General features: G+C 32.3%; 12 protein-coding genes and 1 long non-coding RNA gene across 36 annotated transcripts in view; 5 read left to right on the top strand and 8 right to left on the bottom strand.

Annotated features, from left to right (window-relative positions):
• LOC115886830 (pancreatic lipase-related protein 2-like) overlaps positions 1-44,277 on the top strand; it is a 142,858-nt gene extending 98,581 nt beyond the window's left edge. The window contains exons 5-7 of the mRNA XM_030906136.1: positions 33,163-33,387; positions 38,908-39,073; positions 44,034-44,277. Coding sequence (XP_030761996.1) covers positions 33,163-33,387; positions 38,908-39,073; positions 44,034-44,091 — 449 coding nt within the window. The 3' untranslated portion in view covers positions 44,092-44,277. The remainder of the gene's footprint in view (positions 1-33,162; positions 33,388-38,907; positions 39,074-44,033) is intronic.
• A 9,939-nt stretch (positions 44,278-54,216) lies between these two features.
• On the bottom strand, positions 54,217-89,184 carry LOC115886854. The gene is made up of 17 exons (XM_030906158.1): positions 89,110-89,184; positions 83,972-84,116; positions 81,588-81,719; positions 81,430-81,489; positions 81,271-81,366; positions 81,019-81,201; positions 76,542-76,648; positions 73,826-74,047; positions 69,310-69,519; positions 68,925-69,233; positions 66,088-66,256; positions 65,919-66,038; positions 63,503-63,661; positions 63,252-63,424; positions 61,166-61,324; positions 54,998-55,677; positions 54,217-54,820 (listed from the first exon to the last, which is right to left on the bottom strand). Exons 1-17 carry the CDS (start codon positions 89,182-89,184, stop codon positions 54,217-54,219), a joined length of 3,603 nt encoding a protein of 1,200 aa, XP_030762018.1.
• An 82,784-nt stretch (positions 89,185-171,968) lies between these two features.
• Positions 171,969-172,759, top strand: LOC115886835. 3 transcript variants are annotated; one of them, XR_004050952.1, is made up of 4 exons: positions 171,969-172,129; positions 172,202-172,288; positions 172,463-172,583; positions 172,653-172,759. It is a non-coding gene; the product is annotated as an uncharacterized LOC115886835 (long non-coding RNA). The 3 variants fall into 3 exon arrangements; XR_004050953.1 differs by having other exon boundaries at positions 172,635-172,751; XR_004050951.1 differs by having other exon boundaries at positions 171,972-172,129; positions 172,463-172,753.
• Positions 172,760-208,324: 35,565 nt separating this feature from the next.
• On the bottom strand, positions 208,325-229,392 carry LOC115886858 (fatty acid-binding protein-like). Of its 2 annotated transcripts, XM_030906161.1 has the most exons (5): positions 229,159-229,392; positions 220,845-221,017; positions 213,719-213,826; positions 212,548-212,665; positions 208,325-208,945 (listed from the first exon to the last, which is right to left on the bottom strand). In XM_030906161.1, exons 1-4 carry the CDS (start codon positions 229,223-229,225, stop codon positions 212,567-212,569), a joined length of 447 nt encoding a protein of 148 aa, XP_030762021.1. In that variant the 5' UTR covers positions 229,226-229,392; the 3' UTR covers positions 208,325-208,945; positions 212,548-212,566. The 2 variants fall into 2 exon arrangements, with proteins under 2 accessions (XP_030762021.1, XP_030762022.1); XM_030906162.1 differs by lacking the exon at positions 212,548-212,665 and having other exon boundaries at positions 229,159-229,391.
• Positions 229,393-249,494: 20,102 nt separating this feature from the next.
• On the top strand, positions 249,495-963,258 carry LOC115886861 (poly(rC)-binding protein 3). Of its 9 annotated transcripts, none has more exons than XM_030906168.1 (14): positions 249,495-249,785; positions 314,884-314,921; positions 415,685-415,719; positions 502,627-502,668; positions 581,143-581,184; positions 652,218-652,245; positions 855,303-855,439; positions 917,930-917,986; positions 918,037-918,153; positions 922,489-922,758; positions 924,330-924,635; positions 941,770-941,863; positions 941,909-942,200; positions 944,963-952,532. In XM_030906168.1, exons 7-14 carry the CDS (start codon positions 855,356-855,358, stop codon positions 945,291-945,293), a joined length of 1,551 nt encoding a protein of 516 aa, XP_030762028.1. In that variant the 5' UTR covers positions 249,495-249,785; positions 314,884-314,921; positions 415,685-415,719; positions 502,627-502,668; positions 581,143-581,184; positions 652,218-652,245; positions 855,303-855,355; the 3' UTR covers positions 945,294-952,532. The 9 variants fall into 9 exon arrangements, with proteins under 9 accessions (XP_030762028.1, XP_030762027.1, XP_030762033.1 ...); XM_030906167.1 differs by having other exon boundaries at positions 314,881-314,921; XM_030906173.1 differs by lacking the exons at positions 249,495-249,785; positions 314,884-314,921; positions 415,685-415,719; ... (2 more) ...; positions 652,218-652,245; positions 944,963-952,532 and adding exons at positions 854,674-854,768; positions 960,517-963,258.
• Positions 410,102-411,659, bottom strand: LOC115886852 (craniofacial development protein 2-like). The gene is made up of 4 exons (XM_030906156.1): positions 411,470-411,659; positions 411,202-411,425; positions 410,777-411,102; positions 410,102-410,720 (listed from the first exon to the last, which is right to left on the bottom strand). The coding sequence occupies exons 1-4, from the start codon at positions 411,657-411,659 to the stop codon at positions 410,102-410,104; spliced, it is 1,359 nt and encodes a 452-aa protein (XP_030762016.1).
• Positions 484,637-485,290, bottom strand: LOC115886851. Its single transcript, XM_030906155.1, has one exon. It carries the CDS (start codon positions 485,288-485,290, stop codon positions 484,637-484,639), a length of 654 nt encoding a protein of 217 aa, XP_030762015.1.
• LOC115886850 lies at positions 485,459-485,860 on the bottom strand. Its single transcript, XM_030906154.1, has one exon. The coding sequence runs from the start codon at positions 485,858-485,860 to the stop codon at positions 485,459-485,461; it is 402 nt and encodes a 133-aa protein (XP_030762014.1).
• On the top strand, positions 661,671-664,709 carry LOC115886863 (protein ALP1-like). 2 transcript variants are annotated; one of them, XM_030906175.1, is made up of 3 exons: positions 661,671-661,851; positions 661,911-662,196; positions 663,601-664,709. In XM_030906175.1, exons 2-3 carry the CDS (start codon positions 661,985-661,987, stop codon positions 664,547-664,549), a joined length of 1,161 nt encoding a protein of 386 aa, XP_030762035.1. In that variant the 5' UTR covers positions 661,671-661,851; positions 661,911-661,984; the 3' UTR covers positions 664,550-664,709. The 2 variants fall into 2 exon arrangements, with proteins under 2 accessions (XP_030762035.1, XP_030762036.1); XM_030906176.1 differs by lacking the exons at positions 661,671-661,851; positions 661,911-662,196 and adding an exon at positions 663,485-663,533.
• LOC115886864 lies at positions 662,205-665,669 on the bottom strand. 2 transcript variants are annotated; one of them, XM_030906179.1, is made up of 4 exons: positions 665,368-665,669; positions 664,805-664,994; positions 663,342-663,489; positions 662,205-663,276 (listed from the first exon to the last, which is right to left on the bottom strand). In XM_030906179.1, the coding sequence occupies exons 2-4, from the start codon at positions 664,992-664,994 to the stop codon at positions 662,475-662,477; spliced, it is 1,140 nt and encodes a 379-aa protein (XP_030762039.1). In that variant the 5' UTR covers positions 665,368-665,669; the 3' UTR covers positions 662,205-662,474. The 2 variants fall into 2 exon arrangements, with proteins under 2 accessions (XP_030762039.1, XP_030762037.1); XM_030906177.1 differs by having other exon boundaries at positions 664,805-665,669.
• Positions 963,259-976,883: 13,625 nt separating the features above from the next.
• Positions 976,884-981,441, top strand: LOC115886868. Its single transcript, XM_030906192.1, has 6 exons — positions 976,884-977,953; positions 978,107-978,246; positions 978,321-978,488; positions 978,563-978,691; positions 978,787-978,939; positions 978,995-981,441. The coding sequence occupies exons 2-6, from the start codon at positions 978,141-978,143 to the stop codon at positions 980,860-980,862; spliced, it is 2,424 nt and encodes an 807-aa protein (XP_030762052.1). The 5' UTR covers positions 976,884-977,953; positions 978,107-978,140; the 3' UTR covers positions 980,863-981,441.
• Positions 981,442-981,996: 555 nt separating this feature from the next.
• LOC115886859 (ras-related protein Rab-27A) lies at positions 981,997-993,673 on the bottom strand. Its single transcript, XM_030906163.1, has 6 exons — positions 993,528-993,673; positions 993,286-993,430; positions 993,160-993,227; positions 992,966-993,080; positions 992,571-992,683; positions 981,997-982,623 (listed from the first exon to the last, which is right to left on the bottom strand). The coding sequence occupies exons 2-6, from the start codon at positions 993,427-993,429 to the stop codon at positions 982,428-982,430; spliced, it is 636 nt and encodes a 211-aa protein (XP_030762023.1). The 5' UTR covers position 993,430; positions 993,528-993,673; the 3' UTR covers positions 981,997-982,427.
• Positions 993,674-1,023,340: 29,667 nt separating this feature from the next.
• Positions 1,023,341-1,153,433, bottom strand: part of LOC115886812 (glycine receptor subunit alpha-4) — a 440,445-nt gene continuing 310,352 nt past the window's right edge. The window contains exons 4-14 of one of the 11 annotated variants that reach the window (XM_030906104.1): positions 1,134,198-1,134,286; positions 1,100,042-1,100,106; positions 1,091,471-1,091,691; positions 1,083,609-1,083,691; positions 1,077,344-1,077,499; positions 1,069,677-1,069,829; positions 1,052,044-1,052,258; positions 1,039,817-1,039,867; positions 1,033,434-1,033,493; positions 1,030,934-1,031,038; positions 1,023,341-1,023,885 (exon numbers count right to left, since the gene is read on the bottom strand). In XM_030906104.1, the coding sequence (XP_030761964.1) occupies positions 1,023,727-1,023,885; positions 1,030,934-1,031,038; positions 1,033,434-1,033,493; positions 1,039,817-1,039,867; positions 1,052,044-1,052,258; positions 1,069,677-1,069,829; positions 1,077,344-1,077,499; positions 1,083,609-1,083,691; positions 1,091,471-1,091,691; positions 1,100,042-1,100,106; positions 1,134,198-1,134,286 (1,357 nt within the window). In that variant the 3' untranslated portion in view covers positions 1,023,341-1,023,726. The remainder of the gene's footprint in view (positions 1,023,886-1,030,933; positions 1,031,039-1,033,433; positions 1,033,494-1,039,816; positions 1,039,868-1,052,043; positions 1,052,259-1,069,676; positions 1,069,830-1,077,343; positions 1,077,500-1,083,608; positions 1,083,692-1,091,470; positions 1,091,692-1,100,041; positions 1,100,107-1,134,197; positions 1,134,287-1,153,433) is intronic. The other 10 variants (XM_030906106.1, XM_030906105.1, XM_030906114.1 and 7 more) reach the window with 10 other exon arrangements.

Genomic DNA, 1,153,433 nt, shown 5'->3' with positions numbered 1-1,153,433 from the left:
ATTTTTTAAACTTTTCAGCGATATAAGCTATACTATGTTTTTTTTACAAAATTACTGGGTTAAGCTGTGGTTTTAGAGCCAATTTTTATTTTTCTTGGCTAATTTCACTTAGTTAGCCATGGAAACAAGTTCAATCGTCGCGTCGTTGCTCGCAAAAATGTGAAACTCTCACGTCCAAACTTTGTAAATTAAAATAAACAAAAATTTTAAATATGAATTTTTTAAATGAAGAAAAGCCGGTAGGATTATCTGTTCAGCTTTTCTTGGCCATACAGTTTCGAGAATACGTTGACCGGTGAACGTTACTTACGTTTTTTAGAGAACGGTTTTCAAGACGTATTAGAAAAGTTAAATTTAGATACTCGCGCATTAATAGAGTGGTTTCAACATGACTTTCATTATGACACACCACCCCTTCCTCCACAATGAAAGAAATGTTAAAAATTATTTATATCATAATTATGTAGACTCAGGGAGAGAAAGAGGTGGACCAATTGCATCGGCCTCCTCGATCACCTGACCTATCCATTTTAGATTTTTTTATACGGTATGGTTAATAACAAGGTTTACAAAAGAACTTATGAATTATTAGAGGCACTCGAAGAAGCGGTACAGGAGAAATTTAATTAAGTCGACCGGTCGTTCTGTGAGAATAACTAGAAACTCAGTTATAAAAAGATGCATTTATGTACTCAAAACGATGGCGGATTTTCTCGCAAGATCTTTATTGAAGAACTTTGTTCTTTCACACTTTTTGATATTTTGTTACTTCACCCCCCTCCCCTTTTGCTGCATTTGCTTTGAGGCTATTTTTCTGTCATAAATGTTGTCTCATAACATACACATTGTGACTTATTGTTACTAGGCATGTTGAATTAATTTCACATACATTTTTTTCAATTAATCAATAATAATTAATGAATTAATTTTGATGTAATTTTTTTAGCACACTCTGTAGATCTATTAAAATAAAGACTTGTTTTAGCAGAGAGTTTCAGGTAAAAATACATTAAAAAATATAATAAATATGTAAGCACCTTCTTTAATTTAATGTACTCTTGATTAGCCATCTTCAAATGTTCATATTTTGATCAAACCATTTCATAATTAGAGAATAATTAATTTAATTTGAAAATGTTAAATCGCAAATGATATTATATTAATTTACAACATTTATAGGATGTTGTTAGGCTATTAGTTTATATTATATTTGTTGGAAACTACTGTAATTCTATTTTACATACCACATTCACTAGTGCCCTTTTTAAGTTTATTAAAATAATGAACTTGTAAGAACAGTATAGCCGCGAATAATATTCATTAGCATTGTACAATTCACATGAGAATGTTACAAAATTGTTAAAACGTTCCTTTCTAGTTTTGGATTAATTTGGTAATTATATTAATTGTAGTTTTATAGAAGTTGCTTCCTTGGGTGTGTGTATATTTTTACCTATATCAATTATTAATATTTTAAAGCCATTTTTTAGATGTAGAAATAAAAAGGGTTATTGAAATTTAATATACGGTGTTTAAAATGTTTCATCTTTAGTGTATGTAAAGGAGAGTCAAATCATTTTTTTATAAAATTTATAATAAAGTAGCGTATGATCGAGAAAAAACGGCGTCAGCGATGGCTATGAAATGAAGATCGTTGTCATTTTATAATATGTAAAATTATATGGAAAAATCATCTAAAACTCCGTTTTTTTTTCGATCATACAGTATTAGTTGTACTAGATCAGTAGTATGAAATAGTTCAATTGCGAATAAAAAAGCTACTAGGCAACAAATATTGCACTGCTTTATAATGTGAAAAAATCATTATGACTGTAATTAAGAAGTCTTCAACTAATACGCAATTTTTGTTGTAATTAAATCTCATTTTTAATGACAAACTATTAATCTGAACAATTGAGCCTAGACAATGGGAAGAGTTTAACAACTTGGCTAAAATTTGAGTTGATAACATTAACATTAATAATTTCAAATTTATATTGTCCATTGACTACGAAAAATTTCATCAATGTAATGCTTCAGAATGAAGTGTCGAAATCAGTGTCGCTGCATGATATTATTATCCTTAAGTTATTGTGATAAGTAAAATTATTATTGTAAATAAATGTTTTACAAGTATATTCGCAAATCGGAATGAAGATATTGATAGAATCGTTGACATGTATAAAAGATAACTAACCAGATACATTGATTTGCTTTCACCCAACATATGGAAGTAAAATATAAACAAATAGTTTGCTTATTTACAGTTTGATTCGACTGCATACTTAACAGAATCTTTTTTTCAAGATTGGATAACTTAATTTACTTCAATTCAAACTTTTAAAATTACCTTTCAAAACTAATGTGAAGAGTTTTGGAGAGGTTGTATTTCCGTGGCCTATTCCTCTTTTTAGTGGTACTTTGTCTATTCTTGGTCTTCATCTATCTTTATCTGGATGCAGACGTATTGCTAGCATTTTGGGATACTTGCTTAGATACCTTAGTTTGTATAGCAAGATTTGTCATTATTTACACATATGGCCAAAATTATTGCATATATCGTTTAAAAATATACGGAAAGGAATTTAAAGAATCTTTTTTTATACATAGCTTTGATAATCTGTAATAAACATTTTTTTGTTATAATGGATATGGTAAACAATGTTTATCGTTCAGACCCAATATTATTACAAATTCTTGCACATTTCGATTTGTGGTCTCTTGGGTTTCAGAAGAAATTTGACCATTGTTTTGGCCTTAAAATTCCTAGAAACATTATTTCACAGTTTAATAGAGTCAGACTAGTGACCCTGTTTCAACAGGGCTACCGGCAAGTTGCAATAGCTAAAATTGTAGGAGTTAACCAAAGCGATGTTTCGCGAATATTAAAAAAAGTCAGGGAGAAAAACGAGGTTACAGACCGGCCTGGGAGAGGTAGAAAGAGAGTTACTACTGCTGTGCAAGACCGTCAAATCAAATCAAATCAAATCTACTTATTAGGCCCAATATTAAAAATATACAAAATATAAACCATACTTTGGCTGACTAATAGCCTAATAAGGAGTGCACCGCGATTATAAAACCGATTCACTGAATGCCAAATGCATCAGTGTGGCACACTCCCTGTAAAAAATATCTAAACAGAATTTCATTTTCAATACAATAATATACCAACAACAAACAAACCCGTAAGAAAAACAGAGGACCACCGGCAAAGCAAAAAGAAACCCCGAGCGCACAGAACAAAGCGTCCGCAAGACAATTTAGCAATGTTAAAAAGTATATAAATACAATTTCAACACATACACAAATATTTTCCAAAATTGTAAAGCTGAGCAGTGAGCCAGTCAAAACCACATCAAATTAAAAGCCCGTTCACCACAGTTTGCCAAAATAACAAAAAGAGAAAAGATATATTCAGAAATAAGTTCTATATTATTTTCGATTGTAAAACCATCAAATTATTCTTAACATATTTATTAAAATAATGTGATTTAAAGCATTTAACACTGATTGGAAGATAATTCTATAATTGCGGCGCAAGAAAAGAAAACGATTTCTGAACGCCAGCCGTCCTATGTTGAGGTATTCTGAAACAATGTAAGTTTCTTGTTACATGAGTTGGTCAAAAGGTATAAACAATGATTTTAAATAAGGCGGTTGGCCAGTTTGTAAGATACGGCAGATAAATGTTAACATATGAAGTTTTCGCCTATTTACCATAGACAGAATATTAAATTGATTTAAATATGGCGTAATATGTGTACGAAATGAGATATTATACGAAAATCTCATGCAGAAATTTTGAAGTTTTTGAATGAACCTGGCAACCATTTGAGTCAATGAAGAGCCGTATACCACATCTCCGTAATCAAACAAGGACAAAATTAGCGAATTGCACAGATAATATTTTGTATTCTGAGGGAGATGTTTCTTAAAATAAACCAAACCTTTTAGTCGCATATATGCAATTTTCAATTTATTTTTTACATGTATATGAAATTTTAAATTAGAGTCAAAATATATGCCGAGATTTCTAGCGTCCCTAACTATTGGTATTTTAGTATTATTAACACATATATCAAGATTGTCTGATAGATAATTGAGAATAGTCTGATTATTTCCAAGCAGCATAATACACGATTTGGATGCATTTAATTTTAGATTATGTTCCATTGAATATTTGTATATGTTATTAATATGTATTTTAAAATTTTCTTCAGCTTGTTTTAAATTATCAGATGCGAAAGCACAGTACATTTGTGAATCGTCTGCATACTGTTGAAAATTCTATTTCTTTATTCATATCGACAACATATAATGAAAATAACAATGGCCCTAATATGGATCCTTGAGGAATTCCACATGTCATAGAAACGTAATTTGACTTTAATTGATGATTCCCCTGTCTTAATTGAACGCAATGCAGACGATTAGAAAGATAACTTTCAACAAACGTTATAGATTTTTCTGATAATCCGAAGAAATGGAGTTTAGCTAGTAACATATCATAATTTATAGTATCAAATGCCTTGCTAAAATCAAGCAAAGCAAGACAGGTGATTTTTTTGTCTTCCATATTTACTCGAATGTCATTCACCAGTTTTACAAGACATGTGGTTGTACTAAATTTTTTTCTGAAACCGGATTGGCACTCTAGCATTATTTTATTTTCGATAAAAAATGAAAATAACTGCTTATAAATAATACAAATATCACTAATTGCACGACGCAATCTCCTGCTTTCTAGTACTGCTATTAAAAATGAGAAAAATGAGTTAGCTCGCTTTAAAGGAGTAAATGTTTCAAGAAAGACCATAGCATGAAGACTCCATGACAGAGGATTACATTTAAATAGGCCTCTAAGTGTTCCGAAACTTAATTTACAGCACCAAATTACGCGACTACAATGGCCTATTATGGCCATGTTTAGTGATGAAACAAGAATAGGCCTAGTGTGGCCTATTAGAAACAAGAATAGGCCTCGCGACGATTTTTGGTCTGGAGAGCATCTAGAAGACGAGCACGCCTGAATGCAGCTCAACCCCGTATCCCGTTTCAAGGGGGAAGCATTATGGTATGGGCAGGTATAATGCACGGAGCTCGAACTCCTCTTGTTTTTATTGATGGCACAATGACAGGTGGCTCATATCTTAGAGACGTTTTAGAGACTATTGTGCATCTATTTCGAGGGGCAGTTGGGGATAAAATTTGTTTACATGGACGATAATGCTCCTCCCCATCGCACTTTAGCGGTTCGCGAATTTTGTGAGGAAGAGGGTATAAGAAAACTATGGTGGCCACCGATGTCTCCAGATATGAATGTGATCGAGCATGCTTGGGACATGCTGAAACGCCATATTGCCAAAAGGAATGATCCCACCCCGTACCTTAAATGAATTGAAAATTACTACACGCGAAACCATTCCTCGACGTCTTCTGGACAACTTAATTGAGAGCATGCCACGTCAACTCACAGCTTGCATTGATGCTCGAGGAGACAATACAGGCTATTAGTTGTGAGAAATAATTAAAATTGTTTTCAATATTTTCTGTTTAAAATGAAATATGTTTTTTGTTGATTTTCACTCATTATGAAATAAAATTATGATAACAGCCTAGTTGCACTTAGATTTTTAATTATATATTAGTTAGTCGTGTAGTAAGCCAATATATCCAAAAATATAAAAAGAATCATATTAGGTCCAAAATAAAATAAAAATATCATTATATGTAATAATTTTGGCAGTGTGTGCATATTATTTGTGCGAAGCTAGAATCATTGAGTTTTTATTTTTCTGTAAAAAATTGTTTAAACTTTGTTTATATTAACCCGGGATAGGTCGCACTGGTAGAAAAAATCTAACATTTTTAGTTTTTTAACTATAAAAACGGATATATTTGTTTTAAATCCTTTCCTCTCTGGGAATTCCTGAAAAAGTAAAGATTTCAGTGAACGTCTCCTTTTTGCTGCCAGGGCTAATCTGGACCGGGCCTACTTTGTTTACGCGGAATCCGAATCGCGGTCCTCGGTCATATCATAGTCAATGGCCTACCGACTTGGCAAGTGTCTAAATCGACTCTTGCTCACGAGATATCCGATCTCATTCGGCCTCGAACCGGCGTGAATGAGCAGTGTGTGATAGATTTTAAACTTTTGCCTTTTTTTTGGACAACAGCACCATACAGGGTTTCGAACCGGTCACCCGTCCATTCACTAGTATCGCCTTACGTCGCTTAACTTCGGTGTTCTAATGGGAACCGGTGTTTCGACGTAGCTGGGCCGTTGCCCGGCGGGAATGCCTGAAGGAAACTCTGTTATCGTATGTTTAGAGTTCGGGTTTTATGGTTGGGGATTCTCTACGTTAGATTTTTTCTAACACGCGACCGTTGACGTACACTTACGTACACATTATTTGTTAGAACAAATATCTAACGACGCGACCAATCAAGTTTGACATTTTGTGTATTTTGTTTTAATTTAATGGTATTAATTTATGTTTTTGGTAAGTTAAAGGAAAATTTGATAAATTAATCTGAGTTTTTTTTTGTAGTTTATTTAAGTTTTTCGTAACTTATAAATGCCCAAATAATTCAAAAATGCAATACCGCTCAGATAACTGCGAAAACATTTATTGCAGATCTTGTCAACTTACACTACCTCATTTACAGAAGCGTTCTTCCATTCCAAACTTATCTATCCCACAGGGTCAAAAAAATAAAAATTGTGGTTGCCAAAAAATCAAATCAGTCACCCACATCTCAAGTAAACCAGGAAATTCCACAAGAAGTACGGTGTAAATACTGCCCAATAAGGAAAAACCGATTTACACAGCATCAGTGTTCAGCTTGTGTTTCCTCCATTTATAAAGAACACACTCGCCAAACTACATAATATCTTTGTATTGTATTAAATGCAATACTACCAATAACTTATTGTTATTTTTTCTTAAATAAAATTGAATATTAGTTTTTTTCTTTGCATTAAATTACTTAAAAAAACTCTAAAATCTTTGGAATAAAAAGTTTAAAGGCTGATTTTTGACTTAATTTTTAATGTTAGATAAAATCTAACAACCTCTCGCTATTGAAAAAGTAGCAACCAATCCCTTGTTAAATTTAAAGTTCATTGAATTATAAATTATGAATATCCAAACATTGCATTTTTTATTTAAGGCTATTATATTACATGGCATTAAAATATAACAGAATAAAAGACCGTTCCATAAAAAACCTAAGCGTCACAGATAAATCTAAAGCCCGATTTATTCAATATCGTCCACTTTTTAGCACTTCAAACGTTTTTCGAACGGTCGGATAGGTTGAAGGGGAAGAATACCGCCGGTGCCGGAAATGCGGCGTTTGTAAAATTCAGTCAAGACCGTTGTCTATTTTTCGTAAAGTAATCCGGTCCATTACCGAAGATCCCTTAAAATTTTAAGCAGATCCATTTTTCTGCGAGGTCAACTTATCGTCCGTAACCTTTTCAATCTTGAAACATTTTCAGATATTAATTTTTTGAGTGCGGGCAGAACAAAAGTAGGAAGTTTTTGAAGAAAATGATCGACAGAAAACGAGAGAATACTCAGAAATAAGTAACATCAAATTTAATAAAGATGCTTTACCCAAATTAAATTTGAATTAGCTCAATTAAAACGGTGGAAATTAGTTTTTGGTTCAAATAGTTTTGGATATGGTTTTAAAAGGTTCCTCTAGACTTGGGTTGATATGTGTCAAAAGTCCCCGATCTTGAAAAAGGGGAAGGGGTTGGTTAAATGACAATTTTCTCTATTTTTTGCTTATATCTCGGAAAATATGAGACCTGAGGAAAAATGTTCTTTACAGGGTGGTCCGAACTGTATTCCGGAAACTTCAGTAGAATATTCTGCAGATAAAAACAAGTAAAAAAACTTCGTATTAATGTATGCCCTAAAATGCTTAGTTTAGAAGATACAGGGTGTAGAAGTTTAATTTTTATTTCTATTTTTTCCAAATAACTTCTGAAGTAACGTCAATATTTCGATAAAAATTGCTGTCTGGGAGTTTTATGACATGAGAAATTTGATTTTGATGTCAATATGACTCCTATTTGTAGGGGGCGCCACCTACATGTGCATTAACTGTTTTGAAGAGTAATAACTTTTCGTCCGTACCTGTATAAAACTACTGAGTGAGAAAATATACATTTTCGTGAATTTTTACGTAAAAATGTCTCTTGGTAAAAATCGCTACGAAAAACCGTTCTCAAGATATATAGAATGGAAATAGTTAATACATGTAATTTTTAACAAAAAATAAACAAGTTGGGTAGATAGTTATTTGACTGAAATAATAAATCTAGGAAAATTTTATTTTTTTAAATTAATCATACATTTTTTGCGAAAAAATGATGATAAAACAGTTTTCCTTGAACTTTTGACACAAAAACATTTCAAATTTATGATTTCAGTATAATAACTACTTAGTCAACATGTTTAATTTATGTCAATGATAACAGGTATTAATAATTCGGTTCCAAATATCTCGAGAACCATTATTCCGTAGCGATTTTTACCAACAGGCCTTTTTTTTACGTAAAAAAAAGGCCTGTTGGTAAAAATCGCTACCCAAAATTGGTAAAAAATCGCTACGGTAAAAATCGCTTTACAGACGAAAAGTTACTATCGTTCAAAACAGTTAAAACATATTTAGGTGGCGCCCTCTACAAGTAGGAGTGATATTGACATTAAAATCAAATTTCTCAAGTCAAAAAACTCCCAGACAGCAATTTTCATCCGAATATTGACGTTAGTTCAGAAATTATTTGGAAAAAATCGAAATAAAAATGAAACTTCTACACCTTGTATCTCCGAAAGTAAGCATTTTAGGTTTTAGGTGATACATTTATACGAACTTTTTTACTTTTTTTCATCTGCAGAATACGCTGCCAAAGTGTCCGGAATACAATTCGGACCACCCTGTATACAAAAATAAAGCTGATAAAATTCTCTGTAAATAAGATTCTATACATTTTTGTTTGCGGACTTATGGTTTCCGAACCACGCCTTTTGTTAATCTGGATGCTAAATCAAATGCTAAAAAAATCATACTCCGACAAGAAGTTAATACTGTTCAAAACAATTAAAGAACATGTGGGTGACGCCCTCTACAATTAGGAGTTATATTGACATCGAAATCAAATTTTTCATGTCAGAAACTATTCGGACAGCAATTCTTATCCAAACATCTAATGTTATTTGGAAAAAAATGAAATAAAATGAAACTTCTACACCCGGTATTCCTAAAACGAATCATTTTAGAACATAAATTTAGGAGTGTAACTTTTATATTTATTTTTATCTGCAGAATATGGTGCCGATGTTTTTCGAATACAATTCGGACCACCCTGTATACATTTTTATAAAGGAATAATGTATTAAATGGCGGCAAAATATATTGGCTAATCTTTTTGAAGCACAAGCTCCACCTATAAATCTAAAGTAGGTTTATTCAATATATTGTCCGCTTTTTAGCACTTCAAAGCTTTTTTGAACGGTCTGGTAAAAAATAATACCAGGGATTTAAAAAAGGCGACGCTCATAATATCCAGCTAAGCATTTTGTCTTTTTTCCATAAAGTAATCCATTCCATTACCGAGAATCTTTTAAAATTTTTAGTATATCCATATCTCAGCGAGGCTAATTTATTGTTCGCAACCTTTTCTATCTTAGAACATCATGGGATATTAATTTTTTAAAAAATGGAGATAAGATTGTGAAGTTTTCAGGAATCAACTAAAGAATAAAGAACATTGAGAAAGTATATAAAACGTAACACAAATTAAATTTAAATCAATTATTTACCTGTTATTAAAAAAAGAAAATAATTATATTTTCAAAATAATAATTTTATAATAAAACAGTTTTTAACAGCAGTAAATTGAAAAAAAAAGTAATCATTAATTACCAATTTAATCAATAATAACAGTGTTTTATATCGGGTTATCAAAATACCTAATGTACTGGTACCTCATAACACACACATGACACTCATGACACTGTGTCAGATCTCAGTCTTTGGACTGCTGCAATAAACTCTAGCGCCTGTTCCTTTTACATTTTTGTATGCGTCCATGTACCAACACATTCCATGTCCACACAATACATTCGTCCCTATTCCAAAACAAGACGTTGTTGGTGCGTAACAAGAGTTGCAACGGTGGTATGAGGTCTGAGACTATTCCCAGAATCTCATCCGGCTGAAATTTGTCTACTAGTCGGTTATGTACGAATTTGTTCCCTGTATTCTTTTGATATTTGATTGAATTCCTGTACTCTTTTGATATAATTTGTATTGGATAAACAAAGTCTAGCAACACTGCAGACACAGACTTTATCGGTTTATGAAACATTTAGTAGGGTCCAACCTTTTTGCTAATCCAGTATAGTTTTTGGCTAGCTCTTATCTTAGGATTCCGAATCTCAAGTATTCATTTAAGGCAGATCCTATTTTTTATTTTTACCTGCCACAGTAAAACTTTCGTATTAAAATAAAAAATTAAAATATACCGTATGGTCGAAAAAAAAACGGCGTTCAGTTGGCTTGGAAATGACGATCGATGGCATTTCCTGTACAGGGTGAGTCTCAAATAAGTGCAAATATTTTTTTAGGGTTGTAGATCTCCATAAAATAAACATACTTTCTCTTTACCGTTTTTGAAGTAAGTCCAAAATATCCGAATTATTTTACTTTGAAAATTAAAAAAGAAATTGTTTAAATTTTGAGAACCACTGGATCTTTCTTGTAAATTTCATCTATTGCCATTGTTAACCATATTATCAAGAAATTATGTTTTTTGCTAAAAACTAAAAAAAAATTCAAAACATTTTTTCAAAAAAATCCAAATTTTCAAAAACAAATTTTCGCCAAAAAAAATATCGTAATCGTGTTTCTAGGGTCGAAATATACTGTCTCTAAAAATATTTGCACATATTTATACTGACCCTAATAATTTCACAAATAGAATGACAGCGATCTTCATTCCAAAGCCATCGCTCCAGCCGTCTTGGCGCCATTTTTTTTTTCATCGTATAATACAATATGATCGAAAAAAACTGCGTCTTATTGGCTTGGAAATGACGATCGATAACGATTCTTCATTTCATAGTTTGCGACAGATTCATTTCTTCAAGACTTTTTGTCGCTAGAAGAAAATCTACAAATAAGTTATTTATCGTAAAGATCAATGGCGTTTATCCATCGGAGATCAATAATTTGTCAGTTTCAGTGATTTTATTAATAAAAAAAATTGCCTATGTAATCGACAAAAAAGGCTTAACGCCTCAGGAGGTATATATCTTCACGTCGTCATATTTATGCGTAAAATGCCATAGAAAATTAATTTAAATCATTACTCGAGTGAGAAAAATTATTAAATTAAGTAATAACAGATCTAACAGAAATTTTATTTTTTTCTTACTCACCGTAGTTTAAAGTTACTCACTCACATACGTTAAAGTATTGTAATAAAGAATTTCATAAAAAATAAGAGTTAAAAAATCTCCCCTCTTTATTTTAGGTTATTTAATTTTTACTCTCGCCTAACAACGGAGGTGTGAAATAAATCCAGACGATATTCAGAAAATCACCGGAGGAACTGCGGACAGCAAATTGAAATTTGATTGAAAAATACAGTTATTTTTTTCAAAATAAAATAAACATTTCAAATATTTTACGTTAAATTAAAATACATGCTTACTCTTTCGAGGTATATTGAAAATATTTTCAATATGTTTTATAGATACCCATTATCAAAATTTCAATATTTGAAAATTTTTAAGTAACCACACCTAATTTTATTCTTCCTATAAGGCAAGCATGGCCGTTGATTGTTGGACAAAGATATTCTTGCCCTGTTATATTTCATGTAATTATGTTGACTTCAAACTTCCAAATTTCTATGAATAAACCTCTATAGTGGACAGCAGGGGAGGGTCCTGACTTTTTTTTTAGATGTTTGGTCAAATTCGCACGAAACAGGATTTTTTGAACCAGAAAATAATATTTTATCAACTTTCAAATATGGCTCGCATTAGAAACATCATAGGCGGGTCTGTGGATGGAGATGGGTCCCCTAGCCTCCCCACTCCCCCTAAAACCCTCGCAACCTCACTAGGAGAGTTCTTACTTGAATACGAATTGATAGTCGTAGTTGTAACAATTTATTAATGGCTATTAACCATTCTGTCAACCTTTTTTGTCATAACTGTAAGATATTATTTTTATTAAAAAATCGGGAAACAATAAAATTGTTTCAGTAAAAAAAGCTATCTTTTGAAAAACTTAGTAATTTTACATTCCAAGTTTTTCAAACTATTGGAATATCAAGTATATGTATATACACATTTATCTAAACATATAGTTCGCAAAGTATTTTAAATTCGAATATTTTAAAATTAGATTTATAGAGATGGTACATACGAATTTATAAAACACAGACGACAGAAATTGATCCTATCTAGTAAGTGCAAATAGAAAGCTGGATTTAGATTTCAAAATATTGAAATAACATAAAATGGATGTTTACAGAGACAATCGTAGTAATGTAGATTATTCGTTTTCACCTAGTCAACAAACAAGAATACCTGCCCATCTTAGTGTAATTTTCTGAACAATTGATTGGTCATTTACTACTTAAATAAATCATATTTATTAGGTAAACGATTGATAAATGAAATATTTTTAAGTTTCCTTCGGATTAAAAATATAACATAAAGCAGCCCACAATAGAACTCAATGGAGAAGAGTTGTAAACTCAGTTAACAGCGACAACCAAAAAGTAAAGAGGCAACAAAGCAATGAGATTTTTGAATGTCCGGAGTGCGGTAGGCAGATAACATCACGTATCGGGCTTTTCAGTCACAGAAAAGCTCATGAAAGAAAACGCCTTGCGTGACATTCTTGTTTATATGTGTCGAATACTCGTCAGCGAGTAACGGCTATTATGTTATGTTATGTTATGTCATGCTATATTATAAAATGCACGAACAAGAAACATTAAAGAATAGAATTTTTATATAAATGAAAATCGAGTGTTAACTTCGTAGAATATTCTCTCATTAAGTTTAATAAGAATCGAATTTATAATTTGGTTTTATGGCAATATTTTGTTCGGTACTTTTCTCTCAACCATATTGAATCAGAAACTTGAAAATGACTGTGCATATTGATTGCAACTATTATATTCATTGTGCTTGGCATATAGTCATTAGTATTTACTATAGAATTTAAAATATGTTAGTATAAAGCAGTGATTGTTTGCCTTTTGAAGGCCTGTCATATTCAAATTGTAGTAAAAATCTAATTACGTGACTTATTCCAATAGTAGTTGGCAGCTACTAAACATTACAACTACAATTAAAAGAATATAATTTAAAGAATATAAACTTCCATTTAAAAATAAATAATCCCGATCCACTCATACTTTTCTGAGCAATCTTGTAGAAGTTAAAATATTTTCCTGTAATATATGCTAACACATACTTTAGGTTGGCACTTATTCAAAATTCCTAGGTTTTTTATTATATGAGCTACAGATTCCCAACGCATTGTTGCCAAGCCCGTATAAAGTATTAGGAACGACTTTAAACCGTGGCATCCCCTATTTGTGGCAATTTTTTGATAGACATCCTTATAACATCCTATACAGAATAAAAATAGCTTTAATTTGACATGATCAAAAAATTTGATGAACGTAACGATCTTTAAAATCAATAATTATTATTATTATTATTAATTAAACATAGTTAAACATAGCGGCCACTTTTTGATTGGCACCCTGTTAAAAGTGTATTCCCCTATGCATAAATATACGTAAAAATTAGGTTTTGATTAAAAGATATACGTAATAATCCTGCAGGGTTAGCAGGTAATAATCCTGATCCTGTTAGGTTCGGTTAGGTTACTGGGGTTTGGGATCATGTTTTATCCCTCACTCGGAGGCCATGGGCCCATTGCGATACTTCTGCTCATTGTTGTACCAAACCTTCCTCTCATTCTTTCTTTGCGTTAAAGCACTTTCAGCTCTTTGCAAAGTTCCCGATATCGCTGATGTTGGCTTCTGCTGCTTCCTCTAATCCCTCCAAACTACCTTGCCCTAAAGTTTTAAAGCGTCGCACTATGGTTTCTAGAAGCTAATTTTTGGGCCAAAATACATATTTTAGACTCACTGTATGTATATGGACTTTTTTTGTAAGCGGAATGCAAGCAGATATACCAATGAAGAAGACCACATGCATATATTTTTGTTTAGTTTTCATTTTTATTCCTTATCAGCATTTATATTTAGACGTTCTAGTAAAGTATTTGTACCTATTCAGTTGTTGTTTATTTTTGGAAGAGTTTTGGTGAATATTAAGTGATATATTTCAGTGGGATATAAAAACGGATTATTGTTATTTTTACACTTTATGGTATGTATTTTTAAGAAATCACTAACAATTGCACATAAGAATCAGCGTCCATTATTTTTTAATTAATTAAAAATAATGAGTTTAAGACAGAACATAAATAAAAAATTAAAAGTTTAATTTGACTTTTTGAAAAGTTCTCCATGTTTCTCCATGCTAGATGTTATTGTAAAATTTGAAACAATCCTTTCTGAACATATCAAAGAAAAAATTGGCTGCTACTAGCTGCAACATTTTTTTAAAAGAATTTTTTTTTCAGCTATGTATCGATTGAAAAAAATAGATTTTTTGGAAAAATGGCCACAAGGGGCCGATAAAGTTGAGAAAACGGGTATGTTTCAAATTTTATAAGACAGAAATTTCAGAATAATATCATAATTTTATAAGACAGAATTTCAGAATAATGAACAAGAACTATCAGGCACAATGAAAAAAAAGATAAAGCGCCTTTGTATAAATTTTGAAAGAAGTTGGCAGGCGGCGTCGCGTCGCGGCTTAAGGATTTATTTTTAAAACAAAATGATGACTGGTTAAAGAAGGATTTTTTCCTTGAGTTAAATTAACCCCTGCCATCCATATCATCTACCGGCCGCCCACGATTACCTTTTTCGGGGAAATCTTCCAGAACTCGGAGAAAAACGGCCACAAAAGTTTCCGAGGAACATAAGAAGGATTGGGTTTTACTTGTGCAGGCTTCTTTGTAAATTTAGTTATCCTGCGGATGTACTTAACCTACTACGTGTACCTGACTTTATCGAAAAGAAGTTAAATTAAGAACAATTTGAAGAGAAGCATGGAAAAGAAGAGGAATACGAGGAGGAACATCAAGAAGAAGAAGAAATGCAAAAAGAAGAAGAGCAAGAAGATATTTCTAAAGAAGATTGTTTTTTTGGACAGCAGTAATTCGATTATTGATCAACTTTCTTTTTTGGAACTAGATATAGAAGATGCTTCATAGGTAAAAGTTATTCACACGTTGAATGACAAGATTAAAAATAACTTCATTTTATTAGTCTTTTATTATTTTATTAAATACACAAATTTACAGTCAATATTTTCCACTAAATGTAAGTTGTTTATTTTTGGCCAAAAAAGTAGCTTCTAGAAACCATAGTGCGTCGGTATTCCAGTGATGGACACAGCAGGTGCTCTATGGTTTCTTCTTCCTCTCCACATTCTCTGCAGTAGTCTCGTTGGAAATCTTCCATCTCGCAAGGTTTACCTCCGTGGGGCAGTTTCCAATGACGACACATACAATTATTTGCTACATTTTGTCTTTTTGCTATCTACCACCGGCCATAGTCTTCGAGCTGTAGCCCAGTCCTCACGGTCTTGTTACGTTTCTTGCTGCTTGGCCTTGATGGTAGTTCTTATAGCTTCCTTCAGTGTGTTGATCGGCACAAGTGGTGGGTCATCTGCCACGGCCTCTCCCCTGACCCCTTCTTTGGCGAGTCTGTCTGCTTCTTGATTCCCACCATATTACTGTGGCCTGGCACCCAGCACAAAGTAGCTCCGCCTTGACGCAGCCAGGACAGTTCTTCTCGGCATTTCATCGCAGTTTTTGATCTCACTGATTACATGGTGATGTTTCTTAAACCGCCCGAGCTGTCAGAGTATATCACGATATCCCCTATTGGTCTATCAGCAATTTTCTCTCGTATACAACTAGCCCCTTCTTTTATGGCGTAAACCTCTGCTTGTAGAACATTACAATCATCCGATAGCCTTAAAGATCGTCAGATGTCTAGTTCTTCTGAGAAGATGCCTATACCTATGCCTCCTGAAGTTGCGGAAGCATCTGTGTAGACTGCTATCTCTTGAGTGCTCATTACTCGGTTGCTTTCCCATTCTTCTCTTGTCGGGATGCGAATCCTTATCTTTTCTCCAAAATCATGTTTGGTGGGCATATAGTCCATTTTCTGGTCTAGCAGATGTGTACTCGTGTTTACCATAATTTCCCTATCATTGGCAATATCCTCGACTGACCTTAGTTAGTCTGGTTCCACCGATTGGATTCCCTTAATCTTAAGGCACCCTTAGCGGCCAGATCCTTCACGAGCCAGTCGATTGATTGGAAGTCCAGAATTGCTTCTAGCTCAGCATGTGCTATGTTGTTCCTTGCTCCAGTTGTACCTAGAGCTGCGTTCCAGTTGCTAGCCTGATCCTGTAGGTACTATAAATATTAATCAAGTTATGTTCACTGCAGTTTTTAGCCACTTTTCGGATATAGTGTTTTTAACTAAAGTTTTAGTAAATAAGAAATAAATACGATTGCAACACCGCTTAGTGCTTAAAATAAATATAGTATACTATATGCAGAATTTTACACACAGTTTGGTTTAATCGGTTTTAAACGAAGATCATGTGATTTAACCTCGCTAGACTTTTAACCTTTTAGTGGCAGGTCTATGCGAATAAGTCACAAACGATCGATGCCTTCAAACTCAACATATCAATCGATATATGCAGGATCATTGAAAATTAGATATCTCGGATCCGTATCACCATTAGGATCACCATCGTAGAAAATCTAAAAAAGGAACTTTTAACCTGTAGATTAATCTGGTTAATTATTTAAAAAAAATTGATTTTCGATTTTTGTTATACTTGCAATTTCTCAAAAAATTCACGTAACATTAAAAAAGTAAGTGTACTGGTAGAATCAGGGTACCTAATATACACACAACCAAACTTATATGGAATCATCTATTATTTTTCATAATTTTTGAAACCTATGAACATTTTGTGTTTATGAATAAAACTCAGTCCTTTCCAATGACTTTTAATGAAAAATAATCCATATAGGAATAAAAAAAATAATCAGTTCCCAAAATAAACAAAATGGTATTTTTTTGGTTTCTGAAACGAAATTAAGATTTAAGTTTTTAATGGCTAAAAAATCATAAACAAAAAGAAAATTGATAATTTTAATATTCCTTGTTGCCACCTTTAGTCCTTATGCAAGCTTCTATCCGCGCTGGCATGCTTCTTATTAAATTATCCACGTTGTCTTGGGGTATGTTTTCCCATTATGCTAATGCTGCATCAATAAGCTATGCGAGATTTCCTGGATTGTTTCGACGAGCTCTAACCCTTCTTTTCAGCTAGTTCCACAAGTGTTCGATAGGGTTTAGATCTGATAAATAGGCAGGCCAGTCCAAAATTATGACACCTTCCTTTCAAGACATTCTCTTGTCACTCTGCTGGTATGGGGAGGTGCACTATCGTGCAAGAAGTTAAATTTTGCCAAATTGCCGCTATCCAAAGACTAACGATTGGTTCTAGCACCAAATCAACATATCTCCGACCCGTTAAAATTTGTTGAAGTGGTAACAATGGAGCTTTTGCTCCTAGTATAATACCTCCCCAGAATATTACAGTTCCTCCTTTATATCTTGGTACAGATTTGGCAGCCTGAAGTCTCGCTCGTCTTCCTGGAGCTCTGAGAACCCGAATTCGATGGTTATCTGATCTTAGGCCAATTCTGGTCTCATCCGAAAAAAGAAAATTTTTCCAATTCTCAGTTGTCCAACTTTGATGTTGAAGGAATCAATTTAGCCGATCAATTTTATTTTGCCGAGATAACTGTGGGATCCGTAACTTTCTCCTACTGTAAAACCCTCGTGCACGAAGCCTTTTTCTTATGGTTTCAACTGAAATGTTCACACTTGTAGCTACTAGAAGTTGTCTTTGTAGCTCTGGATGAGAAACATTGGGATTTATTCTAGCAATTTAGCACACAAGGCGGTCTTGTTGTTCAGATGTGACTCTTTGACGACTTTGTATGGGCCTATCCTTGTGTGTTCCTAATTTTAAGTATCTTGCATATGTTTTCGATACAACATCCTGGGTAACGCCTACTATCTCTGCTACGTCTCTCTGTAGTATTTCTTATTCTGTGAGAGGAATAATTCTTCCCCTCTGTACATCTGTTAATCCAACATCAGGCATTTTTTAATTTTTTTTTTGGATTGAATGAAAATTACCGGACAAGTGATTGATTTTACTACTGAACACAAAATTCAAAAGAAAAGAAATCGTAGCAGTCGTTTTTTCTTTATTATCATGTCTAATTACAACAAAATGCCTTATCATAAAGTTGTATATCAGTTTTTATCCTTGCAAGAAATTTAGTCAGAAATAAAGAGGGATTCCATATAAGTTTGGTTGTGTGTATGTAAAAACAATTTTAGTTTTGGTGGCACCAAACTCATTGTGGACTTGTGTAATATATTTATTTTTGTTTTTGGTAAAACCGTTAGATTTGAATTAAAATGAATAGAGGTAATCAAAATATTTACGGAAATAGTTGTTTATATATGAAATTGGGATACATCAAATAATGCATGCACAAGTACCATTGCGATAAAATAAAAATAGTACAACAAAATATGATTTAATCTGCTGGTCTATATTATTGTGTCAGTGTCACGTAATTTTTAAAAAATGCCTTTAACTTCAGAGCAAATATCGATAATATTTACTCGATTAAGGGATGGGGTTCCCATAAGGGACATTGCAGATGCATTAGGGATAAACAAAAAAACAGCTAAATCCAAAATTCAATGTAATTCAAATATCCTTATAGACCAGGAGTTCTATCTAGGACTACGTACTAATTCTTGTACTACTTTTTTTTATCGCAATGGTACGTAAAATATGTACAGGAACTGATCAAAATATTTGAAATGAAGAGAAAAAGATATGAAATATTGTAAAGGTGCGTATTCATTATCCGCACGAACGAACAAACGAACGAACGAATGTTCGCTAGTGGTATGGACGGGGACCGCACGATAGAACCGCACGAGAAGACCGCACGCATTTCTTCATTCGCGCGCCAGTTCAAATCGTCAAGATATTGTTATAAACCTGTTTTTTTTTGTTTATATACCGTCATTGAATTATCGCTAAGCAAGTTACTATGGAGCAGTGCATAAGGAGTCGGGCTAGGAAGCGAGAGACCGGAGTTCGAATCTCGGCCAGAACATCACTTTTTATTTTTTTTTAAATACTGTTGTATTCTATAGTTTATTTTTGTAGTATAAGAAAAAGAACTATTTATTCTGTTATTTTTTAATCTCCGTTATTAATATAAATTGATTGTTAGTACAATACCTCATTTAATATAAAATAATATTCTACTTTTTGAAATGTATCGGGCCCTAATTGTACCTAAAAGTAATATATTTTTAGTGATATACCATATTGTAAACTATTTAATATTTTAGTCACTTAAAAAGTTAATTTGCATTGAATAATTGCCTACCATTAAAGGAAATTTGAGCTATATAATCCTTGATGGGCATATTCTGGGTATGCAAATACTTCCTTTAAATTTTGGGTGTCGTTCAACCGATTTATTCTCAAAACCAGAAACTTCTACATATAAAAAGAAGCAGAGGTCACTAATTATAATAAACTTCACCCTTGGTATTACTTCCACTAATTATAATAAACTTCACCCTTAGAATTACTTCTATCACAATTACAATACGTTCATCTGCATTGGCATTTTCTACTTTTCGATGGGAAACAATAAACTTCCCAATATTTTTTAAATGATGTAACAATTCCTCTTGTGGTTACTTTTCCATAGATATCCTCAACTCTGTCCTCATGTGAATTCAGAGGCAATGAAAATGAAAATTATTTACCATAAACATCGCAAACTAAAAACCTAATAAACAATTTTATACCGAATATAGAAATAAATTCAGTATTCTTACCTATCGTCCAAATCCATGTTAATAGATAATTATTATTTTTAAATATATTTTTGGAACTGCTGGTTTTAGTAATTATTAAATTAAACGAACTAAAAAGTCTTAAAATAAACAATTCTTAACCATAACCCCAAAAATTGCAGATCTCCTGTCAACTTTCTTTATTTTTTATTTATTCATTATTTTCCTAGTGACGTCACAGGTGGTATGCGCGAACTGAACGAAATTGGAGCCGCTATCGATCATACCTTGTATTCTTTGTACCATGACGTCTAAACGCCTTTGATGTACCGACTCGAAGCGGATGGTCGAGCGCACGAACGAACGAACGGCCGCATGCGTTCGGTCCCCGTCTAAATATACCGCACTTTCATTCGTTCGTTCGTTCGTTCGTTCGTTCGGATAATAAATACGCACCTTAAATCTGAAAGCGCACGCAGGCGAACGCCTTTGATGTAACGACTCGAAGCGGATGGTCGAGCGCACGACCGAACGAACGGCCGCATGCGTTCGGTCCCCGTCTAAATATACCGCACTTTCATTCGTTCGTTCGTTCGTTCGTTCGGATAATGAATACGCACCTTAAAGTGACAAGTTTTGACAAAAAAAGTTGTCTGATAAATAAAAATGTCCGGTCACTTTTCTACCTTCTAAAAAGAAATGTTAAATTCTACGCATTCCTAGACTAGCAAAAACTTGCTGTGTTATTTTACCTGCTTCTAATAATAAAAAAAGCATTTTATGCTGCTACTTCTTTGCGGGCATTGTATTAGAGAGGGTGACAAAAAGAAATCCACATGTCGGAAGCCTTACGATTTCCTATTTATCCAATCCCTTATTCAACCTTTTAGAGTTTGGAAGCTTTTTACTCTTATGGGTTAGGACCGAGAGAATCTCTGGCGTTTTCAAACACCTCATAAGCAAAAAGCCAATCGAGGACGTTATCTATTTTCCCTTAAAGTAATCTGGCCCATAATATTAAAATATATATGGAACCGATGACCTGTTTTAAGCAGACGAGGTTTTTGTGTGGTGTTTGCTTATCGGCTTTATCTTCTTTTATTATGGATTCCCTCGAATATTAAATTTTCACTCAGAGTTGAGTTTTGAAGGGAATTCGCCATAATTATAAAAAGAGCAATAACTCATTTAAAAATGTCGTTATCTCACACTAATATAAAATAAAATGTTCTGGAACAAAACTGGAAAATAAATTCATATTTTCTGGCAAATATATTTAAAAATCCGATTTATATTGCGTTCTATAAAATGCACAAAATATGGAATATAAACTAATACAACAAAATATTGTTAACACAAAAACAATGTGAAAAATTGCTGTGATATTTGATGAATGGTATCGTTTATTACTAACTACTACTTTAACTCACCAAGAATACATTTAAAACTAAAAGAGTTTCGGACTTCCATTGTCTTTATTTATTTTGCTTACACAACGTTTCAAGAAGTATCACTGACCGTTATCAAGTGTGAACTAAAGTAAACCCTAAAACTACTGAGCTCTAGTATACTAGAGCCGAGTGAATTTGTTGGGTGCAGTCAAGCATGAGGCTTTCCACTAAGAGCACCTGCATTGGAGCGTTTTATGAGTGGTTGTCATATTGTTGAAATTTCCATACTTGGATTGCTAAAGATTTTATTATTGTTAGAATGCTCTTTAAATTTGCGCTTTTTCCAATGGGGTTCTTTGTGGACAACCCGGGCTTCCGACCATTTTATGTTGTGGTGCTTGGACCACATATGATCTGCAATGCCCGACTTCCTTGTTTCACCTTTTTGGCGTATGTTTTTTATGTTCGTCAAGTCGTACATGTAGAGGACGTTTTTTGTCTCTCCAATATACGACTCACCGCACTCGCAAGGTACCTGGTAGATGCACTCTTTCCCTTGGTTTGATGATTCAGATTTTGTTTTTGTTAGGACACTTCTTAGAGTAGTCCCAGACTGAAAAACAGTTTTAATTGTATATTGCTTAGCTATTCGCATGATCTTCTCCGATGTTCCTTTCACATATGGAATCGTCAAGAGAGAAAGAGTATCCTCTTCAGGCCAATGAGTCGGACCTGAAATTGGATATAATATTGTCTAGGGATTTTCCAGAGTAACCAGTCTGAAGCAAATCGGTTTTAATGTTATTTAGTTCAGAATTCAGAGATTCTTGGTCACTGCATATAGTGATTGCTCTATAACATAGTGTCTTAATTATACCTCTTTTGGTTGCTTCAGAATGGTTCGACTGAGAATTTAAATATTGTACCGTATGTGTTGGTTTTCTATTTGTATACAGCAGTGCTAATGGATCCATCGCTTCTACTGACAAGAACATCCAGAAACAGGCGGACAGAAGTTTTTCTCTTTCTCAATCGTGAATCTGATTGCGTTATTTCGTGAATTAAGATGATTATGAAAGGAATCCAACTGTCTATCGGTTCCGTTCCAGATTATAAAGGTATCATCAACATATCGAATCCAGATTTTGGGTTTGACGACCGCGGTACTAATGGCATTGGTCTCGAACCATTCCATATATATATTCGCTATCACAGGAATATATTCGAGGAACCCATAGGTAAACCATCATTTTGGGCATAAAACTTATCTTTAACTTGAAAATAAGAATTATGCAAACAGCGCCTCAAGAGCTCCACCACTCCCCTAAGAGGCAGCAAAACGTTCCCTCAATCTAGCCTCGACGATGTCTAATGATTCTTCTAAAGGGACGTTGGTGTATAAATTATCTAGCTCAAAACTGACAAATTTACCTTGCGTACCTTGCGAGTGCGGTGAGTCGTATATTGGAGAGACAAAACGTCCTCTAGATGTACGACTTGGCGAACATAAAAAACATACGCAAAGAGGTGAAACAATGAAGTCGGGCATTGCAGATCATGTGTGGTACAAGCACCACAACATAAAATGGTCGGAAGCCCGGTGTGTCCACAAAGAACCGCATTCTGTATGTGAAATGAGACCTAACCATTTTTAAACAAACAAAAACCTAACCTAACCTTAACATTATTAAAGATATGCTCTAATAAACTGTTACTGAAATGTTTGATGTTCACATACTTGACCTGTATGAAGAAAAGTAAAAGTACCGTGTGCACCGTCGTCGCTCCCATAAGGTGCGATTTCCTAGCGACGTCCGGCGCCCGCGCCTCGCCGCACACTGGTTCGTTTTTCGAACGTACATGGCTAAACCTGTATATCAAGAAAAACTAATGCATCGCTTTATAAGGAAACAAATCGGTGCGCGGCGGGCCGGGGACGCCAGACGTCCGTCGCTAGAAAATCAGACCTATTATAGCTTACCCTCCAAATTTGGTCGCGACCGGACGACATCAAATTTTGACGTTTCTTATGTCAAAATTAACTGTCACAGTTACACGTGTCGTACATGGTCAAGTTTTCCTTGGTCCAACCTATCGACATAGCAAATTTCATATAAATCGGACGATTTTTTCTAAACCGTAAGCTGTCCTTACCACTTTTCCTCTCGCGTGTCGTGTCACGGCCTTGATTTTTTACTATCAATGCGCGTAAAAACGTTTTTCTTCTAAAATGACAATATTGTCTTGTATTAATTAAATGTTTACGCACCCACTAAAGACTATGAAGAAATAAATAATTAAATATGTATACCGTCAACTAGTGTGTTAAAAATATTTTGTTATCAAGATTTGCGACTCAAAATGATCAATTATGCTACTAGCACAGAGATCTATTACTGAATTAGAAGTAGTAGCTGTGTTTACACAACTGCATCAAACTCGATTTGTATATCACGTATTTGTGTTTGTCAATATGTAGCATATATACATATATAATGAATATCGGACGGAATCGGATGGAATCGGACGGCAAGGCTACATCAAAAAACCGGTTCTCGATAGATCACCGAAGTTAAGCGACGTTAGACGATGCGAGTGTATGGACGGGTGTTCGTCTGGAAACTCTGTCATGCTGTTGTTCGATGGCAAGAATGTAAAATCTATTGACGCACACTGACAATTCACCCGGTTCAAAGCCAACTGAGGTCGGATATCTCGTGAGTAGAGCCGGTTTAGACACCTGCTAATTCCGTGTAGACAAAATAGGTCCCTTCCAAATTAGCCTTAGTAGCAGAAAGGAGACTTAATTTAAAATACTTTATATATATAAATTCGGGTCAGAACGTCCTACGACGTTGTCCGATGCCTAACTTCCACCCTGTGCGATTTTCCCATTGATCTTCGGTCAGATTTTTCTCGCTCATCGACCTTCTTATTCCTTCCATCCATGTTTTCTTGGGACATCCTCTCTTTCGTTTACCAGGTGGTATCCAATGAATGACTTGTTTTGGAATTCTTTCATTGTGCATTCTCTGAACGTGGCCGTACCATATTAATTGTTTTTGTTCTATATCATTTACTATTGTTTCCTCTATTACCATCTGTTGTCTAATGTCTTCATTTCTGATCTTATCCCTCCGTGAAATTCTCATTGCTCTTCTAATCGCGTCCATTTCTGTTGTCTCTAATTTCCTTTTATTCCTTTCATTGAGTCGCCATGTTTTACATCCATAGAGTAATATGCTTTTAACTAGTGTCTCGTATATATTTATTTCCTGTTTTTTGTAATTTCAGTGCTCCATAGAATGCCATTTATGCATCTGATAACTCTTCGTGCCTGTATTACTCTGTTGTTTATTTCTCTATCGTCCGTTCCATCTCCTGTAAATATCGATCCCAGATACCACTTCACATGCACTAATTTCCATATTATTGTCTAAAATAAGATTTTCTGTATTAGCTCCAATTGGAAGGTATTTTGTTTTTTCTGTATTTACTGTGAGACCCCATTTAGCATATTCTTCAATTATTTTCCGCACCAACTTAAAATACTTTACTTACTGAAAACTTTCAGCATACCTACGTACTCGATCTGATATATCCCAAACGCTCAGAGAATTATAACAGCATGTGTTTAGTTATACTAAAAATAAGTTATAGAGTTTGTTCATTTTCTTGAAGTGGTTCATGATCAAAATAACATCTGAGTAGAATCAAAGTCAAATCGCTATAAATCGTTTATTAAGATTAGTTGACCGGTTTCGTTGACTAACGTGTGTTATTTACATATTAATTTTAATTTATAATATGTTGATTGCCATATGTATCAACGCACAGCACGAAACAACTTAACCTAGAAGCACAAAATTTGACACATAGGTTCTTTGAGTGGTATAAGTGAAACATTAATAGAGGAGGTATTCTTGGAAATTTGACCCCTAAGGGGCGTAAAGTTAGGAATAAAAGGCTGCGTATAAAAAATTCTTAAAATCTAATCTAGGACTATGACATTTTGTACAAAGATTCCATAGGTGACGTAATTGACTACTAAAAAGTGATTTTTGGAAATCCATCCCCTAAGGGGGTGAAATGAGGGGTAAATTTTGTATAAAAAAATAAAATCTGTTCTAGGAGTATGAAATTATGCACAAAAGTTCCTTAAGTGGAGTAATTGAACACTAAGTAACGATTTTATGAAATTAATCCCCTCTAAGGGTGGAAGTTTGTATATATACAGGGTGGTCTATTAGTGCGAGGAAATCCAATACCGTCGATGTTGTCAAAGATATAAAAATGTTTAATACAGATGTTGCATTGTTTACAATGGTGCATATCCTAGAAATATTTTGTTATATACGGGGTGTGCTAAAGTGTTATTTTTTTTTCAATCACACCCCGTCCCATTTCCCTGTACAGATTTGGATTCAGCATAAAATTCTGCATATAGTAAGCCATTCTATTTCATATTTATTGTAACTTTGGTTAAAACACTAAGTATATCCGAAAAGAGGTTAAAAACTACAGTGAATTTAACAGTATTAATAATTAGCTGTATTTTAATAAATATCAAGGATAACAAAATAAATCCGCGAAAGAAAATTTATATTATCTTATACAGGTTAATTTTTATGGTATGGTCACCATCGCAATATATAAAACGCTATCTTTATTTTTTTTAATGTATAACACTAAGTATATTATTTTATGTTTATATGCATAGCGCTGGAAATAAAACTAGCTTACTATATGCAGAATTTTATGATAAACTCACATATTAACAGCAGAATGGGGGAGGAGGGGGGGTTGATTTAAAAAACTCAGAATCTCCAACTTTAATATAACTTTTTTGGCCCACCCTATAAAGAACAACATATTTTTAGGATATGCCTCTTTATAAAACCATGCAACATTATTTGTATAATTTTTTTTTCACATCTTCAACAACTTTGACGATATTTGACTTCCTAGTACTAATGGGCCACCCTGTATATATTTTTTTAAACCAGTGACGACCATTTTTAAACCATCGCGTCTAGATTTTTCGATATGATTTTTTTGTCTGGATCTTCCAGTCCATCTAAAGAACTTCAGTTACTTACTTAAATGATCTTGTTAGAGACTTGGGACTTTCAAAATTTAAGGCGCAATTACTTGGATCAAGATTAAAACAGTGGAATCTATTGGATAAAAATACTAGTTTCATATTTTCGTACGAAACCAGAAGATTTTACGAGTTACTTTTCCAAAGAAGATGATTTGTTATATTGTAATGATATTGCAGGGCTTCTTCAAGAACTGAGTTTTCCAGAAGATTCTAGTGAATGGAGACTTTTATTGATGCTTTAAAAATACTTCTTAATGGTATTAAATGCTCATCTCATCAACATGGAGGAAAATTATGCAAATCTGGAGGTATTACTCGACAAAATTGAATATTCTCAATACCTATGGAATATTTGTGCTGATTTAAAAGTCGTCGTTATACTTACTGGATTAGAACACAAAGGAAGATACACAAAGTTTTGCTGTTTTCTTTGTCAGTGGGACAGTCGCACAAAAGAAAAATATTACAAAATAAAAACTTGACCACTAAGGAAAAGTTTTTTGGTTCGAATTTGAGCAAACCAGAAAAAAGTGCTTGGGTGGCGTTTGAGGAAGTGTATCATAATTTTCTTGGGAATACAAAAGGTGACAACTCTGCTTATAAAGCTTTAGAATGCAATATGTCACTTAAAATTCATTTTTTGGACTCGCAATTAGATTTTTTTTTTGAAAATCTTGGAGCCGTAGCAGATGAGCATGCTGAAAGATTTCATCAGGATGCAATGCAGATTGAAGAACACTACAGTGGGAAATAGTCAGCAGCAATGCTTGCTGATTTCTGTTGGTCAGTTCTCCGAGAAACTCTAATAGAAACGATGAAAAGGAAAAAAATATAAAATAATTTAAATCTTATCACCATATAATGAGATAACTGACTGATATTTATTCATTTTGTAATCATAATTTAGGATTTTTTACTGTAAAATTTAGACCGTAATATGTTTTCCTTTCCTTATTATACAGAGAAGACCAGGCTACTTGTAATGCCTTTGCCACCCTATGCTCCTCGCGCTGCTCATCGCCCTACTCCTCGTGCTGTCCTCGCAATGTTGTCCTCTCCGCCCACATTCTGCCCCGCTCGTGTAATTACTCGCCAGCCACTCGTGCTAATATTGCCGCTCCTTTGACTCGCGCCCAAAAAACCGACAAAACAGGGAATGGTTTGCAGGACGAGGAGTATGATATGCAGCATGACGAGTAATGTTGCCACACTACGTTTCTGCCTCCTTCCCTCGCTACTTCCTATGCCACTCGACGTATGTGTGGCAGGGCCATAACATAGCAGGTTGCCGGACGAATTTGCTTTTAGCCGATTACGTATTACGTTCGTACTTGAGATTCACTGCCGGCTGCCGATGCCGGCTGGTCAGGCACTAAGCAGTTGCAGTTGTGCTTGGACGGGTCGGTCGTGGCAGACTAGGAATACGACGCGAGGAGTGCCGAGTATTTATTATTTTCATTTCAAGTGTTTACCTTCACTTAAGGTAACATTTAACATAAAAATACTTAAATATTTATTATTTGAGTGTATTTACAAGCCAAAACTTAAAATAAATAAATTCTTTAAACACAAAACTCATTTCCAAAATTAAGAAATACATCAATAAAATAAAAAAAAATATTACTCTAAATAAAAAAAAAGTTAAAACAAGTGTTCAAAAAGACCACTTTCTTGTGCTAGACAGAAGCCTAGGCGGTCGTAAAATTGGCGTCTGACATTGGCTAACATATTAGGCTAATAGTTTGGAAAGCCTCTCGTATTTTTACTTAAAGCTCATCCAGATTATTAGCCCTATTATGACCATACACTTTGGATTTTACATAACCCCACAAAAAGAAATCATTAGAAGAAAGATATGGTGATCTAGCGGGCCACAAAATTCTTCCATGTCCACTAATTAAACGGTTGGGAAAAGTATTGTTCAAATATTCTTGAACAATACGGGCATTGTGAGCAGGGCAACCATCTTGTTGAAACCAGACATTATGGAATCTTTCTCCCAATAACTCATGAATTCTAGGGACAATCTGCTGCTGTAACAAGTCCAAATACTTTGCAATAGTTAAATTCACCCTACAAAATCACCCCAAACGTTTAGCTTTTGAGGATATTGCGTGCAGCTACCTCAAAATATCTGTGCAAATTTTCCCGAGACCAATATCATACTTGTGCAGAGTTATGACGCCTTAATAAAGGAAAACTTGATTTGTCGGTGAAAACTATACACCGAATAAAGTTTTCATCTAAATTTGCCTTTTCCATTACAGATTCACAAAACGCCATACGCCGAAATTGGTCTTCATGAAAAATTTCTTGAGTTTTGCGCGCTTTATATGATCGGTATTCATTTTTTAAGGACTCTTTTAACCGTGCTAGGTGAAGAATCTGTTACCTCAGCAATTTAATGACTTGAAAACGTGGGATTTTGATCTGCAGTAGCACAAATGAACACTTGCTTTAACTCCTGTTCTTCATTAATCAACACATCAGGCATTTTTATTTCAAAATTATTAATAACTCTTGATATAGTAGGTAAAGATGGAATTGGCCTGTTTACAAAAATTTGTGGAAAAATTGTCTGTATATCCCGATAAGACCTATTTTGGAAATACCATTTTAGAATTCGAAGTTTCTCACGAACTTGGTAAGCAACCATTATTTTACTTAAAAAATAAATTTTACACGAGAGCTGTCGCGAGAATCTATGTATTCGTTTTGGCTATTAAAACACGAATAAATACAAATTCTGAAACATTATTATCACATATCTACCTATTTTTATTTTATCGCATTTTTTCGCCCGCTTTTTATCCGGCGGACGCTAATTCGTCCGAGTTCTGCCTATGTTACTACTACGGTCGGTGGTCCGGTCTGTATATACTTTAATAATATTGCTTTTATTTAAATAAATATTATATTGAAAATCTACATGTGGTTAGATTCGATTTGTATGTCAGATTCCGCGTTTAGAACACACAATATGATGAATTCATGCATGAAAACAAGAAGGAGAAAAAAATGCAGACCAGTGAATTATCCCAATTTCTAGTGAAAAATAAATACTGGTATTAATAGCTTCTCTAAAAAATAAGTAAAGGCGTTATAGAAATATTATCTTTGCACTTATTCAGATAAAAAACTAATTATTATTATCGTAATATTATTCTGTCCTAACCGATAAAATTACAAGATATATTATCTTTTATGAGTTGTGTAGGAGCAGTTTAGTATTTTTTATTACCAATCAATCCAATTTCATATTTATATTATACGCTTCATAAACAGAAAGTATGCGACATAAAGGTCAATACAGGACGACAAAAAGGTCAACATGCGACCCCGAAATAATATTTATAAGGGAACATTCCAATTTAATGATTGGTTCTTTCACTTATATTACTAATATACAGGGTATCAAAAAACAGTGTATTTAACTTTGGTGGCTGATTCTACTCATAAAAATAAGACAAAAAGTTCCTATGAACATATGCCCTGAAATGTTTCCCGATAAAGTTACAGCCCTTCAAATGGTAAATAAAACTAATAAGTACGTCCGGCAATAATAGTGCGTCGGGCATCTGTAGCTCCTAGACTAAAAAACTTGGGAATTTTGTTTAAGTGCAAACCGTATGTATTTCAGGAAAATATTTTAACTTCTATAAGATGGCTTAAAAAAGTGTGAGTGGATGGGGATGATTTTTTTTTAAATGGAACACCCTGTATATTATTGCATTTTTGGCTTCCTTTCAGATCACTTTACATAAACATAAGACATGAGTAAATATATTTCGATAATTGCAGAGCAATAAAATAAAAATATTATATATTTTTAAGCCTTTCTTAAAAAATTATTAATAATACAAGAACTGTCCTGAAATCAAAACTGTATTAGATATTTACTTTAGATAGTCTGTACTTACTTTGCTATAAATATGGAAATCGTAAATCATACAGGATGTTCAAAATTCTGCGCCAAACTTTCTAAAATATACAATAATTTTTCTTTGTTTTTTTTTTTAAATGGGCACCCTCCATATTATTTTTTCAATTAATGGAGAATTAAAAATTACCATTTTATGCATTTAGAGTATTTCAAAATTTTTAACGGTTTCGCAGATATTCTCGGTTTGATATTTCATATGGCATTTTTCACAGTAAATTTGTATCAAAGCCACCCAATGATTTTTCTCTCGTATTTTACCATTGAAAGCGCCATATGAAATAATACTGCGTGTATCCGGAAAACTATTAAAAATTTTGAAATATGTACTTTAAATACAGAAAATGTTCATTTCTTAATCCTTCATCAAATAAAAAAATATATATACAGGGTGTTCCATTTAAAAAAAAACGAAGTAAAATTATTTTATATTTTTGAAAATTTGGCGTAAAATATTAAACATCCTGTATGATTTACGATTACCATATTTATAGCAAACTAAGAACAGACCATCTAAAGTAAATATCTAATATAGTTTTAATTTCAGAACAGTTCTTGTATTTTTAATATTTTTTTTTCAGAAGGGTTGAAAAATATATATTTTTGATTTATTCTTTAATATTTCTGAAACTATTGAAATAGATTCACTCATATCTTAGGATTATGTAAAGTGATCTGAAAGGAAGCAAAAAATGCAATAATATACAGGGTGTTTCATTTAAAAAAAGGTCATCCAGATCCACTCACACTTTTTTGAGCCACCATATAGAAGTTAAAATATTTTCCGGAAATACATCCTGGTACATACTTTAGGTTTGCATTTAAACAAAATTCTCAAGCTTTTTATTCTAGGAGCTACAGATGCCCGACGCACTATTGCCGGACCCTGTATATTTTGTTTATTTTTAAGAATATTGATAAACCGTCTTTTTTGAAATTTGTTACACTTACACACATTTTAATGCCGAAGCGAATGGCGATAGTGTAAAATTCCGTAACAGCCCTGAAAGGGTACTTTCCATTACGGTAGAAGGTACTACTGGTGGTACTTCTTTTATCCTTATAGATACATTATTTCCGAAGTCAATTGGAAGTACTGAGACTCTTAATTCCTTTGTCCTGATGATGCCGCCAAAAACACTACCGAAATTAAGTCCGAAATTACCGAAATAAAAGTTTCATAACATACCTAAAAATTATTTATGACAGTGGGTAGCTGGACGGTGAACGATTAATTATACGTGGAACACTATATCTGCCAAATAGCCAACCCTACTTCTCTGGCAGCACACAATTCTTTTGTTAAAAGTTTCCATTACTGCTGAACACATTTTTTAAATTATGTTACGAATTATTCGCCTAATTTCTTCTTTCAATTGTTGAATGGTCTGCGGATTGTTTTCGTAAGCTTTGTTTTTCACATAGCCCTACAAAAATCATTGGGTATCATTGGGCCGTATTTTCTTTGAAGATGAAGACGAACAAGGTGTTACAGTAAAGGGGGGAGAACGATAACGAACGATGATTCATGTTTTATATGGGATCAAATAATTAACATGAGTATAGATAATATTTTATTTTTTTAGGTTCCAACAAGATAGTGCGACATTTTTCAGACAGTAGTTTGCGTATACAGTTTGGAAAGAGGCTTATGGGGACGTAAATTGGCTACCAAGGCCATGACTTTACGCCTCTAGGTTATTTCTTGTGAAGATTATTTCGAGGTTATTTCTTTTTGAAAACAATTCGCAAACCATTCAACAGTTGAAAGAAGAGATTAGGCAAATAACTCGTGGCAGAAATGCGTTCCAGAAATGTGTTCAGCAGTAATGGAATTGTGTTGCCAGAGAAGTCGTGATGGCCATTTGGCAGATATTCTGTTCCACGTATAATGATTGTACACTGCCCAGCTGCGCACGGGCATAAATAATAACCTTTAGACCTTTAGGTATGTTATGAAACTTTTATTTTATTTGTTATCAACATCCGAAACTTCTTATTGGAATACCCTTCTATTAAATAGTACCTAAAATGTTATTTTTGTTAAAATCTAATGCTTTATGCTTTATATGTTTTTACTGTACTCTGAACATGTTTCATTATATGTTCATACAACGCGTTTTGTTACATGTTCAATTAAAAGTACTATTAGATGTACTTTATAACATAGGATTGCTAATTATTTTATTGAACATTTAAAATTTAAAAAAGTATTTTGTGATTCTTTTTTGTAATAATACATTTTATTTGATAAAGATTGCTTTTATAGTTTTTTTTTTGTTGGTGCTTGCAAAGAAAAAAACCGGTAATAGCATGCTTTAAATTACCGTAAAAGTCGGTAAATTTGCAATCCCTGTTTCACGTGCTGTAACTTATTGACTTTTGTCTAATTTAACGTTTATTTTTACGCTTCGTAGGACATGAAACTGCGAAACGTTTAATATGAGAAACGGGTCCGCTCACGTATATCAGGGCAACCACAATAGAATATCGCTGCCTTTTATCGCGGCCCTTAATAGATTTTCGTACTTTTAAACACAATGTAGTGTCATAACGGTTTCTGAATAGTATATTGTAACGTTCTGGTTTGCAGGTCTGGATCCTGCGGGCCCTTTATTTAATAAATGGCCCAAGAGCCTGAAGCTGGACGCGAGCGATGCCGAATTTGTAGACATTATTCATTCTGACGCCGGCATTTTCGGATATCCTCGTCAAATTGGCCATGCAGACTTTTGGCCCAACAGGGGCATCTCTCCGCAGCCCGGATGCAACTTTAAAGAGATTAAGAAAAGGAACCCGGATGCCATAGTCGAGCTACGTGAGTATGAATTAGTTTAATATTCTTCATATTTAGTGGTTAATTTTGATGGTGTAGTGAGGCGGTAGTTGCGGTTGAGTAGGTGAAGCTAAATTTTACCTTAAATATTATAGCACTTAGGAAAAATCTTAATTCATACTTTTAATAATAATATAATCAATTCACTTTATATGACAAACTTAGAACGTTACTCATAGTCATTCCGCTACCTCAGTTTTTTTCAGTCGAGAATTTTTGAGTTAAGCTGGAATCCAGTTCAACAAAAATCTGGGGCTAATTTTTGATAACGGTGGGCCAGCATAATGCCAGCATTGTTGAATTTTCGCGTACTACGAGCATGACATAAGTAGAAAATAGAAAATATTTTTTAAAACAATCTTCTCTAATACCACATGCTTATGGTTCACATTTACAAATGACCACGAGTTGCCACTGATCTACATGAATTTTGAATAGTAGAACAGCAATAATAGAAGTAGGTAATAAATGAGAATATTTAAAGTTGCCTAAATTTATCAAAGAAAATGTTAGATTATTAGACAGCCTCTGCTATATTTTTGTTGTCTAGTTGTATCTTCTTGCAGTATATTCTTCTATACTATATATATTTAGGGATTTGTATAATATCAGCGTACCTGAGCCCAAACATAACTTTTGACAGCTTCTGCGAATTAATGCTTGAACTGCCAGAGGCCACATTAGAGCTGAAACAGAAACATCCTCGTACAAAATTACTGATCACTGGAGACTTTAACGCCAAAACATGAAGTTTGGGGAGGAAATCGCACTGAAAGAAGAGGCAGGGAAGTACTGGAATGGTGCGAGCTCAATAACCTAACCGTACTAAATGACGGAATTTACCCAACCTTGGTCAGAACATCTGGCACATCGTATATTGATCTGTCAATAGTATGCGATGGATTACTGCAGATGAAACCCATATGGCAAGTCCTTGAAGATCCGGATGTAACAGAGCACAAGTTTATTTTTACCGAAATACCATCAGATAACTCGCAAGGAAAAAAATTCAGATATAAATACGGAGAAATTAATAAGGTTAAGCTTAGTGAAGCATTCAAATATAGCATACCGGGCAAGTCACCAACTATGTCAGCTTAGAAAATGGCAAAAATAATTCGCGCAGCATACCATAAAAGTACTCCGACTGTCCGTTGTGATGAAGACTTCCTGATGCCGTACTGGTGGAACGAAGATATCCAAACAAACATTTTAGAAGTAAAAAAAAAGAGAAGAAAGTTTCAACGAGAAACAAGAAACGATGATCTTCGCGAGCTCTATAAACGTACCTACAAAGAAGCAAAGCAGGATCTGTCTCAAAAGATCAGAATTGTAAAAATAAGTTCATGGGGAAAACTGTGCGATGACTTACAAGAAAATATTTACGGTCAAGCATATAAGATAATAAGATCCCAGCTGAAAAAAATGCCACCCAGAGTTTAAATGGACCCAGAAGAAAAAATCAAACAGTTTAAGGCTCTATTTGTATATGAGAGACAAACCTGGACTCAACCAAATAATATACAATTAACAAATCTCCGGGCTGTGATAATTTGCCACCAAATGTGATAAAAACGCTAATATTGGACAATGTAGAATATTTTAGAACATTTTTCAATAACTTTCTTCAGAGAAATGAATTCCCTAAAGAATGGAAGAGATCCAAATTAACCCTAATAGAGAAACCCCGGAAGCACCTAAATGATCCACCAAAATATCGTCCGATTTGCCTCATTGATGTAATCGGGAAAGTCTATGAGAAACTCATCAATACGCGACTCTTGGAAGAAATTAGGAAGAAACGAAATGGTATGCATCCAAACCAGTATGGATTTGTAAAGGGGAAATCTACCACACATGCAATGAAGAAAATATCGGATATCGTGAAAAGAAAAGCCACTTGGCATAATGCTTTGATTTTAGTCGACGTTAAAAATGCATTTAATTGCGCGTCATGGGAAATAATTATTAAAGATCTTAGAAGATGGGGCATAAGTGGCTATTTGGTGAACATAATAAGAAGCTATCTTGATAATAGATTTATAGTTCTCAATAGAGAAGATGAAAGAGAGGTATTCGGTGGCATCCCACAGGGCTCGGTGCTGAGGCCAACTCTGTGGAACATATTATACGACAGTGTCATGGAGCTTACTGTACCAGGTGGGACAGAGTTGATCTGTTACGCCGATGATCTTGCTGTGATAATAACAAAATAAACGACCTCGACCTAATGCAGACTGTGGATGACACACTAAAGATCATAGCCAGATGGATGCGTGAGCACAGACTGGAAATAGCTGTGGAAAAAGCAGAGGCGATTTTACTGAGCCGCAAGAGAAAAGTTGACCATATAAGGTTTAATTTTAAGGATATAATAATAAATCCAGTAAAGCAAGTCAACTATCTTGGATTCCACATAGACCGTGCACTCACGATGGGCCTGCACATCAAGGAGGTGTGTCTGAAATCACAACGAACTGCTAAATCGTTGTCCGCAATATTGCCAAACGTTCGGGGCCCAACACCAGCAAAGAGAAGAGTGTTAGCATATGCGTGCCAGAATATTATTATGTATGGAGCACCTGTGTGGAACGAAGCAACCAATATGCACGTAAATAAAAAAAGACTTGAAGGTGCACAGAGAGTCATGGCTTTGAGGGTCTGCTCGGCGTATCGGACTACTTCAACTGAGGCAGCCTTGGTGATATCGGGTCTGGTGCCCTTTCTTCTTCTCTCAAGAGAAAGAGAACGACTCTTTCTCAATGGTGAAGTACAAACCAGGGCAAGCAGAGAGATGGAGAGAAACCGCACAGTGCAGTAGTGGCAGGCAGAATGGGAAGTATCACAAAAAGGAAGATGGACATATAAGCTCATTCCAAATATAAATATGTGGATTAAAAGAAAGCATGGAGAGGCAAACTTCTATATTACTCAAATATTGAGTGGCCACGGAAATTTTGGGAGTTACCTGTGTAAAATTGGAAAGAGGGAAGTCGCGGAATGCCTATACTGTGCTGAACCCAATGATACTCCAGAACACACAATGTTTGCTTGTCCAAGATGGGAACAGGAAAGATGTGAGGTACGCATGACGATTGGTGGCAACATCTCCGCAGATACCTTCTTAAAATCGGTAACAGAATGAAGAGAAAACTTTGAAGCCATCTCAAAACTGGCCCAAAATATACTAAGAGGCAAAATACAGCGAAGAGCAGGGGTAATGACAAAAAAGGAACAGTCCGGCGCTACTTGAGGAGATGCGTCCAGCGGGTCCAGGTAGACGTGGCAGGAGCAAGGGGGTGACGTTTAGTGGGTAGTGTCCTCCAGACAGCTTAAGGAGAGTCCCACACTCCGTACGTAAAGGTATTTTACACCTCCAAAAAAAAAAAAAAAAGTATATTCTTCTACAGGGTGAGTCAACGATAGAGTAAAGTAGTTTACTATCTGGTTACACGAACAAGCTAATAAAAGTTATAAATTTTGCAGTCAAACTTTAGAGGGCCAAGTAACATAAAAACTAGATGTAGATTATCTAGAAAATATTTACAGTGCGTATTTGGACGGATTTATTTTAGTACCCATATTGAATAATCGAAATGGTAAACCAGAATGCTGCCAGTGAAATAAAAAATAATTATTATACTTTGTGTAAAAGAAAATTATCATATCAGTGGCCGTTAAAAAGCTAGTCGATTATACATGACCTTATAGCTATTATATACCGTATGATCGAACTATTATATCGTATCTTTGACCGTATGATCGAAAAAAAACGGCGTCAGCGATAGCTATGAAATTAATATCGTTGTCATTTTAAATGTTAATTTATATGGGAATTGTCTTCCATCGTCATTTCCCAGCCAACTGGTGGCATTCACAATATAGAAATACACTAAGAACGTCAAGACTATGATTTTGAGTTATTTAAATAAAATTAATAATAAGTAATACCTAATATTAATTAATAACTAATTATTTAACTAGGAGTTTATGATTAATAATAAAATACTTTACGACTTTTCATGGCAACTATGATGTTTTAGCGTAAGTAAACTAAAAAAAAACAATAAAATTGAAATAGTCAGAACAGAATAAATGGCAAACTATTAAAAACAGGTATATATTTTATCTTCACATATACCGGGTGCGTCTCGAAAGGAATGACTTTTTACACACCTTTATGACTTTTGTATTTTTTTCAAATAAAAAAACTCGATTTGGTATGTTAGTATACGTTAGTATACGACATAAATTAGGATTGATTGGCGTGTTCAAATGTTTTTGGTCACTTCGCGTTTCACCGAAAATGACAACAACTTTTGATTTTTATATGGCGCCCTCGGTATATTTCTGCTTTATTCGATAGAAAAGGTCACGCTGAATAGAATGATATATGATACGTCAACTTTTGACATTTTTTTTGTTACATCTCTCCTACCTGCCAATATACCGGGTGCGTCTCAAAAGTGACTCACCCCCTATAATTTTTTTATTTTTTCAGATAAAAAAACGAGATTCGATATGTTAGTATATGACATAAATTAGGATTGATTGATGTGTTCAAATGTTTTTGGTCACTTCCCGTTTCACCGAAAATGACTAGAACTTTTGATTTTTATATGGCGCCCTCGGTATATTTCTACTTTATTCGATAAAAAATGTCACGCTGAATAGAATGATATATGATATGTCAACTTTTGACATTTTTTTTTGTTACATCTCTCCTACCTGCCAATATATCGGGTGCGTCGCAAAAGTGACTCACCCCCTATAACTTTTTTATTTTTTCAGATAAATAAACGAGATTGGGTATGTTAGTATATGGCATAAATTACGATTGATTGACGTATTCAATTGTATATATTGTAGTCACTTTCTGTTTCACCGGAAATGACTACAACTTTTGATTTTTAAATGGCATCCTCGGTATTTTTTATTTAGTTCGATAGAAAATGACATTTTGAATAGAATGACATGTCATACGTCAACTTTTGACATTCTCGCTTATTAAAGAATAGTATTTTAAAATTCAATCTAGGGTGCCATGGCTATGTTAAAAAAAACTGGAACGAGGGATGGCTCATTAGCATATTTGGAAAAAGCATTTTTTTATGAATAATTTTATACCACACACTTGTTATTTCGAGTCAAATTTTCGTTACGAACCGCAAGTTATAATTTCAATTAACCATATGTGAATATGTCAAAAGTTGACATATTATACGTCATTCTACTCAGAGTATCATTTTCTATCGAATAAAGTAAAAATATACTGAGGGTGTTATTTTAAAATCAAAAGTTGTAGTTCATTTCCGGTGAAACAGGAAGTGATCGAAAACAATTATTGAATACGTCAATCAATCCCAATTTATGTCATACATGCTAACATACCAAATCTCGTTTTTTAACTGAAAAAATAAAAAAAAGTTACAGGGGTGAGCCATTTTTGAGACACACTGGGTATTAACATTTTATCAATATATTTAAAACGATTTTTTTTAGTTTTTTGTAGTCATTGGAGATCCTACCAGTTCTTCGCCGAATCTGTCGTAAATTCGGATGCATTTTACGGTGCTGTCAACTGTAATAAATGGGAAGAGTATGAAGAAGGAATATGTAACGATCAAAATAGTTTTACAACGCGTATGGGACTATACGTAGATGAAAGGTAACTTTATATTTTACATACTTTTACACTCTTTAGTCGTTGAAATATAGCCACTGGGGCCTTATATAATTCTAGACCAAATCGGCGGGCATGATTTATATTGTGTATTTATGTAGATAATAAACACATTAGTTTCTATTTAGGTAAATAGTTAAATAACAGTCTATTGGTATGTATTTGTTATATTGAATTATGTTAACATAACTTTTCTTTTTAATATCTTTTGAAAGGACGTAAATGTTTGAATGCTATGTGGAAATTCTAAGGATACTGTAAGGGTTGTTACTTTAAACATTACTTAAAGAATTAAGTAATAGGTACACTTCTTTAAAACTGATTTTAGATTACCTATATGAGAGTGGGGAAGTTAAGCGCCGTAAACTTACAGATCTATTGTGCTTTCGTTTCGTGAGTTATAACTTATCAAACAGTCTTAAGTTTATTTCAGAACCTCGCACTTAGTGGAGTAAATTAGTTGTTTCAATTTGCGTAGAAGTTTATTCCTTTAATTTCAATGTAAGCGTTCAGAACGTTAAAATTACTGGTAGACATTTTCAATTAGTAGAAAAATTTATCAAACTTTTAACTTTTTCACTAATTATACTTCAAAATTTGCGAAAAGTGTTATTTTGGCCTTTGATTATCTTTCGTTAAGAAAAATTGTGGTTAGAAACCAAAAGTTGCTTGTTTTATTGGCTAAATATTAGGCTTATCTCTATGGATACAACTGACTAACGCAAGCTGTTGCTAGGATATTCTATTAATTTTAATTGTGTTTTTTAAATATTGTGAATGATCGTAAACTAAAAAGTATAAAGTGTAATTGAAACCACTAGTTGCTTTAAGCTTTATTCAGAACTTTAAGCCTTATTCAGAACATTACAAGACGTATTCGTATTGAATAATAGTGGGTCCCAATGAGACAATCCACTAGGGCCGCGAGGGCCTATTGTGACTCAGTTTCTAAAAGCTCTTTAATAGAAAAAGAGCATTAAACTTCAACCTCAAGACCAAACCTTCTAACATAGGCTGTTATGTCCGAGATCCGAGGGTGATGTGTTTCCTAGGTCTAATAGGTCTAGCGTGGTTTTGCCAAACAAAAAACCAGGTCCTCACCCCAGCGGGGCAGGTACACATAACGTGCTTCATTGTTTCGTCATCTTCCATACAGAGTTGGCATTCGGCGTTCTATCCTATGTAGGTGTGATCTCAGTCGGCAATGGCCCGTGTATACTGTAGTGAGGGTAAGCGCTCCATTCCTACTAGCCTGTAAGAGTTCTCCTGTTCTACGTTTGGATGGCCCTGTTAGAATTTTCTTTCTATGTTCCATTCAGGGACTGTCATTCCAGTCCTGAACGTCGCACATGTAACCCATTCACAGAGCCTGTCACTTGTGATATTTTTTGGAACGCTAACTTTGCTATTATATATTTTTTGGAAAGCTAACTAGCGCTGTCGGTTCTGGGTCCACGAATGGTAAACCTGCACCAGTTTTGGCGAGGGAATCGGCACGTTCGTTTCTCTCTATGCCAACCTATGTCTCGGTATCCATATTAGCGACACATTGTCCCTATCTCCTAATATATTGAGTAATTTCTTACAATAAAGATTCGTCATAGACGTGCTTTTCGTGGCCTCAAGTGCTTTCAACGCAACTTGACTATCAGAAAATATGCTTTTTGTTTTCCCGGTGTATCGCCGACCAGCAGTTGCAGACAGGTTTCAATAGAATAAAGCTCAGCTTGGAAAATTGTGGTGTGTTTTCCAAGACTGTGGTAGATATCAGTCTTTTGGATTACCGCAGTAAATTCCTGTCCGTGTTAGGTTACACATTTCCGCATGTAATAAACCGTTTCTCGGCTTACCGCATTCGTTCCTATTCGGAAATAAGACGTTGCAGGTGCGTGTTAAGAGTTGGACCGCTGGTGTGAGATCTGAGACCATTCCCAGAATCTCATTCGACTGTAGTTCGTCTACTAATCGGTTTTGTATGAACTTGATTGTTCCATGGCATTCCCGTGCCATATTTATTATATGTAGCCCATCCCGCCTTTCTTTAAAAAAAAGAGGAGGTAAGTCGAGTAGGGCTTCCATAGCTTCTGAGGGCGTAGAATGAAAGGCACAAGTCACCGCTAAGCATGCTTTTCGTTGTAATTTTGACAGTTTATTCTTTGCCGTTGTTTGGTTGGCTTTCTACCACAAATCAATGCACCATACGCGATAATAGGTCTGATGGCTGGCACGTATAGCCAGTATATATTTTTGGGGTTATTAAAGTTGGGAATTAAACAGTTTCTGCTGCAAATTCGGCAACATGACAAGAGAAGCTTTTTTGAGTTTTTTTTTCAGATGGAATGTCCCGTTCAGTTTTTTGGCCAGGTTTAATCCAAGATAACTAACTTCTTCCGCAAACGGAATTGTTTCACCAAGAAGAGTGGGCGGTTTCAATTTGTCTATTTTTCTTTTTCTGGCGAATGGTACGATCACGGCTTTCTGTGGGTTTACACTTAGTTGTTCCAGTGTGCACCAGACGTGAATTGCATCTAAGACTTCCTGTATCTTTGAGGGGATATCTTCCTCTTTGTGTTCTTTTACTAGGATTACCAGGTCGTCCGCATATCTTGTGCTTCAGCCTTGTATGCATTGATGATTGCCATCAGGCCGTCCGCTAACAGGGTCCACAGAAGAGGAAAAAGAACTCCTCCTTGCGGGCATCCCCTGCCCGGAACAAACCTAACGGTTAAGCGAGGTCGTTACTATTCGTTTTTTGAGCATTTGCTCAATCCATTCAGTTATGGTTGTTTGAGTTCTCGGGCTTTTACTGCGCATATGAGTGATTGAAGGGTAACATTGTTAAATGCTTCCTCAATGTCTAAGAATATCCCTATCGCAATCGTTACAGGGTGTCCCAGAAATAAGTGCAAGTATTTGAAGGGGTGGTAGATCTGGTCAAAAGAAACATTTTTCTCTTTACAGTTTTTCAAATAAGTCCAAAATAACCGAGTTATTTTACTTTGAATATTTCCAAAAAAAAAATTTTTTGCTAAAATCTTGAGCTAAAATCTTGAACCACTGGATCTTTTCTGGATTGTCTTTCTTGTAAATTTAATTTAATACCTATGTTGCCATAATATCAAGAAATTATGTTTTTTAACTAAAAACTAAAAAAAAATTCCAAAAATTTTTCAAAAAATTTCAAATTTTCAAATTTTTTTTTTCGCGAAAAAAACCTCATAGGCGTGTTTCTGGGGTCGAACTATACTACTAGTTAAAATACTTGCGCTTATTTCTGGGACACCGTGTCTATAGGTGCAATTTACTTGCGATCAAAGGTACTCTTAATTTTCCCTACCAAATTGTCGAGGGCCAGTTCTGTTGATTTTCCCTGTTGGTAAGCATTAAGCACATGACTAGACATTCAGGGGATTAGATGTAAGGATCCTCCCCCTAATATATCCTTCCAATGTCTTCTCTAGGGTTTTCAGAAGAATGGATGTAAGGCTTATTGATGGATATGAGCCAGGTTGTACGTTTTGTTTTCCCACCTTCGGTATGTATACCACCTTCGCTTTCGTCCAATCAGCTGGCTGGTGCGACCATGCCAGACTTGCTCTGAAAATCGGCTCTGAATTTACTGAAATATTATATTTGATAGCAAAATTTAAATGTTCTACTTAATTAATAGTTTGTTCGGTAAGTGTTAAAAGCCATATAATTCAACTTTATTTGCTGTCTGCATATAACTAACCACATACTATTTTAAAATAGTACACATAAAATATAATATTATTTAAAGAATGTACTACTATAAGTGTTAAAAATATCGATGTAAGACTCTCACTTAGTATTTTTATCCAATTAACTGGTTATAGCCTTATGGGTGTAGATAACGTGAATTGAATATTTGAAATACATTTACACATTTGTACTAACTATAACTTGAAAACGGGTCCTATTTCAGGAGATATAGTAAAATTTATATTAGCCCCATATACACTATATTATAGTTATATAATAATCATTATTTAAAATTTATGGACTATTTAGGTGTGTCTGTGTGTGTGTTTATATTTTTATTTTATATTAAGTAACAAAATGGTTAAGGAAGTTGACACATCGAATAAAGTTAATATTTTATTACAATAGATTTAGTAAATTAATTGAATATTATATTTTGTGTAGTATAATGTGTGTACTAGGTATATAAATTTTATTTAAAAGAATTGAAAACTGTCTATTTTGTAATATTGATTTCCATAAATATTATAGATATACGGGGTTTAAATAAATAGTTCGAAATAATTACAGCAGATACTATAAATTTAAGCTGCCTTTTTCATATAACGTTTTTTAATTTAATATTTCCTATTCAAGTTATTTGCTAAGGCAGAATGAGACAAAACCTCAATTTTATAGACTATTTTCTAAAATGGATAATATTAGATTGATAAAATATCGAAATTTGAATACATGTGACAAGTTTCGTTTGATCTAAAGAATATCTACAAACTACAAAAAATATTTTAATTTGGGATTAAGTTTAAGTAAAGGTCGAAGTAATTTTATCATATAATAAAGAATTATAATTACCTATATAATATTATTCTAAATGTTTATACTATAAATTTAATAATATATTACGCTTTGAATACATAAGTATACTAGAAGTCAAAAAATTACTATTAACATCATTAATTTTTATTGTTAATTATTTAGTTTAATTTAGTTGTTGTCTGAACCCGTATTGATAATCTGTTTTATTTTTTATAATTAAAACTATTAGTTTTTATATTTAATGAGCAAGTTTGATAGCAATAATTATATTATTTAACTACCTCTCTTATTAGAGCTAGCGTTTTCTAATACTGATTTAAGATTATTTATAAGTTATTAAAAATACAGTCATTAAGTATATATGTTTATTAGTTTTAATACATATTTACATTTTACATATTTTCAGGGCAAGAGGTAATTTCTACATAACTACTAATCCCGAATCACCCTACTCAAAAACATAACCGAAGATAAACATAACAGAAAATTGGTCCAGTGTTTCCTACAGATCTATTTAGTCGAAAATATTTAGATATATTTATTTAGCTAGATCATATTGTAAATATTCTCTTATTATAAATTGTAAAATATTTTATTTAATTAATGTTAAGTAAAGATAATATTGTAAGTATAGTGTACCAATATTTATACCAAAGGGGCTCAAGAACTTATATAGATATTCTTTCAAGAAATGTTATATTCAATATACCAATTTAGAAGTCTTAAAGACTTTTTGTTGCAGAATAAATCCATCTCTTTCCTAATAATACTTGATAATAAAATAGAAATGACAACAATATTATAATATTAGATAAGTAATTAACACTCTCGACAATCTGAAGAGATATACTTAGCTATTTCCTTGTCAAATGCACCACCAGTCTTAATTGCTCCATATGTCTTTTATGTTTTACAAAGATTGATTTGCAGTTATCCATGGTTCTATTTTGAAAAGTTGCACTAACTAATAATATTTTGGGCATAAAATATTATTAAATTAGGTACTTTATTTCTAAAATGTAGTTATATGTATTGTCAAGTGAGAAAAAATCATGTAAAATATAATTCCAGTAAACCAGTTTGATGTAGGCCCAAGAGATCGGTTACCTGCATGACGTCTACCCAGATATCTTTTTAAATAACATTAATAATTAAATAATTAAAATATAACAATCACGGGTCGAAAATCAAACGCAGGTACCCGAAGTTCGATTCCCTCGCGGTCGTTGCCGGGTTAGTGTAATTATATTGTAAATTGTTTTGACAACGTAACCGGCGATGACTACGAGGAATAGAAGAATATAAAAAGAGTATTCTGAAGAGAGCGGGGTTAGTTGCATTATTAGTTAGATAGTCAGCAGTTTGTCAGCAGTAATCCTGTAAGAGACTAAATACCTATCTCAGCATACTCCGTAAGTCTTTGCATTTCCAAGGCTTGTTCTCCTTAGATTTATATATTATCGTATATTTCTGCAAAATAAATTTATATGAATTCTAATAATAATTAAATCTAATGGTTGTTTTAATCGAAAGATAGATGCTTATCTAAGCCATCCTACCGAACAACCCCCAAGCTAGGTGGCGACAGTTTAGTGATGAAAATAATTACTTTAAAAAGAAAACGTTTAGATGACACACTATTAAGAAATATGCATTCTGCATCATATACAGGGTAATTCCAATTCGAACCTCACTATTATAATCTCCAAAATTATAGGAGATACGAGGAAGGTTAAATTGGGACAAAGCTGTGCATAATGTACCAAGTAATATGCCGTTTAGAAAGATCTAAAATTCCGAGTAGTTTCCGAGATATTCGAGAAAACCCAGTCTTAATTGGTCCATGTCTTTAATATTTTACAAATATTAATCTGCAGTTATCCATGGTTCTATTTTGAAAAGTTGCACTAATGCATAATATTTTGGGCATAAAATAATACTAAATTACGTTATTTCTAAAATGTAGTTACTCGTATATGTATTGTCAAGACTTAAATATATGTCAACTTGGGTTTTTTCAATTGGGAAAAGGAAAGAAGGTCACCGAAGTTCGATAATCTCGCGGTCGTTGCCGGGTAAGTGTAATTATATTGTAAATTATTTTGACAACGTAACCGGCGATGACTACGAGGAATAGAAGAATATAAAAAGAGTATTCTGGCAGAGAGCTGGGTTAGTTGCATTATTAATTAGATAGTCAGATGACAATCGAAGAGCTGAATTGTTAGCAGAAGTGAACAGTTTGTCAGCAGTAATCCTGTAAGAGAGTAAATACCTATCTTAGCATACTCCGTAAATCTTGGCATTTTCAAGGCTTGTTCCCCTTATATTTCTAAATTATCTTATATTTCAGCAAAATAAATTTATATTTTATAATTGTTGTTTTAATCGAAAGATAGATCCTGGTCTAAGCCATTCTAGCGAACAACCCCCAAGCTAGGTCGCGACATTATAGTGATGAAAATAATTAATTTAAAAGAAAAACATTTAGATGACACACTATTAAGAAATATGCATTCTGAATCATATACAGGGTAATTCCAATTCGAACCCCACTATTATAATCTCCAAAATGATAGGAGATACGAGGAAGGTTAAATTGGGACAAAGCTGTGCATAATGTGCCAAGTAATATGCCGTTTAGAAAGATCTAAAATTCCGAGTAGTTTCCGAGATATTCGAGAAAACCCAGTCTTAATTGGTCCATGTCTTTAATATTTTACAAATATTAATCTGCAGTTATCCATGGTTCTATTTTGAAAAGTTGCACTAATGCATAATATTTTGGGCATAAAATAATACTAAATTACGTTATTTCTAAAATGTAGTTACTCGTATATGTATTGTCAAGACTTAAATATATGTCAACTTGGGTTTATATCAAATTGGGAAAAGGAAAGAAGGTCACCGAAGTTCGATATCCTCGCGGTCGTTGCCGGGTAAGTGTAATTATATTGCAAATTATTTTGACAACGTAACCGGCGATGACTACGAGGAATAGAAGAATATAAAAAGAGTATTCTGCAGAGAGCGGGGTTAGTTGCATTATTAATTAGATAGTCAGATGACAATCGAAGAGCTGAATTGTTAGCAGAAGTGAACAGTTTGTCAGCAGTAATCTTGTAAGAGACTAAATACCTATCTCAGCATACTCCGTAAGTCTTTGCATTTCCAAGGCTTGTTCTCCTTAGATTTATATATTATCGTATATTTCTGCAAAATAAATTTATATGAATTCTAATAATAATTAAATCTAATGGTTGTTTTAATCGAAAGATAGATGCTTATCTAAGCCATCCTACCGAACAACCCCCAAGCTAGGTGGCGACAGTTTAGTGATGAAAATAATTACTTTAAAAGAAAAACGTTTAGATGACACACTACTAAGAAATATGCATTCTGCATCATATACAGGGTAATTCCAATTCGAACCTCACTATTATAATCTCCAAAATTATAGGAGATACGAGGAAGGTTAAATTGGGACAAAGCTGTGCATAATGTACCAAGTAATATGCCGTTTAGAAAGATCTAAAATTCCGAGTAGTTTCCGAGATATTCGAGAAAACCCAGTCTTAATTGGTCCATGTCTTTAATATTTTACAAATATTAATCTGCAGTTATCCATGGTTCTATTTTGAAAAGTTGAACTAATGCATAATATTTTGGGCATAAAATAATACTAAATTACGTTATTTCTAAAATGTAGTTACTCGTATATGTATTGTCAAGACTTAAATATATGTCAACTTGGGTTTATATCAAATTGGGAAAAGGAAAGAAGGTCACCGAAGTTCGATATCCTCGCGGTCGTTGCCGGGTAAGTGTAATTATATTGTAAATTATTTTGACAACGTAACCGGCGATGACTACGAGGAATAGAAGAATATAAAAAGAGTATTCTGGCAGAGAGCGGGGTTAGTTGCATTATTAATTAGATAGTCAGATGACAATCGAAGAGCTGAATTGTTAGCAGAAGTGAACAGTTTGTTAGCAGTAATCCTGTAAGAGACTAAATACCTATCTCAGCATACTCCAAATGCAAGTCTTTGCATTTCCAAGGCTTGTTCTCCTTAGATTTATATATTATCGTATATTTCTGCAAAATAAATTTATATGAATTCTAATAATAATTAAATCTAATGGTTGTTTTAATCGAAAGATAGATGCTTATCTAAGCCATCCTACCGAACAACCCCCAAGCTAGGTGGAGACAGTTTAGTGATGAAAATAATTACTTTAAAAGAAAAACGTTTAGATGACACACTATTAAGAAATATGCATTCTGCATCCTATACTGGGTAATTCCAATTCGAACCCCACTATTATAGTCTCCAAAATTATAGAGATACGAGGATAACCAGAGTTCTCGAGATAATCGAGAAAACCCAAAAACTAAAAAACGATTTGACAAGGTATCCCAAAACTAAAATAATATTTTCATTGCCACTTTTTCTCAGCTAGACAACAGTGTTTTCAGATTTGTTATCCGACGTTTCGTCTTTTGGCCACCATCATCAATTTTATTTTATTATTATTTAATTATTTTACTTATTTATTTATTTAACTTTGACCTAATTTAACCATCCTTGTATCTTCTACCGGCTGGTGCATCGTCGTTGGAAACAGAAACAAAAAAAAGCCATACAAATTTTGATTTGTCCAAGTATTGGCTCCCCTATTAATTTTACAGCGAAGCTCGAAGTCGTAAATAGGTTTTTAAAGGTCTGCGGGTCTGCGTATGTTGAATACATATGCTAACTGTGAACAATGTTGGGCAAGTCGATTTTAAGTAATTTAAGAAAAATCGCATTTATGTTTAAATTAAAACTGAGCCGGTAACAACGCAAAACCAGGCAAATGCTAATACACCCATAGATAAAAAAAATAAATTTAGATTGGAAAGCCCGTCAAAATATATATTTTTTGGGGGTCGCGACCGTTGTACGCTTTGAATAAGGTTGTACGCGATCTGCTATAGCGGTTGCTAAGAACAACCGCAAAAAATAACAGAAATAATTTTCTCTTGTCAAAGTCAGAATCCATTCCAAAGTAATTATTGCTATCTTGCGAGTTTAATTGAAATTTTATTTACTCGAACCCGTGATAATTGTAAAAAGTGGCATTAAAAACTAAAACTGTGTTGTGAACTGCAAAAAGCATCGTGTATTGTGGCACAATGTCGGTTTCCAATGTTTCATAGTAGTCTAAGAGCTAGCAACGTTTTCGAGGAACTATTTAAGACGTCTGGCTCTTTGATATATCTTTTACTATGCTCACTGGAACAGCATGCGTCCCGTCTGGCTGCCGATACCCGTTGCGTATACTATTATTGCGCATCGGAAGAAGATCCTATATTTTTTATTAATTTAGATCTATAAATTCTAGTATTGAATATAAATCGAACATGTCTCCATAGCGCAATGCGTAGAGTTTTCGACCACAAACCGATTATTCAGAATTCGAATCCGGGTCAGGACAATTTTTTTATTTTATTTTCGTTTATATTCTGATAGTAAAGTATTAAATAATTCTGGTGATTAAAAAAAAAACAAATATATAATACTCTACTATCAGAATCTAAAAGAAAATAAAATAAAAAACGTCCTTGCCCTAACCCGGATTCGAACTCTGAATCATCGGTTCGTGGTCGGAAACTCTACGCACTGCTCTATGGAGACATGTTCGATTTATATTCAATACTAGAATTTAAAGGACTTATAAAAATATAGCATCTTCTTTCAATGCGCAGTAGAGAACGCAACGTTTACCGGCAGCCAGACGGGCCGCATGCTGTTCTAGAGAGCATAGTAAAAGATATATCAAAGAGCGAAAGGTCTTAAAATACTTGTTTTTCCGACGTTGCTAGCTCTCGTACTATAGGTATTTCATACATGTCCTTATATAAAATAAAGATTCTTATATGCAACACACTGTATTTTATTTATAAAATTAAAAGAACATAATAATAAATTTGTGAGTTTTTATATATGTGTATGTTATAATGAAGAGTGTTTATATTGTCCTTATAGGCACTTTTCAATCTAAACTTGTATCATTTATCTATGCATATACCTTAATTTGGTAACATAATGTTGTCAATGTCGCTAAAAACAGACAGAAACTAAACGTTAGGCTTTTGTCTGTTTGGAACAAGTATTAAATTACAAAGATGCATTTCGGGTATACTAACTATACGGTTATTCGGTACTATAGCGTAGTAGCCTTAACAGCACTTTGACAAATTGAGAAAATTTTACAAAAATGGGAACTTAAGGTATATTAACATTTGTTTGGTTTTGCATTTTTACCTGTTCAGTTTGAATTTAAAAACAAAAAAGTTTTTCTTAAATTCGATACAAACAGCACCTTTAAAAAAAACTATTAACGACTTCGCTGTAAAATCAACAGGGGAGCCAATATTTGGACAGTTAAAATATACATGAGATTTTCTGTTTCCAACGCCGATGCACCACCCGGTATAGTTTTCCATATCCCAATAGTGGGGTTTGAATTTGAATTACCCTGTATATTTAGGTAAATAAATAATAAATAGGTGTAATTAATTAATAGTTTGCACTACTTAAATTTATATCCTTAAGTGGACAATGTCGTGCTTAATATGTCTAGAAGCTTGGTGGACAATAAATTAAGTTTGTTAAAAAATAACACAAGAAAGAAATAAAACTTTTCGGGAGCTAACATGTTGCGGGATACGGGAATTAAAAGAAAGTTTGTCACTAAGAGCCATTAAAGATAAAAATTTTAGAAGTTGTTTCTTTAATTGTGGCTTTTGAATAAACGTTGTTTTGATACCAGCAACAAGCACAATTAAAATTAATGATACCTTTTATACGGAATACAATTTGAATATTTCTTTAGTACACTTAAAGAATGACAGGTAGATTCATTTGGCTTGGAAATATTTGTAACGCTGAGAAGAAAAATAATAAATTTTGTAATATGATTGGCATTACATTGATTCTACGAAAACTTAATATTGACTGATATAATACTCTACTGGAAACAGTAGAGGAGAGATATATTGATATTTGGGACAACTAATACACAGCTAGGGATCTGTACTACCAGAAATCGACAGAAGAATTAAGTTAGTATGGAGTAATTCTGGAGAAACTCAACCATATTTAAATCTAGAATGCCACTCTATCTAAAGAAAATAATATTCGACCAATGTGTACTATCAGTCATGACCTATACATGCGAATCCTGGACACTTAAAACTAGAATCCTGGACAGTAAAAGGAAACTGCAACCTAACCAAACATGTGGCTATCTATTTCAAAAATTAAATAATTGTTCCAATCCTATATAATATTGGCCGTAGCTGTCATGGAATTAAGCGATTAAGAAATTATCATAAATAATTTTTTTCAAATGGAAACCCACTTTTTTTATTTCAACAGTGAAAAAATTTTTAATTCGTTACTTTTGATTATACATGTTCCTATACCTAAAATAAATCGTTTTTAAGTTATTTAAAATTTAGTTTTAAAGGGTAGTGTAAAACGATGTAAAACTATATCTGGTCATATCATATTGCCATTAGCTATCACTAAAATACGAGATATATTTTTATAAATACACTTATAAAGTTTTATCAGCAGTATTTATAATATACGATATTCAAATAAATAGTTTTTTGACAGAAGGAAATAAATTTTCTGATGACTTGACACTTAATGCCAACGGAAGCTAAATAAAATCAAGAAAAAATTACGCTTTAATTAAGTAACCGAAACTCTGAGCTGCGTTTTTAAAAAATGTTATTTTTCAAAAGTTACAGTGACAACATTAAGAGAATAAACAGGAATGACAATAGTGTGAGAACATTTTGCTTTTATATGTAAATAATGCTGATTCGGGAGAAAACGATCTTCTGCAGCTATTCTTGGCATGGCCTTGATTCGCCGGATACATAACTCCTCCCTCCTTAAGAATCAAAAAACGACGGAGTTGATTTTTGATGAACTTGGCTTCAGCTCGACATCTTTTCTTTCTTCTTTTTTCGTTTTCTTGAAATTTTGGGCAACAAATCGATACCAGTTGATCAGTTTCCTTCTAAATAATATTAGTAATATGGCAACTAATATTAAGAATCCCATTCCAATATATAGAGTCCCACTGTATAGACTGGTATATACAGGGTCGTCTGGTAAAGTCAATTGGTTTGCCATGTCCTTCAATCGGTATAGCTCTTCCTAATTTATTTTAGCAATATTGGGTGTGATTAGAATTTTGGATATATTGATGTTGGATATTTTAACTTCTGGAAGGATCAGGGCTTTCCCTCTTCTGACTTTCTCGTCATTGAAACATTTCTTATCGTGTATTTGGATTTCGCAGGCCTCCCGAATTTTGACAAGTACTGCTTGATTGATTTGGGTGTATTGATCGGTGTCACAGTTTGCCAATATTCTTTCTGTCTTCACGGGGAGAATTAAAACCATATTTCTTGTTATTTGTTCCACGATTGGTTCTTCAATGTTGACCTTAAAGGCTGTACAGTTGTTCATGCTTCGGTTGTCTAGCAAGTCTTCAACACATTGGTCATGGGGGTGGAATTCTTCGACGCAGAAGTATGTCTCTTCTATGGATGGACAAATTTCGGCGGCGAATTGTCTTCTTGCTTGGGTATATAGCCAAATAGGGGTATCGTGGTATAAAAATAGTTTGATCTTGGATAATTGGAAAAATATGAAAAAAGGTTTTCTGGTCTCAGTATTGGAACATGTATCGCAAAAATTGCTTTACTTAGCTTCCTAACTTACTTGGGTTCCCAAAATTTGATAATATGATAACATATTTTTGAATTTTGGTACTTCTGATGGACTGTAGAGTTTAACTAGATAATTCAAAATTTCCTTTAAGTCGTTACTCGATAAAACACTATTATGCAAAGCATTGACTTTTGAAAACATGATAGCATCTTCCAAGTTGTCCAAAAATAAGATTAAATTTTGGCAATCTAAATTTAGCTGTGTTGTAACTCCTTGGAAACTAAGATAGTCATTTAGGCTACTTATAGTTTGTTGTACCGATGATTGGAATGTTTTTAAACTGAACTCTAATATATTTTGATTATTACTTAAGGTTGTTATAGTTTTATTATAATTATCTATTAAACCTTTGGAAAGAGAAATTTGCATTTTCATTTCTTTGATGGTTTTTTTCTGATTATTTTCTAGTGTAGAGATAGCTTTTTTTTCTTCGTTTGTTGGGGTGTCAAAGTTGTGTGAATCTTTTGCTAATAAATCAACTGTTCTGGTCTCTGTTTCGGAGTTCTTGTTTATTACAAATGGTCTATTTATTGTTCTGTGTGTTAAGTTATTCTTCTGACTACTTTCTTGAGATCGAAGTTTCTCAGGTGGTTTATTACGAAATACTTGAGAAGAATCTGCAGTTGTTGTTATAATTTCGGATCATATTTGAATGTTCTCTAGTGGTTGTTTTATATCGATATCTGATAATATTTCTCTACGATTTCGTTTTGTTCTTTTATTTCGTTTCTTTCTTTTGTTAGGCTTTTTATCTACTAGGAGAAAAAAGTCTCTTATAGAACTATCAGTATCGCCTAGGTTATGAACAATGTCGGTGTTTGTCTTCACTTGATTCCTTGAAATTTCGGCTTGTTTCGAAATTTCGGAATTTTCGGCTTGCTTGTTCTTGTCCTTTTTATCTTTAGTTGCGCACCCCTAAATTTCACGTTTTTCGTTTGCGTACCTATATTTTCTGACTGATTTAAATTTGAAGGATTTATTGATTTATTTTCCCTATCAAAATAATAAAAGTTTACTAAATTATTTATTTCATGAGAATTTCTTTTTAAAGATTTTACTTCTAATGTTTTATTCAAAATAACTGAGACAGTTTTATTAGTTGGATTTTGAATTTTAACTGTCGCAGAACCATTTTCAGAGTTAGAAAGTGTAGAAGGAATTATAAGTTTTTCTAAATTAGTTCTATTAATAATTATATCGCCCTTGTATATACTTACTGGTATTTGTTTCAAAGCTTTTTCGTTCGATTTTAACGTTATGCAGAAATTTGCTTCGTAAGGTGTTCTATATTTAAAAGGAATCTCGAAGTTAAAACCTATGAGTTTTTTATTTACTAAGTCGATGTTTAATTGTAGATTTATTAAATCTTTTATGCCCACTTGCACCGTTTGTATAAACCTTGTTTAAAGGCTAAACAGTGATTAACTTTAATAACATATTATATAGTTAATCACTGTTTAGCCTTTAAACAAAGTTTATACAAACGGTGCCACGTGGGCATTAGACCTATAACACCGTCGAAAAAGTTATGAAAATCAAATAGAATAAAATCGATTGTGTAGACTTCTGAACATTTTAAAAATGCTGGTATTTTTGCCTGAAATTGTGTTGTTTCGCTACCTATCGCTGTTTTAATTGTATTAGGTTCACGATTTATACAGCGTGGGTAAAATTTTTCTGCAATTGTTGGTTTTAAAATTGAACGTGAGCTGCCGGTATCTATTAAAAGTTTAATATTAGGTAATTCGATGTACGGCAAAACACCGCTGGCTGATATATTTATTTCTACTATGTTGGGTTTTCTGGATAGGCTGGATTGTGAAAATTTCCGCATCCATGATTTTCTTCATTAGGTTTTTCGAAATTTTGGATTTGTCGATAGTTCGTGTTTTCCATGTTTGTTGTAAAATATGTCTCATTTTCGATATTTCCACAGTTTTGATCATAGTACTGTTGGACATTTTCTTCGTTTCCTTCATATTCATTAGCGTGTAGTTCTTCAAAAATAAATTGTGGAGGATTCCAACCTCTCTGTTGTTGGTTATTGAACTGATATTGCATGGATTGTTGTTTACTAAATCCGTTCGTATTCTTTACGCTAATAGACATGGGTGTTGGTTTTGTTCGTTGGCTTGGTGGAATTGGTTTTGGTGCAAACACGTTTTGTGGTGGACCAAAAACTTCTTTGTTCGTAAAATATCTTTGCGGGGGTAGTTGTCGAGGTTGAGGCATATTTATAGGCTGAGAAGGCCAGGTTTGAAAATCAGTATAGCTTCCCGAATTATTAAAATTTGGATTGTTAGGTGTATTAAAATTTGGAGTATTATTATTTTGAAAATTATTAAAATTTGGGCTGCCGAAAATAGAATTATTTCTATTGGCATTTGATTGACTAAAAATATTTTGTTGATTAGGATTAGTATTGAAATTATTTCCGAAATTAAAATTCGATTGATTCATTGATTTTTGATTTGGAAATCCTGAGAAATTTTGTGCATTGGAAAAAATATTTTGTTTATTTTGGGAACCAAAATTATTTTGATTTTGAGAGTTATTTAAGTTTCCATACAATTTCTCAAAATTCTCAAATTCTACAACATATGCCATAGCATCTTCGAGCGAGTTTAGTTGTTTAAGATGCATGTTATTTTTTAGTGTTCCCGTGCATCCAGCAATGAAAGTATTCAATGCAGTTTTCTCGTAATATTTAATATGACATAATTTTTGTTCTTGTGTTAAATTTAAATCATTACTAATGCGTTGTGCCACGTTACTTCTCAACAACTGTAATCTAGTGCCGAAATTAATTAGATCTTCGCCTTTGTATGGCCTGGTACGTGTTAGTTCCTGAACCAAACAATCTGTGTCTCTGCGGTCTGAAAAACACTGTTGCAAAGCTGCTTTTAAAGATTCCCAGTTTGTTAGTTCGGATCTATTACCTACCATAACTTCCGCCCTACTAATCAATTTCTCCTGCACACAATCAAAGATATGAGAATTCAATTCACTGTTATTGTGAATAGAATAAATTTGAATTAATTTGTCACATTTCAAATTAAATTTATTCAAAGTATTACAATCACCATCGAAAGGTTTAATATTATTTAAACGTGATTTAAATAAATCCCAATCTACGGCTAATGTATCGTCATTATTTGTGTTAGGCATTTTTATTTCTGTTTTATTAAAACTAAGAGTACTTAATCTATTAACTAGGTCTTCTAATTCGCTCATTAAACGATTAGAAATCTATAAAAATAATTTTTATTTAGTATTTAATTGAATTTATTTCATTTATTACTTTCTTTTCGGTTTATTTTGTCTTATTTATTTTACTTATTGATTGATTGCTTTTTCCTAAACTAATTGTCTGCGATAGACTGACCTAAACTAAATTTTGTATTTAATACACTGATAATTAAATATTCCGACTGAGTCCTTAATCAGAGGGTCAGAAGGAGCGAAAGGAATTGGCACCTACCTTTTACTGTAGTCTCCAACTCTTCCCGATTCCCGGATGTCGAAATGCTGCTACTGCCGCTGCTGCTGGTTGCTGGTTCGTAAAATTGCACTGAAGAGCTTGAAAACTCACGTAGCTTTCTCCCAATTTGACGAAAATGTTCGATAATCGGTCGAGACACTCCCGAAATTTAGAAAAATACTACTACACAATCCTACCGACTGCGCCAATTAAGTAACCGAAACTCGGAGCTGCGTTTTTAAAATTTTTTATTTTTTAAAAGTTACAGTGACAACATTAAGAGAATAAACAGGAATGACAATAGTGTGAGAACATTTTGCTTTGATATGTAAATAATGCTGATTTGGGAGAAGACGATCTTCTGCAGCTATTCTTGGCATGGCCTTGATTTGCCGGATACATAACTCTTTAAAATAAATCTTAAAAAATAAAAACAATATATTTTAGGTATAGGAACATGTATAATTAAAAAGTAATGAATTGAAAAACCTTTTCACTAGTGAAATAAAAAAAGTAGGTTTCCATTTGAAAATAATGATTTATGATAATTTCTTAATCACTTAATTCCATTACAGCTACGGCCAATATCATGTGACATTTGAACAATTTAATTTTTGAAATAGATAGCCACATGTCTTCTCTTTATGCCACAGTAGCTGTGGTAATCACTAAATTTGTCGTTTAGGCTATACCGATTTTTTTGAGAGGCAGTTTTTTTCTCCAAAAATTTTAATTTTTTGTTCTCAAAAACGGTAAATGTTAGGTATAGTGTGTTAGATATCAACATTTATAAAATTTTACAGAGAATTTAAATATGTAATAAAAAATGGGGGTACCCATTTAAAATAAGAAAATTGCTGTCAACTTTCGGTATTTCCGGAAGTGCCGCCATATTGAAAATATTTTTAATCGATTGATCTCGTTGTGAAACAGTGATGTACAAAAAATCTTCGATCTAGAAGTTGTAGTTCTCTATTAACTTCTACTGCACGCTCAGCCTGGTACACCCTGTATATGGAATAGGAATCACACGCACACAGGATCAGTGTTCAATATGAAAGGTATGTTTTTGATGGCTTAAAATTAATCCCTAAGTAGGCAGTTTATATAAGTTTCTCAAATTTTTAATAATGAGAATAGCTTGCGAATGATATAACAAGAACACAGATCACGCAGTACACGCAAACGCTAATTATTATCTGTAAGTTGAATTTACTTTCGTTTAGAAATTCAAATAAATGTTCGATATTTTAGATATCGTGCTCTGTGCTCTGTAGTATACCTATGCATTGTATTATCCGTCGTAAATTTCCAATTTATTTGGGACCGTTTTCGACAGGAGCGGGGGGTACGGAGTTGCGTGCGGGTGCTTAAGCCCGATCGTATGGCATGATCAAGTTCAGTATCCAGAATCCACTGGTCGAGTGTACAGATGTAAAAAAAATATTAATAATACTCTCTACAGGGTGAGTCTTAAATAAGTGCAAATATTTTTAGGGGTAGTATATTTCAGCCCCAGAAACACAGTTTTTTGGATTTTTTTTTAGATTTTAGTTAAAACACATAATTTATTAATAATATGGCAACATAGGTACTAGATTAAATTTACAAGAAAGAAAAAGAAAATCCATAAAAGATCCTGTTGGTTTTTTGGACTTATTTGAAAAACAGCAAAGAGAAAATATGTTTCTTTTATCGAGATCTACTAGCCCTTAAAATATTTACACCAATTTAAGACTCACCCTGTATAATACACAACACAACAATAATTGGTTGATTTCCATACCTTCTAATTATTCCTGTTGACAGCACTAAGCATGCTATTTCCATTGCATTTTCTCGACCGATGTCTAGATTGTTTATACATGCCATATGTTTTACATGCATTATTTATGGAAAAAGACTAGCGGACTATTGTAAATGCATGTCGCCCATAACCAGTTGCGGTAAATTTATTGAATTCTTTAATAATAGAAGATATTTTGGCCATATTAAGTTGGTCATATATTTGTATTATTATTAAGCACTGTAGCGGTTATGCACCAACCACCGCTGAAATCATTATGAATACTGTTTAAGGCGCGATTAACTCAGCTATGTTTTAGTAGGTACTAAGGTAGGCGCTAAGCTAATAAAAATGAACAGAATAATGGTGGGCTCATGCTTCCGATCTTGGCTCTAACACTAATATTAATCCTAATCCCAAGAATATGAATCAACGTAAACGATTGCTAGCGTTCATGCTTCCAACGCGCAACGTGTCGACCTTAACATTAGCCTTTGTCCTCACGAGTTCTAAGAAATATGGGAGATTTGATATTCTTAGCGCTAATGCTAATTCAGAATTGACTTGCGCATGCTCAAAACTAGGGGTTTTAAGAATTTCGGAAATTATATTTGACATATTGAATTTGACGGTTTATAAATGTAAAGGAGAAAGAATATTTTGTTTCCTAGAAATTATTAATGTAAAAATGAGTCTCTTTAGTAATCGAAATTCCAAAAATATTTGTTTAAAGTTTAATTAAAATAAAGTTTATTAGTTGCGAAAATGGTATAGAGTATACCAATTTTTAGAAAGCTTATTTTAACAAGGCAAATCAAATAAAAATATAATATATTTTTATTTGATTTGCAAATAAAAATATATGATATTTTGGAATATAAGTAAACTCAGTTTTCACCTTTTCGATAAGATCGAAATATGCAGTATTTTAACATTCGTCCTGTATTTCAGGAACTAAGAAGGCTAGTACCCAAGGCTAGTACAAACCGGTGTTTAGTTTCACAAAAAAGTAGCGCAGTGATGTGAAAACTACATATTTCTATCTCTACTCATAAAGGGAAAAACCATAAAACACACAAAAATGGAACACCCTGTAAAACACATTTACATTTTACTACTTAGAAGTTTATAATGAGTATTATTATTATAGACAATTCTTGTAATATTATTCGATTATATATCATGTAATAGACAAATGTAGATTCATAGTTAAACATCTTAAGTAGGTCTCTTTGTTCCCTTGTCGCATGTTAGCAAAAAGAGAAGAAAAAGACCTTCAAAGTTACGCGAAACGCAGAAATATTATTGTTTCAAAATTGATGTTAAATTATTTATAATATGAATGTCGTGCGTGCTCAGTCTGGACGTATTCGTTTGACAAAATTCCCAGCGCAGGGACATCTGCATCCAGATTCTTTCTGAAGTTAGTCCCATGGGATTTTGCAGGAGCACATGCCACATCGGTTTTAGCTCTTTTGTCAGTAACTGGAGATGACAAAAAGAAAACAATCAGTAAATGGAAGTTTCTTATAATGAAGTTTTCTATGAAACGACTATTCATAATTTAAGAGGATATATTTTTTTATTAAATCTAGCAAAAGCTAAAATATGCTGTTAAGACGTAGAGACCTAATAAGAATTTTAGAATAGGTGTATTATTTTAAGTTAATTTTATTATTATTCAGAAAATATGTCAGCAATAATAACGCACAACTTAAAAATATTTTCATGGATATATAACATATACAGGGCAATTCAAATAAATTTTTAGACCAATGTTTTAGTTAGTTTGTTTTGAGCTGATTTATTATAAAATTCCCTTTCGAAAAATATCATCCTGTCAAGCCATCTATAGAACGTTCAGCCATCCATACGTCATATATTATTGTCAAACTATTTCAATCACTTGCCAATGAGATGAAAGAAATTACTGCATATTTTTTTAGTAATTGTCATTGTCATTTTATTTGGGGTTATAATTTTATTGACGGACATTGATCACGATTAATTTTTTTTGACGGACATGTCAAAATTAAAATTTGGTTGTTGCTGTAAAACAAAATTTACATTTTTTATTGCAAAAATGCCTCAAAGATTTAACCAAAATGAACAAGATCTCATTTCTGTCTTAAGAGACGCTGGTAGAATACTCTTGCCCGTGGACGCCGTATATGAGGTAAATACAATGCAAAGGTTTCACAAGCATTCCTGTGTAAGATAACATTTTTAAATAATATAGCGAATTGCTGATGCTTTAAAAATATCACACGGTGCAGATTATAATATTATTATAGTCCGAGAATAGGCATTTGTTGGAAAGCAAATTTGCGAGAAAAATATACATTATAATATTTTAAAAACTAAAACGTTAAGGTGCGTTCACACCGGCTACGCCGCTCCGCGCCGCGCCGCGCAATTCATTTTTTTAACATGTACTTATGAAGTGTATTTCTTTAGCGCGCACAAAAGTATATGTTAAAAAAATGATTTGCGCGGCGCAGCCGGTGTGAACCACCTTTAGAGCTCAAACGCATTGATGACCAGAGCGCAGCGACAAGCCAACGGCCAGGACATGAAATGAAATGATAAATTAAAAAAAAATCAATCAAGCAGTCTGCAATCAACTGATCGCAGCTGCGACCAATCTGTGACAAAGCTACACGCACACTGGTGCGATCACGGCCGCGATCAGGATCTCCATGCGGCCGCGGTCAAAAGTTGCCGAAGATGCCTTTTCACATTGGTGCGCTCGAGTTTTTGAGAAGGAGCGGCCTGGCGGCGCGGCTGCGGCGTTCTATTCTGCGTAGCAATCAGATTCAACTTGTCGAGTTGGATCGCGACGCAACAGCTAGGGATTTTCCGTTATTTAGTATGCTTCTTATTGTTACAATTCAGAAACAGAGCAGCTAATTGAGACCGTAAAAGACACATTCTACGAGTACCTATATGATTTTTCCAATTCGAGCTACAATAATAATAGAATTAGAAATAAAGTTTAGGACGAAATCGAAGTTGCAATTGGATTGGATGGTACATATCATGTACAAATTTTGATTGTTTAAGTTTAAAGATTTTAAGTAAATATATAAGAATGTTTTTTTTTGGGTTTTATACACACACGTTTAATTTACACCTATGTATACCTACAGTGTGGTGCACTCCATAGGTACGGCGGTGAACGTGAACGCGCTGGTGTGTGCTAGAATGATCGCTGATGTTATCGCTGCCCTGGTCGTATTTGAATCACCCAGTATATATATTAAATATTTTTAATATGTGCGCTACTATTACAAAGTTTACTTTTTTACCATTACCCGCATACCTATATCCTATGAAAATTGGTTTGGAAATCATAGATAGGAAAAATAATATTGATTTTTTGGGATCACTTATAGGTCATCCTGTAGGTATAATAAAACCTTTTTATAGATATATGAATAATTACTGTTAAAATAATTTAGTAGAATTACCTGATCGAATGGAATATATCCAATAAAAAACATCTTATGTAAGAGAGGTAAAGGACGTTGTAAAATTTTGTTTGGGGGTACCGAATTTGTACCAATTTTACTGACCTCTAATGTCGAATATAACCATTCGCTATTATTCTTTAAGAAATGATGTAGTGTCTGCAATAGAAATTAATAGTAATATTAGTACTAATATGAATTAATCTTAAACGTATGAGGAGCAGAATTACTAAATGAATATTGTCCATTTTTAAAGATTTTCATCCAATGGTGGCATTGGAAACTTCATACACAGAGTTACAATATTATGTCAGAAACTAAATTCATTTTATCCCATTTAATGGCGAAAATACCTCAGACTTTCTGTGTGTTGTATATCCATTGGCCGTAGGCAAACAAACAGAAAGTTGTTATGTATATCCTTTTTTGTGGAAAGCAACCGAGTAATGAACACTCAAGAGATAGCAGTCTAAACAGATGCTTCCGCATCTTCAGGAGGCACAGGCATCTTCCCAGAGGAACTAGACATCCGACGATCTTTAAGCCAATCGGATGGCTGTAATGTTCTACAAGCAGATGTTTACGCCATAAAGGAAGGGGCTAGTTGTATACGAGAGAGAATTGCTGATAGACCAATAGGGGATATCGTGATATACTCTGACAGCTTGGGCGCTGTAAGAAGCATCACCATGCAATCAGTGAGATCGAAAACGGTGATGGAATGCCGAGAAGCACCGTCCTGGCTGCGTTGGGGCGGAGATACTCTGTGCTGGGTGCCAGGCCACAGCGTGGTGATTGCCCACCACATTGCTGTGGCCTGGCACCAAGGAAGCAGACAGGCTCGCCAAAAAGGAGGCTAGGGAAGAGGCCTGGCAGATGACCCACCACTTGTGACGATCAACACGCTAAAGGAAGCTATAGGAACTGCCATCGAGGCCAAGCAGCAAGACACGTGGTAACACCGTGAGGACTGCGCTACAGCTCGAAGATTGTGGCCAGTGGTAGATAGCAAAAAGACAAAACAACTACTAGAGCACAAAAAAAAACTAGTACTCATAATTGTAGGTGTCGTTACTGGAAATTTCCCCACGGGGGTAATCCTCGTGAGATGGAAAATTTCCAACAACGACTATTGCAGAGAATGCGGAGAGGAAGAAGAAACCATAGAGCACCTGCTGTGTCACTGTCCGGCACTGGAATACCGACGCGACGCTTTAAAACTTTAGTGTGAGGTTTTTTTGGAGGGACTAGAGGAAGCAGCAGAAGCCAACATCAGCGACATCAGGAATTTTGCAAAGAGCTGGAAGTGCTTTAGCGCAAAGAAAAAATGAGAGGAAGGTTTGGTACAACAATACAGGGGTATCGCAATAGGCCCAAGGCCTCCGAGTGAGGGATCAAACAGATCCCAAACCCCAGCAACCTAACCTAACCTAACCTAACCATGTCCTGTTGTGCTGTGGACATACTGCTTTTTGTTTGTCATTGCCAGATGAACGGTTTGTTGTACTACAACTTCTCCATTTTTTGAATAATACTACTTAAAATAATGAATTGAACTACGACTGAGGACCATGTAGTTGGGGATACGGACCGAGAAATTTCACGTCTAAGGGACTCAACAGTTTTTTCAATTTTTTCAGATAGCATCAAAACTATATTTTTCACAAGTAGGTGTACTATTTTTTTCATTTTTTATACATTTTTATACGAATACACGAGTATAAAGTATACGAGTTTTTCATTATTACAGTTGGGGGTTGGAACTTTTGCCGATACTACATAGTTTTTCGGTAAGTTTCTTGCAAAAACCGTAGCAGTTTTTCTTTGTTTATTAAAATTCGAAAAAATTAACAAAACGCATATAGAAAGTCTACTTCTCGAATATGCAATTTGTTATAATAATTGTTATATTGATTCATCAGTTTTTCTGCAATATTTTGTTGTATGTTTAGTGGAGTGGTATGTAAATTCTTGATTTTTTTACACTTTGCTTACTAAGCCGTATTATTTTATTTACTAAGCCGTATATTAGTAGAATATTTTAAAACATTTATTTTACTTTGTTACACTATTATTTGTAACTTACTTTTAGGGCTTTCTTTCCCTGATTGTTTAATAAAAGATCGCTAACTAAAATCTCTAATATTTGTTGATTATTTTCAATTCTAATTGATCCACTATTTTCGGAACATCCAATATCTTCTAAACTAACTTGACTTAAAAATTCCTCTATTTGATCAGTATGCTTGTTATCTTCATCTAAAAAGCAATTATATCTAACAAGAGTACACAGTAACAATTTATTAAAGCTATTCTCTTATTAAATGCAAATCTTACCTATACTGCATAGAGATTCAGCAACAGCTAATGCAAGACTTTCAGTAGACTGTTCACTACACCTTTTAACGGAATTTGTATCATCCGATTTATTTTCAACATCTTTGGGACTATGTTTAAAAGACACCTCTTTTTTTGGGCTAACATTCTCAGATATATCTATAAACATATTTTGTAATTAGAAGTACTTAATAATTACAAAATATGTTTATAGATCTGAATATTTTTGTTTTGTTTTTTATTTTGTAGATTATGGTGAATGATTTTTTAAGTACTGAATCAGTTATTGTATATCAGTAATGCAATATAAAGTCTTAAATTATATAGGCTTGGTGTATTCTTCGTTGGTACAAACATTGTAGAATACCGACTAAACAAATACACGAGTTTAAATAGCGAGTAATAAAAGTATTAATAAGCGCAATAATTTGTGAAAATTAAAAATTAAAATCTTTTGATATCTCCAGAAGGTTGCAGTAAAGGTTATTATAATTTATTACTCGAGCTAATATTAGTAATATCACGCCGCGTGTCGGGTGCTTCAACTACGGTAGCGATCATAGTTTTATGCACCGGTTCTGCTAGTTAGGATATGACTAGCCCTAAACGGCTAGACTGAATAATTTTCCTTTAATCGCTACAGAGTGATTTGGTACCTATTCTTAAGTTATTTGGACCTATTCTGAAGTGATATAATTTAATTGAAATCAAAAATGTTTTTGTATTGCTCTATTATTACTATATTATTATGAGTTGACATGATTTAATTAAAAATATGCAGGGTGGTTCGACCTGTAATCCGGAAACTTCAGCAGCATATCGATATTATCAGTACCTGTCATCATTGACATAAATTAAACATGTTGACTAAATAGTTATTAGAATGAAATTGTAAATTTAAAATGTTTTTGTGCCAAATGTTCAACATAAACTGTTTTATCATAATTTTTTTAAGAAGAAATTATGAAGAATAAAAATTTCCCAAATTTATCATTTTTGTCAAATAACTTAATGACATGTATTAACTATTTCAATTCTAAATATCTTGAGAATGGTTAATCGTAGCGATTTATACCAAGAGACATTTTTTACGTAAGAAATCACGGAAATGTATATTCTTTATCTCCGTAGTTTTATACAGGTACGGACTTAATAATAACTTGACGTTAACGTTTACAAACTTAATAATTATGACTATTCTTAGTTCCCAGTAGTTAGTACACAGAAAAAAAAATCGGGGGTGTTTGGGAAGGAAAAGTATATTAATACTTTTATTACTCGTCTGTATGTCTTAGTGATGGCGGTTGGAATTGCCATGAATGTTTGTAGGCATATGGATTAATATATGTTTTGGTGTCTGAAGAAGCGACAATAAAGTCGCAAAACGTCGCAAAAATATTGTTTCCCTTTCTAGCCTTCCCAAACACCCACGATTTTCTTTTCTGCGGACTTAATAATAATTTATTATTCCTCAAAACAGTTAAAATACATGTAGGTGGTGCCCCCTACAAATATGAGTCATATTGATATCAAAATCCAAATTTATCATATCAAAAAACTCCCAGATACCAATTTTCATCCATATATTGACCTTACTTATTATTTGGAAAAAATCGAAATAAAAATGAAACTTCTACACCCTGTATCTCCGAAACTAAGCATTTTAGGACATACATTTATAAGAACTTTTTTACATATTTTTATCTGCAAAATATGCTGCCGACGTTTCCGGAATACAGTTCGGACCACTCTGTATATTACTTATTTTAACAAATTATTATATACAGGGTGAGTTTTCTACAATGTTCTCTATGGGTATCTCGGAAACTACTGGAGATAGAGAGTCGGTTAAATAGGGAAAGAATTACAGTTTTGTGGGGATATAAATACGAGCCTTTCAGATTTTTGAAAAAGTTCTTGGCTTACTAGATATTTCGAAAAAACAAATTTCGGCCATTTTAAAAATGATCCCTAATTCTATTATAATCGATTTTAGATAAAAGTTGTAGAGCCTGTCGTTTTTGACATATGACACAAACATATGTTTTTTTTTTAAATGGAAACGATAGTTGGCCATGACTTTATAAAAAGTGCCATTTTTTAAGCTTTTCAGCGATATAAGCTATAATATGTTTTTTTTTCGAAAAATTACTGAGTTATAGCCAATTCTTATTTTTCATGACTAATTTCACTTAATTGGCATGTTATTCTTATTGTGTTATTTATTTAATTATAATAATTTTTTATAGTTATAATAGTTTCTTTTGCGATTTACATTACACAAACTAAAACTTAAAAAAAATAATATCCCTTCATACTTATATATTTTAATGCCGTACAAAAATGTGAAATATTCGATTGAAATGCACCAAGCCTAGAAGTAGAAAATGCAATATAAGTGCAATGCCGTTTTTACCTAAAAAATGCGAATACAATCCACTAACAAGAATTTGCATCAACACAGAATTACTAACTGGCAATATGTCTGAAGGTATAACTTCCTGAAATAAACTGGTTACCCGAATTAGACTGGAATCTAAAAAATAATAAATTAGGTTAAAAAAACTCAAAACATATAATTTAACCTATAACATCCCAAAATTGACTCAAACAAGCTATTAGGAGCGACATAGCTTGATACATGGTTGCACCTGTTTGCAAAGCATTTATTACAGTTTCCGCTACTAAAGGTAAAACAGGAGATGCTAAGTTTAAAATGGCCTCATACCAGGAATATCTAATTTGATTCCAAACCTAAAAATGTTGAAACAATTTACTTAGAAATAGTTTAGAATATAATGTCGTTATTATATTTATTATTGTCATCGCTTTTTTGAGCCATCCTATCAAATTTAAAATATTTTTCTGAAATACATCCTAATATATACTTTCTCCTGTAGCACAGCAATATAGGTAAAATATTATATGAACAAGAAAGAAATAGTGAGGGAAATGTATAAAAAAGAAGAAAAATATTAAACGGCTCAGCCCTCAACAACTCGCAACCGTATACACCAGTGTACACCAGTGCAGACACGCACACTCACATACTCACACAACCACACACCTACACTAGTGTGCACTGATGTTACTGCCTTCAGGCTTCATCAGTACGGTAAGGAACCAGGAAGCGATGAAACCGATCCCAAAACACAAAAAACCAGGAAGCAAACGATGCAACGAGGCACCGTGTGCAACCCAGGAGATGGAAAAAAATTGATGAAGAAACGAAAATAAATGATGGAAAATAAAAAGGAGCAAACGGGAGCCTAAAACCCCAATTTGTAGCCAAGAAAAGAAGCTTTAGGCTCCCGTTTGCTCCTTTTTATTTTCCATCATTTATTTTCGTTTCATCGTCAATTTTTTTTCCATCTCCTGGGCCCGAATTCTGTAACTTTGACATAAAAACGTTACGCTTTCAAAGCGGTGAGCGAAAGTATGCGATAAGCGGAACGTCAAGCAGTCGATTTTGGTATTCTCGTTGCTGTGCGAATCGTTTTCTGGATACCCGTTGAGCACATATTGACAGCATCGTAATTTCGCAGGTATCTAATAGTCAAATGTGACTAAAACAATGAAAAATGTCAATGTTACGTGAATTTTATAACCTATTGTTGAGTTATGTCAACCTATTTTTCTATGGATATGTCATTATTCTTATTATACGAGGGATATGTTGAAGACGCTTCTCAGCATTTTCGATGTTTTGAACAATATTTATAGCTACCAACTTGTAATTTGTCGATTACTTATTTAGGAATTTATAGAACAAGTAGTAGTTTTCACTAAAGAGCAAGATAACGCACGAAATCACAATTTTTTCGATTTTCACTGACAGTTCGACAAGCAAAACGATCCTTTAAGGCAACCGTTTTCAAAGCGCTTAGCGCAATCAGTAAAGACGCTAAGCGCGTCAGACGAGTTTGGGTATTAATCGTTAGTTAAGTGCGCGCTCAGCAAAAATTAACGTCATATACGCTGAGCGTCTAAAAGCGCTTAGCGTTTTCTACGTTACAGAATTCGGGCCCTGGGTTGCACACGGTGCCTCGTTGCATCGTTTGCTTCCTGGTTTTTTGTGTTTTGGGATCGGTTTCATCGCTTCCTGGTTCCTTACCGTACTGATGAAGCCTGAAGGCAGTAACATCAGTGTACACTAGTGTAGGTGTGTGGTTGTGTGAGTGTGTGAGTGTGCGTGTCTGCACTGGTGTACACTGGTGTATACGGTTGCGAGTTGTTGAGGGCTGAGCCGTTTAATATTTTTCTTCTTTAAAATATTATATTTACATATTGACCCAACCATGGACAGGTTTTTTTTAATAGCCAATACATATATTTTTTATATAAATCTGATATTAAAAATACGGTTAAAAGGTGCATATTCTATATAGATATAGAAAAATAGTATATCTTTTATATACAGGGTGAGCGTGCATTACAAGTTTCTACAGGACTATCGAGATCTAGATCGGAGATATCGGAAGAGTTGACAGCAACTTTCTTATTTTAAGTAGTACTATTTTTTATTACATACTTAAATTCTCTGGAAAATTTTATGAATTTTGATATCAATCAGTCTATATCTAACATTAACCGTAAAAAATATTTAAAGTTTTTGCCTGTCCGATAATTCCGAGATTTAGTTTAGCTCTGCGCCGCTGCGCGTTAATAGTCATTTACAGCACAGCGGATAAAGAATACTGTACCGTAGTTCTGCTTCCAGTCGACAGATTGAGTGCTTGCCGGAAATAATGTTGCCAGAACTACAGATTAGTCTGTAGATTTAAAGATTTTGAGTACAGTATGTTATTTATCCGGATTTTCTATCATTAAACAATTTAATATAATATTTTATGATTAAAGAAATAACGGCGTCAGTTGTTGACTTGGAAATGAAGATCGCTGTTATTTCATATGTAAAATATTATGGCAAATGTCAATAATCGTCATTGCCAAGCCAACTAAACGACTTTTTTTTTTGGATCATACAACATATTCAGTGGCTCTAAAAGAATTTTTATTTTTGTTGTTTATTCTATGTTTAACACGAATACATTTTCAATATATAAACGCGGATTTTACATTCAAAGATATTTTCGTTAAACGTATATTACAGATATTACACATTTTAATATGGCAACACTGTCGCTTTCAGATCCCCGCCGTATTCGCTATGCCTTCGCTGGCCAAATTAGAGAAAATAAGTGTTTTATACGTTGACCGCAGAACGTTTGGTGTCTGCACGGTACAGCACTTGAGACGTAAGTGGAAATCAAATCAGCCTGATCACGAATTCGCCCATTAGGTTGCGTATCTTCCCAATTATTTCAATCAACGGTACTACCATTAAATAACATTTCTGAATAGTTTGTCTCTCGCGATGCCAATTAGTTAGACTAAATATTTAATCTGAGGTTGTACTTACATGTCGCCTCTCAAAACACTTTGCCCAGTTAGGCTGCTGCGAAATAGTTTCTATTAAAACATTGTTAAGTTCCTTATCGTTTCCTATGTGCAGTACAACCGATGTACACGCCATAATTAAGTCATGGTAATGTTTCGTATTCATTACTAATTGCGTAGACTCGATATTTTTACAACTTCCGTCAGCCGGACATAAAAAGTTTCCACAATCGGTCGCCTTTTGGGATGTTTTCTTAAGTTCTATATTTGTCATGTCTGATAATGTTCGTAAAATAACTTGCAATATTTTAAAGTTTCTTCGGCAGAGAACCTGAAAATGGTAAAAAGTTAGAATAACAGTTAGCCGATCATACCTACATATGTATATTATAGCATCGTTTATATACTTTCAAAAGCAAAGCCCAGTTAGGTTGAGGTTGTGCTAGTAAAACCATTAATTCTAAAGCTAAACAGGTCTGGTCGTCTAAATCGCTCATACTTTTAATAGGATTGGTGATATTTTTGAAGATGTTTGGCAGTCCATAAATAATCCAGGGGTCTATATTATTTGTATTTATTTTATACAAATCTATATCTTCTTGGTTCTTTCTAAATACCTGGGAAATTTAAATAAAAAAATATACACTCAGATGCAAAAAAACGCAACGAAGAAATTTTGGGTCAAATATTTAAAGTGTTATATTTTTTTATTTTTAGCCCTATTTTCATGTATTTATTAGCAAACTGTATGCCCTCTAAATTTTTTATTTTTTTAGTTAAAAAATCGAGATTTGGTACGTTAGTATATGACATAAATTAGGATTGATTGATGTATTCAATTGTTTTCGGCCACTTCCGGTTTCACCGGAAATGACTACAACTTTTGATTTTTAAATGGCACCCCCGGTATTTTTTACTTTATTCGATAGAAAATGTCACTCTGAATAGAATGACATATCATATGTCAACTTTTGACATTTTCGCATATGGTTTATTTGAAATTATAACTTGCGGTTCGTAAAGAAAATTTGACTTCAAATACCAAGTGTGTGGTATCAAATTATTCGTAAAAAAAATGCTTTTTCCAAATATGCTAATCAGCTACCCTCGTTCCATTTGAAAATATTGAGATACGATTAAAAATACGATTTGAGCATTTTCTAATTGGCCAGGACAAGACACTAAAAACATTAGACGATCAAATCTGTTTTTCCAAGGCTCCTTGATGAAGAATTAGTGTTTTTAACATACACATGGCACTCTAGATTGAATTTAAAAAAAAAAAAAATTTAAGCGAGAATATCAAAAGTTGACATATGATATGTCATTCTATTAAGAATGTCATTTTCTATCGAATAAAGTAAAAAAAATACCGAGGGTACCATTTAAAAATCAAAAGTTGTAGTCATTTCCGGTAAAACAGGAAGTGACCAAAAACAATTGAACATACCAATCAATCCTAATTTATGTCATATACAAAATCTCGTTTTTTATCTGAAAAAATAAAAAAGTTATAGGGGGTGAGCCAATTTTGAGACGCATCCGGTATAATTATTTCAACTTCAATTCGTAAACTCAGTTTTTTTATAAACTTTAGTATTTGGCATATTATACAGGGTTAATGAAGGGGTTGTTTTTACCCTAATTTTAAAACACCCTGTGCAATAATTTCGTCTGTAAATTTTTCTAAAATATAATTTTACGGTGAGAACCATGTCTCCTGAGCATTTTGTTTTTTGGATAATGTCAATGTCAATACACGCCTTGGTTAATTTTTAAGGGCAAAATGAATTTGGTAAAACTATTTGTTACACGCCAAAAACTATTTTTTACTTGTAACAAATAGTTTTTTACGTGTAACAAATAGTTTTTTAACGCGTAAAAAATAGTTTTTACCAGTAACAAATAGTTTTATAAGCGTAAAAATATTTTTTTACGTGTAACAAATAGTTTTATATGCGTAAAAATTTAATAAACAATTCACTCGCAAATACACGTCGCGTCACTGCGTATTTCTAAGACAGTACAGAGATGCAGTTTAACCAGTATGGGTCCCACTGGTATAAGATTACTACACGAACTTTGTCAAACTATTTGGCACACAGGACATTGGTCAAGTGACTGGTACACTTCCGTAATCATCCCGCTACACAAAAAAGGCACCACAAAAGATTGCAATAATTACAGACTGATTGCACTACTCTCCCATGGCAACAAAATTATGCTATACATACTCAAGCAAAGGCTATCGAACTACATAACTTGGCAACTTGCACCCGAACAAGCCGGCTTTGTGAAGGAGAGAGGAACTCGAGAGCAAATACTAAACCTTCGCCCCCCAGCTAATAGAAAAATCTCGAGAATACTACACGCCTATGTATTTATGCTTTGTGGATTACGAAAAGGCCTTCGATAACGTATGTTGGGGACAATTATGGAGTATAATGTCTGAAATGGGAGTACCACAACATCTTGTAGAGATAATAAAAGGTCTATACGATAGCAACCAAGCAGTCGTGAAGTTGGATGAAGTATTTCCGATATTTGTCAAATAAGGAAAGGAGTACGTCATTGTTGCGTGTTGTCCCCGATGCTGTTTAACATTTACAGCGAATACATTATGAGAATTGTGCTAGAAAAATGGACAGGGGGTGTATCATTGAATGGCTACAAGATATCAAACCTACGTTTTGCTGATGACACGGTATTGGTAACCGCCAGCCAGCTGGAACTGAGAACAATTCTAACAAGATTGGAAACTACCAGTAGAGAGTTCGGCCTTCGCATCAATTACAGAAAGACTAAGGTGATGATCGTAGATCGCGAAAACAACAACTGCCCAGACATCACAAACATAGATCGCTGCGAAGTTGTGCAACAATTTATTTATTTAGGTGCACTTATATCTAATACCGATAGTTGCGAAATGAAAATAAGCCACAGAATTCAACTGGGCCGTAACGCTATGACGCAGCTCACGAAAGTTTGGTCGAATAGTCACATAACACAATCGACAAAAATCAATCTTGTAAATAGTCTTGTCTTTCCGGTTATGCTTTATGCTTCTGAGACATGGACACTGTTGGCAGCCGACAGACGACGCATTGACGCCTTCGAGATGTGGTGCTGGAGGAGGATGTTGCGAATACCATGGACAGCACATCGCACCAATGTGTCGGTCCTTAATGCAATCTAATTACCACAAAGACTTTCCAGCACTGTTTATAAACGCATCCTTTCCTTCTTCGGTCACGTCAACAGGATCGGGCATATGGAGAGACTCGTAGTGCAGGGAAGACCTGCAGGATCCCGCCGCCGAGGAAGATCGCCAACCAGGTGGGTGGACATGGTCGAAAAATTTATGAATACCAACCTGGAGGGTGCCGTTTGAAGAACTGAAAACAGAGAAAATTGGAGACGGGCGGTGCGTGCGGCCGTCAGGTCCTTAGAGCCAGAACCAGAGCCACTACACGTCGTACGCGACGTACAGACTTAGACGACGACGACAGAGATGCAGTTTGGGCAATTATGACAAAGTTCGGAGTACCCAACAAATTTCTTACAGTGTGTAAAAGCCTCCATAACAACAATAACTCAAGAGTGTCACATCATGGATCAGGGAGCGATCCTTCCTAACAAATATAGGAGTTAAGCAGGGATGTGTCTTAGCTCCTTTCCTATTCAACATATTCATGGCAGCGCTCTCCATTAGTGGACAGGAAACTGCAGGAGAGATGATTGGGCATCAGATACCGATACGACGGCGCCGGCGCGGCGGTCTGTTCAACATAAAAAAAGACTCAGGCTGAAAACACGTACAAAATTCATCGTTACCTGGGCATACGAGGCTTTGGGCCTTAAGCTAAACATCGACGAAACTAAAATCATGTGCACTCCCCCGGAAGATCACAACAATGCTACAGAAATCGGAGAAAAGCTACTGGAATATGTATATTCAATTACCTCGGCAGTTTGATTTCGGAAAAGACCAATATCGACTCTGAAATTCAGCACTGGATTAGCAGCGCCTCAAGAGTATTCTGGAAAGTAAAAGACAAGGTTTTCTACTATCATGACTTGAGCACAAAAACGAAACTTACAGTGTACCGAGCAGTAATAATCTCCACCATGTAATATGGGAGCGAAACCTGGGTGGCCGTACTGTCGACACATGGAACGATGAACGCATTAAACAAGCTTCAACAGAGACACCTTTCACAACTTTTAAAAATCAAATGGTTCCATCATGTCTCAAACGTATCGGTCCTTGAAAAAGCTTACTGCGAGAGTATTGAAGTCATGGTTACAAAATCCCGACTAAGATGGGCTGGTTACGTATGCAGAATAAGTAAGAGGAGGCCAGGCGAACAACTCAAAAGGTACAAGGACATCTTCCATGAAAACTTTTAAAGGGGATTATCATACTAAATGAGTAGGAAGAAGCAGCTCACAATAGAACTCAATGGAGAAGAATTGTAAACTCAGTTAACAGTGACAACCAAAAAGTTAAGAGGCAACAAAGCAATGAGATTTTTGAATGTCCGGAGTGCGGTAGACAGATAACATCACGTATCGGGCTTTTCAGTCATAGAATAGCTCATGAAATAAAACGCCTTGTGTAACCATCTTTTGATGCGTGTCAAATACTCGTCAGCGAGTAATGGCAGTAAGTAATTTCTAAAACATAGGTTGGTCTTACCACTTTTCGTTAGCTTGTGTGTCACGGCCTTGAATTTTACTCCCAGCTCGCGTAAAGAAGTTTCACTTCAAAAATAACACACAAAAAACATGAGAGCTTATTAAGCATTTAAAACTTATAAAGTAACTTTTAATTTCAAATAATATTAAGCATATTCAACTATATATCACATCTTTTATTATATTCAAATGCATAAAAAAATCGATCTAGTTTACCGATCTCACCTTGTGAAGTGTATCTAATGGCGCCCCTCTTAGAAGAAAACAACAAAACAAATCGTGACATTTTACATGAATGTCGCGCAAAATTTTGCTCTTATTGCTCCCCGGCAAGCCAATAAATTCTTCAGCGGAGTCGCAAATAGATGGAAGTAGTTGAGCAACGCATAAAAGCAAATTGCTGATGTCAACTAAAAGTAATTCACTTCTTGCCTCCGAAGGTGAACTCTGGAAATGAAAAATAATATGTAATTTATATGAAATATTGAATGTGAATACATCCGACAAAAAATGTCATGCAAAGACGACTATAATAAGATTACTAGGGATAAGTTTTTCTTTAAAAATCAAATAAAAATGTATATATCTTGTTTTATACATTTAGTCTCAGGGATGTGATAAAAGCCAGTATCTGAGACGGTTTTACAGAAGTCAGTTCTCCATCTCCGATATCAGTCGTTTTCAAACTTTATGTCACGAATGGTTTTCGTCTCGGCGCACTGATGAGGGCTTCTGCTGTTTCCCCATTTTCCCCAATGCATTTTTATTCGCCGTTGTTTCTTAGATTCAATCTACTGAGGTATTCGTTGAGGAGACAGTACCCTGTTAAAAATCCCGTGACAATCCGAAGATTGTTGTTACTTAAATCAAGGAAAATTTTAGATTTCGGAGAAATTTCTTCGAGTGTCTTAGGTCGTTGGAGGATTCCCATTCCAGGTTACGGATTTAGTCTTCCAGTATATTGAGATCCGCTTTAAGTTGGTTTCCACTCGAGAAGCAGAATGGTTCTGGTCTAGTTAGTAAAGTGTTCGCTCCTTTTTTAGCTAGATCGTTTGCTTTTTCACTATCTTACTATCCCTTGGTCGGTCGGCACCCAGAGTAGGAGGACTTTGTTATAAGTATAATATTTAGTTCAATTATTATTCAAATTTGTTATGTTTAATAAATATTCTAGGCCTACTTTAAACAAAGACTAAATAAAGTGCTAACACTGTACAGGGTGGGTCAAATTCGACGCTTTTAAATGGAAACACTCTTTTCTATAGGAGATAGACAAAAACTAATATCGGTGTCTGGAGCTTAATTTTTGTCAAAAACATGATGGTGAAAACCGCATATCGATATCTGTTACGGTTTCGGAGTTACGGGGTGTTTTTCAAAAATATGCATTTTTAACAAATCGCTGTAACTTTTTTGCTATGGAAAATTTTGTTTTTTTATGAAAACATTTCCAAAGCACCTTTTTACGTAGAATTTTAAGTTTAAGTTTTATAATGGTTAGGTTTTTTAATGTTTTAAGTATAATTTTTTTAAAATTAATAATTTAAGAATTATCAACAGAAAATTTGATTTTTTATATGGGACACCCTGTATATTTTTAATTTATTGAAAAGAATTTAAGAATTTAAAATTAGCTTTCCACAAATATAACACACTTGATATTTTGCTGAATTCCTCTTCGAGATATAGAGTATATAAGAAGTCGCCCTCTTTAAATAAGTAGGCTTTGAACGGCACCGGCTGTAATGCAAAAAAATTCTAGCTGTGAGCATCAATTAAAACGAAAATAATATTTGCTATGAGGGATGCAGAATTTTATAACAATTTAAAATATATTTAATCAACATCAACACATTTAAACTATATCTAATAACAATAAAAATAAATAGCAAACCAATACATGAGATTTTGCTACAGGTGTTCGACATATCGACCGTTTTCTATTATGGACAGACGTTATGGGTCAGTTTTTGAACATTTCTCGCGGAATTCATTAACTCGGTGGGGGTGAAAGATAACTATATCATAACTGCTAAGTATTTTTATTTCTTGTCTAGATTATGTGGAAGAATAAGGAACCTTTATTATTCCGCAAATATATCCATAGGATTATATCCATGGGCACTAAGTTAGGCGGCCTCGACGGCCAATGGCTGGGATCTTGGTTAGCTATTCAATTATTCTTGAAATTGGCTGCAAAAATTTGCCGATAACTTCAGCGTTCAGAGGCGGTGCGTCGTCTTGCTGTAAATATAATGTTTTCGAGTTCCATTAAGGGCATATCATCAATAAGGGGTCCAAAGCCTACTAGTTAAAAGTGGCGAACTGTTAAAAATTCTGTATTTCGAAGGGGATTATAACAAAATATCAAGTGTGCTATATTTTTGGAAAGGTAATTTTAAATTCTTTTCAGCTAATTAAAAATATAGAGGGTGTCCCAAATAAAAAATCAATTTTTCTGTTGATAAGTCTTAAATTATTAATTTTAAAAAAATTATACTTAAACCATTAAATTCTACGTAAAAAGGTGCTTTGGAAATGTTTTAATAGAAATACAAAATTTTTCATAGCAAAAAAGTTGCATCGATTTGTTAAAAATGCATATTTTTGAAAAACTCCGAAAACCGTAACTCCGAAACGGCAACAGATATCGATGTGCGGTTTTCACCATCATGTTTTTGATGAAAATTGAGCTCAGACACCGATATTAGTTTTCGTCTATCTCCTATAGAAAAGGGTGTTTTCATTTAAAAGCGTCGAATTTGACCCACCCTGTACAGTTTGTAACACTCGAGGTAACACTATTATTGTTGCGCATGTTATTTTAATTAGAATATTGCTGATTAATATTTATGTCACTAACAACAACCATAATAAATGTTGTTATCCAATACTATTAATTTTTTATAATATCTATTTATAAAATACATATTTTGGCAACCTGTGTATATCTGACAGTTAATATTGTCAATGATTCATTCAGCATTCCTGAGAAAACTCTTTGTGCCATTTTTGGAGGTACTGTGGTCCAAAGATCTTCTCGAGTACCTAAAATTGAAATAATTTAGAAAAGAGTGACTTTATTTCTAATTAAAAAAAAAATGACAAAGCGAATGAAAATGTGAAATGAATTGGTTGAAATAGTGCATTCTAGCCTCGGCTACCCTACTCAAATTGAATCAATTATTAATGCCCCAAACTACATTTTTTTCTTAAGAAACTGTCTTGTTGTACGGTAGTAGAATTATATTTTGCTATACGTAATACCACAGATGTGGTAATACATATAAAGAAAATTAATAGACTTTTTTACGGTTTAGTTTTTTATATTATGACTTATTATTGTTCACTATTTTAAGTTTTATAGTTCGTATTTTAATCAAACACGCCTTCTAGAGATGTATCAAAATTTAATAATAGTAACTTCAACCGACTTTTTTGTGATGCCGGGTACATAGGCCCCACAGGTAGAAATTTAGATATTCGGATTGAAGACCATAAAAAATCTATTGATAATCTCCAGCAAAGTTCCGGTCTAGCAACTCATTGTAAATTAAATAGTCACACAATTAATGAAAACTCAATTAAATTATTACATAGGGAAACGAAAGGCAGACGCTCAAATTACCTAGAATAGTTAGAAATATTAAAATCAGCTAAAAACGACAATAATGTAAAAGACCAACAAGGATTTCTAAACCAATTTTTTTTACCCCATTGTAAACTCTTTAAACCCATTACCATAGCAAATATATTAAACCTTATACCCTTAAAATTTAGGCAGACGATTAGTATTAAAAAACTCTAGAAAAAGGCCTAAGAAGCTGAAACATATGTAGAGTTAAAGTTAGGTACTCACTGAAAAAACTAATGATTCCGCGCATTTGCCAAGGGAGACTTCTTAAATTCAATAGCACTGCTTTTGTACCAAACAAAACCACTGCAATTGAGGTAAATTCACCATGCATTTGTCTTGTTGTGCCTTTCAGGCAAATGAATGACTTTCAGGTCAAATTTAAGAGTTTCAAATTAAAATCCCTGCTTTTTTGGCAAATCGGATTTTAGCAGAAAATTATTGCATTTGGGCCAAATTTTGCGTGGATTCAACTTACTCCTTTCATTGGAATTATATGCTTTTATCTCCAATATCAAACCTTTCAGCTGAAAGCCATGCTTTTGGTAGCAAGTCAGCGCTCTTGGCACAAGTAGGCATTGTTGCCTATATTTGCATCGTGACGCGATCAACCTTTTACGTGCGTGTTAGTATTAGTATTAGTATCATCGGTCCCTTTGAACAACCAGCAAGTGGAGAGAAGAATTTTTGGCCAAGTGGCGCCTAGAACATTTGCTATCATCATTTCAAGGTACGTAGAAACAATAAGGCGTTGTTTGATTTTGTTTATGCATGATTTCCTAAGAGGATCTATATAAAAATAAATAAACAATGGGTGGAATAAACAAAGATAACGTGGTAAAAGATTTTGCTTAAATTTCTGGAAATAGACTTATAAACAGTTTATAAACAACAAACAAAGAGAGTACAAAGAAGCATTTACTATTTACTTTGTTTTTTTTTTCATATTTTACCCATTGTTGGTTGTACTTTTGACTATTCAATCACGGCATGAATGTTAAAAAAATATGACGCATTATAAAGCCACGACCTACAATTGGGTTATAGATGATTTTTACATAAATTCACATTGGCAGCACAGTATAATAATACTATTATAGCACTGTGTTGGTTACAGTTTATTTATTTAGAGAAATAAATAAAAGTATCTTGGAAAATTCCTGATTTCATCAGAAAGAACTACAGACAATAAGTTGGTGATGGACGTCCATCTTTTTTCACCTGAAATCCTTCGTGTTCTTAGACTAAATGCGCGAGCATTTATAGCAAATGCTAAATATTTCATTAAAATTGAACCAAATTTTTTTATCAGCTCTTGTTCATATTTTGTATTTTGAATGTCTTGTGGGTAAAATATGCTTTGTTTTCTTGCAGAGCAAAATATCGGCGGAATCGATGTAATAAAGTGCCTTTCACAAGAAGAAGTGAGCATTCTAGTAAATACTGTTCTAGGGGACAAAATCAAATTAATCAAAGCTACACTGATAAAAAAGATAGATTTGAACTAAAGTCGTCATCGTTCTTGAAAAAAAAATTTAGTGGCAAGAGAATTTATTTTACCGCAAAAGAAAATATTTTGCCTGAAGAAAAACTCTCTTAACTCAAGAAAACTGGTTTTCTTGAAAAATTCGAAAATATCTCTTGAATCTATTTTCATTAAACCAAGTGCAAGTTACTTTGTTTTAAGATAATAACAAAAATACGCTAGGAAGTACTTCACTCAAGAAACATGGCCATTTTTCCAATAGCTAAATACTCTTTTGATGAAAAATAATAACGACACGCAAAGACGATGACGAAGGACGGTATATACAATCAGTCGGCAGTCCGATCAGTCGTACGTCGCATTTCATAGGTCGCACATCATAGTACGCACGGGTTTTGTTGCTTGGAATTTTGCATAATTTGCTTTTTAAACGCATATCGTATAACAAATTAGTGATCGTTATTAACATGCATTTGTCATTTTTTATGGACAAATTTTAGGATATATGGATTCTTTAAAGGAGTTTCTGAAAAAATGGAAATTAGAGCATTTATTTGCTATATTTGAAGGTAAGAGACATTTACCTAAATTTTAGATAATGCATGCCTGACTATAGATAGAATAAGAATATAGGTATATCGATTTTTTTATGCAAATAATTACAAAAATTTTAGAATTTCAAGTCGTATTAAAAAATTCAAAATGTGACCAAAGCTTATAATTTTAATAATTTGTTTGCTTTACTTTTATTAATCGTGATGTAACATTTTTTTGTAATTTGTAGAGTGATGAACCACCCCAAAAAATACCAAGGAGTGAAGAAGCAGAAATAACTACTATCGAGGAAAATAATATCACTTTACTTACTACAGACCAGGAAAACCTAAATTTATCAGAAAATAATATACCTCGTAATATGCCTGTATATGATGTATAGACTTCTTTTAGATCAAAATAAATTTTAGTTGAGTCAATGGTATTCGCTATTGGTTTAAGAAAAGTGTCTTTTTAATCAAGAAATGTCCCTTTTCAATCAAGGATTTTTGCATGAATCAAAGAGACTATTTTTCTTGTAGCAAGAATTTCTTTGCATAGTAATTTTGGGTCAAGAAATATTATATATAGGGTGAAATACTTTGGATAGATAAATGGAAATATATATGGGGGTGAAATACTTTGGATAGATAGATTCTTCTATTCTCTAAAGTAATTTTTTAAAGCTTATGAAAAGATAGTTAATGCTTTGGGTAAAGAAACGTCGTTCTTGGCCCTATTGAAAAGTACCAATCTTTTGGGTCAAAGTCATATTCATATCGACTGAGAGTCCTTTTTTTCAGTGTATTGAAAGTTTGAAAGTAATAAATGAAGTATCCATCAGCCATCATCAACTTGATGAAAACAGTGATGTAAATGATATATATTAGTTTTGTTTATTTCAAATATCAACTTAAAATGTTCTTTTATTTTTAGTATAAGTTATCTTTAAAAAAAGTTTTATTTTTGTTAAACAAAGATACATCCAAATAAGCAATAAAAATATTTCCAAAATTTTGTATTATTTTTAAATTTACCCTAACCCAAACCATAGTCAATTTTTAATTCAAATATATTTGCTGCAAATAATTGATATTGTTGTGTACTTAATTAGGTATAAATAACGTCACATACACTCAAATAACACTTATTTGCAAATATATTTGAAAGAAAAATTGACTGTGTATGATTCGGGTTAAAGTGAATATTTGCAACAAATTCCCAGTGCTTTAGTTACAAAAACCACAGTGCCTTTGTTATAAATTCGCAATGATTTTGTCGCAAATTTCCACGATGTTATTACAAATTCGAAGTGCTTTTGTCACAAATTCGCAGTGTTTTATCAGAAATTCGAAGTGCTTTTATCGCAAATTCGCAGTACTTCATAACAAAGTTGAAGTGCTTCTGCCGTAAATTCGCAGAGTTTTGATAATGGTCTTTGAAGACTTTGGTATGAAGTCATGCAAATTGCAATACTTTCAAGATAAGATTGTAGTCATTGCAACCAGCGATTCTAAAGCGTTTATCCCAAATGCATCTTGAAATTATCCCAATTGAACCATATATCAAGAGCATGGCGAAATTGGTTCAAGTGCGTTCGCCCTTGGGCCGATAGATTTGTTTTTTCAGTGCTCTTATTACATTCTGATGCATCTAAAAGCGTGTTTTATTAAAATACTAATATTTCAAAGAACCATCCACATACTCAGTACTATGCCCCCCCATTTTATTGATTCTAAAAACCTACTATGCCTTTTGACTAACCTTGCATATACAGCCACCACATCTGTATTATATACGACCCTCTTTCAGATTCAAAAAACGCCTTTGTGTTTTCCCAATCTAAACAATCAGAATCTTGTAGAATGTATAAAGACAACAATCTACAGTGCAAATCTAAGAGACGCTCAGCTAAAGCTTCACACATTTCATTATATTTTTTGTATCCTGAAATTTAAACATAATTTTCAAATCCCACACTTAACAAAAAACCTGATTATTAAGTAATATACTAACCCGTTTGAAGGAGTTCTGTAGAAGTCTTTGTATCTTTTAAAAGTTGTATATAAAACCAAAGACAATTTTTTAATAATGCTGCGGCACCAATTGTACCTGTTGATATAGTTCAAAAATAATATTTGAATAAACCTTATTTATTGAGTATTAAATATTTACCGGTTAATACAGTTAGATCAGCATGATCCAGTGCTTCTTGAGTGAGTACATGAAGATGTTCTGTAAATTTATATCAACAATAATATTAAAAATTCAGCAATATTTTAAAAAGCCTGAATGAATATTGACATTCATTTACTTATTGTTCGTAGTAATACCTAATAATTGATCAGCTGATTTACTGACAGCCGAAATAAATTTAGTCGGATCAGAAGCCTTAACAATACCACCACAGCCTCCAAATGCTTCAATGCTACTTCTAGATGAACGTGAATCTTTTTGGAAAAAACCTATAAGATTTAAATAGTAAAAAAAAGAATTGCAACATAATATTACAACAAATAGTAATTTTGAAAATATAATAAATTCGTTGGAGATACTTAAATTTAATTAAAATTAAAATACTGACGTTTTCTTATAAAATAACGTATAAAAAATTTAATAAAAATCATTTAATGGAGAAATATTACATTTTGAACTATTAATAAAATAAAAATTGGCCAAATATTTTAAATCAAAATCTTCTTCATTAATTTCTTCAACTTTAAGTGTATTTTCTAACGTAATATTTTTGCTAAACCTTATACTGCCATCATTTTGATCGTATTAGACCCTACACTTACTATTAGAGTAGCAAGTAAGTAAGTAAGTAGACCCACACTTCAACTGTTGTGTTAATAGAGAGCATATACGATTTGGTAGTTGCTGAAAAGTATCGTAAATAATATTTTTACTTCCAGTATATAATTGCTATCGTAGGAGACCTCGATGACATATTTTTTCTACACTACCACATTCCATTTGGCAACTTGTCAACTGCCTAACAAAGTGTCAACTGCCTAACAAACATTGTTTTCAAAAAAATGATTTTGAGAAAACAAGGAAAAACAAACACAAAGAATATAGAATTTGGAGATGCCTACGTTAGGTATAATAATCATAAAGAAATGTTTGGACATATTGGATTTATAAATTAAATGGTATGTTATGCTCTTAATAGCATTTTTAAGGTAAACTGTCGATTTGAACCATATGTGGATTTGCCGCGTTTTGCAATTAAGTGAATTATTAGTTTTGTGTTGACAATGGGGTATAGCAGAGAATCTTTCTTGGTATGGTTATGCTTATGCGCAGTAGAGAATTCATTTCATCGATGAAAGAATCGTTTAGCGAACGATACAGGGTAGTTATTAAATAAGAGCAAATATTTTCAGGGCTGGTAGATCTCGATAAAATAAACATATTTTCTTTTGCCTCTCGCAACCGTTTTTTAAATAAGTCCAAAATAATCGAGTTATTCAAGTTTGAGAAGTTAAAAAAATAATTTATTTTTTAGAAATTTTGAGAGCCACCGGATTTTTCTGTATTTGCATCCCTTTTAGTGCCGTAAACATGTAGTAGGAGAGCTAGCAATATCGGAAAAACAAGTATTTTAAGACGTCTGGCTCTTTGATATATTTTTTACTATGCTCTCTAGAACAGCATGCGGCCCGTCTGGCTGCCGGTAAACGTTGCGTTTCCTACTGCGCATTGAAAGAAGAGTCTATAATTTTAGTAGTCCTTTAAATTCTAGTATTGAATATAAATCGAACATGTCTCCATAGCGCAGTGCGTAGAGTTTCCGACCACGAACCGATGATTCAGAGTTCGAATCCGGGTCAGGGCAAAGACTTTTTTATTTTATTTTCGTTTATATTCTGATAGTAAAGTATTAAATATTTGTTTTTTTAATTACCAGAATTATTTAATACTTTACTATCAGAATATAAACGAAAATAAAATAAAAAAGTCTTTGACCTGACCCGGATTCGAACTCTGAATCATCGGTTCGTGGTCAAAAGTCGCACTGCGCTACGGAGACATGTTCGATTTATATTCAATACTAGTATCCTTGTTTAAGGCTAGTATCCTTCTAGTATTTATAGGACTAAATTAATAAAAAATATAGGATCTTCTTTCGATGCACAGCAGTAGTAAACGCAACGGGTATCGGCAGCCAGACGGGCCGCATACTGTTTCAGAGAGCATAGTAAAAGTTATATCAAAGAGCCACGTCTTAAAATACTTTCTCGAAAATGTTGCTGCTCTTAGACTAATGGTAACATCGCATCGGTAACATCCTTTGAATAGAAAAGGTAACATCAGATATTAAGAAATTATACCCTGGGAAAATTTCCGCTGAACAGGCAGTTCTAAAAAGTTTTCTAAAATAAACAGGAAATCTTTTTTGCGCGAAAAAATCCTTATAGACTTAAAAATATCAGCACTTATTTAAGACTCACCCTGTATAAGTTAATCCTGATTTTTTTGGTTTGTTTAGGTAAGATAAGATTTTTCAATTGGAAAGCATTTTTTATCACGGTTACTATAATTTTTTAGAACTTTTAGGAATTAAATATGTTTTTTAGAGTTCTTTTATGTGACTACAATTATAGAGAATGTACTTCTAAGGTTTTCTAATCGATAATTATTTTCTAGTATTTTTCCCTTAAATATCTCTATTTTTATGGTTATTTTTATTTAATCTCCTTTTATTACCTACCTGACGGATTCTTATAAGCAGCAATATATTCGTCTTCCCACCAAATTACTAGTTTAACAGCTGCGAACGATGCAGATCTAGGAAAATCAAGTCTTCCTCCGATAATTCCTGGACAAATTGTTTCTTGCAGAACGGACTGTTTACTCTGTAAATAAAAGTTCCGCTAACTAAACTAATATTTGAACATTTATCTAAATTACTATTTTCTTTTAGAAAATGTTAGTTAGGAGGGGCAGAGATGTGTTGACCTATATAATAGGGTGCTACAAATTCGAGGTACAAGTATGGGTATCTCGGAAACCGTAATAGGTTAAATTGTGGCAAAATTACGCCTTGATGTTCACCAAGATGCCATCAAAAAAGTTTTAGAAATTTCAATGTTTGCTGAATTTTTTTGGAAAAAACGGATTTTTTTGAAAGCCAATTTTATTTTTTCCGTTACTTTTTAGAAAACCAAAAAACCAATTGCACATTCTCATAGCCACTTTATTAGGGCTTCATAGCCACTTTATAAGAGCTATCTTAGGGCTATTTTTTGACATGAGAAATTTGATTTTGATGTCATTATGACTCCTATTTGTAGAGGGCGCCACCTACATGTGTTTAAACTGTTTTAAAGAGTAATAAATTTTTTTCCGTACCTGTATAGAACTGCTGAGTGCAAAAATATACATTTTCGTATTTTTTTACGTAAAAAATGTCTCTTGGTAAAAATCGTTACGAGCAACCCTTCTCGAGATATTTAGAATGGGAATAGTCAATACATGTCATTATTGACAAAAAATAAACAGGTTGAGTAAACAGTTAATTGACTAAAAAGATAAATTTGGAAAAAATTTATTTTTTTAAATTAATCATAAAATTTTCTTCGAAAATATGATGATTGATGATGGTTTGGCACAAGAACATTTCAAATTTATAATTTCCATCTATTAACTATTTAGTCAACATATTTAATTTATGTCAATGATGACAGGTATTGATAATTTCGATTTCAAATATCTCGAGAACTATTACTCGTAGCGATTTTTATTAAGAGATCTTTTTCACGTTAAAAACGTCGAAAATGTATATTTTTTGAATTAGTAGTTTTAGACAGGTACGGACGAAAAGTTATTACTCTTCAAACCATTTAAAAATATGTAGGTGGCGCCCTCTACAAGTAGGAGCCATATTGATATCAAAATCAAATTTCTCATATCAGAAAACTCCCAGACACCAAATTTCATCCAAATATTGATGTTACTTAAGAAATTATTTGGAAAAAATCGAAATAAAAATGAAACTTCTACACCCTGTATCTCCGAAACTAAGCATTTTAGGTCATACATTTATACGGACTTTTTTACTTATTTTTATCTGCAGAATATGCTGCTGAAGTTTCCGGAATACAGTTCGGACCACTCTGTATAGGCCAACTTAATTTTTTTTTAAATAGGGACCTGCATTTTTTATACTTACTTATTTTAAATACGGACCTGCATTTTGTATTTCAGATTTTGAAATATCTCGGTCTCCCGAGTACAATGATATGCTACACTTTATACTTTTTTTTGTTTTGGGTACCTTAACAACAACAAAATTATTTAATTGTTATTTAAAATAATTTCAAGTCCAAGTCGATTTCGAGTTCGAGTCCGAGTCCTTTTTAAATTTAATCTAATTTTATTCACCCCCACAATATTGATCAGCGCTAATTAACATTGAATAAGAAAATTCGAGCCAATTGAAAGATTCAAATAAATAATATCCAGGTCAGCAATTTAAAGTTATTATTTTTACATTTTTTATTGTTAATTTGAAATCTCAGTGTACGATCTAATAATATGCATCATATTAATCGTAGTTATCGTAAATAAATCAACTTCTTCCATTGGCACTTAGAAAAACAGTCACCTAAAATCTCATTTAATTTGGAGTAACGGTTCTTAAAATATCTTAAAAAATGTGTTTATTTTTTTAAAGTTTGATGCCCTCTAGTGAACAAACGAAGCACTTTTGTATTGAGGTAAATTGTGTCCAATGAATATATTTCGATTCCAAAAATACGTACATACATACATATATACAGCCGTTACTCGCGGACGAGTATCCGACACCATAAAGAAGATGGTCACGCAAGGCGTTTTCTTTCATGAGCTTTTCTGTGACTGAAAAGCCTGATACGTGATGTTATCTGCCTACCGCACTCCGGAGCACTCCGGACATTCAAAAATCTCATTTCTTTGTTACCTCTTTACTTTTTGGTTGTCGCTGTTAACTGAGTTTATAACTCTTCTCCATTGAGTTCTATTGTGAGCTGCTTTTTCCCACTCATTCTGCATGTTAAGCCCCTTTAAGTTTTCGTGGAAAATGTCCTTGTACCTTTTCAGTTGTCCACCCGGCCTCCTCTTACCATCTACAAGCTCGCCGTAAAGCAGAGATTTTGGTATGCGGGTTTCTTGATTTCTGCATACGTGACCAGCCCATCTTAAGCGGGATTTTGTAACCATGACTTCAATACTCTCGCAGTTAGCTTTGTCAAGGACCGATACGTTTGAGACATGATGGAACCACCGGATTCTTAAGAGTTGTCTAAGGTGTCTCTGTTGCAACTTGTTTAATGCGTTCATGTGTCGGCGGTACGGCACCCAGGTTACACTCCCATATAACAATGTGGGGATTATAATTGCTCGGTACACTGCAAGTTTTGTTTTTGTACTCAAGTCATGATTGTAGAAAACCCTGTCTTTTAATTTCCAGAATGCTCTTGAGGCGCTACTAATCCTGTGCTGAATTTCAGAGTAAATATTGATTTTTTCCGAAATCAAACTGCCAAGGTAATTGAATTCCGTCACATATTCTAATAGTTCTTCTCCGATTTTTATAGCATTGTTATGATTTTCCGGGGGAGTGCACATGATTTTAGTTTTGTCGATGTTTAGCTTAAGGCCCAAAGCCTCGTATGCCTAGGTATATGTGTTCAACATTTCTTGTAATTTTTGTACCGTGTTTGCAACTAGAGCGCAATCGTCAGCGTATTGAAGTTCTGTGATGAATTTTGTACGTGTTTTTGCCCTGAGTCCTTTTATGTTGAACAGACCGCCGTTGTATCTGTATCTAATGCCCAATCCTCTCTCCTGCAGTATGCTGTCCACTATAATGGAGAGCGCTGCCATGAATATGTTGAATAGGAGAGGCGCTAAGACATATCCCTGCCTAACTCCTGTATTTGTTAGGAATGGGTCGCTCAGTGATCCATGATGTGACACTCTTGACTTGTTGTTATGGAGGCTTTTACACACTGTAAGAAATTTGTTGGGTATTCCGAACTTTTTCATAATTGCCCAAAGCGCATCTCTGTTCACAGACTCGAAGGCTTTTGTTAGATCGATGAATGCTACATAGAGTTTAGACTGCTGCTCTTTTACTTTTTCCTGTAGTTGACGGATGGAAAATATGGAATCGACGGTGCCGCGGTTGGTACGAAAACCCGTTTGCGATTCTGGAAGGATTTTTTCTATATATGGGTGCAGGCGGTTTGACATAATATTTGCAAGAATTTTTCCGCCGATAGCCAATAGTGAAATTCCCCGGTAATTTCCGCAGTCTGATGCACTTCCTTTGTTCTTAAATATATTCACTATATTCGCGTTGCGAAAGTCCTGAGGTACCTCTTCGCTTTCCCATACGACATCGAAGAGAGCCTTAAGATGACCAATAAGTTCTTTACTTGTACACTTATAGATTTCCGCCGAAATCGCGTCACAGCCAGCTGATTTGTTGTTTTTAAGCTGTTTTATGGAGGTCTTTATTTCCTGTTCTGTTATTGGGATGTCTAATACATTGAGGCTGTTATACTGAGGTATTTTGTTTAGTGCTTTTATATTGGGGTTGTTTTCTTGGTTAGGGATATGGCTGTAATGTTCTTTCCAGCGATTTCTGATTTGTTCTTCCTCTTTTAGAAGTTCGCCATTTTGTGCCATGATTGGGCAGTTTACTTTCTTAGTTGGACCGTATACTTCTTTTGCAGCCTCGAAAAATTTACGATAATCGTGATGCGTGGCGTACTCTTGAATCTGATTTGCTTTTTGTGACCACCAGTTATCCTTTACTTAGCGCAGTTCTCTTCGAAGCATGTTGTTGGCTGCTTTAAAGTTGTCTACCAGATTATGCGGATTTGCAGTGACTGCTTGATGTGCTCTATGCTTTTGTTCCAACAAAGCCTGTATATGCGGTTGATTTTCGTTAAACCAGTCTGGTTGTTTCTTTTTGTTCGACTTTCCCAGTACAGCTTCGCTGGTTTTATGAATCGCATCCCTTAATTCTGTCCAGCCTTGTTCAGCTTCCAAGATTGAGATTGAAGCTATCGGTGGAAGTGATTCTTTGATGGCTTCCCGGAGGGCGTCGATGGTATTGTTGTTCTCTAGACCCCGTACGTGCAATCTGGTCATGTTGTTTTGCTTTTTACAGTGTGGATGTTTGTGTTTTAACTGGATGTTCATTTTTGAAATTAAAAGTCGGTGGTCAGTGCCGCATTCGGAATCTATTATGGCTTTTGTGAGCCTAACATCTTTTAGATGCGTCCTTTGAACGATTATGTGGTCAAATTGATGCCAGTGGCCTGATCTAGGATGTTTCCAGGTACCTTTAAACTTGTCCTTCAACATAAACCACGTATTGGTGATGCAAAGATTATACTCTGCACATGTTGTTAATAAGCGTTTACCATTGCTATTTACGTTTCCCATTCCATGTTTTCTCAATACGTCAGGCCATATTTCCTGTTGTTTGCCAACACGGGCATTAACCAAAAATACGTAGTAGTTCTATGTCTACGGAATATTGGAAGACCCTGTATATTAGTAACTACCATTTCTACAAACATTAAATTCCTCTTTGAAAAGGCATTGTTAGTATGTCTGAGCTGCAGTATTTTTAGCAATATCAAAGATAATTTTCTACATAAAGGACAATATAAAACGGAAACTTCATCCAGCATTACTCCGTAAGCTGCAATCTTCAAAAGAACATTATTATGTTCGAATCGGTATTACAATAAAATCTGCCTGAATGTTATGGTATATTATTCAAAAAGTAATGGAGGTAATCCCTTTCAAATAAATGCATGAATAAATAAACAAAAATATCTGCCGTACCTTGTAATATTCTAAATCCCTTTGTATTAATATGTTTACTTTGTCCATTAAATTTCCATCTTCCATAACCTCCATTTTGTAAATTCAAATTGTTTTCGAATAATATAAAATATCCACTTGAATATTTAATTTGAAGGAAGTATCGATTAAACAAATATATTCGCTTCGGTTAGAATACACCTGGAAATTAGGTTACGCACGAGCAAACGAACGTATTTTACATTTTAAAAATACATTAAATATTTTGTTAAATTATAATAACTGTAATATTATATTAGTTTATGTTATTTATATTTTTTCTTACATTGTTAGTTTGTTAGCATACCAAATTGAAACAAGGAAATGAATTTAATAGTACAAATATTTTTTTTCCATAGCAACTGTTATGCCCTATATCTATCAAAAATCTATATTTATACTAATATATAAAATCCTTAAGTGACTGACATACTGATTAATCACGATCCTGCTCAAACTACTCAACGTAAGAAGCTCAATTTTGGCATACAGGTTGATTCTAGGGTGTAGAGGTTCGATAAGAAAGGATTTTTCGAAATTCCAGTTCCAAGGGGGTGAAACCACCCCTCAAATATTACAATATTTTTTATTTAAAAAACGGTCAAGTTTCCGAAAAAACGCTTAAACACGTATATCTTATTTTGTTTTTTTACATATTTTAAGATTTTTTAAAAATGTATACAGGGTGTTTCGAAAAATCTGATCATTGATTAATCACGATCCTGCTTAAAGCGCTTGACGTAAAAAGCTGATTTTTGGAAAACAGATTGACTTTAGGGTGTAGAGGTTCGATAAGAAGGGATTTTTCGAAACTCGAATTCTAAGGGGGTGAAACTATCCCTTAAATATTAAAATATTTTTTATTTAAAAACCGGTGAGTTTTTCGGAAAAACTCTTAAACAGGTATATTTTATTTTGTTGTTTTACACATTCTAAGATTTTTTATAAATTTATACAGGGTGTTTCATAAAATATGACCATTGAGTAATCACGATTCTGCTTAAACTGCTTGACGTTTAAAGCTGATTTTTGGAAAACAGATTGACTTTAGGGTGTAGAGGTTCTATAAGGAGGGGTTTCTCGAATCTGAAATTCCAAGAGGGTGAAAACGCCCTTCAGATATTACAATATTTGTTATTTAAAAAACGGTTAGTCTTTCGAGAAAACGCTTGGACAAGCAAAATTTATTTGGTTTTTTAACATATTTTAAAATTTTTAAAAAATCGTACAGGGTGTTCCAAAAAGTTGGGTAATTTCTTAACCACGATTCTGCTTAAACTGCTTGACGTAAAAAGCTTATTTTTGGCAAACGGATATTTCGAAACTCAAATTCCAACGAGATGAAACTACCCCTCAAATATTACCAAGTTATATAATAATATAACTTGGTAATATATACTCGGAAACGGTGCATGGAGAGACAGACAGGCACGGAGAGATGGCATCGGAAGACGTAGAACGTATATATATATATATATATATATATATATATATATATATATATATATATATATATATATATATATATATATATATATATATATATATATATATATATATATATATAATAATATCGCCATATTGTTTTTTCTCATGCTGACATAAATGTGAGAAAATTTTATCCAGTTTGTATGTTAATGGAAATTCTAGCTTTGCTTTATCATCACCATTACAAATGATTAATTCGACGCGAACGAAGTCGCTGGTACACGCTAGTAGTAGATAAAATAGTATTTTAACCGCAAGGGTAGATTAAATGAAACTTTAACAGCGAGGATAGGTTAAAAACTTTATTTCTTCTCGCACGTTTTTTAATTGCTTCCATTTTTGAAAATTTTTGAATTCCTTTTCATAAGTTATTCAGGAGTTAAATGGAAGTAGTTTGGATATGGCGTTTGTCGCCTCAGCCTGAATATCTGTTGGTAATATACTTATTTCGTTTTGAGCCATTTCTGGCTCCAATTCAACCAGCAATCGACATGAAAGTGAATTAAAAAATATTGACTCAAAACTGACAACTAAAAGAGACAGCTTTATTTATTTGTCAAATTACATAGAAACCAACGCCAACCCAACACAATATTGCTTCTATTCGTAATAAATTCCTTGAAATAATAATTTCTGAATATTTTTTAAAACGTAACTCGCTATGGAAAATAATATTGTTTTATACACGACGATAAAATTGCATTATCGTCTTCCGAAATTAATTCACTCGCGATTTCATCGCTCGTGATCTTCGGTCGAATAATATATAATTTCGGTCTGGAATCTTTTCGGTCGTGTATAAAAAATAACTAATAATTCTGTGCAATGGTATTTTAAAAAATATATTTTAAATTTAATTTTTTTAGTGTCAAAATACCCAATTTTTTGAGTAAAGGTAATTGCAAAATTTTAAGTTGCCAACTTGTTAAGTATATATACAGGGTGTTAAAAATAGTGTATCTAAAATAAGTTTGGTTTAGTTTGGTTTGCTTAAATGATTCCTAAAGAAATTACAGCACTCAAAAGGTTAAATAAAAATAATATAATTTGCTTATTTTTAAGAATACTGGTAAACCGTTTGTCTTGAAATTTGGTACTCTTGCACACATTTTATTGTCGAAGCGAATGACGATAGTGTAAAATCACGGCATATAAATCACACGGCAGGCTAACTCGCTTTGGCGGGAACGCTACGCGCATATCCTCGCGCACGCCGCCATTTGCGTTTCCATCAACAGAAAGTAACCAGTGTCGTAGTTTTTTCAGCGACAACACACAATTACGGCAGATTCGAGTCAGTAGCGTGCGGCTTAATTTATTTTGATTTTTTCTTGAGTGATATGTTTTTGGTGTTTTATTTTTGTTTATTATGTGATATATTTGGTTTTTCTAGTTCTATTTTCGTTTCTTATGTAATATAGTTGCCAATAGGTGCCCGGTGGCGTAGAGGTACAGGCTCTCGTCTACCAATCTCAAGGTAGTGGGTTCGAATCCCACAACCGGCATTTCATCAGCCGACAATTTTTATTAAAATAAAAATAGTTTGGGTACCTATGTCGACTCAGCCTTAAATGAGTACTTGGGATTCACAATCCTGAGGTAATAATAGGCGGTTGAAGCGTAGTGCTAGCCACATTACCTTCCTTTGTATACCGAACGGCTCTAGTATGGCAAGCTGTACCTTGCTACTCCCAAGGCGTCAAACGCTATATACGGGAGCTATTATTATTATTATGTAATATAATTTGTTTTTAATAATTTAAAAATCATTATATTATTCATTTAAATATAATTATAAAAATAAATAAAATGATTATATCGAAAATAAGTTAACAATACATTTTTAGGGCAAGAACATAGGCAATTGCAGCTAATAGAGAAGACTTGATTGAAGATATAAATAAGGCCCACAAGTACAGGTTGTGTTATGTTCACTTTGAATTTAAAATGTTTTCCGATTCACTTTGTAACCGTATAAAATACAATGCGGTACCTACTGTTTCCTGCCATGAAAAAAATAGAAGTTTCTCAAAAAAAATTGTGGATTTATTAATTTGTGAAATTTGAATATTAATACAATTTGCTACGCCCATTGATGGGCATAATTTGTACGTAGCCTCTTTATATTGTTCAATAAATATTTTATTGGTATTTCTTTAATTCTTGTTTGTAACTCCTGGCATGTTTTTGTTAGTTGCATGTTTTTTAATTTTAATTGTCTATTCTCTACAGTGAAATATTTAATTGATTTTTTCATTTTTACTAGTCGAGAAGTATGCGCGGTTAACGATTCATTTGTTTGGACAAAAGTATTTTAAATAAAATTCAGTTTCAGTGAATTACAGTATTTTTTAATACGACCCTGTCGTATTTTCTGAGAAATTTTTTGATACGTTTGAATCCGGCCCTGACTAGGAAACGATAATGGCGCCGACAAGGTCAAATTTTATAGAAATTTTAAACAATGGAATCTGAGTAGAGTTGGCGTGCCGATTGTTTTATGTGCCGTGGTAAAATTTTGTAACAGCCTGAAAGGGTACTTTCCATTATAGAGTAGAGACAGAGCTGCAACGTTTAAAAAAAAACAAAAGACATTTCTAAAATCAAAATTATTTAAGTCTTAAGTCTTTTACTTAAATAATTTTGTTTCAAGTCAAGTAATTTTTGTAAAGTCTTAAATCAATATAACGTTATTTAAGTCGTTTTTATGACTTAAGTCCATATTTTTGACTTAAATCATGATGATATGCATTAAGTCAGTAAAATGACTTAAATTAATATAATTACCCTCAAGTCAAGAAAACCAGAATTCAATTTAAGTACCTTTTTTAATTCTTGTTTACCAATTAGCGATTTTCTTACTAGTATCTGACTATTAATTTATTGTTTTTACAGATGAGACTAAAACCACATAAAATAAAACGGTTAATTTTCAGAACATTTACAAACGGAAAAATATGCTTTTTTATAAAATTTAACCGATTTTGTAGTACTTTTATTATACACCAATTATCCATTAAGGTTTAGATATTATCGAATACATGTCCATTGTCCATTAAAAAATAGTGATATGTTTTGATCACTACCTATGTGATATATGTCGATGGCATAAGCTAAAGGTTGGAGGATTTTAAGGTACTCTTCAATATATTCAAGATAAATTAATTTCATTCGTCTTTCGGGCTATATAACGGAGTCGGAGATTCACTTGAAAGACAACAAACTCACTACGCATGCGTAACACGACAAATAATCAAGACCGGTTCCGAAAAATTAACGTTTTATTTGCTAGTGGTATTGAGCATTGTTTTTTTTTTATTCTGCTGCTTGGCTGCCGCGTAACAGTTTGAAAACGAATTCCGCTGTTAAATAATAAAAATTTATCATAAAAATATTTATTTTATTATCACAAAAATATAACTTTTCTAAAAAGATTTAAATCACAAGTCATTTTGAAAAAGACTTAAATTTTAAGTCTCAAGTCAACTTTCAAAAAATGATTTCATTAAAATGGTTTAAGCAAAAAAAAAGACTCAAATTGTCTGTGAGCTTGCAGCTCTGGGTAGAGAGCACTACTGGTGGTACTTCTTTTAAAATTAAAGCTAGGACTCTCTACCCTAATGGAAAATACCCTTTCACTGCTGTTACGGAATTTTTCTCAATCGCCATTCGATTTGGTATTAAAATGTGTGTTAGAGTACCAAATTTCAGGAAAAACGGTTTAACAATGTTCTTAAAAATAAACAAAATATTTCGAATTTCAATTTAACATTTCAAGGACTGTATTTTTGTCGGAAAGCATTTAAGGCACCTGCTCATAGAAACTTTTTGTTTTATTTTTATCTGTAGAATCACCCACCAAAATTTACCATTTGATAGAATATGTCATTCTGATTGAAATTATCATATTATGTCAACTTTTGACATTTTCAATTAAAAAATAGCATTTTAAATTTTAATTCAGTATACCATGACCATAAATGTAACGAAAATTTGACTCGTGAAATACCAAGTGTGTGGTACCAAATTATTCGTAAAAAATGCCTCTTCCAAATTTGCTAATAAACCACCCTTCGTTCTTCCAAATAATTTAATACATAATATTTTGAGCAATTACGTTAGAATTGTTGCTGTAAATTCATTATTACTCTAAATATTTATATATACTAAACATATGCAAAACATAATTTGTTAAGTTGTGAAATATAATAGTTCTAAAGTAAGTGAACTCGAAATTATCTAATAAAAAAATGAATTTTCATTAACTAATAATATTTTTTTATAATATTTGGTAAATATAAAATAGTTCTTAAAATCAAAATCATTTTATACGGTCTACAAACGGTTACCTATTTATTTATTCTTTATTTTCTTTGTATTAGTTATTCTGCTTTTCATAAGTACGTATATTTAACTATCTAAATGAGGTATTGAATGTATTAACCAATTACTTTATAATTATTATTGCCCTCAATTCATTTTTACTATAAATATAGGTATAATAAATAAAGCAATCATAATATGTTAAGTTGTGAAATACACTGGGCTTAGTAAAATTAATTATACAGGGTGAGTCTTAAATAAGTGCAAATATTTTCAAGGCTAGTAAGATCTCGATAAAAGAAGCACATTTTCTCTTTATCATTTTTCAGATAAGTCCAAAATTACCGAGTTATTTAAGTTTGAAAATTTAAAAAAAAATGTTTTTTTAAAAAAAAAAATTTGTAAGCCACCGTATTTTTTCTGTATTTGTATTTCTTTTAGTACCGTAACCATAGATTAAAGCCGTAGCTATGGTAATATCACAGATTAAGAAATTATCCCGTGGGAAAATTTGCGGTGAACAGGCAGTTCTAAAAAGTTTTTGAAAATTATACAGGGAAATTTAAAAGAAAATGTACGATTTTCAACATCATCTTTTTGCAAAAAAAAACCTCATAGACGTGTTCCCGGGGTCGAAATATACCACCCCTGAAAATATTTGGACTTATTTAGAATGTAGAATGTTTAGGAGGGGAGTTAATCACCGCGACCTTATAGATCTATTGTGTGTTCCCCTTTCTTGAGTTATAACGTGTTACAACTCATCATACAGTCTCAGGGCTTTAACAAAAGCCAGTATCTGAGACGGCTCCACAGAGCACCAAACCAAACCACCAAATGGTCCACCAAACCAAACCAAGGTTCATGGCACGAATGGCCGTTGTCTCGGCGCACTCATAATAAACTGTGGTGTTCTGGTGTTTCTCCATTTTCCCCACAAAATCTGCATTCGCCGTTGTTTCTCAGTTTCAGCCTACTGAGGTGTTCGTTGAGGAAACAGTGTCCTGTTAGAAACCCCGTGACAATCCGAAGATTGTTTTTACTTAAATCAAGGAAAACCTTTGATTTTTCACGGTCATAAGTTCTGAGGAACTTTTTCGAGTGTCTTAGACCTTTGGAGGACACCCATTCCAAGTTACGGATGGAGTCTTCCAGATTCTTCAGTTCCGCTTTCAGTTGGTTCCCGTTTGGAAAATAGAACGGTTCTGGTCCAGTTAGTGGAGTGTTCGCTCCTATTCTAGCTAGATCATTTGCTTTTTCATTGCCTTCTATCCCTTGGTGAGCAGGCACCCAGAGTAGGAGGACTTTATTTTCTTTGCCTAATTTGTTGAGCTTCTCTAGGCATTCTTTGACCAACTTCGAATTGATGGTTACTGAGTTGATCGCGTTAAGTGCTGCTTGACTATCGGATAGGATGGCAATTTCCTGGTTTCGATAGTTCCTATCTAAGATAAATTGTACGCATCTTTCGATAGCGCAGATTTCTGCCTGAAGGATACTGGGGTAGGTGCCCATTGGTTCGGAGTATTCAGTTTTCGGCCCAAATACTCCTATCCCTGTCCCTGCTTTGGTTTTGGAAGCATCAGTATACCACGTGATGGTATGGTCTTTTATATGCTGAGTAAGCGTTTCTTTCTTCCAATCCTTTTTATTACTCAATACTACAGTGAGGTGTTTCTCAAAGTTGTAAATTTTTGGTATGTCATCTACTGGGAGTTGAAGAAGTGGAATTTTCTTTTTGAGGGTGTTCCAAGCCCCTGACCTGAAAATTCTCCCAGTACTGTTTCCGTCAGTGACCATTGGCATAACTACCGACGAGAATATGCAGTGGTGTTAGGTCTAGAATGACCTCCATTGCTGCTGTTGGACATGTTCTCATGGCACCTGTGATGCAGATACATGCCAGTCTCTGTACTTTGCACATGTTTTGCCTTGCTGTACGTTGCTCTAGTTTTGTATACCAAGCAACTGCTTCATAAGTAATCATGGGTCTTACTATCATGGTATACATCCAGCACAAAATGTTTGTCACAACCTATTTCCCGCCAGTCTTCTGCATATCATGAGAGCCTTTGTGGCTTTGCTGGTAATGTTCTTAATATGCCTGTTCCAGAGAAGTTTACTATCCAGGGTTATTCCCAGATATTTTACTTCCTGTGATGGCAGTATTTCCTTTTCATCTAGATGGATTCTTTTCAAGTTTTTCAAGCTTCGCTTTCTGGTGAATGGCACTACTGCGGTTTTATCTGAGTTAATACTCAGCCCGACAGTCCTGCACCATCTCTCAGCGATGCGGAGTTTTCTTTGAATAATATCACACAGGGTGCCTTCATGTTTCCCCAGTGCAATGATGACTATGTCATCTGCGTACCCTATGCAGTGTGATAGAGTTAATTCTTCCAGTAGTTCATCCACTACCAAGCTCCACAGTAGGTGGGAGGTCACTCCACCTTGTGGAGTTCCTTGCGTTGTTTTAACAACTACAGTTTTGGTACCTATCTCAGCCTCTGCTGTTCGTGTTGAGAGCAGTTCCCAAAACCAGCGAATTATCGTACTGTTCACCCCTCTTGTTTCAAGAGATCGCTTGACCACCTTGTGAGGTATATTGTCAAACGCCCCTGCAATGTCCAAGAAGGCACAAAGTGCCTGTTTCTTTGCTATCCAGGCTTGCCTGTATTAGCTCAGTTAACTGGTACAGAGCAGTTTCTGTGGATCTGCCCGCTCTATATGCATGCTGACTATCGTGCAGTGGTTTAACCTGTAGATGATTTACTCTAATATGGTTGTCTACTACTTTCTTCGTCGTTTTTAATATGAACGATGTGAAACTAATAGGCCTAAATGATTTGGGGTTAGCCCAGTCAGTTTTGCCTATTTTGGGTATGAAGATGACTTTCGCTCTTCTCCAGATGGTTTGTATATATCCCATCGCTAAGCTGCTTCTTGTAATGTTTAATAGATGGAGTGTAGCTATTTCCTGACCCTCCTTTAGAAGGGCAGGAAAAATCCCTTCTATTCCTGCTGTTTTATAAAGCTGAAAGGTGTCAATAGCCCATTTCAGTTTTTGTTCTATTATTACTAGCTTGGCCGTCTCCCAGTCTTCCCTGCGAGGATTGTGGGGTTCGGTCGGAGCTACTTGCGTATCAATAGATATGCTACCTGGAAAATGTGTATGAAGTAGGAGGTCTCTCTTCATCTCCTTCCGTGTAGCTTCCGTCAGGTTTCTTAAGTGCCATGTTGGGGATGGACCCACTCTTGGTCATAGCTTTGTGTAGCCTAGCTGCATAAGTAGTTGAAGTGATGTTTTCGCACAAGCATCTGAAGTCAGACCGCTTTGCCCTTCTAATCTCCTTATTATACTCAGTTAATTTCTTGGCGTAGAGCTGCCATTCGCCGCTGGGTTTGGCTCTGTTGAAGAGTCGTCGGACCTCCGATCTAAGATTGGCCAGCTTTTTGTTCCACCAGGGCTTGTTGGTACTTTTTTGTATGCCCTTACTTGTGGGGCAACTAGATTCATATGCATCCAATGTGCAATATTATCAGTGCCAATATATGTGCAATATTGGCACTGACTTCCTTTGCGTACCATTCTAGATACAGGTGGTTCCTAGCCCTACCTGCATCTATTTGGTCCAGGTTGTCTACGAGATTGGTGTGGTATAGTTCCCAATCTGTTTTTCTTGGATTCCTTCGAATTTCAGTTATATGAATTATTATTGTATGATTCCTTCTAATGTGAACTCGATGATTCTGTGATCTGATAGGGAAGGTTCCGTTGAGACCCTCCAATCTTTCACGTAACTAGCACTCCCGATTGTTAAATCTAATACTTCCGCCCGCGTTTTTGTCACAAACGTGGGGGTGTTCCCTATATTGAGAACTTCAAGATTGTATGCTAAGAGGAATTCTAGTAAACATTCACCTTCGGTGTTTAGTCTAAGTTACTGGAAAATCCCGCTATCAAAAGTACCAGGAATTGAACTGTTGTTGAACTGACCCCTGACCTTATTAGGGATCAGTTCACACTTGATAACGATCAGTGATACTTCTAACCGAAACGTTGTGGGAGCAAATTAAATAGATAATGGAAGACCGAAATTCTTTTAATTTCAATACTGAATTATTGTCTATACCATATTCAAAGTGTAACGTTATTCTTCTGTCAAATAAGAAAATGTTTTTTTTTTGTAATATAAAACATGTTATTATGAATATAAGTGGTAAAAAATATTTTTTTGTAAATTTTTATTATTCATTTTTTATTTCAGTTTTGAAATACTCTGTATTTATTTAATACATAATTTATTTAAGCAGTTGATTCACCGTTTAACGGATAGATAGATTCGATTCAGTTATTTGTATTGTGTAAAACAAGTATGAACAAATAGTAAAACAATACTGATGCCAAAATATTTAAACATATTTAATATATACTCTCTCATTGGCAATGTTTATCATAATAAATGTTATGAAAAATATAACTATTATGATGAACCATTTATTAATAAATCGTCTAATAAACTAAAATATTTATATTTTTAGATAATGTCAGATCAAAATAAACTCAATATTCCAACAAAAATAAATTTGATTTTTGATATTACCTGATACCTGATACGAGTACAATCGTTTACAAGAGTTTTATTAAAAAAAAAATATTTTACGCACTCTAAATATTGATATTAAATTTTAGAGCTTTAAATTTACTACATGTTCAACAGCTATTGAATTTCCAGTTTTGCTTTTTGTATGTTTTATTAAAATGTAAAAAATAGCTGAACATTTTCGATTTGTAAAAACAGACATAATACATACAAATTTTACACTTCTAAAAATCGTAAAATGCTCGATGGCTCCCTTTCAGAGTTATACAGGGTTGTCCGAATTGTATTAGAGAAACTTGGGCAGCATATTCTGCAGATAAAAAAAGGTCTAAAAGTTCGTACTAATGTATGTCTTGAAATGCTGTTTCGGAGATACAGAGTGTAGAAATTTTATTTCTATTTCGATCTTTTCCAAATAGTTTCGGAAGTAAGGCTAGTATTTGGATGAAAATCGGTGCCTGTGTGTTTTTTGACATTATAAATTTGATTTCGATGTCGATATGACTCCTACTTATATGAACTATAATATATGGGGGTGCAAGGGGTATTGAAGCGATACATATAGCCTAGCTTACCCAAAAGTGAACCTCACCTTCACGTGGTGCACCCTGTTTACACAAACGAGGCTCTGACGTCCGAGTATATGCGGTATAACCTTATACAACCCGCAGACCTACCATCTTCTGGGGAAAAGGAGTAGTAAACTACACCTATCCGGCTGAGAACGTAGCACAAGGGAACTATCGTCGCGGTCCACACTGTGCCATAGCCATCCCGTGCTACAGTTGCAGCCAAAACTGTGCGGCAGCGTAACCGCCACAGTTAAACCTTTTCACGCAGCTTACACACAGCAATGATGGAACATTCGAGTGGAACAAAATTATCATCCGGAGGATAAAATTGAGGATAAGGATAAATTTTACCAAGCTTTACAAAATGCCCTCCAACGAATCCCAAAGCACGAACGAATCATCCTGCTAGGTGACTTTAATGCCCGTGTCGGCAAACAACAAGAAATATGGCCTGACGTATTGGGAAAACATGGAATAGGAAACGTAAATAGCAATGGTGAACGCTTATTAACAACATTCGCACAGTATAATCTTTGCATCACCAATACGTGGTTTATGTTGAAGGACAAGTTTAAAGGTACCTGGAAACATCCTAGATCAGGCCACTGGCATCACACATTGGACCACATAATCGTTCGAAGGACGCATCTAAAAAATGTTAGGCTCACAAAAGCCAGAATAGATGCCGATTGTGGCACTGATCACCGACTTTTAATTTTAAAAATGAAATGAAATTACAGTTAAAACCCAAACATCCACACTGTAAAAAGCAAAACAACATGACCAGATTGAACGTACGAGGTCTAGAGAACAACAAAATCGCCGACGCCCTCCGGGAAGCCATCAAAAAATCACTTCCACCGATAGCTTCAATCTCAATCTTGGAAGCTGAACAAGGCTGGACACAATTAAGGGATGCGATTCATAAAACCAGTGAAGCAGTTCTGGGAAAGTCGAACAAAAAGAAACAACCAGACTGGATTAACGAAAATCAACCGCATATACAGGCTTTGTTGGAACAAAAGCATAGAGCACATCAAGCAGTCACTGCAAATCCGCATAATCCAAGACTGGTAGACAACTTTAAAGCAGCCAACAACACGCTTCAAAGAGAACTGCGCCAAGTAAAGGATAACTGGTAGTCACAAAAAGCGAATCAGATTCAAGAGTATGCCACGCATCACGATTATCGTAAATTCTTCGAGGCTGTAAAAGAAGTATACGGTCCAACTAAGAAGGTAAGCTGCCCAATCATGGCACAAAATGGCGAACTTCTAAAGAGGAAGAACAAATCAGAAATCGCTGGAAAGAACATTACAGCCATATCCTTAACCAAGAAAACAACCCCAATATGGAAGCACTAAACACAATACCTCAGTATAACAACCTCGATATATTAGACATCCCAATAACAGAACAGGAAATAGAGACCTCCATAAGACAGCTTAAGAACAACAAATCGGGTGACAAAATGGCAATAAGACCTTTTTTACGTAAAAATGACGAAAAAGTACAATTTTTTCACTGAGTAGTGTAATACAGATACGGACGAAAAATTATTACTCTTCAAAGCAGTAAAGTCCAAAAGTATATGTAGGTGAAGAAGAAGAAGTAGGTGTCATAGGTCCCTTAGAAGTAGGTGTCATACTTACATCGAAATAGAATTTATCATGTCAAAAAACACCCAGACGCCAATTTTCATCCAGATATCGGCGTTAGCTCAGAAATTATTTGGAAAAATTGAATTAAAAAAAATTCTACACCCTGTATCTCCGAAACGAAGAATTTTAGGACATACATTTATGCTGCCGGAGTTTCCCGAATGCAATTCGGACCATCCGACGGACCAGCCAATATAGCTTGTTTTGAGACATTAAAAAAATATAAACCTAAACATAAACATTCTTCTCTTTTCTACATTTCATATAAATTAAACTTTTAGTTGCCTAATCGAGAGCGCGATTTTTAATTCATTGTTGCCAACCATGGACATATTCGGCGCCGCGCCGTGCTAACTAACTGAAATTTAAATTTCGCCCTGGGGATTCAGGTGGTAGCCTGCTGTAAAAAATGTCGCCGTATTTACTTATTTATTTCCGGACAATGTCATTCGTTTTAACACTTTAGTTTTGTATTACGAGTTTTTGGTTTAAATACATAGTGCTGGGATACTTTAAACTTGAAAATGTTTACTAGCGGACCTTACAGCCGAACATTATTCTTTTTAGAACCTCTTTTAGTGTGAAGTGTACAAGATAGCTTAATAGCTGTAAAAACTCATGATTGACATACTGATTAATCACGATCCTGCTCAAACCACTCAACGTAAGAAGCTCAATTTTGGCATACAGGTTAATTCTAGGGTATAGAGGTTCGATAAGAAGGGATTTTTCGAAATTCCAGTTCCAACAGGGTGAAACCACCCCTCAAATATTACAATATTTTTTATTTAAAAAACGGTCAAGTTTCCGAAAAAACGCTTAAACACGTATATTTTATTTTGTTTTTTACATATTTTAAGATTTTTTAAAAATGTATACAGGGTGTTTCGAAAAATCTGGTCATTGATTAATCACGATCCTGCTTAAAGCGCTTGACGTAAAAAGCTGATTTGTGGAAAACAGATTGACTTTAGGGTGTAGAGGTTCGATAAGAAGAGATTTTTCAAAACTCGAATTCTAAGGGGGTGAAACTATCCCTCAAATATTATAATATTTTTTATTTAAAAACCTTAAACACGTATATTTTATTTTGTTGTTTTACATATTTTAAGATTTTTTTATAAATTTATACAGGGTGTTTCATAAAATATGACCATTGAGTACCTAATCACGATTCTGCTTAAACTGCTTGACGTTCAAAGCTGATTTTTGGCAAACGTATTGACTGTGGAGTGTAGAGATTCGATAAGGAGGGGTTTCTCGTATCTCAAATTCCAAGAGGGTGAAAACGCCCCTCAAATATTACAATATATGTTATTTAAAAAACGGTTAGTCTTTCGGGAAAACGCTTGGACAAGCATCATTTATTTGGTTTTTTTACATATTTTGAAATTTTTTAAAAAATTATACAGGGTGTTCCAAAAAGTTGGGTAATTTCTTAACCACGATTCTGCTTAAACTGCTTGACGTAAAAAGCTGATTTTTGGCAAACGGATTTTTCGAAAGTTAAATTCCAACGATATGAAACTACCCCTCAATATTACCAAGTTATATAATAATATCTCCATATTGTTTTTTCTCATGCTGACATAAATGTGAGAAAACTTTATCCAGTTTGTATGTTAATGGAAATTCTTGCTTTGCTTTATCATCACCATTCCAAATGATTAATTCGACGCGAACGAAGTCGCTGGTACACGTTAGTTTATAATAAATGTAATTATTATTCTTATTCGCAGTAAAATGTGTGCAGCTATAGCTTGATGTGACAAAAACATTTTTGGAAAATCAGTTTGGAATAATATTTTTTTCCTCAAAAACTATGCGCGGTGGCGTTTTTTTTTACAAGAGACAAAAAAATGTAGTAAATATTACAGTTAGATGCAAAGAAAACGCAACGGAGAAATTTTTGGTCAAATTTAAGGTCTTAGGTATATTTTTGTTATTTTTAGCCCTATTTTCATGAATTTTTAGTAAGGTATATAATTATATCAACTTTAATTCCTAAACTCAGTTATTTATAAACTTTAGTATTTGGTATATTATACAGGGTTAATCGAGGGGTTGTCTTTTTACCTTAACTTTAAAACACCCTGTGCAATAATTTAGTTTGTAAATTTTCCTAAAATATAATTTTACGGTGAGAACCATGAGCATTTTATTTTTTGATTCATGTCAATACATGCTTTGATTAATTTTTAAGAGCGGAATGAACTGCTCACAATCAATTTGCCATTTTCTCAATCATCATTACTTTTTGATGTAATTTTTTAATATGACGAGATGGTTTTGGTGACTATTGTCGTAACGTCATATTACGCTGTATTCGATATTCTATATTAAATAAAAAAAAACGTTAAAGACTAACGATACAGCCCTAGTTGTAATAAACATTAATAACAATAACAGAACCAACGGTACTAAAGAAAACATCTGTAATACTCAAGTATACAAACAGAGAAAAAACTCCTCGATTAACCCTGTATAATGTACCAAATACTAAAGTTTATAAAAAACTGGGTTTACTACTTTAAATTTGACCAACAATTTCTCCGTTGCATTTTTTTGCATCTGAGTGTAGAAAGGTTATTTTACGAAAAAAAAAATCTGTTAGAGTTGAAAAATATCTATACTAAAATTTATGTAGGGCTGGGGACAGTTATTATCCTTTTTTTGATTTTTGTGAAAGTCAGCTGTTCAAGCACTTAGCAAAACATAGACAGAGGAAAAAGACAGCCAAAATTTCATTCAAATCTGAATAACGGTTCTTAAAATATCTGAAAAAAATGTGTTTATTTTTTTAAAGTTTGATGCCCTCGAACGGATAAACGAAGCACTTTTGTATAGAGGTAAATTGTATCAAATTGACTTATTTTGATTCCAAAAATACGTAGTAGTTTTATGTCCATGAAATATTGGGACACACTGTATACTAAAATACACAATACTACATGATAATGAATGTCTTAAATAAGAGAGTTGACTTGGAACTTTCTTGTAACACTGGACCACCCAGTACCCAAGTAGCATAGGAAGGAGAAAAAAACATTGACCACGGAAAATTAACCACTATTTGATGGAATTTTACTTATATTTAACTTAATAAATTTCTTGTAGGGAATAAAGTGCCAGAAACCTAAAAATGAGGTCGTAAACTAGTTAATAATAATCTAAAATTATGCCTTTGAAAAGTAGCAATATTGGAGTTAACTGGTATTGTTAAAATCTAGTTACTGATAACCTATTGAGGGCATTAAGACTACAGGGACTTAAAGTAGGTCAAATTTTACTTTATTATAACCTCAAATTTGTCTCGGGGGTCGAAGGCATTGTTTGGTTTTCAAGTTAGGTTAAAATTTAGTTGTTAATAACTTTAAATGGGACCTTATTTGGAGGAGTTCAAATTAGGTTGAAAATTTAATTTATTTCGACCTCATAAGTTGCTATTATGCTTCAAAGGTAAAAGTAACTTAGTTTTTTGACTTGGAAGAAAGTCAGACATACGGCAGGTTAAAAATTACCGTAGTTTTTAATTTCCTCGGTGTGATTTCCGTTTAAAATAATTTTCGAGGGATTATTACGTCATAGCACATTACCTTGTTCCCACTGGTGGGGAACGAAAGAATATTCAATGCGTTTCTTTTTTATTACCGACACAATCTTAAACGTGTCCATTATGTGCAATAAAAACAAAAAGTCCTCTATAATAATACTCACAATCCCAAAACACAAAACTTTTACAAATAATAAGCAAAGAAAACTAATTTGGGGGTTTTCTAGTTAGTTAGTGTTCTAGTTTAGGCCAGTTCGGTAATTGCATCGGCTAGCAAAAGGATAAAAATTTGACATGTCACGTGACTCTCATAAATATTCTCATTTTAGGACACATGATTACTATGAAAAGTTAATCGGATTGCTCGAAGATGTAATTACCGAACTTAGCATAAAATATCATTGTCAACTGTCACTCAAAGAAAATAAAAGTTTTCTGTTTTACCGCGATACTCCTAAAGTCAGGCCTTCGAGAAATGAGCTTCGACCTAATATAGCCCATTTTTTAACTTGCACCTTGAAGGAAAATACCTTAAGCAAGAAATCTTGACCTATGAGGTTATTAATTTAAAGAAATCTTAACCTCACAAAAAGAAAGCGGACATTTAAAATTATGAAAAACCTAACTTCATAGACGAATAGTTAAAAACACCATTAGCGCCCATTTTCTTATCCAATTTGTTTTCAAAAAATATTTTTTGTGATATTGTTCTAAACTATTGAGAAAAATAAACAGACGTCTATGAATAATACTACCTACCACAAGTTAAATTAACTAATTAAGAACTTTAAAAGTGTACCAAGGAAGTTAGCTTAAAAAAAAGTTAGGTTAGAACCTTGAAAGTAACGATTTATTCTAAAATTAATTGTTGAAAATACATAAAATTTTAATGGCGCATAATTTTTTAGGGCCTATCATATTTACATCTCACAGAAAAAAATTCTACGCAGACATAATTATCTTGCGAATCCAGTAATCCTCTTCTTACCAATAACTTATTTACATCTACTAGGAAGTGCATATATGTAGGTATTTCATCCATACTGGATTAATGTTCAAACGGCCATGCCAGGTATTACTACACTTGTTTGTCTTCCTGGTTCATTATTGGGAAATTCATTTACATACACATATTAAAAAGAAAAATACTTTACCTTATTCTTTCTTTTTCTTTCCCAAGTTAAAATGTAGGTAGTATAAATTAGGACTATTTTTAATAAAATTTACCTCTATTTTACCATGTTATGACCTCAGGTCGGTTATTTTTGACTTCATAGCCCATATTTCATACAAGACATTATAACCTGTTAACTTGTTTTTGACTTCCAAATTACTTTAGTTTTATTCCCCACTTTTGGGAATTTTAACGTCAATTCTTGGAAATTACGACCAATTTCCAGTTGGTCAATAATAGTCCAGGTGGTTAATTTAACGTAATTTTAACTTCAAATGTTTGTTGGGATAGTCACTTCGTGAAGAGTAAAAAAATGAATTAGGAAATTATTTTTTTAGCATAAAATAAGTATTTATTGAAATTGTTGATATCTAATGGTAAAGCGTAAATGTTCACTTCATTTTTAAGTTCAATAATCCTAAAGTTGCATGTATGTGTATTTTAGCGTAAGCCCAACTTTTAATCCTCCTAATAATAAACACATTAAAATTACGCCGTCGCATCGCATTGTTGCATCAAACTTAGTTGTTGTTTACCGAACAAGCTGTTTTTGCTGTCGTATTAGGCGCACCATTTTCGCAGTTACAAACACCGATTAAGATGTTTAACCCTTCGATGAACATATCGACATGCTTTCGAAACTTGTCTGACATGTCCGACCGCTTCTTATCTGAGAGCTGAACACATCAGTGAGTACGTAGGGTGCGCCTTGTTTCCAAATGGAAAGTAAATCGGTTAGAAATATCCCTTTTAAGCCGTATTATTGTTGCTCTATGTATCGTAGTTATTATAAATATGCGATTTGGGAGGTTGGAATAGTTGGCCGAAAAACGTTATATAGATTGTAAGTAAATATCTAATAGAAATATACAATATACAGGGTGTCTCAAAAAACATGTGCCATCTCTCGTCAGGAGATTCCTCACGTAAAAATAAGATTTATTTTTCATATCAACATAGGTCCGATTCTGCTTTGTTCCGTAGCTACAGAGTGTTAAAATCTAAAAAATAATCTTTCGATTTATTATGATTTTCTGCCAAGTACTTATAATGATTCGAATGCAATTTTGAGGGGAAAAGTTACTATAAGTACCTACTTCATATTTTATTGCTAAGGTGGGTTATCACTGGAATATTTTTCATAAAAAAACATCAAAATTGTGTAGGCCGTTTAATGCCTATTAAAAGTTGATATTTTGTCGAATTCGGCCTCCTTCATGAGATAAACGCAATTTTATTAATCACAATAATTGATAAAATTGAAATAAAATTATTAAATTGTATATTTTATGTGTTATATTAATTTTATTATGTTTTTCTTATGTGTTATTAAATATTATTACTATTAGTCCAACCTACATCAATTTGAAATAAAAAAATATGGTAGGTAATTAAGATATTTACAAAAAACCTAATTTTAAAAAGGTTTAACATCCTGTAACTCTAAAACTATGCATTTTCATACCCTTGTATATAGGAACTTTTTTCATATTTTTTGATGAGGAATCAATGAGTATTAATTTAAAACTTTTGCAAGTTAATGATATTATTTTTTTTTAAGATCGCTATTAGACTAGGATCGAGGCAAATTAATAAAATTGCGTTTATCTCATTAAGGAGGCCGAAATCGACAAAATGTCAAGAAACAACTTTTAATCGGCATTAAACTGCTTACAGTATTTAGCTAACAAGAGAAAAAAAGTCAGTGGCGTACATGCTTTTTTTTAGAAAAATATTCTAGTGATAACCTATATGCACGTCCCTGTTGAATATATCGACACTTTGTTAGCTTTAAAATATGTCGCATTTATAGTAACTTTTCCCTCAAAATTTCATTTGAAACGCTAAAAGTACTTGGAAAAAAATTATAATAAATTGAAAAAATATTAAGACTTTAACCCTTCGTAGCTACGAACCAAAGCACAATTGAAGAAACACTCTGTATATGCGTACTATAAATATAAAATAAACATATGTGAATCATGATCTGTTAAGTTGTGATATTTATTGAGTCTAAAGTTTGTGTACTTACAATGTTCATATCAATGCGATTGCAATTATCTAATGAAATAAATCTAATTCGAATTTTGAGTAACTAACAATATTTCCCAAATTTTTGTAAATATATAAGGTAGTGTAACAGCTCAAGTTCGTCAGCAAAGTTGAAGAGGTAATATTTTGGCCAACTGTATAACAAACAATTTAAATGAAAGAAAGGAACCTACGTGGCGTTAAATATTTTTCTTATTGTGATTACCTCGGATGCGCTTCGACAGAATCAATATTTTGGGAAATTTGAGGAGAATAGGTTATGTAAATAAAACGCTAAATTTGTAAATAACCCTACTTATTTTATTAAATGAAATGAATGGAGTGCCGTACTCCGCCTGGAATTCACGAGTAAAACAGCATGGCAGAGAAAACCCCGATCACTATTCCAGAGGATCTAACTATGCTGTCCTGAACTTTAATATAGAAAGTGTCCTCATACCAAGGTTTGTAGTTTCATACATTCAAAACATGCCACATTTTTATCATGCAAAACTGAAGATTTTTTGGTTAGTTAGCAGGTCGCCGCCCGCAGGTACTAAGGCTCTGGTTTCGGATCGCGAAGCTAAAGTTGGATGTTTGGTGTAAATATCTTAATATTATATTTATTGTTTTTAGTTGCCCTCTACGAGCTAAGATATTCGCCCAGTCACGGTCGAAAATTATTATTAGTACATTCAACAAGGGTTTTATTGTCACATTGAACTAAAAACATCGGCACGAATTTTCAGTTAATTATTTTAGATTACTTTTAAACTGATATTATTTACAGCATAAATAGATTCCATTAAATGCATACACATGTTATATTTGTATTTTCTCAAATGAAATAAATAAGGAAAAATTTTAATACAGAATATTACTACAGAAAAATGAAATATGTGCTCTAGTTAACATTAGTTAAATAATAAGAAAACATTTACTTTAATTTTAATAACATTCTTCGTCACAAAACCTAAGAACCAAAAATAACATCAATGCGTCTCGAATTAGTCTAAAAGCTATTCTTTAACCACTATCATCTCTGGTCGTCGCCTGATTTCCCTGTCCCTAGTTTGTGCATAATATTTTAAAAATCAATAGTTTTATTTATGTATACAGAGTGTCTTAAAACTAAATGTTTTGAATTTAAAGAAATATGTCTATTTTTAAATAGGTGGTTCATCTCAAGGTATTTCAAAAACATGTACCGTCTCTTGGAGGGAGATCCCTCAGGTAAAAATATGATTTATTTGTTTTAATGCCGGATAAAAGTTATTCCTTGATATTATGTCGATTTCGATCACCTTGATGAGATAAACGCAATATTATTGATTTGCCTTAATCTAAGTCTAACATCAACTTTTAATAAATGTTGATGTCATTGATTCCACATCAAAATATAAAAAAACATTACATGGGTGCGGACATGAACTATACAGAAAGTTCTAACTTTAAAATAATAGCCAACTGGACGCCGTTTTTTTTTTCGTATCGTTTATATTCGTATTTAATCATTCGGTACTTTTGATTTCACATGTGATAATATCAATAATATATTTCCGTCATATTATGATGGGAAACAGATACCGATGACTACTTTTTTCAATATTATTTTAAGGCAATAGAAATGTTCACAAAAAAAATAAAACGTGCCTACTTCTCATAAAATCATTCATTATGACATTAAAACTCAGTATGCAAAGTTTCATAGCATTCCGTAAAAGGCTTATGCCTCAAAAATCCGTGCGAAATTATCGTAATGGTTTGAATCCGCTAAACGCGGTCTGACGTCACTGCTTCGATCGGTATTTCCGCGCGAGTAAACGGTGCTGTTTGCACGCTGTAGAATTTCTAACAGAACAAGCTAGAATACGACATATCGCGTTGTGCTCGGATGTAGTTTGTATATAGGGAAATTAAAAAACAATCTTTGGTTGCACATCATCAATGACTCCATGTGCCGTCTTATGGAGTTTGCTGGTGGTCGTATTATGATTTGCAACCAAAGTTATTTTAATTTCCCTATATTAAATTTGGTTTATTGTGATTAATATTTGGAGTTTATTACTAGTTTAAAAACAAAGCTACTTAATGAGATGGAGGACGGGTTTACTTGAAAGCGATAACAAACAACACTTTGTTTTTGACAATACAAAATTATTGAGTTTTTGAGCTGTCAGAGGCCCGTATATAGGAGGAGGGGGACAAATTTTAAATTTTAATTATCATATTAAACTGAAAATTTGCATGCGTATATAGAAGCTAAGACAATGTAAAATTATCGTATTGTTGATCTGATATAGGGCCGTATTAAGGAGAAGGAGCCAAATCTTAAATTTTGAAAATTCGCACACGTATACAGGGTGTCCAGTTTATAATGATTCCCCATACCTACATGGGGAATAATTGTAGACCGTTAAAGGTACAAGATCGGTTAAATAGAAGAAAAGTTGCATTTGTGTCCAAAAATAATCTAGGTCTATTTTATTTAATATTTATATACCGTTACGTAAATACAGGGAGAAAAAGAAAAATGTGCATTTTCTAAACACCACCATATTTTCTTTATTAGTGGAGCTAAGGTCAACAAAATTTTAACATAGTAAGGCAATATGGAAATTTTAAAAATCATGTTCAAAAGAGTCTAGGCGTACTACGTTGCGCATGGCCAAAGTGCACTTTTGCTTTTTCTATGGACGCCATATTGAAATACATGGTTGAAAACATTTTTAATAAGGATTTTTAAAATGCCAAATTTAAATATGGCGCTCATAAGAAAAATAAAAGCTGACCTCGGCCGTGCGCAACATAGAAGGCCTAGGATTTTCTTGATATCATTTTTAAAATTGCCATGTTGCCTTGCCCATATATTGAAATTTTGATTACCTTAGCTCTAATAATAAAAAATTACAGTTGAGGGTTGGAACCTTTGGTGTTACACAGCAAAATAAAACAATAAATCACCACAATACACCAAAACACTTTTACATTTACACTGGACGCGCGTTTCGCTAACCATGTTAGCATCATCAGCAGATGACTATAAACTCACAGTTTTAATACACACTGTCCAATAGTAAAGAAAATATGGTGGTTTTTCGAAAATGTTCATTTTTTCTTTTTCACCTTGTATCTACGTAACGGTATGGATTTCAAATAAAATAGACATAGATTATTTTTGGGCACACAAATGCGCAACTTTGCTTCCATTTAACCGACTTTGTATCTTCAACTGTTTCCAAGATCCCCATGTACCTCATTTTAATTGGACACCCTATAGGACCCATATTAAGCGAAAAATTTACAAGTGAAAAAATTGATAAAAAAAAACTTTTTAAAACGAGCTTAAAATTAATTGCACTTAAAAGTAGAAAATAAGAATTAAAAGCAAAGTAACGATTTAAACTTCTGAGGATTATTTTTTGAAGTATTAATACACCCAGGGACAAAACACCACTTATTTTAACTCATTTTACTTCTTCAAAACCCCAAAACAATGAAAATAAGCAATACACCTTCGCGAACGTCTGTAAAAACAATGCGGCAAGTGCACGATCGTACGGACGCCATCGATCGATCAAAGCAGTGACGTCAAAAACAGGTAGCCCCGAGCCGGGTACGTTTTTTAGCCTTGCTGCATTTCTCAATTTTGTTTTGCGTTTATGTGAGAAAATTATAGTTTTTAGGAAAAAATTTGAGTGCCATGTTTTTTTACTCATATGTAGCTATCGAACTTCATAGAAATTAGAAATTAATGTGAACATGTCTATTAATTTGACAAGACAAGTAAGAAAGCAATACATAACGTTTTGTTATGATTTAATCTAAGGGGGAAATAATATTATTATATAATTGAAATATGAGGAAAAAAACTGTATAATAAAACTAAAGATCTAATAAACGTACCTGTTTTACACAAATATAAAATTGACCACTTAGATATCAATTATTATTAATATGCAAGAGTTTACAAGATACAAATAAATACGAATAGTACAATAAAATATGAACCCTAATAGCTTATAGTTTTGGTAATAACATTTTCTTAGTAACAACTTAAAAAAAAAATTAAAGACACATAATGCTATTTTAGTTATTCTTTTTATGCCAAACGTTTCACGATATCGGCTTAACTGAAAAATATTTCAGCCACATTATAACTATAAATAATGTGTTAAAATTATAAACCACTTCAGCAAATAACGCATTTGTGATATTAATTAGTTAACTTGATAACTGCATAAGTTGGGTAACAAAAAGTTATATCAGTCGACACACCATTTTGCGATATTCTTCCCCATATGCTACTTCAGAAATTAACTAATAACTAATGGTCAGTTCAGTGAAGAGTTTGATGGGTCTCGTAATTTAATTACAGTTTACTAACAAAATTTTGCGATTCGAGCTTTAGAACATGCACAGCGCCAACGCAGACTTAATATTTAATTTTATGCCGGGTGACAAGAAATTGTACAATTTTATTGCCTTTTCAACAAATTTGACATACGAGTTCAAAATATAATTCATCATGCATACATTTGCCAATCAGAGTCAACTGAATATTATTTAACAAGAAGTGATTAAGCAAAGAACTGAGAAAAAACGAGAAATGCCGGTCTCGAAAGTACTGGGAATTCCCGCTTTCCTTGAAACATCAAGGAACCAGGACGCGAAATTATTAATTCTTAGTTCTTTTAATTTTTAGTTAATTAATTCCTTGGTATTTTTGGGATTCAGTAACAATTATTAGAAGATAATTTTTTTGTTTAAATATTATTTTTTTGGTTGAAATCAAACTCTTATAAATAAATAGTGATGTTATCTCTGATTGTTCCTACTTCTGAAGTTCCATTAAAATCTTCCATAATGTTTATTAGCAATTATTGAAATTTAAATATGACAGTTTATTATTTAGTATAATGTTGTTCAATGCATTAGATATATTTTATGTTATCCTTATACCTACGCAGTTGCATTTTTAATTGCAAATGTAAAGCTTTTTTCAAATTTCGTTGAATTCATTTATGTTGTTTGTTTTAAACTTTAAGTTATATATGTTTTGTTTTCTTCGCTTGTGGTTATTTGTGTTCATGTTAATTTTCTCATTGCTGATTATTCAATCCCTCTCTCTCTCTGTCTATTCCTACAAAAGGAATGTAGCGGTCAAGTGATGTGTGTAGTTTGTCTTGTAGCTTTTTTATTTCTTGTCTAGTAATTTAGCTTTTTACGATTTTTCTAACGCCATCTATTCGCTATATGTCGAACTTGCCAAACTTCATACATATATTACAGTTTTCTCGGTTAAAGTTTTCTCGGTCGTTTGTTATGGTGATGTCACCTGTCATTCTATCTTCCATTTCCGTTTTACAAATACGAGAAGGGAGGTGAAAAGCAAGAATTAGGCCTTTTTTCTTTTTCCTGAGGGTGCATCCACACTATCCTAAAAACGGCGTATCGGCGTAACGGCGTAACGACCTTGAATCAATTTCCAGTAATTCTACTGGCTGAAAAATTCATCTGTCAGAAATTTTATCTGTCAAATTCATCTGTCAAAAATTTCAGCCAATAAAATTACTGGAAATCCATTCAAGGTCATTGCGCCGTTACGCCGATACGCCGTTTTTAGGATAGTATGGATGCACCCTGAGAGATTGGATCTGTAGAGATGCGTTGTTCGGCGCCCATACAAATCTTTCGGTAAAAAGCACTCTGAATTCGCTTTTAAACTGTAATTGCATGGGTATCCGATCTGAAGATTTGAAGACCTTTTTAAAGTATGCAGTTCAGAGTATAGTTCGTATTTGTTGGGTTTTTCTTGGAATATATGACCGTAAGTGTGGCCGCCATTTTGCATCGCCATAATCTAACTAAATTTTATTTCAGTTATTTCCGTTTTTTGATTTGTTTTGATAAGGTTTCGATTAATATTTAGTTACTGGTTTGGATCAGCATATGGTTTGAATATATTTTGGTTCATGTAAAGCTGAATTTCAGATCGTAAGTTATTTTTTTGTGCTAAGCGTCTGTTTTATTTATAGAGTAATTGTATGGAGATAAGTAATTACATGGCCACAGTAATCCTATAGACACAGTAATTGTATGCCGCTTAAATTTCACCCACTTTCATTTTGCATGGACCTACGTAGACCTTAAGAGAGCATTCATGACCTTACGTTTGTTCTTCTACTGATATCGAAGATTTCTGTTGCCATAGTCATCTGCTTCCACTTTTGTTAGTCTGGAGACTACCTATCTACCTGTTTACATCATAAGAAACTATACAGATAAGTCCTAAGCTCGATATACAAGGTACTCCTTTATTTTACAATTTATGAGACAACAGTTTAATATCTCTGTAAATTATTACTATTTATCCTATATATTATAGTCAAAATTACCTTTCAGTTAACGTTAGAAGTTGTAATTTAATTCAAACAGTATACTTTTACTTTGTTATGATATTTTATATGAAAATTAAAAATTATTAACACGTATTCATTCTTGAAGGTTTTTGTACACGACATGTTTCGAAACATCATCGTATTGATACATACATAAATTTCACCAGTTTTTATATTAAGTAGCATAGTTCCAAGAATACTGTTACTAAATTTGAATTTATTTAAAATAACTTACAGTTTTATTGGGATCATTGGAACTAACTGGTACTTGTGTTCGTTTTTAAATAAATATTTAATGTAGGATAGTTATCTCTAACTTTTATTCTTGATAAACATAATAGACACTTATTGCTCTTGATTACTTTATTCTAGCTATTTTGTGATAAAATATTCTTTTTGGTTTCTTACTTTACCATTTTCATAAACAAAATAAGTGGCGCCCATTTTACTGTCTTTGGCCATATCTATACAAATACTTAACATTAATATTCAAATCTTTGCAGCCTAAATATTATCAAACATGTAAAACCAACTTTAACTATTAAATAAGTAAATTTAAATCAAACTACTCAGAATCGATTGAAATGTCGAATGATATCCAAATGTACCCGTTGCTAACAAATTAATTGCTTTAACCCAAATCCCTAATTTGTAACTTAAATTTACTACTAAATTTTATATTTCGGATACTTTATCTTAATAAACTTTCTCAGGTTGATTAGTAAAATGAGAACATTAAATAAAATAGGTACTATGGTATTTGTTACATAACACTGGGCTACAATTAAATAATTCTAGTTATTTATCAAATTTAAGATATAGATATTTTTCATTCTGTTTAACCAAATTTAAATGTAGGAGTATAGTTATTTTATTTATTGTTGTATTACAAATTGTTTATTTATTTATTTGTGCGTTTCATATTTGTATATATTAAATGTCGGGTAGTTATTCTAACACATATTTCAAAAATTGTGCTGTACTCTACTCTTACCTGTTTGTTTTGTTATTTATATTAAGATATTTATTTATACACTTACCTATATATGTATTGTTGTTATTTTATACTCAACCTCAATGTAATGTTTTTAGGCGAAATGACTCCGTGTGTCGAAGCCCTAAAAAAATAAAACATAAAGTTGATAGTCAGAAAACGTGGAAGTGGTAGTCAAAAGACGAAACGTCGGATGGCAAATCCGAAAACACTGTAGTTAGCTAGAAAAAAGTAGCAATAAAAATGTTCTTTTAATTTTGGGATATCTTGTCAAATATCCTCAGAAAACAATAAAATCGAAATATTCAATTTTCGGTTATTCTCAAATACCATCGGAACTACTCGGAATTTTTAACTGTTTCTAAACGGAATATTATTAGACACATTAATAACCTAATTTAACCAACCTCGTATCTCCTATAGTTTTCGAGATTCCAGTGGTGGGGTTCCAATTTTAATTACCCTGTATATCACAAACCCTTTATTTTAGCGTTCAAGGTGTATTGTGGCAGATTTGTGCAATTTTGTGTTGTAAATTCTTAATATAAATGTTTTTAACATTTTTAAATCCATACTAATATACATATAAAATCCTTAACTGACTCACTGATTAATCACGATCCTGCTCAAACCCAAAAGTAGCCTTAAAATTGTTCCATTTTTGTTTTGTATTAAATGTACCATTTTTCTTCCATAAAATGGATTAAGTGGTTAAAAAATAAAATTCTTATATTTCTTTATATCATGGAACGCAATAGCGCAAATAACACAATAATAATAATTATTTACACTGTAGAAACCAGAAGTAAGAAAACACTGTAAAAGAACAGAATTTGTATCAAAATGTATTAAAAATATAAGTACCTAGTATAACAACATACTAAAATGGTAAACACTGGTAGTTTTCATTCATTGGAGACAAAATTTGGTAAATTAGGTATCGAGTAAGGGAAGAGATTCGCTGCTATAATATTAATAATACTCTTAGGAAGGTGTAACAAGGTAATTAAAAACTTGTACTTACCTTAAAATCTCTTTTTAAACTACACACAAACAGAACATTTATGTGTCCTTCCGAATGCTTCCGAGTGAAAAAACAATAATGGCTGCTAAACACATACCACTCCTAGAAAGGAGAAAGGAGAGAGGACACCATGAGGACACATAAGATACACTTGGTCGGTGTATCTACGCTGAGGCTATCCGCGCATGCGCACACCTTCATTTCATGCTAGAATGTAGACACAGCAGTACACTATTACAAAGTGTCTATACCTATAGATATTTATATTATGTGTATACGTCACATTTTTACAAGGTGTGTACTAAAGGCACAACTATGATACGAAGTATCACACATACATATGACTTATACATTGTATGTCCCATATACCGACGTCATTTTAATAATTATTTGTTACGTTACAAAAAACTCTTTAGAATCTTGAGTACATACGGTATACAACTAGTAAACACTGTATCACACAATTCTATAAATATAAACCTGCGTGTATCTCATATGTATATGTTAGAACTACATGAACACTTAGGTTCACTTTAACATATGTTGTTTCTCATGTGTCTCCCTTGTAGAAAGGTAATTTCATTTGGACGCGCTATATGGGAAGTAGGCCTTTTTCTGACGTGTAAAGCTGATTTTGGCAAACGGATTGTTTCATATTTGTATATATTAAATGTCGTGTACTTATTCTAACATATATTTCAAAAATTGTGCTGTACTCTACTCTTACCTGTTTGTTTTGTTATTTATATTAAGATATTTATTTATACACTTACCTATATCTATTTTGTTGTTATTTTATACTTAACCACAATGTAATGTTTTTAGGCAAAATGACCCTGTGTGTCGAAGCCTTAAAAAAAATAAAACAGAAAGTTGATAGAAAACGTGGAAGTGGTAGTCAAAGACGAAACGTCGGATGGCAAATCCGAAAACACTGTTGTGTAGCTAGAAAAAGTAGCAATAAAAATGTTCTTTTAAATTTTGGGATATCTTGTCAAATATCCTCAGAAAAGAATAAAATCGAAATGTTCAATTTTCGGTTATTCTCAAATATTATCGGAACTACTCGGAATTTTTAACTGTTTCTAAACGGGATATTATTAGACACATTAATAACCTAATTTAACCAACCTCGTATCTCCTATAGTTTTCGAGATTCCAGTGGTGGGGTTCGAATTTTAATTACTCTGTATATCACAAACCCTTTATTTTAGAATTCAAGGTGTATTGTGGCAGATTTGTGCAATTTTGTGTTGTAAATTCTTAAGATAAATGTTTTTAACATTTTTAAATCTATACTAATATTTAAAATTCTTAAGTGACTGACTCACTGATTAATCACGATCCTGTTCAAACCACTCAACATAAGAAGCTCAATTTTGGCATACAGGTTGATTCTAGGGTGTAGAGGTTTGATAAGAAGGGATTTTTCGAAATTCCAGTTCGAAGGGGGTGAACTACAACCCCTCAAATATTACAATATTTTTATTTAAAAAACGGTCAAGTTTCCGAAAAACGCTTAAACACGTATAGGTATTTTATTTTATTTTTTTACATATTTTAAGATTTTTAAAAATGTATACAGGGTGTTTCGAAAAATCTGGCCATTGAGTAATCACGGTCCTGCTTAAAGTGCTTGACGTAAAAAGCTGATTTTTGGAAAACGGATTGACTTTCGATAAGAAGGGATTTTTCGAAACTCGAATTCTAAGGGGATGAAACCACCCCTCATATATTAGAATAATTTTTTAACTGGTGAGTTTTTCGGAAAAACTCACCAGAAAAACTCAACGGAGAAACTCGAATTCTAAGGGGTGAAACCACCCCTCAAATATTAGAATAATTATTTATTTAAAACCGGTGAGTTTTTCGGAAAAACTCACAAACACGTATATTTTATTTTGTTGTTTTACATATTTTAAGATTTTTAAATATTTCTACAGGGTGTTTCATAAAATATGACCACAGAGTAATCACGATTCTGCTTAAACTGCTTGACCAACACTGACACATGTGTAAGTAATGTGTCTTAGTCTTGGCGGTTGGAGTCGCCATGAATGTTTGTAGGCATAATGTGGATTAATATATGTTTTGGGTAAGTGGTCAGTTAATCTTATTTTGATATTTTTTAAAAAACTGCTTCTCCTATAGTGCCTGAAGAAGCGACAATAAAGTCGCGAAACGTCGCAAAAACATTGTTTCCTTTCAAGCCTTCCCAAACACCCACGATTTTTTTATCTGCATATTAACTACTGGGAACTAACAATAATTATAATATTTTGAAATGTTTTAAAAAATCATACAGGATGTTCCAAAAAGTTGGGTAATTGATTAACCACGATTCTGCTTAAACTGCTTGACTTAAAAAGCTTATTTTTGGGAAATAGATTTTTCGAAAGTCAAATTCCAACGAGATGAAAGTACCCCTCAAATATTACCAAGTTATATAATAATATCGCCATATTGTTTTTTTCTCATGTTGACATAAATGTGAGAAAATTTTATCCAGTTTGTATGTTAATGGAAATTCTTGCTTTGCTTTATCATTATCATTACAAATGGTTAATTCGCCGCAAACGAAGTCGCGGGTACACGCTAGTATAATATATTTCGCTAAAAGTAAAAAAAAACACAAGGATTACTGTGTGTTCGCCCTTCTGTATTAATATAACGATAAGGTTATATGTGCATGTTCCTTCTTATTAAAGATCTATACTTAGCGGAATGGGATAAAATTTCTCGCTCCAGTTAGGAAACGGGACCAACTGATGTAGAACGATTCTGACCCACGGACCGGCTTTATTATTTTTAGTACCTCATTGATCTGCATCGCCACTGAAGGGTGAAAAACTTCAACCCTCTTTTGATTATTCGATCGTGCACTAATTTGTTTGGCTTCGGTTATTCTTGGATACATGGACGCTCTAAAGATATTTAGTTATGGTTGAATTAACTGTTTTGAGGCAATAATTTATCAGTGGGCTAGTATGTAAAATTGTGACACGTTACGTCGGAAATTTTAATGAAATATGTATATGTATATAGCATTGAAAATAAAAAATATTCCAAAAATGAAACAAAATAAATTCATTTTCAGTTTGATTAATGATATTGCGTTTCTATTTATATTTTAAAACAAATGGACGAACCAAGATATACGATAGGAATTAGGTTCCTAACATTTTTTAATTCTTTGTGGACATATACGTAACAAACAATTAATAATCAAAATATTATGCACATACACATTTAATGATTATAAAACAGTGGTTTTAAATTTAGTTTATTAAAAAAATAGTTATTTTTTATACGAGACGATAAAATGGTATTTTATCGTCGACCGAAAATATTCACGAGCGATCAAATCGCGAGTGAATTAATTTCGGGAGATAGTCTAAAGGTAAGTGTCCATTTGAGAGTAATTCGTGCGAGTGAATTTGATAGTCACTCCAAAGAGAGTATCCATTTGAGAGCGATTTAAAGAATTTTTGCTATCGGCTAGATAACGAAAAACTCTCAAAATGCTTACTGTAACACATATCTGTCAGAAGGGTATCCATTTGAGATTTCTCTTTCATCAACTGCCTTTCTTTGTGTATTAACGTGTTTTGTGTTTTTTTTAATCAATTTAATTATATATATGGACAGCATATACATATCATAGAAGATCTGGTTGTCGTCCTTCTTCATCTGTCGCAGCATCAGTGACCTGTTGGTACCAGATCCTGGCCAGATGGTATCGAAAGCATTCTTTTCTTAATTATTTCTGTCGTCGATTTCTGAATTTAGTGTAAGGTTCTATTTAATATTAACCATTTGATCCTCTTTTTTAATTGTATAAATTTCAATTTTTTTACCTCCTCTGCTAAAGTATTGAATGTTTGAATTGTTTTCGTTGTTAGTCTCCGTGTTAATGTCTTATTTTTTACTTTATGGCATCTAATATGTGACTTTCTCCTTGTTTGGTAATTGTGAAAGTCCTTGTTTGTATTTAATTTAATATTTAGCAAGCTATTAAAAAGTATTAATTGTTTTATATCTAGTTCTTGCACTGTATCAAATAATATGTGTGTTGGTGTTCTTTTGTGTAATTTATATATTAATTTTAAAATTTTATTTTGTTGACGTTGCAATGCGTTTAAATTCTTTTCGGTCGTATTACTCCATATATTCATTAAATAGTTCATCCTTGAGGTAAACAGTGCGTGATATGAAGGTTTTCTCATGTTATTTGGTATCAATTTTTGAATTTTTATTAAAGCTGCAATTGTGCGTATATTTTCATTTTTCAGCTTTACTACACGAGCATCCCATTTTAAATTATTTTGTATTTTAACCCTAAATAGTTGATTGTTGATATTTCTCGTAGAATATGGTTTTGTAGTTTTATTTGTAAGTTTAATATTCTGTTTTTAGCTCTTTATGGTTAGGAAATTATTGTAGCACCATGTTTGCACTTTTCGCAGGTCTTTGTTGATGTTTGTTTCAAGGATGTTCTGATCTGTTTCTGTATATACTAAACATGTATCATCGGCATATCCATATATGACGCCATTTAATGCTAGTTCGCAGAGATCGTTTGTATAAAGGATATACAGGAGAGGTGGTAGATTTCTCCTCGCGGTATCTCATATGGCGCCATGGTAGTTTTACTTTCAATATTTTCCATTCAAATTTTTGTGGTCGATTTTTAAATAGCTTTCCATTAGTTCTAGTATGTGTTGAGTCAGTTTGTATTTTTGTAATTTTTCATTTAATTTGTTTATGTGTAGTGTGAAAGAAACATAGAAGTGCAGGTAGTTAATCCCATGATATCCCACAAAACTGTATTTTCCTTATATATTCTTATCAAAGTATCGTCTTTTGACCACTCTTTGCGAGTAGCTGCCATTTTAAATTAATAATTCTCTGCTAGAACTATCACAATACGAAACGTAATCGTATTTCAGAAGTAACTATGCATTATTAAAAATAATATACTTGAGAGCAAATCGTTGCGAGTAAACTATTGATAGTAAAATGAATATTCTCCGATAGGTAGTCGCAGACGTGTATCGACATGCGAGAACTACTATCGAGAGTTTCTCGCGCGAGTAATACTCTCAAATGGACACTTACCTTAAGAGCTAGCTACATAAAAACCTGATCATCGTTAAGCTAGGTGTCCACTTGAGATTTTCTCGCGAGAGTTACTCTCGAGAGTTGACTCAGTCGCTTGTCCATTTGAGAGAAAATTAGCGAATTATTACTCTCCAGACAGTTATTTCGGAGATAGTCGCGACAGTACTCTCCAGACCGTGTCCACAGCAACTGTATGTTTGCGAGTTCTGTTATATGATTTCAATAATATGGATATGCAAAAACTGACTGCCGCCATTGCATGCTACTTAATTGTATTACAAAACAAACAAAAAGTGAAAAGGATGTGTACGGTCAAACCGTGGATTCACCGTAGATTACAACTGGGTGATGCATACTCTACACTAAATAGAGAGCTATAGATTGAAGATGTATAAAAATTTCGTAATTTTTTTCGTATGACTGTTGTGCAGGTACAGTATATAGGTAGTAGATTTGGTTGGACCATCAAATGCGAAACAAAGTACTAAAATGCGAGACGCAATTTCCTTTCATGAACAGGTAATATGGTTACCTTGCGATTTTTAGCATCTGGTATTTATTATATATCTTAAGGTGCGTATTCATTATCCGCACGAACGAACGAACGAACGAACGAACGTACGCTAGTGGTATGGACGGGGACCGCACGATAGGACCGCACGAGAAGACCGGAGGCATTTGTTGGCGAACGCCTTTGATGTACCGACTCAAAACGGATGGTCGAGCGAACGAACGAACGAACGGCCGCATGCGTTCGGTCCCCGTCTAAATATACCGCACTTTCATTCGTTCGTTCGTTCGTTCGTTCGGATAATGAATACGCACCTTTAGTATTTATTACTTTAATTTGATATGGTGTTTATAATTTAGTGTGACTCTTTTTAGGTGAATATTTATTCCGAATACCCGTTTGTATACCTTTGTATACCTAGTAGAATAGTTAAGGACTCCTGCAATTTGTAGCTTTTTTTCTCTTTATGTGTACTAAGTACACGTTGTATCCCATAGAATGGAATTTTCTTCATAAATACTAATTAATTTATAAAGTTCGTTAGATGACCATTGTCTGTACGGTGCTATAATTCCTAAATACTCTCTGCGAGTACTCGCGAAATTCAAAGTGTTGTTGAAATGTGAGAGCGAATCTCCAACTATCAAAAAAAGCCTGTCCACATGCAAGTCCAAGGCTCGGCTCGCAGGCTCTCGTGATAGTTTCTTGTACTCTCCAATAGTTACTCTCAGAACTATGTCCATTTGAGAGAAGTACTCTCGAGAGCCGCTGTCGAGAGTTTTTCTCTCAAGTGGACACCTACCTTTACATGGCTATTTTTTTTTGTGAAGTATGCTTTTGTGTAGCCATTATGAAATAGTCATTCCTGCCAACGCGATCGGGGCTTGAAGCGGGGGCGGCCAATCGAAAGGGTGAGATTTGGACACTAAAAATATTATAAGGTACACGAGTTATAATTGCGAAAATAGCTTTTATTTATTATTAAGAAACGTGGAAAATTGTTGGCAGACATTTTTCTGGTCGCTAAAATGCCGACAGACAACGCGAAAGAGGCACGAAATTTTAAAATTATCTCGAAAATTATTAAAAAATAAAATTTGAAGAATGAAAAAAAAATATGGCATACATGCATGCCGACTGGTGGAATGTCATATTTATTTATTTTAAAAGCCGCATGCAAAAGGGCAGACAAAAATATCGTGGCTAAATCAGATGCAGACAGTTATCGAGCGACAGCGCGATATATTACTCTAGCGCTTTCAGAGAACGCTGGCCGCCTCATCCATTTAAGAATAGATAAATCATGTATACGATTATATTATAGGTAAATATATTTTTTTAGTATTTCAAAACAGATATCATACATTTACTATTCTGTTTCACTATTTGTATCTGACTCATCGTCCTGCAGATCCCCGCTCTCACAAATGAGTCTTCCTCTGAGTCGATATCTGCACCGTAATTTTTTTATAGACTTACAGGTATTATGTTTCAATTGATAATGCGGCCAGCGTTTTCTGAAAACGCTTATACAGGATGAGTCTTAAATAAGTGAAAATACTTTTAAGGGTGATATAATTTCGACTCCAGGAACACCTCTATGAGTTTTTTTGACAAAAAAATGTAAAAAATCGTGCATTATTTTTAAATTTTCCTGTATATTTTAGAAATCTTTTTAGAACTGCCTGTTTACCGCAAATTTACCAACGGTATAATTATTTCTTAACCTATCATGCTTACGGCTTTACTCTATGGCTACGACATTAATGTTATGAAAAAAAAGTGTCTCACAAAATTATTTAAAAATAAATAAATTTCTTTTTAAATTTTCAAACTTGAATAACTCGCTTATTTTAGACTTATTTGGAAAACGGTAAAAAGAAAATACGTTTCTTTTATCGAGATCTACCAGCTCTGAAAACATTTGCACTTATTCAAGTTTCATCCTGTAGAGTAATTCGCGTTTTTTAACCTAACCTAACCTAACCTAACTGTCTACCGCTGATTAAGCCACGTTTTTTTTGTTTGTCCTTTTGCATACGGCTTTTTAAATAAATAAACATGACATTCCACCAATGGATATGCATGTATGGGATGATTATTTTGTGTCAAATTCCATGCCTCGTTCGGGTTGTCTGCCGGCATTTTAGCCACGAGAAAAATGTCTGTCAACAGTTTTACACGTTTCTTAATAATAAATAAAATCTATTTTCGCAATTATAACACGTGTACCTTATAATAATTTTAGTGTCAAAATTTCACCCTTTCGATTGGTCGCCCCCGCTTTAAGTCCCGGGATCGCGCTGGCAGACATGACTATTTCATAATGACTACACAACAGGATACTTCAGACAAACAATTAGCCATGTAATGATGATAAGGTTCTTTTATGTATCCAGCTCTCCGTCTAAGACGATAATACAATTTTATCGTCCTGGATAAAACAATATTTTTTTCCATAGCGAGTTGCGTTTTAAAAAATATTCGGAAATTATTATTTCAAGGAATTTATTACGAGTAGAAAAAATATTGTGCTGGGTTGGCGTTGTAATTTGACAAATAAATATAGCTATTGTCCTATGTCCTAATATAGCATTTGTCCTATGTAATTTGACAAATAAATATAGCTCTCTCTTTAATTATCAGTTTTGAGTCAATATTTTTTAATTTTCTTTCGTGTCGATTGCTGATTGAATTGGAGCAAAAGTTTGGAAATGGCTCAAAACGAAATAAGTAAATTTTCAACAGATATTCAGGTTGAGGCGACAAACGCCATATCCAAACTACTTCCATTTAAATCCCGAATAACTTATGAAAGGAATACAAACATGTTCAAAAATGGAAGCAATTAAAAAACGTGCGAGAAGAAAAATAATGTTTTAACCTATCCTCGCTGTTAAAGTATCATTTAATCTACCCTTGCGGTTAGAGTACTATTTTATCTACTATTTTTGATAGATATAAGGCAATTTTAACAGTTGCTATAGAAAAAAAGAAATAATTTAATTTACTTTTAGATGGGAGTTGTGAATCTTACTCGTAAATTATATTATGTCACCTGTCAAAATAAGTACGTTCTGTTGCGTAAATTCATCCGCAAAGTCAAGTAGTACCAAAATCTTAATTTCATATATTCAAAAATAGGTGATAATCCGCAAATTTTGTTATTGAAAGTTACTTACTGATACTGGTCGTTTTTGTCCGTATATTTCTTTTTAATATTTTCGATGCGCAGATTTCGCCAGGGGACCCGGATTTTCTTCTATTGTTTTTTCCTACAATAAATAGCAAACAAATATTTACAAATTCCAATCAAAAAATTAGAATCGTCAACTTGCCGAGTATATTCAACACAATCATCTTCTTCCGATGCCACTGAACTCTCAACAATATCGTCACTATCCAGTTAATCATACTAGCGTACTGATTTACTTCAGTTCAATATACTAACATTTTACTCTGTTTCCAAGTCCATATTAAATTTACTATGTTTGGTAGCAAAAATATTTTATCAAAAAGTTGGCATAAACATATTTTGCAAGACGACGCAAATTATCAAACCTCAGAAAGAAAAAAAAATCATCGGCTTTATGACGAAAAGGCGTATCTCGATTTTTGGCGATTTTGAGATATCAACGTCATAACATGCCTATTGGGTAATTTTTTAACATAGCAAATTTGCCAATCTCAATATAATACCTTTTTCATTTTATATTCATTTAAAAATTTGGCCTATCTCAAATACTAGAATTCTTCGTTATGACGAGGTACAACTGGTTCCAATAAAATTGACTACAATTTAAAATATATTTTTATTATTTCGGGCAGTATATTCTATGATACCTGCCCCCATTTCTCTACTCATGTCATGCTGACGTTCTGAAAAAGGTATTTGCCACTTTGTCAAAAGCAAAGTTGTTTTATACAATGTCACAATAACCTTAACATGTCAAAATACTTGGCACATAAATATACACTGCTCAAATATTCGAAAAGAATGTGTAAAGAGTCGTATTCATTTTTTTGGAACCAGCTGTACATTGAGATAGGGCTCTTTGTTATATCAATTGTTATACCAGTTGTTATACTACAAGAAAGATGGAATTTGAGATAGGTTCTTTGTTGTAAGTTATGAAAATGCGTGCGGTAGAAAATTACACATTCCGCCTAATTATTTTCTGATGGTTGCTTGGGACAAAATAAAAGTTCTATCATGGCAGCAGCTCTATTTTACAGTGTGGTTAATTCAACACCCTTGAAAGAAACAAGACTCTGATTTTTTGCCACAAACCATGGTTAGAATGAATTAGACACTGCACATAGCTGTATATAGAAAAATTGTTCGCGAACAAATAGCCGAAGGAAAATTGACCCAAAGCAAATTACCAAATCGAAGATTGCCCTAATGGAAAATTGCCTAAAATCATAATTTCCCTAAGAACATTTTAGCGAACCAGAAGGTTGACTGAAAAATACAATAATTCTCAACTCGTTATCATTGTCAGGCCATTGTCATTGTCATCCCTGCCAATTTCTGGAAAATTGTATTTATTGTGCCTATCGTCATCCGGCATAAACACGTGGAATGGAAACAAATCGAATTTGTAATCAGCGAACATGTATGTGGTAAACAGAAACTGTTGCTCCACAGTTATTTGTATCAAAAAGGCTGGGGTGAGGAAACATGTTTTGTTTTTGTTTAGTTTGGTTTTTATTAAATCGAACGTATTTAAATCCCCTGTATTGGAGCAATACTTTACCTAAAATCGACATTTTCAATTTTTATTTCCCTCAATTGTAATTGGATGACATTTCTTTTTGGAGGACTATCTTTTTGGTTAATTTTATTTTCGATCAATTGTTTTCGGGTATTTCTCCTTCGGTGAATTGTTTTGATGAATTTGTCCGACTATGACATTCTTGAACGAAAAGGAATATGTAATTAAAAAAGTAATTGTTTTACTATATGTCAGTACCCAAAAGGTGAATATTTCAAAAATATCCACCTTACTTCTAATAGAAATTTCTGTTATAAGATTAATTTAGTTTTAAAAGTTCTATGCACGAAGTTATTACTTTATACTATGGCCCCTTCCTTATGAATGAGTAGCAGTAATAGTAGTAAAAAAACAGTGACAATAACTAAAATACGTTTTAAAATTTAAAACCATATAGCGTTTTTATATAAAACATTACCACTGCGACCGGCAGCTTTTCATCAGGGAGCAGTCGTGGATAAGGTATTTCACTGGAAAGAAACTAACTTACAATATCTCACTCACAAATATTGAGCGCCGGGCATGAACAGAGAAAGAAAACACAATTGTTTATTACTTAACACTAGTGACTATATTCATTCATGATGTATCCTGATGGTAAATAGCATTGTACAATTTTAATAATTATTATAGTGGCTATATGTCGAGTAAAGCTATATATGTAAATAATATTAAATATGTTCTATGGAAAGGCTATGGAAAACTAAACTATAACTAAATCATATTGTATCTACTAAATCGACATAAATGTTCTTAATAATCTAACCTCTAAACATAGTCTGTACGATATTATTTAAAATGTACGTTATTATGTTAAGACTGAAAATCGACTGAAAACCAGAACCTAAATCTATACTTAGCTGTTCTTGAGGCTATCCTGTTTCAAAGAGTAGCAGCGTGAGGTGGGTTCATATCTCTGTACTGTCTGTCGGCGATCCTGTTGGCCAATACAACAAAAGCGGCCAGAATGAGGACACCATGAATCAATACAGTGGTAACTACTGACTAGGCTTAGAAATGGGAACGAAGCAGCATGGGGCTCAAGCTACATCCACGCTGGGGCACTTTATATGTAAGATAAATCATTCCTACTGAGGACACTCGTCCACAGGACATCCGTACATAGGGCATCCAACCATAGGACAATGTCGTAACTTGGACATCCGTCCATAAGATAATGGTACAAGGGAACGCTACCCGTACCTTGGAAATAGTCCGTATTTTGGAAATAGTCCATACCTTGGACCATAACCTTGGACACAGTCCGTCTATAAGACCCTAAAAATACGAAACTCTTGTTTAAAATCAAACAAGGTCTAATAAACAAAATAAGCTTACCTCGAAATACTCCCGAGGGGTTTATAATAAACAAAGGCAATTGTCCTTTTTTCCAATACACATTCTGGAGGACACAAGGAAAGGAACGCCAACGTGCCAGCAAAATACAAATACAAGTTAAGTTGGGACATCCGTAACTCTACCCTAAAAATATTCAATAATAATAACGAATCTAATAAAGATAATATCTCATCTTTACCTGTAGCTTCGAAATAGCAGCTGATTCAAATTATACAGCAAGATTTAAATAATTGCAATTTCTCCAAGCAGGGCTCTGAAGGTAACCGTAGAGCGGCAAAAGCAAAAGTGAGTCCACAGCGTAGAGAGACCTTGGAGCGATGTTGACAGCGCCTCCACAGAGCAGTGAAACGATAGCAGGGTTGCTGACTAGAGAACGTAAAAATTACGCCAAGCGCGTCAAATAAATTATCCGGCCTGAACGAGAGGGAAGGACGTTATCACTCTCCGGTGATGATACGCCAGACATCATATATCATATACAAAGACATGTAACGAACTAAAAACGTTACAGCCAGGTCCAAATTTCTTTATTTAGCTTTGAAGGTTAATATGAAATTTAAATATCTCTGTTATAAAGTTTGGTATGACAAAAAGGCGCACTTCTAACTGAAATTAGTAATTTTATATTATCACAGTATTAACAAAGTTTTGACCTAAAAGTTTACTAATTTCTCTCCATTTTCAGCCACCATTAAAGTACGGAATAAATACTATTAATGCATAAAACTAAAATATGCATAATTTTGTATAAATGTGCAAAATGCATAAATAACTAAAATGCCTCAATATCATTATAAAAATGAATTATTAGTTTTGACAAAATGATATAAACTGTTTTAAATATACGAGGTTGAAAAGTTTCTAACATCCAAAGTTTCATTTTCAAACGAAATATTCTAGGTAAATAAAGTTTATACTATTGTGGCTGTTGGTTTCAGAAAAGAGCTGGATTTCTATCCTATAAAAGAGAAAACTAAAAAGTAAAAATAGCATTTTTTTATTTACTATGTCCCCAGATCTCCTACAAATCGAAACATTGTTATATTATCAATATTTTGAGAAAAATACATTCTCTATAAACGTTTTTGCTTGTGTGAAAATGGTTAGATCCGTTTTAGAGAAAAATAAAAAAAATAAAATAAGAAAACGGGTCCAAAAAATCAATCCACTAGTCCCTTTCCTTAATATTGGACATTGGACACTGGTATCGGGTCTAAATAGAGACCAAATTAAGGAGTGCGCCAAATTGACGACCATTCGTGCCATAATATTTAGTACGGCTGATGTCGAGAATGGAAAGCTGGCTTCTGAGGAACCGTCTCAGATATTGGCTTTTGTTAAAGCCCTGCGACTGTATGGTGAGTTATAACTCGTTCTAATTGAAAAAATGAGAACACACAATAGATCTGTAAGGTCGCGGTGTGTGTGTGATTAACTCCCCTCCTAAACATTCTACATAATACATTCTACATGATCACAGAAAGTAGAGTGTGCCTAGTATGACGGTCAGAATAGTCCCATCCGGCATCGTTATACGTCTTGGTATAATTCCTTAGCCACGATACTACAGCCAGGGACAAGACAATGAGACGCTGCTTAGACCCAGCCAAAGTACCAAAGAGATTCTCCAGAGCTAAGGAGATTCCCCACCAACGACAAGGTCTCGCATAATAATAATATAGGTATAATAATAAGGTCTCGCAGTAATTAATAATAGGTATGTAAATTCAATAAATAATTCTTCTAGTGCATACAAACAAGATACTTCAGACAAGTTATTGAGATATTTCACCAAAGCTGCTAGTTATTACAAAAAGACAATGAAATAAATTATACAACAATTCCATAAAAGTATCAGCCCGTAAAAAAATCTCGGCATGTTTACTGAATACGAAACAAAATTGATATTCCTTGTTCATTTTACCTTTATACATGACATATTTCCTATACAAACAAAACTAATTCCCGGAAATTGAATTTTCGAACTGAAGTAGTTTATAAGCTTAAATATTTGTATTGCCGTTGGGCCATCAAACAACAAGTTATGGATACCGTTATAGAATATCGACTTTTTTTGTTTTAAAATCATATTTTATGTTCTGAAATATTTTGAGATTCCTTTTAAATTATTGTCATTGAACAGGTGTTTTTCTTTAAATTTTAACAATGTATGATATAACATTTACAGAGCCACAAATAAAATCTGCATCATATTATGTTATTTTTATTAATCGACCTAAGTGAAATTTCGAAATTTGACTCTGGCTTAGCTTTTTCTTCAAAATGGGTTAAAAGTTACATAGTAAAATACAGGCTAATTAATATTCCACCCCTACCATTGAATTCTCGAAAACTACAGGAGATACGAGGATGGTTAAATTAAGCCAAAATTGTACATTAATGTGTCTAATAAATATGCTGTTTAGAAATTTTTAAAATCCCGAGAAGATCCGAAGATATTCGAGAAAAATAAATATACGAAAAATAAAGATATCGATTTTCTTTTTTTCTGACGTTATTTGACATGATATCGGAAAACTAAAGGCACTTTTTCATTGCCACTTTTTTTAGCTACACAACGGTATTTTCAGATTTCTTATTACTTTTCGTCTTTTGATCACCATCATCACCCTGTATTTTTTCTTATAAGCGCTATATTAGATTTTTACATATCTAAATAGGCCAACTCATTGAAATTCGAAAGATGTACAATAAGCTATACATAGTGGCTTTGAAACGTCAATAATTTGTAAAAATCACTTTTTCAATAGACGGCAGTAAAATATTATTACAAATTTGGCAGAAATAGCAACAAATACATTATGAAAAAAGTATTCAGAAAGATTATAACAAGACAGAATATTATTTTAAAAGCTGGATGAACATTTAGTATAGTGTTGCGTTTTTAAAATCTAAAGAAGATACAAAAGACAAAAAGGAAATTGGATGAGATAGTAGGTTCGCAGTACATATTGATAAAACTGTTGTTAAAGGGCAGAAGATAATTTCGGCATTGACTAGTCTCATGCCGAATATCAGGGGTCCCAAACCCTCCAAAAGACGTATTCTGGCAAGTGTGGTACATTCGCAATTACTGTATGCAGCACCGGCATGGCATACTATAACGCAGAATATAAAAACAACTGCAAAAGCTTATAAGATAATACCGAGGATAATACAGAACAATATCATGCAAACAACTTTGCATACAGAACAATATCTGGTGAAGGTTCTTGCGTTGTAGCTGGAATTCCTCCAATAGAGCTTCTAATAAAAGCAAGACATGCTACTTACTGTGGGTTGCCAAGGCAAGAATCCCGAAATAAAATGATTGCTGAGTTGCAAAATAAATGGGAAAATGGTAAACATGGCAGATGGACACATAAACTTATCCCGAACATTGAAAAGTGGATTATTAGAGGCTACGGAGAAGTAGACTACTACATAACGCAAGTATTGTCGGGTCATGGGTGCTTTGGTAAATATCTCTTTGTTCGAAAAAAAAAAAGATCACACCTCAGTGTATATATTGTCATGCCGAGGATGACGCAGAACATACTTTATTTGAATGCCTTGTAGAATGTAGAATGTTTAGGAGGGGAGTTAATAACCTTATAGATCTATTGTGTGTTCCCCTTTCTTGAGTTATAACGAGTTATAACTCATCATACAGTCTCAGGGCTTTAACAAAAGTCAGTTTGAATGCCTTAGATGGGATCAAATTAGAAGTCAATATTTGCAAGATACAAAAAAAGTGTGTTCAACATAGGAAATGTAGCAAATAGCTTAGTTGACGGGGAAAATGCCCGGGACAAAGTTACAATGATTATAAGACATATTATTGAAAATAAAGAGGAGGAGTCCCTCCGAGTAAGTAAGTGTAAAGCACTCCGACTAAGTAAGTGTAAGCTTTAACAAACCGATTTCTTGTCGTCCAGTTTTTTTTTGTTTGTGAGACACCGTTGATACAATGTCTTGTAGAAGAAGATTAAGGACAACGGCCGGATTGAAGAAATGCGAAAGCGGATTCCAATGCGGTTCTGTGGTAGGGCAGAGAAGGTTTTTTTAGGCGGTAGGAATCCGGCACTACCCTTTCGGGGTGTCTCATGCAAGATTTTTCCCTCCTCAACAACAACTAAAAAAATATGGGATAGTAGATAATATAATAGAAATCCTGTTACAGAAACTGTGTGAAGAAGTCAGGTGTTGTAGACTATAATATGTGCGGACCACACAAATGCGTGACGTTCACTACTTATGCGTTTGAGCGTTTGAACAAATAAAAAATGTAACATACGCTTAAGGACCGTTTAGACCCTTAGTTAATTTGCGCAAACTGGTTTGCACAAACCAAATTGCACCAGTAAATCGTAAAGTCAGCAAGTAAACAGAAATCATTATAGTCGGGTTGAGATATCAAATCCCGCGAGTTTTGGGGAGGGGGGCTTTTTAATATGGATGATATTTATTTTTTGCATACTAATAATTAAATTAAGTATGGAAGTCACTTTCGAAATTTTGGAGTTTGGTCGCCATTTAGTAATTTAACGACATGTTTGAAAATGCCAGAATCTCCACTACTGTGTATAAATTATTAGTAATTAAAGCTTAAATAGATAGTAAGTAAAAATAAAAAAATATTAATTTATACAACAGGGCTATTTTAATTTAAAGTATTTTGTGATAAATATTAAAAAAAACTGTTGTTATAAAATCTGTGTTGGCCATAAAATCTACATTTAAATATATATAATTTATGATACATTTTACTATTAAATAAAGAAACGTTAAAAAGAAAACAGCAAGGTAAAAGAAAAAGCAAGTAAAGCATTAATATAGACTAATTGGAAATTTCATATGAATTCCAAACATGGCATACACACAAATTATAATTTTTTATTATCTATCTAATTATTCATCTTAGTTATTGTCTTCCATAGTTGAATCATAAATGGTTATTTCTTCGACTTGATTTTCTTTGTCCGTTTCCACGTCAGGTATACTTTGACGTAATTTTAGTCTTAACTCTGGGACTCTAATTTGGGAAAGCTAGGCTCGAACCGGAGGAACTATGCCATCCTATCAAGGACCTGTATATGTTAGTGCAGGGCATAGGGATAGGAGAATGGGCGCAGATATAGAAAGGGGACAAACACAATAGGCCTCACAGGTCTCTGTGTTTTCGGCAGTGCACGGCCCCTTGTTATTGGAAAAAACTGTGGGACTCTCGCTTGCTAATGCGGGTTGGGTATGCACTATAGGTCGCAATTCGTTTTCATCTAACGCCTTTCGAAGTCAGTAGGATATGTAACTATTTTGTTAATAAATGAATTTATCCACGACTCGTCTATAATTTGATTATTACACATGAGTTTATGAAATAATAATAATATTCATTATTCACTAATGAATAATGGTTTTATTATTCACCGCTTCCACGGATATCTCGATCCAAACTCCAAATAAGAGCTGTGCTCGATCCAAACCGGCTTGGAATGCGATTGTACGCACAAAATAAAAAACAAAGGTGGATATGAAAGCATTGAAATGCCACGTCATGTTGCGTTGTCGCGCTGTTGTGGATATTTTTTTGACATTAAAAATAAAAACTTATATTAATATTATCTAATTTTTTATTCTAACTCGCATAACTCGCCTGCGGCTCGTGTCATAAACTTCATCCGCGTGAATGACAGCCACCATTATGTGCTCGTTGAATAATATACTATTAATCATTATCATGCAAATATAAATATCAGTCACAAAAAGCCTCCCACCTTCAAAAAAAAACAAACGGAATTTCACATCTCAACCGGACAATTAGTTTGTGCAGTTCCAAAAATTTGGCTTGAATAAAATCTGTCTCGCCTTCATTGTTAACTGAGCATTACTAAAATATGATTTTAGATAGTTTTGAATTTGCTGGTTAACATTTAATGTCAGAATTTGTTTATCCAATGTGTATCTAATCGTTAGGTGAGTTTTATAAGATAGTTTAATATTAGTACAGTTTGGTTTGTACTTAAAACAATATTTAATTACTTGCAGTTAATCTACTCTCAACTTTTTCCAATTTAAAATGTCAAAAGACTTTTATTTGCATTTTCTGTTTGATAAACTTTATAACTCAATCAGAAATAAAATCGTGTGAGAAACCGATAGGCTATTACAGTGTCAACAAGAGACAAAATGACGGTTTATATTTGACGATCGAACAATTCTACAAATACCTACGTGTATATCTCTGTTTGAGTTTGAAAATTCAATTTCCACGAATTAGTTCTGTTTGAATAGCAAATCTGTCGTGCATAATCGTAGAATGAACAGCGAATATCAATTTTGTTTCGTATCGAGGAGGCATCTTTAACGAGTTTTCATTGCTGTCATACTTCCAGGTTGTATAGCGCAGTTTATTTTAGAACTGCCGATTTTTATTTTTTGCAATTAGATTTTCTCTTCAGTATTTTAAGTTCATATTCAGGTTGGCCCATTACAGTTGTTGACGAAGATACGAAACAAAGTTTTATATACATGTTGCATGGTTTATAAAGGTGCATTTTCTAAAATATTTTATCGCATACTGGGTTTTCAATAACAATGATATTTATGTATTTATTAATAACGTTGTAAATGTTTTAAATGGAATACTCACATAACGAAGGCAACACAGAAAGCTGCCATCTCTTTAGGTAGGCGCAGAAGGATGTGTGAAACAAACTAGGGACTTAACCCTAAAATGACTATGGCTGTACACAAGGTTAGTAAGACCCATGGTTTCGACCCATTACGGGTCGATGGCGTGGTGGACAAAGACATCGCAATTGGGTGCGGTAAGGCTGTTAAGTTCCACACAAGTTATGGTGCGTGCCTGTGTGTAACTGTGTAACGTTTTTAGTTCGTTACATGTCTTTTTTATATATAATATATGATGTCTGGCCTATCATCACCGGATTCCCTCTCGTTCAGGCCGGATAGTTTATTTGACGCGTAATTTTTACGTTCCCTAGTTGCAAACCCTGTTATCGTTCGACACAACCCTGTTACTATTCTGTGGAGGCGCGCGCTGTCAACATCGCTTCTGTCAACTCTCTGTGATTTAACGCAGGGGGGTGACAGTAAACCGGAAAATTGGAAACAGTTGTGGCGCGGTTCTACCCAGGCAGAAAGCATGGCCTTCTAGACTGTCCTAGACAAAAATCTGAATATTTCTATATGATTTCTGTCAATTTCTGCTACGGAACATTTTTATGCATGTCGGCGTCCTGTTCTTTTGTCTTTTGTCTGTGTGTCAGCGTCAGCTCCCGAGGCCTCTGGCAAGGTCGGGCGCCATTTTAATTTTTGCCGTTTAGATTTGATTGGAAGTTTGTTTCTGATATTTCGGCTGAAATTTATAAGTACAAAGATGTTTTTGATATAAAGTTCCTTGTTAACACTTTAATAAAGTATATATGATATTAATTACATGAAGAAAATGATGAAATCGACGTTTCTGCGTGTAGTAGGTATGGGCCATATTATATGTAAAAATAGGTAATATATTAACTGTTTTTATATTTTTTTAGCTTTAAACCCAAGGATCTTGGGATATTCTTTGCCAAGGATTTTTCCGTGTCTCTACTTTAAAGACAGATCGGTGATTTTGAGCAATTGAAAGCAAGTTATACAAGGTAAATTATGATTATTGAACTATTATTAGCCTACATTAATTTTCTACAAGATGAACAGAAATGCGTAATTACATATCACATAGGTACCTATTATGTATTTTCATAGCAATAATGCTATAAATCTATGTATGTAGATTATTTTTAAAATACAAATGAGGTATTAGATGTATATGTATAATATTTTTTATTCATTTTATTTTCATTCAAGTCCTGTTTGATTCACAAAAGTTTTATGTACCTATATTTATGTTTTTTACATATTTTTTTTTGATTTCAGGTTTTGTGTGGGTTCCGGTTGCCTTTTTCCTGCTTCCAGTTATTAAGTTTTATGCCCGTGAAGCTGTGAAAACATTTATTTATCTTCAAGTTTCTGTAAGTCAATACACTCTGTTACTTTACTAATTCACTTTAACACAGCATCTCTGATATTATTTAAATATTTGATATTGATACAGTAGTTTATTGGTTTATAGCTCTTTAATTGTGTTGATTTGCATATTTACATTGTTCTAAATTCCAAATAAATATTTTTGAGTAATTTTGTTGTATTATTTACTACTAGAAAGAGTAAAAAGTATATTAACCCTCATTTAAACCTCCTGAACAGCCCGCCATTAAAAACCGGAAACGGAAATAAATTTCATAAAATTAAAATTGTCATGTCTATGTCATGTCAAATGTCCCAGCCGCCATATCTGAAAATTAGTTACCCAGGCAGCCACGCTGTTTCCATAATTTAACATTGACTTGACACTTCTTCTTGTATTTATTATTTTATGATTTAACGGCACTTTTGGTTTGACCGTTTGGCCTGTCAGACGCCATTAGTCCCAGTTTTTTAGAAATGGTGATTATTTAAATCTTGCTGTATAATTTGAATCAGCTGCTATTTCGAGGTTACAGGTAAAGATGAGTTATTACCTCTTATAGATTCGATATTATTATTGAATATTTTTAGGGTAGAGTTACGGATGCCCCAACTTGTATTTGTGTTTTGCTGCCACGTTGGCGTCCCTTTTCTTTTGTCCTCCAGAATGTCACATGGAAGAAAGGACATGTTGTTTATTATTTATTGAGCCCTCGGAAGTATTTCGAGGTAGGTTTATTTTGTTTATTAGACCTTGTTTGGTTTTAAACAAGAGCTTCATATTTTTAGGGTCCAAGGTACGGACTGTGTCCAAGGTACTGACTGTGTCCAAGGTACGGACTGTGTCCAAGGTACGGACTGTGTCCAAGGTACGGGTAGTGTCTTATGTACGGACATTATCTTATGTACGGATGTCCTGTGGAGGAGTGTCCCCAGTAATAATGATTTTTTCTTACATATAAGTGCCACAGCGTGGATGTAGCTTGAGTCCCATGCTGCTTCGTTCCCAGCTATAAGCTAGTTAGTTATGGCTGTATAAATTCATGGTGTCCTCATTCTGGCCCCTTTGGTTGTGTTGGATGGCTGAGTACAGAGATGCGAGACCACCTCACGCTGTTACTGTTTAAAGCAGGATTGCATAAAGAACAGCTAAGTGTAGATTTAAGTTATAATTTTGCATTTAACATCTAAAACATTTACAGTCTTAAACAATAACGTACATCTTAAATAATATCGTATAGACTATGTTGAGTGGTTAGATTGTTAAGAACATTCATGTTGATTTAGTAGTTAAAATATAATTTAGATCTTAGGTTTCATTGCATTATGTCTTGTAATAGTATTACTTTTTTATAGATATTATTATTGCACTCTAACATCATATAAAATATATCAAATTAATTAAAGTAATGCTACATTTCATACATTCTCTTAAACTTTACATGTCTTGTATTTTATCATAGTCGTTTTCATAGATATTTAGTACAACTCTTACCACCACTTTCTTTGACATATAACCACTATATATATTTACTAGAATTCTACAATGTCATGTACCAGCAAAGAACATTATGAGTAAATATAGTCATTAGTTTTAGGTAACATACAACTGTGTTTTCTTTCTCTGTACATGCCTGGTGCCCAACAACCTTATCCACGACTGCTCTCCGATGAAAAGCTGCCGTTCGCAGTGGTAGTTGTTTAAAAAACGCTACAACTGGAGCCATAAAAACCACTTCCACAAAAGCGATGGAACTCTTGTTGAACTTACCACCACTACATATTTTTATACAAGGCGAAGCCAGATCTGTCATGTACAGGTTAATTCACGGTCAGCAGCACATAAGCCAGACGCGTAGTGCTGCTAACCAGAAGCTAATCGAAGAGCTAAAAGCAGACAAAGTAATGGGATTACCAATTGATGCAACAGCTACAAAGTATAGCTTGAACAACAAAGTAAGTAAAACTGGAGTAAAGATGTACCCATTCAAGCTGAGGCAACCTGGCATACAGACGGCTCAAGAACGTCAGAAGGCGTAGGAGCTGGGATAGTAGGGCCGACAGAAGGGAGATCCTTCCACGTAAGCCTATCTAAGGATGTCACCATTTTCCAGGCAGAAATAACAGCAATCCACTATTGTGTAGAAGAAGTAATAAGGCAACAAAGAACAAATCGTTCTGTGGCCATCTTGCCAAGCGGCGCTGAAGGCACTCGGCTCCGCGGAGGTTAATTCTAGACTAGTGTGGGACTGTGAGCGTGTTCTAAATACTTTAGGCGAACGTAGCATTGTTACGTTGGCCTGGGTGCCAGGGCACGGAGGTCACAAGGGTAGCGAAAAGGCAGATGAAAGGGCCAAACAAGGCTCATCAATGCCTTCATAAGCCCAGAACCCTTCTACGGCGTTGCAAAGGCGATCACGAGAATGACGGAACAATGGGTGGCCAACAAATCTCTAGAATGGTGGAGAAACTCACCAGAGCAGAGACAGGGGAAAGGTCATTGTAGAACATTCGCCAAAATTCACGGTAGGCTTGATATAAGCAAGGACAGAAAAACAGTCAAATCTGTAGGAGGTCTACTAACAGGGCATTGTAATAGGCATCTAATGCTGATGAGACTGACAGACGAAGCTATATATATGTTCTGCCAATCTGAAGAAGAAACGACACACACCCTGACAAATGTGCGGTTCTCGGTAATAGGCAATGATAGGTCATTGCCAGGGAGCTACATCGAGGGTTCAGTCTCCAAGTTGCTAAACTTTGTGTGAAGGATAGGACTGGAGAATGTATTCTAAGGATCAAAAGAGTATGAGAGAGTTACAAGGTCGCAGTGGATCAGGCCGAAAGCCACCTCTAAAAATATAATAATCTAATCTAAAAGTGTTGTAAATTGTCTCTACAGAATTTTTATACATATAATATAAATTATGCAACATTTATATATTTTTTTCATATCGTCTTCAACAACGACGATATTTGACTTCCTCCCAGTAATAGGCCCTAAATCACATCAGAGTGGTGATATAATACCGCGAATATCTTCGATACCGTTCAACAATTAGGAACACCAAAAAGTGCGTCCAGAACTGACAAGACGAGAGCAAGACAGGAGCGAGACAAGAGCAAGACGAGAGCGAGACGAGAGCGACATTTTCTATCCATTTTTTGAGGCAAGCCTGCCACGAGGCAAGCGAGAGGTCTGTGAAGGAACCCAAACACATATTAAATTGTGATTGAATATAACAAACGATGGCCAAATATAATAACGCATACAATAATAATGTTTGTATCTTTAACATGGTATTTGGTTCATTGTATTATATTTATTCTTTTTTTTATCCATTTATTCATTCTCATTTAATCATTCATATTTCATTTAACTCTTAATTTGTTTCGAGACACGACGTCTTTTACAAAATACGTTTTTAACGACCAAAATGTTAAATTGAAAAGTTCTAGAGAAGGTTAAGAAGCACACTTTAAAATTGCTGTAGAGTATATAGAGGATATTTCAAAAAGGTATTGCGGATATAACATATATTCGTATATCATTATATCCGCAACATTTTTTGAAGTATCCTGTATACTCTACAGTATCTAATTTTAGAATGTGCTTCTTAATCTTCCCTATAACTTTTCTATTTAACATTTTGTTATGAAAAACGTTAAAAATGCATTTTGTAAAAGACGTCGTGTCTCGAAACAAATGGGTTAACGGTAGGCTTAAAAGGGTTAAAGGGAAAAACAACCAACAGGGAAAACCCGATATAAAAAAATACGATGTTAAAGATTAAAAAAATTATTACTGTATTATTGTCCATCGTTTGTTATCTTCAATTACAATTTAATGTGTTTGGGTTCCTTTCAGTATGATCCAACTCGCTTGTCTCGTCGCAAGCTCGCCTCAAAAAATGGATAGAAGATGTATCGTACTCGTCTTGCTCTTATCTCCCTCTTGCTTCACTCTCGTCTCACTCTAGTTTCGTCTGGTCTGGACACACCTTTATAGAAAAAATGTAAATATTATTATCGATTAGGGAAATATAGCCATATGTAGTCTGGCCCACAAATCAGTTAAGGTTTCGACACACAATGTTCAAAAAATAATGACACAACTAGCACTGTCCAGAGATAGACAAACAAAAAAATGGAGCATATGAAGTTAATTGTATTTTCTAAGGAGAAACACGAAAATCAATGTTGACTGTGAAAAATGCTCAAATTCGAACTTATTGTCAAGTTTGGAAATGCCATAAAAAACATTTGGTATAATCTTTGTTTATACAGGGTCCGGCAATAGTGCGTCAGGCATCTGTAGCTCCTAGAATAAAAAAACTTGAGAATTTTGTTTAAGTGCAAACTTAAAGTATGTACCAGGATGTATTTCAGGAAAATATTTTAACTTCTATAGGGTGGCTCAAAAAAGTGTGAGTGGACCTGGATAATCTTTTTTAAATGGAACACCCTATACATAATTGCATTTTTGGCTTCCTTTCAGATCACTTTATATAACCCTAAGATATGAATAAATATATTTCTATAGTTTCAGAGATATTAAAAAGAAATAAAAAATATGTATTTTTCAGCCCTTCTTAAAAAAATTATTAAAAATACAAGAACTGTTCTGAAATCAAGACTATATTAGGTATTTACTTTAGATAGCCTGTTCTTACTTTGTTATAAATATGGTAATCGTATATCATACAGGATGTTCAATATTCTACGCCAAACTTTCTAAAATATAAAATAATTTTTCTTTGTTATTTTAAATGGAACACCCTGTATATTATTTTTTTATTAGATGGAGAGTTAAAAAATGAACATTTTTTGTATTTAGAGTATTTCAGAAATTTTGAACGGTTTCACTTGAATACGCGCAGTATTATTTCATATGGCGCTTTCAGTAATTTAAAATACGAAAAAATCATTGGGTGGCTTTGATGAAAAATTACTGTGGAAAATGCCATGGCAATCTCAAGCAAATATCTACGAAACCGTTTAAAAATTTTGAAATACTCTAAATACAAAAATGTTGCATTTCGCTCTCCATCTAATAAAAAACTATATTCAATTAAAAAAATATTTTAGAAAGTTTGGCGCAGAATTTTGAACATTCTGTATAATTTACGATTTTCATATTTATAGCAAAGTAAGTACAGACCATCTAAAGTAAATACCTAATATAGTTTTTATTTCAGGACAGTTCTTGTATTTTTAATAATTTTTTTAAGAAGGGCTGAAAAATACATATTTTTTATTTATTTTTTAATATCTCTAAAACTATCAAAATATATTTATTCATATCTTAGGGTTATGTAAAGTGATCTGAAAGGAGCCAAAAATGCAATAATATACAGGGTATTCCATTTAAAAAAAATCATCAAGGTCCACTCACACTTTTTTGAGCCACCCTATAGAAGTTAAAATATTTTCTTGAAATACATCCTGGCACATACTTTAGGTTCGCACTTAAACAAAATTCTCAAGTTCTTTATTCTAGGAGCTACAGATGCCCGACGCACTATTGCCGGACCCTGTATAAAGCGTATAATCAAATAATTTAGATTCAAATACGTTTGAGTTCTTCTTGTTTAAGAAAAATAAAAGTACCTGCTCAGGTGAATCATATACAATGAGGCGCAACGTTATAATACTTTGAAATAATTAATACTACAGACTGCGAGATCTATATCGACTTAGGAAGATACCCTTGTATTAGCCATTATTCAAGTATTAACAATAGTATATTTAGCTACTATTAACTGTGCTTAAATATGGATATCGAGATAGATCCAATATATCGAAGATACTATTTGGTGATCTTAGCGAAATAATTGATTGATTTCTTGTAATAAAAGTGTGTGTGTTTTTTTGTTTATGTAAGGAAAATTGGCTAGTAATATCTGTTATATAAATTTATACAAACAATATACTTGAAAAATGTCCTTGTCGACTGGACATTTTGCCTACACCAGGCTACCTAATCCAGCAAGAAGTGCTTGGAGGCAAAAGTACAAGTAAGCCTACCCTTGAAAACTGTACTATAACTCCAGATATTTTCAATCAATATTTTGCTAATGTTGCTCTTGATCTGGTACGTGAAATCCCAGTATCAGATTCAAACCAATTAGATAACCTTGCTAATATAGTGCGGTCACAGACTAGTTTTGAGTTTACAGAGGTTACTAACAATGAGATCAGAGACACTATAAATTGCTTAAAAAACAAAATAAGTCGGGACTCTGCTGGCATGAACGTTAGAGTATTAAAATCAATAAAAAAACATTATAATATCTTCGCTAACTAAATTAATAAACATGTGTTTTAGAGAAAATATTTTTCCATCCGTTTTAAAAAAAGGTACAATTATTCCAATCTACAAGAAAGGAGATAAGAGTCTGCCATCCCACTACAGACCTATCTCTATCTTACCTATCTTACCTATCATTTCTAAAATTCTTGAGCGTTGTATGGTAAATAGAATCATAAACTTTTTTGAGAACCAGAATCTTTTTAATGAGTTCCAATTCGGGTTTAGAAAGAACAGAAACACAGTCCAGGCAGTCTCGGCTCTAGTCTCGGATATCTTGGAGACCTTCAATTGCAAGAAATTGGATGAAGTGTAGTTCTGTGACCTGAGCAAGGCCTTCGACTGTGTGGACCATGGTATCCTCCTTAAAAAGATCATAGCATATAACTTTTCGCCAAAGAGTGTGGAACTGCTGAGGTCTTACTTAGAAAATAGATGTCAAAAGGTAAGGGTGGGGGGTACGGTGTCTGGGGAGACTGTTGTAAACATTGGGGTTCCTCAGGGCTCTATACTCGGTCCGGTTCTCTTCCTAATTTATATAAATGATTTACCAGCAAGTGAGGCAGGTTTTACTTTGTTCGCAGACACACTACAATTGCCTGTAAGGGCGAAACACTCGCAGAATCTTTGGAGGGTTCCGGGAGAGTGCGGTCGAGAGCTAGTGATTGGTTTCATGCGAACAAATTAGTGTTAAATTCAGAAAAAAACTAAGCAAGTAATATTCTCTATGAGAAACACTCACGTTTCCAGGGAACAGGTAAAATTCCTCGGGGTTTATCTGGATCCGAGGCTTCAATGGGGCGGGCACGTTGACGCGATTTGTGGGAGACAACGTTGAAACTCGCTTACTTCGCCTTTATCCATAGTCATATTTCATATGTCATCCAAGTATGGGGTCACTCTACTGAAACCCATAGGGTTTTTAGATTATAGAGTCGGAGCGCTTTCCGGGTTCTGGGAATACTGACATTGCCATCTCTTTATATTTATCGCAACCTACTAGATTTAAGGAATAAAATAGTCTCATGCACAACTCACAGCGAAGTTCATGACTATAATACACGAAACAAAAATAACATTGTAACAGAATACTGGCGTCTAAAAAGGTGTCAGGATGGTCCGGGGTATTGGTCTATCAAATTCTATAACAAACTGCCTGAATGTTTCAAAAATTTTTCAAACAAGGATTTTAAAATTAAATTGAGGACATTTTTAACTGAAAATGCGTTCTACTCGCAAGACGAGTACCTTTCTTTCAGTTTCTCTAGCTATGTTATCTTTTAATGTGTTTGTGCTTTGAGAATGTTAATGTGTAAATCTTAACTGTAATGTTCTATATTTATTATATATGTATAACATATTTACCTCATTTTACTTTTTTACTTTTTACTTTGTATCTTGCAAGACTTGATAACATTGACAATTGTAACCTTAATGGTAATTCACATGAATAAAGAATTTTGAATTTTGAATTTTGAAATACCTATTACTATAATATTTACTATTTCACTACTACTACTGTATATTTAAAACCCTTAAGTACTAACACCCCGTCTCACAGACGCAACGGACTAGCTGGACATATGATATCTCCTCTCCTCTCCACTTCTAATTATCATCCAACTATGTAATTTCAATACGCATCAAAACAAGTTAAAGGCCGGCAGGGCAATTTGCGAAAGTGTGTAGTTTTTGAAATATTTTAGTTCAAACTGTCGATGTCGTCTGACAGACGGAGTGTTAGCGTTAACGGAAGTTTTTTTTTAATTTGTGGTATGAATCAAGCACCTAGTAGCTTGAAACATGTGAATTATGGAGAGAAAAATTACAAGGATACTCTTCTAGAGCGGTTTGAAGAGACTGGCAGCGATAATAGCAAAATAGTGACATAGAATCCGAATGTAGCGAAAATTTTGCCATAGAGGGCGATCATAATTCTGAATTTGAATTAGAAGGTAAAAAAACGGGTTTTAACTAATATCTAATGGTATGTAGCTGTGTATGTTTTGTTATAGATGATGAAAATATGGATGTCAACGATCAGTAAACTAATATCGGAGAAAGTGAATAGAACAATTTGTTTGGAATGCGCAAAAAAGTGTGTAGGGAACAAGCCTATCTTTAGGCATTGTCATTTTTTTATTCTTTATATTTTCTTTTGCTTTTTTGTGCTTAATAGATAGATTTTTATAAGCTAAATATAATAATAAATATATTTTTTCATTTTCCTTTCGTTTTTTTGTCTATCTCGATGAGAAACAAAGATATGACAAAAATCCCAAACGAGTACTTTTATTTCAAAAATATAAAACATGTTCGCATAATATAAGCATTAGATATTTTTTTCCTGTAGTTTTAATGCTAATGATTCACTCCACTTACAAAAAATCTGTTAGACACGAACAAAATATGTATTTTTTTAATGCGTCTCTCAGACGGTCTGTTAGTATGGACGCGACTATTTAAATATGTACTTAAGGGTTAATAATTTTAATATTTTTAGGTGAGTATAAGGGTCAAAGATAAATTTATTTACTGTTTTAGATGAAATTTGAGTTCCACGATAGTTATAAAACTCTGGTTTATCAGAAATACGAAACGTGTGGTGTGTAGGTTTTTTTTTTCAATAAAAAATAAGAAAACCCCTTTTTTCAACTATTTAATAACTCTGATACAAATGAAATGAAAAACAATGAAATCGCTTCAACTTAATATTTATAGAAAAAATAATTAGAAAAAAGTACAAGAAAGATTATATTTATTTACTGTTTTAGATGAAATTTGAGTTCCACGATAGTTATAAAACTCTGGTTTATCAGAAATACCAAACGTGTGGTGTGTAGGTTTTTTTTTCAATAAAAAATAAGAAAACCCCTTTTTTCAACTATTTAATAACTCTGATACAAATGAAATGAAAAACAATGAAATCGCTTCAACTTAATATTTATAGAAAAAATAATTAGAAAAAAGTACAAGAAAGATTATAGCAAATGTCGATAATTTTCACAATAGTGCGGGTCATGATGCACTTTTAGTTTGTAAAGTAAAAATAAGAAAAACAAATTACGGTAACATAAAAATATTATACAAAACATTTATAAATACGGAGATGGGTTAATTTTTTTGACAATTTTGTATCATTATTTTTTACAATTTTATAATTTATGGTACACTGTTCTTTGTTAAATGGAAGTAACAGAGGATATCCTGGCTAGTAGTATCTAACATTTTTTATCTGCTATATTAGTTAAAGATTGCTCTAATATAATGACATAAAATATTTAATTATTATTTATTTGAAACAAGATAAACAACTATCATAATATATTCTTTTGCTGGGCAGAGTATAGCAAATATCAATAATTTTAGTACACCAGGCAAACTAACACCAGAGTAATGAAAAATAAATAATATCTAATATCAAAGATATATAGGGTGTTCCAACATTCCGTGGATATAGAACAAAATAAGTTTATTGGCCACAATTTACCTCTATACAAAAGTGCTTCGTTTGTCCGCTAGAGAGCATCAAGCTTAAAAAAAATAAACACATTTTTTCAGATATTTTAAGAACCGTTAGAATGATATTTTGGCTGTCTATGTTTTGCTAAATTCTCTAATATTTGACTTTCACAAAATTCAAGAAAAAATACGGGAAGGGTAAAAACTACCCCACCCCAACATAAATTTTAATATAAATATTTTCCATTTTCTTTTCGTAAAATAGTCCCTCTAGTCTTTACTACATTTTGAGCTGACTTTCAAAAAATGTTTATTGTCACATTAAGTTATGGAGGTGCATAAAATCTATTATGCTCCAATAATCTAGTTGGCAAAAATATGGGATTTTATGTTAGTATCACAATAAATATTTGACGATAAGCTTCGTAAAAAGCTTAAAAAATTAATAATTTTTAAATTAATTAACGTTCGTAACAATTTATCTTTGATTGATGCCCTCTAAAGGTAAATTATGTGCAGTTAACTTATTTTGATCCAAAAAATAATAAGTTGTTCTACGTCCACGAAATATTGGAACTCCCTGTATATTTTGTATCTCTGCCTTGGAAAAATAAATTCTTCGAAATTTTTTTTCACAAAAATTGTGCCATGTGACGTTTTTTGTACAAGAGACAAAAATGTAGTAAATACTAGAGGGACCATTTTACGAAAAGAAAATCTAGTGTCGATGGAGTTGGAAAATATTTATACTAAAATTTGTGTAGGGGTGGGGGTAGATTTCACCTTTCCCGTATATTTTTTTGATTTTTATGAACAGCAAATGTTAAAGCACTTAGCAAAACATAGACACCCAAAATCTCATTCAAACCGGAATAACGGTTCTTAAGATATTTGAAAAATTATATTTATTCTTTTAAAGTTTGATGCCCTCTAGCGGACAAACGAAGCACTTTTTTACAGAGGTAAATTATGTCCAATGAACTTATTTTGATTCCAAAAATACGTAGTAGTTCTATGTCCACGAAATATAGGGACACCCTGTATATGTCAATAAATTTTAATTTTTAAATAATTATTGATTCCTTGCAAATTAAAATGTGCTAAACTATATGTTCAATCGTTGTAATGTAAGCAACACTTGGATGGAAAAAGAGCATATCTACTTGCCACAATGATATTAAAATGTCCCTGCAAAATAAGTAATATTAGCGTGAACTATTAATTACATTACATTTAATTAGAAGGATCAGTTTACCATAAATGAATGTTCTTATTCGTTGTTCGCAAAATATAAATAATGGACGGAAATTAGATTTTCAAATACAAAAAGCATTATACGCGTAGGTATCTGTAGAACTATGCCATCATGAAATATCCCCACCATTTTTGGTCTTTTGTTGACACAGTAATGGCCTGTCAGATTTTCGTACGATATCTCTGATTGGGATATAAAATCCATTAAATAGGGAATCTCTATAAAGAGCTCTATTGACATTTTAGATTGGAAAAAGAACGGACACTCGGTTAGACCGTTTTCAATTCAGTCTTGTGCTCTTTGAAACGTGACTTAGATATTGTTGGTTGAATTATTGATATGATGGCTATTGTATTAATAAATTGCTATTTATTTAGCTGTAACTATTTTTTTCGTGGGAATATAACGGTAGCAATAATATTTGGATTGATTTCTTGAATATATATTTATTGAAATATAAAATATACCTTTTATTTTTCCGGAACTATACCCGATATATTTTAAAGAAAAACATGTAGCAAATTTTAGCAAAAAAATAGAAAGTTATCCATTATGAGTAGTCTCGACGAAGAATATTTTTAGTTATAGAAATAGAATATTACCAAATTAAACCAAAAAGATACTCGGCATTAGTTATACAAATACTCATGTCACATAAGAGGGTGTTTCAAAAAACTTATGCCATTTTTGGGGGAGACTCCGAGATTCCTCATGTAAAATTAAGATTTATTTTTTATAATAATAGCTTTAAATTTGTGGTACTAAGGCAGAACCCGATATGATCTACCTTAGTACCACAGAAATAATATCCTATTAAACGGAATAATAGCAAACTTTTTTTTCATCATTTTTTATAGTATCATTAAAACCATATTTTTTTCTCCTTCGGTCCTATCATCTTGACAGATGAGTGGTGTAACTATGGATTTTGCAATTCCGGTTGGATGGACCTGTCTACGTCTTCTTGCTAACGTTGTCTGTTTTCACTTAGTTTGACAACTTATGGCACGTTGATGTAATAGAAGATAGAATGAGTAGAAGGGGGGGGGTAGGTATCGCGGCGGCTTTAAAGATCCATTTGTGTCCCCATTCTTTGAGTTATAACTCATTATACAGTCTATAACGCATCATACATAAAGATTTTCCTGTTGTAGGGGTGACAGGGTATTTCCCATCCTCCACTTTTCCACGAATAGCCCTCCGTGTCCTTCACATTCGAGGAGTTTTTTTTTCCGGCTGAGGTACCCGTGAGGTGGAGGCTAAAAGATGTCTCCATTTTCTCCACCTCTTTAACTTGGTCTTTCCTTAGACCTGATATTGGTGTTGTCCCGATTCTACAGGCTGTTTCAAAAAAACGTGAGGAAATTCCTGACGTAAAAATAAGATTTATTTTTCATGTCAACATAGGCCCGATCCTGCTTTGTTTCGTAGCTACAGAGTATTAAAGTTTTAATAATCTTTCGATTTATTATCATTTTCTTCTAAGTAATTTTAGTGATTCGAATGAAATTTTGAGACTAAAAGTTACTACAAGTGCTACACATTTTAAATGCTAAAAAAGTGTTCGAATGTACAATCAGGGACGTGCACATGGGTTATCACTGGAATATTTTTCAAAAAGAATGTGCGTCACTGACTTTTTTGTTTTGATATCAAAATTGTGTAGGTTGTTTAATGCCAATTAAAAGTTACCTCTTGATATTTTGTCGAATTCGAGAGGCCGAATGGTGAGATAAAAGCAATTTTATTAATCCCAATTAAATATTATTACTATTAGTTATTATTACTATTAGTTCAACCTACAGCAATTTCAAATAAAAAAATAATGGTGTTTAAGATAATTACAAAAAAAACTAATTTTAATAAGTTTTAACATAAAACTAAAACTATGTATCTCCATACCCATGCTTATAAAAACTTTTTTTCATATTTTTTGATAAGGAATCAATGAGTATTTATTTAAAACTTTCACAAGCTAATGATATTAAATTTTTTTAACAAGGAGGCAGAAATCGACAAAATATTAAGAGACAACTTTTAATCGGCATTAAACTGCTTACACTATTTCGCTAAGAAGATAAAAAAGGCAGTGGCGTTCATGCTACTTTTAAAAAAATATTCCAGTGAAAACCCATATGCACGTCCCTGGTGAATTTATCGACATCTTTTTAGCATTAAAATATGTAGCACTTCTAGTAACTTTTACCCCCAAAATTTTATTCGGATTCCTAAAAGTACTTGGAAGAAAATTATTAATACTTTAACACCCTGTACTAAGAAACAAAGTAGAATCGGATCTAGGTTGATATAAAAAATAAATCTTATTTTTACGTATTTTGATCCTAACTCCATCGCCTGCAACGTCTTTAGCTCGGGTCTCTCTGATCATGAAGCAGTTTTAACTGAATTTTCGATGAAGTCCAAAATCAAAAATGCCCCTCGTAAATTATGCCGTATTTTTTTCAGAAAAGAATGCTCAAAAGTTCAGCAACTTATGTAAAACAACCAACTGGGATACTAGCTCTTATGATGTCGACACCGAATTTTCTATTTTCGTAAAAACATTAACCAGTCTAGCATTCAAATCCTTTCCTCTTAGGTCTATAAAAAATAAGCATAATAAACCTTGGACCACTAAAGGTCTACGCATATCTTCTAAAAATATGCGTTCATTATCTCACTTAAAAAAATTCTCAGACAGTCTTTTCTTCCACAATTACGTAAAACTATACAGAAAAATTTATCATAAGACTATAAGAGCCGCTAAGGACCTTTATTATAATAGGAGAATAGTCAATTCTGGTAATGTTGCTAAAGACACATGGTCTATTGTGAGGAATATCCCCACAAGAAATGGCACATGCTTTTTGAAACACCCTGTATAATCTGTATAATAGAGAATATATCCCTCGTCAATTCCTATTGTGAGGACTTGGCCATGACACTCCTCCCTCGAATTGATGACTTGCCAAGTCCATGTCCTTACATTGGAGTTTTAAACCTGGATAAGGCTCAGCAGCTAGATGGTGTGTTTCCCCTTGCTCCTCGGCAGAAAGGCCGTGGTGGTCGCCCCTTTTGGAAAAGTTCCTCCCTTCACTACAACCAGTCCCGGCTTCTGCCAATTCTTAAGCTTAAGTGCTGTTTCCACTAACCAATCTGCCCATTCTTGAGATACACAATCTATGAGGAGCATGCCTACCTGAAACCCGAAAGTGTAACTCCGCAAAACGCAGCCGACCCACAATTTGTGGGCCGTTGTCATCTGCTCGCTACTACTTCGTCCAGTATCGCCTCTTCCAGAGCCATTTGCTGTTCGGTGGTCAGTGTAAGCTTTGGTTAGGTTAGGTTAGGTTAGGAATATGTAGCGGAATTCAATTACCTCGGCAGTTTGATTTCGGAAAAGGCCAATATCGACTCCGAAATTCAGCACAGGATTAGCAGCGCCTCAAGAGCATTCTGGAAATTAAAAGACAGGGTTTTCTACAATCATGACTTGAGCACAAAAACAAAACTTGCAGTGTACCGAGCAATAATAATTTCCACCATGTTATATGGAAGCGAAACCTGGGTGCCGTACCGCCGACACATGAAGGCATTAAACAAGTTGCAACAGAGACATCTTAGACAACTCTTAAGAATAAAACGGTTCTATCATGTCTCAAACGTATCGGTCCTTGAAAAAGCTAACTGCGAGAGTATTGAAGTCATGATTACAAAGTCCTGCTTAAGATGGGCTGGTCACGTATGCAGAAATGCAAGAAAACCACATACCGAAATCTCTGCTTTACGGTGAGCTTGTACACGGTAAGAGGAGGCCGGGTGGACAACTCAAATGGTTCAAGGATATTTTTCACGAAAACTTAAAGGGAATTAACAAGCAGAATGAATGGGAAGAGGCAGCTCACAGAAAAGCTCATGAAAGAAAACGCCTTGCTTCACCATCTTCTGATGCGTGTCAAATACTCTTCAGCCAGTAATGGCAGTATGTATGTATGTATGTAAGCTTTGGATAATCCTGTGGCAGCACTGGTCCAGCAATAGCGTCATTTTTTTTTCAAAAACATTCTTCATAAAAAAGTTTGCCCGTTCCAAAATGGTTAATCCCGTTTATGCTTTTCCAAATTTCCATGCCGTTTTAGAGAAAATTAAAAAAACATGAAAATATGGTTGAATTTTTTCCTAAATTTGAAGTCCTAAAAAAGTTCAAAAGAAGTTAAACAAAATAAAAAATATTCTAATGTTTTTTTCTTAATTTTCTCTAAAACGGTATGGAAATGGAAAAGTATAAACGGGATTAACCATTTTAGAACAAGCAAAAATTTTTATGAAGAATGCATTTGTCTCAAAATGTCAATAATAAAAAAGTTTTTTTCCTCTTGTAAAGACAATCCGAGAACATACTGTATTATAAATATTACAAATTTTATTCATAAATTATATAAAGCTATAATTAATAAATTGTTAATTCATATTTTATCACATTTATAAGCGCACTTTATTCAAATTTATGTTTTAGAAATTACATTACAAATTTATATTATTAGATACATATACAAACATTGCACGGAATGTTGGTTAAAACGAGTAGGATATATTTAAAATTAAAATGGAATTATAATTGAAAGTTTTGGCCAATGTTCAATTAGCGGATAGCTAAAATTGTTTAATAAAAGCTATCTCCATTGGCCATAAACGTAAAAAAGAGCAAAGACCAACAAAAAAGCACAACGTATTACAACACACAGCAGCGAGCAGTTTTATAGGAGATTTTTAATTAAAAACTTTACTTACTGCAAAATATGAAGTAATTTTCATGGCAGCATGTTAGCAATTTAATAAGAAAAGTTATAAACGATTTAAGTCACCCCAATGAATAGCCCAAAACAGGAATACATTTATTCTAGGAATATTGAAGAAGAAAATTATCAGACTTTTTAGTACCCCAGTAGAAAATTAACATTTAGATATACAGGGTGGACCGAATTGTATTCTGGAAACTTCGGCAGCGTATTCTGCAGATAAAATTAAATAAAAAAAAACCGTATAAATTTATGTAATAAAATGCTTCGCTTATGAGATACAGGGTGTAAAAGTTTCATTTTTATTTAATATTTTTCAAAATAACTTCTGAACTAATGCCGATATTTGGATGAAAATTGATTCCTTTTTTTGACATGGGAAAGACCGGTACCATTAGAAATATTGCTTTTTCTGCTCTACTTCTTTCATTTGCCCAGCTCTAAAATAAATATGTTGGCTGGAGACATTTTAATTTTACCATCGTCAATAGCCGAACCGAAAGAAATTTTAGTACTTATGGATTTATTTGTGGGGAATGGCCAATAAATCTTTATAATGATGGAGAAAATGGAGAGAGACCAAAAAAACATTAACCGTTTTTGAGAAAAAAATATTTAAAATTTTTTGGGGAAAAAACTGCCTGTCAAAAAAATTGTATAGCCTAAACGTCAAATTGTGGCTATCTATTTCAAAAATTAAATTGTTTTAATGTCATATAATATTAGCCGTACCTGTCATGGAATCTAGAGATTAAAAAAATATCATAAATATTTTTTTTTCAAATGGAAACCTCCTTTTTTATTTCACTAGTATAAAGTTTTTTTTAATTCGTTACTTTTTGATTATACATGTTCCTATAACTAAATTAAATCGTTTTTAAGTTATTTTAGACTTTAATCATCAAGGGATATAAAACTATATCTGGCCATGTCATATTGCCATTAGACCAAAATCCCAATCACTAAAAGATGAGATATATTTTAATAAATACACTTTATAAAGTTTTAGCAGCAGTTTTTTGTTATACCAGCGTATAAAAATATGGCGTTTATTCGACATGAAATTCAAATAATTTGTTTTTTGACAGAAGGAATTAATCTCTCTGATGGTTTGATAGTTAATGTCAAAGGTAGCTACATAAAATCACGAAAAAATTACGCTTTAAAACTAAATCTTAAATAAATCTTTAATACCTTAAAAACGATTTATTTATAGTGTATAATCAAAAAGTAACGAATTAGAAAACTTTTTCACGAGCAAAATAAAAAAAAGTGGGTTTTCATTTAAGAAAAATTATTTATGATAATTTTTTAATCGCTCAATTCCATGGCAACTACTGCTAATATTATATGACATTAAAACAATTTAATTTTTGATGTAGATGTGTTATGTTATAGTGGCTGTGGTAATCAGTAAATTTGATGTTTAGGCTATACAAAATTCTTTGAAAAGCGGTTTTTTTCCTGGAAAAATTTTAAATATATTTTTTCTCAAAAACGGTTAATGTTAAGTATAGAGTGTTTGATATCAAAATTCATAAAATTTTACAGATAATGTAAGTATGTAATAAAAAATAAGGGTACCCACTTAAAATAAGAGTTGGGTGTATTTAACTTATATACCGGATGTGTCTCAAAAGTGGCTTACCCTTTTCCCCTATAACTTTTTTATTTTTTCAGATAAAATAACGAGATTTGGTATGTTAGTATATGACATAAATTAGGATTGATTGACGTATTCAATTGTTTTCTGTCACTTCCTGTTTCACCGGAAATGACTACAACTTTTGATTTTTAAATGGCACCCTCGGTGTTTTGTAGCTTTGTTCGAAGGAAATGACACTCTGAATAGAATGACATATCATATGTCAACTTTTGACATTTTCGAATATGGTTTATTTGAAATTGCAACATGCGATTCATTACAACAATTTGACTCGAAATACCAAGTGTGTGGTATCAAATTATTCGTAAAAAAATGCTTTTTCGAAATATGCTAATGAGCCATCCTCGTTCCATTTGAAAAAATTGAGATATGATTAAAAATACGATTTGGGCATCTTTTAACCGGCGAGGACAAGACACGAAAAACATTAGACGATCAAATCAATTTTTCCAAGGCTCCTTGATTAAAAAATAGTGTTTTTAATAGCCATGGCACTCTAGATTGATATTTAAAATTCAATTTTGTTTTAAGCAAAAATGTCAAAGATTGGCATGTGATATATCATTCGATTCAAAATGTCATTTTCTATCGAATAAAGTAAAAAATACCGAGGTTTGTAATAAAAGTTTTTTAATATAAGTTGTAGTCATTTCCAGTGAAACAGGAAGTGACAGAAAACAATTGAATACGTCAATCAATCCTAATTTATGTCATATACTAACATACCAAATCTCGTTTTTTATCTGATAAAATAAAAAAGTTATAGGGGTAAGCCACTTTTGAGACGCACCCGGTATTATATAATACTGTCAACTTCCGGTTCTTACGGATGTGCCGCCATAATACAAATATTTTTAATTCATTGATCCCGTTGTGAAAAAATGTGCAAAAAATCTCCGATCTAAATCTTGTAGTTTCTAGAAACTTCCAATGCGCGCTCAGCCTGGAACACCCTGTATATCTAAATTCTATAGTCTGAAATAACTTTCAAAGTAATTAATATTTATTCTATATTATTTAAACAATTTCGGATTAATTCGACACTATGACACGTAAATATAAATAAATGCGTAATACTGATATTTTATTTAATTAAATTTTAATAGGCACTTTATAGTGAACACATAACCAATATATTTATTGCAGAATCCAAAATAAATTAATCGAATTTGATGAAACGTTAGCCTGTTTATAATATGTTTTATTTGCCATTTACAGTGCTAATGAAGATATTTTTGAAAACTGAATTTGTCCTCGCATTGTATTGAATTTAATACTCTACATTAATATTAAAATTACCTCCGGCGATATTGAAACATTGCAAATTATATAAATGACGAAAGAATCTTTAACATTCAAATTACTTTATATAAATAATACAGGGTGGCGCACTTCATTCGCCTCGGTTGATTAGGTATACGAAAACGGAAAGATGTACAAACAAAATATTTGATGGGTTTTTGTGAGAGAAAATGTGCACAATTTAAAACTATTTTGAAATATACAGGTTGTTTCAGAACTAAAATCCATACCTAAGTTATATTTTTTCTTATGGAACACCCGGTATTTTATTTACTTTTTGGATTCTTGGACCCAAAAAAAAGGCATTTATTATAAGAGAAATATGTTTAAAATCTTTGGTTTTTGCTACAATATTCATGCTACAATAGAATAGATTATTAACACCCTATACATAACTTTTCAGAATTAATTGTTGTGCTGAGTTTAAAGGTAGAGAAATAAACTGAAAAATGTTATTGCCTCCTTAAATTTATACAGGGGTACGAACAATAAAATTGCTGATCTATTTTTAGGATTTATTTTATATAAAACCTTATTTCGTATGCAACACCCTGTATTTTTTAAAACAAATGGATGCAGATTCAAATGCTCTTTCAAACTATATTAGGGTTTCATACACCTATCTAGTTCAGATTTTGATTAAAAAGCGATTTTTCAATAAAATGAAAATCAAGATGGCTGGTCGGTGTCGCCATGGCAATTTTCTAGTGACAGTTAGTAACTATTTTCAAAATCGACATTAGTTTATGGATATTATTATTTAGATATTTAGATTTATAACAGTTTACTTAAATTTGCCTACAATAGTTTAATAAGGAAGTATTCATTATTTTATCAAGAAAAATAAAGCAGCATCTGCTGGCGGAACGAATGGATATGTTACCAGTGATTTTATTTTGTGAGGAAAATTACTTCTTAGCCTCAAGAGCTTATGCTAAAGGATATCCAAATATCAATCTTCCTGATAAGCGTTCCTTTAAAAAACTACTTATCCTATTTCGCTGAGCTGGTAGTGTGGTTTATAAAAATAACTATAAGGCAGAAACCTGTCGTTGGATGTGAAGCAAATGAATTTGCCGTAATTGGCTCTTTTATAGAAAATCCATATATCTACGAATCATCGTAAAATAAATTAAAAAACTACTTCTACGTTTTTCTTCATAGAATTTTAAAATACTTTTAAATTATGCACATTGCCTTCCCACATATACCCATAAAATATTTTGTTTCTACATCTTTCCTTTTTCGTATAATAAAACGTGGCGAATGAGGTGCGCCACCCTGTATTATAACATAAATTTATGATGTGGATAAAATAACACGAATTTTGATTGAATCTTCTTCTAACTCTTCGATTTTTTTATTGAGAGAAAATAGATATTAAAAATATATCTTCGCGTTAAATAAAATCTGGTATGAGTTATATCTCCATAATAAAACTATAAAGTTTAAAGGATCTCTTCTGGGAATACTGCCCGCGCTTATGAAACCATTCCAATTTAAACTTTTATAGCTTACTATTATGCACCCTCTACTGCTTATCGCCGTTCAACATTTACAGTGAGAACGTTAAATCTTTTATATTATTTTTCTTGGTATCTTTTAATTAAACTAACGATATACTTAACATATAAACCGCGGAAATAAAAAGTTTATGCAAAAACTACAAATTTCATAATGTACAGATTTATTTTGTGGGAAACAAGTAATTATAATTAAATTTTTAGTTACAATCATTGATGTAGACACATTATCATTGATATTCAGAAGCCATGAAAATTTGTTATGAGGATTACGATTGTTTTTAGTGAATAGAATCATGCGAATCAATTTCTCATAATGAATCAACTCTTACGATTCGTTCATTTGAACAAACTGCAAATATATTTTGCGGATAACAGTATAAATAAATATTTTTTTTAAATAACTTTTACATCTCTTCGATTTTATTTCCATGATGTTTGTTTAGGGCTTTTGTTCGTGTTTGTTAATCCCCTATTACATAAATTTTTTAGCATTTAAAATAAAGTATTTTTTATAATTATGAAGATGACGTTAAATTACAGTTTATTTTATTATTAATATATAAAATTGGTTCAGAAGTTCTCGTGGGAGAAGTAAAAAAGGCGCTTCAATATATGAAAAATGGAAAAGCAGCAGAAAACGACGGAATAACAGCTAAAATACATAAGTACGCTGGTAGAACTTGGAAAACTCTAGTAAATATATACACAAGCTGTCTAAGGACAAAACATATACCGCATGACTGGAATAGTACCAACATAATTCCAATTCATGAGAAAGGCAGCAGAGAAGATAATATATCAGAACTTATAGACAAATAAGCCTACCATCAGTAACATAGAAGATATTTTTTATAAGTTTATAAACATAATAAACAACAAAATACAAAACACACGAAAGAGAGAGATTGCACAACCGCGAGAACAAGCAGGCTTTAGAAGCGGCTTCAGCACAACTGATCATATACATACACTAAGAGACACTATCAGCCGAACAAAATAATACGAACTTCGACTAGCCATAGCCCATATAGACTTTGAGAAGGCTTTAGACTCGATATATCCACTGGATGTTGGATTTACATCTGTAACAAAACTTTCCTGATTTTCTCTTACAGTAACGTGTCTTTGTAATTCGTTAATATAAATACTTTATATTATATTAGAATGAATTAATGCGGTCTAAGCACTTGGACATGAGATCACCGAAACTTCGGCGCGTTTCTAATTTAATACATAAATTATAAAAAGATATATAAATTATTACAATAAATTAAATAACGAAAGAGAGTTTAGATAATTAAAATTGTAGTCAAGATCGTCTAGAATTTCCTTCAAATAAAGTTATTTTTCAACTTTCTCTACTAGGACTTACCTTTAAATCGTTGTCTGACTAACAGGAAACTCTGCTGCGGACTTGGCTCTGCGACTTTGTGCTGTCGGTACTTCTGTGATTACCCCTCTGGGTTTGATACACTCGACCGAACTTTACTAGTGTTCTTTTAGTTTTAAAATGTATCTATATATTATATTCTAGTAAAAGGTGTTATTATAAATAAAATGCAGGTTTTTCTCACAACACCTACTTTATTACAAAATTAAAGAATTAAAATAAAATGCATTTCAATATTTCCACAAAATAATTAAAATAACAAAAAAATGGTGAAATTTGGGTATGAAGATTATATCAATTTTACAAGAAGTAAACTAATTACAGATAATACAACAATAGTTAGATACACCCAAATATTTGAAATATATTACTAGTAATAATAAAAATAAAAATAACGGAGATCTTACGATAGATAACCTAGAAAAATTACTATTTAGAAAAATTATAATAATTCCAAAGAAAATTAAAAGAAACTTAAAAAGACAAAAATAAAATAAAATAGAATTAAATTATTTGATTAATGATTAAAATTATAATAAAAAATAGAATAAAAAAAAAATATGACTCAAAGACAAAACAAGAAAAGATCTCAACTAAGAAATATATCTTACTATATAGAAAAATAAGAACACCAGCAAATTACCAGAATCGCACGGAAGTCAACACGTCTGAAAAGTTAAAAAGTCAAAACTGAACTGATTTTGAAGATGGAAAGCTGTGATGCTGGTACCCTTGGATAGGCGTTACTGCGTCTTAGGAACGCCCCAGCTTGAGGAACCCTCGAATACCCATCTAAAGGCATATTTCGCACCTTTTTGATTGGCTGAAGGGCACCTCTCCCTGCAGATCCCTAAACTACTTTTACCCTTGTATCTAACTACTATCGCTAGAGGGCACCAAATGTCTTATTTATTAATTATTTTATAATTATCGAACCCTTCCGTGCGATTCTCTTTCTTTTATCCATTTGCTGAATAACATTCAAACCCTAAGCCTTAACTAATACAAATGATAACGTGCCATAGGATTACCTTAGAAAAAAAACCGCCTAGAAAAGTAATCTCTATTTCTTCATTCGTTTAACTCATTTCTATTTAAATCTAGGAACGGAAAAAAAGATAATCCTATTTCTATCATTTTCAGACATTCATCTCGTGAACATTCGGATTCTGATTTTAAAACATATATTTAATACTTTTAATTTTAAATGCAAAACCTATAGCGAGGGGATGTTTTAAGTTTACTTGTTTACTTAAGCATGTTTACGTGCTTTTTCTGTGTTGTTTATTTTCTGATATCCAGATGGTACACAACTGGTTCTACTTCGTCAAATAGAGTTTTGATAATAAGGGATGAATGTTTATTCTACTTTACCCTCGTTTGTGTGATTTTTAAACATTTAGAAGATTGTATTATTTACTTAGTTAGTTTCTCAGGATATGCATACTTTTAGAGAGTTTATGTGTCTTGAATATCATTAGATTATTTGCTTAGGCCTTTTAAAATTCGTTTGCCTATGTCGACTGATAACTTCGTAAACTGAAATGGTCCCGTCTTAGAATAACAAACCAAAAAGATAAAATTTTACTAAGCTTGATATTATTCTATTACACATCGTAGCGGATAAAGAATACTGTACCGTAGGCATTTATATATTCCGTACATGTATACGGCACCTAGCAATCCCATTGGTCAGATTTGAATTTTAAACCAACAGCGCCATATGCACTTACGGAATGTACCTTAGACATTACTATTAATGCTTTGTTATAGAGCATTCCAACAAACCCTACCAAATAGCTAACATAACCAACGCAATCAACCCCACCAAATAACCATCTTAACCAACGCAACTAACCTCACCAAAAAGAGTGAAACCAACGTAATCCGTATTTTGATTGCTATTAAATATTTACAGCTTTTAAACAAATAACAAAAAATAAAAAGAGCAACAATAAATAAAAACAGTTATAAAAAAATAAAAAAGGTATGGTTCGGCGTGAGATTTTAACCACGGACCTTTCGTTCATTAAGCGATGGCCTCAGTCACGGAGCCACAGCTACTCTTACAAGATTAGCCAAGCGTTACTTTCTGCTGCAAGCATAATTACCAGGTACATTCCGTAAGTGCGCATGGCACTGTCTTACATTCCATACTCGCGTATGACACTCGGAGTTTAGTTGGTTTAAAATTCAAATCTGACCAATAGGATTGTGCTAGGTACCATATACATGTACGGAATGTGTAAATGCGTACCGTAGTCGATAGATTGAGTGATTGCCGGAGACAGTGTTGCCAGAACTACGGAGTAATCCGTAGATTTACGGATTTTGGGTACAGTACGTTATTAATACGGATTTTTTTTATCATTAAACAATTTAATATAATATTATATGATTAAACAAAGAACGGCGTCAGAGTTGGCTTGGAAATAAAGATCGCTGTTATTTCATAATGTATTGTATTATGGTAAATGTCAATAATCGTCATTTCCAAGCCAACCAAACGCCTTTTTTTGAACATACGACATATTCAATACCTAAAGAAGAATTTTTATTTTGGTTGTTTATTCTATGTTTGACACGAGTAAATTTTCAATACATAAACCCGGATTTCTCATCCAAAGATATTTTTGTCAAATTTATTACAAATATTACACATTTTAATATGGCAACACTGTCGCTTTCAGTTCCACACCGTCTTCGATATGCCGAAAATAAGTGTTTAATGCGTTGGCCGCAGAACGATTGGTGTTTCCACCGTACAGTACTTGAGACGTAAGGGAAAATCAGATCAGCGTTGTCCCGAATTCGCTCATTAGGTTGCGTATCTTCCCAATATATATATTATATATTATTATATGCAGAAGGCAAGGGGAAATCACTGCATTAAAGATCATATCGATTCTCCCTAGTACAAATCATCATGGCTGAAAACAACAAACAAACGGCCCTCAGTACCCGGCAGATCTTAAATGATCAGGGAGTGCGAAGAATCCCCGGGTCAGTTATGAGAATTGGTACATGGAACGTACGCAGTTTATACGAACCTGGAAAAATACATAATGTTATCCAGGAGATGCAAAGGTTAGATCTAAGCATCCTAGGAATCAGTGACACTAGATGGCCGAATTCTGGACAACAATCAATAGCCAACGGCACCATTTATTATTCAGGAAATGATGACAGCCACCATAGATATGGAGTTGCGATCGTGGTATCCAGTGAAATCAATAAATCAGTAATAAACTTTACTCCTATATCAGACCGAGCCATGTTACTCCAACTTCAAACGAATCGTTGTAAATTAAACATAATTCAAACATACGCCCCTACAGCAGATAAATCTGACGAAGACATTGAGGAATTCTACAACGAAATCAATAACATCATGCAATCTCTAAAATCAAGGGACATAACACTAGTATTAGGAGACTTCAATGCCAAGATTGGCAGGGGGAGATTTGATAACTGTGTGGGAGAATATGGACTTGGTAGGAGAAACGAAAGAGGCGACAGATTGCTGCAATTTTGCCAAGAGAACGATTTTATTATATCGAACACGTTCTTCAAACTTCCAAACCGTCGTTTGTACACCTGGAAATCTCCGCAAGACAACAAACAAAATGTAGTCAGGAACCAAATTGATTATATCCTGATAAACCACAGATATAAAAATGTAATCAAATCAGTAAAAACCTACCCAGGGGCAGATGTCTCATCGGACCATAATCCCTTAGTAGCCCGGTTTTTAATAACACTTAAAAAACAACGAGTAATACCAACAGCAAATCGTATAGATGTATCGGGTCTAAAAATCCAAGAAACAAGGCAAATGCTACAAAATAAGATCAACGATAACCTCAGAACCCTCAAAAACAATCAAATAACAACGGAAGAAGACACGGACAAACAATGGGAAGATTTAAAAAATGCATTAATTGAGCCGAGCAAGACCATCCTGACAAAACAGAAAATAGGGAAACAACAGGAATGGATGACTCCAGAAATTTTGAAATTGATGAACGAACGACGTGGTGTAAAAGACAACAACGACGCATATAAGAATATTCAGAAAGAAATCCGATCAAAAATAAGAGAAGCAAAAGAGGTGTTCTACAAAAGAAAATGCGACGAAATAGAAGCCCTTCAAGAAAAGCATGACAGCTTCAATGTGCACAAGAAAGTAAAAGAACTGGCAGGGTTACAGAAAAAAAGACAACCGTCAATACTCACTGACCAGAATGGCAAAATCGTTATGGAAATGGAAGAAAAACTAAGAACGTGGAAGAATTACATAATAGAATTGTTCGATGATGAGAGAGATATAAACAGAATAGCAACAGAACAAGAAAACAGCGGACCGGAAATAACTAAAGAAGAGGTCATCCATGCTATAAAAATCACAAAAGATGGAAAAGCCGCAGGGCCTGATGAGTTACCCTCTGAAATTCCCAAGTTGATAGAAGAGGTAAACATACACAGTCTAACAGATCTGTTCAACACCATATACAGAACAAGTATTATACCCAAGGAATGGTTGCTATCAGCGTTCGTCACTATACCGAAAAAACATAATGCAAAGCAATGCACAGACTTTCGAACAATCAGTCTAATGAGTCATACGCTAAAAATACTTCTGAAGGTGATACATCACAGGATTTACAAAACATTAGAACAGGATATCAGCGAGACTCAATTCGGTTTCCGAGATGGCTTAGGCACAAGAGAAGCACTATTTGCTTTGAACGTTCTCGCCCAACGATGTATGGATATGAATCAGGATCTCTATATATGTTTCATTGATTACAACAATGCCTTCGATAGGGTCCGACACGAACAACTTATACAGCTTTTGAAAGAAAAGAACTTAGACACCAGAGATATAAAAATTATTACGAATCTTTATTTTAATCAAAAAGCAGTGGTAAAAATAGAAGGGAATAACAACGAAGAAATAGAAATCCGTCGAGGCGTTAAGCAGGGGTGCGTGCTATCACCGATGTTATTTAACCTCTATTCAGAGGAAATAATGAAACGAGCATTGGACGATGAAACGAAAGGACTAAAAATTAACGGAGTGCCTATGAACAATATAAGATATGCGGATGATACGATCCTGATGGCTGCCAACCTAAACGATTTACAGATATTAGTAGATAAAGTTAATACATCGAGTGAAGAGCTCGGACTGTCACTAAATGTAAAAAAGACAAAATTTATGATAATATCCAAAACGATAACAAAACAATTCACAAATTCATATAAATAACCACACCATAGAAAAAGTTGACAGTTATAAATACTTAGGTACAATTGTAAATAAAAATAACGACTGTTCTGAAGAAATTAAAACTAGAATAGGACAGGCGAGAACAACATTTGTGAAAATGAAAAGAGTGCTCTGTGGCAGCGATCTCAGCTTGGATTTAAAAATCAGAATGGTGCGATGCTATGTTTTCTCGGTGCTGTATTATGGTGTAGAGGCTTGGACTCTGAAGAAACTTGACATAAGGAAACTAGAGGCATTCGAAATATGGTTGTACCGTAGAATACTTAGGGTAAAATAGACCGATAAAGCGACCAACATGGAAATCCTGAAAAGAATAAAAAAGGAAAAAGAAATTATCATAACGGTAAAAAAGCGTAAACTTCAGTACCTTGGACACGTCATGAGAGGAGAAAAGTACCACCTACTCCAACTGATATTACAAGGAAAAATTCAAGGAAAGAGAAGTGTAGGAAGAAGGCGCCACTCGTGGATGAGAAACTTACGTGACTGGTTCGGGTGCACTACAAACTAACTATTTCGGTCGGCTGTGTCACGAATACGTATAGCACTGAGATCTTCCCAATTATTCTTTCAATCAACGCTATTATACATACAAAACCCTATAAAATCGAAATTATAAATATAAAAATATTATATGAATTTAAGTATAATGTAAAAATATGAAATATATAGCATTAATAATAATAATAGGAGATAAAGGCATATATAATAGTGATTTAAATTTTATTATTAAATTCCCAACATTAAAAGGTAAGGTTTCCTAAAACACGGGGATTTAATTTGGCAAAATACCAATCAGCCATTTTACTGGTTTAGTCTAACTGCCCTTCTGTCTGCCATAAACGTACATTTAAATACCCGTATTAACGTATTGCGCGAACATTTCCACGATTTGATAAAATTTAAAGCTTAAATAATAATTCGCCGCTCGCATAACTGTCGGAAGTAATGCATAAAGTAATTAGTATTTGTGAATATATGATTGTATCCGTTTCTTTTTTTTATAAAAAGTCACTTTAAAAATTATTCAAAATATATTTGTTTTTTTTATTAAAAAAAAACAATAATGATTTTAACTCTATTAATATATCAAAGTAAATACAATCGATAATATTATAGCCTAAGATCCGTATGCAGTAATCCGTATGCCTAATGATCCTATGCTCATCATGTAGTGAATCAAAATCAAATTTTTAAATATCGGGTGCGTCTCCATATAGTGGCTTACCCCTATAAATTTTTTATTTTTTCAGATAAAAAAAAACAGATTTGGTATATTAGTATATGACGTAAATTGGGATTGAGTGACGTATTCATGATTGACGTATGCCTAATGATCCTATGCTCATCATGTAGTGAATCAAAATCAAATTTTTAAATATCGGGTGCGTCTCCATATAGTGGCTTACCCCTATAAATTTTTTATTTTTTCAGATAAAAAAAAACAGATTTGGTATATTAGTATATGACGTAAATTGGGATTGAGTGACGTATTCGTAGTATATAATTGTTTTTGGTCACTTCCTGTTTCACCGGAAATGACTACAACTTTTGATTTTTCAATGACACCCTCGGTATGTTTCTACTTTATTCGATAGAAAATCACACTCTGAATAGAATTACATATCGTATGTCAACTTTTGACATTTTCGCTTAAAGAATAATCGTATTTTAGATTTTAATCTAGAGTGCCATGGCTGTGTTAAAAATAGTAACTTTTAATCAAGGAGGCCTTGGAAAAATAGATTTGATCGTCTAATGTTATTCGTATCTTTGTTTGGCCAAAATTAATTAACAATTTAAAATTACACCAAACAAAGCAAAATAATTAAATAATATGATAACTATTTAATTTACATAACCGAGCGCGTAGCGGCACGGAGTACCGCAACTTCTGTAGTTGCCAGGTTTACGACAGAATTGCTACTGAACCAAAATCTCTGGATAAGCAACTACTACGACCCAGGGTGTCAAATAATTCTAAATAAGAACATTTAATGGCACCACAGATCTAGGTCCAATAGATATTTTGTTTTAACGAAATTAGTAAAATTGCGGTACAAAATTCCGGACGCGCCCGCTCGAGGTTTAAGCATAAGATTGTACTTTTTATTGTGTGAATTATATAACCTTTCATTTTATAATTTGATTGACGCTTTCCGGCATATTATAACGGTTTTCCGGGATCCGGGCAGCCTACCAAAATCCGAGATTTTTCCGGAAATCCCGGACATCTGGCAATACTATTATGTATTAACCAACCGGTAATACCAAAAGTAGGGTACCGAGTCACAGCGGCATTCAAAGCAACGAAAAAGTCGATGAGCTAGCTAGGCAAGGATTATGGGCATCCTATCTTGATCCAGAGCTAGTACTGGGAATACCCAAATGTATGGCCCGTAGTCGACTAAAACTCTGGATGAGGGAAGAGCAGAATGTCCACTGGAGAAACAGACAGGGGCCCAGGCACAGCAAGGACTTTATCCACGGACCTACCTCTGAAACCACAAAAGAACTGCTAAGCTTAAGTGCGGATTATAACAGGGCTCTTGACACAACAGGACACATATCTGTCATGTGTTACCTGAACAAGCTCCACCTCTATCAAGGAAATATTTGGTGCAAACTCTGAGATAAACGGGGCACATAATATGTCACTGCGAGGCTCTGGATCGCAAGCGACACTTTTTATTAGGAAAGCTAGGCTAGAACCGGAGGTACTATGCTCCTATCCTATCAAGGACATGCATAAGTTGGTGCAGGGTACAGGGATAGGAGAATGAGTGCAGATATAGAAAGGGGATAAAAACAATAGGTCTCACAGGTCGCAGTGTTTTCATCAGAAGACTGCCACTTGTTATTGAAAGAAATCAAAAGTAAATCTTAATTATGATTATTGTTAGTTCCCAGTAGTTAATATGCAGATAAAAAAATCGTGGGTGTTTGGGAAGGCTTGAACGGCAGAGTACGACACAAACCGAGCATCGGTGTATATCGGGCCAAAGAATACCTGTCAAGTTTCTGTTCGATTCGTCTGTATGTGTCTTCGTGTTGGCGGTTGGAGTCGCCATGAATGTTTGTAGGCATAATGTGGATTAATATATGTTTTGGTGCCTGAAGAAGCGACAATAAAGTCGAGAAACGTCGCAAAAACATTGTTTCCTTTCAAGCCTTCCCAAACACCCACGATTTTTTTATCTGCGTAAATCTTAATTCAATAATTATAAATATCATTTTAAATCGCAGGCAAATTTTGTTTTCTCATTAATGACCAAGCTATTTATATTATTATTATTATATATACATATAGCATTTTTATCAGTTGTTTAACTTTTGTTTTACGATACGTGTACGACGTATCATAAAAAAATAGACAAAGTAAAAAATCCAATCAAATTCATGAACTGTCTAAATCGACTGACAATTTAAAGTCTCGCTGAGCTTTATCTGGGATGCAGCCTCCATTGATTCAAAAATAAATTAAAAGCTTAGTTGCGTCCGATCTCAGATAACCAGCCAACCAACGGCAGCAACAGCAGCAGCACGGCCAACGAGCAGACAGGTAAATTTAATACACGTAACCTTTGAAATGTCCGTCAATGCTATCTGTGGATGACAGGCCTCTCGGACAAACTCGTTATCAGTCCATTATTGTGCGGTATGACCATTATATAAAGTTAATTACGAAGTATAGGAAACACAAAATTATTAAACTACACGGTATTTTTATATATTTTTAACTGCATAAACGTTAATTGTTAAAGAATTTAGATCATGCAATACTATGCATAGTGACAGATGTACATATGTAGGGTTACCAACCGTCCTCTATTCCAGTCTGGAATGAAATTTCCAGAGGATAGTCCTCTTTTTCATTGTACTGTCCTCTTGTCTCTCACGTATTGAAAAAATCTTGCTTAATCAAATTGTTAATTTGGAAACAATGTGTTTTCGCTACTTCCACCCGTTTGTACAATAAAGCAATACTTATGTACAGGGTGGGCCAAATTGGACGCTTTTAAAGGGAAACACCCTTTTCTATAGGAGATAGGCGAAAACTAATATCGGTGTCTGGAACTCAATTTTTATCAAAAACATGATAGTAAACACCGCGCATCGATATCTGTTCCCGTTGCGGAGTTACGGGATGTTTTTAAAATATGTGCATTTTTAACAAATCGCTGTAACTTTTTTGCTATGGAAAATGTTGTATTTTGTTGTGAAAACATTTCCAAAGCTTTTTATGTAGAACTAAAATGGTTTAAGTATGTATTTTTTTAAATTTGTATCAATATAATCATTTTTATCAATATAATCATTTTTTATATGGGCCAATATATATTTTTAATTCACTGAAAGGAGTTTAAAATTAACTTTCCAAAAATATAGCACACTTGACATTTTGCTCGATTCCTCTTCCAGATATAGAGTTTATAAAAATTCGCCCACTTTGAATAAGTAGGCTTTGAACGGCGCCAGTTGTAATGCATAAAAATTCTAACTGTGAGCAGCAACTAAAACGAAAATAATATTTGCAATGAGAATTGCAGAATTTTATAACAATTTAAACTATATTTAGCAACATCAACACATTTTAGTGATGGATTGTTATTTAACTATCTGTTATTTTATAACAATTATTTAGAAATAACATAACGCAACCGTTACTACTTTTAAAAAATAACAGATATAAAATAACGATACGCAGAGATCGACCGTTCGTGAAAAAAAGTCGGCGCTCTGCATCGCCACGAAATTCGATGCTGCTCGAAGCAAATCCAAAAACAACTAGTATGGATTATGGATGGAAAACATGTTATTTCGACCACCATCGATACAGGCGGTGAGATACAACGAACAACAGAGTGGGGAATGCGCTACGGCGCGGCGCGGCGAACGTAGCTGCATCGGTCGATGGTCGTGTGGGCTTGCAACAGCTTAAAAATAATAGGATATTAAAGAAGCAGCTTTTTTGAAACAGTTGCGGACATAACGCCTGGCGGTCGAGATAACAGGAGTGGGAAAGGAATGCTGCTGCATCGGTCGATTGTCGATGGAGGCTCGCAACGGGTTGAAGAAGCAGTCATTTTAGATACGTTGTTTTTTAACCTGTTACGAGCATAACAGAGCGGCGCGGCGGTCGAGATAATCGGAGTGGGAAACTAACGCTGCTGCATCGGTCGATTGTCGATGGAGGTTCGAAACAGGTTGGAGAATAACGCATCAGTTGTTTTAGATACATTGTTTTTCAACCTGTTACGAGCATAACGGGCGGAGGTCGAGATATTATGGCGCTGTATGTTTCAGTACTTACTTATTAAGTTTCAATATTTAGGTATTTATTTATTCTGAAAAATTTTCAGAATAATATTTTAGGATTTTTTAAAAATGTATACAGGGTGTTTTGAAAATTCTGGTAATTGATTAATCACAATCCTGCTTAAAGTCCTTGAGTAAAAAGCTGATTTTTGGAAAATGGATTGACTTTAGGATGTAGAGGTTCGATAAGAAGGGATTTTTCGAAACTCGAATTCTAAGGGGGTGAAACCACCCTCAAATATTAGAATATTTTTTATTTAAAAACCGGTGAGTTTTTCGGAAAAACTCTTAAACACGTAGATTTTATTTTGTTGTTTTACATATTTTAAGATTTTTAAAAAATATATACAGGGTGTTTCATAAAATATGACCGTTGAGTAATCACGATTCTGCTTAAACTGCTTGACATTTAAAGCTGATTTTTGACAAACGGATTGACTGTGGGGTTGAGGTTTGATGAGGAGGGGTTTCTCGAATCTCAAATTCCAAGAGGGTGAAAACTCCCCTCAAATATTACAATATTTGTTATGTTAGTCTTTCGGGAAAACGCTTGGACACGCATAATTTATTTTGTTTATTTACATATTTTGAAATTTTTTCAAAAATCATACAGGGTGTTCCAAAAAGTTGAGTAATTGATTAACCACGATTCTGCTTAAACTGCTCGACGTTTAAAGCTTATTTTTGGCAAATGTGAGAACATTTTATCCAGTTTGTATGTTAATGGAAATTCTTACTTTTTTTCCTTTGCTTTATCATCACCATTAAAAATTATTAATTCGACGCGAACGAAGTCGCGGGTACACGCTAGTTTAAGTGTAAAATTAATTCGAACTCTAGTGTGTAGTTGGTTTACATATCAAGAATATACTACACATTTTCTTATATTGCTATTTTTTGACCGCAAATGGTAAAATCATAACTATATAAGAGCTTCTCGCCGGTCAAGTGAGATGCACCCTGTACACTGCTACGCAATTCAGGATCTACGCGGATCGAGGGGCAGGGCGTAGGTAGATTGGAATGTATAGGTATAGACGAGTAGCGGAGTTTTGGCTTTTTTATATCGCAATTTGTAAACAGCGTTTATTTGTAAACAACCACCATTTTTAAAGAGGTACAATCGATATTTAGAAATCTTTTGACACCCTGGAAATACTACCACCGAGCACGTCATTGTTGCAACTTGCAACTGCGTTAATACGCCTGGCGGTGACCGCCTCATACTCTTTCAGATATTTAGCAATAAAATAAAGAAACCTGTTATTTTTAAGCTGTTATTTTAAGCTGTTTTTTATAAATAACTATAACAGTTTCAACTGTTATCTAAATATAACAGTTTTGCCCATCACTAACACATTTAAACTATATCTAATAACAATAAAAAATTAATACCCAACCAAGACATGAGATTTTGCTAGAGGTGTTCGACATATCGACCGTTTTCTGTTAAGGACAGACGGGACCGTCTTTGAACACTTCTGGCGGAATTCATTAACTCAGTAGGGGTGAAAGATCCTCGCATAACCGCTAGGTACTCCTAATTCTTGTCTAGGTTATACGAATAAGAACCTTTATTCTTCCGCAAAGGTAAAAATCCATAGGCACTAAGTCCGGCGGCTTCGACGGCCAACGGCTGAGATCTTGGTTAGCTATTCAAATATTCTCGAAATTAGTTGCATAAATTTGCTGATAACTTGAGGTTTCTGGGGGATCCAAAGTTTATAGTTAAAAAAAGTGGCGAAATTTTAAAAATTCCGTATTTTGAGAGGGATTATAACAAAATATCAAGTGTGATATATTTTTCGAAAGGTAATTTTTAGTTCTTTTCAGTTAATTAAAAATATACATCCAGGTATATTTTTAATTCACTGAAACAAACTGTGTATACAGGTGTCCCAAATAAAAAATCAATTTTTCTGTTGATAACAATTAAATCGTTAATTCTTAAAAAATATACTTAAACCATTAAATTCTACGTAAAAAGGCGCTTTGGGAATGTTTTGATAAAAATACAAAATTTTCCATAGTAAAAATGTTACAACGATTTGTTAAAAATGCACATTTTTGAAAAACACCCCGTAAATCCGAAGCGGTAACAGATATCGATATGCGGTTTTCACCATCATGTTTTTGATAAAAATTGATACTGATATTAGTTTTCGTCTATTTTCAATAGAAAAGCGTGTTTCCCTTTAAAATCGTCCAATTTGACCCACCCTGTACCAGGAATATTTCTGGAATCGATGCATGTTTAGTTTTTTTATGTTTACTGAGCTTATGTATTGATATAAAAAGTTTTGTAGAAAATCGTTTGTTTTATTTAAAAAAAATATTTTTACCATTCCGTCCTCTTTTTAATATCTTGAAATTTGTCAAACCAACCCTTGATATATCTGATCTGGTGCGTCCTCAGATACAAATCGAGAATTGATATGTTAGTATATGACATAAATTAGGATTGATTGACACATTCAATTGTTTTTAGTCATTTCCGGTGAAACCTACTACAAGAGTTTAGACTACAAGCACAGATAACACATAATCCAGATGGCTCCTTACGTGTTAAAAATTGTCACCCCAATTTCACTCCAATTTGGGAAAATATTGGAGTGACATTTGAATAATCTGAAATTTTTAGATTCCTTTTCTAACTTTTTTGGGAGGTTTTGCTTCTCTTGCACAGATGTCGCTTGCACTTCAGTTGCGTGGTTGCCAAACGTTATATCGAAATATATTTCATTTCATTATGAATATAATATAAAATTAAAAATTATGTAATTTATAAACATGAAATAGATATGGATGTTAGGTAATACCGGATGTTAAATTAATATATAAATATTTAACTTAATACGTACATTATTATTTTATTAATTTATCGTCACATGTTATTTACCAGTTGCCTAATTACGAAAAGTTTCATATGACATTAACCTCAAAAATGATCTTTGAAAACAAACAACAACAAATAACTCAAAGAAATAACTACATACTACATAATAATAACTGATAATAATGACTTTTAATGGTATAAAGGCTGATGAAGGTAATTATAAACATTATTTTGAGTTTGTTTAATAAAATATAGGATACAATATAACTAAGCAAAATCAAACAGTTTTAGACAACCAATACAAGATTCAGAACTCGGCATCGCGATAAACAAGTAAAATTGTACATTCAGGAACTCGTTTAAATATTATAGGTAAGTAATATTTTCACAAAAGTAATCATAAAGTAATATAGAATATTACCTGTGATAAAATGTTAATTAGTGACGTATATTTATTCTAATCACATTTAAATTTAAACTCAAAATTTTCATAAAGAAAATGATAATTTTTCATAGATATAAAGTAAATAATATTACATATTTCAGGTTGATTGAAGAATAATCTACAATTGATTAGAGCCTATGATGATGCGAAGATAATTAATATCACCTAACTTTAAGAAACCAGCCTAAAGAAGTTTACATGCATCTCATCTAACCATTATAGGTAATAATTTACAAAATTAGTCATTTTTGATTATAATATTATGGTACTTAGGTACATTTTATCTTCTAGATCAGTAGTGATTTTTCATAATTTGAATGAACTCACAGATAGCAATGGGGCACTGCACCGAAGCAGTATTACAAAATGTGAAATAAAACTGTAGTACAAATTGCTCTATAAAATTTAATAGAAATAAATTTATTTATGAAAATTAATGAAGTTTTATCTTTCCTAGGAAAAAAATAACAATTATATTTTGAACAATTAATTTAGAACTTTAGAGTTAAAAAAATATATGTGTTAGAAATTGTAACACATATTTTTTTAACTCCATGTTATTCTAACTTAGAATAACATATTTTTAATAAAATTGCGCTTATACTTTATACTTTTTTGCTATTATATCAATAAGAACTAACGTAAGGAGCAATTCATTTGATTCAACTCACACCTCACATTTTGATTCAACTCACAACTCACATTTGATTCAATTCACACCACCACCCACCCCACGCCCACAACGCACCCCACACACCACCACCCACCCCACGCCCACAACGCACCCCACACACCACCACCCACCCCACGCCCACAACGCACCCCACACACCACCACCCACCCCACGCCCACAACGCACCCCACACACACCACCCATCCCACGCCCACAACCCACCCCACACACCACCACCCACCCCACGCCCACAACCCACCCCACACACCACCACCCACCCCACGCCCACAACCCACCCCACACACCACCACCCACCCCACGCCCACAACGCACCCCACACACCACCACCCACCCCACGCCCGATTTATATCTATAATTTTCCTGCAACTAGTTTCTATTCTTTAAAAGAAGGAATGACTTGCTCGGATTGAGTAGGGTGAGTCTGAACTTTTTTTTGAAGAATCACAACTAATGTCTTTGTCTATTTGTTTGAAACTTCTTAAATTAAGTAAGAATAAGAGTAAATAGTTAAGTAAGAGTAAAAATATAACTATCCGAAAATCAACATCCAATACAGCAATAATAGTATGTCCAAGTTTCTTTTTTCTGCTGTGGTAGCGGGTAGATACTCATCTATGATCCTAATAGATGACAGATCTACTTCAGGAATGCGCTCCTGCCTACGCGAGCCTTGGTTTATCCCCCAATTCCATCATATGGGGGAAATCATTGTCCTACACATGAGCTTCCTATTCATATCTTTTTTCCTTTCCATCATCCCTGGATACCTTCACAAGTTGTAATAGCCAACCTGTCAATGTGGCGGCTAATAATACCCGAAAAAATCCTATATAGGTATTTTGCTACTGCAAGAAAATCTACAAAATAAAAAAGTTATTTTTTTTTTGTAAACACTGCTGAGTTAATCCAACGGAATCTACTTGTCAGCAGTTAGGTTTACTGGTAAACAAATTAGCCTAACGAACAAAAAAATGCTTAACTTTTCGGAAAGTTTATCTCTTTCCGTCGTCGGAAGCAAAAAAAAATACAAAGAGTAAAGAAAAAAAAACTATTTAAAATATTTGAAAGCTTCAGAATTCGAGAACACTCTACAGCTGTTTCAGATGGAGCGGACCGTCCGCGACTTCAAGCAAGTACCATGAGTTTATATGAACAATTTCACATGGGTCGCGTATGCTCCGTCCGATGTTGTTCATATAAACTCATGGTACTTGCTCGAAGTCGCGGACGGTCCGCTTCATCAGCGAGCGCTGTTAGTTTTTTTTAAAACAGATATATCTACAAAAACCGTTGACGTTCTACGTTTTTTTTTGTAGACGTATCTGTTTAAAAAAAAATAAAGTGTTCTCGAATACCTACTTTTAAATATTTTATTTTATTTTTTTATTCTTTGTATTTTTTTTGCTTCCGACTACGGAAAGAGATAAACTTTCCAAAACGTTAAGCATTTTTTTGTTCGTTAGGCACTTTTGTTTATCAGTAAACCTAACTGCCGAAAGTTTCCGACGACGACTACTGCAGAAAATGCGGAGAGGAAGAAGAAACCATAGAGCACCCGCTGTGCCAGTGTCCGGCACTGGAATACCGACGCTTTAAAATTTAGGGCAAGGTTTTTTGGAGGGACTAGAGGAAGCAGCAGAAGCCAACATCAGCGACATCGGGAACTTTGCAAAGGGCTGGAAGTGCTTTAACGCAAAGAAAGAATGAGAGGAAGGTTTGGTAAAACAATACAGGGGTATTGCAATGGGCCCAACGCCTCCGAGTGGGGGATCAAATATGATCCCAAACCCCAGCAACCTAACCTAACCTAACCTAACCTAAACCTAACTGCCGACAAGTAGGTAGTTTCCGTTGGATTAACGCAGCAGTGTTTACAAAAAATTACTTTTTTATTTTGTAGATTTTTTTGCAGCGGCGAAATACCCATATAGGATTTTTTTGGAGAGATGAATCCGCCACAGGTAATAGATATTTTCCTTTTTGATTTCCTTTGATGATTTCAACATTGTCATTGATTTCTTGAAAATCTTGTTTATGATCTTGACTTATTTGTATAACATACATGAAACTAATTAGTTATTAATAAAATATAATGTATATATATATATCGGTGGTGATGCTATTTTTGAGTGTAGTCAAGCAAGCCATGCTGACGAAGGATGCTGTCCAGAAACAGTACTCTCCGTGGCTAGAGCACAGTCGAGAGTTGCAGTCGAAAGCTGTCTTGAAACAGTACTGTCCATGGTTGACTACATATTTTTAATAAAATTTCTCTTTATACTCACTTGTTTTATTTACACAATGATTTACCTATTTTAGTTTATTTCCATCTGGTACCATTGTTTATTTTTACATTTTAATGCGTGAAACTGTGAGCATAATAATTAGCTCACTCATTATAATTATTGAGAAAAGAGCAGGAATTATATTGGGTTTGAAAATATAAAAGTGCCGTTCTTGCATATTAAAGTAGGCTAAATTCCAAATATGATACATCAGAAATTCCATAAAGGCACTTTTTGAGTTGTGCCAAGTGTTTTGAGTTGTACCATCTACCCTGATACAAATCACATGTTTATATTATACAGGGTGGCACCTCTCATACGACGCGGAGGCTCCAGGGCGAATGGTAGTTTATATCGAAATAAAATTTTGGGAGCATATATAGATTAATTGAAAGCATTTTATAAAAATATATAGTTATACAGGGTGTCCCCCAAAAAAGTTATACATTAAAGTTGTTTTTTGTAATGGAATACCCTATATATTAATTGATTTTTGGATTCCAGGAAAAAATAAAGGTGTGTTTTATTAAAGAAGCATGTGCCTAGAATGTAAGGATTTTGACATATTTCACATTTTGTGAAAATGAAGAATAAAATTTAAATTTCAATAACAGCTATCTATATTGTAATTTATCCTGTATAGCCTGATATTTAGTTACAATAACCATAATATGTTAAACCAAATTAAAATGTGACAGGAAAAGTTATACAGGGTGGGACAAAACTAATATTGAACATTTATCACTTTGAAAAGCAAGTTACTCCTTTATTTTAAATGGAACACCCAGTATATTATTTCCGTGTTCAATGGGGAATTCATATATCTTCAAAATATTATTAAGGTTGCCTACCCCTCTAACAAAGATTTTCCTAGTTATACATTTATACTTGCTTGACTACACTCAATACTTTTTGATTTTTATGATTTTGCGTCAGTAGATCTTTATTATTTGAAAAAAATCTAGGTGGCTGTGTTAATTTATCAAAAATTAAAGGATGTAGTATAAAATACTGTAATAAAAACATACGTTTAAAACATATATTAATTATCACAGAATTAAAATTAGATATAAATGTATAATTATATAACAAAAATTTGAATCTAAAAGTAGAATCATATCAATTCTTTCTGATGTAGGATAAGTTTCTATTTTCGGAAAATTTCTTAGATTTTTTTTTGTTTCAACTGACACAAAATGATAACTAGTTGCTAAAGTTGAACTAATTTGACAGCTATGTTGAAGTAACGTCAGACATATCACAGCCACCCTAGATTTTATCAAATAATAAAGATCTATTCACACTAAATCATAGAAATGAAAATATCTAGGAAAATCTTTGTTTGAGGGGTAGGCCGGCAACCTTAATAGTATTTGGAAGTGACATGAATTTCCCATTGAATATCGGAATAATATTCTGGGTGATTCAATTAAACTAAAGGAGTTATACAGGGTGGGTAATAAAGGAGTTATACAGGTTATACCAATGTTCAGCATTAATTTTGCCCCACCCTGTATAACTTTATGGGTCAGGGTTTAATTTGATTTAAAGTGCAATAGAGTAAATTCCAATTTAGGTAGTTTTTCTTGAAATTTAAAAATTGTTCTTCAAAATCTTAAGTAAGTCTAAAACCTTACATTTCAGTCATATACTTCCCTAATAAAATACACCTTTATTTTTCTCTTAGAATCTAAAAATTAATTAATAAAGGGGGTATTCCGTTACAAAAAAACACAAATTTGATGTGTAACTTTTTTTGGGGACACCCTGTAGAACGCTCTATATTTTTAAAACGTGCGCAGAATTAACTTACATATGCTCACAAAATTTCATTTTAATACGAACTGGTCGTTCTCCTTGGAGCCTCCGAGTCGTATGAGAGGCGCCACCCTGTATAATTTTTATATAGTTGCACTTTAATAAATTGTTAGTTAAAACTAACAGTCCTACGAGTGTGGAATTTTGTACAGGTGGATTTTGGACATTTATCTCCTAAGAGAGTGAAATAAGGGATGAAAATTTGTACAAACATTTGTTAAAATCGGGTTTAGAAGTATGAAATTCTGTTTGTTCCTTATGTAACGTAATTTAGCAATAACAAGCAATTTTTTTTCGTCCACACCTATTTCACCCCGTTAGAGGGCGAATTTCCAAAAATTGTTCCTGAGTGCTAAATTACGTTACATAAGGAACGTCTGCGCAAAATTTCATACTTCCAAAACCGATTTTAATGAATTTTTGTACAAATTTTCATCCCTTAATTCTTATGGGGCGAATGCCTAAAATTCGCTTCTGAGTACTCACTTTCATCACTTGAGGAACCTCTGTGCAAATTTTCATACTTCTAGGACAGATTTTTTTCAGAAAGTTCACCCCTCATTTCACCCCCTTAGAGGGAAAATTTCGAAAAATTGCTTCTTAGTGCTAAATTACCTTATATAAGGAACGTCTGCGAACAATTTTATACTTCTAAAACCGATTTTAACAAATTTTTTAGTACATATTTTCATCCCTTATTTCTTAAGGGATGAATGCCCAAAATTCGCTTCTGAGTATAACTTTCATCACTTGATGAACCTCTGTACAAATTTTCATACTTCTAGGACAGATTTTTTTTTCAGAACGTTCACCCTTCATTTCACCCCCTTAGAGGGAAAATTTCCTAAAATTGCCTCTTAGTGCTAAATTAAGTTACATAAGGAACGTCTACGCAGAATTCATACTTCTAAAACCGATTTTAACAAATTTTTATACCAATTTTCATCCCTTATTTCTTAGGGGATGAATGTCCAAAATTTGCTTCTGAGTACTCACTTTCGTCACTTAATTAACAATTTCCAAATTTCAAACTCCTCGGACTAATTTTAAAAAAGTATGCAAAATTTCACCCCCAGTTTCACCCCTTAGTAGAAGAATTTCCTAAAATCGCTTTGTATAATCGAACTGTTAAGTTACGCTACTTAAGGCACCTCTGTGCAAAATTTCGTAGTCCTAGGACATGCTTTTTTTTGTATACAAAAGTACCCCCCATATCACCCCCTTAACGAGCGAATTTCCAAAAATTGCCCCTTAGTGTTCAATTACGTCAGTCAAGGAGCACTCGTGAAAAATTTCATACTCTTAAACCAGATTTTAACAAATTTTTATGCAGCTTTTCATCCCTAATTTCACCCCCTTAGCGGTCGAATTTTCAAAAAATCCCTTCTTAGTGCTCATTTACATCACTTAAGGAACCTATGTGCCAAATTTTATTTATTACTATATAGATAACCTTTACCCTTATTTTCAGCTAATGAATATTAAGAGACAAATAATAAAAATAAAATCTAAATTATAAATTTCATGGCTATAAATAGAATATATATGCATCTAGAAATTCTGACTTTCAAACATCCACTGCGACTAGTATTTTCATATCCAATTGTATAGTATTAAAGTCCGAATATACATTTTCCCTGGGTTTGACCGGGAATTTGCTTATAAATATGAACAACCGGCTACGTCGCTTCACATCGCGTGGCCGTGGTGTGGCTCCAAATTCGTTCGTTTTAAAAATATTATTAGATTTGGCTATAGGCGCCCTCTGTGTCATTAATAGGGAACTGTCTCATCGAAAACATGCTGTTCCGTAAGCAATGGCCATCTGGATTATGTGTTATCTGTGCTACAAGTTTTAATTTTTAAACGGCACCCCCGGTATATTTTTACTTAATTCGATAGAAAATGACACTCTGAATAGAATGACATATCATATGTCAACTTTTTTGCTTAAAAAAGTGGTATTTTAAATTTCCATTTAGAGTACCATGGCTGTGTTAAAAACACTAATTTTTAATCAATGAGGCTTGGAAAAATAGATTTTATCTTCTATCTGTTTTTAGTGTCTTGTCCTGGTCGGTTAAAAGATGCCCAAATCGTATTCTTAATCATATCTCAATTTTTTTCAAATGGAACGAGGGTGGTTCATTAGCATATTTGGAAATATATTTTTTTTACGAATAATTTGGTATTACACACTTGGTATATCGAGTCAAATTGTCGTTCTGAATCGCATGTTGCAATTTCAAATAAACTATGTTCGAAAATGTTAAAAGTTGACATATGATATATGTCATTCTATTCAGAGTGTCATTCTTATCGAATAAAGTAACAAAATAACCCGAGGGTGTTATTTAAAAATCAAAAGTTGTAGTAAATTCCGGTGAAACAGGAAGTGACCGAAAACCAGTCGCGGATACAGAGGGGGGGGGGGCATGTGGCCGCCCCTAAAATCTATAAATTGGGTTAAATATTAGGCTTTTGGGTTAAAAATGGCGCTCTAAAAAGCATATTCTATATTACTTTTTATTTGGGCCCTCCTAAAATAAATTTCTGTATCCGCCCCTGCCGAAAACAATAATTGAATACGTTAATCAATCGTAATTTGTCATATACTAACATACCAAATCTCGATTTTTTAAAAAATCGAAATCTCGAAAAATTAAAAAGTTATAAGTTAAAAGTAGATAATTTTTGTTAATTCTTAATAAATATCTCTTTACATTAAGCAACAATTAGATTTAAAAATTTTCTCCGACCATTTATATCAGTTAAAGCCACACAAACAACCCTAGAATAAATCACCCAAAGAAACAATTATTTATGATCTGTACCGGAAAATACATCATGGATGAATGCATGTTTACACTGTATCGTACATTAAATTTCGGCGAATATTGGAAATGCTATTAAAATTAAACTTCCACCCATTCAAAGAGCTTTTCGCATTGACATGTTTAAATGGATTTGCATATGTAGTATCTAGAATATATAAGAGAATATGGTAATATTATGGGAAATTAAAAGTAAATAAAGGCAGATGTGCACGCCTTTAATTATAAAATAACATTGTTCTTTTATTTATTCTCAATTATATCAGAAAAATTGCTCGAGGAATATTTTTATATATAAACTCGTTTATTCATTAACCAATTAAATCTTGGGACGGAAAATATTTAAAGGAGTATGTCTAGAAAAATAAACATACTAAAAATTGTTAAAGTAAACTAATTCTCTCAAAGGGATATTTTCTTCTAAAATCACATAAAAAATAATTCAATACAAAGCATTTTAGTGTATATATGTTTCTGAAATGATGTAGAAAATATATAACGTGTTTGATAAATTATTGAATGAACAAATAGGTGCATTAAAAGTATGATATCAATAATTTTTGCAGTTAAATGTTAAATAATAATATACTACTATTATTGCCATTACTCGCTGACGAGTATTTGACACGATGGTTACAGAGAAATGGGTTTTCTTTCACGAGCTTTTAGGTGACTGAAAAGCCCGATACGTTATTTTGAAATATGCAGGGTGTTTCAGAACTAAAATCCATACAATAGTTATATTTTTTCTTATAAATCACCCGGTATTTTATTTCATTTTTGGATTCTTGAGTCCAAAGAAAAGCATATATTATAAGGGTTAGATAATATATTTAAAATCTTTGTTTTTTTTAGATATTTAAAGATATTTAAATATGCATGTTACAATAGAATAGATTATTAACACCCTGCAAATTACTTTTCAGAATTAATTCTTGTGCTGAGTTTAAAGGTGGGGAAATAAACTATACTGAAAAATGTCATTCCTTCCTTAAATTTATACAGGGGTACCAAAAATTGCTGTTCTATTTTAAGAATAATTTATTTTCTATAAAAACTTACCCTGTATTTTGTAAACGAAATCAAAGGGGATTCAAATGCTCTTTCAAACTATATTAGGGTTTCCTATACCTATCTAGCTCAGATTTTGAAGAAAAAGCAATTTTTCGAAAAATGGCAATTAAGATGGCTGGTGTCGGCATGGCAATTTTCTAGTGACAGTTAGTAACTATTAGGTTAGGACATTATTATTTAGATTTATAACAGTTTACTTAAATTTACCTACAATAGTTTAATAAGTAAGTATTCATTATTTTATTAAGAAAAATGGAGCAGTATCTGCTGGCGGAACGAATGGACATGTTACTAGTGATTTTATTTTGTGAGGAAAATTGTTTCTTGGCCTGAAGGGGTTATGCTTAAAGATATCCAAATATGAATCTTACTGATCAGCATTCCTTATAAAAACTATATGTCCTATTTCGCAACGCTGGTAGTGTGGTTTATAAAAAAAAAACTATTTGGCAAGAACCGGTCTTTGCAAGTGAAGAAAATGAATTTGCCGTAGTTGGTTCTTTTATAGAAAATCCATATATGTACAAGTCATTGTAAAATAAATCACAGAACCACTTCTTCGTTTTTCTTGATAGAATAATAAATACATATTTAATAAAAATGTTATTTATTAAACCATTATATGAGCCATTATAGGTAAATTAAATAAAAGTAAACTGGTATAAATTTAAATAAAGTCCATAAACTAATTTCGGATTAGTTTTAAAAAAAGCTACCAAAAGGCACTTGAAACTTTCCGTGACGACACTAGCCCTCTTGTTTGCCATCTTATTGAAAAAATGCTCTGTATTTAAAATCTGATCTAGATAGGTAGAGGAAACCCTAATAAAGTTTGAAAGAAGTATTGAGAAGAATTTGAAATAACAAAGTTTTTATGTAAAATAAATATTTAACGATCAATTTTTGATACCCCTGTTAAACAAAGCAATCTTAAATATCTTTAAATATCTCAAAAAGCAAAGCTTGTAGGTAAATATATTTATCCCATATAATAAATGCCTTATTTTGTGTCCAAGGATCAAAATTATGAAGTAAAATATTGAATAATTCATAAGAAAAAATAACTGTTGTGTTTATCTTAGTTATGACATACCCAGTACATTTCAAAATAATTTTAATTTATGCACATTGCCTTCCCACATATACCAATTAAATATTTTGTTTCTACATCTTTCCTTTTTCGTATAATCAACCGAGGCGATACCTAACCAACCTGCGCCACCCTAATTATACTCCTTAGCAACAACAAGTAATAATTGTAAATTGTTTATATATGTATTTACCGTCTAATACGTCATATTCCCTTTAGTCCCAATCCAGAAACCCAAATCAAAACCAATTTTAACCATTATAACTACACTAATTTAATACTAAGGTGCAATCTGGTTAATCCTGCGCCAATATGCCATTTGTAGAGTCTTATGTTATCTTTGTTAACTAATTAATTCTAATTAATTCAGATAATTCCATAAATCGGGCCAAAGGGATCGCGCCAAAACACCACTTTACTTTGAGTGGAAGCAAATTAGATTAGACGGTGGCACTGGCATTGCAAACGGTTTGCTTAAATGTTTTCCATTGGCGCACAAAAATGGTAATGAATATGTATCATACTTTGTAATTTAAGAAAAAAAATATCATTTTTTTTAATAACGAAGGTTTAGAAGATTTGAGCATATAGATGATTTTTCAGATAACTAAATTCCATAGCCAAAGATAATCAAATTTTCCCAGCTGAACTTCAGTACACAACAGTAAAATATTCACATTACAAGTTTATAGTTAACTTGCAGAGAGTGTTATGTACCAGATGGTCAACTAAGAATGGGCAATCATCAATTATAAGAGAATTAAAAAAGTGGGGACTTCAACCGAGTATGACTAAGTGGATATACACTGCCATAGTGCGACCAATCCTTAACTATGAATCTCTGGTAGGGTGGGCAGGTTTGGAGAAGACAACCAATATTTCCAAGGTTGGAAAGGTACAGAGGAGTGCGTGTGTGTGCATTACAGGAGCGTTAAGATCGACGCACACAGATGCTCTAAATGTGATCTTCCACCTTCTATTAGATCATCATATTAAAAATCTAGCCTCTAGTAGTGCAATCAGGCTCAGAGAAACTGGTTGCTGAAGGAAAAAACTCTACGGTCACATCAGTATTCTAGGAAGAATACCGAAGGATATTATTTCTGGACCATCAAACTATCTGACACCTAGGTTGGAACATGGCAAGAACTTTCTAGTCTGAATTGAAAGAGTGGGAGACTCACTAACTAGTCTAGGTATTTGATATTTACTGACGGATCCAAGATAGATTCAGATGTAGGTTCGGGGGTGTTCTCGAAGAGCCTTAAAATCGCAAGGTCTTACCGGCTTCCGGATAGATCAAGTGTTTTTCAGGCAGAGTTACTTGCCATTTGGAAGGCCTGCGAATGGTTGAAAGAGGAGACACCCTATGGGCGGAAAACTGCAATAATCACTGACAGCCAAGCAGATATGTCGGCGCTGAACTCCTCTACCATATCTGCAGTAGGTAGGACAAGCAGTAGGTACGATATAACCTTGCTTTGGGTTCCAGGCCACAGGAACATCGAAGGGAACGATCGCGCTGATGAACTAGCAAGGCGAGAATCGGGCCTTAAGCTAGATGCATCAGAGGCATCAAGTTTTTTACTCCCTCCCATACCATTAAAAAAGACATTTACCACCATTTTCTGTCTATGGTGAACAGTAGATGGAAAACTTTAAGCACCTGCAATACAGCGAGCAAAACTTGGCCCAATACGACCTTAAGAAATCGGGGGAGCTCATAACTAAGTCGCGTAAGGATATATCGCCAGGCTTACGACAGTATATACAACTGGCCAATTGGTGAACATGCGGCGAGAATGGGCATACCTTTTAACGAAGTTTGCCGAAGCTGCAAGGACCCGAAGGAAGGCGAAACGGTTTTGCATTTCCTGTGTCATTCCCTGTTAACTGTACCTGTGGTTATAAAACAGTTAACAGTCCAACTTTTCCATCCCTAGGGATAGAGTCTCAGAGTGAGTGGTATCAAAACGGTAATTCTGCTAATTGGAGTTCGACAAGCGGCCGCACTCGTCACTTCAACCAACCAACCAGGAGAATTAAGTATTATATATTTTTAGAAATACAGACATGATACTACGAATTATATTTTGGTATTTCCCAGTCTAATTTTCCAAGGAAATAGTTTGCTTTTATATGACATTAATAATTCAGGTAAAATTTAGAAGTGCATAAAATTTGTATGCGCTATACACACACTCTGAAAGGTGTGAAATCGATACTCATCTGAATACTGGAAGAGTAAAATCTGAATTAAATTTTTCACTTAAATTAAGGTAGGCATGTATTGATTCCGCTACAAATGACGTTAAATCTCAGCGGCGATAATTTTGCGAATATTATTCAGTAGTTTGACTCTATTCAAGGCATGAAAAATCACATTTTTATTCTTAAATTGAATTATTAATTATATTCGAAATATCTGCCGAAAAAGCCGTATATTAGGTTTTTGGTTTGTGAGTTTTTTTTTCAATTTTTTACATAATATGAGGGCAATGGTAACGCACATATTGAAATTATTTTACTTCTTTTTATTTGAAATTATTTTACTTTTTACATACAGGGTGATTCAAACATATTTTCAAATCAATGTTGTATATTTTTGAGTGGAATATATTTAATGTATATATTTTTTTAACTCAGTGGATTTATCGTTAAATTTCCGTTCCAAAAATATCATAATGTCATATACTATACTGAGTAATTTTTGTTTAATAAACGGTTAATATAACCATTTATAAACTGAAATTACTGCTTATTTAAACCCTCATATGATTCTAAATTCAAAAAAAAAATTTAACAGGAAGTACTGTATATTCAAAATATCAATCAATTCAAAATTCGGTCTACCATAGTTTGCTATCTTGTTTGATGTATACAGGGCGAGTCAAAACTAAATGTTGTATTTTTCTCCACCATTTTAAATGGAACACTCTGTATTTTGTATTTAATAAAATTTTTGTTTTATTAATTCCTATACCTAAAATAAATATTATTTAATGAGAAAATTGTGCTTTTTTGAAAATATAAGACATTATCTGATTTTCGATCTTTCAATAAATGGCGTTTATCGTGAAAGTTGTCTACTATCCGTACTAGTAGTACTATGTTATACTAGGCCGTATTCATATCTATCAATTATAAAATCTTTAGCAATCCAAATATGAAAATTTCAACAATATGGCAATCACGCATAAAACGCTCCAATGCAGTTATTCTCAGTGGACTCATGCTTGACTGCACCCAACTTCTTCACGAGTGAAAAAATACAATCCGAAATACGAAAGTCCGAAATTCTTTTAGTTATAGTCTTTTAGTTGTAGAATGTAGAATGTTTAGGAGGGGAATTAATCACCGCGACCTTACAGATCTATTGTGTTCCCTTTTCTAGAGTTATAACGAGTTATAACTCATCATACAGTCTCAGGGCTTTAACAAAAGCCAGTATCTGAGATGGCTCCACAGAGGCCAGCTCTCCATCCTCGAAATCAACCGTACCAAAGTTCATGGCACGAATGGTCGTCGTCTCGGCGCGCTCAGTGATAAGGCGTTCTGGTGTTTCCCCATTTTCCCCACAGAATCTGCATTCGCCATTGCTTCCCAGCTTCAGCCTACTGAGGTGTTTGTTGAGGAGACAGTATCCTGTTATAAACCCCGTGACAATCCGAAGATTGTTTTTACTTAAATTAAGGAAAACCTTTAATTTTTCTCGGCCGTAAATTCTGAGGAACTTTTTCGAGTGTCCTAGACCGTTGGAGGACACCCATTCTAAGTTACGGATGGAGTCTTTCAGATTCTTCAGTTCCGCTTTCAGTTGGTTCCCGTTTGGAAAACAGAACGGTACTGGTCCAGTTAGTGGAATGTTCGCTTCTTTTCTAGCTAGATCATTTGCTTTTCATTTCTTTCTATCCCTTAGTGAGCAGGCACCGAGAGTAGGAGGACTTTATTTTCTTTGCCTAATTTGTTGAGCTTCTCAAGGCATTTTTTGACCAACTTCCAATTGATGGTTACTGAGTTGATCGCGTTTAGTGCTGCTTGACTATAGGATAGGATGGCAATTTCCCTTTTTCGATAATTCCTATCTAAAAGATTAAGTCTTTTAGTTAAAGTTATGTTATTCAGAAATAGATTGAAATCCACTTTCTCTAGAAAAAATAATCATATTTAATACTTACCATTACTTTTGATCTAACTAATTTAGAAGTTAGCTTATGTATCTATAAATAGACTAATGGAAAGGCCAAAATTGAGGGCCTAAATAATTTGCATGCTCTCGGGAATATCCGAAGTAGCGAAATCAATACCGATTTGAAAACCCAAAAGTGAAAAGTGTGAACCCCATATTTTACTTAAATAATGCATTTGATTCAATTACAATTGACGTAAATCTTACCGCTGGGAGTTTTATCGTTACAAGCGTAGCGGAGACGTGACTGGGGAAAAAACAGCCGCGAAATTCGGAGCACACGGTTTGATATTTATGTGGCCGTGTCAAAAGTCTATGTTTTATTGAAAACGGGAAATCCCGATTTACTTTTACCGTCTGTTCTAAGCGGATTTTGTGTACTTTCGCGCTGTTGAAACTCGATACAATATAGAGGAAATAATTTTTATCTAAACGGGAAATAAAACAAACTATCAACAAACATATTATTCGTATTGTTTTATTAGTAAAAATAAGGTAAAGTGATCACACACACACATCTTTGTTGATTTTCAGGTCTTTTCCTTTATTTTGTTGATAATTTTATTCAAGTTTAATGTCTTCTCTTTCATTTCGTTCTCTTAGGTCATTTCGTTTGTCCATAAAAAACGGGACAGTATGCAACCTTGTCGGGCTCCTTTAGCTATGCCTCTGTTGTTTGTATATAGTGATCACTATCGAGTCATGAACTGGAAGCTTGGCTGTTTGATTCCAATATAGCTTATGTATTATTTGGACGTCTTTTGTGTCCATGCCCGTGTTACGTAAAATAGGGATTATCCGATCATGCCTTACATTGTCAAAGGCTTTCTTCTGGTAGTCAATGAAACATATAAACTTTACCAGCAGTTGCATGCAGTACAGAGCTTCTCATGTGCCTAAGCCGTTCTTGAAACCAAACTGCGTTTTACCAGCCTTTTTTTCGCATTAGATTCTTTTATGTATTATCTTTAAAAAAAAAATAATACGTGACTCATAAGGCTGATAAGTCGGTGTTCTTCACATGTGTTGGCGGTTGGTTTTTTAGGTATGGCGATAAAGGTGGAGGTTAACCAATCATTGGGGATATCACCCGTTTCTTATATTATAATGGTGTTAAATAGTTTGCACAGCATCTTAGTGTTAGTAAGCTTCAGTACTTCAGTGTGTATATCGTTCTGGCCAGGTCATTTTTTGGTTTTTAGTGTATTCAGGGCATGTATCACTTCCGCTCCTTCTGTCATACTGTTAGGGGTCACATCTTTAAATCACTCTTGTATATATGTTTCCCATACTTTACAGACGTCCTGCGGGTCTGTTAATATCCGATTATTTTTTGTGATTCTGGAGGTACTTGTTTTCTTAAAGGTGTTTGGTTTGGTTAGGTTTAGTTATTTAAGTTATTTCTTTCAATTTCTTATGGAAATTGAAGGTATCATGTTTTGCGTGTAATTCTTCAGCCTCTGCACACTGTTTCGATATCCAAGCATTTTTCGCTTACCACAAATTCTCTTGTGGATTTCCTTGTACCTTTGTGCGTTTACCTTTGTCATTCGTCTTTCCTCCAACATATCAAAGATTTTGTGGTCATCCAACTTTTCTTAGTTTGTTTCTTTTTGTATCCCAGTACTTTCTCTGTAGCCTGTTGTATGTTCGTTTTGATATTGATCCAATGTTGATCTATATTTTCCTTCGGAGGTGTGTTGTTTTTTATACATTTTTCTATTTCTTCTCTAAGTTTCTCCCGTCGTTGTCGCACAGTATCACTGAATGTGTCAATATCATACATGTTAATCCTGGGTCTACAGGTGACAAATTTCCTCCTAAACTTGAAGATGCCCATTAGGAGGCTTTAGTCCGATGCAATGTCGGCTTATAATATTTAAATAAAATTATACATATTTTTTAAGTATTATTTGGTAAACATGTTACACATAATTATTAACTCTTTTCAAAACCAGTTAATTTTTTTCATACCCCATCGGTAGAAAAGTATTTAGGAATAGTAAATATAATATTATTTTAATTATCAGACTAGTATAATGTGGTGGCCATCCATTATTGTCGTTTTGAATCCTTTCCAGAATGGATATCACATTTTCGAAACTCCTTTGTAAGATCTAGTGATGACCTCTCAAGTTTATGACGAAGTTAAATGTACCAAAGATTTAAAACAGATGGTACAAAATGTTGATACATTGATAGTTTTTAAAACATTGATTTGTTCGTAAGCGGTATTCCATTTTGTACTTAAAATTATATGGAGAATGACATCGATCGTTATTACTAAGCCAGCTTGACACCCTTTTTTCTAGTCATAACTTTATGTTATCTATACTAGTACTAATATATAAAATCCTTAAGTGACTGACATACTGATTAATCACGATCCTGCTCAAAGCACTCAACGTAAGAAGCTCAATTTTGGCATACAGGTTGATTCTAGGGTGTAGAGGTTCGATAAGAAGGGATTTTTCGAAATTCCAATTCCAAGAGGGTGAAACCACCCCTCCAATATTACAATATTTTTTATTTAAAAGACGATCAAGTTTCCGAAAAAACGCTTAAACACGTATATTTTATTTTGTTTTTTTACATATTTTAAGATTTTTTAAAAATGTATACTGGGTGTTTCAAAAAATCTGGTAATTGATTAATCACGATCCTGCTTAAAACGCTTGACGTAAAAAGCTGATTTATGGAAAACAAATTGACTTTAGGGTGTAGAGGTTCGATAAGAAGGGATTTCTCTAAACTCGAATTCTAAGGAGGTGAAACTATCCCTCAAATATTAAAATATATTTTATTTATAAACCGGTGAGTTTTTCGGAAAAACTCTTAAACACGTATATTTTATTTTGTTGTTAATTACATATTTTAATATTTTTTATAAATTTATACAGGGTGCTTCATAAAATATGACCATTGAGTAATCACGATTCTGCTTAAACTGCTTGACGTTTAAAGCTGATTTTTGGTAAACGGATTGACTCTGGGGTGTAGAGGTTCGATAAGGAGGGGTTTCTCCAATCTCAAATTCCAAGAGGGTTAAAACGCCCCTCAAATAATACAATATTTGTTATTTAAAAAACGGTTAGTCTTTTGGGAAAACGCTTGGAGAAGCATAATTTATTTGGTTTTTTACATATTTTGAAATTTTTTAAAAAATCATACAGGGTGTTCCAAAAAGTTGGGTAATTTCTTAACCACGATTCTGCTGAAATTGCTTAACGTAAAAAGCTTATTTTTGCAAACGGATTTTTCGAAAGTCAAATTCCAACGAGATGAAACTATCCCTCAAATATTACCATTGTTTTTTCTCATGCTAACATAAATGTGAGAAAATTTTATCCAGTTTGTATGTTAATGGAAATTCTTGCTTTGCTTTATCATCACCATTTCAAATGATTAATTCGACGCGAACGAAGTCGCTGGTACACGCTAGTGTTACCATAAAAGAATTTACATTTAGTAATAACAGGTGAGACGCTAAAAATAAAGAAAAAACAATTGCATTTTATATATTATGTCACGTAAATTCAAACGACGAAGAGGAGTGATTTATTGATCAATTCTTTCATCAAAAAATTATGTAATAAAGGCCGTACTCTATATCCGACCCGCCAATTTTATTTAATAATGCACGATTCCATTTTGACTCTTAATTAACGCTGGCAGGGCCAGTATTTGCTTTGATTCAGCACAGTTTGTTTACTATTTGCCGTTTTTTCCACCAACAAGCGAACAGAGTTTTGGAGGATATACAATTGAATTTGTGAATAAATTGACTTTCCTATTCCATGTTTCAAATTTTTAGTATAATAATTTGATAGTAAACAATATTTAGATAAAAAGAATAGAACAAAAAAAAATCGTCGAACATGTCCTCGTAAACCATAGAAGACATAGAGGATTCAACTTTAGGAGCAGAAAAATAGAAGGGCATGGTCAACCAGTATGCAAATCACACCTGAGGCGATATTCAACTACCAGTCTAGCGATCAGGGTAGCTCAAATTGTAAACCAAACCAGAAGCAAAATCCGATTTGAGTACTTTTTTTATGTGAGGATGGAGAAACCTCTTTCAGCGATATCAGAGACATCAATACCAGATAGCTAGAATAGCAAACATCAAGCACATTTACCTCCCACTCTCAGCGATTTCTTCTTCATTTATGATTATCAATGGTGAGATAGAAAGAATTCTTCGTCCAAGAACAACAAGCGTTTTAGTTTTTTTCCTCAAGACAAGCAAATGGTGCAAATGATATAGGTTTGGAAATTGTCCTAAATTCCTTTTGACGGATCAGTAGAATTCAGAGCAACACTGAGATTTTCTGATGTCGGTTGTACTCCTATTCCATAGCATGAGTGATACAACAGAATCATGTGGTACCTCCGCACCACTTCTATTAATAATAAGTTACAGATGGAGTCTTCCAGGTTTCTCAGTTCCGCCTTTAGTTGGTTTCCGTTTGGAAAACAGAACGGTTCTGGTCCAGTTAGTGGAGTGTTCGTTCATTTTATAGCTATATAGGTCTTCTATCCCTTGGTGAGCGGGCACCCTGAGTAGGAGGATTTTATTTTCTTTGCCTAATTTGTTCACTAAAGTTATACGAACGTAGAATGTTATAGGTAATTAATTTATGTATTATTTTAATAAATAAATAAAAATAATATAAATATTTTAATAATTTTCACAATTTGTCTTAATAAACTAATCAAAATGAATTAGGGATCACATATGTATTATACAGGGTGGGCCACTGAAAACTTACAATGGCTATAATTTTTAAACCAAAAAAGATATCAAAAAAATAAAAAATACCGTTTCTATGATATCGAAGGGGAATACATATGACGTATTTTTCGAACCACCCCGACCTACCCCTTAGGCGGCACCCCTACTCACTTGAAAATCTTAAATGGCAATACCCCATTTGTGGCGCCTTTTTGGAAAGCCCATGAAAAATGTTAATCGATGATCATAACGATTTCAGTGAGAGAAATCCGGACAAAAGTCACGGTTATGCTAGAGATTTGATTTTAAAGTTTCAAGAAACTGGGTCGGTCAAAAATAAAACAAGGACAGGGCCCAGGGTACTGAATGAAGAAATGTAGATGGAAGTTATTGGTCAGGTATCGGTCAATCCAGAAGCATCAACACGCCAGTTGGCACCAATCACAGGTCAGGACAATACCTCGAACATCTGTCAGGAGAGTATTGAAAATGCACAAATTTCATCCCTACAAAATGAAGATTCTGCAGAAACTTGGCGACGACGATTCAGATAGATGGATTCAGTTCTGTGAACTAATGACGGAGGAAATTCGAAGCGAACCTTCACTTACTAAAAATATTTGTTTTAGTGATGAGTGCTCATTTTTTTTAAACGGAATTGTGAATAAGCAGAACTGCAAATACTGGAGCGATGAGAATCCGCATATTTTTGTTGAAGGACACACCCAACATCCCCAACAGCTCAATGTTTGGTGCGGAATACTCGGCGATAAAATTATAGGTCCATTTCTTATCGACGGAAATTTGACTGGTGATGCTTATGTGGAAATGCTGAACAATTTGATAGAGCCAGCCATTGTAAATGATGTTGATAATCAAAGAGATTTGGAAGGAAATTTAACTCTTAATGAAGACCTCATACACTTTCAGCAAGATAGAGCCCCTCCGCATTATTTTATTGTCACAAGGCGGTGGTTGGATAGATATTATCCAAGGCAATGGATTGGCAGAAGGGGTCCAATCGAGTGGCCGCCAAGGTCACCTGATCTCACCCCTTTAGACTTTTTCTTGTGGGTTACACTAAATACATAGTCTACAAGACAAAACCAGGTTCGTTGCAAGAATTGCGGTGGAGAATAACTGAAGCATGTCGAAATATTCCGAGAGAGACTTTCCAAAAAGTGAGAGAAAAATTTGAAAATCGTTTGTATTTTTGTATGGAACAGAACAGCTGTCATTTTGAGCAATTGTTAAAATAAATTATCATTTTAAATATCTTTCAAATTGTCAAACCTACATTTCTTATCACTACTTACCAGTAATTGTTGGAAGAAGACAGAAGTTGCAATCTGTATGACCATCGTTTAGCAATTTCAATTAGCTTTCCAAAGAAGTGTCACAAGTGGGGTATCGCTATCTTGAGATTAGAAGTGAGTGGCTGGTACCTAGGTTGGGTCGGGGTGGTTTGAAAAATACCTCATTTGCCTCATTAAGCTGGGTCCCAATTTGTAACTTATGCTGAAAAAATCACTTTTTTCATTAATGTCCACCTAATTTTTCGTGTACGTGGTAGTTTTTCAATTTCCCCCTAAAAACTTTATGGTCATCGTTTAGCATTTTTCATGGGCTTTCCAAAAAGGCGCCACAAAGTGGGGTGTTGCCATTTAAGATTTTCAAGTGAGTAAGGGTGCCGCCTAAGGGGTAGGTCGGGGTGATTCAAAAACTACATCATATGTATTCCCCCTCGATATTATAGGAACGGTATTTTTTTATTTTTTTTTGATATCTTTTTTGGTTTAAGAATTATAGCCATTGTAAGTTTTCAGTGGCCCACCCTGTATATGTATCTGTATTTACTATCTCCAAAAAATCCTTTATGGGTATTTCGCCACTGCACAGCAAGAAATTCTACATAATCAAATAATTATTTTTTGTAAACACATCTGCGTTAAACCTAAACGGACACTGCTTGTCAGAAGTTATGTTTACAGTAATAATAATTCGCATAAAAAAGAAAAAAATGCTTAACGTTTCGGAAAGTTTATCTCTTTCCTTTTTTTTCCTTTTTTTTTTAACTGCTGTAAACATAACTTCTGACAAACAGTGTCCGTTTAGGTTTAACGCAGAAGTGTTTACAAAAAATAACTATTTTATTTTGTAGATTTTTCTTGCAGTGTAGTGGCGAAATACCCATAAAGGATTTTTTTGGAGAGTTGAATCCGCCACATAGGTATAGACATTTTTCATATGTTTTTCCATTTGCTGCTTAGCATGGTCCAGAATTCATCTTACAAATCCTATTGAGCACCTTTGAGATCTACGAGTACTAAAGAGAAGACTACAAAGTTGTCCACAAGCACCAGATCTTCAAACTTTACGAGAAAATCTTCGAGAGCAGTGGAACGCCTTCCATCAAGAGATTATTCGGAGCAGCATTCAGTCTATGCCTAATTGGTGTGCAGAAATGCGTAGAAACCGCGGAGGACACACACATTATTAGGGAAAAATATTTCCGTTGCCAATTAAGATATAAATTGTTTAGCATTGTTTTCGATACATATTTTAGTCATACATAACGTAAAAGAAATACAATTTTCAGCAGTTTGACAACTTTTTTCGTCATGAACACCAAGGTGCATACGCTACATTCAAACTTAAATCCTATAGAATATATTAGTAGTTTATATATTTAAAGAAATATATCTTCTTTGTTTAAACAAAATTTAGCAAAGTGATCCCTAATTCGTTTTGACTAGTTTATATACGTACATTTTTTAAATAGTATCTAATTTTGTTACAAATATGATAATAGAAGATTAAAAAAGTGCTGCTAAATATGTTTATTATTTTTCTATATCTTCCGCAACTACATTTTTTTACCTCGAAAATACAAACAATGGTTCTATTCATAACATAAAATTCGAAAAATTAAAGTAATCCTTTAGGTACTTCATACGGTTTGATAAGTCTAACAGGTTTAAAGGCAACTTTTCCCCAGGAACAAAAACAATATTTCAAAAATGAACGAGTCCATTATGAAAATTGCAAAGCCCTGTTTCGAAATGTGTTTTAACTTTTCTTTTATTTGGAAACGAGAGCGCTCTTTTTTTGAACATATATACTCGTATAACAGCAAATAGAATACGCTGTTAACGGTTTTAAATCTATTATCGTTTTCTGGTGTCGTAAATTAGATGGTTGGCGTTAAAAAATTTTGTTATAGATTTTTTTATAAAGACGGATTAAAAAAAAGTGTAAAGTGTATTAACAGTCAACAAAATGTTCACAAGTGAGGAAACACGAAATATGTATGATGTTTACTTAAAAAATAATAGAAATTCTAATATGGCATCCGCAAGTTATAGAACATTGTATCGTGAAAGAACAAAGAACATAGCCTCATAGTACTATTTTCGCAAGCATTTCAAAAAATTTTGAAGCAGTTGCTGGTAGCTTTAGAAAACAAGAGTGTAATATTTTAAAAGGCTTAACGATATTAATGTGCCACCTCAGATTGAAATTAAATCCGGAAACTTCTAACCGTAAAATAAGTCCCGAGTGTTGTATAAGCGACTATTATGTAGGGAAAATTATAAAAAAAACATAAATATGACAACTTTAAATTTAAGTGTGTACCAAATTTACATGCTAGTGATCACGAGAGAAGAGTAGAATTTTGCAATAATCTGTTTCGGGAAAGTGTTGAAGAAAGCCCCCTTTTTCTAGAAAAATATTATAGACGGATGAATCTTTATTTATAAATTCTGGTACATTTAACAGAAAAATATTCACATTATTATACAAAAGAAAATGCTCATTTAATTAGAGAAACAAAAAACAGACCACAAATAAGATATTCTTTGAGATATTCTTTGAACGTTTGGGCTGGCATGCTTGACAATAAAATTTTAGATCCTGTATTGACCTAGATTTAACTCTACTATACAATTTTTGTGCGTCCGGATTTGACACTTAATAGAGTAAACAAAAAATAACTGTCTATCATGTAAAGTGATAATTGGATTTCCAAGGCAGACTTGATCTTAGGCGAATTTTTAATAAATATACATTTTAGTGAATTTACATAATAATGAATAAAAATTAGATACCACCGTATAGACTTTCTTTCGCTGTATCTAATAGTATAAAATTCAAAATGACGGCCATAAGAAAACAAAAACTTGATGTTGTTGTGTGAAATCTAGAAGGCTTATAAATTTTCTGGAAACGGCATTTAATTGGCCGAGGTCAAAAATATAAAACCACCAACTTACGTTGCAATAGATACAATAGTTATACTATATACTTAATTATACTAAAATATTTTGATGATATAAATTCGAAATTAATCAAGATACCGGAATTCTCCTCATTTGTCAGGTATTTGTCAAACTTCTAATTACGCAACTTTTGTCGAATTCCTATCTCTCGTAGTTTTCGAAATACCAATGTTGAGCATCGAAATTGTCACCACCCTGTATAGCGTTTAACGCCTTGGGAGTAACAAAGGTACAGCTTGCCATGCTAGAGCCGTTAGGTACTTCAACCGCCTATTATTACCTCAGGATTGTGAATCCCAAGTACTCATTTAAGATTGAGTCGACCTAGGCACCCAAACTATTTTTATTTTATTAAAAATAGTCGGCTGATGAAATTCCGGCTGTAGGAATCGAACCCACATCCTTTAGATTGGTAGACCAGAGCTGTACCTCTACTTTACACTTTAAATTTAACCAAAAATATCTCCGTTGCGGTTTTTTTGCGTCTGAGTGTACTAATCTATTAACATATCTCGAATACATTTTATTTAAATCATTTTATTAAAATCATTATTATTATTTAAGATAAAAAATAAAACTGTAAAATTGTCAATTAGAATATCAAATTTGTCGTCGGAATTTAATACCAAGTATTCTGTTTTTTTTTTGTAAACTGACTTCTAGACCCCATTCCTGATACTCAGTATATAGTCTCCTGAGCGTAAACTCCATGTCAAAGGAGTCTTGAACAACAGACCTTTCGTTGTAGACCTTCTAACAGACCTTTCGTTGTACAGGGTTTCTCACTAAGAATAGCTCTCAGCTGTATCTCGAAAAGTATTAGCAGTAGGGCCTACGGAAATAAAAAAATATTGATAACTAAAGGAGCTATGAGAAATTGCTGGAAATTATTTTGAAGTTTGTAAAACGGCCGCTAGAGGGCGCAACTGCTATGGAAAATAAGAAAATAGAATTTTTACAGAATCTTGCCTAGATAATGGGTACTATAAATAATAGCTTCATAATCTTCAGTAAATTTTGGATTTTTGTTATTAGAATCGTCTTCCCCTATCTGCTAAAATAAAGTGGTGGGGGAAGGTTAGATCTGTCTTTATTTAAATATTAATAACTCCGGACTCTCTGGATGATCAGAATCCAACAAACAGGGCTCGTTTAAAAGAGCGTTTCTTACTCTATATTATACCATAAAAATAATAATAATAAGGTTTTGAACGTAGACGCTAGGAGGCAGTTTCTTACAATTTAACAAAGCGAGTTTTTTCAAAAAAATTAAATACGATAATATATGTAATTTTAGCTTATGAGCTAAAATTAGTAAAGAGTAGTAAAAGTAACATAGTAAAGAGTAGTAAAATCTTAATAAGTCAGCGAAAACCGCATCTTGATATCTTCTTCAAACCGAAGATATTAGCAAAATTATAATAAATACCAAAAAATAAGCCCCTATATTTACCATCCCTCTTGATTATGCCCATTTTAAAAAAATAGGATAGAAACAGTTAGTTTATTTTAAAATCGACGATATATCAGGATACCATAATACCAGATGCATTATATAATTAAGATATTAATTATCTAAGTGATAACGCTCGTAGCATGTTCTTAGTTGGTTTGTACTCTAATTAAGGGTTTATTTTTTGGTATTTATTATAATTTTGCTAATATCTTCGGTTTGAAAGAAGATATCGTGGGCATAGAGCGAAAATCCATCACTTTTCCTTTGTCCAATCCATCGTCACATTTTTGGTTGAATTGGATTAAACACACCACTATGTCCAGTTTTTCACGGTCTTTAACATGAAAAACCCATTAAGTCCAATTTCGGCATCCTTATAATATAAGGATTTTGAAATTGGACTTAATGGGTTTTTCATGTTAAAGACCGTGAAAAACTGGACATAGTGGTGTGTTTAATCCAATTCAACCAAAAATGTGACGATGGATTGGACAAAGGAAAAGTGATGGATTTTCGCTGTACGCCCACGATATCAAGATGCGGTTTTCGCTGACTTTTTAAGCTTTTACTATCAGCTAAAATTACATATACTATCGTATTTAATTTTTTTGAAAAAAAACGCTTATTTTTTGTTAAATTGTAAGAAAGCGCCCCCTAGCGTCTACGTTCAAAACCTTATTATTATTATTTTTATGGCATAATATAAAGTAAGAAACGCCCTTTTAAACGAGCTCTCGTTTAAAAGATTCTGATCATCCAGAGTCCGGAGTTATTAGCATTTAAATAAAGACAGATCTAACCTTCCCCCACCACTTTATTTTAGCAGATAGGGGAAAATGGTTCTAATAAAAAAAATCCAAAATTTACTGAAGATTATGAAACTATTATTTATAGTACCCTTTATCTAGGCAAAATTCTGTAAAAATTCGATTTTCTTATTTTAGGAGTTGCGCCCTCTAGCGACCGTTTAACAAACTTGAAAATAATTTCCAGCAATTTCTCATAGACCCTTTAATATTTTTTTCCCTAAACCCTACGATTAATACTTTCCGAGATACAGCCGAGAGCTATTCTTAGTGGGACACCCGGTACATATGAGTTCTGAGAGTATCTTTCCTTGTTTTATATAACTAATGTTACAGAACGTTTGTTTATGTCATTAGAACGTGATGTTTATGAACTGATATACAGTTCTTTGATAACTTCTATTAAATGCTGGCTAACCCCAATAGTTTCTAATGCCATCCATAGCCTATTTCTCTGGACATTATCATAGGCTTTCTTTATATCCACAAATGTTATATGCATTTCTTCATTTTTTCTAATCCTTTTTACATGACCGATCTGGGGTAAAGCCATTCTGATCTTCGGATATAGAGTTTTCAACTTCAGCTCTTATTCTGTTTTGTATAATTCTTCCCCAGAGTCTCGAGAAAGTAGCCGTGACACACAACCTCCTGTAATTATTTGGATCATTTCTGTTTCCTTTCTTATGCAGAGATGAAATATATCCAATTTTCCACTCACTCGGTGTCTTTCTCTGTTGTAAACAATTAGTAAATAAGCCTTTAATTGTCTCATAGTGTTATCCCCCCCCCCCCACACTTGATCATTTCAATTACAATATCTTCGGGTTCGGGTGCTCTTCCATTTTTATTGCTTTAACCGCTTCTTCTATTTCTTGCATTGTAATAGGTGTTGAGTTCTTATGTTCTGTGATATCTCTATATATACATTATTTGCGTTGTTCATGAATTCTTCTCGATTTTCTGTTAACAATTGCGTGTAGTATTCTTTCCATTTCTCTATACTTATAAGGAAAATTAATTTTTCGTTGGTGTTTCTCTTCATATTTTTTATTGTTCTTCATACTTCAGTCGTACGAGCTCCTTCTATATACGTATTTATTTGATTACATTTCCGCTCCCAGAATTCATTTTTGTCCTTTTTAATTTGTGTTCGCGCCTCCTTATTTGCATTTTTATATTCTTCTCTATTCCCTTCTGCTTTATTAGATAAATGATTTTTGTATTTCATATTTTTTTCCTTAATGAGTTGTTTTACTTCTTGTGTTATGTAATGTTTCTTACATTGTAATACTGAAAATAATTTAGACAGATGGAACAGATGCACAATCCAAATTCCTGCCATGTACCATAGAAATAATCACCCTGTATAGTCTTATGAAGCCAAGCTCACATGCAACCAAATAGTCGGCAGATCGCAAGAATCGCGAAGAATGTATTTTAATTTTTGCAGCTAAAAAGTATAGGCCGACTAAAAATTGCATGGAAGTAAATAATAGTTTTTAACCATTTGACGGATGGTTCCTTTTGCTATATTTAGGTACAATCGGGCATCTGTGTTGTTTTAATTAGTTTATATTAACTATTTTACTCACTAATAATAATAAGGTATAGGTAACTAAAATACTCAGTAATTTCCTTTAATAAACCTACTCATCCATTTATTTTCCTTAAAATTTTCTCCCTCTGAAACATTGTAATTTTGCTAAAATGGCGTCGCGTTAATTTTTAATAAAACAACGTTCCACGTCTAATGCTTATGAAACTCGGTACCTAACCAAAATGACAAATTGTAAAATTTTGCTGAAAAGAAAAGATCATTAATTTAGCAAAATTTAATTCCCGACTATAACGCAACAGAGAAATTCGTATCGGGGTCAGCAGAATATGAAACAACTGTATTGTGCAATATCTTTTAATTAACCCTACCTGGGGGTTACGGCTGGCAACTTTGTGTAACGCCAGGGGTGCAAAACATTATTATAATTCTCTCTTAAAATGATGTTCCTGCAATGAACTGCAGTTTTTGTTTCGTGAAATATGTTGTCGAAAATAATTCTATGTAGATTTAATATGTGAGAATGTTTTTATGCTTTCAAAATTAATTAGTATTTTTAGCACATATTTGTTAAGGTAATTAAATTAATATTTTATGAAATAAAAATTGAAATAAATAATCGGTGGGAAAAAACACAGTATCATGAAATTGTTAAATATAAAGTTAGATTATACCTGAGGACCACACGAAATAGTTGCACAAATTGTCACTTTAGTGTTTTTTATTATTTGAAATTTTGGTACATACTGACATCAACCGACTATTGTTATATAGTTTTAAGACACTCGTTAAACAAAAATAAAATTATTGACTTTTAAAATATTATTCGCAAACTAGGGAGAGGGAAACCAAACAACGGGTAGAGACGATAGGTGTTAGGTAATGGCTTTTAGACTACCGTCGTTCGAGACGCACTGATGTTATTTTTGTTTGTAAATTTTGGTTATTATGGCAAAGAATGTTATTAAAGGTAAAGTAAATGTTTGTTCATTATTTAGCTAATATTAACTAAAGTATAAGTATATTTTATTTTCCTGTTCAAATATTGTGTGCTTTCTTTTTGTGCTTTTATAATAGCATGTGTATTAGGGTGAGCCAAAAAACTAACCTGTGGAATTTATGTGTTAAAATGAACATAATAACCGAGAAAAAAAATATTCCCGGAAGGTTTAAATTTTAAAAGGTGTCGGTGCGTGAATATTCAAAGTTTTCCATTTAAATAACACCTAATTTTTTTTCCATTAAATTACCATAACTTGGAAACGGTTTACGATAACAATTTTACATCGCGGATTCTTGTAGAGTATAACATTTCATAAAAAATCTATCTGGGAGTAATTATCGGAGAGTAATCTAGTTTTTTTGCTTAATATGAATATTTTTAATCAATAAACACTAAAACTGCATATTTTGATATTTTTCACTTTCAAAAAGCTTTCAAATATAGGAATTATTGAATTGAAAAAAAAATACTCTCAGATATATTTTAGGAAATTTTAAGCTCTACAAGAATCCGCGATGTGATCAATGACATATAACATGTGATGACATATCAAGAATTTACAACTTTAAGAAACTGTAGTGTAGTATTGAGTAATAAAAAGGATTGGGAAGGAAAAAACGTTTGCTCAGTATGTAAAAGACCATACTATAAAAAGGTATACTGACGCTTAAACCAAAGCAGGGACAGGGATAGGAGTACTTAGGCCGAAAACTAAATACTCCGAACCAATGGGCACCTACCCCAGCATCCCTCAGGCAGAAATTTACGCTATCGAAAGATGCGTATAATTTATCTTAGATAGAAACTATCGAAAAAGGAAATAACCATCTTATCCGATAGTCAAGCAGCACTAAACGCGATCAACTCAGTAACCATCAATTCGAAGTTGGTCAAAGAATGTCTAGAAAAGCTCTACAAATTAGACAAAGAAAATAAAGTCCTCCTACTCTGGGTGCCTGCTCACCAAAGGATAGAAGGCAATAAAAAAGCAAATGATCTAGCTAGAAAAGGAGCGAATACTCCACTAACAGGACCAGGACAGTAGCGTGTACTAACAATTATTTTTAACCGTGCCTGGGCGAATATCTAAGCAAATAAGTAAGCAGTCAAAACTAAAAAATGGTATAACTCATAGTCTAAAGATATTTTACAAAATTTTTTGGAACTGTGCAATTTCATGATTTTCAATATAGCAAAATCGAGAAACATTACTTTTAATTTCAAAAATCGCTCTAGATTCAAATAGATTCATATGATGAGAAGTTTAGGACAAGTCGCCTTGACCAGATTTTTTATTGCTATAACTCAAAAACTAAGGGAGATACAAAATCAAAAGATCGATTTTGTATTTTTTTTTGGCAATGCAGTAGCGAAATACCCATAAAGGATTTTTTTGGAGAGATGAATCCGCCACATAGGTATAGACATTTTTTTATCGATTTTGTAGAGAATTAAATTTTCTACCACAAATATATGACATTTATTAATACAACTTCCTTATATATCTGATCATTATAAAGTTATTGGCAAATGAAGTTTTTTAATGACGGACTTAATGAGGACCCTAAGGTACCCCATATCAGACAAAACTTACGTCAACATCATTAGTGCCTACGCTCCCACCCTTGATGCTAAAATTGAGGATAAGGATAAATTTTACCAAGCTTTACAAAATGCCCTCCAACGAATTCCAAAGCACGAACGAATCATCTTGCTAGGTGACTTTAATGCCCGTGTCGGCAAACAACAGGAAATATGGCCTGACGTATTGGGAAAACATGGAATGGGAAATGTAAATAGCAATGGTGAACGCTTATTAAAAACATGCGCAGAGTATAATCTTTGCATCACCAATACGTGGTTTATGTTGAAGGACAAGTTTAAAGGTACCTGGAAACATCCTAGATCAGGCCACTGGCATCAATTGGACCACATAATCGTTCGAAGGACGCATCTAAAAGATGTTAGGCTCACAAAAGCCAGAATAGATGCCGAATGCGGCACTGACCACCGACTTTTAATTTCAAAAATGAAAATCCAGTTAAAACCCAAACATCCACACTGTAAAAAGCAAAACAACATAACCAGATTGAACGTACGGGGTCTAGAGAACAATAATACCGTCGACGCCCTCCGGGAAGCCATCAAAGAATCCCTTCCACCGATAGCTTCAATCTCAATCTTGGAAGCTGAACAAGGCTGGACACAATTAAGGGATGCGATTCATAAAACCAGCGAAGCAGTTCTGGGAAAGTCGAACAAAAAGAAACAACTAGACTGGTTTAACGAAAATCAACCGCATATACAGGGTTTGTTGGAACAAAAGCATAGAGCACATCAAGCAGTCACTGCAAATCTGCATAATCCAAGACTGGTAGACAACTTTAAAGCAGCCAACAACACGCTTCGAAGAGCACTGCGCCAAGTAAAGGATAACTGGTGATCACAAAAAGCGAATCAGATTCAAGAGTACGCCACGCATCACGATTATCGTAAATTCTTCGAGGCTGTAAAAGAAGTATAGGGTCCAACTAAGAAGGTAAGCTGCCCAATCATGGCACAAAATGGCGAACTTCTAAAAGAGGAAGAACAAATCAGAAATCGCTGGAAAGAACATTACAGCCATTAACCAAGAAAACAACCCCAATATAGAAGCACTAAACACAATACCTCAGTATAACAGCCTCGATATACTAGACATCCCAATAACAGAACAGGAAATAGAGACCTCCATAAGACAGCTTAAGAACAACAAATCGGTTGGCTGTGACGCGATTCCGGCGGAAATCTATAAGTGTGCAAGTAAAGAACTTATTGGTCATCTTAAGGCTCTCTTCGATGTCGTATGGGAGAACGGAGAGGTACCTCAGGACTTTCGCAACGCGAATATAGTGAATATATTTAAGAACAAAGGAAGTGCATCAGACTGCGGAAATTACCGGGGAATTTCACTATTGGCTATCGGCGGCAAAATTCTTGCAAAAATAATGTCAAATCGCCTGCACCCATATATAGAAAAAATCCTTCCAGAATCGCAAACGGGTTTTCGTACCAACCGCGGCACCGTCGATTCCATATTTTCCATCCGTCAACTACAGGAAAAAGTAAGAGAGCAGCAGTCTAAACTTTACGTTGCATTCATCGATCTAATAAAAGCATTCGACTCTGTGAACAGAGATGCGCTTTGGGCAATTATGAAAAAGTTCGGAGTACCCAACAAATTTCTTACAGTGTGTAAAACCCTCCATAACAACAAAAAGTCAAGAGTGTCACATCATGGATCACTGAGCGACCCATTCCTAACAAATACAGGAGTTAGGCAGGGATGTGTCTTAGCGCCTCTCCTATTCAACATATTCATGGCAGCACTCTCCATTATAGTGGACAGCAAACTGCAGGAGAGAGGATTGGGCATTAGATACAGATACGACGGCGGTCTGTTCAACATAAAAAGACTCAGGGCAAAAACACGTACAAAATTCATCACAGAACTTCAATACGCTGACGACTGCGCTCTAATTGCAAACACGGTACAACAATTACAAGAAATGTTGAACACATATACCTGGGCATACGAGGCTTTAGGCCTTAAGCTTAACATCGACAAAACTAAAATTATGTGCACTCATCATAACTATGCTATAAAAATCGGAGAAGAACTATTGGAATATGTGGCGGAATTCAATTACCTTGGCAGTTTGATTTCGGAAAAGGCCAATATTGACTCTGAAATTCAGCACAGGATTAGTAGCGCCTCAAGAGCATTCTGGAAATTAAAAGACAGGGTTTTCTACAACCATGACTTGAGTACAAAAACAAAACTTGCAGTGTACCGAGCAATTATAATCCCCACATTGTTATATGGGAGTGAAACCTGGGTGCCGTACCGCCGACACATGAACGCATTAAACAAGTTACAACAGAGACACCTTAGACAACTCTTAAGAATCCGGTGGTTCCACTATGTCTCAAACGTATCGGTCCTTGAAAAAGCTAACTGCGAGAGTATTGAAGTCATGGTAAATTGTTAAATCCCGCTTAAGATGGGCTGGTCACGTATACAGAATGCAAGAAAACCGCATACCAAAATCTCTGCTTTACGGTGAGCTTGTAGACGGTAAGAGGAGGCCAGGTGGACAACTGAAAAGGTACAAGGACATTTTCCACGAAAATTTAAAGGGGCTTAACATGCAGAATGAGTGGGAAAAAGCAGCTCACAATAGAACTCAATGGAGAAGAGTTGTAAACTCAGTTAACAGCGACAACCAAAAAGTAAAGAGGCAACAAAGCAATGAGATTTTTGAATGTCCGGAGTGCGGTAGGCAGATAACATCATGTATCGGGCTTTTCAGTCACAGAAAAGCTCATGAAAGAAAACGCCTTGCGTGACCATCTTCTTTATGTATGTCGAATACTCGTCAGCGAGTAGCGGCTGTATGTATGTATGTATTGGCAAATGAAGTTTTTTAATGACGGACGGACGGACTAAAACCGTGTTTTTTGGATTCCTGGAGTCAAAAGTTGAGAAAAGTGTTTTTGGTCATAGCCAAATTTCGTCCTAAACCAATACTTTTCTTACCATAAATTATGAAAAGTAAAAACATGTAGAGATGACAACAATATAATTGAACATCCCAAATTTAGCGCGCCTGACGAGCGTTGAACTAGTCTGACAAGGCTTTCGAAATGTTCCACATGAGCCAGACTATATTTGCAGTTGTAATTATAGTATAAAATATCACCTGACAAATATTTAAGATTGCAAAAATAAGGGCGATTGTTTCAATAATTTTTATCCAATTTTTCACATACCAGAGCATTTACCATCCCAACCCATCGGAAAACCTCACTCTACATATATATGAAATTTGCTTAGAATAAAATACCGAATAATTCTATCGGTATTTGCTGACTGGGAAAATAAGTACGGAAAATCTTCATTGTCTTTTGGACTAGCACTTTGTTTACTCACCTGTTTCGTCGAACTGCTTGGATCTATTCTTGCTTTTGATCAAATCGGTTTGACAAATTAAATATTATGACAAAGCCACTATTTCAATATTATTTTAATGAGATCAACATGAACTGTAACCGGGACGCCCGCGGCGCGGCGCCGTGAAATATATAGCGTAAAATTCTGATTTCTTCCGTATAGAGCGCAGTCGTTTTTTTTTAAATTAACTGAAATGCACCAAGTCTATACTACAATAAAAAGGGTTAAAGGAACGTATATTCAAAAATTCTTCATTAAAATGGTAATTTCTATCCAACATTTCTAAGTTTAAAATAAATTTCTTCAAATCGCAATAAGGGGAAGAAAAACACAAAAACTCTTATAAGTCAATTCGCCCTTATTATATTCTTACAAATTAAATAGCAAAATTTTATGTTTTATTAACAATTTGGAAATGAAAAGAACAAAATGATAAAGAGCGGATTTTGCTTACTAATAGAGTACATTTTGTTGGTTCACAAAGTCTTATTAAATTAATTCGGTTATAATTTTAAGATAAATACAAAATTAGTGGGCATTGAAATCATATTAAATTCTAACTAATAAATAGAAAATTATTAAAAAAGTTTAATTTTGTTTGGAGAAAAGGTAATAGAAAAACTCAAAACTAAGAAGATGGGGGAAAAATGCCTTAAAAATTAAAAGTAGTAGTCATTTCCGGTGACACAGTAATCAATTCTAATTTACGTTATATACTAACATATATCTAATCTTGTTTTTTTATGTGAAAAAAATAAAAAGTTATAGAGCTAGGTCGCTTTTGAGAAACACTACTTATTATATACAAAAACACTATATTATATACAAAAACAAAGCTTTTAGGGCACTAATATATGCTATGAAATTTACGTATTATTTAAAAATTAATACTCTTCGTTATAATTTATGAAAAAGAATTTATGGAAAATACATAAAATTTGTAGAATCACGCAAAACAAAATACCGGCAGCATCGAAACTCTGTTTGACAAGAATTAGATTATTGAGTTTTAACCAAATATTAACAAAACGGTCCGACTAAGCTGTTCGGTTGCCATTTGATGCCCCATTATTTACTAGGGAAATTTCTGTTTGCATATTGCTGCGAGATTGGCTACGCTAAAATCGCTTAGTAATGTGTACGTTAGCATATATACGTGGGCAAGTAGTCATAGTATGCACGTATTCGACATTAAGAATAGCGTAATTAGTAGGCCAGAAGTTACAATGGACTCCTTTGACTCAAGAAAATTTAATAAAAACAAATGAGAAAAAAAGTAAATAGACGAGATTCTGAAGTACCTTAAATATAGACATATTGTTAAAACTGGCAACATTTTATTATTCGATTTAGAACAAAATATGTTCAGCGAATAAAAACGTTCATTTTTGTGATAAAATGATCCCTTTAATTAAATGTACTATTACTAATAGTTAACGCTAATATTACATATTTTACAGGGACATTTTGGACAAATGGAGATGCTCTTTTTCAATCAAAGCATTACAATCAATTCTTTAGCTGTTATGTAAAATATAACGCAGGTTTGCACCAACCAACGCAGCATATTTGTTCAATGATGTGCTATCGTCACATAATCTGTGCTATCGTGGCCCAACGCATGTATTGTTTATACTTCTATATATTATACTTGTGATACTTTTTGGATGGAGTTAGAAAATCACATTTTTGTCTTTGTTAGTATTATGTAGTGGCAGGACGCCTTCAATATGGCGAACGAAAAATCAATGGACGCTTTATTAGAATAGTGAGGTACCTCCAGAAATAGTGAGGTACCTCCTATACGAGAAGAAATACTTACTATATTGGAAAGCTCGGAAAATTTACCTGAAGGGAAACTAATTTAAATATATGCAGGAAGACCTTTATAATATATTTGGTTAATTACTCGTAGTATTTATTAAATCAGTATCTTTTTTATCTCACTACTTTAGACAGTAAATTAGTATTGCAAATTGTTATTCTTCCAAGACTTGCTCGAACAAGCATGTGAAAAACTGAAAAAAAGAAAAAAATTGAACTAGCAATTGTAGCAGTCGAATCAATTATTATTATATCAAAAATGTAACACTTTATTTAAACAATAATAAAATTTTGCTGGGGCAAAAAAAGAGGCTGTCCTCTACCGGAAACACTGTGACATGTGAGGTCTATTGTGTTTGTCCCCTTTTTATGTATTCACTCATTCCCCTATCCCTGTTCCCTGCACCAACTTATATGCCCTTGATAAGATTACGAGTAAATAGGATGAGCCTTCCCGAATAAAACGTGTCACTTGCGATCCAGAGCCTCGCAGTGACATATTATGTGCTCCGCTGTTTCAGGATCTTTACCGCAGAGTCTGCAATAAAGACTTGCTTGTTACAGGTTGAACTTGTTCAGGTAACTCTTGACAACACTTTATTCCTGCTACGGGCCATACATTTAGGTATTCCTAGTATTGGCTCAGGACCAAGACAGGATGACGATGATCCATGCCTAGCTAGCTCATCGGCTCTTTCGATGCCTTGGATACCGCTGTTGCCCGCCACCTAGATTAATTTAATTCTGTTCCTTCGTGCCAGAGCTTTCAGTACACCCGGGCATTCCCAGACGAGCCCAAATTCCCCCCGAAGATACCTTTGGGCTCATAAGCGCCCCAAGTGCAGCCTGACTGTCTGAGCATATATTGATGACTTAGCTGTATAAGCTCTTCTGTTGTTTTCTCTCGGACACTCGAGTAATATTCTTAAAGCCACCACGAGTACCATGAGTTAATGCGTCGATTTGATTTGTTTAGTGAGTATGATAAGGATCGTCCATACGATTCAGTTCATTGTGTCGAGATATTTTACATACATCACATTGGCGCATTGGCATTGGCGCAATCAAAGCATTCAGGAACCGCATTAGTGCATAGTGAGTATAGGGCTTTATACCCCACCTTTAATTCCAACCTTTATTCAATAGTTTTTATAATAATTTATAATAAATAAAAATAGTATATATCACTAATAACAAATAACAATCTTTTTACCTAATGAGGTTTTACCATCAAATATAAATTACTACTTTTATAGTAGGTATGTAAGATATAACACTCATGTAAATTACAGTAGGTACATTAATTAATAGAAATCATTAGTAGAAAAAATTAGTTTAATAATGAATTTTTAAAACAAAACACAGTTCCTACATAATATTACCTATCACAATACAATGTCGCGCTATTGGAACCAAATATTCTTATATAATCATATATTAATTAAATAGTGATATAAATAAGTTCTAAATTTATAAAAATGCACAACATTAATCTGCTTCTAGTACAGTGATGTACTACCTACAGCGATGGCGAACCTATGACATGTAGGTCACACCCACGCAAGGTTTTTAACTGATTCGCGATTGCTAGGCAACCATTTGTTTGGTTACGCGGGTTTATTTAGGTTTTCTAATTTTAGAAATTTTGGCCATTGACACAAAAGCAAATTAAATTCTGTCTATCACATTCAGTTTGATCATTACAGTTCTAAAGTTACGCAAATTGTCTCATGTCTCAGAAAGGTTCGCCATCGCTGTCCTAGTACCTCAATATTGATTTCCTTACATAATATATCATAATTACATTACATACAGTAATTACATTTTGGCTTTAAAAAAATAAAATATAATAAATATATCAACTCCCACACTTCATGGTCAATCATATTCGCTTGTAGTACCTCTTTGCTATCGGAATACTTTCAGAATCATTTGATAACGACTGAAAAAAATATATAAAATTAACGTGATATTATACAAACATTTATAACAATTTTTTATTAATTAAATCTAAAAAAATTTAAAAATTTCAAGAATTGCTGAGTTTTTTGAAAAAAAAATCGGATTTTTTTGAAAATCAATTTTATTTTTTCTTGTCAATACTTTTTAGAAAATCAAAAAACTAATTGCACATTCTCATAGCCACTTTATTAGGGCTATCTGACAGTATTTTTATATTTTCAAATTAGTTGATAATTTGTGAGATACAGCGGTCAACTTATTTTTTTTTAAACTGCAACGTAGTACAATGATATGCCACACTTTATACTTTTTTTTGTTTCGGGTACATTAACAACAAAACTATTTAATATTTTTTTTTATTATTTAATCTGATCATATTCATTGCAACAATATAGATCAGCGCTAATTAACACTGAATAAGGAAAATTAACAGCACTACATAAAGTATTTAACACTATATATGAGACAGGTCACTACCCCAAACAGTGGTTGCGTTCTACTTTTACCCCCCTGCCTAAGAAGACCAATACCAGAAAATGTGAAGATCATAGACTTATCAGCCTGATGAGCCATACCCTAAAAATATTTCTGAAAATCAAACACCAGAGAATTTACAAAAAATGTGAAAGGGACATAAGCGATTCATAAATGGGGTTCAGGCAAGGGTTAAAGGTACAAGGGAAGCGATAGTTGCAACACAGGTGCCTGTCCAGAACTACTACGATCAGAGAAAGGATGTGTGCCTGTGTTTCATAGACTACGAAAAGACATTCGATCGCGTGCAACACCACAAATTGAGCTGCTCAAAAGGCTTGATATAGACCAAAAAGACATACAATGCATCAAAAACTTGTACTGGAACCAAACGGCACAAATAAAATTGGCCAATACCATGTTCAATCCCATACAAGTTAAAAGGGGGGTGCGACAGGGTTGCGTGCTGTCTCCACTCCTATTCAATTTGTACTTAGAGGTTATTTTCCAACTCTATTTGCCAACTTAGAGGTTATTTTCCTATCTAGAGGACGTGGAAATGGGAGTCAAAGTTAACGGAGTATGGATTAATAACATCCGCTACTCCGACGATACGGTCTTAATTGCAGATAATATACACGATCTACAACAACTGGTCAACAAGGTAGGAGAACAGAGTAAAGCAGTGGGTTTAAACATAAACATCAAGAAAACTAAATTTATGATAATATCCAGAAATCCAGATGTGTTTAAAAACTCCATTATACCATTTAATACAAGACCCATAGAGTAGGTAGATAAATTTAAGTACTTGGGCATCTGGCTCTCCGAAGATTGGACATCAGACAAGGAAATTAAATGTCGCATCGAACAAGCTCGGCATTCTTGAGGTTCCGAAAAGTGCTTGTCTGTTCTGATTTTGACCTTAACCTCAGATTAAGATTCCTAAAGTGTTACGTGTGGTCGGTGCTCCTTTATGGTATGAAAGGTTGGACATTGAAAGCAGCTGCCATTAATAAACTAGAGGCTTTCGAGATGTAGCTATATCGCAGAATTTTGAAGATACCTCGGCTAGGTTAATAAATGAGGAAGTTCTGAGACGTGTCAACAAACAGCGCGAATTGTTTGAATTGATTAAGAAGAAAAAAACCGCATACCTGTGGCACATAATCCGCAACCCCAAATATCAATTCTTGCATCTGTTAATCGAAGGCAAGATAGAAGGCCGGATGGGTATCGGAAGGAAGAAAATGTCTTGGCTGAAGAATGTTAGACAGTGGACAGGCCTACCCGAAGTACAGTCGTTAAGAAACACCGCCAGGAATAGAGAAGCGATGGAAAATGTTATCGCAAACATCCATTAATGGATTCGCACTTGAAGAAGAAGAAGGAAAATTGAGCCAATTGAAAGATTCAAATAAATCCAGGTCAGCAATTTAAAGATATTATTTTTAACATTTTTCATTTTGAATTTGAAATCTCAATGTACGATCTAATAATATGCATAATATTAATCGTAGTTATTATAAATAAATCAACTTCTACAAACTAGTTTCTAATGCTCTACATGTTCGAAAGGGTTACCACTCTCTCTATTGCACAAATTTATTATTCGTTCAATTTTATTTATAGCTCTTTGAACATATCTTCTTCTTATACTTCCGAATGCCTTTTGTACTCCTGATTGTAAATGTTGAAAAACATTTTGATTTCACTTTTACAAATGACGTCAAGTAATGCCACCCGAATTGTTTATTTTATATTATATTTATACAATTTTTTATATTATTTTTAGTAGCATTTGATTTTCTGTATTCAATGTTTTACCCCACGTAATTGTTAAGTTTGAAAGCTTATCAATATTGTAAAGACGAATAGATTAAATATTAAAAAAAAAACAGAGTCGGACTTGAAATTAGTGTTGAAATGTCTGAAACAAAAAAAGTATAAAGTGTGGCATACCATTGTACTCAGGAGACCGAATTCTTTCAAAAACTGAAATAAAAAATGCAGATCCGTATTTAAAAAAAGTTGGCCTCTGTATCTCACAAATTATCAGCTAATTTGAAAATCTCAAAATACTATTAGATAGCCCTAATGAAGTGGCTATGAGAATGTGCAATTAGTTTTTTGATTTTCTAAAAAGTAACGATATTAAAAATAAAATGAATTTTCAAAAAAAAATCATTTTTTTTTCAAAAAACTCAGCAATCCTAGAAATTTTTAAAACTTTTTTGATAGCATCTTGGTGAACATTGCCCCAATTTAACCATATTCGTATCTATTACGGTTACCGAGATACCAATGCTCATACCTCGAATTTGTAGCACCCTGTACAGGACCTCGATAAATGACATCCAAAGGAATACAGGGAAAAATAGATACATATTATCATAGACTAATGTCATGTACTAGAGATAGATAAGCACCAATAAAACAAATAAATCTGTCATTTAGAGCCACATTAGCGCGCAAATTTATTCCTTATGAAATATAAAATAATAAATATAGACTTTTTACTTCATTTTATGTTTTATTAGATCAGAAGTGACCTAACATAGTCGAGACAAAAATTAAATCATGTATAGGTACATACGTTCTAAACACAACAATGGAGCACACCTTTTATAACAATGGAATATTTTTTTTAATTTAAATGTAGTACCCTTTAATTGTCTATCAAATTGTATTATGCCATTTTTTACCTATCCTTTCAAGTTTTCGTAGAAAATGCATTTTATTATAATTTAGACCTTATTTATCAATATACCCATGGTATATTGATAAATGAAGTATGTAGTTGAATAATTTTTGGGCGAAAATAATGGTGATATATTTAATTGGTATACTCTTTTTCATAGTTTTCTTTTTGTAACCAAATAGGCTTGCAATATTATTATTTTTACCACCTGTACATTTTGTACATTAATTTGTTGCTTTAAAAGAAAATCTAAAATGTCAATATTCCATAGTATATTGATAAATGAGATATACATAAATAATTATAGGATAGGTTAGGTTTAGGTTGCTGAGGCTTGCGATCATGTTTGATCCCTCACTCGGAGGCCTTGGGCCCATTGCGATACCCCTGTATTGTTATACACCTGCCTCTTATTATTTCTTTGCATTAAAGCTCCATTAAGCTTGCGTCCAGCTCTTTGCAAAGTTCCCGATGTCGCTGATGTTGGCTTCTGTTGCTTCCTCTAGTCCCTCCAAAAACCTTGCCCTAAAATTTTTGATTATAAGGAAACGCATTTTCTACGAAAACTTGAAGATATAGGTAAAAATAATTTATGTGTATGCAGTTAGGCATATAGAGGGGGGGGCCACAGGGCTCGCCCCCTCCCCCCTAAAGTCTATAAATTGGCTCAAATATTAGACTTTTGGGTTAAAAATGTCGCCCTAAAAAGCATATTCTACATTACTTTTTATTTTGCCCCCCCCCTAAAATAAATTCCTGTATCCACCCCTGTGTGTATGATACAATTTGATAAACAATTAAATTGTGCATCTGATTCTCGTAAAATATACAGGGTGTTCCATTTAAATTAAACAAGTTATTGCCGTTTAAAGCTAGTAATTATTCAATATAAAATTTTCACAGATTCAGACACTCTGTATAAGGTAGGTAGTATTATTTTTATTATTGCAACACGGTATCTGATCAATAAATAAACTTCATTAAATATTTAGCATTGAAAACTGTCATGTCCTTGGAGAAATAAAGCCTTAAAATTTTTACTACAAGTTTGTTACTACGGGTGTGTTGATATAAATAGTGCCATTTTAAAAAATACAACTAGGTATAATATTTTTTCTTTATTTCGGACACTCTTTCGGACTGTATTTTGTAAAAAAAAATTTAAATTGTAGCTTTAATAGTCCTTCAACGAACCTAAAATTTACAATTTGTAAAAATCTAATAGTTTAGCTACAATACTCCGTCTCATAAGTGGTGAATGACCCTGTATAAATTAGAAACTTATACATTAGTCTTTTGTGCGATGCGGAAGAAACTTAATTTGTAGTTTTGTCTATCTCTAGGGTCTGGTACATTCTGAAATTTTATATATAATATGTCTTGGAATAATTTTCTTTAACGTTTAACTGATAGGTAACCGAGCATAACTAATTGCACTATCATAGTAAATTAGTTAAATCTCTATTTTTGAAAAATTAGAACTTTTGGTGATGTTTTTACCTAATGAAAAGATTGAAATGCTATTTTTCACCAGTTGAGGAGTTAACAATAGAAGTTCTCCTCGTATAAATATCTTACCATTATCATGTTTTCCTCAAAAAACTCAAATGTTCTCTGACCTTTCTCGCCATTGTTCCCTCTTGAAAAGATATCTATTTTATTGTCATCTCTTCGCTGTGCGATACTCTAAAAATAGACATAGATGAAAATAAGAGTTCTGGAGACATGTCCCAAAAGTTAATCTATACAGGGTGGCGCACCTCATTCGCCTCGGTTGATTATACAAAGACGGAAGATGTAGGAACAAAATATTCTATGGGTATATGTGGGAAGGCAATGTGCATAATTTAAAATTATTTTGAAATATACGGGGTGTGTCAGAACTAAGATCCATACCAAAGTATTATTTTTTTCTTATGGAACACCCGGTATTTTATTTCATTTTTGGATTCTGGACATAAAATAAGGCATTTATTATAAGGGTTTAATATGTTTAAAAGCTTTTGTTCTTGAGATATTTAGAGATATTTAAAAATATGCATGCTATATATAAAAAAAGATTATTGAAACCCTGTTGCTTTTCAGAATTAATTCTTGTGCTGACTTTTAAGCCAAAGAAATAAACTTTACTAAAAAATTTGATTGCTTTGTTTAATGTATACAGGGGTATCAAAAATTGCTGGTCTATTTTAAATAATTATTTTATGTAAACACTTTGTTATTTCAAATACAACACCCTGTGCTTTTTAAAATAAAGCAAAGCAGATTCAAAAGCTCTTTCAAGCTATATTAGGGTTTCCTATACCTATCTAGCTCAGATTTTGAATAAAGAGCAATTTTTCAATAAAATGGCAACCAAGAGGGCTAGTGTCGTCATGGCAAGTTTCTAGTGACAGTAACTATTTTCAAAATCGAAATTAGTTGATGGACTTTATTTAAATTTATACCAGTTTACTTTTATTTAATTTACCTATAATATTTTAAAATAAAAATTGAAATAGTGAGGGGAATATATAAAAACAGAAGGAAAAAATTAATCGGCAAGCCCTCAACAACTCGTAACCGTATACACCAGGGTACACCAGTGCAGACACGCACACTCACACACTCACACAACCACCCATACACTAGTGTACACTGGTGTTACTGCCTTCAGGCTTCATCAGTACGGTAAGGAATCAGGAAGCGATGAAACCGATCCCAAAACACAAAAAAACCAGGAAGCAAACGATGCAACGAGGCACCGTGTGCCACCCAGGACATGGAGAAAAAAATTGATGAAGAAACGAAAAATAAATGATGGAAAATAAAAGGAGCAAACGGGAGCCTAAAGCCCCAATTTGCAGCCAAGAACCAGAGTCGCCCAGGATTGCGGGCTTCGTCCAGAACAGCCGCGGAGGTAGCCAACAGCTACCCGCCGCAATACCCTTAACCGAGGTCAAAACAAAATAAAAATTGAAATAGTGAGGGGAATATATAAAAACAGAAGGAAAAAATTAATCGGCAAGCCCTCAACAACTCGTAACCGTATACACCAACTGGGGCTTTAGCAGGGGCGAATACAGGAATTTATTTTAGAGGGGGCCAGAATATATTTTAGGGAGGACCCAAATAAAAAGTAACGTAGAATATGATTTTTAGAGCGCCATCTTTAACCCAAAAGCTTAATATTTAACCTAATTTATAGATCTTAGGGGGGGCCTTGGCCCCGTGGGCCCCCCTCTGTATCCGCCACTGGGCTTTAGGCTCCCGTTTGCTCCTTTTATTTTCCATCATTTATTTTTCGTTTCTTCATAAATTTTTCCTCCATCTCCTGGGTGGCACACGGTGCCTCGTTTCATCGTTTGCTTCCTGGTTTTTTTGTGTTTTGGGATCGGTTTCATCGCTTCCTGATTCCTTAACGTACTGATGAAGCCTGAAGGCAGTAACATCAGTATATACTAGTGTATGTATGGTTCTGTGAGTGTGTGAGGTGCGTATCTGCACTGGTGTACACTGGTGTATACGGTTACGAGTTGTTGAGGGCTTGCCGATTAATTTTTTCCTTCTGTTTTTATAATAGTTTAATAAATAATATTTATTAAATATGTATTTATTATTCTATCAAGAAAAACAAGGGAGTAGTTCTTTGATTTATTTTACGATGACTTGTAGATATATGGATTTTCTATGAAAGAGCCAATTACGGCAAATTCATTTTCTTCACTTACAACGACAGGTTTCTGCCTAATAGATTTTTTATAAACCACACTACCAGCTCTGCGAAATAGGGCAAATAGTTTTTCAAAAAAGAACGCTTATTCCAAGAAGATATCCAAATAGGAAGATTCCAATAGATAATATCCAAATAGAAGATTTGAGCATAAGCCCTTGAGGCCAAGAAGCAATTTTTCTCACAAAATAAATTCACTAGTAACATTCGTTCTGCTAGCAGATACTGCTTAATTTTTTCTTGATAAAATAATGAATATTTAATTATTAAACTATTGTAAATTTAAGTAAACTGTTATAAATCTAAATAATAATCTCCATAAACTAATGTCGATTTTGTAAATAGTTCCTAACTGTCACTAGAAAATTGCCATAGCGACACCAGCCATCTTGATTGTGATTTTATTGAAAAATCGCTTTTTATTCAAGATCTGAGCTAGATAGGTTTAGGAAACTCTAATATAGTTTGAAAGAGCATTTGAATCTGCTTCGATTTATTTAAAAAAAATACATGGCGTTGCATTTGAAATAACGAAGTTTTTATATAAAATAAATCCTTAAAATAGATCAGCAATTTCTGGTACCCCTGTATAAATCTAAGGAAGCAATAACATTTTTCAGTAAAGTTTATCTCCCGATCTTTAAACTCAGCACAAGAATTAATTCTGAAAAGTAATGTACAGGGTGTTAATAATTTATTCTATTGTAGCAAGCATATTTAAATATCTTTAAATATCTCAAAAACCAAAGATTTTAAATATATTTAACCCTTATAATAAATGCCTTTTTTTGGGCCCAGGAATCCAAAAATGAAATAAAATACCGGGTGTTCCATAAGAAAAAATATAACTTTGGTATAGATCTTAGTTCTGAAACACCCTGTATATTTCAAAATAATTTTAAATTGTGCACATTGCCTCCCCACATATACCCATAAAATCATTTGTTTCTACATCTTTCCGTTTTCGTATAATCAACCGAGGCGAATTAGTACGTTAGACGTTTATGATGAATCAGTGATTTTTTTGAAAATTTCGATTTTTAAATGGAGGCACCTGCTCTGTCCATTTAGAATATCATCGGCATTACAGTGTTGCCCGAATCGCAATTGAACACCCAGTATATTATTACATTTTTGGATACTGAAAGTAGTTTCTGTGATTTATGATTTAACCAACGCTTATTCAAGATCATGTTTTTATCAATTTTACACCATGTTTTATTTTTTAATACTGGAACAAAATATATTAAACTTTAAATTACATCAAAAATTTAAGTTGCTCGTTTTTCATGCCGGTGAGTGTTTAAAAAAAATAATTATGTAAAGAAATGCAAGGTGTTATAGGAGTGATAAAATGTTGTATGAATTTTATGTACACTCTCGTTTAAAAACCATCAAAATTTCATATAATTCTTTGAAAGTATACCGCTTTAATCTATCTAATCTCGCATAAAAAAATGATCGATACATCATTACATTAAGTTATTTAATACACTTATATACATACGTACTTAATATTTATCGACATAATTTATTTCAAATTATCACGATAGTGTGATAGCTCATATATCAAAAGGATATTTTATGTGGTAAAGTAATTACACTATACAAAGGCGGTGAGAGGTACAACAGAGTTGAATCTCTTAGGATTCACTAAACTTACCTAAATCTTAATAATTCCAACATTGTGCCAGAAATTAAATTTATACGTAAATAATGATTTTTTCATAAAAAAAATTGATGATTCAATATTAGACTGAAAAACTTCAAGAACTGATACCTAAACTAGGTTTTTAGATTTTTGACTGGCCGTCGAAAGACGCGTGGTAATCGAGAAACAACAAGGAGAAGAATAAACTAAATTTTTTTAAATTAAAAATATTAATGCAAACATTATAAATTATCGGTGTAGTACTAATACTTAATATTGAAAAACAGAAATTTTGATGTTGATGATGATGTTTTTTTGATTGAAACTATGTTTCTTTCTTTAAAGTTTTATTAAATTAATCCAACGGAGACTAATTATTGTCAGCAGTGGCTTACTAATGAACGGAAGCAAAAAAAATACAAAGATCAAAGAAAAAAACTATTTAAAATATCTAAATTCAACTATTCGAGAACACATTAGTTTTTTAAAACAGTAATAATATCTGCGTCTACAAAAACCATTAACTTTCTGTTAAAATGACATTATATAAGTTAAAATTCAAAATGAATAATTACTGCCTAATTGATAACAATTACTTAATAAGGTAAAACCAAAAATCTTTAAAACTTTCTGTATGATTAGTTTTAATTTTTAATTTGTTTTTTATTTTTACGTATGTTATGTTTATTTATGTTACGTTCTTTAAAATCAAAGACGCGATTGCCATGCATAACTAGCATATACAAATGCATGAGCAATACATTTATTTTTATTAGATTGTATTAAAAAACCCTCTTTTATTTGTCTTCTAGAGGCTATCGCTTCTTTCATTATATTTTTTGCATTGTTAAAATCTATTCTGTGCCCTGTGTTCCATGAAAGCTGACAAATCGTAGATTTGTGAAAGTCGCCCTTTTTAAATAATCTTTACGTTCTTTAATTGGAACATTTAAGGGTCTAGATGTATTGCTCATGCATCTGTAGATGTTAGCAATGTATGGCAATCGCTTCATAATAATATACGTAAAAATTAAAAACATATTAAAAATAATCATACAGAAAGTGTTAAAGCATTTTGGTTCTCGATAAAAGAAACACAATTTATCTTTACCATTTTTCAAATAACTCCAAAATAACCGAGTTATTTTAGTTTGAAAATTTCCAAAAAAATATACTTTTTGCTTGAATTTTGAGAACCACTGGATCTTTTGTGGGTTTACTTTCTTGTAAATTTAATCTACTATCTATGTTGCTATATTATCAAGAAATTATAATTTTTAACTAAAAAATAAAAAAAATCCAAAATTTTTTTCAAAAAATTACAAATTTTCAAAAAAAGTATTTTCGCGAAAAAAACCTCATAATTATTTTTTGGGGATCGAAATATACTACCCCTAAAAATATTTGACTTATTTAAGACTCATCAGAAAGCAATCGGCTCGGTCTGGCAGTAAATACACAAATAACCAAAATCATGATCGTTGATAGGCAACATAACAACCATCCAAATATAAGTTGTATCGACCGCTTTGAAGTCGTTAAGTCATACGTATACCTGGGATCACTATTGACAAATACAAGCACATCGGAAGAAGAGGTGAAGCGTAGGTGCAACATGGCAAAGGTAGATGTTGGGAGACTGGCCAAGATCTGGAAAGACCGCCAGATTTCAAGAGCCATCAAAAACCGGCTAGTCAACTGTTTGGTACTCCCACTATTGACGTATGGCTGCGAATCGTGGACTCTCAGGCAGGCGGAACGCAAGAAGATCGATGCTACCGAGATGTATTGTTATAGACGTATGCTCCGTATCCCATGGACTGAACGCCGTACAAACGTTTCCATTATAAATGAACTTAATATTACTAACAGGCTTTCCTGTAAAATCCGACTAAAGCAACTAAAATATTATGTCCAAAATAATGTGGAAAAGTCCAGACAAGGGCGAGGGACGTCGACCACGTGGCCGCTCTCCAACTCGATGGATAGACCAGATCACGACTAGCTGTAGCAAGCCAATGCACGATGTCATCGAGATCACCAAACACAGAGGCACATGGAGAAAAATCATCCATGATGTTACGCTGACCACTGCACTCTCTAATGGGGGGGTCAGGACTGAAGAGAGAGAAGACTCATCCTGTAGAGAATCACCCACCAAAGTTATATATACTGCATACTAAATGAACTAAGAATTGCTTCTTCTTTTTGCTGATCATATTAATGAAGGGTATTGTAGTTTTATAAAGCGTATTAATAAAATATATTATGATGTTCGGTACTTATGCCGCATCCAAGAATAAAATAATTTTAAAAGTAATAAATTTATGACTAAGATAAATCATTCTATGGTATCTTAATTTAAGTTCACATAACATAATCAATTATCCTGTTTGGATTATCGAGGACACTATATTATATATAATTAATTTTGTTACACTGGCGTGTTTATTGCAGATTCGATTTTGGAAGATTATCTATTTCAAAATATAATAATAAAATTTAAACATTAATACAGGAAATTCCATGGGTATCTCACTGTTGGAATTACATGGATATATTCTTGGCAGTGGCTGGCATCATTTTCAGCTTATCAGCAATTTTTAATTATGATGTAGCTTCCCTCACATATTTAGATACTCTCGTTGTAGTTGGACCCATTGTTGTCTATTGTTAGCTTATGCGGGCCCAAGCTATCCCTGCTAATTTCCTAATATCATGGTCCCATCTCAGATTCGATCTTCTTCTAAGTCTCTTAGTTCCTCGTGGGTACAATGCTGTAATTTTTACGGTCCATATGTAATCCGTTCTTCTTGCCAAGTGTCCTGCCCATTGCCATTTGAGGGATTTGACTATGTCATTGACATTTAGTCGTTGGCATCAGTCGAATTATATGGCAAATCTAGGCAGTTTTCTTCGCAGTCATTAGCAGTAAAATGTTATTTTGGCAGTACATGTATATTTTTTACCCAAGTGAGACAACCCTTGAGGAAATTAGAATATATCCAAAAGCAAAAACTTGATTCTAATAGATTTAGATTTTAGGAATTGTCTTTAGATGAGCATTTTGTTTTATATCACAATAAATAATAACAAATTTCACTTGTTTCCAATAAGCATCTAATTTTTTTCCAGTAATCAATAAGCATTCAGCTAAACGTAATTTAAATAAAAATAAAAAATCATAAATTTGAATAGAATAATTTAGATGGGAATCATTCGATTGAATTTGTACTTAGTTGAATTAGTAATTAGTAATTTTTGAATCAAAGTATACTTATGAGTGAATACGTTTTGAATAACATATCTAATTTCAATTACATAACAATTTTTGTAATTACTTTTACTGTTAATGTCGATGCAACCGTTTCATCCACTTCTTCATTAAAAACGAGATTTGAGGTTTGTTTGTATTGTCCACTATAGCTAACTATTGTCAATTTATCTCCATCTATATTCATTTCTAATATTGGCCTTAACTGATCAACTACTTTTGCTTTTTCCTCCGCTATACCTGAAATATAAAAAAAAATATATTATATGTGAGATTAAATGCATTAATGCACACTATGTATGTATAGTACAATGTGCAAAGCTAAAACAATATATAATTCTTATCATGTGTACCTACATCATAAACTTATTGATCGTATATTTATCTGCTGATAAGCCTATCTATAATAATATTGTTACATTAACTTTAAATTAAAACAACATTTGCTCGTAAAGTCACAGGTAGAGTGTTATAAATTAGAGTTGTTTATATTAATTTTAGCCGACTGGATAGTTTTAAATTACCAAAACAACTGTCAATAGCACGTATATAGAGTGCAGTATAGTTGTTACAAAAATCTCTGTTGATATCATTTATCTTAAGATTTCATATGTAATTAAACATTGGATATTTATGAATTATCTGTTTATTTAAGAAAATTATTCTTAAGCCCCATATTTACCTACTATTCGCTGATTCGGTTCGTTGGTTCGTTTGGGAATTTGTCCATTGTGTTCGTGATATTTATTTTTATGGTTGGCCCAAAAACCACCATTCCGCCGAATCGCCGCATTGACGAACCGAATCAGTCAATAGTGAGTATGAGGTTTTAGTAGATATGAACTGAGCATATCTTTTCTTTTTGTTATTATTTTTTAATATGCTCGTTAAGAACAATGTTTTTCAAAAAATTTTACTGGATCTAAATCTTGACGCTGCCAACCTCAATTATTACATGACTGGATTTTTCAGCATTGTGCAAAAATTATATAAATATTTTTTATCCTCTACCAAAAGATGAGATCTTTTAAAGAAATCTAACCTTAAAACCATGATCCGAACAAAAAAGATGGTCAAGCAAAATGAAAATAAACAAAAATTGGCATACAAATTTATCCGAAATTTCTGCTTTAAAGCTCATACCTTTAAATATCATATCAAATGGTACCTACATCATTCGATCAGAATATGGCGCTAAATCAATAGGTGTTATTATAGGTGTTATACAATAGTAATATAAACTAATTCACCACAATACACCAAAACACTTTACTTTTGCACTGGACGCCTCAGTTTCAATCATCTGCTAATGATGCTAACATGGTTAGCAAAACGCGCGTCCAGTACAAATGTAAAATGTTGTATGTATTGTGGTGAATTAGTATTTTATTTTGCTGCTAAATGTTTTGCTAAATATGCACTTATTCATTTATTTTTTCACTAAATATAGGCATGACATATATTATTGACAAAAGTAAATTTTGTAAAAACAAGTCAACAGTCCATCGATATGAGTATACAAGAAGCTTAGATGCTTAAAAGGAATTAAAGAAGTTTTTGACAGAAATTAGAACCGATAGGAATTTTGAAAAATTTTGTAAATGATACCATATGAAAATTGCCGAAAGATTAGATGTCGAAGCTGAATTTTAAACCTGATCCACGCTCCTAAGAAGTCGTAAAACTCCAAAGAGTTAATTATGAACACTGGCCATACTATAAATGGTAGTAATTGACAAGCGGAAGCGAACTGTTTACTTATATCTGTTTAGGAAAATACTATATTTAAAAATTATATAAAACTGGAGAACATATTTTAGTCCAAATTTGAAAAATAAAAAAAATGGTTACGTCGAATAACGACGACAAAAAAAGGCGCTTCGTAGGTTTCGCACGCAGGCGCTGCCAGGGGGCGGCGCGGCCCATATTATATGACATGTGAATAATTTAATATTTAAAATAGATATTCACATGTCTTATGTTACAGTGGTTATGTTAATAACTAAAGACGTTTAAGTACAACACTTAGTTACAATACCGATTTTTTGACAGGCATTTTTTTTCGTCTAAAAATTATTAATGTAAATCTTATTAATGTTAGGTATAACGTGTTTGATATCAAAATTCATAAAATTCTACGGTATGAAGAGATAAGAATTTAAGTATGTAATAAAAAATGGGGGAACCCATTTAAAAAAAAGATGCTCTCAGCTTCCGGTCTTTCAGGAAGTGTCGCCATATTGAAAATATTTTGAGTCGATAGATCTCGTTGTGAAACAAAGATGTGCAAAAATATCCGATCAAGATATCGTAGTTCACTAGAAATTTCTAATGCACGTTCAGCCTGGGACACCTTCTATATGAAACTGTATGATCGAATAAAAACGGCGTCAGCGATGGCTATGAAATGAAGATCGCTGTCATTTTATATGTAAGATTATATGGGAAATGTTGTCGATCGTCATTTCCAAGCCAGCTGGACGCCGTTTTTTTTCGACTATACGGTATTTATTTATGTTACTAAAGATCGATTGATAGTAGATATCAGTTATTGTATGATCTAGCTCAACAAAGTCTAATCATAAACATTATTTTATTATTAGACTATTGTTACAGCAAGTTTTTGCAATGCATTTTGTTGTTATTACATTCAATGAAAATTGGATTATAGAAGATTCAAAAAACACTAATAAAACTATGCGATCTGGCGTTTTTACAAGAGACAAAAAATGTAGTAAATACTAGAGGGACCATTTTACGAAAAAAAAAATATGTTGTCGGTGGAGTTAAAAAATATTTATACTGAAATTTATGTAGGGGTGGGGTAGTTTTCCCTCTTCCCGTACTTTTTTTATTTTTGCGTAAGTCAAATATTAAAGCACTCAGCAAATATAGTCACCTAGAATTCCATTCAAATCGGAATAACGGTTCTGAAAATATCTTAAATAAAGTGTTTATTTCTTTAAAGTTTGATGCCCCCTAGCGGACAAACGAAGTACTTTTGTATACAGGTAAATTTTGCCCAATGAACTTATTTTGATTCCAAAAATACGAAGTAGTTCTATACCCACGAAGTAGTTCTATATCCACAAACATTGGGACTCCCTGTATAAATAGTTACTTTTTATTAAATTGCTGAACAATAAAAAACATGGAAATATGTTAAATTTTACTTATTCATTTAACTTAATTTATTCTTAAAATTTCCACAAATCTGGCTAAAATTAATTAAATAATTGCTGGGCCGAACACCGCATGTTCCAAACTTCAGAGTCACTTCTAACTCAAATGATTTATATAATAGAACTACGATATCTAGGGTTATCCTATTTTGCCCTGACAAACTCTAACAAATATACCTAAAGTAATTTTGAGTTCAAAGGCTTATACATGCTTGTGTGTGTTTAATTAAAGTAGGTATGCTTATTTAAACAATTAAATTACGAATGATATAAAGATTTCTGTTAGCTAATTAATTCTTTGTAGAAAACTGTCTTGGCATTTATTTTTTATTAATTGACGTTGTTTTTTGAAATAAATATTATTTAAATTATTGTAGTATACATGGCTCTGAACGCGCGACAGAGGAAATCTCATGTAAATTTGGAAAAGGTAAAATATTATCTCCCCAGATTATTTTATGCAAAAATTGTAAAACTTTTTGAAGAGGCGTCAAAATTGTACTATCGTCTAGCACTTCGTTTTATATAGAATAGGCATCTAAAAGTTATTTGAAAAAATATACCTTCAAATTACTAAATATTTATAATACGGCCCAGAGAAAGCTACAATTAAAATACCAGCAAAATATGATTTTGTCATTTTCAAATTCGATTGACCTTTTTTTTTGTTTTCAAGAATTTCTGTGGTTTGAAAAAGATGATTATTTTTTTTCTGAATTGGAATGATTATCTACAAAAGAATTAGTTGAACTAAGAATAGTATTCGCGGTGTATGTTGTTTGATGTTCATTACTCGATCACTCGCAGGCCTCGCTCTCATATCACATACATCCACAATAATTCAAGGGATAATCGAAATATTTGTAACAAAACGAACTTTATTAAACTATACTAATTAATAAAATGTTTACATAATTGTCCATTCACAGCCAAACAATGCCCCAAATGGTTGTAAAATTCACGCTTCCCAATAGAAAACTGTTAAGGGGAGAATATTTAGCTATAATTAAATTTCTGTATTTATTATGCCCATAAAGACGGTTTTCGAGTTTGCTCTACAGGAAGAAGTCGTTCGGCGAAATATTCTGTAGTCTTTTCCTACTGTATCCCCAATAAACGGGTGTCAACGTTTTTCTTTTCTTCAACATGAAGAATATTTAAATCATTGCTATTTTCTTCTTGTTCAATTATTTTTGTCTTTACACTTCTATGTACCTTAGTGCCTTTAGTTTCAAATATCCAGTTTATTCTTTAAACTGTTGACTTATTGTAGGCTTTCCGCAGACTGAGCTATATCTAACACAGCGGGAATACTATTTCCAGCAAAATGCCGTTTAACCATCGTAACTCTGCGAAATTCATAATTATTTTATACCAAATTACACTGTTTGGTACCTTCAAATTCTTGTTAACAAAATGTGACATCGAATTTGACAATGACACAATCATATTTTTGCTGGTATTTTAAGTGTAGCTTTCTCTGGGTCGTATTATAAATTTTACTAATTTGAAGGTAGATTTTTGCAAATAACTTTAAAATGACTATTCCAAATGAAATAAAATTACCTATATAAACAAAAATACAACTCTCCAAAAAAATATTTTATGGGCATTTCGCCACTGCACTGCACGAAAATCTACAAAATAAAATAGTTATTTTTTGTAAACACATCTGCGTTAAATCTAAACGGACACAGCTTGTCAGAAGTTATTATGTTTACAGTTATACAGGGTGGTCCGAACTGTATTCCGGAAACTTCGGCAGCATATACTGCAGATAAAAATAAGTAAAAAAGTTCTTATAAATGTATGTCCTAAAATGCTTAGTTTCGGAGATACAGGGTGTAGTAGTTTCATTTTTGTTTCGATTTTATCCAAATAATTTCTGAAGTAACATTAATATTTGAATAAAAATTGGTGTCTGGAAGTTTTTTGACATGAGAAATTTGGGGGATTCTGATATCAATATGACTCTTATTTATAGGGGGCGCCACCTACATGTGTTTTAACTGTTTTGAAGAGTCATAACTTTTCGTCCGTACCTGTATAAAACTACGGAATAAAAAAATATACATTTCCGTGATTTTTTACGTAAAAAATGTCTCTTGGTAAAAATCGCTACGAGCAACCGTTTTCAAGATATTTAGAATGGAAATAGTCAATACATGTCATTATTCACAAAAAATATACACGTTGAGTAGATAGTTATTTGACTGAAATAATAAATTTGGAAATTTTTATTTTTTTTAAATTAATCATAAATTTTTCTCTGAAAAAACGATGACAAAACAGTTTGTATTGAACTTCTGGCACAAAAATATTTCAAATTTATTATTTCAGTCGAAGGTACGAACGGAAAGGTATTATTCTTAAAACCAGTTAAAACATATGTACGTGGCGCCCTCTACAAGTAGGAGTCATATTGACATCAAGATCAAATTTTTCATGTCAAAAAAACTCCCAGACACCAATTTTCATCCAAATATTTACTTCATAAATTATTTGGAAAAATTTGAAATAAAAATGAAACTTCTAGACCCTGTATCTCCGAAACTAAGCATTTTAGGACATACATTTATACGAACTTTTTTACTTATTTTTATCTTCAGAATATGCTGCCAAAGTTTCCGGAATACAGTTCGGACCACCCTGTATAAATTTGCCTAACAAAGAAAAAATGCTTAACAATAATGTCATTTTAACAGAACGACAACGGTTTCTTGTAGACGTATCTGTTTTAAAAAAGTAAAGTGTTCTCGAATAGTTGAATTTAAATATTTTAAATAGTTTTTTTCTTTATTCTTTGTATTTTTTTGCTTCCGACGATGGAAAGAGATAAACAGCGTTTTCAGTTGGAGCGGAGCGTCCGCGACTTCGAGCAAGTACCATGAGTTTATATGAACGATTTTATTGAAAAAACATCCGCGCGGACGCTCCGCGCGTACGGTCCGCTCCATCTGAAAGCGCTGAAACTTTCCGAAACGTTAAGCATTTTTTTAGTCAAATTTGTATAATTGTAAATATAACTTCTGACAAGCAGTGTACGTTTAGGTTTAACGCAGAAGTATTTACAAAAAATAACTATTTTATTTTGTAGATTTTCTTGCAGTGCAGTGGCGAAATACCCATAAAGGATTTTTTGGAGAGATGAATGCGCAGACCATCTAAATTTCTGTATTTAATATGCCCATAAAGACGGTTTTTGAGTGTGCTCTACAGGAAGAAGTCGTTTGGCGAAATATTCTGTAGTCTTATCCTACTGTATCCCCAATAAACGAGTGTCAATGTTTTTCTTTTCATCAACATGAAGAATATTCAAATCATTGCTATTTTCTTCCTGTTCAAATATTTTTGTCTTTATACTTCTATGTACCTTAGTCCCTTTAGTTTCAAACATCCAGTTTATTCTTTAAACTGTTGACTTATTGTAGGCTTTCCGCAGACTGAGCTGCGAATATATCTAACACAGTGGGAATACTATTTCCAGCAAAATGCCGTTTAACCATCGTAACTTTGCGAAATTATTTTATACCAAATTACACTGTTTGGTACCTTCAAATTCTTCTAAACAAAATGTGACATCGAATTTGACAATGACACAGTCACATTTTTGCTGGTATTTTAAATGTAGCTTTCTCTGGACCGTATTATAAATTTTACTAATTTGAAGGTAGATTTTTGCAAATAACTTTTAAATGACTAGTCCAAATGAAATAAAATTATATACACAAAAATACAACTTTTGCACAAAATCATCTGGGGAGATAATACAGGGTGGCGCCTCTCATACACCGTGGAGGCTCCAAGGAGAACGTTTGTATTGAAATGACATTTTGTGAGCTTATGTAGGTTAATTCAGAGCGCTTTTTAACTCCACATAAGTCTTTTAAAATGAAAAGATCCCTTTGAAAAGACAATAATTTTATGCAGTTAACAGGAAAGGAAGAATTTTGAGCATTTGATTTAATCTAGCTAATTTTTGTCGCATAATTATAGGTTTATATCCAGTTTTAACTCTGTAATAATTAAAATATGTTTTAAACGTGTATCTTTTTATTACCCTTGAGATTTTACTCTACAATCTTTAATTTTTGTTAAATTAACAAAAAGTATATCACACAGCCATCTAGATTTTTTTCAAATAATATAGATTTACTGACGCAAAATCATAAGAATTAAAATATCTGGGAAAATCTTTGTCTGAGGGGTAGGCAACCTTAATAATATTTTAAAGATATATAAATTCCCCATTGAACACCGGAAAAATATAATGGGCGTTCCATTTAAAATAAACGAAAAACTTGCTTTTAAAAGTGACTAATGTTAATTTTGTCTCACCCTGTATAACTTTTCAGGTCCAATTTCGATTTGGTTTAACATACAATGGTTACTGTAATTAAATATCAGGCTATACAAGATCAACTAAAATTTAGGTAGCTGTTATCGAAATTTAAAATTTTCTCTTCATTTTCACAAAATGTGAAATATGTCAAAATCAATCAAAATCATGTCAACATTTTAATTGTATGCTTCTTTAATAAAACTCATCTTTATTTTATTCCTAGAATCAGAAAATCAATTAATATATAGGGTATCCCATTAGAAAAAACACAACTTTGATGTGTAACTTTATTTGGGGACATCCTGTATAATTCTATATATTTTTATAAAATGCCTTCAGTTAACCTACATATGCTGCCAAAATTTCATCTCCATATAAACTACCGTTCTCCTTGGAGCTTCCGCGGCGTATAAGAGGCGCCACCCTGTATTTGACTTTTTCAAAATTATCATGGGATTTGGGATTTTCTATGTCCCGTGTTCCGATGCACCACACGGTATAGCGGATGTGTAGTTTCTCTTTTTAAATGGAATTCTCTTATTTTCACTTTTTGAATGAAGCATTATTTCTCATAATATTTAAACTAGTTTGAAACTTGTTAAGAAAACTTTTTTATAATATAACTTTCATATATTGTATTTTTTAATATTTCATGTAAAATATTCAAAATGCTTGTTTATTATAACTTTTTATATAATAGATAATTTATATCAAATGTATACAGTACGTTAATTTCAAGTAATTATTAGCTTTTATTAAACGACTTAAAGGATTAGAATGATGAAAAGTACTGAAAGATCATTTTATATTTAATTATTTAAAAAAAAATCTTTGGATTGATTTTCTTTCGGACTTACCAAGAGCTACGAGATGTTCCAAAAAGTGTTCGTTTTTCTCCAACTGAAATTTTCCAGATATAAGCATGTTTTCCAAAAATATTAACGGTGCAGTTTCAGGCCTATAAACTTCACTACTAACAACGATGCGGATATGACTAAAACTGTTGGGTTAGGTAAAATGTATTTCTTATCTAAAGTACACTTTGTGATCGAATGTTATTAATCACCCGTATGGCTTTTTAAATACGATATATTATTGTAATACTAACTAGCATCGAATTTTAGTGTGAATTTGGTTGCATATTTTCTCTTACTTTATGTACAAACATTTTATACAGGGTGTGGCCCAGTGTTTCGAAATAGCCCCATATCAGATTTCCTATTTGAGATTTTCACTACAATATTTTTTTAAACACGTGAGGAATAATATTACCTTAAAAAAATAATAGACACACACGGTGATACAAATATTATTTACTCTAAAGTTATTCAGTTATTCAAATGTAAGATTTTCTATGGGAAAATAACAAACTGTCATATTCTGAATAATTGAATCGAACAGAATAATATTAAAATACCAGTTTTTTTTTTGAAACGTGAGCATATTTAAATAAAATTTTCTCTCTGGCTGTTTCTGAAAAGTTGCTCACTCCTATAACTTCTTTGTAACATGTAACAACCCACGATATTTTTTTATTTCGGAAATTTGTTTGCCAAGTTTAATGTGTTCTACTGCGTTTTTCACTTTTAGCCCTATTTTTATGATTTTTTTTTGCAAACTGTATATAAATCTATCAACTTTAATTTATGAGCTCAGCTATTTTTTATAAACTTTAGTATTTGGCTTGTTATACATATTTAATTGAAGGGTTGTTTCTTACCCTAACTTTAAAACACCCTGTGCAATAATTTCGTGAGTAACTTTTCCCTCCTGAACATTTTGTTTTTTTATTTATGTCAATACGTGCCTTGCTTAATATTTAAAAGCGAAATGAGATATCACTAATAACTAAGTGTACAAACAAAAAAATTGAAAAAAATACTCTAATACTTTGTATTATCTCCCCCGGCTGCTATAACTGTCTGTAGTCATTGGTTTATACTGTTAATGAAGCTACAAATATAATATTGTTATGTTTTCTTCTTCAAGGTCCAAGCGACTTATTAAGATCAATGACTTCTGCACAATCTTCGGCACTAAGAACCATATTCATTCGTATACAACAATAATCACCAAAGCCACCTCGTCATTATGAAAAATAACATCAAAAAGTAACGACAATTGAAAAAATTGCAAAATGTTTTGTGTCAAGTTCATTTTCTTTGTCGCAAGTTCAAATAACAAAAAAAAATAATCAGGAGACATGGTTCTGACCAAAAAATAATATGTTTATTCCAACCAGACGAGAGAACCGTCCTAGAACGGTAATTTCCTATCAGTCAATTCATTTGTTAATCTTGACAAACGATCAAACTTGTCAAACAATAAGTGGGCGACTAGAAATTACCGTCCCAGGATCGGTTCTCGGTCCGGTTGGAACGAACCTATTGTTTTAGGAAACTCGCTCACGAAATGATTACAAACAGTGTTTTAAAGATAAGGTTAAAAAACTCTTCGATTAACTCTGTATAATAAGTCAAATACTAAAGTTTATAATAAACTGAGTTTACGAATTAAAGTTGATATATTTATATACAGTTTGCTAAAAAATGCAAGGAAATATAAAAAAATATCACATTTTAAACTTGATCACAAATTTTTCCGTTTCCACTTTTTTTGCATCTGAGCATAGATATCACATAGAAAACCTGATATGAAGCTTTTTGGAACACTGTACATCCTGTATATGATTGTGTATTTGCTATTGTTATTGTTTATTTAATAAATATACTAAGGATTAATTAAATAAATTTATTATTTGAGTTGAGAGTTTTATTTTGATTGGTAAATGTAATAAAAAATAACCAAAAAGAGAGATAGATATAAGTACTTAATTTACTAAAAAGGGTTTTGTATATTTTGGTTAATATAATCAACTTGTTTATCTATAGGGTAATTGTTACTATATAGGGCGTCTCTCTTACCGCCAAATTAATTAAAATTGATTTTTTATCAGTGGATGTTTCAATGACACATACCATAAGGCAATGGTAGTAAAATATCTGTAGATAAGTATTCACAATGGGATATTTTTCATCCTTACAAAGCAGCAGGAGTGGATGGAAATTCTCCTAGCCCTTATTTCTAGGAATATTTCTTCTATTCACAATACATTAAACATTAACAGAAATAGCTTAGGAGATATACCAACCATCTGGAGAACAGCAAAAGCAATATTCATACCCAAAAGAAGGCCAAACAGACTGGACGAGCCTTAATGTCATTTAGTCCTATTAATCTCACATCGTTCATACTAAAAACGATGGAGAAAGCAGTGGACAACCATATTAGCCAAAATCATCTAATGGTTAAACCACTCTGATATTACCACGGTTACGGCTTTACTCTACGATTACGGTACCAAAAAGGATGCATATACAGAAAAAAAATCGGTAGCTCTCAAAATTTTATAAAAATAAATGATTTTTTTTATTGCCAATGAATTATTTTAGAATTTAGAAGGCCTTCTTAATTTAGAATTATTAGAAAAAAAAGAAAATATGTTTCTTTTATGGAGATTTACCAGCCCTGAAATTATTTGCATTTATTTAAGACCCATCCTGTATAATATGATACCAACTGAAGCGTTTTGCTTGCTACCAACAATCTGCCGGGTTTTGTGTAGGTGTGTTAGCCTTTTCGGTTCTACTTTTTTTTTTTTCGGTGAGGAGGGAAAAATCTTGCATAAGACACCCACAACTGGGTAGTGTCGGATTCTTACCGGCTAAAAAAAATCTCCTCCAACTACCACTTTACACTGGAATCCGCTCTCGCATTGCTTCAGTGCAAAGGGTGTCTATAGATTTATGATGCCAGTTGTCTTTCTTCCCTCTCTTTACAACTTATTATATTTCGGACTATCTGATATACAAGCTTCCATTGTTCTTTCCCTTTAACTAGGTACGTCGTAAATGCGGGCAAGTCAAAGTCTTTCCCGGTTTCTATACGGAATTGTTCCTTAAAGACCTGTCATCGTTCACACGCAAATAGTGTATGTTGAACATCATCATCTTGACCACAATAGATGCATGATGCACTATCAACCCTACGACGATCGTATAAATATTTTCTAAAACACCCATGGCCAGACAATGCTTGACTCAAGTAATCGACTTCTCCATATTGTCTGTTTAACCATAGTTGTATGTCAGGTATTAACCTGTTAGTCCATCTGCCATATACTCCGTTATTCCATTTTTCTTGCCACTGTTGGAGAAGTTTTGTCCTTGCTAGATTTTTATCCATCCCATGGGGTATCTATCATATCGTTACTGTATGAGCAGATCAATAGGTGCTATTTCAGCTATAACTCCTATAGCCTCTCCAGATACAGTTCTGTATGTGCTGCATACCCTAATAGACATAATGCGTTGCATTCTGCGTAGTCTTTGCATTAGCTTGCGATTGTTCATGACTTTATGTCATGCCGGTGCAGCATACAACAGCTGCGAGTGTACAAGTTCAACACTAGCAAGTACTCTTCTTTTGGATGCTCTAGCACCTCCTACATTTGGCATGAGTAAGTCTAAAGCGGTGAAAGTGTTCTCGGCCTTGGTGATGGTTTTATTTATATGGTCCGCAAAATTCAATTTGGTATCCAGCCACATGCCAAAGTATTTTAAAGAATTACTTGGGTAAATTACATTTCCTTGTATATAAAACTGCACCGGAGATATTTTTATTTTTCTGGTCAGTAATACTGCTTCAGTTTTATGTGAAGCTACGGTTAACAGATTATTCTCCATCCAGGTTTACAACCCGCTGCATTGCCAAGTTGACGGTGTTCATCAGTACATCTTCATCCTTTGCACATGATACAATGGCAAGGTCATCTGCAAAGGCAACTAAAGTTGTTTTATCTGGCATTTCTATCCTCAGTAGTTCATACTTCGGTTCTACCTAGATAGATAGACAGTTAGGTACATTTTCATAATAACACGAGAGAAATTATGCATTATTTTTATTTTGTAAAAAAGAAGTATGATATAGCAGAAACCAATCCATCACAAAGCTATAACTTATAAATTATCATGTTTTTCTTTTATTTTCTATACATCTAATATACCGGCCACCAACAAAATTGTTTCGCAAAACTCTATCCCATAATAAATCCAAAGTAAGTATATATTATGTACCGGGTGTCCCACTAAGAAGAGCTCTAGGCCGTATCTCGAAAGTATTAGCCGTAGGGCTTACGGAAAAAAATATTTATAACTAAAGGGGCTATGAGAAACTGCTGGAAATTATTTTCAAGTTTGTAAAACGGCCACTCGGTGGCGCAACTGCTATGGAAAATAAGAAAATATATTTTTTATAGAATTTTGCTTAGATAATGGGTACTATAAATAATAGCTTCATAATTTTCAGTAAATTTTGGATTTTTTTTGTTAGAACTATTTTCCCCTATCTGCTAAAATAAAGTGGTGGGGGAAGGTTAGATCTATCTTTATTTAAATGTTCATAACACCGGGTTGGATGACCAGAATCCAACAAACAAGGACTTGTTTAAAAGAGCGTTTCTTACTCTATATTATACCGTAAAAATAATAATAATAAGGTTTTGAACGTAGACACTAGGGGGCGCTTTCTTACAATTTAACAAACATAGCGCGTTTTTAAAAAAAAATAAATACGATAGTATGTGTTATTTTAGGTGATAGTAAAGAGTAGTAAAAGCTTAAAAAGTCAGCGAAAACTGCATCTTGGTATCTTCTTTCAAATCGAAGATATTAGCAAAATTATAATAGATACCAAAAAATAAGCCCTTAATTACCTTATTTTTACAATACAGTATCAGTAGCCCTCTTGATTAGGCCCATTCTAACAAAAAAATAAAATAGAAACAGTTAGTTTATTTTAAAATCGACGAAATACCAGAATACCATAATACCAGATGTATTAATATCTAATAATTAAGATACTAATAATAGTGAACAAGAAACGATGATTCAGTGAAGTCATGGTAGGCTTTGGAAAAAAGTTGCGTTTCGCGTAATAGTATAAATGTCAAATTGTTATTAGATCAATATTTTGATAGTCTTGGCAGCGTTTTTTTATCTATTAAATGCTTTTTCAAAATGCCTTTATTATTTGAAGTAGTTGAAGTTGTTGGGGCATTTTGAAAAAGCCATCAAAAGACAAAAAACGCTGCTAAGACTATCAAAATGTTGATCTAATAACAATTTGACGTTTATACTATTACGTCAAAAGCAACTTTTTTCCAAAGCCTATCATGACTTCACTGAATCATCGTTTCTTGTTCACTTTTTATCTTAATTATTAGATATTAATACTTCTGATATTATGATATTCTGGTATATCGTCGATTTTAAAATAAACTAACTGTTTTTATCTTATTTTTAGGTTAGAATGCGCATAATCAAGGGAGCTATTGATACCGTGTTGTAAAAATAAGGTAATTAAGGGCTTATTTTTTGGTATTTATTATAATTTTGCTAATATCTTCGGTTTGAAAGAAGATATCAAGATGCGGTCTTCGCTGACTTTTTAAGGTTTTATTACTCTTTACTATCAGCTACAATTACATATACTATTGCATTTAATTTTTTTGAAAAAACGCGCAATGTTTGTTCAATTGTAAGACAACGCCCCCTAGCGTCTACGTTCAAAAGCTTATTATTATTGTTTATATGGAACAATGTAGAGTAAGAAATGCTCTTTTAAACGAGCCCTGCTTGTTGGATTCCGATCATCCAGTCCAGAGTTATTAATATTCAAATAAAAACAGATCTAACCTTCCCCCACCACTTTATTTTGGTCGATAGGGGAAAATGGCTCTAACAAAAAATATTCAAAATTTACTGGAGATTATGAAGCTGTTACTTATAGTACACCTTATCTAGGCAAAATTGTGTAAAAACTCCATTTTCTTATTTTTTGGTGCAGTTGCGCCCCCTAGCGGTCGTTCTACAAACTTGAAAATAATTTCCAGCAATTTCCCATAGCCTCTTTAGTTATAAATATTTTTTTCCGCAGCCGCTACGGCTAATACTTTCCGAGATGCAGCCGAGAGCTATTCTTAGTGGGACACCCTGTACTTATAAATTGTTTCTACAAAGTTGATTTGTAATTACTGAATGCATATACTGAAAAATTGATACACCAAATCCATCATTATTGTCCATTAGCTTTGAGTGAAAAAAAAAGCTTTTGGTGAGTGGTGCCACTAAGAACTATACATATCGTAAGCATACTTTTCCATTACTTCTACTTTATAAACTTTTACAAAATTTGTGTAATATTTTGTTAAATAAAAAAAATTATTTCATTTCAATAGTGGTATCTGTAATTGAAAATTTCAAAACTGTAAACACTGCTTTAGACAACTAATGAAACTTTCACATAGTTCCCGGGTCAACAAAGTTGTCTCGGCTAACTCTAATTTAATTAATTTTCATACATTGAACTATACTATCCGTCAGAATGAACATTGATATAAATTAATTACTTGTTTTTGATTTCTGTGATAATCATATCTTATATTTTTCTTAGGAATATTATTGTACCATTCTTATTTATTATTCTTTAATTTTTTTAAGATAATTTACTTAAGAGTCCATTTCACTAGAGCGAAAAAGTAGCAAAATAAGCGTTCGGCATTTAACGTTTTATGTAAAACTGGCTAGGTATTTTTACACAAATGAAGAAGGAAATTAAAAATAAAGGATTATACTATATCCGTATTTTTAGACAACTTTTTTTTTAAGATTTTGCTAGCCAAACATCAACAAAATATTCCTTGTGTTTGGAGTAAATTTTCTCGAAAATCAAGACATAATTTAAAATTCAGTTACAATGCGGAAATAGATTGAAGTTTTGTGATTACAGTGATATATAATTTATATGGTTTTGTTACAAATTATTCTCTTTTTTATGGCAAATGCTGAAGCTCTGCAAACCTTAATCAAGCCTTAATCCAAGGACGTGTGTTTGGAATTTTAGGTGTGGCTTAACACGACAGGATCGGGCTAAGCTTTAGGCAGATTTCTGAAATATAATATATATTTCCTTCGACCACACACCCGCTTTACTCTACCCCTGAGAGCGACCCGAACAGTACAGCGTAATAGAACTCTTAAATATAACCAAGGTACAGTAACCGGTATAAGACGAATCTTTTATTTTTTGAGAAATAGGAACCACATGTATCTATAGGAAGTAGCATGCAACTGATTACTGATAGATTTATCGTTAAATCGCGTAATGTATATGCAATATCTAATTGTGTTTACCCAACCATCGGGCTAACCAAGCTGGACGTGTGTAGCCTGTAGTAGATTGAGTTTTAATCATCTTCTGATGATGCTAACATAGTTAGCGAAATACGCGTCCAGACTAAAAGTAAAAGTGTTTTGGTGTATTGTGTTGATTTAGTGTTTTATTTTGCTGTGTAATACCAAAGCTTCCAACCCCCAACTATTTTACCCCCATCTGCTTTAGTTTGTTTAAAAGTAAAAGTAAAGTAAAGATTTCAGTTAACATCTCCTTTTTGCTGCCAGGGGCGCTATTCTGTAAAATCGTCGGTATCGGTAAGTTACAACAGCTCTCGGCACGTATTTGTATATAGAAAAATGTGTTCATTGTTAGTTATCATAGTTACCGATCGGTCAATGGCAAATTTGTACCGACGAAAATCGGTATCTCTACCGTGCCCTTGTTAATCTCACGGTAGAGATACCGAGAGTTGTCGGTACAAATTTGCGATATCTGACGATTGTACAGAATAGCGCCCCAGGGCTAATCTGGACGGGGCCTACTTTGTTTACGCGGAATCCGAACCGCGGTCCTCGGCCATATCATGGTCAATGGCCTACAGACTTGGCAAGTGTCTAAATCGACTCTTACTCACGAGATATCCGATCTCATCCGGCCTCGAACCGGCGTGAATGAGCAGTGGGTGTCAATAGATTTTACACTTTTGCCTTTTTTTGGACAACAGCACGATACAGAGTTTCGAACCGATCACCCGTCCATCCACTAGTATCGCTTTACGTCGCTTAACTTCGGTGTTCTAATGGGAACCGGTGTTTCGACATAGCTAGGCCGTTGCCTTTAGTTTGCTTAGATTAGAAAAAAAATGTAAATGGCAATTTCTTGGTCGTTTTCCCTTCAGTTCTTCTTTGCACTTTAATATCTTTACTGTAGTACAAAGTAAATTTAAAAAAATCAATTGATTTAATTATACGTTCTTATTAAATTTCCATGAAATAAGTATTGCTTTTGTTGTGAATAATTTTAAATTACCGCTGTAACAAAAAAATTGGTGTACACTACGTTTGCATATTTGAAGTAACTTAATTAACAAAACATAATTAAATTGAAGGATTCAAAGGACATGTTTGAAAAAGTGTAGTTTGAGCTGTTGAAAATGTAATAAATTAAAAATTAATAAATAATTTTATTCACTTTCACAACATTTGTATTAAAATGAGCATTTGCCCGGCTGGGCACTTCAATACCTAATTATTATGTATAGTCTATACACAAATAATAATTATTAATTAAGTAATTATTATGTGTAGTCTATACAGTGTGCTAAAAATTCGAGGTACGAGCATTGATATCTCGGAAACCGTAATAGATACGAAGATTGTTAAATTGGGGCAAAGTTGCTCCTTGGGATGTTCAGCAAGATGCCATCAAAAAAGTTTTAAACGTTTCAAGGATTGCTGAGTTTTTTAGAAAAAATGATTTTGAAAATAAATTTTATTTTTTCCTGTAGTTACTTTTTAGAAAATCTTTCAACAAAAAATATTTGTTGCACATTCTCATAACCACATTATTAGGGCTATATAGTATTTTTAGATTTTCAAATTAGCTAATAATCTGTGAGATACAGCGGCAAACTTACTATTTTTAAATACGGACCTGCATTTTATATTTCAGGTTTTCAAAGAACTCGGTCTCCCGAATACAATGATATAAGACACTTTATACTTTTTTCCGTTTTGGGTGCTTTAACAACAACAAAACTATTTAGTTATTATTTAAAATAATTTCAAGTCCGACTCTAGTTTTTTTTTTAATTAATTAATCTGATTATATTCATCGCAACAATATTGATCAGCGCTAATTAACATTGAATATGGAAAATCGAGCCCATTGAAAGATTCAAATAAATAATATCCAGGTCAGCAATTTGAAGATATTAGTTTTTATTTTTTTATTGTGAATTTGGAAATCTCAGGGTAGGATCTAATAATATGCATCATATTAATTGTAGTTATTATAAATAAATCAACCTCTGCAAACTAGTTTCTAATGCTCTACATGTTCGCAATGTCTACCCTCCCTATCGCACAAATTTAATTTATGTTCAATTTTATTTATAGCTTTTTGAACTTTCTTCTTATACTTCCAAATGTATTTTATTCTCTTTATTGTAAATATTGAGATGTATTGATTTCACTTTTACAAATAACGTCAAGTAATATCCCACCCTCCTTGGCGACAGGTCAAGGAACCTCGCCATTATACTGCTCTACCATTTCCAATCCATCTTCCGGGGAAATGATTTGATTGTTTATATTATATTATATTTATATTGTTATTTATTATTTTATTGCATTTGATTTTCCGTATTCAATGTTTACCCCACGTTATTGTTAAGTTTCAAAGCTTATCAATATTGTAACGATGAATCGATTAAATATTTAAAAAAACAGAGTCGGACTTGAAATATTAGTTTAAATAAATTCCAAATGTTCAAAACAAAAAAAAATGTTAAGTATGGCATATCATTGTACTCAGATTTCTTTCAAAACCTGAAACAAAAAAGCGCAGGTCCGTATTAAAAAAAATAAGTTGACCACTATATCTCACAAATTATCAGCTATAATATTAGTTTAAATAAATTTTGTCCAAATGTTCAAAACAAAAAAAAATATTAAGTATGGCATATCATTGTACTCAGATTTCTTTCAAAACCTGAAACAAAAAAGCGCAGGTCCGTATTAAAAAAATAAGTTGACCACTATATCTCACAAATTATCAGCTAATTTGAAAATTTAAAAATACAGATAGCCCTAATAAAGTGGCTATGAAAATGTGCAATTAGTTTTTTGATTTTCTAAAAAGTAACGACAGGAAAAAAGAAAATTGATTTAAAAAAAAATCCGTTTTTTCCAAAAAATTCAGCAACCCTTAAAATTAAAAAAAAAATGTTGATGGCATCTTGGAGGACATCCCAAAGCGCAACTTCGCCCCTATTTAACCATATTCGTATCTATTACGGTTACCGAGATACCAATGCTCGTACTTCGAATTTGTAGCACCCTGTTTTGTAATATCTAATGAGTATAATATATTAGTTAGCATCTAATTAATAAATAATTTGTTTTACATTCACAAAATTTGTATTAATTAAAATATCAATATTTTTGATAAATACGTGGACAGCTCACAAATACACGTCGTATCATTACGTATTTCTAAGCCGTAGACTGTCCTTACCACTTGTCGTCTCGCTAGCTTGTGTGTCACGGCCTTGAATTTTTACTCCCAGCGCGTAAAAAAAAGCACTTCAAAAGTTTTTTTTTCTATAACCTAAGGAGAAGATTCTTTATTTAATTTTTTTCGCTCTTATATTTTTTATATGTATATGTATATTTTTTATGATGAAACATTTTAAATATGCCATAACCTTTTTTCTGTTAGAGATAACATACAGAGATTGGATGAGTAATAACAAAATTTCTAAAACATAATATAGCACATTGTGCCGTAAAAGGTAGAATTTCTCTACGAAGTTCTTACTGTTTATGGAGCCTTTTGTGTTTTAAAGAAAAATTTAATGCAACAATAAAAACAGAAATGTATATCTCGCGCAAAAGTATTCTTATTAAAGAACCTCTTCTATGAAGAATAAGGATGATGTTTAAGGTAATGTTACTTTTTTAAAAATAATAAGGGAAAGCAAATAACATTTTTTTGATACCATTTTAGAAATAGATTTTATGATTTTAACTTTCTTTATAATTGCCTTCTTATTTTTCACATAAAAACATGAGATTTGGCTTGAGTATGTTTGTATATGACATAAATCAGGATTGAAGTATTCAATTGTTTTCAACTTTTGAATTTTAAATGGTTCCTTCCGTAGTTTTTGTTTTACGCGAGAGAAAATGACATTATGAATAGAATGGCATATCATATGTCAACTTTTGACGTTTTCGCTGAAAAATAGTGTTTTAAATTTCAATATAGAGTTCATAATGACATTTGAATAATATAATAATAATAATGAAACACTATGTCGATATGATGTGATACCAATTTATTCTTAAAAAAATCGTTTTCTAAATATTTATACTATAATATTTAGAAAATGACTAAAAATACGATTTGCGCATCTGTTAACCAGACAGGAGAAGTCACGAAAAATTAGACGATTAAATCAATTTGCCAAGACTCCTTGACTAAAGATTAATTATTTTAACACAGTCATGAACCTCTAGTTAAAATTCTATTTTTAAGTGAGAATGTCAAAAGTTGAGATATAAAAAGTAATAGAATAGAAACATTGTCGTGGATATATGAAAAAATAATGACATAGGTGTCGAGCTCTATAGGGATGTTCGGTCCTAAGATTTCAGTACCGGAATGCGGTATCACGAAGTACCGGTCCTACAACGGGTATACCGGTTCCAACCATTATATCAGTGGGACCGATACTGAACCGGTATACCGGATGGACCGAAAGACCGGTTAGTTGAACTGGAATATCGGAAAGACCTAAATAACAGTTTTGGTTGTGATGCCAGTGAGCATATACAGGGTGTCCCAGAAATGAGTGCAGATATTTTAAGGGGTGGTAGATCTGGTCAAAACAAACATATTTTCTCTTTACCATTTTTAAAATAAATTGAAAATAACCGAGTTATTTAACTTTGAAAATTTAAAAAAATAATTGCAACATTTTGAGAACCGCCGGCAGATATCGCCAACTACATCCAATTACCTGGATCAAGCCCGGATTTCAGTTAATTCGACGCACTGTATTGCCATATGGACAAGAAAGTATATGTTAAAAGTAAGTCATAAAATTACAACATCTGAGGAGTTTGCAGAGAGGCATTACATTTTTAAGATTGTGATATTATTACATAAAACAAATTAAAAGTTAAATGTTTAAAAGTTAAAAAAGTTAAATTAAAAAACTTTCCCAAGATTAAAAAAGATACTTATGACAGATCGATGTAACTGTGACTGTTCTCTTTTTCGATATACACTTAACTAAAATACACTTCACTGTGCTGCTTTACTTGTACATGCTATTATAATAACTCCTAAAATAACAGTACCCATTTTTAACACATTATTTTCATATAGGCTTCATCACAATTTGAACCACTAATTTACAAAACACCTTGAAAAGCACACATTACTTTAAAGACCTTTCTGAATGAATAAATGTTGATAATTATTGTCTCTTACCGCCACTTTCCGAACTACCTTCAATCTAAGAAAATACATGTTTTACTCAACAAATTTAAATACGCATTTTGGTTTTTCGCAATTTTTTCTATGTATTTCGACAATTCCATCGACATCCCAACCGTCGCGTCGGCCAAGAGAGCCGCGCATTACTGGCAAAGTTTACTAAATAATATATTTATATTTTTTATATTTTATTTAGTAAACTTTGTCAACTACTCCTTTGTCGCGCCGCCGTGTCGAGCTTGCGTCATGCGAGGTTGCCGTAGTTTCAACAATTTCAAATTCAAGACACTCGAAGCAATCAAATTCTTATTAAATTTTAAAAATAAAGCAGAAAAACATGAAAGGAAACAAACAAAACACAAATGAATTGGTTATTGATAAGGTCACAAAAAAGAAATTTCTAAAATGTTTATCGTAATTCAGAATTCAATATATCGAAAACAGCCCGACGAATAATCAATTCATTTTTGTTTTGTTTGTTTCCTTTCATGTTTCTCTGTTTTATTTTTAAAATTTAATACGAATTTGATTGCTTCGAATGTCTTGAATTTGAAATTGTTGTAACTACGGCAACGTTGCTTAACATCGTCGTCTGACGCAAGCCCGCCACGACGGCGCGGTAACCGGAACCGGCGACTCAAAGGACCAGTTCACACGCGGCACTCTTGACTGACGGTTAGGCTGTCGATGGAATTGTCGAAATACATCGAAAAAATAGCGAAAAAACAAAATACGTATTTAAAATTGTTGAGTAAAACATGTATTTTCTTAGATTAAAAGTAGTTCGTAAAGTGGCGATAAGAGACAATAATTCTCAACATTTATTCATTCAGAAAGGTATTCAAAGTAATGTGCGCTTTTCATGGTGTTTTGTAAAACAGTGGTTCAAATAAAACAGAGAAACATGAAAGAAAACAAACAAAACAAAAATGAATCGATTATTCGTTGGGCTGTTTTCTAAATTTCTTCAATTGAATTCTAAATTACGATAAACATTTTAGGAATTTCTTTTTTGTGACCTGATTGTGAATAATATGAATCATTTTATTAAATTTGTTTCAAAATAAAGTTATTTTGCAGCATAACAAAGATTTTCGTAAACGTCATGTTTTAGTTCGGTGGTTGTTGTTAAGTTTTCATTGGTAAGTACTAAAAATAATTAATGTGTTTTTTTTCTATAATTATTAATAATGAGCACTGATAAAAGATTAAATTTAACATTCCTAATTTTTTGAGTAGAAATTTATCTATGAATTTATAAATGTAGAACTATGTTCCGCCGAACTATGTAGAATGTGGATAACATAGGAGGTTGCAACACTGCAAGGTTTAGATACACCGTAGAGAAATCTCAGGTGAATAAACAAGTAGCACTAAAATGTTTTTTCAAATTTCCCGGAAAATGTCAAGGAAAATTTTAAATTTTCAACATTTTTTTTTGGCAAAAAAAACCTCATAGGCGTGTTTCTGGGGTTGAACAATACTACCAGTTAAAATATTTGCACTTATTTCTGGAACACTCTGTATAATAGAATAGAATGTTCTCGTGCCTGTAAAGTTCAGTAAATACGGTAAATATCGGCCTGAGTTTTACGGATATTTTAATTTATATAATATACATGAGTGATCCATGAGTAAGATACTTAAGTTGTACTAAAAAAAGAAGACTAGATTACTAGACCAAACTAAACTAGCAATGCCTTAAACATGCATCAAAATAAATTACATTGCATGTTCCTGACCGTATTACACTGAATGATCGAAAAATAAAACGGCATCCATTTGGCTTGTAAATGAACATCGATTACATTCCCCGTACAATTTTACATATAAAATGACAGCGATCTTCATTTTATAGCCATCGCTGACGCAGTCTTTTTTTTCGATCATATGGTACTTAGAGTAGGAAAACACAATCAGCTTTGCACAAAAACCGGTACCGAAATCGTTTTATACAGGTTTTTTGATTTTCATATTATCATGAATCTGTTTTTCTGTGCCGATTGAAACCGATCTTTCAGGACCGATTTAAACCGGACTTGGTACCAAATACCGGTAATGGTACCAAAATCGATCTTCCGGTACCAATACCGAAACCGGTATACCGGTCTTGAAAAAGATGATACCGATACTGAAATATTTCAAAAGTACTGATCCTGGTACCGGTATACCGGAAGACCGAACATGCCTAGAGCTCTATTCAAGTACCTATCTGGTATCGCTTATACAGGGTGGCCCATCAAAAACGTTCCCCAAGGCATAACGGCCAGGGTAATTTTTTTTTTCAGAAAATCCAAAAACACGTCAATTTTGTTTGTGAGGGGGACAACTTTTGCCCCAAAAATAATTGCAAAATCTTCAACCCTCTAAGCCGGGGTGTCATCCCCCAACTGTTTTCAAAGGGGAAGGGGGGTCAAGTGGCACCGCAATGAAAAGAGCTTTCTATTCTCTATATTTCCCCGCTTCGTTTTTGAAAATCGGTCGAGTCATTGAGAAAATATGAAGGATTGAAATTTGAAAAGTTTATTTAAACATTTATCAGACTAAATGATAAGGATAAATTCTTTCGACCAATTTGCTGTTTTTTCTTATTATTTCTAGATGTTTACGCATTTTTTTCACTCAACGAAGACGATTTTTATCGTCGCGGGCTGGTATTTTTGGAAATTCTATTGTGGGTCAGTTTAACAATATTGAGACCGCACCTGATCGTTCAACCTTGTGGCAAGTGAAAAAATGCGTAAACATCTAGAAATAATAAGAAAAAACAGCAAATTGGTCGAAGGAATTTATCCTTATCATTTACTCTGATAAATGTTTAAATAAACTTTTCAAATTTCAATCCTTCATATTTTCTCAATAACTCGACCGATTTTCAAAAACGAAGCGGAGAAATATAGAGAATAGAAAGCTCTTTTCATTGCGGTGCCACTTGACCCCCCTTCCCATTTGAAAAAAGTTGGGGGATGACGCCCCCGCTTAAAGGGTTGAATATTTTGCAATCATTTTTGGGGCAAAAGTTGCCCTCCTCACAAACAAAATTGACGTGTTTTTGGATTTTTTGAAAAAAAAGATATCCTGGCCGTTATGTCTTGCGGAACGTTTTCGATGGGCCACCCTGTATATGTTACTGTAAATGTCCGAAATGCGGTAAAATCTAGAATTTACCAAAAGCAAGTGGTAGTAAAAACCAACAAACCCCACCAAATAACCACCTAAGCAATGCATTAACACCCCCCAAATAACCAGGCTAACCAATGCATTAACGCCCTCCAAATAACCAGTCTAACGGTAAATCCTAGGTTTAGCCCGCTTATCTTAGGTTTTACCGTATTTCGGACATTTACAGTAGCATATATAAAAATTACGATTTAATATCATTCGTCATAACGTTCTTTCTTCTCTTATATTTTTTTTCAAAATTATAATCAATATTCATCTTTATAGAGAAGTGATTGGTTAAGCGATTTTTTCCCAGAAGTAATCCCGCTTTCTAAATATTTTTAATCTATCAAAACTCCATTTTACTCGCGGCAGAGCCACATCCATCTATTCTGGTAAAAAGCTCTTAAAGGATCAACATATACTTCGGGGAACTTGTTTGTTCTAGAAATTGAGGTATAAAAATTCAATTAGTATTTCGCACACCTTAAACTTGAAAACATATTTACCGAGATAAATCCGCCTTTTTCAATAGTAATTAGTAATGTGGAATACCGTATACATTATGTTAAAATAACTTTATTTATTTTTAATAATATTTTTGCTGTATGTTTGTGTACAGGATTTTCACATATTTAGTGCTAAACTTGCAGGATTACATAAAGAAAGTAGTAAGAAAATTTAAATGTATGTACGAAGAAAACGCCAGAAAGATTGAAACGCCAGAGAATTAAATACAAATAAAGAAACGATGATCCAAAAGTTAAGACAAAATAATAGCAGTAGTAACTTGAAAAAGCCTTCTATCTCGAAAAATTAATTTGATATCGCTGCTGAGATGAACCGCCTATTTAAAAATAAACATATTTCTTTAAATTCAAATCACTAATTATTAAGACACTCTGTCTTAATGATGTTAATACATTTTATAACAATTTTGCTTACAGCTTAAACCACTTTATAAATGTAATTTTCCCATATAAAAAATAAATATTAATAATAAATCTAAAAACTGGATAAGTACAGGCATAAAGATATCTAGCAAAACAAAAAGAAATTTATATTATAAAATGAAAAATGGTATTATTGACAGCTCCGTTTATAAAAATTATAGTAGCGTCCTAAAAAAAGTAATTCTAGAAGCTAAAAAGAAATATAATAATGATTGAATAATACAATCAGACGATAAAAGTAAAGCTGTCTGGACACTTGTAAATAAAATTTCAGGGAATAAGAAAGAACATTCTGTAATTGACAATTTTGCGCAAAAATATGATAGTCCTATTTTAATACTTAATCAACTTAATGAATATTTCGCTAATTTAGACATTGATGTTTAACAGGTCTCCAGACTCTAACTTAAATAATACTCAAGTATGCCAGAACTCAATATTTTTCCAACCGACTACCGAATTGGAAGTTGAAAATGTTATCGCTCATTTAAAAAATAAGAAATCTGTCGGAATAGATCAAATACCTACAAGTATATTAAAAGAAAACGCAAATATCATTTCTAAGCCAATAGCGCACATAATAAATTTAATGTTTCTAACAGGGACTTATCCTGAACAACTAAAGATTGCTCAAATTAGGGCAGTTCATAAAAAAGAGAGAGTATCAGATGAAAACAATTACTTATGTGACTTATTTCTATCCTTTCTAACATCAATAAGGTCATTGAGAAAATCATATATGAGAGATTTATAACTTTTATTGAAAATAACAGTCTATTATCCGATCTGCAAAATGGCTTTAGAAGAAACAAATCTACCATTCGTACTATTTATCAATCCCTTTCGAAAGTATTAACCTCACTGAATAACAATAAGATCACCATGGCTTTACTCTTAGACTTATCCAAAGCATTTGATTCCGTTAATCATAAAAAACTATGTAATAAGTTAGAAAATTTTGGTATACGAGGGATTGCTCGTCAACTGGTAGAATCATACTTGGAAAACCGAATACAATGCGTATTTGATGTGGATAAGGATGGAAAAGTGCTGTACTCAAATGAAATTTCAATAAAAAAGGGTGTTCCACAAGGATCGGTTTTAGGACCATTATTGTATATACTATACACGAATGAACTTCCCACTATTTCATCTGAGTATATGGTCATGTACGCGGATGATACTGCTCTGATTTTTAGCGAATCGGACAAAAAAATATTATTGCAAAGAGTGATCGATAATATTAATACGCTAACAGAATATTTCAATGCATATGATCTAACTTTAGGTATTCAAAAAACACAGACTCTTCTGTTTGCAAACCGGTCAAACGATAAAATATCTATACCATATAAAGGGCACAATCTAACTTCTAAAGACGAGGTAGTGCTTCTGGGCTTACACATCGACAAAAAACTAGACTGGAAATGTCACATAGATTTTTTAGCAAAAAAATATTGCCAGTTATTGTTATGCAATGAAAGTTATACGTAACCAAATAAACGAGACAGCAGCATTGAGTGCATATTATGCATATATACATTCACGCTTGAAATATGGAATTGTCTTTTGGGGAAATTCTTCAGATATTAGTAGGATATTGATACTACAAAAAGGCTGATACGAACTATGTATGGAATGCATTCGAAAGATAACTGTAAAGGTGTATTTATCTCAAAAAATATCCTAACTATTATTAGTATTTATATCATGGAATCAGTGTTATTTGTAAGTGATAACAAAGATTTATTTTTAGAATGCAATAGAGATCATAGTCATGATACAAGATTGTACAAAAATCTAAAATCAGAAAAATGTAATTATACATTTATTCAACAAAATGTAAAATTTAATGCTGTAAAAATTTACAATTCTTTTCCCATGGCTATTAGAAACTTGCCAAGAAACAAACTAAAGTCCGCTTTAAGGGGATATTTAGTAAATAAAGCATTTTATTCAGTGCAGGATTTTTTTTTAGATAGCTCAAAGGCTGCTCTAGCCGTCGGAAGTGGATTTTAATTTGAATATTAAAAAAAATGTATTTGTATATTCTAAGTTATATCTAGATTTAAGGAAATTATGTTAGATTTTTCTACCCATACCAATAGCATATTATATTTTTGTTTTTCTTTGTTTAGACGGGATGTTTTTTGGTTTCTAAGTTTTGTGACAAAGAATGTTATTAAAGTTAATGTAAGTGTTTTCTCATTCTTTTTTAATGTTTTCGCATATATTTTGTTTTCCTGTTGTTATTTATGTTCTTTTTTCTTAATTATTTGATCTGACAAAGATAATAATATATGCATGTATATAACATGTGCATGTATTTAATGAATTCGATTTATGCTGTGAATAATTTCTAGTTTAAAATTAAATCTAAATTCAATCGTTTATTCGTGCCGATGTTTTGTTCAGTATGACTTAAGTGTGACAATGAGGGCCTTGTCGCGTGTACTAATAATTTCCAACCGTGCGTGGGCGAATAAATATTATCTCAAAAGGGAAGAAATTGGCACCAAACCTATCAACTCTAGGCGGGTGGCCTCTCGAATCCAGGGACCTCAGTACCTTCAGGTGGGGACCTACTAACTAACAACACCTCTTCAGTTATGAGTGTTTTATGTGTGTTAAATCTCAAACCTTGGTATGAAGACAGTATTTGTATTATTATTATTTCTCTTTAATTAAAGTTCAAAACAGCATAGTTGGATTCTCAGGAATAGTGATTTGGGTTTTCTGTGCTGTGCTATATGTGAGTACGGCATTCCTTTCGGCATTCCTTTCATTTCATTTAACAAAATAAATAGGGCTATTTACAAATTTAGCGTTTCATTTACATAACCTATTCTTCTCAAATTTCTCAAAATATTGCTTCTGTCGAGCGCATCCGAGGTAATCACAATAAAAATATTTTTAACACAACGTAGGTTCTTTTATTTCATTTAATATTTTATATTTTTAATTTCATTTTGTTTTTTATATACAGTTTGCCAAAATATTACCTCTTCAGCTTTGTTGAACGAATAACATGGATTGTTCTACTACACTACTTTATCGTTGACAAACACTGGTTGAATAGCGGCTTCAGTGCTTTTAGTAGCTTTTTCATCCGATTTTAATAGTGTCGATAACTACCTCGTCCTTTCCAGGTGATTTGTTATTTTTCACTTCGAAAAGTGCTTTTTTTTATTATTTCGTATGCAGTTATTTCTGGAACAACTTCAGGGCCTTGGTTTACATTCTTGAATATTTTGGCTTTAATGTTTTTATTGTGTTCTCTGTATAATTCTGCATAAAAATGATTTGTTCAATAGAACAATAGTTCCTAATAATAAACTAACGATCAATAGAATTTTTAATCTACCCCCTACACAACGAAATATTATTGATGAAATACTGCTCGCAAGTCTCGCAATAATAGAGCGAACATAAATCATAGCTCGCTCAGGTGAGTTTTAAACGTCGACGTCCAACCCCCGCGACGCGTCTTCTTCTACATAATTAGATTCTAAATAAAACAAACAAGGACGACGCACGCTGACGACCGGCGTCGCGGCGGCGACGGATCCCAGCATCCCCGTGCGCGCCAATCTCCAGCATCAGTCCAAAGTGGGCATTGGAATTGTACGGTTTACATTTTCCGATCCCGACCTCCCCGTTCCGACAGCCCCGTTTTTCTCTCTCACCTGAGTAACGTGCACCCTAAATACACGCAGCGATTTGTAGGCAGATTTCGTTAGAATCTTTTCAATTTTTCTGATCCTCCGATAGAATTATTCATTCTATAGTAGAATTAATATTAGTGTTGGGGAAAAAGGACATTTTGCCGAAAGTTTTCCAAGTTTAGAAAGTTTATTTCGGTCGAGAGCAGCAGCGAAAATAAGTTCGCGCGACACGACTTGCACGCGGTGAGTATGAAATTCTGTTTACTATTAGCCTTACTACTATGCAAAAGCCGAGCCGGTTCGCTTGGGTTTATATTTATGCTAGTCGAAAGTTCTTGTATGAAATTAATTAGTCTGCGCTTTATATATTTGACCCTTTGATGTTTTAGGGAATATAAAAGTTCTAATTTGGTTTTGGTCGGTTTTTAGCCCAGTAAACAGGCGAAATTATGGTATCTGAAATCTGCAATATTTGTAGTAAACTGTATTTAATACAAAAGAAATGGAAAGTACTAGTACAAAACTTAGAAAAATATTTAAAAATTAAATCCCCATATTTTTATGAGATTTAAGTTTATTTTTTAGTTCTTATTTAAAGCAAAAATAGTGTCAAGAAATGCCAATGCGCCGCGCTGTTAGGCTTGGATTTTGATTTATATTATTGGAAAATTCTTGCATAATTTAATAAGCTTGCGTTTTATATATTTGCCCCTTTGATGTTAGAAGGAATATAAAAGTTTCAATTTGATTTTGGTCGGTTTTTTTAGTGTAGTAAACAGGCCAAATTATATGTAATCTGAAATCTGCGATATTTGTAGTAAACTGTATTTAATTCAACAAAAGTGAAAAGTACTAGTATAATACTTAGAAGAATATTTAAAAATTAAATCCAGATATTTTTATTAGATTTGGATTCATTTAGTTCTTATTTAAAGCAAAAATAGTGTCAAGAAGTGCCGGTGCGCCGTGCGTGTAGGTTTGGGTTTTGATTTATATCATTGGAAAATTCTTGCATAATTTAATTATTATGGCGCTTTATATATTTGCCTTTTTGATGTTTGATTCAAGATGAAAGTTTTACATTTGTATTGGTCATTTTTAAAGTAGATAGATAAAATAATTGCATCTGTACGTTATGATGCGATACTTGTTTGTCACTATTATGATAAAATATCGCAAAAAGTTTTTAATAGAATAAACAAATAAAATCGCTATAACTTATTAAAGAGTACAAAAGTAAAGTTATCAATTATCTGTACTAGTCTGGCTTAGTTTTATTCAATTTTTACTTAACAAACGCATAAACTGAATTTTCATTAGTAAAAAAGGAGATTAAGCCGTACCAAAATTTATGGAACGAACGGGTTGTCATCTCAGCGAACTCATTAATAAGGTGTTCTGGTGTTTCTTCATTTTCCCTACAGAATCTGCATTCGTCGTTGTTTCTCAGCTTCAATCTACTGAGGTGTTCTTTGAGGAGACGGTTTCCTGTTAGAAACCCCGCGACAAAATCCGAAGAATGTTTTTACTTAAATCAAGGAGAATCCTAGATTTTTCTCGGTCGTAAGTAGTTCTGAGGAACTTTTGAGTGTCTTAGACCGGGTGGAGGATTCCCATTCCAGGTTACAGTTGGTCTTCTAGGTTCTTCAGTTCCACTTTAAGGTGGTTCCTGCTTGGAAAGCAGAACGGTTCTGGTCCAGTTAGTGGTGCATCAGTCCAAAGTGGGCATTGGAATTGTACGGTTTACATTTTTCGATTCCGACCTCCCCGCTCCGACAGCCCCGTTTTTCTCTCCCACCTGAGTAACGTGCACCCTAAATACACGCAGCGATCTATAGGCAGATTTCGTTCGAATCTCTTCAATTTTTCTGATCCTCCGAGAGCATTATTCTTTCTATAGTAGACTTAATATTAGTGTTGGGGAAAAAGGACATTTGGCCGAAAGTTTTCCAGGTTTAGAAAGCTTATTTCGGTCGAGAGCAAGCAGCGAAAATAAGTTCGCGCGACACGACTTGCACGCGGTGAGTATGAAATTCTGTTTACTATTAGCCTTACTACTATGCTAAAGCCGGTCCATTTGGGTTTATATTTATGCTAGTCGAAATTTCTTGTATGGAATTAATTAGTCTGCTCTTTATATATTTGCCCCTTTGATCTTTGAGGGAATATAAAAGTTCTAATTTCGTTTTGGTCAGTTTTTAGCGCAGTAAACAGGCAAAATTATGGCATCCGAAATCTGCAATATTTGTAGTAAACTGTATTTATTACAAAACAAGTGGAAAGTACTAGTATAATACTTAGAAGAATATTTAAAAATTATATCAACATATCTTTAAAGCAAAAATAGTGTCAAGAAATGCAAATGCGCCGCACCTGTATATTTGGGTTTTGATTTATGTCTTTGTAAAATTCTTGTGTAAAATCTTTGATGTTTGATTAAAGATGAAAGTTTTAATTCTATATTGGTCATTTGTAAATAGACAAATGAAATAATTATTGCATCTGAACGTTATGATGCGATACTTGTTTGTCACTATTATGATAAATTATCGCAAAAAGTTTTTAATAGAATAAATACAATAACTTATGTACAGGGTGTTTCAAACTTCCCGCCCTTGGCTTATAACAGGAAAAGAAAACTGCAAATAAAAATTTCGAAGACAGGATTTAAATGGCAGTGTGTAAGATATATTTTTTCGTATATAAAATTTTTTCAACTTTTTTCAAAATGGTGGAAATGACGTCAAAAAAAATATTTTTTTTTCAGTCATAATTTTTTTTTCATATTCTGAAAAAACATTTTTTTTAAACAACTTTCATTAAAGAAGTTTTTGAAAAAAAATGACTTTGTGAAAAAAATATATTTTTGATGTCATTTCCACCATTTTGAAAAAAGTTGAAAAATGTTTAAATACGAAAAAATATACCTTACACACTGCCATTCAAATATTGTCTTCGAAATTTGTACTTGCAGTTTTCCTTTTCCTGTTATAAGCCAAGGGCGGGAAGTTTGAATCACCCTGTACACTGGATTTCAAAAAAAAACGCACGCACGCATTTTTCCTATCCCACAAAATTGAACTTTCTGTTAGTGTACATATACATGCCACAATGCACTAGTGCCCCCAAATTTAAAAGAAACATGCCTGACAGTGACGGATTTGTCATTGTCTCTTCTTGCTCAAATGCATATTGAATGAGCAGCTTTAAAACAATAAACAATTCGAAAACGGAAAATATATATTTTATCTCAAATTAACACAAACCTTAAACATTAAAACAGTATATTATTTTAAACTCAGAAAAAAAGTATAATACAAAAATTAGTATTTGATGGGATCACCATTTTTCTCTATAACAAGCTGCAGGCGTCTGGGCATTGAAAAGTTTAATTTTTGAAAATACTCATAGTCTTCCGAGAGCCCATCTAATGCGCGATAAATTGCATCGCTTAACTCTTCTGCATTTCTTGGTCTCCAATTCCGTTCGTATATAATTTTTGCAATTCTACCCCAAATATTTTCGATTGGATTCAGGTCAGGGCTGTTGGCTGGCCAAAGAAGAGTTTCTATATTATGGTTCTGCAACCAGTGGTGAACAGCGTTAGTAGTGTGTACTGGACAATTGTTCTGCTGATAAATGAAGTCGTTATTTTCGTGCAAAACCTGTACCGATGGAAGCATAACATTTTCAAGGATTTCGATATACCGTTGACTATTGGATCTTCCTTCGATTTGCAAGAAAATTCCCAAATCTTTAACGCTAAACCATCCCCACATATTAATAGAAAAATTCCAGCCTTTTTAACTTGATGGGTGTATCCGGGGTGACATCTACAATTTGGTTGTCGATAAACTAAAACTTTTCTGCTGCTCGAACATGATTGGAACTTTTCTTCTTCAGTAAAGACAACACGCTCCCAATAGTTCTTATCCTGAAGAATGTTGTAGAGTGCAAAAATTACCCTGGGCTGCTTTTGCTCCTCTGTTAAAAAGGCTTTTTTGCAGCAACTCGACAGGAGATTTGAAATTTCTTAACTCTTCTGTTGACTGTTGACAAAGAGATGTTGCAACAGGGTTTTGCCTTAGATGATCAATAAGTCTCTCATCTTGGACTTAAGAACTTACTTTTGGTCGTCCTGACCCTTATTTCTGATCCCTCGAATTATGTTCAATCCAGCGCTTTTTCCATCTTCAACCCCAAAATGAGTGGCCGCTCTCCTAATCGACCATCCGTCTTCTGGAACTATTGTGATCATTTGAACTTTTTTAAAGGATGATATTTGCGACATTTTTAACTGAATTGACGGAATGCCACCGCGAATTTGTCATGTTTATTTCAAATTGGTGATGCTTTATTGTATAACGAGAAAGTTAAATTTTGTGGGATAGGAAAAATGCCTGATGTATGAGTTTTTTTTTAATCAACTGTACATACACCCTGTACATATTAAAAGTAAACTTTTCAATTTTCTGTACTACTCTGATTTAGTTTTATTCAATTTTTACTTAACAATCGCACAAACTGAATTTTCATTAAAAAAAGAGATTTAGCCGTACCAAAGTTTATGACACGAACAGTTTTTTTCCCCTACAGAATCTGCATTCGCCGTTGTTTCTCAGCTTCAATCTACTGAGGTGTTCTTTGAGGAGTCTCCTGTTAGAAACCCCGTGACAATCCGAAGATTGTTTTTACTTAAATCAAGGAAAATCTTAGATTTTTCTCGTCCGTAAGTTCTTAAGAACTTTTTCAAGTGTCTTAGCCCGCTGGAGGATCCCCATTCCAGGTTACGGATAGAGGCTTCCAGGTTCTTCAGTTCCGCTTTAAGATACATACATACATACCGCCATTACTCGCTGACGAGTATTTGACACGCATCAGAAGATAGTTACGCAAGGCGTTTCCTTTCATGAGCTTTTCTGTGACTGAAAAGCCCGATACGTGATGTTATCTGTCTACCGCACTCCAGACATTCAAAAATCTCATTGCTTTGTTGCCTCCGGTTGCCTCTTTACTTTTTGGTTGTCGCTCTTAACTGACTTTACAATTCTTCTCCATTCCGTTCTATTGTGAGCTGCTTCTTCCCATTCTGCTTGTTAATCCCCTTTAAGTTTTCGTGCAAAATATCCTTGAACCTTTTGAGTTGTCCACCCGGCCTCCTCTTACCGTCTACAAGCTCACCGTAAAGCAGCGATTTTGGTATGCGGTTTTCTTGCATTCTGCATACGTGAGCAGCCCATCTTAAGCGGGACTTTGTAATCATGACTTCAATACTCTCGCAGTTAGCTTTTTCAAGGACCGATACGTTTGAGACATGATGGTACCATTTTATTCTTAAGAGTTGTCTAAGATGTCTCTGTTGCAACTTGTTTAATGCGTTCATGTGTCGGCGTTACGGCACCCAGGTTTTGCTTCCATATAACATGGTGGGAATTATTATCGCTCGGTACACCGCAAGTTTCGTTTTGCTTTAAGATGGTTTCCGCTTGGAAGGCAGAATGGTTCTGGTCCAGTTAATGGAGTGTTCGCTCCTTTTCTAGCTGGATCGTTTGCTTTTTCATTGCCTTCTGTCCCTGGAGCGGGCACTCAGAGTAAGAGGACTTTATTTTCTTTGCCTAATTTTTTCAGCTTCTCTAGGCATTCTTTGACCAAATGAAATGATAATAAGATATGTACATATTTAAAGTAAAATTTTTATTTACTTATATTAATCGGATTTAATTTCATTCATTTATTAATTTTTAAAATTGATATTTCAACAATAAATGAGATCAAAATACTATTTGGAGAATAAGGTGAGATCTATGTTTATGTCAGTTGATATTTCTTGTATAGTTTAATTAGATTGCGCTTTATAAATTTACCACTTTGATGTTCGGGGAAATATAAAATTTCTAATTTTGTTTTGATCGGGTTTAAATTAGACAGGTGAAATAATTGCATCCGAAAATTATAGCACGATATCTGTTTGGATTTATTAGGATAAATTATTGAAAACAGCTTTTATAGCTAATTCTTCTAATGACAGAAAAATTAATGTAAAGTTTCAAGGGCAGGTTGGAAGGTTTAGTTCTTATTTATTTATTTACCAATACATATAGGAGCATACATAGATTACAATCCACTACAATATTCACAATATTACCTAGTGTGGGTATTTTATTGTATTTTAGTGGGTTTTATGTAAAATAATAAAAATAAACAAAAAAATATCAAAATGGAAACACAATTACAAAAAATACAAATTTCATATCCTACTAACTAATAACCTCTTAATATTGAATCTAAATCTTTCCACATTTGACTGGAAAGGCGACAAATCATTATAATATTCGTTGAACAGTCTAGTCATTCTACATATAGGTGCATTTTGAACGTAATTGGTATTTCTGAAGGGAACAGAAAATAGTTCATTAGACCTGAAAGACCGACTAGATAATTTTAAATTTATTTTATTATAGATAAAATAAATATTATATATAAACTATATTTATTTTATTAAATTATGCTATTGCAAATGATACAATAAAAATAATCTGAATTAACCATCCCACCATCCCCTTAAGAAAATTCAAGTATATCTTTAGGAAACCTAAGATTGCTTCTGATAAGGTTTTTGGTTAGGGGATTTTGTTCAGTATCAAAATTGTCTGAAATTTTAAAATTATTCTTACATGCATTCTTACTATAATTCTAACTAAAATTCTTACTAAATTAAAATTATTCTTACATTTTATCTTCTTTACATTATACCTAATAGTCAACATTGTTCTAAATATGCAACAAAGGCATTTTTTCCTTCATGCTCTATATATCTTGTTCATAATAGTAATGTCAAAGTTAAGCAAATCTCATGCAAGCGTACATATCATATTGTGACCAAAATTATGGCATACTAGGGGTACTACGGCACAGAAACACTGTACAGGGTGGGTAAAATTGGACGCTTTTAACGGGAAACGCCATTTTCTATACGATATAGACGAATACTAATATCGGTGTCTGAAGCTCAATTTTTATCAAAAACATGATGGTAAAAACCGCACATCGATATCTGTTACCGTTTCGGAGTTACAAGGTGTTGTTCAAAAATGTGCATTTTTAAGTATTAATAATAATTAATATTTAATCGCTGTAACTTTTTTGCTATGGAAAATTTTATATTTTTATAACAACATTTCCAAAGCACCTTTTTACGTAGAATTTAATGGTTTAAGTATATATTTTTTTAAATTAATAATTTAAGAATTATCAACAAAAATTTTGATTTTTTATATGGAACACCCGTATATTTTTAATTCATTGAAAAGAATTTAAAATTACCTTTCCAAAATTATAGCGTACTTGATATTTTGCTTAGAGATTTGCAATCAGAGATGCAGAATTTTATAACAATTATTTAAATTATATTTACCAACATCAACACAACACATTTAAACTAATCTAATAACAATACAAATTACTAGCAAACCAAGACATGAGGTTTTGCTACAATTGTTCGACATGTCGACCGTCTTTTGTTATGGACAGACGGGACGTTTTGGAACATTTCTCGTGGAATTCATTAACTCAGTGGGAATGAAAACTACCCTCGAATAACCGCTAAGTACTTCTAATTCTTGTCTAGATTATATTAGCAATTTTAAAATAAAAACCTTTATTCTTCCGCAAAGGTAAAATCTATAGGCACTAAGCTCGGCGGCCTCGATGGTCAACGGCTAGGATCTTGGTTAGCTATTCAATTATTCTCGAAACTGGCTGCAAAGATTTGTTGATAACTTCAGCGTTCTGAGGCGTTGCCTCGTCTTGCTGAAAAAATATGTTTTCGAGTTCCATTAGGGGCAGATCATAAATAAGGGGTCCAAAGCCTACTAGTTAAAAGTGGCGAGCTTTAAAAAATTCTGATTTCTAAGAGGAGTATAAGAAAATACCAAGTGTACTATATTTTTGGAAAGGTAATTTTAATAATCTTTTTGATAATGGAAAATAAATGTTGAAATCATGTTTTTGATAAAAATTGAGCTCCAGACACCGATATTAGTTTTCGTCTATCTCCTATAGAAAAGGGTGTGAAAGGAGGTTTAAAACCGTCGAATTTGACCCACCCTGTACTGACATATGTACTTGAAAAGGATGAGTTATATATGGCAAAATTATATGAAACTTCAAAACAGACTCAGTGGTATGTCAGAATGAGGAAGATGCAATCTATCTCTTGACGATTTCAAATGTGAAAGGAATATCAGAAAAAATCAGGCGGACAGCCAAACAGTACAACATTAAAACTATTGTTGTCTGGAAGTGTCTATTTTAAGAAGCGTCTTAACAAAACATGAATATTTCCACACTATAATAACCACATATTATATTCTACCAATGCTGACATCGTTCGTAGGAAATCTCACGCTTGAATATACACAACCTTTGTTGAATGCTTTAATCTAATATATCATATTGGCAAGCGAAACCTTATCGGAATAATTAAACTCTTCCGATGTCATCATTATCATTTGCAGCTTATTCACCATCTCCAATCATGGTGTAGTCTCCCTCACCTCTTCCTACGTATACCGGGTGCATCTGAAAAGTGGCTCACCCCTATAACTTTTTTATTTTTTCAGATAATTTGACTCGAAAACCAAGTATTCAATTCTTTTTGGACACTTCCTGTTTCACCGGAAATGACTACAACTTTTGATTTTTAATTAGCACCCGCTGTATTTTTACTCTATTCGATAGAAAATGACACTCTGAATAGATTGACATAGCACTAGTGTCGAGATATCTTCTTTTCAATCAACTTTTGACATTTTCGCTTAAAACAAAATGGTATTTTAAATTTCAATTTAGAATGCCATGGCTATGTTAAAAACATGACTACCCGTAGACGCTCAGTGTTTCTGCCTTCCGGCTTCGTCAATACGGGAGGAACCAGCAACGATGAACTAGTGATCCTGAAAAAAAGAAAATGGGAAGCAAAAAACAGTTTTTCGGGGGTAACGCCTGCGAATTGTGAGCTACGGTAGTCATGTTTTAGTCATTTCTCATGGCTAATCTTACTGTAGGCTTGCCCAATAAATTCTTTCTTCTTTTTTATTACAGTCCCTACGAGAACATGTTTTGTTTATGTTAACAACACTAATTTTTAATCAAGGATTTTTAGTGTCTTGTCCTGACCGGTTAAAAGATGCCCAAATCTTATTTTTAATCAAATTTAAAGAAGGCATCCGTTCTTTAAATATCATAACGAAAGTTTTTCAAATGGAACAAGGGTGGCTGATTAGCATATTTGAAAAAATCATTTTTTACGAATAATTTGATACCACACACTTGGTTTTCGAGTCAAATTATCGTTATGAATCGCACATTGTAATTTCAAATAAACCATATTCGGAAATGTCAAAAGTTGACATATATGTATGTTATTTTATTCAGAATGTCATTTTCTATCGAATAAAGTAACAAAATACCGAGGATGTCATTTAACAATCAAAAGTTGTAGTAATTTCCGGTGAAACAGAAAGTGACCGAAAACAATTGAATTCGTCAATCAATCCTAATTTATATCATATACTAACATACCAAATCTCGATTTTTTATCTGAAGAAATAAAAAAGTTATAGGGGTGAGCCACTTTTGAGGCACACCCGGTAGAATATTAATTAAATTATAGTAAATATTCGAATTTCTTTTCTTGAACAGTAAGTAAATCAGCGCGTGTATTTCACTGAGACTCCATTTTTACCATTTTTTAGAAATAACAAATAAATTTAATTATAACCTTAACATTATTATGAGATTTATTAAATAATATTAACGTTTAATTATTTTCATTATAATTACATTATAAGCTAACTTGGTGCAAATTCTCTACATTTCTTATATCACAGATCTGTATATAAATGTTTGTGCTACACAAGATAGAGATTGTTGAAAAAAATAGGTAACTAATATTATATGTAGAAGAATATGTAAAATCAATATGATTTTGTAAATCAATTCTAGGTCATTTTGTGTTGTTCATAAATTAATTCATATTTATGAGCGGAGATGAGTTTTCTGTATTAAATATATTATTAATATTCAATAGCAAAATAAAACACTAAATCACCACACTACACCAATACACCAACACTTTTACACTGGACGCGCGTTTCGCTAACAATGTTAGCATCATTAGCAGATGATTAAAACTGCAAAAGTAATGCATCAATGTAAAAGTATAAGTGTTTTGGTGTATTGTGGTGATTTAGTGTTTTATTTTGCTGTTGTTCCAAGCGCCAACTGTAATATTCAATACTTAACCAACTTTACTGTCATTACTAAACTATAGTAATTGGGGAGAGAACATTTTTATACTCATCTTATTTTTTTGTATAACAACTATGTTATATACATCAAAATTATCTCTTTTATAATTGCAAAGAAATCAAATAAATTCTCAGCAGGTATATGCTCTCCTTTAAAGTGCACTCAGCTTAAAAGTTTGTTTTCTATTAGTCTTAATAAAAGCGGTTAGTTTGAATTTATATTAATGTTAGTTGGACAGTGCTTTGTTAGTTAACTAGAGTATGAACTTTATAAATTTTATAATATACATATCTCCATTTTCTAAAACGCTCCTATAGAATGAGGACATGCATTTTTATTTTTCTATTATACTATTTATAGTTAACTAGATTTTGTCCGCGAGGTCGTCTGGCATAAAATTGGAATGTTTTATACATTCCTTTTTAGTTGGAGCTAACAAAAAAAAACATTTTGTTTTATAAAATTACTGTTCCTAGAACATTTTTAAAAATATGTACAAATTTTCATCCCTAATTTAACCCTCCTTAGGGATGAATTTCCAAAAATCGCTCTTTAGTGTTCAATTAAGTCACCTAACGAACCTCTACGCAAAATTTCATTCCTAGTTTCACCCCCTTAAGCGCTGCATTTTCGAAATTCAGCACTTAAGGAATAAAATCATGTATTATATGCAACTTTAATATTGATAATATAAACATAAACTAACACGATAGTATCTTTTGTCGCTTGATGTTACTAAAATGTTACTATTTCAAATAGTTTTTGAAATAAATTTTTAAACATATTTATATTTGAATAATGTTGTTTGACTGTTTTAAATAATTGTGCTTTGAGTTATATCCAGCGAGTACGAACATGTAATTAATTTTGTTTTTTATTATCCTTAGTATGCAATAGCCAACATGCCTGTTAGCTGAGATTTATATTTATGTCATACGAAAGGTCTTGTATAATTTAATTTTGCGCTTAACAAACACGTCCTTTTGACGTACGAAGTGGTTTTAGTTTTCATTGTCATTCATAATACATATTTGTCATATTTTTTACTTTTATTTTATTCATACTTTTATGCATTTTTTCCATTGTAATAAACCAATTACAGCATTTATTACTATCCTAGATAGTACATTTTTTTGGAATGATGGATAGTTCATTTTTTCATGAATTATCAATATATTATTTTTATTTGAGCGAATTCGGACAGCTAAAATATAATAATAAAATTAATTGGTTGAAAGTTGACAGTGACGACGTAAGGTTCCCAACCAGAGGGGAAGGAAAAATTTCTAAATTATTTTTTTGTAAGTATAGTTTTTCTTTCTACCGTTATCATGTCAAAAATTACGTCAATGACTTACTTCTCAAAATCTTGGACAGACTTCTTCATTAACTTCTTATCTATCAACTTTTATGAAATATTTTTTTAAATCACTTTTGCAATTTGGTACACTATTGGGCACTGTAAAACTTGAAAAATAAGTTTGTTATAATAATGCTTTTATTTATTCACTATTTTAATAAAGAATATGCATGCCTTCGGAAACTCTCTATTTATTTATCTAGTAATGCTAAAACACTCTATTTGAAAGTCGATTAGAAAAAATAGTATGATTCATTGGCAAGCGATGTAAATATTTGTGATCAGGTAATATTGTGATGTAAGAGGAGGCTTAGCTTGCCGCTTGGCAGATCAGTAGTAGATGGGCCGGCCGGCTGTTGTGTTGTGTTTTGTTTTGTCATGGAGCTGACATTTGGGGGTTGAGAGTCTTTTGACTATAAACGTTGCATGTACTGTAAGGCAACGGGTCGTTTGACCATGAGAAGAAAACCTCTTGTGACGTCTTGCCTTCGAGGTTGGTCTTGAGAGTTTGAGGTCTCCCTTGTCTTCTCGATTGACACGATGCGGCGTTGGGGTAGTGAGCTACCCCAATAAGCCTATTCGATTGGGATGCGAATCTGTTTAGCGGCAGAATTGCGTCCGGTGGAAGACCCTATACTATTTCAGGTGACACTAGCTAGTTGTTGAAGATTATTAACCAATAGATCAATAAATCCGAATAATATTTGAATTAGATGGAAGATATAGAATGGGATATATTGAATAGAATGTCAGTGATGACAGTGGCTAGGGGGCGGAATACTCCCGGGTGAATTTTACTATTTAACTATCAATTTTATCCAGATCAGTAAATGTTTGTTTTGTTATTTTCATGTACAATGAGAGAGTGCTTGCCAATGACCAACTAAATGGATATTTGAGGTGAATTTGCATTGTGATAAGTGATTTTACAGGCATCCTATTGGCCTTGGTCAATTTAGTATAGCAATCTAGTAAAATTTCACTAATAAGCTATTTGATTTTGACTTAATTTGCTACGGCAAATTAAGTCAAAACATACGGCAAATTAAGTTAAATACAAAACACTAATCATATGATAGTAGTTTTGGTTCTGTCAGTTCTGTTGGAGAACTATGTTAGAATGCACTGGGCTCTAATAACACTTTTCACTACACTAGTTGAAATGGTTTTGTTCTTTTCAGTCTTCTAACTAAGCTGGAGCTGGTGGGCCTCGATTTTGATGTGTTGATGGAGCCTCTCTTCATGTCTTATATGATATGATATATGATCTCATATTATATGATATATTTCCTGATAACGTTGTCGACATCATCCACTTCTAAGAATTTATGTAGATTTCCATTGCGAATATACCACGGTACGTCAACAATACCTCGTAGTACCTTGTTTTGGAATCTTTGGATAATATTTCAGTTGCTTTGTTAGGTACATCCCTATAGTTTAATATCATAAGTCCATATTGGCTTCAGGATTGTTGGTAAAGCAAAAGCTTATTATATATTGCCAGGGTTGACTGTCGCCCTAGTAACCAGTGCTATTTATCAGTATCAGTCAGTAGAGTTTATCTAGTTAGTATTTTCCTATACTTTAATTTGAGTTATTCCCATGCGATTTCCACCTGAGTTTAGCATCAAGTGTCATGCCAAGATATTTAGCTGTATTTTCGTAAGGAACTGCTTGTTGATTTATATATATTGGTTTGTACTCGACTCGTTTATTAATGAAATCGATATGCCGAAATAGAACGCTGCACAGCAAAATGGCTCCTTAAATTGAATGAAATAAAACTATTTTTTAACAATAAACTTAAAGCGTTCAAGCGTCATCAACGAATAGTTGTACACAAAAAAAATAGTTGTTCTTCACAAAGATGTACATTAAAATGTACAAATTTTACAAAGACGTAAAATGCATAAATTGCGGCAAAGGAAAAAAAAGTAACACTTAACGGCTTATTAGACAGAATAAAAATTAAAATTTTGTAACGTTTTTAGTTCGTTACATGTCTTTGATTATGATATATGATGTCTGGGCACAACCCTGTTATTGTTTGGCACAACCCTGTTATTGTTTGACACAACTCTGGTATCGCTCTGTGGGAGTGCGCGCTGTCAACATCGCTTCTGTCAATTCTCTGTGATCTAACTTCACTTTTGGTTGGACCGTTTGGCCTCTTAGACGCCATTAGTCCCAGTGTTGAGAAATGGTGGTCATTTAAATCTGGCTGTATTATCTGAATCAGCTGCTATTTCGAAGCTACAGGTAAAGCTGAGTTATTTTCCTTTTAGATTCGATATTATTAGTGAATATTTTTAGGGTAGAGTTACGGATGTCCCAACTTGTATTTGTATTTGGCTGGCACGTTGGCGTCCCTTTGCTTTTGTCCTCCAGAATGTCATTTGGAAGAAAGGACCGATTTTTTATTATTTATTGAGCCCTCGGAAGTATTTCGAGGTAGGTTCTATTTGTTTATTAGACGGTGTTTGATTTTAAACAAGAGTTTCGTGTTCTTAGGGTCTTACGGACGGACATTGTCTTACGGACAAGTGTCCAAGGTATGGACTATTTTTCAAGGTCCTAGTAGTGTTCTCTTGTGCCACTATCTTATGGACGGATGTCCCATGGACAAGTGTCCCCAGTAGGATTGATTTGTCTTACACATAGAGTGCCCCAGCGTGGATGTGGCTTGAGCCCCGTGCTGCTTCACCCCCATTTCTAAGCCTGGATCGCCGACAGTACAGAGATGCTAGACCTCCTCGCGCTGCTACTGTTTGAAGCAGGGTTACATAAAAGAACAGCTAAGTGTATATTTAAGTTCTAGTTTTACATTTAACATCTAAAATGTTTTCAGTCTTAAGCAGTAACGTACGTTTTAAACAATAGCGTACAGACTATATTTAGTGGTTAGATTATTAAGAACATTTATGTCGATGCAGTAGTTACAATGTGATTTAGATTTTAGGTTTCATTTTATTACGCCTTGTAATAGTATTACTTTCTATAGATATTATTATTGCGCTATATTAACAGATGAATAACGAGACATAGATTCTAGAATCTACAGGTTGCAACACATCAGATTTAACACCGCGTAAAATTTAACAATTTAAATAAAGTAATGCTACTTTTCTTATATTTTCTATAACGTTACACGCATTGTATTTTTTCATAGTCTTTTCATAGAACATATTTAATATTATTTACATACATAGTTTTACTTAACAAATAACCACTATAATAATTATTAAAATTGTACAATGCTATTTACCATCAGAATTCATCATGAATAAATATAGTCATTAGTTTTAAGTAATATACAACTGTGTTTTCTTTCTCTGTACATGCCTGGCGCCCAATATCTATATATCTTTTGTTAATTATTACTGATTAATTTTCTCTCTAGTGAAATACCTTATCCACGACTGCTCTCCGATGAAAAGCTGCCGTTCGCAGTGGTAGTGGTTTAAAAAAAACGCTACAATTTAATTTATCCAAACAGGACGAACTGTATAGTTCATCTGAAGTCAGTTGGAATATTGGGACTCTTAATGTCCTTCCCTTTCCTCTCACACGGAAATTAACAGTCTCAATACTTCCAGTTGGCTTCGGAAATACAATACCATATTCTAAACTGATTGGCTCAACCTAACAAAACAAATATTTTATTTCCAACGCTGCTGTTAATAAAGCCTCTGTAGCTCTTCCTCCTTTTAAGTGCTACCTAGTGTTATGTAGATGAAGCAAGCGTATCTTAAAGGTAGGATGTTTTACTTTCCGACACTGCGACATGCGACAACAACGTGCGACACTGCGGTGTACCGTAAATATAATCTAGCACTAATCAAATTAATATGTTGTTTAACCTATCGACTTGCGGCAGCGGCATCGCAGATGTCGCTGCGGCACGTCGTCGAGAAAAATAAAATCTTTTCTGAACGACATCGCAGCTAGTACTTTTGTAGCATCCACCGCATCGGCGTCAGTCTATTCGGAATTTTTGGCGGTTAAATTATTTGTTTTTAGTATTGAAAATACTTCTAGCCGCGTTTATATGGGACCCATCTTTGAAAAAACGACATGCTAGAAGCAACATGGGTTCTATAACCTGCCTGTCAACACGTACTTAAGTTGATAGAGCCGGCGTCTAGGGCAAGGTCGAGTCTGGACCGGCGGATAAAGAAAGCGATATTATTTTAAAAGAAAATAAGTCAAGGCATGGGTTGTTAGGTACAGTTTGGCTATTTTAATCTAACTATTTCCGTATGAGAAACAAGGGGCAAGAAGAAAGAAAGAGCAGAATCACATAAATAATAAATTTAGACTAATTACCATATTTTTTTTATATGATTATAATTTTTTAAATTATCAACTTAGGACAAAGAAAAAGCTTGCACGGTTTCCACCGCCAACAGGCGTTAAAACAAATGAATCCAAGGCGTTGTCAAATATTTATTGGGATAAGTTGATAAGTTTTTACCGTTTGAATATTGTTGTAAATAATAATTATTATCATTTAATTAGAGCTAACTTATCAAAATTCACAACACGGCGAAATTTCAACAAAATCAGCCAACGGATCTTTGAAATATTAATAAAAAAAAATTCTATTAGGACTTGACACCCTGTATCTTTAAAATTATGCATTTCCGGACACATGTTTATATTAACTTTTTACCTTAAAAACACAAAGAATCACCTTCTGAAGTTGGCCAGATACTTAATTAACAGCTTGTATTTAAAAATGGCTAGCTAGCGATTTTGTAAGTACAGCTATGTTTATTTTAATAGAAAAAAAATACATTTCATAAAAAATAAACAAACCCATAATTCAATTACTATACACTAATTAATTAATTTTAAATGTATGGAAATAGGCACTTTAATAATTGAAAAATGGACATGAGCACTTCATAGAGTATACCAAATATGTAAAAAAATCCAATAAAAAAACACAAATGGCACATTAAAATCTGCATTATCTGAAATCAAACTATAGGTACCTAAACGGCCAATCAGCCAGACAACAGTCACAAGACGCCGACATCGATAACGCGATGAACAGTTTTTAATAATTATTCCGAATTAATACTTCAAGTAGCATTCCTTCAAATAAATTTTAATTTAAGTATTGTTAATACATATAGTCATATTAATGATTATAGCCTGTATGATTTCTAAAATAAAAAATCCAGGGTGTTTTTATCAGAATAATTATTAAATGATGTATATAATAGTTAATATTTATTAACTTCGTAAGTGTTATTTTTTAATATAATTATGGATTTTTTAATTATTAAATAATTATCTTAAGTTTAAATTGTGGTAAACGTGTTATGAGTTTCAATCATTTATATTTGAAATCTTAGGGAAGGCAATATAGATTTTAGGCACAAGAACTCAAGGGAAGGACTGTGTAATTAGTAATTAAAATAATTTTACATTTTTTTTTACTTGCCATTTTTCTTGTCTTTCACGTTGTGTCACACACAATCTGAATTTCGGATATGATGCAGAACTGATAAATTAGACTAAATATATTAATTGCAAGGTATGCAAAGAAATATTTTTGTTAACTTTGCATATACTTAAAGCATGCAATAATTTTTAAAAAAAATTGACGTGAGATTACTTTTTTGGACATTGACTCATTACTCAATTGGACATACTGAATGTAAACTAGGAATACATAGTTGCTGCAGTCGATAATATATTTTGCTGCTTATTTTCCTCATAACAATAAACCGTCAATAACGCTATTCACATTATAGGCACCTTTTTATACTTAAATCTCTTAATGATGTTTAAAAATACATATGTAGGTACATACTATAAGTAGTGGTTGTCACGGTTTTTTTATTAGGTATGATGAAAAGTAGCTGCAAACTAAATTATCGTTGGAGCCAACTATATTTTAATTTATTTTTATTTACAGTAACTATACACGGTAAGGGTTCAAAATATGCCTATACTGTGAGGCAACTCAATTCGAATATAAATTAACACTTACATTCCAAGTATCTTCTTGGTCTACCGGCACCCCGTTCATCCTTATTCCATCATTTCTATAAAAAATAGTATGATTTATAACTTTTAATTTTTATTGAGAAAATTGGTGAAATTTTGTTGTACGGCGAATTTAAATTTATGTGCCCTCCATAAATTTACACCGTAAGTTCGAATATTAGTTAAACCTAGGAATACCCAGGTAATAGCCGGAAATATGCAAAAGAAGGGGTGAGTTTAGGTTAGATTAGAATTAGGTTTTAGTTGGTTTTGCATTAATAAAAATATAGACCTAATCTAAACTTAACCGAAACTGACCCACTTTTTGGTATATTTCGGGCTCCTACGTGGGCAACTCTACGTTTAACCAATATTCGGGCTTTTACGGTAACATAATACGCATTCTGATTGGTTTAATCTGGCTCCATAACAAAACTGTGGTTTCGAAGTGCTATTGCAAATTAATGCAATTAATTCTATGTATACACTTTCATAAAAAGCCATCACGATAAAAATTAAATAACAAAATTATTTAACGTTGCGAACGGTTCACTTGTTCACTATACATATCTGGAATATATTTGCGAATGGCGATCAGCGATACGATGGTGCGTCCAAACCTGGGGAGACGAGCGCGAGACATTCCAAATTCGCTGTGTGGACGAGACTCGCGAGAGCGTCGCGAGTCAACCCACGGAGCCTCCTTGCTATCCGTCCCCTGTCGGTTTTCCAACGGCCGATCAAAGAAAGCTCGAAAGTCTAGACGTGTTTTTGGTAGGCCCGCCCGACTGCGAGATATTAGCTCTGATTTATAAATTTCGACCATTTAAAATTAAGTAATCTCAAATTTTTAAATCGTACACCGTATGTATTATCATTTTTTCTGATAGAATTTACAAATTTTATGACACTGATAATTTTTACCCTACCGAAATTCAACATTTCTTTAAACAAATTGAATTATTACAATTACATCTATTAATTTTAGATATATAATATCAAAAAATGGCAAGAAAAGTTACCGAATTGTACGTATGTATAACCCAATAATAAAATAAAAAATAGGGTATTCCCATTAGAAAATATGTTATATCCGGAACACTTTTTTGAATTACCCTGTATACTCTATAGTAATGTTAAAATGTGCTTCTTAACCTTACCAATAACTTTTTTATTTAACATTTTGTTCTAAAAACGTTGCTCTCGTCTCGCTCTTGCCTTGCTCTCGTCTCGCGCTCCGCTCGTCAGGTCTGGACGCACCATAGACTGCCGGAGTGGTAACGTCACGAATGTCAAATTGCTTTCCAAACAAGGTTTAGTTCTTTATATTTCTATTGAGCTCTTCCAAATAACGTCACAAATTAATATAAAATGTAAAAAAACAGGTGATTGCCGACAACCGCCGACTTGTATCTGGTATTTTCAATACGCCTATGATGGTTGCGCATGTTGCAAAATCTCTGATTTTTTTTTCTGCCATATCACAAACATGGTATGATGACTTCGACGAACGTTTAGTAGATTGTGTACGTACATTTCCAGTTCTCTGGGAGATGAAAAGAAACTCATATAAGGATAAGGTGGCCAAAGACAACGCATGGAAAAATATCTGGGAGTATATGTCAGAATGTTTCTGAAAAGGTTCAGGAGCGTGAAGTACTAGAGCTAAATTTTCTTCTTCTTCGTCATAAAGCAAAAGAACCGCAGCAATATTAGACGAATAGCGTTCATCTTAATAAATTGCACTGCTTCGAACGACTTGCTGAACTGAAGTGTCGCATGGTAAGAAAACACGTTTGTCGCAAACCCGCAATCCGCGTCGCCACACTTTATCGCACGTCGTTATCGCATGTCACAGTTTCGGAAACTAAAACATCTTACCTTAACTAAATAAACAGTAATAACAATTTGAATAAGCGTCTCTGAAAACGATATATAGCTCTCATGGGCTAATTCCAGTTCCCCGTCTCTGTTGACCACAAAGGTTAAAACGTATGATGTCCGAAATCGACCATATTCTATCGCGTGTTGCTAATATAACCGATGACAACCGAATCATATTCAGAATAGGTGTACTTTATAGAGAACCGTATTTACTAGCACTGCTGTGAGCTATGACAACAGGAGTAACTACTCTTGTGGCGAATGCAGCGTGATATTTACTTTGGATTTATTAGAAGCTTCCATTGACATATTTAGCCAATCTTTCGACAAAAGCTGAATTTGTTATTATTTGAATGGGTATGATTAAATGTTTTAAAACATAATAGGTAGGTTCTTATTATTATATACTGTGTCAATTTTAAAACTTCCCACCCTAATATCTTTCTTGCAGCTAAAAATATGAAAAATTGGAAAGACACGTCAATTTTATTTGTAAGGGGGCCACTTTAAATGAATATTTTAGCCTTTTTCTTTAAACCCCTTAGAAGGGGTAGATGTCACCTTTACAATCTTAAATAGGAATGGTGGTCAAGTGGCACATCATTTTAAAGGGCATTTAATTCTCTTTTCAGTGTTATCCTACTTTGTTGATTTTTGTCAGAGGTTTCCGAATAATCGCGTTTCAAAGTTGCAGAAACAATTAAACATGCATTGAGATTTTGGTTATCGAGCTAGTGTTTACACAAAAATTATAGCAATCGATCTCCTTATAGTACAAATGATTAGAAGATTAGATTACACCACTTACGCCCTATCCTATAAGTTGTTCAAAATGTTGTCCATTTTCCTGTAAACAAGAATAAAGTCTGTTTTCAAACTCCTCTCTAACATTTGGGAAAACATCACCGGGGATTGACCGGCATTCTGCTGTAATTCGCCTTTGAGATCATCAATATCAGTAGGTTTTGTTTTATAAACAACGGATTTAAGATCCATTGTTGATAAAACCAAGTCCCCTAAGAAATTTGTCTAAATAATTTTATTTGTCCAATTCCCCAAAGAAAGTCTAAAGGGTGTTAAATCCGGCGATCTTGAAGGCCATTCAATTGGTCCCCTTCTGCCAATCTATGTACCCAATAATGTCTTGTTTAACCACTGTCGGACCGGAAGAAAATAATGAGGTGGAGCACCGTCCTGCTGGAATGTTAAGAAATCCTCTTGTAAAACTGCATTACCTTCTGCATCAATTTGAGTTCCTAGTTCTTGGGTGATAAGATAATAGTCTCTTAAAGCATATTAAGATACAGATCACCTGTCAAGATCACCTTCAATAAATAAAGAACCAAAAATGGCATTTCCAAGAATACCAGCCCAAACATTAACTTTTTGGGGATATTGTGTATGTCTTTCTCGAAAAATATGCGGGTTTTCGTCACTCCAATATCGACAGTTTTGTTTGTTAACATTTACATTTAGAAAAAATGAACATTCTTCGGAAAAATATTTATTCGGCAGAATGTTAGCGTTGGCGTTGACTTGACGACTCATGATTTCACAAAACTCTATTTTTCTATCAAAATCATCGTCATAGAGTTCTTGAAGTATCTGCATTTTGTATGGATGGATTTTGTGCATTTTCAGTGTTTTTCTTACAGTCTCGTGTGATATTCCTGTCTGTTGTGCTACTCTCTGCAAGGAGCTGGTAGACTCTGCAGCAAATAATACCAAAATCTCAATTTGAGCTATTTCATTCATCACTCGTAGGTTATTTCTTTTTCTATTACACACCGAACCAGAATACCCCCCAGAACCACTTTGCCACCAAATCTAGCACATATCTATGACTTACTTCACGATTTTGATTTCTTTCATTGAAAACCAATGCCGTCCTTCGTGTGCACTTTCCAACCTCTCCATAAATGAAAATAATGTCAATTTTTTCTTGAAGAGAATAAACCATTCTCACACTTTATGCTTAATAAAAGTTATCACTGAACATCCCGACAACCAAAAGCGAATTAACAATAGTAATATTTCTGTTTTGGCTACATCTTTTAAATTTGCTGAAAATGTTTTTTTTTTGTTAAAACAATAACGTATTTTTAGAATTTGTTGATAGAATAGCAAAGCTTTTTGTGGAATCTCAGTGATAAGACATCAAATAAACGCAAATTAACTAGGTAGGTACTCGTAGTTATTTTTAGATTACTTTTTGATGTAAATGTTTTGAGGTTACTTTGCCAATCCCGAAACAAAGTTTCAAACGGTAGCACCCATGGCCGTAGCGAAGAAGACGCAGGGGAGGGTCATGCCCCCTGGAAGTTGCCACTCATGTGAATTTGAGAAAAGAAACGTTAATGTTTATGATGTTTTCTGTTTATTTCGACCCCCTAGAAAAATGTAATGGCTTGGTCCATGTTGCCACATAATCTTCTAATCTCTTGTACTACAAGGAGACCCATTGCAACAATTTGTGTGTAAACACTAGCCTGTAAACCAAAATCTCAATGCAGGCACGTTTAATTGTTCCTGCAACTTTGGAACGCGATTATTCGAAAACCTTTGATAAAAAGCAACAAAGTAGGATACCACTGAAAAGAGAATTAAACGCTCTAAAACGATGTGTCACTTGACCCCCATTCTCATTTAAGATTATAAGATCATAAAAATTCAATTGTTAATTATAAGCTTTTATAATAATTTAAGGTAGTACATCGGGTAAGCAAAAACAAACAAATTAACAAATTTAAAATTGATACCGTGAAATGTGAAATATGCTCAAACTAAAAAGAATTAACAATAACATTCACTTTTAATTATACCAACTTACAAACAACAAATTACAAAAATCTTGAGTTAGAAATTGTTTTTGATCCAGTTATACCATATGATCGAATAAAAACGGCGTCAGCGATGGCTATGATATGAAGATCGCTGTCATTTTATATGTAAAATTGTATAGGAAATGTCATCGATCATCATTTCCAAGCCAACTGGACGCTGTTTCTTTTTCGATCATACGGTACAATATCATTTACGCAATTTGTCAATATATTTGATATTCTGATAATGCGTGTTGACCACTGGTTTTAGAAAATGGAAACAAAAGCGTTAGTCTTAACCTAATTTGTACAAATTTAGGACATCTGAGTTGTACGACAGGAATGCAAAAATGTACTGTATTCTGTTCACATTTAATTCGTCAGTCTTTTTCATTTTAGGGCAAATATATATAAAAATAATATATAAATATATACATATATATTATATATATATACATATATATATATATATATATATATATATATATATATATATATATATATATATATATATATATATATATATATATATATATATATATATATATATATATATATATATATATATTATTAGAGAAACTCAAATATTTCCTTTTCAAACTAACATGTTGACTCCAAGCTGCAATTTTAATATTTAAAACGCAAAAAAAACTGGCATAGTAAACGCTAAGGCCATTTTCAAGTTTAAGACGGGCCAAATCAAAGCTAAACGAGTTCCTTTGGCATAATATATGAGTGCATTTCGAAGTTTGATGTGTATTTCATACACAACGGGCTTTATATTTTATAAAGAGGCAACAAACTTAAATATTGAAAGAGAAGTATGGGATAATACCCGAAGTATACTTTCTACGAACGTCTCTATACATTTTTAAAAATATCAAACGGGAAAGTAACGTCTTGAGGGCCAAAGTAAAACGGTAGAAGTGCGATGTATATATCGAAAATATATTTCTTTTCTGTTTGTTATTTTTACTTGCATCGAACACGAGAGAAAATAAATCGATAGACTTGATCGAGTGTAGGATTCCTTCTTTATTTATTTTTAATTTTCAGCTAAAGCCAATTTTGGTGTTTTCGTAAAGTATAATAATTTTCAGTCCTTTGAGGGAGTGAGTTATCCCCTCTACTATCTAACTGAAATTTATTTATTAACACTTTTAATTATCTTAACTCTACAAATGCATTGTTAGCCATGAATTGTATATAATGTACAGGGTGTTCCCATTTTCGTGTGTTTTACGGGGTTTCTCGTCTATGAGTAGAGGTACAAAAATGCGATTTTTATATTTCTGTACAACTTTTTTATGAAACTAAAGATGCTACACACTAGCTACACACTAACTCGTTCCTAAAATACAGGTCGAATTTGACATTTGTTTATTTTTTGGACTTCCCTCACTTATCAAAAAGGTGAAAACAGAGTCCCGTAGACTTTTGACGTGGAATTCAGTGGCGCAACTATATTTCTACTGGGAATTGTCACTTTTTAAATATGACCCAAACTTACGTTTTTGAAACTTCTTTACGCGCTCTAGGAGTAAAAAATCAAGGCCTCGACATACGAGATAGCGTCACACCAAGGTCGTCAAGTGTCACAAAAATTGTAACGTTCTTTGAGCGTCGTAACTGAGACCCTATGTGAGCTAGGGGGCTCAAACATGAAATGTAGATGTGGCTCGAAGAGCCGGCCCTTCTTTTCATGATATTTTGACGATGTTTCATGCACTATGAAACTCCATCATCAATGGCGAAAAAATCGTACGATTTAATGGATCTTTGGAGCCTCGTAACTCGGGCCCTATGTGAGTTAGGTGGCTGAAAATCGGAAAGTAGATGTGGCTCGAGAGCCTCATCTATTCAAAATATTTTGGCGACTTTTCGTGCACTACGAAAGTTCATCATCAGTGAATCAAATCAGAAAATCGCTCGATTTAAATGAAATTTGGTATCTCGATTGATTTGACCAAGGCTAACTTAATCGTGTATGACACGTGTCACTGTGACAGTTAGTTTTGATGTCAGAAACGTCAAAAGTTGATATCGTCCGATCACGACCAAATTTGGTGGGTAGGCTATGTGAGCGACGGTGCACATGGTCCCACCCTGCAAATCTGAATACGACGTTTCGTTTACATCTTCATCAGACTGGGAGTAAGAATTTGATATTAAAGAAAAATGTGGGTCGATTTCGCCATAATTGAGGACGGGCTATATCGAACCGATGCCTCCAAATGGTTGGAACCAAACTCGGCACCTGGATAGAGGTACCCAAATGGAGTCCTCAAACGGACAGACAGACTGGCAGACGCACAGACCGACAGACGGAAGTAAGAAGAAGCTTCACTTCAATTATGCATACATAGTGCACACAATTTTTTTAAATATAATACCCTGTATTTTTTATTTTATTTGCCTTATTTTGAGTTTTCTAAAGATCTTTAGAATATATAAATAATATGCTTATTTTCACATCCAAGATAAAAATGCATTATCTAACTTCCTAACATAGGCGGCCAGTTTAAATTAGGTAATCAAAACAATCAAATACAATATTCGATATCAAATTTTAGTTATTAAACTTTGATACCCTTGGAGAAATGAATCCTTAAAATTTTGACTGCAATTTCACAAAATTGAAAATATTTCAAAAACGGTAAGATTAAAATGCGGTAAACCTTAATCAAATTTACCTTTATTTTAATCGTAAAAACTAAAAATGTAATAATATGCAGGGTGTTCCATTTAAAAAATACAACTTTGATATTTTTTATTTCTTTGGGACACCCTGTATCTTGTAAAAATATTTTTAAATTGTAGCTCTAATAGTCCTTCAACGAACCCAAAACTTATAATTTGTATAATGTAAATCTAATCGTTTAGCTACAATACTCCGTGTCGTATGTGGTGTACAACCCTGTATAGCATGTGTATGTATTTAATGGAATCTATTTATGCTGTAAATAATTTCATTTTAAAAGTAATCAATTCGTTTACTGTTCCTTCGTGCCGATGTTTGTGGTTTGTTAGAATAAGGGCCTTGTTGAGTGGAGTGTACTAACATATTTCGGCCGTGCATGAACGAATATCTTAGCTCGCAAAGGAGCAACCAGAAACAATAAATAGAATAACTTATGATCTAAAGATATTTGTACCAAACCTTCAACTTTAGCGCCAATCTCCGCAACCAGGGACTTCGTACCTATGGGTGGAGACTCGTTAAACTAACTCTCTTCAGTTTTGAACGATATAAATGTGGCAGTTTTGAATGTATTAAACTACAAACCTTGGTATAAAGACAGTTTTAGTATTGAAAATACTTCTGGCCGTGTTTATATGGGACCCATCTTTGAAAAAAACGACATGCTAGAAGCAACATGGGTTCAATAACCTGCCTGTCAACACGTACTTAAGTCGATAGAGCCTGCATTGATGAGCGAACAGGGCAAGGCCGTTCAAATCTGGACCGGCGGATAAAGAAAGCGATATTATTTTAAAAGAAAATATGTCCATTCATGGGTTGTTTGGTACAGTTGGGCTATTTTAATCTAACTATATCCGTAAGGGGCAAATTATACGAAAAAGAGCAGAATCACATAAATAATAAATTTAGACTAATTACCATATTAACATTGAAAATGTTTCTGTTATCCTATATAAGGGAGCCCAAATCGAATTAAAATGCTACATTTGCCACACCATGACGTCATATATACAAGGGTATAGGAAATCTCGGCGCAGCTGCGGCAGTCGGCCAGCGCGCGCAAAAACCATTACATCGCTAATTGTTTATTGATATATCTTTATTAGTTTAAAAGCAAAAAATATGGGGTTTGCTTTGATATCTTGTCAAGACATAAGCGAAACTTTTAAATTGTTTCTTTTTTTCATTTAGGCCTTCGTTTTTCGTTAAATGAAAGTTATATTAAAAAAAATCTATTTCTAAACCAAATTTTCGCATGATTGAAATGATTATTCATGTTTAAAGTTTTTTTTGGTCATAAGCGCTAATGGAAATGTTTTTTCGTAAATAATTATAAAAAATTACTCCCTACGAAGACTTTATTCTGTACTGGATCAAAAAATAAGTATTTGTTTTCTCTATACGGTGGTATTAATATATCGATTTTTGATGATAGTGCCTTTTTACCCTGTTTAATTTTGTACTACTTTCGGAATAAGGGTCCCCATATCATGTACTGTGATGTACTGTACTTCCATCCCTGAAAAATTCAGCTTGTGACACCGAAGTGAGAGGTAACGTCAAAATAAGCTTTAATCTACCTACATCATCATAGGTAGGTGTAGGTACTCTAGGTAAATTCTACCTAGACAGTAGCTGAACTAGCTGACAGTAGTAATTAATTTGTTATCCGATAAGTAGTTGTCATTATATAAGTTTAATCGTCTTATACCTCCTATAACGGTAGGTTTTGGATTTTTCCTGATTGGTTTGTTAAACAAAAATATACTGGGCATATAAATGTCTGTTACAGGTTAATTCGTTAAAGAAATATGTTACACACATATTATTTTAATAATAATAGTATAATAGTAATGGCTATATTATGTTATAACACATTATTGAATTAACAATTGAAAACAGTATTGAATGTACTTATTTTAACCAATGCATTGTTTTGTTTTTTTAATCTCACAAATAAGAAATATTTTATAGTTTTTATTATAAAAAACAGTGATTATACAATTTATTTACACCCCTTACACTGTTTTCTGTAAGGGGTGTAACCAGGAGTATATTTCGTAACCTTTTACGATATAAGAGGGCACAAAGTGTTTTATTACTTAATGCTTAAAATTTAATAATATATTTGTACATAAAATAAAATAGACTAGAAAGTCAATTAATTAATATTGACGTAATTACTAAATAAGTACAAGATTTTTTTTCTAATTATTTTAGTGTATTTTTAGTCACCGAATTATAAAGGAGAGATATCCAACCATTGCATTATTTTACTCACAAATAAATGTTTTATGGTTTTTATTATAAAACAACGATTAATTTATTATACACCCCTTAACCCAAACACTCCAAGGAGGATATTTCGTGACCCCGTATTTAAAGTGGACAAGGTTTATTAGTCAATGTTTTAATTACCCAGCGTCTTTAATAAAAATCTAATGTAATTTTTCATAGAAATGATCTGACATAAAAAGCAAATTTTATCAAAAAACTTTTTGATTATCTACAAGGAGTAAACCGCTGACAAATGTCTGTATACTAATGCCAAAGTAATGCCAAAAATACAAATTAAATACCAAATTTCTCATATAATGCCCCACTAATGCCAAGCTGATTCCAATATAATACCACTAATACTACGAATAATATGTAACACATTTGTTTCACGCATTAACCTGTAACAATACTGGTAGATACGTGCACAGATTTTTTCCTAGGTAACTTAAAGTGTTCATTATTAAAAGTAGATATTCTTCAAGTTATGCGAAGTAATAAGTAATGTTTCCGGTGAGATCGCGTATATGTCACCGGATTCTGGTTAGTATAAAGACTTTTTCTATAGAAAGAGTTTTTTTTATATTTTCCTTTCAAAATAAGACTAATTTCTTCTTATTCTTTTAAATATTACAGTGTTTCTTTTTCCTAAAATGTTATACTTAATTTTCGCTTAAAATTAAAAAATCATAAATGGAGGAAAATATACGTTATTGAATAAAGTTTATATAAATCACTTTACCATAACAAAAAAGTAAAAACATGTCATGACGGAAGATATTCAGGTGGCATTTCACACGTTTATCTATTAAAATCGAGATTAAAATAATAAACTTGCGTAACATGTTATACACGAGATAGAAAGTTTCAGAATCGATTAATACGCAATACGCTACGCAGTCAACTTATTCCTATGCGCGGATGAGCGTCTTCAAGACTCTTTCCTTCGGCCAGGGTCACGACGCCGCCGAAGAGGAATCGGCCTATGTTTGGCTAAACAGGCTGGACACGGTGGAGTACGATATGGGCGAGTCTGAATATTTATAAAAATTTGCAAAGTAAAATATGTTGGAAAAATAATTAATCCATACATATATAAAAGCTCAAAGGGTTTTTTTGTTGCATCCATCCCGCCGAAACCGCTTTACCAATCTTGATGATGCTTTTTTTAAATGAAAGGTATATATGTGTAGATTTGTTATGAAGTATTTTTATAGTGCTTAATGGCTATTTCTTTGTGTAAAACGACTAAATACTAAAACGTACCTGAAAAACACCTACACACAATACCTCCAGAAATAAATTATTTGTCATTGTCAGTGGTGTGTCAGTTAGATTATATATTACGTTTGTATTACGTTTTTAGATATTTTAGAGTGAGTTCATGCCGCCAGCTTTACATACATAATTATTAGCACAAAGGTTCGTTTAAACGACATTAATGAATTAGCTACACAAAGCGATTTTAGGAAATTCATCCTCTCAGAGAGTAAAATTATCTCGGAACAGTTTGTTGTATGAAAATTCCTACTATTTGGTCTAGAAGAATGAAATCCTACAAAAAGAATTAGAAGAAATTTTTGAAATTCATCAACCAAATGGGTAAAGTTAGTAAAAATTTATGTAAAACTTGGTGACCTCTGGATTATACACATAAAAATGGGCACAAAGGTAAAGCGAATTTATGAAATTTATACCCTTAGGGAGTAGAATAGGGAATGAAAGTTTGGTTTGGTTTGGTTTGGTTTGAAATTTTTGCTGTACGAAAATGCAATATTATAACATTATAAACCAGACAGTATAAAATGTTATACAAGGGTTTATTTAGTGACATCATAACGAAATATATCTTCCTCAATTATCCTTCAAACAATAAAAAATAACCTATAAAGAGAGTATTAGTGCTCTTAATAAATAAAAAAAAGATGAAAAATAAAAAACATCTATGCTCACTAGCTCTCTATAAAGAAGTAAAAAATCATTTAAATCAATGCATGAACGATTCGAGGTGTAACGCGAACGTAGTCGCGAGAAAAAGCTAGTAATTTATTAAATTATTTTATTTAACTCATTAATTTTCATTGAAAAGGAATTTTTGTAATTCGCCACTATATTAGTTAAAAACTAAGAAACTCATATCAAATTTAAGTTTTGCGATTGTGACTTATACTTTTTACAAAATCTGAACACATTTTGAAAGAAAAAAAGTTTTTGATAATATTTGTGTAGATTGACTACAAGTTGTATAACATAAATTTCTACGACCGGTCTACCTAGTGGTCTGCAGCATCGCCTTGTGGTGCAAACGTGGGCCTGTTAATCTGTGACGTGACGCACAACAGCCAAGAAAAACAGAAGCGTGGCTAAGAAATTTAGTAATTTAAAAAAAAATCTTTTAGATACAGTAGTAGGTATTAAAAAGTTTTGTGTTTAAATGGGGTTTGCCTTTAACAGTTAAAAAATTATATCGTAAAGTGTATCTTTCCGTAAGAATTCTTTTTTTTTGCTTGCTTGTTTTACAGATAGGCGCGATCGCATAATTATTATTGATAATGTTTTATTTAATTTTAACATTACTACTTTTTCAGTGAATCTTTAAATCTGTTGTTTTTTGTTAAGTTCGTTATTTAAACATATGTATGTAATACACTTATATTAACACTAATCATATTTTTACGTTTTTATTCATCATTTTCAATGCCCCTCCCGGTTGCATCTTTGTAAAGGACTGTGAATTTTTTTTTATATAATTATTATTTTTTTAATTAACAACTTAGGACTTTAAAGCTTGCAGGGTTTCCACCGCCAACAGGCGTTAAAACAAATGAATCCAAGGCGTTATCAAATATTTATTGGGATAAGTTGATAAGTTTTTACCGTTTGAATATTGTTGTAAATAATAATTATTATCATTTAATTAGTGCTAACTTATCAAAGTTCACAACACGGCGAAATTTCAATAAAATCAGCCAATGGATCTTTGAGATATTAATAAAAAAATGTCTATTAAAAACACTCAAAGAATCACCTCCTGAAGTTGGCCAGATACTACTTAATTAACACCCTGTATTTAAAAATGGCTAGCTAGTGATTTTGTAAGTAAAGCTATGTTTATTTTAATAGAAAAAAATAAATTTCATAAAAAATAAACAAACCCATAATTCAATTACTATACACTAATTAATTAACTTTAAATGTATCTAAATAAAATAATAATTGAAAAATGACATGAGCACTTCATAGAGTATATCAAACATGTAAAAAAAAATCCAATAAAAAATCCACAAATGGCACATTAAAATTTGCATTATCTGAAATCAAATTATAGGTACCTAAACGGCCAATCAGCCAGACAACAGTGACAAGACGCCGACATCGATAACGCGATGAGCAGTTTTTAATAATTATTCCGAGTTAATACTTCAAGTAGCATTCCTTCAAATAAATTTTAATTTAAGTATTGTTATTATAGTCATATTAATGATTATAGCCTGTATGATTTCTAAAATAAAAAATCAAGCGTGTTTCTATCAGAATAATTATTATTAAATGATTAAATAGAAATAGTTAATATTTATTAACTTTGTAAGTATTACATTTTAATACCGTATGATCGAATAAAAACGGCGTCAGCGATGGCTATGAAATGAAGATCGCTGTCATTTTATATGTGAAATTGTATGGGAAATGTCATCGATCGTCATTTCCAAGCCAACTGGACGCCGTTTTTTTCGATCATATGGTATAATTATGGATTTAATAATTAAATAATTATCTTAAGGTTAAATTGTGGTAAATTTGTTATGAGTTTCAATCATTTATATTTAAAATCTTAGGGAGGCAATATAGATTTTAGGCAGAAGAACTCAAGGGAAGGACTGTGTAATTAGTAATTAAAACTTTACATTTTTTTTACTTGCTATTTTTCTTGTCTTTCACGTTGCACGTTGACTCTTCGTTGTGTCACACATAATCTGAATTTCGGATATGATGCAGAACTGATAAATTAGACCAAATATATTAATTGCAAGATATGCAAAGAAATATTTTTGTTAACTTTGCAAATACTTAAGGCATGCAATAATTTAAAAAAAAATTGACGTGAGATGACTTCATAATTCTTGAAAGTCTTGGATGATAAATATTTTAATTATTATGGGTCTGTTTTGTTTAAGAAGCTAATAAATAATATCAAAAACTCAACTATCAAAATATTATGGCAGAAAATGTTAATTGGACATACTGAATATAAACTAGGTATACATAGTTGCTGCAATTAATAATATATTTTACTGCTTATTTTACTCATAACAAAAAACCGTCAATACCGCTACTCACATTATGGGCACCTTTTTATACTTAAATCTCATAATGATTTTTAAAAATACATATGTAGGTACATACTATAAGTAGTGGTTGTCACGGTTTTTTTATTAGGTATGATGAAAAGAAGCTGCAAACTAAATTATCGTTGGAGCCAACTATATTTTATTTTGTTTTTATCTACAGTAACTATGCACGGTAAGGGTTCAAAATATGCCTATACTGTGAGGCAACTCAATTCCAGTATAAATTAACATTTACATTCCAAGTATCTTCTTGGTCTACCGGCACCCCTTTCACCCTTATTCCATCATTTCTATAAAAAATAGTATGATTTATAAGTTTTAATATTTATTGAGAAAATTGGTGAAATTTTGTTGTACGGCGAATTTAAATTTATGGGCCCTCCATAAATTTACACCGTAAGATCGAATATTAGTTAAACCTAGGAATATCCAGGTAATAGCCGGAAATATGCAAAAGAAGGGATGAGTTTAGATTAGAGTAGAATTAGGTTTTAGTTGGTTTTGAATTATTAAAAATATAGACCTAATCTAAACCTAACCGAAACTGACCCACTTTTTGGTATATTTCGGGCTCCTACGTGGGCAACTCTACGTTTAACCAATATTCGGGCTTTTACGGTAACATAATACTCATTCTGATTGGTTTAATCTGGCTCCATAACAAAACTGTGAGTTCGAGGTGCTATTGCAAATTAATGCAATTAATTCTATGTATACACTTTCATAAAAAGCCATCACGATAAAAATTAAATATCAAAATTCTTTAACGTTGCGAACTTGTTCACTATGCGTATCTGGAATATATTTGCGAATGGCGATCAGCGATACGATGGTGCGTCCAGACCTATGGAGACGAGCGCAAGACATTCCAAATTCGCTGTGTGGACGAGTCTTGCTATCCGTCCCCTGTCGATTTTTCAACGGTCAATCAAACAAAGCTCGAAAGTCTGGACGTGTTTTTGGTAGGCTCGCCCGACTGCGAGATATTAGGTCTGATTTATAAATTTCGACTGTTTAAAATTAAGTAATCTCAAATTTTTAAATCGTACACTGTATATATTATCATTTTTTCTGATAGAATTTACAAATTTTGCGTCACTGATAATTTTTACCCTACCGAAATCCAACATTTCTTTAAACAAATAGAATTATTACATCATCTATTAATTTTAGATATATAATATCAAAAAATACAAGAAAAGTTACCGAATTGTACGTATGTATAACCCAATAATAAAATAAAAAATAGGGTATTCCCATTAGAAAATATGTTATATCCGCAACACTTTTGTGAAGTACCCTATAGTAATGTTAAAATGTGCTTCCCAACCTTACCAATAACTTTTCTATTTAACATTTTGTTCTAAAAACATTAAAAAACGTATTATGTAAAAAACGTCGTGTAAGGGATAAAGGGGAAAACAGCCAAAAGGGGGAAAACCGACGATGAATACCATGCTAAAGACCGAATACCATATTAAAGATACAAAAATGTATTACTGTATGCGTTATTATTTGGCCATCGTTTGTTATATTCAATTGCAATTTAATATGTGTTTGGCTTCCTTTCACTATGATCCCACTCGGCTTGTCTCGTGGCAGGTTTGCGTAAAAAATGGATAGAAAATGTCTCGCTCTCGTCTCGCTCTTGTCTCGTGAATTCGAGGCAGAGTACGTCACTGCTTTGATTTAATAAAATAAGTAGGACTATTTACAATTTTAGCGTTTTATTTACATAACCTATTCTCCTCAAATTTCCCAAAATATTGCTTCTGTGGAGGCTCACCCGACATTTCATTTAAATTGTTTGTTATACAGTGGGTCAAAATATTATCTCTTCAACTTTGTTAACGAATTTCGGTTGTTACACTATGTATGAAGAGGGCGAAGTAATGCTGAAGACACAGTAATGCTGAAAATAATGTAGACAGATGGAGCAGGTTATGCAAAAATCGATTCACTGGTTCACCATAAACGTCTTACTATAACCGTGAATCACCCTGTATACAAAATTATCCGTAACGTATACACACAATTTCTATCGATTCTAAAACTCGTTATATACGTAGACAATAAAACAATAGCAGTTTATTTAAACGTCACAATGCAATAAAATCGTCTGGATCCACAGCCAATACATTGTGCATCCATCTCGTAATGCAGAAACAAAACAAGCGGAATATTTCAGTGACTAAAAATATCCAGCTGAATAGAACTTACCTGTAACGAAATCATTTGTGGTTTTTGCAATTAATTATATGCTGCCATTGTTTGTAACCGCACGGGATAATTAGCCTAGAGTAAATAGAGCAAAAATAATCTAAAATATCTAGAATGAGGTTATTCCAGTATCCAGTTAATAATAGTCAGCAGCAGTTCCTATAAAAACGATTACTAAATTATTTCAATTTAATTCAGTAATAATATAAAATAATATTAATATACCTCTGACAATAATATATCTTCAAAAATATATAAATCTATTAGGAATTAATTAGATAATGAATCACTTTTATAGAGAATCCTTTTTAAGTATCAAAGATACTTTATAACTTGTGCTAATATATTTCGATGACTTAAGGTAAGTAATTTTGTATGGCTCGAGAGAATGTAATTAAAGATGGTGTATTTTGTTCCCAAACTAGAGATTATGTCCTTACAGTCGACATTGTAGTATAGTATCATTTATTTTAATATTTTAAAAGAAGCTCAATAGGTTGCTCAATAAATTACTATTAATTTTATGGTAGAGTTGCAAGTATAGAAAATCCCACAAACGGATTTTGAAGATGTAGCAGTTGGCTTGTAGACAGAAGTGTTTACATATACCGGGTGTGTCTCAAAAGCGGCTCACCCCTATAACTTTTTATTTTTTAAGATAAAAAAAAACGAGATTTGGTATGTTAGTATATGACACAAATTAGGATTGATTGACGTATTCAATTTTTTTTCGGTCACTTCCGGTTTTACCGATGTCACCCTCGGTATTTTTTTACTTTATTAGATAGAAAATGACACTCTGAATAGAATGACATATCATATGTTAACTTTTGACATTTTCGCATATGGTTTATTTAAAATCGTAACATGCGGTTCATAACAACAATTTGACTGGAAATACTAAGTGGGTGGTATCAAATTATTCGTAATTTTTTTTTCAAATACATGCTGAGCCACCCTCGTATCATTTGAAAAAATTGAGATATGATTAAAAATACGATTTGGGAATCTTTTAACCGGCCAGGACAAGACACTAAAAACATTAGACGACCAAATCTATTTTTTCAAGGCTCCTTGCTTAAAAATTAGTGTTTTTAACACAGGCATGATACTCTAGATTAAAATTTAAAATACAATTTGTTTTTAAGCGAATATGTCAAAAGTTGACATATGATATGTCATTCGATTCAGAGTGCCATTTTCTATCGAATAAAGTATAAAAATAACGAGGGTCCCATTTAAAAATCAAATGTTGTTGTCTTCCGGAAACAGGAAGTGACCGAAAAGAATTGAATATGTCAATCAGTTCTAATTTATGTCATATAGTAGTATACCAAATCAGGTTATTGAACTAAGGCAGGTTATTTAACTCGTGTGGCTTCGAGCATGTCGTTTTTTCAAAGATGGGTCCCATATAAGCGCGGCCAGCAGTATTTTCAATACTAAAAATTGAAATAAAAATTAGTTATATCCAAATAAGTTTTCAATCAAAAAAACTGTTAATATTTACTGTGAACAATAACGACTCAAAATAAATTGCGTATTTTTGGCAAAATAATTAAGATAAACTAAAAAATTGTAGCTAAATTGTTTGCTTAAATTTCGCCCGTAGTATGTTTAGAATCGTCGACTCATTAATCACTTAAAATTTTTCTATTTTGACGTTTCGCCAGAAACAAGTACTTTGTTTTATGAAACGTGTAAATGTAATGGAAAACCTACGTTGTATCTATTAAATATCGCGTCGTTCATTTTCGTTCGTATTGTATCATTAATTCTGAATAAACGAGAAAGAGATGACGTTTCTGTCGCAGTGCTCATTAACTTTTGAAGAGTATTTTAGTATAATTTCTAATGAGATTAAAATTTCTTCCAAATTATATTATGGCTGAATAGGTTCTTTTTTATTTCACGTATTGTTATAAACTAAAAATTATGAAGAATAATCTTGTAGCGTTTTTTTTTAAACATTATCACTGCGAACGGCAGCTTTTCGTTGGTAGAGCAGTCGTGGATAAGGTATTTCACTGGAAAGAAACTAATTAACAATAATAACTCGAAATTATAAATATTGGGCGCCAGGCATGTACAGAGAAAGAAAACACAGTTGTATATTACTTAAAACTAATGACTATATTTATTCATGATGTTCTTAAATGGTACATGACATTGTAGAGTTCTAATAAATATATAGTGGTTATATGTCAAAGAAAGTGGTGGTAAGAGTCGTACTAAATATCAATGAAAACAACTACGATAAAATACAAGACATGTAAAGTTTAAGAGAATATATGAAATGTAGCATTACTTTAATTAATTTGATATATTCCATATGATGCTAAATCGAAGATGTTGCAACCTGTAGATTCTAGAATCTATGTTTGGTTATTCATCTGTTAAAATAGTGCGATAATAATATCTATAAAAGTAATACCATTACAAGATGTAATGCAATGAAACCTAAGATCTAAATTATATTTAGTATTAATTATTATATTAAATATTAAATCGACATGAATGTTCTTAACAATCTAACCACTAAACATAGTCTGTACGATATTATTTAAGATGTACGTTATTGTTTAAGACTGTAAATGTTTTAAATGTTAAATGTAAAACTAGAACTTAAATCTACACTTAGCTGTTCTTTATGTAATCTTGCTTTAAACAGTAACAGCGTGAGGTGGTCTCGCATCTCTGTACTCAGCCATCCAACACAACCAAAGGGGCCAGAATGAGGACACCATGAATTGATACAGCCGTAACTAACTAACTTATAGCTGGGAACGAAGCAGCATGGGACTCAAGCTACATCCACGCTGTGGCACTTATATGTAAGAAAAAATCATTCTTACTTGGGGCACTCGTCCACAGGACATCCGTGCATAAGATAATGTCCGTACATAAGACACTACCCGTACCTTGGACCCTGAAAATATGAAACTCTTGTTTAAAACCAAACAAGGTCTAATAAACAAAATAAACCTAACTTAGACCCTAAAAATATGAAACTCTTGTTTAAAACCAAACAAGGTCTAATAAACAAAATAAACCTACCTCGAAATACTTCCGAGGGCTCAATAAATAATAAACAACCTGTCCTTTCTTCCATGTGACATTCTGGAGGACAAAAGAAAAGGGACGCCAACGTGCCAGCAAAATACAAATACAAGTTGGGACATCCGTAACTCTACCCTAAAAATATTCAATAATAATATCGAATCTATAAAAGGTAATAACTCATCTTTACCTGTAGCCTCGAAATAGCAGCCGATTCAGATTATACAGCAAGATTTAAATAATTACCATTTCTAAAAACTGGGACTAATGGCGTCTGACAGGCCAAACGGTCAAACCAAAAGTGCCGTTAAATCACAGAGAGTTGACAGAAGCGATGTTGACAGCGCGCCTCCACAGAATAGTGAAACGATAGCAAGGTTGGCGACTAGGGAACGTAAAAATTACGCCAAGCGTACCAACAAAATGATCAGGCCTGAACGAGAGGGAATCCGGTGACGATAGGCCAGACATTATATATTATATGTTAAAAAGACATGTAACGAACTAAAAACGTTACACTGCCCTCCTCCGAAAAGAAAAGAAATGTACCTGTAAGGTACACTTTCCTTTTCACAAATCTGGGGATGGTAAAAAAAATCAAAAGAAGAAAATTATTTCGTGAATTTCAGAATAGACCAAACCCATTTGAAAATTGATCAGGTTCTCAAAAAGGAAGCGGCAAACCAAAATAAAAACGAAAAGTACCAGTAAAGAATATATGATGCAGGAGATCATAAAAACTAAAGGTGTAAAATTACTAAAGTTGCTGGTCACTGGATACACCGTAAAGTACAGAGATACTCGAGCCATTGTTCTGCTAAAATAAAATAATACGGAGGTACATCAGCTATTATGGTATGCAAGATTAAAAAATACTGCTATAGTTAGGTGTTATAAAACGATATAGGTCTAAATTATCGATAGCTCAGGCTAAACAAGTGCAGACTCAAAATTACGCAATGTTCTAAACAACACGACTCAAAAATAATTAAAGAGAACGTCGATCCATTCACGGTATCGATATGTCTCGGTTTATAATCTTGGTGATAGTTTCTGAAACCAACATTCTAGTTCATGTCAGATCAACTACGCCAGAGAAGGAACAATACACTACTAGAGCAGCTAGAGGTTTTACAACAACAGGTACTCTAAGACCTAAATAAAGACAAATTTACTGTGCTCTAATTCAACCCTTCTCTCAGACGGAGCAGATTGCACCAACATAAACCAGAAATGATCACCAAGAGACAGAACTGTAAAGAAAAGTTAAAATGAAATGAATATGGAAAAATAATACCCTACCTTTTTCCGTCAGCATGAGGGGATGCACTGTAGTGTACATCAACTAAAATGGGATAAATAGAGCATATCTACACGATATCCCAAAATCTACATGTGAATGGCCGAGTTCAGTTTATGCCATTGGCCACGTTTTGCGCCATACCAATCGCACAAACCGACTCGTGTACAGGGTGGGTCAAATTCGAGGCTTTTAAATGGAAACATCCTTTTCTATAGGAGATAGACAAAAACTAATATCGGTGTCTGGAGCTCAATTTTTGTCAAAAACATGTTGGTGAAAACCACATATCGATATCTGTTACCGTTTCGGAGTTACGGGGTGTTTTTCAAAAATATGCATTTTTAACAAATCGCTGTAACTTTTTTGCTATGGAAAATTTTGTATTTGTATGAAAACATTTCCAAAGCACCTTTTTACGTAGAATTTAATGGTTTAAGTATAATTTTTTTAAAATTAATAATTTAAGAATTATCAACAGAACATTTGATTTTTTTATATGGGACACCCTGTATATTTTTAATTTATTGAAAATAATTTAAAATTACCTTTCCAAAAATATGACACACTTGATATTTTGCTCTATTCCTCTTCGAGATATAGAGTATATAAAAATTCGCCCGCTTTAAATAAGTAGGCTTTGAACGGCAACGACGGCTGTAATGCTAAAAAATTCTAGCTGTGAGCATCAATTAAAACGAAAATAATATTTGAGAGATGCAGAATTTTATAACAATTTAAAATATATTAGTATTTTAATAAAGCACGCTTTTAGATGTTTCAAAAAACTTTTAATAAGAGTAATTTTAACTCTACATATATGTTTCGGCTTGTTAGGCCTTTTTCAAGAGTTTTTTAAGAACTAATCGTCTAACTACACTGTAACTATATATATATTTGCTATGGGGGTCGGTTCAGAGAGTTTACAATAGGGGTAATAAAAAATGTGTTTAGAAATCCTTGTTGGTCGTTAACATTATTTTCGTTTTTAACAGATTTTAGTATGTCTAACTGTTCAAAGTAATTTAAGCGTCTACCTTTTGTTTCTCTGTGTAGTAAGTTAATTGAGTTTTCATTAATTTTGTGATTATTTACTATACAATGAGTTGCAAGACCAGAACTATGCTGGAGATTATTAAAATTCTTTACATGTTCTTTAATCCTTATATCTAAATTTCTACCTGTTTGGCCTATGTACACGGCATCACAATCATTGCAATCCACCCTATATACACCCGACTTATTTTTGACATTAGTTTTGTCTTTATTATTTAATAAAATTTGACCTAAATTTCTTTTATTTACGTTAATAGTTTTACATCCTATTTTATTGAGATTATTTGATATTTTGTTAGTTACTACTTTGTTAGTTACTAACAGTTTTTAACTTGAACAGTTAGAAATACTAAAATCTGTTAAAAACGAAAATAATGTTAACGACCAACAAGGATTTCTAAACACATTTTTTATTACCCCTATTGTAAACTCTCTGAACCCATCCCCATAGCAAATATATATATATATATATATATATATATATATATATATATATATATATATATATATATATATATATATATATATATATATATATATATATATATATATATATATATATATATATATATAGTTACAGTGTAGTTAGACGATTAGTTCTTAAAAAACTCTTGAAAAAGGCCTAACAAGCCGAAACATATATGTAGAGTTAAAATTACTCTTATTAAAAGTTTTTTGAAACATCTAAAAGCGTGCTTTATTAAAATACTAATATTTCAACGATGTTTCACAAGGAACCAACCACAGCTTCAGTACAATTTAAAATATATTTAACCAACATCAACATATTTGAACTATATCTAATAACAATAAAAATAAATAGCAAACCAAGACATCAGATTTTGCTACAGGTGTTCGACATATCGACCCTCTTCTGTTATGGACAGACGGAACAGATTTTGAAAATTTCTCGCGGAATTCATTAACTCGGTGGGGGTGAAAGATGCCCTCTTATAACTGCTAAGTATTTTTAATTCTTGTCTAGATATACGGAAGCGTTATTCTTCCGCAAATATATCCATAGGATTAGATCCATGGGCACTAAGTCAGTCGGCCTCGACGGCCAACGGCTGGGATCTTGTTTAGCTATCCAATTATTCTTGAAATTGGCTGCAAAAATTTGCTGATAAGTTCAGCGTTCAGAGGCGGTGCGTCGTGTTACTGGAAAAATATATTTTCGGGTTCCATTAAGGGCATATATCATCAATAAGGGGTCCAAAGCCTCCTAGTTAAAAGTGGCGAACTTTTAAAACTTCTGTATTTCGAAGGGGATTATAACAAAATATCAAGTGTGCTATATTTTTGGAAAGGGAATTTTAAATTCTTTTCAATAAATTAAAAATATACAGGGTGTCCTATATAAAAAATCAATTTTTTTGTTGATAATTCTTAAATCATTAATTTTAAAAAAATTATACTTAAACCATTAAATTCTACGTAAAAAGGTGCTTTGAAAATGTTTTCATAAAAATACAACATTTTCCCAAGCAAAAAAGTTACAGTGATTTGTTAAGAATGCATATTTTTGAAAAACACCCCGTAACTCCAAAACGGTAACAGATATCGATATGTGGTTTTCACCATCATGTTTTTGACAAAAATTGAGCTCCAGACACCCATATTAGTTTTTGTCTATCTCCTATAGAAAAGGGTGCTTCCATTTAAAAGCGTCGAATTTGACCCACCCTGTACATTCAACAAAAAAAATTATGCAACTAAAAACCTTCTGAGCCTTAGCTCAGAAAGAAAGAAAAAACAAAATACGCATCGCCTAGGTTAGTCGACGGAAGGTCAACGCCCTGTCAAGCAAATGGCGACGGAACCCTAACCAGGTATGTCAATCAAATCAATTTAATAAAATGAATAACTATAAGTTTTACTTACCAAAGTAAAACCTATTAAATAGGTATTACGATAAAGTAATACTATACACGTAATACCACATACGTAATACTATTCACGTAGTACCACATACGTAACATCACCCATATAATACTATATACGTAACATTACATACATAATACTATATACGTAGTATGTGGATAAAGTGTACGGAAAGAATTTCCGACACTCTCGATGTTTTGAGACTTATCACATACTACGGTGGCATTTGACGGACTCTTACCGTCACGAGGAACCCGTACATGGCTATTCTTTACTGTTGAGCATGCAACTAACCAGTAGCATACTCAACTCGCCCACCATGTAGAGCGGATACGAGCCAAACGGCCCAAACCATGACCATAGGCTAGGTCATAGCCATAGATCAAACTCAATGCCAAATGTCAAAATGATAACCAAACTCAAAGAGTTACTATAAACCAGTACTAGGTTCAACCCAAAACTGACTAAAGTCACAAAAATGTCAGAAGCGACATTGCTCAAATCCAGACTCCAATATGTACAACCTAACGTAGCATAACCTAAAGTACCAAACTAAGCTAAACTAAGCTAGACTTAAACTAAATAAACGTATGACCATTTCCCAACAGTCATACAGGATGTAGTTGTCTTCATGACAACTCATCGGGCACTAAACTAACAACTATCTTGCTGATAGCTATACTAAACCAAAACAATGGTATGATTGCTCGCGAAACAACCACCCGAAAACCAAAAAAAAAAATATAGATTAAATAATAATCTAAATAATTAAAATAGAGATTCTGCAGTACAATAGAGTAATCGTCACCCCTCTATGTATGCTAATAAGAATCTCCAAGTATCTGTAAATCCGGCTGTATAGGATTTTACTGCCAAAATTTACCAAAAAACTAAATTTGATATAGATGTCATCCTGACAAATATATCTCACGGTAAAGACCAAAAAACTAAATCTGATATAGATGTCGTCAAGACAAATATATCTCATGGGAATGACGCAAAAAACTAAATATGATATAGATGTCACCAAGACAAATATATCCCATGGGAATGACCAAAAAAACTAAATATGATACAGATGTCGTCAAGACAAATGTATCTCTCGATAACGAGAAAAACTAAATTCGATATAGATGTCATCTAGACAAATATATCGCACGGCCGGAAAACTAAAACATAAGTCTCATGCATCAGAATGCATAGACGAACTAGAAGAATCATCTTCTACGGGACTGTAAGGCTTAAGATCCTTAACATGCCAATTTCCGGCAGTAGATCCATCAGGATTCGACAAAGTATAAACAAGGCGTGAAAGTTTCTTAGTTACTGTACATAAAACAAACTTGGGTGCTAGCTTAGCCGCGAATTTGTTAGCTGCATTCGACAAAACCTTGTTGCGACGCCATACCTTATCTCCTATACTAAACGAGATCTCTCTCTTTCGGAGATTGTATGCATTTGCGTACTGAAGATAAGCCTTATGCATATTTTTCCTAACATCAAAAAATAAATCGCGTAAACCTCCAAGTTCGGCGGCATAACCCTTTCTATCGCCAGGTAAAATCTCAAAATCAACATTATTCATGGCATCTGAACCATAATAATCCCCAGACACGGGTACATGACGACCAAAATTCAAAAAAGAAGGTGTCACCTTTGTGATTTCGTGACGACTGATGTTAATCGCAAACTGAACTTTAGGTAACTCTGCATCCCAATTTTGATGTTCATCAATGTAAGAACGAATTGCCGTAGAAATCGTTCGATTACTGCGCTCTACAAAATTGCACTGAGGCGAATACACAGCGTTGAACAGAATCTTCTGGACTCGATATAGAGAACACAAATCACGCAAGACTCTACCACTCAAATTCGGTGCATTATCGCAAATCACATACTGAGGTACACCATAGACTAAAAACACATTATTCTCTATAAAATTACTAATATTCTTGGCTGTAGCTGTACGTAGAGGATATACTAGCGTATATTTGGACAACCAATCTCCAACTACTAATAACCATGTAAACCCTTTCTTAGGACACGGTAGAGGTCCTACAAGATCTACAGCAATAATCTGCCATGGGAATTTTGCTTCTTTCTCTTTCCCCATAAAACCTATTCTTAGACTTTTAGGCCAGTAATATAACTCCCGAATGCGAGATAAAGTTTTATAGAAACCAAGATGAGCTGAAGTAGAAGGGTCATGACAAGAGCGAATGATATCATACGTTTGAGGCTTAGGAACTAAAATTTTCCATTCCAGAATGTTAGTTTTAACAGGTAAGTAACAAGGAACAAACTTGTACAGCATCTCACTCTCGAGCTTCCACTGAGGGTACCGATCCGGTGATGCACGCACCTGTTCGCGCAAGTTCGCATATCAAGGGTCGATCCTATCAATATCAACTCCAAGGGTGGATATTTTTGGTGGAACTGATTCCTCAAACATGCGACTCAATGCGTCTGGAACAACATGATCCGCCCCTTTACGATGAACTAAATCGAAAGAATTTTGTCGCAATCTAAGCGACCAACGAGCCAATCTCCCTGTAGGGGTTTTCAAATTACTAAGCCAAAGTAGAGAATAATGGTCGGTAATAACGGTAAACTTAGTACCTTCGATATAAGGACGAAATTTCTCGATCGAAAAAATGACCGCAAGACATTCGCGTTCCATAACAGAATAGTTACGTTCCGCTCGAGACAATGAACGACTAGCATAAGGTATAACTTTTTCCTCTCCGTCTAAAACTTGTGTAAGGACACCTCCAAGTCCTGTATTCGAAGCATCACATTGGATTGTAAAAGGCTGCGAAAAGTCTGGTTGTGACAAGACAGGTGAAGAAACTAAAGCTTCCTTAACCTTAATAAAAGAAGATTCGACTTCAGAAGACCAAGAGATAGACTCTTCTTCTTTTTGCCCTTTAATAAATCATTAATCGGCGAAACTAACGTAGAAAAACCTTTAATGAAACGTATGTACCAAGAGCAAAGACCAATGAAGCGTTTGACTTCAGTTGTGGTGGTTGGACGAGGATAATTAATCATAGCCGAAATTTTATCTGGATCGGTGCGTAAAGAGTTACCACCAACTACATATCCAAGAAATTTAAGAGATGTTTTAAAGAACTCACACTTTTTGGTATTTATAGTAAGGTTAGCTTCTTTAAGCTTATCTCTGACAACAGACAACAGTTTGATATGTTCTTCAAAAGTAGCAGAACAAACTATAATATCGTCTAAATAACAAAAAATATTTGGTTCATATTGTGGACCAAAAATTGAATCTATCAAACGTTGTTGTGTCTGAGCAGCATTACAAAGACCAAAAGGCATGGGTACAAACTGAAATAATCCACCTCCTATCACACTGAACGCTGTCTTTTCTCTAGACGAAGGATGGGGTGGAATTTGCCAGAAAGATTTCCTGAGATCTATTGAAGAAATAAATTTTGCATCACGCAACATATTTAGAATCCTATCGATACGGGGTAGAGGATAACTGTCATGCTTACATTGAGTGGACGTCCATCGAAACAAAACCGATACTCGCCAGGGTTCAAAAACACCCAATTTGAGCATGTCGTCCAACTCATCGTTCAAAATTTTATGCATATACGGTGATATAAAGGTCTTTTCTTAAAAGTGATAATAAGGTATTTTCTTGAAAGGCGTTGCGTCTCCCGTTTCTATAGTTAATTCTATTTTATTCGTCCTTCCAAGACGATGTTCGCTATCAATTACTTCAAAAGATCGAATAATTGTTTCAGCCGTGTTCTGCTGTCTAGTCGTTAAATCATCAATCGAAAATAAATCATTATTTTTAAACTTAAAATCGCCCTCAAAGTCTTGAGCACCAAGAACACAATCTTGACAATTCTGAATGCGAAAACTATTTACCTTTACCTTTAACTGAATGGTAAATCTATTACACCCACTACATCTCTTTTAGAACCATCGGCTAAACTAACTGTCGAAAAAGTTGAAGAATTTTTAGTTATGCCAAGTTTACTAAGAAAATTTATACCTTCTGAACCAATCACTGTGGTTGTACAACCAGAATCAATAAGTACTGTAAACTCATGGGAAAAAACATCTATCTTAATAAAAAATCTATTGTCCAAAGGCTTTTTAAATAAAATGGTAGAAATTTTTGAAACAGTTTTTAGTCTCTTCGGAGTTCTTCGTTTAAGAAAGTTCCGAACTGTCCGAAGCCAAGATTCCCAATCTGTGATATTAAATCTAGAAGAGGTTCGTCGACTGGGCCTACGCGCCTCTATAACTAGTTTTTTGAACACTTAGACAATTTCTCATAGTTACGTTTAGTAAACCACAACGATAACAAAACGTTTTACTCTGTAATTTACAATTATAAAACAAATGTCCTTGTTGGCCACAGTTCCAACATGTAGAAGGAGTTTTAGGTACTGAACTTGTACTTGGTTCTTGAGATGTATTGGTTTGAGTATTTATAGGATGTGCTGCCTTATTTTGCTTAAAATTTTTACTCAATTTTTTTCTAAAATTATTAACAGAATTTGAGACATGAGACTTCACGCTACGTGACTGACTTGAAGTGGATCCAGCATTACCGCTAGTACTACAACTACAAACACGAGCAACCGATTGCTCGTTAACTGGACGTAAATTTGCTTCTAATTTCCGACACATGTCCACTAAATTTGACACTGAAACTATATCAACCGACGCGAGCTGATTTGAAAAAATAGCCAATAAATTCTTCCTCAAGATTTTAACTTTAGTCGTTTCATGAGGAGGGTGACTCAAACGAGAAAATAAAGCTTCCATGTGCGAAACAAAAATTACAACAGTCTCATTTTTCTTCTGTTTACGCCCCTTAATCTGATCCCACAAGTCATCATCAATTTCAGCCGAAAGAAAATCTAACTTAATCCGTTTAACTAAGGATTCCCAATCATGAACCGAATCTTTAATACTACGAAACCAGATAAAAGCTTCGCCGGTAAAAAGCTCAACCGCAGATCTAAACAACTCATCCCGGTTTACATTGCGCGATAATGCCAGTTCTTCAACGCGTTCAAGAAAGTTAAAAACTTGTCTACCGTCCCCACTAAACTTGATACCCCATTCGGATAAATTTATAGACCTACCAACATTAATAACCGGTGCAGGTACATTAATGATGGGCTGAAAACTACTAGGGTCACCGAAACCTAAAAGATTTGGAGAGGCAGCTCTACTAGGCTGTACGCGTTGGAGCAAGTCTGCTTCTAACTGTATACAAGTAGCGTAAGTTTCGTTTAAAAAAGTTCTAGCGCGTCTCAACACGTCTTCGTCTTCGACTGACGGCAAGGTAACTCGCTTAATACGGCCTAACACATGAAACAATCTAGACTTTATGCGCTTAAATAGAGAGTCGGAAACTGAACCTTCAAAATCAGAAATCAAAGTTTTAATAGAATCTACTGTAAAGTTAATTTCAGTACACTCTTGCTCAAATGGTTTGTCATACGATGACATGTCTATCAGACAACCAGGTTTCATACGTTCCTTCTCTAATAAACGACACAAAATCTTCCGTTTCTCATTCATCGGACGCTCCGTGATAGTCTGTCTAATCTCAAGTTCATAATTAAGCTCATCGATCAATAAATGACCCGACTGGAAAGCGGTAAACTCCATCTTAAAAAATTCAAAATTGTCAAGATAAAAAATCAAAAATTATATGGCCTGCCTTAGTCGTTATCGACAATTTCAAACCTTGTTAAATTAATTGCAATCAATTAATCAACAAAAACAAAATCATACACAAATGGTCAAATTGTGACCACCCAGTATAGTAAAATTATCAAAGTAATCTCAACTAAGTATAACGTTCAAAATTTATATCAACACCTAGAGATAAAAAAAATCAAAGTCGAAAATTTAATGCTTGTCCACCCTGTATAGGGAAAAATACTAACCAAAATGTCTGTAAGTATAAAGTTTCAAACTTTATCAAATGTCAAACACCTTGAAATTTAGATAAACTTTCAAGTGTATCTACCAAGAATTTTTTTTTAAACTATTAAAATTTTTTTTTTTTTCAAAAATATATCAAAATATCAAAAATACCAAAATACCCGGCTGATATATCTCCGTAACATGAAATTGTCCAAATTCTATAGACCCAAATAATAATAAATAGAAATATCAAAAATAAGAAAGAGAATAAAAATTACAGTCTTTAATCGTACCGAGAGAAACTACAACTGTTTCCTCCCCTGTATCATGCCAAAAAAGATTAAACTACAAAAATTAATATGAGAAAATTAATAAGAAAAATTGTCAGACTCCAGTGAAATGTTCCGAGTAAAATTCTCTCAACGCCCCACGTTTATGGGTGCCAATTTTTATGTGTAGCGTCTTTTTAAAACATTATCACTGCGAACGGCAGCTTTTCGTTGGTAGAGCAGTCGTGGATAAGGTATTTCACTGGAAAGAAACTAATTAACAATAATAACTCGAAATTATAAATATTGGGCGCCAGGCATGTACAGAGAAAGAAAACACAGTTGTATATTACTTAAAACTAATGACTATATTTATTCATGATGTTCTTAGATGGTACATGACATTGTAGAGTTCTAATAAATATGTAGTGGTTATATGTCAAAGAAAGTGGTGGTAAGAGTCGTACTCAATGTCAATGAAAACAACTACGATAAAATACAAGACATGTAAAGTTTAAGAGAATATATGAAATGTAGCATTACTTTAATTAATTTGATATAATCCATATGATGCTAAATCGAAGATGTTGCAACCTGTAGATTCTAGAATCTATGTTTGGTTATTCATCTGTTAAAATAGTGCGATAATAATATCTATAAAAGTAATACCATTACAAGATGTAATGCAATGAAACCTAAGATCTAAATTATATTTAGTATTAATTATTATATTAAATATTAAATCGACATGAATGTTCTTAACAATCTAACCACTAAACATAGTCTTTACGATATTATTTAAGATGTACGTTATTGTTTAAGACTGTAAATGTTTTAAATGTTAAATGTAAAACTAGAAATTAAATCTACACTTAGCTGTTCTTTATGTAATCTTGCTTTAAACAGTAACAGCGTGAGGTGGTCTCGCATAATCTCTGTACTCAGCCATCCAACACAACCAAAGGGGCCAGAATGAGGACACCATGAATTGATACAGCCGTAACTAACTAGCTTATAGCTGGGAACGAAGCAGCATGGGACTCAAGCTACATCCACGCTGTGGCACAATATGTAAGAAAAAATCATTCTTACTGGGGACACTCGTCCACAGGACATCCGCACATAAGATAATGTCCGTACATAAGACACTACCCGTACCTTGGACCCTAAAAATATGAAACTCTTGTTTAAAACCAAACAAGGTCTAATAAACAAAATAAACCTACCTCGAAATATTTCCGAGGGCTCAATAAATAATAAACAACCTCTCCTTTCTTCCATGTGACATTCTGGAGGACAAAAGAAAAGGGACGCCAACGTGCCAGCAAAATACAAATACAAGTTGGGACATCCGTAACTCTACCCTAAAAATATTCAATAATAATATCGAATCTATAAAAGGTAATAACTCATCTTTACCTGTAGCCTCGAAATAGCAGCTGATTCAGATTATACAGCAAGAGTTAAATAATCACCATTTCTAAAAAAACTGGGACTAATGGCGTCTGACAGGCCAAACGGTCAAACCAAAAGTGCCGTTAAATCACAGAGAGTTGACAGAAGCGATGCTGACAGCGCGCGCCTCCACAGAATAGTGAAACGATAGCAGGGTTGGTGACTAGGGAACGTAAAAATTACGCCAAGCGTACCAACAAAATGATCAGGCCTGAACGAGAGGGAATCCGGTGACGATAGGCCAGACATCATATATTATATGTAAAAAAGACATGTAACGAACTAAAAACGTTACAATCTCTCAATCTTTTCTATAACTAATTTCATTTTTTATACAAAGAAATGTACAAGATAATCGAAAAAAAACGGCAATCAGCGATGGCTATGAAATGAAAATTGCTGTCATTTTATATGTAAAATTATATGGAAAATGTCACTGATCATCATTTCCAAGCCAACTGGACGCCGTTTTTTTTATAAATAAATAAATATTGTGATGATTGACACTTCATATATGATAATACCATTTAAATAATGTATTTTTCATTACAATTGTTGTATTGTTAGTCGTTTTTATCAATCAATCGGATATTAGAATAAAGATGATGTTATAGTAGATACTTAACAAACATTATAAAACGTAGGGAGACTAGTATTGGGAAAAAGCTGTGAAACATGTTATGTTAAATTGTCACTGCGCTAGCATTCAATACAGAATGGCTTCTCAGTGGCTTTTTACTATACGAGTAAAAAGCCTTTTATTACCTAACCAACAAAAACATTTAACGATTCTTAGGGTATATGGACATGGACATATACCAACATATATATCGACAGCAGAAGGAAAAAATAAAAAGATTAAAGAAAATACTATTTCCATGGCTACATTAAGTTATTTTAGAAATTACTTATTCTACTTTATTGTGAGCACCAATTTTGGCAGTGATAAGGATGAAATTTAACAATAGAAATGTTGACTAGGTTTACTACTATTAAAAAATAGTAGTAACTATATAAAATAATAACCCTTAATATTTTTTAATACTTTTTTATGTACGAAAACAAAAATATACTTTCTTGTATAGGACTACAAAAAAATATTTAGAGAATTTTAAAGTTTGTATATTAGACAGTGCCACAACTAAAACTTTAAAAGAAAATTTTATATCAAAAATATAATATTACCTTGCGTTGTTGATTCGTACTTACAAATTTTGGTAGAATTTTTTTTGTATGTACATTTTTGACAAACTATGTATACTAAAAAATTTGACTAATCAATCTGCATTGATCCATGCCCAGTAATCTGAATCTGAACGGAATAAGTGAAAAAGACTGGGTTTTGGCCGGCAAAATTTTTGAAAATTGACGAAACACAGTTTAAATGGGGCAATTATAGGACTCAAACTAGCTCTATTCATAGAGGCTTCACTGGCCGTGTAGCTACTTACCGTTTTCGAAATATTTGCGTTTTCCGCTTTTTGTAAAATTTCAACTTTAAATGGTTTTCTACGAGTCCTTATGAAAATCTAAGAAACGAAAAATAGGCCATGGGAGAGCGCCGTCAGTCGTCTATCCGACAGTGCATAAATAGTTTCTTAGAATTAAAGGGTTTGGTAGGTATCCTTAAAAAAAGGCAAAATTTCCAAAAAAAATTCCCTACCAAAATCGAGCTTTTTCGATCGATTTTTTCGATTCGAATAGAATTTTTTTTAACTTATTCTGATTTGAAAGATTTTCTGGGCGTGGATCGATGCAGATTGATTAGTTAAATTTTTTAGTATAAAAAGTTTGTCAAAAAAGTACATATAGGGTGAGAAAAAAATAAAAATCATTTCTTTCATTCTCGGCAATTTTTTTAAAATACAACATAACCTAAAAAGAGGGTCAAATTGCATTTAGAATTCTTACATTAACGTCTTCTAACCGTACCAAGTAAGAAAAGTGGAAAAAGTTAATAAATAAAAAAATCGATTTTTTTCCAGAAAATCGACAATCAAAATCTTTCAAATTAAATATCTTGGAAAATAGCTATGCATTGTCGAAATACAGTTTAAATGGCGCGAAAGAGAGCTCCACTAGCTCTATCCGCAGAGGCCTCAATGATCGTTTAGCTCCTTACCGTTTCTGACAGAAAACTTATTTCTATTTAAACTTTTATTTTTTTTCTGCTGGTATAATTTAATGCAGCGACCAAATGCCAAAATTTTCGAAGTAAGAACTTCCAAGCTTAATTTTAACGTTAACGCCTTAAAAATTGTTTAAAATCATAAAAAGGACCCCTAAAGAACTCACGTGATTTAATATTAGTCTCTGACTATTAGTCATAAAATATTAATAAGTCTACAACAGACAGTGTTATAAAAATCATTATGAATGGCTTAACTATATTTATTTATGATTATGGGATATTGTTCTAACCCATACCTAATTAGGACCAATCCTACTGTAATTAGAATCGTAATTAGCATCGCTAAGATTCTGCTTATGTTGCTGTAAGAGATTTGTCATTGTTTCCATCCGAATGTGAAATAGTTACAAAGCTACTAAGTTGTTACTAAATTTTACTTACACTAACAGTAATATCAAAGTTATACTTCAATATCAAGTCTACTTCATATTCTTTGGTAATCTATAAGTTTATTTTAAACCCTTTTGTTCTATATTAGTGTTATAAAAAAGAAAAATATGATTTTAATGCACTACATTGAGAAGAAGAAAGTCATTCTTAAGCAATATTATAAACAGGAATTAATCTGTTGATTTCAAATACCAATTTTTCGGAAAACTGATTCTGTCCAGGCTAGTAAAGTTTTTGACATTAGGCCTCCTCCCCCTAGGTGCCTTCTCTGAGGTTGGCGATAAATATGACATATGACTCTCTGTCTAGTCCTTGATGGATAAGGGTGTTTTTTTTTCATGACAAGGGGCCGTCCTCTGCCGGAAACACTGCGACCTGTGGTCTATTGTGTTTGTCCCCCTTCTATATCTGAACCCATTCTCCTATCCCTGTGCCCTGCACTAGCTTATGCAGGTTCTTGATAGAATGGGAGCATAGTTCTTCCGGTTCTAGCCTAGCTTTCCCAAATAAAAAGTGTCGCTTGCGATCCAGAGCCTCGCAATGACATATTATGTGCTCCGCTGTTTCAGGATCTTTATCGCAGAGTCTGCAGCAAATACTTCCTTGATATAGGCTGAGCTTGTTCAGGTAACACTTGACAGCCATGTGTCCTGTCAAGAGGCCTGTTGTAATCCGCACTTTATTCCTACTAAGCATTAGCAGTTCTTTTGCGGTTTTAGAGCTAGGTCCTTGGATAAAAGCCTTGCTGTGTCTGTGCCCCTGTCTGTTTCTCCAATGGACATTGTGCTTTTTCCTGATCCACAGTTTTAGTGCACTACGGGCTATACATTTGGGTATTCCCAGTACTGGCTCTGGACCAAGATAGGATGCCGAGATCCCTTTCTAGCTAGCTCATCGGCTTTTCGTTGTCTTGGATGCCGCTGTGGCCCGGCACCCAGAGTAATTTAATAAGGATTTAGGTGATTCGGATTTATTCTTTCGGATAAGGGTGTTTCCGTCGGTGTGGGTCCAATCTTTTATGTTACGTAGCCATGACTTATTTTTCCGCGCTATGCTGCATTTTCCATCGATATTTCTTTCTATTATCTATTATATTTCTTCATATTCTGAGTGCCGCATTATGGTCCAAGGTAGGAAGTCTTTTTGATTTTAATTATGCCTGTTTGGGGTGCACGCATTTTCATTTTATTTAAAACACAGTTTGTTGTTCACAGTTTGTTGTTCTGGATATCCAACTTATCCTCAGCATTCGACAATACATCCACATTTCAAAAGCATTAAGTCGTTTGATGTCTTCCTTTTTAGCGACCATGTTTCGCATCCATATTGAAGCAGAGGCCCTATATAACATTTTAATATTCTTAGCCTCGTTGGTTAGGTTACCTAACCTAACCTAACCTAACCTCTCTTCCGATGGCTCAAAAACTTCCGCATGTTGAGGAAACCAGTCCTAGCTATTTTAATTCATCTTCTAATTTCCTTAGAGTGGTCTAGCTGCCTGTTATTCCCTGCCCAAGTAAATATATCTCTGCGTGGTTTCCAGTTGAACGCCGTTTATCATTATGTCGGTTTTTCCATTGTCTTGCGGATGTCTGTTGAAAATCTTAATTTTTGTCTTGTCGATGTTAATCTCTAGACTCATCCTGATGCTTTCTTCTGTCACTTTGTCTCTTTGTCGGGTGTGCAGCTGGTCTTCGGTTTCTGGTAATACCACGGTGTCGCCTGCATATCTTATATTTACAATTTTTCCATTTATTTTAGCTTCTTCTGGACAATTTTGAAGATATTTTCGGATTATATATTCGGCGTATACGTTAAACAATAATGGTGACAATACTCATCCCTTTCTAACACCTCTTTGTATGTATATGTATCTTATATTGCTTTTTTCGGTTCTGACACAACCTTTGTGATTCCAGTACGTGTTCCTTATAATGATGATATCTCTCTCATACAAGCCTACGTTAGTAAGAACTAGTAATTTTTATTCGATCGAAGGCTTGTAGGCAACGTAAGATACGTACAGCTTTCTTTGGACTTCCATATACCTCTCTGCGATTAGTGTTAAACTCAGGATAGCTTCCCTTGTTCCTGTCCCCCTTCTAAAACCGTATTGTGATCTAGTAAGGAAATCATCACATTTGTATTGCTCTATTGAATATTATTCGCATAAAGATTTTCGCTGCGTGGCTCATCAGACATATTGTTTTGTGGTCTTCGCATTTCTTCGCTTTATTCTTTATGGGTAAGGCTATGAAGGTAGATGTTACCCAGTCTTCGGGGATTGTTCCGGTTTCATATACTTTATTGAAAAATTGGGTCAATATTTTGATGGAATTATTGCTTAGGTGTTTGAAGTGCTCTGCTGTATTTGATCTTCGCGCGGTGCTTTATTGCTTTCCTTGACATTAGGCAACGTATATTCTTACATAAACTTAACATTGCTATTAATGTCGAATTTGTATGAATTAGGTATTTTCGTGATTTATTTTTGTCTGTATAAATTGCATAAATTTTATTTTGCATTGGCTGCATTCTATTAATTTTAATAAGAATTTTCTGTTCATAAAATATTTTTCCATAAATTTCAATTAATAGAAGGAGTAAATATCTGTCATCAACTCAAGGATTAATTTTTGATTATTTACCTGAATAATAATACAAAATAGTATTTTAAGCGCCAGAATAATTTTAATTGATATTTATATAACTTAGTAGGCCTAATTGCCTGATTAAGCATGATTTATAATTTTTCGTAAATACACAGTCAAATTAATAATATTACATTGTAATTAAAATCAAATCCGAATAATGCATAACTCGATAGATATTCCATTAAAAACATTAAGTTAATGCAGCTATAATTGTGTACCATCCAGGCATACTAATTAATAAATTTAACTGATGCAAAATCGCCTGACTGGAAAATATTATTAGAAAATTAAAGTTAACTACTAACTACCATAATTATTAATAAAATATTTTAAAATTTATAAATCTTTCTACAAACAAAGAACTAAATAGCTTATCTCTTAGTCAAACTACATTATTTGCTTGTTTGACTCTATTACTTTGGTTGTTCTTATGTATTACCATTTATGAGTCGTAAAGAATATGCTTTACTTGTACCCTTATAATATATTTAATTAGGACTAGTATCAAAGGTTGAATAGGTAATGTTACTTTTTGTAGGTTATTTAGAACAAGTTTATTTTTGAAGTAAACCTTCTTTACACGCGCTGGGAGTAAAAATTCAAGGCCGTGACACGACAAGCGAGAGGAAAAGTGATAAGGACAGCCTACGGCTTAGAAAAAATCGTTCGATTTAAACGAATTTTGGTATGTCGATGGATTATACCAAGGCCAACTTGAATGAGTACGACATGTGTCACTGTGACAGATAGTTTTCACGTAAGATACGTCAAAAATTGATGTCGTCCGATCGCGACCAAATTTGGTGGGTAGGCTATGTGAGCGACGGTGCACGCGGTCCTACCCTGCAAAGTTAGATACGACGTTTCGTTTAAATGTTCATCAGGGTGGGACTAAGGATTTGATATTGAAGAAAAATGTTGGTCGATTTCAGAATAAGTCGAGACGGGCTACAAGATGACGCACTCGACGTTTCGAACCGATGCCTCTAAATAGAGGAAATCATCAGTATTCTTCTTAATTATGGGTCGATTTGAACCAAACTCGGCACGTGGATAGAGGTAACCGAATGAAGTCCTCAGACGGATAGATGGACATTTTAATGCAAATTTTGTGAAAGTGAATAAAATATTTTTAATTTATTACTTTTTCAACATTTCAAACTACATTTTTTCAAACATGTCCTTCAAATCCTTCAATTTAATAGCTGTTAGTAAGAAGTTTAACTTCAAATATGCGCATACACTCTTTTTTTCTATAATAAGGGACTGTCTTGTGCCGAAAACACTGCGACCTGTAACGACTGTTTGTAACGTGTGTTTGTCCACTTTCTATGCCTGCACCCACTCCCCTATACCTGCATGTATCCAAACCAACTTGAGCAGATCTTTGATAGGATAAGAGCATAGTCCCTCCGATTCTAGCCCTAGTTTTCCCAAATAAAAAGTGTCGCTTGCGATTCGGGGCCTAGCACTGACATATTATATGCTTCGCTATTTCAGCATCTTTATCCCAGAGTCTGCAGTAAAGACTCCTTAAGAGGCAGGTTAAGCTTGTTCAGGCAGCACTTAACATCTACATGTCCTGTCAAGAGACCTGTATACTCCGCCCTTTATTCATTAAGTTTGGTTTTATACACTCTAAGCAATGAAAATACTAAGACTTGTGATATGTAATAGAACTTTAGCTTCAGTTATTTGTTTGCTAAGTATATACATGATTTATTGATTTAATATTTTTGTAAATATATGATATAGTCTCTCTTCAGTCGTTCACCCCACCTGGGAGTATAGTGACATCATGTCCCTCAATTCCTCGGACCAAGTTGTTCGACCCTGCGCCATATGTGAGGCTTCGGGGAGGTTCTGACCCTCTAGCGTTTTGACTTGGTCTACTTACTTCTTGGATGGCCTTCCACGTAATCGTCTTCCCTCTACCTTCCTCTCCACCATCAGTCTCTTCATTTAGGTGCCACTCCTGGCCATATGGCCAAAATATCGGAGGATTGGCTGATTTAATTTGGTAAGCAGACGTGTCTCAATTTTTAGTTCTTCAATATTGGAAATGTTTGTTCGATGAGCCGTCCATGGTATTCGCAGCAGCCGTCGATATACCCACATCTCCAAGGCGTTTATTCTTTTCTTATGACTTTCATTTAGTGTCCATGTTTCAGAAAATGAGGGTCATCAATCAATCTAATTCAATTTATGCTAAGATCAATTTAATTTATGCTAAGTTATTCAAATACATTCAATATGTTTAGATATAATATATAGGGTGATTCACGGCGATATAAAATCGGTGGTAGAATTTTTTAGAAAATTTGCATTTTTATGTCAGGGCGCCTATTCCTTCTGCCTAAAATATTTCCAGCGTTACAATGTTGCCGCATGATTTGAAAAGTGGTCGCATCTTTCTTATTTTAAATAGAACACTCGGTATATTATTACATTTTTGGAAAATTCTTTCATAACTGCCGAATTTATGATTTACCCCATACTTGTTCAAGATCATGTTTTTGTTCAAAAACATGTTTTATTTTTATCTCGAAAACTATTAGGTTATTATAATAGAAAAGTTATGAGATACGAAAGTAGTTTCGAAAAATGTAATAATATACCGGGTGTTTCATTTTAACTAACAAAGATGCAATTTTTAGAATGAAGTGGGACCACTGTTATGCTGAAAATGATTTATAGAGATAAAGCAGATGTCTTTATGCAAACATCCAATATACCTCCATCTCCAATATCAGTCGTACCAAAATTCATGGCACGAATGGTTGTCGTCTCGGCGCACTCAGTGATGAGGTGTACTGGTGTTTCACCATCTTCCCCACAGAATCTGCATTCGCCGTTTCTTCTTAGTTTCAATCTACTGAGGTGTTCATTGAGGAGACAGTGTCCTGTTAAAAACCCCCGTGACAATCCGAAGATTGTTCTTACTCAGACCCAGGAAGATCTGTGATTTTTCTTGATCATAAGCCCTCAGAAACTTCTTCGAGTGTCTTAGACCATTGCAAGATTTCCATTCCAGGTTGCGGATGGAATCTTCCAAGTTCTTGAGTTCCGCCTTGAGTTGGTTACCACTTGGAAAGCAGAACGGTTCTGGTCCAGTTAGTGGCGTGTTCGCTCCTTTCCTAGCTAGATTATTTGCTTTTTCATTGCCTTCTATCCCTTGGTGAGCAGGCACCCAGTGTAGGAGGACTTTGTTTTCTTTGCCTAATTTATTCAGCTTCTCTAAGCATTCTTTGACCAATTTCGAATCGATTGATACTGAGTTGATCGCCTTTAACGCTGCTTGACTATCAGATAAGATGGCTATTTCTTGTGTCCGATAGTTCCTATCTAAGATAAGTTGTACGCATCTCTCGATAGCGTAGATTTCTGCCTGTAGGATACTAGGGCCCATTGGTTCGGAGTAATTAGCTCTCGGCCCAAACACTCCGATCCCTGTTCCCGTATTGGATTTGGAAGCATCAGTATACCAAGTTATGGTATGGTCTTTTAACTGATGGGCAAGCGTTTCGCTCTTCCAATCCTTCTTATTGCTCAATACTACATTGACATGTTTGTCAAAGTTGTACGTTCTTGGCATATCGTCCACTGGGAGTTGCAGGAGTGGTATTTCCTTTTTGAGGGTGTTCCAAGCCCCTGATCTGACAATTCTCCCAGTACTAATTCCGTTAGTGACCATTCTAATCATTGTCGCATTGGCATATCTACCAATGACAATGTGCAGTGGTGTTAGATCTAGAATGACCTCAATTGTTGCTGTTGGACAGGTTCTCATGGCTCCTGTGATGCAAACACATGCTAGTCTCTGGACTTTGCATAGGTTTAGCCTTGCCGTCCGTTGCTCTAGTTTTGTGTACCAGGCAACTGCTCCATAAGTAATCATGGGTCTTACTATCATGGTATACATCCAGCGCAAAATGTTAGGGGAGCAGCCCCATCTATTTCCGGCCAGTCTTCTGCATATCATGAGAGCCTTTATGGCTTTGCTGGTAGTGTTCTTAATATGCCTGTTCCACAGGAGTTTACCGTTCTCCATAAAAATCTGAGGTACCATGGCCGTAAATCACCCTGTATATGCAATATTAAGCACGAGATATTAAGAAATTATTGTCTTCTTACAACTATAAATGATAAGAGACGAAGACAAATTCATTCGAGGTAATTTTACTTTTAATGTTTCGTCGCAAAATTCTTCTGCCATAATTCCCTACGCGCTCGCCGTGTCGGAGCAATGTCAGTGATATAATCCCCAAAGCATTTTTACGACTAAAATGAATCTCTGGGCTTTTCTATGCATTACTCAAGAAACGATTTTAATATAAAAGCCAGGTAATATCGTATACGGATCGCATAGCCATAATTTTCATTCTGTCATGCCGATCAAACGTAAATTAAATTAAGATGCTGTAGTAGAATAGTTTGGTAAATCGGCCTTAATATATTATGATGTGTAGTCGGATAATACATGTCCGTCAAACGTCTACCTGTCTCATTAGGAAATATATATGATAAATAGCTTCTACGCAATACTACAAAAGTAATTTTATTTATATTACATATATTTATTTTTGTATATACCCCAGTCAAAATAGACATTTCAATTAACAATAATTCGCATAGAGCTGAAAATTGGTACAGGTCTTAAATACACTATTATAAATTATATCTGAAAAATCCCCACACCTCCCACGTCTGCTAAAAAAATTATTCAAGGTCAAAAGTCAAAAATATGTTTTTTTTGCTTTTTTTCCCTAAACGGTAAGCGCTATCGCAAAAGTACCTTAAAGAAATGTTGTAGACCATTAAATTGTCTACAATAATGGTTCTTATACTTTTTTTTTACGAACCACCATTCCTGAGATATAGCGATTTCAAAAGTTGAAAAACTAGTATTTTTCATAATATGCACACATTTCCGCACCACGTGTGAGGTAGTGTATTTGTCGCGTTTTTTTAACGTGATTTCCCCTGTAGACCTAGTCCACGATCTATTATGGTTAAGTTTTATTACACATTATACTATTAATTTTAAAAAACGGTGCTCTTGGTTATGATTATAGTCGAACGGATTATTGTTGATTTTGGGAGAATTTTAATCTGAGTGGTAATTTTCAAATGATACTTCAACAGTAATGTCTTCTTCGCTTTCTTCTTTCTCATCTTCTTGCGGAATATCTGGAAATCCATCTATGACAGATGCATCAGTTGTCTCCTCATCAAAATCCTCATCTGTATTTAAGTCAATATTGGAGCAAGACTGACCTTGGCAATTAGTACATATTGGCGTACAAAACAATCCGACTCTTTTACAACCACAGTTTGAGCTACAACCCTTTTTGTAATTGCAAAAAATTGTGTTAAGTAGTTTTTCTGGAGCAGGTGGAAGCAAAGTTTTAATCGGCTCCAAAGTATTATCTATAAATTCCAACCCCAGTCTTCTGGGTTCAGTTGATTACCTTAGCCACAATTGAACTTGATAGTATACACGATATAAGTGTTGACAGGCAGAAGCAGATGTTGGAGGAAAACAAGAAAGTTGTACCATTTTATTGTTCCGGGTATTTTTAACAAAACTTAAATATCTATACTTATTGTCTATACAGGGTTGTTCACCACATACGACACGGAGTATTTATTGTAGCTAAACGATTAGATTTTCACAAATTGTAAGTTTTGGGTTCGTTGAAGGTCAATTAGAGCTACAATCTAAAAATATTTTTACAAGATACAGAGTGTCCCAAATAAGTAAAAAATATTATAGTTTTATTTTTTTAAATGGAACACCCTGTATATTATTCTATTTTTGGATTCTACGATTGAAATAAAGGTAAATTTGATTAAGGTTTATCACACTTAAACCTTACCGTTTTTGAAATATTTTCAATTTTATGAAATTGCAGTAAAAATTTTAAGGCTTTATTTCTCCCAGGGTATCAACCTTTTTAATACCAAATATTTACTGAAGATTATTTATTGATCAGATATTGTGTTGCAATAATAAAAATTTTACTACCTTATACAGAGTGTCCAAAAATTTATATTAAATAATTACTAGCTATAAACGGCAATAACTTGTTTAATTTAAATGGAACACCCTATATATTTTACGTAAATCAGATGCACAATGTAATTGTCTATCAAATTTTATTATACCATTTTTTAACCATCTCTTCAAGTTTTCGTAGAAAATGCTTTTTTTTTATAATTAGGCCTCATTTATCACTATACCCATGGAATATTGACATTTCAGATTTTTTTATAGCACCATGATATGTACAAAATGTACAAGTGGTAAATATTGCAAGCCCATTGGCATACAAAATAAACTATTTAAATATTTATAAAAGAGTATACCAATTAAATATACCATCATAATTTCCTACCAAAAACACCAAAAATTAGTTAATTACATACTTATAAATTGTTTTAATTAAAAAATAATTCTAAATAAATGTGGATTTGGCTCAGAAATCAATATAATAATAAGTTATAAAAATGAATGTCTGTGTTTTTATAAATAAGCATTCGTCAATAAATGAAGTAAAATCTATAAGGTGTTGCTTTTTACCACACTGTCTAATACACACACAAAATTCAGTTTTTTAGTAATTGGAGCAATTATTACTACAACGTAAACAGTCAAATAATGTGGTTTGAATACTGGGATCATATTAATTGGTCCTCTTTAACAAAAAATATTTAAACAGTTTTATTATTTTTTAATTAAAATCTAGTTCGCTTACTAGATATATCGACAATATTAGTATCTGTACCCTTTGAAAATTTATATTATATCTTTAAAAATGAGCTAAAATGTCAATATTCCATGGGTATAGCGATAAATGAGGTCTAAATTATAAGAAAATGCATTTTCTATGAAAACTTGAAGAGGTGGGTAAAAAATGGAACATATATATAATGGTACATACAATTTGATAGACAATTACATTGTGCATCTGATTCTCGTAAAATATATAGGGTGTTCTATTTAAATTAAACAAGTTATTGCCGTTTAAAGCTAGTAATTATATAATATAAATTTTTGGACACTCTGTATAAGGTAGTAAAATTTTTATTTATGCGACACAATATCTGATCAATAAATAATCTTCAGTAAATATTTAGTATTAAAAACATTGATACCCTTGGAGAAATAAAGCCTTAAATTTTTTACTGCAATTTAATAAAATTGAAAATATTTCAAAAACGGTAAGGTTTAGGTGTGATAAACCTTAATCAAATTTACCTTTATTTCAATCGTAGAATCTAAAAATAGAATAATATACAGGGTGTTCTATTTAAAAAAATACAACTATAATATTTTTTACCTATTTGGGACACTCTGTATCTTGTAAAAATATTTTTAAATTGTAGATCTAATAGTCCTTCAACGAACCCAAAACTTACAATTTGTAATAATCTAATCGTTTAGTTACAATACTCCGTGTCGTATGTGGTGAACAACCCTGTATAGAATCAATTTTTTTTGGAGAACCATATATAGCAAGAAGCAAGCGAATTCCACTTGTGATGATGACTTGTGGAGAAGAGTCAATCTTTTTGAATGCGTCTGCGCAATCAATTAAATAATTACGTGTTTCAATTTATATGGGCGAAACCCGTTACAATATTTTTATTAAATTGAGTCTCCTATGATGTATACCTGCCGAGTATGTGTGCATATTAGTATTTTCGATGTTTGAAATCGCCATATCTCAGGAATGGTGGTTCGTAAGAAAAAAGTATGAGAGCCATTATTGTAGAAAATTTAATGGTCTACAACATTTGTTTAAGGTACTTTTGCGATAGCGCTTACCGTTGAGGAGAAAAAAAGAAAAAATATATTTTGACTTTTGACCTTGAATATTTTTTTTAGCAGTCGTGGGAGGGGTGGGGATTTTTCAGATATAATTTATAATAGTGTATTTAAGACCTATACCAATTTTCAGCTCTATGCAAATTATTGTTATTTAACCCCCTTTATTTGTTTATTTTGACTGGGGTAATATAAATCAAAATAAGCTGAAATGACACCGTCACGTCTAGCCGCCGCCGCGCTGCGCAATCTCGACAGAAAGCACGCAGTAAATGAGATATAGATGTTACCACGAGAGAACGGCGCCGTTACGGGTAGTGTGAATATGTAATATTGTTCAATATTGGCCTTTTAAGAATACGTATTTACTGTGGTGGCTGGCGGCAAGCCGGAGGGCAGCTCGACGTGACGGTGGCGGTGAGACGTTGTAGGTGAGAATCGTGCATAAACTATTAACCTTATGACATGGCTGCTTTTACTGCGCAGTTTTTGTGATATAACTTCTAAAGTTTTATGTCACACACAGGCCAAAAGTAGCATGCTGCAAGGTGTTTTTCTACTGCAGTTTCCTATTAAAACTGTAATTTTGTCAAACGTTGCGTTTGTGTTCACACATAACACCCGGTTTTAGCAGCGTACTAAACTGCGCGCAATCTATTTTTCTGTTTCTTGATGCACCCCGTGCTGTTTCTATCTTTTTTAGGAAAATAGTATACACAGTGATCCGAATTGTATTCGGGACACATCGACAGTATATACTGTAGATAAAAATAAGCAAAAATATTCGTATAAATATATGTCCTAAAATGCTTAGTTTCGGAAATACAGGATGCAGAAGTTAAATTTTTATTTCATAAGGCACCACCTACATTTTTTTTGACTGATTTGAAGAAAAATAACTTTTCACAAATACCTGTATAAAACTAATAAGTAAAAAATATATATTTATAACATTTTTTTATGTAAAAAATGGTATACGTAAATACTCACTATGTATGCGGAAGTTATACCATTACCAAAAGTTAGCAGCCCTAAAACCATCACGGAACTTCGTCCCATTAGCTTGTTACCAGTGCTTTCTAAGGTATTTGAAAAGCTTATTTACAGACAAATTATTGACTATTTCACTGGAAATAACCTGTTACCCAAACTGCAGTCAGGTTTTCGTAAAGGATACAGTACAGCCACGGCTTTGTTAAAAGTGCTGGATGACATCTTACTGGCAGCAGACAAGGGAGAAACATCTGCCCTAGTATTACTAGATTACAGCAAAGCATTTGACACCCTCAACCATGCTCTGCTTTGTGCCAAGTTAAGCCATTTCGGATTTAAATTTAAAACTGTCCAGCTTATCCGTAGTTATTTGGACGGCAGGTCTCAGCTGGTGATATTGAGTAACATAAAGTCAATGCCTTTGGAAGTTGATAGGGGGGTCCCTCAGGGGTCACTTTTGGGTTCTCTTTTCTTCATCATTTTCACAGCGGATATGTCGAATTGTTTTAAAGAGTGTAATGGTCACAGATACGCAGATGACACGCAAATCCAGGTTTCATTTTTACAATCTGATGCAGCGGAAGCCTCAAGGAGACTTAATGATTGTCTAGAATCCGTATCTAAATATTCACAAAATCACGGCCTAAAACTGAACCCAAATAAGTCAGCTATTATATACTTTGGACCAGCCAAGAATTGGGCAGCTCAGAGTTGGAACGTGTCAATAAATGGTGTAAGAATCCATATTGTTGACGAGTACAAAAATTTGGGTGTAGTGTTCGACAGCACACTTCGATTTCGCATTCAAGTATCAAAAGTTCTCCAAAAAGCCTATATTAATCTCCGCAACATCTATAAAAGCAAAGATGTTCTGAGCTTTGCGTTAAAAAAAAATTTATGCGAAGCCTTGTCTTAAGTCATTTGAATTACTGTAATTTTGTATATGGACCTTGTTTGGATGTTTCAACCAAATTCAAATTGCAAAAAGTTCAGAACTCTTGCATTCGTTTTATTTACAATCTCAAACGTAGTGATCACGTGAGCCACAAACTTCATGATCTAAAGTGGCTAAATATATCTGATCGACAAAAACTTAATTTTGCTTGCTTCCTGCATAAATTAATTAAATCTGAGAGCCCTTCATATTTGTTTGAAAAACTAACATGTAGGGACAATATTCATCCACGCGAAACTCGTTTTAATACGCACTATCAAATACCCAAAATTAATAAAGCCATGACCCGGAGCTGCGTCTCATATGCATCAGTTAAACTGCTTAACCAGTATCCCATTATCAGTCAATCAAACAATATATCGTTTTGCACATTTAAATCAAAATTTAAAAAGCATCTTTTACAGATAAATAACTAGGTGGTTATCCTTTTTTTGTTTCTTTTTTTGTCCTTTTTGTTTTTTTTTTGTATTTTTTAGTAGTATATTATGATAGGTAGATAATATTGTGACACTTTTTATTTTTATTGTAAACTTATAATTGTATTTTTTTTAATGCTCGGTTAAACTAACAGCTCAGCTGAATTTCGATAGGTTCGAATTTCGTTAGAGGTTCGATAAGGACGCGTTTCTCGAATCTCAAATTCGAAGAGTGTGAAAACGCCCCTCAAATATTACAATATTTTTTATTTAAAAAACGGTTAGTCTTTCGGGAAAACGCTTGGACAAGCATAATTTATTTGGTTTTTCTACATAATTTGAAATTTTTTAAAAAATCATACCAGGGTGTTCCAAAAAGTTGGGTAATTTCTTAACCATGGTTCTGCTTAAACTGCTTGACGTATAAAGTATATTTTTGGCAAACAGATTTTTCGAAAGTCAAATTCCAACGAGATGAAACTACCCCTCAAATATTACCAAGTTATATAATAATATCGCCATATTGTTTTTTCTCATGCTGACATAAATGTGAGAAAATTTTATCCAGTTTGTATGTTAATGGAAATTCTTGCTTTGCTTTATCATCACCATTACAAATGATTAATTCGACGCGAACGAAGTCGCTGGTACACGCTAGTAATTTTAATATTTGTTCATGAGTCCAATTCAATTTGGGAACCGTCGCGCGTCTTCTACCGTAACTAGTGAATATTTAAAATAAGTTAAAACCCCATATCTACATCACTAACCATTGTTTATTTATGCATGCAAGAATGATATTTAAAATTTAGTGTTTTATTAAGACTTTTTACTGAAAATTCAACAATAAAAATCAAATCTTTTTTTACCGGTTAGAAAAATATTTTCAATGATAATAGAGATAAAAATTATGCAAGAATAGCTGGACACTTTAATTCGCTTAATAAAGAATTAATAATTATTGCTGTCAAATGCGTATTAGTAAGAACCAAAAATCAAAATTTATCTCTGTATTTCTGTTTCTAGTAGTACACCATCAAGCGAGCCGTGAAATTCCTTAATAATTGGTAAGTATATTTTAAATATATTTTATTAGGTAGATAACTATCACATAAGGGCAATTTTTATTTATTATTTTTTTTTAATTTTTGAGACGCTCTACGTTTTTAACATGACACGATACTGATATGAATCCCAACGTAAACCTCCAAGATCTTCCTACATATTCCTTATTTGGTACCCACTGTCATTACTAATTTCATTTTTACTATCCCCTTTAACACTAAACAACACACATTCCACCTTCTGCAGAACGTTCAGTATGATACCTACAATATTAATTTCATTGGTCCAATTTAAATATATTGATTGATTAGATAATTTCGTAATTTTAAATTTATTGCATTCTCATGCATCTCTTTGTCGGACATGAATCGCTTGTGATTGGTCAAAAGGGTCAAAACAAAACAAAAAAGGTTTAAAAAGGTTTTACTCCACAAGGAAAAAACACAAAACATTAGATGATCAAATTTATCTTTACAAAGCTCCTTGATTAAAAATTAATGGTTTAACGCAGCCATAGCACTGTAGATTGCAATTTAAAATGCTATCTTTTAACAGAAAATGTCAAAAGTTGACGTATGATATGTCATTCTATTCAAAATGTAATTTTCTATCAAATAAAGTAAAGAAATACCGAAGGTGCCATTGAAATATCAAAAGTTGTTGTCCTTTCCGGTGACACTGGAAATGACCGAAATTAGTTGAATACGTCAATCAATCTCGATCGACTAACATTAGTGGAGTGCTTTAAGCCCTTATGGGATACAAACCTCGGAATTAATTTACTGTGAACGAATTTTATAAAACTTTTTGCATTGTATTGTTAATAAGATATATTACAAAGTTTACCCATTTAAATTCGTTGCTTTCACTTTAGTATTTAAATAAGCACACATACAGGGTGGCCCATCGAAAACGTTCCTCAAGGCATAACGGCCAGGGTATTTTTTTTCAGAAAATTCAAAAACACGTCAATTTTGTTTGTGAGGGGGACAACTTTTGCCCCAAAAATTATTGCAAAATCTTCAACTAGAGCGGGGGTGTCATCCCCCGATTTTTTCAAATGGGAATGGGGGGTCAAGTGGTACCGCAATGAAAAGGGCTTTCTATTCTCTATACTTTCCGGCTTCGTTTTTGAAAAACCGTCGAGTCATTGAGAAAATATGAAGGATTGATATTTCAAAAGTTTGTTTAAACATTTATCAGAGTAAATGATAAGGATAAATTTCTTCGACCAATTTGCTGTTTATTCTTATTATTTCTAGATGTTTACGTTTTTTTTTCACTTGCCACAAGGTTGAACGGTCAGGTGCGGTAGTTGCTAGATAGCTGTTCTGTGACTTGTGCGTTGAAGTTCTTCTCAATATTGTTAAACTTTTTAACAATTATAGTGTACTCACTTGCAGAAAATGTGGAAATAATCGAACTTTATTTTAAAAATATTGAATGTGGCAATCGGGTTGTGCAGATATTCAATGAACGCCATCCTAACAAACACCATTATGGCAAAATCATTAATTATTTTATATTAATTATTCGCGAGATAGCAGCAAAATTTCGCGAAATTGGTTCCGTTATGAATAAAAAGAGGCAGAGGGAAAATCCTGTAGTAAATGAAGCTATGGAGGTATTCGTATTGGGCCAAGTTGCCATGGATAGTACGCTGAGTACAAGAAACTTAGCCAATGAGACCGGCGTGAATCTTACAAGTGTATATTGTGTCTCTCAAGTGGGATATTAAAAAAACACAAGTTCCACCCTTACAAAATTCAGTTGGTACAAGAATTCAACGAAGACGATTTTGATCGTCGCCTGCAATTTTGTGAAATTATGAGTGAACGGCGAATGATAATAATTTCCTATTTAATGTGTGTTTTTCGGATGAGTGTACAGTACGTCTGCTGGATCTGTGTCTACGAAAGGAATGCGGACAAAAAACATTTAAATAAACAGCAATGTATTTTATACGTCTACTTGACGAGTACGTCACCACAAATCGCTCCGCCCACTCATTTTATTGGCTACTTGCAAATTTGTCGAATTTTTATTGATGGGACGCAACGTCTAATTTTTTACGAAAAACATCGAGAGAATATCGTTCCCCCTCTCACGGATACCCCGTAGGTACAGAACGGACAGACGTACTGTACTTTCTTTTTGAACGGTGTAGTTAATCGGCACAACTGTCGGTACTGGGCTGAGGACAACCCCAGGGTTTTTCACGAGGTGCACACACAAAACCCTCAGAAATTGGACGTGTGAGCTGGTATTTTTGGAAATTCTATTGTGGGTCAGTTTAACGATATTGAAAAGAACTTCAACGCACAAGTCACAGAACACCTATCTAGCAACTACCGCACCTAATCGTTCAACCTTGTGGCAAGTGAAAAAATGCGTAAACATCTAGAAATAATAAGAAAAAACCTCAAATTGGTCGAAGGAATTTATCCTTATCATTTACTCTGAAAAATGTTTAAATAAACTTTTCAAATTTCAATCCTTCATATTTTCTCAATGACTTGACCGATTTTCAAAAATGAGGCGGGGAAAAAAAACCCTTTCCATTTGAAAAAAGTTGGGGGATGACACCCCCGCTTAGAGGGTTGAAGATTTTTCAATCATTTTTGGACCAAAAGTTGTCCCTCTCACAAACAAAATTGACGTGTTTTTGGATTTTTTGAAAAAAAGAATACCCTGGCCGTTATGCCTTGCGGAACGTTTTCGATGGGCCACCCCGTATACAAATGCATACATACAAGATGGCTCCACATTCTGGAAAAACTCTGTATCAGGATTCCTATTATTTGAGATTTTCACTTCAAGCTTTTTACAAAATATGTGTTTAATGGTAGTTCGCATTTCAAAAATATTTTTATAGATATACAGGGTGAGTCAAATACATATCTATATTTATTTCGTTCAGTGAATTTGCTATAAAATTCCGGTTTCAAAATTGTCTTAATACCATAGAGTATATTAACTGGTTTTTGAATTATGACCAAGTCCATGAGGACGTCAATCTAGTCGTCCAGAAACCTTCGTATGATAACTTCTAATCGAGACGATCGACTTATTGTAAGTTTATCGCTAAGAAATCGCCGTTTGCCAGCTTTTCAAATTGATAATAAATTGCACTTAAGGAACGTACATATTAACTAACGGACTATAAGAAGAAGATTAAATGAAGCAAATCTTATGTCAAGAAGGCCTGCTTCGGGACCAGAACTTACTAGATGTGATGACTAGGCCCAAAAGCAAAGGCATGGTCTTAATGTAAAAATTACGAAAAAATGTTAGTGTCTTGTTCAAAAGCGAATAATTCCAACAAAAAGAAAGCTAATGAGATGAACCAAAAAACAAACCATCGAGAAAGGATGTATCTAGATGATAAAATGATTTTTAAATTTCTTGCTGTTTTAACATATTCCACAGGGTGTTTCAAACTTTCACCAAAATATCAACATTTTGTTTTCCCTCGTATAATTAACAGATGAGAAGTTTCGTTTTTAATTTAGAAAAAGATACTTAAAAGTAAAATAATTTAGCTACACAATGCTTAAACAATCATCAAAATCGGTCCATTAAAACAAAATATATTAACCTTTGGGGGCACCTTAAAATTTTAAGGTGCCTATTTTTCGTACCTGTGAACGTATTTCGAAAACTATACATTTTAGTCATATACTTTTCTAATAAAACAAACCTTTATTTTTTTACTAGAATCCAATAATCAATTAATATATGGTGTTCCATTACAAAAAACATAACTTTGATGTGTAACTTTTTTTGAGGATACCCTGTAGAACTCTACATAATTTTAGAAAATGCATTAAATTGACTTACATAAGCTCACAAAATTTCACTTCAATACAAACTTTTGTTCTCTTTGCAAAAACCGTGTCGTATATGACGCGCCACCCTGTATAATTCGATTTCAATCAAAATTTCAATGATTAGAATATAAGCAGATGGTATAGCTTATGCATTAGATTTATTCATTTCAATAAATTTACTTAGAAAAAGAATTAAACAAATCAAAATATTAAGAAGGAAATAATTAAGAATTTACTAAAATTACTAAAATAAAAAATTAAAAGCAGCGAAAAAAAAAGGGTAAACATTTTAGTATTCTATCTGTAAAACACAATACAGAAGGTTTCACATTAATAGATTCACAGTAATTGAATGCCGAGGTAAAAGTCTCTGGGCACTCCACTACATAACAAATTTCGTTTTTTTATTTGAAAAAATATTTAATCTTTTATTATTATATGGGTGAACCGCTTTTAAAAACACCGGTATTAAGAACCCGGTATTATTAACACCGGTTAAGTTAGATTCATATTTTCTTTACACTATACTAAACTGTGCAAAAGAAATAGAGGGCCCACAGCTGCGTAATATATTTAATAAACTGACTGATGGGACGAAAGAAAGAAGAGAAATCAAAATAGAGAGCAACATAATGCACAGAATTATGTAAGACAATAAGAAAGAAGATTGCAGAAGATATCAAAAACCACAATGAAAAACTTGTGCCTACAAACACAAATTGCAGTCGAAAACAGAAATAGCTATAAGAACGCTAAGAAATCCCTCATTATCGGAAAGAAGCAGTTAATCGCGTTAACATACAACAACGTCAGAATAACAGACAAACACGAAATAATAATAAGCATACATATATGAAGAATCAATATGAAGAAAATAAACATGAGGAAGAAAAACTAATACTACCATACTACTATCAATAAACCTACTACCAGTAACCTAACGACACTGGAAATAATAGAAGAATATATTTTTGGAACAAATAATACACAGCTCGGGATCACTACTATAAGAAATCAATAGAAGAATTAAGTTAGCATGGAGTACTTATAGAAGAAACACAATCATATTCAAATCTAGAATATCACTTTATCTAAAGAAGAAAACATTCGACCAATGTGTCCCACCAGTCATGACCAATGCATACGAATCTGGACACTTGAAAGTGACATTATAAAGAAACTGCAGGTCGCACAACGCTCAATGGAACGAAATATGCTGGAAATAATCCAGAGAGACCGTAAAAGAATAGAGTGGATACGACAAAGGTCACAGGTAATAGATGTCATCCACAGAGTCAAATCTCTCAAATGGAAATGGGCTGGACACCTGGCAAGAATAACGGACAACAGATGGACCTCAAAAATTACAGCATGGTACCCACGAGGAATTAAGAGATCTAGAAGAAGACCGAAACTGAGATGGGACCATGATATTAGGAAATTAGCAGGGATAACTTAAGCCCATATAGCCGGCAATAAACAACAATGGGTAAACAAATAAAGTATGTGAGGGATGTTACACCATAATTAGAAATGGTTGAATAAGCTGAGAATGAGAGGTTGAATACTAGAGAAGCCATATTCAGTCTTCAAATATTACTTCAGATTTGCCAAGGCTGTTAACAGGCATAACAGCCTCGATGTATTAGACATTCCAATAACAGAACAGGAAATAAAGGACTCCATAAAACAGCTTAAAAACAACAAATCAGCTGGCTGTGACGCGATCCCGGCGGAAATCTATAAGTGTGCAAGTAAAGAACTTATTGGTCATCTTAAGGCTCTCTTTGATGTCTTATGGGAAAGCGGAGAGGTACCTCAGGACTTTTGCAACGCGAATATAGTGAATATATTTAAGAACAAAGGAAGTGCATCAGACTGCGGAAACTACCGAGGAATTTCACTACTGGCTATCGGAGGAAAAATTCTTGCAAAAATTATGTCAAACCGCCTGCACCCACATATAGAAAAAATTCGCCCAGAATCGCAAACGGGTTTTCGCACCAACCGCGGTACCAACCGTAATTCCATATTCTCCATCCGGCAACTACAGGAAAAAGTAAAAGAGCAGCAGTCTAAACTTTACCTTACATTCATCGATCTATCTAACAAAAGCCTTCGACTCTGTGAACAGAGATGCACTTTGGGCAATTATGAAAAAGTCCGGAGTACCCATCAAATTTCTTACAGTGTGTAAAAGCCTCCATAACAACAACAAATCAAGAGTGTCATATCATGGATCACTGAGCGATCCCTTCCTAACAAACACAGGCGTTAGGCAGGGATGTGTCTTAGCGCCTCTCCTATTCAATATATTCATGGCAGCGCAAGCTGCAGGAGAGAGGTTTGAGCATTAGATACAGATACGACGGCGGTCTGTTCAATATAAAAAGACTCAGGGCAAAAACACGTACAAAATTCATCACAGAACTTCAATACGCTGATGACTGTGCTCTAGTTGCAAATACGTTACAGCAATTGCAAGAAATGTTGAACACATATACATGGGCATACGATGCCTTGGGACTTAAGCTGAACATCAATAAGACTAAAATCATGTGCACTCCCCCGGAAGATCACAACAATGCTATAAAAATCGGAGATGAACTCTTGGAATATGTAGCGGAATTCAATTACCTCGGCAGTTTGATTTCGGAAAAGGCCAATATCGACTCTGAAATTCAGCACAGGATTAGCAGCGCCTCAAGAGCATTCTGGAAATTAAAAGACAGGGTTTTCTACAATCATGACTTGAGCACAAAAACGAAACTTGCGGTGTACCGAGCGATAATAATTCCCACCATGTTATATGGAAGCGAAACCTGGGTGCCGTACCGCCGACACATGAACGCATTAAACAAGTTGCAACAGAGACATCTTAGACGACTCTTAAGAATAAAATGGTTCCATCACGTCTCAAACGTATCGGTCCTTGAAAGGGCTAACTGCGAGAGTATTGAAGTCATGATTACAAAGTCCCGCTTAAGATGGGCTGGTCACGTATGCAGAATGCAAGAAAACCGCATACCAAAATCTCTGCTTTACGGTGAGCTTGTAGACGGTAAGAGGAGGCCGGGTGGACAACTCAAAAGGTTCAAGGATATTTTCCACGAAAACTTAAAGGGAATTAACAAGCAAAATGAGTGGGAAGAGGCAGCTCACAATAGAACGGAATGGAGAAAAATTGTAAAGTCAGTTAAGAGCGACAACCAAAAAGTAAAGAGACAACAAGGCAATGAGATTTTTGAATGTCTGGAGTGCGGTAGACAGATAACATCACGTATTGGGCTTTTCAATCACAGAAAAGCTCATGAAAGAAAACGCCTTGCGTGACCATGTTCTGATGCGTGTCAAATACTCGTCAGCGAGTAATGGCGGTATGTACGTATGTATGGTAGATTTGCCAAGATCAGAGAAAATATGTCTTCATGTTCTTTATAGACTATCAAAAGGCGTTCGATAATGTTAAACATAACCTCCTTATATCGTACCTCAGAGACTTGGGACTTGATGGAAATCAAGCAAATGATCTCCAAATTTTTCTAAATAAGGTTAACAATGAAAGCCAAAGACTGGGTTTAAACATAAATACAACAAAAAACTAAATTTATGGCTGTTTCGTTTATATTTGGGATGCATGGTTAACGAAACATGGGATCCAGATCAGGAAATTAAATGCAGGATCGAACAAGCAAGATCTACTTTTCTGAAACTTAGAAGATTTCTCACAGATAGGAACTTGAACTTCGGTTTTAGATACAGAATGGTGAAGTGCTATGTCTGGTCCGTTTTGTTATATGGTGTGGAAGCATGGACACTGAAGGCAGCAACAATAAACCGAATTGAGGCCTTCGAAATGTGGACACTACGACGAATGCTAAGAGTGCTAAGGTCAACCGTGTGAGGAATGAAGACATTCTCAGAAGAGCTGGTCTAGAAGAACGTGAACTCTTCGAAATCACCAAGGAGAGGAAAATAGCCTATTTGGGACACATACTACGTGGAGAATGCTATCACTTTTAACGTCTGAAAAGGGGGATAGGCCGAAGGAAGCTATCCTGGCTGATAAATATTCGTCATTGGAAAGACATACAGGATTTCCAAGCACTCCAAGTCGCTGCAATTAATAGAACCATCTGATGAGGAAGAAAAAGATGAACGTCTACGCAGGAATATGCACGGCACCTTAAGAAGAAGAAGAATACGCTGAAAATGATGATAAATGATTATGAATAAAGAATTCGTTATGCTACTATTCGATTAAACTAAATGATAAAAACAACAAAGTAGTACAGACTCAATTCTAAGCACTGGTTAATATCATGAAAAATAATGTAAATTTAACTACTCAATATAACTAGATTTCAGTTTACTTATATTTTTATTTACGGATGTAGGAAAAATATATCTAATTTATATATATTTATATTGTGTTTTTCTTTAATGTTCAACTCATTTTGAATATTTAATTAAAATATTGGAAAAAAAACATTAAATTATATTTAATTCATTCTTTAAATATAACAGAGTAAGCAGACAGCGTAAATATATTTGTAGAATAAACCTAGTTTTCCTCGACGAAGTTTCAATTCACTGCGGTTTTCTGTCGATGAAAAGTTTTATGCATTTTATTGCAGGCCATTTCTCGGCACTAACTCAAAGCTTGTTTTTCGCTCGGATGAAGATATTTGATGAGAAGATCTAAGAGCTAATTATTAGTTTGTTTTTATGAGATTATTACAGATATGGATAGTTTTATTTCAACTGTTAATTTCATCATTTTTTTTTAATTCACCTTATTGGACTATAAATAAATATCTATAATAGAGACTCACAAATAAACTTATTCAACTATAAATATCGAGAATGGAGAATAAAATTTTGTTTTTTTGTATGCGTGGAAAAATAAAAAAAAGACGTGGAGGAGTATCTATGAATCAGCTAGCTTACGGATGAAGTTTTCTAGATTCTTGAGTTCTGCTTTAAGTTGAGATTTCCTAGGTTCGTTTCCGTATAAAAGACATTACTTTTTCTCGTTATAACAAAATACAGCGTTAGGCCATGTACGTCGTCTATAAAAGCGAACAAGTCTGCGGTGGGACGCGGACGCCCAGCCGTGGCTAGGAAATCACACCTTTAGCCAACGACCACACAGAAAGCGATTTTTGCGTTTTTTGCATTCTTGCGTGTGAAGCGCTTTTATGATTTTACGGTTTGAAGCTTTTATTTCGATTTGTGTCCATTAAAAACACGCAAAAGAAGCGGCAGGTCTTCAGTTTCTATCAAGATGTCGATTAGTAACATCGCAAGCTCGTAAGAAGCTCATGGATTTCCCGGCCCGTTCAACAAAAAGCAAAAAACAGGACAAAACACTATTTTTGCGTGTAAACAACTACCTATTTGTTACGCAAAAAAAACTATTTGTTACGCGTAAAAAACACTTTTTACGCATTAAAAACTTTATTACGCGTAAAAACACTTTTTTACGCGTAAAAAACATTTTTTTTACTTTATTACTTTTTCAGCATTTTAAACTACTCTTTTTCAAGTATATCCTTCAAATTATTCAGTTTGATAGAATCTTCCTATAGAGTAGATGTTTTCTGTTAAAATATTTTTAGATAATACCCTAAAATGAAAAAAAGGGCATAGAATTTAATTTATTTTTATTGTATTATTAAATATTACGTCCGCCTATGACGCGACGGGGTCTCATCTTAGAAATCGCTAAAGACGCTACAAAAAACAAACTGATTTGTTTTCATTTGCGTCTTTTGCGAGACAAGCCGAATACCACACGTTTTTGGTCGGGCCATTCCTATATAATCCTGTTATTTTGTATTAGTCGCAAAGGCGCCTTACGCAAAAAACGCCAAAATCGTTTTTTTTTGTGGCCGTGGTCTTATGTTGGTTCATCTAATTTCCGCATCTATTTCCCACCAGTCTTCTGCATTCATGGGAACTTTTGGCTTTGCTGGTAATGTTCTTAATAGGCCAGTTCCCTAGAAGTTTGCTGTCCAGGTATTTGACATGTTGTGAGTATTACAGATTCTTTTCCAATTTTTTACACTCCGTTTTCTGGTGAATGGCACTACCGAAGTTTTGTCTGAGTTGTGAGCCTATTAATGAGGTGCAGTTTACTGTCTATTCTCCGAGAGGGCCACGTCCTAACACAATGACCCATCAAACACAGATTTATCCAGACCCTTTCTTTATATATTTGAATATCCATCTGGCTAACGTAACGCATCATTAAATTACCCTTTATGACAAAAATTACTGTTTTTATATAACCTAAATATCGACGAAGAAATTACGTAAAAATTAGTATTTTTTACAGTTTTTATTTTCTTCTAAATTCTAACTTCTGTCAGTTTTATTCCACTACTAATAAAGAGTCATCAACAGGCATGGTCCAAAAAATATAAATTCGCAAATAAATAGTTGTATTGCATAGATTAAGCCTTCAATACTTAAAATACAAAAGAAATTAGGAAAAAATCCATGATATATTTTTAAAAATTGAATTATAATTTCAAATTTTAATTTTTGCCCATTTTTTGGTCTAATCTTAAGTTTTATGTAAAAAAGGCTAAGTAGCAAGCACTAATTGGGTCTTTTAGGAACCTGGATAGTTAAAAATAAATTGAAAAACATTAAACATGCTTATTAGTAATCAATTGATATAACTTTAACTTAACATACTTTATAAAACCAGAACAAACTTTTATTCACTTAATAAGGTTAGTTAGATTAAAAATTATATATTATATTAATACTGTACTAGTTTGCTTAGCTATAAAGGAAAAATCGATTTCATAACGAGGTTAAAAGTCGTTCAGGAATGTCCGTATTTCTAAAAATATTTTCGGTCAAATCTCGTCTCTTTTCGAACTAACCTTCTAGAGAAAAAAGATATAGGAAATTTTCTTCGTAGCTCGATCTAAAAAATCCACTTAGCATTATGTCAAGCATTATAGTTGTAGCAGATTTAGTTATTAAGGACTTATTATAAATAAAAAAAACTAAATTGTTACTCTGCTCTACTTGTATTCTTCAGGTAGGGGTTCATTTATATTTCACTAAGGAAAGACTAATTAAATATACTAAACTGAATGTATTGGGCGCCAGACAAGATACAGTAAAAAAACAAAGTCGTGGCTGTTTAAAATTACTATAGACTATATTCAATCAGAATGAATCCTAATGATAGTAATTAATATGGTGAAATATTGGTTAAGTTATGGTTGCAATACTTATCAGGTAAAATTATGTCAAAATGATGGTTACGTTAGGTGAAAAAGATTATAGAAAAATATTATAGAAAAATATAATTATCGTTAAATCTATTGAAAATAAAAATGATGTAGTATTACTTTACCTAGTTATTAATTCATATACGATATTAAATTAAAACCGTAACAAAGAGTTATGAATTCTAGGTCGCTATATGAAATTAGACTATACAAAATCAGTTATGTTAAATGTATTGACTCTGGCCGAGGGGTAAACCACTAGTGGAAATCATTGTACGTTTTCCTGGGAATACCATGGCAATCAACTGGGAATACATGGAAATCCCTGAGAATCTCCTGGGAATACCTGGGAATCATATGGGAATCCCTGGTAATCACCTAGGAATCAACTGGCAATCGCTGGGAATTATGTGGTAATCGTTGGGAATCACCTCATCATTCATAACTTTGGAACCAAAACAGATACAAACATGCGGTTTTCAGATTTATGATTTTATCGAGGATTTTATGTTTTATGAAATCCAATCTTCAATTCTTCAAATTCAGAATTTTGTAATGAAAACGGATAAAAATATGCGTTGTTCAGATTTATGTTTTGATTTGATAACAAGAAAAAAAAAGGGAGTAGGGGGTAGCTAAAGGGTGTAAAGGGAGTAAAAACTCATAACTTTGGAATAAAAAATGATACGACCTTGCGATTTCAGATTCATAATTTTATGTGGAAAAATACAATTTAATGAAAAAAAGTGGGGGTGTGAGGGGTGTGAAGGGGGGAAATTCACAATTTTGGAACCAAATCAAATATGAATAGGCGGTATTCAAATTGATGATTTGATCTGGCTACAATATAACTGGATACAATATAACTCGCAATTTAATCAACGAAAACGGGTGTAGGTGGGTGAGGGGTGTAAAGGGGGTAAGTTCAAAGAGCAGTTAAAGAAGTAAGGGGTGGAGAAGGTGTTTTTGATTAAGACCTCGATTAAGACTAAAAAGTATAAAATAAAATACACGCCATATAAAATCGCGCCACGATTTTATATGGGACTTAAAAATATACAGGGTATCCCAGGCTGAGCGTGCATTAAACGTTTCTAGAGAACCACATATCTAGATCGGAGATTTTTTGTACATCATTGTTTTACAACGAGATCTATCGATTAAAAATATTTTCAATATGGCGGCACTTCCAGAAATACCGGAAGTTGACCGCAACTTTCTTATTTTAAACGAGTTCCCCCATTTTTTATTACATACTTAAATTCTCTGTAAAATTCTATCAATATTGATGTCAAACATTCCATACCTAACATTAACCATTTTTGAGAAAAAAAAATATTTAAAATTTCTGGACAAAAGAAACAACCTACCAAAAAATTTTGTATAGCCTAAAAGTCAAATTTAGGGATTAATACAGCCACTGTGATATAAAGAGAAGACATGTGGCTATCTATTTCAAAAATTAAATTATTCAAATGTCATATAATAATATGGCGGTAGCTCTCATGAAGTTGACCGATTAAAAAATTATCATAAATCATTTTTTCCAAATGAAAACCCACTTTTTTTTATATAACTAATGAAAAGATTTTTCAATTCGTTACTTTTTAACTATATATGTTCCTATACCTAAAATAAATCGTTTTTAAGTTATTTAAGATTTAATTTGAAAACGTTGATATCCTATTAGTTAATATTATTAATGATATTCCGTATAATGATCAAAAAAAGCAGCGCAAAGTTGGCTCGAAAATGATGGTGTTTTTTGAACAAAGCGTCACAATATGACATGACCAGATCTATTGTTTTACATGACTTGACGTTTAAAGTCATAGGCTACTGGTTAATATCAAGAAAAATATACGCTTTAAAACTAAATTTTAAATAACTTAAAAACGATTTATTTTAGGTATACGAACATGTATAGTCAAAAAGTAACGAATTGAAAAACCTTTTTACTAGTGAAATAAAAAAAATGGGTTTCCATTTGAAAAAAATGATTTATGATAATTTTTTAAACGCTCAATTCTATGACAGCTGCGGCCATTACTATATGAAATTCGAACAATTTAATTTTTGAAATAGATTGCCACATGTTTTCTCTTGATGGCACAGTGGCTGTGGTAAACACTAAGTTTGACGTTTAGGCTATACACATATTTTTGACAGGCAATTTTTTTCGTTCAAAATTTTAATATTTTTATTCTCAAAGACGGTCAATGTTAGATATAGAGTGTTTAATATAAAGATTCATAAAATTTTACAGAGAATTTAAGTATGCAATAAAAAATGGGGACACCACTTTAAAATAAGAAAGTTGCTGTTAACTTCCGGTATATCCGGAAGTGCCGCCATATTGAAAATATTTTAATCGATTGATCTCATTGTGAAACTATGATGTGCAAAAAATCTCCGAGCTAGATGTTGTAGTTCTCTAGAAACTTCTAATGCACGCTCAGCCTGGGACACCCTGTATACCTAATGTGCCATTAACGTTAAATCTAGACTGTAATAAACAGAAATGTGCCAAATTGCTTTTTACTTTTTAGGGCAATTTGTAATAAAATCGTTTAACTTAAAAATGTTATTTTTCATTTATCTTTTATTTTTGGAATGGATTATATCAATAATCTACTAAAGGGCTTGGGCTAATACCACAATATCTGACAACTCTACTTTTACATAATGGATTTGATAACATATTCCCTTTCCCAACTGAATATTGAAGATGTTGAAAAAATTGAAATCTATGCAAGATATGTATTGTTCAAAGTTGGGCGATGATTCTCCTTCTTATCAAATTAATCATCTTGCATCAGTAGAACTTATTAAGCACACGATCGAAAAAGCCAAAGAAGATGCAATATCAAGTGCTAGACAGTTTGGTATGGAAATGAATACGGAATGTTGGTTAAATGTTGACTTACCAACTGAACAAATTCCATGTAGTACAGAACTTGAACAGGAAGAAGAATTAGATGACAGTGTTATAGATCATAAGAATCGAAAGATCGAGGAAAAGATCACTCTCGAAACCTCACTCGAGACCGGCTTGCCAAAAGAAGACTCAGATTTTCTTAGTACACATCAAAGTTTAACAATTACGATTCGCTACAATTAAATGATTTTTCAGGGCAAAAAAAATACACAAGTCATGTCTAGCGGTGACGCTTAATGATGGAAAAACCAGAATACTAAAAAAATCAACTTTAATTTGGTTCTTCTCCGAGAAGCAGGGGCGTTTATCGATACTAATCGATTATTAAGGGTTAAGGGGATGCCCTTAAAAACATTAAAAAAAACTGTAAATCAGAAAAGTTTAAAATTAAGTTTTTACAACATGACAAGGATATTTTTAAATGGCCCAAAAAAGATAATAATATACAAGATAGTTTACCCCAATATAGTTTACCCCAATATACAAGAAGTTTATCGACGTTTCATTTTTCATGGACCTATCAAATTATGTGGCTGTGATCCGTTTACTATAACGAGAAACCATTTGGTTGCCATTAACAAAAAATACAAAGATTTTAAATGTTAATAATTTATCTATTGAGATACCTACTATTTATCAATTTCGTTCTTTTTTAAAATAGCTAATAATGTTTTAGTTTTTCTTAGCCAATGTCTTTTTAATGCCATGTTCCTATTGCAGTACCAGCCTCAATATTTTTAGTACAATGTGTTTTTTTTATTCTGTTTAACTTACGAGCCAAATATACCTACATATATTATGTATGTTTTAGTTTTACTTAGTTAATGTATCTCGCAATCTCGCATGTCATTCATAATAATTTTCTTAGTTTCAGTATATTTTAATTATTATAACTTGAAATTTTTATAATGAAATATGATGAAATCTTTAAGAAACCATGCTTATGACGTAATGAAGAAATATTTTTTAAAATTTCTGATGTTGTTTTAAAATATTCATTTTCTTTGCTAGATGCGGCTAGTACATATTTTTCGATCACAATAAAACGAAAATAAACACTTAAACATTGTTTTTGTAATTAAATTGACTGGGAATCAGGTGATTGCTTAGGAAATCAGTGAGGAAATCAGGTAATCAATCGGGAATCACATGGGAATCGTTAAAAAACTGGGAATCACTTGGGAATCATATAAAAATACTTGGCAATTAGTGGAAATCAGTGGTAATATTTGGGAATACATGGGAATAACTGATGAGTGATTGCCAAATATGGAAATCATTGTACATTTTTTAACATGGTGTTTGACCCCTCGACTCTGACCATACTACTTCTGTATACGGGTTTGAATACAACTAAGTAACCTGTGGTAACTAAGAACGGTTTACTTGTGTGCGCAACAGGACACAATAAAAAAAATAATTTTTGTCAGGAGTGAGTTGTGAGATACATCATTGTCACTAATAGGTCAATCAATAGAGCTGGTAAAACTCTTACTATCCTCAGAGTTATTCAGATATAGTCTTTCTCCTTTTATCGTTCCTTTTTCTTATAGTTTCCGAGATTTACAATAGAATTTTTATCACAATGTTTTTTATATATTTATGGTCTCTTTGAGGGTCCTTTTATAACCTTAGGTAGAATTTGTAACAGAGTTGTTAAGAATAAATTAATTACTCCTATCTCCTTCAATATATATATATTATATATCGTAACCATCAAATCTGCGTACCTAACTCTGGTCAAAATATAATATCGTCCAACCACCATGAGCTCTTCCAGATATGTATGAGACAGTTTTAGATATTTTGGTTATCTTGGTAATTTAACAAGATTTTCTCAGGTAACTGCTACCTTGGGGCTGTTCATCGAAACGTTTCTTCCAGAAGAATATCGCTTTTGACTATTCCATATGTAAAAGGAACGTCAGAAAAGATCAGACGAATAGCTAAAAAGTATAATATTAAAAATGCCTTCAAATCTGCATCAACTCTAAGAAGCATCCTAAGAAAAACAAGGCCGGAATCATTGAAATAAAAGAAAGAATGCCTCTGCCCGGTACCTTGTGAATGCGGTGAGTCGTATATTAGAGACACTAAACATCCTCTAAATGTACGACTTAGCGAGCACAAAAGATACATGTACAAAAAGCTGAAACAATGAAGTCAGGCATTGCGGACCATGTCTGGTCAAAACAGCATATAAAATTGTCGGAAGCTCGGGTTTTCCACAGAGAACCTCAATGAAAAAAGTGTAAATTTAAAGAACTGCTACTACTACTATTACTGCCATTACTCGCTGACGAGTATTTGACACGCATCAGAAGCTGGTTACGCAAGGTTTCTTTCATGAGCTTTTCTGTGACTGAAGAGCCGGATCTCTCTTCCGCCCTCCGGACATTCAAAAATCTCATTACTTTGTTGCCTCTTTACTACTATATGGTCGTCGTTGTTAACTGAGTTTACGATTCTTCTGTATTGCGTTTTATTGTGCGCTGCTTCCTCCCACTGATGGATCTTATCTGCATGATTATCCCCTTTAAGTTTTCATGGAAAATATCCTTATACCTTTTCAGTTGTCCACCTGGTTTCATCTTAACGTCTACAAGCTCAACGTAAAGAAGAGATTTCCGTAGGCGGTTTTCTTGCATCCTGCATACTTATATACATACATATAAATTTAAAGAAGCCGTTTTTATTGCAAATAATAATACCATCTTTAGAAATCCTGGTACGGAAATATCTACGATATACCAACCACTGATGAAACGCACCAGTGCAATGCAGTCATTCTAAGTAGTCAACCTCACGGTCGACGGCACCCAACTTCTTCACGGGTGAATCTGGCTACAGTATAAAAACTCAGTAGTTTTAGGAATTAGGTTAGTTTACACTTGATCCTTCTGACCGAAACGTTGTGTTAATCAAAAAAAAAACAAAAATTGGCGCCGGGAGGCACGTATAGCCGCCTATACTAAAATATGTTAATATCTCGAAAACTGCGACTTTGACTGATTTTGATGTTATTACAAATTTTGTTGCAAATATTATTCCTAATCTTAGTTTGAAAACCGCGTTTCGCTAGCTACTGTAATTTTGGAGTTACGATTTTTTTAAATTTTTAACCCCCTCCTATACCCCCTTACCAACCCCTCACCCCCACCAAAAACTAATGGCCAGATTCTCGGGTGCCACAGTATTTTTGTGCCAAATTTGGTTAAAATAGGTTCAGCGGTTTTTGAGTTATCGTGTGAGGCAGAGGGCAGACAGACTGACATCACGAAAATATTTTGTATTTAGGTCATTTATGATCCAAATAACTCATTTTGAGTGAAATTAAAAAAACAAACTTTTTTCCGATCCTAATAGCCTACTACAACGCTAATAAATAAAGACCTTGGAAATTATTTTATGTATATATTTTCAATACGACAAAAAAATACTGGACATAATCTGTAGTCAAAGATTAAATAAATATATCTTTAAATAACTCTAACTGTTGCTATACCTCAATGTCGTTTTTATAAAAAAATACTCTGTTAAGCTGGCACCATTGATTACAACATACAAAGAACAATGTACGTCGTCTAAGAGGAAGACAGCGATGTTGGCGCAAGGCCGTTTAGAGGCAGGAGACAACAAAAGCCTATTATATCCCATTTTACTGAATTTCATTCGCAACCGACTTATCAGTAGACAGTGCTTTCCCGCCATAGATATGTCAGCTAGATATTTATACGAGCGCGCGGTGGCGAACTGAATGCTAGCTACATTCATTCAGCTCAGCTATGTGGTCTACTGTGTGTTCTGTATTAACTTGTCACTCCAGTTTCCTCTTCCTCGAGTCTCTATCAATATCTTCGGTTTCCAGTATACACCGTAGTCTATTGTATCTATAGAAATATGACTTTACAATAATAACCTTTTTATATTAATGAAATTGTGAAATTATTCTATCAGAAAAAGTTTCCATTAACAGTAAATCAGTAGCTAAATTAATATTATTTGTTTAGCGTCTGATATATAAATTTCCTATTATAACTATTAGAAAAGTTATTTGAATATACAGGGTGCTACAAATTCGGGATACGGGCATTGGTATCGCGGTAACCGTAATAGACACGAACATGGTTAAACTGGGGCAAAGTTGCCCTTTGAGATGTTCACCCAGATGCCACCAAAGAAGTTTTAATAATTTCAAGGATTGCTAAGTTTTTTGGAAAAAACGGATTTTTTTGAAAATCAATTTTATTTTTTTTTTCTTTCGGACTAGTAATTATTTTAAATACTAATTAAATAATTTTGTTGTTGTTAAGGTACCCAAACCAAAAAAAAAAGTATAAAGTGGGACATATAATTTTGATAGCATCTTGGTAAACATACCGTAGCGCAACTTTGCCCCAATTTAACCATGTTTGTATCTATTACGGTTACCGAGATACCAATGCTCGTACCCCGAATTTGTAGCACCCTATATATAACCAGTATGGGTCCCACTGGTATAAGATTACTTCACGAACTTTGTCAAACTATTTGGCACACAGGACATTGGCCAAGTGACTGGTACACTTCCGTAATCATCCCGCTACACAAAAAAGGCACCACAAAAGATTGCAATAATTACAGACTGATTGCACTACTCTCCCATGGCAGCAAAATTATGCTATACATACTCAAGCAAAGGCTATCGAACTACATAACTTGGTAACTTGCACCCGAACAAGCCGGCTTTGTGAAGGAGAGAGGAACTCGAGAGCAAATACTAAACCTTCGCTAGCTAATAGAAAAATCTCGAGAATACTACACGCCTATGTATTTATGCTTTGTGGATTACGAAAAGGCCTTCGATAACGTATGTTGGGGACAATTATGGAGTATAATGTCTGAAATGGGAGTACCACAACATCTTGTAGAGATAATAAAAGGTCTATACGATAGCAACCAAGCAGTCGTGAAGTTGGATGGAAGTATTTCCGATATTTGTCAAATAAGGAAAGGAGTACGTCATTGTTGCGTGTTGTCCCCGATGCTGTTTAACATTTACAGCGAATACATTATGAGAATTGTGCTAGAAAAATGGACAGGGGGTGTATCATTGAATGGCTACAAGATATCAAACCTACGTTTTGCTGATGACACGGTATTGGTAACCGCCAGCCAGCTGGAACTGAGAACAATTCTAACAAGATTGGAAACTACCAGTAGAGAGTTCGGCCTTCGCATCAATTACAGAAAGACTAAGGTGATGATCGTAGATCGCGAAAACAACAACTGCCCAGACATCACAAACATAGATCGCTGCGAAGTTGTGCAACAATTTATTTATTTAGGGCACTTATATCTAATACCGGTAGTTGCGAAATGGAAATACGCCGCAGAATTCAACTGGGCCGTAACGCTATGACGCAGCTCACGAAAGTTTGGTCGAATAGTCACATAACACAATCGACAAAAATCAATCTTGTAAATAGTCTTGTCTTTCCGGTTATGCTTTATGCTTCTGAGACATGGACACTGTTGGCAGCCGACAGACGACGCATTGACCCCTTCGAGATGTGGTGCTGGAGGAGGATGTTGCGAATACCATGGACAGCACATCGCACCAATGTGTCGGTCCTTAATGCAATCCAATTACCACAAAGACTTTCCAGCACTGTCTATAAACGCATCCTTTCCTTCTTCGGTCATGTCAACAGGAGCGGGCATATGGAGAGACTCGTAGTGCAGGGAAGACCTGCAGGATCCCGCCGCCGAGGAAGATCGCCAACCAGGTGGGTGGACATGGATGAAAAACTTATGAATACCAACCTGGAGGGTGCCGTTCAAAGAACTGAAAACAGAGAAAATTGGAGACGGGCGGTGCGTGCGGCCGTCAGGTCCTTAGAGCCAGAACCAGAGCCACTACACGTCGTACGCGACGTACGACTTAGACGACGACGATATATATTTAGACGACGACGACATATACAGTATGCCGCGGATTGTCTTTACAAGAAGAAAAACTATTTTATTATTCATATAAATTTTTGCTTATTCTAAAATGCCAAATTTCCATACTGTTTCAGAGAAAATTAAGAAACCATGAAAGTATTGTTGAATTTAAGTCCTAATAATCAAAAGCCTATGGTAATATCATTTCGATTTCATTCTATGATAAATTGTTAATGGTAGAATTTTAATTTAAGTATGTCATATTTTTTTATATGATTTTGCTGTTTAAAATGTTGAAGAAGCACAAAATTTATTTAGTTCAATGCTATGGATATAATATGAGTAGTTATCGGAAAATGTGATACTTTAATAACAGGAAAAATATATCGTTAATCAAAATTAATAACAACTATGATACAAAGAAAACAAGGTATGATATTGCGCAAGTTGGTCACTACATCACAGGTGATAACGGCGCCATTGGTCGGCAAGCTCCGCGCGCCATTTTCAAACCGTCAAACAGATGACACATAATAAATGTGAAAATAACTGTTCAAATGTCAAGGTCAATGATTTAACATAACTTTTGAGGTTACGATCCAATTCTTCCCTATTTTATATTATCATAGAAACGCCTTTTGAAAAATTCAACAATATTTTAGTGTTTTTTTTTAATTTTCTCAGAAACGGTATGGAAATTTGGAAAAGTCTAAAAATGGGATTAACTATTTTAGAACAAGCAAACATTTTTATGAAGAATGCATTTTATTCCAAATTTCAATAATAAAAAAAAGTGTTTTCTTTTGGAAAGACAATCCGGGGACATACTGTACAGTCATAGATTATAACAATATTCATAAGTAAAAGGTATGTATTCAATTAATTTAAATTTATAATTATTATCGGAAGTAAAAAATCTTTTAAAGAAACAGAAAATTTATATTTATCGTTATCCTAGAAGATTATAACAATATTCATAAGTAAAAGGTATCTATTCAATTAATTTAAATTTATAATTATTATCGGAAGTAAAAAATATTTTAAAGAAATAGAAAATTTATATTTATCGTTATCCTAGAATGTTACTAGTAGTAATGAGAAAAACCGATGAATTTCGATAATCGAGTACTCGAGTTTCGGGCGATTTTTAATAGCTAGTTTAAATAAATTGTGTTTATATACCCGAAATAAAAAATAATATTAAGTGTGGCATATTATTGTACTCAAGAGACCGAATTCTTTCAAAACCTTAAATAAAACGTGCAGGTCCGTATTTAAAAAAATTAAGTTGTCAAATCTAAAAATACTATCAGATAGCCCTGAAGTATGGGTATGAGAATGGGCAATTCGTTTTTTCATTTTCTAAAAAGAAACGATAGATAAAAATAAAATTGATTTTCAAAAAAAATCCGTTTTTTTTTCAAATAACTCAGCAATCCTTGAAAATTTTGAAACTTTTTTAATGGCATCTTGGTGGGAAAATCCTAAGGCGCAAGTTTGCCCCAATTTAACCATGTTCGTATCCATTACGGTTACCGAGATACCAATGCTCGTACCTCGAATTTGTAGCACACTGTATAACTAAATACTAAATTTCCACAGATCCATTATCAAAGCGATATATTTTGTGAAATATTCATTGATATATGTGACATAGTTAAAGAAAGGGTTGATAATGGAGCAATCCTAAGGCTAAAAAATAATATATTCCTTGATAGTCTGAATGTAACGAAGTTAAATAATTATGATGTTCACTGAATGTTTTTTGTTGTGGCATTTTTTCTTTTCATCTGCCTACTGATGTAATTAATGATTCAACAAATATTGGAAAAATCTTACAACCCTCTAGAATGAATAACAATTTTGGTGATGTATTTTTCACCGTCTGGCTGCCACACAAATATTTTAAGAGACTTCGAAACAAAATTTAGAACTATTTTCCATCGACCGTAAGATTTTCCCGAGGGCTGACATCTTTCGCATAAGAAATTAAACATCTCCTTTTATACTGGAATAACTGGAGGGTTTTTTCATTTTGAATCTAGTGCGGCTACGGCGAACAAAGGAAAAGCGGTGAAATTCTTCGACGTCTCGCTGTTTTCTATGTTCGAATAAAGAACTGCCTTTTGACTACAACTTCTTCGTTTATCATTTTATTTACGCTCTTTATTTTTGTGATAAAGGGACGACGGCCGTCAAATGATATTTTTTATGCGTTTATTCGTTTATTTTTTAGTATTTTTATACAAATTTATCAGCTATATAATATTATATATTATAAATTGTGTCTCGAGCTGGGGTGGCATCGTGTCCAGGAAACTACAATACATACATTGAATAATTTTTGAGGATAGCACCGGTCGCGTGTTATTTTATATTTCTCACGTCTCTAGCTATACTTGTTAAGTTGTACATCTATTTGTTCCCCAAAATTTACATAATATCTTAACCCAGTTCGTAAAAAACAATATGTTAGCTTATGGGTTAAAACATAGATTAAGAATATTTAGGATAAATAATCATTTTAATAATTATTTGTTACGTTACAAAAAACTCTTTAGAATCTTGAGTGCATACGGTATACAACTAGTAAACACTGTATCACACAACTCTATCAATATAAACCTGCGTGTATCTCATATGTATATGTTAGAACTACAACTGTTGTTTCTCATGTGTCTCCCTTGTAGAAACGTAATTTCATTTGGACGTGCTATATGGGAAATTTACAAAGAAAAATAGATTATCTTATTCATATACATACTTCGAGACTCATAAACAAATGAAAAGTATAATTATTACTTTTTATATATTAAATTGATTCGCCGATCTCTTAATAATGCAAATTTATTTATTATTATATCAGTAATGTTATCAGATTATTGAAGGGCTATGAAAATATCTTTTTCGGTTGAAACTAAGGCAAATGACGATAAACGTTTATTTTTCATTGAATTTCTAGTGTAATTTTTAAAGCGTTTCAAACACGAAAAATGTCTCACAACCGAAGTACTTGTAAATTGTATGAATGTATTGTATACGTCGCATAAATTGTATAAATTGTATTATCCATATTGAAAATCAGCATTAATTACTCCTAATTTTAATCTAAATTAATACTTATCCGTATCTCCTCCTTGTTAACTTTGGAATTAACATCCAAATGCACTGTACACTAACAGGAGCACCAAATGCACTGTACACAATAATTCAAGTCAATAATAGGCAGTCGAAAAACAGATTTTAATTAAAGTATTAAATACTGGTAACCAGGATTCGGAAAACGAAATGTTACTTTTAAAAACTACATAAACTAAATTACATGTAGTTAATGTAGTTTATGTAGAGGGTGTAGTTGATGTAACATATGTATGTAACTTTCAAATATCAAAGATTTGCGGTGAGGTTCTAATAAGTTGAAGCTTTAGAAAACACATAATGCATTTAAGAAAACAGAAGAAATATGGCTCTAAATATAACTATTCACATTATATTATTTACACTCCTCACGCAAAGCAAAATTATTCATAATATCAATAGGTAGTTTATAAACGTAGTTTTCATGTAGTTATTGAACGGGAAAAGACGTAGTTTTTGAAGAAAAACTACACGTAGTTAATCAGGTAAATTACGTCTTAATTAACTACTTCCGAACCCTGATAACGTATGATGAATAATATAATATGGGAACCACCGAATTTCTAAAACTTATCGAGCTCCACGCGCATGCCGAGGCGACCGAAGATGTCGCCTAAACCCCGCCTTGATATGCAACAACCCCAAGAAACAAAAGACAGGCACATCGACGGCTGAGTAGGAGATCAAAATTTAATTTGAAAGGCGATGTTAGAAATCGCCGAACAAAGATGAATGCATTATACACCAACGGTCAAAATTATTTTGATTTCTAACGCTGCATACGCCAGCGGTAGTTAATATATTAATATAAAAGACTGCAAATATTAAATTAATATTAATCGTTACAACTCATTCCCGTGTATTAATAGTATTTATATATGTATTGGCAACATTAATAAAGATAAATATTATAATGTAAAAACAAATCTGACAAAATTGTAGGGTAGGCGCTGCCTACCTTGCCTACCCTGACGAGCCGCCACTGCATACAATATATTTTTCAATAAAGAAACACAACAAACTAGAATATAATAAGCGAAATAAAGAAGAAGAACTAAAAACGTATTAAGAAATAAAAAGAGGAAGTTTTATCAGGAAAACTTAATGAAAATAGAAGAGCATTATAAAACAAGGCAAATTAAAAATTTATATTTGGGACTGAGGAATGAAAGAAAGGGATACCAAGGGGTAGGACACTATATATAAAGACAAAGAAGGACAAATAATGTCAACCGAGGAGGATGATTTGAATAAACGGAAAGAAAATCTTGAAGAACTATTAAATGAAAGCGAAGATACGCGAGAGGATGATTAATTAAATATAGAACATCAGATCAAAGAGGTACTCCCATCGAATAATGAAAGTGTACAGACAATTATCCAGAATTTAAAGAATGACAAAAGTCCCGGAAATGATCACATGCCGGCTGAGGTATATGGAGTATGGAGGGTCCAAGTTGATAGAACATATCCAGGAACTACTGAAAGACGTATGCGAGAAAGAACAAATACCAAAAGAGTGTAAAGAAGCAATAATCTGCCCTATACATAAGAACGGAGATAAGAGTCAGTGTCAAAACTACAGAGGTTTCTCCTAATACAAAAAGACACCAATGCTTAGCCTTTGCAGATGATTTAGTCATCTTAACAAGAGATCGGAAAGAGCTGATATCGGTGACCAAAAGACTAGAAAATCAAGCGCAAAAAGTATGCTTAGTGTTTAATGAGAAGAAAACAAAATTTACGGAGTGGTAATATAGGGATTTTGAGAAGGGAAGATGAATTCTGAAAGAAGGAAACGAAAAGTTTGAGGGAGTAGATACGTTCACATATCTAGGAGCCGTATTTCTAAGGAAACCAATGTAACTCAAGAAATTATGGCAACAATAATGGCAAGAAATAGATGTGTTAGCGCACTAAAGAAAATTATTAAAAGTAAGAACATCTCTAGAAGTTTAAAAATCATAAAGTACCATGTACAGATGGGAGCATAGTTCCTCCGGTTCTAGCCTTGCTTCTCAAAATAAAAAGTGGCGCTTGCGATACCCATCCTATTATACGCAGTGACTCGCGTGCTCCGCTTTTTCAGAATCTTTATCCCAGAGCCTGCAGCAAAGACTTCCTTGATATAGATTGAGTTTGTTCAGGTAACAGTTGACAGGCCATATGTCCTGTCAAGAAACCTGTTGTAATCCGCACTTTATTCCTGCTAACTATTAGCAGTTCCTTTTTGATTTTAGAGCTATGTCCTTAGATAAAGGCCTTGATATGCCTGCGTATCTGTATGTTTGTCTAGTGGACATTCTGCTTTTCCCTGATCCAGAGTTTTATTGCACTACGGGCCATACATTTGGGTATTTCCAGTACTGGCTCTAGACCAAGATAGGATGCCGATGATCCTTTCCTAACTAGTCCATCGGCTTTTTCGTTGCCTTGGATGCCGCTGTGACCCGACACCCAGAATAATTTAATTATGTTCTATCGTGCCAGAGTTCTTAGTTCACCCAGGCATTCTCAGACGAGTCTCGACGATAACTTTGGACGCAAGTGCCGCTCGACTGTCTGAGCATGAGATGCTGTAGTTTTTTTTGCGTTTTTGTTCAAACTGAAACAATTTTTTGCTTTTTAATAACTATACAGGGTGAGTCTTAAATAAGTGCAAATATTTTCAGGGCTGGTAGATCTCGATAAGAGAAACATATTTTCCTCTTTACCATTTTTCAGATAAGTCCTAAATAACCCTATTACCTATAACGTTATTTAAGTTTAATTTTTTTTAAATTTTGAGAGCCACCGGATTTTTTCTGTATTTGCATCCCTTTTATTGCAGTAACCATAGAGTAAAGCCGTAACTATGGTAATATCAGAGATTAAGAAATGATACCGTGGGAAAATTTGCGGTGAACAGGCAGTTTTAAAAAGTTTTCGAAAATATACAGGGAAATTTATAAGAAAATGCACGATTTTCAACATCATTTTTTAGCAAAAAAAAACGTCATAGACGTGTTCCTGGGATCGAAATATACCAACCCTGAAAATATTTGCACTTATTTAAGACTCTAAGACCCTGTATAATACCTACTATTAGACTATTTAAGGCCCTGTATAATACCGACCTTATTACCTTAATCTCGATTAAATTAAAACTTAAAATTTATCGAAGATATAAATTAGACTGATTGTATTAAAACATTTCAATATGTATAGATTATAATATTTTCTAGTATCTACTCCTTCACAGACTACCACTGCCAGCAAAATGGCATTTATTTTCCAGGAATGTAATATACATTCATAGGCAGCGAGAGAGAGATTATGAATGATTCTGCATCAAACAAATGAAATAATTAATTATAATTAGCAGGTAAATTAGTACTAGAATGGAGGAATTTATTCCGACAATAATATTTACGTTTATAAATTCAAGTATTTTAGTATGTCATAAATTTATATTATATTTAGCATAAATTTTAGTCCATATGCAGTTATTGTAACATAAATATGCTAAACAGTTAAACTATGCTAAAGTTTATTGTATTTACATGTTAAACCACTTGTTAACTTGGAATAAAATAAACGGGCCAACGTTGGCCAGGAAATGAAGATCGCTGTCATTTTATATCCAAAATTATTTGGCGATCGCTATCAAATCGTCAGTTCCAAGCCATCTTGAAGAGTTTTTCAATCATTTCAGTATTACTTATACCAGGGGTACCGGTTTTATAAATCTTCGTGGGTGCTCATTAGATATGTGTAAATGTAACAAATTTCCAGATTGTTATATTTGTTGTGTTTATTACATTTTTTTACCTGTGTAACATATATAACAAAAATTAGGAAAATACCATATCAATTTATAACATTTTTGCAATTTTATTGAGTATAATTTAAGATATGCAGAAATAAAACCTTTTAGTGCAGAGTTTGGAAGTAATTTCAACAGACATAACGCTTATTTCATTTAAGGAGAAGGATTTCACTCTTAAATGGAGGGTAAATATTTGGTGTTCAAGTTCATAGAGTTCTTTTCCCGTACTCTTGGAATTTAGAGCCCATTTCGGTCCGTGTAGTTATATAAAAGTATATAATATAAAATAGTCAGTCCATAAAACTGCAAATCAAATAGACCAAGTTTTTGAAATTTCTAAAGATGAAATACATAGGATTGTTGAAAATATACGAAGAGAATATTCTCATGGACTTATATTTTATTATATGAATATAAGGAAATATTCCTCGTGAAATCAAGTATATTAAAGCTGGTTTAAAGGGATTTGGAGTCTTAAATCTTAGATAAATTGTAATATTATGTTGAATAAAAAATGAATAAAAGATGAAAAAAATGATAAGTCAGAAAGAGACTTAAAATATACAAATCTTTTTATTTCAACGTTAATAATTGATTGCAATTAGAAACATATTAGATTAATACCGTATGATAGAAAAAAATGGCGTCCAGTTGGCTTGGAAATGACGATCGATGACATTTCCAATATAATTTTACATATATAAAATGACAGCGATCTTCATTACATGGCCATCGCTGACGCCGTTTTTATTCAATCATACGGTACAATGCAATGACAATATTATTTTAAAATAATTAACGTCAAATATATTTAAGATTAAAATGCATTATTAAGCCTCACATGGAATGATATTGAAGGACAAATTATTGATAAAATAAATAGAGTGTACAGAGAAAAAAAAGTACCATAGAAAAAAATCTTCTTTTATAACTAGATTTTTATATAATATAAAGTTGAAAATTAGATAAATACTTTTTTAAACTTCCACCGTTCTTCCACTCTAAAATTGTTTAGGATTTTATGAGCTAACTAATAAAAGTAGTTAAATTTTACATGTCTATATTAGACAGTATCGTAGAAATAACCACATTAATTAATTTTTATTTAGTTCATTGGCGTCTCTTTAATAATTTCTTTTAATCTCTAATAATACAAATGGACACTTTCACAGTTAATCAAGGTAGAAATCGGGATATTAATAAAATACCTTTTTTTTAATAGCCTAATTTTAATTCATGGTCATTTTTTGGCCAGCCACGGCTACTTTTTTTACTTTGCTTTCTAACAAATATCAAATAAAATTCCTAATGCCCGGACCCCATGAGCCAATACGCCACGCCACGCTATGCCATGAAGATCTGTGCGTATGTTTTTCCATTTAATTACATGTATTGCGTACACACTAGGCAACACGCCACCCCACGCCAGCGCCATCCCACGCTATCACACGTGTCATGAGCGATTCGTCTGCCCGAGGTCTCATGATGTGTACACTCTTTCCCACGTCGCAACACGTGGGCTCACGTGGGCCCACGTAGGATAGCGTGGCGTCGCGTGGCTTGTGGCCTAAAGGGGCCCCGGTTTAATTTTGTCACAGATTCACTTCAATTTTAGATACAATACACATAGGTATATTTTTATATCTGCATTATTAGGTTCTTTGTCTATATGACTATTACACAAACAAATTCTAATTAAATGAAGTAATTCAAGCAAGTTTCTCTCAACTAAAATTAAAAAATTTAATGTTCTAATTGGTTAACGTAGTCTTCACTTTTTGTGCGGTTCTACTCAGTCCGTAAAGCAATATTGAGGGCAGGTAAAATACGCTGAAATGCCTATGTATTTTCAATAAAGGCCGCAAAACTTAAGCAACAATATAAATTTTTAACGCAGTTTAACGGCAAAAAATGCTCGCCTGTTCAAAATAATTGATTAGAGACGTCACTATTTAGTGGTTTTGGCATTTGTTGCAATGAAAATCGCAGTTTTAACTAAAAAACGCAGAATTGCAAATTTGTTAAAGAGAATAAAAGAATTAAATTGAAAATGATTTATGTCAAATTAGAAAAAAAAAATGATTAAATAGAAAGTAACAAATGTCACATTTGCAGAGAAAAACCTTATTATAACCGCTAACATTTGCAATGACTACAAATATAAAGCCTTGTCAATTCGGTTACTTGATGTAACGAAAAATAAAAAGTGCGATATAAAAATTCTATACAGGGTGATTCACGGCCATGACACGTTAGACGTTTATGGAGAACCGGATAGGATTAGGTACATAGGATTAGATAGGATTTTTTTTGAAAATTTGGATTTTTGCATAAAGGCACCTGCCCCATCTGTCTAAATTATTTTCAGCAGCACAGTGTTGCTGCTTCATACTAAAAATGGTAGCATCTTTATTATTTTATATGGAATACCCGGTATATTATTATATTTTTTGAAACTACCTACGCATCTGAAATTTTTTATTTTATACTAAGCCATACAATCTCTAATAGTTTTTGAGATAAAAAATAAAACATGTGTAAAACGGACAAAAACATTATCTTGAATAAGCATTGGTTAAATCATAAATTCGGCATAGTGAAAGCTGAAATTCGGTATATTAAGACGGTCCTACATTATGTGGCGAACACCTTCAAACGTTGGACGCACGGCATTCGCCACATCGTGGGAGCGCAGAAATCCATGTGTCGAATGTTCGCAGCAAGTTCGGGCTCTTGTCGGTAAATTTTACGCGAGTCACAGGACCTTCCAACGTTCGAAGTAATGTTCGATGCGCTCCTACACGAGAGTCTTCACGTGACTGATATTTTACTGGGGATCAGTAGCGGCCTCGCTATTAATGCTAAAACGTGGTCTCCTCAGGCTGAAAATTTTTCGTGATTTGTTCTTTGCCAGAAATATGTAAGTACATAAATAATAATAATAATAACGTTTATTAAATATTTTCTCTTGAAATTAAAACAGATATAAAATAGTAAAGTACAATACAACATAATATGCTACTATATCTAATACACATTATCTAAGTACAATTTAACTAAGACTATATTTAAATTTTAGAGTCAAAATAAACGTTAAAAGAGTTACCACAAAGTAATAGAATTACTTGTATGTGGAAACGAATACAATTTAATTATGACAATATATAATGTTCACTGGCACTTATGAAAATTTATTTTGTATATTTTAAGTTAACTAGGTCATTAAATATATCTCTACCTCGATCAACCATCCATTTGCATACCCCTTTTTTAAAACCAGAGTAACTTTTAACATCCTTTAGGAAGGTTGGTAAGATGTTATATAATCGAGGTGCAAAAAACTTTGAAGATCTTTGTCCAACAGTTTTAGAGCATAAACTAGGATAAAACGCCTTATGTCTAGTTTCATATTCATGGTCAACATGTTCAATAGATATTTTCCCCTGATAAATGAATTTTAAAACATCTAGGCAGTATAGCTGACGTATATCCAGTAGATGCGCCTGCTTAAAGAGAATGTTTGAAGAGAAAGTTTTTTTTTTATTGTAAATAATTTTTACGAACCATTTTTGAGCAGAATACAAGCTCTTTAAATGACATTCAGCCGCACCACCCCACCCTAGAATTCCATATGTCAAATGAGATTGACATATGAGACAAGGAAGAGACTGTCAATGAGATTGAGAAGAGACTGTCAATGAGATTGACAAATTGAGATTGACATTGAGACAAGGGATGAGTACAGGATTCTAAGCTGTTTGACGCCCAAAAAACTTTTCAAATAATTAAATTTCGGCAACAATCCTCGCAATTTTTTAGTTACATTATTAATATGAATATTCAAATTAAGATGTTTGTCGATTGTAACCCCTAAATATTTTATAAAATCACTTTCCGGTATTACATTATTATTGGTTATTTGTAATCTGTCCCAATCTGGTTCATTATTTTTATAAATAGAGAAGGATATATATTTGGTTTTGTCATGGTTTAATGTTAATTTGTTTTTGATAAACCAGGTATTAATTGTCTCAAAGTCTTCCTCTGCTAATCTTTTCAAATTCGACCAAGAGTTAGATTTATAAAATATCGCTGTATCGTCTGCGTAGCTAAAAATTTCTGCTTTTGTATTAATTGTAAGTAGATCATTAATATAAATAACAAATAATAACGGACCCAACACAGTGCCTTGTGGTACACCATGCTCAATCCTTCCTGGCTTGCTATTAATATCTCCCAAATTAACATATTGTGATCTGTTCTTAAGGTAACTTTTTAAAATACTATAGCTGTTTCCTCGTATTCCATATCTCTCTAATTTGTCTAAAAGTATTTTGTGATTTACCGTATCAAATGCTTTAGCGAGATCTACGAATATACAGAGGCTTCGATGTCCCGAGTCTAGAGCATCATAGATTGATGATGTCAATGCATGAACGGCATCCTGTGTTGATTTGCCTTCTAAAAACCAAATTGATTTTTTGATATTATGTTAAATTTTAGAAAGAATTTTAACAAACGTTTTTTTATAACTGTTTCAAAAATTTTAGAAAAAACTGATAATATAGATATCGGTCTATAATTGCCTATATGCTCCTTATCACCCCCTTTATATAATGGTTTAATTACACCTACTTTAAGACAGTCCAGAAAACAACCACTTTCGATACAATAATTTATCAAAAACGTTAAAGGCTTTGATATATCTCCCGAAATTATTTTAATAATATCGGAGCTAATATTGTCATAACCAGGAGCTTTTTTATTTTTTAGATTTTTTATTATGTTTATTATTTCGTCTTCGCAAGTTTGATGTAAATACAGACTGTTTTCCAGACGGTTTATATCACAGGTATTATTTGCTGAAGATATTTTAACCTTACCACATATTTTATTTATACACTTCAATAGAGAAGAAAATGTCTCTTTGCTTTTGTTAAATTCTCTTTTTATGTAATTTTTCTTTGCAGTTGTTATTAATGACCTAATTTTATTCTTATAATTATTAGAGTTGTCTTTTAATTCTTGATTTGTCGGATGTAGCTTTAATTTATTATATAATTTATTCTTTATATTTATTGACTTAAGAAGCCCAGAAGTCATCCACTCTTTTATAAAATGAGTGTTTTTAGACTTTTTAATTTCTACTTTTTTATTATTTTTGTCGATATACAATGTTAATTTTCATACATAGGTATATGAAAGATTAATTACTGGTTTTCTTTGTGTTAATAAATATCTCACAGAATTTTTGGTTATTACATTACTTTAGTCAAAACACTTAAATTTCCTTTTATTCATTCACTTTTTCTATTCATCAAAATTTTCTTCTTATAGTAGATATGTGAATAAGTTTTTACTTTTTATTAAAATTACTTTTAAAATTTTCCGTTTTTAGTTAAAACGGAGTGGAATAATCAAATGATAATCGAATTTATTTCGATTTACTAGAAATATCCAATTATATGAAATCCCAGGCATTCCGAGCATAAAAACCGGAATGCCTTAAATGATGCTTGGCGTGAAATTTCTCAGGAAATGAGTATAGACTTGTCAGTAGCAGAATTGAAAAAAAAAAGAATCTGTAATGGCAACGAATAGAACGTTGAGGAGGAAAGTTATAGATTCTTATGCAACCGGATCTGGGAGTGCAGATATATACAAACCATCTTGGTTTGCTTATGATGCTATAGACTGATTCATAAGAGTAACAAGAAATAAAATCCTGTTACGTCTTCTTTTTCTTTTGCTTCTATTGCAACAGTTTAGTGCAACTTAAAACTATCATACCAGCGGCAATCCCAGCACTTAATATATTATCCATATCGGCTCAAGCCAAGAGTACGTACGACACTGATTTAATTTCACAAATGTAGGACCAGGTTTGCGTCCAACGTTGAAACGAACGTTCGAAGCATCATGTAGGAGACACATTCGCCAATTGTAATATTGTCGAAAACTGTGTCAAATGTTGGTTTGAATGTTCGTTCGAACGTTAGACGCATCGTGTAGGTCCGTCTTTTTAACGAATGTCGACAAATTCGATCTGTCTGAATCAACTGATTGGATATCAAACAGGGAGGTCAGAAAAAATAATTATTTCCGATAAAAATAATGATTGACGATTGTTATAAAATCGTTCAAATTATTGTTATTTTGATTTCTAGCCTATATGTATATTATTTTAAAAATCGAAACACAAATTAAATTGCTTTTCAACGATATATCTTGTTCCTGTACCAACATCTTCTGGTTTCTTCGGTAAAGCCATTTAAAAAATAATAATTTTATTATAATAATTATAATAGAATTATTGTGTCGTTTAAAGAAAATCGTTACTATGACAAATATTCAAACTCTATAAGTATCAATTAGAGTTTACGTGCCAAATTTCCAAAATTGCCATGGTAACGAAATTCTTGAAATAAAAAAAAACTATAATAAAAGAATTATTAATTCTTAAATAGCTCTACTGAAGAAACCCGAAGGTTTGGTTTGGTTTGGTTACTACCTTTCGAATGACGCGGCAACACTGAAATCCTGAAAATATTTAAGAAAAATGAAGCAGGCGTCTTTTTGTAAAAATCCAAATTTTCCAAAAAATTCTATCACCATAAACGCAGACTTTTAAAAATATATTTATGACTTTGCTAAAACATCAATAGGGGAGCCAATATTTGAACAGAACAAAACTTGCATGGGACTTCCTATGCTTCCAACGACGATGCACCACCCGGTATACTATTCCGGTATTCTCCCTACGGATAATGGAGATAATTTTGGCTAATGAATGTGTAGAAAATTCCTCGTAAATTTAAAAATTCACACGCATCCATTATTGCCCTAATACTCATTGAGGAGCCTATTAGTGTAATTTGAACTTACTGATTCCAAATCACAAAGCATACCATAGAAGATATGTATCAACGCTCTTTGTAGTCTCTTTCATAGACTAATGATTCCGCTGTTTCCACTTTGTTTTGGAACGCAAATTAACTCCCTACTGGTTGTTTTGGGTCTGGATAGATATTAGAAATAATTAATTAGAATGACTACTACGGATTTCTGTTAACCTCCCTTTGTTAAGCCTAATCGCTGCTTTGAACGAAAATTATTTACCACCTTTCCCGTTAATAATTATATTACCCAATGAGTAAGTACTTTTATGCAAATGAATACTATACAGGGTCCGGCAATAGTGCGTCGGGCATCTGTAGCTCCTAGAATAAAAATCTTGAGAATTTTGTTTGCAAACCTAAAGTATGTACCAGGATGTATTTCAGGAAAATATTTTAACTTCTATAGGGTGGCTCAAAAAAGTGTGAGTGGACCTGGATGATTTTTTTTAAATGGAACACCCTGTGTATTATTGCATTTTTGGCTTCCTTTCAGATCACTTTACATAACCCTAAGATATGAATAAATATATTTCGATAGTTTCAGTGATAATAAAAAATAAATCCAAAATATATATTTTTCAGCCCTTCTTTAAAAAAATATTAAAAATACAGGAACTGTTCTAAAATGAAATCTATATTAGGTATTTACTTTAGATGGTCTGTTCTTAATTTGACTGGTGTTTTTTATTTTGTTACCTGTTCGGTTTTAATATAAAAATAGATGCAATCTTTATTAAATTACTCACAATCGACTGGTCCAAAAGTTTTCAAATTTGGCATGTGTATTTACGATACATAATCCATTAAAAAATCTATTTACGACTTCGCTGTAAAATCAATAGGGAAGCCACTATTTGAACATTTCAAAATTTGCATGGGATTTCCTGTTTCCAACGACGATGCATCACCCGGTATAGGGTGATTCACGGCGATGGCATGTTAGATGTTTCTGCAGAACGTTTATGGCGATAGAGTTTTTTGGAAAATTTGGATTTTTACAAAAAGACGCCTGCTTCATTTTTCTTAAATATTTTCAGGATTTCAGTGTTGCCGCGTCATTCGAAAGGTAGTATCATATTTCTTATTTTAAATTGAACACCCAGTATATTATTACATTTTTGGAAAATACTTTCATATCTCATAATTTATCTATTATACTAACCTACACCTATCCCTAATAGTTTTTGAGATAACAAATAAAGCATATGTAAAATTGATAAAAACATAATCCCGAATAAGCATTGGTAAAATCATGAATTAAAGATTTTTAAAGTTGAAATTTGGGTTAGAAGTTAACGAAACATATATTTTATCTGTCTAAATAAATCGATTGGATATTACGCAGGGAGCGCAAAAATATTATTTATTTCCGTTTGTTATAAAATTGCTCAAATCCTTGTTATTTTAAATTCAACCCTATGTATATTATTTTAAAATTCAGAAGACTAATAAAATTGTTTTTTTTACAAAAAATGTTCGTTTTTTAATTAACCGTCTATTGAAAAAATAATATACAGGGTGTTCCATTTAAAAAAACGAAGAAAAATTATGTTATATTTTAGAAAGTTTGGCGTGGAATTTTGAACATCCTGTATGATTTACGATTCTTATATTTATAGCAAAGTAAGTACAGACCATCTAAAGTAAATACCTAATATAGTTTTGATTTCAGAACAGTTCTTGTATTTTTAATAAATTTTTTTTAAGAAAGGCTGAAAAATATATATTTTTGATTTATATTTTAATATCTCTGAAACTATCGAAATATATTTATTCATATCTTAGGGTTATGTAAAGTGATGTAAAAGGAAGCCAAAAATGCAATAATATACAGGATGTTCTATTTAAAAAAAATTATCCAGGTCCACCGACACTTTTTTGAGCCACCCTATAGAAGTTAAAATATTTTCCTGAAATACATCCTGGTACATACTTTAGGTTTGCACTTAAACAAAATTCTCAAGTTTTTTATTCTAGGAGCTACAGATGTCCGACGCACTATTGCCGGACCCTGTATATATATGATATATATATATATATATATATATATATATATATATATATATATATATATATATATATATATATATATATATATATATATATATATATATATATATATATATATATATATATATATATATATATATATATATATATATATATATATAGAGAAAAATTTACTTATTAAATCTCTACTTTCGATTTTTTCGAAATTAGAAAAATACACAGCTAAAGGCAAGAAAATATTTTTTATTAATATACACTAAAGCTGTAAGAATTTTGTTCATTTCATATATATATATATATATATATATATATATATATATATATATATATATATATATATATATATATATATATATATATATATATATATATATATATATATATACGTATCTGTTTAAATGCCTAACATATAAATCGTAACATATATATCGGTTTTAATTGCATACACAAATAAAAAACATACACAGTGTCAATTTTAAAACTTCCCACCCATAATATCTTTTTTGCAGTTAAAAATATGAAAAATCGGAAAAACACGTCAATTTTATTTGTAACGGGGACACTTTAAATAAATTTTTATAGTCTTTTCCTTTCAACCCCCTAGGAGGGTTTTTTTGTCACCCTTACAATCTTAACTAAAATAAAATACTTACAATCTTGGATACCACGTTGTCTTCTAGCAAGCCAATAAAATGCGGAGTACCACAAGGCTCACTACTAGGCCCTATTTTGTTTCTTCTTTTATTAACGACATTGCTAACATAAACATCAGTGGTAAAATATGTCTTTTTGCGTACGACACTAGCTTCACTTGGAGTAACAAGGACGTCACGGCACTTCATAGGATTATATCAAATGACTCAATCACCATTAAATCTTGATGCGATTCGAACCTCCTGAGTCTCAACATTTCTAAAACTAAAGCTTTGTCGTATAAAAACTCGCTGCAGCCTTTTGTATTTAACAACACCTCCATTGACGTCGTAAATTTTGTAAAATTCTTAGGACTTGTTGTAGACAATTCTCTGATATGGGACATGCATATCGACGCTTTGTTGAAAAAATTAAGCTCTGCCTGTTTTGCATTAAGATCTGTTTCTAAGGAGCTTAACTTGTCAGTGGCTAGAACTGTTTATTATGCACTTTTTGAGTCGCACCTCAGATATGCCCTTCCATTCTGAAATACGTGTTGTGCGACTCAATTTGACCGCATTTTCAAACTCCAGAAGAGAGCTGTTCGATATTCACTGGGACTAAACAGCAGAACTCATTGCCAGGACTTTTAAAAAAAATTAAAAATATTAACTCTTCCTTCCTTATTTATATTTGAATCCGTTTGCCTAATACGCAAGCATGTATCATCTCCTCAAAAAAGGCCATCTCACACTTATCGACTCAGGAACGCGCAGTAAGATCTTTATCTACCTACCCCACGCTCATAGTTAGTTAAAAGTTCAATATTATGCAACTCGAAAAAAATGCACAATCACCTGCCATTTGAAATTAAATCTATAACATAATTTTCTTCATTTCGCAAAGCATTGAAATCTTATTTCGTCGGTGAAACGTGATAAACTGCTAACTCCATTATTCCTAATTTTACAGGAGAGCAAAAAAACGGTACAAAAAATATGTACACAATGTGTACATATTTTTACCCCACATGTCATGTGGAAAGTATTTGAAATTTCGTGTTACGTCATTTTTTTCAGACACAATAGGGAGATAGCAGATATTCGTCTTGCAGAAAGAAGAAATAAAAATATACTTCTGGAGATAGCAACCTTTATTGTTTGAAATTTTGAAAGTAGAAATGAATATTACCCAAACAGATTTACAAATAATCAATTAAATTTAAAAAATATGATATTCATAACCATATATTTATAATATTGTCGGTCTAGAAGCAAAACATACAAGTCCAAAAACGAATAAATTTTTAATGAAAATTTTAAAATTTTTTGCATTTTTAAAGAACTGAAGTAGCAGAATTTTGAACTTGATATTTTTTTCTTTGGACATGAATATGAAAATAATTTAAAAATTAAACTTATAATTCTTAGAAGATATGGTAGAATCCTTCCATGCTTATCCTAATTTTTATACAACGGTAGAGTAGACCGAGTTTGGAAGACAGTACGTGATTTTATTAAATTTTTATTTTTTCTCCTTATTTTTTTAATTTTTATAAAAATTATGTATCATTTACGTGAAAATACGTTGAAAAAAATAAAACTGATTAGGTATTATGGAAATTCTTGTACAAGTAGGTAATGTTATTTAAACTATTTATAGCACGCCGATGAATTGCTCGTATATAGAGAATTTCGTTTTTCCCCTTACCCTTTACGGATTATATAGATAACTATTAGGGGGCCCTTTATAGTTCATTAATAATTAATGAGAATTAAGAATAATTATTATTCTCTTAACAATATTTGCTTTTGCATTGCATTATGGAATTTGCATTGCATTGGTTTACCTTGCATTAGGGTAGTTCCCTGATTTCTATACAGGGTGAGTCTTAAATAAGTTCAAATATGTGCAGGGCTGGTAAATCTCAATAAAAGAAACATAATATTTTCTCTTTACCGTTTTTTTCAAATAATTCCAAAACAAGCGAGTTATTTCACTTTTAAAATTTCCAATTTTTTGCTATAATTTTGAGAATCATTGGATTTTCTTTCTTGTAAATTTAATCTACTACCTATGTTACCATATATTACAAACAAAGTAGGTTTTTAAACTAAAAATTAAAGAAAAATCCAATTTTTTTTTTAAATTCCAAATTTTCAAAAAAAAATTCGCCCAAGAAACCTCATAATCGTGTTTCTTGGGTCGAAATATACTACCCTAAAAATATTTGCACTTATTTAAGACTCACCCTGCATATAATAGGGAAAAATTGACCAAAACGTAAGGCGAAAAAATACACAAAAAAAACACACTAGCCCCTCCTTACATTGCCACCCGGGCCCCTTTGTCTTAGTGCGACCCTGGATCGACGTACTGTACTAAAAAAACATACGACTACGAATCTGTGTGTTTGCTTTAGCGTGATCGTAACGAAAATTACGGAGATAGCAGCATTTCGGTGGCTATTTCAGATCACTAGGAGTTAGCAGATATTATTGAGTTAAAATAAAAAATTTTCTTTAATGGGAAAAAATATGTTTGCTTTCCCTACTTATAGAGTATTTTTTTCTCTTTCTAATAGTATAAAAAAACTTATTAACGTAAAAAATGGAGTTAGCAGGTTATCACGTTTCACTGACGATTTACTAGACAATGCTTTCTACGCCGTAAATGACTGTAATATTTTGATAATCGAATTTGATATTGTAAACACTGGTCTAATGTTTGCTTTTACTATATTTACCAATTCGAGGTAAATTTATCTAGAGGTCATTGATATTTAGTATAAACTTCCTAAATATTTTTGAATCTTATTTTTATTTTTTTTTTGTTCTTTGACATTGTAAACATTTATAAATGTTTATTTTAAACAATAAGCCTGACAATGTTATTTGTATAATGTTTTGTATTCTCTTTTGTTTGTTTGTTTGTTTACTTTGTTTGATTACTTTACCTTTGTCTGCAAATTGTAAATTTTTTTGACAATAAAGGCATTTATTTATTTATTTATTATTTATAAATGGGAATGGGGGTCAAGTGGCACATCGTTGAAAAGGGCGTTTAATTCTCTTTTCAGTGGTATCCCACTTTGTTGCTTTTTGTCCAGATGTTTCCGAATAATCGCGTTTTAAAGATGCAGAAACAATTAAACATGCCTGCATTGAGATTTTGGTTCAATCCAAAACTCTACCCTAGAAATATTCAATAATAATAACGAATCTATAAAAGATAATAACTCATCTTTACCTGTAGCTTCGAAATGGCAGCTGATTCAGATTTTGCAGTAAAATTTAAATTGCCATTTCTAAAAGCTGGATTTGCAACCGTGCCGCAAACCGGCCAAAAACAAAGTGAGGTTAAAACGCAGAGAGGCGCCTTCAAAGGATCTTGACAGCGCGCGCCTCCACAGAACAGTGAAACGATAGCAGGGTTGCTGACTAGAGAACGTAAAAATTACGCCAAGCGCGTCAAATAAACTATCCGGCCTGAACGAGAGGGAATCCGGTGATGATAGGTCAGACATCATATATTATATATAAAAAAGACATGTAACGAACTAAAAACGTTACAACATCATAAACATTAACGTTTCTTTTCTCAAATTCGATTATTGGAGTGGCGAAAACCTGCATATTTTTCGAAAAGGACATACACAATGTCCCAAAAAGTTAATGTTTAGACTGATATTCTTGGAAATGCCGTTATTGATCCTTTATTTATTGAAGAAAACTTGACAGGTGATATGTAGCTTAATATGTTTCAAGAGACTATTGATCCCCTTATCACCCAAGAGCTAGAAGCTCAAATTGATTACAGTGGGATTTGTTAACATTCCAGCAGGACGGTGCTGCGCCTCATTATTTTCTTCCTGTCCGACAGTGGTTAAACGAGAGACTTCCGGATATATGGATTGGCAGAAGGCGACCAATTGAATGGCCTCCATGACCGGATTTAACACCCTTAGACTTCTTTCTTTGGGGACATCTTAAATACATTGTTTATAAAACACAACCTACTGCTATTGATGATCTTAAAAGGCGAATTATAGCAGAATGCCGGTCAATTCCCGGTGAAGTTTTCCGAAATGTTTGAAAACAGACTTTATTATTGTTTGCATGAAAATGGACAACATTTTGAACAACTTATAAGATAAGGCGTAAGTGGTGTAACCTAATCTTCTACAAGGAGATACATTGCAATAATTTTTGTATAAACACACTAGCCTGGAAACCCAAATCTCAATACAGGCATGTTTAATTGTTTCTGCAAGTTTGAAACACGATTATTCGGAAACCTCTGGACAAAAAGCAACAAAGTAGGATACCACCGAAAAGAGAATTAAACGCCATTTAAAACGATGTGTTTATTGTAAGGGTGACATCTACCCCTCCTAGAGGGTTGAAAGAAAAAGGCTGAAAATATTCATTTAAAGTGTCCCCCTTACAAATAAAATTGACATGTCTTTACGATTTTTCATATTTTTAAATGCAGGAAAGATATTAGAGGTGGGAAGTTTTAAAATTGACACAGTGTATAAAGAACAAACTAAATATTCTTTATTTATCTAAAAAAGTTAAAGAGTTATAGGGGTGAGCCACTTTTGAAAAACAGCCGATATATAGATGCAACAATATTTGGATAAATGTAACTTGGTGCAACAGGAGCGCTTGCTGACTCAAAGAGGAATCGTGAATATTTTAGACTATTAAAAACAAGAAAATAAAAAATAAACTTTCTTTTAATACACAAAAGAATAATTTTATGATCAAAATCTCATATTTTCACTTAATTTTTGTATAATCAAATAACATTAAAAATTTTCTAATGTAGGTACATACCTAAAAAATTGTTTTTGACCTAGTTTGCCGTAATAATTTCCACGTGAAAACAATCTAAACGTAAAACAAACAGATTATGAAAAGGGAACCATATCAAAATTTGGGATAGAAAAAAACTCAAGCAGATATTTTTGCTTGTTTGCCTTGTAAGAAAGTCAAATAAAAGAAACAAAAATTGAAAATTGCTTTCCCTGTGTACTTTATTTTGCCAAAGTAACTTTTGGTAGAAAAATAAACTCAGTTTTCTTACACCTCGGGCGTCATTTTTTTCATTACCTTACTTCTTTTTAATATAATTTAGAAATAATGAGATTTTTAATATTATTACATACTATACATTTTAGCAAAATAAAACAGAATTAACTTGGTTATTTTATACTTATTTGGAAAACGGTAAAGAGAAAATATGTTTATTTTATCTAGAGCAGCCCTGAAATATATTTTTGTACTTATTTGAGACTCGCCTTGTATATTATAAATTAAATATATCATTTTTTCTAATTTCTAACATGTTAGTTATTACCCTTTAGACCTAAACACATTTCAACTGGTAAATTTAATTATAGTACTCTACATATATGCTTGTTATAATATCTGAAAAATACCAATGAAGAACAACTTCTTAAATTACCGCATAACGAAACATAATATCACCTCAGAAAAGCCAGTGTTTGAAATTTACGCTGGAAATGAAACCGGGCCTGTTGCTTCTTTGCTACAAAGTTTTCTCAACTTTTACTTTATGATAGAAACAATAGCGGGGAAAATTTATATACATTAGTTTCAAGTTTCCACTTTCAGGGTTTTACAGATGACTATGTAGACTGTGAGACTTGACTTCTCTTGCAACGGAAGCTGTCAGAAAATCTCTTTTTTGCATATAAATTTTAGAAAATGCTGCCGCGCGCTATCTGAATAAACATTTTAAAGTGATAAAATATAAAAACATACCAGAGATGAAAACGTTTTGAATTATAAAAATATTAAAAACATTCCATGCATGTTAGGAAAAAAAATCTACAAACAAATGTGTTGAAAATTTAAAGTAAAGGGTGGCCCAATAATGAAAGACATCAGCAATTATTAATCAGGATTCGTTAATAATAGATAAAATTATATTTCTTTAATAGACATTATTAATAATGGAGTAATAATTGCACTAACAAGCACATGCAAAAGAAGTAGAAAAGCTCTTTCATTATCTAAAGTCAGCAGAGCACCCACTCCAGCAAGTCATCGCCCTCCTGGAGGACAACTCTCCCCTCTGAGTTTAGCAGGGAACACTCCACCTGTAACATTCAACAAAAATTACACCAGTGAGTTGGAAGAAGGCTGGAGACAAAAACAATTGCATGGCAGATTTCCAGTTATTCTGTACAGCCCAGAAGTAGATACAGCATCATCAACGCTGTACCTCATTGAAGGATATTTAATGATAGAGACAGAAGGTTTTATTGGAGCTATTTAAGATCAAGTCATGGCAACAAGAAGCTATAGGAAATATATTCTGAAACAGGACTTACCCGATGACCGCTGTAGATTTTGCGGTGAGTCCTCGAAGACAATTCAGTATTTGTCGTCTAGATGTTCTTACTTGGCTTCACAAGATCACAAAAACAGCTACGATTATGTTGCTAAGGTGGTGCATCAGGCTATCTGCAACAAGTTTAAACTGTTAAATGGGACAATTCCATACTATAGGTACTTACCTACAGACTGTCTTGACAATGATGACGCGAAGGTGTACTGGAACAGAACGGTTATTACGGACAGGGAAATCCAACATAACAGGCCTGACATCTTTGTTTTTAATAAAAAAGAGAAGTGCATAAGAATAATTGATATCACCATCCCAGCAGATAGCCACATAAAGGAAGCCCTCAAAATAGAAAGAAAATCTCAAAATACCTGGATCTTGCACACGAACTAAAGGCCATCTACCAACTAAGGGAGGTTACTGTGCGTCCATTTGTAATATCTGCAAATGGACTATTTGAGTTGCACGCTAAGAACGAGCTACAGAAGTTAGATATTGAGGACATAAAACACACGATGGCACTGTCTCACGCTAATAATATACAAAAATCTTAAATTCATTATGGTTCCAGAGTTACAACCAAACCTTTCTCTAGGAGATGCGAGACCTTGTCGACGGAAAGCTCCTAGTCAGGTGCTAGGTGGAATGCACTCCGGCACTTTGGCTCGCTCTAAAAAGCATCTGATTGTCCATGGCTGTAGTGTAATGGCCAGGAAATTACAACAAGATATATAGCGATGCCGGATGAGACTACCCTGTCCGTCTTACCAGGTACCTTCTACTGTCTGTGGTCATGTATCACGGAAAGGGTGTGCTGAACCGCTCGGAACAAGAGTAGGCAACATCACCAAAAACCCAAATCTTATTATGTCGAGACTAGGTCAAAGAAAAAATAACACTTTTTGTGGTGAGGCTTTACTTTTGACATTCAGCCGAGGTACAATAAGTCACTTTTACTCCGAATAGAACATGCTATTTTTTTCAAACACCACAAATAATTAAAATACATTTTTAATCAATTTCAAATCTTCCAAATAATATAAAAGGATTTAAAAGTCATATCTTGTATATAATTATATATCGAGAAACTATGGTTACGCTCGTTGAATTTGACAGTTTATGTGAGTTTAATAATATATTTTCGTAATTTTATGCTTAAGCGTAAAAGTACTGAACTTTTATGCCTAGGCGTTAATAGATATTTACGATACAAGTGAGTTAACAGCATCATTAAGATACGTGTGTGAAAGTTGCACAACGAGTGCGTAGCAAGAGTTGTGTAACCACACAAGAATCTTAATGGAGTTAACTCGCGTGTATTGTACAATATTTTATCTACGTCTAACTATAAAAACACACAATAAATTTTAAAAATTATTGTACTTAACCCAGGGAATAGGTACATTAAAGAAATGCTAACTTCATGTTAAAAAATGGAAACAGACGCCACCTGGTGTCGCCTGGCAGTACTAGCTAAACTGAGGGGAATTGGAGGGGCGGGACTTAAAAGAGGGGAAATTTTTTAAAAAAATATTTTTATAAGTATCACTGACTTACTATTTAAAGTTAATAAACATATTTTTTATTACTTTAATATAATTTAATGTATTAAAAAATATGTCTATTAACTTACACAGCAAATCAATGATATTATTAAAGGCTTATTATTTTCAGAGAAAATTCATAGTAAATAAATTACACATTAGTAGAATTTAGAATAAGTGGGAGGGGGCTTAATCTCTGCGACCTTAGAGATCTATTGTGTCCCCCTTTCTTGAGTTTGATTTGGTTTGATTTGGTTTGATTTGATTTTTTAAGTTTTGATAACTCATCATACAGTCCCAGGAGTTCCTACGGAGACCCGTGTCCTTCACAGTCGAGGAGCTACGACCCAGGCCGGGTAGACGAAACGGTAGCTTGTGTCGCCTGTTGGGTTTAGAGGTAGGAGGTAGGCTCCCGACCCTTGGAGGAGGTGGTAACTTGTATACCACTTGCGGAGGATGGTCTCACGCAAGTGTCAGCCACCTCTCCTGTAGTTCTCTTTGGGTTTGGCCCCTTGGAACTTGCATTGTTACTGTTCCCAGTGTCGCTAGGGGGTTTCCCCACAGCTTCACCGGTGATGTTTTTACTACTATTATTACCAGATCTCATAGTGTTCCCATGAGTCGCTAGGGACAGTCGGTCCACTTCTACAGAGCCCCGCATGTAGAAGTAAGGGGTAAAATACAATGGGGTGCCCCCCGATGCCCCAAGGTTGAGGCTGTCTGTAGCCCCGCCCGGTATCGTTATATGCCTTGGTGCAATTCCCTGGCCACGACACTACAGTCAGGGACAAGACGATGAGTGAGATGCTTCTTAGACCAAGCCAAGTGCTAGGGGGGATTCCCCCCAGCAACTGACCAGGAGCTTCCCCACCAACGACAAGGTCTTGCATCTCCTAGGGGAAGTACACATTAGTAAACAATATCATTTATTTTTTAGAGCTGCGATTTATATTACAATAATATTGAAATATATATATTTTTTTAACAATGAAAAAGAATATCCCGGAACCTGAAAAAGAAAGATGATCAATTAATGACTTAAATTAGTTCAAAATACATTTTGCAAATAACTAGTGAATTGAAAAGATAAACATACTATTAAAAAGACATTTTAGTAGTATATTATCATCTATTTACTGGTAATACATAAGTATATAATAGGTAAATAACATGCATAAGGCACTATGATACAACTACCTGTATCATGATAACACACTAATATCACAAAAAATATATGCTAATTTAAATTCCTTTAATGATCTAATGAAACACTATCTAGCCTCAATGCATGCCATTCCAAAGGCAAAAAAAATTGTTATACCAAATAAATATAAGCTGAATAAAACATAAACCAAGCCAACGTGCATAAACAACCAAAAAGTGCATCAAAAAATACTTTTATCAGATATACCCTTTTTTTAGAATTTAGAATGAGTGGGAGGGGGGTTAATCACTTCGACCTTACAGATCCATTGTGTCCCCCTTTCTTGAATCATAACTCATCATACAGTCCCAGGGCTTTGACAAAAGCCAGTATCTGGGACGGTTTAATAGAGGGTAGTTCTCCATCTCCAATATCAGTCGTACCAAAATTCATGGCACGAATGGTTGTCGTCTCGGCGCACTCAGTGATGAGGTGTACTGGTGTTTCCCCATCTTCCCCACAGAATCTGCATTCGCCGTTTCTTCTTAGTTTCAATCTACTGAGGTGTTCGTTGAGGAGACAGTGTCCTGTTAAAAACCCCGTGACAATCCGAAGATTGTTCTTACTCAGACCCAGGAAGATCTGTGATTTTTCTTCATCATAAGCCCTCAGAAACTTCTTCGAGTGTCTTAGACCATTGGAAAATTTCCATTCCAGGTTGCGGATGGAATCTTCCAAGTTCTTGAGTTCCGCCTTGAGTTGGTTACCACTTGGAAAGCAGAACGGTTCTGGTTCAGTTAGTGGAGTGTTCGCTGCTTTCCTAGCTAGATTATTTGCTTTTTCATTGCCTTCTATCCCTTGGTGAGCAGGCACCCAGTGTAGGAGGACTTTGTTTTCTTTGCCTAATTTATTCAGCTTCTCTATGCATTCTTTGACCAATTTCGAATTGATTGATACTGAGTTGATCGCCTTTAACGCTGCTTGACTATCAGACAAGATGGCTATTTCTTGTTTCCGATAGTTCCTATCTAAGATAAGTTGTACGCATCTCTCGATAGCGTAGATTTCTGCCTGTAGGATACTAGGGTAAGTGCCCATTGGTTCGGAGTAATTAGCTCTCGGCCCAAACACTCCGATCCCTGTTCCCGTATTGGTTTTGAAGCATCAGTATACCAAGTTATGGTATGGTCTTTTTAACTGCTGGGCAAGCGTTTCGCTCTTCCAATCCTTCTTATTGCTCAATACTACATTGACATGTTTGTCAAAGTTGTACGTTCTTGGCATATCGTCCACTGGGAGTTGCAGGAGTGGTATTTCCTTTTTGAGGGTGTTCCAAGCCCCTGATCTGACAATTCTCCCAGTACTAATTCTGTTAGTGACCATTCTAATCATTGTCGCATTGGCATATCTACCAATGACAATGTGCAGTGGTGTTAGATCTAGAATGACCTCCATTGCTGCTGTTGGACAGGTTCACATGGCTCATGTGATGCAAACACAGATATACCCTTGGATATATTATGTATTTTATATATCGCACATCCCGTTCAAAAGTTTACTAATTCAAAATAGAGAATATGGAGAACATTTTCAGGAGAAGTAAAAGAAAATTTAAGTTAAGGCAATATGCTCCTTTTTGCATATTAATGGCCAAATAATATAATGTTGATTTAATAAAATTTTACTGGCATCCTTCTGAGGTATAAATCAGATTAAAAGGACATTGTTTTTGTAATAATTGTTTGTTTTGTAAACATTTTTTGAAGACAATACAGTTTTGAACGGGCTGTGCGATATAAACAAGGATCTTACTATTATTTGAGGTTAGAAAGTATTTAAATAACATAAAACATAATCAAAATCATTTGTCATCATAAATTATAGAGGTACTTACGTGTTTTGATATTATTATCAGGAAATAATACGTTTAGTTAAACAGGTACGCTGCCAGGCAAGTTCTATCGGCGGGTCTTTGCAAAAGTTGAAATCTAAAAATACAAAAATACGTTTATATCTTAGTTGTATTTACGAATAAAGTATTTGTGTGTAATTTCTGACTTACCAGTTAACTTAATAATCGCATTAAATACATCCAAATGGTAATTTAATATTGTAAAAAAGCGAAATTGTTTGAAATCACTTGCCAGGACAGCCCGGCCAGCTTCTTTGTTGGCAAAATGGCCGCGGTATCATGATTTAAGCAATGTGAGTGACAAAGAAAGCCAATGCCTGGCAGATGTTGCTTTCTTTGTCGTTGGTCCTGGCACGTTTAAATTTGACTGTTGCCTGTTTTCCCATACAAGTGACACCCCCGTGACTTAACCTAAAAATCAATAATACCTTAATACCTTTGTTCAAATAACACCATGCATGCCAATGTCAATATGACAGTAAATAATATTGATGTCACTAGTTTAAAAAATGAGCGATTCGGAAAGTATTCCCTCTGACATTGAAGAAGAGGCATTCGCAGCCATTTCTGGATTGCTTCCAACAAGATCGAAACAGAAGTATGAATATACACACTCTAAGTATAAAAAATGGTGCACCAAAAAAAAGTACACAACTATGGAGTTGAAAAGGTACTCATAACATATATTTTCAATTTATCCGCTACTTATAAGCCTTCGTCTCTTTGGGCTTTCTATTCAATGATACGTACTATGGTACCTATTAAAATGAATATAATATATATATGCTTTATCAGGCATTTACATGAAAGATTGTTCAAACTGTTTCATTAACATTTATAATAACTAAGTTTTCATGTTTTTATAATTATTATCAATAGAACAATTTATTTGTATTTAGTGCAAAATAAATGTTTTAAAAAATAGTTTTTTCTCTTTGGTAGTTATCTAAACAAGGAGTGCGGTAATGAAAATGCGTGAGTTAAGAGCTTCTTAACTCACTGACGTAGATAAAATTACTTTTTTATATTGTCAATCACGTCGCAGAAATGAATCCTTTTGTGACCTTCGAAAAAAACTTTATTTTATACAGGCCAAACCAAACTACAATAGTGCATCAAAGATCTGTAATACCTATAATTAAAAAAAAATAAGAAATTTGATTTCAGCGCCAACCTATAGTTTAGTATGCATTTCAGGAAAGGGTTTTAGTGTCTACAGGGTGGCTCAAAAAAGTTTGAATGTAACAGGATGATTTTTTTTAAATGGAACACCTTGTTGCAATTTTGACTTTTTTCCTGATCACTTTCCATAATCCTAAGACATTAATAAGTATCTTTTGAGACTTTCACAAATATTGATAAATAAATAAAAAACTATAGTTTAAACACTTTTCTGAAATAAAGACTATACAAGGCACTTACACAAGTTGGTCCGCACTTAGTTCGCTATAAATATTGTAATCTTAAATCATACAGGGTGTTCAAAACAAAACTTTCAACAAAAGAAATTTTATGTTACAGCTGGAGGTTGGAACCTTTGGCGTTTGATTAATGCGCATCTGATTGCTTTGAATATTTGGATTATTACATTGAATTTTTTACCATCTTTTTGTTTGTTAATTGTAATAAATAGAGACAAGCGGAAACACAACACAAAAACTACAGCTAAATCCAAATCAAAAAATGGAAATACAAAGATGTTAGGTTATGATTTCGGCGGCATTTGATGTTTCAAATACTATATCTCGCCGCTAGGGGATATTTATCTACTAGGTTAAGCATACCGCCGTCAAATTAATTAAATTTTCCACCGGCATCGATAGATATAGAAATATCATGCCATATGCCGGGCCGGAAAACAATATTTTTTTGTATACACCAACAATACCGCCGACGGTTGTTTAGCCAGTGCGTATTTATAACTAAGATAAAATGTTATAATAACTGATAATAACAATTAATTACACTTAATAATAATCAAATTTAATTATAAAATTCCAATTATATGTACCTATAATTCATTTTTACCTTCATACGAAAGAAATAGAGGGATTTATAAAGCAAAACTGTTTTTGAGCATTTCGGTGTATGTTAGCATAGCCTTATATTAGTTCAGAAAGTTTCTTTTCTAACTAAAGTTAGATTCTCCATTCCGTTCTTGTTTGAAGCTGAAAGGGAGCAAGAAGGCACTTAAATTTTCATATGCTGCGACTAAGTTTTCCGAGGTAAATGTCAAAAGCAAATTCTGATTTGCTTTAAGACTTTGGTTAAAATTAAATAAGTTTTTTTATTTAAATGCAGTTAGTAATAGGCATTTTTTCCTAGTACTATCAATATTATATACAATATTATTGATGAAGAACCCGTTTTGCTTGTGGTTGGTTAGCTTAGGTTAGGTTAGGTCCTATAATTAAATTAGTACTTGAAATTGATACTGAACCAAAAGTTTACAACGAAGTTTAAACCATAAAATACAGTATTAATTTTAAGTGCAAATTTAATTATAGGAGCATACATGTTGGGGAGTCGGAGTGGAGAAATGGTGGACTTTTGCTGCTTTTGATATTAGACTCCTGAATTCAGTATCTAATCAACACATTTATTTTTTGTCAATAATGACATTTATTGATAACTTACATTCCAAATATCTTGAGAACGATTAGTAGTAACGATTTTTGCGAGATCTTTTTTACGTAAAAAAACGACGGGAATGTATATCTCTTCACTCGGTAATTTTATAAAGTTACACAGTTAAAGTTATTAGTCTTCAAAATAATTAAAAATGTGTACACACAAATAACATCCACACACCAATTTTCATTCAAAAATTGACATTAGTTCAGAAATTATTTGGAAAAAATGGGAAATAAAAATGAAACTTCTACACCCTGTATCTCCGAAACTTTTTTACTCATTCTTATTGGTAGAATATTCTGCCGAAGTTTCGCGAGTTTGCATTTGGAATAAAAATAATAATTCCGAATTGTTCGGGTCACCTTGTATATAAAATAATTAGAAATGTCTATACCTTTGTGGCGGATTGATTTCTTGAAATGAATGGATTTTTCCTCACTTTTATTTATTGTAAACACCACTGAGTTGAATCCAAACGAAAGGAAAAAATAAAATCTATTTAGTCCAGGAAATACATAATTTTAGGTTACAAAATTCATGGTAGTTCTGGATATAAGCTTGTCTTATGTTTTTCGGGTCGCTGAATGTGAATTTTCAACTTCCCAGCAAAAATTTCCCCCGCAACCCCCTCAAATTTTGAAAAAAAGATAAAAATATCATTTTTTTGGAATAGAAGTCGATATTTTGTATACTTTACAAAAAAAACTACTTGCAAATTCGGAAAGTGGATAAAATTTGTGACAAAATCGATCATATGATATTTTGACGTAGAGTGAACGTGAAGGGCGTTAGCGCGTCTCGAAACATGCGCCTGAGTGCATAAAGCGCGCCGGAACATCAGACGGTAACAGCGTACTTTTCACCGCTTTTGCGACCTTGCCTATTTATCGATGCCTACCATGTTCAGTTTCTTGATTTATCCTCTCCCCTGTCACTCCTGTTATAAAAACAGACAGACGATGAAATTCGACACTTGTGTCTAGCTCTAGCAGGCAACTATTAAGCCCGACCAATCACGTTAGAGTTTTTGACAAACACAAATGAATTAACACGCTTCAAATAACCACACTAACCAACCTGATTGGTCAAGCTTAAAAATTGACTGCTAGGGCTAGACACTTCTAAATTCGTCTGAAAGACTCGTTTTACATTTTTGACGGCGGATTCCTTCTCCATCGTGTACTGTGGCAACAAAATACAACTTTCGCATCTATTTTCGTAGCCTATGTTCAATTTGTTAGGTCAAAGTACTCCACAAATAGAATTATCGTTTTCGATGGTTATCCAAACGACATCGAAAACCACAATACAAAAAGCGCAGAAAGATTGCGAAGAGAAAGAAAGCAATCATCTGTTGACATAATCTTCGACGAGTCTATGACTCCTACTGTTGCCCAGGAAAAAATTTTATCCAACAACAGAAATAAACATCACCTCATTGAAATGATTAAAAAAAAGTTTGAATTGGAACATTTGTCAGTGCGACAAGCCGACGAAGATGCAGACTATCTCATAGTTAATACAGCAATGGAAATTGCATCAATTCATCCATCAGTGATTATTGTCGGCGAAGATATCGATTTGTTAGTTCTACTGACTGCGCTTTCTCAATCCGCCAATGTTTACTTTATGAAGCCGGGTAAAGGCAACGTTCCACAACAGACCCCCTCGTCTTCTGGTCTTGAAGAAAAAACAGCGGCTAAAGCTATATTAAGATAAAAAGGAAGATTCCTTAAAGATCACGAAAAAAAGGTGAGGAAAGTAGCCTACTATCGGATACTTTTTTATTTTGATCAACAAAAAATCCTTAATATCAGCCAAGAGCACCTACACGTTGATAAATCTTCACATCATTATGTACATCACTTGTATAATTATTATACATCACTTGTATAATTTAAATGCAGGTCCCTCTAACACTGCATTTTTTTCGAAAATCATGAAAAAAATACAAAAGTGCATAAATCGTTATTTTAAAACTGGGTTCCCAATATCGGATACTAGGTGTGCCTAATATCGCACATGTCCGATATTGGGAACAACAGTACATTAAAGCCCAAAGGTACTTAATCTAAAGTTTTATTATTGAGCAAAATGATACAGAAAAATAGGAAAATAACAAGTTAATAAATATTAAATAATAAGAATAAATAAAAATAATAAGTTAAAAAAAAGAAATTTCGCAAATAAAGGGTGTCGTAAATCGTTCCGGATAGCCAACTGAAATGCTAATCTTCTAATATCCGATGCTATTAGACCATAAAACCGTGTCTCCATATCCAAACAATACGTAACTAATAGATTAACCTAATATCGGATATCCGATATTAGGAAACTGTAACTGTCCGATATTACGGCACATAACCTCCCCAAACTCATTATTTTTTTAAATAGAGAAAAAATCATTTGATTCCATGAATTTATGTATAAACTAGAGTTTGAAATCTACTTAATCCGATGGTGTATAATAAACAAATAATTAAGCTTACCTTTTGCAAATATACCGTTAATAATTATGAAGCGGTAAAAACTTGACACATTCAAAATTCGTATGTCAGCAAAATGGTGCGGAATAATAAATCGTAGGGATCTGTAATTTTTAGCAGAAATTGTCTGCCTAATTATGCTCTTGATTACCACAGAAAAGTATAAATGACGCTATCTGTTCAAGAAATATAGTGGTATCCGGTATTAGGAACCTATGCGGTATTAGGCTACTTTCCTTTATTTTTTACACGCTTTCAGCGACTGTGACTGTCTGCGATATTTGGTCACGGTAATGTCCAAAAAACATAAAATAACCCTATTTCCAGAACTACCATGAATTTTGCAAGCAAAGGTTCTCATATGGTCTTTATTGCCTGGATTAATTTAAAATATCTAAATATAACTATTTTGAAAGTGAGAGAATCTTCATCAGTCCTGATGAAGGCTTTTGGCTGAAACGTTTGCTTTTCGAAGATTAAAGATCACGAAAAAAAGTAGCTTTTCTCATTATTTTTCCTTTGACTTAATTTAGAGAAAAGAGTAAACCAGAACCTAATACCCAATAAAACTAAAATAAAATATATCACTAAACTATTCAGAGAAACCCTTAGCAAATACGTCTATTATAAACTCTTGACGTCCTGTTAAAAATCATTACATGAAGTGAAACTTAAAATTAACAATTATTACTGAAGTGAAAGCAAAACGCTTAAACTTTCTGTGTATGATTTTAACATTGAAAATGTTTCTGTTATCCTATATAAGGGAGCCCAAATCGAATTAAAATGCTACATTTGCCACACCATGACGTCATATATACAAGGGTATAGGAAATCTCGGCGCAGCGGCGGCAGTCGGCCAGCGCGCGCAAAAACCATTACATCGCTAATTGTTTATTGATATATCTTTATTAGTTTAAAAGAAAAAAATATGGGGTTTGCTTTGATACCTTGTCAAGACATAAGCGAAACTTTTAAATTGTTTCTTTTTTTCATTTAGGCCTTCGTTTTTCGTTAAATGAAAGTTATATTAAAAAAATCTATTTTTAAACCAAATTTTCGCATGATTGAAATGATTATTCATGTTTAAAGTTTTTTTTGGTCATAATCGCTAATGGAAATGTTTTTTTGTAAATAATTATAAAAATTACTCCCTACGAAGACTTTATTGTACTGGATCAAAAAATAAGTATTTGTTTTCTCTATACGGTGGTATTAATATATCGATTTTTGATGATAGTGCCCTTTCATCCGGTCTAATTTTGTACTACTTTCGGAATAAGGGTCCCCATATCATGTACTGTACTTCCATCCCTGAAAAATTCAGCTTGTGACACCGAAGTGAGACGTAAAGTCAAAATAAATTTTAATCTACCTACATCATAGGTAGGTGTAGGTACTCTAGGTATATTCTACCTAGACAGTAGCTGACAGTAGTAATTAACTTGTTATCCGATAAGTAGTTGTCATTATATAAGTTTAATCATCTTATTACCTCCTGTAACCGTAGGTTTTGGATTTTTCCTGATTGTTTTGTTAAACAAAAATATACTGGGCATATAAATGTCTGTTACAGGTTAATTCGTTAAAGAAATATGTTACACACATATTATTTTAATAATAATAGTATAATAGTAATGGCTATATTATGTTGTAACACATACATATGTATTGAATGTACTTATTTTAACCAATGCATTGTTTTGTTTTTTTAATCTGACAAATAAGAAATGTTTTATAGTTTTTATTATAAAAAATAGTGATTATACAATTTATTTACACCCCTTACACTGTTTTCTGTAAGGGGTGTAACCAGGAGTATATTTCGTAACCTCTTACGATATAAGAGGGCACAAAGTGTTTTATTACTTAATGCTTAGATTAAAATTTAATAATATATTTGTACATAAAATAAAATAGACTAGAAAGTCAATTAATTAATTTTGACGTAATTACTAAATAAGCACAAGTTTTTTTTTTTCTAATTATTTTAGTGTATTTTTAGTCACCTAATTATAAAGGAGAGATATCCAACCATTGCATTATTTTACTCACAAATAAATGTTTTATGGTTCTTATTATAAAACAAGGATTAATTTATTATACACCCCTTAATCCAAACACTCCAAGGAGGATATTTCGTGACCCCTTATTTAAAGTGAACAAGCTTTATTAGTCAATGTTTTAATTACCCAGCGTCTTTAATAAAAATCTAATGTAATTTTTCATAGAAATGATCTGACATAAAAAGCAAATTTTATCAAAAAACTTTTTGATTATCTACAAGGAGTAAACCGCTGACAAATGTCTGTATACTAATGCCAAATTAATGCCAAAAATACAAATTAAATACCAAAATTTCTCATATAATGCCCAACTAATGCCAAGCTGATTCCAATACAATACCACTAATACCAAGAATAATATGTAACACATTTGTTTGACGAATTAATCTGTAACAATAGTGGTAGGTACGTGCACAGATTTTTTCCTAGGTAACTTAAAAGTCGTTAAAAAGTCTAATTATAATTAAAGAAGATATAATTCCAACAAATTGCATTATAAGGCCGATAATGCACAAGTAATACCATTAAAATTTTAGCGTTTTTAATTTGTGTAACATATTTCTTTAACGAATTAACCTGTAACAATAGTGGTAGGTAAGCGCACAGATTTTTTCGCTAGGTAACTTATTAAGTCGTTAAACAGGCCTATAAAAGCTATAACAACATAGGTAACTAATATTTATAATTTAATTCGAGTTTTAATCTCAAATAATGAATGTGTATTTCTGAAGTGTTCATTATTAAAAGTAGATATTCTTCAAGTTATGCAAAGTAATAAGTTGTTGTGCGTTTTTAGTGTTGTAAGTGTGTTTCCGGTGAGACCGCGTATATGTCACCGGATTCTGGTTAGTATAAAGACTTTTTCTATAGAAAGAATTTTTTCTATATTTTCCTTTCAAAATAAGACTAATTTCTTCTTGTTGTTTTAAATATTACAGTGTTTCATTTTCCTAAAATGTTATACTTAATTTTCGCTTAAAATTAAAAAATCACAAATGGAGGAAAATATACGTTATTGAATAAAGTTTATACAAATCACTTTGCCATAACAAAAAAGTAAAAACATGTCATAGCGGAAGATATTCAGGTGGCATTTCACACATTTATCTATTAAAATCGAGATTAAAATAATAAATTTGCGTAACATGCTATACACGAGATAGAAAGTTTCAGAATTGATTAATACGCAATACGCTACGCAGTCAACTTATTACCATGCGCGGAAGAGCGTCTTCAAGACTCTTCCATCGGCCCACGACGCCGCCGAAGAGGAATCGGCCTACGTTTGGCTAAACAGGCTGGACACGGTGGACTACGATATTGGCGAGTCTGAATATTTATAAAAATTTGCAAAGTATATATAAAAGCTCAAAGGTTTTTTTTGTTGTATCCATCCCGCTGAAACCGCTTTACCAATCTTGATGATTCTTTTTTTAAATGAAAGGTATATATGTGTAGATTTGTTATGAAATATTTTTATAGTGCTTAATGACTATTTCTTTGTGTAAAACGACTAAATACTAAAACATACCTGAAAAACACCTATACACAATACCTCCAGAAATAAATTATTTGTCATTGTCAGTGGTGTGTCAGTTAGATTATATATTACGTTTTTAGATATTTTAGGAGTGAGTTCATACCGCCAGCTTTAGATACATAAATATTAGCACAAAGGTTCGTTTAAACGACATTAGTGAATTAGCTACACAAAGCGATTTTAGGAAATTCATCCTCTTAGAGAGTAAAATTATCTCGGAACAGTTTGTTGTATGAAAATTCCTTACTATTTGGTCTAGAAGAATAAAATCCTACAAAAAGAATTAGAAGAAATTTTTGAAATTCATCAACCAAATGGGCAAAGTTAGTAAAAATTTATATAAAACTTGGTGACCTCTGGATTATACACATAAAAATTGGCACAAAGGTAAAGCGAATTTATGAAATTTATACCCTTAGGGAGTAGAATAGGGAATGAAAGTTTGCTGTACGAAAATGCAATACTATAACATTATAAATCAGACAGTATAAAATTTTATACAAGGGTTTATTTAGTGACATCATAACGAATTATATCTTCCTCAATTATCCTTCAAAGAATACAAAGAGAAAAAAAAATAAGAAAAAATAACCTATAAAGAGAGTATTAGTGCTCCCTAAGAAACTCATATCAAATTTAAGTTTTGCGATTTTGACTTATACTTTTTACAAAATCTGAACACATTTTAAAAGAAAAAAAGTTTTTGATAATATATGTGTAGATTGACTACAAGTTGTATAACATAAATTTCTACGACCGGTCTACCTACTGGTCTGCAGCATCGCCTTGTGGTGCAAACGTGGGCCTGTTAATCTGTGATGTGACGCACAACAACCAAGAAAAACAGAAGCGTGGCTAAGAATTTAGTAATTTAAAAAAAATTCTTTTAGATACAGTAGTAGGTATTAAAAAGTTTTGTGTTTAAATGGGGTTTGCCTTTAACAGTTAAAAAATTATATCGTAAAGTGTAACTTTCCGTAAGAATTCTTTATCTGTCATTGATCATGATCTGTCATCATGTTAACCTGATGTTTTGTATGTTATTTTGTTTTTTTTTCGAGGTTTTTTTGCTTACCTGTTTTACGGATAGGTGCGATCGCATAATTATTATTGATAATGTTTTATTTAATGTTAACATTACTACTTTTTCAGTGAATCTTTAAATCTGTTGTTTTTTGTTAAGTTCGATATTTAAACATATGTATGTAATACACTCATATTAACACTAATCATATTTTTACGATTTTATTCATCATTTTCAATGCCCCCCCGGTTGCATCTTTGTAAAGAACTGTGATTTTTTTTTAATAATTACTAGTTATTTATGTCATATACAGGGTGTCCCAGAAATAAGTGCAAGTATTTTAACTGGTAGTATGAAATGTTGAAAATTTTATATTTTTCTTGAAATTTTCCGGAAAATATTGAAAAACTTTTGAGTGCCGCTTGTTCAGTTTCCGGAAATTTATTTATAGTGCTTCGAGAGAATGCAACGTTGCCACCTCCTACGTTATTCATATTCTGTATGTTTATAAGTTATAAGGTCACATTTTTAAATGTCTACAAAAGAAATACATTAATTAATCCTTGTAGCAACGTTTGCTATATTTTAAAAACATTTTTTAGTGTTTAGTAGACTGAAATATTGAAACTAAATAATAACAATTATTATAGCAGCTTTTCAACAGTTCAGAATTAGCGCCCTCTATTAGATATGTCAGTAGTCAACGTTTGGTCCCCATTTAAATAAAAAAAACCAAAGAGTGCTGGAGAGAATGGATAGAGAAGGAAATAGGGGAATCTGCTCGATGGCAACAATGTAGGTGTGTACAAAGATTAGACGTTTGATGTCAATTTCCAGTGGCGTCAATACGTGACCGACAATATTTTAAGGAAATTAAAATAATTTTTTAATAAATTTAATAAAATAATAATAACACTTACATATTTGTCGCATTGTAAAAAAAATAAGTTGAGGGAGGATAGCGAAATAAATAAAAATCGGCATAATTATTATAAGATGGCTTTTCACATAAGAATAACGGTTAAAAAAATCAATAAGCGTTTTTTATTTTATTTTATTAAATAAAATATCAAATTTTTGGTTGTAGTAGTTGTTAGTAAATTCAGTTTCAATATCGTGTTCCAAACCTTGTTCATCTCCGGCGAATGAGAGTCCCTCTATTAGCAATAACAAAATAAAATAGTTATTTTAACCTAGTAACACAATATTTTACCAAAAACTTTTTAAAGTTCACATATTTTTGATAAAAGCTTTATTATTATATGTATATTTATTATATATATATATATACATATATATATATATATATATATATATATATATATATATATATATATATATATATATATATATATATATATATATATATATATATATATATACATATATATATATATATAGGGTGTCCCAGAAATGAGTGCAGATATTTTAAGAGGTGGTAGATCTGGCCAAAAGAAATATATTTTCTCTTTACCATTTTTAAAATAGATTGAAAATAACCGAGTTATTTAACTTTGAAAGTTTAAAAAAAAAATTGCGACATTTTGAGAGCCGCCGGGGAATCTCGCGGATCCCCCGGCGCGGGGGAGAGATCTCGCGGATCTCAGCTTGTTCGCCGCCCGCTGTTGCCACATCGACTAGAAAGACTTAAAAAGTACTTGCAAAATCCCACACCATCCAAGAGGTTCTGCAGAGGTGCGTTACTTTTTTTAAGTGGGTGATCGCCAGTAGCCCTACTTTTCACATTACACAAAATAAACTAAAAGAAAAAAAACTTACCAAACAATAAAAAAAGATATCCCTATAGCAGAGAGATACAACTGCAGAGCTTTCTTTTTTTCCATTTTACCACTCTTAAAACTGCACATAACACTACACTTAATAACATCACTTCACTACAATTCTTAACAACACTATGCAAATTTTCAACTGTGGAAATATTGGCTCCCCTATTAATTTTAGAGCTAAATCGTAAATGGTTTTTAAAGATACATTACAAATTTGCACAAGGGGATCCAATATCTCGACAGTTCAAAATTTGCATGGGATATCCTATATTTCCAACGATGATGCACCACCCGGTATACCCTTCGCTTCTTGACTGCATGCTATTATAATAATTGTTCAAAATGACGACCTCCATTTCCAATACATGCTCTCCTTCTTCTGAGCATGGAATTTTTAACGTTTTGCAGCAATTCTTCGTTGCTTTTCCCGAATCCCTCAAATGCTGAACCATACTTTATATACGTCTCCGAGCTTCTACAGCGCTTTCCCCTGCCAGAAAGTACCTATGCTCTTAGCATATCCACCTTCTCCGGATTTCTATACTCCATCGTGATTTGCCTATACCGATACCGATTACCGACACAAAAATATGCACTAACGAACATTTCACAACACTTTAAACACAATCTCCGATCACTTTCTTGAATTTTAAAAGCTCGATAATATTAGAAATTAGATCGATTTCTAATAGTGTACATGCTTTGTGTACATGCGATTAATAATGTCGTTAGTCGTTAATATAATACAGGAATCTGTAATTTTTCTCCCCACCGCCCATTTCATTGGAAAAAAAAGCGGCGGCAAGTTGCTGCTTTTTTGAAATTACGATCGATGGCATTTTATTGTGTAAAAATGGATGGTAAATGGCATCGATCGTAATTTCTCAGGCAATTTAACGTCTTAGCAGGTATACTTATTTTTTTATCAAAAGCTTTATAGAAAAAAATAACTGAACATGTTAGTAGCTTTATTACTAATTAAACTATTCAAAACATGTTCTGATATTACTAAAAAAATTTAAGTAAAAAATATAGCAAATTTTACAGTTTGACGACGTTATAATTAACAATAGGCAAATGGAAAAAATTACCTAACTACATATTAGAGACATAATTCCATACCTAGAAATTATGGTCGAAAAAAACGGCGTCCAGAATGGCTTGAAAATAACGGTCGGTGACATTCTCCATAAAATTTTACACATATGTAAATTGACAGCGATCTTTATTTCATAGCCCTCGCTGACGCCGTTTTTTTTCACTACCATATTGTGTTTCCCATTAATCGCATGGTGGCAATACTAATTTATATTTAAAGAGATATATCTAAATGTGTATAAACTAGGTATTTTATTAGCAATCATATTTAAGCTATTATGACTCATATCATATTCTAATTATTTGAAACTTGAAACATAATATTTACTCCTATTATATTCATGTAACTAAATTTTCTAATATTAATAACTCTCTGATAATAAAAAACAAGAGTGTGTTTTGAAAAAGTAAAGCATAATTACTGTGTATTGACTTTATTGTGAAAAGCAACCTATTTGAAACACATTTACGTAACTACAGAATAGTTTAAAAAAGAACTTACACACATGTTTTTTTAGTCTATTTTCTTTATTATATTTGAAAACTACAGTCCCCCTTCCAATACATAAAAACATTTATATTCAAATATACTCTAGATAGAGCTCCAATTTTTATATGAAATGAGAATTTGTTCACACATAAACTACCGTATGATCGAGAAAAAACGGCGTCAACGATGGCTATGAAATGAAGGTCGCTGTCATTTTATATGTAAATTTATATAGGAAATGTCATTGATCGTCATTTCCCAGCCAACTGGACGCCGTTTTTTTTTCGATCATATGGTACATTTTATGTATTTTATTCTTTAATTTTAATTACTACAAATGGTCTTGATATTTTTCTTTTGAATACATATATTCTTGTTACTCTCTTTCATCTTTGTCTCTAATATACAGATGCATTGCAATTTGTTGTTAGTATATTTATGTAATCATTTCATAAATCCTAAAAATAAAAATGGTTATAACATGCTTTCCAGATATCCATATCCACAATATTCTGTGTGTAAATATGTTCAATTTTTAATAACCCATTCACTAAATGAGATTGTGAGACAACATACAGGTAGCTGTTTAAATAATTTTCAATCTTTGTATGTAATAATAGATTTCACATATTTATGCATTACACAATATGCATTACCTGCAATAATAAAAGATATTTTCTTTAAAGTGTATAATTCTATCTAACACACTTCTAATAAAGTATACTCTGACTCTTTGAACATTTGTTACAGCTTCTAATAATTAGGTATATCGATAACTTCCTAAGAAATTTTGTTAGCACTTTTAGTTAGTTTACCATTTTTCTCAATATATTCTGCAGAATATAATATGACTCGATACATTCACCTAGAATAAAATCAATAATATCATTTATGAATAGAAAACTACATGTATAACTTTTTCATTAATATTTGCAATTTCAGACCAGAACTTGTCTGAAGAGAACTTTCTTGGTTTGTTTAAAAATATCTTACCGTATAACATAAATTTACATCTGAATTAATCTAATCAGATCAAATTTTCTTCATAGTATAGAAAACATCGAAACTATTTGACTGGTAATCGAGCTATCAATAAGCTGACACTAAAATTTAATGAATAATTAAATGGGATAATTATTTTCATGTAAAACAAAACTTTATACTTAATAAGACCACAGGGAGTACATTATTACAACAGTGTTACTGAGATTTTTGATTTAATGTATTGCTTGGTATTTGTAGATCTGTTATTGTATTGTGATTACAATTGCCTTCTTCTCCATTGATGCATCCTAATTTAAGATTACTGATTTTCTAATACATAATTAAAGTGAAATTATTTTTCCTACCATTACATAATTAATTTCTTCCTACCATTAGGTAGATACCTGAAAGGTTAATAAATTAAAAACGAATTTATTAAGACATTTAAACTGTTTACCTCATTTCTCACATATTTTTGACACCAAACATTATAAATAAATCAAAAAATATTCGTATACCAACTGAATTATATGATATTTCATTTTGAATAATAAAAGTACTTTTTTACAGGTTTATTTGGCATTGTTTGCATTGTTTTTTGTTGTTTTCTGTTTTGTTTTTGTGCGAGTTTAATAACCCACGATTAACCTTAAACATAACCTTAAACTACACACCATACTAGGGATGTACGATTCGAATCGATTATTATCAAATCGACGTGATTTTTATCAAACGATTTTTTGGTATAATCGATCTTTTTTTTTAAATCGAAGACCGATTTTATTTATACAGTTTTACAGGTTTATTTATTTGTTAGAATTTAGAATAAGAAAAAACACTTTAGTTTTGCTGGAATATTTGTTTGCAGTGCATCCCTAGTAAAAGGCCATCTAGCAATGAACTGAAAAATTAAGTGTAAGTGCTCGCTGCCGCATGCGCCGATGTTTGTTTATCACTTTGATATCAGGTGTCAGATTTTTGTCGGGGCTTCCCATATTTTTATATTTTAGATAACGTAGAATATTCTTTGATTTTACCTTTATTCTTTCTTGTACTTTTATTTTATTTTTGGGATATCCCTACTCCATACATTAAACATTTAGAAAATTGATTTATCTATCTTTATACAACCACCAAAACGTTGACCCATAATAGTAATACATCAGTCCAGTAGAGGACGCTAAGTCAAAAAATTCCGAAATAAAAATTTGTAATTTGTAATTCCTTTAGTGTTTTCGAAATCGTTGTCGGGGTTGCGTCGGTTTTGAAGAAATGTCGAAGAAAACCCCGGACTGTCTACCATCAGCCGCCGGATATAAGTATTAGTAGTAGTTATTAAAGCAAGTTTTTTAACATTTTTTATTGTATTTATGAGTTTAGTGTTTGATTATTATCATGTGAAAAATTTTAAATAATATTTTAAAAGTGATAGGCATGTGATAGGTTTGTGATGTTCAGTTTAATAGATATTTGGTGTGTATGTGTTTGCGTATATGTGTGCTGGATAAAAACACTTTCATTAAAAGGGTAAGCTCTAACTAAACATTAAAGGTTATAATTGTTTATTGAAACGATTGAAAATATTTCCTAATATGGCAAAAAAGAAGCTATAATTGTTAAGATTTATTTTTTCAGTTTACTCCACTGTAAAAAGTATTTAAAATATTGCGCGTTTCTCTAGAATTAGTAGAGCAATCTACACTAATATGAATAAAATTAATTTTCGTATTTTTTTCTGTAGCAACTAAAAATAATTGAATTTATAGATAAACATGCAGAATGTGGGTATGGTAGGAGGTGGTGGCAACGTTGCATTCTCTCCGACACTTCTATGCCCGCTAAACGAATTTCCCGGGAGTGAACAGTGGCACTCAAAGTTTTTCAACATTTTCCGAAAATGTCAAGAAAAATATAAAATTTTCAACATTTTTTTTTCGCAAAAAACCTTATAGGCGTGTTTCTGGGGTTGAACTATACTACCAGTTAAAATATCTGCACTCATTTCTGGGACACCCTGTATATATATATATATATATATATATATATATATATATATATATATATATATATATATATATATATATATATATATATATATATATATATATATATATATATATAATAATAATAAATAATATTTTCTTGCCTTTAGCTGTGTATTTTTTCTAATTTCGAAAAATCGAAAGTAGAGAAAAAATCAAAAAATAAAAAGTAAAAAGAAATTTGTTTTGCTTGTCGTAAAGGGGGGAACCAAGCTCCACTCCCACAACCGGTTTCTGGGCCTACCCTTCATCAGGTGGGCTGTCCAGGGGCTGGTTCTCACCGATACGGCAAGCAAAACTTCTTCTATATCTGCAGACGATGTCGTAAAGTGTCGGTGAGATATTAGTGCATCTCCCGTCAAAGATGGTAAAGAGCGTTTTTCGGCCCGCTCAAATATATGAAATGAACAAAATTCTTACAGCTTTAGTGTATATTAATAAATAATATTTTCTTGCCTTTAGCTGTGTATTTTTTCTAATTTCGAAAAATCGAAAGTAGAGAAAAAATTAAAAAAATAAAAAGTAAAAAGAAAATTGTTTTGCTTGTCGTAAAGGGGGGAACCAAGCTCCACTCCCACAACCGGTTTCTGGGCCTACCCTTCATCAGGTGGGCTGTCCAGGGGCTGGTTCTCACCGATACGGCAAGCAAAACTTCTTCTATATCTGCAGACGATGTCGTAAAGTGTCGGTGAGATATTAGTGCATCTCCCGTCAAAAGATGGTAAAGAGCGTTTTTCGGCCCGCTCAAATATATGAAATGAACAAAATTCTTACAGCTTTAGTGTATATTAATAAATAATATTTTCTTGCCTTTAGCTGTGTATTTTTTCTAATTTCGAAAAATCGAAAGTAGAGAAAAAATTAAAAAAAAAAATAAAAAGTAAAAAGAAATTTGTTTTGCTTGTCGTAAAGGGGGGAACCAAGCTCCACTCCCACAACCGGTTTCTGGGCCTACCCTTCATCAGGTGGGCTGTCCAGGGGCTGGTTCTCACCGATACGGCAAGCAAAACTTCTTCTATATCTGCAGACGATGTCGTAAAGTGTCGGTGAGATGTTAGTGCTCCCGTCAAAAGATATCTCCCGTCAAAAGATGGTAAAGAGCGTTTTTCTCTACTTTCGATTTTTCGAAATTAGAAAAAATACACAGCTAAAGGCAAGAAAATATTATTTATTAATATACACTAAAGCTGTAAGAATTTTGTTCATTTCATATATATATATATATACAGGGTGTCCCAGAAATGAGTGCAGATATTTTAACTGGTAGTATAGTTCAACCCCAGAAACACGCCTATGAGGTTTTTTTTGCGAAAAAAAAATGTTGAAAATTTTATATTTTTCTTGACATTTTCCGGAAAATGTTGAAAAACTTTTGAGTGCCACTGTTCACTCCCCGGGAAATTCGTTTACCGGGCATAGAGAGTGTCGGAGAGAATGCAACGTTGCCACCTCCTACCATACCCACATGCTGCATGTTTATCTATAAATTCAATTATTTTAAGTTGCACAGAAAAAAATACGAAAATTAATTTTATTCATATTAGTGTAGATTGCTCTACTAATTCTAGAGAAACGCGCAATATTTTAAATACTTTTTACAGTGGAGTAAACTGAAAAAATAAATCTTAACAATTATAGCTTCTTTTTTGCCATATTAGGAAATATTTTCAATCGTTTCAATAAACAATTATAACCTTTAATGTTTAGTTAGAGCTTACCCTTTTAATGAAAGTGTTTTTATCCAGCACACATATACGCAAACACATACACACCAAATATCTATTAAACTGAACATCACAAACCTATCACATGCCTATCACTTTTAAAATATTATTTAAAATTTTTCACATGATAATAATCAAACACTAAACTCATAAATACAATAAAAAATGTTAAAAAACTTGCTTTAATAACTACTACTAATACTTATATCCGGCGGCTGATGGTAGACAGTCCGGGGTTTTCTTCGACATTTCTTCAAAACCGACGCAACCCCGACAACGATTTCGAAAACACTAAAGGAATTACAAATTACAAATTTTTATTTCGGAATTTTTTGACTTAGCGTCCTCTACTGGACTGATGTATTACTATTATGGGTCAACGTTTTGGTGGTTGTCTAAAGATAGATAAATCAATTTTCTAAATGTTTAATGTATGGAGTAGGGATATCCCAAAAATAAAATAAAAGTACAAGAAAGGGTATACCCAAGAAAGAATTAAGGTAAAATCAAAGAGTATTCTACGTTATCTAAAATATAAAAATATGGGAAGCCCCGACAAAAATCTGACACCTGATATCAAAGTGATAAACAAACATCGGCGCATGCGGCAGCGAGCACTTACACTTAATTTTTCAGTTCATTGCTAGATGGCCTTTTACTAGGGATGCACTGCAAACAAATATTCCAGCAAAACTAAAGTGTTTTTTCTTATTCTAAATTCTAACAAATAAATAAACCTTACCACCTGGGTAAAGGTGTGGATCCGGTGGCTGACCTTGAAGGCCATATTTGCTGCATTTGATCATCGATACTACGCAAGCGCACATCGTCGATGTTGCCAAATTGCAGTTTATTTTCGAATTATTTGCAGTTGAATTTTTTTTTGAGTGTTAATCAATAATAATACAAATTCTATAATTAATTTTATAATTTCAGATTTATCTTGATATCCAAAATTAAGGTAAGAAGGATAATGAAGATTGTGAAATGAAAGTATTATGAATATATAAAATTGTACGTAATAATAACAGAGATATGGAAGTGGTTGAATAATAATAACATTTATTTATATATTTACATTAGAATTAAAAATTATCATTTACGGATTTTTTCTAATGGTTTTAAACTTATTAGAATTATTTTATTTCTTTCAAGTTATTTAATTTCTAGTTATTTACAGGCAACAATAGTTTTCATTATATTATGTATATTGATGTTTTGAAATATTACCATGACGAGTCTTATAGAACAATACACGTCAATGGGAGATAGAGGTAACATATTTTACCTATAATGTTACTAATATAATATACTTTGATTGTAATGTTTGTATCATATAATTTCTTAAAAATATCAAGTTAGTGGATTAATAGCAATTTTAGACATATATTTTATCGAAGAGTGTTGATAAGACTAAAATAAGCTTTATGTTTTATCTTTTTCTCTTTAGAAGGGAGATGGTTTGTATCGTAGAATACATTACAGTATTTAATATCGTGTACTTTGATATTCTTTTCTTAATTTACTGCAATTTCTTGTTTCCTATAATGCCAAATCTTGACAATATGGTGAAGGTTGAGTTTTGATCTTATTAGTTTTATACCTGTGTTTATACAAGACCAAATTAAGACTTAGTTTGTGATTTATATTAAGATCTTTCTTATAATATTTATTATGTCTTAATCTTATGCTTTGTCTGGAAAATAAATGTTAAAATATCTTAATTTTGCATATCCTATTCCATCCTTCCATTAGGAAAAATATGGTTTATAAATCATATTATAGCTAAGAAAATCACATAAATTAGGTGTAAGAATAGAGAAATCTTAAAGTAGCAGAAAACCTATTATGAACATGACATGGAGCTACAGCATTTAAAATTTAAAAAAAAGGAAAAACTTGGACATATAATTTCCCGAATTTTTAATAAAGCCCTTTTTAAACGTAGCTAAATAATCTAGAGCAATTAGATTAATTATAGGAATCTAGAGTTTTATTTCTATTTAATTTTATTGACTATGAAAATACATAATAAGCGTTCACGTGTTGTTGTGCGAAATATTAAAATAATAATATAAATCCTTGATATAAATAATATACCGCGTACTATGATTGAAAAAAAAATAGCGTCAGCGATGACTATGAAATGAAGATCGTTGTCATTTTATATGGGAAATGTCCTCAATCGTCATTTCCCAGCTAACTGGACGCCGTTTTTTCGATCATACGGTATATATTGACAAAAAACACTGAAAAGCACATATTTGTTTTCTACTGAAAATAATTCCAAAATAACTTACAATCTGGCAACATCGAAGATGTGCGCATGCGTAATGTCTGTGACTATATGCAGCAGAAACTCGTTTCAAGGTCAGCCACCGGATCCACACCATTACCTAAACCTGTAAAACTGTATAAATAAAATCGGTCTTCGATTTAAAAAAAAAGATCGATTATACCAAAAAATCGTTTGATAAAAATCACGTCGATTTGATAATAATCGATTCGAATCGTACATCCCTAGTATGGTGTGTAGTTTAAGGTTATGTTTAAGGTTAATCGTGGGTTATTAAACTCGCACAAAAACAAAACAGAAAACAACAAAAAACAATGCAAACAATGCCAAATAAACCTGTAAAAAAGTACTTTTATTATTCAAAATGAAATATCATATAATTCAGTTGGTATACGAATATTTTTTGATTTATTTATAATGTTTGGTGTCAAAAATATGTGAGAAATGAGGTAAACAGTTTAAATGTCTTAATAAATTCGTTTTTAATTTATTAACCTTTCAGGTATCTACCTAATGGTAGGAAGAAATTAATTATGTAATGGTAGGAAAAATAATTTCACTTTAATTATGTATTAGAAAATCAGTAATCTTAAATTAGGAGCATCAATGGAGAAGAAGGCAATTGTAATCACAATACAATAACAGATCTACAAATACCAAGCAATACATTAAATCAAAAATCTCAGTAACACTGTTGTAATAATGTACTCCCTGTGGTCTTATTAAGTATAAAGTTTTGTTTTACATGAAAATAATTATCCCATTTAATTATTCATTAAATTTTAGTGTCAGCTTATTGATAGCTCGATTACCAGTCAAATAGTTTCGATGTTTTCTATACTATGAAGAAAATTTGATCTGATTAGATTAATTCAGATGTAAATTTATGTTATACGGTAAGATATTTTTAAACAAACCAAGAAAGTTCTCTTCAGACAAGTTCTGGTCTGAAATTGCAAATATTAATGAAAAAGTTATACATGTAGTTTTCTATTCATAAATGATATTATTGATTTTATTCTAGGTGAATGTATCGAGTCATATTATATTCTGCAGAATATATTGAGAAAAATGGTAAACTAACTAAAAGTGCTAACAAAATTTCTTAGGAAGTTATCGATATACCTAATTATTAGAAGCTGTAACAAATGTTCAAAGAGTCAGAGTATACTTTATTAGAAGTGTGTTAGATAGAATTATACACTTTAAAGAAAATATCTTTTATTATTGCAGGTAATGCATATTGTGTAATGCATATAATATGTGAAATCTATTATTACATACAAAGATTGAAAATTATTTAAACAGCTACCTGTATGTTGTCTCACAATCTCATTTAGTGAATGGGTTATTAAAAATTGAACATATTTACACACAGAATATTGTGGATATGGATATCTGGAAAGCATGTTATAACCATTTTTATTTTTAGGATTTATGAAATGATTACATAAATATACTAACAACAAATTGCAATGCATCTGTATATTAGAGACAAAGATGAAAGAGAGTAACAAGAATATATGTATTCAAAAGAAAAATATCAAGACCATTTGTAGTAATTAAAATTAAAGAATAAAATACATAAAATGTACCATATGATCGAAAAAAAAACGGCGTCCAGTTGGCTGGGAAATGACGATCAATGACATTTCCTATATAAATTTACATATAAAATGACAGCGACCTTCATTTCATAGCCATCGTTGACGCCGTTTTTTCTCGATCATACGGTAGTTTATGTGTGAACAAATTCTCATTTCATATAAAAATTGGAGCTCTATCTAGAGTATATTTGAATATAAATGTTTTTATGTATTGGAAGGGGGACTGTAGTTTTCAAATATAATAAAGAAAATAGACTAAAAAAACATGTGTGTAAGTTCTTTTTTAAACTATTCTGTAGTTACGTAAATGTGTTTCAAATAGGTTGCTTTTCACAATAAAGTCAATACACAGTAATTATGCTTTACTTTTTCAAAACACACTCTTGTTTTTTATTATCAGAGAGTTATTAATATTAGAAAATTTAGTTACATGAATATAATAGGAGTAAATATTATGTTTCAAGTTTCAAATAATTAGAATATGATATGAGTCATAATAGCTTAAATATGATTGCTAATAAAATACCTAGTTTATACACATTTAGATATATCTCTTTAAATATAAATTAGTATTGCCACCATGCGATTAACGGGAAATACAATATGATCGGGAAAAAAAACGGCGTCAGCGATGGCTATGATATAAAGATCGCTGTCAATTTATGTGTAAAATTTTATGGAGAATGTCACCGACCGTTATTTTCAAGCCATTCTGGACGCCGTTTTTTCGACCATACGGTATTTCTAGGTATGGAATTATGTCTCTAATATGTAGTTAGGTAATTTTTTCCATTTGCCTATTGTTAATTATAACGTCGTCAAACTATAAAATTTGCTATATTTTTTACTTAAATTTTTTTAGTAATATCAGAACATGTTTTGAATAGTTTAATTAGCCTGAGAAATTACGATCGATGCCATTTACCATCCACTTTTACACAATAAAATGCCATCGATCGTAATTTCAAAAGCAGAAAACTTGCCGCCGTTTTTTCCAATGAAATGGGCGGTGGGGAGAAAATTACAGATTCCTGTATTATATTAACGACTAACGACATTATTAATCGCATGTACACAAAGCATGTACACTATTAGAAATCGATCTAATTTCTAATATTATCGAGCTTTTAAAATTCGAGAAAGTGATCGGAGATTGTGTTTAAAGTGTTGTGAAATGTTCGTTAGTGCATATTTTTGTGTCGGTAATCGGTATCGGTATAGGCAAATCACGATGGAGTATAGAAATCCGGAGAAGGTGGATATGCTAAGAGCATAGGTACTTTCTGGCAGGGGAAAGCGCTGTAGAAGCTCGGAGACTTTATTCCGAAGAGTATCCGAATAGATAAATCCCTAATGCTCGAACCTTTGTAAGTATGGTTCAGCATTTGAGGGATTCGGGAAAAGCAACGAAGAATTGCTGCAAAACGTTAAAAATTCCATGCTCAGAAGAAGGAGAGCATGTATTGGAAATGGAGGTCGTCATTTTGAACAATTATTATAATAGCATGCAGTCAAGAAGCAAGGGTATACCGGGTGGTGCATCATCGTTGGAAATATAGGATATCCCATGCAAATTTTGAACTGTCGAGATATTGGATCCCCTTGTGCAAATTTGTAATGTATCTTTAAAAACCATTTACGATTTAGCTCTAAAATTAATAGGGGAGCCAATATTTCCACAGTTGAAAATTTGCATAGTGTTGTTAAGAATTGTAGTGAAGTGATGTTATTAAGTGTAGTGTTATGTGCAGTTTTAAGAGTGGTAAAATGGAAAAAAAGAAAGCTCTGCAGTTGTATCTCTCTGCTATAGGGATATCTTTTTTTATTGTTTGGTAAGTTTTTTTTCTTTTAGTTTATTTTGTGTAATGTGAAAAGTAGGGCTACTGGCGATCACCCACTTAAAAAAAGTAACGCACCTCTGCAGAACCTCTTGGATGGTGTGGGATTTTGCAAGTACTTTTTAAGTCTTTCTAGTCGATGTGGCAACAGCGGGCGGCGAACAAGCTGAGATCCGCGAGATCTCTCCCCCGCGCCGGGGGATCCGCGAGATTCCCCGGCGGCTCTCAAAATGTCGCAATTTTTTTTTTAAACTTTCAAAGTTAAATAACTCGGTTATTTTCAATCTATTTTAAAAATGGTAAAGAGAAAATATGTTTCTTTTGGCCAGATCTACCACCCCTTAAAATATCTGCACTCATTTCTGGGACACCCTGTATATATATATATATATATATATATATATATATATATATATATATATATATATATATATATATATATATATATATATATATATATATATATATATATATATATATATATATATATATATGTATATATATATATATATATATATATATATATATATATATATATATAATATATATATATATATGACTTTTACAACTACAATAAAAAAACAGTAATAAAATTTCCAAAAATATTATAATACTGCAAATAAAGAATACGGAGCTTGATCTGCGGCATAGCAACATCGCAACAGGAGAATCTAGGAATTTTCATTCATCCTCGAAATCCGTTGTACTACGCCGGCATAAAACTGGCGTTGCCAAACTGTTTTTTTACCATTAAAAGAAACACGACCATAATGTTTTTATTCCATTATAAAATTTAGAATAGTTAAGCAGTTAAGCATTAAATGAAAAAATTGACGATAGCAATTTAATGTACTTGATATATTATAGAAATATAACGAAATTATTTATTACTCAATAATTGGTTGTGGTATTTAATCGAATACTAATACCAATATACAGGCAAATCTGGCAAATGTTTTCGGCGTAAAGCTTGATTTTTATGCGTCCGTTATCCCTTGATACGATGGTCCGATATTAATTTTATTGGTTGACTTTAAAGACTTCAATTGGTTAGAAACGGTTAACCAATCGAAGTCTTTAAATTCAACCAATAAAATTAATATCGTATCATCGTATCGTCGGACAACGGATGCATGAAAATCAAGCTTAAGAGAGATGGGAAAATAAGGATAGAATAATGGCCGATGAAGGAAAAAGGTATCTCAAAAACAATTGTATCTCTTGAGTTTAAATATCTTTGTTTAAAAACTTGCGACTTGTTTCTGAGACACCCTGTATATTTATATGATGATATATTGGATCAAAAAATATAATTATGTTAGTTTTACTTAAACTTTCCTGTAAAATATTTTATTTAATGCACAATTTTTAGCGTCCCGTGTGACGTTCTAATATTTATCTCATCGAAATATTGACTGTCATATCAAATTATTTCAGTGAAAACTCAATTATTAAACTTCGGCGTTAAGGGCTCTCAATGCCGGCGAATTTCAAAGAAAATGAGGGATCTTGGAAATGGTAATTAATTGAATTATATGGCCGATACTGAATGCTTAGAACATTTTGTCGAATATTCGATATAATAAAAGAGTACAATGAATTATAATTCTAACTTTATAAATTTTATGCGAAAATCAGTTATGAAAATGGTTATGAAATGCTTTGTTTTTAGAAGTACTGTAATATTTATTACATTGTTCGTTAATTGCAATACATAAAATAATGTTCCTAGTATAAATTTAAGTTTAACTAAACACTATTTTAAAATTGGGATCTGTGTATTGATAAAGAATTTAAACATTTACATTCATAGTTAGATATTATCTTTATAAGCTCAGATGCAAAAAAGCGCAACGGAAAAAAATTTGGTCTAAAAACTATTATATTTTTGTTATTTATAGCTCTGTTTTCATGATTTTTTTAGCAAGCTGTATATAATTATATCAACTGTAATTTGTAAACTCAGTTTTTTATAAACTTTAGTATTTGGCATATTATACAGGGTTAATCGAGGGGTTGTTCTTTTACCCTAACTTTCACACACCCTATGCAATAATTTCGTGTGTAAATTTTCCTGAAATATAATTTTAGGGTCAGAACCATGTCTCCTAAGCATTTTGTTTTTTGGATCATGACAATACATGCCTTGGTTAATTTTTAAGAGCGAAATGAACTTGCCACCAACAATTTGCAATTTATTCAATTATAATTTATTTTGGAAGTTTTTTTTCAATATGACAAGGCAGCTTTGGTGATTATTGTGAATTATATACGACTATGAACTACCACTGTGTTTATCATGTTCGACGTTTGGGAAATGCTAGGTAGGAGGGTTGGAGGTCGTTACCTGCTTCATTAAATGAACTTCGCTTGGTCCTTAGAGAAGAATGGGAAAACACAACGCAATATAATCTGTGCAGCCTCAATGACAGTATGAAAAAACGGATACAGGTAGTTATAGCAGCCAGGGGAAGCAATACAAAGTATTAGGGTATTTTTTACAATTTTTTTTCTGTTTGTATACTTCAGTATTACAGATATTTTCCTTAATATCATTAGTTCTGTTATCGTTATTAATGTTTATTAATACCACGACTGTATCGTTAGTCTTTAATGTTTTTTTTTTAAATTTAGTATAGATTATCCGATGCAGCGTAATATTATGACGTTACGACAATAGCAGTCATATTATGACGTTACGACAGCGAGAGGTAACCGACGCTCTATATAGAGTATGGCACTGTAAGAAGCGTAATATTATGACGTTACGACAATAGTCACCAAAACCATCTCGTCTTTTTAAAAAATTACATCAAAAGTAATAGTAACTGAAAAAATTGCAAATAGATCGTGATCAGTTCATTTCGCTCTTAAAAATTAGCCAAAGCATGCATTGACGTGATTCTAAAAACAAAATGCTCAGGAGACATAGTTCTTACCTTAAAATTATATTTTAGGAAAAATTACACGCAAAATTATTGCACAGGGTGTTTTAAAGTTAAAATAAAAAAACAACCCCTCGATTAACCCTGTATAATATGACAATTAGTAAAGTTTACAAGAAACTGTGTAAAACTTGGAAAATAAGTTGGTTATAATAATGGTTTTATAATTCGGAAACTCTCTATTTATTTATCTAGTAATGATAGAACACTCTATTTTAAAGTCGATTAGAGAAAATAGTATGATTCATTGGCAAGTAATGTAAACATTTACGATCCGGTAAAATTGTGATGTAAGAGGAGGCTTAGCTTGCCTACGGCGGTTCAGTAGTAGACTGGCCAGTGGGCTATTGTGTTGTGTTTTGTCATAGAGCTGATATTTGGGGGTTGAGAGTCTTTTGACTATAAACGTTGCAAGTACTGTAAGGCAACGGGTCGTTTGACCGGAAGAAAACCTCTGGTGACGTCTTTCCTTCGAGGTTGGTCTTGAGAGTTTGAGGTCTCCCTTGTCTTCTCGATTGACACGATGCGGCGTTGGGGTAGAGAGACTAGTGAGGTACCCCAATTAGCTTATTCGATTGGGATGCGAATCTGTTTAGCGGCAGAGTTGCGTCCGGGGAAAGCCCTATACTATTTCAGGTGACACTAGCTAGTTGTTGAAGATTATTAACCAATAGATCCGAATGATATTTGAATTAGATGGAAAATATGGAATGGGATATATTGAATAGAATATATCAGTGGCTAGGGGGCGGAGTACCTCCGGGTGAATCTTACTATTTAACTATTAATTTTATCCAGATCAGTAAATGTTTGTTTTGATATTTTCATGTACAATGAGAGAGTGCTTGCCAATGACCAACTAAATGGATATTTGAGGTGAATTTGCATTGTGAGACCCGGTTGAGTAAGCCCCAGAAATAAGCGATTTTACAACTGAGTTTACGAATTAGTGTGCGAACACAGTGCAAGCAGGTTTCCCGCTTACTGGCAGTCCGCGCCAATCTGGGTACCTATTCTTAACATCGTTCACAACTTTGCGTATATGCAACACGTGTATTGTTATAAACAGGGTCTCCCAGAAATAAGTGCAAGTATCTTAAGGGGTGGTAGATCTCGATAAAAGAAATATATTTTCTCTTTATGGGTTTTCAAATAAGTCCATTTACTTTGAAAATTTCCAAAAAAAAATGATTTTTTCCTAAAATTTTGAGAACCACTTGATCTTTTCTGGATTTTCTTTTTTGTAAATTTAATCTACTACCTATTTTGCCATATTATCAAAAAATTATTTTTTTTTAAATAAAAACCAAAAAAACTTCCAAAAAAATTTTCAAAAAATTCCGAATTTTCTAAAATTTTTTAGCGAAAAAACCTCATAGGCTTGTTTCTGGGGTTGAACTATATTACACGTTAAAATACTTGCACTTATTTCTGGGACACCCTGTATATGGGTACATAGTAGCGCCACGCCGCCTCGCGCTTATAACCTTGAAAAATTAAAGCGTGTTATCAAATCGGCTAGTTCACAGTGAAAGCAGGTAGGCGCCGTCAACCAGCGTTCATCGGCGTTCTCGCTTTTACCGGAACGAAAATTTATTTATTTCTGCTTTTGCACGCGCCGACGGCGCACAGAGGGTATTAAGAACTAAAAGTTGGCCAAAATTATGTTTTATGATTTTTTTGCTAGTAATATTAATTATTAGAGGAGAAGGTGCTAATATGAAACCCCATTTTGTTTTTCCTACACAATATTTTTTCCTCTACTCTGAAACCCTTTCCACCGATCAAATAGGGCCATTTTGTGTAAAACCAAGCAATTGGATGAGGATGCTAGAACAAGTAAGTACTTTGTATATTATAGACGATATTTGAACGAGGATGGGTGTTATGGGGTAAAGACTATTTCCTTTAAGAATCTATTTAAATCAATGTTTTTTTTTGGCAGTGGCAAATATTGGCAAGATTTTTGTACATAGTAAAAAAGAAAGTACTTTGTATATTATAGACGATATTTGAACGAGGATGGGTGTTATGGGGTAAAGACTATTTCCTTTAAGAATCTATTTAAATCAATGTTTTTTTTTGGCAGTGGCAAATATTGGCAAGATTTTTGTACATATTCCAAAGCTGGAGACTTTAAGCATTGAACGGATACTAATTTCCATGCGGAATATTGCCGAATAGTCTTACACCTTATAAAAATGCCTCTGATGTTTTAAATATAAAACATTATAAAGAAATAGAATAGAAGGAAACGTTTCAAAATAAAAATATGCATAAAACAGGACTTGCCAGCTGGCTTGTATCCATCATGACAGTTATTATAAACAATTTGCAAAAAAAGCACTACAAACAATTCCACTATTTTATAATCTTAGAAATATTCAGAATACACTCAAGATAATTCATACTTACAACTGAAATATATTATTTATTTGATAGTCAACTTACGACTTAAAAAAAGCTAATAAACATGTTTACATTTAGTATTTATAGATTTGTATTTAGTTAAGAAAAAAAATTAAAATAAAAAATATCACTTTTGGCCAGGTTTATAGACCAAATACCCCTATGTGTAGCGCCGTCGCGGCGTTTGAATATGGTTAGGTTAGGTTAGTTAATCAGGTAAATTTCCTCTTAATTAACTACTTCCGAACTCTGCTCGCATCTCCGAAAAGCCATATAATAATACACGTGATGCATATACGCAAAGTTACGCATCACGTGTATTGTTATATGGCTTTTTCGGAGATGCGAGATCCGAGCGATATTTGAAGATGCGAGTGGTCAAGAATAGGTACCCAGAGACGGCGCTGGTTGCCGGAAAGCAGAAACCTGCCTCCACTATGTTTGTACCCTTAGAATTGATATCATTATATACAATTTGCTCAAAAATTCATACAAATAGGGCTAAAAATAACAAAAATATAACACTTTAAATTTGACCAAAAATTTCTCTGTTGCGTTTTTTTGCATCTGAGTTTATATATTCTCCTCTTTAATATAATTTTTAAAAAACCTTACAACCACCCTATCAAATTATTTTAAAATTTATTGGAAAACGGAAGAATTATATTTTGCTCGACTTGTCCAATATTTCATTCTAGCCATGACAGAAACAAATTTCTGTTTTAAAATGAACAATCTATTAAATAAATGATTCTAAAAGTTGTAAAACAAAAGGTTGATAGGTTTAGTAGATTTGAAAAGTTGCATGAAACCCAATATTGAAATAAAATAATTTTATGGTAAAACAAAACCAATGTTATATACGAAAAATCAATTCTATACAAATATTTGTAATAAATATATTTGTATGTTGAAAACCACTAACTTTAATTACACAATTTATAGATAGATAGTAATCAATTAACTGTTCGGTAAAACAATGTTACAAAAGCCAGCGACAGGAAATATTATTAATATTAAAAAAGCAAATTAAGTGTAGGATGTTTTATATATGTAGATATATAAAATACAAAATATGCGTAAACACTGATATCCATTTCGTATTTTATTGATATACCTAATGATAAATTTAACAAAATTACTAAACTTAATATTGTTCGACAGAGTTTATCTTAAGGTGAGTGAGTATATTATTTTGTTTGGTGCAAACCTGTTTTAGATCTGTTATCTAGTATAATACAAATTAAAACATGAATTCATCCAGTTACACAACTTGTTACTACATGATTTACATTTGTTTATATTTCAATTAAACGCATCAGCTTTGTTTTACATTTGTTAAATTATATTTACTATAAATATTACTTTTAATTAATAATTCATATAGATTTATACGTTGTATCTTTGTCAGAATAAATAAAAATATTAACTTTAACTTAATATTTTAGATCTTGGAAATTTTAGAAGTTACTTAGTAATTCTCTAACATTCTTTCAACATTTAAGATCGAGAGGAGAGTATATTTTGGTACTGTTTTAGTTGTAAAATGACACAATTTTGAGAATGATAGTGGAATGAATGATCCTTTTGTCTTGTGCAGTTTCGTTTTTTATTGAACTATAGTCTGTCCAACGACAAGACCCTTGACAGTGATAGATGTGTCTGTTATTTTAATTTTAAAGTAGTTTATTTTATTTTCAAAGAAATAAGTTGGTACAACTGAAACGCATAGCAGGAAATATATTTAAATTTGACTGACAAGTGATTACTTCAACATATTGTGAAAAAAACTGTATAAAACTGAAAAAATGTTTTATTAAATGAGTTATTTTATTTAACATAAAACGGTATGTGTTAATACAAATTGAACAAGAACAAGACACCACATACCAAAAAAAACTGTTGTACCATCTCAATCTCTTCCTCCGGTGCACAAAAGGAGGAGGTGCGCAGATAGAGAGCTATTGGATGAAGCCGACGAGCCACCAATATATACACAACGACGTCATACCTATTAACGGCATTTTAGTAAGCTATCGTTTAACGGCAGTTTAAGTACAGCCTAATAATAACACTTACCAAATTTTATACCTTAAAGATTGATTAATTAAATTTAATTTTAATTTTTTTAAACCAGTACCTTTTGACAAGGTGCCCGGTTATTCCCACATCCGGCATTTCATCAGCCCAGGGTACCTGAGTCGACTCAGCCTTAAATGAGTACTTGGGATTCACAATCCTGAGGTAATAATAGGCGGTTGAAGCGCAGTGCTAGCCACATTACCTTCCTTGTATACCGAACGGCTCTAGTATGGCAAACTGTACCTTGCTACTCCCAAGACGTTAAAAGCTATACACGGGAGCTATTATTATATTATTACCTTTTGACATTATTTTTCTGCAGTACTAAAATTCATTATTTACCTATCGTGTGATGTCGATATTTTACAGCTACTCCAGTTTTTAGTATGTGTTTAGTATGATCCTTCTACCATATACGAGATGCACATATCTACGAGGAGATGCGAGATGGTATACAAACTTTATTGATGGTAACTTTATTGATGTATAAGACTTTCTGCCTGGGCAGCGAGTATTAACCATAAACTGTGCTCTAGGATTACAGTTAATTTTTACTCGATTTTTCCTCCACTTGACTTCAAAAGACACAAAACACACGTAATAACGCATCATCTTCTAAAACGCAGGGTATTTGACAAAAGTTGACACAAAATTATAACCTATAATTTAGCAAGACTTTGACAAGCGTCAAAAATGTAATGTTTATACGCATCAGCGTCCGTTTGTCGTTCATCGTTCCGTCAAACCAATAAAATTGAAATACGATCTGTCATTTTTGAAATAAACCAATAAAACTGGTTCAAAACAACAAGAGACGACGCATGACGGATTTATATTTAAACCCATCCATAGTTAACTTAAAAATTATTAGAAACTTTTTTTAGTAAAATAAATAGATTGGTATGGGACGTCATCTGTTTTTCTTCTGTCATGGTCTGTCGAAATCTTACCTGAGAAAAAAAACGTATATAGTATATTTCTATTTTGTGTTTGTTTCTTAGCCCCAGTTTAAGGACTATTTTTTCATAATGCTCAGAGAAATAAACAAACCTAGACGTTTTTAAAATATCTGTAACTATAATGATATTTTTTAAATATACAGGGGGGGGACACTTAAAGTAATTTCGCTGAAGTTACGACCGAGAAAAATTATAGATTTCACTTGATTTGAGTATGAACAATCTCCGAATTGTCACGGGTTTTTAACAGGACACTGTGTCCTCAATGAAACACATCAAAAGATTGAAGCGCAGCATCAACGGCGATTGCTGATCATGAAGGGAAAATGGGAAAACACTAGAAAACCGCATCACTGAGTGTACCTAAACGAAAAACATTCGTGCCGTAAACTTTGGTAAGTTTGATATCGGAGATGAAGATCTAACCTCTCTGTAAAACCGACTCAGATACTAGCTTTTGTCAAAGTCCTGAGACTGTATGAGAGTTATAACTAAAAGAAGGGGGATACAATAATACATGGTGAGTTTCCTACGATGTTCTCTATGGGTATCTCGGAAACTACTGGAGATAGAGAGTCGGTTAAATGGGGAAAGAATTGCAGTTTTGTAGGGTCATAAATATTCGCCTTTCAGATTTTTGAAAAAGTTCATGGCTTACTAGATATTTAGAAAAAACAAATTTCGCCTATTTTAAAAATTGGCTCTAATTCCATTATAAGCTGTTTTAGACAAAATGTTTTCAGATAAAAGTTGTAGATAATCACATCCTTAATGAGACCGTGTCCTCCGTTTTTCCTATGTTTTTTTAAATGGAAACCATAGTTGGCCATGACTTCATAAAAAGCGCCATTTTTTAAGCTTTTTAGCGATATAATCTATAATGTGTTTTCTTCAAAAAATTACTGAGTTATAGCCAATTCTTATCATTTTTAAACAATTTCACTTAGTTAGTCATGGAAACAAGTTTAATCGTCTTTGCTCTCATAAATGTGAAGCTGTCACATCCAATCTTTGTAAATTAAAATAAACAAAAATTGTAAATATGAATTTTTCAAATGAAGAAAAGCGTGTAGGATTATTGGTTCAACCTTTCTTGGCCATACATTTTTGAGGATACGTTGACCGGTGAATATTACGTTTTTTAGAGAACGGTTTTCAAGACATGTTAGAAAAGTTAAATTTAGTTATAGCCAATTCTTATCTTTCTTGACTAATTTCACTTAGATTGCATGGTATTCTTATTCTGTTATGATTTATAAGTTATAAAAAGTCAGAATATATTACTAAACTGTTCTTTACAATTTACATTACACATGCACTTTAAGTTATTTTAGAACATACTACATGCACTTTAAGTTATTTTAGAAAATGTTCAAAAAATCCGCCATTGTTTTGAGTTGCATCTTTTTAAAACTGAATTACTACTTATTCTCACAGAAGGACCGGTCGACTTAATTAAACTTTTCTCGTACCGCCACTTCGAGTGCCTCTCTTAATTCATAAGTTCTTTTGTAAACCCTTATTGTTAACTATACCGCATAAAAAAATCTAAAATGGATAGGTCAGGTGATCGAGGAGGCCAATGCAATTAGTCCATCTCTTCCTATCCCTGCGTTTGTATAATTATGATACAAATAATTTTTAAAATTTCTTTCATTATGAAGGGTGGGGGGTGGTGTGTCATACTGAAAGTCATGTTGGAACCACTCTATTTATGCGCGAGTATCTACATGCTTTTCTTCATTTGAAAAATTCATATTTACAATTTTTGTTTATTATAGTTTACAAAGTTTGGATGTGACAGCTTAACATTTCTGAGAGCAACGGCGATTGAACTGGTTTCCATGGCTAACTAAGTGAAATTGTTTAAAAATGATAAGAATTGGCTATAACTCAGTAATTTTTCGAAGAAAAGATATTATAGCTTATATCAATAAAAAGCTTAAAAAATGGCACTTTTTATGAAGTCATGGCCAACTATGGTTTCGATTTAAAAAAACATATGTTTGTGTCATATATCAAAAATGACAGGCTTTAGAAAAAAACGGAGGACACGGTCTCATTAAGTATGTGATTATCTACAACTTTTATCTGAAAACTTTTTGTCTAAAATAGCTTATAATGGAATTAGAGCCAATTTTTTAAATAGGCGAAATTTGTTTTTTTCGAAATATCTAGTAAGCCATGAACTTTTTCAAAAATCTGAAAGGCGAGTATTTATGAGCCTACAAAACTGCAATTCTTTCCCCATTTAACCGACTCTCTATCTCCAGTAGTTTCCGAGATACCCATAGAGAACATCGTAGGAAACTCACCCTGTAAAGATCATAAATTTAAGGCCGAAACTTTTCAGTTAACGTGCAGGAATATAGTTATTATAATATTTTTATTATTTTATTTTAGTATAATGGAAAACGTATATGTATCTAAAAAATTCTATTGTATAATTGTTTTGAATTTAGTGGCTTGTCAGACTTTTTTTATCAGTGGTGTCAGATTTTAGTGACCGGGTTAGTGTTTCGTGATTTTAGTTTTTATTTATATCTGAATGCAATTCACAGCCTTCTATTTTTAAACTTACAGGTAATAAAGCAATGTCTGTAGAAAAATGGCGATAAGTAAATTGGCGTGAGTAAATAATAATTTAAATCAACTTTTTAAATATGAGATTTACATACATACATACATACAGCCGTTACTCGCTGACGAGTATTCGACACACATAAAGAAAATGGTCACGCAAGGCGTTTTCTTTCATGAGCTTTTCTGTGACTGAAAAGCCCGATACGTGATGTTATCTGCCTACCGCACTCCGGACATTCAAAAATCTCATTGCTTTGTTGCCTCTCTATTTTGGTTGCCGCTGTTAACTGAGTTTACAACCCTTCTCCATTGAGTTCTATTGTGAGCTGCTTTTTCCCACTCATTCTGCATGTTAATTCCCTTTAAATTTTCGTGGAAAATGTCCTTGTATCTTTTCAGTTGTCCACCCGGCCTCCTCTTACCGTCCACAAGCTCACCGTAAAGCAGAGATTTTGGTATGCGGTTTTCTTGCATTCTGCATACGTGACCAGCCCATCTTAAGCGGGATTTTGTGACCATGACTTCAATACTCTCGCAGTTAGATTTTTCAAGGACCGATACGTTTGAGACATGATGGAACCACCGGACTCTTAAGAGTTGTCTAAGGTGTCTCTGTTGCAACTTGTTCAATGCGTTCATGTGTCGGCGGTAAGGCACCCAGGTTTCGCTCCCATATATCATGGTGGGGATTATAATTGCTCGGTATACTGCAAGTTTTGTTTTTGTACTCAAGTATGATTGTAGAAAACCCTGTCTTTTAATTTCCAGAATGCCCTTGAGGCGCTACTAATCCTGTGCTGAATTTCAGAGTCAATATTGGCCTTTTCCGAAATCAAACTGCCAAGGTAATTGAATTCCGCCACATATTCCAATAGTTCTTCTCCGATTTTTATAGCATTGTTGTGATCTTCCGGGTGAGTGCACATGATTTTAGTTTTGTCGATGTTTAGCTTAAGGCTCAAAGCCTCGTATGCCCAGGTATATGTGTTCAACATTTCTTGTAATTGTTGTACCGTGTTTGCAACTAGAGTGCAGTCGTCAGCGTATTGAAGTTCTGTGATAAATTTTGTACGTGTTTTTGCCCTGAGTCTTTTTATGTTGAACAGACCGCCGTCATATCAGTATCTAATGCCCAATCCTCTCTCCTGCAGTTTGCTGTCCACTATAATGGAGAGCGCTGCCATGAATATGTTGAATAGGAGAGGCGCTAAGACACATCCCTGCCTAACTCCTGTATTTGTTAGGAATGGGTCTCTCAGTGATCCATGATGTGACACTCTTGACTTGTTGTTTTGGAGGCTTTTACACACTGTAAGAAATTTGTTGGGTACTCCGAACTTTTCCATAATTGCCCAAAGCGCATCTCTGTTCACAGAGTCGAAGGCTTTTGTTAGATCGATGAATGCAACATAAAGTTTAGACTCCTGCTCTTTTACTTTTTCCTGTAGTTGACGGATGGAAAATATGGAATCGACGGTGCCGCGGTTGGTACGAAAACCCCTTTGCGATTCTGGAAGGATTTTTTCTATATATGGGTGCAGGCGGTTTGACATTATTTTTGCAAGAATTTTTCCGCCGATAGCCAATAGCGAAATTCCCCGGTAATTTCCGCAGTCTGATGCACTTCCTTTGTTCTTAAATATATTCACTATATTCGCATTGCGAAAATCCTGAGGTACCTCTCCGCTTTCCCATACGACATCAAAGAGAGCCTTAAGATGACCAATAAGTTCTTTACTTGCACATTTATAGATTTCCGCCGGAATATCGTCACAGCCAGCTGATTTGTTGTTTTTAAGCTGTTTTATGGAGGTCTTTATTTCTTGTTCTGTTATTGGGATGTCTAATACATCGAGGCTGTTATACTGAGGTATTGTGTTTAATGCTTCCATATTGGGGTTGTTTTCTTGGTTAAGGATATGGCTGTAATGTTCTTTCCAGCGATTTCTAATTTGTTCTTCCTCTTTTAGAAGTTCGCCATTTTGAGCCATGATTGGGCAGCTTACCTTCTTAGTTGGGCCGTATACTTCTTTTACAGCCTCGAAGAATTTACGATAATCGTGATGCGTGGCGTACTCTTGAATCTGATTCGCTTTTTGTGACCACCAGTTATCCTTTACTTGGCGCAGTTCTCTTCGAAGCGTGTTGTTGGCTGCTTTAAAGTTGTCTACCAGTCTTGGATTATGTGGATTTGCAGTGACGGCTTGATATGCTCTATGCTTTTGTTCCAACAAAGCCTGTATATGCGGTTGATTTTCGTCAAACCAGTCTGGTTGTTTCTTTTTGTTCGACTTTCCCAGTACTGCTTCGCTGGTTTTATGAATCGCATCCCTTAATTGTGTCCAGCCTTGTTCAGCTTCCAATACTGAGATTGAAGTTATCGGTGGAAGTGATTCTTTGATGGCTTCCCGGAGGGCGTCGGCGGTATTGTTGTTTTCTAGACCCCGTACGTTCAATCTGGTCATGTTGTTTTGCTTTTTACAGCGTGGATGTTTGGGTTTTAACTGGATTTTCATTTTTGAAATTAAAAGTCGGTGGTCAGTGCCGCATTCGGCATCTACTCTAGCTTTTGTGAGCCTAACATCTTTTAGATGCGTCTTTCGAACGATTATGTGGTCCAATTGATGCCAGTGGCCTGATCTAGGATGTTTCCAGGTACCTTTAAACTTGTCCTTCAACATGAACCACGTATTGGTGATGCAAAGATTATACTCTGCGCATGTTGTTAATAAGCGTTCACCATTGCTATTTGCGTTTCCCATTCCATGTTTTCCCAATACGTCAGGCCATATTTCCTGTTGTTTGCCTACACGGGCATTAAAGTCACCTAGCAAGATGATTCGTTCGTGCTTTGGAATTCGTTGAAGGGCATTTTGTAAAGCTTGGTAAAATTTATCCTTATCTTCAATTTTAACGTCAAGGGTGGGAGCGTAGGCACTAATGATGTTGACGTAAGTTTTGTCTGATATGGGGTACCTTAGGGTCATAAGACGTTCGGAGACACCAATAGGTACTTCTGTTAACTTGATGGCGATTTCGTTTTTGATCGCAATGCCTACACCATGAATTCTCCTGTGTGTTGCGGGATGACCTTTCCAAAAGAAGGTGTAATGCTCCTCAGTGAGACTACCTTCATCTGCAAAGCGTTTTTCGCTTAGAGCGGCAACATCTATATTTAATCGGTGGAGTTCCTGTGAGACCAGGGCTGTTCTTCTCTCTGGTCGATTTGAATTTATCTTGTCCAGTAGAGTGCGGACGTTCCACGCCGCGAACGTGAAACATTGATGTTTTTTGTTTCTCCGATGATACGCTCGAGTAGGCACCCCCTCCCGGAGATCCGATTGAGGGGGTATTTTACCTCCGGACGATAATTTTGTCCCACTCGAATGTTCCATCATTGCTGTGTGTAAGCTGCGTGAAAAGGTTTAACTGTGGCGGTTACGCTGCCGCACAGTTTTGGCTGCAACTGTAGCACGGGATGGCTATGGCACAGTGAGGACTGCGACGATAGTTCCCTTGTGCTACGTTCTCGGCCGGCTAGGTGTATTTTATTACTCCTTTTCCCCAGAAGATGGTAGGTCTGAGGGTTGTATAAGGTTATACCGCCTATACTCGCCTATACTATGTTATACCGCCTATACTTACGTTATACCGCCTATACTATGAGATTTAAATAAAATATTAAAGGAGAATATTTATCTATATTGCCGACAGGCTATAATGAAGTTATTAGTTAATATTTCCTTTATACAGAAATATTAACGTTATTTAGATGTATCATTATATCAACCAAAAACGAGGAAAATGACCAGAAAAGACATTTGTTATCATAAAAAAGAGTAAAGAGTTTTCGCAGAATATTGGAGGAAGTTTTTTTATTAATTAATAAATTAATATTAATACGTTTAATAAATAATTCAGTTACATTTGAATTAAACTTTTAGTAACGTAATCGAGGGTGTGCGGTTTAAATTAATTGTTGCCATGCCAACCATGGACATATTCGGCGCCGGCGCCTTGCTGACTAACTGGAATTTAAATATCGCGCTGGTAGCTCTGCTGTAAAAAAATGACAAGTTGTCGTTTTTTTCATTATTTGTCGTCATTTATATATTTCTTGATATTGTCATTTATTTTAGTTTTGTATTTTTTTTAGTTATACTTTAAGCTTAAAAATGTTTACTAGCAGACCTTGCAGTCGAACGTTGTTCTTTTTATAACCTCTTTTATTGCAAAGTGTACAAGATAGCTTAATAACCGTACCTCATCGCAACTTTATTAGAATATTTTGAACGGGATAGCGATTGTAATGACCCTTTATTTCTCTTAAGCACTGTTTAAATATTTATAATTAATTTACTTTTGTTTCCTAAAATAATTTGATTAAAATAAAAATATATAACAACGCTAGCGCTGTACCAGTCAAGATTAATCACGTGACTAAAAGTTAATCTGGTATGAACTTTTGGTCAGTTGTGTAAGCAAAATAAATAATGCAAAATTATACAACAATATTTGTATAGCTACAAATTAATAATATATTTATAGAAATATAATTAATTAATTTGCAGTATTAAATAATACGTCTAAAAATAAAATTAATGTTAATAATTAAAAAAACAGTTTTGTAAAAACAGTCTGAAAACGGATGAAATGTAAATTTTTAGTTGTTTGCATAAACGCCCATAATTTAAGCTTTGGAACTGCTTTCGAGTGACGTCCGCCAAACCAAATTCGACATTGTTCATCTAACAAAAATAAATATCTGCCCGGCCACAGAGCGAAAAAGGCAAAATTATTCTTCTGGCTAACTAGCCTTTAAAGCGCGTACGCTTTATTTCGCCGAAGCACAGTTAAAACATTTATTCCAATTACCACTTGCGGGTCCTAATATGAAAATCGATTGGCCAAATCTTTATTTATATTAATGACTTTGGGGCGGCCAACATCCGACCGTGGAGAAAATCTTTTAAAAATTTAACCGGAATGGTCGGCGCGTAATGGTCAATTTCTATCCGTTCGTCGAAAAAATAACCGTAAATACGGCTCACATCCGAGAAAATTTTCTATAATTGAATTTTTACATTACCGTTAACAAACTTTACAATGCCGGTTTAAATTGTGTAATGAATCTTATACAGGGTCCGGCAATAGTGCGTTGGGCATCTGTAGCCCCTAGAATAAAAAACTTGAGAATTTTGTGAGTGGACCTGGATGATTTTTTTAAATAGAACACCCTGTATATTATTGCATTTTAGGCTTCCTTTCAGATCACTTTACGTAACTCTAAGATATGAATAAATACATTTCGATAGTTTCAGAGATATTAAAAAATAAATCAAAAATATATATTTTTCAGCCCTTCTTAAAAAAATATTCAAAATACAAGAACTGTTCTGAAATCAAAACTATACTATATTAATAAGTATTTACTTTAGATGGTCTTACTTACTTTGCTATAAATATAAAAATCTTAAATTATACAGGATGTTCAAAATTCTACGCCAAACTTTCTAAAATATAAAATAATTTTTCTTCGTTTTTTGTATATTATTTTTTCAATGGATGGAGAATTAAAAAATGAACATTTATTGTATTTAGAGTATTCGAAAATTTTTAACGGTTTCGCAGATATTTGCGGTTTTATATTTCATATGGAATTTTCCACAGTAAATTTTTATCAAAGCCATCCAATGATTTTTCTCTCGTATTTTACCATTGAAAGCGTCATATGAAATAATACTGCGTGTATCTACGAAACCGTTAAAAATTTTGAAATACTCAAAATACAAAAAATGTTCATCTTTTAACTCTCCATTTAATAAAAAAATAATATACAGGGTGTTCTATTTAAAAAAACAAAGAAAAATTATTTTATATTTTAGAAAGTTTGGCGTTGAATATTGAACATCCTGTATGATTTACGATTACCATATTTATAGCAAAGTAAGAACAGACCATCTAAAATAAATACCTCATATAGTTTTGATTTCAGAACAGTTTTTGTATTTTTAATAATTTTTTTAAGAAGGGCTGAAAAATATATATTTTTGATTTATTTTTTAATATCTCTGAAACTATCGAAATATATTTATTCATATCTTAGGGTTATGTAAAGTGATTTGAAAGGAAACCAAAGATGCAATAATATATAGGGTGCTCCATTTAAAAAAAAATCATCCAGGTCCACTCACACTTTTTTGAGCCACCCTATAGAAGTTAAAATATTTTTCTGAAATACATCCTGGTACATACTTTAGGTTTGCACTTAAACAAAATTCTCAAGTTTTTTATTCTAGGGGCTACAGATGCCCGACGCACTATTGCCCGACCCTGTATATTAATAAGGGCAACAGCCCGGCTACATGAGAAAAACGATTCCCGATTGTTCACCGTTGAGTTTATTTTTTATTGTGTACTCTACTGTACAGGATGTCCCATTTTAGTTGAAATCATACGGTATCTCCGTTATTCGTGAAGATAGAAGGGTGCGGTTTGCACAAACCTGTGCCACTTTTTTGTCAAACGGAAGATGCTGTCAACAAAATTTTTATAGCCTTCTTCGTTTCTGAGCTACAGGGTCTTTTTGAAAATTTTGCAATTTGGGACACTCGCTGTATCTCTGTTATTGTTAAAGATATTGAGACGGTGAAAACTGTTTGTTGTAGAACTTTTTACGTATAATACAGTGGCGTAGTCCGTTATTCTACAAAAAAAAATATTTTTAAAGATATGAACTAAAGTTATGTTTTCTTAAATGGAACACCCTGTATATTTATGAATTATATGATCTGGCTTGTCATAAGCTTCTCAAAAATATATAACACTCTATATTTATTTTTACTATTTAATGCAATATTTAAAAAAATATATAAAAATATCATTTTTATTAGTAGGCCATGATTGATAATAAGTATATAGTGCTATCTGTCTCTTGTTTTATTTTGAGAGCCACTAATTAATTCTTTATATATTAGGAAAACTTAAATCCCTCTAACGCTATTTGTAAATCTTGGAAGCTATCGTATTGGAACTTTTAAATATTCCTTTAGCTAATTTACGTAAAATATATACTTTCAGCAAGATGGGGCTCCCCCACACAACTTAACTTACAACGAAAATACCAGAATTTTGTTAAATTCATTTCTCAAATCAATAAATTGGAACCAATGTACCCATATGATGGCCTCCCTGATTCCCGGATTTGTCCGTTCTCGATTTCTGATTTTGAGGATTTTTGAAATATGAAATATATCGTGGCAACTAATACGATGTCGAACATCTGGAAAATGCTTTAATAATGCAAGTGTTTAGATATTTGCAAACCCATCCCATTATAATAAATTCCATTATAAAAAAGAGAAAAATATATTCAGAGGTTCAGTGGTATCAGTTCAAAAGTAAAATATATCAATTCCAAATAAAATTTTAATATGTGTAGTACATACCATTTTGATTTTGTTATTTATCACGGCCTACTAATAAGAAAATTATATATTTTAAATATTGCAGTAAATAGTGAAAATAAATATAGAGTGATTTATATATTTGAGAAGCCCATAGCAAGGCGGATCATATAATTTATAAATATACAAGGTGTTCCATTTGAAAAAACATAACTCTAGTTCATATTTTCAAAAATATTTTTTTCGTAGAAAAACAGACTACGCCACTGTATTCTACGTAAAAAGTTCTACAAGAATCACTTTTCACCTTCTCGATATCATCCATAATAACGGAGATACGGGGGCTGTCCCAAATTGTAATATTTTTGAAAAGACCCTGTAGCTTAGAAACGAAGAGGCTATGAAAATTTTGTTAATAGCATCTTCCGTTTGGCAAAAAAGTGGCACAGGTTTGTGCAAACCTCACCCTTCTATCTTCACGAATAACGGAGATATCGTATGATTTCAACTAAAATGCCCATTTTGGTTAAAATCATACGGTATTTCCGTTATTAGTAAAGATAGGAGAATGCGCTTTGTACAAACCTGTCCCACTCTTTTGTCAAAAGGAAGATACTCTAATGAAAATTTTCATAGCCCTCTTGGTTTCTGAGCTACAGTGTCTTTTTGAAAATTTTGCAATTTGGGACAGCCACAGTATCTTCGTTATTATGAAAGGGATCGAGAAGGTGAAAACTGATTTTTGTAGAACTTTTTACGTAGAATGCACTGGCGTAGACTATTTTTCTTCGAATTTTTTTTGAAAATATGAACTAAAGTTGTGTTTTTCAAATGAAACACTCTGTATAATAATTATAAATCATATGATCCGCCTTACTATGAGCTTCTCAAAAATATATAACACTCTATATTTATTTTTACTATTTACTGCAATATTTATTAGTTATTGCAATATTTTCTTAATTAAATTTATATTTAAATGAAGAAAAATTGAAGAAATGGATGAGAAAATAGAACTTGACAAATGAATATAGTAGATTCTTTTGTCAATTCTGTAGAAATCTTTCGGCATTTTAGAGTAGAACATATCCCACATGAAAATTTAAAAGTTTTAATAGAAATTTCCTTATATTGTCCAGGCACTAGTGTTGCTGTTGAAAGGGTATTTTCACTGGGGAATGATTATTGGAACAGTAGAAGTCGCAACTTTCTGTAAAAATATTATCTGCCGCCTTCACAGTCAAATTTAATATGCAAAATGAAAGTTGTTCGGATGTGGCTACATTATTAGACGAACATCCTCATTAGCAAAAAAAACACTCCGAAGAAAAATATGTTTTTAAAAGAAAATAAAGTTTATATCGTTTTTTTTCTTCTTTTTTATCACCTATGAAATACTTGCAAAGTGTACTCTTTTTGAACAAAGAATAGTTAGTCACCTTATATTTACTGCAATATTTAAAAGATATTATTTTCTTATTAGGCACTGATAGATAATAAACAAATCAAAATGGTATCTACTATAATAATCATACACATATTAAAATTTTAGTTAGTTTCTTTTTTATAACGGGATTTATTATAACGGGATGGGTTTGCAAATATCTTAAATCTTGCCTCATAGCATTTTGAAAAATGGTATCAGGTCTTCGACACTGTTGTAGTTGCCACGATACATTTCATACTGATCTACTATCATCCTATCTTACTGAAAGTATATTTCACGTAAATTAGATAAAGGAATATCTAAAATTTCCAAATAGTTGTAGAGAGTTAACATAAAGAAATAATTAGTGACTCCCAAAATAAAACAAAAGACAGATAGCAGTATATACTTATATATATATATATATATATATATATATATATATATATATATATATATATATATATATATATATATATATATATATATATATATATATATATATATATATATATATATATATATATATATATTATATTACGCTAATAGGATTCGCGGATGATATAGTTTTAGTAGTTACTACAAAAACGGAAGCTTTACTAATGACACTAACTAATACGGCCCTGTTAAGAATATCACATTGGATGAATGGGAAAAATTATCCTTGGCCCCAGAGAAAACAGAAGCAGTACTTTTAACTAAGAAGAGAAAAATAAACACAGTCGTCTTCAATGTCCAAGATGCTATGGTTAGACCAAAGAACTCTATAAAGTACCTTGGAGTATACTTGGACCAAAAACTGTCGTTTGCTGTGCATATCTCAAAAACCATTGAAAAGGCAGGGAGAACAGTCACAGCCCTTTCAAGACTAATGCCTAACGTAGGAGGTCCTCGGACATCAAAAAGAAGAATTCTATCTAGCGTAGTACACTCACAAATATTGTATGGGGCACCAGCCTGGCATGAAGCGACCAAAAATAAAATTCTCATGACCAAACTAAGTAGTCTTCAAAGAGTCCTGTCGATAAGAATATGTAGCGGGTATAGAACAATCTCGACCCAAGGAGTTGGTGTTATTGCGGGAATACCTCCAATCAAGCTGTTAATAGAAGAGCGGCGCGAACGGTATTTGAGCACCCCAAAAACTATTGCTAATACAAAACTAATGAGGAAATGCAAGAAGAATGGGAAAACGGTAAATATGGACGCTGGACATATCATCTCATCCCAAACATAGCAGCATGGATAGAAAGACCCTACGGCGACGCGGACTACTTGCTGACTCAAGCGCTGTCTGGGCATGGTTGTTTTAACAAATATCTTTATGAACGAAAAAAATCCACTACTAGCAACTGCCACTATTGCCAGAAAGAAGATGATGTAAAGCATACAATGTTCGAATACCCAAACTGGTCCATAGCAAGAGAAACCTATCTTCAAAAAACAGGCATGTAATTTACAGCAGAAAACATGATGAGGAGCCTAATAGAGTCCAAAGAAGGATGGAACCACGCATATATGGCAATTAGAACAATTATGGCGACAAAAGAAAGTGATCATAGATCACATGTATGAGAGAGGAAAAAGGAACAGACATAGAAACTACAAGTAGAATGTGAACCTAGAACGCTCTGCCAAGAGCTGAGAGAAACATCCAGCACATCGTTTTCGAAGTAATGCGAAAGCGGTATCCGAATCGATTTGCTGTGGAACAGAGGGTGAAGGGTTTAGTCGGTCGGTAGTACCAATCAGACACTGTCTGGGCACACAAGAGCGCGCAAGCAGCACATTCGTCTGATAGCAGATTCCTAATCCCCGCTTTAAAAAAAAAAAAAAAAAAAAATATATATATATATATATATATACCGTATGATCGAGAAAAAACGGCGTCAACGATGGCTATGAAATGAAGGTCGCTGTCATTATATATATATATATATATCCAACAGAGGATAGGAATAGAGGGATCTTTGGCAACCGACATCGAACGCCAACAACTTATGTGGTACAGACATATCCAGAGGATGGATGACACACGACTTCCAAAACAAATTATGCAATGGATACCCCAACATCGAAGAAAACGTGGAAGACCTAAGAAGACTTGGAAGGAGGGTGTCACAAGAGCAATGAGTGCCAGAAATCTAAGCGAGGGACAATGGAACGATCGGAGGACGTGGAAGTTAGGCATTGGACAACGTCGCAAGACGTTCTAAACCGATATATATATATATATATATATATATATATATATATATATATATATATATATATATATATATATATATATATATATATATATATATATATATATATATGAAAAAAATCCACCACTAGCAACTGCCGCTATTGCCAGAAAGAAGATGATGTAAAGCATACAATGTTCGAATGCCCAAACTGGTCCATAGCAAGAGAAACCTATCTTCAAAAAACAGGCATGTTATTTACAGCAGAAAACATGATGAGGAGCCTAGTAGAGTCCAAAGAAGGATGGAACCACGCATATATGGCAATTAGAACAATTATGGTGACAAAAGAAAGTGATCATAGATCACATGTATGAGAGAGGAAAAAGGAACAGACATAGAAACTACAAGTAGAATGAGAACCTAGAACGCTCTGCCAAGAGCTGAGAGAAACATCCAGCATATCGTTTTCGAAGTAATGCGAAAGCGGTTTCCGAATCGATTTGCTGTGGAACAGAGGGGGAAGGGTTTAGTCGGTCGGTAGTACCAATCCGACACTGTCTGGGCACACAAGAGCGCGCAAGCAGCCCATTCGTCTGATAAGCAGATTCCTAATCCCCGCTTTAAAAAAAAAAAAAAAAAAAATATATATATATATATATATATATATATATATATATATATATATATATATATATATATATATATATATATATATATATATATATATATATATATATATATATATATATATATATATATATATCGGTTTAGAACGTCTTGCGACGTTGTCCAATGCCTAACTTCCACGTCTTCCGATCGTTCCATTGTCCCTCGCTTAGATTTCTGGCACTCATTGCTCTTGTGACACCCTCCTTCCAAGTCTTCTTAGGTCTTCCACGTTTTCTTCGATGTTGGGGTATCCATTGCATAATTTGTTTTGGAAGTCGTGTGTCATCCATCCTCTGGATATGTCTGTACCACATAAGTTGTTGGCGTTCGATGTCGGTTGCCAAAGATCCCTCTATTCCTATCCTCTGTTGGATTTCTTCGTTTCCGACCCTATCTCTTCGGGAAATTCCTAAGGTTCTTCTATAGGCATCCATTTCTACCACCTCCAGTTTTTTTCGGTTAGCTTCCGTTATTCGCCAAGTCTCTGCACCATAAAGTAGACTGCTCTTTACCAGGGTCTCGTATATATTGATCTTCCGTTTCTTCCCTATTTAATTTCCCCAAAATACTCCATTCAGACAGCCAATTGTTCTTCTAGCTTGTGATATTTGTTTTTTAATTTCTTTGTCATCTTTAGCTGTTGTATCAGATATCACTCCTAGTGTAGTCATTGCCGGCTTCTATCTCTTCATTTTCTAGATGCACGCTAGATAGTTCTGCACCAATAGGTAGATATTTAGTTTTTCCTGTATTTATTTCCAAACCCCATCGTTGATATTCCTCTTGTAGTTTTCTTGTCATGTACTCCAAATCATCTTTATCGTTGGCCATAAGAACTTGATCATCTGCGAACTGCAGGTTATATAGACAGGTATCTTCCAGATTAATGCCCATTCGATTACATTTTCTCTTCCATTGTCTCAAGGCCTTTGCTACATATATTTTAAATAAGTGGAGGGAGAAACACAGCATCCTTGTCGTAGACCTTTATTGACAAAATATCTTCCAGATAATGTGTTGCCTATTTTAATTGGTGATGTCGATTCTTCGTACAAGTTTTTCAGAGCTCTAATTAAGGTGTAGTTAATGTTGGTGTCCTGTAGTATCTTGAATAGTCTGTTAACTGGAACGGTATCATATGCTTTGTGAAGGTCAATAAACATGAGCTGTGTCTCCTGATCAATACTACTTTTTTTCTCTATTAGTTGTTTTAGACAGAAAATATTATCGGTACAGGTTCTCCCAGTCCGAAAACCAGATTCGTGTTCCGAGCATTCCTCCTCTTCTTGTTGTTGGTATTCCTGTTCTATTAAATCTCTAAGGATCCGTCCGTATAATCGACTTAAGGTACTTGTTACTGATATACCTCTATAGTTGGAGCACACTTGTTTATTTCCCTTTTATGGATTGAGGGTATATAGGCGATTTTCCACTCTTTTGGTATTGGGGCGCCGTTTAAGAATCTATTTATACACCAGGTTTAGGCTTTAAATAGGTTTTCTGTTCCACATTTTAACAATTCACCTGGAATATTCTCCGGTCCCGGGCCTCTGTTACTTTTCAGTGCTGCCACTGCCTTTTTCGTTTGCGGTATGTCGATGTTAATAACTTCTCCGGAAATATTTATCTCTGTGGGTGATATTGTGGCGTATTCCTGCCTATTTTCCGTTAAGAGTTCTTCGTAGTGTTCCTTCCATTTATTCATTGGTATTAATTGTAGCTGGGCCGTCTGTTTTTCTGAGGTTTTGACTTGGTTTATGAACTTCCATGACTCGGCACACTTCCTTCCTCCCAAATAGGTATTTATTTCTTGACATTTCTTATCCCATATTTCTCGTTTTGCAGTTCTTATTTTTTGTCTTGTTGTTCTATATATGTAGATATAATCTAGATATGCGACTCCATCTTGTTGTTGTTTACTACTTAGCCATTTTTTGTACGCGTTTTTCTTTTCCTTAATTAAGCAATCTATTTCTTCATTCCACCATATGTTGTTACTTTGAACCTGAGCTCTTGATCCAAGAGCTTCTTCCGCTGCACTGTGAAGATTGCTTAGAATATTTGCGTATACTTCTTCAACGCTATTGTTCTTACTTGAACTTAGAATATTGCGTATACTTCTTCAACGCTATTGGTCTTATTGAGTTATACTTACTTCTGAGTTATACGTTTTTCATCCAATCTTTTATGGTAAAGTTGTCTGGTACTCTCGGTTGTTAGGCTATCCAGATTATATCGCTTAGATTCAGTACGTTCGGTATGCTCATAATTTCGATTGGTTTCCCCTCTTTTGTCGCGTCTGAATGGGAATTTAATTTTAGCTTTGACTAAGTAATGATCTGATCCACATGTAATGCCTCTATATGGTCGTACATCATTTATCTGAAGTGTCGTTTGTTGTCTTACTATGACGTAGTCTATTATTGATTTTAGATTCCTGGTTGGTTGTGTCCAAGTGTATTTATGTATATCCTTGTGATTCTAAAAGCCATTTATGAGTTTTAATAGGTGACTTTCACATATTTCTATTATTCTTTCGCCATTATCGTTTTGATTTATTTCTCCATGTGGGCCTACTACTTTATTGTTTGTCCTGCGTCCAACTCTACCGTTAAAATCGCCAAGGATTATAAGTTCTCTTCCATTTCCTATTTTTGTTATTTCTTCATTGAGTTTTCCAAAGAAATCGTCCTTCTTATGATACGGCTCGTCATCAGAAATTGCATAGACTCCAAAAATGGTGACTGATTTTTGATTTATATTCATATTAACTCTAATTATATTTTCATCTATGCTCTCAAAGTCTATGATATTATTTTGGTGTTTTTTTTAATCAAAATGGACACACCTCTTTTTGCTCTTTCATGTTTTGCAACACCACTAAAAATATGCACATAATTGTTACTTAGTTCTGTGCCATTGCCTTTTCTTTTTGTTTCAGTTAAAGCTACAATATCCATTTTTAATACTTCTAACTCTTTAGTGATTTCCTCAATCTTTCCGCTGATACTTTGTACATTCCAAGTGCCAATATTCATTGTCCGTTTCCGTAGCTTACGTTGTCTTCCAATAGTTCCGTCCGAGTTTCGGAGGCAAATGTTAGGCTTTTTGGTAAGTATGTGTTTTTCTAAGTGACAGGGAACCAACCTGACGCCTAAACCCCCAACCTGGAGGGCCAGGTAATTTTTAATTAAGGTTTTCTTCCTTTAGAATGGTTGTTTTTCCGGACTTCGGAGACCAATCTTACCCTCGAGGTTCTTCCGCCTTCTAGTTTATTCCTTCCGCCGTTGACCTTTTGACCTGTACCCTAGTCAGGGACCCTTACAGGGTGCTATCATCCGGGCCAGATGAACCCTGGTTTTTTACGAGGTTGTTACTCCTCCCCCTCCTCCTTCACCATCTTTTCGTTGATGGGGCCCCAGGCTTGGGACTGGTATAGCGGAGTTTAGCAGTATACTTTTAATAATTCTTTAGTTTATTTTATTATCAATCATGCCCTACTAATAAAAATATTTTTCTAATAAAATCTTTTAAGTATTGCAGTAAATAGTTAAAATAAATATAGAGTGATATATAGTTTTGAGAAGCGTTTGGCAAGCCAGATCATATAATTCATAAACATACAGGGTGTTCCATTTAAGAAAACATAACTTTAGTTCATGTCTTAATGTATCGTCAAACAAAAAAAAACGTCAAAAATATTATTATCGTATAATAACAGACTACGCCACTGTAATCTACGACGCAAAAAGGTTCTTTAATAAACAGTTTTCACCTTCTCGATATCTTCGATGGGGTGGTGTCCCAAATTGCAATTTAAAAAAAGCTGTAGGGATTAACCATTATAGAACAAGCAATTTTTTTATGAAGATTTTTCTCAAAATGTCAATAATAAAAAAGTTTTTCCTCTTGTAAAGACAGTCCGGGGATATCCTGTAGGAATCCATCAGGAACATAGTAGTTCCTGAGATCATTTTTTAATACCATTTTCCATAATAACAAACCATTCAAAATATAACAGGATATCAAATAACGTCCGACACATCATTTTTATTCTCCTACTTTCCACTTATCAATACGTTTTTCATAAAGTGACTGATTATTAAAAAGCCAAGGAGTTTTATTATTTTGTAATACAAGAGCTTCCGAGCTTAACGAAAATAATACGTCTCCATAGGAACCGTTTCCCCATCGAGATTGAGCTGTCTCAAAGTTGAAGAAAATAAGCTTCGTTATTTTTTTTCTTCTAATACACATTAGGGTCAGAAACGATCAATAATCGTTAATAGGTGGATATATAAGAAGGGTGAATTTATTATTATAATAGGGAAGTTTCCTATGCTATATACATAATAAAGGTTTTAAACTTAATTGAAGTTTAAGTTTTGCCCAAATTATAACAAATAATGACAAAATCTGATAATCTGATACATATTCGTATAGATAATTGAATAAAATTAATTAAGGTTTCTGTACTAATGACACCTGCAGAATGATTTTAAAATAATATAAATAGAGGAATTTATACTTAGGAATTGCTTTAGAAGCTGTGAACTTACTTTACTTTTTCGTATCGGGATGTCTGTTAGCCCAGTAAGGAGCTTCGTCGTCCAATGCTTCCCGTTTGGCCAGCCATAGGTTGTCGAGGGTACATCTGTGTGACATTACGATTATTTTTAGTGAATTTCTCATATTGAATCGACTCCTACGATTCGTTCATTTGAACGAACCACATGCACAATTTACGTTTCATAAAAACAAGGATCGTAACTGGCACTAGCGACCGGCGATAATTTCGTCGGACTTAAGGTACCAGTAAAAGAAAAATACAGTTCTTTCATTTTTTTTTTCGACAATTCACGGCACTGGCTTAATTGGTAGGCATGTTTCATGTTTTTCAATTTCCGCGTAATTATGCAGATTTCAACCTAATTTGTGCTTGCTACTTAGCCTTTTTTATATAAAACTTAATATTAGGCCAAAAAATTAGGTAAAAGTTTAAATTTCACACTTACGCGCGCTGCGATGACGTATGTAGCCCTCGCCAATACGATTGGCTGGTTTTCGTCTTGATTATTTCAACTGGTGAATTTTGTGATGTTGGCAGCATTGCTATTTATTCAATGTCAAAATGACATTGTTTCCAATTGTTTATTTTTTATTTTAACTTAAATTTGCATTTAAACTACATATTTTCAATAATGCTAAAAAAATAATTCTTCTATTGTTGGATAACATTTACCAGTAACTGTAATAAAATGTTTTTGTACGCGCCGAAAAAGATAGAAAATAGTAAATGCTGTTTTTTTTTCAGAAAACTTCTCTTCAGCTATGAATGTGATTTCAAAGCATTTCAAAGTGAGTCTATATTATGTTTGAAAAATTAATTTGAAAAATTAATTTGATAAAAATATAATTCCGGATAACTAAGATTAATAGTATTTCCGGAAAATCGCAGTTATGGTATAAAACAGGTACGCTACAATCTGACCATGAAAAGTACGTCTACTATCTGACCAATAAAAGTCAGAGAAGATGAACAAGGCAATTAGAAAAATTCTATTGGCACCAAGAATGTTAATAAATACGTTCATGGTTAAGGTATTTCAGAAGACTATTAATAAAATACATTGTATAGATAAAATAAGGCTCTAATGGAGTGCCTTTTTACATAAAATCAAGTAAATATTTTATTTTAAAGTGTTGTTATTAAATGTGTTAATATGTGATCAATAATGTTTATTATATATGCCTAAAATATTATTTTTAAGAGCTATATATTATATCAGGAAGATTCGAAGGAACATACATGTTCTATTACATATATACATATAAATACATATAAATTTATGAAATTAAAAGGCAAGTAAATATAAAGTGTTTTAATTACAATATTGTAATTATTTACATTTTGATGGTGATGAGAGTTACTGAATATCAGGGCAGTCAATTTACAATTAACCCGCTACAAGAATATAAAATATAAATATTATGAGACACTATTATAAGACAAGAATGGCAATAAAAGTTGCTAGAAAGTAAGATGTTATCTTCCTTCATTCTACATAAATCATAGCATTGTTTACAAATAATTAAAATAAAAATATAAAGAGATAAATAAAAACATACATATATTTAGTTATAATATAAAAATCACCAGTGATAGTTGCACAGCTTAAAAATTTAGTTCCCTCCACTTTCTGTACACTTTTATCATTGCAGTGACATAATGTTCACTTGGTGTATTTTTGTTTGATTTTACAGAAGCCATCTTTTTATTGAACGAATCCAATGGAACTGTTATCATTATGATTCACTCTATGCTCTATAAATAATGGTTTTATTACTTTTAAATAACATCTTAAAGAAAAAAAATCTCACCTTCATATTTTAACTTCTTTATTTCAGCACTTAAGTATTTTAAATTGTCTATATAAAAACTGTCCACCATATACTCAGTCACCATTCGAAAATTATCCGAAAAAGCTTTTTCAAAGTTTTGAGCCATTATGATAAAAAATCTAAGTATTTTAAAAGTTATAACGAAAATACTGAACTGAAAAGGACGAAGAAAAGTAATAACAAAATCCAAAATGGCTGCGCCCGATACGCATGGGCCAGGCAATCAGTCATACCAACATATGATATGAAACTTCCTTTTCTACTATGTGAAAGGTGATTGGTGAAGGCTATGTACGTCACAACTCAACCGGGAATGTTCAAGTTTGAAATTATAATTTAATTTCTAAAAAGATATCATGGAATTTTTCCTAATTTCCTATGTATTGTAAGTAATGAAGACCTAATCTATGCAATACAATGCTTTATTTGCGAATTTATATTTTTTTGAACATATTATCAATCCACTTCATATACCGGGTGCGTCTCAAAAGTACATTATTTTTCGGAATTAATTCTTATGCTGACTTTTAAGCCAGAGAAATAAACTTTATCAAAAAATTTGATTGCTTCCTTAAATGTATACAGGTGTATCAAAAACTGCTGAATTTTTAGAATTGCGAAAAAACAATATGTCTAATATTTCTTTTCTCTATATTTTCAGAATCTAGTACATTGTTGGAGGCTACAGTTCTTGAGGTGAGTAAAAGTATTTAAATATACCTAATTTTTTTATTAGTTGTTAACGGATACGGTTGGAACATTTAATACACCACTTTATTTTTCAACGTTTATACAATAAAAATATTATTCCAGTGTATTTTTCAACACATCAATCTGAAAAACCTTTATTAAAACGATTTTATGATTTGGTATTTTTCATATTTTGGAGTTTTTGGTACTAAACTAATTGAAAATCAATGTTTTTGTTTCCATCACGCACAATTTTTTAAATAATTTTTAAGGTGTTATATTTACATACCAGCAGGTTTTTATTAACTCATCAAAGATAAACTGGAGGAGAGCTGTTCTTTTGTAGAACGAAAATGCTTCCTTACCTCTTGCTCATTCTATGCAAACGAAAGAATGCTAATACGAAAATTTGAAACTACTGCTAGAGAAAATCAAATACAAGGACTATAGTTGTATGATTTGTGGTGACTTAAAAATTGTGGTACTTCTACTAGACCTAACAGTCAGGGTATTGACTGTAAGTAGTTGAAAGATAGTATTGAAAGATGTTTTTATTTGTGAATGGCATAATAGAAAACTATGCTCGTGTACTCGTGTAACTCGTGTACTTGTGAAATACTGATGACACACATCACAGGTACATGCGAGAGGTAGCCGACGCTCTGTATAGAGTATGGCACTGTAAGATAGTAGAAAAGACAACAACATTGGGTGAAAAATAAATGGCCAAAGAGGCCAGTTTTTTTAATTTAGCTTCCGGATCAAAAAATATTCACGAAAGTCTAATTGATCCACACAAAATTCTCTTACCACCGTTGCCTAATAAACTACACGGATTAATAAAACAACACGTTAAAGCTTCAACTAAAGAAGAAGCATGTTTTAAATACCTGATATGTGAAAATTTTCCCGCTCTATCAGATGCAAAACTAGAGGATGGAATTTTTGTAGGTCATCAAATAAGGCAATTAATGGAAAGTCAAGATATTGTGAATGTTGATCGAAAATGAAAAGGCTGCATAAATTGCAATTAATAAAGTTTTTGAGGTAAAAATAAATATCCAAATTACGTCGACATTTTAAATAACATGCTACAGAAATTTAGGCAATACGACTATACAATTAAATTTCAAATACTTTACCACCTTATAATTTTTTCTCTAAACAGAGATAGTAAACTAAACCAAACCCAAAAGTTTGGGATTAAGTTTTTCTGAAAACGGATTTGTCATCTATAGGTGTCCTACTTTTGATATCCGAGTGATGAGAAAGTGGGATCTTTGGGGAAATTAAGATACAGGGTGATTCATTATCAATTATGTGAAATCGAGTATTTTTTGAGTTACCGAGTTATTTTGTGTGTTTTTAACGTGAAAAAATGTATTTGACATTGATTAATTTAATAATGTAGGTTTTTTCATAGGTATAAGTGATAACGAAGAATCTTATATACAGGGTGATTAAAAAAAACAAAATATATTTTCACGTTAATTGAAGGTAAAGCGAAAAATTAAATTTTTGCATTTTGTATACTTTGTAAGTATGTATGTACCTAATGTATTAGTAAAAGAATAACAAACACATTTTTTATACAGAGTATTTGAAAAATAACATTACTTACAAAATAACTTAACATTACTAAATTGATTTTTAAGTGCTTTAATTAAAGTGCATCTCGCAAGAATATGTCCTCCATGTTGAGAATAAATGTTTATATCAACTGAGTTCCAAATTCTTTCTTTATTTGCCAGTAGTTCTTTCACGGTTTGATTATATGGAATATCTTCTTCGTCGTTATTTTGGCCTGATCGTCGTTTGGCTAACAAAACAGCTTTTTGGCCCATAAATCTGTTTGGACAATCCAGATGGTATCTGGCGTCTACTGCATGTAGGTCTGCTACATAGCCCGCGCTAATCTTAGACTAACTTCAGAAGCCCAGGTATCATTCCTTTTTATACAGGTTTTCAAAATCGCTTCTTTAATTACCATTTTTTTAGAGTTGTCTTCTAAAGCGCGGAATTGGCTTTCCATCGATGTGGGTGCTTTTCATCTTTTTCTAGTTCACAGTTTAGTCCACAAAACAAACAGTTTTCTTTGAGGATAAAGATTGGCACTTATGAACGTCGCTGTATTTTCTTACTTAAACTTCCAGGCTTGTTAATGGCATTGTCCGGGGATAAGGTTCTTTTCAAATGTGTTTTGGATGTGTACGCGTCGAAACGCAGCCTCTGTGACATAGTAAACGAAAATCCTTGTCCGCAGTGATGTTCTCTTCCAATTTTTCACATTTACCATCTTGATACACTTTGCTATACTTTATAATAATTTCTATGCCTTGTGCACCGGCAACTGAAAGTTTTTCACTTTTCTTCTGGCAGGAAAACTTCCAGTCAAAAAAACACTTTTCACTCATGTTTAACTAGGTATTATTGTTACAATCAAATTTTAATCTGAGAGAGAAATCACTGTTATCTCTCTGCCAACACAACATGATCCACACATCCGCACACAACATCATCAGCAGATGATGAATGCATGTCCAGTGCAAAAGTAAAAGTGTTTTGGTGTATTGTGGTGAATTAGTGTTTTATTTTGCTGGTACCGGTACTATTTAGATGAAATTGAAGTAGCATAATAATTGTATTCTAAATTAAATCCCATCAAAAACATAAAATGTAAAAAATGCCAAGTATCGCAACACAATTCTTCCACTATAAAAAGTTGTGAGATCTCGTGTAAAACCAAGTCAATTTATTTTATTTGGTTTCTCTTTAAGCATCTATTCAACAATTTTGTTATAAATTGTTAGTATCAATATTAGAGATGTTTATTCCTGTAATATTATATTGACTTGGCAATTGCTAGGGTTTCCGAAACCGGAGCTGTTTTTCGGAACCGGGAATTTGGGGACCGCGCCTCTTAGGAACCGGGATTTCCCGTTTTTTTTTGGTCCTTTCGGTACTCACTAATTTTTATTCAATGGTGGTGCAGTTCATCAATCAGAAAGCAAGAGATGGGTTTTCAATGGATGGGTTTTTAACATGAACACATGGAAAGAAAAAAGGTATAGAAGAAATAGGTAGCTTAAATTTCACATCAAACAACATAAACCAAGTTAACTGAATCTGAGACAAAAATCCTTAAATATTGAATTAAAAATGCAAATATCCTATAAAACATAACATAATAAATATTATAGGAACTTCAAAAGAGAAAAGAAGCAAGAACAATAAGAGAGAAATAGCATCATTACTTTATTTAGAACAGTTTGATTTCGAACTTCTTTCAGTGCCTATCCTCTATGGATGTTGGCAATCATGTTGGTCCATATAATCCTATTGACAGCCGCCATGAATAAATATACGGTCGTCATTCCCGTCCACTGTCTAATATTTTTCAGTCATGATGTTCGTCGACGTCCCTGGCCTCTACTACTATCTATTTTGCCCTGATTGATTTCGACCACTAGAAAGTATCAAAGGACTTGCTCACGTAACAAACAAATAATGTTTAATTATTGTTACCTAGGCCCGGTTCAGTGATGGCCAAAAAGATCTGAACACTAGTTGGTAGTATTAATTAGAGTTTCCAGAACCGTACTAAAATATGTTTTTTCAACGATTGTCGAGTTCGTCAATTAGCAAGCAAAAGATGGTTCTTAAAAGTAAAACCGATAATAAATTGAGTTTCAGATGAAAATAATATCAAATTATTAAGGCAAGAGTAAGTAAATATGAACACAAATAATGAACACAAGCGAAAAAAAAAAAAGAAAACACATAGGTAGGCTTCAAAACTACATCAGACAACATCAACCAACCTCGAAACCAACTTAACAAAATTAGAAAAAAAAACACACTTAAAATTTTCAATTAAAGATGCAAATGCCTATAAAAACATAACACAAAAAATATAACTAATACATTCAGCAATATTATACTAAATAATAAAATAACATATTTAAACTTCAATAATTGCTAATAATAAACATTATAGAAACTTCAAAATAACTTCAGAAGTAAGAACAGTAAGAGATAGCATCATTACTTATCTAGAAGAGTTTGATTTGAACCGCTAGAAAGTATCAAAAGTTTTTCGCACGTAACAAAACATATATTATGTTTTTAATTATTATTACCGAGTCCCGAAAAAGTACCAAAAGAACCGGGAATTAATAATTTCGAGTCCCGATTCTTTGATGTCTCAAAAGAACCGGGAATTTCCGGTGCTTTTGGTACCGGGATTTTCCGGTTCTAAACCCTAGCAATTGCACGATATGATATTCTATACTAATTAAAAAACATTATTTTTAAGGGCACTGTTTAGATTTACTTAGTAATCCAAATTTTTTATTTTTCAAAATGGTAGATTATTCTTTTATAGAAACATTAATTAATAAAGAATAATTACCACAGTTTTCAATTAGAAATATTCAATTTAATAATTTAAAAATGATAAATTATTAAATTGCATATTTCTAAATGACAATTATTTGAAACTGGACAACCAACTTAACACTTACACATTAAAATAATGAATGAAACATTTTATTTTAGACTGTCAAATATTTTAATGAAAATAAGATTGCGTACCTTCCACCTACGCTTGCCAACAGCCTACATCATCAGTTCTAATAAAAAGCCCATATTTGGTTTACCTAACATTGTAGACATATCTGACCAAACAGCTAAGATAACGGTTTATTTCCCTACCTGCTGCCGAGATACTATGCAAATATTTATCTTAAAACGATGTTCTTGCTATACTGTTTTCAAAGATTGCTATAATTCTATAAACCTCTGTGGAAGTTTTGCTTACTTATAGTAAATACATAAATATATTCTCTGTGTAACAGAGGCTTCTTTGAAGTGTAAAAGGTACAAAACAAAGTATATAAATTTATATAATTACGGTATCACTCACAACCTAAAATATAAACATTTAAACATGTTGGTAAAATTTTGTTATAATAACAAACGTAAACAATAATTTACTTTTAGTTACGTAATCGAGGGCGCGATTTTTAAACTCATTGTTGCCAACCATGGATATATTCGGTGCCGTGCTGAGTAACTGGACTTTAAATTTCGCGCTGGGGATTCAGGTGGTAGCTCTGCTGTAAAAAATGTCAAGTTGCCGCATTTATTTATTTATTTTCTGACATTGTCATTCGTTTTGACACTTCAGTTTTGTATTACGAGTTTTTGGTTTAAATCTTTGAATAAGAAGACTAAGGAAGGAGCATAATGATATCCATGTATTCATGCATGTTGGGCGGAAAAAGCTCTCTAGGGTGGGGATCCTTGACAGTTCTGTTTGACGATACATTTGACACATTTGAATTTGATTTGAAATTTTGTGGATTTGTCAGTGTTTACGGAGCTTATTTTATGTTATTTATTATTTATTCTACTACTGATAGTTGTATAAAGGTAGTAAATCTAGATGGAAATTGTGGCAGAACTTAAATTAACAGTGACACTATCGCGATTTATCGAAAAAGACTCTAAAATAGTTGGTTGTGTAGCGTGCGGTAGATCTCGGCAAAAATTGAGTCAAATAATGGAACAACTTTTCGCTAGTAAGTGACTATATAATATACATACGTGTAGTAAACCGATCATTTATGAAATTCACTTAAATTAACTAAATTATATATTTTTCTTGCATTTTAGCTTTTATTTATTACTTGTCAAAGATTAGATGTCAAAGAATTTAGATTTTAGAATTTGACTTACCTGCTTCAGTAGCGTATCGGTTGTTTGTGTTAATAAATACTTATTATAACTTATCTATTTTTATTAGAATTATATATTTTTATAACAATTTTAATAACTACCAACATTTATTCACAACGTAAAATAAAACAACAAATTATTGAGTCTACCCCACGTATACCCTACATCATAGTTTTACATTTTTTAAATAAAATTAGAACGACACTGATAAACCAGAATTTAAGTCTGCCATATTTGAGGCCCATCGCGGTGTACCTAAGATTTTTGATATGCTCCTTCCTTAGTCTTCTTATTCAAAGGTTTAAATAAATAGTGGTGAATCAGTGCCTTCTATTAAAAGATCAGCCTACGAGCGAGATTTATGACGTCACGCTAGTTAGATATAACGGATTAATAAATATGTTGTAGAATACATGGAAAACATAATTATTCCTCAGATTTTTGGTTTGTATTTTAAAAATGATATAGTTTACATGAAATATACTTAATATACAGTTAATAACTACAACATATATATCTATTTATAGTAATAAATACTTTGGCAAATAAACTATGAACCATACAAATGCAGCAAATGTTGTACAATGTACAAATAATGTATAGGTACATTAGATAATGGGTAAAATGTAAATATATTTTAAATTTTGGGGTTTGAAAATCGATCTAATTTAACAAAAAACATTCAATATCTACTAATAGTGACGTATTATTATTTGCATTCACAAAATTTATATGTATATTTTGCAAGTATCAATGTTCGAAAAATTATATTTACAAATAATACAATATTATCTAAAAAAAAGGCGTCAGCGATGGCTATGAAATGAAGATCGCTGGCATTTTATATGTAAAATTATTCTAAAATTTTTGGTATTCTTGGGATTTTTAGGTTCGGGAAAAACGCTGATTTAAGTTTTCATTTGGGTTTTCATTATTTTTATTTGGTTTAAAAAAACGTTTCGACTAACTATAGCCTTCATCAGTGTTGTGTCATATGAGAAAAGTAGTGTTGAATATAATCCAAAAAATTACATATACAATATAATTCACACCTCATAATGTTTACTGCAATTAATAAACTAATATAAACTTATCAAAAGATGACCACATATTTTTTAAAATTATTATTCTTAACACTAAAATTATCTACATTGACTATGGAGTACGCAGTAAACATTATGTGCGTGGTGTGAATATTTTATATGTAATTTTTTGGATTATATTCGACACTATTTTTTTCATATGACACAACACTGATGAAGGCTATAATGTTAGCCGAAACGTTTTTTTTTAAACTAAATAAAAATAATGAAAAACCAAATGAAAACTTACTCGGCGTTTTTCCCGAACCTAAATCCCAAGAAAATCAAAAAAATTAGAATATTTAGAAACAAGGTTCAAGAATATCAAATTTTCCAAGATTGTAAAATTCTAGTTAATTATTTTATGTGTACAGTTATTTAGGGAACGTCATCGACGTTCATTTCCAAGCCAACTAGACGCCGATTTTTTTCGATGATACGGTATAATTCTTACGTAAAATGTAAATAACATTAGACCAATTAAAACAAAGAAACATGAATTTCTTAGTATTTTTAGTAACACCTTTATTCTTAAAACTTAATTTTGTATTATGCAAATATACCAATTTTATTGTTATTTTATTCATATTGTATTCAGCCATCACTTAAATATTTGATATTAATTTGGTATTATAAATAATCAACACTATTCATTAAAAGTTACTGAACAAATATATGTTATGCTTGACATACATTATATATTATCAAACAAAAACACATTCTTCTTTTAAACTGTATCAGTCTTGTCTTTACAAAAATCAAAATAATTATCTTTTTCATGATCTTTAATACACATATTCTTTATTTTTCCTTAGATCATAATACCTACTTACGTGTTTGAATCTATCGAAGCTGAACCAACAACACTTGGAGTGGAGATTCCACAATATGAATAAAATAAACATAATTGTCCAGTTTTCATTATTACCATCATGGAAGAATATTATTTTTAAATTTATTAAAGATATTTTCAATAGAATTCTCTTGATGTATAACTCGTACCCACTTTTCTTGCTCTTCTGGACACTTTAGGCTGCCTAGTATAACTATCCTTTCCACCAGGAACACAACAAAGATGAGGCACTTTATGGCCCTCAAAATTAAGTAATTTTCTATAAAATGAAGTGTCTATTTTAAGTGTCTGTTAAGACAAACAAAAAGAGCTTGAGTTGAGGAAAAATGCAATTTTGGTAAAATAAGAGAAAACATTTTTTAACATACGAAAAAAAAACAAAGAATCAAAACAAACAAGATCAACCGAATCTAAACCAAACCAACCAAACCGCTCAGTATGTTTTCATTGCTAGAGCTATAACTAAGCAATTTCCCCCCCCCCCTATGTCGCTGGTGGCGATTTAAAAAATAAATAAAAACATTTTAAAACATATGACGTCATTTTTCCGTTTGAAAAAAAAAGGATGCATGAAATTCCGGACAATTGCTGATTTGGCAACTATGCATCAACTCACAATGTTTGTCAAAATTCAACCTTCACTACTGCTAGCATATCCTTCAACGTAACCTGCCAATGATATCTGAATAAAACAGTTTTTATAGTTTTTTTGAAGAAATTTTACATTAAAAGCTTAATTAAAGGATTGTAAAATGGTTGTGTTATGAGTATATTTAATAAGAAAATTGTTTTTACCCCGCCCAGCACCCCTATTCGCACCCGGTCCCGTAAGTTTGTTTGGTTGAAAAAATACTCAAAGAAACACAATTTCACTTCTCCCCCAGCATATTTGCAATCTCTAAGGTCAATAGAATGTGAGTATATAAAAATTTTCTTATATAGTCGAAAAATAGCCGAAAACCGTATATGCAACAATTACCAATTGTTGTTATATATTTATAATTTATTTATTTTAGTTTCCTAAAATATGTTGTTTAAAAGAAAGTATATGAAAGTAGGCAACGCTGTGTCAGTCAAGCTTAATCGTGACTAAAAGTTTATTTCGTATGAACTGTATTTGCGCATACCAAATGAAATTCATACCTGCGTTAGTTTAATATAATTAAATTAATAATTATAATTTCAACCTAGTAATACTTATCTATACTAAGTGACTGACATACTGATTAATCACGATCCTGCTCAAACCACTCAACGTAAGAAGCTCAGTTTTGGCATACAGGTTGATTCTAGGGTGTAGAGGTTCGATAAGAAGGGATTTTTCGAAATTCCAGTTCCAAGAGGGTGAATCCACCCCTCATATATTACTATATTTTTTATTCAAAAAACGGTCAAGTTTCCGAAAAAACCCTTAAACACGTATATTTTATTTTGTTTTTTTTTTTCATATCTTAAAATTTTTTAAAAATGTATACAGGGTGTTTCGAAAAATCTTGTCATTGATTAATGACAAGATCCTGCTTAAATCGCTTGACGTAAAAAGCTGATTTTTGAAAAACAGATTGACTTTAGGGTGTAGAGAAGGGATTTTTCGAAACTCGAATTCTAAGGTCCCTCAAATATTAAAATATTTTTTATTTAAAAACCGGTGACTTTTTCGGAAAAACTCTTAATCACGTATATTTTATTTTGTTGTTTTACATATTTTAAGATTTTTTATAAATTTATATAGGGTGTTTCATAAAATATGACCATTGAGTAATCACGATTCTGCTTAAACTGCTTAACGTTTAAAGCTGATTTTTGGTAAACGGATTGACTGTGGGGTGTACAGGTTCGATAAGGAGGGGTTTCTCGAATCTCAAATTCCAAGAGGGTGAAAACTCCCCACAAATATTACAATATTTGTTATTTAAGAAACGGTTAGTCTTTCGGGAAAACGCTTGGACAAGCATAATTTTTTGTTTTTTTTATATATTTTGAAATTTTTTAAAAAATCATACAGGGTGTTCCAAAAAGTTGGGTAATTTCTTAACCACGATTCTGCTTAAACTGCTTGACGTAAAAAGCTTATTTTTGGTAAACGGATTTTTCGAAAGTCAAATTCCAACGAGATGAAAGTACCTCTCAAATATTACCAAGTTATATAATAATATCGCCATATTGTTTTTTCTCATGCTGACATAAATGTGAGCAAATTTTATCCAGTTTGTATGTTAATAGAAATTCTTGCTTTGCTTTATCATCACCATTACAAATGATTAATTCGACGCGAACGAAGTCGCTGGTACACGCTAGTTTTATATTATAATATATTTCAATTTTGTTAATTCATTCTTCATAAGTTTCCAATTACGTTATTCATTTCTACATCAGTAATATCATTTCTACATCAGTCTCCACAATTATAAATACATTTAAGTTTCGGTTAAAGAGGTTTATTATTTCTGACTGAATGACATGGCGCTTAATAATTATTATTCTGACAAAAAAAATATACGACTGCTTATCAAATGTGTTACCAAAACGTTATACCTAATATATGATTGTTAGGATTGTATTATACAAAATGATATTTTTAAATCTGGAAATATAAATGCAGAAGCTATCGTGGTTATGTGAGTGATTTTACAGTAAATTTTATTTTCAGTCTATTCCTACATTACAGGGTCTGGCAATAGTGCGTCGGGCATCTGTAGCTCCTAGAATAAAAAAAAACTTGAGAATTATGTTAAAGTGCAAACCTAAAGTATGTACGAGGTTGTATTTCAAGAAAATATTTTAACTTCTATAGGGTGGCCTAAAAAAATTGTGAGTGGATCGGGATTAGTTTTTTTTTCAAATGGAACACCCCGTATATTATTGCATTTATGGGTTCCTCTCAGATCACTTTACATAATCATAAGATATGAGTAAATATATTTCGATAATTTCAGAGATATTAATAAAGAAATAAAAAAAATATATATTTTTCAACCTTCCTTAAAAACATTATTACAAATACAACAACTGTCCTGAAATCAAAACTGTATTTAACTTTGATATAAATATGGTAATTGTATATCATACAGGATGTTCAGCATAGCTGTATATGTATATGTCCTACTCTTTGCAAGCCAAAAATTCTAAAATTGTTTTTAAGTTCTCTAAATAAATAAATAGAGAAATGGCTAAAACTGTAGATTCGTAGTTAAATTAGATTTCCAACACTTTCTCCCAACGGACCCCACTAATTTGATTGGCCTAAATGAGAAATATATAAAGAGGTTTTGACATACAGTTACATTTTTTTATATTCAAGTAATAAAATTCTCGTGATAGCATCAACTTAGAGTAAAAGCTTTTCTAGGTTTAATTCAAAATAGATAGCATAAATAAAAAGAGAAGCGAGCTCAACTGATATTTATTTTTAATTTTAAAATTTGAATCAGTAGGTATATAAAATATTTCAGTCTCCATCTATAATTGCTAAATTTAAAATATGAAATATTTAAAATTTTACATGAATGTTTAATCTCAAAGTTGATTAATTTAACCAACCTACTTATATTTGATATCAATTAAAGTTTTTGTTACGTTAATATTTTAATAGATGGCGCGATTTTTAAATTCATTGTTGCCAACCATGGAAATATTCGGCGCCGGGCTGCATTTAAGCAAAATGTACCATTATATAGCTGCTCTCATTGGTTGAAACCGAGGTTGAAACTAAACGCTGGTGCGTTTTGCCAACCGTCACTAAAACGTGGTACGTTCTGCCATATTCTTTCCAGCATAATGGTCATCATGCAAATGTTTTAAGGGCAATGCATATTACACTATCATGTTATAAGCGCTATTATTAAAATCTTTGATTTTTAGCAATGACCACAGAATTATCCTATTTAATATTTGATCGTCTTTTTAGGACCACCGTGAAATATTAAGAAAACGCCTATTTTATAAAAATATTAGTTTGACACTTCTGAAAAATTGTTTGTTTGATTTCCGTGTGTCGTGGCGTCTCTGTAACACAGACAGGTATATGTGGGAAGGCAATGTACATAATTTAAAATTATTTTGAAATGTACAAGGTGGGTCAGAACTAATCCATACCAAAGTTATATTTTTTTAACACCAGGTATTTTATTTCATTTTTGGATTTTTGAACATAAAATAAGGCATTTATTATAAGGGTTTAATATATTTAAATGCTTTGGTTTTTGAGATATTTAAAGATATTTAAATATGCATGCTATGATAAAAAAAGTTTGTCAACACCTTTTCAGAATTAATTCTTGTGCTGACTTTCAAGCCAGAGAAATAAACCTTACTAAAAATTTTGATTGCATCCTTAAATGTATACAGGGGTATCAAAAATTGCGTCATACATAGAATTAACGAGGTTTTTATGTAAAATAAATATTTAAAATAGACCAACAATTTTTGATACCCCTGTATACATTTAAGAAAGCCATACATTGTTTTTGTAAAGTTAATTTCTCTGGCTTCAAAGTCACCACAAGAATAAACTCTGAAAAGTAATGTACAGCGTGTTGACAAACTTTTTTATTAGAACATGCATATTTAAATCTCTTTAAATATCTCAAAAACCAAAGCATCTAAACATATTAAACCCTTATAATAAATGCCTTATTTTATGCCCAAGAATCCAAAAATGAAATAAAATACCGGGTGTTCCATAAGAAAAAATATAACTTTGGTATGGATCTTAGTTCTAACACACCCTGTACATTTCAAAATAATTTTAAATTATGCACATTGTTTCTCTATATAAAAAAAATTGTTTCTACATCTTTCCGTTTAATCAACCGAGGCGAATGAGGTACGCCACCCTGTATAATAATGGTCGATCTTCTTTGGAAACTGCGTGATTTTTGTCCCAAAAGCCACCTCCATACAGCTTGTCCAGTACGGAAAGAACAAAGTAAAAGTTCGCCGTACAATCCAGGCAACTGAATTTAGTCACGAAAATTCTGAAATCCATGAGTCGCAATCTTCTGCTGTTTTTAGTTCAGCATAAATAATGCTACCTTAACCCAAAACTTCTTTTACACTGTATCGAAATTGATCCGGTAAAATATACGTCAAACCTTCAGATGTCATGGTAGATATCAATTAAACATGCTAAAGTTTATTCAAACACACAAAGACAACGTCTGTCTAATGAAAACTACTTGGGAGAAGCGTATAACGGCGGCGTGCTTTTGGCGAAGTTGTCATATCAAACCGTCAATTCTTTTTTATTTTTCTCAGGGCAATGAGGCGCCGGGCTGACTAATTGGAATTTAAATTTCACGCTGGGGATTCAGGTGGTAGCTCTGCTGTAAAAAGTGTCAAGTTGCCGCGTTTATTCATTTATTTCCTGACATTGTCATTCGTTTTGACATTTTAGTTTTATATTACGAGTTTTCGGTTTAAATAAAGAGTGTTGTAATACTTTACCTTAAAAACGTTTACTAACACACCTTGCAGTCAAAGATTGTTCTTTTTAGAACTTTTTTTAGTGCGAAGTGTACAAGATAGCTTAATAGCCGTAAAAAACTTATCGCAACTTTATTGTAGTTATTAGAATATTTTGAACAGGAAAGCAGCAGTAATGGCCCTTTATGTTCCGTAAGTGCTGTTAAGAAGATAAGTTTTATTGATTTGGTATATGTAATTAATTTATTTTTGTTCCCTAAAATATTTTGATTATTATATTTTATTATTATATTTGATTAAAATAAAATAAATAAAAGCGGGCAACGCTGTGCTGTTCAATCTTAATCACGTGACTAAAAGTTTATTTGGAATGAACTGTACATATCTAAATAGATGCAAAAGATTTTTTTCTTGGTGGACTAAATTCCAGTCGTGACTTTCCGGCAAAAATTATAATCCAATTTTTCATAGACATTGTTTTTCTACACACTGCGTATAGAATTTCAATGTCATATTAAATCTGTTTTTTTATTTCCGAACGACAAATGTTTCAAACGAGGTTTCGATCAATTGACGCAATGAAGTGATATGATAATGTGCGCATAGTTCCCGTACATCCATTTAACGTAATTTAAAATTATGATTGTCAGACATTAATACAAACAGCGTTTCGGACAAAAAAATGACAAAGTTCATTAGAGTTTCAACCATCAAGTTAACTTCATACGCGACGTAACTGCACAAGCTATTTAAAAATAATATTTTTAGAAAACATAATGGATGTATTTTGAACATTGTTCGAAAACAATGGTTTATTCTGCAAAAATAATTAATGAAGTTAGTTTGGCTCGAAAATTTGACATGCAAAACAGCTTGTCAGCAAAATACGTAATTTTACCAACTAATTTTGAAATTTTTCTTTTTTTAATTTGCAGAACTTTTGAAAAACCTTTTTACTGGTAGCTGAAAATATTGGAAGGCTACACAATATAAACTAATTAATTAAATAATTTGAATGTAAAAACTGTGTTATTAAAAGTTTATATTTCAGTTATAAAATGTAACTTGCATCTCATAACACTGACTGTAAAGAAATATTTAATTATTCTAAATATTTAATTACATCCAGTAAGGATGATTATAAAATAATAACGATGAAGTATTTTCAAATCGATTTTGTATTTTTGTCTTCTTCTTCTTCTTCTTCTTCTTGTAATAAGACGAGGTACTCTCAATTCTGTCAGTTATTGTCTTCTTTTGATTACCGTGGCCGAAGTAATGAATAAGTGCCTTATACTTGGCTGATTTCCAAAACTTTGGAAAGTTGCAAAGCTAGTCCTGATCGAAAAACCGAAGGAGAACGACCATACCAAAATATTGACAAATCTGTTTACTGAACTCCAGCGGAAAGTTACTGGAATGCCTATTAAGAGATGGACTGAAATCAGAACGAAAAGAAGGCAACAAGCCTCACACATTAAACATGGTGGTCAACGAAGTAGACCGAATTAAAACCAAGAGTTATCGACATTGAGGATTTTGGCATTACTTACCCTTGATATAAGGAACGCTTTCAACTCGGCTTCATGGCTGGGCATTGCAACTCGTCTAGAGCATAAGGGAATTAGACCATACTTTGTGCGCATGGTACACTCGTTCCTGTCACATAGATATGTTACCTCAAAGCACGGCGGGAAACGAGATCAGATACTTAGAACCACCTACACAATCCTTATGCCTTCACCTACACGATCCCTAAAAAAATACTTAGACGGCTGCGCTAGTGATTAAAAATAAGTTGGAAACCATGGGTGTCAAACTGGCCGCAGAAAAAACTGCGCTGATCGTTCTCGTTGGACAACGCAGGGCATAGGATTTAAGCATAAAGCTGGATAACTTAGTTATGAAACCTCTAAGGAAGAACCTCTATACATGGGGGGGGGGGTTTGGTTCGACTCGGGCATGCAAATGACCTCACACGTCACAGAAATCAGGGATAAAATGACTGACATCATCCAGCAGCTAGCGAGTATATCGGAGGCACTCCCAATATCGGAAGACCTCGCGCGGAAAAAAGAAGACTTGGTTTGGTTTGTTAGGTTTGGGTTTCATTTGACCATACTCTACGCATCATCAATCTGGGACAGATCCATGCACTTCAAACATTACGAAACATGCTAGACAGGAAGTTAGCACTCAGGGTTGCATCGGCATACTGCACATGTCCAACAGTAGCGGTACTGTGTCTTGCTAAGATATCTCCGATCATTCTACTACGGACTACTTCTTCTTCTTTACGTGCCGTCTCTTTCGTGGAGGTTGGCGATCACATTGGCAAAATCTTCACGATTCTCGGCTTTCCTTATGAGTTCTTCAAAAGTTGGGTGAGTCCAGTTTCTGATGTTTCTCAACCAAGATAGCTTCTTCTTGCCGAGACCTCTCTTTCCTTCAATCTTACCCTTAACTATCAATTGTAAGACGTGGTATTTTTCATTTTTCAATATATGCCCTAAGTAAGATGTTTTTCTTATTTTTATTATATTGAGCAATTCTCTTTCTCTGCCTATTCTGTTGTAGACTTCGGTATTTGTGATATGGGCTGTCCATGGAATTTTAAGCATTCTTCGATATATCAATGTTTCGAACGATTCGAGGCGATTCATCTCTTGAACTTTCAGTATCCATGTTTCTGCTCCGTATAATAGGATTGACCAAACATAACACTTAACGAGCCTAGTTCTCAACTCAAGGTCCAATCTGGGGTTCTGGAAGACGTTCTTCATTTTTAAAAATGCATTTCTCGCCTGTTCTATTCTGGTTTTTATTTCCACGTCGTTGTTCAAGGTGTTAACTATCCAGGACCCCAAATATTTGAACTTGTAGACCTGTTCTAAGGTATTGCCCTCTAATTTAATAGGAATTGTTACATTTTCGTTCTTTCCAAATACCATGACTTTAGTTTTAAAAGAATTGATCTCCATTACGGACTACTACATCACGCAAACCATGACTGGCCATGGAGTATTTAGCAAGTATCTGCAAAGGATCCGCAAGGCTGACTCTCCTACATGCTGGTATTGTGAGACGTCAGACCGGTCAGACTCGGTTAACCATACACTATTTGAGTGTCACGCGCACGAAGATATACGGGAAAACGCAGAAACAGTATGTGGTACGAAGATCACTAGAGTAAACGTCGGAAATCTTCTGACATTATCGAACGAATATCGAAGCGATTTGCGGGATGTTAAGAAACATTATGATGTGAAAAAGGAAAAGGACGAAAAAGATAAGATTTGGGTACAGACAAGACCAACATAGAGGAATGATAAATATCTAATCTCGATGTAATGCCTTCGGCGGTACCGAGATTGGCGAGCTTAGAGCACAGATGGGATTTTAGTGGATAGGTTCTCTCGCATGAGAGAGATCGCCACACTCCGGCTCTAAAGGCGTTTCCCATCTATAAAAAAAATCTTCTTGTGATGTTGATCTGTCATACCAACTCGTTGGAGTTCTACCAACTGGTTGTCTAGTCTGTGGCTTTTATGTTTTGGCCCACTTGGCAATTCGATATGGACCCATCCTGTCTACGTGGTCTCTCCAACAACGGCGCCTTGCTCTTATCCATCTGACAACGTCTTGTAGTCCCAACTCTCTTAGCGTGTCTGTGTTGCGTATTCTGTCAAGTAGTGTAGTCCCTTTTATTGTTCGTAATATTTTCATCTCTGTTGTTCTCATTTTCCTTTTCGTTTCTGATGTTTCTGCTCTTGTTTCAGGAGCGTAAGTCAGTATGGGTCTTATACAGGTCTTATTAGATTCAGACCTTATTCTCTGTACTTAAGTACCTATTTATTTTTCCATATTACATCACGTAAATACCCTGTTATTCTTGAGGCTTTTTTAATCTGATTGGTCAATCGTTATAATTCTGCTGCTCGATGTTTCTATCCCTAAATAATTGAAACTCATTACCTGATTTATAATGCGCTCATTTATTACTAGTTTGCACCGTATTGGATCTTTGGATGTTAACATAGATTGTGTTTTGTTGTGCTAAAGAGACATGGGCTAAGACTATCTCCCTATCTGATACCAGATAAGATTTTCAGTTCTCTTGTTAAGCCACATTTTGTTCGTATACTTGTTTTATTATTTATATTGACCTGCTTTACTAAGTTTGTGTGGTACTTGTTTACACCTTTTTGGTTTAATCGATAAATCACATACTTAACTTTTACTCTATCAAATGATTGCTTTAGATCTGCGAAGCATATGTACAGGGTGGTCGAAATTGGTCTGTTTTAACAGAGAAAACCTATTTCCTGACTAGATAGAGCAAAACCGACATAGATGTCATGGGCTCGATTTCTGAGAAATGTTTAATGGCGTAAACCGCCTGTTGATATTTTCGCTGCCAACTGAGATACGGGGTCTTTTTGAATTTTTTACCATTTTGAAAATTGCTCATAACTTTTTTTTTGCGGAATAATAAATTTCTGTAAAAACGTTATTAAGGCACTTTTTTAGACATCCAGTGGCGTAGTCAGTTTTTTTCTATGCTTGCTCTTTTTGTCAGAAATAATAATAAAATGTAATTTTTTAAATGGAAATCATAGTTGGCTATGAACTTAAAAAAATGCTGGCGTTTAACCCTTTCCAACGATATAAAGTTATGGACATCTATTACTAAGAATGAGAGAAATATTAGGTTTTTGATCTTTATATCGAAGCGGGCCTTGATTTTGTGTTGACCTATTTGCCTAATTATTTTTCATCACAATTTAATATTCTATATTATTATTTACCTGCATAATTTATAGACTTTTGAAAAGGTAAATTAACATTCTATATTAGTATTAGTAATTACAATTGAAATCGATACAATAAACAAAGAATAAAACTAAAAAAAAGTATTTTTTGAGTGACGAATATAGTTCTCTAAAAAAAATCATCAAAGGTGTTCAAACTGAGCACCCCCTTGTTGAATACACAATAAACATCTTTTGCACACAGAGTTACAACAATTTATTAGGCGAACTGGTGTAATAAGTCCAAAAGCTTGCCTAGTAGCCTTCTGTAATTTTTCTCTCGTCCCAATGGTCCTTCCCTTATAATATAAGGCCTTTTAATTTCCCCCATAAAAAAACTCGAAAGGAGTTACATCACAGAACCTCTCAGGCCAAGATATGGGATCCCTTGTTCTAATCCAATTCTCTCTAAATTCTCCATTTAATAGTGCAGTTGTAACCCTGGCTTTTTAATTGTAAATGGTAATACTAATATAGAATGTTGATTTACCTTTCCAAAAGTCTTTAATTATGCAGATAAATAATGATATAGAATATTAAATTCTGATAAAAAATAATTAGGCAACTATAGGTCAATACAAAATCAAGGCCCGCTTCGATAAAAAAATAAAAAACGTATATTTCTCTCATTTTTAGAAATAAATACAGATCTTTATATCGTTGGAAAGGGTTAAACGCCAGCATTTTTTTAAGTTCATAGCCAACTATGATTTCCATTTAAAAAATTATATTTTTTATTATTTCTGACTAAAAAAGCAAGTATAGAAAAAAACTGACTACGCCACTGGATTGTGCTTAAAAAAGTGCCTTAAGAATGTTTTTACAGAATTTTATTATTCCGGGAAATACAAAAGTTATGGGCAATTTTCCGAATGGTAAAAAATTCAAAAAGACTCCGTATCTCGGTTGGCAGTAAAAATATAAACAGGCGGTTTAGGCCATTAAACGTTTGTCAGAAATCGAGCCCATGACATCGATGTCGGTTTTGCTCTATCTAGTCAGGAAATAATTTTTCTCTGTTAAAATAGGCCAATTTCGACCACCCTGTACATGGGTTTATTGAATTCTATGGATTTCTCTATCAGTTGGCGTAATATGAATATTGCATCTACAGTCTGCGTCGCGTTGATACAATTGAACGGAAACCTTGCTGCTCTTCGGAAATTCAGTACGTTCTATTTTTCCGTATAGTTGTAGTAGTTCTTTTGCGGTTTCTCGACCTCCGTAGTTAAAAAAATCATTTGGAATATTATCTATACCTGGCGATTTTCTATTCCTCAATTTTTTTATGGCTGTTTGTAATTCTTCCAGTGTCATGTTTTTCTCTTGATCGTACGGAAATGGTGGGGTCTCAATTTCTACTCTCTACAATCTCTCATTATTTTCGTTGTTATCATATAATTTTTTTTGTGTTTATTTGAAAATAAGTTAATCAAAAGTTTATTGTTTTCTAAGCTAAATATTAAGCCTTTCTCTATGGACTCCCGCAAGCTGTTGCTAGGATATTCTATTAAATTTAATTGTGTTTTTTAGACATTGTGAATGATCGTAAACTAACAAATATAAAATGTAATTGAAACTACTAATTCATTCCACTAATTGCGAGGTTTTGAATGAAGCTTAAGGACTAATTTTAAAATTTTTCTTTTTTTTTGTTTTTGTAGACTCAGTTTCGTGGGTTCATCGCTCTTTGAGAAATATGCAATAATGCTTTGTAAGCATTTCGTCAACACTTTATTACTTTTGTACTAATTTATGATTATTCACTCAATAGATGTATTAAACTATAATTGGTTTTACTGGCTATGATCCCATCCCTTTACATGGCGATCCTGCCTGTGAAAATTTTTAAAGTAAAGTTAAAACGAAGTTAGTGAGTTCAGTCAGTGCTTTCGTCAGTTTAAGTGGTAAATACACATATAATAAAATAATCTGGTGAAATGGATAGCTCCAAATCGAAGTCAACAAAACAAGGCGTTACCGAAAACAGAGTTGTAAACTCGAACTTCATAGTGCAAGAAGACGAATATAATGTGACACAGGACTTTAAAGTTGTTATGTACTTCATAGTAATTTTTTGGGTGCAATACTGGCTATTAAAATAATTCAGATGAATAGAAGAAACATTAAGAAGCATGTAGAGCGAAACCTTGCAGCTTCTATCCTCAACATTTTAGTGCCGCTAAGACGTGAAGCTTCGACTTCAAACCCGATAATATAATAATTTCTGATGTTATTAAATCGGCGCGACACCGACGCGACGCGACGCGTGCCCCTCATAGGGACAATTATTTGTTGATAAAACTCAAATAGGTGGCCGCAATCCCTGGAAGAAAATATAAAGTGCGCGTTAAAAGATTTTAAAGAAAATATATGTTAATTAGAGATGACGAATACCGGGACATGAAGGTGACGATTTCTGGTATTATCAGATAATATGATAAGAAAACTTAAATACTCCTCAGATAACACGTTTAAAACGATTGAAACTGTTAATAATGGTTTATTCATTAAGAACAACGTTATGAGATAAGGTTATTGTACATACAGGCCCTATCGCGATAAAAATGGGACCACGTTTTAAGCCTACCAGAGGAAAACATTTTAATAGATAATATACGGATATTATATTAATTTCATGCCTCTCATTATATCTTTCCAGAACTTAAATAATTATTGAAACCTTCAGCAGAAACCTGAAAAAGGGAGATTCAGAAAAAAAACTAATATTTAATTTAAAACGAATCTGCAAAGCAAAATAAAATATCAATGGCCCAAACAACTTTAACAAATAATCAGAAAACATACCTTCAAGAATATTCCCAAGATGGCATAATCCAGTCCAAGAACTGTAAGAGCTGGGTGCACGAAAAATGTACTGGAGTAAAATAGTCTTGAAAATAACAATTCGTCAGTGAAATGTGATAAACTGCTAACTCGAAGGGAGCAATAAAACTCAATATTTCTTGTTGCTTTGTTTTTTTCAGACAAAATAGGGAGATAGCAGATATTCGTTTTTCAAAAATAAGAAATATAAATATATTTCTGGAGATATCAAGTCTTATTATTTGAAATATTGAAAATGGAATTGAATATTACCCAAACATATTTAGAAATAATCTCGGAAATAATCAATTAAATTTTAAAAAATCTGATATTCATAATCATATACCTATTTATAATATCGTCGGTCTAGAAACAAAACATACAAGTCCAAAAACGAATAAGTTTTTAATGCATTTTTAAAGAACTAAAGTAACACCATTTTGGACTTAATGAATATGAAAATAATTTAAAAATTAAACTTATAATTCTTAGGAGATATGGTAGAATCCTTCCAGAATATACAGCTCTGTATTCTGGAAGAAATCTAGTCAAATGATATTACATTGGCCACTTGTCGAAATTTTATTGACGGGATGCTTATCCTAATTTTTTTACAACGGTAGACCGAGCTTGGAAAATAGTGAAGTTATTATAGGACAAAAACAGCGTGATTTTATTAAATTTTTATAACTTTTCTCCTTAATTTTTAATTTTGAAAAACGTTGAAAAAAATAAAACTGATTAGGTATTATGGAAAATCTTGTACAAGTAAGTAATGGTTATTTAAAATATTTATAGCACGCCGATGAATTGCTTGTATATTATAGAGAATTTCGTTTTTCCTCTTACCCTTTACGGATACCCCGTATATACAGAACGGATCGACGCAGGGTCGGACTGGCTATATTCTATATATAACTATTGGGGGGCCTTCGCGGGCCCCCTTTATAGTTCATTATTTATTCTTAACAATATTTGCATCCGCATTACATTATGGCATGTGCATTGCATTACTTTACCTTGCTTTAGGGTAGTTCCCTGATTTCTATACAGAGTGAGTCTAAAATAAGTACAAATACTTTCAGGGTTGGTAGATCTCGATAAAAGAAAGATAATATTTTCCCTTTACCGTTTTTTCAAATAAATCCACATTAACCGAGTTATTTCATTTTTAAAATTTCCAATTTTTTGGTAAAATTTTGAGAATAACTGGATTTTCTTTCTTGTAAATTTAATCTACTACCTATGATGCCATATGACCAACAAAGTACGTTTTTAAACTAAAAATTAAAAAAAAATTCCAAAAATTTTAAAAAAATAAAATGAAAATTTTACGCAAAAAACCTCATAATCGTGTTGCTTGGATCGAAATATACTACCCCTAAAAATATTTGCACTTATTTAAAACTCATCCCGTATATAATAGGGAAAAATTGTAAATCGAAAAAATACGCAAAAAAATTCTACACGGCCCCCTCCTTACATTGCCACCCTGAATCGACGTACCGTACTAGAGAAACATACGAGTAAGAATCCGTGTGTTTGCTTTAGCGTGATCGTAACGTAAATTACAGAGATATGCAGTATATTGGTGGCTATTTTAGATCACTGGCACATTATTGAGTTAAAATAGCAAATTGTAAAAAATTTATTTGCTTTCCATATTTATAGAGATTTTTTTTCTCTTTCTAATGGTATAAAAGCTTATTAACATAAAAAATGGAGTTAGCAGGTTATCACGTTTCACTGACGAATTGTTCTAGTAAATATTAATCTCAGGTTTACTATAAATACAGTATTTTATTTAAATATAACGATTTCTCGGACTCGATACTGACGATAACTGGGAATTGGATTTAAGGGATGACGAATACTGAGGCGATGAAAAGAAAAATAGATTTATAGCGATAATTGGGGCTACAGAACCTCAAAAATACGACCTAGAATAATGAATTCGATATGTCTGCTTACAAATTAAATTATTACCAAAAACAATATACCATATAATTTGGATATATCACCATACGTATTATAAACTTTTCTTAATGTGACGAGTACTGGTACATTTACCTCTTAACTGTAGCCTTTATACTCAACAAATTCCAGCTACATTTCTCTTACGAAAAAAGACAAATCGACAGTAGAAATGAGACGGACCAAAAAGACCTAAATACCTCCCCAGTCGTTAAATCAGTTAGCGTCTTAAGAGACATTTAATTTAGAATTATTTCCAGGGTTTGTTATCCGAGAAATGTTCGTATCGTAAATGTCGCGATAATTTTCGCTTGGCTTCTTTTACGGATAGGAATAGTTGTCGATTTTCCTAAAATTAAAATTTTTATTAAGTGTTTGATCCGTGACGTAAAATGAAAAATTCTACAAAAAATTTAATAGAGATTTCTTTAAAGATTTTTTTTTCTTCGGGAAAGGGGTAAAAGGTACAACTTTACTAGAAATACCTATACAAAAAGTTAATAAAAAATATATACAGGTCATTTAATACGAGAAAATAACAAATAATCTAACAATTTCAGGGTTGTTTAAAGAGCACCCAACTCTATATTGCATTAGCAAAAAAAACTATAGTATATGATGCATATTTACATTCAGGCTTCTAATAGACTGTTCAAAATGGGATCCATGAGATTTGGTATGTTAGTGTATGACCATAGATAAATGAAACAAGTTTAGATTGGAAAGTGTCCATAGGGATAATGTAAACACTATTTGGCGCTATTCTTGGTCGCGACCCAAAGCTTTTGAAAATTTTTATTTTTTTTAAAGTTTCAGCTTTTTCCGGAATTATATCGCCAAATATTATTTATTCAAATTTATTATTATTTTCTTTTAATTTTATAAATAAAACAGAGTATGTTGCATATAAGAAACATTATTTTATATAAGGACATGTATGAAATACTTATGGAACATTGGAAACCGACGTTATGACTCGATGGTTTTTGCAGTTCACAGTTCACACAGCTTAAGTTTTTTAATGCCACTTTTTTACAATTATCAGGGGTTGGAGTAAAGAAAACTTAAATTAAACTCACGAGATAGCAATAATTACTTTGAAAATGGACGCTTTAAACACTTTTTTCAGTGAGAGCGGTTTAGATTTTGAAAGATTTAATTTAATTTTTGAAGATTCTGACTTTGACAAGAGATATGGATAAGAGAAAATTATTTTTGTTTTCGATTGCGGTTGTTCTTAGGAACTGCTATAGCAGCGCCAGATCGCGTACAACGGTCGCGACCCAAACTAATTTCACGACCTAAAATTTTGACGGGTTTTCCAATCTAAACTTATTTCATTTATCTATGGTATATGACATAAATTAGGATTGATTGACGTATTCAATTGTTTTCAGTCACTTTCTGATTAACCGGAAATGACATCAACTTTGGATTTTTAAATGGCACCCGCAGTATTTTTTACTTTATTCGATAGGAAATGACACTCTGTATTCAGATTCGATTGAATGACATGTCATATCTCAACTTTTGACATTTTTGCATATCGTCCTATTGCTGCCAAAAGTCACTAACTAACATTTTTCCGAACAACCAAATTCAATCACTTCGGTTGCAAAAGTCATTAACTACGATTTCTGGCTATTTATGTTTTATTTTAATACCGAATAGTTACTAATTATAACATCTATAATGCAATGCAATTCTTCTTTAGACGCATTTTTCTCGGAAGTAATAAAAAGTAAGTTAGTGACTTTTGGCAGCAATGGGACGATATGGTTTAATTGAAATTGTAACAGGCAGTTCATAACGACAATTTCACTCGAAATTCCAAGTGTGTGATACCAAATTATTCAATCACTCAAGATTGAAATTTAAAATACAATTTGAGAGTGTCATTTTCTATCAAATAAAGTAGAAATATATATATATATATATGTTTTGAATCGGAGAATCGGTTGCAAAAGTCATTAACTACGATTTCTGGCTATTTATGTTTTATTTTAATACCGAATAGTTACTAATTATAACATCTATAATGCAATGCAATTCTTCTTTAGACGCATTTTTCTCGGAAGTAATAAAAAGTAAGTTAGTGACTTTTGGCAGCAATGGGACGATATGGTTTAATTGAAATTGTAACAGGCAGTTCATAACGACAATTTCACTCGAAATTCCAAGTGTGTGATACCAAATTATTCAATCACTCAAGATTGAAATTTAAAATACAATTTGAGAGTGTCATTTTCTATCAAATAAAGTAGAAATATACCGATGGTGCCATTTAAAAATCAAAAGTTTTAGTAATCTCCGGTGAAACAGGAAGTGGCCGAAAAGAACTGAATATGTCATTCAATCCTAATTTATGTCTTATTTTAACACACCAAATCTCGTTTTTTATTTTAAATAATAACAAAGTTATAGGGATGAGGTTATATCATACTGTCTCAGGCCACTTATACACTATAAAATTTCTTTGTCATAGATCCTTCTAGCTCTCCATCCTCGACATCAGCCGCACCAAAGTTTATGGCACGGTTATTGCCTCGACGCGCTCAGTAATGAGAGGCTCTGATGTTTCCCCATTTTCCCCACAGAATCTGCATTCGCTGTTGTTGCTCAGCTTCAATCTACTGAGGTGTTCGTTGAGGAGACTGTCTCTTATTAGAAATCCCGTGACAATCTGAAGATTGTTATTACTTAAATCAAGGAAAATCTTTTAGGAAAAAGGAAAAAAAGGAACTTTTTCGAGTATCTTAGACTATTGGAGGATTCCTATTCCAGGTTACCGATAGAGTTCTTCAGATTCTTCAGTTCCGCTTTAAGTTGGCTTCTGCTTGGAAAACAGACCGGCTCTGATCCAGTTAATGGTGTGTTAGCTCCTTTTCTAGCTAGATCGTTTGCTTCTTCATTGCCTTCTATCCCTTGGTGATCGAGCACCTAGAATAGGACTTTATTTTCGTTGCCTAATTTGTTCACTTTTTCTAGACATTCTTTGACCAACTTCGAATTGATGGTTACTAAGTTGATTGCGTCGTCAGCGTATATTTCTTTTTACATGCTGAGCAAACGTTTCTCTCTTCCGATCGTTTTTATTGCACAATACTACAGTGAGGTGTTACAAAAAGTTGTAAATTCTTGGTATATCATCCACTGGGCGTTGGAGGAGCGGAATTTTCTTTTTAAGGGTGTTTCAAGCCCCTGATCTGAAAATTCTCCTAGTACTGAATCCGTCCATCGGAGGACGGATGGATTCTAAACATTGTCGTATTGGCATAACTACAAACGACAATGTGCATTGGTTGGTCTAGTCGTAGGATGACCTCCATTGCTGCTGTTGGACATATTGTCATAGCAACTGTGATGCAGTTGTATGCCAATCTCAGTATTTTACACCGGTTTTGCCTTGCTGTACGTTGCTCTAGTTTTGTGTACCAAGCAACTGCTCCAGCTGCTAATCATGGGTCTTACTATCATGATATACATCCAGCGCAAAATATTTCCCGCCAGATTCCCGCCAGACTTCTGCATATCACGAGAGCCTTTGTGGCTTTGCTGGTAATGTTCTTAATATGCCTGTTCAGAGAAGTTTAGTGACCAGAGTTGTTTCCACATATTTGACTTCCTGTGATTGCAGTTCTTTCCAAATTTTTTAAACTTTGTTTCCTGGTGAATGGCACTACCGCGATTTTGTCTAAGTTTATTGCTCAGCCCGACATCGAAACCATCTATCCTGAACCATCTCTCAGCAATACTGAGTCCTTTTTGGATAATAACGATGTGCATTCATGTTTCCCCCTAGCGATCATGAATATTGTCATCAATATAATGTCATCTCCATGCATGTATTATGCATGTACTCTATGCAGTGTATTCCCTCTAGAGTTAATGTTAATTCGCTTAGTAGTTTATCCACTACCAAGCTCCACAGTAGGGGGGAGGTTCCTCTACCTCGTGGTGTTCCTCGCGTTCTTTTAACAACGGCAGTTTTGGTACCCATTTCAACCTCTGCTGTCCGTGTCGAGACCATTTCCCAAAACCAGCTAATTATCGTTCTGTTCATCCCTCTTATTTCTAGAGATCGCTTGACCACCTTGTGAGGTATATTGTCAAACGTTCCTGCAATGTACAAGAAGGCACAAATTACTGTTACTTTGCTATTCCAGCTTGCCTGTATTAGCTCGGTTAATTGATACAGAGTAGTTTTGGTGGATCTGCCCGCTCTATATGCATGCTGACTTTCGTCCAGTGGTTTAACCTTTAGATAATTTTCTCCAATATGGTTGTCCACTACTAGGTCTTAGGGTTGCACCATAGAATTATTAATTTTAAATTATTTTGATAAATGTCAGCTTTAGAAAATGTTAATAAAATCAGTATAAATTACTCGTAGAACCCATAAATGTTCTTTTCACAGAAACTGAAAAATACGTGAGTTCATTTTCGCTCTAACAATTCGATCGTAAAACTTTCTTCTCCATTATTTTTTGTGTCACATCAAACGTAAAAGGCCAAGCATTAAAAGGCAACTGCAAACATATTCTCTAAATACGTTTTTGTGATGGCACGTCAGATATTTAGCTGGAGATCTGGACTCTCGAAAATACATTTAACGACCAGTTCCCGTTTTAATGCCCTTTTTAACGGCGCTGCAAATTTTATTTACGGCAGTTTAGAGTTTGTTTGCAATCCTTCTAGTAATCGAATAAATAAAATCGTAAATGGAAGTGCATAAGTATGGAAATTTTTATCTAGAAACTAAATTGAAAAACGGATAGTTTTGTAAATGTACCAGTGCTCGTCACATTAAGGAAAATTCATAGTACGTATGGTGATATATCCTAATTACAGAGTATATATTGCTTTTAGTAATAACTTCATTTATAAGCCGATATATCGCATTCGTTATTCTAGGTCGAATTTGTTTGTCGTCGTTGAGTTTCTATAGCCCAAACGAGAGCCAAAATTATCGCTATATATAGTTTTTTTCTTTTAGTACGCACTGCCTCGGTATTTGTCACTTCTTAAATGCAATTGTTCCAGTTATTGACATTATCGTATAAGAGTAATTGTCATATTTAAATGAAATACTGTATTTATAGGAAACATGACATGAGTATGTATAACTTAATATGAAAAACTGTAATTTTCAACACTTTTTTATTCCAGTACATTTTTCGCACTCATTTTTTTTATTACATGCACTGAATCGTGCCCTCTTCAGATAATCTTCTTCGTATATTTTACATAACCAATTCTCTTGAAATCTTGCATTCTCTTATCGATTTTTGTTGGTTTTAAAACTTTTTATTTTTCTCTTTTTTTTATTTCCGCTTTATCTTTTCCTTCTTGGTTTTTTCTTCTTTTTTTCCTTATGCCTTGATTTCGGCTTCCTCTCTCTTAAGGTAGTAATCTTGCTACTGAACTGATGTAGCAACCTTATATAACAGCACTGTTCGCTTTTGAAATCTTAATACAAAAAAGTGCTTGTAGTCAGTAGATTTAATAGGACCAGTAACCAATATAATATTTGTCTTCTGATTGTTTGTTAATGTTTTTGGGGTGGCGGCGGCGGCTCGCTGATAGCTCTATTTAGATAAATATCTTTATTTATTTAAGGTGCCCGGTGGCGTAAAGGTACAGCTCTCGTCTACCAACCTAAAGTTTGTGGGTTCAATTCCTACAGCCGGCCGTTCATCATCAGCCGACTATTTTTAATAAAATAAAAATAGTTTGGGTACCAAGTCGACTCAGCCTTAAATGAGTACTTGGGATTTACAATCCTGAGGTAATAAGTGGTTGAAGCGTAGTGCTACCCACATTACCTTGTATACTGAACGGCTCTAGCATGGCTAGCTGTACCTTGCTACTCTCAAGGCGTTAAACGCTACATACGGGAGCTTTATTATTATATTTTTATTTAAATTAATATAGCAACTCGCGGCAATTAATATAGATGTATACGGATTCTTAAAAATATTCGAATTTAAAATGATTCGCACTGTCTTCGATTGTGAAAAGTATTCGAATACGAAAAGATTCCAAAAAATGTATTCGATTCTCAAAAGATTCGAAAACAAAGTATTCGATTTCAAAAATCTTCATATTCTTCCTTCACTAATACTACCCATTTACCTTGTGTGTTACGTAGTTTAAAATTATCGTTTCTTTCTTTTCATAGTTTTCTATCCAAGTAAATTGATTAATTTTTTGAATATGGTTTTTGATATTCTTTGCTCTAACTCTATCTGAATAACTGCTAACAAACTAGTTTCATTTATGGGATTTCCGCAACTAAATTTCACCGACTGCAGGTGAAAATTGTCAAAATAAAAATTGTACATCAGCTTATAAATTCCATTTTGATTCAGTAGTAGAGTATCAGAAATTCCTTTTTATTATTTGGTGCGTACGGCTGGCATTAAAAACCAGAACATTATTTTAAGATTAAGAACGAAGAGCGAACGTAATAATTGATAACACAGATTCAAACTTGATAACCGTCAGTTATAACAAAGTTTTGTGTAAATTTTCAACATTAATTCCAGACCAAAAAATATTATATTGGTATTATTAATCATCATTGTCTAACACTATTTTTATTAATTTTTAGTACCTAATATGATTATGAAAGAAAACAAACCAAATCTATCGCATTCAAAAATCAATAAAAGAACTAATTTTGCCAGTATGTTACTATAAAATTTAAATTAGAATTTTCCTACGAAAGTGCCAGACGTCCTTGAAATCTAATATAAACAAACAACGTTTATACACGTTTATTAACTCAGACTTCAAAGTATGAATGTACAAGAGGACAAAATTTCCGGTTTAAATTTTTTAATAAAATTATGTGTATTCACATGTGGAAAGTGTTTCTAACTATTTTCCTGCTTAAGAAGATATATTCAACATTCAATAATTTTTTGAAGTATTAACTGTTACCATCATGTGTGTTTTTTGAAGTATTAACTGTTACCATCATGTGTGTATCTTGGATACTGGTAATAAACTTTGGTTGTTAATAATATTATGTTGGTGATAATATTAAGTACATTATAGACAATAAAATTAGATGGACCGTACTTAAATGCCCTGTATTAGGACAATATTTTAGCAAAATTCCACATTTCAGGAAATTTTAGTATTGAAAATACTTCTGGCCGCGTTTATATGGGACCCATCTTTGAAAAAACGACATGCTAGAAGCAACATGGGTTCAATAACCTGCCTGTCAACACGTACTTAAGTCGATAGAGCCGCCGTTGATGAGCGAATAGGGCAAGGCCTTTGGCAAGGCCGTTCGAATCTGGACCGGCAGATAAAGAAAGCGATATTATTTTAAAAGAAAATATGTCAAGGCATGGGTTGTTAGGTACAGTTTGGCTATTTTAATCTAACTATTTCCGTATGAGAAGTAAGGGGCAAATTATACGAGAAACAGCAGAATCACATAAATAATAAATTTAGACTAATTACCATATTTTTTTATATGATTATTATTTTTTTAATTAACAACTTAGGACAAAGAAAAAGCTTGCATGGTTTCCACCATAAAATAATAAATACAAGAAGAAGTGTCAAGTCAATGTTAAATTATGGAAACAGCGTGGCTGCCTGGGTAACTAATTTTCAGATATGGCGGCTGGGACATTTGACATGACATAGACATGACAATTTCAATTTTATAAAATTTATTTCCGTTTCCGGTTTTTAATGGCGGGCTGTTCAGGAGATTTAAATGAGGGTTAATATACTTTTTACTCTTTCTAGTAGTAAATAATACAACAAAATTACTCAAAAATATTTATTTGGAATTTATAACAATGTAAATTTGCAAATCAACACAATTAAAGAGCTATAAACCAATAAACTACTGTATCAATATCAAATATTTAAATAATATCAGAGATGCTGTGTTAAAGTGAATTAGTAAAGTAACAGTGCATTGACTTACAGAAACTTGAAGATAAATAAATGTTTTCACAGCTTCACGGGCATAAAACTAAATAACTGGAAGCAGGAAAAAGGCAACCGGAACCCACACAAAACCTGGAATCAAAAAAAAATATGTAAAAAACATAAATATAGATACATAAGACTTTTGTGAATTAAATCAAACAGGACTTGAATGAAAATAAAATGAATAAAAATTATAATACATATACATCTAATACCTCATTTGTATTTTAAAAATAATCTACATACATAGATTTATAGCATTATTGCTATGAAAATACATAATAGGTACCTATGTGATATGTAATTACGCATTTCTGTTCATGTTGTAGAAAATTAATGTAGGCTAATAATAGTTCAATAATCATAATTTACCTTGTATAACTTGCTTTCAATTGCTCAAAATCACCGATCAGTCTTTAAAGTAGAGATACGGAAAAATCCGTGGCAAAGAATATCCCAAGATCCTTGGGTTTAAAGCTAAAAAAATATAAAAACAGTTAATATATTACCTATTTTTACATATAATATGGCCCTACTATACCTACTACACGCAGAAACGTCGATTTCATCATTTTCTTCATGTAATTAATATCATATATACTTTATTAAAGTGTTAACAAGAAACTTTATATCAAAAAACATCTTTGTATTTATAAATTTCAGCCGAAATATCAGAAACAAACTTCTAATCAAATCTAAACGGCAAAAATTAAAATGGCGCCCGACCTTGCCAGAGGCCTCGAGAGCTGACGCTGACACACAGACAAAAGACAAAAGAACAGGACGCCGACGTGCATAAAAATGTTCCGTAGCAGAAATTGACAGAAATCATATAGAAATATTCAGATTTTTGTCTAGGACAGTCTAGAAGGCCATGCTTTCTGCCTGGGTAGAACCGCGCCACAACTGTTTCCAATTTTCCGGTTTACTGTCACCCCCCTGGTTTCCACCGCCAACAGGCGTTAAAACAAATGAATCCAAGGCGTTGTCAAATATTTATTGGGATAAGTTGATAAGTTTTTACCGTTTGAATATTGTTGTAAATAATAATTATTATCATTTAATTAATGCTAACTTATCAAAGTTCACAACACGGCGAAATTTCAATAAAATCGGCCAACGGATCTTTGAGATATTAATAAAAAAATGTCTATTAGGAAACATCTTGATACCCTGTATCTTTAAAATTATGCATTTCCGGACACATGTTTAAATTAACTTTTTACCTTAAAAACACGCAAAGAATCACCTCCTGAAGTTGGCCAGATACTACTTAATTAACACCCTGTATTTAAAAATGGCTAGCTAGTGATTTTGTAAGTAAAGCTATGCTTATTTTAATAGAAAAAAATTACATTTCATAAAAAATAAACAAACCCATAATTCAATTACTATACACTAATTAATTAATTTTAAATGTATCTAAATAGGCACTTTAATAATTGAAAAATGGACATGAGCACTTCATAGAGTATACCAAATATGTAAAAAAAATTCCAATAAAAAATCCACAAATGGCACATTAAAATCTGCATTATCTGAAATCAAACTATAGGTACCTAAACGGCCAATCAGACAGACAACAGTGACAAGACGCCGACATCGATAACGCGATGAACAGTTTTTAATAATTATTTCCGAGTTAATACTTCAAGTAGCATTCCTTCAAATAAATTTTAATTTAAGTATTGTTAATATAGTCATATTAATGATTATAGCCTGTATGATTTCTAAAATAAAAAATCAAGCGTGTTTTTATCAGAATAATTATTAAATGATTAAATAGAAATAGTTAATATTTATTAACTTCGTAAGTGTTATATTTTAATGTAATTATGGATTTAATAATTAAATAAGTATCTAAAGATTAAATTGTGGTAAACTTGTTATGAGTTTCAATCATTTATATTTAAAATCTTAGGGAGGCAATATAGATTTTAGGCAGAAGAACTCAAGGGAAGGACTGTGTAATTAGTAATTAAAACTTTACATTTTTTTTACTTGCCGTTTTTCTTGTCTTTCACGTTGCACGTTGAGTCTTCGTTGTGTCACACACAATCTGAATTTCGGATATGATGCAGAAATGATAAATTAGATCAAATATATTAATTGCAAGGTATGCAAAGAAATATTTTTGTTAACTTTGCAAATACTTAAGGCATGCAATAATTAAAAAAAAAATTGACGTGAGATTACTTCATAATTCTTGAAAGTCTTGGATGATAAAGATTTTAATTATTATTTTAATTAAAATTTAATTTAATTCAATTCGAGTATAAATTAACACTTACATTCCAAGTATCTTCTTGGTCTACCGGCACCCCGTTCACCCTTATTCCATCATTTCTATAAAAAATAGTATGATTTATAACTTTTAATTTTTATTGAGAAAATTTCTGAAATTTTGTTGTACGGCGAATTTAAATTTATGGGATTCCCATAAATTTTCGCCGTAAGTTCGAATATTAGTTAAACCTAGGAATACCCAGGTAATAGCCGGAAATATGCAAAAGAAGGGGTGAGTTTAGGTTAGATTAGAATTAGGTTTTAGTTGGTTTTGAATTCATAAAAATATCTAATCTAAACTTAACCGAAACTGACCCACTTTTTGGTATATTTCGGGCTCCTACGTGGGCAACTCTACGTTTAACCAATATTCGGGCTTTTACGGTAACATAATACTCCTTATGATTGGTTTAATCTGGCTCCATAACAAAACTGTGGGTTCGAGGTGCTATTGCAAATTAATACAATTAATTCTATGTATACACTTTCATAAAAAGTCATCACGATAAAAATTAAATATCAAAATTATTTAACGTTGCGAACTTGTTCACTATACGTATCTGGAATATATTTGCGAATGGCGATCAGCGATACAATGGTGCGTCCAGACCTATGGAGACGAGCGCGAGACATTCCAAATTCGCTGTATGGACGAGTTTCGCGGAGCCTCGCGAGTCAACCCACTGAGCTATCCGTCCCCTGTCGGTTTTTCAACGGCCGATCAAAGAAAGCTCGAAAGTCTGGACGTGTTTTTGGTAGGCTCGCCTGACTGCAAGATATATTAGGTCTGATTTATAAATTTCGACTATTTAAAATTAAGTAATCTCAAATTTTTAAATCGTACACCGTATGTATTATCATTTTTTCTGATAGAATTTCCAAATTTTGCGTCACTGATAATTTTTACCCTACCGAAAACATTTCTTTAAACAAATTGAATTATTATAACATCTATTAATTTTAGATATATAATATCAAAAAATGCAAGAAAAGTTACCGAATTGTACGTATGTATAACCCAATAATAAAATAGGGTATTCCCATTAGAAAATATGTTATATCCGCAACACTTTTTTGAAGTACCCTGTATAATCTGTAGTAATGTTAAAATGTGCTTCTTAACCTTACCAATAACTTTTCTATTTAATATTTTGTTCTAAAAACATTAAAAAACGTATTATGTAAAAAACGTCGTGTAAGGGATAAAGGGGAAAACCGACGATGAATGCCATTTCAAGACCGAATACCATATTAAAGATACAAAAATTTATTACTGTATGCGTTATTATTTGGCCATCGTTTGTTATATAGGTATATTCAATTGCAATTTAATATGTGTTTGGCTTCCTTTCACTATGATCCCACTCGACTTGTCTCGTGGCAGGTTTGCGTAAGAAATGGATAGAAAATGTCTCGCTCTCGTATCGCTCTCGTCTCGCTCTTGTCTTGCTCTCGTCTCGCGCTCGGTTCGTCAGGTCTGGACGCACCATAGACGGCCGGAGTGCTGACGTCACGAATGTCAAATTTTCAAACAAGGTTTAGTTCTTTTATATTTCTATTGAGCTCTTCCAAATGACGTCACAAATTAATATAAAATGTAAAAGAAAAACAGGCGATTGCCGACAACCGCCGACTTGTGTCTGGTATTTTCAATACGCCTATGATGGTTGCGCATGTTGCAAAATCTGTGAATTTTTATTTCTGTCAATTGTAATTCGGTGATATTTCTTTTCGGGTAATTGTTCGCGGGTAATTATTTATCCTTACATCGATTGTTTTCGAGCAATTTTCATAGATTTGATTTGAATTTTATTTCAACGTGAACTTTTTAACAAATCATAATCATCATTATTTTCAGCTTATTCAAACATTTCCAATTATGGTGTAGCCTCCCTCAAATATTTAGACCCTCTCTTTGTAGTAGGGCTCATTGTTGTCTATTGTTGGCTATGCGGGCCAAAATTATTCCTGCTAATTTCCTAAAATCATGATCCCATCTCATGTTGGGTCTTCTTCTAGGTCTCTTAATTCCTTGTCGGTCTCTTCAGTCCTTCACCCTACGTGAGAATATGGTGACATCATGGTTTGATTCCCCTCACTCGTGGGTACCATGCTGTAATTTTTGTGGTCCATCTGTTGTCCGTCCTTCTTGCCAGGTGTCCTGTCCATTGCCATTTGAGGGATTTGACTCTGTGGATGACATATATTACCTGGGTCTTTTGTCGTATCCAATCTATTCTTTTACAGTCTTTCTTGGTTCTTACCAGCATATTTCGTTCCATTGAACGTTGTGCGACCTGCAGTTTCCTTATAATGATCGTTTTAAGTGTCCAGTTCACATGCGTAGGTCATGGCTATTAGTACACATTGGTCGAATGTTTTCTTTTTTATATAAAGTGGCATGCTAAATATATATGATCGAGATATATGATTGAGATCGATGAATATGATTGAGTTTCTTCCATAAGTACTTTATGCTAACTTAATTCTTCTGTTGATTTCTGATAGTAGAGATCCCGAGCTGTGTATTAGTTAAATATACAGGGTGTCCCAGGCTGAACGTGCATTAGGAGTTTCTAGAGAACTGCAATATCTAGATTGGAGATTTTTTGCACATTACTGTTTTACAACGGGATCTATCTATTAAAAATATTTTCAATATAGCGGCACTTCCGGAAATACCGAAAGTTGACAGCAACTTATTATTTTAAATAAGTGCCTCCATTTTTTATTACACACTTAAATTCTCTGTAAAATTTTATGAATTTTTATACCAAACACTCTATACCTAACATTAACCGTTTTTGAGAAAAAAAATATTTAAAATTTTTGGAGGAAAATAACTCTATCAAAAAAATCTGTATAGGCTAAGCGACAAATTTAGTGATTACCACAGCCACTGTGGCATAAAGAGAAGACATGTGGCTATTTATTTCAAAAATTAAATTGTTTGAATGTCATATAATATTGGCCGTAGCTGTCATGAAATTGGGCGATTAAAAAATTATCATAAATAATTTTCTTTTCAAATCGAAACCCACTTTTTTTATTTTACTAGTGAAAAGGTTTTTCAATTCATTACTTTTTGATTATACATGTTCCTATACCTAAAATAAATCGTTTTTAAGTTGTTTAAGATTTAGTTTTATAGCGTAATTTTTTCTTGATTTTATCTAGCTTCCTTTGACATTAAGTGTCAAACCATCAGACAATTTATTTCCTTCTGTCAAAAAATTAATTATTTGAATTTTGTATATTATAAATACTGCTGGTAAAACTTTATAAAGTGTATTTATACAAATATATCTCGTATTTTAGTGATAGCTAATGTCAATATGACATGGTCAGATATAGTTTTACATCGCGTGACGTTTAAAGTCATAAGCAACTGGTTAACAAACAAAAAAATATATATTCTTTAAAACTAAATCTTAAATAACTTAAAAACGATTTATTTTAGGTATAGGAACATGTATAATCAAAAAATAACGAATTAAAAAACCTTTTCATTAGTGAAATAAAAAAGTGGGTTTCCATTGGCAAAAAATGATTTATAATAATTTTTTAATCGCTCAATTCCATGACAGCTACGGCCAATATTATATGACATTCGAACAATTTAATTTTTGAAATAGATAGCCACATATCTCTTCTTTATGCCACAGTGGCTGTGGTAATCACTAAATTTGTCGTTTAGGCCATACAGATTTTTTTGACAGGCCAAAATTTTAAATTCAGGTCAAAAATTTTAATTTTTTTTTTCAAAACCGGTTAATGTTAGATACGGAGTATTTGATATTAAAATTCATAAAATTTTACAAAGAATTTAAGTATGTAATTAAAAATTGAGGTACCCATTTAAAATAAGAAAGTTGTTGTCAACTTCCGGTAGTTCCGGAAGTACCGCTATATAGAAAATATTTTTAATCGATAGATTTAGTTGTGAAACAATAATGTGCAAAAAATCTCCGATCTAGATACTAGTTCTCTAGAAACTTCTAATGCACGCTCAGCCTGGGACACCCTGTATATATTCTTCTACTATTTCCAGTGTTGTATAATTTATTAAAATGACTTTTCTGTCTTTAAAAAGTATTTTTATTTCTTAGTTTTAATGATTAAATTCAGTGAGAAAATGCATCGACCCCGACGAACTGTTACTGTCCAAAAACAATCTTTAACGAATTCTAATTTAATTCTTCGTCGCAGTAGCTGACAATTTTGATCGACCTTTGAAGTTTTCGCGAAAGCCATTTTCCTATGAACTGTATTATATAGACGAAACTTATTTGTTTGCGCTCTCGGGAGAAAATAAAAGGAAAGATCTAAATTTTAAATGAAGAGAATAATTTCCCTCCTATCCGAGCTCGAGTATTGTTTAGTTGAAATTAATTATTCTGAGTAATGCCATTTCGAGGATTTTGTTTGGCTTTGTTTAGTTTTTAACAGTAAACTGTTTTGGGTTTGGACGCCTTGCCTCATTACTTCTTTACAAAATTAAATGGAGTATGTAATCGTAATTTGTTATTTCAACAAACCATTATTTTACGTCAGCTATATTTAGGGCTGTGAGAGCTGTGTTACATAATTAAAATAATTTAATGAAAGCAGGCTATTAAAAATTAATTAGATTAATTATCGAGTGCATGTGTAAATATTGCCAGAAAATAGATGCCAAAAAGCGTTGTTTAATATTTTTATAAATTGACTTAATTTTATAACATTATACATACATCTCTTAATACAGGGTGTGTTTTCTACGATGTTCTTTATGGATATCTCGGAAACTACTGGAGATAGACAGTCGGTTAAATGGGGAAAGACTTGCAGTTTCGTGGGGTCATAAATATGAGCCTTTCAGATTTTTGAAAAAGTTCACGACTTACTAGATATTTCGAAAAAGACATACCTATTTCGGCTATTTTAAAAATGTCCCTAATACCATTATAATCTATTTTAGACAAAAAGTTTTCAGAGAGAAGTTGTAGATAATCACATCCTTAATGAGACTGTTTTCTCCGGTTTTTTTCTAAAGCCTGTCATTTTTGACATATGACAAAAACATATGTTCAAACATTGTTTTAAATGAAAACCATAGTTGGCCATGACTTCATAAACAGCGCCATTTTTTAAGCTTTTCAGCAATATAAGCTATAATATGTTTTATTTTTCGAAAAATTACTGAGTTATAGCTAATACCTATCATTTTTAAATATTTTCACTAAGTTAGCATCGAAACAAGTTCAATTGTCGTTGCTCTCAGAAATACCAAACTGTTACATCCAAACTTTGTAAATTAAAATAAACAAAAATGGTAAATATAAATGTTTCAAATGAAGAAAAGCGTGTAGGATTATTGGTTGAACTTTTCTTGGCCATACATTTTCGAGGATACGTTGCGAGTTACTTACGCTTTATGGAGAACGGTTTTCAAGACATGTTAGAATTGTGCACATTGTCTCCCCACATATACCCATAAAATATTTTGTTTCTACATCTTTCCGTTTTCGTATAATCAACCGAGGCGAGTGAGGTGCGCCATCCTGTATATTTGAGTCATATGTCAAAAATGACAGACTTTAGAAATAAAAAACGGAGAACAGAGTCATTAAAGATGTGATTATTTACAACTTTTACCTGAAAACTTTTTGTCTAAAATAGATTATAATGGAATTAGGAGCAATTTTTAAAATAGCCAAAATTTGTTTTTTTTCGAAATATCTAGTAAGCCATAAACTTTTTCAAAAAAATGAAAGGCGCATATTTATGACCCCACAAAACTGCATTACTTTCCCCATATAACCATTCTGTATCTCCAGTAGTTTCCGAGATATCCATAGAGAACATCATAGAAAACTCACCCTGTATATATAGTTTGGGAATTTTAAAATTATTGCTAAAATATGTTATTTACTTTCCGCTGAAATAAGTTATGCAATGGTATTCAATAAATCATTCATCATCATCATTATTTTCAGGTTATTCAACCTGAAAATAATGATTATTATTCTATCCTATTATATTCACATACTCTCTTTGTAGTTGGGCCCATTGTTGTCTATTGTTTTCTATGGGGCAAAGTTATCCCTGCTAATATCATGGTCCCATTCTCAGTGTTCCTTTAGATCTCTTAATTCCCTAATGCTGTAATTTTTGTGGTCCATCTATTATCTGTTCTTCGTGCCAGGTGTCCTGTCCATTGCCGTTTGGGGGATTTGACTCTGTCGTTAACATCTATTACATGGGTCTTTTATCGTATCCACTCTCTTTTTTTACTGTCTTTCTTGGTTATATTCAGCATATTTCAATTCATTGAGCGTTATGCAACCTGCATTTTCCTTATGATGTCAGTTTTAAGTAGCGTTGTACGCTGGTAGCTACTATTACTTTTCAATTAATATTAAAACATTTTTTTTTTCGTGTATTCGCTATTTAGACCCGTGTATGCATTTGTTTAGTCATCTGTATTCTCCGATAGCGTCAGGACCGACGGAGAATTCACCAAGCCTCTAACCACGTGTAAAAATTAAAGTACTGTTGCGAGCATAATCTCTAATTAGTATTTACTCGGCAACAACAATTTCTGAGCAACAATGTGCTACGTATAATAAGCGTTATTACTTGGCATACAATGTCGTGTTCGTAGAACATGCACCTACGCAGCTGAGCTGATAGCGAGCGCCCCTCAATAATATGCTCTCGAAAATAATACGGCTCCGTAGCTCGATAACGAGCGGCAGGTTTTCTCAATTTTAATGGCAAAATGGCGAGCGTATAGAATTACATGGAATTACGCTTTCAATGGAAAATTCGCATCGTTACCTGGAGCAATGATGTAGCTTTATTGTGGCGAATAACAATGTACGATTGTTAACTGGCTGAGGAAAACGCCGCCAATCCTTACCGCTTCGCATGTAACAGGATTGGTAAGGAGCTTCGAGAAAACATGATCTCATTATTTGAAAAAGAGGTCAATACGAGAGAATGTTTATAAATTTTTACAAGAATATCTGAAATGTATTGAAAATAAGTAAGGTACACGTGTCTTTAAAAATAATTTTAAATAAATTACAATAGTAGTCCAAGGTCCCAGGGCGGCCAGACCTTGCTTGTTCCTTGACCGAGATTGCTTATTTGCTCACAAATAAAATGTATAGCATAATGTAGTATCAGTTACTCTGAATGTGGTAGACAATGATTCAGTATTGGACTTAAAATAATTTCCGACTTTCATTCTATTTATTTATTTGAGCCGTTGAAAACCAGAGTGGTCTAATTCAATTTTTTAGAATATTCTAATTTCAATATATTACGTAGTTTATTAAAGGCAGCTGCTTTCAATGTCCAACCTTCCATACCATAAAGGAGCACCGACCACACGTGACACTTTACGAATCTTAAAATCTGCGGTTAAAGTCAAAATCAGAACAGACAAGTACTTTTCGAAACCTCAAGAATGCCTGCTGAGCTTGTTCGATGCAACATTTAATTTCCTTGTCTGATGTCCAATCTTCGGAGAGCCAGATGCCTAAGTACTTAAATTTATCGATTCTTTCTATGGGCCTTCTGTTAAATGATAGAATTTTAAACACAATGTGTGTTCAAACACAAAGTGGATTTCTGAATATTATTACAAATTTGGTTTTCTAGATGTTTAAACCCATTGCTTGGCTCTATTCTCCTACCTTATTCAACAGTTGTTGAAGGTCGTGTATGTTAGCTACAATTAAGACCGTATTGTCGGATATTATTAATCCACACTCCGTTAACTTTGACTCCCATTTCTACGTCCTCTAGGGCCTCTTGAAAAATTACTTCTGAGTACAAATTGAATAGGAGTGGAGACAGCAAACAACCCTGTCGCACAGTGGTACACAATGTGTTTATTGGTTGAACTTTATTGATAACGCCTTAGCTGAACTTTAGTTGAACTTTATTGATAACGCTAACGCTTTAGCGTAGAACAAGTTTAGCGTAGGTCTCACCTACGCTAAACGCTAAAGATAAAAATATCTCGACAGCGCGATGATGCGACTCTCCTGGTTATATCTTGAACGCCGCCGAAGGTCAGCGAACTTTCTTCTCCCATTAGCTGTTTTAGTCGGTGGGTGATGCGGTTTCTGAAACAAATCGCGGTATAAAATAAAAAATATTGTTGCGCAGCGCGATAACCGATTCTGAGTACGACTGTAAAACAGAAATAATTTTGCAATCATCCATCAGTTCTATGGTGTATTCAGAAAAAAAATATTGAAGAAGGACCTCCAAAGCATATTTTTATTATTAATACTAAATTAATATCGTGTATTTGTCATTTGAAAATATTTATAAAGGTGAACACTGGTTATGTGGTTGTATGCCAAGAAAAGGTCAACAAAAAAGATTATTGAGTGCCTACTCAATAAACTTTTTTGTTGGTCTTGTCTACTATTATCCAAGGAGAAAACTGTATGGAATACTACCGGCTACGATGATTTATGATGAACATTAAAAGTTCATTATTAGAGAACATGCGCTCTTCTGCTTCATTTGAAGAATATGTAATAAAAGTTTTCGCAAATATGCATACTAGAAATGATCTTAATATTAAAATTTAAAATCCAACAGATACATTCATAGATTTATTTTTTACATAAATTTATTTCTTTTAAATTGATTTGATTATTTTTTTAACCTGTTACATTTTTTGTATACCGGGTGCGTCTCAAAAGTGGCTCACCCCTATAACTTTTTTATTTTTTCAGATAAAAAATCGAGATTTGGTATGTTAGTATATACTCCGCTGGCAAGCGAATCTTTGGGTCGGCGTTTACATGTATAGGAGTGAGTTGTTATGGCAATCTAGTAAGTCGGAGTGAGCAAAAATACGAAGTATTTATTACATAACTAGTTAATCTTACGCTAGATTCCATGCGCTTGGTAAAATACTCGCCTTCTGTCTTTATTCAGTACATCTTATTTTACTAAGCGTGTTGGCCGTACTTTTCGTACACATGAAAACCGGCACCCAAGACCAGAAATGCCGACCCTTAGTATGACATAAATTAGAATTGATTGACGTATTCAATTGTTTTCGATCACTCCCTGTTTCAGCGGAAATGATCACAACTTTTGATTTTTAAATGGCACCCTCGATATATTTTTACTTTATTCGATAGAAAGTGACACTCTGAATAGAATGACATATCATATGTCAACTTTTGACATATTCGCTTAATAGAATATCGAATTTAAATTTCAATCTAGAACGCTCTGTGTTAAAACCACTAATTTTTAGTCAACGAGCCTTGGAAAAATATATTTGATCGTTTAATTTTTTTAGTGTCTTGTCCTGGCCTGTTAAAAGATGGCTAAATCGCATTTTTAATCATATCTCAATTCATCATTATCATCAATGAAAAAAGCATTTTTTTACGAATATTTTGGAAACACACTTCGTATTTCGAGTCAAATTATCGTTGTGAACCGCATGTTACAATTTCAAATAAACCATATGCGAAAATGTCAGAATTTGATATGCGATATGTCATTCTACTCAGTGTTATTTTCTATCGAATAAAGTAAAAAAATACCGAGGGTGCCATTTAAAAATCATAATTCCTAGTAATTTTCGATGAAACAGGAAGTGACCAAAAATAACTGAATACGTCAATCAATCCTAATTTATGTCATATACTAACATACCAAATTTTGGTTTTATCTGAAAACTTTTATGACGCACACGATATTTTATTTTTGTAACTTTAAAATTAAAGACTTAAATAAAGAAAAAACTTTATTGTGTTGGTAAAATGATAAAATAATACACCAACATATTTTATGGAACAGTCATAAAGCGTGTTAAAAGAAAATTGATCTATTTTGATGTAAAATCGTCATAAAAAAAGTAATCCGTAATCTCTAAAACCGTGCTTTTATACCTTTTCAACCGACCAAATGCCATTAATCGATACTCTTCTTTTTTTGCTGTAGAGATTAGTATTTAATTAAAGCCGAATCAGGCCAATTAACATTTTCAATTTGAGGCTCTTGACGAGATACTTCTGCTGCGTTATCGCGGATAAGCCGTTCTCCTGCCGGAGAGTTTCTGACTAGCAGGATTAATTTCAAATTTACCCTCTTCAACAGCCGATTATGCCACATCGTTTATCATTTTGCTAAAGTTGTCTTTGGAATATATATTTGTTATTAGAATGGACCGATCTCTAATCTCCTTTTGTGCTAGATTTGATGTAATTGTTTCAGATTTCTTTGATTCGTTTTGTGTTCTTCTGTTGGATATAATGAGGAGTTAATACAGATGTCTAATATTGATACTAACAATTTGTAACAAAATTGTTGAATAGATGTTTAAAGAGAAACTAAATAAAATAAACTGACTTGATTTTACATGAGATCTCACTTTTTTTTTGTTGAGGAGGGAAAAAATCTTCCATAAGACACCCCGAAAGGGTAGTGCTGGATTCCTACCGGCTAAAAAAACCCTCCTCTACCCTGCCACAGAACCGCATTGGAATCCGCTTTCGCATTTCTTCAATCCGGCCGTTGTCCTTAATCTTCTTCTATCAGACTTTGCATCATCTGGGACTCCTTCTCTTTATTTTCCATAATATGTCTTATAATCATTGTAAGTTTGTCCCAGGCATTTTCCCCGTCAACTAAGCTATTTGCTACATTTCCTATGTTGAAAACTTTTTTTGTATCTTGCAAATATTTACCTCTAATTTGATGCCATTTAAGGCATTCAAATAAAGTATGTTCTGCGTCATCTTCGGCATGACAATATTTTTGCTATACACTGAGGTGTGGTCTTTTTTTTCGAACAAACAGATATTTACCAAAGCACCCATGACCCGACAACGCTTGCGTTTTGTAGTAGTCTACTTCTCCGTAGCCTCTAGTAATCCACTTTTCAATGTTCGGGATAAGTTTATATCTATAGTGTAGTCCATCTGTCCATCTGCCATGTTTTCCATTTTCCCATTTATTTTGCCACTCAGTAATCATTTTACTTCGAGCTTCTTGCCTTGGCAACCCGAAGTAAGTTGCATGTCTTTCTTTTATTAGAAGCTCTATTGGAGGAATTCCAGCTACAACGCAAGCACCTTCACCAGATATTGTTCTGTATGCACAGCAAACTCTGATGCATATTGTTCTCTGCACTCTTATAAGTTTCTGCAGTTGTTTTTTATTCTGCGTTATAGTATGCCATGCCGGTGCTGCATACAGTAATTGCGAATGCACCACACTTGCTAGAATACGCCTTTTGGAGGGTTTGTGACCCCTGATATTCGGCATGAGACTAGTCAGTGCCGATATCGTCTTCTGCGCTTTAACAACAGTTTTGTCAATATGTACCCCGAACGTCAGTTTTGAGTCCAGCCATTCACCAAGATACTTAATGGTACTACTTGGATTAACTATTGTTTGCTCTACATTAAAATATAGTCTAGCTATTTTTCTCTTGGTCGTTAGTAGAACTGCTTCAGTTTTATGAGATGCAAGTTGAAGGTTTTTGCCTCCTCATCCACTTTGTTACTCGCATTAGTCCGGTGTCAGCCAAATTCATCAAAGATTCCTCACTACTAGCTGTTACAACCATCGCGATGTCGTCTGCAAAACCAACGAGTGTAATTCCATCTGGCATGCGGGTCTCTAGCAAACTATCATACAGAATGTTCCACAAGGTTGGGCCAAGGACGGATCCTTGAGGAACACCACCATAAATTGACACAATCTTAGTGGTCTCACACGATTCAAATTTTATTTTTCTTTCACTCAGATATGATGATATTAATTGTACAAGATGCCGAGATCAAGTGTAATCATAGCACATAGTTTTCTGTTTGCATGTGCAAAACCTGCAGCGCACTTGGCAATTTCTATAACTTTTTAATTGCATCTGTTGTCTGAAGACCTCCTCTAAATCCATATTGTCTTCGTGAGAGGCCACCAGTTCTGTCCAATTCAATTTGTAATCTGTTAAGTATTAGGTGTTCATACAGCTTACTTTCCACATCCAGTAAGCTGATCTATAGGAAGAATTATCTAAAGACAATTTATTATTTTTTGGTATAAGAACAAGATCTGCTAGCTTCCATTCTACTGGAAAAATAGCAGCTACCCCAAGAGAGTTATACAATTTCAGTGCATAGTCAGGTTTGTTAAGCACCACGCGTTTTAATACTTCAGGCGGTATATGCCCTGGGCCAGCAGCTTTTCCCGATTTTATTTTCAGAGCAGCTATCTGGAGTTCTTCGTGTGTAAAAGGTAAGAAACTAATGTCTTTATCGTTCTTTTTATCATAGTATTTTCTTATATCACAGTTTGTATCACCTTTGTTAGTATCACAGTTTTCAGCATCACTAAAGTCTATATCAAATTATTTACTATCACAGCCATTTGCCACATCTTGCTTTGTTAGAAACAATTCATTTACAATATTTTCCATTACATTTATAGGTAACCGAGGGTTGGGCGGAAATCCATGGATTTTCTTCATCGCGATCTTATACCCATTTCCAAAAATATCGGTGTCAATACTCTCGCATAGTTTTTTCCAACAGTCACGTTTCGATTTTATAATCAGATTTTGAAGCTTCTTTTTTGCTTCTTTATATTCACACCATAAATTGTTTGATATAATTATATTTCTGTGTTTTTCACGTGTATACACTCTTCGTTTTTTCGTACAGTTGTTTCGAGCCTCAGCTATTTCATTATTCCACCAAAAAACAGGTGGTTTTCTTGATAAGATTTTTTTCTGAGGTATCGATAAATTGCAGATATAGGTCAAAGCTCTTGTAAATCCCTTAACAGTCACATTATTGTCATCACGAATTTTAACACAGATTGCTTCATCAAGCCTCTGATAGTTTAGCTTTGCCACTTGCCACCCATGGTTTTTTGTTTTTTTGCAGATATTTAACTTCTTTTTCACTAATTCAAAAATTATGTAATTATGATCACTAAGTGTTTCAGTATCACTAATCTCCCATTGTTCTATATATATACATCTTCAGTAGTAATTGTTAAGTCTAAAATTGAACCATAACTCCCACAACTAAAAGTAGGTTTTATTCCTTTGTTAGCTACATTTAAACTGCATGTCGCCATCCAATCTACTACCACTTGTCCCCTTAGGTCAGTAAAGTTCATACCCCACTGAAGAGACTTTGCACTGAAGTCATCAGTGATGATAGCTTTTTCTCTTCTCATTTTAATTCTTGCCTGAACTTCGTGGAGTATATTCTCAAGATTAAAAATTTCCTCATTTCCTGAAGAGTAGCAGCTATATATCGTAACATTTTTTGTACTAATATAACTAAAACTGGATCCATTTCCTTGTTCTACTATAAAGATACTTGGCCTTAATACTTTTATTGCGCTGTTCAACTCGTTGTCATAGACCCAATCTTTCCTATCTCTTATCGCGTTTTTATTAGGTTCAGATACCACTAACACATCAGCTTTCCATTTCTGAGCTGTAAAAAGCGCTAAATCTAATGCCGGTCTGCTTCTATTAGTATTTATTTGTAAGATTTTAATCTTGATTTGAAATATTACTTCTCAGCGTTGTCATTCGTAACTGCCTTATTTTTGGACACTTATTACTCCCCGTCTGGTGCCCTCCCTGATTGCAACTTATACAGTGAGGTTAATTTTTACAATCCACTGCTTTATGCCCAGTTTCGCTACACTTAACACATTGACTGGATCTATCCGCTCCTTCACACTGCGATTTAATGTGACCATATTGCCAACATCTATAACACTTTATCTCTCTTTGTCTTTCTGCAATCTTGCAATTCATCCATCCAATTGGTATTTGACCTAGCTGTAATAACTTATTTGCTTCGTCTTTTGCTATTATTAAAGTCGTATTTTGCTTTCCTCCATATGCAGATCTGAGCCCTCTGACATCCACTTCACATTTTTCAATTGATCAAGTCGAACATATAGCTGCTGTTATTTCTTCTATTGTAGTTACCTCGTCTAAGTTTTTTAAATGCAGAACCTTTTTATTTAGCAATAGAGATGTTGTTGCTCCTGTGACTTTTTCTTTAATAACCTTATTAAGTACTTCTGCTTTTCCTGCCTCATTTTTAACCGTCAGTAGCAGTTCGTTGTTTTTAGTTTTCCTGATATCTTTAATCTCAACACCGATTTCTTCAGGGTTCACTGCCTGTTTAACAGATTTTAATAGCTCCGAGTATGTACTATTTGGCATTTTAATTAACACACCTCCTGCCTTGGTCTCGTTGTTTTTTTCCACTTTTTGAAACTCCCCTCCTATAGTACTTTTACTTTTAGCTATATTGCTATATGTCTTTGATTTATTTCCTTGCCTCTCCGTATACTTTATAATTTTTATAGTCGTACTTCCAAATAAGAATTCTAGCATTCTGTCAATTTTCGAACCTTTAATTTCTTCAATTCTTGGTATAGCAATGCTACCTCTGTTGCTGTCAATAATAAGTTTTTTTGTCTTCTTTAAAGCTGTAAACATTAGTTCCTCCGCCCCATCATTTTGTGAGTCTTCTAAGATTATCGGAAAATAAATATTCCTAATTTTTTGTACCTTATTTCCATCTCTATTTGTAAAACCTAAGGTAAGACTCATGGTAGCAACATCTCCTTCCTTTGTATTTTGTTCTAAAAGGTGTTCTTTTTTTGTAAATTTTTCTATTGATTTGTTAATATTGTAATTCTCTAAAGTAAATGCGGTATTGCATGGTAAGACCAAAGCTTCTTCAGATGAGGATTCCCAAATGGGCTTGGCACACTCTGTAATACTTGTAAACACGTCACTTTCCCACTCTTCATCGTATATTCTTTTAAAAGATTCATAGTCCTCATTCTTAATCAAAGACATTCGTTTGGAGATTCTAGTTTGTTGTTTTAGGCATTCTTCACATTGTGTGTTCTTTAGATACATCATCTCAGTATTATGTTTACTCACAGTTTTTAGTTGCTCTATTTGACTTTTCAGTTCATTATTTTCCTTTTGAAGCTCACTCGCCGGAGGTGTGTCAAGATATGACAAAATCTCTTCAGTGTGAAGAACTTCTGCAAAGTAGCTCAGCTTAATTGTTGCATCCTGAATTTCCTTTTTAGGTTTGTACATTTCTTTGATCACTCCTTTCAGTTTCTTAATCTCTCTATACATTTTGTTTAATGTGTCCTTTAGTTTATTAGCATTTAAATCAGTTTTACTCTCAGGCGATTCGTTAAGTCTTTTCCTTTTTACTGTCTCATTTAAGTCCCCTCTTGTAGTACTGAATTTCCTCGATATGCAGTCCGTGAGCGAGTTAGACCTTACTCTTGGTGGTGTCCTTACTAACGAGTCACGTCGTTTGAATGGATTTATATCGCCGTCTGTAATCTGCTCTCTAGCCATAGTTTTACCAGTAGTATGTTCTTGTGTCCCGGCCTGATCTTCCACCTGAAACACTGAGAAAAATGCCGTTTTGCTCCCCTCAGAATCCGTGGAGCTGCCTGTATCTACAGGGTGGGATTGTGAGCTATTGGCTCTACCCACCTGGGGTACATCTTCCGTTTTATTCGACATCATATTTTCCCTGTGAGTGGGTCTTGTTCGGTTACCCTCCCTAGACTGGTTGTCTCCACCACGACTAACGACTTCAATCCCGCCGTTGCAGCCGGCCGCTCCGACTCAGACACTGCAAGTTGTGTGTTCCCATTTTGTCTGGCCCTTCATTTAAAGTCTGTCCGACAAGGGTGGCCCTACCAGTAGCTACGCTAGCGTCGGCATAGCCTCTAAACTCATTAGGACACGCAAGCCAACTCACCACGTCAAGGCAAGAACACCCGGAGTGGGGAGATCTCACATATCTTTATATGTTATCCTCTTACTTTTCGAGTAATATAACATTCAAAATTATATTTAAAGAAGTTTGTCTAGCGATAATTCATAAACTATGAATTATTGTATAAAGTCAGATAATATCAAATTGATTAATTCTAATTTTCTAAGGACTTGTGTTTCCGACTTTCGTTATGACCCAAATTTCTACTTTAAAAATGTTCAAATCATGATTTTACCAATGCTTATTCAAAATCATGTTTTTGTCAATTTTACACACGTTTTATTTTTTATCTCGAAAACTATAAGAGACAGGTATAGGTTAGTATAATAGAAAAAGTATGACATACAAAAGTAGTTTCCAAAAATGTAATAATATACCAGGTGTTCCATTTAAATTATCCACTATGCTATCACTTTTCAAATGATCCGGCAACAGTGTAACGCTGATAATATTTTAGATAGATGGAACAGATGCCTTTATATAAAAATCCAAATTTTCAAAACAATCCCATTACCGGTCCTCCTATTACCATCGCCGGAAATTCGGATACCGATAGCGGCTGGACAGCTAACTTTTGATCCATAAGGATGTTTCGAGATTTTTCATTTTTTGCTTTGTTTATAAGCTACCTAAAATTCAAAATTTGATCTTGTTAACACTTCTAGAAGTACCTTAGAATTTTGATGACGGTGAGTGACTGTCGAAGTCAAAGAAGTTTGAGTGGCACTAATTCATAATCCTTGAATTATTGTTGTTACATTCATATACAAATAAAATCAGAAGAGCCCGCTTCGATTAATTCTAGTTTTCTATATACCTTTTTCTCGACTGGAAAGTCAGTTACCGGTAGCGGCTAGACAGCTGACTTTTAAGCAATAAGGATATTTCGAGATTTTTCATTTTTTTCTATGGTTATAAGATTATAGCTACCTAAAATTCAAAATTTGAAGTTTGTGACACATCTAGAAGTACCCAGAATTTTGATGATGTGTCAGTGAGTCAATGTCGAAATTAAAGAAATTTCACAAGCGATAATTCATAAAATGAGGTATAATTACTAGATATTTTGGTAAACTATCCAGCTATAGTATGTCTTCATGTGTAGTTAAAATTAATATTCTAGCTTTATCCACAGCAAAGTTACAAAGTGGTCAAAAGTGCCGCTAATACCTTCGAGAAAAGGATGGTATGGCTGTGCTTGACTTGGCGAGGGCACTATCCTGCCTCCAGATTAGAAAAAATTATAAGGAAATCTCCCGACATAATCAACTTACTATATTATTAATAAACTGGATTGCTACATTATCTTCTTAACTATACCGGGTGCATCCCAAAACTGGCTCACCCAATGAAAAAAAGGATATCTCAGTCGAAATGAATATGACTTTGACCCAGAAGATTGGCGCTTTTCAATAACGCCAAGAACGATATTTCTTTGCCCAAAGCATTAACTATCTTTTCATAAGCTTTAAAAAATTACTTTAGAGAATAGAAGAGTCTATCAGTCCAAAGTATTTCACTCTTGACCCAAAATGAATATGCAAAGAAGTTCTTGCTACAAGAACAATAGTCTCTTTGATTCATGCAAAAATTCTTGATTGAAAACGGACATTTCTTGATTAAAGAGACACTTTTCTTAAACCAATAGCGAATACTATTGACTCGACTAAAATTTATTTTGATCTAAGAGAAGTCTATACATCATATACAGGCATATTACGAGGTATATTATTTTCTGATAAATTTAGGTTTTCCTGGTCTGTAGTAAGTAAAGTGATATTATTTTCCTTGATAGTAGTTATTTCTGCTTCTTCACTCCTTGGTATTTTTTAGGGTGGTTCATCACTCTACAAATTACAAAGAAATCTTACATTACGATTAATCAAAGTAAAGCAAATAAATTATTAAAATTATAAGCTTTGGTCACATTTTGAATTTTTTAATACGACGACTTGAAATTCTAAAATTTTTGTAATTATTTGTATAAAAAAATCGATACCTAAATTCTTATTCTATCTATAGTCACTCATCATTATCTGAACAGGTGCATTAGATAAATGTTTCTTACCTTCAAATATAGCAAATAAATGCTCTAATTTATATTTTTTCAGAAACTCCTTTAAAGAATCCATATATCCTAAAAGTTGTCCATAAAAAATGACAAATGTTAATAACGATCACTAATTTCTTATACGATATGCGTTTAGAAAGTAAATTATGCAAAATTCCAAGTGGAAAATTCCAAGCAACAAAACCCGTGCGTACTATGATGTACGACTGATCGGACTGCCGACTGATTGTATATATCGTCCTTCGTCATCGTCTTTGCGTGTCGTTACTATTTTTCATATTATCTTAAAACAAAGTAACTTGCACTTGGTTGAATGAAAATAGATTCAAGAGAAATTTTAGAATTTTTCAAGAGAACCAGTTTCCTTGAGTTAAGAGAGTTTTTCTTCAGGCAAAATATTTTCTTTTACGCTAAAATAAATTCTCTTGTCACTATTTTTTTTTTTCAAGAACGATGACGACTTTAGTTCAAGTCTATCTTTTTTATCAGTGCCCCTATACCTTTTTTATTTTTTCAGTTAGAAAACCGAGATTTGGTATGTTAGTATATGACATAAATTAGGATTCATTAACATATTCAATTGTTTTCGGTCACTTCCTGTTTCACCGGAAATGAGTACAATACTCATTTTTAAATGGCACCCTAGGATTTTTTTTTACTTTATTCGATAGAAAATAACACTGAATAGAATGACATCATATGTCAACTTTTGACATTTTCGAATATGGTTTATTTGAAATTGTAACAAGTGGTTCATAACGACAATTTGTATCGAAATACCAAGTGTGTGGTATAAAATTATTCGTAAAAAAATGCTTTTTCCCAATATGCTAATGAGCCACCCTCGTTCCACTTGAAAAAAATGAGATATGATTAAAAATACGATTTGGGTATCTTTTAACCGGCCAGGACAAGACACTAAAAACATTAGATGATCAAATCTATTTTTCCAAGGCTTCTTGATTACAAATTAGTGTTTTTAACATAGCCATGACACTCTAGATTGAAATTTAAAATACAATTTTTTATTAAGCGAGAATACCAAAAGTTGACATATGATATGACATTCAATTCAGAATGTCATATTCTATCAAATAAAGTAAAAAAATACCGAGAGTGCCATTTAAATATCTAAAGTTGTATTCATTTCGGGTGAAACAGGAAGTGACCGAAAACAATTGAATACGTCAATCAATCCTAATTTATGCCATATACTGACATACTAAATCTCGTACCTTTTTATCTGAAAAAATAAAAAAGTTATAGGGGTGAGCCACTTTTGAGACGCACCCGGTACAAGTACCATATGATTGAAAGAAATCAATCGGCGTCAAAGACGGCTGGGAAATAACAGTTGATGGTAATGGTAATTATGGCAAAGTCAAAGTCATTTACTTGGAGCTTACTGCCAGTTGGCCTGAAGAAGGTTATAACTTATTTTTATATTGAGTAAAAATTATTTTTTAATGTAAAAATTTAATTTTAAGTCATTTCTTTGACGCCGTTTTTTTTTTGATCATACAGTATATGAGCACAAGGATATTACAGGATATTACCTAAGATGATAAGAAATAAGAAAACGGGGTTAATAAGTTGCAAGAACCACCGCACATTACAACATATCGCTAGACAAACCGGTATATGCGGAAAACCCCTGGCAGATTTGTTTTCATAAAGCCAAACCAAATTTAATAAGCTGGTCGACTTATCAGATCTAACGCAGCGATGAATTGTACAATTTAAATTTGCGCAAGCCAGTTCATGTGCATAGCGAAACGCTTATCCCTACTTTAATAAAAATATGTTTGTTATTTATACCGTATGATAAAAAAACGGCATCCAGTTGGCTTAGAGATGAATATCGATTACATTCCTCATATAATTTTATATATAAAATGACAGGGACCTTCATTTTATATTTGAGAGAGTTGAGACCGAGTCTTTGAGTCTTTTTTCTACTTTTTTAATTTGAACCAGGTCTCTTTGAGAAAAATGGACGCCTTCTTTAAACTTCATTTTATAGTCATCGATGACGCCTTTTTTTGATCGTGTTGTACTAATATCAGCACATCATTGTTCCGGTAATAATAATACAATATGCAAAATTATATTGAGAATGTCATCGATGTTCATTTCAAAGCCAACTACTGGACAATGTTTTTTAATATTTATACAGAATAATTTACAGAAATGTTTTGCGAAATATTTCTGGCAATATTTCGTGAAATATCTCGCGAAGAATTTCTCGAAGGTGCCCGGTGGCGTCGACCAATTTAAAGGTTGTGGGTTCGAATCCTACAGCCGGCATTTCATCAGACGACTATTTTTAATAAAATAAAAATAGTTTACGTACCTAGGTCGACTCAACCTTAAATGAGTACTTGGGATTCACAATCCTGAGGTAATAATAGGCGGTTGAAGCGTAGTGCTAGCCACATTACCTTCCTTGTATACCGAACAGCGCTAGTATGGCAGCTGTACCTTGCTACTACCATGGCGTTAAATGCTACATACGGGAGCTATTATTTATTTCTCGAAATACTTTTAGAAGTCACAACCAAACCGAAACGGATCGAAATCGCCCGAGACAAGTCATGATTGATTATTTGTTTTTTATTGTTGTTGTAATTGTCTCGCGAAATGTTTCGAGATACGTTTCTACCAGTTTCGACAAAAATGAACTAACACGCGTCTATATTCTTCATACTACTGCGCGAAATAATTAAGGTCAAAAAAGGCTTCTGAAAAATAAGTAACATGCTTCACCTAACTTAAAATCGTCAAAAAATTTAAAAATCGTAAACCTCACCTAACTTAAGACTGTAAAACTGCAGGGCAACAGTGACACTGTTCTGGCGGTCCATTATGTGGACCGCCGCCATTATTAGTTGTTATAGGCTTATAACACACGGAATTATTTCTTATTTTTGAATGGATTTATATCAAACCATGCTGGGTGCTAACAAAAGTATCGTTTACACTCTTTTCTCTTAAAAACAATAAGAGAACGTTGCTTTTAAAAAATGTCCATTGGCCATTCTTTTGTTAAACATCGAGTCCAATCAATAATTTTCCCAATCAGCTCGATATATTGATGATGTTACCATATATCGCACTATTACTTTTATATTAATCAATTAAGGCCCTAAACTATCATAACAATACAATTTTATATACTAATTCATTATAAAAATTTTAAAATAAAAATATTGTAATTATATTCCTCACCTCATTCGCCTCGGTTGATTATACGAAAACGGAAAGATGTAGAAACAAAACCAAACCAAACTTTTTATGTGTAAATGTAGAGGGGCAATGTGCATAATTTAAAATTATTTTCAAATGTACAGGGTGTGTCAGGACTAAGATCCACACCAAAGTTATATTTTTTCTTATGGAACGCCCGGTATTTTATTTCATTTTTGGATTCTTGGGCATAAAATAAAGCATCTATTATAAAGGTTTAGTATGTATAAATGCTTTGGTTTTGAGATATTTAAATATATTTAAATATGCATGCTATAATAAAAAAGTTTGTCAACACCCTGTACATTACTTTTCAGAGTTAATTCTTGTGCTGACTTTCAAGCCAGAGAAATAAACTTTACTAAAAAAAATTATTGCTTCCTTAAATGTATACAGGGGTATCAAAAATTGCTGGTCTATTTTAAATATCTATTTTACATAAAAACTTTGTTATTTCAAATACAACACTATGTATTTTTTTTAAATAAGTCGCAACAGATTTAAATGCTCTCTCAAACTACATTAGGGTTTCCTATACCTATCTGGCCCAGATTTTGAATAAAAAGCTATTGTTCAATAAAATGCAATCAGGATGGCTGGGGTCGCTGTGACAATTTGCTAGTGACAGTTAGTAGCTATTTTCAAAATCGACATTAGTTTATGCACTTTATTTAAATTTATATCAGTTTATTTTTATTTAATTTACTTACAATAGTTTAGTCAGTAAGTATTTATTATTTTATCACGAAAAATAAAGAAGTAGTTCTTTGATTTGTATTACGATGACTTATACGATGGCAAATTCATTTTCTTCACTTCCAACTACAGGTTTCTGACTAATAGCTTTTTCATATACCACACTATCAGCTCTGCGAAATAGGAAAAGTAGTTTTCAGGAACGCTTGTCAAGTAAGATCCTATTTGGATATCTTTGGACACAAACCCTTCAGCCCAACAAGCAATAATTGTCCTCACAAAATAAAATCACTAGTAACATATCCATTCCTTCCGCCAGCAGATGCTGCTTCATCTTTCTTGATAAAATAATAAATAGTTACTTTACTAAATTTATTGTAGGTAAATTAAATAAAAAGGACTTGTATAGTCTGTCCAACGAGAAGATCCTTGACAGTGATAGATGTGTCTGTCATTTTAATTTCAAAGTAGTATATTTTATTTTACAAAGAAATAAGTTGGTACAACTGGAACGCATAGCAGGAAATTAATATATGTATTTAAAATTTGTCTGACAATTAACTTCAAAATATTGTGAAAAAAACTGTATAAAACAGAAAAAATGTAATCCAGTTATTTTATTTAATAAAAAAACGGATTTATTATTTAATAAGAAACGGAACAAAAACAAGACACCACATACCAAAAAATATAAAAAAGAACTATTTCTTACTTTCAAGCTTTATGAAACTTCCCCCATTTATGATTTTATTTATCAATATAACTTATGTACAAATACAAATTTGTAATATTCCGCAGGAATAAATAAAACAACATAAATAAAACAAACTATTTTATTAATAATAACACTTACCAAATTTTATACCTCACAGGTTGATTAATTAACTTTAATCTTAACCAGTACCTTTTGACATTATTTTTCTGCAGTACTAAAATCCATTATTTACCTATCGTGTGACGTCGATATTTTACAGCTACTCCAGTTTTTAGTATGTGTTTAGTATGGTCCTTCTACCATATTCGAGATGCACTTATCTACGACGAGATGGTATACGAACTTTATTGATAGTAACTTTATTGGTGTATCTGTATAAGACTTTCTGCCTGGGCAGCGAGTATTAACCATAAACTGTGCTCTGGGTTCTACAGTTAATTTTCACTCGATTTTTCCTCCACTTGACTTCAAAAGACACAAAACACACGTAATAACATGAATCAAAATGCATCATCTTCCAAAACGCAGGGTATTTGACAAAAGTTGTCACAAAATTATAACCATGCCCTAGACACTCAATGGTAATTTTATAGAACTACAAATTTAGTTTCTTCCGCATCGCCAGACGGCGCAAAAGACATTAAAGTACAGGTTTCTAATTTATATTATGAAGATGACATGACAGTCTCTATGTTAACTATTGTCTATGGTCTAGTTGTTGTCTAGTTGACAAAATGTTGGTGATCCGTCAAGTTATTTTTAAATCATTATTTAAATAATTATTAATTCAGATATTCCTGATTTGTCGGAAAGTTCAGGGATTTGAGTAATTTGTGTTTATAGTTTGTGTTTTTATTAGTCTGTGCATTCCTTTCGTTCATTCTGGTATTTACAGTCGATCATGATTTTCGTGCTAGATACTAAACTTTTTTATTAAAGTCATTTTGACATTTTAGAAATAATAATTTATAAACCAAATAAAAAAATAGTTTAATAATAAATAAGTAAGTACATAGTTGGTAATATATAGTATTTTTAGTAACAGTTAATTAGTATGTAGCATTAGAAGTTATAAAAAAATGATGGAATGTTTTTTTATAAGAATTTTCTTTTAGAAAAAATATTAAAACAACTAATACTATGCGACGGAGCTGTTCGCCGGTGAGCAATGGGTCGTAAGCTAGTGAAAATTAAATTGTGATAATTACGTCTTTATAATATACTGGGCGCCACTCAGTTTTCCATTTACTTTCAAAACTTTCTAAGTTGAGAACTGAGAAATCAACTCAGAATATAGGTATTACTTATTTTAGGAATTACACAAATGAAACGCTGAGATAAACTAACAACTAAGTATAATTAATAATTAAATGTTAATTAGAATAAAATGAGACTATGAATAATTTGATGTTTGAAAATGTTGGTTGGTAAATAGTATGTATTAAAATAGATCACTCAAGATGGTAGTTAAATCTGCACGCTTCTGAATATTAATATTTTATTAATTATTCCGCAAAAAGTCTGGCGATCTTGGTACCAAAATATAGGGACTCTTTATATTAAAAAACCGTACTATGTCTATATCAGAAATATGCATAACATGAATAAAATATTTCAAAGTACTCTAAAGTAATAAAATATCTAATATGCCTGAAGGGCTTAAAGCATTAAAGTGAACTTAAATTATATAATAAGAAATGATCTGGCCTTTTATATCCGTTCTGGTCACAAGCTGGTTGTGGTGAACTGCTGGAACTGGATCGTTATTATAACGTCTCCACACAGACAGGATCGGAAAATGCTGTATATTCAGGAGATTCCTCCGTTATTCAACGTGTATATTGTAGGGACAAACGTGGCCCAAATGTCAGATACAATAAACAAAATGGCACCAGAAATGCGTACCATAAAATAAAACCCTGTACAAGTAGAAAAAAGGTATTAGGAAACGTTATGAAAAAAATAAAGGTCTTACCTCCGCTCAGAGGGTTTTCCCACACAAATTTCAAAAATGCCAAAAAAAACGCCGATAATTCTATATTCTATTTTCTATAGTTCTAGACCGGAAAAAGATCGGAAAAAAGCCGAGAAGACAAAATTAGACGAGAAAACACGAAATAACCGTCTTTGACAATTGCGAACTATTTTTTCTATGTCGTTTGAGAGGTGTACAATATGAAAAGAAGAGGACGTAAAATAGATCCTTGTGGAACTCCACACACTAATATCCTTCTAGATATTTTTCCATTGAGACTGATCTTCTGTCTTTTGAACTTGCAGTTCGACTGAAATTACCAAGTTAACGATCAATGTCGAAATAATTTAAAATTTCCTATGGCTAAAATTGTTATTAATCGTTTTTGATAACACGGAATAACACCTGTTAAGCAAGTGTAAACATCCACAATTAAGAAATCATTATTTTATATTTCATTTTATTCCATATTTTTTTTTAATTTTAATTTACTTCAAATATAATGAAAACTTTGAATAAAGCTGTTCAATTAATTAATGAAATTAGTAAATTTTCGTTTTGTGTACACAAGACTAAAAAACGTCTCCACCCAGACAGGATCGGAAAATGCTGTATATTCAGGAGATTCCTCCGTTATTCAACGTGTATATTGTAGGGACAAACGTGGCCCAAATGTCAGATACAATAAACAAAATGGCACCAGAAATGCGTACCATAAAATAAAACCCTATACAAGTAGAAAAAAGGTATTAGGAAACGTTATGAAAAAAATAAAGGTCTTACCTCTGCTCAGAGGGTTTTCCCACACAAATTTCAAAAATGCCAAAAAAAACGCCGATAATTCTATCGGGTTCAGCTTCAACCACCAATATAGCGATAAAGGTAGGCACGAGGTATATACCTATACCGTCAGAAATAAAGTGACGAACAACTTCGACCGGACTGAAATAACTGGCCAGAAATAAACTTGTAAAAAAATAAAAGATAATAACAATACTTAGAATGCCATCTCGGTGCGAGGACTCAAACTTGAATTGTTTAAATAAAATAATTCTGTACATTTATTTAAATTGTGTGAATTTTAAATAAAATGCTACAAGTAGTCTATAATATTTTTACTATATTATAATTTAGTTGTTAAATCAAAAAAAATAGGCGCTATGTGATCTATTATTGGTGTTTAAAATGTATGTATTTATAATTTTAATTTTGTTGTAATTATGTTACACTTCTAATGATCTAATAAAACATAAAATGCAGTAAAAAAGTCTATATTTACTATTTTATATTTTACAAGGAATAATTTTGCGCTTCAATAACGTTACCGTTTTAATTAGCGTTAATAAGTAACGGAACGTTAAAATTATGTTATGTCAAAACTCTCCATTAGTTTCTTCCGGATAACCAGGTAGCTCTAAATGACGGACCCATTTGTTTTATATCAGTGTCCAATCTATCTCTAGTACGTGACATTGGTCTATGATTATAACCTATAATTTGGCAAGACTTTGACAAACGTCAAAAATCTAAAGGCGAGTTCATACGCATCGGCGTCCGTTTGTCGTTCATCGTTCCGTCAAACCAATAAAATTGAAATACGATCTGTCATTTTTGAAATAAACCAATAAAACTGGTAAAAACAACAAGTGACGACGCATGACGAATTTATATTTAAACCTATCCATCGTTAACTTAAAAATTAATAGAAACTTTTTTTAGTAAAATAAATAGATTGGTATGGGACGTCATCTGCTTTTCTTCTGTCATCGTCTGTCGAAATCTTACCCGAGAAAAAAAAACAGAGTATAATATATTTAAATAAAGTCCATAAACTAATGTCGATTTTGAAAATAGCTACTAAGTGTCACTAGAAAATTGCCATGGCAACACTGGCCATCTTGGTAGATGTCTTTGGATACAATTTTAATAAAAATCGCTTTTAATTGAAAATCTGGGGCAGATAGGTATAGAAAACCCGAGAGGAAACCTTATTATAGTTAGAAAGAGCATTTAAATCGGCTGCGACTTATTTAAAAAAATACATAGTGTTGTTAAACGAAATAACGAAGTTTTTATGTAAAATTAATAGATATTTAAAACAGACCAGCAATTTTTGATATCCCTGTATACATTTAAGGAAGCAATTAAATTTTTTAGTAAAGTTTATTTCTCTGGCTTGAGAGTCAGCACAAGAATTAATTGTGAAGAGTAATGTACAGGGTGGGTCAAATTCGACGCTTTTAAATAGAAACACTCTTTTCTATAGGAGATAGACGAAAACTAATATCGGTATCTGGAGCTCAATTTTCATCAAAAACATGATGGTGAAAACCGCACATCAATATTTGTTACCGTTTCGGAGCTACGGGGTGTTTTTCAAAAATGTGCATTTTTAACAAATCGTAACTATTTTGCTATGGAAAATTTTGTATTTCTATGAAAACATTTCCAAAACACCTTTTTACATAGAATTTAATGGTTTAAGTATATATTTTTTAAAATTAATAATTTAAGAGTTATCAACAGAAAAATTGATTTTTTATTTGGGACATCCTCTATATTTTTAATTAACTGAAAAGAATTTAAAATTATCTTTCCAAAAATATAGCACACTTGATATTTTGTTATAGTCCCCTTCGAAATACAGAATTTTTAAAAGTTCGCCACTTTTAACTAGTGGGCTTTGGACCCCTTATTGATGATATGACCTTAATGGAACCCGAAAACATATTTTTCCAGCAAGACGACGCACCGCCTCTGAACACTGAAGTCATCCGCAAATTTTTGCAGCCAATTTCAAGAATAATTTAATAGCTAACCAAGATCCCAGCCGTTGGCCGTCGAGGCCGCCTGACTTAGTACCCATGAATCTAATCCTATGGATATATTTGCGGAACAAGAAATGTTCATTATTCTTCCGTATAATCTAGACAAGAATTAGAAATACTTAGCAGTTATGAGAGGGTATCTTTCACCCTCACTGAGTTAATAAATTCCGCGAGAAATCTTCAAAAACTGCACCGTTTGGCCATAACAGAAGACGGTCGATATGTCGAACACCTGTAGCAAAATCTCATGTCTTGGTTTGCTATTTATTTTTGTTGTTATTAGATATAGTTTAAATGTGTTGATGTTGGTTAAATATATTTTAAATTGTTTGGTTATATGTATATGTATATTTAAAAACATTCTGCATCTCTCATAGCAAATACTATTTTCGTTTTTTTTTTTGATGCTCACAGCTATAATTTTTTTGCATTACAGCCGGTGCCGTTCAAAGCCTACTTATTTAAAGGGGGCGAATTTTTATATACCCTATATCTCGAAGGGGAATCGAGCAAAATATCAAGTGTGTTATATTTTTGAAAAGGTAATTTTAAATTCTTTTTAATAAAGTAATAATATACAAGGTGTCCCATATAAAAAAATCAAATTTTCTGTTGATAATTCTTAAATTATTAATTTTAAAAAAATTATACTTAAACCATTAAATTCTACGTAAAAAGTGCTTTGGAAATGTTTTCATAAAAATACAAAATTTTCCATAACAAAAAAGTTACAGCGATTTGTTAAAAATGCATATTTTTGAAAAACACCTCGTAACTCCGAAACGGTAACAGATATCAGAATGCGGTTTTCTCCATCACGTTTTTGATGAAAATTGAGCTCCAGGCACCAATATTAGTTTTTGTCTATCTCCTGTAGAAGAGGAGTTGTGTTTCCATTTAAAAGCGTCGAATTTGACCCACCCTGTACAAGGTGTTGACAAACGAGAGTAAACACAAGAATTAAATGTGAAAAGTAATGTCGAGTAATGTACAAGGTGTTGACAAACTTTTTTATTATAGCATGCATATTTAAATACCTTTAAATATCTCAAAAACCAAAGCTTTTAAACATATTAACCCCTAATAATAAATGTCTTATTTTATGTCCAAGAATCCGAAAATGCACTAAAATACCGGGTGTTCCATAAGAAAAAATATTACTTTGGTATAGATCTTAGTTCTGACACACCCTGTACATTTCAAAATAATTTTAAATTGCACTTCCTTCCACACTGCCTTCCCACATATACCAATAAAATATTTTGTTTCTACATCTTTCCGTTTTCGTATAATCAACCGAGGCGAATGAGGTGCACCACCCTGTATATCGACATAAAACAATATAGTATACAGTTTCACAAATAGTTTCGTGGCGTTTTTAATAAATTAAAATAAAGCGGAGACCGGAAAAAGATCGGAAAAAAGCCGAGAAGACAAAATTAGACGAGAAAACACGAAATAACCGTCTTTGACAATTGCGAACTATTTTTTCTATGTCGTTTGAGAGGTGTACAATATGAAAAGAAGAGGACGTAAAATAGATCCTTGTGGAACTCCACACACTAATATCCTTCTAGATATTTTTCCATTGAGACTGATCTTCTGTCCTTTGAACTTGCAGTTCGACTGAAATTACCAAGTTAACGATCAATGTCGAAATAATTTAAAATTTCCTATGGCTAAAATTGTTATTAATCGTTTTTGATAACACGGAATAACACCTGTTAAGCAAGTGTAAACATCCACAATTAAGAAATCATTATTTTATATTTCATTTTATTCCATATTTTTTTTTTAATTTTAATTTACTTCAAATATAATGAAAACTTTGAATAAAGCTGTTCAATTAATTAATGAAATTAGTAAATTTTCGTTTTGTGTACACAAGACTACGTTCAAATTGTAATTGCATTTCTAATTAGTAAAAACGATTTTGATTGACGAAGGTTTGGTTAAAGATAAATTAGGAAATTGGTATAACTTTTGACATTTTAATTCATGAATAATACAGAAGATTAAAAATATATTTTTTCCCTTTAAGAATAACTTTGTATAACGGTTTTAAATGTACTGAAAAATATAATGACATTGAAGTTTAAAAATAAATGTTCTAATTAATTTTTGAATAGACAAGACCATTTTATCTGTTATTCTCTATTTTATAAATAATAGTCTAATACAACTTTCAGGAGGCCATATACCCAATATAGATGTAATTCAGCCTAAATGATATCTAACTATTCAGATATTTTCACATATTGGAAAATGTATTTTTGTCATATTGATAAACACACTTATTCGTTTATAGTGATACAATTGTTTTTAATATTTTAATAAGTGTTTGGTTTGGTTGTTATACCTATAATATCAAAGAAAACCAGATTCTTAAATATAGACATGAGATAAAATACAATGTAAATTAAAACATTACAATGTAAATGAAAACATTACAAGGTACCTAAATATAAAAAAGTATGTGATAAGAAGACAACATAAAAAACGTATTTACGAACACTATATATTGACATCTAGATGCCCTATCCATTCCAAAGCTGCTGGAGAAGACTACAGAAAGTCTCTCCAGTCTTCACCATAAGCGCGTAGGTTGCACTCTCTAGTTATGTGATGGATGGTTTGGTGAGGGGATCCCCAATCACATTCTAGGGAAGGTATTTTACCCCACTTATAAAAGGAATCCGCACATCTTCCATGGCCAGAGCGTGTGCTATTCGAAGTTGACCATGTTTTCCGGTTTAGATCGGTATCCGGTATCTGGCAATAGTTGTTTTCGAACCAGGAGTATAGGTGCGCATCGACCATTTCTCTCCACAACTGAAGCCACTGTTCTCGAGAATTGTAGTTGTTGCTTTTAGTTGTTCAGCTGTTCGCAAAGATGGATTTCTCGACTTCAGTCTATTCAGCTGTAAAACAGGAAGTGTTTCATGAACAGCGAGCGTTGGGGTAACTATTCTTTTATCAAATTCTCTAAGAAGAGCCTCGTTTGTGTAGATTTGGAGGTAGAATGTTACTCAGAACCGGAAGCCAGTATCTAGGTGTGGATCTGATTATCCCTGTATGTAATCAGCCGCATGGTGTTGTTCAGCTATCTGTCTACGAGATTTGTGTGATGGCTGTTCAACCACACGGGTGCACAATACTCTGCCACACTGAATACTAGACTAAGGGCGGAGATCCGAAGTGTTGTTACTTTTGCACCCCAAGAAGTACCACAAAGTTTGTATAATGTTGTTTCGTGTTCTGATTTTACCAGCAACACTTTAATTTTTCATATAATATCAAATAAACAGTAATATAAATTAATATTTCACATCTGCGTGCGGAGAGATACGTGGAGTGAAAGAAATTAAAAATTAATTTTTATGAGTTTTTTGTTATGGTATTCCTTTTATAAAATTAGCTTTAAGATCATATTATTTTGTGCTTCATATCTAATTTGTTTTATATTTGAAAACAGTTTGTAACTCACTTTTTCTGAACAATTTAAATAACAATCCTTTACTTACTATTCAGTCAACTAGCTAGGATTTTTTTTGGTTTTCAATTTCTACGATATCTCAATAATACCTGCACTAAAGGTATATTATTCAAAGTGATTTTTCTTTCTGAAAAATATATAGTATCGCATGAGTACAATTAAGTTCATTTTTAGTAATATCTTACAGTGCCATACCCAAACAGAGCATCGGTTACCTCTCGCATGTACTTGTGATGTGTGTTATCAGTGTTTCACAAGTACACGGGACCTACAGTTTATCGCCGAATCCGAACGGCACTATTTGAGAGGCTGTACTCAAGGTGGTTTGCCATTACCTTCCTTGAGGTTGCGGCTCTATGGTCTCTCTATTTAGATAAATAAATATTTTATATACAGGGTGGTCCGAACTGTATCCGGAAACTTTGGCAGCATATTTTGCAGATTAAAATAAGTAAAAAGATCGTATAAATGTATGTCCTAAAATGCTTAGTTTCGGAGATACAGGGTGTAGAAATAGTCAGTACCTGTCTAACTATGTACCTGTAACTATTTAGTCAGCATGTTTACTTTATGTCAATCATGACAAGTATTGATAATTTCAATTCCAAATATCTCGAGAACCATTACTCGTAGAGATTTTTAACAAGAGACCTTTTTTATGTGAAAAAAGTCGTAAATGTATATTTTTTTACTCAGTAGTTTTATACATGTATGGACGAAAAGTTATTACTCCTCAAACCAGTTAAAACATATGTAGGTGACGCCCTCTACAAGTAGGAGTCATATAACTACAAGTACAAGTATAACTACAAGTAGGAGTCATATTAACATGAAAATCAAATTTCTCATGTCAAAAAAGTCCCAGACATCAATTTTCATCCAAATATTGATGTTACTTCATAAATTATTTGGAAAAAATCGAAATAAAAAGGAAAGTTCTACACCCTGTACCTTCGAAACTAAGCATTTTAAGACATGCATTTATATGAACTTTTTTACTTATTATAATCTGCAGAATATGCTGCAGAAGTTTCCGGAATATAGTTCGGACCACCCTGTATATATATAAAACCGGGTTCATAGCGTCCTACGCCTTTCGGTACCCTGTGCCAGCTTTTCCTATTCTCCCAATCCCCTGGACGAAGGTTTCTCCCCGATATAGTTTTATGTATTTCTCCGATCCACGCTGCCTTTGGCCTTTTTCTCCTTTCTGAAGGTATCCATTTCAAGACTTTCTTCGGTATTCGGTACTCACTCATTCTTTCTACATGCCCATACCATACCAGCTGTCTTCTCTCTATTTCATCTATTATGGTTTGCTGGACATGCATACTTTCCCTTATCTTTTTATTCGGTACTCTTTCTATTCTTGATATTCTCGCAGACCTTCGCCAGAAGTGCATCTCGAGTGCTAATATTTGTTCCATTCAATTAGTGAGCTGCCATGTTTCACATCCATATAAAACTATACTTTTAAAGATGGAATTATAAATAGCATATTTTTCTCATATGAAATGTGTTTGAACCATAATACTGAATTTAGGCACCCGATGACTTTTTTACCTTTTAGTATTCTTTCCTCGATCTCGCTCTCTGTACGCCCGGTATAATCTATCTGGGTTCCAAAATAGGTGTATTCATTGCATGACCCTATATCTATATTTCCATCCAGATGTAAAGTTTCTGCTGTTTGGTCTATACATAAGTACTTAGTCTTCGACGTATTTACCGATACCCCCACTTTTCATACTCGTTTAAAAGTCTTGTTGTCATAAATTGTAGGTCTTCCTTATCTTGAGCTACTACCAGTTGATCATCTGCAAAATGAAGGTTGTATACAGTTGTTTCGTCATTAAGTGGTATTCCCACATTCCTCTGCACGATCTTCTCCATTTTTCTAGAACTTCATTCAGATAGATCTTAATTAACATCGGGGATAGGCAGCAACCTTCTTAGGCAAGCCCTTAGTTACAGGAAAACCCACAGATAGCGCCGTACCAAGTTTTATTCTTGATGTTGCCTCATTATATAGCTGTTTAACTGCTTCTATCGCTGTGTTGTTTATAGAGGATTTTTCGAAAAATTTACAGAGCTTTTGGATCGGAACGGTGTCATATGCTTTTGTAAGGTCAACAAAGAGCAGATGTACCTCTCTATTGGTTGCCACTTTTTTTTCATTTATATGGACCAGAATGACTATATGTCTATACACGATCGTCCCGTACGGAACCCTGCCTGTTCTACCTCATACGGTGCATACTCCCTTTCAATTATATTTCGCAGTATCTTTCCATATAGTCTACTCATAGTACTTGTGACCGAGATGCATCATTGGTACATTCATCTCTTTTTCCCTTTTTGTGGATGGGTGTTATCCACGTTTCTTTCCAAGTTAGTGATATTGGCTCACCATTTATATATCTTGACATTAGTTCTTTCAAATGCAGTATTAATTTATATGGTCCGTTTTTTAATAATTATGTCCTGACGCTTTTTTATTTTTCACCGATTTTAGTGCTTTTTGTTGTCATCCTCGTCGATGGTTATGTATTCTCCTTGCAATGTTTAGGGGAGTATAAAATATATTTTTCTCTGTCTTCTTTTAGTTCTTTTGAATAATGTTCTTTCCATTGTTCTATAGGTATCGACTGTATATTTGTGTTGTGAGATGTTTGAATCTCTGCACATGGCTGCACGTGAAGCTCTTGGTATTAAACACGAATTTACACAAAAAAATAACAATCTGACGTGGAATACCGAGTCAGATAAACAGAAGACTCATAAACAACAAGCATATAATAAATGGCTGAGCACAAAGAAAAATGATGACCAACTAGCCTACAAAATAGAACAAAATATATATAAAAACATGATCGCTAACAACAAAAACGAGACATGGGATAGGAAATGTAAAGAAGTTGACTGCTATATAGGTGGAACGAGGTCGTCTGAAGCCTGGAATCTGATTCCAACCAAACCAAACGTTAAGTAAACCAATATTTTTATTTAAATAAATAAAGCGACCGTACTGGTTGAGGAACGAACCTAGTACCATCCCATTTTTCGCACCGCAGATCGACACACTACGGCCGGCCACTTTACAATGTAATATAAGTAAATATAAATAATTTAGTAATATAATTTTAGAAAAGAAACGAATATACAAAATAAACAAAAAATAAACAAAATAATTAATGGGCATGTTATTTTCCCGAAACTTCATGTATTTATTAAAAGTTTATAATACGGGGATCATCTTACCGCCACATTATTTACCGAATTGTAGAATTTTCGAAATAAATCCTTTCTTCCTTCATATTACTCGGAATAATATCAAATTCCAACTTTAAAAGGAAAAGTTTTCGAGGGATTGAATGGCAAAGTTATTGCCAGATTCGAATATAAGGAAATTTAATTGTTTTGAAAGTTGGTATAAGTATTGAAGAAGTATCTGAGCAATTTCTGAAAAAAAATCTGGATGTTAAAATATTTAACAAGGAAATTTTAAACTTATAATGGGATAAAATCGTTTATTTAAATAAATTATTAACTTATAAACTCGATGTTTTTAAATTTCAAGCATAATAAAATTTCTTTTTTAAAAATATACACTAAACATTTTTAAAATAAGGTATTTCATTTTATCTGCTTAAAACCGTTTTAAGTAAGGTATAAAATGACTTAGCCTAATGAATAAAAAATAATAAAATGAAGAATGTTAGAATAACTTAATAAAACTACTACATTTATTAGAAAATATATCAAGATTAATAAAAGTTTAATCTCAATAGTAATTTTTAATATTTTTTGTAAAAATATATAATTATTTTTGTACCAGCCCCCCCCCCCATAATATTGCTCATTGCAGCGAAGGCTCCTGGAATATTTTAGATGCGAATTATAAAAATTTATAATTTTTGAAATAGACACATTAGATTACATTCGTTTTTTTGAGGTGGCGCTACGACCTTTTCAGATCCACCAATTCTTCTGTTCATATAGCTCTTTGTCAATGACTTTTCATTATCTAATACAAGGAGCCGTACATTCTTCTTTATCTCTTCTTCATAAAAATGAAAATATCTAAGAAAATCTTTGTATAAGGGGTAACTTATAGTATTTTGAAGAAACATGAAATCTTTATTGAATATCGCAAAAATATTGGTTTCGCAAAAAATATAGTGTTCCATTTCAAATAAAAGTGACCATTGTTCAATATTAATTTTGTTTCTTCGTATGTAACTTTTCGGCTCAAGTTTTAATTTTATTAAAGTAAGTAAAATGATTATTTTAACTACATATTAGCGTTGATTGAAGAAATATGGGCGCTATCCTGTGACAAAACATGTCCGAGATGTAGCTGGCGTTACCGTTACATGTCTGAGATTAAGTATAGCTCTGCGCCACCGCCGCCGCCGCTGCACACTAAAGTAAATAAATAAATGCCTTTATTGTCAAAAAATTTTTCAATTTGTAGACAAAGGTAAACTAAACAAACAAAGTTAACAAACAATGTACACAAACAAACAAAAGATAATACAAAACATTATAAAAATAATATTGTCAGTCTATTAGTTTAAAATAAACATTTATAAATGTTTACAATGTCTTCTTCTTCTTCTTCCTTCTTCATACTAGGCGAATCGCCTGTTTGGTTTCGTCGTCTCTACCGGTTAGACTGACAAGTTGTCGCTCCATCGTTTTCGTGGACGTCCTAAGCTTCTGCGACCTAGCGGTGATTTGTCGCGTGCAACTCTCACTATCCTTCTGTTGTCCATTCTGCTGATATGGTCGTTCCATTCTTCCTTTCCGCTGAGTACCCACTCATTTACATGATGGGATATCATCTTGCCCTGGGCTCTTCCTATTCTTTAGCTTTTGAAGAGATGTAATTATATCGGCTGCCTCAATCTGTACGTTGTCGTTGGTCATTATTTCGGGTGTATTTAGTTCAACCTCTATTTCTTCTGATTTGTATAGTTCTGACAAATAATCAATCCAGGATTCCCTTGCTATGTGATTTGTTTCAACTCACTCGTTAATCTCTTTTCTTTGCGTTCCTATAAAGCGCCAAATTTGTTTTTGAAGTCCGTAGAAGTCACTCTCCATTCATTTAGAGAAAATTTCCCAATGTTGGTTTTTTGTTTGTCTTACTAGTGCTGTTGTCTCGTTTCGGATTCGTCTATATGTTTCGAATGATTCTCGTGTGCGTAATGTTCTGTAGTTGAGGTATGCTATTTTTTTCTCTCTACATTTTTCTTTAATTTCTGGGCGGAACCACGGAGTTTTATTTATTTTGGTGCTATTATTTCTTTTTATAGTCCGGGTGCCTAAAGCTTCACATGCGGCCTCTTTGATGTTGTTCTTTAGTTTATCCCAGGAGGTATTTATGCTATCCTCTGCTTTTATTGGCTTTACTTGGATTTTCTCTGTCAGTCTTTTCTCATGTAGTTGTTTAATCGACAAGTCCCATAGCGATTCGATGTTTATCTTAACTTCTTGAGTTTCTTGTCGTAGTTTCTTATGAGGTTTAAATTTTAATTTGATTTTTGCAAGTAACAGACTGTGATCGCTTCCTACATCGGCTGAGTTCAGCGTCCTGATATCTAATATTTGAAGTGGATGTATATATCTGTTTGTAACAATATAGTCAATTGTAGATCTGTGGCCTCTAGTATTGCTAAATGTGAATTTGTGTTGCTCTTTATGGTCGTAGAATGTGTTGTTAATACGTAGTTCATTGAATGTGCATAAGTCGATCATAAGTTCTTCTCCATTGTCGTTCAGTACATTTTCATTAAACCTCTGCTTGATTCCAGGGATTATTTGATTTCCGATGCGGGCATTGAAATCTCCAAGAATTAATATTTGTTGATCGCTTGGCAATGATTGAATTGTATTTTGGAGTTGATCGTAGAATGACTCCCTTTCTTATTTTGGTTTATTGTCTTCAGGTGAGTAAACTGACACTATATTTAGTTTTTGATCTTCTGTTTCCATTCTTACGACCAAGATTCGCGAGGATACATAACTGCAGACCCGTATGTTTGATTGGTACTTTCTTGTTACTGCCATTGCTACTCCTTCTTCTGCCCTTGTTTGTTTTTCAACTCCGCTGTAGATCACTAGATAGTCATCGTATTGTAATTGACCTTCACCTTTCTTTTTCGTCTCCTGTAGGGCACATATATCGATTTTATTATCTTTAAGTTCTTTTAGGGTTTCTTGATCTTTGTTGTTAAATGATTTTATGTTCCAGGTGGCAAAGCGCAGTATACATTTCTTTTTCCAGGCGTTATCCTTTTTCTTGCAATGGCAAAGCGCAGTATACATTTCTTTTTCCAGGCGTTATCCTTTTTCTTGCAATACAATGTCAAAGAACAAAAAAATAAAAATAATATTCAAAAATATTTAGTTAGTTTATAGTAAATATCAATGACCTCTAAATAAATTTATTTCGATGTCATTAGTAAATATAGCAATAGCAAACATTAAGCTGCGTCCTCTCTGAGTCGACACTGTCGATCGACCATGTCTATCGACCTTGTTGATCAACAAGTCGACAAAACTGCATCTGTCCACACCAGATTGACAGAAATGTTTGTCGATCAGTCGAAATCAACATGTCTGACGAAGATGCTTCAAAAGCTAACCATTTACTTGCATACACATCCTCCGTACCAGTACCAGAATTCTTGCTCACCTTCATTTTTTTCACTTCTCTTGCAAATTGACTCTGAAGATTTTTTATTTTTTGATCTACCGCTTCGCTTGCTTATCGATGTCAAATTGATTAGCAATTTCCATAAGGGCATCGTGCCTCAACTTTCTGTTCTTATAGGTTTTGGTTTTAGAATCCCATAGATTCTTTTTCAGTTTGTATGCCTCAATAAAGGCTATGCCTTTATCTTTAGCTGCCATTCCATTTCTTCAACGAAAAAGCACGACTACGATGTCAACTAGCCAAGACGTCACTGTGTATAACAGTTTTTCGAATGTCGAACGTCGAAAACAGGTCCACACACTAATGTCGATCGACTGTTCTTTGATGTCTACCGACGCGCGACGGACGACGGAAAACAAATCGACATGTCGATCGATTAATTCTGTCGATCGACACCGTCGATTGCCACGTACACACCAAGTCGACAGCGTCGATATGTCTATGGGTCGATCGACAGTGTCGACTCAGTGAGGACGCAGCTTTAGACCATAGTGTTTACAGGATCACATTCGATTTTCAAAATATAATTCAATTACGGCGTAGAAAGCCTTGTCTAGTAAATAAGAGTTCAATGCTTTGCGAAATGAAAAAAATTATGTTATGGATTTGATTTCAAATGGTAGGTGATTGTGCATTTTTTTCGAGTTGTATAATATTGAACTTTTAACTAACTCTGAGCGTGGGGTAGGTAGATAAAGATCTTTCTCCGCGTTCCTGAGTGGATAAGTGTGAGATGGCCTTTCTTGAGAAGCTGATACATGTTTACGTATTAGGCAAACGGATTCAAATAAAATCAAATAAAATAGACGTTTGCAGCGCAGTAAATAAAGAATACTGTACCATAGTTCTACTTGCAGTCGGCAGAGAGTGTGGTTGCCGGAGACAGTGTTGCTGGAACTACGGATTAATCCGTAGATATAGGGATTCTGGGTACAGTACGTTGTAATATTATGGATTTTCTATTATTAAAAAAAATAATATAATATTGTATGATTAAACAATGAACGGCGTCAGAGTGGGCTTGAAAATGAAGTTCGCCGTGTTTTTTCATATAGAAAATATTATCGTAAGTGTCAACAGTCGTCATTTTTCATCGAAGAATTTTTATTTGTGTTGTTTGTTCTATATTTAATACGAATAAATTCAAATGAATACATAAACGCAAAGATATTTTCGTCAAGCGTATTACAGATATTACACATTTTAATATGAAAAACTGTCGCTTTCAGTTCCACATAGTCTTCGATATGTCTTTGCTAGCCCAATTAGAGATAATGAGGGTTTTATGCGCTGGCCTCAGAACGAGTAGAGGCTCCACCGTACAGCACTTGATACGTAAGGGAAAATCAAATCAATCTTGTCACGAATTTGCCCATTAGGTTGCGTATCTTCCCAATTCTTTCAATCACCGATATTGGGCTATACTAGATAAATTCCAATCTCGGTAGCTTTTATTGATATTTAAAATGTATTCTTTATTTTTAGAAAATGTTACAATATATAGGGTGTTTCGTTATAAAAACTACAACTTTAATGTGTAACTTCTTTGGGGACACCCTGTAAACCTCTATATATTTTTAAAAAAGCTTTATATTAAAATACACATGCTCACAAAATTTCATTATAAGGCCTTTATATTTGATATTTGTTAACTAAAGTAGATTTAATGATATATTATCAAAATTGGTTTATATTTAGTAATTTTCTAGCTATTTTATAGATTCCAGCATTTCTAATTAAGTGACTCTATGACTCTTAATCTAACATCTACATAAAGAGAAACACATTAAAAACTTAATTAAGGCGTTATATAACAAAGGTAAACTTGAAACGAAGATAATATTATATTAAAGATATAAATTTTGAAGTGGCTTTTTCTAATGGCGTTTTTAATGTATAATTCAACCACTTGAAAATATTGTTACGTTTATCGATGATGCTGACAAAGAGAAATTCAAAATTTGTTGTTCATAAGAAGGATTATGTTAATTTTTGTAAACAGCTTGGTTGCTTTCGGAATTTTTAGGTTAATAAGATTCGAGCGTATAAGAAGGAAAGAAGGAGCAATAATTGCAAAAAATTATTATAATGAAACGCAATCCCTTGCTTTCTAAAATTGGTTTAATAATTTTTTCGGGACGTAATTCTAAATTTAATGGTTGAAAAATATCAGGCCACACCACTTGAGGAAGAGGAAAAAAGAAGAAGCACTCATATATTTTGTAGCACTGAGGTTATATTAAAATGCTTTAAAAAAAATGTTTTGTCATAAATATAGGGCTATTTAATAATAAATATGTTTTCACTTACCAGCACAAAAAAATGGTAAAAAAGCAAGGAATTTGAAAATGATTTCATCTAGGCGCATATTTCCTCGATAATTTATTTTTTGGTTCAACTCAATAGCTTTATTTGTTTTTAGAGATATTCGCTTTTAAAAAAGACACATTTTTTCGTAGTTTTTTACATTAAAACCATGCTTTTGCTTTTGGTCTCATTCAACAGACCTATAAAATATTATTTATGTAATATCGAAAAATCATATAATTGTCTGTTGACTGTTGGGCAGTTATTCAGCAGAGATGGTGTTAAGTTCAGGAGTTGCATTCGGGTTTTAGTTGCTTTAATTGAAGATGATAGAGATCAAAATTATTTCGCTAACACATTTAACAAATCGACTAGATCTCAAATAAGTAGAAGAAGAGTCTTCTTCTACACACCTAATGTCTTTTAGGTGTGCACGAAGTACATTGCAATCGTTTAGTTAAAATCGAATGAAAACTAAAATAAATAATACATTGAGTACACAAGTATAAACACATTGAGTATATTGTGTAAACAAAATAATTAACAGGTGTAGATAAAACAACCACAAAACTTCAATGTGGCAATATCAATACTGACAATATTGCCATAACAATAACTCTGTACAAGGAAGAAACACACAATCGCGACGGAAAAAGTAAGAGAGCTTTAAAGAAAAACACACAAAATGTTCACACCCGAAAGCACCCTCAACACACTCAAAAAAAAACAAGAAAACCCATGCACCTTTATTTTTTTATTAATTTTTTTGTACATATTTAAAATGTTGCTATATATTACACTTTTATATATTACACATCCCAAACACCCACCATTTTTTTTATCTGCATATTAACTACTGGGAACTAACAATAATCATAATTAAATGTAGGTACATTTTTGATGATAATGCTTTTTATTTGTTTGGGTACAATTTTTTATGTTTAAAAACAGAATTTTCGCACACTCAGTATCCTTAACTTTTTTCGATCAGTTTAGTTACGTCTTTTCTCGATCGTTAATTTTTTGAGTTATTTCAATAGCTTTATTTTACTGGAGATATTAGCTTTTGAATAAGTCAATAACGATTTACAGCAATTTTAATATTGAAAGCATGCCTTTGCTTTTATTCATCAACGTATTTCTAAAAAGGTGGGTGTTTATTGTTTTTGTAATGTCACTGTCATTGAAAACTCATATTATTATTGTTTATTGGCGTTTTCTTTAGTAAAGATTGTTTTTTAAGTTCTGAAGTAGAAATAAACTTTTGGACTTAAAACTATCTCTGCTAGAGTCACTGCCCAACAGACAAAGAGTAACTGCCCAAAAGACAATAATAATAATATGATTTTTTCAAAGAGAGTCGCATTAGATAAATCATAAATATTATTTTATAGATGTTTACTAGGACCAAAAGCAAAGGTATGGTTTTAATGTAAAAAATACTAAAAAATGTTAGTGTTTTCTTCAGAAGCGAATATCTTCAAAAAAAACACGATTGAGATGAACCAAAAACAAACTATCTAGAAAAGATACTTCTAGATGATAGAAGGACTTTTAAATTCCTTGCTTTCTTAACGTACTCCACAGGGTGTTAAAAACTTTCACCAAAATATCAACAATTTGGTTTTCAGACGAGTGAATTGACAAATGGCAACTTTCTTTTTTAATTTAGAAAGAGATACTAAAAAGTCAAATAATTTAGCTACAAATTACTTAAAAATAACATAACCAAAACCACCAAAATACGATATATAAAACTTTTAATATATCTGAAAATTTTAAAGTGCCCGTTTCAGTGTATAATAGAGGAATCATGCCGGTCAGTGTATAATAGAGGAAAATAAAATTAATAAATTATTTATTTAAACTAATTTATCATTAACTGTTCGAAGTTCACATTTTTCGATAACGATTATCACCCTTTCCGTAGCGTTGAATTAAATACATTTTGTGCTTTTTTAACATTTTAAAAATGCAAAAAATATAACATTAATTAAAATTATCTCAATAGCAATAATATATCAAAGAATGAAAACGAAATTATATTACCATAGAAATGCGTTTTGATTTTTAGAACTTTTAGAAATTTTCATGTTTTTTTTTAACTTTCTCTAAAACGATATAAAAATTTGGAAAAACATAAACGAGATTAACCATTTTAGAACAAGCAATTTTTTCTATGAAAAATGCATTTATCTCAAAATTTCAATAATAAAAATATTTTTCTTCTTGTAAAGGCAATCCGGGGAAATACTGTATATGTATAAAGAATAAATCTTATTTTTACGTGAAGAATCTTCCCACGAGAGATAGCACAGGTTTTTGAAAGATCCTGTATAAAAAGCGTATATTTTTCCGTTATTAAAATACAAATTTAGTCTTTCGTCAACATGTTCCATATTCGAAACACATCTGTTTCGTGCGCTGCTGTTTAAAAATCCTGTTTATTGGTTGTCAGCATTTGGAAACAGATTTTTAAGATCGAAACTCGATAAACATGGGCGGGAATCAATAAGATTCGCTCGGCTGAAATTCGAATGTTCCGAAAATGGGAAATTTAAAGTGAAGTGAAACATGACGAGATAAAGATGAGTGGTTTTCTTCGGGAGTGGAAATTATAAAAAACGATGACGCGGACGATAAAACGTAATTAAATTTGGACGAATTCTTTTGAAAATCGTTTTGTAGAATCGAGGGAAGTTTTAAATAAAAATAAATCGGATTTTTTTAGATGTTGAATACAATTTCACCGAAGGCATTAAAATAAACGTTGCCTTTTTCGTTCTCCTTTCAATTTCCTCAGTGACAAAAAAATATGTGCGATAGGTATATTTCCAGTTTTTTTGAGCTGGTATAAACAGACGAAAAATTGAAAGAAAAAATACAATCCTTAATACAATATACCGTGCTGGCAACTGTTACGTTCGGTATTTACATGTCTGGAAGTAAATTGCATAGGGATCTTATTAAGGCGGAGTGAGAGAAATGCAACGTTGTGCTGTTGCGGCGTTGTCGCATTTCCCTTGTAGCGTTTTATTTTTCTTTTTATAAAATTCCAAATTTTAATATTGCTGGCGCCATCTATTCGCTAGATGTTAAACTTCATTCAGTACAGGTAGCGGTTCCTTTCCATAAAAACAAATTTCATTCAGTATAGACGATAGAGTTCACTTAATTGCCTTTGGTCATATGACCTGTCAATTCGAAGGCTTCCGTTTTGCGAAAAGGAGGAAGGAGGCTTTTCCGAGAGATTGAGATCAGAAAAAGACGCGTGGTTCAGCGTCCGACGAATCTCAGAGAAAAAGGGCTTTCTGAAACACTTTTCCTAACAGTAAAGGCACGGGTATCCAAAAGTGGAGATTTGAAATCCTGTAGAATATACTGTTCAGAGCCTAGTTCGTGTTTTTTGGACTTTTCCTGGAATAAGATCACAGTAAGTGTATCTACCATTTTGTATCGCCATGTCTAACTAAATTTTATTTCAGTTATTCCTGTTTTTTATTTATTTTGATAATGTTTGATTGTGCATTACTGGTTTGGATCAGCATATAGTTTGGCTATATTTTGGAATGTGTACAGCTGATTTTCAGACCGTAAGTTATTTTTGGTATTCGGTGACTGTTCTGAGAGTTTTTTTTTTTATATAGATAACTGGCGTATAAGAAATTGACGTATAAGTAATTGGCATATGAGTAACCACTTTTGAGACAGTATTTATGACTCTACATTTATTCTACTGATATCGAAGACTCCTGCTACTATCGAAGAGTCTACATCCACTTCCGTTAGTCTGGAGACTGCCTGCCTATCTGTTCACTACGTCATAAATTAAAAAAAAAATACAGATAAGTTCTAAGTTCAACACACAAGGTATTCCCTAAATTTTTTTTACTTTGAGATAATATTTTGAATATCTCTGTGAATTGTTGTCATTTATTCCATATATTATAGTCAAAATTTACCTTTTAGTTAACATTATAAGTCATGCTTTGTCCTTAACGGTACGTTTTACTTCAGTATGATCTTTTATGTGAGAATCGCTAACACGGATTCATTTTTGAAGGTTATTGTACACGATTTGTTTCGAAACATCATCGTATTGGTACTTACATAAATTTCACCTGTTTATATATTACGTAGTATAGTATACTGAAGAGAACTTTAACTAAATTTGAGTTTACTTAAAGCAACTAACGATTTCATTGGGATAATTGAAACTGGGTTTAAACTGATTGATAATTGTGTTCGTTTTTAAATAAATGTTCAACGTAGGATAGTTATATCTGACTTTTATTCTTGATGAACATAATAGACCCTTATTGCTGTTGATTATTTTATTTTAGCTATTTCATGATCAAATTTTCTTACTGGTTTCTTACTTTACCTTTTCATACCCAAAGTAAGTGGCGCCTTTTTACTGTCTTTGACCATTACTATTTGAATACTTAACATCAATTTTAGAATCTTTGCAGCCTATACATTATTACTTTTATTTTATTATTTAACAACATTATTAAGTCACCACAGGTCACAAGCCTTACCTACGAACCCAGCTCTCCTCTAACCCTGAGCAACGGATACCTTTTTCTTTCTGTTTGAGTGATGACAGAAAAAGTCGTCACACAAATAGAAGAATAAAGAATATGACGCCCTGTCACGTGGGGCTTTACTTGGTTTAATTGGCTCGACTTAGTTTAATTGGCTCAATTTAATTTAATTTGCTTCACTTATTTGGTAGACTTTGTAAAATAATTTTTGTTAGGCTCAGATAAATTTTCTATAAGGCAAAGACTATAGTTTTGAAATTTTATTTTCATTATTTCTGTAATTAAATTCTAATAATTTCAGTTCAACAGCAATTTTTTTGTTTTATAAATTCTTGAGGGTGTTTGTTTATCTATTTAAAACCCAGATAAATAACTTAATACGTATTTCTGACTACATTTTTTATTGACGTTTCGATTTTGATTTAAATATACAGGTATGGTTATATTTTGAATATACAGAGTGGACATAATTTCAGTATACAGGGTAGCACTGTTAGTATTTCATAAAATTTTGGAATTTGTTTCGAATACTTGAATCTTTTTTGGTTTTGACATTGAACATATTTTCTTTCTGATAGTTTGCGCCGAATCATAACAGCTTTTTGTTAAAATTAGTAAGTTTTTCTGAATCATTTAGTCTTTAGTATTTCATATAGCTGAATTACAATGGAGAAAGAATCTTTTAAAGTTAATCATTTACGACAAGTAGAATTAGATTACGAACTTCTTATTAGGGGTATTAAAACATCTAAAAATGTTGACAGTAAACGTAAAATTTTGTCAGGTCTTTTAAGTAGAGAAGTAAATAACCCTTTTTGTTTAGTTAATATGGAAGATTATCCTGTTTCTTTTGATCAAGAAATTTCAGAAATTAAAGCAACTTTAGATTCAATTTCCTTGTCAATTTCTGAATTTGAGGGTGGAGTAAATGATTCAATGTTCAAAGTTATAAGATCTCGTCTTGCGCATTTGGCTGGTAGAATCAAGAGAATAATTTTAGATGAAAATCGTGCTGATGCAGAAACTATTCAAACTGATGTTTATACTAGTTGTTATCAACTTGAAGCTGACCTGCTTGTCAAAACTTCAGACATTAATGAAACTTTAAACGTTAGTTCTGTTCCTTCAGGACCAGTTATTAATGTACCGCCTCCTATTGTTACTTATGTTGCTAAACCTTGTCCAGTGTCAGACTGGCCTATTAAATTTAATGGTAATCCTCAAGATTTATTTTCATTTTTAGAAACTGTTACTGAGCTTTCTGAATCACGTAAAGTTAGTGAACAAGATTTATTTTCTTCTGCAGTAGAACTTTTTACTGGTAATGCTTTTATTTGGTATAGAAGTATTAAACAACATGTCGCAGATTGGAAATCTCTTGTAGAAAGATTAAAGAAAGACTTTTTACCACCAGATAATGATGATAATATTTGGTCACAAATTAAATCTTATAAACAGCGAAAAAATGAAAGTATTTTAATTTTTATAGCAACTTTAGAGAATCTTTTTAGTAGATTAAGTAAATGCCCTAGTGAGGTTACTAAAATAAAAATCATTAGACAAAATTTACTTCCTGAATACATTACTCAGTTAGCTTTAGTTGATGTTTTATCTGTGTCTGAACTGTCTAATTTGTGTAGAAAATTAGAAAATGCTAAACATCAGAATGAAAAACATTCTAGAAATTTAAATGTTTCTGAATTAAATACCACTCCTGATTCTAGCTCGTTTGATTCTCGTCGCGTACAGTTTAGTAAAAAATCTAAGAATGTAAATGCTCAGAACAAAAATAAAAATACTACTGCTAGGTCTCCTTGTTCTGCTGTAGCGTCGTCGTCTTCTGACCCTGATATGGTAAATACTTCGAGTATGCCCCGATCTGTAGAAAATTCAGGTAAGGAAACAGCTTCGCGTTTAGTTTGTTGGAATTGTTCTGGTCCGAATCATACGTTTCATGATTGTCGACAGAAACGTAGGGTTTTTTGTTTTAAATGTGGTAATTTAGGGGTTAAATCACCGGCGTGTCCAAAATGTTCAAAAAACTAATCGGACGAACTCGTGTTTCTGGTCATGTAGTTCAAAAAAAATTCAAACCCAGAAATTTATTTTCAGAATCTGATTGGAAAAAGTGGTTATTATGTGTTAAAAATTTTTATAGATCCACCACTACCAATCATAAAGTTTCTCCTCTTTTTTGTCCTAAGGTATCTGATAACAGACCTTATATTTTAGTAGAAATTCTTGGCGTTGAAATTTGTGGTCTTTTAGATTTTGGAAGTACATCTACAGTTATTGGAGCTGCTGGTATTCCTGTTATTGAGAATCTAAATTTGAATATTAGGGAACCAACTCATTTGTCAATTAGTACTGCAGACAATACTGAAAAGAAAATAGTTGGTGTAGTCGATCTACCTTTAGTCGTTGATGGTTCATGTCAAGTTATCAGTGCTATTGTAGTACCTTCATTGCCTCATAGTTTTATTTTTGGTTGTGATTTTATCTTGCGGTTTGATCTTATGGAAGATCTTAAGAAGAATTGGTGGGAAGTCAACTCTAGATCTCAGCCAAAGTTTTCTTCATTTCCCTATAACACTCATGCAGTAAATATGTTGTGTACCCTTGATGATTTAACACCAAATCAGAGAAAACCAGCTGAACTTCTTATTAACTCTTTTGACAGTATTAACAGTGATCATGGTCTTGGTCGTACCGATAAAATTACTATGTCAATTGACACTGGTGATGCCAAACCATTTCGTCAAAAACCTTTTTTAATGTCACCTTATATGTCAAAAATCTTAAATGAGGAATTAAATGATATGCTTAAACTTGGTGTTGTGGAACCTTCTAATAGTCCGTGGTGTTCCCCAGTGCTTTTAGTTAAAAAACCAACTGGTGAATTTCGTTTTTGTTTCGATGGTCGATCTTTAAATCAGGTTACAAAGTATGACTCCTACCCTATGCCAAATATAGATAGAATTTTAAACTCTCTTCGTGGAGCTACGTATATTTCGAGTATAGATTTGCGTAAAAGTTTCTGGCAAATTCCATTATCAGAGGATTCAAAACCAAAAACTGCTTTCAGTATAGTTGGTAGAGGTCAATTTCAATTCACTACGGTGCCATTTGGTTTGTGCAATGCCGCTCAGACACAACAAAGACTTGTTGATGCTATTTTTGGACCACGTTATGAACCACACATTTTTTGCTATTTGGATGATATAATCATATGTTCACCCAGTTTTGAGGAACATACCAAATTGCTTTCTGAAGTTAGAGACAAGTTAAAAGATGCTAACTTAACTATAAATATAAAGAAGTGTGAGTTTTTCAAGAAATCTTTAAAATTTCTTGGATATATTGTTGGCTCTAATTCATTAAGAACTGATCCAGAAAAAATTTCAGCAATGTTAAACTTTCCTCGCCCTACCACGACGACTGAAATTAAACGATTTATAGGTTTGTGTAGTTGGTACCGTCGTTTTATAAGAAATTTTTCGACATTAGTTTCACCCATTAATGATTTGTTAAAAGGTAAAAAGAAAGGTCAAGGAATTCAGTGGAGTCCTGCCGCTGAAGATTCTTTTTTGAAAATTAAACAACTTCTGGTTTCTGCTCCAATTTTGTCCCAGCCGGATTTTTCTAAACCCTTTATTATAGAAACAGATGCATCTAACACCGGTCTTGGTGGAGTTCTTCTACAAAAAATTAATGACGAAGACCGTGTAATTTCTTATGCTAGCAGATCTCTTACTAGATCCGAGCGGAATTATAGTGTAACTGAGCGAGAATGCTTAGCTGTTATTTTTAGTTTGGAAAAATTTCGTCCTTGGATTGATGGCGTACGTTTTACCGTTTGTACAGATCATTACTCTCTTTTGTGGCTTAATAAATTACAGAATCCTACTGGTCGTCTTGCTAGATGGGCTGTCAGACTTAGACAGTTTACTTTTGATTTAGTTCATCGTAAAGGTTCACATAACGTAGTTCCTGATTTTCTTAGTAGAATACCTGGCGATGATTCTCCTTCAGATATTTCAGATAATGATTCCTTTGTATGTCCACAAATTTCTATTTTGAATATAGATTTAGATCATACTGATGCATGGTATGAGACAATGAAGCGAAAGATTTTAGCTTCGCCTAGTTCATTTCCACAGTGGAAAGTTGAAGATGGTTTTCTTTTTAAGTTTATTCCGGTACAGCTACCATTTTCATCAAATCTTCAAGAATGGAAGAAGGTTGTTCCACGTCCTCAACGTCGTAATATTATCGAATCATGTCATAATCCGCCAACTTGTTCGCATTTGGGTTTCTATAAGACTTTATCAAGACTTCAAGAACAATTTTACTGGCCCAAGATGAGAGCCGATGTTCTTAAATTTGTTAGGAGTTGTCGTGTTTGTGGAGCTCAGAAATCTTCAAATACTATGCCGTTAGGTAGGATGGGAAGAGAAAAACAAGTTAATATGCCTTTTCAGACAATCGCTTTAGATCTTATGGGTCCTTTTCCTAGATCAAAAAAGGGTCATAAGTGGCTTTTAGTTGTTGGCGATTGGTTTTCGAAGTATGTTCTTCTGTGTCCGTTACGTTCATCAAAATCTCCGTATGTTGTGAAGTATCTTGAGAGTGAAGTTTTCCTTACTTATGGAGTACCTCAATATATAATTTGTGATAATGGTCCTCAGTTTGTTGCTAAAGAGTTCAGAGATTTAGCAAAGAAATATCAAGTTCAGAAGATCTGGTATAATGCTGTGTATTCTCCTCAATGTAACTTTGTTGAGCGAATGAATAAAACAATAGGAACAGCTATTAGAACTTATGTTAAACAACATACAGATTGGGATGTTCAACTCTCTAATATTCAGTTTGCTTTAAACACTTCTAAACATGAGGTCACAGGTTTTTCTCCTTCGTTTTTAGTTTTCATTGAGCATATTCCCATCTCTGGTAATTATAGTCAAGTTAAGTTCTCTGAAGATTTTGAAATTATGCCTGGCGATCGCAACTCTTACGCTTCAGAACTCAAAAAATCTTTATAGTGTCTTTAGCGAAGTCCGTAAGAAACTTCATGCTGCTTACGAAAGAAACTCAAAGTCTTATAATTTGCGTAGACGTGATCTATCTTTTCAGGTTGGTGATTTGGTTTGGAGACGTAATAAGGTCTTATCAAATGCTGGTGTTAACTTTTCAGCCAAGTTAGCCCCTCGTTTTGTTTTATCTTCAGTACGAAAGAAAATTTCGAATTTAGTTTATGTTTTAGTAGACGAGGATGATAATAACGCAGGCCGCTGGCATATAAAAGATCTTAAACCATACCAGGGTCACATGATTGACGACGATGATACAGGAAATGTCTCTACTACGTCACAGTAATTTAAATAATCTATTATGTCCGATTCCTTTTTAGGGTTTAGTCTAAAGGATACATAGATTATATTCTAGGTTTTTTAGTTTATAGGTATTAAAAAGTTATACAACAATTCGCTTATCGTTTTTACGGATTTGTCGCGAATCAGCATAACTATTGTGTTATTTAGTTTTTTTGCGTATATTTTCAGTATGATATAGTATTTCTATTTAGAAATGCGAGCATATAGCAGTATTTTTCTTTTTCCGAGTATTCTACAGATTACCTAATTTTGAGTAAATATTTTGTGGGATGGTAATTCTGTTAATCACTCATATGGTTTTGTGCCATTTGCTCCATTCTATGACATTCAGTTCACAAGAATCTGAAATTTAAGCAATTCTTGTATTTTGAGAACACGACTTCGTGACAAAACGAAAAGTTGTTATGATTCTGATTGCAACCTAATGGTGAGACATAGCTGACCTCATAACTTCGTAAGTTTACTGTGTATTGGGTATGATTGTGATTTTCTTTCCATATTTGCAATAGCGTTTCATAGGCTGGAATCTCTATGTTACGGATATTTTGGGTCATTCGTGACAATCTTTTCTCTCTTCCTTTATATATGTTTATCTATTGTGATTTCTATTGTTATTTTCCTTTCTTTTTCTCATACAGGTGAGTTACCTTTGAATGGTTAACCGGTGAGCACACAGGTTGTGGCGAAGGTAGTTTGTTTTGGTCATACGCCAAACTTACCTCTTATATAGTGATCCGTAGCATGGCTTTGTTGAGGTTTCTTTTGTTGTTTGTTTTGTTCTCCGCTTCCTTGGTGTGAGGGGTCGCATGACTGATTACACGCGATTTGTGAATCTTTCGTTGCCTCACACTAGGTGGGTTGAGTACGGACAATCAGCTTGAGGATTTCTTCAGGAACATCTGCGCTTCCATGGGATTCTTTCTTTCTTTCTTTTCCTATCCCATACTTTTAGGTTTAGATTTAGTTTTAGTTTTCATATATAATTTATATGAATGTTTTTATTTGGATTTTATGGTGATTTGACTTTCCCGATTGTGTAATCTCACTGATTTGACATACCGATTGCGACTTACCAATAGTGACTCCTTCATGGACGTGTGATACACGAAGTTATCATCCACCAAATTTTCATTTGAAAAATCCAAAACCCTGTACAAACTTAGTTTAGTTTTCCTATGTGGTGTTTGGGCGAAAGTCCTCTTTGAGGGCCTTTCTTTTTTTTTGGAGGGGGCAGTGTAGCGTTTTATTTTTCTTTTTATAAAATTCCAAATTTTAATATTGCTGGCGCCATCTATTCGCTAGATGTTAAACTTCATTCAGTACAGGTAGCGGTTCCTTTCCATAAAAACAAATTTCATTCAGTATAGACGATAGAGTTCACTTAATTGCCTTTGGTCATATGACCTGTCAATTCGAAGACTTCCGTTTTGCGAAAGGAGGAAGGAGGCTTTCCGAGATTGAGATCAGAAAAAGACGCGTGGTTCAGCGTCCGACGAATCTCAGAGAAAAGGGCTTTCTGAAACACTTTTCCTAACAGTAAAGGCACGGGTATCCAAAAGTGGAGATTTGAAATCCTGTAGAATATACTGTTCAGAGCCTAGTTCGTGTTTTTTTGGCCTTTTCCTGGAATAAGATCACAGTAAGTGTATCTACCATTTTTGTATCGCCATGTCTAACTAAATTTTATTTCAGTTATTCCGTTTTTTATTTATTTTGATAATGTTTGATTGTGCATTACTGGTTTGGATCAGCATATAGTTTGGCTATATTTTGGAATGTGTACAGCTGATTTTCAGACCGTAAGTTATTTTTTTTGGTATTCGGTGACTGTTCTGAGAGTTTTTTTTATATAGAGTAACTGGCGTATAAGAAATTGACGTATAAGGTATTGACGTAATTGGCATATGAGTAACCACTTTTGAGACAGTATTTATGACTCTACATTTATTCTACTGATATCGAAGACTCCTGCTACTATCGAAGAGTCTACATCCACTTCCGTTAGTCTGGAGACTGCCTGCCTACCTGTTCACTACGTCACAAAATTAAAAAAAATACAGATAAGTTCTAAGTTCAACACACAAGGTATTCCCTAAATTTTTTTTTACTTTGAGGCAATATTTTGAATATCTCTGTAAATTGTTGTCATTTATTCCGTATATTATAGTCAAAATTTACCTTTTAGTTAACATTATAAGTCATGCTTTGTCCTTAACGGTACGTTTTACTTCAGTATGATCTTTTATGTGAGAATCGCTAACACGGATTCATTTTTGAAGGTTATTGTACACGACTTGTTTCGAAACATCATCGTATTGGTACATACATAAATTTCACCTGTTTATATATTACGTAGTATAGTATACTGGAGAGAACTCTAACTAAATTTGAGTTTACTTAAAGTAACTAACGATTTCATTGGGATAATTGAAACTGGGTTTAAAACTGATTGATAATTGTGTTCGTTTTAAATAAATGTTCAACGTAGGATAGTTATATCTGACTTTTATTCTTGATGAACATAATAGACCCTTATTGCTGTTAATTATTTTATTTTAGCTATTTCATGATCAAATTTTCTTACTGGTTTCTTACTTTACCTTTTCATACCCAAAGTAAGTGGCGCCCTTTTACTGTCTTTGACCATTACTATTTGAATACTTAACATCAATTTTAGAATCTTTGCAGCCTATACATTATTACTTTTATTTTATTATTTAACAACATTATTAAGTCACCACAGGTCACAAGCCTTACCTACGAACCCAGCTCTCCTCTAACCCTGAGCAACGGATACCTTTTTCTTTCTGTTTGAGTGATGACAGAAAAGGTCGTCACACCCTATCAAGTTAAGTAAAATCACGATCGCAAACCGCTTATTGTTAAAAGGCTTTTTTTCGAGAAGATCACTAAATAAAATAATTTGATATGTTTCTGAGCATTTGCAATGGAATTATAAAGATATCGTTAAGGTGTCTATTTTTTATAACAAGAAAAGTCAGTAATCGCGATAATTTAAAAACTCAACTTTTTAATTCATAACGCGATAACTCAAGAACTACTTTATATATTGAAACTTTTTTTTTTATTTTGAAGTTTTACAATCTATAGGTTTGTATTTTTTTTCATTCGAAATTTAAAAAAAACATCCATTTACTTTTAGCGCATTGCAATTTTCCGCAATCGTGTAACTTTTTTATTTATAAAGAGATATTGATTTTTGAGTTCTAATAGCGGGACCACTATCGAACAACAACTCAATTTAACTTATTTTTACCAAAAGTGCAAGTGTTTCTAACTTGCACTTAAAAATTTACATGCTATAGGGAAAATCGAGGGGAAAATTACGTCTCGTTAATAAATAAACAAATAAAGTATAACGAGACGTAATTAAATCGTCAAACTGAACTCATAATGTACACTCTACCCTAGAATGTTATAAGTACTGATACTGATTGGGTCGACCGGTCGACGGCGACGAATCTGCTATATCCCCTTCCTCGTCTCTTAGCAATGTGCACAGTTTCTCGGTTTATTTCATACGTTTGGCAACGTTTTTAGTGTTCTCTTTTTGTTCAGTATATTATAAACGCATTGTATTCTTATTACATACAGAAATCTCGACCCAAAACTAACCTTTGCCAGCCGTTAGTATAGGATGATCCACGGCGATGGCACGTTAGACGTTTATGAACAACCAGTGGTAGAATTTTCTTGAAGATTTGGATTTGTAGATAAAGGTACCTGTTCCACCTATCTAAATATTTGCAGAGAGTTACAATGCTGCCGCATCATTTGAAAAGTGGTAGCACCTTTCTTATTTTAAATGGAACACCCGGTATATTATAACATTTTTGAAAACTAAAAGAATATCTCATAATATTTCTATATATACCTATATCTAACATTTTTTGAGATAATAAATAAAACTTGTGTAAAATTGACAAAAATATTTCTCTCCGGTTGTTATAAAATCGCTCAAATCATTGTTATTTTAAATTCTAGCCTATGTATATCAAAATACAAATAAAATTACTACACTTACACTACAATTATTTCACTAATTTTTAAAGAAAGTTTATAATTTACTAACTTCTGAATAACTGTATTGTTGTTTATCAATTTCAGGTCCAATATCGCCTGCCGTATCCCAGAGAATTTCATAAAGAGGTAAGACAAATTTTGATTGTATCAAGTAGAAAAAAAAAATTGTATTTGATGGTGGTAGAAAATATTAAAATAAATAATTATCAACAAAATATCTTCTTGGACTGGCATTGTATTTAATTATTAAATTTCACACGATGTTTCAATATGTATCTCTAATCGTTATCAAGCAATATTGGTGATTGGTGATTGATTTCGTGTTTTTTTCAAAATAATTTCTGAACTAACGTCATTGTCTGGGTGTTTTTTGACATGAGAAATTAGATTTCGATGTCAATATGACCTCTATTTGTAGGGAGCGCCGCGCTGCCTACATGTTACGCATACTACTTGTCGCGATTTTAACCAAGAGACCTTTTTATGTAAAAAATTGCGTAAATATGTATTTCTTCACTCCGTAGTCTAATACAGGTACTGACCCAAAGTTATTACTCTTCAAAGCAGCTAAAAAATATGAAGTGGCGCCCTCTACAAGTAAGAGTCATACATTTAAATCGAATTTCGCATATCAAAAAACACCGAAATACCGATTTTCATCCAAATATCGACGTTCATTCAGAAGTTACTTGGAAAAAAAACGAAATAAAAATGAAACTTCTACACCCTGTATCTCCGAAACGAAGCATTTTAGGACATAAATTTATGCGGACCTGTATTAAAAACATATTTATTATTTTATCTACGTCAGTGAGTTAGGAAGCTCTTAACTCACGCATTTTGAGTGAGTTAAGAGCATCTTAACTAATGCATTTTCATTACCGCACTCCTTGTTTAGATGACTACCAAAGAGAAAAAAATATTTTGTAAAACATTTATTTTGCACTAAATTGGAAAAATATGTTATGAGTACCTTTTCATTTCCATAGTTGTGTACTATTTTTTCGGTGCACCATTTTTCATACTTAGAGTAAGTATGTATATTCATACTTCTGCTTCGATCTTGCTGGAAGCAATCCAGAAATGGCTCTAAATGCCTCTTCTTCAATGTCAGAGGGAATACTTTCCGAATCGCTCATTTTTTAAACTAATGACATCAATATTATTTACTGTCATATTGACATTGTCATGCATGGTGTTATTTGAACAAAGGTATTAAGGTAATTGATTTTTAGGATAGGTATATAGTTAAGTACAATAATTTTTAAAATTCATTGTGTGTTTTTATAGTTAGACGTAGATAAAATAGTGTACAATACACGCGAGTTAACTCCATTAAGACACTTGTGCGGTTACACAACTCACAACTTTCACACACGTATCTTAATGATGCTGTTAACTCATTTGTATCGTAAATATACAGTCCTGGTCATTTAATTACTGTGTATAGGATTTTAATGGATACGACAGAGAATAATACAATTGACCGGTTGACAGAGAGAGACGCAAAATAAAAGGGGGGATACAGTGTTGCCGGTTCATAAACGTGTAGGCGGGATTAAGAATGAGCATGGTGAGAGCACAAATCGACTTCGATATCGATGATAATTCGAGACTGCACTCAGTGTTGCCAGTAAAATTCCTCTAACAACCTCTGCATAACTAATATCATATTGTCAAATAATATCATTAGTTAGAATAGTTTTCGTTTTCTGGTTAGAATTTTTGTTTTAAATCTCAATAAAGAAAAATTACATTTAAAAAAAAAATGAACTACTCAAAACAATTATCGCATATTTTCTAAAAAAATATTAATTTGAAAAACAAGACATTTTGAATTCCCTGACTTGGACTGTGGAGGGAAATTCGATAAAACAAGCCTACGCGCAGACCTATAATTTTTAGTCGGCCGACTATTTAGTTGCAAAAGTGAAAACAATACATACTTATGAAGTCGATCGGCCGACTATTTGATTGCACGTGGACCATAAGAATATATTCATATATATCCATAAGAATATATTGGTTACAAATATGCAACTAAATAGTCGGCCGATTAAAATTATCTGTCAGCGCATAGCCTAAGGCTACGCAATGTAATCAAATATTGGCCCGATCGGCCCAATAAGAATGTATTGTTTTCACTTTTGCAATCAAGTCCAAAGTCGGCCGACTAAAAATTACATGTCAGTGCATACCCTAATTATCCTAAAAAACTCACAAGAGAAAGACAGAAAAATGCATGCTTCAGTTAGAAATATGTAATAATTACTTTTATTCAAATATGCGATAATTGTTTTGAGTAGTGTATAATTATTAAAAAATATTTTCTGATGATACTATTAGAAATGTCAAGTTTGGGAACAAAATTAAAACACACATTAAATTTTGTCTAAAAAATATGTTTTCCGAAAATTTACTTCTATGATTTAAATTTTAATTCTTACTAGATTTAGGGAAATTTCCTACACCTGGCAACTATGACTAATATTCAAGACAATCAAAGACGGTCAAAGGACCGTCTCCATGTTAAGAGATTTCTTACTTCTTTCCCCCACCACTTGATATGTCATACCTGATTGGTCTCATCTCCCCACTCGAAGATTTGGAAGCCATTTGGAATTTCTGTCGCCACGTGTCACCCATGAAACTCTTGAGTCATAGGCGTACTAATATTTTATTTCCCTTTAGATTTAGTATTACAGCCAATTATAGTTTAAAAGTTTTACTTATGAATTCTGTAAAATTTAATTTTCTAGAATTGTTATAAGAATCGTTTTATGATAGCTGACAAAGTTTAAGACGGAAGATGATCGATGCGGGGCGTCGTCGATGCGGTTCGTGGATACGATCCGTTAGTTCGTCTGGAAATTTGTCCATTTTGTTCGTTATATTTCTTTTAATGGTTCACCCAAAAATCGATATTCTGTCAAATCGCCGCGCAACCCATCGCACGGACCCGTTCGCGCTAGAGGTGTGTAGTTCGTGAACGAACTAGTTCCAATGAACTATTCCAACCCCGGAATGAAAGGAACTAGTTCCTCAGGACCTATTCCGGGATCGAGACTGTGACCGATATACATGTATAATAATATGCGACGGCGAGGGATCGGCCAGCGCGCGTAGCCCGATGCTAGGCAGGAGTGGGGAGTGCCAGCCGTACGTTATCGGATCCGGACCTAGAGGAACTAAAACTAAATAAAAGACTAGTTTACGTACGTACGGATCGGGCCAGCGCGATCGATTCTACGCAGGAGTGGGGAGTGCCAGCATAATGTTATCGGATCCGGACCTAAAGGAACTAGAGGAACTAAATAAAAGACTAGTTTACGTATGGATCAATCACCGCGATTAATGCTAGGCCGACGTGGGGAGTGCCAGCCGTATGTTATCGGATCCGGACATAGAGGAACTAATTAAAAGACTAGTTCACGGGAATCTATTCAGTCGGCAGATCCGAGATATAATACAAGGCGACGACGATGGATTCGGCATTGTCTATTGCCACAGCCGGCGTATTTACCACAGAAAATTGTCGTAAATACTGTTTTTGATTTTTAGCTTGTCTTTTAAATATTTTATGGAAATGTTTCACTTCAGGTCCCTAAAATTCAGAAATATCTTATAAAACGAAGTAGATATTCTGAATTTTTAGACAATTTTTTTTTCGTAAAATTTTTGTAATATTTGCTCCAATTGATTTGTGACATAGTTTTTTAAACTCTAATTTGAGTTTCTTTTTTATTTTTTTATCTGCAATAAAACTTACCTATATGTTTTTAACATACACAATTACACGTCTCGTTATATCTCCGTACATTATAAAAATTATACAGATCATACTGTGAATAGTTTTGACTGACAACTAAACGCATTAGCAAGCAAGGGGGATGTCAATGTTAGTCGGGAACTATTGTGAACTAAAGACCTAGTTCAAGGAACTATTCCTCTGGAGGAACTAGAACTAAGGAACTAGTTCCTCCCAGGGAACTAGAATTCCCACCTCTAGTTCGCGCAACAAATCGACCTATCTACGAACTGTGTCAGTGCATGGTAAGTATTGGTCTTTATTATAATGCTGTATAGCTTACTGTAACACTTAAATAAAAACTATACATTTATATATTGATGGTTCTAGTTGTGCTACCTTTTGAGGGGTGTGAAATAAATGATTTATTTATAATAATATTGAATTTCTGCGGGGTGGTGTAACTAGTGTTACAACGGTTGTGAGTATGGTATTACATTATCATAATGTTATAATATGAAATATACCTACTACCTATTTTGTCTAATATTGGTACAGAAAACTTATCAGTATAAAGTTTTACTTATCTTTAGCCTTTTTAATGCTGTTTGTAACCCTCTATGTCTATATAATGGACAACGAGTAATTAGTAATTCTGAATATATCTATAAGAACTTTTAGTTTTAAGTACGCCTATGACTGAAATGCAGCGCCCACCTTCTCCTTCTAGTCAGCGGCCATAATGTCAGGGTCCATCAGAGTCAAGGATGAGTAGAGATAAATAAATTTAAATTTATTAATTTTAGGGCCTGCTCTATTCTAACATGTAAGAAATATTTATTGATGGATAAGTACGGCAGATATGTAATAAAAAGCCGTTTTGTATGAATACCAAAATAGTATTTGAAGTATTATAATCAAATTGAATTGATAATAAATTTATGTGCCCGTGTTTTATAAGCCGTCTGCAGAAAATTGACTATGGTAATAAAAAGATGACTCATGTCAATGTTTATCCCAAATTATAAATCGATAAGAGTTCTCATTAATAATAGTAATGTGGATATATTTTCCAGAACTTACTTTAACTTTATTTAAAAATTACTTTTTTAATTTTGTACTAGTTTATAGCACTTAACAATATAATCAATCATTTGTCTGTCATCAGTGTATCATATACACCTCTATAATTATTTAATACATAATTACAATGATACATAATTATACTGATTACAATGGTCGACATGTCAACAATAGAATTTGCGCTATTTACTACGTTATGTAATTAACTGATTATCTGCCATATTAGGTATCTGCGGATGTACGTCACTAACGTAATAAAGAAGCAAAAAATAACCAATAAATAAACTAACCAAAAGGTTAGTTTATATTTAATAATACGTGGCTTTGGGTGCCAGTTGCCGTGTATATGAAGAGTACAGTCAACATGTTCAGTACAATACGATATACTGAGAAAGAAAAGACTATATAATACGAGAGAAGAATGCGAAGTTTATTACCTATTAAGTCGGATCGGTCGACAATAGAATTTGCGCTATTTAATACATTATGTAATTAATTGATTACCTATTTTATTAACTAACTACGGATGTACGTGATTAAGTAATAGCATGTTTTACGGTTAGTTTATTTAATTATACGTACACACGGCTTTGGGTGCCGATTTGCTGTCCTCCATTCGCGAATTTCAAGTTCCAGAGCTTTACGCTCTGGGCTACTCGAGAACGGTTCTGAAAGGAGCTGTGCGCGATAGCCTTGTACCTCCATATGGCGCGGAACAGTTCTGAACTTTATGACTCAATTGGATGGAGTGAGATTATCGCGTTCTTGAACAGTTCAGAACTGCACAACTGCTTGAATGGAGGACATTAATTGTCGTGTGTACGAAGAGTACAGTCAATGTGTTCAGTGCAATACGATATAAGAGAGAAGAGTAAGAATTTTCCCAAGCGTAACCATGAAGTAAAACGTCGGATTAAGTGGATATAATAAACTTTGGATTTTTTTCTCTCCGATTTACAACATCGCCATGGCGATTCACTTCTACACATGTAGGTAAATGCCGAGGGGTAAGCCGCTGACAAATTTCTGTACACTAATACCACGTATAATGGAAAAAATGCCAACTAATACCACGATTAATACCACTAATACCAAGCAATGTCAACATCTTGTACACCAAAATACACCAGCGGTTTACCCCTCCCTCAGTAAATGCTGACAGAGACCAGTGCCGCTTTATCCATTAGGCAAGATAGGCAGCTGCCTAGGGCGGCAGGCCGAATAACAAAATTTACTCGAATTTTATTAGTTGAAGCGGGCAGCAAAATAAATGGCGCCTAGGGTACCAAATCACCTTAAGGCGGCCCTGCCCAAGACTTTCTCTTGTCGATCCGGTATAAATCTATTATCTTGGCCTTAAATAAATTAGAATAAAATAAACTATGTTAAAAACTTTCATGTATATTACTGAAATGAAGATAATATATCTAAGCTAAATGTAATATATTACAGTTGTAGTAAAATGAGTATCTAGTTGTCGAAAATCCAGATCCAACCCTGATGCAACATTTTTTTGAAACGTCTACTTCTGCGGTTTGAAATTTTGATGCAAAATCCGGCAATACCGCTCAGAAGAAATGTACCCACCCATACCCACCCAACTTTTTTCTCTTTTTAATACATTTGATTTGCCATTAAGCTGCCTACATCACTGTCTTACACTTTAAAATCCTATACACAGAGTTGACCTGTCCCGATCGGTACATATATTAATTTTGTGCGTGTTGTTGTTGTATTGATAAAAGAAATCCAACATCAGATTGATAATCACATTTAGAACTGAATAGCAGGACATTTTTTAGAAATATATTTGAAAAAGTTACTATTTTCTTGATAGAGGTAATATGGACATCATAATGATCTGAAAAAATATCGATTTTCAATTTGACATGAGTAGCCATCAGGATACAGTAAAATTTAATTCTACAGTTAATCCTTTATTGCTCAACAAGCGCACTAATTGATTCAACGTTCATAATTAAGCTTTCAGCGAAAATACAAGTGGAAAATGATAAAAATGCGTTTAAATAAATTGGGTGCTCTCAATTGGATGGAATAGAGGACGCTGAAAAATTTATTAATCCTTTATCACATTAGAACAGAAAATATTTCAAATATTGACTACCTTTAAACGTAAAACTGTATGATTTTATTTCATTTTAGTATACAACGTGTCCCAATATTCCGTCGACAACTGAACCGTCGCGCGTGTTTAACTATCACGTATTCTTCGAATAAAAATAAGTGTATTGGATACAATTTACTGTTATACAAAAATGCTTTGTTTGTCTATTAGAGGGCATCAAACTTTAAAGTTTTTGAGTGCTGCTTATATTTTGTTAAGTGCTCTAACATTTTACATTCAAGGAAACAAAATACAGGAAGGGTGAAAACTATCTCCCCTCTCTCTCTCTTCAGTCCTGCGCCCTACGTTAGAGTATGGTGACATCATGTATTGATTCCAGTCACTTCCTTGGACCAAGTTGTTCGATACCATGTGTGGCTTCAGGCAGGCTGTGGCCAAGCAGGGTCTTGCCTTGGTCTACCCACCTCTTAGGTGACCTTTCACGTGATCGCCTTCCCTTTACCTTCCCCTCCCCCATCAGTCTCTTCATTGAGGTGCCACTCCTGGCAATATGACCAAAATATCGCAGGATTGACTGATTTCATTTTGTGACCATACATGTCTTAATTTTTAGATATTCAATAATGGAAATGTTTGTTTGATGACCCGTCCAGGGTATTCGCAGCAGTCGTCGATATACTCGCATCTACAAGGCATTTATTCTTTGCTTATGCATATATACCGGGTGCGTCTCAAAAGTAGCTTACCCCTATAACTTTTTTACCTTTTCTGATAAAAAAATGAGATTTGGTTATCTTAGTATATGACATAAGTTAGAATTGATTGACGTATTCAATTGTTTTTGGTCACTTCCTGTTTCACCGGAAATTACTACAAATTTTCATTTTTGACACCCTCGGTATTTTTTACTTTATTCGATAGAAAATGAAATTCTGAATAGAATGACATCATATGTCAACATATTATATAACATTCTCGCTTAATAAAAAATTGTATTGTAAAATTTTTTAAACTATGTTAAAAATATTAATTCTTAATCAAGGAAGCTTAAACAGATTTGATCGTTAAATGTTAGTCCTGGCCAGTTAGAAAATGCTCAAATCGTATTTTTAATCATATCTCAATTTTTTCAAATGGAACGAGGGTGGCTCATTAGCATATTTGGAAAAAGCATTTTTTTACGAATAATATGATACCACACACTTAGAATTTCGAGTGAACTTTTCGTTACGAACCACAAGTTATAATTTCAAATAGCCCATATGCGAAAATGTCAAAAGTTGACATATGTATGATATGTTCTTCTATTCAGAGTGTTATTTTCTATCGAATAAAGTAAAAAATACCGAGGGTGCCATTTAAAAATCAAAAGTTGTAGTCATTTCCGGTTAAATAGGAAGTGACCGAAAACAATTGAATAACGTCAATCAATCCCAATTTATGTCATATACTAGCATACCAAATCTCGTTTTTTTAACTGAAAAAATAAAAAAGTTATAAATAATATGTATGCTGCGAAAATATGTAATGTTATGTTAGTAGCACAAATTATATTTGACAATAAGCTTCACAAAAAGCTTAAAAAAATTATTAAATTTTAAATTAAATAACCTTCGGGTTTATTTTTTATTGAAGCCCTCTAACGGACAAACGAAGCCCTTTTGTGTAAACGTAAATTATGTACAATTAACTTATTTTGATTCAAAAAATACGTAGTCCTTCTATGTCTACGGAATATTGAAACTCCCTGTATATTTTGTAGTTCTGCTTTGGATAAATAAATTATCCAAAAATTTGTTGTCAAAAACTATGCATTGTGACTTGTTTTACTAATTTGTATTGTACTAATTTCCAGAAATATTTCCTGAAACATTGGAAATATATGGAAATATCGGAAATATATGAAATATTTAAAAAAATAAGAAAAACTGAAATATTTATTTATAAAAATCATAACAAAACATCCAAACCAAATACAAATAAAGAGTTATTCTTCAAATTAAAAAATAAATTATGGTTAAATTTGTACAAAAAAAATATTCTTGACACACTCGTCGAGCAAGAGGCATATCTTTATCGCTGTCATCAGCATCACACTCAATAACATCTTCTTGCCAGTCTACTTCCTGAAAATCTTCAATCAATCACGAAATAAAAACTGATCTATTGCCGTTTCCTATTTTCTTCAGCAAGTTTTCATTGTGGGATACATAGAGTAGCTTAGCGGCTCTACCATTAGTAAGCCTGTTTCTCTTTTTTGAATGAATATGACCATAAACGCTAAAACTGCGTTCCGTGGTAGCCAAAGATGCTGGCATCATCAACATTCGTGAAGCTACTTGTGATAATGAAGATGAAGAACACACTCCTTTCCACCAGGAGACTGGGTTATCAAAACTACTTTTCCATATAAAGTTATTTCCAAATAACTTGCCACTTCTACAACGGTAGTCTGCTATTTTTTGTAAACACTTCTGCGTTAATCCAAACGGAAACTACTTGTTAGAAGTTAGGTTTACAGATAAACACATTTGCCTAACGAACAAAAAAAATGCTTAACGTTTCGGAGTTTATCTCTTCCGTCGCCGGATGCAAAAAATACAAAGAATAAAGAAAAAAAACTATTTAAAATATTTAAATTCAACTATTCGAGAACAGTTTAGTTTTTTAAAACAGACACGTCTACAAAAACCGTTGACGTTCTGTTACAATGACATTATAACAAGTTAAACTTCAAAATTAACAATTACTAGGTACCTGATAACAATTACTTAATAAGTTAAAACCAAAAATTCCAAACTTTCTGTATCATTATTTTTAATTTTTACGTATGTTATGTTCATTTATGTTATGTTCTTTAAAATCAAAGAAGCGATTGCCATACATTACTAACATCTACAGATGCATGAGCAATACATTTATTTTTATTTAGATTGTTTAAAAAAGCCTCTCTTATTTTTCTTTTAGAGGCTATCACTTCTTTCATTATAATTTTGTCGTTATAAAAATTTATTCTGTGCCCTGTGTCCCATGGATGCTGAGAAATCTTAGATTTGTGAAAATCTTCCTTTCTTAAATAATCTTTATGTTCTTTAATTCGAACAAAGAGTCTAGATGGTTCATCAATGTAAAATTTATATCATTCGCATGGTATTTTATATATTACATTTTTTGTTTGTTGTTCTGTATTCATTGGTTTAGTATGTAATAAAATGGATCTAAGTGTTTTTTGTGTATTATTTTTTATTTTATTTATTTTGTATTTGGAACTTATTTTGATTCCAAAATACGGAGTAGTTCTATATCCACGGAATATTGGGACAACCTGTATAATTATCGCGTCGAAAGTGGGTACCTAAATCCTAGACGTTTTCCTTTGAAACCCTTAAAACACGATGCATTACAAATTCGAGGAAATTTCCAGAGAAAATAACATAATTAATTACGCTCCGCAGGTTTTGTCGGCGGTATTATACCTTCCATTTATATCCCATCTAAAACAACACTAATTATGGAAGTAGGTTTAAACCACGTTAAACCACGCTAAAATTGTGAATGTGTATTTTGGTAAGTAAATATACGTACTTAATTAATTAATATAAAGTTTAATACGGTTTGTCTCTCTTTTTTTATTTCATTTTATTTTTGACGTTAAATGTGATGTTTGCTAAGAGAAAATACCTTTCCCAAAAATTTTTGTTTATATTATTAACATAGACGAGAATTATTTTATTTATTACATGTATAAATATATTTTACTTATACATTTATTTTAATTTACCTCTTTGGTATTTTTCTACTGTTTCCTGCCAAAAAAAATATTTATTCTTTGGACTTCATTTTTATTATACAGGGTCACAAATAAATTCCCCATCACATGGATTTTTTTTAATTATCGCTTTAGGTGAAAATTGGTTTTAGCGATAATATTGATTTGAATTAAGCTTCAGAACCTCGAAATTAGTGGAATAAATTGGCCGGTTTCAATTAGCGTAGAAGTTTGTTCTTCTAATTCCAACAACGCGAGCATTGAGAATTGCAACATTAGTAATTAGTAATTTTTTATTAGTAGAAAGATTTTACAAACTTTTAACTTTTGCTTTTGGGAATAATGTGATAGAACTGACTACCGCAAGCTGTTGCTAGGATATTCTATTAATTTAAATTATATTTTTTAGACTTTGTGAATGATCGTAAATTTTTAAGTACGATGTGTGTTTTCACCCTGTTGAAAAAATGTTCTATAACATTTTTTCAGAAAATTAATATTTTCCTAGTTATTTAGGATTGAAAATGTTGATTTTTCATCTAAAAACTGCATATTCTTTGCCAATTCTTATAAATAACTCGAAAACCTTCCGTTTTATCGCAAAACTCATATAAAGCAAAAATGAAAGCTTTTGGAATAGCTAAACGATCCATTTTTTGTTTATTACCGTAGGTGTAATAATAGCCGAGTTATCATTCTGTAAACGTGATTTTTTATTTTTCGAAAACTAAATTGCAACCTTTTACCGTAAAATAATGGCGAAAGAACACATTTTTCGAAGAAAATGGATATGACCGTTTTTAAAGTGCTTGAAAAGACATTTAGACAATAGACATTTTTTTAAATGCTTTCTTAAAAAAGTTCGTAGCTCAAAAACTGGCGGAGTTATGATAAAAATAATATGGTCACCTTATTATTTCGGATAAAAATTAACAACAAAATCTATGACTAAAATCATAAAAATAAAAACTAAGCGTAATACATGTACAGTTGGCTATATTATAAGGGATAAAATCTCAGGTTATATCGGTCTGTTTTCATTCAATGACACTCATTTATTCATTAAAGCCTCTATATTTCGTTAGTGGTTACTAGCATCATCAGGAGGTACCAAGAATTAGAGTTAAAATATCGGTGTGCACGCCACACATTATAAATTTATTCTTCTGAGAATGTCAGTTTTTATTTTTGACAGTTTGACAGTTTTTATTTTTATAATTTTAGTTATAGATTTTGTTGTTAATTTTTTTCCGAAAAAATGAGGTGACCATTTTATTTTTTTCATAACTCCGTGAGTTTTTGAGCTACGAACTTGAAAAGACCTTAAAAAAGACATTTAAAAGGTCTTTCCAAGCACTTTAAAAACGGTCATATTCATTTTCTTCGAAAAATGTGTTTCGTCATTATTTTACCATTGTTTTACGGTAATTATTTAAAAGGTTTCAATTTAGTTTTCGAAAAATAAAGAATCAAGTTTACAGAGTGATAAGTCGGCTATTAATACACCTAGGGTAAACAACAAAAAATGAATTGATTCGTTATTCCAAAAGCTTCATTTTTGCTTTATATGAGTTTTGCGATAAAACACAAGATTTTCAAGTTATTTATAAAAAATTGCAGAAAAATATGCAGTTTTTAGATGAAAAATCAACATTTTTAATCCTAAATGACTCGGAAAATATTAATTTTCTGAAAAAATGTTATAGAACATTTTTTGCTTAGAATTCAACCCTTTATTGATTTTTGTAATTAAAATGGGTGATTTATTTTTCACGCCGAGAAGGGGTGGCACTCACCCCTAGGGTGAAAGCACACATCGCTACTATGTAACTTTTGTTTCTTACATATATCTCTATTCACTGTTAAAATTTCACGTTAATCGGTGCGGGTGTCAAGAATTCGGAGGTAATACCCTATTTTTATCCTCGCTTACTGGCCTACTTCGAAATTAGTGGTTTCAAATTACTATGCTTTATACTTTTTAGATAGTAGAGGGGACATCATTCGTGCTTCTGTTTAGCTATAGTAGTAAGCAGAGCTACAACAAGTCAGTTTTAAAAAAACTTAAGTCTTAAGTCATTTCTAAAATCAAAATAATTTAAGCCTTAAGTCTTTGACTTAAATCATTTTATTTCAAGTGAAGCCATTTCTGTAAAGACTTAAATCAATATAACGTTATTTAAGTCGTTTTTATGACAAGTCTATATTTTTGAGTTAAATCACGATGACCTGCAAGTTAAGTTTTTTTAAGTAAAATGACTTAAATCAATTAATTACCCTCAAGTCAGGACAACCAGAATTCACTTTAAGTACCATTTTTAAAAGGATAATATTTATTTTCTTGTATTACCAATTAGCGATTTTTTAACTAAATATTATAATATAGGTGCCCGGTGGCGCGGCGTAGAGGTACAGGCTATTGTCTACCAATCTCAAGGTAGTGGGTTCGAATCCCACACCCGGCATTTCATCAGCCGACTATTTTTATTAAAATAAAAATAGTTTGGGTATCTAGGTCGACTCAGCCTTAAATGAGTACTTGGGATTCACAATCCTGAGGTAATAATAGACCGTTGAAGCGTAGTGCTAGCCACATTACCTTCCTTGTATACCGAGCGGCTCTAATATGGCAAGCTCTACCTTGCTACTCCCAAGGTATTAAACGCTATATACGGGAGCTGTTATTATTATTTTACATATTCCACGGAGATGGCGGTTGAAGTTCTCCGGTAACTATTGACTAAGTCCAGTTCCCGGCCTGGGATCAAAGCAACTTAGTTCAACACTTTGCGAAGGATGTGAGCCGATCTGACCAACGTGATCTTTTGGGCTTCTTGGATAGATGATTTTCCTGGGATGCGGTTCAGATGTGCTCCTTTGGATATGGTTCCCAAGGCGCCCACAATAACCGGTATAGTACAAGACTTTGCATTCCACATTCTGCTGATTTCTATTTCTAGGTTCTTATATTTCATTATCTTCTCGTTTTCTTTTAATTGTACGTTGGAATCGTCTGGTACTGATATATCTATAAGTTGGCAAGTTTTATTCTTTTTGTCATGTACCACGATGTCTGGTCTATTCGCATTTATTTGTCGATCTGTTATGATGGGCAAATCCCACATTATTGTTACTTCATTGTCTTTGTTTTTTATGTTTGTAATTGTTTCAGGAATATGCTCGTAGTATTTCGCACAAACTTCCATTCCGAATGCTTTGCAGATGTTCCAGTGTATATAGCCAGCTACTTTTTTATGCCTATGAGTGTACTCAGTAGCTCAGTTATTATTATTATTATAATATTCATTTATTGTAGGTAGATGAGTCTAAAACCACATAAAATAAAACGTGTAGTGTTCAGAACAATTACAAACACAAAAATTTGTTTTTTTTTTATAAAATTTAACGGATTTCGTAGTACTTAGTATATATTACAGTTGATTAGATGTCATCGAATCATCGTATACCTACATGTCTATTAGCAAGGGGTGCTAAGCTATTAAAATGATTTAAATTAAAAGACTTAAGTTTTTGTGAGCTTGCAGCTATGGTAGTAAGTTTGTTAATAAACCATTTTTTTTAATATATCCTTTTTAATTTGATCAGCGTTTTAAGTAAGCTATGAAAAATACAATATGACATACTGTGCTTTGCAAATAGGTTATGTGCATATGGAATGTAATGTATGTTTAATTTTTTAACTAAATTAATTTTTCCTTAAAAAATATTTATTGAAGTGAAACTTCTTTACGCGCGATGGGAGTGAAAATTCAAAGCCATGATACAGTAGCCATCGCATGGTACGTGTCACAAAAGTAGCATATAACGATCGAAAAAGTGGTGAGCCAAGGAGGAAGTTGGGATGGATCTTTAAAGCGAGACTTTTTTATGGGGCTCAAATTCGGAATGTAGATGGAGCTCTTCGAGCTTTCATGATATGTTGGCGGCGTCTCGTACACTATGAAACCCCATCATCAATGGCGAAAAAATCGCCCGATTTAAATGAAATTTGGTATGTCGATAGATTTAATAAACTCCAACTTGACGATGTACGATACGTGTCACTATCACGAAAAAATGGACAAACAGACAGACAGACAGACGATCAGACGGACAGAAGGACAGACCGTCAGATGGACAGACAGACCTTATCAGCACAAGCCAATCTCTATCCAGTGTTTATTTTTCTGAGTGTTTGCGGTGAGAGAATAATGTGGTTGGAATTTTTCAAACAATAAAGCCTTACCGCGTAAACCTTACAGCACCCCTGCCATAAAGAAAATAAAACGCTAAACAGCTGAAAACGCAGAATGTTTTGAAATTGTTGTGTTTACTAGTTTCAAAGTGTTTTTAAGTTTATACAATTAATTTTATTTATAGTTTAAGAAAAAAAACGCTTTAACGAAGATCGCTTTCCCAAGTAGGTATATATGTCAAGAGTCAAATCTCTAAAACAATAAGCAATATCAGAGGTAAGCTTTTGCTATTTATGGTGTGGGATAATAGTGCTACTGGCGGACACCATTAAACAAGAAACGTGCCTTTGCAATACCCTTTGGGTAGCGTGTAATAAATACGAGTACCGTTTAGGTGAAATTTTGAAATTAGTAGATTAAAATTAGAGGAACAAATTACAGAAAAAATTCGGTGGCTGCCAATTTTTTTTCAAAAAATGCCTTTTTTTAATTTTCAAACTTGAATAACTCGGTTGTCAAATATCTCAGCAAATAACTCAGAGTTATTTGCCAATGATAAGTAGTATGAAAACTAATCAAATAATTATATTTTTTGTCTAGGTAGGTATCTAAAAATTATGTTTAAAACTACACACATGGCCAAAATTATTGCACATAACGATATTTTTATTTCATTTTGGACCTAATATGATTCTTTTTATATTTTTGGACATATTGGCTTACTACACGACTAACTAATATAAAATTAAAAATCTAAGTGCAACTAGGCTGTTATAATTTTATTTCATGAGTGAAAATCAACAGAAACAAATTTCATGATTTTTCACAACTAATAGTCTGTATTGCCTCCTCGAGCCTCAATGCAAGCTGTGAGACGACGTAGCATGCTCTCAATTAAGTTGTCCAGAAGATGTTAAGGAATGGCTTCCCATGTTTAGCGCGCAGCAATTTTCAATTCAATTAAGGTCCGGGGTCATTTCTTTTGGCAATATGGCGTTTTAGCATGTCCCAAGCATGCACGTCACATTCATATCTGGAAACACCGGTGGCCACCACAGTTTTCTTATAGGCACCCTCTTCCTCACAAAATTCGCGAACCGTTAATGTGCGAGTGGGAGGAGCATTATCGTCCATATAAACAAATTCATCTCCCACTGACCCTCGAAATGGACGCACAATAGACTCTAAAACGTCTCTAAGATATGAGGCACCTGTCATTGTGCCATCAATAAAAACAAAATGAGTTCGAGCTCCGTGCATTATACCTGCCCATATCATATCATATGCAGGAAATATATATATCATATAATATACATATCCCCCTGGAAACGGGACACGGGGTTGAGCTGCATTCAAGCATTCTCGTCTTCCAGATTCTCTCCAGATCAAAGTTCGTCGCGAGTCTGACGCTAGGCCTATTCTTGTTTCATCACTAAACATGACGAAATTCCAATTAGGTCCATTTGCTCTAATCTCCTCAGCTCATTGTAGTAGCGTAATTTTGTGCTGTAAATTAAGCTGCGGAACACGTAGAGGCCACCTCAAAGGTAATCCTCTGTCATGGAGTTTTCTTGCTATGATCTTTCTTGAAACATTTACTCCTTCAAGGTGAGCTAACTTATTTTTAATAGCAGTACTAGAAAGCAGGGAATTGCGTCGCGCAATTAGGGATATTTGACGGTCTTGCACAGCAGTAGTAATTCTCTTTCTACCTCTTCCAGGCCGGTCTGTAACCTCGTTTGTCTCCTTGATTTTTTTTAATATTTGCGAAACATCGCTTTGCGAAACATCACAACTACAATTTCGGCTATTGCAATTTGCCGGTAGCCCTGTTGAGACAGTGTTACTATTCTGACTCTATTAAACTGTGAAATAATGTTTCTAGGCATTTTAAGGTCAAAACAATGGTCAAATTCCTTCTGAAACCCAAGAGACCACAAATCGAAATGTCCAATAATTTGTAATAATATTGGGTCTGAACAATAAACATTGTTCACCATATCCATTTTAACAAAAAAATGTTTATTACAGATTATCAAAACTATGTATAAAAAAGATTCTTTAAATTCCTTTCCGTATATTTTTAAACGATATATGCAATAATTTTGGTCATATGTGTATAAAAATAAACTAAACTATTTAATTTATGATTAGAAAATATTAAAAAAGTAAAAGATAACCCCATTTAGTTTTGAATTTGATAAAATAAGCTAGCATTGTAACATCCCGTCGCCCCGATCCCGTCCATACATGTGCTCGACAAATAAACATAAAATAAAATTACACTGCATACGATTCCTTTGTCGCTTTAGATGTTCCTCGACATAACCTGCTTTCAGCACTTGTATGAATACTTGTCACACCAGCAAATAATCTTTGTTCTTTAAACCACTTTTAGATCCTCGTCACGCGCGAATCGTGTTAGAAGCACTAAGAACTTTGCTCCTTACTTTTTAGTTTCATATTTCATTACGTTATTTACAAAAGCTCTTTCTCACACCTGAATTTGATCTCATAAATTGTACTGGGTAAAGGTTTATACAACTATAATATTAAGTATGAAAGCAAGTCTTACTTTTTAAGCGATTTTGAAACTGGAACAGTAGTATTCGTTTTAACATTTTATTTCTAAAAGCAGTAAATCTTTACCGAATGACTTGAAATAAAATATGTAATGCTGTAATAACAAAATCATATAACACTTGCATATTATGATTGTTTCTTATCGAATAAACATGAATCATTGCCACTGATCATTGATTACATAATAATAATAAAAGAATTGTATTTTCCATTAAATTAACGGTTGAATATCTGTTGATTATGTTACAATGGTTTAAAAAAAATCACAGTCCTTTACAAAGATGCAACCGGGGGGGCATTGAAAATGATGAATAAAAACGTAAAAATATGATATGAGTGTATTACATACATATGTTTAAATAACGAACTTAACAAAAAACAACAGATTTAAAGATTCACTGAAAAAGTAGTAATGTTAAAATTAAATAAAACATTATCAATAATAATCATGCGATCGCACCTATCCGTAAAACAAGCAAGCAAAAAAAAAGAATTCTTACGGAAAGTTACACTTTACGATATAATTTTTTAACTGTTAAAGGCAAACCCCATTTAAACACAAAACTTTTTAATACCTACTACTGTATCTAAAAGACATTTTTTTAATTACTAAATTCTTAACCACGCTTCTGTTTTTCTTGGCTGTTGTGCGTCACGTTACAGATTAACAGGCCCACGTTTGCACCACAAGGCGATGCTGCAGACCACTAGGTAGACCGGTCGTAGAAATTTATGTTATACAACTTGTAGTCAATCTACACAAATATTATCAAAAGCTTTTTTTCTTTTAAAATGTGTTCAGATTTTGTAAAAAGTATAAGTCAAAATCGCAAAACTTAAATTTGATATGAGTTTCTTAGTTTTTAACTAATATAGTGGCGAATTACAAAAAATTCCTTTTCAATGAAAATTAATGAGTTAAATAAAATAATTTAATAAATTACTAGCTTTTTCTCGCGACTACGTTTGCGTTACACCTCGAATCGTTCATGCATTGATTTAAATGATTTTTTACTTCTTTATAGAGAGCTAGTGAGCATAGATGTTTTTTATTTTTCATCTCTTTTTTATTTATTAAGAGCACTGATATTCTCTTTATAGGTTATTTTTTATTCTATGAAGGATAATTGAAGAAGATATATTTCGTTATGATGTCACTAAATAAACCCTTGTATAAAATTTTATACTGTCTGGTTTATAATGTTATAATATTGCATTTTCGTACAGCAAACTTTCATTCCTTATTCTACTCCCTAAGGGTATAAATTTCATAAATTCGCTTTACCTTTGTGCCCATTTCTATGTGTATAATCCAGAGGTCACCAAGTTTTATATAAATTTTTACTAACTTTACCCATTTGGTTGATGAATTTCAAAAATTTCTTTTAATTCTTTTTGTAGGATTTCATTCTTCTAGACCAAATAGTAAGGAATTTTCATACAACAAACTGTTCCGAGATAATTTTACTCTCTAAGAGGATGAATTTCCTAAAATCGCTTTGTGTAGCTAATTCACTAATGTCGTTTAAACGAACCTTTGTGCTAATATTTATGTATCTAAAGCTGGCGGCATGAACTCACTCTAAAATATCTAAAAACGTAATATATAATCTAACTGACACACCACTGACAATGACAAATAATTTATTTCTGGAGGTATTGTGTGTAGGTGTTTTTCAGGTATGTTTTAGTATTTAGTCGTTTTACACAAAGAAATAGCCATTAAGCACTATAAAAATACTTCATAACAAATCTACACATATATACCTTTCATTTAAAAAAAGAATCATCAAGATTGGTAAAGCGGTTTCGGCGGGATGGATGCAACAAAAAAACCCTTTGAGCTTTTATATATGTATGGATTAATTATTTTTCCAACATATTTTACTTTGCAAATTTTTATAAATATTCAGACTCGCCAATATCGTACTCCACCGTGTCCAGCCTGTTTAGCCAAACGTAGGCCGATTCCTCTTCGGCGGCGTCGTGACCCTGGCCGAAGGAAGAGTCTTGAAGACGCTCATCCGCGCATAGGAATAAGTTGACTGCGTAGCGTATTGCGTATTAATCGATTCTGAAACTTTCTATCTCGTGTATAACATGTTACGCAAGTTTATTATTTTAATCTCGATTTTAATAGATAAATGTGTGAAATGCCACCTGAATATCTTCCGCCATGACATGTTTTTACTTTTTTGTTATGGTAAAGTGATTTGTATAAACTTTATTCAATAACGTATATTTTCCTCCATTTGTGATTTTTTAATTTTAAGCGAAAATTAAGTATAACATTTTAGGAAAAAGAAACACTGTAATATTTAAAAGAATAAGAAGAAATTAGTCTTATTTTGAAAGGAAAATATAGAAAAAACTCTTTCTATAGAAAAAGTCTTTATACTAACCAGAATCCGGTGACATATACGCGGTCTCACCGGAAACATTACTTATTACTTCGCATAACTTGAAGAATATCTACTTTTAATAATGAACACTTCAGAAATACACCAGTAAAAACATTTATTATTTGAGATTAAAACTCGAATTAAATTATAAATATTAGTTACCTATGTTGTTATAGCTTTTATAGGCCTGTTTAACGACTTAATAAGTTACCTAGCGAAAAAATCTGTGCGCGTACCTACCACTATTGTTACAGGTTAATTCGTTAAAGAAATATGTTACACAAGTTAAAAACGCTAAAATTTTAATGGTATTACTTGTGCATTATTGGCCTTATAATGTAATTTGTTGGAATTATATCTTCTTTAAATATAATTAGACTTTTTAACGACTTTTAAGTTACCTAGGAAAAAATCTGTGCACGTACCTACCAGTATTGTTACAGGTTAATTCGTGAAACAAATGTGTTACATATTATTCGTGGTATTAGTGGTATTATATTGGAATCAGCTTGGCATTAGTGGGGCATTATATGAGAAATTTTGGTATTTAATTTGTATTTTTGGCATTACTTTGGCATTAGTATACAGACATTTGTCAGCGGTTTACTCCTTGTAGATAATCAAAAAGTTTTTTGATAAAATTTGCTTTTTATGTCAGATCATTTCTATGAAAAATTACATTAGATTTTTATTAAAGACGCTGGGTAATTAAAACATTGACTAATAAAGCTTGTCCACTTTAAATAAGGGGTCACGAAATATCCTCCTTGGAGTGTTTGGGTTAAGGGGTGTATAATAAATTAATCGTTGTTTTATAATAAAAACCATAAAACATTTATTTGTGAGTAAAATAATGCAATGGTTGGATATCTCTCCTTTATAATTAGGTGACTAAAAATACACTAAAATAATTAGAAAAAAAATCTTGTACTTATTTAGTAATTACGTCAATATTAATTAATTGACTTTCTAGTCTATTTTATTTTATGTACAAATATATTATTAAATTTTAAGCATTAAGTAATAAAACACTTTGTGCCCTCTTATATCGTAAGAGGTTACGAAATATACTCCTGGTTACACCCCTTACAGAAAACAGTGTAAGGGGTGTAAATAAATTGTATAATCACTGTTTTTTATAATAAAAACTATAAAACATTTCTTATTTGTGAGATTAAAAAAACAAAACAATGCATTGGTTAAAATAAGTACATTCAATACATATGTATGTGTTATAACATAATATAGCCATTACTATTATACTATTATTATTAAAATAATATGTGTGTAACATATTTCTTTAACGAATTAACCTGTAACAGACATTTATATGCCCAGTATATTTTTGTTTAACAAACCAATCAGGAAAAATCCAAAACCTACCGTTATAGGAGGTATAAGATGATTAAACTTATATAATGACAACTACTTATCGGATAACAAATTAATTACTACTGTCAGCTAGTTCAGCTACTGTCTAGGTAGAATATACCTAGAGTACCTACACCTACCTATAATGTAGGTAGATTAAAGCTTATTTTGACGCTACCTCTCACTTCGGTGTCACAAGCTGAATTTTTCAGGGATGGAAGTACAGTACATGATATGGGGATCCTTATTCCGAAAGTAGTACAAAATTAGACCGGGTAAAAGGGCACTATCATCAAAAATCGATATATTAATACCACCGTATAGAGAAAACAAATACTTATTTTTTCATCCAGTACACAATAAAGTCTTCGTAGGGAGTAATTTTTTATAATTATTTACGAAAAAACATTTCCATTAGCGCTTATGACCAAAGAAAACTTTAAACATGAATAATAATTTCAATCATGCGAAAATTTGGTTTAAAAATAGATTTTTTTAATATAACTTTCATTTAACGAAAAACGAAAGCCTAAATGAAAAGAAGAAACAATTTAAAAGTTTCGCTTATGTCTTGACAAGGTATCAAAGCAAACCCCATATTTTTTGCTTTTAAACTAATAAAGATATATCAATAAACAATTAGCGATGTAATGGTTTTTGCGCGCGCTGGCCGACTGCCGCTGCTACGCCGAGATTTCCTATACCCTTGTATATATGACGTCATGGTGTGGCAAATGTAGCATTTTAATTCGATTTGGGCTCCCTTATATAGGATAACAGAAACATTTTCAATGTTAAAATAAATACAGATAGTTTTAGGTAGGTAGGCAACGTTAAGAAATGTCAAGATTTTGTCAGTTGTCCTTTGTCCTAATCACAAAAAGGGGCCTTTGGCATGAAATGGAGGTAAAATAAGCGCTCTCTTATGTTTGTTCGCGAGCACTAAAATCATGCAAATTATATCCATACATAAATAATTTTATTTTTTTAGCCTACACTACTACTTATAGTTTATATCAAATAAACTTTTAGTCACGGGATGTAGCTTGATCGGCACAGCGTCGCCCACTAAAAACGGTTAAAGGGGTTACACTATTTTCTTATAATCAAAATATTTTAGGAAACAAAATTAAACTAATTATAAATATACAAACAGTTATTACTTACATCAACAAAAGTCATCTTCTTAACAGCACTTAAAGGACATAAAGGGCCATTATTATCGCTTTTCCGTTCAAAATGTTCTCATAAAGCGATGAGTTTTTCCGGAGATTAACCTACCTTGTATTTCGCACTAAAAGAGGTTCTATAAAGAACAGTGTTCGACTACAAGATCTGCTAATAGTATCACAAAACTATTTAAATCAAAAACTCATAATAAAAAACTAAAGTGTCAAAACAAATGACAATATCAAGGAATAAATAAATAAATGTGGCGGCTTGACATTTTTTACAGCAGAGCTACCACCTGAATCCCCACCGAGTATTTTAAATTTCAGTAAGGGTCAGCCCGGCGCCGAAAATGTCCATGGCGGGCAACAATGAATTTAAAAATCGCGCCCTCGATTACGTAACTAAAAGTTTAATTAGTATCAAATATACTAGAATTACAGACACTATATGTAACAAAATGTGTATATTATGTGTAACAAAATAGATATATTAAAATTAAATGCATTTTTTAAAACTAAACGTTCTCTAATCGCATTTTTATTGTTTTTTAAATATAAATTTTATTGTAATATAAATAGTGATTTTTAAATGCAAATGTTTTTGACGTATAAATACACCATTATACAGGGTGAGCCTTAAATTAGTGGAAATATTTTCAGGGTTGTTATATTTCGACGATAGGAACACGTCTTTATAGACTACAACCTTATGGTTTGTTTTTCGCAAAAAAAAAGATGTTCAAAATCGAGCATTTTCATTCAAATTTTCTTGTATATTTTAGAAAACTTTAGAACTGCCTGTTCACCGCTAATTTTCTCACAGTATATTTTTTTAATCGTCGATATTACCATGGTTACGGCACTAAAAGGAATGCAATATTGCTACTTTCTATATGACCTGGGAATATTTCTAATTAATCATACAAGAAAATGCCACTAACAAGTAAAAAATTGCTGAAAAAGGGTGAAAAATTCAGAAAAAGTGTGAACAAAATACCCTGTATTGTTCAGAGATACTAGTTACGCCATTGTTATTAAGTTATCTATTTCAGTATAAAATCAAACCCCTTTAACCGTTTTTAAGTTTAATTAGAAATAACGAAAACTATATCTTATACAATTACCATACCATACCATACCGCCATTACTCGCTGACGAGTATTTGACACGCATCAGAAGATGGTCACGCAAGGCGTTTTCTTTCATGAGCTTTTCTGTGACTGAAAAGCCCGATACGTGATGTTATCTGTCTACCGCACTCCAGACATTCAAAAATCTCATCGCTTTGTTGCCTCTTGACTTTTTGGTTGTCGCTCTTAACTGACTTTACAATTTTTCTCTATTTCGTTCTATTGTGAGCTGCCTCTTCCCACTCATTCTGCTTGTTAATTCCCTTTAAGTTTTCGTGGAAAATATCCTTGAACCTTTTAAATAAATAAATAAATAAATAAATAAATAAATGCCTTTATTGTCAAAAAATTTTTCAATTTGTGGACAAAGGTAAACTAACAAACAAAGTAAAAAATAACAAGGTACACAAACAAACAAACAAAAGATAATACAAAACATTATACAAATAATATTGTCAGTCTTATTGTTAAAATAAACATATATAAATGTTTACAATGTCAAAGAACAAAAAAATTAAAATAATATTCAAAAAATATTTAGCCAGTTTATAGTTAAAATATCAATGACCTCTAAATAAATTAATTTCGATGTCATTAGTAAATATAGCAATAGCAAACATTAGACCAGTGTTTTCAAGATCAAATTCGATTTTCAATTCAAATATAATTCATTACGGCGTAGAAAGCCTTGTCTAGTAAATAAGAGTTCAATGCTTTGCGAAATGAAAAAAATGATGTTATGGATTTGATTTCAAATGGCAGGTGATTGTGCATTTTTTTCGAGTTGTATAATATTGAACTTTTAACTAACTCTGAGCGTGGGGTAGGTAGATAAAGATCTTGCTCCGCGTTCCTGAGTGGATAAGTGTGAGATGGCCTTTCTTGAGAAGCTGATACATGTTTACGTATTAGGCAAACGGATTCAAATATAAATAAGGAAGGAAGAGTCAATATTTTTAATTCTCTAAAAAAGCCCCGGCAATGAGTTCTGCTGTTTAGTCCCAGTGAATATCGAACAGCTCTCTTCTGGAGCTTGAAAATGCGGTCAAATTGAGCCGCACAACACGTACCCCAGAATGGAAGGGCATACCTGAGGTGCGACTCAAAAAGTGCATAATAAACAGTTCTAGCCACTGACAAGTTAAGCTCCTTAGAAACAGACCTTAATGCAAAACAGGCAGAGCTCAATTTTTTCGACAAAGCTTCGATATGTATGTCCCATTTCAGAGAATTGTCCACAACAAGCCCTAAGAATTTTACGGATTTTACGACGTCAATGGTGGTGTTGTCAAGTACAAAAGGCTGCAACGAGTTTTTATACGACAAAGCCTTAGTTTTAGAAATGTTGAGACTCAGGAGGTTCGAATCGCACCAAGATTTAATGGTGATTAAGTCATTTGATATAATCCTATGAATGCCGTGATGTCCTTGTTGCTCCAAGTGAAGCTAGTGTCGTCCGCAAAAAGACATATTTTGCCACTGATGTTTATGTTAGCAATGTCGTTAATAAAAAGAAGAAACAAAACAGGGCCTAGTACTGAGCCTTGTGGTACTCCACATTCTATTGGCTTTCTAGAAGACAACGTGGTATCCACCCTCACAAGTTGACTTCTGTTGCTCAGATACGACTTAAACTATCCGAGAGATGATCCCCTGAACCCATAGTGCTGCAGTTTATTAATTAAGATCTTATGATTAACAATCGAACGCCTTAGAAAAATCACAGAAAATTGTTGCTGTAGAATGATGGTTGTTTAGGCTGGAGTAAACTTTATTAAGGAGGGAAAACATAGCGTCATTTGTGGACTTGTTGCTTAGAAATCCAAATTGATATTCAGTAAGTATTTCGTACTTAAACAGAAAAGATACCAGCCTTCTTTTAACCAACCTTTCTATGATCTTAGATAGCGTTGGAAGGAGTGCAATTGGGCGATAGTTAGAAGCTTCATCTTTGTCTCCTCCTTTGTGCAGAGGAATGATTATTGCCGTCTTAAGACATTTTGGAAAAACACCATTTTGGAACGACATGTTTATTAAAGTTGTTAGGTGATTCAGAGTGCTTTCTGGCAGATTCGAAAACATTTTTAAAGTTAGCCCGTCGGTCCCAGAAGAGGATTTATTTTTGATGGTATTAATTGTACTCCGAAGCTCTTCAAGAACTACGGGCGAAAAAAAGAAACTGTGTAAGTTTACATTATCATTAGAGAGATAAGAAAGTGGATCATGAGGAGGACATATGGTATTAGTTAAGTTTTTCGCTACATTTACAAAGTAATCGTTAAGGTTCTCAGGCGAGGTAGAGATATTGCTAGACGAAGAAAAGCTTTGTTTCTCAACTCATTCACAATAGACCATGTTTCCTTAGCAACATTACCAGAATTGACTATTCTCCTATTATAATAAAGGTCCTTAGCGGCTCTTATAGTCTTATGATAAATTTTTCTGTATAGTTTTACGTAATTGTGGAAGAAGAGACTGTCTGAGAATTTTTTAAGTGAGATAATGAACGCATGTTTTTAGAAGATATGCGTAGACCTTTAGTGGTCCAAGGTTTATTATGCTTATTTTTTATAGGCCTAAGAGGAAAGGATTTGAACGCTAGACTGGTTAATGTTTTTACGAAAATAGAAAATTCGGTGTCGACATCATAAGAGCTAGTATCCCAGTTGGTTGTTTTACATAAGTGGCCGAACTTTTGAGCATTCTTTTCTGAAAAATACGGCATAATTTACGAGGGGCATTTTTGATTTTGGACTTTATCGAAAATTCAGTTAAAACTGCTTCATGATCAGAGAGACCTGAGCTAAAGACGTTGCAGGCGATGGAGTTAGGATCAAAAGATGACACAACATAGTCTATAGTACTAGAACTGGTATTGGATATTCTGGTAGGTGAGCCTACATGCATGACCATTCCAAAAGAATCAAAATGGACTGAAGAAACTCCTGAGCAGCACATACACTAAGAAAGTCAATATTAAGATCACCACACAAAATTAATTTGCTTTTCAAGGCAGGGACTCAAGCAAGCTTAGTAGATTATGACAGAATAATTGCACGTCAGAGTCAGGTGTTCTATAAATACAAATAATGTAAAGGTCATAAGCATTATGGTGGACAATGGAAAATTCGAATACTTTTTCAGATAACAAATCATTGTACCTAGTTACCTCGGAAAAGTCGTTGTTTAAAGACATTATCATAGTACCTCCATGAGAAAAATTTGTTCTATCAAATCTGGCTACTGTGGTATAATTTTTAATAAACACAGGCTCATCAAAATTCAACCAGTGCTCAGTTATGGCAATGATATCTGGAAATTCAAGTTCTTCTAGTAAAAGATATAATTCATCTGTTTTATGTCTTAAGGACTGAATATTAATAAGGAATAGACCAAGCTTGCTATCGCTTAATTCTTCAGAGGGTGCTTGATCCTCTGTTCGCGTCAATTCAACTAAAAATTTTTACTCTTATTTGGGGAACCACTGGAATAATATTTGCCATGACTTTCCCTAATTTTTTGAAGTCGTAGAAGGCTCTCCGCAGAAAAGAATGACCTGAAAGCTGAAAGATCTGCATCAACTTCAGTTGAACCAATACCATAGGCGTTGTGGAAGCGGTAGTACAACTTACGCAAGGACTCCAGGTCACTAGGTAGCCCTTCTGATGCAAGCATCAATTTGATGCTGGTACTAGTGTGTCCTTCAAAACACACACTGGATGGTTGGTCGTGAAGATAGGCAAGGAATAGCCTAAGAGATTTCAAAATGGAGGGGTCCCTCAACCTGGCCAACACGTAACGTCCATTTACCGCATCTGAGTCCTGAGACAGCCGTACTATAGGTGGGGTCATCGGGTCCATAACTGCCAAACCATCTCTCTTCGCACTTCCCTGCACAATAATTTCTGGATTTTCCATCGCCAGGGACTTGCAAGCAGCTATAGCCTCCCTGTCAGACCCAATCTTAATAGTTCTTACCTCCCTTGGCATAGTTGCCAGTGGTGGGTCAAGTAGGTGAGGTAGCTTGCGGTTCTCAATGATGTTTATTTTGAGATTTTGAGCAGGTTCAACCGAAGAAGTAAACGAAGCTTGGCTTAAGGATGTTGAGGTTGAATCTATTATGGTTCCCGGCGGCCACATATTTATGTCCTTAAGCTGCACCAAGTGACACCTCTTTTGCACTCCAATTTTGAAATCGGAATGGGAACTGTCCTTATTTTTCAGCATTGGAAAGCATCTGATGAAGTCGGTGGTTCCTAGTTTTTCTTTAACATAGTGCGCAAGTTGATTCGCTGTGTAAGGAGGTGGAATTCTGGACACCACCACATAATTCCAGTCTTCTCTTATGGCGGCCTTAGGAGGTTGCGATGACACTATTTTGGGTGAAACTATTTTTTTTGGCGAATCTATAAAAGCTAAAGTACTATCTAAAGTACTATTTTGGTGATCTATAGGGCCCGTCTGCGTTGAAATGGATTTTTTCCGCTGCATATTATGATCTGTACAGGTCTTATCCCTTGTAACAAGCTTTTCCAATGTGAGCGACATTTGTTTAACGCTCTGCCTAAGGTCAGCCATTTCTTCAATTATTTCTTCCTTAGATGGGTCATGAACTTGACTTTAACAGACCCATCATGGTTGTCCATTAAAATTGATGATAAATTGAAGGTGTCTTGCTTTATCTCATTTATGGACTTAAATAAGGATTCTTGTGTGGTATCTGATATCCTGGATATGTCATCAATTTTCTTGAGTAAAATTTTCCACTTGGAATCGTGGTCACTCAGCATGTCATACATTTCAGTTATGACTGGAAAATGTCAATATTTTTTTTAAACAGAATCCTAGTGCTTCGATGATTTCTGGTTGACCTGGCATTCTTGAAGCTGTGTAATTCTATCATGAACATATTTTAATGTAGGAGAATCGCAGACAGTGCAGAAAATCTAACGTTGTGGTACTTTTGTTGACATAGCACCTTTGTTGTTGCCTTATCCAGTCCTGTACAGGTCATACAAAAACTTCTTCGACACTCTCCACTACAGCGAACCTTATAACTGTCCTTTTTGATTTTTTGACAAGAGTCGCACTTAAATTCAGCCATAATAATGTAAATGATTAATAATATTAATAAAAGTCGATGACAGCTGAATAAAATTCGGAAGTATAAACAAGCTAAAACTCACGCACAGCGGAAACAAGTACGGCGAAAAATTATCAATTAATGTTGCAAAAAACTAACACACGTAAATAAAGTCAAGTTTAAACGAACAGTGAACTTTGAGTTGATTTCGGGTCAGGAACAAAAACAAGTCAAATCAAAACAAAACAAAACGTTCAATAACCGGCAGACAAAACGCACGATCGGTAACACAACCTTCTCGTACGACTGCTAAACTGTTACTGTTTAAGTTGTCCACCCGGCCTCCTCTTACCGTCTACAAGCTCACCGTAAAGCAGAGATTTTGGTATGCGGTTTTCTTGCATTCTGTATACGTGACCAGCCCATCTTAAGCGGGACTTTGTAATCATGACTTCAATACTCTCGCAGTTAGCTTTTTCAAGGATCGATACGTTTGAGACGTGATGGAACCATTTGTCTCTGTTGCAACTTGTTTAATGCGTTCATGTGTCGGCGGTACGGCACCCAAGTTTCGCTTCCATATAACATGGTTGGAATTATTATCGCTCGGTACACCGCAAGTTTCGTTTTTGTGCTCAAGTCATGATTGTAAAAAACCCTGTCTTTTAATTTCCAGAATGCTCTTGAGGCGCTGCTAATCCTGTGCTGAATTTCAGAGTCGATATTGGCCCTTTCCGAAATCAAACTGCCGAGGTAATTGAATTCCGCTACATATTCCAACAGTTCATCTCCGATTTTTATAGCATTGTTGTGATCTTCCGGGGAGTGCACATGATTTTAGTTTTATCGATATTCAGCTTAAGTCCCAAGGCCTCGTATGCCCATGTATATGTGTTCAACATTTCTTGCAATTGCTGTAACGTATTAGCAACTAGAGCACAGTCATCAGCGTATTGAAGTTCTGTGATGAATTTTGTACGTGTTTTTGCCCTGAGTCTTTTTATGTTGAACAGACCGCCGTCGTATCTGTATCTAATGCCCAAACCTCTCTCCTGCAGTTTGCTGTCCACTATAATGGAGAGCGCTGCCATGAATATATTGAATAGGAGAGGCGTTAAGACACATCCCTGCCTAACGCCTGTGTTTGTTAGGAAGGGATCGCTCAGTGATCCATGATATGACACTCTTGATTTGTTGCTGTTATGGAGGCTTTTACACACTGTAAGAAATTTGATGGGTACCTGAACTTTTTCATAATTGCCCAAAGTGCATCTCTGTTCACAGAGTCGAAGGCTTTTGTTAGATCGATGAATGCAACGTAAAGTTTAGACTGCTGCTCTTTTACTTTTTTCCTGTAGTTGCCGGATGGAGAATATGGAATCGACGATACCGCGGTTGGTGCGAAAACCCGTTGCGATTCTGGGAGAATTTTTTCTATATGTGGGTGCAGGCGGTTTGACATAATTTTTGCAAGAATTTTTCCTCCGATAGCCAGTAGTGAAATTCCTCGGTAGTTTCCGCAGTCTGATGCACTTCCTTTGTTCTTAAATATATTCACTATATTCGTGTTGCAAAAGTCCTGAGGTACCTCTCCGCTTTCCCATATGACATCAAAGAGAGCCTTAAGATGACCAATAAGTTCTTTACTTGCACACTTATAGATTTCCGCCGGAATCGCGTCACAGCCAGCTGATTAGTTGTTTTTAAGCTGTTTTATGGAGTCCTTCATTTCCTGTTCTGTTATTGGAATGTCTAATACATCGAGGCTGTTATACTGAGGTATTATGTTGAGTGCTTCCATATTGGGGTTGTTTTCTTGGTTAAGGATATGGCTGTAATGCTCTTTCCAGCGGTTTCTGATTTGTTCTTCCTCTTTTAGAAGTTCACCATTTTGTGCCATGATTGGGCATCTTGCCTTCTTAGTTGGACCGTATACTTCTTTTACAGCCTCGAAGAATTTACGATAGTCGTAATGCGTGGCATACTCCTGAATCTGACTAGCTTTTTGCGACCACCAGTTATCCTTTAGTTGGCGCAGGTTTCTTCGGAGCGTGTTGTTGGCTGCCTTAAAGTTGTCTGCTAGTCTTGGATTGTGTGGATTTGCAGTAACGGCTTGATGTGCTCTATGCTTTTGTTCCAACAAAGCCTGTATGTGCGGTTGATTTTCGTTAAACCAGTCTGGTTGTTTCTTTTTGTTGGATTTTCCCAGTACTGCTTCGCTGGTTTTGTGAATCGCATCTCTTAGTTGTATCCAGCCATGTTCAGCATCCACGATTGAGATTGAAGTTATCGGTGGAAGTGATTCTTTGATGGCTTCCCGGAGGGCGTCGGCGGTATCGTTGTTCTCTAGACCCTGTACGTTCAATCTGGTCATGTAGCTTTGCTTTTTACAGTGTGGACGTTTGGGTTTTAACTGGATTTTCATTTTTGAGATTAAAAGTCGGTGGTCAGTGCCGCATTCGGCATCTACTCTGGCTTTTGTGAGACTGACATCTTTTAGGTGCGTCCTTCGAACGATTACGTGGTCCAATTGGTGCCAATGGCCTGATCTCGGATGTTTCCAGGTGCCTTTAAATTTGTCCTTCAGCATGAACCACGTATTGGTGATGCAAAGATTATACTCTGTGCATGTTGTTAATAAGCGTTCACCATTGCTATTTACACTTCCCATTCCATGTTTTCCCAATACGTCAGGCCATATTTCCTGTTGTTTGCCGACACGGGCATTAAAATCACCTAGCAAAATGATTCGTTCGTGCTTTGGAATTTGTTGGAGTATATTTTGCAGAGCTTGGTAAAATTTAACCTTATCCTCAATTTTAGCGTCTAGGGTAGGAGCGTAGGCACTTATGATGTTGACGTAAGTTTTGTCTGATATGGGGTACCTTAGGGTCATAAGACGTTCGGAGACACCAATAGGTACCTCTGTTAATTTAGTGGCGATTTCGTTTTTGATTGCAATGCATATGCCATGAATTCTCCTGTGTGTTGCCGGGTGACCCTTCCAAAAGAAGGTGTAATGCTTCTCAGTGAGACTACCTTCATCCGCAAAGCGGGTTTCGCTAAGAGCGGCAACATCTACATTTAGTCGGTGGAGTTCCTGTGAGACCAGTGCTGTTCTTCTCTCTGGTCTATTGGAGTTTGTCCTGTTCAGTAGAGTGCGGACGTTCCACGCCGCAAACGTGAAGCATTGACGATGTTTAGTTCTCCGATGATACGCTCGAGTAGGCACCCCCTCCCGGAGATCCGATCGAGGGGGTATTTTACCTCCGGATGATGATTTTGTCCTACTCGAATGTTCCATCTTTGATGAGTGTAAGCTGCGTAAAAAGGTTAAACTGTGACGGTTACGCTGCCGCGCAGTTTGGCTGCAACTGTAGCACGGGATGGCTATGGCACAGTGAGGACTGCGACGATAGTTCCCGTGTGCTACGTTCTCGGCCGGCTAGGAGTAGTTTACTACTCCTCTTCCCCAGAAAGGTGGTAGGTCTGAGGGTTGTATAATGATATACCGCCTTATACTTATACAATTACACCTTTCCGTACTACCATTATTACATCTTATTATTACATCTCTACTTAACTCCTGTAATAACCAATCACGAAGTAACGAAGACACAAAACGTGTGTTTTGAGTATAATAAATTGTTTGTACTCGATTTTATATGTCTTACCTTGTCAGAAATTTTGTACCTAATTTATATTACAGTTGAGGGTCGGAAGTTTGGTGTTACAACAGCAAAATAAAACACTAATTCACCACAATATAACTACAAAACTTAATTACGTTAATTATAAGAATATTACTACAGAAAATAATACTATATACCGTTATAGAGTAATTATCTGTATTTTCCAAATGTACAGTATTTTTCAATTATAACGGATAATATAGAGATGTAAGCAACTGGTTATATTATTTTGAAATTCAGCACTCCCCTGAGATAGCTCAAGAATAACAGACAGACATAAGTAGAGAGTTTAGGGAAAACAAGTGTATGGTTATTGGGCTTGACAGAGGCTGCTCTGGAGGTAATTTATAAAATGGAAAACCGGCAGATAAAGGTTGAAAAACAACATCGCCCTTTACATTTCAATATAACAAGTGTATATAAAAATATTTTATACATACTAAATCAACTGTGTATAGAGCAAAAATTAAGAATCCATAATAAATGATACTTTTACCTTTTAACGTTTTACCTAATATTATAATTACTATAATATATTAAACTTATATGAAAAATCAAAAACAGTGCATTTAGAAAACCATTACTGTTATGATTTAATTGGCTATTCCGCTAAGATTACACAAAAATAATTAGTTTTAGTCATTCTCTAATATTATTACTTACAATATGGTAAAAAATATATTTCCAAAACTTCAAATTGTAAAAATGCAAGGCAGCGGTGACTCACTGCTATAGCTGTCCGCCTTTTATGGATTATAATCCACGGTGTTAAGCTATTTAAAAAATCGTCCATTTTTTTCTTATTTTTGAATAGATTTATATAAAACTATGTTATTATTATATACAAAAGTATCTTTTACAGATTTTCCTTCAAAAAATAAGAGAACATTGTTTTTTTAAAAATGTCTGTGGACTGTACTTTTATTGACATTGGGGTCAATCAATAATTTTCCCAATCAGCTCGATATATTGATGATGTTGCTTATTATAAAAATAATAAGTATTTTTTTTCCTGATGTGGCGGATGCGCCAGGCTTCAACTAGTTAAATAATAAAAATGTTGTGATTATATTCCTGCAGATTGAAAACTTTCGTTCTTAAATATCTAATATACATATTATAAGCGCGTAATCAAATATTAATCTTGTAAAATATATATCAAGAGAAAACGATATATAGTTAACGAAATCATTGTAACAACAGATATGTTAGAAATGTCTAGGCTTACTTATTTCACTGAGATTTATGAAGAAAAGTTTTTGTCTCTGGTATACGTAGGTATGGACACGTCGCGCGTCCTGGTAACAATTATACGAAACGAAACGAAATTAAACTTGGCAACAGGAAACGCTAAAAAAATCCCCCAACGCCCTTCACACGATTAGTGTCGAGACGCTTTTTAGAAGCAAAAGTATGTCAAGACAAACCGAAATAGACCAAGGCAACCGGAGATAACCCGAAACGCCACAGAATTAGGCGAAGAAGCACGAGCTTCACCTGCTTCGTACGTTTTTCCAAATAATGTAGAGGGTGTATGAAGGTCTGTGCAAAATCAATAAATTTTGAGAAGTTTTTTGATTGGTTCGGATGAAAATATCAGTCGGCCAATTTCGTAAATGGAGGAAAATTATATTATACATCCAAAAAATATCATAAGCTAGCAAGAAATTTCATATTAGTAACTTACAGGTTCCCACCTCCAGTGTTTTATAAACGTCTACCTACTACCTACTACTATCACCATTCAGTATACAGTATACTAAAGATGACATAAGAGATAAGATATTCTGCTAATATAATACACCACTGTCTATAACATTCAAACAAATTTTTGTCCTATTTATAAAACAAGATAATTATTAACATATTTTTAATTGTTTTCATTTTTTATAAATTAATATATGAAATGTTGTTTCTCTTTACGGAAATGTTTGTTATACAAGATTTTTTTTGCTAATTGGATATAAAATAAATGACAATTTTTTGTCGCAATTTCGAGTTACACAACATAAAAGTCAGACATTTAATTTGTTAATTGTTATATGTTACGAGCGAACTTCTTTTATACATATTTGTTAGGAAATTTGTTTTGTCGTGGGCAAAATTTATTTGCGAAGTTCGATTTTTTTTAACTTATTACAAGTTCTGTTCAATCCTTTGTCTGGCTTAATTAAATGAATATACAAAAATTCGGTTGCCTGTTAAAATTAGATCATTTGTGTAGAAACCTTATTGGATAAATTGTATATTGATTCATTTCGTAATAAACAAAATGTTATATAAATTGTGTCACAATTTTTTTGGAAATGGATGTGTGTGTCTAAAAAACAATTTTTTAAAAACTTATTACTAAGTAATAAATTGAAGGATTTGAAGGACATGTTTGAAAAAGTGTACTTTGAAATGTTGAAAAAGTAATAAATTAAAATATTTTTTACGCGTAAAAAATAGTTTTTTACGTATAACAAATAGTTTTGTACACGAAAAAATAGTTTTTTGCTTGTAACAAAAGAAATAAAAAATAGTTTTATACGCGTAAAATAGAAAATGAATAAACAACTTGATTCACTTTTACAAAATTTTTATTAAAATATATTTATTTTTGATAAACATGCGGACTGTTCACGTCGACTCCATACACGTCGCGTTATTAATACACATTTTGTTACTACTAGCTCGTGTGTCACGGCCGTCTCTCTAGTTGATGTGTCACGACCTTGAATGTTTACTCCCAGCGCGCGTAAAATAGTTTCACTAAAAATTGTTTTTTCTCGGATTTTAAACTATATATAAAAATAAATTACAACCTTTAGGCCAACTAAGGCAGTAAGCTCCATTAAAAAATAAGAAGAATACAGGACAAGTGAATGTCATCAAGGACTAGACCTCGCCAAAATTATCACTGACATTCTCTAGTTCTCCATTTTTGACGCCGTTTTTTTCGATCGTATAGTATTTTGTGTAAATATGCAACTATAATAAAGTTGTATGAGTAAAAAAAAATCATTTCTAATAGGGCTAAATTAAAGCTGTTTGATTACTTATTTCTGAACATAAAATAGTAATAGTATTGTTACGGATTCCGTGGGTCCACTATTTAAACTCACGATAAAATACTTAACGAATTTATTTGTTTCACTCTGTACACACAACTTATACTATTTACAACACAACTTATGCAACTACTATTACTCTAACGGTATTTCGCGGTATTTTCAAACTTCAGACTTGGACTTCTTCAGACTTCAGACTTCAAACTTTAAACTTTAAACTTGTCCAACTGTCAAAGCGCGGGCCTTATATACCCCCTGGCGGTTGTTTCTAGATTTTTCTAAAGAATTCTATAATTTTCTTTACTTTCTGGCGAATGCGCCAGATTTCTCAATGCACGTTGCGATTTTTCAGCAGTACGCAGTTATGCAACCAGTAATACACCTTGACAGTATATTATAATAATAAGTTTATTAGAAAATGTAGTATTTGTAATATGAGTAATGAGTTAAAGGAATCATAATAACATACATACTTGACAAAAGAGCATCAAAATCAAACACTGAATCACCACAATACACCAAAACACTTATATTTTTACACTGGAAGCGCGTTTCGCTAACCATGTTAGCATCATCAGCAGATGATTAAAACTGAATTAATATCTACAAATTGAGCGTTTATATACTCACTCAGTTGGATCTGAGTAGGCATAGCAAAAAATTAGCCCAATGAGCCAAAACCAACCGAGCCTAACAATTAATTATCGAAACTAGAGCAGAATTGAGCCATTGTCTTTGTTAATACTATCTTTACATTTATTAATTTTCACGCTCTCATACGCATTGCCTAATTGCCTGTAATTGAAGACTTGTTTAATTAATTTTAAATTATTAACAACTATACAATGCCCTTTATCAATAATATGTTCGGCAACGCAAGATTTATCCGGTCTACCATATCTTATCTGAGTTCTTTAAATCTACCGACTTTAATACCCGACCTTTCCAGTGGAGCTGTTTTATTTTTAGGATTGACTAAGAATTGTTGCAATTTATTATTAGCACTAAACACAAGTTTATAATTGACATTCTTAGAAATTCTTTATAAACCCCGGGATAACTCTCTATCAAACGGTATTGAAGAATATTTTGACGTATCTTTCACCATTTGAAAAGTCGAATTTTTAGAAAACGCAAACTTATACCTAAGTTTTATAATTATTTTATCCACTAATGAGAAGCATATCCGTTACACTCAGCTACATTCCTAATGTAATTTATTTATATTTCATATCTTTTGTTGGTAAGTGTAAAACTAAGCAAACTGCGGTCTCAATAGACCGCCTATTTAAAAATAGACATATTTGTTTAAATTCAAAACATTCATTTTTAAAACACTCTGTATACATAAATAAAAATTGATATTTAAAATAATTATTCGCAGACTAGAGAGAGGGAAATCAGGCGACAAACAGAGATAATAGTTGTTAGATAATACCTTTTAGACGACCATTCGAGACGCATTGATATTATTTTGGTTCGTACATTATGTGACCAAGAATGTTATTAAGGGTAAAGTAAATGTTTTCTCATTATTTAACTAATGTTGACTAAATCATATTATTTTGTTTTCCTGTTGTAATTCTGTTCTAAAGCTATTATTTATTTATTTGATCTAACAAGGATAATATACAGGGTGAGTTTCCTACGATGTTCTCTATGGGTATCTCGGAAACTACTGGAGATAGAGAGTCGGTTAAATGGGGGAAAGAATTGCAGTTTTGTGGAGTCATAAATATGCGCCTTTCAGATTTTTGAAAAAGTTCATGGCTTACTAGATATTTCGAAAAAAACAAATTTCGGCTATTTTAAAAATTGTCCCTAATTCCATTATAAGCTATTTTAGACAAAAAAATTTCAGATAAAAGTTGTAGATAATCACATTCTTTATGAGACTGTGTCCTTCGTTTTCTTCTATAGCCTGTCATTTTTGACATATGACACAAACATGATTTTTTAAATGGAAACCATAGTTGGCCATGACGTCAGAAAAAGCGCCATTTTTTAATCTTTTCAGCGATATAAGCTATAATATGTTTTCTTCGAAAAATTACAGAGTTATAGCCAATTCTTATAATTTTTAAGCAATTTCACTTAGTTAGCCATGGAAACAAGTTCAATCGTCGTTGCTCTCGAGTAGCGGTACTAGAGAAGTTTAATTAAGTCGACCGGTTCTTTTATGAGAAGAGGTAGTAATTCAGTTTTAAAAAGATACAACTCAAAACAATGGTGGAACATTTTCTAAAATAACTTAAAGTGTGATGTTATTGATATTATTTTTTTAAGTTTTAGTTTGTTCAATGTAAATTGTAAGGAACCGTTTAGTAATATATTGTGACTTTTTATAAGTTATAAATCATAACAAAATAAGAATACCATGCAATCTAATTGAAATTAGTCAAAAAAGATAAGAATTGGCTATAACTAAATTTAACTTTCCTAACATGTCTTGAAAACCGTTCTCTAAAAAACGTAACATTCACCGGTCAACGTATCCTCGAAAATGTATGGTCAAGAAAAGTTGAACCAATAATCCTACACGCTTTTTTTTATTTGAAAAATTCATATTTACAATTTTAAGTAATTTTAATTTACGAAGTTTGGATGTGACACATTTCTGAGAGCAAAGGCGATTAAACTTGTTTCCATGGCTAACTAAGTTAAATTGTTTAAAAATGATAAGAATTGTCTATCACTCAGTAATTTTTCGAAGATAACATATTATAGCTTACATCGCTGAAAAGCTTAAAAATGGCGCTTTTTATGAAGTCATGGCCAACTATGGTTTCCATTTAAAAAAACATCAGACTAATCAAAAATGACAGGCTTTTGAAGAAAACTGAGGGCACATTCTCATAAAGGATCTGATTATCTACAACTTTTATCTGAAAACTTTTTGTCTAAAATAGCTTATAATGGAATTAGGAACAAGTTTTAAAATAGCCGAAATTTGTTTTTTTCTAAATATCTAGTAAGCCATGAACTTTTCAAAAATCTGTAAGGCGCATATTTATGACCCCACAAAACTGCAATTCTTTCCCGATTTAACCGACTTTCTATCTCCAGTAGTTTCCGAGATACCCATAGAGAACATCGTAGGAAACTCACCCTGTATAACATGTGTATGTATCGAATGGAATCGATTATGCTGTGAATAATTTAAGTTTAAAAGTAATCTAAATACAATCGTTTTGGATAATTACTGTCCATTCGTGCCGATGTTTGTAGTTCAGGGTGACAATGAGGGCCTTGTTGAATGTACTAATACTTTTTGACCGTGCATAGGCGAATATATTAGCTCGCAAATGGGCAAACAAAAACAATAAATAGAATAACATGAATTAAAGATATTTGCACCAAACCTTCAACTTCAGCTTCTAGTTCAGCAACCATGGCATTAGTACCTACATACGGTGGGGACCCGTTAAACTAACAAAAACCTCTTCACTTTGGAATGTAATAAATATGCCTTAGAGTGTATTAAAGCACAAACCTTGATATGAGGACAGTTTCTATATTATTATTATTTCATTACTTTTATTTAAATTCAGAACAGCGTAGTTGGATTCTCTGCAATAGTGATCATGATTTTCTCTATGAGAGCACGGCACTCTATATTTAATTTCATTTAATAAAATAAGTAGGGCTATTTACAAATTTAGCCTTTCATTTACATAACCTATTCTCCTCAAATTTCCCTAAATATTACTTCTATCGAGGCGCATCCGAGGTAATCACAATAAAAAATGTTTTTAACACAACGTAGGTTCCTTTATTTCATTTAAATTGTTTGTTATGCAGTTGGCCAAAATATTACCTCTTCAACTTTGTTGATGACCCTGGGTTGTAACACTACACTATGAACTAAGAAATGTAAATAAAAAGCATACTATAAAAAAAATCAGACATGTTAAAATAACATGCTTTCTAGTTTTTCGCTCGATCTCGAAAACAGAACGTAAATTGCACGCCGAACCAGCTCCATATTTTTGAAAATTGACACTGAATGATGGAGGTATGAAATCTATTTACCTTTTATCGTATTCCCATGTATTATTTTGTATCGTGCACGCCAGCCAACGTTCCCTCTATCATTCGGAGGGTTTAGCTTGACAACGCGAGTGACAAACATTCCGGTATTAGACGGCTTTTGGGATTGTCTCGTTTTCCATCAGCTGTCACGGGATCCTTTTTACATTACCTGAATTATTTATACGTTTCGTGTCGTATGCCAGTCGGGCGGAACCGGCTCCTTGCCACGTTGACGTCTTAGGCGGTGACTCGCGAAAGGGGTAAATCGGTCTTCCGTATTTATGTCACACCGGGTTCGTTAATAAAACAGTGCGAAGAGTTAAATTCAATTATCCCGAATTTATAGATATGAATCGCTTGTCGCGTTTCAGAAGTTTATTATTCTAATTTAGGAATTGGTACATAACTTAGAGGTATATGATTCTCAGTTTTTAATTAAATTTCACAATAGGAGATTTTATATTAGAATTTAATTATATCTGTGTATTTAATATATACAGGGTGTCCTAATAATCCGTAGACATAGAACTACTACATATTTTTGGAATCAAAATAAGTACATTGGACACAATTGACTCCGAAACGAAACAAAAATGTTTCGTTTGTCCACTAGAGTCCGCAAACTTTAAAGAAATAAACATATTTTTTGAGATAATTTAAGAACTGTTATTTCGATTTAAATGGGATTTTGGGTGTCTATGTTTTGCTAAGTGCTTTAACATTTGGCTTTCACAAAAATCAAGAAACAGTATTTTAACAGTTTTTTGTTGTATTTACTTTTTATAGCAGACCTACAAAATATACAGGGAGTTCCAATATTTCGTGGACACAGAAGAACTACGTATTTTTGAATCAAAATAAGTTAATTGATTTGAAATGAAAACTATAATTTGACTAGAACTGTTGACTAAAAGTCTATATATATAATGTGTACTTTAAGGAGAAAACAATTTATTACTGAGTTATTTTTTGCATATTCTAAGTTTTATAGAAGAGTCCATTACTTAAAGTGGATATATTTATAATTACTCACATTACATTTACTTCATATTATATTAATTATTCAAATTATATGAATCATTAATAAATAAAAATTATTAAGTAAAAAAAATATTATTAATTTTTAAAGAGGAAAAGAAAGGAAACTATACGTCAAGGCAATTATATGTTAAAAAGTATTAAAGTTATTGAATAATTTTTTTGATTCTTTTTTAATTTTTAGCTAAAAAATTATAATTTCTTGATAATATGTCAACATGGCTAGTAGATTAAATTTACAAGAAAGAAAACCCAGAAAAGATCCGGCGGTTTTTAAAATTTAAGCAAAAAAACATTTCTTTTTAATGTTTAAAGTAAAATAACTTGATTATTTTATACTTACTTCAAAAACATGAAAAGACAAAATATGTTTCTTTTATCGATATTTACCAGCCCTGAAAATGTATGCACTTATTTAAGACTCAACCTGTATATCTAATTCATGTATTAAACAGGAACAGAGTCTTATTTCTTCATCTAACAATGCTAAATTACTGGACGAAAAAGAAAAGGCTAGAAAGCAAATTAAGGCAGAGCATAAAAGAACCGAAAAGCATTTTATTTTCATAAAATCCAACGAAAATCCCTATTTACTGGTAAGTAATTTAACTTGTTAGCTAACCAAACTCGCACCTGCAAAAATGCTACGTTAAAAATTTATTTTAATTAATTACTAGGGCCCGACTATTCGATAAACAAGAACGAAAACAAAAACGAAAAATCTTCCGAGCGTGGAGTTATTTTAGAAAAGAATTTGACTGCGTTTATACAGCATCAGCTAATTAATCTGCGAACTATTTTGCTGATGACCGTCGATTAAGTTTCCGCATCAGCCAGCTATGCCGGTGTAAATTTTAATTAATCAAACACCGGAGCATTTTAATGAATCTTTAACGCTGGAAAATCACACGCAGATGTTGACTGGACAATGAGAACCATGTTTCGTTTATTAATAATTTACAAACTAATTTTGATTTATGGAATAGGCCAGAGAAATGAACTTAATATCGTAATTATGTTCTAAACCATTTAGCTGCAAAATGTGGTACATTTTATTTAACCCTTAACCGGTGAGGGGACTTTTGTGTACTGCAACCGGTGACGTTAGGTTATAATTACCCAGTAATTTTCCAGGTCTCCATGGTCCAATAATAAATAGGAAACAAAATAATTGCTTAATGGAAATCCATAAAATTGCCATTATTCAAAGGTTAGGTAACTTTTCATTACAATGAGTTATAGTAGTATATATAGTATAATATATAATAGTATAGTATATAATAGTATAGTATATAATAGTATGGTATAATCATCATCATCAATCACCATTCACAGCTTATTCAACCATTTCCAATTATCGTGTAGCCTCCCTCACATATTTAGATACTCTCTCTGTAGGGTTCATTGTTGTCTATTGTTGGCTATGCGGGCGCAAGTTATTTCCCTGCTATTTTCCTAATATCATGGTCCCATCTCAGGTTCGGTCTTCTTCTAGGTCTCTTAATTCCTCGTGAGTACCATGCTGTAATTTTTGTGGTCCATCTGTTGTACGCCCTTCTTGCCAGGGCTCCTACCCATTGCCACTTGAGGGATTTGACTCTGTGGATGATATCTATTGACGTATATAATTTAGTTAAGAGAATATTAAATATAAAACTGCCATGTTAAAAAAAACAATCCTTACTTTAACAAACAATACAGGGTGAGTCTTAAATATCTGTTAATATTTATATAGGTAGTAGGTATATTTCGTCCCTAGAAACACGTATATGGGGTGCTTTTCGCGGAAAATTTTTTTTTTGGAAAATTTGGAATTTTTTTGTTAATTTTTTTATATTTTAGTTAAAAACATAATTTTTTGATAATATGTCAACAGTATATTAAATTTACAAGAAAGTAAACCCAGAAAAGATCCAGTTGGTTTGGCTCAACATTTAAGCAAAAAATCTTTTTTTCATTTTTAAAGTAAAATAACTGGGTTATTTTATACTTATTTGAAAAACAGAAAAGAGAAAATATTCTTAAATAAGTATCTTTTATCGAGATTTACCAGCCCTGATTATGTATGCACTTAGTTAAGAGACACAGGTCTTATTCATGTATTAAATAGAAAATAATAAAGTTTTATTTCATATAACAATGCTAAATTACTGGACGAGAAAGAAAAGGCTAGAAATCAGATTAAGGCAAAGAATAAAAGAACCGGGAAGCATTTTATTTTCATAAAATCCAACGAAAATCCTTATTTACCGGTAAGTAATTTAACTTGTTAGCTAAATAAACTCGCACCTGCAAAAATGCTACGTTAAAATTTTATTTTAATTAATTACTCGAGCCCGACTATTTAATAAACAAGAACGAAAACAACAACGAAAAATCCTCCGAGCGTGGAGTTATTTTTGAAAAGAATTTGACTGCATTTATACAGCATCAGTTAGTTAATTTGCGAACTATTTTGCTGATGACCGTCGATTAAGTTTCCGCATCAGCCAGCTACGCCGGTGTAAATTTTAATTAATCAAACACCGGAGCATTTTAATGAATCTTTAACGCCGAAAAATCACACGCAGATGTTACTGGTCAATGAGAACCGTGTTTCATTTATTAATAATTTACAAATTAATTTTTATTTTTGGAATAGGCCAGAGAAATGAACTTAATATCGTAATTATATTCTAAACCATTTAGCTGCAAAATACCCAGCATTTTTTCCCCATGTTCTACTAAATAGAAAACAAAATAATTGCTCGATGGAAATTTATAAAATAATAATTATTTAAATGTTAGGCAAGTTTTCATTACAGAGAGTTCATAGGAAGAAATATAAAATGGGAATTTTAACATTGAAAATGTTTCTGTTATCCTATATAAGGGAGCCCAAATCGAATTAAAATGCTACATTTGCCACACCATGACATCATATATACAAGGGTATAGGAAATCTCGGCGCAGCGGCGGCAGTCGGCCAGCGCGCGCAAAAACCATTACATCGCTAATTGTTTATTGATATATCTTTATTAGTTTAAAAGCAAAAATATGGGGTTTGCTTTGATACCTTGTCAAGACATAAGCGAAACTTTTAAATTGTTTCTTTTTTTCATTTAGGCCTTCGTTTTTCGTTAAATGAAAGTTATATTAAAAAAAATGTATTTTTAAACCAAATTTTCGCATGATTGAAATGATTATTCATGTTTAAAGTTTTTTTTGGTCATAAGCGCTAATGGAAATGTTTTTTTGTAAATAATTATAAAAAATTACTCCCTACGAAGACTTCATTGTGTACTGGATCAAAAAATAAGCATTTGTTTTCTCTATACGGTGGTATTAATATATCGATTTTTGATGATAGTGCCTTTTTACCCGGTCTAATTTTGTACTACTTTCGGAATAAGGGTCCCCATATCATGTACTGTGATGTACTGTACTTCCATCCCTGAAAAATTCAGCTTGTGACACCAAAGTGAGAGGTAACGTCAAAATAAGCTTTAATCTACCTACATCATAGGTAGGTGTAGGTACTCTAGGTAAATTCTACCTAGGCAGTAGCTGAACTAGCTGACAGTAGTAATTAATTTGTTATCCGATAAGTAGTTGTCATTATATAAGTTTAATCATCTTATACCTCCTATAACGGTAGGTTTTGGATTTTTCCTGATTGGTTTGTTAAACAAAAATATACTGGGCATATAAATGTCTGTTACAGGTTAATTCGTTAAAGAAATATGTTACACACATAATATTATTTTAATAATAATAGTATAATAGTAATGGCTATATTAAGTTATAACACATACATATGTATTGAATGTACTTATTTTAACCAATGCATTGTTTTGTTTTTTTAATCTCACAAATAAGAATGTTTTATAGTTTTTATTATAAAAAACAGTGATTATACAATTTATTTACACCCCTTACACTGTTTTCTGTAAGGGGCGTAACCAGGAGTATAGTTCGTAACCTCTTAAGATATAAGAGGGCCACAAAGTGTTTTATTACTTAATGCTTAAAATTTAATAATATATTTGTACATAAAATAAAATAGACTAGAAAGTCAATTAATTAATATTGACGTAATTACTAAATAAGTACAAGATTTTTTTCTAATTATTTTAGTGTATTTTTAGTCACCTAATTATAAAGGAGAGATATCCAACCATTGCATTATTTTACTCACAAATAAATGTTTTATGGTTTTTATTATAAAACAACGATTAATTTATTATACATCCCTTAACCCAAACACTCCAAGGAGGATATTTCGTGACCCCTTATTTAAAGTGGACAAGCTTAATTAGTCAATGTTTTAATTACCCAGCGTCTTTAATAAAAATCTAATGTAATTTTTCATAGAAATGATCTGACATAAAAAGCAAATTTTATCAAAAACTTTTGATTATCTATAAGGAGTAAACCACTGACAAATGTCTGTATACTAATGCCAAAGTAATGCCAAAAATACAAATTAAATACCAAAATTTCTCATATAATGCCCCACTAATGCCAAGCTGATTCCAATATAATACCACTAATACCACGAATAATATGTAACACATTTGTTTCACGAATTAACCTGTAACAATACTGGTAGGTACGTGCACAGATTTTTCCTAGGTAACTTAAAAGTCGTTAAAAAGTCTAATTATATTTAAAGAAGATATAATTCCAACAAATTACATTATAAGGCCAATAATGCACAAGTAATACCATTAAAATTTTAGCGTTTTTAACTTGTGTAACATATTTCTTTAACGAATTAACCTGTAACAATAGTGGTAGGTACGCGCACAGATTTTTTCGCTAGGTAACTTATTAAGTCGTTAAACAGGCCTATAAAAGCTATAACAACATAGGTAACTAATATTTATAATTTAATTCGAGTTTTAATCTCAAATAATAAATGTTTTTACTGGTGCATTTCTGAAGTGTTCATTATTAAAAGTAGATATTCTTCAAGTTATGTGAAGTAATAAGTATGTTTCCGGTGAGACCGCGTATATGTCACCAGATTATGGTTAGTATAAAGACTTTTTCTATAGAAAGAGTTTTTTCTATATTTTCCTTTCAAAATAAGACTAATTTCTTCTTATTCTTTTAAATATTACAGTGTTTCTTTTTCCTAAAATGTTATACTTAATTTTCGTTTAAAATTAAAAAATCACAAATGGAGGAAAATATACGTTGTTGAAGAAAGTTTATACAAATCACTTTACCATAACAAAAAAGTAAAAACATGTCATGGCGGAAGATATTCAGGTGGCATTTCACACATTTATCTATTAAAATCGAGATTAAAATAATAAACTTGCGTAACATGTTATACACGAGATAGAAAGTTTCAGAATCTATTTATACGCAATACGCTACGCAGTCAACTTATTCCTATGCGCAGATGAGCGTCTTCAAGACTCTTCCTTCGGCCAAAGTCACGACGCCGCCGAAGAGGAATCGGCCTACGTTTGGCTAAACAGGCTGGACACGGTGGAGTACGATATTGGCGAGTCTGAATATTTATAAAAATTTGCAAAGTAAAATATGTTGGAAAAATAATTAATCCATACATAAAATCCATACATATAATAAATCCATACATAAAAGCTCAAAGGGTTTTTTGTTGCATCCATTGCATCTCCGCCGAAACCGCTTTACCAATCTTGTTGATTCTTTTTTTAAATGAAATGTGTAGATTTGTTATGAAGTATTTTTATAGTGCTTAATGGCTATTTCTTTGTGTAAAACGACTAAATACTAAAACATACCTGAAAAACACCTACACACAATACCTCCAGAAATAAATTATTTGTCATTGTCAGTGGTGTGCCAGTTAAATTATATATTACGTTTTTAGATGTTTTAGAGTGAGTTCATGCCGCCAGCTTTAGATACATAAATATTAGCACAAAGGTTCGTTTAAACGACATTAGTGAATTAGCTACACAAAGCGATTTTAGGAAATTCATCCTCTTAGAGAGTAAAATTATCTCGTTACAGTTTGTTGTATGAAAATTCCTTACTATTTGGTCTAGAAGAATGAAATCCTACAAAAAGAATTAGAAGAAATTTTTGAAATTCATCAACCAAATGGGTAAAGTTAGTAAAAATTTATATAAAACTTGGTAACCTCTGGATTATACACATAAAAATTGGCACAAAGGTAAAGCGAATTTATGAAATTTATACCCTTAGGGAGTAGAATAGGGAATGAAAGTTTGCTGTACGAAAATGCAATACTATAACATTATAAACCGGACAGTATAAAATTTTATACAAGGGTTTACTTAGTGACATCATCAACGTGACAAACGAAATATATCTTCGTCAATTATCGTTCAAAGAATAAAAAATAACCTATAAAGAGAATATTAGTGCTCTTAATAAATAAAAAAAAGATGAAAAATAAAAACATCTATATGCTCACTAGCTCTCTATAAAAAAGTAAAAAATCATTTAAATCAATGCATAAACGATTCGAGGTGTAACGCGAACGTAGTCGCGAGAAAAAGCTAGTAATTTATTAAATTATTTATTTAACTCATTAATTTTCACTGAAAAGGAATTTTTGTAATTCGCCACTATATTAGTTAAAAACTAAGAAACTCATATCAAATTTAAGTTTTGCGATTTTGACTTATTTTTTACAAAATCTGAACACATTTTAAAAGAAAAAAAAAATTTTGATAATATTTGTGTAGATTGAATACAAGTTGTATAACATAAATTTCTACGACCAGTCTACCTAGTGGTCTGCAGCATCGCCTTGTGGTGCAAACGTGGGCCTGTTAATCTGTGACGTGACGCACTACAGCCAAGAAAAACAGAAGCGTGGCTAAGAATTTAGTAATTTAAAAAAAAGTGTTTTAGATACAGTAGTAGGTATTAAAAAGTTTTGTGTTTAAATGGGGTTTACCTTTAACAGGTAAAAAGTTATATCGTAAAGTGTAACTTTCCGTAAGAATTCTTTTTTTTTGCTTGCTTGTTTTACGGATAGGTGCGATCGCATAATTATTATTGATAATGTTTTATTTAATTTTAACATTACTACTTTTTCAGTGAATCTTTAAATCTGTTGTTTTTTGTTAAGTTCGTTATTTAAACATATGTATGTAATACACTCATATTAACACTAATCATATTTTTACGTTTTTATTCATCATTTTCAATGCCCCCCCGGTTGCATCTTTGTAAAGGACTGTGAATTTTTACATCTTAAACACCCTCTATTCTCTGCCCGAAATGTTCACGAAATACTTCTGGAAATATTTTGTGAACATTTTGCGAAGCATTTCTTGAAATACACTCAGAAGTAAACCAAATGCTTCTCGGCGTCAAACTCTGAAACAGATCGAAATCTACCGAGACAAACCGTTATTGGTTGTTGTTTTTTTATTGTTATTGGAATTATCTCACGAAATGTTTCGAGAAACGTTTCGGTCAGTTTCGAAATTTTTTTTATAACACGCCTTTATATTTTTTGTACTACTTCGCGAAGCAATCAAGTTCAATCTTTGTGGTGGCTTCACAAAAATAAGGAAACATGGAGTGTCAATAAATATAATTAGTTTATAATGGACCTTAATGTAATATCACTATATTAAATTGGTATGAAAAATAAAAAAAAAGTTTATTTAGAAAACAGTTACCATTCGTAGATTAAATTGGCTATTTCTCTAAGGTTAGACAGGAATGTTTAATTTTAATCATTGTCTAATATTGTTAGTTACAATATAGTAAAAATATATTTTTAAAACTTAAAATCGTAAAACTGCAGGGCTTATAATCCACGGTGTTAAAGTATTTAAAAAATCTAATTATTTCTTATGTTTAATGGATCTATATCAAACCATGTTGTGTATTAACAAAAGTTTCTTTTACAGTTTTCTCTTAACACAAAAAGAGAACATTGCTTTTAAAAAATGTCCGTCGACTATACATTTATTGACATCGGATCAATCAATAATTATCCCAATCAGCTCGATATATTGATGATGTTGCCAGTATTACTCACCAAGCAATACTACTGTGATATATTATAATCAATTAAGGTCATAAACAAACATAACATATACAATTTTATATACTAATTCATTATATTAAAATTAAATTATAAAAATACTCTAATTATATTCCTGCAGATTAAGTGCAGAAAAGTTTTGTTCATATACAGCCCAAGCTCACCTGATGATGGAGTAAGGCTCCGAAACCGGTTATGAGAGCAGGTTGTTCCCCATTATGACGAACACAGTGTGGAATTAATTTCTATATTAGCAGTTCAAAGCAGAAACTATATAATTTTATTATATACCTAAAAACTGCAAGAAATATTTTTCCATTATACATTTTAAAAAGGGTACCTCTCTAAACATGCTCTAAATATACATCTCTTTTATACCCCCTAAACATACAAACTAATTTATTATATATCGTTGAGTAAAGACAATTTTTTTTCCTTTTTATACGCTAAAAACAAAACTTTTATTTTGAAGCTTTAATGTCATCGTCTGGTATATTTTAATGGATGCTACAAAACTTTTATTTACAATTGCGAATAATATTAAAAAATACTTTGGATCGGATTTAATCAAAATCCATTCTTACTGAGAGACTATATCTAATCTATTAGAATTTCATCTCAATCTGGTGTATAGTCTTGGATATAAAGTAGAGTAAGGGAGTGGTAAATTCTTTTTATTGATACTTTATATCCAAGACTACACCAGATTGACATGAAATTTTAATAGTTATTCTTCAATATATACCGGATGGTAAATATTAGCTGTCCAAATATTGGCTTTTCGGTTAGGTTAGGTTAGTCGCAGATAGGTTTTTAAAGGCCTGCGTATGGTTTACTAGGGCTGGCATTTCTAGTCTTTGGTGCCGATTTTCGTGTGTATGAAGAGTACGGTCAACACGCTTAGCAAAATAAGATGTACTGAATAAAGACAGAAGGCAAGTATTTTCCCAAGCGCATGGAATCTACCGTCAGATTAATTGGTTATGTAATAAATATTTCGTATTTTCGCTCTCTCCGACTTACTAGATTGACATAGCGATTCACTCCTATACATGTAAACGCCGCCGCCGACACAAGGTTTTGCTTGCCAGCAGGGTATGCAAGTGTTAATAATTTTAGATAAGTCGATTTTGACTAATTTAAGAAAAACTGGATCTAATTTTAAATTAAAACTCAACAGGCAACAATGCAAAATCTGGCTAATGTCAACATGTCATTAAGTGTGTGTGTTAAGGAAGGAGCATATCAAAAATCTTAAATCCACCGCGATAGGACTCAAGTATGGCCGACTTAAATTCCGGTTTATCAGTGCCGTTCTAATTTTATCTAAAAAGTGTAAAACTATAATGTAGGGTAGACGTAAGGCAGACTCCAATAATTTGTTATTTTATTTTAGATTCTGAATAAAGGTAGGTAGTTATTAAAATTGTTATATAAATATATAATTCTAATAAAAATAGATAAGTTATAAGAATTATTATTTATTAACACAAACATCCGATACGCTACTAAAGCAGGCAAGTCAATTTGACGTATCTAAATTCTTTGACATCTAATATTTGACAAGTAGTAAATGAAAGCAAAAATGCAAGAAAAAACATATATTAGTTAACTTAAGTGAATTTCATAAATGGTATGTATATTATACTAAGAGCGTTTTCACACACGCGGTATATCGCGAGCAATTATGGCGAAGTATTTTCACATGACACCATAATCTGCGACTATAGATATGAATTAAAAATAAACCTAACATGCAGTGATGCCACAGTGTATCGTGAAATACCATGGAGGGAAGACGTCTACTGTTATTATTATTATTAAATCGACGAAGGAGACAACAAACAAGAAAATTTCAGCGAACGTTTTGGGTCCATCCTTTGTTGCAAGTAAGGCATGTTGAAGGCACATTTTACACACTCTTCAATAAGTTTGACAACGCTCCCTACCGTTTATTGCTCTCGGTGTGAAAACACGCATAAACTTGTTCAGGACACTGCATCGCGAGGATGCACAATGGCTGCGATTTTATTAGAACATATCGCGTGTACAGACCATATTGCGCTATGGTTACCATATATGGTGTACATGTGAAAATAGCTGATTAAAAAATACGTATATTTGGTGCTTCGCAATATCGCGAGCAATATATGGTTGCAATATATGGTATGGTTACCGCGTCGTGTGAAAACGCTCTAAGGGCTGGCAAAGGTTAGTCTTGGGTCGGGATTTCCGTATGTAAGAAGAGTACAATGCGTTTATAATATACTGAACAAAGAGAGGACAGTAAACACGTTGCCAAACGTATGAAATAAACCGAGAAACTGTGCACATCGCTAAGAAACGTGGAAGGGGATATAGCAGATTTGTCGCAGTTGACCGGTCGACCTAATCAATACCTCTGTCAGTACTTAAAGTTCTAAGGAAAGGTGTACGTCATGCGTTCAGCTTCACGATTTAATTACGTCTCGTGATACTAAATTTGTTTATTTATCAACGAATCGTTGTAATTTTCCCTATAGCTTGAAGCTAGAAACACTTGCATTTTTGGTAAAAATAAGTGGAATTGAGTGTTGAAAATCGATATCTCGAAATCTATTAGAAATAATAGATTGTAGTTTTTTCAAGAACTTTGTTAATATTTCTGCTCTATGTTCTGTGTAGACAGTGTCACGCGTTTTGGCCTTAGCTCGGCTCTTTTAAATTTAAAAAAAATAGATAAAAAAAATTGTAGAAAAAAAAGTAAAAAAATACGAAGAAAAAAAAATATTATTAAGTTAGCGATTAAAAAAAATAAATATTTATGGAATTTGCAGAGGTCTAGTCGTGAACAAATTTGTGCCCTAGTTCAGAAAATTCGGAGAGTAGGGGCGGGTTAAGAGCGCCACCGACTTTAGACGCAAAAAGCCAGAAATCCCACAAGGTATATTTAGGGCCTCACAAGTTCCACAAATACATAAATAAAATAAAAGAAATAAACAGTATTTCAGAGAATTAAGTAAACGTAGGGCCAAAGGAAATATAAAAAAATAATAATGCAAACTGATTAGCTTCAGTACCTTTATTAAAATACAAAAAAAATAATAGGAAACAGTAAATAGTAAATATCAAATAGCAAATAATAAATTAAATAAATCAATAAAAAAATTGTGCACTAAGAAAAATATTTATCACAATACGCAAATAGTAGAATTACGTAAATAAATTGGTATCTTCCGTGATCACGTAAGATTTACAAAAAAATATATATATAGTATTTGTATATATATATATATATATATATATATATATATATATATATATATATATATATATATATATATATATATATATATATATATATATATATATATATATATATATATATATAAGCGCCACTAAATTCAGATGATATATCAAATTAATCAACAAAGTAATAAATCAAATAAATAATAATCAACTAATTCGCTAATATTAATTATTAATAATATAATTATTAAATAAATAAAAAAATCAACTACTAATTACAAAAATAAATTCAGATATCGATAAAAAAAAGAAATTAATAGATTTAAATAGAGATAAAAAGAATGTCAGCTGTTTTCTATGTCAGTTGTTTTAAATTTACAAAAAAAATTAAAGAGGGAAAAAAAATGAAATATTATTTTATCTGACAAAATTATAGTATGTGAAAATTTATTCTAATATAATGTTAAAAAATATATCTACGGTCAGTATTTGTAGGCACCAATGAAATTCAAATCGTAAGATAGAAAAACATAAAAAAAAATAAAAATTGAATTGTACGATACCAAATAGTTGATTATCTTCTCAATCAATATCTTGGATAGATACCGTCGGCTGTCAGCTGTTAACCGTCGACTATCAACTCCTCCAGAAAAGTAAAATGGATACAGCAAAAAAACTGCTCCAACAAAAAAAAAACTGGTCCAGAGAAAATCTCTTGCAAGAACGCAGAAGAAAAACTTCTTCGGTCCAGACAAAAAAACTTCTTCGGCCCAAACGAAAAAAACTTATATATACTAATATTATCGTTTCTCCATAGTACGAGATACCATAAAAAAAGATAGTTTTTTTAAGAATAAAAAAGTGGAAAGAAATGTATTAATTTCAAAAAAATAGGCTTTACCTGGTAACTCAGGGTTTTCTACGAATCCTCAGGTGGTTAAAATTAGTTCTTCCCCTGGATGGAATGGGGTGCTCGATGAGAAAAAAAAGGCGGGCTGCTTGGTTGACCCACGTCAGCTTTTTGAGGTGAAAATCCCGTCACCGGTAAACTGTAGCACCGTCCAAAAAAACAAAAGGTAAGATAGGGTGCTGCAATAATTTTTGAGGCACACTCGAAAATCCCCACAAGGGTAAAAATCAAAAAAAACTTGACAAAAATACCGAGAGGCCTTTGTACTTCACACTAGCTGAACATAAAGTGATCAAACCAAGGTAGTTCCAAGAAAAACGAAAACCTTTTTTGCAACAAAGAAATAGCCAGATAAAAACACGAACCCCTAATAAAATATGAATTGCCAACCATGAGCTGAATAAAGACATGAAGAAAAAGTTATATGTTAAAGGAAAATAAAGTTAATATCAATAATTTATATAATTAATAGAATAAATAATAATAAATATAAATAAATAAATCCTTTATTATAGCCAAAGCTAAGCAATAACAAAAAAAAGTAACAATGTAATATTCAAATCCTTATATGTTAACAATTAACAATATTAATATCAGCTTTTAGCTAACAATATAAGATCTTAGTCTACTTTTAAACCTACTTATGTTATTTATACATTTAAATTCTAATGGCAAACTATTAAATTCTACTAACCCCTTATGGAAGAGGGTATTTTGTACAAAATACGAGGTTTCATTTGGTATGTAAAAATCAGATTTTGCTCTAGTATGGTGGCAATGTACATCCTGTACAAATTGTAACGTATCTATAATATGATCTGGGTACAACCCATTTTTTATTTTAAATATAACAATCATTGTATTAAAAAATATAATTTGTCTAACACTTAGTAAGTTTGTTTCATTTAACATGTCTTTTATATATAAGTATATCAATATTTTCCTTACTAAACATAAACATTATGGTAGAACAGTAGTTTAGATGTGGTAAAATTATAGTTTTATAAATGAGCAGCTTAGTCCAGCTACTTAATTCATTTCCTATTCTACATATTAGATTGACTTTTTTAGAAATCTTTTTTGTTATGTAATTAGCATGTTCAGCGAATGTCAAATTTTGATCCAGCATTACCCCTAAGTACTTAAATTCTTTGACCTGTTCAAATTTTTTATTGTCTATAACTACGTCAGCATGGATAAAATTATCAATAATATTATACTTCGATTTTAGTATAATTAATTTAGGTTTTGTAATATTTACACTAAGACTATTATTGCACAGCCATTTATATACTCGATTTAAATCTTCAATTAGTGCCGTGACAATTTCATCGATATTTTCACTTTCAAAGTACAGAATAGTGTCATCGGCAAATAATTTTTTTTACACTTTTTAACCACTTTTACTATATAGTTTATATACAGTACAAACAAATCAGGGCCCAGCACAGTTCCTTGCGGAACTCCATTGTCATTCACCAACACTGAAGATACTACATTATTATATTTGGTTACTTGTGATCTCCTTAGTAAATACTCTGAAAACCATTTTAGCACATTCTGTCCAAAATTGTATTTTATTAGTTTCTTTATCAGAAGATCTCGATTTATAGTTTCAAATGCGCGGCGAAAGTCAATGAACACTATACCGACAAATTTCTTTTTCCCAATCACATTTTTCCAGCTGGAAATTACTGATTGTAGAGCACTTTCACAGGAATGTTTTTTTCTAAACCCAGTTTGAACTGGAGTAAGGATTTTATTGTCTTCCACAAATTTTCTCATTTGATCACTCACCACTGTTTCTAAAAGTTTTTCACATGTAGACACCATATTGATTGGACGAAACCCATCACACTTGTTGGTATTATTAACTTTTTCTATTGGTATTATCATTCATGTTTTCCATTCTTTGGGGAAGCAACCTTTTTCTAAACTGGTATTAATGACTTCTAAAAAGCGATGACCAATTACTTCAAATGAGCTCTTGAGGATCTTTGTATTGATTCCTTCAGTACTACTTTTTTTGTCTTTCATACCTCCGACAACACTCTTCAGCTCTGTAAATGTTTGTATTTGGAAACTTTCAAAATGTTTTTTTGGACTCTCTATATTTTCTAAAATATCGTCAATGTCTTCTATTCCTCCTCCCACGTTTTTCACGAGGAAATCTATACTTTCTATAAAGTAGTTATTAAATTTTTGTGCAATTATTTTATTGTCACATTCCAATTTCCCATCAAAATTAATACCTTTATTGTTTTTACTTTTATTTTTATTCGAAATAATACTTTTTAAACTTCTCCACATTTCCTTAGAATCCCCCTTACATTCATCAATCTTTTCATGAGAGTATGCCTGCTTCCTATTTTATTATAAAGTTAACGAGATTAATCAAAGTTATATGGAAATTTGCTTATCAAAACGTTCAAAAATGAATAAATAATAACCATCTAGAGATATTGCGTATGACTCACTTGCCGGATCGATACGATATTTTTACTAAGACAATTATGCCTAGAAAATTTTACTAAAAAATTAAAATAGATCAACATAAATTTAATGAATTTAACTAAGGGACAATAGGCTCAATAATTACTGTTGATTAAATGTAATACAAAAATATACAATCAATTTATTAAAGTAAATTTTGGGTTGCCTAATAGTTAATGTTAATAAAAATATAAATAAATATTTGACGGTTCAGTTCAAAAATTCCTAACCTACGTATTTAGTAAATAAACAGAATTAACGGCGGAAAGATTTATTTTATCTATTGCGGCTAAAATAAATATTAAATTGTATTAAATCGAACTAGTTTTGTGCTGCAAATAAAATGTTATTAAGTATGAAATATGTTTAGTTAAAAATAAGGATAGAATAATTACTTTTGTTGACATGTAAGTACTATTTATTTATTCTTGGTTTACTGAACTGAACTGATCGATATTTCAGACTAATAATAATATCTCTACTAACGTTAAATTATTAAGAAAAATAAATAAAATTGTCTAGTGAAATTTTGGCACGTTACAACAGTATGTGAAAATCTTTATCAATAAAAAAATACACGATTGCTTAAAATTGCTATGCTCTAAAAGTAAATGGATGGATTGTTTACAATTTTTGAATGGAAAAAACAACCTTATCGAATTTTTCTTATGTAAACATATTCAAAAAAAAAGTTTCAATATCTAACGTGGTTCTTGAGTTATGGCCTGTTATGTGTTAAAAAGTTGAGTTTTTAAATTATCGCGATTACTGACGTTTTCTCGTTATAAAAAAAATGACACCCTAACGATATCCTTATAATTCCATTTCAGATGCTCAGAAACATGTCTAATGATTTTATCTAGTTATCTCTTGAAAAAAAGTCTTTTAAAAATAAGCGGTTTGCGATCGTGATTTTACTTTACTTGATAGGGAAAGGCGTACCGGCAACGTCGCAACAGCACACCGTCGCATTTCTCTCTCGACCTCTAATCTTGATGTGTCGACTTAGTAAGATCCCTATGCGATTTACTTCCACACATGTAAATGCCGACCCAAAAGTAACAGTTGCCAACACGGTATATTCACTTACTAGCGAAAAATTATTCCATTATTTCACTCGATTTTTGACCGAGATCTACCACACGCTACACAACTGACTATTTTACAGTCTTTTTCGATAAATCGCAATAGTGTCACTGTTAATTTAAGTTCTGCCACAATTTCCATCTAGATTTACTACCTTTATACAACTATCAGTAGTATAATATACAAATAACATAAAATAAACGCAGTAAAGACTGACAAATCCACAAAATTTCAATTCAAATTCAAATGTGTCAAATGAATCGTCAAACACAACTGTCAAGCATCCCCACCCTAGAGTCCTTTTTCCGCCCACCATGCATGAATACATGGATAGCATTATACTCCTTCCTTAATTAGTTAAAATCGGTTTCCTTAAAATTGTTCAAATTTGGCATTTGTTTGCGCATTGTTCATGGCGGTCTGCGCCATGGACGCAATTTAAAAAAAATATTTCGCTTAAAAATTTGCTGTAAAATCTAAAATCAGCAGAGGAGCCAATAAGTACTTGGACAGTTCAAAATTTGCATGCCATTTCCTATATGTTTCCAATGACGATACACAACCCGATATATTGCAATGTTGGCATATAATTTTACCCTATGATTATAAAACCTCGAAATATAATTTTGGTGTATTTGCTAAGTCTGATATTTTTCTCAAATTTCATTGATACCTACTTTACATGGTTTTTAAGCAGGTACCTTCAACCCTTACCTTCATATTGGTAAAAATATATTCTTTATGACTTACTCCTATTACACTATCTGAACAAATTGAAATTCATTGATGATCTTTCAGAAAAATATTTAAATATTTATATTTTTCCTTGCGCAAAAATTCATAGTTATATTCTGAAGTTTTAATGTCATCGTCTGTCATTGTTATATGGGACTAAAAAGTGTTTCCTTAATTTTCAAATAACGTTAAAAAACTATATTTTAAAATAGAATTTGACTTATTTCCCTTTTATTTTAATCCCAACTATATATACAGGTCCGGTAATAGGATATCTAGGCATAGGAATTACATGCATTGGAATGAAACGTCTATAAAAAGTCTAAGCTTAAACAGAGATGGACAACAACTTCCCCGTTTCCACTTCCACTACGACTGTCGAGTTAGACAAACTCCAATAAGATAACAAATTTTGGAAATTCCGCCGCCTCCCATCCACCCATGATATCCACCTGCCCTTTATCACCATTATTTTATTTCCCTTCCCGCGCCTCCACAAAACGCCTTCACCTCAGTCCACACAGAGTTGCCAGGTCTACCGGTTTCGTCTGTAAGCTACCGATCTACCGATTTAAACAAAAATCTAACGATATGTTCAACTGCGTCTTTAGTCTAATCTGACTTTATTATTGTTTATTAAATTTTATTTAGTAATCATAGGTCATCGTTCTGTCTAGTTGCAGAGTGACAAATATATTCCTACAAATCCTTATTACTCTTTATTAGGCGCGGTATTGGCGATATGCCCTAAGAAGTTGATATCTTTTGAAAAGATTTTGTTTCATTCATTTACTAAAGTTAAACCCATATTTTCCCCCCAAAAAATATAAACAAAAAACAAAATCTAAGTTAAGAAACAAACTGAATACGAATAAATATTTTAGTGCTTTTCCTGTCAAAAAAATATATTAATATGAAAAAGAGTTGAGAGTTGCTACAGCTTTCCCATTGAAATGAAATTAATTTTAGATATCACTGATCAAAATTTGTACAAAGGTAAAAAGTGACTGCTATCCCTACTTGTTATAGTTTTTATTAATATATTAATATTGTTTAATTCAATATATTTTTTTTAATATTAAATAATATACCTCTACCTCAACCCGGATTCATCCACTCCTGGATATAGGTCTCTCCTATCCTTTTCCTTGACTCCCTGTTTTGTGCTATATTTAACCACCGTTTACCTGCCACTTCCTTAATGTCACGCAGGGACGTGCCCCTACCCACGCGAGCCTTATAGCTTATCTCCCAAGACCATACTGGGGAAATCACTGTCCCATCCCATTCTCATATCCAAACCTCAAATTTTTCTAATCAAAAGCGTGGCCTTGAAATTACCAAACCTCTAAACCACGAAATGTCGAACCTTAAAACAAAACTACCCCAGGCGAGTATAACGTATGATTCAGAATCTCGCACTGAATATAATATACCTACCTATTTCTAATTCTTGTTGTATTTACTACATTTGTATTTTATTTGAGTGATCTAGTATTACGACACATAGGAATGCTAATTTTGGACTTACATATTATATTTTATTTTGTTTCTGTACTTTTGATTTTTGTTGAAGATCTACCGAGAATTTTGTTCTCGTATGGAATTATAATCTAATAAACCTGGCAACCCTGTTCGGCTACTCCTTTATAAAGTTTTTTCGGCCTTCTTCCTTTGTCGCCGCCGCCGACCGACCGGTCGGTGTCGGGGCGACTGCAAGGAAGATCGTACAGTATTGCCATTTCATAGAATTGCACTTGCTATTTTAGAAATGATTTCAAACTTCTGCATGTTACTTTTTGTTTTAGAAAGAAGTTGTTATGTGCCTAGAGAAAACATTCTTAAAATTGTTTTGTACTTTATTTAATATTTCATTAAGTAGGCAAGATAATGGGATTAGAAGATTCGGGATTTAGGATAAGCCAACATAATTTTGATTTAACAGAATGGCAACACTGTCCTTCGTCTTTCTATTTTTTCCATTCTATTCTATTAGTAGCCGGTAGCCCCCACACAAGAGTCTTAAAGACCCGCCCCCTCACGCAGAAGCTCTCTTGTCGTATCACTTCTATGATCACTTCCCCTATACAATGGTAGGGAAAAGACACTTTATCCGTCTCTGTTGTACTGCAGTGTATTTTGCAGCCTTACCATCTTTTTTTATCGCATTGAAAAGCTCCTATTGCTAATGAAATTTTGCCACACGTGTATACTATAATTTTTAGACTATATAATCCTAAGTGGCAGCCTAACATGATTTGTTCTCTTAATATCCCCGGTTAGAGAGAAGGTAGAAAGTTGCGGTTTGCGCTGATATTTTGGAAATGTTGTACTCTATCTAACTGTGCAAAAAGAAACATAGCCTGCTATTTATTTTTTTATGCAAAAGCGCAATATCTGTTATGATGTCAAACAGCGCCCTCTAGCTACCACGAAAAAAACTATGAAAACAAAATTAATACTGGAGATCATTAAGAAAGAAAGTATCTTTTAAACGAGCCTTACTTGGTTTAAATTGGCTAACCCAAACCAGAGTTATACTTATTTTACTAAAAGCAAGTTTAACCTTCCTCCACCACTTTATTCTATGAGATAGAGCAAAATACTCTACATCAAAAAAATTACAAATTTCTCGACGATTACAATAGTAATATTTAAAATACCTGTTCACCTGCATATTTTTGAGAAAACGCCTGTTTTCTTATTGGCTATCAGAGAAGCGCCCTCTAACGGACATTTTTTGAACTTGAAAATAATTTCCAGCGATTTCTCTTGGTCGATTTACTTATTAGGATTTTTTCCTAAATTTATACGATAAGTAATTTCTGAGATACAGCCGGCGTCCATTCTTAGTTGACCACCCATTACTTAAATATATTAAAATCTTACTAAATATTATTTTCCATTAGTACAAATTCGGTGAAATCATATTATAAATAACAAGCAAGTCAATGTCTTCTTCCCTGTTGCAGAGTCTAAATATCTCTCTACAAAATTCTAACATTTTACAGTGAATTAAGCAAAATTATTATGTTCTAAAATTAAGTAAAATACATATTCTAGGCAATCGTAAAGATCCTCATTACAAAAAAAGCAAACTAATTCCAGCGGAGCGAATCATCAGATTTCATCTAATCGCACAATAATATTGGTGCACAAGTTGCCATTTAATCCAACTACATAATTATTTAGAAATATTTCAAAATAATTTGCTAATGCTTTTTGGCGAACCATTTGTATTTGCTTCTAAATTTTTAGCCATCGAAATCCTGTGTAAAAGCGCCAAAATAGGTTTAGCATATTTCAGTGACTTCTGCATTGGTCTCAGCAAAGCTACGTCATTTCAATAATCCGTAGCCACATAAAAGCCATTACAGCTTTGCATCGACATTAAGTTTCAAGTTTAGTAGGTTAAGAGCGTTAAATTAGTAGAGGGCGAATTTCCAGCACCTGGTTTATTTACACGAGTTGCTAAGGGTATATATGAGAGGTCAACCCAAAGCTGCAACCGACGCGACTACTTCTTATATATTTACAAGTGCATGTATGCACTTTAGATATGACGGCTTTTTTTATAAGACGGCTTTTGATAATTTCAGAATATAAACCATTTTATTTATTTAGCTTGAGTAGTATTTTAATAATATGACAAAGACAAACAAAGTAGCTCTAAAGTAATCATTTTGGGAACTGTTTTTTTTTTGTTAATACTTCTGATGGACTTATTCACTGGTTAAAACAATCTCTCTACTATTTAAATTATTATCGGAATAATATTATTGTTCTATAGCATTATTATAAAGTGTTTTGAATATTTACTAATCATGAGTATTTTTTCAATAATTTTAAATCGTAGATTTTTAGTGTTAACTTTTAATATTATACTTTATATACCTTATGAACTTCATTGCCTTTACTCTGAGATCTATTGTGTGTTCCGGAAACACGAGTTATAACTCATCATACAGTATCAGGGCTTTAACAAAAGCCAGTATCTGAGACGGCACCACAGAGGTCAGCTCTCCATCCTCGGCATCAGCTGTACGAAAGTTCATGGCACGAACGGTGGTCGTCTCGGGCACTTAGTAATAAGGTGTTCTGGTGTTTCCCTATTTTCCCCACAGAATCTGCATTTGCCGTTGATTCTCAGCTCCAGCCTATTGAGGTGTTCGTTGAGGAGACAGTGTCCTGTTAGAAACCCCGTGACAATCCGAACATTGTTTGTACTCAAACCAAGGAAAATCTTTAATTTTTTTCGGTCGTAACTTCTGAGAAACTTTTTCGTGTATCTTAGACCGATGGAGGGACTCCCATTCCAGGTTACGGATCAAGTCTTCCAGGTTCTTCTTTTCCGCTTTTAGTTGGTTTCCGTTTGGAAAACAGAACCGTTCTGGTCCAGTTAGTGGGATGTTTGCTCCTTTTGATCGTTTGCTTTTTTATTGCCTTCTATCCCTTGGTGAGCGGGCACCCAGAGTAGAAGGACACTTTATTTTCTTTGCTTAATTTGATCAGCTTCCCTAGGCATTTCTACTGCTAGATTTACTTTAAATAATGAAGTTTCTTCGACATAAAATTCATTTTTGTTTTAGTATTCATATCGTTTTAATCTTTCTGGTAACTTGATGGAAATATATATTTGGAACTATGTTCTCAGAAATTAGATCCATGTCCTTTATGGATTGATGGGTGACGCTAATAAAATATAACCATTTTCAACAGACATTGATCTATCTGTATATGTGAACCGGTTCCCATGGGAGAAGGGTAAATTCAATGAGACATACTGCTCTTTCACAACACATCAAGATTGGAGGTCGAATGAGGTTCGCCCTCATAAGAATCGCGATTTGGATTGATTGGATGATCTTAACTTTTTTTAAGCTTTTACATACCATTTGCTAACTAACACTATTATCCATCACATCCAAAAATTAATAATTTTACTAATAGTTTTCGGAAAATTAACAGTCAACTGGGAGAGAAAATTTAGTATAAGCTATTGCATCTTAATAGTACTGTATAATCGAAAAAAAAACGGAGTCAAAGACGGCTGAGAAATGACAATCGTTAATAATGAGGTCAATCTCTAGACATCATTTAGTTAAAATTGACATAAAACTTGTCAAAAATTAACACTAATTATAGAAAGATTAAAAAAGAATAGAACGTTTTCAGAAACTAATCTATTTCTATTTTTTACGCCTAAGAACAAAAGTACGAAAATAGTATTAGACTGGCATAAAGTGTTAAATTCATCGAGCCGTAACCATCGTTTTTCGATATATAATTACTTATAAGCAGGGTTGGAAAAATTCTTGATTTAAAAAATAATCAAAAAAATCAGATTTATTTGAATTAAATCAGATTGTTTTGATTTTAATCAAAACAATATTTAAATCGGATTTCCAAATGACTAGGACTTCCAGTTAACATTCCAATTAAAGTCCTATCCTAAAATGACTAAATCTTTACAACTCTGCCCGATATCGATAACATAATAATTCTAGGGTGCGTTTGTCATTTTTCCACATCGGTCACCAACTCGGTCACCAATATATTTCGCAAAAAAGTCGCTCGCTTCAGATCAAAAGGATATTTTTCAAACGTCTCAAAAGTATTAATTTTTGTCATTTAACGCGTAGGTATAAAAGTAAAGCACTGATACGCCTAAGTACAGAAATATGTTATTATTAAACTGATATTAAGTGTCAAATTCAACGAGTGTACAAGTTGTTGCTCAATTACCGTTTATATTATTTGCAATGTTTGAAATTGATTAAAAAATGATTTCCAATGTTTTAAAAAAATAGTATGTATGTTCTATTAGGAGTAAAAATGTACTTTTTGTGCTTCCTTGTAACGTCGGAATAGCTTTTACCATGGTCCTTGAAAGGTACAGCATCGTCAAAAAAAGTATAATTTTTACTCCTAATAAAACAATACACTATTGTTCGGAAATAGTCTTAAGTCGAGAATGAAATTAGTATTATCTAATGTCAAAGTGTAAAATCGTACAGCAGATCGAAATGTCGGAATTTGGAAAAATACAACCGTTTCAAAAAAATATAAAACAAGATATTTTGTGACAACGATTATAGATTCTCGGGAATGAAGATATAGTCTCAGAAGAACCTAGTTCTGCACTAGACTGCGAATGATATGTATTCGAACAGAGAATTTTTGTCACTTATATAAATTTTAAAATAAATGCCTGGCATTTAGCGGTCTAATGGATTCACACGAAATTACTTCAAAAATCGGTCCAACATTTAAATTGATGAATAGATATTTTTATATAGTTTTATAACATTTATAATTACCTATTTTTCGATTTATTATCTGTTATATCTTTTATAGAAATATTTTTTATAATTTTCTAGGACATATGTTTATAACTTTTACAGTTATTTTTTGATTTATAATAAAGTTTCAATAAAATAATTTTTTTTTATTTAAATCACATGATTAAAATTAAAAAAATCACTTGATTTAAATCATACCAACCCTGCTTATAAGGTATTACCTTTAAATATTTTTATATAATTTGCAACGTTTGAAATTGTTTAAAAATTATTTGTGAACGTTTGAAAAAAATTACATATTCTATTCGGAGTAAAAAATTCTACTCTATTCGGAGTGACTTGCTTCGCCTATAATGTCAAACGTACGTCAGCCTCGCCACAAAAAGTATAAAAAGTGCCATTTTTACTCCTAATAAAACAATATACTACTATTCTAATCGTGTCTAAATTATTTATTAAAATTACGATGAAACATTCTAGCAATATGATAACGGTTGTATAAACAGAAACACAATTTTTTTTCGATTTCTTTACTTATGGCAACAACGTTTTTCATCATTACCATGAAATATAACTCCAATATTAAACATCCATTTTATATAATATACAGGGTGAGTCTTAAATAAGTGCAAATATTTTATGGGTAGTATATTTCGACCCCAAACACGTCTGTGAGGGTTTTTTCGCGAAATTTGTATCTTGAAAATCTGGAATTTTTTGAAATTTTTTTGGATTATTTTTGAATTTTAAGTTAAAAAACATAATATCCTCACAAGATATTGTGTTTTTTTTTATAAGAATAGAATACAGTGATTCACAAAATTTAATCGATTTTTTTTACATTTTCAAAGTAAAATATCTCGATTACTTAGGATATATTTGTATAAAATATGTTTGTTTTATCGAAATCTATCAGCCCTGAAAATATTTGCACTTATTTAAGACTCTCTCTGTATAACCGTATCTTTTTACAAGCCCATATTACACAAGTGATTATACTGCAAAAATTAAGTTCCCGTCAATAAAAACGTTAGAATATATTTTATAGCTTAATAAATAACATTTTATTAGCGCATGAGGTCATAAAGTAAAAATTATATTAAGAATTAAGAACACCGGTAAGAAAATGCTTTAATAAAAATTTGACGGAAATAATATTTGACACGCCCTAGCACACACTTTCCGGTAATAATTTTTCATAATTAAATAACTTTAATTTATTTTTAATTTGATTTGTATTAGGAAAAAATTCTAACGCCGTTAGTCGACCTTTAATATAATTTACGAGAATTAATATAAAAATTAAAATTAAATTCTTCTTGTGCCCGACTCACTATAACCCTATACTGGGTGAATGACGATGTTGTAGATGAATAGAGAACCAGGTGATTTTTGAATGAATTTTTTTTTTAATTTGGATTTTTGTATAAAGGCACCTGTTCCATCTATCTAAATTCCTTTTAGCATTACATTGTTGCCGCTCATACTCTTATATTTACGCTATACTAAAAGTGGTAGCATTTTTGTTACTTAAAATGGAACAACCAGTTACATTACTAACTTCTACAGATGCCTGAGCGATATATTTATTTTTATTAGACTGTATTAAAAAAGCTTTTATTTCTTTTATTTTTCGTTTAGAGGTTATTTTATATTTTATGGGACACAGGGCACAGAGTAGATTTTACCGATGCAAAAATGATTATGAAAGAAGCGACAGCTTCTAAACGAAAAATAAAAGAGGTTTTTTTATACAGTCTAATAAAAATAAATGTATTACTCAGGCATCTGCAGATATTAGTAATGTATGGCAATAGCTTCTTTGATTATAATGTACATAATCTATACAAGGTGAGTCCTAAATAAGTACAAATATTTTCAGGGCTGGTAGATCTCTATAAAAGAATCATATTTTCTCTTTACCATTTTTCAAGTAAGTCCAAAATAACCGACATATTTAATTCTGAAAATTAAAAACAAAAGATTTTTCCTTTAAATTTTTAGAACTTGAGAACTGATTATATTGTGGGTTTTCCCTCTTGTAAATTTAATACACTACCTATGATGTCATATTATGAAAATGTTTTTTAACTAAAAATTAAAAAAAAAATCAAAAATTTTACATGTTTTTTTCGCTATAACAACCTAAAAATATTTGCACTTATTTAAGACTCACCCTGTATAATAAAAATAATAAACATAACATAAGTAAAATTAAAAAATCATAATACAGAGAGTTTGAGGCATTTTGGTTTTACCCAAGTTTTACCCCTAGAGAAAGATAGTAAAAAGAGTGTGGCAGATTCAATAAGGACGAATGGCATCGCATTTTGTTCTCTTGTCGCGCAACTCAGATCTCCTAAATTTGTCCAAATTGAGCTACGACTGACGATTTTGCTTCCATCTTCCTCTAACGCAACTGCACAAGCTGTGTTCGGTGTGGACGTTGATCGTGGACATCGTTGAACGTGGACATCTCTATCATCACTTTATTGGAAATTGGCGCGTGGACCGAAAAATTAATATTTGAGTTTCTAGAATTCTGTTATTTGGTATTTGTTATAATTAAATAATAATTGGTGTAATTAAAAGTATTATTACTTTTGTTGTTGTTTATCTCTCGGGACATCTATTATAAATAGGCAGAGAAATAACTGAAAAGAAAGGAAAAGGGATATTTTTTCCTTTCTTTGATATTTATTTAAATTACATAAATACTTATATCTGATATACAAGTCCGAATTGTATTCCGAAAACTTCGGCAATATATTCTGCACATAAAAATAAGTAAAAAAGTTTGTATAAATGTATGTCCTAAAATGCTTTGTTTCGGAGATACAGGGTGTAGATTTGGTGTGTGTTGGTGTTGTTGGTGTGTTCATTTTTATTTCGATTTTTTCCTAATAATTTCTGGACTAAATTCCGTATTTCGATGAAAATTAGTGTCTGTTTTTTTTGAAAACATGAGAAATTTGATTTCGATGTCAATATATCTCTTACTTGTAGGTAGGGGCAATAGTAGGGGGCAAATTGTAGGGGGCACATACATCTTTTTTTACTGTTGTGAAGAGTAATAACTTTTCGTCCGTCCCTGTACTGTTACACTACTGAGTAAAAAAATATACATTTGTGTATTTGTCTAAAAAATGTTTCTTCGTAAATAATTAATACAGGCCATTAATGACAAAAATTAAACATGTTCGCTATACAATTATTTGAGTAAATAATTAGTATTAAATAATTATATTAGTATAATAATTTTCGAAACTTTCTGATACCAAAGGTTCAACAGTAGCTGTTTTAAAAACTAGCTGTCAATTATTCTAGAAAAATATACGATCAAATAGTTTCTGTTGAGTCTTTGATACAAAAACATGTCAAATTGATTGAATTGACATAATTGATCATATTTCGATTTTAAATATCTAGAGAACTCTTGCTCGTAGTAATTTTTACCAAGAGACCTTTTGTATGTAAAAAATTATGGAAATGTATATTTTTTCACCCAGTAGTTTTTTACAAGAAGGGACGAAAAGTTATTACTCGTTAAAACAGTTAAAACCATGTAGGTGGCGCCCCTATAACTTAGGATCATATTGTCATCGAAATCAAATTTCCCATGTCAAAAAACACCCAGATACCAATTTTTATCCAAATATCGACTATAGTTAATTATTTCGAAACAATCGACATAAAAATTAAACTTCTACATGCATCTCCGAAACAAAGCATTTTAGGACATAAGTTTTTACGCACTTTTTTATTTTTATCTGCTATCAAAGTTTCCAGAAAACACTTCGGACCACCCTATATACAATATAATATAATAATTAAAACTAATCATATCAGTAGAAAAACTAAAATGTTCTCCTTGTAATTAGGTAGGTACATTTATAAATCTTTTTATTTTATTTTTTATTTCTGAACAAACGTGAATTCTAAATCCTTTAGTATTTTACAAAAAAAATAAGAGTGCTTCTTTCAAATGTGAAATATAAAGATCTTTAATTACAAACCTTCCGCTAAAACATCACAACCTTATTTTTCATTTTAATTATTAAACTTTCTAATCTATAGTTTGTTCTAAGCTCTAAATTTTAAACTTTATCCATCACCTTAGATAAGCAGAACACTAATACGTACAGGTGTTTCTTCCACAGATTCAATTATAATATTTCATCGATAAAGTTTCCAGTGACTTTGTGAATTTTAAGTTCTACAAAACCGAACAAATCATATTATAATTTTAATCCACTTACGTAATAATATTTTCAATTAAACTGGGAAACTTTTTCAATTAAAAATCGATTTGATTAATTGAACTCTCTCTCGGACTTTTATGGCACTTTATCTTCTCGGGGAAGCCCTAAGCCGTGTGTCATTTCAAGTTTCAGTTCAAAACTTTTAACTTTATCTGAACTTCGTTCCTAACAGTCGAGTAAACTAGCAGCTCTTAAATTTTTTAAAAGAATAAATGTATCACTGTCAATTTTGGTTAGGAAGAACTTTTGTTTTGGGAAATATATGTGGAAGAAATAACGCTATTGTGTAGCTTGGTAGTCGTAAGTCAAAGCAACAAATGGATTATACTATTTCATTCTCAGAAAAATTGTTGTTCTACGAACATAAGTAGGGCCCTACATAACAACACAAATAGGACCATTATTATTAGTAAACAATTTTGACATATATAATAATGTAGTAATATACTTTTATAAGTTTTTAATAGAAATTTAATTTAACACCTATTAAAATATACATATAGAAACCTAGAAATGCTTTTCTTGATAACAATAATCAAACAAATTTCATATAATCTTCCATCTTTTTACTTTTTTTCTAATACTATTGTTGAGCCTTATTTATTTTTAGCATATTTTAAAATTTACTTAAAAACAACCATTATATTTTTGTCTAATGTTGGAGTTATAATAACACAATTTGTTGGTATGTGATTCTCCTTTATGTGTAACTTATAAAGTGGTGTGGAATTCGAAGTAGATTAAAATGATGGAGATGACGCATGACGTAGGAAAAATACAATTTATAGTTTTTTCAGTTTTATGCCGGGTGTTTTTCAAAAATGGCTCACCTCTATAAGGTTTTTATTATTTTATATCAAAAACGAAATTCGGTATGTTAGTGTATGACAAGAATGATGAACGTACTCAATTAGTTTTGGTCGGGGCTTGTTTCACCGGAAATGGCTACAACTTTTGGTTTTTAAATTGTACCCTCGATATTTTTTGCTTTGTTGTATAAAAAATGACATTCTGAAAAGAGTGACATATGTAAATTTTGACTGATTTAGGCATCTTTTAATTGGCTAGAAAAAAATATGAAAAACACTAGACGATCAAATCTATTTTGCCAGACCCCTTAATTAAAAATTAGTGGTTTCAACACAGCCAACATGGCACTCACTGGATACTGAAATCTAAAAAAAAATATTTTTGTTTTAATTCAAAAAGTCAAAAGTTGACATATGATATGTCGTTTTATGAAAAATATAATTTTCTATCAAACAAAGTAAAATAATACTGGGGTACCAATAAAAAATCAAAAGTTATAGTTATTTCCAGTGAAACAGGAGGTGAGCAAACTAATTGTGTACCTCAATCAATCCTGATGTAACTCATATACTTACATACCAAATCTCGTTTCTTAATCTGAAAAAATAAATCAGTTATACGGGTGAGCCACTTTTGGAAAACACCCGGTATATTACATTTTTTGCAATGATATATTGCATATATACGTAGACTTTTCCTTTCACTATCGATATAAATGGAACAATTTACATATTCGGAAATCTTCCCTCTCTCTCCCTCTCCCTCTCACTCTTTCTCTCAATTAGTTGAAAACTCGACATTTTGCCATTTTTATAGGGGGCTTTTGCTTTCTTTATAATGGTCCACTTCTAACATTTTGATTTTTTCTGCTGGAATTGTTTATCCCTCAGTGGTCCTAGACCGCACACAGAGTATATAGAAAAAGTACAGTCCCTGCCTTTTCACAGTATTCAGTTTTTCTTATTTTATATGGTCTACCTAAACAAAAATTTTCCTTCCAAGTCGATCGTTTCGTCACAGTGTTTCCGGCAGAGGACGGCCCCTTGTTATGGAAAAAAAAACTATCGTGAACACAATAAACTCTGTTATGAATCAAACAATAAAATATCTTTATAACATTCATTGAAAGATTATCTGCATTGGCAATGTTTTTTCATATACCGTATGATACATCGGCAAATCGCCTAATTCAATAGAACGGAATCAATTTTTTTCTTTTCTTCGACATGAAGAAGAATATTTAAGCCATTGACATTTTCCCCCTGTTCATTATTTTTATCTTCACACTTTCATATGCTTAATACCGCGCTTCTAGTTTCAAACCTTTGGTTAATTATTTAAACTATTGACTTACTATAGACAGTGGACGGGAATAACGACCGTACATTTATAAAGGGCGGCTATCAATAGGATTATGTGGACCAACATGATTGCCAACATCCATAGAGGATAGGCACTGAAAGAAGAAGAAAGAATTGACTTATTCGGTGCAGACTTTCCGGAGACTGAGCTACAAACACTGTGCGAACATATCTAACACAGCGGGAATACTATTTCCAGCAAAATGCCGTTTAACCATCGTTTTTCAGAAGTTGTGAAAATCATAATTATCTTATACAAAATTACTCTATTTGGTACTTTCAAATTTCAAATTCTTGCAAATAAAATGTGATATTGACTTTGACAATGACAAAATCTTGATTTAAGTAAAAACAATCTTCGGATTGTCACGGGGTTTCTAGCAGGACCTTGTCTCCTCAGCGAACACCTCACTAGGCTGAAGCTGAGAAACAACGGCGAATGCAGATTCTGTGGGGAAAATGGAGAAACAACAGAACACCTTATCACTGAGTGTGCCGAGACGACGACCGTTCGTACGATGAACTTTGGTACGGCTGATGTCGAGGATGGAGAGCTGGCCTCTGTGGAGCCGTCTCAGTTAATGGCTTTTGTTAAAGCCCTGAGACTGTATGATAAGTTATAACTAGTTATAACTCAAGAAATTGAAACACACAATAGATTGCTAAACTAAACATTCTCAAATTTCAAATCAATCAAGTCAAATTTCATATAACATTGTAGTAAATAAAAAAGTTCCATATGATGCGGACTTTATTTGTGACACTGTATATCAAATTGCTCTTATTGAACTGGTTTGATATGCGGTAGAGCCTCGGACTGGAAATATTTTAGTATATTTTATAAAAAACTGTTATTTAAAATAGTATAGAATGCTAAATAAATCTTAATAATATTAAAGTGATTAATTTAATAAGCGTTCTTTTTTCCAATTCAAACTGTTTATAAAAGTGCTGTATACCTTCAATAATATCTAATTCAAAAAGTAATATTCCGATAAAACCAAAAAATATTAAGTTTTTCATTACATCTTCATTTCTATTTTGCTGTTCAAAATAAAATCTCAAAAACGTTACTGTTTTACACACTAAAATGTTTAATTTCGTTATAAATTCAGCCATCTTTAGAATATTATGTTAGGGATTACCAAAATAATGTATATCTCATAACCCATTTTCTAGCACTATATCTTATTTATATTTTAGTGCTCCCTATATTAGATACTTAATTACAGGCAGTTAATAAAAACACTAAATTATTCAAAGGAGCTTAACCCTAAAACCACCTAATTAACTTTTTAATGCATTATTAGGCCTTTTGTAATTAAGGATGTTCATAACCAAATTTATTATATGACTGATTTCCTACACTTTAGTACCATAAAATATATCTTTAGTAATAGGACGTACAAATTAAATTAGTTAGCGATGGGAAATGATATAAGAAAATATTTTTGAGATTTTTTCTAAAGCAATAATTTTATTCGAATATTCTAATAATTCTGGATAGTTATTTGCAAACTATTTTATTTCTTTTATTAATGGTGATATATAAACCAATTATATACAGGGTGGCGCACCTCATGCGTCTCGGCTGATTATAGAAAGACAATATACAAGACATGTAGAAACAAAATATTTTATAGGTATATGTGGGGAGGCAATGTGCACAACTTAAAATTATTTTGAAATAGACAGGTTGTTTCAGAACTAAGGTCCATACCAAATTTATATTTTTTCTTATGGAACACCCGCTGTTTTATTTAATTTTTGGTTTGGTTTGGTTGGATTGGATTCTTGGGCCCAAAAAAATGTATTTATTATAAGGGTTAAATATGTTTAAAATCTTTGGTTTATGAGATATTTAAAGATATTTTAATATGCATGCGACAACAGAATATATTACCAAATAAGGCCTAGAGAAGTTGACCAAATTAGGAAAAAACAATAAATTAATATCCTCTAAAATAAATGTACCCTGTACAAGATTATGAGGATACTGTGTCTTATTCATTAATATGAACTCCCACTGGGTCAATTGATGTTTGTTTAAAAAAAATTAAGTGCTCCTACTCTGGGTCCCAGCTCACCAAGGTATACCGGGTGCGTCTCAAAAGTGGCTCAACCCTATAACTTTTTTATTTTTTCGGATAAAAAAACGAAATTTGGTATGTCAGTATATTACATAAATTAGGATTGATTGACGTATTCAATTGTCTTTGTCAATTGTCACTTCTTGTTTCACCGAAAATGTCATACAACTATTGATTTTTAAATGGCATCCTCGGTATTTTTTTACTTTATTCGATAGAAAATAATATCATATGTGAACTCTTGACATTCTCGCTTAGTAAAAAATCGTATTTTAAAATTCAATCTAGAACTGGCTAATGTTAAAAATACTAATTTTTAATCAAGGAGCCTTGGAAAAATAGATTTGATCGTGTAATGTGTTTAGTGTCTTGTCATGGCCAGTTAGAAAATGCTCAAATCGTATTTTTAATCATATCTCAATTTTTTCAAATGAAATGAGGGTGGCTCATTATCATATTTGGAAAAAGCATTTTTTGGGAATAATTTGATACCACACACTTTTTTTACGAATAATTTGATACCACACACTTCGAGTGAAATTATCGTTATGCAAGTAATAATTATCGTTATGCAAATTATGTTATCGTTATGACTAGTTATGCAAGTTATAATATTAAATAAACCATATGGGAAAATGTCAAAAGTTGACATATGATATGTCATTCTATTCGAAGTGTCATTTTCCATCGAATCGAGTAAAAAAACTGAAAGTGCCATTTAAAAATCAGAAGTTGTAGTAATTTCCGGTGAAACAAGAGGTGACCGAAAACAATTGAATGCGTCAATCAATCCTAATTTATGTCATATACTAACATACCAAATCTCGTTTTTTTTAACTGAAACAATAAAAAAGTTATAGGGGTGAGCCACTTTTGAGACACATCCGGTAGATGATAATGAAAAAGCAAACAATCTAGATAGAAAAGGAGCGAATACTCCACTAACTGGAAACCAACTTAGAGCAGAATTCAAGAACCTGGAAGACTCCATCTGTAACCTAGAATGGAAATCCTCCAACGATGTAGGATACTGGAGAAATTTCTCAGGACTTACGACTAAGCGAAATAAGGCTGTTCCTTGATTTAAGAAAGAACAATCTTCAGATTGTCCACGGGCTTTCTAACAGGGCACTTTTTCCTCAATCAACCCCTCAGTAGATTAAAGCTGAGAAACAACGGTGAATGCAGATTCTTTTGGGGGAAATGGGGAAACACCAGACACCTTATCACTAAGTGCGCCGAGATGACAACCATTCGTGCCCTAAACTTTGGTACGACTGATATCGGAGATGGAGAAATAACTTCTATAAAACCGTCTCAGGCACTAGCTTTTCTCAAAACCCTGAGGCTGTATGATGAGTTATAACTCAAGAAAGGAGGCACAATAGATCTATAAAGTCGCGGTGATTAACTTCCCCTCTCCCAGACAATCCACAATCTAATTTGTATATAATTCTGGATATGGCGTTGAGTTTATGCAAAAAATACGTATATAAAAAAGCTAAATTTTTTCTTAGTTAAAAAATTTTCTACAGTATATTCCCGGATTGTCTTTACAAGAGGAAAAACTTTTTTATTATTGACATTTTGAGAAAAACGCATTCTTTATAAAAAAATTTGCATGTTCCAAAACGGTTAATCTCGTTTATACTTTTCAAAATGTCCATACCGTTTTAGAGAAAATTAAAGAAAATATGGTTGATTTTTTCCTAAAATCAAAACGCATTTCTATTAGTAATGTAATTTCGTTTTCATTCTTTGACTTTTATTGATAGAATTTTAATCAACGTCATGTTTTTTGCTGTTTTGATTTAAAGAAGCACAAAATTTATTTGTTCAATGCTAGGGAAAAGATGATAATAGTTTTCGGAAAATGTGATACTTTAACAACAACACAAAAATGGCTTTAAAATTAATAATAACCATCTATCAAGGAATGAAATCGAAATTATATTATTATAGCCTTTTGAGTTTTAGGACTTTCAACGATATTTTCATGTTATTTTAATTTTCTCTAAAACGGTATGGAAATTAGGAAAAGTATAAACGGGATTAACCATTTTAGAACAAGCAAAAATAAGCATACTGTATACACTTTCTATTTTCTTTATTTAAACACCATATTTAGACAACTTACTATAAAAAGTTTAGAGTAAGTTAGTTAATATAGTTAAAAGAACAATTAGCTACATCAGAATTTAATCATCGTGATCAAGTAATGCGTTTGTCAACGATCAACATGTAGTTTTTATTTCTATTCCCACATAACAGTGTACGTGTATATGTATTGAAGCAGACTACCGCCTTTCATAATCCAGATTGCTCCCTGCACTAACTTAATTTAATAATCCATTATGGCTTTTGAGTGATATGTTGTTCAAGTTAATTTAATTGGGATTTCAAAGTTGTGTAAGAACAAAAGCGACGTCTTGACATTCCCTGCCGGCTCTTTGCAACGCGATCCTATTATTACGATATTTTAATAAAATCAATTTATACGCGTTTCGAGATTGAACTCTTCTTTGTTCTATTGTCTTCAGTCTATAAAGACATGATTCATTTATTTCTGTTAAAATCCAAAAGCTGATTATTATTTATCTTAGAGAGAAAATTTTTCTTTTATTTTCAATTTGTGTATTTTTTGGAATCTTAATATAATTAACGTTACAAACAATTATTAATTCAATGGAGTATAATATTAGAACAAATATTTTATAGACGTTTTATTGACTACAAAAATATATTTTTGGTGAGAAATATTTGAGGTAGTTTGATTTGGATCTGAATCCGAGTCTGATGCCAACAAAATTTCGTGATGGAACAGAATAAATGGAAGATACGTTAAAAAGATATTTTAAAAATATATTAATGCAAAACCTCTGACGAGGGGTAGGACTCAAAAAATTCACAATCTTTTAGGATGTTTATTTCAAAATTTAATTTGATTTAAAATTGGGGCGACATGTTTCGGGATTCACTTAATTCCCATCTTCAAGCCCAGAAAGACAAAAGTCACACCAGGAAGCCATACCACTCGGAAAAAATAAAACAATTGGATTGTCAAAATTCATTAAATAATTGTACTCATTGTAATTGCAAACCAATCCAATTTCCCAAAAGAAAAAACCCTTCGTTGTTCTAATCATAAACACATCACAATCATTATCACAGCAATATACTTAGACGTTGATCCTTGTCGAAAAATGAACAATATTAAATAAAATAATATAAGACTGTGTTTAAGAATTATGGTATAAGCCTTTATTGATTAGAACAACAACGAAGGGTTTTTTCTTTTGAGAAATTGGATTTGTTTGCAATTACAATGAGTACAATTATTATTGTTTAACGAATTTTAACAATCCAATTGTTTTTTTTTTCCGAGTGGTATGGCTGGATGTGACTGGTGTGACTTTTGTTTTACTGTGCCTGAAGATGGGTAAATGAATCCCGAAACATGTCGCCCCAATTTTAAATCAAATTAAATTTAATGTTTATTTGAAGTAAATATCCTAAAAGATTGTGAGATTTTTGAGTCTCCTACCCCTCGTCAGAGATTTTACATTGATATGTACTTACACTGGGTTGAGGAACGTTTAGTAAAAATATATTATTAGCATATAAAATTATACATTGGTGGCCCATTAGTGCGAGGAAATCCAATAACGTCATCATTGTCAATAATAAAAGGAGCATATACTAAAAATACTTTTTTATCTCCAGGGTGTGCCAAAAAAAGTTATGATAAAGTTTTAGTTTGTTTTAATTGCACCCCCATTTTGCTGTACAGATTTGGATTTAGCATAAAATTCTGCATATAGTAAACTATTTTTATTTCCAGCACTATGCAGTGTTGCCATTCTATTTCTTATTTGCTGAAATTTTGGATAAAAACACTTTGTCCGAAAAATGGTTAAAAACTAGAGTTAATTTAACTATATTAATAAATAGCTCTATTTTCCAAACACCAAAAATAAGAGAATAAACTCACAAAGAAAAATTTACATTATCTTATACAAGGTAGTTTTTATAGTGTCGCAAACATCGCAATATTTAAATTGCTATATCTCATTTTTTTAAACGCAATATCCTGTATATTATTTTCATTTTAGATGGAGAATTAAAAAACGAACATTTTTTGTATCTAAGGAGTTCATAAATATTTAACGGTTTAGCAGATATTCGTGATATATTATTACATATGGATCATTTAACATTATTTTTTTTATCAAACCCACCTAACATGATATTTGTTTGGTATTTTACCGTTTGCATTTATACATTCCGTGCATGTATACGGCACCTAGCAATCCCATTGTTCAGATTTGATTTTAAACCAATTAAACTCCGAGTGCCATACGCGAGTATGGAATGTAAGACAGTGCCATATGCACTTACGGAATGTACCTTAGACGTTACTATTAACGCTTTGTTATAGGGCATTCCAATCAAAACCAAACCAACCCCACCAAATAGCTAACCTAACCAACGCGATCAACTCCACCATATAATCAAACTAACCCCACCAAAAAGAGTGAAACCAACGCAATCCGTATTTTGATTGCTATTAAATATTTACAGCTTTTTTAAAAAAATAAAAACAGTTGTAAAAAAATAAAAAAGTTCTGGCCCGGCCCGTTCTCTCGTTCACGAAACGATGGTCTCAGTCACGGAGCCACAGCTACTTTTGCAAGATTAGCTATAGCCAGGCGTTATTTTCTGCTGCAAGCATAATTACCAGGTACATTCCGTAAGTGCGCATGGCACTGTTTTACATTCCATACTCGTGTATGGCACTCGGAGTTTAATTGGTTTAAAATGCAAATTTGACCAATGGGATTGTGCTAGGTGCCGCATACATATACTGAATGTATATATGCTTACCGTTTATGATATTATAATACAGCGAACATCTGCAAAACCGTTAAAAATTAAGAATACTTTAAATACAAAAAATGTTCATTTTTTAAAAATTACTTTTTTCATCAACTATTTTTTTATTAAAGTATGCGAGAAAATAGTATTAAAATCTAAGTTTAGTTAACCAAGTTGAGCTAAATAAAATCAATTGGATTTCTTAATTATACAAAATTTTTAAGTATTGCTTGTTAGTTCTTAATCTGATGTTTTTAACTTTTTATCTTATTTAAAATTTAGCTGAAATGCGGTTTTTATAAGGGTCTTCTCATCCTTTTAGTCCAAAGTGGGTTATTTTCTATTAATTTCTTTAATCTAGAAAAGTAAGGATGAGTGTCTTTTATACAGTGCAGCGAGTAGAAAATCTTTGCGAATCTTTTTCTGAAGTAATTAAATTTTATAAAGTATCATTTAATTTCTATCCTTTAATTAGTAAATTAGCTGTATACTTTCCAAAAATTACATTTTCCTTTTATAGTATATCTTAGTTATGGAATCTCTAAATTAGTTGGGTTTTAATTTGTTAAAAAAATAATTTTGTAGGACTTACTTCAAACAGTATAATATTATTCGAAAACAGTTATAAATAATTTCTTTTGAGCACATTAGAACAGACAACAAAATAAAAATATCTATTTTTATAAAATTCCATTAGGTCTAAAATTCACACCTAGTTACCATATATTTTAGAGTAGCTTTTTACTCATAAACTAATTTCTCTAACATATATATAATAAGAAAACATTTTTTTAATTTATTGATCTAGTAACGAATGATTCAGTTCTTTCCAGTTAAGAAAACAGATATTAATTTTTTTTCTAAAATATCTAAATGTTTATATACTGAAAACGATCATTTTCCATAAATTTTAACTACCCACAATAAATGTTCTTCTGCTGATGCTATAGTTATCGTGAAATGATAAATTTTATATCTATATCTTCGAGTATATCGGCAGAAAGAAAAAATCCTGGCTCCGAAACATTAGAGAGTGGACAAATCTTGGCGTTGGAGAATTTTTCCATGTTGCAAAAGACAGAGAAGAATTTAGAAAAGTGGTCGCCAACCTTCTATGAGAAGACGGCATGGAAAGAAGAAGATCTTCGAGGATGGTTTTAATTTACACAAACAATTATAATCTGTAAATTAATATGCACATGAATACAGAATGAATTTTAAATAAGTACAAATATTTTTAGGAGTAGTTTATATTTTGACCCAAGAAACACGGTTTTCGCGAAAAAAAATGAATATATGGGATTTTTTGATTTTTTTTTTTAATTTCTTTAGTTTTTAGTTAAAAAATATAATTCCTTGATAATACGGCAACATACATAGGTAGTAGATTAAATTTAAAAGAAAGAAAACCCAGAAAGGATCCAGTGGTTCTCAAAACTCAAGCAAAGAATCATCATCTTCTTCTTCTTGCAATAGGGTATCCCTGTATAAAACAACTATTTAAGCCTCTTGTGAACCGAATGTCCAACTTTCGTACTTTCTTTTGGTGACCTGCCAGGTGGTTTAGGTGTGTTGGGTATTTGTGTTCGCGCCAATTTTGGTATTGTATCGTGGTTCATTCTTTCAACATGGTCTTCTCAATGACGCCTTCTTGATCTTCCCCACCTCACTATGTCGTCGTATGGAGATTTATTTTTTTATCATTACTTCTCAATGCCATTTGGGGGGTTTAATATGGAAGATCACTTTATGGGTTCCTGGAACTTGGGTCCTATCCAGTTTACCGTTTTGCAGTGGTTCTTTTTTAATTCAAGAATAATTATATTACGTCATAAACTTTTGTGTTATCTGAAGTTTCACTGTGAATGCTTGTTTCACTGCCCAGGTGGAAATGTCACAACCCTGACTGGAAATATCACACTACAATAATTGTTTCACTAATTTTTAAAGAAAGTTTACAATTATTCTGAATAACTGTATTATTATTTATCAATTTCAGGTCCAATATTGCCTGCAGTATCCCATAGAATTTCATAAAGAGGTAAGTCAAATTTCGATTGTATCAATTTTATTTTAATTTTAAATCTAACACGACGCGCGACGCGACATTTGATAATATGGCAACATAGGTAGTAGATTAAATTTACAAGAAAGAAAATCCAGAAAAGATCCAGTGGTTCTCAAAATTTTAGCAAAAAATATTTTTTTGGAAATTTTCTAATTAAAATAACTCCGTTATTTTGGACTTATTTGAAAAACCATAAAGAGACAATATATTTCGTTTATCGAGATCTACTCCCTTAAAATACTTGCACTTATTTCTGGGACACCCTGTATTGGCCGGATAACTACTTAAGTTACCATAAAAAGAAATATACAGTCTCTTTCATTTGTTTTTCAACACTTTATTACACTAGTGTAATTGTTGTAATTAGTATTATTGTAGTTGTAATTTCAAATTATCAATCCAATTCATATATACTATTTATTAAAGACTTCTTAATACCAATTTAATATTTTTAGAGACATATTTTAATTCCGATAATAATCATATAATAAATAATATATAATACCCTCGATAATACCGCATGATCCAAAAAAATTGCATCCAGTTGGCTTGGAAATGAACATCTACAACGTTGCCCATATAATTTTACATATAAAATTACAGCGATTTTCATTTTATAACCATCGCTAACTCCTTTGTTTATCATATTGAGCAGAGGCCAACAATATTTATTTGGAGTTGCATAAAAACACGATTTCGTCTTTTAGTCCGACATTTAATGGTTTATAGTCGGGAATATTATTTTAACAAAAATATTAACGTAAAAAAAATATTATATTTTGTTCAAGTCTAACTGTTGGTGCCCGACTCTATGACTATATCACCGCCGCGCCGTAGAAACGAACGATTGCATTGTGATCAATTCTCACGATTCTTATGGATCTATGCAAGCCACGATTCAACTGAATGAACTGTATTGTAAGGAATGAATCAATTCTCATGACTTGAACGATCGCATTGTGATCCGATTCAATTCTCGCGCTTCTCTTTTACGGCTCATCGTTCAAATCTTATTGATCCGTCCTGTCTAAGATTCAATTGAACAAACCGTATTCTAAGCAGTGAATCGCATCACACGACTCATTTTTAATAGTCGTCCAAATAAACGACTCGTTCAATCTTTGCCCACCTCTAGTACTATAGTTCACCAGATTTTGTATCACAATACCTTGTAGAATGTAGAATGTATGGAAGAGGGGCTTAATTCACTGCGACATTTTTTACTTCCACACTGAATGCACATTTTGCTAACCATGTTAGCATCATTGGCTTCTTCTTCTTCGTACGTTAGGACCAAGTCCTGTGTTATCTTCAATGGTTCCCTTCATACCATCTTATAGGTGGTCGTCCCGGCGCCGGGCGCGGCGGTCCAGGTGTGTTGAGTGTTTTCTCCTTAGCAATTTTCGCTAACCGGTCGTTTACCATCCTGTCCACATGATCTCTCCACTCCCTTCTCCTGTTTCTTGCCCATCCTGTACTTCACATGTTTCTCTTATATCCTCACTTCTTTTCTGGTCATATAAGGTATACCCTGTAATTGATCTATGTGTTCTCATTTCTGTTGTTCTTAAGAGCCGTTTTGTTATTGTGTTTTCTGCTCTAGTCACTATTGCTAATGTCATAACCGATCTCACGCAAGCCTTATAAATTGTAACTTTGCTTCTGACGCTCATATATTTATTTCGCCAAATTATATCCCTTAAATATCCTGATATTAATGATGCCTTTGTTGTGTGGGTTTTTACTTCCTCTATGAGATTCCTAGTGCTTGTTATATTTGCCCCTAGATATTTAAATGACATCACATTACTATTGTATGGGATTTTTTTACGGATATTTGCATGCTAAAAAGTTTTGCCGTTTGTTGGAATTTATATAGAAGCTTTTGTAAGTTATCTTCGTCTTCAGATATGAGTACTGCATCGTCAACATAGCATATTATTTTTATTTCTTTATCTCCCAGTGGATATCTTCACCCAGCTTGCTTTACTTCATTTATTATTTCGTCCATTATGATGTTGAACAGGGTTGGGCTTAAGCTATCTACTTGATTCCGGTAGTTACCGCTATTTTTCTGCTTAGTTTATTGACCGCTCTTACATATGTGTAGTTCTCGGTACTCAACTCTTCGATAACTCTTATTATAAGTATTTGGCTGAATTCTCCTTTTTTGCAGTAAGTTTATGACATCAGTTAATTGGACTCTATCGAATGTCTGGGTAAGATCAATGAAGCACATAAAAGCTGTCTTATTAAACTCTATGCATCATTGGCATATGGTTAAAACTAAAAATATGAGATGTATTGTAGTTAACTAGCATTTTATTTTAACAATATTTGTTATTAAACAAAATAAATCTCTGAATACTGGAGTACAAGTAACAATTACATTTTAATTTCTAAATCTGTCATTTTCCCGCTGATAAAATCTTAAATTCCATTTAAGCAGCAGGAAATCGGCTTTGCATAAACTACCCTCTCGGAGGAAGTCGAAACGTTTAGACGTACAAATTGAATAGATAATAATTTTGCGGAGGGGAGATCTACACACTCGTTCGCGCCGCACACCCTACAGTTAACTTTGGCATGTTAGCGAAACCGTTTGGAGTTAATGGATATAAACCGCATTGAGCCATTTACATTTTGATGAGCTGAAAGTTTCTTTTGTGTCGAGAGTTTCGCCTTATGTGCGGGTCGTCGGCAAGCCGAGCCGCTCCGATATTTCGATCTCCATTCAAATGGGCCGATGGAGTGGTGGCCTCGAACCATCTATCGCTTTTAGAAGAACCATTTCTGCCTTTAATATTAGATTATTGTGTGAGTTTGGATGATGGTCCGCGGCCGGAAAGGTCAATTTATACGGAACTTGCAAGCCACTCTAGTTTAATTTATTGCAACTGGCGAGCAAATACCCTTTGTTATTTAGAAGGCAATGAATAGGCTTTTTATGTATAGTTTAGATATTTAATAATACTTAATACTATTTTTCTATTTCAAAATACTTTTTAATGTACCGGGTTTTCAAAAAAGTCCTATGGGTACTTCGCCACTTGCACTGTAAAAAAATCTACAAAATAAAATAGTTATTTTTTGGAAACACCACTACGTTAATCAAGCGGAGACCAACTTGTCAGAGATTACTAATAAAACAAATTTGCCTAACGGACAAAAATATGCTTAACGTCTCGGGAAGTATATCTTTTCCCATCGTCGGAAGCAAAAAACACAAAGAAAACAACTATTTAAAATATCTAAATACAACTATTCAAGAACACTTTAGTTTTTTTTTCAACAGATACATCTAAAAAATCGTTGATGTTTAGTTAAAATGACATTACATCAAGTTAAACTTCAAAAGTAAACTTACTTTACTTTTTTGTATCCAGATTATAGTTTCTTCAAAAAATCCTCTATGGGTATTTCGCCACTGCCAGAAAATCTACAAAATTAAATAGTTATATTTTGTAAACACTTCAGCGTTAATCCCAAACGGAAACTACTTGTCAGAAGTTAGGTTTACAGTTATACAAATTTGCCTAACAAACAAAAAAATGCTTAACGATTTGGAAAGTTTATCTCTTTCCGTCGCGTCGTCGGAAGCAAAAAAATGCAAAAAATAAAGAAAAAAAAATATTTAAAATATCTAAATTTAACTAGTCGAGAGCACTTTTTCACTAGTTTTTTAAAACAAATACGTCTACAAAAACCGTTGATTTTCTTGAAGTGGCGAAATACCCATAGAGGATTTTTTAGAGAGATGAATCCGCCACATAGGTATAGACATTTTAGATTATAGTTTGTTAGTCCAGTAATGGGCTACGCCCAATGCTGCCCGCCTAGCCAGCCATAGGTCATCGAGGGTACATTTGTGGGGGCAGACAGGACATTGGGGATGTTCCATGTCCTGAAAGGCGCCGCAGTTGCATTTGACACAATTTTTGTCCAGAAAATGGGGTTTTCTGGATAAGATTGGATTTCACTGGGGCCACCCCAATTCTGATACTGTTGAGCATTCTCCAGGTTTTCAATTCGCTAGAAACACCATTTGGTGTGTCCTTCCTAAGTGGGTAGTGGTAGGGAGATTCATCCAAAACATGACTTAGGAAACGTCGTCTAGCTTTAAGTCTACTTGGGCCGCACTCCTGGCCAAAAATTGAGTGACGAACATCACAGGTTCGCTTTAGCTTCTCAGTATGTTCATGAGCTTTTCTGCGTAAATCGGGGCTTGTAAAACTTACGGCCTTGTAAAGGTTTTCTAAGGGGTGGGTTTCATACAACCTGTCACTATTCTGCATGTTTCATTCAGGCTAATGTTCACCTTTTTGCATGGTCAGATTTACACCACACTAGGCAGGCATATTCAGCAGTTGAGAAACATAGAGATTGAGCAGAAGTTCTGACCACGATAGGTTTGGCTCCCCATTTGCTCTTTTTCAACTCATGCTGTGGCTCGCCTGTCTCTAATTCAGGTGGAATGCACTTACTTTAGTTTTGGTTGGGTTGGGTTTTAAAGAATTATTTTTGTAAAAAGTTGACATTGTTTCAGGGCGGTTTCTAGTTTCTCCTCGATACTTTCAAACCCTTTGCCTTTAACTGTTATTACTAGGTCATCTGTATATGCAAAGGTTCTAGTGTTACCACTGCAACCATCAACTCTTGCCCTTGAGCATCACGAAAAACTCTCTGTTTTGGAGTATTTGAATAAATAAATACATAAATAATAACATACATCTTTAGTTATGAGAAAAAATAATTTGTTCTAACAAATAAGTTCTAAAAAAGATATAGTTAAATTCAAAAGTTTACCGTTTACCGATTTCTATTCATGCAAGTGTATAATTCCTGAAATGTCTTGTAATAACTGCAATAGAGTATATAATGGACTTACTGAATATACTGATAAAAAATTGTCAAAATATGCTTAGTTCTCAAGTTTCGCAACACTGATATTTTTAGATTTTTATGTTAAACCCTATAATAACCATATAATATTATGTAATAAACATAAGAGTGTTTATGAATCCTAAAATAGCCTTACCTGTATATTTCATAATAACCTTCAATCAAATATTCTTCAGTCAAAAACCATCCATTTTGTTGACTTATAGAAAAACACAAATTTTTATATAAAATGTAATTAATTTGTTTACTTAATAGAGAAAAGTATACCTACCATACAAAATTTTTCATATAAAATTTAATTAATGTCAGAGAATATTGCAGCACTTAAACTGCATCTTAACTTGTCTATTCCTTTAATAAGATCTTCAAATATAGGTAGAGCTTAATTGAAAAAGTAATTTATGTGGATGTATGTTACATTTGTACTATTTTGAGTAATTGGCTTTCGAAAGAAGTAAAGTAACTCGTAAACGAAGCCATAAATTTCTTGGTATAATGAAAACTGTGCTACTTTCCACTAGCTAACTTTAAACTTCTTTTCATACATGGCTACATTGTAATTGAAATTTATTTACCTAGTTTTTATACATTTGTTGCTCATAGCAAAAATGTTTATTAGTTGTAATTAGTGAAATCTTTATTTCTATTATACCGGGTGATTCTCAAGAGCCAATCTATATAATTTTTTTATTTTTTTCAGATAAAAAAAGAAATTTTGGTACTTTAGTATATACATAAATCAAGATTGGTGGATGTATTCAATTGTATTCAGTCACTTCCTGTTACACCAGAAATGACTACAAGTTTTGGGTTTTAAATGACACCTTCGGTATTTTTTACTTTATCTGATAGCAAATGATACTCTAAAAACAATGACATATTATCATATTTCAAGTTTAGACATTTTCGCATATGATTTATTTGAAATTGTAACATGCAGTTCATAGCAACAATTTGACTTGAAATACCAAGTGTGTGGTATCAAACTATTCGTAAAAAATGCTAATTAATCACCTTCGTTCTATTTCATAAAGCTGAGATATGGTTAAAATACGATTTGGACATCTTTTAACCGGCCAGAACAAGACACAAAAAACTTAAGACGATCAAATCGATATCTCCAAGGCTTCTTTATTAAGAATAAGTTTTAACGCAGCCATGCCACTCTAAATTGAAATTGAAACTACGATTTTTTAAGCAAAAATGTCAAAAGTTGACATATGATATGTCTAATATCCAGAGTGTCATTTTCTATCGAATAAAGTAGAAAAATGCCGAGAGTGCCCTTTAAAAATTAAAAGTAAAAAAAAAATCCGGTAAAATAGGATGTGGCCGAAAACAATTGAATAAGTCAGTCATTCCTAATTTATGTCATATACTAACATACCAAATCTCGTTTTTTTATCTTTAAAAATAAAATAGTTATAGAAGTGAGCCACATTTTAAAAACACACGGTATATATTTAGAATCAGTATTATTTGCGTTCTTATACTACTTAAAGTATTTTATAGCAATTAATTTACAAAAATAAACCAAATAATGCTATATTTGTATAAATATATACATATAGTAGAAGTTAATATCAGAGGAAATGTTAATTCAATTATTTTGATTTAAAAGCAAAACGTATTAATTATATTAAACTTGCAGTTTGTATATGGCTAGTGTCTTCAATGTGACAACAATCTAATCTAGTAATTTACTCTACAGCTAGTAATAATAAAGTAAACCAATAATATAGAGTGTGATATAAATTAGATAGCAATATAATCATTTAAAACCTATCAAATGTAAAAACTCAATATTTCATAAATGTACCTATTTTTATATATATTTTTATATGCCTAAAAATACCTTTTGTTTCTAGTAGGTATATTAATATTACGACAAAAACTATTATATTTTAACATTGACAATTATTACCAACAATGGTTCAATTATTTTTATCTTTTAAATAATGTATAAAAAGGCATCCAAACATATTACCTAAAACATAAAAATTAAATGGTATTTAAAATAACAGATTTGTCTATTGTTTTCTGTTGGTTATATTCATATGCTAATTTAATTCTATTCACAATTTCAGTGCGAATATGGTTTTTTACATGCAACACTGGAAACGTTCCATTCATTCTATTCGTAGATTAATGATCAAAGATCTATCATATATGACCGAATTATGTTTGTTATTGTTATGCTTAACTTTTTAAATTTACGTCTCAATACGTAACTTATGCGTAAATTAACTTAAACAGAAAACATAATTAATCAAAGATAATGTTTTATATTGTCTATTCCGAATATATCGACTTTATAATGTTTTTTTTTCTTGGCTTTAGGTCGTTGGGGTTGCAACGATCTTACTGGATTTTGTTCATTATTTTATTTTTATGACGACGTTTCGACACACACAGTATATGTATTTTCAAGTCTCTTTAAGTACATAAAAAACAGTCAGTTAAAATCACAAAGATAAAATATCAAAATAAAAGGTCTTGCCTTGAACGTAGATTCCTACAGGATTAAAATTGTTAAATACTGGGCAAAACCACAATTACACATATTAAACTATTATTTTAATTGTTTAGGGACATCACACTTTAGCATAGAGCACGTATTTTCTACCACCTACAACCTTATACTTTTGACATTTTAACTGACTGTTTTTTATGTACATAAAGATACTTGAAAAGACATATACTGTCGAAACGTCGTCATAAAAATAAAATAATGAACAAAATCCAGTAACATCTTTGCAACCCCAACAACCTAAAGCCAATAATAAAAAGAAAAAAAAATATACTATACTAGGTTAAAGAATAATAATAATAATAGCTCCCGTATATAGCGTTTAACGCCTTGGGAGTAGCAAGGTACAGCTTGCTATACTAGAGCCGTTCGGTATACAAGGAAGGTAATGTGGCTAGCACTACGCTTCAACCGCCTATTATTACCTCAGGATTGTGAATCCCAAGTACTCATTTAAGGCTGAGTCGACCTAGGTACCCAAACTATTTTTATTTTAATAAAAATAGTCGGCTGATGAAATACCGAGTGTGGGAATCGAACCCACACCTTGAGATTGGTAGACGAGAGCCTGTACCTGTACGCCGCCGGGCACCTTTCAGGTCAAAGAAACGAAACAAAAAAAACTTTATCATGTTTTTATGCTAATTTATACCTTTTATATTCTTTATTAATTAGTTAGGAATTGAACTCATAAGCACTATAATTTGAAGATGGGAATATAGAAATAATTAGGAAATAATGAAAGGTGATACCGTATGATCGAAAAAAAACGGCGTCCAGTTGACGTGGCAATAAACATCAATAACATTCCCCATATAATTTTACATATAAAGTGACAACGATCTTCATTTCATAGCCATCGCTGCAACGCCGTTTTTATTTCGATAATCTTGCAGCATAAAAAAGAATTGTTAAATATAGATAATATAATCGAGTTTTTAACTTGCAAACGGCTTTACATTAAAATCTGTTGTTTTTAATTAAATTTTGAAAACTTGATCTTAGTGTAATTATTACAATTGATTGCAAATAATATTTTACAGTGTGAATAAAATTTCAGAAAACCCTTTGTATCAAATTTTCACCCCGATCTTTTTATACAAACTACGGGCAGTAGTGATTCAATGTATATAGGGTCCGGCAATAGTACGACGGGCATCTGCAGCTCCTAGAATAAACTTGAGAATTTTGTTTACGTGTAAACCTAAAGTATGTACCAGGATGTATTTCAGGAAGATATTTGCAGGTCAAAACCAAACACCTACAGGTTGGCTGAAAAAAGTGTAAGTCGGAATGATTTTTTTAAAATGGAATGCCCTGTATATTATTGCATTTTTCTGTTGCATCTGAAGATGGTTTAGTTTCAATAGTTTCAGCCCTGTATATTATTTTTTAATAAATGGAGAATTAAAAAATGAACTTTTGATTGAAAAATCTTTGAAAATGATTTTTTATATTTAGAGTATTTTAAAATTTTTAACGGTTTCGCATATACTTGCGGGATTATCTCATATGGCTCTTTCAACGATAAAATACAAGAGAAAAATCATTGGGTGGCTTTAATAAAAATTTACTGTGGACAATGCCACATGAAATAAACAACCGGGAATATCTGAAACGTTTCTCGAAACATTTACCGTGACAATTCCAATGACAATAAAAAACTAGCAACCAATCACGGCTTGTCTCGGTCGATTTCGATCTGTTTCGGAGTTTGCAGCCGAGATAAGCGAAGATTCCCAGCAACATAAGAAAAGCATTGGGTTTACTTCTGAAAGGATTTCGAGAAATTTTTCGTCAAATTTTTTCCGAAATATTTCCAGAAATATTTCATGAAACATTTTGGGCATAGTGTAAAAAATGTTTGACATTAGCAATTACACTGGGGAACAATTTGAAAAATAATTTCTGTTGAGTTCAATATTTAAGCTGTTTTATAAGTAAATTGACATGCTAATTCCATAACTGTATTTAGTTTTTTTCTATCACGTCTAGTTTTTTCCCTACAGTTGTTGTGCATGCGACTACGCTTCGCAGGATTGAATGCGAATCACAGAAGTCACTTCTGCTCTCCTACCGGCGATTACGGCGAAGCTTCTTCAACTAGGAGTGGGGCCGTGAGTGACGTTGCGTCATCCAAAACTAATCTATACGGTTCAATCCCAATAGGTCATTCAGTTTATTTGCGCGAAGAATATGGGGATATAAAGAAAGTCATTGAATTGTTGCAATATAACATGCACCAATGGATCATCTGTGTTGACCTTAAAATGGTCTGTTTCCTACTTGGCCAGCAACGCGAATATACCAAGTATTCCTGGTTTATGTGCATGAGGGACAGCAGAGCTTGTGAGAAGCATTGGGTGCAATCGAACTGGCGTTGAGAAAAATGCATTCTTCGTAAAAAATGTTGCTTGTTCTAAAATGGTTAATCCTGTTTCTTCTTCTTCTTCTTCTTTCTCAGCCTGGTCCCATTCAATGTTGGATATAGGTCTCTTCTAGGTTTTTCCATGCTTCGCGATCTCTAGCCAATCTTACCCATTATCTCCCTGCCACTGCTCTAACGTCATTGACCCATCTCTTTTTTGGTCGGTCCACACTTCTTGTTGTTCCCCTAGGTCTCCATAGAATGACTTTTTGGGGCCATCGGTCTGGATCCTGTCTTGCCACATGTCCTATCCATTGCCACTTCAGACTTGCCACTCTTTTAACAACATCTGTTTTGTTTTTTGATGTATGTAGGTGTGTTAGGTACTTTTTCCCTAATGGTGACTCCCAACATGATTCTTTGTGCTACTCGTAGTTGTTCTGCTGTTTTTCAGGTAATTGCCATAGTCTCTAAGCCTAAGTAAGCACAGGTAGAATGCAGCTGTCGTAAGCCTTTTTCTTTAGGTTGATGGGCACCTTTTTATCCTTGAAAATATCGCTCATATTTTTAAATACTACCCATGCCAAATGGATCCTGCGTTTGATCTACGTATTTTGGTTCTTTTTACCTAGCTTGATTTTATGACCTAAATATATATAATGGTCTACGTTTTCAATAACAACGTTGTCTACGGTTATGAATATTGTTGCTCGTTATCTTGGTCTTCTTCAAGTTCATTTTAAGGCCAATTTTCTGGAATTGGTCATTTAGCTGCTTTAGCATGGTGTTCAGTTCTTGAATGTCGGTGCTCAGCAAGACAATGTCGTCCGCGAACCTAAGATGGCTAAGGTGTACCCCATTGATGTTTAGACCTCTATTTTCCCATTCTAATTTATTGAAGACATTTTCCAGTGCCAGTGTAAATAACTTGGGAGAGATGGTATCTCCTTATCTCACGCCCTTGTCGAGTGGTATTTTTTCTGTTTTGAGGTCACCATCTAATTTAACTTGGAAGGTTGCATTATCATAGATATTTTTAATAATAGAATAATATTTTGAATCGATTCTCGCGTCCTCCATTGCAGCTAGAAATGATCAGGTTTCGATGCTGTCAAATGCTTTTTGGTAGTCTACAAAGGCTAAATGTAGGGGTATATTGTATTCAGTTGTTTTGTCAATGATTGTTTTAATTGTTTGTATATGATCGATGGTACTAAAACCTTTTCGAAAGCCTGCCTGTTCTATTAGCTGATAGGGATCTAGTTTCGTAGTCAGTCGGTTGTTGATAATCCTAGTGAAGAGCTTGTGTAGGTGCGAGAGAAGGCTCTAGTTCTCTATATTTTTATAATCTCCTTTTTTGTATAATTGCACAACTTCTGCGTTTTTCCATGCGTCCGGGATTCTACCCTCCATCAGACATTTATTTAACAATACTTCCACGGCGTCCACGTCGTAATGGTTTTCCGTCCATCTTCAGCATTTCAGATGTAATGCGATCTTCTCCTGGGCTTTTGCCATTTTTTATTTGTTGAAGTGCGTATTTAATTTCTGTGGTTCATATTTCTGGCATATCTTCTGTAATAAATCCTGTTTATACTTCCAAATTTCCATACTGTTTTAGAGTAAATTAAGAAAAACATGAAAATATGTTTGCATTTTTCCAAAGTTCTAATAATTAAAACGCGTTTCTATTGGTGATATCCATTCGATTTCATTCTTTGATAGACGGCTGTTATTAATTTTGATTAATGTCATATTCTTTTCAGTTGTTAAAGTATCATATTTTCCGATAACTATCAGCACCCGTTCCGTAGTATTGAACTAAATAAATTTTGCTTCTTTAACATTTTAGAACAAAAAAAACATTACATTAATTAAAATTCTATGAATACATACATACATACATACTTCTATGAATAACAACTTATAATTCTATGAATAACAACCTATCAAAAAATGAAAACTACGTTATACTACCATAGAAACGCGTTTTGATTTTTAGGACTTCAACCATATTTTCATGTTTTTCTTAATTTTCTCTAAAACGGTATGGAAATTTTGAAAAGTATAAACAGGATTAACCATTCTAGAACAAGCAAACATTTTTTGAAGAATGCATATGCATTTTTCTCAAAATGTAAACAATAAATATGTTTTTCGGGGACATACTGTATAAGAATATTGAAATATATCAATTAAGTCTTAACTGATAACTGAATATTAAAGCTAATAAAATTTTTGATACTCCCTGTATAAAAACAAAAACAAGAAAATGCCAGTGATCTCTACATTAGCAGGTAAATCATAATATTTAAATTACGGTTTGTCCCTCAATGGTGGCTGTCGGAAAGCCTAGCTAATTTGAAGTATATTAAATTCCTCCTGAAATACCAAAGTAAAAATTCTCCTACGGAAATTTAATGAAATATAAACCGACATAACAATGGAATTAGCGCTTAATATCGGTGACTATATTGAACTAGTAAATTTGGGTGTTATTTAAAGAATTTCATAGCTGAAATCTCGCACAATACAACGTCACAAAGTAAGCATTCCGTTTATTTGGAATGCGTGATCCGTTTTATTACGGAATATTGTTACTTGGACAAAACGTAATTTTGAGAAACTAATATTCTAGAAATGCGACAATGTGAAAAGGCAAAGAAAGTATTATACTTTTATATCGACATCGATACGTTTTATACACCTTCGCAGTTGCGCATAAGTGCCTGCATATTTCCTGTAACAAATCTTAATCTGGTTTGCCAAAGAACCTTATTTTTGTACATACAAAAGCAAGAAATATTTTTCAGTTAGGTACTATTATTTTTATAATCCTGTTTTAAAGCTATAGGTTTATTTAGAATCAAGATAACAATCTATTACACAGGGTGTCCCAGAAATAAGTGCAAATATTTTAAGGGGCGGTAAATTTGGTCAAAAGAGACATAGTTTCTCCAAAAAATCCTCTATGGGTATTTTGCCACTGCAAGAAAATCTACAAATTAAAATAATTAATTTTTGTAAACACTTCTGTAAATCACATCTGGAGACTTTTTAGTAATGTATGGCAATCGCTTCTTTGATTTTAAAGAACATAACATAAATAAACGTAACATACCTACGTAAAAATTAAAAATAGTAATACAGAAAGTTTGGGGTTTTTTGGTTTTACCTTATTAAGTAATTGTTATCAGGTAGTAATTGTTAATTTTGAAGTTTAACTTGATATAATGTCATTTTAACAGAACGTCAACAGTTTTTGTAGACGTATCTGATTTAAAAAACTAAAGTGTTCTCGAATAGTTAAATTTAAATATTCTAAATAGTTTTTTTCTTTATTCTTTGTATTTTTTTGCTTCCGACGACTGAAAGAGATAAACTTTCCGAAACGTTAAGCATTTTTTTGTTCGTTAGGCCAATTTGTATAACTGTAGTAAACATAACTTCTGACAAGTAGTTTCCGGTTGAGATTAACGCAGAAGTGTTTACAAAAAATAACTATTTTATTTTGTAGATTTTCTTGCAGTGGCGAAATACCCATAGAGGATTTTTTGGAGAGATGAATCCGCCACATAGGTATAGACATTTTTTAGACATAGCTCCTCTTTACCATTTTTAAAATAAATTGAAAATAACCGAGTTATACTTAATTTTGAAAATTTATAAAAATACAACATTTCGGCTTGTTCGCCACCCACTGTAGCCACATCGACTAGAGAGACTTAAAACATCCTTGCAAGATTCCACACCATCCAAGAGGTTTTGCAAAGGTGTACCTACAATAATTTCCAATTTTTGCGCTACATCTCTAGCAGAATTTATGTAAAATAATGCCTGTCCCTAGTTTGCACCGCTGAAATTTTGGTAGTACCGTGAATGCCGTTCGATGTGGTGGCGCAGGGTTGCCATTTACATTATTCTTTGAATGTTATTGATAACTTTCCTGAATGTTGCATATTTTGAGCACAGTCTGGTGTGTGTTTATTTTTTGTCATCAGAAAATAATCTCTGGCAGAACTTTAGAAAGATACTCGGATTTTTCGACACTTCTATTTCAATCACGGTGAGAAGTTCCAGAGTGGTTTATTTTCATCTATCTAGAAAAAGTTGTTTTACATCGTATATGGCGGAGAATAGCCCTGCGTATTGTGTACCTTACCATCTTAAGAGGAAGAATTGACATTTTGGGAGAAGATTTTGAGAGAAGTTTTTTTGAGAAGATTTATGTTATTAACAGCAGTAGTTTTTTTGTAAGCAGCAGTATTTTGGAGAGAAGTTTTTTTGAGTATTTTTTTGAAAAACAAAAGCAGAAGTTTTTTGAGCAGTTTTTAGATTTTTTTTTAGTGGTTCCGTGAAAGTTCTCTGTTGGAGCATGGGGCGCTATTCTGGGGCGCTATTCTGTACAATTGTCGGTATCGGCAAGTTACCGACAGCTATCGGTACGTACGGCCAATGAGCGTTGTGTTGATTGTTGTTGTCATAGTTACCGATCGGCCCTATGACAGATATCGCAAATATGTACCGACGACTCTCGGTATCTCTACCGTGAAGTTGCCAAGGCCACGGTAGAGATACCGATTTTCGTCGGTACAAATTTGCGATATCTGCCATAGGACCGATCGGTAACTATAGCAACAACAATTAACACATTTTTACTGTATACAAATACGTATCGAGAGCTGTCGTAACTTACCGATACCGACGATTTTACAGAATAGCGCCCCTGGCGAGTTTCCCCCTTTTCGAAGTTTTCTGATGGGTTGGAGCAGTTATGTCATAGGTCAAAATGGGTCTAAGAATCACCTCATAAATACTAACATCCACTATATTAGTGACTTATTTAAACAAACACTCTGTATAAAAGTACGATTAATTTATTTTACTTATATAATCTACATCACTTTCCGGATCATACTTGCTGGCAACATTCTACAGCTTCAGAACATGATGGACTGCATCGTTAACAGTACGGATTGCACATCAATATTAATCAAAATAAACTTGTATTTTCCAAAACACAGGAAAATGCTCTCCTCAGAATTAACAAGGTGGTAGAACCAGTATCGTCCATAAAATATCTAGGAGCCCTCGTTAACCACGCTTGCGACCCCAAAACTGAAATTTTGGCGAAGATCGAACAGGCCATACGTACTTTTGATTGCATGAAACCACTCTTCTCCAGCCGAGATCTATGCCTCGAACTGCGCATACGTGTGTGGCGTTGCTACATCTTTCCAGTATTTCTCTACGGCTCTGAAAGTTGGACACTCCATCAGACATTGGAAAATCGTATTAACGCTTTTGAGATGTACTTGTATCACAGATTAGGTATCCTATAAGTATACAGATAAAAATCTTGTCCCTAATTCGTGGTACGAAAATTGTTTTTTATGACGATGTGCAAACGAGTCAAATTTCCTGTGCGCAAAAATAAACTCGCGTAAAATAACAATAAACAGCGTAATAGAGAGATATCGCTAAACCGAATAGCGTGCATGGACGTTAATAAGACCAGGTGTTATTTCCTTTACGTGAGGTGGTATTAACTCTCTTCATTTATAGTTATCGGATCGGAAAGAATTCTGATCGCGTCGCGTCCGCTATTTAAACTTAACCTAACTTTGAATTTAAAACTTTGAAATTGTTTTGTTTACTAGGTATTTTAAAACTAAAGGGCTAAAGTGCTTATTTCCAGTGCTTTATTGTTCAACGTCTGCGAATGGGTTTAGGATAACAAGCAACAAATTCTCTTAGAAGGGCAAAGTCGGCATCTGCTGTAAACCTAAGACTCTTTATAGGTTCTTTAGTATTGGAAGAGGTGGAATCCATATTTTGGGCCATATTTATTTAATTAAAACTAATCCCAGCTACTTAAATATCAAATTACCTAATAAAACTAAAGCAATAATTCAAAACAATTGAAAGCTAAAATAAAAGATCTCGCCGGCCGGCTCCGGTTGTCAAATACCCGCACATGCCCATTTAAGCAATTTTTAAACGTTATCAGAGGTTATTTAGAAAGAGCGCTTGGTGTAATTGATCCGCAAATTACGTCAGGCGGTAACGTTATTAGCGGGTGTTGCGTTGACTCGCGTATATCGTAACCATGATAAGGTACGCGTAAATACTGGATGACGCTATTCGGTTTTCCGATATCTCTCTAATAACTGTGCCGGTCAGGCGCTGTGCACAATTTTAGAGGCCATAAATGGGCGTGCTATGTGCGCAAACTAGTCACCTAACTAGTGCCCGATTCCGAAAATTGGTACCACGAAAAACAATGAAGAAAAAACAAAGATAATCTGTATAATCTGTGCTTGTATCATCGAATGCTGTGTGTATTCTGGATGGATAGAGTAACAAATTAGGAGGTGCTCAGGCGGATGGGAAAAGATAAAGAGTACCTATAAACAGTTAAGGAAATGAAGTTAGAGTACGTCGGCCACTTGATGAGGGGTGAACAATACGAGGTACTCAGACTGGTCATTGAAGGTAAAATTGAAGGTAGGAGATCAGAGGGAAGAAGTCAAAACTTCTGGCTTAAGGATCTGCGTTGTTGGTTCGGAAGAACATCTATTGAAAATGGTGCAGTGTTACGCGCCATCATAGTTAGTTGGATCGCCAACCTCCGAAGGGAGACGACGACCTAAGGTGAAAGAAGAAGAACGTGACACGAGGAAGCTTTTGACCGGCCCGGCCGTTGCCTTTATGTTTACATCAATTTGGCTGTGTTAAATTATTATAAACCCAAGTCAGCCGAAATTATAGTCTTGGCAATAGTTACAACAATGAATAAGTACAATTACTAAAATCGTTATGGCGAAGCTACGCCCGGAGAATAAATAAACAGATCCAGAATTTCGCCATTATCGTGGTCCATTATGCTGCGCTTTGCCCCTAATATAATTTATAAAGTTTACAATGAAATATAAATGATGCCTGTTTTCTGGTACATATTTTCCCGGCCGTACACAGTTCGGCCATTAGTCGAAACTCTGGAGACTCATGCAGGAGCGTATCCGTTCTGTTATTTTTGACGTTTATTTTAACGCGTATTTTCGTTTTTCTTTTCGATTCCTGGTAAACAATTTCATCATTATAGGCGTAGCAGTGAAATACGGCAAGTGTTAAAAAAATTAAGATATTGTTTTCAGGAAAATTCGAACGACAATATAAATAAATAATATTATTACTACAGAGTATTTACGAAGATTAAGCTGAAATAATTTTATAAGGAAAGAGAAATAAACTACAAAACAATTAATTATCGCATATATTCATTTTTTCGACAGGGTGTCCCAATATGCCATGGACTTAGAACTACTACGTATTTTTGGAGTTACTGATAACAAATGACATCTCTTTCATGCCTCTTACAATGGGCAAAAAATGTTATAGCCATTTAAGTGGTACAAAAAATGCCAAGACTCTAAGTGAATATTATATTAATTTTTACTTGTTATGGTGTATAGCGATTTATTGATTTTTTTAGAAAACTTTTTATTCGACGTTTTATAGAAAACTAAGTATAGACTTGGAAAAAAGTATTGAAAGATTTGGAATCAATAAAACGCTAATCCTCCCTATTTATCTTTTTCAATGTTCTTAGAGTTCTAAAAATATATCTTCATATACCGTACTTTAGTGGGGAGTGGTTATAAATAGCAATTCTGTAGGATCATATCTAGTAAACAAGAAAATGGTCGTAAACATATCCTAAGCTGAGCTGCTTGAAGAAAAAAATATTTTTTTTCCAAAGCAACTGTTAAAATTGCCTTATATCTATCAAAAATAGTAGATAAAATAGTACTTTAACCACAAGGGTAGATTGCTTAAAAACGATACTTTAATAGCGAGGATAGGTTAAAAACTTTATTTCTTCTCGGGCGTTTTTTAATTGTTTCCATTTTTGAAAATTTTTGTATACCTTTTTATAAGATATTCGGGATTTAAATGGAAGTAGTTTGGATATGGCGTTTGTCGCCTCAGCCTGAATATCTGTTGGTAATTTACTTATTTCGTTTTAAGTTATTTCTGGGTCCAATTCAATCAGCAATCGACACGAAAGAGAATTAAAAAATATTGACTCAAAACTGAAAACTAAAGAGACACACAGTTTTATTTATTTTTTATATACAGCACAATATTTTTTTCTACTCGTAATAAATTCCTTGAAATAATAATTTCTGAATATTTTTTAAAACGTAACTCGCTATGGAAAAAAAATGTTTTATACACGACGATAAAATTGCATTATCATCTCCCGAAATTAATTCACTCCCGATTACCATTTTGTCGTCTTAAAAAATAACTATTTATTTAGGCAATATTTATATTCGACCTCTTCAACATGTTTATTACAAACGGATTGTCAATAACTCATTGTCATAGAAATCCAGATATACATAAATATCTCGATAAATATACTTTTAATATGCATCCATAGGTTATGAATTAAAGGCAGAATTAAATTTTCTTATAAATTTGATTTACTTTATACAGGGTTCGGTAATAGTGCGTCGGGCATCTATAGTTCCTAGAACTAACACTAAAAAACTTGGGAAATTTGGTTTCAGTCCAAACCTAAAGTAAGTACTAGGATGTATTTCAGGAAAAACATTTGATTTCTATTAGGTGGCTCAAAAAGTGTGAGTGGATCGGAATGATTTTTTTCCAAATGGAACACTCTGTATAGTATTGCATTTTTGGCTTCCTTTCAAGTCACTTTTTATAATCCTGTTACTCATAAGATACAGGGTCCGGCAATAGTGCGTCGGGCATCTGTAGCTCCTAGAATAAAAAACTTGAGAATTTTATTTAAGTGCGAACCTAAAGTATGTGCCAGGATGTATTTCAAGAAAATATTTTAACTTCTATAGGGTGGCTCAAGAAAGTGTGAGTGGACCTTGATGATTTTTTTTAAATGGAACACCCTGTATATTATTGCATTTTTGGCTTCCTTTCAGATCACTTTACATAACCTTAAGATATGAATAAATATATTTTGATAGTTTCAGAGATATTAAAAAATAAATCAAAAATATATATTTTTCAGCCATTTTTAAAAAAATTATTAAAAATACAAGAGTTGTCCTGAAATCAAAACTATATTAGGTATTTACTTTAGATGGTCTGTACTTACTTTGCTATAAATATAAAAGTCATAAATTATACAGAATGTTCAAAATTCTGCGCCAAACTTTCTAAAATATAAAATAATTTTTCCTCATTTTTTTGAATGGAACACCCTGTATATTATTTTTTCAATAGACGGAGATATAAAAAATGAACATTTTTTGTATTTAGAGTATTTCAAAATTTTTAACGGTTTCGCAGATATTTGCGGTTTTATATTTCATATGGAATTTTCCACAGTAAATTTTTATCAAAGCCACCCAATGATTTTTCTTTCGTATTTTACCATTGAAAGCGCCATATGAAATAATACTGCGCGTATCTGCGAAACCGTTCAAAATTTTGGAATACTCTAAATACAAAAAATGTTCATTTTTTAACCCTCCATCTAATAAAAAAATAATATACAGGGTGTTCCATTTAAAATAACAAAGAAAAATTATTTTATATTTTAGAAAGTTTGGCGTAGAATATTGAACATCCTGTATGATATACGATTACCATATTTATAACAAACTAAGAACAGACTATCTAAAGTAAATACCTAATATAGTTTTGATTTCAGAACAGTTCTTGTATTTTTAATAATTTTTTTAAGAAGGGCTGAAAAATACATATTTTTCATTTATTTTTTAATATCTCTGAAACTACCGAAATATATTTATTCATATCTTAGGGTTATGTAAAGTGATCTGAAAGGAAGCCAAAAATGCAATTATATACAGGGTGTTCCATTTAAAAAAAATCATCCAGGTCCACTCACACTTTTTTGAGCCACCCTATAGAAGTTAAAATATTTTCCTGAAATACATCCTGGTACATACTTTAGGTTTGCACTTAAACAAAATTCTCAAGTTTTTTATTCTAAGAGCTACAGATGCCTGACGCACTATTGCCGGACCCTGTATAAGTAACTATAGATGATTTCGATAGTTTCAGGGATATTAATAAATAAATAAAAAATATATAATGTTTCAGCCTCTCTTAAGAAAATTATTAAAAACACAAGAACTGTTAATATAGTAAACTACGCCAAACTCTTTAAAATATAAAATAATTTTTCTTCGTTTTTTAAATGGAATACCCTGTATACTATTTTTCAATAGATGGGGAATTACAAAAATCAACACTCTTCTGTATTTAGAGTATTTCGGAAATTTTAAGTTTTGCAAATATTGGCGGTTTTATATTTTATATATTTTATATGGCACTATATTTTATATGGTTTTATATTTTACACAGTAAATTTTCAATCAAAGCGAAGCAATGATTTTCTTCTCGTATTTTACCGTTGAAAGAGACATACGAAATAATACTGCGTGTATCCGCGAAACCACTAAAAATTTTGAAATACTTTAGATACAAAAAATGTCTATTTTTTAATTCCCCATCTAATAAAATATTAACATACATGTTCCATTTAAAAATACAAAGAAAAATTATTTTATATTTTAGAAAGTTTGTCGTCGAATTTTGAACACCCTACATTATTTAAGAATACGGTATTTATAGCAAATTAAGTTATAAACCATCTTAAGTAAATACGTTAAAGTTTCGATTTTAGAACAGTTTTTGTATAATTTGTAATGATTTTTTAAGGAAGGTTGAAAAATATATATTTACCGATATCTTATGATTATGTAAAGTGATCTGAAAGGAAGCTAAAAATGCAATAATATACAGGGTTATTCCATTTAAAGAAAATAATTCCGATCCACTCACATTTTTTGGGCCACCCTTTAGGAGTTAAAACATTTTCTTGAAATACATCCTAGAACATACTTCAGGTTTGCACTTAAAGAAAATTTTTTATTCTAGCAGCTATAGATGACCGACGCACTATTGTCGGACCCTGTATATTTTTGTGATTTTTGTGTTTTATCATTTTTTTAAATTGCTTTCATTTGAAGAATATAATACTAATTCACCACGATACACTATAACACTCTTACTTTTTAACACTAGATGTGGAATTTGCTAACCATATTAGCTTCATCAGCGGACGATTAAAACTATGAGTTTTTCGTATCCATTACTTTTTGACCAAATTAATTCTCAATCACTATACGCTGAACGAATAATTCTGATTGAAAATATGTATTTTTGAAGTCAATTAGAAATACTGACACTCTTAAATCTTTTGTCCAGACGACGCGCGAAACCGATAAAGGCGCCGGCGCGGCGCCGCCAAAAACTGCCGAAATTTGTCTTATTGAGTCCCATTCTATTACAACTGGTCTTCAGAAAAATTCTAACGTGCCATTTCCACATGTGTTATTACCTTTCATCACATTTATATTCATCAGTATATTTTCAAAAATAACTCAAAAGTAAGTTTTTGAATTATGGTTACATTATTAAAGTTCCTATTTAGTGTGCAAGGAAAGAATTTAATTATAATTAAATAATAATATTAAAATAGAGTTTGGTAAAATTAATTATACACGAGACTTTAGCACACAGTCCAAATCAACTTGTTTCATATTTTAATTACAGCTAAACTGTCTCTGTTTGATATAAATTTAATACGCCTCCGTACGAACGCGTTGTGTTTTTCGTCTTGGGGATTGAGAAATAACATCAAACGCCTACCTCTGCTTGCCATTGAATGTGCTGTCCAGTCAGTTTGGTCAGCCGTTTCGCACATACATAAACAGGTGCACAAAGAAAAAAGTTAATTAATATTTATTTATAAATAACTCTGGTATGAAATATTTTTGTAACAATAATAGGAATTTTAAATTATTTAATTTATTGAAATATTTTAGTGTCTAGCCTCAATCAATTCTTTTTGGCTTCCTAAAGACTCCTCACAATATACGGAATGGTGTAACAGTAATAAGGATATATATGAATGTTATAAAAAGAATTTTTAATTTTATTTCAATAAAAATAATGTTTAGTAGTTCTTATCAAATATTGGTACTGTATTCTATTGTCTGATTAGTTCTAGTATGTTTTTAATTTTAGATCTTTTTAACATAATTTATTCACGTATGATTGTATTCTTCTCAAATATTTTGTAACAATAATAGGAATTTTAAATTATTTAATTTATTGAAATATTTTAGTGTCTAGCCTCAATCAATTCTTTTTGGCTTCCTAAAGACTCCTCACAATATACGGAATGGTGTAATAGTAATAAGGATATATATGAATGTTATAAAAAGAATTTTTAATTTTATTTCAATAAAAATAATGTTTAGTAGTTCTTATCAAATATTGGTACTGTATTCTATTGTCTGATTAGTTCTAGTATGTTTTTAATTTTAGATCTTTTTAACATAATTTATTCACGTATGATTGTATTCTTCTCTTTCATGTATATGTTACGGTTAAGATTAAATAATAAACCAAACCCAAACATTAACCTGTTAATGTCGACATTAACCGGACATCGGACTTTAACCGTAACATATATAAATATTAAATATTTTATAACAATTGTCACAATTAGATAATATGTACTTAAATTACACATGTAATTAAAGAGCTTTTGTTTAAGTTGATTAAAGAGCTTTCGTTTACTACAAACTAACCATATTCGTAATGGTGTATGAATAACATTGTAATATATCTATATTATGAATAAAATCTGTATATTATTGGTTTAATAATACTAATGTTTATTAGTTTCTATCAAATTTATATTGTTATTATATTTTTAATTTCAAATATTTTAACATAATTTATTCAAGTATGATCGTTTTTCTTTTCTTCCATTTATAAATACTTAATATTTTATTTCAATTGTCACAATTATATAAGCATAGTATGTCTACTTAAACGTAATAACAAACGTAATAACTTGTGATTGTTATGTTTATTGGATCAGGACCGCATTATCTTCATAACTAAGAAACGAATTCGTATAAACCCTTCAAAATAAATAATTTGCTTTATTTTAACGAGTTATTTTTATCGTTATAGTTACTTTTCCGTTTATTTATAGTTATTTAATTAATTTTCCTGTAAAATTAAATTGGGAAAACTTATTCATCATTTTTAAAATTTACATGAGACTACCTCTGTGCAGGTCGGCGATAATACGGTAAAATTATTACACAATATAAAACTTAATAATTGTTTTTATCGGATTCTTCTTTCATTTGCACTTATATTTGGCTCTTTCGTTGACAAGGTATTTCCAATCCTTTTCTGACAAAAACTGTTCATTCTGCGAGGAGTGGACATCCACCTCCTACGTGGGTATACACCCTTCTGAGGTTGGTGTTGAGCCTCTGTGCCCTTCACAGTCGAGGAGCTCGTCTTCGGCTGAGGTACCCTTGAGATGGAGGCTGGAGGATCTGTCTCCATTTTCTCCAACTCCTTAACTTGGTCTCTCCTTAGACCTGATACCGGTGTGGTCCCGGATATATGATAGAGTATATATTTATTGCCTCCTTACATTGGAGGTCAACTCCTATTGTGAGGACCTGACCATGGTCTCCAGTCCCTCGAGTTGATGAGTTGCCAACGCGATGTCCTTACATTGGAGTTCTGGCAAAGCTGGTGATATACCGCAAGAGTCAGTCAGTGCACTTCTAAAGAGCTCTGCATTTAGAAGTAAGGGAGACGAGAAAACAATGGGTTGCCCCTGGTGCCCCAAGTCTTAGACCACAAGAAGCTAGTCTTCTAATTAGCTACGCATCCCTTTGACCTGGTCCCACAATCGTAGGATTTATATTTTTGATGAGGTTGTTTCCTCTTGGTCCGGACGGTTAAGTCAAGACCCCCCACACCCCCTGCCAGTGATACATGACCACAGATAGTAAAGGGTGCCTGGTATGACAGGGTAGTTCCATCTGGCATCGTTATGCGTCTTGGTGCATTTCCCTAGCCACAATATTATAGCTAGGGACAAGATAGTGAGATGCTCCTTAGACACAGCATTTGGATGGGACGGAAATCAAACGGTCCAAAAGTATCTGGTCAGGTATCTGGGAATGCAAATTGACAAAAAGCTGAATTTCAAAGAACACATACATGCACTAGTGGTAAAGGTTCAGACAGGAGAAAAGGATACTTTTAAATGAAGTGGTCCACGCCAGTATTCTGTAAGCTGCTCCAATATGGGCAAAGAACACTGGAGGTTAAAAAATAAAAACAAAAACTTCTATCAGTTCAGCGACAGAGCGCTTTGAGAGTCGTTTCTGCCTTCCAACTGTAGCGGAGCAAGCGGTATTCGTAATCGCAGGTATACCACCAATAGACCTGGTAGTAAAGGAAAGGGCTTATATATACGATCAAAAAACTAGAGGAAGAACAGATAAGACTGATATCAAAAATGAAGAGAAAGAGATATTATATCAACAGTGGCAAAGAAGATGGGATGAGGCGTACGGTGGAAAATGGACACATATGTTAATCCCGAATATAAGAAGATGGACTGAACGAAAGCACGGACAGGTAGACTATTCTTCTTCTTAAAGTGCCTTCTCTATTCAGTGAAGATCGGCAACAACCATGGCAAATTCCTCTCTATTTTTCGCTTTTCTCAGCAAAGTATGTGAGTCCAGGCCCGTCCAATCTCTGATGTTCTTCAGCCAGAAGCATTGCTGTCGTCCGCGCTTTCCCTCAATTTTACCCTCGATGATGAGCTGAAGGAATTCATACTTGCTATGTCTCATGATATGGCCTAAATAGGCTGTTTTCCCCTTTTTTATTATGTCGAGAAGTTCTCGGTCCTTGTTCATTTGGTTTAGAACTCGTTCATTCGAGACACGGTCAGTCCACGGTATTCGCAGCATTCTGCGATATACCCACATCTCAAATGCTTCCAACTTATTCATTGCGCCTACTTTCAGTGTCCACGACTCAGCCCCGTAGAAAAGTGTGGAAAGTACGTAGCACTTGACGAAGTTGTCCTTTATATGGATGTTGAGACGTTTATCGCACAGTAGGTTCCGCAATTTTAGGAAGTTTGATCTAGCCATCTCAATTCGAGCTCTGATCTCAATGTCTGGGTTTAGGTCTTCACTAATCCAACTGCCCAAATCTCTAAACTTTGAAACTCTTGCTATTGGTGTCCCATTATCGGCATCCCAGGTAGACTATTATCTTCCCCAAATACTTAGCGGTCACGGAGCTTTCGAACACTATTTATATCGTTTCAAGAAAAGAGCTAGTGCGGCCTGTAAATATTGCAGCAGTACCATCGATGATGTCAGTCACACTATTTTTGAATGCTCGGCCTGGGAACCAGTTAGATTAAAGATCAAAGAGATTTTTAAGGTACCCTTTAAAAAAGAAAACCTAATACCCTCTATTGTGGAGGACGGAGATATATGGAAGGTTTTTGTGGCGTTTATATCACAAATTCTACGACAAAAAGAGCTTGACTAACAAAGGGCTGAAGAATGACTAAAGAGGAAACTCTAATGTAGAGAGGGGCATCTGTGCCGAAGTAATGCGTGAGCAGTTCCAGCGCAGTTTGTCAAACAAATAGGGTGGATTTTTTTTTAGTTGATAGGAATCCGGCACACCTCGGTCGCTAGAACAAAAGACCAGGCGTATAAGAAGATTTTTTTACCATCCCCAGAAAAAAACGACCCATCATTTATCAGAGGTGATTCCCTCTAGCACCTGACTAGGAGCTTCCCCACCAGCGACAAGGTATCGCATCTCCTATAGGAAATCCGGTTTACATAATATAGCGATAATCATAAAATAGGTAAAGTAAAGAAAGTAAGTTGGTTAAAGTAATTCTACATTTAATTTGTTTATTGCTCTGAGTATTTTAAAAACATAAAATTAATTATATGTATACTACACAAATAATATTTTATAAGGACTTATAAAATTTAAATTTACATTTAAAACTAAATCAATAACAACAACATTATTTATTACTATACTTTAAACTAACAAATAATCGCCCGTAAAGCTCGTAAACGAAACTCTCTTAACACATTTGCATGCAGCCGTCGCACCTCCTTAATCCGCATTGATTACGCTCCAGTCATACGTGACGTCACATCCGGCTCGAGCAAATTCGGTTATGATTCCGGTTTAGTTTTCCAGCCATGATCCGCTCGGAGATTCCGGCGTGCCGTCAAGATGTCTATGTGTGTGTGCGTTGGAGCAACGTCGGTTTCAATAAAAGTCTTAAGAGGCACATCGCAGTCTCGAACAGATATTAGAGCGATTTACCGTCGCATCTTGGCGGGATATAAATGGAATAAATGACAATGGAACTATTATTCTTTTTTACCATTAACACAGTATAAGGAAAACAAAGAAAAAAATTGGAGCCGGGAGGCACGTATAGCCGCCCATACTAAAATATGTTAATAAAAAGTTGGTAGGCAGTTCTTTTAGTTTCAAAGTAAAGGAATTTTTCCAATTTTTTTTTTATCTCAAAAACTGTGACTTTGACTAATTTTGATGTTATTACAAATTTTGTCGCAATTATTATTCCTAATCTTAAATTGAAAACCGCGTTTTGCTAGCTACTGTAATTTTTGATTAACGATTTTTTAAAATTTTTAACCCCCTCCCATACCCCCTTACCAACCGCCCACCCCCACCAAAATCTATAATGGCCAGATTCTCGGGTGCTACAGTATTTTTATGCCAAATTTGGTTAAAATCGGTTTAGCGGTTTTTGAGTTATCATGTTACAGACGGACAGACGGACAGACAACATGAAAATATTTTGTATTTAGGTCATTTATGACCCAAATAACTCATTTTGAGTGAAATTAAAAAAACTTTTTTTTGCCGTTCTTAATAGCCTACCATACCTGTTAGTATGGTCGGCTAAAAATACTAAAGAACGTGGCAAATAGTATTTCTATTTTCTATATTCATACATTGTAATGAAGTTCATAAAAATTTCTACACTCACTCCTGGGACACCCTGTATATTGTGTTAATTAATATTATACTAGACTAATAGAGACTTCATTTTCTGTTAATAATGACAGTCAATGTATTTTATTGTTAATTGTTAAATCATTATTGTAATGAACTTCATTAGTGTTGTAGCGTTTTTTAAACAACTACCACTGCGAACGGCAGCTTTTCATCGGAGAGCAGTCGTGGATAAGGTATTTCACTGGAAAGAAAACTAATTAAGAACAATAAACAAAAAAATAGATATTGGGCGCCAGGCATGTACAGAGAAAGAAAACACAGTTATATAATACTTAAAACTAATGACTATATTTATTCATGATGAATTCTGATGGTAAATAGCATTGTACAATTTTAATAATTATTATAGTGGTTATTTGTTGAGTAAAACTATGTATGTAAATAATATTAAATATGTTCTATGAAAAGACTATGAAAAAATACAATGCGTGTAACGTTATAGAAAATATAAGAAAAGTAGCATTACTTTATTTAAATTGTTAAATTTTATGCGGTGTTAAATCTGATGTGTTGCAACCTGTAGATTCTAGAATCTATGTCTCGTTATTCATCTGTTAACATAGCGCAATAATAATATCTATAGAAAGTAATACTATTACAAGGCGTAATATAATGAAACCTAAAATATAAATCACATTGTAACTACTGCATCGACATAAATGTTCTTAATAATCTAACCACTAAATATAGTCTGTACGATATTATTTTAAATGTACGTTACTGTTTAAGACTGAAAATATAGAAAATCTAAAACATAAAAACTAGAACGTAAATCTACACTTAGCTGTTCTTTATGTAATCTTGCTTCAAACAGTAGCAGCGTGAGGTGGTCTCGCATCTCTGTACTCAGCCATCCAACACAACCAAAGGGGCCAGCCTGAGACACCATAAATTGGTACAGCCGTAACTACTAGCTTACAGCTGGGAACGAAGCAGCATGGGACTCAAGCTACATCCACGCTGTGGCACTTATATGTAAGAAAAAATCGTTCTTACTGGGGACACTCGTCCACAGGACATCCGTACATAAGATAATGTCCGTACACAAGACACTACCTTGGACACAGTCCGTACCTTGGAAATAGTCCGTACCTTGGACACAGTCCGTACCTTGGACACAGTCCGTACCTTGGACACAGTCCGTACCTTGGACGCAGTCCGTACCTTGGACACAGTCCGTACCTTGGACACAGTCCGTACCTTGGACACAGTCCGTACCTTGGACACAGTCCGTACCTTGGACACAGTCCGTACCTTGGACACAGTCCGTACCTTGGACACAGTCCGTACCTTGGACACAGTCCGTACCTTGGACCCTCGAAATACTTCCGAGGGCTCAATAAATAATAAACAACATGTCCTTTCTTCCATGTGACATTCTGGAGGACAAAAAAAGAAAGGGACGCCAACGTGCCAGCAAAACACAAATACAAGTTGGGACATCCGTAACTCTACCCTAAAAATATTCAATAATAATATCGAATCTATAAAGGTAATAACTCATCTTTACCTGTAGCCTCGAAATAGCAGCTGATTCAAATTATACAGCAAGACTTAAATAATCACCATTTCCAAAAGCTGGGATACAACAGAGCGTCAAAACAAAGTGAGGTTAAGCACGGAGACAGTTGACAGAAGCGATGTTGACAGCGCCTCCTCAGAGCAATAACAGGGTTGTGTCGAACGATAACAGGGTTGGCGACTAGGGAACGTAAAAATTACACGTCAAATAAACTATCCGGCCTGAACGAGAGGGAATCCGGTGATGATAGGTCAGACATCATATATTATATATAAAAAAAACATGTAACAAACTAAAAACGTTACACTGCCCTCCTCCGAAAAGAAAAGAAATGGACCTGTAAGGTACACTTTCTTTTTCACAAATCTGGGGATGGTAAAAAAATCAAAAGAAAATTATTTCGTGAATTTCAGAATAGACGAAACCCATTTGAAAATTGATCAGGTTCTCAAAAAGGAAGCGGTAAACCAAAATAAAAACGAAAAGTACCAGTAAAGAATATATGATGCAGGAGATCATAAAAACTAAAGGTGTAAAATTACTAAAGTTGCTGGTCACTGGATACGCCGTAAAGTACAGAGATACTCGAGCCATTGTTCTGCTAAAATAAAATAATACGGAGGTACATCAGCTATTATGGTATGCAAGATTAAAAAATAATGCTATAGTTAGGTGTTATAAAACGATATAGGTGTAAATTATCGATAACTCAGGCTAGACAAGTGCAGACTCAAAATTAATAACGCTATGTTCTAAAACAACGCGACTCAACAACAATTAAAGAGAACGTCGATCCATTCACGATATCGATACGTCTCGGTTTATAATCTTGGTGATAGTTTCTGAAACCAACATTCTAGTTCATGTCAGATCAACTACGCCAGAGAAGGAACAATACACTACTAGAGCAGCTAGAGGTATATAACGGCCGGTAACCTAAAACCAAAACAACCAAACAAATTTACTGTGCAAGTACAAACCTTCTCTCAGACGGAATGAACAATACTAACAACGCCAGACGAGGAATTATATGGAACTAGAGCAGTTAAAGGTTGACGACGGTCGGTACTACAAGAGACAAATATACTGTTTCAGCAAGGTACAACCAGACAAATATACTGTTCCAGCTCAAACCTTCTCTCAAACGGAATGTATCATACTAACAACGTCAGGCAAGGAATTACAAACTAGAGCAACAGAGGCTGAAGAAGGCTAACCGAGCCTAAACACCTCAACAAAATTTGCACTAGCTCAACCCTTCTCTCCAACGCAGTGACTGGAACCAACAACAACAAAAACCAGAGATAATCACCAAGAGACAGAACTGCAAAGAAAGATCAAAATGAAATGAATATGGAAATATAATACCCTACATCTGTCAGCATGAGGGGATGCACTGTAGTGTACATCAACTAAAATGGGATAAATAGAGCATATCTATAACGATACCCCAAAATGACTCTACATAAAAAAAATACAACTAAAAACCTTCTGAGCCTTAGCTCAGAAAAAAAAATACGCATCGCCTAGGGTAGTCGACGGAAGGTCAACGCCCTGTCAAGCAAATGGCGACGGAACCCTAACCAGGTATGTCAATCGAATCAATTTAATAAAATGAATAAATATAAGTTTTACTTACCAAAGTAAAACCTATTAAATAGGTATTACGATAAAGTAATACTATACACGTAATACCACATACGTAATACTATTCACGTAGTACCACATACGTAACATCACCCATATAACACCACACACGCAACACCATATCCGTAGCACCATATACGTAACATCACATACATAATACTATAAACGTAACATCACATACATAATACTATATACGTAGTATGTGGATAAGGTGTACGGAAAGAATTTCCGACACTCTCGATGTTCTGAGACTTATCACATACTACGGTGGCATTTGACGGACTCTTACCGTCACGAGGAACCCGTACATAGCTATTCTTTACTGTTGAGCATGCAACTAACCAGTAGCACACTCAACTCGCCCACCATGTAGAGCGGATACACGTGCCCCAAGGCCACAAACCATGACCATAGGCTAGATAATAGCCATAGATCGAAACAAAATAAAAAAACGAATGACAATATGACAATCAAACAAACTCAAAGACTTACAGAAAACTGTAAAGTCAAAAATCACAAAAATGTCAAACACGACACTGCTCAAAGCCAGACTCAAAAAAATCACAATTGCCAAACGCAAGTAAACTGTAGGGCTAAATAAAACTAACGAGCTAAACTAAACTATACATAAGGGACTAAAATGATGAAATTGTCTCTATGACAACTCATCAGGCAAAAACAAACTAACAACTATCTCACTGACAGTTATTCTAAACCAAAAAAGTGGTGTAATTGCTCGCGAAACAATACACCTGGACTAAAAAACCAGAAAAACTAATAAAACAGAGCAATCATCATCTCGCTATGCACGCCGCTAAAAAACTCAATGCATCTGCACATTCCATACAGACACTGCCAAAATTCACAAAAAAAAAACTAAAAATGATATAGATGTCACCAAGACAAAAAGATCTAAACCTGACACAAGTGTCATCAAAAAAAATATCTCTTCAAATAAACAGAGAAAACTAGAACTCCAACTAAACTCAAACTTCGGAAACATTGCATTGGCTATCAGATCTAGTAAAAACTATTAAAACCAGGCAACAGAATCCGAGAACAGAAATGTCAAATGTTAATCCTCCCTAAACTTGAGTCACAAGCGCTAAATCGCTCAAATAACTCAAAAACTCACCATATCAAATGATGACAACACGTTAATGATCTTGGACGTCTCCAAAAAAATCATTAACAACCAAAATGTTCACAGTAGCATCCTGCTAACTGTAAACCATAAATACGACAAATGCTCCCGCATGTGTCGTCTGCAACACTGCAAAAAATTTAATGTCCTCCTGACATTAAATCTCTAAACGGTAAATGTCTGTTTATGAAAAGTTATTCGGCAACAATCTTAACAGAACAAGTACCAAACATTCCTTTGACACAGCTGTCAAAGAAAACAAAACGATACCTCACGTATCAAATATGATAAGTCACCCTCGTCATACACTCAAAAACTCAAGGATACACTTCCTGTATCAACATAGCAGTCCTAGTATAACTGTCATGACAAAAAAACTCAAAATGTACCTAAAGTACCAAACAGGACAGTCTAACAACTGTCGATAGTAACTGACAACACTGAAGGTTCAGATGGTAAAACATAGTGAATGCGATACTAAATAAAAATATTGGCATAAAAAACATTGGCATAGAAACCTGAAGGTAAACTAAACAATAAACGAGATGAGATTAACTCTAACGTACTTCTATACAAAAAAATAACCCTAAATGCAAGTTTAGCAGCTCGCCCTAACAGTTATCGATAATCACAAAAACTTGTAAAATTAATTGCAATCAATTAATCAACACAAACAAAATCAAAATGATCAAGTTGTGACCACACAGTATAGTAAAATTATCGAATAGTAATCTCAACTAAGTATAACGTTCAAAATTTATATCAAATTTCAAACACCTAGAGATATAAACAAAATCAAAGTCGAAAATTTAATGCTTGTCCACCCTGTATGGGGAAAAATACAAATCAAAATGTCTGTAAATATAAAGTTTCAAACTTTATCAAATGTCAAACACCTTGAAATTTAAAAAATTTCAAAGTCACAAAAAAAAGATAAACTTTCAAGTGTATCTACCAAGAAAAAATTTTAAACAACTATTAAAAAAAAATTTTAACCCCAAAGAAAATTCAGGTCCAAGCATTAAATCTTGACCGCCCTGTATACCAGGTTCAAAAATATATCAAAATATCAAAAATATCAAAACACACAGCTGACACATCTCCGTTATATGAAATTGTCCAAATTCCATAGACCCAAATAATAATAAATAGAAATATCAAAAATAAGAAAGAGAATAAAAATTTCAGTTTTAAATCGTACCAAGAAAACAACAACTGTTTCCTCCTCTGTATCATACCAAATAAAATTAAACTACCAAAATTAATTTAAGAAAATTAATCAGGAAAATTGTCAGACTCCAGTGAAATACATTACGAGTAAAAAATACAAAACAGACTGAATAATATAGAGTGTCGAATTAAGGGCTGTTTTATTTTCTCGAGGCCCCACGCTTATGGGTGCCAATTTATGTGTAGCGTTTTTTAAACAACTACCACTGCGAACGGCAGCTTTTCATCGGAGAGCAGTGGTGGATAAGGTATTTCACTGGAAAGAAAACTAATTAGGAACAATAAACAAAAAAATAGATATTGGGCGCCAGGCATGTACAGAGAAAGAAAACACAGTTGTATAATACTTAAAACTAATGACTATATTTATTCATGATGAATTCTGATGGTAAATAGCATTGTACAATTTTAATAATTATTATAGTGGTTATTTGTTGAGTAAAACTATGTATGTAAATAATATTAAATATGTTCTATGAAAAGACTATGAAAAAATACAACGCGTGTAACGTTATAGAAAATATAAGAAAAGTAGCATTACTTTATTTAAATTGTTAAATTTTATGCGGTGTTAAATCTGATGTGTTGCAACCTGTAGATTCTAGAATCTATGTCTCGTTATTCATCTGTTAATATAGCGCAGTAATAATATCTATAGAAAGTAATACTATTACAAGGCGTAATATAATGAAACCTAAAATCTAAACCACATTGTAATTACTGAATCGACATAAATGTTCTTAATAATCTAACCACTAAATATAGTCTGTACGATATTATTTAAAATGTACGTTACTGTTTAAGATTGAACATATAGAAAATCTAAAACATAAAAACTAGAACGTAAATCTACACTTAGCTGTTCTTTATGTAATCTTGCTTCAAACAGTAGCAGCGTGAGGTGGTCTTGCATCTCTGTACTCAGCCATCCAACACAACCAAAGGGGCCAGCATGAGACACGATAAATTGGTACAGCCGTAACTAACTAGCTTACAGTTGGGAACGAAGCAGCATGGGGCTCAAGCTACATCTACGCTGTGGCACTTATATGTAAGAAAAAATCGTTCTTACTGGGGACACTCGTCCACAGGACATCCGTACATAAGATAATGTCCGTACACAAGACACTACCTTGGACACAGTCCGTACCTTGGAAATAGTCCGTACCTTGGACACAGTCCGTACCTTGGACACAGTCCGTACCTTTGACACAGTCCGTACCTTGGACGCAGTCCGTAACTTGGACACAGTCCGTATCTTGGACACAGTCCATACCTTGGACACAGTCCGTACCTTGGACCCTCGAAATACTTCCGAGGGCTCAATAAATAATAAACAACATGTCCTTTCTTCCATGTGACAATCTGGAGGACAAAAGAGAAGGGACGCCAACTTGCCAGCAAAACACAAATACAAGTTGGGACATCCGTAACTCTACCCTAAAAATATTCAATAATAATATCGAATCTATAAAAGGTAATAACTCATCTTTACCTGTAGCCTCGAAATAGCAGCTGATTCAAATTATACAGCAAGACTTAAATAATCACCATTTCCAAAAGCTGGGATACAACAGAGCATCAAAACAAAGTGAGGTTAAGCACGGAGACAGTTGACAGAAGCGATGTTGACAGCGCCTCCTCAGAGCAATAACAGGGTTGTGTCGAACGATAACAGGGTTGGCGACTAGGGAACGTAAAAATTACGCGTCAAATAAACTATCCGGCCTGAACGAGAGGGAATCCGGTGATGATAGGTCAGACATCATAGATTATATATAAAAAAAACATGTAACAAACTAAAAACGTTACAGTGTTCCGATTGTTGAATTAAATAAGTTAAATATTTACTTGCCATATTGTAAGAGAGTTTTGATCGGTTTTGGTCGCTATAGTTTAATGCGAGAAACCGAACCGTTCGCGCAGATCGCCCTACTCTGCTAGTGCAGGTTGAGTGGAGGGGAGCGCGAGACGAGTACCTTGGCTGCAGCAGTTCCAGAGAGACAGTTTGTGGTCGCACGCGAAACAGTGAGTTCGAGTCGGGAGTGCCTGCCAAGTGACCTGCTGCCAGCCGCCGATCGTCGCCGCACTGTACAAGGTAAGCACCCACCGCCAAAGTGATCGAGGGTAGGTCGTATTGTTATTAGCGTTTACTCGACTACCTGGGCACGATATAGGGATAAGGAAGTTAGTCGCCGGGATTGTTAGGATATTAAAAGCGCGGGAGAACAACCATTGCCGACTGGGCAAAAGAGGGAATACGCTGTGCTAGGGCAGGTCGCCAGAAACGGTGGCCTTTAAAGGTTCTGTCTGATATCTGCTCCGGTACAACGTACCTCTCGGGAAAAGCTAATTACGGGCTAATAATTAATTAATCTTCTTAAGGGACAGCCAGGGTAGTTCAGTAAACGCACGGGTCGGGAATATTTATGGGGCTAGAACAGGATCTCGCCCAAATCCCGAGGCTGGTTTTGTAGCTCCCGTATTTCTCTAGGTGTGCCGTCCGGACGGCACCCTGCAACAGTGACACCGGACGGGATCTGTCCTGACCGGGCGGTGTGTGTGCGGGCTGTACTTATCCGAACGGCGTACAACTCGCCGAGACGTCGCTAATGTCAATGTCACTCCGGGACTCGCGTTTGTGTATCCCACTGGACGCGGTTAACTTCGCGATCTATCCAGGGCTCGCGTTTGTGTATCCCACGGGACGCGGTTAACTTCGCGATCGATCCAGGACTCGCGTTTGTGTATCCCACGGGACGCTGTTAACTTCACAATCGATCCAGGACTCGCGTTTGTGTATCCCACGGGACGCTGTTAACTTCGCGATCGATCAAGGACTCGCGTGAGTTTGTCACGCAACGCTTTTGACTCCGACGCCGATCCGGGGTCCGTGTTTCGCTGTCAAAACGGACACCGCTCCGATAAATATTTAGCTGTGACTATCGGGACGCCTGTGACGACGTCACCGCCGTTTAGAGAGTCGCGTCATGGTAGAGAGTGTGTTGCTCCGGTACCTACGTGTCTGTGTTCATTAGGACGCCGCTAAATCCGACGCCGATCTTGAGCTCGCGTCATCGTGTCTAATAGAGCGTCACTTCGGGAACGCGGCTTAAGTTCGCGTGATAGAATCAGTCAGAGAGTTGCGTATTGGGAATAATCGATCAGAACTCTAGAGGTGCACGGTTGTTATTATAAATTTTGCTTTACGGGGTACTAAACATTTATTTTATTTTATTATTGTTACAATACGGGAACGTAAACTTTCTTTGATTACTTTTGTACATAATTAATTTGTTAAATAAAAACCTAGTGTTACGTTATAGTTAATTGTGTGTTTTATTTTCTTTTCATCTCATCACTCCCTGGTATCTCCACTGTATAAAAGCTACCCGTACTGGCACTAGTGGTCTCTCAAACACTTTAAACTTTGGGGGTGGCGCCCGAGGAACCGAACCAAGGCAACTCGGCGTTTGTAAGCGTTCTCAAAAACGGAGAGAGCCTCACAACATTAAGGACAGTATGTATGTTATCTCGAACATTTTAAAACGTTCAATTTTTTAGATTTGTTTGAAATGTCCTTCATACATTTGAAATTTTGTAAAATTGCTGCTTTTTCTGTGTTTATTTTCTATTACTTCTGTTATAATTGGATTTATGCAAAGTGTATAAATCCGGAAAAAATACTGTGTCGGTGCTTGAAAATTATTCCTATAAGATAATGTAAATTTTACCTTTTGTGCAACTTATTTACTTATTTTTGCCTGCAGAATATGCTGCCGAAGTTTCCCGAATACAATTCGGACCATCATCCGGAATCATATTATGTATTGAATATTAAAATTACAACTTACTTTTTGGCTCACAACAGCAAAACGAATTAAATCATTTAACTGGTAGGAAATTAAGACTTGTATTTTGAAGTAGAGATACATGGTTCCATATCTATATCATTCCAGACTTATGACACACTTTTTGTATGTTTTTCACAGTTTGGTTTGTTGTGTATCCCACCTCTAAAAATCATCTGACATAATTCTCCCATGAACATATACAGAGATGAGGTGAGATTCCTACGATGTTCTCTATGGGTATCTCGGAAACTACTAGAAATAGCGAGTCGATTAAATGGGGAAAGAATTACAGTTTTGTGGGGTCATAAATATGCGGTTTTCAGATTTTAAAAAAACTTCATGGCTCACTGGATACTAGGTTACGGATGGAAGACTCCATCCGTAACCTGGAATGGCCGTCCTCCAACGGTTTAACACCTTCAAAAAAGTTCCTCACAACTTACAACCGAGGAAAATCAAGGATTTTCCGAATGCAGATTCTGTGGCGAAAATGGGGAAACAACAGAACACCTTATAACTGAGTGAGTCGAGACGACGACTATTCGTGCCATGAACTTTGGTACGGCTGATGCCGAGAGTAGAGAGTTGGCCCTTGTGGAGCCGTCTCAGATAGTGGCTTTTGTCAAAGCGAGTGTATGATGTGTTTTAAGTCGTTATAACTCAAGAAAGGGGAACACACAATAGATCTCTAAGGTCGCGGTGATTAACCCTCCCCCCCTAAACATTCTACACCAAATTTGTAAGTATAGCAATAGTATATTATTAATATTATTATTTTATCTATACTATTTCTGGTAATTCTAAAAACATATACGGTAATCCAGATATATTTTTGGTCAACTAATAATCTAACTTTTGTACCAGATTGCAAAAACTTAGTTTTTAAAAACAGGTATGTATTTAATACATATAGTTTAATCTTAAAGTCTTTGAACTAATTTTACTTTAAAAATGAAATCAAGAGGCTTTATGTAAGTAGTATATAACGAGGCATATTTGCAATTCCTATTTAAAGTCGTTGCATTCATTTAAAATGAGGGAACCACTGAAGCACTGGCGTTTCTCTTTGAATTAGTATCGGAAGTAATCAATTCACCCAATTTACCTATGCAAACTTAACTATCTGCAGTAATTTTCTATATACATGTCCCTTGGAGCCAATCTAATACGTATCAAAGAAGTAATTACGTTCACATATTTGCAAGTAGAAATATGCATTATTTTAAATATATTTTTATTAGAATTTTGTTTTAAGAATCAACAATAGTGGTAACATTTCAAAAAATATAATTTTGGATGGAATGGATGGCATTTAGTAGGAAATTACATAATTTAACCCCAATACGTCCAATACATTTTTACCTCTCTACACATACATCTCGCTATATATTAGTATCACCAGTATCAGTAGCGGTTCGTGACCGTTAGAAATAATGAAGCGACGCAAAAACAGACAAAAACAAACAAAAAATACTGCGGGAATGGCGCTCTTTTTTATTCCTCATATACACTAAGTTTATAGGAATAACTTATTAAAAAAAATTATACGATCTTTTTTTTATTTTTGCCTTTGAGAGATGATATACCTCCTGAAATGTTAAGCATTTTTGTAAGCCAGACAAATTTGTTTTACTTGTGAAAATTCACTGCCACAGAGATGATTAAAAAAATAACTTGATATTTTCTACATTTCTTTTTCAGTGGCGAAATGCCCAAGATTTTTCAAGTCATATATTTTTGCTGGAATGAGGCATATGGCCCGTTACGAGGAGTTACAATTTTAATAGTTTCCAAACACTGGATACCTGATAGTGACAGTTGCTGTCTGTAATTTTAATTGACAGATAGATAAATTGAATTTTCTGTTATTTTTGGGGTGTCGTCTGTCGAAATTATCGAGGATTCGCTGCACAGACTTTACTCTACATATCTACACACATGGCCAAAATTATTGCATATAACGATATTTTTATTTTATTTTGGACCTAGTTTGATTCTTTTTAAATTAATGGACCTATTAGCTTACTACTCGGCTAACTAATATAAAATTAAAAATCTAAGTGCAACTAGGCTGTGATTATAATTTTATTTCATAATGAGTGAAAATCAACAAAAACAAATTTCATTTTAAACAGAAAATATTCAAAACAATTTTAATTATTTCACACAACTAATAGTCTGTATTGCTTCCTCGAGCCTCAATGCAAGCTGTGAGACGACGTGGCATGCTCTCAATTAAGTTGTCCAGAAGATGTTGAGGAATGACTTACTCTGTTTCGCGCGCAGCAATAATAAATAAATAAATATGGAGGGGGATCATTCCTTTTTACAATATGGCATTTTAGCATGTCCCAAGCATTCATATCTGGAGACATCGGTAGCCACCACAGTTTTCTTATATCCTCTTTCTCACAAAATTCGCGAACCGCTAAAGTGCGATGGGGAGGAGTATTATCGTCCATGTAAACAAATTCATCCCCCACTGCCCCTCGAAATGGACGCACAATAGGCTCTAAAACGTCTCTAAGATATGAGGCACCGGTCATTGTGCCATCAATAAAAACAAGAGGATTTCGAGCTCCGTGCATTATACCTCCCCATAACATAATGCTTCCCCCAAACGGGATACGGGGTTGAGCTGCATTCAAGCGTGCTTGTCTTCCATATGCTCTCCAGACCAAAGTTCGTCGCGTGTCTGAAACTAGGCCTATTCTTGTTTAATCACTAAACATAACAAAATTCCAATTAGGTCCATTTGCTCTCATCTCCTCAGCCCATTGTAGTCGCGTAATTTTGTGCTGTATATTAAGCTTCGGAACATTAGGCCTCCTTAAATGTAATCATCTGTCATGGATTCTTCTTGCTATGGTCTTTCTTGAAATATTTACTCCCTCAAGGCGAGCTAACTCATTTTTAATAGCAGTACTGGAAAGCAGGGGATTGCGTCGTGCAATTAGAGATGATATTTGACGGTCTTGCACAGCAGTAGTAAATATTTTGCTACCTCTTCCAGGCCGGTCTGTAACCTCGTTTGTCTCCCTGATTCTTTTTAATATTCGCGAAACATCGCTTTAGTTAACTCCTACAATTTCAGCTATTACAACTTGCCCGTAGCCCTGTTGAGACAATGTTACTATTCTGTCTCTACTAAACTGTGAAATAATGTTTCTAGACATTTTAAGGCCAAAACAATGCTCAAATTTCTTCTGAAACCCAAGAGACCACAAATCGAAATGTGCCAGAATTTGTATTATGTAATTTGCCATTTTAACTTGTACTGCAATAGCGACAAAGTTGGTGATACGTCTCTGCTTGCCTCTGGGTGTTGGACGGCTTTTCAGCCTGCCTTTTTTCTCTTCCTACTGAAGCAGAGGTAAAAGTTTCTCGCTCCCTCTCTTCCCCTTTGATGAAGAATTGTCAGGCTATTTCTTGGTTCCTTTACTCTCCCCTTTCGAGAAGTGCTTTGGCGTTTGCTTTCTCTGTAGCAAGTCTTTCGTGGAGCAAGCGGAGGCGGAGGTAGCTCCGTACTTCTACTCCGGTAAGACCTACTCTCAGCGGTTTGTCTAGCGCGTCTGGTTGACCCAGGCCGAGTAGAAGAAACGGTAGCTTGTGTCGCTTGTTGGGCCTAAATGCGAATTCTCTAACCCCGATATACGTGATTCTGGAATCGATTTTTGAATTTTCCATGTTGATACTTCAACCTGTAGCAATATTATTATAATTTTTTATATTTATGGAGCATTTGCTGTATATCAAATAGATTGTCACCTGTGGGTCAATGCCATCTGTGCAAAATGGAGATAACTGATATTCTAACCATCTATTGCGATTCCTCTTGAGTTCCAAATATTTTTTTATAAATTCATACTCTCTATGGTTATGAAGAGTTTAGAGGAGTCTTGTCTGAATCCACTTCCTACTTCGATAAGATTGATCCCATGCAATTTCACTGGTACAGTTGCATTCTTGCATTTGTTAAAAAACTATAATTCCGGATTTATTGTGTATAACTGTTTTTACTGTATACTAAAGTTTATGTACGAGAAAAGAGGCACTTCAGTTGCAATTCCTTCCGACAGGGTAGGGCACCAATATGCTACAGACATAAATCGCAAAGGGACACTGAGAAGTTTATGTCTCTGCATTCTAAACCCAGTGGCTTTTTACAAAAATATATAGATAAATTGTTTTTTTAGTTCTCCGGTAATAAATCACAAATCTATTCATTATTTATAATAATTTAATTATTATTCTTTATCAAAGCATGTGATTATAATGTTGTGTAAAATATTATCAATAATTTTGTGTGATATCTTACCTCATTTATTATTCAGTATCATCCAATCAATTTAAACATGAAGTATACTAAGAAAACAATACCTATTAAAACCAAAACAGGTTCTTTACAGTATACAAAAGCACACTGTAACAACAAACCCTTCAATTCAAATATTCAATAGGTATTTAATTAAATATCTTCTACAAAGCATTTTGTTGACTCCGGCAATATTTTGATTGGTTTTTACGAGGGAATAATTTCAAGACAATATTGTCACTGCAAAATTTAATTATCAAGTGTAAACATTAGATCTAATCTAACACGGCAGCTTAATTAAAAACCATAAAGGAGAAGTAATGTAATGGAACAATAATCCTTATCTTCTATTTTCCTTTTGAAATTATTACTTTAGGTCACTAGGGATACCGTGTATCAACCGAAATCATTTTAGAGATTTGAATTAAAAAAACTTGATATCGTTACTTCGCATTTTCCTCTCTGCAACTTACATGATCGCCATAGCGATTCACTCTTGTACATGTAAATAGCGACCCAAGACAGTTTCTTGCCAATAGGGCATAATTTGGGCTTACTCAATAATATTGAATCATTTACTATTAAAATTAAATATAGTCAAATTTTAGAAGACTTGTAACATGAATGTATAAAAAATGTTGCGTACTTACTTACTGCCATTATTCGCTGACGAGTATTTAACACGCATCAGAAGATGGTTACGAAAGGTGTTTTCTTTCATGAGCTTTTCTGTGACTGAAAACCCCAATACGTGACGTTGTCTCTCTTCCGTACACCGGACATTCAAAAATAGCATTACTTTGTTTCCTCTTTACTGTTCGGTTGTCATTGTTAACTGAGTTTACAATTCTTCTCCATTACGTTCTATTGAGCGCTGCTTTCTCCCACTGATTCTGCATGCTCATCCCCTTTAAGTTTTCATGGAAAATATCTTGTACCTTCTGCATTGGCTTACCCGGTTTTCTCTTACAGTCTATAAGCTCGCTGTAAAGAAGACATTTCGGTATGCGGTTTTCTTTCATCCCGCATACGTGACCAGCCCATCCTGAGGGGGATTTAGTAGTCATGATTTCAGCGCTCTCGCAGCTAGCTTTTCTAAGGATCGATACGTTTGTGACATGGTGGTATTCATTTAATTCTTAACAGTTGTCTAAGGTGTCTCTGTTATTGCAACTTGTTTAATGCGTACATGTACCGACGGTACGGCCGGCACCCAGGTTTCGCTTCCATATAACATGGCGGGGATTATTATTGCTCAGGACACTGCAAGTTTCGTTTTTGTGCTCGAGTGATTGAACCCTATCTTTTAATTTCCAAAATGCTCTTGATTTTAATGCGCTGCTAATTCTGTGTTAAATTTCAGAGTCAATATTGACCTTTTTCGAAATCAAACTGCCAAGGTAATTAAACTCCGTTACATATTCCAATAGTTCTTTTCCGATTTATATAGTATTATTATGATTTTTCAGGGGAATAAACATGATATTTGTTTTATCGATGTTCGGCTTAAGGCCCAAAGCTTCGTATGCCCAGGTACATGCATTCAGCATTTCTTGTAATTGTTGTAAAATTTTTGATGTATTTTATACGAGTTTTTATCCTGAGTCTATTTATGTTGAACAAACTATTTGTCGTATATCTAATGACCATTTCTCTTTCCTGCAAATTGCTGTCCACTATAATAGAGAGCGCTACCATGAATGTGTTGAAATTGAGAGACGCTAAGACATCCCTGCCAAACTCCTGTATTTATAGGAAGGGATCGACATGATGTGACACTCTAGACTTGTTGTTATAGAGGCTTTTACACACTGTAAGAAATTTGTTGGGTACTACGAACTATATAAAAAATGTGTTAATGATTACAAGAAGGAAGTACGCTTCGAACTATCGTTGACGTAAATAAAATAAACAAATAGATTACTCAAAAATACTTTCACAATAAATTATTTTATCTGATGAATTTTAATTAAACAAACTCCTCCAAGCCTTTTATTAAAAGAGGAAATTTCTTTATAGCCATCTAGGTGTTGAACAACAGAACCATGGAAGAACAATATTGCCCCTGCAAAATTTAATTAAGAAAAGCAGACAATAGGCCTAACCTAATTCGGTGGCCTAATTAAAAAAAGTGACATAAAAATTAAAGCAATAAAACAATATTATGTTATCTTAGAGCCGGTTTCGTTCGCGAAAACTAATTTAAATTACAGTTTGGTGATGGAGAGGAGTCCTTTCCCGAAACGCGGGTATTTAAGTTCCTAACAAGAGAAAATAATCAGTAAGACTAATGAAACGACAGCGAGCAGAATAAAGGAACCATTGTTGTAAAATAATTCAAAACATTGTTTCTGTTTAACGGCCATCTGTTATGCTTTAGCAATTTACGTTTTCTGTTTGAAGCATCGTTTCGTAAGTTATGGTTGTCAGGTTCAGAAAACATTAACTTTGCCGCTCGATTCGAATAAAATCCTTTTAAAATTGGGCATAGTCGATCGTATCCGGTTTTAGTTAGAGAGGAAAAAACTAATTTGCTTTCTGTCATTTGCAAAGATAAACAATGATTTAATGGCGAATTTCCGCGTGCCTTTAAAATAGAGTTCCCTTTTAAAGCGCGCCATTAAAATCCATTTACAACTACTAAGATTTGTTATCTCCAAATATGTGTTATTTTTCAAATTTTACACCTTATTACAAGTAGTTATTGTATTACGATCTTACATACGGCAATAATACGTTAGAAGTTTATGGAAAACCAGTGATAGTAATAAATGTGATAATAAATTATTTTATGAGAATAACTTCAATTCAACCAACTCCTTCAATACTTTTATTAAAAGAGAAAAAAAATTGTAGCTATCTAGGTGTTGAACAACAGAACCATGGCAGAACAACATTGCCCCTGCAAATTTTAATTAAGGAAAGCAGACAATAGGCCGAACCTAATTCGGTGGCCTAATTAAAAAAAGTGACATAAAAATTAAAGCAATAAAACAATATTCTGTTATCTTAGAGCCGGTTTCGTTCGCGAAAACTAATTTAAATTACAGTTTGTTGATGGAGAGGGGTCCTCTCCCGAAACGCGGGTATTTAAGTTCCTAACAAGAGAAAATAATTAGTAAGACTAATGAAACGACAGCGAGCAGAATAAAGAAACCATTGTTGTAAAATAATTCAAAACATTGTTTCTGTTTAACGGCCGTCTGTTATGCTTTAGCAATTTACGTTTTCTGTTTGAAGCATCGTTTCGTAAGTTATGGTTGTCAGGTTCAGAAAACATTAACTTTGCCGCCCGATTCGTATAAAATCCTTTTAAAATTGGGCGTAGTCGATCGTATCCGGTTTTAGTTAGAGAGGAAAAAACTAATTTGCTTTCTGTCATTTGCAAAGATAAACAATGATTTAATGGCAATTTTCCGCGTGCCCTTAAAGTGTAGTTTCCTCTTTTAAAGTGCACAATTAAAATCCATTTACAACTGTAAGGTCTATTATCTGTAAATATGTGTTATTTTCCAAATTTTACACTTTATTAGATGTAGTTATTGTATTACGATTTTACATAGGCAGTAATACTTTAGAGGTTTATGGAGAACCGGTGATAGTAATAAATGTGATAATAAATTATTTTATGTGAATAACTTTAATTAAACCAACTCCTTCAATCCTTTTATTAAAAGAAAAAATTTCTTTATAGCCATCTAGGTGTTGAACAACAGAACCATGGGAGAACAATATTTCCCTTGCAAAATTTAATTAGGAAAAGCAGCCAACAGGCCTAACCTAATTCGGTGGCCTAATTAAAAAAAGTGACATAAAAATTAAAGCAATAAAACAATATTCTGTTATCTTAAAACCGGTTTCGTTCGCGAAAAGTAATTTAAATTACAGTTTGGTGATGGAGAGGGGTCCTCTCCCGAAACACGGGTATTTAAGTTCCTAACAAGAGGAAATAATTAGTAAGACTAATGAAACGACAGCGAGCAGAATAAAGGAACCATTGTTGTAAAATAATTCAAAACATTGTTTCTGTTTAACGGCCGTCTGTTATGCTTTAGCAAAATACGTTTTCTGTTTGAAGCATCGTTTCGTAAGTTATGGCTGTCAGGTTCAGAAAACATTAACTTTGCCGCCCGATTCGAATAAAATCCTTTTAAAATTGGGCGTAGTCGATCGTATCCGGTTTTAGTTAGAGAGGAAAAAACTAATTTGCTTTCTGTCATTTGCAAAGATAAACAATGATTTAATGGCAATTTTCCGCGTGCCCTTAAAGTGTAGTTTCCTCTTTTAAAGTGCACAATTAAAATCCATTTACAACTGTAAGGTCTATTATCTGTAAATATGTGTTATTTTCCAAATTTTACACTTTATTAGATGTAGTTATTGTATTACGATTTTACATAGGCAGTAATACTTTAGAGGTTTATGGAGAACCGGTGATAGTAATAAATGTGATAATAAATTATTTTATGTGAATAACTTTAATTAAACCAACTCCTTCAATCCTTTTATTAAAAGAAAAAATTTCTTTATAGCCATCTAGGTGTTGAACAACAGAACCATGGGAGAACAATATTTCCTTTGCAAAATTTAATTAGGAAAAGCAGCCAACAGGCCTAACCTAATTCGGTGGCCTAATTAAAAAAGTGACATAAAAATTAAAGCAATAAAACAATATTCTGTTATCTTAAAACCGGTTTCGTTCGCGAAAAGTAATTTAAATTACAGTTTGGTGATGGAGAGGGTCCTCTCCCAGAAACACAGGTATTTAAGTTCCTAACAAGAGAAAATAATTAGTAAGACTAATGAAACGACAGCGAGCAGAATAAAGGAACCATTGTTGTAAAATAATTCAAAACATTGTTTCTGTTTAACGGCCGTCTGTTATGCTTTAGCAAAATACGTTTTCTGTTTGAAGCATCGTTTCGTAAGTTATGGCTGTCAGGTTCAGAAAACATTAACTTTGCCGCCCGATTCGAATAAAATCCTTTTAAAATTGGGCGTAGTCGATCGTATCCGGTTTTAGTTAGAGAGGAAAAAACTAATTTGCTTTCTGTCATTTGCAAAGATAAACAATGATTTAATGGCGAATTTCCGCGTGCCTTTAAAATAGAGTTCCCTTTTAAAGCGCGCCATTAAAATCCATTTACAACTACTAAGATTTGTTATCTCCAAATATGTGTTATTTTTCAAATTTTACACCTTATTACAAGTAGTTATTGTATTACGATCTTACATACTGCAATAATACGTTAGACGTTTATGAAGAACCGGTGATAGTAATAAATGTGACAATAAATTATTTTATGTGAATAACTTTATTTAAACCAACTCCTCCAAACCTTTTTTTAAAAGAGAAAATTTCTTTATAGCCATCTAGGTGTTGAATAACAGAACCATGGCAGAACAATATTGCCCCAGCAAAATTTAATTAAGAAAAGCAGACAATAGGCCTAACCTAATTCGGTGGCCTAATTAAAAAAAAGTGACATAAAAATTAAAGCAATAAAACAATATTCTGTTATCTTCGAGCCGGTTTCTTTCGCGAAAACTAATTTAAATTACAGTTTTGGTGACGGAGAGGGGTCCTCTCCCGAAACACGGATATTTAAGTTCCTAACAAGAGAAAATAATTAGTAAGGCTAATGAAACGACAGAGAGCAGAATAAAGGAACCATTGTTGTAAAATAATTCAAAACATTGTTTCTGTTTAACGGCCGTCTGTTATGCTTTAGCAAAATACGTTTTCTATTTGAAGCATCGTTTCGTAAGTTATGGCCTATCAGGTTCAGAAAACATTAACTTTGCCGCCCGATTCGAATAAAATCCTTTTAAAATTGGGCGTAATCGATCGTAACCGGTTTTATTTAGAGAGGAATATACTAATTTGCTGTCTGCCATTTGCAAAAATAAACAATGATTTAATGGCAAATTTATGTAAGTGTGCCCTTAAAATGTAGTTCTCTTTTAAAGCCCGCCATTATAATCCATTTACAACACTAAGGTCTATTATCTCTAAATATGTGTTATATTACAAATTTTTAAACACGCTCTATACTATTCGGACAATAGAACGAAAAAGGCAAGGTCGCGTTTTGTCACCTAACTTTGTCGCATTTCGGCTCTCCGGTTATCTTGGCCTATTTCGGTTTATCTCGACCTGCTTTAATTGCGGAGAAAGGCGTGGGGAGATATTTTTTTTTTTGCGTTTCCCGTTTCATTCAATTTTTCCTGCCTCATTCAATTTCATTTCGTTTCGAACGTGGCGGTATGTGAACCCGAGGCAAAGGACCTTTTTTCATAAATCTCAATAAAATAAGTATACCTAGACGTTTTTAAAACACCTGTTTTGTTACGATGATATTTCGTTAACCGCGTTTTGTTTAATGTTGATATATTATATTCCACAAGATTATTATTCGAACACATTTTATAATATGTGGAGTAGATATTTATGAACAAAACTTTTCACTTAATCTGCAGGAATAAAATTACAATATACAGGGTGCTACAAATTCGATGTACGAGCATTGATATATCGGTATCCATAATAAATACGAACATATTTAAATTGAGGCAAAGTTGCACCTTGAGATGTTCACCAAGATGTCATCAATAAAGTTTTAAAAATTTCAAGGATTGCTGAGTTATTTGAAAAAAAAAGGATTTTTTTGGAAATGAATTTTGTTTTTTCCTGTCGTTACTTTTTAGAAAATCCAAAAATGAATTACACATCCAATGCATGAAATATTCATCATGCATAGTTTATATAGTTCTACATATATTTTTTTGACTTTTTAAACACTCGTAAAAATGACTAGAAAGGGTTTGGTGTGCGCAAGTTCTAATATAAAGGACCCCGAATTAGTATCTATTCATAGGCAAGTAAGTTATTCAGTTGTAATTTTATTTATATTATATACTTTCTGGTTAGATTTCCGAAGAATATTGATATTTGTTCAGAATGGCTAAATGTATTTTTTATATAATTTTATTTTTTTCTGACGGTAAACATTTAATTTCATGTCCAAATATAGGTATTTTACAAATATAAATTTTCAAAATTAATATTCAAATTTGGCTCGTGGACGATAGTTCCTCGAAAAGGATAGACAGAGTAGAAGCACCGCATGTGCAACAAAGAAAGAAGATAAATGTAATTCGTTGATATGTCTGCGACAATTTTCATAGATATTTGCATGTCCACGTAGGTATACCGGGTGCGTCTCAAAAGTGGTCATACCCCTATAACTTGTTTTTTTTAGATAAAAAACGAGATTTATTATGTTAGTATATGACATAAATTAGGATTGATGGACGTATTCAGTTGTGTTTGGTCACTTCCTGGTTCAGCGGTAATGACTACTTTTGATTCTTAAATAATGCCCTTGGTATATTTATACTTTATTTGATAGAAAATGCACTCTGAATAGATTGACATATCATATGTTAACTTTTGACATTTTCACGTATGGTTTATTTGACATTTTAACATGCGATAACGACAATTTGACTCGCAATGTGTGTGGTACCAAATTATTCGTAAAAAAATATTTTTCCAAATATGCTCATGAGATATCCTTGTTCCATTTGAAAAAATTGAGATATGATTAAAAATACAATTTGGACATTTTTTAACCGGCCGGGACAAGAAAGGGAAAACATTAGACGAGGAAAATTATTTTTCCAAGGCTCCTTGATTAAAAATTGGTGTTTTTAACATAGCCATGGATTAGCTGGAAGATAGCCACTCTAGATTGAAATTTAAAAGACAATTGTTTTAAACGAAAATGTGAAAAGTTGACATATTATGATATATAATTCTATTCAGAGTGTCATTCTCTATCGAATAAACTAGAAATATACCGAGGGGGCCATTTAAAACTCAAAAGTTGTAGTTATTTCCTGTGAAACAGAAAGCTACCAAAAGCAATTGAATACGGCAAGCAATCCTAATTTATGTCATATACTAACATACCAAATCGCCTTTTTGTTATCTGAAAAAAAAATAAAAAAATTATAGGGGTGAGCCACTTTCGAGACGCACCCGGTATATGATCTAGGACAAAAACATTTAATTTTCAGCAAACATTTAATTTGAGTCCATATGTTTTAGAAAGCCTTTAGTACTCAAGGCTTACTAAATAATATAAAATAAATAATACAAATACCTAAAGACCAAATGCGGTTGGTAAATATTATTTTAAAAGTTCCTGTCTTGTCAATACGTCCTCGAGTATTCGACAATCGTTTAGAACGTTGTCGTCGTCGTATAGAGAGCCAACGGGCGGGCATTGTGAAATAAACCAGGCCAAAATCGAATTTGTATCTGGGGGGATGTCCGTAGAAAGAATATAAAGCCCGGTGGAATCGACAAGGCGTTATAAGATTATCTCTTCAAAGCGGTGTGTATTTTCCGCCTTTTAGCTCTTTTAAGAACGTTTAGAGTACCTAATTTTTGTTGTACCGTTTCCTGTGTCAATATTTATTTAGGTAATTTTATATCCTTCGCTTTTTCTTAAATCACCGGATTTATTTGGTTTAATTATTTCGAATGGCATTTATAAATTGTTACCTACTTCGCACAGGGATTTATTAAGAAATGATATACAGTTATAAACGTAAAAAGTATTTTAAGGTATTAAGTATTTACGTCTCTTTTTTGTTGCTAAGGCTAATCTGGACGGGGCCTACATTGTTTTCGCGGAATCCGAATCGCGGTCCTCGGCCATGTCATTGTTGTCAATTGCCTACCGACTTTAGACCAGTGTCTAAATCGACTCTTACTCATAAGATACCCGATCTCATCCGTCCTCGAATCTACGTGAATGAGCAGCGTGTGTCAATAGATTTTTTTTTGCTATAGGACAACAGCACGACAGTTTTCAAACGGTCACCCGTCCATCTACTAGCATCGGTTAACGTCACTTAACTTCGATGATCTATCGAGAATGGGCGTTTGGCCGTTGCTGGGCCGTTACAAAATACAATTATTATAGGAACACTATGATTATACATAATTTTCTTTAACCCTCAACTGGCGTGATTTCAAAAGTTCCAACCGCAGCGCTCTATATGGCAGAAATCAGAAGTTTTCATTATAATTTCACGCCGTCCCGGGCACAGTTCATGTTGATCGCATTAAAATAATATTGAAATCGCGGATTTGTTGTAATATTTGCATATTATTTTATATTTTTACTAGTGCAGTTCTTGAAACTATAAAACTCCCAGGTTTGTGTGATGTAACGCTGTTTCGGGTAGTAACAATTAAATGAAAAAGAACTCGAACTTGTGTTTTCGTTGTAATTTCAAATGATAATAAAATTGCCGAAAACCTGTTAATGCGTAAAGGAGAGTGTAATTAAGTTTACGGTTGTTAAGCGCAATAACATTCAACACCTCAAATTTCCCGAATTTTCAACTCTCCCGAATCAACATTTTATAGCTTCTCACATCGACTTAATGAAAATAACAAATTGTTTTAAGCAGTTCGACGAAACAATTGAGTAAACAAAGTGCCCAGTACATAATCAAAAAATTAAATAGACATAGAGGTATAGATATAGTGACCAACGGATCTGAAGCTACGGGGTATCGGCAGGAGAACGCAGTTGTAAATAAAACACGCCCAATTTCATTCTTAAAATAGACATGGGCATACGGTGTTTTATGAAAATAATGTGTATCGTAAATATAATATTCAGATTAATAATTTTTTTCAAAAATTTTTATGCTGTTTGAGTTGTTACTGTTGAGTTAGCAGATAAACACACTAAAAGCTTTTATTAAAGCTCCTTCAAATATTTTGAATCATTTTATTATTATTTGTTGTTAATATAATAGAAGAAATAATTTCAGTTGGGGGTTAAGAACCTTTGGTGTTACACAGCAAAATAAAACACTAAATCAGCACAATACACCAAAACACTTTTACTTTTACACTGGACGCACGTTTCGCTAACCATGTTAGTATCATCAGCAGATGATCAAGATTGAGTCTTGAGGTATATTTATTTATATATCTGTACAACTATATTTTTTCTATAATACATAATTTTAGATATAACTATTTCCAGCAAAAAAAAATCTTGAAAATATTTAACTTTGGAAGCGCAAACAAAACATAATTTGACTCACCAGTAGATCCAATATTGCCTATTACACCAGATATGGTATCGCTCCGCCAGCACTTATTAAAGGTTAGGTCATTGTCTACCCATGTTTCATCCAAATAGATAATACTTGGCGATATTTTCGAATTTCTCGTATATATTAATTTATATCTCTCTCTGCAATATAATGAGCCGCTCCATTAATATTTATCTGTTAGTTTAACATTTACGCTAAAAAAATCCATTTGATTTTAATAACCCCCTAAGCGTTTCCCTGCCAAAGGAAAATTCGATTCCTCCTGCAATTTTTGGAAAAGCTTTCTAATTGTGGGGACGACTTTGAATTCGAGATAAAATTTATCAAATTCCTGACCACTTGGAAATCAAAGTCGTCGAGCTTTTCAACAGCAGTCTCACGTGGTCGTGTCTTTCCAGGGCTGGACATCATTTTATTGGAGTCAGTTTGCAGCCTTTTTTTTCTTCTGTGTGATTTTTTTTATAGCCGATACGCTAACTCCGGTATAAAGAGATATCCGCTCAAGTTTACGTTTAAGCGGCAACTTAAGCGAACTCTCTGTAGCTTCTTCGTCGCAAACCCTATTATGAACACAAAGAAATAAACCAAATGAGATTTCATCCACGTTTATTTATATTTATTTTAGTTTAGCTAAAATATTTAGAAATAAAGTTTAGGATAACCGGTATAAAATATTTAGGTAAAATGTATTGTGTGCTTTTCATTTTAGCAAATATTTAATTTTAATATTCTAATAATTATATTATTATTATTCTACTTACCTATATAAATTAGCTATTATTTCTCTTGTCTGGCTATGTAGCGTCTTACCCTTAACAAACACAAATATACGATCTAACTTAATATTACTTTAATTTATTAATTTTTTATAACGAACGAAAAACAATATAGCAAAATAATAAAACACAACTTAACTATTAAATATACGAAAAATATAGGAATAAAGTTTAGCATAACCGATATAAAATAATGAAAAAAAGTAATAATGATCAAAAGAATGACACCGCCACTGGATATTTCAATAGTATTCAATATTTCTACTCTTTTCAGAAGAGACCGTGAAGTTGAAAGGCGTAAGGAAAGGCGTAAAAGCCATGGCAACCGCGTAGTAACAAATCCTGTGACGTACTCTCGCCAATAATGTTCGATGAATAGGCGGCCATGCGCGGCGATGCCGGTTTGCCAATGATATTCTTAAAAAATCTTCACCTTTTATAATAAACGGATTATACGGCCATGCGCGGCGATGCCGGTTTGCCAATGATATTCTTAAAAAATCTTCACCTTTTATAATAAACGGATTATACAGAATGAAAGAAATAAGTTATTAAATAAAACATATCGAACAATATGAACTACGTTAAAATTCCTTAGTAATATAAGTCAGAATATATGCTAAACACATTATATATAATAAAAATATATTAAATTTATAGTTCATGTCTGGCAATTTTGCAATTTTATAGATAAACGTGGCAATATCGATTTTTTTTCTCGCATTCCTTCCGTAGCTTCAGATCCGCTGGTCAAACAGTATGCTATGAGAGGATAAAATATGATTTGCAATATTAATGGTATACTCTTTTTTTTAATCAACTAGTGTTTACATTTTTTATGAGTATCTTCTAAAATTATAACAATGTATGTACCTTCAAAAAATTTCATTATAGCCGAAATAACAGCCCAAGTTATGCCTCCACTAGTAAAACCGGTGCGTAAAACTAACTATGCTCGCTAAAAAATTATAAAACAAGTTACCTTCTGAAGATATCAAAATATTTACTTTTTTATTTTTTTAGAATTTTCACAAATTATAGTTCCTAACACTTTTAGAATAATTATATAAACTTTTTTTCGTATACTCGCTATTTAAACTCGTGTATTTGTATATAACGATTGTTTACGATATTCTCCGATGGTGGCAGCACTGGCGGAAAATGCACCAAGCCTTTAAAAGTAAATTATGCCCAATCAACTTATTTTCATTTAAAAAATACGTAAAAGTTTTATGTCCAGGGAATATTGGGACACCCTGTATTTTTTTCCAGAACTTAAGTAGGAAAGCAAATAATTAAGTATTTACATCAAAACATATTAATAATTATACCTAATATAAAAATTAGAGGAGTATATTTATTATTACATTATATCAAAAGATAGGCCTACCTAAAAGTATATCTATACCTAAAACATTCTGTTGCTCTTATTACGTTAGCCATTATTTGTGTGATGATTAAAGTGTTTCCAAGTTTCCGGTCATTTCACTAAAAGGTATTTATTTGAATCCGTGCTCTTTTAGTTCTGAAAAAGCAAATCGATACCTAACCGAAAAACACTTAAAGTAAATTGAAAATCCCTGACCAGTTTTCCAGACGCGTTCCTTTTTGACAAGTTACCTTTTTCAGGCTGTTTCAAACATATTGAAATCTCTCGAGAATCAACAAAATATAGTTGCGGTCTTTACATTCTCTCCTCATCGTTCGTGTAGACTTAATACGAAAGGTTTTTTATTCGGTAAAAAAACATCGTTCGACCGTATGTAATTGTTATTGGAGTGTTTGTCTGATAGAGAGATATAATATATTACTTTTCAGAAAATTACAGAATTAGTCATCTGTCTTATGAAATAAAGTAAAATACAGTTGCCGAGACAGTTGCTGAACTATTTTTACTATAAATAATTGTTTTAATTGTAAAATAGCCGCTACACTATCCCCGAAATGTTTTACGAAATATTTCTGGAAATATTGTCTTATTAACATTTGAAATTGTCAGAACACAGCGCCACGCCCAGTTCGAGTTCTTTTCCATTTAATTTTTACTACCAAAACAGCGTCACATCACACAAATCTCGTACCTGAATGTTTTATAGTTTCAGTAACAGCACTATGAAAAAACTAAAATACTTATATATAGAGTATTATGACAAAGCCACGATTTCAATATTATTTTAATGCGATCAACTGTAACTGGGACGGCGTGGCGTGAAATACATGCAATGAAAACTTCTGATTGCTGCCGTATAAGACGCTGCGGTCAGAATCAACTGAAATGCACCAAGCCTATGCAAAAGTGCTTCATTTGTGCGTTAGAGGACATACTGGAGGAACAGGAAAAATAAACGCATTTTTCAAGTAAGATCGGCTGCAACGATCTCCCGTAATCCTGCTGTTAAAACATAACAATTGAACAATTGGTTTTAATGTATAGAAACCAGCTGTTACGTTTTAATCGCAGGATTACGGGACGTCGAGTCGCGTCGTTGCAGCCACCCTAAAATGTTTAAGATTTTATTATTAAATAGTTTACATTTATTTCATATTTTTTATGAGTTCTGAATATTTCTGGAAATATTTCGTGAAACATTTCGCAAAACATTTCTAAAAATAGTACGATAAATATCCTGAAATTGACATATCAATAATATCGTTGTTATCGTATAGTTAACCTTGGTTAACAATAAAAAACAAACAACCAATCACGGCGGGTTTCGATCAATTTCAAGAAACGTGAGAACTAATTTTTATTCATGGTGCTATTTTGTGAAATAGTATGAGGCAATCAAGGTCAAACGTTGTTTTGGCTTCAGAAAAATAACTAAACATGGAAAAACTAATATGAAAACAGTTGCCGATGGTAAATTAAATTGGTTATTTCTCGAAGATTCCACAAGAATATTTAGTTTTAATCATTGTCTAATATTATTAATTATAAAAAGTAAAAAAAAATATAAAACAGTGCCTAACTAACGGTCTACCATTTATCAGCTTATAAAACACGGTATTGCGCCTCATGAACAAAATATACACAAAATTATTTAAAAAATCGTTTAATTATTTATTATTTCTGGTTATGGTAAAGTAACATTTATATCGTAGTCTGTGTAGCAAAGTTTAGTTTACGAATTTGGTTTTGTTTTTTTACTTTTAATTGTCTAAATCCCTGCATAATAAATACTAGTTGAATGGATTTATAGTATCGTTTACAGATTTCTCTCAAGAACAATAAAAGGACATTATGCTGTTAAATAATGTCGGTGGACTATACTTTTGTTGACATCTGGTCAATTAATAATTTTCCCAAGCGGATATATTGATAATGTTACCAGTATTACTCAGCAAGCAATACTACTGTTATATTAATCAATTAAGGCCATAAACAAACATATCATATACAATTTTATACATATACTAATTAATTATAATGAAATTAAGTCATAAAAATATTGTAATTATATTCGCTCAGTTTAAGTGAAAAGTTTTGTTCCTAAATATCCACTATATATACATATAATAACAGCGTACCCAAATATTAATTCTGTGGAATATATATTAATATAACATAAAACGGAGATGTAATAATTAACGAAATATGTAATATAAGATATTTTAGAAACGTCTAGGTTTACTTATTTCACTGAGATTTATGAAAAAAAAATCTTTGCTTTGGATACAGATATCGCAACGTTTTGGAAATAGCTCAAAACAAAACTAAATTGAACGAGGCAACAAAAAAAGCAAAAAAAAAATCTCCCCTCGCCATCCTCATGAGTAGTTTTCAGGCACTTTTAAGAATCGAAAGTAGGTCGAGGCAAACCGAAGTGGGTTAAGACAACTGGAAATAAATCGAAATGCGTCAAAGTTGGGCGACGAAATTCGACCTTGACATGTTTCGAATTGTTTCTCGCATCGTGTAGACGCGGTTTTATAGTTGCTTATTTAAAGAAAAATATCTGCCTTGTCTGCCAAAAAAGTACCTAAATTGCAATATTTTTATATAGGTAGGTACTCATAAACTATAAAAGAATTTATATTTTAGTGCATCATTTTGTTCGTATTTAATTAAAGTTTGCAAAATTAGCAGACTCAAAGAAAATTAATCTACTATTAAGGTAAAGCGGTTATTATTCAGAGATAATAGTAAACTTAAATGCATCAAAAGCGCCTCTGCCAAGAAAGATATCATAATTTCCGTCTTCCTATTTGAATATTTTGCCTGATGTAAGCTCAGCAGCTATTAAGCCCTTTGCAATCAAAATAGATTTATTGTTCCCTTCCAGATTAAATCCTTTGAAGTGTTATTGTTTTAATTCGCCAGAAGAACATTAAATGACGACTGGGAAATGAATTCGTACGTATATCTCAGATAACGGCGTAATTACTCTTGCATTATGAAATTTGAGAGCATCATTAAAACTAATATCGCCGCGCACGTAACAAACTACGATATAAGTGTACATATAGGTTTATATTCCTTTATTGTTAGACTAATTAAATTAGTTCTGCATATCACTTATTCATTCTGAAATTAATTTTCGTAATTAAAACCAATTATTATACAGGGTTTGGTTTTGGTTTGGTTTGGCCACATACGACACGGAGTATTGTAGCTAAACGATTAGATTTTTACAAATTGTAAGTTTTGGGTTCTTTGAAGGACTATTAGAGCTACAATTTAAAAATATTTTTACAAGATATAAAGTATATTATAGTTGTATTTTTTTACATGGAACACGCTGTATATTATTTTATTTTTAGATTCTACGGTGAAATAAAGGTAAATTTGATTAAGGTTTATCACACTTAAAATATTATCAATTTTGTGAAATTGCAGTAAAAAATTTAAGGCTTCATTTCTCCAAGGGTATGAAAGTTTTTAATACTAAATATTTACTGAAGATTACTTATTGATCAGATATTGTAGGACAATAATAAAAATATATTTCCTTATACAGAGTGTCCAAAAATTTATATTAAATAATTACTAGCTTTAAACGACAATAACTTATTTAACTTAAATAGAACACTCTGTATATTTTACGTCATTCAGGTGCACAATTTAATTGTATATCAATTTGTGTTATACCATTTTTTACCTATCTCTTCAAGTTTTCTAAAAAGATGCATTTTGTTATAATTTAGACCTCATTTACTATACCTCTTCCTATACCCATGGAATATTGACTTTTTAGATTTTTATAAAGCAACATAATATGTAGAAAATGTACAGGTGGTAAAAATAATAATATGCAAGCCCATTTGTTGACAAAAAGAAAACTATTAAAATCTTTGTAAAAAAGTATACCAATTAAATAATATACCACCATTATTTGCGCCCAAAAATTAGTTGATTAAATACCTGTTTTAATTAATAAATTATTCTAAATAAATGTGGATTTGACTCAGAAATCAATATAATAATAAGTTATAAAATAACATTCATCAAACAATGAAATAAAATTTATAAGACGTTACTTTTACCACACTCTCTAATACACATACAAAATTCAGTTTTTTTGTATTTGGAGCAGTTATTATTAATCAACGTAAACAGTCAATTAATGTGGTTTGACTACTAGGATCATATTAGTTGCTCCTCTTTAATAAAATATTTAAACAGTTTTCCTATTTTTTAATGAAATAAGAAAACCATATCGTGAATATTAGTACCTGTTACTCTTTGAAATTTTGTTACATCTTAAGAATAATCTAAAATATTAATTCCATGGCTATAGTGATAAATGAAGTCTAAATTATAAGAAAATGCATTTTCTACGAAAACTTGAAGAGATAGGTAAAAAGTGATATAATACAGTTTGATAGACAATTAAATTGCGCATCTTAATCAGGTAAAATATACAGGGTGTTCCATTTAAATTAAAAAAGTTATTGCCATTTAAAGCTAGTAATTATTTAATATAAATTCTTGGACACGCTGTATAAGGAAATATAATTTTTATTAATGGAACACCAATAATTGATCAATAAATAATCTTCAGTAAATATGTAGTATTAAAAACTTTGATACCCTTGGAGAAATAAAGCCTTAATTTTTTTACTGCAATTTCACAAAATTAAAAATATTTCAAAAACCATAAGGTTTAAGTATTATAAAAACACCAATATTTGATCAATAAATAATCTTCAGTAAATATGTAGTATTAAAAACTTTGATACCCTTGGAGAAATAAAGCCTTAATTTTTTTACTGCAATTTCACAAAATTAAAAATATTTCAAAAACCGTAAGGTTTAAGTATTATAAAAAATCGTAGAATCTAAATATAGAATAATATACAGGGTGTTCCATTTAACGTGCAACAGCTGTGTCGACACTAGCAAAGGAGGGGGTTGAGGAGAATACAATGGTCAATATAACTGGGCACACAAACCCGAAGTCAATTAAACCTTACCTTCAACTCGATGATGAACATCATGCAAATTTGGTAGAAAAAATGAAACTGCTGCAAATTCTAATAATAATACTAATGTTTTTGTACGTACCTACTATAGGTTTTTTTAATTTCAATTCAAATTCAGCATCTTTAAATTCAGCATTTTCAAGTACCGCAACGGAATCTAAACATAATAATTTTTATAACTGTGTTTTTCACTGCAATTCTTCCTGTAATTTTTAATTTCTAATATTATAAGCTCTGTTTCATTTTATCGCTTCATTTTTAAATCGTTTTTTTTAATATGTTATTGTATAAGAAATAGTACACACACACTTCAGTTGCATTTATGAAAAATTATAAATTTGCATTTAATATAATGAAATAAAACAGTATAATAAAAACGATTGAAAATATAGTAACGTAAAGCGAGCCGACAACATTACGAGAAAAAGAACACAAAAGCAGTTTTTCCATTTCAAGTAGAGATTATTTTGATGTATAAGTGACGCCCCACGTTCGAAATGATCACTTTAACGAAGACTGTTTGAACGAGCGCTTTAATCTACGACGATTCTTTTCAAACTTTATCAAAAACGCCTCAGATGTAAGGGACCGCTCGGTTTATAAAATCTTTAATACTTTCTTTTGAACAGATCATCATGATTTCAGATTAAAATCCACTTTAATATTATATTTAAGAGGCGGTAATGGTTCAAATCTTTATAATATAATATGAATTTTTGAATAATTGCGATACATCATTGGTTTTAGGATAATCTCTTAAAATTCGTGATAAGAAATCCAGGGCCGTATTTTTAAAAAAAGTTAATAATAGCAACTGAAAAAAGACACGTCGCGTTGTTGGTATGAAAATTTGAAACATTGTAGCATTTTCCAAATGCTACTTTGTTATATAATAAAGTTACGTCGGGATTTTTTACATTTATGCAACATTTATATCTCAGAACGCTCTCAATTGAAAATATTTATTTGGGTCGTACTCTAGTGAATCGACGAGACTGAAACGTCAAAAAAGTCACCTCGAACTCGACTGTTGCCGAGGTCACTGTGCTATTTCAAAATTAAATTTTATTTGACTGGTATTTTTCGCAATATGAGAAAGATAATTTGATTTTGTTGTCCCTTAGATGGAAGAAGGTCCTGTATATATTATGAATATTGAGATTTCGTAGGATCTGTAATTTTGATTCAAGTTTTTTTGATGAGAAGTGTCCAACACTCATTTGTAACCAATTATTAATCGATTGTTTGCCTTTACAGTGAGGTTTTTCTCCAAATTTTTCATCAAGTTTTTCTTAAGAGTTTTTCTCATATCAAAATAGTCTTTCGAAAAACTGTGTGTATAGATTGCCATTTCATTTTCCTTTGCATAGTCTTCAGTGTATTCATACATTCTGAGTTGAATTATTATATTATCTTATATATAATATATTTTTATATTATCTTTAATTTAATTCTTATATCAATATAAGAATTTAAAGACCAAAACAACATCTGAGATGTCTTGAGAAAGATTTGCATAAAAAATCGGAACGTCGGCAAAAAAACAAAAATCATTTAATTTTAATAAAGAAACATATACCCGAGCATATACCCAAAACTCAAGAAAATCACAATTGAAATATTGAATAAAGGTTTTAGAAAAAGAAAGATATCTACTAAAAATAATTTCTAATATAACGGTTTCCCATGGGTTTCGGACAGGGAAATGGAAGAAATAGATATTACTTTTTGAGGTATTTGAGTTGTTTCAATGGTTCATCCAGTTTCTCAAAATATTTAACAGCTGTACTAATTTTAGTTTCCCTTCAATTAACACACAATACAAGTTTTCTTATGTCAGTTTGTACTATATTTTATAAAGTATCAGTATCTTTTAGAAATAAGTGGCGCCCTTTGGTATGCAGTGTAAGCTATAGGTGGGTATCATATTATTATCCTAGGGCAGAAGCAAATGCTTGTTCCCACCGCCTCCGATGAGAGAGTAACCCTTTGCAACACTTTAACAAATTTTCAATATAAAGAAAGTTTTTGTTAAAACATCATCTTGTAGAACAAAAAGTAGCAATTAAAATGCGAGGCGGAAATCACGGCCAAAATGTGGACCCTGAAATTCACTTTTTGGGAAAAATTACTCAAAATTCCCCTCAATACCTTCGAGATTCCCCGCAATACCTTCGAAATACATAGCTAAATTTCGTTCGTATCCTGACGTCATAGGCGATTAAGTTGTCTGTACTCTGTATTAACAAAATTAATTTTAATTCACGCCTTATGTTAAATTAATAACAGAAGAAACTAAGATAATACCCTTTACAGCGCAAGAACATCAATAAATATGTTCGTTATCGTCTGTTAATTTTCCTATTGCGATAAAAGACTATAGCGCTTTAGGCAAAACCCTACAACTTTTTTTTAAATTTTTTGTCTATATCTAAAAGTAAAAGCTAGTTTTGAAATGAAAAAGCTAATTTGAGCGTAAGGAACAACAATTTGGGACTGAAGAAACACCTTAGTATACACCTTCTTCTAGAAATATGAAAGAGGGTGACTAATAATACGGGTAACTACACATCAAAAGAAATTCGATATCTGCCTAATACATTGAACTATACGTCACAACCTAAGAAATAGGCATACTTGCTCTCCAAAATTACACAGAGGAAAAAAAATAGGAATCTGGAACATACCATGGCGCAATCCACACTATACTTTCATATTTTGTAGGAAGAAATTGAATTTAAGTCTAATTTTGTTTAATTGATTATTAAAAGGTTTATAAATAGTTTTCCCGATAGAAAACAGCGCTCTTTAATATCTTAGCTACAATGCAATATTATACTGTACCATTGCGATCAAAAAAGTACAACAAAAGTACAACAAAATATGATTTAATCTGCTGGTCTATATTCTTGTGTCAGTGGTCAGTGTCACGTAATTTTGAAAAAATGCCTTTAACTTCAAACCAAAAATCGATTTTATTTACGCGATTAAGGGATGGGGTTCCCATAAGGGACATTGCAGATTCATTAGGGATAAACAAAAAACAGTGTTGTTGGCTAAATCCAAAATTCAATATAATTCAAATATCCTTATAGACCAGGAGTTCTATCTGGGACTACTAATTCTTGTACTACTTTTTTTTTGATCGCAATGGTACATTAACAGAACAATATACAAATCGGGACTACTCGTTTTGATAACATGTGGCCGAGCTTATCACAGATAAAAGGTTGCTTGCCATCCCTAATTATAAACTAAATTGGGATACTACTTTTTCTCACATTTTTCTTACAAATGACACGACCAGCTACACTACGTTTTGGCTTTTTTAGCTTAATATGCGCGTTTGCCAAATTGTCAAAATTTTAAAAGGGTTTCGTGAAAGATTACGCAATACCTTTGAAATTCCCCGAAATTCACCGAAATATACCGAAATACCCCAAAATTTCCTGAAATTCCTCAAAATATTTTAAAATTCCCCTGCAATTTCTTGCGTTTGTACACAACAAATACCAGTGATTTCCCCCTCATTAAAATGTGAAATGTGTGCTTCTAATTGTGATATCACTATACCAGCATATACCGGGCGTTTCAAAGATGTTCAATAGTGAAAGTGAGTTATGACGAAAAATACGATTTGGGCATCTTTTAACCTGCCAGAAAGTGACAAGAGAATCATATGACAACACCATATTTATAAAAGAATAATCTACCATCTCGATTACTAAGTAAATCTAAATAGTGCCATTAAAAATAAAGTTTTTTAATTAGAATAGAATATCATATCGTGCAATTGCCAAGTCATTATAATTATTACAGAAACAAAGATGTCTAATATTGATACTAACAATTAATACCGAAACTGTTTAATAGGTGCTTAAAGGGAAACTAAATAAAATAAACTGACTTGGTTTTACATGAGATCTCAAAAAATTTTATAGTAGAAGAATTATTGTGTTGCGAGACTTGGCAGTTTTTACATTCTATGTTTTTGTTGGGATCTTAACAAAGATGCTACCACTTTTTAAATGATCCGGCAACACTGAGACGCTGATGATATTTTAGATAGATGGAGCAGGTGCCTTTATATAAAAATCCAAATTTTCAAACACTCGTATCACCGGTCCTCCTATTACCATCGCCGAAAAGTCGGTTACCGGAAGCGGCTAGATAACTTCATTTTTAATCTATAAGGATATTTCGAGATTTTTAATTTTTTTCTTCCATTATAAGCTTAAAGCTACCTAAAATTCGAAAAGTTTGTGACACATCTAGAAGTATCTTAGAATTTTAATGATCTGTCAGTGAGTCAATGTCGAAATTAAAGAAATTTGACAAGCGATAATTATGTATGTCTTGATGTGTAGTGAAATTAATATTCTCGCTTTATCCACAACGAAGTTACAGGGTGGTCAAAAATACCGCTAATGCCTTCGAGAAATGGATGGTACGGTTGTGCTCGACTTGGCAGATTTGTAATTTCAAAAAAAAAAAAAATAACAGTAGGTGTTTCTTTTAACGTATTTTATTTTAAGATACCCAGTATTTATTCAGGAGTGGCAGTGGGAAATATTCAAGATATCCCTAACTTTCTGGGAGTATTAATGAAATTAATGACTTGGCCGAGCATGAGAAAATGACTTCGCTAATCTTCTCTCGGAGCGGAAGAGAGGAAACAATTAAGAGGTTGGTTTGTTATTAAGAAAAATAATCCTTCATTACAAAAATATAATGAAGAGGGATTAGTAAAACTCTCAGAAAACGATTTTTTTATTTATAAAATTAAGTAATTCTTCAACATAAACCTTTTTATATTAAGTTCATACAAATATCTGTTTTTGAAAAGTTAATTTATTATTAATATTTTTTAATAAATGTAAAATTTCTGAATATAAATATATTATTTTCTTTCTCTTCATTTTAAAGTAGTGGATAAAACTATAATTAAATTTATAATGTAGAACTTATACAGGGTGCTTCAAGCCGAAAAAGTTCTATATTAGCTTTTTAGTTTGTGAATTTCATTTCAATTTGTTTTTTAAAACACAATTTTCTCATTTGTTGTCAATTTTAGGTATAGAAAGAGCATAATAAAATAAGAAGATTAAACAAAACCTTGCTTGAGTATGATACAAAATAGAGGGTGTTCCAGTTAAAGTAGTGGAGAAAAATAAACATTTAGTTTGTAATAGGGTACAATTTTGACTCGCTCTGCATATATTGAACAAGGCTGGAAATTACGGTAGAACGAATTAAAAAAAAACACTATTATACAGTAGGTACAGTTCTGCTCATAGAAAAGTAGGACGTGTAATATGTATTTTTAGTAATTAGAACACCCCATATTAATTACAAGTTTGTTATCTTTATATTATGGATGTCACTCAGCCGTTTGTCATTATATTAGGGTCGCTGCAACATAAAAATTGTGTCTTCGTAGTTTTCATAATGTAGTTACCCTAATTACTTACTTATTTTTTTTTTTCAAAAGAAAAAATGATATTTTAAAACTATTTTTATTAAAGCCACTAAAATGTTATGTAATCATATACAACGTTGGTCTATAAGAAGAGCCGCAACTCATTTTGGGGTTAACAAAAATACGATAAATCGCTGGAAGAAACGTTGGATTGATCATAACACTACAAAGAGGAAACAAGGAACAGGATATTGACAATTTTAAATACATTTTTTACATGTCCAACTTTTCTATGAGCAGAACTGTACTTCTAAAAAATAAAATTCTTCGAATTTAGAGTTTTAACAGGGCTTTAAGTAAGCAGTAAATTTATTTTAAAAGCGGTTATATTTCAAAAACATTAAAATGACATTATGGTATTTTTGGTATGGAAATTTAATGGTAAATCCACTGAGTTAAAAAAAATATGTAGTATACCATTTAAAAATATGCAACTTTGGTTTGAAAATATATTTGAATCTCCCCTATTTTGACAGAAATATTTTCAAAGTTACCATTGATGTAAAAAAAATTGAAATAAAATTCAAAAGCCAAAAACCTAATATAGAGCTTTTTCGGAAGCCCGAATCACCCTGTACTAAATGACTAGTATAATAACACTATACAGGGTCCGGCAATAGTGCGTCGGGTATCTGTAGCTCCTAGAATAAAAAACTTGAGAATTTTGTTTAAGTGCAAACCTAAAGTATGTACCAGGATGTATTTGAGGAAAATATTTTAACTTCTATAAGGTGACTCAAAAAAGTGTGAGTGGACCTGGATGATTTTTTTTTAAATGGAACACCCTGCATATTATTTTTTTATTAGACGGAGAATTAAAAAATGAACATTTTTTGTATTTAGAGTATTTCAAAATTTTTAACGGTTTCGCAGATATTTGCAGTTTTATATTTCATATGGCATTTTCCACAGTAAATTTATCAAAGCCACCCAATGATTTTTCTCTCGTATTTTACCATTGAAAGCGCCATATGAAATAATACTGCGTGTATCTGCGAAACCATTAAACATTTTGAAATACTCTAAATACAAAAAATGTTCATTTTTTAATTCTCCGTCTAATAAAAAAATAATATACAGGGTGTTCCATTTAAAAAAAACAAAGAAAAAATATTTTATATTTTAGAAAGTTTGGCGTAGAATATTGAACATCCTGTATGATTTACGATTACCATATCTATAGCAAAGTAAGAACAGACCATCTAAAGTAAATACCTAATATAGTTTTGAATTCAAAACGGGTTCTTGTATTTTTAATTTTTTTTAAGAAGGGCTGAAAAATACACAAATATACAGATTTAATATCTCTGATACTATCGAAATATATTTATTCATATCTTAGGGTTATGTAAAGTGATCTGAAACTAAGCCAAAAATGCAATAATATACAGGATGTTCCATTTAAAAAAAATCATCCAGGTCCACTCACACTTTTTTGAGCCACCCTATAGAAGTTAAAATATTTTCCTGAAATACATCCTGGTACATACTTTAGGTTTGCACTTAAACAAAGTTCTCCAGTTTTTTATTCTAGGAGCTACAGATGCCCGACGCACTATTGCTGGACCCTGTATACTAATAGAATAACTAATAGTCCATTTCCCTCGAGAAAAAATACGCCAAATTGTGATACGAGCATGAAATTTGGCATAGTTATAAAAACGATATTTTAAGAGATTTGACCCGATTAGCCACCCTCCCAGACCCATACGACACCCCATACAGCCATTTTTTCAAAATGGCGGACATAAATTTCTCAAATCTTATAGGCTTTTTTAATATTCTCTATATTATATAATTCTAGGATGGAGAATCAAAAAAAAAATGTTTCAGGTCAATATGACCTTTACTGACCTTGAAAACTGCTTTATGATTGAAAAAATTGACATTTTTGCAGACTTTGGTGAAAAAAAAATTAAACGGATAGCGTAAACAAATTTATAACAAAAATAAGTAATTAATATTAAAAAGGTAATAAAAACGTGGTTTTTAAAAAATAGTTGTTTGCAACGATCATTGGCGGAACATGTATTTTTTAAATAATTTTAAAAATTTAGAAAAATGTGAATCAAAATCAAAATCAATAATTAAATGAGATTGATTGGTCTTCCAAGTGATTTTATGGCAAAACTTTATAGAAATAAATGGTTTCTGATCATGAAGGACCGACCCCATATTTGTCCCGCTTGGTAGGCAGCCCTACGACACTGCTCAATAAGGCTTCCTTTTGTTGGTGCACGCCTTGCTATTTTTCTATCACCACTACAAAATTGCAACTCATTGACCTTCGATTACTGGGTTATGGCGTCGTATAGCTTCACCGTGAATGCTTCTATTTATTGACCAATTATATCATCCGGTAATTATTTCTTACTATCTTTCGATGATAAATAATACTCCGGGCACTCTTCCCATCTTTTCCAGCATCTAATATTCGACTTTAGGGCAAAAAAAGATGTCACACCCTGTGAACTGAGGCCCTAATTTATTTGCGATGAGGTGAGATGGAATATATCTTTTGTTTTTCCAACACCGTATAAAAACATAGTTCATGAAGACCCAAGTCTTTAAGTTCGTAAAAAAGGAAATTCCGATAATTACTATCTGTATCGGAACATCTAACCAAAATAGATTTTAGCCCATTCTGAACCATATCTTTCACACGAAGAAAATTTTTTCCATCGGCCTCCTCTATATTTCCGCAAGATGTGTTATCCAGGTTGGTTTTGATGTTTTCTAAAAAAAACAATCGAAGATTAATGTGCTTGTTCATGATCGCAACTTTACCAACTTACCTTTAGACGCCATCAGATTTTCCTGAACATTTGTCACACAATTAATGTCTAACGAATTTAAGAGACTTTTCGCTAAATAGGTAAAGAGTTCTTGTTTATTAGAGGAGTCTTTTAGACATGTTTCCCAGTTGGTAGGAAGTTTATCTAAAAAGAACAAAAATATCCATCATATACTTTATTTTATTAATATACATAATAACTCCTGGTAGCCTAAACTGTCAATTTACTTACCCTTTTTTGGCAAAATATTCTATCTCAATCTAGTTCCTCTATTTTCTCTTGTAGCATTTTTGAGACTATTTTCAAAATATAAATCCCATGCCACGTCCATGCAATCTTGAAGCTTTTGTAGTGGCAGCAAATTTTTGGATATACGGTTTAAATTGTTGAAGGTAGTATTTAGAAAAGGATTTTAATTCTAAACGTGGTTTGAAAAATTAACTAAACCTGCTCCATCAAAAACGCATCACTCAAGAAGAGGTATAAGAAGACTCATCATTCAAGAAGAGGTATAAGAACTGATTTGCTTCCAGGTCTTAGAGACCCATTAACCGACAAAGATGGTGGTGATTTTTGATTTTCGTATTGAAAAAATTAATTTAAGTCTAATTCCCTCGCAGTACTTACTATAATAGCCTGGAAAATAATTCAGGAACGTCCGACCTGAAAGTATAGAAGTTTGTGTTTTAATATTTTTATTTATTTTGTCAAAAATATTTTTGACTCAACTCTCGGTATGGAACTGATTTGATCTTCATCTCCAATCTCTCGATAGTAAAAGTTTTATACAAATTAAGGCCATCTTCTTCCAATCTATAAAGAATATCAATTCCCTTTTTTTCTACAACTATACGAGTACTTAAGCACAATAATTCCCCACTAGACATCGTGAAAGGATTTTCACACTCATAAAAAGCATCCTTGAGAGCAACACAGTCTGAAAGAAATTTTCTTTGGTTTGCTGGAGTTGCTTCGTGGTGTAAGAGAGATGTGTTTGTTGAGGGTTGACCTGTCATGCCTCTATGCGAATTCCCCGAAAAATTAAAATGTTTTTATTTTATTTTATTTTTTTATTTATTTGCTATAAAATCATTTGAAAGACCATTTAGTTTCATTTAGTCAATTCCGGAAAGTTTTAACAAATATTTCAAAAAATTCATGCGCCGCCTATGATCGTCGTTGACAGCGATAATTTTGGAAAACACGTTTTTTTTTACTTTTTGAATGTAAATTACTTATTTTTGTTATAAATTCGTTCATGCTAGCCGTTTAAAATTTTGTTAACCAAATTCTGCAAAAATATAAATTTTTTTAATTACAAAGCAGTTTTCAAGGTCAGTAAAGGTCATATCGACCTGAAACAGTTTTTTTGGATTCTCCATCCTCGAATTATATAATATAGAGTATATTATCGCCCATATTAAAAAAGCCTAAGATGTAAGAAATTTTTGTCCGCCATTTTGAAAAAATAGCGGTATGGGTGTCCTACGGGTCCGGGAGGGTGGCTAATCGGGTCAAATCTCTTAAAATATCGTTTTTTATAACTATGCCAAATTTGATGCTTGTATCACAATTTGGCGTTTTTCGATAAAAATTTGCTCGAGGGAAATAGACTATAAGTAAAAATACCATACGATCAAGAATAAAACGGCGTCATAAACGGCTGAGGAATGACAATCGATAATAATTTTGGCGGGTCAAGCCCTAGACATCATTCAATTGGCCCATACTATTTTTTAATGACGTTTACTACCAGCTGGCATTAAGGAAGTTGTAATTTATTTTTATATTGAGTAAACATTATTTTTAAATGGTGTATACATTGAATGACATTAATCAAAAAACAGAATGCTCAGGAGTTATGGTTCTGACCGTAAAATGATATTTTAGAAAAATGTACACACGAGATTATTGCACAGGGTGTTTTAAAGTTAAGGTAAAAAACAACCCCGCGATTAACCCTGTATAATATGACAAATAATAAAGTTTTTAAATAACTGAGATTACTGGTTAAATCTGATATCCTCGTATGTATACAGTCTACATCTGAGTGTATAATAATAAATTATAATATTTTTATTTAAAAAAATGTTCATAGAAATTCCTTACGTAGATATTCCAGCAATTCATACTGTAAGCTTCTAGTTATACAAAAACATGAAACAGTATTTTAATTCAATGCTAGATCAAAATGAGCCACTTTATTATCTATTTGACAGTTTAATAGCTTTTTAATCGTATTTCCTTTAGTCAGCTAGTTAGAATAGTCGCATCTAGTAATGAATATTGTGCACCTTATTTTATGTCATCGGCAAATGTTTTAAAACCTACACAAACTAGCGTTTCGGTCTCCTGCCTTATTATGCTTCCAGAATCCAATCAAAACTTAAAACAAACAGAATTAAAACGTCCTCAAATTAAAATTGAGTTTGGGTTACTGGTATTACCGCAGCTTAAATCCCCCTCAGAGAACAGCGACCGGATTTCGGTCATCCTCGACATATTTTTGGGTCCGAGTTTTAATTATTTTCATAATTGGGTTGGTTTGTAGTAATCCTTGAAAAAATTGTATTTCGATAAACGTATATTTTTTTTAATTTTTATTTCAAATTTCTGCAATATTAATTTTTATAACTAAAAGAGACAGATAAAGAAGATATTTTTCTAATTCAATTTCATATAAATTCAATTATTGATTGAATTTATATTAAATTGAATGAAGTGTACTTTTACAGATTCCATCACTGAATCATCTGATCATTTATTTAACAGTTCTTTAAACTTATTTAAATATAACTCTTAGCCAAGATTTTTAAATAATAAGATAAGTGTTCCACATATACATATAAAATATAAACTAAAAATACTTGAAGTCTTCCTTCGATCAAATGTAAATTAATAATTTTCTCAAAATGTCAGAAAAATATTAATTTTGTGACGTGACTGACAGTATAAAAAAGTTTAACAGCTAGGTGAAAAAATAAAACCACTTTATTACCTAAGCACTAAGGCACAAAATTACATTATTAAACTGACGAATTCAACGAGTGTAACTGAAATTCAACGAGTGAAACCAAAACCATTGCTGCTCGATATACAAGGTGGGCCGAACTATATTCCGTAAAGTTGGGCAGCATATTCTGCAGATAGAAATAAGTAAAAATGTTCGTATAAATGTATGTCCCAAAATGCTTAGTTTTGGAGATCCAGGCTGTAGAAGTGTTCATTTTTATTCAGATTTTTTCGAAATAATTTCCGAAGTAACATTAGTACTTGGATGAAAATTGGTGTCTGGGAGTTTTTTAGATGAGAAATTTGATTTTGATGTGAATATGACTCCTATTTGTAAGGGACACAACTTACATATAAAAAAAAAGAAGAAGCGATAGCCTCTAAAAGAAAAATAAAAGAGGCTTTTTTTAATTCAATCTAATAAAAATAAATGTATTGCTCATGCATCTGTAGATGTTAGTAATGTATGGCAATCGCTTCTTTGATTTTAAAGAACATAACATAAATAAGCATAACATGCGTAAAATTTAAAAAAATCATACAGAAAGTTTTTTTGTTTTACCTTATTAAGTAATTGTTATCAGGTAGTAATTGTTAATTTTGAAGTTTAACGTGATATAATGTCATTTTAACAGAACGTCAACGGTTTCTTGTAGACGTATCTGTTTTAAAAAAGGAAAGTGTTCTCGAATAGTTCAATTTAAATATTTTAAATAGTTTTTTCTTTATTCTTTGTATTTTTTTGCTTCCGACGACGGAAAGAGATAACTTTCCGAAACGTTAAGCATTTTTTTTTGTTAGGCAAATTTGTATTACTGTAAACATAACTTCTGACAAGCCGCGTCCGTTTAGGTTTAACGCCAGAAATGTTTACAAAAAATAACTATTTTATTTTGTAGATTTTCTTGCAGTGCAGTAGCGAAATACCCATAAAGGTATAGACATTTTTTACGTATCACGTATCTGTAAACGCAAGTGAATTTCTCACTGCGCAAGCATATATGTCAAACGATACGTTTACGTCTACGTCTTTGGCCGTGCTTTAACTGCCTATAATACTCTTCTATTTACTTATTGGTTTTGCATTGTTACCTGTTCGGTTTTAATTTAAAAATAGATGCAGTTTTTTTTAAATTAGTCAAAGCGGGATTGTTCAAAATTTTTTAAAATTCCTTCTTTTTTGGTCGATGTGTTAACACTGGGCGTTGAACAAGCGGAGATCCGGGTAATTAGGGGGTAATTGCTTGGTACTTGCGGCTGATTGTCGATTGTTGCAGGCGGCTCTGAAAATGTTGCAATTTTATTATCTTTAAAGTTAAATAACTCGGTTGTTTTCAATTTATTTTAAAAAATGGTAAAGAGAAAATATATATACCATCCCTTATAAAACACTGGCACTTATTTCTGGGACCTCTGTATAGGGAATTCTATTTCAAATAAGCAAATCGGCAGCCACTTCCAGTTAAAACGGAACAACCAGAAAAAAAATATTCTAAAAGGAAAGAAGACGCAGAAATAACCTTTACATCAAACATTTAAAATTGTATCGTAGTTTTTCCTAAAAAGATTTTAATGAACCAGTTGCGGAAAAAATCCTGTGTAAGGAACACTGGGAGCATCATACCAGGTATTATATATGAAAAACTGACTGATATTTTTGTTCCCAACTCTTTGACAAACAAAACATAATGTTTGTATAAAGACAATTTAAAATTATTTTCTTTTATTTCTTAATTTTATGAAATGTTTGATACATATTTTTTATTGTAAATATGAAATTGAAAAAGAAAATAAATAAACATCGCTTTTAATGTTCACTAAAACATATTTTTTTTTATTTTCAGATAGACAATTCCAACGTGTTCTACTCAGGTAAGGCATTAGCTTTGTTCGAAAATTCGTTTACAAACTGATTTTGAACTATACTTGAAACAATACAAAATTGTCGAAAGCAGAACATACCTAGTTGTTCCTCAGTTTGGAATTTGCATTTACTACCAATGATTCCACAATCTCTTTACTATTAAAAAATTAGATATTACACTATTATGTTGAAATATTTTTGATAATCCTTTTCTGGTTACATTTTTCAAAATACACTACTCAAAACAATTAACGCATATTTTCTAAAAAAATATTAATTTGAAAAAGAACTTTGAATTCCCTGACTTACGATTTTAAATAGTATGGATACTGTGAAGAGAAATTCGATGCAATAAGCCTACGCTAACCTGTAATTTTTTGTCGGCCGACTGTTTAGTTGCAAAAGTGGAAACAATACATACTTTATGAAGTCGATCGGCCGACTATGTTGTTACAAATATGCAACTAAATAGGCGGCCGATTAAAAATTGCTTTTCGGCGCACAGCCTAAGGCTACGTAATCAATGTAATCAAATATTGGACCGATTGGTTCCATAAGACAACTAAATAGTCGGACCGATTGGTTCCACTTTTGCAACTAAATAGTCGGCCGACTAAAAATTACATATCTGTGCGTGCCTTAATTATCCTAAAAAAACTCACAAGAGAAAGGCAGAAAAATGCATGCTTCATTTAAAAATATGAAATAATTATTTTTATTCAAATATGCGATAATTCTTTTGAGCAGTGTATCAGCAAAAATCTTTATTTTCAAGAGAGTGCTACAAAGAATTTTTTACTGTAATTTGCTTATTAATTCAATCATAACATCTTTAATGTGCAGTATACGTAGGTAGATATAATAATTTTAAAGTATATTAAAGTTTATAAAAAAAATATAATATATATAATACTGTTATTAAAAGCTCAGAATTTACAAACTGACATGTTTTAAAATTGAGACAAATTATGGCTGGTTAGTTGTGAAAAATAGAATAAAAATAAAGAGATCAAAAATATTTTTTATAAAACTGGTTATTTATAATAATAATTGTAATTAAAAAAACATCCCTTTTTGCTGACGGCGTTAATTTGTATTCTACCTACTTTGTTTACGCAGTATCCAAAACGTGGTCTTCGTCATTAGAGCGTAACTAAATAATGGCCTTAACGAGTGTTTAAATTCATCCTTACTGACGAGATGTCCGATCTCATCCGGCATTTAACCAGCGTAAATGAGAACTATGTCTCGATAGATTTTACACTCCTGAAGTTCCACCCGTCCAGATATCAACATCGTTCAATGTCGCTTAACTATGGTGATCCATTAAGAAATAGTGTTTCGACGGAACTGGGCCTTTGCTCTATGATTTAAAAATAGACAGAGATAATTAAGTTTTAAATCTAATAAAACAAATAAAGCAAGAAACAAAACGTATATCATAGTCAATAAAATTATGATCATTGATCAATATAATCAATTAATTTTTGCTTATAAAAAATGAATTCATCTCCAGTTTATAAAAAATTTTATTTGTTTTATAATTATAAATACGCTTCAATTTAATTTATAATTTTCAATAAAGTGAAACTACATTGTTTGGTTTTCCACTATTATTATTTAATGATGTATATACAGAATTGAAAAATTAAAAATAATTTCATTATTTTTAGTAAAATTGTTTTTAATAATAATGCGTTGATTATTGTTCCTTTCTCGTGCATTATTTACTGAAAGTATACATATGTTAATGATATAAACTAAATAATTTTCAATATTTTACGGCATAAATGGCTTAATTAATATTTACTGGTACAACAAAAAAATGTTATGATATTAAAATAATTCAAATAATATCAAAAGCAAAACAAAATATATGTTTTTTGTGATGTGTTTCATTAAAACCCTGAAAATCAAATCTGAAAATACTAAGTGTAATTTTATTTAAAATGGCTTAAATTATTAAATAGTTTTTTACTTCAAAGTAAAAATAAATTAATTTTTTCTAACGGTCAAATATTGTTTTAATATATATTAAATTCCATACCCTACCATGACTAGATATGTTGACAAGACCTAGAGATAATATAAATATTCTATGATAGAGCTAAGCTCAGTTGAACTCGGGGGCTACCAAAAATGATTAAAACTTCAAGCTTCAGTGATTAATTAGGAACACAAGGTGCGTTTTAGGATTAAAGAAAATAATTGTGTAATTTAAATTTATGAAGCTTTATTTTCTTAAAAAATATACTTATTTCATGTTTGAATAATTTAATATTTTTAAATATTAGAGAAAAATGACCTTTTTAATATTAAAAGGTAAATAATTAACGATAACAATAGTTAGAAATCAAAATATTGCTACTTAATATTTAAAAAACATAGTGATTTTTTTTATATTTCCAAATGTTGGAGGTTAAAAATGTTTGAAATAACTAACTAAACCACCGAGACAAAAAATTGTTACGTAATAATTCACTAAGCTTCAAATCCACGGAGACTAATAAACCACTTGATGTTTCCAGATATATTCCAAGACGTCAAATCGATCGTCAAAATCAAAAAGATTATGTTTAAGTAAGTTAAATCTAGTAATTATATTATAATTCCGCATTATAATTCTAGAGAAAAGCTATAAAGTTCTGAGGAAAAAGAATTAATAATTTAGTTTTTAAGCCGCAACAACATCAACGGCTAGCAGCAACAGCATAGCGGCGTATCGCCTGCCATTTTAGTACAGTAATTGATACTAATATTTGACATTTTATTAAATAATATATTTTTTTGTGGGGAAAAAATCTGCAAACCAGAGACCGTATGCGGTACTGTCGGGGTAGCTGAAGTACCTTACCGACTAAAAAAACCTCCACAAGCCGCTTTGAATATCTCCCAAAGAACTACCTTTCGGCATTACTTTTCGAGAAGGCGGTTTTACTGCTATGTCTTAGTAATATACAATATGTATAAACAAATTATTTAAAAACAGATGTTAACTTCGTTAACAGTACAGACATTGATTATGTACAAATAAAATGTAAATGCTATGAACAGCATAATATAAATTCATAAATAAAATATAAAGATTATAAATAAATAAAAGAAAATAAAGATTTAAATAAATATAAAAAAAAATATATAAAGTTATGATATATTATAAAAATAAACATCAAGATATTTTCAAAAATAATTATTAATATCCCTTACACCGTGTGGTGCATCAGAACGCGGGACATAGGAAATCCCAGGTAAATTTGGAAAAGGTCAAATATTATCTCCCCAGATGATTTCATGCAAAAATTGTATTATATTTTTTTGAAGAGATGATGATCACTCCCAGGCGTCGCTCTTATACTACATACATCCACAATAATTCAAGGGATAATCGAAATATTTGTAAGACAAGGAACTTTATTAAACTATACTAATTAATAAAATGTTTACATAATTCCCCATTCCCAGTGAAATTCACGCCGAAAACGGTTAAGGGGAGAATCTTTAGCATTCCACAGAGGTGTCATTATCAGTCCATCTACATGTATTTAATATGCTCATAAAAACGGTTTTTGCTCCACAGAAAGAAGTCTTTCGGGGAAAGATCCTGTGGTCTTTTCCTACTGTATCCGCAATAAAGGGGAATCAATGTTTTTCTTTTCTTCAACATGAAGAATATTCAAGTCATTATTATTTTCTTCCTGTTCAATTATTTTTGTCTTCACTCTTCCATGTGCTTAATACCGTGCCTTTAGTTTCAAACCTCAGGTTTATTCTTTACACTGTTGACTTGTTCGGTATAGGCTATCCGGAGACTGAGCTTCGAACATATCTAACACAGTGGGAATACTATTTCCAGCAAAATGCCGTTTAACCATCGTAACTTGTACAGAACTTGCGAAATGTATAATTATTTTATACAAATTACCCTGTTTCGTAATTTTTGTAAACAAAATGAGTATTTTAATTATAGCTTTCTTTGGGCCGTATTATAAATTTTACTAATGTGGAGGTAGATTTTTGCAAATAACTTTTAGATAACAATTCCAAATGTAACGAAATTTTACACAAAAGTACAACTTTAACGCCTCTTCAAAAAAGTCTAATACAACTTTTAAATTAAATTATCGGGGAAGATAATATTTGACTTTTTTAAAATTTACATGGGATTTCCCGCGTTCCGATGCACCACACGATATAATTTCAATGTGAGTAAATCTAATTTTAAAAGCAAATTATATACTGTATATTCAGAACTTTAATAAAAATACTGTATAATTGAAAAATGAAACGGCATCAGTTAATTTTAAAAATACCCATCGATAAAATATTATGCTTATATTATTAGGTGTATCCTGTCGACTCACAACTAAACCAATAATGTTTTATAATACATTTATAAATTTGTTATATATAGTTAAACCTACTTCATAGTAGATTACAGGCATGACTCTGACTGGTATGTATGTTTACGATGCCTATACGTTTGTGATCAGTAATAGAGATCTCTTTGCAGCCTTTGTTAGTGATCATGGGTATGATACCAGAAATAAATATAATCTTCTACCTAGGAAATGCAATTTTACTTCTATACAAAAGAATGCTGAGTATTCGATTATAAAAATATTTAATAGTTTCCTCGAAGAGTTGTAGGTCATGTCTAATGGAAAGATAATAACTATACTAAAGGATTATTTAACCAAAAAGGCATACCATAGTTTGACGGATTTTTTTCCGATTCCCATATCTCACTTTTTAGGGAGCATATTTTTGTTTGTACTAATTGTAATAAATGTAGTGTGGACTTTTGAGTTAGTTACTGGTACTCATATACAGGGTGATTCCTGTAAGTCGGTCATGCTTTCAGGGAATGATAGATGACTTCGAAATATTAATTTTGATATGCACACTATGGGTTGGAAATGCCTCTTACGCAAGATACAGGGTGTTAAAGCTTTTGAAAAATTAAAGATATTCTTTAATAGTTTTTTAACAGTTGAAGGTTTCGTTATAAAATTTTATTATAGAAGTCTACCTAACAGAAAAACTTTAAATGTATAAAGAAGATGTTTTAGTTTCAATCAGTGGCGTAGATGTGACGCGTATCACATATATATATTTTTTTCAAAAAAAAATAGTACGCCACTGGTAAAAAATAACATTTTTATAGTTTTTTTTATTTACTCGGTTTATTTCCAAGAAAAAATGTCTCTTGCAACTTTCTCCTATCTAACACCATTTTGCCACAATTAAAAAATATTTTTTTTTGATGAGAATCTTAAATACAGCGAATTATTATAACAGAAATACATGTGCATACAGAGTTACACAGCTTGGGTAGCTTTAGTACTTTTTACTATTAGCTCCTTAAATAAATTTTTAAAAAATTATAAATTTAAACTCGATTTTTTTTATTGTTAATAATAAAATTCTTAGTTTTAAGGTAGTTTTAATAATTCGCATATTTAAGGTTCTCATTAAAAAAAATATTTATTTTTAAATTATGACAAAATGGTGTAAGATAGGAGAAAGTTGCAAGAGACATTTCTTTTTGAGAATAAACCAAGTAAATAAAAAAACGCCCAAATTTTTATTTTTATCAGTGGCGTACTATTCTTTTTTTGGAAAAATACCCGATGCGTATCACATCTAGGCCACTGGTTAAAACTAAAACCTTTTGTTTTTACATTTAAAGTGTCTCTGTTAGGTGGACTCCTATAATAAAATTTTATAACGATACTTTCAAATGTTAAAAAACTATTAAAGAAAATCTTTAATTTTTCAAAAACTTAACACCCTGTATCTAGCGTAAGAGGCATTTTCGACCCATAGTGTGCTAGATCAAAATTAATATTTCGACGTCCTCCATCATTCCCCGAAAGCATGACCTACTTACAGGAATCACCCTGTATTGCGGTTAGAAGGACTATTTATTTTGAACTGTGCAATAATTTTCGAATTATATATTTTATATTTTTTGTTGTCAAATATTTATTCTTGTTTGTCTTGTTGAACTTGTTCTGCGGGCTCTTGTAACTTTTGTTAAATAGGAACAAATAAATTAATATCTATTTATCTACCTACAAAATTGTATGCGCAATTAAATTAGCACATACCAAGTAACAGAGTCTTATAATAAAAGTTAAAGTCATGCTACGGTGTTCCAGCTAACTTTACTTATTCATTTAACTTCAAGTGACTGGAAACGTAAGTTACACCTAAGACAGATGCAATCTAAAGAGCTTACATACATACGATATGCATCTGGCCAACTTCACAGGTTGTAAAACAAACCCATCTTGTCTTATAGTTTGACAGTTATTGTCTCAGATTCCGACTGTTATTTATATGGAAAATTTAACAAGGGAGCTAGTTGCAGTTGATTTATAATCGCTTCGAAAGTTTACACACTGACTTAGAATTATTACATATATCATTTCTCAGAAGTGTATCAATAATGTTCACATAAGTGTGTATACAGGGTTATTCACTTCATTCGAAACGGAGTACTGTAGCCAAATGATTAGATTTCTAAAAAGTGTGGGATGGGATCATTGGGGGACTACTAAAGCTACAATTTAAAATTATTTTCAAAAGGTACAGTATTCCAGACAATATCAGTACAGTATAGTATCACTACACTATAGTACAGTAAATAAAAAATATCAAAATTGTATTTTTTTAAATAGAATATCCTGTATATTACAGTTGGGGGTTGGAACCTTTGGTGTTACACAGCAAAATAAAACACTAAATCACCACGATACACCAAAACACTTTTACTTTTACACTGGACGCACGTTTCACTAACCATGTTAGCATCATCAGCAGATGATTAAAACCGAGGTTAAAACTCAAAAGTAGTATTAATCATCTGCTGATGATGCTAACATGGTTAACGAAACGCGCGTCCAGTGTAAAAGTAAAAGTATTTTGGTGTATTGTGGTGATTTAGTGTTTTATTTTACCCTGTATATTATTACATTTTTAGTTTCTACGATTAAAATGAAGGTAAATTTGATTATGGCTTACCGCACTTTAATATTGCCGTTTTTTAAATACATTTACTTACATACATACATACAGCCGCTACTCGCTGACGAGTATTCGATACACATGAAGAAGATGGTCACGCAAGGCGTTTTCTTTCATGAGCTTTTCTGTGACTGAAAAGCCCGATACGTGATGTTATTTGCCTACCGCACTCCGGACATTCAAAAATCTCATTGCTTTGTTGCCTCTTTACTTTTTGGTTGTCGCTGTTAACAGAGTTTGCAACATTGAGTTCTATTGTGAGCTGCTTTTTCCCACTCATTCTGCATGTTAAGCCCCTTTAAATTTTCGTGGAAAATGTCCTTGTACCTTTTCAGTTTTCCACCTGGCCCCCTCTTACCGTCTACAAGCTCACCGTAAAGCAGAGATTTTGGTATGCGGTTTTCTTGCATTCTGTATACGTGACCAGCCCATCTTAAGCGGGATTTTGTAACCATGACTTCAATACTCTCGCAATTAGCTTTTTCAAGGACCGATACGTTTGAGACATGGTGGAACCACCGGATTCTTAAGAGTTGTCTAAGGTGTCTCTGTTGCAACTTGTTTAACCTTTCCGGGACCGTGCTACAAAAAGTTACGTTTCAGGCCGTGTGGGGTAACTACGATACCCCACTGAAATATTTCAAAAACTATTAATATTTTGTCACTCAGATAAATTATTAGTAATTATTTGTAAAGTTTAATACTAAAACGTCAATAATTTAAATATTTTGTATTTGTTTAATATAAAAAACATTTAATTTTAAAACTAAACTCTTATTAGTTTTCTACACATTATTTTGGCAGTCAGAGAATAAAAACGTTTTACATTCTTTGCCGAGAATATTAAAAATGGGGTTTTTGCATGTATTACATAATATTTTTGTTTTTCTCTAACGTGATCTGGCGGAAAAGCCGCATGTTCGGTTTGAATTAGGTTGAATCTCTTTAGCAGGATTTATAAGAACAGTGCTTTTGGCAAGAAATAATTGTATTGCTGTTTTTACAGTTTTGTGAAACTTGTTACTATTTTATTTACTTCTTAGAACGTTTAGAAGTACAAGTCCTTGTACTGAAGGATTACTCTTCGTAGCTCTCGAAGCGAATTCGGCAGGAATTCCTTTTTTGTTAGGCGCTACTAATCCTGTGCTGAATTTCACAGTCAATATTGGCCTTTTCCGAAATCAAACTGCCAAGGTAATTGAATTCCGCCACATATTCCAATAGTTCTTCTCCGATTTTTATAGCATTCTTATGATTTTCCGGGGGAGTGCACATGATTTTAGTTTTGTCAATGTTTAGCTTAAGGCCTAAAGCCCAGGTATATGTGTTCAACATTTCTTGTAATTGTTGTACCGTGTTTGCAACTAGAGCGCAGTCGTCAGCGTATTGAAGTTCTGTGATGAATTTTGTACGTGTTTTTGCCCTGAGTCTTTTTATGTTGAACAGACCGCCGTCGTATCTGTATCTAATGCCCAAACCTCTCTCCTGCAGTTTGCTATCCACTATAATAGAGAGTGCTGCCATGAATATGTTGAATAGGAGAGGCGCTAAGACACATCCCGGCCTAACTCCTGTATTTGTCAGGAATGGGTCTCTCAGTGATCCATGATGTGACACTCTTAAATACATTTACGATTTTGTGAAAATGCAGTTTTAATGCTTCATTACTCTAGGCATGTTTAAGTTTTTAAAACTAAATATTGCCTATATATAATAAATATTATTACTACAAAATTCTATAATTCCAGAGTGTCTCAAAATTGATATTAAATAATTATTAGCTTTAAACGGCAATAACTTGTTTAATTTAAATGCATTATTATTAAAAAAATACCCAATTTAATTATCTATCAAATTATATTATACCGTTTTCTACCTATCAATTCAAGTTTTCGTAGAAAATGCATTAATTTATAATTTAGACCTAATTTATCAAAATACCAATGGAATATTGTCATTTTAGATAATTTTTTAAAGCCAAACCAAAATAAATGTACAGCCTCTTTGTTTACAAAAATAAAACTATTTAAATCTTTGTAAAAGAGAATACCAATTACCACTATTATTTCCGCCCAAATATTCATTAATTACATACTTAATTGGGTTCGTTAATTAATTATTCTCAATAAATATGTAGAGTTGAATCAGAAATCAATATAATAATAAGTTATGAATAGCAACGTCTCTGTTTTTATAAATAAGTATTCCTATTTTATATCACTTTAGAAAGATTTCCACTGAAACCAATATGCACGTCCCTGGTGAATATGATGACACTGTTTTAGTATTAAAATATATCGGAATTATAGTAACTTTCAACATCAAAATTTCGTTCGAATCTCTAAAAGTACTTCGAAGAAAATTATAAAATATCGAAAATAAACGAAGATTTCAACCCCTGTAAAGGCCTGGTTTTTCTGACCAGATCGGCCCGAAATATTTCGGTGAATATTTCCGTACAGAACGCTCTAATTTACCGAACTCAGTTCGTTCCGAAGTTTCGTCTGCGTGTGGTTTGTCGGAGATTATATTCGTTATGATTAGGTATTTCAGTTCGGTCTATTCAATCATTAAAATTTTGCGTTGTACGTACCTAGGTTCTTTTACGCTTCTAAATGGATTTTTTTTATCGCTATGATTTTAGAAGAAGAACAGGATGATGATGATGAGTACTATGCGTTATTAGAAGTATGTTCTGAACATAATAGAGTTCTGAAAATGTTTGAGAATAGGGACAAAGAAGGTGCTTACAAACTGTTAGTGTTAAAGCATCTTTCGGATAATGATACAAAGTTCAAAGAATTTTTCCGTTTAACTCCACAACTATTCCATACTGTACTAGATTACATAAAGAATGAAATCAGTTCACAACCTACAAATAAACATCCGACTCCTATCTCTCCCGAGGAAAAGTTATGTCTCACATTAAGGTATGTAAGTTTTTATTGAAAAACGATTATATGAAAGTGCCGGATAAAACGTGAATGAGCATGATTCATGACGGGTCAGTTTAATTCGCTGCTTAGTAAAAAAAGAGGTGAACGCGTTAAAAGAAGTTTTTAATTCAAAAATACGTACCTACATAGATCTATAGTTAATATGTCAAAAATAAATAAAAAAACTAATAAAAATAAATATTTTATTCTTTTTCATAAGAAAAAATAGTAAAAATAGTAGATAAACGTACTTATCTTATTAAACAACATATTTATAATGGCGTAAAATCAGTTAAGTAGCTCTGTACTGTACCATCTGGTGACATCATTTGTTCCTGATTATTAGAATCGGTGTTGTAAGTAGAGCTGGGACCGCCGGGATGTCCATAAACTATATTATATTCTCTTTGTCTTATGAGATGACAAGCCGAGGAAGAATCGTCAGAGTGTGATGGTAGGGAAGGGGATGGGCTTGGCGTTGATACGTACACTGTCTGCAAAGGGGAAAGGTTTGATGGTGGATATTTTTCTTCGATATTTTTCTCCTCAATTTCGGCCATATCAAGGAAGATCTTTCGTTTGGCTTCTGCCAAATACCTCGGCGATAGTGTTTTAGCTGTTGCTGCCAATGATTTGAAAAACAGATCAATCGGATCTTCAGTTGATTGAGGCCCTGAGGTAGTGGCTCGCTGGGCTATATCGCGAAGTAATGTCATTCGTTCGGATCTTCCTTTGTGAATATCTTGGAATAATTGTGTTCTGGCCTTCTTTGCATCTATTCTCCCACGTGTTTCGGTTTGTGTTACTCTTTTTGTGCCGGCTATTTTTTCGATTTGGACCAGATCAGCTTTGCCCACTTTATTGACTTGAGTTGGTGTTGCTGTAATTTCTTGTGTCTCGTTTATTTCTTTGTTTTCCTCCATGGGTGTTACTTCTATGAGTAATTCCTCTATTATACTTTGATTTTCCGTTTCTTCATTTTGACTTTCTATATCAGAACCATTTCCTTCATGCTCATTGTCATCACTTACTTCTCCATCAGCGACGGCAGCAGCAGATACACTGGATTTTGTGCTAAAATAGAATATTTCAAAAATACCGTTAATGACAACAGAAAATTAAATTCTGTACCTACTTACATTCGATGTACGAACGCTGTGCTATCCAAAAATTTCATATGATGAAACTTTTCATTTCCCTGACTGGCTGAACTTCCGGTAGAACTCACTTTTTTCTTTCTAACATAGTAGTCTCGTAGGTTAGACCATCTCTTTTTGCACTCTTCACCTAAAAATAATGGCAATATTTTTCAATATTCTACTTTGTTATAGGTATTTTAATATTATTTCTAATTTCTTATAGGTATTTATTATCCCTGATTATAATTTTTTGTTGCAGGTATTTAGCCACGGGCGAGTCATATCGATCATTAGCATTTTCATTCAGAATTTGTCATAGTTGGATCAGTATTATTGTCCGACAAGTATTGTCTGCTATTCGTAACAAGATGACTGATATAGTTATGCCAGCTCCTACCGAAAATCAACACAAAAGAAATGCCCTAGAATTTTACAAACGCTGGAATTTTCCAAACTGTTGCATGGCGATTGACGGAAAACATGTTCGAGTAGTCTGTCCCCCAAACACAGGATCGCTACATTTTAATTACAAAGAATATTATTCTGTAGTTTTGTTAGCCCTTGTCGATGCTGACTGTAAGTTTGTAGCCATTGATGTAGGAGCTTATGGAGGTGAAGGAGATGCTGGGGTGTACAGTAAATCTAATTTTGGTAAAAAAATTGCTGCAGGTAGCTTCAATCTTCCACCACCGGCAGTTCTTCCAAACACAACTACTTTACAGCCCCATGTTATCCTTGGAGACAGTGCATTTACACTTACAGAAAATATGATGAAGCCCTATCCACAAACTTTATCTGCATCTGACACCACAATTGCAGCATATAATTACCGCCACTGTCGAGCAAGAAGAACTACGGAAAATGCATTCGGAATATTAAGCCAATATTTTAGAATTTATTTTACGCCCATTGGCGTAAAAAACGCCGACACTATTGATGATATTATTTTTGCCACCTGCCTTTTACATAATATGCTAAGGGACTCTAAAATACCATATCCAGAAGAAAATACCCATTCAAATCCGCCAATTCCTGCTGAAACCTTTTCACCTTTAGCGCCTTCTCAGAACAGACGGCCCTCTTTTGCAGCTAGACATGTTCGTGAAGTTTTTAAAGATTATTTTAACAAAGATGCTGGCAGGGTTGGGTGGCAAAATAATATTATAAATCGCACACGATATCATGACGATGAGCTCTCTTCAAACTAACGTTTTACATACATTCAGCAAACATTTATTTTAAATAATGTGTTAAATATTATGTATAGATACATTCTGCTGCACGATTTAGGGATACGGCCTAAAATGATTTTATTATTGTGCATTTTTTATGTATTTAAATATCTGAAAATTACTAATATCCCTAATTCCCGTGAAGCAGTTTAGTTTAACTACCTATGAAAAAATGAAATGTTGTTCTATTTTATTAAATAAAAAAGTTGTTCTATTTTAGCTTGTACTTACCTGTTCTATTATACCCGGATTTTACCATTTCCTTTGCAATTTTTGCCCAAATATTATCTTTTATTTTCATGTCCTTGTAACTTTTTAATTTTTTCGCATATAATGGAGGATTCTCTTTAACTTTGTCAATTAATAGTTCATCTTCCAGTGCAGAAAAATCTAATTTGTTGTACTTCTTACCGACGGACATCTTTTGAATAAATTAGGGAAGTTCTTGTTTCCATCTTGTTGCCTATCGGTGGACCATCAGAATTTTTTCATCATCTATTTTTTACTTCTGATGGTCCATCGATGGGCAACAAGATGGAAACAAGAACTTCCCTATTCATAAATTCAGGTATTTGGTGATTTTTTCTTGAAAACATGTTTTGATCCGTCGTTTTTATTTTTTTGTCGCGCATTTTTCAGGAAAAAAATAAACAGCCCAACTTTTTTAGAAACACCGTGAATAATTTTATTATTCAAATGCGTGACAAGAAAAGAAAATCGACGGGTCTAAATATGTTTTCGAGAAATAAACACTCGAATTTTAATTAATTTATTGATTCACTTTACACACATACTGTAAATAGTAATTTTATAAAAATAAATCCGCCGAAATTGACAATTATTTTTCACAACCTTAACCTAACCTAACAAGTTCGGCGAACTACGCCGATTTGAGATCGTTCAAATCAAAACTAGTTTGATACAGACGAACTGCTGTCCGCATACGTTCCCGAAATTTCGGAACGAAATTTCGTTCCGATCTAGACAAACCACTACTGCGTCCTACACATATACTGGGTTTGGCCGGAAACGCTAACGAACTTTTCGTGCTATATCACCGAAATATTTCGGGCCGATCTGGTCAGAAAAACCAGGCCTTAACGTTACAAAACAAAATTGTTATTTTTACGTGAGCCCCACGAAAGATGGTACATATTTTTTGAAACAACCTGTATACACTTTTCAATCACATTATACTTTTACACGATTTTTTTACAGCTTTACAACTTACGACTTTTACACTTTTTTGGACTTATATGTATATAACCAGAATGTCAAATATATTTATCTGTAAGAAACAGCTAAAACAGTCCTGGTTATTATATATATATTATATTATGATAGAGTTAAATATTTTATATATCAGCTGCTTATATACTGACTAATAGTACATATATATTTAGTTATTATTATTTCTGGTATATAAGTATACTTATTACATTTATTGTTTGTACTGTATATCAATTTTATCATAAACAAGCATTCAAATAAAAGCACAAACTTTAAGCAAGATCTAAGCAGATTATCCAAACAAACAATTGTTTCGTGTGTTAGTAGCAAAGCAATTGTAGGTATTATTGTATTCCAGTCTATGCGGCTTAGAAAGGTATCGGACAATTGATTGATCGCCTCTTTGTTGACCACTATGTGAAGCCAAGTCTATTTAACAATTTAATGAGATAATGGCCTTTAAACCCTAAATTAGAACTGGAGTCAGTAATAATAAATTAATCAAAAATTATCTTAGTTTTCTATTGAAAAATACTTAATTCTTTAGTATATTTGTAGAATGTAGAATAATAGTTAGAATAAAGTAGTGTAATAAGTAGAATAATTTAATAATATATTTAATATATTATTAAGCCATATTTTACATTTCTGTATGTATTTTTTGTTAATTTTAATAATTTAAAAATATCAGAGTTATTTTTCATTCAGATAATTTTTATTGCTTATTGCAGTTGCAACAGCAAAATAAAACACTAATTCACCACAATACACTAAAACACTTTACTCTTGCACTAGACGCGCATTTCGCTAACCATATTAGCATCACCACAACTATAGCATGGTTAGCAAAATATGCGTCTAGTGCAAAAGTAAAGTGTTTTGGTGTATTGTGGTGAGTTAAGCCAGATACACATTGTTCTGACGTGATGTGTTGTGTCGTGTTGTGTTGCATTATAATGAGATGTATCGTGAACACATTATTCTGATGCGATAAATTGTTTAAACCAAACTTGTAGTGATGACCTCATGTCGCCATAACGTCTAGTTTAGACGAATTTGAAGAATATGCTGCGGCTGTTTGTTCTACGTTAATAGAGAAGTAATGAAAATTGTGGAATTGTTGGAATTTGAAGGATTGCTGAGTTTTTTTGAAAAAAAAATGGATTCAATTTTATTTTTTCCTGTCGTTACTTTTTGGAAAATCAAAAAACTAATTGCACATTCTCATAGCCACTTTAATAGGGCTATTAGATAGTATCTTTAGCTTTTCAAATTAGCTGATAATTTGTGAGATACAGAGGCTAACCTAATTTTTTAAATACGTACCCGCATTTTTTATTTCCGGTTTTGAAAGAACTCGGTCTCCTGAGTACAATGTTATGCCACACTTAATATTTTTTTTCGGACATTTAAACCCAATTTTTAAACTAATTTCAAGTCTTTCGAGTTCTTTCAAAACCTGAAATCTGTGCTGAAATGAAAAATGGAGATCCGTATTTAAAAAAATTCTGGCTTCAGCAAAACAAATTATCAGCTGATTTAAAAATCTAAAATACTATCAGACAGCCCTAATGAAGTAGCTATGAGAACGTGCAATTAGTTTTTTGATTTCCTAAAAAGTAACGACAGGGAAAAATAAAGTTGATTTTCAAAAAAATTCGTTTTTTCCAAAAAACTCAGCCATCCTCGAAATTATTAAAAAAAAATCATGGCATCTTGGTGAACATACCAAAGTGCAACTTTGCCTCTTAACCATGTTCGTATCTATTACGATTATTCAGATACCAATGCTCGTACCCCGAACTTGTAGGACCCTGTATACGAAGCTTTAAAATTTTAATTCAAAAATTAAAATATAGTTCATAAATTTTTGACAGAAAAACAGATTTTTTAAAAAATTAAAAAGTAAGTAAATTGTTCTTATCTAAAATATTTTAAAACAATTTTTTGATTTTAATTTATACGTCAGAATAAATATTTTTTTATGGTTTAAATAGAATGTACAAAAAATACTACCTATAAAAATGTATAGCCTAATTTTAAAATAATAAATGTACTCTCCTTTCCATAATTGAATAAGTGAATATTTTGCTTTATGAATTAAACATATTGGTTCAATAACGTTATCACGCAACAAATACATTTTTAATAAAGAGCGCTTAGGAAAAAATACCTTTTTCTTTATTAGGTATAACCAATAATGGAGAAAGGGAAAATAATATAGAATAATCTTTCGTCACCCTAGTGACTTCGAGTTGACTTAAAAATAAATGAGTAGTTCTTAGGTGGGATACTTTCCCGATTCCCTGGGGTGTAATTACGACATAAATCGATTCCAACTTCCATCGACTTTAAGCATATCCTCGAAACACCATTAAACTTTTATACCACAAAATATTACTTTGTGATTGTAAAAATATAAGAGACTTTCCATCGAACAAAAGAGTGAATTTTTAGATTACTTTTTTGGATGAATACGTATCGGATTGACATGATGAAATTAGGTTTTCTGAGAAGTAATACTGATGGTCAAGATGGTTGTAGAAAAACATTTTCTGACTTTTTACTACAAATTTATTATGGTACTCGAAACAATGTTAAAAATAATTTAAATATAACTGAAATTTGCCGATAGAATAGTCGTCGTATGACACATGTAGTAAATTGGGATTTTCAGTCACAGAAAAGCTCATAAAAGAAAACGCCTTGCGTAACCATTTTCTGATGCGTGTCAAATACTCGTCAGCGAGTAATAAGTTATATATGTAGTTTTTTATACATGCTATTGGATAAATGAAATTCCAGACATAGTTTGACTTTTTGTAATTGGTTTCGGAGATATAGCATAAATTGGATCTTTTTTAACAGATTTAAATTTTTATTAAAAAACTATTTTAGACTCGTGTTACTAAAAATATTTTTATACAAACTATTGTAAAGTAAAAGTGTGGTAACTAAATAGTATAAATTAGTTTCATCCATTGTTACCAATTCCATTACTGGTAACTATTTTTTCCGATAATTCGAAAATCTGGAAACATCAGATGCTGCGCCGCCTAGTATATTCCTGTCTGCATATTTTATGAGAGATGTACGTTTGCACATCGTTTAGGGTAGTTAGTATCTTTTTATACCCATATGCGGAGTGTCAGTCCGCGAGCGACCGTTGGTGATACTATTTTTACATCAATAATTTTATAATGTGGAACAAGGTAAGTTATTTTACTGATCCGTTTTACTTGAAAATGAGCAAATTGCGATAAAAAAATTGAATAATCGACTTTTTATTGGGTGACTTTCCTACGATGTTCTCTATGGGTATCTCGGAAACTACTGGAGATAGAGAGTCGGTTAAATGGGGAAAGAATTGCAGTTTTGTGGCGTCATAAATATTCGCCTTTCAGATTTTTGAAAAAGTTCATGGCTAACTAGATATTTCGAAAAAAACAAATTTCGGCTATTTTAAAAATTGTCTCTATTTCCATTATAAGCTATTTTAGACAAAAAGTTTTCAGATAAAAGTTGTAGATAATCACATCCTTAATGAGACCGTGTCCTCCGTTTTTTTCTAAAGCCTGTCATTTTTGATATATGACACAAACATATGTTTTTTTAAATTGAAACCATAGTTGGCCATGACTTCATAAAAAGCGCAATTTTTTAAGCTTTTTAGTGATATAAGCTATATCTTTTCATCGAAAAATTACTGAGTTATAGCCAATTCTTATCATTTTTAAACAATTTCACTTAGTTAGCCATGGAAACAAGTTCATCGCCGTTGTTCTCAGAAATGTTAAGCTGTAACATCCAAACTTTGTAAATTATAATATTAAATTATAATCAAAAATTGTAAATATGAATTTTTTTATTTCACATGAAGAAAAGCGTGTAGATACTCGCGCATCAATAGAGTGGTTCCAACATGACTTTCAGTATGACACACCACCCCCCACCCTTCATAATGAAAGAAATTTTAAAAATTATTTATATCATAACTATACAAACGCAGGGATAGGAAGATGTGGACTAATTGCATGGGGCTCCTCGATCACCTGACCTATCCATTTTAGAATTTTTTATGCGGTATAGTTAACAATAAGGGTTTACAAAAGAACTTATGAATTAACAGAGGCCCTCGAAGTGGCGGCACGAGAAAAGTTTAATTAAGTCGACAGATCCTTCTGTGAGAATAAGTGGTAATTCAGTTTTAAAAAGATGCAACTCAAAACAATGGCGGATTTTTTGAACATTTTCTAAAATAATTTAAAGTGTATGTAGTGATATTATTTTTTTAAGTTTTAGTTTTTGTAATGTAAATTATAAAGAACCGTTTAGTAATATATTCTGACTTTTTATAAGTTATAAATCATAATAGAATAAGAATACCATACAATCTAAGTGAAATTGGTCAAGAAAGATAAGAATTGGCTATAACTAAATTTAACTTTTCTAACATGTCTTGAAAACCGTTCTCTAAAAAAACGTAACATTCACCGGTCAACGTATCCTCGAAAATGTATGGCCAAGAAAGGTTGAACCAATAATCCTACACGCTTTTCTTCATTTGATAAATCCATATTTACAATTTTTGTTTATTTTAATACACAAAGATTGGATGTGACAGCTTCACATTTATGTGAGCAAAGACGATTAAACTTGTTTCCATAGCTAACTAAGTGAAAATGTTTAAAAATTATAAGAATTGGCTATAACTCAGTAATTTTTCGATGAAAACATATTATAGCTTATATCGCTAAAAAGCTTAAAAAATTGCGCTTTTTATGAAGTCACGGCCAACTATGGTTTCCATTTAAAAAAACATATGTTTGTGTCATATATCAAAAATGACAAGCTTTAGAAAAAAAAACGGAGGACACGGTCTCATTAAGGATGTTATTATCTACAACTTTTATCTGAAAACTTTTTGTCTAAAATAGCTTATAATGGAATTAGAGACAATTTTTAAAATAGCCGAAATTTGTTTTTTTCCAAATATCTAGTAAGCCATGAACTTTTTCAAAAATCTGAAAGGCGAATATTTATGACCCCATAAAACTGCAATTCTTTCCCCATTTAACTGACTCTCTATCTCCAGTAGTTTCCGAGATACCCATAGAGAACATCGTAGGAAACTCACCCTGTTTAAGTATTATTTTTTAGAAGTTCTCTGCTGTTTTTGAATAATATTTATTAATTTGTTTTTTTTGCGTGTTTTATGTTATATATTTTACGTTTATGTTTGCTATTTGTAATGAAGCAAGTCAATAAGTAATTGTTATTTTGATTGTCATATTATTTTATGTCTTTACACCACTAGCAACGCTAAGAGCTCTTAAATTTAGCATGCGGACTCAGAGTCCGCGCGCGACCTTTCACGTAACAAATAAAGAGCGACCTTCGAAAGGTTAATTAAATTATTGGATGTACACCTTAGGGAGATACTTTCCCAAATGGAGGCTCCAGCCGAGTGCTGCAAAAACAGAAGCAACATCGTTTCATTTAAACAATAAGCAAGCCATCAAGAAATTAAAGTACAAATCGAAAGGAAATTACTAAAATATAATAAAACACCCGAATACCTTGGAGTCACACTGGACAGAACGCTTTCTTATAAGAATCATTTAGCAAACCTGGTAGCGAAGTTAAATGATAGAAATAGTGTCCTTCCGAACCTATATGCTATTACATGGGAATCCTCAGCGGCTAGATTGAGATGCTTAGTCCTAGGGCTGGTATGTAGAATGTTTAGGAGGAAGATTAATCACCGCGACCTTACAGATCTATTGTGCCCTTTCTTCAGTTATAACGGGTTATAACTCATCATACAGTCTCAGGTCTGACAAAAGCCAGTATCTATCTATCTTCGACATCAGCCGTACCAAAGTTTATGGCACGGACGATTGTCGTCTCGGCGCACTCAATGATAAGGTGTTTCCCCATTCTCCCCACAGAATCTGCATTCGCCGTTTTTTTTTTCTCAGCTTCAATCACTGAGGTATTCGTTGAGGAGAAAGTGTTCTTTTAGAAACTCCGTGGGATAATCCGAAGATTGATCTGACTTAAATCAAGGAAAATCTTTGATTTTTCTCGGTCATAAGTTCTGAGAAACTTTTTCGAGTGTCTTAGACCGTTGGAGGATTCCCATTTCAGGTTACGGATGGAGTTCTCCAGGTTTTTCAGTTCCGCTTTAAACTGGTTTCCGCTTCGAAAGCAGAACGGTTCTGATCCAGATAGTGGAGTGTTCGCTTCTTTTCTAGCTAGATCGTTTGCCTTCTATCTCTTGGTGAGCGGGCACACAAAGTAGGAGAGCTTTATTTTCTTTATCTAATTACTTCAGCTTCTCTAGGGCTCTAGGCATTCTTTGACCAACTCCGAATTATTGATGTTTACTGAGTTGATCGCTTTTAGTGCTGCTTGACTATCGGATAAGATGACTATTTGCCTGTTTCCGATGGTTCCTATATAAGATAAATTGTACGCATCTTTTGATAGCGTAGATTTCTGCCTGGAGGATGCTGGGGTAGGTGCCCGTTGGTTCGGAGTATTTATTTTTCGACCCAAATACTCCTATCCCTGTCCCTTAGGGCTGGTATATTCGGCTGCCGAATACTGTGCTCCTTTGTGACTCCCATGACTCACACTAAGGTCGTGGAGCGACAACTTAACACAATGCGTTTCATTTCAGTTACATGGCTTCCTGTCCTTAGTCATATACCACAACCGGACATTCGCAAAGGGAATATAATCCATAATCCTAAACTTCCATTTAACGCGGTCCTAGAACACCTGGAGATTAACAGAATACGATTTAGACACCTAAGAAAAGGTAAATCTTTCCACAGTAACAATTTCAACGTTCCCGAAGCGTGGAAAGAAAATTGGGACAATAGTGGACTCTATAGACTATATAGAATGGAAACCCTATATAGAGGCGTTAAAAACTAATCCCTCGGTATAACTGCAGTACCGAAAGACAAATGGTGAGACATATTGTGGTGGAATGTCCACTGAGATCTTATAAGGGCGAAATGATCGATTTCCTGAGTATCGGAGTAGAACGGAATTGGTTTAAAATTTCCCGCTCCAGGCTGCCGATATTATTAGAGTCCTTTGATATCATTAGTAGAGCGCCACGCATTATATGACAACAAGCACTTGATTGCTAATTAGTTACAAGTATTTTGAGCAAACGTGGTGAAATTGTGTGTTTTCTTAAAACTTTTTGGCATATTTAAAACAAAGTAAGTTAATTGTTTGTTTATTTTAAAAATATGCGGGGCAGAACGGAACTTTTCGGCCATTTCCTGTTTCACCGGAAACGACCACAATTTTTAATTTTTAAATGGCACTCTCGGTATATTTTTACTTTATTCAGTAGAAAATGACACTCTGAATAGAATGCCATATCATATGTCAACTTTTGACATTTGCTCATATGATTTATTTGAATTTGTAACATGCGGTTCATAACAGTAAATCTACTCTTTGACTAAGTTATATAAGATAGTATGTGGTATAATGCATGATTACATCCACATGATTTCAAGTTTTTAAAATATAAATCTTATAGTTGGCTTTAAAAAACTCCATTAAACTGTTAAAAGTGTAATTTATTTCAAAATATGCGGTTCATAACGACAATTTGATTTGAAATACCAAGTGTCTGGTACCAAATCATACGTAAAAAAATGCTTTTTCCAAATGTGATAATTAGCCACCCTTGTTCCATTTCAAAAAATTAAGATACGATTAAAAATACGAATTGGGCATCTTTCAACCGACCAGGACAAGAAACGAAAAACATTAGACGATCAGATCTATTTTTCCAAGACTCCGGTGAAAAAGGAAGTGACCAGACACAATTGAAAACGTCAATCAATCCTAATTTATGTCATATACTAATGTTTTTTACTATACTGATGTAATTTGGTATGTACCAAATCTCGTTTTTTCATCAGAAAACACAAAAAAGTTATAGAGGTTAGCCACTTTTGAGGCGCACCCGATATACATGTGTTTCTTGTTCTTTTTTATCTTTTGCACGTGTTTTTTGTAAGTTTTTTGTATTTTTACAAAAATTATTCTGCATTGTTTCAACACTTGTCATCGTTAACTCATCATTTTATTTTCAAAAATAATTCTAAAGCAAAGTCCTAAAAAAGCATAATTTATTAGGGAAAAATAGTACACTGTGGTTCGTTTCAATTTGTATATAAGCTTTTTTCACGGCATGGCAAACGGAGTTGTTAATCCCCGAGAGTGGCCGATTCAAAACAGTATTGACAAAACAGAATAAACCTTTTACCCTCGAAATATGAATATTCATTCGCTTTAGTCATTCATTTAATTCGTTTTAATCCCTATTTAATATCTAATTCGCTTCTAAATGTATACGTATTTTGGAGAATATATGCGAGTTCGAGTACAGTGAGGTATTACAGCGCTTATATTCCGGTTACAATTAAGAGACATGGTTAAAATATCCGATGCGTGAAATATGAATCGTGTATGTAGCATTACGCGAACGACGTTAATTTTAGTTTGTTGATTTATTGCTCTTAGAATTAGTTTATTTATTGTACTGTTCTCTAGAACTGCCCTAATCTTAGGGAAATGACAAGTCATTTTAGAATTGCTTAGAAGGTGCTTACAGGAATATGGCTTTAATGTATATCATGAGAATGACTGACTATGACTGTGATGACTCTGATTATGACTGTGCGTGCAACTTTAACAGTATTACTGTGAATAACCGTCTTCTACATGCTCTTTTATATCAATCTTAGGATGAATTTAAACTTTAGTTACCCGCATCTAATTACGTTGACCAGATTATTTTTTTAATTGTTGTTATTAATAATGTTAGTCTATCTTTTAGTCCGAACTTTCTTCTTCAAATGATGGAGCTCGTGATCGAGCTATTGGTAACATATTGGAAGGATCGGATCAGTGTCAAACATGAGCAGATACTCAATTTACTTAGATCTTAATTCTGGTTATTACATTATTTTCATAAAAAATGTGTATGCATATGTGGCGAACGAATAAAAAAATAACTATTTTATTTTATAGATTTATTTACAGTGCAAATGGCGAAATACCCATAGACCTTTGTTGAAGAGATTATTTTAATAAATGAATTTCTGTGGTTAGGACACCTAATTGATATATTTTTCCAACCGAAGAGGAATGCGCTATTATACACACCATTAGTTAATTATTTTGATATGGAGATTATTATCTAGAAATAAATCTCATGGTTATTAATTTAATTTATCACATTTATTAAATTTTAGTGTTGTTGAAGCAGCAAAAGGAAAGACTAGAAATATATTTTTCTACTGGATAATCACATTAAAACAATCATACTGGTCTTTGTTTGAAAAAGAGGTTACCTAAAAGGGGACAATAGAGGCATTAAAATATGTAGTGCGAGACCAGCCTCGACAAGTGGCACACAAGCTATCACCTCGTTTAGTAATGATCGGGAGTCTACCTCTAGACCCAGCAACCGATGCGACGTAAGCTACCGTTTCGTATATCCGGACTGGGTCAACCACCTACCTGCTGAGTCTTATCTAGGCTCACAACTCCAATGTAAGGACATCAAGTAGGCGAGTCCTCGCGAGTCAAGAATCCTCGCAATAGTAATAGACTTCAAATCCAAGGATGCAATAGAGGAGGGATATGTCATCTATTACAGATTCAGGACAATACGAGTATCAGGTCTAAGGAGAGACCAAGTGCCTTTTGAAAAAACTGAAGGCAGATCCTCCAGCTTCCAACTCACGGATACCTCAGTCAGAGGCAAGCTCCTCAACTGTGAAGGATTCGAAGGACCAAACCCCAATCGTGGAAAAGTGCATATCCTCGGAGGAAGAACATCTGTTGACAGAGGAGATTGAGAAATACCCTGTCCCTCTGCAAAAGGAAAATCCTAATGTATGATGAGTTATAGACTGTATGATGACTTATTAGAAGAGTAACTCAAAAAAGGGAGACACAGTAGATCTTTAAGGTCGCAGTGATCCTCCCCCCCCCTCCCCCTCATCCTTACATTCTACATTCTACATACTACATTCTACATCTCTTTTTAATTATTTTCTACTTAAAGAACTCTAATAAAATGATTTAACTACTACTAGTCTACTATCCCTTATTTCTTAACACACTATATTTTAAGTACAATTAAACAAATACTACGGTGCTTTAATGGCGACAATTCTAAAAAATAAACTACTTAAAATTTTATCTACCTTTATGGGAAATGCCCGGACGGGTTTTTAAATTATAATATAAAACTGAAAATAAACATTTATAAATTAAAATTAGTAAATAAAATAAACATTATTATTATATTTCTCTAAAAGTCTATAATAATCCATTCATATACAATAAAACAAATAACAATATAACATTTCAATCTTTCGCCTATAAAAATCAAAACAAACATAAAATGCATTTATTGTAACAACAGCGTGTTTTTTCGATTGTTTCATTTCCTTTGTACTCCTAAACGTATTGTTAACTTTTCTCGTACAGGCGAACGTCATATCCTGCACGCAGATGTGCCGGAACCGCCTTCTTGTGCTCCTCCTAGCACATTTTTATACACTACACGACAAATATTGTGATGGTTTTGCTTCACACAAAATATATTTTAAAAATGGCTCGAATACGAGAAATGCTTTATGGATGTTTTAAATTTAAAGCTTCATTCAGAACCTCCCAATTAATGGAATAAATTAGTGTTTTCAATTAGTCGTAGAAGTTTGTTCACCTAATTTTAATGGAAGCATTCAGAATGTTATAATTAGTGGTAGTAATTTTCAATTAGTGGAAAAAGTTAACAAACTTTTGACTTTTCCACTAATTATACTTCAAAATTGTCGAGGAATATCATTTTGGCCTTTGATTATCACCCGTCAAGAAAAATTTTGGTTAGAAATCAAAAGTTTATTGTTTTATAAGGTAAATATTATGCTTTCTCTATGGATACAACAGACTACCGCAAGCTGTTGTTAGGATATTTTATTAATTTTAATTGTGTTTTTTAAGCATTGTGAATACACGTACATACTTTTTAGTTTACGATCATTCACAAGGTCTAAAATAGCACAATTAAAATTAATAAAATATCTTAGCAACAGCTTTCGGTATTCTGTTTTATCCATAGAGAAAGCATAATATTTAGCTTATCAAACAAAGGGCGCGTTCAGGGACGGTCAGCGGCTGAGTGGCTGAGTAAGCAATTTCCCTAAACGGTCTCATTTTACACACAAAAACAGTCTGCCGCTGAGCAGAATACTCAGCGGTCGGTCAGCCGTTGTGTTCCCTGAACGCGCACAATATAAACTTTTGATTTCTAACCAAAATTTTTCTTGACGGATGATAATCAAAGGCCAAAATGACATTCCTCGCAAATTTTGAAGTATAATTAGTGGAAAAGTCAAAAGTTTGTTAACTTTTTCCACTAATTAAAAATATCTGCCAATAAGTTTGACGTTCTGAGTGCTTACATTGAAATAAAAGAAACAAACTTTTACGCTAATTGAAACCACTAATTCATTCCACTTATTGCGAGGTTCTGAATGAAGCTTAATGTTTTTTTATAGGGTGGTCTGAACTGTTTTCCGGAAACTTTGGCAGCATATTCTGCACATAAAAATAAGTAAATATGTTCGTATAAACTTATGTCCTAAAATGCTTCATTTCGGAGATACAGGGTTTCATTTATATTTGGATAAAATTTGGTATCTGGGGGTATTTAACATGAAAAATTTGATTTCGATGTCAATATAACTCCTACTTGTAGGGGGCGCCACCTACATGTTTTTTTGCTGTTTTTAAGAGTAATAACTTTTTGTCCGTTCCTGTATTACACTACTGAGTAAAAAAATATACATATATTTACGTCTTATTTTACGTAAAATATGATTCTTAGTAAAAATCGCTGCGAGCAACCCTTCTCAAGACATTTGAATTCTTAATAATCAATACATGTCTATCAATAGCTATGAAATGCAGATCGCTGTCGTTTTATTTGTAAATTAATATGGATATTCATCGATCGTCATTTCCCAGTCAACTGGACGCCGTCTTTTTTTGATCACACGGTATATAGATATTTGTGTAAATTAATCATTTTTGAAGCGTTCTGATAACAAAAAGTTCAACAGAAGCTGTTTTAAAACCTAACTGTAAATTTTCTGGAAATTTCGAACACAACCTCTCTAATTATTTCAACATTTAAATTAACTCATTATGTTCTTTTTGGTACGTTGCGGCCAAAGGCGTGTTTTCTAGCCTTTAAACTAATATAATAATAAAATGTGTAATGAGTAAGTACATAACTGATTTTTTTTCTAATAAACACAATTAATTTTAAAAGTGATAATAAAAACTAACGATATAATAAATACAGTTAACCAACTCTCAGTTTTCTAGAGTACTCGTTCAACAATCTAGGGATGGTGGGTTCGAATCCTGCAGCCGGTTTGATCGACTGAGCCTTAAATGAGTATTTGTGATTCATAATCCCAAAGCAATAATAAGCAGTTCAAGCGTAGAGTTAGTTACATATGTAGTGTTTAACTACCACTTTCTTCATTTTGATTTTAATATGTTTGGTGTAGTTGTTGTAGTTCCTGTAGCGTGCTGGCACCAATTATTTTCAACATATATTCAAATTACCAACCTATTCCAGATAACACTAGAACCTTTGCATATGCAGATGACCTAGCAATAACAGTTGAAGGCAAAGGGTTCGAAGATATCGAGGAGAAACACACTATTACAAAAAGAATTCTTTAAAACCCAACCCCACCAAAACTAAAGTGAGTGCATTCCACCTTAATTCGAGACAGGCGACCCGCAGACTTAATGTTACATGGGACGGGACACTACTAGAACACACAGATAAGCCTACCTATCTTGGCGTCGTGCTGGACAGACTTCGTCGTGCATTGACTTACAAATATCACTGCGAAAAAACACGCAAAAAAGTAGAAGCACGAAATTCCCTTATAAGGAAGCAGACCAATAGTAAATGGGGAGCCAAACCTATCGTGGTCAGAACTTCTGCTCAAGCCCTGTGTTTTTCAACTGCAGAATATGCCTGCCCAGTGTGGTGTAGATCTGTCCATGCAAAAAAGGTGAACAGCAGTCTGAATGAAACATGCAGAATAGTGAGAGGTTGTATGAAACCCACCCCCTTAGAAAAGCTTTACAAGGCCGCAGGTTTTACAAGTCCCGATTTACGCAGAAAAGCTCATGAACATACTGAGAAGTTAAAACAAACCTTTGATGCTCGTCACTCAATTTTTGGCCAAGAGTGCGGCACAGGTAGACTTAAATCCAAACGCCGTTTCCTAAGCCACCCCCTGGATGAATCTCCCTCCCACTACCCACTTAGAGAGGACCCACCAAATGGTGTTTCTAGCGACTGGAAACCCTGGAGAATGCTCAACCGAATCAGAACTGGGGTGGCCCCAGTAAACTCCAATTTGATCAAATGGGGTTTGCTGGACAGAAATGGCGACAACTGCGACTGCGGCGCCTTTCAGGACATGGAACAACTTCTTCAATGTCCTGCGTACCCCCACAGATGTACCCTCGATGACCTATGGCTGGCTAAACGGGAAGCATTGGACGTAGCCTATTACTGGGTTAATAAACTATAATATAATCCGTATACGAAATAGTAAATCTGATTAGTTCTCTCCATTTATTCCAATTTATTGGATTGCTAACAGCTTCTCTAAAACGTGTCTTATTGTACTCCCTAATTTGGTCGGACGATCTTCTAGAAGAACTATCTTTCATTATTGTTCGATCCACTTTACCATATATCACTAAATATATTAACATTGTTGCGTATTATAATGGTCAAAGTACTTCAATCTCTTCATATTTACTATTTGGGTGAGTCGTTGTGTTGATTTAGCCGAGGACAGACCCATTCGTGCTTCTTGTAGTTCATGTGACTCATATATTGTTGTAGTATACAGCTACTATTTCGTAGTCCACGATTCAGCTCTGTACAGGGCTTTGAGGAGCATAAGAGTTTGAACTACAATGAAACTTCTCTATCCCGAACTTCCTTAACTCAGAATATTCTCAAACTCTGATATTTTTGCAAGTAATTTGGTTATTCCAATCTGACTAGATGTTTTTACTATAACTTAAACGCAAAAACCGCGTGAAAACGCAAAAGGAAAAAATAATAAAATTGCTAAAAACTAAAGGTATTTCTTTGTAAGGCAGTGTTTAGTATGTTAAGTAGGAAAAGAAACATTTCTCTATCGACGTTTTTCAAGCAAGTTCGTGTCTCTTTATGAAAGATTTTTGTTTCGAAAAAGAATTTTATCTTAACATCACCTTTTGTCTCATGTTCTAAAGTTTTCTTTCTTGTAGAAATATTTCTTTTTGAATTTAAAGCAGGCCAGACGAGATTTTTGTAAATATATTAAAATACTCCTTAAATTATAAGAGCATGGAATATATGCATCATCCAATAAAATTACATATTTTGTTGTTTTATGGTGTTTTAAATAGATTATATGAAAAATTAAATTTAGAACCATATTAAATTTCAAATATTCGGAATATCAAGAAAATTAATTTTATAATGTTTTTTTTAATTGTTACATAAGTAGTTATTTAAGGCGTTACATAGATAACAAATATAATTTTCTATTTTTTCTAAAGATTTACTATGCAACTAAATGCAATGCAATCATATCACCCTCTAAATTTATGAAAATATTAAGATTGTGCACTACATTGTAAAAATATAGACAAATAAATTTAATAAGCAACTTGAAGCAAGAATTAGGAAATCCACAAATTTAGGTCATACACATGTATTCATTTTCCTAAATTTTTAAAATTCCTGATGTTTTTAATGGATAGAAAATATATACTTGGATATAGTTTATTAAAGTTATTAAGTTAAATATAGTTATTCACTGTTCTCAGTAGTATAATTTAAACAACAAATTTTTGAAGTGAAACTTCTTTACTCACGATGGGAATAAAAATTTAAGGCCGTGATACGCCACGGCCCTGACACGGCACTGCTTTGACGCACGAGCTAGCGAGAAAAAAAGTGGTAAGGATCCCGCAAACACCAAAAAACATTTGATTTAAAGCTAAGAAAATAATTATAATAAACTTGATATTGTACCTGTGTACTAATATCCTCTTGTGTGCGAGGAAGTAAATTTTCATGCATATTTTCATCGATAGGTTTGTAAGTTCTGAATAAGGATCTAGGTAAAGCATCTAGCTCATTTGCTAGCTCAGAATTAGAACAATTATTTTAGAGTTAAACAACTCGCATCATCATTGGAGGACATTGTCATATTTATGCCAAACCAATAATCAACGGGAATTTTCGCATAATTTAACAAAATTACTGTAAACCACTATAAATACGAATTGTTGGCTAGGTTCAAAATTTTTTCTCTTCCTTAATAAATTTAAGCGTTAACATTATTAGGCATTAGCATAAAAGTGTGCATTGTGGCTGGTATTCCACAAAATTTGCAGGCTATTCAGGAAACAGATAATGTACAAAATAAAATAATTATTTTTTGTAAACACTTCTGCGTTAAACCTAAATGGACGCTGCTTGTCAGAAGTTATGTTTACGGTAATACAAATTTACCTAACAAAGCAAAAAAAAATGCTTAACGTTTCGGAAAGTTATCTCTTTACGTCGTCGGAAGCAAAAAAAAAATACAAAGAATAAAGAAAAAAAACGTCAACGGTTTCTTGTAGACGTATCTGTTTTAACAAAGTAAAGTGTTCTGGAATAGTTGAATTTAAATATTTTAAATAGTTTTTTTCTTTATTCTTAGTATTTTTCTTTATTCTTAGTATATTTTTTTGCTTTCGACGACGGAAAGAGATAACTTTCCGAAACGTTAAGCATTTTTTTTGCTTTGTTAGGTAAATTTGTATTACCGTAAACATAACTTCTGACAAGCAGCGTCCATTTAGGTTTAACGCAGAAGTGTTTACAAAAAATAATTATTTTATTTTGTAGATTTTCTTGCAGTGTAGTGGCGAAATACCCATACAGGATTTTTTTGGAAAAATAATTTACTGTAATTGCAAACCTGGATGTAATAAACTATATGTACGTACATGTATAAAATGCAATATGCCATGTTCAAGCTTGTGTGGTAACTGTAATGGTATTTCTTGCGACAACAAACAAATATCGGTCGATGAAGAACAAATCGAATAAAATTGTAAACTTCATTTTTTTCTAGAGATGACAGTTTGAAAAGTTAGATTACAAGTTGGTAACACATTTTTATTGAAATGGTCATAACTTTAATTATTGTTATTCGATTTGTAGGGGTATATTTATCATAATGCATGAAAAAGTGTTAAGATCGTAGATGATATTTATGTCAAAAAGACATTTGCAAGTACTTAATTACGTTTTATTTTTTTCTTCCAACCTGTAGCCTAATTTTTCAAGCTGTCTAAGTTGTTTACAAAATGGTAAGAAAAAGACCTTGGTTTAAGTCTTGGTTGTGATAAACTATTGTCTTGGAAACTATGTCTCTCATGGAAACTACTACTCATAGAAACTATTGTCTTGGCAAATAGCCCCAACCGGGATAAGGTGGAGGCTGCTTTCGCACGTTATTAGTACACATGTATTTAATAAAGGATAGCTTTTACAATTTTTGTTAATTTTGAAATATTATTAAACCACCAATAAATATTTCTTGAAAATGTCACAAGGATTGTATGTTAGTTGAATTGATGCTAAATATCCATGTTATTTGTTAATAAGCTTAAAAAATTAGTAATTTGCATTTCGGTGATTCCTTTTAAAAATTGCTCGATTTTCAAAAAATTTTTGTACTGCGTTAGGATAATAAACTATTTTTTAGTGATTCTGAGTGATAAACTATTTTTTAGTGATTTCTTAGATTTTTTTATTCTCTTTAATTTTTACCTCTTGAAGTTTTTCGCTATAACGCACCGTTTTCGAGTTATTTATATTTTTCCCAAAAAGTACCAAAATTCAAGATGGCGGCCGATTTTTTTGATGACGCACACACCGGACAAATGGGGACTTTTTATATGTTAATCTTAATCTAAGGTTAATAAGTGTTACTAATGCTAACTATTTTCAATGGTCGCAGCTTTCTAAAAAATTTTGCAAATTCAAAATTATTTGCACTGGCCTAAATAATCTACTTGCCGACAGTGTATATGGATTTGTCATATTAATTAAATATTTTACAGAATTAAATGAATAAAATTGTAAACGTTTATCGAATTCATAGAAACTACATTTAAATTCATGTTGCTCAATTAACCATTAACGAATTGACTAGGCGAAACTTTGGAAAATAAATTTCAACAAAAATAGAGCTGTTAAAAGTTTAATCGGAGCGAGAAACTTTTACCTAATTTCGAGCCGAAATCAAAAACAAATGAATCGGAGATTATAGCATAAAGTTCAATCTAGTTTTGGGATTAGAATTAGAATTAGAATTAGAATGAGTGGGAGGGGGGTTAATCACTTCGACCTTACAGATCCATTGTGTCCCCCTTTCTTGAATCATAACTCATCATACAGTCCCAGGGCTTTGACAAAAGCCAGTATCTGGGACGGTTTTATAGAGGGTAGTTCTCCATCTCCAATATCAGTCGTACCAAAATTCATGGCACGAATGGTTGTCGTCTCGGCGCACTCAGTGATGAGGTGTACTGGTGTTTCCCCATCTTCCCCACAGAATCTGCATTCGCCGTTTCTTCTTAGTTTCAATCTACTGAGGTGTTCGTTGAGGAGACAGTGTCCTGTTAAAAACCCCGTGACAATCCGAAGATTGTTCTTACTCAGACCCAGGAAGATCTGTGATTTTTCTTCATCATAAGCCCTCAGAAACTTCTTCGAGTGTCTTAGACCATTGGAAAATTTCCATTCCAGGTTGCGGATGGAATCTTCCAAGTTCTTGAGTTCCGCCTTGAGTTGGTTACCACTTGGAAAGCAGAACGGTTCTGGTTCAGTTAGTGGAGTGTTCGCTGCTTTCCTAGCTAGATTATTTGCTTTTTCATTGCCTTCTATCCCTTGGTGAGCAGGCACCCAGTGTAGGAGGACTTTGTTTTCTTTGCCTAATTTATTCAGCTTCTCTATGCATTCTTTGACCAATTTCGAATTGATTGATACTGAGTTGATCGCCTTTACGCTGCTTGACTATCAGATAAGATGGCTATTTCTTGTTTCCGATAGTTCCTATCTAAGATAAGTTGTACGCATCTCTCGATAGCGTAGATTTCTGCCTGTAGGATACTAGGGTAAGTGCCCATTGGTTCGGAGTAATTAGCTCTCGGCGCAAACACTCCGATCCCTGTTCCCGTATTGGTTTTGGAAGCATCAGTATACCAAGTTATGGTATGGTCTTTTAACTGCTGGGCAAGCGTTTCGCTCTTCCAATCCTTCTTATTGCTCAATACTACATTGACATGTTTGTCAAAGTTGTACTTCTTGGCATATCGTCCATTGGGAGTTGCAGAAGTGGTATTTCCTTTTGAGGGTGTTCCAAGCCCCTGATCTGACAATTCTCCCAGTACTAATTCCGTTAGTGACCATTCTAATCATTGTCGCATTGGCATATCTACCAATGACAATGTGCAGTGGTGTTAGATCTAGAATGACCTCCATTGCTGCTGTTGGACAGGTTCTCATGGCTCCTGTGATGCACACACATGCTAGTCTCTGGACTTTGCATAGGTTTAGCCTTGCCGTCCGTTGCTCTAGTTTTGTGTACCAGGCAACTGCTCCATAAGTAATCATGGGTCTTACTATCATGGTATACATCCAGCGCAAAATGTTAGGGGAGCAGCCCCATCTATTTCCGGCCAGTCTTCTGCATATCATGAGAGCCTTTATGGCTTTGCTGGTAGTGTTCTTAATATGCCTGTTCCACAGGAGTTTACTGTCCAGGGTTATTCCCAGGTATTTAACTTCCTGTGTTGGCAGTATTTCCTTTCCATCTAGTTGGATTCTTTTCAAGTTTTTCAGACTTCGCCTTCTGGTGAATGGCACTATCGCGGTTTTGTCTGAGTTGATACTCAGCCCGACAGTCCTACACCATCTCTCAGTGATACGGAGTCCTCTTTGGATAATATCACACAAGGTGCCTTCATGTTTCCCCCGAGCGATCATGACTATGTCATCTGCATACCCAATGCAGTGTATTCCCGCTAGAGTTAATTCATCTAGTAGTTCATCCACCACCAAGCTCCACAGCAAAGGGGAGGTTACTCCACCTTGTGGAGTTCCTTGCGTTGTTTTAACAGCTACAGTTTTGGTGCCCATCTGAGCCTCTGCTGTTCGTGTTGACAGCATTTCCCAAAACCAGCGAATAATAGTTCTGTTCACCCCTCTTGTTTCTAGAGATCGCCTGACCACCTTATGTGGTATATTGTCAAACGCCCCCGCAATATCCAAGAAGGCACAAATTGCTGTTTCTTTGCTATCCAGACTTGTCTGTATTAGCTCCGTTAATTGGTACAGAGCAGTTTCTGTGGATCTGCCCGTTCTATATGCATGCTGACTATCATGCAGTGGTTTAACCTTTAGATGATTTTCTCCAATATGGTTGTCAACTACTTTCTCCAGCGTTTTTAGTATGAACGATGTGAGACAAATAGGCCTAAATGACTTGGGATTTGTCCAGTCAGTTTTGCCTATTTTGGGTATGAAGATTACTTTTGCTCTTCTCCATGTGGTTGGTATATATCCCATCGCTAGACTGCTTCTTGTAATGCTTAGTAGATGGTGAGTAGCTATTTGCTGACCCTCCTTTAGAAGGGCAGGAAAGATCCCATCCACTCCTGCTGCTTTATAGGGCTGAAAGGTGTCGATCGCCCATTTCAGCTTTTGTTCTGTTATTACTAGCTTGCCACTTCCCAATCTTCCCTACAAGGATTGTGAGGTTCAGTGGGAGCTACATAAGTATCAATAGGTATGCTACCTGGAAAGTGTGTATAAAGTAGGAGATTTGCTCTCTCTTTCTCTCCCTCCGTGTAGCTTCCGTCAGATTTCTTAAGTGCCATGATGGGATAGATCCACTCTTGGCCATAGCTTTGTGTAATCTAGCTGCATCAGGAGTAGAAGTGATGTTTTCGCAAAAGGATCTAAAGTCAGACCGCTTTGCCCTTCTTATCTCCTTCTTATACTCAGTTAATTTCTCGCTGTAGAGCTGCCATTCGCCACTGGATTTAGTTCTATTAAAGAGTCGTCGGACCTCCGATCTAAGTTTGGCCAACTTCTTGTTCCACCAGGGCTTCTTGTTACTTTTTTGTGTGCCTTTACTTTCGGGGCAACTAGATTCATATGCATCCAATATTGCACCGCTGACTTCCCTTGCGTACAATTCTAGATGCAGATGGTTTCTGGCCCTACTTGCATCTATACGGTTTAGGTTGTCTACGAGATTGGTGTTATACATGTCCCAGTCTGTTTTTCTTGGATTCCTTCGAGTTTCTGTTTGGGGTGTGATTCCTCCTAATTTGAACTCGATGATTCTGTGATCTGATAGGGAGGGTTCCGTTGAGACCCTCCATTGTTTCACGTAACTGATAACACCAGCACTCCCGATTGTTAAATCTAACACTTCTGCCCGCGTTTTTGTCACAAACGTGGGGCTGTTCCCTACATTGAGAACTTCAAGATTGCATGCTAAGAGAAATTCAAGTAAACACTCACCTCTAGTGTTAGTGTTAGTGCTTCCCCATACCTCATTGTGTATTGGAGTCGCATCCCAATAGCAGAGGTAGTCGCCGTTGGATGCAGAATCGCACGAGCTCCAGTACCTCCGGAGGCGGTGCCTCCCCGTCACCCGGAAAGTAAGCAGAGGCAATCACGATGTTTTTACTGCAATCCTCGATATTAAGCTGAACCATGATAGGAACAAGATCTGGGGTTGTAAATTCTGAAACACATGTGTAGTTAATGTCCTTTCTTATAAGAATACAGGCTCAGGGAAATTCCTGCCTGTTATCATATATTACCTTTGAATTTTTTCCTGACAAACCTCTAATTTGTCCCTGATACACCCAGGGTTCCTGGGCTAGTACCATTGCATAATGATTTTTCTCAAAGAGTCTTGCTATTGTAGCGGAAGACCCTTTTGCATGGTGCAGGTTTATTTGGGAATCCCATGCATGGGGGGGAAGGAAGAAAGGATAAGTTTGGGGTGGGAAGAGGGGCTGAGTAGGACTTTGGACCTGGTTTAGGTTACTGGGGTGTGTGAGGATTCTCCCGTTGTAGAGGGGATAGGGTATTCCTCATCTTCCTCTGACAACGGAAGTTCCTCCTCCGAGAAGTGGCCATCAACCTCTCTCGAGGATATACACCCTTCCACGGTTGGGGTTTGGCCCTCCGTGCCCTTCACAGTCGAGGAGCTAGTCTTCGGCTGAGGTTCCTGTGAGGTAGAGGCTGGAGGATATGTCTCCATTTTCTCTACCTGTTTAGCTTGGTCTCTTCTTAGACCTGATACCGGTGTTGTCCCGAATCTATAGTAAAGAGTGTATCCCTCTTTCTCTATTGCCTCCTTGGATTTGAGGTCAATTCCTATTGTGAGGACTTGGCCGTGGCCCTCCTCCCTCGAGTTGATGATTCGCCAACACGACGTCCTTACATCGGAGTTCTGACCCTGGATAAGGTTCAGGTTTTTGGGATATAAAGACCTTAATATTTTAATAACTTAAGATAGAGCTGAGAAAAGGAAATAAAGGAAAGTTTTAAATCGTATTCAAAATTCAATATTTAATTGAAACGGCTATAAAACGATTATTTTTTGCAAATGATACAAGAGAATTTTAATTTAGTGCCCTTTTTAACTGCTAGATACATTAACTTTATGACTTTTATAACTCATAAACTATTATTAGAAATAGATTACATTTTAAATTACAAGATTATATGAGTCTGCAGAATGAAAATTAAGTCTCAAATTACATACCAGAAATGATATTAATCTCCGGAATTAGTAATGTTTGAAATTAAAAATCTGTTTGATTATATATATATTTTATCTACAACCGTTTAGTTATAACGTTTTTACATCACTATTTTTTTAGTATTTCAGTTACGGTATGAGATTCAGAACACAACTAGTGTTAATGTTATGAATCTATAACACAACTAGTTGCTATAATAATGAAAAACAACTACGAACATCTAAATATATTAACTTTTCCGGCCAATAATGATTCCGTGGCACGTACTGCGGCAAGTTCTACATCTGAAGGGAGACTTTCGGAATCGCTCATCGTAATTTTTAAAATGATTTTTCTGGGCAAAAAGTGCTCGCGTTTACTTGACAGGGCAAACTGACTTTTCAGCATAAATGTGGCAAATGTCATAGTTAAAGGTGTTAAAGGTGGGCGACTAATAAACGAAAATTAAAACAGCATTTTCTTATTTTTTGGTTGTACATGACATGTGCGTTTAAGCATGATTACAACACTCGTGTGATTAGAACGACTCGGTCTACGATCTCGTCGTTCTAATCGTTCACACTCGTTGTTGTAATCATGTTCATAAACACACTTGTACTGTAAATAACTATTATCAGCTTGCTATTTTGCTAAGTAAACTTCTCACAGATATACAGGGTGTTTCAAAAAACATGTGCCATCTCTCGTGGGGAGTTTTCTCACGTAAAAATAAGATTTATTTTTCATATCAACGTAGATCCGATTCTGCTTTGTTTCCTAGCTACAGGCTGTTAAAGTCTTAATAATCTTTCGATTTATTATAATTTTCTTCCAAGTACTTTCAGTGATTCGAATGAAATTTTGAGAGTAAAAGTTACTATAAGTGGGACATATTTTAATGCTAAAAAAGTGGAGATAAATTCATCAGGGACGTGCATATGGGTTATCACTGGAATATTTTTCAAAAAAAAAACATGTGCGACACTGACCTTTTTCTTTTCATATCAAAATTGTGTAGGACGTTTAATGTCAATTAAAAGTTATCTCTTCATATTTTGTCGAATTCGGCCTCCTTGATGAGAAAAGCGCAATTTTATTGATCACAGCTAATAAAATTAAAATAAAAATAAAATAAATTATATATTTTACCTAATTTATTATTAAATATTATTACTATTAGTTATTATTACTATTAGTTATTATTACTATTAGTCTAACCTACAGCAATTTCAAATAAAAAGTAATAGTATTAAAGATAATTACAAAAAACTTAATTTTCAAATGTTTTAATATCCTGTAACTCTAAAACTATGCATTTCCATACCCATATTTATAGGAACTTTTTTACAATTTTCGATGAGAAATCAATGAGTACATATTTAAACTTTCCCAATATACTTTCCCAAGTTAAATCAATATTAAAATTTTTTAAACGTTGCTATTAGACCTGAATCAAGGCAAATTAATAAAATTGCATTTATCTCATCAAGGAGGCCGAAATCGACAAAATATCAAGAGACAAATTTTTATCGACATTAAACTACTTACACTGTTTCGCTAACAAGAGGAAGAAAAGTCAGTGGCGTACATGATTTTTTTTTAGAAAAATATTCCAGTGATAAGCCATATGCACGTCCCTGGTGGATAGGTTGACACTTTTTTAGCGTTAAAATATGTCGCATTTATAGTAAGTTTTACCCTCCAAATTTCATTCGCTAAAAGTACTTGGAAGAAAATTATAATAAATCGAAAGATTATTAAGACTTTAACACCCTGTAGCTACGAAACAAAGCAGAATCGGACCTATGTTGATATAAAAAATAAATCTTATTTTTACGTGAGGAATCTCTCCACGAGAGTGCCATCTCTTGTAGGTTTGTTGTTTTTTGAAACACCCTGTATAATACTATAGGCCTATTTGAATAAACAAGAACAATATTCATATTATTCCTAATTTACTGTTCAATTGTGCAGTAAGGCAAGCAAAATATTTCTGCCTTTTATCATTTTATTATGATGGTAATTGATAGTTTCCAGATTGTTTCCATTGATGTTTTGTGGTATTACTTTTTTTAAAATACATACATACTACTACCATTACTCGCTGACGAGTATTTGACACGCATCAGAAGATGGTTACGCAAGGCGTTTTTTTTTTCATGAGCTTTTCTGTGACTGAAAAGCCCGGTACGTTTTTATGTTATACATGTTATCTGTCTACTGCACTCCGGAAATTCAAAAATATCATTGCTTTGTTGCCTCTTTACTTTTTGGTTATCGCTGTTAACTGAGTTTACAATTCTTCTCCATTCCGTTCTATATTGAGCTGCTTCTTCCCATTCATTCTGCTTGTTAATCCCCTTTAAGTTTTCGTGGAAAATATCTTTGTACCTTTTGAGTTGTCCACCCGGCCTCCTCTTACCGCCTACAAGCTCACCATAAAGCAAAGATTTCGGTATGCGGTTTTCTTGCATTCTGCCTACGTGACCAGCCCATCTTAAGCGTGACTTTGTAAAATAAAAATGTTTTTCAAATAAATCTTAAATAACGGAGTTAGTTCACTTTGAAAATTAAAAAAAATATTGTTTGCTTAAATATTGAGAGCCACTGGATCTTTTCTGGGGTTTCTTTTCTTGTAAATTTAATCTACTAGATTAAATCTAAATGACACTCTGAATAGAACGACATATCATATGTCAACTTTTGACATTCTCGCTTTAAAATATATAGTATTTTAAATTTCAATCGAGAGTGTCATCGCTGTGTTAAAAACACTAATTTTTAATCAAGGCGCCTCGAATAAATATATTTGATCGTCTAATGTTTTCGTGCATTGTCCTGGCCGGTTAAAGATGCACAAATCTTATTTTTAACCATAACTCAATTTTTTCGAATGGAACAAATGTAACTCATTAGCATATATTTGAAAAAAGCACATTTAAACGATTATTTTACCACACACTATTTCGAGTCAAATTGTCATTACATTTATGGCCATGGTACTATAAACTGAAATTTAAAATGCTATTTTTCTTAAAGCGGGAATATCAAAAGTTGACATATGATATGTCATTCTATTCAGGTGTCATTTTCTATCGAATAAAGTAAAACAATACCGAGGATGGCATTTAAAAATCAAAAGTTTTAGTAATCTCAGGTGAAACAGGAAGTGACCGAAAACAATAGAATACGTCAAATAATACTAATTTCACCAAGTCAAACATACTAAGTCTCGTTTTTTATCTGAAAAAATAAAAAAGTTACAGAGATGGGCCACTTTTGAGAAACATCCGGTATATTTCTTTTTGATTTGGTATGTATCATCCCCTATCTCATGGAAGAGCGTAACTAATAAATGAGTTACGCCACTTGCAACTTCCTTACAGGCACAACATTTATTTCACGAAGTGATGTAACTGTATTTATCTACGTCAGTGAGTTAAGAAGCTCTTAACTCACGCATTTTGAGTGAGTTAAGAGCTTCTTAACTCACGCATTTTCATTACCGCACTCCTTGCTTAGAGGACTACGAAAGAGAAAAAAATATTTTGTAAAACATTTATTTTGCACTAAATTGGAAAAATATGTTATGAGTACCTTTTCATTTCCATAGTTGATGTACTTTTTTTCGGTGCACCATTTTTCATACTTAAGAGTATGTATATTCATACTCCTGTTTCGATCTTGCTGGAAGCAATCCAGAAATGGCTCTGAATGCCTCTTCTTGAATGTCAGAGGGAATACTTTCCGAATCGCTCATTTTTTAAACTAGTGACATCAATATTATTTCCTGTTATATTGACATTGCCATGCATGGTGTTATTTGAACAAAGGTATTAAGGTAATTGATTTTTAGGATAGGTATATAGTTAAATACAATAATTTTTAAAATTTATTGTATGTTTTTATAGTTAGATGTAGATAAAATATTGTACAATACACGCGAGTTAACTCCATTAGATACTTATGTGGTTACACAACTCGTGCTACGCACTCGTGCAACTTTCACTCGCGTATCTTAGTGATGCTGTTAACTCACTTGTATCGTAAATATCTGTTATCACGGTATCAAGGCAGTGATTTTCGAATTTAGATCCGACGTATCTTACAAATGTTACTAGTTTAATACAGATAATTTTTTATTTTCTTTTCTCCTGATAAATCTATTAAACGCGAGTTACGCCAGTACGCGAGATAGGAAACGATATTTTGTCTCATACCGTATATGACACAATAACCCAAACGGGTTTAATAAATTATCCAATTGTAATTCTCTGATTCCCAAACCAATTTCCGAATGCAATATTAACCAACTCGATCCGCCGGCTTGAGAAAACACGTCCCCTCCATCGATCCCTCCCAATGGAGCCTTGATTAGTTCAACTGGGCCCCACTTTTGTTCGTTTCCGGTCCAGTGTATCAAAACTACCGGAGAAAAACGTGTTAGATTTGGAACTCAATTGATCCGAATTAAAATTGCACTTGCTTAATTGTCTACGTGTTTCTTTTTTCGCACTATATTTTTTTAAAAGTTAAAATATCTGTATTTGTTTTCTATAAATCTGCTAGAATTTTTAATGAAAAGTTTTTCAGTGTTAAAAGATGATACTTGTAACGGTAATTATTTGGTATTATTATTATAATCATTTTTTGTATTAGATCGAGCCTGAATCACTAGATTGAATAAAACTGAGCCGGATTGTCTACACAGTATTTTCCACCTCCAACTAAAGCCCCCTCAATCCATCCCTTTACATACCTAATCTATCATTACAGTTGAGGTTTGAAACCTTTGATGTAAGAACAACAAAATAGTAGTAGACTTAGTAAGTGTTTTTAAGTTAGCAAAAGTAAAGTGTTTTGGTGTATTGTGGTGAATTAGTGTTTTTATTTTGTTTTTGTTAATCATTACTAACTTTCCTATATTTTTTGTGGCGATGGTTAAACCTCTGGTTATACGATTAAAGATTTTTTTTTATTTTCTTCTCTTCTGACAAATTACTAAATGCGAGTTATAGTCTGTCCAACGAGAAGATCCTTGACAGTGATAGATGTGTCTGTCATTTTAATTTCAAAGTAGTTTATTTTATTTTACAAAGAAATAAGTTGGTACAACTGGAACGCATAGCGATATATTTAAAATTTGATTGACAAGATGACAAGTAATTACTTCAAAATATTGTGAAAAAAACTGTATAAAACTGAAAAAATGTAATCGAGTTATTTTATATAATAAAAACGGTATGTGTTAATACAAAACAAACAAGAACAAGACACTACATACCAAAAATATATACACTGTAAAAAATCAGCCTGAGTGAACACATATTTCTCAGGGAGTGAATTTTTTGAGTGAAATAATTGAGTACATTTTCATCTAAAATAGAGTAAATTCATCATATTACTCAAATATGATCTTTATTTAATCAATAGCGATTGAATAAGCTCATGTTCGAGTTATAACCCCTATCTTTGAGTAATGGAATAAAAAAATTCACTTAAAAACTCATGTTATAGTTTAACACAATAAAAATTTGAGTGAAATCTCCCAGTTTAGAATATTTTCGCTCATTACTAATCATACGTCATACGCGCTTCTTCGATACCGAATAAGCTATTCCCCTGTTCCTCAGTTTTTAATTATCTGTTCGAGTCGTAGGTTGTCTTGTCCCTTCGAAGGTGCCAATGTTACAAGCCCATAGTGTGTGTGTAAAGTGTGATGTAAAATGTGACTGTGGCCGCGTGACGTGGTGAAGCGAATACGAATGCCAGATACATTTGTAAACGTAAATAACCAAAAAAAAACAATAACCCAGGTTAATAATTAGAATGATTTTCAAACTGAAATTCGGAGACATTGTTAAATGCAACTTTTCTAGACGTCTAGCTTAAAAAGTTCCTGTATTTTTTCCGAAAAGAGCTGAAAACTTTTTAAAATGTTTTTGATATTATAATAATAGTGTTATATTTTTTGGCTTTATTTGTTTTTGTCAAATAAAAATGACAAATAAAAATATTTTTGAAGGTTTTACAGTTTTTCATTTGGTTTGTTAAAAAAACGAAATATTCTAAATTATTTTTTTAAAAGCTATATGTAAGCTAACTTGTTATTTTATTACAAGTGAACAGATGCCTCCCAAAAGTGAACTTTAGGAAATGGACATGTTCGAAACTGAAACTTACCTTTGAAAGGCACCTGCCCACCTGTTATAAAATAACAAGTTAGCTTACATATAGCTTTTAAAAAAATCATTTAGAATATATTTCTCAATACTGAGTGAAATTAATACTCAGATATAAGTACTAATCAAGTTAAGTGTAACACAAATTTGAGTAAAAGTCACTCAATAAAAAGTGTACTTGAACTCAACACTTAGTGAGTTCACTCATTTTAAAGTGAATAAATTATCAAAATCGATCAAAATCCTACTCAAGGTGAACCATAATGAGTAAAAAGGAGTGTTTCGTGCAATCCCGATAGAGCGAAAACACTCAGTCCTTTTCACTCTGAGAATTGAAGATTCACTCAGTTCTGTAGAGTGGAAATTTCACTCAATCGGGTGTGGACAGAAATTGAGAAAGTATTGAGTGAAATCTGAGTGAAATTTCACTCATTTTTTTTTACAGTGTAAAAAAGAATTATTATTTTCTTTCAAGCTTTATGAAACTACCCGCATTTATGATTATATTTATCAATATAACTTATGTACAAATACAAATTTGTAATATTCCACAGGTATAAATAAAACAACATAGATAAATACAACAAACTATTTTATTAATAATAACACCTACCAAATTTTATACCTTAAAGGTTGATTAATTAACTTTAATCTTAATTTTTTTAAACCAGTACCTTTTGACATTATTCTTCTGCAGTACTAAAATCCATTATTTACCTATCGTGTGATGTCGATATTTTACAGCTACTCCAGTTTTTAGTATGTGTTTAGTTTGATCCTTATATACGAGATGCACTTATCTACGACGAAATGGTATACGAACTTTATCGATGGCAACTTCATTGGGGTATAAGACTATCTGCCTGGGCAGCGTGTATTAACCATAAACTGTGCTCTGGGTCTACAGTTAATTTTCACTCGATTTTTCCTCCACTTGACTTCAAAAGACACAAAACACACGTAATAATACGAATCAAAATGCATCATCTTCCAAAACGCAGGGTATTTAACAAATGTTGACACAAAATTATAACCTATAATTTGGCAAGACTTTGACAAGCGTCAAAAATGATAAAAAATTTAAAGGCGAGTTCATACGCATTGGCGTCCGTTTGTCGTTCATCGTTCCGTCAAACCCTTTGAATAAGAAGACTAAGGAAGGAGCATATCAAAAATCTTAGGTACACCGCGATGGGCCTCAAATATGGCCGACTTAAATTCCGGTTTATCAGTGGCGTTCTAATTTTATTTAAAAAATGTAAAACTATGATGTAGGGTACACGTGGGGTAGACTCAATAATTTGTTGTTTTATTTTACGTTGTGAATAAATGTTGGTAGTTATTAAAATTGTTATAAAAATATATAATTCTAATAAAAATAGATAAGTTATAATAAGTATTTATTCACACAAACATCCGATACGCTACTGAAACAAGTAAGTCAAATTAACGTATCTAAATTCTTTGACATCTAATCTTTGACAAGTAATAAATAAAAGCTAAAATGCAAGAAAAATATATAATTTAGTTAATTTAAGTGAATTTCATAAATGATCGGTTTACTACACGTATGTATATTATATAGTCACTTACTAGCGAAAAGTTGTTCCATTATTTCACTCAATTTTTGCCGAGATCTACCTCACGCTACACAACCAACTATTTTAGAATCTTTTTCGATAAATCGCGATAGTGTCACTGTTAATTTAAGTTCTGTCACAATTTCCATCTAGATTTACTACCTTTATACAACTATCACTAGTAGAATAAATAATAAATAACATAAAATAAGCTCCGTAAAGACTCACAAATCCACAAAATTTCAAATCAAATTCAAATGTGTCAAATGAATCGTCAAACAGAACTGTCAAGGATCCCCACCCTAGAGTGCTTTTATGGCGCTTTTTCCGCCCACCATGCATGAATACATGAATAACATTATGCTCCTTCCTTAGTCTTCTTATTCAAAGGTCAAACCAATAAAATTGAAATATGATCTGTCATTTTTTAAATAAACCAATAAAACTGGTTAAAAACAAAAAGACACGACGCATGACGGATTTATATTTAAACCCATCCATAGATAACTTAAAAATTATTAGAAACTTTTTTTAGTAAAATAAATAGATTGGTATGGGACGTCATCTGCTTTTCTTCTGTCATCGTCTGTCGAAATCTTACCTGAGAAAAAAAACAGAGTATACACCACTATGTAATATAGAGGCCAATATTTTGTTTCATTAAACATGAATTATTTAAAGCTGAAGTAAATTCTTGCTATAGTCTGTCCAACAAGAGGACCCATAGACCCAACTGTCACTGTCATTTTAATTTGCAGTTAAACGGTATTTTCAGTCGTAATTTGGGACATTATTTACCGAAATCTTCCCTGGCTCATTGAGCCTCGCCCTGCTTTTTGATATGTGATATGATGATACCTAATTTTGAACCTAATTTTTCATTTATAAATTTAATTAAATTTGTTAGACAAAATATTAATATTTCCTTGTGTAACTATAAAAACACAATAAACAAACTATATTTTAATTATATTATGCAAAAAGTATCAAATTATTTTTAAAGGCAAGTTTTTTACATCGGAAATATATATTTTTTATATTTCTGACAATGACATTTTTGCCTTGATTATTTGCAATAAAAAGAGAATATATTATCAAAGCATGCTTCAGCAACATACTTGATAATGCCACTATTAAAGGCCAAAAGTCAAATTGCGTAAGTACTGAATTTAACAGGAATAATTTTAATTACTACAATATCAGGTGTATCTTAACCAAATATATTATGATCAAAAAGCTCTTTATGAAGAGTTACTGTATAAAATAGTTATTTATAAGATTTTACAGTAAAATTTTATCAAAGCTACCTAATGGTTGTGTGGCTGTTAAAGGAGCGATATAATATAATATATAATATAGATCTCCAAAACAGTTAAAAATAGCCAAACACTTTCAATAACTTAAAATAAGAAAAGAGTACATTAAAATCATTAAAAGAGGATTATTTTCAGTTCAAAATTAAATACACTCGCCGTCGCGATAAATGGGCACCCCAAAATTTTAATGTATTTTAAAGTTTTATATACTCGTATTGTGTTCTAGTTGACTAGTAGTGTGAGCAATTTGTAATAATGACAGGTATTGATAATTTCGATTTCAAATATCTCGAAAACCATTACTCGTTACCAAGTTTTATACAGGTATGGACGAAAATGTATTACTCTTCAAAACAGTAAAAGCACATGTAGGTGGCGCCCCCTACAAATAAGAGCCATATTGACATCAAAATAACATTTCTCTTGTCAAAAAAAACCCCAGCCACCAATTTTCATTCAAATATTGACCTTAGTTCAGAAATTATTTGAAAAAAATCGAAATAAAAATGAAATTTCTACATCCTCGAAGCTTTTTTAGGACATACATTTATACGAACTTTTTTACTTATTTTTATCTACAGTAATATGCAGCCGAAATTTTCAGAATACAGTTCGGACCACCCTGTATAATAAACTTTTAAAATACATGAGGTGTCCGTTTTTATATTTGGTTATCATTAAAACCAAATATTTTTTAAGAACAAATTAATGTACGTTCCTCTGAAAATACCGAAATAAAAAATTTTACATTACGGAATAACCCGAATATTTGAAACTGATTACATTGTACTTTTAATTAAACCGAAATATGGAATACGGTAACAGTATGCCGGTTCCCTACCTTCCACAGTAATAATGCAACGGAGAATAATCATGATGGAATTTAAAAAATTGTTTAAACTCAATTTTCGATTCAAGCATAATTGCATTTTGAGGTTCGCAATAAAAACAGTATTTCCAGCAAGTTTCCAGGAAAATAAACTATCGATGAAATATTAAAAAGTTTATATATCGTATTGATCAAATTATATATACATTGTTTTTATAATAATAAAAGTATAGGAAACTATTTTGATTTGTATTTTTTTTTCTTTTTTTTTTCGATATTTTATTTTATTTTATTTATTTTTTTGCCAGTGATATTTGAGCATTTTTTGCAAAAGAAATTGTTTTTATATTTTTAGGTACTCGGTGGCGTAGAGGTACAGGCTCTCGTCTACCAATCTCAAGGTAGTGGGTTCGAATCCCACACCCGGCATTTCATCAGCCGACTATTTTTATTAAAATAAAAATAGTTTGGGTAGCTAGGTGGACTCAGCCTTAAATGAGTACTTGGGATTCACAATCATGAGGTAATAATAGGCGGTTGAAGCGTAGTGCTAGCCACATTACCTTCCTTGTATACCGAACGGCTCTAGTATGGCAAGCTGTACCTTGTTACTCCCAAGGCGTTAAACGCTATATACGGGAGCTATTATTATATTATTTTTTTCAAATATAAGCGATACCAATTAAACTTTTATTTACGTAATCGACTGCGCGATTTTAAATTCATTATTACCAACCATGGACATATTTGGTGCCGGGCTGACTAACGGTAATTTAAATTTCCCGCTAGAGATTCAGGTGGTCGCTCTACTTTAAAAAATGTCAAGTTGCCACATTTATTTATTTATTTCCTGACATTCATTCTGACACTTTAGTTTTGTATTACGAGTTTTTGGTTTAAATAAATAATGTTGTCATAATTTAAGCTTGAAAATATTTACTAGCAGACTGCAAGGTCTGCTTTTCAGAAGAACTTCAACTTTTTAGAACCTCTTATAGTGCGAAGTGTACAAGGTAGCTTAATAGCCGTTTTAAAAACTCATCGCAACCTTATTAGAATGTTTTGAGCGGGAAAGTGATAGTAATGGCCCTTCGTGTTCCGTAAGTGCTGTTAAGGAAGATATAAATAATAACTGTTTATATATTTATAATTAATTTATTTTTGTTTCCTAAATTATTTTGATTAAAAGGAAAAAAGTTTATTTGGCATGATCTATATTTTTATACTTATATTTTTCTTTAATGTCTATATATTGGGTGCGTCTCAAAAGTGGCTCACCCCTATAACTTTCTTTTATTTTTTCAGATAAAAAATCAAGATTTATTAGAATTATTGATTGACGTAGCCAATTGTTTTTGGTCACATCCCGTTTCACCGGAAATGATAGCATCTTTTGATTTTTAAATGGCACCCTCGGTATTTTTTTACTTAATTCGATAGAAAATGACACTCCGAATAGAATGACATATCATATGTCAATCTTTTGACATTTTTTGCATATGGTTTATTTGAAATTGTAACATGCGGTTCATAACGACAATTTGACTCGAAATGTGTACCAAATGTGTGCCAATTATTCGTAAAAAAATGCTCTTTCCAAATATGCTAATGAGCCATCCTCGTTCCATTTGAAAAAATTGAGATATGATTAAAAATACGATTTGGGCATCTTTTAACCGGCCAGGATAGGACACTAAAAACATTATACGGTCAAATATATTTTTCCAATGGTCCTTGATTAAAAATTAGTGTTTTTAACAAGGCGATTTTTTTAAAGCTAAAATGTCAAAGTTGACATATCAGTGATATAACATTCTATTCAGAGTGACATTTTCTATCTGATAAAGTAAAAAAAATACGGAGGGTGCCATTTAAAAATCAAAAGTTGTTCATTTCCTGTGAAACAGCAAGTGACAAAAAACAAATGAATACGGCAATCAATCCTAATTTATGTCATATACTAACATACCAAATCTCGTTTTTTTTACCTGAAAAAAGTTATAGAAGTGAGCCACTTTTGAGACGCACCCGGTATATACTGATATTATCAATGATAAGGTCGCTTAAACGTATTTAACATAGGACAGTAAAAAATGTAATACGAAACCAAAATAACAAAAAAGAGTATATTTATATTTTGTTAAAGTAATTAGTCTTAGTTATTATTCTTCTCTTTCCGGTAAATTTTGAATGCACTCATTTAAATAACAATATAGTTGCAAACATTTTAAAAGCGAGTTTAAAAGTAATATTTTGGAATCTGGTTATGTGGTATAGTAATAATATATACGTTTAATCGAAATAGAAGCAAATTATATTCAAATTATCCAGTAATATTAAATTATTTACTGCTTATATATTGATTTTTCGCTTGTTTTCAGTTAAATTACGGAGTTTCCTATATACAGGTCATATATATCGTTGTCTTGTACAAAATATATTTAATCACTCTAAAAGTATTAGGAAGCATATGTGAACATTCTAAAAATAAAAATAAAAATTAAACATTTTGATATATTCAGAAGGTCTAACTTGTATTATAACTTATTTATTTCAGCTAAAAAAATTTTTTAGATCAGTTCAACAACGGTAGCGAGCATAGTTTTACGCACCGGTTTTGGTAGTAGGGGTATATGACATCATAAAAGTTTATAATTTGTATGATAGTATCCTTTATGGTGTCTATGTAATTTTTCATAGCTTGTTTGATTATTAAAGATTATTTTTTTTAAATTTTCAAAGTAAAAGAAGTCAATTATTTTGGACTTACTTGAAATGCAATAAAGAGAATTCTTTCATGGAGATCTACCAGCCCCAAAAATATTTGCACTTATTTAAGAGTAAAAATAGAACTCTTATTGCACACCAACAAGAAATATATTTTTTTTGTATGTAAAACTTAACAATATATTTTTTTATCAATTATTCCTTCGCTAGAAAAGCAGGTTAAAACAGTCACGAGTCATAAGATTTTTCTTTCTTGAAACATCGATTTCCTGTGCGGCACGGCGCGGCGGTGGAATTTTTCTCGGTCATTTTCTACATAGAAAATTTTTCCGCGAACGGCCGCCAACTCCTCTCTATTGTTTCCCTCGAGGGTTTTCAGCATCAGCTGGAAAATTTTCGCAAAGCTTGCGTTTCGCTGTTTCTTTCCAATTAAGTGGCTATAGAAGTGTGTTAGCGCGGTACCTTCTTGCATGACTGCTTTTATTCCCGATAAAATATATAATTGCCTTACGCAAAAAGTATCTTCATGAATATAACCATGACGAATCAATATTGTATAATGAGTGATAAAAAGTATACACACGATGGCCAAAATTATTGCATATATTGTTTAAAAGTATACGGAAAGGAATTTAAAGAGTCTTTTTTATACATAGCTTTGATAAAATCTGTAATAAACATTTTTTTGTTAAAATGGATATGGTAAACAATGTTTATCGTTCAGACCCAATATTATTACAAATTCTTGCACATTTCGATTTGTGGTCTCTTGGGTTTCAGAAGAAATTTGACCATTGTTTTGTCGTTAATATTCCTAGAAACATTATTTCTCAGATTAATAGAGTCAGAATAGTAACTCTGTATCAACAGGACTACCGGCAAGTTGCAATAGCTGCAATTGTAGGAGTTAACCAAAGCGATGTGTCGCGAATATGAAAAAAAGTCAGGGAGACAAACGAGGTTACAGACCGGCCTGGAAGAGGTAGAAAGAAAGTTACTATTGCTGTGCAAGACCGTGAAATATCCCTAATTGCACGACGCAATCCCCTGCTTTCTAGTACTGCTATTAAAAATGAGTTAGCTCGCCTTGAAGGAGTTAATGTTTCAAGAAAGACCATAGCAAGAAGACTCCATGACAGAGGATTACATTTAAGGAGGTCTCTACGTGTTCCGAAGCTTAATATACAGCACAAAATTACACGACTACAATGGGCTGAGGAGATGAGAGCAAATGGACCTAATTGGAATTTCGTCATGTTTAGTGATGAAACAAAAATAAGCCTAGTGTCAGACTCGCGACGAACTCTGGTCTGGAGAGCATCTGGAAGACGAGCACGCTTGAATGCAGCTCAACCCCGTGTCCCGTTTCAAGGGGGAAGTATTATGGTAGGGGCAGGTATAATGCACGGAGCTCGAACTCCTCTTGTTTTTATTAATGTCACAAAGACAGGTGCCTCATATCTTAGAGACGTTTTAGAGCCAATTGTGTTTCCATTTCGAGGGGCAGTGGGGGATGAATTTGTTTACATGGACGATAAAGCTCCTCCCCATCGGACTTTAGCGGTTCGCAAATTTTGTGAGGAAGACGGTATAAGAAAACTGTGGACATGCTTGGGACATACTAAAACGCCAAGCTATAATGCACGGAGCTCGAACTCCTCTTGTTTTTATTGGTGTCACAATGACAGGTGCCTCATATCTTAGAGACGTTTTAGAGCCGATTATGCTTCCATTTCGAGGGGTAGCGGGGGATGAATTTGTCATGGACGATAATGCTCCTCCCTATCGCACTTTAGCGGTTCGCAAATTTTGTAAAGAAGAGGTTATAAGAAAACTGTGGTGGCCACCGATGTCTCCGGATATGAATGTCATCGAGCATGCTTGGGACATGCTAAAACGCCATATTGCCAAAAGGATCTTAAATGAATTTAAAATTGCTGCGTGAAACATGGGAAGCCATTCCTCAACATCTTCTAGACAACGTAATTGAGAGCATGCCACCTCGTCTCACAGCTTGCATTGATGCTCGAGGAGAAAATACAGGCTATTAGTTGTGAGAAATAATTAAAATTGTTTTCAATATTTTCTGTTTAAAATGAAACTTGTTTTTGTTGATTTTCACTCATTATGAAATAAAATTATAATAACAGCCTAGTTGCACTTAGATCTTTAATTATATGTTAGTTAGTCGTGTAGTAAGCCAATATGTCCAAAAATATAAAAAGAATCATATTACGTCCAAAATGAAATAAAAATATCGTTATATGCAATAACTTTGGCCATGTGTGTATTAGCGACGAGTGTAAAATTATATTACCCTCAGTATTTTTTTTTACCTTATTAGATAGAAAATGACTCTGAATAGAATGACATATCATATGTCAAATTTTGTCTTTCTCGCTTCAAAAATCGATTTCATAGTCTAATGTTTTTCGTGTCTCATCCTGACTCAATTTTTTTTTAAATGGAACGAGGCTGTATTAGGTAAAAGCATTTTTTTACGAATAATTTAGTACCACACGCACTTGATATTTCGAGTTAAATTATCGTTGTGAATCGCATGTTACAATTTCAAATAAATCATATGCGAAAATGTCAAAAGTTGACATGTGATATGTCATTCTATTCGGCGGGTCAGTTTCTATCGAATAAAGTAAAAAATACGGAGCGTGCCATTTAAAAATCAAAAGTTGTAGTTATTTCCGGTAAAACATGAAGTGGCCGAAAACAATTGAATACGTCAATCAATCCTAATTTAAGTTATATATTAACACAGCAAATCTCGATTTTGATCTGAAAAAATAAAAAAGTTTTAGGGGTTGAGACGCACCCGGTATACGAATATTTGAAGTTGATAGTTTAAAATTTTGTATTTTAAGGCGTTCAAATTACTTACAACTCTAACTGAACTAATGTTTTATTAAAACAATTTTAAAGAGTTCCTAGGTAAGCGCTTGCAAATTCTCTACTGCTTTAATTCTAGATTAAAATGTTCACCTTTGTCGATGGAATAATGGGCAAAGTTGCATCGAAGGGATTTGCAGGCTGAAAAGAAACTAAACTATTTACAAAAACGCTAATGGACCCAAATGAAAAATTTACGACACTTTTTTTAGCCGGCGGTTTTATTCTCCCCGTGCGGAACATTTTTACCTCTTCTCGCTAAGTCTACCGCAAATAAACTAAAATCTTTTTATACTGAAACCTTTTTTTTTATTATGAGTTATTAATAATGAAAAGTTTGTGAAATAAATGGATCATATTAGTATCATTAGCAGATATTTTTGTTATTATCGGTTTTGAGGATATCGTTATTACAGTTTTTGGATACAGAAGAAATGTTGGGCGCATAATTCCACACACTATACTTTATCCTTTATAGAGGGTGTCCCAGGCTGAGTTGAGAGAAGTTTCTAGAGAACCAATATCTAGATCGGCGACTTTTTGCACATCATTGTTTCACAACGAGATCTATCGATTAAAAATATTTTTAATATGGGGGTACTTCCGGAAATACCGAAAGTTGACAGCCACTTTCTTATTTTAAATGGGGGCCCCGGTTTTTTATTATATACTACATAAATTCTCTGTCGAATTTTGATATAAAATACTCTATACCTAACATTAACCGTTTTTGAGAATAAATTATTTAAAATTTTTGGACGAAAAAAATATAATAGATATCTCAGAAATATGTATATAGCCTAAACGTCAAATTTAGTGATTACCACAGCCCATAGATAAATGCAACAAGTTTAGATTGGAAAGTGCCCATAAGGACAATGTAAACACTATTTGGCGGTATTCTGGCAACGGTCTCGACCCAAAGCTTTTGAAAATTTCGGAGCGGTTCGGCTTTTTCCGGAATTATGTCGCCAAATATTCTTTATTCAAATTTATTATTATTTTATTTTAATTTTATAAATAAAATACAGTGTGTTGAATTCAAGAAACTTTATTTTATATAAGGACATGTATGAAATACCTATGAAACATTAGAAACCGACGTTATTCCACGTTCCACGATGATTTTTGCAGTTCACAGTTCACAACACAGCTTTTTAAGATTTTAATGACACTTTTTCACAATTATCACGGGTTTGAGTAAATAAAACTTAAGTTAAACTCACAAGATAACAATAATTACCAGAGAATAGGTACATTAAAGAAATGCTAACTTCATGTTAAAAAATGGAAACAGACGCCACCTGGTGTCGCCTGGCAGTACTAGCTAAATTGAGGGGAATTGGAGAGGCGGGGCTTAAAAGAGGGGAAATTTAAAAAAAAAAATTTATAAGTATCACTGACTTACTGTTTAAAGTTAATAAACATATTTTTTATTACTTTAATATAATTTAATGTATTAAAAAATATGTCTATTAACTTTACACAGCAAATCAATGATATTATTAAAGGCTTATTATTTTCAGAGAAAATTCATAGTAAATAAATTACACATTAGTAAACAATATCATTTATTTTAGAGCTGCGATTTATATTACAATAATATTGAAATACATATATATATATATATTTTTAACAATGAAAAACAATATCCCGGAACCTGAAAAAGAAAGATGATCAATTAATGACTTAAATTAGTTCAAAATACATTTTGCAAATAACTAGTGAATTGGAAAGATAAACATACTATTAAAAAGACATTTTAGTAGTATATTATTATCTATTTACTGATAATACATAAGTATATAATAGGTAAATAACATGCATAAGGCACTATGATACAACTACCTGTATCATGATAATACACTAATATCACAAAAAATATATGCTAATTTAAATTCCTTTAATGATCTAATGAAACACTATCTAGCCTCAATGCATGCCATTCCAAAGGCAAAAAAAAGCTGTTATACCAAATAAATATAAGCTGAATAAAACATAAACCAAGCCAATGTGCATAAAAAACCAAAAAATGCATCAAAAAATACTTTTATCAGATCATACCCTTGGATATATTATGTATTTTATATATCGCACATCCCGTTCAAAAGTTTACTAACTCAAAATAGAGAATATAGAGAACATTGTCAGAAGTAAAAGAAAATTTAAGTTAAGGCATTATGCTCCTTTTTGCATATTAATGGCCAAATAATATAATGTTGATTTAATAAAATTTTACTGGCATCCTTCTGAGGTATAAATCAGATTAAAAGGACATTGTTTTTGTAATGATTGTTTGTTTTGTAAACATTTTTTGAAGACAATACAGTTTTGAACGGGCTGTGCGATATAAACAAGGATCTTACTATTATTTGAGGTTAGAAAGTATTTAAATAATATAAAACATAATCAAAATCATTTTTCATCATAAATTATAGAGGTACTTACGTGTTTTGATATTATTATCAGGAAATAATACGTTTAGTTAAACAGGTACGCTGCCAGGCAAGTTCTATCGGCGGGTCTTTGCAAAAGTTGAAATCTAAAAATACAAAAATACGTTTACATCTTAGTTGTATTTACAAATAAAGTATTTGTGTGTAATTTCTGACTTACCAGTTAACTGAATAATCGCATTAAATACATCCAAATGGTAATTTAATATTGTAAAAAAGCAAAATTGTTTTAAAGCACTTGCCAGGACAGCCCGGCCAGCATCTGGCCAGCTTCTTTGTTGGCAAAATGGCCGCGGTATCATGATTTAAGCAATGTGAGTGACAAAGAAAGCCAATGCCTGGCAGATGTTGCTTTCTTTGTCGTTGGTCCTGGCACGTTTAAATTTGACTGTTGCCTGTTTTCCCATACAAGTGACACCCCCGTGATAATTACTTTGAAAATGAACGCTTTAAACACTTTTCGGAATTTTTTCAATGAGATCGGTATAGATTTTGAAAGATTTAATAATTTTTGAAGATTCTGACTTTGACAAGAGATATGGACAAGAGAAAATTATTTCTGTTTTTGTTTGCAGTTGTCCTTAGCAACCGCTATAGCAGTGCCAGATCGCATACAACGGTCGCGACCCAAAACAATTTCGCGATCCAAATTTTTGATGGGCATTCTGTTCTAAATTTATTTCCTTTATCTATGCCATAGCCACTATGCCATAAATAGAAGACATGTGGCTATTTATTTCAAAAATTAAATTATTCGAATGTCATATTTATAATAATGACCACAGCTGTCATGGAATTGAGCATTAAAAAATTATCATAAATCATTTTTTTTTCAAATGGAAACCCACTTTTTTTATTTCACTAGTGAAAGGGGTTTTCAATTCGTTACTTTTTTGTCTATACATGTTCCTCATACCTAAAATAAATCGTTTTTAAGTTATTTAAGGTTTAGTTTTAAAGTGTATATTTCTTGATTTTAGCCAGTAGCCAATGACTTTAAACGTCAAGTGATGTAAAACAATAGATCTGGCCATGTCCTATTGTGACACTTTGTTCAAAGAGCAGTATGTTATCGATCATCATTTCCTAGCCAAAATACGGTATATTATTAATAATATCAACTATTAGGATATCGATATTTATACTATAGAAAGGCAGTATTTATAATATAGAAAAATGAAATAATTCGTGTTATCTGTCAGATGAAGATAAATTGTCTGACTGTTTGACACTTAATGGCAAAGGAAGCTAAATAAAATCAAGAAAAATATACGTTTTGAAACTAAATCTTAAGTAACTTAAAAACGATTTTGAAATAAAAAAGTGCGTTTCCATTTGAAAAAAATGATTTATGATAATTTTTTAATCGCTTAATTCCACGCCAGCTACCGCCATTACTATATGACATTTAAACAATTTAATTTTCGAAGAATTCCATTCGCGCGCATCTCCAACTTCTTGACCGTTACGACGGCGCTCAGGGTCGTCTTCGGCCATGGCCTACGATGGTTCAGCCAAACCGGACGCGGCAGACCACTATGCCGGTAACGACCGTAAAATATTGTTACAGGGTACATATTTGAAATAAGAAAGTTGCTGTCAACGTCCGATATTTCCAGAAGTGCCGCCATATTGAAAATATTTTTAATTAATAGATCTCGATGTAAAACAATGATGTGGAAAAAATCTCCGATCTGGTTATTTTGGTTCTCTAGAAACTCCTAATGCACGCTCAGCCTGGGACACCCTGTGTACAGGGTGAGTCTTAAATAAGTGCAAATATCTTCAAGGATGGTAGAACTCGATAAAAGAAACATATTTTCTCTTTACCGTTTTTCAAATAAGTCCAAAATAACCGAGTTATTTTACTTTGAAAATTTCCAAAAAAATAAGTTTTTTGCTTAAATTTTGAGAACCATTGAATCTTTTCTGGGTTTTCTTTCTTGTAAATATAATATACTACTTATATTGCCATATTATCAAAGGAATTATATTTTTTAACTAAAAACTTCCAAAAAAAATTCCAAAAATTTTCAGTTTAAAATTACTACTGTTATTTCCACTTTATTGTAAATGGTCATATTTAAACAGCAAGCAACAGGAAGTGGGCGTTTTAGTAAACAAACACTGTTGAAACAATTTGAAACAATTTACTTCAATTTCTACTTATTATGATTTATTTTCATTTTTTTATTAACTTTATTTAACACATTTCTTAATCCGCTTTCATTTTTATAATGTTCTATTCCTATTAAAGAAGTAAAGCTTCATTTTAGCCCGTTTTACGTCTAATAATTTAGTGAAAATTACTCGAAGCAAATTCACTGAAAAACTCGGAACAAGCTTTTAACGTAAGCGGTATAGCTTTTAGCCTAAGGCGTATCTTTTTTAAGGATCTTGTCAGATGTTTCTCTTGTAACGGTTTGTTTTTTATGACAGCAAACTCCGCCTAAAATTTAAATCATGTCTATTAACTTTCGGTTTTTGCAAAGTCGGACAGACAGATTTTACTTAGCATTTTTAAAAGGAGGAAATGTTGCCTGCTTTTCCACTTTAGCGGTCTCGAAATTTGCTAAGATTATTTCTAAGGTCATGACCGTGAGCAGCTTATCGAGAAAAAATAAAGAAAATTGCATTTTATAGGGAATTTTCATATAACATTATTTTTGTATGTGAATTAAAGATTCGGTATTGGCTTAATAATACGTACTTGAGATTTTTTTTTGCAAACTTTTCAATGATTATTATGAACGTAGAATGTAGAATGTTTAGGAGTTAATCACCGCAACCTTACAGATCTATTGTGTTCCCCTTTCTTGAGTTATAACGAGTAATACAGTCTCATCGTACAGTCTCAGGGCTTTAACAAAAGCCAGTATCTGAAACGGCTCTACAGAGGCCAGCTCTTCATCCTCGACATCGGCCGTACCAAAGTTCATGGCACGAATGGTCGTCGTCTCGGCGGACTCAGTGATAAGGCGTTCTGGTGTTTCCCCATTTTCCCCACAAAATCTGCATTCGCCGTTGTTTCTCAGCTTCAGCCTACTGAGGTGTTCGTTGAGGAGACAGTATAAATCCTGTTAGAAAGCCCGTCACAATCCGAAAATGTTTTTACTTAATTCTATGATTATTACTTTTTGACGTTATTTTTTGATATGACGCGGTGGCTTTGGTGACTATTGTCTTAATGTTATATTATGCTGCATTGGATACCCTATAATAAATCAAAAAATTGGCGCCGGGAGGCACGTATAGCCGCTCATACTAAAATATGTTAATAAAAAGTTGGTAGGCAGTTCTTTTAGTTTCAAAGTAAAAGAATTTTTCCAAATTTTTTTTATCTCAAAAACTGCGACTTTGACTGATTTTGATATTATTACAAATTCTGTTGCAAATATATATTCCTAATCTTAAATTGAAAACCGCGTTTCGCTAGCTACTGTAATTTTGGAGTTACGATTTTTTAAAATTTTTAACCCCTTCCCATACCCTCCCATACCCCCTTACCAACCCCCCACCCCCACCAAAAACTAATTTCCAGATTCTCGGGTGCCACAGTATTTTTGTGCCAAATTTGGTTAAAATCGGTTTAGCGGTTTTTGAATTATCGTGTTACAGACAGACGGACAGACGGACAGACAGACAGACAGACATTATAAAAATATTTTCTATGTAGTCATTTATGACCCAAATAACTCATTTCGAGTGAAATTAAAAAAACCTTTTTTTTTTGCCGATCTTAATAGCCTACCATACCTATTGGTATGGTCGGCTAAAAAAGTTAAAGGTAACGATACAGTCGTGGTTTCTAAAAGCACTAATAACGATAACTAACGTTTCAATAAAAATAACGATATTAACGAAAACAATCAAAAATACAAACATAAATTTATTTAGTGTATGGCTTTAGTACACATAAAATCACATATTATTATCACAGCTGTAAGTATAAAATAAAAATAAGAACAAAAATGTCAAATACAAAATTTAAAAAAGGAAAATTTAAAATATTGTATAACACAAACTTGTCACAAACAAACATTTAGACTTTTTATATATTCAATTACACTTGGTGTTGCCTTCACACACAGGAAATCTTCAAAATCTCCCTCAGACGCCCTAAAACGCATTCTTCTCTAATATGTCGAACAGTCTGTCGTAGAGCTCCACAATTACATACCGGAGTGGGGGTCTCTCCCCATTTATAGAGAGAATCTATGCACTTGTCATGTTCGGTTCTCAGCCTGTTTAAAGTTACCCATCTTGGAGGTTGCTCAAAATCTTGGAGGTTGCTCAAAACCAGGAGGAACTGCTGAAATACATGTGAAATCCAGATTTTGTGGTGGAGCGTTTTCCATCCATTGGTTCATCCATGCATCGTATAAGTTGAACTCTGCATTCTCATCAGTATTCCCAAGTGTTTTTGACAGGTGCTTGAGTGGTGGTTTTCTTGAGCGGAGTCTATTAATATTTAAATCTACTATATCAAAATGTACTGGTAGTTCCCGGTTTAGCAATATTTTCTTGTGTTCTCTATGCAAATCCTATTTTCTCCTCATGTTAGGATGAGGTATGTTACTTAAAACAAGCAACCAGTATGTGGGCGTAGTTCGTATAGCTCCTGAGATGATTCGCATTGTGATATTCAGTTGGAGATCGACTTTGTTGACTTGGGCACTATTCAACCAAACAGTATTCGGCCGTTGAGTATACGAGGCTTTAGGCTGACGTACTTAGAGTGGCCGCAGATGTTCCCCAGGTAGCGCCGCATAGCTTTTGTAATATGTTGTTCCGCGTATTTTTTGCGGCAAGCTTGGTGATATGGACGGAGTTCTATCCAACGTAACTCCAAGATATGTGGGTTGTCTCTCGTGCGAAGGGCGTCTTCCCTCGACAACGTATTTTCTCACAAACAGAAAAAAAAATGTAAAAAATATCCTAATACTTTGTATTGCCTCCCTTGACTGCTAAAACTGCTTGTAGCCGTCCGTTCATACTGTCATTGTGGCTACATATATCATATTGCGTTATGTTTTCCCATTCTTTTTTACGGACCAAGCGAAGTTCATTTAATAAAGCTTGTGCTGCTTCGCGACCTCTAACCCTCCTGCCAAGCATTTCCCAAACATGTTCAATAGGTTTCAGATCGATAGCGGTGTATTATAGTTCACAATAATCACCAAAGCTACTTGTTATACTTTATATTAATAGCATCAAAAAGAAACGATAATTGAAAAAATTGCAAATTGTTGGTGGCAAGTTCATTTCGCTCTTAAAATTAACATGATCTAAAAAAACAAAATGCTCAGAAGTCATGGTTCTACCTGAAAAATAATGTTATAGGAAAATTTGCTTACAAAATTATTGTACAGGGTGTTATTAGTTGGGGGTAAAAAACAACCCTTCCATTAACCCTCTATAATAAGCCAAATGCTAAAATTTATAAAAAAATAGTTTACGAATTAAAGTTTATATATTTGTATATGGTTTGCAAGTAAATTGCTACAAATTTATGAAAATAGCGGTGAAAATATAAAAAATACTTATATTTAATTCTCTCTTCTCTAATTATACATATTAATATAATTTGAAGAAACATTTTCCGTTCCGTTTTTTTTGCATCTGAGTGTATATTTAAATTTCAGTTTTAGGTTTACTTATATTTTTGGGTACTGACTGAACGGTCAATGTAGAAATTTTTTTATCTAGTTAGTTTTTTTACAAAAGTTTATAAACAATACAAAAAATGGAAGTGTTAATAAATCCAGGCTTTGACAACAATTTACTTGCTATAAGCAGTAGATTTAATTTCATTTAAAACAGGATTTATAAGACATTCCTTGGCTCGTCTTTATTTTTACAATGTTGTCTGTTTCTATTTAAGAAACGAAGCTTCATCTTAGTTCGCTTTACGTCTAATAATTTAGTGAAAATTACTCGGAGCAAACTGACACAAAACTCAACACAACCTTTTAGCGTAAGGAGAACGGCATTTAGTCCAAGTCGTATATTTCTTAAGGATTTTGTCAGGTGTTCCTTTTGTAACTTTTGTGTTCTTTTTTTTTTCCTTCTAGAAAACATCTAAAGTACTAAAAGTTAAATAATATACCGGGTGGCGCATCCTCGTTGGAAGCATAGGAAATAGCATGCAAATGTTGAACTATCCGAATATTGGCGCGCGCCCCTGTTGATATTACAGCGAAGTCGTAAAAAGTGTTTTTAAAGGTCGGCGTATGCTGAATACACATTCCCAATTTGAACAATTTTGAACAAGCGATTTTTTACTAATATGAGAAAAATTGCATCTATTTTTAAATTAAAACTGAACAGGTATGAATGCAAAACCAACATAATATACCTTAAGTTGTCAACCTATGATTTTGACAATATCAAATTGTATTTTCTATACGTTCGGTTTTTGCCTCATTCGAACAAGTTTTAAATTACAATGCATTATTCGGGGACACTAACACTAGGTAGTATAACGTAGTAGTGTAGACAGTACAACAAATTATATCTAACAATGATAAAATCATAGGTTGACAACTAAATATGGTATGTTGACATTTGCCTGGTTTTGAGTTGTTACCGATTCAGTTTTAATTTAAAAATAGATGCAGCTTTTCTTAAATTAGTTAAAATCGGCTTGTTTCAAAATTATTCAAATTTGAAATGTGTATTCAGCATATGTAGACCTATAAAAAAACAATTTACGATTTTGCTGTAAAATCAACAGGGGAGCCAATATTTGGACAATTCAAAATTTGCAAGGGATTTCCTTGTTTCCAACGACGATGCACCAGCCGGTATATTAATTTCGATGCACAGTAAAAAATTGAGTCTAAAATTATACACTTAAAATACACCCAGAATGGTGCATATAAGACCTGCACTTTGAGTGTAAATATCACAAATATGACTGAAATTTGAACGGATAGCTTTGTTTAGCGTTACTTAATGGAACAAATGCAGCTGCTTTATTTTTTTAACGGTATCGCGGCTTATTAAGAATATTTATACAGTCATTCTTGAAAACTGTTGATGGAAGAAAATTATAGAAAACTAGCGTGTACCCGCGACTTCGTTCGCGTCGAATTAATCATTTGTAATGGTGATGATAAAACAAAGCAAAAATTGCCATTAACATACAAACTGGATAAAATTTTCCCACATTTATGTCAGCATGAGAAAAAACAATCGAGCAACACCTCCTTATCGAACTTCTACACCACACAGTCAATGCCAAAAATCAGCTTTAAACGTCAAGCAGTTTAAGCAGAATCGTGATTACTTAATGGTCATATTTTATCACCCTGTATAAGTTTTTAAAAAATCTTAAAATATGTAAAACAACAAAATAAAATATACGTGTTTAAGAGTTTTTCCGAAAAACTCACCGGTTTTTAAATAAAAAATATTCTAATATTTGAGGGGTGGTTTCACCCCCTTAGAATTTGAGTTTCAAAAAATCCCTTCTTATTGAACCTCTACACCCTAAAGTCAATCCGTTTTCCAAAAATCAGGTTTTTACGTCAAGCGCTTTAAGCAGGATTGTGATTAATCAAGGACCAAATTTTTCGAAACGCCCTGTATACATTTCTAAAAAATCTTTAAATATGTAAAAAAACAAAATAAAATATACGTGTTTAAGTGTTTTTTCGGAAACTTGACCGTTTTTTAAATAAAAAATATTGTAATATTTGAGGGGTGGCTTCACCCTCTTGGTACTGGAATTTCGAAAAATCCGTTCTTATCGAACCTCTACACCCTAGAATCAACCTGTATGTCAAAATTGAGCTTCTTACGTTGAGTGGTTTGAGCAGGATCGCGATTAATCAGTATGTCAGTCACTTAAGGATTTTATATATTAGTATAGATTACATTTTTCGAAGTATTAATAAACCAATCCTATTGAAACAAGTTTCTTTAGTTGATACCTGTGTAGGTGTTAAAGACAACTATTGCAATAAACTGGAGACAAAAAAGTCAACAACACTAATTCGGTACTTTTCATAGAATCTAAACTAGTGGATCTACGAAAAAATTTCTTTTTCGATAATTATTGTGAAAACATACACCCGGGCGGTCGACCGGGGCACTGAATGTGAAGAGCTCCTAAACTGGCAACTAGTGATAAGAATACCGATTCCACATTAGTCACTTTACAATAGCGACCGTTCCAGAGAGATACCGCGATAAAATATCGCGATTTTGTAACCGAGGCTCCGGCTTCCAAAGTGTCGCTGTTCCCGCCTATGCGATATTTCTGGTCACTGTACCTCGCTACTCCTCTCTCTGCCGTTATCTCTGTATCCGTGCAAATTTATAAACAATAACAATTCATAAACCCCCCAAATTTGTAAACAATAAACAACATGATGATGGCTAGAAGAATTTAGTTATGTTAGCTTTTAATTTTGAAAATAAAACTATTGAATAAAAAATACAAAATAATATAATTTATTGGCACTCAATACTTTTTATTCGCCATCTTTTCTTCAGACTGAAGAATAGCTTTTTGTAAGTTTTATATTTTAGGATTTACTACTAGCAGGAATCAATTCAGATTATTATAAACAATTTGCAAAAAAACACTACAAACAATTCCACTATTTCATAATCTTAGAAATACACTCAAGATGATTGACACTTATAACTGAAATATATTATTTGGTAGTCAACTTACAACTTAAAAAAAGCTAATAAAGGTTTTACATTTAGTATTTATAGATTTGTATTCAGTTAAGATTAAAAATGAAAATAAAAAAATATCACTTTTGGAAAGGTTTATAGACCAAATACGCCTAGGTGCACCGCCGGCCCTGGCTTGACCCTCGGCTTGACCTCACAAAAATTATCATCGATTGTCATTTCCCTGCCATCTTTGACACCGCTTTTCTTTTGATCGTATGGTATTTTGAATATCATAGTTTATTTATCGTCAAAACTTATCACATCCACAATTAAGTACACTACTAGAATAAAATATTGAAATAGCTTTATGGGAAAGATCGGGGAAGTTAGCAACTCATTGAAAGCAGGAATTATAAAATACGGTCCTGCTTGGGCTGCTACAATCCTACTTTATCCTGCTTCAAATCCTAACCCAGTCACACCTACCAATTTTGAGCTATAGCAAATAATATCTTAATACCCTAGAAGTCTCGTCTCGCATCAAAATCTGACCTGTCGATGGGGCTTCGCTTTGGCAAGCGAGGCCCCAACTTCGTGGGACCTCGCTATTTTGCTCGGAATTGAACGAATAGACGCGCGGCGTTGCCTTGTTTTGTGTGTACTTTCTTGAATAATTTTAAATTATAGTTTTAAATTTCATCTATTGCTATAATCAGTCTTTCCGCTCTCCGCTCTCCGCTCTCCGCTCTCCGCACTCCGCAGTTTTCATATAATATTATCTATATAATTCCCGTGTTACAGTTTTGGGTGGTTTTGGTTACCGTACTCCTCCGAAACGGCTTAACCGATTTTGATGAAATTTTATATGTATATTCAGTAGGTCTGAGAATAGGTAGTTATATATTTTTTATACCCTTAAGTGATAAGGGTAGTCCACCCCAAATTTTTTATTTTGTGAAAAAAAAAATATTTTTTTTATTTGGCATTAAAAAATACAAACAACTCTAAATTTTCACCGTTCTACCATCATCCCCTATTTTTTAATAGGGGTTGTTTTTTAAGTTTTTTGTTACCATCTCCGAAACGGCTTGACCGATTTTGATAAAATTTTATATGTATATTCAGTACGTATAAGAATAGGTTGTTATCTATTCTTATACCCTTAAGTGATAAGGGTAGCCGAGGGGGTAGCCCACCCTCATTTTTTTATTTTAGGAAAAAAAAATATTTTTTTTTATTTGGCCTTAAAAAATACAAACAACTCTAAATTTTCACCGTTCCACCATCATCCCCTATTTTCTAATAGGGTTGTTTTTTTGTTACCATCTCCGAAACGGCTTGGCCGATTTTGATGACGTTTTATTATGCATGTTGAGTAGGTCTGAAAATAGTTTGTTATCTATTTTTTATACCCTTAAGTGATAAGGGTAGCCCACCCCCATTTTTTTTATTTTTTGAAAAAAAAATATTTTAATTTTTATTTGGCATTAAAAAATACAAACAACCCTAACTTTTCACCGTTCTACCATCATCCCCTATTTTTTAATAGGGGTTGTTTTTTTAAGTTTTTTGTTACCATCTCCGAAACGGCTTGACCGATTTTGATAAAATTATATGTATATTCAGTACGTCTAAGAATAGGGTGTTATCTATTTTTTATACCCTTATGTGGTAAGGGTAGCCGAGAGGGTAGCCCACCCTCATTTTTATTTTTTGAAAAGAAAAAAATGTTTTTATTTTTTAGTTGGCATTAAAAAATACAAATAACCCTAAATTTTTACCGTTCCATCATCATCCCCTATTTTTTAATAGGGGTTGTTTTTTTTAAATTTTTTGTTACCATCTCCGAAACGGCTAGACCGTTTTTGATAAAATTTTATATGTATATTCAGTAGGTCTGGTTTGGTTTGGGTTGGTCACAACCTATTCCCAGGTTATCTATTTTTTATACCCCTAAGTGATAAGAGTGGTCCACCCTAACTTTTTTTTTATTTTTTAGACAAATTTTTTTTATTTTAATTGTTTTATAGGGAGTGCTTATTTTTTAGGGGGTGCATGTCCAAAATTTTCTTCTGGGTACTCACTTTCATCACTTAAGGGACCTCTGTACAAAATTGCATATTCCTAGTCCTAGAACGGATTTTACATAAAAATTATACAAATTTTTACCCTTAGTTTTATCCCCTTAAGGAATGAATTCCAAAAATCGCTCTAATTATTCAATTACGTTACATAATAAACCTCTGTGCAAATTCTCATATTCCTTGAACAGAATTTATTGTTCCAGAACGTTCAACCCCTCATTTCACACCCTTAGAGGGCGAATTTCCAAAAATTGCTTAGTGCTAAATTACGTTACATAAGGAACGTCTGCAAAATTCATACTTCTAAAACCGATTTTAACAAATTTTTGTACAAATTTTCATCCCTTATTTTTTAGGGGATGCATGCCTAAAATTCGCTTCTAGGTACTCACTTTCATCATTTAAGGGACCTCTGAACAGGATTTCATACTCCTAGTCCTAGAACGGATTTTACATAAAAAATTATACAAATTTTCACCCCTAGTTTTACCCCCTTAAGGAATGAATTTCAAAAATCACTCTAATTATTCAATTACGCTACAGAAGGAACCTCTGTGCAAATTTTCATATTCCTTCAACAGAATTGTTTCAGAACGTTCACCCCTCATTTCACACCCTTAGAGGGCGAATTTCCAAAAAATGCTATTTAGTGCTAAATTACGTTACATAAGGAACGTCTGTGCAGAATTTCATACTTCTAAAACCGATTGTAACAAACTTTTGTACAAATTTTCATCCCTTATTTCTAGGGGATGAATGTCAAAAATTAGCTTCTGGGTACTCACTTTCGCCGCTTAAGGAAACTGTACAAAATTTCATACTCCTAGAACTAACATTTTTTGTACAAAATTTCACCCCCCAGTTTCACTACCCTTAGGCTATACATTTCCAAAAATCGTTTATCAATGTTCAAATGTGCCACATCTGTGCAAAAGTTCATACTCCTAGTAGGTACAGATTTTTTTTGTATAATTACACCCCTTTATCTAATTACAACCCCTTATAGGTCGAATTTTAAAAAATTACTTAGTAGTACTCATCTTAGAGAACGAATTAATATTCTCCGTATTTACTCCAGTTTCCTAATACTAGCACAGATAACACATAATCATACTAGTTAATTTTTTATTGGAATAGAAGTAATTTTTATTAGAAGGTACAAAAAAATTAAAAATCTAAAATTTTATTTTTATAGCTACGTTTTTATAGCCTTAGGATGCCTCATGTACTAACGAATACAAAATATATAATCAATACATATTTCTTTAAATATCGAGAAATAAAATATGTTTTGGCAACACCGTACGAAATATCGCCGCGCGTAGTCCTCAAAATTTAAAATATTAGCATTTTCAGGCTTCGATTATGTTCAAAAGCGCCACCGTGTGACAAATCACTAAAGCTTCCACACGAGAGTTCTTAAAACTATAATATTCTTTGGCTATAGTTACTTTTATTTTGGTTGCTGACTTCCTAGTTGGCAAAACATGAGAAGCAGGATCGTCAAAACTGGTTCCTCATAGTAACACAATAGCCAGGATGGCTGAAACAAGCTCCTGCTTTCGCTGCTATAATCCTGCCTCGTCCTGCTTCAAACTCTATCAGCCACTCTTGCCGTTTTTTGAAATAGAGCAAATTTGGTTTGGTTACTGGAAATCGGGAATTGAGGAATTGGAGTTTTCCAATCATGTCACCTGTAAAATATCTAATATAAAATGCTTCTAATGATTCCTTTCACAACGAGACTGCCAGTAAATTACGTAAGAATACCCATGGGCTCATTGGGGATGTGAACTAGAAAAAAACATTAAACAAATATCTATGAAAAATGAAATTTTTCTTAAACAAAAACTTTTATTTAAATGCTCTAAGAAGAAGAAAATATCTTTCTGTAACACTTTTACTATTAACTTATAATCTCATTACACAATTTATATATTATGATATAAAAGCTTGTTGCTGACTTGTCCGCTAGGGCGCGGAACGAATTGTGAAAAAGAAAAGTTTAAGGGAAATAATTTTCTGTAACACTTTTACTATCAACTTATAATCTCATTACACAATTTATATGATATAAAGACTTATTGTTGACTTGTCCGCTAGGGCACGGAACGAAACGTAAAAATTACAGTTGAGGGTTGGAACTTTTGGTGTTACTCAGCAAAATAAAACACTAAATCATCACAATACACCAAAACACTTTTACTTTTACACTGGACGCGCGTTTCCCTAACCATGTTAGCATCATCAGCAGATGATTAAAAACCATATAAAAAACTAAAAATACTTATGCTTCTTAAAAAAAATAACACAAATCACGCTTGTGAGAACTATGAATTCAAATTTATAGTAGAAAACTGGAAAATTTGAGGTTATGGTTCGCAGGTACGTTAAGGCGCTTTCGAATGTCACACTAAAAACTCTAAAGTTACTCCTGAGAACACTGAACCTGCTTTATTTTGTTCAACTGTTCGGAATAATTATTTATGGCTAGGAAGCTTATACATATTTTAGGCAAATAAAGCAAAAAAATAGCAGCCTAAGCTGAAACTTATCAAGTTAATAAAAATCATTCCTAATCTTAATGTGCGACTGATTACCAGGAATCGATTCTTTCTATTTTAAAAACGGCAGTGGCTAGTATGGGGTTTGAAGCAGGATAAGGCAGGATTATAGCAGCCAAAGCAGGAACTTGTTTCAGCCATCCTGCTTTTACTGTGTTGCTATGTGTGACGTCACCACTCAGACTTAAACTTGCTGTATCTTAAAAACAGCAAATGTTGCTAGGACGAAATTCGCAGCAGGATACAACAGGGGTATTAGCAACGCAAGCAGGAACCAGTTTTGGCGATCCTGCTTTCCATGTGTTGCCAACTGGGAAGTCAGCAACCGAAACAGAAATAACTATAGCTCAAAATAGGTAGGTGTTGCTGGGTTGGGATTTGAAGGAGGATAAAGCAGGATTGTAGCAGCCCAAGCATGATCGTATTTTATAATTCCTGCTTTCAATGAGTTGCTAACTTCCCTCACCTATATGGAAAGGTTATCGAGAATATCACATATAAATTAAATATTCAATTATTTAATTAAACTGTTGTGTATTGGTATAGGTAATTTTTTTTAAACGCAAGTAAGTATAAAAACAATAGATATTATATGTACAAATATTAATACTAAATAATTATTTACAATCTACTTTTTAATTTTATAGTGTACATTTAACTTCCTTTTTAACAGACTTTATTTAAGACTCGTTGGCCCTTTTTAATCTTACATTGTTGTCTGTTAGTATTAAAGAAGCGAAGCTTCATTTTAGCCCGTTTTACGTCTAATAATTTAGTGAAAATTACTCGAAGAAAACTGACAAGCTTTTAGCGTGAGCGGAACGTCTTTTAGCCCAAGGCGTATCTTTTTTAAGAAACTTGTCAGATGTTTCTCTTGCAACGGGTCTTTCTTGACAGCCAACATCACCTAAAATTTAAATCATATATATTAACTTTCTGTTTTCACAAATCAGCAAGAAATGGTTTGCCCAGCATTATTAAAAAGAAGAATGCCGCTTGCTTTCCATTTTTAGCATTTTTCAAGTTTGTTTAGATGATTTTTAACGGCCGTGACTGCAGAAAGGTTATCAAGGAGAATTACGGGAACTTCAACATCTTAATGGATAATTTATTTCAGCCTGTTTTTTTTTTGGCAGAAATAAAAATTATCTAAAATGATTTATAAAACGAGAGATGTATTGTTAAGGAAGTAAGTTGATTTCGTATAAAGTTATTCTTGGATTTTACTCAAGTTTCATTAACAAAATGTATTTATGTATTTTTTGCTCTATCTCATAAAATAAAGTGGTGGGGGAAGGTTAAACTTGCTTTTATTTAAATTAAGATAACTCTGGTTTGGGTTAGCCGATTTAAACAAACTAGGGCTCGTTTAAAAGAGCTTTTCTAGGTACGCACAGGTTAAAGAGATTTTCTGTAATTGTGATTTTTATCTTTGGTGATTAAAATAAATAATATTGTTCTTATATTTGATTATAACTGGTTTTTGGAAGAAATTGTTGATTGGAAAAAATTTAGTGTTTTTACAAAGTATACTATTACAACCGGATTAAGGCAAATTAATTAAATGGCGTTTTTCTCATCAAGTAGACCGAAATCGATAAAATATCAGGAGACAACTTTTAATCAGCATTTAACGTACTACATAGTTTTGCTAACAAGAGAAAAAAGTCAATGGCGCACATATTTTTTTGGAAAAATATTCCAGTGATAACCCATATGCACGTCTCTGGTGAATATGTTCACACTTTTTTAACATTAAAATATGTAGAACTCATAGTAACTTTAACCCTCCAAATTTCATTCGAATCGCTAAAAGCACATGCAAGAAAATAACTATTTATTAGTTTTTTATTAGTGTGATTAACAGACTGTTTATAGCTACATAAAGCTATAAACAGTCTGTTAATCACACTAAGAGCTCTTTCAGACGAGGATACTGTATGCGAGATTCTGTATACGGGATAAAGAATTACAGTTGAATACTTTCGAGATACTCTTGGCATACTTTTTTTAGGTACAAAATAATATTCTAGTTTAAATCAAATTTCAGTGCGGTGCAGTTGTATTATTGTATTATAAAATGAATATTGAAGAGTGCGTTCTGCTGTGGCATATATATAATAATACAAAGCTTATAAATTTTTCATTTTCGAAAGCGGCACAATCCATGGTTCTCTTATTTATTGTTCGAACTCACTCTCACTACTGAATTATTATTTTACTATAATAAACCTACAATAAATATTCTGTTCGCCTATGAAATCGAACTTTCTGTATCGCAAAAGTATGCAAGTCTGAACAGGTCCATAAGCTATTATAATTCTGTATCCCGGATACTCCTTCGTCACCTGGCGCGGGCGGCTGAAAATTCCACAATCAAGAATTCGGATATACTGTATCGCGCGATACTGTATTCGTTGCCGAATGCCATGTGTAAGGTACAATTTAACTACGTGCTTTTTCTGTATCTGAGTCTGTGTCCTCGTCTGAAAGAGGTCTAATAATATGACACACTAATAATAAACATGAACTAAAACTTTAGATAGTTTTCTATAAATTAAACCAAATGTTTACCAATTCCTTAAAGCTTCATTCAGAACCTCGTAATTAGTGGAATAGAACAGCTTGCTTTAGTCAGTTGTATCAAATGAGAAAGCCTAATATTTAGCTTATAAAACAATCAACTTTTAATTTCCAACCACAATTTCTCTTGGCGGAAAATAATCATAGAGCAAAAATACAATTCTCGCAAATTTTGAAGTATAATTAGTGGAAAAGTTAAGTTTGATAACTTTTTCTACTAATTGAAAATGTCTATAATACCACTAATTTTGACGTTCTGAGTGCTTACATTGAAATTAAAAGAACAAACTTCTACGCTAATTGAAACCACTAATTTATTTCACTAATTGCGAGGTTCTGAATGAAGCTTTATAAATTTAACCAAATTTCAAAACCCTTTTTTCCTACTGTTGGTATGAACACAACTTTTAACATTCTCTATATATTTGAAACATACACGTATGTTAGGAACACCCTTAATAGATCAGTTACGGCATTGTAACAACCAATCGTCACTGCAGTAAAGCAAGATGTATACCGTTAGTGCCGTTCGATTTTCTATAAATCGTGTTCACGAAATTTATTGGGTCACCAAAACTGTAAATAAGACAATGTTACTGTTATAACAGAAAAAAATACTTCAAATGTATCAAAATTTTCAAAGCCTTTTATTGTGGTTTATGGATGAAATTGCGGTTCTTTATTTTGACGACAAATAACTGCTGAGATAAAATTTCTCTTAAGAAATGTAATTTTCTGTAATTTTCGTAGATAAACAGCCGAGGGCCACGACAGTAGAAATTATCTTAACTATCTTAGAGAATAAAACGACGATGTTGCAGAAATAACGTACAAAGTTTTGTTCATATTACAACGGCTTGTAGTTCAGTTTTTTTATTCTGTTGTAACATAGAGGAAACACTGTTGTGGTTGGTTATTGCTATTTGTTTAAATAAAGTTAAAAACAAGCAAGTTAAACGTTTTAACTACAGACGACATTCAAGATGGTTTAGAACTTGGTGGCTAAACATGCTCAAACGTTTAACTCAGTATTCCGAGTTTGTACAGTTCTAAAACTTGTTCATACTTGCTGTCCAGAATCTACAGTAATTTTTAACTTAATGTTTTTATTTGATGAAGATAATCTTCAGTCTTATTTTTTGATATTCATGATTGAGTTGATGTAGCATTATTTTGATTTTATCAACGCTAACATACGGCAAAGCGAATGTGATTTAAATAAACCTCCTCTATTTTCATTTCTTTATCATCCCATTTTATAAACGTCTTCAAGAGTCAACGTAAATAATTTCGGTGGGATTGTTTTACCCAGATTTTGACGGGGAGACTCAAAAACAGACTATATTCGACTCCCAAATACATATAAATAGTATTTTTTTTAAATGGAACACCCTATATATTATTACTGAGTTTCTACTATGAAAATTCGTAAATTTAATAAAAATTTAAACTTGTTTAATTTGAATGGCAAACCCTGTATATTTTACGAGAATCAGATGTACAATTTAATTGTCTATCAAATTGCATTATGGGATTTTTATCTCTTCAAGTTTTCGCAGAAAATGCATTCTCTTATAATTTAGACCTCATTTATCAATATACCCATGGAATATTGACATTTTAGATTATTTTTGAAGATATAACGAATTTTTAAAGAGTAGAGATGATAATATTGTCGATATAGTTCCCTTATTTCATTAAAAAAAATAAAAAACTGTTTAAATATATGTAAAAGAGGACCAATTAATATGATCCCAGTATTCGAGAGAGCTACATTAATTGACATTTTAATAATTACAGTTATTTAATATGTAATTAGTAATTACGTTAATGAACAATAATTGCTCCAAATACTAAAAAAAATAATTCTATATGTGTATTAGACAGATAATTCTATATGTGGTAAAAAGTAACTACTTCTAAATTTTATTTCATTTTTTGACGAATGCTTACTTATAACAACAGGGACCCTCACATTCATAACTTATTAATATATTAATTTCTGATTCAAATCCATATTTATTTAGAATAGTTTATTAACTAACACAGGGTATAAATGCAAATGGAGAAAACTTGAACCACCTGCGATTTGCTGATGACTTGTCTTGATATCCGATTGCGTAAATAAAGCACAAGAAATGTTACAAAAATTGAATGTATAAGCCGCGATAAACAAACTTGCGAGTTTTACAAACGAATAGAACTGACTTGGGCCGCCTATGGATGATTGAAATATATTTTCAAAGGGGCACTTCGGATATGTTTGAAATGAAAAGTATTCAATCAATGCGTACTACTTGCTCTAACGTATGGTGCAGAGACGCTAACATTAACCAAGAAAACTGTGAGCAAAATCAGAACAACACAAAGAGCAATGGAAAGATCAATGCTAGGGTTATCTCTGAGAGACAAAGTACCGAATATCGAAGTGGGCGGGGAGACAGAACAAAAGTCATGGATACCATAGAGAAAATAACCAGTTTGAAATGGAATTGGGCAGGGCACACTGCAAGGCTAAACGATGACCGATGAACGAAGAAAATTATAATTGGAATGGAGACCAAGACACGATGCATTCAGGAGCAGAGGCCGTCCTCCAACCAGATGGCATGACGACTTAAGGCGTATCCACAGTAACTGGATGCAAATAGCTCAAGATAGGGAGTTATGGAAGCAAATGAGGGAGGCCTACATCCAGCAGTGGACTTTAGTGGCTGGTAGATGATGATGATAATTAACTAACACAATTAAGTATGTAATTAATTAATATTTGGGCGGAAATAATTGTGGTATATTTAATTCGAATACTCTTTTACAAAGATTTAAATAGTTTTATTTTTGTAAACAAATAGACTAGCAATATTATCTTTTTTAGCACCTGTACCTGTACATTTTGTACAGTTGTTACTTTAAAATAATCTAAAATGACAATATTCAATGGGTATATTTATAAATTAGGTCTAAATTATAAGAAAATGCCTTATTTACGAAAACTTGAAGAGTTATGTAAAAAATGGTATAACACAATTTGATAGACAATTAAATTGTGCATCTGATACTCATAAAATAGACAAGGTGTTCCATTTCAATTAAGCAAGTTATTGCCGTGGAAAACTAGTAATTGTTTATGATACATTTTTCGACTTTCTGTATAAGGTAGTATAATTTTTATTATTACAACACAGAAATTAGGAAATAGAAAAACTTCACTATAATATTTGGTTTTAAAAACTTATTAGACGTATTTACGTTAAGAGAAATGAAACATTAAAATTGTTACTGCATTTTCACGCAATATTTCAAAAACGGTTGTAACTTTAGTAGTCCTCCAACGATCCCATTTACTCACAATTTCTAAAAATCTATTCATTTGGCTACGGTACTCCGTGTCTGTATAATCTTGTATAAAACACATTTGAAGCAATACGGTATCTATTTCATTTTTATTGTTAACAAAAATAATATTATTCTTCTATCATGAAATTAATCTTGTGCATTGGACGTGCAGTCGATTAAAAAGGTTATGATAAATGAATAAACGTAGTAAACTGAAAGCTAACCCGATAAATGTATAACACACATACACTCGAGCGAAACAAAAATAAACCACAAAACAGATAATTTTATAAAGGAAGTAAACTTGCCTGCTGCAATAATATAAAAGGCTTTCGCAACCTCACGTACTCGAAGGGTGTAAATCTTCTGGTAAGGCGGAGAGATATTTTATTTTTCGATTTGATGCTGTGCCCTGAAATAAGGAAGTATAATGTAGAGTATTCAAATTTTCTTTCTTTTAAAGTATATATTTTAAAGTATGCATTTCCCTACTTTCAATATAAAAAATAAAATTTAAAAATTTAATTGACGTTATGTTGAAAAAATATTTTTTGATATCTTTTAGATCACTTTGATAAATTTTGTTTAAACAAAGAAAATATATTTATTTAAAAATATAAACATGTATACGTATATTCTATAGGAAATAAGTTTGAATGTAGTGTATGTGTGCACCTTGGTGTTAATGACGAAAAAACTGGTCAAACTGCTGAAAATTGTATATTTATTACATTACGAATGACTACAATATGTATCGAATACAATGCTAAACAATTTTTATCTTAATTGGCAACGGAAATTTTTTTCCTAATAATGTGTGTGTCCTCCGCGATTTCTACGCACTTCTGCACACCGATTCGGCATAGACTGAATGAAGCTCCGAATAATCTCTTGACGAAAGGCGTTCCACTCCTCTCGAAGATTTTCTCCTAAAGTTTGAAGATCTCTTGCTTGCGGACGACTTTGTAGTCTTCTTTTAGTAGGTCCCAAAGGTGCTCAAGATGATTGAGATCAGGGCCCGTATTCTGTAACTTTGAAAACGCTAAGTGCTTTTAAGCCGCGTATAAATATGCCGAGGCAAGTACGAGACAAACCCGAAACGAGTATGAAACGAGGCTATAGCAAATTCTTTCCAAAAGGCGTACTAATATGCCGAGACGAGGACGAGACGAGTCAACCTCAAGCGGAATTCGTCATATTGTAGCCTCGAGCCGAGCGATTTAGCCTCGAGCAGAGTCCCTGCCCAGTCGAACGGCGTTGTCTCGCGGCTATCCATTTTCAGTAAAGCCTTTGGCGAACCCACAAAATTCTTCATAGGGCTATGCGATACTGAGGCAGTATCGATATTTTGGTATCGGTTGTATTGAATATAAAGTATGGATACTTTAAAATATTGATAAACATATTAAAGTATTATTCGATAACATACAATATTTAAAAAAAATAATTAATAAATTTAAGTATACTGTGTTTTTTAATTGGATTAGGATCGAAAAAAATCAACAGAAGTCCTTTGTATTAAATTTGTCGACGTTTCGCAAAATTTATTTGCATCTTCAGGACACTACAAAGTTAAGAGAGCAAAATACAATCAAAAAATTTTAAAAATTTAACAAACAACTTAAAACACATATCAGTGGAATTCCACACATACACAATTGGTAAAACTACCCTAATGTTAACAATTAAATAAAATATATGTATATGTTATAAACTTAAGATCGCTTGTAAATAAAAATAATAAGGGATAGGGCCAGAATATAATCAGGATATTTTCTTATTCGCATTTAACGAAAAAAATCGACGATGGTGGCACTGTTTTATACAAAAAACTACCCGGATCAGAACTAAATCAGTCATCAAACGATCTCAAATTACTAAAAGCACTTGGAAGAAAATGATAAAACACTTAACCTAGGGTTGGCAACTTTGAAAATAAAAAATAGGGGCGAGAGGATAAAAAAAGGCACAGGCGAAACATTTTTGAAACGTCGCTCAAATGTCGAGAATTTACCAAAAAGTTATATAAACGGTATGCGATAAATATTTAAAATACACAAAAATATTTATACTCAAAACTTATTAAAATAAAGCAAACCATTGTCAACAAACTTTTTTTCAAGACATAAACTAACAGTAAGTAAACATAAAATTACATAAAAGACACAGATTAACAATTCTTTAAAGCATTGTGGCGATAAACGAATATTTTTTAGATTTTGAAGTTAGTATGTAACAAAGTTTTCAATACGTGAGAGAAAAGAGGACAATCAGATCAAAAAGAGGACTGTTTCTGGAATAGAGGACGGTTGGGAACCCTATTTTAACCCCCTGTAGCTACGAATCAAAGCAGAATTGGATTGGTTGATATAAAAAATAAATCTTATTTTTACGTGAGGAACTTCCCCACGAGAGATGGAACATGTTTTTTGAAACACCCTGTATATGTTTGTTTAATTTCAAAATAGGTAAAAAAACAAGCTAGATAAATTAAGGAATTCATGATAAATTTAAATTATATTCGGACTGTTTACATTAAAAAAAACTGGAGAACGCCGACTACCTGGAGATAACGGCACGGCAGCGGCGGCGGCGGAGCCTTTGCCAGTGCCGTTTGTTTTGAGTCTTTAATTATTTTATTCAATATTTAAATGCCAATAACTAACCTGGAACATATATTGTAAATAATATATCTGCATTTCTTCATTTCTAAAGTTGTATATTTTTTCAAGGTATTCAATTCGCCACATTATTATTCTATGGCTTTCCATCATTGCAGCACGCTTATTAATAATTTTTAAAATATTATTATGTATATAATTTTAAATCTAATTCCCAGTTTTTTAAACCTTCGCCGTAATGTGCTTTCTGAACAGGGTTTTTTTAAAGCTCGGAGAGTTTTTTTTTAATTATTTCTATGGCGGGAACTTTATTATTTTCATATTTGCCATAAATTAAGTTTCTTAGTAGTCTGGATAGTTCAAATTTCTGGATTTTTCTATATCGAATCGTTCCTTTCTTTGTCGATTCCCTTTATTTATGAGAGTACCGTAAGGAACTTCTGAGAGCATGGCCACCTTTTTCAACACACTCGATTTGCCTCTCTTATCTTCTATGTATCCTATATGTAAAGAAGCTTGTTTTACATCTTTAATTCCGTTCAGCAGAAATAGCGCATAATTTACGTTTGAGCCGTTAATAACTCGACGAAAAGTTCATTACGTTTATTCATTTTTCATAAAATTTTCATGTTTTTATAAAAGAAATCACTAATAAATCTTTGTATATGAGATTTACCTACTTTGGCTAACTTACCTATACTATTTTAGAGAAGACAAAATTGCATCTTTCTAGTTAGGATGCATTATTAACATTATTACAAATAAAGGAAAGAATATTTATTTTTATATAAAAATGGGATGTGGAATCCGAGTCCCTTGAAACTCGAGGCAATTGTTCCGCGGAGCCGCGGTGTATACGCCACTGGTTAAATAGACGCCCCAATCCTTTTGATGGTTCGCCAAAGGCTCCGGAAAAAACGGAGACAACGCCGTCCGGCTGGGCATAGGCTCGGCTCGAAGCTCAGACCCCGTCCCAATATGACGAGTCAACCTCAAATCCGCTTGTGGTTGACTCGTCTCGGGTGTCTCTCACACTCGTCTCGACATATTTATACGCAGCTTTAGACGCTCAGCGTATATGACGTTAATTTTCGCTGAGCGCGCACTTAATTAATGGTTTCGGTATTCTCGTCTGACGCGCTTAGCGTCTTTACTGATTGCGCTGAGCGCTGTGAAAACGGTTGCCTTAAAGGATCATTTTGCTTGTCGAACTGTGAGTGAAAATCTTTTATGAGTCGAGATACAAAGATGCGGTTTTCACATTACGCTGTTACTTTTTTATGAAACTAAAGATGCTACATACAGATATGTCCTAGCTCTCTTACTTCCTAAAATACAGGGCAAATCTGAAATTATTGCATTTTTCGATCCCCTTTGTATAATAACTTATCGAAAAGGTGAAAACGGTCTCCCGTACAGTTTTTCACGTAGAATGCAGTGACGTAACTATCTCTTCGTTGGATCTCTCTTTTTTAAATTGACTAAAACTTATATGTTTTTTTTTAAATGCGATATTTTGTATATTATTTTATTTTTCTTGTTACGGGCTTTCTAAAATACCTACTGATTTTCATATACGGGGTAAAAATGCATTATTTAACTTTATTACATAGTCGGCCCGTTTAAATTAAGTAATCAACTAATTTATTCGACGTAAAATTTTGGTTATTGGCATGTTATTTAAAAGCAGCACCAGTTTAGTTTCCGTGTAGTTTATCAAAATATCACGATGCAAAGCAAAATTATCTGGTAAAATTAAGTTAAATAAAATAAGAGCCGTTTAGCAGTTTAGCAGTACCTAAATAAATAAATATAGACTATATTATAATTTTGGAAAGCTTATAACAAGGCAAATAAAATAAAAAATAATATATAGAATGTCCTTTAAAAAAAAACATAAGTTTGAGTCATTTTTCGAAATAGACAGCTCCCAAAGAAGAACCACTTTCGTCACTGCCATTCTACCTGAAAAACGAGACACGGGCGGTGGGTAAGTACTCAATAGGTAGAACAAAACAAAATCAGGGTATCCGGGTATATATATACCTGTACATTTAGATGAACAGTCTAATTTTATAAAAGGTATTTCCAACGACCGCATAATAAATACCCGGTATAATACCAGTAATATTACGAATACAAGTCTACACAATCTACAATATTTCTTATATATATATATATATATATATATATATATATATATATATATATATATATATATATATATATATATATATATATATATATATATATATATATGTATATATATATATATATATATATATATATATATATATATATATATATATATATATATATATATATATATATATTATATATATATTGTAAATATTATAATAATGGTATATTTCTATTCCCGGTATTATACCGGGTATTTACTATGCGGTCGTCGGAAACTCCTTTTATATTTATTAATATATATACCCAGATTTTATTTATCTACAAATTGGGTACTTACCCACCGCCCATCACTGACCCTTTTCACATTTTCGATAAGTTATAAGATAATCGACATACAAAGGTTATCGAAAAATGCAAAAATTTCTACTAATTAAAAAATAAAAAGTAAAAGAAAGAAATAAGAAATAACTTTGAACCAAGAAGGCTAGGATAAATATGTGTGTAGCATATTTAGTTTCATAATAAGTAGAACAATGATGTGAAAACAGCATCTTTATATCTCTACTCATAAACTAGAAACTATAGAAAAAATAGTTTAAAAAATAGAAGAAAAAAACAATATTGTCTTCATATTTGTGAAAAAATACACAAGCGACAAAAATAAAAAATAGAAATAGTTTGCATGATGCCTTTAGTTACATGTGGCCATTTCCGCCGCACCTGCAACCGCACAGAAAATCTTCCCATGAGACCTGCTGATCATGCTTTTATTGATAAGTTTTCCTTTTAAGTTAATGTTCATTATTAATTCATTCTTTTGTCTGATTTCGTACGTACAACATTCACGCTGTATACTTTTAAATAAATAATTGTTTTTTAAAAAGACTTTCCTTCCGTCGAACAACATAATTGGCGCAGTCGGTAGGATACGTGCGACGGCATTTCTGTGTTTTTCGAGCATCTTTTCGGGCCAGTTGTGTTGTTTCGTGGTTTCAACCCCTAAGCGCGTATCGAAGAAAAACCTCGACGGCAGCAAAGTGCAGCACCTACAACGAGTCGCAAAAGGATCGAGAAAGGAGAAGAAAACACGACAGCATCAAAACTGTAAGTGCCTTTTCCTTTTTGCCTCTCCGAACCCTCTGGTTAAGGTTTTTCGGTAGGGATAGTTAGGGCCAGTGCATAGCGCACACAATTTCGCAACTCATTGGGAGAAGTAAATTTGAGAAAAACGAAAAAGAAAACATTAATTTATCGATTTAAAAAATAAATCAAAAATCAATATAATTGGAAAAAATAATTGATCGATTTTAAAAAATAAATTATTATTCAATATAATAATTTTTTTATAATCAATACGTAAATAATTACTTTATCCTTAGTTTTAAAATTAAGTTATTTAAAAATACATGACCGAATTAGAGGAAATTATAGGAAAATTAGATAGTTTATCATTTTCTGTACAACAATCAAACAAAATCGCTTCTTCTTCTATACCATCTAAAAAAATTCACAGATTTTGCAACATGCGCAACCATCATAGGCGTATTGAAAATACCAGACACAAAAGTCGGCGGTGGTCAGCAATCACCTGTTTTTTACATTTTATATTAACTTATGACGTCATTTGGAAGAGCTCAATAGAAATATAAAAGAACTAAAGCTTGTTTGGAAAGCATTTTGACATTCGTGACGTCAGCACTCCGGCAGTCTAACGTATCGCTAATTGCCATTCGCAAATATATTCCAGATAGGTATAGTGAACAAATGAACCGTTCGCAACGTTAAATAATTTTGATATTTGACTTTTATCGTGATGGCTCTTTATAAAAGTGAAGAATTTAGTAAGAAAAATATTAATGATGGAGATGAACGTGTACGGATTCATGAATGGTCACGATCACGGTCACGACATATATATATATATATATATATATATATATATATATATATATATATATATATATATATATATATATATATATATATATATATACATACTGTATCCGGAAACTTCGGCGGCAAATTAAAATATAGTTCCTATAATATATATATATATATATATATATATATATATATATATATATATATATATATATATATATATATATATATATATATATATATATATATATATATATATATATATATATATATATATATATATATATATATATATATATATATATATATATATATATATATATATTGAACTATATTTTATTTGCCGTCCGAAGTTCCCGGAATACAGTCTGACCATCTCTATATATATATATATATATATATATATATATATAATATATATATATATATATATATATATATATATATATATATATATATATATATATATATATATATATATATATATATATATATATATATATATATATATATATATATATATATATATATATATATATATATATATATATATATATTGTATGTATAGAACTGTATTCCAAACTTCGGCGGCAAATTAAAATATAGTTCGACGATAATTTAGTTTGCAGCTTCTTTTCATCATACCTAGTAAAATCCCGTCACAACCACTACTCATAGTAAGTATACCTATGTATTTTTAAACATCATTATGATATTTAAGTCATAGGTGCCCATAATATGAGTAGCGGTATTGACGGTTTTTTGTTATGATGAAAATGTTGTGTGATATGAAAAAGCAACAAAATATATTATCGATTACAGCAACTATACCTAGTTTACATTCAGTATGCCCAATTAATATAGAACATTATACCTATGCATGATTTTAAAAATTTGCTACCATTATATTTTGATAGTTGAGTTTTTGAAATTATTTGTTAGCTTCTTAAACAAAACAGACCCATAATAATTCAAATCTTTATCATCCAAGACTTCCAAGAATTATAAAGTAATCTCATGTCAAAATTTTTTAAAATTATTGCATGCCTTAAATGTTTGCAAAGTTAACAAAAACATGTCTTTGATTACCTGCAATTAATATATTTGGTCCAATTTATCAGTTCTGCATCATATCCGAAATTCAGATTGTGTGTGACACAACGAAGAGTCAACGTGCAACGTGAACGAGAAGAAAATGGCAAGTAAAAAAAAATTGTAGTCTTAATTACTAATTGCACAGTCGTTCTCTTGAGTTCTCCTGCCTAAAATCTATATTGCCTTCCCTAAGATTTTAAATATAAATGATTGAAACTCATACAAGTTTACCACAATTTAAACTTAAGATAATTATTTAATTATTAAATTCATAATTATATTAAAATATAACACTTACGAAGTTACTAAATATTAACTATTTCTACTTAATCATACAATAATTCTGATAAAAACACTCTTGATTATTTATTTTAGAAATCGTACGGGCTATAATCATTAATATGACTATATTAACAATACTTAAATCAAAATTTATTTGAAGGAATGCTATTGTATTACAATAATTGTAAAACAAGTATGTAATAATAACTCGGAATAATTATTAAAAACTGCTCATCTTGTTATAGATGTCGGCGTCTTGTCTCTATTATTTTATTAGCCGTTTAGCTATAGTTTGATTTCAGATAATGCAGATTTTAATGTGCCATTTGTGTTTTTTTATTGGAATTATTATTTTTAGCATATTTGATATACTCTATGAAGTTATTTTTAAGTGCTCCTGTCCATTTTTCAATTATTAAAGTGCCTTTAGATACAATTAAAATTAATTAATTGGTGTATAGTATTTGTATTATGGGTTTGTTTATTTTTTATGAAATGAATTTTTTGCCTATTAAAATAAACAAAGCTTACTAAATCACTAGATAGCCATTTTTAAATACAGGATGTTAATTAAGTATCTGGCCAAACTTCAGGAGGTGATCCTTTGAATGTTTTTAAGGTAAAAAGTTCATATAAACATGTGCCCGGAAATGTATAATTTTAAAGATACAGGGGTGTCAAGGTGTTTTCTAATAGACCTATTAATATCTCAAAGATTTTGTTGTTGGCTGATTTTGTTGAAATTTCGCCATGTTGTAAAATTTAATAAGTTAGCACTAATTAAATGATAATTATTATTTACAACAATATTTAAACGATAAAAACTTATCCCAATAAATATTTGGCACCGCCTTGAATTCATTTGTTTTTACTGTTGACGGTGGAAACCATGCAAGCTTTTTCTTTGTCCTAAGTTGTTAATTAAAAAAATTAGTATCATATAAAAAATATAGGTCCTAATAGCCTAAATTTTATCAAAATATATCAGCAGATCCGACGAGACCCGAATTATTATATGTTTTGGAACTTAATGATTTAATTAATCATTCCCTTTAATGCATCCATTGTGCGCATTATCCTACGCGCCAAGAAAAAATATTGCATTAGTCTAAATTTATTATTTATGTTATTCCGCTCTTTCACGTATAATGTGCCCTCTGCTTTTCATACAGAAAGAGTTAGATTAAAATAGTCCCACTGTACCTAACAACCCATGCATGCCTTGACGCATATTCTTTTTTATAATAATATCGGCTTTCCCAGACTAATCATCCATATCCATAAAATAGTTGGCTCACATTAATAAGACCTCATTTCGGCCCTAGGACGACCTTGGTCTATTCAGCTATCGACTTACGTGTTGACAAGTTGATTAGGCAGGTTATTGAACTCCATGTCGCCTCTAGCATGTCGTTTTTTCAAAGATGGGTCCCATATAAACGCGGCCAGAAGTATTTTCAATACTAAAAATGAATGAATCAAAGCTTAACTGTGAATTATTTAAATCCAAAATGGATAATATTAAACCGTATGATGGAGACAGTAGTACTCTCAATAAATTTATCAACAGATGTGAAAGTATTTTTAATAGTTACAAAAATTTAAATGATGCCGAACTTAATCAACATATTCTTGAATCAATTCAAGAAAAATTGATTGACAAGGCAAAGATTATGGTCGGTAATCGAGCCGAATTAACCGATTGGAATAGTCTTAAGACCACTTTGATTCAATCATTCTCAGATCGAAGAGATCTGGACTGTTTAATACAAGAGTTAACCCGAACTCACCCTGATAAGCATGAAAATATAATAGCTTTTGGTAATAGGTTACAACTTTTACGAAGTAATGTGGTACAGCGTATCAGTAAAGATACCACTTTAACACGCCAAGAAAAACTTTGCCATATTTCTTATATCGACAAAACCGCGTTAAATACGTTTATCGCAGGTTGTAGTGGTACCTTAAAGAATAACATACACATTAAAAAATCAACAAGTTTAGAAGACGCGATCGAATTTGAAAATTTTGAAAGGTTATATGGAAAATGTAATAGCGATTTTTATAAATCACAAAAGCCAAATTTTAATAATCCACCTAATTCTTTTAATAATAATCAACAAAATCAATTTAATTCTAGAAATAACTATTTTAACCATTCAAATAATTTCAATAATTTTAAGCCAGTAATTTTGCTACTCGTAACCCTTACAATAACAATCATAATAACAATTTTGATAATCAACAACTCTTCGAATCAAAATTCGAGTGGCCATCACAACCGGTAAATATTCAAACACAAAATGTACCACCTAGACGATTTCCTACAAATCGCGAAATATTTGGACCGCCACAGGATGTATTTAAACCACGACCTATACCACCGAGTCAACTACCGAAACCCGAGCCGATGTCGACGACGTCGTGTATTCCTAGTATAAATAGTAGAAAAAGTTTCTCACAGAATATCTCTAACGGACAACTATTTAACAGGAATCCCTTATTCTAACTACCAAGAATTATACTCCAATGAATGTGAACAGGAAACGTCATACGATAACTACAATAGTAAGGTATATTACGACGAAAATACTCAAAATTATACATGCGATAATTTAATTTATGATCAATATTATCGATAATCAATAAATAATAAAAATATCGAACAGGATGAAAATTTTCGAGACACCAGCCTCGACGATCAATTGACTTGATCGAAATCAATAATATAGCTACTAATAATTCTTTACCATATATTGAAACAATAAACCCTTCTTTAAAATTACTAATCGATACAGGCAGCATTCAATCAATTATTAAACTTTCAATAATAGAACAATATTTTCCAAACTTTATCTATCAAAGATCTAACATAACTAAAACTGCCATAGGTAGTAAACTAACTAAATATCAAGCTACAGTACCTATTCTTTTAGATTTTGGCATTAAAAATAACATAGATTTTATTCTCTTCGACTTTCATAACTTTTTCGATGGAGTCATAGGTCTTACTGATCTTATTCAGATGAATTTTAATATTAATTTAGTACAACAAAAGTTGACAGGAAATAACATCGAAATTCCTTTTAAATATCGACAACCTAAAGACGTAAATTTCTCTGATTATGTTAACCCCAATGAAAAAATAACTAAAAATATGCCTGTTAATGTTTATGAACATGACATTGTATCTAAACCAGGAATGATTAACGATTTAGATACCCTAGAAACCGCATCCTTAGTTAACAACACAGGAGATACTAACGATATGATAGAAGAGTTTCGTGAAACTATAGACGAACTCCCGCCGCTGGACAATGCGACAGTACCCGAGGTCTTAGGGCTAGACGTCCTGAAAGAACCGACAATTAAAGTCATTTCGGATATTCGAATGCGACCCCTTGATAGAATAAGACCCCCTGAGAGAATAAAACACCCTGATAGTATAAGACCCCCGGTTAAAAAAGGACCCCCTGATAGAATAAGACCCCCGATAATATGGGAACCCCTATCGTAATCTCTGACGACTCTACTGATTTTGAAATAGTTCACACGTCACTAGAAAAGACCCTATATTTAAGTTACCTATTATTGAAAAATCTTTAAATACTTATAAAAATAAAATTATTCTAACGGTAGATCAAGAATCAATAAATTGTAGATATGACATAATTCACGAAATCAATAAAAATAAAAAGGAATCAATAATAAACAAACTTAATGCTGATCGACAAGACCCACCAAAATTCCTTAACACAGAAACCGCTTACATAAAGACAAAAAATCGTTCTAAAGACTTGCCGAAATTTCAGAAAACTACCATTATAAAAGAGTCAGATATTAAACTAGAAACAAATAAGGGTACATATCATAAGAGTTGCACTAGGAAACTAAAAACTAAACCTAATCTCTCATTTCAGGGAAAGGATGAAGATAACACTAGTGTTGACAACCCTGCTTCTCATGAAATGTAGTGCCGATGATATCCAAATAACCCCTTTAAATAATTTTATTTTACCCTTAAACTTAGGCAATTCCAAACTAGTGTATACTAAGCATATTTTTATACACTATTTAGATTTAAGCACTATAATTAATCAATTTAGAAATATAGAAGATCAATTTTTAATATTAAAAACAATTATAAGCAATAAAAATAGTACGAATCCGATATCCTATCAAGGACTTTCATAAAATATACTTTCTAGAACAGAAATTTTAACAGAAACCACCTTAAATAAAATTAAAAATTTATATCCTCATATACGTAATAAACGAGGACTAGTAAATGTTGTAGGTAAAGTTAATAAATGTCTATTCGGAACATTAGACGCAGACGATGGAAATAGAAGATTCAATAATTAATCAATTAAATAACGATCAAAAGAAACTAATCAATGAAGTCAATTTACAAATCTCTCTTTCAAAAGTGTTGAATGATAACTATAACAAAACAATAACTACTCTCAGCAAAAACCAAGAAAATCTTCAAAACGGATTAAAACTCTTCCAATACTCTCTAAATAAAGAAATTGGTAATCTTCAAGAATACATTAGTGTACAAGGAATACTTTCTCAAATTAATTTAGACTGTCAGAACATCATTACATTTCTAGATAATATAGAAGATGCGATTATGTTTGCTAAATTAAATACACTACATAACTCTATACTTCCTAGCTCAGAGCTCCAAAAAATGATAAACTATTTAGGTACTCTATACGATAAAAATCAAATACCTACATTTAAAAACATTTTATCTTACTATCAGTTTTTAGGAACACAAATAACTTTTTCGAATACGAAACTAATTTTCGCTATTCATATTCCGATCGTAAAACTTGATACCTTTACCTTTTATCATTTATTTCCTATAACACAAAACCAACAAGAGAGAGATGAAATTCGAGTTTCTGTGGCGATCATAAGAAAATTTTGTAGGTTTTTTGCGGTAACTGTTCTTTCACGAAGAGCGGCTTGTCCGCCTTACCCGTTGAAGATATGGTCTGCAAACCACCAAACCATCTTCTCCGTGTCGTCTGGAAATGACTGATTGTGTAACATGAAAAAGCTGCGACACGTATCGTTGTTACCGACCTTCCTGCCATAAAGTTGTCGCTCTGATGACTTTTTCAATATGTAAACACCGTTTGGTTTTCCCAAAACATCAAAATTTGCCATATTTAACACCAATTTTGACGATCAAGAATGCAAATTCACACTAAATAAGAAAATTATTTTATGGAATTTAGGCGTCTTCAAGTGCGGCTTTATTGTTATTTTTTATAACGAGAAAGAATTTCGTTTTTGTATCAATTTATGCACGAAAAAAATTGTTCTGATGATATGATGATATACGGGGACCGGTCTATAAATATAGTAAATACAGTTACACATATATGTGATCCTTAATTCGTTTTGAATAATTTATTAATAGAAGATTTTTTACCTGTTTTACATCTAATTACTCAGTCAAAATTACTTGGAGCAAACTGACACAAAAACTGAGAAAAAACTTTAATTGTCAGACGGTTTTTTTTGAACTGGTTATTTTTTTCGACCACAATTTTCAATCATGTATATTAACTTTCGGTTCCTAAAAAACAGCCAGATAGGTTCACTTAGCCTTATAAAAAAGAACAAATACGGCCTGTTTATCACTTTTCAGAAAGTTCGAAGCTTGCTAAGATATTTTTTCATGGTTTTGGCTGTAGGCAGTTTATCAAGGAATATAATAAAAATTACATTTTAAGGAAAATGTTATGTTGTTTATTGAGTTAACATTGGTAGTACACCAGAACTTAACGAGGCTGCAATAGGAGCAGAAAAAAAAAGAATGAGCGAATAAGAGAATAAGTCAAGAGATGGAGAATAAAACGAGTAAGTAAAAAAGAAAATATAACCGATGAACTTACATATCATTGGAAAATAAGTTTATATTTGGTGAAAAATATAAAAGCTTATCTAAGCGAAAGATGCATTATTGTAGAAGAGGCAGAAGTTAAAGTATCTAAAGGTGTATCTAAAGGTGACATTTTATCCAGAATTATTCCAAACTGGGGAAATTTGGGGAGAAACCTGCAAAATTCGGAGACTTAGAGAGCAACTTCTTGCAGTACAACGAAGATTGGCCATAAAAGTATGTCGTGGATACAGGACAATAATATTTGCGGAGGCTGCACAAGTTCTGAGCTCAATGGCCCCAATAGATATACTAATTGAAAAAAGAATGGAAAGGCTAGAACATTCAGGAAGAACAGCGGTAGAAAGTAGAAAAGATGGAGTGAAAACAGACATGGGAAAGGTAAATGGTCTTATAAAGGACATAGAGTGTTGGATAAATAGAGAATGTGAGGAATTGAGCTATGCTATGAGTCAATTTCTTTCTGGCCACTGCTGTTTCAGGTATTATTTACATAAAATATGATGCTGATACGGTGGAGCATACCCTCTTGGAATGTAACCGATGGACATCTGATCAAAGAGTTCTATACAAAAAACTAAGAGCCTATAAAATCAACATTTCCGATCTAGTTCCAAAGATTATTCGATCCCTAGAAAATTGGAATAGTGTTCACACTTTTATGGAGACACTAATAGATATAAAAGAAAGAGAAGCTAGACGAAGTAACTAAAACATCACAGTAAACCACCTCCTCGAGAAGTAATGCCGAAAGGTAGTTCTTCGGGTGGTTCATTCAAAGCGGCTTGTGGAGGTTTTTTTAGTCGGTAGGGTACCTCAGCCACCAAAAACCAAACCAACCAAAACCAAACCCCACCAAAGAAAAATACCTTCTGAAGGTATCAAAATATTTACTTTTATATTTTCATATTTAGAATTTTCACAAATTATACTTTCACCTCACACTTTTAAAATAATTATTATATTATAAATTTTTCGTACATTCGCTATTTAAATCCGTGTACATATACCGGTTGTTTACGATATTCTCCATTGGTGACAGCACCGGCGGCGAATGCACCAAGCATATAGATACATGTGGTTTTAAAATGAAACAGAGATAATTTAAAATGAACCAAACTATCTTCATTAAATATACTATATGTAAATAAATGCTTTTCGATTACGCATAAATAATTAAAATTTTAATGCAATAAAATATGTCATCGTCTATCATTCATCTCCCTGCCTGTCTCTTTTTTTGGCCCTATCTCGTTCCCTCGCATTAAAAAGTTCATCGCAGCTCCATCATAAAGTTGACTCAATTAACGTACGCCTGAATTGAAAATTTTATTTATTAGATACGCCCGAAGTAAAGGGAAAAAATGTAATATCCATAATTAAATGAAAGAAACGAAGTAAAAATCATTAAAAATTAAGAAAGTAGGTAACTAACTTTCTTTCGCCATTTAACGATTCATTATTCCAACAAAGTAGAGGAACGTAATAAAAACTGAGTAACTGAAAAAGGGTCTTTTTATATTTCCTAATCTGACACTGGAAAATAAATTAGATAACGTAGTTTTTCGTTTCTTTTATGACATTTTCGGTTTCTACTTTCCCTTTTGGATAAATGGAAAGAAAAAAATTGAATGTTTTAAAGGAGTTTTACACTAATTTAAAAGTTTTTTTGGAGTTTATTCAATAAATCATGTCGTTTATCTGGGTAAATAAAATGGATTTTATTTGGCGTTCCTTATAACGTTCGTTTACATTAGAAAATATTGACTTTTCTTTTTGTTCAATTTTTCTGTAATATAAATATGTTATGTTTTTATGAAGTAAAAATATATTCAAATAAAATTAATCGGTAGGATAGGTACTTTTATGTTGTGTTTTTATGTCGAAAAATTTGTACAGATGTACACAGTAAAGTTACTTATAATTCTAAATGTTTCTAAAAAACAGCGCATTATACAACCTTTACTTAATAAGACATTTGTGTTTATATACAGTGTTAATATAGTCCAAGATCCCAGCGCAATCACACATAACTTATTTTCACAAGAATGAAACTTACTAGGCTGTCAGTAGTGCTCTCATGTGCTTTAAATACCGGCGTGTTTGTGGGGTCCGCCCTATGACACCTTGGCAAATATACCAAGTGTGAAAGATAACTAAAAATAAGTTATAAAATGAGTTACTTAACTTTTAAGTAACTTAAGTAACTTTAAAATTTGTATGGCTGATTTATATATATATATATATATATATATATATATATATATATATATATATATATATATATATATATATATATATATATATATATATATATATATATATATATATATATATATATATATATATATATATATATATATATATATATATATATATATATATATATATATATATATATATATATATATATATATATATATATATATATATATATATATATATATATATATATATATATATATATACATACATATATATATATATATATATATATATATATATATATATATAACTTATTTTGATCTATATGCTTGGTGCATCTGCCGCCGGTGCTGTCACCAATGGAGAATATCGTAAACAACCGGTATATGTACACGGATTTAAATAGCGAATGTAATGAAAAATTTAAAATATAATAATTATTTTAAAAGTGTGTGAGGTGAAAGTATAATTTGTGAAAATTCTAAATATGAAAATATAAAAGTAAATATTTTGATACCTTCAGAAGGTATTTTTTTGGTGGGGTTTGGTTTTGGTTGGTTTGGTTTTTGGTGGCTGAGGTACCTACCGACTAAAAAACCTCCACAAGTCATGCTTTTGAATGAACCACCCGAAGAACTACCTTCGGCATTACTTCTCGAGGAGGTGGTTTACTGTGATGTTTTAGTTACTTCGTCTAGCTTCTCTCTTTTTATATCTATTAGTGTCTCCATAAAAAGTGTGAACACTATTCCAATTTTCTAGGGATCGAATAATCTTTGGAACTAGATCGGAAATGTTGATTTTATAGGCTCTTAGTTTTTTGTATAGAACTCTTTGATCAGATGTCCATCGGTTACATTCCAAGAGGGTATGCTCCACCGTATCAGCATCATATTTTATGTAAATAATACCTGAAACAGCAGTGGCCAGAAAGAAATTGACTCATAGCATAGCTCAATTCCTCACATTCTCTATTTATCCAACACTCTATGTCCTTTATAAGACCATTTACCTTCCCATGTCTGTTTTCACTCCATCTTTTCTACTTTCTACCGCTGTTCTTCCTGAATGTTCTAGCCTTTCCATTCTTTTTTCAATTAGTATATCTATTGGGGCCATTGAGCTCAGAACTTGTGCAGCCTCCGCAAATATTATTGTCCTGTATCCACGACATACTCTTATGGCCAATCTTCGTTGTACTGCAAGAAGTTGCTCTCTAAGTCTCCGAATTTTGCAGGTTTCTCCCCAAATTTCCCCAGTTTGGAATAAGTCTGGATAAAATGTCACCTTTAGATACACCTTTAGATACTTTAACTTCTGTCTCTTCTACAATAATGCATCTTTCGCTTAGATAAGCTTTTATATTTTTCACCAAATATAAACTTATTTTCCAATGATATGTAAGTTCATCGGTTATATTTTCTTTTTTACTTACTCGTTTTATTCTCCATCTCTTGACTTATTCTCTTATTCGCTCATTCTTTTTTTTTCTGCTCCTATTGCAGCCTCGTTAAGTTCTGGTATACTACCAATGTTAACTCAATAAACAACATAACATTTTCCTTAAAATGTAATTTTTATTATATTCCTTTGATAAACTGCCTACAGCCAAAACCATGAAAAATATCTTAGCAAGCTTCGAACTTTCTGAAAAGTGATAAACAGGCCGTATTTGTTCTTTTTATAAGGCTATGTGAACTTCTATCTGGCTGTTTTTTAGGAACCGAAAGTTAATATACATGATTGAAAATTGTATATATATATATATATATATATATATATATATATATATATATATATATATATATATATATATATATATATATATATATATATATATATATATATATATATATATATATATATAGAATGTAGAATATTACTCTGAAGTAGTAACAAAAGTATCAGACACTTGCCATGGACCAGAACTTTTATTAGACGCTTTAAAACTCCACAAGAAATAAATAAACTTTACTTATTTTCACATGTTTGGTTTTTACATATGTTATTAAGTCAGCTATTATAAAGCTATATTTAATCAGTCAGACAAATTGTAATGACCAAAAAAACCTCTAGACCCTCTAAACACAAAAATTATGAGAACTATGCTTTTCCTAGTAAAGTATTTAAATATTTAAAAAATACTTTAAAAAATATTTAAGATTTAATTTTAAAGCGTATATTTTTCTTGATTTTAACCAGTAGCCTATGACTTAAACGTCAAGTGAGGTAAAATCATAGATCTGGCCATGTCATATTATGGCCATATTGTGACGCTTTGTTCAAAAAGCAGCATCATTTTCGAGCTAACTTAGCATTGCTTTTTTTTGTTCGATCATACGGAATATTATTAATAAGATCAACTATTAGATATCACTAAAGAGCGAAAATACGAGATATATTTTTCTAAATACACTTTTTACACCCTTAAGCAGCCAGTATTTATACTATAGGAAATTCAAGTAATTCGTTTTCTGACAGATGGAAATAAATTGTCTGACTGTTGTCTGACTGTTGTCTGACACTTAATGTCAACGGAAGCTAGATAAAATCAAGAAAAATATAGGTTTTCAAACTCAATCTTAAATAACTTAAGAACGATTTATTTTAGGTATAGGAACATGTTTAGTTAAAAAGTAACGAATTGAAAAATCGTTTCATTACTGAAATAAAAAAACTTGGTTTCTATTTGAAAAAAAAATGATTTATGATAATTTTTTAATCACTCCATTCCATGACAGCTACCGCCATTATTATATGACATTTGAACAATTTAATTTTTGAAATAGATAGCCACATGTCTTCTCTTTATGTCACAGTGGCGGTGGTAATCACTAAATTTGACTTGTAAGCTATACACATTTTTTTGACAGGTAGTTTTTTTCGTCCAAAAATTTTAAATATTTTTTTTTTCAAAAACGGTTAATGTTAGATATAGAGTGTTTAATATCAATATTCATGGAATTTTACAGAGAATTTAAGTATGTAATAAAAAAGGCGGGCATCCATTTAAAACAATAAAGTTACTGTCAACTTCCGGTATTTCCGGAAGTGCCGCCATATTAAAAATATTTTTAATCGATAGATCTCGTTGTAAAACAACGATGTGCAAAAAATATCCGATCTAGATATTGTGGTTCTCCAGAAACTTCTAATGCACGCTCAGCCTGGGACACCCTGTATACAACTTACAATTCCATACATACGGGGCGTTTCGAAAAAAATAAGAAGCACAGGAAAACAATATGACATACGAACATCCTTCAAAACACAAAATACACTTAGATCCAATTTAACATACACTAGACCAATGAACACTGGACAACAAACAAAAATATAATATACCACGTGAATGTGATACATTTTGTATTGGTGAAACATCTAGACCCTTAAATGTTCGATTTAAAGAAGATAAAAATTATTTTCACAAAGCTAAGATTTGTCAGCATTCATGGAACACAGAGCACAGAGTAGATTTTTACAAGATTTTAACAACGCAATAATTATAATGAAAGAAGCGATAGCCACTAAAAGAAAAATAAAAGAATCTTTTTTAATACAATCTAATAAAAATAAATCTCATGCATCTGTAGATGTCAGTAATGTATGGCAATCGCTTCTTTGATTTTAAAGAACACAACATACGTAAAAATTAAAAACATATTCAAAAATAATCATACAGAAAGTTACTTTAATAATAAAAGTTTATCTTATTTAAATAGGGATGCACAAATATTAAATCGAGAACAGTATATTAAGCAATATTAAATCGAAAACAGTATTTTTTAAATATTTAAATACTTTACTAGGAAAAGCATAGTTCTCATAATTTTTGTGTTTAGAGGGTCTAGAGGTTTTTTTGGTCATTACAATTTGTCTGACTGATTAAATATAGCTTTATAATAGCTGTCTTAATAACATATGTAAAAACCAAACATGTGAAAATAAGTAAAGTTTATTTATTTCTTGTGGAGTTTTAAAGCGTCTAATAAAAGTTCTGGTCCATGGCAAGTGTCTGATACTTTTGTTACTACTTCAGAGTAATATTCTATCATATATATATATATATATATATATATATATATATATATATATATATATATATATATATATATATATATATATATATATATATATATATTTATATATATATATATATATATATATATATATATATATATATATATATATATATATATATATATATATATATATATATATATATATATATATATATATATATATATATATATATATTATATATATATATATATATATATATATATATATATATTATATATTATATATTATATATTATATATATATATATATATATATATATATATATATATATATATAATAATAAAATTCAAAACAATTCGAATTCAATTGTTTTGCGCCTCCACGCTTCGGATTGAGACGCAAAAAATTCTTTAATTTAGAAATTTCTAACATCTCCTAATTATTCTAATGTTCTAAATTATATTTGGCGGCTTAACCGCCTTATAAGAGTCCTTGTGGTTGACTGGTCAGCGATGCTTTCACGGTGGAGTTATCAACACAAACCATGTTTAATGTAGTTTTTATGAAGGTATTTTCTGTACCACGTTAATGTCCTGAGGAAGGAATAAATAAATTCCGAAAGCTTGACAATTAACAAAGTGTATTAATTCTTTGTCAAACCCTTCCGACTGCAACCCCACTAAATCCCAGATTTTCTATATATATATATATATATATATATATATATATATATATATATATATATATATATATATATATATATATATATATATATATATATATATATATATATATATATATATATATACTACAGATGCATGAGATTTATTTTTATTAGATTAAATTATTGTATTAAAAAAGATTCTTTTATTTTTCTTTTAGTGGCTATCGCTTCTTTCATTATAATTATTGCGTTATTAAAATCTTGTAAAAATCTACTCTGTGCTCTGTGTTCCATGAATGCTGACAAATCTTAGCTTTGTGAAAATAATTTTTATCTTCTTTAAATCGAACATTTAAGGGTCCAGATGTTTCACCAATACAAAATTTATCACATTCACGTGGTATATTATATTTTTGTTTGTTGTCCAGTGTTTATTGGTCTAGTGTATGTTAAATTGGATCTAAGTGTATTTTGTGTTTTGAAGGATGTTCGTATGTCATATTGTTTTCCTGTGCTTCTTATTTTTTTCGAAACGCCCCGTATGTATGGAATTGTAAGTTGTATACAGGGTGTCCCAGGCTGAGCGTGCATTAGAAGTTTCTGGAGAACCACAATATCTAGATCGGATATTTTTTGCACATCGTTGTTTTACAACGAGATCTATCGATTAAAAATATTTTTAATATGGCGGCACTTCCGGAAATACCGGAAGTTGACAGTAACTTTATTGTTTTAAATGGATGCCCGCCTTTTTTATTACATACTTAAATTCTCTGTAAAATTCCATGAATATTGATATTAAACACTCTATATCTAACATTAACCGTTTTTGAAAAAAAAAATATTTAAAATTTTTGGACGAAAAAAACTACCTGTCAAAAAAATGTGTATAGCTTACAAGTCAAATTTAGTGATTACCACCGCCACTGTGACATAAAGAGAAGACATGTGGCTATCTATTTCAAAAATTAAATTGTTCAAATGTCATATAATAATGGCGGTAGCTGTCATGGAATGGAGTGATTAAAAAATTATCATAAATCATTTTTTTTTCAAATAGAAACCAAGTTTTTTTATTTCAGTAATGAAACGATTTTTCAATTCGTTACTTTTTAACTAAACATGTTCCTATACCTAAAATAAATCGTTCTTAAGTTATTTAAGATTGAGTTTGAAAACCTATATTTTTCTTGATTTTATCTAGCTTCCGTTGACATTAAGTGTCAGACAACAGTCAGACAACAGTCAGACAATTTATTTCCATCTGTCAGAAAACGAATTACTTGAATTTCCTATAGTATAAATACTGGCTGCTTAAGGGTGTAAAAAGTGTATTTATAAAAATATATCTCGTATTTTCGCTCTTTAGTGATATCTAATAGTTGATCTTATTAATAATATTCCGTATGATCGAACAAAAAAAAACAGTGCTAAGTTAGCTCGAAAATGATGCTGCTTTTTGAACAAAGCGTCACAATATGGCCATAATATGACATGGCCAGATCTATGATTTTACCTCACTTGACGTTTAAGTCATAGGCTACTGGTTAAAATCAAGAAAAATATACGCTTTAAAATTAAATCTTAAATAACTAAAAAACGATTTATTTTAGGTATAGGAACGTGTATAGTTAAAAAGTAACGAATTGAAAAGTCTTTTCACTAGTGAAATAAAAAAGTGCGTTTCCATTTGAAAAAAATAATTTTATGATAATTTTTATCGCTCAATTCTATGACAGCTACGGCCATTATTATATGACATTGGAACAATTTAATTTTTGAATTAGAATAGTCACATGTTTTCTCTTTATGGCACAGTGGCTGTGTAATCACTAAATTTGACGTTTAGGCTATACACATATTTTTGACAGGCAGTTTTTTTCGTTCAAAAATTTTAAATATTTTTTTTCTCAAAAACGGTTAATGCTAGATATAGAGTGTTTAATATCAAAATTTATAAAATTTTACAGCGAATTTAAGTACTTAATAAAAAACGGGGGCACCCATTTAAAATAAGAAAGTTGCTGTCAACTTCCGGTATTTCTGGAAGTGCCGCCATGTTGAAAATATTTTTAATTGATAGATCTCGTTGTAAAACAATGATGTGCAAAAAATCTCCGAGCTAGATGTTGTAGTTCTCTAGAAACTTCTAATGCACGCTCAGCCTGGGACACCCTGTATATTGTGTATTGTTATCATTGTATGTATTCTGTCTATAATTTGGGGTTTGTATTTTGTTTATTAATTATATTAACATATATATTTTTCATTAATGTATTTTTTGTGGTTTATACTCTATTTAGTGAATTGTTGTCTGGGCATATTATTTTTTCCCTATCATATAAACTTTTTATAAAACCTTTTTTACACTTATACTGTAATTAGATCTGAAATTTATTTATCTGTCTGTATTTGTGGGTTTTCTCTAAACATTTGCTATGTTTATGTTCATTCAAATAAATAACGAATCGTAGGAGTCCATTCAATATGAGAAATTGAATGATGAACCTACGATTCAATTCACTAAAAATAATCTTAATGCCCGTAACTAATTCCTGATCTTCCTAATTAGCTCTAAATACAAATAGCTCAAGATACTTATTTATGAAGAAATCTAACTTTTGGGTAGAATAGTGGAGTAAAAATGATGTAAAAATGTGTCAAAATATTTTTTGGAGGTATAACTACATGATATCTATACAGGATTATCAGTTAGGGCTTTGTGCAGGTGAAGTGACTATTTAATTTTTTTCGAGAAGGAAGCGGCTTTTTTCAGTGATTTTACTCCACTAAAAGCATAAAAATATTTCACCATCATCATAACTCTGAATTTTTAATTACTTTCTCTTAGTAACGAGAATATCAGCAGAATCGAAACGGAAAAACAAAAAAAATGTTTACGATTTTTGAGGTTTTTTTCTTTTATCTTTATACTTTTCTAAAACTAGACAATAAAAGAAATAAAAATAAAAGCATCGAAAAACACGTTTTATAAAGCTTATTAGCCCACTCGACCGTTAAACCTGGATTCGTGCAAAAATAACTAACCTTCTGGAACCCGCTTTTCAGTACGTTATTATAAAATTATATTTGAAATCTCTAGCGTGAGTTTTCCTAGAGTTTTAGTGCAACTCCACCTTATAAAAGCGTATAAAAATAAAATAACATTTTAGAACTTTAAAAAAAGCTTTTAAGAGCTTTCGTTAAACGTGTATATTATATTTTATGGATAAACATCGTATTTTTCAACACAACTTACAATTTGTAATATAATTATTATTTTATTACAATAGTCAAAAAGAAAAGAAAATATTTTTTTATTGATTTAATAATTCTTTTTATCCTTGTTACATACCTAAAGATCAAATAACAAAATGTTGGTAGGTTTTGTAAATAATAACGTCATTGTAAATAGTCGGAGTGGGAAACTAAAGGGTGCATTTCATTTCTGGAAAGCGACTCTATATTTCTTTAGTAAAACTAAAAAATAAATATATGTATATATTTTTGTAAAATTTTACTCGGTTAGAATCCCAAGGGGATCAAGAAATAATGGCTCTTTGTTTATTGATTGAGTAAAGTGGCGAATACGAACACTTGTCGAACTGCAATTAGCTGAACTGCCGTTTTGATACCATTCACACTGAGACCCTGTCCCTAGGGATGGTACAATTGAATTTAAAGTGTTGTAGTTTATAACCATTCGTGTGGCGTTGGGGAACCGTATTTCTTTACACTCTTCGCGGCGCGGCGATATCTTCAAGATCTTCGAAGCTGTAGCCTCCAAAAACACCACCGTTTCTCCTCCTCTCGGGAGCTTGGAGATTCGGCAAACTTTGTTAAAGGGAATACATTACACTATTTTGGCAGCATGTTCAATGTTCACCAATTGGCCAGTGCCCCGTATACAGAGTGGCCCATTAGTGCGAGAAAGTCCAATATCGTATAGATATTAAATTTATCCATCTGTATAGATATTAAATTTATATAGATGTTGCATGCTTTAGAAAGGGGCATATCCTAAAAAGATATTTTGTTGTATATAGGGTGTCACATAAAAAAGTTATGAGAAAGTTTCAAGTTTTTTTAAATTGCATCCCCCATTTTACTGTAGATAATTGGATTCGGCATAAAATTCTACATATAGTACACTATTTTTGTTTGAAGCACTCTGCGGTGTTGCCATTCTATTACTTATTTACTAAAACTTTGCTTAAAAACATTATATCCGAAAAGTGGTAAAAAACTGGAGTGAATATAACTTTATTAATACTTGGCTACATTTACCTAAACAACAAGGATAACAGAGTAAATCCGCAAAGAAAAAATTACATTATTCTCTACAGGGTATTTTTTATGGCGTCACCAAAATCGGAATATTTAAAATGCGAAACATAAAAGCATTTAAAAAGTGAACATTTTTTGTATTAAAAGTGTTTCTAAATTTGTAACGGGTTCGCAGATATTCGCAGTATTACATTAAATATGGCTCTTCCAACAGTAAATTTTTATCAAAGCCTCTTAACATGATCTTTGTCTGGTATTTACAGTTGAAAACCCCATATGTAATGTAATACAGCGAATATCTGCGAAAGGGCTAAAAATTTAGGAACACTCTATATACAAAAAATGTTCACCTTTTAATCCTTACACACCGATGCATCGATTGTAGCATTAGCGAAATCAAGAAATTAATTTATTTAAAATTTATTTACATTTACATTACATTCCTTTCTTTTTCTTGATTAGGTTTACCTTTTCGAACTAAAGGAAGAGAACATGTATTATGCTAAAAAACAAAGCTTTATTGTACAAAAAGTCAAAATAGCTTCATCGACAAAGCATTTACAAAACAAAAAAGCACAAAAACAAATATACAAATAATAGAAAAATGTCATACACTACAAAATGAATTCAAAAGAATTTACGTCATTAAAATTACAAATAAAACATACATGGACATTGTAGAACACAGGCGTGTCAAGAAAATTTTACAAAAGGAAAATTGTAATTGTCATAAAATCAAGAGTTATAAAATATTACCTTTAACCAGTGTGTGAGATGATCAAAATTTTAAAATTCAAAATTGTTCATAATTAAACATCAACAAAAAAGTCGTTTACCGCATATAGGGCTCTCTCCAGTAAGTATGATTTCAGAGCTTTGCGAAATGCGGGAAAGAATGAAAGTGACTTTATATTCAAAGGCAAATGATTGTACATTTTCTTGGCATTGTACAGTATTGAGCCCTTAACTAGTTCTGAGCTCGGGGTTGGCAGATAAATATCGTTCTCCGCATTCCTAAGTGGATAGTTGTGAGAAGGCCTTTCCGGAATAGCAGATATGTGCTTGCGGATTAGGCAAACGGATTAGGCACACACACACACACACAAAAATGAATAAGTACGGAAGAGTCAGTATTTTGAAATGTTTAAAGAAATTCTGGCAGTGAGTTCTACTGTTCAGTCCCAATAAGTATCGAACTGCTCTCTTTTGAAGTTTGAAAATACGATCAAATTTTGTCGCGCACATGGAAGGATACCCCAGAATGGAAGGACATAACGAAGATGCGACTCAAAAAGGGCATAATAGACCATTCTAGAGGTTGATGAGTTAAGTTCCTTAGAAACTGATCTTAGCGCAAAACAGGCAGCGCTTAGTTTCTTTGATAAAGCTTCGATGTGCAAGTCCCATTTTAACGAGTTGTCTACAACATGCCCTAAGCATTTCACACGTCCACGACGTCAATAGTGGTGTTATTAGGTACAAAAGGTTGTATAGTACTTTTATATGACAAAACTTTAGTTTTCGAAAGGTTGAAGCACAGGAGATTAGAATCGCACCAAGATTTAATGGTGCGTAAGTCACTGGATATATATAGTATCATATAGTGCCGTACCATCTGGGCCGCTTCAAGAGAAAACTAGTATCGTCCGCAAAGAGGCAGATTTTACCGCTAATGTCTAGATTTGCAATGTCGTTGATAAACACCAGAAACAAAATAGGGCCAAGTACCTAGGCAACCCTGAGGGACACCAGATTCTATAAGCTTACAAGAAGTCATAGACGTATCAATCCTCACAAGCTGCCTTCTGTTGCCAAGATATGACTTAAGCAACTCGAGCGGCACTCCCCTGGATCCATAGTATTATGATTTACACAGTCGAAAGCCTTAGAGAAATCACAGAAAATTGTAGTGTAGAATGATGGTTATTCAGGCTAGAGCTCGGGCTAAAGTATACATTATTAAAAAGGTCGAACATAGCATCATTTGTGCAACTGTTACTTAGAAATCCAAATTGATGGGTAGAAAGTACTTTATATTTAAGGAGAAAAATTTTTTTTAACCAATCTTTCAATGATCTTAGATAATGTGGGCAGGAGAGCAATTGGCCGATAGTTCGAAGCTTGATCTTTATCTCCTCCTTTATGCAGGAGAATAATTATTGCTGCCTTAAGGCAGTTTGGAAGAACTCCTTTTTGGAATGACTCGTTAATTAAAGTAGTAAGATAGATTAACGTGCATTCCGGAAGTTCAGAGAACATTTTGAGAGTAAGCCCATCAGTCCCAGATGAGGATTTATTTTTAATACTTTTAATTGTACTACGGAGCTCATCTAATGCTACGGGCGTGAAGAAGAAACTGTGTAAATTCTCATTTGACTAAAAAGTTCTAGCTATCATTTGTTGAAATTACTATATCTATATGGGTAAAACAAATACAACCAGTAGTACTCTCTACCTTAATGGAAAGTACTCTTTCAGGGCTGTTACCGAATTTTTTAAAATTGGCATTCGTTTTAGCATTAAGATGTGTGTAATATATCTATAAGGATAAAACAAGTACAACCAGTAGTACTCTCTACCTTAATGGAAAGTACCCTGTCAGGACTGTTACGGAATTTTTCTCAATCGCCATTCGCTTTAGCAATAAAATGTGTATAAGAGTACCAAATTTCAGGAAATGCTGTTTATCAATGTTCTTAAAAATAAACAAAATATATTATTTTTATATTACCTTCCGAAGGCTGTAACTGCTTCGGGAAGCATTTTAGGGCATATATGTTCATAGAAACTTTTTGTTTTATTTTTATCTGTAGAATCACCCACCACAGTTAGATATACTATATTTTGACACCCTGTATATCCAATTATTTTCCTCTCTGTTCTTTATTTGAACTTTATATTGCCCACCAACTAAAATATTTTAGATTTTAAAGGGGAAAGAAAAATAAACCTATATTTAAAATGCCAATAAGCATTTTGATCGATTCTTTGAATTGGAACGTAATATTACATGTAATAAATACTATTTTTATAAAAATATTTTTCTTGAAAACAGACAAAAATAATTTACTACAACAAACAACTTCTTTTATGTCAAGATTCATAACTGTCCCTTAATGCATTATTTTCTTGTATGATGTAGAAAGTTGTACTTGCATTTATTTTTATTTCTAGATTTTGTAAAATGGTAATGACGTGTTATCATTTTTACCGCCTACATATGAAATGAAAATTCTTATTAAACGAGTAAAAATCAAAGTTAGTTTCTTATTTTAGTAGCGCCGTATATTTGTTTCTGAAAACTGGAAGAAATTTAAAATATATTATTTTAATTTTTGATACTTTATACCTATTTAGATGAGAATTGGTGTATGTGTGTTTTTGGCATGAAAAATTCGATTTGGAAGTCACTATGACTCCTACTTGTAGAGAACGCCACCTGCATGTTTTTTAAACTGTTTTAAAGAGTAATAACTTTTCGTCCGTACTAGTATAAAACTACTAATTAAATAAAATATACATTCCCGCCTTCCCAGGACTTTCACCTCGTCGTGGTGGGAGGGCTCAGTAACCTTCAATATCCAGGCAGCGATACCGGCGGTAGAGTAGCTACTGGTAGGGCCGCCCATGCCGGTAAGGTCTCGAAGTGATGAAGGTGAAGCTAAGGAAGTCCACAGCACGCTGCGTCTGACTCAATGTGAGCGGCTGCAAACAGCGTCTGTACCCATAATGGGCGGCTGAGATAATACTCGCCAACACGCTCGGCAAGCGGGGCGTTTTAACTGCCATTTACCTTCTTAGAACCATGCTAGAGTCGAAATCTAAAACAAGATTACCCCAGATGGGTAGAGCTCAAGTCTCAGAATCACATCCCGCTACAAATTCTGGCAACCTCACGGATTCTGGGGGAGGCAAGAAATTGACAAACTACAACAAACAAAAACAAAAACGGACACATATTATATTCATTGCCACTTATTAGAACGATGAGAACAAATGACCACTTGGAAGAATTATAACAAGAACTGGGAAATATTAATTGGGAAATAGTAGGCCTATGCGAAACAAGGTTGCAAGGAGAAAAAATAACAACTCTAAATTCTGGACACGATCTGTTTCAAAACAACTCAGAAACAAATCATAGCCAAGGAAGAGTAGCTTTTATTGTAAACAACAAATTCAAACACCTCGTCACTAAATACCATTCAGTATGAGATAGAGTGATATATCTAATAATATGCTTAAACCAAAGATACAGTATCCAGCTGATACACTGCTATGCACCTACAAGCTCAGCGAGCAGTGAATTGATCGAGGAATTATATGAAGACATGAGCCGGGCTAGGAACCTTGAAAATACACATTACGTAATCACAACTGGAGAATTTAACACCAAGATAGGGAAGAAACAAGTGATACAAACTATATAGGAAACTTTGGTCTCGGGGAACAGAACGACAGAGGAGGCATGCTTGTAAAATTTCTCAACAACGAAAAATTATACTGTATGAATACGTTTTATCTAAAACAAACTCAAACGAAAAAATGGACATGGCGGAGTCCAAACGGACGAGTAAAAAATCAAATAGACTTTATCCTCACCAACAAGAATACAATCTGTAAAGATGTCGATGTGTTAAACAGTTTTCATACAGGAAGTGACCACAGACTAGTACGCGCCAAAATACAAATTTATATTAATTAGAAAGGAGAAAAATTATTACCAGATCAATGTTTCCTGCAAGGAATGCTCTGCAACTAAATCAGGAAACCTATCAAAAAGAGCTTGAAAAGAGACTAAAGCCACAGACACTCAGAGATCAAGACCCCAACGACATTCTCAATAATCTAAAGCAGGGCATAACTACAGCAACAAGGAAAATATGTAGTAAAATGAAACACCGATTGGAAACTAAATTAAAACTAGAAACGATAAAACTAATAAGGGAAAGAAGAAAGACTGACAGAGATGCCCCAGAATGTGACACCTTAAATAAAACAACTAAAACAGAAATAAGAAAAGATCTAAGGGAGTATAAGAGAAACCACATTTTGGAAACAATTGAAAACAATAGAAGTATGAAAGTGTTAAGACGCAAGCAAATGCGCGGAAAACAAAAAATAATAAAGATAAGAAATTAAATACGCACTTCAACAAATAAAAAATGGCAAAAGCCCAGGGGATGATCGTATTACACCTGAAATGCTGAAGATGGACGGAAAACCATTAGTGGATGCCGTGGAAGTACTGTTAAATAAATGTCTGATGGAGGGTAGAATCCCGGACGCATGGAAAAACGCAGAAGTTGTGCTATTATACAAAAAAGGAGATTATACAAATATAGAGAATTATAGACCAATAAGCCTTCTCTCGCACCTATACAAGCTCTTCACTAGGATTATCAACAACCGACTTTCTACGAAACTAGATTCCTATCAGCCAATAGAACAGGCAGGCTTTCAAAAAGGTTTTAGTACCATCGATCATCTACAAACAATTAAAACAGTCATTGAAAAAACAACAGAATACAATATACCGTTACATTTGGCCTTTGTAGACTAACACATAGCCTTTGACAGCATCGAAACCTGGTCATTTATAGCTGCATTGGAGGACGCGAGAATTGATTCCAGATATTATTCCATTATCAAAAATATCTATGATAGTGCTACCTTCCAAGTTATATTAGATGATGACCTCAAAACAGAAAAAATACCACTCGGCAAGGGCGTGAGACAAGGAGATACCATCTCTCCCAAGTTATTTACACTGGCACTTGAAAATGTCTTCAAGAAATTAGAATGGGAAAATAGAGGTCTAAACATCACCTTAGCCATCTTAGTCACACCTTAGCCATCTTAGGTTCGCAGACGATATTGTCTTGCTGAGCACCGACATTCAAGAACTGAACAACATGCTAAAGGAACTAAATGACCAATTCCAGAAAATTGGCCCTAAAAAGAACTTGAAGAAGACCAAGATAATGAGCAACAATATTCATAACATTACCGTAGACAACGTTGTTATTGAAAACGTAGACCGTTATATATATTTAGGTCATAAAATCAAGCTGGGTAAAGAGAACCAAAATACGGAGATCAAACGCAGGATCCATTTGGCATGGGTAGCATTTGAAAATATGAGCGATGTTTTCAAGGATAAAAAGGTGCCCATCAACCTAAAGAAAAAGGCTTACGACAGCTGCATTCTACCTGTGCTTACTGAGGCTTAGAGACTATGCAGCAATTACCCGAAAAACAGCCTTACTTAAAATCATGTTGGGAGTCACCATTAGGGAAAAAATACGGAACACCCACATACGTCAAAAAACAAAATTAATAGATGTCGTTAAAAGAGTGGCAAGTCTAAAGTGGCAATGGATAGGACATGTGGCAAGACAGGATCCAGACCGATGGCCCCAAAAAGTCGTCCTATGGAGACTTAGGGGAACAACAAAAAGTGTGGGCCGACCAAAAAAGAGATGGGTCGATGACGTCAGGGCAGTGGTGGGAAGACAATGGATAAGATTGGCTAGAGATCGTGAAGCATGGAAAAACCTAAAAGAGGCCTATATCCAACACTGGATAGAACCAGGCTGAGAAAGAAAGAATACATTCCCGTCGTTTTTTAGGTAAAAATCGCTACGAGTAACACTCCGTCCTACGTAGGTGCCGAATACGCGGGATACGAGCGATACGACCGAAGACGCGACGTTTTCTTATGAACAATGAATAATTTCTTATGAAACTTAGGGTACGTCCACACCATCCTAGAAAAAGCGAAACGGCGTATCGGCGTAACGACCTTAAATCGATTTCCAGTAATTCTATTTGGCTGAAATATTTCGAAAATTCTTCTGTCAAAAATTTCGATATTTTTGTTACTTTTATTATTACCTCATCCATAATAATTATGCTTATATGCTGGCTTTATTAAAAAGGTTTTATCTCATTTTATTTTGAGATAATAAAGGCATTTTATTAAAAATGAGAGGATATAATACAATGATTAACAAAAGGTTTTTTTTGTTTCCAGAGATATTTATGTAGCTTGTATATTTTCTTTAGAGTTATCTTTTATTTATATCATTTGGTATTCGGGGTTCCATATTATGAGTTTTCTTTAAGGTTTTTTTGATAATGGTGAAACAAGTATTTACGGAAAATATTCAAATCTTAAAGAAAAAAAGTTAGATTCCCTTCTTAAATTATATATAATTTTTTTTATGTTTTTATAAATATTTTTCATATCTAACAAATATAATATAAAGAAAGTGAATAAATGTAATGCATTATTACTTTTTTAAGTCTTAAATAAATTAATAAGCATTTTTGTTTAGTTTTTAAATAAAAAACATAATTTCTTGATGGCAACATAGGTAGAAGATTAAATTTACAAAAAAGAAACCCCAGAAAAGAGCCAGTGTAGTTCTCAAAATTTAAACAAAAGACATATTTTTTGGAAATTTTTAAAGTAAAATTACTCGGCTGTTTTGGACTTATTTGAAAAGCGGCAAAGATAAAATAATATGTTTCTTTTATCGAGATCTACCAGCCCTGAAAAAATTTGCACTCACCCCGTATATGTATTGACATCATCCCATCTCTTAATAAATTGATATGAAATGTCTCCTTATTCATTAAATATAATGTACCTGTTATCCCAAAAGCTGTAAACAAGTCGCAGAGGACACATAAAACGCTACAAAAGGACATTTATCAGATAAAGAAATACGACGTAGATAAAATTCGACTTACACAAAAAAAGTCTTTAGTTAATTAAGATGTTATTTATTCTTTGCTTAATTTATATAAAATTAATTAGCCGAAAGTCTACCTCATCTTATATAAATAATACATTTTATATAAAAATTTTGAAATATTTGGATATAAATTCTTTTTTAGTAATTCCTATCACTTTGTAAAAAATCACGATAAAAATATAGAGTGAAAGAAAACTGCAGTCTAGATTTTCCATTATCTTTATTTACTGATATAACATTACAACCATTCGAATAGTTATATATAGGGTGAGTCTTAAATAAATGCAAATATTTTTAAAGGAACTACTTCGACCCTAAAAACACAATTATGAGGTTTTTTCGCGAAAAAAAATTGAAAATTTTAATTTTTTTGAGAAAAAAATGGAAATAGTTTTTAATTAAAAACGATAATTTCTTGAAAATATAACAGCATAGTAGTAAATTAAATTTACAAGGGAGAAAACCCAGAAAAGATCTAGTGGTTCTCAAAATTTAAGCAATTTTTTTTTTGGAAATTTTCAAAGGAAAATAATTTGGTTATTTTGGCCTTATTTGAAAAAGGATTAAGAGAAAATGTGTTTCTTTTATCGAGATCTACCTGCCCTGAAAATATTTTAACTTATTTAAGACTCACCCTGTATATTACTTTCCATTATCAAGTTCCAATTTCCAAGAAAACTTCTGTTCCAAGAAACAATTTCCAAGCCATTGGTATTGGTAATGACAATTGGTTGAATAAAAACGTTATCATTGTTTAAAAGACCGATAACAGACCATTTAATTTTTGTTTCCAAGGAGGTGCAGTGTGGACTGCTCTGTCCTGGTTTTTGATCATGACATGTCGTGTTGATTTTTCTCGGTTTTTCTCGGAGATCTCGGTTTTTATTGTGTTAGTAGGGGAAAAACTGCAATGAGATTCTGCAACTGTCCAAGGAAATTTCTTGCGTGACTCACACTTACTCGGTTTTCTTGTCGAACACATTATTTAGTCTATCATTCAGATATATGTAGGTGCCAAAAATATATAGTTTATTTGTTTTGACATTGAAATTCTTGATAATGATCTGAATCATTTTGTAAATAAAATTTAGAATGTAGGGACGGTGACAAAATATCGATATATTTTATAAAATTTATCGATATTTGTTGGCTTGGAAATGACGATCGATGACATTCCTTATACATATAATTTTACATATAAAATGACAGCGATCTTCATTTGAAAGCTATCGCTGCCGCCGTTTTTTTTATCATATTAATAATAATAATAATAATAAATAATCTTTATTGTAATCCATAAGTGTTACAAAAGGCGAAGTTGAAGCATTGCTTCCTATCTTAACCTATATATTTACAAAAAAAGCATATAATATACATTGCATAATCAATCGTATAAATTCATAGAGAAAGAAACCCTGCTACATTTTTCAAAAAAAGATCTACAATAAATTCAATTATAAAAAAAAGAAAACAGTCTATCTTAAAGTTTACAATTAAACCGCTTACATCCAACAAGCACCAACCAAAAAATAATAATAAAAAATATATATAAAAAAATATAGATATGTGATATAATGTACTTACGTGGCTTATACATCATTGTAAAGAGCAGATAAAATAAATAATAATAATTATCAGGGACATCACTGTAAAGAGCTGCTATGTTATAGCTAAATGACCTTTCAAAAAGGGTCGTTTTATGCTTAGGCGGTGTTAACAAGAATTATAATTTTTTTTAGCAAGAATAATTTTGTACAGGGTGGGTCAAATTCGACGCTTTTAAATGGAAACACCCTTTTTATAGGAGATAGACGAAAACTAATATCGGTGTCTGGAGCTCAATTTTCATCAAAAACATGATGGTGAAATCCGCACATCAATATCTGTTATCGTTTCGGAGTTACGGGGTGTTTTTCAAAAATGTGCATTTTTAACAAAACGCTGTAACTTTTTTGCTATGGAAAATTTTGTATTTCTATGAAGACATTTCCAAAGCACCCTACGTAGAATTTAATGGTTTAAGTATAATTTTTTTAAAATTAATAATTTAAGAGTTATCAACAGGAAAATTGATTTTTTATTTGGGACACCCTATATATTTTTAATTAACTGAAGATAATTTAAAATTACCTTTTCAAAAATATAGCACACTTGATATTTTGTTATAATCCCCTTCGAAATACAGAATTTTTAAAAGCTCGCCACTTTTAACTAGTAGGCTTTGGACCCCTTATTGATGATATGCCTTTAATGGAACTCGAAAACATATTTTTCCAGCAAAACGACGCTCAGCCGTTGGCCGTCGAGGCCGCCTGACTTAGTACCCATGGATGTAATCCTATGAATATATTTGCGGAAGAATAAAGGTCCCTTATTCTTCCGTATAATCTAGACAAGAATTAAAAATACTTAGCAGTTATGAGGGGGTATCTTTCACCCCCACTGAGTTAATGAATACCGCGAGAAATGTTCAAAAACTGCCCCGTCTGCCCATAACAGAAGACGGTTGATATGTCGAACACCTGTAGCAAAAACTCATGTCTTGGTTTGCTACTTATTTTTATTGTTATTAGATGTAGTTTAAATGTGTTGATGTTGGTTAAATATATTTTAAATTGTTATAAAATTCTGCATCTCTCATAGCAAATATTATTTTTGTTTTAATTGATGCTCACAGCTAGAATTTTTTTGCATTACAGCCGGTGCCGTTCAAAGCCTACTTATTTAAAGCGGGCGAATTTTTATATACTCTATATCTCGAAGAGGAATCGAGCAAAATATCAACTGTGTTATATTTTTGGAAAGGCAATTTTAAATTCTTTTCAATAAAGTAAAAATATACAGGGTGTCCCATATAAAAAATCAGATCTTCTGTTGATAATTCTTAAATTATTAATTTTAAAAAAAATATACTTAAACCATTAATTTCTACGTAAAAAGGTGCTTTGGAAATGTTTTCATAAAAATACAAAATTTTCCATAGCAAAAAAGTTACAGCGATTTGTTAAAAATGCATATTTTGAAAAACACCCCGTAACTCCGAAACGGTAACAGATATCGATATGCGGTTTTCATCATCTTGTTTTTGACAAAAATTGAGCTACAGACACCGATATTAGTTTTTGTCTATCTCCTACAGAAAAGGGTGTTTCCATTTAAAAGCGTCGAATTTGACCCACCCTGTACATTGCTTGTTGATAAATAAATACCGAGAAAAGACAGTGTCAAATTACCTTAAAATTAATGATGAATGATATTTTATATGTAAAATTATGTTGTGAATGTCATCGACCATTCCCAAGGTAATTTGCGCTCTTTTTATTTCGATTGTACATATTCAAGAAATATCAATAAATATATGAAAGAAATTGACGATATATGGAACACTCTTCAAAAATAATATATAAATGTATCGATATACTTTTAAATTTTACCATCACTATTGCAAGCCCTTTTTACGTCTCTCCTGTCGAGTCTAGTAAAAGAATTTTATAGTGAAGTCTTACTATAACCGTCACCGTCACGCAGAGCCGTCGCCGCCGCGCCGGTTACCACGGTAAATATTCTTAGATGGCTAAGAATGAACATATTCACACTACCCGTAACGTCGCCGTCGCGTCGTGGCAACGTCCATCTCCCATTTAGGCTCGGCGCAAATTGAGTCGCGTGTATCGCGTGTGACATGACCTGGCGCAACCGGCATGACGCGACACGCCACACGCGCTTCGTGGTGGTCCGCAAATTGGGACGCAGTTTTTAAGTGACTTACCTCTGCGACCGTATAAAAACGTCTACATAAAAATATCTAATTCGCCATCGTAACAATTATTATTACTAAACTTAAGTTCGGAATCAGAATCAGATGATTCCAAAGAAAAAAAATTACTGTATTCAATAATAAAAAATAATGCACGCGACGGACGCACGACCGGCGCGACGCCGACGGCGCAAAAAGCTGTGTTTGAACTACAGAGACGCGCGCTGGTTAGCGGGTCGCGCTGCGCTGCGCTTTGTTGCGCTGTCCCATTTATTTGGTTGACAAAAACTCGCGTCGCGCCAGGTCATATCACACGCGATACACGCGACTTAATTTTCCCCTAGGCTTATTTTACGTTTTCTATGGAGATGGTGACGTTATAGTGAGAATCGCGCCTTATTTGAACATAGATTTTTTTTATGAATAGATGTCAATCATGATTTTTGAAATTGTGTATTATAACTTGAATATAATATGGATTTTTATAGTTTATATTGGGTACAAAGTATATGCTGATCCTTTATATTTTCCAGTAATATGACAATAATCTGCACTTTCATTATTTAAAAGTAGTTTCTTGCTGTGGCATATTTGTGTTTAACTTTAGGCAAAGTATTAATTTGTTTAGTTTTAGGAGTTTTTAAAAACGTATTATACAAATTTATTACATTTTCTACCAAAGAGTCAATAAATAATTGTTCGCTATTCAAACCTCTAAATCTTTCAAATTTGGAATGTGCATCCTTAAACGAACCTTTTATAAAATACGCTAAAGAATAATGAATATCCTCAATTTCCAACGTATATGAACTATCCGGATTTACATGAACAGTCTTGTTATTTAAAGGATTTTTAAGACACTGTTCAAGAAACCTTAAGTCTATTTCCTTTAGTTTCCTTTAATAAGATTTACGGCACCCACATAGTACGCAGCAGATACATGCTTCCCTCTGATGAAAACCCTTTGGTTTTGTTTTTGTTAGGACACATTTTAGAGTATTTTTAAATATAAAGACAATTTTATATATTTTTCTATATGGTCGATAGTAAATACAGTTTCTGTAGAGAATTATGGTAGTACCGGAGAGGCTTAAAAATACTAAGAATGGAAGTACAAAATTATAAATCAAGCAGCATCAAAATGGTGTCAAATATCAATCATAAAGAAAAATAAATCATTACTGTAATTAAAGGTAAAATAAAGCTGCATATTATGGTGATTATGATATTTTACATATTCGGGGACATATTAGGAACTCGAAGGCTGGTATCACATACATGTCATCTGAAGCAAAAGAATGGTATATGAATGGGAAAATGCATTGTCAACCACCTTTTTTTTGTCATTTTGTCGACAAAAAAAATTGTGGTTGATAACTCCAAAATGTTTACTTTTTTATTATTTTATTAATTTTAAGTACAATTGTTATTTCCTATCTAAAAATATCTTAAATTGGTTAGCATGTAGTTGTTGATTTTATGAAACGGCTGAATGGCCTATCAATTTCATTGTTATGCAACGAAGATATATTCCCCTAATGGAAAAACATGTTATTCCGCTTGCTTTGTTGTCATTTTTGAAATTTAGAAAAAGCTCATTTAAACAAAACATACATTGGCATGTGCCTAAAAATATAACTCTATTTTTCAATGATTCTTTTGTCTAATGAACGGTTTTAGTATGTAAAGAGTAATAGTTCCATAATATAATTTGTGTGTTCATAAATCAATATTTTTATAGAAAATAGCCATATTTATTACGTTTTTCTACTCAACGCAAACAACAGTCAGAAAAAGAAACTATACAGAGGCACCAACGTCTCTTTATTTATTGCTTTTAAGAAGGCTTTTGTCCCAAAAGCAATCAAGCCAGCAAGAAGACATATCAAATGCTTTAGACTAAATTGTAATTCTAAGAAAAAAATACGACCCAGATAAAGATGTCTAGATAAAGAAAGACGTTTGTTAATTAATATATTATTTTTCATTTTATTTATATAAAAAGAAATAAAATCCTTTTAAAAAAAATGTCTATACCTATGTGGCGGATTTATCTCTCCAAAAAAGTGCTATGGGTATTTCGCCACTGCAAGAAAATCTAAAAAATGAAATAGGAATTTTTTGTAAACACTGCTGCGTTAATCCAACGGAGACTAATTGTCGGCAGAGGTCTACTAATAAACAAATTTGCCTAACGGCAAAAAAATGCTTAACGTTTCGGAAAGTGTATCTCTTTCGGTCGTCGGAAGGAAGCAAAAAAAATCACAAAGAACAAATAAAAAACTATTTAAAATATCTAAATGCAACTATTCGAGAACACTTTAGTTTTTTAAAACAGATACGTTTACAAAAGCATGTTAAACTGTGAAAATACATTATATCAAGCTAAACAAATCAAAATCGGTACTCTAAAACACAATATATAAAACTTTAAAATACATCAAAATATGTAACGTACATACACATCAAAATTTTAACGTACGTTGAGTTTAGGTATATCTGAACCAATAACACGCAATTATAATAATGACAAATACATAGTATATGACTAATTAATATTATTATATACCCAAGCTGTATATAATTACACCAAGTAATAATTTTAAATTCAATTTATATCAAGTTGAAAGGGTGGGGGTGGGGGTTAAAAGGGGATTTCTATATTGAAACTGATATACAAAATTGCTGAAAACAAGGGAATGGAAGTTCAATGTGAAGCCAAAAAGTGTTAATAATTTTTTGAAACATTCGTTCGTTCTTTTATTCTTTTACCTCGGCAAGTATTAAAAGGGCTTTGTCAATAGCCTTAAGGTACCGTTTCAAATTACTTTTAAAGCTACACAAAAAGCCTCTGGTATTTGAGTGCGCTTGCTTTATGGCAAGCTCTTCAATAGAAATAATTTGTTGACATTATTTTGAAAAATATCAAAGTAAATTTTACATAAATTTTTACATTGTCCTCCTAATTAAAAAAGGAATATTAAATATCAGATAAACAGGAATGCTTGAGTTTGAGTTGACTCGTAGCAAACAAAAATCCTAACAAAGTTTTGTTAATTTAATTTTCTTTCTTTTAGCGCCAGCAATAACTCTATATAAGTAGCATAATACAATACTTTTATATCACTTAGTTTTATATAAACCTAATTAAGTTTCTCGTTCAACGGTAAATTTTTATTAAAGCGACCTAGTAATTTTTATCTTATATTCTCCCCATGCAAGCAAAAATCAAAAAGAATAAATAAAGACTATTAAACTGTCAACATTGATATAACTATGAATTTTGGCTTTAGTTATTTAGCAATCGAGTTAGTTGTGCACAGTAGTGTGTATAGTTATTTCGACAATAATCAAACACGTTTGATTGTTGTCGAAATTATTTTATATTTCCAAGAATCTCATTATTATTTAATGACTTTTATTATTCAGGATATGAATCAAAAACTTACTCAATATGCCCTGTTAAAGAAACAACACAAATTCAGAAACTTGGTTTGTAAAATAAATTGATTTAAATATTTTAAATATTCTAAATATCTATTTACTATTGAATTTTTTAAATATAAAAAACAAATAAACTCATTATCAAATATTTACCTCTCTATTTACTCATTATCAATTGAAGGTACAGTCTAAACAGTACGTAAAGAACCCGTTTTTTTACGCATAAATTCTTCATAACGATTCAAAATTAATTTGAAAAAATGGAATGTTGCTTTAATATTTACCCCTCTTCTCATTAATTTTAGATATAGGTTACCGTAGAGGTTCTCATTTTTTAACTAAGAAGTACCTTTTATGGCAGAATACTTTTTTCGTCTCCAAAAATACCATTTGAACGATAGTAATTCATGGTAACTTAGCGTTTCGAAATATCTTCATATACCTAACTATTTAGGGTTTTAGATTTTCACACTAATCTTTTTTATAAAACATTGTTGATAAGGATCGATATCGAATCAACAAACAAGGTTTTAATACCTGGCTCTCACACAAAACTCTCACATCTGGCTAGTTATTTGAAATGAGTTTTTTTTTCAGAAACTTTGATACCTGTGAAAGAGAAAATGGACCTATTTTAATATAATAAAATAATCATTAGAAAATATTAATGAAAAGAATAACTTATTTCCCAAATTCTGAAAATTTCTAAAATTTGTTTGAAGATTCTAGAAGGCGGAATCCAATTTAAGTAAACATAATATATCCTGTGTAACCATAAAATGTCTCTCTATTTTCCATCATTTTTGTTTTGGGATTGGGTTAGGTTGGGTTGGTGAATATATATCCTATATCACATTCTATATACAGCTCGGGACAGGGAAACTTTGCGGGTTGGATATTGTCGTGTAAGACAGTGACGTAGACAGCTTAATGGCAAACCAAATGTACTAAAAAGAGAAAAAAGTTGGGTGGGTACATTTCTTCTGAGCGGTATTGCCGGATTTTGCATCAAAATTTCAAACCGCATAAGTAGACGTTTCAAAAAAATGTTGCATCAGGGTTGGATCTGGATTTTCGATAATTAATTACTCATTTTACTACAACTGTAATAGATTACATTTAGCTTAGATATATTATCTTCATTTCAGTAGTATACATGAAAGTTTTTAACATAGTTTATTTTATTCTAAATTATTTAAGGCTAATATAATAGATTTATACCGGATCGACAAGAGAAAGTCTTGGGCATCAGGGCCGCGTTAAGGTGATTTGGTACCCTAGGCACCATTTATTTTGCCGCCCCCTTCAACTAATAAAAATTCAAGTAAATTTTGTTATTTCAAAAATGCCGCCCCCTATCAGCCTGCCATGCCGCCCTAGGCAGCTGCCTATCTTGCCTAATGGATAAAGCGGCACTCTGGTATTGGGACAGCATTTACCGAGGGAGGGGTAAACCGCTGGTATATTTTGGTGTACAAGTTGACATTACTTGGTATTAGTGGCATTAATCGTGGTATTAGTTGGCATTTTTTCCATTATACGTGGTATTAGTGTACAGAAATTTGTCAGCGGCTTACCCCTCGGCATTTACCTACATGTGTAGAAGTGAATCGCTATGGCGATGTTGTAAATAGGAGAGAAAAAAATCCAAAGTTTATTATATCCACTTAATCCGACGTTTTACTTCATGCGTTTGGGAAAGTTCTTGCTCTTCTCCCTTTGTTCAGTATATCGTACTGCACTGAACACATTGACTCTACTCTTCATACACACGACAATTACTGTCCTCCATTCACGTAGTTGTGCAGCTCTGAACTGTTCAAGAACGCGATACACTCATTCCATTCAATTGAGTCATAAAGTTCAGAACTGTTCCGCGCCATATGAAGGCACCAGGCTATCGCGCACAGCTCCTTTGAAAACCGTTCTCGAGTAGCCCAGAGCGTAAAGCTCTGAAACTTGAAATTCACGAATGGAGGACAGCAAACCAGCACCCAAAGCCGTGTGTACGTATAATTAAATAAACTAACCGAAAACAGGCTATTACTTAATCACGTACATCCGCAGTCACTTAATAAGACAGATAATCAATTAATTACATAATGTAGTAAATAGCGCAAATTCTATTGTCGACCGATCCGGCTTAAGTGAATAGGTAATAAACTTCTCTCGTATTATATAGTTTTTTCTATAGTAGATTTCGTATTATATAGTTTTTTCTCTCTCAGTATATCGTATTGTTTATAAGTTTTCTGTACCAATATTAAACAAAATATGTAGTAGGTATATTTCATATTATAACATTATGATAATGTAATACCATACTGACAACCGTTGTAACACTAGTTACACCACCCCGCAGAAATTCAATATTATTATAAATAAATCATTTATTTCACACCTCTCAAAAGGTAGCACAACTAGAACAAGTTTCCGTCTTAAACTTTGTCAGCTATCATAAAAGGATTCTTATAAAAATTCTAATAAATTAAATTTTACAGAATTCATAAATAAAACTTTTAAACTATAATTTGCTATAATACTAAATCTAAATGGAAATAAAATATTAGTACGCCTATGACTCAAGAATTTGATGGGTCACACGTCGCGACAGAAATTCATGGCTTCCAAATTTTAGAGGGGGGGATGAGACCAATCAACTATGACAAATCAAGTGGTGGGAATCAGGTGGGAGGAAGTAAGGAATCTCTTAACATGGAGACGGTCAAAGTATTAGTCATAGTTGCCAGGTCTAGGAAACTTCCCTAAATCTAGTAAGAATTAAAATTTAAATCATAGAAGTAAATTTTGGGAAAACATATTTTTTAGATAAAATTTAGTGTGTGCATTTAATTTTGTTCCCAAACTTGGCATTTCTAATAGTATCATCAGAAAATATTTTTTAATAATTATACACTACTCAAAACAATTATCGCATATTTGAATAAAAGTAATTATTACATATTTCTAACTGAAGCATGCATTTTTCTGCCTTTCTCTTGTGAGTTTTTTAGGATAATTAGGGTATGCACTGGCATGTAATTTTTAGTCGGCCGACTTTGGACTTGGTTGCAAAAGTGAAAACAATACATTCTTATGGAGCCGATCGGCCCAATATTTGATTACATTGCGTAGCCTTAGGCTATGCGCTGACAGACAATTTTAATCGGCTGACTATTTAGTTGCATATTTGTAACCAATATATTCTTATGGAGCCGCGCTCACATGCAATCAAATAGTCGGCCGATCGACTTCATAGGTGTGTATTGTTTTCACTTTTGCAACTAAATAGTCGGCCGCCTAAAAATTATGGGTTTCCGCGTAGGCTTATTTTATCGAATTTCCCTTCACAGTATCCATACTATTTAAAATCGTAAGTCAGGGAATTCTGTCTTGTTTTTAAAATTAATATTTTTTTTAGAAAATATGCGATAATTGTTTTGAGTAGTTTATTTTTTTAAATATGTAATTTTCCTTTATTGAGATTTAAAACAGAAATTCTAACCAGAAAACGGAAACTATTCTAACTATTGATATTATTTGACAATATGCTATTAGTTATGCAGAGGTTGTTAGAGCAGTCTTGAATTATCATCGGCATCGGAGTCGATTTGTGCTCCCACCATCCTCATTCTTAATCCTGCCCACACGCTCGCGAACCGGCAACACTGTATCCTTCCATTTTTTTTGTGTCTCTATCTGTCAACCGGTCATTTGTATTATTCTCTGTCGTATCCATTAAAATCCTATACACAGTAATTGAATGACCAGGTCTGTATAACCTATATCTATACAGTGGGTATATATATATATATATATATATATATATATATATATATATATATATATATATATATATATATATATATATATATATATATATATATATATATATATATATATATATATATATATATATATATATATATATATATATATATATATATATATATATATATATGTATAATAATTTGTTCGGATGGTGACATTAAATGACACTTTGTGAGTCTAGCTGAAATTTTTGGATGGGTTTTCTTAATGTAATAAAAAAATGTCCACTGATTTTTCCAGTCATAAATATTTAACATTTATTTAAGTGAATAATTTTATTAATGCGGACATAACAGTCTGGCACATCCCAAGTGGAAAAAAGTCTGACTGAAAATTTGCGGGTACAAGACCATGGGCCGTATTCTGTAACTTTGAAAACGCTAAGCGCTTTTAGACGCTCAGCGTATATGACGTTAATTTTCGCTGAGCGCGCACTTAATACTGGTGTCTAGCCCTAACAGGCAACTATTAAGCCCAAGCCCGACCAATCACGTTAGAGTTTTTGACAAACACAAATGAATTAAGACCCTTCAAATAACCACTCTAATCAACCTGATTGGTCAAGCTTAATAGTTGACTGCTAGGGCTAGACACTTAATTAACGATTTCGGTATTCTCGTCTGACGCGCTTAGCGTCTTTACTGATTTCGCTGAGCGCTTTGAAAACGGTTGCCCTAAAGGATCGTTTTGCTTGTCGAACTGTCAGTGAAAATAGAAAAAATTGTGATTTTCTGCGTTATCTTGCTCTTTAATGAAAATTACTACTTCTATAAATTCCTCAATCAGTAATTGATAATTTACGACTTGGCAGCTATAAATATTGTTCAAAATATCGAAAATGCTGAGAAGCGTCTTCAACACTTCCCTCGTATAATAAGAATAATGACATATCCATAGAAAAATAGCTTCACATAACTCAACAATAGGTTATGAAATTCACGTAACATTGACATTTTTCATTGTTACATCCGTCAGTTATCAACTTTTGACTATTAGCTATCTTAGAAATTGTGATGTTGCCAATATGTGCTCAACGCGTATCCAGAACACGATTCGCATGGCAACGAGAATACCAAAATCGACTGCCTTGCGTTTCGCTGATCGAATTCTTGCGCTCACCGCTTTGAAAGCGTAATGTTTTTATGTGTTGTGTTTGTATGTTTTAAGTTACAGAATACGGGTTCTATTTTTCAAATACATAACCCTTATTTTCCCATGCTTGAAATTTAACGTATCCTTTCATAAACTATAATCAAGTCTGGCTGTATTTATGAAATTGGCAAATGAGTCTGGCAGCATCTTAAAAATTGCAAAAATTACAAAATGTTTGCTCTTATTTTCCCGGATTTGGAAATTTGCCACATGATAAATAACACTATAATGTCATACAAAATACACGTCTGGCTGTCATTTACAATCACGAAAGCTCCGCCAAACTCACAAGTCAGATTGTACATTTCGTATCCTTAGATGCTCCTTTAAATTTTTGACACTTTGCAATTTTGTGATTTTCAATATAGCAAAAATTGCTCTAGATCCAAACATATTCATATGATGAAAAGTTAAGGACAAGTCATCTTGACCAGATTTTTTATTGCTATAACTCAAAAACTAAGGCAGATACAAAAAAAGTCAAGAGACCGATTTTGAAGAGAATTAAATTTCCTACAAGAAGTATTTAACATTTATTAATAAATCTTTCTTATATCTCTGATAATTACAAAGTTATTGGCGAATATAGTTTTTTGATAACGGACGGACGGACTATAACCTTGTTTTTTTGGATTCCTGGGTCAAAACGTCGAGAAAGGTGTTTTTTTGCCATGGTTAATTTTCGCCCTAAACCAATACTTTTCTTACCATAAATTATGAAAAGTAAAAACATGTAGAGACGACGACAATCACCTGTATAATTGAACATGCCGAATTTAGCGCACCTGACGAGCGTTGGACGAGTCTGGCAAGACTTTCGGGATGTTCCACATGAGCCAGATTATTATTTGCAGCTGTAGTTATAATATAAACTATCATCTGACAATTTTTTAAGACTGCGATAATAAGGCCAATGGCTTAAAAAAAAATTATCTAATTTTTCACCTGCCAGACATATTACCCATTTTCACAGGTTAGCCCTACTATTTTTTTTTCTTAACTGCCACAACATCTCCTACTAACAAAACTATTTTTATCGCTGAAAAAAAAGTGCAGTATATTTGTACTTTATACGCATTTTCCGCCCCAACCCATCGGAACCCAAATCTAAATTAACCCAATTAAAAACTACAGGGTGTAAAAGTTTTATTTTTATTTCGATTTTTTCTAAATAATTTCTGGAGTAACGTCAATATCTAGATGAAAATTGGTGTCTGGGAGTTTTGTGATACGAGAAATTTGATTTTGATGTTAAAATGACTTCTATTTGTAGGAGGCGCCACCTACATGCCTTTTACTGTTTTGAAGAGTAATAACTTTTCGACGGTACCTGTATGAAACTGCTGACTAAAAAATATACATTTCCATGGCTTTTTACGTAAAAAACGTCTCTTGGTAAAAATCGCTACGAGCAACCGTTCTCAAGATATTTAAAATGGAAATAGTCAATACATGTCATTATTGACAAAAAATAAGCACACGCGTTGAATAGAGTTATTTGACTGAAATAATAAATGTTTATTTTTTTAAATTAATCATAAATTTCTCTGCGAAAAAATGATGAATAAACAGTTTCTGTTGAACTTTTGGCACAAAAAGATTTCAAATTTAAGATTTCAGTCTAATAACTATTTGGTCAACATGTTTAATTTGTCAATGATGACACGTATTGATAATTTCAATTTCAAATATTTCGAGAACCATTACTCGTAGCGAAATTTACCAAGAAACCTATTTTATGTAGAAAAAGTTGTAAATGTATATTTTTTTTACTCAGTAGTTTTATACAGGTATGGATGAAAAGTTATTACTCTTCAAACCAGTTAAAGCATATGTAGGTGGCGCCCTCTATAAGTAGGAGTCATATTGACATGAAAATCAAATTTCTCATGTCCAAAAACTGCCAGATACTAATTTTCATCCAAATATTGAAGTTACTTCTTAAATTATTTGGAAAAAATCGAAATAAAAATGAAATTTCTACACCCTGTATCTCCGAAACTAAGCATTTTAGGACATACATTTATACAAACTTTTTTACTTATTTTAGTCTGCAGAATATGCTGCCAAAGTTTCCGGATTACAATTCGGACCACCCTGTATATGAAATTTGCTTAGATTAAGATACCGAATAATTCAATCAGTGTTTGCGGGCTAGGAAAATAAGTACTGAAAATGTGCACTGCCTCCTGGACTATAAGAAGATTTTAAGTTTTAAGGGACTACTTATCATAATGCTATTTTAGTTGGGTGAATTAATATAAATAAAGACAACGGAAGTCCGAAATTCTTTTAGTTTCAATACTGAATCTTTATCTACCACATTCAACAGATCATAATGTTTTTCGGATCATTCTTATATGCCATTTATTAAAAAAATTCTCCTAAATTTTGCCAAAAATGAATATTTAACCTTTCGGAGGTCGCGCTTTATTTATTACACGAAAGGGTTCGCGCGCGGGCTCTGAGTCGGCATGCTAAATTCAACAAGTCTTAAGCGTTGCTAGTGGTGTAAAGACAAAATAATATGATAATCAAAATAACCATTATTTATTGACTTGCATCATTACAAATAGCAAACATAAACATAAAATATATAACATAAAATACGCAAAGAAAACAAATTAATAAATATTATTCAAAAACACAAATAATTAATAATAATTAAAAAATCAATCCGTATAACAGTGATTACAGAATATTTGTGTGTGCTCAAAACATACGAAATTGTACAAAGAGTAAAGGGTTGGACTGTTTTCCGCCTCTCACAATTCTGTATAGTAGTGCCGATCCTCTGGTAATACTGTATTCAGTGCTTCAGAATCTGAAATTTATTTTTCAGTATCAGAATTTATTTTGGGCCCTTCCCTTTCTATAATATCCACTTCTAGTTCTTCCTTTTCATTCTTCATGTTTAGTAGTTAATTCGTCACCTTCTTTCAAACAGTCTTGCACGAGCTGTTGCAATATTTCTTGCAGAGTACATCTTAAAAATAATACTTATTTAATAAAAAAAGTCGATTATTCACTTTTTTTATCAAAATCTGCTAATTTTCAATTAAAACAAATCAGTAAAATAACTTACCTTGTTCAACATTATAAAATTACTGATGTAAAAATAGTATCACAAACACAAAAAAGATACTAACTACCCTAAACAATGTGGAAACGTACACTCCTGATAAAATATGCAGAGACAGGAAGACACTAAAGGGCGCGGCATCTGATGTTTCCAGATTTTCGAATTATCGGGAAAAATAGGTACCTGCGGACTGTGAGTCCGCGCGCGACCTCCGGAGGGGTAACTCAAAACTAGAACTAACTAAAATAAGTAAAAAACTTCTATACACTAATCAATTTCCAAAAAAATAAGTTTTACTAATAGAGTTGCATATCTGGATTTTTTTCTATATGGGTGTCTCAGATTTTAATCGGGAAAATTTAATAGACGATAGAACTTGCAAAAATAAAACAAAAATTTCATATCAACTTGTAAGATTTAACGCTTCCTTTTGGAGATACAGGGTGTTAAAGTTACTTAAAAAAGAAAAAAAAATAAGTTTTGAAAAACTTTTTAATCGATTTTGATATAACTTGGCCCGTTTATAATACTTTCTATGGGACTTAATTTGATGTAATTAGATTTAAGTTTAACGGCGGTGGGGCATCACTGTTAAATTATTTTAAAGGAAAAAAATAGGCACGCCACTGCTTTTTTAGAAGTTTAATTTTATTTCTGGATTTAGTAACTAAAAATATTATTTTTTAGTCTCCTGACTCTTTTGTCTATAACCTAACTATTATTATTTAATTTATTGTCCAGGGTGGAGTGAATAAATGAATTTATTTTTTTTCGCAAGAAGTAAGCAAGATAGACAATTTTTTGTCTCCTGACTTTTTTGTCTATTTTTGTAAGTTCTATCGTCTATTAAATTTTCCCGATTAAAATCTGAGACACCCTATATTGGTTTTGTTTGGTTTGGCTTATATTATTTTGGTACTATTTAATGAAATATTACAAAAGAAAAAAAACACTCAAAAACATTTTTTTTCTAAAAAACTTACTTTCCTATCTATTTTTTTCTTCGTTAAATTTAAGTAAATTTAAAGACACCTTTAAGAAATAAAAATAAATAGCATTCTACCTTAAATTTATGTGAGACCATTTGCGGAAAATATGTTTCGTAAAATCTTTGCCGCCATGTTTATTCCTCCGCGTATTGTGCAAGCAAATCCATTCGACTTTACGGAGTTCCTTCGCTTCTAAAGACAAATAATCCCGTTATCAAATATTTCGATAACTTTCAAGGTGGTGCCTAATGAGTACAAATTCCGATGTATTTTCACAGGACAAACGTTGCCTTTGTCTTGATTTCTCCAAGTTTCAAACTTGGTGTGCAAATTCTTCATAATGAATTGACTTAGCGTATAATATTGCGAACAATGCTTTATTTACTTCCTTATATTTTACAATTTAAAAACGAAAATATAGGCATAAGTATGGTAAATATTTTATTTGAATTAGTGTTACTATCAGTGTAAAATAAATTTGCAGTTTCTCGTACGATCTAAAAAACAGTTCGGCACAGTAGTGATAGGCATTAAAGTTCTTTTTAGTGAATCCAATCACACGATTCAATTTCTTATTTTGAATCAAAACTTCACACTTCAGGATTCGTTCACTTGAACGAACTACATCCCACATACACATATTATATAAGATAGTATAAATAAATATTTTTGGTAAATAACTTTCTTATTGCTTGAATTTTATTATACTCATGATGTTTGTTTAGGGATTTTGTACAAATTTAAAAATCATTCATAATTATGAAGACGGCGTTATATTATAGTTTATTTTTTTAGTAATACATAATATAAAATTAGTATAATAGAACATAAAATATTAATACAGATTAATAAAATAATAATTACTGATCCATATTTATATTATTGGTATTACCTATATTAAAAACGTTTGGGTACCCAAGCTCATGGTATTTAATTCTAATATTAATTTAAATGAACACTAGAGCGTCCACACACGGGTCGACTGGCTTTCGAAGCGGAAGCGTCTCGAACTCCGAGCGAATCTCCCTGCACTGTACTTTCTACGTAAATAACAGTAGGTCCACGAACGCAACATGTCGTTTGGCGGTCGACGCGGAGTCGAAGTGATTGATTCTATTATTTTACCTACGAAGTAGATTTACCTACTACGAAAGCTCTCGAACTCCAATCGAATCTCCCTCTCTCTACCTTTGAAGGTAAATAACGCCGGTACCCCATTAGCAACACGCCACGCCATGCCATACCACCCCACGTCATGAAGATCTGTGCGTATGTTTTTCCATTTAATTACATGTATTGCGTACACCACTAGGCAACACACCACCCCACGCCATTCCACGCTATCACACGTCCTCTTCCACTCTATCACACGTACACTCTTTCCCACGTCGCATCACGTGGGATAGCGTGGCGTCGCTTGGCGTGTGGCCTAATGAGGTCCCGGCTTTAGACAATCTATTAATTAATAGTAACCAATAACTTGCTTATTTGACAATTACAATAATTTGGCCAACGGTTGTTAAGCTTTGATGCTACACTTGCACACACGTGTCGTCTCAAACTCGAAGCATAAGCGTCTCCGAATAGTTTTCGAGATAAAAAATAAAACATGTGTAAAATTGACAAAAACATTATCTTGAATAAGCATTGGTGAAATCGTAAATACGTGATATTGAAAGCTGATATTTGGTTTAGAGGTTAAGTCGACATATTCGATCTGTCTAAATCAACCGCTTGGGTATCAACAGGAAGATCAAATAAATATTTTTTATATATATGTTTGTTATAAAATTGCTCAAATCATTGTTATTTTAAATTCCATCCTATGTATATTATTAAAAAAATCGAAATACAAATAAAATTGTGTTTCAACGATATATCATGTTATAAATAGGTATAGGTTAGTAAAACAGAAGAATTATAAGATATGAGAGTAGTTTCCAAAATGTAATAACATACTGAGTGTTCCATTTAAAATAAGAAAGATGATACCACTTTTTAAATGGTGCGGCAATATTGTAACGCTGAAAATATTTTAGATAGATGGAGCAGGTGCCTTTATGTAAAAATCCGGTTCTCCGTGTCCAACGTTCCAATGTCCAACGTCCATCTCCACATCTAACATGCCATCGCCGTGAATCACCTTATACAGGTTGTTAACTGGACAGTTACTTATAGGGGAACAGAATGGCAACATTGCCTATTGAGAACGCATGCACTTATAGGGCTTTCTGCCGACTCGTCCAGTGGCGTCGTCTATCGACGACCGGGCCGAGGTTGCCATATTTCAATGGGCTCTTGCCGCTAGTAATAAACAAATTAACAACCTGTATATTAACTGCTATAAAAGGTCGTGTTTTGTCACAAACGAAAATATTTAACTCGGCAAATCTAATTGTCATACTAAGTCGGTAGGGCAAATTAGGCCGTCCAAAAGAGCACTAGTTTTGATACGTGACGAGACAAGTCCGCTGACTAAATCAACCGACCTAGTCCGCCTACCAAATCGCTCAACTTATGTGTTGGTGTATGATAGAGGTGTGTAGTTCCTGAACGAACTAGTTCCAATGAACTATTCCGACCCCGGAATGAAAGGAACTAGTTCCCGGTTTCTCAAAGATCTAGTCCTCAGGACCTATTCCGGGATTGAGACTGTAACCGATATACCATAATAATATGCGTCGGCAGAGGGCGACGGCAACGGATCGGCCAGAGCGATCGTAGCCCGATGCTAGGTAGGAGTGGGGAGTATCAGCCGTATGTTATCAGATCCGGACTTAGAGGAACTAGAGGTACTAAATAAAAGACTAATTTACGTACGGATCAGCCAGCGCGATCGTACCCCATGCTAGGCGGAAGTGGAGAGTGCCAGCCGTATGTTACCAGTCCCGGACCGAAAGGACTTAGAGGAACTAGAGAAAATAATTAAAGGACTAGTTCAGGGGAATCTATTCAGTCGGCAGATCCAAGATATAATAGAAGGCGACGACGATGGATTCGGCCTTGTCTATTGCCACAGCCGGCGTAATTATCACAAAAAATTGTTGTGAATACTATGTTTGATTTTTAGGTTGTTGTTTGAATATTTTATGGGAATGTTTCACTTAAGGCCCCTAAATTAATAAATATCTTATAAAACAAAGTAGATATTCTGAATTTTTAGTTGGTTTTTCAATTTTGGTATTTTTTTGCTCCAATTAATTTGTCATATAGTTTTTTAAACTCTGATTTGAGTTTCTTTTTAGGGTTCCGTAACCAAAGGGTAAGAACGGGAACCCTATTACTAAGACTTCAATGTCCGTCCGTCTGTCCGTCCGTCCGTCTATCACAAAGGTCTATCTTATGAACCGTTATAGCTAGACAGTTGAAATTTTTACAGATAATGTATCTATGTTGCCGCTATAAGAACAAATACTAAAAACAGAATTAAATAAATGTTTATAAATAAAAAAGTACTTTCACTAAACATTATCTTTTAAGTAAGAATTTTACATAGAATCTTTCAAGTCCTCGGTGGCCGCGTGGTTAAAGCGTTAGGACTTTACGCTGCAATGACGTTGGAGCCTTATGTAAGGCAGGTTCGAATCCTAGTCAAGGCGACTTATTTTAATGTTTTTTTTTTAATTTTTATATATTTTTACATATTTATTATTGATTAATACAATTTTTAGTAATGTGTTTCTTCATTTTTTTTTAATTACTTATACGCGCATTCAAAATTTCAGCTAAACCGGAAAAAACCGTTTATAATAATACAGTGTCTAATGTTGTATAGATAAAGAATGGTACGAAACCCTTCGTGCGCGAGGCCGACTCGCACTTGACTAATTTTTTTTTATCTGCAATAAAACTTACCTATATGTTTTTAACATACGCAATTACACGTCTCGTTAGATTTCGTACATTAGAAAAATTATACAGATCATGCTGTGAATAGTTCTGACTGACAACGAAACCCATTAGCAAGCACCGGGGATGTCAATGTTAGTCGGGAACTATTGTGAACTAAAGACCTAGTTCAAGGAACTATTCCTCTGGAGGAACTAGAACTAATAAGGAACTAGTTCCTCATAAGGAACTAGAATTCCCGCTTCTAGTGTATGGTATTAGCTATTAGAAGTGTATTGGATAGTATATTTTTTTCTGATCTGAAATATATATTAAACATGCTGTTTCTGTTTACGAGTTTATTTAAATTTTATAAAAAGTGTAAAAATAATGTCTAACTGCATGTCTAAATATTGTAATTTTCCAGTTTCTTTTTATTTCATCTTATTTAAAAAGAACTGATATCATTTATTAAATATTTATTTTGTTTTGTTTTAAATCACTACATGGTTGATGCTATATGCATTACATCAATACATATTTTCTCATTGAGACCAAAAAAATGAAAATAAAATTATATCTAGAATAATAGAATAAAATTATCGAACGCATGAGATCGAACATGCTTTCAAATCTAAGCGGCATCGTACCGCCTATCGTCAATAAGGTAAAACCAACATTTGTCTTTGTTATAAATCAATCATTGTTTAAAGAGGATCTTTCCGGGTTATTTGGTTGAAATCTGCATCGGTCGGCGGTCGAGAGGATTCTTGCTTAATGGATTACACTCGGTAATAGTCTCGGTAATAGTTCGATTACATACTGTCTATAGCTGGTTTATAGACTGTCAGTCGTAAATTCAGTGGCAGTTACGTTTGATCTTGGTATTAAGTTGTCACTCAGTGGCGTTCGAATGTTTTGTTATCCAGTATATTATTTATATTTTTATATTTGATTATTTCCTTAACCTTCAACATAGTAAATAAAAACAATTATTTTCTTTATACACAATTATTTTTGTTGGTGTATGTAACACAGTTACACAGTTAACATTTAATTTGCTCACAATTTTGCGTTTTACTTTGGTTTTACTCACCAGCTTTAATATTTACTAGCATTTTCCCGCGACTTTGTTCGCGTTACACATCGAATCGTTCATGCATTGATTTAAATGATTGTTTACCTCTTTATGGATAGAGCTAGTGGGCCTTACAGATGCACTATTTAAACTACGTTATTAACACTTTTAGAGCTACTCGTATCTCATATGAAAGTTTGCAATTGCTAAAAACTAAAAAAAAATCCAAAACTTTATGACACACTTTGTATACCAAAAATAAAACTTAAAGTTTAATTAAACTCTTATGAAATAATATAAATATAATAATTTTAGAAGTTATCGAAATCAAAGTATTTCAAAGAAGTTCAATTTTTGCCCCAAAATGATTTTAAAATCTTGCTACTACAACTACTTACATTGACTTAAATTAATTACGTATGATTGGATAGAGATTGAATGGCGCTCTTGGCGGTTTTTTTATTTCTTAATTATGTATAGGGTGTTTTAGAACTCAAACCAAAGTCGAAATTTTGCAAAATCTAAAAAATGAAAATCTCTCGAAAATAATAAATAGTGAAATGACCATTTACCCTCTATGGATAGAACCCTACCTATTGTCCCATATAAACTAAATTACTAAAATAAATAGCTTACTTATAAATAATTTTTTTTTTCAGGTTTTCTTAAAAAAATATTACAAATACAAGAACTGTCCTAAAATCAAAACTATATTAGGTATTTACTGTAGTAGAGAATTCTACGCCAAACTTTCTAAAATATAAAATAACTTTTCCTCGTTTTTTTAAATGGAACACTATGTATATTAATTTTTTATTAACTGTTAAAAAAATTGAAATATTCTAAATACTGTGAGGGTGTTGTAAAAAATACAGGGTGTCCCTTAAAAAACGAAGAAAAATTAAAAATAAGAGACCTAGAAGAAGACTAAGAAGTTAAGAAGATCTAGAATATGAACGCATTTAAACAAAATTCCCAAATTTTTTATTCTAGGAACTACAGATCCCGACGAGACGCACTATTGCCGCACCCTGTATAACATACATGCGGTTTCTATTTATCAATTTTATTTAAATTTTGTAAAAAATGTAAAAGCCATGTCTAACTATTTTAAGTCTATGTTACATACATTTTATTATTTTTTACAACAATATACTTCTTCAGTTTATTTTTGTTCCATCTTTGAAGCGAACTGATATTATTTTTTAAATGTTTATTAACTAAGTTTTAAAGTATTACAGTACCAATTGATGTTATATACATTATATTAATAAATATTTTTTCATTTAGGCCACAAAAAAGTAAACTAAAATTCTATCCAGAATAGCTAAATTATTGAAAGCATGAGAACAAACATGCTTTCAAATCTAAACGGCATCACGCCGCCTATATTCAATAAGGTAAAACCAATATTCATCTTTGTCATAAATCAATCATTGTTTAAAGAGGATCTTTCCCGCTTATTTGGCTGAAATCTGCATCGGTCGCCGGTCGAGAGAATTCTTGTTTAATGGATTACACTCGGTAATAGTTCGATTACATACTGTCTATAGTTAGTTTATAGACTGTCAGTCGTAAATTCAGTGGCAGTTACGTTTAATCTTGGTCCTAAGTTGTCACTCAGTGGCGTGCGAATGTTTTGATATCAGCATATAATCTTTTATTTAATTTAAAATTATTTACTTAACTTTAAACATAGTAAATATAAACAATAATTATTTTTTTTAACATTTTTTTATTGTTGTATGTAACTGTACAGGGGTAGCATTTAGTTTTCTCAAAATTTTCACCAGCTTTATGTTCTAGCATAAACCTGAGCATAACATTAAAGTTTCTAATACTCTACATGTTCGAAATGGTTACCACGCTTCCTATTGCACAAATTTATTATTCTAATTATAGCTTTTTGAACATATTTTCTTCTTATACTTCCGAATGCATTTTGTACTCTTTATTGTAAATGTTGAAAAATATTGATTTTACTTTTAAAATGATGTCAAGCAATGCCCCCCTACCCCTTGGCGACAGGTCGAGGAACCTCGCTGGTCATTATACTACTCTACTATTTCCAATCCATTTTCCGAGGAAATGATTTGATTGTTTATATTATATTTGTATTATTTACGTTATGTTATTTTTAATTTTTATTTTTTTATTGCATTTGATTTTCCGTATTCAATGTTTTACCCCACTTCATTGTTAAGTTTCAAAGCTTATTGTAACGATGAAAAGATTTAATTAAAAAAAAAACAGAGCCCAACTTGATATTAGTTTAAATCAATTGTGTTCAAATGTCTGAAACAACAAAAATTGGAGCCGGGAGGCACGTATAGCCGCCCATACTAAAATATTATGTTAATAAAAAGTTGGTAGGCAGTTCTTTTAATTTCAAAGTAAAGGAATTTTTCCAATTTTTTTATCTCAAAAACTGCGACTTTGACTCATTTTGATGTTATTACAAATTTTGTTGCAAATATGATTCCTAATCTTAAATTGAAAACCGCGTTTCGCTAGCTACTATAATTTTGGTGTTACGATTTTAACATTGAAAATGTTTCTGTTATCCTATACATATAAGGGAGCCCAAATCGAATTAAAATGCTCCATTTGCCACACCATGACGTCATATATACAAGGGTATAGGAAATCTCGGCGCAGCGGCGGCAGTCGGCCAGCGCGCGCAAAAACCATTACATCGCTAATTGTTTATTGATATATCTTTATTAGTTTAAAAGCAAAAAATATGGGGTTTGCTTTGATACCTTGTCAAGACATAAGCGAAACTTTTAAATTGTTTCTTTTTTTCATTTAGGCCTTCGTTTTTCGTTAAATGAAAGTTATATTAAAAAAAGTCTATTTTTAAACCAAATTTTCGCATGATTGAAATGAGTTATTCATGTTTAAAGTTTTTTTTTGTCATAAGCGCTAATGGAAATGTTTTTTTGTAAATAATTATAAAAAACTACTCCCTACGAAGACTTTATTGTGTACTGGATCAAAAAATAAGTATTTCTTTTCTCTATACGGTGGTATTAATATATCGATTTTTGATGATAGTGCCCTTTTACCCGGTCTAATTTTGTACTACTTTCGGAATAAGGGTCCCCATATCATGTACTGTACTTCCATCCCTGAAAAATTCAGCTTGTGACACCGAAGTGAGAGGTAACGTCAAAATAAGCTTTAATCTACCTACATCATAGGTAGGTGTAGGTACTCTAGGTACATTCTACCTAGACAGTAGCTGAACTAGCTGACAGTAGCATGGTACAAAGAATACAAGGTATGATCGATAGCGGCTCCAATTTCGTTCAGTTCGCGCATACCACCTGTGACGTCACTAGGAAAATAATGAATAAATAAAAAATAAAGAAAGTTGACAGATCTGCATTTTTGAGGTTATGGTTAAGAATCGTTTATTTTTAAGACTTTTTAGTTCGTTTAATTTAATAATTACTAAAACCAGCAGTTCCAAAAACATATTTAAAAATAATAATTATCTATTAACATGGATTTGGACGATAGGTAAGAATACTGAATTTATTTCTATATTCGGTATAAAATTGTTTATTAGGTTTTTAGTTTGCGATGTTTATGGTAAATAATTTTCATTTTCATTGCCTCTGAATTCACATGAGGACAGAGTTGAGGATATCTATGGAAAAGTAACCACAAGAGGAATTGTTACATCATTTAAAAAATATTGGGAAGTTTATTGTTTCCCATCGAAAAGTAGAAAATGCCAATGCAGATGAACGTATTGTAATTGTGATAGAAGTAATTCTAAGGGTGAAGTTTATTATAATTAGTGGAAGTAATACCAAGGGTGAAGTTTATTATAATTAGTGACCTCTGCTTCTTTTTATATGTAGAAGTTTCTGGTTTTGAGAATAAATCGGTTGAACGACACCCAAAATTTAAAGGAAGTATTTGCATACCCAGAATATGCCCATCAAGGATTATATAGCTCAAATTTCCTTTAATGGTAGGCAATTATTCAATGCAAATTAACTTTTTAAGTGACTAAAATATTAAATAGTTTACAATATGGTATATCACTAAAAATATATTACTTTTAGGTACAATTAGGGCCCGATACATTTCAAAAAGTAGAATATTATTTTATATTAAATGAGGTATTGTACTAACAATCAATTTATATTAATAACGGAGATTAAAAAATAACAGAATAAATAGTTCTTTTTTTTATACTACAAAAATAAACTATAGAATACAAAATAAATAAAAAGTGATGTTCCGGCCGAGATTCGAACTCCGGTCTCTCGCTTCCTAGTCCGACTCCTTATGCACTGCTCCACAGTAACTTGCTTAGCGATAATTCAATGACGGTATATAAACAAAAAAAAACAGGTTTATAACAATATCTTGACGATTTGAACTGGCGCGCGGAGCGTGCTGACCAATAGCGCCTGTTATCACCTGTGACGTAGCGACCAACCTGCGCAATATCATACCTTGTATTCTTTGTACCATGGACAGTAGTAATTAATTTGTTATCCGATAAGTAGTTGTCATTATATAAGTTTAATCATCTTATACTTCCTATAACGGTAGGTTTTGGATTTTTCCTGATTGGTTTGTTAAACAAAAATATACTGGGCATATAAATGTCTGTTACAGGTTAATTCGTTAGAGAAATATGTTACACACATATTATTTTAATAATAATAGTATAATAGTAATGGCTATATTATGTTATAACACATACATATGTATTGAATGTACTTATTTTAACCAATGCATTGTTTTGTTTTTTTAATCTCACAAATAAGAAATGTTTTATAGTTTTTATTATAAAAAACAGTGATTATACAATTTATTTACACCCCTTACACTGTTTTCTGTAAGGGGTGTAACCAGGAGTATATTTCGTAACCTCTTACGATATAAGAGGGCACAAAGTGTTTTATTACTTAATGCTTAAAATTTAATAATATATTTGTACATAAAATAAAATAGACTAGAAAGTCAATTAATTAATATTGACGTAATTACTAAATAAGTACAAGATTTTTTTTCTAATTATTTTAGTGTATTTTTAGTCACCTAATTATAAAGGAGAGATATCCAACCATTGCATTATTTTACTCACAAATAAATGTTTTATGGTTTTTATTATAAAACAACGATTAATTTATTATACACCCCTTAACCCAAACACTCCAAGGAGGATATTTCGTGACCCCTTATTTAAAGTGGACAAGCTTTATTAGTCAATGTTTTAATTACCCAGCGTCTTTAATAAAAATCTAATGTAATTTTTCATAGAAATGATCTGACATAAAAAGCAAATTTTATCAAAAAACTTTTTGATTATCTACAAGGAGTAAACCGCTGACAAATGTCTGTATACTAATGCCAAAGTAATGCCAAAAATACAAATTAAATACCAAAATTTCTCATATAATGCCCCACTAATGCCAAGCTGATTCCAATATAATACCACTAATACCACGAATAATATGTAACACATTTGTTTCACGAATTAACCTGTAACAATACTGGTAGGTACGTGCACAGATTTTTTCCTAGGTAACTTAAAAGTCGTTAAAAAGTCTAATTATATTTAAAGAAGATATAATTCCAACAAATTACATTATAAGGCCAATAATGCACAAGTAATACCATTAAAATTTTAGCGTTTTTAACTTGTGTAACATATTTCTTTAACGAATTAACCTGTAACAATAGTGGTAGGTACGCGCACAGATTTTTTCGCTAGGTAACTTATTAAGTCGTTAAACAGGCCTATAAAAGCTATAACAACATAGGTAACTAATATTTATAATTTAATTCGAGTTTTAATCTCAAATAATAAATGTTTTTACTGGTGTATTTCTGAAGTGTTCATTATTAAAAGTAGATATTCTTCAAGTTATGCGAAGTAATAAGTAATGTTTCCGGTGAGACCGCGTATATGTCACCGGATTCTGGTTAGTATAAAGACTTTTTCTATAGAAAGAGTTTTTTCTATATTTTCCTTTCAAAATAAGACTAATTTCTTCTTATTCTTTTAAATATTACAGTGTTTCTTTTTCCTAAAATGTTATACTTAATTTTCGCTTAAAATTAAAAAATCACAAATGGAGGAAAATATACGTTATTGAATAAAGTTTATACAAATCACTTTACCATAACAAAAAAGTAAAAACATGTCATGGCGGAAGATATTCAGGTGGCATTTCACACATTTATCTATTAAAATCGAGATTAAAATAATAAACTTGCGTAACATGTTATACACGAGATAGAAAATTTCAGAATCGATTAATACGCAATACGCTACGCAGTCAACTTATTCCTATGCGCGGATGAGCGTCTTCAAGACTCTTCCTTCGGCCAGGGTCACGACGCCGTCGAAGAGGAATCGGCCTACGTTTGGCTAAACAGGCTGGACACGGAGTACGATATTGGCGAGTCTGACTATTTATAAAAATTTGCAAAGTAAAATATGTTGGAAAAATAATTAATCCATACATATATAAAAGCTCAAAGGGTTTTTTTGTTGCATCCATCCCGCCGAAACCGCTTTACCAATCTTGATGATTCTTTTTTTAAATGAAAAGTATATATGTGTAGATTTGTTATGAAGTATTTTTATAGTGCTTAATGGCTATTTCTTTGTATAAAACGACTAAATACTAAAACATACCTGAAAAACACCTACACACAATACCTCCAGAAATAAATTATTTGTCATTGTCAGTGGTGTGTCAGTTAGATTATATATAACGTTTTTAGATATTTTAGAGTGAGTTCATGCCGCCAGCTTTACATACATAAATATTAGCACAAAGGTTCGTTTAAACGACATTAGTGAATTAGCTACACAAAGCGATTTTAGGAAATTCATCCTCTTAGAGAGTAAAATTATCTCGGAACAGTTTATTGTATGAAAATTCCTTACTATTTGGTCTAGAAGAATGAAATCCTACAAAAAGAATTAGAAGAAATTTGTGAAATTCATCAACCAAATGGGTAAAGTTAGTAAAAATTTATATAAAACTTGGTGACCGCTGGATTATACACATAAAAATGGGCACAAAGGTAAAGCGAATTTATGAAATTTATACCCTTAGGGAGTAGAATAGGGAATGAAAGTTTGCTGTACGATAATGCAATATTATAACATTATAAACCAGACAGTATAACATTTTATACAAGGGTTTATTTAGTGACATCATAACGAAATATATCTTCCTCAATTATCCTTCAAAGAATAAAAAATAACCTATAAAGAGAATATTAGTGCTCTTAATAAATAAAAAAAACACAAAAATCTGAACACATTTTAAAAGAAAAAAAGTTTTTGATAATATTTGTGTAGATTGACTACAAGTTGTATAACATAAATTTCTAAGACCGGTCTACCTAGTGGTCTGCAGCATCGCCTTGTGGTGCAAACGTGGGCCTGTTAATCTGTGACGTGACGCACAACAGCCAAGAAAAACAGAAGCGTGGCTAAGAATTTAGTAATTTAAAAAAAGTCTTTTAGATACAGTAGTAGGTATTAAAAAGTTTTGTGTTTAAATGGGGTTTGCCTTTACCAGTTAAAAAATTATATCGTAAAGTGTAACTTTCCGTAAGAATTCTTTTTTTGCTTGCTTGTTTTACGGATAAGTGCGATCGCATAATTATTATTGATAATGTTTTATTTAATTTTAACATTACTACTTTTTCAGTGAATCTTTAAATCTGTTGTTTTTTGTTAAGTTCGTTATTTAAACATATGTATGTAATACACTCATATTAACACTAATCATATTTTTACGTTTTTATTCATCATTTTTAATGCCCCCCCCCCCGGTTGCATCTTTGTAAAGGACTGTGAATTTTTTAAAATTTTTAGCCCCCTCCCCTACCCCCTTACCAACCCTCCACCCCCACAAAAAACTAATGGCCAGATTCTCGGGTGCCACAGTATTTTTGTGCCAAATTTGGTTATAATCGGTTTAGCGCTTTTTGAGTTATCGTGTTACAGACAGACGGACAGACAGTCAGACAGACACCATGAAAAATTTTTGTATTTAGGTCATTTATGACCCAAATAACTCATTTTGAGTGAAATTAAATAACTTTTCTTCGTATTTATTACGGTTACCGAGATACCAATGCTCGTACCTCGAATTTGTAGCACCCTGTATAATGTATAAAAAAAATTACCAATTAAAAATATTCCAGTTGGTTTCTAACAAAATCTAAATACTTTGAAAATCAATTGAAAAGCTATATCCGATATGAGACAAGCATACATGTTAATCTGGCAATCCTAATGCCAAGATCAAACATAACTACTGAATTTACGATGGGCAACCTATAGACGCACTATGGGCAATCTGTAATCGAACTATTACCAAGACTATTACTAAGCATAATCCATTAAACAATAATGCTTTAAATCGGCGACCAGTACAGATGTTGGCCAAACGAGCTGGAAAGATCCTCTTTAAACATTGATTGATTTATGACAGGAGGGAATGCAGGGTTTACCTTATTGTCGATTTACTTCCGTTTGTCGATTTATTTCCAAGCTTCGTATTATTTGTTCTTTTGATATAACTAATTATTGACTTGTTCTTTTTTCGTAAAATACCAAAAGTAATTTGATTGGTGGTCAAAAGAATGATTAAAGAATATCAGTAGTTCGGGATATTCGAATAACATCAAAATTGTTGCACAGAACATCTTTTCAGAGCTGTGTCTAATGAACTTTCATTCAAAATAGAGTTCTTCAAAACATATTTTTTATTAAAAAGACTATTGAATATCCTTTTTAATAAATAATCGCAAATTAAAATAAAATATCCTTTCTTCAAAAATTTTGTTTAAAAAAATCTTCAAAAAATTTTGCAATTGATTAATAAAAAATCACTTTGAAGCACAGGAATGCAATTATTTTGCAAAATGAATTAGAATGATTTCTAATGTAGTATAACACATCTAAATTCGTTCAGCAAAGATCGAGCGGTACAATGTTGGCCAATTCTATAACAAACAGTTTAAATAGAATAAAAAGCCTATGTTGTGTTTATAATATTTTTAATTGACCTACCTGTGATGCGCGCTACAATAACAAAATTTTTGAAATTTGAGAAGAACAGAATATGTAAATCAAACACTAGATTTATAAATAGCCATATTTATTTATTTATATAAAATACCTCCGAAACCAGATTTCATTAAAAAACTGTATCGCAACTTAGATTTAGATACTTTAGAGTAATGGAAACTGTTATACTAGAAACTTTGAAAGTTGTCACTATTAGTTTCTCTTGTGCTAATTTCTCCTCCAACAGTAACAGCGCAACAAATTTGTATTACTATTTTGAATAATTTTTATAATTATATATACCGGGTGGTGCATCGTCGTTAGAAACATAGCACATCCCATGCAAATTTTGAACTGTCCAGATATTGGCTCTCATATTAATTTTATAGCGAAGTCGTAATTAGATTTCTTTAAGGCCTACGTTTGATAAACACACATGCCAAATTTGAACAATTTTTTACCAGCCGATTTTGAGTAATTTGAGAAAAACTGAATCGATTTTTAAATTAAAACTGACTAGATAACAATCAAACACCAGTCAAAAATCGACATGTCTTATGTTTTCAGCGTCATTTTTGAACGTAACTTAATTTTAAAAAAAATTTAATATTAAGTACTAGTAATAACTTATTATTATCACAGATTAGGTATCCTATAAGTATACAGATAAAAATCTTGTCCCTAATTCGTGGTACGAAAATTGTTTTTTATGACGATGTGCAAACGAGTAAAATTTCCTGTGCGCAAAAATAAACTCGCGTAAAATAACAATAAACAGCGTAATAGAGAGATATCGCTAAACCGAATAACGTGCATGGACGTTAATAAGGCCAGGTGATATTTCCTTTACGTGAGGTGGTATTAACTCTCTTCATTTATAGTTATCGGATCGGAAAGAATTCTGTTCGCGTCGCGTCCGCTATTTAAACTTAACCTAACTTTGAATTTAAAACTTTGAAATTGTTTTGTTTACTAGGTATTTTAAAACTAAAGGGCTAAAGTGCTTATTTCCAGTACTTTATTGTTCAACGTCTGCCAGTGGGTTTAGGGCAACAAGCAACAAATTCTCTTAGAAGGGCTAAGTCGTCATCTGCTGTAAACCTAAGCCTATTTATAGGTTCTTTAATATTGGAAGAGGTGGAATCCATATTTTGGGCCATATTTATTTAATTAAAACTAATCCCAGCTACTCAAATATCAAATTACCTAATAAAACTAATTAAAGTAATAATTCAAAACAATTCAAACAAAACCTAAAATAAAAGATCTCGCCGGCCGGCCCCGGTTGTCAAATACCCGCACATGCCCATTTAAGCAATTTTTAAACGTTATTTAGAAATAGCGCTTGGTGTAATTGATCCGCGAATTACGTCAAGCGGTAACGTTATTAGCGGGTGTTGCGTTAAAAATTGACTCGCGCATATCGTAACCATGATAAGGTACGCGTAAATACTGCATGACGCTATTCGGTTTTCCGATATCTCTCTAATAACTGTGCCGGTCAGGCGCTGTGCACAATTTTAGAGGCCATAAGTGGGCGTGCTATGTGCGCAAACTAGTAACCTAATTAATGCCCGATTCCGAAAATTGGAACCACGAAAAACAATAAAGAAAAAACAAAGTTTATAATCTGTATAATCTGTGTTATTATACACATAAAGAAACAGTGAGCATGATAAAATGGTACTACGCAGGAAATAGCTTAGACGGTGTATCTGACAGTTTCAGTTAATTTTTCCCAAATATTAAAATAAAATTATTTTGAACAATGAGAAAATCATAGTTTGTAAACCTAAAGCATGTGGTGTTTGATTATTTTCTATTCGGTTTTAATTTAAAAATAGATGCAATCTTTCTTAAATTACTCAAAATCGGCTGGTCCAAAATTGTTCAAATTTGGCATGTATATTTAAATTACATAAAGCTTTAAAAAATCTATTTACGACTTCGCTGTAAAATCAATAGGGGAGCCAATATTTGAACAGTTCAAAATTTGCATGGGATTTCTTATGTTTCCAACGACAATGCGCCACCCGGTATATAATAGCTCAAAAAAACCTAAAAGGCTCATGGCTTGATTGGTTATCTTTCTCCATTTGTTTCTGCCTTTCGCCTTTATTCTCCACCCATCCACTCTTATCCTTCTCAAGTCCTCTTCAACATCCTTTTTCCATCTGGTTCTCGGTCTCCTCCTTCTCTTTCCACCTATTTCATATCTTATATCATAGTAGGATTCTTGCTTCAACCATTATTTCAATGTGTCCCAGCTATCTCAGTCTTTGTGCTCTTGATACCTACTCGCGTTATACTCGGTGCCCGATATAGTTGTTTAAATTCTTCATTTGTGCTTCTGGTCTATACGTTGTCTATCTTCTTTCCTCCAAAAATCTTCGTCATTTTTACAATTTTAATATTTGTTTCTATTCGCAATGCCCACAACGCGCACCATGTAACCGGTGAAACAAACGTTTAAATTTTCGAAGAATCCAGACCTTCAATACAAATATCTCTTCACAATTATGCAATATATGATTGGCATTTTTTATTTTTTGTTTACTTAATATTTGTTGATTTTTTGGTGTATAGCTCTTGATGTTCTGAATGACTTCCGATTGTGAAAAAATTAACAATGTCCACTTTATGAGAATTGAAAGTAATCGACTTAATATACTGAGAAATAATACTGCATACTTTTTGTATCTCTAACATGATTTGGCAACATTAAATCAGTATTTTTTTGTAAAAGTCAGTTTTGTGAAATCTTTTGTTTTTTCCCTCACCGTTAATAAAAGATAAAACATTACAAATACATATATTGCAGTTGGTTTCTGAAAAAATACAGGTACTTTGAAAATCAATTGAAATTTATTATATCCAATATTGCACAAGCATACACGTTTAGCTGACAGTCTAAAACCAAAATTTAAAACAAAAAAACAAACATAACAACTAAATTTATGATTGGCAGCCTATAAACGCACTATGGGCAATCTATTATCGAACTATTACGAAGATTCTTACTAAGCATAATCCATTAAACAATAATGCATTAAATCGGCGCGGCGACCAGTACAGATGTTGGCCAAATGAGCTGGAAAGATTATTTTTAAACATTGATTGATTTATGACAAAAGTGAATGCAGGGTGTACCTTATTGCCGATAGTCGATTTATAGCCATTTGTATTTCAAAATGTATTAGTTCTGTTTATTTCGTCCATTTCGTTTAATAGCTATACTAATATATAAAATCCTTAAGTGACTGACATACTGATTAATCACGATCTTGCTCGAATCACTCAACCTAAGAAGCTCAATTTTAGCATGCAGGTTGATTCTTCAATAAGAAGGGATTTTTCGAAATTCCAGTTTCAAGAGGGTGAAACCACCCCTCAAATATTACAATATTTTTTATTTAAAAAACGACCAAGTTTCCGAAAAAACGCTTAAACACGTATATTTTATTTTGTTTTTTTACATATTTTAAGATTTTTTAAAAATGTATACAGGGTGTTTCAAAAAATCTGGTCATTGATTAATCACGATCCTGCTTAAGGCGCTTGATGTAAAAAGCTGATTTTTGGAAAACAGATTGACTTTAGGGTGTAGAGGTTCGATAAGAAGGGATTTTTCGAAACTCGAATTCTAAGGGGGTGAAACTATCCCTTAAATATTAAAATATTTTTTATTTAAAAACCGGTGAGTTTTTCGGAAAAACTCTTAAACACGTATATTATATTTTGTTGTTTTACATATTTTAAGATTTTTTATAAATTTATACAGGGTGTTTCATAAAATATGACCAATGAGTAATCACGATTCTGCTTAAACTGCTTGACGTTTAAAGCTGATTTTTGACTAACGGATTGACTGTAGGGGTAGAGGTTCGATAAGGATGGGTTTCTCGAATCTCAAATTCCAAGAGGCTGAAAACGCCCCTCAAATATTACAACATTTGTTATTTAAAAAACGGTTAGTCTTTCAGGAAAACGCTTGGACAAGCATAATTATTTATTTGGTTTTTTTACATATTTTGAAATTTTTTAAAAAAGCATACATGGTGTTCCAAAAACTTGGGTAATTTCTTAACCACGATTCTGCTTAAACTGCTTGACTTAAAAAGCTTATTTTTGGCAAACGGATTTTTTGAAAGTCAAATTCCAACGAGATGAAACTACCCCTCAAATATTACCAAGTTATATAATAATATCGCCATATTGTTTTTTCTCATGCTGACATAAATGTGAGAAAATTTTATCCAGTTTGTATGTTAATGGAAATTCTTGCTTTGCCTTTATCATCACCATTACAAATGATAATTCGACGCGAACGAAGTCGCTGGTACACGCTAGTAATTAATAATTGAGTTCGCTCACAAGTTCTTTTGAATTAAATAGGCTCAACATAAAATGCCAATATTAATTAATTTGGTGGTGAACAGAACGATTAAAGAATTTTACTAGTTAGAGATATATGGGGCTATAAATATTATTCAAAAATTGCTTTTCAACGATATATATCATGTTTCTATAACTAAACCTTCCGGTTTCTTAAGTAGAGCTATTTTAAAATTAATAATAATTCTATTATTATAGTTTCATTTCAAGAATTTCCTTACCATAAAAATTTTAGAAATCTAGCACGTAAACTCTAATTGATACTTATAAAGTTTGAATATTTGTCATGGCAACGATTTTCGTTATAAGAAAGAAACAATTATAATAGAATTATTATATCTTTTAATTGGCTTTACTGAAGAAACCAGAATGGTTAGGTATAGGAACATGCCATATCGTTGAGAGGCAATTTTATTTGGGTTTTGACTTTTTAAATAATACTTATAGGGTTGAATTTCAAAAAACAAAGATATGAGTAATTTTATAACAAGCGTAAATAATTATTTTTTTCTGACCTTCCTGTTTAATGTCCAATCAGTTGATTTAGATAGACTGAATATGCCGACCTTCCTTAATCTACAAACCAAATTTCAGCTTTCAATATGCCGAATTTATGATTTAACAAATGCCTCGACAAATGCTTATTCAAGATCATGTTTTTGTCAATTTTACACATGTTTTATTATTTATCTCAAAAACCATTATATTACAGATAGGTTAGTATAACAGAAAAATTATGAGATATGACAGCAGGGACAGTGGGGTGTTCCATTTAAAATAAGAAAGATGCTTCCACTTTTCGACTGATGCGGCAATACTGTAATATTGACAATATTTTAGAAAGATGGATCAGGTTTATTTACCTTTATGTAAAAATCCAAATTTTCAAGAACATCCTATCACAGGTTCTCCATAAACGTCTAACCTGCAATGGCCGTGAATCACCCTGTATAAGAAATCACTTTGAAGCACAGGAATGCATTTATTTTAGAAAACGAATCAGAAACTTCTGTGGTATAACATACCCAGTCTCGTTAAGCAATGTTGAAGCAGTAAAATGTTGTAACTGTATAACAAACTGTCTAAATAAAATAAAAGATCTACGTTGTGTTTATAATGTTTTTGGGTTTACTTTTGATACGCTTGACAATAACAAAATTAGAAAAAATTGAGGAGAGCAGATTATGTTAATCAAACACTTCGTTTCTAAATAGTCTTAATTTATTTATAGGAACTATCCTCCCGAAACTGGATTTAATTTAAAAAAATATATCGCTACGCAAAATAACTTGAATGTGGCTTGATAGTAACTGGCTTACTAGAAACATTAAAAGTTGTCTCTACTAGTTTTTTCATATACTATTTTTTTCTTGCAATCAATTTTTATTTTTATTTAAGTTAATTTTTACAAATTTTAGTTTTGATTTTGTATTTATTCGCAATAGTCTCAACACGCATTATTTTATTTCTAACAAACCACCTTGGACAGAAATCACTATCCCCGGTGATCTACGGACTACCTAAATTTTCTAATAAACCAGACCTTTAAAAGGAATATATTGATAATTTTGTAACATACGATAGACATTTATTATTATTTTTTCAACTTAATGTTCTTGGTTTTCCAAACTTTTAGAAATTACTTATAAAGGTACTTTCTATGTCTAATAGATCTTTTATATTTTTAGTAATTATTATATTTTCAATAATTAACAATGTTAGAATAGGAAAGTTTAAAATAGTTTTAGAAATAAAACTCCATGTATTTTATAGCAATATAAATGTGAGTATGATCGACTTTGTTAAAAGGGTCCAATATTTAAAAACAATTTTATGGTTAATTTATGGTTAAGTAAGTTTTAGTTGATGACACATAAACAGTTGAAACTAGAGATCTATACCGTGCTGGCAAATCTTACTTTTTATTCGGTCGGTATTTACATGTGTGGAAGTAAATCGCATAGGGATCTTATTAAGTCGGAGCGAGAGAAATGCGACGGTGTGTTGTTGCGGCATTGCCACATTTCTCCAGTACGCCATTCTCTATCAATTAAAGTAAGATCACGATCGCAAACCGCTTATTTTTAAAAGACTTTTTTCGAAAAGATAAGTAGATAAAATCATTAGATATGTTTCTGAGCATCTGAAATGGAATTATAAGAATATCGTCAGGGAGTCTTTCATTTTTTTTATAACGAGAAAACGTCAGTAATTGCAATAATTTATAAACTCAACTTTTAGCACTTATGACTCAAGAACTACTTTAGATATTGAAACATTTTTTTTTTATTTTGAAGTTTGGATCTTTTAGAAGATGTTTAAATAAGAAAAATTCGGTAGGCTTCTTTTTTTTTTCATTCAAAAATTTATAAAAACACATCTATTTACTTGCAATTTTCAGCAATCGTGTAACTTTTTTATGTATAAAGACTTTCACATACTATCTGCGATGAAAATATAGCAGAAGTATTAAGAATGTTTTTGAATAAAACTACCGTCAATTATTTCTAATGGATTTCGAGATATCGATTTTTGAATTCAGCGTTCTAATAGCGCGACCATTGTCGAACACCAACTAATTCCGCTTATTTTTACCAAAAGTGCAAGTGTTTTTATCTTTCACTTAAAAATTTACGAATAAAGGTATAACGAAAATTACAAAGACTCGTTAATAAATAAACAAATAAAGTATCACGAGACGTATTTAAATCGTAAAGCTGGACGCATGATATACATACACCGCTTTCTAGATTTTTAAGTACTGATTGAACTGTCTCGTAGCAATGTGCACAGTCTCTCGGTTTGTTTCATACGTTTGGCAACTTTTCTACTGTTTTCTCTTTGTTCAGTACATTATAAACGCATTGTACTCTTCTTACATACGAAAATCTCTACCCAAAACTAACCTTTGCCAGCCCTTAGTATATGTATAAGTCTGGACACTATAACTAGAACAAAAACTGTAACCAGAAAAAAAAAAAAGATCTAATCGTTTGCATGTAATACCCTGTATAATAAATTTGTTATTTCGTATCTAACTCTGTAATTAACGAAATTTTATTTTATTACATTGATCATGAAAAGTTTATAACCTCGGCAGTGCACGAAAGATATTTGTATGGCTCTATTTCCTGACATATCAAATTTTCTTAAAAGCATTTTAAGAGGTTTTGCTTTTATAAGATATATAATCTCGTAATGAAAGCACATAATTATACCTTCTTTTTAATTAAATATTATGAAGGCAGTCGTCGTGGAAAAACGTATACTTTGAAGTAAAGAAGTATGAGCGTTTGTATAAAGTCTAATACGTATTTCTTAATAATCTGAAATATAATATTAATTTACAAAAAAAAATAGATAATATTGTAATAAATATTTGCAGATTATATTAAAACTTGCGTTATTTTATACAATAGTAAATCGCGTTCTTTAATCCTTTCTTTGTATTTTAGTGGCAAAATACTCACGAGTCTTTTAAGAAACCAATATTTTTATTATTCTAAGAAGAAATTGCATTTAAAGCATATGTCGAACAGTCTAATGCGACATCGTAGAGCCTAATATGATTCTCGTCAAAATACGTAGGGACGTTACGACCAAAAATCGGGCTTTAAAAAAACTTTAAAATCGAAACATTATACTAATTACCTCTTTATTTTTTATGAGCATTTATATTTTTGCATAAAGGCACCTGCTCCATCTGTCTAAATTATTTTCAGCATTAGAGTGTTGCCTCTTCATACTAAAAGTGGTAGCATCTTTGTTATTTTAAGTGGAACACCCAGTATATTACATTTTTTCAAACTACTTTTATATCTCATAATTTTTCTATTATACTAATCTACACCTATATCTAAAAGTTTTCGAAATAAAAAATAAAACATGTGTAAAATTGACAAAAACATAATTTTAAAAATCTTGATAAATCATTAATTTTAGTCATAAATTAACGAAATTCGATATATTCCATCTCTCTAAATAAACTCATTAGATATCACACAGGAAGAGCAAAAAATTATTTATTTTCGCTTGTTACAAAATTGCTCAAATCTTTGTTATTTTAAATTCAACCCGTTTTATAAAAAATCAAATGACTTATAAAATTGCTTTTCGACTATATATCATGTTCCTATACCTAAACTTTTCGGTTTATTAAGTAGAGCTATTTAAAAATTTAAAACTCTATTATTATAGTTTCAGTTCAAAAATTTCGTTACAATTTGAATATTCGTCATGGTAACGATTTTCTTTAAACGAAACAACTATAATAGAATTATTACATGATATATCGTATAATAGTATATTATTCAACGAACATATAATGGTGGCTGTTATTCACGCGGATGAAGTTTATGAATCATCCAAGTGAATAACAGCCATTATATGCGAGTAGCATACTATACTTTATCCAGGACTATCAAAAAAATTTAGATAATATTAATATAAGTTTTTATTTTTAACATCAAAAAAAATTGAACGAGTATAACGAGTAAGTAACATGGAAACAAAACATTGAAATTTTCTTTAACTAGGTAGCTTAACTAATTTAGCTTTAACTCGTTTGGAGTTTGGATCGAGATATCCGTGAAGCGGTGAATAATGAAACCATTATTCACTAGTGAATAATGAACATTATTATTATTTTATAAACTCATGTATAATAATCAAATTATAGACGAGTTGTGAATAAAATAAATTTTAATTGTTTCACTTTTTTTTAATAATAAACATAAGCATACACTTAAAATAACAATAATTTGAACTGTTTTAATTGGCTGATTTAGACAAATCGAATAGTCGACTTTCATTGACCTATAAACCAAATTTCAGCTTTCAATATGCCGAATTTATGATTTAACCTATGCTTATTCAAGGTCATATTTGTGTCAATTTTACAAATGTTTTTTTTATCTCGAAAACTATAAAAGATCGATATAGATTAGTATAATAGAAAAGTTATGAGATATGAAAGTAGTTTCGAGAAATATAATAATATACTGGGTGTTCCATAGACTGATGAATCACCGGTTCTCCATAAACGTCTAACGTACAATGGCCCTGAATCACCCTGTATAACCATTCTTATTTCTCGTGCATAATGCAACTACAATGGAATATCTGATTATCGTGTGGTCGATACATATTACCATTATAGAAACAGGAGAGAGATGTCAATGTTCATAGGCTACACTATATCCCTAAGGAGTACTTGGCTTCCTGGAACCAAATATATTATTAATTTTCTATGCTGAATATGATACAATATGAATATATTACGTTAGTGCTAGCTCTTATTTGGCGATCCTAAAATATATGGATCGCCATGAACGTTTATTTATAATTATTTAGTAACTATAAAATCAAATTGTTATTAACATAAAGAGCCCAGCTATATATATTTTCCATATTCCAAAAAAAATTGGTACAAAATTGTTAACGTTGATAATGAAGTATTATATTACATTAAATATTTCATTTGTATAATATAAAAAAAAATGATTTAGAGGAAATAAAACAAAACAAAACCTTTCCGTTTAAATATCAGTTACCTACTTGCTTTTACACGAAGAATTATTTCAAAATATACATATTTTGAAATCACATCTAACAAAACTGCTTTGCAAAAAATAAAATTGTGAAAATATTTTAATCAATTTTTTTATGATTTTCGTTATACAGGGTGCTAGAAATTCGAGGTACAAGCATTTGTATCTCGGTAACCGAAGAATGGATACGAACATAGTTATATTGAAGCAAAGTTGTGCCTTGGGTTGTTCACCAAGATACCATAAAAAAGTTTTAAAAATTTCGAGGATTGCTGAGCTTTTGGAAAAAATTGATTTTTTTGAAAATCAATTTTATTTTTTTCTTGTGGCTACTTTTTACAAAATTAAAAAACTAATTGCACATTCTCATAGCCACTTTATAGAAGGTGCGATCTGATAGTTTTTTTAGATTTTTAAATTATCTGATTTCAAATACGGACCTTTATTTTTTAGTTGAGGTTTTGAAAGAATTCGGTCTCCTGAGTACCGGGTGGCCAACTAAGAATGGACGCCGGCTGTATATCTTTGCTTTTTTTCCTTAATGATCTTCAGTATAAATTTTGTTTTCCAATTTTTTTCGTGGTAGCTAGAGGGCGCTGTTTGACATCATAACAGATATTGCACTTTTGCGTAAAAATTTTGACGTCATTTATTTTTAAGAAAACGCCCGAAATTCGGATGCATGAAAACTGAACTTAAACGTTTTCATATTTTGGCGTAACCAATTTACCTCTTTTTGTTTCCTAGCCTACTACTATAATTTTTAGACAAGATAATCCTAAGCGGCAGCCTAACATGATTTGTTCTCTTAATATCTCCTAGAATATATTTCTCTTAATATCGGTTAGAGAGAAGATAGAAAGTTGCGGTTAGAGCTGATATTTTGCAAATTTTGTGCCTTATTTAACTGTGCAAAAAGAATTATAGCCTCCTATATAATTTTTTTACGCAAAAGCGCAATGTCTGTTATAATGTCAAACAGCACCCTCTAGCTACGATAAAAAAAATTGTGGAAACTAAATTTATACCGGAGATCATTAAGGAAGAAAAGCTCTTTTAAACGAGCCATAGTTTGTTTAAATCGCGTAACCTAAACCAGAGTTATCCTTATTTTAATAAAAGCAAGTATAACCTTCCCCCACCACTTTATTTTATGAGATAGAGCAAAATACTTTATATAAAAAAAATACTAATTTCTCGATGATTATAATAGTAATATTTAAAATACCTGTTTACCTGCATACTTTTGAGAAAACCCCTGTTTTCTGATTGGCTCTTAGAGAAACGCCCCCTAGCGGGCATTTTTACAACTTGAAAATAATTTCCAGCAATTTCTCTCTTGGTCGATTTACTTATTAGAATTTTTTTCCCAAAGTTATACGATAAGTAGTTTCTGAGATACAGCCGGCGTCCATTCTTATTTGGCCACCCGGTACAATGATATGCCACACTTAATACTTTTTTTGTTTCGGGCATTTAAACACAATTTATATAAACTACTTTCAAGTCTCGCTCTATGTTTTTTTCTAAATATATAATCTATTCGTTGTTACATTATTGATGAGCTTTAAAACTTAACAATGACGTATGTGACATAAAACATTGAATACGGAAAATCAAATACAATAAAATAACATAAACAATGAAATTATTTAATGGCCAGCGAGGTTCATGGACCTGTCGCCAAGGGGCATTAGTTAACGTCATTTTTAAAAGTGAAATCAATACACCTCATCATTTATAACAAAGAATACAAAACGAATTCGGAAGTATGAGAACTGTTGAAAGAGCTATACATAAAATTGAAAGAAATATAAATGTGTGCAATATATGTATAGGAAGGGTGGTAACACTTTCGAACATGTAGAGCATTAGAAACTTGTTTGTAGAAGTTGATATATTTATAATAACTACAATTACTATTATGCATATTATTAGATCGTACATTGAGATTTCAAATTCGCAAAAAAAGTTAAAAATAATATCTATTAAATTGCTGACCTGGATATTATTTATATGTATATTTCAATTGTCTCGATTTTCCTTATTCAGTGTTAATTAACGCTCATCTATATTGTTGCGATGAATATGATCAAGTTAAATAATTTAAAAATCTGGAGTCGAACTTGAAATTATTTTAAATAATTTTTTTTTTATTTTATTAATTTAAAAACAGTTTTGTTGTTTTTAAAGTATCCAAAAAATATAAAGTGTAGCATATCGTTGTTCTCAGGAGACCGAATGCTTTCAAAACCTAAAATAAAAAATGCAGGTTCGTATTTAAGTTTGCCTATGTATCTCATAAATTATCAGCGAATTTGAAAATCTAAAAATACTGTCAGATAGCCCTGATAAAGTGACTATGAGAATGTGCAATTAGTTTTTTATTTTGATTTTCTAAAATGTGTCGACAGGAGAAAATAAAATTTATTTTCAAAAAAATCCGTTTTTCTCAAAAATCCTTGAAATTTTTGAAACTTTTTTAATAGCATGTTGGCGAATATCCCAAGGCACAACTTTGCCCCAATTTAACCATCTTCGTATCTATTACGGTTTTCAAGATACTAATGCTCATACCTCGAATTTGTAGCACCCTGTATATCACAATGTAAAATTTATTACAAAAAATAATATTTAGAAACCAATGTATCCAATACTTTGCGAGAAATAAAATCAGGCAGTTCATTTTACTCCCAGCTCTTGGACTATTATGTTTATTTTGATGTTACTTAAACCGATTCTAGATGAACATTTCTTGGTAAAGAATTATTTAAAAAAAGCCAGATTTGCTTTTTTTTATTTTCTTCTAAATCCTTTGTCTTTAAAGCCGTTCGTGCGACGACATTATGTTTATTTATAGACATTCCATCGGAACAGAATCCGATAGACCACTGTAATCGATAGACGAAAATAAGCTAAGACAAATTTTTCACTTCGCGTTTTTGCTAATAAAACTTCCTTAAGAATCTATTAAAAAAGTCATAAAAACAATGCTTAAGGACAAGTTGAATTTTATTTGAAATCGTGTCGATCGTAAAAGAAAGGAAATAAAAAGTTGCGATAATAGTAATTAACGCAAGAGCACGGAAGAACGTAATTTTTTTAATAGCCCATTAAATGAAGAGCACTGGAAGAATGAGATTAAATTTCATGAAATGAACTATTCGTTACCTGTAAAAATCGATTTAGTAGATATTAAATGTATATCAGATTTTAATTAAACATTTTTTCATTTAGAGTTAATAAATAAATCTATATTCGATACCAATTAAACTTTTAGTTACGTAATCGAGGGCGCGATTTTTAAATTCATTGTTGCCAACCATGGACATATTCGGCGCCGGGCTGACTAACTGGAATGTTAATTTCCCGCTGGGAATTCAAGTTGTAGCTCTACTGAAAAAAATGTCACGTTGTCACATTTATTTATTTATTTCCTGACTTCAGGAAATTGTCATTCGTTTTAACACTTTAGTAGTATCACGAGTTTTTGATTTAAATAAATTTGTTGTAATACTTCAAAACAAATGCGAAAAACTTCAGGGGGTGATTCCTTGTTCAAAATAAAGGGTAATTTGCTTCATAAACGTTGGGTCAAAAGTCAACCATTAGGGAGATATTGCGGTACTAAGATGGCGGAAAAATAATGTTTTTATTTTTTATCTTGAAAACGAAAAGAGATAGACTAATAAAATTTTATGGAAGCATTACTGTTTTGAAAACACACTTTCTGGTAATTTTTTCACTTTTTTAAAATGAGTGGAAGGGGTTGAAATATCACCCCTATCATTCTTGTTAACGAAATTTAAAGAAAAATCTTATCAAACACATGCAAAAAAATTAATTTGGATAGCTTAGTTTGTTTAGAAACTTTTTTATCTCTTGTATTTTTTTGATAAAACTCACCGATTTGAAATTAAAAAATAAAATGTAAAGCATTACATGTCAGGACAAAAAACATTTTCTGATAAAGAATCTAGTGGGCTGCTGTAATTTTTTAGGAAAAAATCTAGTCGGCCGCTGTTATTTTTAGGATGTTCCTAATATTATTTTATTTGACATTACTCTACTGCAATACGTTATTATCTAGATGATTATTATTATCGTTATAATCACTAGATTCTTAATCTAAAAATGTTATTTGTCCTGACATGTAATGCTTTACATTTTATCTTTTAATTTCCAATCGATGAGTTTTATCAAAAAAACACAAGAGGTAAAACAGTTTCTAAACAAACTAAGCTTTCCAAATTAAAGCATTTGCATGTGTTTGATAAGATTTTTCTTTAAATTTCGTTAAAAAAATTACCTGAAAGTGTGTTTTCATAACAGTAATGCTTCCATAAAATTTCATTAGTCTATCTCTTTTCGTTTTCAAGATAAAAAATAAAAACATTATTTTTTCGCCATCTTTGTACCGCGATATCTCCCTAATGGTTGACTTTTGACCCAACGTTTATAAAGCAAACTACCCTTTATTTTGAACAAGGAATCACCTCGTAAGTTTTTCGCATTTGTTTTGAAACACCCTGTGTATATATAACTTTTTCAACATTTTTTATACATCACATAAAAAAATATTCCGTCAAATCAATGAAAATTGTTTTTATTTATATTATTAAATTACTATTATATATAATAATACTAATAGCTCCCGTATATAGCGTTTAACGCCTTAGGAGTAGCAAGGTACAGCTTGCCATACTAGAGCCGTTCGGTATACAAGGAAGGTAATGTGGCTAGCCACTACGCTTCAACCGCCTATTACCTCAGGATTGTGAATCCCAAGTACTTATTTAAGCCTGAGTCAACCTAGGTACCTACCCAAACTAATTTTATTTTAATAAAAATAGTCGGCTGATGAAATGCTGAGTGTGGGATTCGAACCCACCACCTTGAGATTGGTAGACGAGAGCCTGTACTTCTACGCCACCGGGCACCTATTATACAGGGTGGCCCATCGAAAACGTTCCACAAGGCATAACAGACAGGGTATTTTTTTTTTCAAAAAATCCAAAAACACGTGAATTTTGTTTGTGAGGGGTACAACTTTTGGCCCAAGAATGATTGCAAAGTCTTCAATCCTCTAAGCGGGGGTGTTATCCCCCAACTTTTTTCAAATGGGAAGGGGGGTCAAGTGGCGCCGCAATGAAAAGGGCTTTCTATTCTCTATATTTCCCCGCTTCGTTTTTAAAAATCGGTCGAGTCATTTTGAAAATATGAAGGATTGAAATTTGAAAAGTACGTTTTGCAAAAAAAGGCATAAATTGAATTAATTAAAAAAAACTCAACTTATTAATGAAGCAAATGCTGAAAATGTTGCCCGTCAAGTACAGTAATACAAATTATTTTCAAACCGTTCTCGAACATTCTGAAGAAATTGCGGGGTCACTTCGCGACAAACATCAATAATTCGTCTTCGCAGGTCTTCTGATGAGGCGGGTGCAGTGCTATATACTTTACTATTTATGTCTCCCCATAGAAAAAAAGTCTAAAGGAGTCAAGTCGGGTGACCGGGGAGGCCATTCAATTGCACCCCTTCGTCCTATCCACCGACCGGGAAAGTTATTGTTCAAAATTACGCACATTTTGAGAGCAATGTGGAGATGCACCGTCTTGTTGAAATATTAGTTCCGCTTCAATGTATCCAGGATTGTTCTCTATAATGTCAGTTAGGGTTGGGTCGATGGTATTTTCCAATAAATCATCAAAGTACATATCATCTGTTGGATTTCCAGGAAGAAAAAAAGGACCCACAATAGAATTTCCAAAAATACCAACCCACACGTTCAATTTCTGAGGGTTTTGTGTGTGCACCTCGTGAAAACCCTGGGGTTGTCCTCAGCCCAGTACCGATAGTTGTGCCGATTAACTACACCGTTCAAAAAGAAAGTACACTCATCCGAAAAACACACATTAAATAGGAAATTATTATCATTGACCACTCGTTCACTCATACATTTCACAAAATTGCAAGCGACGATCAAAATCGTCTTCGTTGAGTTCTTGTACCAACTGAATTTTGTACTGATGGAAGTTGTGTTTTTTTAATATCCTTTGGACACTTGTACGATTCACGCCGGTCTCATTTACTAATTTTCTTTTACTCAGCGTACTATCCATGGCAACTTGGCCCAATACGAATACCTCCATAGCTTCATTTACTACAGGATTTCCCTCTGCCTCTTTTTATTCATAACGAAACCAGTTTTTTGCTACTAACTCGCGAACAATTTTGCCATAAACCTGTTTGTCAGGATAGCGTTCATTGAATATATGTGCAAATTATTTTTAAAATTTAGTTCGATTATTTCCACTTTTTCTGCAAGTGAGTACACCATAATTGTTAAAAAGTTTAACGATATTTAGAAGAACTTCAACGCACAAGTGACAGAACAGCTATCCTCCCAGATCGTTCAACCTTGTGGCAAATGAAGAAATGCGTAAACATCTAGAAATAATAAGAAAAAACAGCAAATTGGTTGAGGAATTTATCCTTATCATTTACTCTGATAAATGTTTAACTTTTATTAAAATGATAAACTTTTCAAATTTCAATCCTTCATATTTTCTCAATGACTGGACCGATTTTCAAAAACGAAGCGGGAAAGTATAGAGAATAGAAAGCCCTTTTAATTGCGGTACCACTTGACCCCCCTTTCCATTTGAAAAAAATTGGGGGATGACACCCCCGCTTAGAGGGTTGAAGATTTTGCAATAATTTTTGTGGCAAAAGTTGTCCTCCTCACAAACAAAATTGACGTGTTTTTGAATTTTCTGAAAAAAAATTACCCTGGCCGTTATGCCTTGCGGAACGTTTTCGATGGGCCACCCTGTATAGTATAGTATAGTATATAAAACATGTAGGTCGTTGCGACCTGGTCGTCAGTGAGTTGGAGCGCTTATTAAAGGATATAAACTTATTAATTATTTTAATAAATTTAGTATATATTTTTTATGCTGCAAAAATGCATTTAATAAATTAATTAATTATTATAATATATATATATATATATATATATAAAAAGCTGGACAATGGACATTCAGATTACTCTGAAATAAATGTATGATCTAGGTGGCTCACGATTGGCGATATTTGTATCAATTTAAAAATTCAAAAAGAAACAACTTTTTCAAATAGGATATCAGAAAGTAGCAGATTATTTTTTTTAAGATTTTCAACCCAAATCATACCAAAGAGATGTCAATAACTGTTTTATATTTTATCAATAAAATTAAAATACAAAAATTAACTACTGGAATATTTAACAAAATATTCGTATACATTTTTATTTATTGAAAATATTTTATTTTTTATATTTACAATGAAAAGGATATAAAATAAAATTTATTCAGTTAATTGCTTCCTTTTCAATGAATTTGTTTCACAAGTTCGTTATTTGAATAAAATATTTACTGCATTTTATAAATAAATACAGAAGATTTACAACAACATAAAATTTGTGATTAAGTAATTATTGATTCGAAAGTTTTTAATATCTGTATACCTTTTTACACCAATATACTAGTGTATGTAACCCTAATTATATTTATTTATTCACCAATTATTTTTATAAATAATTCTAATAACCGTCAGGAATATTAACAGATCTAAGTATATCTATGTATAAAAAAGGTCTGCATCATGTTTGCTGTTTGACATTTTAATTTTCTATTATTTTTATAAAATCCTACGTACTAGTGATGGGCATTACGATTCTTTTTAGAGAATCGAATCACGGGATTCAATTTCTCATATTGAATCGACTCTTAGTATAAATACATATTTTTTATAAGTAAATAACTTTCTCATTGCTTCCATTTTATGTCCATGATGTTTGTTTAAGGCTTTTGTTCGAGTCTTTTGATGCCGTTCTACATAAATACGCAGTTTTAAAACAAAAATAATTTGTTTTAATTTAAATTAAAATAACTCGTTTATTTTAGACTTATCCGGAAAACGGTTAGGAGAAAAAAATATTATGTTTCTTTTATTGATATCTACCAGCCCTGAAAATATTTGCACTTATTTAAGACTCAACCTGTATTATATTAAATTTACGTTTAAAAAAAATGACAAGAATTGACATAAAATTAACAAACAGTTAACAAAGAAAATACAATGTTACAGTTCGGTAGATCTAAAGAAACAACTGATTTGCATTGAAGGTTGCCACGCATACATTAATAGTAGGTATAGGTACGATAATTGTATTAGTACATCGTACATCTAAACACACAGCCAATATACCCCATTAATAGAAGGTGTAGTTGTTTTGTAAATAACCTACAAACTTATAATGCACTTCGAAAATTGTTTAATAGAATGTTAATTAACAGACAATAAAGCTATATGAAAATGGACGTTCAAAAACAAAGAGCTTTTATACACTGCGCAGTTTGTTTAATAATCTATGGATAGTTGATTAAATGTGTATCCATTAAATGGCAAAAGTTTTGGAAATTTATTTTATGCACGCAGTAGAGTGTAAACTATTTAAACAGAACATTCTAAATATAAATAAGTTTATAATGGAAAGCTAATAGTATAAAGTTATTATAAATTCTTATAAACCTATCAAGGTGCAAAAGAGCGCATCAATACTCAATTATTATCTACCATATTCAAAATAACGCTCTTTTAGCAAACAGCAGTTTAGATTTTCTTTTTACATATTTTTCATCCTTTTTGGTATTGCTCCAATCCACCCTTACGCTTCAAAGAGGGAAAATATCGACGATATGTCATAAGAATAAATTTCTCTTATAAATAATTTATGGGCCGTAAAATGTAATACACCTTTGGCATATAAATCACTCACCTGAAGCTAACGCACTACATTTAAAATGTAACGTTACAGAATAATATTTTGTGCAGCATTATGATTGCAGCTTTATTACAAAGTGTATTATCTATTAATATTATATTAATAACTACCAAAATTAATATGGAACTGTAAATTTGGCTTACCTTTACCCACTAAAACATATTTTATTAGAGATAGAAGAGTGCCATAAAAGTATCTTGACGTTGCATTGAAAAATGATGATTGATGAAGACTGCATGTCAAATTAATACCACTAACTGAAAATATGACTGCGCTTGGATATTAAGCCTCTTATGCTAGCAGAGCATACCTACTAAGATCCTTTAATATATGCGAAGATTCAATTTGAAATTTTAAGTTCACAAATACCAGATCAAATAGGAAGATTTTATATTTATTATACTAAGGTAAATGATGTTATACAGGGTGGTCCGAACTGTATTCCGGAAACTTCAGCAGCGTATGATGATTCTTCAGCAGCTAAAATGCTTAGTTTCGAAGATACAGGGTGTAGAAGTTTTATTTTTATTTCAACTTTTTCCAAATAATTTCTGAAGTAACGTCAATATTTGGATGAAAATTGGTGTCTGGGAGTTTTTTGACATGAGAAATTTGATTTTGATGTCAGTATGACTCCTACTTTTAGAGAGGACCACCTACATATGTTTTAAGTGTTTTGAAGAGTAATAACTTTTCGTCCGTACCGGTATAAAACTACTGAGTGAAAAAATATACATTTCTGTGATTCTCTACGTAAAAAATATCTCTTGGTAAAAATCGCTACGAGCAACCGTTATCAAGATATTTAGAATGGTAATAGTCAATACACGTCATTATTGACAAAAAATAAACATTATGAGTAGATAGTTATTTGACCTGAAATGATAAATTTGGGAATTCTTATTTTTTTTAAATTAATCATAAATTTTTCTTCGAAAAAATTATTATAAAACTTTCTATTGAACTTCTGGCACAAAAACATTTCAAAATTATGATTTCAGTCTAATAACTATTTAATCAACATGTTTAATTTATGTCAATGTTGACAGGTATTGATAATCTAAATTCCAAATATCTCAAGAACCATTATTCGTAGCGCTTTTTACCAAGAGACCTTTTTTACGTAAAAAACGTCGTAAATGTACATTTTTTACTCAGCAGTTTTATGCAGGTACAGAGGAAAAGTTATTGTTCTTCAAAACAGTTTAAACACATGTAGGTGGCGCCTCCTGCAAATAGGAGTCATTTTGACATCAAAATCAAATTTCTAACCAATTTTCATTCAAATATTGACGTTACTTTAGAAATTATTTCGAAAAAATCGAAATAAAAATGAAAATTTTACACCCTGTATTTCCGAAACTAAGCATTTTTGGACATACGTTTATAGGAACTTTTTTACTTATTTTTAGCTGCAGAATATGCTGAAGAAGTTTCCGGAGTACAGTTCGGACCACCCTGTATATTTTAGTTCATATGGAATCTAAAACTTTTTATTAACTCTTATTTTATAACGGTAAAATATCGTCGTTATCTATAATTTTTAAATTTACTTACCATTTGGAGTTATAACTCATACAGTTTAAGGGATTTGAAACTGGCTCTCAGATACTGGCTTTCGTCAAAGACCTGAGCCTGTATGATGAGTTATAACTCCTTATAACTCAAGAAAGGGGGACACATATAGTACAAGAAAACATCGTATGCTTATGCGCATGTAGCCATCTCTCTCGCACGAATGACGTCAGATTCGACAAAATCAAAATTTGAAATCGCCAAATGTTAAAGCACAGCTTTTCATAACAATTTTGAGTTAAATTCCAGATTTTGTTGCCTATAAGCTGTTTAAATAATTTATGCATCAGTTTTATTAATATTTCTTTATTAGTTTATCATTTCATAGAGTGAAAATTAATATTTGTTGACTAGATTTAATTTAATTAATTAGATAATTAATTAGATATTTAATTCTATATTTTGAATACACAATACTACACCAATAAAGTCTGATATATTTCTAATTCTTACTGAATTAATATAAACTTATCGTCAAATCTCTCTTCGGACATTATTAACGGGAATTAAGATGCTATAATTCCCTCTACCTTTTATAGGTAACAACCAAGTAATATAAGATATTGTGTTTTGAGTAATAATATTAAATGAAAATGGACACTAATCGAACTACTTATTATTTATTTACATCATTAATGTCACATATTATAATAAATTTACAAGAGAACACACACACACACACGCACACATACAGTTTTGAGTAATAATGTAAAATGAAAGTGGATACTCATCTAATTACTCTAATAATATAATTTATTTACATCATTAATGTCACATTATAATAAATTTACAAGGGAACAGTTTCATCGACATCCCCCAACACACATTTTCATATTTCTGGAGAGTATCCTTTATTACCCGAACTTGTTCTTGTAGCTCTTCATTTTGTTCCTCTAACATCTTAATTTTATCTCTAAACTGATCAAGTCCATTTGACCTAAAAAGTGTTTTTTCTTTGTTAAAACTGCTTTAAATATACAAAGTTAAACTTACTCAGGATTATTAATTCTGGTGGGGGTTTTCACAGTAAGACTAGTCTCTATTGCTTTGGTTAATTCAGCCATCATAGGTCTATTATTACCAGATGCTTGGTTTTCTTCATTAGTTCAAGATTACAAATAAGGTTCTTCATATGAAGTTGAAGGTTGAGTCTCAAATTGCTCTTTTAATATCTCCGTAACTTACTGTGTTATGTTGCCTTCTTTTAGGAATTTGAACAGATCTTGCAGTAGTCTTAGGTTTATGAGATGAAGAAAGAATATTTAATAGTGACACAGTATCAAATTTTAAATTGCGGCCAGTTTTTGGATTGTATGGTAGCAACCTTTGTTTCATCAGGAATTTGAACAAATCTTGCAGTAGTCTTAGGTTTATAAGATGAAGAAAGAATATTTAATAGTGACACAGTATCAAATTTTAAATTGCGGCCAACCAAACCAAACCAAACCAAACCTTTGTTTCATTGGAATTTCGAAGCTATCAGCAAAATCTATGGAGCAGACACAAGCTAAAATAAATGAACTATATATTTTTATGTTACAAAGTCGCAAACATATTGTGTTCTATTTAGAATTATTCACAATGATACTCGATAAGTATTATAAACAAAAATGGAGTAGGATAAGGATATTCCTAAATATATTAGTTTGGTTATTATTTAAAGTAGATCTATAAATTACGTGATTCAAAATGTAAGCTAACCATTTTTAAAATTTATCTTATCCTCTCGACAGAGCAAGCAATTATTCACTGTTTAGCCAAATCCGAAATATTTACTGTAGGTGCCTTTCGTTTTCCGATTAGTTGCAAGTACCTCGTCCAACCACCTAAAATCAATCGTACTAAATACTAGAAACTGAATTACGAAAAATACTAACAAAACTCACTATACAGGGTTGTTTACCACATGAGACACGGAGTATTGTAGCTAAATTGATTAGATTTTTACAAATTGTAAGTTACGGGTTCGATGTCCCAAATAAGTAAAAAATATTATAGTTGTATTTTTTTAAATGGAACACCCTGTATATTATTTTATTTTTATATTCTACGGTTGAAATAAAGGTAAATTTGATTAAAGTTTATCACACTTAAACCTTACCATTTTTGAAATATTTTCAATTTTGTGAAATTGCAGTAAAAAATTTACGCTTCATTTCTCCACGGGTATTAAAGGTTTTAATACTAAATATTTACTGAAGCTTATTTATTGATCAGATATTGTGTTGCAATAATAAAAATTATACTACCTTATACAGAGAGTACAAAAATTTATATTAAATAATTACTAGCTTTAAACGGCAATAACTTAATAAAAACACTAAATCACCACAATACACCAAAACACTTTTACTTTTACACTGGACGCGCGTTTCGCTAACCATGTTAGCATCATCAGCAGATGATTATAAACTAAAGTACAATCTACAAGTTGAGCGTTTATATACTCGCCCAGTGGGCACCGAGTGGGCGTGGCAAAAACTAGCCAACCGAGTCAGAGCCAACTGAGCGTAACAGTTAGATTTCCGCCACTAGAGTAGTAGGAACAAAGAACTTGAAGGAATTGGACCGTTGTCTCTGTTCATACTATCTTTACATTTATTAATTCTGATGCTTTCATATGCATCTAATTGCCTGTAATTTGAGACTTGTTTAATTAATTTTAAATTATTAAGATCTATACAATGTTCTTTATCAACAATATGTTCGGCAACGCAAGATTTATCCGGTCTACCATATCTTATCTGAGCTAAATGTTCTTTAAATCTAGTTAATATTGATCTTCTAGTTTGCCCAACATATTTCTGATTACAATCTTTACAAGAAATTTCATAAATACCCGACCTTTCCAGTGGAGATGTTTTATCCTTTGGATTACCTAATAATTGTTGTAATTTATTATTAGCACTATACACAAGTTTATAATTGACATTCTTAAAAATTCCTTTTAGACCACGGGATAACTCTCTATCAAACGGTATCGAAAAATATTTAGACGTATCTTTCTCCACTTGAAAAGTCGAATTTTCAGAAATCATTAACCTATACCTACGTTTTCTAATTAATTTATCAACTAGTAAAGGAGAATATCCATTACACTCAGCTACATTCCTAATGTAATCTCTTTCTATTTCATATCTTTCGTTGGAAAGTGGGAAACTAAGTAACCTATGAACTAAGAAATTTAAACTAGCCATTTTATGTTCAACACTATGATGTGATTCATTAGGAATATATCTGCGTGTGGTCGTATTTTTCCTATAGATATCAAATGCCAGGCAATTATTAGTATTTCTAATAACTAATACATCTAGAAATGGTAATCTGTCGTTGTTCTCAATTTCATGCGTAAATTTAATGGAAGGAAAACGATTATTTAACTTAGAAATAAAATTATCTATAGTGTCTGAATGTGTGTCAAAAACAGCAAAAATATCATCCACATACCTAAACCATACTCTTGGAAAATACCCAAACTGATTCTTAGCCTCCACTTCAAACCTGCTCATGAATAAATTAGCCAAAAATGGAGACAATGGATTACCCATTTCTGTACCTTCCCGCTGTTCAAAAAAGTTGTTATTAAATTGAAAACAATTTTGTTTCATACATAACGATGTAAGCTCAATATATTCACTCACAGTTTTGTTGTCGAGACCATTTGCGTTCAGTAATTCCTTTAAGTAGCCTAAAATATGTGGAATTGGAACACTTGGGAACAACGAAGATACATCAAAGTAGACCAAAATTTCACCTTCATGCAATGTTATATCTTTAATTTTGTTAATGAATTCAATATTATTTTTAACTGAGAAAGAAGGTTCATGATCAGGTAAATTTTCGAACTCCCTTGATAATCATTTTGCCAAATTATAGTCGGAGAACCTACAGCCGATACAATTGGGCGCATAGACTTGTCCGGTTTATGAATTTTGGCAAAGCATACAATTTTGGTAATGAGGGATTGGATACTTGCAATTTCCTCTTTAAAGAAAGATCAATAAGGGTGTTACATTCTTTTAGAGTTTTCTTAACGTCTGCTACCATCTTAGACAAAGGATTCTTTTTCAAATTTATGTAGGGGCCATTATCGATTAAGTTGTTAACCTTATCGTAATAGTCTTTTTTATCTAATATAACAACCTTATTTCCCTTATCAGCTTTTAGGTAGAAACAATCTTTGTTACGCAAACTCTTGACAATATTGTGCTCCTTGTTAGATTTTAATGATTTACTTGAAACGATATTTTTGATAACTGATTTCTACAAGCCTCTCTTGCAAATACTTTAGAAGCCTCGGGCAAGTGCTGAATAGCAGTTTCAACACCAACGACGATTTCCTCCAAAGCGCTACCAGAGTTGGGCAATGCAAACTTTAAACCTTTGTTTAATAAACTGAGCTCTTGTTTATCAAAAGTCTGCGAAGAAAGATTCTCTACTATGTTTATGTCTCTTTGGAAAACATGTTTGTTTTTAGAGCTTTTAATTTTTAAACTTACTATTCAAAATGGACATTTTTTAACAAATTTTGAATTGATAACCACAAACATATTTCTCTGAAAGAGACACCAACATTCATACTCTACATTAGTTAGCTTATAAGTAAGTTTTTTGTAAAGTCCATAGGCTTCAATTTCAAGCTTTGCAATTTTCTCTACCTTATCACTAACGTTACTTTTCGGAATATCAACTTTAATAAAACTAGGATAAACTGAATTGGCTTTGCATGATTTAAGAAACCAAATATCTGCTCCTAATAACCTAATCTTAGTACTAAACTTACGATAAAGATTCAGTTCCGTTGACCGTGAAGCCATCGAAGATTACAGTTGAGGGTTGGAACCTTTGGTGTTAAACAGCAAAATAAAAACACTAAATCACCACAATACACCAAAACACTTTTACTTTTACACTGGACGCGCGTTTCGCTAACCATGTTAGCATCATCAGCAGATGATTATTATTTTCGCCCAAAAATTAGTTAATTACATACTTAATTGTTTTAATTAATAAATTATTCATAAAATAAGATAAATAAATGTGCATTTGATTCCGAAATCAATAAAATAATAAGTTATGAAAATGAACGTCTCTGTTGCTATAAATAATCAGCATTCGTCAAGAACAAACAACAAACAACGCTTTATTGTACAAAAAGCCAAAACAGCTTCATCGACAAAGCACTCACAAAACAAACAAAAGCACAAAAAATATATACAAACAACAAAAAATACACAATACTTATCATACAATTCAAAAACGAAATTAAATAAAATTTATAAGGTGTTACTTTTTACCACACTTTCTAATATACACACAAAATTCAATTTTTTAGTATTTGGAGCAATTATTATTAATCAACGTAAACAGTCAATAATTAATGTAGTTTGAATAATGGGATCATATTAATTTGTCCTCTTTAATAGAAAATGTTTAAACAGATTTTTTATCATTTAATGAAATTAGCGAAATATATCGACAATATTAGTATCTGTACTCTTTCAAAATTTCTTACATCTTTAATAATAATCGAAAATGTCAATATTCCATGGGTATAGTGACAAATGAAGTCTAAATTATAAGAAGATGCATTTTCTACGAAAACTTGAAGAGATAGTAAAATGGTAAAATACAATTTGATAGACAATTAAATTGTGCATCTGATTCTCGTAAAATATGCAGTGTATTCCATTTAAATTAAACATGTTATTGCCGTTTAAAGCTAGTGATTATTTAATATAAATTTTAGACACTCTGTGTAAGATAATATTTTGTTTATTATTGCAACATAATATTTGATCAATAAATAAACTTCAGTAAATATTTAGTATTAAAAACTTCGATACCCTTGGTAAATGAAGCCTTAAAATTTTTACTGCAATTTCATAAAATTGAAAATACTTCAAAAACGGGAAGGTTTAAGTGTGATAAACCTTAATCAAATTTACCTTTATTTCAATCGTAGAATCTAAAAATAAAATAATATACAGGGCGTTCTATTAAAAAAATACAACTATAACATTTTTTACTTATTTGGGACACTCTGTATCTTGTAAAAATATTTTCAAATTGTAGCTCTAATACTTAGTCCTTCAACGAACCCAAAGTTTACAATTTGTAAAAATCTAATCGTTTGACTACAATACTCGTATATATATACTCGTGTCGTATGTGGTGAACAACCTTGTATAAAAACAGGCAAATTACCATAAAACCATAGTATAAGGAAACTAGTAGTTTTACTCCTTGTCAAATCCTTTGTTCTTTTTGTGCAACTTTATATGACCTTGTTCTCGCCTCCGTAGCCGACGACGTAGCTGTATAGTCGTCGTCTATTAACTAGGCAAAAGATAGACGTGGCACTCGCCATAGTTTCTCAGATATGTATTTAAGAAAATATGAGTTCACAATAAAATAAAATAAAAAAATGATCATCGAGTAAAAACTTGCTTGAAAACAGAATATTTTCACATTTCGTATAGGTAACAATTATTCTGTATCTGAAAATCTTCTGATGGGAAGAAATGCGGAAAAAATATATAATGACATATTTTTATATTATTATCTATTTCAGAGATTTTCTACGACTTTTTTTTATTTAAAGCAAGTTTAATTCTTTGTAGATAACTGGATTCGGCATAAAATTATGCTATAGTACACTGTCTTTATTTAAAGCACACATCGGCAACACCGCCAGCCAATCTGTTTCTTATTTACTAAAACTTTGGTTAAAAACATTCTATACGAAGAGTGGTAAAAAACTAGAGTGAATATAACTTTATTAATACTTTGCTATGTTTACCTAAACATGAAGGATATCGGAATAAATTCGTGTAGAAAAATTTACTTTATCGTATACAAGATATTTTTTATGGCGTCACCAAAATCGTAATATTTAAAAAATGTTGTATCTCATTTTTTTTAAATGCAACACCTTGTATATTATTTTTCTTTCAGATGTAGAATTAAAAGGTGAACATTTTTTGACAAGACAAACAAAGATCATATTAGGTGGCTTTGAAAAAAATTTACTGTTGAAAGAGCCATATGTAATATAATACTGCGAATATCTGCGACAGCGGTAAAAATGTTCACTTTTTCATTCTGCATCTGACAGAAAAATAATATACAGAATGTCGCATTTCAAAAAGTTGAGATAAACCATTGATTTTGGTGACGCCATAAAAAATACCCAATATAGAATAATGTATATAGAATGATGTAAAATAATAAAAAAAATCAAACTAACTTTACCATAACTTTTTTGTGACACCCTGTATATAACAAAATATTTTAGGATACACCCCTTTATAAACTTTGAAACATATGAATAAAACTTTTTTCACATCTTCGACAACGACGACGATATTGGACTTCCTCGCACTAATGGGCCACCCTGTATATTTACGGTGGTTTAAAGCTAGGTGTGGCACTTTTCTTCCCTCAAATATAAACTCAATATTTTGTCAATAATATTTTGAATATTGTGATATTACGACCACTTATAATAAAAAATAAATAAAAAAAAAACATAAAAAAATACAGTCCACTAAATTTATAAGAGATTATGCTATTATAAAATTCAATTAAAAAATATGAATAATTTGCGGAGACTTTAGATGTACAAAATATTTACTCTAAAATTGTTTCAAAAACCAATTTATATAAATTATCTCGTAAATTATTATTGGAATGAAAATTTTATGGAAAATCCCTTGACCAAAAAATATTTTCATGCGCATATTTGAGACAACCTGTATATCTAAAAAACTATTTTTAAAATCTGCACACATGCTAAAAAAAATAATAACATTTAATTAATTACACAATATCTCAGCTTCTAAAATAAACAAATATAATTAAATGTTAATTGATAATTACTATCAGCTTGCCTTACATCCAATGGAAATCTAAAAACACTCAAAGAACAATTTTTGGAATTATTTCCACAATCAATAGCAGCGCACAGTAAGGCACTCATTTTTGTCAATCCGTCCCTGTGCTCGGACGCAACGCTCGAACCTCACAGGTCGACGGACCGAATTTAACTGAAACGCTTTGCAACCTGCCAGCTTGCAAAAACTGGCAGAAAATATTTGCAAGAGTGCAACTACTCTTTTCCTTAAACCATGATAAAAACCTTAATAAAAACCAAAGACATTATAAAGATAGACCGAACATCTCATTCATAAGTACTCGTTGGTAGTGTATCAAACATTCCAATGTGTCAAACAAAGACAGAAGAGACAGAGAAGTCTAAAATTTCCGACCCCGGCAACCGAGCCGGCAACTAGGCGCATTTGGATTGTTCTAATGGCCAGTTGCGTATCGTTTTTTGGAACGAATTTAATTAGTAAAGTAAAAGTAAAGTAATTAGTAAAATTTTTACTCCATATTAATATACTACATTAACACTTTTTCGTTAGATGAGTTTTGTTATAAGGTCTAATATAATAATATAATTAATATCCCACATATACTTATGTTGAAACGTTAGTAGGTAGTTTTCGAAAATCGCTCCAACGTCGATATTCAATTTAAACTTTCAGTTACTTCTATATAAACTTTCAGTTACTTTTGAATATTTACAGGGCGACTCAGGCTTCCGAAACAGTACTATATTAGGTTTGTGGTTGGTGACTTTTCTTTCAATTTTTTTTTAGAATATGGAGGCAATGGTAAAGCACATTTTTGACATTTTTGTAATCATAGGTGGCCGGAACATATTTTCAAACTAAAGTTGTAGATTTGCCATTAAATTTCCATTCCAGAAATACCTAGGGTTGCCACCTGTCCTTTTTTGAAAAGGACAGTCTTTTTTTGGAATAACTTGTCCTTTTGACTTTTTTTACTTAAAAAGTCATTTTTATTTACGTATTTTCCCTGGGAAAAGAAGAGAACTTAGAACTTCCCGTTTAATCTCTGAGAAAATTACCTACAGCAAACAGAAATATTCTTTTCGTCCAAATTTAATTAGAGATGTTATAAAACTTATAAATAAATTTTTCTTGTTTAGAATAGGCAACATTATTTAGAACTTCCCGTTTAATCTCAAATGATAGTTTAGGTTTTAGTTTTACCTTTTTTTATCTTAAAAAGAACTTTTCAAAATTAGTAATTAGTAACGATTTAGTTAGTTCGCAATCGATAGCTTCCTGTGAAGTACTGTGTAATAGTTGTTTAATCTTGTATTATTAATAACTTCCTATACCTAAAATAAATATTTATTTTAATGAGATTGTGTTTTTTTGAAAATATAAGACAAGATTTGACTTTCGGTCTTCTTCTCGTATTATGATGGCTCTGATACGAGGCAATTACCTTTTAGTCTCTCAATAGAGGGCATTTATCATTAAAAGTATCGAATCTATGTGCTACAGTATGGGATTTCTGTCGCATAATAATGAATATTACGTTTATTTACAAATCCATTACTTAGGTAGCTTAATCAGACAAACAAATTTTAGTTAAACGTCCCAATCTTCATGAACTGTATTAAGCATATGTATTGCGGTTTGAATCACCCTGTATGTTGACAAAAATATTTTGAAAATACTACAATGGCTTCGATCTTATGTAAAGATTGAAATAAAAATCACAAACCAAAAACGTAATAGGTAAAAAGCTTTTTTGGACGCCTGGGTTACTCTGTATATAGGTATGTATAAAACTAGTAGCCTAAGAAATATTTACAGTTCGTCCCATTCTAAAAAAAGGTAAACACACCGTACAAATAACTCTAGGAAGAGGTATTTGTATTGTACGGTGGTAAAAACTTGTCTAAACAAGACCGAAGGGGCAGATATAAGATATAATAAAGCAATAAAATGTAAAAAAGGACGGGTAAACACCTTTGTTTATTTGTTGAGCAAAATCCTTTAGAATATCGTATATAATGACCAAAATATGACGCAATTTAAAAAAAAATGTCACTTTCTGGCATATAATAAAGTTTCAAATATATGCAACGTTTATATTCAAATTTGTTATGATCTACAACAGTTACGTAGTAATTGAAACGAATTAAAATTCAATTACCGGCTACTACGTTCTTGTTTTAATAGATAAAAATTCAACAAATATAATTAGAAATTATTTTAATTGTGAGAGGCTCCCTTGTGGGACGCCTATGTACGATTACGGCGGAAACAATACCTACCTGTGAAAAGACAAATTCGGGTAATTTGAGCTTATTTTTCCACACATTTGACACTGTCCTACCATATTGAAAATTCGCAGATTCAAAAGTATGTTAAACAAAATCAAAAACTACTGAAAAGTTCACTTCGGACTTGATTCCGACTTCAAACACACAGTAAGCTAAACGTAGTACGCTATAACGGACCAGAGGCCGTCGCGAGGGGTGGGACGGACGGCTCATTTCATTCTGGAAGACTAGCAGCGACGTTGCCAATAGTTCTAGACGTTTCAGCACATTAAACAGTAAACACGTCCTTTAATAGTAACGCATATATCCTCTGGTTAATAACATATTATTACGCATGCTTCTTTAAAAATAAACTATTAATTTTATTAAGAAATTGAGATTTATTGATATCCGGTGAAGGTTTTAAAGTCACCTTTTCTGCAAATCAAACTAAGTAGATAGGCGCAAATTTGAGATGTGGCAATGTCGCCTTCTCTATCTCAGTTGGTTTTTACAGTACGTAGTCAACCTCCGATTGTTTGATCGGGTTAAAATGCACAATGTGATATCTGTTCTTACTAAATCTATGATAAAAACCATTCGTTCAAATGCAGCTGTAAAGGATTTGTTTCGAATGTGACGTCATGCGCAGAAATGAACCAATTTGAAACGACAAATGAGCATACCATGGTTTATGTATCTTGGGGGACACATAATATATATATATAAATAAATTCAAAAATGGAGCACTCTTATAAACTCTATTATCTTTATTCATCGACAAATATCTTTAAAATACCACATTCACGGTTCCATTGCGTAATTGCTAGCCTTTCCTAGTGAATGTCAACAATCACTGAAAGAATAAGAATAGATATTTGTATGTAATGTAAAATTATACGAGAATTTTTTGAATCAGGATGTCTTTCTTTAAAATTTAATGCAATAATCGGAAAAACATTATATGTCACAACAATTTTGCACAAACAATTTAAGTAATTTCTGGTATCACTTAAACGTGAAAAGAAATGCCGCATGCATACTTGAGACTTTTATAAGCTTGGCTTTGGTCTTGCGGTAGACTTGCAATCTTGGTCTTGTTATTGCAGATCAAACGCCAGTTTTGTTCTTGGTTTTGCTTTTTGTGGAAGGCCAAGACAAGCTTCGCTCATTACTCCCTTTTAGCAAAGTCTCGTTTTTAATTTCGAACATACCTACTTCCATTTCTTCATTTACGCGTCAGTGGAGGAAAATATTGACGATATAATATATTATACCCACCGATTTCTTTTATAAATAATTTATACGCCATTACAATGTAATACCTTCTATAAATTACTAACTTAAATCTGCCACAACACACTTAAACCTTAAATTAGAGAATAATATTATGTGCAGCATATATATGATTGCAGTTATATTACTCCCTCAAAGCAGACAGTAAAGTGGGCACTTCACGGCATTTTAGCTATTAATATTTTATTAACTGCCCAAATTAAAACTGAGCCGTATATTTTACCTACCTTTAGCTAATAAAACATATTTTACGAGAGAAAGAAGAGACGGAAAGCTGTGCAAGTATCTCCCAGAAATGCCAAATTAATGCCGCTATCTGGATATATGACTACGTTGAGATTGTGTAAGTGTTTAATGTCCTCTGCCAGCAGTTACGTATTGCCATTCCCTATCTACGAGTAGATAATATTTGTTTAACTTATGTTATACAACAAGTCGGATTCTAAAACTTCATTTGGAACCTCGCAATTACTGGAATAAATTAGTGGTTTCAATTAAACTTTTTAGTTTACGATCATTCACAATGTCTCAAAAAATACGTTTAAAATTAATAGAATATCCTAGCAACAGCTTTCGGTAGTCAATACTCAATCCTCAATCCTAATATTATTAATTGGTATTAATCCTAATATTTAGCTTATAAAACAATCAACTTTTGATTTATAACCATAATTTCTTTTGACGGATGATAATCAGAGACCAAAATGACATTCCTCGCAACTTTTGAAGTGCAGGGTCCGGCAATAGTGCGTCGGGCATCTGTAGCTTCTAGAATAAAAAACTTGGGAATTTTGTTTAAATTCAAACATAAAATGTGAAGTAGGATGTATTTCAGGAAAATATTTTAACTTCTATAGGATGGCTCAAAAAAGTGAGTGGATCGGGATGATTTTTTTTTTAAATGGAACATCCTGAATGTTATTGCATTTTTTGCCTTCCTATCAGATCACTTTACATAACCCTAAGATATAGGTTAATATATTTCCATAGTTTCAGAGATATTAATAAATAAATATTTTTTAGCCTTCCTTAAAAAAAATATTAAAAATACAAGAACTGTCCTGAAATCATAACTATATTAGGTATTTACTTTAGATCAGGGTTTCTTAAAGTATGGTCCACGGACCCCTTAGGGGTCCATAGCATGTGTATCAGAGGTCCGCGGTCCGCATTACGTCAGTTAACTGTAAACATATTTTAAGAAAAAAAATAGTGTAGGGCGGCGAATTCATTAGGTATTTAATCAATAAACACTACGCGATGCGCGTAAGGATCAAAAAAACAAAGTTGAAGCTGTTCCCTTATCGAACGATGTTATTCATTCTAGAATTGTTGAAATGTCCTCAAATGTTTTACAGGTTGTTGAAGAAATAATTGCTTCACCGTTTCCATTCAGCATTCGATTGGATGAAAGCACCGATGTGTCACAATGTAGCCAACTCTTGGTATTTGTCCGTTACATACAAGATACACGTAGTATTAAAGAAGAGTTTTTTTTTGAAATTCACTTTTGGAGACTACAAAAGCTTCAAATGTTTTTGAAATGACAAAATGTTTTTTCAACGAACAAAATATAGACTGGAAGACTAAACTTGGGAGTATCTGCACCGATGGAGCTCCCGCAATGCTTGGAAATACGTCTGGTTTCGCGACTTTGGTCAAGAAAGAGATCCCTCATGTCATAATAGCTCATTGTGTCTTACATCGACATGCCTTGGCTTCACGGACTTTACCTACATTTTTGAAGGAAGTTATGTCTACATGTGTCAAAATAATTAACTTCATCAGAGCAAGAGCCTTAAACCACCGCGGCACCGCCTTTTTAAAAAACTTTGTCAAGAAATGGGGTCAGAACATGAAGTACTGCTTTAGTACGCGGAAGTTCGTTGGCTGTCAAGGGGACAGGTCTTAAAGCCATTGTTTGAGTTGAGGACAGAAGTGTTACTTTTTCTAAAAGATAATTCACACACACAGATTCACTGTCTGAATATCTTGAGAGCGAAGATTTTGTACGGGGCGGGGGCTAGCGTATTTGGCAGATATATTTACTCAATTGAATGAAATTAACTTGTCTCTTCAGGACTCTGCGGTGACCATCGTGGATGCATCTGAACGGTTGAAAGGTTTCATAATATGTAAACTGCCACTTTGGGAAAGGAGGGTGGAATCTGGTAACTGCAAATTTTCCGATGTTTGAAGTGTGGTCCACGGACCCCTTAGGGGTCCATAGCATGTGTATCAGAGGTCCGCGGTCCGCATTACGTCAGTTAACTGTAAACATATTTTAAGAAAAAAAATAGTGTAGGGCGGCGAATTCATTAGGTATTTAATCAATAAACACTACGCGATGCGCGTAAGGATCAAAAAAACAAAGTTGAAGCTGTTCCCTTATCGAACGATGTTATTCATTCTAGAATTGTTGAAATGTCGTCAAATGTTTTACAGGTTGTTGAAGAATTAATTGCTTTACCGTTTCCATTCAGCATTCGATTGGATGAAAGCACCGATGTGTCACAATGTGGCCAACTCTTGGTATTTGTCCGTTACATACAAGACACACGTAGTATTAAAGAAGAGTTTTTTTTGCAATTCACTTTTGGAGACTACAAAAGCTTCAGATGTTTTTGAAATGACAAAATGTTTTTTCAACGAACAAAATATAGACTGGAAGACTAAACTTGGTAGTATCTGCACCGATGGAGCTCCCGCAATGCTTGGAAATACGTCTGGTTTCGAGGCTTTGGTCAAGAAAGAGATCCCTCATGTCATAATAACTCATTGTGTCTTACATCGACATGCCTTGGTTTCACGGACTTTACCTACATTTCTGAAGGAAGTTATGTCTACATGTGTCAAAATAATTAACTTCATCAATGCAAGAGCCTTAAACCACCGCGGCACCGCCTTTTTAAAAAACTTTGTCAAGAAATGGGATCAGAACATGAAGTACTGCTTTAGTACACAGAAGTTCGTTGGCTGTCAAGGGGACAGGTCTTAAAGCGATTGTTTGAGTTGAGGACAGAAGTGTTACTTTTTCTAAAAGATAATTCACACACACAGATTCACTGTCTGAGAGCGGAGATTCTCACACTTGAGAGCGAAGATTTTGTACGGGGGCGGGGGCTAGCGTATTTCGCAGATATATTTACTCAATTGAATGAAATTAACTTGTCTCTTCAGGACTCTGCGGTGACCATCGTCGATGCATCTGAACGGTTGAAAGGTGTCATAATATGTAAACTGCCACTTTGGGAAAGGAGGGTGGAATATGGTAACTTTTTGTTGTGCGAATTTTCCGATGTTTGAAGAGTAATAGCACAAGGTGACGGCAACACGATATCAAAAATGCTACAGAAAGAGGTGTCTAAGCGTTCGGATACATTGCAAACTTCTTTTGAAGGCTACTTTAACTTAGAATTGCTTGAAAATGAAACGTGGGTACGGGGTCCACATTTATAATCGACAAGGATAATATCAGCGATGAAGATCTCATTAAAGATGACTTAATTGACATGAGATCAAAAGAAGTTTTGAAAGCTGAATTTCATGCAAAAAATCTAGGCGAGTTTTGGTGTTCTTTAAGTCAAACTTACCCTCTTCTTGTCAAGCGAGCTATGTCCGTTCTGATACCATTTGCTACTACGTACCTTTGCGAGGCAGGGTTCTCGGTTCTGGTCTCAATAAAAACAAAATGTCGCAACCGATTGAACGTCGCAGATGATATGCGCCTTGCCTTGTCGAAGATAACCCCACAATTTAACGTTCTCACTGAGGCTAAACAGCAGCATCCTTCTCACTAATTTACTGTACTCACTTTATTACACTGTACGTGTAATAAATCGACTAATAAACCTTTTTTTATGTAATTATGGCTTTTTTTTATTTTCCTAATTCCTTTTTAAATACTTGACCTTTGACCAGTGTGTGAGGTGATCAAAAATTTTAAACCTCAAATGTTCATGATTAAACATCAACAAAAAAGTCGTTTACCGCATATAGGGCTCTCTCCAGTAAGTATGATTTCATAGCTTTGCGAAATGCGGAAAAGAATGAAAGCGACTTGATATTCAAAGGCAGACGATTGTACATTTTTTGGCATTATACAGTATTGAGCCTTTAACTAGTTCTGAGCTCGGGGTTGGCAGATAAAGATCGTGCTCCGCATTCCTAAGTGGGTAGTTATTGGATGGCCTTTCGGGAATAGCAGATATGTGCTTGCGGATTAAGCTAACCCAATAAATATCGAACTGCTCTCTTTTGAAGTCTGAAAATACGATCAAATTTTGTTGCGCAGCAAGTACCCCAGAATGGAAAGGCATATCGAAGATGTGACTCAAAAAAGGCATAATAGGCTATTCTAGAGGTTGATAAGTTAAGCTTCTTAGAAACTGATCTTAGCGCAAAACAGGCAGCGCTTAGTTTCTTTGATAGAGCTTCGATGTGAAAGTCCCATTTTAACGAGTTGTCTACAACAAGTCCTAAGAATTTCACAGAGTCCACGACGTCAATAGTGGTGTTATTAAGTACAAAAGGTTGTATAGTACTTTTATATGACAAAACTTTAGTTTTTGATAGGTTGAGGCATAGGAGATTAGAATCATATAGTGCCGCAACATCTGGGCCGCTCCAAGTGAAACTAGTATCGTCCGCGAAGAGGCAGATTTTACCGCTAATGTCTAGATTTGCAATGTCGTTGATAAACACCAGAAACAAAATAAGGCCAAATACTGAACCCTGAGGGACACCACATTATATAGGTTATATTGTTGCCAAGATATGACTTGAGCCATCCGAGCGGCACTCCCCTGAATCCATAGTATGGCAATTTGTTAATTAAGATATGATTTACACAGTCGAAAGCCTTAGAGAAATCACAGAAAATTGTAGCTGTAGAGTGATGGTTATTCAGGCTAGAGTATACATTATTAAAAAGGTCGAAAATAGCATCATTTGTGCAACTGTTACTTAGAAATCCAAATGGATGGGTAGTAAGTATTTTAAATTTAAACAGAAGAGATAGAAATCTTTTTTTAACCAATCTTTTTTTTTTAATAGTAACTAAATTTATATACATACAAGGTGTTTCAAAAAACATGTGCCATCTCTCGTAGGGAGGTTCGTCGCGTAAAAATAAGATTTATTTTTCATATCGACATGGGTCCGATTCTGCTTTGTTTCGTAGCTACAGGATGTTAAACCTAATCTGATAATCTAATTTTTTTTTCGATTTATTATAATTTTCTTCCAAGTGCTTTTAGCCGATTCGAATGAAATTTGGAGGGTAAAAGTTACTATGAGACAGTTACAGGCAGACCAGGGACGTGCATATGGGTTACCACTGGAATATTTTTCTAAAAAAAACATGTGCGGCACTGACTTTTTATCCTCTTATTAACAAAATTGTGTAGATCATTATTTAATGCCGATTAAAAGTTGTATTTTGATATTTTGTCCATTTCCTAGATGAGATAAATGAAATTTTATCAAAATTAATAAAATTAAAATAGAAATAATAAATTACTTATTTATTTAATGAAATTTATTACTAAATTTTATTAAAACTTATAACACTGATCTATACAGTGCTATCTACAGAAAATATCCCCCAAAAATAATTGTATTTGATACCTAATTACAAATTCAAAAAAATTGACTTTTTTTCGTAGTTTGTGATGAGGAATCAATGAGTATTTATTTCACATTCTGGAAAGTTAATGACATTAATTTTTTAAAAGGTGCTATTAGAACTGGACTAAGGCAAATTAATTAAATTGCGTTTATCTCATCAAAAAGACCGAAATCGACAAAATATCAAGAGACAACTTTGAATAAGCATTATTTAACAGTCTACTCAATTTCAAGAGAAAAAAGTTAGTGGCACTTAACCATTAAAATATGTGGCACTTATAGCAACTTTTACCCTCAAAATTTCATTCGTTTCGTTAAAAGCACAAAAATCATAATACAATTGCGTGCATAGAAATCGGCCCAAGGCAAACTTTTGAAGTTAACTATATATTTTTTAAAATCTATTTGTCAGATTAAGAAACAACATATGCTGTTTGAAAGACAATTTCATATTCTTTGAAAAGGGTTTAGAGATATTAATTTGTATTTTGGTTTCTTTGGATTAAAATTATTAAATTAATGTATGAAACAAATTAACGTTTTTTATTACTAAGAGGTATGTTATTATTTATTTATTTATTTATGGACAATTAACTAAATTAAAATTTCAATAATGGGTATGACCCCCTCTCTGATTTGGCATAGATTCGATCAAATTTGATATTGTTTCTTGCGGGATGTTAAGCCACTCTTCCTCTACTGCAACAATGAGCTCTGGGATAAAAGTTGGGGCTCTTCGTCTGGTACGAATTCTTCGTTTTAGCTTATCCCATAAATGTTTTATCAGGTTTAAGTCTGGACTGCATGCTGGCCATTCCATAAGCCGAAATCCGACTTCTGAAATGCAATCGTGTACGATTCTTGATCTGTGTGCCCTCGCATTGTCATGCATAAAAGTGAATGCGTTTCCAATGTAGTCGACGTAAGGTATTACATGAACTGCTAAAATCTCCTCAATATACCTAGCACTAGTTATACTTCCTCTTCCGTGCCGACGGTCGCCCCAATAGATGAGAACTGAGTCGGTTCGCGCAGTCATAGAAATTGCACCCCAGATCATGCAGGAACCACCTCCACAAGTAATCCGCTCCTCAATGCAGCATTCTGCGAATCGCTCACCTGGCCGCCGGTTCACTTTTCTTCTTTGGTGGGTACCATAGAGGCATATCCGGGTCTCATCTGAGAATAAAATAGATTCCCATTGTTCTAGTGTCCAATTCAGATGCTCTCGTGCAAAACGCAGGCGTGCTTGACGATAAGCTGGGGTAAGTTTTGGTCCTTCAAACCTCGTCTTACTGCCCACTGACTAATAGTCACTCCTCGTGTTTCACGGAGCTGTTGCACCTGAATAACATTAAGACGCCGATTTCTTAACATTGTTAACACAATAAAGCGGTCATCACGATCCGTTGTATTTATCTTTCTACCAGTTCCAGGTCGCCTACGAAAAGATCGAGTATCCTCATATCGTTCACACACTCTTCGAACCGCTCCGCGTGTCATATGTAGTTGCCGAGCTACAGCTCTCTGTTTAAGTCCACTTTCGATTAAAGCGATTACTTGGGCGGCTTTTTCCAGTGATGTGTGCATTAAATTGAAACACTAATCAAACAATGAAACACAACTATTCAAAGAATAAAAGAACAATGTGAAAATTTCGATTACAAAGGTAGTAATTGCAATATTTGACAAGTTTGTTATTCTTATTGTCACCACAACACAAATACCTTTCATTTGTTTACCCATTGCTACGCATATAAACGATAAGTACTCTGGACAAATTTATACTCATATTAAAGCATGTTAAATTGTTTTTGAAACAGCTCATATTTTTTACTTGCTCTGATAAATAGATTCTAAAAGACACAGTTAAAACCAAAAGTTCACAGTGGGCCGATTTCTATGCACGTAAGTTTATATCAAAAAAAGATGAAGACTTTAACCCCTGTAGCTACAATACTAAGCAGAATCGGATCTATGTTAATATGAAAAATAAATCCTATTTTTACGAGAGGAATATCCCCACGAGAGATGGCACATGTTTTTTGAAACCCTGTATAATTCCTCTTTCAGTCTCCATTTTAACATTTTTTATCCCATTTTGTTATTGGTCTGTGAAAGGAAGGGCCCTTCCCAATTAAAACAATGAAAATATCGATAAAATATTATAAAAGTTAGTTCCTTATCAAAATAATTTATTTGCCATAAAATGTACTCCTATGACATAAAAATCGCTAACCTGAAGCTACCGCAATACCGCAATAGAATAACATTTTGTGCAGCATATGATGGCATCTTTATTACACCCTCAAGGCAGACAGTAAAGTGGCCAGGCCCCTTCATGGTTTTCATCTATTTTAATATTATATTAACTACCAATATTAAAACAGCCGTAAATTTTACTTGACATTAAGGTATATGAATCTTACAAGAGAAAGAAAATACTAGAAAGCTTTGGACATATGCGAAAATATAAAATTAATGTCTTTAAAGGGAAGTAAAACTACGTTGTATATTAAGTGTTTAATGGATCCGGCTAGCAGTATTACACATACTAGAATTTTTTAATATCCACGATAATTCAATTTGAAACTTTATGAATTTTAGTTCTCTACTTTCTCTCGCTGGACAAGAGTAAACATTTACATAATAAAATTTAGATGATCTACAATATATTTACCCAAGTAGCATTTGTGGACACATTTTAGATAATGTCTCTAATAATCGTGTCTGTTTCTTGATACAAAATGGAAACGGTATGCCACAAATAGGAAACATGTTAGAAACCTATATATTTTATATGGCTTTATTACATGTGTTTTCAATGCGGTGGAACTAGCCGTTTCCTGAAATATTTCGATGCGGAATCAAAACTTTTAGAGGGAATGTTTCGAAACATTTTCTGCAATTTGTGTCCAAGGTGTTCTCGTTTTCAGCAGCCACTGTTTGCCTAGCCACTACATGTGTCTTTCTAGTCTATGTCTGTGTGTAGATTTCAGAATGAAAACAACCATCAACAATTTCTACCTCCGCCATAATCTGTTGTCTTAAAATTTTTGTTCTTAAGTTTCCTCGCACAAAAAATATCTGACAAAAGCAAATTCATCCTTTAATATAATAATGTACTTTCATATTTTTAATTCCCCTTCTAGCCGATAAAAACATACATTTTTAGTTAAAAACGCTATTACTAGCCAACATGGCAGAATTTTAATTCATTATTTTATAAAATTGACATGGAGTCGGACACAAATCATCTATATTATATCATATTTGTGTCTAAAAAGAGAGAAACTCGTGTTTCGAAAATAAATCGACAATAAATGGAAACCTTGTTTCCAAAATGTTAGCGCTATCTGTGAAGAAATTTCGAACTAGTCACCTGTCAACAACATAAATCGAAACAATTAAAACATTTTTATTTGCTTATTATAATACAATTAAAACATAAAAACATGTATTCCATTGCGGAAAAAAGAGAAAAAAAGGTTTGCTGGCAACATTTTTCTTCGATCTCCTGTTGGGTATGGGTAGTGGCTGTTTTATTCCCAAATTTTTTTATTCCTAAAACAAATCGTCTTTGTAATGCGTATAATCAATAATTATAAAATCGTATAAGAAAAATATCTGTATCTATACTCACCATATATCCTTCCTTCTGCTTTTCCAATTATAGTACTGTAAAAACATGAAGAATGCTTAAATGCAAAAACTGAAGAACAAAATCCAAACAATAAAGTAAGGTTATGTCTCATATTTGACAGAATACCAAATAAATTATGGAAACTTTTAAGACACAAAACGGGAACGAAATCTGTAAATGTGAGCCACATCTGTTTCTTAAAAATTTCGAAAAATTTGTGACACTAATTTATTGTTAGGTATAGCTTTAGTAGCGAAACCTTATTTTGGTAAAGTGTTTCGAAACGATTTATGTTACGAAACATAATATGTATCAAAAATGTGACGAAACTGTTTCGCAATGTTTCTCAGCAGAGATTTTGTTTCGATTTTGTGTCTAAAAATGCTACTTGGGTAAGAACAAAACTTTTCACTTAATCTGCAGTCTGCAGGAATATAATTACAGAATTTTTATTATTTATTATATATTTTTTTATAATAAATGAGTATATAAAATTGCATATATGTTATTGTGATGAGTAATACTGGGCAACTTCATCCATATATCGAGCTGATTGGAAAAATTATTAATTGACCCGATGTTAATAAAACTATCGTCAACGAACATTTTTAAAAAGCAATCTTCTATTGTTTTGCTTAGAGAAAACTAAAAGATACTATTGTATATAATAATAATATGGTTTGATATAAATCCATTCAAAAATAAGAAATAATTAGAGAGGACTTTTCAAATAGTTTAACATAGTGGAAACCTATACAAGGCGGACTGCCAGTACAGTTAGTCACTGTTGCCCTGCAGTTTTACGATTTTAAGTTTCGGAAACATATTTTTTACTAATAATTATCTTAGATAGGAACTATCGAAAATAAGAACTTGCCATCTTATCCATAGACAAGCAGCACTAAACGCGATCAACTCAGTCACCATCAATTCGAAGTTGGTTAAAGAATGTCTAGAGAAGCTTAACAAATTAGGCAAAGAAAATAAAGTCCTCCTACTCTGGGTGCCTGCTCACCAAGGGATTGAAGGTAATGAAAAAGCAAATGATCTAGCTAGAAATGGAGCGAACACTCCACTAACTGGACCAGAACCCAGAACTGTTCTGTTTTCTAAGCGGGAACCAACTGAAAGCGGAACTGAAGAATCTGGAAGACTCCATTCGTAACTTGAAATGGGTGTCCTCCATCCGTCTAAGACATTCGAAAAAATTCGACCGGAACTTACGACCGAGAAAAATCAAAGGTTTTTCTTGATTTAAGTAAAAACAATCTTCTAACAGGACACTGTCTCCTCAACGTACATCTCAGTAGGCTGAAGCTGAGAAACAACGGCGAATGCAGATTCTGTGGGGAAAATGGGGAAACACCAGAACACCTTATCACTGACTGCGCCGAGACGACGACCGTTCGTGCCATGAACTTTGGTACGGCCGATGTCGAGGATGGAGAGCTAGCCTCTGTAGAGCCGTCTCAGATGCTGGCTTTTGTTAAAGCCTTGAGAAGGATGAGTTATAACTCAAGAAAGGGGAACACACAATAAATCTGTAAGGTCGCTGTGATTAATTCCCCTCCTAAACATTCTACATTCTACTAATAATTGTAATTAATAATATTAGACAATGATTAAAACTAAATAGTCTTGTGTAACCTTAGAGAAATAGCCAATTTAATCTATCATCGGTAAATGTTTTCTAAATGCACCGTTGGATTTTTCATATCAGTTTAATCATTATTCATTAATGATTATTGAGTGATTCATTATTTTATCACTAATCATAGTGGTATTACATTACGCTCCATTACAAAACTAATGATATTCATTCATAATCCATGTATACTTATTTTTCTGAAGCCACTAAAGTCGAAACTAATCGAAACGTTTGCCGAAATAGACCGAGACGCATCTTGATTGGTTGTTTGTTTTTATAATAACAATAAAAATACCAATCACGGCGAGTCTCGGTCTATTTCGATCTATCTCGGAGTTTGTAGCAGAGATTCTCCACAACATAAGAAAAGCACTGAGTTTACTTCTGAAAGTATTTCGAGAAATGTTTCACGAATATTTCCAGAAATATTTTGTGAAACGTTTCGAGCATAGTGTAGAGAGAGGGTGTTTAAAATTTTACCTAAATATGTACATTACATTATATAATTTAATAATTTTTATATTTCTATACATATTTGGAATTAAGTGGTAAATATTTTCATTTAAAACAAAAAATAACACATACAGGGTGGCGCACCTCTTTCGCCTCGGTTGATTATACGAAAACGAAAAGATGTAGAAACAAAACATTTTATGGGTATATGTGGGGAGGCAATGTGCACAATTTAAAATTATTTTGAAATATACAGGGTGTTTCACAACTAAGATCCATACCTAAGTTTTATTTTTTCATATGGAACATCCTGTATTTTATTTCATTTTTGGAATCTTAGGTCCAAAAAAAGGCATTTATTATAAGGGTTAAATATCTATAAAATCTTTGGTATTTAAGATATTTAAAGATATTTAAATTTGCATACTACAATAAAATAGATTATTAACACGCTGTACATTACTTTTCAGAATTAATTCTTATGCTGAGTTTAAAGGTAGAGAAATAAACTTTACAGAAAAATGTTATTGCTTCCTTAAATGTATACAGGGGTATCAAAAATTGCTGATTGATTTTAAGAATATGTTTTACATAAAAACTTCGTTATTTCAAATACAATACCCTGTATTTTTTTAAATAACTCGAAGCAGATTCAAATGCTTTTGCAAACTATATTAGGGTTTCCTATACCTAACTAGCTCAGATTTTGAATAAAGATCAATTTTTCAATAAAATGGCAACCAAGAGGGCTAATATTAGTTTAATAAATAATATTTATTAAATATGTATTTATTATTCTATCAAGAAAAACTAAGTAGTTCAAGAAGTAGTTCTTTGATTTATTTTACGATGACTTGTAGATATATAGATTTTCTTTACGGTGAGCTTGTAGATGGTAAGAGGAGGCCGGGTGGACAACTCAAAAGGTACAAGGACATTTTCCACGAAAACTTAAAGGGGATTAACATGGAGAATCATTGGGAAGAAGCAGTTCACAATAGAACTTAATGGAGAAGAATTGTAAACTCAGTTAACAGCAACAACCAAAAAGTAAAGAGGCAACAAAGCAATGAGATTTTTGAATGTCCGGAGTGCGGTAGGCAAATAACATCACGTACCGGGCTTTTCAGTCACAGAAAAGCTCATGAAAGAAAAAGTCTTGCGTGACCATCTTTTGATGCGTGTCGAATACTCGTCAGCGAGTAATGGCAGTATATGTATATGTATGTATATGGATTTTCTATAAAAGAGCCAATTATGGCAAATTCGTTTTTTTTTAAATCGGTTTTTTAATCCTACCAGCTCTGCCAACTAGGACAAGTAATTTTTCAAAGGAACGCTTATCATCAGGAAGATTTAAATTATGCTTAAAGAAATCCTATTTAGATTTCTTTAAGCATAGTTCCTTGAGGCCAAGAAGCAATTTTCTTCACAAAATAAAATCACTAGTAACATATCTATTCGTCCACCAGCAGATACCGCTTTATTTTTCTTGATAAAATAATGAATATTTATTTATTAAACTATTGTATGTAAATTTAAGTAAACTGTTATAAATTATATATAATAATGTCCATAAACTAATGTCGACTTTGGAAATAATTACTAACTGTCACTATAAAATTGCCGTAGCGATACCAGGCATCTTGATTGTAATTTTATTTAAAAATCGCTTCTTATGCAAAATCTAAGCTAGATAGGTATAGGAAACCCTAATATAGTTTGAAAGAGTATTTGAATCTGCTTCGATTTATTTAAAATAAAAATCGGTAAAAAAAACTTTTAAGTTAAACTGTTTTATCTTATGTGCACTGAGAACTAGAAAATAATAATAACAATTAGGTATTTTGAACTTCTAGTTCAGAAATATTTTAGTACTAGGCAGAATAGCTTTTAGGCATATTAGACTAAAATAAAAACGTGGGGCCCCTCTGAAATCCTACCTATAGCAAAGCATATCTTTATACTTTGGTAGATCATGAGCTCGGCGTTCGCTGGTGAAGCCGCCACGGCTGGTTTGGTTTATTGATTGTCAAAATCTCCAGTTACGATTATAGTAAGTCGATGCAATCCACACTTAGTATAGAAGAAAGTATTACAGCAACAGTTAATGGGCCCCACGTTTTTATTTTAGTCTAATATGCCTAAAAGCTATTCTGCCTAGTACTAAAATATTTCTGAACTAGAAGTTCAAAATACCTAATTGTTATTATTATTTTCTAGTTTTCAGTTCACATAAGATAAAACCGTTTAACTTAAAAGTTTTTTTACCGATTTTTTATTTTCTGGTTTTTAGTATTTAACGGAAATGCCTACCGAACATTCCTCATTCTATTTAATTCATTTAGTGCATCATTATTACATGGTTTTTTACCTGATAATTTATTACAATCTAATTCCTCAATACATAGCCCTTCCAGGGACTTGTCTCGACTTAGAGCCACGTATGCTTGCCCTTCCTCAAACAATTTTGAGCCCAAATACACTACTGCATGGTCGACTGTGCTGCCCTGCATTTTATGGACGGTGGATGCCCATGACAAAATTAAGGGTAACATCCTTCTTTCAGCCGTACCATAATTGAATTTTGCTGGAAACTGTATGGCTTTCGGGTGTATAACTTGTATGCCGTCTCTGCCAAAGTCAATCCAAACTGATGGTACATCTGTTTCGTACATTTGGGTTCGACGGAACTGAGGCCAAACAATTTCTGTAATGTGGCCTATAGCACCATTTACTAATCTTTTTGTAACGTCAATGTTGGACCGCAACATTACTTTTGCTCCTACAAATATTTCAAGTACTGATGGTAAGCCTCCAGTCTTATTTATATCTGTTGGTATTATATGTGCTAAATTTAAATTATCTGTATTTCGTGTGGCGTCAATTAGTTGGTCCTGTGCTTTAATGGTATAAATTCGAGATCCCTTATTCCGGAACAGATTTAAGACAGCAGCGTTGTGATTGTTTACTTGCTGATTAGTGGGGTATACCCTTAACGCTTTGTCTGTTGCAAACTCATCACTTGGGTTTTGAAGTTCCCACGAGTAATGGACATTTTAACGGCGACCCCCAGAGGTCCAGTAGAGGGCAAGGCTATAATATACAACAAGAGGCGCCCAATCTTGAGGGGAAAACGCTTGCGACATTACATTTTTAGCCACCCTAATGCCATACAGTCCTCAGCACGTTTTAACCTATAACCTTAACTTGGGTGGTAAAGCTACCGCTAACTACGTAGGTACATCTAATCACCTATTTTTTTTTATCTGTCCTTCTAACGTCACACAATCTTGGACACAACTGTTCTGGACACGACTACTCATGCCCTCACCTAATACGCCATTTTGTAATGACGTCCATCTTGGATTTTAAATTTTGTCATAATCACAGTATTCTACTAGTGTAGCCCTTTCATTTGATACCCATATTGAGGGTGTTGTGGAAAAATATGAAATCCGCCATTTTGTACCGGCGGCCATCTTAGATTTACAATGTTATTGATATTACTATATTGTATTGTCATCGGAACTAAAGGTGTGTACCAAATTTCAGATCAATCTGACAACAGGAAGGTACTTAAATTTCAATTTCTAATTTTGACCCAAATAAACAAACAAATAACCAAAAACCGTTTAAAAATACAGGGTGTTGCATTTGAAATAACAAAGTTTTTTATAAAATATGTCCTTAAAACAGATCAGCAACTTTTGATAGCCCTCTATAAATTTAAGGAAGCAATACCATTTTTCAGTAAAGTTTATTTCTCTGCCTTTAAACTCAGCATAAGAGTTAATGCTGAATAGTAATGTACAGGGTGTTAATAATCTATTCTATTGTAGCATGCAAATTTAAATATCTTTAAATATCTCAAAAACCAAAGATTTTAAACATACTTAACCTTTATATTAAATGCCTTTTTTTGGGCCCAGGAATCCAAAAATCAAATAAAATACCGGGTGTTCCATAAGAAAAAATATAACTTTGGTATGGATCTTAGTTCTGAAACACCCTGTATATTTCAAAATAATTTTAAATTGTGCACATTGTCTCCCCATATACCCATAGAATATTTTCTTTCTACATCTTTCCGTTTTCAACCGAGGCGAATGAGGTGCGCCACCCTGTATATATATGCCGTATGATCGAGAAAAAAACGGCGTCAGCGATGGCTATGGAATGAAGATCGCTGTCATTTTATATGTAAATTTATATGGGAAATGTCATCGATATTCATTTCCCAGCCAACTGGACGCCGTTTTTTTTTCGATCATACGGTATTAATACGGGTTATCGCACCACTCTGGCACTTCGCACCACTCTGGCACTTTGTGCCATTGTATCGGTTTTTTAATCGCGGTGCGATCCCTTTAGACACACATTTATTAATACTAATATTATTCTGTAAAACTTAATGGGGTCTAATAAAGAAAGAAATAAAGAAATTTGAATTAATACTTAAATAAATTAGATTCAAACCGCATGTATAGGGTGTCCTACTAAGAATAGCTCTCGGCTGTATCTCGGAAAGTATTAGCCGTAGGGCTTACGGAAAAAAAAAATTTTAACTAAGTTTAGGGGGCGCTTTCTTACAATTTAACAAACATAGCGCGTTTTTTCAAAAAAAATAAATAGGATGGTATATTTAATTTTAGCTGATGTAAAGAGTAGTAAAAGCTTAAAAAGTCAGCGAAAACCGCATCTTGATATCTTCTTTCAAACCGAAGATATTAAAAAAATTATAATAAATACAAAAAATAAACCCTTAATTACCTTGTTTTTACCACACGGTATCAGTAGCCCTCTTGATTATGCCCATTCTAACAAAAAAATAAAATAGAAACAGTTAGTTTATTTAAAATCGACGAAATACCAGAATACCATAATACCAGATGTATTAATATCTAATAATTAAGATATTAATAACAGTGAACAAGAAACGATGATTCAGTGAAGCCATGCTTTGTAGGCTTTGGAAAAAAATTGCTTTTGACGTAATGGTATAAACGTCAAATTGTTATTAGATCAACATTTTGATAGCCTTTTATCTTCTAATTGCTTTTTCAATATGCCTTTATTATTTGAAGTAGTCGAAGTTGTTGACATTTTGAAAAAAGAATTAAAAGATAGAAGACTATCAAAATGTTGATCTAATAACAATTTGACGTTTATACTATTACGTCAAAAGCAATTTTTTTCCAAAGCCTACCATGACTTCACTGAATCATCGTTTCTTGTTCACTGTTATTAATATCTTAATTATTAGATATTATTAATACATCTGTGTGTGTGTGTGTGTGGTTTTATGGTATTCTGGAATTTCGTCAATTTTAAATAAACTAACTGTTTCTATTTTATTATTACTCCATTTTATTTTTACTCTATACCTTCCTCCACGCAACAAAATAAGGATCATTTTCTTTTATAAATAATTTATGCGCCGTAAAATGGTAACACTTATAATACTCCTTTAGCTTATAAATCACTACCCTGAAGCTACGGCAATACACTTAAACCCTAACGTTACAGAATAACATTTTGTACAGCATATGATTGCAGCTTTATTACACCCTCAAGGGACAAAATAATGTGGGCCCTTCACCGTGCTTCATTTATTAATTACTACCCAGATTAAAACTAAGCCATATTTTTTCTGCTTCTGGGCAATAAATTACATTTTAGGAGAATAAAAAAGGAGTGACAAATTTTGTGATTGAAAAGAGTTGCGATTTGAAATGATCTCACTTGGAAATGCCAAAATAACTGGCATTATGACAACAGCATTTATGTCCTCTGCTGGCAGGGGTGGATGGGGAAGTGGAAACCGGCCCGGGAAAATCAGACAACCGGCCCAAATCCACAAAAACTGAAATGACCATAACGAAGTAATATTTTATTTATTAATACAAGGTGTCCCAGAAATAAGTGCAAGTATTTTAACTGGTAGTATAGTTGAACCCCAGAAATACGCCTATGAGGTTTTGTTCGCAAAAAAAAACTTTTGAAAATTCGGAATTTTTTGAAAAATGTTTTGGAATTTTTTTTAGTTTTTAGTTAAAAACATAATTTCTTGATAATATGGCAACATAGGTTTTACAAGAAAGAAAATCCAGAAAAGATCCAGTGGTTCTCAAAATTTGAGCAAAAAAATATTTTTTTGGAAATTTTCAAAGTATGATAACTGCGTTATTTTGGACTTATTTGAAAAACGATGAAGAGAAAATATGTTTCTTTTATCGAGACCACTCCTTAAAATACTTGCACTTATTTCTGGGACAACCTGTATATAAGTAAGGGTGTTTATCGCTCGTACAAAAAAGCTCTTTTGCCGGTTTTTTAAAAAAACAAAATTGTCTTGATCAAAATTTTGATCAAGACCAATATCGGGTTAGACATCTGGATTTTTACTACAAAATGGCTCAGATTTACAGGGTCTTTATTTCCATTATCTATAGCGGTAATTTGATCTTGAATAGGCTACGATTCTGAATCACGATTTTGAGAAACTTTAAGACTTCGAGATTCATTCAGTTCAGCTGACCCAATCTTCTGTGAAATACATTACTTTTAGCTTTTTGGGTATATAGTTTCTTACACATTGTAGAAAGAAATTCTCTCTTTTCTGCTACAGCAGCATCCTCCTCGTGTACAGGTGTTTTTAACTGAATGAACCGCGGTCGCCATTAAAACTGCAGCATTTTTAGGTTATTATATAATTCTTATCACGAAACTTTTCCTCTATACTTTTGTACATTTGGCATCTTGTATGATAATGCCATGACTCAAACGAAAAAAAAAACTAGGCAATACCTAGGCAGTGGATATAAATGTATTCTGATGTAATGTTATGTTAAAGTCCATAATAAGAATATTTGGATTTTCGAGACATATTAATATTTTATTATCTAATCTAGTTTAAACCTTATTTAACTCTTCTCTGCTATCTCAGTAATTTTTAGCAAATTCATTTTAGCAACATTTTAAACAATTGAGATTTGGCTTTTAGTCCGTCCCCAATTCAAGCCAAGCATACACAGATATGTTTTCTCCGTCAACTGCAGAGTTCACGTCAAATTCGTCTACCTTCTTACAAAGGGGAGCTCGAAAAATATGGCACCGAGGATCGAGACTATGTAAATTTACCTAATGCTATTCATTCTTTTTTTTTTGCTGCCTGTCAGTCATATTTATGAGTTATTAATAAAAGAATATTGGGTAAAACTATAAAGGGTGAGCATTAAATAAGTGCAAATATTTTCAGGGTTGGTATATTGCCACACCAGGAACACGCCTAAGAGTTTTTTTTGCAAAAAAAGATGTTAAAAATCGAGCATTTTCTTTTAAATTTTCCTGTATATTTTAGAAAACTTTTTAGAACTTCCTGTTGACGGCAAATTTTCCCATGGTATAGTTCCTTAATCTCTGATAATAGTTATTTTACAAATTGGTGTTTAGTTGCTTTTAAACATTATGCGATTATACTGATGAAAATTGATTGGTTATTTATGGAGTCACTAATCACTAAGGATCTTACGTCACTTTAGTTAGGAGATTAACCATTTAATTTTTGCTAATCCAATCTTTTTTGAGCTCTGATCGGGATCGGCCTACGCACCGGCCCACCAGGAATTTTCCCGTTTTCCCATATGGCCCATCCACCCCTGTCTGCTGGCAGTGTTATGAACTACGTTGCTTTATTTTCGAAGAACATACAGTTTAAAATATTATGATCACAAATATTAAATTAAATAGGAACACTTATTAAAGATTAAAGCACTATCTGCACAGAACGTTTAACATTATATCTTAGTTGTTCAGTCAAAAACATCAAGTAAAACATTGTGTATAGTCGAAAAACCGAAAAAAACATTTTACGTGCACTGAATTAAGACTTAAGACCGTCTAAAGAACTGACGGGATCATTCGGGTCTGCAACAAAACTGTCTTTTGCCTGCACAGAACAAATATACCCGAGTAAATTTACAAAAAATAATATATTTCGAGTTTCAGCCCCCTAGCTCACATAGGGCCCGAGTTACGACGGTTCAAATCGTTACCACTTTTCGTTACCACTCGCGTGTCGTGACGCTAGCTCGTGTGTCGCGGCCTTGGATTTTTACTCCCATCGCGCGTAAAGAAGTTTCACTTCAAAAATGTTTCCGTATTTTAAAAATGTAAAAATACAATAATAAAATTAAAATATGCCGGGTGCGTCTCAAAAGTGGCTCACCCCTATAACTTTTTTATATTTATAGTTAAAAAAACGAGATTTGGTATGTTAGTATATGACATAAATTAGGATTGATTGACGTATTCAACTGTTTTCGGTCACTTCCGGTTTCACCGGAAATGACTACAACTTGTGATTTTTAAATGGCACCCCGGTATTTTTTTACTTTATTCGATAGAGAATGTCACTCTGAATAGAATTACATATCATATGTCAACTTTTGACATTTTCACATAAGGTTTATTTGAAATTATAACTTGCGGTTTGTAACGAAAATTTGACTTGAAATACCAAGTGTGTGGTATCAAATTATTCGTAAAAAAATACTTTTTCCAAATTTGCTAATGAGCCACCCTCGTTCCATTTGAAAAAATTTGACATTCTCGCTTAAAAAATCGTATTTTAAATTTCAATCTAGAATGTCGTGGCTGTGTTAAAAACACTAATTTTTAATCAAGGAGCCTTGAAAAAATAGGTTTGATCGTCTATTTTTTTTTTGTCTTGTCGCTGGTTAAAAGATGCCCAAATAGTATTTTTAATCATATCTCAATTTTTTCAAATATAACGAGGGTGGCTCATTAGCATTAAATTTCATTAGCATATTTGGAAAAAGAATTTTTTACGAATAATAATTTGATACCACACACTTAGTACAATAATTTGATACCACACGGTATTTCGAATCAAAATGTCGTTACGAACCGCATGTTACACATTAGTACGAGAGCTAGCAACGTCGGAAAAACAAATAGGTATTTTAAGACGTCTGGCTCTTTGATATATCTTTTAGCTCTCTAGAACAGCATGCGGCCCGTCTGACTGCCAGTAAACGTTGCATTCTCTACTGCGCATTGAAAGATCCTATATTTTTATTAGTCCTTTAAATTCTGGTATTGAATATTAATCGAACATGTCTCTATAGCACAGTGCGTAGAGTTTCCGACCACGAACCGATGATTCAGAGTTCGAATCCGGGTCAGGGCAAAGACTTTTTATTTTATTTGCGTTTATATTCTGATAGTAAAGTATTAAATATTTGTTTTTTTCGGTAAATCTATACATTTTAATTTTAACTTAATTTGATGTATACGAATCTATATAGACATACACAATAATATAATTAATAAGACCTTTACATTGCATTTCTATATGCTTTGATTTTGAATTTAATATCAAACGTTTATATTCTGATAGTAAATTATTAAATATTTGTTTTTTTTTAATTACCAGAATTATTTAATACTTTACTATCAGAATATAAACGAAAATAAAATAAAAGAGTCTTTGACCTGACCCGGATTCGAACTCTGAATCATCGGTTCGTGGTCGGAAACTCTACGCACTGCGCTATGGTGACATGTTCGATTTATATTCAGTACTAGAATTTATAGGACTAAATTAATAAAAAATATAGGATCTTCTTTCGATGCGCAGCGCAGTAGTGAACGCAACGGGTATCGGCAGCTGCGTGCTGTTTCAGAGAGCATAATAAAAGATATATCAAAGAACCAGACGTCTTAAAATGCTTTCTCGAAAAGGTTGCTAGCTCTTAGACCATAGATAAAAGAAAATAATCTACTATTAAGATAGATATGAAACTTAATAGTAAAATTTTGGGTCAAAGCGCCCCTCCGTGTTTTTAGTAGACTACGTTTAACCCAGCGCCTTCGCCTTTTCTGCTGTAAATGTTTCTAATGTTTATATTTGAATTCAAAGGATTAATTTTTAAAGTTACACTGATATATTAGTATATCAGAGTAACTTTAATAAAACATAAGAATATATATATTTTACAGTTTATTTTTTTATTTATTTTACAGTTTCATGTAAATGATCGTAAGTCGACTGGCTGTCTAACGAACAGACCGAGATTTATAGATTTTAAAGCGAACAAAAAAAAATCAAACAACGAATACATACCATATATTTTTCTTTTATCTAAGATATACAGGGTTGTTCACCACATACGACACGGAGTATTGTAGCTAAACGATGAAATTTTTACAAATTGTAAGTTTGGGGTTCGTTGAAGGACTATTAGAGCTACAATTTAAAAATATTTTTACAAGAAACAGAGTGTCCCAAATAAATAAAAAATATCAAAGTTGTATTTTTTTAAATGGAACACCTTGTATATTATTACATTTTTAGTTTCTACGATTAAAATAAAGGTAAATTTGATTAAGGTTTATTATACTTAAACCTTACCGTTTTTGAAATATTTTCAATTTTGTGAAATTGCAGCAAAAATTTTAAAGCTTCATTTCTCCAAGGGTATCAATGTTTTTAATACTAAATATTTAATGAAGTTTATTTATTGATCAGTTATTGTGTTGCAATAATAAAATAATACTACCTTATACAGAGTGTCTAAAAAATTTATTTTAAATAATTATTAGCTTAAACGGCAATAACTTCTTTAATTTAAATGGAATGCCCTGTATATTTTAGGAGAATCAGATGCACAATTAAATTGTCTATCAAATTGTATTATACCATTTTTTACCTATCCCTTCAAGTTTTCGTATAAAATGCATTTTCTTATAATTTAGACCTCATTTATCAATATATCAATGGAATATTGACATTTTAGATTGTTTTTAAAGCAACAAATGTACAAAATGTACAGACTAGTAATATTATCGTTTTTAGCAAAACGATAATATTACTAGCCCATTTGTATGCAAAAAGAAAACTATTTAAATCTTTATAAAAGAGTATACCATTAATTAAATATAACACCATTATTTGCGCCCATATACTAATTAATTACATACTTAATTGTGTTCGTTATTAAATTATTATAAATAAATGTGGATTTGAGTCAGAAATCAATATAATAATAAGTTATCAAATTAAAGTCTCTGTAGTTATAAATAAGCATTTATTAAAAAATGAAATATCATTTTTAAGGTGTTACTTTTTATCACACTGTCTAATGCCCATACAAAATTCAGTTTTTTAGTATTTGGAGCAATTATTATTAATCAAAGCAAACAGTCAGTTAATGTTGTTTGAATACTGGAATCATATTAACTGATCCTCTTTAACAAATATTTAAACAGTTTTTTTTTATTTTTTAATGAAATAAACGAATTATATCGACAATATTAATATTTGTACTCTTTAAAAATTTGGTACATCTTTAAAAATAATCTAAAATGTCAATAGTCCATGGGTATATTGATAAATAAGTTCTAAATTACAAGAAAATGCATTTTCTACGGAAACTTAAAGAGATAGGTAAAAAATGGTATGATATAATTTGATAGACAATTAAATTGTGCATCTGATTCTCGTAAAATATACAGGGTGTTCCATTTAAATTAAACAAGTTATTGCCGTTTGAAGCTAATAATTATTTAAAATAAATTTTTAGACACTCTGTATAAGGTAGTATTATTTTTATTATTGCAACACAATAACTGATCAGTAAATAAACTTCAGTAAATATTTAGTATTAAAAACTTTGATACCCTTTGAGAAATGAAGCCTTAAAATTTTTACTGCAATTTCACAAAATTGAAAATATTTCAAAAATGGTAAGGTTTAAGTATAATAAACCTTAATCAAATTTACCATTATTTTAATCGTAGAAACTAAAAATGTAATAATATACAGGGTGTTCCATTTAAAAAAATACAACTTTGATATTTTTTACTTATTTGGGACACTCTGTATCTTGTAAAATTATTTTTAAATTGTACCTCTAATAGTCTTTCATCGAACCCAAAACTTACAATTTGTAAAAATCTCATCGTTTAGCTACAATACTCCGTGTCGTATGTGGTGAACAACCCTGTATACATACCTTATCGTCTTTTGGAAACACATGCATTTTTGCAGTTTTGTTAATTTCTTTGCAAGATGCAACACAACAAGAAAATACCATTTTTACAGTTAATAAATAATAAAACTATTTCTGACTATGATATTTAAAATTTAGATAGATAGAAAATTAAAAAACAAACCGGTATTTTGCAGACGCAGGCCCAAATTCATTAAAAATCAAAATGTTCCTTCTAAAATCGGGCTTTTTTCACTGAAAAGATATTTTTTGATTTATGAGCAAACATTGTCAAGTTGACAATATACAGGGTATTTTCTAATTAGTCTAAAAAAATTGTGTTGTGATTCCTCATGTGTTCTTAAAACAATTTTTATATAACCATTGGGTCTAAAGTACTTCCTTTCTGATCTACAGGGTGTTAAAAATTTTAAAAAAATCAGTTTTTTTGCTTAATATAAATGGTACACCACTGCTTTTTTAAAGAAAATATATTTTTTTCTTGACTGGCCATCCTTTTTCAACAAAATTGATCTTTTGAATTTTTCTTGTTCATCAAACGGTTGTCGAGAAAAAAATAAATATACTTATTAAGAGCCCGCCTTAATCCGTTTTCTAACGATTTTTTATCTTTTAGATTAATTAGGAAACACCCTGTATATGCATATCACAGGCAACCAAATAAACTAGTAACCTCTAAAAATTATTTTTCCTACCACTAGCGACATACCGTGTTTTTAGTATGTACTAAATTATTTTATCAAAATTTCACCATATAAGTTTCCAGGCAATGCTCTTAGACTTCATGTTACAATGTCAAATATAAGCCATATGCAGAAAAGTCAAAAGTTGACAAGCGATACGTTATTCTTTTCAGAGTGTCACTTTCTATCAAATAAAGTAGAACTATATGGTGGGTGCTATTTAAAAATCAAAAGTTGTAATAATTTCCCGTAAAAGAGGAAGGACCGAAAACAATTTTGAATACGTCAATCAATCCTAATTTATGTCCTATATACTATATATTTATATACTATTTTCTTCAATTCTCAAATCAAAAGTTTTAGTGAGTTAATATGTAGGGTGGTAATACAATACAATTATTTTAATTAAAACGACGAATCATAAATATTCAAAAATCTATACATTTTAATTTTAACTTAATTTGACGTATACGAATCCATATAGACATACACAATAATATAATTAATAAGACCTTTACATTGTATTTCTATATGCTTTGATTTTGAATTTAATATCAAACTACACGGAAAATAAGAACTCAAAAAGATATTCAGTATATGATGAGATTTTAATTTAAACCGATTTTTCTTTCGTTTGGCTTCTTCCAAACGAAATTATTTCCTGTTTTTCTCTTGGCACAAAGGCATTTCGAATATTCCAAAAAGATCTACTCAATAAGTAAGGAAGAAAGATTAAATTTTTTTATTAACTGTCACATTCTTAAATCGCGATTTTTATTTAGCATTTCAAAATATGTTAGGAAGCGTGTTTTTGTGTTTCAGCAATAAAGAAAAAAGTATAGTACTTAATTATATTCTTCGAAAATTCTTTGTGTAGATTTTTTAAAAATGTGTCTTAAAACACATTCTTCTTTCTCATATCCGCGTTTATAATACGTTAGTTATGAGAGATTACTATTTACTGTATGATCTAGTAAAAATTTAGATAGTTGTGAATGAAAATTGTCATAAAATGTTGATGGTAAAAGCACAATTATTTTCTATGCCTCTATGTATTAGGCTAAACTAAAAATACTGTGGAATCTATGCATACCTACCAATGAATAAACAGCGGTGATTGAAAAAATAAGAAGATGCCCAACCTTATGGGCGATTTCGTGGTGCAAACCCTGTCCGAGATGTAGCTGGCGTTACCGTCATCCTGTCCGAGAATTCCGAGATTTAGAGTCTGCTGTCAGTCGACAGAGTAAGTGGTTGCCGGACACAGTGTTGCCAAGACTACTGATTAATCCGTAGATTTACGGATTTTGGGTACAGTACGTTAATAATACGGATTTTCTATCACTAAACAATTTAATATAATATTATTTGATTAAACAAAGAACGGATTCAGAGTTGGCTTGGAAATGAAGATCAGTATTATGTCATATTTATGTAAAATATTATGGTAAATGTGAATAATTGTCATTTCGAAGCCAACTAAACGACTTTTTTCGATCATACGAAATATTCAGTGTCTATTAATAAATTTTTATTTTTGTTGTTTATCTTATGTTTGACACAAATACATTTTCGATACATAAACGCGGATTTTTCATCCAAAGATATTTTCGTCAAACGTATTACAGATATTACACATTTTAATATGGCAACAGTGTCCGTTTCAGTTCCACACCGTCTTCGATATGCATTATGCATTCGCCGGTCGAATTAGAGAAAATAAGTGTCTTATGCGTTAACCGCAGAACGATTGGTGTCTCCACCGTACAGCACTTGAGACGTAAGGGGAAATCAAATCAGCCTTGTCACAAATTCGCCCATTATGTTGCGTATCTTCCAAATTCTTTCAATCAACGATAAACCAGCTAAAGAAAGAGTTCTCTCTATCTGACTAATGTGACGATCTATCGGGGATAAATTCAATAATAATTTGCTTGTTTTGTTTTATACAGAGTGTTTCTTATAGTCTATAGAGCTAGCAAAGTTTTTGAGAAAGTATTTTAAGAAAGGTGGCCCATTGATATATATTTTGCTATGCTCTCTGGAACAACATGCATGTTCTGGCTGCCGATACACGTTGCGTTCACTACTGCGTATGGGAAGAAGATCCTATATTATTTAGTCTGTTAAATTCTAGTATTGAATATAAGTCGAGCAAGTTTTCATAGCGCGGCGCGCAGAGGTTCCGCCTATGAAGCGAGGAATCCGTATTCGAGACCGGCTCGGGGTAAGAACTTTTTTATTTTATTTTCGTATATAATCTGATAGTAAAGTATTAAATGGCCAGGTGCTCAGAATAGGAATAGAGAAAGAGGGACATGACTCATGACATATCCTCTATTATAGATACGGGGCAACACCGGTATCAGGTCTAAGGAGAAACCAAATTAAAGAGGTGGAGAAAATGGAGACAGATCCTCCAGCCAACATTTCACGGGTACCTCAGCCGGAGGCAAGCTCCTCGACTGTGAAGCTGTGAAGAACACGGAGGGACTAACTCCAACTGTGGAAGTGTGTGTATGTGTACCGTCGGAGGATCTGTTGTCAAAGGAGGATGGGAAATACTCTGTCTCCTCTACAACAGGGGTATGATGGGTTATAGACTGTGTGATGAGTTATAACTCAAGGAAGGGGGGCACAATAGATTTTTAAGGTCGCAGTGATTAACCTCCCCTCACTCATTCTACATTCTACAAAGTATTAAATATTTGTTTTTTGAACCACCAGAATTATTTAATACTTTACTATCAGAATATAAACGAAAATAAAATATTATTGTTATTGTACGGTTATGTATCTTTTTTTTGAAAAATGTAGCAGGGTTTTTTTCTCTATGAATTTATAAGATTAATTGTGCAATGTATATTATATGTTTTTTTTTTATAAATGTATAGGTTAAGATATAGGAAGCAATGCTTCAACTTCGCCTTTTGTAATGCTTATGAATTACAATAAAGACTATTTATTATTATTATTATTATTAAAATAAAAAAGTTTTATACCCCGAGCCAGTCTCTAACTCGGACTCCCCGCTTCATAGGCCGAACTTTTCGCGCCGCGCTATGGAGACTCGCTCGGTTTATTTTCAATACTAAAATTTAAACGACTAATAAAAAAATATACGATCTTCTTTCAATGCGCAGTAGTAAACGCAACGTTTACCGGTAGCCAGACGGCCCGCACGCTGTTCTAGAGAGCATAGTAAAAGATATATCAAATAGCCAGATGTCTAAAAATACTTATTTTCCCGACGTTGTTAGCTCTCGTACTATAAATGACATGCTAATATTTAATTAAGGGAATGATTCTGAAGACTTTATGAATACCTACTGTTAATTTCAAGAAAAGTCAGTATAACGTTCAATTTTTTCTTTAAAAACACGAAGTTATTAAAAAAATGAAAAGCTGTTTTTTAGCCACTTGTTTATCCATGTGCGTATCCTCCACCTGTTTTTTAGCCGCTGTATATCTTACAACGCTCTATCTGGAAAATTATGATGTAGAGTAGGCCTAAGAATTACGCCCTAAATGATAGCATGTCATTAAGAAACATCCTGTATATGCAGTGAATAAGAATAATAATAATATAATTAATATTGATAATAGAACTATATGTTATCGACGCCTATGATCCTTATGATAGGCAGTCATTTTCACGCCGTGCCTGCACCCCGTGTCCGCTGATGTTGGCGAGTAGCGGAGTAGTAGGCTTGGGAAACAGTTGAATGTCAGAGATTGTTGATTTCGGCCCGGAGAGAAGTCATTGTTTGTCAAGCTAGTTAGAATTATATTTTAAATATCAATTTCTGTTAAATATATTAATCTCCCGATTACATCAGAAGTGGCGATGAGTTTAATCCAGCGTTCTTAGGCCACACGTAACGGCGTATTTCTGACTTACTGACGACTATTGACTTGACTTTGACCTTTGACCATATCGTTTCGTAAATGCGTCGGTTTCGAGGATCTATTCGGTCGTCTCAGATACGGGTACCCGTCGCCGTCGGATTTGGGATACCGTCGTCGGACCGGCGAAGCGCGAAAAGAAAGCCGGAGGGATCATCCTGCTAGGTCTAGTGCTCGAAGGTAATAGCGAAAAAAAAAGCAGCGTCATATCACCCCTACAAATTACAGACTCCGGAAGATAACAGGAAAAGGTAGTGAGCCAACACATTATCTGAACAAATCTCTTCTAAAAGGTATTTTAAAAATGGCTAGAAAAAAATCGAGATAAATACTAAGGTAATTACGATATAAATTCTAAGGTAGTATTTTTATACAGTAAAAAAGTTGTCATGGAGACAGATTTGAGTTTAAAGCAATTGTTCGGATTTTTCGATTTCGGATTTCGGTGATATGAATCGCCTCGTGGTCGAATCGCCTAAGAGGTCTCGAAGAGAGGGCGCTACCGTGGTCAGTTGATAAGGGTCGATTTCGCTTGCGAAAGAAGATGGCTGCGAACCTCAACATAAACAGACAGTTTTTCACGTAAAAAGTAAAAATTTTATTGTTAAAATTAAAAGTTATATAAATATCTATCTATGGTCCTCTAGAGGAATAAAATTTCTAGAGTTATGTGTTATTTAGTATATTAGTTATGTTGAGTATGTGTTTTATTTTATTCTCATTAAACTTCTTGATAAAGCCGAAACGTGGAACGGTGGTTTTCAAACATGATTTTTATTTTTGTGCTATATTATTTACTAATATTTTGTTGAGCTTTTTAATAAAAATATTAAACAAAAGTCGAACAGTAATTTAATAATTTCATTGTTTATTAGGTAAATAAAAAATATATCAAGTATATACAGGTATATTCAAGACTTTATGTGGAAAGGTAAAAAAAAAAGTCTTCAAAAGTTTTTCAGTTTTTCAGAAGTACCTACTATCGATTATTTCATAGATATATAATTTATATTTTTCATATATACATTTTTTTTAATTATACTCCATTTTACTTATTACTTATTTTATTACTTTAAGTTTAGTTATAGATGTTATTAATATTTCAGCTATATTTTTAATTTTTCTTACATTTTACTGAAACTTTCAACTTTAGGTAGTCTAGTATTGCTCTATCAGTAATATAAAATTCATTTTAAGATGCTGTTTTTAACGTAGTCTTTAAGAAAGTTATTTTGTTTTCTACCTATTTATGTAGTTGAATAAATATATGGTTGTAGAAAAGTTAAGTAGGTTCCGAAATTCAGGTTTTGCAAATTCACTTGAGAATTATATCAAAAATTCACATAATTTAGAAGTATTACATTAGTTTTTCAATTATTATAATATAATTTTAACCATCTCATTATATTTCAGAGTTTTTCAGTTTAATTCAGGTATTTCGCCAGTATTTCAGGAACTTTATCTTCGTATACGCCATAATTAATAGCAAATAACCCTTCGAATAGTGTTGTAATAAATTAACACATAGTGAGTGTTAAAAAAGTTGTGTAAAATTTTGTAGAAGATGAGAACGAAGCGTTTATTAAGTACACAGGGCTACTTTTTAATAAAAGCGTAATTTCTTGTAATTAGAAATAAATGTAAATCTCCAGATGGGTAAAATTCTAGGCGCAAGAGTACTATTATATAGTAATTTTCACAACACGCTGTAGATATCTTGAAAACAAACTACTAAAGAACGACATAAAATAAATATTCTCGGAAATAACATATTGTTTCGGTAAAAATATGTATACGTATATAGTTAACAAAAATTTATAATGTAATATACAACTAGCAAATCCGATTATCTTAATCTTATATAAAATGCATACACTTTTCATATTATGCGTCAACAAAAATAAATAAAGCGGTAATATTATTTTAATTTAAAACACATGAACTAAGCTACCTAGGTATGTACTTAAATCTTTATGCGACGTTAATATATGAGTTTTACAACCCCGAATAAAGTAATCATTTAGGGATACCCTTTCACCTAAAAAAACGAATACTTTCAATATAAATTAGCCATATCTCACTACCTGAATACTGTTTGACATCCACGTGGAATGGGACAAGTAGAGAGGCATAATCTTTAGTATGTGTAACAAGTTGCATTACGATATCTAGGTTGAAAATGTTTCAAACATTCAGTTTGGATTGTGTGGAATCTAAGCACTAGGAGCAAAATGAGCGTATCTGGACAAGTTGCGTTTATCCCTCCGGGCGTAAATGATCGACGTTAGCGAGTTTCGGCGTAAATTAGTAGCGAATTATGCGAAATATCAAGCGGAATAAAAGAAAAATTGGATGCGTAGCGAACTATATTCAGCGTTAGATCTACTAAGGATCACTTCGACACAGCTAATAGGATCCCAATCAACTCCATGGTAGATAGATTCATTTGAACTTCTAAGCAGCTGAGAATTGGATGATATGAAGTTAGAAACATCCTAGGATGGTATGCACGGTCAAAGAACAAGTACTGTGGAATAGCTAGGTTTGGCAAGCAATGGATTTGGTTATGGTAGATTCAAACGTGTATTAGGATTGGAAAAAGGAGTAGGGTTAGTTCTACCCGGTACTCTCTTTTTCAAGGTATACGTTAGTATGATAGCTGGAAAAGGCGTGTGGTGGTTGCTAATGTATGAGTTTACCACCTGGGCGCTTTGTGAGTAGGGCGGACAAGACTTGCGAATAGGGATGAGTCCCGGTATTCGGTCTGGTTAGTTCGACCCGGATTGCTCTCTTTTCCAGTGGCTGGAATAGGCGTGGGCCCATAGTTAGATTTAGATTTATATTTTAGAATTTAGGTTTAAGATTTTAGAGTTGAGATTTAACATTATTTTGTTGCACGCAAGCTGCAGATTGCGTGTAACACCAATATATAATAAGTAATTCGTTTATTTTACCTTTTGAAATTGTTTTTTGTCCCTGAATAATTTATTTGTCCATCATGAGTTTTTGGGTATTGTTTCTGAGTGAGTTACGATATTTTATTTTTATTTATTTAAGTAGCAAATAAGACGTAGCTCCAGTATGAGCAGTGAAAAATCTAACTATATTTTTATTTCAGCTTTTAAAAATGTCCTTTAAATGATTCTGATAATGTTTCTCCTTTTAGTGTTGAGATAATGGTAACAATTAGCTGATAAGGTTTAGTCAATTGGTTTTGTATCAATTGTCTAGTATCAGCAGCAAACAATCTAACATATATTTTTATTTCAGCATTTAAAAATGTCCTTTAAACGATTCTGATTATTTTTGTCCTTTTAGTGTGATGTAAGAATGGTAGCAATTAGCTGATAAGGTTTTGTCAATTGGTTTTGTATCAATTGTCCAGTATCAGCAGGAAACAAGCTAATAAATATTTTTATTTCAGCTTTTAAAAATGCAATTTAAAAGGTTCTGATTATTTTTGCCCTTTTTAGTGTGATTCAGAGGAGTGAGAACACTCATAAGTCAGGAGTGGCCGAATGTTATCGACGCCTATGATCCTTATGATAGGCAGTCATTTTCACGCCGTGCCTGCACCCCGTGTCCGCTGATGTTGGCGAGTAGCGGACTAGTAGGCTTGGGAAACAGTTGAATGTCAGGGATTGTTGATTTCGGCCCGGAGAGAAGTCATTGTTTGTCAAGCTAGTTAGAATTATATTTTAAATATCAATTTCTGTTAAATATATTAATCTCCCGATTACATATATCTAAAAACTAAAAATTAATAATATATTGAAAAAATATTTAAAATTGTCAAATCGTTTATATGCCTAAGAAGTCATTAAAGTTTATTTACTTTAAATCAAATTTATTTATTTACACTAAATTTTAAGTCTTTTTAATAAATCAATATTTATTAGTATCGTATAGTTTAGCAAACGTAATTGTTTTTTCTTTGAATTTTGTAAAAATACCACATCCAAGTCAAAAAAATCGGCATCAGAGTTGGCTTGAAAATGAGAATCACTCTGTTATTTTACGTTAAATTATATTGGGAATATCATCGATTGTTATTTCAAATTCAACTTTACACTGTTTTTTTTCAATCATATAGTAGGTATTTGTCTGTTCAACTACCTTTTTCTGTACTAAATGGTGAAGGTACGAATACTGCCGGGTAGCGAATTTATAGAAAAAAATATTCTTGTTCTATTTAAGCAGAATAAAATTCTGTAAACTTTGTCCGGAATCCTTTATCTAGTAAAGTAGTACAATATGATCAAAAAAACGGTGTGAGTGACGGCTTTGAAATGAAGATCGCTGTCACTTTATATCTAAATTTATATGGAAAAACTTATCGATTATCATTTCCAAGCCAACTGGACACTGTCTTTTTTCTATTATACGGTATCTTTTCCCCACAATTTATACCATCCAATTAATTTTGCAGCATATACTTTAAGTGAAAGCAAGTGCAATATGATGAAAAAAAAGTCGTCAGTGATAGCTATGAAAAGAAGGTCGCTGACATTTTATATGTAAAATTAGGTATACCTATGGGGAATGTTATCGATGTTCATTTCCAAGCCCACTGGACGCCGTTTTTTTTTTCGTCCATACGGTATTATTTTTACTGCTCTGGGGTCTGAAGAGATAAAAAATGACACAATGAAGGGTTTGATTTATTACTTAATTAGTTTTTAGATTTATTACTACATTCATAAATATAATCTTAAAAAAATATATACCTACTTATCATCGGTATTTGTTAGTAAAATTATTAAATCTATGGTAAAATTAATAACCTTTACGTGTCTATTATAATAATATCATATAAGTTTACACACCTTTCTGAAGTAAAATACAAATTACATATATGAACATATTTAAAGTGCGATATTATTGTAGCATACAATTGACCAATTTTGTCATTTTTCTCACCTGTAGTAAAATTTCAATTTCTATTACGTGATAAATTACATCATCAATTTTATCGTATCTGGTAATAATTTAGGTATATAATTTTTATTTGTGTTCTACTAAAAAAATCAAAATTAGTAATAAAAGGCTCTATTGAATGTTTTACAAATATTTGCAATTTATAGTAATACTAAAAATAGAATTAAATTGAGATCAGGCCATTTAATAGATATGTGTGATGGATAGGTGAATATTATAATATAAATTTCATGTACTAGAATATCTGAGTTTGCAGGAATTATTTAGAAGTTAATTTCTTTTGGATGTAACTCCTGCTTTCTGTAACTCAAATCGATATGATCTCCCTCTAGTCTAAATAATAGACTAGAAGGATTTCTTTTCAATTAATACCATTAGGGTTATTATTTAAACGCTTAAACAAATAACTAATTACAAATATTTTAAAGTATTTAAATATGTATGTTGGTAATTTTTGGAAAAACTATAAATTGTCTGGTTTTCACAAAAATTTGTAAATACTCTATTTTGAGGCCGTAGATTACGAATCTGAACGAATTTTAGTTTTTAGGTCATAGATTACGTATTTACGTCTTTAGGTCGCAGATTCCGAATTTTTTGGCGGTCTTTGACCGTTTTTCGGAAAAATCTTCACAAAAACGTAACAATAAGATGTACTTTTTTAAAATTTCTCGTATTTGTAAGATTTCTCAAGATTTTGTAAGATTTCTAAACCAAACCAAACTATCCTTTTATATCAGAGAATATACCTAGTCCAGTCACTAACGGGTTCACGAATGAGTTGTGATTGCTTTGGTTTCAGCCTTTCTTTTGCGATTCACTGGTTGTATTAACATTAAGCCTTACCTATATAAACAAAGTTTTAACGCTTGTTATTCAAATTCGAATTAAAGAAGAGAAAAACAAAAAAAAAACAAGAGTGAAACCAACGCAATCAAAACACGGTTATACAGTGTGTTTTAATTGCTAGAACTATAGTTAGACATTAACCTTTAATCCCACCAATTATTTTATTAAAATATTTAATTATCTACCTATTCCTACCTATCAACCGAAAAAGTACGAGACATGGCAACGTTGCAAATTTTGAAATTTGTAGAACTATATTTGTCTCTCTCAATACCTAGGAGAGAGAAAGGTGCATATTTTATATGAATGTAAAACTTCCATTTTGTCTCAATTTTCGTTGTTTATTTTGTTAAAAAAGTGTTTTCAGTAAAATTTTGGATATTTTTCTATACCCAATCAAGGGTAGCTTTTATGAACTATAATATAATGAAATTACCTATTACTTTATAGAGCTTAAATTATGGAAAATTCAATGTTTTTTTTAAATGAATTTTCATTTTTCTGATAAACGGTAAGAGACCGCCAAAAAACTTTCAGATACGTATAATTTACGACCTCAAAATAGAGTGTATACCAATTTCCAGTTTATCCAATAAGTACCAATAAAGGTGAATTAGGTTTATCTTTTGGCTAATCAATTTATTAAATATTAATGGGCTAGTTTTATTGTATCGTAAGCATAGAGTTACTTTATGATCTTAAATTAATTTCAATACACATTCTTATCATACATTTTTCTAAACACGTACATATAATAATTTTTTATTTAAAATATTTGTTTAACTTTTTATTATTCAAGGTAACTTGTGTTTATATTCAAGGTAACTTTATTCAATTAACAAAGTAAGTTACTTTGTTAATTGAATCTTAACTACGTTACTTATTAATTGAATCTAATTTTAGAAAATCCCGCTCCACTATTGAAAGCTGCGCGCCCCGTTTCAAATATGGATACTTTTCATTTATCATGGCTGCCTGCCATCGCACATGCGTTTCAGTTGGCAGTATTGTAGTCTGAAGCACGTGTGATTGGCGGCGTCGCGTCGGCAAGCTCTACAAAAATATTATTTTAGCAGTAAGAAAAAACGGGTTTAATGTAAGTTTTTAACGTTTAAATGATTCGAAAAATACCGGTTAAGGCAATTATATTATTGTTGTTTATAAGTGAACTGGGGACTAAGATCAGAGGATTCAGTGCAGCGTTTTTGGTTATGTGCTAGTTTATCAAATTTATCTTTAGTTTTACGATTCGAAGAGGAAAATTTAAATCTGCAGATCATTGATAGAAGTGGTGCTTGTGTTTTGTTTTGTGTCTGAGGATCTGCCTAAAAATAACTTGGTACAAAAATATGCAGCTGCATTAAGAATACACAACCAATGCAAAGAAAATAGTAGTATAATTATCTACCTTTACTCTAATACACTCGGCCCAAGATTCTAAAGCATTGTAATTGTTTTTAATCGATTAATAATGACATTTTGTTTACAAGTTTATTGACCTTTGTGAACTATTATAAACAATTGACAACTGCATGTTAACCGAAAGTCCTGCTGAAAGTCCAACTTAGTGGCCCTTTTTATTTTAATTCTCATCAGTGCTTGCATTACTGACCTTCCTATTTTGTTGCAGAATTAAACCCACTGCTTCTTCCCGTCACCCTGAAACCCCCTAGTCAAAAAGTCATGGATTTGGACTCAAAGCAACATCATATAACAAACGATGACCCAAATGTTACGTTAACTATCAGACTGATTATGCAGGGAAAGGTATGTTTAGAATTAAGTTCAAAATAATTTTCTGGAAACAAATCGAGGCACTGAGTTATAGATTTACCTAAATTCTAAATAATATTCGGTACATCTTAAATTAATTTATTTTGAAAGTTGTCTTTGAGAAATAGTACTGTATATTCAAAACAAAAACGGCGTCAACGATGGCTATGAAATGAAGATCGCTGTCATTTTATATGTAAATTTATCTAGGAAATGTCATTGATTGTTATTTCCCAGCCAAGTGAATGCCGTTTTCTTTTCGATCATATGGTATCTATTTGTGTTATACGACAAAGCTTTGTTAATTATGTATTTTGTGTACTAGTGTATGATTGAAAAAAACACAGCGTCCAGTTGGCTTGGAAATGACATCAATGACAGTTCCTATATAATTTTACATATGAAATGATAGCGATCTTTATTTTATAGCTATCACTATTCATTTTTTTTTCAATCATACACTATGTCTACATACTAAATTTAGAGTTCTAGTCTATGTATTGTTAAATGCATAAGTGATATCGAAATGTATCTAAAATTTATTTTTTACTGAACTAAGTAATGTATATTATAATTGATTTTTTTTTATTATATAAATTATGGTGGCGTTTACTGAATAGTATATTTTTACCTACACACAAAAAAGAAAAATGTGGGTATGTGACTGATTATTTCTTTAATAATATTTCTTGAATATAAATTAATATAATAATATTTCTTGAATATAAATACATACTTAGATCTAGTAGAAGTTATATCTAGTAGAATATTATATATAGGGTGTCCCAGACTGAATGTGCATTAGAAATTTCTAGAGAACTACAAGATCTAGATCGGAGATTTTTTGCTTTATCATTGTTCATCATTGTTTCACAATGAGATCTATCAATTAAAAATATTTTCAATATGGCGGCACTTCTGGAAATACCGGAAGCTGACAGCAACTTTGTTATTTTAAATGGGTACCCCATTTTTTATTACATACTTAAATTCTCTGTAAAATTGTTCGAATTTTAATGTCAAACACTCTATACCTAGTATTAACCGTTTTTGAGAAAAAAAATAACATTTTTGGAGGAATCAAAAAAATTTCTATAGCCTAAACATCAAATTTAGTGATTACTACAGCCACTGTGACATAAAGAGAAGACTAGAGGCTCTATTTTAAAAACTAAATTGTTTGGATGTCATAATAGTGGCCGTAGCTGTCATGGAATTGAGAGATTAAAAAATTATCATAAATTATTTTTCTCAAATAGAAACCCACTTGTTTTAATTCACTGGTGAAAATATTTTTCAATTTGTTACTTTTTGATTATATGTGTTCCTATACCTAAAATAAATCGTTTTTAAGTTATTTAAGATTTAGTTTTAAAGCCTAAGTTTTTCTTGCTTTTATCTAGCTTCCTTTGACATTAAGTGTCAAACCATCAGACAGTTTATTTTCTTTTGTCAAAAAAGTAATTATTTGAATTTCGTACATTATAAATACTGCTGCTAAAACTTTAAGTGTATTTATAAAAATATATCTCGTATTTTAGCGATATCTAATGGCAATATAACATGGCCCAATATATGTAGTTTTACATCGCTTGACATTTAAAGTAATTCATTGGCTACTGGTTAAAAACCAGAAAAATATACGCTTTAAAACTAAATCTTAGATATCTTAAAAACGATTTATTTTAGATCTAGGAACATGTATAATCAAGAAGTAATGAAAATAATGAAAAGCCTTTTCACTGGTGAAATAAAAAAGTTGGTTTCCATTTGAAAAAAATTATTGGTGATAATTTTTTAATCTCTCGATTTAATGACAGCTACGGCCAATATTATATGACATTCAAATAATTTAATTTTTGAAAAAGATAGCCACATGTCTTCTCTGTATGTCACAGTGGCTGTGGTAATCACTAATTTTGACGATTAGGCTATACAATTTTTTTTGACAGGCAGTTTTTTTCCTCCAAAAATTTTAAACATTTTTTTCCTGTTAATTAAATGTTAGTTACAGAGTGTTTGATGGTGAAAAATTCATAAAATGTTATAGAGATCTTAAATATATAATATAAAATGGGGGTACCCATTTAAGATTAGAACGTTGCTGTCAACTTCAGGTATTTTCGGAAGTGCGGCCATATTGAAAATATTGTTAATCGATAGATCTCCGTGTGAAACAATGATGTGTAAAAAATCTCCGATTAAAATATTGTAGTTCTTTAGAAACTTCTAGTGGCACGCTCAGCCTGAGACACTCTGTATACCTTTTGAGCGAAAGAAATATTTAGAAATATCAATCAGTGACATTTTGTATGTAAAATTATTTGGTAGATGTCATCGCTAGTAATTTTCGAACCAGCTTTGACACCGTTTATTTTCCGATCATATAGTGTTTCTTATTTCGAAAATAATAGCCATATTGTAGATTTTTTTAATTCTATTTTTAATCGCACTTAGCAAAGCCCCGACTACTATTTCTCCTTAGCATTTTCTTTATTTAGGTGGCTTTGAAAGAATTTTATTTGCAATTGATTCGTCAAGAAAACAAACAGCTATTTATACAAGTGATTCGTTAAATGTTTGATCTTTTTCTCGTCTCGATTAGGTTGACAGTTTTATGAAAAACTTAATAAATAAATCTAATGAACTTTTATTTTATAAAACATCTAGGTTTTTAGATCTCTATATTACAACATGAAACTGTTACCCACTTATGAAAATTATATTTGTTTTGATATTTAGCTACATTTGCAACCAATGAGATTTTGAATAATGAAACTGAAATGAAGAAAAAAATGACAAGTATGTTTTGTTTCAAAAGAAAATAATCATCTATTAAGATAGATATGAAACTTAATAGTAAAATTTTATGTGAAAGCGCCCCTCCGTGTCCTTAGTCAAGACTACGTTTAACCCAGCGCCTTCGCCTTTTCTGCTCTAAATGTTTTTTATATTTATATTTGAATTCCAAGGATTTATTTTAAAGTTACTCTGATATATTAGTATATAAGAGTAAAGCTTAATTCAGAATCTCCCAATTAGTGGTTTCAATTACACTTTATACTTTTTAGTTTATGATCATTTACAATGTCTAAAAAACACGATTAAAATTAATGAAATATCGTAGCAACAGCTTGCGGTATCCTATTAACTGTTGTATCCATAGAGAAAGCATAATATTTAGCTTATAAAACAATAAACTTTTGATTTCTAACCAAAATTTTTCTTGACGGGTGATAATCAAGGCCAAAATGATATTCCTCGCAAATTTTGAAGTATAATTTATTAACTTTTTCCACTAATTGAAAATTACTACCACTAATTATGACGTTTTGAATGCTTACATTAAAATTAGGGGAACAAACTTCACCGGCTAATTGAAACTACTAATTTATTCCACTGATTGGGAGTGTCATAAAACAATTTAAAAACATTATCTTTTGATGTTGAAAGCGGTTGTATTCAAAAACAAACATATTTTTTCGACGCAGGTCCAAATTTAATAAAACCATATTTTTTAACTATTTCCCATTGACAAATTGACAATAATTATGTCAAGTACATTTAAAGGAGATTATATGTATTTTATAGGCAACCAAATAAACTAGTAACCTCTAAAAAATTTCCTACTACTAGCGCCTTACCGTGTCCTTAGTCAATACTAAATTATTTTATTAAAATTTTACCATATAAGTTTCCAGACAAGTATCAACTGACTTGGACATGACAGTTATTAAAGAAAAATAGAAAGTGGTTAGAAAGTAGATTACAATTAATGTAAAACCTCTGACGAGGGGTAGGGGACTCAAAAAACTCAATATCTTAGTATGTTTATGTAGTACGTAGGATGTTTGTTTCAAAATTTAATTTGATTTAAAATTGGGGCGACATGTTTCGGGATTTATTTAATTCCCATCCTCAGGCCCAGAAAGACATAAGCCACACCAGGAAGCCATACCACTCGGAAAAAATAAAACAGTTGGATTGTTAAAATTCATTCAGCAATTGTACTCATTGTAATTGCAAACTAATCGGTTTTTCTTTTGAGAAATTGAATTGGTTTGCAGTTACAATGAGTACAATTTTTAATGAATTTTAACAATCCAATTTATTTGTTATCTAGTGGTATGGCTTCCTGGTGTAACTTTTGTCTTTCTGGGCCTGAGGATGGGAATTAAATGAACCCCGAAACATGTCGCCCCAATTTTAAATCAAATTAAATTTTGAAATAAACATCCTAAAATATTGTGAGTTTTTTGAGACCCCTACTCTTCGTCAGAGGTTTTACATTGATATGTACTCACACTGGGTTGGATAACGTTTAGATTACAATTAGTTTTAGAAAAATACACCTCAGGTGTAGTTGTTTTCATAACGTTTTTAATATTCTTTTTGGTTAAATATATTTATGGAGAATATACAAACTATATAAATAATAGGAGTAGCTACTTAATATGAATAAATTAAATTAATTATTAGCATGAGTAGAGATATTTAAATAAAATATTTATTTTATATTTTTGAAATTACGCAAATATAATATAAAATTTTATGTTTTATAAATAGTCATTAATTGTATGGAAATATTTACAGTATAAAATATCAGAATAGCATCGATGTTACATATACCGGGTGTTTCTCGAAAGTGGCTCATACCTCATATTCTATTTTTTAGATAGAAAAACGAGATTTGGTATGTTAGTAAATGACATAAATTAGGATTGATTGACGTATTCAATTATTGTTTTCGGTCACTTCCTGTTCCACCTGTAATTACTACAACTTTTGATTTTTAAATGGCACCCTCGGTATTTTTTTTACTTTATTCAATAGAAAATGATACTCTGAATAGAATGACATATCATATATCACTTTTGACATTTTCGCATATGGTTTATTTGAAATTGTAACATATGCGGTTCATAACGACAATTTGACTCGAAATACCAAATACTAAATTATTCGTTAAAAAATGCTTTTTTCAAATATGCCAATGAGCCACCCTTGTTCCATTTGAAAAAATTGAGATATGATTAAAAATATGATTTGGGCATCTTTTAACCAGGCCAGGACAAGACACTAAAAACACTAAACGATCAAATCTATTTTCCAAGGCTCCTTGATTAAAAATTAGTGTTTTTAACACAGCCATGACGCTCTAGATTGAAATTTAAAATGCAATGTTTTTTAAAGCGATGTCAAAAATTGTCATATGATATGTCATTCTATTCTAAGTGTCATTTTCTGTCGAATAAAGTAAAAAAAAATACCGAGCCTGTCATTTAAAAAAAGGTGTAGTCATTTCTGGTGAAAAAGCAAGTGACCGAAAAGAATACGTCAATAAATCCTAATTTATGTCATATGTATACTAACATACCAAATCTATTTTTTTATCTGGAAAAATAAAATTTATAGGGGTGAGCCGCTTTAGAGACGCATCCGGTACACAACAAGATAATTTTAGGATATATACACCTTTATAAACCATGCAACATTTATATTAAACACTAGCGTGTATCAGCGACTTCGTTCGCGTCGAATTAATCATTTGTAATGGTGATGATAAAGCAAAGCAAGAATTTCCATTAACATACAAACTGGATAAAATTTTCTCACATTTATGTCAGCACGAGAAAAAACAATATGGCGATATTATTATTAACTAGGTAATATTATATTAACTAGGTAATATTTGAGGGGTATAGTTTCATCTCCTTGGAATTTTACTTTCGAAAAATCCGTTTGCCAAACATAAGCTTTTTACGCCAAGCAGTTTAAGCAGAATCGTGGTTAAGAAATTACCCAACTTTTTGGAACCTGTATGATTTTTTAAAAAAATTCAAAATATGTAAAAAACTAAATAAATTATGCTTGTCCAAGCGTTTTCCCGAAAGACTAACCATTTTTTAAATAACAAATTTTGTAATTTTAATTTGAGGGGCGTTTTCACCCTCTTGGAATTTGAGATTCGAGAAACCACTTCTTTTCGAACCTCTACACCCCACAGTCAATCCGTTTGCTAAAAATCAGCTTTAAACGTCAAGCAGTTTAAGCAGAATCGTGATTACTCAATGGGCATATTTTATGAAACACCCTGTATAAATTTATAAAAAATCTTAAAATGTGTAAAACAACAAAATAAAATATACGTGTTTAAGAGTTTTTCCGAAAAACTCACCGGTTTTCAAATAAAAAATATTTTAATATTTGAGGGATAGTTTCACCCCCTTAGAATTCGAGTTTCGAAAAATCCCTTCTTATCGAACCTGTACACCCTAAAGTCAATCTATTTTCCAAAAATCAGCTTTTTACGTCAAGCGCTTTAAGCAGAATCGTGATTAATCAATGACCAGATTTTTCGAAACACCCTGTATACCTTTTTAAAATATCTTAAAATATGTAAAGAAACAAAATAAAATATACGTGTTTAAGCGTTTTTTCGGAAACTTGACCGTTTTTTAAATAAAAAATATTGTAATATTTGAGGGGTGGTTTCACCCTCTTGGAACTGGAATTTCGAAAAATCCCTTCTTATTGCACCTCTACACCCTAGAATCAACCTGTATACCAAAATTGAACTTCTTACGTTGAGTGGTTTGAGCAGGATCGTGATTAATCAGTATGTCAGTCACTTAAGGATTTTATATATCAGTATAGATTTTCTCATATCTTTGTCAACAACGATAATATTGGGCTTCCTCGCACTCAAGAGCCACCCGGTATGTATAAGCAAAACAGAAAATATTTGTTGAAAAATAAAAACAATTAGAAACTTAATTTTGAGGTTTTAAGGTTTAGGAAGTATCAGATAATTCCGAGGATAATTCGTAATCTGATTGGGAAGTCGTTTTCGGACAATGCGTCTAGATAATCAAAAATAATAGGATATTAGTATCATTCAGCTTTCTATTCATTGTGTGTTAATTAGTATGTTTTAACCGGAAAAGAGTATACTCTTCTAAACATCTTGTATTACGTAAAATGTTTGCAGATGCAGGTGTGCGAATAACAATAAATTCTCCAAGAAGCTAGCGGTTATTTTAGGAGTATTGTTGTTTATTGCCTTGACACGGTAATCGTTAAATGATATAATGAATTTGCCATCAAGAAAATCTCTAAAAGCCGTAGAAAAAACATTTATTTTTTTTTATCTCGCCGACAAGTACTTAATTTCATTATGTCTAATGTATTATTGCTATATTTAGTATCTAACAGTTTTAATTTATTCTTTCATAGCCTTGCTTTGGGTAGTTAGACAAATCTCCGTTTAAGCTGAAGAAGTTTCTAAGATTAATTATTTTTAGGTTGTTCTTCAACCGTGACTTATACAGATAGTTAATCTTTCTGTTACTTTTTTGTACTTGTAATAAATCTGATAACGTGCTAGTTCGGTGTTAAAAAGTGTAAATGCTTTTGTAATGTATTACGTTAGATTTTAATAAATTTTGACAGTTAACATAAATTATTGATTGAGGAAACAAATACTATAAAGAGTGACTCGGTATTCCGATAAAGCTCGAATCAGGTTTTCTATTTTCGATTTTCAATTTTCTAATTACACAGCCACACAAAAAAGTGGTTGTGCTTTTACCAGACCATCATATCCTATAGGCTTGGTACATTTCAGTTGATTTCAACAAATTCCGACCGCAGCGCACTCTACGACAGAAAACAGAAATTATCAATATATAGTTCACGCCGCCGTCGTCGCATTAAAATAATATTGAAATCGAGGTTCTGTCATAATATATTTAAGTATTTTAGCTTTCTGCTAGTGCATTTAAAAATTAGTAGGAAAAAATAAAAAACGTATGTATAACACTATATAACCTAAAGTAAATGGGCCTGATAAACTCAAAACACCCATCAGAATTGAGCTGGTATGTCTCATATTTTTTCTAACCTCAAAAAACCTACCACAAGTCATGATTTTCGAAAATCGCACGGATCTTAACCAAATCGATATAGGTTTTTTTTGAGTTGCTGATCATGAATCTGACGTCGGATTGGCAGAATTCAAAATGGCAGATCCAATATGGCCAATGCGAATTTCAAAAATCGCCCGGATCTTAACCAAAACCGGCGCGGCATACGGTTTTTTCGGGTCGCTGATCATGATTCTGACGTCGGATTGGCAAAATTCAAAATGGCGGATCAAATATGGGCGACGCGAATTTCAAAAAAACACGGGTTCGAACAAAATCAGTACATAGGAGTTCTTTGGGTCGCTGGTCACGAATCTGACGTCGGATTGGCAACATTCAAGATGGCCGACATCAAGAATAGCCTATCCTGTGGGTGCGGGACCGATTTGAATCGGACCCACGCCGTTATAGGATATGATGGTCTGGTAAAAACTATAGACCACTTCTATATTGTAAACTGGATTCAATATAGCATCCTTAGATATTAAATATCGAGGAATGCTGCAAGAAAAGTTGAATTTATAATACTTAAATCGATCTTATTAAAGTGGAAATTCTTTACGCGCGATGGGAGTAAAAATTGGAGGCCGTGACACACGAGACGTGAGAGGAATAGTGGTAAAACGATCTTGGAGCGGCGTAACTCGGGCCCTGTGTGAGCTAGGGGACTGAAACTAAGAATGTAGATGGGTCTCTCCATGAAGGCCCCATCTTTCCATGATATTTTGACGACGTTTTGTGCACTACGAAACCCCGTCATCAATGAATCAAATCAAAAAATCGTCCGATTTAAATGAAATTTGATGACACAATTTGGTACGACACGTGTCACTGTAACAGTTAATTTTGACGTTAGAAACGTCAAAAGTTGATATCGTCCGATCGCGACCAAATTTCGTGGGTAGGCGTAAATGCGAGCGATGATGCACACGGTTCCACCTTGCAAAGTTGGATACGACGTTTCATTTACATCTTCATCAGGGTGGGACTAACGATTTGATATCGAAGAAAAATGTGGGTCGATTTCGGCATAATTGGGGACGGGCAACAGGATGGCGCCCTCGACGTTTCGAACCGATGCACAGTGTTGCTAAAATGGTCATTTTGGGACAAAAATCGTAAGACTTTGAAATCTTTTTAATTAGTTTTGGTACAAAATACAAATAAACAAACATTTTTTGTAATATCGCAATGGCTAAGAGCAATCTCTCCAAAGCCTTTCCACATTTAAACAAAAATATTTAATTTTTTCATTTGATAGATAGATATAGATATATCATCCGGGCCATCTTTTATTAGTAGAGTTTCTTTCAATTTTAATTTAATTAGCATTCGACGATTGCCCTCTTTTTTGCTGATACCCATATATTAAATAAAGGCGCGTTCGGAACAAGAATTGCATTATCTTAAAAAATGAAAAACTCAAAAGTGCATGTTAGTAGCAGCAACGAATCACAGATTTGTAATGTTCAAATATAAGGCTACTTATATACAAAATCTGTTCGATACGTTTTTTTTAAAGCTTACATCAAGTTTGGTACTTTTATTTTATATTTTCTAAGCTACGATAGGTTAATTTTTTTGTAAATTTAGGATGATGAACTCATACGATTTCTGTTAACTATTTTTAATACACTTACCTTCACTAACAGCCAACATAGCAAAGTAAAACTTAAATACTATTAAAGAAACAATCTGCTACTAAAGTGACAGCAAAAAATGTCCAACAGTTACTGCTTTATCGAGTAATATTTTTATAGAAATATAAACAAATTTTTGTGACCAGAAGGCATTCCTGGTAATTTTTTGATTTTTTTTTAATAAGTACGGATATTTTACTGCTAAAATTACACATTTTTTAAATTCGAATCTAAATTTGGATTTTCGTATATTTGTCCATGGGCCGCAACACTTTGCGATGCTTCTAAATGGAAATAATTTTTTTCACCCGTTTTTACTTAATTATGGATCGATTGGAACCAAACTCGGCACGTTGATAGAGGTATCCAAATGGAGTCCGTTTTTTTTGGACTGACTGGCAAACGGACAGACAGACAAGCGGAAGTAAGAAGTTCCACTTCAAATATGCGCACTTAGTGCAGACACAATTTTTTTTGTGTTAATGAGATTACATCCTTTGTTTACAAAATAACGTTTTATACCTATTTATTAGAAATGAAATAATCATTTTTAACGAATCTTTAACATTAAATATACTAGAAACAGAGAAAATGTAAAATACGAATAGCAAAAGGAATGCACGGCGGCGGCGTAATCAAATTTACAACTCTTTACTGATAAAATTGATGTCGGGTCGTTATATCTGCCGTGTATTCCGCGGAGCAAAAAAGTAATTGCAAAAGTCGATATGTCCTTTAAAAAACGACGTCGCTGCTACATCTCCGTATTTATGGACGGTAATATAGGAGTCTGGCCGTAGCGAGCAACCACCGATGGTCGGTTATTACATGCGATTTTTAAAAATAGACAGAATTTTTATTTAGGGTCCTTAAATATTGGCTGTGGAGATGAACTGTGCGGGGAAAAATAGATATTATTCAGAATTTCTTTTTGAAAAATAGGTTGTTTAGTTTCCATTTGAAGTTGAATACACTTAAATAATTTATTAGCAAAAAATAGTTTAGGTTTAACAATAAAACGAATATTAATAGAGGACAACGGTATACGGTCGAGTCGGCCTACAAACACGTAAACGTTTACGTACGCATGCGCATTTCTTATATTTTTTTATACACGTAAAAGATTCTTTACGTCTACGTATACGTGCCAGCAGCGGCCGACTCGACCGTATGCCGTTGTTCTCTAATGTTTCATAAACTGGTTTTATTGCAAAAATCTTTATTAAATAATAAAATATCCAATATAACAATGTAAACAATCCGAAAGTTATTAGTAACAGTGAGGGGCAAACACCCGATATATTGAAATTTGGGTAAATACCCAAAGTCTTGCACCCAATGTAATAGTATATACTCAATGGGTAAATGTAATACAGCGTATATTGAATTTGGGTTATTACCATTGTACCCGGTATATACCCTAAGTTTACTTTAACTTAATTTAAGGTACTTTAACAAATTTAAACGAGTTTGTTGTTGAATTCGACATTAAAGAAACATCTAAGAATAAAAGGTCAGACAATCAAAGACAATCAGATAATCACCAGTTAGTCAAAGAAAGCACAAAAAAGTGCATAATAGCCAAAGATGCAATTTAGGTGAATGCCCTAATTTTAAAACGGGATTTCCCTACGACCACAAATATCCGATATAATACTAGGAATATACTAGGTATACATATATCTACAATATTCCTCATTGGGTATACCGGGTGCGTCTCAAAACTCCATATAACTTTTATATTTTTTATTTTTTCATGATGAAAACGAGATTTGGTGTTAGCATACGACATAAATTAGAATTAATGATGTATTAAATTGTATTTGGTCACTTCCTGTTTCACCTGCAATTACTACAACTTTTGATTTTTAAATGATATATACGATTATTATCTGTATGTGTATTTTTTTGTTTGGTTTGGTATTAATATTTTCCCGAAATACATCCTTCTACTACTACCTATCTACTTTAGATTTGTACTTAACAAAATTCTTAAGTTTTTTATCGAGTTTCTTATCGGACAACAGGCGCACTGTTGCCGGACCCGTATAAAATAGTAGGAACGACTTTGAATCGTGGCAACCCTTATTTACGGTTACTTTTGATTGACACCCTGTTAAAAATGTATTCTCTTCGTTCATAAATATAATATAAAAATTAGATTTTGATTAACTACGTAATGAGCGTTATAATCCTGCAGCCGGATCTTAAGATTATAACAACACATTTTTACCAACTATTTCAATCATTGTATATTGCTTCGTAATAACAGTGAATGAAAACTCATGAGCAGTTATGTAATAATAAAATTTGTACTTAATAGTTTATTAACATTTCAATTACTGGATTTTTTAATACTCTAAATACAGGGCGATTTACGTATATGGAGAACCGGTGATAGGACTTTTTTGAAAATTTGGATTTTTGCATAAAGGCACCTGCTTCATCTGTCTAAATTATTTTCAGCCTCACACAGTGTTTCCGCTTCATACTAAAAGTGGTAGCATCTTTGTTATTTAAAATGGAACACCCAGTATATTATTATATTTTTCGAAACTACTTCCATATTGATTTTCGGGTTCTGGGAGAAAAATAAAGGTGAGTTTTATAAGAAAAGTATATGACTAAAATTTAAGGTTTTTGACATATTTAACATTTTCTAGAAATAAAGAACAATTTTTAAATTTCAATAAAAGCTACTTAAATTGGAATTTACCCGGTATATATCCTAATATGTAGTTTAATTAACTATTGTACTTTAAATCAAATTAAAACATAATCCAAAAAGTTATACAGGGTGAGTCAAAATTAATATTGAACATTGGTCACCTTTAAAAGCATGTTACTCCCTTATTTTAAATGAAACACCCAGTATATTATTTCGATATTCAATGGAGAATTCGACATATTCGACATATAGAACTCCACATATACCTTTTAAAATGAAAAGATAAAGACAATAATTTTATGTAGTTAACAGAAAAGGAAGCCTTTTGAGCATTTGATTTCATCTAGCTAATTTTTGTCACATAATTATAGGTTTATATCTAGTTTTAATTCTGTAATAATTAGAATATGTTTTAAACGTGTATCTTTTTATTATCCTTGAGTATTTTACTCTACAATCTTTTATTTTTGTAAAATTAACAAAAGGTATATCACACAGCCACCTAGATTTTTTTCAAATAATAAAGATTTATTGACACAAAATCATAAAAATTAAAATATCTCGGAAAATCTTTGTCTGAGGGGTAGGCATGTCAACCTTAACAATATTTTGAAGATATATAAATTCCCCATTGAACACCGGAAAAATATACTGGGTGTTCCATTTAAAATAAAGGAGTAACTTGCTTTTAAAAGTGACTAATGTTCCATATCAATTTTGTCTCACCCTGTATAACTTTTCGGGTCAAATTTCAATTTGGTTTAACATACAATGGTTACTATAATTAAATATCAGGCTATACAAGGTCAACAAAAATTTAGGTAGCTGTTATCGAAATTTAAAATTTACTCTTCGTTTTCACAAAATGTGAAATATGTCAAAATCCTTAGATTTTAGGTATATATATTAGGTACCTATTTGTAATAGAATTCGAGATAAACAATAAAATATGCGTAAAATTGATAAATCTTGATCTAGAATAAGAATTATTTGTGGAATCATAAATTCGGCATAACAAAAGCTGAAATTTGGTTATAGGTTAAGGAAAGCCGACATGTTCGATTTGTCTAAATCAACCGATTGGATATCAAACAGGTAGACCAAAAAAAAAAATTTATTTCCGTTTGTTTTAAAATACCTTAAATCAATAATCACTGTTATTTTATATTCAAGCCTATGTATATTCTATACCTAAATCACTGGTTTCTCCAGTAAAATCATTTAAAAGATAATAGTTCTATTATATTGTTTCGATTAAAGACAATCGTTAAAATGACAACTATTCAAACTTTATAAGTATATAAGTATTGATTACAGTTTACATGCTAAATTTCAAAAATTGTCATGGCAACGTAAATTCTTGAAATGAAACTATAATAATAGAATTGTTACTTAATTTTTAAATAACTCTACTTAAGAAACCTGCAGGTTTAGATATAGAAACATGATAGGTATATCGTTGAAAAACAATTTTATTAATCTTTTGGTTTTTTAAATAATAAATATAGGGTTGAATTTAAAGTAACAAAGATTTGAGCAGTGTTATAACAAACGGAAATAAACAATATTTTTGCACTCTCTGTATAATATCCAATCGGTTTGAATCGCCCTATATCAATTATCTAAAATCCTCTTTCAAGCATTCTGTATAATATAAAGAACAGCTTGATTAACAGTTGAGTTTAAAAGATTCATGTTTGTTAGAATCCACCGATAGCAATTTCGTTGTTAAACTGTCTTCCCACAATTCACAGAATGGTTTCAATCATGGACTTGATGAGATAAATTGGATTAGCCTACTTTTTTCTATCGAAAAAAGAATTCTCTCTTTTTTGTATTGTGCTAACTTTCTTTTATGAGTTGGCTTTATTATTTTACAACTTGTTTTCTTTAGTAACATATAAAGGGATTGATTCCATCTGCCTATCTGTACGTATTATTATTAGATGAGGAGTATTACATTAAAACATCTATGTGTTGTGAAGCAATATTTTAACTAATTGGTCAAACATTTTTGGAATAAACTTTTTAACATGTTTACAAAATGTTGAACAATTTAAATGATACTGGTCAATATGTTTTGCGAAAAACATTTCAAGAATCGTTTAAAGGCTAAGGGTTCACATTAGATATGAGCAACAAATCGCAAACTGCCATTCAATCGCAGCGATTTTAAAATCGCAATTGCAAACTGCGATTGGCTCTCACAGAAAACTGCGATTGATCTTCTATGTGCAAATTTCAATTTAGGCAACCAATATTACTATAGTTGCGATTTGCGATTTCTTCTATTTGTGAGTTTCAATTTAGGCAATCAATATTACTATAGTTGCAAGTTGCGATTTTGTTGCGATTTGCGATTTTGCTGCAATTGTGAATCGCAAATTACCGTGATAACCTTCTATCTGTGATTTTGAATTTTTAAGGAGTTGCGATTTGCAATTTTGTTGCAAATGTAATTTTGTGCTCCATTGAAGCATTTTATAGTAAACTGCGATTTTACCGTGATAACCTTCTATCTGTCATTCGGAATTTTTAAGGAGTTGCGAATGTAATTTTGTGGTCCATTGAGCATTTTATAGTAAACTGCGATTGAATTTTCTCTCCGATTTTATTTATTTATAGAGAAGGTATTATATATAATATCTCTAGGGCCAATATCATAATATACCGGGTGTCTCTCAAGAGTGATTCGCCCCTATACCCTTTTTATTTTTTTTCTGATAAAACAATGAGATGTGGTATGTTAGCATATGACATAAATTAGGATTGATTGACGTATTTAATTCGTTTCGATCACTTCCTGTTTCACCAGAAATGACTACAGCTTTAGAGTTTTAAATCGCATCGTCGGAATTTTTTTACTTTATTCCATAAAAATGACACTCTGAATAATACGGCATATCATATGTCAACTTTTGACTTTTACTCTTAAAAAATAGTATTTTAAATTTCAATTTAGAGTGCCATGGATGTGTTAAAAACACTAATTTTTAATCAAGGATCCTTGGAAAAAAGTAATTGTCTGTTGTTTTTCGTGTGTTATCCTGGCCGATTAAATGATGCCCAAATCGTATTTTAATCATATCTCAATATTTTCAAATGGAACGAAGGTGGCTCATTAGCAAATTTAGAAAAAGTGTTTTTTACGAATAATTTGGTATTTTGAGTCAAATTGTCAGATGTTAAAAATAAACTGAAAAACTAAACAACTGATTTTTATTAACTTTTTTTTAATTATTAAGCTATAGGTACATACACAGACAATTATAATTGCCCTAATACGATATTTAAATATTAAAATCTCAATCGCAGATTGCAGTGGCAGCGATTTAAAAATCGCAAAAGCAGTTTCAATTGCGATTGGAGAATCGCAGTTTTGTTCATCTCTAGTTTACTTGCAATTTCGAGTCCGATTATTTAGTTGCAAAGGGGAAACAGTATATTCTTGTGATGCCGATCGGTCGATTATTTGATTGTATATGTATGCAGCTTCACAAGAGTATATTGTTTCCAATTTTACAACTAAATAATCAGCCGACTCGAAATTGTATGTTAAACCCTAACCTCAATAATTCGCGAAAATTTGGCAAGCTGAAGCCAAATTTCTCATTCATCTTATTATTAAAAAAATTTCTCTTATAGAAATGGAAGATGACGCTTCATTCATTTCATATATTGTGGAAAGATATCACTGATCGTGACAGTATTAATAGTAGAATTTATTTTTTTTTCAATTTAAGGTTTCCATCAGAAGAACTTTTGTCATCTCTTGTAATAGCGGTGCTATTTATAAGGGAATGTCTGGATGCTACTATTTTTGTAGAGATTTCTCTTTTTGTCAAGGGATTTGTCCAATGAAAATGAAACAGAGCTTTTTACAAGTGAATGTTTTAGGGTTTACGAAATATTTTTTGTTAGAAAAAGAAGTATCAGTTATTTTTCCTATCTCGATTTTTTGTATGGAATTTTTCATGGAAATCATACTATTTGATCCAATGCACATTGAATTGCAACAAGATTAGTACTCTGAAAATTATGTTTTTACCTAAGGTTTTACAATTAATTGCAATAATGTAAAGGAAAAAAATAATTACGAGTTATTTTTGATGTTGTTTGTTTTATGAAATTCCAGTCAGGACAAATACGTTTTTACAAACACTTTCTGAAAAATTGTCAATTTTTGTGTTTGTATATGTTCAAAATTAGCATATACTTAGGTGTAAATAGTATTAAGATCTATACTCACACCCTGATGCTTCGATGCGTCCACGCACGCATTGTGATGGTTGCCATGAACGATGGGTTTCGTCGATGTGATGCGTCGTATGTCTTCATGATACTTTTTTTTGATTGTTCGCTCAAAAACCGCCATCTCACCGAATTGCGGAACAACCCATTGCATCGACGTGTTGGCGCATCAAATCGATGTATTGACGAACGGCGAAAGCGCATAGTGAGTATGAGACTTTATAGTTATCGAGATAATATTTTTTCTATTATTTCGTAATAATATAATCTTATTTTTAATATATTTAAAGGACAATTTTTGCTCCATTGATACTACATTAGTTATTAGGGATTATTGTAGAAAATTATTCAAATAAAATAACTAATATCATAATATGCAGTGTGAGTCTTAAATAAGTGCAAATATTTTTAGGGGTAGTACATTTCGACTCCAGAAACACGATTATGAAGGTTTTTTCGCGAAAAAAAAATTGGAAATTTGGAATTTTTTGAAAAAAAAGGAAATGTGTTTAGTTTTTAGTTAAAAAACATAATTTGTTGATAATATGGCAACATAGGTAGTAGATTAAATTTACAAGAAAGAAAACCCAGAAAAGATCCAACGGTTCCCAAAATTAAAGGACACAATAATTTTTTTTTATTTTTAAAGTAAAATAACTCGGTTATTTTGGACTTATGTGAAAAACGGTAGAGGGAAAATTTGTGTCTTTTATCGAGATCTACCAGCCCTAAAAATATTTGCACTTATTTAAGACTCACCCTGTATGTTACAAAGGTACCATAATATAATAGAAAATAAACCTGAACGAGGATGAATAATTATCAAATAAAATCAGGTGCATCAAACGGTCGAAAAAATACAATAAATATGTCGTTCATAACGCGTGGCAACACCTAGCTAATGTCAGTGATGGCGTATTTGGCCATCAATTAGTATATTCATTGATCAATATTATTATTTATTTTGTGACTTCAGTGTCGTCAGCAGGAATGAGTGCGTAACAAATTAGTAACACGGCATTGTTTATTCTTTTTATATTTACAACTTTAATTTATTGTATTGTAGATATATTATAGTAAAATCTATTTGCTATTAACATTGTAGGCTTATAAAAATGTATTTATTTATTATAATTTTTCTGTGGGAAATGTGTGAAAGTCGACAATTTAATATCTGAATTTAGATGAGTAGGAAATTATTAATTTAATATCAGTTTGTTAAGATTTTGAATTTTTTAAATTAAGTAATGATGAAAACGTTGGTTTTAAGGTATAATGCCGTATGGTCGAAAGAAAACGGCGTCCAATTGTCTTGGAAATGAACATCGATGATATCAAAATAACACACTAATTCGCCACAATACACCAAAACTCTTTTACTATTGCACCGAACGCGCGTTTCGCTAACCATGTTAGCATCGCGATTAAAACTAATGATTGAAACTTTTTAGTTTTAATCATCGGCTAATGATGCTAACATGGTTAGCAGGACGCGCGTCCAGTAGAATACTAAAAGTGTTTTGGTTTGATGTGGTAAATTAGTATTTTATTTTGCTGTTGTAAACACCAAAGGTTCCAACCCCCAACTGTAATTGACTTGATTGAGGACTAATCTTACTTTTTTATTTAAGAAAATCTATTGTATACAGGGTGGTCCGAACTCTATTCCAGAAACTTCGGCAGCATATTCGCATATTCTGCAGATAAAAATAAGTAAAAAACTTCGTATAAATGTTGGTCCTTGAATGCTTATAGTTACGGAGATACAGGGTGTAGAAGTTTTATATTTATTTCGATTTTTTTCAAATAATTTCTGAAGGAACGTCAATATTTGGACGAAAATGGGAGTTTTTTTTTGGAGAAATTTAATTTTGATGTCAAAGGACTCCTATTTATAGAGAGCGCCACTTACATGTGTTTAAACTGTTTTGAAGAGTGATAACTTTTCATCCGTACCTGTATAAAGCTACTGATTGAAAAAATAGACATTTCCGTGGTTTTTTACGTAATATATATTTCTTGGTAAAAGTCGCCACGAGTTTTTGATATATTTGCAATCGAAATTATCAAAGCCTGTCATCATTGACATAAATTAAACATGTTGACTAAATAAGTTAATAGACTGAAAAAGTTGAAATGTTTTTTCATCATTATTCCGAAGAAAAGTTTAAGATTAATTTAAAAAATCAAAAGTTTCCAAATTTATCATTTCAGTCAAATAACTATCTACTCAACATGTTTATTTCTTGTCAATAATGACATGTATTGACAATTTCCATTCTAAATATCTTGTAAACGGTTGCTCGTGGAAACGGAAATGTATATTTTTTCACTCAGTAGCTTTATACAGGTACGGACGAAAAGTTACCACTCTTCAAAACAGTTTAAACACATGTAAGTGGCGCTCCCTATAAATAGGAGTCCTATTAACATCAAAATCAAGTTTCTTATGTCAAAAAACTCCCACCAACCAAACCAAACCAAATATTGATGTTCCTCCAGAATTTATTTGAAAAAAATCGAAATAAATATTTACTTTATAATTCTACACCTTGTTTCTCCGAAACTAAGTATTCTAGGGCGTACATTTATGTGAAGTTTTTTACTTATTTTTATCTGCAGAATATGCTGTCGAAGTTTCCGGAATACCCTTCGGACCACCTTGTATATCAGTATCTAACTTACTTCTCACTCGTAACGTAATACTCATTTTAGAATAAAAATTTATGATATAAAAATGTCTGGAAAGCTGTAGCAAAAATAATTATTTTTCCAAATGAGAAAAAATTCCGCAAGTTCTAGCATTAAATTATTATTTAAACCGACAAGTTGCTTTTAGAAATTGTAACTGACGATGGCGTTGAAAAGATTTAACTTCGGATTCTGTAACTAACTATTCTTTACTCTTGTTGATGAAGGTTTTTAAAAAACGTAATTAAATTTTACTTTTCACAAAATAATATTATGTTTACAAATTGCACTTATTTTTATTTCTTTTTTGATTTATTAAGTAACCCAAGTGCTGTAAATTAATTATTTTTAGATTAATTATTGTCATAAATGTTTTCACTGTTTTCTTTTCGAAACATTATTTTTTTCCAAAAATATTTTTTTTTATAGAACTAGCCAACCCGGCTAACTTGGTACAGCCTAATAGTTGTCCTATTAACAAGTGAGTTTTTTTTTTAATTTTGAGATACAGATGATTAATATTGATCTAGAGATCTGAAATGATTGAGACCAATCGATTTGACATTTGTTGTCGTTTGCACTCTATAAGTATTTTCTATGGATCTGGGAACAACGACCGAAGGAAAATTACCCGAAAACAATTGACCGAAAATAAAATTACCCAAAAGAAATAGGGAATTACAATTGACAGCAGTCAAAATTTCCCGAAATGTCGATTTTAGTAAAAGGTTTGCATAATTTAAAAAATATATATATATATATATATATATAATATATAATATATATATATATATATATATATATATATATATATATATATATATATATATATATATATATATATATATATATATATATATAAAATAATATATATATAATTTAAAATATATATATATATATATATATATATATATATATATATATATATATATATATATATATATATATATATATATATATATATATATATATATATATATATATATATATATATATAATATATTTATATTTTTTATTGTTGATTAATCAGTATGTCACTTAAGGATTTTATATATTAGTATAGATTAAGTAGAAATTGTATAAAATCCGAGTACATGTTCAAAATATTAATATATTCTGTATATTAATATATATAATACAGGTCATAATTAATATATATAAATATATATAAAAGCAAACCAAACAAATCAACATTTCTTCATTTTTGTCTTTTTCATACAAACAACCTCACCAATAACAAATAACTGTGGACTAACAGTTTCTGTTTTCTCTTTTCACTGACTACCAGGGTTGGATAACGACACAGAGAATTATTTTCTACGTATATGTAGAATGTCGAATATATAGAATACTAGTGTGTACCAGCGACTTCGTTCGCGTCGAATTAATCATTTGTAATGGTGATGATAAAGCAAAGCAAGAATTTCCATCAACATACAAACTGGATAAAATTTTCTCACATTTGTCAACATGAGAAAAATAATATGGCGATATTATTATATAACTTGGTAATATTTGAGGGATAGTTTCATCTTGTTGAAATTTGACTTTCGAAAAATCCGTTTGCCAAAAATAAGCTTTTTACGTCAAGCAGTTTAAGCAGAATCGTGGTTAAGAAATTAACTTAAGTTAAGAAACCCAACTTTTTGGAACACCCTGTATGATTTTAAAAAAAAATCAAAATATGTGAAAAAACCAAATAAATTATGCTTGTCCAAGCGTTTTCCCGAAAAACTAACCGTTTTTTAAATAACAAATATTGTAATATTTGAGGGGCGTTTTCACCCTCTTGGAATTTGAGATTCCAAGAGGGTGAAAAGGGAGACCCCTTCTTATCGAACCTCTACACCCCAAAGTCAATCCGTTTGCCAAAAATCAGCTTTAAACGTCAAGCAGTTGAAGCAGAATCGTGATTACTAAATGGTCATATTTTATGAAACACCCTTTATAAATTTATAAAAAATCTTAAAATATGTAAAACAACAAAATAAAATATACGTGTTTAAGAGTTTTTCCGAAAAACTCACCGGTTTTTAAATAAAAAATATTTTAATATTTGAGGGGATTCACCCCCTTAGAATTTGAGTTTCGAAAAATCCCTTCTTATCGAACCTCTACACCCTAAAGTCAATCTGTTTTCCAAAAATCAGCTTTTTACGTCAAGTGCTTTAAACGGGATAGTGATTAATCAATGACCAGATTTTGCGAAACACCCTGTATAGATTTTTAAAAAATCTTAAAATATGTAAAAAAACAAAATAAAATAAACGTGTTTAAGCATTTTTCAGAAACTTCGTTTTTTAAATAAATATTGTAACACTTGAGGGGTGGTTTCACCCTCTTGGAACTGGAATTTCGAAAAATCCCTCCTTATCCAACCTCTACACCCTAGAATCAACCTGTATGCCAAAATTGAGCTTCTTACGTTGAGTGCTTTCAGCAGGAGCGTGATTAATCAGTATGTCAGTCACTTAAGGATTTTATATATTAGTATAGATTAAGTAGAAAATGTATAAAATCCGAGTACATGTTCAAAATTGATTTTGTATATTTAAAGCTGTTTTTCCCTTTACAAGTTTCCTCCTGGGTATTTTATTTAAATTCTATAAGTGTGAAAACCGAGGTTAAAAGCGACGTGCGCGCGCTGTCCCTATTCTGTGACGATACTAGCTTTTTTCGTTTTCCTGTTATTACCGATTCTGAACCGTCCTAGAATTGTGATGCGTATGCGCAGAAGGAAATATGAAGACATTATTTCATTTGAGCATGCGCTGGAGAGTTCTAGGACGATTCAGAATCGATAATAACAGGAAAACGAACAGACTTATTAACTAGGTAGGTACTGAAGATAAACAGTAGGTAATCGTTGTAATCGATATGAAGATTATTAGATTATTTTATTCTGTTTAATCTCAATACCGTAGAGAAAAGTCTGATTTTATAGTGCAAGTTTTGGTTGTTTTTTATTTACTTTTATCAAAGAACCCTGATTTTATAGACTATGTATACAGTGTATTATTATATTATAGTTCGTAGTTCATTTAATGTTTATTTTTTTTCTTTGAGTTTTACTATTGAGAAATAGTTTTTGTTAAATACTATAATCTTTCCAACGAATCACAACCAATTACTATTGGATCCTCCTATTGGACAGACCATCTCTATTTCAAATAATATAAAAATTCATGGTTAAGGTTTTATGACATTATCCATTTGTACATAAATAACAATTGTAATTGCTATTTTTTGTGCTAGTCACTGTGTTAAACTATTTAAAACAAAATAAAAACGTCAAAAAGGGCTTTCAATATACATACGTAACTAATTTTCCACATATGGACATGTAGAAAACGTAGACAATTACTTAGTTGGTGTAGAAAATGAATATTCTACATGTAAAAAATACGGTAGAAATATGTAAAATTTTCTACCTACCCAGCTCTGCTGAGTGCAATGCGAATGTCATGTTACGTGTTTTTACGTTTTAGTAATTCAATAATTTTGAACCCCGTGAATAAAAATGACTGTTGTCTCATAAAAATATTTTTGTCCCAGAAAAATATTTATATGGCAAAATAACGTTTGCCATATAAATATGTTTTCTGTATAATTTTTGTGACTGGCGTATATATCTGTGACTGGCAGCATTGCGAGTTCTTCGACCTAAGTTGGTACGTCTAATGCATTTTAAAGAAACAAAAAAAAAACTGAAAATAAAAAATTGACACCCTTTAGTATTTCTGTATAACACGTGTTAGTTTATCAAAACTTCCTAAATCGATATTAATTAAACATTTAATATAAGGCGTGATTGCTGTGAACTAACTGCGATGAACAAATACTTGTCAAAAAACTCACTGAAAACTGGATAAACGTTCCCATCGACTGTGAGCTAAGAAACGACACAAATCGAAATGTGCGATGAATTGTGCATTGACAGAACTATAATCATAAAAATATCAATCCCTTTAAACATGTAAAAAGTGTGTTAATCACTGTTTACTATTAATTTAAGTTCTAGGAAATATAAGATGCGGTAGATCTGAAATGATATTGCACAGTTAATTATATATAATCCGAATATAGCAAGGGAAAATATACTACTTAGGCGCTATTGAAAAATTTGTCAGTGGTGTTCCGAATAATTGAGATTAATGGGGACTTTTCAATCTCCAACGGTTGTATATTTAAATTAGGGTTACGCTAATATTTCTGTGACCGCCACATTTATAATATGATGTATCCTTATACGGGATGTAACGGTAAAGTAAGTTTGAACAAAGTTATAAGTAACTGTTAGGAGTAATAATAGTATTTTAGGCCTTACAATTTTTTAGGAATATAAATATGTTTTGGATATAATAATAGTATATTGGTTTGTTATAACCAAAACGGTACATTTAAAAAATACTATATCTCTGACATAATAAGTTACATTTTCTTAATTTATTGAAACAAAATAATTGGCTCTTTACTAGAGTACAAATTTATCTAGCAAAAAAAACACTTCATACTATTCAAAGGCAAACAAAAGCAATAAAGACGGTATACAAAACACTCAGTACTAGCCCAGCCGGACAGCTTCACTTAATTTTGAGTATTCGCGTTTAACTTTTTTGATAGTTTCAGTGGAGCTCAGAATCCAACTTTTTGGGTACTGATAGTACATGATATAAGAAAAGCGAAGATCCGGTAGGACCGCAGATTTCCATGCGAGTGATCGGCAAGCTGGGTATGAATAGGCTGTGATTATGCTAAAATACCAGACAGACATAAGCTCATAAAAATTGTTTATGTATCAGTTGGAAGTCTGCTTAATTAGAATTATTTTAATAATATGTATAGTATAAAAGGAGAACAATATATTCTTAAGTACTTGTAAAATATGTTTGATTGTATGACATATATTTTGCAGTAAGACAGCAAAATAATATGATAGTGATAATTGTCAAGGCCTATTAAAATTCGGAGATCTATCAACTTTAATAGACCTGCTTAGACAATTATGTCTAGGGGAAAATATGGTAACCGAATTTTACTAATTTTACAAGACAGCCAGGAAACGCTTCAGAACGTAATAGTGGGGCAACTACTATACCTGTAATAATTACGTTTTGTAGATTTACTGATTACAGTAATAGAAAATGAAATAAACACTAAACTTTGAAAATTAGAAAAATTTTAATAAAAACGTGAACGTCTAACTAAAAAAAAATTCAAAATACACTCAGATATGAGACAGAGTTGATCTTCAAGGGTACTTTCGGGTAGTTATATTAACACACATGTACAGGGTGGGTCAAATTCGACGCTTTTAAATGGAAACACCCTTTTCTATAGGAGATAGACAAAAACTAATATCGGTGTCTGGAGCTCAATTTTTGTCAAAAAAATGATGGTGAAAACCGCATATCGATATCTGTTACCGTTTCGGAGTTACGGAGTGTTTTTCAAAAATATGCATTTTTAACAAATTGCTGTAACTTTTTTGCTATGGAACATTGTTATGAAAACATTTCCAAAGCACCTTTTTACGTAGAATTTAATGGTATAAGTATATATTTTTTTTAAATTAATAATTTAAGAATTATCAACAGAAAATTTGATTTTTTATATGGGACACCCTGTATATTTTTAATTTATTGAAAATAATTTAAAATTACCTTTCCAAAAATATAATACACTTGATATTTTGCTCGATTCCTCTTCGAGATATAGAGTATATAAAAATTCGCCCGCTTTAAATAAGTAGGCTTTGAACGGCACCGGCTGTAATGCAAAAAAATTCTAGCTGTGAGCATCAATTAAAACGAAAATGATATTTGCTATGAGAGATGCAGAATTTTATAACAATTTAAAATATATTTAACCAACATCAACACATTTAAACTATATCTAATAACAATAAAAATAAACAGCAAACCAAGACATGAGATTTTGCTACAAGTTTTCGACATATCGACCGTCTTCTGTTATGGACAGACGGGGCAGTTTTGAAAATTTCTCGGAATTCATTAACTCAGTGGGGGAAAGATACCCTCTCATAACTGCTAAGTATTTCTAATTCTTGTCTAGATTATACGGAAGAATAAGAAACCTTTATTCTTCCGCAAATATATCCATAGGATTATATCCATGAGCACTAAGTCAGGCGGCCTCGACGGCCAACGGCTGGGATGTTGGTTAGCTATTCAATTATTCTTGAAATTGGCTGCAAAAATTTGCTGATAACTTCAGCGTTCAGAGGCGGTGTGTCGTCTTGCTGGAAAAATATGTTTTCGAGTTCCATTAAGGGCATATCATCAATAAGGGGTCCAAAGCCTATTAGTTTAAAGTGGCGAACTTTTAAAAATTCTGTATTTCGAAGGGCATTATAACAAAATATCAAGTGTGCTATATTTTTGGAAAGGTAATTTTAAATTCCTTTCAGTCAATTAAAAATAAAGAGGGTGTCCCAAATAAAAAATAAATTGTTGTGTTGATAACTCTTAAATTATTAATTTTAAAAAAATTATACTTAAACCATTAAATTCTACGTAAAAAGGTGCTTTGGAAATGTTTTCATAGAAATACAAAATTTTCCATAGCAAAAAAGTTACAGCGATTTATTAAAAATGCACATTTTTGAAAAACACCCCGTAAACCCGAAACGGTAACAGATATTGATGTGCGGTTTTCACCATCATGTTTTTGATGAAAATTGAACTCCAGACACCGATATTAGTTTTCGTCTATCTTCTATAGAAAAGGGTGTTTCCATTTAAAAGCGTCGAATTTGACCCACCCTGTACAGGATGGCGCCTCTCATACGCCGCGGAGGTTCCAAGGAGAACAACAGTTTGTATTGAAATAAAATCTTGTGAGCATATGTGCGGTAGGTTAATTCAGAGCACTTTTTAAAAATATAGAGTTCTACAGGGTGGCCCTAAAAAAAGTTACATATCAAAGTTGTGTTTTTTGTAATGGAACATCCCATATATTAATTGATTTTCGGATTTTGAGAGAAAAATAAAGGTGGGTTTTATAAGAGGAGTATATGACTGAAATGTAAGGTTTTTGACATATTTAACATTTTCTAGAAATAAAGAACAATTTTTAATACCCGGTATAGCCTAATATGTAGTTAAATTAACTATTGTACTTTAATCAAATTAAACCTTAATCCAAAAAGTTATACAGGGTGAGACAAAATTAATATTGAACATTGATCACCTTTAAAACCATGTTACTTGATAGTCAATGGAGAATTCATGTCTCTTCAAAATACAATTAATGTCTTACCCCTCAAACAAACATTCTCCTAGATATTTTCATTTACATGATTTGATCTGAGCAGATGTTTATTATTTGATAAAATCTAGGTGGCTGTGATATGTCTGACGTTACTTCAACATAGCTAGTCCAACTTTAACAAGTAGTTATCATTTTGTGTCAGTTAAAACAAACAAATTTCTCAGAAATTTGCCGAAAATGCAAACTTATCCTACATCAGAAAGAATTTATATGATTCTATTAATTGGTGAACATGAGTGGTTAACATGAATTTAAAAGACCATATAAAAGACTATATTATATATCTACCTGTATTTTTACTGCAATGCTCGATAGTTTAGAGCTTAAACGGCATTATAAATATTACCAAGTCAACTTTTTATACAACGAATTATAAACCCGATTTCTATACAATAATAAACCTACGGATATAGCGTTAATTAAATTTATTCGATGTACACGAAAGTTTATCTGGCAATGTCCAAGCGAGAATTCAATACTGCTATAGAATAATACCTGGCAACATTGTTAGTATGATTACCTGGCTAAACGAGGTGCTGCAGCAGGGGATACCGACCGCCTTTGTTATTTTTACCCTTTTTTACTATGTATTGATTGATTTTTAAATTCCTACCGAACCACTGGCTTTTATGTTACATAAAATGCAATCGACATGTATGGACGGAGGTGGCAGCTTTTCCAATCTACTTTCTCTCTCAGGAAACGTGAATATATATGTTTTTTTTGTTTCTGGAAATAGTATTGTTTATTGACTTAACCTTTTACTAGGCCAGATTTGTTGATGGTGATTTATCGATTTTTGAAGTGAAACTTCTTAACGCGAGTTGAGAGTAAAAATTCAAGGCCGTGACACACGAGCTAGCGAGAGGAAAAGTGGAAACGGCAGTGTTGCCACAGCCCTTTGTAAAACAATTTAACTCGCTCTGGGTAACGATCTGTGCCATACGCGGTTAAGAAAATCACTTTAATAAACTTGATACTGTACCTGTGTGCCAATATCCTCTAGTTGTCTACTAGGAAGTAAATTTTAATGCATATTTTCATCGATAGGTTTGTAGCTTCTGATTAACGGTCTAGGTAAAATATCTAGCTCATTTGCCAGCTCAGAATTAGAATTATTAGAGTTAGTAACTCGCATTTTTATTGGAGGACACACATGTCATATTTATTTCAAACCAGTAATCAACGAGAATATTCGCTTAATTTAATAAAATTACTGTAAATTACTATAAATAATGAATAGTGAACAAAATATTTAAACAAAGACAGACCGCAGATCACACGAATCGTTGGTTAGTAGTAGTAGTAGTATTTTGGTTTAATGGCCACAGCTGCCAGGGCTATCCGGCCGGATGATAGAATTAACTGTCTACGGTTGAGGGCTTATATGTGATGGCAGACGAGGATCGCCATAGAAGCGAGTCTGAGAAATCCCATACCCCGATTGTTGAACAAAATGTTACCACAGGAAGATCCTGTAAAAAATATGAAATTTAATAACGATTTTATAAAAGACTGTAAGTGATTGATATAGTCTATCTACTAAAGCAAAATTTTTTTTTCTTTGCATTCAAAAAGAATATGGTTTAACGTCCGAATTTCTCCACAATCGCAAAAGGAATTTGCATTTACACATATTTTATATACGATATAAATAGGACGGAAATAGACAATGTCTGCTTCTTAACCTGAAGAAGGATGTTAATGGAAATGTGGGAAAATCTTTTAATGATCTAAACCATATGCATTTGTAAGGGGAAGTAACAATTTCTGCATAATGTTTTCTTTTTGTAGGAGATATCTCCTTCCATCTACCTTTCCATAGTGACCAAAATTTTTCCTTAATGATTGGACTAAAATCAATAAACCAAGATTTAAATTCTGTCTCGACCACAGATAACATACAAAAATGTCTCGACCATGTTCAAACTTTCTTCTCTAAATAAATTTAAAGGGGCGCGGGCGTTAACATTATTAGGCATTTGCATTGTGTGTATTTTGGCTGGTATTCCACTGCATATAAAAATTTAAAAAAGAGCTTTTGCTCTAAATCGACATATACAGGGTGTCCCAATATTCTGTTAGGTTACACAAAAATCAAGAAAAAGTACGGGAAGAGTGAAAACTACCCCCGCGTCTACATAAATTTTAGTATAAATACTTTCGAACTCAACCGAGAACCGATTTTCTTTTCGTAAAATGGTCCTTCTAGTATTTACTACATTTTTTGTCTCTTGTAAAAAACGCCACCACCCATACTTTATGAGGAAAAAAAATATTTTTCCGAGGCTGACTTCCAAAAATGTTTTTTGTTACATCAATCTATGGATCTAGTTGACGAAAATATGGAATTTTATGTTTTATGTTAGTATCACTAATTATTATTTGATAATAAGCTTCATAAACAGCTAAAAAAAATAATAAATTTTAAATTAATTAACGTTCGGGTTTATTTTTGATTGATGCCCTCTAACGGACAAACGAAGCACTTTTGTATAAAGGTAAATTATGTGCAATTAACTTATTTTGATTCAAAAAATACGTAGTTGTTTTATGTCCACAGAATATCGGAACTCCTTGTATATTTTATCTGCTTTGGAAAAATAAATTCTTCAATTTTTTTTTCTCAAAAATTATGCATGTGGCGTTTTTTTTACAAGAAACAAAAATGTAGTAAATACTAGAGGGACCATTTTACGAAAAGAAACTCTGCCATCCGAGTTTTATTTATACTAAAATTTATGGGTCAACTTTCGTTTAGCTGAAATCAGTTATTACAAAAAAAATTGTCTTTAAAAAGCTACTGTGAACCAGGAAAAACACAAATTTTCCTGCGGAAATGCGTAATTTCCAAATTTCGCACTTTAGAATAACTGAAATCTGCTATAAAAAATACATTTTGCGTTTTACTTCTAATATTTTTCTGAACATATAAACACAAGAATTTTCCTGCGGAAATAGGCAGTTTTCATTTTCTAAGGAAATATATTAGACTTTAGAATAGCTGAAATCAGTTATATAAAAAATAAATATATTTTTGCCTCTCAGAAGCGTTTACAAACTCAGGAAAATAAAAAATTTCCTGCGGAAATGCTTCATTTTCATTTTCCATTTTTGTAACCATAAATACATAAAAAATTATCTTTTTCACTTTTCATCACTTTTGAACCAAAAAAAAATCATTTAAAAGTGTCTAAAATGCTAATAAATCTAATATTTTTACAAAATCACAGTTAATTATTAAAATATGAAAACCACAGCTTAACACCCTCCACAAAGAAAAGCTAACCAAAGCAACCCAAATGCTAACCAATCTAATATTTTTGCAAAATCACAGTTAATTATTAAAATATAAAAGAAAATTGCATGATCCAATGATTTTTTGTTTTGAATCAGCCCTATTTACGTAAAGCTTTAATAAAAAACAAGAATAAGTGCAACATTCCGAGGTACTTATAGTTTACAAGAACCTATATTATCTATTCTACAAGAATTGGTATTCCTCCAAAAGATGTTTTGCCCCACCCAGCACCCCTATTCGCTCCCGGATCTCGTAAGCTTCTAAACTGAAAAATGTATGAAAAACAAAATGCACAAAATGACATTGACACATTTCCGCAGGAATTTTTTTGTTTCTTTGCTCGTAAAGGCTCGTATAAAACAAATATTTATAATTAATAGTTAAGTTCATATTTCATGTAACTGATTTCGGTTATTCTAAAGTCAAAGCATTTTTTTATGTAAAATAAAAATAAAAAATTTCCGCAGACACTTTTTTGTGTTTTTATGTTTAGAAAAATGTCTAAAACACACCCCGAAAAAAACACCCGTTTTGATGTAACAGATTTCGGCTATACTAAAGTCCGAAAAATGAAAATGACGCATTTCCGCAGGAAAATTTTTGTATATTTGTACTCCTAACGCCTTCTAGAACGCATATATTGCACGCAACGAAAATTGAGCCAAATTTATGTAGGAGTGGGGGTAGTTTTCACCCTTCCCGTACCTTTTCTTGATATTTGTGAAAGTCAAAGCCAAATCTATTCAATAATAAAGTATTTTATTATGATATGAAAATCACGTCATATTTAAGATCACAGCCGCTTACTCTATCAGTATTTTAACGGATTTTTTCAATTTCGTTTCTCTTGTAACCCTCTAGCATTACACTGTAATTAGTATTGACATACTTGAATGTAAACACATTATCATATTTATCAACAACATGCCATAACAAAATTTAACTGACGAAATTATAAAAGATTAATTGGTCAGTCTATAGTATAGTCTAGTACAGTTTTCGCCAAATCAAATAAATCAATTACTTTATTTTGGTTTGCATATCTGTAACAACTTGTAGCATTTTCTAATGATTAGATAATCGTGAAAATAGGAATGAATGAATGACATAACTTTTAGTTCAACCATGTTTTCTAATCAAGTTAAGGTGATTATTAAGCATAAAATTATTAGGTATCTAATAATACAGTAAACGTTTGAATTATCGCGCACACTGCAGCCAGCAGCTGCCAAAATGAATCAAGAAAGTTATAATTCAGGCGCGGTATGCATATTTCATAATTTCAACTATTCGTAAATGCCGTACGAGACGCGCATCATTCCAGACAACCAGCTTTATAAAAGAGCAATAGAAACCTTTGCTATTATAGTCGTAAATTGGTTTTGCGTTTAAGGACGGGTTTGCACAGATAATAATAGAACATTCATTATTTCTTATTAACGATACGCAATAAATAGTTAATGAAAATCGTGTATTGTTTTTTAGAGCTGTATAGAATGTTCTTGTCAAATATGTATGTTTTTTTTTCTGGTTTATTATAAGGTAAAAAATAAAGTGATTTTTGAAAGTGAAAAAAAAATAAATGATTTTTATAGTAAAAAACATTTATGTCGTCATCTAAAATAGACAGTAATTCATCACTATACACAGGGTGATCCGAACTGTATTCGGGAGACTTTGGCAATATATTCATTCTGCAGATGTAGAATGTTTAGTGTTTTAAACACCGCGACCTTACAGATCTATTGTGTGTTTCCCCCTTTCTTGAGTTATAACAAACATCGTACAAAAGTAGAGAAACTTTTCAAAAGTGTTATTAGCCGACCATACGAATAGGTATGGTAGGCTCTTAAGATCGACAAAAAAAAAGATTTTTTAATTTCACTCAAAATGAGTTATTTGGGGCATAAATGACCTAAATACAAAATAATTTCATGGTATCTCTGTCCGTCTGTCCGTCCGTCTGTAACACGATAACTCAAAAACTCGATTTTAACCAAATTTGGCACAAAAATACTGTGGCACCCGAGAATCTGGCCATTAGTTTTTGGTGGGGGTGGGGGGTTGGTAAGGGGGTACGGGAGGGGGCTAAAAATTAAAAAAAAATCGTAACTCCAAAATTACAGTAGCTAGCTATATGCGGTTTTCAATTTAAGATTAGGAATAATATTTGCAACAAAATTTGTAATAACATCAAAATCAGTAAAAGTCGCAGTTTTTGAAATAAAAAAAAATAGAAAAATTCCTTTACTTTGAAACTAAAAGAACTACCTACCAACTTTTTATTAACATATTTTAGTATGGGCGGCTATACGTGCCTCTCGGCGCCAATTTATTTTTGTTAACGCAGGAACTGAGGCCATTTTATGCATTGTTAAAATTAAAGATACTTAAATAGTTCTTATTTAAATGATAATCACATGTCTCACGAAAACTTAAGATTTTATTCAGTTAAATAAAAAACTACAGGGACAAAAATAAAGAAACTAAAAATTAATATAAAAATACAAGTACATACATAGTTCTGTTGTTGCTAACCTAATAAAATTAATAATGGGTAGAGTAACCGTGATTAGCTATAACTTCACGACATCGCTTTGGCATGGAGTTCAATAGTTTTCTTATGGTATCTGGTTCAATGGAATTCCGGACTTCTTTCAAAATTCTTATCAAATCTTTCTTATTGCTAATGTGGCTTCGTCCTACCTGGCGATCTAGTTCCTCCCACAGGATTTCAATGGGGTTTAGCTCTGGACTTTGGGCAGGAAAGTCCATAACCCTAATTTGTTCAGACAAAAACCATTCTTGTAAGACTTTCGATTTATGCTTTGGATCATTATCTTGCTGAAATATCTAGGTTCAAGGAAAATTATCATCAGCAAGCGGAATCAGCACTTTCTTTAAGATGTCCAAATACATAAATCGCTCCATTGTTCCTTCTATTACATGCAGTGTTCCATGCCATAACCCGAGAAGCATCCCCACACCATGCAAGATCCACCACCATGCTTTACAGTGTTCTTGGTATACTTTGGATCAAATCTTTTCCCTTCTCGGCGATGTATCCACGATGCCATCGGATTCAAATATAATGAATTTGCTTTCTTCTGAAAATAGGACCCTTTTCCAGTCATTCGTCGACCAGTGCAAATATTTTTTTGCAAAGGTAAGTCGAGCCTTCTGGTTCTTCTTACTGATGAGTGTTTTTTAGCTGCTCTTCTGCTACACAATCCTGCTTCCCTTAGCCTTCTTTGGATGGTTTTAGAGCTTTTATTGGCACCAGGTATTTCACTCAAAATGTGATTTGCCGATTTATGCGGATTAGTTAAGGCGATTTGTTTAATTATGTTTTCAATTTTTTCATTGTTTTCCTTTGCCGACCACTTTTTTAATAGTCTTTAAGGAATTGCGAGTTTTGAAATTGGAAATCATTTTGCTAATGACAGATTTATGCAAATTAAACTTTGCGGTTATATGTCCATTTGCCGTACCCCATTCCGATGTGCGTTGATTATTTTTTCGCGAAGATCCTCAGACAAATATTTTCCGCGTGGCATATTTAGTAAAAATGTAAATCAGAATATCAATTTCACCTTAAACAAATAACTACTAAGTATGGCCAATTTTTATGTTAGTTTCTTTATTATGTCCCTTCAAAAATGTTTGTGTTCATATGATAAGATAAATGTGGAATGTGGCGAAAAATGATGGTATTGCTAAAAGGAAATATGTTCAAAACAAAAATGATTTTAAATATTGGAGGTTTTTGGAATCCGACGAGTGTTAAAAAGTTTCTCTACTTTTTTCTGATAGTTTACAGTCCCAGGGCTTTGACAAAAGTCAGTATCTGAGACGGCTCCACAAAGGCCAGCTCTCCATCTTCGACATCAGCCCTATCAAAGTGGCACGCGGGGTTGTCGTCTCGATGCACTCAGTGATAAGGTGTTTTGGTGTTTCCTCATTTTCCCCACAGAATCTGCATTCGCCGTTGTTTCTCAGCTTCAATTTACTAAGGTGTTCGTTGAGGAGGATATGTCCTGTTCGAAACCCCGTGACATTCCTAATAGTACGAGAGCTAGCAACGTCGGAAAACAAGTATTTTAAGACGTCTGGCTCTTTGATATATCTTTTACTATGCTCTCTAGAACACCATGCGGCCCGTCTGGCTGCTGGTAAACGTTGCGTTCCTTACTGCGCATTGAAAGAAAATCCTATATTTTTATTAGTCCTTTAAATTTTAGTATTGAATATAAATCGAACATGTCTCCATAGCGCAGTGCGTAGAGTTTCCGACCACGAACCGATGATTCAGAATTCGAGTCCGGGTCAGGGCAAAGACTTTTTTATTTTATTTTCGTTTATATTCTGATAGTATAGTATTAAATATTTGTTTTTTTAATCACTAGAATTATTTAATACTTTACTATCAGAATATAAACGAAAATAAAATAAAAAAGTCTTTGCCCTAACCGGGATTCGAACTCTGAATCATCATGGGTTCGTGGTCGGAAACTCTACGCACTGCGCTATGGAGACATGTTCGATTTATATTGAATACTAGAATTTATAGGATTAAATTAATAAAAAAATATAGGATCTTCTTCCGATGCGCAGTAGTGAACGCAACGGGTATCGGCTGCTAGACGGGCCGCATGCTGTTCCAGAGAGCATAGTAAAGGATATATCAAAGAGCCGTTGCACGTTGCTACCTCTTAGACTATAAGATAATAAGATGTAAGTATATAAGTTCTAAGAAACTATTTCGAGTGTCTTTTTTTTCGAGGTTACGGATGTATTCTTCCAGGTTCTCGAGTTCCGCTTTAAGCTGGTTTCCGCTTGAAAAGCAGAACGGTTCTGGCCCAGTTAGTAGAGTGTTCGCTCCTTTTCCAGCTAGATCGTTTGTTTTTTCATTGCATTATCCCTTGGCGAGCGGGCACCCAGAGTAAGAGGACTTTATTTTCTTTGCTTAATTTGTTCATCTTCTCTAGGCATTCTTTGACCAACTTCGAATTGATGGTTACTGAGTTGATCGCTTTTAGTGCTGCTTGACTATGGGACAAGATGGCTATTTCCTGTTTTCGATAGTTCTTATCTAATGGTACGTACACATTGGTACACCGATTCGCCTCTATTAGCACGTGTTTTCAAGTTGCGCGCGCTCCGCGCGCAAACAGCTAGCGGCAATCTCCAGTCGGTTTTTCGACGCTCCGCTTTGTTTGTTCGTTGTTCAATTGGGACGACCGGTGAAGACACCGCGCGCATTTATCAGTGCCTATGTGTATTTTCTTAGAATAAATTCCCTTTTTTGTGTTTTTCTTTGAATATTGTTTATTAATGGAGTGTTTAAAGAGTCGTACTACTCATGATTAAAATTGCGTAGTTCTTCTCGGACGATAGAGACATGATTAACGACTAGACGAATGTTCGCGGGATTTCTATGGATCGCGGGATGTTCGTTAAAACAATAAAAGTAACGCGCGGACAACGCTCGGCGCAGCGCACCAATGTATACGTACCATAAGATAAATTGTACGCATTTTTCAATAGCGTAGAGTTCTGTCTGAAGTTGAAGCTCGTATAGATGTATGTCCTAAAATGCTTCGTTTCGGAGATACAGGATGTAGAAGATTTACTTTTATTTCCATTTTTTTTAAATAATTTCTGATCTAATATCGATATTGGGATGAAAATTGATATCTGGATATTTTTTTGGATATGAGAAATTTGATTTTGATATGACTACAATATGACTTGTAGGGGGCGTACCTGTTTTTTTATCTGATTAAAGACTAATAACTTTTTGTCCGTATTTGTATTCGACTACTCAGTGAAAATATATATATTTCTGCTGTTTTTATGTAAAAAGGTCGAAATAATCGTTACAAGTTTTGGTTAAGATATTTGAATTCCAAATAATCATCGTACATGTCATCATTGACAAATATTACACATATTAACTATACCGGGTGGTGCATCGTCGTTGGAAACATAAGAAATTCCATGCAAATTTTAAACTGTCTAAATATTGGCTCCAAAATAAACTGTCTAAATTTGGGCAAGCCGATTTTAAGTAATTTAAGAAAAACTGCATCTATTTTTAATGTTAATTAATTTATTTTCAATATATTTATTTTGACACTTTTTATCTATTTTTAAATTAAAACTGATCAGGTAACAATGCAAAACCCGAGGGGTAAACCGCTGACGAATTTCTTTACACTAATGCCAAAGTAGTATCAAAAATACAGATTAAATATCAAAATATCTCGAATATTGCCCACTGATGCCAAATTAATTCCAATGTAATACCACTAATACCACGGGTAATGCCAAAAATTCCACTAATTCCAATATAATATCACGAGTAATGCCCAAACATTGCAACTAATTTCAATATAAATACCACTGATACCACGAGTAATGCCCAAAAATTTATTTATTTATATAATGCCAATAATACCCAAAAGTAGCATTAAAATTTTAGCGTTTTTAACTTATGGAACACATTTGGTTAACGAATTAACTTGTAACAATATGGCATGTGCACAGTTTTTTGTCAGGTAACTTAAAAGTCGTTGAAAAGCACTAATGATATTTAAAGCTCTAAAAAAATATAATAGACAGCATGACATTATTTTTATTTTTAATTAGGAACACCAACTTTCGTCTTGACTTGTTTTTAGTTTACAACTTTTTGCAGTAAAAAATCTAGGTTTTCAGATAAGTAACTGTGTACCTAGAAAAGAAACTATCTTGACACACTTGCGGAGACACACATATAGTATGAAGATATAACGAAGTTACAAGTTTACACGAAATTATTTACGGTAAATACAAGTAATGTGGCAAACAAAGTTTCATTTAATAATTTAATTAACCACTTTAATAGCATTTTCCATTTAGATCCGTATAAATAAATAAGTCGTTTCTGCAAGAAGCGAGTTTATAAATAAACATTTGTATTGAAGGTCAAGAAGAACAGGCTGCCAGACGTATTTCTTAAAATGGATATTCCCTTCAGGCTTTAATAGTCTTCTCAAAGAAGCAATATGTAATTGTTTTTCCGTATTTATAAGTTTAAATACTTATTTAACATACTAAATGTAGCTTTTTATAGTAAAATAAAATAAATTAACCGGTTTTACTTCTCAAGTCGTTTTTTTATTTATTTTTTTTTTGCTTTTGTTGTAATTGGTATCCGTTATACTGAAATTTGTGTACATTATTCATTCTAGCGTCTATGGAGAAATGTAGTAGAACTAAACTACCCAAAACAATTATCGCATATTTTCTAAAAAAATATTAATTTGAAAAACAAGACACTATGAATTCCCCGACTTACAGTTTTAAATAGTTTGGATACTGTGAAGGGAAATTCGAAACAATAAGCCTACGCGTTAACCTGTAATTTTTATTCGGCCGTAGTTGCACATGTGTATGATTATTTTTTTTCAGTAATTAGTAAGGTGAATATTTTGGACTATAGTTACAAATGTTAATAGTATATTGTTTAGGTAGATAGCAGTATATATTCTCGTTAACAATTAATAACAAAATTTTGTATGTATATTTTAGGGTTGCCAACCGTCCTCTATTCCAGAGCACAGTCCCCTGTTTGATCTCACTGTCCTCTTTTCTCTCACGTATTGAAAAAAAATTCTTTTTTACATATCGTGTAGCATTTTCATTTTCCAAATGCTACTTTGTTTTATTATAGACGGTTTTTTATTATTGTATCGATATTCTTTTTACATTTCTACAACACTTAAATTTCGGAAGGCTATCTATCGAAAATATTGGATCGTACCCTGGTGTATCGACAAGACGGGAAACGTCAAAATCGTCACCTCGGATTTGGCCGTTGCCGAGGTCACCGTGCCATTTTTTGAGAATTAAATTTATTTGGCTGGTATTTTTCACAATATGGGAAAAATATTGTGATTTTGTTATCCTATAGATGGTTGAAGGTCCCATATAGATTTTGATTGTTTAGATTTTAAAGGATTTATAGTTTTGGTAAGATTTTCTTTGACATTCCTTTCGTTAGAAAAAATCTTCGCATGCCTTTCTTTTAGATTCCAGTTTTTTTGAGAAGTGTCCAGCCCTTATTTCAGAAGAAATGTTAAATTATTGATTGTGTGCCTTCACAATGAGGTAAATTAATACCGTCGTCAATTTTTCAAGTTTTTTTTAATGTAAGGTTAACTTATACCGTGCATTTCTTTTTAGGTTTTTCTCAGCGTTTTTCTTTGGATTTTTCTTCAAGTATTTCTAGACGTTTTTCTACAGTGTTTCTACACTTGTGTCTAGAAGTTTTTTGCCAAGTTTTTCTACAAGTTTTTCTTCGAGTTTTTCAATCACCGAGTTAATCAGTAGCAGCCTGTTCGGTTAGATTTCAGTCCTGCACCCCTCTGAGGAGAAGTTGGATGCAGTGATTTTTTTTATCATTAAGATCTTTTTATTAGTATAATTTGGTATACAAGGCCAGTATATTTTTTTATAGTAAACTAAAATTTTATTAATTTGATTTTAAATAATCATTAATGTGTTAAGAAATTAACTATTCTTAACATTTTACATTTAACTGGTTAAGTACTTGCCTTCAACATTACTTTAACCCTTAATTTATAAAATTTAACGTTCTGTTACACTTTATATTTTTTTAACACCTTAAGTATTTGCCTTCAGCATTGCTTAAATTTTACTTGTATTTGATTATTACAATAACCATGTTATATTGATTGATTATTCGGATTTAACATCTATTTATGTTAACCTTTTATATCATTACGATCTTTGACCTGTAAGGGCAATCTTGGGTACAGATTTTAAACTTTTTCCCTTGACTATATATTATAAACAAAAAGGTTCATGAATCTTCGAAATAAGTCAAATAAAACTTAAATATTTATTATTCAGATATAACCAAGACCGTCTCTAAAAGTATTTTTTTATATTATTATTGTTTAAATAATATTTGAAAAGACATAATTTGATTTTAAGCAAGTTTTAAAATAGAGTTTGTTAAACATATTTCTTGTATATTAATGTACATAAGTGCTGTGCCGAATAGGTACCGAATATTTCCAACAAGTAATAAATCTTATTCTTTTGGGTATTTGAATTGTTTCTTTGGTTGATCCAGTTTATCAAAATATTTAATAGTTTTACTAGTTTAATTTTAGTTTCCATTCAATTAATACACTTGTACAAATTTTCTTATTTCAGTTTGTACTATCCTTTGTAAAGTATCAGCATCTTTTTGAAATAAGTGGCGCCATTTGGTATGCAGTGTAAGATATAGGTGGGTATCATATTTTTAGTCAAGTGCAGAAGCAAAAGCTTGTTCCCACCGCCTCCGATATAAGAGTAGCCGTTCGCAACATTTTGACTTAAATTCTCAATAAAAGGAAAGTTTTTGTCACAATCGAACTCAAAATCTAAAAAATATTCGTCTATAGCCGCAATTCTTTAAAAAATTGTTAATCTCTGTCTTTCGCTACTCCCGCTCGTTTGTACAGAAAAGAAAATGAAGAAATATTATGTATAAGAAATATCTTTTGTGGAAGCTATAAACATGTTTAACTATTTTATGTTTACTGTTAGCTTATGTTTTGAAAAAACAAGTTTTGTTGAAAATGCTTTGTTTTATTTTAACAAAGTTTTGAGTATAAAAACAAGTTTTGAGTATAAAATTTTTAAGACAGTAAGAAAGACCATCAATCGCATACCGTATTGACATAACTTTTTAGCAAATACTAGACATTTGGGCGAGGTTTCAAAAAATGCTTCGCCTGTATCTCTTTTTTACTCTCTCGTACTCTATTTTTTATTGTGAAATTTGGCAACCCTAGAATATTTTATTTTATTAACTAATAATACGAGTATGTGGGGAAAATAAGGAAACACCAGAACACCGTATCACTGAGTGCGCCGAGACGACGACCGTTCGTGCCATGAACTTTGGTACGGCTGATGTCGAGGATGGAGAGCTGGTCTCTGTGGAGCCGTCTCAGATACTGACTTTTATTAAAGCCCTGAGACTCTATGATGAGTTATAACTCGTTACGAGTATAACTCAAGAAAGGGGAACACACAATAGATCTGTAAGGGCGCGGTGATTAACTCCCCTCCTAAACATTCTACAATAATACAAGTAAAGTGAAATTTGCTTTTAAATTATATGAATAATTTAATAATTTTTATGCGAATTTTTATATACCTTTACTATAGTTGTTAATAGCTTTTAGTAATATTCAAGTTAGTGCCGGGTCTTTTCTGAAAAACTTCTTTAGTATAAAGCATAGAGCAAAATAAAACACTAAATTACCACAATACATCAAGACACTTTTACACTGGACGCGCGTTTCGCTAACCATGTTAGCATCATCAGCATTATGATTCGGCTTCAATTTCATGAAATGTGACACCGTGTAGCGATGGGAAATCGTCTACTGATATGGTATCATTAAAACTCTTGAGTTTTTATTTTGCTGTGTAGCAACAAAGGTTCCATTTTCCTATTTAGTTTTTGTCTATTGTTTGTTTGTAAAATAATTAGGAATTAGAAAAAAAAATGTTGTTTCGACAAGAATTACTTGCTGAGTTGGTTTCTGTTTTCGGTAATGAAGCACCATATCAGTAGACGATTTCCCATCGCTACACGATGTGACATTTCATGAAATTGGAGCATCATTGAACATTTCAAAGACAGACTCAATTCAAAACAGTTTACATGAAGAATTTTGTAAAATTGTCTGTGGTAATGCGGTATCCAATTAAAAATCAGTTTTTTTATTGCTTATAATGCGGTATCCAATAAAAAAATTAGTTTTTTTATTGGATACCGCATCTATATACGGAAGAACAGAAAGCATTTAGTCAATTGGTGTCAAAAAACTTTACTCCGGTTTAATGCAGGAAACTTAAAAAATATATACAGTATCTTGTTTTTTAATTTTCTTCTATGAACCATAAAATAAACGTCATTCGATTGTTTGATGTTTCGAAATGAACCAAAACTGACGAAAATTAATCGTTCTCGAAGTGTTTCCAACGAGATGGTGGCGACATTTGTCTCAAAAGCGGGTCATGTAGCAACAATTCCTCTGCAAGATTAAAGAATTGTTAGGTGCCTAATTGGTACCTGCATATATATTTGTTTACCGAAAGGAATTGCTGAGTTTCGAAGAACCAACCCTTAACGACAAATGATCCTCCAACAAGAAAACAATTGAGTTTTTAAAGCAAAAAAAAAACAGAATTGTTGGTCCATACTTCATACAGTCCCGCCCTAAGTCTTAACGACTTTTTTACTTTTCTAATAATTAAGAATGAACTGCATGGTCAAATGATCCAGTTCCAGAAGATCCAGTCAAAAGTGAGATCCTTCAAAAAAGCAGTTTTGATCAACAAGCGAGTGGAATAACTGCTTTCAGAATAATTGGTCCCAACGGATGCAAAAATGCATTTCACTTTGTGGAGAATACTTGGCGAACAATAGTATTTAAAAGTTATATGCTGTTATTTCTACCTCTATATTATGCTTACTTCTATCTTTAGAATTTTGGTAGTTGATATCGAGTACACTTTTAATATGTCCTTCATTTAAATCCTGTCAGGTGGTTCTTGGTTAAGCTTTTATATTTATTTTATGTTTATTTGTGGTTTGGGAATTCGAATATTTAAAAGAAATTATTCATAGATTATATAACTTTAGTTTTGACTGGCATATCAATTAATTGGGGTTTATAGCATTTTAAAGCCTATTTATATACAAAACATTCTGTTTTGATTTCATCCATGTAAAATCAATTTATTGGTGTTTTAAGAATTTGATAGTTTATAAATTCAATATTTGACAATAATTATTTGGTTATGCATTAATAATTGCTGTCTTCGTCATATTCTATTTTTTGAGATAATTTACTCTGTAGTTTTATATCTCTTTCCAGGTATTTTTTTGTTATTGTTCTGTATTAATAACGAATATTTTTATTCTGTTATGTGTTTTATGTAAGTTAATATAAAATTTTTTATTATAAATATTAATTATTACTTCTCTTCATCACCTTATAAACACAATATAGGTACATACTTGAATGTTTAGCGGTAATGTCATATATCGTAAGAAATTCCACCAAATTGAAATAGTTTATGTTATACATAATATACAGGGTGGTCCGAACTGTATTCCGGAAACTTCGGCAGCATATTCTGCAGATAAAAATAAGTAAAAAAGTTCGTATAAATGTATGTCCTAAAATGCTTAGTTTCGGAGATACAGAGTGTAGAAGTTTCATTTTTATTTCGATTTTTTCCAAATAATTTCTGAAGTAACGTCAATATTTGGTTGAAAATTGGTGGATGGGTGTTTTTTGACATGAGAAATTTGATTTTAATGTCAATATGACTCCCATTTGTAGGTGGCGCCACCTACATGTGTTTTAACTGTTTTGAAGAGTAATAACTTTTTGTCGGTACCTGTATAAAACTACTGAGTAAAAAAATATACATTTACGACTTTTCTTACATAAAAAATGTCTCTTGTTAAAAATCGCTACGAGTAATGGTTGTCGAGATATTTGGAATCGAAATTATCAATACCTGTCATCATTGACATAAATTAAACATGTTGAATAAATAGTTATTAGACTGAAATCATATATTTGAAATCTTTTTGTGTCAAAAGTTCAAAAGAAACTGTTTAAGCACCATTTTTTCACAGAAAAACTTATGTATAATTTAAAAAAATAGAAATTTGTTATTTCAGTCAAATAACTATACTCAACGTGTGCTTATTTTTTGTCAATAATGACATGTATTGACTATTTTCATTCTAAATATCTTGAGAACGGTTGATCGTAGCGATTTTTACCAAGTGACATTTTTTACATAAAAAGTCATGGAAATGTATATTTTCTTAGTCAGTGGTTTTATACAGGTACGGTCGAAAAGTTATTACTCTTCAAAACAGTTAAAATACATGTAGGTGGCGCCCCTTACAAATAGGAGTAATTTTAACAACAAAATCCAAATTTCTCGTGTCAAAAAACTCCCAGATACCAATTTTCATCCAAATATTGATGTTACTTCAGAGATTATTTAGAAAAAATATGAAACTTCTACACCCTGTATCTCCGAAACTAAGCATTGTAGGACATATATTTATACGAACTTTTTTATTTATTTTTATCTGCCGAAGTTTCCGGAATACAGTTCGGACCACCCTGTATATGTTAATATATTTATTTAAAAAAAAAATGGATGGCAATAAAATTGTTGCAAAGGACGCTTTTTCATTGTGTTTTATCATAAATATAAATTCCTTCAATACAGTTTATTAAAACTTACATTTTCGTTGAAAAATTAATATCGTTTCCGCAATACTTGGAAGTGAGTCTAAGTAAAGAGTTTTAAATAGGAACCTGTATATGGCTTTGTAGTACGACAGTGAGACGCGATATCCCCAAAGCTGTTTCCAGCAACACTAGAAGAAATCTTCCGTCAACTGGACTAGGCCCAGAGATGAAGAATATTTTAACCATCTAAGATACGTGAATGACATAGTCCTAATTGCCAATAGTCCTCAAGAACTGCAAGCACAAGTTAACTAGGTCTCAAAATAAATTTAGCAAAAACTAAAGGAATGTATAATGAACTAGTAGACAGAAAGTACATTATAATACTGGAAATAGTAGCAGAATATATATATATTTGGGACAACTAATGCACAGCTCGTGATTTCTACTACCAGAAGTCGACAGAAGAATTAAGTTAGCATGGAGTACTTATGGAAGAAACTCAATCATATTCAAATCTGAAATGCCACTTTATCTAAAGAAGTAGACATTCGACCAGTGTGTACTACCAGTCATGACCTATGCGTACTAAATCTGAACCGCAGGTCGCGCAACGCTCAATGGTTTGAAATGTGCTGGGAATACCCAAGAAAGACTGTAAAAGAAAAGAGAGAAGACAAAAGATCCAAGTAATATATTCCATCCACAGAATCAAGTCCATCAAGTGACAATGGGCAGGACACCTGGCATGAAGGACAGATAACAGATGAACCGCAAAATTTCCAAGATGGGACCCACAAGGAAATAGGAGACCTAGAAGAAGATTACATCTGAGATGGGAACATGATATTAGGAATTTACCAGGGAGATATCCATGGGACCATGATATTAGGAATATCCCTGCTAAAGGGCCCAGGTATTGTAGTGCTATATCAGCAATAGACAACAATGGGCTCAACTACAAAAAGACTAAACATGTGAGGAAGGCTACACTGTAATTGGAAATGGCTGAATAAGCTGAAAATGGTGTCGATGATGTTTTTGCATATTAAAAGCTTTTTTTTCAACGATATATATTCCAAGAAAATGTTTTTATAAATAGCGACCTAGAAAAATTTTAATCCAGATTCAAGATGGCAAAATTCTGAAATTACACATTGATATATCATAACGTATGTTTTCGAGAATGAAAAGCTAACTACGTTACCTAATTTCACGGGTCTCTCACAACAAAAAAGAATCATTTGATTCATAATATTTGTTGCGAATACTGTATAGTAGATGCGAATAAGAAACTAAGATCAGTGTGCGTCTACATATTTTTACTTCGCTTTACGACATATTCTAAGACATAAATATTTTACAACCGTACAACAGAAGACGACGACAATTCGCTGTATGGTTTTTCAAATAAGACCCATAAACATCTTCCGTTAATGGTATAGTAAACTAAGCATAAATTATGAGGCTATATTTCAGAAACGAATCTCTATTTCCAATCATACTAAATGCATATTGAATTGTAAAAATATTTGCATTGCTTATCTCATTTCAACAACAATTACAGTATAATCTTTTTACTAAATGGAAAAACTTTTTATTATTGCGTTATTTAAAAATTTTATGCAGAATATTTTTCCGCATGCCCTATAACAAGAAAAATAATTTTAACAGGTCGTTCGATAATTGCCCTGGCAGCAAACTACAATAATCTTATAATACGCAAAAAATATCTATTTTTCTTACATTTTTCCGAAGATTTTCAAAAGTCGTATTGTTTCGATAAAATATCGTAAAACAGAAGTAAATTCTACAATAATATTTTCTGATATAATATTTCTGCTTTCGTCATCATCATCATCATTCTCAGCTTATTCAACCATTTCCAATTATGGTCTAGCCTCCCTCACATATTTAGATACTCTCTTTGTAGTTGGGCCCATTGTTGTCTATTGTTATCTATGCGGGCCCAAGTTATCCCTGCTAATTTCTTAATATCATGGTCCCATCCCAGGTTCTGTCTTCCTCTAGGTCTTTTAATTTCTCGTGGATACCATGCTGTAATTTTTGTGGTCTATCTGTTGTCCGTCCTTCTTGCCAGGTCCGTCCTTCTTGCCACTTTAGTTTTTGCTAAATTCATTTTGAGACCCACTTTATTGCTGGCTCTATTTAGTTCATTAATTTGTGCTTGTAGTTCTTTAGGACTATTGGCAATTAGGACTAGGTCATCGGCGAATCTTAGATGGTTAAGATATTCTCCATCTATTTTTAATCCTTTGTTGGTCCAGTCCAGTTAACGGAAGATTTCTTCTAATGTTGCTGTAAACAGCTTTGTGGATATCGCGTCTCCCTATCGTACTCCTTTGCCAGTTGGGAACTCTGGGATTCTTTAATTTGTGCCTAACCAATACTCTTACTTTGGCTTCTTTGTATCTATTGGCGAAAGTTTCTATAAAAGCCCTATCATTACCTTGTTTCGCTAGGGCTTCTATTATTGCCTTAGGATATATGGAGTCGAAAGCCTTCTCGAGCTTTTTGCTGTATATTCCTGTAAATAATCATAAAATAAAATAAAAAATGTATTTTTTAAGATACCACCCTTGTTACCATGGCATATAGAAAAGATTTGCAGCGAAATTGCATTTTCTATTATTTGGATGTCTATCGAAATCTTCCCTGTCTAGTTAAGACTATAATTATTGATGATTTTCTCTAACCCTTTAAAAATTGTATATTTTGCGCACATTAAACATCCTTTTTTCTTTATTATCTTTGGTAGGTTTCATTGTCTCTAATATTTAACTAAATAATGCTTGGATACTGGATGAACCTTCTCTTTTTTTATTTCAAAATCTTCTGACTTGTACCTTGTCATATTCAAATTTCTTTATTAGGCCCCATTAAGTTTTACAGAATAATATTAGTATTAATAAATGTGTGTCTAAAGGGATCGCACCGCGATTAAAAAACCGATACAATGGCACAAAGTGCCAGAGTGGTGCGACCCCAAATATTGCTATACCTACTAAGTACTTGATTTTTTATCATCAGAATTTCTGAATTGATAATTTCCTTATACAAACATATATCTTGTGTCGTTAGGGCAGTTAATTAGTGCTTGGTTGCTATACTATTTAGATGTTATAAAAAAAATTAAAATATACCGTTCTATCATTAATAATCCTAATAATAATTGTGAGGGGTGGCTGCAATAACCAGGTAGCTCCATTTTAATAAATTTGTGGGAAATCAAAAAAGAGCTACTCGGTTCTTGCTCCAAACGCAGAGCAAGGCAGCTACAACTAACGTCACCATTTATGTATTGTTATATTTGAGAGAACTGATTGTTGCAGGAAACGATCGGCCAATTTTCTTAAAGGGTAATTTATTAAAAATCTCATTTTAGAAAAAAAAGTGGAGCTGCCCGGTTATTGCAGCCACCCCTTCAATTTTTCTTCATATAACACATAATAAATGCAAACATAAATGTTTTATACAGCATATACACATTATATGATATGGGTGTCATCTTTCTTTATCCGTCGCAGCGTCAGCGACCTATTGGTACTAAATCCTGGTTGGATGGTATCGAAGTCATTTGTTTCTTAATTGTAGTCGATGTTTTGTTTGGTTTAGTGTAGAGTTTTGTTTAATATTAACAATTTTTTGAATTGTATACGTTTCGGTTCTCTGATTCTCTTCTGGTAGATTATTGGATGTTTGGATCGTTGTTGTGAGCCTTAGTGTTAGTGTCTTATTTTATTTCTTATTTGTTTTGAAAACGATTTATTATACAGTATGTCCCTGGATTGTCTTTACAAGAGGAAAAACTTATTATCGACATTTTGTGAAAAATGCTTCTCCATAAAATTTTTTGCTTGTTCTGAAATGGTCAATCCCGTTTAGACTTTTCCAAATTTCCATACCGTTTTAGAGAAAATTAGAAAAAACATGAAAATATAGTTGTTGGTGTTTTTCTAAAAATCAAAACGCGTTTCTATGGTAATATAATTTTGTTTTGATTCCTTGATATGTTGTTGATAGAATTTTAATTAACGTCATATTTTTTGCTGTTTTGAAATGTTAAAGAAGCACAACATTTATTTAGTGGAGGTAATGCTACGGAAAGGGTGATAGTAGTTATCGGAAAATGACAGCAAAAAATATGACCTTAATCAAAATTAACAATAACCATCTATCAAAGAATGAAATCGAAATTATATTACCACAGAAACGCCATTTTATTTTTAGGACTTAGAAAAATTGAACCATATTTTCATGTTTTTTTTAATTTTCTCTAAAACGGTATGGAAATTTAGAAAAGTATACATGGGATTAACCATTTTAAAACAAGCAAACATTTTTATGAAAATGCATTTTGGTCAAAATGGCAATAATAAAAAAGGGTTTCATCTTGTAAAGACAATCCGGGCACATTCTGTAGAGTTCAAATTAATAAACAAAAACTTCAACAATTTTTTAGCGACACGGCTTAAACATTTCTATTACTTTCTAAACAAAACTCCCAACCGAAAAACTCTTAATCGTTAGTTTTAGGTCTCCTGATTTTGTATTCCCTGTCGCCACTGGCTTCAGATGTATATTTTTTTAACGCACGTTAATAAGCTTTTATTTCGTTTTTATACATAATAAGCTTTACAGAAGTATAATACAGTTGTCCTCCTTTTAAATAAAGCTAACCTTCTTTGAGAAGATAATTCATCTTAATCTGGCAACCTTTTTTTTGTATATGTTGGATTTTGAAGAAAACCCTGGAAGTATTTAGAAAAAAAATGACATCTAATCTAATCAGTATGATTTTTTGCTGTCTTTATTATAAGAAGGAAATTTAATTCATGTGCCAGTCTGAAGTCTACAAAGGTCAAATGTCAAACTATAATTGTGGTGAAAGCTTTATAAAATATTATTTTTACAGGATGGTATTTTGCGGGACGATATTCCTATATATTAATTTGCCGCTTTCATTATTCCTTTGTCTTATAAAATCATGTTAGTGAAACATATTTTACACAGTGGCTATTATTAATCATATTAAATATACCGTCCTGGTCATTTAATTACTGTGTATAGGATTTTAATGGATACGACAGAGAATAATACAATTGACCGGTTGACAGAGAGAGACGCAAAATAAAAGGGGGGATACAGTGTTGCCGGTTCGTAAACGTGTAGGCAGGATTAAGAATGAGCATGGTGGGAGCACAAATCGACTCCGATACCGATGATAATTCGAAACTGCACTCAATGTTGCCAGATAAACTTCCTCTAACAACCTCTGCATAACTAATAGCATATTGTCAAATAATATCTTTAGTTAGAATAGTTTTCGTTTTCTGGTTAGAATTTTTGTTTTAAATCTCAATAAAGAAAAATTACATTTTAAAAAAAATAAACTACTCAAAACAATTATCGCATATTTTCTAAAAAAAATATTAATTTGAAAAACAAGACATTTTGAATTCCCTGACTTGGACTGTGGAGGGAAATTCGATAAAACAAGCCTACGCGCAGACCTATAATTTTTAGTCGGCCGACTATTTAGTTGCAAAAGTGAAAACAATACATACTTATGAAGTCGATCGGCCGACTATTTGATTGCACGTGGGCCATAAGAATATATTCATATATATCCATAAGAAAAGGCTACGCAATGGTATACCGATCTGGTCATCGAAACTGCGTGGTCTGGATTTTAACTTGTAAGTGATGTAGACAGCTTAAATGAAAAATCAAATGTATTAAAAAGAAATACAAGATAAGTTGATACATTTCTTCTATGCGGTATTGCCGGATTTTGCATCCCAACTTCAAACCGTACAAGTAGATGTTACGAAAAATGTTGCATTTAGGGTTGGAACTTTATTTTTTCACAATTACTTAGTTACTTATTTTACTACGGCTGTAATAGGTTCTTAAACAACTGTCTAACAGAAATGAACATTATTGATTAGCTTAGACACTAGGGCTGGCATTTCTGGTCTTGGGTGCCGATTTTCGTGTGTACGAAAAGTACGGTCAACACACTTAGCAAAATAAAATGTAATGAATAAAGACAGAAGGCAAGTATTTTCCCAAGCGCGTAGTATTTAGCGTCAGATTAAGTGGTTATGTAATAAATATTTCGTATTTTAGCTCTCATCGACTTATTAGATTGTCATAGCGATACACTCCTATACATGTAAACGCCGACCCAAGGTTTGCAGCATAGTATATAATCTCCGTTTATTATTTTATTTCTCGTACGAACCGGCAATACTGTATTCCGCTTTTTGTTTTGCCTCTCTGTCTGTCAACTGGTCGTATATATTTATCTCTGTCGTATGCATTAAAGTACAGACCACGGAAATAAAGTGACCAGGGCTAGTATATTGAGAGGAATGGCATAAAGATAATTTCGAATGCAATTTCTAATTTGTCTATAAAAGTTATTTTCAAATTTATTTTACAAAACTTAAACCAAAATAAGTAGATCTATATTAGATTGTTTTTTTATATCGACTAAACATTTAGACTTGGTGTTACTAAAACTTCCAATTTCATTTGTGACCGATAACTATCTAAAATTAATAGTTTTCATATGTAATTATCTGTGTATTAAAATCTAGTAATTTATTTTGTATTGTGGAATTTGCATGTTGCATATTTCTCTGTATGTCGGAGTATTATTTAGTTAGGATTATTGATTAAATGACAAAACGAGTTAAATTTGATGCAAAATTAAATAAGTCTGGTAATAAAACGTGGGTTAGTCAAAATATAAATTCATTTACGTATTTAGATTTTGACTATAGAATGATTGTAAAAACTAACTGATAGTGTGTCGTATTTGACAGTATGTCTTTATTTATGGTGGGATCTAGCACATGTAACTCAATCTAACCATAAAAAATACAAAATATGTACAATAATAATTTAACAATACAACTTTAGTATAATGAAAATTTCACATTCGTTATGTTAAATAAACGAAAAAAATACAATATAACACACAGATAACAATATAATTTTTAAGAGAAAGTTAAAATGTGTAATTATCAAGAGTTTTCTTGAAACTTGCAATAGATAGAGAGCTCTTAAGATACAAGGGAAGTGAATTATTGTAACATTTTGTAGGATAATATGATAAATATTTTTCAAAAATGGCTGTCCGGTGTTTTGGTACCACATAACTGCTGCGTTGTGTCGCGGCCTTGATTTTTTACTAAACAAAAAAAATACAATATATATCACACAGATAACAATATAATTTTTAAGAGAAAGTTAAAATGTGTAATTATCAAGAGTTTTCTTGAAACATTGCAATAGATGGAGAGCTCTTAACTCTAATGCCCACTTGCACCGTTTGTATAAACTTTGTTTAAAGGCTAAACAGTAGGGTGGAACGAAAACATTTTTTTTTCCAAAATATTTTCACACAAGCCTCAAAATGTGCCTTTAGATAAGTAATTTTTTTTCTCAAAAGCTGAGCGCCCTGCCTTTGTATCTTCAGGTTCCTCACGGACCTTAAAAGCCGAGATATTTTAAAAAATATTTGTTTTTTTGCCCGTCAACATATTTGAGAATTATTTATCTTCTACCTTTAACACTTAAATTATTGTTTTCCGGTTCCTCAATATATTGGAAACTTGTCCACCTGCATGATAAACTACCATCCGTGGCACTTGCCTGTGACAAAACTGGAGTTTCAGATCGCGCTGCCGCTATAATCGCAAATGCTGTTTTAGAGGATATTGGAGTAGTGTCTAAAAGCAGTTCTACACAGATAGTAGATAGAATGAAGATCAGGAGGGCCAGAATGTCTCAACGTAACGTTTGTACTAGTGTATTAGGTGAAATGTCGTTATTAGGCGTGTTTTTTGATGATCGAAAGGACTCTACTATTATTTACTATAAGAATAAAAGGAAGAGAAAACGCGTTGCGGAAGAACATATTTCTATTTTAAGTGAACCCGGTTCTAAGTATATGGGCCATGTAAAACGGTCTTTGGTTAATTTCTTGAAAGAAAAGTTTGACTTGACCGAACTTTCCGATTTAGTAGCATTTGGGACAGAACTGTTGTGAATACGGGAGTGAAAAATGGCGTTATTCGTTTGTTGGAAAAAGAATTAAAACGTTCCTTATAATGGTTAATTTGTTTATTCCATTTAAATGAACTTCCTTTGCGACATTTAGTAAAAGAACTAGATGGTGAAACTTCGGGTCCCGGTGGACTCAAAGGTGTTATTGGACAGAAACTAGATAACTGTGAAACCCTACTAGCGGTTGTAGAATTCAGAAGAATTGAAACTGTCTAATAACGTAGAACTGAAACTGTCTGATAAAGCACGCCTAATAACGACATTTCACCTAAAACACTAGTACAAACGTTACGTTGAGACATTCTGGCCCTCCTGATCTTCATTTTATCTACTATCTGTGTAGAACTGCTTTTAGACACTACTCCAATATCCTCTAAAACAGCATTTGCGATTATAGCGGCAGCGTGATCTGAAAGTCCAGTTTTGTCACAGGCAAGTGGATGGTAGTTTATCACGCAGGTGGACAAGTTTCAAATATATTGAGGAACCGGAAAACAATAATTTAAGTGATTTAGTTTGGATAACATTATTGGGTTATATTTTGTAGTCATGTTAAGCAGTGTGTTAAAGGTAAAAGATAAATAATTATCAAATATGTTGACGGGCAAAAAAACAAATATTTTTCAAAATATCTCAGCTTTTAAGGCCCGTGGGGAACCTGAAGATACAGAGGCAGGGCGCTCAGCTTTTGAGAAAAAAAATTACTTATCTAAAGGCACATTTTGAGGCTTGTGTGAAAATATTTTGAAAAAAAAATGTTCCACCGTACTAAACATTGATTAACTATAATAAAATAAAATACAGGGTTGTTCACCACATACGACACGGAGTATTGTAGCTAAACGATTATATTTTTACAAATTTCAAGTTTTGGGTGCGATGAAGGACTATTAGAGGTACAATTTCAAAATAATTTGACAAGATACAGAGTGTCCCAAATAAGTAAAAAATATCAAAGTTGTATTTTTTTAAATGGAACACCCTGTATATTATTACATTTTTAGTTTCTACGATTAAAACAAAGGTAAATTTGATTAAGGTTTATTATACTTAAACCTTACCGTTTTTGAAATATTTTCAATTTTGGGAAATTAGAGTAAAAATTTTAAGGCTTCATTTCTCCAAGGGTATCAAAGTTTTTAATACTAAATATTTACTGAAGTTTATTTATTGATCAGTTATTGTGTTGCAATAATAAAAATAATACTGCCTTATACAGAGTGTCTAAAAATTTATTTTAAATAATTTCTAGCTTTAAACGCCAGTAACTTCTTTAATTTAAATGAAACGCCCTGTATATTTTAGGAAAATCAGATGCACAATTTAATTGTCTATCAAATTGTATAAATAGGGTCTAAATTATAAGAAAATGCATTTTCTACGAAAACTTGAAGGGATAGGTAAAAAATGGTATAATTTTTACCTATCCCTTCAAGTTTTCGTAGAAAATGCATTTTCTTATAATTTAGACCCTATTTATCAATATACCCATGGAATATTGACATTTTAGATTGTTTTTAAAGCAACAAATGTACAAAATGTACAGGCTAGTAATATTATCGTTTTTAGCAAAATGATAATATTACTTGCCCATTTGTATGCAAAAAGAAAACTATTTAAATCTTTATAAAAGAGTATACCATTAATTAAATATAACACCATTATTTCCGCCCATATACTAATTAATTACATACTTAATTGTGTTCGTTAATAAATTATTCTAAATAAATGTGGATTTGAGTCAGAAATCAATATAATAATAAGTTATCAAAATTAAAGTCTCTGTTGTTATAAATAAGTATTTATTAAAAAATGAAATATCATTTTTAAGGTGTTTCTTTTTATCACACTGTCTAATACCCATACAAAATTCAGTTTTTTAGTATTTGGAGCAATTATTATTAATCAACGCAAACAGTCAGTTAATGTAGTTTGAATACTGGAATCATATTAATTGGTCCCCTTTAACAAATATTTAAACAGTTTTTTTATTTTTTAATAAAATAAGCAAATTATATCGACAATATTAGTATCAAAAAATTTGGTACATCTTTAAAAATAATCTAATATGTCAATATTCCATGGGTATATTGATAAATAAGTTCTAAATTACAAGAAAATGCATTTTCTACGGAAACTTAAAGAGATAGGTAAATAATGGTATAATATAATTTGATAGACAATTAAATTGTGCATCTGATTCTCGTAAAATATACAAGGTGTTCCGTTTAAATTAAACAAGTTATTGCCGTTTGAAGCTAATAATTATTTAAAATAAATTTTTAGGCACTCTGTATAAGGTAGTATTATTTTTATTATTGCAACAAAGGTTGAGAGTATAATAGAACATAGTAGATTTTATTCGCCTCCATAGCTTGATGCAACAAAAAACATTTTTTGGAAGTCAGCTTCGGAATTTTTTTTTCTCAAAATGTATGCGCGGTGGCGTTGAGTTGGAAAATATTTATACTAAAATGTATGTAGGGGTAGGGATAGTTTTCACCCTTCGCGTACTTTTTCTCGATTTTTGTGAAATTCAAATGTTAAAGCACTTAGCAAAACATGACACCCAAAGTCTCATTTAAATCGGTATAATGGTTCTTAAATATCTGAAAAAATGTGTTTTGTTTTAAGTTTGATACCCTCTAACGGACAAACGAAGCACTTTTGTATAGAGGTAAATTATGTCCAATGAACTTATTTTGATTCCAAAAATACGTAGTAGTGCTAAGTCCACGGAATTTTGGGACCCCTTGTATATTTAGTTGTTGATTGATAAGCATCCATGATTAACTTATCCATCCAAAATACTATTAATATTAATAAAACTATAGCCATGATTTTTGCCGTGCCTTTGTTTTGCATCAGAGGCAACATCCTGTATCGATTTAGGTAGTAAGACTTGAAATAAATACAGTTAGAAACCTTAAGCGACATATTTTCAAGACACCTCAGCAAATATCTTGGCAACGATTTCAGATTGACCCAGACTGGATGTTTGTTTCAAAGTTAAGCCAATATTAGACAGTACTTATCTATAATTAAAATATTCAATTGGCACGCAACAAAAGAAAACTGCATCTTTTGTGCAGAGCGCCATAATGAAGCTAGACTTTTCGAACCAATAAATATTTTGTTTGGGACTTCGCGCTTTTCGTAAGAGTTATGCGTTTGTTTATAGTGACATGGTATATTTTTAGATATAAGCATTTTACTTTCAAATATTAAAGGGCATATTATTAAATAAGCCAGGAGACCTGGCAAATGAATAAACACCATTTTCATTCATACAATTATATTATTAATGCTTTAACTCTTAAATATTTAATTTTATAGACAGACATTTTTAGTTTGTTCTATAAATTGGACCTATTTATTTATTATATTTTTTAAACATAGATTGCAAATAAAAGTCATTTTGGAGATTCGTGCAAAAAGACACTTAAATTGGAATCGTTAGATAATATAATCGAATTTAATTTTATTTTTTATAAATTAACTGAAACATTTTTTAATTTTAACAAAATACATATTAAAATTATTCAAATCTTTCTCGGTATTTGAAAGGTGAAAAAACTCAATTGAGATAAATTAAACTTATTTTCGTCAATTAGGAACACTACACTTCCTAGGTTTGGGATTACTAGACAGAAATACACCACTAATTAATAATTAAAATAATAAATTATTTAAGTAGGGATATGTGTTATAATTTTTACCGTTATTTTTCTATTTATTAATATGATTTAAACGTTACAACAGCAAGTGTAACATTTTGTTTGATGAAGAGGGTATGTTCTTACAAGGATAATTTTTTATACCGCCATTACTCGCTGACGAGTATTTGACACGCATCAGAAGATGGTCACGCAAGGCGTTTTCTTTCATGAGCTTTTCTGTGACTGAAAAGCCCGATACGTGATGTTATCTGTCTACCGCACTCCAGACATTCAAAAATCTATAATAATTTTTTATACCTTTAAAATCACTTCTACAGATATTTTTCTATTTATTATAAGTTTTTAAACAAGTTGATTTTTTTTATTTAAATCCATGATTAAATTAAATAAAAATCCGTAGATTTAAGTCAAGTTGACTTAAGTCTTTGCACCCTGGTCATAAGGGCGATCATTTTGGAAATATAAAATTTTTAATCGCGTTTTTGCTTTTATTGCAGGTTTCCCCATGAAATGTGTCACCCTAGAGTAACATTTATTTCGTGGGTTTTTTTATTTCATGGATAAGAAGAGCCATTATTATACCATGTGCGTCGCAAAAGTGGCTCAGCTCTATAGCTTTTTTATTTTTTCGGTTGAGAAAAACGAGATTTGGTATGTTAGTATATGACAAATTAGTATTAATAATTGACGTATTCAAATGTTTTTGGTCACTTCCTATTTCACCCGAAATGACTACAACTTTTGATTTTTAAATGGCACTCCCGGTATTTTTTTACTTTATTCTATACAAAATGACACTCTCGATAGAATGACATCATATATATGTCAACTTTTGACATTTTCACATATGGTTTATATGAATTTGTACACTGCGGTCATATCGACAATTTGTCTTGAAATATTAAGTGTGTGGCACCAAATTATTTGTAAAAAATGCTTTTCCAAATATGCTAACGAGCCACCCTTGTTCCATTTGCAAAAATTTAGATATGATTAAAAATACGTTTTGAACATACTTTAACCGGTCAGAACAAGACACGAAAAACATTGTGCATACTAACTTATCATAGCAATAAAAAGTAGCTATCTTTACGCTGTCATAAATTGCAAAAATTAATTAACCTTTATCGTTACATATAAAAAGCATGTTATAATTAATTTTCTACCTTTGTATAATTATTTCCTACGTAGTTTGGTCTGTGTTATTTTAGTTTTTTTTTTCACTTGATTGAAACCCCGAATTTAATGGTTATTTTTAAATAAATATATTGTACCTAAATGCATATAACAGAAAACATGTAATGTGTTATACCTATATCAGATTAATTAAATATCTGGTCATTAATAACGTAGTATTAATAACTATAGCATTATTAACCATATTTCTGTTTAGTTACGTTTATAATTTAAGCCGCCAATTATTATTTTTTCATGTCGTTAAATTTCAATTAGTGCATCTTAGAATAGTGTCATTCAGATAAGATATATTACTGTAACATGTTAATTTTATTGTATTTTGAACATAAGGTTCAAATTTAATATATGCATAGAGACGGCTGCTTCTTGCATATTTTTCTTTGCATTACAATATAAGAAGAATGCTGTTTGTAAACCTGCCAGATTCCATATTCTCATATATCATGTAAAAGCCATAGAATAGACTGTAATAGGATTTAAATATTAAAGAAACCTTTTATTTGTTGGAGCCTAGTTGACATTTAAGATATTTTCAGCTTGTGTTTTCCATTAACTAAATACGATTATAGTTTTTTCAATATAATAAAATATTAATTGTGTTTGTAGTATATATTAATTGTTATAGAATACATGTTATGTTCTTGAGGAGACAAATAATATTGAAGAGCATTGAGTTATTCTCTATAAACTATAAAACTGTTTTTTTATAAACGACTTAGCTGAATCACGACAGTTTAAATAAAATAGTATATTATTCAACGAGCATATAATGGTGGCTGTTATTCACGCGGATGAAGTTTATGTTGTGATATGTGTGTATAAATCTTCCAAGTGAATAACAGCCATTATATGCGAGTAGAATACTGTACTTTATCCAGGACTATCAAAAAAATTTAGATAATATTAATAATATAAGTTTTTATTTTTGATGTCAAAAAAATATTGAACGAGTATAACGAGTAAGTAACATGGAAACGAAACATTGAAATTTTCTTTAACTAGGTAGCTAACTAATTTAGCTTTAACTGATTAAAACAAAAATTATTTATTTACATTAATGGTAATGTTTGACAGCTCTTGTTTGGAGTTTGGATCGAGATATCCGTGGAAGCGGTGAATAATGAAATCATTATTCACTAGTGAATATTGAATATTATTATTATTTCATAAACTCATGTATAATAATCAAATTATAGACGAGTCGTGGATAAACTAAATTATTTACTAAAAATTAGTCCGGTCGAGTTACTTAAATCCGTGTGTTTTTATTAGGAGGTCTATTTTTTATGATTCTAAATAATTTTTAAGGTGTTAACGTTGAAATTAAGCGTGGAAGTCGCTTCGAAAATGTTGGCGTTTGGTCGCTACATTAAATTATGTGTAAAAAAAAATAAAGGTGTAAATAAAAATAAGATGTTTCTTCTCGAAAATAGTAAGTAGCTAAACAACCTCGGATAGAGGATAGAGCTAGTAGAGCTCTATATTTGCCCCATTTAGGCTGTGTTTCGAAAATTCACAGTTTCTGAGATAGCACAGTTTCTGATTTGAAAGATTTCGATTATCGATTTTCTGGGTATACTTCTTTGAAAAAAATCTTTTTTTTTAATTTATTAACTTTTTCCATTTTTCTGACCTGGTATGATTTAATATAAATAATAATTTCTCACCTGAATGCAATTTGATCCCCTTTTTAGGTTATGTTATTTTGTTTGTTTGTTTATGTTATGTTGTAAAGAATCAGTTTGTATTTTTTTCTCACCCTGTATGTACTTTTTTGACGAACTGTGGATACTAATAATTTAACTAATCGATCTGCATCGATCCACGACCAAAAATCTTTATGTGAAAAAATCTCGATTTTGGGCAAGAAATTTTTTGGAAATTTTTGAAACGTAGTTTCAATGGGGCGATTGTAGAGCTCCACTAGCTCTATCCGTAGAGGCTTTACGGGTCGTTTAGCTACTTACCGTTTCCGAAATATGTATGTGCATTTTTGATATTGGCAAAATTTCAACTTCAAATCGTTTTCTACGAGTCCTAATGGAAATCTAAAGGTGCGTTCACACCGGCTGCGCCGCGCAATACATTTTTTTATTATGTACTTTTGAAGTGTATTTTTTTAGCGCGCACAAAAGTATATGTTAAAAAAATGATTTGCGCAGCGCGGAGCGGTTGTACCGGTGTGAACGCACCTTAAGAAACGAAAAATAGGCTGTGGGAGGGCGCCATCAGTCGTCTATCCGACGGTGCATAAATGGTTTCTTAGTTGAAGGGTTTGGGCGTCGATCGATGCAAATTGATTAGTTATTTTTGTAGTATACACAGTGTGTTAAAAAAGTAGATACTGGATAAGAAAAACAAATAAAAACGGATTTTTTTATTTTCGGATTTTTTTTAAACTACAACATAACCTAGAGACGGGGTCAAATTGCATTTCAACTTCTTACATTAACGTCTTCTAACCGTACCAGGTGAGAAAAGTGGAAAAAGTTAATAAATAAAAAATTTGATTTCTTTCAAAGAGGTATTCAGAAAATCGAAACTTGAAATCTTTCATGAACCAGTTAAAAATATGTAGGTGGCGCCCTCTACATGTATGAGTCATATTGACATCAAAATCAAATTTCTCATGTCAAAAAACTCCCAGACGCCAATTTTCATCCAAGAAGTAATAATAATATACTTCAGGAATTATTTGAAAAAAAATCAAAATGAAAATGAAACTTCTACACCCTGTATCTCAGAAACTAACCATTTAAGGTCATACATTTATATGAACTTTTTTACTTATTTTATCTACAGAATATGCTGCCGAAGTTTCCAGAATACAGTTCGGACCACCCTGTATTTCAAAACAGTTTATCAGAATGCTGAATCCTTAAATAATATATATGTTACGGTTAATGTCCGATATTCGGTTAATATCGACATTAGGGACTTATTGAACGTCGCTTAAGCATTTTGCCTTATTAAGGTTTGCCTTATTATGACAGGTACGCATGCGCAAAAGGATATTTTTAATAAGGGAACCTTAATAAAATACTGCCTTCCCTTATTTACGTCTGGTTACCGTAACCCGTTAAGGAAACTTTATTTCCCTTATTTTTAACATTTTTAACCATAACTAACTTTAGGGCGTTAAACATGAAATAAAAAACTATATCTAATGATCCTTTTTTATTGAAAAACTTATCATTAGAGCTAATTGTAGATGTTTACATGCCAAAATATTGCTCTAAATTTATGGGAGCAACATTGAAATAATCTGCCACCTGATCACCATAAAGGCATGTATGAACATTTGTTAATAAAACAGCCACTTTATATAACATCTCTACATCCTGCAATAGAAGCTTCTGATTCTTTTTAATATCAACAAATGCAAATTGCGTAATTATTTTAGAAAATCCCCATTCAACAGCTATTCTTAAGACCTTCATTGATTGGTTAAATTGTAACTGCTGGGCAGGTATGTTGTCGGGTGCTTCTGGAAATGGAGTAATTAATAACTCCAGTAGGCTATATCCTTGATCACCGAATAAAACAAACTTGTCTTCGCCAAAAACAGCTTTTTGTACAATATCGTCATTTTTCAATATTTTTTTTGTCAATATTCAATATTGTCATTTGCCAATTTAACGCGTCAGAAGTAAAGTTGCCCTCCAATAACTCATATATTTGACACAGAAAATAAGACATTCCTTACTAAAATAAGGCCTTCCCTTAATAAGGTATGACCTTAAACCATCATGTTCAATAACTCCCTATTACCCGGTTAATCTCGAGAATAACACAAAACAAAACAACCAAAAACAACACCAAACCCAAACATTAACCGAACATCGAACTTTAACCGTAACATATACAGGGTGGCGCCTCTCGTACGCCGCAGAGGCTCCAAGGAGAACGACAGTTTGTATTGAAATAAAATTTTGTGAGCATATGTAGGTTAATTCAGAGCACATTTTAAAAATATAGAGAGTTCTACAGGGTGTCCCCAAAAAAAGTTACATATCAAAGTTGTGTTTTTTTGTAATGGAACGCCCTATATATTAATTGATTTTCGGATTCTGGGCGAAAAATAAAGGTGAGTTTTATAAGAGCAATATATGACTAAAATGGAAGGTTTTTGACATATTTAATATTTTCTAGACTTAAAGAACAATTTTTAAATTACAATAAAAGCTACCTAAATTAGAATTTACCCGGTATAGCCTAATATGTAGTTAAATTAACTATAGTACTTTAAATCAAATTAAAACTTGATCCAAAAAGTTATACAGGGTGAGACAAAATTAATATTGAATATTGGTCACATTTAAAAGCATGTTACTCTTTTATTTTAAATGGAACACCCAGTATATTATTCCGATATTCAATGGAGAATTCATGTCTCTTCAAAATACTATTAAGGTTGTATACCCCTCAAACAAAGATTTTCCTAGATATTTTCATTTACATGATTTGATCTGAGTAGATCTTTATTATTTGATAAAATCTAGGTGGCTGTGATATGTCTGACGTTACTTCAACATACCTGTCTAATTAGTCCAACTTTAATAACTAGTTATCATTTTGTGTCAGTTAAAACAAAAAAAAGTCTCAGAAATTTGCTGTAATTGCAAACTTATCTTACATCAGAAAGAATTGATATGATTCTGTTGGTTGGTGAATGCAGTGTGCATTCACCAATTAAGAGAATACTTAAATGCTCCTGATTTTATCTAGTCTGGGGTTTTTTATGGGGATATGTTAAAGACAGTGTTTACAAAACCCGACCAACTAGTGTCGACAACATTAGAGAAATTATTGTAGCTGCTTTTCGAGGTAGAACTCCACATAAATGCCTTTTAAAATGGAAAGATCCTTTTGAAAATATAACCACTTTATGCAGTTAACAGGAAGGATTTTGAGCATTTGATTTCATCTAGCTAATTTTTGTCGCATAATTATAAGCTTATATCTAGTTTTAATTCTGTAATAATTAAAATATGTTTTAAACGCGTATCTTTTTATTACCCTTGTGTATTTTACTCTACAATCTTAATTCTTGTTAAATTAACAAAAGGTATATCACACAACCACCTAGATTTTTTCAAATATTAAAGATTTACGGACGCAAAATCATAAAAATTTAAATATCTAGGAAAATCTTTGTCTGAGGGGTAGGCAACCTTAATAATATTTTGAAGATATATAAATTCCCCATTGAACACCGGAAAAATATACTGGGTGTTCCATTTAAAATAAAGGAGTAACTTGCTTTTAAAAGTGTCTAATGTTCCATATTAATTTTGTCTCGCCCTGTATAACTTTTCGGATCAAATTTCAATTTGGTTTAACATACAATGTTTACTGTAATTAAATATTAGGCTATACAAGGTCAACTAAAATTTAGGTAGCTGTTATCTAAATTTAAAATTTACTCTTCATTTTCACAAAATGTGAAATATGTCAAAATCCTTAGATTTTAGGTATATGCTTCTTTAATAAAACTCACCTTTATTTTTTTCCTAGAATCCGAAAGTCAATTAATATATAGTGTGTTCCATTAGAAAAAACACAACTTTGTGTAACTTTTTTTGGTGACACCCTGTATAATTCTATATATTTTTATAAAATGCTTTCAGTGAACCTACATATGCTGCCAAAATTTCATTGCGATATAAACTACCGTTCTCCTTGGAGCTTCCGCGGCGTATGAGAGGCGCCACCCTGTACATACCCTATAATAAAAAAAGAAGGGCGCCAGGGTGGTCTTACGTTTTGTGTTTTATTTTTCGGAGCAGCCTATGTGTTATTTATTAAAAAGTGACAGAATAAGTAACAATTATTAAAAAATTCAAACACAGTTTATAATAGGGCGAATATAGGGCTCCACTAACAGTATCCGTAGAGGCTTCAGTGGTCGTTTAGCTACTTACCGTTTCCAAGAGGAAACATTTTTATTTACACCTTTTTTTCTGCTGGTAGGTATACATTAAATTCTAGCGACCAAATGCCAAAATTTTCGACTTCCGAAAAAGTAACTTCCACGCTTAATTTTAACGTAACACCTTAAAAATTATTTCGAATCATAAAAATGGCCCCCTAAAAAAATTCACGGGATTTATATCTCGACCGGACAAAAATCGACTACAACTTTTAGTTTTCTATTAACATCGTCCTCAAAACAAAACTGTTATTAATTAAAACTATATTTAATTAATAACAGTTTTGTTTTATTATAATCATTTTATGTAAAATAAATCTGGTCAGACATGATGGAGCCCAATCTGTCATCGACAGAATAAATAAATAAAAAGTATACTAGTATGTTGAAATGAATTGGGGGACCAAATAGGGAGTTAAATGTAGTAATTATATAATTATTTCGTAATTTTTTTATCCATGATTCATGTAGATACTTATTCTAAATGTTTATTTCTTTGTTGCAGGAAGTTGGGAGTATTATAGGAAAAAAAGGAGAAATCGTCAACAGATTTAGAGAAGAGGTAAGCTATTAATCAATTGTTAATAAATTTTTCTAGTTTTGCCATTTTAGTCCGGAGCAAAAATTAATATATCAGATGGGTCGTGTCCTGAGCGAATTGTCACAGTAACAGGATCAACAAATGCAATTTTTAAAGCGTTTTCGCTAATTTGTAAGAAGTTTGAGGAGGTAAGAGTTATATTTATTAATATGCTGTGTAGGTATAGGTAGAAGTTCCTTGTTGTATAAAGTACTGCAGTTATTTACATTTTGATGGTACGAGTATTTAAAGGGTTAAAATAAAAATGATGTCAAAAATGTTTATACAGGGTTGTTCACCTTATTCGACACGGAGTGCTGTAGCCAAATGATTAGATACATACATTAGAGAGGACTAGTAAAGAGACAATTTTAAATTATTTTCAGAAGCTACATAGTGTCCAAAATAAATAAAAGTATATTATATGTATATTATTACATTTTCAGTTTTTTGCGCTTAAAATAAAGGTAAATTTGATTAAGGTTTACCGCACTTTAATTATAGTAGAAGGAAAAGAGTAGTTGCACTCTCCCAAATATTTTCTGCCAGATTTTTGAATTCGGCAGATTGTAGCAGATTGCAGAGCGTTTCAGTTGAGTTCCGTCGGTCGACCTGCTAGGTTCGAGCGTTGCGTCCCAGCACAGAGACGTATTGACAAAAAATTATACAGAGTGTAAAAAATTATATTAAATAATTACTAGCTTTTAACGGCAATAACTTGTTTAATTTAAACGGAACACCCTGTATATTTTACGTGAATCAGATTTATGAAAACTTGAAGAGACAGGTAAAAATGGTATAATACAATTTGATAGACAATTAAATTGTGCATCTGATTCTCGTAAGATATACTGGGTATTCCGGTTAAATTAAACAAGTTATTGCCGTCTAATGCTAGTAGTTATTTAAAATAAATTTTTAGACACTCTGTATAAGCTAGTATGTATAATTTTTATTATTGCAACACAAAATTTAGTAAATAGAAAAACTTCAGTATAATATTTGATTTTAAAAACATAAATGCGCCGAGAGAAATTAGAAGCATTAAAATTGGTACTGTATTTTCACAAAAACGGTAAGATTAAAGTGCGGTAAACCTTAATTAAATTTACAGTGTTTATTTTAGTCGTGGAAACTAAAAAAGTAATAATATAGAATGTGTTCAATTTAAAAGAAATCCAACTTTGATATTTTTTATTTATTTGGGACACTTAGCTTTAGTAGTTTTCCAATGATTCCATCACTCACATTTTTTAAAAATCTAATCGTGTGGTTACAATACTCCGTGTCGAATCAGGTGAATGTATGTATACTTACAACATTTGAAGGGGTGGCTGCGCAATAAATAGCCAGGCAGCTCCATTTTAATAAATTTGTGGGAAATCGAAAAGGAGCTGCTCGGTTCTTTCTGCAAACCCATAGCAAGGCAGCTCCAACTAGCGTCGCCATTTATGTACTGTTATATTGAGAGAACTGTTGCAGGAAACGATTGGCCCATTTTTTTAAAGGGTAATTTATTAAAAATCTCATTTTTGAGAAAAGTGGAGCTGCCTGGTTATTGCAGCCACCCTTTCATTTATTGATTAATGAATTATGCTCAAGTAAGCTCAAAAATATTTATTAGACAGTTTACTGAGATTATTACTAAATGTTTGTCACCACTCTGACATTCATAAAATAATGTCGCAATTTGAAAACCTTCGATTATTATTCTACCTATTACTGATATTCTTTAAATCTATACGAACGTGTCATTAATATACTCGTACCAACAAATTAATTTAAAGAAAGATTAATTAAAGTACTTTATATCTAGGAACTGTATTAGGTATTAGAATGTACAGTCATAGTAAAATAAAATAGGGTACAAACCCTAACTTGCTAAATAAGTATATAAATAAATTGCATATTTTATCACAACCGGGTGAAAATAATAAAACGAGATTTGGTATATTAGTATATGATAAAAGTTAGAATTGATTGGCGTATTCAATTATTTTTGGTAACTTCCTGTTTCATCGGAAATGACTACAACTGTTAATTTTTCAATAACACGCTCGGTATTTACTTTATTTGATAGAAAATGACACTTTCAATAGAATGACATATCATATGTCAACTTTTGACACATTTGCTTTAAAAAATTGTATTTTAAATTTCCATTTAGAGTGCCATGGCTGTGTCAAAAACACTAATTTTTAATCAAGGAGCCTTGGAAAAATAGATTTGATCATCTAATGTTTTTCGTGTCTTGTCCTGGTCGGTTAAAAGATGCCCGAATCGAATTTTTAATTAAATCTCAATTTTTTCAAATGGAACAAGGGTGGCTCGTTAGCATATTTGGAAAAAACATTTTTTTTTTTCGAATAATTTGGCACCACAAACGTGATATTTCGAGTCAAATCGTCGTTATGAACCACATGTTACATTTTGAAATAAAGCATATGCGAAAATATCAAAAGTTGACATACGATATGTCATTCTATTGAGAGTGTCATTTTCTATCGATTAAAGTAAAAAAAATACCGGGGGTTTCATATAAATCAAAAGTTGAAGTCCGATGACAAAAAACAAATGAATACGTCAATCAATCCTAATTTATGTCATATACTAACATACCAAATCTTATTCTTTTATCTGAAAAAATACAAAGTTATAAGGGTGAGCCACTTTTGAAATGAGACCAAATACCAAGAATAAGTTAACCATAATTATTTCAAATAGGCATTAGGCATTGTTATTTATACTTTTATGTCGATTTAAATTGATTACTTCAAAATTGAATTATTTTGCAAAAATAATTAATAACGTGAAACCGTCTCTATAAATTGGATTTCTAATAATTTGACAGTTGTCATCCTACTGGTATTCATTTGAAATTTCATTAAATATTTCATTTAGGAAATCGATAATACAAACAATACATTCTGTTTTCATATATAAAATATGAAATGACGAAATGCTGGTTAACCAACGCCACACTAGTTCAATTATTACTCACTAGAAACTCATTTTATTATTAACTAATATAATTAGCAATTATTTTCCGAATAACCACATAGAGGGTAGAAATGTAGGTGTTATTTTTTTATATGTACTATACTCCAAAACACTTTATTTTGAAGGACAGAAGCGCGTTTCGCTAACCATGTTAAAATCTGTCCAACGAGTCAGGGAAGATTTCGACTTTTTTAACATGATTAGTAAAACGTGCACAGGGTGTACAGTGAAGTAACGTTTTATTTTGCTGTCGTCTCACCCAAAAGTCCCAACCTCAAGTGCAATTCCTGTAGTATTTCACAAACAATAATTAGTAGGTACAGAAAATTGGTCATATTTTAACTTATTTTGTTATGGTGGGTTCATACAGCCAAATAAAATAAAATAAGAAATAAGAAATTCTTATTTGTGCGCGTTCATACAGCCAAATAAAATAAAATAAAAAATGTATATTTGCTCATGCGCAGTACGATGGAGCTGGATAAAAGTTAAGTTTAATGATTGTTTATAGTAATTTTACTATTTATAGTATATTTTTATTATTTATTCGATGCATACTATATTATAAATTTATTCTTATGTAAAATTATAAAATAAATGAAATTCATATTGAAAAATTTGTAGGTTAGAATTAAGCGTGCGCAAAGTCGTTCTAACATAAAATAAAATAAGGAAGTTAAAAGATAACCAATTCTTATTTTATTTGTTATTTTATTTAGCTGTATGAACGCGTGTACGGTATCCCATATAACCAACCTTCTTATTTTATTTTATTTGGCTGTATGAACGACGACGTTTCCAAACGACGATGCACCACCCGGTAGTCACTTACCAGCAAAAAGTTATTCTATTATTTCTCTCGATTTTGAACCGATATCTGTTAAGTTCTGACATTTTTTTTCCTAGATTTAATACCTCTAACAAAAACCAGTCATAGAATAAATAATAAATAACATAAAATAAGCGCTGTAATGACAAACAAATCTACAGAATTTCAAATGTTTCCATTAAAACGTCAAACAGAACGGTCAAGAATGAGGACTTATGAAGTCGATTCCGCCCACCATGCATGAATACATGGATAGTAATATACTCTTTTCTTAATATTTTTATTCAAAGTTACTATTATAAATTAGAATGAGCATTTTTTATTTTTTTGTTTGACATTGCCTTATTTGTCAATTTCTTTTGACTTATATAAGGAACAATAATTATTAGTATGATATAATATACTATTTCAGCAGTGTTAAAAGACTTGTAATATCTGAATTTATATCAAACTTGACTCGTAGTTTTTAAATCTGTCTTTATCATAACTGTAAATGCAGTATAAATTCTTATGTATCATACACAGTTGAGTATTTGCAATACCATTGTCTAAACTAGAATAGGGTAGTAGCTTTTTTTGAATCATCGCACCCACCTTGTAGTTGTATTTATTTCTTGCCTCTCAATGTTGTTTAACTGGTGTTCCCCGCACACAGTGGTGTTCGCAGTTCCAGGACAATGCCAACAGCGGCAGCGGCGTCCCAAGACCACCCATCACTCTTCGACTGATCGTACCAGCCAGCCAGTGCGGTTCGTTGATAGGAAAAGGGGGCTCGAAAATTAAAGAAATTAGGGAAGTGACCGGAGCGTCGATTCAAGTAGCTAGTGAAATGTTGCCGAATTCAACGGAAAGGGCGGTTACTATATCTGGCACGGGAGAAGCAATCACGCAGTGTATATATCACATATGCGACGTTATGCTTAAGGTAAATATAATATATTTTCAACATTTTATTACAGTGTCACAGATACAGTTGGCATCATATGGGATTGTTTTCTTTAATGCTCTTGAGAGGTGAAAAAAATATTCCATCTAGATGGCAAAAACTGGTATACTTAATGTAAAATTATAAAAGAACCAATTTTTTCGTAGTTTGGCATATATCCTAGAACAAAAAAAATCTGGCAAAATAAAACACTGATTTACACAATACACCACTTTGCTTTTGCACTAAACGCGCGTTTTGTTAACCATATTAGCATCGTTTAATTTTTAATTATCTGCTGTGTGAATTAGTGTTTTATTTTGCTGTTATAACACCAAATGTAATGTCAGGTTAAATTCGAGTGGTAAACCGTTGACAAATTTCTGTACACTAATGCCAAAGTAATGCCAGAAATACAAATTAAATACCAAAATATCTCATATAATGCTAATTAATATAATTTAATATTTAATTTCGATTAGGTTAGGTTAATAATAATTGAAAGGCTTATTGTAATAACATGGTAAGCCACTCAACCGAAAATCAGTTTAAATAACTAGTATCTAGTGTTTTTCTTGCTTTTTATCCAAAAAATTTGTCAGATAAATACTTAGCGAGTTAAACTAAACTAACTCTAAAAATTCTCCAAATGTATACAGGGTTGTTCACGACATACGACACGGAGAATTGTAGCTAAACGATTAGATTTTTACAAATTGTAAGTTTTGGGTTCGTTGAAGGACTATTAGAGCTACAATTTAAAAATATTTTTACAAGATACAGAGTGTCCCAAATAAATAAAAAATATCAAAGTTGTACTTTTTAAATTGAACACCCTGTATATTATTACATTTTTAGTTTCTACGATTAAAATAAAGATAAATTTGATTAAGGTTTATTACACTTAAACCTTACCGTTTTTGAAATATTTTCAATTTTGTGAAATTGCTGTAAAAATTTTAAGACTTCATTTCTCCAAGTAAATCTTCCATAAAATAATATAAATAAATCCTCCATATCTTCAAATAAATTTTTAAACACTCTGTATAAGGTAGTACAATTTTTATTATTGCAACACAATCACTGATCAATAAATAAACTTCAGTAAATACTTAGTATTAAAAACTTTGATACCCTCGGAGAAATGAAGCCCTAAAATTTATACTGCAATTTCACAAAATTGAAAATATTTTAAAAACGGTAAGGTTTAAGTGTAATAAACCTTAATCAAATTTATCTTTATTTTAATCGTAGAAACTAAAAATGTAATAACATACAGGGTATTTCATTTAAAAAAATACAACTTTGATATTTTTTATTTATTTCGGACACTCTGTATCTTATAAAAATTCAACGAACCCAAAACTTACAATTTGTAAAAATCTAATCGTTTAGCTACAATACTCCGTGTCGTATGTGGTGAACAACCCTGTATTTATTAATAGTTAAATTTACACATTTTTTTCAAAATTGCGATATCTAATAATTCAGAATTATGGATTTGCGGCATATCATGTTATTACAATAAAATCATCAATTGTAAACTAATGTATATGTTTTTTAATTTTTAGTCCCCCCCTAAAGGAGCCACCATTCCTTACCGCCCCAAGCCCCAAGTCGGCGGTCCCGTACTCCTAGCCGGCGGCCAAGCCTACACCATCCAGGGCAACTTCGCCGTACCCGCGCACGCTGACGTAAGTACCCCTTTCATTTCTCCTCTCCTTCCCCCCCACCACGGCCACCCTCACCATCCGCTACTGGGCGGGCCCCCGTTGGCGGCTGTGGCCCCCCAGGCCGCCCCTACGGCAGTCTTCGAGCTGAAGAACGGACCGTTGCCGGCGCACGCCGCCCTTCCGCCGCAACATCTGCTGCCAGACGTAAGTTGATCGTATTGGTGACCCCTGTCGTGATTGCCCCCTCCTCTGTGATGACGGCTCTCCTCACTCTTTGATTGTCACCTGTGCCTCGTCCTAAAAAAGTACTACCCGCAACTTTACTGTAGCTAAGGAGTTGTTAGGAGAAACGATTTAAGTGGGGACGGCAACTTTGTACTGGTATATTGTATGTTTCGGATTAAAGGGTTTTAAAATTAATATTATCCGGATTTTTAACCAAATCCATAAATACATTAAATGACAGAAACAGAGAGCAAACAGCTTAAAATATAGGTGAGAACGAATGCAAGGGTCCGAGCTTCTAAAGGCAGATCATCTTTTTTTTAAATCGGGCACAAACGACTCGAGTACTTGGCAAAAATGTATTGTTGGCATAGACTTGCCATGTTGTGTGAGTGGTTTACTTGTGCAATTATTTGTCACTCTTTGTGTTAAGGCGGACTCTGACAACTCGTGTACTTGTACAAACATTTGTTATTGGGATTACTTGTCATGTGGTGTAAGGAGATTATTTTTATTTTCAATTATTTAAATCAGATGGGATACACAATGGCCAAATAAGAACGGACACTGGCTGTATTTCAGAAAATACTTATTATTATAAATTTGGGAATAAATTTCAATAATTAAATCAGCCTAACAATATATACACTACAAGAAATATATACACCAGTTGTCTAAGTTGGAGTAGCGCCAACATAATTCTAATTCATTAGAAAGGCAGCAAAGAAGACATCAGAAATTATAAACTAATAAGAATTTCACAAAAATAATAAACAACAGAACACAAAATACGGTAGATGCTACACAACCACGAGGAGAAGCAGGCTTTAGAAGCGGCTTCAGCACGATTGATCACATACATACGCTAAGAAAAACAAAAGAATACGAACTTCCATATACGAACACTAGCCGTAGCCTTTATAGAGTGTGAGAAGGCTTTGGACTCGATATATCCTAAAGCAATAATAAAAGCCCTAGCGAATCAAGGTGTTGACAGACCTTACATAGAAACTCTCGCCAATATACGTGTGTCCACGGATTGACTCCCAAAGAGGGAAAACTTTTTTATTCGTGGATTTATGAAAAAAGTTATTCTTCATAAAAACTCCTGCTTGAGCTTAAACGACCAACAGGCATATTATTTTTACAAATGTATATACCGAGTGTTAAAAAGTTTAAAAAATATGGAAAACGCTAAGAACAAAGTACTTGTATATGTAAAAATACGATGAAAAGTTATTAATAAAAGTTCTAGGGATTGAAAAACTACACCACGTTCCCAAATTTTATCTCACTACCTAAATGTACAGGGATTGGTAAAAGATTCCTCTCCATTAACCAATTAACCAATGGAGGCTCTAAAATAAAACTCGTACACGATGAATTATTAAACATTAGAAAACGAATGTTAAAACGAAATTAATTAACAATTAGAAAACGAATGAAAAATAAAAAAATATTGTTGCAAACAAATAATAGATAATAAAGGCAGTTTGTAACAATATTTTTTTTATTTTTCATTCGTTTTCTAAAAAAAATGTTTAATACTTAATCGTGTACGAGTTTTATTTTATAGCCTCAATTGGTTAATTTAAAAAGAGAAGTAAATGAAATTGCGTAAAGGTAAACAAGGATTTAAAAGTTATTCAAAAAAATTAAGTTAATTTAGAGTAAATGGTATTTTATATGGTGAGGAATCTTTAACCAATCCCTGTACATTTAGGTAGTGAGATAAAATTTAGTTACGTGGTGTAGTTTTTCAATCCCTAGAACTTTTATTAATAACTTTTCATCGTATTTTTACATATACAAGTACTTTGTTCTTAGCGTTTTCCATATTTTTTAAACTTTTTAACACTCGGTATATACATCTGTAAAAAAATATGCCTGTTGGTCGTTTAAGCTCAAGCAGGAGTTTTTATGAAGAATAACTTTTTTTTATAAACTCACGAATAAAAAAGTTTTCCCTCTTTGGGAGTCAATCCGTGGATACACTGTATATGTTGGAGGCAGATGCCGAAAATTAGACATATGGCGATTACAATTAAATATACCTACCTATATCCACAAAGTTACGCGGAAGAGTTTTGATTGCATTCGTTTCAACTTCTATGCGGAGGGTGTTAATCTTTTGTTGTTATATTATACCAAAAAAAGATTAACCCCCTGGCAAGTTTAGTATGAACAACTCGCCATATGTTTAATTATTTTGGACATTGGCCGAAATTTGGCATCTGCCTCCAACATATACAAAGATGGCAAAGCAAGAGTAATGATATATAAAACAACCCCAGAGTTTCCATCTGGCAAAGGAGTACGACAAGGAGACCCAATATCCCCAAAGCTGTTTACACAACAATACTAGAATAAATCTTCCGTCAACTAGACTGGACCAACAAAAGATTAAAAATAGATGGAAAATATCTTAACCATCTAAGATTCGCTGATAACATAGTCCTGATAGTACTGAAGAACTACACAAATTATAACGAACTAAATACAACCAACAATAAAGTCTCAAAATGAATTTAGCAAAAACTAAAGTAATGCACAACCAACTAGTAGACAGAAAAGACATTCTAGTAAATAACACGAAACTGGAAATAGTAGAAGGATGCATACAGGGTGTCCCAGAAATAAGTGCAAGTATTTTAAGGGGTGGTAGATCTCGATAAAAGAAACATATTTTCTCTCTAACGTTTTTCAAATAAGTCTAAAATAACGGAGTAGTTTTTTTAGTAAAAAAATATTTTTTACTAAAATTTTGAGAACCACTGGATCTTTTCTGGATTTTCTTTCTTGTAAATTTAATCTAGTACCTATGTTCCCATATTATCAAGAAATTGTTTTTTAACTAAAAACTAAAAAAAATTCCAAAAATTTTTTCAAAAAATTTTGAATTTTCAAATTTTTTATCGCGAGAAAAACCTTATAGGTATTTTTGTGGGATTAAACCATACTACCAGTTAAAATACTTGCACTTATTTCTGGGACACCCTGTATATTTGGGACAAAAAATACACAGCTCGGGATCTCTACTACCAGAAATCAACAGAAGAATTAAGTTAGTATGGAGTACTAATGGAAGAAAATCAATCATATTCAAGTCAAGAATGCCACTTTATCTAAAGAAGAAAACACTCGACCAATGTGTACTGCCCATATATTTATAACGTAACTATATCGACTCCAAACTGCACTCTGTGAAGCCGAGCCGGAATGGGTATATAAATATTCTGAGGGAATTTGCATAAGTCGCTTAGTTAGGCGTGTTCAAGCGTAGTACGCAAACGTGGATTTTGAATTATCGATCGGATAACTAGACCAATAAGACGCTAGACACTAGCATCCGCGATTCATTCGTAATGCTTCGTACAGTTTCGTACGGCTTCTGTTTGCGCTCCCGTTATACAATGGCTAATCCGACTAATCGATATTCGGAATTTTGGAGTTGTGCTATTGCGCCAGTGTCTGTCTAACAGAAGGACTTATGTGAAATATACATGGACCGGTTATCTAGTTGTCTCTGACTCGGCTTCAGTTTCAACCCATTGCAGGTATAGGTAACAATCCATATAGTTACTTTATAAATATATGGTACTACCAGTCATGATCATGATGAGACCATGATATTAAGAAATTAACAGGGATAACTTGGGCCCGCATAGCCAACAATTGGGAATGGTTGAGTAAGCTGAGAATGATGATGAATTAAATCAGTCAATAGAATTCGCGACCATAACAAAATATTTTCAAGTTTAAAAAATTCCCTCCAGTGTCATGGCTCGTCAGGAGGCTTTTCTTCAAATACTGTGATACGTTACGGGGTATTTTAAATATTGCCATTATAGCCAATAAAAAAATGCATTTTTTTGGTTTGGCGTGCTCTGCTATATATCATAACATAAAATGGTGGAGGAAGGTTAAACATGCTTTTTCAAAATAGGATTAATAGTTAATTATAGGTTACTCTGGTGTGCGTTAACGGAATTAAACTAAACTTAGGCTCGTTTAAAATAGCTTTTCTTCCTTAATTACCCACAATATAAATTTTGTCTCAACATATTTTACCGTTGTAGCTAGAGGGCGTTGTGTCACAACAGTTTTTTTAACGTCTTTACATAAAAATTTTAAATGTCATGATATACAGGGTGAGTCTTAAATAAGTGCAAATATTTTCATGGGTGGTATATTTCGACCCCAAGAACACGTCTATGAGTTTTTTTTTCGCAAAAAAAAAGATGTTGAAAATCGTGCAATTTCTTTTAAATTTCCCTGTATATTTTTCAAAAACTTGGTATAATTTCTTAATCTCTGATATTACCATACTTCTGGCTTTACTCTATGGTTACGGCACTAAAAGGGATGCAAATACGGAAAACGTCCGGTGACTCTCAAAATGTTTTCAATAAAAATCACTTTTTTAATTTTCAACTTAAATAATCGGTTATTTTGGACTTTTCTGAAAAACGTTAAAGAGAAAATATGTTTCTTTTGTCGAGATCTACCAGCCCTGAAAATATTTGCGCTTATTTAAGACTCACCCTATATATACAGGCTGTCCCAGAAATAAGTACAAGTATTTTAACTGGTAGTATAGTTCAACCCCAGAAACACGCATATGAGGTTTTTTCGCGAAAAAAAAATTGAAAATTAGAAATTTTTTGAAAATTTTTTTTGAATTTTTTTTAGTTTTTAGTTAAAAACATAATTTCTTGATAATATAGCAACATAAGTATTAGATTAAATTTACAAGAAAGAAAATCCAGAAAAGATCCAGTGATCCTAAAAGTTTTAGCAAAAAATATTTTTTTTTTGGAAATGTTCAAAGTAAAATAACTCCGTTATTTTGGACTTATTTGAAAAACGTTAGAGAGAAAATATGTTTCTTTTATCGAGATCTACCACCCCTTAAAATACTTGCACTTATTTCTGGGGTTTCCCAGAAATAAGTGCAAGTATTTTAATTGGTAGTATAGTTCAACCCCAGAAACATACCTATGAGAAAAAAAATGCTTAATAATATGGCAACATAGGTAGTAGATTAAATTTACATGAAAGAAAATCCAGAAAAGATCCAGTGGTTCTCAGAATTTTAGCAAAAAATTATTTTTTTGTAAATTTTCAAAGTAACTTTGTTATTTTGGACTTATTTCAAAAACGATAAAGAGAAAATATGTTTCTTTTATTGATATCTACCACCCCTTAAAATACTTGCACTTATTTCTGGGACACCCTGTATATGTAAAAGCTCAATGCTAATAACTCTTATGATGTTACACAGCGCCCTCTGCTAGCTACTATTACGTTCCAATCTGGTAAAATTTGTTAATTTTAAATTTGCAACAATTTAAAATTTTATTGCCAATTTCAATTCTCAAATTTGTTAAATAGCACTTTTTATCAGTAGTTTTTAAAATAAAAGTTAATCTACTGTATCTACTGCTAAAGTCAGTAGTTTATAGTTTATAATTAGCAATTATGACATTTTTTACCTAGACTAATGACAGTCTCTTCGTCTTTTGGTATTGCTATCATAATTTATTATTTTTTAAATTTATAATTTACCTATTTTTTTTAGATAATTAGGTTATTCAAATGTCGTAAATATTTCGTTTTGGCGGAAATTAAGCCATTCTATAACTGAGAAGCTAACTATAACATACAGATTGTCTTTTGGGGCTAAACTTTCTTTAAAACGCAATATACCAGTATGAGTTGCTGTTAGAGGGATTGTTTTAACAATATAATTGTGTTAATGTTTGTGTGGGACCGTTGGATTTTAAGGAATATCAGCTCTAAGCAAAGTAAGATTGCCGAGAGGCCAATATGTTCCATTATTCACTTACCTTTATGTGCCGGCATGATTTGTTTGTCCTTTAAAGTAGTCAATAGTTATTAGAATTTAGCCAACGTAAATTTTTATATAGTGCATTTTGAAACTATGGAAAAGGAGGTAGATAGATTTACAGTAATTTTGTAGGTATCCTCAATAGCAACGGGTATCTGTATTTGTCCATTATAAGCCTTAAATTCTGCGAACGTTGTATAAATTGTTTGAACATTATACTGGGTGACTCTTAAGTACAAATATTTTAAGGGTAGTATATTTCGACCCCAGAAACACGATTATGAAGGTTTTTTCGCAAAAAAAATGGAAATTTGGATTTTTTCTTAGTTTTTAGTTAAAAAAAACATAATTTGTTGATATAGATAGTAGATTAAATTTACAAGAAATAAAATCTAGAAAAGATGTGGTTCTCAAAATTTTAGCAAAAAATCATTTTTTTTATTCAAAATAAAATAAGGTTATTTTGGATTTATTTGAAAAACGGTACAGAGAAAATATATTGATTTCATCATCGAGATCCGGCAGTCTTAAAAATATTTGCACTTATTTAAGACTCACCCTATATAAATTTGGTGTTTTAAAACAAAACAGCTAATTAATTTTTTTTCTATTGATTTTATATAGTCGACAGTCACTTCTTAGTCCTTTTGTTACACACAGTAGGTCTGTTTGTGGCAGGTTTTTGTATTGGTAAATACAGAAGCAGTTTTTTTATATCGGTTGAGGAGTAATTGAATAGATAACATTAAAGTTATTAAATAATGTACTAAGAAAATGCATTTTTTAAATTATACGGCATACTTATAATAAGGATAAATTTTAATGTACAGGGTCTCCCAATTTCGTATGTGTTTTTTTGTTCCATTTTCGTGGATTTTTCGTTTATGAGTAAAGATACAAAGATGCGGATCTTACATCAGTGAGCTACTTTTTTTTATAAAAATAAAGATGCTAAACACAGATTTGTCCTAGCTCTCTTAGTTCCTCAAATACAGGGCGAATTTCAAATTGCTGCATTTTCGACTAGTGATGGGCAAAACTGTTATTTTTAGATAACAGTTGAAACTGTTATAGTTATTTATAAAAAACAGCTTAAAATAACAGCTTAAAAATAACAGGTTTCTTTATTTTATTGCTAAATATCTGAAAGAATATGAGGCGGTCACCGCCAGGCGTATTAACGCAGTTGCAACAATGACGTGCTCGGTGTAGTATTTCCAGGGTGTCATAACATTTCTAAATATCGATTGTTATCTAAAATACCTCTCTAAAAACGGGGGTTGTTTACAAATAAGCGCTGTTTACAAATTGCGATATAAAAAAGCCAAAATGCCGCCACTCGTCTATATCTATAAATTCCGATCTACCTACGCCCTACCCCTCGATCCGCGTAGATTCTGAATTGCGTAGCAGTGTACAGGGTGCATCTCACTCGACGGGCGAGAAGCTCTTCGTTATGATTTTACCATTTGCGGTCAAAAAATAGCAATATAAGAAAATGTGTAGTATATTCTTCATAAGTAAACCAACTACACACTAGAGTTCGAATTAATTTTACACTTAAACTAGCATGTACAGTTTGACAAATATAGGAAGAGACTTGGGGATAGCACCGGTCGCGCACACGATAGAGAGAGAACGCATTCGGCGGAAGAGAGATGCAGTTACGCTACGAAAAATCTGATTGAAGCAAATTTGTGGGATGTCCACTGCGCATCGGGGGGCGTCTCTTATTTTATATTTCTCACGTCTCTAGCTATACTTGTTAAGTTGTACCCGCGACTTCGTTCGCATCGAATTATTAATTTGTAATGGTGATGATAAAGCAAAGCAAGAATTTCCATTAACATACAAACTGGATAAAATTTTCTCACATTTGCCAAAAATATGCTTTAAACGTCGAGCAGTTTAAGCAGAATCGTGGTTAATCAATTACTCAACTTTTTGGAACACCCTGTATTATTTTTTAAAAAATTTCAAAATATGTAAAAAAACAAAATAAATTATGCGTGTCCAATCGTTTTCCCGAAAGACTAACCGTTTTTTAAATAATAAATATTGTAATATTTGAGGGGCGTTTTCACCCTCTTGGAATTTGAGATTCGAGAAACCCCTCCTTATCGCACCTCTACACCCCACAGTCAATCCGTTTACCAAAAATCAGCTTTAAACGTCAAGCAGTTTAAGCAGAATAGTGATTACTCAGTGGTCATATTTTATGAAACACCCTGTATATATTTTGTAAAAATCTCAAAATATGTAAAACAACAAAATAAAATATACGTGTTTAAGAGTTTTTTCGAAAAACTCACCAGTTTTTAAATAAAAAATATTCTAATATTTGAGGGTGGTTTCACCCCCTTAGAATTTGAGTTTCGAAAAATCCCTTCTTATCGCACCTCTACACCCTAAAGTCAATCCGTTTTCCAAAAATCAGCTTTTTACGTCAAGGGCTTTAAGCAGGATCGTGATTAATCAATGACCAGATTTTTCAAAACACCCTGTATACATTTTTAAAAAATCTTAAAATATTATTCTGAAAATTTTTCAGAATAAATAAATACTTAAATATTGAAACTTAATAACAAAGTATTGAAACATACAGCGCCATAATATCTCGACCTCCGCCCGTTATGCTCGTAACAGGTTGAAAAACAATATGTATCTAAAACAACTGATGCGTTATTCTCCAACCTGTTTCAAACCTCCGATTATCTCGAACGCCGTTCTGTTATGCTCGTAACAGGTAAAAAAACAACATAGCTAAAACAACTGATGCGTTATTCTCCAACCCGTTGCGAGCCTCCATCGACAATCGACCGATGCAGCAGCGCTCCTTTCCCACTCCTGTTATCTCGACAGCCAGGCGTTATGCCCGCAACTGTTTCAAAAAAGCTGCTTCTTTTATATCCTATTATTTTTAAGCTGTTGTCAGCCCAACACGACGCGCCGCGCCGTAGCGCATACCCCACTCCGTTGTCCGTTGTATCTCGCCGCCTGTATCGATGGTTGTCGAAATAATAGGTTTTCCATCCATACTAGTTGTTTTTTGGAATTGCTTCGAGCAGCATCGAATTTCGTGGCGGTGCAAAGCGCCGACTTCGTTTCACGAACACTCGATCTCTGCGTGTCGTTATTTTATATCTGTTATTTTTTAAAAGCAGTAACGGTTGCGTTATGTTATTTCTAAATAATTGTTATAAAATAACAGATAGTTAAATAACAACCCATCACTATTTTCGACTGCCCTTATTATTTTTTATGATATCTCGGTTATCTTATAACTTATCGAGAAGTTGAAAACAGAGTTCCATCGAGTTTTTCACATAGAATTCAGTGGCATATCTAGTATTTCGCTGAGTGCTGTCATTCTTGAAATATAACTCAAGCTTGTGTTTTTTTAAATGGGATACCCTGTATATTATTTTTTTATTTTATTTAGCTATTAACTTTTTTGGACATAAGTGGTTTATAGAATACAAACAAGTGTTTTATATATAAAATAAGATATATTTATATAAAAATATAAATTAATATAAAACTCATAAGATAGCGAGATGACACTTGAAAACAATTTCTTGAATGACACTTAAAAACAACTTCCTGAATTGAAACAAGTGGTTTTATGTATATCTGGTTTTTGCACAAAATATAATATCGTTGATTGAAAGAATTGGGAAGATACGCAACCTAATGGGCAAATTCGTGACAAAGCTGATTTGATTTCCTCTGAAGTCTCAAGTGATGTACGATGGAGCTTCTACTCGTTCTGCGGCCAACGCATAAAACACTCATTTTCTCTAATTCGGCTAGCGAAGGCATATCAAAGACGGTGTGGAACTGAAAGCGACAGTGTTGCCATATTAAAATGTGTAAAATCTGTAATACGTTTGACGAAAATATCTTTTTTTTATGTGCGTTTATGTATTGAAAATGTATTCGTGTTAAACATAGAAAAAAACAACAAAAATAAAAATTCTTTTATAGGTACTGAATATTTCGTATGATCGAAAAACAGTCGGTTAGTTTTTAGTTGGCTTAGAAATGACGACTATTAACATTTACCATAATATTTGACAAATGGAATAAGAGCGATCTTCATTTTTTTTCTCAGCGTTCTTTGTTTAATCATATAATATTATATTAAATTGTTTAACGATAGAAAATCCGTATTATTTTGGCAAGACTGTCTCCGGCAACCATCCACTCTGTCGACAGAAAGCAGAACTATAGTAGGGTATTCTTTATCGCGCTGTAAACAACTGAGCGCGCAGCGGTGGATAGGTAAACTAAATCTCCGTCAGCTTGAGTAGCGGCAACGGTATCGCCAATTACATCTCAGGCAGGTTTTGTGCCACAAAATCGCCCATAAGGTTGCGTATCTTCTTATTTTTTCAGTCACCGATATTTTTTTTTTTTCAAAATATTGCAATATTATATTCCCAATGTATGGGAATATGCATGGAATAAGTAATATACATGCATACGAATGATACTCAACAACATTAAACTTGGACTATAAACGATGAAGATCTTGAATGCGTGAAATGGCGTTGAATGTTCTGAAAAAGATTATACTGAAACCTTTTACCAACTAAAGTATATTTATTTTTAAGTAAATTTTATTTGAGTAATCCTATTTTTAATGAAATATTTGGTTTGACTTGTTACTGCAATTATTTCTAATTTTCTAGATGAAAGAAAATGTTTTCTCTTGAAGAATAACATTTGACAGACTCATTAGCTCATCAGTTGAGTTTATTTCAGTTATTTTTTATATATTACAGTTATTGCACGTAGTATTCCAGTTTTTCAAGCTTGCTTTTATATCTTGTATAATATATTAAATATATGTTTTGGTGACAAGTTTAGGTATTAATTGCTTATGCCTAAAAACCGTATATATGTATCATGCATTTCAATTTTGTACAGCTTTTGATTACAATTTAAAAGCGATTTCGATGTACTTTGCGAAGATAACATTGAATTTTCTTAGGGAGTAGACGAAACTATAGTATTATATTCGATTTGTAATTGCGTGTGCACTACGTGAGTTTATTTGAAGTGAAACTTCTTGCTTCCGTCCGTCTGTCGTTCCAATCGACCCATAATTCAGAAAAATCCTGATGATTTCGGCCATTTAGAGGCAACGGTTCGAACTACATTCGGATGAGATTCTGGGAATGGTCTCGGATCTCACACCACCAATCCAACTCTTGACGCGCACCTACAACGTCCTGTTTCCGAATAAGGACGAATGGGATAAAAGCCGAGAAACGGCTTATTACTTGCGGAAATGTGTTGGTACACGGACGGATCCAAAAACGATAAAGGATCTGGCGCAGGAATTTACTGCAGCAGTCCAAAGACTGAGATCTACCACAGTCTTCGAAAACACACCACTATTTTCCAAGCTGAGCTATATGCGATTGAAACCTGTGTGCAACTGCTGGTAGAACAGCAATACACCGGGAAAACAATAAGCATATTTTCGGATAGTCAAGCCGCGTTGAAAGCACTTGAGGCAACGAAAAGTACGTCCAGGACGATTCTTCATTGTAGGAAACTACTCAATATATTAGGAGATGGAAACAAAGTGTCGCTAATATGGATACCGGGACATGTCGGCCTAGAGGGAAATGAACGTGCTGATTCCCTCGCCAAAACTGGTGCAGGCTCGCCATTCGTGGGCCCAGAACCGACACTTAGCGTACCAAAAAATCTCGCAAGAGACAGGCTCTGTGAATGGGTTAGGGGTGTGACGTTTCGGGACTGGTATGACAGTCCCAGAATGGAACATGCCAAGACAATCCTAGCAGGGCCATCCAAACGTAGAACAGATGAACTCCTAAAGGCTGGTAGGAACGGAGCGCGTACGCTTACTGCAGTATACACGGGCCACTGCCGGCTGAAATCACACCTACACAGGATGGGACTGGTGGAAGACGCCGAATGCCGACTCTGTATGGAAGATGACGAAACAATGAAGCATGTTATGTGTACCTACCCCGCTAGGAGCAGGACCAGGTTTGAGGTGTTTGGCAAACCCACGCTAGACCTATCAGACCTAGAAGACATGTCACCCTCGGACATAACGGCCTATGTTAAAAGGCTGGGTCTTGAGGGCGAACTTTAATGCTCTTTTTCTATTAAAGAGCTTGTAGAAACTGAGCCACAATAGGCCCTCGCGGCCTCAGTGGAGGGTCCCACCTGGGACTCACTCTTAGTAAAATACAATACAAAAAACGGTTCGAAACGTCGAGGGCGTCATCTTATAGCCCGTCCCCAATTATGCCGAAATTAACCCACATTTTTTTTCAAAATCAAATTGTTAGTCCCATCCTGATGAAGATGTAAACGAAACGTTGCCGTCGTATCCAACTTTACAGGGTGGGACCATGTGCACCGTCGCTCACATAGCCTACCCACCAAATTTGGTCGCGATCGGAAGATCAACCAAATCAACTTTTGACGTTTCTTACGTTATAACTAACTGTTACAGTGACACGGTCAAGTTGGCAATCTATCGACAAATCAAATTTCATTTAAATCGGACGATTTCATTTAAATCGGACGATTTCATTTAAATCGGACGATTTCATTTAAATCGGACGATTTCATTTAAATCGGACGATTTCATTTAAATCGGACGGTTTATAGTGCACGAAACGTCGCCAAAATATCATGAAAAACTACGTTCCGAGTTTCAGCCCCCTAGCTCATACAGGGTAACAATTTGAAAACGAACAGTATTTAATATTGCCTCTACCGATGATGAAGTATGAAAATTTGGCGAAACATGTCAATTTACATATCAAGGGGGACAATTTTTAAGGCATTTGTTGTCGTAATTTTAAATGGCAACCCCTATTTCTTTTACCCGTTTTGGTGTTTCTTATAGAATTCTACATAAACTGCATTATTTTTTTGAGAATTTTATAAGGAACACAAAAATGGTAAAAGAAATAGGGGTTGCCATTTAAAATTACGACAACAAATGCCTCAAAATTTGTCTCCCCTTGATATGTAAATTGACGTATTTCGCCAAATTCTCATACTATCATCGGTAGAGGTAATATTAAATACTGTTCGTTTTCAAATTGTCACCCTGTATAGAGCCCGAGTTACGACGCTGCGTCGTAACCTCCGATCGTTATCACTTTTCCTCTCGCGTCTCGTGTGTCACGACCTTTTCTACTTTCACAATTTTTTACCCAATTTTTACTCCCATCGCGCTTAAAGAAGTTTCACTTTTAAAAGGAAAGAATTATTACAGTTTGAAATAACCGAGGAAATAATTGAAATTGCAGTTTTTTTTTAATTCTTACTCTTATTTTAAATGTGATAAAGCCAATCCAAAAATATAAGAAAATAAAAGATAGATATTTAAAATTTCCAAAAATGTGTCTTGAACAATTTTATTATTACCTTCCCGAATATTTTCGGATATTCTATTTGCATTTGTAAAATATGCAAAATAACAAGCATCCCAAAAATAACATTGTACTTAATATTATGTAGATTATGTAAATTAAATAGATACGAATTTCTTATAATTGTTATTGCAAACACTTTTATTTTTGTAACATTAGAGCATTTATACATACTAAGGGCTGGCAAAGGTTAGTCTTGGGTCGAGATTTTCGTATGTAAGAAGAGTACAATACGTTTTATAATGTACTGAACAAAGAGGGAACAGTAAACACCTTGCCAAACGTATGAAATAAACCGAGAAACTGTGCACATTGTTAAGAGACGTGGAAGGGATATAGCTGATTTGTCGCAGTCGACCGTTTGACCCAATCAGTACAATGTCAGTACTTAAAGTTCTAGGGAAAGGTGTACATCATGCGTTTAGCTTCACGATTTAATTATGTCTCGTGTTACTTTATTTGTTTATTTATTAACGAGTCAAATTAAAGTAAATTTTTAAGTGCAAGTTAGAAACACTTGCATTTTTGGTAAACATAAGTGGAATTAAGTTGGTGTTCGACAGTGGTCGCTCTATTAGAACTCTGAATTCAAAAATCGATATCTCGAAATCTATTAGAAATAATTGATTGTAGTTTTTTAAAAACTTTCTTTGCAGACAGTATGCAAAAATCTTTTTAAATAAAAGTTACACGATTGCTGAAAACTGCTATGCACTAAAAGTAAATGGATGGGTTGTTTAAATTTTAGAATGAAAAAAACAACCTATCGATTTTTTCTTATGTAAACATATAGTAAATGATCCGATCCTCAAAATAAAAAAGCTTCAATATCTAAAGTGGTTCTTAAGTTATTGCATGTTATGTGTAAAAAAGTTGAGTTTTTAAATGATCGCGATTACTGACGTTTTCTCGTTATAAAAAAAATGGACACCCTAACGATATCCTTATAATTCCATTTCAGATGCTCAGAAACATATCTACTGATTTTTTCTAGTTACCTTTTCGCAAAAAAAGTCTTAAAAACAAGCGGTTTGCGATCGTGAATTTACTTTACTTAATAGAGAAAGACGTACCGGCAACAACGCAACAGCACACCGTCGCATTTCTCTCACTCCGACTTAATAAGATCCCTGTGCGATTAACTTCTACACATTTAAATACCGACCCAAAGGTAACAGTTGCCAGCACGGTATAATTGTAAATATATTAGAAATACACGTTCACTTTAATATATTTGGTATTGGATTTTGTTATAAATAATCAAATAAATTATCTAATAAAAAATGTTTTACATTATGAAACAAAAACATATTCTCTACATAAACGTTTAACAGTCTTTACATAAATATATTATTTTAAATTTATTATATAAAACAAAAAATATTCCAGTAAACTTTAGAAAAACAAGCCCTGGTTTGTTAATTATAACATCTATTATATTTAAATAGTCGTTTAACAATTTAAAACCGGCATTTTTGTTGAATTTAATACTATATTTGTTACATTACTAACTCCTATTATTTAATGTAACCTGATCTTTTTTCCGTTGTTCTATATTCACTTTACCTCTGATCAACTATATTATATTCTATAACTATTTACGTAGATATATCTAAGAGCATGTAAATCGAAATCGCTAAAAGTACATTTTTTTGAAATCTCACATACTGCATGTATTTTAAACCAGTGGGCCACCATACGATTAACTGATATTTAATTATGAATATATATCGAAGTTTGAAGGTTACGAAATTTATAAGAAACGTTAAAATCACTTGCAGTTCAATCTTTATAACTTTATAAAACGCATAATTTTATAATCAACCAGCTTTCAATATAGTATACAGGGTGTCAGAAAATAATGTATCTAACTTCGGTGGGTGATTCTACAGGTAAAAATAAAACAAAAAGTTCTTTTGCACATATGCCCTAAAATGTTTCCTGAAGAAATTACAGCCCTCGAAAGGTTAAATAAAAATAATATATTTTGTTTATTTTTAAGAACATTAGTAAACCGTTTTTCTTGAAATTTGTTACCCTTACACACATTTTAATGCCAAAGCGAATGGTGATGTAAGTGTAAAATTCCGTAACAGCCGTGAACCGGTACATTCATTTAATACGGTACTTTCCATTAGGGTAAAGAGTACTACTTGTGGTACTTAGGATAGAATAAGTATCACCAGTAGTACTCTCTACCCATTAGGTTTATATTTTTTACATTTTTTTTTGTGAAAAATTCCGTAACAGCCCTGAAAGGGTACTTTCCATTAGGAAAGTACCCTTTCAGGGCTGTTACGGAATTTTTCACAATCGCCATTCGCTTTGGCATTAAAATGTGTGTATGAGTACCAAATTTCAGGAAAACGGTATACCAGTGTTCTTAGAAATAAACAAATATATTATTTTTGTTTATACTTTTGAGAGCTGTAACTTCTTTGGGAAGTATTTTAGGGCATATGTTGATATTTTAGGGCATATGTAGGGCAATTTTAGGGGATACGTTTTTTATTTTTATTTGTAGAATCATCCACCAAAGTTAGATACACTATTTTTTGACACCCTGTATATAATATAAGAGGTACAATTTCGGTTGATTAAGACAAAACTTATGCTATAAGTTAGGGCAAACGTCTGTGAAGAAAACTCCGGTATCCTAGTTAGTTTCCGATTTATGTCAATATAAAAGAAATGAAAATATTACTTTTATTTTATGACAATATCTTCAGAACTCTTATCTATTGTAACTTAAGTTGGTAGTTTTATATTTTTGATTTCAACCAATTAAATGCCGTCTTCATAAATTTTCTAAGCTTTCTAGATTTCGCACAATAGCTGAGTTCTTGTTTTGTTATGGCCGCTATTTTGAATATTTACTACATTAGGGAGAAAATGGGATGGAAACTACATTAGGGAGAAAATGGGAAACGGAAAATTTACTACATTATGGAGACGATTTTTTATAATATTCTTATGCTTATTATCAGGTCTGCTTTGGAGAAACAGTTAACACTATCTGAAAGTCAGTATTTTTGTTGGTCTACATTAACTAAATGGAAAAAATATTTTCTTTATTAAAATATAATATATAAATAATAACTCCCGTATATAGCGTTTAACGCCTTGGGAGTAGCAAGGTACAGCTTGCCATACTAGAGCCGTTCGGTATACAAGGAAGGTAATGTGGCTAGCACTACGCTTCAACCGCCTATTATTACCTCAGAATTGTGAATCCCAAGTACTCGTTTAAGGCTGAGCCGACCAACTATTTTTATTTTAATAAAAATAGTCGGCTGATGAAATGCCGGGTGTGGGATTCGAACCACTACCTTGAGATTGGTAGACGCGAGCCTGTACCTCTACGCCACCAGGCACCTATTAAAATGTAATCCCACTAATTGTTTTTCTTTCAATATTTTTAAAGGTTGATTTCCTGCTAGGTAAAACATGAACAATTTGACCTTACGGAATATTAGAGTTACATTCCGTTACCAGTTATTACTTATTTATTTATACCACAGGTTGAAATACCGTATGATCGAAAAAAAACGGCGTCCAGTTGGCTGGGAAATGAACATCAATGACATTTCCCATATAAATTTACATATAAAATGACAGCGATCTTCATTCTATAGCCATCGCTGACGCCGTTTTTTCTCGATCATACGGTATTAGTTTTATTAAATTCTAATTGTAAACTGGCCGACAAATTTCCAGATATTAATGTAGATACCGTTACTATATATTTATATTTTAAGTATTAAAGAATATATTTTTATTTTTATTGTCATATTTATTAATATTGGGATTTATTTATTCGTTGTTACAGGTTGCCGCCTTGACTAAGAATCCTTTAGCTGGTTTGGCTGCGTTAGGTTTGGGGGGCTTGGCACCAGCCAATACAGGAGGACTTAATCCTGCAGGTAATTTTAATATATTACTTTTACATTTTAACCATATATCTCTAGAACATGGTTTTTCAGCTCTAGCTGCATTAGCTGGCTCCCAATTGCGAACTTCAAATACTCGTAATCAACAAAATTCCAATCAACAAACTCACGAAATGACTGTGCCAAATGAACTAATTGGATGCATTATTGGAAAAGGAGGTACGAAAATTGCAGAAATCAGACAAATTTCCGGTGCCATGATACGCATTTCGAACTGCGATGATCGTGAAAGCGGCTCTTCCGACAGAACCATCACTATTTCCGGAAATCCAGACGCTGTCGCGTTAGCGCAGTATCTGATTAATATGAGGTAAGATTTTTTCATATATAACGATAATATTTAGTATCGTAAATGTATTTATCTACGCATGCGTAATTGATATTTAAAGAATATCCCAATCAGATACTCTAAAATAACAGTCTACATATTCGAATCAAATGATGTGTTTTATAATATGAAAAAGGGAAATGTGTCATGAGTGTTTTAAATGTCGTCTTATAAAAAAGTAACGTTTAAAGATAAGGAAACACATTAATAACCTATTAACCCTTAATCCAATACTTAATTCTCATAAATTATCATTTTCCCTCACCAATTCTTTAAATAACACATCGTCTGATCCTTGTCCTCTGCTATTCATTATATCATGTACATCAACATATCTTTTGTTAGTCGCTTTTTCCCACACTTAAATCTGTCCAGGTCTCAAAGATCCTTACCTCTTTTGAGTCTGCTAAATATGTTTTGTGGTCATACAATTTAATCTATTTATATATTTTTTTTTAATTGGTAGACAATGATGAATTATAAAGTAAAATATCTTAGTGGGACATCGTCTTTAATTTTGAAATTTTACAATTCAAGCGTGGGGTTGTCCTCCAGATTATCCAAACCAGAATTATATGGTTGTCATATTATGGAAATTTTCATACTTAGGTTGCTAAAAATGTTATTCTTGTTTTCTTTAAATTTACAATCTTTTCCAATGGGGTTCCTTGTGGACAACCTATGCTTCCTGCCACTTTTAGTTGTGTTGCTTGAACCACAAGGTTTACTGACTTCATTGTTGTCCTCTCACAAACAAAAAATACGTCAGTTTTTTTAAGTCTAGCGAATCAATACTTTTAATAGTATAATGGTGTAGTGGAGTGCTTTAAGCCCTTATGGGATACAAACCTCGGAATTAATTTACTATGAACGAATTTTTATAAAACTTTTTGCCATTGTATTGTTAATAAGATATATTACAAAGTTTACCCATTTAAATTCGTTGCTTTCACTTTAGTATTTAAATAAACACATACATACAAGATCCGTGTTCCGAAAAAAACTCTGTTTCAGGATTCTTATTTGAGTTTTTCATTCCAAACCTTTTACAAAATATGTGTTTAATGGTAGTTTACATTTCAAAAATATTTTTATAGGTTTGATACAGGGGAGTCAAATATATTTTTACGCTTAAGTTCTAGTTTTTCAAATGAAATGCTTTATATTTGTTTAGTTCAGTGAATTTGCTGCAAAATTCCGGTTCCAAAAATATCTTAATACCATAGAGTATACTGAGTGGTTTTTGAATTATGACCATGTCTATGAGGTCGTCAATCTAGACGTCCAGGAACCTTCATATGAGAACTTCTAATCGAGACGATCGACTTATTGTAAGTTTATCGCTAAGAAACTGCCGTTTGTCATCTTTTCAAATTTATAATCAATTGCACCTAAGGAACGTACATATTAACTAGCGGACTATAAGAAGAAGACTAAATGAAGCAAATCTTATGTAAGAAGGCCTGCTTCGGGACCAGAACTTACTAGATCTGTTGACTAGAACTAGAGGCAAAGGCAATGTAAAAATTACGAAAAAAGTCTTCTTCAAAAGCGAATATCTCCAACAAAAATAAAGCTAATGAGATGAACTATCGAGAAAGGATGTATCTAGATTATAAAATGATTTTAAATTTCTTGTTGTTTTAACATATTCCACATGGTATCGCAAACTTTCACCAAAATATCAACATTTTGTTTTCGCTCGTGTAATTAACAGATGAGGTGTTTCATTTTTAATTTAGATAGATACTAAAAAGTCAAATAATTTGGCTACATACTATAAAAAATCATCAAAATCGACCCACTAGAACAAAATATATTAAACTTTAAAATACATCAAGTGTGAAAAGGATGTGTTTCAAAAACTATACATTTGTCATATACTTTTCTAATGAAACTCGCCTTTGTTTTTTTTTACTAGAGCCCGAAAATCAATTAATATATAGGGTGTTCCATTACAAAAAAACAAAGTTTAATTCTCCTTGCAAAAACCGCGTCGTATATGACACGCCACCCTGTATAACTCGATTATAATCAATATTTCAATGATTAAAATATAAGCAGTATAGGTATAGCTTATGCATTAGATTCATTTATTTCAATAAATTTACTTAGAATGAAAATAAAAAATAGATAACTAAGAATTTTTTACTAAAATAAAAAATTAAGAGCTACGAAAAAAAATAGGTAAGCATTTTAGTATTTTATCAATAAAACATAATACAGAAGGTTTCGCATTAATATATTCACAGTAATTGAATTCCAAGGTAGAAGACTACATGCACTCCACAAGTATAGTAAATTAAAAATTATAATAAACCTGGTAATATTATTGTTTTTTTTTAATTTTTATTTACCTAGTAGTACTTAAGTAGGATTTTCTAAAATATTTTTTACCGTAAGACTTTCAATAACGAATATCTTTTTTTTTATATTTCAAAAATACTTATATATATATATTATTGAACAATGACTACATTGATCCTAAAATAACCCCAAAAACATTTAGTTTATTAAGCCATGATACTGACTTTAAAAAATATAGAAGATATTCGGGTTATATTTACATGTTAGGTTTTTGTTTTGTTGTCAGTTAACAAGTCAGCGATTAACTATGCTGAAAATTTCGATCCAAAATTAGTGAAAGGATACTCGCGTTTTAATTTTTAAATGCGGGACCACAAAACTCCTACTTATACCCTATGATCACCCACCCACCCTAATAACCCTTTATCTCCCCACAGCGTCGAGCTGCAGAAGGCCAACCTAGAATCCCAAGGTTCCCCGAACGCCAGCGGTTCCAACTCCACTTCCACTACTGCTGCCACTTCCCCATTGGCCAGCGCCATCCCACTCGCTCAGCTCCTAGCCAAGCCTGGAGCCCTCAATGCCCTCACTAGTCTGAGCGCATTGGGCGGGCTCACGGAACTGTTAGGCGCGGGTACCGGCTCTACCACTGCTCCAATTCAAACCACGGGCGTGCACAGGCCGCATAAGTCTTCGTCGAGTTACGGAAGGTCAAGCGAACAAGGCAGCAAACTGAAGAGCGAAAGGAATAAGTTTAATCCATACTAGATGTACTTGCCATTAATTTCATATTTTCGGTATGAAAAGCTATCGTTGACTTTATATTTTTGACGATTTTGTAATTTGACATAATATATGTAGCAAGCTAGTATGTATTGGGGCCATTTTTAGAAATTTGTATTAGTTATCGCTATTCTGTAGAATTGAGAACTGTTTTCCATTCATATCCACGCTTTAAAACTGATTGTTCTTTTTGGTTTGGTCGAGATTTATGATGAAGGGTTCGATTTTAACAGTTATAAAAAATAATGTTAAAATTTTTCATTGTTTTTATGTTATTTAATACAATAACGTTATATGAAGTACTTATAAACAATGTAATGATTTGTAAAAGAATAATATTGCGGGATAGAGATGGAATTTTTATGTTTTTTTTTTCTCTCTTATGTCTGTTCTTATATTTTTTATTTACTTCTGTTGTATTTTTCATACCTTGAACTTCAAGGTAGTAATTAATACATACAAATAAACAAATTTTATTAAAATTACTTGCATATATGTGTACACACACACATATGTGTCACAAAGTCCGCGTCATATGGAACTTTTTTATTTATTGACTTGTGAAATTTGACTAGGTTAAACTTTGTTTTTCATTATGATTGTTTATATATTTTTAAAATATTTTAAGGATATATTTCGGAAGAAAACTTTGAATTAAGACTTAAAATATCATAGATTTTGTGAATGGAAAGCAGCTCTTGACAGATAGTGTTAATTTCTTAATAATAGGTAGGATTTGTACTGATCTAAGCTAAGATAAATGTCATTTAATTGTCAATTTACATTAAACCCTTACTAAACGTCGACTGATATTGAGTTTGTTTAATAACATTTTATTGAATGAAAATTAACAAAATATATTGAATAGACTGAACAAAAAGATATATTAGGTGTAAGTTTACTAAGCCGAATAAAATTAAATATCCCTCTGTGTTAGTTCTTTTATTGTACAGCCAAAAATTTTATGATCGTGTGTCATTCAACAAAGGACATTTTATATAATTTTTATATTCTCATAATATCGAGCATAATATGAAACTTTGGTACGACTGATATTGCAAATTGAGAACTAGCCTCTGTGAATCCGTCTCAGATACTGGCTTTTCTCAAAGCCCTGAAACTATACGATGAGTTATAACTCGTTATAGCTCAAGAAAGGGAGACAATAGATCTGCAAGGTCGCGGTGCTTAACTCCTCACCCAAATATTCTACATTCTAATTTGTTATTGTTTCAACTTGAACCTAAAATATAATCATTTTGAAGTCTTATTCTCAATATTGCAGTTTGCAGGAAACATATTTGTTGTCAAGTAGTGTCTGATAAAGGCTGTGATTCTTTTGTTAATTCAATTCATCCCTAGTTTAATTACGAAATTGGTATTTTTATTTATTTATATTGTATGTAGTATTTGGTATTTTAGCATTGGTCTGAACCAGTACAAGTAATTGGCGCATAAGCTTCCATCGACATTTAGCAAGGGTTATGTATATATTAAAATTTTCCATTAAACAATTGGCTATTGGAAAAACAGGAAATCGTTCGATTTTCACAAAATAAATGTATACACCCTATTATGAGGTTGTAGATGATTTTTTTGATAGTCTCTTGCCGTTTTTCAGAAAACCGAAAAATTATTTAAAAATTGAATTTTTCTTAATTTAAGCCGTATAAAGTAATAATTTCATTATAATATAGTTTATCTAAAAGCCACACTTCATTGGGTATAGAAAAATACCCAAAATTTTACTGAAAAACGCCTTTCTTAACAAAATAAACAAAGCAAATTCAGACAAGATGAAAGCTGTGATGAAAGTTTGACATTCATATATGCGACATTCTATACAATGAGAGAGACAAATATAATTCTATAAATCTAAAAATGTGCAACGTTGTCATGTCTTGCACTTTTTCGGTTGATTAGGGACTATTATTAAAATAATTGGTAGGGGATTAGGTTAATGTCTATTGTCTAGCTGTAGCTCTAACAATGTTCTGATTACTTGGTGTCACTGTTTTGTTTAGTTAATCAGATTTTAATACGCATCATCGGATACGTAATAAAAAAACAGAAATAAACAAAAGTGTGAAACCAAGCAATCAAAATACACTTACATCGTGTTTTGGTTTCTAGAGCGATAACTAGGCATTAACCTAATCCCATCAATTATTTTACTAATAATGATTGTTTTGAATATTTTCATCTGTTATGTGCCATTGTTAATTATGATAATGAAAGGAAACCGTATCATAATCCATAGTCACTTCGCGAAATACGATGGTCTAAAAGGATAAGGGATACGGTGCCGAAACTCTGTAACACGCCTTAAGGTTTAAAGTTAATACAACCAGGAAATCATGAAAAAGGCTTAAACCAAAGCAATCACAACTCATTCGCGACCCCGTTAGCGTCTGGTCTAAATATATTCTATATTCTATGATATCAAAGTGTAGTTGTGGGTAAAAAATTAATCTGTGAATCTGGGTACCAGCTAAATTTAGATATAGCAACATGGCTTTAAATGTTGCCAAATTAAAGCCATGTATAAATGTCACTAACACGTGACCTAACATTTTCAGATTATTTACAAATCTGTTTTTGCAATTTCCTCTATTATGCATAGAATTGGACAAAAAAAGTAACAGAAAATAGCAAAAACCTGAATGATTATTGAATATCTAACAAAACTTTATAAAATATGAGAAATTTTGAAAAATAGCATTTGGTTACATTTTTGGATTTTTCTGAAAAACGAAAAAAGGGGCCGCCAAAAAAGGTCAGATTCGTAATCTGCCACCTCGAAATAGGGTGGATGTAAATTTTGGTGAAAATCGGACGATTTCCAGTTTTTCCAATAATTACCAAACAATTTATTTCTAATATGTTATATGAAAATTAACTCGTTCAAGGATCATTCTGGCTTTATTTAGATTTAAGGCTTATGATCAGAACTCTTCGCAAAAATTGGATCAGTGATGCTTTTTGCAAACTACTATACCCCTATAAAAATATATCTTTAAAATAGCTGCATCTAAAGTATCCATCTAACAGTCATCAGTCTTGCGGGTGAACGCTTCTTCAGCGTTATAGTCCAATCAGTGGAGGGCCATTATAGGCCTCTGCCATACAAAAGGTGGTGTAGTAGTAATTTGTTAATATGTTGTTAAGGTTTAGGTCTTGATGAAAAATCCAAATTTTCGACCTTGGGGTGCGACCGCTCGAGCCGCCATCTTGAATTAAAGATACAAAAAACTGTATTTTTCAAAATATATCCGCAGCGGTTAATCTTACGATCAAAATGTTTTTTCGATGTATCAAGTATAACGGGGCATCGTAAAAAGGGCGAAACAATTTGGGTGGAGTAATTATTTGGGCGGAGGCAAAAAGGGCGAAGAATATTTTGCAGATAACGAAATTTTCCCCAAATTATTTCCTAAGTACAATCTTTTTGTTGACGCCCTTCTTGTTTCCGCCCAAGTGACGTAGACCCAAGAATACGAGCCCAGTCGCATATGAATTGGACCAAGGAAATATATTAACACAATATCGCATTTCTGAACTAATTTTTATTAAATAACTTTAACAAAAACAACTAAGATAATTTGCTGCTATATGGTATTAACAACTAATCAACAATATTTGTTGCTTATTTCAATTACAACAAAAATAATAAAAAAACAATTAATTTATAAAGTCTATCGCATATTAATTGGCCCATCATCTCATGCATCATGATAAAAATATGCTTACGCGGTGAAATCGAATATATTTTGTCAAGCGGGCCATGGAGAAACCAAAATGTTATAATAAAATGGTTGCCCAGTAATGTCAATGTAGCGTCTAATGTCAGTTTGTTTGTTGATACAAAGTGCTCGTCGCAGTTTTGCTATGGCAAATCCCGAAGTTAATTTGTGTTTCATTTGTGATAAACGTTTGATTGAAAGTGACTCTGACTCAGTTGTTGTGAAGGAGAGAGGCGTGCAGACTTCTCAAATCGAGTTTTTTTCGCTAATAAATCGCCATGGCACTACCTTATTTTTAAGTTTTTTTTATGTTGTGCGTTATATTTGGCTCCGTGGCACCGTGGCACTACCTCACCAGCCGTTGCTGTTTATACCTATGTAAAAAATAACGAGAATTTCGGAAAAATTACAAAATTGGGGAATTTTCCTATTTTTTTTGGAAAATATGTTCAACTTTTCGTCACTGTACCTTCTATCCAAGATGGCGGCTCGAGTGGTCCCACCCCAAGGTCGAAAATTTGGATTTTTTGTCAAGACCCAAACCTTAACAACATATAAAACCACCTTTTGTATGGCAAAACACCCCACTGACTGGACTATTAGGCAGCGCCGCGAAATTATTTCTGAATATTATTTTATAGCGTTAACTAAGTAATAAGCGTATATAGTTCACGTTTATACATCACCAATCGTAAGCAAGGAGGCGGTTGCAGTTCAATTGCGACATGAGTTGATGACACGTTGGCTTCTTTAGATGAAGCTACTCTCACAAAGTATTTATATGAAGTATTAGACGAGTGGTTGTATTTACGTGGTTACAAAAGACTTATACAAGTTACAAGTGGCCGGGGTATTGTTTTCTTTAGTATTCCTGGTATCCTAAGAAAACTGCAACGTTTTATATAAAGTAATATGAAATTAATCAGTTTTTGTACATACTTAAATATTTTTTTGTCGATTGTGTCGAAATTCAGCTGTTGTATTTACATTAGTAAGGGTTTAACTAATATAAAAAAAATAAGTTCAGTGGCTAATATTTAACCTAAATATTCGGCGCCACTGGTTGTTTTGTTGTATTTTTTTTCAGATTAAGTAACTAAAAATACAACTTTTTTGTCGAACTTTCTTGAGTTTTTCGCGAATAAAAAATGAATGATATATACATACAATCTTTGCATAACCTAGTAAATGTCAAAACTCGCCTATTACACTGCTACATTTAGAAAAAAATCAGGTCGTGCCATGTCACTGTGTTACTTTCCTTATGAACTGATACTGCTTTCATTTAATTTAATATTTTATCTTTTTATTTGCGACCAAAGGAAACTTTATTTTAGTAATATTTAAAAATATTTTATTAAATAAAGTATCTATGAAGAAGTATGTGCTTGAAGATATTCATCAACATATCTTATATACAGTGGCGGATCGTGTGTTCTGAAGGGGGATGGGGCGCACAGCCTTCCGCAAGCAAAAGCTTATCTACTATGTTTAGTCCATAAAGTATGTCCTTCTATAAATCAAACCAAATAAACTTTTAGTTAAGTGATTGGCAAGCTTGACCGGCACAGCGTTGCCGACTTTTACATATTTTCTTTTAATCAAAATATTTTAGGAAACAAAAACGAATGAATTATAAATATATAAACAGTTATTATTTACATGAACAAAACTCGCCTCCTTAACAGCACTTATTAAGGGATATAACGGGCCATTATAATTGCTTTTCCGTTCGAAATTTTCTGATAAGGTTGCGATGAGTTTTTCGCAACGGCTATTAAGTTCTTCGGCATTTTGTACACTTCGCACTACTATTCACAATTTTCTGTTGCAAGGTCTGCTAGTAAAATATTTTAAGTTTAATATATTATTACAACATTACACTTAAACCAAAAACTTGTAATACAAAACTAAAGTGTCAAAATCAATCAAAATGTCAGGAAAGAAATGAATGTGGCAACTTGACATTTTTTACAGCAGAGCTACCATCTGAATCGCCAGCGGGTAATTTAAATTCCAGTTAATCAGCCCGGCGCAGAATATGTCCACAGTTGGCAACAATGAATTTAATAATCGCGTCCTCGATGACGTAACTAAAAGTTTATTGGTATCGATAGTAGTTTTCATGCTAGAGGACAGGCCGCTACTGCTTTATAAGTACAGGAAACGATTTTTTCAGTTCAAAATTTCAACAAGATAATCTAGTAGCTTAAATATAGGGGATTTAGTGCTAAAATAATACAGCTTTTGATATAAAAAAAAATTTGAATTTGAAATTTGAATATTTTGAAGTTCTTGTATATGGTAGTTATTTTTAATAGTATGGTGGTATATGAACTTTATATTAGATGGTTTGTAACAATGACAAAACCAAAGAAATTGTTTCAATTATGGATTAATATAGTTTTTTAGACTTCTTTATAGGGCTAACTAATTTACTTTTATTGTTTTGTGTATTTAATAAGTCTTATTACAATTATAATTTATGATTTAAAGATTTTTTGTGGAGTTCTTTGTAAATATTAAAGTAGTAGTAATTACAAACATAAGAATAATGTTTGCTCATTAAGTATTACTCATACATCTTAAGAGTTGTCTCGAAATACACTGGAAAAATATAAAGTCAATAAGAAACTAATATTTTTAAAATAGTGTGTTATATTGAAAATATAAACCTATCGAAAGAAGCCTTTTGATAAGTTTATCTTTCTCACAGTTTTCATACAATTTAATATTTAATAGTCAGGTCATAAATGTCTACATCAAATTATATTTTGCTTTATTTAAAACTGTATTATTGGTCAGATTTTGGTATTAAAATAGGTAAATGCATAATGTAAATATATCAACTTAACGTTGTAATATTGGTTTAACATTTTTAGATATAAGCTAAGATTACAGGGTAAAAATTGCCACTAACCATTTTTACACCCAATTGTAGGGTTAGTTATTCCTATGATCACTTATAATCTTACACAAAAAAAATTTACGTCTAAACCAATTATACAGTTTATTGAATAACCCAAAGTTTTGTATTATTTTATTTGATTTTTATATTACTGATATTTATAATTCCGACGCTTCTAGCAATGGAGGAAAATATTTATTTTATGCATATTTTTTTATTCTCACATATTGATTATTAAAAGTAAAAAAATATCTATGTGTATTATAAAATTCGACATTGCTATAAGTGGATGTTTAATTTATTTCTGTTCATTTTTGTGAATTACTATTATTACTTTATACAATAAGTTGATTAGGTCTGAAAATGTAGGCAGTTTGACATATCATAGTTAAAAGTGACATATACAGATGATTAAAAAGTACATTATAACATGCTTTTTATTATTATACTTTATATATGATTAAATTAGAATTTAGTTTTAACTTTACGTACATGCTTGATTGTATACCTATTTAGATATAATTTTATGACTAATGTAATAGTTAAGAGTTCTAAGTAAATACAGTGTGTGTATCAAAACTATTATTTTTTTATTCACATTTTTTTCAGGTACAGAATTATAAGATAATAATTATGATAAAAGTGTGACCGACCTAAATAATATTTTATTTGAGTAATAGTCAATAAAATATAGGTTTATATACTTCATATACAGGGTGTTTCAAGAAACATGAGCCATCTCTCGTGGGGAGATTTCTCACGTAAAAATAAGATTTATTTTTCATATCAACATAGGTCCGATTCTGCTTTGTTTCGTGGCTGCGGGGTGTTAAAATCTTAATTTTTTGTATTTATTATAATTTTCCTCCAAGTACTTTTAGCGATTCCATTGAAATTTTGAGGGTAAAAATTAATTAATTAAATGCGACATAATGCTAAAAAAGTATTGCCATATTCATTAGGGACGTGCATATGGGTTAACACTGGAATATTTTTCTGAAAAGAAAACATGTACGCCACTGACATGTTTTTCTCTGGTTAGAGAAATAGTGTAAACCGTTTAATGCCGATTAAAAGTTTTCTTTTGATATTTTGTCGATTTCGGCCTCCTTGGTGAGATAAACGCAACTTTATTAATTTGCTTTAATCCAAGTCTAATAGCAGCCTTTAAAAAAATTGAATATCATTAATTTGCGAAAGTTTTAAATAAGTACTCATCAAAAAATATGAAAAAAGTTCTCACAAAAATGGGTATGGAAATGCACAGTTTTAAAATTATAGGATGTTAAAACTTTAAAATTAAGTATTTTGTAATTATATTAAATTCCATTATTTTTTATTTCAATTTACTTGTGGTTGGACTAATAGTAATAATATTTAATAATAAATTAGATAAATAAATAATTTATTAACTCTATTTTTAATTTAATTTTATTAATTATTGTGATTAGTAAAATTGCGTTTATTTCATCAAGGAGGTCGAAATCGACAAAATATCAAGATACAACTTTTAATTGGCATTAAACAGCCTATACAATTATCCTATCAGAAGAAAAAAAGTCAGTGGTTTTCTAAAAATATTTCAGTGATAACACATATGCACGTCCCTGATGTATCTATCGACACTTTTTTAGCATTAAAATATGTAGCACTTATAATAACTTTTACCTTCAAAATTTCATTCGAATCACTGAAGCAATTATATAATATAAGCACTTTTTTATTTAATAAGCACTTGGAACAAAATTATAAAAAGTCGAAAAAAAATTACTTTAACCGCTTGTAGCTACGAAACAAAGCAGAATTGGACCTATGTTGATATGAAAAATAAATCTTATTATTATCTTTTTACGTGAGGAATATCCCTCTACAAGAGATGGCACATGTTTTTTGAAACACCATGTATTAGATCTAATCTTAATCTTAACATTATTCCTAAGGACTGTTTTTTTTCGATCATACGGTATATAAGTTTAAAAATAAGTGACCTAAACTAAAAAAAAAGATGTATTCCAATGTGCGAAAAACCTAGACATGGACCACAGTGAGGATAAACAATTTTCATATATATTTTGATATAGTCTCGTATGCGCCTATTCTACAACTCACTTTTTTAGTATAATTTTTAGGTTTATTACTTTTTGGCAATACGACCTTGGTCACTACTTTGCAACTCTAATTTAATCTATAGCCTTTTCAGCAAGGGAATATATTAAATTTTACAACCAACATACGTCTACAAAAAATCAATCTACTTTTAAATTAAAATTATACAATAAATGTCATTAGCATATTTTCCTCCACCGGACATTTATTTTGTTATAATCAGTAATATAATAATGTTATAAAGGTTTATACCTTAACGGTTTAAACAAGTTTACTGTACTTTCCTCCCGCAAGAAGGGTTTATCTGTCATCATGGAAATCACTTCTATCCATAAAATTGTTTGGTCATACACTGTGTTACTGGGGAGCGCAAATTTCATGTAAAGTTTGTCCAACGAGTCAGTGAAGAATATCAACAGACGACATTTAGTAAATGAATTAAAATTTACTTGTGGATTAAAATGGCAAATATACCTACTGTCACTGTCACTTATCTGCCCGTTGGACGGACTTTAAGCACATCGGCACATACACTACAATGAAGTTGATGACATCTAGGAATTTAAAAATCTGCCTAGATACCGTATGCCTTATTGTCTAATGTTAACATAACATTGAAATAAATATGACCAATAAGTAGTGTCAAAATATATAACTGTAATTAACAACTGTAAATTATATAAAAATATCTGACTATATATGTCTCTGATATAGTCAAATCAGCAGCTATAGGCAATCATCCAACCATAGTTAAAAGAATAGAGTATTTCATCTTTTGAGCATAGCTAAATAAAGGGGCCTAAGTCTATTTTATATTATTCTTTAGTAATGTTATTGCTGTAACCATAATATATTTCATAGAGAAAATTAAATTGTATATTTTTTTGGAATAATATTTAGTGAAATAATTATTGTGGTTCATCACTATCAGTCTGTACTATACTCATCCTCTGCTGGACTTGGTCTTCTTTCAAATTGGAATGTTTGCTAGCCAGAACCTCTATAATGGTTAGTGTTATATTTATATGTATCCATACGGTATCTATCATACGTCGGTCGTCAATAGATCTATCGCTGCCATCACGCTCAAATATAGTCTATCCAACGGGAGAGTCCCTGACAGTGACAGTTGTGTTTGTCATTTTAATTCACAGACAAATTTTTTTGGCAATTTTTTGCATGTCTGTCGAAATATTATCTGATTCGTTGGATAGACTAAATTTGTTGCACATATTAAAGAAATCGATGTGTGCAGGATGCATAAAGCAAATATCAAAATTTGGGCACAATATACCGGATGCGTCTCAAAAGTGACCTTCCCCTATAGCTTTTTTTTCGATAAAAAACTAGATTTGGTATATTAGTATATGACGTAAATTGATATTCATTGACATATTCAATTGTTTTTGGTCACTTCCTGTTTAACCGGAAATGACTACAACTTTTGATTTTTAAATGGTACCCTCGGTATATTTTAAGTTTATTCGATAGAAAATGACACTCTGAATAGAATGACATATCATATGTCAACTTTTGACATTTTCGCTAATTTTTAATTAAGGAGCTTTGGAAAAATAGATTTGATTGTCTATAGTTTTTCGTGTCATGTCCTTGCCGTTTTAAAGATGCTTTAAGTCTTATTTTTAATCATATCTCAATTTTTTCAAATGGAATAAGGTGGCAAATGGAATAAGTTACCGTCATTTCCGGTAAAACAGGAGGTAACGAAAAACAATTGAAAGCATTGAATAATAAAACGAGATTTAGTATCTCTGTATATGACAAATTAGGATTGATGACGTATTCAATTGTTTTTGGTCACTTCCTGTTTCACCGGAAATGACTACAACTTTTGATTTTTAAATGACATCTTCCGTATTTTTTTACTTAATCGATAGAAAATGACACTTCGACCGAAAATAATGGAATACCTTAATCAAATCTAATTTATGTCATGTACTAAATTACCAAATCTCGTTTTTTTTTATCTGAAAAAAATAAAAAAGTTATAGGGATGAGCCACTTTTGAGACGCACCCGGTATAGTTTACTCAAAAATATAATCCATATGTGATTAGATTAAAAAACGTGTAAATGAAAGTAATAATCTGATTTTTCATTTTGTAAGTATTATTTTTTGTTCTGGCGCATAAATATCTATTTTAGAACATTTTAAGGGTTTTTTTTGATTTTCAATTCAGTCATTAATCAAATATTGTTTTTATTAATACATTATGTTAAGTATGCTATGTAAGTCCTAATACTTGTTGGATATTAAATTAAATTGTTTATTTTAAAAGCCTAGATAATGCTAGGTACCCAGTACACCAAATATCCTATCCACTTTGATTGTTTGTGTGTCCACAACCACATATGTCACATCCCATGCCTACTGCTAACAGACCGCTGCCCAACCTGTCCGGAAAAAAGAAGAATCATGTCCTGGTAAGCTTTACCATCCATTTTCTCCTATCAAAACCTTTTGACATTTCGTAACAATTGATTCTTGTCTTGCTTTGGTAAATTAATATACCATTGCTAATATCATGTTTTCTCTAGGTATAGAAGTGTAATCGATGTCAGTTTTTAAGCGGCCTACAATCTGAAATGTAGGATTTATCATATTAATATAATCAAATTATACCAAAAATGCATTATTCATATTCCTTCACACTGGCTGTCGTTGAATTAGCTCGGAAAAAATCAGATGGAAGATCTTTGCTTCAAAATTACTTGAGCCTACATGCTACGGGTGCGTCTCAAAAGTAGTTCGCCCCTATAACTTTTTTATTTTTTTCAGATAAAAACCAGATTTAGTATGTTGGTATATGACATAAGGTCTCTTGGTTAAAAATTGTGTTTTTAACACAGCCATGGCACTCTAGATTGAAATTTAAAATACGATTTTTTAATGTCATATACTACTGTCATGCCAAATCTCGTTTTTTTTTATGTAAAAAAATAAATTAAAGTTATTATAGGGGCGAGCCACTTTTGAGGCGCACCCGGTATATGATTCAAAACCAAAGTAATAAGTATTTTTTTCAAAAACGGTTTACGCTAAAAAGTTGAATTCTGGAATGACAATGGCACTATCCATATAATATTTTTTGATATCCTATATTCAGGGCTATTGAAATAGCTAGTTTATTTTTAATATTTTAATATAGTTTATCCAACTAGTTAGAGAGGCTGTTGACAGACGACATCCAAAAATAACTATACAATTTACAAAAAAAATCTGCGTAAATATAACAATAAACTCAAAAATATTTTTTTAGTTTTTTGTCTCCACGCATTATTTTCTACATAAAGGAGTTACATACAAGAAAACATATTCAGAACTCAATACTGGGACTACCATCCTGTTTAAAAAAATCACTGATTTTTTTCCTACACATCCTGTATAATTCAAAAAGGTTATTTTAATCAGTGTTTGATATCAACCAAATCAACTTAGCCTTATACAAATACGTATTTTCCGTTGTAAATATAGGAAAGAAAGTCCTTTTTTACAGGGTGTTCCTTAGTGTCATGCTAATTTTTAAAAGGATGAATCTTGGACTTATTCTAAGAAAAAAAACTTCATATGAATGTTTTCCTAAACATCTTAACAATCGAGATACAGGGTGATAAAATTTTATAAAATAAACTTTTTTATAACACATGTTATTATAGGTAGTTTTATAAAATTTGATACAGCTCTTCTATGCATCAAAATGCATTTTTTGATATACAGGGTGGCGCACCTCATTCGCCTCGGTTGATTATACGAAAACGGAAAGATGTAGAAACAAAATATTTTATGGGTATATGTGGGGAGACAATATGCATAATTTAAAATTATTTTGAAATATACAGGGTGTTTCAGAACAAAGATCCATACCAAAGTTATATTTTTTCTTATGGAACACCCGGTATTTTATTTCATTTTTGGATTCTTGGGCCCAAAAGATGGTATTTATTATAAGGGTTAAATATGTTTAAAGTCTTTGGTTTTTGAGATATTTCAAGATATTTAAATTTGCATGCTACAATAGAATAGACTATTAACACCCTGTACATTACTTTTCAGAATTAATTCTTGTGCTGAGTTTAAAGGTAGAGAAATGAACTTTACTGAAAAATAGCATTGCTTCCTTAAATTCATACAGGGGTATCAAAAATTGCTGGTCTATTTTAAAGATTTATTTTATATAAAAACTTCGTTATTCAAATACAACACCCTGTATTTTTTTAAATAAGTCGAAGCAGATTTAAATGCTCTTTCAAACTATTTTAGGGTTTCCTATACCTATCTGGCTCAGATTTTGAATAAAAAGCGATTTTTCAATAAAATTGTAATCAAGATGGCTAGTATCGTCATGGCAAGTTTGTAGTGACAGTTAGTAGCTATTTTCAAAATCTAAATTAGTTTATGGACTTATTTAAATTTATACCGATTTACTTTTATTTAATTTACCTACAATAGTTTAATAAATAATATTTTTTAAATATGTATTTATTATTCTATCAAGAAAAACGAAGAAGTAGTTCTTTGAATTATTTTACGATGATTTGTAGATATATGGCTTTTCTATAAAAGAGCCAATTACGGCCAATTCATTTTCTTCACTTCCAACGACAGGTTTTTGCCTAATAGCTTTTTTATAAACCACACTACCAGCTCTGAGAAATAGGACAAGTAGTTTTTCAAAGTAAGGCTTATCAGGAATATTATGCAGTGAATAAATGCCTATTTCGATATCTTTGAGCATAAGCCCTTGAGGTCAAGAAACAATTTTCCTCACACAAAATAATATCACTAGTAACATATCTATTCGTTCTGCCAGCAGAAACTGCTTTATTTTTCTTGATATAATAATGAATACTTACTTATTAAACTATTGAAGGTAAATTTAAGTAAACTGTTATAAATTATAAGTAATAATATAATAATATCCATAAACTAATGTCGACTTTGAAAACAGATACTAACTGTCACTAGAAAATTGCCATGGCGACACCAGCCATCTTGATTGCATTTTTATTTAAAAATCGCTTTTTATTCAAAATCTGAGCTAGATAAGTATAGGAAACCCTAATATAGTTTCAAAGAACTCTTGAATCTGCTTCGATTTATTTAAAAAAATACAGGATGTTGTATTTGAAATAACAAAGTTTTTATATAAAATATATCCTTAAAATAGATCAGCAACTTTTGATAGCCCTGTATAAATTTAAGGAACCAATAACATTTTCAGTAAAGTTTATTTCTCTACCTTTAATCTCAGCATAAGAATTAATTCTGAAAAGTAATGTACAGTGCGTTAATAGTCTATTCTATTGTAGCATGCAAATTTAAATATCTTTAAATATCTCAAAAACTAAAGATTTTAAACAAATTAAACCCTTATAATAAATGCCTTTTTTGGGCCCAAGAATCCAAAAATGAAATAAAATACCGGATGTTCCATAAGAAAAAATATAACTTTGGTATGGATCTTTGTTCTGAAACATGCTGTATATTTCAAAATAATTTTAAATTGTGCACACTTTCTCCCCACATACACCCATAAAATATTTTGTTTCTACATCTTTCCGTTTTCGTATAATCAACCGAGGCGAATGAGTTGCGCCACCCTGTATAAAAAAAAAAATGTTGTTCCAAATAACAATTAATCGCGTCAGATTTTTAGCGATTTCACCCTGAAGTAAATTGACTTTAATTTGTTTATGCAAAAACCATGCGTCGGTCAAAAAAAAAGTCAAGTGGTGAAAATTGCTTAGAAAAGAATGAAGAATTTGAGAATAATATTTTTTTTAAAACAAGTCGGTGGCGTACCATTTTTTCTCCAAAAATATTCATTATAAATCCTGTATGGACGTTACTGGTGGAAATAAATAAATACTTTTATACATTAAAAACGACATATTGATGCATAGAAAACATATATAAAGTTTTATCAAGATAACAATAGTAATATCGAGAGTTACCTACTATGAAAAGAAGTTATTTTTTACAAAATTTTACCACCCTGTATTTCAAAAGTTAAGATGTTAAGGACATAAATTCATATGAAATTTTTTTTTCTTAGAATAGGTCCAAGAATTACCCCCTGAAATATTATTTGCATGTCATTAAGCAAACCTCGTATGTATATAGGTATGTTTTTTAGTTTTGCTTTTTTAATATAAGTACACAACAGACTTTTTTACATTATTAGAAATTAATATAGTAAACTATTTTCTTGTTGTGTCTAAGTTTTTGTACCATATAATGTTCCAATGTACCCCCAGAAAATATGTATAAAATTGGTACAGTTCATACAGAATCAGAAATGGTAAACCAAGCAAATATTAGATACTAAGATTTTTAAACAATTCCTGTTGAATTTTCTTATATCAGCATTTTTCGTTGACAAGTTTTCTATCTTACATAATGCATAATTAACACAGTAATTATTGTTTAGAATATCTATGGAAACTGCTGGGCTACCAGGACTACCAGGCTATCATTACATTGCACCCAACCATATTGTAAAAGCTCCAATCCATTGAGACGGATTCAGCCAATCATGTATGCATCAGACACAACACAATTCAGCAATAATAAAGTTCAATACGGGCAACACATTAGAAGGAAAAGAAGTACTTGTACGTATTACATTAAATAATATCAATTAGATATGTTACATATCTCTAATTCAAAATGAATATCTTTCATGATAAATTTTAAAGTTTGTGTATGGAATATTCCATTATTGTTCAATTTTGAAGTCTGCATCTGCAAGTCTGGTTTGCAGTAGTATTTTCATTAATTGCTAAATTATGCTTTTCAATATTATTTGGATAGCATAAATAGGTTTTAAAATTACCTTAAAACGTGAAGTAGTCTTGCTAAATATTCGTAATAATTTGCAAATTAATTATTATATTCTTTAAACCAGACTTAAAAAAAATTAAGACAATATTTTGTCAGAAGCAAAATTGGTACTGGGAACAAAGCCAAAGAATTTTTGTTTTGATTTTTATATATACTATTTATGTAGGTGTAGTTTTTCTAGGTTAATATATTTATTAAATTTATCGTAAAACGTAGTTACGTGTGATTTAGAATATTAGTTGGATTGTTATTTAGTATAAATATTTTGACGTTGTCGCCTTGTCCAATTTTTTTCATTTTTTTTTTATTAAATTTCTTAATATAAATATTTTACAAAATAAATCCTGTAGAAATTAATTAAAACTCTTAGGAATTTAAACATATTTTATGACAAGGCCATAACATATTGTTAACTACTTTTTTGTTATCGGTTTTTGAAATTGAACATATAATAAATTATTGTTAAATTAAACCTTAAGATGTCTGGAGTGATTTGGGCAATTTGGTGATCCTAGTGCAGCTCATTCTGGGCTTATGAGATTAAAAAATAGTGATGCAAGGCGATTTTGCATTTTAATATATTATCGGGCTGTGGTTTTAAGTATTTTGTTACTTAATAATTGTGATTCTTACTCCTCTGTAAAAAATGTGCCAAATTTTCTCTTCCTTATTAACATGCTTGTTAAAATGCTCACTTCACTTCACCTTACGGCAAATTCTTCCTCAAATATTCATGCAATACTTGAATAATATGTAATCTCATAGTCTTGCTGTGATTGTATTACAGTGTCAAATGTTCTCTTCGTTTATAGGGAAATTTTCTGAACTAATATTTTATATATGATTTTGGTTAGATTAGGCAGACCAGAATTTATAAGTAAGCGAGCCATTAAGTTGAATTTTCGGACGGCTGTGAAGCAGTGCTTTTAAGTAAAGTTACTAAAAATGTTTTACAGTGCTAAATAATACATGGAATATGTATATTCGAACATTGAAAACACTGGCAATATTACTTTTACTATAAAGAATAGCGTTGATTGAATTTGGAAGATACGCAACCTAATGGGCGAATTCTTGACAAGGCTTATTTGATTTCTTCTACGTCTACGTCTAAGTGCTGTACGGTGAAGCCACCAATCGTTCTGCGGCTAAAGCATAAAACACTTAATTTGTCTAATTCGGCCAGCAAAGTCGGTGTGGAACCGAAATCGACAGTGTTGCCATATTAAAAAGTATAATAAATTCGTAATGTCCTCGTTTGACGAAAATATCTTTGGATAAAAAATCCGCGTTTATGCATTGAAAATTTATTCGTGTTAAACATAAAATAAAAAATAAAAATTCTTTTATAGGTACTGAATATTTCGTATCATCGAAAAAATTCATTTAGTTGACTTGGAACTGACGATTATTGACATTTACCAAAATATTTCCAAGCCAAATCTGACGCTGTTCTTTGTTTAATCATATTATATTAAATTGTTTAAAGTTAGAAAATCCGTATTATTATCGTACTGTACCCAAAATCGATAAATGTACGTATTAATCCGTAATTCTGGCAATACTGTCTCCGGCAACTCTGTCAACTGAAAGCAGAACCTGCAGAACTACGGTACAGTATTTTTTATGCGCTGCGCTGTAAACGTATCAGCGCGCAGCGGCGCGGCGTAGAGCTAAACTAAAACTCGGACATGTTTTGTGCCACGCCCAATCGCTCTTAAGGTTACGCATCTTCTTATTTCCTCAGTCAACGGTAATAGACAATTATGAAATGAAACACAATAATTTAACATTTCAACTAGGAATATTCTTACTAGCCTACTTACTAAAACGTCCTATTATGTTATGTAAACTTTAAATAAAATGAATTCAAGAGACAATTTGATTTAAATAAAAAAAAAATTAGAGGACAGTTAAACTTACATTTTCTTTGTGATATTTCTCTGCACATTCTTAGAACTTTATTTAAGAAATTTGAATTTTAGCAAAAAAAATTATAATTAGTTAATTTTTATTCTTGCTCTTATTTCAACTGTGATACTTTTTTTATTAATCATTTATTTCAAGTTTTTTTACATAGATATTGAAACATAGTGTCATTCTTTTGATACTTAAAATTAGTTACAAGAAAAATTCGAATCTGTCGACAAATATGTTGAATTCGTCGTTATCATTGTAGTTTTCTTGTTAAATCTATTATAGCAGTAATAAGACAATAAGTGGCGATATGTAAAAATATTTTTTAACTTAACTCGTATAATTTTATTAGTTAATAATTTTTTAAAGGTGCCCGGTGGCGTAGAGGTACAGGCTCTCGTCTACCAATCGCAAGGTAGTGGGTTCGAATCCTACACCCGGCATTTCATCAGCCGACTATTTTTATTAAAATAAAAATAGTTTGGGTACCTAGGTCGACTCAGCCTTAAATGAGTACTTGGGATTCACAATCCTGAGGTAATAATAGGCGGTTGAAGTGTAGTGCTAGCCACATTACCTTCCTTGCAAATACGTTTAAATAAAATATACGGAGGGTACCGCTTAAATTCCTGTCCAGATATTGAAGGATGGCTATAGAATTTCAATGCATTTCCTACATAAGTATATCCTTGTGTTGTAGGAGGTTTGACTAAACAAGGATGAACGTATGTCTTGAAACCATTCAGATTCGATTTTCTGTCCTTCAATACTGGGACGTAAATCCTCTCATTGCTCTTATGGGGAGGCCGTCGTATATTTTATTTAAACGTATTTGCTGCCTTGTATACCGAACAGCTCTAGCATGGCAAGCTGTACCTTGCTACTCCCAAGGCGTCAAACGCTATACTAAGGGTCGGCATTTCTGGTCGTGGGTGCCGGTTTTCATGTGTATGAAGAGTACGGTCAACACGCTTAGTAAAATAAGATGTACTGAATAAAGACAGAAGGCGAGTATTTTCAGAAGCGCGTGGAATCTAGCCTCAGATTAAGTAGTTATGTAATAAATACTTCGTATTTTTGCTCACTCCAACTTACTAGATTGCCATAACGACTCACTCCTATACATGTAAACGCCGACCTAAAGGTTCGCTTGCCAGCGGGGTATACGGGAGCTATTATTATTATAAATTTTTATCCTCGTATATTTTATTATAGAGCAGATGCAACATAAAGTTTTCAGCAATCCCTTTATAAAATACGGCAAGTTTTATTGCTTGGTTTGTTTATCTCTCAACCAGAAGTGGACAACCGTGGACGGTGACAGTCCTTCATTTTTTATATTAACTTTTAAACTGACTTATAATATAAAAAGCTATATTTGTTTATCTAAATAAGACTTATTTAATGTATGCTTTTGTTTTTACTAAGTTTTTGTTTTATTAAGATTTTTTAGTAGCAAACCCTAAATTATTGATAAAAATAATTCTTCATAATGGCTCGCTTAACCTCATTGCGATACTGTCATATTACTATTAACAGTCAGCTTTGGATTGTGTGCACAATTCTGTCTACATATATTTATTTATTATTTCATTAATTTTGTAGATGTAGAAAAAGAAGAATTTCTTTAGACTTAATGTCGTATTAAACCTATAGATGATGTTATTAGAATCAATTTTACATGTAACTTCTTGTTAATGTATTATAGACATAGTGATATTTTTAATTGATGTATTGTTTTGAGACTTTAATGCAAACAATTTCAAGTAGTTTGTGTTAGAGTATCATAAACGTAAAATAAGTCTAGTCATTTTTAGCTCAAAATATGGATTCGATCCAAAATGTATTATATAAAAGACACTTTTGATTTCATAATTTAGTGGACCAAAGAAAACACTTTTGAATTTGTTTTAATGCGCTTTTGAAGTTTCAAAAGTGTATTCCATGATTAAGTCAGTTTAGGCTAGACTCTAAAAAACTTTCTCCATTTTTTTCTTTTCGAAAATTAATTAAACTCGAATATTTACTATTTAAAGAAAGAAGTGCGAGATAGTTTTTAATATTGACGTGGACTATAACTAGGGACAATCCTTTATAATATACTCCCTTACCTACATTTTAATCTAAAACTAAAAATCAATGGCAAGAAAAAAATTAATAGCCCGATCATCTCGTAAAACTTTGGGCTTTATACTGTTTTAATAAACTGTTTAGGTATCTTTAAAATTTTTACAAAGATGCTTGCCTAAATAGTTGCTTACTATTTTTACCACTAACATCCTATTAATGTTCTTTAGTGAATCAAAGATTAACTTTTTATTTTATGGCGGAATTATATGAATAAATAGGCATGGAAAACGCCAACAATTGATGAACATTCCTATTTTAGAAATTAAATTCGTATAATCCAAAAAAAGGGACAAGTTGGCTTAGGAATGACGATCGATTATTACTCACATATTCATCTAAATTTACATTACACAGAGGAACAATGTAATCAGATATTTTAGATGATATGATATTATGAATAATTTAAAAAATTGTCTTAAATACAAATTATAATTTGTTCACGCCATTCAACAGTATACAACACAAATACATACCATCCCTGGTCGCTTTATTTCCGTGGTCTGTACTTTAAGGCATACGACAGAGATAAATTTTGACAAAAAAAGGCGGCATCAAGTGTTGTCGGTTCGCACGAGAAAGATAATATATGTAAGCTATTCAATAATGCTCAAATACTGGATATGTTAGACAGTTGTTTAAGAATCTCTAAAAATCATGTAGTAAAATGAGATGTGAAAAATAAAGTTTCCAAGCCTAGAAGCAACATTTTTTGTAAAGACTTGAGCAGTTTGAAATTTTGATGCAAACTTCCGGCAATACCGCATAGAAGAAATAAATGTGTCAACCTAACATTATCTCTTTTTAATACATTTGATTTTTCATTTAAGCTGTCTACATCACTGTCTTACACGTCCAGATCCAGATCACGCAGTTTTGATGGCCAGATCGGTATATACCAACTCATTACTGGCTCTATATCTAAAATAAATTGCCGAAAAAGTGCCGAAAATGTTAGAAGTCCATTATAAAAATCGGATGGATGTAAAGAATTATTTGAAACCAAATCTTAATAAGTTGAGCTTTCATTCACTAAGAACTTATTGGATAGTTTTAAACTCCATAAAAAGTTTTTGAACGGGCATTATTAACTGTAAATCGCCTCATAGTGGTATAGAATTTTAGAAGGGGCCTTAATTGTTCGGCTATCTTATAGATGTCGTGTTGTGTCAGGCAATCAGAAGTTTAGCTTGTCTGTAGGAGTTGAAACTTAGCCACTAGCAAGACTTAGTTACTTATTATTTAATTTTTTCACGTACTTCGTTTAGAACGTGCCAAGTTATTGAAAGAATTTGATAAAATATGGAATAAAAGAGAGAGTCATTATCATTTTAAGAAAGCTAAAGTTTCTGCAGAAGATTGTCTAGTTTAGGTATAGTACAAAGAAATAAAGTACAGTATGAATATTGTACTACAGACCACTTAACATTTAAAATTATTTTTTATATATCATAATATTGTATAGAAATTATTCAGCAAATATAAGAAATAATAATTTTCTTTATAAATTCATTTGGTATATAGAAGCTATATTAAGAAGAGTGTTAAAGCTGAAAGTGGTCATTATTAAATATTGTAAAAATATACTCTTTGTAATTATAAATTGTCTATTATATTATTTATTTTATAATGTAGAGGCTATTCTAAAATTTATCCAACCAGTATTTTTCATAATATTATTTGGTACACACCTATTTAAAAAAACAGACTAATAAATTATTTTTTTTAGAAATAATCTGTATCAAAAATATATTTTTAAAAAATTAATGTATACAAAGTAGGCCATCATATAAAATTTGTAAGTTGGTTATTCTAGACTCTGGCTTTAGGAGATCTGTGTCTGAAACATTCTTCTAATGCATGCCAAACACAAACATATAAATTCTAAACAAGCGACAACATATTTTATTTCGACCATCTATAATACAAAAATAGCAGGTGATTTTATAATAACATTTCTATTAAAAAGAAACGCGATGACTGATTTTAATACAAAATATTTTTACAACATCACCTTAAATGTGAAGTTAATAAATTTATTGTAAATAAAGTACATTTTGGTACCCTGAAGAAATCCCAATTATGAAGATTTAAAGTGTAACACAATCATAAAAAATATCGTTTTTATAGCCTTTTGAATACAGGGTCATTATTAAATTGTAAGCAAAAATATTGTAGGTTATTGTAAAAAAATATGTCATTCAGACATTGAATATAATCAGTATTGTTTAATATTGTGAAATTATTAAGTATTATTAATAGAACCTATCCTATTTTAACTATTAATGGGAAATAACCCCTGCAACTTTCACAGCTATTAACTATTTATATCCGAACTCATACATCTGTTTTAATTGTATTGATACCCAAATTTAGCTATTAGTTCAGTAATATTATGGCTCAAATTGCGATATATCCTACAAAATTCACAAAGTTTTCAAAATTGGTGGAAATAATCAGGACATCCTATGTATTAATAAACTGAAAAGTTCCCATCCCTAAATAGTGTGCGTCATCCCCCAGGACATCGTTTCTACCCCCATTTTGAGTTTTTTTAGATAATCTCGGCAACGGTGCAATTCTCGACAAAAATACCTATATATAGAAAATTGTTCTTCATAAAATTCTCTATCAAAAAGAGAATTACACTTTCTTTCTAAAGTTAATAATAAATTGGCAAATAGGGCGCAAAAATAAGGGTTGGTTATGAGTAGCACTATCTGCAGTTCAATTTAATTTAAAGTTTAACGCTAACAAAAAGCAGTAACCACTAAATTATACTTAGAATTTTAATACACGTTCTTCTCCCACACTCTTTTATGTACTTCAACAAACTTGTTGGTAAAGCCAACTACATTGTCATGTTGTCAAAACTACCACCAACTTCTGCTGCAGAACGGCAACACTCGTATCGGGGTTTTCACCAAATTCAAACATGGAGAGGAGTTATGCTCGAACCTACCGACTGGGGGTGGAAAAAAGTTGGCGGTATATTAATCCCAACAATGACAAACAAAGAGCCAGCCCCCGCATCTATTTTAACGCTTATTTCATGTTCATGCAAATTAGGGTGCGAATACAGATGTAGCTGCAGAAGAGCAGGCTTGCGTTGCTCTGCAATGTGTTATCATTGCCATGGACAGTCATGCTTGAATGTTGAACCTGTGGAAGATGACGAAGATTACTAGTTAACTTTATATTTATTTGTAATTAACGTTATTTTTTATTTGTAATTAGTGGATTAGGCCTATAAGGGATACCACTTTAAAAAAAAGGCATCAAATACTTTACCTCTAGCGTGATGTGGAAATAAGTACAAATCATCCTTTTTATAGGGGTAGAGGAGTGTGAGAGAAGAAAGTATATTAAAATTCTTAGTATAATTTAGTGATTACTGCTTTTTGTTAGCGTTAAACATTAAAGTTTAAATTAGATTGAACTGCAGATAGTGCTAGTCACAACCAACCCTTGTATTTGCGCCCTATTTGCCACTTTATTATTAACTTTAGAAAAAAAGTGTAATTATCTTTTTGATAGAGAATTTTATAACGAACAATTTTCTATATAGGTATTTTTGTCGAGAATTGCACCGTTGCCGAGATTATCTAAAAAAACTCAAAATGGGGGTAGAAACGATGTGCTGGGGGATGACGCACACTATTTAGGGGTGGGAACTTTTCGGTTTAGTAATCCTCATGCTATCCCCAACATACCTACCAATTTTCAAAACTTTCTGAATTTTGTCGGGTTTAAATCGTAATATTACTGGATTATATTTTTACCAACCAATATTGTTCACATAATGCATGTTATCCTTATTTATCGTTAATAACTGAAGCAAAAAATAATTTAAACATATATGTATAGTAAATCTACGTTAAACCTTTTACCTAAACGCAGCCGAATTTCAGGGTAAACCCGTTCTTTTCAAATATCTGAGAGCTTCTAAATTTACAATCGTAGTTACATCCTAGAACACACGATTAGTAAATCTTGAGATGTCTATATGTATGCTATATTTATAAAGCTTTTTGCTTAAATATCACAACACGACTATATTGTATTTTAGATTTTAGGCGCACGCTATTACTTATTTACCTTGTAGTTCGTTGACAATTTACCTAATATCTATTTATTTCCGACCCATATCTTAACTACATATCTCCTAGGTTTGTTTTCTTATCTACAATAATTATAGGTGAGCAAAACACACCTGTATAATTTTTTGCTCAATATTTCTTTTTCATATCATCCCTTTATATACAAGATCTTATCAATTTACGGAAATACGAATTAAACACTTTTAAATATCTAATAAACTGATCAACGTAAATTATTAACAAACCTGAATTATAATATAAAGTAGTTTAGGAAAGAATATCTATAGTGTCTATTTTGATGTTATAAAATACTCCACTTATACAAATTGCTTCAAGTCTAAATTTATCATTAGAACTTTTCAGGTGTTTAACTCGGTAATCCCATATAATTAAAAGAAAAATATTTTGATATGATATTACATTAAGGTGTTATAAAAGTAATATTTATAATATGTAGTTTTAAACAATGTTTAGATATAAAATGATATGCATAGAGCAATGGAACAATGTTAGATTTTTTGCACATTCTTTGCTATTCTTTCCATATGCAAAATGTCTAGAATATTTACTTCATATTTAAGCCGTTTTGTTTGTTTTTGTTTAATAAAGTGTGAATATTGAAATTTTTGTTTTATTAAGAAAATTTACATGAGGCTGTACCCGATAACAACGGAATTGTTGCATAGCCCTGTTTATCAAATAAAGTTGAGACATCGGTCGCTTCTAAATACAACTTGGTGCTCTAATATGACACTACTAGGAAAATGACAACTGTTGTTTTTTGAATGTCATCTGTTGAATTCTTCCCGGACTTGGACAAACTTTAGGCTTATGTGGACCACATTCTAAAACTATCCAAACCTCTAATTGGTGTAAGGTGTAATTAAAAGTTATATACGAAGTTAATTTTTTAAATGGAACATACAGGATGGCGCAGCTCATTCGCCTCGGTTAATTATACAAAAACGGAAAGATGTAGAAACAAAATATTTTATGTGTATACGAGTATGTGGGAAGGCAATATGCATAATTTAAAATTATTTTGAAACGTACAGGGTGTTTCAGAACTAAGATCCATACCAAAGTTATATTTTTTCTTATGGAACACACACACACACAGTATTTTATTTATAAGACATTTATTATAAGGGTTTAATATGTTTAAAAGCTTTGATTTTTGAGATATTTAAATATGCATGCTATAATAAACAAGGTTGTTAACACCCTGTACAGGATGGGTCAAATTCGACGCTTTTAAATGGAAACACCCTTTCTATAGGAGATAGACAAAAACTAATATCGGTGTCTGGAGCTCAATTTTTGTCAAAAATATGATGGTAAAAACCGCATATCGATATCTCTTACCGTTTCGGAGTTACGGAGTGTTTTTCAAAAATATGCATTTTTAACAAATCTCTGTAACTTTTTTGCTATGGAAAATTTTGTATTTTTATGAAAACATTTCCAAAGCACCTTTTTACGTAGAATTTAATGGTTTAGGTATGATTTTTTTTAAATTAATAATTTAAGAATTATCAACAGAAAATTTAATTTTTTATACGGGACACCCTGTATATTTTTAATTTATTGAAAATAATTTTTAATTACCTTTCCAAAAATATAACACACTTGATATTTTGCTCGATTCCTCTTCGAGATATAGAGTATATAAAAATTCGCCCGCTTTAAATGAGTTGGCTTTGAACGGCACTGACTGTAATGCAAAAAAATCTAGCTGTGAGCATCAATTAAAACGAAAATAATATTTGCTATGAGAGATGCAGAATTTTATAACAATTTAAAATATATTTAACCAACATCAACACACATAAACTATACCTAATAACAATAAAAATAAATAGCAAACCAAGACATGAGATTTTGCTACAGGTGCTCGACATATCGACCGTATTCTGTTATGGACAGACGCACGGTGGCGCGAGGGATAGAGACTTGCGGCCAAAAAGCGGAAAACTGTATTTAATTAATTCTATTGGTTAAAATTAAAATATTTATTGGTATAATAAATGAAAAATAGAAATTTTTAAACAATTTTGAATTTTTATGGATAACATGAACTGATATTGCATATTATATTTGAAAGTCAGAACTGTGAATTTTGCAATATCGAACCTAACATGTGAATACAAGACATATATGGAGAATTAATTATTGCAAATTAGGGCTTTTGTTTTTGTTTGGTTTTGTTGATGGCTTCTGTCAAAGGTCACATTGATTTAAAGCGATTTCTACTTCACTGCGTAATCTAAAAATTGAAAAAACAAAATTATTTTTAAAACCCCTAAAAAGTTAAACTGATTTTTGACATTATTGTTCCAAATTATGTAATAATTTCTTCATTGCCCGTACTCTGTGATTTATGTAGGTTATTTTTATTTTTATATACCTAGTGTGTTAAAATTATTAGCAATATAAAATTAGCAGTTTGCAAAAATTCAGATATATCATAATTATTTGCTAGGGATTTTTAAAAGCGCATAAAATGTTTTTTATCAATAATTAAAACCGAAAGGCAACAATGCAAAAAAAATTAAAAATATATAGGGCTTACAATACTCTACAGGATTCCTATAAAATCAAAAGTTCTTTGGCTTCTTGGTCCAACTCCATATGTTTACTTTGTTTAAATTTGTGACGTAAAGTTGCCAAATACGGATCAGACGAAATAAGAAGAGAGTGCAGAACATCTTCATTCGTTGCAGTTCTTGAGCATTTCCTACTACTGTCCTTTCGAAATATCTTGAAGTATTTATTTTTTGCTTCCGCGGCTTCTTCACTAAGCTGGCCGATTGGTAAAGTCGCTGATTGAATTATGGCAGCACCATGAATCAAAACTTTGTGTAAAGATGAAGGCATATAATACCAACTGTATTGATAAACATAAAGTTCAGCAGTTTCGTAGCAAAATTTTTTAAATTTCTCTTCGTCAATAGGATGTTCGCTCACCAAAACTTGCAAAATAACAGACATTTTTTGAATAAGGTCCTTACTAACTCCAGTTATGTCCGAAACAACGTCAATATCTCGAAAAAATCTTCTAGCAGTATTGCCATCGTTTGAACTGCCTACTCCTTGCCGCGGTACATCAACTATAATACCAAGCTTTTCTTTTAGTTCATTTTGGATTCTCTTTTTGGTATTTTTCAGAAGATCCTTCTCTTCTTTGGTACGAGCACTCCATCTTCTAAATGGTAATCTATAGGCAATGTGTAAAATACACTCCATAAAGCGAATTTGAGCGTGCAAATTGGATAGGCCATATTGGTAAGCACTTTCGTCCACTGCTCTTTTCATAACTTTACTAAGGTTGTTCATATCCGACGGTTTAACTTTACAAATTGTACAACATGCTGCAGAAGATGTTTCTGTAAGGACCTGGGCGACTTTACCGTCTATCATAGTGAAAGACAAATTATGACAAATATGAAGCTCTTTATCAGTACATAAAATTACGGTATTATTTAAATTTTCAATTTCATTTTTGTACTTCCGGGTAATTAGTTTAGTATTTTCTGGTGATTCTTTTAAAAATTCAAAGAAAATAGGCCTGCAATAATTTGGAGAGGAAGGATGGGGATTTTTCCATACAACAACGTTATTTTCTGTGGATACTATTTGAAGAGGAACTAAAGATACAACAAAGACACTATCGTCGGAAATTGTTAAATCAGTAAAATTTTGTCTGTAGTTGCTATTTCCTGAAGAGCCATCACATCCCCATTTGGAAAATAACGTAAAACTTCTCGAATAACTTTCCATTGCACACTTTTTAACTTCCTCTATCATAAAAATTCTTTCTGTGGTGTGATTTAAAAGATCTTGTAAAGCTAATGAAGCCCCCCTTTCGGTAATAACCATATTTAATGGATAACAATCCGCTTTAGCATTAGAAATCTGATAGTAGCTTGGAAAATTTGGAGCATTTTTTTCTTTGCACTTCGTTCTTAGACAATTATATTGATATCTTGACAGTTTTAAATCTACCATTAACGCTAAAGCTTCCTGTTTAGAAAACACATCACACAAATTTTGTTTTTTATAACTATTAATTCCTTTGGATAAAATTTCTTTAATGGCCTCCGCTTCATCCTTTTTGCCCGCTGCAGCCAATTGTTTTAAGAAAATACATTCAATTTCTTTAAGACTCATATCAGTGTTTTGTTTAATGTTGGCCAATTTTCTTCGTTTTTTCTGTCCGAGCTGTTTTCGAAACTTTTAGATGGTCTTCCTTGTTTAGGAATATCAGAGAGGTACTTGCTGTCAATAACAATATCTTTATCAAGCCAAGATACATTTTTTTTAAAAAACACTGCTTTGACTCTGCATGCTGTTTTCCATTTTTGTCGAAGTTGAGCTGTTTTCGAAACTTTTAGATGGTCTTCCTTGTTTAGGAATATCAGAGAGGTACTTGCTGTCAATAACAATATCTTTATCAAGCCAAGATACATTTTTTTTAAAAAACACTGCTTTGACTCTGCATGCTGTTTTCCATTTTTGTCGAAGTTGAGGTAGAAAGCTTTTTTGCAAGTGTCTTTTTATTGCTTTAAATCCATCATTGGTAAAATTATGTTTTGCTTTTAAACGTGAAAAAAAAAGTTCTTCGTTTCCCGCACACTCCAAGTAACTGACGGTAAGACACCTTCTACTAACACGAACCATGTTTTAAAATAAAGTAGTCAAAATTTTAACGAATGATAGAAACGCTTAACACTCAAACTGAAAACAACGCCAAAACTTAATAATCAAAATACTGGTTAACACTATAACTCAAAACAACGCCAAAATTCACAAAGCAAAATACCGATGTAAAATTTTCAAGTTATTGCAAACGAGATAAATAATAACTAGTACCTAAATAGGCTATGCAATATTATCGAAGACGGTGCGCGCCCACGTAATGTCTCAAATATTAAAACAATTGAATAAGCAGATGACAGCAGCCAACTTTGTTTTTGCGGAAAACTGCACATATGAAGGAAGTTAATTTGCAATACGACAAAACGTAGTACCATTTAGATCCTTTTTTTCTGCTTTTGATTTAATTATAAATATGCATAAAATATAGGCTTAATCGATTTGAAAAAAACATTTTAAAGAGTTTCTAAAATGTTTAGATATAAATTATTAACAGCGAAGAGAACACTTTTTGAAAGTAGTATAACAAATTATTTTTTGTGATTAGGTAAACCTTCAAAATTATATAACTTCTTAAAATTATTTTACCAACATAAATGATAAGCTAACACGTATTGTGGTTAGGGGTCATATTAGCAACTTCGTAATTATTTTTTTGTGAAAGTATTAGTAACTTTTCATTAGCCGATGACTCTACTTTTGAAAAATATAAAGTAAATAAAAAATGCCGTAACTTTTTAAAAATCACTTCTGACCGAAATATAGCATTGGACGCTCCACTGTGAGACGGGGCAGTTTTTGAACATTTCTTGCGGAATTCATTAACTCAGTGGGGGTGAAAGATACCCTCTCATATCTGCTAATTATTTCTAATTATTGTCTAGATTATACGGAAGAATAAGGAACCTTTATTCTTTCGCAAATATATTCATAGGATTAGATCCATGGGCACTTAGTCAGGCGACCTCGACGGCCAACGGCTGGGATCTTGGTTAGCTATTCAATTATTCTTGAAATTGGCTGCAAAAATTTGCTGATAACTTCAGCGTTCAGAGGCGGTGCGTCGTCTTGCTGGAAAAATATGTTTTCGAGTTCCATTAAGGGCATATCATCAATAAGGGGTCCAAAGCCTACTAGTTAAAAGTGGGGAACTTTTAATAACTCTGTATTTCGAAGGGGATTATAACAAAATATCAAGTGTGCTATATTTTTGGAAAGGTAATTTTAAATTCTTTTCAGTTAATTAAAAATATACAGGGTGTCTCAAATAAAAAATCAATTTTTCTGTTGATAACTCTTACATTATTAATTTTCAAAAAATTATACTTAAACCATTAAATTCTACGTAAAAAGGTGCTTTGGAAATGTTTTCATAGAAATACAAAATTTTCCATAGCAAAAAAGTTACAGCGATTTGTTAAAAATGCACATTTTTGAAAAACACCCCGTAACTCCGAAACGGTAACAGATATTGATGTGCGGTTTTCAGCATCATGTTTTTGATGAAAATTGGGCTCCAGACACCGATATTAGATTTCGTCTATCTCCTATAGAAAAGGGTGTTTCCATTTAAAAGCGTCGAATTTGACCTACCCTGTACATTACTTTTCAGAATTAATTCTTGTGCTGGGTTTTAAGCCGCAGAAATAAACTTTACTAAAAAATTTGAATGCTTCCTTAAATGTATATAGGGGTATCAACAACTACTGGTCTATTTTAAATATATATTTTACATAAAAACTTCGTTATGCCAAATGCTAAACTCTGTATTTTTTAAATAAGCCAAAGCAGATTTAAATGCTCTTTCAAACTATATTAGGGTTTCCTATATCTGGCTCAGATTTTAAATAAACAGCGATTTTTCAATAAAATGGCAATCAAGATGGCCGGTGTCGCCATAACAATTTTCTAGTGACAGTTAATAGCTATTTTCAAAATCGACATTCGTTTACGCACTTGATTTAAATTTATAACAGTTTACTTTTATTTAATTTACCCACAATATGTTAATAAGTATTTATTATTTTATCAAGAAAAATGAAGCAGAATCTGATGGCCAAAGGAATGGATATGTTATTAATAATTTTATTTTGTGAGGAAAATTGCTTGTTGGTCTGAAGGGTTTATGTTCAAAGATATCCAAATAGGAATTGTCTTGATAAGCGTTCCTTTGAAAAACTACTTTTGCTTTTTTGCATAGCTCAAGCTAAAGAACACAAGGACAAATCTTAACATAGCGGCTTGAAACGATATTTATATTTTTGATAAATGTTTTCACTACGCCTATGGTGTATCCGGTAGTATCATACTAATTAATTACGAAAAAAAAACGTATTAAAATATTAACAAAAGGTATACAACTAGTATCCACGTATAGCACATATCAGGTACATATAATATAAGAAAAACAATTATCGAATGCGAATTCAATTAAAAAACGGTAAAAAAATGGAGTGGTCTGTTTATTTCCCTATAAAACGTAACTCCTGCCTCTTTCCTAAAATTGCACCTTTTACACTTGAAAGCTGAACAAATTACCATTATAATAAAGTTTGTACAAAGTTCACTACACATAACCAACTAAAACAACAATTAAAAATCGCCAAAATTGTCGATGATGACTCATTCGTTATGTCCAAAAAAATGGCGTCTAATGTCACAAATTCTGCTGCAGCCCATATATGGGCGGATGGACGTTACATATCGCCTATGCACAAGAAAAGTGACACAATCAAAAATTTTCACTTTTTCGTTTTTTTGCATAAAACATACCTAAAAGGTCAAAATTCTTATCTACAAAAACGACAGAAATGATACTCAACAAACAACCACCAGAGGTCACATGTGTCACTTTGGTGCGCGTGCCAAACTGAGCAGGTCTGATCACGAAAAACGGCTCAGTCCATAGAGAAATATAAAATAAAAGAGTTGTCATTTCCATAGTAAAAAGTAGGCAACACGTTAAACGAGGATCGATTGTAGCGCACCCTTGAGCCCTAACTGAACTAACAGAAATATGACAGACGTAATCGGTAAAATAGGTATCTGCATTACCTACCACAAAAAGGCGGGCAGTTTAAATGTGAATTTAAAATTTTATGTATTTTTAAAAATATTACGAAATTAAACTGCAAAAAACATTTTGACAGAAAATTTATTTTTAAAAACGGAATATTTGAAAAGTATAAACTATTGTACACTTTTTAAATGCTTACAGTTAAATGCTAAATTAAATTTGATAATATAAAACATATGCTGAATTAACCTCGAGGGGTAAACCGCTGATGAATTTCTGTACACTAATGCCAAATAATTTAGTACTAATACCAATAATACCACGAAAATGCCAAAAATGCCAACATCTTGTACACCAAAATACACCAGCGGTTTACCCCTCGATTAACCTATAGTATTATAAAACGTATTTAACAACGCCACTAACAAACCATATAAGATCGCAGGGTTTGCAATCTATGCTATTATAACAGATTAAGATTTAAATAAGACATCATCAAAAATTAATTCACCTGTAAGTTGGATTTATAAACTCAGCAGTTGAAGTTTAGTTGAGGTAGCAAATGTTCAACACTGTGAAATCAAGGCGCGAATATATAGTCAGTTCGTTTTACGTTCATCGAGTTCAGAGATGGGCAATGTCTTTACATATCGAACTTGCTTTGCATGATACCCTTTCCTGGATCGTGTTCAAATCACATCATCGACTGAACAAAATATTACATGATGACCGTAAAACACATCGCACAAAACAAAGTTCAAATCATAGAGAAATATAAGTTCCTCGGGAAATAAAACTTCCTCCATCATTTCTGTACGCACAAACACAAAACAAACAAACAAAGTATATGCTACACAAAATAATAACAAAATTCCAAAATTCAAAACATAATTGTAAACAACTGCAAAATACAAATAATTTGCTGTCATGTCACTTGTCAATCTTGTCATGACACGTGACAGGTAGCAGGTGGCGACGCTTTGGAGCCCTAACTGAACTATGCAACATTATGGCCAAGTTAGACAACCTTTCAAACACTCTTTTATTTTAGTTACTTTATGGCTCAGTCAGTTAACTACCGACTGTTGTGCGGAAAGCTTTGCGAGTTTTTCTGCAAAATCGGCACATTTCAAAATAAATTTTAATTTTGTTTGGGTATATGTCAAGAAAAGTGACAGATTTGGTTTTGTGACGCTTTTGATGAAAAAGTAAGTATTGCTTTAATAAAATGTTTATCTAATAAGCGTATTTTTTTGTGTTGTGCCTTTTTTCTTGATAAAACTTTATAATTTTTATGTACAGTTTTAAGTTTGTGTCAGTTTTCCTGATAATAAACGCTTAATTTCTATACCTTCTTTTAGAGTTGTGACACTTTTCCTGATAAATTAGTACAAAATGTCAGAAAGATCCAAGCTAATTTTAAAACTGGCCAAAAACAGTCGAGTAATCAATGGCAGTGAATGGGTATTTATACCTTTAAATTCGTCAGAAAACGATCAAGGTAGGTATTATTTTAATATTATATTTCCATTTTAAGCATTTTTGTACTAGTTTATTTAAATTAATTTTTTACAGGTTTTTTGGAGAATTTTATGAACATGGATGGTCCACGAGTTTCCGACTCTAGTTTGAATTCAGATTTTCAGTTGAATAATATTGAAACCGCTAGTGTTTCACAAATAGAGCCGAGTCAAAATGAACCCATTTGTATTTCTATAGAGTCTGAAATCACAAGAGATCAAGGTATTTTTTCTTAACAATAATAAAAAAGATTACATCTCTTCTTTGGTGTTTTGCTATTTGGATAATAATTACAGAAACCTCTAAGAATACGTCGACCATCAATAATTGCCCTATAGATGACATAACGGCTTGTGTTCCTAAAGAACTACCTGTTCCAAATCAACCATTTTTCGTCTTAGGTACTCAAATCACAGAAAAAGAAGGTGCGTTTTGTTTACTTTACAACAATAACATCTTAATTATTATTGTTGCAATCTCTGAAAGCAATAAAATATTTTTAATAGTATTGTTATAATAGGTACAGAGATTTCTAACGAGGCCTCAACAATGGATTGCTCTGCGGCAAGTCCGTTTAATAATACAGAAATCGCATGCACTGCTGAAAGCTCGCCAATTTTAAAGGAATGTGTTCTTAATTCAGTAGAATCACAGCTGTCGGCGGAAAATGACGGTTAGTAGTTTTATTATTTTTCTCTAGTAACGTGCTTAAGACTTGTTTATTTCAGAAAGTGACGAAGAGCCGTTTTCGTCGGATGATTCTGTACGTGATCTAAATTTTGTACCAGAATTTTCCTCCAGCAGCGATGATGAAAACTTGCCAGATGGTCCCGCAGTACCTGATGAACAGAAGAAGGTCAGAAAAAGAAAAGCAAATCCAGAGTCTTGGAAGAAAAATATAGCGAAAAGGCAAAGAAATTCTGGTCAATCTTACATTTCTTGTAGCAAAACAAAAAAGACATTTAAAAAGAGGGAAATAGGAAAACCGTGCAAAGAAACGTGTTGGTTGAAATGCAGTTCTTATATACCAGATGAGACCCGACTTAAAATATTTTCTGATTACTGGAAACTGGCCGATCTCCAGAGCCAGCGCTGCTTCTTGTCAGCACATATTGAAAAATTAGGGGTGAAATATCGTTATACACGCGAAGGTAGCAGTAGAAAGCCAAATAACGCCTTTTATTTTATGATAGATGGAAGGAGGCATAGAGTATGTAAAACTTTTTTTAAGTCAACGCTGGCCATTTCAGATCGACCTATAAGAACAATCATTGAAAAGAAGACACTTTGTGCCGGGGGTATGATTTCTTCTGAAATGCGGGGCAAACATGGCAAACATCATCGAGTAGAAGACACAATTAAAAATGGGATAAGGCGTCATATTGAAAGCATTCCGAAAATCGAAAGCCATTATAGACGAAGCGATTCCAAAAGAGATTACATTGAAGGAGGCAGATCCTTAGCAGAAATTCATCGCGACTACGTGAATACCTGTAAAGAGAAAAACGAACCTTTTGGCAACTATCTAATGTTCAGTAGAATATTTAATTCCGAATTTAATATATCTTTCTACTCGCCAAAAAAAGATCAATGCGAGGATTGCGTTGCTTATTTCAATGCTTCTGATGAAGAAAAAGACAGCTTGAAACAAAATTACGATAGCCATTTAATAGAAAAAGATTTATCTCGTCAAGAGAAAGCCCATGACAAGGAAAATAGTCCTGATACTACTATTGTGGCTGTCTATGACCTCCAAGCCGTACTGCAGTGTCCAAGAGGTGATGTATCTTGTTTTTATTACACGTCAAAACTTAATGTATTTAATTTAACCGTTTACGAAATAAAAACAAATACTGCCAAATGTTTCGTGTGGGACGAATCGCAGGCTAATAGAGGAGTGTGTGAAATAGGCACTTGTCTATTAAAGTATGTCCAGTCACTAGAAACTTATGCCGACCAAAATGAAAACAAAGTCATAGACATAATTTTTTTTTCGGACAATTGCTGCGGCCAGCAGAAAAACCGTTTTATGCTAGCTACGTATTTTTACATAGTACAAAATTATGCATACGTTAACTCCATAACCCACAAGTTCCTTATTAAAGGCCATACACAGAATGAGGGCGACAGTGTCCATTCGGTTATTGAACGACAAATTACACGTTCGCTTAAATCAGGACCGATCTATGTTCCTGACCAATATGTCACCCTTATTAGAACCGCGAAGAAGACAGGTCAACCGTATGCAGTAGAGGAGTTAAACCACGAAAGCTTTTTCGATTTAAAGGACCTTGCCAAATTGGGATTTAATAACCTCAAAACGTCGACCAACGTGCCTTTAAAAATTGGCGACTTAAGAATTGTAAAATTTGTTAAGAACCAAAACAAATTATTTTTTAAAAATTCTTTTGAAGAAAAAGAGTTTCAAACAGCCGAAATAAAAACACCCCGCAGCAATAGAAGCGATCAATTAGTTTTACACCAGTTGTATGCAACTAAACCCTCCTTGAATGACAAAAAAAAGGAAAGTATTTTAGGATTATTTAAAAAAAATGTTGTACCAAAGTACTATTTTAATTTTTTTAACAGTCTTTAAAGTTTTTGTTAGGTTAAGCAAACAGTACCTGAAGTTGTCTGAGGGTCTGATTCTTGTTACCTACTGTTTTTTACTATTTATATAGTTGTCATTTAAATCATACTTTTAAGTAGTTTAATATTGTTTTATTTAAACAGTTTGTTGTTTTCAGAATTCGTTTTTTATGTTTATATGAATAAAATAAAGTTTTATTAAATATTGTTTGGATAGTTATAATTACAAAAACAACTATTAGTTAATCTGGAAAAGTGACATAAATTCACAAATAAGCATCTAAATCTAAATGCAAAAAAGATACATTCTAAAAAAATAGCAGGTTTTATAATCAAAAGGTTACTTTAATATCTACGACTTCTATATGTAACGTAATTATAAAATTTACAGTTTAATACCAGCTAAAAGTCTTGCTAAAACTTTAAAGCATTCTCCTGAAAATTTTGATTTTTTTAGTTGTGTCACTTTTCTTGTGCATAGGCGATATGTTCTTGTCCTTGTATTCTTTAGTCATTTGCCGAGCTGATAGTAGGGTTAGGTTAGGAATGGAACTGAAGAAAATGAATTTACCTTAATTGGCCCTTTTATAGAAAATTCAATATATCTACTATAAATCGTAATATAAATATAAAAATTACTTCTTCGTTTTTCTTGATAAAATAATAAATATTTATTAAACTATTGTAGGTCTTAATAAAATTAAAAGCTGCTATCACAGATTATGTTATACAGATTATAAACTTATTGTCAAAAGCATTGTATTTCGTGGTTCCAATTTTCGGAGTCGCGCACTAGTTGGTTACTAGTTTGCGCACAAGCACGCCCACTTATGGCCTCTAAAATTGTACACAGCGCTTGACCGGCCCAGTTATTACGCTGTTTATACGGGAGTTTGTTTTTTTGCGCACAAGAAAATTTACTCGTTTGCTCATCGTCATAAAAAACAATTTTCGTACCACGAATTAGGAACAAGATTTTTAAACTACCATTGTTATTGAAATATAAATAAATAAAATATAAATGGGGAAAATTGAGTTCGGTATTATATCTGGGGGATAATTAAACAAAAAGGGATGATATAATTTTACTTTATTGAATGTTTAAATATTATAAAAGCTATTATATTGTATAATAAAATAAATTATTTTTTGAGATTTACCAAAAAGTGATTTAATGGGATTTGTATATTATTTTCTACTTCTAATTAATCATATTTGACACATCTTGTCAATAACAAACTATATAATTATATTTTATTAAAATAATTAAGGTTAAACATTTATTTTTGATATAATTATTTAAATATATTTTCTAGAACTATTAGGACAATTATTTCAAAATAATTCTATCAGTATTGTACGCACGTTTGGAATCACATTGGTATATTACTATATACTTAGGCCCTTTATAAATAGGCTCTTTCATAACTATATGTATGTATAATGGGTAGTTTAGGTACATAGTTTCTGAAATTACTTTTTCTTGCATTACAATATCAACTATGAAAAATAATCACACTTATAGTAACACCAATATCTTATTGAAATAACATCAATAATTTAAAGATCAATTTAACAAGTACATTTCTGAGCTGGAGATGATGATCTTAACATGAACTCTCCAGTATCTTTAAACTTTCCACTCTGACCTGGTACCATGGCCATATCTACTGCTGTTTCCATGCGTAGCATGACTTTTTCCAGTAACGTTTCTACTGCTCTAGATACATTTTGTCCAGTAGCCGCGGAAGTCTCCAAATATGGAAGTCTGAATAAAAACAGAATGTAAATGTATTAAAAAAGATTGATTAAAAGCAACATTTAAGTAAGTTAATGCCTACGTGCGATAGGTGTAGGTACGGTTAAAGATTAACCGTATTAAGTTAGAAATAAGAATTGAATGAAGCGGATACACAACAGAATATGAAATATTAGGTCAAATAAAATAACTAGCAAAGCGATTCATTAACTGGTGATATATTAATGATTTAAGCCTTGCCACAATACAATTCAAAACGCGTTCGTTTAGGTTATTGTTGTCGCAACACAGCAGTTTACTGTGATAGTAGCAACATTAAGGTAAGCATTATAGCCAGTGAATAAGTGCAAATATATGAAATTCTGATAGTATTTAAAATTAAATATGCAGGATGTTCATATTGTTATTTACTACGGAAGCGCTGAGGGGCCAGCTGAGTTTTTTATATATACTTTTATGACTATAGTCATATAATAACCGACTATAGTCAGATAACAAATGACTATAGTCAGATCATAACTGACTATTGTCAGATCATAACTGACTATAGCCAGATAGTAAATGACTATAGTCAGATAATAAATGACTATAGTCAGATAATATTTGTACACTTTCAGACGCTTCTGGATATGTTAAGCATGCGCAGTATATTTTGCAACAGGTGGTTTTCACGTGGATTTCATTAGCTGTTCAAAAAGAAATGAATAAGCTTGCCCTGTTTAGTTTACGATTTCGGGCCTACTTTTCAGAGGCTATAGGGAATGCTACATGAAAAATACTTAGAATTTTAAGGGGGATCCACAAATAGAATAAAAATATAGCCTTTAAAAATAAGAAAGTTCAGTGGCTTAGAGAAAAAAAAATATAAATTTGACAGCATCCCCTCTATCACCATCACCAAGCTTAATAAAGTATTCCCGTATACCAAATAACATAAAATTATGTCTAACGGTTTCTGAGATATATGGCCGTTTCGGGACTTTTGACTAACCCTGTATAATATTTTATATGACATAAAATCTTTATATGAGACTAGCTGGTACCCGGCATGCGTTACAATGGCAAATGCTGAAAAACAGTCAGGGTGTGTTGAACCCTTAGCTATTAAAGATTATGTAGTCTCAGATGGTCTCTATTATATACACCCTGTATATAAGACTATGTAGTAGTTAGTTTAAGACTATGCAGTAGGCTTATATTAGAATAAAAATGTATCAGTCAGACAGCAAAATATCGGGATACAGCATCAGCGCTGTCATATGCAGGGTGTTAATTAAGTACGTGGTCAAACTTCAGGGGGTGATTCTTTGAGTGATTTTAAGGTAAAAAATTCATATAAGTGTCCAGAATGTTATCATGCATATTTTTGAAGATACAGGGTGTCAATGATAATTAAATGGGACAAACATAAAACTGGTCGTACAATAAGGTGGTTTTTATTTTTTTTGTCAAAAACCCCCCTAGTATCAACGGGATGGCCTCCGAAAAGTAGGCCCGAAATCGTAAACTAAACAGCGCTTCACTTCTTTTTGAACAGCTAATGAAATCCACGTGAAAACCACCTGTTGCGAAATATACTGCGCATGCTTAACATATCCAGGAGCGTCTAAAACTGTACAAATGTTATCTGACTATAGTCATTTGTTATCTGACTATAGTTGGTTATTATCTGACTATAGTCATATATAAAAAAAATCAGCTGGCCCCTCAGCGCTTCCATAAATTACGGAACTTACAACCTACGGAATTAACAATCGACTATAGTCAGATAACAAATGACTATAGTCAGATAATAAATGACTATAGTCAGATAATAACTGACTATAGTCAGATAATATTTGTATAATTTTAAGCACGATACAAGCCATTTTGTCAGTTTTTAATAGTGTATCTGCTTAATATAGTTCAAAACAAATGACCTATTACGTGTTTGCAGTGTGAACCTACCAAAATATAAGGGCAAAATATTGGGAAGCAAATTAAACCATTTGCTAAAATTCTATTTTACTTTGGGCTTGAAACAGCATGAAATATTAGCTTTTCTCGCTATACATAACATTTATCTAAGCCATCGTTCTTTAAAAAGATACCTTCGCAATCTCAACCTCAACTTATACCGCAAGAAACATTCCAATTCCAATGCACTATCGCAGTTTATAAGGAATGAATTAAGTGGATCAGGTTCTTTACATGGATACAGATGGCTTCATCTTCGTTGTATTCAAGCTGGCTTCACAGCAAAACAAGAAAGAGTTCGTATCTTACTCAAAATGCTTGATCCATGTGGGGTAGCAACTAGAAAACGACGAAGATTGAGACGAAGACAGTACAATGGCTATAGGCCAAATTTTATCTGGCATATGGATTCCTACGATAAATTAAAGCCTGGTATTGAAAAAAAACTGATCAGATATAATGCGAATGGAATACTCACAATATTCGAAAGACAAAGAATAATAGAGTACCTTAGCGGCCCACTTATTATTATGATTTACCAGAATTACATGGAACTGAAAATGTCATAGTTAAATTAAATGATGAAACGGTTGCATTTCATTGTGAATCTGAATGTTTGTCTTTAACTGAGCCTTGTGACAAAGATGTTTTTGAGTTATGTATTAAATTATCATCAAGGACCATGGGTCTTGTAAAAGCCCAAAATCCTTACGACGCAGTTAATTTGTATATTAAATTAAGAAATCATATATTACTTCTTTTGTAGAATTAAACCAAAATGTCTAGTAATAGCTACTTAATAATTAATAAAAAAAAAACAATTTATATAACTAGTATTTTATTTATTGCTTCAACTCAAATGAAACATTTATTATATAAAAAACAGCAAACATAAACAAATATTCCTAGGAAATAAAAAACAATTCTTTTAACTAAGTATAGATTGTTAGTTAAGAAAATACAATTTTTAACCAAGTTAATAGTCCAATCTGTATTATTGAGCACAGAATTAAAGTCAGATCTAAATTCGGGTAGTCGTTATATTTTATAGGAAGTTCGAGTAAGCATGAGCAAGTGTGTGCTTGATGTATCTTGGATAGACCCTTTTTATCACTGAAATCAATTCTAATCTGTTGTCCAATGATAACATCTGCACCTGTGCAAAATCGCAACTTTTTTAGGGTATCTAAGGAGTTTTACGGTCTATAACAAGTCTAGACCGGCATCCACCTGTATTATGGATCCCTAGCATCAACGAGATGGCCTCTGAAAAGTAGGCCCGAAATCGTAAACTAAACAGCGCAAGGTTATTCACTTCTTTTTGAACAGCTAATGAAATCCATGTGAAAACCACCTGTTGCGAAATATACTGCGCATGCTTAACATATCAGCATCTAAAACTGTACTAATATTATCTGACTATAGTCATTTATTATCTGACTATAGTCGGTTGTTATCTGACTATAGTCGGTTTTGTCTGACTATAGTCATATATAAAAAAAAAACTTCCGTAGTTACTTTTCATATATGACTATAGTCAGATAACAACCGACTATAGTCAGATAACAAATGACTATAGTCAGATGATAACTGACTATAGCCAGATAATAAAGGACTATAGTCAGATAATATTTGTACAGTTTTAAACGCTCCTGGATATGTTAAGCATGCGCAGTATATTTCGCAACAGTTGGTTTTCATTAGCTGTTCAAAAAGCAGTGAAGAAGCTTGCGCTGTTTAGTTTACGATTTCGACCCTACTTTTCAGAGGCCATACCGTTGATACTAGGGATCCATAATACATGTCGATGCCGGTATAGACTTGTTATAGGCTGCCTGGAAAGACGTATAAATTCCAGAAATATTTTATCTTTGATTTTACCTGATAGTTCCGGAACTCTGGAACCGGATCAAGATGTTACATAGGGGTATTTAAAGAAAAATATTAAAGAAAGCTCCGTAGATACCCTAAGAAAGCGTGCGATTTTGCACAGGTGCATATGTTATCATTGGACAACAGATTAGAATTGATTTCAGTGATAAAAAGGGTCTATCCAAGATACCTCAAGCACACACTTGCTCATGCTTACTCGAACTTCCTATAAAATATAACGATTATTCCGAATTTAGATCCGACTTTAATTCTGTGCTCAATAACACAGATTGGACAATTAACTTGGTGTAAAAATTGTATTTTCTCAATTAACAATCTATATTTAAGAGTTATTTTTTATTTCCTAGGAATATTTGTTTACGTTTGCTGTTTTTTATATAATAAATGTTTCGTTTGAGTTGAAGCAATAAATAAAATACTAGTTATGTAAATTGTTTTTTTTTATTAATTATTAAGTAAATATTACTAGACATTTTTTGGTTTAATTCTACAAAAGAATTGACAAAATAGCTTGTATCGTGTTTAAAACTATACAAATATTATCTGAATATAGTCATTTATTATCTGGCTATAGTCAGTTATGATCTGACTATATTCATTTGTTATCTGACTATAGTCGGTTGTTATTTGACTATAGTCGGTTATTATCTGACTATAGTCATATATAAAAAGAACTCAGCTGGCCCCTCAGCGCTTCCGTAATTAACCAATGCTTATTCAAGATTATGTTATTGTCAATTTTACACATGTTTTATTTTTTATCTCGAAAAGTAGAAATTGGTTAAAATTTTGAGACATGAAAGCCAGTTTCGAAAAATATAGTAATATACCGGGTGTTCCCTTTAAAATAACAAAGATGCGACCACTTTTAGTTTGAAGCGGCAACACTGTAATGCTGAAAATAATTTAGACTGATGGAGCAGGTGCCTTTATACAAAAATTTCAAAAAAAAACATCGGTTTCTCCATGGCACTTTAGACGTTTAGTCTAAAGTGCCATGGCCGTGAATCATCCTGTATAATGCTATAAATCAGATTACTTGAATATGAAAACGCCAAATCGAGAAATATATATGAAAACACCCCCTTTTATTATTAAAATAAAAGAGAGTTAATTAAAAAAATTAAGATTGCATATTAGTAGTTTTCTAATGAATAATTTGCGAGTTACTCTGCTAATAATGTTTGCGTCCGCAGCTTTATGTCTAATGCCATTATTAAAATATTTACTGTTAAAAAAAATAGAAGCACTTATTGTAGGATCAATTTAATATTATGTACCGTCTATTAAATATAAATCTTTTTCAAAATTATGGTATCAGATATGTAAATATTGTCGTATTAACTTTTCCATGTAATGTATTTTTAATATAAAGTTTTATTACAAAAACTGACTGAAAATATTCCCTTGGCATCAGCCAAACAAAAAAATAATAATGAATGTTCGAAGATAACAAAACCGGTGCCCCATACTTCAAAAATTCATCACATTTACATATCAATTGTCCTTATTTTTTATTTAACCCTGACACAGTTCCCTCCTGTAAAAATGCTTTCTGGTAGATTTGATTATATTTTTAATTTTAAACTGGAGCGATGTATACATAGCAGAGGTTTCCTGGCTGAGAATTTGCATTAGAAGTTTCTAGAGGGAATTGCAAAGCTAGATCGGAGTTTTCATGCACATCAATGTTTCACTATAAATCAAAAAAGTTAAAATGTTTATGAGAAAAAAAAATATTTAAAATTTTTAGAGTTAAAACTTGTCAAATACAAGCTCTATACCTAAACATTATTGTTAGTGATGACTTTAAACCAGGGTTGGAGAAAATCATGATTTTTAAAAAAAAATAAAAAAAATCAGATTTTTTTTATTTAAATCAGATTTTTTTTATTTTAATTCAAAACAATATTTAAATCGGATTTCCAAATGACTAAGACTTATTTCCAATGAAAGCCCTATCCTAAATGGCTAAATATTTATAACTCTGCTTGATATCGATAACATTCCACGATACGTTTGACATTTTTCCACATCGGTCACCAATATATTTCGCAAAAAAGTCGCTCGCTTCAGATCAAAAGGATTTTTTTCAAACGTCTCAAAAGTATTAATTTTTGTCATTTTAACGCCTAGCATAAAAGCACTGTTATCTGTGATAAAAGTAAAGCACTGTTACGCCTAAGCACAAAAGTACAAAAATATATTATTAAACTGATATTAAGTGTCAAATTGAACGAGTGTACAAATTGTTGCTCGATTACTGTTTATATTATTTGCAATGTTTGAAATTGAATAAAAAAGGATTTGTTGTTGTTTTAAAATGTACTTTTTGTGCTTCCTTGTAACGTCGGAATAGCTTTACGATGGTCGTTCAAAGGTCCGCATCAAAACAAAAACAGCATCATCAAAAAAAGTATAATTTTTACTCCTAATAAAACAATACACTATTGTTCGGAAATAGTCTTAAGTCGAGAATGAAATTAGTATTTTCTAATGTCAAAGTGTAAAATACTTACTGCAGATCAAAATGTCGGCAAGAATTTGGAAAAATAAACCGTTTCAAAAAAATATATAACAACATTTTTCCTGACAACGATTATAGATTCTCGGGAATGAAGATATTCCTAGTGTCTATATCAGAAGAACCTAGTTCTGCACTAGACTGCGAATGATATGTATTCGAACAGCGAATTTTTGTCATTTATACATAAATTTTAAAATAAATTCCTGCGTTTAGCGGTCTAATGGATTCACACGAAATACTTCAAAAATCGGCCCAACATTTAAATTGATGAATATATATTTTTATATAGTTTTATAACATTTACAATTACTTTTCGATTTATTATCTGTTATATCTTTTATAGAAATATTTTTTATAGTTTTCTAGGACACATTTTTATAACTTTTACAGTTATTTTTTGATTTATAATAAAGTTTCAATAAAGATTTTTTTTTTATTTAAATCACATGATTAAAATTAAAAAAATCACTTGATTTAAATCATTTGATTTAAATCATGCCAATCCTGCTTTAAACACACTATCTGAAAAAGAAGTCATTCAGATATACCTCCGGCATTTCCGCCAGTTGAAGACGTATTTCCGCAAGTATTGCCATACTGAAAATACGCTTAATCTAGAGATCTCATTGTGAAACATTGAGGTGTAAGAAAAACTTCAATCTAGATGTTTTAGATCTGTAGAAATTACAATAATAATAAAAGCTCACCCTCTATAGGCATATCATAAAGGGAATTTACTTTTAATGACAAATTAAAAAATACCGGGTGCGTCTCAAAACTGGCTCACCCCTATTATGACTTTTTTATTTTTTCAGATAAAAGAACCAGATTTGGTATGTAAGTATATGACATAAATCAGGACTGATTGATGTATTCAATTGAAGGGGTGGCTGCAATAACCAGGCAGCTCCACTTTGTTAGGAAAATGAGATTTTCACTGAATTGTCCTTTAAAAAATAGTCTAATCGTTCCCTGCAACAATCAGATAACTCCATTTAACAGTCAGTAAATCACAACGTTATTTGGAACTAACTTGCTTTCGGTTTGCAGCAAAAACCAGGGTAGCTTCTGGGAGCTGCTTGCGGCAAGCAAAATTTCTTAAACTGCCAGGTTATTAGCAGCCACCCCTTCAAAGTTTTCGGTCACTTCCTGTTTCACCGGAAATGACTGCGACTTTTGATTTTTTAATGACACCCTCGGTATTTTTTTACTTTATTCGATACAAAAAGACAAATAGAATGACATATCATATTTTTGACATTTTCGCATGTGCTTTATTTAAAATTGTAACATGCGGTTCATAACGACAGTTTGACTTAAAATACCAAGTGTGTGGTACCAAATTATTCGTAAAAAGTGTTTTTTCCAAATATGGTAATGAGCTACCCTTGTTCCATTTGAAAAAAATTGAGATATAATAAAAGATACAATTTGAGCATCTTTTAACTGGCCAGGACAAGACACGAAAAACTTTAGACGATCAATTTTCCAAGGTTCCTTGATTAAAAATTAGTGTTTTTAACATAACCATAAAGCGAAAATGTCAAAAGTTGACAAATGATATGTCATTCTATTCAGAGTGTTATTTTCTATCAAATAAAGTAAAAATATACCGAGGGTGTCATTTAAAAATCAAAAGTTCTAGCCATTTCCGGTGAAACAAGTGCGAGATAAGGATTATTGAATACGCCATTCATTCCTAATTTATGTCATATGTATATTAACATGCCAAATTTCGTTTTTTTTATCTGAAAAAATAAAAAAGTTATAGGGCTGAACCACTTCTGAGACGCACCCGGTATAGATATTAAGTACCTAAATATGTGAATAGAACAATAAATTTCCTATTACACAAAAGGTTTTGACGCAATTATAGTCTAAGAGCTAGCAACGTTTTCGGGAAAGTTTTATAAGAAAGCTGCAAGTCTCCATAGCGCGGCGCGCATAGGTTCCACCTATAAAACTCGTGGTATAGAACTTTTTTATTTTAATTTCGTCTATATTCTGATAATAAAGGATTATTTTTTTTAATCACCAGAATTATCCTCGCTCGAATTCCTCGCTTCATACTCTTCATAGGCGGAACTTTCGCGCCGCGCTATGGAGACTTGCTCTGTTTATATCCAATACTAGAATTTAAACGACTAAAAAATATAGGATCTTCTTTCTGCGAAGTAATGAACGTAAAAATGCGCAGTAGTGAACGCAACGTTTACCGGTAGCCAGATGGCCCACACGCGCATCCAGAGAGCATAGTAAAAGATATATCAAAGAGCCAGATTTCTTAAAATACTTATTTTCCCGACGTTGCTAGCTCTCGTACTATTAGTTTATGAAGAAAATATAAAGAATATAATGCCTAATGCCATATTTATAATTTTGAAAAAATAGATACCAGAAAAATTATATTTTAGTAAAATTATATGGGGAATGTCATCGATGTTCATTTCTAAGCTAACTAGACGTAGTTTTTTTCAATCATAAGGTAAAATAAAATACTACAAATATAAAATAATTAAATCACATTATTTTTCAATTATTCAATAATTCTATAAGTAGTTTTTCTGTAGTTTTATAAAACTATTGAACGCAATTTCTTTCAAATCTTTAATGAAAAAGGGTTCACGTTTTGTATGTAAAAAATAGGTAAATCTGAATGGTAGTATATTTTATTGTTCATAGTTGCAAAGAATGCTTTAGATATCCGATATTATTTTTGGGTGTATTTTTTTATAGACATTTAGGGTCACAATCATTGTTATATTTGGAAATATACTACTCAACTTTTTATGCACAAAATTTCCCTGCAAATAGAATTTCTAGAACTATGAATTTGTACAACTCTTGGTCTATTTTTGTAACACCTTAAGTAAATTTAAAAATTGTGATAGAAGTTTAATAGAGTAAACGCCACGAATGTTTGGGAGTGACTCATCGCTTGATGAAGTTAGAATCGACACGCGCGCTATTATTTTAAAAATGTAAATTTTTACCGCAGACGTAGGTTTTTAAAGGCCCGGTCTAATCATTTGCCTGCACTACTCCTACTTATTCTAAAATGTTAGCGTGATTGACAAAGACGATATTATACCGCGTTTCTTTGATTGATTCGTTTTTGTGCGTCAGTCCATTGGTGTGCTTGCAGTGCGACCAGTGGGGCATTCCAGTTTATATCTATAACCAAATATATGTTTTGACAAGACTTTGACAATTAAAACAACAAATTACAACAGATGATATATTGATTATTATATGACTTGCAAGACCACGGCACTGGAATTAAGTTTTATGTGACCTTGAACAGATTAGTTCACATGATAGCGAACGATGAATCACTCCCAAACATTCGTGGCGTTTACTATAATTGTTTTCAAAAACGAATTTTAGATTGTGCTTGACATTTATTATTTTATTATTGTGAGTATCTATTCTAATTGTATTTTTTGTTGAATACCTCTGGCATATATAAAAAGAAATATATTTTTTTTAATAGATTCTTGATCAACAAGGGAGTTATACTTTAAAACAAATATGGTCATAACAATTTAAAAGTGTGCGTAGTATTTATTTTCTTACTTACCCATTAATTTCTGCAAACTCTCTAGCTCTCCATTCTGTTACCACTCTTCTATCTTCCAAGTCAGCCTTGTTGCCGCATAATACTATATCAGGTGTATCACAATATGCATGAAGCTAATAAAATAAAAACCTTATTAAAAGGGACATCACTTAACTTCTCTAAAATAATAAAAAAAAACTAAGCAACCTATATTATATATTAAGCATTGGTTTTATTAAACAATTAAGTATTGTTTCATTGGACAGATCAGAGCTATAAGATACAATAATAAAACTCAAACAAATAAATCAAAAACAAAGTTAGAAAAGTGGTGATGCAAATAATAAACAAAGCAAAATAAGTGCACTATTAAATAATAAATTAAAGTGGATGTTAAATTGATGACTGCTTCATACCCTGAGCTGTTCAATCCAGTTACGAATTTCAAGAAATGAATGCTCATTAGTTAAATCGAAGAGAAGCAAAAATCCCATTGCATCTCTATAAAATGCTGTTGTAAGACTGCGGAATCTAGGCAATTATTATTAAAGATATAACTAGTAAGAAATCTAAGTGTGCATATCCTATTAGATTGATTTAAAAATATTACCTTTCCTGTCCAGCTGTATCCCATAGTTGCAAATGGACCCTGTAATTTCTACCCTTGGATTGATATATCTAAATAAAGATAAAAGCACATTTACAACTGAACTATACAGATTGTAAAAATTTTTACCATTCTTTTCTCTCTAAAGTCAATACCAACTGTTGATATGAATCTTGAATTGAATGTTCCATCTGTATATTGATATAAAAAGCTAGTTTTTCCAACTCCAGAGTCACCCAGGGCAAGAAATTTTATTAAATAATCATAGTCCATGCTATCAATCAAATACGTAATAATAAGTATTCAAATATACTCCAAAGTTTATATTTAATATTTTAATCAAGTTCATATTAAGAAGTATAAAAACTTACCTTATAAAAAAAAGAATGTATTTCTACAATCAGATATCCTTAAAAAACTAACGAGCTGTGTTAACTTCATTTAAAAGACAAAACAATTTGTTTTCGTCTAAATCATGTCTAAACCACCTGTCAGATTTCTTTTTGATTATTATCATTATTATTTTCACCTCCCTCTTTCAGTGGTTTCAGGGCTGCCAACTAAACAGATGCAAATCGTGAGAACGTGGATAACCAGAGATATAGGGGCGAAACAATGAGCAAGAACGTATGCAGAAAATCTAATCATGTTGGCGGCCGTGTTCGTGCTTATAGTTTAACAAATACGTTTTAATAAAATATACGGAGAGTACTGCTTAAATTCCTGTCCCGATGTTGAAGGATGGCTATAGAATGTCAATGCATTTCCTACATAAGTCTATCCTTGTTCGGGAGGAGGTTTTCTGCGCTTGCTCGATCTGTAAGCACTTTGATTGGACAGTTCCAAATCATGATACAAAGAATACAAGGTATGATATTGCGCAGGTTGGTTATTTATTTTAAGTTGAGGTTAAAGACGTTCTAATAATTGAATTAAATCTTTCGAAAAATTGGAAGTTTTTTGTTAAATATTCTGAAATCAAATAAGTTTGATAATGTACATTATGCGCATATTTATCAATTGAGATATTTTAATCGTATCCAACATGTTATGGCAAAACACTTTTTCAACCAAAAGTTTTCAGATATCTTCGATTTAGTTATTTTCGAATGTTTATTTTGTTTATATCTATTACAAACTCAAGGAGCAACAGTTTTTTACAAGTAGTGTTAATTTTGATGCTGGTGCAATACTTCTACTCGTTAAAATAAGTTTATTATAAATATTACAGACATTTAAAAAAATAGGCTATGGAATAGGTATATAAAAATTATTTTATATCTGTCTCACAATGGGGGGCTCCTAGTAGCGTAATAGGTATCTGCAGTGCGATTCTGTAAACATTTCCCTGTCTAGTGACTCATCAATCGTATACAAATAGCATAGGCTCGATAGGAAATTTCTTGCTACAGAGCTTACAGAATCCCATTGCTGATTTCTAAAATTCTTTTTCTAGATAGGCTTCCCGCATCGTAAAAACTCCTATTTTATGGCATGTAATTAGCATTCTGAAGGTATTAAAATATTTTAATATCAATATAGTTTTTCACTGAAACATACCATGTAGATCTATATACATAATATATTAATAAATGCGTTTGTTTTATTAAATTTGTTTTCTTATACGGTATGAGCGAAAAAAAAACGGCGTCTATTTGTTTACGTACAAATATATGACATCGATATTCATTTCCAAGCCACCTCTGACGCCGTTTTTTTTATCGTATGGTATACACTTACATATCCCTTATCCTTTAAATGCGATTTATTTCTAATAATTATAAAAATAAACCAAACCAAACCACAAACCTGATTGATTCTTCCGAAATATTATAAAATGAGATATCAGGAAATAAATAAAATTAATTATCTCGTTTGTTTTGGGAATTCAAAAAAAAGGGTATAGAGAATCTTAAGAGATACAAAAATGCAAAACGGGCAAGGCGCCATCTAGAATACAGGATTTTACTAAGCCCTCATTGTATATCTATTTATACATAATCAAGGATATAACCATGATCAGACACGTTCAGTGTTACATCCTCATATTCAATTATGGCGTCCTTTATTATTTTTTTTTTTGATGATACCGATAATATTTCGACACCATCTGCTAGACAATTTGAGCCATATGTATGACTGATTTCATGTCTTATTATCAATCGTTTGTACGTGCTCTCAAATTGTCTAGCATTTGGATTATTGTTAAATCCTCCTCTCGCCCTTATACAGCTAAAAAAAGTTTCTAAATAATCTTGACTTAATTTATGTGTGAGTAAGTAGGGTTGTCCCCCATCCTTTAATTTTTCATATAAATTAAATATATTTTGTAAACATATAATTAGTCCCAAAAATCCAGTCTTCCTACCGGATCTTAATATGGATATACCGTTTGCATCTTTTAGACCAGAAATATATGTTTCAAATTCAAATGCGTTTTGTAACAAATATTCAATATTTTTTTCCTCAAGAGGAATATTGAATTTATTTCTTTTTGCAAATTTATTTCTGCAATTTAGCATGTCAAAAATATTATTAAAGATTAAGCAAAACTTGGCGGTTGGCAAGCTTTCTTCAAATTTAGGACATTTGATATTATGAACAAAACTTAGGGCATTATATACTCTCTCGCTCAGCGTTTGAGTTGCCAACCGCACATTCATTCTATTATCATTAAAATTAATATGTTTTTTAGTTAGTTTAGTCCCGACGTGTAAGCCTTCATCACATTGAAGTTTATATAACTCTTCTATTAGTCCCCATTTAATTGAATTGCCTTCGCCATCAAATAACATCTTTTTATCCCCTAAACAATTGCGCACTAATTTAATCATGTGGCAAGGGTCCCAAAAGACCCAGACTTTTTCTCTGGTTGTAGGGTTTAAAAACCATGGTTTAAATAGGTGTGTACCGTATTCAAAATTAGCCCCTAAATATGTGCACATTGCCAGATTCACTGGGGCCCCATCAAAAGTTACTGAAAACACTTTGGCCCCAGTGTCATTCACTAACTCGAAACATTTAATTAATAAATTGGCCCGTTCGTTGCCATTTAAGCCATCGATTAAAAAATATCCCAGAGGAACTTTCCAATATCCATTTAATCCAACGGCCATAAAAACAAGTGCATTTTTAGCCTCCCTCATACTATCATTCTCGTTTAATGACAAATCTGTGCCCATATCAATCCCACCATAAAATCTGCCATTGGCATAAATTATTTGGGTCCTAATTGACATTTCGTCTATTACGATATTTAAATTTACTTTTGAAATCTTATTTCGAGTTGCAATAGCAGAAAAAGATTCTTGTGTAAAGCCGGGTTTTCCATCTACAACGGTATACCATTGGCGTAAGGTACTGGGATGAGGTAGCAGGTTCTGCCATGATTTTCTTACGTAATCGTACGCTGCTGCAGAATAAAATTGTAGGGTCAATGCAAATTTTCTTAAATCAGGAGAGTATTTTTTATCTTTAGACGTCTTCAGTTTTCTAGAAATGACTTCTTTAATACTCTCCGGTAGATTTTCCTATAACAAAATTACTTAATAAGTTCAAACTGACCCCATAATCAATGCAGAGTAACATTAGCAAAGAAATTTGAGCAAAAATTCTGATTTCAGCCTTTGGCATAAACCTTATTTTTCAAATAAATTGAAATTTAGATCTAATGTACTAATCTAAGGTAACATAAAATAATTAAAATTTTATAACTTATTCCTTCAGAATTTGAACTTTTTTAAGGGAGCACCCATTAACGTTGTAACCAATTTTTCATTTAATTCAGACCCTCTTGGGCCATATTAGTGATCCTCCTTCCCTTGAAAAAAAGAAAATTGAGTAAGATTGAGTAAGAAGATAATATAAATGATTTATTTTAATTATTTGTATAATAACATATATTCTTTAAAAACTGAGAAGATATATAAATACGTTTAATGCCAAATAGAAAAATCCCAATAACAAATAAAATAAATTAAAAATAAATAAAAAAATCATTTTAAAATTATAAATTTATAAAGAGGATTACAAAATATTTAAAGATTTTTTAAATTATAAATATATAAAAATTATATTCCTCTAAGTATAAACAGGATATTTTTGACTCCCCCTCCCTATTTTGAGCTAATATGTATAGTTAATGGATCCCCACTTAAATGCCAAAATCTCATGCCAAAGACAAAAAATTTACTATACCACTATTGATGATGCTGCATTCTCAGAAAGATAGTCTTTTTTCTTCAGATGCTCTAGAAGTTGTTTCAAATTACTGACTGTTTTTCTTAATTCTCTATTTTGCCTCCGAAGATGTTTTATTGTTTTAGTTTGTTCCAAAATTTTTCTTTTGGCTATTTTAAATGTCCTTCTTGCACGTTTTGGAGTTGAGAAATGAGGACTCTTAACATCCCCAACATATCTAGGATTGTCAAATTTCTTTTTTTTTGGCGTTGAAACACCTACTGAAGAACTAGAAGCACCCTCTTCCAACTCTGGATCATTTCTTGTACGCTTCTGTAGCTGAGATGATGTAGAACACTGACTTTCCAATGGTAATGCTGTACCAGCTTCAGGAGAAATATGTTGAAGAGTATCTGAAAATATAAATATTTATGTATTATAACGGGATTCAAAATATATTTATATAACTAGCATATCACATAATATGGGTGAGTCCTAAATATGTGGAAATATTTTTAAGGGTGGGTATATTTCAGACCCAGAAAAATTTTTTGGGATTTTTTTTTGAATTTTTAGTTAAAAACATGATATTCTGATAATATGACAACATATGTAGTAGATTAAATTTACAAGAAATAAAATCCAGAAAAGATCCAGTGGTTTTCAAAATTTAAGGAAAAAAAATTTTTTTTTTAATTTTCAGAGTAAAATATCTCGGCTACTTTGGACTTACTTGAAAAACTGTACAGAGAAAATATGTTGCTTTTATCAAGATCTACCAGCTCTGAAAATATTTGCACTTATTTAAGACTCACCTACATGTTCTTCAAAAGTGACTCGGGTGAGTCCCTTAAATTTTTTATTTTTTCAGATAAAAAGACGAAATTTGCTATGTTAGTAGGTATATGACATAAATCATGATTGCTTTCAGTCGCTTCCTGTTTTACCGGAAATAACTACAAGTTTTGATTTTTAATTGGCACCCTCAGTATTTTTTTACTTTATTCGATAGAAAATGACACTCTGAATAGAGTGACCATATGTCAACTTTTGACATTTTCGCATATAGTTATTTGTTGTTTATTTTTGTTTTGAAATTGTAACATTTTGAAGTTATTCGTAAAAAAATGCTTTTTTCAAATAATGAGATATTCTCGTTCGTTGGAAAAATTGAATTATGATTAAAAATATTTGGTCATCTTTTAACAGGACAGGAAAAGACATGAAAAACATTAGACAATAAAATCTATTTTTCCAATGGTCCTTCATTAAAAATTAGGAGTTCTAAGGAGGCACTCCAGATTGAAAATTAAAATACTATTTTTTTTAAATGAATATGTCAAAAGTTGACATGTGGTATGTCATTCTATTCAAAATACCATTTTCTACCAAATAAAGTAAAAAAAATACCGAGGGTACAATTTGAAAATCAAAAGTTATTTTTGGTGAAATAGGAAGTGACTGAAAATAATTGAATACCTCACTTAATCCTGATTAAGGTACTACACAACACACCAAAGCTCATTTTTATCTAAAAATAAAAAAGTATGGGAGTAAATGCCCCTATAAATAGGGGTAACCCACTGTTGATAAACACCAAGTATATCATTTTCAAAATTGTTTGATAAAAAAACATTCTTTTACGTATAAATGATAGTTATTCATTTACTGGTTGAAGCCTGGCGCATCCACCACGACATACATCAGGAAAAAAAAATGATAGCTATTCAGTATAGTACTAAGTTATAGATATATATAATATTTATACAGGATGGTCTGAACTGTATTCCGGATACTTCAGAAATCATTATATAGTATACAAAATTTTCTACTTAATTTTATCTGCAGAATATGTTGCCGAAGTTTCAGACAGTTCCAGACCACCCTGTATACATATATTATACTTATATTACTAGCAAACATAAAAATAAAGTAGTTTTAATAACACTTTTTAAAAATCTGAGGTTTATATGTTGTTCTTTAAGCTCTATATTTTTAAAAAACATTATTTTTTATAGGGACTTTTTGGTAAACACTTTACATAGTAATTAATAGATACGATTCGGTTAAGTTTTAAGAAGAGTTTAGACATAGATAAATACCATAATATATAAATAGAAGGCTAGTGCTTTTATAAGTTATTAATCTATCAATGTTTTTTACACTTAAATTGAATCGGTGCAAATTTAAAAAATGTTTCTACCTAATAACAAACATACATAATTACTTTTTTAAGCGAGTGTCACAAAAAATGAAGTTTTAAGGATCTATTAACGTCCCTAAAGTGTACCTTTTTTGGCCGCTTTTTTACTTTACGGTCGCTCTTTTACTTAAAATTTGCTTGGCTTCGGCTACACCTCAGCTGCAAATTTCAGATTCGGCCAAAAAAGATCAACTTTACAACCTTGGTACACAAATAACTATTAAAGTCTTATAAAATAAAACTCAGTAATTGAACTTACCAGAATGGCTAGCACCAAGTAAGCTTAAAGATGGTTTTAAAATTGATGGTACAGTACCAGGCTTTAAAAACGCACGGCTACCAAGTTGTCTTGCTTTGGGCTCAATATAGTCAGCAACAGTAAAATGTGCAGAACATAATGTCACTGTAGAAACATCATCAGTGTCATTTAAATTGCAGAATTTTATCCAAGCAACTCTCAGACTGGGATTTTTTGGAAACCTAGAAAAGTAAATTGGGTTTGAACAATGATCAAAAAAACACCATGTCAGAGATAACTTAGAAATGGAGATCACACTTTATAAAATTAGATAATGCATATCGTCGATCGTCAATTACCAAGCCAACTTATCGGCTTTCTTTTTCGATCATACAGTAGAAAACTACCATACAATCGTAAAAAAACAGCATCAGAGATAACTTGGAAATTTGCCTCTTTTTTTAAATTCTATGGTTTAATACAGCACCCCTTTAAGGTTTGTTTTATAACTAATCATATCATGATAACTGATAAGTAGTGGTGAGTAATGTAACTGATTGTAATTTCCAAGCCAATTTGACGCCGTTTCTTCAATAATAATTATAACTATAAAACCATAATCCAATCAGTTTTATTATTTAACTAAGAAATACTTACTTATGCAAAGGAACTTCTTTAGGATTCATTTTTCTACCACACAAAAAGCAGTAGCCCATTCCCATTGTTCTATTAATTAAATTACAGCAAAAGTCTTTAAAACTAAATCACAAAATTGTCAATAAAAGCACAAAGATTAAAATACAAATGAAAACACAGTACACGTGGAAAACACAGAAAGTCAGAGAAAACTCTAATGGCGACTGCCCAAGTCCAAACTGAAAACAAATTCCACGCCGACGACGCGTCCAAAAATAAATCGATAACCCATCTCGACACCATTCGGCCAATAGAAAAGTAGCATTTCGGCGCATGTGCATTACATCCATTTACTGAACAAGGATGGACTTATGTCAAACTCGATCTTCTGTCCTTCAATCCTGGGACATAAATTCTCTCATTGCTCTTATGGAGAGGCCGCAGTATATTTTAATTAAAATGTATTTGTAGTTTAAGGTCGATTTATAAGAACCAAATAAGAACGCTCGTGTGGAAGCTTTAGTGATTTGTCACACGGTGGCGCTTTTGAAAATTATCGAAGAGCTGATCGAAGCACTGCCGTTCTTTAATGGTGGGTTCATACAGCCAAATAAAATAAAATAAGAATAAAATAAAATAAGAAATAAGGAATTTTTATTTGTGTGCGTTCATACAGGCAAATAAAATAAAATAAGAAATATATATTTTCTCATGCGCAGTACGATGAGGCTGGATAAAAGTTAACTTTTACGATTGTTTATAGTAATTTTACTATTTATAGTATATTTATTTATTCGTTGCCTACTATATTATACATTTTACTTATGTGAAATTAAAAAATAAATTAAATGCAAACTGAAAATATTTGTAGGTTAGAATTAAGCGTGCGCAAAGCCGTTTTCACATAAAATAAAACAAGAAGTTAAAAGATAAAGACTTTTTATTTTATTTGTTATTTTATTTGGCTGTATGAACGCATGTACGGTATCCCATATAACCAACTTTCTTATTTTATTTTATTTTATTCTTATTTTATTTGGCTGTATGAACCCACCATAAAAGATCAGCCGGGTGCAGTGCCTTCTATTAAAAGATCAGCCTACGGACGAGATTTATGACGTCACGCTAGTTAGATATAACGGATTAATAAATATGTTGTAGAATACATGGAAAACATAATTATTCCTCAGATTTTTGGTTTGTATTTTAAAAATGATATAGTTTACATGAAATATACAATAATATACAGTTAATAACTACAACATATATACCTATTTATAGTAATAAATACTTTGGCAAATAAACTATGAACCAAATGCAGCAAATGTTTTACAATGTACAAAAAACTTTTACATGAGTCCCCTAAATGCAAAACTCGGTATTTGACGAAATTTTGAAAAGCGGGGTTTTCGCGCCATTCCCTTGCTTATCATAACATACGCCTTATCTGCTAGTTAGTAAGTTGCTAAACTGTGTATTTGTATGCTAAAAATACATTTGAAAACAAAGCTTAAATGCAAAACTCTGTATTTGCTCTCACTTGTCAGATGCAAAACTGTGTAAATGCAATTGGCCAATGGCGTTGCGCCTTATATGGTCGCGTGATTAAGTGCACGTAGGCATGTTATGCATTATTATTTTGTCTGGATTTGGTAAAGGGCAGTAGTAATAATTACCATTGCTCGTGTTTGCCATTCTTCGTTAAAATAAAAATAATAATGAATACCGCTGTTACACCTAACAGTAAACAGAGAAATGAAGACGGCTTAATTATTATGGAAGAAGAAAATCCAGAACTTAAGAATCTAAGCACTTGTTGTTTGGAACCTGTTTCCTAAAGTTCCTGACTAAGAACCTGCATGTTTTTTAGTTTCTTTAGAAAAGTTTCTTTTTTCGTTTCTTGTTTGTAAGGATTATTATTATAATTATTCCAAGGACTTGGAATTTGAAAGTTTGCTTTTCACAGTACGCACCTGTTTTGTTTAGTTAGTTAGAAAATATTTTTGTGTGTTTAATTTTTATATTATTATGTCTAATAAATAATGTTTTCGCTTATACTACTTTGTGCCTTCAATTTAAAGAAAATGGGTTTAATCTGAAAGTAATTTTTAAATTCCACAAGTATACATTTACGGGTATGTGCAATTTTGAGTTGCAAAACTGGGTATTTTCAAAACACAAGTGCAAAACTCGGTATTTTAATTTTAAAAGTTAGTTTTTTTAGTTTTTGGTAGGATTTTAAATTAAAAAGAATAGTAGTTTTAAATCAATATGACTAAAGTTAACTAAAACCAAGATTTTAAACAAATCCATATGTATTTTAATAAGTGACAGATTTTTTGGTTTCCTGAAAATTTTCGTGACTAGCAAATACCGAGTTTTGCATTTAGGGGACTCGAATAATGTATAGGTACATAAGATAATGGGTAAAATGTAAATATATTTTAAATTTTGGGGTTGGAAAATCGATCTAATTTAACAAAAAACATTCAATATCTACTAATAGTGATGTATTATTATTTGCATTCACAAAATTTATATGTATATTTTGCAAGTATCAATGTTCGAAAAAATATATTTACAAATAATACAATATTATCTAAAAAAAGGCGTCAGCGATGAGTATGAAATGAAGATCGCTAGCATTTTATAAGTAAAATTATTCTAAAATTTTTGATTTTCTTGGGATTTTTAGGTTCGGGAAAAACGCTGATTTAATTTTTCATTTGGGTTTATTTGGTTTAAAAAAACGTTTCGGCTAACTATAGCCTTCATCAGTGTTGTGTCATATGAGAAAAATAGTGTCAAATATAATCCAAAAAATTACATATACAATATAATTCACACCTCATAATGTTTACTGCAATTAATAAACTAATATAAACTTATCAAAAGATGACCACATATTTTTTTTAAAATTATCTACATTAACTATGGAGTACGCAGTAAACATTATATGTGTGGTGTGAATATTTTATATGTAATTTTTTGGATTATATTCGACACTATTTTTTTCATATGACTATAATGTTAGCCGAAACGTTTTTTTTAAACCAAATAAAAATAATGAAAAACCAAATGAAAACTTAATCAGAGTTTTTCCCGAACCTAAATTCCAAGAAAATAAAAAAATTTAGAATATTTAGAAACAAGGTTCAAAAATATCAAATTTTCCAAGATTGTAAAATTCTAGTTAATTATTTTATGCGTGCAGTTATTTAGGGAATGTCATCGATGTTCATTTCCAAGCCAACTAGACGCCGATTTTTTTCGATGATACGGTATAATTCTTACGTAAAATGTAAATAACATTAGACCAATTAAAACAAAGAAATATGAATTTCTTAGTATTTTTAGTAACACCTTTATTCTTAAAACTTAATTTTGTATTATGCAAATATACCAATTTTATTGTTATTTTATTCATATTGTATTCAGCCATCACTTAAATATTTGATATTAATTTGGTATTATAAATAATCAACACTATTCATTAAAAATTACTGAACAAAAATATATGTTATGCTTGACAATTTGACATACATTATATATTATTAAAAAAATCCTCCAGCCCTTGGCTTACATTTTTGAACTTAAAAATATTAAAAATGTACCATTTTTTTGTAGAAATATTTTTACCCATATCTTTTAATCATTGGCGTAACTACAGTGGTGCCCGGTGGTGTCGCCCCCCCACACCCCAGCTACAGCTGGGCACCCCTCAGAGAAATCTTGAATTATGACTCTTGGCTACGTATTAATTTTTATTTGCTTGTGATGTAGTAAAAATGACATTTTCTAGTTTTGTTTAGTTAATATTTTTTGTTGTGTTCAAAAAATGTGTTAATTTTATTTAGAAAATTCGCAGGTATTTAAGTAATCTACGGGAACACGGTTTGATAATCAAGTCTATGAAATTTATTGATAGAGATATTCACGTAAACGTTTTATTCAAAAAATTTATTTTTTTAAATTATTCTTCATTTTTTAAAAAACAAAAGCACTATACTCATGGATTCACTATACCCATGGAATATTGATATTTTAAATGTTTTTAAAGCAACATAATATGTACAAAATAGATAAGTAAAAATAATACTGCAAGCCCATTTGTTTATAAAAAGAAAACTATTTAAATCTTTGTAAAAGAGTATTTCAATTAATTCTAATTATTAATATCCTCCGTTTATTATTTCCGCCTAACAATTAGTTAATTACATACTTAATTGTTTTAATTAATAAATTGTTCTAAATATGTATATGTGGATTTGACTCAGAAATCAATACATAAATAAGTTATGAAAATGAATATCTCTGTTGTTATAAATAAGCATTCGACAAAAAATGAAATAAAATTTATCAGGTGTTACTTTTTACCACACCTAATACACAAACAAAATTTAGTAGTAGTTTTTTAGTATTTGGAGCAATTATTATTAATCAACGTAAACAGTCAATACAATATAGTGAAATAAGCGAATTATATCGACAGTATTAGTATCTGGTACTCTTTGAAAATTTGTTACATTTTTAAAAATAATCTAAAATGTAAATATTCCATGGGTATAGTGATAAATTAGGTCTAAATTATAAGAAAAAGCCACTTCTACGAAAACTTGAAGAGATAGGTAAAAATGGTATAATACAATTTGATTTGGTAATGGTATAATACAAGACAATTAAATTGTGCCTCTAATTCCCGTAAAATATACAGGGTGTTCCATTTAAATTAAACAAGTTATTGCCGCTTAAAGCTAGTAATTATTTAATATAAATTTGTAGACACCCTGTTTTTAGTATTTTGTTTATTATTGCAACACAATATCTGATCAATAAATAAACTTCAGTAATTATTTAGTATTAAAAACTTCGATACCCTTGGAGAAATGAAGCCTTAAAATTTTTACTGCAATTTCATAATATTCAAAATATTTCAAAAACGGTAAGGTTTAAGTGTGATAAACCTTAATCAAATTTACCTTTATTTTAATTGCAGAATCTAAAAATATAATAATATACAGGGTGTTCCAATTAAAAAATACTATAATATTTTTTACTTATTTGGGACACTCTGTATCTTGTCAAAATATTTTCAAATTGTAGCTCTAATAGTCCTTTAACGAAACCAAAACTTACAATTTGTAAAAATCTATTCGTTTATCTACGATACTCTGTGTCGTATGTGGTGAACAACCCTGTATAAGTTATAAATATTAATAGTGTAATAGAACTAATAGAACGCCTCTCGTATAAAGGTATTAAAAGTGGTTAAGTAGTAAAAGTAATTATAATGGACAACCCTTGTAAGACATAACTAGGACCATATTTTTTATAGGTACTTAATTATAATAACACGTCTATAAAATAAAATTAAGCACTAGTTGATTAAAAAGAAGTTTACTACATATTAATAATGATTAAATTATATTTTTATCCTCATAGTACTTTGTTGGGACTTTGTTGTTTGTGTTTACTCACATCGTCGAACTCCCTGAATCCATTTTTGCTTTTGATCAAATCGGTGTGATAAAGCTGAGAAGTAAAAGGTTCTGGTAGAGTTGTATTTTGTGTTATTGCACCCAACAACCACGCAATTGTGCCCTCCTTTTCGTGTTGATTTATCATTTGAAATTGTCACAACATAACGCGTCGCCCAGTTTATGTTCTTTTTCACTTAATTTTCACTACCCGAAGCAGCGTTACATCTCACAAACTTCATACCTGAGAATTTTATAGTTTCAATAACTGTACCAGTGAAAACTAAAATACTTAAATATATGACAAAGCCACGATTTCAATATTATTTCAATGCGATCAACATAACCGGTATAAGGGACTGCGTGAAATACAAAGCCGGAAAGTTCTGATTTTTGCCGTACCGAGCGCTACTGTCGATATTTTAATAAACGACTGAAATGTACCAAGCCTATACCCACAACAGATTAAAAACCTAATATGTTCCTTGTTCCTATCCATTTTCTGTTCAATATTCTCAGGGTAAAATAATCATCTATTAAAAGTGGGACTGGAATGTAGCGTAAGCGGGTGTAAAGAAAAATGTTTCCCATTCAAATTTTAAAAATATTTATTTTAAAATTTAACGAATTAAAGGGTTATTTATTTAGTTATAACTAGGTATATATATAATTGGTAAAATAGTTTTCGATGTGTGCATTTCATTATTTACAGTTGAATATAGAATAAATATAATATAATACGTTTTACAACATTTTAATTATCTGCTTAATTTAAGTTAAATTATGTACTAAGCGATGAGTTTTTAGAATAATTTTTTTATGTAATTCTACTTTGGTGCGGGTTATCACTTAATTTTGACCTAACTTCGATTAAAGTTAGGCCATCATACATACATTGTATAGAGTCATTCTTTATGAATATTATTCTATATTTTTAAAGGCGTGCATTCAAAAACCGTATTATAAAATCAAATTTATTCCTTGTATATGTTTTCTTATATAAAAAGTTATTTTTTGTAGGTCTTATATCTTATGTTCATTAATAAAAAGTTTACATGGTATTTAAAACACTTTGCAAAATATCAATCCTAACACTCACTGGGACTCGGCCAAAAATTAGGAAAAAAATAGTTTAATAGTAAGCAGGCTAATAATGCATGCTAAAATAATATTAATAAAAATTATCTATAAAAACTAATCAAAATATTAAATACCTAATAATTTATACCAAGTGCGTCTCGAAAGTGACCCATCACCCTTAATTTTTTTAGATAGAAAAACGGGGTTTGGTATATAGTATATGTCATAAATTAGGATTGATTGACGTATTCAATTCTTTTCGGTAACTTCCTGTTTCACTGGAAATAACTGCAATTTTTGATTTTTAAATGACATCCTTGGTATTTTTTACTTTAATTGATAGATATTGACATTCTGAATAGAATGACATAGGATATGTCAACTTTTGACATTACATTTTCAATTAAAAAAAAATATGATTTTAAATTTTAATTTAGTGTGCCATGGCCATAAATGTGACGACAATTTGACTCGAAATACCAAGTGGTGCGGTACCAAATTATTCTTAAAAAATACTTTTTCTAAATATACTAATAAGCCAGGAGGGTGATCAATTGAGATATGATTTAAAAAACGATTTGGGCATTTTTTAAACGGCCAGGACAAGACACGAAAAACGTTATTCGATCAAATCTATTTTTCCAAGGCTCCTTAATTAAAATTAGTGGTTTTAACACAGCCATATGGCACTCTAGATTGAAATTTAAAATATGATTTTTAAGCGAGAATGTCAAAAGCTGACATACGATATGTCATTCTATTCAAAGTGTATATAATTTTCTATCGAATAAAGTAAAAAAAATACCGAGGGTGCCATTTAAAAATCAAAAGTTGTAGGCATTTCCGGTGAAACAGCAAGTGACCGAAAACAATTGAATACGTCAATCAATCCTAATTAATGTCAAATAATGACATACCAAATCTCGTTTTTTTATGAGAAAAAATAAAAAAAGTTATATTGGTGAGACACTTTTGAAACGCACCCGGTATACAAATTTTATAATAAATTAATTGAATATGGATATAGATATTCTAAGATATTACTATAATAAAGAATGATTCTATATTAAATATTTGTATCTTAATTTTATTATGCCATTTAGGCCAATTTAAAGCTACAGGCAAATGAGTATTTCTTAAAGTATAAAATTGTTTTTAATAAGGAAGATATACTTCGAGTACACAAAAATTAAATATTTCTATGTTATTTTTCGTTTTCTATGTTAGATATATTCGGCATTCTAACACAATCATTTTTTTTTAAGTTAGCGTTCAGAAAAAAGGTGAATACTAACTTTTAAAGAGAGGATTTACAAAAATTTTACAACGGATTGAAAACATTTAACACCTAAACATACCGTGTGATCGCAAAAAACGTCGTCCAGTTGGCATGAAAATGACAATCGATGAAATTTCCAATATAAAATGGCAGCGATATTTATTTTCTAGCTATCGCTAACGCCTTTTTTTGGATCACATTGTAGATAGGTACTTTAGATTAAATAACAAATGCGGATAAATATATGTAAATACTTACATTGTTTTGTGTACTTATAGCTTATAATAAACATTTTTTAAACTTTAAAATACTCCTTTTTAAATTACAAATCAAAAAAATATTAAAGAGTTTATTATATGGAATCCTAATTCGATATTTACAAATATAACTTGTAAAAGTTTATATGTAAGTGTATTTACATTTTGGTTAGGTGTATATTTCTACCTATGCATTTAGACTGTTTATTTGATTGTATTGTGCAGAACAATTAGCTGCTAAGTTAAATTTATTCACGTTATTTTTAGATTGCGCAAAACCTTAAGCAACCTATGGCATTCAATTACATTAAACTATCATAAGGACTCTCAGGTATTTTCATTTAATGAAAATATGTAAGCTTCTCATGAGTTTTGAAACTGCAGAAGTTGTGTGTGGTGGATCTTAAATAAGTAAACATATTTTTAGAGAAATCAGAAACAAGTCTATGAATTTGTTGAAAAACGTTGAAAACTTTGTATTTTTCGAAAAAAAAAGATTTTTTTTAATTTTCAGTTAAAAAATATAATATATTGACCTTAGGGAGTGAAGTGGTTGTGAAAAGTGGTTCTGAAAATTTAATCACAAAATAATTTTTGAAGTGAAACTTCTTTACGCTCTATGGGAGTAAAAATTCAAGGCCGTGACAGTCAGCTAGGGGGCTGATACTCGAAATGTAGATGGAGCTCAAAGAGCCCTATCGTTTCATGATATTTTGACGTTTTGTACACTACGAAACCCCATCATCAATGAATCAAATTAAAAAATCGTCCAATTTAAATAATTAAATTTTATGTCGATAGATTGGACCAAGGCCAACTTGACCGTATACAGGGTGGGTCAAATTGGACTCTTTTAAAGGGAAACGCCCTTTTCTATAGGAGATAGACGAAAACTAATATCGGTGTCTGGAGCTCAATTTTTGTCAAAAACATGATGGCGAAAACCGCATATCGATACCTGTTACCGTTTCGGAGTTACGGGGTATTTTTCAAAAATGTGCATTTTTCACAAATCACTGTAACTTTTTTGCTACGGAAAGTTTTGAATTTTGATGAAAACGTTTCCAAAGCACCTTTTTACATAGAATTTTATGGTTTAAGTATATTTTTTTAAAAATTAATAATTTAAGAATTATCAACAGAAAATATCATTTTTTATATGGGACACCCTGTATATTTTTAATTTATTTTTTATTAATTATTTAAAATTATCTTTCCAAAAATATGGCACAATTGATATTTTGCTCGATTCCTCTTAAAGATATAGAGTTTAAAAAAATTCGTCCACTTTAAATAAGTAGGCTTTGAACGGCGCCGGCTGTAATGCAAAAAAATTCTAGATGTGAGCTTCAATTAAAACGAAAATAATATTTGAAATGTGATGCAGAATTCTATAATAATTTAAACTATATTTAACTAACATTAACACATATAAATTATATCTAATAACAATAAAAATAAATAGCAAACCAAAATATGAGATTTTGCTACAAGTGTTCGACATATCAACCGTGTTCTGTTATGGACAGACGGTGCTTTGAACATTTCTCTCGGAATTTATTAACTCAGTGGGGGTGAAATAAATCTTCTCATAACTGCTAAGTATTTCTAATTCTGGCCTTGATTATACGGGCAATTTAAAAATAAGAACCTATATTCTTCCGCAAAGATATCCATAGGATTAGATCTAGAGCCCCTAAGTCCGGCGGCCTCGACGGCTAACGGCTGGGATCTTGGTTAGTTGTTCGATTATTCTTGAAATTGGCTGCAAAAATTTGCTGATAACTTCAGCGTCCTGAGGCGGTGTCTCGTCTTGCTGGAAAAATATATTTTCGAGTTCCATTAGGAGCATATCATCAATAAGAGTTTCAAAGCCTACTAGTTAAAAGTGGCCAACTTTTAAAAATTCTGTATTTCGAAGGGGATTATAACAAAATATCAAGTATGCTATATTTTTGAAAGGTAATTTTAAGTTCTTTTGAGTTAATTAAAAATATATAGGGTGACCCAAATAATATAGTTTAAAATAATTTTGCTGCTAATAACTCTTAAATTGTTAATTTAAAAAAAAAATTATACTTAAACCATTAACTTCTACGTAAAAAGGTGCTTTGGAAATGTTTTCAATAGAAATATAAAATTTTCATATTTCATATTCACAGAAAAAATTTTAATTTCATAGAAATATAAAAATGCACATTTTTAAAAAACACCCCGTAACTCCGAAACGGTAACAGATATCGATGTGCGGTTTTCACCATCATGTTTTTGATGAAAATTGAGCACCAGACACCGATATTAGTTTTCATCTATCTCCTGTAGAAAAGGGTGTTTCCCTTTAAAAGCGTCCAATTTGACCCACCCTGTACATACACGTGTCACTGTGACAGTTCGTTTTGACTTTTCTTACGTCAAAACTAACTGTCACAGTGACGGTGTACACGGTTCCACCCTTCAAAGTTGGATACAACGTTTCGTTGACATCTTCAAGGTGGGACCAACCATTTGATATGGAAGAAATATGCGGGTCGATTTCGGCGGAATTGTGGACGGGCTACAGGATGACGCCCTCGACGTTACGAACCGATGCCTCTAAATGGACGAAATCGTCAGGATTTTTTTTAATTATGGATCGATTGGAACCAAACTCGGTACGTGGATAGAAGTACCCGACTGGAGTCCTCAGACGGACAGACGGACAGAAGGACGTAACAAGAAGTTTCACTTCAAATATACGTACATAGTGCACACACAATTTTTTTTAAATGCATTTTTAAAGTAAAGTTATTTTGGGCTATTTCAAAAAAGGCAAAGAAAAAATATGCTTTATTTGTCGAGATCTAGCAGCTCTTAAAATATGTGCACTTATTTAAAACCCATCCTGTATATCATTAAGGCAGGTTAATTTAACTGAATCTTTTAAGTATAACAATTATTACCCTCTTATGTGGCGTTTTTTAAATAAACTCAAAACAGTTATTGAATATTTAGGTATTTATTGTTATCAATATTTAATTGTGTTTGTTATTTTGGAGGAAATATATTCAAAAGATTCAGCTAATACAAGTTTAATTTTTAACAATAATTATCTAACTTAAGATAATTTGTTAACAAGGTGTATATATTATATATCATATTAAAGAGTTTCCTTATTTCATTTCAATCAACCACTTTAATATTTTTGATAATGCACGATAATAATTATTATTATTTTGGAGCATACTTAACCCAAATAAATTTATGAATTTTTCAAATAAAAAAATTGCATTAATCACATACAGAGATTAATTTCTCGCTGATATTTTACTACAAATAAACAAATATGATTTATTATTACAGCCTTAGCCATAGCATAGCCATTTATATTATTAAAATAGTTTTTGTATCTTCGTATTTTAATAATTCTAAATGATATTTTTGACATTTACATTGAGTTCAGGCATGTAAATTTGAAACAATTACATATAGACTAGATTAGGGTACGCTTAAAAGTCAAACATATTTTTTATTTCAGCAATTTCATTAATTGATTAATCAAAAGTTAATTTGTCCAACGAGAAAAGGGACCATTTCGATAATAATGTTATATCCAAGAATAGAGAATATATATCTCTACTCTCTACTATTTGGTTATATTAAGTTGCTCCATATATCTACAGAACTGTATGGTTCACAATCTACATAGAGCTTGTAATTAATATTTTATCAATTATTTAATTATCATAATAATCATGCTGCAGAAATTTCATGGGAATAACGCCATAAAAAATAATATGTAGGTACTTAACATTTAAAATATTGGCTAGAATTCACTACCAAATTTATGATAAGAATAATTGTCCACGGAATTGTCATTAAGTTTGAAACTTAGATAAAAGTTTGAAATGCATAAAATAAATATGGTTACTCACTGTTTTAGAAAACACCTTTTTCTATAAATTTAAACTTCATTTTTATACTAAAAATGAAGATAATGATAATGATAATGTTATATTTACTTATTTATTTTTTTATAAATCAATAAATAATGTTATAAATATTATTTTTGTTAATATGCAATATAATACTTTTTCTACCAATATTATATTATTTTTTAAATAATTTAATGTTATATACAGCGTGTCCCAATATTTCTTGTTTTTGGAATCGAAATAAGTTTATTAGGCACAATTTACCTCTATATAAAAGTGCTTAATTTGTCCGTTAGAGGACATCAAACTTAAAAAAAAGGAACACCTTCTTAAGATATTTTAAGAACCGTTGTTCCGATTTGAATGAGATTGTGGATGTCTATCTTTTGCTAAGTGCTTTATAATCTGACTTTTACAAAAATCAAAAAAATATACTTGAAGGGTGGAAACTACCCCCACTCCTACATAAATTATAGTATAAATATTTCTCCACCGATAATCTTTGATTGGTTTGATAATAATTTTTGGTTCATAAAATGGTCCTTCTGGTGTTTACTACATTTTTTGTGTCTTATTATATTTTTGCCACATCGCATCGCATAGTTTTTGCGAAAAAAAATTATAAAATATTTTTTCCAATATACCTACAAAATATACAGGGAGTTCAAATATTTCATGGACATAGAACAACTACGTATTTTTTAAATCAAATCTAGTAGTCTAAGAGCTCACGACATATTTAGAGAACATATTTTAGGCAAGTTAAAATAACAAAAAAAAATAAAGTTTATTAATTGGTGAACCCAGAACCCTAAGTCGGCAAGGGGTTTGCGGTTATTTCGCTACTGCGCAACCCATTACATTCGCAAAAAAATAAATCCAAAAAATATCCTTTAGGCAACTTGAAATTTGTTTATTCTTAAATTTTACCATCTATTTAACCCAGAAATAAGTATGCTAGACTTTTTTCGGGTTTAAAGTGTAACCCGACCATCCCAAATATGTTTAATTATTATACCTGGAAAATATACTTTAGGCATTCTAAATTTTTTACAGCGTGTTTATTAGATAATATTAAAAAATATGTGTTAATTGCTCGACGAATTCTTCGGGTTTTAATACTATTCTGACGCGAATAAAGATTTTAAATGAGCTCGACAAAAAAGTCTTATCAGTATCTATAAGCGCCAGAAAGATAGTTTATTGAGACACGTCGCGCGTCGGTAGCCGTACGACACGGCTGACGTACTATAAGTATTTTGGAATAGGTACTTAAAATTTTCATAAAAATATTTTTTTTTCGGTTTCATTTCAATTATTTGCAGGCTTTTAATTCAGAGACTATTTTTTTGCAATTAAGTTACCATGTATAAAAATATAATGTAGGTATTTATAAACTAAATATTGATGTGTATAGTGTAAATCGTTTAGAATAATTACTGCAAATAAATATTTTAGTAACTACTAATTTTAAGAATATGTGCCTACTAAAGCCCCATACTCACACTTCGCTCCTTCCTCGCGTTACTTCCTCGCGTCCCTTCGTGCAAAAATCATATATTTACTATGGGAAAATGTCGATTTTATGCGACTGTGTGTCATCTTCCTCCTTCGTCAAAACGCTACTTCGTCCGTTTACTTCCTCAAAACGCTCCTTCCACGTACTGTCGGTTTTTGAAGGAAGTAGCAAAGGAATTATCACAAACACAAAAAAATATTAAAATATATAAAATATATAAATCGATCTTGGATTTCATTCGTAGTTGATTTCTTGATTTGGCAGTACGCCTGCACATGGTGTCCCATTTTCGTGTGTTTTGCAGGGTTTCTCGTTTATGAGTCGAGATACAAAGATGCGGTTTTCACATTACGCTGTTACTTTTTTATGAAACTGAAGATGCTATATACAGATATGTCCTAGCTCTCTTACTTCCTAAAATACAGGGCGAATGTGAAATTATTGCATTTTTCGATCCCTTTTGTATCATAACTTATCGAAAAGGTGAAAACGGTCTCTAGTACAGTTTTTCACGTAGAATGCAGTGACGTAACTATTTCTTCGTTGGAATCTGTCTTTTTTTAAATTGACTAAAACTTATATGTTTTTTTTAAATACGATATTTTGTATATTATTTTATTTTCCATGTTACGAGCTTTCTAAAATACTTATTTTCATAAACGGGGTAAAAATGCATTATTTAACTTTATTACATAGTCGACCGGTTTAAATTACGTAATCAAAACAATCAACTAATTTATTCGACGTAAAATGTTGGTTATTGGCATGTTATTTAAAAGCAGCACAAGTTCAGTTTCCGTGTAGTTTATCAAAATATCACGATGCAAAGCAAAATTATCTGGTAAAATTAAGTTAAATAAACGGCTCTTATTTTATAAGAGCCGTTTAGCAGTACCTAAATAAATAAATATAGAGTATATTATAATTTTCGAAAGCTCATAACAAGGCAAATAAAATAAAAAATAATATATAGAGTGTCCTGTTTAAAAAAAAGAACATAAGTTTGAGTCATTTTTCGAAATAGACAGCTCCCAACGAAGAACCACTTTCGTCCCTGCCATTCTACCTGAAAAACGAGACACGGGCGGTGGGTAAGTACTCAATGGGTAGAACAAAAGAAAATCAGGGTATCCGGTATATACCTGTACATTTAGATGAACAGTCTAATTTTATAAAAGGTATTTCCAACGACCGAATAGTAAATACCCGGTATAATACCAGTAATATCAGGAATACGAGTACAACTTAACAAGTATAGCTAGAGACGTGAGAAATATAAAATAAGAGACGCCCCTCGATGCGCAGTGGACAGCACACAAATTTGTTTTAATCAGATTTTTCGTAGCGTAACTGCATCTCTCTTCCGCCGAATGCGTTCTCTCTCTATCGTGTGCGCGACCGGTGCTATCCCCAAGTCTCTTCCTATATTTGTCAAACTGTATATCTACAATATTTCTTATATAGTAGATATTATATATTGGTATATTTCTATTCCCGGTATTATACCGGGTATTTACTATGCGGTTGTCGGAAACTCCTTTTATTAAAATTAGGATGTTCATCTAAATCTACAGGTATATACATATATACCGAAATTTTATTTATCTACAAATTGGGTGCTTACCCACAGCCCACCACTGACCCTTTTCACCTTTTTGATAAGTTATAAGATAATCGAGATACAAAGTTATCGAAAAATGCAAAAATTTCTACTAATTAAAAAATAAAAAGTAAAAGAAAAAAATAAGAAATAACTTTGAACTAAGAAGGCTAGAATAAATACGTGTGTAGCATATTTAGTTTCATAATAAGTAGAACAATGATGTGAAAACAGCATCTTTATATCTGTACTCATAAACCAGAAACCCCATAAAACACACAAAAATGGGACATCCTGTACATCTAGCAATCGTCAGTCGATATAAAAATAATTCACACACAATAGTCTAAAAAATAGAAGAAAAAAACAATATTGTCTTCATATTTGTCAAAAAAAGGCATGTCCATATTTATGTAATCGTAGCGACAAAAATAAAAAAATAGAAATAGTGTGCATGATGCCTTTACAAAAATATCTGAAGAAATAGAGATTGACATCATTAACGTTTAATAGTATGTCATATTTCATGGTTTGGATATAAATTACATAATAAACTTTACTCTATTGTTGACTCGCCTTGTACATTCATACTGATATACCTTGTACATGATACTGAAATATTCGGATTTATTAAAAAAAATATATATTATTAAAATTCAATTTTTATTTTTGACACGACAAAGAATTGCAGTTTTATAAAATAAAAATTATGCGCGTTTCGGATTTTTTAAAAATTTTAGAGGTTACTAGATATTTCGTATTAAACATGTAGCTGCTATATTAAAAATATTTTGTGGTGTGTTGTTGCTTAATTGACTAATTTCCAAGCATCGAATAGGCGAAGGAAGGAAACGAAGGGACGAAGGAACGCGAGGAAGTAACGCGAGGAAGTAAGGAGAGGAAGGAGCGAAGTGTGAGTATGGGGCTTAATAATTCACAATGGATAAAAAACAATTAAGTTGTGTAGTTTGTAAAAATGACACTAGTGATAAAGTGAGTATTTTTTATGAAGGCAGACTAGAAAAATGCAAACAATTTTTAAAAAACATGGTATAAAATTCAAAGACGTGGTTTTACTAGAAAATGTATCCCCGACAAAAGGGTACCATACACAGTGCTACAGGAATTTTTCAGTGTCTATTATGAAGAAACGGACACTGAAATCCTCAAGTACACTTCCTAAACCATCAACATCTTCATCAGGTAAAGTCCATTATCTTTCAATTGGTATTTATGTATTAAAAATAATATACAATGCTTATTTTACAAGTTAGTAAAACTAGAAGTGTGGAAAACAACGATCTGTATTTTACGCGATCCTTTTTTTTCTTATCTGACTTGTTTTGTCAGACTTTTATTATATATTATTGCCACAATTGACACATTTTCTGTAATACTTTATTTAACATATTAAAAAAGTTAACTGTAACAAAAAATTAAAATAAAAGTTGTTTAAATTTTAGTTACCTACGAACAAATTCTCTTCGTCGGCTGCCGACGTATCTCAATAAACTATCTTTCTCGCGCTTACAGATACTCATAAAACTTTTTTATCGCGCTCATTTAAAATCTGTATACGCGTCAGGCAAGTATGAACACCCGTTGAATTCGTCTGGTAATTAACACATATTTTTTAATATTATCTAATAAACACGCTGTAAAAAATTTAGAATGTCTAAAGTATATTTTCCAGGTATAATAATTAAACATATTTGGGATGGTCGGGTTATATTTTAAAACCGAAAAAAAAGTCTGGCATACTTATTTCTAGATTAAATAGATGCTAAAATTTAAGAACAAACAAATTTCAAAATGCCTAAATTATATTTTTTGGATTTATTTTTTTGCAAATGTAATGGGTTGCGCAGTAGCAAAATACACGCAACCCCTTTGCCCGACTTAGTGTTCTGGGTCCACCAGTTAATAAACCTTTTTTTTGTTATTTTAACCTACCTAAAATATGTTCTCTAAATATGTCGCCAGCTCTCCGGCTATAGTCAATTGCACACGATTTATCTCTCTACAAAAGTGCTTCGTTTGTCCGTTAGAGGTCATCAATAAAAAATAAACCCGAGCATAAATTAATTTTAAATTTATTTATTTCTGAGAATTTTTAGGAAGCTTATGCTAAATATAATTTGTGATACCATAAAATTTCATATTTTCGCCAACTAGATCATTAGCGCATAATAGATATTATGCGCCTACATAGGTTGATGGGACATGAAACATTTTTTGGAAGTCAGATTCGAAAAAATATTTGTTTTCCTCAAAAAGTATGCGCGGTGGCTATTTTTTACAAGAGACAAAAAATGTAGTAAATATTAGAAGGACAATTTAAGAGAGAATTGGGCGTCGGGGAAGTTGAAAAATATTTATACTAAAATTTATGTAGGGATGGGGATAGTTAGTTTTTACCCGTCCCGTACTTTTTCCTGATTTTTGTGAGTCAAATGTTACAGTACTTAGCAAAACATAGACACCCAAAATCTCATTCAAATCGGAATAACGGTTCTTAAAATATCTTAAAAAATGTGTTTATTTTTAAAAGTCCCAAAAGACAGACAAAGTATTTTGTATAGAGGTATTATTTAAATAAAAATTTAAAAAAATCTACCTATCATGGTAATTAGAGTGGGTTCAAAAATGAATAAAAATTGACTGGGAAACTCTTTAATATAATATGAACGAATATTGTTGAGTGCTTTCTACTGTTAAATTGGTTCAAATAAGCAACATCGCTCATCAGTCGATCACAGATTTTGCTCTATACGTGCTCAAGGCATATATGCTACAACTTCGGTAGGTAATATCATTTGAAATACAAATATCTAATGTACAGAATAGTATAATAAGTTGAACTTTAGTCTACTTTGTATGTATAATAAGATGCTAATTGGTAGTATGCTAATAGATATAATATTTTTTAGAGATATCTCAAAAATTCAAGTCATAGGTTTAACTAGCCAGATTAATAACAAATCGAAACGGTTAAAATTGAACTTATTTATGAGTAAATAAATAATTCTTAATTATAATAAGTAATTCTTTATTTAACGTTTTTTAATCTTGAGAAATGATAAAATGTAAGAAATTTTAAATAAATTAATCTCTTGATTTCGCTAATGCTAAAATCGATCCATCGGAATATTTTAACGCAAATATCTTGAAAACCGTTTACCATTTCGAACTAAATGAAGAGCACCTGTTTTACCTGTTTTACGTTACGTAGATGTACCACCAGTAGTACTAACCTACTAGTACACCAGTAGTCTACCCTAATGGAAAGTGCTGTTACGGAATTCACAATCGCCATTCGCTTTGGCATAAAAATTAAAAACGATTTACCAATGTTCTTAAAAATAAACAAAATATATTATTTTTATTTAACATCGAGGGCTATCATTTCTTCGAGAAGCATTTTAGGGCATATGTTCATGGAACTTTTTGTTTTATTTTTATCAGGAAAATCATCCACCGAAGTTAAATACAGTATTTTTTGACACCCTGTATAAGAAATATGTAGCCTGAAGTTGTCGATAAAATATGTAATTTTATAATATATTGGGTGGTCCGAACTGTATTCTGGAAACTTCAGCAGCATATTCTGCAGATAAAAATAAGCAAAGAAGTTCGTATAAATGTACCTATATCCTAAAATGCTTAGTTTCGGAGATACTTACAGGATGTAGAAGTTTCATTTTTATTTCTATTTTTTCCAAATAACTTCTGAAGTAACGTCCATATTTGGATGAAAATTGGTATCTCGAAGTTTTTTGACATGAGAAATTTGATTTTCATGTCAATATGACTCCTATTTGTAGGGGGCGCCATTTACATGTGTTTTGACTGTTTTGAAGTGTAATAACTTTTCGTCCGTACCTGTATAAAACTACTGAGTAAAAAAATCTACATTTAAGACTTTTTTTAAAAAATGTCTCTTGGTAAAAATCTCTACGAGCAACCGTTCTCAAGATATTTAGAATGGAAATAGTCAATACATGTCATTATTGACAAAAATAAACACGTTGAGTAGATAGTTATTTGACTGAAACAATGAATTTGGGAAATTTTTATTTTTTAAAATTAGTCATAAATTTTTCTTCGAAAAAATGATGATAAAACAGTTTCTGTTGAACTTTTAGCACAAAACATTTCAAATTTATGATTTCAGTCTAATAACTATTTAGTCAACATGTTTAATAATTTATGTCAATGATGACAGGTATTGATAATTTCGGTTCCAAATATCTCGAGAACCATGATTCGTAGCGATTTTTACCAAGAGACTTTTTTTAGGTAAAAAAAGTCTTAAATGTAGATTTTTTTACTCAGTAGTTTTATACAGGTACGGGCGAAAAGATATTACTCTTCAAAACAGTTAAAACACATGTAGCTGGCACCCCAACAAATGATGTAGGGGTGATGAAAATCAAATTCTTCATGTCAAAAAACTCCTACACACCAATTTTCATCCAAATATTGACGTTACTTCATAAATTATTTGGAAAAAATCGAAATAAAAATAAATCTTCTAAACTCTGTATCTCCGAAACTAAGCATTTTAGGACATATATTTATACGAAATTTTTTACTTATTTTTATCTGCAGAATATGCTGCAGAAGTTTCCGGAATACAGTTCGGACCACCCTGTATATTAAAATCAAAAATAAGCATTTAAAATTTTTGAAATATCTCTTGAAAATAAAACGTTGGAATGTGTAAATTATAAATACGACTACAACAATATTATATTTTAAGTAAATAATCCATGTTTAATCCAAAAATGTTGAATTATTATATTGTTTATAAATTACTAATGAACTCAAGATACATAATAGAACTAAGTATGATAGCCACATTGTCTAAATCAGGTACACTCTAAAAATATTTTTCTTAAATCACAGGTTGGGATATATCTAACAAAAACAACGATATAAATATGATGATCTTTTTCAAAAAATAAATTTTATATAAATAAAATATTCTAAATAAAATATCATATACATAGGTATCTACGTGCGACACAAACGGAATTGGATAGAAGTAATAATAATTTATTCAATGTACCGAGTGTCCCAATAGTCATTGGACTATTTTGGGAATCAAAATAAGCTCACTAGACACAATTTACGTATTTATAAAGGTGCTTCGTTTGTCCGTTAGGGGACACCAAACTTTAAAAAAATAAACACATTTTTAAGATATTTTAAGAACCGTTATTCCGATTTGAATGATATTGTGGGTGTCTATGTTTTGCTAAGCACTGTAACATTGACTTTTACGAAAATCAAAAAAAAGTACGAGGAGGTTGAAAACTACCCCCACCCCTCTATAAATTTTAGTATAATTATTTTCCAATTGAACCGACCACCGATTTTTTTTTCGTAAAATAGTCCTTCTAGTATTTACTACATTTTTTGTCTCCTGCGAAAAAACGCTACCGTCCATATTTTCTGAGGAAAACAATATTTTTCCGAAGCTGACTTACAAAAAATGTGTCTTGTCACATCAAGCTATGTAGGCGCATAAAATATATTATGCGCTAATATTCCAGTTGGCAAAAATAGAGAATTTTATATTAGTGTCACAACTGATATTAGGCAATAAAAATAAACGAAGCACTTTTATATAAAAGTAAATTTTGTGCAATTAACTTATTTTGATTCAAAAAATACCTAGCTGTTAGGTTGTTATATATTTCCTAGGTCTACTTTGGAAAAATAAAATATATTTTTTTTCTCAAAAACTATGCAATTTGGCGTTTTTTACATGAGACAAAATATGTAGTAAAAACCAGAAATACCATTTTACGAAAAAAAATCTGTCGTCGGTAGATTTTGAAAATAAAATGGGTAATTTTCACCCTTCCCGGTTAGGTTAGGTTAGGTTGCTGGGGTTTGGGATCATGTTTGATCCCTCACTCGGAGGCTTTGGGCCCATTGTGATACCCCTGTATTATTGTACCAAACCTTCCTCCCATTCTTTCTTTGCCTTAAAGCACTTCCAGCTCTTTGCAAAGTTCCCGATGGCGCTGATGTTGGCTTCTGCTGCTTCCTCTAGTCCCTCCAAAAAACCTTGCCCTAAAGTTTTAAAGCGTCCGTATTCCAGTGTCGGACAGTGGCACAGCAGGTGTTCTATAGTTTCTTCTTCCTCTCCGCATTGTCTGCAGTAGTCGTCGTTGGAAACTTTCCATCTCACGAGGTTTACCCCCGTCGGACAGTTTCCAGTGACAATACCTACTATTATGCGTACTAGGTCCTTTTTTTCACCCTTCCCGTCTTTTTTCTTGATTTTTGTGAAAGTCAAATGGTAAAGCATTTAATAAAACATACAGACGCAAATCGGAATAACGGTTTAGTATCTTAAAAAATATGTTTATTTTTTTCAAGTTTGATGCCATTTAACGGACAAACGAAGCACTTTTGTAGAGGCAAATTGTGTTCAATGAACATATTTTGATTCAAAAAATTCATTGTAGTTGTATGTCCACAGAATATTGAGACACCCTGTATAAATTAATTAGTGTAAATTATTATCCAATTCTGATTTTATGCAATATAACAATTTACTGAGAAGTATTTAAAAATAATTTCTAATGAATGACAGCACGTTTGAAGCGTAAAAGGTTTTAAATAGGTATATCTTTAATTTTGTATATAACAACTTAGTTATCAATATCTTAAAGTGATAAGTGGTAAAAATTACAAATGGTGCAGATTCGGATAGGATATTATTGCTATTTTAGTTATTTGAGTACCTATAAATGTTTAAGTAGATGTGAAAGAGGGTTACTTTAAGAAATGACTAGATGGTGAACATATAATTTGTTAAAATAATATCGTTTTCCATAATATGCTCTTAAGCTTGATTTTCATGCGTCCGTTATCCGTTGATACGATGATTCAACGGCGCTGGCGCGGCGCGGCGCTCTATTTAGTCAAAGCGTTTTCGCGCCACCTTTCATCCATAATTTGTTTACTCCAGCCCATCAACGGAGAAAGATCATACGATAACGGACGTTTAAAGCGCTAGCAACATGGAGAAAACGAGAATTTTAAGAAATAAAAAAAAGGTTCTTTGACATATCTTTTGCCGTCTCTTCTCTGCTCTCCTAACCAAAGGGAGGGGCCGTCTGGCTGCCGGTAGACTACTACGCATCACATCTGTACAGGGTATACTATTTTCGAGTGGTTTATGGGATTTCTCGTTTATGAGTAGCGATACAATGGCGCGATTTTCATATTATTTTGCTACTTTTTTATGAAACTAAATATGCTACGCATATGTCCTAGCTTCATTACTTTCTGAAATACAGGTCGAATTATTGATGTGCCCTAGTGAACAAATGTTGAATACAGATGTGATGCGTAGTAGTGAACGCAACGTTTACGGGCAGCCTGACGCCGAATGGTCCGCACTCTATTCAGGAGAGCATAGCAAAAGAGATATTAAAGAACCAGCTTGCTTAAAATTCTCTCTCGAAAACGTTGTTAGCTCTTACACTATAAGTAAAATAGCGAAATCATTATGCTCATGAAAATATAAAATGACATCATCACAAGCCAATCGTACATCCGATAACCGGAGGCATGAAAATGCATTAAATTTAAAAACTGGGTAATTTTCTAACTAATCGATGTCTTTAAATTCAACCAATAAAGTTAATATCGTATCATCGTATCCTCGGATAACGGATCCATGAAAATCAAGCTTTAATAGTTAACAGAACTTAATATTTTAAGTGTAAACATCTTAATAAAATCTACATTTAAGAAAAAATAAACGTAACATATTATATATTTCTGAGTACCTATAATTTTTTTCATGACCGAATATTTAGACTTAAATATTTGATCGCTTAAATTTATACAAATTAAATCGCTCATTGGCGACCGACCATTTGTCATTACTAATATCTAATTTTTGAAAGCATTTGGTAGGTATAAATAATTCGAATATAAGTAACGTATATAAAACCGATAATATCTTAAAAAATATATACAGTGCTTTATTAGCTACACGTTTTGCGAACTTCTAATTAAATAATCTTAGGAAAAATAACAGTCGAGTACACTATTTTATGTACACTGTAACGGCCACTGAGACATCACTTGATATGTACCTTTATAAATTTAGTTCACTAGTATAGCGTTCTATTTGAGGTCAAGTTTCTTCTGATCTTCGTGTCTATTCATGTGCGTTTGTGAAGCTTTTGTAATGGTAGAAAAAGAAGATGAGAAAGACAGCAAAAGCCGTGGGAAATGTGATTCGAGCTATGACGTCGATCGTTTTCGCCACTCGTATTGGGTGGGGCGGTTCTTTTTTTCTCACCTGTAACACAGCAGCCTATTCAAAGTAAAATTGTTAGCACCATAAAAACGCATCTAAGCAGTTTGTACATTCTCTACATAATTTTGGTTATATCGCAGCTTCAAATTATTAGAGAAAAGTAACCAAATATGGAATACCATTTAGTTTTTCTGTTATACCGGGTATTTCTCAAATGTTGCTCATCCTACCTTTTTATTTTCTCAAATAAAAACGAGATTTGGTATGTTAGTATATGTCATAAATCAGGATTGATTGACGTATTCAATTGTTTTCGGTCACTTCCTGATGACACACTATATAAGAAATATATAGCCTGAAGTCGATAAAATATATAATTCTATAATAAATAGCAGGTTTAGTCGTGACTGACTAAGTTATGAAAAAACTCAAAATTTAAGTGAGGATGCAGTCCAAACCACACAGGCTAATAAAATTACTTTTTCAAATTTGTCAAGCTTTCGAGAATTTTATTCTCATCATCAGGACAGTTCCTAAAATGTATAAATAAAAAAGGCATTAACATTTTAAAATTTGTATAACAGAAAAAACAACTTACGACTGAGTCAATTAGCAAAAACAACATCCTCTGCACAAAAAAAACCTTAAAACTAGCATCATACGCTATTGGAATACAAGGACATTTCCTTTGTAAAATATTAAAATACATATTAAAAACGATATTAAATTAAATACATATTATTAAACGACATTACTTTTCTTTAAACAAAAAACATTTTTTTTTATATAAACTGCCCGTCAAATTAAATACCACAGCGATTTTTTTACTCAGTTTCAACGAGTTGTAACTTTGAAAAAAATGGACCGATTTTGTTGATTTTTTAGCATATTAAAGATCGTTTTTCGTAGATTGATCTGATTTTTCTAAATTTTGTATGAGATTTAGTTTTCTATGATATACAGGGTGTGAAAAAAGGAAATAATAATAAGGAATTCTATGTTTTGAAAGTTGATTTTTAGCTTTGATAGTGTAAAATAAATTCAATGAATATATTTTGATAGTTCGTGACCGTGGATGCTTTGTTTGTTTGCAAAAAAACTTTACAAGAAGTAAATGTCCTATACAGGGTGCTACAAATTCGATATACGCGCATTGGTATCTCGGAAACCGTAAGAGATACGAAGATGGTTAAATTGGGGCAAAGTTGCTCTTTAGGATATTCACCAAAATGCCATCAAAAAAGTTTTAAAAATTTCAAGTATATCTGAGTTTTTTGGAAAAAACGGATTTTTTTGAAAATCAATTTTATTTTTTCCTGGCGTTACTTTTAAGAAAATCAAAAAACTAATTGCATATTCTCATGGCTACTTTATTGGGGCTATCTGATAGTATTTTTATATTTTCAAATTAGCTGATAATTTGTGAGATACAGAGGCCAACTTAATTTGTTTAAATACGGACTTGCATATTTTATTCCAAGTTTTGAAAGAACTCCATCTCCTGAGTACAATGATATGCCACACTTGATACTTTTTTTTGTTTTAGGTACCTTAAGAATAACAAAACTATTTAATTACTATTTAAAATAATTTCAAGTCCGACTCTGGTTTTTTAAATTATTTAATCTGATTATATTCATCTCAACAATATGGATCAGCGCTAATTAACATTGAATAAGGAAAATCTAGCCAATTGAAAGATTCAAATAAATCATATCCAGGTCAGCAATTTGAAAATCTTTTTTTAACTTTTATTATTGTGAATTTGAAATCTCCGTGTACGATCTAATAATATGCATAATATTAATCGTAGTTATTATAAATAAATGAACTTCTACAAATAAACTAGTAAAACTAGTTTCCAATGCTAACAGGTTCGAAAGGGTTATCACCGTCCCTAATGCACAAATTTATTTTTCGTTCAATCTGATTTATAGCTCTTTAAACATATCTTCCTCTTATACTTCCGTGCTCTTTCTGTGCTCTTTATTGTAAATGTTGAAATGTATTGATATCACTTTTAAAAATGACGTCAAGTAATGCCCAATAATTTTATATGATTTTATTGCATTTGATTTTCCGTATTCAATGTTTTACCCCACGTCATTGTTAAGTTTGAAAGCTTATCAATATTGTAACCATGAATAGATTAAATATTTAAAAAACCAGAGCGGGACTTGAAATTAGTTCAATTAAGTTGTGTTCAAATGTCCGAAACAAAAAAAATATTAAGTGTGGCATATCATTGTACTCAGAAGACCGAGTTCTTTCAAAATCTGAAATAAAAAATGCAGGTCCGTGTTTAAAAAAATCAAGTATCCTCTGTATCCCACAAATTATCAGATAATTTAAAAATCTAAAAATGCTATCAGTTAGCCCTAATAAAGTGGCTATGAAAATGTGCAATTAGTTTTTTGATTTTCTAAAAAGTAACAACAGGAAAAAATAAAATTTATTATCAAAAAAATCCGTTTTTCCCAAAAAACTCAGCAATACTTAAAATTTTCAAAACTTTTTTGGTGGCATCTTGATGAACATCCCAAGGCGCAACTTTGCCCCAATTTAACCATATTCGTATATCTTACGGTTTCCGAGATACCAATGCTCGTACCTCGAATTTGTAGCACCCTGTATATAAAAAATCTTTTGATAAGGAGACTTCTGGAATTTTCAGTTCATTGGTACTTTATTAAACAGTCACTGTTTGATCGAGCTCGAAACAACAATGTAGAAATTAGTTTAGTAAATTAAAAAAAAAATGTTATTTGTTTTAAGAAAAGTAATGTCGTTGGATATGTATTTTAATATTTTATTAAAGAAATGTCCTTGTATTCCAATGTCATATGATGCTAGTTTTAAGGCCTTTTTGTGCAGAGGATGTTGTTTTTGCTACTTGACTCAGTCGTAAATTGTTTTTTCTGTTATACAATTTTAAAATGTTAATGCCTTTTTTATTTATACATTTTAGAAACTGTCCTGATGATGGGAATAAAATTCTCGAAAGCTTGACAAATTTGAAAAAGTAGTTTTATTAGCCTGTGTGGTGATTATTGACTACATCCTCACTTAAATTTTGAGTTTTTTTTAAATTCTATAATATATATTAAAATCAAAAATAAGCATTTAAAATTTTTGAAATATCTCTTGAAAATAAAATGCTAGATTGTAAATTATAAATACGACTACAACAATATTATATTTTAAGTAAATAGTCCATGTTTAATCGAAAAAAGGCTTCAATTATTATATTGTTCATAAATTACTAATCAACTCAAGATACATAATCGAACTAAGTATGATAGTCAAATTGTCTAAATCAGGTACACTCTAAAAATATTTTTCTTAAATCACAGGTTGACACTTCCTGACGTTGGATTTTTAAAGGACAGCCTCGGTATTTTTTACTTTAACCCGATAGAAAATGACACTCTGAATAGAATGACAATATGTCAACTTTTAACATTTACGCATATGGTTTATTTGAAATTGAAACATGCGGTTCATAACGAAAATTTAACTCAAAATACCAAGTGCGTTTTACCAAATAATTCGTAAAAAATGCTTTTTCTAAATATGCTAATGAGCCACCCTCATTCCATTTGAAAAAAATTGAGATATGGTTAAAAATATGACTTGAGCATCTTTTAACTGGCGACGCGACACAAAAAATCAGCCAAAGACACGAAAAACCTTAGACGATCAAATGAGGCGTCAAGTTACAAACAAAAAACAAATAACAAAAAAAAACTTATTCATTTCTTAAAAAGATAGCCTAATGACATATATTAATAGTGGACCCTGAAATCTACATAAACAATCCCAAATTGCAGTAAAAGTCGCCTATTTGTGTATAAAATTCACTACAAATTACTTTAATGCAGCAACATCCGTCTCATCCAGTTATATTTGCTTTTTATTGTCATTATTGTTACAAATCCAGCATTTTTTTCATAATTTTTTTTACAGAAGTATAATATTACTACTTACGTCTTTTCAAATCCTTACTTCATTTTAATAAAATACTATATTTAATGAATCAAGTTAAGATACAAATACCGTATGATCGAGAAAAACGACGTCCAGTTGGTTAGGAAATGACGATTGATGACATTTCCCATTATAAATTTACATATAAAATGACAGCGTTCTTCATTTCATAGCCATCGCTGACATCGTTTTTCTTGATCATATTGTATAAAAACCGGCAATATGCGTCATACTGCAACAAAACCCGCCTTATCTCAATTATTTTTGTGTTTTTCTCTGTTTAAAAATTAAATAATAATTTTTTATTTCTAGAAAAACGAGATATACAAAACAATTGTGGGGCAAGACGGGTTTTGCAACTTGACGCCTCAAATCTATCTTTTGAAGACTCCTTGGTTAAATGTTAGTGTTTTTAACACAGCCATTAGCCATGGCACTTTAGATTGATATTTGAAATACGATTTTTTAGAGCGAAAATGTCAAAAGTTGACATATGATAAGCAATTGTATTCAGAGTGTTATTTTCTATCGAATAAATTAAAAAAATACCGAAGGTTCCATTTAAAAATCAAAAGTTGTACAGAAAGTGACCGAAAACAATTGAATACGTCAATCAATTCTAATTTATGTCATATACATAAATTATATTATATTAAAAACATACATATTGTTAAAAAAAATGTTATAGGGGTGAGACACGTTTAAGGAATACCCGGTATAAAAAAAAGTATTGTAAATCAAATTTTTTATTCTTAGTTAACAGCCATACAGTTTCTGTTACATACATATATTTATTTAAAGTATAAAATTTTCTCAAAAACAAATTGAACATAAAGGCACCTAAATATGGTATAGATACCCAAATATGAACCACTATAAAACAAACACTTCAAACTAATCAAAAATTATATATCAGATTTTTTATTAAACATATTGAGAAGAAAAAAAGACCCACAGCGCTTTCAGATGGAGCGGACCGTACGCGCGGAGCGTCCGCGCGGTTTTTTTTCAGTATAGCTCATCCAGACGGAGCATACGCGACCCATGTGAAATCGTTCATATAAACTCATGGTACTTGCTCGAAGTCGCGGACAGTCCGTCGCGGACGCTCCGCTCCATCTCACTTTGGGATAAATCAGTTAATTTTGACCAAAATGATAAAGTTTTACAGTTCTGTTTTGTTCCTCAAAATATTACGTAAATATTGAAAAATCCCTATTTCATGATGTGGATAACAAAAAAGATCAAAACACTAAGTAGGTCATGCGTGGCGGCAACGCAAAGTAAGCTGTGTGTGTCAAAGAAAATAATTGTTTCTTTATCGCGTCAATTTAGTATAAATTTAATTTGGTGAATGTGGCGAATTAGATTTCGAGCAATGTTTTTTTTGTTATGATGGAGACGAATACTCATGGTAAGTAATAAGAAAAATATATAATGCTCAGTTAAAAAATATATTTTCTACGCATCTATTGCCAAAAATGTTAAGCAAGGTTTAGCGTTACTTAAATTATTCATTACTTCTTTTCCGTTGGAACTACAAAAAAATGATTGCAATTGATTGATATCGGAATAACTTTTCACAGTGCACTGGAATACCAGCTAAAATAGCACGTATTTAATTTTTGCGTGAGCTTGCATAAATACGTTTTATACGTACTTATAGCACAAGTCGTAAGAGTACCGGGTGGCCAACTAAGAACGGACCTCGGCCATAACTCAGTAACCGTTAATCTTTTTGACTCGGAATAATTTTTTTTAGGTAAATCGGCCAAGAGAAATCGCTGGAAATTATTTTCAAGTTCCAAAAATGGCCGTCAGGGGGCCCAACTGGTAGGTTCAATCAGAAAAACAGCTGTTTCTTGCAAATATGCAAATAAAGGTATGTGGTATGGAAGAGTGTGTGGTACCGAAGACTGTGGTAATCTAGACACTTTTCTTGAGGATCTAGGCTTAGCTAACATTGAACTTGATACAGAAATGTTAAGTAATTTAGTCATAACAGTGATAGTTCTTAGATTTAGATAAAAAAAATATTTTCACAACTTTCACATATCTGCATTATCTACTTTGTTCGATTTCCATTTATTTCTTTGTAAAGGTAAATAAATTTCATTAACTGACATTGTGTTTTACTGAAAAAAAATAATAACATGTTATTTTCAACACACATGTTTAGATCACATTCAATTATGAAAAATTGTCTAGAACTTGCAATAATAATTTTTATTTCCGTTTAAACAAAAAAAAAATTAAAAAAATGACATGAGATTTTTTTTAAATAATATAAAATATAAGATAAAATTTAACTTAAGTTTCTCTTAAAAGCATATAATACTCAAACTGATTTGGAAAAAAACCATCCTAAACCCATGTTTGGTTTTTTATCCTTTCATGGCCAAATAACTGAATTCTATCCTATAGTGCATCTGAAAACGCTGTTAAAACAATCAAACAAACATGTAATCAATGCATTGGCATAATATTTGTATACAAATATTATTTGCAATCGCTTATCAAGAAATACTTACTTTCTAAGTACCTTAAAAACTTTTCTCATAGCGCTGAAAGAAAACATTGTCGCCGTGGCCGCAAGGCCCGTTAAATGACAAGGCAAAACCTGCACGTGAGTATAATGATCGAAATAGATTAAAATCACTGTCTTTTGCGATTAGGTCTATTCGTTTCCGAGAAATAGCGGTATTCCATGTTAGGGATACTATTCCATATTTAGTTACTTCCCTCTACTTAATACTAAATAATACAAAGACTATGCACTTCAATTGAAGGGCCCAGGGGAAAAACTTTATAAGCGTCAATTTCTTAATTTCAGGATTTTACAATATTATAGTAGGTCTAACTGCACAATGTATAAATTCTGCAGAGCAATAAGTTATTAAATTCAAGAGGCCTAGTAAAAATATTGGATTCACGGAAAGAACCTGATAACCACCAGCTGTCCAGCGTTCTCCCGTAAAATTAGTAAAATGGCGCTAATCTTGTTTTTCCCCTGGACCCTTCAAATATTAACTTTAATTGATTTAACCAAAATAATTCAATAACCGTACAAAGCTGCAATTTAGAGCAATAATTAAAGTAAATACAATTAGTTAATTACCTCTGTTGGGCAGCCATTATTTGTATGCGAACAAGGACTAGGTCCACAACTTGGACATGTACCAATCTCGTTCGGAACAGTCGTAGAGTCTCGCTTTTTATCACCCTGTATAAATGAAATATTTTAAAATATGTCAAAATCATATTTGAAACTGGTTGTAAAAATTGCACACATTTTAGTTTTTGTTACAAATAAAACAAATGAGTATATATAAAAGTAAATATAGATTACTTTTCAAAATATGTAGACAAGTAAGGATGAGTTATTTTCATTTTTAATTGTTTTTACAAATTTTGAAATAGACGAAAAACGAACTTTTATATTGAAAATTATTAGAAATTTAAAAAAGGAAATAATACAGGATTAGGGTTGACGTTTTTCCGATATTTTAGAAATCCCTAGAGGATTATTAAAAGCTATACAGGTGTCCCAGGCTGAGCATGCATTAGCAGTTTCTAGAATATAATATGTCTATAATATCTAGATCGAAGATTTTTTGCACATCATTGTTTCACAACGAGATTTATCGATTATTTAATCGATAAATCTCGTTGTGAAACATTATTTTCAATATGGCGGCACTTCCGGAAATACCGGAAGTTGACAGCAACTTTCTTATTTTAAATAAATATTTTAGTGTATATTTAAACTCTCTGTAAAATTTTATAAATTTTGATATCAAACACTCTATATCTAACAATAAGCGTTTTTGAGAAAAAAATATTTAACATTTTTGAAGGAAATAAATTGCCTGTCAAAAAAATTTGTACAGCCTAAACGTCAAATTCAAACTACAGCCACTGTGATGTGGCTATCTGTTTCAAAAAATCGAAAAATTATTCTAATGTCAAATAATATTGGCCGTAGCTGTCATGGTATTGAGCGATTAAAAAAATATCATAAATATATTTTTTTTTTCAAATGGAAACCTACTACAATTAGTTACTTTTTGATTATACATGTTCCTATACCTAAAATAAACCGTTTTTAGGTTATTTAAGATTTAGTTCTAAAGCATAATATTTTTTTCGTATTTCGTATATTATAAATAATGCTGCCGTAAAAATTTATAAAATGTATTTATAAAAATATATCTCGTATTTTCTCACTTAAGTGATATCTAAAAGTGGATATTTTTGATAATATACCGCATGATCGAAAAAAACGACGCAAAGTTGGCACGAAAATGCGATCGATGACATTGATTTTTTAACAAAGTTTTAAAATATGACATGGCTAGATATATTAGCTTACTTCGGGTTTCTCTTATTGCCGATTCTGAACCGTCCTAGAACTGTGATGCGTATGCGCAGAAGAAAATATGAAGACATTATTTCATTTGCGCATGCGCTGCAAGGTTCTGGGACGATTCAGAATCGGTATTAATAAGAACCCGAACAAATCTATTTTTTGACATCGCTTGATGTTTAAAGTCATAGGCTACTGGTTAAAATCAAGAAAAATATACGTTTTATAACTTAATATTAAATAATTTAATAACGATATATTTTAGGTATACGTAGGAACATGTATAATCAAAAAGTAACGAATTGAAAAACTTTTCACTAGTGTAGTCACTAAATAAAAAAGTAGGTTTCCATTTGAAAAAAAAATATTTATGATATATTTTTAATCGCTCAATTCCATGACAGCTACGGCCAATATTATTTGACATTCAAATAATTTAATTGTTGAAATATATATTCACATGTCTCCTCTTTATGCCGCAGTGGTAGTCCCTAAATTTGACGTTTAGGCTATACCATTTTTTTACAGTTTTGTTCATTCAAAAATTTTAAATATTTTTTTTTTCTCAAAAACGGTTAATATTAGATATAGAGTGTTTGATATCAAAATTCATAAAATTTTAGAGAATTTAAATATGTAATAAAAAATGGGGGTACCAATTTAAAATAAGAAAGTTTGGTTTGGTTTGGTTAGACAATAATGTGCGAAAAATCTCTGATATAAATATGGTAGTTCTCTAGAAACTTCTAATGCACGCTCAGCCTGGGACACCTTGTATAATAAAATTCATGGGGTTATATCAGTTTTTGGTTTGTTTATAAATAGTAAAGCGTAAGAATAAGTAAAAGTTATGTAGTACCCTTGGTAGTACTGAAGTTATCCATATCAATTTATTGATTGTTTTCTTGTTTCTCTAAAGATATTTTAATTATGCATGTTAACGTAAATTCAACGTCTATATAGGTCTCTTTCTATATAGGTATTTAATATTTTTCTTAATTGCCATGTAAAAGATTTTTGCATATACTTGTACTACTCTTAATGCTGCTATGCTGTCCAAAATTTATTTTGTAATCTAAATTTACTATAATATAAATATAAAACAAGAATAATTGATATACCACACAAAAGTATTTCACATTCAAAACCAATCAAGTTGTTTAAACGTATTTTTGTTAATGATATATGAGTGGGTTAATATGTAGGTTTATAAGAAAAATGTTATTTAATGCAACAAACTTGACGAACTTACTAGATTATGATTAAAAGGACTTTCACAGAATGTAGAAAAATATTCTTGTTGGGCAGTCTCCTGATAAATAATTAACAATTAGTTTTAAAAGAATAAAGTTAAATATGATAAATGTAGATAGAGGTATGCAAATTAAGATAATTTAATTGTGTTAGTAAGTATTCTCAGTCAGGATACTAATTATATGTAGTCTTTTGTATACCTAACTATAGTTCTTCAAATACGTTATTAGTAGAGATGAGAAAAAAATCACAAAATGCGATTCAATCGCAGCGATCGCAAGTTGTAATTTCGTAGGTTCTCATAGAAAACTGCGATTGCGATTTCTTCTATTAGCAAGTTTCTGAAACGAATTTAGGTAACCAGTATTACTAAAGCTGCGATTTGTGAGTATGTTGCAATTTTGTTGCGATTGTAATTTTGTAAACTGGGATCGTGATTTCTATCTACTAGTAGAGTTTGAATTTTTAGGAGTTGCGATTTGGCGATATTGTTGCGAATGTAATTTCGTGGTCTATTTAAGTATTTTATTTAGTAAACTGCGATTGAATTTTCTTTCTGATATTATTTATTTACCGAGAATGTATTATTTTCTAGGGCCACGATCATAATATACCGGGTGTTTCTCAAGAGCGGTTTACCCCCTGTAACTTTTTTATTTTTTCTGATAAAAAAACAAGATTTGGTATGTTAGGATTGATTGACGTATTTAATTGTTTTTGGTCATTTCTTGGTTCACCGAAAATGATTACAACTTTTGATTTTTAAGTGGCACCCTCGGTTTTTTTACTTTATTCGATAAAAAATAACACTTTGAATATTGTTGAACTTTTGACTATTTTGCTTAAAAAAATGGTATTTTAAACTTCAATCTACAATATGTCCCCGGATTGTCTTTGCAAGAGGAAAAACTTTTTTATTATTGATATTTTGAGAAAAATTCATTTTTCATAAAAATTTTTGCTTGTTTTAAAATGGTTAATTCCGTTTATACTTTTTCAAATTTCCATATCGTTTTAGACAAAAATTAAGAAAAACATGAAATTATGATGAATTTTTTTTCAAAGTCCCGAAAGTCAAAAGTCGTTTCTATGGTAGAATTTAGAATGAGTGGGAGGGGGGTTAATCACTGCGACCTTAGAGATCTACTGTGTCCCCCTTTCTTGAGTTATAACTCATCATACAGTCCTAGGGCGACAAAAGCCAGTATCTGTTTCTATTGTAATATCAATTCGATTTCATTCTTTGATAGATGTTTGATAGATGGTTATTATTAATTTTGATTAACGTCATTTTCTTTGTTGTTGTTAAAGTATCACATTTTCCGATAACTATCATCATCCTTTCCATAGTGTTGTACTAAGTAAATGTTGTGCCTCTCTAACATTTTAAAACAACAAAAAATATTATGTTAATTAAAATTCTATGAATAACAGTCTATCAAAGAATGAAAACGAAGTTACATTACCATAGAAATGCGTTTTGATTTTTAGGACTTCCATCCAAATTCCTCCATATTTTCATGTTTTTCTTAATTTTCTCTAAAACGGTATGGGAATTTGGAAAAGTGTAAACGGGATTAACCATTTTAGAACAAGCATCATTTTTTATGATATATTTAATCAAGATGCCTTGGAAAAATAGATTTGATCTTCTATTGATTTTCGTGCCTTGTCCTGGCCAGTGAAAAAAGATGCCCAAATCGTATTTTTAATCATATCTTAATTTTTTCAAATGGAACGGGGGTCGCTCATTGGCATATTTAGAAAAAAGATTTTTTATGAATAATTTCGTACCACACACTTGGTATTTCAAGTCAAATCGTCGTTATGAACCGCATGTTACAATTCCAATTAAACCATATGCGAAAATGTCAAAAGTTGATATATGATATGTCATTTTATTCAGAGTCTCTTTTTTTATCGAATAAAGTAATAAAAATACCTCGAAAAATACTGAGAGTGCCATTAAAAAATCAAAAGTTGTAGTTATTTTTGGCGAAACAGGATTGAATACAAATCAATTGAATACGTCAATCAATCCATAATCAATCCTGAGTTATGTCATATACTAACGTAACCAATCTGTTTTTTTTTATCTGAAAAAAATTTAAAAGTTAGGGGTGAGCCATTTAAAAAGACTAATTCATTTAGATTTTTTAAGAATTGGATAAAGAATTAGATAATTGAGAACCGGTAGAAAGAGTAGGTATATGTAGTTGGAGCAGTTGCAGCATCTATAAAGTTTTAATACCTATAATGTGTTTCAGATCTTAAAAAAATGAAAAACTAAACAACTGATTATTATTAACTTTTTTGAACTGTTAAGATACGTACACAGACAATTATATACCTAGTGCAACATTTAAATATTAAAATCGCAATCGCAGGTTACAGTCGCTGCGATTTAATAATCGCAGTCGCAGTTCCAATTGCTACTGGAGAATCGCAGTTTTGCTTATCTCTAGTTATTAGTGATTAGTATAGATATGCGTTGCAAAGCTTGACGCTTTTTTATTAACCACGCTCCACCGACACCCTCGAAATAACATTATTTTTAGGGTGCCAGTTTATCTCATCGAGGAAATCGAAATGGACAAAATATCAAGATACAACTTTTAATCGTCTTTAAATAGTCTACACGCTTTTGTTAGTATGAAAAAAAAAGTCAGTGACGTATATGTTTTTTAGAAAAATATTCTAGTGATAACGCATATGCACGTCCCTGGTGAATCTGTCGAAACTATTTTTAGCATTAAAATATGTAGCACTCATAGTAACTTTTACTCTTCAAATTTTATTCAAATCGCTAAAAGCACTTGGAAGAAAATTAAAATAAATCGAAAAAAATGAAGGTTTTAACCTCCTGTAGCTACGAAACAAGGGAAAGTCCTTGGCAAAGTCAGACCCATGTTGATATGAAAAATAAATTTTATTTTTTATGCGAGGAATCTCCCCACAAAAGATGGCGCATGTTTTTTGAAACACTCTGTATACCTATACTCTCGTTCTGATCCAGAATGAAAACAACATATTAAGAGAGCATTACTGAACGTCTGCTAAAGTAATAAGAACAAAGAACACAAAAGCTCTCCCCTAAGTACAAGATGAAAACTTTTTTAGGAGTTCTCTTATTTTTATAAAAATGTTAAATGTTATTCATTCTATGTTACATAGGTACTGTATTAGACATTTTGATTAATTGCTTATTAGATTAAAAAAAGGGTTATTAAAAATCCATTAACGGATCTTAGGTCAAAAACGAAAAAGAACAAAGCAATCTTTGTTTGTAACCAATTAATACAATTTGATCTACCAATAATTACGTTAATATTTAAATAGAAAATCACGTTGAGACACCTCTAAATATTAATATTAAGAACACAAACTTAACCATATTTTTTTTTCATCATGGTGAACGATAGTTTCATGCTAACTAAGATAAAAATAAATATATTATTATTTTGGTGCATCCTAATGGTTCCCATTCCTTACATATTTTTCTTGCATTAAGCCTCTTGTAATGTAATTAATACTAAGTACTAATACCTAAGTACATAATACTTTTTTTAACACTTCTTGTTTTCCAATTTTGTTTTTTTATGATTAAATTTTTTATGGAAAAAATAGTTTTCATATTACATACCCTACAACCCTCGCTACATCCTTAATATCTTTATATGAGATATCTAGACTATATCATATCAATTATGTTTGTGCTGTATGTATTAAAGGTTAAATCAAAAATTACATGCGAAGAAACTAGCATTCTTCTGTATTTTTCACATAGTTTTGATTGATAGAAATAATTATTTTAAATGTGAAAAGGGGCTTTTATATTTTAGGTGGTGAAATTAGACTAACTAATATTGAATTAATACAAAAGAATTGCACTGTTACTGGCATTTTTAATCATGCTTGTGTGTTAATAGCTTTAGCTGGCATGAGCAGGTAGCATGCTCATACAAAAGTTAATATACTGGCCGTGCAAGTTGTTTTTAGTAAGCATATAATTTATTTTTAAGATGTTGCTAACTAATTTTATGATAGTCACACTTTTTATTTGAAATTATTTGTTTTGTATTTTCTAATAATAAAAATTTAATAACAAATATATTAGATGACAAAAAAAAACATAATGCTATATGCAATCCACAATGCTATATTCTTTCGACTCATATTTTTTTTTATTTTAATGTAGTTCATTATTTCGTTCATTTATTTATGATGTTACGAATAGAATATCAAGTTTTAATTATTTTGTATAATTTGTGAAATTAATGCAGTTATACTAAATATTGCAATAAGCCTTTTTAATATGTTTAGTAAATTATATCAAAGGAGAGTTTTAACAGAAATCTATAAACTTATTTTCCACAGAGATACTACCACTATAATTTTAACATTCTCTGAATTGTAATAATTTATTTTTTTATGCAATTTATAATGTTATTTTCAATATTTATAAAATTACCACTAATGAATAATTTCTATTGATTTGTTATATTATGAGATAGTTAATATAGTTTTATGTGTAGATACTACATTCTTAAAAGAGTGCGTAAACTAAGTTATAAGTTCATGATGAGACTGAATAGAAATTAGTTGAAATTTTTTTTCTTCTAGAAATATTTTGTGTGTAAATTTATTATTCAATTCCTAAATTATAAATAGTTACTCTTAGAATGTAGATTAGTAATACCATGTTTTATAAAAACTTTTAATTCAATTTTGAAAATCAATGTTTGTTTGACAGTAGAAGGCAAAGCGGTTATTCAGTAATTCAAGATTGATTTTCTACTGCAATTGTCTTTATTATGAACTATTTTTTTTTCAGTTATAATTGTATATTATAATATATATATAACTGATACAGGGTTATTCAGGCTTCCGAAGAAGCTCCATATTAGGTTTTTGGTTTGTGAATTTCATTTTAATTTTTTTACTTAATATGGGAGCAATGGAAACGTACATTTGGAAAATATTTTTGTCAACATACATATTTTCAGATTCAAACATATATTTTCAAACCAGAGTTGTATATTTTTAAATGGAATACTATATTTTTTTACATCAGTAGATTTACCATTAAATTTCCATTCCAAAATACCATAATGTCATATACTATACCGAGTGGTTTTTAAAATATTACGATTTTTAAACTAAATTTACTGCTTATTTAAAGTTCTCTTAAAATAATTCTAAATTCAAAATTTTTTTATTTTTTTAACGATATTAAGTACTGTTTAACGGTTTAAGTACTGTATAATAGTATATATTTCATAATTAAATGGGGGGTACTCTGATTCACACTTACTTATATTTTTGTAAATATCTTAACATTTATTTTTTATGTCCTTAAAATTTTTTATAGTTCTTCGAATTTAGAATTTTAAGAGGGCTTTATATAAGCGGTAAATTTTGTTTAAAAACGGTTATATTTCAAAAACCACTTGGTATAGTATATGACATTATGGTATTTTTGAAACGGAAATTTAGTGGCAAATCCACTGAGATAAAAAATATATTGCATACCATTTTAAAATATAGAAGTTTAGTTTGAAAATATGTTTGAATCATCCTATATGTTGACAAAAATATTTTCAAAAAGTGCGTTACCATTGCCCTCATATTATGTAAAAAAATTGCAATTCATAAATCAAAAACCTAATATCGAGCTTTTTCTGAAGCCTCAATAACCTTGTTCAAGTGCAAAACGTGTCTCTGTACCTGTATTAATTAGTACATTGTACATGATATCGATGATAAAAGAGCAATCAAATCTTTGACTAAATCATTAAAATATAACCAAATGAAGTTTATAATAAATATATTTGTAATAAATTAAGAAAGAAAACAAGGTTATTGTTAAATATATCACCTTAATTTGTAACTAACAATAACATGGGATTGCGAAATATGCAGTTATATAAATTAATTAACAAATTGCATTTATTAATGATTGTAAGCTTTACATGTTCTATAATTGCTGTAAGCTTAACGCAATTCAATAATTATAACTTTCTGTTTGCTTAATGGAAAGGCAATTAGCATGAAATTAAAGCATTATTATACTATATAATCCTACTAGTACCAAAAAAAATTCTACATTAAATTAAACAATTTTGATTTATTTTATTTGTAAATAATAAATTGACATATATTTTATATTTTATTAATTTAAAAAAAAATGTCTATTTGATTACTGATTGAATATACTAAGTGCGACGTACAAAATTATAAGCAAATCTTAAAGTTATGTCTTTACTGAAAGCAATTTATGGGGACAGAGGCAAAATGCTCGCGGTATAATATGCTACAAAGGCTAAATATTTCAGGCGCGCTCAGGGCTGGCTTTAGTTAATATTAGGGCTATAGGCTTACCAAGGGACTGGCCAGTATAATGCCTATCCTGCTCAGCACAGCCGGCAAACGCTGCAACATGACAAGGAACAATCTTAAGAACGATGCGTCAGTAGCACAAATAGCTAACCGAAAAATACATATCTGCTTTTATAAGAGCAAGATATAAAACTCAAATTTTTTTATAAGCAGTTTCCGATTAATATTGTTTTCTATGTTTAATTTTTTAAGTATTATTTATTCATTTTTAACTACCTATATAGGGTGCTACAAATTATAGGTACGAGTATTGGTATCTCGGAAACCGTAATAGATACAAACATGGTAGAATTGGGGCAAAGTTGCGCCTTGTGATGTTCACCAACATGATATCAAAGAAATTTCAAAAATTTCATGGATTGTTAAGTTTTTTGAAGAAAGCGGATTTTTTAGAAAATCAGGGTGGCGCCTCTCATACGTGGAGGCTCCAAGGAGAACGACAGTTTATATTGAAATGAAATTTTGTAAGCTAACGTAGGTTAAATTCAGAGCACATTTTAAAAATATAGAGAGTTTATTTACATATCAAAGTTGTGTTTTTTGTAACGGAACACATCCTAAATATTAATAGATTTTCGGTTTCTAAGAGAAAAATAAAGGTGAGTTTTAATAGAGAATATATGACTAAAATGTAAGGTTTTTGACATATTTAACAATTTCTAGAAATAAAGAACAATTTTTAAAGTACAATAAAAGCTACCTAAATTGGAATTTACCCGGTATAGGCTAACACGTAGTTAAATTAACTATTGAACTATTGTACTTTAAATCAAATTAAAACTTCATCTAAAACGTTATACAGGGTGAGACAAAATTAATATTGAAAATTGTTCACCTTTAAAAGCATGTTACTCTTTTATTTTAAATTGAGCACCCAGTATATTATTCCGATATTCAATGGGGAATACCTGTCTATTCGAAATACTATTAAGGTTGCCTACTCCTTAAACAAAGATTTTCCTAGATATTTTCTTTTACATGATTTCATCTGAGTAGATCTTTATTATTTGATAAAATCTAGGTGGCTGTGATATGTCTGACGTTACTTCAACATAGCTGTCTAATTAGTCTACCTTCAACAACTAGTTATCATTTTGTGTCAGTTAAAACAAAGAAATTTCTCAGAAATTTGCCTAGAATGCAAACTTATCCTACACCAGAGAGAATTGATATGATTCTATTAGTTATAAATAGTTAAATGCTCACGTTAAATAGGCTACTTAAATGCTCCTTAGGTAGCTGTTATCGAAATTTGAAATTTACTCTTCATTTTCACAAAATGTGAAATAAGTCAAAATACTTAGATTTTAGGTATATGGTCCTTTAATAAAATTCACCTTTATTTCTTTCCTAGAATCCGAAAATCAATTAATATATAGGGTGTTCCTTTAGAAAAAACAAAACTTTGATGTGTAACTTTTTTTGAGAACACCCTGTACAATTCTATATATTTTTATAAAATGCTTTCAGTTAACCTACATATGCTGCCAAAATTTCATTTCGAATAAACTACCGTTCTCCTTGGAGCTTCCGCGGAGTATGAGAGGCGCAATCCTGTAGCGGGTGTCCCACTAAGAATAGCTCTCGGCTGTATCTCGGAAAGTATTAGCCGTAAGGCTTACGGAAAAAAATATTTGTAACTAAAGGGGCTATGAGAAATTGCTAGAGATTATTTTCAAGTTTGTAAAACGGCCGCTAGGTGGCGCAACTGCTATGGAAAATAAGAAAATATATTTTTTACAGAATTTTGCCTATATAATGGGTACTATAAATAATAGCTTCATAATCTTCAGTAAATTTTGGATTTTTCTTGTTAGAACCATTTTCCCCTATCTGCTAAAATAAAGTGGTGGGGGAACGTTAGATCTATTTTTATTTAAATGTTAATAACTCCGGACTGGATGATCAGAATCCAACAAACGAGGGCTCGTTTAAAAGAGCGTTTCTTACTCTATATTATACCATAAAAATAATAATAATAAGGTTTTGAACGTAGACGATAGGGGGCGCTTTCTTACAATTTAACAAATAAAGCGCGTTTTTTCAAAAAATTAAATACGATAGTATGTGTTATTTTAGCTGATAGTAAAGAGTAGTAAAAGCTTAAAAAGTCAGCAAAAACCGTATCTTCATATCTTCTTTCAAACCGAAGATATTAGCAAAATTATAATAAATACCGAAAAATAAGCCCTTAATTGCTATATTTTTACAATACAGTATCAGTAGCCCTCTTGATTAGGCCCATTCTAACAAAAAAAATAAGATAAAAACAGTTAGTTTATTTTAAAATCGACGAAATACCAGAATACCATAATACCAGATGTATTAATATCTAATAATTAAGATATTAATAATAGTAAACAAGAAACGATGATTCAGTGAAGTCATGGTGGGCTTTGGAAAAAAGTTGCTTTTCGCGTAATAGTATAAACGTCAAATTGTTATTAGTTTATTTCAAAATGCCAACAACTCGAACTACTTCAAATAATAAAGGCATTTTGAAAAAGCATTTAAAAGATAAAAAAACGCTGCTAAGACTATCAAAATGTTGATCTAATAACAATTTATAAATAAAAATAACGTTTATACTATTATATCAAAAGCAACTTTTCTCCAAAGCTTACCATGACTTCACTGAATCATCGTTTCTTGCTCATTATTATTTATATCTTAATTATTAGATATGAATACATTTGGTATTATGCTATTCTGGTATATCGTCGATTTTAAAATAAACTAACTGTTTCTATCTTATTTTTAGGTTAGAATGGGCATAGTCAAGAGGGCTACTGATACCGTGTTGTAAAAGTATTGTAATTAAGGGCTTATTTTTTGGTATTTATTATAATTTTGCTAATATCTTCGGTTTGAAAGAGGATATCAAGATGCGGTTTTCACTGACTTTTTAAGCTTCTACTACTCTTTACTATCAGCTAAAATTACATATACTATTGCATTTAATTTTTTTGAAAAAACGCGTAATGTTTGTTAAATTGTAAGACAACGCCCCCTAGCGTCTACGTTCAAAACCTTATTATTATTATTGTTATGGTATAATATAAAGTAAGAAACGCTCTTTTAAACGAGCCTTCGCTTGTTGGATTCCGATCACCCAATCCAGAGTTATTAATATTCAAATAAAAACAGATCTAACCTTCCCCCACCACTTTATTTTGGTAAATAGGAGAAAATGGCTCTAACAAAAAATATTCAACATTTACTGAAGATTATGAACCTGTTACTTATAGTATACCTTATCTAAGCAAAATTAGGTAAAAACTCCATTTTCTTATTTTTTGTTGCAGTTGCGCTCCCTAGCGGTCGTTCTACAAACTTGAAAATAATTTCCAGCAATTTCCCATAGCCTCTTTAGTTACAAATTTTTTTTTCCGCAGCCGCTACAGCTAATACTTTCCGAGATACAGCCGAGAGCTATTCTTAGTGGGACACCCTGTACATATTCATAACCATTTGGACGGACCTGTATTTTTATATCATGTTTTGAAAGATAACATTAAACGATTCAAAGTTAAGATATTAAAAGATTCAAATAAAAAATATCCAGATCAGCATTTTTAAAATTAACTTTTTGTATTATGAATAATTTGAAATCTCAATATACGATTTATTTTGCATAATATTAATTGTAATTATTATAAATAAATCAACTTCTACAAACTAGTTTCTATTGTTCTACATGTACGAAAGGATTACCACACTCCCTAATGCGCAAATTTATCTTTGTTCAATTTTATGTACAACTCTATGAACAGATCTTCGTATACTTCCGAATGCATTTTTTACTCTTTGTTGTAAATGTTGAGATGTATTGATTTCGCTTTTACAAATGACGTCAAGTTATGCCCCTCAAAGGAAAATATCCCTTGGCGACAGGCCCAGATTGTTTATTTATCTGAATGTTTATATTATGTTATATTTATATTATTTTTTATTGTTCTAATGATTTTCCGTATTCAGTGTTTTACTACACGTCATTGTTAAGTTTTGAAGATCATTAATATTGTTACGATGAACAGATTACATATTTTAAAAAACCAGAGCCGGACTTGAAATTAGTTTAAAGAAATTGTATTTAAGTGCCCGAAACAAAAAAATATTAAGTGTGGCACATCGTTGAACTCCTTGAAGAAGGAATTCTTTCATAAACAGAAAAAAAAAAAAAATAAAAAAGCCAGGTATTTAAAAAAATTAGTTGGCCCATCCTATCTCACAAATTATCAGCTAATTTGAAAATTTAAAAATACTATCAGGTAGCTACGATAAGGTGGTTATTAGAACGTGCAATTAGTTTTTAGATTTTTTTAAACGTAACGACAGGAAAAAAATAAAATTTATTTTCAAAAAAATCGTTTTTTAATAACTTGAAATGTAATAATAATAATTGAATTTTTTAAAACTTTTTAGATGGATTCTTCGTGAACATCCCAAGGCGCAAATTTGCCCCAATTTAACCATGTTCTAATAAAGACAACAATGCTCGTACCCCGAATTTGTAGCACCCTCTATAATTTAGATATGAATATCAAAATATAATCTTTTTATATAAAATGAGCCTAGGTTAAATGTATGCAAACACAATTTTTAGAGTTGATTTTTATATGATCATAATATTTAACTTAAGCCATAATTCACTTCAATTTGTCTGATAAAATTTAAAAAAATAATTAAAAACAATAAAAAATAACATAATTAAGAAAATGCATAGGAGTTACTTTATAATATTAACAGCCCACGTAATTAACACATTTTACGTATTCATACACAAAGTTTGAAGTGAAAATTTTGCAAAATGTTTAAACATTTTCCTAAGGTCTACATGCACAAGGCAGCATATTCTGTAGTTAAAAATAAGTAAAAAAGTTCGTATAATGTCCTAAAATACTTAGTTTCAGAGATACAGGGTGTAGAAGTTTAATTTTTTTTCGATATTTTACAATTAATTTCTGCAATAATGTCAATATTTGGATGAAAATTGGTGCCTGGGAGTTTGGTGGGAGAAATGATTTTTATGTCAATATGACTCCTATTAGTAGAGGGCGCCACCTACATATTTTTAACTGGTTTGAAGAGTAATAACTTTTCGTCCGTATCTGTATAAAACTACTGGGTAAGAAAATATATATTTACGACGTTTTTTTTACGTAAAAAAGGCCTCTTCGTAAAAGTCGCTACGAGTAATGGTTTCGAGATATTTGGAATAACAATTATCAATACCAATTATCATTCACATAAATTAAACATGTTGACTAATTAGTTATTAGATTGAGATCATAAATTTGAAATGTTTTTGTGCCAAAAGTTAAACACAAACTGTTTTATCATAATTTTTTTGCAGAAAAATTTATGATTAATTTAAAAAAAAGAAAAATTTCCCAAATTTATTATTTCAGTGAAATAACTATCTACTCAACGCGTTTATTTTTCGTCAATAATGACATGTATCGACTATTTCCATTCTAAGTAATTTGAGAACGGTTACTCGTGGCGTTTTTTACAGAGAGATATCTTTTACGTAAAAAGTCACAGAGATGTATATTTTTTTAACTCTGTAGTTTTATACAGGTAAGGACAAAAAGTTATTACGCTTCAAACATTTAAAACACATGTAGGTGGCGCCCTCTACCAGCAGGAGTCATATTGACATCAAAATCAAATTTCTCATGTCCAAAAACTCCTAGACAAAAATTTTCATACAAATATTGTCGTTACTTCAGAAATTATTTGGAAAAAATAATATAATGAAACTTCTACACCCTGTATCTCTGAAACTAAACATCTTAGGACATACATTTAAACGAATTTTTTTACTTATTTTTAACTGCAGAATATGCTGCCGAAGTTTCCGGAATACTGTTCGGGCCACCCTGTATACTTAAAATACCTACAATAATTTAATTGAAAAATAAACTACGATTTTTGGTATATTTCATAATTAAATGTACCACGATACACCCTTATTTATGTTTTTTAAATAACTTTTTTATGCACACCCAAGTAAGATGAAACCTATGGACAATTATTTATGATATAAAAGTGTTTTGATTGGCCTTTTTTTTATAAAGACTGTTGTAAATGTTCTGTTTGGGTCAAAATATAGTAATACTATTTCCTTTGGAAGTATTACGAATATGTTGGATACAAAAAATTGTTACGTTTATCATTCTGTGGACTAAAAAATACTGATTAAATGACCTGTCCTGTGGTCTATTTTTAAAAAATATAAATCATTATAAAATCTTGCTGGAGTTGTTGGGGTATAATATAATATTAATAATAACTATAATGTAACAAAATTTTGCCTACCATTATTGTTAGATAATTATCTATGCATTGTTATTGGGCAAATATATTTAGCTCGACTTTCGTTTACTTGAAGTAAGTATGTAATAAATATTTGTTTATTTGGTGCCTTTTCGACTAGTATGTAATAAAAAATTTTCTGCGAAAGTGCATACTATTCGAGTTTTTCTATTTTAAAATAGCTGAAATCAGGGCTACTTTCCTTGAGCTGAAATCAGTTATATGTATAAGAAATATTTTTTTATTTAGTATTTCAAAGCCGTTTTGAATAGTATGTCACAATTTTTTTTCTGCGGAAATGCATCATTTTCAGTTTTTCAACTAATGTTGAAAAACTCTAATACGTTACTGAAATCAGGGCTACTTTAGTTTATCTGAAATCAGTTATATAAGAAGTATTTGTTTATTTAGTACTTGGAGCTTTTCCAAGTAGAAAGTCATGAAAATATTTCTGCGGAAATACATACATTTCTGTTTGTCAACTTTAGAATAGCTGACAGCAGTTACATGAAAATATATTTCTGTTTTTCATTCTAGAAATTTTTCTAAACATAGACATATAAAAAAACTTCTTGAGCAAGTGTACCATTTTCATTCATTGATAAAATATTGTTAAATAATGGAAGATTTAAAAAGTACCCGGCAATTGAAGTTCGTAAACAGACGCGTTTTAGCTTACAGCGTGTTTTGATTGCTTTGGTTAGGTTTGTTTTAGTTTGGTGTTGTTTATTTTCATTTTTTCTCGGTACTGGGTATTGATGTCTAAATTACAGTATCTAGTAGGTTAAGTTCATACCTACACAAAAAAGTATTTAAAATGTAAAGCAAGAACATGTTTTCGTCTAACTGATTTCAGTTATTCTAAAGTCGGAAAAAAGAGAATGATGCATTTCTGCAAAGAAATTTTTATGATTTTATGTTTGGTGAGGCCTCTGTATACTGGATGTTCTGTTGTTTTAAGCGATTTCAAATAAAAAAAAGTTCACACTACATTTTTTATATAATGGTTCGTAACAGCTCATGATAAATATTGAAACCGAAAAAGATTTTCTAATATTACCATATTTCTTATTCTCATACATAAATTTAACAAAAAGATTGTTTATACCGTCTAATAAAATTTACAGCCAAACCACAATCAATACTGCACTATTCTAGAGATACAAATAAGAGCATTTTTAATCCCATAATTTTATATAAGAATGGTATAAAGCGTGTAAATGAATAAGTGTAAAAGAATTAGAGATTGTTTTTTAAAAAATAAATGACGGTTTATACAGGGTGCGTGTTAAATAAATGCAAATATTTTTACGGGTAGTACTTTGACCCCAGAAACACGATTATGAGGCTTTTTTCGCAAACAATTTTTTTTGAAATTTTGGAATTTAAAAAAAAATTTGCAATTTTTTTCAGTTTTCAGTTAAAAACATAATTTCTTAATAATATGGCAACATAGGTAGTATGGAGAAATTAAAATAACTTTCGTTGCACATCATAATACGACCACCAGAAAACTCCATAAGACGACGCATGTTGGACGATGACGTCCAACGAAAGTTGTTTTAATTCCCCTTTATATTAAAATTACATGAAAGAAAACCCAGAAAAGATCCAGTGGTTCTCAAAATTTAAGCAAAAATATTTTTTTTAGAAATTTTTAAAGTAAAATACCTAACCTAACCTATTTATTATTTCTAACTTATTTATTTATTTATTATTTATATAATATATTTTTTTTATTATTCTGAACTTTTTTGAAAAAAAAACGGTAGCGAGAAAAAATATGTTTGTTTTATCGAGATCTATCAGTCCTGAAAAGATTGGCACTTATTTAAGACTCACCCTGTATAAACAAATAATTTTCTAGGATACCGTCAAATAAATTATAAATCCTCCATATATTTGGAAAAACAATCACCTTTTGATTATTTCGTCATCCAATTACACCCTGTATATTTCTGTGATATAGTAAAGAGATTACATGCAATTCTATATCATGCAAAAGAAGACGAAAATTGAAAGTATAGAAAAATATTGCAAATATAGTTGAAAAAATATGGCTGATTTTTCTAATATATTGTTTATTAAATTATATTATACAGGGGAACATCGACATTGTAGTATAGACGGCCAATTTATTTGAACCCAATAAATAACCTATCAAAACTTCATCACTTTCCATTAAAAACCCGTTTGAATGAATATCACTACCGATTTAGCCGGAAGCGAGTTAAATTTTTTTTACATACAAGTAGGCATATTAAAAACTAGTATGTGTAAGCCGGCGTCAAAAAATGTATTCCCTAAAATCAAGTCTAGTTTACGCACCGCCTGTAATCAGCGTAACCGGCGTAATTTTTCAATCGGTACATTGTTTGACTGTGGATCTCAGTCGTTCGTGTAATAACAGAATATTTTAGTGAAACGCCATAATTAACTAAATTATTTAAGTTACTATGTTTGCCAGATTTATAGGCGATCATTGAGCTTAAGACAGTGTTGCCTTTTGACAATGTTGATTTATTAGTGCATCCCAGTAAGCTGTTTTCAGTAGATACTATTATTTACGATATTTAAGATAAAAAAATACAACAAAATGTTTCTAGTTACTTATGTACTAGAAAATTGGATATTTTGAAATTGGAGGAATGTCTTAAATACAGGGCGTTTCAAAAAACTTGTGCTATCTCTCGTGGGGAAATTCCTCACGTAAAAAAGATTTATTTTTCATATCAACATAGGTCCGATTCTGCTTTGTTTTGTAGCTACAGGGTGTTAAAGTCTTAATAATTTTTCGATTTATTATCTTTTTCTTCCAAGTACTTTTAGTGATTCGAATGAAATTTTGAGGACAAAAGTTACTATAACTGCTACATATTTTAATGCTAAAAAAAATGTCACATTCACCAGGGACATGCATCATGGACGTGCATATGGGTTATAACTGGAATATTTAAAAAAAAACATGTGCGCCACTGATTTTTTCTTTCCATATTAAAATTGTGTAGGCCGTTTAATGCCAATTAAAAGTTCTCTCTTGATATTTTGTTGAAACCCGCCCCCTTGATGAGATAAACGCAATTATTAATCACAATTAATAAAATAAAAATAAAATTAATATAATTTATATATTTTTCCTAAATTTAATAATATACAGGGTTGTTCACCACATACGACACGGAGTATTGTAGCTAAACGATGAGATTTTTACAAATTGTAAGTTTTGGGTTCGATGAAGGACTATTAGAGGTACAATTTAAAAATAATTTTACAAGATACAGATGTCCCAAATAAGTAAAAAATATCAAAGTTGTATTTTTTTAAATGGAACACCCTGTATATTATTACATTTTTAGTTTCTACGATTAAAATAAAGGTAAATTTGATTAAGGTTTATTATACTTAAACCTTACCGTTTTTGAAATATTTTCAATTTTGTGAAATTGCAGTAAAAATTTTAAGGCTTCATTTCTCCAAGGGTATCAAAGTTTTTAATACTAAATATTTACTGAAGTTTATTTACTGATCAGTTATTGTGTTGCAATAATAAAAATAATACTACCTTATACAGAGTGTCTAAAAATTTATTTTAAATAAATATTAGCTTCAAACGGCAATAACTTGTTTAATTTAAATGGAACACCCTCTATATTTTACGAGAATCAGATGCACAATTTAATTGTCTATCAAATTATATTATACTATTTTTTACCTATCTCTTTAAGTTTCCGTAGAAAATGCATTTTCTTGTAATTTAGAACTTATTTATCAATATACCCATGGACTATTGATATTTTAGATTATTTTTAAAGATGTACCAAATTTTTAAAGAGTACAGATACTAATATTGTCGATATAATTCGTTTATTTTATTAAAAAATAAAAAAAACTGTTTAAATATTTGTTAAAGAGGATCAATTAATATGATTCCAGTATTCAAACTACATTAACTGACTGTTTGCGTTGATTAATAATAATTGCTCCAAATTCTAAAAAACTGAATTTTGTATGGGCATTAGACAGTGTGATAAAAAGTAACACCTTAAAAATGATATTTCATTTTTTAATAAATGCTTATTATATTTATTATAACAACAGAGACTTTAATTTGATAACTTATTATTATATTGATTTCTGACTCAAATCCACATTTATTTATAATAATTTATTAACGAACACAATTAAGTATGTAATTAATAATTAGTATATGGGCGGAAATAATGGTGTTATATTTAATTAATGGTATACTCTTTTATAAAGATTTAAATAGTTTTCTTTTTGCATACAAATGGGCTAGTAATATCGTTTTGCTAAAAACGATAATATTACTAGTCTGTACATTTTGTACATTTGTTGCTTTAAAAACAATCTAAAATGTCAATATTCCATGGATATATTGATAAATGAGGTCTAAATTATAAGAAAATGCATTTTCTACGAAAACTTGAAGGGATAGGTAAAAAATGGTATAACACAATTTGATAGACAATTTAATTGTGCATCTGATTCTGAAATATACAGGGCATTCCATTTAAATTAAAGAAGTTATTGCCGTTTGAAGCTAATAATTATTTAAAATAAATTTTTAGACACTCTGTATAAGGTAGTATTATTTTTATTATTGCAACACAATAACTGATCAGTAAATAAACTTCAGTAAATATTTAGTATTAAAAACTTTGATACCCTTGGAGAAATGAAGCCTTAAAATTTTTACTGCAATTTCACAAAATTGAAAATATTTCAAAAACGGTAAGGTTTAAGTATAATAAACCTTAATCAAATTTACCTTTATTTTAATCGTAGAAACTAAAAATGTAATAATATACAGGGTGTTCCATTTAAAAAAATACAACTTTGATATCTTTTATTTATTTGGGACACTCTGTATCTTGTAAAAATATTTTTAAATTGTAGCTCTAATAGTCCTTCAACGAACCCCAAACTTAAAAATATCATCGTTTAGCTACAATACTCCGTGTCGTATGTGGTGAACAACCCTGTATAGTAATAATATTTAATTTTATTAAATATTATTACTATTAGTTATTATTACTATTAGTCCAACCTACAGCAATTTTAAATAAAAAAAATAACGGTATTTAAGATAATTACAATGAACCTAATTTAAAAATTTTTAGCATGCTGTAACTCTAAAAGTATGCATTTCCATACCATGTTTATGGAACTTTTTTTATATTTTTTGATGAGGAATCAATGAGTACTTATTGAAAACTTTTGCAAGTTAATGATATTAAATTTTTTTAAAGGTTGCTATTAGACTTGGATCGAGGCAAATTAATAAAATTGCGTTTATCTCATCAAGGAGGCTGAAATCGACAAAATATCAAGAGACCACTTTTAATCGGCATTAAACTGCTTACACTATTCCGCTAACAAGAGAAAAAGAAGTCAGTGGCGTACATGCTTTTTTTAGAAGTCATATTCTAGTGATGACCGATATGCACGTCTCTGGTGAATATAACGACACTTTCTTAGTTTTAAAATATGTATTTATAGTAACTCTTACCTTCAAAATTTCATTCGAAACGCTAAAAGTATATGGAAGAAAATTATAATAAATCGAAAAAATATTAAGACTTTAACACCCTGTAGCCACGAAACAAAGCAGAATCGGCCCTATGTCGATATGAAAAATAAATCTTATTTTTCCATGAGGAATCTCCTCACGAGAGATGACACACGTTTTTTGAAACACCCTGTATATCTTGAATTATCTTCTTGTTTTGAAACACATATAAATTATTATATATAAAACAATATTAACTAAGAAACTAAAGCTTACTTAAAAAAATCTTTTCAAGTAAAAATATTTTTTGAAAAGCAAACCAAAAAAATATTTTTTTGGATTCATTTGTTGAACTCACCTGTTTGAAAGGGTTTTCCCCTGGTCTATATACGACATTATGCAGTGGTCTCTTACGCCCTACATAATTAACGCATACGAATTCCAGAAGTGATGCGTATATAAAGCACATACAAACACCATCCCATACGTTCATAGCTGTTAAATTCGATACGACAGGAAGTGTAGATCGAAAACCATTAGATGTGGTGAAAAAGTTGAGCATTGTTGTCACACCTAAAAAGTTATAAAATTTCTAATTCGTGCATAAAAAGCGCCTTATTATTATTTTTACGTCTAGAAAAAATATTTGAAAGGAAAAAAAGGAACTCCATTCGAATAAATATGACCGATGCGACGTTCGGAAACACTTCACCTCCGGGATATTATCGATATTATACAAAGTGAGTCTTAAATAAGTGCAAATATTTTCATACAGGGCGGTCAGATCTAGATAAAAGAAACTTATTTTCTTTTTCAAATATGTCCAAAATAAGCGAGTTACTTTACTTTGAAAATTAAAAAAGGGATTTTTTGCTTAAATTTTGAGAACCACTGCATTTTTTTCTGGTTTTCCCCTTCTATAATAATAATAATCAAGATTTTTTTTGGATGTACTTAAACAGCCGTTAAACGGTAGCCTACTAAAATGCCGTTAATAGATATTGTGACGTTGTTCATGTCGGCCGAAAGTAATGCCTAGCCATAAGCATATTGCAAGAGCACCTGTGGCTCCGTGGCTGAGGCTATCGGTTCGTGAGCGAATGGTCCGGGGTTCAAATCTCACGCTGACCAACACTTTTTTATATTTTTTTTGCTTATAGCGTGATCTTATTGCATTGGTTTCATTCTTTTTTGTTGGATTGGTTTGGTTATTTGGCGGGTTGGTTAGCGTGGTTATTTGGAGGGTGTTAATTCATTGGTTAGTTGGTTATTTGGTGGGGTTGGTTGGTTTTTACTAATTTATATTTGTTTTTTAAATTTTTTTATCAGTGTCGAGGTTTGGTGACGACTTTTTCTGTCATCACTCAAACAGAAAGAAAAAGGTATCCGTTGCTCAGGGTTAGAGGAGAGCTGGGTTCGTAGGTAAGGCTTGTGACCTGTGGTGACTTAATAATGTTGTTAAATAATAAAATAAAAGTAATAATGTATAGGCTGCAAAGATTCTAAAATTGATGTTAAGTATTCAAATAGTAATGGTCAAAGACAGTAAAAGGGCGCCACTTACTTTGGGTATGAAAAGGTAAAAGTAAGAAACCAGTAAGAAAATTTGATCATGAAATAGCTAAAATAAAATAATCAACAGCAATAAGGGTCTATTATGTTCATCAAGAATAAAAAGTCAGATATAACTATCCTACGTTGAACATTTATTTAAAAACGAACACAATTATCAATCAGTTTAAACCCAGTTTCAATTATCCCAATGAAATCGTTAGTTACTTTGAGTAAACTCAAATTTAGTTAGAGTTCTCTCCAGTATACTATACTACGTAATATATAAACAGGTGAAATTTATGTAAGTACCAATACGATGATGTTTCGAAACAAGTCGTGTACAATAACCTTCAAAAATGAATCCGTGTTAGCGATTCTCACATAAAAGATCATACTGAAGTAAAACGTACCGTTAAGGACAAAGCATGACTTATAATGTTAACTAAAAGGTAAATTTTGACTATAATATACGGAATAAATGACAACAATTTACAGAGATATTCAAAATATTGTCTCAAAGTAAAAAAAAATTAGGGAATACCTTGTGTGTTGAACTTAGAACTTATCTGTATTTTTTTTTTTAATTTTGTGACGTAGTGAACAGGTAGGCAGGCAGTCTCCAGACTAACGGAAGTGGATGTAGACTCTTCGCTAGTAGCGGGAGTCTTCGATATCAGTAGAATAAATGTAGAGTCATAAATACTGTCTCAAAAGTGGTTACTCATATGCCAATTACTTATACGTCAATTTCTTATACGCCAGTTACTGGTCTGAAAATCAGCTGTACACATTCCAAAATATAGCCAAACTAAATGCCGATCCAAACCAGTAATGCACAATCAAACATTATCAAAATAAATAAAAAACGGGAATAACTGAAATAAAATTTAGTTAGACATGGCGATACAAAATGGTAGATACACTTACTGTGATCTTATTCCAGGAAAAGGCCAAAAGAACACGAACTAGGCTCTGAACAGTATATTCTACAGGATTTCAAATCTCCACCTTTGGATACCCGTGCCTTTACTGTTAGGAAAAGTGTTTCAGAAAGCCCTTTTCTCTCTGAGATTCGTCGGACGCTGAACCACGCGTCTTTTTCTGATCTCAATCTCTCCGAAAAAGCCTCCTTCCTCCTTTTCGCAAAACGGAAGTCTTCGAATTGACAGGTCATATGACCAAAGGCAATTAAGTGAACTCTATCGTCTATACTGAATGAAATTTGTTTTTATGGAAAGGAACCGCTACCTGTACTGAATGAAGTTTAACATCTAGCGAATAGATGGCGCCAGCAATATTAAAATTTGGAATTTTATAAAAAGAAAAATAAAACGCTACACTGCCCCCCTCCAAAAAAAAGAAAGGCCCTCAAAGAGGACTTTCGCCCAAACACCACATAGGAAAACTAAACTAAGTTTGTACAGGGTTTTGGATTTTTCAAATGAAAATTTGGTGGATGATAACTTCGTGTATCACACGTCCATAAAGGAGTCACTATTGGTAAGTCGCAATCGGTATGTCAAATCAGTGAGATTACACAATCGGGAAAGTCAAATCACCATATAATCCAAATAAAAACATTCATATAAACTATATATGAAAACTAAAACTAAATCTAAACCTAAAAGTATGGGATAGGAAAAGAAAGAAAGAAAGAATCCCATGGAAGCGCAGATGTTCCTGAAGAAATCCTCAAGCTGATTGTCCGTACTCAACCCACCTAGTGTGAGGCAACGAAAGATTCACAAATCGCGTGTAATCAGTCATGCGACCCCTCACACCCAAGGAAGCGGAGAACAAAACAAACAACAAAAGAACCTCAACAAAAGCCATGCTACGGATCACTATAAGAGGTAAGTTTGGCGTGACCAAAACAAACTACCTTCGCCACAACCTGTGTGCTCACCGGTTAACCATTCAAGGTAACTCACCTGTATGAGAAAAAGAAAGGAAAATAACAATAGAAATCACAATAGATAAACATATAAAGGAAGAGAGAAAAGATTGTCACGAATGACCCAAAATATCCGTAACATAGGATTCCAGCCTATGAAACGCTATTGCAAATATGGAAAGAAAATCACAATCATACCCAATACACAGTAAACTTACGAAGTTATGAGGTCAGCTATGTCTCACCATTAGGTTGCAATCAGAATCATAACAACTTTTCGTTTTGTCACGAAGTCGTGTTCTCAAAATACAAGAATTGCTTAAATTTCAGATTCTTGTGAACTGAATGTCATAGAATGGAGCAAATGGCACAAAACCATATGAGTGATTAACAGAATTACCATCCCACAAAATATTTACTCAAAATTAGGTAATCTGTAGAATACTCGGAAAAAGAAAAATACTGCTATATGCTCGCATTTCTAAATAGAAATACTATATTATACTGAAAATATACGCAAAAAAACTAAATAACACAATAGTTATGCTGATTCGCGACAAATCCGTAAAAACGATAAGCGAATTGTTGTATAACTTTTTAATATAAACTAAAAAAACTAAAATATAATCTATGTATCCTTTAGACTAAACCCTAAAAAGGAATCGGACATAATAGATTATTTAAATTACTGTGACGTAGTAGAGACATTTCCTGTATCATCGTCGTCAATCATGTGACCTTGGTATGGTTTAAGATCTTTTATATGCCAGCGGCCTGCGTTATTACCATCCTCGTCTACTAAAACATAAACTAAATTCGAAATTTTCTTTCGTACTGAAGATAAAACAAAACGAGGGGCTAACTTGGCTGAAAAGTTAACACCAGCATTTGATAAGACCTTATTACGTCTCCAAACCAAATCACCAACCTGAAAAGATAGATCACGTCTACGCAAATTATAAGACTTTGAGTTTCTTTCGTAAGCAGCATGAAGTTTCTTACGGACTTCGCTAAAGACACTATAAAGATTTTTGAGTTCTGAAGCGTAAGAGTTGCGATCGCCAGGCATAATTTCAAAATCTTCAGAGAACTTAACTTGACCATAATAATTACCAGAGATGGGAATATGCCTACCGAAAACTAAAAACGAAGGAGAAAAACCTGTGACCTCATGTTTAGAAGTGTTTAAAGCAAACTGAATATTAGAGAGTTGAACATCCCAATCTGTATGTTGTTTAACATAAGTTCTAATAGCTGTTCCTATTGTTTTATTCATTCGCTCAACAAAGTTACATTGAGGAGAATACACAGCATTATACCAGATCTTCTGAACTTGATATTTCTTTGCTAAATCTCTGAACTCTTTAGCAACAAACTGAGGACCATTATCACAAATTATATATTGAGGTACTCCATAAGTAAGGAAAACTTCACTCTCAAGATACTTCACAACATACGGAGATTTTGATGAACGTAACGGACACAGAAGAACATACTTCGAAAACCAATCGCCAACAACTAAAAGCCACTTATGACCCTTTTTTGATCTAGGAAAAGGACCCATAAGATCTAAAGCGATTGTCTGAAAAGGCATATTAACTTGTTTTTCTCTTCCCATCCTACCTAACGGCATAGTATTTGAAGATTTCTGAGCTCCACAAACACGACAACTCCTAACAAATTTAAGAACATCGGCTCTCATCTTGGGCCAGTAAAATTGTTCTTGAAGTCTTGATAAAGTCTTATAGAAACCCAAATGCGAACAAGTTGGCGGATTATGACATGATTCGATAATATTACGACGTTGAGGACGTGGAACAACCTTCTTCCATTCTTGAAGATTTGATGAAAATGGTAGCTGTACCGGAATAAACTTAAAAAGAAAACCATCTTCAACTTTCCACTGTGGAAATGAACTAGGCGAAGCTAAAATCTTTCGCTTCATTGTCTCATACCATGCATCAGTATGATCTAAATCTATATTCAAAATAGAAATTTGTGGACATACAAAGGAATCATTATCTGAAATATCTGAAGGAGAATCATCGCCAGGTATTCTACTAAGAAAATCAGGAACTACGTTATGTGAACCTTTACGATGAACTAAATCAAAAGTAAACTGTCTAAGTCTGACAGCCCATCTAGCAAGACGACCAGTAGGATTCTGTAATTTATTAAGCCACAAAAGAGAGTAATGATCTGTACAAACGGTAAAACGTACGCCATCAATCCAAGGACGAAATTTTTCCAAACTAAAAATAACAGCTAAGCATTCTCGCTCAGTTACACTATAATTCCGCTCGGATCTAGTAAGAGATCTGCTAGCATAAGAAATTACACGGTCTTCGTCATTAATTTTTTGTAGAAGAACTCCACCAAGACCGGTGTTAGATGCATCTGTTTCTATAATAAAGGGTTTAGAAAAATCCGGCTGGGACAAAATTGGAGCAGAAACCAGAAGTTGTTTAATTTTCAAAAAAGAATCTTCAGCGGCAGGACTCCACTGAATTCCTTGACCTTTCTTTTTACCTTTTAACAAATCATTAATGGGTGAAACTAATGTCGAAAAATTTCTTATAAAACGACGGTACCAACTACACAAACCTATAAATCGTTTAATTTCAGTCGTCGTGGTAGGGCGAGGAAAGTTTAACATTGCTGAAATTTTTTCTGGATCAGTTCTTAATGAATTAGAGCCAACAATATATCCAAGAAATTTTAAAGATTTCTTGAAAAACTCACACTTCTTTATATTTATAGTTAAGTTAGCATCTTTTAACTTGTCTCTAACTTCAGAAAGCAATTTGGTATGTTCCTCAAAACTGGGTGAACATATGATTATATCATCCAAATAGCAAAAAATGTGTGGTTCATAACGTGGTCCAAAAATAGCATCAACAAGTCTTTGTTGTGTCTGAGCGGCATTGCACAAACCAAATGGCACCGTAGTGAATTGAAATTGACCTCTACCAACTATACTGAAAGCAGTTTTTGGTTTTGAATCCTCTGATAATGGAATTTGCCAGAAACTTTTACGCAAATCTATACTCGAAATATACGTAGCTCCACGAAGAGAGTTTAAAATTCTATCTATATTTGGCATAGGGTAGGAGTCATACTTTGTAACCTGATTTAAAGATCGACCATCGAAACAAAAACGAAATTCACCAGTTGGTTTTTTAACTAAAAGCACTGGGGAACACCACGGACTATTAGAAGGTTCCACAACACCAAGTTTAAGCATATCATTTAATTCCTCATTTAAGATTTTTGACATATAAGGTGACATTAAAAAAGGTTTTTGACGAAATGGTTTGGCATCACCAGTGTCAATTGACATAGTAATTTTATCGGTACGACCAAGACCATGATCACTGTTAATACTGTCAAAAGAGTTAATAAGAAGTTCAGCTGGTTTTCTCTGATTTGGTGTTAAATCATCAAGGGTACACAACATATTTACTGCATGAGTGTTATAGGGAAATGAAGAAAACTTTGGCTGAGATCTAGAGTTGACTTCCCACCAATTCTTCTTAAGATCTTCCATAAGATCAAACCGCAAGATAAAATCACAACCAAAAATAAAACTATGAGGCAATGAAGGTACTACAATAGCACTGATAACTTGACATGAACCATCAACGACTAAAGGTAGATCGACTACACCAACTATTTTCTTTTCAGTATTGTCTGCAGTACTAATTGACAAATGAGTTGGTTCCCTAATATTCAAATTTAGATTCTCAATAACAGGAATACCAGCAGCTCCAATAACTGTAGATGTACTTCCAAAATCTAAAAGACCACAAATTTCAACGCCAAGAATTTCTACTAAAATATAAGGTCTGTTATCAGATACCTTAGGACAAAAAAGAGGAGAAACTTTATGATTGGTAGTGGTGGATCTATAAAAATTTTTAACACATAATAACCACTTTTTCCAATCAGATTCTGAAAATAAATTTCTGGGTTTGAATTTTTTTTGAACTACATGACCAGAAACACGAGTTCGTCCGATTAGTTTTTTGAACATTTTGGACACGCCGGTGATTTAACCCCTAAATTACCACATTTAAAACAAAAAACCCTACGTTTCTGTCGACAATCATGAAACGTATGATTCGGACCAGAACAATTCCAACAAACTAAACGCGAAGCTGTTTCCTTACCTGAATTTTCTACAGATCGGGGCATACTCGAAGTATTTACCATATCAGGGTCAGAAGACGACGACGCTACAGCAGAACAAGGAGACCTAGCAGTAGTATTTTTATTTTTGTTCTGAGCATTTACATTCTTAGATTTTTTACTAAACTGTACGCGACGAGAATCAAACGAGCTAGAATCAGGAGTGGTATTTAATTCAGAAACATTTAAATTTCTAGAATGTTTTTCATTCTGATGTTTAGCATTTTCTAATTTTCTACACAAATTAGACAGTTCAGACACAGATAAAACATCAACTAAAGCTAACTGAGTAATGTATTCAGGAAGTAAATTTTGTCTAATGATTTTTATTTTAGTAACCTCACTAGGGCATTTACTTAATCTACTAAAAAGATTCTCTAAAGTTGCTATAAAAATTAAAATACTTTCATTTTTTCGCTGTTTATAAGATTTAATTTGTGACCAAATATTATCATCATTATCTGGTGGTAAAAAGTCTTTCTTTAATCTTTCTACAAGAGATTTCCAATCTGCGACATGTTGTTTAATACTTCTATACCAAATAAAAGCATTACCAGTAAAAAGTTCTACTGCAGAAGAAAATAAATCTTGTTCACTAACTTTACGTGATTCAGAAAGCTCAGTAACAGTTTCTAAAAATGAAAATAAATCTTGAGGATTACCATTAAATTTAATAGGCCAGTCTGACACTGGACAAGGTTTAGCAACATAAGTAACAATAGGAGGCGGTACATTAATAACTGGTCCTGAAGGAACAGAACTAACGTTTAAAGTTTCATTAATGTCTGAAGTTTTGACAAGCAGGTCAGCTTCAAGTTGATAACAACTAGTATAAACATCAGTTTGAATAGTTTCTGCATCAGCACGATTTTCATCTAAAATTATTCTCTTGATTCTACCAGCCAAATGCGCAAGACGAGATCTTATAACTTTGAACATTGAATCATTTACTCCACCCTCAAATTCAGAAATTGACAAGGAAATTGAATCTAAAGTTGCTTTAATTTCTGAAATTTCTTGATCAAAAGAAACAGGATAATCTTCCATATTAACTAAACAAAAAGGGTTATTTACTTCTCTACTTAAAAGACCTGACAAAATTTTACGTTTACTGTCAACATTTTTAGATGTTTTAATACCCCTAATAAGAAGTTCGTAATCTAATTCTACTTGTCGTAAATGATTAACTTTAAAAGATTCTTTCTCCATTGTAATTCAGCTATATGAAATACTAAAGACTAAATGATTCAGAAAAACTTACTAATTTTAACAAAAAGCTGTTATGATTCGGCGCAAACTATCAGAAAGAAAATATGTTCAATGTCAAAACCAAAAAAGATTCAAGTATTCGAAACAAATTCCAAAATTTTATGAAATACTAACAGTGCTACCCTGTATACTGAAATTATGTCCACTCTGTATATTCAAAATATAACCATACCTGTATATTTAAATCAAAATCGAAACGTCAATAAAAAATGTAGTCAGAAATACGTATTAAGTTATTTATCTGGGTTTTAAATAGATAAACAAACACCCTCAAGAATTTATAAAACAAAAAAATTGCTGTTGAACTGAAATTATTAGAATTTAATTACAGAAATAATGAAAATAAAATTTCAAAACTATAGTCTTTGCCTTATAGAAAATTTATCTGAGCCTAACAAAAATTATTTTACAAAGTCTACCAAATAAGTGAAGCAAATTAAATTAAATTGAGCCAATTAAACTAAGTCGAGCCAATTAAACCAAGTAAAGCCCCACGTGACAGGGCGTCATATTCTTTATTCTTCTATTTGTGTGACGACTTTTTCTGTCATCACTCAAACAGAAAGAAAAAGGTATCCGTTGCTCAGGGTTAGAGGAGAGCTGGGTTCGTAGGTAAGGCTTGTGACCTGTGGTGACTTAATAATGTTGTTAAATAATAAAATAAAAGTAATAATGTATAGGCTGCAAAGATTCTAAAATTGATGTTAAGTATTCAAATAGTAATGGTCAAAGACAGTAAAAAGGCGCCACTTACTTTGGGTATGAAAAGGTAAAGTAAGAAACCAGTAAGAAAATTTGATCATGAAATAGCTAAAATAAAATAATCAACAGCAATAAGGGTCTATTATGTTCATCAAGAATAAAAGTCAGATATAACTATCCTACGTTGAACATTTATTTAAAAACGAACACAATTATCAATCAGTTTAAACCCAGTTTAAATTATCCCAATGAAATCGTTAGTTACTTTAAGTAAACTCAAATTTAGTTAGAGTTCTCTCCAGTATACTATACTACGTAATATATAAACAGGTGAAATTTATGTAAGTACCAATACGATGATGTTTCGAAACAAGTCGTGTACAATAACCTTCAAAAATGAATCCGTGTTAGCGATTCTCACATAAAAGATCATACTGAAGTAAAACGTACCGTTAAGGACAAAGCATGACTTATAATGTTAACTAAAAGGTAAATTTTGACTATAATATACGGAATAAATGACAACAATTTACAGAGATATTCAAAATATTGTCTCAAAGTAAAAAAATTTAGGGAATACCTTGTGTGTTGAACTTAGAACTTATCTGTATTTTTTTTTTTTAATTTTGTGACGTAGTGAACAGGTAGGCAGGCAGTCTCCAGACTAACGGAAGTGGATGTAGACTCTTCGATAGTAGCAGGAGTCTTCGATATCAGTAGAATAAATGTAGAGTCATAAATACTGTCTCAAAAGTGGTTACTCATATGCCAATTACTTATACGTCAATTTCTTATACGCCAGTTACTGGTCTGAAAATCAGCTGTACACATTCCAAAATATAGCCAAACTATATGCTGATCCAAACCAGTAATGCACAATCAAACATTATCAAAATAAATAAAAAACGGGAATAACTGAAATAAAATTTAGTTAGACATGGCGATACAAAATGAGTAGATACACTTACTGTGATCTTATTCCAGGGAAAGGGCCAAAAAAGCACGAACTAGGCTCTGAACAGTATATTCTACAGGATTTCAAATCTCCACCTTTGGATACCCGTGCCTTTACTGTTAGGAAAAGTGTTTCAGAAAGCCCTTTTTCTCTGAGATTCGTCGGACGCTGAACCACGCGTCTTTTTCTGATCTCAATCTCTCGGAAAAAGCCTCCTTCCTCCTTTTCGCAAAACGGAAGTCTTCGAATTGACAGGTCATATGACCAAAGGCAATTAAGTGAACTCTATCGTCTATACTGAATGAAATATGTTTTTATGGAAAGGAACCGCTACCTGTACTGAATGAAGTTTAACATCTAGCGAATAGATGGCGCCAGCAATATTAAAATTTGGAATTTTATAAAAAGAAAAATAAAACGCTACAAGTTGCGTTGGTTAAGTTGGTTATTTGGTGGGGTGGATAGCTTTGGTTAGTCTTAATACACCACCCTAAAATTAGTTGCACATATTTAAGACTCGGCCTGTACATAAATCATTAAATTTTCATCTAGTCTTTTCAACAAATTCTTCGTGACATCTAGCGCTACTTAATATCCCCGTAATGGATTTTCAGCTATCTACAAAACTAGCGGCCACTACAAAATTACAACTGATATACCGTCTTTTTTATATTTTTTACTACCTACGGATGAATCCTTCACTGGAAACCCTATACTGCGGCCGTTAGCGTCGGCTTCCGCAACTGGTGCTGCAGAAGAACGGCCGTATTTTCTCTCCAAGTCTTAACGCTCCGGAGATTTTATAATCGTATCATTGATTAGTAGGACAAATTGTTTAATAACTCGGCTAAAATTTAATATTCTTTGACGATTCAAAGTTCATTTAAGAGGTAGAATCAACAACTATCACATTCTGAAACGCGTTTGAATTTTGTCATATTTATATATACCGATTTGGTCATTTCAGAAGTGTGGTCTGGATTTTAACGTGTAAGACAGAGAATAATATAAATGACCGGTTGACAGACAGAGAAATAAAATCAAAAGCGGCATACAGTGTTGCCGGTTTTTACGTTTGTAGGAAAATTGCTACTACTAGAAACTATCTATTACATCTGTAGTAAAATGAGTAACTAATTGTAAAAAATAAGGTTCCAACTCTAGATGCAACATTTTCCATAAACGCCTACTTGTGCGGTTTGAACTTTTGATGAAAAATCCGGCAATACCGTATAGAAGAAATTTATGAACCCAACTTTTATCTGTTTTTAATACATTTGATTGTCCATTAAGCTGCCTACATAATTGTCTTACACGTTTAAATCCAGACCGCACTTCAAAAATGACCAAATCGGTATAAATTCGGGTCAGAACGTCCTAAGACGTTGTCCAATGCCTAACTTCCACCCTGTGCGATTTTCCCATCGATGATCGGTTAGATTTTTCTGGCTCTCTGGCTCACGATCTTATTATTTGTTCCATCCATGTTTATTAAAAAAATTAAATTATTATTATACAAAATCATTGTTCCGCCACCCTTTCCAGTTTGTCTGCAATAATAATCACCTGATTTGTAGTTGCTCATTTTATATAGTTGAATTTCGGATTCCGTTAACCAGTGTTCCGATATGCAAGCAACATCGATTTTTTTTACTCTAAAGCAACTTCCAGATCATCGATTTTATTTATAATACTAATGTTTTGATGCATAATATTGCAGACCAACTGAACATGGCTGATCTGTGAATTTTTTGATTGCTATATTTCAGAAGACACATAGTTTATTTTTTTGCCGTTCAATTTCAATTTTTTGTTCATATACAGGACACGTCATACTAAACGTGGAATGGTTAACATCATAATTCCACACTAACCACACTTTTTGCAACTGTTTTTTTTTCTACACACTGACTTACACCATGGCCATATTTGTTACATTTAAAGCATCGAAATACAGAAATGTATTCGAAAACACGACAGAGAGAAAATCCCAAACATAGTTTCCGCTGTGACTCTATAATGCGCCAAAACGTGTTCGAGTCGCATTCTATAATAGCCATATATTTGGTTTTCATCTTTTTTATTGTTTTTACATCAATATGGATATTTTCATGCTGAATAAATTTATTCTGTTTCAGTAAACTGGATTTAATGGCTTCTTTATCAAGATTTTCTTCTATATCTAAGACCTTAATCTTTGGAAGTTCAGGCATTTTTACTTCGTATTTGTTTTTTAATTTCTTATCGACAGAATTTTTTAATTTAGTAATCTCTTCCTACTAATTCTAAATTCTGTGTGACACTACTACATTTCATTAGAATTCCGCCATTATTAACATCTTTCATTTGAATAATGCCTACCTCCAGCTCAGAAGGATTTACAACATTTATAATTGCTTCTTTAGTTTTCTTGTTATCTTGCTTTGTCTTGGGTTTAATAACTAGAACTTCCCCTTTAACATTTTTTATGGCATCAGCATAGGATTGAACATACTCATATTTTCTATTCTGTGTGACACTTGCCAGAACATTTGCCTCCTCTTTAACTGCTATATTTTCAATATTGCGTGTTAGTGCGAGGGGTATTGAAGCGATACATATAGCCTAGCTTACCCAAAAGTCAACCTCACCTTGACGTGGTGCACCCTGTTTACACAAACGAGGCTCTGACGTCCAAGTATAGGCGGTATAACCTTATACAACCCTCAGACCTACCATCTTCTGGGGAAAAGGAGTATTAAAATACACCTAGCCGGCCAAGAACGTAGCACAAGGGAACTATCGTCGCGGTCCTCACTGTGCCATAGCCATCCCGTGCTACAGCAGCAGCTAAAACTGTGCGGTAGCGTAACCGCCACAGTTAAACCTTTTCACGCAGCTTACACACAGCAATGATGGAACATTCGAGTGGGACAAAATTATCGTCCGGAGGTAAAATACCCCCTCAATCGGATCTCCGAGAGAGGATGCCTACTCGAGCATATCATCGGAGAAACAAATAACATCAATGTTTCACGTTTGCGGCGTAGAACGTCCGCACTCTACTGGACAAGATAAATTCAAATCGACCAGAGAGAAGAACAGCACTGGTCTCACAGGAACTCCACCGATTAAATATAGATGTTGCGGCTCTAAGCGAAATACGCTTTGCGGATGAAGGTAGTCTCATTGAGGAGCATTACACCTTCTTTTGAAAAGGTCACCCCGCAACACACAGGAGAATTCAAGGTGTAGGCGATAAAAACCGAAATCGCCACCAAGTTAACAGAGGTACCTATTGGTGTCTCCGAACGTCTTATGACCCTAAGGTACCCCATATCAGACAAAACTTACGTTAACATCATTAGTGCCTACGCTCCCACCCTTGACGCTAAAATTGAGGATAAGGATACATTTTAGCCAGCTTTACAAATGCCCTTCAACGAATTCTAAAGCACGAACGAATCATCTTGCTACGTGACTTTAATGCCCGTGTTGGCAAACAACAGGAAATATGGCCTGAAGTATTGGGAAAACATGGAATAGGAAACGTAAATAGCAATGGTGAACGCTTATTAACAACATGCGCAGAGTATAATCTTTGCATCACCAATACGTGGTTCATGTTGAAGGACAAATTTAAAGGTACCTCGAAACATCCTAGATCAGGCCACTGGCATCAATTGGACCACATAATCGTTCGAAGGACGCATCTAAAAGATGTTAGACCCACAAAAGCTAGAATAGATGCCGAATGCGGCACTGACCTCCGACTTTTAGTTTCAAAAATGAAAATCCAGTTAAAACATCCACACTGTAAAAAGCAAAACAATATGACCAGATTGACCGTACGGGGTCTAGAGAACAACAATACCGCCGACGCCTTCCGGGAAGCCATCAAAAAATCACTTCCACCGATAACTTCAATCTCAATATTGGAAGCTGGACACAATTAAGGGATGTGATTCATAAAACCAGCGAATCAGTACTGGGAAAGTCGAACAAAAAGAAACAACCAGACTGGTTTAACGAAAATCATCCGCATATACAGGGTTTGTTGGAACAAAAGCATAGAGCACATCAAGCAGTCACTGCAAATCCACATAATCCAAGACTGGTAGACAACTTTAAAGCAGCCAACAACACGCTTCGAAGAGAACTGCGCCAAGTAAAGGATAACTGGTGGTCACAAAAAGCGATTCAGATTCAAGAGTACGCCACGCATTACGATTATCGTAAATTCTTCGAAGCTGTAAAAGAAGTATACGGTCCAACTAAGAAGGTAAGCTGCCCAATCATGGCTCAAAATGGCGAACTTCTAAAAGAGGAAGAACAAATCAGAAATCGCTGGAAGGAACATTACAGCCATATCCTTAACCAAGAAAAAAAAACCAATATGGAAGCACTAAACACAATACCTCAGTATACAGCCTCAATGTATTAGACATCCCAATAACAGAACAAGAAATAAAGACCTCCATAAAACAGCTTAAAAACAACAAATCAGTTGGCTGTGACGCGATTCCGGCGGAAATCTATAAGTGTGCAAGTAAAGAACTTATTGGTCATCTTAAGGCTCTTTCCGATGTCGTATGGGAAAGCGGAGTGGTACCTCAGGACCTTCGCAACGCAAATATAGTGAATATATTTAAGAACAAAGGAAGTGCATCACACTGCGGAAATTACCGGGGAATTTCGCTATTGGCTATCGGCGGAAAAATTCTTGCAAAAATAATGTCAAACCGCCTGCACCCATATATAGAAAAAATCCTTCCAGAATCGCAAACGGGTTTTCGTACCAACCGCGGCACCGTCGATTCCATATTTTCCATCCGTCAACTACAGGAAAAAGTAAAAGAGCAGCAGTCTAAACTTTATGCTGCATTCTTCGATCTAACAAAAGCCTTCGACTCTGTGAACAGAGATGCGCTTTGGGCAATTATGAAAAAGTTCGGAGGGCCCAACAAATTTCTTACAGTGTGTAAAAGCCTCCATAACAACAACAAGTCAAGAGTGTCACATCATGGATCACTGAGCGACCCATTCCTAACAAATACAGGAGTTAGGCAGGGATGTGTCTTAGCGCCTCTCCTATTCAACATATCAATGGCAGCGCTCTCCATTATAGTGGATAGCAAACTGCAGGCGAGAGGATTGGGCATTAGATACAGATATGACGGCGGTCTGTTCAACATAAAAAGACTCAGGGCAAAAACACGTACAAAATTTATCACAGAACTTCAATACGCTGACGACTGCGCTCTAGTTGCAAACACGATAGAACAATTACAAGAAATGTTGAACGCATATACCTGGGCATACGAGGCTTTGGGCCGTTTGATTTCGAAAAAGGCCAATATTGACTCTGAAATTCAGCACAGGATTAGTAGCGCCTCAAGAGCATTCTGGAAATTAAAAGACAGGGTTTTCTACAATCATGACTTGAGTACAAAAACAAAACTTGCAGTATACCGAGCAATTATAATCCCCACCATGTTATATGGGAGCGAAACCTGGGTGCCTTACCGCCGACACATGAACGCATTAAACAAGTTGCAATAGAGACACCTTAGACAACTCTTAAGAGTCCGGTGGTTCCATCATGTCTCAAACGTATCGGTCCTTGAAAAAGCTAACTGCGAGAGTATTGAAGTCATGGTCACAAAATCCCGCTTAAGATGGGCTGGTCACGTATGCAGAATGCAAGAAAACCGCATACCAAAATCTCTGCTTTACGGTGAGCTTGTAGACGGTAAGAGGAAGCCGGGTGGACAACTGAAAAAGTACAAGGACATTTTCCACGAAAATTTAAAGGGAATTAACATGCAGAATGAGTGGGAAAAAGCAGCTCACAATAGAACTCAATGGAGAAGGGTTGTAAACTCAGTTAACAGCGGCAACCAAAAAGTAAAGAGGTAACAAAGCAATGAGATTTTTGAATGTCCGGAGTGCGGTAGGCAGATAACATCACGTATCGAGCTTTTCAGTCACAGAAAAGCTCATGAAAGAAAACGCCATGCGTGACCATCTTCTTTATGTGTGTCGAATACTCGTCAGCGAGTAACGGCTGTATGTATGTATGTATATATTTTTGAAATCCACCAACGCCTTTCTAAAACCTTCTATTGAATTAAATACTTGTATACAACTTGCACAAAACCATTTAAGTCCGGGGACGTTTTTAATTACATCATAATGGGATTTACTAATACCAATACATTCTGAGTGAAATATCAATCGACAGACAGCATCACATTTGATGATTCCAGTATCGTTTCTCTTGAATTTCAAATTACATTTGCCGCACTCATCACCCATTTTACAGTCTCCGGCCTGGCCGTACTAACATAGGCCTACCGTCGAACGAACGATGTCATCAGTTGTTATCACTTCTTCCACTAAATTTCAACCGAGATTCCCATCGATCTTTTAAGATGTTTGTGACATTATAATGCAATTTTAACTAAATTTAGAGTTCCAGATATTATCAGATGCACCAATCCTTCACTACAACACACTTTTTAATTTTTTTTATCACTTTTACTTATTCAAAACTCATTTTTATGACGGACTATAGTAATAAGAAATCATTCACTGCTATGCGCCTACTCTGAAAAAGTTGCAAGATATTGCAGGTAATTTTGAACTTTTATCATTGATTTCCAACTCCTCATTGATGTTTGTTGCTTATAAAGTTATTATGCAATTTTCTTGTGTTTACGACACTTTACGGAAATCCCAAAAATCGGAAAAAGCCACTTACGAATAGCTGTTTTTTTTTATTAAAATGCGATTAAACAAATACTTCAAACTTTCTGACTTGCTGAAAGAAGCTCTAAGAACAACTGTTAAAAAAATATATTAGTGAAAATATGAATAAGTTTGTAAAAATCTGAAAATTTTATTCTGTCTTTTAAGTAGACTTTGAATCGTCAAAAAATATTAAATTTTAGGCGAGTTATTAAACAATTTGGCCTATTAGTCAGTGATACGCTTATGAAATCTATCTCCAGAGCATTAAGACTTGGAGAGAAAATTATTCGAGGCGCTACTACTAACCTCGAAAACTACTAATTCTACGTCAAAAATGATAAAGACAATTTTTATAGGTAATTACCTAAGCTTCATTTTTTATTCCAAGAGAGATTTTGTAAATTGTATATTTTAGCAGATATTTATATTTTGTGGCCATTTTTTCGGTTAAAGCTGGCCGAGCACGGTGTTACAGTTTTCCCCAAAAGGTATGTACGAAATCCGCCTAAAAAGTCAAGGCCGACGAATTACGCCGAGACTTTGGTCTTTTCGTGTCCTTATTTACTGGACTAATAACATAAAAACCGCTCTAGAGTTATAAATGGTTATATTAATAACAGAGACAATAATTACATTTTTTTAGGATTTTCATTACTAGCGAGTTTTACTGTTACAGTAACCTAAAGAAAATATTTACCTATCATAACCCTTGCAGGTACAGCGTTCCATTCAAGCCAAAAAGTTATAAATGAGGAAGTTACCAATATTATTCCTGGTATAAATACTGTAGTAAAATAAAAAGCTCTATCTCTTGTAAATATTAGGTGGACCCTCAAACAACTGTAATTCCCTGAAAAAAAAATATAGACATAGTCATGAATAAGAAATGACAAGTTAATTTCGAAAATAAAATCGATAAGTGCTCTGTTTCACTCTTGTAAATATTTTAGATAGTTTAGTAATTTTCCCTTTTACAGTGTCAGCATTTTATTTTGTCCCACTTTAACTGATTGTAACTTTTTTAAGATAGAACATTTATTGAAAAACAAATATCGTTTTTAGTTTTATAACATATTGCCAAGTTTTATAGCAATTACTAAAAATGTCATACGCTGTAAAATATCACAGTTACAGTTATAAACTTATATAGTTTTTTAAATGGGACATCCTGTGTATACAATATTAAATAAGTTTCTAATAAAACTTCTATTTCCAAAAATAAAAAGTTATAGCTAGTTAAAAGCAAGACCAAATTAATAAAAAAATGCTAATAGCGTACAAGGTGTGTGATATTGGAATGTTTTAACAGAGAAACTCTATTTCCTGACTAGATGACACAGAAGACATGGGCTCGATTTTTGAGACATGTTTAATGGCATAAACCGTCTTTTTCAGCGAACTGAGATATTCGAGTAGAGAAATTCGAGTTTTTTTTTAATTTTCGACCATTTTGGAAATTGCCCACAACTTTTTTGTTTCGCGGAATAATAACATTCTATAAAAACATTCTTAAGGCAGTTTTTTAAGCACAACCTAGTGGCATAATTAGTTTTCTTTTATTCTTGCTCTTTTTGACGGAAATAAAAAATATATTTTCTTGGCATTTGCACTGTATGATTTTCCGCTAATTAAAATACTTAAGGGCACTATATAAATTTAGTTAGCAATCAATCTGGTAGATCAATCTTTAATAATTATGGTGCTGTGCAATTGTCAAGTTATTATACTTATTACAGAAATAAAGATGTCTAACATTGATACTAATTATTTATAATTGAAAAGAAAAGAAATAAAATAATCGGACTTGGTTTAACTTGAGACCTCATAACTTTCCGTAGTGGAAAAATTGCGTTGCGAGTCTTGAAATTTTATTTACCTTCTGTTTTTGATGGGATCTCATTTGTTTTTGTAGGTTATCCTCCTAGTTTTTCTGGGGTACTATATGTTTCAAAACAATAAGTTTGACTAGCGATAATTCTTAAACTTTAAATAATTATTCTAGCTTTCTAATTTCGACTGGATAATCAGTTACCGATAGCGGCTAGACATCTAATTTACTGTTTAATAAATTAACAATTTTAAAAAATTCGATATTTTTTTATTTTTTTCCATTCATTATAAGCTAAAAGCTACATAAAATCAAAATTTGAAATTTATGGAACTTCTAGAAGCACCTGTGGAACTATTGTTCAAATAGATTGTCTCATTTCTTTTTATATAATTTGAAAATGTTATTTTAATTTTAAATATTGTATTCTCAAATTATTAGCGTTATTTATATTTAAATATCAGATATTATCTTAAATCTTACAGTTTATTCAAATTTTATTCTACTTCAAAAATGTTGTAACTGCATATTGCATGGTATTCAAATTTTACATTGTTGTTTAAAATAATTTTAAAATACACTTATTATGTTAACTTTTATAGAGAAATATAGATTCTACATACATGTAAGAATGGTTTAACATTCCCCATTGTATATTATTTTCTACAAACATTTTCTCCTGTTGCAAAATACTTTTTCCAACTTTTTCATTTTGTGCACAGCAATTTTGGATAGGTACTAAAGAAATGTACGTATAGTGTAGTATAGAGCTAAGTGTGATATAGAGCTAAGAGATCTAAGTATCGTGAAAAAAAATCTAAAATAAATATTATATTTTTTGTTTCGTTTCTTTGACCTGTATACTATATATTTTTTTTTGTTTTCACTCTTGGCTTTAGGTCGTTGGGGTTGCAAAGATGTTTCTAGATTTTGTTCATTATTTTTTTATTTTGTGACGACGTTTCGACAGTATATGTCTTTTTCAAGCCTCTTTAATTACATAAAAACAGTCAGTTAAAGTCAATAAGATAAAATGTCAAACTAAAAGGTCTTACCTTGAACGTAGATTCTTACAGAGTTAAAATTTGTTAAACTGGACAACACAATAACACATATTAACTATTGTTTTTAATTGTGTTTGGACATTACACTTTACTACGAGCACGTACGTATTTCCTTGCAGATCGCTCTGTATAAAACACATTTATCGGTTCAATACCCGATGTCTACTGTTCTTAGTGCGTTAGAGGATCGACAGATATATTTTGCTTAGATTTTTTAGGTCTTTTTTATCATTTACCGCGTTTTTGTTTTTTTGTATCTCCACCATTTCATAAAATTCTCTCTTTTTTTGGTGATTTTCTGTTTTTAAAATTTTAGTTTTATTAAAATCGAATGTATGATTTTCTGTTGACACATGATTTGTGAGGGCGGTTACATTTTTTTATAATACTTGTGCCCTTTCAGTCTATTTTCTAACCATTGAGAAGTTTGTCCTATGTAAACTTGGGCGCAGTTCGAACATGGAATTTCATATATAACATTGCTTCGTTTGTTTAACGGTGTTACAGATTTTAGTTTAGAGAAATTATTAGCTAACAAGTTATGTGCTTTATGACAAATCGTTATATTATACTTTTTGTGTAACCCTTGTAATTGTTGAGACAACCCATTTACGAAGGGGAGCGCAATATATCGTGTATCTTTTTTAATCTTTTTATTTTCTATTTGATTTTGATTGTTTTTTGTGTTTAAGAATTTTTGGAGTCTATCTTTGAATATTTTGTTTATTAGTTTTTGTGGATGGTTATTTTCTTTTAATGCATTTTTTGCTTTTTTTATTGCAGCATCTCTATATTCTGGGTCGGATAGACGAATTGATCTGTCCGCCAAGCCAATTATCACCGATCTTTTTTGGTTAGCTGGATGGTTAGATAAAAAATTGAGATATCTTGAGGACCAAGTTTTCTTTGTATACCATTCGGTTTTTATGGTTTGATTGGTATGATGTAAAGTAATATCTAAGAAGTTAATTTTTTTATCGTTCTCTATTTCTGACGTAAATTGAATATGTTTATTATAGGCATTAAATTTTTCTTCTATATACCTAATTTTTTCTTTTGGTATAGCTGTTAGATAGTCATCAACATACCGATAAAAAAAGGGTATTTCAAAATCGATATCAGATAGAACTTTACTCTCCAAGTGTTCCATAACCATTAATTACAAAACCACCGAAAATAAATATGGAATAAATATAGTTCAGAATATGAAGAGCTTTGAAAATATTTCAAAGAAGATTGTCAACCAAAAGAACAGGAGAATATTCTTATTGAGATGCAAAACGGAAAATTTAACACCAACTTTGTTAAGATTCAAGATATCTCACTTAAAATTTATTGATGTAAGCCTCGAACGCAGATTTAAGCAAAATATCCTCATCAAAATGTCAAATCAAAATTTAATTTAAATACATTGAACTTATTAATTAGTGATACGTCTAAAACTATCGAAAACCTAACCAATAACAAACAAAAATTAAAATTGGATATAATGAAAGGTATCCCTTATGACACATTTGAGGAATTTGAAACAACTATTAATAAAAAGTGCGAAAATCTGTTTAAAAAAATCAAATCAAAGCACATAAATAAAATTAAAAACCTAATTTCAATTCAATCGACATACACAGAAAAAATAAATTTAAATTGGATCGAGAATCTGACAGATATAGACATACCACAGTACGCATCAGATATCTTAAGTTTAGGGCCTAATTTTGCAGTTAAGATCGATAATGACAAACAAATACCCACTAATGAAATCATTTGTAACATTGAAAATGGTATAAAACATTTAAGATTATACGAGCAGGACGAAATAAGAGCAAAAACGTGTAATATAATAACGAACTTTCAGAACAAATTAAAAAATAAGTCTAAGAGGCAAAAAAGAGATAATAAACTAAAATTAAAAATAAAAAAAACAAACCAGTTTCTAAAGAACCACACGCATTTAAAAGTTTTAAGAGCCGACAAGACAAGTAAAACAGTCATTATGACAGAATCTGATTATGATAAAAAAATGAATACACTATTAGAAGATAAAAAAACCTACAAAATCATAAAAACAGACCCCACAAAAAAATATCAAAAACAAAATAACGAACTTATTGACAGGTGGGATAAAAAACTTTATATTCCTCCAAGTGTTGCAAAAAATCTTAAAATTCATAATGCTATTACACCGAAAATTTATGGACTTCCTAAAATTCACAAAAATGACGTACCGTTGCGACCCATTGTATCCTGTATTCAATCCCCGTTCAATTTACTCTCTAAATTTTTAAAAAACATCCTCAATAATATAGTTTATAAAAATAATTATTACATTAGAGACTCCATTGATCTCAAAGAAAAAATAAAAGATATAACAATACCACAAAATTACATATTAGTATCTTTAGATGTAATTTCCCTATATACCAGTATCCCAATTAAATTAGTAACAAAGGTAATCGAAGAAAAATGGGACGAAATTAAGCAATACACTGATATCCCGATGAACGAATTTATTGAAGCTACTGAACTTACGCTTAACTCAACTTACTTTATGTATAAAGACCAAATTTATAAGCAGATTGAGGGTTGTGCAATGGGGGCGTCGATTTCTAGTGTTGCAGCGCAAATGGTTATGGAACACTTGGAGAGTAAAGTTCTATCTGATATCGATTTTGAAATACCCTTTTTTTATCGGTATGTTGATGACTGTCTAACAGCTATACCAAAAGAAAAAATTAGGTATATAGAAGAAAAATTTAATGCCTATAATAAACATATTCAATTTACGTCAGAAATAGAGAACGATAAAAAAATTAACTTCTTAGATATTACTTTACATCATACCAATCAAACCATAAAAACCGAATGGTATACAAAGAAAACTTGGTCCTCAAGATATCTCAATTTTCTATCTAACCATCCAGCTAACCAAAAAAGATCGGTGATAATTGGCTTGGCGGACAGATCAATTCGTCTATCCGACCCAGAATATAGAGATGCTGCAATAAAAAAAGCAAAAAATGCATTAAAAGAAAATAACCATCCACAAAAACTAATAAACAAAATATTCAAAGATAGACTCCAAAAATTCTTAAACACAAAAAACAATCAAAATCAAATAGAAAATAAAAACATTAAAAAAGATACACGATATATTGCGCTCCCCTTCGTAAATGGGTTGTCTCAACAATTACAAGGGTTACACAAAAAGTATAATATAACGATTTGTCATAAAGCACATAACTTGTTAGCTAATAATTTCTCTAAACTAAAATCTGTAACACCGTTAAACAAACGAAGCAATGTTATATATGAAATTCCATGTTCGAACTGCGCCCAAGTTTACATAGGACAAACTTCTCAATGGTTAGAAAATAGACTGAAAAGGCACAAGTATGATAAAAAAATGTAACCGCCCTCACAAATCATGTGTCAACAGAAAATCATACATTCGATTTTAATAAAACTAAAATTTTAAAAACAGAAAATCACCAAAAAAAGAGAGAGAATTTTATGAAATGGTGGAGATACAAAAAAAACAAAAACGGGGTTAATGATAAAAAAAGACCTAAAAAAATCTAAGCAAAATATATCTGTCGATCCTCTAACGCACTAAGAACAGTAGACATCGGGTATTGAACCGATAAATGTGTTTTATACAGAGCGATCTGCAAGGAAATACGTACGTGCTCGTAGTAAAGTGTAATGTCCAAACACAATTAAAAACAATAGTTAATATGTGTTATTGTGTTGTCCAGTTTAACAAATTTTAACTCTGTAAGAATCTACGTTCAAGGTAAGACCTTTTAGTTTGACATTTTATCTTATTGACTTTAACTGACTGTTTTTATGTACTTAAAGAGGCTTGAAAAAGACATATACTGTCGAAACGTCGTCACAAAATAAAAAAATAATGAACAAAATCTAGGAACATCTTTGCAACCCCAACGACCTAAAGCCAAGAGTGAAAACAAAAAAAAATAAATATTATATTATGTACATTCAGATGCAAAAAAAACGCAACGGAGAAATTTTTGGTCCAATTTAAAGTGTTTTATTTTTGTTATTTTTAGTCCTATTTTTATGAATTTTTTAGCAAACTGTGTATAATTTTATCAACTTTAATTCGTAAACTAAGTTTTTTATAAACTTTAGTGTTTGGCATATTATACAGGGTTATTCGAGGAGTTGTTTTTTACCTTAAATTTAAAACACCCTGTGCAATAATTTCGTGTGTAAATTTTCCTAAAATATAATTTTACAGTCAGAACCATGACTCCTGAGCATTTTGTTTTTTGATTCATGTCAATACATCCTTTGGTTAATTTTTAAGAGCGGAATCAACTGTTCAATTATCATTACTTTTTGATGTAATTTTTTAATATGACGAGATGGTTTTGATGACTGTTGTCGTAATGTCATATACGCTGCATTGGATACTTTATACTAAAAAAAACGTTAAAGAGTAACGATACAGTCCTGGTTTTAATAATCATTAATAATGATAACAGAACTAACTATATTAAAGAAAGCATCTGTAATACTTAAGTATACAAACAGAAAAAAAATTTGTAAAAAATATCCCAATACATTGCATTGCTTCCCTTGGCTGCTATAACTGCCTGTATACGTCCGTTCATACTGTTATTGAGGCTGCATATTATATCATATTGCGTTATGGGCTTTCCCATTCTTCTTTAAGAACCAAGCGAAGTTCATTTAATAAAGCTGGTACCGCTTCGCGACCTCTAACCCTCCAGCCAAGCATGTCCCAAACTTCGAACACGATGGGCAGTTCATAATAGTATATAGTTCACAATAATCACCAAAGCCGACTTGTCATATTGACAAATAACTTAAATAAAAAATAAATAATAAAAAATGATAATGGAAAAAATTGCAAATTGGTGGTGTCAACTTCATTTCGCTCTTAAAAATTAACCAAGGCATATATTGACATGATCCAAAAAAACAAAATGCTCAGGGGATATGGTACTGACCGTAAAATTATATTTTAATAAAATTTACACACGAAATTATTGCACAGGGTGTTTTAAAGTTAAGGTAAAAAACAACTCCTCGATTAACCCTGTATAATATGCCAAATACTAAAGTTTATAAAAAACTGAGTTTACAAATAAAAGTTGGTATAATTATGTACAGGTTGATAAAAGATTCATGGGAATAGGGCTAAAAATAACAAAAATATAACACTTTAAATTTAACCAAAAATTTCTCCGTTGCGTTTTTTTTTTGCATCTGAGTGTATATTATACTACATATAAAATTAGGATGGCAAATTATAAAAATAAACACTTATTAATTTCTTATAATATAAACAAAAAATAAATCTTGTATAAATTTAAAGATCTTCTGGCATGCAATATTATTGAATAATTAAAAAATAAAACTAAATAAATGCGTCTTAATCTAGAATGTTAGCAAACAAACGAAAAAAAAATCAAAGCAAGTTACCAAACAACTCCATACCTCTCCAACTAGATTGTACAGGGCATGGTAAAGTTTGATTATTAATAAGATAAGCGTTGAGAGTTGTTAAACTTGGAGACTTCCTTAAAACATCTTCGTCGTTTTTCCATACGTAGTTCATGGATGTTGTTTCATATGATACTGAAAAATATTAGCATAAATAGAGAACTATTTTTGGAAAATGACAAAAATTACAAGTGTACAAAAATTCACTAAAATTAAAATTTACAAAAAAAAATATAATGACATAGAGGTACCTAGTAATGTATTATTCCCAAGATTTTTTATAAATATCTAATTTTTGAAGGTACGTAAGAAATAGTTAATAGTACTATTATTAATTGGAGATTTATATTGACATTTAATCATAACAACATATAAGTAAATAAAATGTTTTAATGGTGAAAGGATAGTATAAAATAAATTGATTTGTTAAAATTCAATCTCTCTCTTCTCGCTCTCCTCTTTAATATATATACAGGGTGGGTTTTAAATAAGTGCAAATATTTTGAGGGGTAGTATATTTCGACCCCATAAATCCATCTATGAGGTTTTCTAATAATAAATCTATCTATGAAGCTATCTGTCTATAAGTTTTTTTTCGCGAATTTTTTTTTTTAAATTTGGAGTCTTTTGAAAAACATATTGGATTTTTTTTAAAATTTTAGTTAAAAAACATAATTTCTTCATAATATGGCAACATAGGTAGTAGATTGAATTTTGAAGGGCCCAGGGGAAAAGCTTGATAAGCGCCAATTTCTCATTTTGGTTTAGGATTTTACAAAATTATAGTAGGTCTAACTGGTCCCTACAAAATGTATAAACTCTGCAGGGTAATAAGTTGTTAGATGATATGCCTAGTAAAAATATAAAATACACGCAAAGAACCTGATAACGGCCAGCCGTCCAGTGCTCTCCTGTATAATTAGTAAAATAAATGGCGCTTATGTGTTTTTTCCCCTAGACCCTTTCTTAAGATTCACCTTGTATAAGTGATTTTTCCAGGTACGACTTGATTTTTTTTATAGTTTTATTTTAAAATATTTTCTCTTATTTGAAATTTGAGAAAACTGTTAGTAGTACATATTAACAATTCCTTACGTACCTTTCAAAATTCAAATAACCAACGGCTTCTCAACTAAACAACACCAACTAAGATATTAAGAACAAAAAACCTTTTTGTTAATAATAAACAATTAAAAGTTGATAAAAGGTAGGCAGTCAAAAATATGATAAATATTTAAGCCATTTTAAATTGATACCAAGCTGTGATAAAAACCACTATCAAAGTTAGAAGCTTTTGATATCTTTAGTCACATTTGTACTATTAAACATTGGGTTTATACGTCTCTAGCTGATTTATTAGGTATATTGATTTCTTATAATAATAATGACGTGTAACTGGGATGTAATTAATTTATACAGAGGTACCAAAAATTGCTAAAAATCTTAGGATATCGCGAAAAAAATATATACAGGGTGGCGCATCTCATTCGCCTCGGTTGATTATACGAGAACGGAAAGATGTAGAAACAAAATATTTTATGGGTATATGTGGGGAGGCAATGTGCACAATTTAAAATTATTTTGAAATATACAGGGTGTTTCAGAACTAAAATATATACCAAAGTTATATTTTTTCTTATGGAACACGCGGTATTTTATTTCATATTTGGATCCGTGGACATAAAATAAAGTATTTATTATAAGGGTTAACTATGTATACCAGCATTGGTTGTTGAGATATTTAAAGATATTTATATATGCATGCAATAGAATAGTTTATTAACACCTTGTACATTACTTTTCAGAACTAATTCTTCCGCTGAGTTTAAAGTTGAAGAAATCAACTTTACTGAAAAATGTTATTGCTTCCTAAAATTTATATACGGGTACCAAAAATTGCTGCTCTATTTTAAGGATTTATTTTATATAAAAACTTTGTTATTTCAAATGCGATACCCTATATTTTTTAAAATAAATGAAAGCAGATATAATGCTCTTTCAAACTATATTAGAGTTTCCTATACCTATCTAGCTCAGATTTTGAATAAAAAGGGATTTTGCAGTAAAATCGCTATCAAGATGGCTGATGTCGCCATGGCAATTTTGTCGTGACATTTAGTAACTATTTTCAATTTATTATTTAGATTTATAACAGTTTATTTAAATGTACCTACAATAGTTTAATAAGTATTCATTATTTTATCAAGAAAAATAAAGCAGTATCTGCTAGCGATACTGGATATGTTATAGTTATAGTTATTTTAATTTGTGAGGAAAATTGCTTCTTGGTCTCAAGGACTTATGCTCAAAGATATCCAAACAGGAACATTCCTGATAACCGTTCCTTTGAAAATAGGCCAGTCAATCTGGAGGTTGAGGTGGAAAAAATTAGTAACCAACCGATCTCAACGGTAGTGTGTAGATAATGATCTCCTATTTAACCCCCCAAAAGTCCCATTCGGTCCCAGTGGGGGAAGTTTGAAAAAAACCGCCGCCATCTTGGATTTTTTCGTTTTTTTCAAATATCTCCGTTTGCATAACTTTTTTCAAAAAAACTAAAGATATGTTTTTTGTAGAGAATTAAATTTAGAATATTTTACCTTTAAGTATTTTTTTCTAAAATAACTAGTAATAGAGATAGAGCAATTTTTTACTATACGGTTTATAAATTTTCAAGTTTTTTTAAACCAGTCAGCTATAATTTTTGCGTAAACAGTATAGTGTTCGTATAGATAAACCAAGTATAAATTTAAGCATGAAAACAATTAAAAATAACGTTTAAATATTATTTATTAAATAAAATTAGTGTTAATAAAATTATTATTAAATTAAAGTTATTAAATAAAATCTACTATGACGGCATCCAGAGAGTCACTTTCGTCCTCAACCGTAGCATTGAACACACTTTGAAGTGAACATTTGAAACATTTAAGAGCAAGTTTTCTACAAGAGCAATTTTTAGAGCACTGACTCTCTTGCAAAATATTAATTTTAGTAGGTCAGGAGGCATCATCTGCTGTTGATTGAATAGGTGTCAAATTGCCTTTTTGATCTTTGTTCCATCCATATTGTAAAGTATCTAACTTGTTACCAATCCATTCTTCAATCTAAAAAATACATCTTATAACATTTCCTATAATAGATATATCTTTACAGTTACCTGAAAGTATGTCCTGAGTAAATGGAGTTTTGCATAGTTCTCAGTTGGAGGCAAATTAGCTAAATTAAAGGTAGTCTTAAGGGCTTGTCTTGATGTAATTATATTGTACAGAGTGTACCTCAGATGCTTAATATGTTTAATATAGCTTGGGCAGTGATATAGCTTTAAAAGATAATTTAATCCTGACTGAAAGAAGTTATCTTTGTTAGGATTTTTTTTCTAAAAATATGTCGAGGTATTGACAAAGATCATCTTTTTTCAGTATCGACAGACACTTTTTTTTTGAGTCAGGATTAAATTATATTTTAAAGCTATATCACTGCCCAAGCTATATTAAGCATATGAACCATCTGAGAATCTCTTAAGACCACCTTTAATTTAGCTAATTTGCTTCCAACTGAGAACTCTGCAAAACTCCATTTACTTAGGATATACTTTCAGGTAACTGTAAAGATATATCTATTATAGGTATTTTTTAGATTCAAGAATGGATTGGTAACAAGTTAGATCCTTTACAATATGGATGGAAGAAATATCAGAAAGGCAATCTGACACCTATTCAATCAACAGCAGATGTGGCCCCTCCTGACCTACTAAAATTATTTTATTGCAATTGGAAAGAGAGTCAATGTTCTAAAAATTGCTCTTATAAAAAACTGGGTTTTGTATGTTCTTCAAAGTGTGGTCAGTGCTACGGAATCAGTTGCACAAACTTTTGTTTTATAGTTGAGGCTAAAATGATGCTCAGGATGGATTTTTATTTAATAACTTAAATTTAATAATAATTTTTTTAACAATAATTTTATATAATAAATAATATTTAAACGTTATTTTTAATTGTTTGAATGCTTAAATTTATACTTGGTTTATTTATTTTAACACTATACTGTTAACGCAAAAATTATAGCGGATTGGTTAAAAAAACTGGAAAATTTGTAAACCGTATAGTAAAAAATTGCTCTATCTCCATTACTATTTATTTTAGAAAAAAAAATGATTGAAGGTAGAATATTCTAAATTTAATTCTCTACAAAAAAACATATCTTTAGTTTTTTCGAAAAAAGTTATGCAAACGGAGATATTTGAAAAAAACCAAAAAATCCAAGAGGGCGGCCATTTTTTTCAAACTTCCCCCACTGGGACCGAATGGGACTTTTGAGGAGTTAAATAGGAGATTATTATCTACATATTCCCGTTGAGATTGGTTGGTTACTAATTTTTTCCACTTTTACATAATATAATACTCGGCTACGTTTACTGGCCTAAAAACTATTTGTCCTATTTCGCAGAGCTGGTAGTGTGCAAGGTTATTAAAAGATAAGGTTGTCTCGTAACTCGATCCGCCATTATCGAAAACATCATCTACTATGTCATAGGAATGATACCACTCATAGATAAAGGGATAAAAACTGCCCACAGTCCGACAGTGCATTTCCGAATCGATACTTCATTGTGTACTTTATTGTTTATAGTGTATGGCGTCAATAGTTTTCAGTTGTTTGATGTGTGTTTTCTTTATTGTATTGTCCATTTATTTCTCTTTGTCGGTTGCATTTTATTTTTTATTCCTTTATCCTATGATTTTATAGTTCTGGAGCATCCCTGTGACGAAGTTGCAGCTTCGCTCCTATTGGTCCAAAAGTTACGAGACAACCTTATCTTTTAATAACCTTGGGTAGTGTGGTTTATAAAAACACCTCTTAGGCGGAAACCTGTCGTTGAAGTGAAGAGAATGAATTTTGCGTAATTGGCTCTTTTATAGAAAATCCATATACATATCTACAAATCATCGTAAAATAAATCACAGAACTACTTCCTCGTTTTTCTTGATAGAACAATAAATACATATTTAATAAATATTATTTATTAAACTATTATAGGTAAATTTAAATAAAGTCCATAAGCTAATTTCGATTTTGAAAATAGCTACTAACTGTCACTAGAAACTTGCCACATCGATACTACCCTTCTTGGTTGCCATTTTATTGAAAAATTGCTCTTTATTCAAAATCTGTGCTAGATATGTATAGGAAACCCTAATATAGTTTGAAAGAGCATTTGAATATGGTTCGATTTATTTTTAAAAATATAGGGTGTTGTATTTGAAATAACGAAGTTTTTATGTAAAATAAATATTTAAAATAAACCAGCAATTTTTAACACCACTGTATACCTTAAACAAAGCAATCAAATTTTTCAGTAGCGTTTATTTCTTTGGCTTAAAAGTCAGCACAAGAATTAATTCTGAAAAACAATGTACCGGGTCTTGACAATCTTTTTTATAATAGCATGCATATTTATCTTTTTTATCTTTAAATATCTCAAAAACAAAAACTTGTAAACATATTTAGCCCTTATAATAAATGCCCTATTTTGTGTCCACGGATCCAAATATGAAATAAAATACCGGGTGTTCCATAAGAAAAAATATAACTTTGGTGTCGGTCTTAGTTCTGACATACCCTGTACATTTCAAAATAATTTTAAATTATGCGCATTGCCTTCTCACATATACTCATAAAATATTTTCTTTCTACATCTTTCCGTTTTCGTATAATCAACCGAGGCGAATGAGGTGCGCCACACAACTAATAACAGTGCTTCAATTGTTTAAACACTTTTTATTTCAACTATAGCAAACCTTACTAATTTACTCAAAAAAATTTCAAGAAAAAAGAGTTATAATATTTTAAGTATACAAATAAGTGCTGCTTTCAAAAAAAAAATAATTTGAAACATAGTTGAAAATAATTTAAATGTAATATATGGGTATAATATGTTTCAAATTTGATATAAATCGAATTGGGGTTATTTTTGGTATCCCTTTATTCTGCCTTTCGATATATATTTTAGTCTGGAAAACTATTAGTGCCACGTCGTTCATTCTTAGATGTTATCGCTTACAATCCAATTTTCTAAATAACTTAATTTACTTCACTAACGTATCTTAGTGTTTCCATTTTATACCTAATAGAATAATACTCAAGAACAATTAGAGTCTTTTGAGATACAAAGTTTACATTGGTCTATTTATAGAAGCAAAATTGATTATAAAGCAAAAGTTTTTACAATAATACTACTTACTACTTTCCATCGAAAATGTACACTTTGGATCGTCAAAGGGAAAAATATTTAAGCTTCCTTGACATGATAGTATTAGATGCCGTCTGAAAGAAAAAAAAAAGAATTATTTAATAACTGTAGAATTATATAAATGTAAAATAATATATTCCTTATTTGCAGTTGTGCATGTTGTAACTATAAAGTGGTTGCATTATAGCTTTAAAGCACATAATGTTCCTATCAGTGTTATATGGTGGTGAAACTTATGGATAGAAGCATATATGGGGAAATTAAAATAACTTTGGTTGCACATCATAATATGACCACCAGCAAACTCCATAAGACGACGCATGGTGTCATTGATGACGTGCAACGAAAGTTGTTTTAATTTCCCATATAATATATAAACTTATTTAATTTAAATGGAACACCCTGTATATTTTATGAGAATCAGATGCACAAGTTAACTGTCTATCAAATTGTATCATACCATTTTTAGCTATCTCTAAGTTTCCGTAAAAAATGCATTTTCTTATAATTTCGAACTTATTTATCAATATACCCATGGAATATTGACATTTTAGATTATTTTTAAAGATGTACCAAATTTTACACCAAAGAGTACAGATACTAACATTGTCGATATAATTCGTTTATTTCATTAAAAAAATAAAACAAAAACTGTTTAAATATTTGTTAAAGAGGACCAATTAATATGATTCCAGTATTCAAACTATATTAACTGACTGTTTGCGTTGATTAATAATAATTGCCCCAAATACTAAAAAACTGAGTTTTGTATATGTATTAGACAGTGTGGTAAAAAGTAACACCTTAAAAATGATATTTCATTTTTTAATAAATGCTTATTTATAACAACAACAGAGACATTCATTTTTATAACTTATTATTGTTGACAATTTTCATAACTTATTATTGTCACAACTGATTTCTGATTCAAATCCTCATTTATTTAGAATAATTTATTAACGAACACAATTAAGTATGTAATTAATTAGTATTTGGGCGGAAATAATGAAGTTACATTAAATTAATGGTATACTCTTTTATAAAGATTTAAATAGTTTTCATTTTGCATACAAATGGGCTAGTAATATTATCGTTTTGCTAAAAACGATAATATTACTAGCCTGTACATTTTGTACATTTGTTACTTTAAAAACAATCTAAAATGTCAATATTCCATGGGTATATTGATAAATGAGGTCTAAATTATAAGAAAATGCATTTTCTACGAAAACTTGAAGGGTTAGGTAAAAGATGATATAATTCAATTTGATAGACAATTAAATTGTGCATCTGATTCTCCTAAAATACACAGGGGGTTTCATTTAAATTAAAGAAGTTATTGGCGTTTAAAGCTAGAAATTATTTAAAATAATTTTTTAGACACTCTGTATGAGCCACTATTATTTTTATTATTGCAACACAATAACTGATCAATAAATAAACTTCAGTAAATATTTAATATTAAAAACTTTGATACTCTTGGAGAAATGAAGCCTTAAAATTTTTACTGCAATTTCACAAAATTGAAAATATTTCAAAAACGGCAAGGTTTAAGTGTAATAAACCTCAATTAAATTTACCTTTATTTTAATCATAGAAACTAAAAATGTAATAATATACAGGGTGTTCCATTTAAAAAAATACAATTTTGATAATTTTTATTTATTTGGGACACTCTGTATGTTGTAAAAATATTTTTAAATTTTAACTCTAATAGTCCTTCAACGAATCCAAAACTTGCAATTTGGAAAAATCTAATGGTTTAGCTACAAGACTCCGTGTCGTATGTGGTGAACAACCCTGTATATTAGAGTTGGTATATTAGAGTTAATCGAGGGGCTGCTTTTTTACCCTAACTTTAAAACACCCTGTGCAATAATTTCGTCTGTAATTTTTTTTAAAATATAATTTTACGGTCAGAACCATGACTGTAAATCTCACTCTTTTAACGTTTCTATTTAATCTCACTGTATTTGTCTCCTGTTGCGCGTATTTTGTTTGTGATATACCGCGTTCTTTTTATATTTATATAGTTTATATCTTTTTGTATTGTTTATATTTTTACGTGTATTATTTTGTAATATGCTTACCATACGATAAATAAAATAAAAAATAAACAGCTTTCTAAAATTCTAATTTTTTAATATGACGAGATGGTTTTGATGAGTATTGTCGTAACTTCATATTACACTGAATTGGATACTCTAAATTAAAAAAAAAACGTTAAATACTAACGATACAGTCCACGTTTTAATAAACATTAATAACGATAACAAAACTAACGATATTAAAGAATACATCAGTAATACTCAAGTAAACAAACAAAAAAAAAATGTAAAAAATACCCTTTGTATTGCCGCCCTTGGCTGCTATAACTGCCTGTATACGTCCGTTCATACTGTCACCGAGACTGCATATATGATATTGCGTTAAGTTTTCCCATTCTTCCTTAACGACCAAGCAAAGTTCATTTAATCAAGCTGGTACTGCTTCGCGACCTCTTACCCTCCTGCCAAATATTTGCCAAACGTCGAACATGATGGGCTGTTCATAGTAGTATATAATTCACAATAATCACCAAAGCCGTTTTTGTCACATTGAAAAATAACTTCAAAAAAGAAATTGTAATTGAAAAAATTACAGCTTGTTGGTGGCAAGCTCATTTCGCTATTATCAGTTAACCAAGGCATGTATTGACATGATCCAAAAAACAAAATGCACAGGAGATGTGGTTCAAACCGTAAAATTATATTTTAGGTAAATTTACAAAGGAAATTATTGCAGATGGTGTTTTAAAATTATGGTAAAAAACAATCCCTCGATTAACCTTGTACAACTTGCCAAATACTAAAGTTTATAAAAAACTGAGTTTACGAATAAAAGGTGATATAATTATAAAAAATTCATAAGAATAGAGCTAAAAGTAACAAAAATATAACACTTTAAGTTTGACCAAAATTTTCTCTGTTACGTTTTTTTACATCTGAGTGAATTATAAAACAATAAATATATTTTTGGGTAACCAAATCCTTCTTAAGCATATATGAGACAATGGAAGGCTCTGTTATGACTATTTTAAACTACCAGAAATTATTCAGTTCACTCTGAAATAGAAACAAGGAGTTTTTGGTGTGGATACCAGAAGTACGATTTTAAAGGGAAAAGAGAATGCTAACGGCTTCGCTAAAATAGGTGCAGGTAGGTCATTCTTAAAAGCTTGCAAGGGTGCAGTGATCACGGCCTACTAATAAAAAAGCAAATAAAAGAAACAAAAAGTGGTATTTACTAAAATATTCATACACATATTAAAATTTTATTAAGGACTAAAATATTTTACTTTTAAACTGTTACTGCTAAATCTCTAAATATATTTTGGCTATAACGAGATTTACTATAAAGGGATGTTTGCAGGGAGGTTTGCAAATATATAAGTTGGCCTGATAGCATTTTCCAGATCTTCGACATTGTTGTAATTGCTACGACATATTACATTTTTCAAAAATATGCGAGGCCATTCGTATGGGCCCAATTCATTGATTTTTTAAATAGTTGTTTAATTTTTTTATAATGTCAAAGTAATGAGCGGGAGCCCCATCTTGCTGAAAGTATATTTCACGTAAATTAGCTAAAGGAATATCTTCTAAAAGATTCGGTACGATAGCTTCCAAAATTTACAAATAGTGGTTGGGTGTTTTGTTTTGTTCAAAGTTTTCCTGATATATAAAAAAATATACCAAAATATACCATCCCAAAATAAAACAAGAGATGTGTAAAGCAGTATATTTTAAATAATTATTTTGTTTCTTTTATTATCAATCACGGGCCTACAATAAGAAAATGATAACTTTTAAATATTGCAGTAAATAGTGAAAATAAAATAGAATCATATATATTTTTGAGAAACACATAGCAAGCCAGATCTAATATGCAGTATGTTCCATTTAGGAATACAACTTTTAGGATAACTTTAGTTCATATTTTCAAAAATATTATTTTCGTAGAAACACAGACTACGCCACTGTATTCTACGTAAAAAGGTCTACAAGAAACAGTTTTCACCTTCTCGATACCGTTTACAGTATCAGAGATACGGGGGGTGTCTCAAATTGCAAAATTTTGAAAAAGACCCTGTAGCTCAGAAACAATGAGGGCTATGAAAATTTTGTTTACTGCATCTTCCGTTTGACAAAAAAGTGGGCCAGGTTTGTGCGCATAAACCGCATTCTTCTATCTTCACTAGGAGATACTGTATGATTTCAACCAAAATGGGACACCCTGTTTTTTTTTCTTCTTCAATCACGCATTTTCCATCACAAGCGTTTATTTATACCCCGTCACAATTCATCTTTGTTGCAGGCGTACCTTACATCAAAGCAAAATCATATTAAAAAAAAATAAAGAATCACGAAAAATGTTAAAACCAAAATTTGAAAAAATGTTGAAACCATAGCAATCAAAACTCATTCGTGCAACAAAAATGGCGGCAAAATTTCATGGTACGCACTGAAAATGAACGGAAGAAGCCGAGATTTTCTGCTCTGGTTTCACCGTTTCAGTGATTCTCTGTTTTTTTTTATTTTTAATACGATTTTGCCTTAACCTAGGGTCGAATGGGAGGCGGATGAATAGACGTTTGTTTTTCCATCAGTACATTTTCTGACACAGTTAAAAATAATCTTTGCGCTCCGAATATAAATTGACTATTACTTAAGGTCGTAAAGTGCATCTTCTGGAACCACTTTAATGGAAAATTTATAATTTAATTCACATACTGCAATTTAATTTTTTGATCACCAGATGTTCTAATTTTGCAAAAGCCAGCCTCTGTAGTAAAATCCATAATCACGCTAAATACAACTATGTACAGGGTGGCTCGAATTCGACGCTCATCATTGGGATTTCGGAAACCGTAAGAGATACAGGATCGGTTAAATGGAGGCAAAGTTGCGCAATTTGATGCTCAATAAAATGCTGTATTACATTTTTATTTAATTTTTTTTGCATAAAATATTCTGGTGATGGAATTTTCTTCGAAAGAGTTCGAAACCTCGGCAAATATCAAAGTGACTGTATATAGTGTTTTAAGAGTGATGAAAGGATTTAATTAAATTGAAAAAGAAATTAGGTCCGTATTTAAAAAAATTAAGTTGATGATGGTCGCCAGAAACCGAAACGTCAGAGTCAATATTTAATCACACGGAGTTATAGAGCAGAAAAAGTGACCATGAAAATGTGTTTTTCATTTTAAATTATCTTAACAAATAAAGCCAGGAAACAATAGAAAACATAATTGAAAATTCCGTTTTTTTTTCGAATATATTCGGAAGTATACGAAATTTTTCAAAATGCAATAAGGCATTTTATTGAGCATCAAATTGCGCAACTTTGCCTCCATTTAACCGATCCTGTATCTCTTACGGTTTCCGAAATCCCAATGATGAGCGTCGAATTCGAGCCACCCTGTACAGATAAATTCATACAATACTGACATAGTACACGCAAAGTTGTTGAACAAAGCGTTGCCAAAACAAGTGAATGTTATGAATGAGGAGTATAATGCAGACGTCATATAAAAAATTCTGTACATTTTCAATTTTATATGTATAATTTCGGACCTTGCTTGTAACATATACAAGGAATTATTCTCTATCAGCATACCAAATTTTATAAATTGTATTTTACTTTGTAACATTACACTGGTATAAGAGAGACTCGAGTCAATCGGAGAAATTGATTGGCATAAATCGATTTATTAAAAAGATTCGTAGTGTCCATATCACTAAAACAAACTTGAAGAGTGTGTCGCAAAACTTGTCCAGATAACATTATATAAAAAATTCGAAGAATCCAATGCCTACCACGTCTACTACCATGTCTCAAACGTATCGGTCATTGAAAAGGCTAGCTGCGATAGTTCCAAAGTCATGATTACTAAATCCCACTTAAGATGGGCTGGTTACGTATGGAGGATGCAAGAAAACCGCCTACCGAAATCTCTTCTTTATAGTGAGAATTTAGAATTTAGAATGAGTGGGAGGGGGTTAATCACTGCGACTTTACAGATTTATATCCCCCTTTCTTGAGTTATAACTCATCATACAGTCCCAGGGCTTTGACAAAAGTCAGTATCTGGGACGGTTTTATAGAGGGTTGTTCTCCATCTCCAATATCAGTCGTACCAAAGTTCATGGCACGAATAGTTGTCGTCTCGGCGCGCTCAGTGATGAGCGCGCCGAGACGACATTTTCCCCACAGAATCTGCATTCGCCGTTTCTTCTTAGTTTCAATCTACTGAGGTGTTCATTGAGGAGACAGTGCCCTGTTAAAAACCCCGTGACAATTCGAAGATTATTCTTACTTAAATCCAAGAAGATCTTTGATTTTTCTTGATCCTAAGCCCTCAGAAACTTCTTCGAGTGTCTTAGACCGTTGCAAGATTCCCATTCCAGGTTGCGGATTGAGTCTTCTAAGTTCTTGAGTTCCGCCGTGAGTTGGTTACCACTTGGAAAGCAGAACGGTTCTGGTTCAGTTAGTGGAGTATAAATATGTGTGGGCCTTCTATCCCTTGGTGAGCAGGCACCCAGAGTAGGAGGACTTTGTTTTCTTTGCCTAATTTATTCAGCTTCTTTATGCATTCTTTGACCAATTTCGAATTGATTGATACTTAGTTGATCGCTTTTAACGCTGCTTGACTAACAGATAAGATGACTATTTTTTGTTTCCGATAGTTCCTATCTAAGATAAGTTGTACGCATCTTTCTATAGCGTAGATTTCTGCCTGTAGGATGCTAGGGTAGGTGCCCATTGGTTTTGGAAGCATCATGATACCAAGTTATGGTATGGTCTTTTAACTGCTGGGCAGACGTTTCTCTCTTCCAATCCTTTTTATTGCTCAATACTATATTGAGATGTTTCTCAAAGTTGTACGTTCTTGGCATATCAGCCACTGGGAGTTGCAGGAGTGGTATTTCCTTTTTGAGGGTGTTCCAAGCCCCTGATCTGACAGTTCTCCCAGTACTGATTCCGTTAATGACCATTCTAATCATTGTCGCATTGGCATATCTACCAATGATAATGTGCAGTGGTGTTAGATATAGAATGACGTCCATTGCTGCTGTTGGACAGGTTCTCATGGCTCCTGTGATGCAAACGCATGCTAGTCTCTGGACTTTGCACAGGTTTAGCCTTGCCGTCCGTTGCTCTAATTTTGTGTACCAGGGAACTGCTCCATAAGTAATTATGGGTCTTACTATCATGGTATACATCCAGCGCAATCTTTATAGTGAGTCTACAACCCTACCCTCTACAAGGGTAAAAGGAAATCGGGTCGACAGCTCCAAAGGTACAAGGGTATTTTCCATGAAAACTTAAAGAATATAAGCATGTAGAATCAGTGGAAGCAGCGCACAATAGAATGCCATAGAGAAGAATTGAAAACTCAGTTAACAACGACAATCAAAAAGTAAAGAGGCAACAAAGTAATGAGATTTTTGAATGTCCGGAGTGGGGAAGAGAGATAACATCACGTATCGGGCTTTTCAGTCACAGAAAAGCTCATAAAAAAAAACGCCTTGCGTAACCATATTTATGTAAAAAAATGTGTGTCAAATACTCGTCAGCGAGTAATGGCAATGATAATGATGTAAAAAATAGTAAGCTAAATCATAGCTTAGTGGAGGTATACAAAGGCATTATACTCTACCAACAATACAAAATTAACATTACTTTACAGGGTATAGAAAAAACAAAAGACACCATGAAATATTTTGGCTTTAAATGAGTTTTCTCTCTACAGTTTCATACTACATATAATTTTGCTGATAAAATTAATAATAGAACTAGATTAGAGTTACCTCATTAAATAATTTACGCTTCCATTCCTATAAATTCGTAAACTAAAATGAACTGGTATCAGTGGGTCCTTAAAGTCACCGTGCATGATGAAATATGTGTCTGGCAGCCAAATGTCATCGTGGTGGTGTATTGCATTTAAATAGTTGTACTGACTTTGATTCGAGTATCGAAGTCGTGGGTCGTACCATTGCTGTTGAAGAAGAAACTCAACTTCATATTTCTGAAAATGATAGAAAATAAGTTAAATATGCAGGGTCCGGCAAAATTGCGTCGGTATTCTATTTTAAGTCTATGGCGTCGGGCATCTGTAGCTGCTAGATTAAAAAATTTGGGAATGTTGTTTAAGTGCAAACCTAAAGTATGTACTAGAATGTATTTCAGGAAAATATTTTAACTTTTACAGGGTGGCTCAAAAAAGTATGAGTGGACCGGGATGATTTTTTTAAATGGAACAACCTGTATATTATTGCATTTTTGGCGTTCTTTCAGATCGCTTTACATATCCCAAGATATAAGTAAATCCCAAGATATAAATATTATTTTGGTAATTTTCAGAGATTACTAATAAATAAATAAAAAATATAGATTTATAATATTCAGCCTCTTTTTTAAAAAAATTATTGAAAATACAAGAACTGTCCTGATATCAAAACTATATTAGGTATTTTGTTTTAGATGGTCTGTAATTACTTTGCTATAAATATCGTGGTGTTCAAAATTCTACGTCAAACTTTCTAAAATATAAAATAATTTCTCCTTCGTTATGAATAACGAAATTTTATAATTATATTAGTAGTAGGAATGAATGGAATACCCTGTAGATTCTCCATATAATTTAATTCTCCATATATTAAACAAATCATATACAGGGTGTTCCATTTAAAAAAATGAAGAACAATTATTTTATATTTTAAGAAGCTTGGTGTAGAATTTTGAACAACCTGTATGATTTAAGACCATCTAAAATAAATACCCAATGTAGTTTTGATTTCAGGACAGCGCTTGTATTGTTAATATATTTTTTAATAAAGGCTGAGAAATATATTTTATTTATTTATTAATATCTCTAAAACTATTGAAATATATTTACTCATACCTTAAGATTATGTAAAGTGATGCGAAAGAAAGCCAAAAATGCAATAATATACTGGTGTTTCATTTAAAAAAGTCATCCCGATCCACTCACACTTTTTTGAGCTACTCTGTAGAAGTTAAAATATTTTCTTAAAATACAAATACAATACAATCTAGTACAAAAAAAATATAATCTAGTACATAGTTTAGGTTTGCCCTTAAACAAAATTTCCAAGTTTTTTATTCTAGGAGCTACAGCAGCCCGACGTACTATTGCCGGACTTTGTATAGATAGTAGGAAAACGGAATAATATAAGAATAATATATATATATATATATAGACGCACGTTCGTTCCTGGTAAATTTACATAAAGAGATAAAACTGTTCAGAACAACCCATCCGTCTTTTGCTAAAAGATCGTTCTGTGCTGTCGTAAAAAAACTGTGGCTTTGATGTTAGTGTGTCAGTGCATGCAATAGCGCAGTTAAAAAGAAAGTTCTCGAGAAAGTTCATATTTTCAGTTTAAGCCCTGTCTCTGTTCTTTAATAATGACCAATTGTAAAATTCGGAAATATTTTTATTAACATATTTAGCTTACTAAAATGTTGATATTTTTAGTGTGACGCCTGTGACGGTTTTTTAGAAATTCCATTAAATTACTATTTTACAGGATGTGAGCTTTTCCAGAACAGAACTTCGCGTCTGTGCGGGCTATTAAAAGCCGTGTAAAAAATAATCATAAGTTATCCGACGATACGATGATACGATATTAATTTTATTGGTTGAATTTAAAGGCTTCGATTGGTTAACCGTTTCTAACCAATCGAATGAAAATCAAGCTTTAGACTTTGGTCGCTAAATGTCATGGTAACTTTTTCATGGTAACGAAATTCTTGAAATGAAATTATAATAATAGAATCATTCATTTTTAAACAGATGTACAGAGTGTCCCACTAAGAATAGCTCTCGGCTAATATTTTCCGAGATACGAAAAGTATTAGCCGTAGGGCCTACGGAAAAAATATTTATAATTAAAGAGGCTATGAGAAATGGCTGCAAATTATTTTCAAGTTTGTAAAACGACCGCTAGAGGGCACAACAACTATGGAAAATAAGAAAATAGAATTTTTACAGAATTTTGCCTAGATAATGGGTACTATAAATAATAGCTTCATAATCTTCAGTAAATTTTGGATTTTTTTTGTTAGAACCATTTTCCCCTATCTGCTAAAATAAAGTGGTGGGGGAAGGTTAGATCTATCTTTATTTAAATGTTAATAACTCCCGACTGGATGATCAGAATCCAATAAACGAGGGCTCGTTTAAAAGAGCGTTTCTTACTCTATATTATACTATAAAAATAATAATATTAAGGTTTTGAACGTAGACGCTAGGGGGCGCTTTCTTACAATTTAACACAACATAGCGCGTTATTTAAATTAAATACGATAGTATATGTAATTTTCGCTGATAGTAAAGAGTAGTAAAACCTTAAAAAGTCAGCGAAAACCGCATCTCGATATCTTCTTTCAAACCAAATATATTAGCAAAATTATAATAAATACCAAAAATAAGCCCTTAATTGCCTTATTGCAACACTCCTTACTACAACACGGTATCAGTAGCCCTCTTGATTATGCCCATTCTAACAAAAAAGAATAAGATAGAAACAGTTAGTTTATTTTAAAACCGACGAAATACCAGAATACCATAATACCAGGTGTATTAATATCTTATAATTAAGATATTAATAACAGTGAACAAGAAACTATGATTCAGTGAAGTCATGGTAGGCCTCGTAGTAGGCTTTGGAAAAAAATAGCTTTTGACGTAATAGTATGAACGTCAAATTATTATTAGATCAGCATTTTGAAAGTCTTTTATCTTTTAATTGCTTTTTCAAAATGTCAACAACTTCAACTACTTCAAATAATAAAGGCATTATGAAAAAGCAATTAAAAGATAAAAAAAGCTGCCAAGACTATGAAAATGTTGATCTAATAACAATTTGACGTTTATACTATTACGTCAAAAGCAACTTTTTTCCAAAGCCTACCACGAGGCCTACCATGACTTCACTGAATCATAGTTTCTTGTTCACTGTTATTAATATCTTAATTATTAGATAATAATACATCTGGTATTATGGTATTCTATCTTATTTTTTTTGTTAGAATGGGCATAATCAAGAGGGCTACTGATATCGTTTTGTAAAAATAAGGTAATTAAGGGCTTATTTTTTGGTATTTATTATAATTTTGCTAATATCTTCGGTTTGAAAGAAGAAATAATATATAAAATCCTTAAGTGACTGACATACTGATTAATCACGATCCTGCTCAAACCAGTCAACGTAAGAAGCTCAATTTTGTCATACAGCCAATTTGATTTTGATGTCAATATGACTCCTATTTGTAGAGGGCGCCACCTACATGTGTTTTAACAGTTTTGAAGAGTAATAACTTTTCGTCCGTACCTGTATAAAAGTACTGAGTGAAAAAATATACATTTCCGTGACTTTTTACGTAAACATGTCTCTTGGTAAAAATCGCTCCGAGTAACCGTTCTCGAAATATTTAGAATGGAAATAGTCAATACATGTCATTATTGACAAAAAATAAACACGTTGCTGAGTGGATAGTTATTTGACTGAAATAACAAATTCCGGAAATTTTTATTTTTTTAAATTAATCATAAATTTTTCTGCGAAGAATAAAATATAAAAAAATATTTCAAATTTATGATTTCAGTCTAATAACTATTTGTTAACATGTTTAATTTATGTCAATGATGGCAGGTATTGATAATTTCGATTCGAAATATCTCGAGAACCATTACTGATAGCGATTTTTCCCAAGAGACCTTATTTACGTAAAAAATGTCATAAATGTATATTTTCTTACATAGTAGTTTTATACAGGTACGGACTAAAAGTTATTACTCTTCAAACCAGTTAAAAAATATGTAGGTGGCGCCCCCTACAAGTAGGAGTGATATTGACATCAAAATCAAATTTCTCATGCCAAAATTATATATTATATTATGACACTAATTTTCACACAAATATTGACGTTACTTCAGAAATTATTTGGAAAAAATCGAAATAAAAATGAAACTTCTACGCCCTGTATCTCCGTAACTAAGCATTTTAGGACATACATTTATACGAATTTTTTTATTTATTTTTTTCAGCAGAATATGCTGCCGAAGTTTCCGGAATACAGTTCGGACCACCCTGTGTATATATTTATGACAATGATACGAAAGTAGTTTCCAAAAATGTAATAATATACTGGGTATTCCATTTAAAATAACAAAGATGCTATCACTTTTCAAATGATCCGGCAACACTGTAATGCTGATAATATTTTAGATAGATGAAACAGGTAAAAAAAGTCAAATTTTCCAAAGAAATCCTATGCCCGGTTCTCCATAAACGTTTAACGTATGCATCGCCGTGAATCGCCCTATATTCTATATCGTCGATCCTGATTTACTGTATTTTTGTACGATTTTTTGAACTTCATAATATTGCAAAAATAAACATTAAGATTTTCGTGATAATATAAAAGTGTATTGAAATAATAATGGTTTTCCATAATTACAAAATATGATATTTGACGCTTTTATTTCAATGGTATATATGTTAAATTCAAGCACCATGAATAAACATAACCTAAACATAGATAGTACGTAAATTAGTAACGCATCATTAATTTACTGGATCAATGGCCATTTGCATCTGAATAATTAGGACTGTGTGTATTGTAGATATATTTGTCTATGATATCTACTAATATTAAGTTTAAGTCGTGGGTATCTTTATATTCTGCGCCGTATTTAGTTTATGGATCAAAATATTCTCAAAAAATTTCTTTGTTTTACTGAACAATTTAATATTTGTCATTAATCAAATACTAGACAGTATGAAACAAGTCCGAAATTCGTTCCGAAAATAGTTTTTTACGTAAGATAAAGGTGCTCTTCGTTTAGTTTGAAACGAAACTGTTTCAAAATATTTCCATTTGAAGGTTACGATGCGTCAATCTTAGTATTAGCGGAATTATAATATGAATTTTTTTTGATTGGTAACTAGTAGAAATTTGAACGAAGTATAAAATACAGCCACGACAGTGAATCGTTGATTCACAGAAATAAACTAAAACTGAAATACCTACGCAGAAGCAATCTTGTTTATGACAGCTGAATGGGCGAAATAGCATAGAGATTAAAGAAAGTCAAAATAAAATGGAAACGATAAATTATTATAGGCTACAGAAAAATTATTATTTTGAGCAAAAAATCATGGTTTAAAGAACTTTTTTGTCAAAGATTGTAAAAGGAGGACATTTGGGTGCAAAAGGAGGCAGGAGGACTTTTCTTCTAAAAGGAGGACAGTCCTCCCGAAAGGAGGACACTTGGCAACCCTAAGTATCACCCACTGAAAATTGCTACACTATTTTTAACACCCCGTATATGTTTATATGTTTACAATGAATGTGACATGGTTTTCCCAATGTGTTACAATGAACGTGAATACAGGGTTGTCCCAATATTCCATGGACATAGAACTACTCTGTATTTTCTGAATCAAAATATGTCCATTGGACACAATTTACCTCTATACAAAAGAGCTTCGTTTGTCCGTTAGAGGGCACCAAACTTTAAAAAAATAAACAGAGTTTTTCAGATATTATTAAGAACCGTTATTCCGATTTGAATGAGACTTTGGCTGTCTATGTTTTGCTAAGTGCTTTAACATTTGACTTTCACAAAAATCAAGAAAAAATACTGGGAAATGTGAAAACTACCCCCACCCGTAGGTAAATTTTACTATAAATATCTTCCAACTCAACCGACGCGACGACCGATTTTTTTCTCGTAAAATGATCCTTCTAGCATTTACTACATTTTTTGTCTTTTGTAAAAAAATGGACATACTTTTTGAGAAAAAAAATATTTTTGTCACATCAAGCTATGGCGGCATATAATAGTTATTAATGATACAAGTTCGATACGAACATCATAATGGAACGCCTGTAACGTTAAGCCACGAGGCGTTAGTTACACAAGTTTCATTAAAAAGTTTGTATCGAACGTGTATCATTCAAAATTTAATCTACGACGGAACACGAGGGACGATCCAAAGAGATTAATTTAAAAGATTAATTTAAAATATCAGAGATATCCTCATAAAAATTAAAATTGAAAATTATCAGGTGCCTATATTAGTCGACGCCGTGGTAACCGTGCTTGTTGATTGTTTCCATTTCGACTTTGACAACTCAATTATTGATGTTCAATTTTGTGTTAAACCTTCAGTTTTAGCAAAAAGCAAAAAATAATATTAATATGGGTGATTCTGATTCTGAAAGTGTCCCTTCGGATATTGAAGGCATTTCGCAAAACATTGTCGATTCCCTACTTCACGAAAAATCAAGACAAACGTACGAGCAAGCCTATGTAAAACTTGAAGATTGCTATAAAGGGAAAGGAATCAAGAATAGTAGTAACGAAAAGGTTTCCCTGGCATATTTTGAACATATTCCAAAACATAGGAAGGCTTCATCACTTTGGGTATATTACTCCATGCTACTTTCAGTTATATCAGTGAAGAAAAATACAGATATTAGTAAGTACGTCCATTTAATGGCATTTCTAAAAAGAACATCGGAAGGATTTCAGTAAAAAAAATCGAGAATTTCAAGAAAAGAGACATAACTCGTTTTTTGTTGGAAGCCGATGAGAAAACTTATTTCCTGACAAAAGTTTCATTGATAGTGGGACTTGCGGGAGCCTGCCGGCGTATCGAATTGACAAATCTGCAGCTGCAAAATGTTAAAGATGAAGGACAATGCATTAATGTCATTATTCCATTTACGAAAACAAAGATATCACGAGATTTTTTTATAACGAAAGGGAATGTTGAAGGAATAAATATGGTGGAAATGGTTCGAAGATATGTAGCTATGCGGCCAAGCAACACAGAGCATACTCAATTTTTTGTGGGGTACAGAAATGGAAAGTGTGTTAAGCAACCCGTTGGCATTAATACTTTAGGGAAAATGCCGTATAAAATAGCATTGTTCCTAAGTCTTCCAAATCCACAACAATACACTGGACATTGTTTTCGTAGATCGTCTGCGTCGTTGCTTCAGATTCAGGAGTGGATTTATTAACTGTTAAAAGACATGGTGGTTGGCGCTCTAACACAGTAGCAGAGAGCAATATAGAAAATTCCAAAGAAAATAAGAAAAAAGTGTCATGTAATAAATTTACTTTCTAAAAATTCAACTCACCTGTCATCGTCTGGAATTAATTTAACTAATTTTACTGATATTATAATTAATGTTTACAATAAATAAACGTATTTAGGTACCTTTTTTGCTTGTTTCTTATTATAAAATTTGCGTGTTATTATGAATTCATAATAGCACTAGTGCTGTTATGAAAGCCATGACATCCAAATGACAATGTTTAATGTGTCATAATGGCATTGTCGTAGATTAAATCTATTATGCTCTTAATAATCTAGTAGGTGAAAATATGAAATTTTACGTTAGTATTAAAAATTATATTTGACAATAAGGTTCATAAAAGCTTGAAAAAATTAATAACTTTTAAATTAATTAACGTTCGGTTTTTTTATTGATGCCCTCTAACGGACAAATGAAGCACTTTTATATAAAGGTAAGTTACGCACAATTAATTTATTTTGATTCAAAAAGTACGTATTTGTTCCTAAATAAGTCCCTGTATATTTTGTAGGTAGGTCTGCTGTCGAAAAACAAATTCTCCAAATTTTTTTTTCTCAAAAACTATGCCATGTGGCGTTTTTTTTTCAAGAGATGAGAAATATAGTACCATGAACACTAAAAGGAATGTTTTACAAAAAGAAAATCGGTGGTCGGTTGAGTTGGAAAATATTTATACTAAAATTTATGTAGGGGTGGGGGTAGTTTTCGCCGTTCCTGTACTATTTCTTGATTTTGGTGAATGTCAAATGCTAAAGCGCTTAGCAAAACATAGACACCCAAAATCTCATTCAAACGGAATAACGGTTCTTAAGATATTTAAAAGAGGACAACAATAAAATAGCGGACAAACAAAGCACTTTTATATAGAGGTAAATTGTATCGAATGAACTTATTTTGATTCAAAAATTATGTCCACGGAATATTGGGACATCCTGTATTTGTTAACCCTGAAAAGCATAAGTACAAATTGTAACTGCCCTGTATTTTTTTCTACAAAATTTTTCTATACTAACATAAACTGTTCTTAAATTAAGACCAAATGATAAAATTCTTCAATCGAAAACTACATTCATTCATCTACAAATTCAACTGACAAATTCAATTGTCAAAATTTCAACTAACAAAAATAAGGAAATTTTGATGTTTCGATACAAATAACTGTCTATGGTTATAACTACTATTAAATTGTTTTTATACCTAATCTACAATAAACTACATATTTCTAAAAATATACTTACTAAACTAGATTCATCTGGAGACGCTAAACTAAGAAGCAAAACGCTAACATTAACTGTAAGAGATCCTGAAACAAAACAAAATTATTAATATATAAAGAAAAGAAATAATAACAGTATTTTACACAGAAAACGAGTAACTATCATAACCTGAAAATATATGACACACCGTTTACGTTCAATTTTGTAAAAACACACGCCTGGCCTACTAAATGGTGACAACTAAGAAAAGTACTACTAGGTATAGTTTTACATGCACGGACAGTTCGATCAAAAATTTTTATGTACAAGCGATCTTTGCAAAAAAACATATTTTTTTTATAAAATAAAATATATTAGAATTTTTTAACCTACCAAAGTCAATGCCCGTTGGATAGTAAACCTTTTTCATCTTTTTTTTGTTTTGTTTTATTTCTAATTTTCTTGGTGGCTAAGTGTATAAAACGTACATAAATAAAAATTATACATGGTGTTTCAAAAAACATGTGCCATCTCTCGAGGGGAGATTCCTCACGTAAAAATTAGATTTATTTTTCATATCAATATAGGTCCGGTTCTGCTTTGTTTCGTAGCTACAGGGTGTTAGAGTCTTAATATTTTTTCGATTTATTATAATTTTCTTCCAAGTACTTTTAGCGTTTCGAATGAAATCTTGAGGGTAAAAGTTATTATACATACGACATATTTTAAAGCTAAGAATGTGTCGATATATTCACCGGTGACGTGCATATCGATCATCACTGGGATATTTTTTTAAAAAAAAGTATGTACGCTACTGACTGTTTTTCTCTTCTTAGCGAAATAGTGTAAGCAGTTTAATGCTGATTGAAAGTTGTCTCTTGATATTTTGTCGATTTTGGCCTCCTTGACGAGATAATTTTTTTTTATTAATTTGCTTTGATCCAACTCTAATAAAAAACTTTGTCAATGATTTTTCGTCAAAAAATATGACAATTTTTTTCTATAAACATTACATATATAAAAATGCATAGTTTTAGAGTTACAGGATGTTAAAACTTTTAAAATTAGGTTTTTTGTAATTATCTTAAATATCATTATTTTTTTATTTGAAATTGCTGTAGGTTTCACTAATAGTAGTAATAACTATAATAGCAATAATATTTAGTAATAAATTAGGTAAAATATATTGTCAAGGATGGAATTATTGGATATATAAAATAACTTAAATATATTTCGTAAATTAATAATTCGATTGAAAGGAAATATAAAATAATTAAAGTTTATTGGCATTTACGCAACAGAAGTAAAGTTTTAAAAATCAACGTTATAAGCATAATTGGCAATTGCGAAAATATTTCCTTTCAATACTACGAATTTATAAAATCATCACATCAGCACTAACGCGGTCATCGCACCGGTCATCGCACCGAGAGACAAATAATGCTGATTCGATGATGATTCGACGTAACGAACCAATAAATATAAAAATGTCACCTTATGGGGGGACAGTCACACAGTCAGACAGTCGATAGTCGAGAATTGATGTTCGATAAGGTCGCGGTCGAGATTCCGGCATTGACGTTACACTACCCTGACACTACCCCCGAGCCAGCGATGATGTTCGTCATAAATATAATATGTAAGTACATATTTATTTTTATAATTAATGCATTATTCTTAAATTAATTAAATTGATTATTAAATTAAATCATCTGTTTCATTCCGCTATGCCCCTAGTCATAGCCCACAAAATGGGTCGAGACATATGGGGTGGAGGCGCCGAACCCGATAATAATATGTAGCAGAGGCGCCGGCTTCTAATATAAAACAATGTCACATACCTCCGTATGTGGTGGAGGCGCCGCCGGCTCTCTTGTAATATAATACTATGGATTTTATCAAATAATAAATGTTTTACACACCTCCGTATGTGAGTTGGTGAGTGGTAAAGGAGGCGACCATATTTAATTGAGTCGTTTTACAAAAACTGCCGAACCCGCCGATAATATGTAATTTTTTATATAAAACTATTAATATAAAACTGTTTTTTTATAACAATTTTTTACACACCTCCGTATGTGCTGAAGGCACCAAATCCAGCAATAATATGTAGTAGATACGATTACTCTTTGACTCTCTTTTTTAAATATAAAACTATGTTTTTTAATAAATATTTTTTTTCGCACAACCTCCGTATGTGATGGAGACACCGAACTTAGCATTATATATGGCAATATATATTCTCTTTTTAACAAATTATAATTATATTAATATTCATTAATTTACGAATAATGTGCATGCCAATTACATAATTACAACATTTTACGGTAGTTAGTAGATATTTTTTTCTCTCGGTTTGTCTCTCAGAATCTAAGTTCATTTATTCATTTTGTTTTTACTACTTTATATATTTAAAACATGGCGAAATAAATATAATTAAAATACTAAAACATATATGCGAAATAAAATCATTTTTTTAATACTTCGATAGCAACAAAGAAGCTCGCACATTTTTATTTTACATTTACTGACTTAAATAATTACATATTTAAAATGCCTAATTATTTGGTAGGACGAATTAATTTATTTATTGTGGTTTATTTTGTTAATAATTGGAGATGGCAGAATTTATATTAAGACTTAGGAATCTCTTATATTAATTTTATTTTACATATTTTCTATTCAATAATGTGTAGGTATATTTTTTTAACAAATATCCAATATATTTTTTCATTAAATGTCCAGTATTTTTTTACACCACTTTGACAAAAAATGCTGTCGAATCTATTGTTTAATTTTTATTTTATCACTGCATATGGTAATAATTTTTCTGAATAATGACAATTTTTATTATTGATAATTTATTTATTTTAATTCTATGATACGGATACACAAATAAATCGACATCTAGTATATTAATGATATATATTTTAAATGATTTTTAGTGTTGCCATGATAAATATAATTTTTATATGAGAATTTTATTATTTAAACCTTACAATTTAACCTATTGGTTGAAAAACACTGTCAAAGATGACACTGACCTAGAAAACATTATTCTTGTTAGGAATATTTTTAATTTTGAAATATGAGTGCTAAAGAAGTCGACCATATTTATTTGATTCATTTTACAAAAACTGCTGACTTAGTTGGAACTGCATTGTGTGTGTTAAGAAATGTATTATATTACGTGATATACTGAGCGATAATATTTTAATGATAGTTTAAAATTTATTTGTCTTATTATTATTTAAATTGATTTTTTTAAATATATTTACAATGTCTTTTGTAAAAACACCTGTTCTACCAGAATTTATACCGCCACCTACTTTTGACCCTACAATCGACTGCCCAATTTCTTTTATTCGAGAATATGATAAAATAACTAGTAAGAATGGCTGGGGAACTATGCTTTTAAGATAAAATATTTAGAAGGTTACTTAGAAAAGGCAGCTTTTTATTGGTATAAGGAATATGTTAATGACAAAAACAGTTTTAATAAAGTCTGGAACGATATCAAAAAAGATTTTATTTTAGAGTTTGGAGGTGAAATATCACTACGTAAACTAAACTCTAAATTCTGTACACGGAAACAAGGTGAAGAAGAAGATATAAAATCTTATTATTACGATTTACTCTCAATTGCACATAAAATCTACGGTAAAATAAATTTTGAAATCTTTAAAGAACAATTCGAATATGGTTTACATCACTCGTATAATTATCTCTTATATATTATGTATATAAGATTTCGACAGACGATGACAGAAGAAAAGCAGATGACGTCCCATACCAATCTATTTATTTTACTAAAAAAAGTTTCTAATAATTTTTAAGTTATCTATGGATGGGTTTAAATATAAACCCGTCATGCGTCGTGTCTTGTTGTTTTTAACCAGTTTTATTGATTTATTTAAAAAATGACTGATCGTATTTCAATTTTATTGGTTTGACGGAACGATGAACGACAAACGGACGCCGATGCGTATGAACTCGCCTTTAGATTTTTGTCATTTTTGACGCTTGTCAAAGTCTTGCCAAATTATAGGTTATAATTTTGTGTCAACTTTTGTTAAATACCCTGCGTTTTGGAAGATGATGCATTTTGATTCGTATTATACGTGTGTTTTGTGTCTTTTGAAGTCAATTGGAGGAAAAATCGAGTGAAAATTAACTGTAGACCCATAGCACAGTTTATGGTTAATACTCGCTGCCCAGGCAGAAAGTCTTATACACCAAAGAAGTTGCCATCGATAAAGTTTGTATACCATTTCGTCGTAGATAAGTGCATCTTGTATATGGTAGAAGGATCAAACTAAACACATACTAAAAACTGGAGTAGCTGTAACATATCGACATCACACGATAGGTAAATAATGGATTTTAGTACTGCAGTAAAATAATGTCAAAAGGTACTGGTTTAAAAAAATTAAGATTAAAGTTAATTAATCAACCTTTAAGGTATAAAATTTGGTAGGTGTTATTATTAATAAAATAGTTTGTTTTATTTACCTATGTTGTTTTATTTATTCCTGTGGAATATTACAAATTTGTATTTGTACATATACAGGTTTAAATATAAACCCGTCATGCGTCGTGTCTTGTTGTTTTTAACCAGTTTTATTGGTTTATTTAAAAAATGACTGATCGTATTTCAATTTTATTGGTTTGACGGAACGATGAACGACAAACGGACGCCGATGCGTATGAACTCGCCTTTAGATTTTTGTCATTTTTGACGCTTGTCAAAGTCTTGCCAAATTATAGGTTATAATTTTGTGTCAACTTTTGTTAAATACCCTGCGTTTTGGAAGATGATGCATTTTGATTCGTATTATTACGTGTGTTTTGTGTCTTTTGAAGTCAAGTGGAGGAAAAATCGAGTGAAAATTAACTGTAGACCCATAGCACAGTTTATGGTTAATACTCGCTGCCCAGGCAGAAAGTCTTATACACCAAAGAAGTTGCCATCGATAATGTTTGTATACCATTTCGTCGTAGATAAGTGCATCTTGTATATGGCAGAAGGATCAAACTAAACACATACTAAAAACTGGAGTAGCTGTAACATATCGACATCACACGATAGGTAAATAATGGATTTTAGTACTGCAGAAAAATAATGTCAAAAGGTACTGGTTTAAAAAAATTAAGATTAAAGTTAATTAATCAACCTTTAAGGTATAAAATTTGGTAGGTGTTATTATTAATAAAATAGTTTGTTTTATTTACCTTTGTTGTTTTATTTATTCCTGTGGAATATTACAAATTTGTATTTGTACATAAGTTATATTAATAAATATAATCATAAATGCGGGTAGTTTCATAAAGCTTGAAAGTAAATAATAGTTCTTTTTTATGTTTTTTTCGGTATGTAGTGTCTTGTTCTTGTTTGTTTTGTATTAACACATACCGTTTTTATTAAATAAAATAACTCGATTACATTTTTCCAGTTTTATACAATTTTTTTCACAATATTTTGAAGTAATCACTTGTCATCTTGACAATCAAATTTTCAATATATCTATGCGTTCCAGTTGTACCAACTTATTTCTTTGTAAAATAAAATAAACTACTTTGAAATTAAAATGACAGACACATCTATCACTGTCAAGGATCTTCTCGTTGGATAGACTATATATACACGTCCCTGATGAATTTTTCGACAATTTTTTAGCATTAAAATATGTAGCACTTATTAGTGATGGGCAAAACTGTTATTTTTAGATAACAGTTGAAACTTAGTTATTTATAAAAAAACAACTTAAAATAACAGCTTAAAAATAACAGGTTTCTTTATTTTATTGCTAAATATCTGAGTAGGAAAGAGTATGAGGCGGTCACAGCCAGGGGCGCTATTCTGTACACGGCATCGACAATCGTCGATATCGGTAAGTTACGACAGCTCTCGATACGTATTTGTATATAGTAAAAATGTGTTAATTGTTGTTGTCATAGTTACCGATCGGCCCTATGGCAGATATCGCCAATTTGTACCGACGAGAATCGGTATCTCTACCGTGCCCTTGTTAACCTCACGGTAGAGATACCGAAAGTCGTCGGTACAAATTTGCTATATGTCCTATTAATGACAGCTAAAACTATGACAACAACAATCAACACGACGCTCATTGGCCATACAAAATCGATAGCTGTCGGTAACTTACCGATACCGACGATTGTACAGAATAGCGCCCCAGGCGTATTAGTTCGCAGTACGCAGTTCCAAGTTGCAACAATGAACAATGACGTTCTCGGTGGTAGTATTTCCAGGGTGTCAAAACATTTCTAAATATCAATTGTTATCTAAAATACCTCTCTAAAACTGTGGTTGTTTACAAATAAGCGCTGTTTACAAATTGCGATATAAAAAAGCCAAAATGCCGCCACTCGTCTATACCTATACATTCCGATCTATCTACACCCTGCCCCTTGATCCGCCTGAATTGCGTAGCAGTGTACAGGGTGCATCTCACTCGACGGGCGAGAAGCTCTTAGTTATGATTTTACCATTTGAGGTCAATAAATAGCAATATAAGAAAATGTGTAGTATATTCTTTATAAGTAAACCAACTACATACTAGAGTTCGAATTAATTTTACACTTAAATTCGCAAAGGAGAATTTCTACTTAGGCATTTATTCTGAAAATTCATTTTCAAAATAAATAAATACCTAAATATTGAAACTTAATAACTAAGTACTGAAACATATAGCGCCATAATATCTCGACCTCTGCCCGTTATGCTCGTAACAGGTTGAAAAACAATGTATCTGAAACAACTGATGCGTTATTCTCCAACCTGTTTCGAACCTCCATCAACAATCGACCGATGCACTCAGCAAATATATTTCGAAGTTTTAAAATGTCTTTTTCCTAGTTTTTAAAAATATTATAGTATATAAAAATAGTTTTAATAGAATACGCAAAAAATCATACCAGCCAATAAATGTTTATCTCTCACTTTTTGTCAATCAAATTTAATAAAGGAATATTTTAAGTTCACAAGTGTATAGTATGAGAAAAAAACAATAAAAAAATAGATATTTTTTATAGTATATATTATGTATTTCATCGATATTTTACGCCCCCTACTCAGGGGCGGAGTGGTATTGCCGCAGTTGACAGTCATCGATTTATCGGTATGTGTGTGGACGTGGTAATTATAATCGATAATAGAAGGGTGAAAAAGTTCTATTTAAAGTTCTATTCAGAAAAAGTAGCTGGGAGTCAGTACAGTATTTGTGTTCGACATTTATATGAAGGCAAAAAGAAACTTAGGATTCAGTCATTAATGTCCCTAAAATCTACGTGTTTTGGTTCTATAAAAATCGATACTTTTTATGATTTTATGATGACAATACTTCGTCTAAAGAAATACCACGCGATACAAGTACCATATTGGTCAAGCATCAGATTGGTTTAACATCGACATTACTATTTCTAAACAAGATATCAAAAGTGTGAAGGAAGAAAGGCCTATTATTGCTTATTTAGAGGGATATTGCTGTTATATTGTTTTAAAGGAAATTAAATGCGATACATGTAAGAATAATTTAACATTTTCAGACAACACTGATATTGAACAAAATTCACTTATAAAAAACCTTACTAAAGGCAGTCTTGGGTTTCCAAATGATATAGTTTTATTTCAATATATAATTTTTAACAAAGTTTTGCAAAGCCATGAGGAGTTTCTCAAAATTCACTATAAAAAAATATTTTTATCAAAAATATCTTTGGATTACATTAAAAGTAATAACACCACTATTAAAAGTTCCGCAATGTACTATTTATACTGCTAACTTATTGTAAAAATTGTCATAAATTCTATTAGAAATACACGTCTGAAAAACTACTGTTGAAAAAAAATTATAGACTTGGAAAAGGAAATAAAAGAAACTTAGACACACTTACAGCATAAATAAATACAATGACGATGGATAATGTGAGATGGGATATCAATCTGATGTTTTTTAAATTTTATGTTTAATTATTACTTATTAAAAATTCGGTGCAATTAAAGTTTATATCCATTATATACGTATAAAGTGTATCAAATGCAATCAAAGTTTAGGCCTCCAGTTGATGACGTCACGAATAAGCTGTCCGGCCTTGTTATTACGGTGGTTACGGTTATACCCGCAACTGTTTCAAAAAAGCTGCTTCTTTTATATCCTATTATTTTTAAGCTGTTGCAAGCCCAACGCGACCATCGACCGATGCAGCTACGTTCGCCGCGCCGCGCCGTAGCGCATACCCCACTCCGTTGTGCGTTGTATCTCGCCGCCTCGCCTGTATCGATGGTTGTCGAAATGTTTTCCATCCATACTAGTTGTTTTTTGGAATTGCTTCGAGCAGCATCGAATTTCGTGGCGGTCCAGAGCGCCGACTTCGTTTCATTGACTTCGTTTCGTCGATCTCTACGTGTCGTTATTTTATATCTGTTACTTTTTAGAAGTAGTAACGGTTGCGTTATGTTATTTCTAAATAATTGTTATAAAATAACAGATAGTTAAATAACAACCCATCACTAGCACTTATAGTAACTTTTACCCTCAAAATTTCATTCGAATCACTAAAAGTACTTAGAAGAAAATTATAATAAATCAAAAAAATATTAAGACTTAACACCCTACGAAATAAAGCAAAATCGGAACTATATTGATATGAAAAATAAATCTTATTTTTACGCCAGGAATATCCCCATGAGAGATGGCACATGTTTTTTTGAAACACCCTGTATATAAAATTTTTAACTGCATTATAAAGCATGTCAGTTTTCTTTTTGTTTGTTTGTTTGCAGTATGGTTTTATAGATAGAAATAATTTCCCAGTTATTTCAACGAAAACAAATTTAAAGCAAACTCTGGAAGGGCCTTTTTTCATTTAATTTGAATATAAAAGTTGTTTCACGTGTTTTTGCTGAATACATTAATTCTATTTAAGGCTCTTCGTAGCAGTAATTGTTGTTTTGTTAAATATGTTTGCCAAGAGAATGAAAAATAGGTACTTAGTAATATTTTTTATACATCGCTGTTAAGGCAAGTATATTATTTGTAAATAAATTATAGTATTTTTATACAATGTTTTGTTGGCTAAGTCCCCAAGTATATTTTTCTTGGTAAATAAATTTGACAAACTAGTAGATATTTGTTAATTCATCTTTCTTATCTTGTTTGCATTATTATATGCCCATCATATTTTTTAAGCACCGAAATAATCGATTTATTTTATTCTTGTTAGATTTTTCTATTTATAATTTTAGTTTGTTCACGGTTGTAAGGTATTAAAAACCAGTATTGCATACCTTGCCTTGATGTCTAAAGTCAGGCTTGGCAAACATTCGTTATTGACATACAGGGTTCGACAATAGTTCGTCGAGCATCTGTAGTTGCTATAATAAACAACTTAGAAATTTTGAATAAGTGTAAACCTAAAATATGTATTAGGATGTATTTCAGGAAATTATTTTAATTTCTACAGAGTGGCTCAAAAAAGTGAATGGATCGGCATGATTTTTTTAAACGGAACACCCTGTATATTATTGCATTTTTGGCTTCCTTTCTAATTAGTTTAGATAATCTTAAGATATTTTTACTAGGTTTTGATAGTTTCAGAGATATTAATAAATAAATAAAAAATATATATATATTTCAGCTCTTTTTAAAAATGTTATGAAAAATACATTGTATACCGAACGGCTCTAGCATGGCAAGCTGTACCTTGCTACTCCCAAGGCGTTAAACGCTATATAGGGCAGCTATTATTATATTAAAAATACAAAAATTGCCTTGAAATGAAAATTATACAATATATACTATACGTTACATACTTTAGGTTTGCACTTCTACAAAATTTCTAAGTACACGAGTCGTCTGAGCCCGGCTTTAGGTACGCCTTAACATTAATTAAAGGATAAAATCGCTTTAATATACCAAGTATTAAATATAGCTCAATAAAATAGTATATTGTTTTATTAGGAGTAAAAATTATTAAAAAAAAATACATTACAGGCGAGATATAAAAGTGATTTTTGCTCCGATTAAAACATGTTATTTTTTTCAAATGTTCACAAATAATTTGTTTAACAATTTCAAACGTTGCAAATAATATAAAAAAATTGATTGATATATAAAAATTATAAAAATAATATTACTATTTCTCCATTCTTTAAGCTTCATTCAGAACCTCGCAATTAGTGGAATAAATTAGTGGTTCCAATTAGCGCAGAAGTTTGTTCCTTTAATTTCAATGTAAGCATTCATAACGTCAAAACTAGTGGTAGACATTTTCAATTAGTAGAAAAAGTTATCAAAGTTTTAACTTTTCCACTAGTTATACTTCAAAATTTGAGAGAAATGTCATTTTGGCATTTGATTATCTTCCGTCAAGAGAAATTGAGGTTACAAATCAAAAGTTGATTGTTCTATAAACTAAATATTAGGCTTTCTCTATGGATACAACTGACTAACGCAAGCTGTTGCTAGGATATTCTATTAATTTTAATTGTGTTTTTTAAATATTGTGCATTATCGTAAACAAAAAAGTATAAACTGTAATTGAAACCACTAATTTATTCCACTAATTGAGAAGTTCTGAATGAAGCTTAATTTTCAATTAGTAGATAAATTAACACAAAACTATCTTTTTTCACTAATTATACTTCAAAATTTACGAGTAATGTTATTTTCGCCCTTGATTATAATGCGTTAAAAGAAATTGTGGTTAGAAATCCACTAAGGTGCAAAAAAAAACACAACGGAAAATTATTTTGTCAAATTTACAGGGTTATATTTTTTATATTCTTAGTCCTATTCTCATGAATTTTTTAGCAAACTGTCTATAAATATATCAACTTTAATTTGTAAACTCATTTTTTATAAATTTTAGTATTTAAGGGTTGTTTTTACCTCAAGTTTAAATCACCCTGTGCAATAACCTCGTAAGCAAATTTTCCTAACGCACAATTTTTTGGTGAGGACTATGTCCCTTGGGGATTTTGTTTTTTGGATCATGTCAATACTTGCCTTGATTAAGTTTTAACGGCGAAATGAACTTGCCACAATTTGCAATTTTTTCAATTATCAATTCTTTTTCATGCTATTTTTCAATATGACGACGTGGCTTTGGTGATTATTGCCAACTATACAGATTGCTAACTGGACAGTTACTTATAGTGGAACAGAATCGCAACACTGCCTATTGAGAAGGCTTGCACTTATAGGGATTTCTGCCGACTCGTTCCGTCGCGTCGTCTATCGACGAGCGGGCCGAGGTTGCCATATTTCAACCATAAAGCTCTTGCCGCGAGTAATAAACAAATTAACAACCTGTATACTACTACGAACTGCCGGGCATGTTGGGCAGATCTGAACCCTATAGAACACATTTGCGAAATGCTGGGCAGGAGGGTTAGAGATCGCGAAGCGGCACCAGCTTCTTTAAATGACCTTCGCTTGGTTCTTAAAGAAGAATGAGAAAACATAACGCAATATGATATACCCAGTGCCTTCTATTAAAAGATCAGCCTGGGGGCGGACTTTTGTTTACTTCATCAGCTGTACATACTTAGATATTGGGTTAGATTCCGTTTCAATATTTTGTCGGTTGATTTTTGGTTTTAACTCTTTGATTTTTGGTATTATTTATTATTGTAGTGCAAAAAACTAATTATTTTGGTGTTTAAGTGACATAAACTACTACCAGATATATGGTCACTCTCGGTTTCGCATAAAAAAAATAGAAAAATTGAAAAATTACACATTGTGTAAGTGCTTTAACCTAAAAGTGCCCATACATTTTTTACTTATCGTGATTTTTGTGTGTGTTTTTTAAGACACTAACAATTCATCAATAAAACTTAAGTGGTGTGTGTTTTTGGTGCTATGCCTCATCTTTATTGTGTTCCTGGTGGAAAGGATAGTTATACTAGGCAGCCTAAAGTGTCCGGAAGAGCAAGAAAAGTGGGTACGAATTATAAATCAAGAGAATTCTATTGAAAATATCTTTAATAAATTTAAAAATAATATTCTCATATGATGGTATTAATGAAAACTGGACAATTATGTTTATTTTATTCATATTGTGGAATCTCCACTCCAAGTGTTGTTGGTTCAGCTTCGATAGATTCAAACACGTAAGTAGGTATTATGATCTAGGGAAAAATAAAGAATATGTGTATTAAAGATCATGAAAAAGATTATTACTTTGAGTTCATTTTAAAAAAGATTTTTGTAAAGACAAGACAGATACAGTTTAAAAGAAGAATGTGTTTTTGTTTGATAATATATAATGTATGTCAAGCATAACATATATTTGTTCAGTAATTTTTAATGAAAGGTGTTGATTATTTATAATACCAAATTAATATCAAATATTTAAGTGATGGCTGAATAGAATATGAATAAAATAACAATAAAATTGGTATATTTGCATAATACAAAATTAAGTTTTAAGAATAAAGGTGTTACTAAAAATACAAAGAAATTCATATTTCTTTGTTTTAATTGGTCTAATGTTATTTACATTTTACGTAAGAATTATACCGTATCACCGAAAAAAATCGGCGTCTAGTTGGCTTGGAAATGAACATCGATGACATTCCCTAAATAACTGTACATATAAAATAATTAACTAGAATTTTACAATCTTGGAAAATTTGATATTCTTGAACCTTGTTTCTAAATATTCTAAATTTTTTGATTTTCTTGGAATTTAGGTTCGGGAAAAACGCTGATTAAGTTTTCATTTCGTTTTTCATTATTTTTATTTGGTTTAAGAAAAACGTTTCGGCTAACATTATAGCCTTCATCAGTGCTGTGTCATATGAAAAAAATAGTGTCGAATATAATCCAAAAAATTACATATAAAATATTCACACCACGCACATAATGTTTACTGCGTACTCCATAGTCAATGTAGATAATTTTAGTGTTAAGAATAATAATTTTAAAAAATATGTGGTCATCTTTTGATAAGTTTATATTAGTTTATTATTTGCAGTAAACATTATAAGGTGTGAATTATATTGTATCTGTAATTTTTTGGATTATATTCGACACTATTTTTACATACGACACAACACTGATGAAGGCTATAGTTAGCCGAAACGTTTTTTTAAACCAAATAAAAATAATGAAAACCCAAATGAAAACTTAAATCAGCGTTTTTCCCGAACCTAAAAATCCCAAGAAAATCAAAAATTTTAGAATAATTTTACATATAAAATGCCAGCGATCTTCATTTCATAGCCATCGCTGATGCCTTTTTTTAGATAATATTGTATTATTTGTAAATATAATTTTTCGAACATTGATACTTGCAAAATATACATATAAATTTTGTGAATTCAAATAATAATACATCACTATTAGTAGATATTGAATGTTTTTTGTTAAATTAGATCGATTTTCAAACCCCAAAATTTAAAATATATTTACATTTAACCCATTATCTTATGTTCATTTGCTGCATTTGTATGGTTCATAGTATATTTGCCAAAGTATTTATTACTATAAATAGGTATATATGTTGTAGTTATTAACTGTATATTATGTATATTTCATGTAAACTATATTATTTTTAAAATACAAACCAAAAATCTGAGGAATAATTATGTTTTCCATGTATTCTACAACATATTTATTAATCCGTTATATCTAACTAGCGTGACGTCATAATTCTCGCCCGTAGGCTGATCTTTTAATAGAAGGCACTGATACACCTACACAGCCTTATTGGCAGTATGATTGGACATCTACAGGCAGTTATAGCAGACAATGGAGGCAATACAAAGTATTAGAATATTTTTTACAATTTTTTTTTCTGTTTGTATACTTGACGATTAGATATAGATGTTTTCTTTAATAGCAATAGTTCTATTATCGTTATTAATGTTTCTTAAAATCAGGACTGTATTGTTACTCTTTATTTAGTATAGAGTATCCAATGAAGCATAATAAGATTTACGACAATAATAATTACCAAAGCTACCTCGGTATATTGAAAGATAACATCAAAAAGTAATGATAATTGAAAAAATTGCAAATTGTTGGTGGCAAGTTCATTTCGCGCTTAAAATTTCACCAAGGCATATGTGTTGTCATGAGACAAAAAAACAAAATGCTCAAAAGAGATGACAGAAAAATAATATTTAAGGAAAATTTGCTCAAAAAATTATTGCACAGGGTGTTTTAAAGTTAATTCAAAAAACAACCATTCGATAAACCCTGTATAATGATGCCTAATAATTAAAGTTCATAAAAAACTCAGTTTACGAATTAAAGTTGATAAATTTATATAGAGTTTGTCAAAAACATCATGGAAATTGGGCTAAAATTAAGAAAAACATAACATTTTAAATTTCAGGGATTTTTTTTCCGATTTTTTGCATCTGAGTGTAGGCATATGAAAAGTGTCCAAAATATGATTAGACAGATATGAAAATAAAATATTTAAAAAAAAATAAATAAAAATAGTTAAAGTACATCAGCTATTAAAAATTAGTTTGGTTCTTAATATGAAAATGGTTTTTATAGGATATTTTTCCTAAAATTAGTAGAGCAACCGTTTGCCGTATCGTGTCCTATATAAAAAAGTATTTATATTCATCCTTTCGTGCTGTTCTGTAATCAATATCTATATTTGTAACAAGACACATTATAATACCATTGAAGTCATTTGTTAGAACTACTACATTATAATCTATACAGAAATTTGGAGACAAGCATGGAATGCAATAAATGGAATGTGCGACTGGGAATTCGTGATAAGATTGGACTTTAGAAAGTCGATTTAATTCGAGATTGAAATTAGTCCAACCAGCATAAGAATTGCTTATGTAATAACAATAACCTCTATATTTAGATCATTGGCGAAAATTTTGGGCTTGTTATCACTATTTAGAATTTTATTTTTGCAATTTTTTGTAGTATAATTTTATATTCATTTAAAAATATATTAACAAAAATTGATTATAACAGAAATATATTAGTTTATCCAAATGAAACAACAATAATATAAATCAAACATAATTTTGAAAGTCAAAAAGAAATACCATTTCTGATATCGAAAACTTGTTTGACAAAAAGTATTGTAGGCTTTAAAAATTAGACTTGACATGTAAAAAATACAGTACGGTTTTGCATAATTAAAGTTACTGCAATATTACTCTCAGCACAGACAAAATAACATTTCTAAAACATTTTTAAATCAATGCCCCTCATTAAGGAATTTTTGGCTGAGCAAAAAAGTATAATTATAGGATATGCAAGAATAAAGAAAGAGAGAAAATAATATTAGTAAAATATATTTCCTGCTTATATTACACTCAGATGCAAAAAAACGCAACGGAGAAGTTTTTGGTCAAATAAAGTGTTATATTTTTGTTGTTTTTAGTAGTTATTTTCATGAATTTTTTAGAAAACTGCATATAGTTATATCAACTTTAATTCGAAAATTCAGTTTTTTATAAACTTTAGTATTTGGCATATTATACAGGGTTAATCGAGGGGTTGTTTTTTTACCCTAACTTTAGAACACCCTGTGCAATAATTTCGTGTTTAGATTTTCCTAAAATATAATTTTACGGTCAGAGCCAAGTCTCCTGATCATTTTGTTTTTTGGGTCATGTCAATACATGCCTTGGTTAATTTTTAAGAGCGAAATGAACTTGCCATCAACAATTTGCAATTTTTTCAATGATCATTTCTTTTTGAAGTAATTTTTCAATATGACAAGGCCTCTTTGCTGATTATTGTGAACTATATGCTACCATGTTCATATGACCATCATGTTCGACGTTTAGGAAATGCTTGGCAGGAGGATTAGAGGTCGCGAAGCGGTACCAACATCATTAAATGAACTTCGTTTGGTTCTTAAAGAAGAATGAGAAAACTTAACGCAATATGATATATGCAGCCTCAATGACAGTATGAACGGACGTATACAGGCAGTTATAGCAGCCAAGGGACGCAATACAAAGTATTAGCGTATTTTTAATTTTTGTTTGTTTGTATACTTGAGTATTATATTTTCTTTCGTATCATTAGTTCTGTTAATGTTAATATATAATGTTAATGTTTATTAAAACCAGGACAGTTTCGCTAGTCTTTAACGTTTTTTTTTAATTTAGTATAGAGTACCCAATGCAGCGTAATACGACGTTACGATAATAGTCACCAAAACCATCTCGTCATATTAAAAAATTACATCAAAAAGTAATGATAACTGAAAAAATTGTAAATTGATCGCGATGAGTTCATTTAAAGTTCAGTTCAAAATTAACCAAAAACCAAAGCATGTAGTGACATGAATCAAAAAACAAAATGCTCAGAAGTCATGGTTCTGGTCGCAAAATTATATTTTAGGAAAATTTACACACGAAATTATTGCACAGGGTGTTTTAAAGTTAACGTAAAAAAACAATCCCCCGATTAACCCTGTATAATATGCCAAATACTAAAGTTTATAAAAAAGACTTAGTTTACGAAAGTTGATATAATAATATACAGTTTGCTAAAAAATCATGAAAATAGGGCTAAAAATAACAAAAATATAACACTTTAAATTTGACCAAAATTTTCTCCGTTGCGTTTTTTGCATCTGAGTGTAGAATATTATATTAAATATAAATATAATGTTGTTTTTTGACATGTTAGTTTATTTTATAGATCGAATATGCGGGACTATGACTTAACAGCTAGTTGTAAATTCAGTGCACTGGAAAATATATAGAATACGTAACACTTATGCCGGGACCCCATTAGCCAACAAGCCACGCCGCGCCATGCCACCCCACGTCATGAAGATATGTGCGTATGTTTTTCACTTTAATTACATGTGTTGCGTACACACTAGACAACACGTCACACCACGTCACGCCCCCATCCCACGCTATCACACGTGTTTCGTCTGTCCCAGATCTCATATATACACTCTTCCCCACGTTGCAACACGTGGGCTCACGTGGGATAGGTGGCGTCGCGTAGCGTGTGGCCTAATGGTAAAACGGCTTTAATTTCTCGATCTAGTTTATTATTATCGAGCCGATCGTATTATAAAAGTAAACTCTGTAATAATTTGATATTTATTATTTAAAAAAAAATGTTTTACTTCATTTAACGGTGTTTTCAAAATAAAATATAGATATATCACGGAATAAAAGTGGTTTACAATGTTTTATCATCAGCATAAAATAATAATAAAAACATGTTTTGGAGTTTCTATTTTAAATACGAAACAGAAATATGAATAATGCTTTGCAAAATACCTCCCTCTAACAGAGTAGTTTTCATAGGTAGTAGAATTTATGAATATAAATTTTACTAGCTGTAAAATTAACAAGAAAATTTAAAAACATGTAGACTTACATTTACAACTTTTGTATTTTTAGTAAAATATTTTTGTTACTCTATGAATATACAAGAAAATATTTATTAATATTATATGACAATTTAAGTAAAATAAGACCTTTGTAACATAATACTTGTTACTGATAAATATCATGTTTGACATAAAAGTGGAAATATTTCCAAAATGTTTAAACTTACCATATTCAGGGTGTCCCAATATTCCGTGGATATAGAACTATTACGTATTTTTGGAATCAAAATAGGTTCATTGGACACAATTACTTCTATACAAAAATGCTTCGCTTATCCGTTAGAGGGCATCAAACTTTAAAAAAAGAAACAAATTTTTTTAAGATATTTTAAGACAGTCAGATTTGAATGATATTTGGGATTGTTTTGTTGAGTTTTGCTTTATCAGTTCTATCCCCACCCCTATATACCTACCTATCATCTGCCTCCACCTCTATATACATTTTAGTAGAACTATTTTCCAACTCCACCGATGACCGATTTTTTTTGTAAAATGACCCTTCTAGTATTTACTAAATTTTTTGTCTTTTGTAAAAAAACGCCAGTGTGCATTTTTTGAGGAAAAAATATAATGTTGCGAAGACCGATTTTCAAAAAACGTTTCTTGTCACATCAAGCTGTGTAGGCACCAAAAATCTATTATGAAGTAATAATCTAGATGGCAAAAATATGGAATTTTATGTTAGTATCACAAATCTTTCCTTAGGAGATGCAAGACTTTGTCGTTGGTGGGGAAGCTCCTTCTCAGGAGCTGGAGGAATCTCCTCTAGCACTTTAGCTCGATCTAAGAAGTATTTCGTTGTCTTGTCCCTGGCCGTAGTGTCGTGGTCAAGGAATTGCACCAAGATATAAAACTATGCCGGACGTGGCTATCCTGTCTGTTATACCAGGCACCCTCTACTGTCTGTGGTTATGTCTCACGGGTAGAGGGTGTGGGGGGGGTCTCGGCTTTTACCGCCCTGACCAAGAGGAGACAACCTCACCAAAAACCTAAATCCTAAGATGGCGGGACCAGGTCAAAGGGATGCTTGGCTAGATAGAAGACTAGCCTTTACTGGTCTCAACCTTGGGGCACCCCATTCGTATTTACCCCTTACTTCTACATGCGGGGCTCTGTAGAAGTGGACCGACTATCCCTAGCGACTCGTGGGAACACTATGAGATCTAGTATTAAAAACACCACCGTTGATGTTGTAGGGAATAGAATGCCCCCTAGCGACACTGGGAGAGACCAATGAGAAAGTTCTAAGGGACCAAATCCAAAGGAAACTACATTAAGGGCGGCTGACACTTGCTTGAGATCATTATCCTCCACAAGTGGCACACAAGCTACCACCTTCTCCAGCAAGGGTCGGGAGCCTACCTCTAGACCTAATAAGCGACACAAGCTACCGTTTCGTCTATCCGGCCTGGGTCAACCAGGTGGGCTAGACGATCCTCCGAGAGTAGGTCTTAGCGGAGCAGAAGCACGGAGATACCTCCGACTGCCCCACGAAGGACTTGCTCCAGAGGAAGCAAAAGCGAAAACACTCCACCGAAAAGGGGAGAGTAAAGAAACCAAAAGAAACAATCTGACTCATCTCCATCAAAGGGCAAGAGAGCGAGCGAGAACCTCTCACCTCTTCTCCTGTAGGGAGAGAAAAAAACCAGGATGGCTTAGGTTAGGTTGTTAGGCGGCCCTGGGGAGAGCTTTGCCGCTATTACTGGACAAGTGAAAATGGCGGTGCTGCCAAAGGAGTTCCCAGAGGTTGCTCTGACCACCGACCAGCAAACGTCTCTAGAAGGGGCTATACTGGACGAAGTAGTGGCGATCGGATCGCAACACAACGATCTACAAAATGTGGGTAACCTGCGTTTTGCGGGGATACATTTTCGGTTTTTTTTTGGAGATGTAAAATACCTTTACGTACGGAGTGTGGGACTCAATCTCTCCTTAAGCTGTCTGGAGGACACTACCCACTAAACGTCACCCCCTTGCTCCTGCCACGTCTACCTGGACCCGCTGGACGCATCTCCTCAAGTAGCGCCGGACTGTTCCTTTTTTGTCATTACCCCTGCTCTTCGCTGTATTTTGCCTCTAGTATATTTTGGGCCAGTTTTGAGATGGCTTCAAAGTTTTCTCTTCTTTCTGTTACCGATTTTAAGTAGGTATCTGCGGAGATGTTGCCACCAATCGTCATGCACATCTTTCCTGTTCCCATCTTGGACAAGCAAACATTGTGTGTTCTGGAGTATCATTGGGTTCAGCACAGTATCGGCATTCCGCGACTTCCCTCTTTCCAATTTTACACAGGTAACTCCCAAAATTTCCGTGGCCACTCAATATTTGAGTAAGATAGAAGTTTACCTCTCCATGCTTTCTTTTAATCCACATATTTATATTTGGGATGAGCTTATATGTCCATCTTCCTTTTTGTGATACTTCGCATTCTGCCTGCCACTGCTGCACTGTGCGGTTTCTCTCCATCTCTCTGCTTGCCCTAGTTTGTACTTCACCCTTGAGAAAGAGTCGTTCTCTTTCTCTTGAGAGGAGATGCAAGGGCACCAGACCCGATATCACCAAGGCAGCCTCAGTTGAAGTAGTCCGATACGCCGAGCAGACCCTCAAAGCCATGACTCTCTGTGCACCTTCAAGTCTTTTTTTATTTACGTGCATATTGGTTGCTTCGTTCCACACAGGTGCTCCATACATAATAATATTCTGGCACGCATATGCTAACACTCTTCTCTTTGCTGGTGTTGGGCCCCGAACGTTTGGCAGTATTGCGGACAACGCTTTAGCAGTTCGTTGTGATTTCAGACACACCTCCTTGATGTGCAGGCCCATCGTGAGTGCACGGTCTATGTGGAATCCAAGATAGTTGACTTGCTTTACTGGATTTATTATTATATCCTTAAAATTAAACCTTATATGGTCAACTTTTCTCTTGCGGCTCAGTAAAATCGCCTCTGTTTTTTCCACAGCTATTTCGAGTCTGTGCTCACGCATCAATCTGGCTATGATCTTTAGTGTATCATCCACAGTCTGCATTAGGTCGAGGTCGTTTATTTTTTTGTTTCTTTTAATTTTTTTTGTTATTATCACAGCAAGATCATCGGCGTAACAGATCAACTCTGTCCCACCTGGTACAGTAAGCTCCATGACACTGTCGTATAATATGTTCCACAGAGTTGGCCCCAGCACCGAGCCCTGTGGGACGCCACCGAATACCTCTCTTTCATCTTTTCTATTGAAAACTATAAATCTATTATCAAGATAGCCTCTTATTATGTTCACCAAATAGCCACTTATGCCCCATCTTCTAAGTTCTTTAATAATTATTTCCCATGACGCGCAATTAAATGCATTTTTAACGTCGACTAAAATCAAAGCATTATGCCAAGTGGCTTTTCTTTTCACGATATCCGATATTTTCTTCATTGCATGTGTGGTAGATTTCCCTTTACAAATCCATACTGGTTTGGATGCATACCATTTCGTTTCTTCCTAATTTCTTCCAAGAGTCGCGTATTGATGAGTTTCTCATAGACTTTCCCGATTACATCAATGAGGCAAATCGGACGATATTTTGGTGGATCATTTAGGTGCTTCCGGGGTTTCTCTATTAGGGTTAATTTGGATTTCTTCCATTCTTTAGGGCATTCATTTCTCTGAAGAAAGTTATTGAAAAATGTTCTAAAATATTCTACATTGTCCAATATTAGCGTTTTTATCACATTGGGTGGCAAATTATCACAGCCCGGAGATTTGTCAATTTTTATATCTTTGGCAGCATTTATTATATCTGAATCACAAAAAATATCACATTCTCTTATCACAGTTTGTATATTATTTGGTTGAGTCCAGGTTTGTCTCTCATATACAAATAGAGCCTTAAACTGTTCGATTTTTTCTTCTGGGTCCATTTGAACTCTGGGTGGCATTTTTTTCAGCTGGGATCTTATTATCTTATATGCTTGACCGTAAATATTTTCTTGTAAGTCATCGCACAGTTTTTCCCATGAACTTATTTTTGCAATTCTGATCTTTTGAGACAGATCCTGCTTTGCTTCTTTGTAGGTACGTTTATAGAGCTCGCGAAGATCATCGTTTCTTGTTTCTCGTTGAAACCTTCTTCTCTTTTTTTTTACTTCTAAAATGTTTGTTTGGATATCTTCGTTCCACCAGTACGGCATCTGGAAGTCTTCATCACAACGGACAGTCGGAGTACTTTTATGGTATGTTGCGCGAATTATTTTTGCCATTTTGTAAGCTGACATAGTTGGTGACTTGCCCGGTATGCTATATTTGAATGCTTCACTAAGCTTAACCTTATTAATTTCTCCGTATTTATACCTGATTTTTTTTCCTTGCGAGTTATCTGATGGTATTTCGGTAAAAATAAACTTGTGCTCTGTTACATCCGGATCTTCAAGGACTTGCCATATGGGTTTCATCTGCAGTAATCCATCGCATACTATTGACAGATCAATATACGATGTGCCAGATGTTCTGACCAAGGTTGGGTAAATTCCGTCATTTAGTACGGTTAGGTTATTGATCTCGCACCATTCCAGTACTTCCCTGCCTCTTCTTTCAGTGCGATTTCCTCCCCAAACTTCATGTTTGGCGTTAAAGTCTCCAGTGATCAGTAATTTTGTACGAGGATGTTTCTGTTTCAGCTCTAAGGTGGCCTCTTGCAGTTCAAGCATTAATGCGCAGAAGCTGTCAAAAGTTATGTTTGGGCTCAGGTACGCTGATATTATACAAATCCCTAAATATCGTACACTAACATAACAGTGACCAGATTTGTATTCCAGGACATGCAAGTTCTTATTAAAGTTTATGATCATAGCGTCAGCATTCTCGTCAGCATTCATATGGTAATAATTTCTGTTGCCATTTCTGCATATTTTCTTATTTGGTTCAGTAATACATATCACGTCGCATTTTTTGGATGCCGCTACCGCTGCAGCTGTATCATGTACGGGTATGCTTCTATTAGCATTTATCTGGAGTACTCGCATTGTAGCATGGATTTACACAAAGTTACGAACAAGCAAACTATATTTATCACAAAACAAGAACAAGACAAATATGAAATTAGTAAATTAAAGCTAGTTATATCACAGATCAAATTAAATTTATCACTTTCTACTCTCCGTTTCCATATCTCTATTTCGGGCTTTTTCGACCATGGATATCCGATTTTGTGTTCCTTAAGGTATAGTAAACATCTAGGAGGCTCTTTACAGGCCTTTGCATAATGTCCTTCTAAACCACAATTTGTACATAGCTGACTTCTGTCAGATCCTGTGCGGAGTTGCATGTGTGCTAAATGTTCTGCGGAAAGTATTTCTCTCAATTCTTCTTGCTCTTGAAAGTTGGGTTTTAAAAGTTTGCATTTACCGCTCCCAGCCATGTGACCTTCCGTTTGGCAAAGGGGACAGTGGTCATTGTTCTTGCAGTCTTTTTTGGTGTGTCCGTCTTCTCCACATTTGAAACATTTGCCAAGTCGGTTTGGTCCACTACATTGTGTGTGATTATGTCCATATTCCCAACACTTCCTGCATTTCATTAGGTTGATTTTTTTTTATAGAGCATCTTACATATCCTATATTAATATATCGCTTATTCAGCAGTAGGTTTGCGTTTCTTTGAATAATGTTGAGGGTAATTGCTTGAGTATCATTTGACATGGGTCTGAGGTCACCAAGTTTATATTCAGTCATATCTAGATCTGCAATTTCCTTCCTTAGAGCGCTAATAACCTCTTCTTTGCTTGTAACGGCATCTATCCCTCTAATAAACAATTTTTTCCATTTTCTCACCCATATACTTCCTTATATGATTACCTTTATTATCTTTGTTTTCTTTAAGAGCCCTTTCTACTTCGTCGACTTTTTCTTTATTTTTTCCATTGTAATCAGGAGCTTTCCCTGGCGCGTACTTCTGATGCCAAGTATCCCATTTCCCAGCTTCCTATCCTGTAGAGTTTTTCTTACGTCTCTAAGCGTATCCTTGTAGTGTCCAATAGAGTTCTCTACCACTATTGCATATGTTTTTTTCTCTCTAGTCTCTGTCGTTACCTTTCCGTTTGTGTATATCGTGAAGTTTGTATTTGACCCATGAAAGATGCTTTCTATCAGTTTCCTCATGCGTTCTATTGAGATCGCTTCTGGCTTGTTGATTGATACCCACTCTGCGTCTTTAGTGTCGTTCTGTATATTACAAATTGCTTTGTGTAACTCTTCTTCCGTGTCATCAAAAGAAGCTTTAATTACTTTAAGTGTTCTTGGTTCATTGCTTGTGTTTGTTTTTAATTTACTAGTTTGCTCTAGAATTGCGTAGGCTTCGGATGTCTCTAGTAACTCTGGGTATCTTTGATTGATTGTTTGGATCTCTATTCTATTAAGTGCCGTGTCCTTGGGTCCCAAGACTACTGCTTTTATAGTGGTGTCCTTGGTATCAAACAGGTTACCCTGCTTTACTTCACAATTTGTGAACAATTCCTCATCCCAGTTCCTTTCAGCTAGGTGAACAAATTCTTCATAGTTCTCTGATTTTTCGATTTTAATTAGTGATCCTTCTTCAACGGTTTGCGTGCCGATAGTGCAAGTCTCCGTTGGTGGACCATTTATATTCTTCTCAATTATTTTCTTATTGAACAATGTTTGCATATCAAGTTCTGTTTGCGTGCTGATGGTACAAGTTTTCTTTGGCGGGTTATTTATCTGATTTTCAATTCTGTTCTTGTTGGGCGACGTTTGTACATCAACGTCGTACATCAACTTCTCTGTTTGCTCGTACCTTAGGCTATCCAGCAAATTCTTCACAATGTTGCTATTTAGCTGCTTCGTATATTTACATAGATTTTTTACTAGTTCCTTGATTTCCTTTCTGGTGTTTTTATCCATCTTTTCTTGTAAATCCTTATTAATATTAGTGATACAATCAATAGCCTCTTTTATCACTGCTACTTCAGTTGATTCTTTCCTGTTGTATGTGTTGTATTTTTTGGGTTTTTGCATCTCATCGTACCCCATTGACTCTCTTCGTCTTTTACCTGTAGGCGTCTCGCCCAACGATAAACTTCTTTGAGCTTTTCGAAACACTTCAGGAAGTAAAGAATCCTGCTTTTTTCCTCCCTTAGCTCCACTAATCGGAATTTTGCCCCCCCCCCCCAGAATCCGTGGGGCAGCCTACCAAAATGGTAGAGAGGGATTCTCGGCTACTTGCCGTACCCTCCTGGGGTATTTTAGTTTTAGGTTCCGACATTTCATACCTTCGATCTTGGGATTTTTTGGGTCCCATCCGTAGACCAGTTGCCTTCACCATGGGTTTATGAGCTCGGTCTGCCCATTTGTAGCCGCCCGCTCCGGGTCAGACGCTACTATTGTTCTATTAGTCGCCTTTTACGACAGGCAGAACATGCCGAGGGTGTATTCTTCCCCGCACTCCCCACATTTTCGGGTGGGCATGATCCTCAAGATTGTGTATCTCAAGAATCGGCGAATTGGTGGTGGAAATCGCACACCTAAGCTTAAAAATTGGCAAGGGCCGGAACTGGTTGCAGTGAAGGGAGAAACATCCCTAAAGGGGCGGCCATCACAGTCTTTTTGTCGAGGAGCAAGGGGAAAGACACCAGCTACCTGCTTAGCTTTATCCAGGGTCAGAACTTCAATGTAAGGACATCGAGTTGGCGAGTCATCAACTAGGTCCTAGGTACAGGTCCTCACAATAGGAATTGACCTCAAATCCAAGGAGGCAATAGAGAAAGAGACATATCCTCTATTATAGATACGGGACAACACCGGTATCAGGTCTAAGGAGAGACCAAGTTAAAGAAGTGGAGACAATGGAGACAGATCTTTCAGCCTACACCTCACGGGTAGCTCAGCCGGAAACAAGCTCCTGGACTGTGAAGGGCACGGAGGGCCAAATTCCAACCGTGAAAGAGTGTGTACCCTCGAAGGAAGAACATCTGTTATCAGAGGAGGATGGGAAATACGCTGTCCCCTCTACAACAGAGGTATGATGGGTTATAGACTGTGTGATGACTCAAGGAAGGGGGGCACAATAGATCTTTAAGGTCGCAGTGATTAACCCCCCCCCTCTCACTCATTCTACATTCTACATAGTATCACAAATGATTTTTGACAATAAGCTTCATAAAAAGCTTAAAAAATAAAGAGATTTTAAATTAATTAACGTTCGGGTTTATTTTTGACTGACGCTCTCTAACGGACAAACGAAGCACTTTTGTACAGAGGTAAATTGTGTCCAATGGATCTATTTTGATTCCAAAAACACACAATAGTTTAATAATCCATGGAATATTGGGACACCCTGTATAACAACATTTTTCATAGAATCTATTTCGAATATCTTAAAATTTAAAAGTAATTTAAAAGTACAAAAATACTTATGTTGTTTTATTTAAAACAGTCAAGGGGACATCTAGTTTTGGTATAACCGCCGAAACTTCCCTCAAATCGAATAGTTATTTTTATACAAGACGATAAAATGGTATTTTAAAATTGATATTTTTATATTGATTGTATTTTAAAATTGAAAAGATTAATTCAGGAGCGATGAAATCGCGAGTGAATTAATTTCGGGGTTTTTTAATTTTTTAATTTCGGGACGATAATGCAATTTTATCGTCGTGTATAAAACAATATATTTTTCCATAGCGAGTTACGTTTTAAAAAATATTCAGAAATTATTATTTCAAGGAATTTATTACGAGTAGAAAAAATATTGATGAAGATAAGTGAATTAATTTCGGGAGACGATAATGCAATTTTATCGTCGTGTATAAAACAATATTTTTTTCCATAGCGAGTTACGTCTTAAAAAATATTGACAAATTATTATTTCAAAGAATTTATTACGAGTAGAAAAAATATTGTGCTGAGTTGGCGTTGGTTTCTATGTAATTTGACAAATAAATGAAGCTGTCTCTTTAGTTGTCAGTTTTGAGTCAATATTTTTTAATTCCCTTTCGTGTCGATTGCTGATTGAATTGGAGCCAGAAATGGTTCAAAGCGAAATAAGTAAATTACTAACAGATATTCAGGCTGAGGCGACAAACGCCATATCCAAACTATTTCCATTTAAATCCCGAATAACTTATGAAAAGGAATACAAAAATTTTCAAAAATGCAAGCAATTAAAAAACGTGCGAGAAGAAATAAAGTTTTTAACCTATCCTCGCTGTTAAAGTATCATTGAATCTACCCTTGCGGCTAAAGTACTATTTTATCTACTATCTCTCTGTAAGGCAATTTTAACAGTTGCTATGGAAAAAATATTTCCTTTTTTTCGGGAATATTTTTTTTTGTACCCCTGTCTGGCAATTTTCAAACTTCCTCTAAAGTTTATTTATGTTAAATCAATTGAAGTACCTATAAACATCCTATATTTATTAATTGTTACGCACTCTACTCTTCTATAAAGTCATCGACTACATATCACAAACGTACACACGAAAATTCAAATGCAAGATCATTCTAAAATTGCTAATAAAAAGCTAAAGTGAATCACTTATAAATAACATATATGGGTGCGTTTGCCATTTCTAAAAGCGAATGGAAGGAAGACCACACCAATATGCACTATGCATAACCAATAACACAGAAAATGGAAATAGCAATCTAAAAAAAAATAAGTTTAAAACGGACCGCGCTGTTTTCTGCTAGATGGGATGATACTCGTAACAAGATTTCCATCCTCGGGTGATTGCAAGCCACAGCAAAAGTCCGCATCTGCAACAGCAAAGCTTTGGTCAATGAAGGATATTCTCATGGATAATTATGCCAAATCCCAAATGACGGTAATTTCTTTAAAAGACATATTTTAAATGCAGAATTATATCACTGGTATATGGCAATCGGCCCTGACACAATTCTTAGCGATTCTTATATAAAATGACCTCCCGAATCCAAAGTTGACTTGCGTTTTCCCCCCATCGCCCCACCCGTTTTTAGGGTAGACCCCCTGCCTATTTTTACTGCTTTTTGATTTGGGTTTGGTGGGATGAAAAGGATTATTTTGGCCTCTACATTGATATTTCTAGGGTACTAGAGATGCGAAATCCAGCTCAAGTTGTAATAAAAACAATAAACGTGATCGGAATTTTTCGGATTTTTTATCGCATGTTTTTATTTCACTTATTTTTTTTCATATTTTACCTACTAGGGAGGTAATAAAAGTTGTATACAAGGGTGAATTTTCTACGATGTTCCTAAGATATGAGTAAATATATTTCGATAGTTTCAGAGATATTAATAAATAAATAAAAAATATATATTTTTCAGCCTTCCTTAAAACAACAATTGAGTCCCATCGCGTTCGATCTAAGGTTTTTGATATGCTCCTTCCTTAATCTTTTTATACAAAGGTATTTTTCTAATTTTGACTGAAGTATTTTCTATGTATTTTAATATCTTTCTAGATTTGAATATGCTATTTTCCCAATTTTTTTTTCAGAATTTCTGGTCTATAATGTCTTATATGGTATTGATTTGCAATGGATATTAATTTATAAATAAGCTATAAACGTATGTGACGCTATAAATATATATGATATATATTTATGGCGTGATATGTGAAGCTATAAACGTATATGATATCAGCATCCCTTTAGTGCCGTAACCATAGAATATAACCGTAACCAATATATCAGAGATTAATAAATTATACCGTGGAAAAATTTGCAGTGAATTGGCAGTTCTAAAAAGTTTTGTAAAACATACAGGAAAATTTAAAAAAAATGCTCGATATTTTTTACATAATATATTGCGAAAAAAACCTCGTAGACTTGTTTTTGGGGTCGAAATATACCACCACTAAGAATATTTGCAGTTATATAAGACTCACCCTGCATATGTTATATAGATGAGATACTTGCAAAGAGCATTCTTTTCAGTGGAATATTCTGTATATCATAAATTCTTCATAACCCTATAAATAATATACACCTATCCCTTATCCTTCTCACCTAATTATAATTTTTTATTACTTTTCTAAAAACTGTAATTGCCTAATATGAAAATACCACAAAACTAAGTTTTTTTAATGGCGTCTTATTATAAGACCGTCATCATATCTTTGGGATGTTCGTATTATTAGCTGAAAATGTTGAAACGCTACGGTAATAAGACGAAATAACAAGAGAGCTAAAAGCTCTGTAATTATGCCTTCTTCTACTAATTTTGTGTTTCAGGCATTTCAAGTCCACTATTTAAGATGTTTTAGTCATAGAAGTATATTTCTGGAAGAAAGCCTTATTATAATTTTACTTATTATAAAGTCTTTATTATATATACTTTTATAATTTAAAAACTTTTTTTAAAATTATAAAATCCTGTAAAACATCACCTAAATTCTTTATACAGGGTGAGTTTCCTACAATGTTCTCTATGGGTATCTCGGAAACTACTGGAGATAGAGAGTCGGTAAAAATAAAGAATTACAGTTTTGTGGGGTTATAAATATGTGCCTTTCAGATTTTTGAAAAAGTTCATGGCTTACTAGATATTTCGAAAAAAACAAATTTCAGCTATTTTAAAAATTGTCCCTAATTCCATTATAAGCTGTTTTAGACAAAAAGTTTTCAGATAAAAGTTGTAGATAATCACATCCCTAATGAGACTGTGCCCTCCGTTTTCTTCTAATGCCTATCATTTTTGACATATGATACAAACATATGTTTTTTTTAAATGGAAACCATAGTTGGCCATGATTTCATAAAAAGCGCCATTTTTTAAGGTTTTTAGCGATATAAGCTATAATATGTTTTCTTCGTAAAATTACTGAGTTATAGCCAATTCTTATCATTTTTAAACAATTTCACTTAGTTAGCCATGGAAACAAGTTCAATCGTCGTTGCTCTCGCCTGGCGATACTAGAGAAATTTAATTAAGTCGACCGGCCCTTCTATGAGAATAGGTAGTAATTCAGTTTTAAAAAGATGCAACTCAAAACAATGGCGGATTTTTTGAACACTTTCTAAAATAACTTAAAGTGTATGCAGTGATATTATTTTTTAGTTTTAGTTTGTGCAATGTAAATTATAAGGAACCGTTTAGTAATATATTCTGACTTTTTATAAGTTATAAATCATAACAGAATAAGAATACCATGCAATGTAATTGAAATTAGTCAAGAAGGATAAGAATTGGCTATAACTAAATTTAACTTTCCTAACATGGCCCTACCTGGCTATAACTCAGTAATTTTTCGAAGAAAACATATTATCGCTTATATCGCTGAAAAGCTTAAAAAAGGCGCTTTTTATGAAGTCATGGCCAACTATGATTTCCATTTAAAAAACATATGTTTGTGTCATATGTCAAAAATGACAGACTTTAGAAGAAAACGGAGGAACATCTACAACTTTTATCTGAAAACTTTTTGTCAAAAATAGCTTATAATGGAATTAGGCACAATTTTTAAAATAGCCGAAATTTGTTTTTTTTCCAAATATCTAGTAAGCCATGAACTTTTTCAAAAATCTGAAAGGCGCATATTTATGACCCCACAAAACTGCAATTCTTTCCCCATTTAAGCGACTCTCTATCTCCAGTAGTTCCCGAGATACCCATGGAGAACATCGTAGGAAACTCACCCTGTATAAAGGAATAATCAAAGTAACCGATATTATTAACAATATGATATATTAACACAATCTTCACAAACATATCTCCTTTCGTTTAAGTTGTAGTCAAAAGGAAGATTTCAATATCTAACTTAAATGTCAATACAGTTTCATGTGCTTGTCTAGGACTTGCCTGTAAAATGGTGTTAAATACTAATGTATAAGTAACTTTAAAGAAATTGACTACTTTTAAGCTTCATTAAAAATCTCGCAATTAGTGGAATAAATTAGCAGAATATCCTGGTAACAGCTTGCAATATTCAGTTGTATCCACAGAAAAAAAAACTAATATTTAGCTTATAAGACAATAAACTTTTGATTACTAACCACGATTTTTCTTGGCGGATGTTAGTTAAAGGCCAAAATTACATTCCTGGTAAGAATAAGTATAATTAGTGGAAAAGTTTACTAACTTTTTCCACTAATTCAAGATTTCTGCCACTAATTTTGACGTTGTGAATGCTTACATTGATATTAGAGGAACAAACTTCTACGCTAATAATTGAAACCATTGATTTATTCCACTAATTTTGAGGTTCTGAATGAAGCTTTATTTAAAGAAGGCATCCATTCTTCTCAAAAAGACCTGATTTAAATTAAAAAGAGGACGAAAAAAGACTCAAAGTCTCGGTCTCAACGTTTAAATTAAGTTAAAGAGTGACACGTGTTTCGATCATACGAGGATCATCAGACAAATACAATTAAAGTCAATCCACACATACGTTCACATTTTACATATTAAAACAATACTGAAGCTTTATTATTGTTTAAATTTATCATTGAATTCTGCCTTAATAATTTTTGCCCCCCGATTTAAGACAATTTTTGAATTTGAGTTAGATAGATTAATATGCTACCTTAAGATTAATGAAGCTACTAGTAAGCTATATTAAAAGTTCTGCTACGCAGTATTGATTTTAATCATCACGCATATGCGGCATATGAAATAGTGCAATGGTTTGGTGGCCATTTAGATCTCGATTGTTAAAAAGTTAGTCATCAATTTACATGTGTGTAACAGTAGCATCTGGAACTAAATTAACTATTGATTTATTTTATCATAATAAATGTCTGTATTTATTAATTAAAGGGATATAAACAGGGTGGCCCGAACTGTATTCCGGAAACTTCGGCAGCATATTCTGCAAATAAAAATAAGTAAAAAAGTTCGTATAAATGTAGATATGTCCTAAAATGCTTAGTTTCTTAGATACAGGGTTTGTCTTTGACAGGGTGTAGATTTTTCATTTCAATTTCAATTGTTTCCAAACATAAAGTCAATATTTGGATGAAAAGTGGTGTCTGCGAGTTTTTTGACAAGAGAAATGTTATTTTGATATCAATATGCCTCCTAATTGTAGAGGACGCTACGTACATATTTTTAACTGGTTTGAAGAGTAATAACTTTTCGTGATGAAAATGATGATAAAACAGTTTCTGTTGAACTTTTGGCACAAAAACATTTCAAATTTATGTCAGTCTAATAACTATTTAGTCAACATGTTTAATTTATGTCAATGATGATGGGTATTGATAATTTCGATTCCAAATGTCTCGAGAACCATTACTCGTAGCGATTTTTACCAAGGATCCTTTTTTATATAACATAAATAGTAAATGTATATTTTATTACTCAGTAGTTTTCTACCCGTACCTGTAGAAAACCCAGTGCCGGATTAAGGTCCTAGGGGGCCCGGGGCCAGGGGCTAGCCTTGGGGCCTCCCAGGTCGGATTATTTTTCCTCATTGCTGTTATTTTCACTTAAACTAATATTGCTTGAAGTTGAACAGGAAGGCAGTTCATGATCTTGGTGTTTATTCAACTCAGAATTTGACGTTGAAGGGGTTTTGCAAATACTAAAAAGTCTGTTACTTTAGGCAATTTTAAAGTTTTTTTTAGGTTTTCTTCTTATATCTTAAATTAATTTAAAATATCCCTAAGTTTTCGTAGATTTAAAAATACAGAGTGTTCCGAAACTATTGTACCAAAATCTAAAGGTTGGTAGATCTCGCCAAAATAAACGTTTTGAGATGGGACACTGAGGGTGCATCCACACTATCCTGAAAACGGTGTATCGGCGTAACGGCGTAACGACCTTGAATCGATTTCCAGTAATTCTATCTATTATACCACTGTATACCACCCTACGGTACTTAAACAAAATATTATTGAATTGAATATTATTGCACCGTTTTCGCTTAAAATAATAAAAACAATTTTCATACATGACCAAATCACTAAAATGGTAATGTAAATTTTAATGGTAAAATTTGAAAAACGACAATAATTTAGTTTTGGTTGAACATAGTTCGTACTAGGTTCATAGAAAGAAGTTTTTGGAAAATAAAAAATCTTTTTAAACTTAAATTTGCCGTTTTACAAATTTTGCTATTTAAATTTATGGTAACATTTTAGCGATTTGGTTATGCATGAAAATGGTGTTTATTTTTTTACGCAAAAATGGTGCGTCGGATAAAAAAAGTCAAGAAATAAAATATGTTGTAAATTGAATGGGGATTTCAAAAACAATATTAATTTTATTTAAAAAGTAGTGGCGTTACCATTCAACGCGAATGGCAATAGAGACTTCAAACTCTACAGATATAAAAAGACTCAAAAGACCTTTAAAACAAGGTATCACTCGACCCCCTATTCCATTTAAAATTATTTTTAGGGTGATAGTGCCGTCAAAGGGGTGCAAGCAAAGAGGGTGTAAATACCAAGGTACTTATAATATATTAATGCGCTTATTTTTAAAAGAAGAAAACTTAAAAAAGTTATTATTAATTTAATTGTCAATACCAAAATTATTATATAAATGGTCATATCAAGTAAATGCATAATAAGGCTACTGATTCCTACCTTACGTTTAGCAGATCCACTAAGATATTTTCTGCTACACGATATTTTTTAAAATACTGGTATACACTACACAGTTAAAAACGTATTATTGTTCTTGTTTTCTTAAATCTATTATTCGCAATCGCTTACTTCGTAGATGCGCTATGCAAAAATTACTAATCAAATAGAATAAAAAAGAGGATTCTAATCTGAGTAATTCCCCTAGCGCTTTCGGCTTTCGGTAATTCATCCATCCCGAAAAATTTAAAAAGAAGAACGAGCCATTGTCTATGCAGCACTCTTGATATTTTTTGGGGAAAGTGTGTTGCCACCCAAAAAAAAAGAAGAAGAGTATGTTTTTAACATTATGAGAATAACAAGTTGTCTGTTGCAATATATTGCAATATATTTAATAAGACTAAATACCTATGTACATTTTCATTTAACTAATCTCGATTAAATTCTCCTGATTCGGGGGCCCCTCTCAATGACGGGGACGGGGGCTATAGCCCCCATAGCCCCCCCCCCCTTAATCCAGGCCTGAGAAAACCTAAGAAGTATCTACAAATCAAAAGCTACTAAACTTACACAAAGTAACTACAGCGATGGCTATGAAATGAAGATCGCTGTCATTTCATATGTAAAATTATATGGGAAATGTCATCGATCGTCATTTCCAAGCCAACTGGACGCCGTTTTTTTTTCGATCATACCGTATCTACTCAAGGTGTTTATTTTTTGTTAAAATGACATGTATTGACTATTTCCATTCTAAATATCTTGAGAACGGTTGCTTGTAGCGATTTATACCAAGAGACATTTTTTACGTAAAAAGTCACGGAAATTGATGTTTTTTACTCAGTAGTTTTATACAGGTACGGACTAAAAGTTATTACTCTTCAAATCAGTTAAAATATATGTAGGTGATGCCCCCTACAAATAGGGGTCATATTGACATCAAAATCAAATTTCTCATGTCAAAAAACTCCCAGACATCAATTTTCATCCAAATATTGGCGTTACTTCAGAAATTATTTGGAAAAAATCGAAATGAAAATGAAACTTCTACACCCTGTATCTCCGAAACTAAGCATTTTAAGACATACATTTATACAAACTTCTATACTTATTTTTATCTGCAGAATATGCGGTCGAAGTTTCCGGAATACAATTCGGGCCACCCTGTATTTTTACTAATTTTTCAATTAGAGATGTATTCTTTCATTAAATTGCCGGACATAATGCCAGTAATGAGTATAATACAGAGTGAAAATGAAATGGTAAAGCCAATTCAGCTTAACGTAACATGCAAAGACAATAAAAACTTACCTCTTACTGGCGGCAGTAGCCTTTTGTCATACCGTGTCGCTCGCAAAAGATTATCTAGGATTTCCTTGTCGGATTTCCCCTCTTCAAAGCTGGAACATAAAGGGAACAGATTAAAAAGGAAGCCGGTTACGTAAGGAAAGTAAGTTAAGGACAACTAATTTCTAATTTTATTGCCTTTTATGAAAATTCATTTCGTAAATTTCGTCAGTATTTTCCATAAATCTGCAGGTATATTTTTAATTTTTTTTAATAATTACTTTTACTTTACATTGCCGCATTGGATTGTTTAACGTTACTTGTAGACAGTTTACATGGTAGGTACCAATATGTAGTTTAAATCTGAATATATACCTACTGACATAGAAAACTTTAAAAGTAAAAGTATTTATTGAAGTGAACTTCTTTACGCGCGATATGACTAAAAATTGAGGGCCGTGACACACGAGACGGGTCAGGAAAAGTGGCAACGATCGAGGTTAAGCCGGAGCGTCCTAACTCAAGCCTTAAGCCTTGTTCAAGTAGACGCGAATCGCGAATCGCGATTTTGCGAAACTGCTCTCATCGGTTCAATTTTAATGATCATGGCGGCGCTGTCAGAAATTTTAAGATTATGGCAATTCACAAGATTTAAAATTTGGGGGGCGGGAAAGTTAAAGTGTTTTCAACTTTTTGCGAATATTCGCGCGATTTTAAGGTTCGCGTTTGCGCAGAATGGTTTTGTGATCCGGTTATCGATTATTTTGACGACGCTGCCACAAAGTAACAAAGCATTTCTCCAGGTGAAATGGGTTCTCGTGCATAATGTTTTTGATATATATGGTGTAAAACTTGGAAAATAAGTTCGTCATAATAATGCTTTTATTTATTCACTATTCTAATAAACAATATGCATTCTTTCGGAACCTCTTTATTTATTTATTTGGTAATGCTAAAACACTCTATTTGAAGGTCGATTAGAGAAAACAGTATGATTCATTGGCAAGCAATGTAAATATTTGTGATCAGGTAAAATTGTGATGTAAGAGGAGGCTTAGCTCGGCAGGTCAGTCAGTTGTTGATAGGCCGGCCGGCTGTGTAGTGTTGTGTTTTGTCACAGAGCTGACATTTGGAAGTAGCGAGTCTTTTGACTATGGGAGTTAAAAACCTCTTGACGTCGTTCCTTCGAGGATGGTCTTGAGAGTTTGAGGTCTCTCTTGCTTCTCGATTGACACCGCTGGGGCGTTGTGTGTGGACCCCAATTAGCCCCATCGATTGGGATGCGAATCTGTTTAGCGGCAGATTTGCGTCCGGGAGAACCCCTATACTATTTCAGGTGACACTAGCTAGTTGTTGAAGATTATTAACCAATAGATCCGAGTAATAATTGAATTAGATGGAAGATATGGAATGGGATATATTGAATAGAATTTCAGTGATGTCAGTGGCTATGGGGCGGAGTACCCCCGGGTGAGTCTTACTATTTAACTATCAATTTTATCCAGATCAGTAAATGTTTGTTTTGTTATTTTCATGTACAATGAGAGAGTGCTTGCCAATGACCAACTAAAGGGATATTTGAGGTGAATTTGCATTGTGAGACCCGGTTGAGTAAGCCCCAAAAATAACGATTTTACATTCAGGTGTGGGGTCAAGCAATCGGTTCACTAAAAATATCCTTGGAATAACAATATTATTTACTTATATTGAACATTATTATTGTTTTGTTGACTTTCATAGATTTTTGAAATAATTTAGCATTACTAGAGCGTTCGTCAGATTAGTAGAAAGTACATTAAATAGTTCCATCACTGATTAGAAGGTTTTACATATATGCATTTTTTCAAATTTTGTTATCAAAATTATTTTTAGCACGTATATTCTAAAAGTGCTTTTCCGGTCTCGCAACTAGGAGATCATCAAAATATGATTTTTAGGTTATTCTTAATTTCAAAAATTTGTCATTTGAACATTTCTTGTGTTTGTGTAATCTATTACTCTATTGCATCACATTTCTTAAAGGAAGGGAAGTTTGTTCGTAATTTCAGTGTTCGAATATTTTGTTTCTCTACGCCTGAATAACTCCGTGGCGATAATGTTTGTTCAAGGCAAGGGCCGAAAACTAAACAATACAAAAACATAGACGTTTTTTGTCAACTTAAAGTAAACATACCAGGGTTCGCAAAAATCGATAAATAAATTCTTAAAGAAAAGGTGGACACAGACTAGGCCTATAAATACGCAGGTAGAATTTTCAGTTGGATTGTCACTAAGAACAATCTACATTTTTTACAATTAAATCTTATTTATTCGGATTGAATTTTATAAATACTCCTATCTGTTTCAAAGAAAGTACGTACCTGGTAGCATATGAGAGTCTTTAATATTTTGTCAATATACAGGAAGAAATATATCGGTCTAAAGTCTTTGTATGGTCTTGCTGTCCAAGAACTGGAATTATTAGACTAGTTTTCATTTCTTTTGAAACTTATCCGGTAGATAAAGGAGTGTCTATTAAATTCGATAGAGGATAGTCTACGTCAAACAAATTTCAAAAATTACGCAGGAAACTTTTTCAGATGTCGATTTATTTTTCAAGATAAACACTAAGTAGCTCTTTCAATTTGAGTAATTTAAACCTTTCTAACTTTAGCGTTGTGGTATAATTCCTATGACAAAATCAGTTCATCAGTTTGATATACGTCATCAGTTTGATATACTCTTAGAAATATCTATAATGTTTTCAGCATAAGAAGTGTTAAAATTTTCTTGGATACTTGAACGTCAATTTTGGAAAGGGATTGTAAGGGTATGACTTCATTACTGCCTACCAATTTTTTATTGTTTGCCTCATTTTCGTACGATTAGCACGACATCCATAGATGTTATTTTTCATAGAACGCTTTTCTATCATTCTGCTTTTATAGTATTCTGTTTATTTTTATAATCTTCCCAGTCTCTCTCATCGTTAGTCAACTGAACTTTTTATATGTCTCTTCTTTGAGTATCGTTTCCTAATTTAAAACTGTATTAAATAAAATAAAAACCTGTTTAGAGTATTAATTTTGAATTAATCTTAAAGTTTTCTGGAAAGTAAAGTCTGATCAAAATGTTTTCGAAGGCATGTTCTTAAGACATGTAAATTAATTAATGTTTGGTTTTGATAATGATCCTCGAGGACTCTTGGTTGCGGAGGATTAAGGGCCTGATCCTCTTCGACTGGATTCTGATTGATGGTCTTTTTTGAATCTGAACTTATGAATAAAATTGGTTAAAAAAAAAATGTTCTCTATTAATATTTACTCTTGTTAAGATAAATTAAAAGAATGATAGGCATTTCTAACTGATATTTCATGGCAACAAAAATATTTTTTTAATAAGATATAACTCTTAAATAGATAAACAGATACTTTTAAAATCATAAAAAAAATGAATGAAAAAATTAAACCGTAAATCAAAGACAAAAACAATTCTTACTTCGCTCGGAACATTCAGTTGTTTAAGTAACTATAGGCTGGCTGAAAAATATCATTCGACAATATCGACAAAAAAATATGCATTCACATAGGTTGGCTATCAGATTGGTTGTTTTTATTTTATTTGTAGCTGTTCTAAATAATCCATCTCATGACATTGGCCACCACTCTTTGAAGTTCTTCAGCCAGAATGTTCTTCTTCTGCTTTGATTACGTTCTTCCTAGATTTTTCCACCGCCACAGAATATTCTGCAGTAACTGAGACTTGGGATCTCTTAGGAATTTCTTAAGGATTTTAAAAATCTCTTCTTCTTTGTGCATACGACGTAGCACCATGATATTTGTAACTCTATCAGCCCAAGGAATTCGTAACATTCGTAACACCATCTTTTGGAAGTCACCAATTTTGGTTGTTCTAATGGTTCATATTTCAGTGGCATATAATAAGGTTGACATCATAAAGCATCGAAGCATTTTTGTTTTAATTGGTTAATGTTTCTACTGCAAAGAAATTTCTTGAGTTTTAGAAAAGCTTCGGGCTATCTCGATCATCGATATTATTTCTTATAACTGTTCGACAGTTTTATTTATTATTGTGCTCAAGTGCTTGTAGTATTGGACTTTTTCTATTGTCACATTTTCTATGGATATATTAAAAATATAATTTGGTGTTTTGTCGTAAACAGGAATTTTGTTTCATAAAATTCGTATTCAGATCATATCGTTTGAAGTTTGCTGGAGACATTGGGGGGGGGGATTCTTTGAAATAGATTCTGCAGATCTTTGTTGCTGTCTGTCATGACTATTGCATCGTCAGCATATATAAGATTGTTGATTTGGCGACTATTCATTTTGATATTCTATATGCCGCATCTCTCTGCTGTTGTGAGGTTTTTGTGGTTTCGTAATCTATGTCGTTTTGGTGGTAACTATGTTTTTTGGTAGCTGCTGTGGGTAGTGCGAGTATCAGTAATTGATGTCTGACAGGGTCTATATATATCTTTTATTAGTGTCGTTTGTTCTCCAACATTCATCGAAATATCCTGCAATAGTTGATTTGTGTGGTGTTATTAAGAGATAATTCATTATTTCCTCTCGAACATTTGATGGTAGTTTCACATTCCTATTTGGCGATGTACGGCGCTGACAATGGTGTTTTTATTGTTGATTATGCTGTGTAGCGATGGAGAACAGTGGTGTCCCATATTTTCTTCGTTTCTTAGTACAGTCACTGTGATTTAGCTCACCACCTGTATTGTTGCACCAACTGAGTGACGGTCATTCGATTGACAAACAGAATGCCTGTAACCAGCAACTGCTATTTCACTATTTACAAAAGTATGTGCGTTTCTGTAAGAAATACAATAAGAGATTTTCTTCATTAAAATGGGTATCTTAACAATTACGGGTATTAAAACATTTTATTACATACCAGCAGCATTTAAATACAAACATGAACCCTTTGTAATATAAAAAGATTGCTGCTATTCAATTCTCTGTTGTGTTTGTCATCTTTTATATATTTACAGTTCAATACGTACGTTTCATGTCAATATCTCTAATCTTCAACATCTCTTTTGTATATTCACAATTTGAACATGTTCGTCTAGGCTGTACAAACCTATGTAATATAATAATTTCCGCTGCAGTTTGGACAAATTTGTCTGGAGCTACGGTAGTTGTTTGCTGTATGGCTGTATCTGCACCATATAAAGAAATAATACGTTTACATACTAGTAAACGGAGAAAGTGTCGCACTCAAGTAAAAATCTTTTAAGTTTTGTCTGACAATCGAAAGGCTTGAATGCACAGTGTCGATCCTAGATTTCATCTCAAAGGTAACAGATCCCTAATCAACAGGTAGTTTAGAGCACTCCAATTGAGCATTAACTTGTTTCGTACTCTTAGGGTTTTTTCTTCTCAAAGGCATTTTAATATCATAATATGTATCAGAGATTGTGGTTTTTTACTGCTAGGTAAAGCTTTGCAGCGATTCTTCTGTATCGCAGTTTATTTGAACAATATGGTGTGCAGCCGATTTACTTTTGTGTTAGTCGGCGGTTCGTTGTTTTCTACTATGCAGTTTTTAGTCAACTTACTAATTTTTTGTCATTAACTACTGTTTTATACGCTGTGTCCTTTATTTTGTGTGTGTGTTTAATTAGTTTTCTAACTTTGGATGCATTCGCATGACATCTATTCTAGGACTTGTGTGTGAGAAAACAAGTGTGTAGGGCACTTTTATTTGAGGGTTTAATTTTGTGACGTTTGTGTAGATGTCAATTGTTTGTTTTATTTCATTTTACGGACTAGAGTTGTCAGAGACAAGATTTGGGTTGCTAGAGATAGATGTCAGATGTTGCTAGAGACACTGTCAGATTAGAGTTGCGTGGGCGCAACTAAGTTCAGGTTGGCCGAATGTAAAACTTGGAAAATAAGTTCGTCATAATAATGCTTTTATTTATTCACTATTCTAATAAACAATATGCATTCTTTCGGACCTCTCTATTCATTTATTTGGTAATGCTAAAACACTCTATTTGAAGGTCGATTAGAGAAAACAGTATGATTCATTGGCAAGCAATGTAAATATTTGTGATCAGGTAAAATTGTGATGTAAGAGGAGGCTTAGCTCGGCAGGTCAGTCAGTTGTTGATAGGCCGGCCGGCTGTGTAGTGTTGTGTTTTGTCACAGAGCTGACATTTGGAAGTAGCGAGTCTTTTGACTATGGGAGTTAAAAACCTCTTGACGTCGTTCCTTCGAGGATGGTCTTGAGAGTTTGAGGTCTCTCTTGCTTCTCGATTGACACCGCTGCGGTGGTTGACACCGCTGCGATGGTTCCTCAAATGGACAAAATTCGTCAAAATCAGTAACATAATTTTTTTGAAAAACCATTATATTTAAATAACCAATAATTCAAATTCATAATAATAAAATATTGAGGACTCTAAAACTATGTATTCATTAAAAAAATTAACCCTAAACCGTGACCGTATCAAATAACTCCGCTATAAAAAAGTTACAACCTAATCAAGTTGGCGCTTCGCAGACGTCACTTTACATTATTTGTTGACAGTTTGTTATTAAAGTGGTGTTGGTTGTACATTTTTAGCTATGAATGTCCAAAAACAAGGTAAGTTTATTAATTCTGAGTGTTAGAATTAGTTACTTTATTATTACTTTGACATTAGTAATACAAAATTATCGAAAAATTAGGCGTTTCAAATATGTTTCCCGCCTTTTCCCGAAATAATTTCCATAGTGTCAAGTAGATACATGCCTTGACCTATTATAGAACAAATATTAGTGTGCAGTTTTTGCTACTCCCTTTTTAATTAAGATCTGAAGTAACTGAGGTATTGCAAAATAAGGCTTAAAAATTCCGTTCCTTTCAGGTACATCATATCGATGTTCATTGGATAGAATGGGTATTTTTGAGATATGGTTGACAAAGGCTGGGTCTGTTTCAACAAAATCAAAACAAATATTTGGTAATTTATTAGAACAGTTACCTGACGCTGAAAATTTGAATTGTGCTAATTTGGAAAAGAAAATTTTTTATTTGTGCAAAAAAATAGCAGAAAATTGGGCAAAAGCCACGCGCAACAAAGATTTTTTTCTAAAAACAAATTCTAATTGGTTAATAAAGACCGATGATATCTTCGTTAACATACAGGTGTCCAAATTAACCCAAGTCAACAAACCATCTCGTACATGCGGAAGACCAAAGAAAAATTTTGATGAGTGTTGTCGACGGTCACAACAGAGAAAACTGTCGCAAATTTCTGTCATCGATAACTCCTTGGTAACTATGTTACGAAGGCCTTCATCTAACGTTAATTACAAGAAAGTTGATGCCGATGAAGTCTTATCTCTTCTAATTGAAGCTAAACTGACTAAACACCAGTATATATTGTTAAGAAATTTTATTTTATACGATTCTTTGAATATTTTTTACATCTTTCATATAGATTAAATTTAAAAAAATGGCAAATACGGTCTAAAGAAGAAAGGCAACTTTTTTCTGAAAGGAAAGGCCAGATTCAATCTGAGTTTAGAAATAAATTAGGATTGATAGTGGATAAGCCAAAATGAAGAGGAAGCGGTCCTTCCAATGACGGAAATACCTCAAGAAAATTCTTTAAACAATTAGATGAATCCTCTGAAATTACAGGTTTAAGCAAGAGTCTTCTAGAAAGATGTTCTGTAATTTTAAGGTGCATTTCATCAGGATTCAAAATTAATATTATAAAGTTTAAAGAATTTTCTTTAAGTACAGCTCGGTTACTGGTGGCTGAATATCCCTGGTATAATCTTCCCCCTTCAGTCCACAAGGTACTTATACATGGTCCTGATGTAATAGAAAGCGCCATATTACCCATTGGATAATTATCAGAAGAAGCTGCTGAGGCCAAAATAAAAAGTATAAATTATTTCGACTAAATCATACTCGAAAAATGTCTCGTACAAAGTGTAATATGGATCTTTTAAATAGACTCTTACTTAGTTCAGATCCCTTAGTAACAGAATTAAGGAAATTGCCGCCAAAAAATAAAAATAGCTTTTCTAAGGCAGTACTAGATTTGTTAGATGAATAGTATATAAAATTTCGTTGTTTGCTGTTATTTAAGTATTAATATTTCCTCTTTAAATTTGATAGTTGAATAACCATATTCATACTAAAATTTTAAAAAAATCCATGATGTAATTCGATTTCTCTTATTTTCGGTTTTATTGTTGTCATTTTAGTATTTGTTAGAATTGTTATAAATAACCAAAGCATATAATTACAATATATCTAATATAAATAAAATGTATTTTAGTAGTTTTTTTATTAAAGAGTAGAAAGGAACCAACATTAAAAAAATTATCAATTCTAAACTCTATTATCTAATTTCATTCTAACGGGGTAGTAGGACATCTGTTAATTAATTTTATAGTATTTTTTTACAAATTTGTGCATATAATTGAAATAATTGATTTTTGTCACCGCTTAATATATACATGGAACCACTGTGCGCTGGGGCGTTGTGTGTGGACCCCAATTAGCCCCATCGATTGGGATGCGAATCTGTTTAGCGGCAGATTTGCGTCCGGGGGAAGCCCCTATACTATTTCAGGTGACACTAGCTAGTTGTTGAAGATTATTAACCAATAGATCCGAGTAATAATTGAATTAGATGGAAGATATGGAATGGGATATATTGAATAGAATTTCAGTGATGTCAGTGGCTAGGGGCGGAGTACCCCCGGGTGAGTCTTACTATTTAACTATCAATTTTATCCAGATCAGTAAATGTTTGTTTTGTTATTTTCATGTACAATGAGAGAGTGCTTGCCAATGACCAACTAAAGGGATATTTGAGGTGAATTTGCATTGTGAGACCCGGTTGAGTAAGCCCCAAAAATAACGATTTTACAATGGTGACAGTTTTTCAACCAAGTTATCAAACTCCTGTACAGACAATCTGTGAAGATTCCTAATTTTTTTCGCATCTTTTGTCCTCATTTCTTAAATTAAATTGCAATAAGCACCTTGTTGCTTACGAAATTTAAATATTTCACATGTCCCAAATGACATATAAACCCGTTCTCCTCTACGTTTTAATAAGTTATTTTAACGCGCAATTTTGCGCCTTCTGTTCCAATCCCACAATCGTAATCGATATTCATAATCATTAAAGAAATTTAAACTCATATTGTATGCTATAAAATATAAAATAAAGATCGTAAACACAAATAAAAAACAAATTAAGTTATCTCAGGTTATGATTTTTTTTGGCAACTTTCAGTGGAACAAAAATGAAATGTCCCTAAAAATTCGCGACTGTATGAAATAGATCCAAATTTTACGAATATTTTTTGGCGAATCGCTTTCCGCAATTCGCAATTCGCGTCTACATGAAACAAGCTTTATGTGAGCTAGAGGGCTGAAACTCGAAATGTAAATGGGGTTTGAAGAGCCCCATCTTTTCATTATATATTTACGACGTGTCATGCGCAACAAAACCCCATCATCAATGAATCGAATCAAAAAATCGTCCGATTTAAATGAAATTTGGTATGACGATAGATTGGACCAAGGCTAACTTGACCGTATATGACACGTTATTTTTGACGTAAAAAACTTCAAAAGTTGATGTCGTCCGATCGCGACTAAATTTGGTTGATAGGCTATGTGAGCGACGCGCGACGGTGCAAACACTGCAAAGTTTGATACGATGTTTCATTTACATCTTCATAAGGGTGGGACTAAGGATTTGATCTTGAAGAAAAATGTGGGTCAATTTCAGCAAAATTGGCTATAGGATGACGCCCTCGACGTATCGAACCGATACCTCTAAATGGACGAAATCATCCAGATTTTTCTTAATTATGCGTCGATTTGAACCAACTCGGCACATTGATAGAGATACCCGAATGTATTCCTCAGACGGACAGATGAGCAGACGGACGGACAGACAAACGAGAGTAAGTAGAAGTTTCACTTCAAACATGCGCATATAGTGCACACACAATTTTTTTTCACTTAAAATGTATGTTGCTCTAAATCATAAATTCCGACCACAAAGACGAGATGTACGATGTCAATCATCAAATAAATGTTTTATATAACAATCAGTGTACGTTACAAACTCACTTGAATTTTGGGTTATTTATTAATAATTTCAAGTTTCACTCGCAGTTTAGGTATTGCAATATTTTGCAATGAAAAATCGTCATAAAAGTATAGATAGTTTAAATGTAATTTATAAACTGCTTAAAGCGTTGGCAATGACTGTTTTAATATAGCAAAAAGCCTCAGTTTCCTATAAAGCTGTACCGCTAAAGAGCGGCCGTAATTTGACGGCGAGGTACGCCACTAAAAAGCGTGTATGGAGTGGTAATAACGTGACTTGTAAATCGGTGTGTTCCTCCAAAGCATTCGATTCGAAAAAAAACGGCACCGTATTTTATGAAGCGGCCGCTCTGTAAGGTGGGATATTGCAAGCACGTTTTTTGACGGTGCTCCAGTGCAGTGATCTAGCGTTTTATATTTGATTTGACTCACTGAAAGCGAATTTAATGTTACTTTACAATAATATTAACCGTCAAAGCGGTCGTACTACTCGTTGGCAAATATGGCCGTTAAAGTACGGCCGCTCTTTAACGTTACCGCTTTGTAGGAACCCGAGGCTTATGAGCCAAAAAACACGAGGTGGTTTTTGGGTGGTTTATAGGCGGTAGTGATGGGTTGTTATTTAACTATCTGTTATTTTATAACAATTATTTAGAAATAACATAACGCATCCGTTACTACTTTTAAAAAATAACAGATATAAAACAACGATACGCAGAGGTCGTGAAACGAAGTGGGCGCTCTGCACCGCCACGAAATTCGATGCTACTCGAAGCAATCCCAAAAAACAACTAGTATGGATTATGGATGGGAAACATGTTATTTCGACAACCATCGATAGAGGCGGTGAGATACAACGGACAACGGAGTGGGGAATGCGCTACGGCGCGGCGCGGCGAACGTAGCAGCATCGGTCGATGGTCGTGTGGGGCTTGCAACAGCTTAAAAATAATAGGATATAATAGAAGCAGCTTTTTTGAAACAGTTGCGGGCATAACGCCTGGCGGTCGAGATAACAGGAGTGGGAAAGGAATGCTGCTGCATCGGTCGATTGTCGATGGAGGCTCGCAACGGGTTGGAGAAGCAGTCATTTTAGATAAGTTGTTTTTTAACCTGTTACGAGCATAACAGAGCGGCGGTCGAGATAATCGGAGTGGGAATGTAAAGCTGCTGCATCGGTCGATTGTAGATGGAGGTTCGAAACAGGTTGGAGAATAACGCATCAGTTGTTTTAGATACATTGTTTTTCAACCTGTAACGAGCATAACGGGTGGAGGTCGAGATATTAGACAGTTAAAGCAAGGCACAATACGTATACGTATCTCTCAACACGTAACGCAGAAACCTACGTTACGTCTGCCGTTGCGTTGTCATGCAAACAAGAGTTAAAGCAAGTATTTTGACGTACGTAATACAAATAGTACATTTGTAATTCTAAATTATTTTGTGAAATAATTTATTTAATTTTGAAACTGAAAATGGATATCTATTATTCCATTGATTCCACATTAAATTTTTAAAAGTTCGAAAAATGAAGAAAATTATAAATGGAAATTATTTTATTACAGAAAGTAGTCCTTACAACTTAAAATGCTCTTAGTAATAAAAAATATTGGAAAACAGACACAGTTTTATGATTATTTATTAGATTCCATCTTTTAGAATCCTCATATGGATTTTGGCTAAGAACTAGTATTTAATTAAATAGATTCCAAAAATGAGTATTATGATGCTTAATATTTTCATGCTAATTTATTATAATAAAATAGGCCCAGTTCTGTTACACTGGCCCCAAAATTTATGAAATAACTTAATTACTAGCCAGTTGTGGAAACGAGTTGTTTGTGAATTTGTACGTTCGGCATCATTCGGGTGAAAATCGAAACTCCTTCGGCTCGATACGTTTGTTATATCACGTATCCGTAAACGCAAGTGAATTTCTCACTGCGCAAGCGTACATGTCAAACGATACGTCTACGTCTTTGGCAGTGCTTTAACTGTCTATTATGGCGTTGTATGTTTCAGTACTTACTTTTTTGAAAAATTTTCAGAATAATATTTTAAGATTTTTTAAAAATGTATACAGGGTGTTTTGAAAAATCTGGCCATTGATTAATCACGATCCTGCTTAAAGCCCTTGACGTAAAAAGCTGATTTTTGGAAAACGGATTGACTTTAGGGTGTAGAGGTTCGATAAGAAGGAATTTTTCGAAACTCGAATTCTAAGAGGGTGAAACCACCCTCAAATATTAGAATATTTTTTATTTAAAAACCGGTGAGTTTTTCGGAAAAACTCTTAAACACGTATATTTTATTTTGTTGTTTTACATATTTTAAGATTTTTTAAAAATATATACTGGATGTTTCATAAAATATGAGTAATCACGATTTTGCTTAAACTGCTTGACGTTTAAAGCTGATTTTTGGCAAACAGATTGACTGTGGGGTTGACGTTCGATAAGGAGGGGTTTCTCGAATCTCAAATTCCAAGAGGGTAAAAACGCCCCTCAAATATTACAATATTTGTTATTTAAAAAACGGTTAGTCTTTCGGGAAAACGTTTGGACACGCATAATTTATTTTGTTTTTTTTACATATTTAGAATTTTTTAAAAAAATCATACAGGGTTAACCACGATTTTGCTTAAACTGCTCGACGTTTAAAGCTTATTTTTGGCAAATGTGAGAAAATTTTATCCAGTTTGTATGTTAATGGAAATTCTTGCTTTGCTTTATCATCACCATTACAAATTATTAATTCGACGCGAACGAAGTCGCGGGTACACGCTAGTTTAAGTGTAAAATTAATTCGAACTGTAGTGTGTAGTTGGTTTACTTATGAAGAATATACTACACATTTTGTTATATTGCTATTTTTGACCGCAAATGGTAAAATCATAACTAAGAGCTTCTCGCTCGTCGAGTGAGATGCACCCTGTACACTGATACGCAATTCATCGGTAGATCGGAATGTATAGGTATAAACGAGAATTTTGGCTTTTTTATATCGCAATTTGTAAACAGCGCTTATTTGTAAACAACCATTGTTTTTAGAGGGGTATTTTAGATAACAATCGATATTTAGAAATGTTTTGACACCCTGGAAATACTACCACCGAGCACGTCATTGTTGCAACTTGCAACTGCGTTAATATGCCTGGCGGTGACCGCCTCATACTCTTTCAGATATTTACCAATAAAATATAGAAACCTGTTATTTTTAACCTGTTATTTTAAGCTGTTTTTTATAAATAACTATAACAGTTTCAACTGTTATCTAAGAATAACAGTTTTGTCCATCACTAATAGGCGGCCCTGAGCGGAGCATCGCAGCGTAGGCTCCGGTGCGTATTCACTATTCGAACGAACGAACGAATGTTCGTTGGTTCGTTCGGTAGTAGTATGGACGGGGCCGAATTTTAGAACCGAACGAACAACATTGACCCATTCGTTTGCGAACGCATTTGATGTACCGACTCGAAACGGATAGTCGAGCAAACGAACGAACGAACGGCCGCATGCGTTCGGTTCCCCGATATACCGAATTCCATTTTCCGTTCGCTCGTTCGTTCGTTCGTTTGTTGGGATAATGAATACGCACCAATGGAACTTGAACTTCAACGGTATCTACCTACTAGATAACGTGACAGTTCTATTTTTAATTGGTGGTTTATGTTTAGATACTATTATTTAGTTAGGACTTCTAACAAACTTTTATCGTGTTTTTGGTTGAAAAAGAAGAGAGTAGATATTTATTTGATCATAAGATATTATTTAAGATTTATTATTTACAAAACAAAATGTGGCTTACCTATATATTTTTCTATGTTTCTTTAAGACTATCGTAAATTTAATAACCACGTTATATTTGTTCGGATGTTCCGTTAAGCTATAGCTTTTAAATAAACGGGTCTAAACCATATTTATTCTTATATGAAGCTTTTAGTACCTTACCCATAAATCTCGGTCAATTTATTTACTCTTTAGTAGCTCTTTCCTTGCTACGAAGAAAAAAGAAAACCTCCACACGGCTATATATAAAGCTCCAACAATTTTTCAATTACGAAGCCGAAATGTTTATATATAGCTATACGTTTGTCGATATCATATACCACTATATACTTTATATTACACAGATGATCTCATAATCTGTTGACAACTGACTTGTAAGCATATTTCGAGTTTACATAATTCATGTCACACGTAGCTTTTTCATCCGACCACATACTGGCCGTCATTTTAAAAACACCACTTCAACGTCAAAAGTTAAACAACACTAAACTGAGACTTGAATCAACTCACTTATCATTCATGCAAACGTATTTATAAAAACACGCATTCGAACTGAATTGATCAATTCACTTGACTCGTGTAAACGCGCCTTTAATATTTTATAGGCGTAACCAAGATAAAAGATTAACTCGCTAGAAATATTACTAAAAGACTAAAATAAATCAATCTTGTATTTGCTTAATAAAAAAAATTGTATGTTTCATTCATTCAACCATATTTTCAGGTTTTCTTTAATTTGCTCTCAAACGGTATAGACATTTAGGAAAGCATAAACTGGATCCAAACCAAATCAAACAAAAAAGTCCTATATGGATATTGCGCCACTGCAAGAAAATCTAAAAAATAAAATAGTTATTCCTAATAAAACTATAAATACTAATTTTGAAAATAAATTATGCATTTAATGTGTGAATTATTAATTAATTTTTTGGACTAGAATATGATATAGCAAATATTTTTATATAATGGAAATAAATAAATAGGAATCTGACACTCGGAATAGAATTCATCTAATGGAAATCACACAAAACTGAAGTTTTAATGCAAGTAAAAAGTAAATTTTCAACTTTATTAATTAGAAAAAGTAGTTGGAAAAACAACAAAAATTAGTTTTTAAGAAACCTGTTAAAACTGAAGTAATAACTTAAATAGGAATTTTATTTTATAGAGAAATATTGATGAAACTTAAATATTTTCTAGATCATGTCTAGTTAAAATATTTTTTTCATTTTGTGTCATAATGAAAGTCATTGTTTGGTATTTATGCGCGAGTCTCTAAATTTAACTTTCTTTTTTTTATCTTGAAAACCGTTCTCTAAAAAGCGTATGTAACGTATCCTCGAAAATGTATTGTTAAGAAAAGTTGAACTAATAATACGCTTTTCTTCACGTGAAAAATTCATATTTACAATTTTTGTTTATTTTAATTTACAAATTTTGGATGTGACAATTTGACATTTCTGAGAGCAACGAGGATTGACCTTGTTTCCATGGCTAACTGAGTGAAATTAATTAAAAATGCTAAGAATTGGCTATAACTCAGTAATTTTTCGAAAAAAAAACATTTAGTTTATATCACTGAAATTCTTAAAAAATGGCGCTTTTTATGAAGTCATGGCCAACTATGGTTATTCATTTAAAAAAACATACATAAGTTTGTGTCATATGTCAAGAAAAAAAAGTAGAACACAATCTCATTAAGGATATGATTATCTACAACTTTTATCTGAAAACTTTTTGTCTAAAATAGATTATAATGGAATTAGGGACACTTTTTAAAATAGCCAAAATTTGTTTTTTTTCGAAATATCTAGTAAGCCATAAATTTTTTCAAAAATCTGTAAGGCGCATATTTATGACCTCACAAAACTCCAATTCTTTCCCCATTTAACCGATTCTCTATCTCCAGTTGTTTCCGAGATACCCATAGAGAACATCGTAGAAAACTCGCGCTATATGTACAGGGACATCATTTTAAGTGTCTCACTTGATTTATAATTTTCCTGTTTGGTATTTAAAGATAATAGAAAGATTTCCTATTGTAATTTTTCGCGAGGATGCCGATTCTCTACACCAAAATTTTTTAAAACGTCAATTTTGACAGATACGACGCCATCTTGATTTTTTTTAAATGGAAACCCCTACATATTTTAGCATGGTCCGGTAGACATATTTTAGCTAATTTCAAAAATATATAGTTTAGCATACTTTGCACTTACCGTTTTCGATATACAGTGGATTTAAAAATGAATTGTTCCAGAATCATTTTAAGTGTCTCACCCAATTTAAAATTTTCCTCTGCTCTATTTTAAGATAGTAAAAAGCTATTTCAATGTAATTTTTCGCGAGGATGCCGATTTTCTACATTAAAATTTTTTACAACGTCAATTTTGACAGATACGACCATCTTGATTTTTTTTTAAATGGAAACCCCATCATATTTTAACTTGGTCCGGTAGACATATTTTAGCTAATTTGAAAAATATATAGTTTAGTATACTTTGCTCTTACCGTTTTCGATATACAGTGCATTTAAAAATGAAATCTTTAGAATTATTTTAAGTGACTCGTCCAGTTTACAATTTTCGAATTTTAAAATTCTTGAAAATGTCAAATTTGACAATTACGACGCTTAATTTTTTTATTTATTTATACTTTGATTCTTCTTCAATATGAGCTTTACATACGGGGTGATTCCGGAAACTTTGGCAGCATATTTTGCAGATAAAAATAAGTAAAAAAGTTCGTATAAATGTCCTAACATGCTTAGTTTCGAAGATACAGGGTGTAGAAGTATCATTTTTATTTCGATTTTTTCCAAATAATTTGTGAAGTAATGTTAATACTTTATGAAAATTGGTGTCTGGGAGATTTTTGATATGAGAAATTTGGGGGATTTTGATGTCAATATAAATCCAATTTCTAGGGGGCGCCACATACACGTGTTTTAACTGTTTTGAAGAGTAATAACTTTTCGTCCGTACTACTGAGTATACGTACTATAAAACTACTGAGTGAAAAAATATTCATTTATAAAGATTTCTACGTAAAAAGGTATGTTGCTAAAAATTGTTACGAGTTGGTTCTCCAGATATTGGGAATCGAAATTATCAATACCTGTCATCATTGACATATATTAAAAATGTGGACTAAATAGTTACTAGACTGAAATCATAAATTTGAAATGTTTTTTTGCCAAAAGTTCAACAGAAACTGTTTTATTATCATTTTTCCGCAGAAAAAATTATAATTAATTTAAAAAAATAAAAATTTCCCACATTTATTATTTCAGCCAAATATCTATCTACTCAACGTGTTTATTTTTTTGTCAATAATGACATGTATTGACTATTTCCATTCGAAATATCTTGAGAAAGGTTGCTCGTAGTGATTTTTACCAAGAGACATTTTTTACCTAAAAAGTCAAGAAAATGTATATTTTTTTACTCAGTAGTTTTATACAGGTATGGGCGAAAAGTTATTACTTTTCAAAACAGTTAAAACGCATGTAGGTTGCGCCCCTTACAAATAAGAGTCATATTGACATCAAAATCAAGTTTCTCATGTCAAAAAACTCCCAGACACGAATTTTCAGCCAACTATTGACGTTACTTCAGAAATTAATTCGAAAAAATCGAAATAAAAATGAAACTTCTACAACCTGTATCTCCGAAACTAAGTATTGTAGGGCATATATTTATACGAACTTTTTTACTTATTTTTATCTGCAGAGTATGCTGCCGAAGTTTCCGGAATACAGTTCGAACCACTCTGTATATAAAAAAAATGAAAATTTAGTTTTAAACTGCTAGTCATTTATCATAAGATAGCTCAATTTACGTAAATTTCATGCATTTGGATACAAATACCACTCAGTTGTAAGTTGAATGGCATTCATATTCAAATACATAAAAATTAGAGGAATTCTTGATTTCAACCCCCTGTATATAGAAAACGGTAAATGTAAAGTATACTAAACTATATATTTTTGAAATTAGCTAAAATTTGTCTACCGGGCGGTGTTAAAATTTGATGTGGTTTCTATTTAAAAAAAATCAAGATGGCGTCGTATCTGTCAAAATTGACGATTTAAAAAATTTTGGTGTAGAAAATCGGCATCCTCGCGAAAAATTACATTAAAGTATCTTTTTACTATCTTAAAATAGAAAAGAGGAAAATTTTAAATTGAGTGAGACACTTATAATGATTCTGGAACAATTCATTTTTAAATCCACTGTATATCGAAAACGGTAAGTGCAAAGTATACTAAACTATATATTTTTGAAATTAGCTAAAATATGTCTACCGGAGCATGCTAAAATATGTGGGGGTTTCTATTTAAAAAAAATCAAGATGGCATCGTATCTGTCAAAATTGACGTTTTAAAAAATTTTGGTGTAGAGAATCGGCATCCTCGCGAAAAATTACATTAGAAAATCTTTCTACTATCTTTAAATACCAAACAGGAAAATTATAAATCGAGTGAGATACTTAAAATGATGAAGCATTCAGAACGTTAGAATTAGTGGTAGTCATTTTCAATTAGTAGAAAAAGTTAACGAACTTTTAACTTTTCCGCTAATTATACTTCAAAATTTGCGAGGAATGTCATTTTGCCAAAAGGGCAATTCATCCATTAAAAGAAATTGTGGTTAGAAATAAAAAGTTTATTGTCTTATAAACTAAAGATTAGGCTCTCTCTATGGAGGGACGAGCTTTATGCTTCATTCAGAGCCTCGCAATTAGTGCAATAAATGAGTGGTTTCAATTACACTTTATACTTTTTAGTTTACGATAATTCACAATGTCTAAAAACACAATTAAAATTAATAGAATATCCTAGCAACGGCTTGTGGTATTCAGTTGTATCCATAGAGAAAGCCTAATATTAACCCTTTTTACCATGATGTTTACCTTATAAATCAACTTTTGATTTCTAACCACAATTATTTCTCTCGACGAATTATAATCAAAAGCCAAAATGACATTCCTCGCAAATTTTGTATAATTAGTGAAAAAGTATAATTAGTGAAAAAGTTATAAGTTTGTTAAATTTTTCTACTAACTGAAAATACCACTAATTTTGACATTCTGAATGCCTTACATTGAAATTAAACGAACAAACTTCGACGCTAATTGAGACCACTAATTTATTCCACTACTTGCGAGGTTCTGAATAAAGTTTATATCCTTTCTTAAACGTTTATACTTCTGTTATTTTGAATATAGTCAAACAAAGCTAATCTTTCGAAGCAAAGAATTATGGTTTTAAATCGTCTATTTATTTTAATTATAATGCTAAATCCACCAATGTGACATTTGTTTCCAGTAAAAAAGGTCCTGAAAGGGAAAAACATACCGATTCCCTCGCCAA

This window comes from Sitophilus oryzae, unplaced genomic scaffold (genome assembly GCF_002938485.1).
Source record: "Sitophilus oryzae breed Bouriz unplaced genomic scaffold, Soryzae_2.0 scaffold_499_pilon_pilon, whole genome shotgun sequence".
In the NCBI taxonomy this organism is placed as follows: Eukaryota; Metazoa; Arthropoda; class Insecta; order Coleoptera; family Curculionidae; genus Sitophilus; species Sitophilus oryzae.
This window is presented reverse-complemented; position numbering and strand designations above follow the sequence as displayed.

What these genes read in the sequence shown, in the direction of transcription:
- LOC115886854 (XM_030906158.1), bottom strand. Translation starts at nt 89,184, where the DNA reads ATGGAGGTTATGGAAGATGGAAATTTAATGGACAAAGTAAACATATTA. An exon ending in CATTAGATACACTTCACAAG is followed by an intron (nt 69,520 to 73,825) that starts GTGAGATCGGTA and finishes TAAATTTCCCAG; the next exon opens with GTATTTAGAAAGAACCAAGA. An exon ending in GATATATTCCATTCGATCAG is followed by an intron (nt 55,678 to 61,165) that starts GTAATTCTACTA and finishes TTATTTTTATAG; the next exon opens with ATTTCTAATCGTTTAATGAG.
- LOC115886868 (XM_030906192.1), top strand. Translation starts at nt 978,141, where the DNA reads ATGTCAGAAAGATCCAAGCTAATTTTAAAACTGGCCAAAAACAGTCGA. An exon ending in TTCGTCAGAAAACGATCAAG is followed by an intron (nt 978,247 to 978,320) that starts GTAGGTATTATT and finishes AATTTTTTACAG; the next exon opens with GTTTTTTGGAGAATTTTATG. An exon ending in GCTGTCGGCGGAAAATGACG is followed by an intron (nt 978,940 to 978,994) that starts GTTAGTAGTTTT and finishes TGTTTATTTCAG; the next exon opens with AAAGTGACGAAGAGCCGTTT.
- LOC115886859 (XM_030906163.1), bottom strand. Translation starts at nt 993,429, where the DNA reads ATGGACTATGATTATTTAATAAAATTTCTTGCCCTGGGTGACTCTGGA. An exon ending in ACTTTAGAGAGAAAAGAATG is followed by an intron (nt 993,228 to 993,285) that starts GTAAAAATTTTT and finishes ATCTTTATTTAG; the next exon opens with ATATATCAATCCAAGGGTAG. An exon ending in GATACAGCTGGACAGGAAAG is followed by an intron (nt 993,081 to 993,159) that starts GTAATATTTTTA and finishes ATAATTGCCTAG; the next exon opens with ATTCCGCAGTCTTACAACAG.
- LOC115886851 (XM_030906155.1), bottom strand. Translation starts at nt 485,290, where the DNA reads ATGATCGACTTATGCACATTCAATGAACTACGTATTAACAACACATTC.
- LOC115886864 (XM_030906177.1), bottom strand. Translation starts at nt 664,994, where the DNA reads ATGTCCGTCGGTAAGAAGTACAACAAATTAGATTTTTCTGCACTGGAA. An exon ending in ATCCGGGTATAATAGAACAG is followed by an intron (nt 663,490 to 664,804) that starts GTAAGTACAAGC and finishes CATTATTTTTAG; the next exon opens with GTGAAGAGTGCAAAAAGAGA. An exon ending in ACAGCGTTCGTACATCGAAT is followed by an intron (nt 663,277 to 663,341) that starts GTAAGTAGGTAC and finishes ATTCTATTTTAG; the next exon opens with CACAAAATCCAGTGTATCTG.
- LOC115886850 (XM_030906154.1), bottom strand. Translation starts at nt 485,860, where the DNA reads ATGTATACTGCGCTTTGCCATTGCAAGAAAAAGGATAACGCCTGGAAA.
- LOC115886852 (XM_030906156.1), bottom strand. Translation starts at nt 411,659, where the DNA reads ATGAATATTGGCACTTGGAATGTACAAAGTATCAGCGGAAAGATTGAG. An exon ending in ACATGAAAGAGCAAAAAGAG is followed by an intron (nt 411,426 to 411,469) that starts GTGTGTCCATTT and finishes ATAATATCATAG; the next exon opens with ACTTTGAGAGCATAGATGAA. An exon ending in GACGCAGGACAAACAATAAA is followed by an intron (nt 411,103 to 411,201) that starts GTAGTAGGCCCA and finishes AATGGCTTTTAG; the next exon opens with AATCACAAGGATATACATAA.
- LOC115886861 (XM_030906168.1), top strand. Translation starts at nt 855,356, where the DNA reads ATGGATTTGGACTCAAAGCAACATCATATAACAAACGATGACCCAAAT. An exon ending in TCAACAGATTTAGAGAAGAG is followed by an intron (nt 917,987 to 918,036) that starts GTAAGCTATTAA and finishes TTGCCATTTTAG; the next exon opens with TCCGGAGCAAAAATTAATAT. An exon ending in AGGAGGACTTAATCCTGCAG is followed by an intron (nt 941,864 to 941,908) that starts GTAATTTTAATA and finishes ATATATCTCTAG; the next exon opens with AACATGGTTTTTCAGCTCTA.
- LOC115886858 (XM_030906161.1), bottom strand. Translation starts at nt 229,225, where the DNA reads ATGCTTATATCTGGAAAATTTCAGTTGGAGAAAAACGAACACTTTTTG. An exon ending in GGAACATCTCGTAGCTCTTG is followed by an intron (nt 221,018 to 229,158) that starts GTAAGTCCGAAA and finishes TTTATATTTCAG; the next exon opens with GTATAGCGGAGGAAAAAGCA. An exon ending in CATCGACATTAACAGTAAAA is followed by an intron (nt 213,827 to 220,844) that starts GTAATTACAAAA and finishes GTCTATTTTTAG; the next exon opens with AGTATCGCACAGCGAAGAGA.
- LOC115886863 (XM_030906175.1), top strand. Translation starts at nt 661,985, where the DNA reads ATGTTTGAGAATAGGGACAAAGAAGGTGCTTACAAACTGTTAGTGTTA. An exon ending in AAGTTATGTCTCACATTAAG is followed by an intron (nt 662,197 to 663,600) that starts GTATGTAAGTTT and finishes TTTTTGTTGCAG; the next exon opens with GTATTTAGCCACGGGCGAGT.